The 1,034,097-nt window shown below is 39.3% G+C and overlaps 17 protein-coding genes and 9 long non-coding RNA genes across 74 annotated transcripts; 16 read left to right on the top strand and 10 right to left on the bottom strand.

Annotated features, from left to right (window-relative positions):
- Positions 1 to 5,314: 5,314 nt before the first annotated feature.
- ALDH1A2 (aldehyde dehydrogenase 1 family member A2) lies at positions 5,315 to 61,905 on the top strand. Of its 3 annotated transcripts, none has more exons than XM_068204098.1 (13): positions 5,315 to 5,337; positions 30,715 to 30,819; positions 31,055 to 31,195; positions 32,796 to 32,925; positions 37,990 to 38,051; positions 40,754 to 40,882; positions 41,013 to 41,126; positions 50,064 to 50,166; positions 52,643 to 52,827; positions 53,563 to 53,727; positions 54,162 to 54,319; positions 55,106 to 55,180; positions 59,686 to 61,905. In XM_068204098.1, the coding sequence occupies exons 1-13, from the start codon at positions 5,335 to 5,337 to the stop codon at positions 59,756 to 59,758; spliced, it is 1,443 nt and encodes a 480-aa protein (XP_068060199.1). In that variant the 5' UTR covers positions 5,315 to 5,334; the 3' UTR covers positions 59,759 to 61,905. The 3 variants fall into 3 exon arrangements, with proteins under 3 accessions (XP_068060199.1, XP_068060198.1, XP_068060196.1); XM_068204097.1 differs by lacking the exon at positions 5,315 to 5,337 and adding an exon at positions 6,704 to 6,741; XM_068204095.1 differs by lacking the exon at positions 5,315 to 5,337 and adding an exon at positions 7,411 to 7,872.
- An 83,796-nt stretch (positions 61,906 to 145,701) lies between these two features.
- MYZAP (myocardial zonula adherens protein) lies at positions 145,702 to 205,335 on the bottom strand. 7 transcript variants are annotated; one of them, XM_068204110.1, is made up of 17 exons: positions 205,012 to 205,320; positions 199,516 to 199,745; positions 197,781 to 197,892; positions 190,295 to 190,384; positions 181,733 to 181,891; positions 179,313 to 179,405; positions 176,827 to 176,940; positions 175,803 to 175,955; positions 172,894 to 173,019; positions 171,905 to 172,033; positions 170,057 to 170,142; positions 167,769 to 167,874; positions 157,320 to 157,403; positions 156,802 to 156,902; positions 148,247 to 148,942; positions 147,366 to 147,588; positions 145,702 to 146,599 (listed from the first exon to the last, which is right to left on the bottom strand). In XM_068204110.1, the coding sequence occupies exons 2-17, from the start codon at positions 199,536 to 199,538 to the stop codon at positions 146,462 to 146,464; spliced, it is 2,433 nt and encodes an 810-aa protein (XP_068060211.1). In that variant the 5' UTR covers positions 199,539 to 199,745; positions 205,012 to 205,320; the 3' UTR covers positions 145,702 to 146,461. The 7 variants fall into 7 exon arrangements, with proteins under 7 accessions (XP_068060211.1, XP_068060204.1, XP_068060205.1 ...); XM_068204103.1 differs by lacking the exons at positions 145,702 to 146,599; positions 147,366 to 147,588; positions 148,247 to 148,942 and adding an exon at positions 152,389 to 155,015 and having other exon boundaries at positions 205,012 to 205,335; XM_068204104.1 differs by lacking the exons at positions 145,702 to 146,599; positions 147,366 to 147,588; positions 148,247 to 148,942 and adding an exon at positions 152,389 to 155,015 and having other exon boundaries at positions 197,781 to 197,835; positions 205,012 to 205,334.
- A 1,029-nt stretch (positions 205,336 to 206,364) lies between these two features.
- On the bottom strand, positions 206,365 to 262,873 carry CGNL1 (cingulin like 1). 6 transcript variants are annotated; one of them, XR_011003828.1, is made up of 20 exons: positions 247,052 to 248,651; positions 246,462 to 246,556; positions 245,448 to 245,541; positions 244,449 to 244,550; positions 243,901 to 244,049; positions 243,274 to 243,409; positions 241,300 to 241,512; positions 226,332 to 226,538; positions 225,929 to 226,033; positions 222,526 to 222,678; positions 221,725 to 221,895; positions 220,512 to 220,673; positions 219,622 to 219,711; positions 213,880 to 213,963; positions 212,613 to 212,737; positions 211,947 to 212,055; positions 210,907 to 211,070; positions 210,198 to 210,340; positions 207,130 to 207,256; positions 206,365 to 207,025 (listed from the first exon to the last, which is right to left on the bottom strand). XR_011003828.1 is itself a non-coding variant. In XM_068204074.1 (20 exons), the coding sequence occupies exons 3-20, from the start codon at positions 248,630 to 248,632 to the stop codon at positions 210,202 to 210,204; spliced, it is 3,879 nt and encodes a 1,292-aa protein (XP_068060175.1). In that variant the 5' UTR covers positions 248,633 to 248,651; positions 252,284 to 252,347; positions 262,717 to 262,803; the 3' UTR covers positions 210,080 to 210,201. The 6 variants fall into 6 exon arrangements, 4 of the variants coding, with proteins under 4 accessions (XP_068060175.1, XP_068060174.1, XP_068060173.1 ...); XM_068204074.1 differs by lacking the exons at positions 206,365 to 207,025; positions 207,130 to 207,256 and adding exons at positions 252,284 to 252,347; positions 262,717 to 262,803 and having other exon boundaries at positions 210,080 to 210,340; XM_068204073.1 differs by lacking the exons at positions 206,365 to 207,025; positions 207,130 to 207,256 and adding exons at positions 249,484 to 249,617; positions 252,284 to 252,347 and having other exon boundaries at positions 210,080 to 210,340.
- Positions 262,874 to 267,378: 4,505 nt separating this feature from the next.
- On the bottom strand, positions 267,379 to 267,618 carry LOC137481997 (uncharacterized). The gene is made up of 2 exons (XR_011003827.1): positions 267,571 to 267,618; positions 267,379 to 267,471 (listed from the first exon to the last, which is right to left on the bottom strand). It is a non-coding gene; the product is annotated as an uncharacterized lncRNA (long non-coding RNA).
- A 405-nt stretch (positions 267,619 to 268,023) lies between these two features.
- LOC137481993 (uncharacterized) lies at positions 268,024 to 278,246 on the top strand. The gene is made up of 3 exons (XR_011003823.1): positions 268,024 to 268,113; positions 268,727 to 268,798; positions 276,923 to 278,246. It is a non-coding gene; the product is annotated as an uncharacterized lncRNA (long non-coding RNA).
- Positions 268,055 to 297,434, bottom strand: LOC137481996 (uncharacterized). Its single transcript, XR_011003826.1, has 3 exons — positions 295,992 to 297,434; positions 294,145 to 294,195; positions 268,055 to 268,154 (listed from the first exon to the last, which is right to left on the bottom strand). It is a non-coding gene; the product is annotated as an uncharacterized lncRNA (long non-coding RNA).
- LOC137481992 (uncharacterized) lies at positions 286,219 to 302,105 on the top strand. Its single transcript, XR_011003822.1, has 3 exons — positions 286,219 to 287,182; positions 297,347 to 297,439; positions 301,641 to 302,105. It is a non-coding gene; the product is annotated as an uncharacterized lncRNA (long non-coding RNA).
- TCF12 (transcription factor 12) lies at positions 299,252 to 461,563 on the bottom strand. Of its 13 annotated transcripts, none has more exons than XM_068204050.1 (22): positions 461,428 to 461,563; positions 460,287 to 460,387; positions 459,444 to 459,516; positions 419,621 to 419,694; positions 417,624 to 417,692; positions 406,895 to 406,997; positions 370,724 to 370,788; positions 355,259 to 355,394; positions 352,035 to 352,087; positions 331,015 to 331,120; positions 329,764 to 329,903; positions 329,297 to 329,441; positions 327,703 to 327,767; positions 323,533 to 323,611; positions 318,834 to 318,907; positions 317,837 to 317,908; positions 316,923 to 317,129; positions 308,352 to 308,466; positions 307,367 to 307,538; positions 306,173 to 306,402; positions 302,898 to 303,051; positions 299,252 to 301,532 (listed from the first exon to the last, which is right to left on the bottom strand). In XM_068204050.1, the coding sequence occupies exons 2-21, from the start codon at positions 460,359 to 460,361 to the stop codon at positions 302,909 to 302,911; spliced, it is 2,196 nt and encodes a 731-aa protein (XP_068060151.1). In that variant the 5' UTR covers positions 460,362 to 460,387; positions 461,428 to 461,563; the 3' UTR covers positions 299,252 to 301,532; positions 302,898 to 302,908. The 13 variants fall into 13 exon arrangements, with proteins under 13 accessions (XP_068060151.1, XP_068060150.1, XP_068060147.1 ...); XM_068204049.1 differs by having other exon boundaries at positions 306,173 to 306,405; positions 316,923 to 317,126; XM_068204046.1 differs by having other exon boundaries at positions 306,173 to 306,405; positions 461,428 to 461,562.
- Positions 384,304 to 393,116, top strand: LOC137481994 (uncharacterized). The gene is made up of 2 exons (XR_011003824.1): positions 384,304 to 388,993; positions 392,157 to 393,116. It is a non-coding gene; the product is annotated as an uncharacterized lncRNA (long non-coding RNA).
- A 154-nt stretch (positions 461,564 to 461,717) lies between the features above and the next one.
- Positions 461,718 to 466,381, top strand: LOC137481995 (uncharacterized). The gene is made up of 2 exons (XR_011003825.1): positions 461,718 to 462,652; positions 465,389 to 466,381. It is a non-coding gene; the product is annotated as an uncharacterized lncRNA (long non-coding RNA).
- A 16,366-nt stretch (positions 466,382 to 482,747) lies between these two features.
- LOC137481988 (uncharacterized) lies at positions 482,748 to 495,650 on the bottom strand. Its single transcript, XR_011003818.1, has 4 exons — positions 495,233 to 495,650; positions 493,400 to 493,545; positions 484,383 to 484,642; positions 482,748 to 483,216 (listed from the first exon to the last, which is right to left on the bottom strand). It is a non-coding gene; the product is annotated as an uncharacterized lncRNA (long non-coding RNA).
- A 94-nt stretch (positions 495,651 to 495,744) lies between these two features.
- ZNF280D (zinc finger protein 280D) lies at positions 495,745 to 545,039 on the top strand. 9 transcript variants are annotated; one of them, XR_011003816.1, is made up of 18 exons: positions 495,745 to 495,848; positions 500,633 to 500,784; positions 504,554 to 504,619; positions 504,725 to 505,095; positions 510,957 to 511,074; positions 517,161 to 517,270; positions 518,870 to 519,099; positions 521,047 to 521,204; positions 521,662 to 521,762; positions 521,857 to 522,003; positions 522,565 to 522,699; positions 524,167 to 524,411; positions 525,524 to 525,664; positions 527,348 to 527,410; positions 527,952 to 528,070; positions 528,251 to 528,287; positions 530,579 to 530,676; positions 543,213 to 543,387. XR_011003816.1 is itself a non-coding variant. In XM_068204034.1 (17 exons), the coding sequence occupies exons 2-17, from the start codon at positions 500,640 to 500,642 to the stop codon at positions 543,844 to 543,846; spliced, it is 2,820 nt and encodes a 939-aa protein (XP_068060135.1). In that variant the 5' UTR covers positions 495,754 to 495,945; positions 500,633 to 500,639; the 3' UTR covers positions 543,847 to 545,039. The 9 variants fall into 9 exon arrangements, 8 of the variants coding, with proteins under 8 accessions (XP_068060133.1, XP_068060135.1, XP_068060138.1 ...); XM_068204034.1 differs by lacking the exon at positions 530,579 to 530,676 and having other exon boundaries at positions 495,754 to 495,945; positions 543,213 to 545,039; XM_068204031.1 differs by lacking the exon at positions 530,579 to 530,676 and having other exon boundaries at positions 495,825 to 495,848; positions 543,213 to 545,039.
- A 9,378-nt stretch (positions 545,040 to 554,417) lies between these two features.
- LOC137481990 (uncharacterized) lies at positions 554,418 to 567,376 on the top strand. 2 transcript variants are annotated; one of them, XR_011003821.1, is made up of 5 exons: positions 554,418 to 554,495; positions 555,567 to 555,739; positions 555,912 to 556,005; positions 556,393 to 556,502; positions 563,402 to 567,376. It is a non-coding gene; the product is annotated as an uncharacterized lncRNA (long non-coding RNA). The 2 variants fall into 2 exon arrangements; XR_011003820.1 differs by lacking the exon at positions 554,418 to 554,495 and having other exon boundaries at positions 554,512 to 555,739.
- A 2,710-nt stretch (positions 567,377 to 570,086) lies between these two features.
- MNS1 (meiosis specific nuclear structural 1) lies at positions 570,087 to 579,012 on the top strand. The gene is made up of 10 exons (XM_068204040.1): positions 570,087 to 570,237; positions 571,413 to 571,502; positions 571,697 to 571,824; positions 572,306 to 572,408; positions 573,297 to 573,526; positions 574,254 to 574,470; positions 574,549 to 574,656; positions 575,410 to 575,667; positions 576,588 to 576,713; positions 578,286 to 579,012. Exons 1-10 carry the CDS (start codon positions 570,112 to 570,114, stop codon positions 578,382 to 578,384), a joined length of 1,485 nt encoding a protein of 494 aa, XP_068060141.1. The 5' UTR covers positions 570,087 to 570,111; the 3' UTR covers positions 578,385 to 579,012.
- A 412-nt stretch (positions 579,013 to 579,424) lies between these two features.
- On the bottom strand, positions 579,425 to 601,596 carry TEX9 (testis expressed 9). 4 transcript variants are annotated; one of them, XM_068204043.1, is made up of 12 exons: positions 601,564 to 601,596; positions 600,505 to 600,590; positions 599,609 to 599,672; positions 598,370 to 598,440; positions 594,665 to 594,713; positions 593,604 to 593,689; positions 591,929 to 592,107; positions 588,061 to 588,143; positions 585,526 to 585,699; positions 581,606 to 581,740; positions 580,958 to 581,092; positions 579,425 to 579,528 (listed from the first exon to the last, which is right to left on the bottom strand). In XM_068204043.1, exons 1-12 carry the CDS (start codon positions 601,579 to 601,581, stop codon positions 579,451 to 579,453), a joined length of 1,158 nt encoding a protein of 385 aa, XP_068060144.1. In that variant the 5' UTR covers positions 601,582 to 601,596; the 3' UTR covers positions 579,425 to 579,450. The 4 variants fall into 4 exon arrangements, with proteins under 4 accessions (XP_068060144.1, XP_068060143.1, XP_068060142.1 ...); XM_068204042.1 differs by lacking the exon at positions 601,564 to 601,596 and adding an exon at positions 600,672 to 600,786; XM_068204041.1 differs by lacking the exon at positions 601,564 to 601,596 and having other exon boundaries at positions 600,505 to 600,731.
- On the top strand, positions 600,163 to 677,579 carry RFX7 (regulatory factor X7). 4 transcript variants are annotated; one of them, XM_068204027.1, is made up of 9 exons: positions 600,163 to 600,220; positions 649,606 to 649,638; positions 656,780 to 656,862; positions 657,652 to 657,774; positions 663,904 to 664,024; positions 665,817 to 665,897; positions 666,566 to 666,773; positions 669,064 to 669,359; positions 670,260 to 677,579. In XM_068204027.1, exons 4-9 carry the CDS (start codon positions 657,665 to 657,667, stop codon positions 673,569 to 673,571), a joined length of 4,128 nt encoding a protein of 1,375 aa, XP_068060128.1. In that variant the 5' UTR covers positions 600,163 to 600,220; positions 649,606 to 649,638; positions 656,780 to 656,862; positions 657,652 to 657,664; the 3' UTR covers positions 673,572 to 677,579. The 4 variants fall into 4 exon arrangements, with proteins under 4 accessions (XP_068060128.1, XP_068060125.1, XP_068060126.1 ...); XM_068204024.1 differs by lacking the exon at positions 600,163 to 600,220 and adding an exon at positions 627,764 to 628,312 and having other exon boundaries at positions 649,605 to 649,638; XM_068204025.1 differs by lacking the exons at positions 600,163 to 600,220; positions 649,606 to 649,638 and adding an exon at positions 650,825 to 650,901.
- On the bottom strand, positions 673,695 to 682,342 carry LOC137481989 (uncharacterized). The gene is made up of 2 exons (XR_011003819.1): positions 682,082 to 682,342; positions 673,695 to 674,173 (listed from the first exon to the last, which is right to left on the bottom strand). It is a non-coding gene; the product is annotated as an uncharacterized lncRNA (long non-coding RNA).
- A 4,673-nt stretch (positions 682,343 to 687,015) lies between these two features.
- Positions 687,016 to 738,099, top strand: NEDD4 (NEDD4 E3 ubiquitin protein ligase). Of its 2 annotated transcripts, XM_068204030.1 has the most exons (29): positions 687,016 to 687,105; positions 697,015 to 697,088; positions 698,583 to 698,661; positions 699,755 to 699,793; positions 700,246 to 700,299; positions 718,280 to 718,330; positions 719,108 to 719,169; positions 719,477 to 719,579; positions 720,249 to 720,418; positions 720,968 to 721,085; positions 721,222 to 721,389; positions 723,141 to 723,206; positions 723,793 to 723,912; positions 724,318 to 724,527; positions 725,659 to 725,736; positions 725,997 to 726,051; positions 726,141 to 726,199; positions 727,051 to 727,116; positions 728,353 to 728,582; positions 729,137 to 729,258; positions 729,357 to 729,427; positions 731,050 to 731,145; positions 732,164 to 732,237; positions 732,400 to 732,460; positions 733,039 to 733,098; positions 733,194 to 733,301; positions 733,890 to 733,986; positions 736,160 to 736,232; positions 736,310 to 738,099. In XM_068204030.1, the coding sequence occupies exons 1-29, from the start codon at positions 687,061 to 687,063 to the stop codon at positions 736,410 to 736,412; spliced, it is 2,712 nt and encodes a 903-aa protein (XP_068060131.1). In that variant the 5' UTR covers positions 687,016 to 687,060; the 3' UTR covers positions 736,413 to 738,099. The 2 variants fall into 2 exon arrangements, with proteins under 2 accessions (XP_068060131.1, XP_068060130.1); XM_068204029.1 differs by lacking the exons at positions 687,016 to 687,105; positions 697,015 to 697,088; positions 698,583 to 698,661; positions 699,755 to 699,793; positions 700,246 to 700,299 and adding an exon at positions 704,449 to 706,584.
- A 13,735-nt stretch (positions 738,100 to 751,834) lies between these two features.
- Positions 751,835 to 827,209, top strand: PRTG (protogenin). The gene is made up of 19 exons (XM_068204023.1): positions 751,835 to 751,996; positions 752,697 to 752,999; positions 781,553 to 781,697; positions 782,694 to 782,827; positions 783,108 to 783,245; positions 784,362 to 784,520; positions 785,061 to 785,220; positions 785,819 to 786,066; positions 790,083 to 790,247; positions 791,267 to 791,572; positions 792,432 to 792,620; positions 816,934 to 817,029; positions 817,567 to 817,753; positions 819,397 to 819,524; positions 820,277 to 820,447; positions 824,010 to 824,192; positions 824,752 to 824,872; positions 825,870 to 826,035; positions 827,007 to 827,209. The coding sequence occupies exons 1-19, from the start codon at positions 751,936 to 751,938 to the stop codon at positions 827,151 to 827,153; spliced, it is 3,207 nt and encodes a 1,068-aa protein (XP_068060124.1). The 5' UTR covers positions 751,835 to 751,935; the 3' UTR covers positions 827,154 to 827,209.
- A 14,546-nt stretch (positions 827,210 to 841,755) lies between these two features.
- PYGO1 (pygopus family PHD finger 1) lies at positions 841,756 to 849,945 on the top strand. Its single transcript, XM_068204022.1, has 3 exons — positions 841,756 to 842,114; positions 846,484 to 846,569; positions 848,307 to 849,945. The coding sequence occupies exons 1-3, from the start codon at positions 842,066 to 842,068 to the stop codon at positions 849,426 to 849,428; spliced, it is 1,257 nt and encodes a 418-aa protein (XP_068060123.1). The 5' UTR covers positions 841,756 to 842,065; the 3' UTR covers positions 849,429 to 849,945.
- An 8,122-nt stretch (positions 849,946 to 858,067) lies between these two features.
- On the top strand, positions 858,068 to 876,240 carry DNAAF4 (dynein axonemal assembly factor 4). Of its 2 annotated transcripts, XR_011003815.1 has the most exons (10): positions 858,068 to 858,223; positions 858,782 to 858,929; positions 859,288 to 859,421; positions 860,437 to 860,677; positions 861,405 to 861,550; positions 862,148 to 862,257; positions 862,965 to 863,118; positions 864,134 to 864,239; positions 872,178 to 872,249; positions 876,151 to 876,240. XR_011003815.1 is itself a non-coding variant. In XM_068204015.1 (9 exons), the coding sequence occupies exons 1-9, from the start codon at positions 858,101 to 858,103 to the stop codon at positions 865,407 to 865,409; spliced, it is 1,272 nt and encodes a 423-aa protein (XP_068060116.1). In that variant the 5' UTR covers positions 858,068 to 858,100; the 3' UTR covers positions 865,410 to 865,840. The 2 variants fall into 2 exon arrangements, 1 of the variants encoding a protein (XP_068060116.1); XM_068204015.1 differs by lacking the exons at positions 872,178 to 872,249; positions 876,151 to 876,240 and adding an exon at positions 865,300 to 865,840.
- CCPG1 (cell cycle progression 1) lies at positions 867,792 to 893,463 on the top strand. 3 transcript variants are annotated; one of them, XM_068204009.1, is made up of 11 exons: positions 867,792 to 867,851; positions 872,178 to 872,249; positions 876,151 to 876,265; positions 876,743 to 876,822; positions 877,026 to 877,233; positions 878,219 to 878,314; positions 881,299 to 881,553; positions 881,954 to 881,965; positions 884,522 to 884,643; positions 885,662 to 887,073; positions 888,253 to 888,994. In XM_068204009.1, the coding sequence occupies exons 2-11, from the start codon at positions 872,190 to 872,192 to the stop codon at positions 888,428 to 888,430; spliced, it is 2,538 nt and encodes an 845-aa protein (XP_068060110.1). In that variant the 5' UTR covers positions 867,792 to 867,851; positions 872,178 to 872,189; the 3' UTR covers positions 888,431 to 888,994. The 3 variants fall into 3 exon arrangements, with proteins under 3 accessions (XP_068060110.1, XP_068060113.1, XP_068060112.1); XM_068204012.1 differs by lacking the exons at positions 878,219 to 878,314; positions 881,954 to 881,965 and adding an exon at positions 893,194 to 893,463 and having other exon boundaries at positions 888,253 to 888,338; XM_068204011.1 differs by lacking the exon at positions 881,954 to 881,965.
- LOC137481980 (GPI mannosyltransferase 3-like) lies at positions 888,530 to 893,386 on the bottom strand. Of its 2 annotated transcripts, XM_068204021.1 has the most exons (5): positions 893,250 to 893,386; positions 891,977 to 892,041; positions 890,987 to 891,197; positions 890,060 to 890,240; positions 888,530 to 889,467 (listed from the first exon to the last, which is right to left on the bottom strand). In XM_068204021.1, the coding sequence occupies exons 2-5, from the start codon at positions 891,987 to 891,989 to the stop codon at positions 889,336 to 889,338; spliced, it is 537 nt and encodes a 178-aa protein (XP_068060122.1). In that variant the 5' UTR covers positions 891,990 to 892,041; positions 893,250 to 893,386; the 3' UTR covers positions 888,530 to 889,335. The 2 variants fall into 2 exon arrangements, with proteins under 2 accessions (XP_068060122.1, XP_068060121.1); XM_068204020.1 differs by lacking the exon at positions 893,250 to 893,386 and having other exon boundaries at positions 891,977 to 893,172.
- On the bottom strand, positions 893,353 to 897,481 carry LOC137481977 (GPI mannosyltransferase 3-like). Of its 2 annotated transcripts, none has more exons than XM_068204014.1 (7): positions 896,591 to 897,481; positions 896,370 to 896,500; positions 896,030 to 896,149; positions 895,291 to 895,395; positions 895,015 to 895,145; positions 894,321 to 894,461; positions 893,353 to 893,461 (listed from the first exon to the last, which is right to left on the bottom strand). In XM_068204014.1, exons 1-7 carry the CDS (start codon positions 897,327 to 897,329, stop codon positions 893,443 to 893,445), a joined length of 1,386 nt encoding a protein of 461 aa, XP_068060115.1. In that variant the 5' UTR covers positions 897,330 to 897,481; the 3' UTR covers positions 893,353 to 893,442. The 2 variants fall into 2 exon arrangements, with proteins under 2 accessions (XP_068060115.1, XP_068060114.1); XM_068204013.1 differs by lacking the exon at positions 893,353 to 893,461 and adding an exon at positions 893,719 to 893,925 and having other exon boundaries at positions 896,591 to 897,479.
- Positions 897,482 to 909,266: 11,785 nt separating this feature from the next.
- On the top strand, positions 909,267 to 928,657 carry RAB27A (RAB27A, member RAS oncogene family). 3 transcript variants are annotated; one of them, XM_068204017.1, is made up of 7 exons: positions 909,267 to 909,286; positions 909,403 to 909,520; positions 920,783 to 920,955; positions 922,516 to 922,601; positions 923,227 to 923,330; positions 924,018 to 924,141; positions 926,324 to 928,657. In XM_068204017.1, exons 3-7 carry the CDS (start codon positions 920,803 to 920,805, stop codon positions 926,520 to 926,522), a joined length of 666 nt encoding a protein of 221 aa, XP_068060118.1. In that variant the 5' UTR covers positions 909,267 to 909,286; positions 909,403 to 909,520; positions 920,783 to 920,802; the 3' UTR covers positions 926,523 to 928,657. The 3 variants fall into 3 exon arrangements, with proteins under 3 accessions (XP_068060118.1, XP_068060117.1, XP_068060119.1); XM_068204016.1 differs by lacking the exon at positions 909,267 to 909,286 and having other exon boundaries at positions 909,300 to 909,520; XM_068204018.1 differs by lacking the exons at positions 909,267 to 909,286; positions 909,403 to 909,520 and adding an exon at positions 915,621 to 915,765.
- A 1,963-nt stretch (positions 928,658 to 930,620) lies between these two features.
- Positions 930,621 to 937,751, top strand: RSL24D1 (ribosomal L24 domain containing 1). The gene is made up of 6 exons (XM_068204008.1): positions 930,621 to 930,791; positions 932,570 to 932,683; positions 934,264 to 934,336; positions 935,047 to 935,110; positions 935,579 to 935,664; positions 936,951 to 937,751. The coding sequence occupies exons 1-6, from the start codon at positions 930,711 to 930,713 to the stop codon at positions 937,022 to 937,024; spliced, it is 492 nt and encodes a 163-aa protein (XP_068060109.1). The 5' UTR covers positions 930,621 to 930,710; the 3' UTR covers positions 937,025 to 937,751.
- The last annotated feature ends 96,346 nt before the right edge of the window (positions 937,752 to 1,034,097 follow it).

Genomic DNA, 1,034,097 nt, shown 5'->3' with positions numbered 1-1,034,097 from the left:
GCTGGAGAGACCAAGGTTGTAAATGCACCATATATTTTTTGTATTGTAATAATATGGGCCAAATTATTTTAAAGTCAGCTGATTTTAGTTGAATTAGACTAACTTTGTACCTCTAATTCAGGTCCCTGGTCAAATGCCTTTGCCTAATTTATATCTCAATTTTCATACAGAAATTGATGCATGGTACATAAGGGCCATTCTCGGATTTTACGGATTGGTTCTCTGGCTGGGGAAGTCAAAAGAAAAGTTCAGGTGAGGAAGATCTGAACACACTGTAATTCAGCATTCTAAGCATTTCAGTACATAAACCCTCTATTTCTTTATTTCTTTTATTTCCTGATCACCCCTCTGTCTCTGCTGTAGCCCCTGGTGAAAAAGAGCTCAAGGTGAGAAATATTTGCAATGTGCAGCCCAGGTTTAGCTAAGCCCACCTTGGAGGAGGGGCATGGCACACAAGGGGACTCCTTAAGAATTTGTTCTTTCTTCTCTGTGATCTCAGTGTCCAGATAAAACATTTCTGTCTGTATCGTGAATATGAGATCAAACCCTTACCACATATGTGTACTTCAGGCTTTTTGCTTATAATCTTTAAGGCCTGACATATGTATGTCTGCTGGTGCTGACACTGATTTCAGGGAGAACTAAACTGGACTTTCTCTAAAGCAGGACCCAGGATTTTGCTTTGTTCTTGGCTGGCTGGGCACACCATTAGGCCTCAGTGCATAACTGATGGTACTACACACATATATGTTATGTATAGTTGTATAAATAATGATAGTACATTTCAAAGCTTGTTGTATGTGGAGCACAGGTCCTGCCTGAGAGTTTCTGAGCCAGTTTAATCTCTCAACAGCCTTGCTGGCACAGAGGGGCACAGATAACATTCCACTGCAGAGGGCCCTATGACAGGGCTGTCAGTGCTGGCACCACATGGAAGTGTCGGGGCAATGCTGGACAGATGCTTACGTGCATCACTGTTATCAGCTGCACTGGGCTGTGCTGCCTTCTCAGCTCTAGGAGGAGCTTATCTGGTAGGTTATGGTTTGGGCAGGTCTTACTTTCTGAATGCATCCAGAGAAAGACTGTTTCAGTATAAAAAGAGTTTTGCTTTTAAAGCATAGATTAATTTCGTATAGAAGAATGCCTTGTTTTAGCCATTTCCCTGCTCTTTTTTTCCTGCATATTCCCTTTTCTCAAATAGTTTTGCTATTAAAAACAAAAAGCATCTTGCTAAATATATTAATGAAACATGAAGAAACCCTCCAAGTATATCCAGTGGACTTTGCAGGGATCTAAATCCTGTGTTTTCTTAACTGGAATGGGATACGTTATCAAAACCTTTCATCATTCTACAGGGCACAGGTTCCCTATAGCAGCCCTGAGACTTACTAAGGCTGCTTGTAGGGTTGTCAAGAGGAGGAGATCTGAGCCTACCTAACTGATAAAAGGAATGTAACATGAAAGCCAAAGATAATGACAGATTTGATTCTACTGACACACAAAAGCAAAGTTGTGCATTTGGCAAATACAGGGAGCTAACTAGGACATTTGATTCATGGTTCTAAAACATAATTTCTACTGGGAAAGTGACAGTGTTTACTGCACCTGACTCACCAACTCACCTACTTTCACCTGTCTCCCACTCTACTTGGCCCTCCAAGGAAGCCATCCAGCCACCATCTGACCCTCTGTTGGAGAAGAATATTCTGTAAGAGCTGCTGCTCCCAGTGCCTTGTCCCCTCTCTCCCACAGCAAGAGCATTTGCTTGTTTTGCCTCCGTGTTCCACTCATCCCTCATCCTTTAGTAGGTGAGTTGTCAGTCTGCCTGGATTTCATTCTTTTGATGCCCTTTCATTCAGAATTATCACATTTGATTGTTTAAATCTTCTGTCTTTCCAGATACAAGTTTTGCTTCTGGGATTCCTTTTATGTGTTAAGTATTTAGAACATAGATGATGCATTTATCTCAGGCCCCTATATAAGAATATTAGATTGCCAGGCCCAATGCCTTTGAAACTCCACAATCAAGACCTTTTAATAAAAAATAAAAAGGTGTTCTGAGGTTCATAGCTGACCCTTTATAGGGTGTACTTGGGAGCAGACACAGCAGCAATCTTTTGTTACTTCTGCATGGTATCTCTGTTCATTAAGGTAATGAAGCTATTAATTGAATATGTAAGTTCAGGTGATTAAATTCAAGACTTATTTCTTTAGTTTAAAGGGTAATAATAAAAAATTTAAACTTGCAAACTAGATCACACATTTAGTGATGATGAATGTGAGCTGGAAAGTGCAATATTCCAATATGAATTAGTTAATTGCATCCATTCATTAGGTGATATACATTAGCAGAAGGTCAATCCATTTGAAGCTCAATGTGTTTTGCAAATAATAAATTTCAACAGGTAAATTGAAGAGAAATTCAAAACAAAGTTTTTTTTAACAGATTTAAATTCAGAATAAAATCTCTACATCCAAGAACATGTTCCCTATAAGTTCACAGTTACCAGCACACGCTCTTTGCAGAACTGCTGAGGTCACTCTGGCCAGTGAGGGACAGGTGACATTTCAGCTGCTGTCTTAAACTAAAATGCTAATTTTTAAAATTGACCCACTTATAAAGTGAGTCAAACATTGAACTTTTTCAAGTATTTTCTGCTTTATCACTCTCACTGAATTATTTGAAGCTTGCTTAAATCCTTAAATTTGCATTTCAGTTTTGGACTAAAATTACCAAAAAAATACCAACAACTGGTAAATTTACCAACTGTATCTAGATCCCTGTTGCTTGAACAAATTATTTTGCCCTTTAGACCTCTTCCTTTTGCAAATTTTGTAAATTTACCAGTTGTTAATTTTGCCAGCATTTAACAGTTCTACTAGATATAAAATGGCCAATATGACAGGTAAAAATCTGATCTGTTTGATTAATTTTACTAAAAATTATCCATTTGACTAATTTTTAATAAGAAAAGTGTTAAGTTTTCTTCATTAAACATTTGTGAATATTCAGTAATAAAATGGTTGTTCTTGATATTAGTATTTTTCTAGTGTTAAAGGTAATGTAGAAATAAGGGAAGTAAAAGTAGATTTTATTCTGTTTATTTATAACTTAAGATATATCCAGACTCAATTATTAATAAGATTTATAATTTTAAAACAATTGATTCACTGAGATATATGAAAAATTCTGAAATAATATTTTAGAGGCTCCTCACAGCATTGTGGGTGTTGCTTCACAGGTCATATTGCTTAGGTGTATAACAATGCCTTTTTACTTTCTGTGTATAATACAGCTTTGTCTGGAGCAAGGACTGCTCCCATCCTGCACACAGCTCAAGGGCCATAATTCTTACAGAGGTTTCAACCAGTGAGCCTTTTGCAATGGTCAGGCATAGAGACATTTAGAGAATTGATTCAATTAACCTAGGGGAAAAAAGTGCTATAATGTGTGATTTATGTTTGCCGATAAATTAAAATACAACTATCTCCTGAAGAGCATTTGCTGCCCTCGTGGTCGGTAATGAAAATAGCAGGCAATTAAAATAGAACACCTGAGGTTGAAGCTTTAATGTATGTATCAGAAAATGAAGTTCAGATTTCCTAAGTGGAAGTCTGAGCTGAAAAATAACTTAGGGGAAGTTTTTACTCAATCTCTACTTTTCTTCCAAAAGCAATTTATAAAGCACACAAGAAATAGGAAGAGACATTTACTGACGCAGGAGGCAAAGGGTACAGAGAAGTGGGATCTCTCAATCAATACTGAATTTGTATGAGGAACCAGGAATATCCTTGCTAAATGGTAGTGGAACAGCTGAGAGAAAAAGTTATATATAAAAGAGCTTATGGGTCATATTGAAATAATTTTGGGATAGATTTTGCAGTTGATCTTGAGAGGAATCACTGGAAGTGTCTGAAGAGTGATGTGACTCAGTTCCTGTGTGTGACAGTGCTTTCTGGAGTTTACTGAGGAGCATGAGAAATGTTCATGGATTAGAAGTAGTAAGAACGAAGAGCTCTTGCTTGGATCATTGTTGGAGTTGCTTCATCCACTGGCCATTTCAGTGGTGTATCCATATGTGCTTTGGCACAGCTAATCTGCCCAAAACACGTTTTGAGATACAAAGAGTTTCACCTCATCCTCTAGTTTTAGAATTTCTTTTAGACAACAGGTAACATAGAGCAGAAAAGTACCAGTACTCTGACTGAAAACCCAGGAACGCCTTAATTGCATCTGTATTGTCTTCAACGTTGCAGCTTTGTCTTTTGCACCCTGTCTGGCTACCCCAGGTCCTGTTCCCATCAGATGGTGTTTGTATAAGCCAGGTCTATATCCTTATCTATAAATAATACCAGCTGCTGGGGTTGGAGAAATGGAGGCTTCTAAATGTAACAAAGGTCTACCTTCAAATTAAACATTTGGATTGCTCCAAATATAAAAACCAAAACCCTCCAGGAATTATTTTGATGTTGGCTCTATACTAGCTTAAATTCTAAGACTGAAGCAAAAAACAGAGTCACTTGGTTCTTCATTTTATTGACAACCATTTCAAAGTGTGAAGACTTTGTCGTTGCAATCTGAAAGAGAACATATTTGTTTTCTGATTTGCTGTCTAAGTAAAATTTCAATTAAAACCCAATCATGTGAGAGAAAATAAGACAATCTGACTTGACAGTTGATTTAGTTTTGCAAATTTACCCAAAAAAAAACAAGCCCAACCCCCCCCCCAAAAAAAAAAAAACACAACAAACCACCAAAAAACCAAACCAGAAACTACAGCACTGCAATAAATGGTTTTCTGATGTATGGAGGTGTTTATGGACCATTGGACTGAGCCCTGAATATTATTTCTGGTCTTTATTTTCTTTTTTTGATTAATTTTTTTCTTTCACAAATTAATTCATTTCCTTCTGTATTCATTGTTTTTACTGAGTTATTGTCCTAATTTCCAAGGCAATCCCTTTCACAGTAAATTATTTATTAAATGTTAAACACTTGCTTGCATGTTTTGAAGCATGACTCGATTTGCTGTCATAAAGTAACCAGTGTGGTGCTGACTCTGGAAGCAGCTCCCCAGGCTGGGTTCATCAGTGTCTCCAAAACACTGATGAGGTCTCTAAGACCTCATTCCTCACTCTGTTTGGCAGAGCTGCTCTTGTCCTTGGTGAGAGCCCACCTTGGCCTGGGCACCAAGGGCTGAGGCATTGGTGTCTTCCCAGGTGGTGGAAGAGCAACTCCAGTCAGTCCCTCGCCATCTGGAAGAGCAACAGGACTCGTGTGCCACGTCCTCTGGGGAGCCCTCCGAGGGTGGCTGCGCACCAGGAGCCTGTGGAATGGTAAGTGCAGTTCCATTCTCCATCTGGGAATGCCAACAAGCCCTTGGGATAAAGGTCTCCAAGGGCTTCTGCAAACTGAATTGCTTTGAGATGTAAGAGGAATGTCGTTTTTACAGCATAAAGTGGATGACGGTCACTTAAGCAGCTCCAGATTATGTGGGTTTGAGCTGCATCTCCACACACACTGGAATCCATTCTCACCAAAATTTTTATTGATCCAATAATGAAACTGTCATACAGTTTCCTCATTCCTGAAACTTGTTTAAATGCATTCTTTTTTCGAAGGAGCACATCCCCACTCTGATTTATTTTAAAATGGCTTTTAGAAGGTGTCATCCTTGTGATGAAGTGTTAGGTCTGTGTTGCCAGTGTGCCATTAAAAATTGAATTTCTGACGTTTAAATGTCTCACTCATCCCAAGTGTCACAGTTTGACAGCTCTGGATGTCACATTACAGCAGAATATTATGAATCCATTTCCTCTGTCAGGTCAAAAAAAAAAAAAAAAGACTGAAAATGAGAGAAAGCAAAATCTGCAGTCTTCTTCATTAGTGAGATGGAAATTTACAGAAATATACACGTTAACCCTGAAATTACTTAACTGGCACACTCTACCTTATGCTGCCTGTCTGTGCCCAAGCAATCTTCGTCCCATGCTCCTGTACAAACACTAAGAGAACGCTGGGACAGTCTTTTCAATTGTCTGCGAACTTGTCAAACATAGAGTGAGGAATATAAAGGGCATCAACAAACACATACTGTTACAAAACCAAAACGTGGGCCAGATCCCATTGTTTATTCCTGACTACGTCAATGAAAAGGTCGTGTGGTGTATTTCTTGTTGCTTTGCTTTGCCAACTTTAGACAGCTGTAGCTTTGGTGTCCTTTTTTTGTTCGTCTATCTGGTATGTGATGACTTCAAAACATGACATCTGATTAAGTTCAAAACATTGGGAGTGTTTGCATCAGTAAGCAGAACTTCACTGATTTTGCCTAAAGTAATGCAAACGGCCTGAGCTTTCTATGTTTTCTGCCTACAAGGTTTGACCAGGGAACGTGCAGGGCTTTGACAATCAATTTCTGATGCCTGTCAGCTCGTGGATGTGGCTCCGTTTGGCCGCTGCCTTCCCGGTAACCTGCTGTACGGCACTGCCCAGCCGTGCTCTTGCACGACGTGGCCTCCCGCTAAGAGGGCCCCCCAAAACTAATAGCTGGCATGAGGTGGCTGTCGCTTGAACAAATGATCCTGCTCTTTAAGCCCCTTCGTTTTGCAGAGAACTTTCAGGAAAAGCGCGGCCGCGGCGGGCCTGCCCTGCCCGGCCCGGCCCGGCCCGGCCCGGCCCGTGAGGCGCTGCGGCCGGCAGGGGGCAGCAGGCGGCCGGCGATGGCGCTGTGGGAACGGCAGGTGGGGCCCGCGCGGGGCCGCTCGGCGGCGGGGCACGGCGGGGCGGCAGCGCCGAGGGTCGGGGCGCAGCCGCTCCGGCGGCACCGCCGCCAAAGGAAAAGAGGGTCGGCCCGGGGAACAGCGGCCGCGCTGCGGGCACGGCTGGCGGGGACTCTCGGGGAGCGCCCGTGGGCGGGAGCGGGGCAGGGCGGGCGGCGGCCGCCAGGTGAGGCGCGGAGCCCCCGGCCGGCAGGGCGGGCAGCCCGGGACAGCAGCGGGCGGCGGTGGCCGGACGGGGAGCGGGCACGGGCACGCTGCTGCTCAGGCTGCGCCCTGTCCGTGCCTTCTCCGCGCCTCGGCCTGGGTCCCGTGAGGGTTCGCCCGCCCTGCCCCGTCGGCTCCGCGCCCGAGCGCAGCCGCCGGTGCGGGGCAGCGCTGCCGGGCAGCGCCGCCGGCGGGGCACCGTGCCCCCGTCACCTCGGCCCGACAGGGCTTCCCCAGTGCAGCCCGGTCTCTCCCCCCACGCCGCTCCCCGCGCCGCGGCCGGGGATCCCCAGCGAGTGTCGAGCTGGGGCTGCCCCGGGCGGGGCCGGAGCCGGGACTGGCCTCTCTCGGCCGCGGCGCCTCCCCTCCCGGCCCCGGGGAGCCGAGGGGGAACACGAGGGTCCCGGTGACCCCGCTCCCCGCGGCCGTTCCCCGGTTCCGCTCCTCGGGCGGCGGGCAGCCAGCCGCGCTCGAGAGCTCCGTGCTCTCACGGGGTGCCGGGAATCCCCGGCCGGGCCGGGGGGGCCCGGGGAGGCTGCGCCGCAGTGAGCGGGGCTGTGCCGCTCTCGCCCTAGGTAGGATGGACCTGCCCCCCTGCCTCTGCCCCCATGTCCAATAAGAAGAGACCCGGCTTGACACCTGCCTATATACAGGAGGAGGAGAGCAACATCTTCAGCGCTGGGCTTTGGAGGGGGGGGACCAACCCAAAACACAACACAGCATCAGGGCAGAGCGGGGGGCTCGGTGGTATTATAAAACCCCCCCAAGACTATGACTTCCAGTAAAATTGAGATGCCAGGGGAGGTGAAGGCAGATCCTGCAGCTCTGATGGCATCTCTGCATCTGCTGCCTTCTCCCACTCTCAACCTTGAAATCAAATACACCAAGGTAAGTTGTGCTCGTTTGTTCTGGCAGAGAAATTAATGGTTTTCTCTCCAAAGGAGGGATTTTGCTTAAAATCAGTTTCATTCTGCCCTACCCGACGTGAGTGTAGAGATAAAAACAACTGCTAAAAGACTGCATTGAATCTGTAATAAAAGAAAAAGATTTTTAGCCCTGTAATCATCTGAAAAACCACAGGATAATAGAAAGCAAATTAGATCTGCTGAGACTGGATTTGCCACTTCTCTGTAAATGTACTGTTTTCTACAGAGCTGTTGGGGTTTATTTTCAGTGCAAAATCAGTACTTGGGTATGTTTTGGTTGCTTTTGATGTACTTCAGAGGACATTGCTATACATACCTGAGTATCTCAATCAGAAAATAACGTTTTCTTTCTTGAATTACCCTGTGTGCCCAAGGGACTCTTTTACATTTCCTGGAGGACTCTTAACACTACCAGGTTGTTACAGCACTGGAACAGGTCTCCAAGAACTTCTGTGATACTTGAATACACCCTTGAACAATGTTCCAAGAGGGCATGTTTTTCCTACAAACCCTTAAGAGTGATTTTCATAAAGAGAGGGTTAAGAACAAACCCACTGTAGAAATGTAGAAAAATCTGCAGGGTTTCTGTGGTGTCTTATGAGACTAAATTGGTTTTGTTGATTAAAATGGCTTTAAAAACAGTCATTTGTTTGTAAATGCATTTTGCATTTTAAAATTCGTTTACATATTTTTAATCTTTGCATCTTCAATATCTTTAAAGAATGTTTTAATTTCTGTTGGAGAGGTTTCAGATCTATTGTATAAATAGATTACAATGTGTCAGACTTTGTTTCTAATTACCAAGTAACTTAATAGGAAAATAAGCACATCAGCACTGGAAAAAGGTGATAACATTTTTATCTACTGGAAATACAACTTCAGGAGCTTTAATGCTGATAGGAGACTCATTTTGGCCGATGCAGTGTAATTTTTTCTTCCATATCATCACTTCAAAAGCTTTTCATCTTTTCTCTTTTTTTTAGTGGGTGCCAAAATTAATTTGTCTTCTAATTTGTTACAGCAATTCCTTGTTCTAGAAGAATGTTTCAGAGGAAAGTCAACTATTTTAAATTTCATTACATTTCAATGCAAACTGCAGTATGCAAATCTAAAAATGCATATGGTTTCTTGCTCATAATTTCTTTTTAAATAGTTAAACAAGTTAGGAATGCAGTTATTGGATGCTGTGTAGTGCTACACCTCGGGAGCAATCATACGGTGCAAAGAGTATTTGGCATGAATTTTGTTCATTGCTGGTTTCAGTGTGAACTGTGCTTCAGGAGGGTTTTGTGGGAAATACTTGAGAGTAGTATCACAGCCAGTTTGCATCATAAATGTACTTGCATTTCTCTGTTCTAAAACTGGAGAATTGTTTCTGAAAACCTTTGAGAAGTACAGCAGTCATCAGCAATCATAGCTTGCTTTCTGTGAGAATGTACAGTGACCTTTAATAAAGCAATGCCTAATTCCATCATCTCAGATCCAGAATGTTACACAATTTATACTAATGGAACAATTAAAAGAAAGTTGTTTATTTCAATATTAAGCCAAAAACAACGGCAATGTGTTTCTTCTAAGCTTGGGTTTGAGCTATCAGGTAACTCCTGGATGCTTTTGAGAAAATTTTGGTTTAGGACAGGTATCAAATGTTTCACTTGGCATATCCTCTGTCTCTGTTTTTCTGTCTGTCTCGCTCTTTCCTCCTTTTTCTCTTTCTCTGCAGGAAATTCAAGTGATTTATAGATAATTGGAGTCTTCAGCTTGGAGTTTGTCTTGGGCAGGACTTTTATCCTGGATCCACTTTCCCACCTATTACAAAGAAAAACAATCAAAAATTGAAATAATGGATTGTAACTTGATTCTTTCTTTAGAGGGAGTGGTCACTTCAAGTCCTAAATGACAAACAACTTCCATAAACAATAAATAACATTAGACTAAAGCACTTTAGCAAGGGAAAAAAAAAAAAAAAAAAAAAAAGAAAACAACAACCCCAGACCTTGTAAAATCAGACATCTGTAAGCATTCCTAGCAGTCTCTCTCCTGCTTGTTAGCTGGGAATTTTAAATACACAGTCAGGACACAGAATTCTTGAACTCTTTATTACAGGTGTTTATGAATGTAAAAACATAACCATTTGGGTGTTAATTCTTTATGAAAAATAGAAGCATCTATAGACATTTAAACTTAGTGAAAAAATTTTAAATCTATTTTGCCAATTAAATTCTATTTCTGTAATTCTAAAGTTGGTAAATAGACAGGCTCTTTAGTGTAGAACATGTTAAAATTCCAGGATTCCCTAAGTGAGTTTTGTTGAAGATTTGTAACATGTACTGGAAAAAAGAAAATCATTAATTAATCTCTTAATAATTGCTTTACCCTTGGAGTTGCTATGAAAATGCCTTCCAACTACATAGATGAAACAAATATCACCCGTGTAATTCTCATTTATTCAATTATTTAGCAGAATCATTGAAACGTGTGAAATATTGGTAAGTTTACTGAAATAAGCAGAAAACTGTATGTGAAGTCCTTCTGATCCATACACCTGACAGAGTACTTAGAGGCAATGTGTGTTTGGATAGGTCTAAATATGATTTAGTGATGAAAATTACCTGATGCCATGGTTTTATGTAAGACTTGCAGCAGTAGTTATTGGGACTTCAGTATTGGAAGTCGGCCTATGCTGCTTTAAAAAAACCAGTCATTAGAAATATTTTTCCCAGTTTTTTAATACCTTGGCACAGTCTGTGAAAAATAAAGTGTTGTAGATGTGTGTAATAAGAACTGGTGAGCAGGATGTGAACCAGACATGCAGGTGAGTGTTCAAGCACACAGGGTTAAGTTTTGTGTGGCTGGCAAGTACTAGAACTGCTATATTTGGGTTTATCTCTCTTTTCACTGTGATGACTCTGTAAATCTTTACTTTTTAACATTAGCATTTGGGGAGAGATTGCATCTGCAGAATAGGGCATCTTGGAATATTGCACGGAATTAGGTTGTTCCACAGCCCTGTGGCACAGCAAGCCCTCCTCAGGCTTGTCAGGAGCATGCTGACAGTGCTGTGTTCCATATGTAAGGGGGCTCATAGGTAGGAAGGGGATCCAGCCCTCCCCCTGGGAATAAGTCACGCTTCTACAAAAGTCAGCTTTGTGTCAGAAACTCTCCCAGAACGGCTGTTCCAGAAATATCAGATGTGTGAGAGAAGCAGCAGCGTAATGTCTGCTAAGGACATGTCATTGGCATGTTTAGTATAGGGAGCACAGCCCAGAGAACCTGACAGCTTCTGAGGGTGGTCAGAGAGTTTGCACTGTTACACTGAGGCCTCTCTCTTTTAAACTTTTATGGAACTCCGTTTTCCCTCCCGAGACTGTCTCCCACATATCTGACAGTAGACATGGAATCAGCCCAGTGGATGAGCCCTTTGCAGCATTTCACTCCCGCTGTCTCCATTTGAGGAGCTAAAGGTGTTTCTGCAGGATGTTGCTGTCCTTCCTTTGTTATAATCATGTTATAATGGCATAATCACATCTGCTTTACAAAATATTTTCATTTTGGTTTTAATAAATTATGTTGACTCTTTCAAGGACAGCCTGGTATAGAATGAGGACCCCAGGGCTCTGTCCTGTCACAGCTCTGTCACTACGTCAGGTAGCTGAGTGAATAAACGTTCTCAGTTTGCATCATGTTGAGCACACTAATCCAGATGGATGTTTTAAGTTTTGTTTCTTGCTTGCCAACTGATTTAAGTCTGAGCAAGAGCTGAGCAACTTTAGCATGAGGAAAAGCTGAAGAATTGTGGTTTTGAGAGCTTTTTAGAAAGAGGTGCCCTAAAGGGATGAAGTTACAGCTCACTGGCAGTGAGGAGGTACATGAAACGTTTCTCTATTAACAGCCTATGATTTAGCTGACAACCATATCTTCTTTGTCCTGTCTAAGTGGGTTTGCCTCTACCCTTACACCACAGGCTAAAATCTGTTGAGTTTCTAGACACAGGCCAGGTAAACTACCCAGCACTGCAACAGAAAGCTGCATACAGGAGTTTGTATGAATTATAGGCAAACTGCTTCTGGGTAGACAAAAGATAACAAATACATCTCAAATTTTCCTATGATAAGCATCTGGGTTTGAAGTATTTTATTGCTAGGTTTCAGTATATTCATTCTCATTGTTCTTCCTTGGCATTACCCTTTACATGAAAATTTCCAGCACGTTTTCCAGATAAAATTCTAGACTGACATTATGATAGAAGGCAGGGAATCTATTTTATTTAGATTAATATGCAGAATCTTTGTTATTTTTTGAACAGAAGACAAGCTTTGGCAAAACTCAGGTAAGTGAGGAATACATGCACTTTCCCATCTGTCTTTCTCTGAATGAGTTACTTTGGTGCCTTTTGAAGTCAGATTCACTGAGCCATGCCTGAAAAAAACAGCTTGGCTTTTGGGTCACCTAGGTGAGCACAGTTCTTTTACGGAAGATGAGGCACAGAAAGTTAGAGAAGTTTACATGAAGAGTAGACAAATAGAACAGCTACTTTATCCCTTTGTGGAACACTTCAGCATCTGAGGCGGACAGTAGGAATGCTGCTCTGTATCCTCATATATGATGTTTCAGTGTCTATACTGTATATACAGATTTACGGTTGTTTAAATCTCCAGTTTGAATTCTCTTCCAGTCTATTCATACTTTGTTTTTAGTATTACAATCCATCAACATACATAGTGATCAGAAAATATGAATGTAATTCCTTCCAATTAGTAACCTGAATATGGGATTATTCTTTTCCCCCAAAACTTTATGGTCTTCTGCACAAACCCAATTTACCCAAGTTTTGCATGAGGTCACAAGAAACAAGCATAGCCTTATGTGTATCCAGTCCCTGCCTTTGCTTATTCCAGTACGGCCACAACAGCCATGAGCCTTAAAAACGCAGAAAGCAGGGGGCTGAACTGGCCCCAGCTAGAGAACTGTGGCAGACTGCTGTGTTACTGAGAGGTAACTATGGCAGCAGTGACCTCTTACTGTGCTGAATCTGCCAGATCTTTAGGGAAAATGCACCCTGGTTTAATGCATCAAGCTCTACAATAATATATTGCTGACTCTGTCTGGTTGGTAGGGTCAGATGATGCACTGAAAGACTTCCTCATTGATTTTCTCATTGCATAAAGTGTTTAACACTTCAAGTATTCAAATGCAAAAGATCAATGTATTTATTTGCATACCAAAACCAGAGGGCCAATAATAATCAGAGCACTTGCCTGAGCTGAAAGGCAGACAAATTCATACCCCTGCTCTGAAGCAAGCAGAGCAGAAACTTGAATATGGATCCCTAATTTCTCATGGGGAACAGGTCCAAATTTTGCCAACTTTGTCTGTGTTTGGGAAGATTTTCATGGTATCTATTTTTGGATAATTCACTTCTAAGTATTTATGAGGTCTCAGACATCAGCTTGATAGCCCAGTAGGCAGGACTAATGAAGGAAAAATAGAATTTGAGTCTTTGCTTCAAGAATAATCATGATGTTGGACAAGACCAAGGAACAGCACACATGCTCACATGCTCTCACACTCTTACTCTTTCATTCTGACCAAAAAAAAATCCGTCTTTAATTCTGTTTCATTTTTTCCTTCAGAAACATTTCCCACAGAAGCTGACCAATTCTGGTGCATTTCCATATTACATTTCTCTCTTGCAGGTCTGCATTTTCTGATAAATCCCACTGTCCAAAAATTCTTGATGCAGCTTGTCCATCTCCCTGTGGAAATGCAAAATTGTCCCCAGCAGATCTTAATGGGCTCTGCCAGTTTGAAGTTATTCACTGCCATAAACTGCCTGGGAGAACCACACCATGGAACCACCAGATCCACTTGTTCTCTTTTCTTTACAATGCACGTGAACAGTTCCCTTCAGTGAGCTGTTTATGGACATTGCAAATCATGGCACAGATCAGCAACCAGAAGTTGTCTGAACCCTTCCTTCCAAGAGGCATGGCATTTCCTGCCTTTGGCAAATTTCATCTCCCTTGAGTTGCCCAAATGTCATTTAACTTCAGCCCCAGTAATATTTTCTACAATACTCTGATTAGCCTTAACATTTTTATCTACAAACTCTGTACCTTGCTATTAATGATCTGCAAAGGCAGGTGAGCCAAGATATTGATTGCCAGTCACAGTAATGAAGGGGCACCTTGCTATTAACCTCTTTCCAGGGAGAATTATCCGTTTATTTCCAGTCTTTTTATCTTATCTCTTAACCACTTTTTAATCCATGGCAGGACTTTATCTTTCACCATATGGTTACTAACTTTCCTTAATAGCCTCTTGCTAAGGACTTTATCATCAAAAGCCTTTTTAAAGTCTAAATAAATTGTATCCACTGGTTCATCTCAGCTCCTCATTTGACTATCTTCCAAGAAATCTCACGCATTTACAGAGATAAATTACAAAAGATGAGTTCAGTGGTCCATATAATAAATTCTTTATCAGGTCATGCATAAAGTCAGATTTCTGCTTTTACAGTTTTGCAGCTATCTTTTGTAAGGCTGGACTGTGGCATTTCTCTGTTTTTTGAAAATTCTTTTATTCTCCCCAGTTATAAAAATCCCCACAGCTTTTTATCTGTTTGGGTTTTTTTTAGGAGTAGAACTCATTCCTTGAAACAAGTAACCAATATATCAAATCTAGTTCAGCTGAAAGAAACGACAGACAAAAAATGCAATTAAACAAAGAAAAGATCATAAGGAAGCTATGTAAATGCAATATAAGCACAGATGTGTAAAGGTTTAAAAAATCTTCAGAAAGCTGCAGTTCTATGCAGTTCTCTAGTGAGGAATCCTCAAATAAGCGACAAGACATCCCTACTTAAAGCACAGTAAGTGCATGGATAGCTGTGTGAAGATTTACTACCAAGTATTATGCAGAGAATGACGAAGTTTAAACATTTATTGTCATCCAAGGGCTCAATCATTCATTACTGTTACATTTAGCAAATGAATTGCTGTTCAAACTGTGTATTCCTATCTGGTTTTCTCCAAAACACAAGTTCCCTATTTCAGAATTTATCCAAAACCATATTTCTATTCATCAGTCTTTTCTGTAAATAGCGAGCTACCTTTGTGACATAAATACAACACATCAATGCTAAGTCACACAGTGAACTAAGGTTTAGGAGCACTTCATTGCTAAAAGTGTGATATGTGAAGCCACATCAAAGTGTTGCTGTAAGGGCATTGCTGCAATAGTCTCCCAAATGAAAAAAGAAAAAAAGAACCTAATCCTTGATTACTTGGAGTCAGTGCCTTTCATAGAGAGCCTAGTGAACTATATCAGTGACTTGAAACATAATGCATTCCAGCTTTGTTGGACTGAAGTGGGAAAATACTGCAGAGAACCAACCGCATCACGTTCTGTGATCCAAGTGAAAACGTTTAAGGTCAGCTTAGTCTCAATTGGCCTCAACTGGAGGCTAAACACTGGGACCACACTGACCACTAGAATATATAGACCTTAATCTGTGAGGGATTCGTAGGTAATGAAGACTTTGAATTGAACTCAAAATCTAAGGGGATGCTGTGGGACAGCTGTGAGGGGCCTACAGCAGGTGTGTGGTTACAGAAAGGATATGTTTGCTAAATTCCATGTGGATTTATAGTATTTAATAATAATTTAAAATAAGTGAGTTACAAAAAAATCCATTTGGAAAGTGACAAAAATACCGAAATTATTGCATGGTATAACAGGCTGCAGCACCTTTGCTGAACTTAGAAAGAGGATACCAGGGGAACACTGTCCTCTTACCATGCTCTGGTCCTGTGGCAGTGATTACACAAAATCCCTTAGGTTTTACTCAGAAACTATCAGAAAATGCCTTTCGAGACAGAAATTCCAAAGACATGTATTTACACAGGTAAGGTCTTATCTCTATATGAGACTGATTTCTTTCCAAAGCAGAGCTATTTACCATTCTATGTAAATATAGGTATTTTTATCCTGTCTTATAAAGACTGATCTTAGCCTCCTGAGAGTAGGTCAGCATCCCTTAAATTTGGCCCCAAGTGACTAGAGCTGGTTAGAATGTCAGGTGTGCATTTCATCTGAAACAGATCTCTCCAATTGGAAGATCCTTCCAGGTCTGTGCTGTGGCATTGTTTTCTCATGCTTCATGGGAGAAACACCACTTAATGCATCATCATCATCCTCCTCATTACCTCCACCATCACCCTGGTACACTCTAAGTGGCTTTTATGCAATTCCTGATGCCTTCTGAAAACTGGAAGAACTGATGCAGTAGATTTCAGGATGCATTAGCATTCAGGATTTCTTTTTATTTCAGGAACTTTATTTCAACTCCTTGCAGCACGATTGGGAGTGAAGCAATGGGCCTGTTCTGGACTTGGCCCTGAAATGATTTTTAGTGTACTGCTGGTGTTAGATTTTTAGTAAAGATGATTCCCTAGAACAAGTATTTTTACCTGTCATTTTCCAGTCTTCCAACTAGTGGCTCCGCTTTTCTAATTTTTGAACAGAAATATAATATACTTTGGGATAGCCAAATAAGAATCTCCCCAAAATAAGCAGCCACCTCTGGAAATATCTTCAGTCTCTCTTCCATAGCCAGATTGTTTTCAGAATCCAGTGACCTCCCACAGACCATATCTGCTTATTTATTTAATTTAGGTTTCTCTTGGCTGTTTTATTTGTGTTACCTTTTTAGTAATTTTCTTCAGAATATTTAGTATGTTTAGTAGCAATTTTTATTTTTTGTGTTTGCAGTCTTTGCGTTTTCCAGCCTACTTTTCCTCTCATATCTTCCTTCTTTGCCATCCTGTTTATTTTCTTGCTTGTGCTTCCCATTTTTAACCTTGGGAATGCAAGTCTTTTTTGACTCTTTCACATTCTTAAGCCTCCATGCTGATTCTATGGATTTTAATTTCCGAGCTTCAAGCAGGGAGTTTCTAAGTTACTTCCTCTTTAAAAAAAAATCTGCTTCTTGAAGTTTAGTATCCCAGAGAGTATGGCTTCTTCATGTGTTTCTCTCCTGCAATGAAGCTGGAATTATTTACATGGTAACCATTTCTCAGGGGTTCAGACACAATTTTTAGTCCTTGACAGGACTATGTCAAATGTTGTTTACATTAGGATACAGAAAACTCTGTTCTCTATGCACTATTTCAGTGCAGCTTTCACTGAACTAATACGGATTTATTTTGGCTCTAGTCTTACTGCTTTCATACTCTTTTTCGTCTTCAGTACCACTTCAATGTCACTTCAGTTGCTCTTATTTTGAAGTCAGTACCTCACTCCAGCTATTATCCTTCACGATCCACACTGCTTCCATATCCGTGGGTCCGCATTTTGTGATTTCTCCCCTCCAAGCAGTGCCCACGCAAAGCGTTGCACACAGAGCTGCTCCCCCCTCTGCAGCCTGACTTGTCCTCCCTACACAGCTTACACGTAAAAAGTGTGGTGTGCCTCTGATAATTCTCATTCCCTTATGCTCAAACAACACTGTTTTTTCCTCTCTGTGATACAGTCCAGATCACCCATTTTCACACTCAGCTTTCTTAGGCTAGTTTATAGGCACTTGTGCTTTTATTTCCCAACTATAAGATGACCTAGATGAAAATTGTGATCTAGTTAGTTGAAAAGCCCTGTAAAGTCTTTTCAGCTCAATCGTAAAGCACTTCCCATGACACTGCACCTCACTTTTATTTACCATTCTGCTAGTGTAAAATGTCCTTAAAATAGAATTTTAAACTGGGTTTAATACTTCTTTATATTGTCAAATTAATTTGAGAAGGCATTTATGTAACTGACAGGTGGATACATAGATTTCTTTTTTTTTTGAGGAACCACTTCATTTTGTTGTCTGAAACATATTTGGAGTATATTTTAAACATTCTTTGCACCCAGACATAAAAGCACTGTCCTGATTCCCCTGGATATTTTCAAAGCTTACCATAACATACACATTTTACATTTGCTTATGTTTTTTTTCAGCTGTAACAGAAATAGTTTATTCTTGAGTTTGTCAAAACTAGCAAGAAATTACCACCTACCTTCCAAATCAGGGAACTTTTTATTTTTTCCAGTTGCTTCAGTTGTGACACAGTATTACACAGCAGTCCTGTACCAGAACGGCCTGCATGGACATTGAGAAACAAGCACAGTTGTTTTTCAGGATATCTGGCTAAGCCTTTACCCCCTTTTCCATCAGTGCCTGACATTTTGTTGGTCTTTCTCTTTTTGTCCTTATCACACTTTCTTTACCACGGCTACTTAACGGCCTTTTCTCTTTTGTGATGTTTATTGGATGCTGTTTTCCTGAGAGGTGAAAATCAAGCTCTTCTTTTTTCACTAATAATTTGAAGTAGTGATATAAGACTAACACTAAATGTGCTATATCTGTGCTGATGATGGCCTAGGAGTCTTGGTGGTCCAACCCTTTGATAGTGGTTTCTAAATCCATTTGTTACATTACTTAAGATGTTTTTAGCTGGTATCACTCAACTGCAAGTGTTAATATTCTGCTCCATCACATCTTTCAGAAGGCATTAATTGATTCAGCCTCACTGTAAAACTGTGACAAGGTTCCTTCACAGATGGGGGAGTTTAAATTTGTGGGAGTGTAACCATGACTAACTCAGACAGTAGGTCAGTGTCAGAGGCAGGATCTCTTGCTAAACCAGCCAGACTACAAGAAGATCAAGCCTCTATTTTTGTACATGGTATTCTGGGAAATGGCAATACAGATGAATTTTGGAGCTGGTGTTTACCTGTGGATGCATGTCTGCATTTCTGTATGTTAATAATTGCACGCTTCTCTGTGTGCTCACTACACACACACAGACAGTATAGATGAAAAGACTCCTTTCTTTGTGCTCTTTGCTCGCTTTCATCAGGAGTTGTCTCTGTTGCTGTTCCTCTGAGTGTTGTCAGGGAGGCAGTGCCCTCCTTGCTGCAAGATCTGCATAATGAGTTCAGATGAAGCTGAAGCTGGTGATGTTGTTCCCCTCTGCACTTCTCTTTAGGAGGAGGAATATATTCCATCCGTGCAAAGCGGTGACAGTACTGGCACTCCAGTTCTGGTATTGCTTCTATTCACATCTCAAAGGTTTTGTTTTAGTAAGGCACTCCAGCATGGAGGGAGAAGGAAAGCCCTCCTATTTAGATGCCAAGCAGGAGCCCAGTGCAGAACATGCTCACTGACTGGTGCAGCACAGCTCTTCCTCCCATCAGCCAAGACAACTGCTTTTCATGTCTGGATTCTGCATGCAACACCAATGTGTTCATGTTCTTGCTCTCTGTCTCAGTTCATTTCTTTCCTTGAGGGAGCACAGGACAAATCCTTTGATAACTTGTTTCCTGGTTAGAAGCCTTTACCTGCTTTCCCAGAGTGGTTCCCTGTGGCTGGGAACCCTTGTAGTCAGCTCTTCCAGCTGTTTGCCTAAATGGTCTTTAGGGAGACTAAAAGCAATGAACCAGGAATAGCAACATTTGAGTTCAGCCAGGTCCCATGGGAATTTAGTTATTAGTCACTGCACTGAATTGGCAAACATACCTTATACCTTATACCAGGTACCTGCCAAAGGCTGCATGCCACGAACCTTCACAAACAGCTGTCACTGGCGTGCTCCTTGCAGAAGTGGGGCACTGGGTGATATGTTTGCTCTAATTAATACTGGGCTCCATACCTTTACATACCAGTAGTACTTGCAATGTCTGGGTGAAAAACTTCTCAGATTTAAGTCTTAATAGTGATTTTAGCCATTTAGTGATCATGTGTCATTGTGTTCACTACAAGCATAAATCCTGTCTTGTAGAGAGCAGGGAAACTGATGAGGTTTGCCCATATTCTGGCATCATTACAAGGGGTTCTAAAAGAGAAAAATGGAGTTTGGTTAAAAAGGGGAAAAGAAACATGAATTTTAAAGGAAATGGAGAGAGCGGATCTCGGGATTGTATATATGAGTATTCAAGTTTTTTAAAGAAGGCTCTTTATTGACAAGACTTATAGCACACTTTGCTCATTTAAGGAAAGGTCAGTATAACCAGGTATTGGGTTTGCCCAAATCCACTTTTTTAATACTCCGTGTTTGGCAAAAGTTTAGGGTCATGTTTTCCATTTACATACTCAGAGTCATTAGTCTGTTTCTATTTAAAGTTAAATATAAGAGCTCATTTTTCATGCAGGCCTTAATCTCTATAAAGAATAACTTGCTGGCCACATACAAAAATGTTAAACATTGCTATCAAACATTAGCATTATTTTGCTATATCCTCAGGTGTTCTATTTGATTGAGACTGTAATCAGCTCTTGCAAGAACACTCCACATCCAGTTTTAGTCTTAGCACCACAGTGTACTTTGAGGTGTAAATCTGTCAGGTATCCAAGCACAGCAGGATACTTTGACAGTTTAAACCCAGTTCTCCCCAATCAGCCTTATGAATAATAAAAAGCAGAATGGCCTATTCCAGTTTTGTACATGTAAAAGGCAATGACTTAATCAACAGAAAGAACTGGAGGAGAAATTAGAACTGAACTCTGAGGAAAGGTAGTCTAATAGTTTCTTCTCTCCAGAAGAATATTCTAAAGCAAATAAATTAGCATTTTCCAAGACTTTTTATTGAAAAGAATTTCCAGCCTTACAGATTTCATTGCAGCATTGAATGAGAGGTGTTGGGTTCCTTTGCATCTTCTTGAAGAGCAAAAAGAATTTATAAATCAGACTTCTGGGAATTGTTATCTCACAGCTTCTTGTAACAAACACAACAATTTGTTTTAAAGGCTTTCACCAAAGATGTCATAAGTGGTAATCCCTGTGTTGTAAGTGGGTACTTAATGTGATTTAACTTAATGCTGATGATGCAAAGCTATTCTCCCCCAAAGCCCATTAAGAACATCCAATTTTCTGGTAGACTAACACTCCTGCTTACTATCGCAGAGATAAGTGACTGTTTAACCAGGGCAACATGTAATACTTTCAAACCAAGGCTACAAAACTGAGTGGCCACAAAACTGTTCTTTGTGAAAGTTCAGACTTTGAATGTAAATGTTACAAGCTGAGTTTTTTTTCTTTTTAGGAGTAGTTTGAATTTCTGTATGTACACACATGTACACACAGGCACTTTGCAGCATCTCAATGGTAGTACTGGTGAATATCATTATTTATTATATCAGTAGGCATGGTCTAGTAAGAAAAAGGCCAGTGCCAGCCATTTGTGTAAATTAAGTAAAGAAACCAATAAATAATGAGGTTTATTTCATGTCTCTCTAAAGTGCAGATAATTCTAACAGCTTATCCAAGATAATGCTTCTCATACCACTTGCTTTTTGTGGATTCTGTACACGCAGAATGGCACAAAAGGAATTGTCTCTGGCATCATTAACAAAATATGCTAACAGTAATATTTGAAAAGCTTCAGGATGCAAAGTAGAAGCAAAGGCAAACTTTTCAGGAGCTTAAGGCTGCTCACTTGGGTCTAATATAGACTTAGCACTTTGCAGGTCAGTGGCTCTGCTATTTGTCTCTGACCTAACAGATCTGGAGTTCTTCACATCAAAACCAAGTCTTGCTGAGCTGAGATCAAACGTGTTAAGGTAAGGATCTTGCCAGTGATTTATCGTGCCAGGGAGGGTGATCAGGCCATAAGGGGCCACTGCAAATGAAGCTGACATTCCAGCAATTTCTCATGTGTAGTTATAAGGTAATTTTCTCAGGCAGAGCTTTAAGTCAAAATAAGTTTGCTTATTGTATTTTTCTGTGTTGTCTATACTGTCCAAAATCCTAGAGGAGTATTTATTTATGCAGCACAGCTAATTTCTAAGCAAGAACTTATTCCTGGTGATGAACATTTAAAATGGCAGTTACCTACAAGGGAGATTAAATTCTTCCAAATGGCAGAACATATTTCCCATGTACAGATTAATAGCTCACACTGTTTTCTGTCACACATAAGGAGCACACAAGACTTGCAATGCACAAACAGTGCAAAACACAGGAGAACTACACAGAGTAATACGAGTCTTGTTTGTACAAACCCCTCCTCATTCCCACCATTTCAAATAAGCACTTGTGGAAGGGTTTCCAGGATCAAGTTCTTAATAGCCACAACTTCATTAAAGCCCAGTGACAGCCCAATAATTGATTATGTAAACAAATACTCCTCATCTCCACTCTTGATTTAGTGGATTTTTAAAAATCTTTCATTATTTCACTTTTTAAGGTGCAATAAGTGACATCAAGGATCATACTCCATAAAAACCACTATCATCCTTACCCAATTCATCCAGTGATGGTTTGTCTTTACAATTAGTGAAAATGGAAAGCACAGTTAATATTTTAGTCATCCTGGTTTCACAAGCAAAGTTTTCTGATGCAGTTAAAGAGAGTAAATGTTCTTCTCAAGAAATTAAAGAGTCCCACTGATGAAAGGATAAGTAAAGCTTGGGAGCTTAGTTTCTTAGGAATACATGAAATATTACCTGAGCTATGTTATTGCTCCTCTATTGTTCTACTAACAGCAGACAAATTCTTCATTAACTGAAAAAAGTAAAAATTACTTTGAGGAAAGCCTTTATGTGCTGCAACGAAAGTTTCTTCCCACAGGTTTAATAAGGCAGCCAAAAGGAGTAAAATGTTTGTGGTGGGTATAGTTCAACAGACAATACAATCTGAAGTTTCTTCTCTTTAGATTAATTTTCTTGAACAACCAGGCACAAAATAATCCCTTTAATGAGACTGAATTGAAATAACGGCTGCTGTATCAGCATGTGGCACAGTGAGAAACTAAAATAGAAAAGGGTATCATCACAGTTTGGCAGCCTGGGTTTTGTGCAGGAAATACTTGGGGGGGAGGAGGAAAGTAAGCATGCTACTGCATGTTGCTAAGACTTATTTAATCTTCTTAACTAATTACTCACACTTCCTAATTCAAAATCATACAAACAAAAATGTTTAGATAAGCTGGGAGTTTTTTCAAATGGGTACCCCCTACAGCTTAGAAAACAAACATGACAGGTTTCCCCTGTCTGATGTGCTGCCATTTGCAGAAGAACAGACCCAACTCCCAGAAAGACAGAAGACTAATTAAGACAGAAAGACAGGCAGGTCAAACATTTGGCGTGAGGGATGAGGGACATAGGGGAGAAAAAAATCATGTTACATTCCACTTTCACAGCAGACTGACGGGAGGCTTCAAGCCTTTCTCTGATTCCATTTGCTGCTCAGAGACCCTGGATTCCTCCGGTTTCTCCTCCCATCACACCCCTTTCCTAGCATGCCATTCCCTAAACCTCTTCTGTCTGTGAGCTGGCTCAGTGGGGGACTTGCCCTATCTGCCTTTAAGCACCTGAACATCCAGGTGAGCAGAACAGGGCAGCAGCCCCTGCAGACAATGCCTGCTCTGCCCTCTCCTCCCACCTCTCTGGGACTGAAAAGAGACTGAGCTCCTGCCACCATTAGGGCTCAATCATGGGAATCCTCGATCATGTCGGCCACACTGAAGCCTAAATTAATTTACACAGGCTGAAATTTACACAGAACCTTGATGTATTCACCTCTTTCAAACACTTGGCTTCTGATCAAAGGTCCACTGGTACGAAGCACTGGCTTTAATTTTAGTAGAGTTGACTCAGGCCTTGCTACTTGGGATTTACACCTAGAGAAGGCAAACACACTGGTCTTCTCATCAGACACCTACCCTTGGCACAGGACTGGGCTTGCATGAACAAAATTGTACCAGAGGTGGCTGCACTGCTGCACTGACAGTGAAACCACTCACTTGGGCATTTTATTTCCGATTCCACTTTTTTGATCCTACTGCTGTACTATGTTTGTAAAGGTTTAAAATTCTCCAACTTTCTCAGTACACTCACAAGTTTGCCCTCTAGATTTCTTGAGTGCAATTTCAAGCTTGAATTTATGAAGGAAAGCTGCATTTATGGTACACCACATCCAAAAACTATGACATTATTCAATCAGGCTCTGAAGTCCAAATGAGTTAAAAAAAATGAAGCAACCCACATTTTTTTTTCTTTCTTTTTCTAATTTTACAGTGGGGGGAGGGGGGATGTGAGTAAGGAGAGAGAAGGACAACCCAGCAACCAAAGAGGAAAAAGAAAAATCAACATGTTCTGGTTTTGTTTGGCCTTTCAGACCTCACAGGCTCTAGAGCATGTGTCAAGTTTCCAGTGAAACAGCTTTGTTTCCCAGTACAAACATCCCTCTGGAGGCTGTGGCCACTGATTCCTTTTCCTCAACTGGGGCTTGATTCAGCTCCCACTGAAACCAGCTGGATTTTTTCCTTTTGTTTTACCCTGGACCTCTTGGACCTCTTGTAGCTGAAAACCAGCTATGCCCATGGGAATTTGCTTGCCTGATTTAAATTTGGTGCAAAACTGTTCCTCTACAGTTTACTGTTACTCTCATACAATTGCAGTTCCCCCACAGCTGAAAGGCATCTCACTAAAGAACCCAAATCGGGGTAACTTCTGTGGATGATTCTGCTCTGGGATAATGAATGACAGGAGAACCACCTGTGCTGAGGTGCTGGGCCAGCCAGGCTGCCTTGGCTCGTGCAGGGCTATCCCTTGAAAGCAGCACAGCCACTGGCACTGCCCAGACAAGCTCATTCACGGCTCAGAAGCAGGATTCTGCACTCACAAGTGCTTGGGGAGGTTGGCCTTGAAGCCCATTACTCACCTTTTGTGAACTGACAGCAAGAAGCTGTGACTCTTGCTGGTCACTTGAACAATCCTCTTAAAAATAAAATTAAATGGCACTGCTGATCCATAGCTGGTCATTCAGCCAGCAGACTGCTGGCATTGGCTTTTGCTTTCCTAGTGCCTTCTTATAAACCAGGTTTTTGCTGATTCCATAGCCAGCTGTTGGTTTCCAGTCACTCCCAGGAGAGCCTCACAACACTCTCACAATGTGAGAGATTTGCTGTATCAAGACAGCCATAAAAGTGAAGGAAAACAAGGCCTGTGAAAATAAACAAGCTGCACCTCTGATTGGCAATCCCACTAGTTCATTCCCTTACAATCGTACTAATCATTAGGACTCTTGAAATGTTTCCCAAGGAGAGGAAATGAAGTTGCGGAGATGGGAAAGGATATGAAATTTCCTGACCAGACTGAGGCACAGGTGCCCAGTATCTGGGATGTTATGTAGTATTTACCAAGGGAAATGCTGCTGCTGGATTTTTTGCATGCCTCTAAAATTGTTGTCCGTCCCCCCTAAAAAAGAAGTGCCATTATGTACTTCCTAGTGCCTCCAGCTCTGAGAAGATGCTGAGGCCCAAGCAGCTGTGATTCTCTTATAAAGTACTTTGGCATCTGATGCCCCCTCCCCCATCCCAGCAGATTTAGTGCCAAAAGCTCTCTAAGGAAAAAGCCACATATGAAAAAAAGATCTTTGATGGAATGAAACTATAACCAGCTACTAAATCAATTGAGTTCGGAAATTCCCATTCCTTCCTCCATTCATCCAGAACCAAATCTCCTGTGGGAAGCCATTATTATTTGGATGTTAAAATCCTCTTCCTGTACCAAAAAACATTTCTAGGAGCTGCAGCAGCACAAAAACCTTGTTTATTAAATCCATGGGAAAATAACTCCACCTCCAAAGAGCTGAATGCTGGGCCACTGTCTGTGGACTGCCTGAAGTTCTGAGTTAAACAGCTGGGGAGCCTGAAGAAAATGTCTCATGACATCATCACTAAGCAATATCGAATTAAGAATGTAGATCATCATTTCACTCACACATCATTTGAGAACGTTTTCAAGAAAGGAAATGAAAAGTTACATTGTTGCCACCTGTGTTGATTACTCTTATGAATTTAGAGAGCCCAAAATATATATATTTTTTTTCCCTGTATGTTTTAAGGAAAGGCAATACAAAAAAGAGAGGCAGTGAGCATGCAGGAATTCCCAGTGAATGTAAAAATCAGTTCTATTTCCCAAATCCAGGGCTAGCCCTTGGCTCAACAGCAGAGGGAATTTGAAGTGCCATGAAACTAAAGCTCCTTCAACTAAGAGCTTCAAAGGAGGTCTTAGTTCTGTGCTTAATGAATTATATTTATACACACACTCATAAAGATAGTTGTTTAGTACTTCCCTGCTGGTAAATAGTGATGAAAACACAAAATATGTTTTCTCCCTGCTCTAAATTTTGCTATTGCTGCACTGCAGATCAGAATGTCCAGCCTGGGTTTGTACACATCCCTTCCTCTTTGAATATTTATCACTTCGATTACCTGCATGGTTAAAATGAACCATTTTAAGTTGCTAATTATTACTAAGCCAGCTGGGATGGATGGCTACTGAAACAAGAGATTGTAGGTGTTTATTTGCAAAGCTAAATTTGCTTTGTGTTATGATAAAAACATTTATTCTTGGCTTGATTCCAAAACTGATGAGCATCCAAAAGGCTATTGAACTCAGTGTGTAATGCTTGTGAAATGCAGGTCTTGTGCAAAATGCAATGTATGATTTTCTTCCAACTACATGTTAGGAGTTTCAAAGTAACTTGGAATTTTTACATGATAACTTTGGGCTTACTTTTCCTTTGTATACTTTTCGGTGTGATGAGGTATCTCCAAGGCTCTGAACAGTCACTTGACCTGAAGGATGAGTCAGATTGCTTTCTTGATCAGCCCTGTGGAACTCTGTCAACAGAGGCCATATATAATTAGCCACAGGCAGGATTTGAACCTAGCGAATACATGGTGGGACCATTATCTTGCAAAGTTCTAGTAAAAGATCTGTGAGAACGCGTGTGTATGAGCAAGAGGTTATTGTCAGTACCAGGAGGGATGTGACTGTTCTCTTTAGGAAAATCCATGCCCTTTCCATCTTTCATTTGGAAAGGAACTGAAATTGCCCAGAGATCTGTGTGATGAGGTCTGGTGAGAATGATGACACTCCAAGGGGCATCATGTTCACAGGAGCACCTGGGAGCTTCCACCCAGGCCTGTCACACTACACTGTTTGGGACAGCCCCTCCCACCCCCCCAACCTCACACACCCCAGCACCTGCACCCCCAGCTCCCCTGCTCTGTTGGTCCCTTTGGCATCACTGAGGAACAAACGTATTTGGTTTCCTGCTTCACCCACTGCACACCAGCCAGAGCCAGACTCCACTTACAGGAGGCCTTGGCTGCTTTGCCAGTTGGGTTTGTTCTTGGCCAAATCCCTGCACTGACAGGGACATCTCAGTACAGCAGCAAAGATGGCCTTTCATCTTCTTGCTCTGATGTTACTGCCATTACTGCCTCTACTGAAAGTAAATGGCAAACAAAATGTTTGTGTATTCCAAGATTTTTCAAGTGCTCCCTTCTTCCCTTTGCCTTTTGGCACAATGCTATTGATAGCACCCAACAGGTCGGGTTATTTAACTACCACAATACCACATAGCAAATGCATGACACACTACAGACTTTTTCTTCTCCCTACTGCATATCACAAAAGGTAACACTAGGACTCAAACAAAAACAAATTACCTCAGTAACTCCTGGAAAACTCAAGTGGTTAATCAGTTACCTTTTATTTACATATATATGCTTAATGCTGAATTAAGTTGTAAAAACCAAAGGCTGATTTATAGCCCCAGTCAGCCTTAATTAACATTGATTCCAGGGGAATAGTAAATGTGAATAGCCTTCACAATTGAGGTTGAACAATGAACTCACTGGGTGTTGTCCAATTTGTAGCATGATTTACATGGAAGCAAGCCCTTCTTTTTCTAAGGTTACCCCTTTTTTATCTGGTGTTTAGGATGGGTTATATATAATCCATAGATAGGAACATTCGCTGTCAAATATTCTCCCTGATTTAGAGTTAGCCTTTACCATGATCACTATAAATAAGGGAGAAAAAAACCCAATTTGAGGCTTTGCAGGGATTCCTTTTTCTTGCAATGTGTCATCGCTTCTCCATTTCATGGCATTTTTACGAAGTGGCCATAATGAAAGTCAGATTAAATGTACAGGATATATACATTTAATCAACAGCCATTGGAGTCAGTAGTGCTGGAAGAGTTATAAAAGCCCCTGTGAATGCAAATTTATTGCAAAAGAATCTGCGTCTCGGTGGTAGGAATATCTGCTGAATGGTACTACCTGACACAGAACACCTAAAACTTTCAAAAGTGAATTATTTAAGTGTAAGGCTTTGCTTGTAAAGCCGCCAGCTGCTGGATTTCAAGACTTGAAACTATTCCAAAACATGGAACTAGGTACTTTATTTGTGCACTAGAGTAAATACTCTGATTTTACTGCCAATTTAAATGTGCTCAGTTTACAGTAATGAGCTTGTATAGGCAATACCTTGTTTATAGAAAGTGGAACAAGAAGAAACTAACATTAACCATTAACAGTAGCAATTTCTCTTGCTTTCAGCTCTAACTTTATGCCAAATAGATCCTTCCCATGTCCTATCTGAAATATTTACTATTACTGTTCTTTTTCTAAGTCAGTGGGATAAATGGAGCATTCAATAAAATCATACAGCTTTTCCTTCCAGTCAGCTTGAATTGCAGCAGTCTTTTGTAATTCCACAGCACTGTTTCTCATTCCTATGGTGAAATGTATTTCAAGAACAAATACATGTCCCATGTACTAGCAAATCTGATGATAGGTGTTAATCCCAACAGAATGGAGTTAAATTTTTTTAATCTATTTAAAAAAGAACAGACCACTTCTCTAAAGGAAGTGTACTGAATTGTCACTGCCACGATTTCTCAGGTTCTTGTACTCAACCAAACTGCTTTATTCTTTCAATGCAGCTCACACAAGAAGCCTATGTGTTTATGTACATCCTGTCACCTTAAACAAACATGCTTACATCTTCTCTGGCCATCTGCTCCTGAAGCTGGAAGCTTTTCTCCCTTCCCCTCCCTCCTCAGCACCCCCCGACACACTCACTGGCTGCAGAGTTAACTCTGAGAAAACTCAGTGGAAAGCATGAAGTAAATTCCTTCCACACAGGTCACAGACCTCAGTGTTTCTTTGCTTCACTTATAGTCCAAAAGTAACAATGATACACCAGAGGATTTCAGCTTATGGCATTGGTCACTAGAGATTGTACTGGTGATTCTTTCACTATCTCATTTTGGGTTAGCTCCAGAATGTCCTAACAGTACATTGGGAGCAGTACTTGGTTTTGCTGAACACTGTCATCACTGAGCTGGAAGACACCAGCACAGTCTGAGACACTCACAGTCCTAGCACACCAACAGTTTCAGGATAAATAGGGCATGCAAGGAAAGCAGTGGTAGTGGTGTGCTAGGTCCTGAGTTCAGCAACCTTTGAAAACCTAAACAGAAGGAGCAAGGAGGAGTAAAGAAAGGACAGACTCTGGAATGGATGGAGGGACACAGAGCAGAGGTTGAAGTTTGAGGCGTAGGGAAGATGAGGAAGCACAACAGAAACACATCCGTATTAGCAAAGCACATGGAATTGTTGGTTCCTGTGTAGAGTTCTGTCAGCAGGGCCTTTCCCAGGTTCCTGCCACACATGGCCACAGTGAGCTGGACACGAGTGAGCTCTGGAGCAGCAGCTGTGACACTGCAGCTACTGTGGCACCGAGCCTGAGCTAACAAGCCCTGCTGAGAGGAACACAGCTACAGGACTTCCATTTGGCTTGGAGAATAGGTTTGAGCAAGCTCATGTCTAGTAACTGAAAATTCTACAGATGAATTTTTGCCTTCATGCGTATAAAGATGGGCCAGTTTCTCTCACCTGTGTATCTCTGATTGGAACTGAGGCTCCTCAAGCTTTCAAAGGTCCCTGTCTTTATAAACCCAGCCTTGTATGCAAAAAGACCAAACCAGGTGGTGAACATTCCTTCTGCCTTCGTGTGAACTCCTGCTTTCAGTGGAGTCAGGGGGAAAATTCCTGTGTATTCCAATGAGGCCAGGACATCATCTTACACATTTAAACTTCTATTTCATGGAATCCAATAAAAATACATTGATATCTGGACTCCACAAATCTTGCCTGGATTTTTTGAACACTTTATTGTTAGAAAGATCTAAAAGACATAGAGTCTGAGTACCTAGGAAACTTTTGCTCAGTCATTTTCATGTAGTGACTTCTTTAATACCTGTTAATAAATAATTGCATCCTGTTCTTAAAAGTCATTCAGCAGAAAATAACGGACATATATGCAGCTACCAGAAAAAACCTACTTTAAATAAACTCATTTGTCATTACCTTTCTCAAGACAGCTATTGTCAGCACCATTACCATTTAAATTTGTTTTGCCCCTGACAATTAAAATATCAACACTGAGAGAATGTAACAATTTCCATTGTTCTTAGCAGATAAGCAAGTTAGTTTTGTGCTGCAAGCTGTCACTGTAGCCATAATTAACTGACTGTGTATTGAAGAACTGTGATGTTTGAGATTATTCAGCCTTGACTGGGATGTATCAGTGACTAAATGTTTACTTACTGAACTGAGTGATTACTCCAAATCCTTGTCTTGTCTCCAGCAGTTTCAAGGCTTTTTCTCTGATACAGCTATTTCTTTTTTTAGTTTATTTGTTACAGTTTTTGAACCAAATTTGAACATCAACCAATGTTTAGACTTTGATGCTGCTTCTATAATGACACTGCTATAGAATACAGAAAGACATCAGGGGCTGACCTCAGTCTGAACTCTTGAAAACTGTAATTTTCACGCACAAAAATAAGTTTCAGTTCTTTTGTATTAGAATCTGCAGCTTTTCTCATGAGTTTGTTGTTATATACATTTCTGTTCGTTCATTCAAGAGACCTGATGACTTTTCTTCCTTTTCTAGATTTTCATCAATAATGAGTGGCAGAATTCTGAAAGTGGAAGAATATTCCCAGTGTATAATCCAGCAACAGGAGAACAAATCTGTGACATCCAGGAAGCCGACAAGGTATGTATCCCACAAATGACTATATGTTTAATGTATAAATTAAATGTATAACAGATAATACAAATGTATAAATAGATCAAAGCAACCAGTCCAGAATAGCACTACTGGACAGTTCTTTTATTAATCATAGCTCCAAAACCCATCACATGTGACTAAGGTTGTATAACAGCAAATCCCATAAGCCTGCTTGTGTTACTTACCTTGTGTCTTCGATTTTCTTCTTCCTTCTTCCCAGGTTGATACGGACAAGGCAGTGAGGGCAGCTCGGCTGGCTTTTTCCCTCGGTTCTGTTTGGAGGAGAATGGATGCCTCAGAAAGAGGCCATCTTTTGGATAAGTTAGCTGACTTGGTAGAAAGGGACAGGGCAATTCTTGCTGTAAGTGAAACATAAAAATCAGTAGTCAAATCAGTTGTCAGTTTTACATTCTGAGAGTCAATTCATTCATGAATGAGTTGATATAAATTGTATGTGAAAACCACATGCAGCTCCCTGGCTGAAATGGCTCTGTCCACTTACAATGTGGTGCAAAACCTATAAAAGCCAACAAGAGGCTTCCAGTGGCCTCAGATAAGCTTTAAATTGGACGTCACACAACAGCAGTGGTGTGCACACGTGCATGCCTGCCAGGCATGCCTGTAACTCTTCTAGAATAAGAAATGGCAGGTTGGGATGATCTGTGCAGGCGGGAAGGGAAGGGTAAGTGAGGTGCTTAGGGACACTCAGCTGGTGACACGAATTCCGAGTGCGGCTCTGTTCCACTCTCAGATGAAGCCATCGGAACGGTGGCATTGTTAATGTTGTTTTCCGCATGTCAAGTGCTTTGAACTAAGCCCGTGAACATCTTAATTCCAGCTTTGTCAACACTTAAATCATCTTACCGCCGGCAGATACTGTAAAATCGCCATGGGGAGAAGGAAATGCACAGCAAATCAAGTTTACTCTGCCTGTCATTTAATTTTTATTTCTGGAGCCAAGTTCTTTACTGAGCTGCACTGCAGGCAGTGCCATTAATTGCTCTTGGGGATATAAGTCAGTGCAGAATTAGGCCTCCATTCTTCTCTATAGAAACTCATTTGATGGTTGGTGTGTTACACAGGGGCGTCCTTTGCCCATTCTTAATGATTTCTATTAGACAGCTATTGAGAATGAGTTAAGCTACTCAACATCTTAGGATATTTTATTGGATTTTTTTTGCTAAATGATCTTAGGAACCCCTAAGAGGATAGCTTATAAGATACTTTTAAAAATAGGAATATTAACTAAAAAATAAAGATAGCTTGTTAATTTATGAGCTTCCCTAGAGGAAAGTTTGTTTATTTGATGGCAATAAATAAACTGGCTGTACAGTATAGATATCTCAGACCTCAGCAGGAGTCTTGGCAACCATATAGAGAAATTTTTATATTCACATCAATTATATAAAGAGGGATGTGTCCATTCTTCTCTTTATGGATTCAGATCATTAATACAGGGCTACAAGGAGCCCCTTCTCAGCTGTTATCATTAACATAACAGAACCCAGTTTGACAGGCATTTTTATCTTGGCTCCTGATTAAAGCAATTCAGCATTTATAGAGCTGGACCAAACACAGTGGCTATTAGGTTCAAAGTACACAAAGGCACATGTACATACATACGGATACACACATAAATCCACAAGACAGACGGACAGACAAACACACATAAACATACACATATATTCTTAAAATCATAGCCATTCCAGAATACTCCAGAAGAAACCAGTTGGGGTTTTTCAAGGAAAATACTTTTTGTTCACATTTGTGAAAAGAAGTAACAAAGGGGATCAGATAATTGTTCTGAACTTGCTGGGTTAAAATTACACCAAGGTGCAACTGATTGGTCTTCATTAAAATCTTTGTCATGGTTCAAGAGCTGTTAAGATGGCGAATACTTAGGTACAATAGTCCAAAAATGTTACAATACTTACATCTCTTAACTTTTTCTTGTCCTGCAGACTATGGAATCACTGAACAGCGGCAAACCGTTTTTGCAAGCTTTCTATGTGGATCTCCAGGGAGTCATAAAAACCCTGAGGTATTATGCTGGTTGGGCAGACAAAATCCATGGAATGACCATTCCTGTAGGTAAGGGGAATTAAAGCACAGCTATGCACCTAAACCTTCTCATGGCCAGACTAAAGCTTAGTAGCTCACATCTTTGTGGAAGGCACAGGAGGAGCCTGGGTTGCTCCTACAGTGTGTCATGTGTTGCTGAAGCAGATGTTGGAAAGTCAGCAAGGGCAGGACTGGGTGCCCTGCTCTTGGTCTGCCCCACATGCACATATGGGGAGGACTTGGTTTCTTTTGCATGCATCCATCTGAGAGGGAGATAGCTCAATACCTACATTAAAATATTGATACACGTATAAAAATGGATGAGGTATGAGCCTGAAAAATACCTTGGAACTCATGGAAATAGTGTTGGGTGCCTGCTTAATAAACAGATCTTGCTTGTATATGACTTCTTACTGCTGATGCAAATAATTTTACCTTGGACTAACACTGGATCTAACTTATTTTATACTTGGAGAGCATTCTTAATGTTACTATAGAGAACTACATACATATGAGATATATTTTGTTATGGATGCTTTTTCAAATTATTCAGTGTAATGAGTTTTATATTGTATATATGAGATAAACTTTCATGCATGCTAAGAAATTATTATATTCTTATTCTTTTGCTAAAGAGATGTGAAAAAATCCTTACCATTATTTTTATATAACAAGTCTCTTCCTCCTGCCCCTCCCTCCCAGCTGTTGAACAAATACAGGCTGCATTGTCTGATGCAAACAAATTCATTTGCAGTCTGGACTAGATGTACCAAGTGCTATAATTACACAACACGGCAAAATAGAAGAAAATGATTTTAAGTAGGTGCAGTCATAAAGATAAGTGTACTCATCTTTCACGTGCATAAAGTAAATCTCTGGAAAAACATGAAGGAAAATGAACATTCATATGTGGATTCCTTTTGGATTCACGGCACACGTTCATTGCACATGCATGTTTATTCCACTTTACCCAGTAAGGCCAAGAGGACACACTCAGGGGTAAATGCCCGTTGCTGTTGCCCAGCTAGTTCCCTGGTGTTTCACTGTGGGACACAGTATCTGCAATGCCTCTCTATAGCAAAGCACCAAACTACCCAAGTGAGGCAAGCAGATAAATTGAAAATGTACCTCCAAAATTTTCAGGAGGGAAACATCATGTAACTCTGCTTGCAGTTTTACTCGTTTTTGTGTTTCATCTTATTAAAATTGCAACATGCACTGACTGATGTTTATCTTCTCTATCTTATTTTAACCAAAGGAATGACAATAATAGTATTTCAGGTGTAGACATTCCTGCAAGGAGTCAAAGTTTTCCACAGTTATTTAGGCTGAGATTCTTAAATCCCAGTTTTGCTGCTTGCACCTCACATTTAATCATACAAAAGTGCAGACCACACCATAAATTCATGTATTCAGCAAATTTCCTGTTCCCTAATCTCTTTCTCCCTGGTCAGTGAATGCCTCCTTCTCACTCTTTAGCCCCACAGGTACACAGAAATTAGGTCAGCCACCAAAAGGCATTGCCAGATTAAGGAGAATAAATATTCTCTGCTTATTCTTGGTTTCAAGTACCTTATAGGATAAAACCTGATTTTTTTTTCAGTAAGGTAGACTATGCTGGGTGAAAGGAAGGCACATTTTCAGCATGCCTTCCTCAGTGCAAACTTTGTTCTAACACAGTTTCCAGTAGTGTAGAATCATAAGTCCATTCACAGATTTTTAGGGGATCAATTATTCTTCATTTAACGCTTCTCTTTATTCCTCTGCTTTCACACCATAAATTTGTCATTCTCATGAAGCTATTTTAGGGCAAAGCCAGTGTTAAACAGCAGTGCTCTTTACGTTCACTTACCATCAGCTCACCAAAGATAAGCAAGACAACAAAACCAAAAAACCCCACTATTAAGTCTTGTCTATTCAGTGTGCTAATAAATCTGAAACCTCCCAATCTTTTGTTGTTGCTGTTTTTGTTGAAGTTTTCTTTTCCTTTAAAATAAAAATAGGCAATTGATAGACAAGTAGAAGAAGAAGTGTGTTTTACAGTCACATTCCTTTTGGCCCCAGAGCTACAAAACCTTCAGACTGCCCTTTGCTTGCTCCCAAGTGTAAAGCCTTGATGATTTAAATTAAAACAGAATGAGGCTAGACCAGAAACTGTTAAACTAATAAACTGAATGCAAGCAGAAATGTATCTTTAAAGTACTATGATAAACTATGATACAGTTTAAAGAACCAATTCAGCTCTCCTCACCCACTTGTTTGCGGTGTCCTGCTATAAGAGGCATGGGACTGTATTATGGTTGTTATGCAAATAAAATATCTGTGCCGGAGACTCCTGATGGAAATCTAAGCAAACACATCTGTGGAAGATATTGCTGTCCCAAAGTGAGATCCCTGGATAAATGGGACTTGCTTTCTGATTAAAAAATGAAAGTCTTTGGGCCAGGTGCTAAGCAGCTGCAAATTGATCTTGCTGTACTAATATCAGTGAGGACTGAAGAATATCGGTTTACTTCAGCTGCATATATTAAAAATACCCTTTTTACACAAAATTTTAGATTGGATGTGGGATCAGTGTCGGGTCCCTCTCAGGCAATGTTCTTCTGGCAGCCAGCTAGTAAAGGATAAGAGTAACAATCATCAGCCACAGCATCTTAGAATAAGGGTCATTAGCATGACTTAAAACTCTCAGACATTTAAAAAGTCTCCTGTATAACTTCTAAGCACAAGGGACGTTTCTATGCTCACTGTTTAGAATAATGGAATTCGGCTCATTTAATTCTTGTGTTATTTTGTCATGGTAACAGCTTTTTCTACATTATGGACAGGGTGGCTCTTAGATCCACCTTTGGCCTGTCCAGAGACATCCAAGGCTTCTGAATAACTTCAAGTCACAAATGTTCCCAAAGATATTGTTAGAAAGCAACCTCAAAAATCCCATCTTGACAGAAAATCTGTGGATGATGAACTTTGGAAGTAGGTGTCAAAAAGGGCAGCTGTCTAGAGTCTAGTGGGAGACAGCAGGGAGAGCAGCTCTGCATGGGAGGCACTGCTCTGCGGAATGAACGTTCTGCCTACGCTGGGCAGAATTAACCACCATTTGTCTGCCTTGGCAAGAGGTTCAGGTTATCTATAACTCTGTGTGATGAAGCACGCAGACATGTGGCAGTGATTATGCAGTGACAATCTAAAGTCAGACAGTGCTAATGTAACTGTGTTACTGTTATGTTGCCACCATCCTTCTGGCTGAGAACCCACCTCTCACAGTACTACTGAGTACAAGCTGGTATTTTTAGCTGACTCCTCTGTGTTCTTGAGCACTTAGACAGTTTTGCTTGTATGTACTTCTCTGTATTTTGACTTCTACTTCGCTTCTGTCAGATCTGATGAATCTTCCTATGATCTGTGAACCACTGCTAGCATCTGTGAAAGATAACCTGGAAAACCAAACTGATCATCTTTGACACAAATATTCTCATCTCCACTGGGGAGCTGTTAAACATCTGGAGATCAAAACGTTACAACGATGTTTTGTCAATGCAGCGCAGACTAACTGATAAACTATTTTCTTCTGTCTTTTCCTGAATCTCTTTTCTCTCTTTCCTTCCCTCCTTTATTTTCTCTGTTCTGTCCCTGTCTTGGTTGCAGACTATTGTTACCTTTCTCATAATTATTCTGTTTCTGGCCCCCAGCTGACATATTAGCTACTTTAGCTCAGGTTTCTACTGAGCAAATCCTGTAAAGTAGGTGGATAGAAATAAGCAGACCTGACAATAAGTTATTTCTAATCAAATTCAAGTTGAAGTCTTTCCTTAAACCCAAGAAACTTTAAGGATTAACCTGTTTATTGTTACCAGATATATCTTAGAGGATATTGCAGCAGGTTCCCAAAACACACTGTCCATTGTGAAGTCAGGCCCTTCCCCAATATTGCACAAGGGTGGCTGCAGCTCTGGACTGAATGGGGGAGAGGCTGAGGCAGCCACTTCCCAGCCCAGACTGGGAGGGAAAGCACATACCCTGTGTCAGACAGAACAATGGGAGCAAAAGCCCTGTAATCTCTCCTCCTCCTCCTCTTACTCCTTTCCCCTGTCTAACCTTTTCTTATCCTGGTAAATCATCTCCTGCCATTAAGCCTAGGTAACCTCATCATTCTCACATACTTAGCTGAAATTATTTTCCCATGTTAAGAGATTTGCGTTTTTCTAGATGACCAAGCACTACAGGCCAAGGGGCACATTCAGCTCATGCCTTTAGCATAGCCTCTCCCTCAGCTGTACCCTCACTGCAAAGCATCTGACCTAAATTCAGAGATAGTTTGAGTCCAGGCTAGTTTATACAGCTACGAGACTCAATTGAGGTACAGAGGTGCAGTAAATCTACTTTGCACAGATGCAGGCTGAGCACACTACCAAAGCTACTGGTTAGACAGTACCTTAACTGATCCTTTAACTGGTCTCCACACAGCAGGTCCCTTTCTGGCTCTTTGTTAACTGGGAAGAAACCTGCACGTGTAACCCCAGCATGTGCTCCCAGACCACAGAAAGTAAATGATGCTCAGTGACACAAGTCACAAACTTTCCCTCTTCATTCCACATCTAGGGACTGTGGTACATCATTCCATCACTTCACACTGCCTGTGTCCTCAATGGTAGATGAGTCAGCTGAATGTTACTCTATATTACCCTACACTTGGGTTGTAGACACACCTTTATATTGCTGTGCTCCACTCATGCCTTTCAGGAAATTGCCTTTGTGACTCTTCACTTCTCTTACCCTTAAATCAGCTGAGGCCAGTAAGTGCTTCCATGCTACTGCAATTTTATGTGCAGTACAGCTCTTTGCCAAGGAACAAAGCAGGTTAGTTTCTGATGGGAAGCCTGCTTCCTTTGTTCTACAGAAAGAACAATTAGGTTGCTCCTGAACCTAGGTTTCCCATGCTGGCTCACAAAAAAACACTTCCATGACTTCTTTATTTCTTTTACTGCCATCAAAGGCTGATCCTTAGAGTTTTTTCCCTCCCTCTATTTTAATTTTTTTTTTGTTCTGCCAAGTCAAACTGCACTTGAGAGTAAGCATGCTCATCTGTTTCAGATGGAGATTATTTTACGTTTACAAGACATGAACCCATCGGAGTGTGTGGACAGATCATCCCTGTGAGTATCTCTACTAGTGCTTTCTATTTATTTTCATTTGAACCAGCTCTCTTTAAAGACACATAAAACATGGTCTTCAGCTATGTGTGTTTTCCATTACGAAAAAAGCTGAGCTCATATTGTTGACATATCTTTAACAGCCTCCCCGCAAATGCTTATTTGAACATGCTAATAGGGTTTAGGCTCTGTTATTAGGAGTTAAGTTCTCAAGTCATAGAATTCACATGATTAAAACAAGCAAAGCAAAACACGGTGTTAATATGCTGTCAGTGGTTATGGATGTTCACACAACTTATGGAAAATTGATGCTTTGCTGTGGTAGTCTCTTTATTTATTTAGTTTTTACTGTGATTTAACAGGCTCCTCAGTTCCTGGGAGAATGTGATGTATTTTAATTCCATTCTTTCCTGCTATTTCTTTTACAAGGCTGGAGGAGAAAAGGAAACTCCAGGAGACATATCATTACAATTAACATTGTGTAGCTAATAGAAGACATGAAATGTTTGTTTTATTTGTTGGGAGAGAGAAACACATCATTTCATCAAATCCAATACTCCCCCTGCACCCCAGCAGACACCCTCATAATAAAATCTTGCTGAACACTGCATGGGAATTGCACTGAGAAGGTAACTTTTTCAGAAGAGCCAGTTAACCAGCTTTGGCAGAAATTTCAATGGGAGGCTCGCATACAGCTATTAAAATATTGTGTGGAAGCTTTTTTGCCTGACAAAACACTGAGGGACTAATCAGGCCATTCTCTGAAATTTTTTGTGGATGTTGATGTTTTATTTTGTTCACATTACCACAAAGCCACTAAACAGAAACACGAAGCAATTCCATTACAAGAGGAGCAGCCAGAAAATATTACTTTATCAATGTTAAGGCCTTTTTTCCTATTTATATTTGTTGCTATTTCATGTCTTTGCTAAGGGGTGGCTTTTGTGTTTGGCACTCAGCAGAAACCCAGAGAAACATGCAATGACTCAGAGAGTCTGTGGCTACAGCCATCCCGCAAACACCTACACACTCTCCTGACTTGGTCCTTATGAATGAAAGATTCCACTGCTCTGTCCCCGTTCCTCAGCCAGGCACATGGATAAGCCTTTACTAAATGACAACCCCAACATCTAAGCCCAGCATTGCTGGACATCTCTTACGCTTGTTTCACTGAGCTTAACTGACAGACCTGCTGAAGAAACTTGGCCATAGGCTGAGGATCATGCCAAAAGCAGGATTTATTTAGTTTAGATGTGTAAACCTTTTTCAGGGTACCCAGCCATCTACCATACATGTTCGTTCTTCCCTGAGTTTTGTTCTCCAAAACCTGAAGATGGCTGTCATATCCATCTATTCTAACACCACTGCTGATCTGTTCTGTATTTCCTCCATGCTACCAGTCCCAGAGGACAGCCCAGGCTGCTGCATGTGCTTGGCCATTGCCTGAGCAAATACATTATTCAAAAATAAAATTAAACAGCAAGTCTAACACTGAACTCCTCATCCTCTTTCACATCCCAGCTTCCATCAAAATGTGCTCTTTGGCAGTGCTGTAGCATAAACAGGGCTATATAGTGCCCTATAAAACTGCTGTGAGCTCTCCTTGCAATGCCATTAGAAGTGCAGGCTGTTAGCACAGTGCTGGCCCGACAGCTCCCCTCCCAGGTTTATGTACTGGAGATGGAATTAAAACATCACGTTGTCTCCGGAGTTTATAAACAACAGAGGGAGTAAAAAATTGGGTGTTCTGTGAAGGAAAGACAGTTGTGTATTTTTTCAAGCTAGCCAGGGGCTAGAGAGATGTCTGAGAGTGGCAGCTGATATGCATCAGGCAGCAACACGTTCTGGCCAGTGGCTGACTCTGTGACTGATATTTTCTATTCTCCTTCTAAAAGAGACTGTTGTATGCATTTGTAAGAGTGATTGTGAAAACACAGTTATTTTATTACTCTGACATTTTCACTAAAATCAGCAGGACTATCCACTTAACCTGCCAGGATCAGGCCTTGGTGCAAAAGGCTTGTTACTTTTATCTTTATCCAAGGCATGTTTGTGCATTGAACTAATATAATTCACTACATCATCTGCTGCACTTCAATGAATGACAATACAAAATTTTATAGCAGCAAAGAGTTTCTCAACTTGTTTTTTACTGTCCTTTTAACATCTTCCATATAGATTTCTCAGTAAGAAGTCTTCAAGAAAATGAAATGCTTTGATTGAACATTGACATTTATGGACTTTTTATTGCAATGCCATCAATTAAGGATTATATAATTTTGAGTATAAATTTGTATCTTAAGATGGGGTATGAAATTTACATCCAAAACTGCTTCAACATAAACAAACAGTTCATTCCAAATGCATCAGAAGCAAGACCTATTTTCACGGGGGAATTAAAAGTGCCGAAAGCAAAACAGTAAATGAAATAAAAAGTTGTGACTTAAAAAATTAACAGATAACAGGACTTTTTTAATGGAGATTGCAGGTAGGGGTTGTATTTCTTTGAAGAGGAGAGAAAGAACTAAGAAGTCACTGTTGTTGCTTTCTTAATGGCAGTTATTAAAAAAAAAATCCTTGCTTTGTGCTGGGAAAGATTTATGTTGAGGATCAGCCTGAGAAATAAGTGAGGTATCAGCTTGACATCTTGAAAACAAAACACCACGGCAATATTTTTCCATCTATCAACTTTTTTTTTCCTACAGTGGAACTTCCCCCTGCTGATGTTTGCATGGAAGATTGCTCCAGCTCTGTGCTGTGGCAATACAGTAGTTATTAAACCAGCAGAACAAACACCACTCAGTGCTCTCTATATGGGTGCCCTCATCAAGGAGGTAAGAATAATTGAGGGGAGTGATGTCTGTCTCTCCTTGTGGGAAGGGAACCACCAGCACATGCCTGCTTTAACGTGCTCTAACAGTTCTCGTAAGTCATGCTTACCTTCATTCATTCCTGTTTTGACAGGCTGGCTTTCCACCAGGAGTTGTCAATATTTTGCCAGGATTTGGTCCAATTGTTGGTGCAGCCATAGCCTCTCATGTTGGCATTGATAAAATTGCTTTCACTGGATCCACTGAGGTAAGAGGATTCATACATTACTGTAAAACGTGAATAAATACTTCAGTCCTTGTGCTATATTTCTTACTGCCACTGGGTAAAAGAGCTACATCTAAATTACAGTGGTCTGTGCTTCCCAGCTAAACTTCTGTACCACAGGACTTCCCAAGCACAAGCAGCTCCTTTCCTCCAGCCCCTGCTGTGCTCAGCACCTCAGCACAGGAGATATGCCTGGAAAAATATTGCTGGGATTTCCTGTGGGCTTATGAGGATGTGAATCACATGCAAGTAGGCAGAACATCCCTTGTATATCACAGCACACATAAGTGCTGCTTTAACATCCATAATTTGTGTATCCTGCTGTACTTGGGGAAGAGGGAGGAAGGGAGCAAATTGTGCAAATATACTTCAACTTTGATGCTGCATACAAGTATATTAAGGTTGAGGAGGAGGCCTAAAAAGGAAGGAATGCAGGGAGAAAAGGAGATTATCCAAGGTTTCGGTTCCCAAAATGATGGAAAGAAGCTGGCCAGAGGATGAAGGGAGACAGTTGTGTCCTGGATGCCAAAATGCCTTGCTAGGAGTCTATGCTGCAGACGTTAGAGAGGAGGCTCACTCTGAAGATGAAGGCTGCAATCTACGGCAAGACTAATCCCCAAAACTCTCATCACATCTTGCTCTCAAATATGTGCCAAGCTGGCTGTTATCAGGGTTGGGGTGGGGATGACAGAGGTACTCCAGACTGAAGTCACAGGAGAAGGGGCCTTATCTCATCGTCTGAAGGCAGACAGAAAGGAATCTCTGTGGGAGTTTCAGGGCTGGTTATATTTAGAGAGTGCTAAACCCAGCCCTTTTCAATTCAGAATCTGACAAACTATTGTATGGAGGGACCTAAACCCCAGGGATCCAGTCTCCCTTTGATATGTTTGACTCCCACTCGTGGCAGTGGAAGGCTTTATACATCCCAGGGATACTGCTCTTCACAGTGAGGCAATTTGTTTTTGATTTGTGTTGATAAATTCATTGACCATGCAGCCCTGCTAGATATGTGTGGGTATCTCCCTGGTGGGCCCAAGGATTGCAGAGACCGGCTCAGTTATTTCAAATAAATTATTCTGGTGGAATTATTCTGTAATTGAGTTTGCAAGTCACGCACAAACCTAAATTACCAGGAAAATGTAGCTGCAGTCGTATGCCTAATTTGCATACATAGGTATTTTGCAATTACTATATGCCTGTACATGATTTTTTAATGACAACTTCAGATTCTAATATACACAGGTTACATTCTAAGCCAATGGCTACATCAGATTTCAGATTATTCCATGGAATTACTCTAGTCATTACATCTCCTGTATCCAATTAAGATTAGCATCCTGGAATACTGAAAATTTTAATATGAGCTGATTACCCCCCATAAATTAAGTTGAAACAATTGTTTTCATAAAGATATGTGGTCTCTGTTTAAGATAAATATTCTATTATACAGGATGTTGCACTGTTTGGAAGAGGAAAAATACAGATGGGTTAGGTTTCAAAGTTGTCTCTTGTAGCCAAAATAAATTTTTATTGTAGTTCCAGACAGCTTTAGTTTTAATAGGCATTTAAACTCAAAAGCTGTGGGTTTTATACTAACTCAGTGTCTACCTTTAAAAGCCTTACTAATAGGAAGTGAAAAGCATTACAGAGATGAAAAAGCAATTCTCTAAGAACCTAAAGCAAGAACAGATGGATCGTTTTAATGCAGAGTTAGTGTAAACTATTCCATATTGTTTCTGATTTCCTGTAACACTGAATTTTTTTAACAGCAAGTCAACATTGTAACATTTTAAACACCATGTTCTGATATGAGCTGGACTAGAGTCTCTGACTCCTCCAAAGTAGAGTTCACGTTCTAGTGAAATAATAATGGAAATATTTTGTCTCTCTGGTTCTTGTCTGAAGCATGTCAACTGTACACTCCAGTGATGGGGATTTCCAATAGCCAATAGGTATATAAACACCACCTATTAACTCCATTCCATCCCTGTGCTAGTTAAGGCAGTTCATGATGGGCAAGTTAATGATAAAAGCTATCAGTACAAATGCAAAGATCTTCAGATTGAGATTCTGAAGCACAGGTTTTTCTCAAGTTTTCACTATGAGGTTCTTTTATATAAGTTCTTTACCTTTGAAGTATACATATGGCTAATGAAAATTCTCCATTTGCCTGTAAAAATCACAAAAATGGGCTACTATGATTTTTTTCCTGCCGTGCTCTTGCAAGGCAGAAAACAGGCTGCTCCTCCTAAAAAAAAAAAAAAAAAAAGAATGCTAATGTGTGTCCAATATTTGTAGAACTCAATCCATAGAAATCCGAGCCAAAAGGCCAAGTTCACAACCTTACCTCAATAAAGCCTGACACAGCCACACCACAGAGCCCTCCAGCCTCACACCTTATCTTGCAACAGGACCAGTACCAGATGCTCACAGAAGAAGAGAGTGATCCATGTGTAGAGTGATCCTTTCCTTGCTGCAGCCTCTCCGCTTCTGACAGTCACGGACTAACACACTTCCTGAGCCCAGAAGTGCATGTGGACACTTGTATTCCATGTGCCAATGGCCTTGTCACCCGTGCATTAGTCCAGTACCTCTAGACACTCCCGATGACTGGGAGGCCTCAAGCCCATGCCCATGCAATGACAACACAGAAATAACTTTCAACTTCTGCTTCTGAGTTCTAGTTTAGAGCTATCCAGTGTGCACTCTCTTCTCTGGGTTTTAGATTCACAGGTGCTCTGAATTTTTTTTTAATACTGCTATTTATTCCCCCCCTCCCCAAATAATGCAGGAAAAAGCAGAAAGAGCTCTTTTTCTCTGGTGCCATTACTGTTTGATTTCACTTCTCTCCATCTTTCCTGCTGCCCCTCCTTTTATGGGTTAGCTTGCACACATTAAAAAAACAGTCTGCCAACTCTTTCATCCCTCAGCCTATCTGCTTCTTATGAAACACTCTCCCATGGATCATCTTCTTCTCCCAGTCCCCTAGTACATGGATCTCAACAGCTCACCTGGAAGGGGAAGTGTTCTGCAAACACCTGGCAGGCTATGGATTTCACTCTGACAACTGTCACACTGAAAGAAATAAAATCATACTGAGTATGAAAGCCCACCTCAAATACTGTGCCTCCTTAGATTCCAGTAGCTTTCTTGGCTTCTCTGCTTGCTTCGGTTCACTCTTCAGCAGCCTGTTTGGTACAGGCATTTTAACCAAAATGTTTATATTTACTGTGCTGGTTTTAGTGAACCAGGGCTAATCCATGATCCTCCTTAGTTACAGCAATCTTCTCTCAGGCTTCATTGACACATTTTTCCTCATCTTCCACAATAAGAAGAAATTTAAACTGCCATAACCAACCTTTCTTCCAGCCAATATGACCATGTTAACAGTTGCTTCTATCCTTTTCCTACCTTTCCTTGAAAGTCCACAATCAATATGCATATCTCATTACATCTTACTGAATTTCTCCTTGCTCCTTCTGGTCCTGAGCTGCAGGGTGAAACTCCCACTCTCTGGGAGCATGGGAGAGGTACTGTAAAGCTCAGCTGTGTCCCACTATCCCCACTGTTTACTGGATGTGCCTTTCCTTTTGCCCCTCTCTGCCTCAGCTTCTTCACAGTTCCACATATTCTTGTCTGAATTCCTTTAAAAACATATTAGCAACAATTTAATTAAAACTAGCAATTTATAATTTCTGAGTTTATGAACAGGTCCAAACTCAGGATGTCTGGCATTCCCATGTGGCTGCAGTGCTCAGAAGTACAGATGTTCTACAAGTCTCTTGCCCAGTAAAGTAACAGTGGGCTTTATGTATTTCCAAGACAAATGCTGATGAGGGGACAATTTTTACACATTCCAGAAATGCAAAGAGTTTCTTCATATTTTCTTATTCTCTGAAAGAACTTTTGCTATGCAAAAAAGGTGAAAGGCCTTCAAATATCAGAGAAAAGCAGCCATCAGAAGCCAGTTTACTCTTGATTTGCCTTTATTTCCATTCAAATCTGTGAGCTCAGTTAAGGCTTTGCAAATACAGCCATTTTCCTGCTGTGAGCTGTCTGCCCAAGTCACTACCTGTGTGCTCCATCTGAACTGGAACTGGAGTCGGGATGGTGTACCCATAAGTTCCTGGTACACAGGAAATAGTTGAGGGCAGTATGTTCTGGGTTTAAAATTAGAGATGGTTATGGAGGTAAGAAGTTATAAATATTTTAGAATGCAGATTTAAAGCCCTGCGTGGGATAAAAATTGTGTTTTGATTGTTGCAAAAGTTTAATGAGTTCTAATAACTTCTGTTTAAAACCAAATGTGTAACCTCCAAATCAGACTGGCTTACAACTCCCTCCAGTTGTTAAATGCTCTCAAGATGAGAATTATAGATAGCACACAAAGCATTTGAAGTTCTGGCCAACAAGAAATGTATCCTAAGTGGCTGGTTTCCACTTTGTTCAAACTACAACCCATTAAAATGCAGACAGATTTAAGATAGGATTCAGGTCTGTGTTCAGGCAGCTCTGTAGAGTAACCCAAATAAATATCCAACAAATTTGTTTGGATGCCTGTGTAAACAAAAGGTCTATAAACAACTGCAATAAACCCCAGCAAAAGAGTCTGCATTTTGCTTGGCAGAATGTTTTCTTTATGCACTTAGATTAACAAACCATGATCTCATCATTAGTCAACAAGATACTAGAGAGACCATCAAAGCAAACTACAGGAGAGTTGAGATTGATTCATGCCAAACAAATGTTTGTAGCTAACAGCTGTATTACCACTGATTCTAATTTACTCAGCAGGATTCTCCTTTCATTTCCAAAGTGAGATGAATGTCCCAATGCATGATGTAGACAGAATGTCTTCCTACTGCACAGGCAATGGGTTGTGTGAGCTCTTCTGGATTACACAATCTCTTGCTGGTTTTAGGCTTCATAAAGAATTGCAACCTGGCATTTTCTACTTTAGCAATAAGAATCCTAAAGGTGATCTGACCTGTCCTGAGAAGTCTGTGAGCTTATGGTGCTACACACATGCCCTATGTAAGGATTTAGGGAGGCTACATTAGCATTCATTCCTACTCCTGTGGAATCTTTTGGATCCTATCTTGGACAGCTTGTACCTCCTGAATGAGAAGCTGTTTCCCTTCTGCTTCCTTTGTGTTTTTGATAGCATTTAGGAAACTGTTCCTGGGCAACTGTTGTGCCTCTTTGCCTATGAAAGATGCATGTCAAAAGGAATCACCTTCTTAAATCCAATACAAACAGGATGGTGTATCAGTCCTATTAACATCAGCAGGAATTTAGCCACAGACTTCCATGGGGCCAGGATTTAACCTGTGGAACAAATAAGCCATTTATAGCTTAGGATTCTCTCTAGGAATTTGTGTTTAGGATTGCCTTTGCACTTGTGCTTCACTTTTCAGTATGCTCTTTTCAGGGCTGCTCCTCACATAGGGCATTGCACAGTCAAATAAAGCTGCTCTTCTTTGTGCCAGTATTGCAAAGTCACTTGTCATTGCAGGAGACACACCCTGAACATGCCAGGAGGCTCTTAAATGCTTGTCATAAAGATTTTGCATATAATCTGGAATTCATAAAAAATAAGGCAGACTGAGTAAGCAGCAGCACGGGTTTGAGGGCTTTGCCAAAACAACGACATCCAGTGTCTCAATAGCTGGAGAGAGAAAACTGTACTTCCAGAAAACATTGAAAATTTCTGTCTGGCCACATCATCTCCACAAAACTTAATCAATCTCTTGTAACTTGAACCACTTACTGTCCTATAGATATTCTTTCAATATCCCAAGAAAGGTATAGAGGATATTATTTAAAACACCTAGCTAACTGAGGATGCATATCTCCTCTGACATATTTTGCACTGTTTATGGAATATTTTAATCCATACATCTCCCTGTGCAGCTCTTCCCTTCACTGTCTTGTCTGTGGCAGTGTCAGGAAAAGGACCTGCTGTTCAGCTAGACTGCAGCTCCCCTATATTCAGGTGCTCCCTGATGATTTACTGTTTATCTGTGAGCAAAGGAGTGTTCAGAGCAGAGGAGAACCCAGACATTTTGAATGACAGAGCTGAAGAGGAAGTAGCACAAACCTTGGAGTTTTGCTTTTGACTCATGAGACTTTGAGTGCTCTAACAGTAACAGGCAAACACACCTGTACCCTTTAGAAATACAGATTTCTGTCTGAAAACAGAAAATTAAGAGAACATAAAAGGCAACAAACATTTTTAAATTTCTGCACGAAGTATTTAAAATGCGACTGCTTAAGCCTCCTCTTGAAAGAGACGTTAAATTTCCATATAGAGAAGGCATAAGTAAACAACAATCAAATGTTTTAGATCATGATACATTCTCACTGCCCAGTGCCACACCATTGACAGACCAGAAACAGACCTTTCCAGGACTATCCTTCAAATAGCTTTGTTGCACAGGAGTGCCTCAAACTACTTTTTTAATCTTTGTTTTTGTTGGTGTGCATAACAAATTGTTTTCTTTGAGATGGACCAAATTACATCTGCCTCACCCTCCATGCAGCTTACAAGGTTTTGGTACTTCACAAGCTATCCGGGGATACTCCTGATATCAATCTTGAAGCCTATTCAAAACAAGGTTGGGGAGTCAAGGCTTTCTCTGCCAACATTCCTGCTGAATAATCACACAGCTCCATTATCTGTGGGGGAGTCCTCTCTTCCAGCGTTCCCTCTCCGGGCTGTGCTGCCTATTGGGAGCTCAGGGATCGAGCTGAGAGACACCGCGGGAAGCGTGTCCTGAAAGCCCAGGCAGATTGCAACACTATCACTTATCCCTTTCATGCTGTCTTCCTCCATAAAGAGAGGCTCAGTCACAAAAGGCCGCCTTTGTCACTAAATAACCACGGTGCTGGTGCCTTCCCTGAGACTTTTCTCAACTTGTAAGCGCACAGGGCACAACGGGAGCACAGTGAACAAAAATGCTGAGCAGCACGAGCCCCACCATCCTGATGTCTACACGGATCTCTAACAGGAACGACACAGTGAAGCCTTCTATTACGTTTTTACTAGGAAACTTGACAACTTCCCTGTATTAAAAATACCTCAGACTACACTTTTCCAAATCAACACCACTGTCTCAAAGCCCTTTGGACTTGAATATTTACCATATACTATACTTGGTCTTACATACTTGTCAATTACTTATTTGCATGGAATCCTTTCAAAATCTTTACTTACATGTACAGAAGTGTTTTGACATTAAAGTAGAATGGAAAGCAGAGAGATGAGGGCTGGACACATTGCTCTGGCTTTCTTGGTCTGTCCTGCTCTTTGTGAATTTTTGAGGGGAAATACCTGGTTGCTGTTCTTGGAGAGAGGGAGGTTCAAGGCAGTGAGGGTGTGAATGGCATTGGCTGGCATGGGCTATAAACACAGAACTCTGGTTTCCAGTGTACATTTTCAGCACAGTTTGAGAGGATGGAATTTCCAGATGATGTGCTCAATATATGTGGTGGGGGTGGAAGGCAAAAAGGATCCTTTTTTTTCAGGTTCACTTCTGGCTGTCAGTCAAACATAGCAATAAAATCAGCTCCAATTAAGGGGATATGCAAGGAATTTCATGATAATGTCAACACTCCATTCCATCAATACAGGGGTAAAGAAAAAAAGCTTTTCCTTTTTTTTTTTTTAAGAAAAAACCTCAGTCACACTCAACTGTGGTATCACCAGATAAACAGTTAATCACAAAGGTACATGAAGTGGTTCACAATTCCTTCATTATCCTGTGGGGATTTTCCTTTGGTTTTTTTTTGGGTTTTTTTTTTTTTTTTTTTCCTTTGGGGGCCCTGGTTTCTGTTTCATTTGCTTTCTGATTACTCCAGTGCTGACATAACTTTCTCTAGCAGACTGCCTTCAGTTTTCTAAGAGGTTCAGCTTCTCATCCATTAACCCCTTGCTGCAGGGAATTTCACTCACATAACCTTAGAAATAGAAAACAGAGCGACCAGAGTACTAGATGGAGAAAAAAGCCCAGCTCTGGATTCAGTCCCATTTCACTTCACCTCTGACTTTCTGTGTGACATTAAAACACGTCCCAGTTAAAATAAAGCACTTACCAAGGTTCTTAGGCTTCTCAATATTCAATAGGTACTTTTAGTCCTGTGTTTTACCATGTAGGAGCCTAAATCTACCAGTGATTACTTCCTTAGCTGCAAAATGGTCACAGTTACAATACAACAGTACAAAAGATTATCTGTTTTGGATTTGTTGATCCAGGGAGAGGAGAATTTCAAGGGAGCACAGCTGCCCCTCCAACTGTACTGATGTAGAAGCACGTCAAATCTGTACCTGTCAGATTGCTATTTCATTTAATCTACACTCATGTTCATTGGTGAGATCTGCAATTTGTGGTTGCTCCAGCTGGCCCCACAATCTACAAAGACATTTTGGAGGTGATTTTGACCTCCTCAACCCATATTAAGATTATCTGTGGTGCAGTTGTGGATCAGGTCTGGGATGGTGCTTTTGTAACTTCTTGCCTGCTCTGTGCTGTGCTGTTAATCCTGCAGAGGAGGAAGATGATTGCATCAGAATTTGATGTATTAAGCCTTGTGAACATGTCAGTGGTTTGGATGGAAGCAATTGTAGTCACATCCATTTCAAATTTCTAATTCAGCTCTCCTAAAATGTCCTAAAAGAAAGCCATTTTAGCATAGCTGTGCAGGGGTAGATGGTACACAAACTTAGTGCTGTGCCTTATCCCCTCTCAATTTCTAGGGAAAAAAAAAAAAAGGAAAGCTGTCCACTACTGATGAGAATATGTTTGGAACAAAGGACCTGTTGGATTATTTAAAGCTCTGCTCTACTGATAGCCAACCCTGGCTGTTAAAATTAACTGTATGACTACATTCCCTGTAAAATGTGTCTCCATTTCCTTTCAGGTTGGGAAGCTGATCCAAGAAGCAGCTGGAAGGAGTAATTTGAAGAGAGTTACACTGGAGCTGGGTGGGAAAAGCCCAAACATTATTTTCGCAGATGCTGATTGTAAGTCAGCACTTCCATATTTTTGGTAAAAACATGATTGCATGATGTTTTTTCCGTTTTTTTTAAAACTATTTTTAGGGCACATCTTTCATATAAAATGAAGTGAAGCAATACAGCTGTATCTAATGGCAATTTTCAGTTTTATAGAAGCAATCTAAGGTGTGCTATCTTTTATAAAATACAATTTTTGAACCCACAGATTCATAGTCAACAAGAGAGCAGAAAAAAGGTTATAACCAAGCATATAGACATGGTGTTTTTCACAGTTACTCCCACATACATTTGCCATCCTATGCACTGCAGCAAGGTGATTTAGTGCTTTAAATCTGAAGAATCTGTGATTTTTTATTGTTCAAAGCAATTATAAAAAGGGACGACTTTTATGTACACTTGACTTGTTAATCTAGTCAGTGCAGTATCCTTTGTTAAGTAGCTGTAAAGGGAGATTATTCCATTTTTAAATTTTTCACAACTAAATAATTGTGTATTGAAATATCCTCACTGCCACTGTCTGCAGGGAGCTGAAAATTTTGGCAGATGTATGATGTTGTGCAGCTGAGATTTCTGGCACCTCAGAAGGTAGAGGACAGCTGTTTAGTATAGGCTATAAGCACAAACTGGAAGATTCTGCTTAAATGATCAGCAACAAATTAGTTACAATGATGATATCTGAATTAGGAAGTTTTGAAGCTAACACCAGTTAAGATGAATGAGATGGTTCACACCTTGCTCTGAGCTCTTGGTTCAGGCTGGGTGCAGGCACACTGTACTCAATGCCCTTTCTGAGAACTTTGCAACCCCAATAAATAGACACATAAGGATTTGGTCTTCTCATTTAAAAGAGGGAAATGAATAGAAAGATTTTGAATAGCAGCAATTACAAGAGATGGTTACAATCCTGTATCTATTTTCAAAACTTATCAATATCTGAAAAACTAGGAAAAGCTTGACAACTTCCAGCAGCCCTTCTACAAAGAAGTGCTTTACCAAGCCAAGGGTTGAAATTTCAGCCAGTCATCCTGGTAAGCTAAAAAAGCTCTTGGCAGCTGGAGCCAGATACAGATATTCCAGCCTTCTACCCCAGTTACTCATCCCCACCTCCCACCAGATATCACCACACCTCAAATGTCCCTCACCTGCTAACGCACACTTGAACACCTGAACATTTCTAGTAGAGTGACATATGCCAGGGGCTGGTCTGTTATGACCTTCCATGGGGGAAGGACAACTGCTCTCTGGTCTTCCCACAATTACAACCTCCAGTACTTGGCCTAAGATTTAAACTTCATGGCTCTTATTATTTTAAAACAGCAACTGGCTCACTGTTCCAAAGGAGTTCTTTGTTCTGCTTGAGGAACACTGTATGCCAAAAGTTAGCAGAAAGCATGATAAAGCTGTTGAGGGTTTAGTGCACCAAAAAAACAGAGAAGAATGGTTAGAGCCCCTCATGGTGAAAAACTGTTAACAATAGAGAAGAAACATTAGTTAATCACAGCTATCCACTAGTGCTTTCAATCTCCATGGAGCTGCCAGGGAAAATTTAAATGTGGTTCAGGGAACACCCCATATCATTTTTCTTAAGACCACACTGCCCTCAGTGTGGTCTTAAGACAAGACATTTCTGTAAAAAGACATTTCTGTTAGACAGAGTTGTCTAGAATGTGCTGAAAGTAAAGCACTGTTGCTTTGTTTAGTCCATAAAAAATTATACTTTAAGAAATGTTCCAAAGTGCTACAACTGGTAACAGAGGTATTAAAGTGCTGTAGGGCATCACTATTTAGGGATTAATTAATTATTCTTGTCTAGAGAGTTATTACACCCAAAGTAAGAATGTGGCCTTGAATGTCTAACTATGACCAGATCCGCTGTCCTGCTTGGACAGAAGTTAGAGTAGAAATCGAGGGTTGATTTTTCTGTAACAGACCTATAATTTTAAGGTCTTACCAGTCATCTGCATGGGCCAAGAGGAAATTTCTATGATGCAGAAAAAGAATCTGGCTTTTTGGGAAGGACAGGTCTTGCCATTATCAAAGCCAAATTCTCCCATGTATTTGGTTTGCTGTAATTCTCACACAGGAAGTATTAATAACCCATTGCCAACCTGGGATCACAGACAAATTTTCTTCTCATACAGTGACCCAGTCAGATGTATTTATGTGGGACACATCCTGCTTCTGAGGTTCCCTTAAGGGTTTTACTTGGTAAATGACATGTTGCTGGATATAAGACATTGGTGAAGTTGTTCTTGCATACCTTACTCCTATTGACTTCTAAGGCACTGTCTTAGCTTTTCCAGTGGGAATCATCCTCATTTCTGACCTGACACAACTACAGGATATCTTGATTTAGTTTTATTTAACCAAATGCTACTACTGAAGTTTCAGGAATGTGACACTGTGTAATACACACAGCACCGGTGCAAAGGCAGATTTGCCCATGGTGTTCTAGTGCAACATGTGCTGTCTTGTTTTTCAGTGGACTACGCTGTGGAACAAGCTCACCAAGGAGTCTTCTTCAATCAAGGTCAATGCTGCACTGCAGGCTCACGGATTTATGTGGAAGAATCAATCTACGAAGAGTTTGTTAGAAGAAGTGTAGAACGTGCAAAGAGGAGAGTTGTGGGGAGTCCTTTTGACCCAACTACAGAACAAGGTCCACAGGTAAAGGAGTAGGGCATTGGCTCTACAGCTCAGGAGGTGCCTGGGAGTATTTAAACTCCACTAAGGCAGAGATCCGTCAGTGAACACTCACTCAAGGTCCAGGGTAGCTGACACGATAAATGCTTTCAAGATTAAAATTTTAAAGGAGTAAATAAGCTGTGCAGCTCTGAGGTGTTTCTTGTTAAATAAAAAAATCTCAGTTTAAATATCAATGTTTGCCTCCCAGTTTTAAGAGCAAGATTTGGATATTCAGCCCCCAAAATACAGCTGTAAACTGTGAGAAGCTCTTAAAAGTCTCTGTGAGCACTTAACTGTCAAGAACTGTCTACAACCATAACTGTGCTTGGATATCCAGAAATTCTAAGCAGAAGATGGGCATAATCAGAAAAAAGTCTTTAGAAAATGTTCCTGCCACTAATAAACAGTTGGGCTTATAACATTTTTACAAAGTTAATCTGGGACAATACCTAATGATTGGCTTTTTTTGGGCTTGTAAACTAGATTGTTTGGCAAGAGAGTGGGTTAAGCCACAAACATAAGGTGACACATCTTAAGAAGTCTGAGCCCAAAGTCACAGTCAGCACCTGCTTGTAGATCTTTGGCATCTGCAGCTCAAAGAGCAGTGAATGGAAGCAGGAACCAACTCACTGGAACATGACTTGTCTAAAAGCACCTATTTGGAATTGGTTGTCAAGTACATGGTCTGCACATCAAACAGCTTTTCCTCTCTTTCAGATTGATAAAAAACAATACAACAAGATCTTGGAGCTGATTCAAAGTGGCATTACTGAAGGAGCAAAACTTGAATGTGGGGGAAAGGGGCTGGGAAGAAAGGGATTCTTCATTGAACCTACGGTGTTTTCCAATGTAACAGATGACATGCGGATTGCCAAGGAGGAGGTATTCACATATGTGGGCAAGATCTTTTTTAAATGTCCTAAATATTACTTTTTTTTCCCCCTTTTGTTTAATTCCTACGACAAAACCTTCAGAGTGAAAATTATGATCATATTTAAAAAAAATATTTTCAGAACTCCTTATACACACAGCAAGTGACAACAGCTGGGTAAGGAAGCTCAATTTTTGCCACTGACTGTAAGGTCTCAAATATCAAAGAGGAGATATGGGTAGAAAGGACAAGTTCCCCTGAGGCACCTGCTTTGGAAAATGCATGCAGTTTTACAGACAGATATTATCACTATTTATCACTAAATTTTGCTGTGGGAAATTTTAAAGAGTATAATAGGAGAGAGAAGATAATTAAGAAAGCAGAATAAAACAAGAATAAAATGCCTCTGAGATGGGTAGTTTATTAATTATTAATCTTTTTGCAGATTTTTGGGCCTGTTCAAGAAATACTGAGATTTAAAACCATGGATGAAGTTATAGAGAGAGCCAACAACTCTGATTTTGGGCTGGTAGCTGCTGTCTTTACAAATGACATAAACAAGGCCCTGACAGTCTCTTCAGCAATGCAGGCTGGGACAGTCTGGTAAGCAGAAGTTATCCCACTCCCGCTCCTGAAGATAAAAGAGTTTGACTCACTATCATAATTTCACTTCAGTTTTGCACCCTTTGTTAAGAATATTTATGCAGCCCATCCTAGTGGTGGATCACTGGGCAAGCCATGGAACAGCAGTGGGGAGGTTCTGTGGCTGCTCAGTGCTGGGGAGTGCTGCTGGAGCTGGAAAGCACCTTGCTTCCCAGGAGCACGGCTGCCACTGCTGAGCAGCTTTACTGTAAAAAACCAGGATAAACGATCCTTTCTGGGGAGCACAGGAAACCTGGGAGGGTTTACTAAAGGCACAAAGGATTACCTACTTTCTACAACATTAAGGAACTCAGGAGACAACTCCTCTCCAGTCTTTAGGAATGGGGATTCCCAACTCTAGAGTTCAGTAGCTTACAATTTAGTATGCAAACCTGAGTAAAGATCTGCAAGAAACTAAGGAGAAAAAGGGCAAACTCAAATCTAACAGCTTTGTTATAAATTGGCACAGAGGTTTGGCAGCAGATTAACAGCTCATTACTGAAGAGGTGTCCAAGGGTATGGTGCTCTCCTCCTGCCTTCACAGATCAAATCCAATTCTCCTTAGGAGTAAGCAGCTGCCTGTTGTTTTTGTAGCATAAATCCCTCATTTCTTTTCAACACGAAACAAGTTTGTTATTAACTAAGAGGTATAGAGTGTCCTTAGCTCCACAAGTTTCAGCCTCTCTCTGAGTTATCCAAAGGTCTTTCTGGCAGTGCAGCTGGACTTAATGCCTCCTCCTGTTACAGGATAAATTGCTACAATGCCTTAAATGCCCAAAGTCCTTTTGGAGGATTCAAAATGTCTGGCAATGGGAGAGAGATGTAAGTATTCCACTGCTGTTTTCTAAATTGTTTTCAACTCTGTAACTTAAAAACATTAGTGAATGCTTCCATGCAAATTAAGACCCAGAAATACTCCAACCTGAGAATCCAGGCATAATATAAGATGACCTTTAATCATCATTGCCCGTTCTAAATGCAGTTGATTTGCACTGTAAGACCACCTTTTTTTTTTTTTTTTTTTTTTTTTTTTTTTTTTTTTAACTAACACTGCAAACTAACTTATTGGAATTCTCTTCTTATCATGAAAGGAACTGAAAATTTCTGATTATTTTTCTGGACTTGTAACCTGTGTTTTCTGGAAGGTTTTTTTTAACCATATTAAGCATCACTTTTCTGAAAGACTCTCTCTTTGGTGCTGCTGAGTACTTGTTGACTGGTTTGCTGTACTTGTTTCAGACTTGTTTTCCCATGTATTGTGCCTCTCTTGTAGTTTTTCCTTTCCTTTCTTCAGTTTTCACTATATTTATTAATATAGGTGCATTTGAATTTTATTAAAAAGTTATCAGCTTGCAGATTTTTGAACAATGAAATCAGGCAAGGAGAAGGAAACAAATGTGTTTGCATCTCTTTAAAAAAAACACTTGCCATTATAAAGCTTTCTGTCATTCCATTTAGCACTAAGTGCCAAATATTTTGAAATAGAGCTCCACACTCAAATATTGTCCCATGTACCTAATTTAAAGTCTTACCAGTTTCTCATTCTCATTACAATCACAAAGAAGTTTAGCAATTGCATCAGCCCCAGATTGGTTACATACCAAGGATTCAATTAATTTCTGTGCAGGAGGTATGTGTACCAGATATGTCTCACCTAAGTTTTCAAAATAGCTTATGGCTAATGGCAAACTCAGCAGTAAAACTAAAGTAAGGTCAAACTTTTAAAACTTTAAATATGTTGAAGTATACAACTTGATCTATAAAATAAGCTTTATGTAGTCTGAAGTATTTTTCCCTCGTTAGGGAGTACTTTGAATAACACATTCATACTATTCACATTCATGAGTTATGAGGTGATCTCACACTGGCATAAATATGTCAGGTCATCTAACTCTTATCATTGTGAAAATATTCTAAAACTACTAAGCTCGATAGAGCACATGAGTAACTTGACACCCAGGGGTGACCCCACTGACTCCAGGGAGGTTCAACTGCAAGCAAAATATTCACATATCAATGTTGCAGAGCTCTTTAAAGGGGGGGAACCCAGGCAGCACCCCAGCTCTCATGGAAAAATCTTTGGTAATTGCACACTTGATTCCTACTACAGCTTTGAAAGTATTCATCATAAACAATAAATGTTTGGAATGGCAATAATCTCCATCTCACAAAGATGCCTGAAAACCTACCTATGAGTAATTATTCTACTCCTTTCAGAACTTCTTTGATCAGATATCACCATCTAATTCACCTCCTCCACCCTGCATTAATACTTGCATACTTTTTATTAAAATGCCAGTTTCCTACATTCTTGTTTTTAAGGCACACATTTTACAGCATGAATAATGTTGAGTTGGGCAATTACAGAAAAAAAGTGTCTATACATAAGTGTGTCATTGCTAAGGTAACACTATGTTACAGCCAGATCATAACTGTGCTGCCTGTGCCAGCATTGCACTATCTGGGACTTGTTCTGGTCCTGCATTTAAATTCGCAGGTTATCATCACACATGGGCAAAAAATCAGCACAAAGCTGAGAATTGTTATGCTCATTTTACACTCCCTCAATAGGTAGCAGGGTATATGCACCCTGGTAGAGTACATAAAACAGGTGATTTCTGATTGCATTAAGACTACTTACAATATTCTTGTATCCCTGAAGAGGTCAACAAGACATGGGTTTGGGGTTTTCTTCATTCATGTTTCTTTAAAGCTTCTTATCTGGGAGATGTAAGATTTATCTACTGTAACTAAAAATTTCGGTGGTTCATCCCAGATAGCCACTTGTGGCTATTTTATAGTAGAGCTCCCGAAAATTCTGGCCTCTGTCCAAATGTCTTCAAGGGAAGGAAGTGCCATTCTACTTCAGAACTCTCCTTTAATGTCATAGGAATTGTTATTGTATGGATAGTTCTGAGATACAGCACTGCACACCTGCATTCTGAAAAACAAGTGCAAGCAGGAGAACGGCTTGGAGTTGTAATTCTCTTATCTTTTTTCCTCCTGGACTGAGGGAGGGAAGAGAATATTAAATATTTCTTCTTAAAAAGCATTTTGTTCCCCTTTCCTCACACCTACACAATCAAGGGACAGCACCATGCAGATTTGACCCATGGGCTCCTTCCTCTTCACAGACACAACCTTTGTTCTCACTCTGAGACCAAACTGCAATCCCAGAAGAGCCAGAGTGGCCATGGAATAGGGTGGTTTTGCTCCTTGTATTAGGCTGTGGGGACAATTGAGCTCTTTAACTGAACACACACTGACTTTTCTGCTCTGAGTGTCTGGCATAACCCATCTTTCTATTCAGCCAGTGTAGCTTTTTAACTTTCAAAACATATTTGCCTTAGAATTCATCACAACTGTCCTTCTCCAAACTATTGATCAGAAAAAAAAATAAACAAAACACGTAAGGTCCTGAAGCCATGAGCTGAAGAAACAGACAATAACTGTCTCTAATTTTGTTTGGCAGACCAAGATGAGAGATCAAGTGGCATTTGGAATGTGCATAAAGTCACTTGCTGCTGTCAGCTGGGTTATCTATTGGCTTGCAAAAATGTGTCCAATGAGTGTCTGGAGCTACAACAGCAGCCCTGCTGAATCCAGAAACTTCCACACAGACACTGCCATTAGTTATTGGGCTCCAGACAGCTCCTGGTGACAGCTTCCACTGAGCCCTAAGGGAATGCTTCTGATAAACAGCTAAAGTTTTTGGTCATTCTTTGGAGACAAATCCACCACTTTCTACTGAAAGGTGGGGGTGGCATGGGTCAGCTCAATGGGAACCTTTCACATGTAAAAATGTCGTCACTAATATTTGCTTGCAGGTACTTAGACTCTGGTAAATCTTACAACTTCCTACTGAATCATCAGTCTACTGTATCCCCTAAATACTGACCACTATATCATGTATAAGGCTTCCCAAGCCAACAGGCACATCAGCTTTCAAAACTGCAGATGAAGTGACATGGGCTGGTAAATACTGATATTTCTGCTCAAATGAATTAACTTTCCAAAAAAGGTTACAGGAGTTTCACCCCAATGTTGTATTTTCTGTAAAATCTGCAGTGTAGAAGTAAATACAAAATGGGTTATGCAACACTGGGGGCCTGCAGAGGGATTTAATTACCTTAAATAGTGACCACTCCCTCCTTTCTGAAACACTTACTAGAAGGAGGTTCTGAGGAATTCCTCTAAAATATTCTTTATGGTTCAGTTGGCATTAAGTCCTGTACAGGAGAATCCAGAGGGAAAGCAGTGTCAAATAGTAAACATACTAACATCATATCCATGCCAGCATGTTCTACATTTTAATATCAGTAATAGAGTAACACTGTGTGTGTCTTAGGGGTAAGGATTTAAAAAATTAACCAAGATACAAATGTCTAAGAACTCTTGCAAAAAAATCCTCATGGAAAAGATATTCTACTTCCAGACTTGGACTGCTCCTGTTTTGAGGTGGAGACAGTGTTTGCTTTACAGACACAGCATATGGAAGACATAACTCCACTAATAACATAAAGAGACTTCTCCATTACTCAAAATAGGCACAGGAAAACAGCAATACCTGTACTTCAGAAAAGACAAGCGCAAGTCCCACAATGCCAGGCAACATCCACTCTAAACCTCAGCAGAGGGGCCAAAGAGATGAGCCAGGCTAAAGTTGACAAAAGCAAAATGTTAACAGCATTCAGAAAAACCCACTTTTAAAGCATAATCTATCCAAAGCAGAATGTGTCCCCCTCAGAGCCATGTGTCAGATGACTGGGACCTAGTAGGTGCCTGTCTCCAGCAGTATGGAGGTTCTTATGTCAGGTCCTGTGCCAGGACAAAATGAGGAATTTGACAGGGAATTGTAGAAAGGAATCTGAGCAAGCTGAACCCTCTTCCATATTATGTGCAAATGGTGATTTCTACTGCTGGATGTGTTGCTAGGGAGAAAAGTTCAGCAGGTTAGGAGTCAAGTTCATCCACGGTTGTGAGTTGTTAATTTTTCATTATGCTCAGTGTGGACCTTCCCTTTCTTGAGTGCAATATAAACAGTAATTTCACTGGCCAGTGGGGTAGGTCTTAGTGCTTGGACATTTTCAAGGTCTAGGAAGGACAAAGGACATCAATTCACTTCCAAAAGCTCCATCAACAGACAGTGAGTATTTCTGGGTTTACTGTTATGTATCTCCTCATCAGATTCTGAAGTCATCCATTGTTCTGACCTAACCTGAACTGCAATTTTGGGTTATATCTTAACTTTATCAAAAAATCACTTTGCAGATTTTTTCTTGATAAAGAATACCTGGTATAAGCTGATGCTGTAATTTGTTCTTTAGGGGTGAATGTGGATTGAGAGAATATTCTGAAATTAAAACTGTGACAATAAAGATCCCTCAGAAGAACTCCTAAAATTACAGAGGACCGTGTTGTGCAGAAGAGCACGTGATGCCACCTTCTCTATTCCTTATGGAGACCAGCACTCAGGAATAAAAAGTGTTACACAATATATATTTAAGAAATTAAGTTGCAACATATATACTGGGCACATAACTGCATAGGTAATGCAAACCAACTTTGCATGTTATCCTGAAACTCTCCTGAGAATCATTACATCTTTATAAAACAAATCATAACGAGATAAAATTGCTACTGTGCATCATTTAATAATGGTTCCAGCTATAAAACTGTTAAATGCAAATGCATGCACACACACATTTATCTCTTCCTTAAATAAACAAAATAAGTCTTACTTCTTTCAGGTTGCCTTCTCAAACAGACCTGCCTTGTACTGACATTGTAGTTTCAATCAGGGCTCTACAAGCCAGATTATACCCAAAACACTAGCAATGAACAACACAAACAAGTGTCATTGATATTCTTAAAAAATAAAAGACTCTGAGTGGTAATGGCGTCAAACCTGGTATAGTGGCAACTTTCCAATTAGCACAGAAAGAGGTCAGACTGGGGAGGGAATCAATCTGCTGCATGGCCAATGAAAGCCAAATACTTATCAGTGAGATTTGGCTTTCATGGCTCACAGCAATTTGGATTTCAAAGCTTATTTTCGTAATTACTTTATGTCTTGCTATAAGCAAAAGGTCCTCCTTCACTTACAGGAACTTGAAGGGATTTACCTGCCTGCCAAAAGAGCAAGGCCAGACAGGGTGGGTGGGTGTTAACAAGAACAGGAACAGATTCCAAGGCTTCACAGAATATTTTAGCTTTCACTGCTTGTCTAGTTTTGTTGTTGTTGTTGTTACTGTTGTTGCTTTCACCTTTTTTCTTTTTTAAACAAATATATGCACACACAGGCTCCATTTATTTGTCTGCTATTAAACTGCCTGTGATTACACTGGGAATCATTAAGTACTTGTTACAGCTTTTACTAAATGATGTCTTGCCATCCTCACCATGCTTGTGCACCTCAGGTAATGTTACTGGCTGCTACTGAGCTTTCAATTATTTGGGTTTTTTTGATCCAGGATAAAAATATGAGCAAGTTCTTTCAGAATTGAGGTGTTTACAGCCTGTCACATTATTACCTGCTGCCTACAGAATCTCTCCAAATCTATCACTGACAAACTAAACACTATCTTTCTTTTTCCAGCTGCAGAGCTCATCAATTCCCCAGATTTTTTAAAAGAGGTTTCATTTATGTTTTAACTTAGAGTTAAGAAAATCTATTTTAGAAGTACAGTAAATCATCCACACAGTGTGGCTACATGATCTGGGGTGTAAGGACAGAATTACAGCCTCAGGTGTAAGTTTTCCTAGCTGCAGAGTCTATGCTATGAACTGTTCAAAACTCCAGCCCTGATCAGAAACTAACTTCTGCATGTTCTTAACTTCCTTTAGTCTCCGAGGAATTCCTCTTAGATTTGAAGTTGTATGTGTCCTTCAACATACTGCTGGATCAGGACAAGAGTCTCCAGCACTTTGTAGTGTGGTGGCCCTCAATATTTTGTAACTCATGTCAAACTGTGTATGTGGTTTTAAGCAATATGTCTACATGTCATTATTCAGAACTGATAGTACATTCACAGACATGGAGATAAATCAAAGTATTCCTGAGCTGTTAAATTCAAATGCCATATACTTCTACTGTAGTGTATGTCATAATGAAGAAAAACAAAATACAGCAAGTAAGAGATTAGTTATCTTTTAAACTGCAATATAAAATGTGAAAAAGGAGATTTTACTTCTTTTCTCCTATTTACTTAAAAAAGAACCTTCCTGTGCTTACAGCATTTACACCATGTACTCTTTTGTATTCTTTTCATGTATTTTGTATGTCTGTGTTTTATTCCCAATACATTCAGGTAAATAATATAGAGTTGCCATTTTTTTTCAACCCTGTCACTGCAGCTCCATTTGATGTACATGGATATGTGAAATCCTGTTTTAGATGTACCATCTGCATGGATCCAACAAAACATTTTTCCAGTCCCTGCAGCTTTTTGTTACAGTTTTTAATCATGTATATAGTTATATGTTATTAAAAAAGTAAAAGGATATTTTCTATGAAGTTTTTTCCATTAAAAAGGTTTAGAGAAAGACTTTAGACTGTGAGACTCCTTTATTGTTGACAGAGCTATAAAAATATTAAACAAAATATTTTCTTAGCAAAAGATCTGCTCTCACAGTAGCTTTATTTTCATTTGCAAAAGTGAATGAAGTAAAAGGCCAATTACATTTTCTGGAATATTATTGCAGCTGTATGAAAACACTTGCGAATTGCAGATCTAGGTCATAGTCAAAGTTCATCCTCACCCTTATGGTCATAAAGTTTAGCTATTGGGGCAGGTCTGAAGTCATCAAAAACAGTGGGGCACCCTTACAAACTGCTGCATCACAGCTTGATTTTTGGATAATGTTTTAAAAACTCATGATGCTTTTTCTTTCTCTAGTAGATGTTTCACAGAGATTATTAAATTATCACTCAGAGCTTTTGTGGAGAGATAGTCTACTTAACTTTGATTTCAAAATGCTAAAATGGGACAAGGACAGACTGAATTCACATGGTCAGGTACTATACAGCTCTCCCTCAAGCAATGCCTTTATTCCAGGTTACTTTCATTGCCAGGAACTGCATTCCATTTTGAAATGGTGCCTATTTAGGTAAAGTAACTACTCAGTTAATACTGCCAAGCTACTTCATTGTATGGCAAGCAATGGTCACACCTCTGTCACAGAATAATACCAGTGATTTAATCAACACTTGAGAGGCAATCACAATGAAGTAACTTGACTAGAATAGATGGGATAAAAGAGAATAAAACTCAATAATAGGAAGGAAATTGCATTCTTAGGAAGGAGCACTGAAAGTCTGGAATATCAGGTATATATTAAGCAGGTTATCATTTCTATTTAACAAGTGGCGTGGACAACTCTGTCATGGGACTCTGGGTGGACAATTAGCACTTTCCATCCTCCCCATCTCTCTGACCCACTTGCCACCTGTCTCAGCACTCCAAGCAGTCACACAGGCACAAGCAATACAGACCTTTTCTGAAAGCAAAACAAAGGAAGGACAGTTGTTCTGGAACCCACTGAAAACAAGGAGTGTCTTCTAGTGAAATGAGCAAAGTTCCAGCCAGTGAATGTATCAATAAAAGTGTACAGGCATAGTAAAGGGAGAGTTTGGAACTAATTGTGCATTTCTTCTAGAAAAGGATGTGAAGAAAGGCAAAAAAGTTTCAGTTCTGTGGCCTTCAGACAAAGCAGGGGATAATGATACTACTTGGATAGCATTCACAGATTTATTTGTGCCCTGTTACAGAGAATGCTCTTGCTCTTTCTCCCCACAGAGGCCAGGATGAAAAATCTTGCCTTGCATATGCAGTGGCACTGTGTGTCACAGCACCCTGTTATTTCTCAGTTCTGCTCTGGACAAAAAGAACCATAATAACACTGAATTCAGGGCACCAGCTGAGCTAGAGAGGAAGTCAAAGACAAGCAATACACTGTAGTTTTTACTTATGACTCTGCATGGTTACACATAGAGCTCTGGAGAGCTGCATTTACCACCTCACATTTGCATCCATACGTCTCCATTTACTGCATGCTAAGTCCATCAACACAGGAAGTTATTTTTCTTGTAACAACTTCATACCACAATGACTGATATTCACAGTGCTATATCTACCAGGAAGCAGGAAAAGCCTTTGTGGCTATTAGATGCCATCAGCATTCCCAACCCATTCAAACAGCTTTCTCTCAGCACATTAGACTACAGCTGCATAAAACACATCTTCCTCCCTTGTCTTCATTAAACACACAGTTTATAATTCTTTCTGTATCTTCACTGTATCTTCTGTGTCCACTGACAGTGCACAGGTATCAGGGAACTGTGTGTGGCTCAGCCAGAAAGCTCAGGAACTCCTGAAGCAACTGCAGGACTTAAGCATGAAGTTGGGCCATTTATAAGGATAGATTAGTCTAAAGTGAGAATAGTGGTATAATCTCACATGACTAAAGTGTGGCTAGAAGAGGGTACTACTAAGGCTCTTGAGGCTTGGGGTCCCACTTCCCTCTTCCACCCAGCACAGTGTGGAGTGCTGGGATGCTGGTTTCAATAAACACTTCCCTAATTTTTCTCAGAGGACCGGAACTGACATGCTGGAATTCAAGGTTAACACAAGTAACAGATTATTACGGCTGGCTGCACCACAAGTTCAGGCATTTCAGTGGTGCAGAGCAGGTTAAGTTTTCTGTGTAGCCATAGCTGCTGCACTGGGTAGTGCTGAGCACCAAGTGTCTGCTTATCTATGCCTTAGGCCCAGAGGCTGCACATACACACAGGACTGTTCCAACAGTGAGGAGAGGCACAAGGCTGATTTGCCTCTTGGTACAACTGGTGTAAGTCACCACAGCTGCTGCATAATGTCCCTAAGGGACCCAAGTCCCTTAGCTTACTGTTAGAGAGGGAGGAAAAGCACATCTGCATGCCCCTGGTTCTGAAGAATGGCTGGTTCTGAAACAGTTCTGCCAGCTGAGTTTACATCCTGAACCCTCACCAAAAGCCAACCTCATCCCAACTAGCACAGGTATTCTAGAGCTCAGTAGCATCATTAAGACCACAACTATTTCTTTTCGGATATCATACATTTAAATCCACTCAAGCCAGTACTGAAGAGACACCACACCTACAATCCACTGCTTCTTTATGGTGAGCATTTGCACTGTTACTTTTTACGGCTTATTAGGCTGAGTTTCAGAGTAAGTAACAAAGTAACATAAGTAACAGAGGCTGGCCAGTACTGTGCATAGTACATGCATTTCTGGCTGCACCTGCAGTGCCAGGAAGCACTCCAGGGAACACTTTTTTCACCTAATTAATGTGAAATTTATAAACACATTATGGAGGGCCTTTGCCATCAGCTGTAATACCCTGAAGTCACCAATGTCCAGGAAGGCTGGGACATCTGCTGGGTCAATGTGCCTTAAGGATCAGCTAAATCTAACATTACTGATATGTTCCCCAATGCATTACTGTAACCATTCCTTGAATTGTCATTTAATCCTAGTATCTAACATCAAATCCTGCAATTCCAGGATGCTTTCAAGGTGTTTTTAACTGCTTGGAGTCTCTTGATGAGACACACTACATAAACCTGGAATGTGCAACCACGACAGCAACAGACTGTAAGAAAAGCTCCAGCTGCAGAGGTTGCCAAGGAGGCTGTGCACACAGCAGGCTGGAGTAACCCAAAAGGGTGCTTGTGAAATGTTTGTGCTGCTGGCAGGCAGCACATTGCCAGGACAGATCACACATCATGCATTTGCACATCAAATGAAGCTGCACTGGTCTGAGAGCATGGGAAAGGCCTGTCTTGAACGGCATGTGTCCTACTTCCTAAACATGTATATTTTACACTTTACACTTGGTTATTGGCCAGATTGAAAGTACCACAAGTTCCCCAAAGCTTGTCATTTTGCCTTTGAAGTAGAACTGTTTGGATAATGTTTCCTTTGGCAATTTATCTATGTAACAAAGCAGGAACTTAACTGCCTTGGCCTCTCAATGATCCACCACTAGCTTTTGTCAAAGTCTTCATACTCTCGTGTATATGAGCTCTCACAGAATTTGATCATTTTTGTGACCTTGCTTAGCCCCTCTCCTTCTCCCTTATGGTTCCACATAGTGAGGCTGGTGCTCATATTAACTCATTTAATTCTGGGGATTTTCCCTGCTCTATGTATGCCTGGCTGAGTTCCCATTTCATAGAGCAGCATAATTAGCAAGATGTTTGTGTGCACCTCACTCCTGCTACCAAACAAGAAGAAAAGGTGTTTCTACTGCTTGTCCTTGCAAAAGGGCTCCAGCTCATGGTCCACCGCTTTTCTCTCTCCGCACTCTCACCATATCACAAGATGGGGCATAGAGCAGGATCTCCTGAGAGGTTTCTGCTGTTTTCTGCTTTTTGTTGGTCCAAAACCTCTCCCACAGTCTTTGGCACTTGACATCTAATCTCAAAGCACAGTCAGTGCCTGCCAAGCGAGGCCTTCTTTTAGTTTTCGATTTTGAACATCACAAACACTCAGATTTCTGGGAAGGATGCTGAAGGGAAAGGCACTCTTTGCTCCCACCAAGAAACTGCAGATAAGGGATTTTGGCTAAAGCACTCTCCATAGGGGATGCCTAGTGGCATCTGACACTACTGGGTTAGAACTCACAGCTTGTTCGTTCACCAGAGAATATTGTGGTTCTTGCTCAGAGCTGGCTGGCAAGATGCCCTATCCCAGGCTGCACAGCTATGGGGACTAAGTAGACAGACTCATTCAAATCAAGTATTCTAAGGAGTCCAGAAAAGTCATCAAATACTCGTCAGCCTCATTCCTTCAGCATCACATGCATACATATTCTATTTTGAATACAACCTGGCTGTGAAATCAAGGAGAAAAACATATTGTTGCCAAGAAATGGGCATTGACAGAGTTACCAGTCTGTTGTTCCTGAGTAGCCTGGAGCTCCTGGGCAGGACCAGGAAAACTCCCACACCAGGATGCTGCATTGCCCCAGGGCTGCCACATCTGGTGTGAGGGAGGAGGCTGCTGAGAGCACCATGCCCCTTCTATCCTGGTATGAAACTAAACTATAGCAAGATCCTTTCTTGAAAATCTCTCCCATGTTTCTCCACAGTGCACACTGCACACCTTAAGCCACAGGAAGCCATTGCTACACCACTCCTGGGAACTGCTAAATTGGCCAGGTCTCTGAACAGACCAATATACAGAGAACCACCTACTCCCCTAATGAGACTGCAGCAAAAAGCAGAGCAATTCCTATTCTGCTGCAGCCCAGTCTGTCCAGCAGTCTTCCCTTGCAGCATTTACCTCCCAAGGACAAACATGTTTCTGGGGGAGAACACTCAGGAAATACCAGTTGTAAAATAGACTCTTACAGGAGTTTCCTAAGGGAACATCTGACACTCCACAAGTCCCATTAGATACCCTTTTGGGAACCTTTCTGATAACACTATTTCAGATCACTCTAGTGGGAAAATGATAGTAGGCTCCAGCTGCCCGATGCCTTTCAAAAAGACACAGAAAGATGCACATATCTCCTATGTCTATAGCAACTTCATAGTCAAGTCTCTGAGACAAATGTTTGATGTTAATTTAGTATTCTACTATAGACACATAAATACAACTAAGACAAAAATCACTGGAGAAACTGTTTCTCAGTTTTCAAAATCACCTTGGAGCTGTTTCCTATGAAAATTCCAAACCTGTTTTCTTCCCTGTAGTGGACTGCATGTGTATTATGGAATGGCTGGTGCAATGGTCTGCTGAAAGACAGGACTGCTGGTTGCTTTCTATTGTAAAAACGCATAGACCATCCCGAGCTCTTTCTCAGGGTTTTGGCAAAGAGGCTCTTTTAACTGTGTTCTTAGGTAGAACAGCAACAAATGACTTGATGATTTGTTTTTACAATGTCCTCTCTGGGAAGACTAATTACCAGCTAACTTTCTAGCATGCAGTTTCAAACATGAAAAGAGTGGGGCCCCATTCCTTTTCAGGAAAAATTCATACTACAGACTGCAGAATCTCTCTGGGTGAGGGTATTTTGCTGAAAGTTTCTATGAGCTCTAGGATTATGGGCTGGCCAAGAGATTTCATGATGCTTTTAGAATTTTGCTGGTAGACTGAACAATTTTAGAATGAAAAACTGAGTGGAAAAAATCCCACGCTTTCCTCAGTTTTACTATTTGTCTCTTTGGGGTAGTAATACAGTCAGCAAACCAAAGCCAATGGAAGTGCTGTTCTCAGTCAGCTGTTTTGCTGACAAAGCACAGAAGAACAAAGGTAAATTTCATGCATTAGTTGTGGAAGTTGTGTTCAGCAGCAAGAACCATGTTCTGAATTGAGTTGAGCCACCAGCAGATTCTGCCTAAGAAAGGACATCAAACTTATGGGCTTCTTCCAATTTGTCTTTGTTTCACACGAAGTTTCAGGACAAGCAACTTTTCTTCCTTATAATTCTTCCTACTGGACTTCTTTCTCCCTTCTTAATTCCTCTTGGAGTAAATGGTGCCTCTCTAAAGGTCTGGGCTGAGGCAAAGCCCTGAATGTGCATGTAGTCTTTGCTGGTGTTTTCCAGGTGTGCAATTAAACACTGGGAAGGCTTCTCATTAGACTGTGTTCCTGGGTGATTCAGACTGCAGAACCAGGGCAGCAAACATCCCTGAGTTTTCTGGCTCAGGCACATCAGCCAGTGTTCGTTAATTCTTTATTTACATCTGCACAAACCTATTTTAACCATCCTCTCCATTCCAACACACCTTTTCCTCAATTAAAGTTATCAAGCTTAACAGCAAATAATTTTGTAATCTACATTTACTGGGCAACTAAGCAGCAGACACATAGTGTATGTTCAGAACTCATTGTTTAAACATGTTTTATAATTTTTAAAATAAAAGAAAACTTGCTAGGTTTTTGAATTTTTCCCTGCTTTGAATGTTATTAAAGCTCTGGAAGACATGCTTGATTACTTTAGCTTGAGTTGCAAACCATTGCAACCACAGGCATCTGAGGCTGGAGGATCTGAGCAACTGTAGATGCTGCTGAGCAGAGAGAAAAATTGATAAACCAGGACAAAATTTGCTGATGGGAATGGGGAGTGGGAGGTTTAAATGGGTTTTCACTTCCTCTTTTCCCCACAGTCCTTAGCACACTTCATACAGCCTCATGCCTCACTCCCAGTCATGCACTTGATCACATCTCCTGCACAACTCCTCCTCTACAACTGTCCTTTAAGTGGTATTATTTTAGAAATTTAAATAAAAAGGTTCCTCTGCATATAAGACATTTAGTTACATAAACCTCATACAATATTCAGAATTTCCAGAATCCATACAAAATCCAAACCCAGGCATTTGCTTCAGCTGCTCCTTTATGTCAAGGATTTTCAAGAAGTTCAGACCTGGAAAGAAACTTCTCCTCTCTTCATGAGACCATAGATATCATCAGTTCCTATGGAATACATTTACAACACGAATAGGCTTTGGATGATCTACAAACCAAAGTTACAAGAACTGTGGGAGTTCCAGTTACAAGGTAAGCATCAATTTTGAAACTGTTCTAATAAAAATCAAGTTATTTCAGCTGCAATGGCCTGCAGGGACAACAATATTTGCTTTCTTTTGCAACATTTTTGTCAATCCTCCTTCATGGCACAAAAAAAGGAAAAGTTGTTAATTAATCACCTGATTATTTGTATGCACTTTATCAAAACCATGACCTCACTGTCCTCTACAGACATCCTAGATTTGGTATAGGCCTTGAAAGTTTTAAAAGTAAAATGAAAATCTATGAAGAAAATAATTATTATTATCATTTTACAGACAAGAAGGTGATTGAGAAAAAAAATGGAGTAACTCATCCCAAGATTACAGAGACAATCTGCTGCAAAGGCTAGGACTAAGCATGGATCTCCTGGCTCCTAGAACAGTGACCTGCTTGGTACTGGCTTGTTACTTATATTATTGCAAAGGAAAAATTAATACATGCAGACACATACACAGAGATGATGAGACTCTTGCAGAAAAATTCAGTTTGTCTAAAGATCTGTAAAAGTAGAATTTACACTTCTGATGAACTGAGCTGAGGAAAGCCCTTGAAATTCTTTGGAACTAATGATCTTTCAAGGCCTTATGTAGTGGGGTCTCATTTTCCTTGTGACACATAGCCACACCAGCCACTCAGTTCTACATACTTAGACCCAGAGCAGGATCTCTCAGCTAATAAATAGTACCATCAGCTTTCACCACAGCTTGACCATAGACACATGAACTTTTCAGCACTTGTATCAGCCTCCTGCAGTTCTGGTGTGTTGCTTCCTGCTTCTCCACAGCCAGGTGGTAAGCTCCATCTTGGATACACCTGTGATTTATTTATTTGTTTATTTTTATACAAACACATGTTCAGGCTGCAGGTTTTTTGTTCAGATGTACACAATTCAATCCCCTGCATTCCCTTTCTCTCCCCATTCCTACAATTGCTCCCCACAACAGATGAGTTTGCAGAGGACCTAGGCACTGTTCATCTCTGATGAGTTCACTGGGAACTGTGTGCAGCACCTAGAAAAACCTAGGATATGCAGGTATTTGGGATTCTGTGAGGCATTAACTCAAGGAAGCAATTGGGGATTAGTCAGGGCTCGTTGTGCTTAACACCAACTAATTGCAGCCTAACTAAAAATCTCTAAAAAGCTGAGTCTAGAGATGGAACCCTACCTGAGATTCCTAACTGAGGTCCAGCCAGCACAGGCAGTGGCTTTCAGGGGAGACCTCTACCCTGAGGTGATTCTGTTGACTAGATCCTTTAAGTCAGCAGTGGGAGATCAGACACACAGAGCAGGCGTCAGCACCTCCAGCACAGACATATCAATTTACAGCAAGATTCATCTTGTCCAGGTTCCTAATTTGGGAATCTCATTTTAATCTTACCCTGATTAATTCAAATAATATTCAATGCTGTATGTTTTAAACTCACAGCTGTTGATGACTGATGGCAAAGCTACATAACTATGTAAGCAGTGTCCTGTTCACCCTCAGGGAATCCTGATTAGAGCCTCTTACTAACTGTTGTTAAATCCTGATGACTGAAAACACTATGATGCCAATAAACAACTCCACTGTAACACAGGTACATTAATGCCTTGAAAATGTAAAATTTAAAAAATAATTTTTAAAAAGTGCATGCTTTTAAGTAAATAAACCCTATATTTTTAGAAAAACACATAAACAGAAACTAGTGGAAGTTCATTCTGACTTCTTGACAATCACCATCCTAAATGTTAATGGTTTGGTAAACTGATCAGATAATTCATGTTGATATGCTTTTTCTTAAACACTTGCCACTTCATTATTTTGGTTCCTTATGCACCTAAGCATTTACACAGTGTTATTTATGCAGGCCTACACATTATTTTCCTCTACTTTTTTATTACTAGTCTCGATACTCTTTTTCCTATCTAATACTGAACAAACAGCATATAGTCACGGTAGCTCCTTGCTCTAAGCTCCTGGTATTTTCTTTTTACAGTGCAATACCCTCCTAGAAGGTACCAAGTACTACAAACAATTCTGCCTTCACAACTACAATAATATGCTCAAGCCAGTGCAAACAAGTGATGCAATGCAAGCTGTGTTCTTCCCAAGGGTGGAGAGCACTCCCCAACCAGACTCTCAACTTGTTTCTTCCCAAGGAGAATAACTTGCAAGGTTACTTTTGAACCTTACTTCCCATGGGGTGGCCACAGTCCACTCAGCAGAGCTAAGGGAAAAGAAAACTAACCTTTGAACTATCCTTGCTCATATACAGTGTACATGAACTAGCAAACAGCAACACATAACACTAATTAATTGCAGCTTCACTTGCAAGGACTGAAAGATTCTCCTAAATAACCTGAAAGGGTCTATGGCTATTAACAAATTCCTGTGACTTTATTCGGAAGCTCAAATGAGATGGAAACATCTAAGCCTGGTATAAATTCCAAATTTATATTCTCAATTATATTCTTAATGCCTCTACAACAGTTGCTGGTGATTTTCATTCAAATCTATCATTCAGAAAAGGTTTCAACTAAAAGAAAAACAACACAATCTAAATAGATTACATCTTCATTCTGTTTGCTGTTTTAAGCACTGTGGAAATAGATAACACAAAAATATATTATTTAGTGTAACAAAGGAATTGATGGGATTAGTGCTATAACAATTTTTTAGTTATTAATCAGGCTTCTTTTTATTACCATTGTTTGATCACTTAAAATCTACATTTGTTATTCTGATGAATATAAGTAGCATTTTTATCATTAATTTATTATTTAAGCAGCCAAAATATGTATCTCTGAATTGGCCCCTACTGGCATTTGGACTCCTGGCAGTTTTTCAAATATATAACTAGACATGAGCAGAAAAACATATAAAAGAAGGCATAAATTCAGATGCATCAAGAAATACTTGGACTTTTGCAAATTGTTGAACATCTCTGAACTCTCACCAAGGCTTAATACCCAAGTACACCTCTTGTCCTGTTCATTCCCCTGCTTCATTCCCATTCCGAATGTTTTTCATCGTTCAGTGCACCAGACAATTTTTTGTTCCCATGACAGTCTCAATTCAGTTGACTCTGGTTAGAAATCACTTCCTGTGGCAGCTCAACCCATTCTCAACACCAAAGAATGGTGATAAGCAACCAGACTTCTTAAAGGCCAATGAGACCAATATTTTTTCAGTCTTTTCAGATATTACTAGCCCATAACATAGAACAGAGCACTTCAATATCAAGCCCTTTGCTATTCAATCAGTATTCCTAACTAAGAAACCAAAATACCTCAAAAAACTTACCATCTTTTGTCTTAAGTGTGTACACATATATCTAAGAAACAAAAATATCTAAACCAGAACCTACCACTGTACATGGGAATGGACATGAGAAGACACACACAACAGATGCTTGTTACTCTGTACTGCCAGGAGGTTCTCAGACTGTGCATGGGGGGAACAGTCTGCAGGAGCCTCTCGTACCACCTACCAAATACTGCTGCTGCAAGATTTTCCAGCTTCTTTCAAGCAGATAAACAGCTTCTGGAGTCTTACAAAGGGCCATGTTTGGGCCAATTTGGACTGAATTGGACTGAAATTGTGCATCTACTGCACACAAAAAGAAAAGTTTTCTTGCACAGGGTATTATGACCTATTTAAAATGTAGTCTTCATGCACGTAGCATTCCATAGCATCTAAAAGATTCATGAAACAAAGGTTTAACCTTCCAGTAGGTAACATCTGTTGTCCCAGTGATGTGTTCCTCAACAAATATGTGCATAACACTAAAGATAACATGTGACATCGGTAAAGAAAAACAAAGCAAAACAAAACAAACATGGGAGGGAGAAAAGACAAGAAAAGACATCACATTTTTCTGAGCAGGGCAGAACAAATGTTTGACTGAGAAGCTTCAGGTCCGGCTGGGAGAAGGCCAAGACTAATTTAACCTTTGGTCAAATGGTTGGGAGTTAGCTAGTTTCCTTTTTCCTCTTACATCACTTGCAGAGATTTCGACAAAAATAATATGGCACCGATTACATGACATTACAGGCTCTCATAAAGCACTGGGGAGGATAGTGTTGAAACCCCTTAGAGACAAATTAATCCCAGCAAAGCAACAGCTGTAAGATTGCTGTAAAGGGGGAAAACAACTACAATGTTTGCATTATGTACTTACATTATTTTACTATAACTTATTTAGGGGATTAGATTATTGGACTTTTTCATAGGTCTAACAGCTTTGTATCATCATGAAAATATCAGCTGTCAGGTTGCACATAGTTGCCATTAAGGCATTTAACCACTCAGTACATTCCTTTAAAAAGCTAAAGCAGACCCAGGTATAAGATGATTTCTCATGCTTTCAGAAAATGTATGCAGTCAGAGAACACATGTTCTGCTGGGTTTTTTGAATATGCTGGAACAATCACCACTGCTGTGACCGTGTGCCTCCTAGAGCCCCTGTGAGCACTCAGGTGTCAGGCACCTGCTCAGCCGGCCCACCCTGGGATGCTGCTGCAGCCATGGCACTTCTAAATCAAGAATTCCCCAGCTGAAGCAAACACAACCCTCCTGTCCTGCTCACCAGTTATACACACCCCCCTTTTCTTGTACTCTGAAATGTGGTATCAAACATGTGCTGTTCTCGCCTGCTATAAAACCACTCTGGTTGTAGCCCACACACTTACTTCGGAAGAAGACAAACTGACCTAAAGGCAGATTTCAGTTTAAGCTCCCTCTCTGTAGCCAACCCACACACCCCTCCCAGGTTTCAGGGGCTGCCACTCACATGCTGCCAGACAAATGCCAGCCACCTGCCCCCAACCTGAAAGAATCTCTGTCACAGCAGCCATCCCCTAGGCCACATGTGCTCCAGGCCAACTAACGGGCCTGGAGAGCCGCAAAGTGGTTGTTTCAGACTGGTTGGGCCAGACTGCAAAGGCTGTGCTGACCCCTCTCTGTGTTCCTCCCCACCCACACCTGTCCCCACAGCACTGTCAGACCTCACGCATGAGCCCCATGCACCACGGCATTCCAGGCAGGGATGCTGCTCCAGCACAGGCAGGACACAGGACAAGTTCGCTGGGCCATGTCTGGACACAGCACACGAAGAGAAGTGCTGCAAAGCCAAGCTGGGTGGGAGATGTCCCCAGCCACAAGGCTGGGACCCTGCCGGGCACCGCGCCTCGTCCCCAGGCCCACAGGGGTACGCGGAGGGCCGGCACTGTGGGCTCGCCACTCACACCCTCAGTGTCAGTCGCACGGGGAGCCCTTAGCCATCCCTGTGCCCGCACCTTGTGTGGCAGCACAAACCCCTGGCGTAGCCCTGCCCTCCTCTCTCGGCCTGCACAGCAGCTCTGCCCAAGCAGCTGAACGGTGCCTCTGTGGGAAAGACTTCAACAAAATCCATTGCTTTTTTGAGATAAAACAGCCAAAACTACCTCCCCCGGTTTATAGCAGCCGGTGGAAAGCTGTGCAGTAAGCGAGAAGTGCAGAGACCTCTGCATGTGTTATGAGGAGAGAGGAAGATGATTTTTTTCCAAACTGAGAAAATATGCTCATATGGAACAGTATTTTTAGGTGTTTTGTGTTGCTACTTTGAGAACAGGTTTTATCTTCCCTTACTTAGTTTGGATTGCACGTCTGCCTTTCACTTTGGAGGAGTAAAGGGAGTTGGTCATGGTAACTGTGAAATATGACACTACATGCATTTTTAAGAAGTGGTTTTATATATGGTAAGGTTAATTTAATCTGACTAAATTGTGACTGCAGTTTGTTAGTGCTTTGTTTAATAAATTGCAGCTAATAGTGTCATAAGTATAACAACTAGTTCATAATATCACAAATATTGCTGTGAAACTTAGCATATATCACATCTTAATCTCATGAAAAGCATAAAGCAGTTTTAGGAAAATTTGCATCACTTTTGAACAAACACTATTTTTATTTAAAACTAGGGGTTTTATCAGGTGAGACAAGATATGACTAAATATGCTGTTATGTTTATCCATATACTTCATGAAAATATATGGATCTCATGGCAGATTTTAGGAATATACTACTGGACCTGTACCTTGATGAATGCCGTATCACTCTATTGTATGTAATACACGGGGGTTTAAATATGTAAAAATCTACAAGGGCTTAAAAAATATACTGTCTTAGAGAAATTTTAACATAATAAAATAAAATGTGGAAACTTGAGAAGAAGTAATTAATAAAAGCAGTGAAAGCTTTCACACTGTGTTAAAAGCTCAACCCTACCCCCAAACTTAAAAGCTGTGAAGGCATATGCCTCTGGTGTGCAGGCTGCACTTCAGGCTGGGGCTGGGCTGCTGCCCATCTGAAGGCTGCTAAGGTGGGCCAGAGACCAGAGTTTTCCCTGATACCTTGGGCAGGTTCCTAAACCCTGCAGCTGAGAGACTGTTACTTGTTGCTTTATAATTCCCATTCACACTGTTCACAAAGTCACAGCACTGGTCTACTGTGAAATCAGAAAGATGGAGGGGCTTCCAGGCCACAAACACTGCCAGGTGGGTAGTGAACATGGAACTGCCTGCTGTACCTGGCTGAGAACAGGGCTCCAGCAGTCAGATCTGCCCAAGGGGCATTGCTGTGGCCTGGGCCTTCCTGTGTTTGGTGAAGGCAGAAAGGGCCTGTTGGGGTGACATGTTGTTTGCAGGAGGTCTTACAGATAAGAAATTACCTGTGTTCTTGTGGAGGGCAGAGCTGACACGTCTTAGGAGATGCAAAGTATGTCTCAAAGACAAGGGTCTCTACTGCTATGCAAGGTATGCTTTGATGTTATTCCTCCGAATGATCTTTCAAGATCTACTGAATTGGAAAGGCATCTCTGCATAAGGTGGAAGAAACAATCAGATCTGTTAAATAATAAGGCCATAACACAGCCCTTTCATTGAAATGTAATTGTTCTGCATACATACAAAAGATATACAAGTCTGCTGGGTAATAAATAACGTCTTTCAAGGATCATTCCAAACCTGGAAATCAAGAATGTTCTTACTTCATGAATGCCTTATTAACTGTGTACACTTTAATGTATTTTCTACAGAAAGCTTACACTCTAAAGTGTATGGCCTGTGCTAGAAAAAAAAGGGGAGGGGAGAGAATGGGGCAAAAAATATGAATATGAGAATATGAGCAATGTATGCCTTGCAGAGTTATTTTTCAGTCCTACATTACATGAAAACTGTAATCTTAAAAGGGACTAAGTGCACTAAGTAAATGAGGAAAGCCCATTTAAGTGTAGCCCACGGTGCAATGATTACAGCTTTTTGGACCTGCAACTGACTCTACAACCTGGCCACTGTGAAAGGCCTGATGCTGGCTATCCTCCACCATCTAAACAGGTAAGTGCCATTTGATCAGCTTTGCTCTAGCATAGCAAGTAAAGAGGCTGGATGTCTAGGTAAAGGCATAAGATAAAGAAACCTAGGATGGTAGTAAGAAGACTGCTAAAATAACCAGTGGTATAACAAACAGTCTACATGAATGTCAACCCATATTAATAATGATCTGAAAATTCACTGTTTTCAAGAAGGACACTAGAATGTGCAACACTGTTCACCTATTAGCATGCAAAAGTAATTACTTGAAGAAAAACCAGGATCAGTAATCCATGGCACTGATGGCCAAGAAAAGTCAGCACATGGATGAATACCTTGTAGGAGACTTAGTGTGTAGCTGAGGGTCACAAAAGATAAAAAGAGGCATCCTTGGAAAGCAGCAGCTTCCAGCTTCCACCAAGTTCAACCACACAAGGAATGGCCATACTATCCATCAGCCAGCCCATCTGCAAATCAGCAGGAAATAGGAAATGCTGCTTTGCCAGAAGAAAGTTGCTGTCATTAGCTCTGATCTGCTTACATCCTTCACCTCTAACTGTAGAATACCCAGGTTGGACACCAAAATAACAAACTGGCCACTTACAAAATGCTGTTCACCCCAGTAGTATAACACATTGTTAAGCCAGTTTCACTACCTAGTTGAGTAATTTTAGTAAATCTGCTTGTTAAAAATATTGGGACCATACATTTCTAGTAATTACATGATTAAAATATTAGGGCTTTTTAGAGGATAGTCTGGTAAGGGCAAACTAATCAACATAGTATATTTAGAGGAGCAATGAGATTAGAGTTTGTGGCACTGTTATATTTCAGCCTTATTAATGATTACAATATTGGAAAAAAATCCTTTTCCATGACTGACTAGTCACAATCTGTTGGGTGAAAGAAGAGGGAGATAGCTGAGGTTGCTCTCCTGAGTCTCTGTATTAAAAACCTTCATATGATCCAGCTTTTAATAGACCATTATAACATATTAAAAATAACAGTTTTAAAAACCAGTATGCAGTCTCTCTGCATATTAATGAAGACACATGCATATATGAATATTACTGAAAGATATATTTTTCTTTAACTTCTGAATATGAGAGCCAGGCTGGTAGGCAGACTTCTCAAATATCTTCCATTTCATGGTACACTTTTATGGTGGGAAGTTATTGACATCAGAAAGGAAGAATAATGAAACTGAGGTCACAGAGTTATTTACACTGGCGGGTGGATCCCACAGCATTCCTGTATGATTCGATTGTTTTGATGACCCTCTTTTTGGGATTCTGTCACACATTACATCTGATATTTGGATCTTGGTAACTTGAAAGAGACACTGAGAGGTCAGTTTGGTTTCTGTTACCACTGAGTTAACACAAGGTTAAAAAGTCTGCCCCTGTTCAAGCCAATGGCACAATTCCCAATGACTTCAGGAAGCTTCCAAACTCCCTGTCCCAAAGTGCTAACAAGCCAAACAGAAGGAGCCATAGAGATACCAAGCTGAGCAAGGGACACCTAAAGAACACCCAGGGAACATCCAGAGAAATCTGATTAAATTATTGAGGAGGGAAAGGAGAAAAAATAGCAGTATGCAAGTGCCTTTAAATGGCAAGCTTTGCTTTCAATTTTGCTGTCAAAAGGGAAATGTGGGAATTATTGCTTTAAAGGCTTTTGTTTAGAGTTAGGAATTGACAAACCACTGCTGCACAGAGCAATAAAAGATATCAAGCAGAAAAAGTAATATTTAGATCATAAGCAGAAATCTCACAAAGAAAAGAAGAAATCTCCCCAGACCTGAGATAAGCCTTCCTTTTGTTTTCAAACTATTAGTTACTGTAAAGCTGTTAACATTCACAGATACTGTACCAGGGCCTGCTGAGCAGGAATTAAAAACCCAGGCCACAGTGAATGAAAAAAACAGAGTAGTGACACATTAGCAACAAGGACGTGTATGTATGCTGTGAATAACACAGCTCTGATCCTGGTGCAGAAGCCTAGGGCTTCATTACATTTAATTACTTCCGGCTTTAAATCAAGGCCTGCTTCAAAATGAGGGTGGCTGCTATTAAACTAAATTACTTTTCCCTCAAGCTTGTATGGAAAAGTACAGTACCAAAGGAAGATATCTTCTATTAAAAGCAGTACAAATAAGGTGCTGCTGCCAGTCTAGAGATGGTTTGTAACTGGGAGCAGCTCATAAATGAAGCTTTATATGATACCTGTCCTTGATATTTTATAAGGGAGAACGGTTTGTATTTGGCTGGGTTCCTTTCTGCCTGATTCTTTTTGCAGCTCCTTGTTCTGCTCTGAACTGCTACATGACAACTGTTCCTAATGCAGAAGTCACACATCAGCACACTGCTCCTTCTTCCTGTGGGCTTCCCCTTTCCAGGGTGGATATAGGGAGTGCCAGTACTACACTCAGCAACACGAGACTTCCCAGAAAGAGTGCTCTGGGATGCAGGCAGGTTTGGATGACCATGTGTTTGAGCATGTATTTCAAACATAAACACATTAAGTGATAGAAGAAACCTTCTCCCACAAAGGTCACAACACTTACATCCTAGACCTACCCAGATGACAGGCCCAATTAATACTGGTTAAAAAACCAGTACAAAGCAAAACACCAGCAGCAGCCCTTGAAAATAATCTGCTGTGGATATACCAGATTCCTAGCAGACAAGCTGAAATTAAAATGAGGGATGGGTTACTCAAATCAAACCAAATATAACTTTAACAAGAATTTACCCAAATCTTCTGACAGATTTTTTTAATCCCTGTTGTGTTTTGGCTCTCACTCATATTCAGCATCTGCTCTCTATCCTTGATCACTATCCGAATATTTGTTCCATGCACTTAATTTCATTCTCTTTCATTTTACAGCCTGCCTGGTTCATTTGTTCATTCTTTGATTTGCCCTCACATTTTCTCAGCTTTTCATCTTTTTCCCCTGTCTCCTGGCTTTATTCTCTCTCTCTTTTTTTTTTTTTTCCTTAGCCTATACAGCCCTAAATTTCTCTTCCCTATTTCCCTGATGCCTTTCTGTCACCATTTGTTTTCTATCACCCTGCTTTTCTTCTGGTTGATGTTGGAAATATTTCAGGAATTTGTAATTCTCGGTGCCATGAGAACCGTTATCTTTGCATTTTCACTGGTGAAAGTGCTCTCAGCATGGTGAAGATAATGAGGATGATGACCGAGTGGGCCTGGGACGGAGAGGCTTCAGATGGACTCTTCCCTGAGCCCACTTTGCCTCCAAAGTGGTACGCTCCGGTGTGGAATGTGCGAGAGGAAGCTGGGTCCGTGGGGAGTGCGCAGGCTGGGGGCAGGGAATGTGCATTGAGAAACCTCAAATTCCACACAACAGAAATGAGTACAGGAGAAACTGAAATACAAGAGAGAAGCAAGATGAGGGACCAGCTGGAGAAGGGTGGGGGGGAAGTGCAGGAAAAGAAAATACACCCACCACCACCACACCCTAGCCTTTTAGTTTTTCTTTCATGCAGGTGCAGATGAGCAGCAGTACCAACCCTTGCTAATATTCACTTGCTCTGAGTAGTAATACTAAGAAAGTCTCAGACAGCAATCTACTCATTATTTCTTTCCCTGAGCAGGGTCAGGGGTCACCTTTAAAATAACAACTGCAAACAAAAGGCAATTACATGAAATAAAAAATGATCAGTGACTGAAAAAGCTAGCCAGTACATGGAGTGTGGTGACTTGTCACTGGAATATGACAATATGCCAACTCAAAGTCACCACAGAGAGAAAAATAAACAAACGGATAAGCGACAGTATTCTAATACTAAGAGATGTCTCAGGAAAGGACCATCAAAGGTTAACCAACCTGCTTTGTTATTGTTTCTGCTGCGCCTGCTATTATTATTTGTATTCTGGTATCACCAAGAGGCCCCAACCAAAATCAAGGCCATTGCGTTCGACACAAGATAAATATGCACAGGAAGAGAAAGTTCCTGTTTTAAAAACCTAAAGCTTCATGGATAAGATGAGCAAGGAGGGAAAACAGAGATAATGAGAAGTGAAATGACTCAAACTGAGTCACAGCAGGTTAGTCTGAGAGCCCTATCCTATCTTTTGGAGTTGCAAGGAGCTGAATAGGAAGAAATTGGGAATATTGTGTATACTATTATGATTATTGCTTAGAAATGTAAGAATTCCACAGGCTCTTCCTTCCTTAGTGATGGAAGCCTCCTCTGTATGTGGAGATAAAAGTTAGTTTGTGTTTGCTGTTTGCTCAGTTGGTCCTTCACGTGCCCACCATAACATCTCACCATGATAAACATTCATGGTACTCACTACTATTTACAGATCATGTGCATGGTGATGAGATGAAGATATGTTCAGCTAATATAAAGTATCTTTGTCTTGTCCAGCTCTCTTCCTTCTTCCCTTCAGTTTCAATGCTGGCTTTAGTTAAACTCTCACAGTTTCAAGAGCTGCCAGAATTGTCATGCTGTTACAGAACAGGTGACCTCAATCAGCAGCAGGACTTAAGAGCTCCTTCGACTCTGTGGTCACCTCTGCTTCAAGTTTATACTCTCCAAATACTACTGCAAAGAGTTTGCTACAGCATTCCCCTCTGCATTTCAGCTCCAGTTGAAATCCAAATATTAAAGCTAGTAGCTGGTAAAGGGAAACCACATTTCCACAACACATTGTGACAAATAGGAGAAGCACAGCATAGTGCTCAAAACCAGGGTTTCAAAATCTTCAGAAACATTTTGTTACAACTTACATTTCCTAATAGATGTAAGACAGTGCAAAGATGTCCCTAAATGTCAACTGCAGACATACCAGGAATGGGCTCTTGAAAGAAGTACTGTCTATCGCTCACCACCATCCATGTTTTTCAGAACTTCAGAGTTTAAAAAAATGTAGAATAAACCCAGGACTAGTCCTGTAACAGCAGCTACTCCCAAGACTTCAGGATGGATGCAGAGTGGCTGTAAATGTTGCAAGACACTCATACAATAATGAACCATAAAGTTTGTACGCACTGGGTCAACAGGACACAGTGGTACCATGTCTGAGAGATGCCTGTGCACTAAACTCATAAGTGTTGAAAACACTTTTAGCATGGGTCACTACTATCAAATAAAAAATATCTTCTGAGTAATAGAGAAGATTAAGCAAGCTAATATCTGTAGGGATACCTATCCCTACTAAAAACACTTTTCCCTCTCATGATCAGACAGAAGAGCTCCTGGGTTGATCAGTGACATGAGCTGGCCAGTGCCAGTCACAGCATCTTCCAAGCACCAAACAAGCTCCAAGCAGAAGACCCGTGACTACAGCAGAGAACACATTAGTCCTTATCCTCATGATTTCCTCTGAAATCCTATTAACTGGTTAGCAATGACTGGCAGTTACTGCAGCATTGATTTGACTCCTGTCTCCAAAGTGTAAACCAAAGTAGCATGTTTATCAAAAGCTGTTGAATGGTTTAAGATGGCAAACTAGAAATGAAACTATAAAATACAAAACTGTGACATGGGGAATGAGAAGAGTTTTCCAAAATCCCGAGAGAAACAAGTGAGGGGAGGTACTTCCATCAAATGTGCCTCTCTTAGAACAGCATACTCCTGAGGACTTATTTCAAAACTGTTTTGATCCAGCATACAAAGATCCAAAACCAAAAATACTCAGCAGTGACCAGATGAGAAAACAATTAGGACAACACAGAGTAGATTAAACATTGTGGCCTATTTAAAGCACTTAGAGGTAATCCTTTATTCTCAGTAGTCCTCAGGCATGTCAGCAAAACATCCCTTAAATACAATGATCAAATTCAATGTACTTAGTAAGGAGATTCTGTTCCAAATACTTTATTTGTGATCCTTAAGCACTGGTGGTCTCAAGACAGAAAAGACAGAGGGGGAAAGTCAGGAAAGGACTCAGATATTAATCAAAATATGTCTGACCATAAAAATACTTCTTCATTACTTTCTAAGTTTTTGAAAAAATGTTGAAAACATCAAACTGGGACTGCTACCTCATATGGTGTTCAAAATATGACATAGTTAAGCAGATGTGGCCACACCAGACAAGTAAAAACTTAACAGAAAATTATCTATGGTTTCTTGTGGCTCACAAACTGAATAGGAGTAGCCATGTCATGCTGTTGCGACAAAATTTAAACACAAGAGGACAGAAACAGAAGCACAAGCAGGAAGACAGAGTACAGTTGCAAGTTGAAGATGGTGAAGTTAAAATAATGAGGCTGACCAGGGATTCTGACAGCATGTTTGCTGAAAGATTCAATGAGCTGGAGGTATGCAACCTCATGAAAATACTCTAGAAAGTGACAAGGGGTGGGCAGATTTGGAACAGTAACAACCTCTGAACTTGCAAAAGGCTATACAAAAAAGGCTGGAAGAGTCTGACCTCCATAAATTTAAACGGTGGCAGTGAAAGTTCAGGTTAAGTATTAGGGAAAGCTTTTTTAATGTTAAATATTGTACTGGATTGGAGAACCAGAAAAGCTGTAGTGTCTTCATCACTGGACCCCTTTAAGAATAGTTGAACACATATTTGGAATGACTGATGTAGACTGCATCACTTCTTGGGGCAAGGAGATACACTGGATGTTTGCTCAGCATAATGGTTTTTCACATTTTTCATTGTAATTGGTCACCTGAGTAGAAGTCACTTCTCTGGTCAGGGAAACATCACCAGACTTCTGGTAATGTTCATATTCAAATGCCCCAGTTGGCAGACATTCATGTTAGACAATAGGTTTGGCAGGGCAAAAAAGGGAAGCTATCAACATGTCTTGAATGGTTATCTGGAGCCTAAAAAACAGAAAATCAATTCAACTGTGAAGGACAAAATGCATTTGGGAGTATCCTCAAATCACTTCCCATATTGAGAAATCACAGCTGTAATTTTCTGTGCAATTGACACAGTTTTCAAATACTGAGGCCACCTTCACATTACCACAGGTACTATCTCTTTTCATGCTATCTGATGCAAAATTATGCTTGATTTTTCCTGTGGAGAAAAGAGGGTAAGTTCTCTCCCTACAAGGTTTATGGGCAAAAACAAGAAAAAGAGGTCAACATTTTAAACTAATGCTCTTGATTACCTCTTGTGTTTGTTCAATGTTCAAAACATTACCTTCCTCGTTCAACATGTCAATCTGTTTGACTTTTGTAACAAAAATACAGTCAGACCTGTGCATATTGTATTTCAGAAAAGTTGGGGTTTTTTTTGAAACATCTGTTTGGAAGTGTTAAGGTTCTGCTGAAAAACCTCACACAGATGTAGGCAGCATGCCATATTTTGAACAACAATAGAATCTCCAAGCATCCTCCCAGGACATGCCTAAATAAAATTCCCAAAGAAGAATGAAATAAAATGTTTTAACCCAAAATTGCTTCTGCTAAGCTGCACATGGTGCCGTACCTGTGCACTTGCAAGGAAGACCAAGTCAGCTGCCATTTTCTGGCAGTGCCATGTATTGCTCTATTGTGTTTGGTCCCACAGTATGTTTTCCACTATTCCATGTCTACTGTACCCTAGCACATTAGTCAAAGGAGAAGAAAGCACCACAGAACTCAGACCAATTAAGGTTTTCTTATTTCTTCCCTTTTTGCCATTACTGTACCCTGTATGTGGTAAATATCTGCCAGGATTCTCCACCCAAACTTAGTGCTCTCAATTCACCCATGCTTTTCAACACTTCTCTTGGGATTCTCATTCCATTGTTTCTTTCAAATTTAATTTTCTTTTCTCTTTTACTCTCTTACTTTCTTTAATTTCCCCCTCTATTTTTCACAGTCTCTCTCACCCCTGCAGGAAAGAAAGAAAAAAAAATAGAAAGGAATGAAATGAACTGCATTTTAACAATCAGAGTAACAGTGAAACAATGCTCTTGAGATCCCATCTGTTGCCAACACATCTCCCAAGACAGCAAATGATGGGCATTCCTTGCTAAATAAAGAGAATTTCCCACACCCATTAAAGATCTACACAGCAAAGACTGTTGCTTAAGTATTTACTTTTTATGGCATACAAGAAAACTACCTGGAATTGTAAATACCAATGACATATTGTTCACATCTCTACCAAGCATGTGGTCAGTGGCCATATGGATAACTTCTGGGTGTGAAATGTCCTTTCTCTTTTTTACAGTGCTGCAATATCTTTGTGCCAGAAGCCTTTTTTAAAAGTTTAATTGCATCATTCTACCTCTAGTGCATGAAGTTAAATTCTATTTACAAACAAAACTCAAATCCCTTCCTACCCCAAAAATCTACCGAAGCAAACTCAGTGTCTACATCGTACCTAATAAAGAGCTGCTTTTTTCTTTTTTAATTTATCCAAACTTTCTCTGATTAGGATTTCACAAATCTTGATCCAACACAGAAACATTTATGCACACCATTTATATAATCCATCTAAATCACAAGGAATAGCAATTATTTAAGTATGATTGCCCTGGATTCATAAAGTGGACTTATCAAAAACAATAACACTGGCAAAACACTTCTCAAAGTTAGACAGTTTACTAAGGCCTTAAATGGGAGTATAGTAAAGCTACAAAAGAGCATGTTTAAAACATCATTTCTCATTAACCTGATAATGAACTTTTCATTAAAAAAGGAAAGTGACAGACCCTGTAAGAGATATTGTGCAAGTTCTTAAGAATTTTCTTGGGAGTTGCCTTGACATCCCTACTGTTTGAGCTTTAGGTCTGCACTCTAAAGAAATGCGATTTCCATATGGTTAAGCAAATGTTTCTCACCAGCATATCTCCAAACCCAAGTTATTTTGTATCTCCTTTTTCATTAGAGTTGTATCCCAGATGGTGCTTCACAACAATAGGTGTTACTGTAAAAATACCAAGGCTTCAGAAATGTAAAACAACTAGAGAAAGTCTGAGGCAAGGATGAGGAAAAATGGTGCAAATTAATATCACTTTATTTGCATCAGCACTGAAAGACTTTTTTTAAATAGGTGGAAATCCATGATCCAGAAAAATTAAGTAAGGAAAAGGCAAATATGGAAGAGTGTAAGAGCAGGTAACAAGCCTCTATTAGTTGAAGAGATGAAAGGAGACAAAGATGAACCCAAGCAATTTTAAAATCAAACAATGATTTTTTTTTTTTTTTGAAGCAGCCTGTGAGTTGAGGGGGGAACCATTTGAGTTGTCTGAGGACTTGGATTGTTTGGTTATGGTCTCTTGCATATGAAAGAATGTAGACAGCACTGCTCTGTATAAGCTAGAACCTGGAGGGGGAAAGCGCTGAAAGCCATAAAGAAAGAAACTGCTTTAGGAAAGGTGGAGAGACAAAACCAACCACAAAGAGGATTATGGCTAAAGCAAATCCAAAGCCTGACATACATGTTTGGTGCTTTAGAGGTATGATTAATGTGGTGAGGAGGAATTATATAGTGTTCAGCAGAAGGCCAAATTTCAAGGTAGGGGAAGTAATCAAAAGATCTGAGCAGAGAAGGGAGGCAGATGATATGGAGTCGTGTTGAGGAAGTTGCCCTGCTTTTGCAAGATATTTAGGTGAAGAAATTAGCCAAAAGATATTTAGTGAAGGTTTTGAACAGATTTACAATTGAACCTGATAAGGATGAAAACAATGACAATAAGACACAGCTCATCAGCAAGGATAACATATTTTCTTATATATATACGATGTAGAACTTATTGATGCAATTGAAAAATAAAGTCTTTCAAATAGAGAATTTCTTCTTCTTATTCCATACAAATACAACACAAACCATGTTTTGCAATAACTGAAGTTAAGACATCCAAGAAAATAGTGGAAAAGACAGGCCTAGACTACATAAAGGTACATACCTTAGCAAAAAATCATTGCCATTACATACAGAATAGAAGGGAAGACAGCTATCTGGATAATGTACATAAAACCTTGGAAGGAGGAGGACAGCTGAAATAGTTCAGAGGGGTGAACATATTTGAAAGCAGAATATATGCACTGCCATTATCTTCCATACAACAAAATCCTTTGTTGAAAACTATGGATGACGAAAAGAAAATCTGTGCCAAACTATAATGTCTTTCTCCAGCTGAGTACAAACATCTCTGAAAGCTCAAGGTTTGATCTTTATATCCAGAAAATGCCATTTCAAAAAATGTTCTCTCTCTGCAGTGATACAACATCATGGACAGAATATTGCTGAATTGATCATCTGCTGTGATAAACTATTTTGGAAATAGAGTCTTCCGGGAAGTAATATAAAACCGAGCTTCTGCCTACACATAATATGCTGGGTTTAGTTATCCATTACTCAGCAAGTGCACAAACTGCTTGTGTCTCCTCTATGTGTTAAAATAACCATAGCCAGAAGTAAAAAGTCTGAATTTCCTCATACAAGGAGGAAACAGGGAAAACGTGTCAGAAGGAAATGGTCACACCTGTTTAGCAATGCCTGACTGATAAAATGGTGTGAACACATTTGTAAATGACCTAAAATGCCTCAAGGATTACACATTGTGGTTACATTTATGCTTCCTTGTCTATTCCGGCAAAGTAACAGTCTCTCACATTTCTAAAATACTGCCATAAAGATGCAGGAAGCACATGCATCAGGTACAGCTTCATATTCTTTCCCAGTTGGAATTTGTTAAATCACTTTTGCATTTTCCCTTCTCCATTCTATGTCCCCTTTCACTTATTCATCTTGAGTTCTGTTTCCTTATCTGGCCACGGCTGTGGAATGGATTTATACCATGCTGTACATGCAAACACTCACTCTCATATTCAAACCAAGGACAGTGGCATTTTCCTACAGTTTGCTGGGTGGGAAGAGTAGGAATATATTCTATAAACAATTCTGAAGGGTTATAAATAGTGTCTGCTCCTGTCTGTGTGACAGATCTCAAGTCAGCAAGAACCAGTTAGCCTTATGCTTTCCATCTCTTCTCTTTCCGTGAGATAAAGAAATCCACAACCAATTTGCTACTTGAAAAGAGGAAACTATATAAGGAGCACAGTTCTCTCCCAGATGATGAGGGCTGAATTCACAGCCTTTACTCTTTAGCATCATTAATATTACCTCAATTATGTTTGATGATGAAGATATAGTTAATATAAAGATCCATTATGTTTTATTGACGTTAATTGTATGTTGATTATAAATGAGACAGGATGTATTTACATGAACTTCACTATTCAAGGAAGGTTGTGAAATCAGAGTCCAATCCTGCACCAAGAATAAAACCTGCACCTTCTATAATTGTAATAGTATCCAGATGTTCCTCTGTAACATGAATGCAGGTGGTGAAAGCAGTAAACTGGTATGGAGCAGATGTGCTCTTAGCACAGGTGGGACTTGCTCCCAGTGCTACAGTGAATTTTGCATTCACTGACGTAACAAAAGAAGAGTCCAGAAGATAGAAATGTAATGTAAAAAGTGAATTAAAAAGGTAAAAAATAGTTTCCATTTTGGTGGTGCACCTTGTTTGTTGAGATTTTAGAAAATCTCACAAGCAGAGCAAACAGGGATTTTTTTTAAAACTGAAACATCAAAAATCCAAAGTGACCAGCAATGGAGCATGTTCAGATAAAGAAAGCCTGGAGGGTGTAGTACTTCACGCTTTGTGGGATGTGCATAATGTGCACCAGTTGCAGAGATTGTTTCTGCCTCATACCACCACATAGATAATCACTATTACCATGTTTTGGCTACATATTATTCACCTGGCACTTGAGAATTCTTCTGTACTGTTCTTTACTGTAGATATGGGAAGACTGAGTCAACTTTGTCAGCAAGCTTGCCCAACCAGCCTCATTCCAATTAACTTTTCAGACTGCATCTAAATAAATCTAACAAGTCTTCACTGTCATGTAGAACAGACTTTCTGAAATTTTACATAAAGGCTGAATGCTATTTGCACTTCTCTGTCATTATATAATACCTGCTCCCAAAATACATGCACCATTTACCACAGGCCCTCTCTGTGTTAGGTGTCAAACCAATCTGTACCCGTCTACACAAGGATAATCTGTGCCTCAAAAGTATGTACATTGAAAGACAGTCCACTGGATATGAAGAGACAAAATGCACTTGGAAACTGAGAATATAATGTCACCTGGGTAGGATTGCAATGGCCGTGTTCTCTGGAGACATATAAGCAAGAGAAGGTGTAGAAGGGATGGAATGAGCCATTATTGTGGAAGTTGTGTTATGGTGTGCTTGCCAAGTGTAGAAGGCAGCGCTGGAGTATATTCAACAGGTTATGCTATTAAGGTCTAGATACCAGAGAAAGAATCCTCTGGATATAGAAAGGCTAGGCGGCAACAGACTGTAAAAATGAAATCTGAGATGGATGGATGTCCTGGATTACCTGAAGGATAGGAAAGAAGCAGCAGCACTGAGTGGATCTATGGGTGACAGAAACAGAGGGAAGAAACCACCACATAGTAAGTTAGAACAGCATGCCACTACACTGTCCTTGGCCTGCAAAACACTCTCAATAAACTGTGATTGCTCAGTCACCAATGCATAGATTTATATTGGGTTAGTTTTCATTATCTCCATGTCATTATTTATGCTCCATGCTCAGGAACACCACCCAAAATAGGTGGTTTATAGACAAATAATAAAGAGCCTGGTTCCTATCCCAGGGAGTTTCCAGTCTAGACAAAAACATCTCTGCTATTCCTAATCATATCAAGCTGAATCTGGCCATTCACATTTGGAGCCCAGATGAGAATAAGATTTCTAAGGCATGCCCCATGACTACTTCCCCTCTGTGAGTTGAGTAATCAAGTTATAAACCATACATTGATGGGCTGGGCAATTAAACATTCTCTAGCTCATCTGAAGAGATTGCTATGGCAACAATTTCTATACTAGCTCTATTGTTGGTCCCATTTCTTCTACCTTCTTCTTTAATTAGTAACAACTATTCTTTATCTTATACAAGGTGGTTATCCTGATAGCAGCAGACATACATAGTGTGAATGCTGCTATACAAGGAAAATAACATGGCTATGATATATCTGGATCAAAGAGATAAAAATATAACATACCCAAATTGTGATAATAATTCCCTGTATGAACGAGAAGCTTTATGATGGTATGCTGAAAACATTAATGGTGAGACAGCACAATACCTCCTTAAGCAACCTCCAGCAAGTACTTTAGGGGGCAACCACAGGATAGCAAGTGTTCTTCCAGAATGCAGTGTATAAGTTTTGACATTGATAGGACCTAATAGCTTGATGGCTGCAAGATATCTTACAGTGGCTCCAGTGCACCGTGGCCATATCTAAGTTAGCTTTAAACTAGCCAATAGGAATAGCAATCACTGGTCAAAAGTTGGCTGCTTTAAGACTCCCAGACTTGGGCCATACATTAAGATTCATCCCATTCAGAGATGAAGGAAACCATCTCGGGCAGAAGCACAGATATTGTGGAGCTACTGCACAGCAACACTACACAGTAAGATCAGAAGGTCTAATGATGAATACTGCATGTACTTGAAAACACCCTGTTGCACAAAATAGGCTGATTATAAACTTAAATAGAAATAACTCCCTTAGCAGTTTAGACAAAGCAATTATTTAAAGAGGATATATCCTGATATTATATCTTATCCAAGGGACAAGGAGAAAAAGTTGTTATATTTTGAAATTTGAAAGATCACCATTTTTACATTTTTCACTGTACTCACCTCTACCATAAGCACACAGCATATTTAATGGAATTAAAGTTCTTATGTATGTCTACAATACCTCAACTTATTGAGAAGAATAAATATCACAGTTTAAAGGTATTGGTAATTAACTATTCCTATGATTTCAGCCTTTCCCCATGACCAGAAGTCAGCTCACAAGAGAAAGGTCTATGCCAATGTGCAAGTTTGGAAGGGAAGTTTAAATCTCATTGTGGGACAAAATTGAAAGCTGTAAAGGCTTAGGTGTTTTCTTCTCTTTCTTACTTTTGAGTTAAGAGAAAGGTCAGATTAAAAAAGAGTTTGGAGTCTCAGAGAAGTGAGACAATCCAAGACGGAACAAACAACTAGGAAAAGGTAAAAATGGTTCTGCTTTGAGATCTGTGGATGGGTAGAACTTTGCAAAACTATTATGATGGAAGGGAGAAGAGGAAATTATTCTTACCTGTTCTAAGCATCAAGAAATTCACCCTACCAAAAGAATCAGTCCCTGAAAAAGGACACATTCTGCAGGCATCTTCGTAGGTAAGTTAGTTGATGTAGTGTGAATATGATAAAGCCACTAAAGAAAATGGATACTTCAAGATGTGACTTACATCTGTGCAATAGCAGGCAGACTTGTGACAGGAGTGAACCAGCAACAGCAATGCACTGATTTGCAAGAACCTAAACATCACTGATGCATCATAAAAAATGAAAGATGGCTGAATCTCAAATGATTCTGTTCACTACAGCTGATTACAATGCTATAAAAGTCACCAAAATTCCAGCCCAGAAAATCAGTTTCCAGTAGCATGAGTACCTAGGTCCTCTCCATGTCTGCAGCTAATAACTCTGGTCATGCTTTGGTGTTCTCATTTACATGGGAGCCAAAGAAGGCAGAATTATGTGAAAATCTTGGGACAGAAGTTGTCAATAGCTCAATAAAGATATAATTTGTTCCAATATGGGTTTGGTTTGACTTGGAACAATTATAGCAATACAAAACAGGAGACAGTTTGGTTCGAGAACGCTGGGAGTCAGACTTCTTTTACAACCTCATCATACATATGAACCAGCCTTTTACTGGAGTTTTATTTCCATCATGGCTAGATGTGACAGCATTAATTAATTAATTACAACATTTTTCATCCTTGTTACTGCATTGACTTTGCCTGTCTAAAATAAAAACAGAACACATCCACACTGACTAGGTTCTTTTTATCCATATAGATAAAAATTATCTCAAGGATATGAGACTTGCAGAAATTTTATGAACTTGAATATCATCCCATTTCACAATTGCATTCCAGAATTATTTTGGTTATGTTTACATTTTACAGCCAAAGCTTAAGGTACTTCTATCAAGAATGGTGCCTTTGTGTCACTGCACCTGTTGTAAATTTGCTTTTATTTTGGGAGGAACAGGGATGGTTTTTAATGCTTAGTCAGCTACATGCCAACAATACAGATGAAATCTTGGGGAAATGTAAGGAAGACGCTAAGAAAAAGCCTGGTGAAACTGGAGAATACCTAAAGGGATGCTGTTTGGATGCATGTGCTTCCTCCAGTTGTTCCACCTCTGTTTCTTTACTGTTGCCACCTATCCCTCTCCTTATCATTTATATTTCACATGGGCTTTTTTTCAGTTACAGCTGCTGTTCCTCCCTATAAAAGGTATATTAATAAAAGGGAAATGCCAAATCCCTGCTGTCTTCTGACTGATGTGCATTTTTCAGAATATAAACAGCTGGAGTTTTAAAACTCTGTGTTCTGCATTATATGTGGCTAGGAGATGAGGGAATGAGAGGGAAACCACATTTAATTTACTGTTAAGTTTTTATACATAGAAGAACCTAGGGAAACAATTTAAATAGTCTTAATTGTGGCATGTAAAAGCTGATACCCATTGTGCCATGTGCATTTATTGCTGAGTAAAGGTCACAGTGTCAAATAGCACCACATTACCACATTGCTCAATATTCTAAGTATGGCTGACACACTAAGCAACACTTGTCAGTATGTATTTAAGCAATTTATACCAGGGATATGGTATATGTTTGACCAAAAAAGAATTAGCATCAGTTCTGATGACTCCTTATAGCAACTTTTGAAATAATAGCTTTTTCTCACAAGTTATTTATATCAAATCGAAATGCAATTGAGATTTAATTTTCTCTCAGAAGAGCCCAGATACTGAAGAAGTAAAATCATTAATAATCAAATTCTTTCTTTACTGCAATATACATGAGGTTTCAATTCAATGAAGTGAGTGTTTTTTATATACTCCATTATGCCATTTGATGCAGCTATGATTTTCATAAAAGGAAGGATCCTGGTGTTAACATGAATCTCAATGCTAATAACCAATGTAGAGAAATGTTAGTGGACATGAAAGACAAAGCAGGATTTCTATTCTGTCAGAAGTGCTTCTCCCAGCCAATCTTGCCTTGCTAAGAGACTGATCCTTCCCCTGGGGCCTTTTCCTCGTAGTGCCCCCAAGATGTTGGCCTGCTCATCTTCCCTTCTCAAAGTCTTTCTAAGGCATGACTTGCAGATTACCACTCTCAGCAGAAGTGGGGAAAAGGGGACAGGGGGACAGAATCTACTTCCCCCTTCTACCATCTCCTCATGTTCTCTTGCCGGAATATGGAGCCATGATCTCTTGGGCAGAAGTAGCAGAGACACAATGGGGCTTCACTTTGCTGAGCACCACCAGTCCAGGGCCTCACAGAGCACAGCACCTGGCTGGGCACAACACAAATACTGCAGAATCAGCACCAAGTAACACTTTTCTTTGGTTCTGCTTCTATCACAAATCACTACATTACCCTGTGGGTCAGTCTCAACCATTATTTCTGCACTAGGAGACAAAAGACAATGTTAACAATTGGGTGCTCAGAGAAATGATTTACAGGAAGGTAGCAGTGGCATAGAACACAAAGAAGCCAAAGTGTCAAACTGTCTCCAAGCTGAAATGTTGCATTTCTAGTATTTACATTGCCACTGTCTGTGTTTTTAACCAGTATGATGAAGTTTCTGCCTTTTATGAGACAGAAGAGTATGTTACCATGTCCCACACAAATTAATGTTTTTATTTGCTGTGACAATAAAAACATTGGTGCACTCCATTCAATAGTTTACTTTAAAGCATTTCCCCTTTCATATCACAATGTTAGGGGAAAAAATGTGTATTGAAGAGTCTTGCATGGGAGAAGGCTCTTTCCCAGGTTCTCCAATTCTCAGAACACAATAAACTCTTCAACAATGAGCTTTTTCTATTTCCTGATTTCAGTATTTCTTACAACATTTCCTACATAACAATCCTTTTATTATGACAGAATTGATTGTACACAACTTGATTTCTTCCTAATAAATATCACCTCTCCTGTTATAAAGTCTCAGCTTCTAATTTCTCGCTGGTGTTTACCACATGCTCCACCAGCTACCAACTGTCTGCTGTCAAAACTGACAAGTCATTGCTACAGGCTAGAGATCTTCCAACGCAGTTTCCTCAGAGCCAGATATCCCTCCTTGCAATAGAAGTTAAAGTACAACGAAATCTCACAGAAAACACTACACAAATAGTCTCCCATTTCACATACATCACTTATTAAAACACAAACCCTAGCCTAGTCCAACTGACTTCTACTTCACAACTCTACTTATGGAAAGGTCTCAAGTTGTTCTTTTCCCTTCCTAGCTAATAATTGTGAAGAAAGGAACTGTTTTCCTTTTTACTTTAATTAGAAGTTGCTGACTTCATCCTTTTCCTATAAACTTGAAGTAAATAGAAGTGAGAGTCGGCATATGTAATTCTGCTATAATTAAAATTTTACTCCACTTAGTACCAATCTGATATCTTACAACACTAAGAACTAAATGTGGTGGTGGCTTTTTTTTTTCCATTTCTTGCTTGTTTTGTAGCTAAACACTGATCTTTTCATCAAAATAGGCCATATAGAAATCTATTTTAAAAGTAAACCCAAATTCCAGAGAGCACCTTAACCTTAAATAACACAGTTTACGTACATGCTAAGGTGCTTCTATTCAACAAGCTCCTTTCTAGAATGGAGGCTAAAATTTTTAGGCATAACTGAAGCTGTTATACACTTATCCAAACAACTCATTCATTACTGCTATGTATAGAAAATGCTTTAGAGTTTTTATATCAAGAATTTCAGCATGCTTAGTAGAACCAGAAACAGTGCATCCCAGAAATTTCTGTAGAGAGTATGTTTGCTGTAATACAAGTGATAAAACTACTACCAACAGCCAAGTTTCCTTCCAGCTTTTCATTTCTGAGTAATTTCTGCAATGAAGACAGAAGTGTAATAGACATGAAGGAATGTGGCAATCCATTTGTTTTATTTCTATGAAATTATTGCTGATTGCAGGTTTGGAGGATGTGTGGGTGAAGTTTGCTGATTTATTTCAGTTTGGTAAGGAATGCTTTTTTAAAACACCTTTAACCTTTTTCTTCCAAACAGTTAATTTGGGTCACTACTTTTGCACTGAAGCTTTGATTGTTAGAGGAAATACTTCTGCATACTTTTGCTCTGCTGTAAGAGAGGCAATATATTTTGGGCCATATGCCAACAGATTTTAACCACAAACTTAGGGAAAGGAGACAGATTAGATTGTGGTGGTCTCATAATCAGGGTTTCTCTGTACTCTTTTCTTGCTAAGAGCAAGTATTCACCAGTGAAGTGGTTCTATGTCATACAGATGGCATATCCATAGTAATAGGGCAAACTAAACCCACTCAGCTGCATTCCTCTAGCTTCTGATAAGCGTTCTATAGTAATTTTATCACAGAACTTCTTTAAGGTGTCCAGCCAAATAATACACTTTAAGATCTTCAGTAAATTCTCAACTATTTTTCAGCATGCAATAATCTCATTCAATAAAGGAAGGTATCAAACAAAGACCTGGAGGTTTGTGATGATGAGGAAAAGCCCTATTTCTATTCAAACATTTACAGAGACTGTTCCTTTTAAAAGCTAGTGGTCAAGCAAAAAAGAAAGAGAAAGATCTATTTGGTCACAGCCTCTATCAGCATGCCATTGCGCATTTGCCTCCAGTTGCAAACTCTCTAATTTTTCAGGCAATCCAGACAGATAAATAGATGCTTCATCAGCTCGCTAGGGAGACTACTCAACCATTTCATAATTCTCCCTGATACCTTCCTGATTCTACTGGTTAAAGTCTTCCCTTTCTTAAAGCCTTCCTTTTCTGTGAAGCAGCCAGTGATTGTGTGTTTTTACACTGTGCGTTCTTTTATTCCACCTTTACTCCTGAGCAGCTGCTGCTGCTGGAGCAGGATCAGCTGATGTGGTGACTCTCTCAGTCAGCATCTGGTCCAGATCTGAGAGTGTATGAGTGCCTGGTCAAGAAAATGTAGTAACAGGGTGGGTGTCTCAGGGAGTTGAAAACGAAGGGTGAGCTGTGCACCCAGAGGTGGGAACTCCCGAGATTTGAAAATATGCAGCAGGCAAACCACATGCAGAGTTTTTGTGATAGAGCAGCTGGGGAGGGACATTCCTCTTCTATATTGACACTATGACATAAACATTGCAAACCTTGACTACTTCATATTCTATCCTTACTTGAAAAACAAACATGCAAGTGAAAACACAGACGCCTGTCACACTGTTGCAGTCAAATGCAAAGCAAATTATTTTTTGGGCAATGCAATAGCCTACAGATGGAACATGAACCCACAAAACCACTGATGCATCATTACATGAAGGGTATTTTGGCATCCACTGACTTCCATTTTATATCCTAATGACTGAATTTTCTAATAAGGATTCTGCTTTTTTCAGCAGGGGGGGTTAAAAATATTTCAGGTTCAAAGAGACTTGGGTTTGTAATTTTTAATTGCTTAGAGGATTGTAATGGAATGCACAGAAGCAACAGCAGACCAAAGGTTTTAATATTGAAATGAAACCTGGGTTCATGTCCATGTTTTACAAATCCATGGTAGTGCAATGCTGGGTCTATGCTAAAAATCTCTCAATTAAGCCTGAAACTGATTTGCAGACCAGGAACCCATGCAAAGTATTTTTTTTCCTCAGATCTCATAATCTCTTCAGTGCCTCTGCTGTATAGAAGCTTTGCTACAAAAGGAACGAGTCTCACTAAGCTGCAGAAAGAACCTCTTTCTCCTGAGGAACAATGATGAGCACCTACACCAGACAGTAACTTCAACTTTTGTTTAACATGCTCATAACAAATGCGTGCAGGACTGACTGAGGAGGCAGCTTGTGGCAGGGGGAGGTAGCAGTGAAATGCAGAGCTAGCAAGACAACTTAAATCAGCTTCCCACCTTAAAAAAGCCCATCAGGTCACAATTGAAGTTTCTATGTGAAAAGTAGCTCTGTAAAGCTGCCACATGAAAAAGGATGGTTGGAGAGCTTTGTCATGCAAATTAAGTCATTTTCTACCAAATTCATAATCACAAGGGTTACCTCAGGAACAGAAGTTTCTGTTGAAATGGCAGTTTCTTGTCCCAGGTATGAAGTTCTGACAGTCACTTCATTTCTCTTTCTCTAATAACTCCCATTCAAACACCCTCATTTGATGATACAAATATATATAATATAGATGGGCATAGATATGACTCAAGTATAAATAGGCAGTCTCAAACCAATGAACATAGCAGAAAATTAAGCGCATAGTCTCCTCAAGAGCTACTACCACCACTAATGCATTTAGGTTGGCTTTAAGTATATGGAACTCAACTGAACACACTGGATCCCACAGGAAAAGGAAACCTCAGAGACCATCTTCCAATAGCATCAGACAAACTGCTTCACATTTAAATATTTCCATTCTGCCCTTATTTACCCATCCTGGAAATCACCCTCGCATAGATTCTCTTCAGAAGAGGACACATGATGGAGAGAAATCTCACCAAGGATTAAAGTTGTATTGTTGGTCAGCTTTAAAGAAGGAGATAAATCTGAATAGCTACAGATTAGCAAGCTTTTCTTTATACTGAGCAAGGGATTTGACACTCTAAGAGGCAACAGAACGGTATAGACAGATAAAAAAGATAGAAGGGAGAAAAAGCTGACTCTTGTAAATAGAAATCAAACCAAGAAATTTTCACAAGGCACTAGAAAATTCTCCTCATGACTCTTGGCTGTCATGTAAAAAGACAAAGGACCCTTTCTTTTAAAAGGGAGAAAGCAAAAAGTACATATTAAGTGGTCATTTTGCACGACAAGTTGCAGCAGAAGTTGGTCCCACACAGCTATGACCAGTAGCATTCAACCCGTTCCCAAATTGATGCAGAGAAGGGAAAAAATGTGCAGAATTCCACCTAAACAAAATGAAAAATAACTTTGAAAAGCTGTAAAAACTATTTGTGACATGACACTGAATGAGTAAAAAAAAAAAAAAAAAAACCAAAAAAACAGGAGAAATGTTTTTGTCTCTCAGTCAGTTTTTCACAACCTGTTCATATGAAATCAATGCTCAATTAGAATTAAAAGAAATTGACTGTTTATCAGGAACAAAAGGGAGAGTAAAATAAGCATCAATCATACCTCAAAAAGTATTACATGTGCAGCTGAAGTGGACAGCTTTGAAAACTATTATTAGTTACACAGATTAGGGTAAAAATGTACATTAATTTATTCTTATGAATATACAGAGTATGACAGAGAAAAACATATTTGGTGTCTAATAATGGAAATTATCCATGCTGGCAAAATAGCAGCTCTAACTGTTCTACCACTTTCTCCTTTTAGGCACAACATTGTAACTTGTGGCAAACACAGTCCCTGCAAAGTTTAGAGTAACACTTTCACCCCAAATGAGAGCTACTGCAGAAACTTCTAAGTATATTAAGCCACTGAGAACTAGAAGTATTATGAAGAAAAAAAAATTAGTAGAACTGGATTCATTCTACTGAGTTCCAAACCAGGATAATTCCTATAACCATTTCAATGCAAAAATGAAGAACAATTTCTCTAGCCAATCTTGTCTGCTTATTTTACTGAACTGTGGTAGAGATATTTGAAAGTGTCAATGGGGATGTTCTTTTTTGCAGTCATCACTATTTTCTATCTCCTACCCTCAAGCAAAGACATAAATATATTTTCAGTTTCTTGTTCCTTCCACAGATAATTTTTACCTTGACAAAGCTTTACTGTGGACAAATGGTGCCTTTCCAGACCTCCTCAGAACATCAGTCTAAGTGAATGTATTTTGCTATCAGTGTTTAGCATATTGATTAACTTGTTTTTAGATAAAAGCTGTGAAGGAGAAGATGCTTCTTTCTTCTGTTCCTCAGCAGGGATCTCAGCAGTTTCTCATCACCTCCAGACTACATGCTGAATAGAGGTGTGGGGCCAAGTTGTCAGCAAACAGCAACAGCTGTGTTTGGTGTAGCCAGCAACCCAAGCACATGTCATCCCAGCACTGCCCTCCAGGTATGCTAGTTACTTTACGTGGGATAAACATCAGAAAAAAAGAAGCTTGTTGGAGAAATTCTACACAACACAGTAAGAAATCTTTCTGTGTTCGTCCACTGCTCTTCAGCTATCCTGTGAACTTGATACTGATAATATTCCTCCTAGGCTATTCACCAAAAAACATACAAAACCTACAAGGAGAGATGAGGTTTGACTTATTCTTTGGTACGTGCGTAGGTTTTCAAGAGCCCTTTTTAGAGAAATGCATAATTTTTACTCCTACCCTATTCTAAAGGCTCTTCAGAAAGAAATGGGACATTCAGGATTCAGAATTATTCAAAATATCAGTCATGAATAGCATTTTCTAGTTTCATTTCTCATTTTGGTGATAGACACAGCCCTGCTTTCCAGTCTTTACCACAGTTACAGTTGTGGTAACTGTTCTTTGACATCAAGCACTTACAATATTTTTCAAGCATTTTTAACATAAAACCTGATAAAATTATTTTTATCTGTGGAAAGACTCTCTACCCTGTTATTCACATAAATCTTTGAAACGGTTTTGTAGAATCATTTATTAGCTATGTGTGAGGTCGAAGAGCATGCAGATATTCACACAGCCACTGCTGGACTTCAAGATCCTTCTGGATTCCCCTCCACCCTGTCCTAACCATGCCATGTCTGCCTTACAACAGCAGTGTGGGACTGCAGGCTGCAGAAACTTGCCAAGAGGAGCTCGCATCAGCAGGGAAACCATGAGAAGAGAGCCAGCAGCTTGGTACTAGCTGGGGGCCCAGAGCATTGCACAATCTTTCTCAGCCTGGGCTGGAATTTCCACAGAGCTTTGGTTCATGCTATTGGCTATGACAGATTGTATCTTCTTGGGGGAAGATTGCAATGACAGGGGAAGATACACCAAAGAATGAATTACAGAAACTGCTGCTGATCACTGAATTGTAAAAACTCTCCTGCTGGCACTACAGCTACTATTGCTCACAGCTGGGAGCAAAGTGTTTCAGAAGCCAGCTCTCCAGCCCTTCCCTGACTCACTGAGATATGGCACTGCACATTCTAATTGCATTATAAAAAGTAACACAACAAAGCCAATCAAATTGCCTGCCCCAATTCAGAGCTGGTGTTCATTCAATGAACATGAACAGGATGCAAAACCAGGAGCACAAGGAATTCTCTATGATGCAGCTGAGCAGCACTTCTGGTGAAACTCAGGTTCTGTGGGAACGATGCCACAAAGTACAGGATGCTGATCGACATGGCCTAACACTTTCATTTCTTCTCATGAAATAAGTTACTTTTTAAATGACTTTAGAATAATGAGGAATACTTTTAATTGCAGCATTGACAACTTCTCTTCAGCATCATGCTGCTTTTAAGTTAACATCTTAAGAAGAAATGCTGGCATAGTCATGTCCTTGGCAGGCACATGAAAGAACATCACCAGAGACCCAGAAGTTCACTAGCAAAACACATGGTTCAGACACTGACCATTTGCTTGCAAGGATATGTAACATTTGTTTAAATTCCCATGCTATTGAGATGATTAACAAATAGCTTATTTACCCTGAGATTTTTCCCATGTCCTAATAGCTCAGGTAATAAATAATCCTTTAAAAATGTTTAAAAAATCCCCCAAACGTAAAGAAATCTATTGAATCCCAGTAATCGGAGACTACTAATTTGCAAGGCATCATATCTAAACAGGATAAGTTGTATTGAGAAGTTATTAAAGTAACAGTATAGAGCAACTTAAAAGGTATAGCCTCAGCCATTTTGGAAACTAGCTCACATTCTTCTTCAGCTTTTTACATCAGGTGTCATAATTAAAATTTTTAAAAATTGACTCCATGTTGACAGTCCTGAATGTAATCAAGCAACACAGGAACAAACAAAGAAAATGTCATCCAACTACACATTAGTAAAAGTTAATACCAAATGTACTCAGTCTTCTTCTGGTTTCCTCATATCCATTTTATCTATGTTAACCATTGGAAAATACTCATGTACAATTTTTTTCTCTTTGCCATTTCATATTCATAAGTATTTTCACCGTGTAGAAATGCAATCTACTAGAGATTCTTCCTCATTTTTTCCATCAAAATACTAGCTCCATGATGTAGCAGAAGCAATCTATTATCATTACAATTAAAAAAAAAAAGAAACCCATGAAAACTCCAGCTGGCATCTGCAATCCAACCTGCAACAGGCAAAACAGCGGTGTTTACCTACCCTCTATTTCAATTTTGCCTGTATACCTGCACCTGCATGAATTCTATACATATATATTAAGTGCTTTTTATGGAATTTTTGGTTTTCTTTTGCATTCTCTGTATGATCCAATCCACACCATTCTGTCCCCAAAAACACCTCAATGCTATTAATGAGGCTGTATCAGAATATTTGTGTCACAAGCAGGCTTTACAGCTATCAGTACTTGTGGAAACTGTGTTGTCTTTGGATCAGCCAGCAATCTGCTAAACCACAGTACCTAACTAGTACAAATTGAAGTTCTGCCTGGGTTTACTTTATTTCATTAACATGCAATTAGAGGACGGGTATGGTACATTGTGAAAGCAACAGCTTATGCAATTCACTTTCTGAAACATGAAACTATATAGTACCCACATGCAATCTTAATATTGCTTGAGAAATTCTTATTCCCAAAGTAACTTATACTGATATCTCACTTCCTGTTAGAATTATGAAGTAGATAAAGGCAATTGTGGCTCTATACAACTTATGATCATGAGCATTGCTATGTCATTGCAAAAAGAAATTGTATATTGAGTAATACTTAAACATTACAATCCCTTCATAAAAGTGCTCCTCCTAACACTTTAAGCATTTGAGTTGTCCCAGCAGCCCTACTTGATCTGTCATAAGGTTTTCTATCTAGGAGTAACTCTGCATTATGATTTTTTATGTGCCACAAGAAAACAGCTTCCTTAGGTTTATTTTTCTCATCAGTAATTTGGCCCTTATCTTTCAAAATATTCCTCAGATACATACAAAACAGAACAGATTCTGTCCAGAGAGACACCTGTCAACAGGGAATACTTGTGAGTAAAATACTTAAACTCTTTTATTAGTCACCCAATTGAGCACTTGATAGCTCAAGCACCATCCATATTTCATGTTTGAAAAAAAAATCTGAAGGACAAAGGCACCTCTTTCACAACACTAACAGATTCTATCATTAGACAGGTCTGGTTGTGAAGAACAAAACTGCAGAAGCCAGCTCATGCCTTGCTGTCTAAGCCATTTGTTTTGTTAACTACCTGTCAATGTTGCAAAGTGATAATCTGGTTGAAGTACATAGATTCACAGCTTTCTTGAATAAACACTGTACTTCCCCACCCTGAACTTCTAAAGACAGAGTTCAAAAGAGAAAGCCAAGTTCATTTTCATATGCTGAAACAGGCAGAAACTAACAACCCTCAGTTAAACAGAATGAGACTTTTTCCTTACTTGTCAGTTTACTTGTCAATATATTTGAGCACCTAAAAATATAAACTGATGTGTCGGTCCATAATACTATATCTGAAACTCCACACTAAAACAGATGTTATGACTTTAAGCAGGATGTGGTGTGAAACACCACGATTTGTATTTTCACCACGATTTCACCACCACGATTTGTATTTTCCAAAGTGTTACTCGAAAAGCAAAGGTGTATCTACATACCAAAGAGTTAAGTTATTATGGTGGAGAACATGATAAACCCTATGTTTTGCTGAGCTTTTAATAGATATTTTCATTTTAAGTGCTACTGTAGCACATTAAGTCAAACAGCAAAGACTTCTTCTCCTTACTAGCTCTTGAGAAAGCAACAGCATAACATCCTTGCCACTCCAAACCTGAGCCCAGAGGAGATGACCATTGTATCAAGCCTTCCAGCAGCCTAACCACAGACTCCTGGGAAACAGGATAATTTATAAATGCCTGCCTTTGTAAGCAGGCACAGTTTCTCTGATATGTTTGCCCAAGAACTAACACAAATTACTCCCAAAGTACTTTTCTGAGGTGTACGTACTATCTGCTGGAATGCTGCAGCCAGCAAGAAATATCTCACAACCCCATCAAAGCAGATATTGTTTGAAATGTTTCTGTTAACTGTGGTGAAAAAGGCAACACTGCTGGAACGAAGTGATACCCTTTATCAGATGGAATGATACAGCTGGGAAGCACAGATAAGATTTCAAGCATGAAGGTGAATCTATTGATGCAGTATCTGACTGCTGCACTGATATTTTTCCTCAGAGTACTAGTGGAACTAAACATCCATTTTAGCTACAGAAAAGATGGCTCAAGAAATTTTCTATTTTATCAAAAAGGAGTGTCAAAAGCAAATATTTGAAACAAGATTAAGTTTTAACTTCTTGGTAAAGTGTGTGTCATTTAGGTTCCTTGACTGTCAGATGTCCTGCAGTTCTGGTATTTCCCCATGCTTTCTCTGTGATTAACCACTCTTTTCTCATTTCTCCATTCATTTTTTTCCACATATCTTCACTGACTTGTGCAGCAACTTCTTAGCATGAATTCCTCATGTAGCCCCTTAAGGAAGCAGAACTGTAGGCAAAAACATTGCTTGCTTCTCCCAGCAAGGCAAAGCAACTGTAGAAATGCAGTTTTAGGAATAAGAATGCTATTTACTCAAATGGCCACGAAAGACATTTTGTATCTGATCTCACAGACATGATGAACAGAATGAGAGTTCAAGGTTGCAAAAAGTCAACACGAGTGCTATTATTCCAATGCCAAGAGATACAGAAATCAGCAGTCTTGTTCTGGCTGCACCTGATTCAAGTGAAGAGATTACTGATACCAGCTGCTTCACAGTTTATCCAAGATCACCACACCACTACTTGCTTCCTAATCTAGTCCAATTAAATGACTAGGTTAGATTAAACTCTTTAACAATATATGCATAACTGTTTTCTCAGACAGCCTACAGAGCACACAATTATTGTGGCAGATCTCCAGAGAATGGGAAAAGAAACAGAAGAGAGCCCCCAGGCAGTAACCTGCTCACCCTGCAAAGCTGCAACCCGAAGACAATGTGTGACTTTATTGTATCTTCACATTACGGTTCCCTAGACACAACTGAGCATTGTTTCCTTTATCCATAGAAACAATGGCATGCATAACTCCCCATGAAAAAGTTATTTGCAGAAGTTGCTTGACAGTATTGTATTTATCCGACTGAGTTGGGGGTAGCAATTAAATTGTGGAAACAACAGAAAAGCACAATGGCTGCATGCAATGTACATAATGAAGAGAGTGGATACGACAGACAAGGTCCAGTTGTAATAGGTACCAAAGGGCACCAGAGGGATTGTAATGGAGATTCTCCAGAGAGAACTGAGCTGGCATGAGTCTGGCAACAGCTGGTAATTCCTTAAGAGAAGAACCTTGTGCAAGTCCACAAAGCTGGTAGGTCCTCAGGAAAGATGCACTTCTTGCAGTCAGAGGGTTCACCACAATAAATATTTGGCTGATGCCACCAACATCTGATTTCTGGACTAGAGGGAATATGTTGAGAGAGAAGGAAGACTACTTGTAGATAAAACATCCTTTTGTTCAAAGAAATGTGGGAATAAAGAAACTGCAAAGCCTAAACACATAGATAAAGCTGAGGAAGTATTCAGGGAGCAGTTTCCAGTGCAACAGTTCAAGTACTGAAGATACTGTATCATTGGTACCCTGTAAGTGATATCATCCATCCACATGCCAAGGGATGACAGTGCTGTCATTCTGCCAAAGTATTTGTTTCTGCAGTTATAACTAGAAGTTTAAAGAGACCCTAGATTAAGTTCCTCTGTATAGTAAATACTGTGAAGTAAAACTTTAAAGCCCAAAAATAATACCTGCTGGGCAGTGCAGGAGAGGTCTGCTGGAGAGGGCTCATACAGCACAAGAACCTTTATTGAAACATCCTGGCCAGCACTACCTGTAGCCGTCCAGAATAAAAGATGCTCTGGAGGAAAGCCCTCTGCTCCAGTCTGCTTCTAGCTAATTAAAAAATCCATCATGACTGCTTATGACTGCTTTGAGACCCCTTTTTTTTTTTTTTTTTTTTTGCTGCCCTCATTAGTTATTTCCCTTGAAAAGTAACAAATACTTTTCCCCCCTCTTTTAAATTAAGAACAACATAAAACAGCACGTGCAGGTTAGAAATAAATTCTGACTTTTTCTGTGACTGTAACCATACAAACTCTCTGCAGGATATTTAGTTACACAATAGCCTCAATCAACAAAAAATAACTTGGAGGCATTACATCATCTGATCAGACCCAAAGGCAACAGCATTGTTACCTAACAGCTTCAGACAGCTGATTAACCACTTTTTGTAGGGTGTCAATTACACCACACCCTGGTTGTTCAGAACTATGCTGTTGACAGTACAACACAGAAAGAGAAAAGCAAACTGCCCCCCACATACACACACTAATGCTACTGCCAGAATATTTGTCATGAACTCAGCTACAAGTACTTAGAAACCTTCAGTAAATAAATAAAATAAACAGGCACAGACACATAATGACATATCTGAGCTTGTTACAAGATGGAATAGTGAAATTTTAAATTTCATTATGTCAACTTTTCAGGGAAAGAGAGGATTTTAGAAGGAGTAATGAAGACCTTTAAGAAGGCAGTCATTCACCCTTGACAATGCCAGTCTGAGATTCAAAATCCCACTGTGGAAAAGGGTCTTTTCTTAAAAAACATAAAAGCAAAACTTGTTTTATTCAATTTCCTTCACATTCTTTCTGCTCATTTTTATGATACATTTCATCACTATGTACATTATGAGTGCTAAGGAAAATAAAGTGATCTTTTCAGTTTGACATGGAATGGATAATGCATACTTTCCTTTATAACCTCCTTTCCATGTGCCTGCTGGAAATTGTTTTTCATTGTTCATAAACCCAAGGCGTGTTTACACTGGAATACAGGAAAAGCTAAAGCAGAATGCTGGTGTGTAAGCCATAGTGGCTTTTTTTTTTGGCTTTTGCTGTGAAGTGATAAATGATTCTTGGTCCCCCATGGGTTAGAGGGCACCAAACTTCAAATAACTACAACATCCGATAACAAAGTTTTTCTCCATCATTTGCAATCAAAACACCAAGAACACAGCCCTCTGGACCTCTCATCCTTCATGTTCAATTGTAAATCCTGATTAAATAGCTTGCAGGTGTCAGGATTAGAGTATATTCATTGGGAGCCTAAACACAGCACCAGCTGGGTTCCTCATTTGCCAGTTGTAGTTGCTTCTTTGTTTTGAAACTGTTGACAGTACAACTAAAAATATTCCTTTGGGTAGAGACGGCGTTAAATAACAAGCAGGATGAGTAAGAGAACAGCTGTAGATATTTTTCTGTGTTTAACATACCTGCCTTGTTGATTTATAGTAAGCCCTCCATATAATGTACATTCTGTGTAATCCAAAACATTTAACCTTTCGAGCTGGGGCTGTGATAAAGCTATCAAACACAGGAAAGGCTCTTGACAAGTCCTGTATTACCAGACTTTTACTCAAAGGAAAAGTGAAATATAGTTTCACCTCCCTTTTAGTATACAACAACAAACATTATTATGCTTTATCAGTTGCTACCAACTAAACTGTATGCCAGACATCCACATAAACATCAGTGTGGAGATGGGAGAACAAAACATGTAACTTAGGCAAGTTCTCAAAATCTTCCTCTAGTGAGGGTCCAGTTGGTTTGAGCATGGCTTTCTTGAAGGGAAGCTCAGGTCTTCATTTTAAGAACCAAAGCGAGTGGAGTTTCGAGCACAGAGAGGCCATTTTCACCATTCGTCCTTTGCACAAAAGCAAGCAGCATCTGCCAGCATTCAAGACTATCAGTTCAAATAAATCCCTTTTATTATGATTTTATAGTGCATGGGTACTCCACCACCAATACTGCTGTTTTAAGATCTAACACCGGGATTGCAGCTTATTTCTTTTTATTATTGCATTAAAGAATTTGCATTGCTTTTTGCTATTTTGTCCAAAGCTGCATTCTCTTTGGAATTAAGTTCTGGCTACTTAAAAATCCCTGAAGTTTTCAAATACTTATTCACTTTGGCTTCCTGTCCCAAACTCTTGAGTAAAACATTACTATGTTTTAATCCCAAAGGCCACTTCTTTTCAATGGGCAGTGAACCAAGTCACACAGCATAGATGTAAAGAGAGAGACATATGTGTATGAAAGACATTATTACTTTCCCTATAAAAGAACAGAGGGAAAAATCTGAAATATTTAATAGTCTTTTTATTAGATGTCACTGAAGCAAAAAAAAAAAAAAAAAAATTTGAGGGTTTCAGATAATCAGTCCAAGATAAGCTTAAACAAAATATTGACTACTTTACACATCTGCATTTATGGTGGGGGAGGATCATGAGTAGACATGGGCCAAATGGTCCCAAAGCAATTTGCACAGTAGTGAGGCACTCATCTCACTCATGACTAATTGAACTCACTTTTCCCAACGTCGGGTCTCAGGAGAAATTCAAAGCACACTATAGCATTTAATACTGAGATTTTAACAAGTTAGCTTGAAATTCTGCTAGAGTTTTAAAGGCAAGTTCTTCCCAGTAAATAATATAATGAGAAAACATCAGCACTTAAGAGGATGCCACAGGGTTAATGCCAGCTTTTAAAAGACTTCAGAATGGATTTTACCCAGTTCACATGTCAGGAGGCACAGCACGGAATCAATTTACAGCAGAAGCCAAAGATCACAAATTTTAGGGGAGCCTGGGGACTGATTCCCCCAATCGGTGCCGTGGGGTGCACAGATGAAAGAGCAAACTTGTTTTTTTTCTTTAATGGTGACAGCATATTCTGAAATTACGCACAGCAGGCAGGAGAAACCTGCATAGATTTCAAAAGATACTGCAGGTTTGTGTGCTGAAGAACACATTTAAGGTCCTAGTTAATGTGCTAGCCTTTCACCTCTGGAGGCCTGGGCTCAGATTTATCTGAGGTAAAATGAAAGAGAATTTGGGACTTCTATCTTCTTAACCCTTATTGGCCTTTCATCCACACCATACAAGCACAAACCAGTTACCAAACTTTGGATCAAACTCTACTTACTTTTATTACTCTTAAGTCAACCTCAAGCAATTCTCCTAAACACTAATAACAGCATAGTTCAGGGTTTCCACCAATTTAAACTGGAGTGAAAAGCCAAATTCTGTTCTCATTTATATCAGTGAAAACCTACACCTGTACCAGTATTCAGGGAATCCATGCAGAGGGTTTAAGCATAAGACATGAGAGAACAAGATCCTACCAAGACTGGAAAGCAGACTTTTTCAGCTTCAGAATATTTGCTCAGAGCTTGCTTGAAAGATGTTCTGTTCCCTATATCTGGCTTTTACTAATGCTGCTGTAGATACTCTCTATTTTAAAAACCTCCTATTTATGGCTTTAAAGTCTTCATTGTCTCCAGATTGACAGAAAGAGCCATGAATTATTATTATTTTTTAAAAATATCAAAATAGCTTTGCTTAAGCTGATTGAGGGGAGTGGAAAAATCTGAATTTCATTTGCAACTATTATGTTTTAAGTCCCTCTGAATTTTAGGCAATATATGTAGCATTTAGTCTAAAAATACCTCAACAATATTCTTTCCACCTTGGCTGTAGAAATATTTTGTAAGAAAACATGATAATCACAATTTCCATTATACATGAGGGATGTTCCTCTTTTCCATGAAGGATGTTAAAATAAATTCTGTTGATAATGAACTTATGAGGCCCTCAGCAGGTTGAGAGAACACTGTTAGAATCCCTTTTATAATCACCAAGCCAAAAAACTTGCTGTATATACTCACTGGATTCTCCCTTCCCCCTTCACTCTTTCCAAGTTCATTCAGTAATCATGGGTCTAAAGAAGCCTAGCACACACAGCTGTTTCAGTACTGCTGGCTAGCAAGGCTGACACAAACATTCAGGTCTCAAGTTTGGCAGTTGTTTGCATTGCACGTGTTGAACAATGTTTTGACTGTACTTAGGTGACAAACTGGTTTCAGAAACAGGTTTAACATGACAATACCAAGAGCAATAATGAAAAGGGCCACTTCTGTAAGGTAAATGTCCCACACATTATCAGAGCTCACAGGAAAAAAAAGTTGAAACAGAATAATTAGACAATGGAAAGGAGTCAGTTATGCCCAATCACTTGTGCTAGCAGGAAAGGTTCGATACAATCCCATACAAGGAAATGGAACTGCAAAATATGACACATTACAATGTGACACAGTAGACAAGCCTGTAATACAAAGAAATGTGTAGAAACAAATACTAAAGGGCTGAACACAAAATGACAGATTACACCTTTGTGCTGGGAGAGGCAGTCGTAAAGATTTATTTTGCTAAAATTCTTTTTCACTCTGGCTCATTTTCATAGTTATAGAAAAATATAGAAAAGCCTGTATTAACTCCTCCAAGATCTTTACATTTTTTCTAAATGGAACAGGTGAATGAAGCAAGGAAAACAGTGCAAACTTCCAGAGCTACAGCTAAAAGGTGACAACCGGAGCCACGCTGCATGGCAAATGGTGGGGTCAGAACATACAGGGAAACAGGTCTAGGGATGATGACCAACCAAATACCTTGAATGTGATCCTCAGTGATCACAAACAATATATGCTCATTCATTCCTACAAAGCTCAAGTGATATATGTGAAATGCCACTTTGTAAACAGAGTGAAATAATCTGAAGCTTTTCTTCCATACAGTTTCATGCATATATATGAAGAAATATATTTCCCTGAATGGCAATATCCTCGTTTTGTTCTAATCAAATAACTGAGGATAGAAATGATGTGAAAATTATGAGTAAATCCCAAAGGTGTTTTAACTTTTCTTTTTGACATAGATTAAGTGTATTACATATGCTTGCCTTGAAAGACAAGTAATCTGATCAGTTCTAATTGAACTGCATGTATACTATATATATGCAAGTTGTGTGTTTATATGTATAAAGAGATATAAATTCTAAAAATCTTGCATGCCCTAAAAGCAGTTGGTTAAACATATTATTTACTGATTAGAAGTTTAAATTTCATAACTAAAATACTGTCAATGTCATTAAAGTAATTTCAGGCAGGTTAAGTATCTTGGATAGTCTTGTGTCCAGAGTTGTCTGGATTTTGTTCATCAAAAATAACTTGGAACATATCTTGCTCTATCTATAGAGATTAGAACAGTGGTTTTCCAAGATAAATTATGGAACAGTCTTCATCTCAATTTATTTTAAAGGGAACTTCCTTTGTTTCTAGCAGAGATTAGCCTTAAGCATCATCACCAAAGCAGAGCAAAAAGGCATTAACTTCAAACATTTGAATTGGGCTTTAGAGATTCCTAATGAACCTGCTGCTCCTTTCCTAGTGTTCATTTGGAATATACATTCATTTCTTTCATGAATGGCATTACACCGCCTGTGTCAGTACGCGAGCTCTACCACATGAGGTGTTAAATCTGCACAAGGCACCGAGCAAGGTGCACCCTGTATTCCATGGCCCACACTTTGCACCTCACTTCAGTACCCAAACCCAAGAGAGCTGCTTGCTGGAACTTAAGAATAGTAGCAGAAAAGAGCATCAATTAGAAAATGCATCATAAAGTGGCCTGCGTAGATACTGCCTGTAACTGTGAGGTTATCACTGATTTCTCATGCCAGCTAAAGCAAGGAAGCTGGAAAACTGAGAGTTAGTTGTTCATGTCAACTAGCACTCAGAGATGAAAATGACTACTCAACAGGTATCTAAAAAAAGCTACCAGAAATGCCAATTTATACATTTTAGAAAATATTTGGCATGGCACAAACTGTCGTTTAATACTAACAAAACCACCACTCGGCATAAAAAGGGTAACTTTTCAGCATACATTTTCTTAGAGCACATTAATTCAATAAACTTCAATTCATTAAGTAAATAAATTTGAGATTGAGGCATATAGATTTAAATTAATAGAACTATCTTGGTAACATAGTTTAGGGTTTTGTCTTAAATGGGCAAATTATGCCCAACCAATACAGGTAATTATTTTCTGAATGAGTTACTGATGTATGTTCTACAAATTCTGTTTCAGTACTTTTAAATGTTTCCTAGAAGATAGATGGACTACTGCAAAATCATCCTAGCCATAAAAACAAACCTGTCTACACAATCTCAATTATTTAAAGCAGCAAGAGCTAATTATGGAATGATACTTCACAGAACTTTATTCCTCATCTATTATTATGCATTTTCATCAAGTATGATTGCTAATTTTACTGTAAGTAATAAAAAAGTTCTTTCATGTAGTATTATTTAAAATGACCATATTTTTCAGCAAATGAAATGACATGCTGTCAATGAAATTTAAGCAACCTCAGGAGTACCATAGAGTTTTGACTAAATAATTATCAGATGAAAAATTAGTTGATTAAGTCTTACTTGTCCACACATTAGAGTTAAGTCTGCACTGAAATGCTACATAAACATATACTTCTTTAGGTTTTTGTTGTATTGGTTTTTTTAGGTTGGTTTTTTTTTTCCCTCACATAGTGAGTGTTTTTCATTTAGAGATTATATCATGAACAGATGTAGGATAATGTTAATAGTCCCTTCTGGAAACATTAATCACAAGGTTTTACTTATTATTTGGTGTCAGCATTTAAAAGTTAAAGCATTTCCAGAACTGTCACCATTGAAATATTCCTTTTGCTTAAAGCTAAATTACAAAATAGTAATTTATTTTACAGTCCCAGCATCTTTTTTAAAACATATATAAGAGAGAAAATGGCAGGCAATGCCTTGTTCTCATGGCAACAGTGTAGACTGACAGTAGTAAATCCATTTCGTCTTTAGGAAGAAGACTGAAAACGCAACTCTACCAACTTTTTAAATGTTTGAGCAATTTTAAGTCTCCACAAAAGAGATTTTGGTTGTCAGTATGACACTAACATAAAGTGAAATTTCCATTCCCAGCTCACTGAGCAAATACTAACCAGAACCAAAATAAAAGCAGACTAAGGCCTTTTTACCAAAGAGATCTCAACTTCTCTTCCATACATATTCTCACACATAGAATATTGTGCAGGTGAAGCAAACTGCTACTACTTCAAAATACTTGAAAATGTATCTGCAGAAATGTTCCACTAACTATATCCAAAACACTTAAGAAAGTAAAAACAAGTCCATGTCCTCTATATTCCCAGGAAAGGACCTTACTGGTTACTTCAATGTCCTGGAACTCAAGAACTCTGCAGCAAGTTCCAGTTGAAGATTTGCTATGGATTCACCCTGGACAGGTTCAGCAAAGAGCTTACATGCACTTTTGTGTTTGGGTTATTGGGGGGGAAGAAAGTATAAATGCAAGTCTGTCCTTAAAGCATCAGTGAAATTTAATCAAACACAGCAGCACAGTCTCAACATCCCCAAAATCTTCCTCCATTCACATTTGACCACAGTAAAAGTTAATTGCTTCACATGAGATTTACCTGAGGTTTCAAAGTAAGCAGATAAAAGACTATTCCCTTCTTAAAGCAGCACTATATATAACATCCTTCATCACCTCTTCCCTTTTGGAATGGATGAACATCAAACAAATTCCTTCTGAAGATGCTCATCTCCCTTCACTAGCTCTAAAATTGAACCAGCTTCAACTAAGGACCAAGTTTTTAAAGTGTCCTAGGGATACGAAATGAATCCTAAAGACCAATCAGGTATTCTCACATCTTTAGTTCTGTAATTTTAGTCTTAATCCTCCTCTAAGTGCCCTAACCAGAGCATTAGATCTTGTCTGGTATCTCTGGAGACCAATAGCAAAGCGCTAAAGTAACGATGGAAGTGCTTTGGCCTCTATGTTTACTAAAAGAGACTACATCTTGCAGTGAGTACTGAAAAGTGGCTTAAACCTGCTCCCTGGCAAACTGATTCTCTAGTATAATATAATATAGTATAATAATATAATATAACTGATTCTCCACAGTATAATTTTCAAAAATGTCCATGTGAAAATGCAAGCACGTGCACTAAGGATTATTTTGACACATGGTATCCATCATTTGGATTTACTCGTTTTCCAAAATAAACTGTTTTGTCAGTTTTCCTTTGCATGTGAATTTTTGAGTAAAGGCAATGTGTAATGTTACAAGACACATTCATGTGCTGACCTTTCACAAAACCAAAATTTGCAGTAAAGCTAGGGTGGTGGGAAGCACTGCATTTTCATTTTGGCCACAAGACCAACACACAAAGATTTGAAAAGAGAGCTGAATGGCCCTAGCTTGTGGCCTAATTCTGCTTCCTCACATGAACGATCTGATTGCGGATGTAGCATCAACAAAAGTTACTTGCATGAGAAAATAAGTAGATCCTTTCAGAAAATTCATCTGCAAATGACATGCACTAAACAGGCCTCTGCAAGTAACAGTAACTACAATAACTGTAACTAACTACTGGTTATTTCCAGAGGCTTTATGTTCCTTTAGTTTGTCATGTGTATTTCTATACTACACAGTCACTGAACCAAGTTTTGTGTATTCCTTCTTATTCCTATAGGCACAGTTTAACCCTACTTTTACAAAACATCTCTTGTTAGTTCCCATCCTCAGGGTACTTACAGATGCTCAGTTTTTTAACAGACCAAATTCTTCCTTACTTGACAAGATTTCTTTTTTTAAGTTTTATATTTCCAGTTAAATACTATGCTGGACTTGACTGTATTTATAAACTAAAATTCCAGACTTTATATATAACTACCCAACATCTGTGGGACTGTGAAACCTGGCCAGGAAAAGAAAGGTTACCAACTCAAGCCACCTAAAGCTGCAGCTCCACTACCAGGCCACAGAACAATGTAGCTACAATTCCCCATTTCTCTTGAGTCTCCCTTTTGGAAAAGGGAGACTGCACACTTCTTTAAGTGAATTTAAATGGGATCAGTTTGGAAGCATTCTGGTTGGACCAAACCATGGCTCATATTGTCACACAAAGGCTTTTCAGCACTCAAGCATGTGGTCTCATAAATTGACCTGTGTTTGAAAGAGCTCACAAAACAGTCACAGTGAGTGAAAAGCCTTGAAATAAGAATCTTACAGTCCTTGTGGCATGGTCTGGAGCTGCACTCATCCTCTCCTAGAACCACTGTGGCTGCATGACCTGAGCTGTGCAGGGCCACTACTACTGGATTTTTTCACTAATTTTGTGCCTTCTTGCAGCTTCCAACTTCAATTATTTTGGAAAGTGTAAAGGAATACTTCTCCTCCCTGACTTACTTCTTGCGACAATCCTGTATAAAAATCCACATATTCAAAATCCAGACATCATAAAATAATACACTTGTCATCCCCTTGAACACTGCTCCTACCTTAAAGAATACCCGCTAAAAGCACTTTTGTAAGGTGGAATATCTGTTTATCTTCTGTGAGTATCTGCATAGAAAAATACTGCAACAATCCTTAAACTGTATAACCAGCTTTTGGAGCAGAAAGCAGTTAATTCTGGAAGGGCACAGAACTTCCCACCCACACAGCCCCAGAGTGTGCCCATCAAGGATATCTGGCTTTGTACCTATTGTGTTACAAGAGGCAGAGATGGGGGTTAGTGTTTGCAGTCTGCAGTTCCTGGCAGAATCCCCAAAGCAATCTTCAATTAAAAGGTTAAATGTTGGTACTTGTCAAATGTGAAGACATACAGTACTCTAACAATATGAAATAGCTTCCTTAAGATTAAATTAATTTCATCAGGTATTTAAATAGGAGTTGCAAATACTATGCCTTTGGGCAACTTGAAGAAATATCTAAATGAAGTGCAATCATTTTCTGTCCTGACTGTGTCTCAATACAAGAATACAAAGCCAGCTTTCAAATCCTTTGAACTGAATGATTCAAATACGTGTAGGTCCAACACACATTTGTATATTTTTTGTTTCCATTAATAAACTGTTTTTGTTAAATGAGCGATGTTGTTAAGAAAATTACATTTTTAGTTTCACTGCTAGTCTGTTATTTCCCTCTAAATATTTAAACTTGTGATAAATGAAGAAACAGTAATGCTTCCAGATAATCACAAAAAAAGAATACATGACTGACTAAAAAGAGGCAGTACTAAATAAATTACACCCTCCTAGCTCAACCTCCCACTAATCAAACTGTTAAATAGTATAACTATTTCTCTTTTACAGGTCCATAGAAATAGAACAAACCAGACACAAGGAAAACCCATTAAGTAACAGAGGACTTCTGGGAACTGAAGGCTCACTTTTAGCTGCCACAAACTCAAGACAAGACATCCATAAGCTTCAAGATGAAGCCTCTAATTCTTGCATCTAATTTGATTGAGGAGTGAGAGTAATGAAAAATATGAAATTATATTTAGCCAACATTTCAAAGCAGTCTGGACCTCAAGCTATAGCTCTGAACTAACAAGACTCCCCTGAATTTCCTTAGTTCTAATACTGTTGCATGCACTTCTACATGTTTCCTTTTTCTCGGGTGTAAAGGGACAATAATGATGCTTACCCTAATTTGAAACATTAGACATCTGTTGAAAATAATTCACAACTACTTTTAATTTCAAATATCTTAAGTAAAATAATATTTTAAAATGCTGCTCCTGATAAATGTATCAGGAGGCCAGTAGAAAGATCTTGTGCCCGGATCACTGTCTGAAGTGTTGCGGGATTTTAAAAATGTACGCAATTAAAACTTTGACTCAGCAAAGTCTTACAAATTAACTCTTACAAATCTTACAAATTATGTAAATAATGGGATTATCCTTGTGCTTAAAATTATGCATATACACAACTTCTGTGTTTAAATGCAGAAGTTCAGCTTGGCTGCAAGAAACATACTACGTCCAAAAACAATGCAAGAACAAATCTTAATTTTCCTGTGCAGATGTAGGTGACACACCCACCCCCAGCCTTGTAACTTGTCCTTCATTCATCAGCTGGTGTGTTTATTTTTGCTATATGTGATGTGACTAGCAAGACTTAGGCAATGAAAACTTCTTAATCAAGTGAAGATCTTTTGAAGAAAAAAAAAAAAAAGGACCTGCTCCACTTTTCAGAATGCAAGGTCAAGAGTTATATACACACGTTTAGAGTCCAGTTTCATTTAGGTAAGTTTACAGCTAAGAAAAGGAAACATTTCCTCATATAACTTGTGAGTGAGAGTTACTGATATAAATAATGTTTTGGCAGTAACAGAAAGAGAGCTAGGTAAGTAAATTACCATTAATAATCTATGTCCTTATGCAGATTATAGCTCTGTATCAGATCACACAGCCCACATGAGCAAATCAGAGAGAACTTACTTCCAGCTGCTGCACTGCTGGAATTCCAGCACTACTCTTACCCCAGAACAAAGCACAGCAGAAAAGCTATTGCCTACCATCACAGAATCACGGTGTTCAACCAGTAGATATATGGGCAGTCCTATATTCTATATTTCAGTACATAGAACACAGAATCAGAAATATCTGTTGTCCCTCCAGCCTCACACTGTAAGACAGGGGAGCAGAAAAGACTAACAATAGCTTGGAGTGAAACACATATATTCCTATGGTGTAAGAGAGGTGGAAAGGTAGCAGAGATTTTTTTGAAGTTTTAGTTCAGTTCACCTCAATTTTATCAACTCGGCAAAGAGCCTTATCTTACATTTATTGCAGAACAAAGAGGCAAGACTGAAGAGTCCTACCTCTGCACAACACCTCCCTTGGGATATAGCCTTCTCAAAATCTCAGAGCTCTTTCTTTGTAGTCTTGGGAAATGCCCTGGGGAACCATGGGATATGTGGTTTTGACTTCAAAGCACTATCAGCATTTATTAGTGGTGGAAATGAGCTGTTCCTACACACTAAAGAATTAATAGGAAAATATGGAGAAAGGAAAAATTACATTTTTGTTACATATTTGCTATATATTTCTTGATTTCACTTTAATTTTTCTCTACAGAGGCAGACTATTATTTGTTTTCCATTTTTTTTAGGCTTGGCTGGAGAAATATAATTGGTTTACCTGTGGCTTTGAAGACAAACAAGTCATGGGAGAAGGAAGGAATGAAGCACATGTCAGCAGAGGAGATGACACCTGAAACCTGAATGAGACAGGGCAGAGAAGCTGCCCGCATAGGTTCATCTGTGCAAGGCAGAGCTGCAGACCAAACACTGCTCTGTCTTTACAATAATGAAAGGAAACAAGCCATAACTATAGGCAGCCTTTTCCATTCTGCATCTATTACCTCCTATCTATGCCCAAGATAACCTTTTCCTATTCTTAAGCAAAACCAAAAATCAGATCTAGGTTTGCTTCTCCCTTTCACTGGAACATCTTGCATCCCTCACTACCTTCACTACACAGCCACAGTGCCTCTACTTCCTTCCAGCCTCAAACTTCCTTCCAGGATGATGACCCTGTTTCAGCCACGGGCACATCCTTCAGCACATGCCCAGGGAGGGCACGCTCTACATTGATGCAATCAGTTTGGCAACCAGAGGTGGATTATAACGTCAGTCAAACGGAAAAGTACCTGCATTCCTCACAGACTATCATGTCACCTGTAGTGACATGTACCTCTCATATGTCTGTCACTCCACAGTAACTACTTCTGCAGGTGCTCCTGCACACCCCTAACTGCCTGACTTGACTTGGCCTTCACTTCTCTACCTGTAGCTGCATCATGAAGTTACACTTATGGCAAAGCCTGATGAGTGATAAAGGCAGTTAACTCAGCATGCATTACAGACTGTGGGTTCCCTTTGATTTGTACCTAATTTTTTACCCAACTTTTCTTAAGCATGTGAACACCAGCAGTTGCCAAACTGAAGATGTTTCCTTATATTGTTTTGTAAGACCATTTCAAAACAAGAGATAATCACCTATGTCCAGAGAAAAGGCTAGGGAAATAAGAAAGTAGATATGAGAAAATTAGGGAAAGTGGAAAACTATGCACTGTTTAATCTCTAGGCAGTGGGAGTTTGGGCTGGATGAGAAAGAGAGGGAGAGGCAGGGAGAGAGAGAGAAGCTGAAACATAGAAAAGAATGACCAGGTTAGCAACAATATTTGACAAGACCAAAAACAAGATGGGGGAACAAAAACCAAACCACCCCAAAAAGAGAAGGACTCAGTAAGGCTTTCAAGCTTAGTCAGGTAATTCAGAATGCTATGGATCAGATTTGGAGCTTTTGGATTAAAATAGTTTTATTGGAGTTAAGAGCAGAGTCAGCTTCTTAGCTCAGAAGGAAATTTTCAACCGGGAAATTTGTAATTGCAACCTTCAATACCAGTCACGAGGAGGAGCTGGGATTGTTTTCATTTTTTTCAAATTACACAGGAAGTCAGTAGAAGGAAGGGCTGACTGCTCCACATGGGTGAAACCAGTAGGATGCATCAGCCCTAAGACAGCCATGGCCATGCTTTGTTCTAAACCACCAACACAGAAGCCACAGGTAATGATGAGGTCACATTCAAAATTGCTACATTCTTTATCACCTTTTCATGTCATAGGATTACTGCACTAAAAAAGTAATTTTATGAGCTAGCCTGTAATAGCTTTATCAAGCCATGACAAATAATCCAGTTATTTCCATGTTTTATATAGATGGCTGCAGCTTTCTAATTAAGATACAATCAACTTGTGTTAATTTAAAAATAAGTTCTAAAGTTATAAACAGTTTTAGCAAACCCTCCATCTTTTTTCAGGTTCAGATAATTTAGTTCCATATCCACTCAAACTTGATTCGTTCTGAGAAGCCTAAGCAACTATATATTTAGGTCTCTGGCTTTATTTTGTCAGCACCTATGCTACTTAATTTTAATCCTTCTACTGCACTGTCCATTTTCCTAGAGAACTAAAATTCAGTGATTTTACCATTACCTTTAAGCACCAAAGAAAAGATGCTATTAAGTCCAAAAGAAGGCTGAAATACAGCTTTAGGGAAATTAGCAATATCAGATTTTAACTCAACATGAGAAATTATGTGGGTCTGGTCTTTGCACATTGACAAATAAAATGGTAGAAATAGAGGATGTAAAGATTTAGTAGCTAATAGTTTGCAACAGTTGACTTACAAGCAGAGACCCAAAAATCTAGGCTTTATCAATCTGGACAGAAGATTAAGGGGGAATACAATCAGGATTCCCAAAATTATGGAAGAACTGTGAAAAATGAATGTAGAAATTCTATTCACAAAACCCCTGCTATTTTCAGGCCATTAGGAGGCACTAAAAGAACACATAATACAAAACAGATAAAGTACTTAATGGACAATACAATTCCTGACCTTGTCACCACAGGAGATGGTAAGGTCAGAATGTAGGTTCAGAAAGGGATTATACAAATTCATGCACAATAGGTCTTTAATCAGATCATGTCCAACAATTAGGTAGGCTATTGGTATATAGCCTACCTAAATAGGTAGGCTAAAGGTAAATATTGGTAGGCTGCACACCAATATCCAAATACAGCAACTGCAGGTGTGGGGGAGTGTAAGGAGAATGCACCACAGCAAATGTCTTGGCTCCTGTGCACTCAATATAGGGTGTCTCCTGTGGCAAGGGCTGGAGCCACAGAGCTCCTATGAGAGCATTTCTCCTTACTTAGATGACCTTAAGAAACAATCATTTGATGTAACTATTCACTAAGGAAATGTTATATGACCTATGTGCCAAAATCTTCAAGACAGCTGCACAGAGGTCAGATTATTTGTGAAACATGCAGTCAGATTAAGATGGTAGAGAAGTGATGTGTGAAAATGTCAGAACGCATTAACCTGTATTACATATACAATAGAAGCACGTAAATTTTAAAAATCCCAGTGTTTATGCATTTCATTTCGAAGATCTGATCAACACTGTTACTCATGTATCTGACTACAGTGCATTGGTACATGTACAGAGAGTTTCTCACAATTCAAGAATTGTCCCAGCTGCAGAAGATAAGTGCTTTATGTGGAAAAGCATTACTGTGTTAAAGCAAGATGCAAACTTTGAGACTGAGGGTTCCGCGATATTATTTTTTTCAGTCATAAACATTGAGAAAACCTTCACCATCCTTCCAGTGAGTAATGAGCCTAACAAGTTGCCTGTACAAAAGCCCTTCTTTCAAGAGAGGTCCTCCTAAAACCACAAGGAGCACAGCATCTAAAGTACTGCATGTTGAACTTTTCAAGATATATTACAAACACAGCTGCACAAATGTTAGGGCATGAAAAAGAATTTTACCCAATTAGCACACAAATAATAATTTAAAAGCCCCTTTGGTGTAATCTTTTGTTTCAGTCAGAACTTAAATTTCAGTTGCAACTACTCAGATATTTTATGGCAATCCACTTTTCAAAGTTTGAATCTACTTTACTTTCATTGAAAAAGATGTTTCTAAAATGAAACATCTGGCTAAAGAGGAGAAGTTTTGGCATTCCTGGGCTTTAAGAACCTTACATATACAAACCTATGGTGACACACACATCAAGAGAAAAAAGAGGTAAGGAGAGAACTGTCATGGGGCTTAATCCTGCCAGGGGTACAATTGTTTTTCTTCTGAAATAGAAGTATTACAGCAGCTATGACAAGATTTCAAAGGTACAACTTCATCAGAGAACATAAAATACTGATTGACATCTACATGAATTTCTATGCAGCGTATTCATTTTCATACACTGCTGCATTCTATTGTTATGAATGGGAAATACTTATGAAAGATTCTTCTCTGAATACTATGTTGTTCTGATTAGACCATGAATTTGTTGACAAATTTATCAAGAAGATTTAATCTGTGAATAAGTTGAGAGTTTTTTTCATGCAAGAAAATTATTCTGGTTCCATGATATTTTCTGTCCTTGGCTACTCAGAAATGGAAGCAGAGAAGGCCCTTTAACAAAGGTATTTTTAAGCAAGCTATAAACGCAAGTTAAACTGGGAATGTGAAATATTTTCTTTATTGAAAAGTAAAAATCTCTGGTCCATCAAAATACATTAAGCATGACATTTGTACTATTAATTGGTGTGAAAATGAGTGTTCTAGAAAGATAAATTATGCCCATGAAATTTGAAATACATGATGGCACTGTAAAGCAGCTTCTAGCTCTGCACACCGATTTGCCAGTCTTTCAGCAGGATAATGACAGATGACCTTTAATGCAGCTTTAATCCCTTTACTTGCAAAACTATAAGGGTTGGTAAATTTTGTGGCTTACCAGAAAAGGTAGTTTTCCCCACAGCATGAAGATTCGACCTACTACAGTGAAAATATGTTAAGGCATCACCAATTTAATCACAATCAAAAATAAAATCTGATGCGATGCAATTTCTACACACTCCTTACAAAACTGCCATTCAAGCACTAATCAAAGAAGAATAACTTAGGATCAAGCATAAAATTATGAAGCTTCTCCATAAGACTTTTGGGTCATGCCATTGGCTTCAGCTACAGAAAAGCTAATTACTCCTCTAATGAATGGATGTTGCTCCATAGTAACATGTGATAGTTGTTCTTATTCCATGTCACTGTTTGTTCCAGAATCTGGTTATTCTGTTAGTTAGAAACCTAAAATGCAGCTCATATTTCCTCAAGAACAGCTTATATCAATTTGTCCTTAATTGTTGTCTTTTAAATAGCATTACTTTTCTGATATTTTCTCCCATGGATATAAATCACAGCTCAAATTTCATTTTGCTAGGTTAAATAAACCTATGCCAATTTAGTTTCTTCTTACAGAAAAGCTTATCATTCCCATGATACCAGTAACTCTTCTGTGGACTTGTTGAATTCTTGATTTCCCCTTTTTCAACAAGGAAAATTGCAGCTATACATGGTATTCAGATACAGCTTCATCACGCCTTCTCAGGTAAAAATACTTACTAATTTCAATCTCAAATTACATTTGCCCTTTCTGCCTGAAACATATTGCTGGCTACTAGCTATCCAGTGAACCCCCAATACGTAGGTATGTCCCTTCTTCAACTGTTTCCAAACCATGAGCTCCACTTTATATTACTGTTTGTCAGTGATCCCAAAGTGCATGATCTTGCACTTCATTCCATTAACTTTCATCCTGTTCCTATTAGTCCAAACTTTGAGGTCATTCATTTCTTCCTGTAAGTAATTCCTGCTCATTCTCCTTTAGCAATAGGTACCAACTGGATATCATCAATAAATTTCCTCAACACCATCATTTTATGCCAAAGTCACTAATAAAAGTATAAATTAAATCCAGCACCCTGACTGATCACCAGAACTTTGCAACCTGCCTGCCCAGTAAATCCCCTCTCAACAGCACCCACTCTCCCCTTAGAGGCACTTCCTTACCCACAGTGTCTGTAAAAACCCCACTTCCTGCAGCCTAACGCTAGGAGTCCCCTGTTGATCCTGACCAAATGTTTTGCTGCAAAATATCTAGAACAGTAATTCTTTTTCTAGATACATTATTGTTTTAAATATTGCTTTACTAGGCTATGATCTAACTTTGGCAAGCACATCTCACATGTCACATGTCACTTTTTTTTATCTCAATCTATAATTATATTTTGTCTTGAACACTTGTTCTTAAGCCTTGAAAGCACATTATATCCAGTCACAGCTTTTCTGCCAATGGATTGGAGGACAGAGTGTATTATACAGAGATTGAACTCCAGATAATTTGTTTGATTGAAATCTTTCTAGAAAGAGATGACAGATGTGAAAAACTTCTAGGCAGTGGAAAAAATAAAATAACATTTTAATTGAAATGAGATAACTTGGAAGGAAATATAGTTTAACAAGGAATGACTAGTCATTATCTTTTGGAATAAAAGAATGAAGTAGGAGTACCATGGAAAATGAAACAAACAAAAGAATGTGGAACTCAAAAGCGAGAAGGTCTTTTGAAAGGGATTTGATCAGTTTGTGAAAGTGATATGCCACAAAAATCCTGCACAAAGTGTTCTTAAGCTGCCAACTTCCAAAATCTGAGAAGGTCTATGCCTAACCTTATAAGAAGTGGCCACTGTTGGTACTTCATTAAATGAGTTTCTGCTCTGACACTGAGATTTCCACTGCAAAACATGATTGGGTGGAATACCTAATACAGCATTTAATGATCTCAATTATATCACCCATGACACTGAACAGAACTCAGGCCCCTTCATCAATACATAGTTAATCTCCCCTAGAAATTAATGGAACGTATTTCCATATTCCATTCATCCACATACAGAATTCTAAGGCTGTATAATCCTATTTTATCATGCCTATCAACAATTTACTCAGCTCTCTGCTGAAGTGAACATGGTCCCACGTTCCCCTTACACAGCTCAAAAAGTATTTAATCCCTTTAACTTTTATATTATTTGAAATTGTGTAATAACAAAACATAACTAACTAGCCGTATATTGAAAATCACAAATGTAATTTGACAGGCAACACTCAAGTGAAGCACCCTGTGTTCAATACAAACTCCACTTGACAATATACCGGTAAGATCCACACACTCCAGAGAGTTCAATCTCAACCAAAAATATGTTTCCTGCTAAAGCATAAGACAAAGTCAGAGCCCTCAGAAGGAGCCTGTGGGTGGAAGAGAGATGGAGGCTAAATGATTTTTCTCCCAAAATCAAGGAATTGTTTTGGCTTCTTCTTTGCTGAGATCATTTTGTGTCTGCATAGATAATAATAAATAAATACATTGTAATCACTGTGGATTTATAAGGCAACTAAAGTTATTTGCGCTTCTGCAGAAAGCAAGGCTGGGAAAATAATCTGGCGACTTTTTGATGTGTCACATTCCCAACTAAAACAAACTTAAACATAATTTTCCTTATTCAGCTATACTTGGGAAGAAAAAAAAAAAAGCACCAACCACAGCTGGCATTTAACTCATAGTCTGTGGGTAGCTATATTATGTGCCCACTTTGCAGGCTTCAAACAGAGCACTCACGGGCTGGTTACAACACTGGCAAAGCAAATCCTACGCCCTTGGCAATCAATTCTCTTCCTGCTTACTTTTCTGTCTTAAATTAATGTTCTAAATCCTACACCACTAGCAACACTCTGCTGATTTTATGTCATAGTTATGAACACAATACAATCATAAGAGAGTTTTTCCAGATGAGGCACCATAGAAATAAACCTCACATTTTATTTTGTTGTTTTTTTTTTTTTTTTCTGAAGGGAAAGGTTCTTGATGTGGCATCTTAATTTGGGTATCTATTGACTGGTGTAGCAAACTGTCCCTACATCCAAATCCCAGCTGCTTCCTCTACAGATATAAAAACTTTTTGGAGCTTCTATAGAAAAAACTAAAGTTCAAAATATTAGGAAATAATACCATTATATTTCCTTACATGGACCTTATAAGGGCAATTCACCCTGGCACATCACTTTAAGAATGCTGTGTTTTGCTGAAGTGATTTTTCAACTCTGGTTAAACTAAGAGTTGTTTTTTTCTCAGCAAGGCTTTTCCCACCACAAGAACAGATTACTGGAAGGTACTAATGCTGTGGATTTAGCCCTAAGTCCCCACTTATCTACAGCTTTGGCTATAAAGGAACATAAGGACCTGTTTTAGGGCCCCTACCAACATGCTATACAAGAAATATGTACCTCAGTCTTCATGCCATTTTATTGCCAGCTTTTTGTCATTTCATCTGTACATTTACTTAGGTAGACTTACTTAAGTGAAATAGATATAGTATGTTCCTTTTCTATTTTTAAGTCCTCCAAAGGACTGTAGGTCTCATCCTTGTACCTAAGCCTTGCAGAGATAGAGACACAAGGGAAGGAAACACAAGGAGCCCCAGCCGTTTCAGTTATAAAAGCAAAGATTTTAAGTGGTCAAAAAATTAAATTTTACCTTCCCCCATACATAATCTACTGATAACAGCCAGACCTTCCATACACAGTGAAAATATTTTTTGGCTGACTTAACAGGAAGAACTCAACAAATTGAGTGAACAGAATAAAAACTTGTGTAACAACATTGGCAGCCTACACATTCAAAGCTGACAAAATATATTATTAAGAGAGAAAAATTCTTGTATCTTCTGTAGGGGTGGTAATACACATCTAAGGATAGCCAGAAACAGGGCCCAAAAATTAATCCTTATTCGCTTGCTGAACACAGTATTTCCCTGTTACTAATGTTACAATCAGAGATACCAGTTTGCTTAACAGACTTTAAATTATCTGATTAATATAACTGAATATCAATTATCACAACTACCACTTGAGGCCCACATAGGAGTGAGGATGTGGACTTTAATGACCAAACAAGACAGGAGTTGTCCCTCAATGTACTGCCAAGGCCTGTGTGCCCTGAAAGCACTTCAGGTGACAGAACATGCAAATAAAAAGAATGAGCAGCACGAGACCACTGCCAGCCACAGCACTTGTACATTCCGTATTTCATTTCCATGGGTAAGGTAGCATGCCACTACCAGGAGCCTAGCCAGATTTAGTGAACATGGGTTGCCTTTAATTTCCCATGCTTGCTAGGCAGAAGATGCAGAGCACCAAAAAATGTCTATTTGCCCAACTATGAGATTTTGAAAGGTTTTAAGAGTCAGGAACAATACATTGCACAACAAGGACTCCTCTGTGAAGTTCCCTGAAGTCCACAGCAAAATTCCCATTGACCCAAGCAGAGCCAGGACTTCCTATCAATTCCCTGGAGGTCAACTGAGTTCTCAGTGCTGAGAACTGTGAGCTGTGTGCATTGCAGAGAGCAAGTAACACCAACCTTTCAGCTTGTACTCACTCTTCTTGTGATGGTTTTTGCATGTGGTGGTTTTAGCTTTGTATGCTTTAGAGATCAAGAAACTACCACAGCATTCTGGGTTTGTTTTATTTATTTCATGCAATAACAAAGCATGGTTACTTTCTGTTTTCCAACCAAAAGTGCTGCAGGGGTAGAAATTAGAAAAACTTCATCATTAATCTGGTTTTCCACCACTTAGCTCTTTTTAATTACCCCTTTATTGCAGATCAGTTACTAAAACTTCCCTGCTTCAAAACAGGCTTCAAAACTTGTCTCTTTAGCTTCAGTTACACATTATCCACAGAGCTTAAACTATTCTTGCCTAATACATGGGTGGAATCTGAAGACAAACTTGGATTTGGATGAATTATTGTCCCCAAGGGGACAGTAGTTGACCACGGAAAGAACCTGCAATTCTTTGACAGTGCTGCTCCTGACAGTTCCCACCATCACAACCTCTTCACCTTCAAAGCCTCCACAGCCACGTGACAAAGAGAAGACTAAGATAATTTTCATAAACAAAGAGAGCCTGAGCTATGGGAAATTTTGCAAGTTTGGTTTGCTCAGGTTCTTGTGAATTTTTCAGGCAATTTGTCTGTATTCTATGCATACTTTTGCAACTCCTAAATTTCACTGAGTTTCAGGTTCAAACAAGAATGTTAAAAGCTCTAATTCAAACACACTTGAAACCATCAGGTCTCACTTGCAAAACTAAGTTTTCAAAGGTGCAAATTAAGTAATTCACATGAAAATTGCAACCAATACTTTTACAGCTGAATGAAAGTAAGCAAGCTTTGCATGGCTTTGTAAGAAACATTCCATGCAGCAGTTCTCAGGTTTTACTCTTATCGTATGTGCAGAAATGGGCCCTTTACACTTGCCATACTCTAATATGCCAGAGGACTTTTTCTCTAAACTGCTACTTAAAATCTCTTTTCCTTACTCTCTCTGGAGCTGAACCAGCCCCAAGACCTTTGAGCAACGAACAACGATCCCCCAAAGTTTCTTTCCCTGTTTTAAGACTAAGGGGTTCCCTGCTCATGGTTATGCACCATCTGTCATTATCTACAAGGACTAAAATGCCAAGGATGGCCTTTGGCTGTCAGCTCTGCCCCTCTGAACAGGGTGTTACAGGATGTCTCATTCAGCATTTGCAGTCGCAGGAGAGGGGAGATTCTTTTATTCAGAGCAGGGAATAGCCTCCACAGCTGCAGAGCACAGGAGGCCCAGGGAACTTCCTAAGACTAGCAGCTGTGGAAGCAAATTTTGGCTGGATTGGTCCATTATTGTTGATGCACATAAGGCCACAAAATCAGTATCAGGAAATTGTGCACATGCAGAAAGGTCTTATTTTTCATATTAGGTATACAACTGTGTAATAGTTAAACCTTACTTTGATGTTATGTTCAGCATTGTTAGTATTAATAAAAAGTTATGCTAGCTCTTCCAGTCAAGTCATATTTAAATGAAAAGTCAGCCCTGCCACCACCTCCCTTCTCATCTAAACCAGTCCAGCAATCATCAGTGCAGCAATCATGACTTGAAAACGTTGTCACAAGCCTGATTTTAAACTAAGTCAGCATCTCTTCTTTCATACTGCAGTATGTATGAAGTTAGGAACATTAATTTCTTACTCTGTGACTTAAACAGCAATTATTTACAATCCCAAAAGAACCCAGCAGTATCACTGTGTGCCCAATCTTTTTGCAAAAGTTCATTTCTCAGAAGTTTCCTAGGAGACCTACATGAAGACAATGAAAATGAACCCAGTGTTCAGCACTACACTTTATTTAGTACTTCTGGCTCTGTTATAATGCACAGCCCTGAAGATGGGGAGATTTCCTGTCACTCTGCTGCCAAATTGCTTGAGCCTTTGTGTAAACTCTGAGCTAACTCCTATTATTTTTGCACCTTGATTCCAATCCCTGTGACATAGAGACAACGCTTGCCTAACTTTGCACGGGTTATAGCATCACCCTCTGATATTCTCGGATGCAAATTCACAACATAATTAACAATACAGTAACCCCAGCAAGGGCTAGGAAGACATTTTTGCACAACCTTCATGCAGACACTAGACACGATTTTTCTGTTTTCTTCCAGTTTCAGTCTGAGGTGAAGTGGCAAAGACTGTCCCTCCAAATCTAATGTTCTGCAAAGCAGCAGCAGCAGATTCAGCATTCCCTACTTCATGCCCTGCAGAGCAAGCCAAAACCTAAGAAACAGACTTGCTCAACAGCTGAACAACGGAGGCAGAAACAGATCCATTCGGCAAGGAGAGCCAAAGGAGTCAGAGAGAGAGCCAAAGCCACCAGCTTCCTCCTGCTGGCTATGCAAGTAAGAAAGAACCCCAGAACAATGGAGAGAGCAGAACAGCATTACACTGGGGTCATTTGGTTTAGTTCCCAAATTGCTGCTAACAGATGCCTTGAGGGAAAATTTGCTGTGCATTGCTGCTGCCTCATCACCCTGGAGCTGCGTACCCCACGCTCAGTTTGGCAAACTGCTTCTCCTTGTCTGCTTCATCTACCCAGGCTGAGATCCAGACATCAATGGGCCCATGTGTGGGGCCCAAAGTCCACTGGCTCCCCTGTGTTTTGGATCCATCCCTAGAACTAGTAATTATTCCTTTGGCCAGAGAGCATCTCCCAACCCACTCCAGTGGGGTCATGAAAAAAGTGCAATAAAGAAAAGTTTTGATACAGAATGGATCAACTGACAAGCAGAAAATTATCAAAGTCCATTTGATAAGGCCAGGAACTGAGGATTGTGAGGTGGGAGAGGTCACTAAAGAACACCAAAAGGAACAGACCACGGGAAAAAACAGAGAGTGTGGGGAACAAATATAAAGGGAATAGTATGACATAGTGGCCCCCAACCTACAGATTGAAGGCAACACACAGTAAAGTTGCATGTGACACAGGAAATGAAAAGGTTCTGAAGATGGCATGGAAAACAAATTACAATGTTGCTAAGAGTGTGATAATTGCAAGTGTTGTTGACAGTAACACAGGTTGGGGAGCAAAGCTCTTTATCTCCCTTCACTAAGTCAAAATCACTCCACCTGATTTCCCTCCAAATTTGGGGCAAGGGGTGGGGTGCAGGAGTGTGTGGAAATAAGCATCCCTATTTAGAGAAGTTTAGCTGTGGAGTTGGCCAGTTCTAACTGGCTACAGCCAGCACGTGTAGGCACACTCTGCAGTCAGGATAAAACAGTCACAGCCTATTTTCCTAGAGACAAGCAAATGCCACACAAAATGTCCCCAGCACTGCTTGTGGCTGAACTGGCCTCTAATTCTTAGTGCAGCTCATTTTGGTGCTCTTGCAAATAAGACAGAGACAGACATGTGGGAAAGTGGCCAATGCTGCTTTCTGGACCGATCCTGTCTCAGAGTATTCTCTTAACTTCCAAAAGTACAACTCTGCCACACTTGACAAATCCCCAGTATACCACAAAAAAACTTAAAGATTCCTGCTGGAGATCAGATGAAGGAAAAGACCCCTCCTGTGAGAAACAGAAGATAATGAAATTTCTTCATTTCTAACCAAATAAACACTGGATTGTTTATCTTCTTGTCCCCATTTCATGTACATGGCAATTTTGAAATATTATAAAATATTATTTTATAATATGCAGCAAAATGAATGTTCCTTACACACTGAAATAAACACCCCTTTTCTCTCCCTGCCATACACACACAAAATCCTACACACAAGAAACTTCCTTCCACATCCTTCCCTTGTGGTTGTGAACACCTCTGGGGCTGACAACCCTCAGCAGATCCAACAGAACACTTGCCATTGCTTTCAGTCAGAATATGATTGCACCCTTTTCTTATAGCAGGCAGAGAGTTAATTGAACAGAGTTGAAGATGTATTGTAGGAGACAGGAGTAAATCAAATTATATGAAAACATTCCCACGGTTTTGATTTACTTCACAGAAAGAAGCAAAATATTAGACATCTTATATTTCTTAACATTTGCCTGGAGGGCAAATGTGAGGTAAATGTTCAGAAAATTCTAAAAATGTAGCAATAAGCCCCTTCTAAGTTCTCTATGAAAAAAAAAATAGCATTACTGAGAATACAATATTATTCTAAGATGCTAAACAGAAGTCTCTAAACCCATTTCAGAGGGCAATAGTTTCCACTGGTTTAGATGGGATACTCCTTTGAATCTGAAATTGTGAACTAATAAAAATTGTAAACAGAAGGGCTCTCAAAGCCGCGAGCTGGGCAAATTTGTAGTGCTGCTGACATCTACTGAGAGAAAGCCGAATTGCACATCCCTGCAAAGGGATGAGCCGCCCTTACTTGCTGTCTGCTCTTCAAGTTTTCAGAGGCATTTCATGCCTGCTTGCATATTTATTAATTATCTCGTATCAACACTCACTTGCTTCATTTAAGATCGGTGAGTCAACAGATACACTATAGGAAACGCCAGGGAGGAAATAAAAGGGGCCTTCAGGAGAGGGTTGTATCCCTCATACAAATGCTGCAGACTCGTTGTTATAGTTGCCAATCTGAAGGCTCAGATTGACACACAGCATCTGAGATGTATCAGGATGCACTTCCAGTTCATACTGACTGCACCTAAAGCCCTCAGACTGGGGCAGCTGAAGCCAAAATCTACATAGTACAAAACACTAGATCTAAGAAATTGTGCTCTAAAAGTAATACTGAAAATATAGTATCATTATTTTCCAATAGGAAATTAATCATTTTGCTAAACTATGGCAGGAATAAAAATATCCCCAGTATGAGAACTCTACTCAAAAAACCAAGTCAGAAATACTTTCTGATATGTGTGTCTGTTGTCACAGTTACATATGGCAGTGACACTATTCAGGCAATTCAAGAAAAAACTTTGCTGGTATCTTGTGCATTATGAAGTGTATTCTTTCTCCATGCTGAACAAAGACTTCATAGCTATCCATAGAGCCACAGAACAATAACCACTACCACAGGTCTCATGTCTAGGGATTTCCTCCTACAACAGGAAAGGTATGTCTACCTCAGTTTGGGTAACAGCAGTTTAGGGGTTGTGGCAGAAGAAACAACATAAAATTCTAATAAAGTTGGAACAAGTCAGGGTGGTAATGATTAAGGGCATGTGTTTCTCCACTTCTGGGGCAATTTTCTCATAACAGTTGTTACATTGAACTTACAGAATTATAAATAAAAACTAATTTGGCAAATAAATATTTGTAACACAGGGTAACACAATAAAGCAGCATAATTAATTTTATTCCTACAAGAGAAACCTTCACAGTCAAAATTAAATATCACATTACAAGATTTGATCTAAGTTGTTATGAAATGCCCCTGTGACCTTGACAGCGCCAGGATCTCAGTGTCTGCAAGACATTTCACAGTTGTTTTCTGCAGATTCTAAAACAGATATAAACACGAGACCTTTGGCTCATGTATCTGTTGTATAAAATATATCCATCGCTAATTTTTGGTCACACAGGACTAAATTCCAACTTTTTTAGGTGAGTAGGTCCAATCAATAAGTTGACATACACTCAGCTCCCACTTAGGTTCTGCTCTGAAAATCACACATAGGTTAAAAACTGCAGCACAGGGTTGGAAACCCTCTCCTGACTGCTTTCTCACCAAAGGATCCATGCCTCAGTTATCACCTTGAATTTGTCTTCATACCTAAAGCTTGGCTTCCACATACATTCTGACATGCCACATGGGAGGACTATGCAGCTCAGCACTTACCAGCAGGATTCATGCAGTCATCACTAGTGTCTGATCCAGAATACATTCCCATTGCTCACACTGGCCTCCCCAAAAAAGTAACTGCAGCCTTGTCTGTCTGCCTAGAGCAGAAAAAGGTGGGTTATACTGCTTCTCCATCAAAGTAAGGCTTTGAAGAGCAACTGGAACCTGATCTTTCTCTTCAACATGTCAGATAGGTTTGAACCCATGTTCTCCCTCTCCCTGAGGTTTGCTAGAGTGGGTAAGAGCTTTCCCTGAGGATATCAGCCTGCACCAGTACAGGACAGTTTGTGGGCCCCTGGCTAATGAATCTTTCCAAGACATTCAACAAACAGACTTGAAGGGAACAGGCTCTGCAATAAAATGCTTTAATCCCAGCTGAATTCTACAGACACCTAATCATTTGATGGTGTGATTTCAGAGAAATGACAGTCACTTAGCTTCTGAAAAGAAATATTCAGGAACCTCATTTCCTTTCAGATTGCTAATCCAGAGTACCCAGAGGTATTTCCTTACTGTTTCTCCTTTTGCTTTCTGATGTTATCTGGACTTTACATGGATCTTTCAGAAGGGGCTTCTCACATATTTTATAAGAAGCCCTGGCACTTAACTCATGGCTGTGCCTTTCACCCAAAACTCTAAAAGCTCTCTAAAAGCTGCACAGCACAGTGCTCAACACTGTTACATCTGAGTCTCAGAAAACCCCTTAATAAAATGCCATTTATACACTCATATCAATGCACTTACAATGGGCATTTAGGAGGGTTAAGGATCTAGTGAATCAAAATCCCATGGCCTGGTACATGGATGGAGTTCTAACACACTGTTATGTTTTAAAATACACAGATCAGAAATAAAGATGAGGGAGCAGACATATTTGAACAAATGTTCCTGAACAGAAATCATTTCCTTATTCTATTATAAATCTATTTCTGATTACCTAAAAAGAATGTTGAAACACATGATTTTCTAGAAAAAACTTGGTTCCAAAGATGAATCTCTGAAAAGGCTCATTCTGGCTTGCACTCATTGAAAACCAAGGCACTCAATATCAACATTTTGGCAATTCTAATAACAAAGACTGCCAAAAATATGTTGTCTATCAAAAATACACGGAAGAAAGATGTTAGAATATTAAGAACAGATGTCACAGATATCTTTGCAAATACTCATGCTCCCCCAAGTACTCTGCAAGGCAATATGTACAAAATCTCACTGAAAGATTAAATTAATGCATCTTGTTCAAATGCTTCCAAGTGTCATATATGTATGTAAACTTACTTATGTATGTAAATTTATAAAATATGTACCTTTAAAGCTGTTAGGAGGGAGGATTGCGTCAAAATTTGTTAATGGCCTTGTATCTTAAAACTTGAGCTTTAACAATTCAATAATACAGTAAAGACTACTTTTTATAGGATGTTATTTAAACCATTTTGGTGTGTGTGTGCAAGGCTTTCCAGTTATTGAATATTCATTTATTTACATTTTAATTATTATTCTACTGAGAAATAAAGTGTACCAAAAAAATTCCTTTTAGAAAAAATCTATACAACTTAATAAAAGGAATCTTAACATAAGAATATCTTGTCATTTAAAATTGAAAGGCCACTTATAAAACCAAAGTATATTAAGAGTTCATTTGATCAGGCACAGAACATGCTTTCTTCCTCTGCTGTATTTATTTTCAGTATTAACAATTCTAAACAGTAAAAATCTAGCATGTTTCCAAACAGAAAATAATGGGAATGGGCTGATTTATTTATCTATTTGTAAACACAGAAAGCAATGGATTCTTTATAACTGACAAAATTAAGAAAATATTTTACCTTTAGGGCTGATGTTCCAGATTTCAGGCATAGAAACTCACCTTATACAACTGATGCCAAGATTTTCATGTATGATTGTTTCAGGTGATAGAGTGTTAAAGAAAAACAAACAAACCAACCACACACCAGCCCCCAAACCCTACTGAATATTTTGAAGTTCACAATAAAATAATGGGCAGTGACACCATTGTGTTTCAAATGGGATGACATTTTCAAGTAACAGACAAGAAACCAGAGCACAGCACTTTGAACTAATGATTCTGACGTTTTAGGCTTTCCTACTGAAATCAGAATTTCAGTGAGAAGTGGATCATGGCTCGCTAAGATAGGCAGTCATGTAAGCACGCAGAGCCAAAACAGACTTGTCTTCATTTTAGGTTTAAACATGACTCCATGCTAAACTCAACTGAAGATTTTGTGAGGTAAAAACTTTACTATTTGATGTTAAAATGACTGTACTGAACTCAGAAATGTCACGTTGTGGATGATGTAAGAGTAACATAATAATGTTACAGTAAGACAATGCACTCCTAAAATGTAATAGTAGCAACAGCACTGGCATTCTGTCCTTTAAGTTTTTTAAAGCAGGGCTCATTTCTTCTTAGCGGGCATTGCTGACAGGATAACAGCAACACAGCGCTGACCCTACAGCACTAATGCTTTCCGGGCCCAGGGCGGGCCGGCGCCCTCAGCCCCGGGCCGCGGAGCCCCGGGCCGCGGAGCCCCGGGCCGCGGAGCCCCGGGCCGCGGAGCCCCGGGCCGCGGAGCCCCGGGCCGCGGAGCCCCGGGCCGCGGAGCCCCGGGCCGCGGAGCCCCGGGCCGCGGAGCCCCGGGCCGCGGAGCCCCGGGCCGCGGAGCCCCGGGCCGCGGAGCCCCGGGCCGCGGAGCCCCGGGCCGCGGAGCCCCGGCCGGCGCTGCTCCCGCGGCACAGCCCCGGGAAACACGGGGTCTTTCCATGGCCACCGGCATCTGTGAGGCCTTCATGGCACACGGGCACATTGAACCTTCTTTTCCAGAGTACACATTCACAGCCTTTGGCGAACCAGGCTCTAAAACCCGATTTCTTTTTTTTTTAAATCACCCCCTTACAATTAACAGATGTGAAGGCAAACTTGGCATGTACAGACGCCTCAATTTCCCCGCCCCCCCCCCCCCCCCCCCTTTGAATAACCTGGTTATATCCAGTTTCCGCAGCAATTGTAAGAATGTTTACATTGCGGGGTGTTGTTTTTTGTGGGTGGCTTTTTTTTTTTTTTCATTTCCCTCTTTTAATAATAGAAAGCAGACGCGGCTGCTCGGTGCCCTCAGGAGGCCGCGCAGAGGAGCGCGCCGCCGGCCCCGCGCGGCCGCTCGGGCGCGCAAGGGGCGCTGTGCGGGGGTATTCATTTTGTTCCTATCTGCAGAGCCCTAGGGCCGCATTCCGCCCTCCCTGGCTGCGCTCCAGCCCAGGCTGTCAGCCAGGGAGAGTACAATACCTCCGGGCTATGGCCCATTTAAAGCTTTTCCTCGGCTCTCACCGAGCTCCTCGCAGCCCGGGGGAGGCCCCGCCGTGCCCTCCCGCCTGGAGCGGCCGGAGCCGCCGCGCCGCCCCTCCCCAACACAGTCATCGAGCTGGGCTGCTCCCCACAGCCCACTCCGGGCTGGGAGTGACTTGCAGGACGCAACTCTCACTTCGTGTGTTTCCCCTCTTCTGAAGCTCTGTAAGGAGGTCTGATATTTAATCAAAGTATCGTGAAAAAACTAGATATTTATTACATTATTATATCAGCTTGACTGAACATCATAAATCCATAGAAACTTGTGTTAGAGTTGGAGTTAAGCTGTTAGTCAGAAGCTACAAACAGGCCATCTATATTCCTCAAGCAATGGGAACAGAAATAGGCTCAGGCAAGGTTACATATACCTGTATTGTCAATAAAAATATCAAAAGATATTTTCAAACCCTCTTAATATCCAAACTTTATCATGGTTTGTTACTCTACTGACATGAGGTTACTCTACCTAGCACAACACTGTTTGTTAGCGAGGCTTCATTAACCCAGGCAGAGCTTGGTGCTAATGAGATTCCATTGCTTCCATCGCCCTGTCAAGCCAGGCAGGGTTCTGCGCTGCTGCCTGGTGCCACACGGGTGCCTCGTGGCATTACACCAGGAGTGCATTAATTATACAAAACACTAGTTACAATTTTCAAACCCTAAAACAAGTCCCAAACAAGGCCATTTTTTGTGGGGAGGAAAAAAAAAATTGGTTTCTCCCTACATTAGATTTTAAAATTATTATGGCAGCCTTGAAACACTGGCACAACAACAAAAGCCACTAAATGCCTTGTATGGCACAGCTCTGCAGTGGGGAACAGGGTGATCACAGAGGGGACATCAACTCTTCAGACAGAAGCACAAATTGGGATTTTTTTGAGGATATGGCTCAGTCGACATCACCTGGGCTTAAGTACCTAGTCCAACCACAAAGGAAGCACTACTGGGCAGGTGAAACAAATAGCAACACTGATTCAGACTGATTACACGAGTCTCAGTTGTTCCAGCTGTTCTGAAGAACACTTTTCTCCTGGCAGTCTATGTGCCAGATCGAGTATTGTCCTTACACAGCTGGCAAAGAATCATAAAGGCAGCATAACCATCATTCTGGGACTGCTCCAGCTAAATAGAAAACAGGAGTAAGTGTGTATCCACATAGTATCCTGGTTTAACTAGTACTGTTGGGTGATCCTGTACTATACAGCTCCAGCATTAATAACAGTAAAACCATAACCTGGGAAAACTTTTCCTGCTGCAGTGGGAGGCTATAAGTGGGTCTCCTGGTGCTCCATGGGCTAGACATGGTCCTTGATCAAAGCCCATGTACAGTGTATTTAAATGCTATTTGATCCAGGGCAGCCCTGTGACACAGAGCACTCCTACAAACATCCTCTTACATTACTACCACAGATAGCCATCTCACTGCACTGTCCAGGGAACAGAGTATGGATTTCATACCAAGTTCTGTGATAAAGTGTAATCTGACTCTCATGTCTCCTCTACTCCACCGTAAAGCTATTTACTTAGACATCAATTTAGCAGGGAACATAAGTATAGGCTAGGTTTAAGAATGTGTGTCATACTGTCCTTCCTTACACATCTGGAAAAGGTGTTCTGGATTTTCATCCTAATCTCTACATCACCGATTCTTAGAGCCTCCAAAATTTTGGAGCTATCCTTTCTTACACAGTAAAGCACAAAAAAGAGCACACCAAGTCCTCTGGAGCATTTCCCTCCAAAGATGTGGCAGAGAGTCATGGACCACATACACAAGTTAGACAGATGTGACACAGACTGACATACAAACTGCTGCTCTCTCCAGACCTATGAAACTTTATCTCTCATCTCCCTGTTTTTAAAAGATAGGAGGAGTGCAGTTCGGGTGACTCTCCCACAGACCCATTCCACAAGTAAAAGCAGAGTCTGATCTCTGTGGAGAGGGAACACCTATTCTAAGAAGTGTGTGATTCTTCATAATACAGGCGTAATGGATGAAATATGACATGGTACTTTGCCAATTACCTTTATGCTAAAAGCCAAATGCAACTGATAACCATGAGAACTGCTTGCAAGATAGAGAACAGAGCTCTTCTCAACATCTGTCTAATATACCTGACCTGTACTCTTTTCTGCAGGAGGATTCTGATAACTTAATAACAACATATGCTCTTTGATGCTTTGGTTTCAGTTGTGGGGTTTGGTTGGGGTTTTTTGATTGTTTGTTTGTTTTAAACAAAGTGCTATTTATAAAGGAAGTAAGTGAGAGCTTTACCATCTAATGAAATATTTACTTTACATTTTTCTACATCTTCCTTTCTTTTCATTTTTCAAATTTCTCCGCATATAAGTATGTGGCATATGAGCACAAAAGTCAGCTTGTAATGTATGTACTACCTAGAAGTTTGTTATCTTTGGATCTCTACAAAACTTAATAATCATTTAGGAAATAAAAATACTGAAATAGAGAAATGACTTAACATTTTAAATGTACATATGTCAAGTGTCTCAACAGCCATTAAGTAAAAACCTATAAACTTCATTTCCTCTCTACTGTGTGGTAGTTGAGTCAAACAAAGGGTCAAGATGGAGCATGAGCTCTTTTGCCTTTAGACAAAGCACAAAAAGAATGCATAAAGAGAATTTTCATCCGCTACAAATGATTTGAAACTAATTTTATTACTGTTTTTATCAGCATTTTTCCTCCTTGGAAAAAAGTAATGTTGGAATGGGGCAGAGCTGATAAGCAAAGCATTTACCCATACCACCCCATCCTTTCAGCAAGATCAGAAAACAAAACTGTAGAAGGAAATCAGAACTGTCAATGTATTTCAGATTCAAGATCTGCTGAGCAATTTCCCTTAAATTCCATGAGAGTTAAGGTGTCCAAACCACACCCTCAGGTTTTAACCACAAGTACAGCTGGAAAGAGTGGCTGCCCTGTAACAGAGGGGAATGCTGCAGTCACGGCATGGGCAGCACACACAAAGCAACACCCCCACATCCCAATCATCCATTTACCTCTTCAGTGCAGAGCTCTTCCCTGCAGTCAGTGCTCTGGGAGCACCTGCAGATGAGAACTGAACGCTTTTCCATGAAGGATCATTCAACAGATAATGCCTCTGTTACAAGAGCTGCTTAATATTCACAACCTACATTTTCTCCTTAAATTTATCCATTCTGCTTTATTCTCTCTTTGCTCAAGTGCACCTCTCTGAGTAATAAACCTCTAAATAATTTATCTTCCTCCTCTTTTCCTGTAACAATGAATAAATTGCACTGTCTGAACTATAACACTACGAATTTCCAGTGCATATGTTTAGCAATAAAGAATTAGGTATCCTAATAAATACAAGGATAAAACCAAGGAAAATTAATTACTAAGTTATAGATCAATGAGCAAGAGGTGAAACTGCCAAAGAGATGCTCTTATTAGATTATCAGACTCAAGGCTGATTTATAGCTTTCACCGTGCTTCCTTATCCATCACTTTTATAGTATGTAGAAAGGGTTACAAAGCACAAATTGCCTTGTTTTAATTAACAGTGAAGTTTTGGATAGCATTGGCTGTCCTGATCTGAGTCTAGGTTACTTTTTTGTTTTCAAAATATGAAAGCAGAAAACATACTTTACTAATCTGAGAGAGCTGTGACAGAACCGAATACAATACTCTTGTCAGCCTACAACTTCCTGACAAGCTTGCCTAGGATTTGCCCAGAAATGACAAGCTGTGGAGCAGCCCTGCTGAAAAGGCCTTGAGGGTCTTGGTAAAGAGCAAGCTGCTTGAGCCAGCAGTGTGCCTGTTCAGCTTGGAGAAGGGGAGACTTCAAGGGGATTGAACAGCATCCTCCAGTACCTATAAGGACATCATCAAAAGACAGCCAGGCACAAGCTGAAACAAGACAGGCTTCGTCCCTGGGCTCACAGGAGGACAGTCATACTTGGGAACAGGTTATCCTGAGAGGTTGTATGGTCTCCTTCCTTGGAGGGTTCCAAGACCAGTCTGGATTAAGGCTGTGAGCAATGTCACCTGGCCTCAGAACTGACTGCTTTGTGCAGGATCCTAGCCAGGAGCTATCCTGAGGTCCCTTCTAACCTGAACTGCCACACGAGCCCAACCTGATGAAGGAACAACTTTGCCAGCCAGCACAAGAGAGACTTTCTGAATTGTACTCACTTGTGTCTGCCTCTCCCACCTCTGAAAGGGATGAGGACCTCTAGGTCAGACTAACACAGCAGTCCCCTAAAACTTTCTTATTCCAGTGGCATAGCACAACTCAGCCAGTGACTCAGTAACGTTGGCAGCCAGCTTACACTTGTGCTCCTGCTAGTGACAGCCAGGGTAGGGAACTGCAGAAACGTGCTCATGTTGACAGGCTGGGCTGTGGGGAAGCATAAATTAAACTGAAGGTGGAAACTGAAGATTACTAAATGCTGAGTACACTTCAGAAGAATTCCTCATTTTGTCCAGGGGCCCCAGCAACAAATAATTAATAATAATTATTATTATTTTAAAAGCATGAATAGAGTAATTTTAATATAATGTGGAAATAACTCTTCGACCTCAGAGACATGACTCATTCCTCCTGAAATAAGTGGTTTTGCAATTAGAGCCCACAGTAGAGGCTTCTCTAAAGAAAAAACAAAAAATGAGCATGCTTTTGCTAGAGCCATTTACTCCTCACAGTTGTAATACTAGGGATCAGATCTGGGCTGCATCCAGTATTCCATTCACTCTTGCAGCTTCATTACTACCTTTTAAAATGCTTTGGTAGATATAAACATCTCTTCACTGTTTGTAAGGGATACCACATGCTTAGCACTGTCACGTTACCAAAAGTAAAAAAGATAAAGGAAGTATCTTCTAAATATTGAGAATAACTTTAAAAAATGATTATTTATAATTTTCTTTTCAGCACAATTTAAGTGGTTACCATAGCTGGAATGAAGTACAGTGCATTGCCAGGAATTTCAGAAAAGGCCCTTCCACCCCAGGAAAAGTTCAGTTGCATTCTACTTTAATGGCTTCTGGCAAGCTTGCATTATTGTTTTTGTACAAACAGAAGTAAGTTTGGTACAAATAAAAAATGGAACTTTATGTGAATGAAGCAACCATCAAATTCCTTAATCTTCAAAAGAAACTGTATCCCTGAATAATCAACTATGATATATTTATAAAACTAGAATAATTGAAAACAGAATTCTAAGTTGATTCATGTGGACTGCGCTGAAATATTTATTATTGCAAGTCCAGAAGATCTGTCTGGGTTTTGTCACTGGAAATGTCTAAACTCAGTGTCCAGATGTTTATTTAAGTTGCTCCCACATAGTTCTAATGTCAATTACCAGGGGTTATCAGAGAGCATCACTGTGTATCTTCCTTGACTAATATTCTCATTTCTTCTGCATCTTTGATGTTTTCTTTCATTAAAATTCCTGGCTCACAGCCACAAAAATCTGCCGTGCAGGCAAAAAAACTGGTCTGCAGACATGACACATGATGATGCCCAATGTCTGTGCACGGATAATATTTATCATCAGCTATCATTTAAGCAGTACTATAATCAGTACAATGCCAACTTAAAGCAGTTCTGAGAAAGACACATGAAACCAAGGCTTAGGAACGTCTAATCAATATAAAATAACCTGGGTCAGTAAAGAAAATATTACATATAAGAAATGTTTTATGAATCTGTGTGGCTTGGGTTTGGTTTTTTTTTCCCCATAAGGAAGAAGCAGGGAGAAAGCCAATGAAAAAATAATTTCACACATAATTACAAATGGAATTGATGGATCTGTAACTCTGGAAACCAGAATTACATCAAGACTTTTATAGTAACCAGGAGACAACACAGACCACTCGTAACAGTGACTTAAACAGAAAGAGCTTATCACACAGTCTCTGAAGGTTTCACACATTCAAATACAAATAATGGCCAGATAACCCAGCTCATGTTTGTATATACCCAAATTCTGTTACCCAAATTCATTTCACTGTAGGCAAATTCTGGAAGATTCATTTTTAGAGATATGTAAGAAAACAGAATAAAATCAATGTTAACTTAATATAAGTGGCAGTAGAGCTATAAGATGGCTGAAGAAAAGAGTGCCAATGCCATTTCATGTTTCAAGTTAGTACCCAGGTACTAATACCAGGTTCCTCTCTTGGTGAGGAATTTTAGTTCTCAGTGATCTGTAAGAGACAGGCACTTTGCAACTTCCATGGAAAACTGCTTAAATAACTTGGGAATGTAAATCTCATTGACTGTGTAATTTATTCTCCTTACAGTGTCAGTTTGGGAAGGTGTATCCACCTAGTAGGCAAAGCCCTAACAGCTGAGCATTCAGCCTTGCAGAGTCTCCTCACCAAGATCTCCTACAGGTGGTGTCACTGCACCTCCAGATTCAGTTGTGATTGTGCACTACAAGGTTTGTCACAGCATTTGGGCCAGGGCAGCACAGGTCGGGCAGGGCAGATGACAGCTTCAATTCAGAAATGGGTGCAGGAGATCTTGTGCTGTTAAGCCAGAGCTGCAGTACTCCCAGCACTGTCTGAGTACTCTCTGAGTAGATTTAATGTGTATGTTACTGTCATCAAGTAACAATTGAGAAAACATTATTTCAGGGAAAAAAAAAAAAGTACAGAAACTTTACAACTGAAATTTCTATTCAGAAGTGTGTAAAGAATATCTCCTATCAAGTACTCAGCTTCAGAGACTCAGCAAACCTTGGACTGCAACCACTTGCCACATTATATCACTGTCTTGATCTAATAAGCAAGTACATTAATACCAGCTGTGCGAAGAGAGGGAGGAAATAGGAATATGTTCATTAAGCATTATGGCTCCACTTATATCCCTCAAGATTTCAGTGGAGATCTGCCAGTTCATGCATGACACAATTATGGTCTCCAATATAAACCTGAAAGAAAAGCCATGAGGGTGTCAATATAAATTCCTACAAATTTTCCTGTCAAGAAACCGCTCTTAAACTTACTGCTGTAGGACACATTCACTCATATTTAGGTAATTAGAAGTGAAATGCTTAGTTCAATGATTCTAGCAAGTTGAAAATCAATTTGCATCCCACACACATTTCACTGGGTTCATTTGTGTCTCCTCACATCCAGTAACTGGTTCACAACTCTTATTCACAAATTGCCTTGCACACAGTGATTAAACAAAACACAGAGCCAATATCCCTGTTCAACAGAGCACTTGCACATAAACGTTCCTAGAAGAATCAAGCTTTGACTTCAGTTCAGTATTACAGTGAAGCTTTCCTACTTCACCAAATCCAAGGGCAATTTAGTGAAAGCTTAATAACCAAGTGATCAGAACAGTTGCTTTAAACAAGATATTACTAAATGTCTCTAAAGCTTTGCATACATAATAATAATAATTACACTATGGATTTACAAAGGAGTCAAATGCAGTAGTGCATCCATATCCCATTAAAAGTCAGTGTGATTGGAAAATGTTTGGGCTGCAGTCAGCTAACATTTGCCCACCACAGTGGCAGCAGTGACATAGCACTGCAGAGAATGAGAACAAGACACAATCATTAACTGACTGAAAAACAAACAACACCACAACAAAACCTGTCTTTTCTACTTCCCTTTCCCTCCCAGAACTGGGAATTCACAACCTAAACCCAAACATTAGGAGACCAGGAAATCTCAATGGTGATCTCCACACATACCACCTAAAAGCAGTGAATTTGCAAAAAACCTGTAAACCACAAACTAAGGGAAAATAGAGGTCTGTTAGCACCTCCCTGGAACAAGGCCTCAACATGCAACACCCACACCCTGAAACATTTGTCCTTACAAAATACTTTGGAGAAATTATATTTCTTTCTTATCCTGCTCTGAAGAAGAAGCAGGGCTGGGAAAGCTGAGAAAACAGTAGAGTCCACAGTATAGGACAAGCTTGTTCCAACACAGTACTCCCTCTAGCTTGTCCTCTTTAAGCCATTCATGTTAATTTGTAATAAAAGGCCAGTTGCAATTCCCCTGGCCCAAGTACACTCCTTGCAGGCACTAACTTGCTAAAGGCAGAGGATGAACCAGACACCACCCAAACCGTGCCAGAACTGGGTCCTACTACAGATAATTTTCACTGCAAAACCTGGCATGGCACATGACTTGCAGGCTCCTGGATGCAGGAGCTGGCTCTGCAATGGAGCTGCACAGAGGAACAGAGCAGCAGCTACATGCACACCCACAGCTGGGAACTGCTAAAGGCTGTCAGCTTGTGGTGTGGTTGCGAGATCCACCCAGAAACACCAAAACTGCTGCCCGGGGCTGCTCGGGGACCAGGACCAGCTTTTGCTGTGGCTTCCCATTCACCTTTTGATGCATCAGTCAGTAGTGTCTGGGTATTGTTCTCCCTGACTCCTGATACTGTGTCCCTGTGGCACGTTCAGAAATTCCACAGCACAGAGCCACGGTTTCCAAGTTCTCTAAATTTACCAGCCCCCTTTCCTTCACACAGGAGCTCACAGCTCACGGTCGCTGACTTTTTTTTTTTTGATCACATGGCCCTTAGTAGTCCACAAGTCAGAACACCATCAAGAGAACTCTAAAAAACAGGAAAAGCAACTGTGTCTTTTCTACCCTTAGTTATTCTCAAAATCTGGCAAAAATAATTAAAGTCCAGCAACATTTAGGTTTTTCTTCAAATGTTATTTTCTAAATACTTAGCATAAATTTTTAGGTGGCTAAATCCTCCAGATGGTGTTATCACCATAGCAGGCAAACCAGACTACATGTTCTCTCCCTCAGGAAAGATTAAAGCTGCTGCACAGAAAATCTGTTACAGGGCTTTTCTTCTGAGCAGTTCGGGAATCAGGTACTCCAGCAATGCAGAAATCAAGGGACTACAGCTGGTGCTGCACAGATCCCTGCCTCAGATGCTACAGCTCTCTGACCTACAGGCCACATTTAAGCAGTGTCTCTGCCATCTCTCAGACCTGCAAGATTGGCCAGCTTTAGGTCTCTCATGTCTTTAATCATCCATTTGCATCCCTAGTTTGCTTCTCCTATATACCAATCATTTCCTAGCTCCATCTCCACGTTTTCCTTGTAAAGCACTGAAGCAAAAGAGTTCCAATTCTCTTCTAAATTTTACATGATCAAAACAAAACACTATTCACATGAACAACTTCAAAAATATATTATCCATTCTTTATTTTTACTGTGCTAACAGCTCATTCCAATATAAAAGTCCATTTTCAAAACAGAACAAGCTCCTCAGGTCTCAATATACCTTTTGACATGATCTGCAACTAGGAAACAATTAAATACAGAACAGCAATACCATACTCAATCAGAAACTTTTTTCAGTGTGACTATACCATTTCATGATTCATCCTTTCATTATCCAGCAAATCCTTTCATGATCCTCTTGTGCTCTAACCTTTCACAGACTTCAAGATTGCACATCCTCAACGCAGGACTCTTTAAACCTGATTTTGCTTTCTTATCATTCACAGAATCTTAATTCAAAGTGCATACCTCTGCTCAGAAGCAAGAGCCCCCAGGAAAGCTTCTAGGTTTTGCAAACTTTAAAATAATAACCTAAAATTCATACCTTTAGCTTGGTTTTGTATTCACACAAGACTCTCCTCCATAAGAGCTCCCCAAAACTGTACTGAACAGCCGCTGATTGTTTAACGACCACATAATGACCTTCACCTGTTACCACAGTGATTTCCACCCCACCCTGCCTCCCCTTAAGGGGGAAGTTTGCCCATCCAGGGATCATTTTGGCAAAAGCCCAACATGTTGAATGCTATCAAAATAAAGATCAAGAAACCTCTGATTTACAAAGTTTAGAGAGCAAAAGTATGTGTTAATAACACAAGAAAAGAGATGGTTCAGTTAGCAGAAGTGTGTGGTCAGCAGAAGCCCAGGGAGAGGTAAATTTCAGTACTTTAGAAAACAAGTCCCTAACTGCATAGCTTTGTGTGAATTCCTTCAGCACAGAAAAGCCAGCAGAAAGAAACACAGCATCTCAGAGGTGTGACAGCACAGTCAGTACAGAATAAGGGTAAGGATGCCAACCAGGGGATGAGATGCAAACAGCATGGAAATGCTAATTTATGTTTCATGAAACAGCAAAGCCAATACAATTCTGAGGCTGCTTGTCCTTGAGCACTACAGACTGCAATAATGGGAGGGCTGATGACAAGATGCAGCTGGACAAGCAGGTGGCAGCATGGAAAATACTGATCTGAGAGATGAGCTGCACCCACAAGAGGAGATCTCCTCTGGCCCGTGAGTCAGAGCCATGTGCTGAACAGAAATAGATACAACTAAGATCCACTGGGTCATCAACAGGGATGCTGAGGGATCAATGTGAATGGCTGAAAACAAGCCAAAGGATTGTGCTGACAAAGGCAAGTGATGGTGAGAAGCTGGGAGGATGAAGAAGGTACATAGACAAGAGAGGAGGGAAAAAACCCAAGTATGAAAAGAAGGTAGAAAGGTAAGAAGACCTTGAAATTACAAACACCTGCAGAGTCTGAAACCAAAACAGGAAATAAGGAAAGCCTCAAGAGAGCAGTCATGGAAAAACCACAAAGATATTGAGGTCTTTGTGAGGTATTCAAGGGACTGAGGCACGTAGAGGGGGCCAGGTACACAGCTGGTATTTAGATGGAGTTCCAGAAAGCAAGATAAGATAGCAGTGGCTGGAGGATGCATGACACATGGCAGGAGCCAAACAAAGACACACAGAGCAGCATGGCATTGGAAAGGGAATGGGTGGTGCAGGGAGGCAGAATATGGATTGGGTTTAGTGACAGCAGGTAAGCCTAATGAGAAAAAGGGAAGAGCAGCTGATGAGAAGCCAGTGAACAATGAGAACCAGAAGGCTGCAAGAGGAAAGGGTTCAGGAAAGAGCAAGAGATGACCTAGTCAAAAAACATCACAAGTAGCTTAGCAGCAGTTCCACCTGCCCAACTGCAGTGCCAGGGTATGGACTGTGCCACAGGGACTGCCCAGGAGGGCTTGTGGAGCACTTGGGAGAGAGCTGCTGCCTGCACTCAAGAAGTGGCTGGAACCTTCCTCCCACATTTTCATCCCATGCAGCTTTTTAAATGACTTGCAGCTGGAGCCGCCTTGGTTTCCAAAGACATCATTCCTGCAGGAACATCCAGGGACAGCCCTGCACACACAGCTGTGGCAACATCTCGGAAAACAGGTGTTGCCAGGCTATACAAGGAATCTCTGAGCTTTGTTTTTAAGAACTGAACTCAAACTAGGCTCAGAAAATCCCAGTCCACAGTGAAAATACCATTGTGAAATACTTGCCAGGTGTGTTTCTTATCTTTCAAAATTCATATTTTCATATTCATGGTCATGTAAGGAAGGTTGTTTTTTGTCTTCAAATAACAGCCAAAAGTTAAAAATACACACAACACTTCCTCTAAGAAAACAAGAGGGTGGATCTCTTAATTTACAGTATTGGGCTATGAAAAAATAGTACATCCAAAGTATGAAATCAGTGAACAAAAATTCAGAAAAACATAAAAATCTTTAATAAAAATAGTAAAATCTTCAGATGAACTTGATGTCTTGATGTGCTTTGCCATAATAACCAAAAACCAAACAGCAGAGTCCCTTAAAGCCCAAATAGAATTTGAGTTACAAAGTAACTTAAAATTCTTAGCCATTTACAACATATGGGCAGCAAGTGTTATTTCAAGGTGCAGGCAGAGAAACAAGTTCTCATTTGGTAAGAAGTTACCTTACACCTAAAGATCAGGTATTTATTGTAACTCTCTGGGCAGGTATTGTCACCATACCATGAAAGGTAATATTAAATAGGTAAAAGAAGTAGCTCACATTTATACAAGACAAGAGCTTTCATACATGTCAGCAGTCCACAGGCACCTCAACTTACTTTATGGACATGTTTTGTGCCAAAGCCCTTTGCAATCACATTTCTGCACAGAAGAAACCTTCTCTTATAGCTGACCCATCCTAGCCTGCAAAACTGTATTAGAGAACTTACTTTGATAAAGATGAGAACTGTGGGGCATTCCACAAGAATTAACTGCCCCAAGAACTCAAAAAACAGTCCCCAAAGAAGACTGATAAATAATTGTGACATGTATATTTATGATGTCTACACTGAACCCTTCATGGAGCTGTCATGTGAAAATTTTAAGAAAAAACGGACTAGATGAAGCATTCTCAATATTCAGGTTTGGGTTTTAAGAAGTACTGCATAAAGATCAGTTACACAGCTCATCCACAGAACACCCTTTCATATGTTCAGTCTTCTGCTGAAAAATAATCTTCATCTTTCACTTCTCTGTACTGCATTGAGGCCTCCCCCTCTGGTTCAAACCTGAGCATTTTTATATTCAGTCTCTCTGCAAGCTTCTGTGCTGCAAGCTTGGCTTGCATTTCCTATGTCAAAAAAAAAAAAAAGGACACAGGTTAGAAAAAGTGTTCATTTGTCATTCTCATGAATAAACTAGTATACTAAAATATAAACTAATAATAATAATAATAATAATAATAATAATAATAATAATAATAATATCATCAGTAATTCCAAAGTCGGCTTAATTAAATGTTTTAGCAACTAGCAAAGAAATTTCAGGTTTCTTTTCACACTTATGTATAACTATGCTACTGAGTCTTTGTAATAAGAGTTGAAATTCTCCATCTGGCAGCCCCCACCTGTGATACAGTAATGTCAGTTTTAACAGACTACTTCTACAACAGTGTCTAATTTAAACAGTAGCCTGACACTACCTGGAAAGTCAAAATCCATTAAAACAGAATTTGAAGGACCTCACAACCTGGATTCTTCAGACACAGCATAAATAAAGGCAAATGTAGATAGTTGCATATTTTAAGAATAACAAATACTGCTAGGCCTTCATTTATGCAAGGGACAAAAACTCTTTTAAATTTCTAGTCAGAGGTGAAGTGAGTGCAATAAGGTCAACATTAACACACACAGATTTTGTTTAATGTAGGACTAACACTTTCAGAGAGCATTAATACATTCTTTAACTATGTCATTAAAAGAATCAAATACAAGACAAAGTGCCTTTCCTCAGAGTCTGCCCATCTCAATTCACCTTTATGAAAAGATCCATTTATCTTTTCTTTTTTGGGAGTGATTCTGGTTATATAATTTTCAGACCAAATTGTAAATTCATACCTCATAAGCTTCTTTTTGCTGTATCTGAATTGCTATGGACTCCTCTATGGATAACAGCTTGGCAGGGGAGTGGTGAAGTGGTGGCAGTCGAGCTGCTGTGATGTCATCCAAATGTTTCTTATCTCTGAGTCTTCTCTCTTCTGGAGGAACTGGAGAGCCAAATCCCCCAGGTGATCGACTGGATGAGGAACCATGAGATGATCCACTCTGCTCTCCTGATAGTCTGGAAGACAAAGAACACCTACGTTGTGACCCAAATTTGCATCACAAGGTTGAACAACTCCGGTTTCAAAACTTACTTTTAACACGTAAGAGTTGAAAATAAATCTGAAGTGCTATGAAAACACAGACAAATAAAAAGTAAACAACACTCAGAGAAAATACAACTACTTCTCCACAGAGAGACAGTATCAAAAGTTACTCGTGACAATGAACCAAACTGGTTTGCTGATTTATTAGCAAACTGAAGTAGCAATGCTGTGGGAGTCACACAAGGTACAAACTGTTACTGCTACCAGAACAGACAACATAGACTGTAATTTTCCTAAAAGTGCAGAAAAAGCAAAACACTTCCAGCTATTAAAGTTCTACATGATCTAGTCCTGATCCAAAAGTTTTACCAATTGTTTAGTAGTTTTGCACCTTAAGCTATGCAAGTCTATGAAGATTCATGACAATTGTTTCAGATGGGTAGAATGAAACCACTGCTCAATACTGAGATTCTGTGGCATTTAAAGCCACAGAGCCAACATATGAACCTTGTGTGTCATGAGACTCTAAATCTCTTTAACCATCACTAGAAAATAAAGCCATCATGCTTGTTCTGCACCATTTCCAATTTTATGCACATAAAAGAGGTTTTTCTATCTCCCAATACTTACGCGTTTGTTTTAAATTTGGGTTTTTTTATGACTGGATTCTTGGCTCTGGCCTCTAGAACTTCAATATAGTGTGGTGTTTTGGGATGCTGGCTTCCAAATACATTGCCCTTATGTTTTGCCACATCCTGCTCTTTTCCCAATATTTTTTCACTGTTTTCCTCATCTGCAATTGTTACTCTTTGAAAGGCATCCACCAAGGCTTCTCTACTATTGTCCAAAGCAGCTGGACTTTCTGTCCCATCCTCACTGTTGCTCTGGGAGACTTGCTGATCATTGTTCAGGTGATTGCTTGTGGATGACTTGGAGACATCTTCACAAAAACGATTCTGATCCTTTGCAACAGTTTTTACTTCATTATTTTCCCCCCGAGTTCTCTGATTTTCCAAAGCTGTATTTGTGGCATCTTTTTCAATACATTCTGCCTCCTGCCTTTCAGCAGAAGTGTCAGAAATGTCCTTAATGTTAGAGTTTTCATTAAAGACTGAGGAATCTGCACTGTTCACTGTGTCCTCAGTTAGGCCAACTCCCTGTTTGCTTGTATTAATCTCCTCCTGTTTTGCCTGAAATTCCAATCTGACAGCAGATAACAGCTCAGCTGTCCTGGCTACTTCTTCCTCTTGCAAAATGGCAAGTTTCAGCTTTTCAGCAAAATCAGAGATCTTCTTACCCTTATCTGGAAGCCGAGCAATGAACTTCCTAAAACAAACAAAAATTATTATAAACAATCCTATTTCAACCTGAGATACAGAAGTTTTATTAGAATAGCTAATGGGGCAGGTTTCACATTGCAACATCAGCTTCCTATTTACATACCAAACTTCTGAAACACGGCAAAAGCACTTGCAGCACAGCAGTAACTACGCGTTTTCAGTGAAACATAGGAGCCATGAAAGGGTTTGGGTGGGGAGGGACCTTAGAAGTGATCTCGTTCCACCCGCAGCCGCAGGCAGGGACGCCTTCCAGCAGGCCAGGTTGCTCAGAGCCCCACCCAACCCTGAACACTCGCAGGGATGGGGCAGCCACAGCTTCTGCTCCAGCGCCTCACCACCCTCGCAGGGCATAATTTCTTCCGTCTGTATCTAATCTAAAACGACTCTCTTTCACTTTGAACCGTTCCCTCCCTCGTCCATCACGACATACTCCTGCAAACAGTTTTGCCCCATGGCTCCTGTAAGCTCCCCTCAGGTTCTGAAGGCCACATTTAGGTTACCCCAAAGCCTTCTCTTTTCCAGGCAGAACAGTCCCAGCTCTCTCAGCCTCTCCTCACAGGACAGGTGTCCATCGCTGTGCTCGCACAGCCGCACCGACATGTTCGACCTGAGCTCTGCCCGCATCCCCAGCCGCTGGCGCCCGGGGGAACCCGCGCCCTCGCCGGCCCCGCAGGCGCTGAACGGGAGCGAGCGGTTCGTCCTCTGCCGCCTGCAAGGGGACGGGCGAAGTCGGCGGGAAGCCCGGCCCGCTCCTCGGCGCCCGCGCTCCGGCTGCCCTCACCGGTCGGCCAGCAGCCGCTCCTGCCGCCGCAGCATCTCGCGGAGCTCGGGCAGCGCCCGCCCGCGCAGCCCCGGCGCCGCCGCCATGGGCGCCCGGCAGAGCGCCGCGGGCCGCCATCTTGCCGGAAGCGACGGCGCGGCGGCAGGGCCCGACTTGCTCGGAAGGCGAAGGACGGCGGGGCAGCCCCGGGCGAGCGGCGGCGCTGGACCCGCCCGCCGCCTGCGGGAGCCGCGGAGCGGCTGCGGAGCGCCGTGTGCGCCGTGCGGCACGCGTGACCCGTGCGGAGCAGCGCCGAGGGCTCTGCGTTTGAGGCTCGGGGCGGTTTGACACCTTTTAGCAGTTTTCTGGGTCAGCGCTGCAGCAGACTCTGACTTCTCCCCCTCCCCGGAGACCAATCTGGTATTCTATCTAATTTTTTCTACATCTTTTATCTGTAACACTGCTTGGATCATCTGTGGAAATGCTCTGGGGGAGTTCTGCCCAGGAGTTCAGGGAAATCAGAGTTTTCCTCAGCGGGAGCTCCCCCGCAGTTTCAGGGCCCGAGTTGTTGGAATTGCTGCCTCTGGCTCAGCTCTGCGTCTTGCAGGAAGGGGCGCTTGGTCCTGCCGGTGAGAACTCGGCACGGAAACTGCTGCTCTCACAAAATGTTCAGCTGCTTTATGACACGTACAGAAAAACAATGCCAGTGTTTACAGAGTTCAATTTAAGTGCCAAACTGCATAAACACAGAAAAAAGTAGAGTGAAAAATGAAGACAATAAAGTGTGAATAACATGGCTTCTGGGAATCACACCTGATCATTCTGTACCTCATTGGAATATTGTTCGCTAAGTCTGTATTTGTCCGAGTTCACTGGGAAGGAATATTGTTCATCGCTACAGTTCGGGAGCGTTAAATTTTGGAACAGCACTGTCTGTTTACAGGTAACGCACAGCTCCAGAACGATGAACAAGTAGCTGAAATCTGGAAGGTGCTGGAACAAATATATTCTTGGTTATGAACAGGTGGGCAGTGTCTAGATACCATGCAACTGAGACAGCATCAACTTCAGTACAGACTTGAAGAAGGAAATATAGATTTAGTAATTTAGTATTATAAGAAAAGTTGTTGTTTTCTGCTTTCTTCAACTCTATAAAATGTTACTTCTTTTCATTAGGAAAAGGAGCAAAAGAAACTTTAGATTGTTGGGGTTTTGGTTTTTTGGAGGGGGAGGGCAGGCACTACCTTTACCATTTCTCTGCTCAGGAATTTTGAGGAGGAGAGGAAACAAGCTACCCACACAATGTAAATCATCCCCAAAATAACAAGAAAAATGGTATGAGTATTTGGAATTTAATTTAATAATTTTTATTTCATTTAGTAAAAAACCTCATTTCTTATCAGCATGATGCACCTTTGTAATAATTCATTTTATTTTCCTTAAAAAAAAAAAACTGCTCCCTTTAACCTTATTTCTCAAAAAAAAAAAAAGCCCCAAACACTTTAAAAGCAAATCTATATTTGTTTATACCTGTCAACATACTGGGAAGCAACCATCAGATCATTGCATTGCCTACATACCACATGCCTTCACAGAATACTGTAACCTCACAGATGTTCACTTCTATGTATTTTCTCTTTAAATCAACAAGTCCCTTTTTCTTTTGAAAATATTCACGTACCTTGAGTTGTAAATGGCTCCTGTGTCCTTCTTTTCTTGTGTTCCTTCCATGTTGTGCTTGAGGCAGGGCTGGAAGGGCCTTAACTCAGGTCTCTCATGCACTTTTCTTCTTGTACACATGCAAATAGCCCCAGGGGCTGAACACGAATGAAGTAAAATGTGAATGGAATGAAACTCTCAGCAGGTACATCTCCATACACAGGGATTTCCTGTGCAGAATTAGACTTCATGTACACAGAACTTACTTCTCATCTGTCCATATGCAGATGTTTTCAGATGTCAAATATTTAAAGCTCTCTGAAAAACATCCGTATCCAGCTCCCAGAATCCCATGCTGTAGGTTCAGCACCAAGCACTGCCAATCTCAACAAGATTTTATCAGGGCTTGTTGGCAATCTGAGCTGAACACATAAATAGGGAAGCATTACTGGAGTTAAAAACTTGACATTCTTCCTCTGAGCATTACAAACATGCGCCACTGTGATTGTCATGTTTGCACAAACTCTTCTTTAGTTGACATGAAGATTGCTTTATTTTTATAGTCTTAAAAATAAATCTCTATTATCAGTAAGTGGAGTAAAACTATAAATAAAGATGGGCCACAACCATCCCAGTCTCATCCTGCTGAAGCCTGGAGAGCATCATCCCAGATGGATTCAGATGTTATCTGGAGGATCTGAAGCTGTTGGGTTTTTTTCCAAGAGCTGTGCTGCCCAGTTTTTGTTTATCCTGTGCAAGTCAATAGTTTTTTATTTAATGAAAGAGTTCATCTACTTTTGTGACTTGGCTTTGAGAGTCTTTAGCCAGGGAGTGCCTTCCTGTTCTCAAGAGCCCGTGTGCCAAAGGAAACACCGACGAGAACATCGAGGCTCCACAGGAGCCACTTTCCATTCCCACATGTTTGGAACAAACAAGGTTGTGAACAGTAAGAGTCTGCAGTGTTTTAAGGTGGGTTTATTTCTAAAAGACTGTTGACACAACAGAACAACAAGTTTAAATACAGTGTTTATTGCAATTTATCCTCTTTGTGTCCTACATACCGGATGTATTAAAAGCATACAATGTAATATATCATTTGTACAGCATATATGAAAAGTGTATCCCAAAATACTTTCCAGAGTATCTGGAATAAATGACAAAAGAATACTTATCATGGTACAAATGTAGTCATACAATTGACTTACATTTAGTGTACTTTCTGGGACTTTCCTATATGGCTTTTATTGCTGTTTACAGAAATTTTACTAGTTTCTAATGTGATAGTACTAATTAAGTTGGTCTCAAATTGAGAAAATTTATACAGAAGTTTTACAATCTTTTCAGTCAGGTTTGTTATTATCTATGCTAATTTGCATTACTGCTCATTTGACTGGAAAGCTTTACATTTTTATGTAACACAATCATATATCTACAGTTCCTCTCCTGTTCTTCACAGTTACCAAATTTAGACCAGTAGTCCAATCAAGTGACAGTCATCCATCTCACTGCATGTCAAAATGCTCTTAAAATACAGCTTTGACTTCAGTCCTTATTTGGTTTAGGAAAAAATACTGTATTTCATCAAACAGTCAAGACAAAATTTACACAGAACACCTTTACAGTAAAAACTTATGGCCTTGCTGCATTCCTCTTAGAGTCTTGAGCACATTATCATAATGTTGCAAGTCTCAGGGTTAAAATAGCTTGCAGCATTTTCAGGAGATCCTCAGGAGTATATTAAAAGTAGAATGAACTTCCTTTGAGTCTGTGTCAAAACAGATACTTACCCTGTCCTCTACTACCATTCCTTGAGCGCCTCACAGTCATCTGGTTGTTTTCTGACTTCTGGCCAAAACCAGAGGGGTAGAGGATTTTCACTTTTTTAAACTTGTCAGTTCATGTCTTTTACAACAAGATGCATTTTCTTTTACCTAAAACTACCACCTTCCTCCATTCATCTTAATTTTGAAAGTAATTTTCACAAACCATGGTTCAGAATTCAAGTCCTGAATTACAGAGGGACTGTTTGGGCACAGAAATGCTAACATACGTTCTGTAAGACCTAAAGTTGCATCCCTAATGCACATTAATATACCTGTTGGGATTAGTTTTTAGTGTCTTTCTCTTCAAAAACAGATACTGTCCAATTTTTGCTGTCATCAGCCACTAGATGGAGATAAGATTTCACAGGTACAAAGCTTATTCCTGAAATCAGAGTTATTACTCATCTTCTTGTGTATTCAACATTACTATTATAAATACAACTTTAGTAAGTGTACTTGATTTGAACAGACACGACTGAATGGCATTAGGCTGGCAATAAAAGCAATCCCTTTGTGAAGCTCTGTGGCAAGGTGAGCACCTCCTGGGATTGATACTGCATGCAAGAACAATACTGATCATATAGAACCTAAGTTGTTTTCTGTTGCAGGTACTGTAATTAGAAAAAAAAAAAAGGCCCTTCATTCATGTTAAGAGAATTAAAGTAATATATTTCTACTTCATTGTAAACTCACTAAGAGTGGAAGATCAAAACAAGAGGTAAATGATACCCTATATGTATTTAAATTAGTTCAGTACTAGATACAGTCACAGCTGCTACTTTGAAGCCAAAGATAAGATTTTAAGTGATTTGGACAAAAAAAAAATAGTACTCAAAATCCCACATCCTGATTCAGGATTGCTATTGCTGTTGGAATTGCAAGGACTGCTGCAGGTTGCAGTGGGCAAACTTTTGTTTAATGAGAACTCCTTCCTCGAATGGAAAAGTAAATAAATAAAGCATCAGGGATTTTCCTACACAATTGCTACTGATTTTGTCACTCATGGTCACTCTGTCCCATGACTGAGGAAGTGCAAACCAGTGCCTCAGTCCAACAAAGCAAATTGCATTATAATCTGCTCTATCCCTTACTGTTTTGAGCAGCAAACACAATATTCACCTGCCTTGTGTTGAGGGAATTGTTTTAAAGAGCTCAGTTCATCTGTCCCTCCGAGACAGAGTGCTGGGTACAAAAGACCTGCTCCCAGGTGAAGAGAGCCCTCAGCTGCACCAGGTCTGGGACAGGTGGGAGCCACCCTCAGTTTGGGCAGATTCAGAGCTTCCACACAAATTCCCTCAGCTTCAGCTCACACAAATTGCCAGCACAGCTTCAGGTACTGCTCCAGTAGTACTGACAACAGAATATATTAGAGCTTCATTACTCAAACAGAATTACAACACAATTGAAGAAAAACCCACAACTGTACAGCTATACAAGTCCTTAGAGGCATTTGAAATGACACATTGCACTAGACAGCTTCTACAGAAGCAATATCGCCTGACTGCTGCTTCACTCAGCCTGCTGCTTCCCTGTTCCCCCACAGTTACCATCAGTAGTAACTTCAGGAATAAAGTTACTAAAGAGCTGCTTTCAGGATAAATTTAGCAAGACTCCATGCTGCTGCTCTCCTCTAAACTGATAAAAAACTTATCTAACCAAGCTGCAAAGGCGCAAGCTATCTGCTCCTATTCAGAAAGCTGGATGAGCTGAGTTCTCAGGATGTACTGCTCCTTGTGCTAAACTCCAGCACTCTCTTGAACGGGGTGTACGTCCTCACCAGCCTCGGACTTTCAGGAGGTCTGTTCTCAGAGCTCGTGCTGTTCAGGAGACAACAGAAAGCTTGCAGAGTTAAGGTCAGAGTATCACACAGCTGGGCTCATAATGCCACGGCACTGATATTGACAGGCTAAAATTAGACTTATCAGTGCATTTGGTTTGTTCCATATTTCTTTTCTGTAATGCCACAAAGAATATTTGAAAAAAACCATGGCAAATACTGACATGTTTACAGGCCAGCATTTGCTGGTGCTCACAGGGGAATGCCCAGCAATAAAGTTATTAGGATTAAGAGTCCTGCAACAAAAAAAGATAGCGATATTGCATTTAAGAACGCAGTTAATCATTAAGAGTAATTTCATGAAATCTAAACTGCACAGAGGTGCATTCCTTCATAGAGATAAATCTCAAAAAGAGGAAAAATATCAGATAAGGAGGGGCTGTGCTTACATACGGAGGGGCCCGAGAGAGGGCAATAAAGATAGGTTTCTGTTGACAACCTGACTGAAAAACCAGTGTATTTAAGGTTCCAGAAGACATGCCATTAAAATATGCTCTAGGCTGAACTCCAAAATGAGTGTATTTTTAAATTATGAAGAAAATTTTTGTTTGCTTGCTGATTTCATATGCTAATTTACATTCCTCAAACTAAGCAATTCAGTTTGCAGAGTGGTTACAATGAACAAGTTTACTTGTTGGTAATAAAAGTAATGTGAAGGGTTCCTCCTTATTTTACTGGTTTGTTTTCTGTTTTGCCCTTCCCTGTGGGGCCTTGTGGGGAATACTGAAGTGCAAGTGCAGAGCCCTTCTCCCAGGGCTCAGTGCCCTGCTGCGGGCTCAGGGCAATGCAGGGGAGAAGGGGAGGCACCACACCTGAGCTCCCCAAAGCCAGGCTGCAGAGCCACTGGCACCACACCTGAGCCTCCCAAAGCCAGGCTGCAGAGCCACTGGCACCACACCTGAGCTCCCCAAAGCCAGGCTGCAGAGCCACTGGCACCACACCTGAGCTTCCCAAAGCCAGGCTGCAGAGCCACTGGCACCACACCTGAGCTCCCCAAAGCCAGGCTGCAGAGCCACTGGCACCACACCTGAGCTCCCCAAAGCCAGGCTGCAGAGCCACTGGCACCACACCTGAGCTCCCCAAAGCCAGGCTGCAGAGCCACTGGCACCACACCTGAGCTCCCCAAAGCCAGGCTGCAGAGCCACTGGCACCACACCTGAGCTCCCCAAAGCCAGGCTGCAGAGCCACTGGCACCACACCTGAGCTTCCCAAAGCCAGGCTGCAGAGCCACTGGCACCACAGAGCAGCAACAGCCTTCCAGTGCAGACGTGGCAATATCATGGCACTGTTCACGTGGCAATCCTCCCCCCTGGGCCAGGAGATCTCCAGAACTGCTGCAGCCCTCCCCTGTCGGTGTTCCCTGCTCTCCCAGTGGTCCTGGTCACACCTCTGGGCACAGAGGGTGAAGTGTGCCCAAAGCCAGTGCTGAGCAGCCTTGGGCAGAGCTGTCTCGTGTCTGCAGCACTGCCAGCAGCCGCTGTGCACCAGAACTTGCCACACCTCACAGTCCCCTCTCTGACTTCTCCACTTAAATTGCATTATTGGCAATTACTACTCCCCAGGAGTTTGCAGTATGCTTGCATCTTTAAGAAAAAAAAAAAATCCTAAACCATAAATCACTGACGTAAACTGCACCTAGGAGTGAAGTGCTCTTTTAAACTCCACAGTCCACTCAAACAGTTTATCAGCAAAATGGTTTACTAATACAGCACTGATAAGGGACATTATGAAGAATTTTGCCACAAACAAGAAGAAAAAGTAAATACCTGTACGGAAGATCACATTCTACAGCAGTATCTCTGGTTTCTATATTGGTCTTTTGTTGGTTTTCCATTAAGTAGTCCAGTTTATCTTGTAATTCTTTATTCTGGGAAACAGTAATTTTCATCACAAGTTTATTTTATTTATGGTAATTAAACAAGGAAATAAAATTGCACATTGCCCTCTCCCTACAAGAAACAGTGTAAAAGTATGTATTGATAAAGGAATCCATAATTCTGGAAAGGATATAAATTAAACCAACAGTTTTATTCAGAAGCTTCTGGTCTAAGTCATTGTAAAACTATTAGAAAATTGTAAGTTAAGAAACTCAGACTGAATACTGAGACTTTATTACACACACTCCTGACTGTATGACTGGTGTCATATGTTTAATTTCCATTTGAAGAACAGCAAATACATATAGTAATTATACATCCAGCTAGCACTGGATGACATTGGTTCAAATTTAATTCAGTTTCATAAAATAATCACAATAATGTAAACTTAAAATGTAATGCCTTACCTCACATTCTAAGAAAGAGATTTTGTCTAAAAGCTGTATTATAAATAATTCCTTTTCTTTTACTTTCTTCCTTAGCATTTCAATCTATGAGAAAAAACAAAGACATTTAGTCTGATGGGGATGGGAAAAGGAAGAAAACCATCTAGGTATCACAGGAAGAAAACGTATTTAATATTACTGTTCAGAAACAACTGAGTACCTGTCACTATTCACAAACTGCTTTAATCCCTGGATTAGCTGTCAAATTTAGTGGACTTTTACTAAAGTGAATTCATTTTGCAGAACAGCTAAACTCAGGTCAAGGAACTCAGAACACATTCATTTTTTTCTGGCAGTCATTGCAAGAATGACCATTTCTGAATACTTCTGTCAAATTTTCCAAGCATTCTCACCAGTCACTTTTTAATTCTGTATATTAAAATCAAAGCTGTGAACAAACACTAACATCCCCTTCACCAGTGTAAAATTTTTCAGCATATCTGAAAACAATGCTTAATATATATATTCGTATCCTGCTAAAGGAGAAAGATAAAATACTCAAGGCAAAATAATGAAAACAACATCCTCCCAAAAATTCACTGCATGAAATTATAAAATATTTAAACAAAAACATACGTAACTGTGAAAAAAAAAATACGCAAAACAAATGCACATATTGAACCAAAAAATGAAAAGCTGTAACACCAACTGAACTTCAATTTAGTGTCCATGACTTTCAGGTATCACATGTCACTGACACAATGATCAGCTGTTACTTGGAAAAGCTAGAACATAAACGCCATACAGTGTTTTAGCTGAACAGTTACAGAATACGGGAGTGCTATCATCATCCATCTTTCTCAAAATCAGGTCTTTCATTTTTTTCCTCTTTTAAAGTCCATATAAAAACTATCCATGTCGTCTAAAGCTATTATGATTTCAGTTTTCAACTCACAGAAACACAAAGCTCATAGCATTTTCAGAAAATCTTGGAACATACCTCGATCGTCATATTTAATCACAACTTTGTTTAACAGTATGACTGAATTAAGTCAGTTACATCTTCCCAGGTTCAACAGCCTCAGTCCTGCCAATAACTTCCACTTTAGAAAAGATAAACTGTTCTCTTAGGACTTTCAAGTGGATCTTTTCTATTAATAATCTCCTATTATGCATATAAGGAAATATTACTAACACAAATAATCAGTGCCACACAAAGAAGCCCAAAGCCAAGCACAGCTGTGTGATCCCACTGACACACAGCCATTCTTGCTTGTTATTGAAATAATCAACTCCACCAGCTGCCTAGGCTGGTTTTTACATCAAACACAAAATATTTCTGTTTCCAAATAAGTGATCGGACTACCTGTCATCCAAAAGCAAGGCAACTCCTCTGTTTCACAGGCATTTACCTTAACTTCTATTCATTCTATGATAGAAAGATCCTAAAACGTGAAATAAACTGACAGTAACCATTATGTTCACCAGAATAATGTACAAATAGATTTTGTGGCAGTTAAAATTAAAGTTCTGCTTATTTTTCACATTGGCTACAGAAAGACAGCTCCCTACAGACATTTTTAAGTTATTTTAATTAGAATAGTCTGAAGGCAAAGATAAGCGTGGACACCTTAAAATCTAAGAGAGAATGCAAAAAGGAAGACTTTGAGAAATAGCTTCCTCCCCTCCCCAAACACAGAACTGAACTCCAAAGAGACATTTTGTATTTTGGTGAGGATGCTCTAGGGAGCAGCAGACTGAAGCATACACAACAGTACCTCCAGTCTCTCTGTAACGTGTTTACATAGTACCAGTCAGAACCCATTAAAACCATGCCCTTGCCCCAGAATCTGCCCTTTTTTTTTTCTGCAGAGAATATTGTACTATATTATGACAAGCTCCATGTCTCAGTCCAGCAATCAAGCAGAATGGTGTGGTTAGACCATGCAGGTTACAGCATGATCAGGCTGTGAATTGTGTAACCTATATAGAACCTTTTGGTGGTTCTTTAAACTTTAGGAACTCAGACACAGCCACACATCCCAAATACATTTCAGGAGAAATAAATGCAGCATTTGTGAGGCTGCATTTGAGGTGTTAAAATGAGAGGCTGCTTTAGCACCAGGAAAAATGTCCTGCAGTCCTGCTCCCTGGACACAGCAGAGCACCCTGTGAGGCCACTACAGAAGGAAAGCAGGCTCAGAATGAAGCAGGAATTCTGCACCCCCAGACACATGGCCAAACAGCTGCCTCAGCAGCTGCTGCAGGCCAAGGGCTCAAACAAGTGTCCTGGCAAAGACGACACATCCCAGCGCAGTAAGTTACTATAAAAATAAGTTTATTTACTGAATAAGGACTTGAGTACACATCATCACTTGCCATTAACACCAGGAATGAAAAAGCTGATTTGATTAATCCTTGAGAGGGTATGTCACAGGAAACCAGGAAAAACAGGAGTAACTCTAAGAGATTATATTAATATGTTAATAGAATAAATTTTAAAAACCCCAAAACCCACAAATTCACATCTTGAGAGTTTCTTTGTTTCTAGAAGCTGCATAAAGCAAGAGAACATCTAGCAGGTGTCAGAGCAATAGATTTTGACTTTGGGTTGAATACAAGGTAAGGAGGAGAAGAGGAGAAGCAAGATGGGTCAAACACAATACTCAACTCTAGGCCTGAGTTGTGGTCAGAACTGTCTGGTCAGAAACAAATCAGTGCAAGCCAAAGACTCTCAAATTCCATGGATTGACTCTTGTATCCAAGTAATTTCTGTACTGACTCCAGGTTAAAATTATCCTGATGTTCCTATGTTTTCTTTGGTCAACGCTCATGGTCTGTAATTCACCTCATACTTTCTGTGTCTGCAGACTTCAAGAGTTTCTGCTCACAGAACTCAGCAACTTGCTTCCAAACCTGGCTTTTGCACAACTACCCTCTCAGATTTCTTCATAATTTTCTACAAGCACTATTCAGGTACATCCTTCAGGCTCTCTCTGCCAGCCTTCTCCAGAAATGTCCAGACAGACTTTCCCTTGCACTTAATTCTTGACCTGACATTGTTAAGACTCCACATTTCTACCTGTATTTCTATAACCTTCCTGTCTACATTAAGCACTCAAACAAAACTGGCAACCTACTTAGAAATATCAGTTACATTAATGACCTGCTCATTCCTTTCAAAACAGTTCTGTTAACAGTAATAATGTGACTTTAGCAACCCGGGGTCACAGTCACCCTTCTTTCTACCGCTTCATTCTCTCTTACCTCCCCCAACCCACTGTATCCATTGTTCCTGCTTTCCCTTCTCCAGCTGGGAGACATCTGACTCTTCCAAAATTGGGAAGAGAAAAGCTACGAGGCCCAAGCTCCGGTTTGTAATTCATCTGGTGTGCCAGCAACTGAGGGGCATGATGTGCTCTCAGCCCTTCAGCCACCCCACCTCAATCCCTGGCACTTCCCTGCCGGGCAGAGAAAGGGCACCGAATCTCTCGCCATCCTGGCACCATCCATGAAGTTCCCTGCCAGTGGTGCTGGGTGTGCAGCTTGCATTTCACATACCCACTGCAATTTCTAATGATCTGAATCAGCATGTAAGGTCCAACATGGAATGTGAATCATCCTGAATTTATCCACTGACTCAGGATTAATATGGTCATGGTCTTCTTTTCAAGATCTCTCATCCTTGTTTCTGCCCTGCTGCCACCTCTATGCTTTTTCCTCCTTCAGAAAACTTGAGGTAATTTCTCAAACTGCCTCAATCTTCAAATTGTCACTTTATCTTGCTGCATCTCCCAGAAAATTCCATTCTTCTTGTCCATCCCCTTGATGAAGATCTCTTTCTTTCTCACTTCTGCACCTTATGGATTCTCCAAATACCAAACAATTGTCACGGTACTTGAATGGGCTGTGTAAATACTAAACTTTGCTTCCCTAAGATGGAAAGTGAAAGAGTCAACAGCAATAAACTGATCTCATGGACAGAATACCTAAGAAGAACAGTCAAGAGAAAAACTGGAGAACTCCAAGACCTAAAAAGAAGAGTCTGTAAAGAAATGCTGGATATGTGACTAATGGTATTAGAATGAAAAATCAACAGAATTACAAAGATATTACAGCAGAAGGAAAAAGCATCTTGAGAGAAAACGAAAATTGTATTTAAATGTAGAGCCTTTATAAAGAAAGCCTGAAAGAGGAAACTATTTTATTCTGTGTAACTCAGATACAGATTTGGAGTCATTAAACTATACAGTGATATCCTGGATTGGAAGAGATCCAGCTATTAGGTAAACTCAATCACCATTTATCACTTAACAGTATTATCCACTTGTTTAAAATATTTACCAGAACAGTTTTAATATATATAAGTATCATATTTTTCAACTATACCTATATTTTCCTTATTCATCCACCATTAATGTACTGGGCATCAGTAACACCAATACAGAGACATGAACAAATTAGTCAGAAATATGACCACACAGGACAAACAGATGCTACACAACATGCACAAAACAAGACAGACAAGACATTGCAACATCAGCCCGAGCTCTCAGAGGTAACTGCTGTACAAGGAGAACAGGATTTTCCTCAGTCCTGTATTTCACTGGACCTTAACTGGCATTTATGAGAGGCTAGACAAGAGTTGACACTTTTTCAGGGAGCATAATGCAGTGACTAGGAATGAGCACCTTTGCCTTTTAATTCTTATTAAATCACGTGAGCAACTTAGCCAATTATACTTAAACTTACACTTATTGTATTTTAAAACTCACAGTGCATTTACAGCAAAATTAAGAACTGACTGATTTAGGTTATTGCACCAATGTAGAAACCTTGCTAAATGAATGAGCTCTACGAACACATTATCCAGTGGTTGATGTCCATGTGTTGCTAAAGCAGGGGCTGACATGTCCTAATGAGTTACGGACATTGGCTCATTGTCTGCACATCAACCCACCTCGTTAAGCACTACCTTAGTAATGGACAAGTTTCTAATTTATGACTTGGCCTGGCAATTCCCAGCAGAAAGTGCTGATGTTGTGCATATGTAAACCCTCTCACCAAATATCAGCAGTGATTCTACTTCTGCCAACAGATAAGCAACGTACTGCTTGCTCAAGTCCACTGAGGAATGCCAAACACTTGTACTGGGGAGGGAGGGAGGGAGGAGGGTGTGGCAAGTTATTCATGTCCTGTCCTTTATCTTCTTCCTCCAAGCTCCCAGGGTGGGCTTCTCTTTCTACATTTCTTGTTCTGCATTTTTGTTGTTGTTTCGTTTTTATGGTAGGTACTATGCAATGCTGCGATGCGGGTTTTGGTTAAAAAAAGTTTGGCATCTGTTGTTGGTAATTCCATCTTCTCCTCCTCTGTGATTCTGTGTGGCTTCTTTTACTTGACCTTGAAACTGTTCTTCCATATTAAAAGAGGGAGATTTCGCTGTATATCTGAGGTTGGAGTGTCTTGATACAGATGTTTTCAGTTGTTTAAATCTTTTCTGGAAAAAATTCTTCTTTTATACCCCATTTAGGCAACACAAAGTATCTTCTGTATTTAGAATACAATTTGCTCTTTAGCACTTTGTCCTTTCATGCAAGTATCTTCCCCGACAGCACAGGAGACAGCTTCTCCCTGGTGTCTGGTCACCATTTATTATCCAACGAATCTGAGACTAAAGCTGGAGAACAGCTCATGGGCCATGACCTAGAGACAGTTCAATTCAGTAGTTAGGGGAATTTCACATGAAATCTGAATTCTGTAGATAATTTCTTGGCATGAAATCAAATATTCTTTTTTCTTCAGACCCCCTCAGAACAGCTTCCTATATGTGCATCAACCCGCTTGCCTTGCTTACAAAATGTAAATGCTGATTTTCTTCCCTCTCCTGCTTCTCAACAATGAAACAACATTACATATAAAATAAGCTTACTGTGCAATGAAATTGCAATCAATTTCAAAGTGAATTGCATAAATCTCAAAAATAAACCTCTCTTAAATCTCTCCAGGTTTGAAATTGAGATCAAGCCACAAAATAATTATTCTGCTAATTTAAAATCTATGTTTTGTGTTTCATTTATCTTACATTAAAGTCTCATTTCCTACAGTGGCACAGACAGATGAACTGGTTGACCCATCAGATAGATACTTAGAGAAGCTTTTACCCCTCTCACAGAACAAGAGCAATTTCAGCTCTGAAGGGAACAGTGTGGTAGCAGCTTCCCATGCCCTCCCGTGGTGCCTCTGTGCCTACATCTGCCTGCCCAGTCCCATTTCTGCAGGGGAAACTCCTTAGTGGAGACACAGAGGCAGTCTGTGTGCCTCTGCCTTTCACCTGTGAGTCTCCCTGCAAATTCTTCCTCTCATCAAACTGTCTTTTTTCCTGGATTGCCTGTGCTCTACCCAGACGTACTTTTAAGACAGCTACAAAGGCAAGGGCTAAAAAATCTGAGCCTTGGGTGACCCACTCTGGCCATGTGCCTCTCCTCACTTGTTTTTTGAAAGCCTGTGACGTACAAGTAGTATGAGAAAAGGGCTGGGTTTCTAAACACCTGCCAAATGCAAGTCCTGCACTTTTAACTGCCAGCACTGCATTTAAACGTACTACACTAAGCTGTGAACAAATAGATTTGTTTAACAAACAAGTTCTACACAGGGATAAATCTGTCAGCCGTAAATCGTCTGCAATCTCTCTCTAATGAGAACACGAGGCTTTAAGACTATGCAGGATAACTTTCTGCTTAGCTGGTGCACTAATGAGCAGCAATTTTTGCTCTCACAGAAAAGAATCCCTATGAGGATGAAAAATGTATGTGCATGAGAGCTAATACACAGAGGTGTTGAAGGTCACCAACTTGAGAAAATTTCCATTTTATTTCTTCCATTTATTTTTCTTCTGAAAGTTATTTTCTATGTTTCTATTTAATTTATGACTGGTTTGACTAGATCAAGTTGAAAAAGATTCTATTAATGCCTGAGATGGAAGGATTTCTTTTCAGCGGAAAAAAAATAGAAGGAATTTTTTTTTTTTTTTGCTAAGGACACTGAATTCTAAGTGTCCTCCTCTGCCTGGGCTCAATTCCTTAGATCACAAAATCATTGCATTCAGTAACAACATGATGAGATCTATGAAGAGGAAGGTGTTAATACTCTTTACCTCCATGGCCTCCTACATTTGATGCTTCTCTGGCAGCATCCCCCTTCATGCCTAAGTTAGGACCGACCACCACCTCCTAACACATTTTTAAATGCCATCAAAATAGCACCAGAGGTGCTAGAGTTGCTTGCTGCATCACAAAACTCCATTATAAAGCTTCTCTTTCACTTCCTCCTGGCTGCTTGCTGCTCTTCTACAGAATGCCCTGCATCTGTGATTTGCAAATGATCTGTCATCTTTCCCAGAAACGGCTTAAGAGCAATCTATTCCGTGATTTTTTTCAGCCAGGAGATTCATCTCAGTACTTGTTCCAATTTTGACAGTTCTCCATATGAGTGAGAAGCAGTACATCTTGTTTGTTCAGCATCCCTTTGAAGTGATGTTCATTTCTCCAATTTCTCTGAATTGGAGGTGGTAACAGCATAAACTCATTGTGATTTACACTGGAAGAGTAAAGCCCTCATTTATACTTCAGATCTGTGTCCAGTATATGAAGATTAATAGTAAACAAAGCTCATCCTGTAGTCAAGCAAGTTTAGGCTTTCTCACCTAGCAGCTCATACAGTAGCTGAACCTGTTTCAGCTTCAAACCTAAGCACTGCTGATAACTTCAACTACTTACTTTCCTCCCATTTCTCTCCTGAGTTTCCAGGTTAGCCTGTTCTCGCTCTAGTGGCTGCCACAGAGAGGCTGAGTGTTTCAGAAAGCAAGACTTCTAGTTTTTGAATTATTTTGTTATTCTTTCTCAAGTTATCAATATCATTATAATACCCTCATAAACCCTAAGATGGCATGTTATTTTACAGGTACCAGCCATGAAAATACTGCAATGATGAGTAACAGGGCAGGTTTTCATTACACTTTTCTTGATATTCCTTGCCATTACATCTGCAATCAGTTAAATTTAGTGTAGAGACGATGTGTGTTTAAATATACCCTGATGAACATATCTTCCGGGACTTAAATAGTAGTGCAATTTTCCCTATTTGCTCTAGCAGATATTTTTAGTGCTGCTGCTCACTAGTTTTTAACCTAACTTCAGAACAGATTCTTCAGATAGCATTCCTTTTCAATATTTTTGTTGCAAATTTTTCAGTTTCTATGGCATAGTTAGCAAGTGTTTGCTTACAATGAGCCAAGAAATACTTATCTAATATTATGCAGAGAAAAGCACAAAGTCATGAACAGCACCACATGGACACACAACTTGGACAGTTGAGGACATACGTATCTGCAATGTTTTTTCTCTTGCCCCATGGTAAATATCTACTCTTCTCTACATTAATAAAACTGCTATTTTTAGGCCTTTAATTAAGAGTCTAGTTTAAAACAGGGCATGCCAACTCTGTTATGGATATTTTCTCAAACACAGTACAAACACAAGCAACAAATAACACAAAATTTTAAAAAAGCCCCAAACATTAAATGCCTGATGTATTTGGTACCACCTGACCTGATCAAACCTCTGGTACCAGAATCTTTAGCTAGCTCACTAGTGAAAATATAAATGTAGCTACACAGGTGTTCATGCAGAAGGAAGCGGAATTAAAATAAAAATTTAAACACACAGGGACTAAAGGAAAGCGCAAAAATATCTACCCTATGGCTATGTGGCAGTCAAGACTGATAGAGGTTTAACTGAATCTGAAAAGCAGGCAGTCAGACAGCAGTTAGAAGCAGACCTGTTTGACAATTAAGTAGTGACTTGGTCACCTAACACTTGTTAAATAGGATAACCAGATGGTCTAGAAGGGCCTTCTGTGTATATGAAGGCACCAGCAGAAATACATTACAAGTAATTAGTAAGCTCAACTCACCCATCAAATCTAATATTAATGAAATCATAATAATTGGCTCAAGCCTTTTATGTGGTTTCACTCCAAACAAAATATAGAGCTGAAAGGACTTGTTATACCTATGTAGCCCACTAGAGGTCAAGTTATAACCAGAAGTTTAAAACATATTTAGTAATAAAGGGCAAAATTTAGGCCACCATCCTCATGTATTACTAGATTCATTCAGGGTGCCACATGTATCACAAATCCTGCAGAAAAACACTTTTAATACAATGTCTGATGTACAGAGATACAAAACAGATTAAATAATTGTTCCCACAATCCATTAATTAGATGGATTGGATTATTGGACTGGAGAAATTTTCCTTATTAAAATACCATGGTATGAAGACTGTAAGTTTTGTTTTAGACAGCTAGGATGCTTAAAAACAGTGATAATGGTAAACTACACTAAAACCAAAACCTCAAGATGGGTATGTCTGATACAACAGAAGAACTTTAATCCCTCTGTGTAAAAGACACTAGTATCACACACTTGATCATACAGGACTGCATCACAATCTTATAAAACAAAGCATACATAAATACATACATACATAAATACATACAAATACGAATTTGACAAAAATGGAACAGCTCCATGCCTAATCAGAAATCCTGTAACAGTACATTGTGAATGAAGAAAGAATGCCTTAGATTTGAGTGGCTTTTAAACATTTGATATCTTGAATGTATGATGTGTGATGTCCAGATACCAATCAAAGGTATCCCATGAACACCCATTGTCTCTGCAGTAGGAAGCTCGTATAATAGATCTGTCAGTCAGCTTTGTAAAGCTCCAATTTAAACTTATCAATTTCTCATGTCATTCTTCCTACTTGGAGAAACAGAAATGTTTGCAATTATATCCTTCTGACTGCAGAACAATTTCCTGACACATAGGCAGCCTGAAACCTAAAGCATCTATCCAGCAACATTCCACTCAAAATTTTACAGGAAATGGCAACAGCTAAGACAATGTCCCCAGACCAATGTCCCCAGGGTAAGAAGAGATAAGCAGTGAAAACCTGTACTTCCTCACCTATTTCTGTGAGGACTCAAAGAAAAAAAAGAAAAAACCCAAACAAAATCTCCCAAAACCAGAAGAACAAAGCAATAAAGGTCAGCTTTTGCCTTCCACTTCTGTACAGGAAAGAGACTGTTAATGACTAGACTGCATCATATCAGAGGTACCCTCTGAATGGTCCAAATTGAGCTGGAAGTTGTGTTGCATTTCCTGAACACTCAGGAAGAGGTACAGAACTAGTGTCAGCCTAAAGATCACAGTATATAACCCACAGCCACTGCATTCAACTGCTTTCATCTACTCTTTCTGCTTCACTAGCTCCAGATGCTTAGCTCAACTTCCACTGTAACAAAGGTGTCATAAGGCAACTACACAAAGAACACAGTTCTCTATGGATTATGTAGTAAAAGAACTAGTGCTCCCCAAAGACTCTGAGTTGTTTTACTACATCTCACCTCCTCAACCATATGCTTGACTTTCTTCTGCTGGCAGTGGACCATGTCATCCAGATGCTTGATCCGTTCTCTCAAGCTGGCTGCTACCTCCTCCAAATGCTGCGACCTGGCAAAACATGCAAGGATCAAGCCTGGAAGTGGGGAGCTATACAGTGGGGAGTGTAGGCAGAACAAGAACAACCCCCAGAATCCGCCATAAATCAGGACAGGCAAGTCAAATTGCACTGACAGATGTCAAATTGTCCAAAGTACATTTTAATGTGATCTTAGTCCAAGCGGCCATCTCCACCCATGTTATCTCACCTTTGTCTTGCATACTGACACGCTTACTCAGAGCCTGAAGTGCTGACAATTAAACAATCAGACAAAACTCATCTCAAGATGTATTTTCCTTTAGTGGAAGGCATCTAGACAACTAGATCTTCAGCTTCAAAGAGACACATTTAGTTTGACTACTACCTGCAAATATTTTGGAAACATATGCTAAACAAAAGCCAGGAATCAGGTCTGCTTTCAAAGCTGTCTTACTGCAGGGGAGCCTTGAGTCTAGAATTTGGCAGAGCTGCCAACAGCAGCAGAATGCTAAATGGAATAGTATTAACTCCTCAACAGTCAGCAGGGATGCTATGAATGGTTTAAATTTATGTGTTCAACTCTTCAGATAGATTCTGCATTTCTTCAATCTGTTTAATACAGAAAGTGAACTCCCACAGAACTCCTGCCACTAGTTGGTTTGGCAGCTTTTCAGAAAAGTAGCTGTAGAATATGCAAGGAAACCGGAGTGAAGCTTTTCCCTAAGTTTTTGTCTCTTTGGCCATGTGAGTCTCCATTTATATCCAAATGTCCAATTCTTAAAATTTGTCAAAGAAAGCAATTTCTTGCTTACAAATTAAACTGCTGTACTACTAGGTTCAGGACTGGACAGAATTTGAGAATGGGAGGAGGGGAATCAAAAACAAAAAGGTTTTTTTCATCTTGGTCTGTGCACAGCAAAAAAAAAAAAAAAAAACACCACAAAAAAAAACCAACCAAAAAAAACCCCACTGTTAAAGCTGCAAATAGAAAAAAAAAACATTCTAAGACAAAGCAGCAGATGGCAAACTCTAAGACATGATTCCAGTGAATGACTGAATTGTATGCTGTTTCCCCCCAAAAGAGTCTCTATTAACAGTGAAGTACTCTGCAGAAATGTAACTGCAGCACTTTGACAAGGACTCAAAAAATTCAAAGCATTGCTGCAGGTTTTTCAGTTGTGTGTATTAACAGCCCATAAAACTTTATATTTTAATTGCAATTGTAGCATATATTTTGTATCTTATTGGAAGATTCAGGATCTTAAGCATTGATAGCAATGGAGAAATGGAACTGACATCCTAAAGTGGAGCTCGAGTGTCTGATATGGTACAGACAGGTAAAGACAGCAAGAATAAACCAGCATCATCCGAACACAGATTTATTGTTTGCATGGCATAGATTGCAACTGTGAGTTTGCTTGCATTGCACAAATTCCTGCCTGAACACTGCCTTTACCCTTTTACTGCAGTGTAACTTTTCACACTGAAAGGATTCACTGAAGCAAGTAGTGTCTGTGTTATTCAGAGGTAAAGGAAAACAGCAATTATCTTTCATCTCCATATTCTATGTTGTATGCGAACAACATCTGTTCACTTGAAGTTATTATTTTAACAGGCTGCTGTGAAAAGCGATTCTTACTCTGAAACCAGAGAAGCTGGTCACAGATCAATACAAGGCACTGAGAAGCTCCCAGCAGGGGCCTCCTTTCATGTTTATACTTCCCAAAGAACAACAGCACGCCCAAAACAGTAAAACTTAATTTCTGGGTGCCACAGAATCATAAGTAGTAATCAAGTACTATTATTCAGTCTCTGGTTATAGTTCATCTTTACCCACTCAAGCAGTGTCATATAAACCTTTGAGTTTAGATAGTGCAAATATTCATAGTCAGGATCATACTCCTCTGAATTTGGGAATGGAATGCAGGTTTAAGAAAAATGCGAGCCACAGATATGTTACAGCTTGTTCCATCTGCAATGGACTCTGCACATTTGCAAACAACTTTTCAGAAAAGATGGATGAAAGTGGTCATTGTTGCAAAAAATAATTGTCTTGATATTTTACATGTCAATAAACCTACATTCAGATGGACGATCTCTACTAGACTGCAGTTTTAAAGTTAGAAAAGGCAAAATTCAGGTGTCTACAAAAACAAAGAATCCCCTGAAGTTTCCTAGCAATAGTAGAAGTTCCACAGGCAAGTCGTATCTCACCTTTCACTGTCAGAGTTGTTTTCAGATTTTGCTCCAGATATTTGTAGTTCATTTAATTCAAGTTGTTTTTGTAGCTGGTGACGTTCCTAAACAAGAAAAGTTATCATTCAGTTTTCCACGTATCAAAATGTAAAGGCTTCACAAAGCATATTTCACTGCAATTCAAAACATCACTTGTGAAATTAAAATAGAAACTGATTAAACAAAATTCATGCATTTCCTATAGCCAAGGAGCACAGAATACATAATAATAAAATCAATTTCCCAGCTATGCATGGAAACAAGATCAGTTTTCAATTTCTTATCTGAAGATGTATGGCTGTACTTGAAACTGAATTTTTTCAATAGAAAGATGAGTCATCAAAATCTTTAACTACATAAAGTCAAATTGTCCACATTATTGCTCCAAAAAGAAAAAAGATCTCCCAATCCAAGGCTGAGCTAAAAGGTACTGCTGCATTTTCGTCCCCCAGAGTATTCCTGTTTATTTTTAAGTGCCCACCAGCACAGTGCTTGTGAAGATCTGCGAGGACTTAGGGTTTGAGTGTGTGTTATCCACCTTGATGGAAACTCAAGAGGCATTCAGTCTCACTGGGTGAGTATCAGCCAGATAAGAGCAGATTAAAGAACTAATGTGAAGGAACTGCTCTGTACTTGTGAACTGTACTGCAATCCTACATTCACTGCATAATACTTAAAAGTTGTAGGCTCAAGCCCAGATGAAGTTAATGGAGCCACTACAGGGGCATATTAAGTTGAGTAATTTCTCAGTGTAATCATTAATTCTACTAATGGATTTGCAAGCATTAGACAAAAGGGACTCAATGTACATTAGACTAACCAGTCAAGCCAACAAGACTGGCTTATAAAAATGTATTTCTCAGTAGATAATGATATTTAATATGTACTACAATAAAGTGAAATTGGTGAAAAAAAAAAACCACTTCATTTGAAAGAGCAGAAGATTGTACTCCCTCCACTCACTAACACACCCTCTGCTCCTGTATCTGAGATAGTGAGGCACGAATCTTTAAAGATTACATGCCTGCTATTGAATAAAATGAGAAACGCCAAAGTATATCCAAGACCATTTCATAGTAACTGCAGCCAAGTCTGCCCTTGAGCTTCACATTCCCCAGCAGTTCCTCCTTGTTGATGAGAACAAGTTCCAGAACAACACATCTCCTCACTGGCTCCTCTATCAACTGGAGAAGTTATCATCAACACATTCCAGGAACTTGGATTGCTTATGTTCTGCTGTGTTGTCCCTCCAAATGATGTCAGGGTGGTTGAAAATCCCCATGAGGACCAGGGCTTGTGAACAAGAGGCTGCTCCCACTGTCTGTGCAGGGCCTCATCCTTTCAGTCTTCCTGGCTGGGTAGCCCTCCACTCTGATGTCACCTGTCCCTGCCCCCCCTTTAAACCTGATCCTGTAGGTTCTCCATCAGCTTCTTACCCATCCCCAGAAAGAGCTCTGTGCACTTTATGGACCTACCACAGCAACATTTAGAAGAGACTGGGTCATTTATGATTATTACTTGATTAGGCTCAAGAAACCTTGCACACTGAAGAGACATTGAATAGTTTTTAAATTCTCTCTTTAAAATAATGGTTTATTTCCTAAATAAATGCTGCCCTGTAAGGACCACCAGGAAGAGAGAACCACCTCCTCATCACAGGGCCTCTATGGCAGTCCAGGTGCATTTACTGATATAAATACAGTAACTAAGATGCAAAGAGCAATGGTATGTCACTGAGCACAGAGCTGAGCAGCAGAACTGTAACAACTGACATTTCCTCCATGCACTTGGTGCGTTTCCTCTCAAGGCAGCAGTCAGCTCTCATACCTCTTCCATGCGTTCAATCAGCCGGTCCAGCTCACCAATTCTCTGGTCTTTCTCCTGTATGCTTGTTTCTGTAATATGCATCTTCTTATTTGCCTCTTCAATAGCCTTCAGAAGCCGATTTGTTTCTTCCTACAAACAAGAACATTTACAGTCACATTAGCATCTCATATATTAATGAGGAATATTTCGTCTTCTTTTTGACTGTCAGGCAGGCTAACAGCTCTAAAGAGCTCAAAGCTTTTCACGACACCTGCTCAGAAATCTGAGAGAGTTATGACCCAAAGAGTGAATTATATAGAGCTAAAGATTAAGGGTATTTTGAAATACACAGGTATTAGTAAAGCATCATTATAACAATTCAAAATAAATTTTTACCCATTTCTTAGATACCTGATTTCCCTTTCCTTTCCCCGAGGATGCTGTAAATAACAGCATGAGAAAAATATGCTGCTGCAAAGACAGCTTTCTAAACACCATAGTTGGCCACGTTCAGCTTTGTACTTTCCTTACATACAAAGCAATATGAATAAAAAGGAGCATCTCTCTTCAATCTCCATCATTATCTGACTCTATAATTTTAAAAAATGCAACAGGTGACTGCTCATAGAAAGGTTTAACTTGGGTGTGGAGGGAAATTGGAGGACAGGAAAGTTCTTGCTCCAGTAGCATCCAGTAAAGTTGTTCCCTTTCTCCTTCTTAAACTGTCACTTAAAATTAGACATTATATTTTCCTTTTCTAGAGAATCAGAAGTTAGAAAAACCTACTTACCCTTCTTCAGATTTTGAAATCCAGATTATCATTGATATTACTATGTTTGAACACATATTTTTCTTAGTCCTACAACCCTAAATGTTTGGAAAGCTTAGTAACTATGGCATGACTAATCACAGAGACAGAAGTGAAGGAACTTCCATCAACTCCAGAGTATGAAGCAACTGCGAAACGACATCCAAGCTAAGCACTGCTCCTACAGACTGGCTGTACATACCAGGAGCATTTCTTTCTCAGCCTTGTGTTTCTGTTCCTCTTCTCGCATTTTTTCCTCATACTGACTATACAGCTTTCTGGTCATCTCTCTCATGACTTCAGCATTGGCTTCCTGTGATGATTCCACCTATGAGACAGGAAGGTCGCCCCATCAGTAAGTACAGTATTGCTGGCAGCAGGAGAAAGAGAGTTCACATGATGAGAAAATAAGAGTTTGAAGTTAAGCTCCCCCTTGTTATAAATCTGACATTGCAGAAGTAGATTTCCATTTGCATCAAGACCATTTACAGCATTCTGCCAGTATTCACAAAATTTGAATCTGTAGAAGTTACTGTTCCATCAAGTTCCATATTGTCTGAATTGAGCTCATTTATTCATTGCTGATCCAAGATCAGGCCATGCCTCTTTGCTGAACCATTCAACAACAGCCTCCAAGTCACTTGGTTTGTTTCCCCGTTGAAACGATATTGTCTACCCCGCTCTACTGAAGCATGGACTAGAGATGGACTAGACTCAACTCCTCTCTCTAAATGACCATGAACACCCAAAGCAATACTTTATTGCAGTACTCTCCCTGCAGTCAAACTGAAAATTAAAATTCTCAGGTGTGTGGAAGGGTTAATTTTTAACAACAGAACCAGAAATTTTACTGGAGCTACAGGGAAGAGGGCAGAATGGTAATTCAGAGACAGGATTTCCTGCTGTTGGCTGAAAACACTGACTGAACCACACCCGCAGTAATTAAACATCAGATAGGATATTCACATCTTAGGTCCATCTACTATGTAAACCACAATAAAACTGAAGTAAAACAGCTAGTACAGAACTTAGTTCTTCTAGAGATGCTGTGAATCAGCCAACTTCAGTAAAATGCGGTGGGTGCTACAAAAGTGACAGGAAGAGGAGGAATAAAGTGCTCCCTGCTGATCACCGCACTTAACACAACTACAAAATACAGAGTTCTGATGATTAAGGTTTTGAGTTGAATTTTTTTCTATTTCAAGGACCAAAAAGTTTAGTAAACCCTTGGGCTCATCTTGCATGGCAGAAACAAGCTCGTTTAGTACCCTGTAGAAAAGCAAAAGTGTGTTTCATTCTTTGAAAAGGGATGAGCCCTGAAGTACTCCACTTGTACTGCAATTGTCCCCTTTGTCATCTCGCCCAGGCCAACCCTGGGGCACAGACCTGCACTTATGAGAGGATGTGGAGTTAAATGAACCTTCCACATTTCAGGAAGCCTGAAAGAATCCTATAATTTAGAGAAAGCCAATCGTTAAATGTCAGATTTCTTAAGATACACTGAACTGGAACAGGATCTCTGGCCCTTTATTTCCATCATTCCTTCCCTTACACCTTGTGCAATGAGGACAGTAAAAGCAAGCATAAAAAAAAGTGGATGTATCAGGGCATCTGTTACAATACACTTAAGCAACATCTCCACTCTAAGTTATTACAGATTTATGAATAAACCAGACCTTAATAAGACCCACAGGTGTGTTCTCCACCCAGAATGTAATCATGGTACACAGTAGTTACTGCTTTTCAAAACTAACCTCCCAGTTCCCACACCCAGATCCCAGATCCCCTTACATTCCATAAGCACCCAGATCCCCTTACATGCACTCCTAGAATGAATTCCTAGAAGTCTTGGCACCTTTTGAGACATAATTTTATATTTAACTGTCAAAGATAGTAATGAGGTATATTATTTACTAACTTGGTACTAAAACTGAAAGTGTGAGGGCAAAATTTACGCTTCTGTTGTGGAAATGCAGGGCATATATTCTGCAGAGCTTGACATACTTGAAGATAAACAATTCCTTATGCATTCAATTGAACTGAGACTTAAGCTGCGGTTCCTTGCTCTTAGAAGCAGACATACCTTGCCCTAACTTGCTGGGGCATGTCCTTAATATTATAGTGAAGCCCAAACTCTGTTTTAAAATCTTAATTGCATAATTTTTGTATCTGTTACATGGTTTTTCCCTCTTTTTATTTCCTGCTGACAACAACAGGTGCAAAATACAGCTACTTTTATAGCCTGTAGAGCTTCACTGTGAGAGGAAAGCAGAACAAGAAATGCACTCATGTTTTCTTGTTTAACCATTCATCATTAAGCATGAGTGCTAGTCACTAGCAAAACAGTCAGAAAGAAACACCTTCCCTCACAAGATTAAACATGAATATAGCTGCAGTCACTTTAATATCAGAAACTTTATCAAAAATAGAAACATTTTTTTCAAAATTTGATGAATTCTTATGTAGTACGATATCCCAGTTGGTCTGCTTTGACCAATTTTAATAAAGGCTTTTGGGGGGAGAGGGTATTGTTTGTTTTATTTGGGTTTTTTTGTGAGCTTGGTTTTTTTGAGATTAAAAGAATACATTTGGCTGATGAAGGGAGAACATGGTCAAGCTTTCTGTCATATTAAGCCTTGCAGTTTGTGTTTTGTTCCCTTGCATTTCTCTGAAAGAAATAGCTTAACTCTCTTTTGAAGATGCTTGCTGTTACCTGCTGACCATATGCTCATAACACTTAACAGGTTACCGATTAAAAATGATGCAATACCAAAGAAACTCAACACCAAGAAATTCAGGTAGCAATGTCTAGAGTTGTAATATTCCTTCACTTAATAGGAATGGACATTAATAACCATTTAGTGGTTTGAATTTTCACCTGCCAACATATCTCTCTCTTATATTACATCCCATGTTATGGGAAGACTGCCTGTCACCAGCTGAGATTCTTTGTTGTTAAACCAGTATTGATTCACAGAAAAAACAGAGCTCGAGGGCATGACAAGGGCATGAAGAATGAAGAATCCTTTACAGAAAAGGCCAAGGAATGAATTTAAAATCCACCTACTGCCCTTACTGTGCAGTATTTTTAGGGGAGTTTATATACCACACCTTTAGTTTCAGTAACTGATTTTCAATTTGTGCCGTTTCCAGTTGCTTTTGCTTCTCTCTCAGCTTTTCCATAGATTGCTCGTGTGTATGTTTTAAATTCTTTATTTGTTCCCTTATGTCTGTGTTCTCCAATGTAACATCCACTAGAGTTTTCTAGAAGAAAGAGACAAAGTACATATTAAAAATCAGAAATAATTTGATGAAATAATATAGGCAAAAGATTATGAAACAGACAGCACATTTAAAGAGCTTCCTGACATATTAATGCAGTGTGAACAGTTTTGCAAGCTTTAACATTTAAAATTATGGCTTTTGTTGTTGCTGGAAAGTGCTTCCATGAGGAGTATACTCAGTAAAATCAAGTCTTGGAACACTATTTAAAAAAAAAAAAAGAACATGGATACATTGCAGCATGAATAATCTTCCCGTCTCTCTGAGGGCCATGCCATACGTACAAAATGCAGTGGACTGAAAACAAGAAAGTAATGTACAAGAACGTAACATTCTTGTTACATACAAGAAAGCAGGGACATTAAGTTGTTCAGCTCAGATACAAGGGAATTCAGAAGTCTTTAAAAATTAAAATTCATTCTCACCTCATCCCTCCCCCTGCATTTCCCAGGAATGTAAAATCTCACATGTGTCTGGCATCCAAACATGCCACTTCATTTCTGTTACCAGCTGAAGGCAGAAATAAGTCAGGAGATGCACCATTTTGCACTATACAGACCAAATCACATTTTCACCTTAGATCCTTCATAGAGACATGACTTGTGGTATTAGTCTGCTGCATATCAGTTATGTCTTTATATTTCTTTATTGTACATTATTTTATTTTTTTTAAGACAGGAACTTCTGAATATTTTTCTTTGTTTCCTAAATTAGGCGCTTTAGATATCCAAGACAGTACTTTTTGGTGTTGCTTAGGGTTAGAATCTGTATCTGTCATCCATGTTTTCTGTACGCTTTGAAATCCATGTTAGAAAAGGCAGCTGTGAGCTGGGAAGCAGCTATGAAGATGTACCTGCAAGTCTATTGATGCTGATGTCAAGGAGCTGTTCATTTCGCTAAAGCTATCTAAGGCTGCAGCCTGCACTCGCACATGATTCTCTAAGGACTCCTGATGAGCATTTGTCACCTGAGCAGGGAAAAAAAAAAAAGTTTTATATAGAATAATGATCAAGTTTACCTATTCTTTCCAAGAGAGCTACAGAAGAAAAAGACCCAAAGGTCATTTTCACAGTACTAGGATGCTTAAAATATACAGGCCTCAAAGTATATTCTTACAAACAAACAAATAAAACTTAAAATCCAAATAATCTAACAGAAATAAGGCATGAGTATCTAAGTTCATTGTTAGTCTGCAATCACTGTATAAGCTGTTCCTTTTGAAAGGACAAGAGAACAATTGGCAGCTGTCTATTCAGACATTATATACATAGCATGGGCAGATTGTAAAAATTCAGAGTGAAAAGCAGAAGAATGCAAGAAATAAGAAAATCTAGAACTGTGAATTGTAGAAAAGCCTTAATTAAGAAGGAACTGACTAATCAGGTACATAAAGAAGAAACATCAATAAGACGTAAGGAAGAAACAGTACAAAGCAGGAAGGGGAAGCCAGAAGGCTTTGTTGTGTGAAAATTAGTCATTTTCTGATATGTACACACACACATGCTTAAAAACTGAAGGGGGAGGAGGGGAAAGACACAAAATGACATCATTCAAGAAGAGACCAAAACTCAAACAGTGTAAATAATTGTGAATGATCCAATAATAAAGAGGAAAAGAGTGTTACTAATGAAAGTCAGCCAGCTCACATTCTTAGAGTGACCAGATTTGCTTCTTGATAAAAAGAGAACACCAGGGACTGATATAGGGGACAAGTGTGTAGTAACCAAGCCATACATAGATTAGGTCAACATAGGGAGTAGAGGCCAAATAGTCACTGTTAACCTTCCATAAATGTGTGCTTATGTAAAACAAGCGAAAGCAGAAATGCTTTGGATGGATTAAGAAAGTTACAAGTTAAGAACTTGTGAGAAGAAGCCCAGGGCAGGATACTGGAAGAGCAAATTTCAAACAAACTTTACGAACAAAAAGTTGTCCTGGAAATTGGAAAGATAAAAGCACAGTGATTGAAAGCTGAAGCAATGAGTACAGAAAGGATTTTCAACAGGAATCGGAAATAGCACAAAAGACAACAGTCATATGAAACCAAAATCAGCTCCCAAATAACTAACCAAACAAAAAGATCACATTATTAGGAAGAACAACACTTGTGCTTCCTTTCAGGCAGTCGAGAGTACTAAAAAAAAGGGAAGGATGTCTCCTAATGTGCCATTTATGTCAGAAGGAAGCTTCATGAACTGCTAATTTGCTGGAGAACTAGATATTCTGTCAGAGCTGGTCAGAAACCCTTAATTAAAGAAGAATTTCTGACTCATGCAGAGTTTCTACTGGTCTGACAGAAGTTCTGGAAATCAGGATATCATCACTGCTATTCAGTAAAGATAGCAGCAAAGACAACAAAGCTGCACCTGAATCAGCATTTACCACATGCATGCTGGGGGAAGAGTGAGTCTTGTTGGCAGCATTATGACTATGTAACACAGTTTGCAGAAATTGAGTTTTTTCTCTCTCTTCATCTCAAGTCAGGGTGACTTTTTTTTTCTATTTTTTGAGACCAGTTGCACAGAATGAAAGTACCAGTTTACAGCAAGTTCTGATTTTTGTACCTAATACAGCATGCAGGGAACTGACAGCCTCCAAATGAGGATGGCAGAAGGGCATAAGTCAAGGTCCCAGTCCTCTGAAGTCAGAATACTTTTAATTGCCAAAGCTTCCTCTGAACCAGGGCTGTGAAAATCAATTCTGAACATAAATTCAGAGCAAGTTTTCGGGGGTGGGGGGGGAGGTTTGGATCAAACAACTCAGCAGTTTAATATGTAGGCTATTTACAGAGTGCAACAGCTTTTATTGCTAAAGCAGCATGTCAGAAGAAAGGTCATTGAATGACCATTGAAATGTTCCATTAAAAACCAAAAGGTAAGTCATTTTTAGCACTTTAATACTAATGAACATTGCTACTTATTTTACTTAGTGTTTAAACAACAGAGTCAGTAAAACAGAGCAAAGTGTTGAAATAACTCCAAGTTATCAGTTTCTCCTAATTATCAATGTTATTTATTTGATTCACCTGCAAGCTGTTACATCCATCTCCATTAATTACCAATACACACTGGCAATGGTATCAAGATCATTCTTTTATTTCCAAGAATTTCCAGCCAGTTAGTAATTTCATATGCAACAGTATCCCTATCTTGCTTTACCTTCCTGGATGGGAAAATAAATAACAAAAGGAAACTACAGATGTCACATAAAACAGGGAACTGGGGAACTGGAGTGGTTTGTGAGATTAATTTTGTTCTGCTAAAGCAAAAGATAAGTTTCTAGATAACACTGGGACAGTTTTTTCCCATTTGCTTTCCCTGCAAATGAATGGGTACTTACTTTCAGTTCATTTGTAAGCTGCTGTATTTTTCGTTTCATTTCATCATATTCACCATACATTTTCTTTCTTACTTTTTCCAGAGTTGCTCTCACCTGGTGTCAGAAAAATCAAACACCTTTATCAAAATTTTGGATTATATTGTTTATATAGTAGGACATTATTTTTTTTTTCTCTATGTTCTTCATTGTTACTTTCCATAATTTCCACTGTTAATCTACCACTGCAAAACAGCAATATATTCTCAATAAAAAGACAAAACCTTTAGTCTCAAGACTTGTCTGCATAGGGATGATACAAATAACTCACTATGAGTCATTCCAAACCTCTCTGTACATGCTTAAACACTTGTAAATTAATAATTTAGATAAATTAATTTCAATTAAATATCCGTAAGTCATTCTAACCCAATTACTAAATGAATTTAAAGTAATTTAATCATATATTGCTTTATTTCTGAAAAAAGGCATGGACTTAGTGTACCTCCATACTTTTAAAAGTGGTTGGTTTCCCCGGGTATCCTTTGCAGATAAACACTTTTAATTTCAGTATTTTAGACTTGTATCTAACTAAACAACGAACTAGCTTACATTTACCAATGCAATTTCAAATCTGAAGAATGGAGAACTCAATTTGATTTCAAAAACTATGGATGCAAATTACTCTTTGCCTTTCTAGGAAAAAAAAAAAACACTCAAAAAACCCCTGAGTTGGCTTCCAGTTTGGCTTCACATACCACTGCAGTTATGTTTGCCTACAGCCTATGTAATACAACCTCATTTTTTCCCTTCCTCACCTCCACCAAGCACAGGCTGACTGCAGATCATTTAGGTCAGGGAGTTTACTGTGCCTGCACAGTGGGGTGAGGGCAAAACCTCAGCAGGGGATGTTTTTAGCAGCTCTGCATAGAATCCCCCCAGTGCCTCCCAGAAAGAGGGGCCCTGGCCACCACACCTGTGCAAGGAGTGCTCCCTACCCACGGGCTCCCTTTGGGATGAGGAAGAGAGAAGGGAGCTGACTCCTGCCCAGCCCCTCAGGAAAGCACCGCTCGCCCTGTGCCTCCCCACGCACAAGCACAGGCACACACCCTCTTGCAAGATGCAAACTTGACTCAGGCAGAGGAAGCTGTCAGCAGCTCTGACATGGCCCATCATTTTTGGTCTATTTGAGTCAGCACATACATGGCATAAGCTGAGGACTCTTGTTTAAGACTCTGCTTTTAAAGACGACACTACTCTAGCAGACCAAAGACCACGAGGTAGCTGAGCCGAACACGGCTTCCAGAAGACAGAGAGCAAAAGCCAGCATGTCTCCTCCCCTGTCTTTCCCACTTTTTCCTGGAACCATCAGTACCCTGAATGTACAAGCAAGACATGCAGTTCACCTGGTCTGATGTGTCCCTTCATAAGGGACAGACAAGGGCAAGGAGATGGTCCCAGCCCAAGCAACCCCCAGGTACCACAGACAGTGCAGTTTGGGGAGCTGGCCCTGCTGTGTGTCAATGCACCTGTCCCTTGACACTGCCCCAGCAGGGCAGAGAAACTACCCAGGCAGGAGAACAGCAGCCGAGGCAGCTTGTGTGCCTCGGCAGCACCGCGGCACTGAGACCCTGCCAGTCCCTAACCTCAGCTTGAGAGTGGTGAGCACCGGGAGCTGGCAAACTGGGAGTACCGAGGGAGAGAAGCAAGTGCTGATAGCCACAGAGAAGGCACACCGAGGAGTACACACGATTACAGTGCTTTACACTGCTCGCTGGACTCAGGGTTCCTCCCTTTTCTACCAATTCAGTTTGCACTTCAATCAGTGTAACACGATAAGCACTGACCAACAGCCTCCTGGGTGGTGAAGGAGGATGGAAAGAGGTCAGATTATTTGCCCTGATGTAATTAGTGTGTTACTGCCACAGCCTGAGAGCCAAAGACTGATGGGCAAAGATATGCTGAGTTTCAAGAACAGAAACATTTCAAGCAGGATCAGAAACGTATTTTTTGTTTTTCAGATCTTCTGCCAACTGTGATAAACGAGCAGGCACAGAGAAAGTAGTACAAAGACATCCTTATTAGGCTACTTTAAGGCTGCCCCAAAATATACCCAAGTGACTTTACTATGTCACCTAATTTAGAAGCCTTTTCAAAGCTGGGGGTTTTGGGGTTGTGGGAAGCAGAGGAAGAGAGAGACTTTATCCTTTCAGGTGTCTCCTTATATAGTTTCTTCCTTCAGCAAGCACAGTTTCCAGGTATAGAGCATGCTTTTATCCCAACTCAAATACTACCTCTAGCTTCAGAGTAAGTTCCCAGTTCAAACTGAGATGCTGGGCTAGACATTAGTCATCCCATTATACTCTCACAGCTCTACATATATGGAAACATATGAATATATGGAAAGCGTATTTAACAAATTTTGAGGTGAAAATGTAACTCACTTCTTTAATGTAATTCATCTCCTCTTTCAGCTGATCAGCTGACCAGCCATAAACCACCATTTCTCTCTTATGGTTGTTGTCAGTTCGGTGCACAACACCATACACCATCCCATGAGAGAGCTTCCCTGGAGACATTCCATTTGGTACATGGTAGAGCTCCTAAAAATTAGAAAAAAACAATTATAAAATCAGTACTAGAATAAAAAACCCAAATAAAACCACAGTAACTTACAGCCAGGAGAGACACCAGTTATAGTGAAAGCACAACAGTACATTTGAACACTAACTCCCAAACATTTTGGAGTCAACCTGTCAGCCTTCATGTTTTGGGAAAGAACAACGACCGACTTACAATTGATGAAGAATACAGAGATGTCTAATTACCACTGCCTTCAATGGAAGTCATGTAGGCACAGCTAGAGACAACAGGCTGATTTGTATAAGGAGAGGTAGAGGCATGTAAGAAAAGGTTAAACTGGCTTATTTTCCTTCACCAGCAGATGCTACTTTTCAGCATTCTTGCAGAACACTGTCAGGTCTCTAGTTCCCTCTAAACTCTTGCAACCATGGAATTATCCCTCATTTCCCAAACACCCTGCTGCAGGAAACAAAAATTCACAAGTTTACTCAAAAAACATAGAAAGTTCTAAGAAACTGATATTAAAACATTTAGGCAGTGTTCCTTAAAAGGGAAAATATCTGTTTCTCTTGAGGGTAAAACAGAATTTGGAAACACAGCTGTTACTGAAAAGCTTTGCACATTGTGTTTGACAGGTCAGTTCTAGAGAAAAATCAGGCATGGATTGTTTTACTGAATTTACTTCTCATGCTGAATATACCAGATACAGGTCCACTTGAGGATATTTATTACATTGACTTTAGAATATATTTTGGTTTGCTTTTTTTGTTCTAAGCATTGTGTAAGTACTCTATTTGACACCAAACAGAGGCTTAAAGAGACGAAGCTCAGCATCTTATATCCATCTGCAGCTGCATCCTATAGATCTCCAATCCTTACCACGACGGTGAAGAGAGGACACCATCTGCAGCCTAAAGAAGCAACACCCTCAGTGTTTAGGAGCCAAACCAACACAACTATGCTGGCAATATAAGAATAAATACTTCTATAGGTAGGGGGAAAATTAACAGGAAAATGTAGTTGTATTAAGAAAAATTGACAGAGACAGATATTTGTTTTATATTGTGTCCTTCCCACACGCCACTGACTGATTTTCCTCAACACTGCAAATCCTACACGCTCTGCTTTATCACATCATTAATAGTTTAAGAATGTTGCTGAAGCTCTGGGTGTGTGTGTGCAGGGCTGGGAGGGGAACAATCACAGAGCAGACACCCGATAAAGAACATTTCAGGCACAGAACAACAAAGCTGTAAGCCTTCATTTGAAAAGAAAGCTTTAAAACCACTTAATGAAGAAAACATTGGGCAACCAGCCCTACCTATACATGATGTAATTTTGCACTTTGAAAACATTATATGCAAAGCTTAATATCCTCAAAATGAGATGTTTCATAATTATGTATTATTGGGGGTTTTGTTTTGCTGTTTGGATGTGCACAAACAGAAGCCCTACACCTCATAATTAGAAATAGAGAAATACAGAAACCAGATGGGGACATGACTCAAAATTATTTTGTGTTTGTTTGCTCTCAGGGTTGTACAGTTTCTTTCATAGCTCATTGCAGCTCCTCCCCTGCATCTGGAAAAAGAGATTACACAGAAGTTTCCATCTTCCTGATAACAGAATGAATAATCACTTTGATTGTTTAGAGGTTTCCAAGGCACCAGACATTGAATTCATAAATCCATACCCTTTGCCCATGATCATTCATTTTTAATGAGGTGAACAACTGAATACCAGCAATACCAAGGTCCTTTGTGCCTCTGAAACATTAGTAGAATTGTCTAAAGTGCTGTTTGCAGAGCTCTGGCATAAAAATTCTGACCAAGTTCCTTATTTTTAGAATATTATGAACACATTCCTAAGGAATGCTTTGAAGGATGCCCCCTCTCCCAGCCCCCTACCCCCCAAGAAAGACCTACAAATTCAGACCAATGGGTTTGCAGCTGAAGAATCACCCATGGCACTTACATATGTATTTCAGAGATGAACAGACACTTAAATTTACATTATAATGGACAGTACATGCAGGATTAGCTACGCACAAAGGCAGACTGGTTACACATCTCTTGCAACAATGCTAAACTTGCCTGTTATCTGTATGTGCACAAGCCTCCTAAGATGCCTTTGTTACTTCTCTTTCAAAAGATTAAAGGACTCTCCATCATCTGTTGACTGTTCCAGTTCTATGTGCTACTTAAAATACAGGATATTGTTTTTACTCTCTCCTTATTTTTCCTTCCTATCACAATCCCCAGACAAGTGCCTGTTAAAATTTCAGTTCTTGCTTGTTTTAAAGATGTGTGAGCCAACAGCTACACAAGTAACTGTGCTCATATTTCCTTAACCTTTTTCATTGCTGTTCTGTTCCAGCCATGCTTATCTTCTACTCACACTTTTCTGTTTACTAACACTGAATTTCTTCTCAGTGACCACTAGTTTCAGGTCCGTATAAACAGCCAAAAAAGGGCTCACCTGATGCAGTCTCCTCTTAGGAGAAAGGTTGAGATGGTTGCCTTGTTTGTTGACTGCTTTTTCAATACAGTTTTGCCTCTAAACGAGGCCTTGCTGAGTAGCTCAGCTCTCAAATATCTCCACAGAACTGCAGCAGTAAGCATACACTGAGTATACTTCTGCCAGTTTGCCTCCTCTCAAGCTACTTTATCTACCTTTGTCTATTATTCTCCCTTCACTGTTTTTTCCATTTCTGCCTTGTACTCTGTTCTTCCTCTGATACATCCTCTCTCCCATGCTTCCTCTTTCACAAATCCTGGATTTTCCACATGCTCAAGAACTACGTAACAGTATTTTAAAGTCAAATACTTCCCATTATTTTCCTCTGTATCCCATACATACCCACTCTCAGAACTCAGATATTTTTTCCAGGCAGGTCCTCAATGGTCTTATCTGCAGTGAGGCATCTCAGTGAAGATAACAGTGTAAGAAAATACATGCAAGAATTTAGGAGCAAGTAAATACTGTAAAGCTAACCAGAATAGTGCTATAAAATGGAAGGGTTCATTAGATTAATCAACCATTGCTGTTTAAGGTCAAAATATGAGCCAAATCCTTTCTAATGTGAGCTAATGATCTGGAAAGGCAGACTTAGCTTAACCAGTTTGTGAATATTTCTTTGCACCTATAGTCAGTTCTATGACAGCCCAAGGTGACAGCAAGGACACATGGTGTGGATGCTGACATGTCCTGGATCACCCTGCAGGAACATGTCCTGTCTGTGTTGTAGCAGCAGACAGCTGCCCTTGGTGTCATCACACAGAATGCACCGAAGAAACACAGACTGTCTCTACCTAACTAATAAATATTTAAACAAGAAGCCTACACCCCAAGGTTGCAAAAGTCTTGATAATTACCATGCATCCTGTTTATGTCTCTGTCCAAGGAGGCAGCAGAAGTAGCATGAAAGAGGTGAAGACATTACAAAACTAAACCCTAAATTTAAATTTTTAGCTGTTTTTTATATGGCCTGTGGTTTAATTTGCATTACATAAATAACACTGAAGGATGATCTGCTTCCTAATCTACCAGTTTTTATAAATGAAAGTCAGATAGGCTCATATAGTATACTTCTCCCTGCCCCAAAATTGAAAGCAAAAAGACAGAAGCCATCTTTTTTGATAACAAAGGACATCTAATATAATGCTTAACAGAAGTCTGTGTTACATATCCCTGTGGCCTTAAAATTTTCCTGACTCATGATCTTCTGTTTACCTACACCATCAAAAAACTTTAAATAATAATTATCTCAGTCAAGCGAGGCTTTATCTTTCCCTTAACAGCCACATTCCAGGCGTTTCTAAATGATCCAGTTATCTTTTACCTGTTCACTACTTACACAAGGAACAAGAATATTCATGCTGCTACTGAGGTTACATATTTTCCGTTCAGTAAAATGACACATTTATAACATTGAGCTCCCCAAGAAAAGTTACTGTACTCTGACAAAAGGCAGCTCTGTTTTTATGTCTTTTCACATTCCTCTACAAGCCTGTAAAAATCATGTTACGTTTAGGAATGTTTTACATTAAACTAGTATTACAATAGGGAAAACATGCCACAACAGATGTGAGTGTTCTTAAATTCATGAAGAATGCAAGAAGCATCGCTGAACACATTCCAACTTTGAAGCTCCTTGGATGTTGAATTTAGGTGTCCATCTCAAAAGAGAAGTGCCAGACATTATGCAAAGTGATATCTAACCCATGAAATCTGTACACAGAATGCCACTGTTTACACATTGGGAAACTAAGATACAACAAATACAGCAGTAACCTCAGAAGTCAGTGGAATTCTTTCTGTATTTTTTATGTAGTGCTGGTTTTAACACAGGTGTTGCTTAATTAGGCTGAGTCAAAAATCAAGCGACCAGTGCTGGAGAGGCTGAGAAACAGTAACATCACCTGTAGCAGATGAACCACATTTTTTCAGGCACAAGATCTGCTCTGCTGACAGGAGTGGGCTGGCAGCAGCAGAGAAAATAGCACTGTCCTAGATTCCATGTGCACCACAGCCCCATATTCACTGCACTCATATTCTTGAACCAGGCCTGACAAAAGTTTCTGCTTGATTCTCACCATGCTGTACAGAAGCAAATTCCCCTTCTGGCTTCTTTACAGACTACTTTTTTTGCTGGGAAAAAAATGTTTGCTATGTTCCTCCATTCTTGCTTAGGAAGTAAAAAGAATTTCACTTCTTAGTTTGATGTTTAAAAAAACAAGAAAATTAAAGTGTTTGAGGCTATATGCAGACAAAGTATTAACCTGAGTTTAAGACTAAACACTGCTCAAACTTGGCTGAAAGCCACAGACAGTAAAGTGACACAAATTTCTAGAGTGCTATCTCATTTTCATTCTCTTGTCCAAGTATCCAAATGAAAAAGAAACGTCTGTCTATACATATCTTCACATTCTGCCCTCAAAAGCTTAGCTGCAGCTTCCAATGACACTTCCAAATTTACCCATGACAGAGAAGAAAACGACTGATGGATAAAAACAAGCCCAATCCCGAACAGGGACAATACAATTGTCTGCTAGCCGTTTATTATGCAAGACAAGAGAGGCTTCAGGATATGCAGATTTTGCATACAATCTGCCAAGCACAATATTCCTTTGTAATTCATGGTGAAGTAAACAGCCTCACACTACTGTCACCCATTGTCTATCATGGACAGAAATAATGGAACAGAATCATAATAGTTTGTGATTCTCTCTACCTAAATTCCTATCAATTCAAACAACCCAACCAACCAGCCTCTACCTGTGGGTTAAGTTCTCATATGCTTCTTTCAGGGTCTCATATCCTAAATATGAGTATAAAAAATCCAACCTGACACAAACTCACTTCCCCTTCAGTTTTTGAGATCAGTCTCTAACTCTGTACCATCTGCCAGCCTTTCACAAAAGGCAGAGAGAGGCCACCCTAGTACAGTATTGCCTGCAGCAATTTTCTTGCAACAAAACCACCCAGATCCGTAGTTTAATTTTTAATCTCTTATGTTAGTTCATTTTTATACAATGGATGCATAGCAGTAAAAAAGTTAATCTAGAAACTTACTGCACTGATACAGATTGAATGAAATACAGTATAAACTTCCTGCCAAGTTTGGACTCCAATGAAAAAGGCTAAGGCAAGAATTACCAGCATAACTGATAAAGATTCACTTCTGGTCTGACATCAAGCAGCAAAACAAGTTATTGGGAGGATCAGCACTAGCAAGAACTGCTGTGCAGTTCATAAACTGATTCTGAACTGAAACACCTCTTAATGGTACTGAGACTGAGAGATGCAGAAAAGTAGCACAGCGAGCCATCACTGTGTCACATTAGGGCAGCTCAAAATCACCTCCTTCTAATGAAAGATTTGAAAGAAGAGATTACAACCAAATGTCACGCCATGGTGTATTTATAGTTTTCTGGCATTCCCTCCAACACTGCAAGGTCTTTTTTCTCCTCCCTCAGCAGCAGAAGCAGAAACTTGTCCTGCCCAAACAGGAGAGCACCTGCAGCCAGGCTCTGACCGCCTGACTTGGCTGAGCACTCCAGCAAAAACTGTGCAATCCCACAGATTATCCCTGCAGTTCATTTCTGTAAGTCACATTAATGTATTGTAAATACCAAAAGCATTTTCATGTTCCCATTTTCTTAGGAGTCAGCAATTAAAGTCAGCACAGAACTCTAGATTCCAACAAGGGATCCGATGTTAAATTCGATTCTTGCTGAAGCTGGATTTTTTTGACCTTAAATTGTAAAGTGCAAGGTAGAAAACAGAGCAGTTCCCTAATTTCTATCATCCCTACTTCCAAAAAGGGGCACAGTTCTCATAGGACTGTGTAAGGATTACCTAACAATTGTAAAACTTGTTCTCAGAGTGCTTTAAGCAATTTCATTAACACGAAGTCAGCTGAACATGGGTGATCAGCAGACACCTGATTACTGGTTTTAGGAGATTTTTTAAAATTAAACTGTGCAGTAAAAGCATCACAGCATGACTAATCATGAGGCATGTGTGCACTGGAAGTTACTGTATAACTAATTCAAATACATAAACAAAGACAATAAAAATCTACAGGTAACACATTGCTCTCTGACTTTAGGGACATGAGGAAAAACCAGTTCATGAGCAGTGATTTTTTCTGTAGCTGCTTCCATACACCATGGCTACACTATCTGTGGGGTATTTTTCTTTATCATAGAGAAATTATAAAACACAAGTAGTAGGAACAATTCCTCTGTGTTTTTTAATTGCTATGAAATTGGCTGAGTAGATCTCATCTAGCTCTGAAGCCTGACTTCAAGTCTTTCAATTGTCTAAGAGTAGTGAACTTTTGAAACTACTCAGAATATACAATACTTAAATTGCATATGGTTTTTTCTTGTCTCAGCTCATAAGGACCCATCTCTTAAACATCACTGTTTTGCACATCGAATCAAATAACGTACTTATTATCTTCATATCTCTCCTTAACACTCTCTGATTTAAGCCCACTTGCCTTCACTTGTATTATGGGGGAAATAACAGCTCATTAACTACAAGGTCCCACAGAGAAAAACATTGGTCACATAAGAAAGTCACTACAAATTTTCCAGCCCTAATCCTTAAAAATGCTTTCTCATTATCACATTACTCAGAACCATGAAGTGTGTAAGGTATGAGTAAACATCTATCCTCCTCAAAAGCAAACTTGGATTCCTCTGAGGGCAATGGGCCCATAAGCTTAGGCCAGTCTGAGGGTTGCTGCAATCAGATACAAGCTGACAAGAGACTGACAGAGAAGCTACTCTAAGTGCTACAACTAAACACCTCTGTACAAAATGGCTTATTACTACTTAAAGGTGGCCCAAATTTAGTTTGCATTAAGGTCTATTTAAACTATTCTGTAAGTAACATTTCTAGATCCTGAAGAACCAATTACTCTGCTAGACCAGTGTATGAAAACCGAGTGTATTGAAGATTCCAGGACAAAAAGCAACTGATAAGGAATCCTTATCTTGAGAATTTTACTTTGCATTTATTTTTATTGCTTAGAATACTTTTTGCAGTAATTTTAGCTATTTTTGCCTTTAAGTATCTCTCAGAAATTATTTCTAGTAAACCCTATTGTTGTTTTTCTTTCTCTTGTCATACTTCCTATTGTCAGACATTGAGTCTGGCAATCTTCATCAACTTGTTTAATTTTGGTTTATCAAAGTATAAATGTGATGAAGTTGTGGAGCCCATCCAGCTTCCCTTTTTAGTCTTTGTAATTAAGACTAATTAAACATCATCTCTTGCAGTGAACAGCTTTTATAGAACACCAAAGCAGATTGTAAATGTATTTCTGTGTGCACACTACTCACTTCTGCAAAACAAATGGCCTTCTGAACCCTTCTAAGCACATGACCTTCAAAATCCCTTTCACTTCAGAACAATCTCGAATTCTTTAATTTCTTATTTGTACATCACACTTTACCAAAATTAGCTGGCACACACTAAGATCAAGGTCCCCAGCACACCAACTACATTAATGCTCAAATCTTGCACATGAAATCTGAGCCTACATGAAATATAAAATGCTCTTTTAGGATCAAGAGGTTCCTCATCAAGATCCTATTTAATACAGGACCGTGTTCCTAGTAGCAGTTTCCTGTTCTTTGATACATGAATATGAAATAATCAAGTTTTAAAGGCACCTCAGTCTCAAATCACCAATAATCTCTGTTGTTCCTCTACCGCTGTTCTGTTTTGCATGCAGTTTTGCCATCCCTAACTCCAAGGCTTAGGCTCAAAGCTCACACCCAACTTGATGATCTTCCACACGCTCTTAAATTAGCTTTGGGCTGCCAAAACAACGAATATCAACATCTATGGAGGGCAATGTTTACTTCTTATTTGTAGAGAATTTAACTTTGATTTTTAAAACTTACACTTTTCTTTCTCTCAGTTTCTTTTGGCCCCTGTTCAGGCTGTGACACTTCATCAGGTGGCACTGTTAAGCGTAGTCTACACACATTCATCTGAAAGAAGAACAAGATTTAGGTGTTACAAAAATTATTTTAACAATTTGCTTTACAGAATGAACTGTACTGAGATTCAACTTTGAACTTACTATCTTCTGTTTTCTACCACACAGCTGACAAAATATTATTTTTAAAGGTTAAAGGGGTTTTTAGCTGGCAAAAAATAATTCAAGGACATTCCCATAATTACATACCTGAAATAGCAAAAAATCCATTTCAATCAACACATTGTTCTTAGGTACTCATAAATGACACTGAGAGCTGAGACAACAGAACAATGAACATAATTTTCTACTTTCTGCATTTTGTTTGCTGATTTGGCATACTTTTATTCTTCAAAAGGGATTATTTAGAAACATAGAGAGTATTTTTATGTAAATGCTTCTTTTCTGCTCAGCATATAGCCTAGTATTTGATCCAAGGATACCTCAGGACTGCAACTCCACTAAATGGGAAACTAGGAAATAGGAGCATTCGTGAGATCTGATACACACAAATTGTTTGCAAAGTTTCAAAACACTTCAGAAAAAAAGACAGTTAAAGTTGAATCTATCTGATTTTAAAACAGCCATTCTCTCACCAGCAGGCATGGTACCTTTCTGTACCCAGCTGCAGTTTGCCTTGCTTTGGGCTGAGACATCTTTGGTTTAATGGTTTTTTCCAAGCAATACATTTCATACAAGATACTTGGTTAAAACTTTCGGTCTTAGTCCTATTCATGAGACATTTTTGTAGAAAACAACTCTAAGTCCTAAGCAGAGCATAGCAAATGATGAAATGAGAAATTTGGTTGTCCAAATTCAAAGCTGCACTATATCTTTCTGTAAAATCCCAGATGGCTGCTGGCAACAGAGAGCTCTTAAAGCTCTTCCTCAAAACCTCTTAAGTATCTCTTTTATGATTACTGTGGGCCAACATCACTGTTCTTCTACAGCCCAGCATCTCAGTGATCTGGATCTCTCCAGTTTCTCCTGACGTCATGCTGAATGTGTGTCTGTCTTTCACACCCACCTTCCACTACTCTTGTCCCAGCTTACAGCTCACATCTTGGTCATTACAGCACCCTCCTTTGCCTTGAAAATGGCAAAAAAGTTCTGCTCACTGCATTCAGAGCACTGCAGCAAAGCCACTCCAAATGTTACCATTTTACAATTCATTTGCTAAAGAATACGGAAACAATGAAATGCATTTTAAAATTATGAAACTTGGTACATTGGCTTTTGATACTGATTGGCTGCTATGTTTGTTCTAAGAACACCAGACTGTCTCCATATACTGCTGAAGCTGGTGGTACTTCCTATTTACAGATAAGTTATCCAGATAATAATAATAAATTCCTCATCTTTAGAACTCATTGATTCATAAGGTAATTAACTTCACCTTTCCTCGTCTATTTCCTCGTGCCCTTTCCTCCCATTAGCTTATTAAGGCTCTTTCCTCTTAAAACATTCCTGTTTACAACAAGAAGGGAAACACAGACTGGCATTCCTCCATGTAGGCAAACAAAGCCCAGAGCCATAAATAGGAAATAGAAGAGAATTTGCGCTGTGCAGGAAGTGATAGATGAGGCCACCTTTTTCTTACAGTGATTTCGAACAAAGGAAAGCTGGACAAAAAGGAATTAACATATTGCTAGGATAAAACATCAAAAATGCCTGAAATAACTAGAAATGGATAATGAATGGTAGCTCAAAGTTAGGAGAATGAGGTTGTGTATGATTCTCTGAAGCAAATAACTCGCCTATTAATCAGTACGAGGCTAATTATAGCAAACAGAGAATCACAGAGCAGTGATTGTAAATAAGTAATTATCCCTGTACCCACACAAGAGTGAGTGAACCACAACTGCCCTTCACATCACAGATGTCACAGGGCTACTACAAAGGAAATCACAGAAGTCCAGTACAGATAGCAGTCAAGTCATCACAACTGCACTAGAAATATAAATTAACAACAGTCATTTGTTGAGACTAAAACCACTGTACAACAAATGGTTGTCATCATTTAAGTTGGTTTTTTTTTTGCCCTTTTCACCTTGCCTTATCTATTACCCCCAAATCACTTACCCCACCCCAACCCAATTGGCAATCATAAGGTATTCCAGCCTTCAAATTGTGCCTAGCATGGCTTGTACAGCTGTGGCACAGTACCACCCAGTTCCTTTTGCTAGAGCAAACTTACACAGGCTCTACTCTGCCATTGTTTACAACAATGGGACTTCCTCAGCATCCCTGGGGAAACAGCAGCAAATGTATAAAGTAGCCACGCAGACCAGCTTCTCCCAAGCATCAGATGATGCATTCTACCTAAGGACAGCACTACAGACCCAACTGCTAAAATTCAGAAACACTACAGAGAGTGGAAAGGAAAAAAAAACAGGTACTGCTTCTTCCTCCAGCCCCCAGAACAGTTCTGAACACTGTACATGCACTGTTCTTGCTCTGCAGGGCTTCCTGAAGGAACAACACACTGCGCTGTTTGTCGGTGAGTTTACTTGACCAAATCAATGAGCAGGCTCACATGGAAATCACAGCAAGCCCTCCTCCCACAGCAAACACTGCTGTAATGATGCCTTAAAATGGAAATGAAATCCTAACAGGAAGAGCCTCGACTCAGTGCCAAACAGTGGCAGAATAATGTGCAACTGAGGATGAAAAAGTAATTTCCAGAAACAAACTGGGTAATGCAGAAAGAAAATGGGGAGGAAAATGAGAACTGCTCCAACAGGGAAAGAGCTGCAATTCAATTTCCTTCATCTGCTTACTGACAGTAAGAACAAGTGAGAGAAAACAAGGACAGACATGACTTCCACCTTCATGTCATTAACGTTGTAACTTTGTGAGCATAAGTTAAAAAAAAATACTGGGTAGAAGAAGAATGAGGTATCTTTCTAAGAATCCTACAAGACTTTTGTTTAATTTGCAGCATCTGCAGCTTTGGCAAGTCAACATTATAAACAATCTTAATTGTGCCAACATTTTATGCTCGCTTTTGGATTTTTGACACCAACAACCCATGAGTGGCATTTCCAAAGCTCATCTGACATCATTTGTGAAACAAAGACACAGACAGGAAAACAAGGACTGGACAGGTTCACCCCAACACAACACCAGACTGCAGAAGTTTCCTGACTGCAATGAAAAGTAACAGGTGAAAACACATTTTTTACCAAATTTCTAAGAGACTAGTGGGACAGAATAGAGGAGAGCTACTGCAATATAGCAGTTCAGAAAAAAAAACCAATCTAGTTTAGTTAAAAATGTTGAGAATCCATGGCCCAGATCCACAATCCACATGTATGTTAACCCTACTCAAATCACTAGGGTGCAACTTAAAACAAATACAGATGACAGATTCAGTTTAAGTAATGTTCTTCAGCCTCTTCTCCCCCCTTTCCAAAAAACAAAGCACTCAGAAAGGCATTAATCAGAATTAACTATGGGCTGAAATAATTACAGATTTTTTTCATTAAAATAATTGTTAAATTAATGAGGAATGCTGTTGTAGAGTAACCAGTTACTAATACAGCAACGCAAAAGTACAGGCTATTCTACTAGCAACCAGTCTCTAAGCATTTTACAGGACCCCCACAGAAAAATAATGTGGTTCAATATTGATCTAGTTTCAAACAAGCCCTGGAGTTCTACATCACCAGAATTTAACACCGTTGATACTGACAAAAGAAATGGGGATAACATGTTTGTAGAGTAACTACCTACTACCTTATCAGCTCAATGGCTAAAAATCCTTCCCTTTGCCTAAGGTCAAGTGTTGGCTTTAGACCATTGAAGGTCAAAGCAGAAAAACAGTGCATGTTTAATTTCAGTCCTAAAAAGCAAGGAAGAAAGTACTTTCTTTGGTCACTTATCTGTTGATTAGCCTGCTCCATTTATGAAATCTCTCCCGTGAGATTCCACACACAATTAAAGGGCACTTTCCTGTGACCACTGGCACACAGGAATGTGACACACATCTTCCTTTCATTCAGCAGTTATTCTAATTGTCCCTCTCCCCTCTTCTAATAACTCATGGTAAGGGAGCCACATTTCACTAAAAAAAGGGACAACAGCTTCCCAATGGGTTACAGTCAGAAATTAAATTCTTACCAGTGTTCTCAAAAGAATGTATCAAATGCAGTTCATCATTCCCAAGAAATCTATCAAGGGGATTAAAATAAGAAGCTTATCACCTGAACAGAAGTTCCCTTACTGTAACTTCTTTAAGAAACACTAGAACAGGGAAACTCAAATAGAACACAGAAGACATATAGGGAACATAACTATTTTCAAGTCACCATAATTTTTTCTATGCATGAGCAATTTAATTCTTTATGAAGACCAGGGATCTTTTTGTCAGGAAGACCACTCTGACCTTCTTGCTATCATGTAAAACCAGAGCAACACAACAATCTTTATTTTTTAGATTATGAACGCATATTTTTGAAGCATCAAAACAATAACTACATAATTCAAGAAACATCATGGTCACATGGATGTATTTTTAGTAAGGATAAGATTATCACTTTTTTTGATTTCTTTCTTCTCATGTGGAATCAACATTCACAATGATAGCAGTGAAGTTACAGAAGCAAGGAAAGGGCTATTTAAAGCCGAGTGTCTGTAGAGACAGTCCTATCATATCTGCCTGAGTTTTAAAACTTATTAGAAGCCAAACAAATTAAGAGATGGTTATTATTCAGTGCATTTATGAATTTTTTTTAAAAATCAGCAAATTACATATCTGCATTTGAGGAATTGATTAAACAGTTAAATTACTATTGCTGTCTAAAGCATTACAGTAAGCTTTCTCAGGATAGGATAGGCGAGTTCGCATTGTAAATATCCAGGCACATTTCAATGATACAAGGGAAGTCTTCAACACAAGTTCACCTTCCTCACAGGTTTACAGAACAGGCCAGGGTCTAGAACTACAGAAGCCTTGCAGGACTCCCCAAAAACTCTTCCTTTCCCCACACCTATAAACAATGCACAAAAAGATGCTCTCGCACACCCCAAGCTTCACTTGAAAACACTGAAAATAAGGAAGGGGAGCGGGGGGGAAGAGAAAGGCGCTCCGCAGGTAACTACACGAGTGGGGATGTCGAACCTCCGCTTCGCCCCGCGACCCCGCCCGCAGGACCTCCCCGCCGCCCCCCCGCGCTGCCCCGCGCACCTTCCGCCGGGAGCGGCCGCCGTCGCCGGGCGGCCTCCGGGGGGTGGTGGCGGTGACCGTGAGCCCCGAGCTGTAGCGCAGCATCCCCGCGGGCCGCCGGGCCGGCGCTCTCTGCGGCTCCTCGGGCCGGCGCCGCCGCTCCGCCCCCGCGCACTTGGCCGCGGGCGGCCGCAGGGGCCGGGCGGGGGCGGGCCGGGGCTGCGCGGGGCTCCGCTTCCCCCTCCGCCCCGCGGAACGCGCGGCCCCGCGCCGGCTCTCGGGCCACCGAAGTGCCCGATTCCTCCTGTGGCGTGACGCTGGGCAAAGTCGCTGTGGGACGCTGAGGTGGCAGTTCAGGGTGGCATTCCCTCTGCTCACGGGAATATTGAGTCTCGGGCTGCAGCCCGGGGAGAGGAGTTTCGAGGGGAGACCCAGAAAGGTCCATCTGTCACACAGCCACCTCCCGGCACTGCAAAACGGGGGTTAGGGCTCGCAGCAGCCACTGGCTGCCACTCAGTCCCGTTCTCCGGCACCCACCTCTGAGCACTGTAAGAGTGTTAGGTGGAAGCTGAACAGTGTCCTCCCCTTCTTCCCACAGCAATTCCTGAGCCACCCAGGTCTGTCAGGTCTGTCCGTGCTCCAGGAATGGGTACCAGGCTCATCAGAAAGCACGCAGATCCCAGCCAGCCTCGGGGCTGACAGGCACAAAGCCGGTTCAGCTCAGTGTATGAATGACAGCATCGGCCTCAGTGCCAAAGGTCCAACAAGGTGAGCGTGGTCTGCCCGAGCCGGCTGGCCCCGAGCCAGATTGCAGGTGCGGACTTCAGCATTTCAGATGCTCAGTTCTTCCGGATCTGGGCTGAGGGAACGCCATAACCCTATAGCACCCTACACGGCCTAGGCACACAGTCTTCAATCTACAGCTTTGGGCATCTGTCACAAGCACTACATTCCTCAGTAATCAAGGGAGTTATAAGCAAAGGAGATGCTTTTGTGTGAAAGAAATGACAGAACAAATAACTTAAACAGCATTTAAAAAAAAAATCTCCTGTCTCCATGTAACTAAATTAAGACCACAAGAAAACTGAGTTATGGCCATGTAATGTCCTTACCCGTTAAGATGTTAACGACCAGAGAGCTGACGAGAGGAAGTCTGCGTGGCAAAAATGGAAACTGCACTGAACCATGGGTGCCTCACCCTCTCTGTGTACAATACCTCCGTTCATTTCTGCCTCTTGGCTATATGTCCCCAGGGCAGGATATTGACATATCGACATGACAAGGATCTGAGCAAGAGAGAAAGAAATCATTGCCCAGCACAGAGGAATGAATGAAGGTTTTGCATTTAGTATTCAGCATCTTTTTTGTTGTTTTCCCAAATACTATTCTCTTCTCCTCCCAGGGAAGGTAATATAGCCCAAGGCAAATGAATTAGAGCATCCACTTGTATTTGGATTTCTCTCAAGGCAAGATTGAGTGTGACAAGATTCTTTTTGTGGCAAGGTGTCTTGTTCCTACAAACAATTGCATTTCCCTATGAATCACCCCACCTCACGTCCTGCTTGTAATGCTGCTTTTGTAGGTTTGCAGGTGGATAATAGGTTTGTCATCATCAAGAGGAACATGTTCCTTCACAAGTATGTTGTCTACCCGTGGGGTTATCCCTTAGCACATGTTCCTGGTCATTCTGGTGAGTCTGTTTAAATTCTGGTATGCAGACAGCTGGTGACCTCTGTGGTTTCAGCTGAGAAGGAGTTCACAGACCTGTGAGATTGCTCTGGTTAGTTCCAAGTTGTATCTTCTGGACTATATTTTCCTCTGGAACAAGGTGTGTATGTGGGGCTGCCCAGTCACTGCAAGGCACAAACACAACTGCTTTTCTAAGAACAGGCACAGAGACTAAACTTGTACTACACTATGGAAAAGGATCTCCCTTCCTATATAAGAGTATAGCCCAATAATCATTGACATAAGAGAGTAAGGCACAATAATCAGATCTCTGGGAAAATTGTCAAGGTCTGCATCAACTTTTATTGAGAATATTGAGAATATTGATAATTTTGATGGAAATCTTATAAGTGCAGATGAGGAAAAGACTTGTCCATGGATAATAGACAGAAAATAAAAACTTCTCCACAGTCTCCCTCTTTCTCCACAGTCTCCCTCTTTCACTCCCTGACACCTCAGGGAGAAGTCTCTGCTTTTTCAGCTTGTCCCTGTTTGCCAAGCCCCATGACCTTACCTCCTTGGGTCTGATAATCTGAAGTAGATTTGCCACAGTTTGCAGCTCTTTTTTCCTGCAAGAGTCATTGTACACTGCTGTGAGCACTTCATACCCTGCTTGGGACATGGCACTAGTTTACAGAAACAAGATGGAGGAATAGAAAGTAAATCACTACTTGGGAATTAGTTTGACTAAAATACACCTATTCTGCTGATTTTTACAGCTGGACAGACTCCCCAAAAGGTATACATAATCATACAGACTGCTCATAGAAAATATACAATATGGTGGCAGAACATAATCCAACCAGGATGCTGAGCTTTCAGTTCAAAACCTGCCAGTGCTTTCTGACTACAATGGTCCAAAGACACAGCAGGTTAATTACATGATTACACTACAGTATGAATATCTGAAGCAATAGTTATTGTGAAAAAGCCAATATCATTATATAGAAACAGCAAGAAATTTAAAGTGTAGGCACCTTCCTTGGTTTTTTGTAACTACCCTGTTTCCCATCACCAGCATTACTGAAATATTTTTCCCAGGTGACCCAAAGACCATTTTGCTGTAGGAAAAATGAAATGGGATAGCACAGAATCAACAGGCCTTTCTATGAAAAGCCCTTGATCACAAGATGGACATAGAGTATGCAGTACATGGAGGAAGAAGGTCTGCCCTCCTAGAACAGCAGGAGCGGGTAGTCTGGTTTTACTGTAACAAATTGCCTAAATGTAGACATGCTAAAAGGCTGATTTTTTTTTCCCATCAAAATCTCCTGTCCATCCTCAGGCTAACTGCTGACACAGTCCAGAGGAAAAAGAAAAGTTCCTGTAACATATTATCAAGTGGAATATTAATCCTACGAGATCTGGAAATAATTGCAGTCACAAATTGTACAAGAACTCACACCTGTGTCATTAAGTTTATAAAGTCCCATTCGTATTGCTACAAAAATGAGATTATAATTAACTTCTAATAGCCTTCACTTTCCAGGGGGATTAAGATCTATTCTGCCTTCATCATCTCTAAGGCATGAAACCATTATAGCAGAGATTATCAAATGGACAGATGCATGTAAAACATTTCAGAACCAGACTTAGTAAGAACTGGAGGCTTGATCAATGATGTTTCCTGAAAGCTGTTTCTTTTTTTCTGCCAGCTTTCACTGTTGTATTCTACAAACACATTTAGCTTAGCACCATGTAACTATCAGGCTCTCTTTTTTGAGTATTACAGCTCACGTGAAAACTTTAGCCTGCTAATGGTCATAAAACAGCCTGACACATATCAGAAACTAAGCCCCCAAATTCAGTTGCCATAGGTGTTCTTATATGCAATATACAAACTAAATAATACTGTGCAGTTTTTTTCTCTTGAGTAGTATTTTGTCTTTTACTGGCAAATACATCTTTGCTGCATTTGCAGCTACTGTTCCCCTTTTGATTTGATGTAACACATACAGCTACCTGAATGTTCAGCTTGGCTTAGCTACAAGCATCAAATCACTTCTCAGACCTGTCGATATAACTGATCTCACACTTGGTACATGGCTAATACAAGATTACTGCAAAAACTCGGAGCCTTTCCTGCTGATCTCACACACACAAATCTATAATTAGGAATTCCCAAATCAGGAGTTTGAAATGCAGAGTACACATTTTATTTGTGCAAAGCCCTCAGTATGTATTTTATGTAATTATGTAATTATTTCAGTTATGGTTGAATTGAATAAAAATTAAATTCCTGGAGTTACCTGCAATAATACCTTGCTTCCATCTTTACTGATAATATAGAGTCAGAGACTGCAATTTTAGAAAATGTTTCTTTTAATATCTTCTGCTTTTAATTGTTGTCCTGCTTTCTACTCAAAGTCCATCTTCCTGTTGAGTTCTCAAAATACTTTTTAACTATATAGCAACAAAGTAAAAAAAAATGCTAGATCGGTCAATAAGTAATACAATGCCACATGGACAGTAATTTCCCCTGGAACAGACAGAAAGGACAAAAGGGAATGGGTTAGACAGGAAAAGCAGTATCTGAGCATGACCACAGAGCAAGTCCATTGAAGCCGATCAGGTATTGACAATAGTAGCAGGATTCTGCAGTGTACCTTTATGCATCCATGTCAGTGCATTTCACACAGTTTGTACCCCGAGCAGTGGAAAAATGAAAATTGCACCTGGTAGATGTGATCTGTAGAGCCAGACTGTTAAGAGCAGTTTATAGAGAAGCAAAAATTACCACTATTAAGATTTTAAAGAAGGCTGGAAAGCCCTAGAAGGGCAGATTTTTCAATTAAAATGTATTTTTACCTTTATTTGGGAGGGCTTTTTGTAATTGTACACTTCTACAGTCATGACTTTTGATTTATTAAATAAAAAAAAGACTGGAAATTAAAATGAACTAAGAAATTTGAAATGCATTGAGACAAATATAGGACAGTTTAATTTATCATGCATGTCTGTATCTGAATGAAAAGATAGCACTCTAATTTTTCAGTCACAAATTCTTAGGGATCTAGATAGCATCACTTCAGATGTTGCTGAAGCCTATAGGGCATCAATACAGTTCTGATTCAGCAGAAAAATACCACCCCTGATTCATCTTCACCATTTCCTTTTCCATGTAGGTCTCCCATTCAGTTCACAACTGGGTCAGAGCCCACAGCAATGTGGCTCAAGATACACACGAAATGCCGGAAGCCTGTCACTCATTCTCCAGCAGTAGGTTTGGTTTAATCAGTCATGCAAGCAGGACAGTTCAGCGTAGATGTCATATAAAAATAATGCAGCACAGGAGCAGCAGCATTGTTCACACAGGGGTGTGGCTTGGCCAGGTCATGGAATGGAACCTGTTAAGGTAGGTAGGAGTGTAGAAAACAGGCACACCCACTGTTATATTGCCAGGCACCACTGTTATATTGCCAGGCAGCTGCATTTAAAATCATGTTCCACTCCCTAGAGATAATAGCAAATGATAGATCTCTTCTGATTCCAGCATTGTCATTGTGGCAGAAAATAAGGAAATTTTAGAGGCAGAAATAAATTGTAGAATGCAAGTTCTTCCTTAAGTGTGAGGAGTGTACATATTTCAGGGAGTGGGAGCATTAAGACAGGAAATCACTATATGTGTAAAAGAAGTCACGAGTGACTTCATTTAGTTTAAAAGGGAAAGATGAGGGATTTAATTTTGTTTCTCCACAGGAAAGGAAACATGAAAGAGTAAGAGGGCAAAACCAATATTCTGCTTCAGCACTATCTTCTGATAGAAGACCAGAATAGCAGGTGGTTGAATTCAGCCCTGCTTCAGGGCAGAGGATGATGGAAACCAAGCATTTGTCTAGAACATCTGTACAGATGCTACAGAAGTTCTCGGCTGTTTGGCTTCTCCCTTGTTTCAGATCTGGTTTAAGACCTCCATGTTCTCTCATATCAGAATAATGTACATGGGAATTTAGCAGTCCTTAATGGACTCTCACAGCCCACTGCCTATTCACACACACAGCTGGGACAGGGAGCTGTCCATAAAAGTAAAGTTGTTTAGTATAACTGAAAGATCTTCTGTTAGTTCTATTATTTATTTCCTTTCTACATACTAAAAAGAAGATTATTAGAAATCATATAAAAAGAAAATAAGGTGGAAGAGGAGGAAGGGGAGGTATTTTAACCATAAAATATCAGGTCATACTGACTTGTGAAATCAGGAGACCTTCATCAGGAAACTTGGGTCCCTCCAGCTCTAAAAGTATTCTAACAGACATCTCTGTATCTACAGTATGATGAAATTTTCTAATCCTGTCACCAAGAACTGTCTCATTTCCTCTGTGTGTAAGTCATCATAATAATAGGAAAAAGTAAAGTCGTAATCAATACAAAGATAATGTTGGGTCTAACTGGACTAAAATTATTAGGAGGGAATGTAGGAAGGACTAAATAGTTAAGGTACTTAATAATAGCTGAGCCAGCATGACTAAATGTTGCTTAGGGGACTTCCCCTCTAACTTTGGTCCTAGGAAGGAAATGGATTTACACACCTCACCACTTATATATTTGGTCACAAACTGTATCTGTGAGTCTGCATGGCCACTCCTCAGATTTCCTGTCTGTCATCCTTCAGGATGCTGCAGTCCAGAGAGAGATAAAAACTTCTGTCATTAGCATTAACTTGAAAATTGCATTTCCCTGAACAATTAACAACTATTCTTTTTCTCATAACCTCACTATGCTTAGGCATTTTGCTGCAGTTCTAGCCTACCCAGGTTACTACTTTGAGAAGTTTATTACGGGATAATAGAGCACCATTCCCACCTCAGGAAATCTTTGAGAGGAGTTTCTGAAGGACTGAAAAGCTTCCTGTGTGGCTGGACTGACTAACACATGGAATTCTATTAAGCCTCCTTGAGCTGGCCTAATAGGGCACATTTTCCTATATTTCTTGCTGGGGCAGAATTGTATCATCTTGCAGGGGTAAACAGAAATGGCATATCAAGAGGTGTGTTTGAATTCTTCTCTGTTGCAACTTTGCATGGAAAGCAAATAGTGTAGGGCTGCTGTATTTATTTCAAAATGCAGCTTCTGCAAGGGGTATTCTTTTCCCAATAGCTTTGTCTAAGAAGAACTCACAAAGCTTTTTAAAATTCACACATACACAGTCACATGCATGACAGTTGGGACGTAAGCAGAGAAAACAGATATAAGAGGAGTATGGATAGCAAAGAGTGCTTAGAACAGCCCTGTCTGAAACACCAATTCTCCCTGGTACAGAATAAGAACAGAAAGACACCAAATATCGTAACAAGAAAATTGCCCTACTTGTGCTCTCATTTTTTACTAGCATCTGCCTGATAATAACTGAGAAGTAAATGAAGATGCTCTGGATATTAATGTGGGTTAATAGAATTAAAGTAGCACAAAGGAAATATCTTATTGCCTTTTATAATTAACCTGGAGATCCATTGCTGCCACAGGTCACAGAGTAAAGAAGCCCTGAAGGAAGAGGTTGATACACACATGGTTGTGAGTGGGTTTACAGGCTTGGGTTTAGGTCAGGCAGAATGGTGAGCTGGTTGCCATGAAATCAGCCTGAGTTATCAGCCAGATTTGCCTGAGAGAGACTGACAGCAGTCTCTGACACAACTGACATGGGGGGAAGGAAAGGAAGGGATCTGCCTTCCCATGGGACCCTGGGAATTGGAGCTGTCGAAAACAGGATGTTAGACCATCAGTCTGCCCCTGGAAATTTCTATAAACCTACCTTTTAGAGAAACATTTACCCAATGATTAATATAATAACACAAGATCCAGTCCTCCTCCTTCTACAATTCATAGCCAAATTCCCAGTAATTTCTACTTCTGTAGAACAGAGGTTATAATATATGAATAGCATGCACTGAATACATTGAAAACACCTGATGGTTGTTCATTTTTTAGCTTGTTTTTAGTAAACCTTTTGGAGGAGTAACAAACACTGTCAAAATCTTAATCCACTGTCCTATGACAATGAATTTTTGCTGAAGTATTAGAATGAAAAGTATACAAAAATATTCTGAAAGCAGACAGGTTAGCAAGGTCTTATTGAGACATTTTGGTACATTTCCCACTTCTCTTATGACTGGAGTTACAGAGTCTCTATGAATTTTGGGGTTTTCCTCTGTTAATACAAACATTTAGAATTTTGATGGATTAACAAGAGAAGAGAACACAGACAAAAAGATCCTATAGAATTTAACACTGGACAAAAAAATGTTAAAGTGCCCTCCATAATTGTATTCCTGCTGAACATTCCTGTAGATTTCTCAACAGAATATTGTTTTCCTCTCCTTGGCTTATGCAAAGGAGAGTGCCCAACATGGGTGTAAATTGCAAAGGAAGATGAGCATAACTAGTATACTTTATGCATCCTACCCATACAAACAAATCTTCCTGTTTAATAAGATGCCTTTTCTGCATAAATCTGCTGTAACCATAAACAGGATTTCATCATCATTTGGAATAATTTCAGTTTGAAGGTGATTTTCTGACAACAAAGGAAGCATCTAGAAAAACAATTACTTGAAACATATTTGGCTGAAGTTTTGACCCTGATGGGAGTCTCACATAAACTTCCTCATCTCTAGGCTGGATGTCTGCAGTGCAGGAAAGGCACACAAGCACATGTACAGATGGTATGGTTAGATTGATCTTTGTCTGGCGTAACTCCAGCCATCACATTTTCATGAATAATGGGTATTCTTACCAGCTGAGAACTTCTGTTTTTGATAAATTATCACCATCAATACCAGTGTGTCTAATCATGCTGTATATTGTTTTTTAAATACCAATTTTTATTATCCTTGCTCTATTCTGGAGATTGTCACCTTGTTACAGTGTCACTGAACAGTCGAGACAAGATATTCTGAGCTTTTTCTGTCCTTCATAAATTAATTTCTTCAGACTCAAAACTACTCAATTTTCTGTCTTCTTAGAGTTATACAATAGTATCTGAGCACTTACAGCACCAACATTTTTATAGGAAAGCACCATCCTCCTTCTCACATCAGTCACTTCATGCACTTTAACACCTTGAATGCTACTTTGACTGTGGTTCTACACTGAAAAGGATTTTTGTGGAGCAGCATGTCAGTTTCTGAACAGATAACTTCCAGAAGGGAAACCTGGCTGTTCTGTCTTGTATTTCGATAGAGAACCGATTTCCATGGAGGAGGCACCGAAGATGCACCGAACCACTGACGGCCAAGGAGCCGGAGCCGCCTCGCTCTGCTGCCCCCTGCGGGCCGCGCTCCCCCGAGACCTGCTGGAGTCCATCCCAGACTCCACTGCAGTTCCCAAGTTTGACATTTCCAAATGTTTGCCGTCGAAAAACAGTATTTTTTTCTCAAAAAACAGAAATACCAAGCTCTTCTAAGCACAGAATAGTTTCAGAGGAGCAGCAAAGTTAATTGGGTGTTAATGTCCCATTTTCCCTCTCCATTAATTCTAATTCGTAAAAAATAGTAAAGGTGCTAAGAAAAATTGCACTGACAAGATAAAGTGCCAATCAAAGTTAAAACGTGTTGCTTGTATCTGACTCTATCTCCACTCAGCTCATTCTCAAAGCGTCCTCCCAGGGCTCACAGCTGGCAGCTGGGCACACTCACAACTGTGGTAAGAGGCACAGTTCCTCTGTGCTTGGTTGGTATTTTTATATGCTTGAAAAGAAAAGCTAAAATTACAAGACTTTACAAAAGTTTGTGGAATCAAAGCTCAATTACCTGATATCTAGTGGTCTAGGCTCGGCAGGCATAGGAAATGCAGAACTATTTAATCACTCACTGTGGAGACCTATTCAATACAGGAATTACCCTGTGCACTGACACCCCACAGAACAGAGCTGAGCTGACTGCACCACCGAGTTTCCTGATATCCAGTTTCCTCCCTCCACCTGCACTGCCCTTCAGCTGCAGCTGCTAATGTCATTTAATGGCACATTGACATGGACGGATGCTGCAGTTTAGACACAGCCTCCTGAGGCTTGGGTAATCCAGCTTTGAGCCGTAAGCACCTGCATTCCCTGGAAAAGCATTGTGAGGCTTTACAGGAAGAGCCACCAGGTGAATACAAACTCACCAAGAGGTGAGGTAAGCAGATATTGCACAAGTGAAAAAGCTCCTTATTGGGCTCAAATAAAGCTGAAAGACAGGTGTTTAATGTCATGGCCACAGTGCATCCTGATATTTCCTGTGCTACCACCCTGGCAATGTCACCACAGCAGACTGCAGATACTGCCCACCTCTTGCTGCACTTGTGGACACATGGTCAACAAAAAGTGAAGTAAAATAAAATCCCAGGCATACAGTACAGATTTTGCCCACAAAAAGAGAAGAATCAGCAGACACCTGGAGAGTACAACCAGGACAGGGGTATTGTTTTTCTTTCTTATCCTCTGACCAAGATACCCCAAAACTCTAAACTTGCCAAAAAACCTCAGAATGTCCCAACAGCCATCTATCAAACAGCCACGCCTTTCTGTCAGCACCTGGGAACCTGTAATTGCTGTGAATAAACTAATGTTAACTCTGTTTCCCAGACATCTGGCGGTCAGGTCTCTTCACTTCCTTTCTGGCCTGATGCATCTAAGCCATGCACTGGGTCTTCCAAGAGAGTCTGCACTTGTCACTGATGAAGAAAACCACAACTGCGAAGGGCAAGAGAGATCATCAGCCAGGTACTGTGTTAGAAAGCACAGCAGCACAGCCTGGTAGTCCTGACACACTCACCTGTACCTTTATAGGGCTGCTGTGTTGTAAGCAGCTGGCCCAGCAGGGTCTCTAAAGGGAACCTGTTTCATTTAGAAAACTGAATTTCCACGTTTGTGAGCATTTTGAGTTGGTTTGTCATATCAACACAGACCATAGTTTTCCATTGCGATTCAGTAATGCTTAAGAAGTTCACATTTGGGAGGGACATCCTGATCTACATTACGAATTTGATCTTATCTCTAAAATAGCTGGACACCATACACAATATGTACTGAAACAGCAAGGCACAGTGGGCTGTGTATAAAGTACATATAGCCTAATTCAGGAAACTTCCTTTCTTTGGTTGGCTGATTTTACTGCTTTTACATAGTTTTATTGGACTCACTTTAGTATTTTTCCCTTTCCACTTTTCATAGCCATTCTACCTGTTTCACAATAAACCATTTTCTTATTTGAAGAAAACCAGATTTGAAACTTCCCATAAAGCAAGGAAATCTATACTTAAGGCTGTTGTTCTGCAGAAAAGAAACTCCATAGAGCCTGCTGGTTACTGGGGAGCCAGACCTTCAATCTCAGATGTGTGCCAGGATCCTTAAAAGTGAAGGGAAGGTCAAAATCAAATTAATCAGAACTGGATCCTGAGTTGAATCTTTCCTGCTGTCTGTATTTTTTTACTTACTTCCCATTATGCCTTTTGGTAGGGTCCATCCTAGCCAGCTTGCATACAACCAAGATGAAAGGAGTACTTGAAACTAGTGAAAATAGCTTTGTAACCTAACACATAAAGCATTGTACAGAAAGCCCATTCTGCTGAAAAGTAGAAGTACACAGAAGGCAAAGCAAAACTCAGGTTACCTGTAATGGAGTTACCTGTAGTGAGTTCTTCCTCTGCATTCACATAGATGTGTCCCTACAGTTTTCCTACTGACAAATTGGAGAGCTTAAACTCTCATCCTCCATCTGTGCTCTGAATTTAAGTAAATTTTTTATTGCCTGCTCTTCTGCTAATGGCATGAAGCTTCAGGATCTAAAAAAGCAGTAAATTGTTATTAAAATGGAAAAAAAGATCAAATGTTCCATCTTACATAAAACAGACCCTGCTGACCTCATGTAAGTGTCACTGGTACCAACCATTAAAGGGCTGTCATGCTGCTACTGAAGTAGGTGAGGCAAACTGACTACTGCACTTGGACTTGTCTGCTGAACTTCACTCCCCTTCTTCTTAAGTCTTTCCTTTCTTACATGTGAAAAGAAAAACCTGTAATGCAAAAATATCTTTCTATTAATTCTATACCTTTTTCTCAAATAGCCCAGTGCTCCTGAGTGCATTTTGAGATGCCAGTGAAATTTCCCTCAGTATAATGTAGTAGGGTCAGGGGGTTAAACACATGACCTAGTTAGAACCTTATGCAAACAAAGAAATTAAATGTGTATGAAACCCTGGCAATTTCTAAAGAATGTTGCACTTTCAGCAAAGTCTTTGAACATTTTGCAACTTTACTTGAGAAGTGCAGTTGGTAGAAATTAAGCAGCTGAAATGTGTAGCTCTACTCACAGGACAGGAAGCTCCAGTAAGTGAAAAGAATCAACATTTAATTACTAAAATATGCTGTGTGATCCAGAAAAGGATTAAAAGCTGAAGCTATTGCACTATGTAGCTCACTCAGCAAAGCACACAGCTGGTCTGTAAAACATTAGGAAAACACATGGCTTCTGGAACACTTTGGAAAATAATTTATAAATCAGAACAGATTATTTAATCAGGAAAAGGGAAGAATTAAGTTGAGAAGAAAGAAGATAAATCAGAGGAATACACAGATTAATCAACAAGTTACAGTCTCATCATCAAGAGTTGTGGGGGGAAAACGTGCCTGGTGATTGAACAGTAAAAAGCACAGGGATGAATTAAAGTATTTACATAGTACAGGAGTTTCCTTAAATAAAGAGCAGTGCAGGGAAACACGTACAGGGCACAGCAAGAAGATACCAACTTTTCCTTTTTATTTCTTCAGGCACTAACAAAAGATATGATGTCTGAAATATCTTAATGTTTTTATGAAAAGGGATTTTCTTGTTATGTTTTAAACATGTCTTCTATATGAAATTCAATTATCACATCAAGGTATATGCACAAAGTAGAACTGAGAGCACTGACTGTTTATTTTAAGTGAATTTTTCTTTTACAGTTTAGTGTAACTGGAGGTAGATGCAATATTAATTGATTTTTTTCCAGTGGTTTGATATAAGTAATCTCTGAACATTATAGCATAGAGTACTGGGGATTGGAATCAGTTGCTTGAAGTTAAGTCTACATCAACATGCACATGGCACAACAAATAAATCACAGTAGTTTCTATGATGATTGTCAGTACAGTGTTGCACAGGTCTTCTTGGATGAAAGGCTGTTCCTGTGATGTCAAAACAGTAATGCCAATACTGCAAAATATTCCATGTGTATGGTACTGGAAAATATACAAGATTCAGATACAAAGTATTACAACTTTGCTATTCGTATTATTTCCTGTATAACTCAAATGATCGAAAGCAAGTTGAAGAGAATTACATGGCAGAGTCTGTGATCTGCTATACAGGAATACATTTCTGACCTCGCAGGCAAGAGTTTCATTTCATGTAACTGTATGAAAATGGATACTGCCATTGTCAGGACTTTTGCCTTAACCACATCTGCCAGCCTCACTGTCAGAGCTGTTAAATTTGTTTTCTGCAGCAGATCCCTTTGTGGGAATAATGGAAGCTCCCAGCAACTTCAGTTCAAAGTATTTTTTACAATTCCATGGTTACTTGATCAAATCAATGAACAAGTGCTCACTAACCTGTAACTGAGGACAAATACTGATAAATAGACAGGACCTAACTATGGTTTATTAATAAAATTTTGTAGTAATGCCCTTTCCTTAGAATTCTAGATTTGCAAAGGAGCAAAACCAGTCTAGTGAAATATACGTGGCAAAAAATACTTTTAGCAACAAAAGAGAAAATGTTTTTAAAATAAAATCTTCAATGCTCTTTCTTTTAAATTTCTCATTACGTTTGTTGAATAGATGGATAACCCAAAATACAGATACAGATACTTCTGTAAACTGAAATAGCAATATATATCTGCAGATATGACCATGTACTGCAATATATCACTAGTAGATGGTCAAGAAGAACTTAGAAAGAAAAATCAGATTACATGCTTTCTGTTTCCTTGGTGCAATTTCTTGCCAGCAGCATAAAATTTTTGTATCAATTAACAGATTTAAGCATGTACTTAATTCAAAGACCACGAGTAATTTTACTGGAACGAGTGGGACTCTTTAGAAACTTGCAAGATAAGACTGTCCCAATGTCCTCAAATCAGCAGGCCTAAAACATTCTGGCTCTGACAGAACTGAATTCCTTTCAGGACATCATTCTCAACCTTCCCTACTAAAAACAGAAAGCTTCCCAAATGAAGTTTACAAGGAAGTTGAAGCCAAGCCTCTCTCATCATGCAGATTGATGGTCCTTTTAAAGTCAACAGGCAGGATTAACACTTGACCTCTAATATACAGAACACGTACAATAAAACTTACACTGTTTTTTAAATGTACTTCCTGGCCCAGGAACTATGAATCTGCTCTGTAATGCATGAAATGTATTCATTTTCATTTGTTTTTCTTTTAGTGAAAACCCAAACATAGTATTCAATATAAACTTAAGGATTTTACATATCAAACTGATTTATATAATATTTGAAACTTTACAAAATAGTACTAAAGTAGTCAATAAAAAGATCAAATTTAAAATATTTACATTCTATACATAATTTCCCCTTACTTACAATTATTAAATAATCTTCCATAGTTTCCTTAATTTTAGGGAAAAGCTTTTAATAACTAAAAACTAATTTTGAATTAATATCAGATGGCTTTTTACTTGAACATAATTTTAGCATTTCCCATTTCCAATGTGAAACATTATTCCCATGTTTTCAGTAGCAGTTTATAGATATATATAGTTTTATAGGTGTTTTATAATGCAATCCTGTTTTCTACAATTAACAGTGGAGATCTATATAAGAAAATGGCACAATATGGATGGAAACATTATATTCCACACTTTAAAATCCCTTTATGTCATTTGGCTTCTAGAATATCCAGTTTCTTGATAATTTATGTTATTCTTCCAGTACTTTCAAGGAATTGCATCCATACTTATTTAGATTTTTGTGTCATCATCTTTTGAGAAATTATTTCCTGAAGGTACTTCACAGAGACTATCACCATCCGTGCTGAAGTCATCATCGTCATCATCATCAGAATCAGCCAACATTTTACTTGGTGACTTCTTCAGTCTACTAAAACAAAAATACACATATTTGCTATTAAAACAGCACATCTATACACAGCACGCTTACAGAAAGCTTTAAGCATTGACAGGCAGGATTTACATTTTTGAAGGATGTCAAAGTGCTGTGGCAGAGGTTATCATAGACTACATCTTATGTGAAGGAAACATGCACAAGATCGAGCAATCACATTTTCAAGCACCTCTAACTGAAGTGGCAGAGAGAGGAAACTGTAAACTTTGCACACTGGGATGTTCACAGATGGCCAAGGAAAACTAACACAGGATGGCTGTACCTCTCAGCCATTAGGGTAATTTTTACTGCTACAAATGGTAAGAGTGTCAAGTCCCACCACTTTTTTCCATTTTATATTCCCTGCCTCAATGACTTCATTCAGTAGGGAGATCTTGGAAAGAAGGCTGGGACATCTAGAGAGTTTCCCAGGACTGTCAAACTGTGTGTGCTGATGACAAACTTGTAGAGGAAGCCCTCAGTTTATGGACGACAGAAGCAAGTGGTCAAATGTGTGAGAAGTGGTGTGATACAGAACTGGAAGGTCTGACAACTCATCCTACCTTAATTCTTTTTTTGCAGTGTTAAGCTGTCCTTGCAATTGTTCATTTATGTCTAGTTGCTCTTCAAGTTCTCTCTGAAGTTTCTTTTTAGCATTTTCCAGTCTGTCTATTTCTTCTTCAGCTTCTTCAACTTGACGTTTCATTGCTTTCAAACGCAAACTCAACTGCAATATTTACATGTCATCTGATTAGAGGACTATTTTAACAAAGGAATTTTATTCTTCCAGCATCTATGAGAGGGAGAATAAAGACAAAACTTTGCCAGTGTAGTGACACTGTAATCCTCTGCTTCAGAAATATTTGAAAATTTTCTTCGACTTAAAGAAAAATAATGTGATACTGTTTTTTTACAAAGAAAAACCAGCAGCAAGCAAAGAGAGCTTTGGTAGAATAAGACAGTATTACATGACAGCAAGAGCTGGTTATCAATTACGACAGAGTAGAGTTATAAGTTGTCTAAGTTAAACAACTTTAGCAGACAGATACTATAAAATACATTTCAAAAACCCAGATGATTGTTTAAGATCCTTCCTGTAATGGATGTCTGCAATTTGAAATGCACTGTTCATTCTCCAGGCAGAATATTAGCTGTTGGCTCAGTGCTGAAACAAACCATGTTTTAATCAACAAAGACCACAGTAATGGTAGAGTACATTGCTATTGAAACATCAGTGTGTGTTTAGACTTACAGCCTATATTTAACAGCAACGAGCTTTGTTCTTTTAACAAAATTTTATGGTGGCAAAACAGAATATATTACTTGTTGGTATATTTATAGGATCAATTACTGTGTGTTATTTGCTTTATTTCTTAAATTAGCATTGCTTCTGTAACTTTCTTTTCATAATTTTCAAAATTAATAACAATTTAGTACTAGACAAAAGCACATGATGCAATGGCAGCTGCAAATATCACTAAATGGGAGTTCATAAACAACAGAGTAATCAGTAATCAGTAACCCCTATTTGTCTTGTATCTTTTATATATGATGGTTTATACTAGTAGGATTAATATCAGATATCTGCGTATCTTTCCCCTACCTGGTCCTTCTGATCAGTCAATGACAGATGTTCATCATCTACTTGCAACATTAACTCCTTCACTTTCCTCTCAAGTCTGCGGTTACTTAGTTGGAAATTGACTCTATCCCTAGTAAAAAACCAAAACCAAGAAAAGGCAGGTTTGTAAAAAAGGAACCGAAATGCTCCCAATCCTGATAATTTAATTCCTTAACAATCTTATAAGAATTAAATAAATAATTCTGCTTGGATTTACTGATTCCATGCAACATATTGAGAAAATTGTTCATAAGAATGACTAAGGAGAATTTCTTCTGAAACCACAGGAACATTTAGCAACAAAAGTATACTCCTCCAAGATTAAACAAAAAAAGCAAATATGAAATTGGATGTTACAGTACAGTTAATATTTCTAAGCCTGTTCCTGATATTAGACTTCTATAAAATAAGGAGCTATGGAACCATGTTAGCACTGTGCCCAGTTTTAAATTTTAAGGCAAACTTCTACTGTGCTTGCAGTAAAAAAGAAAATTTGCAATACTTTTATGAAACAGTAACCATTTTAATTTGGCAAAAAAAAAAAAAAAAACCAAAACAGGTTAATTGTAATAGAGATTTAATATCAGCAAGAGGCCATAATAACAAGCATAAATGTGCATGTTTTGATCTTAACATTACTGGTTTTACCTCTCTTCATTTGCAAGTCGTTCTTCCAGCTCTGTGATCCTTGCCTCCATCTGAGCAACAAGTCCCTCCTTACTGGATCGGTAAGAACCCTCCAGGTGCAGGATTCGGCTCTTCAAGTCCTTGTTCTGTGGTTGGAACACACTTGGTTAATACCCACTTCTCAGACTGACAAATATCACCTTAACACCAAATTCATGTCTCCAGGAAAACATGTATCAGTATGTACAGTGATCAGTACAGTATTTAGTGAACATGGAAAGTCACTGAGATTTTACAGTTTACTACAAACAAATTTTCTACTACTGTGGCTTATTGTAAAGAATTTACTGTTCAGCTTCAGTTCAAGTTTTAGGATTAAATGGACACTTAAACCTCAGATAGTTGCAAGCCCCTTCCACCAGTACTTTTTAATGTGCCATTTTTTTTTCCAAATACTCTGTCAGATCTGTCTTATGCTCCACCCAATTATTTTGTAAAATTCTGTCTTCTTGCCCTTTAAATCACTGGCATATGGCTAGAACAAGCAGACAAAGAAATTATTAACATCCAGTACTGCTTTACTTTATCAAAGCTATTACTGGGGTGTCCCCCTGCCTTTCTTAACTCTCCAATACTATTCCTACTACAAAAACAGCTTGAAAAGATATGTAAAAGGAGACTTTTTGCTAAGATTTACACTTACATTTTTCTGAGGCTAGGTAATATAGGTTTTCAATGGGGGCCTAGTCAAAGAGTTGACAGAAAAAAAACCCCAACAAATAAAGAGTTACATGATGAACAGAAAAATAAAGCTCTTTGTTACAGAAATTCAAAGCATGATCTCAGGTCTCAAACACAGAAAAAAAGACAATGACAGGAAGATCAGAACTAAAGTATAAGAAAGTACATAGTATATACCAGTAGGTGGCATTCTTTTTTCTCAAACAATTAAGATGAGATCAATGTCACATAATTGAAGGCACCTAATTAGGTGTGTTGTACTAGGATGTTCTCTAAATTCCCATTACAATCTGTTTTATGTTCTTGAGTTTTTAAGTAATACTTGTTGAGGTATCTTTCTCCTGGACCTCGCCTAAGGGCTATGATAAGTAATCTTGCTTTCAAAGACCACTGAACTGCAGGAGAACTGTTTACTACTACAGAAGAAAACACTCAACTAAAATCACAATTACTTTAAATTATATCTTCAGCAGTGTTCCTGAAGGACTTTTCAGCCTTGGCAGAACAGCTCCTCTGAAAATGGTCATTTACAACCAGATATAATTACCTGTCTTTCCAAGGAAATTTTGTCACACTCCAAGTCTTGCTTTATAGCTCTTTCCTGAAGCAGCTCTGTCCTCATTTGTTCAATCTATTAGAGAAAGAAGACAGAAATTTTAATAAGATACTTCAATTTTATTATCTATATTATACTGTCTGTATGTATATATATAAACTACATATACCTATGCGATAAGCAATGTGTTCTTTCTCAGAACTCAAGACATATGCATGATTTCAGATGAGCTTTACAGCTACAATCTTGGACAAAAATTTCTGCTTCAGGAAGTCCATGTTATTCCCAGTACTCATTCTAGGCATTTCACACCCACATTGGATATAGTTGATGTTTACCATATACATTCTGTAGCAAGGAACTCAACTCTAAGCTTTTGTATAAGAGACATATAATGTGGCAGGACACTGAGTTCTGGAACATCACATCTATCTTCTAACATCTTTTCCAGTTGTTTTCTTCATACTTAAGTCTGAACCTCTGCAACAGTACCTTACTTTTAAGCTGCTGACTAGTCTAAGTAAAGTTTCTCTTTATTAAACACAAACTGGTACCTGCAGACAAGTGCCCAGAACTCAGTGAAACACTCCACAGAGAATTGCAGTTTTCTGTATGTATGGGAGTAGTAAAAGCTCTTTTCAACAGACTCTGCTGCATGATGGATACAAACATTGCTCTCCTCCTTCAGTCAATTTTATGTCTGTTGTACTGGAGGGGCACCAACTTCTAGATTTGGAGAGGTAGTGGGCTTTGCTTCTTTTGTTGAAAGACAACTTCTTCTACAGTTTCTGTTAATATTTCTGTTCCATATTCAACAACAACAAGGAAGATATATTCTGCATGTGTAAAGATGTTAAAAAGCTACCTAATCAATACAGACTCAAGAATGCAAAATTAGTTTGTTTTATCTCATGATTGGACTTGATTGGAAAAAAAATTGAGCTCAAATAAAAACTCCAAACTGCCTAGCAGCTGCTACTGAAACTTTGGTGCTAAAAAACAACGTTTGTAGTGCTATTGAAATACTTATCTTGCTTCCAATCTTTCTGAGACTCCCTGCAAATCTCTAAAAATGCTTTTACAGGCACAGCAAATGTTACCACAGCATTTGTGGTTTGCACTATGCAGAGTTTTTGTAATAGATATCATCTGGGGAACACAGTAAATATCTGTATCAATTACTGTCCCTGCAAAAAAAGACTGATAAAGTTCAGTGGCCACAGCATTCTTCCCTGCTTTGCATCAGTTAGATATGAACTTGCATGAGCACACTATCCCAGTTAAGGAACTCTCAGTTACAGATTTATCTCAGTAAAGGACTTTCAAAAGTCATTGGGAATTCTTGCATAAAAAAATCCAAAAGCAATGTTAAGAATGTGAAGGTTAAACAAGTACAGCAGATGAAAACTTGCCCTAGGCCTTATTTTTTTAACCAAATCATAATATTAAAAGATACATTTTTAGTTAATCATGGTTAAAGGAAGTGTTTTTGCATTGTTTCTGGAGCTTGGAAATTGATTTATGAATACAAATAATGGCAGCAATGCATGCAATTGCATATGTTATGTCACAGGATGGGGACAGAAGAGTAGAAGGCATTCCTGAAAACTAAGGTCATAACAGCTCCTAGAATACCAATGGCAGCACGTGGCTGTGTTCTCAACAGCTGGGTAATTTCTTAAAAGCTCTCATTGTCACATGGGAGCCTAATAATAACAATGTTTTATACGTTATATAGTAAAATATTATATAGTAAAGTATTACTTTATAGACACAAATTAGAATCACATGTGTACAATAGCTGTATTTATTAATGAAACTTATTTTAAAAGTTATAATGTGAGGGATTACATAGACTTTATTCTCCTGTAATTGCTTTAGCAAGACAGACACAGGAAAAAATACAGCTAAATTTGTGGTAAAATGAATGACTAATTAAAAATGTAGCTGTTAACTGAAGAAAGGGGTTTTGTTTTATGTAGGAACTTGCTTAATGGACCACTCTGAGATTCCACTGTGCTCTTACTGTGCTCAGAGGCTGTAACAAATTTGTGCAGCCTTCCCAAGATTCAAACTAAGGAATTATTTAGAGGACAATTATTATATTTCCAAGATGACTGCTACTGTTGTTGGACACCTCTTGGTAAAAGCAACCTCACAAAAAGGTAGTGGGAGAGAGAAAAATATCTATATCTGTTTGGGATCAGTAAGTTACATGCAAATACATACAAGAGCTTGTTATAAGAAAAGGGCAGCAGATAGAATTCTTGCTGGAAGAGACATAAACTGTTTTATCTTGTGTTTTTCAACAATAAACACAAAATTAACATGCACAAAGGAGAAAAGCGGTTATCTGCCAAAATGTGCTTGAAGTTCCACTTATTTCACAGCAGTAAGATGTACCAGTTTCATGGCCATCCTCTGCGTATGTACCACGTGGGACTTCATGTTCCATGTTCTACCCTTCCTATGTCTAATAGATTGTAACTGTGTAAAAAGAATGAACTATTTATGCAGCTTAAGGCAACACTTATCACAGCTGGATTTGAAGAATGCTAACAAGGAAGAATTGAGAAAAGCAACTGTATCAGATTTTACAAAGTTTTATCATTTTGTGCCAGCTCTAGGGTTAGAAGCAGCTGTTGAGTTCATTACAGTGAAAGCAATTTGATTTCTAATAATAATTTAGATGCCACCAGTATTGTTCATCATCTCAAAGGTTTACACCCTGTTTCTTGTTAATTTCTAAGTAGTGTGTGTGTGTACGTATATATATATATATAATATATGCATTAGACAATTTCCAAGTATGTGACCAAAAAACCCAATGATTAATCAAGAAGAAAGCTAAAGCTAAAGCTAAAAAATCCATTTGATGCTTCAAAATTGAAAAACAACCTTCATATCCAGATTTTCATTTCTTTACTACCCACAGCCAGTGCCAGCTAAAGAGCAGGTACACAGCTCTCCACAGGGAACACTCTACCGAAAGGAAGCAGATTATGCAGGTCAGTGCAATTTTATCCTTATCTATTTATTTTTAAATTGTCATGAAAACTAGTAAGTCCATTTTTCATACTTATTGGAAACAACTCTAAAGTCAATAGACTCTTGCTTGCATTTTCACAGAACACATGAATTGATGAGGGTATTGTGAGGATTTTTCAGTTATGTTTGTGAAGTCAATATGGCAAGAGATACTCCATTTCACTTGTTCATAGGAAAAAAATCACTGATTAAAATATAATTTTGGTTGTCCCTGCCCAGGGGACTCTTTAGACTCAAAGAGCAGCTGAGTGCTCCAGCTTTCCATTTGTGTCTGTGTTAGTGTGGTTTGAGCATTTTGGTCTTTCTAGAGTTATTAATACATTATCATTTAAAAACTAATAGGATTTGACCCACTTTTCCCTAACATTTTTTCTGTTTCTATTTTGCTGTGGTATTTCTTAGAACAAGGCAAAAGGAGATGAGAACAGTGTGTCATGCAGCCATTCAGATTCAAAAGGGTGTTTAAATTAAAAAAGAATAACATTTCATGGCAAGTGAAATGTGAACTATTATTCTTGCCAATGTTTATTCAAACATTCAGCTTTATATAAAATAGAACCAGTTGTTTAAATTTGTTTTTACTAGAAATTTCAGTATTATAGTTCATAATCGGTATGTTAAAATAACATATTTATAATAATAGTTTTAAAAATGTAGAGGAATACAGATATTACCAAAATAAATCCATTATAATTTCTCATGTCATTATAAATGCTTAGCAGACCCTGAAATACTCTTTAATAATTTGACTACTTAGTCATTCTGGCATAAAATCAAAACAAAGCAACCTTTGTAACTCATGTGTGAAATGAGAAATTCCAGACCTCAAAATAAACATGTCTTTTACCCATTATGTAACATTTTAGTCATAAAACTGTATTTTAGGTTTCCATTCAGTTAGCAAATTAACTTCCACGGCAGCTATGATTAAAGTACTTTTATCCCAGGTTTACAACACAGGCACAGACTCCAGTATTAAAGGCTTCCTGATTTAACAACAGCATGACCCCACATTATTATAGGTCCTTTATATTCTATTTCACCCACTGACTCTGAGTCTGAACAATATCAATGGAACAACAGCAGAAAGTCTTTATTACAATCAAATAGAATCTCAGTAGCCTGAGTTCAACCAAAGAAGTAATGGTGCCTTGGTGCTTCAAGGATGCATGAGAGAAAGCTGAGCTCTACCTCACTTTAAACTTCCCAGCTGTCTCAGTGGAAGACACAATTTCATTGAAAAGACACAGAAACTAAGATTTTACTTTCTGTTCTCTCTCTGAAGCTACGGCTATTCAAAAGAATGTCAGTAGTTATTTTTCTTTTTTTTTCCTGAAGAAAGAGAAATGAGAACAGAACAGATTATAATGGGTACCTCAATGCCAATTGTCCCCTGAGCTTCTAGGAAATTACTATGAGCTGTAGTACTTCATGTAGTTACAGCAGCAGATGTGCTGTAAGGAGTTATGCATCAGTTTCACATCTTTCAGAAAGCAAAAATAAGGCTAAGAACATTATCTAGGCCATGATATTCCAAGACAGCCACATCAGTGTGTTTCTTTCCATGAACTGTTACAACATTTGCATGATCCTGACTACTCAGCCATGGATGTCTGGCTACTTTTACAGTAATTAGGCCCTATACACTACTTTACTAGTTTATTATAAATCTTTGTTATAGGACCTATAATTTCTTATGTCAGTTCTTTTAGAAATCTTAAATAACATTATTAAGGCCTCTGTCTTCAAACCAATGAACTCCTAATTGTCCTAAGACTTGGTAATTTCCAGTTCAGTGGTCTCACTTCCAATACAGTCACTCCAATTCCCCCCACGTGCACATTCACGGGCTTTAGTGAAGACAGAGGTAAAATGTTCCTTTATTTGACAGGGCATACTTGGATTACTTTTTATCTTGACCGAGGCCTCCTCCTACAGTCTCCACAACTTCTTCCATCTACTTATACAATCAAAAAACTTTTTGTTACTTGTTTGAGTTACTGTGATAGGTCTCACTTAGCTTGGCAAGTATTACTTTATCTTTACATTTTCTGCCTCATGAGACACAACCTCACTAATAAATACTTCTTCCCCTCTTTCTGGGCTATCAACTTATATTACACTTCTGGAACAAAAGACTGATGTTTTTATGTGGAAAATACTTTCCAATTTTCTTGCCTTTGATATATCTTAATCAGTTTTTACACTTGTAATGAAAATAAAGCTTCCTCTCTGTTGAAACTGGCTCGCATTCTTGGTTCAGCGGATTTCACTAAATAATCCCACAATTTCCTAAAGCTCCTCCTCTCCCTTCTTTGAAATTAAGAGTCTATTATGCTAAATTACTTTTCAGTATGATTGAACTTGTGATCTTTCAATATAAGAGACTCTTATATATTAACTCATATATACTCTTCACAACAGGCTTACTGGTCTTCAGTCTTTATATACATCCTGTGTCTGTTCTCCAGTTAAAGTAACAGGAAAAAAATTGTCTGTGATGATGTAGAGGGAGCATATTTCATCGTGTTTGTGAACCTTGGGTTTTTTGGATTTACATGCTCGCTCAAGTATAGCATATAAACATATTGCTAATCATTATTTAGTTGATCAATATTGATTGTGATCCTAATAACACTTTTTCATGGAATCATTAAGCAAAAACTGGAACATTTGTTCAAGTACCTGTTCTCTGCACCTGCTGATCCTCTCAGACAACAAATCTGAATTATTCTTTTCTTCATCAAGCTCAAGTTCCAGGTGAGACAACTTGTCCTAAGTGAAACAAAGAAAAGCAACCTCAACACACTACTTTCCATCCTCTTTAGATTGCTATCAGGGCATTCCTCATTAAACTTCAAGAACCCAAAGTGTCTGAGAGACTAAGCTTGGAAACTGAAATGCCTCTTAAAACACACAGCAAAAGAGGTGGCAGGTAGATAAGCCTTTAGAGTGAATTTGTTTGACAGAAGTAATATAAACATTTTGTTTCCTTTTTTTAAATCATTCTCAACAATTTCAAGAATATAAGATAAATTCTGTAATGTTTCTAGAGTTTTTTTTTTGTATCTGCATTACATTATACATTTGGAAGACAAATTTATTTTTATCTGAGTACAATGACAATGAGATGTTTATGAAAGTCAAATGACAGCCTAGTTGAACTGAACAGTTATGAACCCTGTAACAAGTTAGAGTCACAATCTTATTCAGACTCCTGATATCAACTGATATCAAAGGCTAAACAAAACTTACACTTCTAAATACTTTTGGAGTTCTGAATGAAGGGCCTAGAAATGAAAATCATGCAAATTTGTTTGACAAGCTCTAGACAAAATTAATTAAAAAGAAGTTGATTAAAAGTATGAGAGAAAATTCAAATTTAGAACATATCATGTTACAATAGATATGCTAACAAATTACCTTTACAATATATCACATTAATTCCTGCAGTAATACTACAAGGATTTTCAAAAACATGCAGCTATTTTGATTCCTTCCAAGCAGAATCCATGTGAAACAAAATTATTTTCATCTCTTCTAAAAATAAACAAACCCTTAAGAATGTCTTTTACCTCCATTAGTTTGATTTGTCTTGCCCGATCATCTTTTAAGTGGTTTTTGGCTTCCAGTTCATATTCCAAGCTTTTCACAGTCTGTTCCAGTAACTGAGTTTTTGTTATTGCCTCATCCTGGGCTCTCTGGTGGTCCCTCAGGTTTTCTTCCATCAGACGCATCTGAAGCAATAAGATCATGGGAATACACCTGACACTGTACTTCCTATAAACAAGGGATGGCAGCAAAGGGGGCTCCCTGCAAACACGACAGATCTAGAAGCATGACAGGAATTCCACTGAGTTCCTGGCTTTTCACAGTAATTTTTATTTTATCCACCAGATGGCACCAAGAAAATAAACTTGGATTATGACCTTTAATGAGGTAACTGCAAACACAGTGTGCTTACACGGTGTAAACTTATATTTGCATATTTGATGTATGTATTAGTGTAGGTATCTACATACAACTTCATTCAACTCAAGAGCTATGTTCTCAAAATCAATGTTTTGTCTTTCATTTTTCATCATGAGTGTTCATCCCTTTACAAAGGCTCTCCGTCCCTGAATGGAATAAATATAGAAGGAAGACACAACAATATACAGGAACTACTCTTTCTTTTATTGTTGTTCTTTTAAATTTAATTTAAAACAAGTTTTCTAAGGGGAGAGGGAAGGGTTCTCATAGTTTTTTCAACTGGAGAGCAGGTATATGCAGATTTTTAAAAGACTGGATTGTCTTTATGGAAAAATTGATATACTGTGATGCAGACACTCAATACTGGTTGATTCTTGTTTGCACAGAAACCTTTGTCATTTAAAGCTGCACCTTGGCTCATATGAAAGAAGAGGAGAACGTATATTTGTATGTTGGCTTGTTTTTCCTAAATAACTGGTGGTATCAAAAATATTTCTAAATTCTCAATTCCTTCAGCAGCAGGAATTAAAGAGCTGCAGATCATCAAAGGAATCCTTGTCATTTCCCTTAAGGTGCATTCATCTGACAAATACTGCATTTATCTGTCCTAAACAGGAACCCCCATTTCCCCAGCAGAAATAACATGCTGATCACCACCATGGAAAATCGAACTCAAAAGCATGCTGACATCAGCCTCTCATGATGTACTTTAGAGTACACAAAAGCATGATAGCAAACATCCATTATCTTGAAAACTACCTGCACTGAATTCTACATCAAAATTGAGAATTTCTCAATGAACTTATGAATCATTACCTCATCTTGCATTCTTATGTTCATCAGGCGTGATTTTTCTACCTCAATGTTTTTCTCCTTTAATTGCCTCTGCAGATCTCCAAATTCCCTGCGATTTTTCTCCTTGTATTCATCAAGCTGGCTCTGAAGCTCTAGAGTTGATGTTCTTGAGATCTCCACCATTTCAGACATCTGGGCAAAAAGTACATATATAAAAGGTTCTGTTGTGCTTAATACAACAAATGGTTTTTTTTTTCCTCTAGCTTCAGTATTCAGCTCAGTATTTTCAAACAGAAAATTTATCAAACATTCCCAAATAAATTAATTTCTATGCAGAAGTAGGAAACACAAAACAGTAAAGTTAACTTCTAATAGCATGTGTGGCAAGACTATTCTCTTTTTGTCTGTCAGCAGTTCTTCCAGCTGAGTGACAAAATGAACTGCACAGTCACACTTCAGTATGTCAGTATTAGCTGTACAGTTTACACACAGATAGCACAATAAATCTGATGCAGAAATTTTGAGAATCAGCTGTAAAACTCGGAAATATCGCTGTACTGTACATGAGAACTGAACTCAGATCTGGGATCTGGTTTGTACAGAACTGGTTTACAATGCCATTTTGCAATAGTGGGGTTCCAATCATTGTTCCAGCCCTGAAAGCTTTTAATAAGAGCCTCTAGGTTAAAGAAACTAATACTAAACTTTTCATTTTACTTTTTTTAGACATTTAAAAAGATGTAATTCTTTACAATTTGCCCGCTCATTTACTTCTATCTGGTAAATACAGATCCCTGCAGCCTCTTGGGCATGAACTCGTACCTCCTCCTGTAACTTCTCAACAGTCTTGTTCAGCTGCAATCGTTCATTCTCCATTTCATTCTTTATCTGCTTTAACTGCTCCTTCTGCTGAGTTTCATCTTTTAATTGCTGACTTAACTGCTGTCGTTCCTGCGAAATGCAATGGAAGTTCTCCTGCAGTCGGTTAAAAAATACATATCATGAAATGTAGACCATCTCTTCTAATGCCTTAAAGGTATGTTACTTATCACAGTAATACCAGCAGCTGGTGTAAAATTAGGACAAATTTCAGGTTTTACAGTTTGCTAGCTAGTATAGGACAAGCACTGTTATATCATGCTAGAAACAACTGAATGTCCATTTATACCTCTTTTCTTAACTCACATATTAAAACCATGATGCAATGGGAATGTTGCTAGCAACTATCCAAAGGCTGCAGTTTCCTCAGTGTCTGCCTGTTCAGTACACTGTACTGAATTTCAGTATTTGAAATCTGGATGCCCTATATGACAGCTTCAATGGTCAATTTAAGTATAATCTCTAATTTGAGTGCCCTACATGTACAAAAATCCTTGAGCACTTTTCAGTGAAATTGGCTGGCCTGTCACAGTGTAACTGCAAGTCAGGCAAACAGTCTGTCAGTTGCCAATTTAAAGCCAATCTTTAGTGGCAATTAATTACTTTGTGAAGAAGCTAAAGTGTTATTATATGAAAAGAGAACAAAATGGGGGAAATGAAAAGGAGTAATTTGTTTTCACACTAACCTAAAAGATTATTCTGATATTTCTCTATTTTTTCCAAACAATACTAGTTGAATGTTCTTTACAAAATCAGTAATTCATCTCAGATAATAACTGAAAATTAAGAATGTATTTCAATTTATAATGCTCTGCAATGCTAATTCTAGATGCCTGCCATTATCTACCACAATGAAAAGATAAACTTCCTGTTTTTCCACCCATTGAAAGGACCCCATGTTCTGATTGTTTCATTTAAAAAGCACAGATTACTTGATGCTGACATCCATAATGTTGGTATAATTATTAGTTTTTAAGATATCACAGTACCATATATGCTATGGTTAAAGGGCATAATAATTAGGTCATTTCCCTTCTCAATGGTACAAAAATGTTGAAATTTCATTCATTCATTTCATTTCCTGAAACACTGCCCTACACAGAGGTGGCTACCCTAAAACAAAGGTTAGAACACAACATGAAATGCTACAAAAATACTCCTCACTTGTGCATCCATAAACAAAATTTCAATACAGAGGATGATTTTAGATGAAAGCATTAAGGCAAACTGTCTATTACAATTAAGTGGATATCAGCTTTAACTTTTCTGACTAGAAATCCAGAATGGAGGAGGAATAGACTTGGCTGTTTCGTAACTGCTACAGTTCTATTGGTATTGTCATTGTCTTTCTTATACTAGATACCATTACAAGTAATTTGTGTTATGCAAAAAAGCAAGATGGGACAGTCAGGAATTACATTTCCACTGAGATACACATTATTACAGTGCCAGAGTTTGTCATCTAAATTGTCCATGGTAACACAAGGCCAAATCAACCTACTGCACAACATTATTCATTAGAACAACTCTAAAGACAGAAAGGCTGAATTGTTCTAAACAAAGGGCCTGCTGATTACATCCTGAGGTCTGTTAGTGCTCATATCCGGTGGACAAGAGTGTAGAATCAGAAAGAGGATTAAATTTAGTGTGCCAGATTTTAGACATAAATTGTGAATAAAATGTCAAGACAAACTCTGCTGTCACCTTCTCTAGAATTCTTTCATTTGGAGACCCTGCTTGGAGGCAGCATTATTTGGCACAATGCCCTGAAGGATGCATAAACAGAAAAAAAAGAACACATTTTTCAAGCATCTTAACCCAAAGCTAATCAAGATGCAGGAGATGTGTATGGTGCATTGATCCATGTTACACAGCAAGGTCAAGTCAGCCTGTGACAGAAGGGAGTTCTTAGGGGAGTGTGCTAAATGCAAGCCAGTGATGAGCAATGCGCCCCTACAGCGATTGTGCAGACTATCAGTGACACAGACAAGCAAACGAGGAGAATCAGTGAGGGAGAGCAGGAAAACAGATTGAAAATGAAAAAAAATATAAAAAGTAAGATAACCAAAAATCAAGCCTGACCAAAAGCCTCAGAGAAAACATTCATGAAGTTATGAGAAACATCAGCTTAAAAACATAATTTTGTGGAAACAAAACTCACCAATATTGTTCAAACCTTATATTCTTGAAGCACATTCAATTTTAAAGATATAGAAGTATTTTCTTGCTGTCGTTATTTTTTCTTTTTTGCCATAATTAACTGAATCATGAGAACGTGCTGGTTAACACAGTCTTTCCTTGGCTTTTAATTCACTTAGAGACATGTTTCATTTTCAGATTTTCAGAACAGAAATGTAAAATTTATGTTGAAGACAACAGGGGAAAACATCCATTCAATTAAAAAAGTGGCACTAGCAATTTACATGTACCTCACTTTTGAGTCTGACTTGTTTGATAGAATCCCTTGAAACTTTAGCTTCTAGAAGCAAAACTGAGAGAATTCTAAACTGATACTGTTGAAATCAGTCCTTCTTTGGTTCATGTAAAAGATGAATCACAGAGAAGAAAAATTAGGTTTGTACCTTTTACAGACACAAAATATGAGGTAAATAAGAACAGTTTCAAGATGTATACACATTCCACTCATTAATAAATAGATCTGAATTTTCATGCCATCTGAATCACCCAGTCTTGACTCATACACAACACTGCCAACATCTCTCTCCACTGCTCTGAACTAGATGCATTCTCCACGTTTAAATTCTGGGCTAATCTGAAAGAAAGCATAACCTTTCCTGGACACTGGGTGGACTAAGGAGCAAAGGTGGAAAGAGGACTTCATTCAGAATTTAAGAAGCTGCAAATCCTAGTGATGCACGTTAAACATCTCCGGTTTTGTGATTAAATATTCCAGTTCTATACAATATTTGCAAATAAGGCAAGCTCATAAAAATAGAGAAGCAAATGTCCTGATATTTGTCCATTAACAATATTTTTGTGTATATTCAAGTACAGCTTTTTATTCTTTTACATGTAAATACCTTCATGAGTTGCATCATCACTGAAAATATTAGATTTGTGAAACCTTAGGCAGTTTATTTGGCAATTTATTTCCCCAAAATTTTGCTAGATGCATGGAAATAGAAAAAAAAAAACTTCAGCAAGAAAAAAAAATTAATTTGTTGATGCTATGGTTTCATTACACATTTGAACACTGAAGAGAGGTCTAAACTTTACAACAAAGTGTACTTCAAAAAGAATGAGACACAACTCTACAGAAAGCAATAGTGACTCAGGTAAACAGAAAATTTAAAACTTAAATTATCCAAATTCTTCTTGTTCTTACCTGCATATCTTCTAGCTGGCTTTCCAAAGCTGCTTTTAACACTAACAATTCTTTTCCCTCCATTTCAGCATGTTTCAAAGCGTCTTCTAATTGTTGCTTCTCTTTCTGCAATGATGCAATTTGATACATTCAGAAACAGTGGCCAGGCCTTTAATCTGACAAGTAAACTGAGCTGTTAAGTTTTTTCACTCTGGCCTGTAACTGAGTTCCCCAGTCCCAAAGTATGACTTGGTTTGACTCTGGTTTTTGGTGGGAAAATCTTTCCTACACATGTCAGCAAACTGCACCCTGATTCCTGACAACTTGGTTTTCCTTACCCTTTCCTATGGCATTGTCCATCCTCCTCTTGGTCTGTACATTGCAAAGAGGAAGAGTACTTAAAAGGCTTGTTTTCTTAACTTACCTCATATGTCTTTAATTTTTCCTTCACTGAATTTTCTTCTCCTTTAATATTATCAATTTGTTTATGCAGATCCTCAATCTTCCTCTCCAGCTCAGTAAGTGTTCTCTTCAATTGTTTATTTTCCTCAAGCAGCTCTTTGACTTGATTTTCTACACTATTTCGCTCCTCTTGTGCAGCATTTTTTTCACTTGCAAGGACAGCAGCACTCTAGTGAAAACAAATTATGTCATGTTAAGAAAAAAAAAAAGAATTTATGCTGTCTTCCAACAGGAAAACATAAGGCATCACAGCAAATACAGCTAGGATATAACATTAAAATATCAACAGAGACTTTATTATTTAGCATTTTTTGTCCTTGGGCATATGAGCAGATAAAGTAATATATGACACCTGAATAGTCTCATGCTTGTCATCTCATATTTTCACCTTAACATTTTCCTCTTTATTACCCTAAAATATTACATTACCAAATCCCATTGTTAGGTAATTGCAAATACATTTTAAAAATTAACAAATAGAAAAAGCCATATGGACCTTTAAGGAAGAACATATTTATGAAGAGTGTCTTCCACAACAACACAAAATTTAGGCAGCCTCATACCACTGACGATTCCAAGCAACACACATGCAACACACTGGTGGGGCTGCAGAGTAAATGACAGATAATATAAAGAGATCTTTACACTAAATAAACAGTGGTGATTCAACTTCTATTGAATACTGAGTTCAATTTGTATTCAAAAATATACACTTTTTTTCAGAAACTCAAATCAATACATAGCACAAACACAAATTATAATAATGAACAAAGGATCACAACTTGTGGCACTGGATTTTTGACTTTTCTTTGCAGGGCAGCTGGCTGCAGCATGTTACTTTTCAGAGCTAATTATCACCTTACCACTTACCCTCTAAAACACCCTACCATTTACTGTGGAAACCATGAGTGGAAGTATCTGTCTATATTGTTATACTATCTGTACTCTTGTAACACAGACCAGGTGTGCACTCATAAACATTTAATTCTGTAAAGAGCAAAATGGATTTAATCTTTGCTCTTCACCGACTTCTCATTCAGCATCCCCTCCAAAGAACATAGAAGAACCCAGGATATAATGGGTGGTTCTTGTTTCTGGGCATTCAGGGGCTGATACAAAACAATACTCTGTACAAAGATCTGGTTCCCAAGTGCAGCCCCACTGTCTTCTACACCAAGACCTTAAACAACAGCAAGAACATCAGAACAAACACAGGAATCAATCTAGGCCAGGATTCTCTCTCATGGCCATGGCTGATGCTTAAACAACAGCAAGAACATCAGAACAAACACAGGAATCAGTCTAGGCCAGGATTCTCTCTCATGGCCATGGCTGATGCTTAAACAACAGCAAGAACATCAGAACAAACACAGGAATCAGTCTAGACCAGGATTCTCTCTTCATGGCCATGGTTGATGCTTACAGGCAAAAAGAGAAAGAACAACTATGAGGCAAGCCTTTCATCATTATACACTCCCAGCTCTCACTGGTTTTCTTCCATGAATGTATCATCCATTAATTTCTCTAATCCTTCTCAAATCCATTTATACTGTTGGCCTCTACATTATCTGGTAACAATAAGCAATTACACATTCATTACTGAAGCATAACTTTTTTTGCATGTGAAATTGTGTTTATCTGCGTGAAAACAAAAGAAATCCTATCAAACTACTCAGAAACTATTTTGTGAAATATTTTATGAAAGCATGAAAATCACTTTTCATTTACGCTATTTTTGACTGTCGCTCCTGATCTTCCCCTCTCCTTACCCAAAAGGAATAAGCAAAGTTATATAAAAGGGTGTTTACAAAGAGTGCCCTCACTAGACTGTTTTCTAGCAAGCAGCAGCTTTAAAATCATGCAAATTAGATAAAGCAGTAACTCAGAAAACACTCAGACTGTCTACAGGGTCAATGAACTTATTATACAAAAACTGGCAGCATAAGCAGGCTGACAAGTTCTGGTCTTTTGAAAATCCTGAAAAAACTCATTCTTCTAAATACATGACTAGTTAAAAGCTCTGAAATAAATCTCTGTCGATGCTTTAAGATTTCACATACTGGAATTTCAATAGCATTTATATATTCCTTTAATTTTTGCTTTCTGCATGCAGCAAAGTTTTACTAATTAGCAAGCACTCCACCAGTGGCTCCTTTTAGTCTCATTTCTCCTTTCTGGAGCTGAGTGAAAGCAGCTGAGGCACGCTGGGGAGTTGAGGGAAAGGAATGTTGATTTGTCTGTTCTTTTTCATCCAACTGCCTACATGGGGCTGCACAGTAAAAGAGGAGTGCAGTAGACCCACAGCAGACCTGGAGATTGCTCTACATCAACCATGGTTTGCTCTACTTTCCCAACACAGGCAGCACTGTTTACTTAAAAGTGGATGCACATATGCACAAAAGCAAGCAACCCAACAACCCCCCCAGAATCCATATACATAAATAAACACAGAAGTAATATCTATGTATATATATTATTTAACCTAAGAGGTTCAAAATTAAGTTCAGATTGCACTGATGCCATCATATCTAGAGATCTGCTCCAGCCTGCTTTTTGTAATATGTATCTCAGGATACAAACCCTAACATTAAACTAAACTATTTGCTCTCCTTTTTCACTATATATTTCAGCAAATTAGCAAGAAGTTAGATGAATCCATGTAAAATGTAGAGAAGCGTAAAGAAGCAAGTATTGTCTTTATTAACCTAATTTAAATTCTTGGAAATAAATTGGATATATAAATAAACCTTGCTAAAGTTCCAGCTGATTGAGTGACCAGCACTTAGCCAGCAGATCTTCACAGGTCTCTAATGACCTTGGCATCATTACAAAGGTTATACCTGCCAAAGCAAATTCTCTAACATGTTAAGGACAAAATTCCTTTCTTTGACACACACATACTTCTATGGTAGAAAACCCTCTTGGTATATATGGAGAGCTGCACTGTATTGTAGTTAGAGAGTGAATGTTTTTCTTACTTATAAACTGGGGAGACTACAAGGAATTTTCTTCACAACGTGGTTTCACTGTACACATTGTTTCAACATCTTTTCAAGTTGTTTCAGACAAGACTGAAAAGAAACACAGGAGTATCTACCTTATCAGTTTACACAACTGTACTATACATATAAGGCATGGAAGATCATCCTGAGGATATTGTTCAGGAGGATACTAGACAAAACAATCCACAAGTATCTTCAATTTGATAACAAAGTTTAAACAAAGTCAAGCCATACAAATACAGTTTAGATGTTTCTTGTATAACAAAAAGCACACATAGCATCATTTCTCCAAGAGTCAAATTACACAGCTGGGTTTAGACAGTAAAAAACTTATATTCATTTTTCCCTAGAGTACTCAGAATTTCATGCAGAGCTTCTTCACTGTCACAAATTAAGTTTCTGGATTATAAGAGCTTTTGGCAACATATGCCATATCCTATAGCAGATTACCACAGAAAGTTAAGGTATCAAAAGTCTCCACATCTCTTGCCTTGTATTCTCCATTGTTAGTCCTCTCTGGCACCCCACATTACATTCTACCTCCCCTCCAGGCCTGCTGTTGGGAAGACACATGAACATGACAGCAAAAAGCCTAGGGATCACTGCAGAGCATACACAAAGCATACAAGCACTGAAATGTCGTTCTGACAGACCTTGTAGCAACACCGTTAGGGGAGAACCTGGTGGAGAGAGATCCGTGTCCATATATTGAACACTTACATAAGGTTCAGGCCAGCAGCTATCACACCATACACGGCACTGCTGACGCACAAAAGGATTGCTGTGTCCTTTGCCAGTGGAGCCCCTGCACACAGGCAGTGTGCTTCTGCAGTCCCACACAGCCAGCAGGCAGAGTACTCAAGTACACACCACAGGTACAATTTAACATTGTCATTAGGGATGGTTCTCTGCATAGAATTTCCCTAACAAAGCACGGAAATAAAAGATATGAAAACCACTGCATTGAAATGACAGTGAAATTACTATGTATGTTGATAAAGTCTGGATATTGCTGTGCTTCATAGGCCAAAACTGAAAGTGGCAACAACAAGGACAGTTTAAACTGTCCAACAGTATTTGCCAATAGCCAGGGGTAATCTCTGGGGTTCTGCCTACATGAGCAGGGACACATGTTTTCACTGAAAATTCAGGGACTGGCTTACACATTCAAATAAAGGAGTTGAAGTCTGTTTGCAAAAGCATTTAATTAATGGGTAGATTGATGAGGATGAAAGAAGAAGGAAAACTGAACATTGAAAGGGTAGTAAGTACAAATGAGGAAAAAGCCAGACAGGGAGAGATTGTGCTGTGGATCCATTTCCCCCAGTCCACATGTGACTTGTTTGTAATGGTGCTGCACATAAACAGTGTGAGTAAACTAATGGTCCTCAAGGCCTAATGACACGACATCAATTGATGACTTCTGTTGGTGCCCATTCATAAATCCTTTACATTTATTTATATGGGGATGTTGGGAAAGTTCTGGCAATTATTTTAACTAAGTTTATATAATTTAACCCGTGGTAACAGAACTAGGTGAAGGTCACGAAGTAATGATTTAAGTTGAATATAAAACATTAACAGACATGGTTAATATAAGAACTTTAGTTCAAAGAATTGTGGATCAGTCTCTTCAGAAACTTTAAAGGAAATTATGCACATAAACATACAGAGCACAAAACAGACAAAACTGGTTAAACAAGATTCTTGTCAACAAAACCTGGAATGAAATACTGTATATTCAGACATATTTGCCAAACAAAGAAAAAAACCAAAACACCTCTGCAAAATCTAAAGCCCCTCAAAGAATGGGGCGGGGGTGGGGGGGGGGGGGGGGGGGTGGGTTGCAATTTTATCAAAAATTGAAGTGGGCTCTTTTGGATCTTAACATTAACATATGTGGATTCCAATTTTGCAGTTTCTTCCCTATGATACAGAAAATGTTTATTTCTTTTCAGTCTCACTTACTAGTTGTGGCAGCATGTTTTAGTAAACCAATTTCTTACTATTTACTACATTGTATTACAGAATTATATTTATTTAAGTAAATACCCTATAGCATTTTGCTCATTATGCTTATTTACTTGCATTTGTTTTGTCTTTCCTTTCAATCTGCCTGTCCTTGCTGTGTCTTCCAGAGCATTCAGTGCCTTCTAGTCCCTACATCTGTACTGTTTTACATTCAGATATTCATCTCCTCAATCTCTGAAGGAACAGAGAACAAATAACCACATCATTTAAACACTTCTTAACCACACGCATATCACCTTCTTATTTATTACCTTTGAATCCACTGAGTATTTTATTTTCTCTCTTTATTTTATTTTCACTTTATCAAATTTGATCATGTTTAAACTCCTGATTAAGACTATGTAAGCCTTATCAGCAACATTAAGCTACAGAGATTAGGGAAAAGGAGGTGGAAATGGGTTGCAAATTTCTGGAAAAAGCTGAGAATAAAGAAAAAGAAGCTTGTCTAGAAAAAAGAAAACACAGTTGCACAGAAGCTCCTACAATACAAAGTCCTTTGTGACTGACTGAAGATAAGCTGCTGCATTCTGATGTCGTTATTGTGCCACAGTACACATGCAGTAAATTTAGTTATTCGTCCAGCAGTGGACTTAAACCAAATAAAACAAGTTATCAAATCCTAGAAGAAAGATTCACTGAAAAAAAAATCCATTTCTGACCACAAAAATAGATCATACATGGCAGAATATAATCCATGGTGTTCAATAACCATTGATTTTTTTAATAGTTCTCACATATTTTAATACCAAAGCTTAAAGGATTAATCACACAGCTTGAGAAGATAAGAGTTTACAGCAGAAATGCACTCATTTATAAATGAGTGGCAATAAAGAGAAAGGACAGTTTCACAGCTAAGGTACCCCTAGAGAATTCTCTAGGCAGCCCTAGAGAATCTGCAGTCTGTTGTTGTCTCTGCAAAAGACCTCCCAAGGCAAGTCATTCAGCCAAATCTTTCCAGAGGATCACTAACTACATGCTCCTTAACTTCCCTGGTATTTGAGACACTGGGGTTTGGCTTCCAGAGATTTTAGTGCACAGTTGCACTTAAGTCAGCAAAAATTGTACCCTGAATATATCAAAGACTTTATAATGACTATCAATGTTAACCTAGGTACTTTTGTTTGGACATGCATAACTGAAGGATCCTCTCAACACCAATCTCTACCTCTTACTTTCCTGTATTTAATTCAGGGAATAACATTACTTAGAAGATGGCAGGGAAAAGGACTGTTGAGAAAAATAATTAAAAGTCTGTGAAAAAAAAGTCTATAATTCTTTCTCCAGAAGATTTTTAATAGTATGTACAAGCTCCATTGAATTCCTATGTATTACACATAGTATTTACATACATATATATGTGTGTGTATTGTTTGATTTGGCACGTACACCTGATCTATAAAGTTTTACCTCGCATAGGTCTGCTTATCTGAGCCACACAGTCACAGCTGCTGGAGTTTATATGCATGTGGCATTTGGTTTTCAGCTCTAGGCCTATGGAACACAGAAGGAACAGCAGCAGTAAAATACATTTCCCTCACCTTTCATCCTGCTCCTTTCAGGCATTTTGCCTAACAAGAAATTAATCTAATAAAGCTTGGGTTTGTGTCCTTGTATATAGTTATATATGTGTCCAGAAGTATTTTTAAACATATTAAATTTAGTCAAGACCAAGTTAAAATAAAGCAATAAATATTGTTCCAACTCCTTTGTTGCAGAAATCTCAGTAAAGCAAATATGTTTATACAGCATTCTACTCTGATCTTTGTTGCAAGCAGTGAACAGATAGTATAAAAGGCATCAAAATCTTTCCAACCACTCATTATTGTGTAAACCCCAAGAAACGGAACAGAACACCCATCAAGGTCCTTGAGATGCAATGAAATGTTCAGTTTCAACCTGAATACAGAAAAAATACTTTTTGGATAGGAATGCAGAAAATATTCTGTGGCTCCACACCTTTTTTTTCTACCACACCCTCAACATTGGCAAAGACATGAGAGAGGTTGTGTAACTGATCATTAAAAAATAGTTTTGGCTGACTTCAGTGTTTTAGCTGGTGAAACTCCCCTTTGGCAGTGACTACACACTATGGGATCCTTAGAGTCCTTTTACAAAATAAAGGAAGACTTAAAATGTGTGGAAGTTAAGTATCATAATTTGCCAGGTATTAGAATCATTACATTTTGGCTAAATCCAATGTTGATCAGGCAAAAGTCAACAAATTCTTCTAAAAACCTTTACATTTCTTTTCAGAATCCAGTTCAACTGAGTATCAGGAATTGCATATCCAGTTCTGGGCTCCCGAGTCCAGGAAGGACATTGAGGGGCTGGAGCAGGTCCAGAGAAGGGCAGCAGAGCTGGGGAAGGGTCTAGACCACAAGCCTGAGGGAGCTGGGGGGCTCAGCAGGGGAAGAGAAGGCTCAGGGGTGACCTCATCACTCTTCAAATCCCTGACAGGAGGGTGCAGCCAGGTGGGGGTCGGTCCCTTCTCCCAGGGAACGGCGACAGGACAGGAGGACGAGGCCTCAAGCTGCACCAGGGGAGGTTTAGGTTTGACATTAAAAAGAATTTCTTCTCAGCCATTGTGATTATACACTGGAACAGGCTGCCCGGGGAGGTGGGGGTCACTGGCCCTGAAGGTGTTTAAGGAAAGGCTGGATGTGGCACTTGGTGCCATGGTCCAGCTGACATCGTGGTGTTCAGCCATAGGGTGGACTCAATCTTAGAGGCCTTTTCCAACCTAATTGATTCTGTTATTCTGTGAAAACTGTTTCAACCAATTAACTATTTGTTCTTTAACAGCCATACTTGAAGAATAAATCTCCATTCAAAATTAGCTGGAGCACAAACTGGAGCTTTTCAATGAAAGTAACAGATTTTCAATTTTTTTTTAATATTCATAATTGTGCAATCTAAGTAAATGACAGTATAATCTTCCATAATCATCTGGAAAAGGGAAATGGTGTTGCTGCTTACTTCATCCCATTCCTGGTGTAGAACACTTCAGGTACCAAGATACTGGCTGTTGAAACCAGCTCTGAAGACTCATGGGCCACCTTTTTAGGTTGATGCTGGACTAATTTCACTTCTTGAACTACATTTAAGAAGTTTCATGTGGCTTCAGGGATTCATATCTACCCAACTCCCTCAGATGATCCAGAGGGAGTAGCAGTGACAGAGATATCAAATATCTTTCTATTTCTCTTTGTATATAAACAAAATAGTTTAAATAAAACTAGACACTCATTTCCTTAGGTAACATGCAGGTGATTTTCAAAGAAAGAAAAAAACCCAAAACCATTCTACACCCAAAGACTGACACCGTGAAAAAAAAAAAAGACATAGTGAATCTCCACACAGGGACAACACTTTAATTGTAATCATTATTAGCTCTTCTGTAAAGGGAGCTTCTGAAATCAGTATTATTCAGCTACAGTCATCTGGTTTTCAAAGTTCATGAATGCAAATAACAGGTCTTTATTTCTGCTTGTACCCCTGCTTGTAGTTCTGGCATTTTTACCACTGTTTACCTTTAGGCAATTCTTCTAACCCCAGACACTATTTCTTAAACAATCTGGAAGCCTTGGGATGAATAATAGGATAGCATGGATAATTAAATCTCGTATCTCTACAAAAGGAGTATGAAAATTCCTTAAAAACGGAGTGTTAGGCTACCAACCCACCCAACCCATCCTACCTACTCCCCCAAAAAAGGTAACAACAAAACTTCTAAAAAAAAAGCCTAAAGGGCTGCACTTACTGTTTTTCTACCTGACACTGATTATATTAATTCTTCCCATAATCTCAAACTGAGGCCTAGCCAACTTTAACACATGGCTATGCCCTTAGAAGTTAACTATTATTAGTTACCTATTAAAAGGGTCAGTGATTTTTTTCCCTCTCTTCGCAAGGTACACTGCAACCAGCTTAAATTCTCTGCTGTACTTCAAGAGATTATTCAGTAAGCAAGTGCACAAATTTACAAGTGAATCAGACTGGTCCCTCATTTCATTTCAGCTAGAACCACTCTACTAATTCATTAAAAATTCACTGGTGGCAGCTTAGAGAAAAGGTTTGTTTTCTTACAAGGTCATTTTCACTGCTTGAAATGGTACCATGTCTTTAATATTACTTCCAAAACTATTTAGGTTTTCATTTATGAGATGTAATGAAAGATTTAAGTACCTACATTTGAAGACTGAGAATGCAGCCCTCTTTTACACAGGGCATATTAAACAAAATTTTCCAATTTAGGCATGACCTAACGTTTATATAAGTTATAAAATCCAGGGCCAGGAAAGTATTAAGCTCTTAACCAGTACCTGCATCAATGTCATGTTATCCCCCTGGCTATGTATCATGACATACTCAGATTGGCTTATACTAACAGTCTTTTGAAGGTCAGAAGTTGTTGGATAGACTAGAGTAAAATATTAACTAACTCTGTGTTCACGTTGTTCCCTTCTGTTTAACAGAGTCAAATACTTCCCATACATACACAAACAAACATATACTGTCACGAGAAAAATCACCTGAATACATAAACTGGCTTCTGCTAACAAGGATTAGAGATTCTCCTGATGGCATTAAAGAAGTAACTGGCTGTACAAGCTCTTGCAAAGCTTCAGAAACAAAGAAAGTGAAAAATCACAAGCAATCCACCTTCCTAACTTAGACTTACTGAAATAGTCCTAGCAGAGGAAGATCCACAATAGTTAAATTACTATTTCAGATAAACAGGATTATTTTTTTACTATTCTATATACATGGTCCAATCCAACTCAAACAGAACTTTGTAGGACAATTTTGCTTAGAGGCTTTCTTGACTCTACATACAGTATAAAACCCACTAGCTGTAGTTTCATGGTACTGTCTGCACCCAAACCCACACACATATCCACCAAATAAATGCAGGAGTAAACTCCTCCATTGCATGGGAATGAAGGACTGGAGGAGGTGGAACGTAAAGACACAGTCACCAACTTAGGTATTCAGAGTGCTTTAGAAGCACATTTTATATTCGTGTTGACAACACTAATATTCCATCATTTGTTTGGTACTTCATTAAATGGGTCCTGAAAACATGCATGATGCTATTACCAACTTCCTTTCCACACACAGAACAGACAGGTTGGGCAAAACAAATCAAATGTGTCTTCCCAACTTTTCATATACAGTTCTGAAATAGGTGTTTCCAATAATGATACCTATTGAAGGAGTGTCTGCAGCTTTCCTTCCACTATCACACTTCTGTCTGCTTACCCTCCCTCTCTTTCCCCCACTCCATCTGTGTTTGTACCACACTGAAAATCAATCAGAATCTTACTAGGCTTTTAGAGGGCTGGTAAAAGAGGACAGAAAATGAAAGGGGGAGAGGGGTTAGGTCAGGAAAGATGAAACACTGACTTGGAACACTCACTCCACCGTTTGACTCTGTACGCAGTTTAGATCCGTTACCAACCAGCTTCTAGAACTGAAACAAAGCAGTGTTATGTCAACATGACAAAAGCTGCCTCAGGCAGGCAGAGGAAAGAAAATACCCACCAGTGGCATTTCAAATCCTAGATCACCTTCTCTAAATCTTTTTCAATTGTTATGTGCCTTGCTTGAGGTGAACATACCAGCTTCAGACACAGCATTCAGGATGCAGATTCAGATGAATTACGGGTGTATGGATAAGAGTGCATAATGATGTTTCCATGCCCAAGTAATTCTTATTATATCATTTGTTTCTTTTACTGCTATCAAGACCATGAGTTTTTAGCATGATTTATTATAGCCCTGAGATTTCACTTCAGCGTGAAACGAGGCATTGGGTTTTTTTCAGATATATATATATAATTTTACAGGTACATACATTAAATCACTTAAAGTACCAAAGTGGTTTTGCAGTGCTCCACACTTGTATCTTCACTTTTCCCTGAGTAACTTGGCTAAGCACTGTTGACTGTACAGTATTATTCCAAAACAGGTTCTCAGAATAGACTAGATTTAGTTATGTTTCATTTTACACCTCAACTAATTCCAAGCCATTTACACAAAAAAGGCATACAGAGTATAACTCAGTATCACTTTGAATGCTTAAGCCAGTTTTTAAGTTTCTGCTCTACATGGGAGATTTTTATTAGCTTTGAGGAAGACACATCATATTATCAGGTTAAGTAGAAAAAGATTCATTAGTTACTTTTAATTTCAAAGGTCTTTACAGTTTGTGCTAGATTCACCTAAATTAACAAGATGGGAAAAAACCAAAACCAAAGCTTCTTCTCATGTACAATACTAGAGATTTATATTTTTTTCTTATCTTAAAAGAGGACCATTTTAATTCATAACATGTGCAGAAGGCAACCACTGTCTTTTGCTGTTCCTACATTTGCTCTGGTAAAATTCCTTCTTCTCTTTAATTATAACATAATCATATGTAACACATACACGTGTTAATGGTAACGTGATCACCAGCTTCATTGCATTCTTAAATGCGTTGATAAATTAATCAGCTCTAAACTCTGAGTGTCTGTATTACCATGCTGAGAACAAGGTCAGACATATGACCTGCCAAATAAATCAGTCAAGGTCAGGCTTAGATAAGCCTCTTCATAATGTGATGATTACAGCGTTTTCTGAACAACATCATTTGTTCAGCCAGCTTCTCTAAATACAGATGCAAATTTGAAGTGCTGTGCAACTAAATCTGAAGTTTGCAACTGCCCCCCTGAGCTGCTACAATTTCAGTGAAATTAGAACCATATTGGTTGAAATGTGCTACAACCTTTTACCTGCAGCATTACATTCCAAAAGCTATTTCCAAATTATACTGAAACAGTGGCATTTCACCTACAGTGACAGAGCACTCATGGTTAAAACAGTACAGTCCTGGACTGTTGTGTTGTAGAGTCAGATTAAATAAGAGAAATTTTTCTACAACATTAAAATTGGAGTAGAAGTCATATAAATCTCTGTTCTAGCACTTGCAGTTATGGAGAAATATATTCTTAATCAGAAAGACATTATTTTTAAAATTTATTATTAAATTAAAGGCAATTGTTATCCCACAGAGGTATGTCATGGAAGAACAAAACTTTTCCTTCTGTTAAATGGAAATAGTCTGGTCTCAGTCTCAACAAACAAGCAATGAAGTCAAGTCACAGCCATCTCAAGACCACCACAAGCAAAAGACATAACACAAAAATAAGTTAAAAAGGTAAACTGTAGCAAAATAATATCTTAATGTTTGTGACTTTATTTCAAATTCTCTATTTAAAAAAACAGAAACCACATAATAACAGAAATAAAAACCCAACAAAAAAAACCCAAACTAGCACCATGTTAGTGAGCATGAGAACAGAATCATGATGACAAACAACCCCACTCTGTTCTTCTATCAGATAACTTGAGTATGTTTCTAACATTATTTGCAAACAGATTTTTGTGGCATTCTAATCACGTAGACTAAATGCACTTCACATTACTTGCCAACTTATCTGATGCCTCCAGCAGATGAAAATTTTGTTGATTTAATACTGGCATAAAAACTACTTCCTTTCTCCATGCTAAAACTTCCTTAACAGCCTATATATCACAAAACACCTTTATTCATTGTACCAATCTGGATGATTTAGAAGCAACATAAGTACAAACACTCTCATACACAGAGGTCCTGATACAACCTGATCCATCAAACATCCGTATCCACATTTTTTACCCACATTTTAACCACTATTACAGCATTTACACTCCTGTTTTGCTCATCGAACACAACAGAATGGCCCTTCCCACTCATCTTTGATGTAGGTTTCTTGTGTCCTGCAATCAGGTATTTTCCAGCTTGCAGTAATATATGAAAAAAATTCACAGGCCAAGTAGCTTCAATTGTATATGTCTCCTGGGTATTTCAGATTAATTATAAACCAAATAATTAACAATATATATAAGATCACAGCAGATCAGTCAGGAAACTTCCTACAGAAAATGGTTATACTTTCCTAATAAATGATATATCAAACTCAACAACAAATCTCAGCTAGCAGGCATAAAGACAATGCTGTGCTTCAAGAAATCATTGAGTACAAATACTAGCAAGATTTAAAAAAAAAACCAAAAAACAAAAGGATACACCACCTTCCAATTAAACATGTTAAAATTTTACTTCAAATAAAAATAAAAAGTTATACTCAAATGGGAAGAGAACTGGTACTTAGACCAACATTAAACAAATAAATTTCATTTTTGTACATCTTATTAAATTTACCATTAGATAGACTATGTCATGCAAGTAAATAAATGCTATTTATAAATATCTCTAAGCCACAGCAACCCAGTCATAGAGCCATTTCCCAGGCTGTGTTATTGTTATGCCAAACAGACTACTCTTTCATTTCTTGTCAGTTGTAATTACAGCTCCATAATTGAAATACAGTAAATTACCATGCACTAACTTTGAAAAGATGGTTCATTGAAGTTGAGCTGTCGCTACGATTACTGTGTAATAAAAAAAGATAATTTAAATGTTCTACTTTTCTCTCAAAGAAAAAACCTAACTCAGTTCATGCAGCTCAGACAAGTCAAATATCTTCATGATGATGTAAAACAAAGAGAAACAACACATTTAAGCAAAGCTGAACAACCTCAAGTACAAGTCCTAGGCTGCATAAACAAACTAGCATTTATGAAATTTTTAACTTCTGAAGAAAATTGCACATTTAAAACAAACCTTTCAAAGGATAATCTTTTGTCAGAATTCAATCATACAATACCCACCCAGCATTTTCCACATGAGCTCCTACTTTGCTCATACAGCATATAAAGCTTTGGAAACTTATTTCCAGCTTCAAGCTTAATTTTCCTTCAGTTCTGTGTTATGTTTTAGGTCACAACCAGCAGGATAACTACAACCCACCTAAGACCAGTGTAGGTAACAGACATGAATTAGCATGGATATCTCTAAGCATAAAACTGGGCCTACAGTTCTGACATAATGGTCAAGCCTGGTTTACCTGCAGAAATCTTCTCAAACATTTGAGAAATAAAAGGAGGGAATTCAGAAAAGACACAAAAAGCTGTCACTGTAAAAAGAATGCTCAAAACTTTAAGAGAACTGTCCTCATACAAAAAATCTTTCAGTATGTTCCTACCTGCTGTCTCTATAAAGAAAATTTCACAAAGGACATCTTTTGGAAAACAATAATAAATACACAAGTCTGAAACCTGTTCCTATTCTCCCTCTCACAAAGACTTCCTGCAGATGCTGGAAGAGGCAATTCCTTCAGTTCTGTTTTCTTCCTGTCTGATTCAAAACACCCAAACCCCTGCTGTCTTCTTGTGCTCACATTCCTTTGACCATTCAGTAAACAAGCTTTAAGTTCAATAAATGAAAAGGACACAAAATAAAACACAAAACCCCACACTGATATTGAGAATTTGAATGAGCAAGGTGGAACAATGAAGCCAGGGAACAGGATATGACACAAGAAGCTGAATGTAGGAACAGTGGCCTGCAAAGAACTAAAATAACTACAGAGAACTGCTAGAAATTATTTCAATAGTATGACTGGCAAAGCACACCAGTGTTCTTCAAGGACATCCTCAAGGTCTTGGTGACTCTCTTTAACCCAGGACAAGCAAATGGTTCTCTGCAGTATACTCTCATCTATTCTCCCTCAAAGTTTGCAATTAAACAAATGCAGTAAATAAGTGCTTGAAGAAAGGACCACTTCAGCTGTGACAATCAAAACATGAGATGTGTATGAAATTAAACTTAATCTCAGCAGCCAAGAATCTCCTGGCCTAAATCTTTGCCTATTTTGCTAAGAAAATAGTAGTATCTGAAAGCATGTGGTACACAGCATCTGAGAGAGGTAGAATCTTCCCCTGTAGAGGTAAATGTTAGCACTTATGTACCTCTGTTGCTTTCTCCAGGCTCTGTCGCAGATCCAGCAATTCTTTATCGTGTTGCTCTTTAAGTTTATCCATCTCTGTGTCATGGCTGGATACCTCTTCTTTAAGTGCTCCTTTCAAAGCTGTGAGCTCTCTCTCTCTCTTTCTCAAAATCTCTTCTTGTTGATCTTTTGCTATCAATACTTCTTGCAGATCCTGCTTCATTTGCATCAGCTCCTAAAGCCCAAAATTAAACACAGCTGTGTGTCAAATAGCCCCTGTGGATGTTCTGTTTATGTCTCACAGAAAGAAAGCACTTAAGCTCCTCAAGGACAACTTTGTTTCATATGAGTGACATATTTTTTACAGCTTTTATAGTAAGCTGAAAATTTGCTCAACCCTAATATTATTAAAAGTATAACATATAGCTGATGTTTTATATAATAGGTCAACATAACTGATGCTGCAAAACTATAAAAATATTTTCATGGTGTATGTTATGCCATCTGCAAATAATGCAGGAGTCACTCCTACGTTGTGCTTGCACTAGCAATGAGGTAGATAAGAACAAAGATTAAGCATTCTCCCCCAGGTGCAAGAGAAACAAACTCAGTGATAATTCTTTCTTTTTTTCTGCTGGAAAGAATAAATAAAGTTGCTTCTTCAAGTCTGAAGACAAAACAAGTGCTTCCCAACCAAGTCCATGTCTTCACACCCTTCCTCCTCCCACCAGTGTAGCCCCAGAAGTCATTTCTCCTCTACAAATCTGTGAGAAGGAACTGGAGAGTCAGTGAATCTGAAGACTAAAGATGCATACAAAAACACAGAATAACTGCAACAATCAAAAATATATCACTTCAAGAATTCTCTAATTTGGTATTTCTCCAACTGTGAATAATTGTACTTTCAAAGAGAATGCAGGCTTCCCCTCCACCAAAGGAGGATCAGGACATCTAAACCACTCCTGACACACATCACCTACTCTGCCATTAAAAGCCTACAATGGGAGGGATCCTACCACCATCCCAGACAGCATCTTCCTCTGTTTAATTATCAGTATTAACAGAAACTTTTTATAACACTTTCTTTGAATCTCTGAAGCTAAGTCTCTCATCTCTTACTCTATCTCCACACAACATAGAAAAATTGATCACTATCACCTTTACAGCAACATTCTGTAAGATGTATTTTTGACTCTTCCCTCACTTCTCTATTCAGATTGAAGTCCTCCTTCAAAGGTAATGTTTTTCAGTACTATCATCATCATTTGTGATATTTCCCTACTTACATTCAACTTTCAATTACAATGCCTGACATTTAAGACAGTCATTTAAGAGTAATCAAATCTCACCCATACAAAACAAGGTAGTTATTCTACTCAGCAGATCTTGCATGCAAACATCTTTAATATTTCTGCACTGATACTCTTACACATCCTTATCAACAAATTTAATAAGCCGTATTGTCTATTTCATCATATTAGTATAACCAGGGCTACAGCCAATTCCTCTTTCATCCCAAGGTGACAGAAACCCTGTAACTCTTTTGCCCCTCTTAGACTCATCCCTTCTCTCCCTGGTCCCACCAATAGAAAGTAAACAATTTAGAGACTGCTTTGTTGAGTTCTTTTAATTTTTTAGCTGAATCTCATCTGGCTTTGATAAGATATACATCTTCTTTAAAGTAATCTTCCCTGCCCTGACTCCAACTCCTAATTGCTAAAACTGACTGAGATTATTATCTGATAATAGTAGGTAACTCACCTGTCTGTCAACCATTAAGGTATCTGTTATCCTGCTCCATAAAACAATGGTACTTACACTCTGTATTCCTTTTGGGGTTAATGTTGCTATCATAATGTGGTTTCTTAGGACTCCTAATAATGCTACATTGTTTTGGATTAACAGCAGAGAAAAAGCAAAGGCATGTGTTTCTGTATCTCAGTCTCCTCTTTTCATGCAATCTTTCTGATCCCCCTTCTGATACTTCATAACTAACCTCAATCAGAATCTCTTTCTCCCCTTCATCGGTGTGCTTTGCGTTATCCAGTTCATCATGCATCTCAGAGAGCTGGTCTTGAAGATCCCTGATCTCAGTCTGGTGTTTTTCCTGCTCCATCTTCACTTGAAAAAGCCTCATCAGTAAAAATCAGATAGGATTTTTTAATTTGTAGAAATAGTAACTTGTCCATTCAAGTACTAAAAAGATACACATTCACATGTTGCCACAAGAGAATGGGATAAAATAAGGCAGAAAAATTAAATGTCGGGGTAAAAATGAGAAATCTTCTAAATAGGTATTCAAGAGGGAAGCTGTATTTTATTTCAGACCTGGTACTCTAGACATTGAACTGTTTCCACATTTCAAAGACTTGAACTATATATTTTGGCCATGAAATATTAAAAGCAATTTGCACTAAGGGGAAGATTATAAATTCAGCAATCTTTCTCTTCCTTACAGATATTCTAAAGACATGAGTATTTAAAATGGTGGAAACATTTCCTGCAGTAACAAATGTCACTTGTCTGGTTCCTTCAACATATTCTGGAGACACAGGTACTTTTAATCTAAAAGGTTTAAGAAAAGGTACGCATTTCAATAATAACTTTGCTAGAAATAACTCACTCCTCCAGGTTTTGTCTGAGTTCCTTCTCGTTTTCTTCCAGCTGCTTTTTTAAGGCTTCCTTTTCACATATACTTTGATCAAGCTGCAACTGAAGATCTTTCAGACTTGCTTGTGTAGCATCTCTCTCTTCTTTGGAATTTTGCTGATTCTGAATTTTGTACACCAAAAGTTAAGCAAAATAACAGACAGCAGCTACATGATTAATACAGTTTGTCAGTCAGTCTATGTCTGTCTCACTGCAATCAAGAGATTAACATTTTCCTCAGATTTACATTTACAAATACCTAAGAAGTGCATTGTGCATGTGCTTAACACTTTTATTCACTACTCCAAACTCCTTCTCAAATACTAAGAATGGATTTGTTACAAAGGGTAACAACGCTATGACCAACTACCCCTTAAATAAAAGGTCTTCTGAAAAAGCACAGGTATACCTGGATTCAGAAGAATATGAAGCAAAAGGGATTCAGCTGGAGGATCAGTTGTCACTTATTTTAAAAAGTGAATTTGAAATAATCAGAAGCTTTATAACAATAAAGTGCTGTACCCTCATTTCCAGATCCAGTTTTTTCTCTAACTCTTCCACTTTCCTTTCAAGTTCTGCTTTTTGTTCCACCAATGCTTTTACTTCAGCCGAAGAATCCAAAACCTACAATTAAATAGAGACATTTATTCCCACAAAGCACTGATGTTCTTTGAGAATAGTTTCTTATTTTTTAATCTAAAGCAAAGCTACAAGCAAGACTAACAAAGCACAGCATCGACTGTCTGAGCTCACCAGGGATTTTTCACATGGGTCAGGCCAAGCTAAGCTTTTCAAAGGAACCATGATTTGGTTTTCATAAAACTTCTTGGTAATTGCTCAAGGCATGTTGACAATAAAGCAGAAAATATACAAACATAAAGAAAAATTCAAATTAGGCAACATATGACTCAAATCATGTGTAGTTTGGGCCAATTTTACTGAGATATCACTAATTATGCAAAATGGACATCAGAGGAAAGCATGCCCATATGTTAAGACTGGTTTTCAGATACATTTTTTAGATAATTTCCTAGGATGTATTTTGCAAATAAATAATGCTGTGATTAATAACAAAAGCTACATGAGTCTCTCATACTGTCTGCCTCACTGCAATCAAAAGATTAACATTTATCTCTGCAGATAAATTTTACCCAAGAAATTTTATATGAATATGCCTAACATTTTTCTTCATTGCTCCAAACTCCTTCCCAAATACTAAGAGATTTCTTAAAAATGTTAACTGAGCTGTGAGCAACTACACTTAAAATCTTCTGAAAAAGCACATGTATATCTAGATTAAGAAGAATATGAAGAAAAAAATCATTTTTACTAATTATACCCCAGGATAAAATAATAGACAATAAGCATTTAATCCTTCTCATGCCATCAAAATTAATCTATATTCCTGAGGGACTACATGAATAGCCTAGTAAAAGTCACTAAGGGGATTCAGATTCTTAAGGCCCTGTCTGAATACTGCACCATTTTGAAACAAGCCAAAGCAAATTAAAAATTCCTTACCTGTGTCTTTCCAGCAGCTCTTGACTTTAAAGTCTGAATTTTCTCAAAAACCAAGTTCACTTTCCTCTTCGTTGCATCGTCGTTATCAGGACTTCTAAAACAGACCATACAAATAAGCAATGATATGATCAAAGTTACTATTTTGTTAACGTCAAAACAAATTCAGACTGTCCAAACTAATAAAAATCTCCACAAAAACCCCCAAAATAATACAAGTAAATCAGAAATTATCTTAACTATGATTTGCTAAAATCTTCAAAGAGAGGAGTTGAAAATTTGTATTCCAAATGTTTTCTAAAAAGCCAACCAAACAAAAAAAAGACCACTGAACTCTTGAAGTGCAAATCTCTTCTGTAAGATTATAGCTGTGGAAAGACAGATATTCAGCACGTGTATTACTCAGACATATTGAAGTAAGAAGCACTTAGTTCTAAGTTTTAGAAATCCTGACTAGTGCACCATAAAATAACACTTGATCAGGTCCCAGAACCTGCTATATCAGGAATTAAAATAAATTTAAATGCATCGTGTATTTTTAATTAATTTAACCTTCCTTTACATTTCAATAAGTTATCAGTAGAAAATACCAAGAGTTATATGTGCACAAAGTATTAAAAGCAAAGAGGGTTTCTGTCAAACCTTAGGAAATAACACTTCATTGTTGTTTAAAAAAACCAGAAGGCTTCAAGTTCCATGAGGTACTATTTGAATTCTCCAATAACCTCTATATTTTACAAAGTTTAATTCCAGATGTGTGTAAAAGACAAACCATATTCTGATCCACAAGTTTCAAGTGCATGTAATCATATCCTGTACAACACCTTATGTAAGTAAGGTAACATGGGAATTTTGAGATCAGATAATGCTTTAGGAGACACCTGAGATACAGAATTGTGAAAGAGATGTTTCATCTAATTATAGCTTTCACTTTACTGTTTCACATTTCAAATGTAATAGAAGACAAATATTGAGAAAATGCAGTCTCTTATCCAAAAGTTAAGTATGTTTACTGACCCTTCCTTAAGGTAATTGTAAAGAATCTGCTTAGCAGTCTCTTCATTTGTTTGCTGTGCAAGATCTTGTTGGCCTTTTAGGAGATCAGGAGTTGCCTAAAAGATAAAAATCCTGTGAGAGTTGTAAATAGAAACAGTATAATTGGAATTCCCCATTCTATCCTATTAATGAAAACTTTTATGTGCTATGGACCTGAAGTTCTGAAAAATCCACTGGAGTTTTGCCTTACTGCAGTAAGAAACCATACTCCACACCAAAAGAAAACAACTTGATTTTGCATACATATCTTTTCACATTCTACTTTTGTGCATTTATGCTTTAGAATCTTTATAATGACACTTATGAGAATCTGTTTGGCCTCACCATCTTCCTTTGCCCATACAAAAATCAGTTGTTTTACAAATCAGGTTTTCTATACTTACAACAACAACAAAAAATTATATTTACATTTCTCCAGAACAATCCCATTTGGAAGTATTGTATGATGGGAATTTGTTCTAATGAAGACCAGAAAAATACAAAATTAACAATATGGCAGCTTTCATATGCTAGAGTGCAAAGGACAGCTTAAAGAATGAATTCAAAAATACCTGTATATTAGGGACGGATGAACATGTTTTTACAGAAATCTTCTTGGCTCCTGATTCAGGGGTAATTGTAATTCGGTTTGGCAACAACAAAGTAGATGTTACTGTTTTAACTTCCTCTCTCTTACTCTGTCCTGGGAGTGTAGCTGATCTACCCATCAAGCTGTCTGTATCTGTTCCATTCTGTTTATAGTGTTGCAAAGAGCTGAAACTGCTGCTCTGAGTGTCTTTATTGGGCATTTGCAGTTTTCCAATACTTCGAGCAGACATCTTCGTCTCTTTGGAAGGTGGCTTTTGATCTCTGGATAACTGTTTGTGAAGGCAAACTTTAGATGGTCTCAGCAAGTGCTCAGTTGACTTACCCAAGCTTTTACTGAACTCACCTAAATAATCTGAATTTACATCAAGTCCTAATGACAAGGCACTATCAACGCTTCTTGATCTTTTACGATCATCTGGATGAATTCTGTTCCTTTTTCCTGACCTGCCTCTTCTGTGAGCATCAACTTTCTTATCAAACTTTTCAATTAGCTGATCTACTGCCGGAAGTGAACCAGTGTCAATATCACGACCAGTTCCCGGCAAGAATGGAATGTATCTCCTGTTTTCGTGGCGGTTAACATTGTCCGCATAGATGGCGTACTCTTGGTCATCCAGTAAAAATCTGTATAAGGAATTTGCAGAAGTGGGAGTTGCTGATGAGGACGAGGATCTTCGGGAGTCATTCAATACTGGCCCAGCGGAATCTTGCCTGCGGAAGGGAAGAACGTCTGGTCTAGATTTCTTTGTCTCAGGATAAGCAGTGGGACTAAGACAGGGGGATCCTCCTGCAGGTGAAAATGACTCTGAAACACACACATCACCTGGGCTGATTGTGCTACTGGGACAATCCTGCAGCTGCTTATTTGGATCTTCTACTGACCTGTTCAGATGGGTTTGTTTTGAATTTGCTTTGGTTGACTCTGCAAGGTATGTATTTGTTTTCTGTAGGGACACTACTTTCGATGAGGAAATCCAAGGCTTTGCTTCAGTTTTTTCATCTGCAAAAGACTTAGATTTATTGCATACAGAAGACTGGTAATTATCCAAGTTCAAGTTACTTTTTTCAGGATCATAAGGTTGCAAAAGTTCAGGATGTCTCTGAAAATTCAACAAATTGGAGCATTTCATTGTTTCATCTTTAAAATCTGGCATTCCACTTTCCTTTTCATTCACATTGGTTATCTGCAGTTTTTTAGGCATAGAGGATTGCACGTGCTGTGTTCCAGCAAATTTTGTATGTTCACTGATTTTGTCCTCCAACTTTAAAGCAGTATTGAAGTCCATGGCTGGCTTGTTTAGAGTCTGAGGAATGACCTGCTGTTCTTTTCCAGGAGGAGGAGGATTTTCTGGCAAACATCCTTCCGTATTGTTCAGTACTATGTAAGGATGTCCATCGATTCCTTGGACTCTAATGCTGACACCATAAGACCCCGTCCTAGAATTTTGCACATTTTTAGTTTTTTGAGTCTCTTCACTTGCGAGTTCAAGAGTGACTTCATAGTCCTGCTGCATGTGCTTAAAACCAGCAAAATATGTCTCCATGTCTATCAGAGGATTATATCTGAGCAGGAGAAAAATTACAAAATTCTCATTGTTTTAAGTAAATTAGATTATTTCATTAATTACTTTATTCTACCATTCAATGTGATGATAAAGACTAATGGCAATAACGCAGGGAAATCAATATCCAAGCTCTATCAAGCCCAAAGCAAATGCATTGTGATACAAAGACAAATGTCAGACTGACACATTTTGATCAATATAATGTCATTTTATGAATGTTACCTTCACAGAGTTTGTGCTTGTTGCTTTGCAATCAAATTACTTTAAATATAAGCAACTCTGCTACAATTTTTTGAGTCAAAGCATGACTTCTGGGTATTTCCATTATATTTACTGAAGACTGTACCCTTCACAAACCAGTGATCATTTTAAAGCCAGCATTTAGTACCAGCCATATTAACATTTAAACATAAGCCCAGGAGACCAAAACACAACCAGGCAGTTTAAGGTTTTATGAGTTTCAGGTAACTAAAGCACTGCAAGGAAGATCAACATCCTCATTCCTTTGAGTTGTGGTTTTTACATACTTGGGTTTCAACATTTGTTTCTAATGACATCTGAAAATAAAATTTTTAATGTATTATCTCATTCTCATCCCTAAGAATAAACTTTCCTACAGATTAATTTAACAATCTCCCAAATGCAAGCTTGTTCCAATAAACTCCAGTTGCTATTTTAAAACAAGATACTTAGTTGAGCAACAAAAATGGAAAAACACTGCCAGTATTTCCAAGGCTGACAGTGCCTTTTTCAGATCCAACGGGAATGCTAACTCCAGCCTATACATGCCAAAACTGTTTCAATCTAGAAAACAATAAATTCAACCCTACCTGTGTTTTTAATGTTAAATGCCATTCTTTCTTTCTCTAACAGCTGGGTTTGCAGGCAGATTTACTTTAGTCTGTTGCAGATTATGAGCCAACTGTCTAAAGGCAGAGGCAGTGCAGTGACAGAACGAGTGTGTCTATAAAAGAATGGAACACAAGACTGTGAGACTGTGAGTCTGATACAAAACCTGGAGGGAACAAACTTTTGAACTGAGCTGGGGAGTTGAGTCATCACTGTGGCCTGACAAACCCAAGATCACTGAGCGATGGTAATCAGCAAGAGGAAACCAAAACAACAGGATGTCTCATGGAAAAACAACCCTCTGCAGCCAGTTTCAGTCTCCTGTCTATCTCAGCATGAACCACCTCCCTCAGATACTCTAGTCAAGAGCAGAGTTCTCATTTTTTCCTGACAGCGAAAAAGTTTGGCTCAATATTCATAGTACACTAATTTCCATCCAATTCTTCCTCCTAGCAGGAAAGCTCCCCTCAAAAACCTCTTCCTCTCTAAAAACCAACGCCAGCTCCTCCTCAGCAGCAGGTTTATAAATTGAAGTTTCACAGGACACGTTCACATGTGAGCATTTGAGAAAAACCCCTGATTTACACACAGTCGGTAGCATTCATGTGTAGTGGATGAGTATGTGAACATCTTCACAAAAAGCTCTCCACTCAGCAATCCCAGCCAGATTAGAAATGCCACTAAGACAAACTAAGGAGTATATGAAACTTTACGCTACACCTTCGAGCTGTATTAGCAGACCTATAAAAAGAGTACAGTTTATCTGAATTTCTCAACAATGGCAACAACTAAAAAATATAAAAAGGAGTCAATAAAAATAAACCTAAAAGCTAAAAATTAAAAAGGATTTACAAAATCAGCATAAGGAACAGATAAGCAATACTTTACAATACAATTACAATATGTCTGTTTGGCAGTGACTGCAAAAGCAGTGCTTTCAAACTTGTTGCAAAGTTGCTAAAAATATTAAATAACCAGGAAAAAACCACAAACAACCCCCATCCCCTCAAAAATAACCACAGAACACCAACTCCCCTACTATACAGGGGAAACAATATTTAGGTTAATAATCTACCTTAAATTAATATGTTTAATTTGTCGCTAAAACCATAAAGAAGTATGTGTATTTGCCTTCTTCACATGCATTGTACTAATAAAACTCTTAATTTTACTGTACAAAAGGAGAAAACCTTGTAGAAGTAAAAGAGCTAAACAACAAATTTTTAAATAACATTTTATCTTTCTGGAACTGTGAAAAAAAGATTACATTTATAAATTCCCATGACATCAACAAGGAAACAAGACAGATGACCTTACTATTCAAATATTTGAAGGTTTTACATAGAATTTCTATTTTATAGGATGTCAAGCTGCATTGGATAATACTCACATGAACTACATAATATCAAATAGTTATTTTACAATACACAATAAAGTGGCTTTGCAATTTTGTAAGCATTTTTAAATTAAAGAAAAAATATTACTGGCTTTCATCACAGAGAGCCTTTCTGAGGAAATCCTGAAACTATGTTAATTGATTAATTACAGTTACAGTCATTCTCCTGCACACACATTGTACAGTCACATCTCAGGCTCTGGCAGGGTTACAGCAAAAGAGGAGGATAAGAGGACTGAAGCTGTTCCTCTCCCATCTGCTGCCCCACTCCTCTGACAGATGTCACCACGTCAAAAATGCGAACATCTGAAAACTCTGCTGGCTCAGTACACACCTCAGCCATGAAAAACTGCAGATTGGCATTCTCGGGTAAATGAAATCAGCCTTGTGCTCCATGCTGTGACCGACTGAAATCCTGACATCTGATCCAGTGCAGAAGCTGACAGCTGGGAGCCCTGACAGCTACAACTGCCCAGTTTTAATCTTCTGTAAGGCTGCTGAAGCCCTCAAATGTTATGACAAAACAGTCTGTTTACTCTTCAGCTTATGAAAAGAGGTTAGATATTTAAATCATAGCTAGGAAGGCAATTTCCCTGTTTGTGTGGCTCTTTGTTACATACTTGTAGTTAAAAAAATAAAGAAGCTTTTTTTGACATAGAGAGTGATATAAATCCTAATTCCAGGTTTTCTACCAAAGTATTTTTTAATGTCTTGCTAGTAATTTTATTTGCTATCTCAGAGTTCAAAAATAAAATCTTCAGAAAACAGAAGCAATGACTCTATTAAAGTTTTAAAGAGATGAATGACTGTCATTCTATTATAAAACCAGTTCCTATCTCCTATCTTGAAGCATCATTACAACATCACATACAAATTAATCAGGACATAAGAAAAGAGTAGTTCAATAAATTATTTTCTTTTGAAAATATTCTACTTGCTAAAACAGATAATATAGTCAAGGACACACACTAATCGGCATCTTGCTATCAGGTCAGCAAGTAAGGTACCATGGAATGATGGGATCACCTATTTTCTCAGCAACATGGCCTTGGACTGCTTGAGGTGAGCAGAAAATTTCAAACTGAATTTATGTTTTAACTTCATCGTCAAGGATAGCAATCTTTTAAAACTTCTGTTAACAAATAAACAAAACTGGCACTCAAAGCTGCTCAAGCCTTTCAGTTTTGAGATTTCTTCCTAAAGTAAGACTTCACAAAGGTGTTTAAACACTCATTTTAAATACTGATTTCAGTGGATATGGAAGTCCCACATTTTATCATTACTCAGGAATGGTTCCATATTTCTGAACAAAGTCTTTTTGCCAAAAATAGAAAATATGATATTTTTTGTTTATAAAGAGAACTTGTCAGCAGAGGTTTTCATACCTGAAAATCCAATACTCTGCATGTTCTTCTGTAGCACTTTGTTGTTCAGTGGTGATATGATACTCTACAAAGGAACACTGCAGGTTTAATAAGTCAAAAACTTTTTTTTAATTCCTTAAAAACATTTCCTTTCACAACTATTTTATAGCTAGCTAACAGGAGCTATGTGAGACCTGCTCACAATAAAGAAAACCTCTGTCATGTGGAATCCTGGCTGCTCTCCCTGAAAACACAAGCAGAAAAGAGTGCCTTTGAGAAACATACTCCTGTGCCAGACATGTCTCTTCCCTTCTTAACATTACAGCATCACAAAGGCATGGAATTGTCTCCACCACCCATTTCAGTTCTTCTTTAACCAAATCTACAAGGCAGATTTATTCAGAAAAATTGCTTTCCCAATCCTGTTAAATGCCAAACTCTGAGAAGCTTGCTCTCCTGTATCCTGCCCACACACCCTCATTACGAAGCACGTTCCACCTTGTGCTCCAGCCTGTGAGCCAAGCACCTGCCCTGGACAGACAGACAGTCTAGGCAGAGATGGTGACCAGCGTGGGGGGACACACTCTCCCACCAATGGATATGTTTCCTGGCCTCCTGAAGGAGCCACACATTCTTCAAAGGTATTGCCTCACATTACCCATATGCTCCTTTTGCATACATACAGGGAATATGGAGGAATAAAAGAGATCTGACTTGTTTTATGGCACTAGAACTCCTCCCTGGCTCCCTTAATGTCAGAAAACCAGGAACTCCCCCACATCCAGTATCACAGCCCTGAGTCTCCTAAGACTGGATTACCTAAAGATTTTTCATTAAAGGAAGATGTGGGCATACCCCATTATGTTCTCTTTGGAGGAGAGAACTTTGAGAATTCTGAGAATTTTAAACTATTTCAGGCTAAATTACAAATGATACTTGGTTCCATGTAATTTATTTCCAAATTTTTATTAATACAAGAAATAAAAAATCCTCATGGCCCACATTATTTAATCAGTGTCTTTTTTCAAAAAGTGGGATGTAACAGTTTATGATTGTTTACTTCAGATATTTCACATGCACAGCAAAATGTCAGGACGGAACTATAAAATTTGTTCTCCAGCCTTACATAACACTGAGCTTGCTCTCCAAGCTAAATAATGGATTCTCTGTGCAGCTGACTATTCAGAAAGTATCAGCAACATCACACAAAGTGGGTGTTAGGTCAATAATAAATGACAGTGTTATGGAAAAAGGACAGGAAATAACTTTACGAGAGAAAAGGAAGGAAAACATACGTACTGTGAGGGTAAAGAAAAGGAAGCACACAGGATAATTCATGGAAAGACCAAAACTGTAATGTTTTTACACTTGATGGAAAACATTCTCACAAACATGCCTTGCAAGTATGAGGGGAAACTTCATCATTGTCAATCCTACCTACAATTTGCTTCTGCCAAAGAAAAATGGGCCTGGGTTGCTGTCCTTTTTAGTCCATGTGGAAGATAGCTCTGGAGTGGGATAAATACATCTGAAAAAAGTCTGCCATTTTCCCAAAAGATTCCTTATTTCCATTTAAGATTTTTTTTCCTACTTGAGGTTTTTTGTCTATAAAAAATTATATTTATGGTACATGTGGCAGTTACTCCTCTCAGTTATTAGAAAGAAAATCATGATAGTTACAGTATATAATGAAACTGTCACCTTTTGTTTTTCCCCAGCATTGTATGTAAACTGCTACTCCCTATCTAGTGGTCAAAATTTAAAACTTTCAAAAGGTTTATACCAAAGGATTTTATACAATATATCGTGTCATTCTATACCTGCAGACATCAGTGAGAGAAAAAAAAAACTACTCAGATTTATTTTATTATTGCTGTTGGCATTTCTGATGTCAGCATCAAAGACCTACCTAAAACTTCCATAAATTAAATAAAAACCAAACCACTGAGTTTTCAAATATTCATTCCCTTTAAACCAGCCCAAAAGCTTCATGTACCATCTCTTCTTCCTACCTGTTGGAAGGAAAGATACTGTGACAAATTCTACACTTGAAAACAATCAGGAGCTCCTGTGAACCTAAGCCACACAGCATGTATTTTTCAAAACTCCACATACCAGTGTTAGACTGCAAGGACTTATGCTTGGTATTACAGACACACCATCAAATCAAGGCGTCTCTTCAGCATCTAAGACAGGGCTGACCTATCACTGTAGGCAGAATTAGCCTTACATATTTCATAAAAAGCTAGCAAATTATATTCTTCCAAAACCACTGCATCTAAATGCACTTAGCACTCCATGCCTTGCACCACCTTAGCTCCAGCCCGCCATGCACGTGCATTAGTGACTGGTGCAGTGCAAAGAGGAGAGGAGCAGGTTTGAGCTGCTGCATCCACTGTGCTTCCAGGGCTGTGGATCCAACCCTGCACTGCTCCTGCAGGGAGATTCACACCCACTGCCAGTCCAAGCTGTGCACAGTGCCATGGAGAAAAGCAAATACTGGAGGAGCACCCACCCACACAGCCAGTGGGCCATGCAGGCCTCTCTCTGAGAGCAGGAATTCCAGCCCCCACACCAGAAGCCAGGGAGGTCTGTGCCTTCCCTAAACACGAGATGAGTTGGTTTTTTTTCTCCTTTAACCAAGCAGGGATTAAGTATGGGAATCATATAGCTTTGGGCGTATCATGAAACATGAAGTCCAGCCAGGAACACTGACTCAGAGAAATACCTTTTTATAGGAAGTATTTCAACATTTCTGAATTAATTGCTTTCATTTCTATTCTGTGCAAAGCCCCACTCTCTTCTGATTTCAGATGGTAGCCTATAGATGACAAGTTAGAACTTCCTGGAGGATGAAAATTCCAAATAATACTCTTCTTCCATTGCTGTTAGTAAAAGCCAACAGCCATGCTTCAGTTAGTATGCATTACAGATATTATTTTATTAATTTCTCCCCAAAATGCAGTAGAGAAAAGTGGATGATCTTTGGGTTTGCTGCCTTAGAAAGGAGAATTTCAGTTTCAGTTCCACCCAAGTATTAAACAACCTTATTCAGAGAGCCAACAAAACAGAGTATTAGTAGCCACCTTTTCAAGGAGAGGAAGAGACTGTATTTAATAAAGACTGCCAGTAGAAGGAACAATTAAAAGCAGTTAGAGCAAAAGATACTGTTCATTTGCTTACAACTGGGTTCATACTCCCTCTGGCTGAAAAACCTTGCGTGTGAGGAAGTCTCAGTGTTTGAAATGTAAAACATCTTGTTAGTCCTATGAAAGTATGTGACAGATCAGCCAAATGCTTGAGCAGTGTGACAACTAGCAGGTTTTGTTGGCTTATTTGTTGGTTGGTTCTTTTTTTTTCCAAATGAAAATCTGTTTAAATGGCTGTAAGTCAACAACAACATATTTTGGCAGATACTCAGGTCTCAGAAATGTTCAGAGTTTTATTGAAAACAAGGACATAATACTTATATCCAATTTTCTTTATCTGCTATGTATGAATTCATGTAGTCATAATTATACAGGATTTATCCCCAGAGGAAACAACACATTTCCTGCTAACTTCCTGAGTGCAAAGTAAAGTCTTAATTTTGTTTATGATGAAAATGCTAAGAAACCTCCAAATTTCTCACATAATATTCTGAACTATTACTACTGCATTATACACTTTGTATCATTAGTTAAGAGCTCTCTTTTTCTTTACTGAAGTAATGTTTCCAGATTTTCCCAAATCATAAACAAAAGGGAATCAGCAACAAAATCAAATACATTCAAAGTATACTAAAACAGAAGTCAACTTGTATCTGAAACACAGTTCCAAGAAATAAATTCATGTGATCTGGAGTGAGTAGTCCCAGGCCCTGCAGACAGTGACAGCAGTAAAGTCACTGGAGGGAGATGGAGAGCTGCACTTGTTCATTCATGGCTCCTGTGGTACATACACCTGCCTGAGAGTATTTGTGCCACGCTACTCTTTCATCTCCCATAAAGGCTCAGATAAAGCTCCTGAACAAGTTGGGTTTTGCCACTAACAGGATCCAGTTACTGGAGTTATCTTGTGAGTATCTGACAGTACTGCACTACAATTAATACTTACAAACTTCAAATACAAAAAGCAAGCAAACAACACAACCTTATAAATATTTATTTCAGAGTTGACTATATACACACAATACTCAATTTTCCCTCACTTTTCCTAAAAACTTGCAAAAAAGGTTAAAAACAAGAAAAAAAACAATAAAGTCACTAAAAAGGAAATGTTATTATATATACCCTTCTACTTTATCAAATTCTTGATGTTCATATCTTTATGTATTGACAGAAAGAGTGGCTGAGAGACATGAGGTTACTCGCAGCTTCTAAAAGAGGTTTGTGATTTCAAACACAATAGCTGGTTTGCATCCAAACATCTGACATTAATACATTTACTCTACAAGAGATTCTGTGTTGTTTCATTAAGTTTTCCTCCAATTGTCAGTGTTAGAAACTGTATTTTGTTCCAAAGGAAATTATCTTAGTACATCCCAATGATATCATTATTGTTTAAATAGAAGAGGGTATCCTTTTAGAGACTTAAGCAAAAAATCTCAGGTTTGTTAAGAGTCTCTTAGAAAGTCCTTCTTAAAGTAATGGACACAGCTAGGGCAATCTTTGTTAAGAAGTTTTACAAGGGTTTCAGGAACACATTTATTTAAAAAATTATCTAACATAATTAAATAATAAAAGGTTCCTATATTGCAAACACTTTTCCTTCACTTTAAATGTGACATTTCAGTGGACATTCTTCTCATTATTCCCATGCAAAAACTACAATGTTGTCTACAGGAACTACTTTTACAGCAACCCAACAGATGCAACTTGCATGGCCTTGATTATATACGTGAAATTTATTCCTGAACAAAATTAATAATGAATTATGAGTACAGCTGCTTGCAAAGACCAAGGTCTCACATATATAAAGACATACAGAGCAGGGTTAATCTCTATGGAGATGCAAGTATTTAAGTACAAAAACTACATGTAAAATAGGCTGTAGGAGTCATATTTACACAGCCAACACAAGGCCACAGCTTCATATGTATTTAAGCTAGTTATGCCTTCCATTTTTCTACTGTTAAACTTTGTCTTAATTACATTGTATTCCTTAAACACTTGGCTTCACACCCATCTAGTTTCTTTCAACTAACTCAGCCATGCGTTTTCAAATTTAAATATGCAGTCAGAACTGCAGGCCCTGAGCCCAGGCCCCACCAGACAAGATGATATCATCACAGTGTCTGAGAGACATGAGCTGAGGATAGAAGAGAGGTTAGAAAACTCAGAGGAAAGGAGCTTCATGGTGAGCTGGACTGAATCACTTGGGCTTACAAAGCCTATGCAGCCAAAGTGACCTGGTGTGGGCTCTGCAAGCACAGGTTTAACCAGCTACCCTAAGCTGCCACACTTCTCACCTTCATACTGGAATAGCATAATTACCAGGGAAATAAGAGAGGTAGGGCTGCTTCTTTATGAAGCTTGAAGTGTTTGTGGAATTATAATGTAACATTACATGCCAATTGTTCTTGTAAATAAAGGCTGCTACTGCAGAACATTTGCTCCCTGCATATAGCAGCTAATGGTGTGCAAATAAATGTATGAAGGCATACCCCAACCATTTACAACAAGACCAACAAAATATACTGAGCTTGATTTACTCACTGAAAACACTCCCACATCTCTATATAAAAGCTTAAATTTTACCCTGCTTCTGCATTATGCTTATGTTGAAGCAGAATGCAAATAACACCACCCTTCTGCACATCTTTATATACCTGAAATATATCTCCCATTCTAATAAACTCCAACAGTTCTTTGAGGTACCTTTCAACAGAATTCAGAATAGGGTTAAAACATTCCTAAAGGCTAGTAATTACTTACCAGGCTTCTGCAAGTGTGCATGAAGAGTTTATATATACACTCACAGAAACACATAAACACATGTCGGTATGACTATGTAAGCATGGGCAGCCTAGACAATACATCTCCTTTTCACACTGTATTTAGTTTTCATGTCCACATTTTAGCTACTTTTAAATGGTGCATGCAATGCACATGAAACAAAAGCATTATGAACTGCTGCAAGTGCCTGGAGTCAAAATATGGTCATGCTCAGACTGCTGAGGGTCATATCTGAATGGTCATGGCTCCTTGCATGCCTGGGGACCCTCACAGAAAGGGGCCACCGTGGTAATCATTGCAGCATCTTCCAGTCTTACCAAGCTCCCTGGTGGTTTTTTGCAGTCTAAGGGCTTTCTGAGACACTTCTCCAATCACATTTATTCCTCGCTGCTCTCTGTTTTTACCAAAATCAAGAAGAATGTGAAAAGTTATTACAGAATATTAATTTTAAATCTCATACTGTCAGTCTGGTTAATGAAATTCATAAATAAAAGGATAGACCAATAGAAATTAAAACATTTCATTTGGCTAAAAATTTAGAGGCGATCCTGGAAAAATGAAACTATACCTAAAATATCTGGTTATGAATCTTGTCATCCACTTTATTTCACTTTATATAAAATGAAAGGTTATAAGCCTACATTTGGATAAACCCCTCCAAGGAGGCTGCCAGCTGTGTTGGCAGAGATGGTATAAGATCAGAAAAAATACAGTGAGCTCTAATCCCAAACAGTGGCGACTCCATGACTACCACTCCACTAAATATTTAGCACATGCATTCTTAACATGTCAATTTTTTGGGGTTTAAGATTAAATTTTCATTCTTGGCTATACTGAAAAATATTACCATTTTGATTTAATACCATTCAGAGTCAAGGTCAAAGCAGTTTCAAATGTGTTTATTTTTCCAGATAAACATGCCTGGAATAAACACTCAAGGGACACGTGAAACACCTTCCCTCATACATTAACCTGGTGAGTGAATGAGTGGATTCTCCATTCTTCTGCCAATTAAGAACAGAAATAGCAAAAACAATTTATTGTGTTTTTGCACATCCTTCCAACACATCATTCAAGATGCATTAAAAACAGAACTACCAAACCTAAGTTCAGGATACGTCAAGTCTGTACCACCTTCCTCTGTGCACAGTTTGTTGAGACCAAGCAACAAAATCAGAGAAATTCTAACACCTTCATCTCATCCTAGCCATTCAAAACATTTGTTAATCTCAGTATTGTAAGAATGTAATTCCTTGCAAAGCCTGCCTCTGAATGGTATCACTGAACTGATCAGGTAGAAGATAACCTCCTCCCACCTCTAAAAAACAAGTGGGACAGAGAGAAGAAACAAAAATTTCTTAAGCCTGCTTTATCTGAACACATGGGCAGTGGGTAGCTGCAACATTTCTGATGCCATTCAGAGTTGCAGAGAGGGTGCAGAAGTGAAAAAAATGCCCCATTATTTTTGTTCATTGCCATTTCTCAGAAATCTATTAGTACCAGTGATCTTGACCAGATTCTTTGCAGTTCCTTTCTATCAACATAGGTAGATGCTGCCATGGGCTGAATGTTCTTTTGCATAATCAGGCTTGTGCACTTGGTATTAATATACAGATTTCAGGTTACCTCCACAGTAAAAAGACTCTAATAATAATGACATCATCATCACGATGACTTCAAAAAGCAGAAATGGTAAAACAGCAGACTATAGAATGAAACTGTGATGGTCTACTTTTGTTTAAATTTTTGCATCTGCAGAATTATTTGGCCTCAAAATACTTCAGTAGCTATTTTTAAATAACAACCTGCCCATTATGATCCAGGCTGAATAAACTCAGCAATTTATTAATAAACATAGCATGTTTGTTCATCTTGCATCACTCCATGACAAAATATTTAAAACTTCACATTTGAGGTCATGTTGTTTCACCTGCACATTTCAGATGACACTGCAGAACCCAGACAAACCAGTTTCACCAATACTCCCAGAAAGATCAACTTCCTATTACACAATGTACACCAGAAGAAGGAACTGTCACCAATTCTTTTCTGCAACTTTGTCATCCTTTTATTGAGGCAAAATTCCTTAAAAAGGACATACTGTAGGCTATTTCTGCAGAAAATTAAATTCTACATCTCCCACAAAAACCCTGCCAGGGGAACCTAAGTGCGTTCTCAGACATTTTAGTAATGACAGTGATATCTAATAATGCAATTAACAGAAATTAAAATAAGCTGGTTTGCTTGGAGGCAATTCAGACAGCCTAAGCAGTCTAGATTCATTAGATTTAAAAGCTAAAAGTCAGATAATGATAATAAAACAAAAAAAAAACCAAACAGTTGTGTGATATACTCATGGAGTAGATAGGTTCTTGGAAATACCAACAAAAATTCAGTAATCAAGGGGGGTAGCAATATAAGGCCTTTTTAGTACTGTCACAACATTAGTTACCTTTGTAGTGTGTATTTGCATTTAGGTGGCGTTTGGAAACAGTTAATGTCAGTTGCAATTCAAGGTGTATGTAAACCAACTAGGAATACTTTTCCTATGATTAACACATTTCAGAAACACCTCTAAGTTGTAAACACACACATGTAAAAATATCAGTTGCTTTGTGAGATACTTCATTTGAAGCATTGCATTTTTTGTTTATCTCAGATTATTTTTAAAAACTCCATGAATATTAAACAACCGTCTGCTAAAAACAACCATCCTCTCTTATGTGAAAGATTATCTTAATATCCTAAGAGAATTTTAACAGAAACTAGAAGCATTTATTTCCTATTTTACAAAGCTTTCTGTTTTAAAAATGTAGCTGTGTCTCAAAATTAATAACATAAAATAAAAATCAGTTCAATTGCCATCCATAACATGACAAACTTCTAAAACATAATGCTTACTACACTGTTAATCATAGGTTTCAATACTGTATGAAAGTTTTCATTTCAATTTATTATCTTTTTCCAAAAGAAAAGACCCAAGTTCAAACTAATTATAAAAAAAAAACAACCAAACAAACAAAAACTTACAGCAACTTGTTACACTTTCACGTTAATCATCAGTAACCACATCTGGCTTAGAACACAGTTGAGCATAAGCAGATTTCTCCTGGATCTAACATTAGAAAAAAACCCAAGACAACTCAATGACTATGACACTTCTAGAAAATATAATTGCTAGTCAAACAAGTTCTTACAAAGCACCTTTAAAAAGTAAACAGTAGCTTGGTTTTGCCTTTTAAATTATATTTTTATATAAGTTTTAAAGGTCTGTTAAAACAAGATCTATAAAGAGATTCATAACTACAAGACATGTGACAGTTGTCAGCATAGGCATCAGACACTGAATCTATCAAATTCCCATGGGAGTAGCAGCAGTCAGGATACACTCAGGGGATTCCTGATTCACCTACAGGATTCACTTCTAGGAGTCTGCACAAGATGAACACAGTGCGGATATTCAGAAAAACAGAACAACTTACAACAAGAGGTTCCCACTATTTCTATTCTGATAATCATTCAACATGCATTGCAATAGTTTTTAAAAAAATATCTGCATGCTAAAGAAAAAGCAACAACCGTTCTGTCAACTGCAAATCTAATGCAAACTCACCACAGAAGTTTTATCGCAGCACTGATCTCCCTATAAAGTTGTCACCAAATTGGAAGGATATAAATTATATCAGATGCAAAGTTAATTGGAAGAAGAACAAATGGCAGAACTGCCGTTCTAAACTTTTCCCATGAAAAAGAACACACACAACGCGGACACACCCCTTCGCAAAAAAATACGCTAATTCGCGGAATAAAAGAGAGATAAAGAAGTCAAGAGTGCCCTCTGCCCAGGAATGCCAGGAATCCCCGGAGGAATGCGTGCAAGCAGGCGGTCTCGGCGCCCCGCGGGGGTTCCGGGCCCCGCCCGCCCACCTGGAACCCCAGGCCGGCAGCAGCACCTCCAGCCGCGGCCCCGCAGCTCTGGAGCAGCCGCGGCCGGCCCCGCTCGGGGGGAAGACCCCCACTCCTGACAGCCGCAGAGCAAACGAAGGACTTCGGGAGTCTGTTCTCCGAGCAGCCCCCTCTCTGCTCGACCGCTGAGCTCGCCCGCCCCGGGGCGGCCCCGCTCCGCTCGCCAGCGCAGCCCCGAGGAGCGCCCGGGGGAAGGGCTGCCCGGGCACGGCCGGCGCTCCGCCAGCTGCCCGCGCGTCATCCGCCGGTCGTGCGGGGAGAGCCGCCGTGTTCTCGCCTCACGCCCGGGAGGGCCCGGCGCCCTCGGCCTTTGGAAAGGCGTGTGTTTAACGGAGCTGAGGGCGCCTCGGCGCCAGGAGCCACTGCCACAGCCGCGGGCGGCAGCGCCTGCGGCACCGCACGGCCACGGCTCCCGCGCCCGCCGTGGTCCGGTCCGGTCGCGCCACGGTCCTGTGCCCGCCCGGCCCCAGCCATCGCGGCAGGGACAAGCGGGCGATGTGCCCGCTCAGTGCCCCCCTCAGCTCCCAGACCGCCCGCCGCCGTTCTCCTCACCCGTCCCGAGCCGCCTCTGTCTCGCAGGGGGATCCCCACCGACTCCGCGCCGCTCTCTCTGCCGCCCCGCCAGCCGCGCTCGCCGCCGGAGCCCAGCGCGCACTGCCCGCCCCCTCCAGCGGGGGAGGGGGCGCCGCGGCCGGGCCGGGCCGGGCCGGGCAGGGAGGAGCCAGGCGGGGGGCGCTCCCGCAGGTGAGCTCGGGGTTCCCGCCGCTTCCCTTCCCGCCCGCGGCCTTTGGTCTCCCTGAGGGAGCGCGCGGCCCCCGACGGACACCGACAGCCGCAAACTGAGGGGAGGGCGCCCTGCTCCTCCTCAGCTAGGGCTGCGGCGAACCGCGCCGGGACGGAACGGGGTGGCCAAACAGCCCTCTGAAGAAGAAACCCAGCCCCGGGCCCGGGTACTGTCGGCTGGAGGCCGCCTGACAGTCGGGTTTGTTTTCCCTCGCCGTGTGGAGGCGGCTGGCGAGCCGCCCGCCCGGCGGGAAGGGCTGAGGCAGCACGGGGACGGGGCAGGGCGGGCGCGCCTCTGGACGTGAGGAGGAGCTGAGGGAAGCGCAGGGAGCGGGGCTGCAGCGCCCAACGGGGCAGCGTCACGAGCACCTCGGGCACACCTTGGTGCCTCGGGCGCTTTGGGTGATTTCCACACTGACTTCAGCTGGACTGGAAATGTCACAGGTGATTCCAGAATAGTTCACACATAGAGTGCGAACCGAAGAGCTGCAGTACTGCATGCAGCACGCCTCTTTCTTTCCCTGATCCATCAGGGAAGGAAAGGTAGCTGGGGGTTCACAAGTGTCGTCCAAAAAAAACCAAACAACAGTGTCTGTAACCATGTCACAAGAAATGGGCCTCAGACAATTCCTTTCCATGCTTACAAAGTTGTTCTCAAGGTTTGAACAGCATTAGCCAAGGAGCATAGTCAGAAGAAAGGCTCTAGTGAATCTACAGGGAGGAAAAAAACACAAGAAAAGGTGATATATCCTTGTCTACAACAGAAAAATGCTGGGCAGTGAACATGAGAAGGAAAAATTTAGTATATGAGTCATGGAAGCTATGTCAAAGTTGTTCAACAGGAGGAGCATGGATAGGAACACATCCTCTTCTCCCTCCTCCACTACTGGAGGTCACTGCTCAAATTTCTATCAGAGCTGCTCTGATACCTGTTACATGTCTGTGAAAACAAGCTCAATTAGTAAAGATGACTGTGTGTATATATATATAATTTTATATAATTGTATGGATTTTCTGTAGAGAATGGCCCTGTCTTCATTAGAATGTATAAACAGAATAGTTTCAACTGGAAAAGGCAGTATTCCAAATACAGCATCAGTATCAACACTGCTGGGACACTGTATCCAGCTTTGGGTTCTGTGTTGGGGAAAAAAAAGGTAAAGTTCTCACAAATCTACCCCAGAAAATTAAATGCATTCTAAGAATTTTTTAAAAATCTGTATTTTTGTTGGATCTGTTGGGTGTTGGAAGAAACAGTCAAAAGCAAAACAATGAGACAGTAAAGTCTGACAGCAACTACTTGTGATAAAATACGATTTTGATGGTTAATCAGTAGAAAGAGCTGTAAACTGCAGGAATTGCACAAATTATAAACAGTTCAAAGGAGGCAGCTAGTGAGGTATTTGCAGACAACTGACAGTGTTTGCTGAGAGGATGGAAGTATTCAGTGTGACAGGGTCTGTAAAGACTTCTGTTGCATGTCTACATAACACACTAAGTTGATTCTCCCTCAAAATGGTTATTGAGAAGAAAGGCATAGATGTTTGAAGTTTTCTGCCCTTAGTATTAATAAAAAAATATGTTCATGAGACAGAACAGCCCAAACTTGTGCTGCCATCTGATCTTTTACATACTTTGCACTTTAACATTTGCTTTTCATATGCATCTTTTCCACATAACCCCATAATCTTGGAACTGTTTAAGTAAAAGAAGCATAGAGTTTGCTTAGCTCCTTTCCCTGTAGTTTTTGAGAAAGCACACAAAGCTTATACCCTCACCCTACCTGAAAAAACTGGGAAACAATGAGTAGAAAAGAAAGTAATTAAACTTTTTTTTTCCTCAGTTACATGAGTTGTGTGGCAACATTTCAGTTGAACTCACAGATATTATACAGACATTTATAATGGCTGTATTTTATTACAATTAGAATGTTAAAAAACATGCTGACAGTTTGTCCAGCCTCATACTGTTGTTTGGTAAGATGTGAAGGAATTGAGCTTAATAGAAAACAAAATGCTTAATTAAAGACGTGTAGACACCTATAATTTTCACGTTGTCGTTAAAGGTTAATGAAGACAGTGTTGATCAATGATGTTGTACAATAATACATTTCCATTGAATTTAGATGCAAACCAGAAAAAGAAAAAAATGTAAGAATAATTTCTTGCTAAAACCAGCAGTCTATGATGACTACTAGTCATTACTATATAGTCTATAATTATTTTTTTTTATTATATACCTCTCAGGTAACAGCTTAGGAGACAATTCGGTTGCTATCTGTCATGCTCAGCATTAAAATGCTCAGAAAACCTTTTTCTTGTTCCGTACTGAGTTTCAGAAAAATATGCCAAGGCATTTTTCTTTCTTTTATTTCTTTCTTTCATTTTACTTTATTTTTCTGTATTAAAGATGGGGGGATGAAAAAAAAAAAGAAAAAGGTAGGACAAGCACAATTACTAAATTACTTGTATTGGCTGTGAGCATACCAAACCAAAGTTTTGACTGGATTTTCATAAGCTCTATCCTACACTTGAGTCTTTGAGAGAAGTTTATTTTAAACCTTTGAGCCTTTCATATTTCATTAAAACTGTAGTTTAAGTCAAACATTTTGTCAAAGAGTTTCTTACAGATCTTTGGCATATTCTGAACATGTGTTTTACAAGTACTTGGTTATAGTAATGCTGCAAGCATGAACTGTTCAGTAAAAGCCATAGTCCAGCTGTAATACTGAAAAAGTACAAGGTTATCCAGTGAGGTAAGAATTTTTTGAAGGAATGTATACAAACCCAGCAATAAGCTGAAATTGCACTGAGGACTTAGGTCATATACAGAATATCATCTCTGTGCAAGCTGCCATTTCCTTTCCCACTCCTCAGCCAGTTGTTGTTCTTTTCCTTGCCTTTAAATAAAGGTTTTGGTCCTTGTTTATAAAACTGCTTCGACACTATGATTGATGTCTCCCTGTTCAGGCAGCATATTATCAGGCACTTGTGAAACACAATACAAAATGGAGTCTGCAGCTAAAGCAAAAACAAACAGTAATGCCCAGCAGCCTGTGCTGTAGATGAATCCCAGCTGCTGGCTACTTCAGCACACCTCGGGAGCTGAGCAGTGCTCCTGCATTCAGCTCTGCTTGTGCAGTGAGTATCTGTGTTGAAAGCCTGGTGCATCAGTGCTGTGCTCGGCTCCTAGCAAGATGCACCTCTGTCTCTCTGCTCTTCCACTACACACTGAACTGAGTGTTGGCACTTCATTATAGTCTCCAATTTCCTTTCAGGAAAGGATCAAAATCCAATAATCACAGTAGAAAGTAGGGAAAAAAGTCTGGTATATAATTCCATTGAAGCACTGCTTCTGACTTATCTTTTACAACATATGTTAGAAATTTTCTTTATTATCAAAGATTAGATGCCTGTTGCTTAATAAATAGCAGTTATCCTTACTACTATATTCATTAAACTACTAAGTAGTCATTTTAATCTATTTCTTATTTCAAGCAACACAATCTTAAAAATTCAGGTCTTTACTTTCAGAGAAGGAGATGAGGCATTTGAAGAAATGTAATTTTACACTCTTATCAGATGCTTTTTGATGTATGATCTCTGGTTTTTCCTCAAATGCAACTAACCGAAAGAGGAGGCCTTTCATTTTCTACCTTTCTTTTATTCCCCACTCCCCTCTTTTCACAGGGGACCTTCTTCTCTCTTTCTTCTCTTCCTCTTCTCTGTTTCTTCCTCCCTTCTTCCACCCCCTCCCCCTTTTCTGTTTGGGGGTAGCCCATCTTTTACATTTCTCCCATTTCTCTCTTCTCCCACATACAGCTGTCAAACACAGGGTACCGCTGACAGAACCCAGAGCACAGGGTTCTCTCTATATCTAACCCTAGCATTCCATCAGCTCTAAAACAGCCTGAATAATCCTAGCCATATATTCAAGAACATATTTACATTGCAGGAGAATAAGGCTTATTAAATAAAATGCATAAAATAACAGATTAAATTGTAAAATGAGAGATTTATATTTTCAGATCACTCAACACGAAAATGCTTTATATTAGCTAATCCATGGTAAGGAAATACTTAGGAGATGAAGATTTAAATTGTAACTTATCTTCTGTAGAATTTAATTTCATCTTAGTTCAAGTTTACAAATACATTTCATGTTGAATATAAGACTGTACAATTATTAACCTTAGTTATGCACATAGAAATCAAGGGTGAGATGAAGAGAAGATACCATTGACTTTAAAAACTATTGAGGGAAAAATACACACAACAGAAAATTTGATCATAAATAATGTGATAGTTTCAATATTCATTTAAGAAAAAAATATGTAGTCAAGTAATTAAGTAAATAATACTGATATGAATTTAAGTTGAAGATTTTGGATGCTGTTCAGCATCTAGCCACAATGAGGCTTTCTGATCTCCTATTCTTCTCCTTGGATAACTTTTGGCTAAATCCATGTTTCTTCCTACACCTTAGCGACACAGTCTTGCTCCCACTAGTCTTATTTCAGTAATCCTAGCAATGAAAAAAGTTTTTTTTTTTCCAGAAGGAGCCTGCAAAAAGCCTAAGAACTACCAAATGCATTAAACTTCCAGAAAGCACTGTAGTCATTACCTGCTTGGCTGTGGTCTGTGCAGCTCTCCTTGGCCAAGCCCAGGCTGCTGGGATTTAGCTGTGCCCAGGCTGCAGGAACAAACTAATTTTTTAAGAGTAGCATAGTCTGAGCCTCTATTTCCACAAATACATAGTGATTTGTTGGCATTGCCAATGTATTTAATTGACGAAAGCTTTAAGGGTGTGCTGTTTCAGTCATTGCAGATGTAAACATTGATTCATTTATCACAGAAATAGTAATGTAGTAAATGAAATGGCTTCTGTGCTCTTTATGCATGTAGCTCTTTTTTATGTCAACAGAGAGGTGAAATGTTAAATTACCTGGGTCTAAATCACTATCCCAAGTAAAAAATAATTCTTTTTTTTTTTCTTATAGATGTGCATGGATGTCTCACCCCAAATTACGGTTTGGAGTGGGTTTTTCCCCGCCTTTGGACAAAGCCTAAAGCAGTACCCGATGCCAGCCCTTTCCCCTGCCGAGTCCGGGGGGAACGGGCACGGGCCTTTCGTGCTGTGGGGCAATGGCACCACCTGGTGGCCTCAGTACTTGTAACAGTTCCGTCCTTCGACCCATTCCCGAGCAGCTTGACAATGAAAGACCAGGGGGAAAAGTATTATCTTTAATATTTTTACATTTGTTTTTATTTACAGCTACTTTTCTTAATTGGGTGAGGTTGCACCATTTAAACAGTTTCGTGAAACAATAATTTCGAAGAGATGTAAACATTTTAGTGATGTCCAATTACTTTAAGAATCAACTTAGAGATACGACACCTTCTCCTCGAAAGAAAAACATCATTCCCTATTCACCTGCAGTAATTTAGCTACTGATGCGCTGAAGACTTAAGAAAATAACTGTATCTTTGTGAATCTAGGAAAAACACAGAAAGACAACTTAAAGACAGGCTTTAAAGGATTGGAGTTGTCAATGCTAGAATGTACATGCATATAATAAGCATTTCATGGAAAATTAAATTTTTTAAAAATTTTTAAGTTCCACTTATGAACTAACTACTCAATTTTCACAACTTTTATAAAAGAGCTTAACAAACAAATTAAATGAACTCAGGGAAACTAGTTCATCCTGGCCTTTACCATGGTTTGTTCCTCATTCTCCTGTGAAAATAACAGTGTATTTTATGTGTTTCCATTTCAGATCCCACAGCCATCCATTACTTTAAGAGAGGAAGCTTACAGCCTAATTATGAGTCAGCACAGAATATATAAGGTACTTTAAATTCTCAAAGATGGAGGCTTTGGTGATGCAATAGATTCTATCTTTGGCAATTGTGCAAAGTCTGCTCCTTTTTACCAGGAGAAATATGTTTATATAGATCTGGCACTATGCTAATGAACTAAACTGCTACTCCAGTTTTCAGTTAATACTATTTTCTTTAGGAAGAACTCTTCCTAGTTAGTGTTTTGTGACTGTAGAGGGTGCTCTTAAAATACTGGAGATGGTAATAATATATGGCAATCCATTTCTTTTTCTGTAAAGCTTATCAATGTTAGGATGTTTATATTTAGCAAAGAACATCGTAGAGCTAGTGTGTTTTATTTTTTATGTGGGCAGAGTCACTATCCACATTTGCATCCAAAAACATCCCTGGAAACTTTTCCTGGATTTAGTTTATTTTTGCAAGTATGTTTCTGCCAAACAGTGATAGTATCTTCTGAGAAAACTATTGATGTGCTCTAAAACAAGTTGAAAGAAATACTAAATACAGTGTATTTTTAGTTGCAAGGCCACTGAGAGTTGTATAAGAGCTTATTGTTCCAAATAAGCCATTAAAATATTTTTTTAAAACCTTAGTTACATGAAGATGCTTCCACATTGTGCTATCTGGTATTCTGTTGGGAAGGATTTAACTTTATTTTACTTTCATTTTTCTGTAGCTTTATTGATTGCCTCACCATACTCCCAAACTATCTGTTTTCTTATACTTTTTAAATTGAATTAGCAAGTGAAAAACATCCTAGGTGCAAAAGACTAAATCAAAGTGTATCCTGCTATACTTTTCCCTCAACAATACAATATCTTTTTAAAATACAAAATTTTATGGTCCATTCAGTACAGCCAAGAAGCAATTGAGTTAATTCTGTGTGCTTAAGAAATGTTGCTTCTTTCCAGTGAGAGTGGAGTCTATAAACCTCAAAAAGATAAGAATTTTGTTTTAATAATCAGAACTGCCCATTTTAAATCAGTGTAAGGAGGACTAATATTCCCTAAGTTGAGACCAAGAAGAGGCTACAGACTTGTGGCAGCCCTGCTCTGAGTTGGGGATGTGAGAGGTGTGATCCCTGACTGGGCAGTCAAAAACCCTCTGCTGGAACTGCACTGCAACAGCAGAACTGCCCTTTGACCTAAGAGGTCATTAGACTGGCAGGAGATGAAACAGGTACTACAGAAGCAGAGTTTTCCCAATTCAAACTTTTCCTAGCAACAGCTACTGTGCTTCTCACACTGGGTGTATATGCTTACCATGAGACAGTACTGTTAGATGTGAGCTCAGTCTATTTTCTAAGACTTCACCAGTGACCACTCACTTGGGATTCGGTGTCACAAAGACTGTGACCCTTCACTCTTACAGCAGCTCTACTGTAGGCCCAGTTTAGTGCACAGAAGTCAGTGCACCTTGTTTTGCCTGGGGAAGCCTTCTGAGCATTTTTTGGCCAAATTCAACAGCATTTATTCTAGGGAAACCTTGTAAGCATAGACCAAGCTTAATAGCTGTTTGCTGGCTTCCAATGAAATGAGCTTGCCGTGTTCCAGTCTCCAGCTTTCACATCAAATTCCTCACTAGGAACTTGCAGGTTAGAGCATGTCCCTGGATCATACAAAGGGGACTTGATATTAGCTAGTACAGTGACTGCAGGCTTCTCATAGTCAAATGAAATTCTTTGTGAGAGCTGGCAAAAATTAACTATTGCCACTCATCAGGCAAGCCTCTTCAACAGAAGAAATGTTGCTGCCTGAGGTCTGATTGTGGAAAATATTTCTATTGCAAGTCATGAACACAATGATTCAAGGATTTTGTCTCATAGAGCTTTCCTCCTCAGAATTAAGTAGAGATTTGACCAAACAAAACCTAGGCCTCATCCAGCCTTAAGTACACAAACTATTAAGACAAATAGTCATACTTAGTTCTCTTTCCATTCACGGTATTTCTGGTGGGCAGTGTTTTCACTTCCCTAGGAGAAACTACAAGTGTTTCCCCTAAACATCCCTTATACTGAGGCTCTTAAAATGGAAAGTTAGAAATGCAAATCTTATACCCTCAGAGTCAAGACTTGAACACAGACTTCCTCTGATAACTAATCTTCTCTTCACCGAGCTATTTGATAGACAGATAATACTTTTCCTCCCATGTTGTAAGAACAGGTTGACATAAATTTCTAACTCGAGGAGAGAGTTCAAGAATGTATTTTGTAGATTTTTGCACCGCTGCAGCTCACATTAAAGGACCAGAATATCAGAAACAGATGGAACTCAATACCTATCATCTTTTCTTTATAATGGCCAGTCAGGATGTTACTTATCAACTTTAGTCATTCCTGTAGTGGATCCTCTTTTCCTGAAGTGTGAAAAGACCAATGCACTTCACTTGGGGTGGGAGACTTCACTACACAGCAAATATCACAGCACCTCTAAGCTGCAGCCACTTACAAAAATTACCCAATACATTCTACATTGAGTCTGCCTTTACTGGTTCACTTCTTACAGCACATTCTACAATTCTAGAAAATCTTAAAAGCTCAGGAAAAAAATCTTGCAATGCACAGTACTTGCATATTTCAAGCAGTGAAAGCTGTAAATTATGCACATGCTGGAGTGACAATAGACAAATGGAAGTTTTCATTGGGAAAATACAAACCAGAAGACAGTTTGTTTTGCTTTAGGCAAAGCATGAATGCAAACATTTAAACTGGAGAAACTCCTCTTTCCTTCTGTGGCCCCTCTGAGTCATTATATTAATTACTTGGAACTATTTACCTACTTCCCTTCATTTAGGCCCCAGGTGCAGAAACTGGGTACAGAAAATGATTTTCATTCATTTTTCTGGAGTAAAAAAAACAATATATGGAAACACTCATAATTTCCTCCCTGAAATCCATTAAGGGGAGAAGGGGTGGCATCCTAATACATATATGGTGTTTTCTGTTTTTTAATACCCTATAGCAAAACACAAGAGTGGTAGGGGGTGTTAGTGATGTTTCTTTTCTGAGGTACAGTGAAAATATTTGTTTCGTTTTGTTGCATTAGCAGGGGCACCTGGCAGTGTTTGCATTTATGCATCTTCTAGTACTTCACTGAAAAGATACCCCTAATTCTTGATGAAGACAAATATCTTATTTTACAGATGTGCTGACCTGTGCTTATGCGGTAGCTTTGACAGCTTCCTTCTGTGATCAGTGTTACACTGCCTTTGAAATGTGTCCTTATCCAGCCACATCCAGGTATATACTTTTCCATGTGTGAAACTGGGGAATTAAGTTCCCTAGTTGAATGGAGCATTGAATGTTTAGAAAATAAACAATTAATCACATTAGAATTTTTTTTTTTTTTTAGAAATCATAGAAGAGGGTCAAAACCTAAATTTCTAAATTGGTAGCAAAGAGGTTCAGTTTCAATATCTACAGTTCTTTTTGGCAAGATAGCCATGTCTCAAAGCTTTTGCTTAAAGTTACATTTCTAACTTCCCTCTGGGGAAAAAATGAATTAAACTTTTTCTTGTACTCTTACCGAGCCGTTCTTCTGCTCTTCGTTATGTTGCAATGCAAACAGCAGACTGTAGGACATGGCTGTATAGATATCTTGAAATAATAACTAACAAAATCTATGGCTATTTTCACAAAGTGTAGTCAACTTCTTCCTTCCTAATAAAGAGTATCAGTCAATCCCAGGGTAGCCCAGGTCATCAGGGGGTGGCTACTGAGTCTGGCTCCCCCTGTCACAGCTGCCTGGCAGTGGGCCCACCCTCGGGAACAGCCAGCTGGCCCTGCTGTGCAGTTCAGCTTCCTCCAAGTTTGCATGTGGACCTGTGAAGCAGCTGAGTGTATTTTGCCTGATCGGCTTATTTGTTGTCAATCCAGAGTTTTCCCATTGCCATGAGTGCTGATGATGCAGTCAGTTTTCAACATGGCCCCTCTGCTCTGTCATTTCTGCTGCTCTGCACTGGCTCTTCAAAAGCTCAGATCTGTTTCACAGATTTTGCTTGTTTTCAAGTCAGATCAGCCTTCTCTGTTCTGACATGGCTTGTCCAGATGCACAAGTTTCTTTTTGCAGTCTGCCAGGTTTTGGCCCCGAGCAGGCTCAGACTATGAGAAAGATGAGTCCTTCCTCTACTTTCTCTTATATTCCAGCTGCATATCTGTGAAACTATACAAGCTATAGGGTGACCCTTCATTTAAAATATCTCATTACAGCATAAATGTGCATGTTCATCATTAATGACACATCTCAGACTTTACTCAGAAATATAACTCCCTCATGGAGCTGTGAGCAGTAACAATGCAAAGAAAAGCAACCTCTTCCATGTTCATCCTCTGAGGTGTCAAAAGAAGAGCATAAGTAGCATCTGCCATCAAATCAGAATTTTAAATTCTAGGGTGTAAATCCATGTGTTCAAGGATTTTCAGAGGCAATTTTAGGATTAATTAAGGAGAGTACCTTCAGAATTTAAAAAAAAAAATTCTAGAACATTTTTAATTAAAAAGATTATGTATACCCAAAACATGCATCACATTGTCACAGCATATACCATAGCACATGCCACAGTCGAGATGGCCCCGATACACAGAGTATCCCCGTGCCATTTTAGCAGGAGCAGGCTTTAAGCATTCACCCATACAGAGTCACACCACATCACATCAGAAGGCTTCAGGCCTCTGCCCATACAGAGTAACATCACTGCAGAAGGCTGCAAGCATCTGCCCTTGTTTGTCCTCCAGCCCAGCCTTTCATACCCCTCACGCTGATGCACGGCACCTGTGTGCCCTCTGTTCCCTTTGGTGGTTGCTCAGTGCCCCTGGGCACTCCATGGCTCATTGCTGTCACTGCTGCTCACCTGCTTCTCACAGCTGTGCCCACTGGGGATGAGGCTGGGCTGCAGCCCCACTCCCAATCACCACAAACTGTGTGCCCACAGCACTTTCTATTCCCAAATAATGATCAAGTCTTTTTCTAAAAAATAAAATTACTTGACCTAGTGAACATAAGATGATACTGTAATTCATTTAACTATTTAGTAATATTTTAAATCCCATCAGATTAATATCCTGTTGTAGTTAGCTACCTTGATGAGGGAAAGCAATATTTGTAAAACCATATTTTAATATCTGATCTTTTTTATTGTATGTTATCTTCTTACTCAATAGGACAGCTGTTGTGGTTCATGTTAATTTCATTAAGTTTTGTTAAATGGTTCGTTCTGTTATCCCCTCACGTTTTCCCCAAGTTGGTTTTTCCCCAAGTTGTACTCTCCCTTAAAGCTGTCTCTCAAGCTGTTCCCTGCTCTTTGTTCTAGTCCCTTCCCTGCCTGTCAGGGTGATCCTGTCCCTCTTTCCCTGCCTAGCAAGGCGACCCTGCCCCTTTTTCCTGAATGTTCCGTGCCACTCACCCCCTGGGCCAATCCCTGACTGAAACCCCCATTTGGAAATCCCCAAATCCTCGATGCCCCATATTGGCCCATGAGCCTTTCCCTCTGCTCTCCCCATGCTGATTGGCCCCACATGACTGCTGTAATCCCCTTGCTCTACCCCTGAAGTTTCCCTTTTGGTTGATTTTCTGTCTCCACCCCTGGTCTGTCGCTGTATTTAACCCCTTGCTCGGAGGTGCTCGGGGCTCTTTGGCATTACCTGCTTCACCTGGAATAAACCTTCCCTTGGAACCTTGAGACAGAGAGCCTCCTCCTTCCTCCGGTCCCTGCCGTGGCTGTAACAGCATGCACTGTAGAGCTTGCAGCTCTTCATCTTCAGCTGTGGGTAAACACCAGTCCCCCCTGTTCCCCACTCCTGTTGTGGCTACCCAAGTGTTCAGAGCTAGCCTGGGTTCCAGTGGACTACTGCAGACAGCAATGGAAACACTGGTGCTGATACTCATTGCTTTACACAGCCTCATGATCTAAGTTACTTTCTGTCTCAGCTCAGTAGCTGAGTTTTCACAAATCTGGCACTACAAAAGTCTCTTCAGAGTGTTTTTAATCATTCTCAATGTCTGGACTTTTTCTGTGATTGCAATATCCATACTGAGATGTGAATTTGAATGAGGAAAAGCAGTCCATTCCCAGATTTCAATATCCAATGGAGATGAATTTAAGACTTTGCCATGAGTCAGTAGTGGCCTTTCTAAGCTGGGTTCCTGCTAAGTGCAAGATGGATCATTACTCTAGCTTCAACACTCCTCTCACATTTAAACAGTGGTATTCACAGGCATAGAAAGAGACAGTTGTTAGAGCAGCTATTTCCATTCACTTCTGTAGAAAGAGTATCAGATCAGGTGCAGCCATGCCTACTAGACAGGTGCTTAAGCAACCACTTAGATTCAGGAACCATGGCCATCATCACATCTTCACACTGAGTACTTCCAACTGTCACCAACAAGTTTAATTCAATGCTCTTCCAAACCACACTGCTTGGAGTCATCTCATTTAGTATGAATTACTTGCTTTTCAGCTGTACTCAAATTCATCTGCTTTTTAATTGATTTTTCATGACCTTCCAAATCCTGTTGCAGCCTATGAAGGACTTCCAGGAGCATAGTCCATGTCAGCAGTTAGCACATTCAAATTTGCTGTCAGGTAAATTTATTACAACAAACCTAGTCAGGATGACATCTGAGCATGCGTCCAACCTAGGTGGACAGAACTACTCATATGCTTGAAACTACTGATACTATTCCTGCAGAAGTACCTTCTTGAAATGAGGCCTTTATGTCTGTAAGGATGGGCAGCTGCTGAGTGAAAAAGGAAAACAAACCCCAAACCCTCTGGTATGGAAATCTGCTTTACATTCCCTTCTCAATGTTCAATACTTAACTAGTTCTACCTATACTGTGTTCACACATTCTGATTCAAATTCCTGTTTAGTATGATGTGTAAAAACTCAGGGTTAATATGGAAGTGTAAAAAGTATATATATCTGGGAAAGAAAATTAATTTTAAATTGTGAAGTTATGCTTGAAAGTTAGTGTTTACACTATGCATGAAGTCTGTGATTCATGATTATTCCTGTTATTTCTGATTTTTGCTTCAAATGAAATTGGGTAGATTATGAAGAATGCTACTGAATTCTTCTGCTTATTTGTAAAGGAAGTTGGAATTTTTGGAGGATGTAGAGTGCAATCACTATCATAGTATTTGAGGGCAGGGAACTAGAGTCTGAGAGATCTTTTCCATAAATACAGTGTTCTTCAGTCACAAAGGCTTGGGAAGGAAACAATTCCTTCTAATTAGGAAAGTAATTTTAAGCAGAAAAAAAGATGTAAAAGCTTAGGGACTGTTCTTGTCAGAGAGAGATGTTTCCGAAAAGAATTAGGGCAATAGAGGATTATTGTTTTGTTAAGCCTTTGATTGAGATCTCAGACTTTCATCAGTTTTGTGGCAATGCAAGCAGAGATCTAAGGCTCAAATGCATTTCAGAAAAGAGGCCTTGGAGAAAGAAATTAAAATAAAATTATTTTTATTTTAAAAAGCAACCCAGACTAGGATTTATCTTTTGGGTATTTATAACACCCAGTTTATAGCCAAAGGGAAGTTTTTCTGTTATCACCCTGTTACTTTTAAAAACAAAGGGGGAAAAGTGTTGCTTTTGATTTCTAAAAACATTTGTTAGTTACTTAAAAAATTCCAGACTAGAGCATGAAAGATCTTTTGGAGGAAAACTCCAAAGCTGTTGTTTAGAATCTGCCCTGAGTATAGTCAAGATTAAAGCCCTTAATGAAGGCAAAGCTTACTTATCTGATCAGATTTTAGCATAATGGTCTAGCATGTGATATTATTTTGTAAAAGTTACATAACTTTTTGTTTAAGAGCATACTTTACTTTCAAGCAGCACAAACAACATCTTTAACCTGTTCAGATCTTTGAGAAATGCAAGCAGATTTGAAGAAAAAAATTGAATATTTGTTAACAAAAGAAAATCATTCCTTTCTTTGACTTGGTTAAGATGAAAACAAGACAGGAAACTAATAAAAAGGATCAGAGAACCTGGAAATAAATGTTGACAGGCTTGTGCACTGGCAGTTTAAAATCACATATTATTAAGCATTAGCTTTCTGCTTAAGTGTTTCCCCACAAGATTGCCTTTCCCTAGGAAAGTCTAGAGATTACCGACAACTCATTTGTGTTTGCAGGTTTTCTGTGAGTACGTGTGGGTACATCCTACCATTTATCAGCCACAATGCACGAGGTCACAAGTCCCCTGCCTCATTAAAAGACAGTGAGCCAATTGAAAAACAACTCTGCTCTCCCGAGGAGCATCTGGACATCTGGTGCAGGACTAGTCTGCTTAATTTGGAAACAGACTAATCTGGGAAGAAACTAGGCAGTTAGACAAAAAAATAGGTAATAAAACCTTGGATATACAGAGTTTTCCTGTTTTGACCATAGAATGTGCGGATTACAGCTTAAAGCTCTTTAGGATTTCTCACACACTGAGAAATAGAGTTTAAAACTTGCAATATTAAATAGTGGGACAAGAAAAATAAAAGCATGACCCTACACCTCTGTGGAAATATCTCAGGGCTTCATGAAATCATCACTGAATATTGAGTGCTGATAGCCCCAGCACACCATGATGTAGGAGCATTTATCACCAAGGTGTTTGTCACTGTCAGAAAACAAAGACAGAGCAAGAGAGAAGGTGGTGGCTTGGCTCCTTATGTGCCCAGTATAATGCAACCTGTCACATTGCAGGGGTGTTCATAAGCCACAATACAGGCATGTAACAACTGCCAGTGCACTGCTACAGGCAGAGTGTGTGTGAGTGTGGCTGCTGCTGGCTGGTGTCATGCCATCCATCTCACCTTTTGCACCGCCATGAAATTACAGTGCTAATTTCTTCACTTCAGACTGCTTTTGGCTAAAAATATTTACTTCATTAAGCTTTTCACTAATCTGTTCTTCCATTGGCATGGGGAAACTGCTCTTGTACCTTGAGAAAATTGCCATTATGTACAGTCTTTTCCAAACCAAGGAACTGCTTGCTATATTTTCACTCATCTTTAAAAGGGAAGTAGTCACAAAAAAAATTTATATTTGAATTCAAACTTCAAGAGTTTTGTTCAAAATGGTCCTCCAGAAAGCACAGAGAAAACAGTGTCTCTTGGGGAAGCCATGGAGAAGCTTTCACCAGAACTGAGAATGCAATCATTCATTGCTTCTGTAGCCAAGTAAATGATCACTATTTTGTGACACAATATACTCAATCAAAATAAAATTACTGTTAGTTTTCTTTATTACTCCTTTTTCCTCCTCAAGATGTTACATTCTCTGTTGAATATTAAATTTATTCTGGTTAACCAGAAAACAGTAGAGTTACTCAGCTGGGAAAAACACTGCATTGCTGAATAAAAGGACACTGCTCTGCCAACCATGATCTCCTCCTGATGTAACTAAGAGAGTAGAATGGATAGCAGCACTCTTCTGTCAGCTTAATGCTACAGCTTCAAACTTCTGCCCGAGGAAAAGGCCAAAAGAATGTTTAAACAGTACTCCTTAAAACTAACTTTCCTTTCTGTCAGATATAAGCTAATTGATTTTTTTGTTATATTCTTAACTAACAAGGTGGGATGAGGCTTTGTAAAGCTCCTCCTACCACATTTGTACAATGAAAGAATAATACCCGACAAAGAAGTGTTTCTGCTGTTGAAAAGAAGGGAGGGGAAAACCTGAGACCAACATGGAGGTAGAAGACATTAAATGCATCTTTTCCTCCCTCTTTGCCAGCTGTACAGAGCTCAGTGATGGAAAGAGAGTGCCACATCCAGTTACTTCCTTCCACAACACAGCAAGCAGCAGAGTAACTGATTTTGTTGTCCAGTTCCAGGAACAGATGTGGTTTGAATTTCTGCACACATGGGCCTGAGTGCCTACGCAGACTGAGGTATACGTACCCTGCTTATTTCCACATGCTTGTACTTGATTGAGAAGGACTACCTGTAACTTTTTCAATCACCCACAGCCTGTAAGCTGTTCAAGCGTAGCTCCAGAGCCAGGGTTATGCTGTGTCACCAGCAGAAAGGCTGTGATAATGCATGATTAGTCCAAGTCCCTGAGAAGAAGCAAGACAGCTGGGACTACTAAACCTGGTATCGCTGGTTTGTAGTGATCAAGTTGTGCACTGGAGTAGAGAGACACCTGGAAGCCATTTCCTGCTTGTGAACTGTTCTCCCTCCCCCTTCCTCCCAAAGATAAGTGCATGCCATGTGGCTTTTGGCCACAATGAGTTTTTTTTTGAATTTGTAACATCAGGAAGGTTTGCTTTAAAGGCACAAATCCAGATCTTGCCTTGCATACAAAACTTCAAAAGACTGTTTTTCCCCATCTAATGCTCCCCCTCCTTTCCCCCCCAATCTCTTCTGACTTCAAATTTCTCCAACTCTGAAAAAGTTCTTGCAATTTCATCTTGAAACTGGCAAATGAACTTTAACAGACTAGAGACTGCTTAGGTACTGGCCTTAGTTTTTCCATTTCCAAAGCCACTGATTGTTGTTTTCTAACCATACTTTGCTAACGTGCAACAGGTTAAGATCTCCACACATGCACACACCCCCACCCGTAAGTACTTGAAGTTTCCTTGGCTTTGAAAAGTAAGCACATATTTTGTCCATGAGAATTCCTTTGAGCAGTATCTCTTTTGTCAGTTAGGTTTCTCTTGTGCATTGTAAATCTTTCCAAGAGCCATCTCCTAACTTTTTTCTTATTATTATTTATTTTATTTTGTCTCCGGAAATGTTTCATTCAACAGAATAGTCTCACTGTTTTAGCCATTGGGCAAGATGTTGTTTCCCCTGAAATCAACAGGAGCCATCAAATTCTAAGATGCCAGAAGTTTTCACCTCTTCTCTTTAAAACCTCTGAAGTTCAGAAACATGTACCACTTCATCAGTTTGAGACAGCTCCAGCCTTCTCCCAATATTTTCAGTGGAACTGTTGGTCTTAGAAAAACTAATAGCAGAGGTGAAATACTCCTGTATTTTTGACACAACATTATAAACAACCTCCAAATAATTATTTTCTGTTGTTGTTAAAGGAAATCCTAGTTTTTGTAATTGAAATCTAGAAGTTTTTGAAAACAAATTCAAAAAGAGACATTTTAGTAGGCCAATAAAATGTTTTTGTGAAATCTCTTATAAAATGTACACCTAAATTTGTATGTTCCCATACTGTTGAAGTAGTTGTAAGATTTTACTAACTGAATTTCATCTTTTAACCAGTAGTCTGTAGCTGCTAAATCTGAATGCAGACTTAGCCTTCAAGTCTTACTGGAGAAGTAGGACTTTATAGGAAAGTCACACTCTCCCTCTTAAGAAATAGAAATAGTAAGATAAAGTGGTCAGAAAACAGCAGGGGCTGGCTCCCACCAAAGAAGCCAAACATGATATTACAGCCAGCATGGTAGAGGCTCTATCAACCAGAGCTCCATCCCACAACACCACGGCAAGAGACTAGGGAAGGCAGCAGGAGTTAAGCAAAGTCCAAGAACCAGGTGAGTTTGCGGTGGCAAAGCAGGTGCAGCATCAAGGCAGGCAGTCTACAGGGAGGGTCAGCCCAGGAATCATCAGGCAGGACTATACCTGTGAAAGGAAGCTGGGAAATCAGCCCAGCTCGTGATCTGATCAGCAGGGTCAATAGCCAAGCACAGGCACACCTAAGATGTAGTTCAGGCAGAGGCTAAACATCCATGGCTCAGCTTAAATGAAGCCCCTGAGCCCATGGGCAGGGGTGTGGGTAGAGGCCCCAGATGAGGCTGGTCAGGGCTGTTAAACCCTATTGGTTCACTCAGGCCCCCTGATATAAGTCAGTGGAACATCCAGACTCATATTTTCATGCACAAGCAAGAAAAGAGGAGAATTATGATTGTGGTTTGACCTGTGCTGCGTTTTCTGACCCCTGAGTGCCTGATTGCTCAACCATGGTATTACAGTAATGCTGTGTCTACTCATAGTTTATATAAACACAGAATATGTTAAACAACTGACTTATGATGTGATACTTTTGTTTCCACTGAATTCTAGGCCATCTGTGTACTAAAAGATCTCTAGACTTGGAAAGAAGATCTGATCTATTCAGTTTTTTCACTAAGTAGTTACAGATACTACCAGAGTATTCTGTATGTATACTTTGACATTTATATTTTATTCCTTTTCTCATTGCAATTAAGCCTCTCTTGGATCCCTGGGCTTGGTTGATACTTCTGTACTTTCTAAATATCTTCTTTACTCATCTTAAGTCTTTAAAATTCTTTATTCATGTGCTGTTCAAATTATGAAAATTAATGCAATCTTGAAGACTTAGAGTTGCTATAGCAGAGTTTCAGGTCACCTGATTTCTGAGAAATAGTTTCATCCATGTCTATTGACAAGCAATGTTTTCTTTTTCATCTTTCCTAGCTGAGGTAGTACATAATCTTATCTCATATTCTAGGACACAGAGCAGGATGTCAGCAGCATTGCAAGATACAATTCCAACAGGCAGTCTGTACTTCTTGGAATAACTCCTGATCAGTATTTTAAGTGTCCAGTTGGCAAACTGTGTACCCCACAGAGATCCAAAGCATACCAACATCTACCAACTTCTCACTTGGTAGTGAGAATTCTGGCAGACAGGATTAATTTCGATGCTTCACACAAAAGGTTTGATCCCAGCAGACTGTTTAGTAGTTACTGCAGTACAGTCATTTGCTTCCCTGGTTCTGTCTGACCAGGACTAGAAGCAAAAGAGTAACAACAGGCTTTGTTCCAGGTGACAGGAGAGAATTAGAAGTTAAGGGCTGGGTGAGCCCAAAAGCCCATCTAGCTCAGTATCCTGTTGTGAAGAGTGCTGGAGGGTGGGTGCCTTGCAAGAGGGAAACACTTTTCACCTTTTCCTTACAAATACTATTTCCTTCACACCTCTTCTTTAGAGAGCCACAGTGGGCAAGACAACTGCATAAAAGCTAGTAATTCATCTTTTATGCAAGATAAAAGGGATCCAGATCTTGCTGATAAAAACAGTGTGGCTTCAGTGCCAGCTATCTCTGCCGAGGATATTATCTAAAAATTTTACACAGAAAGAATAGTCTAAATGAAGACATTACTAAGTAGCCATATCAGACTTCATAATCTGTCTGTATTTTTATGTCTTCTAGCAGATCATAGCACTGCTCTGTTTCTAGTCTGACACTTTGTTTTGATTTTAATAAACCTAATACGAATTAAAATAGCAGGTGCATAGCAACACCTCTTTAGAATGAGTGTTTGATGCTAATAACCATGACTTTGCTGAACTATGGCTTTCATCTCAGTCTGCACAACATACATATGATGAAAAACCACTTAACCCCTTAGCTTCTGGCTGAAGAATTGTGAAAACCATGTACCAAATCAAGAGAAAAATTATAAATCCGGGAAGTTATGAGAGGTCATTCAGAAAATAAGAATGATTCAATGTGATCAGTTGACTAATATCACTGTACTCTGTATTTTTGGTAATAATGCTGCCCACACTGGAAAAGCTAGATGTGGTCTGAGAATAGACTAATGCATGTAAAAGGAACCAAACATTAGAGAGAAGGACTCCTGTCCAATATAAAAATGAAACAGGAATCTGAGCACAGACACAAGCAAACTGTAGTTGCATCTAAGGGAAAACTGAGGGCTCACTAAGTGAAAGGGTTAAGGGAGAGATTACAAGAATGAACTCCAGGTAGCTAGTGGATTCAATTCCTCGAGATTGTTGGGAGAAGGAAAAAGCTGCATATCTTTGTCTCTTGTAACTGCTTTGTTCATTACTCGCCTAAATCCCCAAAACAAACAACAAACAACAAACAATCCAAGCCTTCCCTTCACACACATACAGATATTACAAAGGTTCCACTTGTGAAAACCACTCTTGTCTATTTCTGTGCTTTTTTAACATTTTATCCTCTTACCAGGTTGAAGGTCAACAGATCTCACAAAGGAAATATTGTTTTGCTAGCAAACTAGTACTTTACTGGAGACACATGCTGTATCAGACTGATAGTGCAGACTTCATATTTAACCTGTGTCCAGTTTAGAATTCTGAAAAGACAGCTTGGTCAGACCCAATCATCTCAAAGGTCTTTTCCAAGTTAAATGAGTCTATGATTCTGTATTTCTGCTACAATAGCTTCAATGTATCGTTTCTCTTCCAGCTTCTGGGGGCAAACCCTATACGTGCCATTATCATCTTAAACATAATATAAATTCCCTGCATTGCAGAGAAGTTTCCAATTTCTCCATGACTTTAGTGCATTTAATGTCTCTTGTCACAGCATATATCACAGTTGAGACCGCCACAATACACAGAGCACCCCCATACCATTTCAGCAGGCTTTAAGCATTCCCCCATACACAGTAACACCATACCACATCAATAGGCTTCAGGCATCTGCCCAGAGTAACACCATGTCACTGCAGAAGGCTGCAAGCATCTGCTCTTTCCCGTTCTTCAGCCCAGCCTTTCATACCCCTCACGCTGATGCACGGCACCTGTGTGCCCTCTGTTCCCTTTGGTGGTTGCTCAGTGCCCCTGGGCACTCCATGGCTCATTGCTGTCACTGCTGCTCACCTGACCTACACAGCTGTCGCCCATTGAGGATGAGCTGCAGCCCCATTCCCAATCACCACACACTGTCTGTGTGCCTACAGTCTCACTGAATCATCAGACCTGCACCTTCTGATAGGAAACCAGCAAAATGGCAGATATTAAGGAGAAATCCAACACACGTGGCAGAATGAGAGGGATTTCTAAAAGCTGCTTATTAAATTCTGGGGTTTTTTGAAAGATTGTTGGGTCTTGGTAATGACTTTGTGTTAGAGGCATAATTGCATTAACTCTCAACAAGGAAACAGAATTTCCTTTTTCTTGATTTAGTCTCAGTGTGGACGAAGCTGTTAATAGGCTAAGTTCTGCTGAAGTGTCTGTGATTCCAGTGAATCCAGACATTATGAATACATATTTTACATGGGTAAACCTGACTGTTTGAAGTCAGTGAGCCTAAACTGTGTGGCATAATTAGAGGAATGATCCTCAGGTTGCTTTGTCAAAACATTCTTTAATTGCTGGATTTTAGGATTATTGGATTAGAAGATTAGATGGAATGCCTGGAAATCTCGAATTGGAGCATCCAGTAAAGTAAGACTTCTCATGAATCTGAGTTATGATGTATCTATAAACCTCACAGTATAGGTTCTTTTAGCAATTGCTCAAAATACTTTCATAGTAGGACTATATAGACATATTAACTATGTTTTCTCTGACCCTTCTTTTTAAACAGGCTTTGAATATTAAGAAACTTTTTAACTTTTCTTCATGACAATCAGTTGCCAGCTTCCATGTAGACAGGGTGCTAGAGCTGTTCTGAGCTCAGTCTGTGAATCATTCTACTTCCTTGTCCATAGGATTTAAAGGAGTCCTTGCACCAACCAGACACTGCATAGCATCTATCTTGCAGTGTGTACATATTCCTTAATTACATCATGATCAGTAATCACAGCTATGGTTTTTTATGGCATTGTTACAAGACTTACTCTGTTGTCAGTTCATTCTGCGTTGCACAAAAAAGAGTCACAACGTGGTGCACTACAGGTGCTCTTCTTCTCAGAGCAATATCAAGTGTGGAGTCTTCAAACATGGCACACAGAAAGTTATGCCATCATTCCAGCTTATCTCATTTCCAGGGAACACTTTGTACTTCACTCCTTAAAGTTTCTGTCATCAAGATTTCTCCAACTGCTGGTGCTCCCCCTGCTTGGTTCCACATGTCACATTCTGCACATACCAGCTATGAAAACCACAAGTATATATGTGTACAAGTAGAAAAATAGTGGCTCAGGGATAAATAGATGACCAGACAGGAAGGGAAACTTCAGGCCATGGTTCAAATCCCCCTTAAGAAAAATACTATGAAATCGGTCATGTCAGTATTGAACAGAACTGTCTGGTAAATTCTGCTAGAGGTTTTGAAGCCATAGGTTTAGAGTCTGGATGATCCAAATGGGACAATTTATGTATCAGTACTACATCCCTCTTTCCTGAGATGGTTTTGTAAGTATTAGGAAACTGACTTTTAATTAGGATATTAAAGAGTTTTGAAAGTTAATAGTAGTACTTTGTCATGTAATTTTGTGAAGCAAACAGAAGAGGACTTCTGTTCACAAGCAATACTGAGACATCTGTGTTAGCTGTATTCTCAAGCCATTAAACAAATAGTCATCAGCACTTCAATGTACCATATACCCATATCACTTCATATTTATACTGCTAAAATCACAGCATCCAAAATAAAAGCCAAAGCACTGAAGTGTCCCAGTATGATGAAGATCATGACTGTCAGAACAGAAGGATCAATATGGGAAGGTGCAAATCATATTCCTATTTTCTGGGGTCAAACCCCAAAACACTTTGGCACAATTTTGACATCTTTTAAGATCAATTGTAATTTTTGTCACTGATTTCCACAAAGCCCCAACTGTGCTTTTTGAGTCTGACAGTCTTGTCAGGATTTAACATACCTGAATAAGCAGAATTATATGTAGTCATGTCTTTTATATTTTCAAATTGAAACTGTAGGAATAAAAAAGATAACAGTTTGTCACTTTTCTTTGGTAAGAGAGCTCTATAAAAGGTAAGTGCTTTCACTGAATTCCTACTCTTCCAAAAATTTCTGTATGAGGTAGCACAGAGCTCTCCAACTTCCTTTAAAAGAATGATCTGTGGGTTTGTTTTACCCAGGGACTGATGAAAATGCTTATATTATCAGATAGCATAAAATAACAAAATAAATGGCTCAACAGACATTCAGTGGGGTACATTTTTTTTGTATCATGGGTGGCAGCTCACTACCTGCAGAATCCCTCTGCATGCCCAGACTAGATGGGGAGCCTGGCTAAGTCTTGTCCAAGATCAGAAGCAGAGGAGTCTTAATCACAGGCAAGGAAGGGGGCTCAGTGTAGGGCAGGTCTTTTGCCAGAATGGCCTCAGCCTGCTAGCAGGGATTGCACTCTTCAGGTTCTATTTTCCCACATTTTCCACCAGTGTAGCTATACTGTCTTCAAAGAAATCCCCGTTTAATTCAGATCAGAATACAGCCGTGAACTACCTGTCCTCCTGAAGCACTAATTTCTATGAGACAAAGCAGCAGAACTCATACACAGAAAGCTACAACACAAAGCCTGTAAACAGGGACAGAAGTGGGCATGAATCACTTCCCACCCCTGTGCCCACCCTTTGTCTTCACATTAATTATAAACTGGAGGCCTTGAAATCCCTTGCCTCTTCTGAATTGCTCTCATGGGTAATATTATCCCCAAAGAGCATGATACCAACCACACACGATTTGGGGGTCACTAGAACTGCTGCTAAATTTATGTTAGATTTTATGGGCTTCTTTTCCTCTTAAAAGACATAAGATACAGTCCTAAAGGTTTTTATATTATCAGAAATTTACAAAAAGAGAGAAAAGTGTAGAAAGTTCTATAGTAAGTGTATGAATCCTGCCATTTGGATTATAGAAATACTTTTGTAATCAAAAATATCCTTGCCAGAAACAGTTTCAGGTTTCTTTGGTATTTAGAAATCTATTGCTAAACAAAGTAAAAATGAATGATAAACAAAATCGAGTTTCCTTTGAGCCTGACGTTCTTGCAGCTGCACTCCACTTTTAAGAGTAACCTATTATCAATTAATTTAGAATGACACTGGCAAGCAGTCCCCAGACTTTAATTAATATCTCTTTGACAAGCTCATAATCTTTCTAGTTAATAAAGTCTCTCTTAAATTAGTTTAACTCTTATTTCACTTACTGTTGTAAGGAATTGGCATCAAATCTAGGGTACTTAACAGTACTTTCTCATTTCAAATGTCCTTAGAAGGAGAACTTATAGTTAGATTTTATGGAGTAGAATGAGTATTTGATGAAGGTCACCCTCAATCCAGTGGCAGTGCTGGAAGTAAAATCTAGGTTCCTGCATGCCCTTCTGTTGTGCAATTGATTAAGCAATGGTGCTGTCTCCTGTCTCAGTATCTTGCAAGGAAAGGATTAAATTCTGATTCCAAGTTACATAATTGATTCTTTTCCTTCATACCAATATCAAGATATTAGAAAGCTACGGTATAGTACTGTAAATATAATATAGTGACTCATTGTAAAAGTTACTTAAATAATAAGTGTCAGAATAGGACAACATGGGGAACAACTTCTTATTTAATTTTAAGCTCTTAATACACTTCTGAAGACTTTGCCTTTAAAATTCTGTGTCAGTTTTACCCATATATCTGAAATGCAGAACATGAGAACCTTATGCAGCCACATTACCATGTCCTGTGGAATAGGAGATAATACTGTGAACTGGAAAAGATGCTGAGATAAAATCTCCTTTGACCTCTTGGTAAGTCAACAGCTTTTATATAAGTGTAGTGAAATGTGCTTTATATACGCCTGTTGCATATGTGTGTTACGAGAAAAAAAAAATTAGCTGTAATGAGGTAATTTTTGATACATCAGATCACATCAACCTACCTTTCTTTCTACTTTGCCTGCAAAATAAACCAAGAGGCGCACAAATTACTGTCAGGCTTTGAGTCTGATAGGGTTTCTTCAGAACTGAGAAAATTCCAGCTTCCAGATTGTAAAGTTCTAAACTGATTAAATCTACAAAGAAAGGCGATCTTCTCATTTTAAAGATAATCTGTGTTTTGTATCTAACTAACAACTGTAAGAAGTATCTGTGTAAGCATTAATGACTCTGCTGTAATGTACTGCCAAGGGAGACTGAAGTAGGAGTTTTTTGAAGGTAATTTTTGCCAGGTGAGGATATTACAGCCTTAATTTGCTGATTCATAGGAATGGCTTGTTTATTTTTCTTGTAAGATGAAGCTTGAAGTGAAAATGGGGTGTGAAAAAACCAAGATTTGCTTATTGGTCTCCTTCATCTTAAATAAATGTAAAAGCTTAATTTAAAAATCTGTCTCATTAGCAAGGACTAAGATAATTAAGATGGCTGAGAAAGGTCAGTTATATATGCAACTTAATTAGGATCCCAAGGCCAGGAGACATCTTACCATCTCTAGAAGTCATGAGCAGTCTATGCATTCCAGAAGTATTCCTCTAGAATACATAAAACTGAAAATGGCATGTCCCAAAAACTCAGTTATAGTGGCAATAGACATGAGCCTTTACCACTGCCTTAGAATACTAACTTTGTACAAAGAACTTATTTTACGTTGCTTCTTTGTTTTTTCCTCTTCTTAAGTCAACAGGGGGAAAAAGAAAAGAGATGAAATAGATATTAGCTAGTGAGAAAAAGTACAAAAAATATGTTTTCAGTCAGTAGCATATTCTTCAGCTGAATTGCTACAATTTTTCCTTAAGCACTTTCTGCCTCTGTCAGTGCTGACATGCTGAACCAGAGGCTTTATTGCTATTCCTGTGTTTCTGTGGCAATGATAATTCCATCAGAGAAGTCACAAATCAGAAAATAGTTTCTTCCAATGAAAGAGCAAATGAAACACAGCAAGATCATCCTCCTTTCTCATGCGTGTAACTGTAAAAAGTTTCTGTGGTTGGAATGTGGCTCTGATTACATTTCTCTATCCCAAAATAAACATGGTGCAAAAGAAAAGGATATGGGGTGGGGGGAAAGCCTGTCACTGGGCCACCCTCAGGAAACCTCACAAGATCTACTGTCTGTCTGTGCAAGCCATGGAAGAGCCAAGGAAGTGATCCCAGCTTGGTGGTCTTATTCTTAATTAAAACAAATGAGGCTCTTTCAGCTGTTGCAGATAAATATTTGATGAAAAGAGACAGGAACAGATGTCGAAAAACTGTAGTAAATAAAGAATAAAACCAGAAGAGCAAATGTTACAACAGTATTTTATACTAAAAAAAAAAATCACTTTACAGATTTCTGTCAAATATCTATTTTTACTAAGATCATTCCATAAGTGGGAAGACTATTTTTTTACAAAGTAGGATTAAAATACAAATGCATATAGATAGTGAACAATTTTTAAGTCAACTTGTTGCACATTAGAGGGTTAAAGTAAGCACTAGTTCTTGGGCCACTGATGAGACAGAAGACTTCAAGGTAATTTGTACACTTCCATGAGTTTATGTTGATTCTAGAATCATTAGTAGAGTTTTGCTCCATAATTTATGTTAAGGATGCACAGTGAGAAGGTGCCTAGCAAAATACAATAGCAGCATCCTTGTTGCAACAATCTGTCATAATATTTGTAAGTCCTATCCTTTATGAATGGTTAATTTTATGCAGTGAATTCAGCCTTTTCCTGTAGTTGCAGTTCTACTTAGGAGTACACTTGGATCTAATTTTAACATTCACCTTGCTCTCAATGGGGTTTTATACAGGATGAACTCCAAAGGTCCCTTTCCATTTCAGTTACTCCATACCTTGAGAGCATTGGGTCCAAATTAGTTTACCTTTCAGCAAATGCATTTATAGCATTTTATGAAAAAAACCTGATAGAATTGAAATAACTTAAAGGTAAGCTATAAAAGAAAGCTGAGTCATGAAATAGAGGAAAAATCTCAGTAGCTGGCTCTTTCTACATTAACATCTTCATTGTTAGCACCATATTAGCATTGCCTGCTAGTTTAAGGTAAAAGGCAAGTGTAATCTTGCCATTCCAAAAAAACATTCCAAAAAGGATGTTTCCATTGAGTCAAATGTAAATTAAACATCTGAATGTGAAAGAACTGATTTTATAAGTAGTCCTTACAAAACTACTGAGAGACTGTGAACCACAGGAGTTTCAATGATAATATTTTAAAATAATATAGTGATTTGGGTCACCAGAAGCTGGATAAATTGGTATAATCTGAATTCTGAAAATATATATACGGGAGTTATGAGTGAATGGAGACCTGAAATATAATCCTGACTCTGAAGATGGTTAGAAGAAAAAGGAAACAGTTGATTGACTGCACTGCATCAGGGTCTACATGGGATACTACAGAACTGGAGTCCCACAGCAGGCACAGGTGAAAGCAGAACAACATCCAGAGAAATGAAAATTAACAGGTTTAGATGAGAGATTAGGAACAAATTTTAAGAACTGAGGAAAAGAAACCTTAGATTGCAACAAACTTTCCATGACTGGAGGAGATCAAATCAGCTAGAATTCTAATGACTAATTAAATTGAGAAGTATGGTCCTTTATAAAAACTACAAGGCATTTGTAGTTTGCAGAAAGTCGAGATGAATGATCATAAATGTCTCTTCTAATTATCTCTTCTGGCCACAGCACCTGCAAATTTGTAGTGTTCAGCATAGCATTGTATCCCAGTCCTCTAGAGGTTTTCTGAAGCTGACACAGAACTCCTCATCCACAGGTCAGGCAAATCACCTTCCCTTTCCATTGCTGCAAAATTCAGACAAAACCAGGTAGTCTCAAGTGCACTCGATAGTCTCGAGTGCACACCAATGAGGCAGGCAGATTTAATTTGAGGATCAAACATAAAGAACTCAATAGCAACCTTGCTTGGTGCCAATTTACTTGTGATCTGACGGAACCAATCTGAACCCAACAAGCTCCCAGAGATAACAGTTTGTCAATTTTCCATTTCAAAGGCAACATGATAACTAAAAGCTTACAGATGTATCACATGGAAATCAGACTTGCAGCAAGCAGCAAACTTTCTGATAAAGGCCTAAGCCTAATTTTATTGAAGTCAATGACAAACCCCAGCAGATTTCAGTAGAGGTTGTTTGAGGCTCAAGGTGAGAAACAACTCTGAGAACAGTTATAATCAACTCAGTCCCCAGTTAGGACAGAAGAAATGCGAGAGAATTTTTTTGGCGGGCAGTGCCCAAGTTGAGAATTCACAGTGAGTTGCAAGGATCTGTGACACTGAGAATTTTAAGGAACCCTTACAGAAACTGGTAGGATTTGGCAAAGTCAGCATGTCCCCATTTAGCCTGGTATTGCCATGCCCATGTGCAGTTACATGGAACCTGACAGCAGTTACCCTCTTTATTTAGCCCCAAGCAATCTCCAGACTGTCCACAGAAGCTGCAGCCAAACTGTTGTACTGGAGCATAAACACAGAGAGTGTGGCTGATGAAGCAATAAATAAAATGAGTGGGCAGAGCAGGGGCAACAACTTTGCCTCTTTTTTCTAAACAAGTGTTATAAAAACAGCAAAATGTAGTCACATCTATGGCATGGCCAGTGCAAGACATGAGAGAGGCAGGGAGTAGATACTCATCTCTGTATGTCTCTGACACTGGCTGCAGCTAGAATGTAATTCAGTCTCAGATCAACAGTGACTACTCTGATTCCCATGCATCAGTTGCAAGAGAAACTTCACCTCTGTTTTTCAGAGTGCAAAGGAAATAGATGGAGACATGTTTGGTGTTCCTAATCATAAGTGACATGTTTTATAGAGATCTACTTCTGTAAAGACTTCTGTGATGGGTGAGAAAGAAGCAAAGAAGAAAAAGAAATTTTTCTCCAATTTCTTGTTAAAAAAAAGGTTAAGGAGAAGTCTCCAAAATAATATTCTCTCCTTTGTGTCCATTACAGATCAGGGTAAGGTAGACAAAAATGAAAATACTTTCCAAGGTTATGCTATACAGTCAGGATTTAAACTCAGAACTTCTGAACACAATCCCAGTGCCTGAGCCACACATTCATTTTCTTCTCTGTATTCCCCCACAATCTTAGGCCATGTGGCCACTGTTGGTGAAATGAAAAACAGGTGCAGATCCATGAACAGATGGGAGACCAGCCCTGGCTGATCTCTGGAGGATAATACAATGTTGTTTTCCAGAAAAGAGGATTCCAAAGAACCACAGAGGCAGCACCCCTGCCCTAAAACTAAAGCTGCTCTGTCTCACACTAAATGTTATCTCCACCAGCCCAGCAAGTGGGAGTTTTGAGGAATGGTCTGTTGTCTATCAGCAAAGGACACTGCTTCACTGACCTCTCAGATTTTCAATATTGACATCTCTGTTTTTCAGGCATACCTATAAAGATTGTAGAAGACTAATTGCAATTCCATTCTTAGCAGTAACTGCAGCCAATGTTTCTAAGTTGCTGGAACATGAAATTTCTTCCCTTGAGTAGACATCTTTGGAATGTCTAACACTCAAAAAATGCCATTAGCTGTATGCAGCATCTTTCTCTGGGAAAATCACTAGTGCTATGGGACAAATCTCCAGGTAAGATGAATAATACATTTGTTCTGGATCTTTAAGGAGAGATCTGGATCTTTAATTTCCAGTTCATGGGGAGCTGATGGGTTATTCCACAATAAGTGGTTAAACAAAGAATTTGGACTGCTTTCTTAATGGGAGAGTGACAGTAGATTACTAATAGGGCAATTGCCTGGGCCTAAGCACAGGATGGCGTGCAAAGTATTCCCTGCCTTGTGTGACCCACAGTTACTGTCCCTGGAAGACACATTTCCCCTCCATGTGTCACCTGACACATCAGCCAGAAGTATCAGAGAAGGCAGGGCAGTCCTCCCTTTGCACAGAGCACAACTCAAAAGGACAGTACATGCAAGAGGACAGGGGGTGTTTCTTAGGATCATGGAATAGTTGGGATTGGACAGGACCTTTAAAGGCCATCTAGTCCAACCCTCCTGGCTGTGAGCAGAGACATCTTCATCTAGATAAGGTTGCTCAGTACCCCATCCTACCCGACCTTGAAGATTTCTAGGGATGAAGCATCTATCACCTCTCTGGGCAATCTGTTCCAGTGTTTCACCACCCTCATTGTAAAAAAATTCTTGCTTTTATCTAGTCTGAATGTACCCTCTTTTAGTTTAAAATCATTCCCCTAGTCCTATCACAACAGGTCCTACAAACATTTCAGCTTAGATACTAGTGGGTCCAGCCTTCTTGTTGTTTTTTGGTTTTGTTTTGTGCAAATACACTCCTGTAGTACTGTGTCCAAGAGAGATTATTTGTCCTTGCTAAAGTTGCTTTTACAGCAAAAATGCCTGTCTATTTGTGCCAAGACATTTGAAGACAACCTGTTTCCTTAGACTCTGTTTTGGGGCACAAAACCCGATTTGAAAAAGTAGGCCAAAACCACACTGTTGGCATGCATGTGTTCTGCTCAACTGTGAATCAAATTAATTGGGAAAATCTATCTTGTCCAAGTGTTAGTCAGGTTTTGAAGGGAAACATTCTCCACCGATGACACAAGCGGAATTAAACAACAAAGACCACCCAGGACACTGGGAATTTCAAACTTCTTGGCCTCAGTTTCTCGGATTTGTTCTTCCCAGCTTCATGTGTGCTCTTTGAGACAGAAAAGAGCATTTCCTTAATTTTGAACTAGTATTTGTCTTCCAATGGAACATTTGTGAAAGCAGCTGGTCCCAGAGGTGGAATGTTCCAAAATCCCATTTTGGAGCCAAGTACGTACGTAGTGGAGTCAGTCATGACACCACTTTATAGAGAACAGACAATGAGTTTTGGATCCTGTGAGTACCTTTTCTCCCTGCAGATAAGTTCCCTTCCCCCATTCTTTTGGAAATATCTCAGTCTGTATTGGAAACAGAGGATGTAATTTATTTTTATCGCCTTCCCTGTCAAACTGGCCAACTGCCACAGGGTTCTGCTTTCAGATGTAGCAAGAGGCAGGAGAATCACAATGAAGAACCATTCATTTCAGTGGCTCCTCCTCGGTTTCTTATCTTATTTTGAGGCTACCTACTGTGCTGTCTTATCACTCTTTCTAATCCTGCAAAACTTCTCTGCAACTTGACCCCTGAGCAGAAAGAGCTGACCTGCTTAGACCTCTGTGCTTCTCCACTCCTGCTCCCATGCCCACAGAATGTGTTGCTCCTTCCTTTGTTACTGTTCCTTTTTCACTGCCTTTCTTACCCCTCACTCCTCTTTTCCCTGGCCCATTACACTGCATTACATTTCCTAGCTGCATGCACATACATCTGTGTGGTCTCCTTGGGGTATGCGCAATTCCTCACTGTCCAGCCTGCCCTTTGATGTCTGCTGAAGAAGGATACATCTTCTTTTCCATCTCTTCACATGTGCCTATTAATTACGCTCTTCAGAGGAGCTGTTTACTGACTATCACTCTGTTTACAGTGGAATACAGCTAAACATTTGGTCTTCACAGTTCCCCTCTTCTACACCACCCACCCAGTTTCTTCTCAATTGTTGCAAAATAGATGTCTCCGAATCTCTTTATAAAGGCACAGATACAACGTACTTATGTTCCACACCCAGCCTCCTGCTCTAAAATGCTGGGTTTGCCTCCCTTGCAGGGAAGTAGAGAAAGAAGCTACATTGCCTTTTTTGTCTTGAGGCCTCTAACGGAAAAGAAGCATTGAAGCTTTTGCTGCACAGATTCCTACCTTGTGTGCTGTAGAAAACCCAGAAAGACCTGCAAGCATCAGAATCATGACCTGTGAAGAAATAATACAAGCCCAGTATGAAGTACAGAAGTGTGCCCACTGAAATGAGAAGGGCTATCCTATGTACAAACTGTGCATATGTATTTGTGAGATCAAGGGCCCTTGGGCAGAGGGAGTTTTAATAGGCTAGGGAGGAAAAAATTACTCTAGCAAATTGTGCAGAAAAGTTGTATGGTTATAATGTAGCAGTTCAAACCTCAGATGAAAATTCCTTCAGAATTCCTCTTTATTCCATATGGAGCTTAAAATATTACTAAATAGTATGAAATAAATTAAAACCAAATGTGGGATGAATTACGGGTTTTTTTCCCAATGAACAGATTATTGTCAATCATAGAATCATGGAATGGTTTGGGTTGGAAGGGACTGACTTCCAACTCCCCTACTATGGACGAGGACACCTTCCACTAGACCAGGTGGCTCAGAGCTCCATCCAGCCTGGCCTTGAGCACTTCCAGGGATGGGGCAGCCACAGCTTCTCTGGGCAACCTGTGCCAGTGCCCAGCCAGCCTCACAGGGAAGAATTTCTTCCTCATATGTAATCTAAACCTGCCCTCTATCAGTTTAAACCCATTACCCTTTGTCTCATGTCCTTGAAAAAAATGCCTGTGCAGCTCTCCTGTGGCCCCTTTAGGCACTGGAAGGAGCTGTAAGTTCTCCCAGAGCCTTCTCTTCTCCAGGCTGAGCGACCCCAGCTCTCTGGGCCTGCCTGCCCTGGAGAGCTGCTCTGGCTCCTGCTCCTTGTGGCAGAGGCAGCTGCTGCTTTAACTGAGGCAGCCCCAGCACTGGGCCTGGAAGGAACAGAAGCTTTAAACTTACTTACAGCCCGCAGTTTGGAGACCATATCTCAGGCAACAGAAACTAGGGATGGGGTGGGGCAGGGAAGGGCCAGGGAAGGAAGTTCAGAAAGGCCTGTGGAAGCACACAGAACCAGCTCAGGTTACAGAGCCTTCCAGCTGAAAAGTCCAGGGGTACAGAAACATGGGAATGAACCTGTGTGCAGTTAATTTCCATCAGTTATCCCAGACAGGAAAAACAGCCACACCAGAAAAACAGACGGCAAAGCCTGACGTGTCGATTTTGGTGTCATTCACACTCTTTTCCCTGATGCTCCTGTAAATGCAGAATCTGCATTTATATCCAAAACACTTTTTAATGAGTGCTTTATTGACACATTTGTTCTACTTCTATATAACAGGATAATGACGAACAGCTGGCTACAGATAATGACAGGCACTAATTTATATTGGGTTACTACCTTCAGATTCTGTAGGCTGTTACCTTTTTTTTTCTTTAAATTTTTAGCATTCTCGCCCTCTGTTGTACTTGCAGTTTATGATGCTCACATTTACTATTCTTGTGTGCTAGGAAATGAATAAGCATTTTAAAAGCTTTATGTTTAATTACATTTTCAGCTATTAATTAGACACATAAACAAATTAAATGTACATTTAATTAAATGTTACCCATTTAAACGGGTAAACTGGAAGCAGAGTCCATCGACTTTAAAACCAATATTGTGTGCATTTATCTTAATTAGTCAGGTAGTGTTAGGGATTAATGAACTCTAACTGTTCTATTCATAATCAGATGCATTAGCATTTGTGTCTTTGTGGCACACAGAAGATGAGTTCAGATGGGAGCTCTCTCCTGCTATGTATTGTACAAACAGAATGGGAGGTGCATCTGCAAAACTTCCTTTGTCACCTTGAAAAGGAAATACTGATAATTTAGCTTTTGCAGGTGTGAACTGAAAGTTCAAAACATCATCCAAAACTTTCCCCTACCTTGTCATTTCATATTTACACCCAGGAGATTTTTCCTCCACAGAGTGGCCATTCAGCATTTTGAGAAGTGGATTCTCATTCTGGCACATCCAGGTTCTAGTCTGAATGAATAAAGCTCATGAGGAAATATTAAGCTGACAAATGTCCTAAAGAACTCACCTGATTGAGAAAGCAGGTACTTCAGCAGGCAGAGAAAGTCACTTGGGAACAGTGTGGAGCACCTGATCTGTCTGTGCAGCAAACAATTGGCTATGTGTTGTCTTCCCAGCAAACACACAACTAGGGCTGCTGACTAATTCCACTTCTGTGATAAATGAATGAGTCTGATCATGTCTGCTCATTTATTGGTGCTAGGAAGTAAAATGTGGAGCCATAGTTCCTCAGATATTTTATTCTACAGATGAGTTTATAACTTCAAGTTTGAAGAATTTATTTTTATAATTGATACACACACATTCAAGGTCATGAAATTTCTTTAGTTGTATTGGACCATCACAAGTATTTATTTTTCCTTTCTGCATCGTGGATAGAGAGATTGTGCTTTTAATGTGTATACTTAACTTACTTGTATATAAAGAAGTAATCCAGCAAACTGGTAAATCAGCCTGTTCTGGCATTTCCAAGTCTTCCTTTGATATCAAGATACAATGAGAAAACATCAGCATAAAAATAGAGAGAAAAATCCAAGTTATCAAGACACTCCTGTGTCCATTTTGTATGAGAGTTAGATTCCATTTACTTTGAATAATTTCCTCCTGAATTTTTTTTAAAGAGCTAAAATATAGAATTTTCCAAAACAAATAAAACCTTGTATGGTATTCAGTGCTTTGATGGAAAGCAATTGCTCCAGCTATAGGGTCTGCATTTCGTATGCTTTTCTGAAGTCCAGGACTAGCAGGGCTCTACATCTAACACAGACTGAACTTTGAGTTATATTGCAATTTATTTTCTCATCCGTTGGCAGCAGTTGCTGCTCTGGCTGATATAGTTTATATTTAACACCTTTTGTTTCTATATGTTTAGGTGATACTATTAAAACTACAGTGGATCTTTCCTGAAAATGAAACAGCCTTGGTATCCCTGTTTCTCTAGTTCACCTGGAATAACCATAATTCCAAGTTTTCAGCCCAGCCACTAGACTTTATAACAGATCTGCCCTCCAGGATAAGTTACAGTCACTATTTTGGGAAAGATTTTTATCTCAGCTGGTATAATTTTGTGTAAGTTTTCTTTTTTTTTCTTAATCAGATTCTATTTAACAGATGTTTTTAATTGCATCAAAACATTTTTAAAGTCAGGATTAGGAGAGAATTGAAAGGGATTCTGTTTACAGCCCAGACAGTTTGCAATTTGAGAGCTTGGTCTGGACAGTTTCTGACTGATACAGACAACCTGAGGTGACTGCAGTGAGCAGCTGAAGTCCTGACCATGCACACGCCATGCTTGTGGTAAGAGTTGAGCAGTGTATTTGTTATCTTCACCAAGAAATAAACTCTCCCTGTTTTGCCAAGGCATCCAGGTTGACAGAGAGATTAACTTCAGTAAAACAAATGAAGGTTAAACAAAACAAAACAACCCCCAAACAGCACCTGACTTATCAGCTCGGAGCTGAGGGGAAGAGGAGGAAGGATTGCAGCAGTCTCCTCTTAGCACCATTCTCCCCCAGCCTGGGAGACTTTCACCTCCCTGCACCGGGCAGAGGAGCAGCAGGAAGGCAGGAGCTGGGCCTGCCTTGCCCCAGGGACTCCCCTCCCTGCAGCCCAGGGTGGGGGATGCCCTGGAGCAGGGAGCCACAGTCTGTGTGCACAGGCAGGAGGATGCCAGCCTGCTCCCTCATCCCTGCTGGGCCTGCTGGAGCCCCGCTCTTGATTTGCTGCCAGGCTTTAAAGTGCTTTAAAGTTTCTTCCTTCCACAGGACATTTTAGTATCCACAGGCAAGGGGTATTATGATCCAGAAGGTATTGGTGTTACAAACAAACAGCAAAGTTTACCACCCACTGTCTTGGTTGTCTTGTACACATGGTTCCATTTTACTTTTGGTCTGCCATGATTTCCAGATGTTGGGGGAAAATGTTTAATTCTTGGGGAAATTTTAATTAATGAAGAATCCAGAATCTTTTTAGCAGCAAATATGCAGTAGCTGGAGTAAAAAAAGGTAAAGTCCATTTTAAAACCTTCCCAATGCTTTAGATTTACAGAACTTTTCTACAATATTTCAAATGTTAATTCTAGAAGAACTGTATTTAACAAAGGTATCCCAACATGCATCTCTTAAACACACACACAAAAATCAAATGGAAAAGAAAGAAGGAAACATGGAAAGAAAAAAAAAATGAAGGACTTGTGATCAGAAAGTATATGCAAACAGGACAGCATGCGGTAAAAGAAAAATAAAGATAGGCAAATGGCCATTTTTACTCTCTCTGAAAGAAGTGACAAACTTGTAAGTCTGATTCAGAAAAGGGGAGTACTGATGGATGTTCAAAGGCTGGGTTTAGAATTGTTACTGGAGTAAAGTTCAAATTGGGAATGTGTGCTGGGGAAGGCACTGGGCATCTCTCCCCCGGCTGCTGCTGAAGCCATTCTAGAAGGCAGCCTGCCATGGCTGGCTCTGAGCTCGCGTTCGGCCAGGCCGCGCCACAGCTTTGTCTCTGTAGCAAACACGTGCCTGACCCGCGCTCCGCATCTCGGAGGTTACCAAGGACAGGCTCGGGAGTCGGAAGCAGTGCCGAGCACAGCAGCTGTGCTGACAGCCCACATTCAAACATCAGCACTGCACACAGACAGAGGAGCTGGGATCTTTGATGTGCTCCAACTACAGACCTTCCCCCCGTGCCGTGCCACAAAACCTACACAGCTGCATCAGTCAGTTCCGAAGTAACTTGGCACTGAACTTCCCTGCACAAAGGGGCTCAGATCTAGGCAGCCTGGCTTCAGGACAGGCAGAGACAGGAGTGAGCTGTACAAGAGGCTGTGCCGGTGGGATCGGCTGCTCCTGGTTTGCTGTCTGCCTGTGCAATCCCCTTCCTGCTCTGCAGCAGCAAACACGCAGCTCAGGCACTGCTGCTCCTCAGGCACTGGGCACTTCTGCCTGGCTTCACGGGAGCAATAACACTTCTTGTGCCTGCAACATGCTCTGCTCCTGGAGAATGTGCCAGGCGTTGTTCTGATAAAGGCAGAAGAGAGTTTTGCCTCTGTTTTTCAAGCAACACTTTGCCTATGAGGAGAGAGAAATTTAAAAAACTCACTGATTTACCATGTTAAAAAAAGATGGCACATTTATTGCTACATAAATGTTATATACATAGTGTTTTCTGTTACATTGACAGAAAGTTTTTGAACTTCTTGCTGCTGGTTGGAAAGGTTTATCAGCAATACCTTGAAATTTGACACAGGGTACAAATCTGCAATAAACCAACAATGGAAACTGGAGAACAAGATGAGAAGCAATTCATCTCGGACAATTAGCTCTTACAATACTCCATAGGTACTACACGGTATGCTAGAACCCTACTATGGTCTTACAATGCTATTGTAAATTTCTGATATTAATGAACAGGTTATGGTAAATAACCCTACATTTTTACTACCTAATATAGTAAAATAAAGTAAGAAACTTTTTACTGAAAACTTTTTTTGATTTCAAAAATCTAGAAAGAGTAATATTTAGAATTCAAGAAATTTTCTTACAAGATTATTGTATAAAAGACTAGCTACAGTGAAAAATAAGCCAAATGTTTTTTCTTTCTATTTTATGAAGGAAAGCTTCTGGGCATACTGCAAAGTCTAATATAGCCAAAAAGACAACAAGCTTAGAAGGAAAAAGGCCAGGCAGTGGCACGTGATCACTTTCACACGTCATAAGCAACAAATTCCGTTTAGCTGATAAACACTGAAATGAAGAACAAGGCCACAGATATAATCAGGTGTTATTTGATGATATATGCAAATTAAAGTAATAGAAATGAGTCCACTAATTCCACAAACTGTTTTGTTAGGAACCATCCAAAACATGAGCTTAAATTCATTAGTTTATTTTATCAATCCATATTTTGTTCTTTCAAATTAAATGACTTCATAAAATTATAGTTTTGTTCCTGTTTTGTGTGTGAACCAATTGCCAGTGATGAAAGATGCACTATATAAACAATAGCTCAGACAACCTTGGCTTAGGAAATTTCCTCCCATGGTCATTGCAGTGGAAGACAGTTTCCATGGAAGTTCAAAGGGATTTTAACCATTTCAACACATCTGTGACAAAGGAATACTTATGGACACTATTCTGGTGGAGAAACATTTAAAGGTTTAATGCTAATATGGCTTGGGGCGGGGGTATTTGCATTTGATTCACACTATTTTTTCTCCACTGACAAGCCATACAACATGACATGATAGTTAACGTGTACAGGAAGGAAAAACTGGTGACCATTGCTCTTAAGATTCCATTACGTAATAAGCCCACCTTGGTGGTGGTTATATCATCACACTACCTGCCACGGTGAATTCAGGATTTTAATATTCACCAAAGTTACAGCCTGAAAAAAATCTCCTTTGTATTTTAATGCATTTTGTGCTTACATACAGCTAACACTTTACATGTACTATATGTAGTACTTACTGCTCGGAAAACAAAGCAACTCTAACAAAGTAGATTCTCCCCACCCAATTTACACTTCACGTTACAAGCTTTACTATGAAGCCTAGAAGCCTAAAAAGGTTTTGTTTATAATTAGAAAAAAAAATGTTTGAGGAAAGTCTGAGGGAAAATAAAAATCACTTTTTAAATCCAAGAAATGTTATGGTCACAGTATTGCTCCAGCCTGCAGCCTTCATGAGGCCTCTGAGTGGCTTGAGGCACAGAGCTCAGTATGGAAGGGGAACTGTGACCATAACTGTTCAGATTACCAGAGATCAAAAATAACATAAAAAAAGCTATACCAAGGAATAGTTTCCTATTGCATGGAAAACACTAGTCATATGGCAAAAGGAGAGGAAAGGACAACAAAAGACTTTTCCCTTCCTTTTTTAAGACACTAATAGGTATGCTGGGAATGCTACGGGTCGACGGTTGTCACTGCTTTGTTCTCTGAATGTGAACAGCTTTAGTAAATGCTGGCATTCAGCTGAAATTTTATCAGCTTTTAACATGTTAACTTTTCCCTTTATATGTAGACCTTTACAGTTCCATAACAATAAATAAAATTTGTAGTTACAATGCATTTGTCAATTCAGTTTAGGCACAAGGCAACTTCCACAATGAGTGGAGAGATCACAACAGTCTCTGATTGTGCAGAAGCGACACACTGCTTGCAACAGAATGATATGTTCAGAGTATCTCATGGGCTGAAATTCTGTCTGAAGATCTTGTATCTTCACTCCTGATGCAGGTGTTGACCAGTAGCTTTGATCATAAGATTGCATTTGGGTTTCTTGCTTCAAGTGTTTTCTCCTGTCAGGTTTGTGTCTTCATATAATGTTAGTTGTCTGTGTCCTTGTGAAGAAAGGTCACCTTCTGTGTATCCTACCAATAACTCTGGAATTCTAGAAAGAAGTTTAGGAGAAGAAAGAAGTTATCAGGAAAAGAATAATTAAAAACCTTAGTATCAACACTAGAGACCTAATTTGAACTGCATTTGGTGGCATTTTCAGTCATTTAGGTGCAAAAGAAGATCACATTGAGAGCCCCTGAAATCCCCCGTTCCAGAGGTATCCGTCTTGAACGTGATACATTTAGGAGATTACTCTAAAGAACCTTCTGCTGGGCCTCTCTGGATAAGGGAGAAAGAAAAATCTGCACATCTCAGACCTTCAGTCTGTGTGTGGCTTTGCTCTCCAAATCAAGCAGTGCCAAGTTCACTCCCTCCAGGAGGTAAATTGCCATGTTCCTGTACAGCCCTTTCTGTCAATGTTGTACTTCAGTCAACCCACAACGTTATGCTATTAATAAAGCAAAGACACCAAACTTTTGAAAGTGGTTCTTTATATTTATATGGAAAGAACAGACTAAGTTGGCTGTAAATTAAAAATTATCTGACAATTCCAAAGTAGCCAGTTGCTCTTGTATGAAACAAATTAGAGAAATTCAAAGCATTAAAAATTAGAAAATACACAACAAGAAACAAATTCCCAAAACATAAAATTCAGTAAAGTTCTGGATTAAAATAAGGACATTGAACCCAGTTTTTTATTCTTTTTGAAAGTGGCAACAGCTCTACTGGAATACTCAATTTTTTTTCCTTTTAAAATCAAGGTTTCCCAGCTATTTAGAAAACCAACCAATGACATGAATAAACCCAAAAGACTGATATTCCTGTAGGGCCTCCCCACGAGTGTGTTTCAATGAGATGTTACATACTGGGCTACCCTGCAAAGCTGCAAACATTACTTTTAAATTTTAGCTATCTTCACCAATACCAATTGTGACTGAAGACAGTTCCCAGTCTCTGTTGGGCAAATGAGGAGTTAGAAGGACTGGCCATGAGCCAGAGAGCAATTCTCTCTGGGATGAGGAGTCCCTGAAACTGTATCAGTACTGGGAAACAATACATCGATTTTTAAATCAACTGATGTAATATTTAGACCATTTAAAGATGTATAAATCATCTCTAATAAACTTGGCTTATCTAGCAAGCTGTTCACTGTTCCTCTGATGTCATGCCAAGAAGGCCACCTGAGCCAAGAGATGTAGCCATTGGCAACGAGGCATGAAAATAAAGAGACTGACGACAATTTCTTGGGGTTTTATTATAAACCCAAACAAATCTGCAGCCTTCTGCTTCTGCTGAGAGACATGAAAGCACAGAGAAGTTTGGTGCTGCTGGCAGCTCAGGAACTAATCCCCACCATATCCAGGTGTCTCCCCCACTTCAGCCAACACAAAGCAGCAAGAGCCATCCCCTGACGTACCTGGCTGGTGTTCACATATGACCCATAGGGTTGGTAGTTTCACTCAGGCCAGGGTGGCTTCCTGGGTGTGGTGTTGGTGGCTCTGCCGATACGGCAGAAACTTTTTCTTCTTCCCTTCTCTTAAGGCAGGCTGCTTTAGGGTTTAGGTTTCGCTCTGTAACAGAAGAATCAGAGTTCTTAATATCCCAAATGCTGACACCACGGGCAATATCGATACAAGAACCCTGGAGTAAAAATAGCTCTGCAGCTTCCCTCTTCAGCTGCTGACACCCCCTGCTCACCCACAGCTGTCCAAAGCTGCAGACAATCACTACTGAAAGTCCTGCCAGACAGCTCCTAAACTGGGATTTAAAAAACCCAGAGACAAAAAGCCAAACCCAAACGCTTTTAGTAGCCTACATACACCTTCAGAAACTTTTAAAAAGCACCTCCTTTATCAGCACAGGACACTTTAGTGCTAAATGAGAACTGTCTGTAATTTACAATAGATTAAAATTGAATGTATCCATTTTGTTGGTAGGCTGAAGTCTTACCAACCTTGCTGACATCACACTAGTTTTAGTAATGTTGCTGCTTCTTTCTTCCTAGTAAGTATTAGCCAGCTGTTAGGGCAGGGGAGGCAGCACACCCTGAATGGATAGTTCTCATAGCCTCAATCTGTGAAATCACCTTGTGCCCATCTTGGTTCAATCAAAAGACTGTGATGACAGTCACATACAGCAGAAGCACTATTTTTTTTTCCAAACCCTATTTCCTCTCACATTAAAGCCAATACTTTATAATAACCAGCTGTGGACCAGCTATCAAGGTATTTTCATCGGTGTGTTTCCACTTCCCCACTTAGCTTCAATAGATGTAGATTTGGAACTCATTTCCAAATAATGAGAGTTTCTAACAGTCAACTGTTTCTGTTCTTCAAAATGGCTTTCCATGAATCAAATACAGAAGACGTCAATCACAGGGGTCCAAAAGACACACAAAAAACATGTAATATATTCCGCTGTGGAATTTAATCAACATTTTAAGGTATTTTCTAGCTGTCAGTACATTCTGTTTTGCAGTTGGAGATGGCAGATACAATTATAACTGCAAGAAGTCTGCCAAAACTGAACAGACAGCACAAGCCCTTTTCTTGCACTGCACAGGCACCCCTCTAGTAACTGCAGTTTACTGACCCCTGTGCATTTTAGCTCATCTGACAGAGACTATTTTGGATGGACTTGATAGTTCTGCTGTCACCAAAGTCATTATCAGCAGCCTCCTACTGCATTTCCTTAAGGATGAGCACTCCCAAAGAGTCTACCGGAAAAAAAAAACCCAAAACTGCTAACTTTCCTTAATCACAGTTTTCTTTGTCTAAATGTGGCTTGCCTTGAAGTTTTAAAGATTTAATTACGTGGAAACTTTGAAAGGAAGTTAATTTACAGTGATTTAGGAAATGGAGATAAAAACCCCTGGCCTACAGTGAGAGCTGAAATCTGAAATGGTTCATTTTGAATAGCACCAATCACAAAATGAGAAGCTTCTTTAGCAGCAGAGAGGAAATTGTTTATGCAATTACATAAAGCACTGTGCAAGCTCCTGTGGGTGTCACACAAAGCTCCGGTCACTCACTCGCAGGAACAGGTGCAAAGGGGGACAGGCAGGACAAACGGGAGCCAGGGCCTCTCTCCAGGAGGCCCCGCGCCGGCCCCGGACACGCGGAGCACAGGGAACGGGAGGAAGGGAAGTTCTCCGTTTACACTGCCTGCACAGTGGGGCCAGTTTAGCTGTTAGCACAAAAGTTTTCTACCACAGACACCAGGGTCGGAAGTCCTCTGACCAAGGCAGAATGATTTTATTAACACGGAGCTTCCTGTGAATTACAGAATCTGTGAGAGCAGGGAGATAGACTTGATGCTTTTTAAACACCAAAACCTACCCTTGATGAATATCCCTCTGACTTCGTAATACAAAACCATATCTTCTAGACCACAGCAACCATTTTCAGACCAAAACAGTGCCTGAGATCTCAGTCTCAGAAATGCTAAACTGGGTTTTACAATGGCCCCAGCTGCTGTCTCGTCTGCAGAACAGTTACTCTGTGCCTTGGAAGAACTCTGGCTGGACACAGTGTGTTTCTTTACTGACAATTGTATCAGTAAAAGTGCCTGAAAACACAGCATCTCATCCTTACTCCATGAAGGACATAACTTTGTGTTAAGTTAGTTATTTAGCCCCTTTCAATAAACTTCTAACTGTTGCTTGGGTCTTCTGTTCAAAATGCAACAAATGAGAAAAAGGAAGTAAAAATGAGGTATGCAAAAATAAAACATTGTTATCACTCAGTGACATCAGTGATTCAAAGATGCAGTGCATTGAGCAAATACAACCAGTGACATATCCACAACTCAGACTTTTCACTTGACACACTTCCATCGGTGAGACGCTAAGGAAGATGGCTGCTGATGAGTCCCAAACAGCAAAACACAAGGACACTCATTTGGGAAGTGCCAACTCCACAGAAGGAGACTATTTCTGTTGGAAGGGACTCCCAGCCACCATCCAGTCTGACTCGGGGCTGACCAAAAGTTAGAGAAAGGTGCCCCAGAACTTCAACATGTCTTTGGCAAAAGTAGACATGGAGATTTAAAGTCAACTGTGTCTTCACCAACTCACAAGAACAGAAGAGCTGACGAACCAAACGTAATTCCTAGAACCATCTCTCCTTACGAGAATGAATGGCAAAAAGTAGTTTTCCTTCTGCACCTACCAGCAAGCCTATTGTTTTTTTCTTGGAAAAATTTGAAGGGATCAGAGAAAGAAGATTCATGCAAACCCAGCTCTGATTCAATTCGAGTAGAAGTCGCCTCCCTCCCCAGTACACGTTTAATGCAAAAACTTATGAAAACACAAATAAATTCACTGCATTTTAATACTGCAATTACGCGGAGTTCATCCTGAAACAGATCTCTTATTGTTGCTAAATCTTTTCTACTACTAAATAAGTGCTTGTTACAGTTTAAAGCAAGCTGTATCAAAATTTTAATTCACCTTGAAAACTTAAGTGAAGAGATGACTAATTGAACAAGAAAAAGATCAAATTATAAACGTTATACTCTCTTCCCCTTTTTTTTAAAGTGATTCTTTGCTTTCTCCAAAGAACTTCAGCATCATTACAGAAGAGCAAACACACTTTCAGTAGCTCATGCATCTGGCTGAGCAGGTTTGAAGAGCCCCACGCCGCTCCATGGACAAAGCTGCCACAGGCCTGCCCCAGCCCCGAGGCCACTGACCTCTCACTTGCTGCTCCAGGCTGAGGATCACTGCCACAGCCTGGTGCAGGATCAGCAGCTTCGTCTGCGGCTTCTCGCTCTTCAGGTGCAGCTGGCACATGCGGCCCAGCTCCTTGAACGCCTCGTTAATGTCTCGCACACGCAAACGCTCACGGGCGTTGTTTGCCATTCTCCTCTCCTTTTCTCGTTCTATTTTCTGCTCCGGGTTTAAATCCTCATCTTCGTTAGTACTGCTGCAAGAAAGGAAACGTAACAGGATATTGAAATGTCACTGGTATTTCAAACAAGTGATCCTGGTGCTGACTCCAAATTGATGAAGAATAAAATAATTTCCAATGAAGTTTTTGCTATTTTCCAATGCATCAGCTTATATAAAAACACATTCGAGGAATTTTTAATTTCATGTGCTTATTTAAGAGTTTTACTTTCGATAAAGACCACACTGGCAAATTCTAGAATTATTTTTCTTCTACTACTCAGGGTAGAGCTCAAGAGTTATATTTAGAATTCTTGAACTGCCTCAAATGATATCAAGTTGCATAGCCTTTTTTAATATAGGTTCAACCAATTCAGTCTAAAACTGTGCAAAACCTCTGTTCTACTAAAACTAACACACTAAATGCCATTGAACATGTCTTAATACAGATTATGCTGCATGTGGTTGCAAAATCCAGATTGTTTACTGTTATCTCTGCCTATTGGGCAGATCCAGAGGCATTTACCCAGCATCAGTTTTGTGTCTGTGGCTTGGGAGGGGACGAAGTGTTTCAAGCGGATAATTAGCCACAGTGTTTCACCTCAGGCTCCAGGTCAGGAGCTGGAGATCTCCACTGCCACAGATTCACAGCTAGAAGGGCAGCCTTGGCCCAGGTAAAGTATCACTAATTTCTGACATTGTCCCATCCTCTGTGCTGGGCAGGGCCCTCAGTCTTTTGCTGCTTACATGTACAGGCAGACATTAGGCATGGCACTAGCATAAGGGAATGCACACTTGACAGATGATTTTCCCAGCAAATCCTCTACCTTGTATTTAAATATATACAGATACTATAAACTTTTTCTCCCTTTCAGCTGCCTATTGGCGTATGCACTGCAGTAACACAAAAGCCTTGCAATAAATTTATCAAATGTTAGGACAACGTGTTACTGAGCATTATCAAAGCACAGATTCTCCACGTTATGTCAGCAACACACCTTGTTCTGCCTCTGGAGGAGACCTTGATATCCTTCTGGGAGGACTCATCATCTGATTTCATGTCATCTGATGAGGGGGGTTCATGGATATTTTCATCCTTCTCCTTATGTTCAGACTTGATTTCTGTTGGACCTATAGCCACAGACTGGCTCTGTAAGCCACCCGACAGTGCTGCAAGCAACCAGAGAGCAGAGTGATTGTCACAGCACTGAAACACTGCACAGGACCTCAGCAGAGAATGGCAGTGAGGGGCCAGAGCCGAGCACGAGTCTGGCGAGACAACAGGAAGAACTAACAGAAACAAGAAATCCTGGTAACACTGCTGTACTTTGACATGTGTCATGGGTTATAAAGCAATCACAGTTCACAGAGCAGCTTGATTGGTAACAGCTTAGTCTAAGGAAAACACTGTTTAAGACAAAAGGACATTGAGTGAAATAAGGAAATGTGCACCTGATGTCTGGGCTGCAAATTTAAGAGCAGAGCTGCACTGACACCAAGGCTTGGGTTTAGGCTGAATGTGCAACACCCCCTAAATGGTGCTAGCATGCTAATAAAGGAGCTGACTTCTGTTTTCTGCAGTTTACTTCTTCAGCTAAAAATGGAAGGAACTGTAAGCACGGGTATGGAATGACCTCCTTCCATTGGCTGTGCTGAACTCTGGTCTCAGCCCACTCCACAGCTCTCCTGGGCAACTGGGAAAATGGCTGCAGCTCTGCAAGTGCATCATGGCCCCTTAAGCTGGAGGAATATGGCTATAATGCAGCCTTCTCTTGAAATTATACTGGGATAATTGAGGGATCCCCTCAAAATTGTTGCAGGAGTCCCTAAGAGTGGTGGCACATCGGACTTGTTATTAATTTTAATTTTTCAACATTATCTATGCCCTTATCCCTTGCACTGATGACATTTTACCAAGATCTACAGCCTCACTGTCTCTGAACTACTGCAGACCCTGTCCAGCATTTAAGCCTGGAAAGTTACCTCTGTAGCTGTCTTGTGTTTTATGATTTAGTTCTGTACTCTGGGCAGAGACTGTACTGGGAAGAACTGAATGGTTGCTGTTGAGGCTGACACCTTCTTCCCGGTGAGTCCCAACCTAAAGCAAAGCAAAGCAAAGATTTCTATTAAAGATGTGATTCAAAGATATAGTCCAAAAATAGAAGTTACAAACACTGAAAGTATTTGCTGGATTAGAGACTCAAGTTAAAATTCTTGCTGAGTAAAGCAAAGATTTAGTTGATGTATGCTGTTACACTGAAACACTTGAATACACCTTACTGGACTGGGCTGCGTCTCTAGCAGTGACCACCCTTGTATGGAATAAAATAATCCACGTATCTACCTATTCTTACCGCCTATTTTCTCATCTATTCCTTCATAATACATCATGATTTAATTTCTGAGCAGCAAGCATTGAGATGAAGAGTCTTGAAAAATTGTAATTTTGCATAAACTTGAATTAATGATACTTATGTGAGACAGCTTTGAGTGTGCATACCTAACCTGAAGAGCCAACTTGTTAAAAAACTGCTGCTCAATACAGAATACTGTCATCAACTTCTATTAAAAAAATATTTGTTCAAGAAAAAAGAGGTAAAGATATATTGCCTGTATTTAAATAATTTCCATTTAAAGCTTTTGATTTCTAAAGGCACCAAAGTCCTTAAACATTTATAATATAACCAACATAATACAATTAAACAGTTAAAATGAACAAAGACGAGGGATTCTACTATTATTTGTATAGTTACAAAAACTGGCTACAGATGAAGCTTTTTATTGGAACAGTAGCAAACATGTCAACTAGAAGATTAAGCCTTTAATTAAATAGGTTTATTGCCTGGAGTTACACATGAGAACCACTGTTTTTCAATAAATCCTTCAATCCTAGTAAACTGCTGAGCTTTGAATCCCTCTTGAGTAATTAATGCAGCTTTTACCTTTCATGTCTTAGTATGGGTTTTACCCAGAGAGAGATAAATACCCTTATGCAAGTTTATCCTTTGTTTAATATACACTTGTTCCTGTAAGCTAATGCACAGGAACAAAAAAAGAAAGGGGGAACCCCCCCTTCCCCAACAACCCACAACTAATATCAGGTCATTCCGGGCTGCTATTTGTATCCATTGTTCTGTAGAAAATCTCCTCTTGTATACTGTGGAATATCTGTTGCTATTTCAAGTATATTTTATCTTCCTCTGCGTGTAATAGGCTTTGTTTGTGAGAAGTTCTACTCTGGATGCAGTCAGCCCTGCAAGCTCCTGCAAGAGTCATGAACTCGCTGGGAGGAAGGAGCTGAGCCCGGGTCTTTCAGACAGAACTCTTTACAACTGGAACATGAAGCTCATTCTCACTCTGAACTTTTCAAAACTGAGTCTTTTCCTAATTCTGCCTTGCAGCTTGTGTGTTTTATTTTCTTCTTCTGGTCATGCTTAGTCCTAACACTTGAGGGTGCTTTTATTCAAGCTACAGACTTGAATAATTTCATGGCCAGGTTTGTTCCAAAATCTACTACTTAAAAAAGAGAAAAATTTCTTAAAGCTGTGTACAACCACAGCAGCTGTCAGAACCCTGGCAACTTTCAAATCTAGAGCTAATCTAAAGGCAAGAGATTAGCAAATCAGTTCTGATAAAGGCAGAGAATAGATGAGAAATAAAACCCGAATTCAAGTCCATGTTCCAAACCTTTGAAACCAAGATGTACAAATTAAAAGCATACAATTTAGATTAACAGGATTTACACAGAAATCTTAAGAGCTAAAATGTTACAAAACTGACCATAACAATGATTTTTATCTGTGATCTATGATATACCAGAAAATCCAATCTGGCAAACAAAAAACCCCAAACAACATGACTTCCTGAAAGTCACTGCATCCATCCCATGCGGAGGCTAAAAGCTGTTTGCTACAGTTACAACTGATCGGAGGCTACTTCAAGCTACCAAAGATTCAAGTATGTTAAACATTGAGTTCCTAAAATGTAGTTGGCTTTCCTTTCCCCGGACTCGCACTGCACAGAGAAAGGGCTCTCCCCATTAGCATTTCAATGAAGCACAACCTCGGGCTTCCTTTAAGCCTTCTGAAAGGCGTCCGGGGCCATCAGCTCCGCGGCGCTCGGAACAAACGAGCTCTCGACGTGTTTTATCGCTATTATTTGTAAGCGATTGCCAGTCAGGCGCTTTCCTAGCGCCAAGGGCCAGCTCCGGGGGCAGCGAGCTGCCGGCGGGTCCCGCGGTGCGCGGGTGCGGGGATCGCCGCTGCCGAGCGTTCCCCATTTCCATACAGCTGCCCCGGCCGGCAGCGCGGGCTGTGCCGAGGCGCTCGGAGCGCCGGCCGCGGGACTCGCGGCAGCTCACCGCGAAAGAACACGAACTCGGACTTAATTCATTCTCTCCGGCACTAATCCAGCCTTGTTTCCACGGCCTCTCCTCCCTCTCCTCCCAAGCAAAGCTCGAAGCTTCCCAGCCACACAAAATGGGAGACAAACGGAAGGCCGGGCTCTGCCACACCGCACGCAGGCAGAGCACACAGTGTGCGGGAGAGCACAGCGGTGAGCAGCGACCAGGGCAGACAGAGTGCTCGGGATCCGCTGGGAGCAGCGACCAGGGCAGGCAGCGTGCTCGGGATCTGCCTGGAGCAGCGACCAGGGCAGGCAGCGTGCTCGGGATCCGCTGGGAGCAGCGACCAGGGCAGGCAGCGTGCTCGGGATCCGCTGGGAGCAGCGACCAGGGCAGGCAGCGTGCTCGGGATCTGCCTGGAGCAGTGACCAGGGCAGGCAGCGTGCTCGGGATCTCCAGGGAGCAGCGACCAGGGCACACACTGCGCTCGGGATCTGCTGGCAGCAGTGACCGGGGCACACACTGCGCTCGGGATCTGCTGGCAGCAGTGACCAGGGCACACACTGCGCTCGGGATCTCCAGGGAGCAGTGACCAGGGCACACACTGCGCTCGGGATCTGCTGGGAGCAGTGACCAGGGCACACACTGTGCTCGGGATCTCCAGGGAGCAGTGACCAGGGCATACACTGCGCTCGGGATCTGCTGGCAGCAGTGACCAGGGCACACACTGCGCTCGGGATCTGCCTGGAGCAGTGACCAGGGCACACACTGCGCTCGGGATCTGCTGGCAGCAGTGACCGGGGCACACACTGCGCTCGGGATCTGCCTGGAGCAGTGACCAGGGCACACACTGCGCTCGGGATCTGCTGGGAGCAGTGACCAGGGCACACACTGTGCTCGGAATCTGCTGGCAGAAATGACCAGGGCAGGCAGCGTGCTCGGGATCTGCTGGGAGCAGTGACCAGGGCACACACTGCGCTCGGGATCTGCTGGCAGCAGTGACCAGGGCACACACTGCGCCCGGGATCTGCTGGCAGCAGTGACCAGGGCACACACTGTGCTCGGGATCCGCTGGGAGCAGTGACCAGGGCACACACTGCGCTCGGGATCTGCTGGCAGCAGTGACCAGGGCACACACTGCGCTCGGGATCTGCTGGCAGCAGTGACCAGGGCACACACTGCACTCGGGATCTCCAGGGAGCAGTGACCAGGGCATACACAGCGCTCGGGATCTGCTGGGAGCAGTGACCAGGGCACACACTGCGCTCGGGATCTGCTGGCAGCAATGACCAGGGCACACACTGCGCTCGGGATCTGCTGGGAGCAGTGACCAGGGCACACACTGCGCTCGGGATCTGCTGGGAGCAGTGACCAGGGCACACACTGCGCTCGGGATCTGCTGGCAGCAGTGACCAGGGCACACACTGTGCTCAGGATCTCCAGGGAGCAGTGACCAGGGCACACACTGCGCTCGGGATCCGCTGGCAGCAGTGACCAGGGCACACACTGCGCTCGGGATCTGCTGGCAGCAGTGACCAGGGCACACACTGTGCTCGGGATCTGCTGGCAGCAATGACCAGGGCACACACTGCGCTCGGGATCTGCTGGCAGCAGTGACCAGGGCATACACAGCGCTCGGGATCTGCTGGCAGCAGTGACCAGGGCACACACTGCGCTCGGGATCTGCTGGCAGCAGTGACCAGGGCACACACTGCGCTCGGGATCTGCTGGCAGCAGTGACCGGGGCACACACTGCGCTCGGGATCTGCTGGCAGCAATGACCAGGGCACACACTGCGCTCGGGATCTGCTGGGAGCAGTGACCAGGGCACACACTGCGCTCGGGATCTGCTGGCAGCAGTGACCGGGGCACACACTGCGCTCGGGATCTGCTGGCAGCAGTGACCAGGGCACACACTGCGCTCGGGATCTGCTGGCAGCAGTGACCGGGGCACACACTGCGCTCGGGATCTGCTGGCAGCAGTGACCAGGGCACACACTGCGCCCGGGATCTGCTGGCAGCAGTGACCAGGGCACACACTGTGCTCGGGATCCGCTGGGAGCAGTGACCAGGGCACACACTGCGCTCGGGATCTGCTGGCAGCAGTGACCAGGGCACACACTGCGCTCGGGATCTGCTGGCAGCAGTGACCAGGGCACACACTGCGCTCGGGATCTCCAGGGAGCAGTGACCAGGGCACACACTGCGCTCGGGATCTGCTGGGAGCAGTGACCAGGGCACACACTGCGCTCGGGATCTGCTGGCAGCAGTGACCAGGGCACACACTGCGCTCGGGATCTGCTGGCAGCAGTGACCAGGGCACACACTGCGCTCGGGATCCGCTGGCAGCAGTGACCAGGGCACACACTGCGCTCGGGATCTGCTGGCAGCAGTGACCAGGGCACACACTGCGCTCGGGATCTGCTGTGCAGGCACCTCGCTCGGTACCAACGCGTTCCCATCACTGCCCTTTGCCTGCTTCCTCCACACAATGCCAACCCAACACGGGTCTGGCATCCAGTGCAATCACAAAAATGTTACCCCTCAGTAACCCCAGGATGAGAAAAAACAATAGTCCTGTTACAAGACTGTACACTGCTGTAATTTACCAGGTTAAATGCATTCATTTTTATGCATTTCAAGACCTGTACACAGGACAATCTGCAGCCCCACGGACACTTGCAAATTAAAAAAACTCCAAACCTGAGGGCAGAACATATTTCAGTTGATTTAAGTGGTAACATTTGGGATCTGAAACCAGAAAACCAGTTAAGTATTTTAGGCAACTAAATAAAAACTAGACAAATCATGGGCAGTGATGACACACAACTGCATGTAGGAGAACTGAGAGTGACACGTGGGGAAAGGACATCACTGTCCTGTTAATATTGGTTCTGCGTCTCACACTTTAGTTTGATTATTCATTTTGGGCACTTAGCACTCTTGTGAACTGGAAAACAAAAATACCAGTCTTGGTCTGAGTCTTTGAACTTTTCAAGTCCTAGTAGCTGGTCAGTTTGGCTATGATCATTAAAACCATTTTAGTCAAGGTGTGCTTAATTAAGGCAATGGAAAGAGCTTTCTAATCAAGAATTTTACACATCAGACAGCTCAGAGTTGCTTAGTGGGAGCATAATCTCTGCAGGGAAATACCAACTCTGGAAGGGTTTGAGCAAGAGCAGAGGTTGGTGTTGGCAAATCTGCTTAACTGCCCTTTTGTGCTTCTACTGGAGCAGGCACAGGGCACAAAGAAGATCACCAATTTTCTGAGATTCCTGTTATACCTGAAAAAACCCTCTGACTTAAAGATTGAATTTCATCCTTAACTGAGTTTCCAGGCCTTTTATTTATTTATTTTTAATCAGTTCAGGCTGTTCTTTTTCCATTGTATTACAATGACAAATAAAAAGCAGCTTGAATAAGAACAAAAAGTATTACTTCTTAACTTTTCAATAATACATGAAATAAAATACAAATCAACTTCAAAGGCCAGTTAGCAAATATTTGATGAGTTTGAGATATTAAAAATCTATTTGAATAAGTCTAATGGCCAGCCCAGCTAAAAAGAAAACAAGACCATTCAGAGCAAGCAGGAAATGAAGTCAACTAGAGTTGTAAAATAAATCTGGCTCAAAAATTAAGCAAATGTTAAAATAAAACCATGCCTGGTTACACTAATTACATAAAAAGGAGTTAAATTACTCATTTCCTAGCTCCTTCTGCCAAGATCATCATCTTCAAGGGAAATTAAATTTATTTTTTTTCCTACTTTTTTTTAAAGAGCAAAAATGTTTTGTGCAAAGATCCCACCCTCCTTCAACAAGGAAGTTTCATTTAGTGCTGAATTCCAGCGAACATTTCTTGACCCTACGTCAAACAAAACTTCAAAAATAGGTAATCACCGTTATCAATGTTGACATTTCTCACTATGTTAGCCCAATACTCATTATTTTCTTAAAATTTACTGGATGTCATCTCAAGTAAAACAGTATTTAAATCCGGAATGAAGGCTGGATTTTGCAGTTCAGGTTGTGTGTCAAATCCTCTGCTCTCCTACTTACTATTTCAAAAGAACGCCAACCTAATCGTAAATAAGAGTTTAAAATTAACTGGTTATTGAAGAAGAATTACCCCTTATACTTGGGGGGCATTACTGCAATGCAGTCAGCACTAATAAAGCCCTCAGTCTGCACCACAGCCAGATGTGCCAGCCCCTGCTCTGTACCTATTTCAGGACTCCATCCTAAGCCACGCTGAGCTCCTGCAATTGCAAATGATGTCAAAGGGCGCTCTTTGGGGACTGGGCAAGACCACAACTGGATGCCTTCTGTTGGAGCCAATTATTCTGATGTAACAAAATTAAGGTTAATCCAAGACATTCTTTAGCTGACTCACTTTACAAGCCAAAACTGATCTGCAAGCTTGTTTCACCAAGTGAGGATGAAATGTACAGATAAATTTTTTTTTGTTTTCTTAATTTAAGTTTATTTCTAACAGACAAGCTTCTGTCAGTCAAAAAATTAGATGATAAATTAGGTCTGTATTACATTTAAGTTACACAACTACACTGAACTAAAGAAGATCAAGGAACTTCTGTCCATTTTGGAGAGTCATTTTCCACTGTCCCCTATTTTAAAAACAACTGAGTTGATAAAATATTTATCGTAGCTTATTTAAAAGAGAAAATGAGATTTTTAGGTACATTTTGGCACTACCTGTATTTATTTGACTGTGTCTGGCTTAGCAGTATCAGAAGGTTCCTCAAGTCCTTTTTTTCCTCAAGAAAAAAACTGTCACTGCAGTTTCAGTCACTCTATGCCACATCAAGAGCAGAGGGGGGAAAAAAGTTTTCTTTTGTAGGACTAAATTTCAGTCCTAGAACACGGTAGAACTTTAACAACATTCTTTAAATATTAAATCTCTGTAGGTACTAGGAAAAAATTCAAAAATACTCATGCATCTCTTCTTTCATTACTAAAAGTAACTGTGAACTTGTATAGAAAGCTGAAGTTGGATGTGCATTTGGAAAGTACCCCCTCCCCAAAGCCCCCAAACACACGCAGCTTATAGAAAGCAACCAGTTCTTTTTGATGTTTACTGCAGTGGTCCTGAAATTAATATAAATGGATGTGTGACGTGCGAATGGGAGAGCCTGGAACTAATTCTGTTTTATAGAATACAAACCCTTCAGCAATTGGGGTACCTAATTATTTTGATGATAGGTGAAATTTCGCCTTGATCACACAGTACCCAGCTGTGAATCTGTTTTATAACAGAAAATTTCACAGCATGTAACTGGTCTTTAAAATTACGCTGTAAACATGCAAACACATGGCACCACTAAAACAAGCATGTTTTTAAAAGCTCTTTTTCCTTTAAGCATTTTTGAGAAGGGTGGAATGAAATGGAAGAAAAAGGGAAGTGAGCAATGCTACAAATAGATTTGTTTACTGTGTAATGCTTTTAGCATATTTCTGATCTATAAAAAGCTCGACTACATTTTTTCAGAACAGTTCACATTTTTAAAGAAACTAAAAGAGATGGATTGAATTATTTCACTCTTCTTGGGGATTAATCTGAAAGTAGTTTCCTTTTCATTGTTACTTACACTACAGCTGTACTCAAACTCCTTTTAGTTTAGAAAAAAAGTTTAAATTTTGAGCCTGCGCACACTATGGTTCCACATTCCAACAGCTTCCTCCCAGTCCTCTGCCAGCATCTGCTATTGAAGACTAGTTCCAATTTACAATAAACAGCTTTTCCAGACCAGAACACTTGAAATTCAGTCCTTCTCGACTGCTTTTCCCATTCAATCTCCCTATTCACCATTTCAAGAAGAAAATGGTTCTGCCAATTATTACACATCTGGAAAAAATGCATGTATAAGCTGAAACGCTCTCAGCAGAAAGTTTCAGCTTTCTGCATATGGTCACAGCAGGATTTTATGGGCCACTGACCAGGCCAAAGTCTAAGTTTTCCCATCTTTTTCCTCCCCTTCATTTCTGCCCACCCCCACTCCAACATTCTAATTGGAAACCCATAGCAGGTGCAAGCTGTCTGCCATCTTTTCCTCCACAAGAATCTCAAGTGGTTTCTTCCTGATAAATATTAGTCTTACAGCCCAGCTCTACCTCAGTAGGCTCTAGAATAGTTTCAGTGCATTGGCTGTAGCTGCTTTGCATAAACATACTCATGTTTTATAACATCATTACCATGGATGCTTGTCTGTTGGCTGTTACGAGGCTGGATGCTCCATAGTTTGAGTTCAGGCTTCCAATTGGCCCATTGTGGGATGGTCCCAACAAACTATGGATGTCTCCATGGCCAGCTGACAGGCTTGTGGAAGGCCCCACAGCGTGGTTCCGCAGCACATGGATGGCATCATCGAGTCTGTCCAAGCGATCCTCCATCCGGGACTGCTGTGGGGATGCAAGAGGGACAGGAACACCCGTTACTGAATAAATCCCCAGGCTCTCTCACCACAACAGAGTCTATCTCGGAGGTTTTAAGATAGAAGATGAAATGTGGTATCAAAATAGTATCAAAAGACTTTGAGAGCACCTACCAGCACTACAAACAAACAGGAAAAAGAAAATATTATCTGGAGATTTTGTTCAAGATAGCATTCATTCCACAAATAGGTGGCAGCTTTGAAAGTGAAGCTTATTATAAGGTTAATGTTACTGAGCTGCTATTATATGGCATGAAAAGAAAAAAAGGAATTGCTACAAAATAAGCTAATGCAGGACAAGAAAGAATGATCATAAAATCAGCCTCACCATGCTGGAAACAATTAAGAGAGGCAGTGGTTTTTTGAGAATCTGTATTACAAAAAAACTGGACAAAACTTTAAGTTATCATTTTTTAAAATAGACCTTCAAACAGATTAGGTATTTCAGAAATAAAACTGTCAAAGTCTGTAAAATTATTTTCTTTTATTAAAAGGAACATCAAAAAAAAACCCAAAGCAAAACCAATTCCGACATTGCAGCTCCAGAAACTGAAATAGCAGGATGTTGGAGTCAAAAGATGGGTCATACACTACACTAATTTAAGTTTTTAATGGGGAATCCGAAGGAAGCGTTAATTGAAACACAAAAAGGCACCATCTAAAGTGAAATAGTACCTCACAGACATCCTTTAAGAAGGACATTGCATCTTGCAAATGCTCGTGAAGTTGCTGTTCAACTCGATTTTTCTGGCAAAGTCAAGACAGAACAGGAAGCAAAGCACAGGTTAAGATTAATTCAAAAAAGAGGTGAGGAAACAGCTGATGTGCATGTCAGCAATAAATTGTTAGTCAAGTTAATGCAACAGAGATCTGATTTTATTAAGATAAGAAAAGGCTAATATTTAATACTGCAGTTATGTTAGGATTCTAAGATGTACATAACAATTATATTTAATTGCAAAAATATTGAAGAAAAGAAATCTGATTTAACTTATAATTTATTCTTGTTAGACAGAAAAAAATAGAAATTACATCTGTGGAAACTAGAAATATTAAGCAAGTAATCAAAACCTTCCCTCAAATTTTCCCTGTTTCCTTCCCAATATTGTATCGGAAATGTAAGAAGGAAGTCAGTAACTGAAATCCTCTGCTGAATCCTCAAAAGAAGAAAATTTACAATGCTGTAGATTACTGCCTGTGTGTTTTTCTGTAAAATGTTTAATTAATAAATGAACATTCCCCACAACAAAAAATAATTACAAATAAAATGTATTAATACTTTAATAACAGTGTAATGCAAACAGGCCCCAGAGACAGCCATTTGAGGGGGAGAGGGGGAAGGACAAGTAAATGCGGAGGCATGAAGTCTTTATCTTTCTCCAGACTGAACTTTAGATAAGAATTAGCTATGGATTTGTGAAAAGGTACCAGAATCTCATAACAGCGCTTTAGCACCAGCTGTCCTCAGCACAGAAGCCTGATGCCCAAGGAACAGATGGTGAAAGACACACCCTGCACGTCTTATATTGTTCAACTGAACAGGCCATTTGTTAGCAAAGAATTCATTTGTAATGCTATCCTAGTGTTTCCTTTAATGATATGCAGGATTTATACAAAACCAAGCCTTCAACTCCTAAGTAAAAAGTCCTATGCTGCTTTCAACAATTCTTACCAAGGAGTGTAGAGAGTTTTCATAGCTGGGAGATGAGGGGGCTTGTCCTCCACTCCTCGACCACTGACTGGCACCTGTCAAAATTGTCTAGGTTAGTGCACAGATTTACCCAGCAGAAGTGGGAAGCAGAGACTGTATTTCTCAACATAATTAAACCCAACATATTCTGCATAAAGGTAAGCTAACATATGGGTATACAAAGGAGGACAAATTCCTTCATTCTGCCTTATTGAGGGATAATTTTCATATCCTGGCATCTTTGGGTTAGATCAATGTCAGTGACAAAAGCGGTGACATCGTCTAAGTACTTCAACATTAAAAAGTGGACTAAATACACACACACCATATTTGAAATACCTGCTGCTGCCTGTGTCACCAGGAAAAACCTGCTGAATTCTTCTTCAGCTTCTGTTCAGTGTATGAAGGTGCATTTTTTATATTGTTAAAATACACAACAAAAATATTTAAAGTCATCAAATAAAGGCACCAAGTTAAGGATAACCGGAGAACCATTTTTTTGACACTTCTCTACTAAACACAAAAACTTAAAACTGGATCTAAAAGCTTTATCTAGTCTAGTTGTATACCATACCATTTTAGTTTGCAATGCATTCCAAATTTAGAAGAGTAAAAATACATCTAAGTCATTCCCATTTGGTATTTCAGATATACTTAAGGTAAATCACAGAAGAATCACTGGTTGTGCAACAAATAGACAATTAAATTAATATTACCTATACACTTCAAATTCAAAAACATAGCCATTCTAATCTGACATAAATATACCTAATTATCATGTAAAATTTAAAAACAATTAGATGTGAAATGCAATATCTAATAAAGCAGTACTTTTAACACAAAGCCTGAAGTAGTACAACATGAATTTTTCTCACCAACTAATAATGCATCTTTTATAAAGATACTACATGAATTTCTATGGCCATTAGAGACAGCTTCCTTTCAGCCATACAAATGTAATAATAAAGCAATTACATTAATAAATTATGGATATACAATCCAACGCAGCTCATTAAAGGAAGAGCCTGTGGGCTTGTTCTTTCAATAACAGCCAGAGCTGTGCGTCTGGAAAACTGGGAAAAGGTTTAATAACATTACAGTTCCTTTGTTCAGAGAGCTGCAAGTAGTTACCTTTTAAAGACAAGGTTTTATTTAACAAAAAGAGTACAGCTTGCATAGCTATTAAAATTATTAAAATACCTAAATATTTCCTTTCTAATTAAAAAATAATAAAAATCTCCTATTTCATGAAAGTCCAGAGCTGCCATAATTGTGTTGGAATTCTCTTTTAAAATACAAAGAATTCAGTGAGTAAGTTTATAATTACCGATTTTCACTTCACACAGCTACTCTGGGTCTGGACCTGTAGTCTCCGTCTGCATTGCTGCCATTCCTGAGCTTGGGAATAATGCTTGCAGTCCCACTTATTTTTGCATAGCCATTAATGAAAAAAACTATCAAGTATTTTGGTTCAGCATAATGTTCAAATTTTTCCCTGCTCAGAACTCCATTTTTAGAGACAGGACTGTGGTCAGGAGCACTCCTGCTATCAGAACTCAGAGTACCACTCCCTGCAGCACAGCAGCAGCTCAGGATAAAGCAAGAAGGTGGCCAGGTGAGCAGCAAACATTCTGAAAGCCTGTGCACCTCTTCCAACACATTTGTTTGGGGGCTTTAACTGAAGAAGGTTCTATATCTATAGTGTAAGCCCAGAACAAAACTGAGTGGGGCATCTAACAAAGGAGACAAAAGGAAAAGAAGCGGGGGAACAACCAACTCCTCCTGTGCAATGCCCAACCCAACCGCGACCTGCAGCTTGCAGTCACACCTCGGCACTGCCGGGGCTCTTCCCGAGCGGTGGCACTCTGCCTCCATGGCTGCAGGTTGCCAGATGGCACCGATTTCCTGCTTGCCTCATTCCACTCCCCCTCCTAGAAGTTTGTGCATGAAATCCACCAATTATGTTAAAAAGCATCCTGGCACCACAAGCCCTGCAATTAACAACTGCAGCTTTTAGGGCAGCACCAACACAGCAGCATTAAAAAACAAATAAGCCAGGCAAGTGTTAGGATTTACAGGGGTCACCGACAGCAATCACTGCAGTATTGTTCTTACCCCTAGTCTCCCCAACACTAATCCTCTGGCTCCCCTTTCAAACACACTCGGAGCTGCAGAGGGCTGGCTCTGCATCCTCAGAACCCACCGAACCTCCTGAATGCCTGATCCTGCAGAAGGATTCTTAAAATACCGAGGCTCCCACCATTCAGATCCCTATATAAACTTCACATGCGTGCACACAACCATTAAAACTATGCAAGATGCTCAGCTCTGGGCATGTTTATGTAAAATTAGAAATTAAATGAGGGCAGGGCAGGCGAGACACGCACTATTGTCTCATAATACTTGGGGGTTTTCATCAAGTTGTTCTCCAAGCTTTTACTTAACTGAATTAAAAAACGTCATTAATCCTCATTCAGCAACAGAAGAGGCAAAGAGTCAGTCATGAGCTTATGAACCCCAAGGTCTCATGACGTTGGTACTGCCAGTGCTTTCCCTGGTAAACAGAGTACTCCTACCGTAATTCACAATTAAAGCATGGGCAAATTACGACTTAAGCAATCTGTAATACTACAAATGCTAAGTAAACAAATACCTAACTGCAAAAGGGGAAAATGACAACAAAGGCTAAAATGCTCCAAAATATATTATTTCAGTACACATAAAACATTGGTTTTATCTGCAATAACTTTTTGGGTCAAGACAGAAAATGGCTACCAGGAGTATAAATAGCAATAAATGCAGTAGTAATTACTTCACATTGTGCTTCACCGTGCTCTTAGTGACTCATCTGGGAATAAAGATAAAAGTCCAGATTCATAAATGAAGGTAATTAACTACTGGAGCAATTTACCAAAGGCTTGATAAATTCTGTATCACTGAAATTAAAGAGGGTGGGAGGGTATAAATGTGAAGCAGATGCTAAGTTTGAGCCTGAAAAGGATGCCAGTATTATTTGCTTATGTCTACTACTGTCTTAACCATCAGAATCCAGAATAAGGAACACAAAGTGCAAATTTGTCCATTTCATACAGGTCGCAACAGGCCAAGACAACAACAGCAAAAGGAAAACACAAATTTTAGTGACCTCAAATTTGTATTCTAAACTCAGAAATTAGCAAGTTCTTCCACGCTTACAAAACGAGGTGCAGTGTCTCATAAGGCAACTCCTGAAACAAACCTCTTTGGGATCTTTAAAATTTTAAATACTTTGAAATGCCAGAACTTCTTTCTTCCAGCCACAAAATAGTTTTAATACTTGCTTTGATGTTAAAAGAAAATAATAATAATTTTCTGGTCTGATCTGCCTTTTCAGTACAACAGAATACACAAAACATTTTTGTCAACTGCAATCACTAAATCAAAAATCCCATTAATCCCATCATTACTCAATTCAACATGGATTATTCAATAATAGAAAAGAAATGCCCAAAGCAGCTGCTCAGGTAAGCCATGTCAGATATTCATTAATCCATTACATCCACAGAAAACTAGAGCAGTGTCCATTAAATAGGAGTGAAGCATGAATGATGGAGGTTTTGAGTGACACTGCAGATAGAGATATGCATATGCACAGCCATATGATTATGACTGCATTTTGCATGCAATACCTTTACTAATTTATTCATCTAGATTACAAAAGCGTTCAGCTAAGCTCATTCTGTACCCTTTTCACCTTAAGGTAATTTTATTGTTTTATAAGAAGCACAACATTTACAAAAAAGTGACCAATGGCCAGAAGCCTGTAGGGATATATTAAACAACAAAGAACAGGCAAACAGATTGTTGTATAAATGTTAAATAATTTAACAAATTGCACTATAGGAAAGAACAGGGTTAAAGTTACATCATCTTACTTGTAATTCTAGTTCTTTGTTAAACAACAAATTTAAGTCAATGGAGCTTTCACAGTCCTCTCTATATGGAGAACAGCTGTTCAACTTTTACTAGACAGCTGAGGCCACAGTGTCTGTGAAAGCTGCACTACCACTAATAGCTGTAGGCAGCTGCCCACAGTTCATCTCCACACTGGAATGCTTCTTCCCACATTCACACTACAAACACACAAAGCACAGGTGACAGAGGTGGCTGCAATACACAGCATTTATTTAAAAAAATGCCAGAAATTCTTCTCCCATAGACTGAAAACATTCATGAAATACATGAATGAAAAGCTATCTTATGTACAAGTTGGATAGTCTCATAGCCTACTATATTTTCATTAGAGGGAACACACATCTGCTGTGCTTGTCACTGAAAGCTGCCACAGAGCTTTAACATATAGCTTTAAAAAAAACCCAAATCAAATCAAATCAATCACTCTTTTTCTCTCAGACAGTGCAAATCCATACAGATATCTTTATAGCCCACATACGTATGGTCAGTTAATGCTTCCAAACATTATTTTAATTAGCTAATTTTCAAAGCAAGTTGCCAGGACACAAGTGAGTGCCCCTAACAAAATGTCTAAGAATCTGGATTTATAAATCTTCTTCTGTACAATGGAAAAATAACCAAAATGCAGAAGCAGTTATGCAAGGAAGTTAATGCTGATTTCACTGTGATTCCGAACAGGACATTTTCGAAACAACAAACAAGGTATTGACAAATGGCCAGTCTGTACCTGTAAGAGGCGATGGTGACCCAACTGGTGTTGATGGATTCGATGGAAAGCTACTGCTGGTATGATCAGGAGAATAAATCTGACGAGAGACAAAGAGATTCTATATCAATATATGTTATAATACACAGGAAAAAAAGCTATTAGAATTCTTTTTCATGTTTTAATTGTCACTCTTGATTCTGGATTGATAAAAAATGCAATTTGATCCTTCAATCATAGCTCTGCTTTATTACACTCAAGACTCTAAAAATGTCCAAAGAACTTTCATTTTCAAGCAGCTGTCCAAATAAGCACAGTCTCTATTTCATAGTGACACAAGTATAACTGACCTTCCTGCTCATTTAAGAGCAGCAGAAATTACAGCCTTTTTGTCTCTGCAGGGGAACGATTCACACAAGAGTTCACAGTACACAGCTAATTATATCAAACAAAACTTCAGGAAAATGCCAATCAATAATAGTTTTCCAAACTTTAGAGAGAGATTTTAGCAGTCAACACATGTTATCGGCTAAAAATTAATCCTTCACAAAATATCAAGAAAGCATTCAGGCTCTCTTATTAGTGGTACCTACCAAACAAAAAACACTTGAAATTTTGCTCCTCTTGCAATGTATTGCAGCACATAACATGCTTCTCTCTTATTTCAGTATCAATTGGCCTCTTGAGATATTAAACTTCAACTTACAACAATTTTTTCCTTGCTAATAATGAAATTTAAAACTATTGGTAAAAATAGAAGACATAATGCTTAAAGCTTTAATTAAAAGTTAAAATCTCAAGACACTGGGAAAATTCATTTTATGAAGGGAATTGAATAGATTTAGAGGCTGACTATGGACTTCAGAACATATTTTTATAGGTCATCGGTTCAAACCTGTTTTACTTGAGCAGAGACCAGGATTTGTTAGTCATCAGATGGCAGTTTAAAAAATCTTCACTGGCAGTGTGGTTGATGTCTCTTCACACAGACAATATGACATTTCAGCATTTAGCTGACAATAACTTCATTAAGTTCCATATTGTATTGTCTGAACTGACAAAACCAGGACCTGATAGACCACATGCTCCTTCCTGGTATACCGTACTTTTCCATTAGAAAAGACCATCAGTTGTCTAATGGAAATGCTTCCTCCTTTTCATACATGCTAGAAAGGAAATATATTTAGAACAAACTACCTCATACTACCGGAGGAAATTCATGCATTGTACATCAGCATAAAAATAAATCTTGGGTGTCAGTATAAGAACTGCAGAGAGTTTCAGACAGATAAGATACAGAAAATTAAAATAAATTCAAAGGCCAAGAAGTTTTCTTTGAAACTTCTCATTTTTAACAGGCGTACCTGCTAATTTTATTTTGCTGTATTTTCTAACAGGGAAAATCTACAGTACAGCAAAGTCCCAACTAAAATACGAGGTCAGAATTCATTCTGCATGCAGTCCCTGGCTGCTGTGCTGTTAAATGACCAATGATGAACAACCCTGACACCTTCTGCCAGGCTTAAACGGTAACATGACTCATTTTACTGCAACAAATGAGACTCCTCCTCCTATCAGTCATGGTCCATTCCAATCAGTGGGGTGCCAATATGCCAGGGTCTAATGAAAAGGCTCTTAGACAAAAGCTGCACAATTGAGAGCCTGCAGAGCCAAACCTCGGAGCTGTTAGTCCAATTTTTTAAACACTACAGTGTACATTTCAGTTAGGCTTTGTTATGTTAATGTTATTGAGTCTAAAGCAACAAAGAAACTTAATTCATGAATTACTTTTAGAAGTCAACTTCCCTACATTTTCTTTTCTTTTGTGAAGGGACCAGTGGCTATTTAACTACCAAGACGGTACAAAGGCCTTTACCCGAGTGCTGAGGTAGGAATCAAAACATAAGTTATCACAAAGAGGTCTGATATAATCAACAAAGTTAAACAGTCCTCCTGTTTGATCTCCTCTAAATTAAAGACCAAGTGTTTTGATTTGGCATTAGGCAATGAAATAAACCAGATGTTTCTCCTGCCATATAACCCTCCATGGGCACAATCTTAAAGGGTTATTGTTTGGCAAATGTTCAGGGAAACACATTAGAAATGGCACGAATACCCAGATTTTCTTTTCTTTCTATCTATACCAGTTCATTATCCAAACTAATGCATAATCCACAGGGCTTTGGGAACTTTGTGTAAATACTTTCATGTACAATTCTCTTTCTTGCCTACCCTGAGATTAAGACCACAATTATCCAGGCTTAAACCTAAAATAAAAGAACCTTTGCAAATGTATTATCTGGCCTTACATGTTTAATCACATACTATTCTGTATGGTCTTTAATACCTAAACTGAAGAACAAATGTCGTATCCTCTGATGTTTCACACATGAAAGACCTATTGTGAGATGTACATCAACAGAATTTTAGAACTAGAAATTCCTCTCATCAGTTGCAGCAGCAGCATTTAAAGCCAAAACAGAAAGGAATACAGTGGCATCTTAATGTGAAAAAAAAAGGCATGACAATCACAGTATTTAAATAAAACTTTGTTCAAACAGAAAAATATTCTTGATTTCCTAGCTGTCAAAATTCATGTGTGTCAGCTTCACCTGCAGGAGAGCCCAGCTCCCTCCTCGGCCAGCCTCGAGCCGTGCTCTCGCTGAAGGAGCGCAGGGAGTGTGCTGGGTGCGCGTGGTGCGGGGGAAGCAGATGGATGAGGCGAGGGATTTGAAGTGTGCAGACTATGGCATGCACTGATAGAGCAGATGGAATGCATCACCATCAGCTATGACAGAAATGATTTATGGAATGACCTGGCTGCTCCTGCCAAGCAACAACACGGGATGACAGAAACAAGTTTCTATGACAACCAGAGCCCACCCACCAGTTAGATTAAACATTTCTGCCCTGACTTCTACTCGCAATATATTTAGTTTTTCCTCAAAACATCAGCCCGGCTTTCTCAGCTAGTGACTTGGACAAAAATACCTGAAAGGATGAGAAAATCATTTAGAAAAGGAGAGCAGTGGAAAATGTCACAAAGTCCCGCAGGTCTAACTGGCCAGTGTGTCAGACTTAACAACAAAATTTTGTTCAGGCTGCAGAACAGCAGACACCCAAATACATGTGCAGAGCAATGAACAGCCTGGAGTATATAAGCATGGCTATTTCTAGGAGGCAAAATGATCCCTGTTCTTTTCTGACAGGTCTCAAACAGACCAAAAGAGAGCATTAACTGCCCTCTGGACTCCCAAATTGTTATCTACTTGCTGAATCCCCAAAAGCAACAGGAACATTTTTCTCCTCAAAGCCAGCAGGTCAGAGTTCTCCTCCCCAGTATGGACATTACAGACATTATCAGATCTGGTAATCTTGTAACATATGACCCTCTGAGGGATGCAAGGGTAACAGGATCTGCACGAATATGCACATTTGCATTCACTGGTATGAGGTGAGGGATGCAGAAGCCAGCACAGGGACAGTCATTTAGGGCTGCAAAGTTTCCTCCATACAAGAAATACAAAGTGCTTCCCCAGCAACCATTCCCAATTCTGAAATTTCTGCTGCTGTGTAACAATTACTCTTTTATAAAAAGTACATCTGATTGTACTAATGAAAAAATAATTACTGTATGCATGCATATGGAAACAGAACTTACAGTAGATTGAAGATACTTGCCATGTTTTACGTTATTCCAACAGGAGTTAAAAGTTAAAATTTATGCATATACAACATTCTAAAGGCTGTTCCATGGATTATAGCTATACAATACAGCATTCAAACCTCTCAGTTTTATAAGGCCACTGAGAAAACATTTTAAACTTTGAGGCAGGATCTGCTCTAAGACTAATGTTAAAAATATTTGACTTTACCTAAAACACTTCAGAAAAAAAAATCAAAATCAACTTTTTGTGATTATCTTTTAGTTTGTCTAACCAGCTTTTTAAACCAGATCTGCCTTAAATCTTTTAATCACTGAAGAAAAAGGTATTCAGAATGAGTCTTCTTCAAATAAAAGCATTTTCACTTGCATTTAAAAAGGACATTTTTCTAGTATGAAATTGCATCACAGTATATTGTTTTGACTTTATATATGAAAATTCCTGGTTTGATATTATCAAATGAATGACACATAAATAATGGATTAAAATATGTGTTTCAGATCTGAATATTCTAACTGCTACTTACAGATGCCAATGCTTTTCCAAGTGCATCACCTGTCTGTGAGCTTCCAGCACCATTTCCTCTGTTTCCTGTAATGTGGAAAGTAAACCCAACACTTATTTTTAAAGCTGAAATTTTATTTACTTTTATTATTTTATTCATCACATAGAGTTGAGCAACAACTTTTTAAATGGATTTTCTGAGGAAGTCAGTGTCAATAGAATCAGTTCTCATTAGACTTAAAAATTTAATTAAAACAATTAGATTTACATTTAGATGCTCTCCTCTTAAAAGTCAAACACAGTATCACTGTGATAACTTAAGGACCAACAACTGAAAGTAGCTAGAAAAAGACAAATTATTTTCTAGGATCATAGTCTAATTTTAATGAAATAGGAAAAAGAAAATCAAAATCAGAAAATTACATTATTGCAGCTTATTTCTAAACTGCTATCCCTGAAGTGCTGCACATTTAATTAATTCTTAAAGCCAAATTCACAGAATAGTTCCTTGTGTGTCTCCTTGCTCCCCCTGCTCTAATTCCCTGTGTTGTACTCTCATCTTTAATTTAAAAAGTCCCTGAGAGCACTGAGCTTTCTGTCACCCCTGCTCTCAGTTGCATGTCAGCAGCTTTGCGTGCCCTTTTGCTCCACACACCATTAAGCCAAGAGGAAGTCTGAAGCCCTGCCAATTGGAAACACAGAGAGGAACTGAATCCTCAGAAATATCTGCTTTGCTGTAGAAGACAGACCCTTTAAAAGCAAATCTTCTTTCTCCAATTATCAACTTCTAAAGCCAAAAAATGTATTGAATGTGAATGTAAGCCATTCACATCAGAAATCTAAATAATGCAACGCTCGCTGTTTCCAAGTTTGTGACAAACTTGGATTTTCCAGCCTGAATTTCCCATGTAGATTCACTAACTGGGTTCTGTTTAAAGATCTTGGTGTAAAATGTGTTCCCAAATCAAAGGTAACATAGTCACCCTAACTAAATTCCACTTTCTTAAAATGAAGCTAAGTGCAAATCCTATTGAACCGACAAGGAGCATCTACAAGCATTTCACTTCTACAGCTGTATCTCAAGACGAGCAAATATGTGCAAGGAACAGATGATCATCCTGTATTTCTTGCTTCCTAGGTAAGCACAGAGGAGACTAAACCAGGCACCACACTGGCTACTCTGTAATCTCTAAAACTGTTAAGAGAGGAATTTACGATGGACTTTATCAACCTCTCCTAAGAAGCAGCCTTCCTGCCTTTCTCCAGAGCAGTGCTTTGGTGACACAGCAGCTCTGAAAATTTCAGTGCCACAACGGCCTATATGGACACGCACACACACTGAACTATGGAGGGACAGTGGCCATTAAGTCACACACATCCAGTCCCTGAGCACAGGCTTGACTGTGAAAGCAAATAAAAATGGGTAAGTCTTAAGCTGACTGAAAAACAATTTGCCTTATCTCAGGCATACTGAGGACAGAAATATGACAGTGGTGAATTTTTCCTGATCTATAAGCATGCCATAAATTAAATCTTACTAATTCTGTGCGTCATGCAGCCCTAAATTTCATTTTCTTATAAAATGAAAAAAAAAAAAATCAGGAAGAAGTTTTTACCCAGAATATTATCTGATCCATTGACAGGTGGAGTGTGTGAGGCAGCTACATAAGGTGAACTGCTGGTACTGCCACGATGGAAGCTGGACATTGGAGGAAGACTAGCATTTATATCTGTAGGTGAGACTGAATGCGGGGGATAGCTCTGGAGAGAAGAGAAGCAGACATAAGACATTAAGTAGTCCTTATATAAATGTTGATATTTTAAGATACCAAACATGTAATACCCAGCTCTTTATTACAGAACAAAGGGACTCATCCAATCTCTGAACAGACAACTACACAACCACAGATTTTTATTTATACAACAGACATTACTAAAAGGACATAAATCTAATAATACACAAAGTCTGTGATTTCTAACTGGGTTTTTCACTGACATACATGAGCAGCAAACGAGAAGTTAATTCTCATAAGTTAGATCTCCATACATGACTACAAACAGATTAATGTGTGCTGAGTCTTACCAAACGGTCATGTGTGTGCAGGCTGCCGTAACTGCCGGACTGGGACATGTGGGAAGAGGAGCCTCCAAGCATCCCACCATAGCCAGGCTGGCTCATGCCATTGGATGAACTCCAGAGGTCAGAAGAATTGTGGGTCCCATCTTTTTTGGTAGTATTTTTTCAGCAGAAAAGAAAACAAGAAAAATGCATTTAATGAAGAATACTAATTTCTCTGTTCCTTTACAAGATTATTTTAAACAAACACAGAATTCAGTTATTGAGACTAATATCAGTGAGGAAATGGTGACCAGTTTATACTGCATCTTCTATTTTCATACCACCACACTGTTGCTATATTTATTTTTAAAAAACCAAAGAAACAACAGAGGCTTTATAGCTGAAATATAATCCAACCACAGCTGAGAAAATACCACGCACTCCTGCTAATTACACAGACCTTCAGTAAGGCCAGATTTAAATCAAGAGTGTTGATAAAAAGTCCAGACTGAAAGAAATAATAAAAAAGGAGGTGGAGGGGTAAGAAGTTTGGCCAAATAGAACTCATTGTAAACATACACTGCAAAGCATCTATTTACCTAAACAAGCAATTTATAGTCTAAGATACCCTAACACCACAAAAATATAAAAACATTTCAAAACAGCAGATTTAAGTAGCTGAAATGACTACATTACATGAGCCTTAGCCTGTGTGTCAGTGCAGTTTCCCTTCTGTAGCACAAACTGAAGTGCTCTGTGAATTCCCGTACTGAGACACTGAGCTCTCAATGTGCTCCAAAGCCTCACCAGACTGCAGCACGAGCTAATTGTGTGACGTGAGGCTGAGGAAATGGATTCTGCTCTTGTTTCGTTCAGTGCAACCCCCTTTTTCCTGGCATGCTGGATATACAAGCATTTGAGAACGTAAGACTGTTAGCTGATATTGTACAGTCAAATTCCAGAAGAGTCAATAAGCCCCCACCTCATTTTTCTCTATCACTCCAGTGTGCTGCTCTGAAGCCCCTAGAAATCAAAGGATGGGAATTCTGTCCATCTGGCCTGGTGTGTAATCCCTTTAAATTTCAGTCAGCAATTAATGTCATGAGAAAAACTTTACATCAACAGACAGTTCCCTTCATCTAACTGTTTCAAAAGTATATAAAACTCAACCATAAGCTCTAGCACAATATGTTCTCTTTACACTTCTCCATTCACCCAGTAAAACAGTGTCTGACTGCAGATTTCTGCCTAAAGGACAAGTGACATTTTACCCACCTTGCATAAAGAAAGTGCTAGCAAACATACTGCTTGGTGGCTTAGGAGATGGGTAACTTGGAGATTCTCTGTTGAAATCATCAGAACTCGGGGATGGTGCATACACCTACATATTGGAGGGCAATAAAAGCAGGTTAGCAATAACTGGGTGTCATGCATAAAAAAAAACCACAACAGCATACAGATATATAGAGAGAAAGCACAAATAAAAAAAGAACAGTGTAGCAAGCCGCAGCATTTGTTGCCCTTGTTTTATTTGCTTTTTAGCAAGTTGCCACAGTACAGAGGAACTACAGTAGAATGATCCTAACAACACACTTTCTGGTGTGCCAACTCAGCCAGGTGGCCTGATAAAAGCCTGAATGCTGATTTTGCTTTCTAAGTACATGACTCGCACAGACTTGTTGCTCAAGATAAAAAAGCAAGATAAAACAACTGGGCCCAAAACAAATTTTATTTTAAAACAACTGTATGCCTATTTGAATACTTAATTAGCTGGCATCCCAACAATCAGAAAGAAAAGAGCACCCAGTGACAAATGGAAAGGTTTTAATGCAGCCATGTTATCATCCATTCAGAAACTCGCAGGCCTTTGGAGAGCCATCAGAACATGCATGCATGTCCTCAGGAATAATCTTAAAACTGCAACAGCAAGCACGTAATTTTCACACTGGCCTAGCATTAAAGAAAAGCAACACTATTGTTTTTTCAGTGTTAACACAACAGTGGAACTCCCATTCTCAACTTGTGAGCAACAAATTTTCTTTTCAAGTTAAAAATGTAAGATGCCAAATAAACATAACGACTCAAAGTCTTTCACTGCAGCAACTCTAACAAGAAATATAAAGTGTATTCAGGAATAAGTTCAGTAAAATGAACAAGGCCCTATATTCACAAAGACGAAGACTTTACCCATAATTAGTTGTTCTATACCAAATATTGCAATGATTAGTGTGTGTTAGAAGATAAATTAAATAAAAAGCAAATCAACATATACGACAGCAAAAAATATAAAAATGTAGCATTGAAACTGGAGCATCTTTTTGCTATGAAGTAAAAAATGTGTTATTTTTAACTGTTTACCTTATTTGTTAAATACAGATGACTTCATAAATACATACATGATGAATAATTTCACAACTTTGAAGCTTATATAATGCAACTTAAAAAGTGCACTATGCCCTAACATTCGAAAGTGATTATTTTGATCCCCTCCTATGCACGTACAGACACACATATGTTTCTACAGCGTTCACAACTCTCCCTGGTCTTCCTGAGATGTTGTTTACCAAGCAAGAGAAGGGCCAGGAAAACCAAGCCAACCAACAAAAAAGCCTAAGTTCCCCAAAAAAAGAAGCATTGTTCTCGCAGAGGCTGACTGTTCTGATAGGGACATAGAGGATAGTGAAGTGGGCAAGTCCCGCTCCATTTGCATCCCAATCCCCCTCCTCCCGCTGCCGAAGGCTTTTGCAGCCCTGCTGTTGTGGGAACAAATGGCCGGGATCCTCGCTTCACAGCAACACCATCGCAGCGAAATCTCTGCGATTCCACCGCGGTGGAGCCGGGACAAGGGCACGGGCACGGGCACGGCTGTGCGGGCGAGCCACGAAATGAAAAGGGCAGCAGGTAAACAGACACCTGGTTAGGAGGAGTCCAATGGGAAACTCAAAACTTTAAGTTACGTACTTGTTTACCATTGGTTTTTATTGAAAACAAATGATTTTTTTTTTCGAAAAGCTGCTCAATATTTTACTCGAAATTTTTCAGTTTATGGAATAGACGTAAAATAGAGATGCTTACCAGACCTGAGTGACAGAATGACAATACATTCTGAGCAATGTTCGCAGTACATATGTATTTACTCTATATGATGAATGCACGTATATTCCATGCCTGGGACATATTTTAACAGAAATGTCACTCTGTCAAATTGTAAATACTCGCACTCGTAAGACTGCAAACATATTAGGTAAAACTGGGCTTAATTTACAAGTTCTCTGTTGTGCAGAATAACACAGCATATGCTATAGCTGATGGATAATCTATCACTGTCACAGGACAGCAGTGGAAACAAAGCTTTATGACATTTAACACTGCCATGGAGATGTACACTGATTAATGTGAAGTCACCTACAGTGATGAATTCTACTTCTTTTAAACTGCAACGTTATCAATGAGATTTGTAAACACAAGCTTCAGACTGAAATTTTAACATTTTACATAACTGGGTGATTTATAAAAACTGATTAAACACTATCTCAAAAGGGGAATTAAAAACTCCTACAAATATATAATTTACAAATATGTATGTACAAGCCATTAACATAATAAAAATGTTATGAGTTATATAAATGTAAAAGAGGCCCTTCCAAACAGCTACATGAAAGTCTTAGCACAGACACGTAACTTCATATAGTTTCTGCTTGTTTTGGTATCTTAACTATAGCTTGCAAAAACATAGCTGCAATGTTATGAAGCTGCACTTGTGCCAGTCTAGATTTTTCAGATCAAAGGGTTCTTGCGGCAAAACACAACTGATGTGGTCTCAAAGACTTCATTAACTCCAGATGTGGGGAAATAGCCAGCCAATTCCACAAAAGGAGCGAGTCTCTTTTAGTTACAATCAGAACTACCCACAAATTAAAACCAGGCCTCTGATGTCATCTGATCACCTGCAGATGAGCGCCGGGTTTTTTCTGGTTAATGACCTAATCATAATTTTTGTGCTGCATTACTACAAACAAAATTTAAAAGGAAAGGAGAAATTTTACTAAAATTAACCCAAAGTCTATGATATGCAAAATACAAAGGTTTTAAATAAGAAAGTTGACAAAAAGGATGAATTTTATTTTTAAGTGGGGAAGCAATGCATCAGGACAAGCAGTCTGCTCACTCTGAAAGGCCCACAAGCAGTGGGACCCCTACCCAGCCAAACATACCCCTGTGGCTGCTGGCATGGCTGTGCAGCAGCTCCCCAGTAGGACTCTGTGTCCTACTTAAAGGGCTTTTTCTTCTGCAACAGCTGAGTAAGGCAGTTAAAAATATGACGTGGCTGCTCAAGACGGCCTCTTTTAGCTATTAAACTGATAACACTGACATCCAGGAGGCATCAAACCAGTTTTTCCTGGCTGACATTCCCACTAAGACAAGGAAGGAATACTGTTAAAAGGTCAGCCTGTTTGCAGTCTCCTTGAAGAGGGCTGTCTCCAGCAGGTAGAAGAGGAGCCCATCTTTAATCCCCTCAAAAGCACTGTGCCCAAAGGCACCGAACTTGCCTCCATGCTGACAAGCAAAACACTCTCCCATTATGAATGGGAAATCCCCTTCCGATAAACGCAAGCCAAAATCAGTTTTTTTACATGACTTATCAAGTCTTGGACTCGACTTTTTTTGGAGCTGTGCTAATATATACATCAATCCTAATGCTGCAGTGCTCCTGAAGGGTTGATAGCCTCCGCTGAGGCAAGCAGGACAAACGAGTTGCAGAGGACGTCAAGTCAGAGACCCACATCAGTCTCTCCTGCACCCTGAATTGGTTTACATCTCTCTAGCAGGAAAAGAAGGATGACAACTCAGATTTCTTTATCTGGGGTAGTGGGGGGGGCCTGACTTCAGAGCTGAAAAGACATTAGCTGAACAACATCAGACTTTTGATTTGGGTTTCTCTTTATTTAATCAAAACAAAAGCATCATCCCAGTTCTGAAATCTGCCTTGGTGATTACCACAGGTAAAGAACACTACCGTGAAACTTATATGGACTTAATATATCTAAAACATTTCAAATATTACTCACTGTTGCTTCAGTTTACTAATACAAGTGCCAATAACTTCAACAGTAATTGAAGATCTGGGTTTACCAAATTTTATGCTATGTAAAACTTCCAAGTCTTGTTCTATAAATGCATTTAATAAATATAACACTTGGAGTCCTGTTGGCATCCATCCTCTCAGGCAATTTTCCTGTTTCAAATTCTCAAATATTTATCAATGTTTATTATTAATGTTAAAAGCAGATTAAAAAACCAGCAGTGAAGCAACCAAACTTACTTCCGATGAGCTCATGCTATCTCAAGACCAAGGCTCCCATCACACACACTGTTTATGAAATTATGAATTATGTTCCTCATTTAAGCATAGTTATTAGCAATTCTTGGAAGTTCAGGAAAATATTTGTCAAGCTGCTTGAGACAGAATTTTTTGAAGCCAGTAAAGATGAATAACCTATTCTGTAGCTCGCAAACTCTGCTAAGTAGCCTATCTGCATTCCATCAGCATCAGTCATGCAAGTGCGCACTGATGAATGATTTGTACATGTGGCAGAACTTTACAGAGTATTATCTGCAGGTTTTGCAGCAAAAGCTAATTTTGCTGAAAGGCAGTTCTAGGAAAAGGAAACTTGTTTTCATGTTTATTGTATTTCTGACAAAATCATATACTAAAACTTCAGGAATGTAGAATATTAACTGTAGTTTTCCATACTCCTCTTTACAGCAACACAGAAGCTTCAAAAAAAAAAACCCCAACCAAACCCAAGATCCAGTCTAAATTCTTGTCTAACTGATATTTAAGGAAGATGATAAAATGAAGAGCTCTAGTGTACTAAGTCAGTATCACCACATCCTCAAACATACTTTTGTTTCCAATACCATGTGTAAAGGTTCATGCATTTAAAAAACCCTTCTCACCATCAAAAATGAAAATAAAAGTCTCCTTTAAGAGAACAGTCCTGTCTGCAAATCAAACCATATTTTTTAAGGATGGTATAAAATTCAAACTTCTTAGAGTAGCTAAACTGAATTCCATCTTAAATAAATGTTTATGCAGTTTAGGCATGTTATACATGGCTATTTGAGTATTTTTGAAATGCAGAATCCCACTGTAATGATACATAGCACAAGCACTTCCTAGCTTCTTCCCTAGGGAATGACAATTTTAAAGTCATGTTAAAAAGCGAGAGACAAACTTAGCAAAAATCTCAAATTCAGTATAGAGAAACCTTTTGGCCTGGTTTGTTTTTTTGTTGTTGTTATTATTATTATTAGTTTTTATTTTTATTGTAGTGTGAACTAGAGAGGGGAAGAAAAAGAAGGCAAGGCAGCAAAAACATTAGGAAAAAATGTGTGTTTATATAGTGCTTGAAGATTCTTTTTATATTTTATTTCCTAAGCAAAATCTCTTCACCACAGTCTTCAAATCATGCTGTCACTAAGGGACACATGCAACTATGTCTTCAAAAATTTCTGATTGAATTCAGATTTTCAGGAAACAAAAACCAGAACAGATGAAACTACTCCGCCTGTTTCTTAACCTGTTCCCCTATTTCAGAAGGCTGCTTGGGCTGCGGGAGGAATCCCCAGCACCAGCAGTGCTCCCAGAAACACGCAGCAGTGGATACAGGCCCGTATCTTTCCCGTCTGTCCCTCTCTTCTCTGAAGCCACTCTCCGGTTGTGCACCTCCAGCACAGACTATTGTATTTCTCCAGACAGACCTTGCTGTGCACGTGCTAATGGGAGCCGAGGCACGGAGCAAACGAGGCGTGCTCCTCTTTGGTGCGCGCGTTCTGAGAAATACAGATCTGCCCATACAGCACCTGAGCCCATCCCTGGCTGCTGTCATGTGCCCAAGGAAATGGACATAACCTTCACTTTAAAGCATTAATAAAGCTTGTTCCAGACAAGACACCCTTCTGGCAGGGGACCACTGCTCTGCAGATTGGCAGTTCAACCCAATGGAGTGGAGCAGGGAAAACTCTCTTGGGCTGATGAATTCTAACTCGTCATTTTTCAGTGGGATGGGGAGGGGAAATAAAAGAGCGAGAAACAGAAAGAAATAAAAATCCAGCTGACCAGTGTTTACTACCTCTCTTTATTCAATGTCCACAGCCGTGTACCCCTAGAGATTTTCCAGATGATCTTATATTTGTCCTGACTCACAAATGTTAGCTTTGACCTTGTGTAAGTTGCTGTGGGCAGCATATGGTACAGAACAGCTTTAATTGTACCTTCCTCCCTGTGTACTAGCTGGCCCAATACTAATAAAAGCGAAATTGAATCTTAGCACCTGGTTGCTCCAAAATTTACAAACGGAAAACATTTTACATGGATGTTAGAAGCCTTAGTACATTATTTACTGCATAACAGGCACAGCAAGGCAGGCTGTCGTGTCATCTGAGCATCACGCTGGATTATGAACGTTCCGCTCTGCCCCAGCGCTCAGAGTGACGGCCGCCAGACCGGCAATTGCTGCACTGAAAAAATCCCCACACACACCCAGCTCTCCCCACACCTCTGTGTATTTGTTCATCTATACACGTGCTCATCAGCAACATGTTTATAAAAAGCTTCTTACACTCTCAAAATTCTCAAGGAAAAGAGTAATTTCTCAAAAAAATTCCCAATATAAGCTAGTTCACCAAAAAGCAGATCACAACACACTGCATATATGCAAAATACCTATATCTTCTGACTTTTTTTTTTTTTTTGTCCTTTTAAAATAGGCATGGTAGAAATCTACTGTAAAATATGCAGGTTCTCCACCTTGGAGAAGAGCTCAATCTCAGCCTATGATAAGAAAAATAAATATTTATTTAATAATAAAATATACTTGTACATAGACTGGTATATTAAATCAACCCATAAAATGCACAAAATAAAACAATAAAGTAAGTATACTCACAAATCTATTCTCCTACGAAATAGCAGTAATAGGTGATATAAAATAAAATATAATCTTTTTTTCAAAAATTATTCATTTTGGTGATAACGAACACATTACTGCATTGCCATCTACATTAAAATAATTCTACAGGACATTTAGAAAATAACTAACTTATTTCTATACTTGTAGGTGAACTGAAAACAGTGGAAAACATGCAAGTCTATTTTATTTTTAAACACAAAGATGGTACCAGACTTCCACTAAATATCATTTCGGTACTGTTGCACTTCCTAAAATCTAAATTAAAAGGCCACAGTGAATGACAGAGCTTTGCTTAATTGTGCACTAGTTTTAAAAAAATAAAATAAAACTGCAAAAGGCATAATTTACATTTGTGCAATTATATCTACCTAAATATTTCTGCGGCTTTATTTTTAATGAAGATTGGCTATTTTGATTATTTGGGGGGCTGAGGTCTGCAGCATTGCTCTTGAGTGAAAAAGAAGATAAAACTTTATTGATAGAAACAATTCTTAAGTGTAGTTTTAAATTTTTCCTAAAAGCTCTATATGACAATGTTGTAAGCTTTCCTTAAACTGAGAGTATTTTCTATATGTCAACAGGTGAAGGGCAAAAAAACCCCAAAAAAACCCAAAAGCAAACAACAACAACAAAAAAACAGGCTATGTCTAGTGCAGTGCAAGTGTTTTATTTTCTTTATGAAACAGATAAGGTCTTTTTACTTTTTGATTTAAAGGGGATTCTTGAAATACATATTTTTTCCTATAGCATCTATCACACATAACAGTAAAATTTCACTCCTCAGCAAGGGATTTGCATTAAACCACCATTTTTTACTTTGATGAGTCCTTCCTGAAACAAAGAAATTAAATAAACTGAACTTGTTCTAATAGTAAAAGCCTCTGATTTATATTTCAGGCTTTAATATATGTGTCAGTCCCCACCGAATCATCTATTGGGCTGCTCATATGCTTGGTTTTAAGCATAATATTAAGCTTTGTTTTGGTTTACAAATTAAAGAAATTGAAAAGAAGAACACATTTAAAATAAAATGTTTACACATTTTCTACATGTGATTTCTCACTTTTTTTGTGAGTAAATAAATCAGATTTTCTATACATTAGAAAGTATCGAGGAATGCCAGCATCCAAAATCTAATACAATGATTTAAATAAAAATTTCCAACTTGAACAATGAGGTTCATGCTAGCAACTACTAATTTATCAAACAATACAAATAAAAGCACTAAGACATCAAAATTAGGGTATGTACTGTTCTCTCACTGTAGAAAGGTTCATACAAAGATTTGGCATACACACCAAGAGGCGTGCTTCAAAAACTAACACAAAAACCAATCCCACATCTCCACATAACCTCCTTATGTATATTTAAATTAGTCATTTAGGCAAACTTGCAGTATTCCTAGGAGAAACAGTAAAAGTTACTAAGATGTTTTTTTAAAAAAAAATTAAATAAAACCTTGGGCAACATGATATAGGATGATCATATGATTTGTCATCTATTTACTAAGTTTTCAAGCTCATAAAGGTCACCTCTGACCCATAACAGGCACATGCTATCAATTTTCAAGCCATGCCCTCCTACAGTACCAGCACTTCCATCTACTATATGCCTGGAAATACTTAATAAGATCAAAGCCTTTTTTCCTGCTACAAGAACAAAGAGAAATGTTGTAATAGAGTGATCTGTGCTCTAGAAAGAAAAAAATCAAAACTCCATGCAGGTTATATTCCCTTTGCTTCAGGGGTATTGTATAGTTAATTTTACTTAAGTCTTATATATATCTTCACATAAAACTTCAAACAGATTGTTTTAGCCTAGGAGCAGACATGAAAGAAAAATCATTTCATATTTGAAAGACAGCTGGCATTTATACCAAAGGAAATGAAATAGAGACCAAGCGATTTTACTGATTCCTCAGCCTCTCCTCCAGTGTCTTTGCTGTTTTTCAAGAAGCTCGTACACAGCGTCTTTTATGAATATTAAGATTCATAATTTAATTACCATTGAACAAAAATCTTGGCAAAAAAAAGTTTACTAATGAAAGCAAAACTCGCTCAGGCCCACGGGAGGTGGACCAGCAATAAAGAAACAAAACAAAACAAAACAAGCCACAAAAAAGATCTGTATCAGGATCTCCCCTTTTCCTACTTAATACTATTTTTATAACAGAAGAAAGCCAAAACCACATACAACATAAACAGACTGGAAGAAACTCCGTTGTTAATTTACCATCGTATGCTAATTTTTACACACAAAAATCAGAACTGGTGTTCTAATTAAAGAACTAGAAGTATTTACCACGAACAGAACTACCTCGTTCAATTTCCACAAAGTTAAATCCACAGAGATTTTCCCCCCCGCCGCCCCTCTCCGGACTCCGCATTTCCCCCCGTCCCGTGCCTGCAGGAACATTCGAGGATTCCCCAGTCCCGCGGTGAGCGCCCGGCGCGGGCAGGGCAGCGCTGGCGGCCGGCCCGGTGCGCGGCGCTGCCCGGGGCTCGGGCCGCCGGAGCCGGGGGGCTGCGCAGCGCCGCGCCGCCCCGGGCAGCCCTGAAGCGCTCGAGGAGGGCCCTGCTCAAAAACCAACCCAAAACAACCCCGGCCAAACCTGCAACCCGCAAAGAAAAGGCGCGGGCACGCAGGAACACAAACTTCGGCGGGTCTTGCGCGGCCGCCCGTCCCCCGTCGCACAAAGCACCCCCCGCCCCAGCCCGGTCCCCTCAGAGCCCGACCCGCCGTGCGCCCCCGGGGAGCTCCCGCCCCAGCGCAGCCGGGCTGCCGGGGCCCCGGAGCGAACTTGCGTGAGCTTGGCCCGGCGGCCCCGGACAAAGGCGGCCCCTCACCGTCTTGCCGTTGTAGTAGTACATGAGGGAGCTGCTGCCCACGCCGGGCACGGGGTAGGCGCAGTACATGGCGCGGCTGGCGCGGGCCGGGCTCAGCGCGCCGCCTCCCGCTCCCCACGGCATCCACCCGCCGCCGCGCACATGGAGCGCTCAAAGGCGGCTTATGCAAAGCAGGACTGAACCATCTCCGGCCGGCGCGGGGGTTGGGCGCGGGGGGCGCGCCAGCCCCCGCTCCGCGCCCCGGCCCCGGGAGGAGGCGCGCACGGGCCCGCGGGCGCTGGGCTCGGCACACGCAGCCCTACGCGCCGGGAGCCGCAGGGAACCCGCACATGGGCACGTCCTGAGCCCTGAGATAATCGTCTGCTTTTTGTTTTAATTAAATTAGAGCACTTGTGGCCGTGCAGACGCTGCTCGATGCAGCTCCAGCCACACGGCCATCTGGCTCTGTCTAAAGTTGCTTCCAACTTTGGCAAACGCTTCCCAAAGGCGCGGGGAGCTGCGGGGAGCGAGTCCCAGGGGAGAGCCCGAGCACCCCGCGCTCCCGGGCCCCTCCGAGCAGGGCAGCCTGGGGCAGGCAGTGACCCTGACACAGACAACACCTACACAAGGTGCTTGGGTTAAAAAACAAAACAAAACAAAACAAAAACAAAACAAAACAAAACAAAAATTCACTGCAATATTTTCACTGTATGGAATCATCCAGAATCCATCTTTAAGACGGGGTATACAAACTATAAGGAAGGATTCTCTTGGAGACACAAGTCCAGGGTCCCTTTATATTTTTAATACACTTTTGTATGAATAAAGCACACATACATGTCCATACAAGACAAGGCAGAGAAGGGGAGAGGACCTCAGAAACTTTGTCACATCACAAAATCGTGGATTATTCAACACAGCAAACAGACTGCAACTTCCAGCACAGAGATCCCTCAATATTTGCACACTACCAATGCCTGGTAGGCCTTTTTGCTTTCTTCACTGAGCAGTGGCATTAACTAACATTAACTCTTAATGAGGTGTACATTTTTTTATTTTCTACAAGTGAACACAGCTGGTTATTAACTGAGCTTCTGCTAAGTCAGATACTGACTTCAATCCAGGACAAAAAAGGTTAACACACAACCACGTTTCTCCACCTCTAGTTGTGTCTACTGCCAATGCTGTGAATTCTCCCTGCCTTCCTCCTGACAAAAGCAGGAAAATATTTCAGGATAAGGAAAAAAATGGGTAAAGTTCAATTCAGCCATTTACAGGGAGAGAAAGCAAGTTGAAGAAGTCTGGTTCATTCTGCCAAGCACCTCATGTGTCAGTGAAACTCTCTGAACTAAAAAGATCCACAAGGGTGATAAACTGACTGCAGCTGAATACTACAATCAGATTAAAATCTCTGTGTAATGTCCATTATCTCAGGACATAACTACTGTAGTGTCTATAAATATACAGAATATATACACACTGACAAAAAATATTCCCATCTCAAGCTTCAAATGCTTTTTCAGTGAACTCTTCCAGTCAATTAGACTACTGTGCTCAGAGTATGTTGGCAAATACATCCTGAAGTTTCCATCTGCTGAAGAACACTTGCATTTTTACTGCAAGTCAAACTACGCATCCAGAACTGTTTAACTATGCAGCAAAGCTAATGATATCTGAACCAAACTCCTCTCCAATACAAAAGGCGTAGCAGCAGCAGCTGCAAAAAAGAACATCACTATACTGCAGACTATTAAATTGCCAGGCCTGCAGAGTGACTGGCGGCTTCCTTCTTCCCTAGGGACCACAAAGACCCATTTCAGACCCCAGAGAGTCCCTAAGAACCTTTGATTTGCAGCTAACAATGCCATTCCTTAAAGCTTCTCACTAATGTTCAGGACTCTACAGATGAGACATGCTAAAAGATCTTCAGATCTTCGCATGTGCTACTTCTTATAGTGCACTAGCTTAAAAACACTACTTCAGAATAATGTTCAACTTAGAAAAGTTGGAAAAGACACTTTTAGCTTACAGACTTGAAGTAGTAAGAGAACCCTTCAAAAATAATTTTAGCATGCAAACTTTTGAAACATTAGAAGTACTTCCAGGGTAACTGCAGTCAATTCTTTGAAGTAAAGACTACCACCAACATAGTTGTAATTGCTACTGCACCTCCATGCACACATGCCCAGTTTTCAAAACAGTTGTATTAGAGATGAAGAGCATAATCAAGCCCCCTTCAAATAATAACCATTATCAACCTATATATAAGCAATTGGAAAAATGTTGAAAACGTCAAGCAGTGAAACCCAACTTGACTGTGAAGCATTGGTGGGAGGCTGCCCTATACCTGTACAGAGCAATGTAACAAAAAATACATAGGTAATATTAACTAGCAATGATTACTAACACTATTAACATTTATCAGTAGAAGTAAATCATTAACCTTGTTCACCAGCACATGGGTAAGACAAAAGCAACAATATGATCAATAAAACTGAGGAACGCCACTGCAAACGTCTGTTTGTAGACAAACTAGTCCCCCCATAATGAGTCACTAAATGAATTTGCTCCTGGCTTATTTCCCCACAAATCAAAAGGATAACAACTGCATTTTACCAAAAAGGAAATTATTTGTCCTACACGCAGTTACATCATTGGGAATAAAATCTTGAGTGCCCATTGCTTGAAACATATCACTGTATCTGCATTGACCATACAGGATCAGGCCACAATTCCATCAGCATATCAAACTTTAAACTACATAAGTTTACTTTCACCAGGATAAAATATGAACCTAACATGGAAGAATTTGAAAGACTCCTTAAACAAATGCTATGTTGTTAGCAATAACTCTGTATTTGCAGGAACTGCTACCAGGTAACTATTCCAAAAGCTCCTGAAGTCCAAAGCAAGTTTTTGTTTTGTGGTTGCAATTTTTCTAATCCTCGTTTAAGCCAAGCAACAGCTGCTCTGAAATTTGTTTTCTTAAGAGAATCATGTTACAGTGAAATGAATCATAGCTGGATAAGTGGTACTGTACAGGGTACAGTTGTTTACTCCATTTTTCCTTGGTGACAAGTCAAGGGTTAATCTTATGACTCAGCCTGACAAAACAAGTCAGCTGGAGACAGGGCCAATTTTTTAAACTTGATTTCAGACAGACATGCCGTCAGCAGAGGAGCACTGAACTGACATGCACTTTGTAGCCTGAATTGTTTCCACTCATGACCCTGTAGTGCGCGTCAAAAACAATAAACTGCCTGTTCCTAAAGTATGTAAAGAGATTATGAAAGCTGATGCAGAGGGAAATACTGACCTAAAAATAAATGAAGCTACCTGTAAGAGAATGTTTTCAAGGATGATTTTAACACTAAGAGATTTTGTGAATGAACCAAATGCTGTCCCTGAAAACAAACTTTTATGTGAAATACATTTTTGTTCCATTTGTCAGAGTCACAAAGCAAATACACCATAAAGCAAATGTAATTCATCACTTGAATTTACAAAAAATAAACACAATTTCCACAGATTACTGAATGCTATACCATATGAAAGATAGTTACATAATTGTCTCAACAGATGAGCCATTCTCTAGTCAAACATATTCCACAAACCTGAAATATAAAAATGCTTTAAAAAAGTTAATGCCTCTGATCAGTTTTGTTATTTTAGATGTGTCTGTTCTAACACAAAAAGCACATATTTTTAAATTATGTGCTACTAGAAATTAAAGTTCCTCTTTCACCAACAAATGCATGTGTGATGTGCAAACCCAAGCACCAAGAGTTAGCTTCAGTCGTGTTGAAAAACACAGTAACATGGTGAGAGCCCAAGCCTCCTTTTGATGGGGAACCCAGATCTTTTGTTCTTACCAACTTCCATTAATGTCTTGGGGCCTAGGCTAATCTTCTAGCTTTGGAAATAAGGCAAAGGCAACTGTCCTAGAACTCTCTCCTTTCCACCCCACACCGTCCAAGGCTAGAACTTCTTATCAATTTCAACCACGTTCAACAGAGGAACAGAAGTTTCACAAGTGATAAAGTTCTTATCAGTTCTAAGAAAACTGGAACCTGAACAGGAGAAACAGACTCGAACTAATACAGAACAACCTGTTGCTACCTAAAATATACATAGTAATTTTGAGCTGTTTGTCCAGCAAAAATTCAGAAAGAAAAAAATCTATACATCTTAGGATTCCCAATAGGACTTATTTTAAAGCCAAACATATATGATGATTAACTATAGCAAAGCCAGAGTTAGGACCATTGCTAAGCCATGCATTGAATATGCTGCATAATGTAGCTGTCAGAATGGACAAGATCTCAAGCTGTAAGAAAGAAACCTGGCTGTTTTCAGGGGAAAACACAATGCTTATTACACTGTCCTCTATGTAATTCATCAGCTAAGTAAATGTTAATTTATTTTAAAATCCTGGAAGGATAGCCTTCTGTGTTAACCAGCCACTAAGCATGCTGCTCAGCAGAGATGGAGCAGATGAGCTGTATGGAAGGCAATTTAAAATAACCCAGTAGACTAAATTTTATAGGCAATCCCTCCTGCCAATATCCAAAGGATGATGTTTTATGCAAATTAATTTGCTAATCTACACAAGAGCTAAAGTAGTTTGGTGGTTTGCCTTTTCAAAGGGTTTGTCTTTAACTGCACATTTAACATTCATGTTACTATAATCAGGGAAAAAGAGTTTGCAGGGATAACAAATCGATAGTACATACTAATTAAATGGATATTAATTGCTATCCACTACTTTTACCTTGCAGTATTACAAGGTTGAGGGATAATTGTTGGGGATTTTGTTGTTGATTTGGGGTCTTTTTTTTTCTGCAAAAATCTCCAGCTAGCTCTGGCAGATATGAGTAAAAAATAACAATTTTTTTTAAACAGGAAACTGCAGTTAGGAGTTTTCTGTTTCAGTAGTTCTCAAAGTAATAATGAATTTATTCAGTGTTCAAGTTGAATTTATCCAATTTTATGAGATACTTAAGTTATTAAACAAATATTTTCTTGGAATGGGAAGAAGGAGGAAAAACGTGCTGCACATCCCCTTCTACAGAATCAATCACAAAATATTTTCTTAGAGGAAGTTTCGAAATCATTCAAGTATAACTTTGATAGGATAATGCTCAGGTTCAGAAAGTTCTATCATTTTCCTGGAAATATAAAGCACTTACAGTTCGAAAGCCCCTATAGGAAGGTCTTAACTACCCACATCTGCATTAAAAAGTAAACAAACATGTTTATTATCCTGAGGCAATAAACTATCCTATCAGAAGCCCGATAATCACCACAAAATGTGCTAAAAACCCATCCAGTGTAGAAACCTGTGCAGACCTTAGCAGAGTTTCAAAGCCCGAGCTGAACCAGCCCGGCTTTACTGGAACTCGCAGGAGACTGCCCGAAGCGCAGCCCCCGGCCGCAGCCGCGCTGCTGCTGCGGGGTCCCTCTGCCGGCCCGCCGCTGCCTCCGGCCGCGGCCGGGCCCGGCCGGGCCCTGCGCTGGCGCCCTCGGCCTGCAGGGGGCTGCAGAGGCACGGCCTGCGCCCGGCCCGGCCCGGCCCGGCCCCGGCACGCCGAGGCTGAGGCGGTAGGGCGCTGAGGGCAGCGCCGGGACACGGCCACGCAACGCGCTGAGGCCGGCTGTGCCGCGGCACGGAGCGCCCCGCGTCCTCCCTTCTGCTGCGCTCCAGCCCGCTGCTCGGCAAATGAAGCTGGAGCTACCACAAGCCAGACGGGCAATCCTTCTGTCAGCCAGCATCAGGAACCCGCCTGTACCCTACAGAAAGGAAGGACTAGCAACTCATCCTAGCTATCAGCGCAAGTGGAGTGAAATCCCACCACTCATCTCCAAGACTGAACAACTTGGTTGCTTTATAAAACCTGATGTCACAAGCAACTGTGGCACTAAAAATAGGAGGTAATTTAATTCAATTTTTTGCTTCATTGTGTAAAGACACATCTACATCTGAAATTTTACTTAAAAATTATGCAGTGCTTTACTTTCTGTACCATTCTTTTGAAAAAGCATTTGTTTTGGTTTTGCACTGGCCATTTCTGACGAATGGCCCGGTCACAGGCAAAGCAACCTGCCCCACTGAGGGGCTGAGCAAGCAAGCGAAGGGAAACCGCTCACCTCAGCAGCCCACCAAAGTCCAGCAACACAACATTCCTCACGACTTTCCCAGCTCACTTCAAACATTATAAACATCTTCCCACCAAAGCCGCAAGTATTATCAAGCAAAAGATAGTAAGAAATAGTCTTCAGAAAAGCTTCTATCCTTATCTATTGTTATAAAACACCACACCAATTTGTGGTAATGGACCCATTCATCTTCGAGGAAAAGCAGAGTTGCAGAAATTCCATGTAACTTCTCCCTAAATAACATGAGCTGCAACTCAGTATTTTTTAAATAACATTTTTTCTAACTATGCACAAAATTTAAGGTTCTTTTATGCAAATCTACACTTTAATTTAAGAGCATCCAATACATTCGTTTTGATATGTTATGAAAACTTCAAAAATAAAGTACCTCCAGCAAATCCAAACACAGAAATTATTTGACATCATTATATATCCATCATGGATATATGTATACGCAGGATTTTCAGAGAAGATCTCTCAATTAAGCAACCTTACATTAGTTCACCACAGTCAGATGACAGGACAGTTAGTTTGGAAAAATAAACTGATTGCAATTTTTTTAAAAAGCTTTTAAGAGAGGGTTGCTCAAGTACCTTCATCCTAATTCAGTGAGAACTCAAGCTGAACTCCCGCAGCAGGACTTTACAATGCCTGGTCGTTTAATGACAGCTAAATGTTCTCATGTAGCAAAGAGCCGGTGGGGTGCTATAATCTGAGGTTACTGCAGTTTTCAGATAGATTTCAAATAAAGGCCATGTTGAAAAAAAAAAACCCTACAATAATTAACCACAAAACCAGACCTTTTTCTTATTAAACATAAAATCTCAAATACTTTTACTTGGTTTGTAACATAATTTAGGGGTTGGATGTTTTATACATTTGCATTTTGTTCAGGTACATAGATGAACACAGTGTTTAAGCAGTACTTAGCAAGTCCCTAAAAACTTTATTCCATAAATCAAACGACCAAAGAACAAGCATAAAGCTTGTGTACTGAGGAAGAAATCTTAAGTTCTGTATGGCATTATCCATAAAGATTTATTTACTCCATTTCGTTATTTAAAATTGCTTTCTGAAACACAGCAGTGCAGCAGAGGAGAGGGGTCAGGAGAGTTCCTGCTGGCTTTGAGAGCTCTCGCTATTAAAGACAAGTGACAGTTGAATGTATCACTTGACTGTGCAAGGCGGTTCAGAACAGATCTGAACAAACAGATCCTGCTTTTCACATCTGGGCACTGTTTGTGGACAGTGGGAGAAGAAAATCTTACCAAAAAATGTCTCCCTAGAAAGTCAGTTAAACACAGTATCACAGTCAGTTCAACATCACACCAAGTATCTACCCAGGATGCTCCAAAGTTTTGATTCAGAGCCACACACTTCATAAAGTATTCCAATGGTGTTGCTTTACACCAGGCTACTTCAATACACATGGAAATTGCTAATACTGAGAGTCCACTCAGTGTGGTGAACATTTTATTATTTCTAATACAATCTAAACTTTAAACTCTCAAAAACTTGGTTTCAGATAATCATTCAGAAGATATTTCCCATTCTACCATTTAAAATAATCTCCTTTTACCCTTTAGGAGGGGTAGAGGAAGGAGAAAACACAGAAGGGAGTAACATCTATTATTTTTCTTCTAGTACCATTAGTATCTTTATGTGACATGTTTAGAAACATCTCTACAAGCTCAGTCTTAAGAGTGGCAGGAAAGCAGAAAGAAAAGTGTATTAAATGGGAGGTACTTCTATGCATGCAAACATAGTTTGCTGTATCTTTGCACCATAAATAGTTCTTGCAATAAATTAGCACCCATGGACTATACACATACCATAGAGGGTGATATATGTGGAACCCCCATAATGAAACTACAAGTTGTCTTACATGTATTGAAAAATACAAGTTTGAATTTAGAAAGAAATCCCTGGTATCAGAAAATACTAATTTGACAATCTCTTATTAAATAAGTGCAATCCAAAGTTTAATATTAACTGAACATCTCAGGTACTATGGAAAGCCTAATATACTCAAAATACTTATTAGAAACTACACAGAAAACAAGCAGACATTTACGTCTGTATGTCACAGCTCATTTTCTGTAACAAAAATCAACAGATACAATGTATTCCAGTTATTTCTCTGATATGACACTAATTAAATAGCAAAAGAATGATGATAGATATTCACACTATTTTACTTAGAATTATGATGTCATGATAGCCACTGATTATGGTACTAGTAACAAATGTTAGTTTGAAATATTTCCTGACTCCACATGTAAATGGGAGGTTTCTGCTCACAGTCCATCCATTTTTGGATGATGATCTCCCTGGGCATTTCTGAGCGAGCCTCACTTGTTTGTCTTCTCCCTGAGCAGCTCTCTGGAAACCCTGACACTCTGCTCTGCCTGGCCGAGGAGCTGCACTGGTTTCAGGTCACATGATGCTATTCCTCTCTGGCTTAGTTAACTCCTACAATCAGAAGAATTCTCAGAAATACAACAAACAATACAACAATCTCTGAAGACAATATAACTCACTGAACAATATTTCCCCCCCCTATAACATAAACAACATAGCAGTCTTGCTGCTCACTCAAACCTGGCTTTAAAAAAAAAAGATGTTTTTTTATTTCTATCCTCCTCAGAGTGCTTTAAATTTAGTAGTCGTAGTTTAACATAAATGCTGGCATGTCAACATTCCAAATGTTTTGGGCAGTCAGTCACCACTTAACTAGTTACAACACAAAAACTTAAAAATGCATTTGCCTGGAACATTTAATTTTTACAGTAAGAGGACAAATTCAGATTGAGTTGCATTCCAGAAAGAAGCCAAGCAATTCACCAGCACTTTTCTCTGTAACTGTTTTTACTTTAGGCCCTGATAAGAACACATAAAAAAAAACCCCAAACAAACCTCAAAAAAATTTCAGAAAATACCATACAAAACCAAGGGAAAAAGAAATAAACTAGAGGAAGGGTTGTTTGGGGTTTTTTGAATCATTATTACTTAAAAGACTGTTATTAAATTACAGTTATCTAGGAAATGAAATTACTGCTGAGTATCCGTTGACATGGCAGCCTTATACTAACAAAAACATTGCAGAAACCAATATTTTAGAAACTGAAAAATTAAAAAATACAGATTTGTATAACAAAATTAAGTATCATCTTTCCTCTGACTTTTCATGTTATAATTAAACTTCTCTGCACTACAACAACTTTTCCCCACAATACATTCTGACTTCTTAGGATGATATATTTAAAATAAAGACTACACTTACATAATGATCTACTCAATTTAAATTTCTCATGATGCTCAGTGAAATTTAGTTTTGTATCATCTTCTACATACACAGTATCTCATAATTTTTTTTTTGGTAACATGTCATTTTACTTCAAGGATCTATTCAGCAGTGAAAGCATTGAAATACAGAGAAACAGTGCTTAAAACCTGCAGCATCACAATCATTGATTATTCACAGTAACTGCACTTAATTGCACACATTGGTACAATGTTAATACAAATAAAATCTATCAGCATTTCATTGTCTCCACTCTTACAGAAGAAGAATTAAATGAAAACCATTTGAAAAATACTGCTTGTTAAAATTAAACTCTGGTAAGACAAATGAGAGAAATCTTTCCTTCTCCAAAATGATCTCTTTACCTGGCTGATGCTACTAAATATTAAACATGTAGCGTAAGCTTTATTACTGCCTAGAATTACTGTAATAAATTTCATGAAAATTGCACTGCTATGTGTTTTAGCTTCTCTGACATTTTAAATATATTTTTGTTAATCTAGCAGAAATCATCTGCTAGACTGTAAAGCCACCCTACATAACACGCAACTGTTAAAATGTAAATTGCCAAACTATTTTTAGCTGCTGCTGAAGGGGAAAAAAAAAAAAGGGAGGGGGGGGAAAGAAGAATATTCCTGGCCTCGGGAATAATGATTTGAGGCATTGTGTTCATTTTGTTTATCAAGCAGCTATTCAGCCTCTAGTGGGGCCCAAGTGCTTATGCAAGCAAAAGCTTTTAAGAGTGCCTGCAGCTGCAATCCTGGCTTCCAGGTAGGCTGCAGGTTCAGAGCACAGCTGCCCCAGGCTATCCACACTATCTCAGCTCCATCTGGAAGTACCGTTAAAACAGGATTTCAGATCCCGGGTTCTCTCGCATCGTCGTGAGCAGGGGGAGGAAGAAGGGAAAGAGAGGGAGGAGAGAAGAGGGGAGATGCGAGGACTAGAAGACACCATCCGTAGCTCAGCCTCAGCACGGAATGAAAAGCTCAGCCCCATTTTGCTCCCGCTGTATTACTGTTCCTGTGCAGTGCGTTCTATTCAGCCTATCCGGCTTTGAGTTATGACTCATCCAAGTGCACCTGCGCCCATGTGTTAAGTACTGCCAAATAAAAGCCCAACATCCATTTACACAACAAAGAGATGTATCCCGCAAGGCTGCGGAGCTTCCCCCTCCCCTCCTGTTTGTTCTGAGCAGGGGAAAAAATAATTCTGTCCTTCACTTCACTGGGGATTTTTCACTTCACGTGGATTTTTAAATGTAGATTCATTTATAAACAATTTTCTTCCTTTTAAGAATAAAGCATATTTAATACCACAAAACACCCCTATAGCATTAGATTATCACAGCCATTAATGATTTTTCCACCAAAACTCTTCCAACCTTTTTTTATCAAAGCCCTTTATTCTCGAAGGATAAATTTTCAAGCAAAGAGGGATCAACAAACTAGTTGCTTGAAAGCTTTCCTGATGCTAGGCTGAAGTTAGGAAAGGCTTAATGAAGGCTTTAAAATCCACCAGGACTTCACAATGAACATCTGACTCGGTGATTTATGCATATTAATAACCTCAGTCCTACTGAGGCAAGCTGAGCTGTACATGTCCTCCGAATCTTAATGTCTTCAGCTCCACTGGGATTATTACAAATGTAAATTTCTAAGATTCTCAGCTATTAATCTCTGTCTGTCCTCCTGTTCAGCAACATAATGACTAATTAAACATCAAAAGACCTGTACAGGAGATCTTCTTTGACAGCTCCTGGCCCAGCTCTCTTCCCAGGAGAGGAATTCAAATGACAGGGACAAGTGGGTAGGAGCATATGAGCGGGCTACAAATCACTGCTATGAAATCTAAAAATTCCACATCAAATGTGTATTTAGTCCTGCAGAACCACTCCCAATTACCTAGCCTAGCTGTTCATGTCCAGCAGACAGCCCTCCTAGTGCTCAAGTGAAGTAATTTGTATGTATGGCAGGTAAAGAGAATACAATTTGAGCCCAATTTTATCACTACAAGTAAAAAAAATGTGGTACTTACAGAAGAAGGCAAACCAGGGGGCACCTTTCTTACTTTCTTTGTCTGTAGAGGATCTGTACACAGAAAAACAGCATTTTATCAAGTATTACATTATAGGTGGAAAAGAATAAATAGCTACACTGCTCAGTTTTTTCCTTCCATGATGAATGTCTTATTTCCAATTTCATGCATTTTTTTTATTCCCTGGCAAAGAGATTTGTCTTTCACATCAATATAAAAATGTAACATAACCATGTTCTCCTCTAAAATACAGCTTTGCTAAATAGTTACTTTCAGTCTTTTCCTAAGGAAAACAGTTTTTCCTAAGAACAGTTACTGTGAAAGGTACACTTATGACCTTATACACTTGCTAAGAAACAAAGTATGGTTTTGAGATATATAAGGAGGAAAATGTGACTTATTAGAAAGAGAAATGCTTTCTTTTCTGCACATCACAGTAAAGACAGAACTATACAAAAGGAATTTGACATGATTCATACTCTAAGAATACTAACCTGATGTACATTTTATAGTTTTTAGTGTCTACCAAGGCACTGTATTTAGTGTCTACCAAGGTCTACCAAGGTACTTCTGTATTATAACAGAAGTATCCAGCAATTTCACTACCTAAACCAAGAATCTGAGCCAGTTTATTCAGATGCTAATAGAATTAATCTGAAAACTCTGCAGGCAAATTACAAATCAACTGATGCTTTGAAGATGAGTATCTGGCAAGATTACCAGTTCAACAGTTAACCAATAAAGTCTTTAACTAAAACAATTCTTATTTTTCTGTTTTCATTCAGAACATTTATGATGATATGGCAAGATAAAGGTGAGATAAGGTGAAATATCTGCTGGATATATTTAATCTCATCATATCCCATAGGGCATGCTCACAAAGTAAAGGACTTTTCGAAAAGATATTTACATTGGATTCAGAATGTCACCTGGAAGAGAACATTGCTTGGTTTCAATGCAATTTAATATGAAATTTAACAAGAGCTTGTTATAATCCTGGTCAGACAACTCCTTCTCAGGGATAAAATGGGCAAAATTTGACTTTGTTAGAAATTCTCAGGCAGCAGATTTGTAGAACTAAACAAGTCCATTAAAAATAAAATTAAAACTCAAGACATACTTTCTCAAGCTATTGGAAAAGACTTGAGATAAAAGTGTAATTCCTCCTCCTGACCTTCCTGAAAAAATATTTCCATGAATTGTAACCACCACCTGCCATATCCCAGGCTACAAGCCTTGGATTCAACCATGACAGAAAGAGGAATATCACCAGTTTGAACACATTTATAGCCCCTGAGCTTCTCTTTCAAAGAAAAAGCTAAATATACTCTAAAAACTCCATACTTCACTTCCATTTGTTTCATTTAATAGTATCAGGAACTTCCCAAACTCAATGCAGTTTGCACAGGAATCTCGTTCAGGGCCATTCCAGTGACTGCTGCACACTGTGACCATCCTGCACGTCTGGAGCACCCTGTGCCCAGCTCCAACACCCCCTGCTACTCAAACCCAGGGCAGGTTACTACTGTAAGTAGCTTCTCACTAAAACCCATTCAGTGTGGGGTAAAACACCATCATCATCAGCTTAAAACACAATTCAGCTGAACTTTTGTAAGAGTGTTCCTTTTCTGAAACAGGTGTGAGGAACTGCTGCATTTGTTCTGGTATTCTGAGCAACAGGAATACTTACAACTATCTTCATAAAGACAGCCAACCCCAGGTTAGATGGCAGTTGGTTTGACAACAAGTCAAAAGGTTATACAAATATGGTATTTTAAAACACATATATGCACACATACATTAGGAGAAGAGAAAATTGCCTTAAGTAGCACCAAAAGAGATTTATGTTTGATGTCAGGAAAAAACTCTCCACTGAAAGGACTGTCAGAGTCTCACTGAAAGGACTGGAACAGACTGCCCAGGAAGTGGTGGACACCATCCCTGAAGGAATTTAAAAGATGTGAAGATGTGGCACCTGGGGACATGGGTTAGTGGTGGACTGGGCAGTGCCAGCGTAAAGGTTGCACTCGATGGTCTTGGAGGGCTTTTTCAAATGAAATTATCCCATTATATATAAGATTAAGTTCTAAAGTAATATTTTTTATTTAAAAAAAAAATAAAAACCATTTTAAACATGTTCAGACTATTTTAGTGCCCAAGAAGTTTGCAGTTATAGTTAGAGTTACTTCACAAAGCAATTTGCATTTGAAAATTTTATTTTGGGTAAAGTATGGTTGGAGTTACATGGTTCCAACACACAAGATTTTTACTATGGAATAGAAGTGCTATACAAAATGAGGGGCATTAATGACTCAACCCTATGATTAGAGAAATTCTAATGACCTATCACACTAATACTGAAATATATGGTATAATTAGAATATAACATTATATAACTAGAATATAATGGTAAACTAGAATATAAGGTTACAGTCTCTCTTTTTATACCAAAATAAATTTTTAAATTTTTATACCAAAGAGATTTTCTTTAATTTGCACAGCCAATTATTCACAATACTCTTGTAGCAGATACTACAGAACAGCTGGCTCATTCTTGATTCTCTGATTCATCAGAATTAGAAAGCTATAAAATATTACCACTGTCTATGACCAAGTTTGAAAATTCTATTCACCTCCAACTACCCTCAGATTAAAATACTAATACTGTCACAGGATTATAACAATTTTTAAGCAAGTTCCTGCCTGCATATTTTGCAAGGTAGTTTGATTTTAGGATAAACTACTAGCCTTCAATTGCTAAGATCTTTAAAGGCATGTTGAACCAATTACAATGAACTATATATTGCCCTGAATAAAGTTACTTTTAGCATATAAAAGGATAATTGTTTCCCCTTTGTGTCCTTCCCCTACTAAATAATGGTAATGACCTCAAGGTCAGGCATTTCCAGGAGTTAATGATGGCACGGGTTAAGGGCACTCAGCTGGTCATCAGCTCCTATCCATCTGTCATTATTGCTTTTGCAATTAAGGGTTTTATTAGTTTCTTATTTGTTTTGTAAGCCAGAGTGACCAGTGTTGAATCGAAGCTAGCATCTCAAAGAAAATGTTAATAATTCCAGTTTTTCTCTTATACAGCAGTTTGGTGTGATTTCAGTTGCTCAGTACAGAGCAATCGCCTGTATATTAAATGAACTGTCAAAAAAAAAAAAAAGTCTGCAAAGAAGCATCATGAACAAAAGTTTAAATCGGTCTGTATTACTTACCAAGAGCTGATGAGTCATGAAGTGGCCTTCGGCGCTGATTTGTGCCAGAAAATGGGTAGTAGGGTGTTCCAGGCTTTCCAGAGGACGACAGCTGGCCTGGACTGCCGAGCCCCATATCAGACCGGAGCAGACTAGACTACAAAAGTATACAGAGAAAAGTCAAATTAAGCTCTATAATAATGCAGCTGTTAATAGGCCAGGCTGAAAAACTATTAACCACACTTAGTGCTCTTGGCATTTATAGGAATTTACTGGGATTTAGTGAAGGTTCTAGAGTTCAAAAAAATGCAGATTTTTAAAAATCAATGTTCAGAGAATGTACTATAGCATAACTCAGAAAGGCAGTGCAAGTTTAGCTGTGAGCCTACAAAAAGCCATAACCATTTCAGCTGAAAATATCTGAAAGAATCAATTCATATTTAAATTTTAAACAAAAATCATAATCTTTTGTTTAGTTTGCAATATAACACCTCTTCTATTACACAATATAAACATAATTGATAAAAACTGCTAAGAGTTTATAGCGTGACATTAAGTTTTAGCACATACTTAGAAATCAAGACTTAGATTACATTCATAAAAACGTGGAATAAAATTGTCCCCAAAAAAATCAAATGCAGACAAAAGATAACAGAGTAGCTTAATGAACAGAACATGAAAAATTGACATTTTAAACACTTCAAACTAACAAGGTAGCTGAACCCTACCCTTTTTGTTCCCTTTTCATGCAGTAAAAACAGAAACATTCTAAACACTTAACAAGTGCATTGTATATTGTTTGACCTCACATTATTTGGATTTCCTCTGTAAAACTGAAATGAATGTTGGTGATTTAGAACATCGTTTTTCCACAGGTGATGTTATGCTTAGCTTTGTGTTAGTCTGAAAATCCTGACATGGAGTGAAACCCACAGAACTGTCTGTACAGAAAATGTTCTTGTACCAGGTGGTGAAAATTCACTGTGTTTCACTCCTGGCTGGTGCATACAGCTTGCCTCATGGAGCAGCATCCACTCTACATTGCACGCAGCTGAAGACACACTGCTCTGAATGTCTGCCGGTGTTTTAAGGTCGAAATTTGATTTCTTCAGCTGTGGTCAGTACATGGTGCAGCCTTCCCAGCACAAGGGGGTAAAGCACAGCTGGCAGGACAACGGGGAGGGATGTTTTGCTTAGACTCACCTGCACTGACATTCCATTATCAGGTGATGCTAAGACAGAAACTGCTAACTGGAGTAACTTTATACCAAAACCCCACCTAATTCCTCCGTCAGCCTTGCTGCTCCCAAGCCAACATTCCTTGTCCCATGCAGCTGCTCTCCAGGAGGAGCCCTCGTACCCACACAGGTTCCAGGGGTTTCACCAAACCCGCTCGTGGGCTGGATTATGGCAGGAGCTGCTCCAGCGCTGCTGCCTGCTTGGGCTACAGCAGCCAGCTGGCACAGCTGCAGAGGCCACTCATTGCTCCTGCCTCGCCTCCCCTTCCCTTCTGAGGCCCAAGTACCCCAGTCAGAAATAAAGGTATTTTTTGGATTATACTAGATCATCGAAACTGATTTGTCTGGTGTGAGGAGATGTGAAAGGTGAGGTTCACACCTACAGCTCGCAGTAAGGTACTAAATGCCTTCGACCTTGCAGTGCACCGGGATTAGCAGAAAATTAGGACTTCAGATAGAGTTACAGAAAATATATAAAATAAGCCTTCTTTGCATTGTATCACCACTGAAATGTCTCTCTTTTCTTGTTTGATGACTAATTTAAGCATGAAAATCTTATATTTTAATTGAATAGAGTGGGATGTGAAAGAATCGCCACATCACAAACTAAAGGAAGGCCCAAAAGTGTTGAGTATTTTATACAAAAGTGTGAAGATCAAAATTTATTAAAAATGTTACTGCATAGAATTAGCTGCCTCTCTGCTTAACTTCTTCACTGTTACTCTTACAACAGTATTTGAAACAGAATTCTTAATCTGAAACTCATATTAAAATGAGATACTCTGATAGGGTGACAAAAGTGTATAGCAAATACATGCAGGGGGAGATCTGCTGGTGGTGTTCCACGGTCTTCTAATTTTTGCTTTGGTCAAATAGTTAAGATTTTATTGTTTTTCGGAAAACATTATGAATATCAGAATATCTGGCTTACTCAGTATAAATCTGAATTTAGCAAAGATACTATTCTAAACATTTACTACAGTTTTAGAGGTGAACACTGTGCAGGAAACCTGGGCAACATTTTGTGAAAAGCAGCTCCTCCAAACCAACACTAGCCAGAAGAAGAAATGAAACCAGCTCTCACTAGGCCAACACTTGACCTTCTTGACCAAGAATACCCAGGACTGAAGGAAAGTTTCTTTTCATAGCCTGTGGGGAAGGGAGGAAGTATTGTGATAGTTGTCATTTCAAGTAGCTGAGGCAAGGTCCCCCTCCCAGAGCAGCAGAAGCACTGGGGCTGGCAGGGACCTCTGGAGGTCAGCGAGTGCAGCCCTGCTCGCTCAGAGCAGCTGTCAGACACAATTAGGAACCACGGCCCATTCCCATTAAAGACAGCCCTCCCTGCTTCCCCAACATCTCCCCTGACCACTGGAGGGATTTTGGAAATGCAATGGGACCCATACAGATGCTTCCAAAACAAAAAAAGGGGTGGGAGGATTCCTAGTTCCTCTGTTCCCCTACTCATTAGATGGGGAAAGAAAAAGAAAAAGAAAAAGAAAAAAAAATCAAGCCAACCAGTAGAAAAACAACCTCTGAAATTCATTTCTACAATGTCATTCCAGAAGGTATGAGTCTGCATCTTTTCCAGACGTAACCTCCAACCTTTACTTCATGACATTTGCCACTCTTGGTCTTGTCCTAAATATTCCAGTGTTTGACATTTTCACCAGACCCTGAATTTCAAAGCAGCCTGGTTTCTACAATAACATAGTGTGTAAGCACTATAAGTAGATACTCGAGCTATAGTAAATCTCAAGCTGTGCAACACACTCTGAAGTTTTCTGATCTTTACTGTGCTTGGGTAAGCATTTTTTTATTTATAAAAAAGGAATAAAAAACCAAAGCAACACAAAACCACAGCCCTCTTCTACCATTGGCCCAATCAAATGAAACATCTGGTTAGAATTTTATATTTGTTCCTCAGTCTTCCTAAAGAAAATAAAAATAGATGTCATTAGTTCAGCTCATTGATTTTTCTGCCTGTTTGAACCAATTGAGAAAAAATATTGATTAGGACTGATCCTTTCCTAAGGGCATCTGATAAAGAAAGGAATACAAAAATACCACTGAGGATAGCAAAAAAGCTTTGTATTATCAGCATCAAGCTTCTCCTGACGAAGTGCCCGAGGTCCCTGCGCAGAGGTAGATCACTTACACACGTGGTTAGGGGCATTCACAGAGAACCTGCACCCTCACTCTGAACCTCATCTGCCAAGCATGCATCCAATTACCAAAGAATAATCAATGACTGGTTATACTCCTGAATGCTTGTCCAAGTCCCTGTCTGTATAACCATTGTAAATAAATAGGCATCGCTCCTAAAAATTTGTCTCTTTGGATTTCATAATGCATATATCCAGTTTCAAGAGATACAAAAAATTATTTAAAGCAATGTTTTCCATAATGAATAAGTGTTCCATAACTAAAAAAAAAAAGAAAAGAAAAAAAGGCTTTTGTTACAATCAACTAAGAACAAAGCAAGCCTGATTCAGAAGAGAAAAAAGATGTGAACATGATTGCTTTACTTTTGAGATTTATCCCTTTCAGAGAAACCAAGAAACAGTTTTGACAGCCTCAGGGGAAATGGCATGGCCTGACCCAAATAGACAAAGCTTTCACAAGGGCCACTATCTCAAAAAATGCTTTAAAGGGGTCACTTTCCTAAAGAGTACTCTCATAAAAATGAAATTCAGGGGAGGTGTCTATTCAAGCACTGCAAGGATGAGGTGGGGGGAAAAGAATCATATCTACATATTGAGGGTGGATTTATGCACCTTTGTCAAAGGAAACGAGTAACTTTGCAATGCAGCTGCATTTTCATGCAGGCAAAGTTCACTTCCATTCAAACTAACAAGCCAATCAACCATATGCTTATATCAAAATTATATGCCTGAGATAAAAAGAAGTTCCTCAGTCAACTTATTTTAAAATGCTTTTTAAATTGATTCTTTCAAATAATTTAAGCATAAAAGTAAAAAATAGTTTGACTAATTCCTAAGTTTTTTCTCTCTAGCCCAGCTCTATGACTCTTTAGATACAATTTGATGCCAAAACCCTGCTCTGCCTTCAATGAACTTCTGGGACATCAGCCAGCAGAATTCTAATACATTGGTAAACATTTCTTTGATTTTACTTTGATATTAAAAAAAAAAAAAAAGTGGACAAGTAAAGGCCACAGACGTCCTTACATAATATTCCTTGCAGCTCTCTAATGCTTAGGCTCTATGCACAAACAGTTTTAACAAACACACTCCATACACTACCTACATACAGTTTTACCTGTTCAAAAATTTATTTGCCATAGGCTGGTAGCCTTGTCCTTCTTGGTCTAAATCTTGTTCATATTCTTTTCTTAAATGCAAACATTGGCAAACACTTTTAAGAATTCAAATTTTCCCAGCATAGCCATAGCCAAACTATACGATAGTTTCATCCAAATACAACTGTGTCCCTTTACATTATTCATTATTTTCTATCAAAAGAATAATATGGTTGAGAATAAAAGCATTAGCCCATTATATGCAACTGATTATGACAGGCCTATTATGCTGGTATAATAAGGCAGTCTGCTTTGGCAGTGAAATGAGAGCTGCAACTCACCAACTGCAAACTTAGATCTTGAAAACCTCCCCAACAGTCAACTAGATTCAACTAGATTTTATTTTTCCAATTTTTTTTTACATTAGCTTCCTTTCCATAAAATTTATGCTTTCAATCCCAGCAGTCAGGCTGTACCTATTTAAAACAGGAAAACTGTCTAGAGGTTAAAAAAAAAGTACTTGAGTATTTAGTTAAAAATTGGGAGCTTGAGTACTTTACTTTTACAAAATAATGTAATGCAACACCATTCATCTCAATCAAATCCCTCCATTATCCCGCCACAGTCGCTGACAAACTCACTTGGCATCTCTCTATTTCTCAGAATTACACAGAGCAGATGGCAAGTGCATTCCTTGCCTTACTGTAAACTTGAAATGTTGCCCTGGGTAGAGCACAAGTTTCATGTGCATGTCCTTTTTACTCAGTGAGCTATCTGGATGACTTACAGCATGGATATGTGTTGTCTCGGTATTGCATGTCTTGCCTCATAGATAAACCTGACAATTTGCATAAACTGGCTTAAAAGAACATAACAAACCAGAAAAGTCAAACTCTGGTAAACTAGCAAAATCCCCCAGCAAAGTTGTATATTTTGTTATGGTGTTTCCAAAGGAAAACCCAGCACAACACTAAAACTTTAACTAATAACTGCTTTGAAATCCTAGTCCAGTAGAGAGGTTAGAGCTGCAAAAAGACCATTCACTTGAGTTCCACGTCATGCACTTCAAGCCAAATATATAAATAAGATATAGAGGGTTGAATTTCACTTTACTCAAGTCTCCAGTCTTTGGAAACTGTAATGAATATGCACTCCAAAATAGGAGCTGAATTTGGAAAAAACATTGACATATGATGTAAATTCATTTTAAATTTAAATTTTAGAGATATGTTTGCAATTATCAGCATGTTGTTAAAGAATCTCATCCTGAGAATATCATCAAATAGTAATGTGAAATACAGTGTTACCATTTTGAGAACAAAGGGACACTGAATGAGTAATCAATAGCAACTGGCAGAAAATGAGGCATTAATTATGATCCTCTCTAGTGTTTTGTCTCAAACAACATTTCATTAAATATATTGTGCTAACCTGTACATCTTCAAGCCATTACCAATAGATTTGATCAGATACATTTTTGGTCTGTTTCAGGAGGAGGAAAATATCAGAATTAGAAAACCAAAACAACATCTAAAGTGTTATATGATAACTTGAGCTTTTTTTTCTTGATCAATTTAAAGGAAATCAGGGGTTGCCAATAAAACATCTCAGGAGAGGATCCTCTAACAACATGTTGATAATTGCAAACATATTCCTCCTTTAAAAAAATACTTAGGTCTTATAATCTCAGTGTAGTCTCTTGAAAATTTAATTATCATCTCCTATACCTAAAGTATCATGCAGGTTTGAGAAGATAATGACAGTCATCCATCAACTGCATCCTGCCAGTGTAATCAGGCTAATCTAGCTCACTGGATTTTAAACCAGCTACCTAGGGTACTAAATACTGAAGTGATGTAACATCATAAAATTACATTTAGCTTTACTGTCTTTCCAATTAATGGTAACACTGGTAAAGATCAGGTTATCAATATATTCTCTTTTTACACCAAAGCTTTTCTGGATCACCAAGAGCTGCTTATTCATGTGTGCACCTAAGCAGAGGCTGCTACTGTGGCCAATTCTGTTCCTGTGTAAATACACTGGGACTGAGCACAGGGGCAGAGGAGAGAGAAGAAAGGGGTTTATTCAGAATTACATATATGGTGGTTTTTTAGCAGGGAGGAGAGCAAAGATTAAATGCAAAGGGAAGAAATAATTTTGTATTCTTTTTGCATCTAAATGTCTTTAAAGAGCTGGATTAACACAAATATTTTCAAGAGTCCCTTCCTTCTCTTTTGCAATATTGTCTTCCCTGCACTGATGCTGCATATTGGCAAGACTACAAATTCAGTTTTACGCTTCTAAAGCAGCACCCTGCTGATGTTGGTGTCCAGTCCCAGAGGTTATGCTGCCTCAGCTTGTCTTCCTTCATCCCCCCGGGCAAGGTATTTTTGCCTTGCTGACTGAATTCTAGGAGGCATTACTAAGCATTGTGATTACAGGTCAGGCACCCCTCCCTTTGCCTTTGAATCTTTTTGCTACATTATGAAAACAGTAATTTGAACAGCTTCCTTTCTGTGATTATACAAAAGCCGCTTTCTGGAAAATTCTAAAATTTTACAAAGAGAAGTTGCTGAGTGGTTATTCATCTATTTTTTAATTTTTATGGTACCACCCTCCTTGCTTTCCTTTATGATTACAAGATACTAGCATGAAGAGTCAATATTATAATAAAGGATTTTTTATGCTGAGTCTTATTTACAGAAGTCAGACTATAAAGGATATTATAAAGCTCAAACTATCGTCACATCTGCTCCTTAGTTCTCAAACTATCCTCTGCATCTTCAGCAAAATTATTTTAAAATATTTCAGACCATTAGCAGATCATTTCATGTATATAGTATGGAAGCTGTACATCTCCTCTCCCACACAACCAAGAGAAAAATCTCTCTTGCTCTAAGAACCAAGTCAGAAAATTATTAACATGATGAGGGTACGTTAATAAAGCTACCAGTTAATTGTTAGAACTTAAAATGGAGAACCCATAAGTTTTCACATATGATCAAGGGAGAGCTCATTTCAATACTAGGGGGCTAGGAAATGGCCAGGAGGTATCTTAGGCTACAATCTCCTCTCCTGAATAAATGTTATCCTTCTCTCCCTGCTCTTCAGAAACCTGTGCCAGCAGGAGCACCAGTGTCTGGAAAAGCACTCCAGAACACAGCTGAAACCAACACAAGCTGGATGGTTTAGTTCCATGAAGGAGGAATGTAAATGACAACTCTTGTGCTTCTTTCCAGCACTGAGTGCCCAAGCTCTGCTCTCCCACCCATCCCAGGAAGCAGTGCTCAGTAACAGCTGCCTCCACCCCTCAACTCCCCCTCTCCAGTCCTACTCAGGGCCTCTGTTCTTGACACCAGTTATTTGTGCATATGTGAAGTTTGGGAAAGGACTTTCTCTACCTAATAATTTAAAAAGTAAGGCAAATGGGGGCTTAACATACTAGAGTAATTACAGACAAAAGGAATGCACACCTAAAGAAAATCCAAAGGACAATCCAGCTCATTCAGATAAGCAGGCATGGCTGGGAGTACAGAGCTGAGCTAATATTTTCCCCATCCTCCAGTAATACCATAAATTTGTAACTGAGAAGCACCCAGCTCTGAGGCAGTCAGAATAGCTGGACACAAATAGCAATTCACCAAAGAAGTTTTATCTGCACTCTGTGCTGTAGATTATTTTTCCTTCCTTATGTAGCAATATGCACAATAATATGTATATTAGTCTACAGAATATCCATAACCTTATATACAATCAAGAATAAACCAAAAAATAAAGGAGGCAAGAAAATTTGCCAACCCTAAATAGTATGAGAAAGAGAAGGGCAAAGACAAGAAACTTGCCTGTTTCTTGGTAAAGGCATTGAAAATTATTCCTTACAGAACTGCTCTCCCTTTATAAATAGCATCCCTCCTCCAACTATAACGAATTCCTAACACCTGCTACCCACTTCATTCCAGGGGGAATGTCTTCCCTGATTAACTTCAGGTGGTCACCTCCAGCGCTGGAAAAAGAAATCTAGCCTGTGCCCCGTACATTTTTACTTTCTAAAAAGGTTCTGCACACTCCTTATCTGCTGAGTGACAGGAGATATTTTCCCAATAGCACAATAAGTAATTAACTTCTAATAAATCATGATGAAAAGAAAGTTAATATTGCTTGATTCTACTTGAGAAGTAAAATAAAGCAAAATAAACTAAAGTTCAGGCATTCCATCTGCCCTTAAACTATATATCCTTCTCCCCATCCCAATCTTTCAGGATGGTATCAGCTGGCAGAATCCAGAGTCACTGCTTCAGTTAACATTGTGTCAGCCTTTCCTTCAGCAGCTGCATTTCTTAGAGATTGATAGTTCAGCTGTAAAAATCTGCTTCAGGGAGACACCTGATATCAAAAGTGTCAGAGAAGGGGAGATTAAAAAGAGAAAATTTACAAAATAAAACCAGTTTTTCAGCTTTTAAGTTATATTGGTATTAAAAACCCCACACATGTACAAGTCTTAAATTTTTTTTATACTGCCATAACTCAGTATTACTTGGATTTAAGGAGGCATCATGTTCTCTGTACTGCTCCTAAAACTATATGAGAAAGGAAGAAAAGCAACTGGTGCCACTGCTTGCAGCCTTTCCAAGGCCTCATTCATCAGAAAGGTGCAGAAAATGATGTAATTTTCTGCCTCATTGGAAAATCCATCTAAAGCATCCTCAGACATACACCAGCAGTGAGGAGGAAGAGCTTTCTGGTTGTTTAGTAGACACTGGTAGGCAGAAACGCTGGCAAAGCATCCTAGGAGCAACTGCAATGCCAGGCTGCCACGCTGCTCCTCCGGAGCACGCCTGCAGCCCGAGGTGGATTTACGTGTGTGCCTCCGCTCCCATCTGAACAACAAGCACCTGGAAAATACCACGTGCTACAAAGACCTTGTTCTAGTCTAACTCCTACATTTTAACTAACATCCCAGCTGTCAAATGGCACTAAAATCCTGCTCTACCCCACTATTCACATCCACTCTTTTCTTTCACTGTTGTCACTTCTGAGTTTTTTGTCCTCACAAAACTTGTATTTCCAATTACATTTTTCATATTCTTCTCTACTTTTCCATTTTTGTCAGTAACTCTCATTTGTTTCCCACACACATTTTGCACATTCTTATTACCTAATATTCACAATTTTGTATGCTTAATCTCACAGCTGTTTAATGTTACCTGATGATTTATTAAAAACATTAAAATCAATCTTCACCATTACACCAAATACATATCTTAGTTATATAATTTATATAATTATAAAGTCAAATTATAATATAAATAACACATATAATTGTTTTATATATTGATTGTTATATTAATATTTATTGTATCAAAATAAATATTAATGAGAGTTTATTAACTTATTGTTAAATAAAATTTATTAATATTAGTTCATATTTTTTGGAACATATGAAAAATACTTTTAAGTTGGTGCTATTTTCTGGTATCTATACTCTTGTTTTAACTTTTGCTTGTTTGATCCTCACGACCCAGCCAGTAATACAAAAAAGATGTCATTTTTGCTTATGCACAATATGAATAAACTTTTATGTTCTCCCTAGACAGCTCAAATTTCTGGAGTTGCACCCTTATTACACTTCCTCAGCTATTAGCTATGGAGTGAGCTCTGAGATAACTACTTGTCCCAACATGGCAGGACTGTTCTATAGGTTTGAATTCTGCTCAAGCTGCTTTAAAGTCTCTTTAAATTTAAAAGAGGCAAATTACTGACTATGCAAAGACAAAGTAACATACACTTGCAGTCATTTCTTTTGCTGAAGTGATCATCTGTTAAATTGCCCAAGAAATTGGTGCTAAAGGCATTTTTTGGGTTTATTTCAAAAGTTCTTGTAGTGTTTGTTAAGAAACAAATTTTTTTTACACAAAAATAAAACAAACTTTTTAGTCCATTAAGGATGTAACAGCTAACAAATACAGTCTAACATGCTGCCATTTTATTCTTAAACAAATAGCTAAATTTGCAGGCAACAAGACGCAAACCTTTAAAGTTCCATGTTAAATTGTGAAGAAAGGAGAAAGTGGTAAATTCTGAAAAGTTCTCTGAAATCATGTCTTAATATGTTTACTTGAAGTATATCCCCATAAGGAGCACTAAGTGTGGTGCTAATGTGCATAAAATGTTACTGAGATGCTGCACAATTCAGGCTAATTTAATAAAGCCTGATGTGCCTTACATCATGTTGCAATGATGCAATAATATGCTGCTAAATGAGTCACCTCACATTAGCTTCATGGCAACAGCAGAGTTGATGGCTATTGAAGGGAAAATGGGCTAGAAATATTACTGCAAATATTGATGGACCAGCTTTCTGTTGGATATGTTTCATCCAAGAAAAAGCTGCCTTCTTTATTGTGAATTACAAACATACACAAAACTTATAATAATAGCAGTAAAAATGAGTTAGAAATCCATCTGCCACTAAAAAAATATATGTAGTGTACACAGTATCATATAGATTATCCATATGCTGTCTGTGTAGTGCTATACATTTCACACAGTATGTGTATACATCATGTACTATAGTGTATATTTTATAAATTATTATATATTTTTATATATATATATGATGGTACATAGTCTAAGTGAAATGTAATTACTAAATTCAATCCATAGCTCCTTCCAGCACTCATATATTCTACAATTTTACCAGCAGCACTTTTTTCTAAATGGATTTTATAAGTTCCCAAGTCTCCCATCATCATGTAGACCATAGAGATTAATGAGTAACAAAAATGGAGTAAATTAAGATACGATTCTTTATAAAAGGCTACACTTTAAACCACAAGTGCTGAATGCCTCTTTAGTTCCTGCCTAGCATCCATTACATTCAGCACTTGATTCTACTCCTTTCCCACACACAGGATAGAGTGCAGACTTCAAATTATTATGAAGGGAGGAAAAATGTGTTATCTCCACATGTCAAAAAATCCATCATGCCTATTTTTCATGCATGATTGTTTAGAATGAAAATAGAACATTAAGGGGATAGTCACCAACAATTTACTATCCTGAGCCCAGTGATGCCAGTGGGGAGAGACTGTGCCAGGCACATGAGAACAGGCACTGTGAGGCTAAAGGAGCATCCCCCCACCAATTACCCAGGGCACTCTCAGGCTCCTGGGGATAAAGTTACCTTCTGGGAGGACCCACACAAATAATTAGAAGAATTAGTCTAACAGCTACACATGTACTGCACATTTATCTCAATTTCACTTTAAAAATAGTGCAGACCCCTGGCTTTCTTTGAGCTCAGACCTGTCAAACCAACGTGCAGTGACAGCTGGGGACCTTTTTGATGATATTGGAAATGGGAGTAGTGAATTCAGTATCTGAAGTCTAATCTTGTTTCTTTCACATAAGCTACTTTTTCACTACTAAATCACACAAATGTGAAGAAAAACTTTTTATCACAAGAAAAACTTTTTATCATAAGAAGCTTTCTGTAATTTTTACCTGATTTATAATCTGTGAAAAGTTGCCATTCCCAAAACTGCAATTACATGGCCAACAGGAATGGTGGAGTTCCCCACAAAAATCACAAACCACCACCCTATCTCCAATTCAAAGACACAAAAAGAGACGTAGTGCCAAGTCTCTCAATGTAGCATTGCATTTCATTCTGACAGCTAAATAGAGTTTTTAGTATTTCTTGTAAAAGCTGTCAATTCTTCCTCCAGGTAAAAATTTTTGACATTCATCTAAATCAGCTCTGCATAAGCCTTAATTTGTCATCTTACCCATCCACTTAGAGTCTATATACTTTTGGATGCTCCTTTTTGGCTTGTTTAAAACACCTGATGGAGAAAAAACCTGAGAACCTGCACTTCTTGCTAATAAAATATTCATAAATTGGCCATATTTACATTCTTGTGACTAAATGTTACAGATGAATCAGATGCTATTACCTAAGTCACTCAGGTTCCTAAGCTACATTGAAAATCAATCACACTTCAACTCCTACAGCCTAAATATAAAGCCTGTAGGTAGCAAACAGTCCCTACAAATCACTGCTTAGATTATTTTCAGTAAAAGGTGAGAATGATACCAAGACTCTGAAACATTGCAGTTTACAGTAGTCTTGAAAATGTTCAATGCAGCCTTCTGTAAACTCAACAGAAAGAAAAAATTAAAACTCCTCACACTTCCATACTAGGTTATTAATACCTTTTACATCAGTAACATAAGGACAGGAGGTAGGAGAAGGATGGATTCAAGTATATTTGGAGAAGTTAGATATTTCCAATTCATCTGTACCCAATAACAAACTCAGAAGACTGACTAGCTTTTGCCATTTTACCATTTCAGAAACCTTAGCCACTGTCCTTGAAGAACTCATGGTTTAGAGCAGAGACAAGAAAAGAGTGGGGTTGGTTGGTTTCAGAGGAAGAAAAGCAGTGGCTTGTAATTCCTCAACAACTTAAATTTCTTTTTTTTTTTTTTTTTTTTTGAATAATACTAGAAGAAATAGTGACATTCTGCAAATGTCAGAAGACAATGAAGTGATACTGGTTCAGCTGGAATACACTATATAAAATTAATTTCCTTCTCAGATTGCATCATAGATGTTTTAATAAGGCTTTTACCACTTCCACATTTCACAGGTGAAATAAGGAACCAAGGACAACTAAAACTAGTGCTGAATACAGAGTGAAGCTGATAAAAAACAGCTAAGAGTTTATGATCAGCTGTGGGTGAATGTATTAACTGAGACTTTGCAGGCGTCTGTTTTGGGCATCATTCCACCTCTTAATTAGTGACTTGGATGAAAAATGAAGACTACATTTACTAAACTCACAAAGCAAATAACCCATAAGGATCTACAAATGCAGTGCAAGCCTGGAATTCAAAACTGCACTGACAAATTTAGAGATGGTAGAAACAATGTGTTTAAAAAGTAAATTCCTTTTTGTACATGGAACCAGTAAACTGAAAAACACAGGGTGAGGAATAGCAAGTTAGCCAGTATTACCATAAAAAGGTATTGGGAAATTTTAGATCACCACAACTCAAATATGCATCAGAAACTGGATATTTGTTAGGAAAATAGGCAAGTACCACCCAGCAAAACATTCACAGTACGGTCTGAAAGATCCAGAACATTTCTTTTTGCCATGGTGGTAAGGCCCTAGGTGAGGTACGTGACCTCATTTAAAGCACTGGAATTCCCTAGAGTTGTGAACCTACTGGAGAACACTGAAGGCAGAGCATAAGCTTTTCTACCAATATTTCAGTCTGAGATAGATCCTGTTACATAGCCCCTGCTGAAGTATAGCTGCACTATACACAGCCAGGTAAAAAATAACTCCAGTTATGCCTTCTCTTTTCTAAGGACTCCTTATCATCTTCATCATCTAATGGTTTTTCCAGCCCCTACAGACTTAAAAGAGAGTAGATCTATGTCCACTGTCTGTAAGACAAGAGTTAGGTACTTTAATGACAATGATGTTTAGATAAGGAACCAGGGAAACTTTCTTTTAAGTGATTACACTCCAGCAGTTGAAAACAAAACCCAGAGTGGTCATGCAGTCTCTTCCATCTCTAGACTTTTTTGAGAACTGACCACATGAAGCCTCTCTCAGGGACAATGCAGCTGATTCTTCACTTGGATTGCAATGACCTCTCATTATCATTTTGGACCTTCTCTATGACAGATTTCAAACACTGTAGCTGCAATAAGAGCTGCATTTCAAGCACTACCATGCATTCAAACAAATCAAAAAGATTCAGAAATCCCACCACAGTCCAAGTTAAATGAATTCAAATGCTTTCAGATTTACCTGACAAAAGACCAAAATAAAGCACAAGCTGTAACTTATCACATAATTTAAATGGAATTAAAAATTAATTGAAAGTTAACTCTATGTTAATTTTTTATTTTCCTGAATATAGAACTAATACATATTTACCTACAGTAACATTTTCCCCACATACTAGAAGTTTTAAGGAAAAAGAAATTGAGGGAGATTAAATAGTCAGAATCTTATCAAAGGAATAAACAGAACTAAAAGTGATGCTAATAGAAACAAATACATATAAGGTTGTAGGCTTAAATAGCTATATGCAAAAAATTATTATTAAACAGTACTAGATAGAAGCAATCCTAAATATACAGAGATATAAAAGGATTTTCCTCACTGAGAAACTGAACAACAGAAATTACACTCATTACTGCAAAGCAGACTGGAATTTTATGCAAAGGTCACATAAAACCATTTTCCAATACAAAACATTAATTTAATGAAAGAGTAATGTGGAAATTAATTTGATTCCAAAACTAATGTCAAATTTAAGTTATTATATTTAAATAGAGTACATACAGAGTTATTTCAACAATAGTAACTACACTACTACAATGTTTTACTGTCTAGACTCACAATAATGTGAAGCCCATAACTCTCAGGTAAAGAGCTATACTGCTTTTTGGGAGAATGTTGCTGAAAGCTCACCCATACAGCTACAAATGGGTCTTTGTTTGCCACATCTGCGTTGCAGAGAAGTAGTAAAGGCTGTGAGAATGATCCTTTCTTAATAGGGGAAGCATTGCCACATGGTGCTGCCCATTCACACTTCCCAAGCTACTGGTTAAAAGACTGAAAACCGAGATGTCAAACTCATATGCTAGATGTTATCCTCCAGAAGAAAGACACTTCTGAAAATATCAGCTCAAAGGAAATATTCACCCTACATTAAAATTACCAAATATTCCTCTTTGAGAAAATAAACATAAATTAATTTCTTAGAACTATAAACATACTAGTTATTTTAAACTTTATCAACAGACACTGAATGTAATGACATGCTAATTATACTTTTTAAACAAACTTCCTGTGCATTCAAAACAAACTTTTAAACAATGATCAAAGTATTCTTAATCTGGCTCATTAGAAATAACACAAAGAAAATCATCACTCCAAAATGAAGAAACTCTATACTTACTTGACAGCCAGGTAAGCCTGTATCTCTACCATACAGTGGAAATGGACCTCTGTCGGAGGTTTTTCCTATAAAAGGAAGAAATTTTAAATTTGGTTATTTTTAAAATCCCCTAGACTCCACATCAGTTGTCCTTTTATGCAATTCAGAAAATCTATTAGCATTATAATACATTTACAAACATTAAGTTGCATGAATAAAATCAGGTTTTTCTATGTGTGTTTAACACGCTCAAACAACATCACAGTAACAGATGACATATTTACCTAATTAAATTCCTTTTGTAACCAGTCAGATACTATAAAATATTCCTATTCAGTATGTTTAAATACAAAAGGCAAAATCCATTTTTATTCCCATTATCAACAAGCAAAGGTAGAGACACTTTCAGACACTTCTCCTTCCTACATGAAAGTAACGCTTAGCTGGTATCCATCTTAGACAATGAATATACTGAGCAATAAAATAAAACCAGATGAAAAGCAAAAAAAACTTCATTCAAAACAGTAAAACTCACACCACTCTTAAACCATGGCTGATTCATTCAGCTCTTGACACTCACCCCTAAATCCTTAAAAATCTTTTTGTTTAATGTACAGATCAGCAGGCACAAAACTCAAGCGACGCAACTGGGCAAGACAGCAAATGCAATTTTTGTGGGTAAGCAGCACAAAGAGAACATGGTGCAGAGTGGCTGCCCTCTGATGTTGCTGCCTCAGGTCACAAGACATTAGCAACGGGTTTGGCAGCTCCAGAAAACCTATTTAGTGCTGTATTTGTTAGGTATGCCACCAAAATGGCATGTTTGTATATGAAAACTCAGTGTGCAACTTCTCCAGTAGAGCTCAGAAGTTTATCAATCTACACTTTGAAAAAAAATCTTTAATAGAAGCCTGCTGAACAATGCCAAGCATCAGACACTCATCAAGTTTGTGTGCAACAAAAAACACCAAGTGCATGTGCCTGCCCTAATTACAGCACAGTTAGGACTCAGAAAAACCCTGTACCACCACTCAGAGTCTGATCCAAAGGCAAGCATTAATTAACCAGATCTACCCATTTGAAAATGAATGCTATCTCACCCAACTAGGCATTCCCTTTGCAAATGATGTGTGTGTTATCCTGTCCTAATAAGAAGAAAAAGTAGCCTCTCTTTCACATTCCCATTTCAGTGATAAATAGCTCCATGTTATTGCAATTGCACTTCAAAAATAGGACTTCATTTGCTTTTTCTGATTTTTCTCTCTTACTACCAGAAGTCCCTAAATATAATCTCATAAGAGGAAAATCTAAAGTATGCTTTTTGTTCATTTTAAAAGTGCATCTTGTGTAAGCAGGGAGGAAGAGGAAGTCTGAATCTCTTGGAACAAAATCTCTGCAAGATTATCATCATGATAGCTACCAATGGTATGGTCAACAATAGTTTGCTTGAAAAATGGCAGCTCTGCTGCAACAAAGGGAGAAAAAAAGTTAACATTTTTCTGCTGAAGCCATTTGCCTCTAACAATCTATCAAGCACCAAGCAAATAAAATACCTAGCATGCAAAATTATAAGTAGTAGGATGAATCATGCTGTTCATTTTAAACCAGACTCAGCACTTTCTTTCCAGAAAATGAGAATCTCATATCACATGATAAACAACTTTGACTGAAGTATGCAGTATTCCAGGCAGGCTTTAAAACAAATATTTGTACAAGAGTCAATTACAGAGGCTAGAAAAATTATGATTTAAATTATGGTTTGTGTAGCAAGCAAGTAATTGTTAGATAAGAATGCATAAAAATATGTTATTTAAATGTTATAATTTTTAAAGTATAGCAGATTCATATTAAAGGAGAAAAGCTTACTCCAACAGCCCAATCTATGGTAAATTTGGTTCCAAGAAGTGACCAGTAAAAGTCAAAACTTTCTGATGCGGCAGTGCCTAAATATTTATCAAAAATTAGCTGGAGCAAATTAACATTTAACCTGTGTTCAAATGCCCTAGCTTTTCGATGAAGGGTTTGGAAAACAACCCAGGATCAGCTATGAGAGGTTGCCTTTCATAGTCTCCAAACACATTCCCCTTTCAAGAACGTAGACAGGACTCTCAAACTTGCAATATTGTCACAATACTAAAGGTACACATTTTTTAAATGCCAAAAATTAACAGGCACTCTTAATACAGCAAGACACCCCGAAGTCCTGCTCCTGGCTCCCTCTCAAACCAGGGAGCTGCACCCTGTGGTCCCTCTGTGGGACCGGAGCAGTGCCAGCAGCTTGATCTCCACATCAGCACAGCACAAGGATGGGACAGAGCTGGGTGATCCTGGGCACCATCAGAGCACATCACTGAGTGCAGTGAAGCCTCTGAAGCTTCAGTGAGAAAGCACCAAGGTTTCCCAGCACCCTGCTGCCTGGCCATATCACAGGACAGTTTCACTTCCGACACAATGGAAAGGTGATGGAGTATAGGCTTCACACTGCCCGTTGTCATCTCAACACTCTTCAGTGCTCCAGCCTAGGCACAATGCTACTCTCACTATTTAAACCTTTGTAAGCCAATGCCAAAGGTAATGTTTACTTATCAGTAGAAACAGAAAATACTTAGCACTACTTCACAAGTACTTGAAAGGTGGGTAATGTCAGGTTTGAGAAGATGACAGTTCCTTGATGGTTCAGTAAGAGGTAGGACCCATACACACTCTCTGATGAACACATGGGCAGTCTCTAGCATCCAATAAAGTTCATACACATGGCCAAATACATCAAAGCAGAATTACTTTGGTGGTTTTCAGCTTATGAAATATCTTTCTTGTTTACTCATACACTCTACAGATTGACAGAAGAGCATAAAAATGTAGAGGTTACAGTAAAACCCCAAATTACTGGAGTCCCGGTGCTTGTGAGAATGCAAACTAAAAATACAATGAGACTGAGAGCCAAAGCAGACTCTGACTTGCAGGCTTACCCCACAAGATTTGCAGCTGAGTCTGTTACACCCTCTCTCGGGTCTTGACTCAGTGCCCACTACACAGACAGCAATAGTCTCTTTTGCATTGCAGCTGGAAATTCAGAAGCACTAATGCTCAGCATTTTAGGGACGTAAGGAAACTCATTGTGGCACCCAACATTAATTAGAAGAAGGAGAGCAAAAACACTATAAATGACAAAATCCTTATCGAACACTTTCATTTGCACAGGTTTGTGTAGAGATGGAGGTAAGGTAGTGTGCAGACTTATCAGCTGGGAAGGTAAAGCAGATGCCCAGATGAAGTTTATTTCCTCTTCAGATCTGATTTCATTTCCACACAACAAAAAAGTTAGATGCTGCTATTTTAAAAGCAAAATCTATGCCTTGCTCACAAAGTAGCATTCATGGTAAACTTTTCTTCAGGTCACATCCTAGTGGCTCTATATACCAGAGTTGTTTATTCCAAGCAGATTTGGAATAAAGCAGTAGACATTTAAAAACAATTGAGTTGGTTATATGCAAAAGTTTTATATTTGCAAAAATTATACAGATGCAAAAATTTTATATTTGCACAAAAAATTATATTTGCACAGGTCAACTCACAAGGCATTTGAATCTTTTAATAACTTAGAATTAATGTGTTTTATTGGGCCCTGGGGTTGTTTTGTTGTTTTTTTTTTTTTTTTTTTTGAAGTTTCATGAGTCTTTATCAGGGAAAATTTCAAGGACTTAGTCACCATCTAACAGGCCTAAAGTTCAGGGACTATAGAGTTAACAGAAACCCAACCAAGAAAATCCCACTAGGCATTTTGAACCACAAATATTTCCCAACTGCATAAATTTAAAACCCTGACACATTCTCTACCAATTCAAACATTAATAGGCATTTAGTAAATACTTTTTTTCTCTTGCAATCACTTGTCTAAATGTGATATGCTCACAACTTAACATAGACTTTGAATGCCATACAAGGAATTGTCTTCCACAATACATCTATACGTGGAACAGCTGTGCAGCCTAAATACTCTGAACACAAGGAACTGAAACAGCAAGATGCAAAGTGATAGTGAGCTGAAAACAGCACTACATTAACTCAGTTGAGGACTACTCCAGTGATTGTGCTATAAATGCCTGCCAGTACAAAACAGCCTTTTCCCACTGCTTCTAGAAAATGCTTGGCTTATGAGAAGATGACAGAACTCTCAAAAAATTATTTCAATTTCCCAAAAAATTAACCCTTTACAGACTGAAGATCTTTCTGTGCATTGCTAAGAATTTGTTTGGTTGGCAGTATGAAAGCAACAACATCTTTTAATGAGCAATGTTTATCATCCAGTATGAATGCTATAGTGACCACAGCTGGCAGCTGCTCTGTTTGTCAGACATGAAGTATGTCTGGCCTACTTGTACAGAGAATCTGCTTTAAGTGAATACTGAAGCATATTTTTACAGTTCCTGAATATCATTTCTTCAACGATAACACTTTAAACTGGTCCTTACAGATTGCCTACCCAAAAATCAGTTTATAAACATTGTTGACAAGTTTGAGAATTTCTTTTTCTTTTCAAGTTATTAAAGTGGTGTTTTCAGTTTAATATTTCAATTCAATTCAGCTAGAAATCAATTATTAGATTGCTTTCTTCCCCCTCCACATCCAGCAAAGTATGTGTCTTTGTTACCCACTGAATGAATACATTCAAATAATTTTTCATATGCAGATCCAATGTAACAAGGAACAAGCTGCACAAGCTGCACAGGCGCATACAAAAGATGCAAGAAAAACCTTCAACAAAGTACACATTTTTCTACTAATCAATATTGCTTTCTAAATTACCATGAAGTAGAAAGTACACAAAGTTTATAGAATAAGATTCTTGTAGGTCCACTCTTTATTTCTTTAAATTTTGTTGGCATTAAAATTTTTATACAGCAATTATTCAGTACAGTGAAAAAAATATTATGTTTGATTAAAACACAAATCCATCTCTGCTCCTAGGACTTGGTGTGTTGCCTTCTTTGAGGCAAGACTGACACATGCAGCCATTTTTACTACATATCTATGCGTTTCCCACAGCAGCAGAGGAATAATGTCTTCCTTTTCTACTGCTATATAGCCTACTCATTAATAGAGGCTGTCCCAGTTTTAGTATCTTCTCTCTAGCATTTTAAGCTATACACGTGTATATATTGTGAATACATATAAAAATACAACATACATTTTTCCTTCTGATACTTGAGCCCCAGACTCCTGGAAATGAAACAGAGATCTGGAGCAACACAATTAGAAGAAATGATTTAAAACAAATGACCTCCTATTCTCTTCATGACAATGTTTAAGTATTATTGTCTGATGTGTGCCAAGCATGCTGCTGGCTGCACGAAGGATGTTTAACAAGCCAGTGCCAACAAGTGCAGCTGCTGGACTTGCAGCACCCTCCTCCTGTTCATTCCAAGCCAAATTACTCACTCAGCTATGAACAATGAAGCAGCAACACAGAAAAATGCCAAGTGCAAGTGAGATTAGTGATAAACTACAGGATCCCTACAGAGGTCAGTGATTAGCAGGTCCCCAGCCGTAATCACTTTCCTAACCCAGCCTTTATCTCATCACTCGCTCCATCTTAGCTCAGTCTTCTGACTGCAAGCAGCTTCTCCAGTCAATAAACCTCCAAGTCTTGCAAACTCATCCACACTCTCACACCTTTTAATAAAGCAGTCAAACCTACACAATACGGAATGTCTGCAAACTTGTAGGACACATTTTTAAAATTAAAGTTTAATGAGTAATTAATACACAATAAAATCCTATTACTGGAAAATTTTAATAATGTAACAAAACAGAAGAAAAACTACAAACATACTTAAGGCAGAAATGCCATGCCCAAGTGTTGATCAGCAAGGCAGTCTATACAGCTCATGATAAAAATGGTATGTACTGACTGCAACTAGTGAAAAAATGTAGGACTTTTTTTCCCCCATACTGTGACATCTTCTAAGACCAATATTCCCAGATAGTAGAAAAAAATGTTTTAGTAAAACATGGGTTTAACACTACAGATTTGCTCTGTCCTCCTTTTTTTGGCCAAAATTTTGAAAGACTGAGATCCTACAAAACTAATGATTATCAAGAAGTAAGAATTATGATTCTGAATGAGATTTATGTGATTTAACAGTCCAATATCAGGTCTGCCAGTAATCTCCTAGGATTCTCCATGCCATAAATCCTCATTTGTAAGAAGACAGCATCATAGTTCTGTTATCTAGTCCAATTACTTATTTGGAGCAAGAACTGCTTTTCCCATCCAAATAATCCAAAATGTGAAAACACTGAAGCTTGAATTACCTGTAATCAACTTCCCATTATAACTTTTGCAGTTTAGGAACGAATACTGAATTATTGCTTTTGTTAACATTTGCACAAGATGATCTGGGAAAAAAAAAATCAGTTTGCTTTCCAAAGACTAAAAAGATCAGAAGCTTTTATACTTACAGTTGTGTCGGCATTTGCAGATGTCTTTCACTTTGAAAATTCTACTGATTGAACCAGCCAGGCAATAAATCTCTGAGTATATTTATAAAGATGTTAAACACAGAAGTCAAGGGATTTCTCACAACTTCTTTAACACAATATTTTTTTTTAAATAATGTCAGTGTGTGAAGAGGTATTAAAGAACCTGCTTCTCAAAGACATGCCTTTGACACTTCCATCCCATTGATTTGTAAGTACATCTAAGAAAAGATGGAGTATTTTGTCAGTTTTCAGATCACTGCACAGATCTTGTGCTATAAAAACAATTTATTAATGTTCTTATGTACTTCAAATACACAGGAGGTAAGGGTGGACTAAATTCCACATTATATTTGGATTGACCCTATGAACTTGTAATTTATATGCTCATGTCAACTAGGAACATTTCTATTCCAACAGAGGCTGATCCATGAGAGCTCCTTCCTCGGTACTATTCCTGTCCCTCCACTTAGCAGGTTTACTCTGAGCTGAATAACAAATCAAATTTTTGCAAGGCTAAAAGGCATTGAAGTCGCTGGCAAGAAGAATGCACAGCAGTAACTGAGGGAAGAGGGAGGACAAACCTGAAGAAAGAACTTTCTTCTCTTCCTCCCCCAAGCATATGTAGGCAAGTATCTGCAAACCAAATAATTCCTGAATAGCTGTTTCATGCACTTTCAAATCCTCCACTACTATGTCTACCCCAGGCTAACCTTACCATTAACAATGTTAACACTCTATTAACCCATAATGTGTGTTGCACATAGAGAGAACACCCAGAGAGAAACAGATTAAAAATATACTGAAAAAGAGGGAGATCAGGGATATCGAATATCCAGAAAACAATAACCAAAGTGAATTTGCATGTGAACACACAGCCATTCCACACTGATGGCATTTGTCATATACATTTACTTACCTCACCTATCCATCCCATGTTTTTCTAGAGTATCCAAGTGTCTTCACTTTGTCAATTAGAATATTTTCCTTTTTCATCTTCCCCACCTCATCCCCAAGGGATTTAGCTCAAATTCTTAAGTAACTAGCAAATCTGCTACTTATGGTTAACTTGAAATACATCCCTTGCTCTCCTGGTGTGGAATTTGTCCCAGATCTAAGGACAAAAATTACTTTGAACATCAATTACATTCTTAAGTCTAAAGTCAAGAGGATTTTTTAATTGGAAATGAATAGAGAATTCACACTTTTCAACAAAATGCTACACCTGTTTCCAATTAAAAGATTATTTTGGTGACACTACTTACTACAAATTACTAGATTACTTCATATGTACATATATATATATATATAAGTTCTGCAGGTATCTACAGCTTCTCTTATCCAAGATCTATTGATTCTCATTTAATGTGAAAAGTCAGCTTGTCAACAAAGAAAGATTCCCCCCTTGCCCATTTTGTGTATAAACACAGGCACAAACACAATAAACATTTATAAGCATCTTCCACAACGCAACTGCAAATGCATACAATGGTCCTCTGCTGCACAACACTTTGATAGTTCTTACTTGAATGACTTGCATAACCTTTTCTAACTTCACCCCTCACAGCCATCTCAATTGTAGAGACAGAGGTTTGCAAAACAGGAATTCTCAAACTGTGGGCTCCAGACTATCAGTAGCTGCTAGACTGAAGAAAAAAAAACCCAACAACAGGAAAAAAGAAAAAAACACCAAACAAAAAACCAACCAAATAAAAAACCCCACCAAACCACCCAAAGAACCAAACAACACAGAAAAACAATATAGAAAACCAAACCCCAAACACACATTAGATGCTAAAACACATTTTGGAAGACAAAATGTCATGTTAAGTGTTTTCTGAGTATTACTTCTTCTAGAAACAATTCCCACAGGTACCACAGAATCATCAAGTTACCTGTTAAAACAAGGGGAAATCCTCAGGAGATGGTGCCTGAAAGGAGCCATCTCCTGGTTAGGGGCTGGAAACTCCTGACTATCCGCATGCATTATATGGAGGTGCATGGAGCCCAAAGAACATGAAACAGAAACCCCAGAAAGAACAATTCGATAGTCTAGATTAATGCAAAGTACTTAAAATGCTAAGAGCTTAAAATAGGTGTTCTTTTTTTAGTACAAAAGCAATATTTACAGTATGGGAGTTTAGGATGTCCAAAAATTGAAAGCAATCCTCCCAAGCCCTGAACTACTGACAATAACTGCACAAGAGAACATCACTGTGTGCAGAAATGTAACCTGGTATTGCAGCTACACAGAGAATGAACTTTTAACTATCCACCAAAAAAAACACTCAAAAAATATACATCTCTCTAAAGCATCCCTCAGCTGTAGGCACCTCACATCTCCATGTATTTATGAAAACACCAATACCTTATTGCCAAGGCACCTCCAGGATGAACACTGGAGCTTTAAGTCACAGATTATTTATAAGAGATCATAACAGGTGTGGGAACACAACTGAAGAGACATAAAGAAGAATAACCCAAGTCCAGAGATAGTCAAGGTGATCATAAGGCTCAGGTTTAAAAACACCATGGAACATGGGAAGCTGCTCAATGAACTAAAGACTAAAACTTCATATATCAATAAATGCTACCTCTCTGCTTGGCTACACATGCTTTACAGAGGCTTTAAATGACTGCAGCAGATAAGGAAAACACTTTTCCTCAGCATGTTAAGAATAAAAGGAACACTCATTGCAATATTGGTAATTATTTTATAGAAATGGTGACATGAGTAAGAATGATGAAATACTTTCTATCACAACAGCAAGGAGAATGTAAAAGCAATTATTAATGCTCTGTACATCTGTATCAGCAGGTCAAGGTATCCTGACTCCAAAAGGTTTAAATTTTTTTTTTCAAATATATATAAACCAAGGGGTTATCTCAGATATTAAGTCTGGTTTTTACTAAGTCTTAGAATATTCATAAAGTGCAAGATCTCTGGAAGAAAGTCCATTTTGTACACTATTTAAAATAAGTAAATAGGACTACACAAACAATTTATTCCCCTGATAGAAAATCATAAATAATGACATCATCAATATGGAATTTTATTAATAAAGGATTAGTAGGCTAAGGGTAATATTCTTCAATCTGATTTTGTGGGAAAGGTGTGTTTTTTTCACTGTTAGCTGACACAGTACACTATCAATGCACCTGAGTTTTGTAAGCTATGTGGATTGATAACAAACTGTTTGACAATAAAAGGCTACATTTTAAAAGAATTATTTAAAGGAATAACCTTATTACTCTATTAAAATAATAATGCATTAAGGGAGTGAAAGCTAGGCTTTAGATAATGTTTTAAATGCAATTGGAAACACCAACATGACTCAAACCTCGGCCCTAGATTTAGTCTTTTTTGCCTTTTTGTTTTTTTAAAGCAACAACTTGTCAATCTAAATGCATAACTGGAAATTCAGAGCTTGCTGGCAGATTGAAACAAATGAAGACAGGACAGTGGAGTGCTCTGAGCTGCACTTAGGGAAGCAAACTGCCTCTAATTCAGCCACGTGCAGAGGGATGCCTGCAGGACTGAGACAAGACCCTGCAGTCTGGAACTGGATTTACCCTTCAGGGGGAGGGTAGGAGCTGTAGAAACTTTCCACATTCCTCCATTATCCCAACCTTTCCTGTTGGCCTGCCTCAGGACCTCTGCAAAAGGCATTGTGGCCCTGGCAAATCCCACAGGGAACCTCCTGAGGTGTTGACTAGAAAAGGCCAAATGTCCACCTTGGCGTTATGTGGTTATGGTACCTGAAAGTATTGCAGAGTGAAAATCTTCCTTCTAAGCCTGAACAGTATTAATGAGTGAAAGTAAAACCACATGGCCTTTGTATCTTTTTATCTATTCTACCTGCTTGTACTTCAACTCCCTGGACTATATAACAGGTACCGTGGAACTTGCATATTGTTGTGGAAGCCTTTTATACACAAACAAGGATTAATTTCAAAGACATTTCCCATTTCATACCTAGCTGTTATCTCTGCTGTAAGCTTTCAACTACACATCAGCTCTTGATATCAAACAGTCATAAACACTTATAAAACACTTTTCTTCATCCTGTTCTGAGTAACTCATCTAAGTCTCAGCATCTGAAGCACCTATTTTACTTCTCATGCAGTTTTTTCAACTTAAATTTACCCTTTTATCACTCTCCCTGCATCTATAATATTGTTATTACCAACTGCACAGTGTATATGGAACCTTTCTTGCCTAATGTCTTTATCAGCCTAGAGGAAAACACAGAGCACACCCTAAAAGAGTTTGCACAGAGTGCAATTCTGGAGATGCAGCTGGTATACTTGAAGGTAAGGACACCATTCAGAGGAACAGAAACAATCTAGAGGATTGGGCCAACAGAAACCTCATAAAATTCAACCATAACAAATGCAAAGTTCTGCACCTGGCATGGAGCAGCCCCTTGCAGCAGTGCAGGCTGGGGCCTGGAAGGGGCAGCTGCAGGTGAGACAGCATGGTCAGGGCAGTGACCATCCACCTCTGCCCAGCACACCTTACACCAGATCAAAAATATTGCACCTTATTTCCAAACCCCCAGTTAAAACAAAACCAAACCTCACCAGCCCAGCAACACCAACCAACCAACCCCAAGCTAGAGAGCAATAAACAGAAAGAATCCCACTGCTTTCACTGGATGCAAAGGTTTCTTTCTTTTAACCAGTATCACATCCATTCCAGAATCCTGGATTCTGAAATCCTGCAACTGGCAATTCTGCCCCCAACATCCATCAGGTCATATTACTTCCAATTTCTTCAGCTTCCTTTTGCAATGACTGCGTGTATCTATTTTTCTGTATTGGCTTCTCTTTACCTCTTACATTTACTTTCCCCTCAACACCAAAACTTAGTGAAATAAGTTTAAGCTTTCCAATTCAACTGAATGAAGTCCCTTAATTATTCGTTACATATTGGTTCTGCAAAAATGCTCATGCATTGAAAAACCCACACAACACTGTTCTGTACCTCCTTCCTTCTCTGCCTGTGAGAGCACTCTTTTGGATATCCGGTCTCTGCACTGAGTTTATGATTTGCACTCTGCTGTACAAAACAGTAAATTATTCTGAATGATGACCAAATTACCCTTCTTTGAGCAAGCCATTTGAAGAAGAATCATAAAAAGGATTAAGACCTATCTTGAAATAATCTGGGTTTCTCCATTTCTTTAAATTAAAAATTACACAGTTAAGTAAAAGATGGAATCACTGTAGGAGTTCCATGCCACAGCTGTATCTTGAAACTTTCACTACCTCTGTGTTTATTTAATTCACACATATATTCTAATTTTAAAAACCAAAGCAGTACCGAGGTCATTTAAATTGTTGCACTTTTACTTGTAGGGTTATATTCACAAAGTCTATTTTAAGAACTGCTTTGGAAGCAACTGATGTTTTATGCAGTGAACTGCTATTTTCCCAGCTGAATAGAATATCCATTCTTTGGCTCACAGTTTCCATGACACTAAAAACAAAACATTCATCGGCAGCAGCTCAATGTTTGATGGTAAATGCAGCTGCAGCTCACAACAGCTCGCAGTGTACCTCAGCCCGCCACAGCTGAACAGAGGCACTGTATTTCCCCAACGCAATTTCATTGTTTTACAGACAAGCCTTTTCTTGCCAAACTCAAACATTTCAAATCCTGCTGCTGTTCTGTCTTGAAATGAAAAGCTGTTCAATTCTGTAAGTAATGATACTAATGCTAAGTCTTCCAAATTACCGAACAAAGTACATAACCAGAAACACAGCTTCAGTGACAGTAGCATCTGCCCCTACAGTTAAAAAGAAATTTTTTGGCCAAAGAATGTCAAACTTTGCTCCTTGATACAATTCCAACTCACTTGCTTCAAGTAAGCTGCTGCAAATAAATTACAGGGGCAATTTTAAAACTGGTAAATGGAGAAAGTCACATGGCAGTCCAGAGACAAGGAATGGCACTGAGCTTTCAGAACTGCTTCCCTCCCCAAAAAGGAGCATTAAAGTGTGCATGTCTCTTTAGAACAAAGACAGTCTTCTGTTTTAGGGCAAGATACAAGACTTCCACCTGCTAGCAATTTAATCCTCCCCCATACTAGCTAACTTTTCATCTGTTTGAGATCCAGTTTAGGTAAATAGTCTCTCCCCTTTTCACACTGGTCAGCACAACACTGTTAAACGAACACTGAGACTTAATCACATTGGTTTGATTCTGAAGGTCTCATTGAAAACAGGACCTAATCAATACTCCACATTCATTAGGAGTAGGTTTAGGCACAAAATCTGTAAAGCAACTAAGCACATATCTATTTCCAAGTATTCAAATGTTTTAAATTCAGCAGGGACTTCTCATATGAACACACTCAGGAAACTGATAGGGGACGGCAGGCGGATCAGATAAATCTGACAAAGGAAAACGTACCATCTCAGCCAACTCTTAATGGAGTTTTTAAGAAATTCTGTCACAACTACTGGAAATATTGAAAAAGCACCAAGTTAATACTAATTCATTTGCAACTTAACGGTAGTGCTATTTTAAGCTAGACAATAATTTCTGGTTTTGCTATAAAATACAGTCCACCTTCTCTAAGGGCAGAAACAAAGTGATGGCTCGCAGCATGCAGTATTTGGAGCAGAGGGGAGCCAGTAGCACCGTGGGGCTGTGACAATGTCGTCGGGGGGTGACAGTGCCGTCCGGGGGGGATACAGTGCCGTTCAAAGGGGGGGGGACAGTGCCGTCCGAAGGGGGGGGACAGTGCCGTCCGAAGGGGGGCGGAGGGGACAGTGCCGTCCGAAGGGGGGTGGAGGGGACAGAGCCGTCCGAAGGGGGATGGAGGGGACAGAGCCGTCCGAAGCAGGGGGACAGAGCCGTCCGAAGCAGAGGGACAGTGCCGTCCGAAGGGGGGCGGAGGGGACAGAGCCGTCCGAAGGGGGATGGAGGGGACAGAGCCGTCCGAAGCAGGGGGACAGAGCCGTCCGAAGCAGGGGGACAGAGCCGTCCGAAGCAGGGGGACAGAGCCGTCCGAAGCAGGGGGCGGAGGGGACAGAGCCGTCCGAAGCAGGGGGACAGAGCCGTCCGAAGGGGGGCGGAGGGGACAGAGCCGTCCGAAGCAGAGGGACAGTGCCGTCCGGGCGGCGGAGGCGGCGCTGGCGCGCTCCCGCTCCCCGCGGCGCGGCCGCTGCCGGGCCCAGAGCGCCCCCTCCCGGCCCCGGGCCTGCAGCGCAGGGAAATGTCACCGACAGCGCGGCCTTGCACCGGCGTGGGCCCAGACTCCGCTTCCGAGCGAGTCCCTTTAAAGGGCAGCTCAGTAAAGAAACACAGTAGCCCAAAGGCTGCAGCAGTATTCAGTAATAAATCATTAGGGAAACAAAAATTAAATCATTGCTCTTTGTACCCAAACCACTGACGTGAGATTCAGCAGGCCCTTGAGGATCAAAGAGGGTTACAGCAGCTTACTGTCAGAGGCCAGTGGAATTCACTTTCAAGCATTACTCTTCATAAATTTCTGTTGATGGCCTTTCTACCGACAACTTACTGGACTTTTATCACATCCTTGCACTAAGCCATTAACAAGACTGGATCCTACGTGCACCCCCACAGGCCACTACAGATTACAAGACCAGAAAAAAGTGAAGCTTGCTTTTGTAGCTTTTCCAGGACCTGAATAAGAAACATACACAGAGTGCAACATTCTTATTGCCAACGCAGCACTTGCACCTTCACAGAACTCCAGTGAATGGAGTATAATCTATGTTGTAGGTAGTTATCACTGTAACCTAGGGAGAGCATTCATGTTCTTCTGCAAATAGAGTCCTGCAGAAGTTCTTTAGTGGGTAGGTAAATGCTGATACACACACAAATGCTATTTCAAAATTTCTATTTTATTAAGTGTTTGCTGAGGGTTTGACTCCTTTTTTGCTTCTGAAGCTTAAAAGGAGACAAGACGTCCAGAATCTGGCAGAAATAGTCAACTCCCCTTACAGTTCCTGGAAAGAATTTTCTTATCTACAGATTTAAATTCTTCAAGTTTATTGCAACACTGGTGTACATTTCCCTATCCTTGTGTTTCCCAAACAGCAGTCAATAAATTGAAGACCTACCATCTGACTGGTACATTAGAGATTATGTTTTTGCCTCTTTACATCAAATAGGGTGCCAGTTTTATTGAAAATATTAAAGATAAATCCATGTGTTTTCCTGAGACTGTCTTGTTGTAGCTGTAGTGGCAGTAGCAAATAGGGGACTTCATAGACATAGCTGCTTGGATTCTTCCTAAGTCCATAGTAAAATCTCACCTGTTTGTGATTATCACACACACAGCCAGGCATGCAGGAGGAAGATGAATGAACCTAGAGAAGCTTTTTCAAGTATAATTTGCAGCATGAAAACCTGAAAGAAACCCCACATCTTAAGCTACCACAGATTCTTCATAGGTCAATAGTTAGTGATCCTTTTTATTGTGCCCTTCTCAAATGCAGATTCTTTATAGCTGTCTACTTTCTGCAACTTTGGATAATGCCTAAAGATGCTAAACTGTAATATCAACATATTAAGTCAGTAACAGGGGGGAAAAATTGGACAGACAAACAGTACCTATTATAATCACTACCAGCATTTCTCTTGCCCAACCATGAACCATGTCTTGTCCATCTGCTCAGGTACTTACCTCTTGTTCAAGAGATAATTGAAAAAAAAAGTAATAAATTCTTATCCATGCAAAAGCAGTTTAAAAAAATACAGCAGCTATATTGGATACAGAAGGTCAAAATTAAGAGCCTCAAAAAATAGTGTTTTAAAAGAATCTCCAAAACTGATAGCTAAAAGATGTCTGCTTTTCAGATAGCAAAGCACCCAATTTTATTTGAAGTATAACTCAATCACAAGTGCACAGGAATGCTGAAGCCATGTCATGTAGCTCTATTTGAAATCCTAAATATGGATTTATGACCCTGATCCTTCAAACAGCTACATACATGCTTAATGGGATTATGTGTGCTTAAAGTCTCTTAGATGCAGAAGTATTCATAAAATTAGGACTTACCTTGGGCAGGCAGATCAGTAGGACACATTAGATTTATACTGACTTTTGTTATATTTATAAGACATTTGGACACTTACTATTATATCAGGCAAAAACTGAAGTAGAATTATTTCTGCAGTATTTTCTTTGCATGTATCACAAAAAACTTAGAATGATTATTTTCCTAGAAGAAAACAGGGTACTATCAGAGCATTACCAAAGCACCACAAATGCTAATTAAGTGGTCACTTCGCTTATGACAAAAACAGCCTTTAAGTAAAAATCAGAGATATGTTTTAAATAGCTTTTTTCACACTATCCTAGAACATTATTTATTTCTAGAACTGGAGCTATCTTGAAATATTCTGAAAAGTGAAAGCACTTGAGATGTTATTTCAACAACTGTGTGCGTGTGTGTATAAGTAACAACACTTCACCTATGCACATTTCAGTGTATCCAAAACACTTCAACTACATAGATGCTAAGATTTTTCTTCCCTGAATAAGACCTATTCTTTACCACTTTTTAATTCTTTTTTTTAAAGTCTTTTTTTCCCCAATTACAGGCAGGAAATAAAAAGAAACGCAACTCTTTTATGTAAAGTAAATCCATCTGGATGTTTGCTGCATCCTATATTATAAACTTGTGATCCCCAACCAGAATGAGTTATAGTGAAGCTGCAGGCAAAATTGTCTCCATATACCACAATCCATTATCCCTGTCAAGTTAATGTTCCATGTTGAGCCATATGGCGTGGGTACACACTCAACAAAGGAAATTCCTTAAACTTGTTATAATCAGCACTTACAGTCATCCAAAAAAACTGACATAAACAGCTTTATTGTGTTTTGTGCGTTTCAGTTGATATCCATGACAAAAAGAGGAAGCTTCAGGGGGAGGGGAAAAAAAATTTTAAAAAAATTAAAAAGAGGGAGGAGGCAGTAAAGTTGCAATAATAAAAAGGGAGGGGAAGAGACAGAGATTGTACATTTCATAATTACACAACATTTTCCTTACCAAGTGACTTTCAATTACAATAAAGCTCAAGACTCCTGACACTGATACAGTATGGCAGATTAAGAAGAGAGAAAAAAACCCAAAACCCCTACATAAATACCTTATTCTCAATGTAAATAATACATTCTATAGTTTCAAAGTGCCTGACTCATGCAAAAGATTATCAATTAAAAAAAAAAGAATAATTTTTAGTTTTCCTGACTTGGGAAAAAAGGTTTGCCTTCAGTTGTTATACAATTATCAAGAATTTAACAATCCTTCATTAGCAATATGGCAATTTAAGTAAATATCTTTCTATGCATTAAGTGCAGGTCACAGATGAATTAAGGACTCCCAGAAGCCTCTGCTACCTGGCACAACCCATCACATCAAGCCTAAGTCAAGGTACAAGTAGAGCAGAACTTCATTCCAGCCCCCGCAGTGACAACAATAAAACGCTGAGAAAACACACTATCAAATACTGAACTCAGCATCAATTTCTGTTAATTACAGCCTTGTCAGCAACGTGATTATTCAAACAGCTCATGCAAATGTTAATGAGTCCTTATTTGCATATTTATTTTTTCCTTTGTTGAAATGTCATTGATTATTACATTCTACAATGATGAATGCTGCTGATGATGTGCTCTGATATGTAATTAGTCATTAAGTGGAATGAATAGATCAATTATGAAAAAGGAGTGAGATTAAGAAATATCAAACAAGACCGCCCAATGTAACCATAGAATTTTTTTTAAAGGAACTAAAATAATTTCTTGGCATTTAAAGTGCAACATCAGTAGTTTTCAATAAATAAACTACTACTTTCCTGAGGTTAAATAAGATCTTCCACATGCACCGCTACTTGGGTAATCTAATTACAATAGCAGAGCGCTTTTGTAAAATCAGTAAGAAATCTGCAGTGACACGGAGGTTTCGGGGTTCGGTTGTTGTATCCCGTCCCTCCTCCAGTTTGTGTTTTTTAGGAAAGCTGCTCATGATCCCCCTTAGACTATCTGATCTCTGAGCAGGACTGAGAGCAGTGCTTGCAGCAGCCCCACTTTGTTCACAAGGAGAAGCTGAGCGCTGCCTTTTGCGACTGCCTGCTCCGACTCCCCAGCCAGCACTCGCGGCTTGTGGATGAAGGGGAAATGGGAGAGAAGAGGAAGGAAGGAAAAAAAAACCCTAACAAAAAAAAACACATTACTGCAGACCAGATGGGAACATTCCACATGACCAAACCAATCAATCACCTCGGTGGGGCGCAGGTGCAACACAGCCGTGTAGCAACACACCATTTCACAGTCTATCGGGCACAAACACATGGTCACCAATCAATGGCACCCCCAGGACCTGGGGGGGAGGCTCTCTCGAGCCTTACTGGTCCATGCCTGATGACTTCATAATCACACATCATTTCATTCACTGGAGGATACAAACCAGCATTCTAATAACCTTCCCCCGAAACCGGTCATGTTGTGCATATTAATAGAGTGCTGGGTAGAGCTCAACCACCGGCTCCACGCTGCAATTCGAGCAGAGCCTGCAAGAAGGAAACAACCTAAAGCTAAGAACTTCTGCTCGAGGAAGGAGTCGGCTCAGACCAGATCAATGGCAACATTATTCATTTTTCCAAAATAAACTCTGCATGACGCTCACACCTTTCACCAAGCGACCCTTGAACAATAGCAAGCAAGCAGAGATAAAGGACAAAGCAGGATGAAAAAATCAATGAAAGAATGTGCTGCTGGACCTGGTGATATGCAAGACAAAATTCTGAAACAAACAGGAACACCGGTAACAACAACAAAAAAACTATTAAAAATTATTGATATGCTTACCAATCCTCTCAGGGAAAGAAATGATTTTATTTTTTAGGCCAAGTATCACAGATGAGTTTTAAAACAAGCAGATAAAGTACACAATGCAATGTGATCCTGACACACCAAGTCTTGGATCACAGCACTAGCTGCTTTTGACTAGTTAACAATTACAAATGTTAATTTATGTTTGTGTTATTGATGACTCAGGTGTATAATAAACATTACGGACATAGGGATATGGTGACATTTTTGCCAGAGCATATCACACTATACTGTTAAGTATTCACACTGTTAAAAAGATACTCAGGAAACAAATGTGATAAGGAGCACATCTTCTCTTGGAATTACATTATGCCTTGGGGCCAAAAGTCAAATAACTTGCAACTGCAATGTAAAAGACTAAACAAACTACTAATACACACATATAATGTTTAGAATGCTGTAAGTGCCCAGGTAGATAGGACTCCACCATATGGTATCAAAGCAAAGAGCCTAGTCTTACTTCTGTATTTTTTAAACTGATTATATGAAGAGCAGACACCTCTAAATTTTACAGTTAAAAAATATGCAAATGTAGCATCTACTGAACCAACTCAGTTTTGCTTTTGGACATAAATTCCTGAGAGCTTGAAAAAATAAGTATGTAGGCATGATAAGAGTACAGTTCTTAGGTTGAAGCACTACATGTTGCTTTAGGTCGATGGCAATTCCTCCTAGCCTATCTGGGAGGCTACACAAAGGAACTACAGCATAATTTCATTCATTAATACAAGGAGGGGGGAAAATTCATCTCAGAAGCAAATAGCACACTTTTATAATAGCTAGCATCCAAGTAATTTAGTGATTTGTGGTGTTGCAGGCCTTCTAATCTTTCTTTGACTTCCTCCCTTCTCTATTTCAAAGACCTCAAGGAAATGCACAGAAGTATTTATATTTTGCTAACAATTCAGAGTCTGGGTATGATTCACAGAACCACAGGGCCAAATCCGAGTCCTGTAATCCAAAACCTACACACAATAAAAATGTGGCACACTTGGTGTTAGACAGAAGAGCATGAAAGGGTTAAAGAACAAACATAAGTATTATCAAAGGAATATTCACATCCTTTTGCAGAATTATGTTGACCAGAAGCAGAGGAAGTGTTCTCCCTCATTAGAATACAAAAATCATTAATCAATAAATTATTAAATTAAGGGCCTGATGACTGGTTCTATTCCGGGCACTTAGAGAATGCCAATTACTGCAGTGTTTGGGGAACCTATAGTGTTAAAATCAGAATTTCTCCTTTAATAAGATCCATTTTTTAGATTAAATTCAGCTCCTTTTATTTTGAAAGCTCTTGAAAAGAAATGAAAATGTCATATAATGAATTAAGTACTGATATTCACTACACTTCATATGCAACACAGGGCAAGTTGATGGCTATGCTCAGACTTGACATCTCTTAAGAGCCAAAAAACTAACAGCTGCTGACATTCCCAATGGAAAGTGCTGGGAGGAGTTTGACAAAGAATGCCATCCAAAATCCAAGTGCCTCAGTAAAGCTTACCCTTACCTGGAAACATTAAGTAAGATGTAGAACAAGGGGGTAGCTCATGTCTCCAGGTCCATCTGGGCATCTCTCTTCCCTTCCCTGTGCTAAAATTCTGTCTGAGTGAAGCCAAAGCCACAGGGAACTCTGGTGGGCAGCATGAACCACTAAACCTCTTCTTGTCCTCAGACAAAACCAGCCTCTCATCGACCAGGATGGGAAAGCAATGGGGCTTTGCTTGCACTTGCTTTTGCCATAATTACACCTTTAAAAGGCTCAGCTCAACACATGGGAACCAAAGCACAATAGGATTAAGATTTATCAAAGAAACTTCACAAGAAAGGGTATTCCAAGATGGCAGAAGGTGGTACTGCTTATGAGCAGGGAATTTTCACAAAGACAGACGCACATTTTAGTGAACTTCTGAGAAGAGTTTTTAAAAAGTGCATGGCACAGGTATCAGGGATCTAATTGTTACATAAATTATATAGGCTGTAAGGATGTCAGGATGTACATTAACAGATTTTAATCAGTTTGTTGAAATCAGTGAAGGAATCATGACAACAGTAAGATGAATTTTAATCCATAAAAAATACAATACATAACTCCTGAAACATCTTCTGCAGCAAAGGACTCCAATGAAGATTTAGTTATATTACAGTTCTTATCCCCAAAATATACAGAAGCAAAGTTATCAATAAAACATATATAATTCAAAAGTATATAATGTATAAATTAGGAAAGTTATCTTGCAAAAAGTAGCTTTGATTAATTCATTCACAAAAATCAGATAAGCACCAGTGTTTGGAAAGAGGGAGCTAGAAGTTAATGAACAAAACAGTTATAAAAAACCAAAAACAACCTCATCTTATCAGTGCAGTATCCTGAAATGGATTTCTTTAAAAACTACTCACAGCATGAAAAATAAGGCAAAATTAATATTTACAATAATCATAAGCAAGAATGTGTTGAAGCTTATGAGAGGTGATAGTTAAGACCAAATGAGTCGTACAATTTTTTGAGTGAAAATGGTTAAATGGCAGGGAGGCAATGCAAATATTACCTTAACAAGAGGCACACATTTGCCCAATAGTAAAAGAAGCCTTAAAAAATTCATTCAATGAAAGAAACTTCAAACTGAAAGCACAGCTCAAATTAAGAATCTACTTCCCTCCATGAAAGCAATTCTTATAAGCATTCAGATCCAAAGAAAATGTTCAGCGCTACTAAGAATTCCCTTTAACTACTGCAGAAACATTCAAACCCAGCTCCATTGAGTGCTCTAAAGTTTAGATACTGCCTAAGTGCTCCCTTCTATCTAATCAGCTATACTGACGTTACTCAGCTTTATCCAGGGTCAACAAAAATGATTCATTTTGTGCTCTGCCTAACTGGACTCCTTATGATCAGCTGTTAGCATCAAGCTGTCTGATTTCCATTCAGGCTTCACAGCTGGATTCATCATAAAAAAAAAAAAGAATATGAAACCTTGGGCAAGCATAGCTGGCTTTGACTTCCAAATAAGCATTTTTCTAACTAATCATGCTATACTTTCAGGTGTTAAATAAGACATTCATTCCAATACCATTTTTTCAATGTGACACAGACTGCATCTGTTGAAGAGTTGCAAATGTAAAGAAGCTAACAAAACCAAAATCTTTAATGAGAAAAAAAATAACTGGGACAAGGACCAAGAAGTTATCTTCTATAGGTTAAAACCTCCTTGCAAAGAAGTGTTGGAATAACATGGAGGCTGAGGGGGGGGTTTGTTTTCACTTTTTTTGAAAAAGCTATGAGGAATATTTTGGGCACTTTTTCAGTAGTTACTGAGCTGGTTCTTAAAGAGTTGATATCTTCTACATTTTCAACAAAAGGATTTCTATGTTATGATAGAGAGAATATATACACAATAGCTCAGAGCTTTTGTGTATTTAAAGAATCCACTACTTTGGCAGTGAAAATATCTTCTACAAGATGGAGAGTTATTTTTTTTAAAAATCAATATCTAAAGGGGAAAAAAGGGAAGTCTGTGGAATTTCTTTAAATTTATATTTGTCATCCAAAAAAGAAAACAGATGAGCAGTTCTCCCATCAATGCTTATTTAAGCAAATATTCGAAAATGGTCAACAGGACATAAAGGAGAATGGAGGCATAAGTTAGAAAAGGTGGTTCTTTGTACAACTGCAGAAGATGAAACATGGCATCTAATAGTTGGAAGTTACATTGCCACCCCTCACTGCCGAGGTCTGCTCATGAATTTCCTCAGGGGAAGGAGTAGAGCAGGTGAAGGGCCACGTCCTCCTCCTCATAACAACAGACCTTGAACAGGCTACAAAGGGAGCTAGGCACTCCACTGATGACATGGGAAGGAGAGAAGACAGGAATGTGTATTACCATAAAGACACCAAAGGCAAAAAGGCAGGAAGGGTAAGAATATAAAAAATTAATAATAATTTTTTAAAAAGAAAGCTAAAAATAAAATTTACTTGCTGTAATTGACACTTCCTATGTCTTATTGTTGATATATTACTTCTACAGATTTGTCACAACAAAGAGTTCAATCCATATTGTTTTAGCCCACTGAATATGAAAAATGAATAACCAGATATGAATTTAAGTTTACCTACCACAAATTTTGAACTATTTCAAAAGCATGAATTGCTCTTTAAATCCTAAAAACATTTAAAACATATATATTTTAAATGTTCTTGTTGGAGTGGTTCCCCGAGCTCCCCACAGCAAATTTATGGACCTCTGAAAGGAAATAATCAATCAGATACCTGTTCAATATCTTGAAACTTCAGGTTTTATTACCAGCTGCCACTAATCCTCTCTGACAGGCCAATTCGACCAAAGAACGTATCCAAAGAGGGACACAATCAGGAAAGACATTAAATTCATTACATACACTGGTTTATTGGCAATATTAAAAAAAAAAAAAGAAATTAAAAAGGGAAAATCTGGGAAAACACATTTTGGATGGTATCCTGCAGTTACAATCACTTGACATGATTCTCGAGCAAATTAAATTTAAAAAAATAAATTCAAACAAAACAAGTTCAAGGCAATACTGTCTTTCTAAAGCCAAACTACTTCTCTGTATATGTTCCCTTTTATTATGTACAGACAGAAATAAAATGTGAAAAAGTTTGGATTTAGTACTTTACAAAGTGGTCACAGCACAGTTAGCTCAGATGGCCAGTTGAACAGAACATCCTTAGGGAGACAGAGCCACCCCAGAGGCTTTGCGGGCAGAAAATCTTTAGGCAAAGTGATTCATCATGTGTGGCAAGACGACTGTGACATCTAAAGATTCTTGCCTTGAGCAGCATGGTACATGCTACAAGGGATCAAGCATTCTGAAAAACATCCACACACATCTCAGAAGCTGCAGTAAAAAGGACACATTTCAAATAACAAAACACTGGGCACTAATAATGTGTATGTGAATTTGTTTTTTGCAGTGGAAAACTGCAAAGTTCCCCTTACTGTGACCTAACAGAGAAATAAGCAAATTTTCACTAATTTTGCATTCAAACTATTTCAGGTCTAATTTTATCATCTGGCTTATATCCCTTCCTCCAATGTAACTAAGCTTTAGTCCTGCTTTGATATTCTTTAGAAGTTGGCCATCAATGAATTATTATTTTTCCACTTTAAAATGTATTTTCCTATATTGGTTTTTATTATTCTCTTGTTCATTCACCACAATTTCTAGCATTTATAACAGAGTACTAGTGAATTCATTACTATACCTCATTACAATATGAAGTTTTCATCTTCCATATCTATTGCCCAATAATCTGTCCTGTGAAGGGGAAAATTTACACTACTACACAGCACCCCTGTTCAGAATCTGCACTTAAAGACCTCTTAGAAGATGCCAATTTTGAGTATACAAATGTCTCACAAACAAACAAAAAGACCCATGCTGGAGAAAGACTCCTCTACCATGGTGGCCCACCAACAGCACTGGCCACTAACAGGTGCACAGAGAAAGAACCACAAAAACCCAGAGAGAAAGTGAAAAAATTATATAGTCTGGACTTCAACAGTCAGGCATTACAGCCAGGTTCGTACCACAGGGCAAGCAAAGGAGCATAAGCAGTTTTAGAATTCACCTTTTCTTTACATTTAAGATGAAGAAAACAAAAAGAAAAGAAATCTTTACAAAGAGCAACACATTTGCACAAAACCACATAAAAATGGTCTTTTCTTAAGAGTGGCAAAACAAGTCAACAGACCAAGGCAGACAGACAAGCCAGGTAAAGACAGGAAAATCCCAAAGTGCAGCTGAGCACAAGCCTTAAAATGCTCGGTGGAACAGTGTACTGATCCAGATGGGTGCATTCAAGGGACAAAAATACAAGTTAACCACAAAGTAAGACTTCAGTAAAATTGTACTCTACAGATTTGAGGACAGATGATTCTATTAATGATTGTAGTGTAAATTAAAGTTTACATTATTTCCTACCTCTGAGGCTTTGGCATTTTTTGAAGAAAATAAACTGGACAAATGACACAATTGCATTGCATTAACAAACAAGAAAGCAGCACAAAAGTACCATCAAGAAAGTAGGAGAGATCAGTAGAAGGGCAACGGCAACTTTAAAAACCCAGCTTTGAGTTCAATAACAGCGCTGCAAATGATTATCAAGGGAATAACAATGCTTGAGAGCACAGGTTAAAAGAAGTAAAAAAAGTTACTGGGGTCTGGATAACATTTTCTCCTGATGAATCACTGCCTTTCCATTTGGTGTTTTATTTCACATTGGTTTACTGGCATTTGCACTATGTCTCTATCATGAGACCAAGCTGTGTCAGAGCAGGGGAGAGAGGGGGAGGCACACAAAACAGAAACTCAAAGCACACTTTAACAGGCAAGCATTCCTCCTTCATATTGGAGAATGTCAACCAAGCCAACTAAACGCAGTACCTTGAGTTCAAGACATTTGGGCTATAAATTTTCTTCTACGTAGGTAAAATGAGATAAATCAATACAGAAAATATTCTCTATTTTAAAAGTACTATTTAGCTTTACTCTGTTCTAAATAAATAGCTAAAAGCCCATTGTTTATTGTCTATACATACATAAACTATCCTAGATAAAATGGTTACCAACTGGAGAAACACATGCGCTTTTTCCTCCTGCCAACAAACTATATTCTTTTTCATAGTTTGTAACGGTGCAACTGAACCAACTAAACACAGCAGTATTTTTCTACAGGCCTCTCTTTGTTTACCCTGCTGCCCCCTCCTCCCCTCAACTCCAAAATAGTGATGGAACAAATTTATACCCAATTCCTTTATCAGATTTTAAAAGGCTTTGGATTGGTTTTTTTACCATGTGCCTTTTGAACCACATTTTTAGGAAGATACATTTCTAATGTAATAGCAAAAATTTAATTGAAATAAGGAACATACAAGCGTACTGGACAAAACTATTTGTTATAATTGTGCCCAGGGCTGAGTGCCAGATAGCTGTCAAACAAAGGAACAAAATCATACAGTTGTTTGGCACTCAAGGCTGAAATCATTGTGAAACATGCACTGTTTATAAATTGTCACTGATGAATAAAAGCAGTGAACAAAAAAAATTTTAAAATGCAGCCAAGGCTCAGAAAGACAACGCAATCATCGCTCCTCCTCCCACCACTCTGTAATCAAACAAAACAAAATAACCCTCAAGCCCCCGCTATGCTGGGCAAGAGCAACGTAGTGGTGCAAGGTAAACAGAGCATCGCATGGACAAGTGACTTCAGGCCGAGCTCCCGCAGACAACCTGCAAAGTACCCAGCAAAGCATAGGATACACACACACACACAAAAAGGCATGAGGATTTCTCAGCTTTGTTATATCTAAAACTATTTTTAAACACTACTAATGCTAACGAAATTTATCTGAAGCTTAAAAATATCAGTCCCAGAAGATGTAAAGAAATTTTTTTTCAGTGATGGTAAAATATATTTGGTCATCTTTCACCACAGAACACAGCATTGCTGAAAAAAAAATCACCTCACCTATCACTGAGAAAAAAGGTCTAATTCATGCCAGGTGAAAGGATGATATTTCTCTAAATATAAAGTAAAAAACTGTATCCTGGAAAATAAGCAAGAGCTCAGATTCTGATCTAGCATATCTGTACCAATTCCAGTATCTTTCAAACTTGAAGCTGTATAATAATAAAGCACATCCATAAGGAAATGAAATCTCTAAAATTACAGCGACATGAACTTACAAATATGGGGGAGAAGTTCTCATTTTTTGACTGATAGGTAGAATATTAAGGTGTGCCAAATATTTTCTATAGTATAGCTCACATAGGAGCTTCTGAAAACTCCTTTGAAGTTAGAATTATATGATCAGAAAATTCTCTACAGTATTTCATAATGCAATGCAACTTTTAAGACAGGTAAGGCATAATTTAAGAAATATGTTTCTGTAAAAAGTTTAATTTTGTACATCTTGATTCTAGCAGATCAATCAGTTTACGCTGGGAAGTACCTCAAGAATTCAAATAAATATATAAATAAGTTAAATCTGAGCTGACAATTTGTAATGGACCAGCAATATGTGAAATAAAGATGTCATAGGAAAGAAATTAATTCCATCAGAAACGGAAGTGTTATTTATCACATCAAAATAGTACAAACTTCTCTTTGCTCCTACCACGGAGCAAACATACTTAAAACTGCAGTATCCTGATAAAGAACATACAAGTACACTCCTTCCTATCACTGCAGAACATTTTTTAAACGTGATAGAAGTTTATTTATGATACAGTCATGCACTTAGGTATTCAATGCAAACCCCAGGGATCAGCCTTGAAGCTTACAAGACTGTTAACAAGTCACACATTACTCTCCAGACTTCTGCCTTCTATGTCCCACCGTATACGAGGAAGACATTGCAAGATGCCTTATTTGTATTACGTGTATCCAAAAGGCCAGGATTGTTTTAGAGGTCCCCATTAAAATGGGAAGTAAATTTAAATTTCACTGCAGTTATTGCAATCATAACACTAGTTTTGCCCATGGTCTGTACAATTCCAATTTGAATTTACACACTGTACATTTACACATTATATATTTTATTGCCTTTGGTTCCCTAGTAGGGAACCTTTAAGTCTCACAGTCAGACTTTGCCAGTTTTGCAAAAAACTTGTAAATCAATCAACTCATCTCAATAGTAACCACTGTGCTTCTTTCTCATTCTCACTTCAATCAACCTTTTTCATTTTATCTCTTAATTTACAGTTATTGCTTTCTTTAAAAGAATCAGTAACAGTAAACCCAAATAGTATGAGTTTCTTTAATTGTGTACGTAACACATCATCACATAAAATTATGCATCAACTCTCCCTCATATTTCATCTTGAGATGGAGGACCTGTGTGAGCACCCTCCAAAAAAACCCCAACCAAGCAGCACCCTCCCCTCCACCAAATGCCATCCTGGTGAAGCTTCCACACACACTATTTCTCCAAGTGACCCTCCGCAAGGATGCCAAGGAAATAACTCCGCAGAATTTTCCTCTGACCCAATTTACACACGTGTCAGAGCGACAGAAGATGCACACCTGTGTGAAAGCTGCAATGCTGACAGAAAAACATTAAAAGCCAGCAACCAAGAAAGCCTCGCAAATAAAGTTACAACCACCTCTTAACAGAATGAGTTGCTGTTCCTCTGGTCTTTGCACATTTCTGTTACATGAAAGTTTTTCATCCACTTTTCCAAAACAAAACTTTAGTGCAACATTAGATTGAAGCGAAAGTGTCCAGACATTATCACCAAAATCAAATTTTAAAATTTTGTTTTCTTTTGATGGTACTTGTTCCATTCATCTATTATGTAGCTGAAGCACTGCACGCCTATAGTGTCTTAGAGGTCTACAGAAAATGCAGCAGCTGCTCAGGCAACTCACAAAAATTATAGTATTAGAGGTCCAACAGCCCCAAGCACCTGAAAAATAAAACTGCATTTTTTATTTTATCTGGTTTGTTTTCCCCACCAAGATGTCTGTTATCTAAACAAAGTCAGATTTCCAGCAGCAACAAACATTTGACTCACGAAACCCCAATCTCTAATGAAAACTATTAGAACTTCAAATCATATTAATGCAAATACTATAATGCCCCAAATCACAAAAGCCACTTGTTTTGGCACAAGCAGTCTAGTTAGAACACTTTGGTTGATCAGTTCAGAATTTAATCACTGGATACAGGCTGCTGTATTTATTAAAAACTGGACTGCTAGCAACTCACAGGCTACAGCTACATGCATGCAAGAATGAAAAAAGAAATTAATGGAATGAAATAGAGATTAAGTAAATGATTTTTATGCACCTGGCAATATGCAAACATCTTTATTACAAAACAAAGACAAGGCATGAAAAATTACAAAATTATCTTTTAATCACCAGTGAGCTTTCTACAGCCTCCTATTTGAACAGGATAATAGGTATTATGTAGATCCCTAAGCAACTGCCTCATGGGGAAGTTACATCACCAGAATGGGAAAATATCACCCCCTCCTCCCTAGAAGGGAGCTTGGCGCCTTCAGACAGACTCAAATTTAAAATCCTACAGCTTCACCCAGCTGATCCCATCCACCGGATCACATCTACAAGTGCCCAGGGATGGCAGGAACCACAGGAGAGAAATATGCCCTTTCAGCATTTCATGCACTGATGAGCCTTGTAACAGATAAACATACCCTGCAGCAGCTAAACTGACATGTTATAACAAAGAGGAAATACAAGACTTAAAAATTTCATCAGATTACTATTTATTCCCCTTTTCAGAGGCAGAGTACACTGTGAATAAATCAACACTCAAATGTATCAGACTGCATTAACTAAAACCCAAGCTTGGCAGAACAAATTTTATCAGAACTAAAATATTTCAAAATGTAAAAGCCACAGGCTTTGCATATTTATTCCCAGACGGCCAATTCAAAAGTACTTCGTATGACAAAAAATCTGGGTTCAACTGTGAGACCATTTTGAAGAAGGCAACATTGCATCTTCTTCCAACACAATTAGCACTAGGTCCCGTTGTTTTCTCCCGTCAGTGCACAGTGCAAGCACCACCACGGTCCACGGACCACCAGAGCTTCAAGCTCTGCTTGTGGGACACACGGTGGATTGTAAGATACCTCTGGCACTGGTAGTATCCAGTGAAAAGGAATCATCACCTCTTCCTAGCACAAAGTGTAATCGTACAGCTTGATGGGTTTTCAAAAATAAATTTATTTACTTGCTTACTTGACAGAAAGAAAACCTTTCTAGTTTCTTCCTTGAATCACAGCACTACAGACTAAGCCTGCTAACAACTAGACTGATCTGGAGATACAAAAATCATCTAAACGTGCACAATACTCCAGAATGGTTAAGGATGAAGTGCCTCAACACTCCAGCACACTCCTGCAGCGAGCAGGGAGGGGGGAAGGCCGCCCACCACACACCTGCTCACCCCTCCTCACCTCCCCGCGCCCGGAGCTGCCCAGGGCAGGAGAGCAGGCAGGCAGCTGTGCCCACGCAGCTACCTGGCACGGGCACACCTGAGCACCACCTGAGGAGCGCTGCCAGGGCCCCTCTGCCGCAGCTGCTCACCAGGAGAGAGATCAAAGTCTCAAGGGGCAGAGAGCACACGAAGACACCTGCTACAGCATAGTGTCACAAAGGACACGAGCCCCCCGCCGCGTGCGGAGAAAGCCTCCATGTATTACTGTAGGTAAAGAAATGTTAAGAAAGCTATTTGATTGAAATATTACCATAAACAGAAGGGAAAACTAAGCTTAACACACGCTCTTGTGAGCAAAAACCCAAGGGTAAAAATGCCCTGCACTTAGCACTTTCACTAAATGACTGTGTAATTTAATTTCCCAGAAACCCATTAGCTTTCACAAAAGGAAAATTAAGAGCAGATGAGAGCAATTCTTTGGTGTGAGTGGAATTTATTTAATGTAATACCTGGGGAAAAAAAAAGATAAATCTGAAACTGTATGAACAGATAGAAAACACTACAACTCTAGAAAGCTTCAGCCCACAGAGCAGCGGCTGTGTGCTGGCAGTAACCAGTGTGTCAGAGCCCAGGTCTGAGAGCTGCCTCTGCCCAACACACCACGCCAGAGCTGGGACACAGCCAGATGCACAAACAGTCCAGAACAAAAGGACTGCTAGCATTCAAAACAGAAACAAACAAACAAAAAGGAACCTCCATTTGTTTATGGTGGTTTTATATGTTCATACGCGAAGTAAATTATTCAAATAATTATCTGGAAGAGAGGAAGAAATAAATGAAATTTAACTTTAAATGTTACTCTGGGTTTGAAATTTCATTATAAAACCCAAAATACTACAGAAGTCACAATAGGCTTTTAGTCAATCTATATCATATAAAACCAGCATCAATTCGGAGTCACATGCCCCAAAAGGAAAACAATCTTAGAAGGGAGCTTAAACTGAAATCCTCCATTTGTCAGATTTATTATATGCAATTATTTGAAAAATGCTAATTATTAAAAGAACATAAGCCTATCAGAAGCATGAAGACAAGAAACATTACTGGGGTGAAGCAACAGCAACACTGACTTTGGGAAAAGTAGCCATGATGTATTACATAGAGGTGAGCCAGCCCCTTGGTATTTTTAGCTTTAATAATCAAAACAATAAGTGATTCAATGAAATGTAAACATAATACTGTGAAACTGCACAATACAGTTACACAAAGTGAAAAAGGAACTTTTCCAGCATGGGAAGTTTACAGTCTATGGCTTCTGGTGGACTCAGTACCAATACCTCTAAATATTTCTTGTAACTGTGGATGATCTTATACTCAAGGTTTTTTTACTAGGGAAAGTTTTTCTAAACTCACTAATATTTGACAGATAACTGCAGAATGTGAAGCTCATCAGGTATCCTTTTACAATTTTCTTTCAACTTACTGGCCTGTAAAATGAGATGGACTAAAGCACTTGTCAAAATCTTTGTTATGTCCCTGTTCATCATTTTCTTCTTTTAACATTTTCCTCTTTCTTCCTAATGAATTCTCCAACGGATATAAAATACTCTGTCCCCACCATTCTCCAAGTTAATAACAATGTAACTGCATATAAATTATTTCAGATCAGTCTTGCTATTACTCATATCTCTGGAGATAATTTCCATTGTGATGCCTGTTTTTTTTTTTCACATGTTGAAATATTAATGACTATAGAAAGCAATTCAAGGAAATCTAACTATTATTTTGGACAAATAGAGAGTCTGCCAACTCCCTACTTGCATCTGCCCTCTCCCTTCCTAAAAGGTAATTAAGACAAGATTCCTAGGAAAACTATAATGGTATCATTCTTAATGTGTGCCATTTTAATAACTATTTACCCTAGCTGGTTTGCCACTACTGTCTTCACCATTATAAAGTCATTTGATAACAAGATGTCTCTCTTCAATTTCAAAATTCTTTTATTGAAGGGTTACTGAAGAAGAAAGCTAGCAATTTTCCTGAAGATTAGTTAGATTCTTAACTGGGTACCAATTCAGATGTATGTCTTCTTTTAATTGTATTTTAAAGCTCAAAAGCCTCTCCTTTTACTGAGAATAACCTTTCACAAATTATGGTTTTAAAGGCTTACATCAGCTGTTCAAGAACTGTATCAGTACTGGAAGGCTTACAGAGGCTTCAGCTATTTACCATGTTGCTTCAAAAATGCCTCTCCAATGTTCATCTTTAAAAATACCTACTACTCTATCCAAGCCAACTGGAGGGCTTAAATTACAAGTCAAATAATAGATTTTACAATAAAAGTTAAGGCAGTAATTTCAGTTTGAAAGATGCACTGGCAGAAGCCCAGGCATTAGTAACCTGGACAATCAGGCAATCAAGTCAGTTAAAGGAATAGTAACTCTAAAACCAGAAGGTGTCCCAATCCAGATATTGTTCTCTCATTCATATTATTAATACACAAAATCCACTGTGAGTTTCACAGTAACCAAAACACTAACTTTGAAAAGTCTTAAAATTTGGCTTCCACCCATGAAGCACCTCTCTGTCCTTTCCACCCTTCACACAATAGTTTCTACCCAGCACACACCTATTAATCCCTGCCACACTGGTACAAGACTGCTAAACAGTAAGAGAAAGTAAAATTCATGGTGTACGTAGATGTAACTTACTCAGAAACCCTGTTTTGTGATGCCTGATGACAAACCACCCAAGTGACCCAACTGCATCAAGTACAAAGAACAGGAAAGAAGTTACACTGCAAAAACCCCAGCCTCTACTTCCCTTTGCTAGTACTAACTTTGCTTCTTTCACACGTTTATTTTAAACATGAGAAGAATCATACTTACCCTTTACATTCACATTATAAACAATCAAATAAGCTATATTTTTATTAACAATCTGAATAATTTATAGCTCTAATTACTGCAAAAAGTTTCTACTCCCACCTTGTAAATACCAACTGTTGTGTCTTGACTTCTCTGCATGGTCAGTCCTTCCATCTCTTAATGCTGGCCATAAGAAAGCACCACAGCACTACCCAGCAGAAGCTTGTAAGGAAGAGAAGCAAAGCCACCAGGATGCCAACAGGTGAGCATTACAAAATCACCAGATGGTATGAACTAAACTAGTAACTGCAACCTACAGCTGATCTATTGGAGTCAGTGAATAAATGAGGCAGATAATCTAAAACCCTCTGATTTCATACATTCAGAATCTCTGATTTCATTGACAGGTGTTCAAACCCTGCTGCTAACTCATTAACAACTAGAGCTCTAAAATGTAATGCAATTAAACTTTAAAGGAACTAGTTAAAGAAATAATAAGAAAATGAAATATATTAGAAAGAAAACTTGGAAGAATGATCTCTCTTCCTACATCAAGGGACTGATTTCAACATGGCAAGCTGATATTCAACCACTGTTTTATCACACACTATTAACTAAATTTTTTAATGACTTTTTGCCATATACAACCTTGTGGAACTGTGCAGTACACAGATGACAAACGTGGAGCACAAAAGTTTGGCTGTTATCCTTTCTACCTCTTGTGGAAACACAGGCACACAAAAGAAAGTAATTCACCCACTTCAAATTTTCAAGACAGACCAACAAAAACCCCTTTAAGCTATATTCAAGAATAATCTGCTTTCTTTCTTCCCAGTAAGTTGTAGTAAAAAAGCTCAGGAGAATAAAGTCCAGGGAACAGTACAACAGACGATACAATACCACATGCTTGAAGGGTCCTAGCAAAACTGACCTCCCATTGCAAGTGCAGAGTACTAAAAGGCAGCATAATTACAGAGAAAAGAATCTCATATCCTTGTGAATAGTTTTCTAGAATGTAATTAAAAGAGAAGTGTTGAATAAGCAAAGATTATCAAGTCTAAATGGAGCTACAATATATCTTTGCCTGATTTTCTACATATCTCTATGGATACCAACAGACTATGCTGGTCCCAAGAGGATTCAGTGGTTTTACTCAAAATATAAGTAAGGCCCTTCTTTTTTTATACTACCAAATCAACACGATAATTCTGGAATTCATTAGTGAAGAACACTACCCAATCCAGCATAATAGCTTTACTTCCTCTGCAAAACACTTCAAAAATATCTAAATGAATATGGAAATGCATCTTTCTGTGGCAAATTGTTCATTATTGAATCATTATCAACTCTTGTTAGACAAAATTTCTCTCTTTTGCAATGTACAAGATCATTAAAATGTTTGAGAGCTCCATCATGAAAGACAGTGGCACTTTATAATCCACTATCTCTTCAGGCAAATATGCTTACGGCTGAACATAATACACAAAACAACAACATCCCCTTGACACACAATTCTTTCTTTTAATGGTACTCTTAAGTGTTGACAGCAATGGTGAAATATGTTGTCGCTCTCTCTTCTTCTTTTTTAATAGTTGTTAACTATTTCAGAAATGTATTTCTGCCATGATAAAATTTTGGGAAGGGATGTATTTCTTAGATCTTGGTTGTGGAACCCCTGATGCTCAATCACTGCTATTAGCTAGTGAGATATTTCCTATAAGCTCATCAAGTTCATGTTATTAGCCTCCCTTCATCTCCTTTTAAAATCTGAAGATCCCAAAATAATTAATCAATGCCTTAAATATTGTATGTCTACATTAGTTAATAAAATAAATGTGTTGATTCTGTTTATGGGAACATGTCACAATTTAATATTAAAAACTGTGTAACATTTTTGTCTAAAAAAACTTTAGAAGAATTATCATTTTTCTTTTTAATAATAAAGAAACTATAAACTCAGATAGTAGAACCACACAGAAAAGTACTACTCTATGTTTTCATGTAGCTTTCATCATTCCTCTCTCCAAACTTTCACCATCAATTAAAATACAATGCAAAAATAGATGATGGGAAGGTGCAATGTACCAAGCTGTATACGATAGAGTAACATAAGTAAAATGAACACAATTTTTTGCTATGACAAGACAAAAACCCCAAGTGGAATACTTTTAACGACATACTTTTAGAATTTTGATGTGAACATATTGTAGAGATATATTCTGAAAGCTTTCTATAATTCTTGGCTGCATATAGAAGGAAATAAAGTACTTTTGCTCCAAGAAAATAAAATCCCTAAGAACTCTTAGCCACAAAGCTTTACAAAACTACTTCAGTTCTCAGCAGCTTTGGGTGACTGACATATACATATCTTGCTGTTTGTTAATCCTGTCTACAAAACCATCTAAATGGAGGCTTCTTCTCAAATCTGTATTAATGATGTAATTCTATTATGTCTAATAGAATCATCTGTTCAATAAAAATGAAAAGCCAAGAAGATAAAGTTGTACCAATTATTTTTGTCATATATTTAAAGGTATATATAGTTTAGAAATTGAATGCCTTAAATTAAAAACATGAACAATTAATTTGCCTTTGGTAATACAAATTTTAAAAGAAATCAAACTTTGCTATATATTTTTCTGTAAAATAAAATCAGCATCAGCTACAAAGCCTAGAGACATTCCACACATGCTGCTGATCAAAAAAAATGAGAAGCAATTGAAGTAAGTTGTCTTTTTAGCTTTCTGCTAAAACAGAAAAAAGCAACATGTTTGAAAGAATATTCAGGGAAAGTCTACTTTGCTTTATCAAAATAACAGCTACATTTTAGCTTTGCTGTCTTCAGATAAAAGTGTCATTGACCAATTGGCATGTCTTCTCTCTAGTCAAAGTTGACAGAGATGGGCATTTTAAAATAATTGCCTGTTTTCAGTTTTGCATATGAAGTCTAAACAAAATTCTTTGCTTAAACAAAAAAAAAAATTCAGCAATAGCTGAGCTTTGTCTGTCTCTGTTTCAGAGAAAATTAAAGTAGTAAACAAAGACTGAGCAAAGTAGAAAGATTTCCAAAAGAAATTGCAGACCACCAGGATTTGGATTTAGGTAATCCACTTAGATTACCATGGCTATGTCTTAAAAGGACAATACTGAGATCACAAAATAGGTCATGTCTACAAGATGGGGAATATAGAAGTGAAACAACGTGAAATGCAGAAATTCACAACAAATATTCAGAGTCATCCTGAAATCTAAGCTACAAAACAAAAATGGTCCCAAGACCACGTGTTGCCAAATTAAATATTTTGAAATCAACAGTTTTATGTTCCAAACTGGACACACAAAAGGAGATTTTCCAACCAATGCCATCAACACATTAACATGTTTCAGGTAACATGAAGTGCAGGCAATGAAAAAAAGCTTTCAGTAGCTAAGGCCACAATGTAATACACCATTTGCTTGCTTTTTTCCAAGTTTCAAAAGCAGAAAATATTAAACAGGTCTGGAAGCAGGAGTTTCCACCTATTTCTTAGAAGTGACAGAGTTTCTAATATAGAAAATATCAAAGAAATTAGAAAATGAAAAATAACAAGCAAGCCCTCAAATTATTACCTTAAGGGAAACCTACAGTAAATTGGTAGGTAGCACAAGAATTGAATGTTAGAAAAAAAAAACTTTAAATGCACAAATAAAAAAATTGATGTAAATGTTTTCTCAAACAAAATTAAGGAAAAATAATCTTGAAAATAATTTAGAATTTACATCAAATCAAAATATATCAGCTTTCTAGATCAACTTAAGATCTTGGTATTTCCTTCTTCTAAGAAGTCCTGGATAATGGCCTTTATGAGGAACTCACCCAACATAAAAAGATTTGAATAGGAAAGTCAGTGTTGCTATGAGAAACAGAGCAACTTCCAGATGCTTGACATGTCAGGCCTAGACAAGGGAATGAAAAATGTCTCTTTCTGACCAAAGAGGCTTTGAGGGGATACTCGTAAAGAATTACCTACTTACCCATCAGATTTGAGTTCATGAAAGGTGTCGGGGACAATCCTTCATGAGGCCCTAATCGACTGTCATTCAAGTGATCACTGTAATGAGGACTGTCTGCAAAACCCTAGAGAAAAAAAGACCAGAGTATTAAACAGATTATTTGGCAGCCCTGCTAATTGAGTGTAATGACACTTTCCTAATTAAATGTGCAGAGTCACAATTGGTCATTAATCACAAAAGTTGGCTTTCAGGTCTATCTCACAGAAATTACTCTCTGCCCACATATTACTTTCTCCCCATCAAAAAGAAACCACATCATTTCTTAATAAGCTGTGTCCTCATGGACAAGATTTCCAAAAATCGAATAATACAGAGATATTTTGATATTTGAATCCTCTTAGTGTTAAAAGTCACTAACCACAGAGAGTAAAATTAGTCTGAAGAACTTGCAACTCTTTTTTTTTTTTTTTTTTTCCTAAGCTTTCTCTTTGCATTAATAAAAGACAGTAAAAAGTTCAGGAAGAGTCACTAATGTTAAGAAAAAATATTGGTGCAGATGAGAAGAACAAATTCCATTTCTTCTTGCAGCCTGCTATTAATGTTACATATTAATAAGCATTTTGACACTATCACATTATTAACCAGCATAGCTCACTGACAAAAGGTTAACTTCCATATTGTGATTAAATAAACAACTTTGTCACCCAATTTTCAAACGAGCACTGAAACACTTTTTTGCATTTTTCTACCATTAGCACAGCCAGCTTACCAGGCCTGGAGTGCCCTTTACACAGTCAGGAAATACTGGCTTATTGAAAGCTTACACCAAAGGAAGAGGAGATGGAAAACAAAGAAGTCCTTGGATGTACATATTCTTTAATTAATCCAGTTACGTAAAGCTCTCCTCAAGACATTTTGAAACCCCATCAGCTTTTCCATATAAAGGTATGAATATGCCATAGGCCCTTCAGACTTACCAAATGCACGCTGAATCACTAATTCTGTACCAAAACAGGAAAGACCTGGCACTCAAAATTGTACTTCCTTTGTAGCCAAAGTTTTGAAAAATATTGTGTAAACGTTATCTTACAATTCACACTTAGTCACTTCTTGTTCAGAAACCTACAGCTCAGGCCTAATTAAGAGAGGAGGGAAAATTGTTCACAGCTACCAGAAACCATCCCAAGTGCCCTGGGACTATAAAATCATCAATCACTGAACATTTATCATTTCTCCAGACCGCAGGCTCACATTCAAGACAACATTAATGGGGCTGAAACAGGCCTCCCTATCTTAGCAGGCGTGCTGTCAGATCTACCAAAGGGCTGCTAAGTGAGGGCTAAAGAACTGTCACAGCACTGCTGCTGCTTATGGATGCGTGTCACACTCCTGCTGCTGTTCTGCTGCACAGCAATCCTTCTGGAGACCCAACTCCCCACTGAATCTTTGGCTGACTTTATCTGCTTCTGAATCGGCGATACACTTGTGATAGGCATCCAGAAACAATCTTAGTGACATTTACAACTTGGTTATGACCACAAGGGTGTCCTCTGGAAACCATGACCTAGCCCCGTCTGTCAGACAAGCAGCGTGGAACAGCAGCTGCTGAGGAAATGGAGTGGCTCCTAGCTAAGGTCACCACATGTGGTTTATTTTTATGCTGAAATGAAACAAGAAAGAAATTAAATCTGCTGCATAAAGAGACAAAAATTTGCAAATACAGGACCAAAAACAAAGCTCCTGAGTAGGTAGCTTTGTATTTGTGTCTCTGCTTTTACTACTTAACGTGGTTGTTTTTAAAAAACCTTTTTCCCTAAGATTTTAGTTATAATTTTTTTTTAAAGAAAGAAAATATAAAGGGCACTATCAGTGATAAAAGAGGATCCATATCTCGGACATTCAGCAAGTGGTGCCCAAAAAAGGCCCAGAAACAGCGATCTTTAAGACATCTATATTTATAAAGCAAATCAGATAAGTACTGAAAATATAACACAGGTAAGACTCATTTCGTATACAGCTGCACATCATTCAACACAATCTACCTAATGCACAGGACTCTTAATGGTCCTCCCCATGTTAATATTGCATACCCCCCTCACAAAATAGAGGAATTGGAGAACTGGGTGGGTGGTTTACACAAAAATGAATATTCTTCCTTCTATCATCAAAATTCCTTTGAAGAATATGTGACATCATATTCATTTCATATACCCTCGCAGTTTCCCAGAATGCACTTGCATCCAATTACCACATCATACAAGTTATACTTCTACACTACCAGACAAATCACCTACTTCATCTGCCTGGAAAATACTCAGGGTTATCCTTCACAACACCAAAGCCATTGAAAAGAAAACATTTGCTATACAGGGTGAAAATGCACTAAGGGATACACAAGCCCTTTAATAGAATTGTTTTTTTTCTGGACTTCAACACAATTCCTAAAATTAATTGTATCAGGCATTTCATTATTTGCCACTAGAGAATTCTCACTTATGCAAATTGTAACCTATGCCTTCACCTACAGAGGACCAATGTACAAAGGTCTTACCTTGGCCACCATGCCTGACACCAATTCCTCAGTCTCAGTATTCAGTTATGGATTATCAACTCAGGCCACAGAGTTCTGTTTGGGATTAGAAACCCTGGGCTGATTCCTACAAATAACACACCCACACTAAATGAATACAAAATAACTACAAACACGTGCAGTTTTGATTTAACAACTTTTGCAATTCACAAAAGCAAATGAAGAAAAATCAGAAGAGCTCTAAGGACGGTGATTTAAATTACACAGAGTTTTTTCAGAGCATTCTTCACATTTAAACTGTACTTAAAAATTGCATCCCTCTTACCATTCCTTGCTTTTGCATCTGTATTGTTAACCTACAGAGTAAACAGCAAAGTGCTACTACTGGGAAGAGTTGTAACCAATCATAGATAAAACTTTAGAAGCTTCTACTAGCTTCTGATAAGCTACTGGAAGCTTCTAGTCATACAGGCAAAGCTCAAAAAATGTATTTAACAAATACAACAGTGAAAATTGACAACGTATGCTTATTGCTCAAAGAAGAACAGTTGAAAGCCTTAAAAAGTCTGGAATACCAGTGAAGGATAGTGGTTTTTAAGACACACCCCATTTGTGTGACTGAGAAATGAAGAGATGACACAATCAGCTGGCACATGAACTCAGCCCTCATGGCAAAAGCAGCAGAAGATGGCGGGGAGGGATTTACATGCCATTCTATCAGAGCCCCTTTTCAAATCCATGTTTTAAACAGGACTCAATAATACATACTGCCAAATTTCATTCTTCCTTTCAGAGAAAGCAGGAAATCTCAGTTCCTGACAATTTTGAAGACTAGTCTACTGAAGCTCACTTAAATATAGCTGGATTGATACAGACTGCAAGCAGAAAAAGGAACAAATGAGTCATGCCACAAGTTACTCTCCCCTGTTGGAAAGAGCTACTTGATGGTACATATTCTGGCTGGTGATGTCATTCTTTGGACCACAGGTGGGCTTCCAAAGCCCTTTGGAGCATTTCTATCTCCTGTCACCTGCAGGGCACGTTTAACATAGAAAGGCTGGAAAGAGACATTCCATGCTGAATACACATACCCATTTCTGCCTCTGTGCCTTCAGCAAACCTGCCTATGGATTAGTATGCATCAAAGTGCATCCTTGGAGTGTTTAGCAAATAACTGGCAAAAAGTCTACTAAATAGGAGTTACTGGACAAATTTATTTCCTGTTTTAAGCACTTTGTTCTGAAAGAACTGCAGATAGCTGAGGGCATTTTTCTGCTTGCAGAGAGCAAACTGATTTTGAATATGATTAGATGACATAGCTGTAAACTCAAAACTGTATTGCTTATTCCAACTTCATAGATATTACAAAAGCAAGTTTTAACTTTCCCAATGGAAGACAAAACTTTTCTTTCTGTACTGCTGTAGCCCAAATAAAGTGCAATTGGGGTTAACTGTTCCCTTACACCATTTTGTAATGTTGTCACCGTTCACTTTGCACAGGCCTCTCCCTGGATCTCAGTCTGACTGAATGTTTGTGATCAGAAAGACCAAGTCAGATACATCTACAAATAAAAGCAGCAAGTATTGTCTACTAATAATACCTGTGATGAAATGCAGCAGAAAGACTACTACTAATTAGTACTGCAATTTAACTGAGTAGGAAGGCACTCTCAACATTGCATGCTCTAACTTTATTCGTTTTTCCAGGATTTCACTGGATTACAGTGATGTTCTCTAATCATTCCAATAAATAAAGTCCACCAATTTAAAAATTCCACAGTTGTAACATTCATTCCTACCTCTTCTGGGTAAGATGCCCCAAATGCACAAGTGACTTAGGCTCTATCTGTATCAGGATTTTCCGAGCACAGGGATGCTAACACAGCCAAACCAATTAAAAATCTGACACTACTTACAAAATTATTAATACTTGTACACAGGACACCTGAAAATTATCTTACATAATGTACTATTCTAGAAGACTCAGAAGACAAAATGGAAAAAATCCCCGACCCATAATCCAGAGTAAACACATTGCTTACCAGGCATGTTTATCCTACCAAATCGTGAGAGAAGGCCTGACACAATGAGTCTATGCCCCATTTTACAAACAAAGGGATATTTAACCTCCTAAAACACAATGTCTTTCAATGACCATTAAAGTTCTGTCATTTTGGTTAAATTTAATTACAGAAGTCACCTAAGAACAAGTCAAAAAGTCAAAGTTCACTGTTCCTACTCTTTTTCATTGCACTGGATCCAGGTTTTCTGTGGGATTAATCCTCTCTCATTTACTTCCCCTTCAAAAACATAAAACTATTGTCCCTTAGCAATTATTTTCTGAAGTCACATCATAAGCACACACATGCACACATGCATAAGCAAAATTGTACTCCTGCCCCTAAAACAAGCTGTGGAGTTTTTGATTTTGTTTTTAAATAACCACAACATTTTGTTTCCACTTCAGGGTAAAATGTGAAAAATGGAGAAGACACTGCCACTACATGGCACACCATTTTCTTATGCATTTATTGAGTTCATACTCGACTCATTGAGTTGTCCTCCCTGTACAATGTACTACTCCACAGCATTTCATTTGCTCAAGTCCACTAGACTAGAGATAACAGGGGTTTTGTTTGTTTCTCCTCCCTTAGCCCCAAGCCCTCTCCTACACAAGTCCCTGGGAACAGACCAAAATCTAAGGCTTGTAACCAAGCTGCCAGATCACTAAGCACATATTTGCATTTTAGGAATTTACAATATAGCTCAATTACTGCCTTTAAACTTAAGACATTAAAATTCCACTAAAATGAATGGTTGAGTTCACAGTTTGACGTGGCTGCAGACCAAAAGATTAAACTTAATGAATGCTGCTTTCAATTCCTTGAGTTTTATTGTTTGGCTGACTTTAAATAACAAATATTAATTGTTTAAAGCTCAGGAATACTGAGGTCCCTTGCAAGCTAAATTTGGCAATGAACTTATGAATCAGGCAACAGTCATCCAAATGACTAATGTGTAAATGAACGAGCGAAGCTACTGCTAAAATCCACTTTATTTTGGATTATCTGGCTCTCCAAACTAATCTGAAAGTTCTACAGACAAACAAGAAGGGAAAAAACACAAGAAGAGGGGGGGAAGTGAGGAAAGAAAGCAAGATGCAGAGGCGGTGAGAGACAGACGGACAGACCAGAGAGACTGGCTACATCCAGGAACACTGCGTTGAGTCACTGACTGAAGGTTAGACAAGAGGCCCTGTACAACAGCCATACCAACGTGTCCCAGTGAATTTAAAAGATTATAGATTCTATTATCCTGAATAATTCCAGAAATACACAACCTTTAAAGAAAAATAGAAAGAAAAAGAAGAGTATTTTTAGTCATTGAATCTATGTAGCTGTCAACAGCTCTTGGAGGAAAGACTAGAGAGCCAAAAACATGGCTTGGTCTACTGAACACACAGATCAGGAAGAATGTTGCAAAAATTAAGGTAAGCTAAAAATAAATGTAGAGAAGAGTACTCTTCCTTTTTGCCTTGAGGATCACTTGCACTATATTCCTTGATTTTAATGGAACGTCAAGAAACATCACATTGCCACAGGTCATGGCCATAACTCCATTTAAATCATGAACAATCTTGCAGCAAACTAGCAGTGGGAACAATGTTGTTTCCAAGCAATGACCAAAATCATTCTTACAAAGTCCGGAGCAGATGGATGATGATGGGACTCTCCCCACACTCCTTACACTGTTTCATCCACGCTGCTCTCATTTGCCCACTACAATCCCAATGCTAAGGGACCAAGCTGAGACCTCTTTAATATGCCAGGAAACAAACACATCTCCCTCTGCAGGCTCCATGTCTGCCACCACCCAGCCCCCTGAGAACAGCCAGGACCTCAAACCCAACTCCCTTAGTTGCACAAGAAGCTTGGACAACACTCTTCAAACAGAGGAATGAATGCAGTTTGCTGATGAAGACCACCCAATCACACCAGAAACAAGGAGCTTTCTAGCTCCACTTTCTAGCTTTAATTATGATTCTCTTTCTGTAACCATCAGCAAGAGTTAACATTCAACTACAATATCCTAAAGACAGAAATGCAGCTTTTTGAGTTATTTGGTCACCTGCTACAACATGGCGGGGCGAAAGCAGGTATCACTACCTCAAATTTCACATATTATTGAGAAAAGTCAAGAGAGCTTTCACAAGTATCCTCTAATTGTCACCCTAAGAAACATGCTTTGTAACAGAGTTCCAAAACTATTGATTAGCTTTTTTTCCTATATCAAGTTGAAACACATGAAAACCTTGTGTGTAGGAATGGAGAACAATTGAAACCAGTTTATTTATTTTTTTTTATTTATTTTGAATGTTATTTATTTTTTAATAAACATCATTTTCTCCAGGTCTAAATCCATTTCCAAGAAGTTAAGTTACTGAGTGACAAATCTGATTTTAAACAGCTAAACCCAATAGCCCATTACACCTCTCTAAACTCCTGTGAGACAAATATCAACATGATATGCAATAGGACAATTCCCTGGCCACATAGAAAACTAATTTGTGAACAGATTCCAATGCTAATTCCAATGTGGTAGGTAGTTGCAATAAAAACAAAAGCAAAACAAAACAAAAAAACCAACCAAAATACCCATTTCTCTAATATAGATAAAATGAAAAATTCATATGATAGAAACCAGATTTTTCTAGCTTTTATCTAAGCTATAAACCAGGAGATAAAATGATAGAAGTATAGCCAACAGACTAACAACAAATGCTTAAAAAGAAGATACTTGAAAACCTGACTTAAGCATTCAGAATTTAAAAAACAAGACTTGCTTTGAAAAATGCTGCTTGTGAATCAAATTATAAAGTAGGCTGAAATTGCAAGTGTCCTGAGCACTGAATGTGGAATATTTAATTTGGGGTTTAATTCCACAGTGAATCATCTGCTACCTTGTAGAATACATCAGGAAAAGCAAATAACCAGCAGCAGAACCACCAAACAACCTCCCTCCCCTGAAAAAAGAAAAAAAAAATTAAAAAAAAAAAAATCAGAGGACAAAAAGGACACAAATACAACAGACTTGATAACACTTACTGTGTTTCTGTGTCCCTCTTGTCTTGTTTTGCTATATAACAGCTTTCCTTCTTGTTATGTACCTGAGATTAAGAGGTATAAAATACTATTTCAAAACCTGCTATCTCATTACTATTTTTTTACTTCTTTGCAAATTAAAAGTACTACTTGGGGTGAGGGGAGTATAGTTTGGGCATAAAGTATTTCAGATTCCAACTCATGTCTGAGTATTTTACATACAGTAGAGGGAACAACCTGTTGCCTGATGCTTCAAAACCATCTAATCTAACAGTGCTATCTTGATCAGCTCCACTCTGGTTTCAATTAAATACATAGAGCTATCTAAAGGAACAGGAGGAAAAACTGCATCCTCAGTACTGAAACTAGATTCATGTAAATCATGTCAAAATGTACACTCACAGCTTTTAGTGCAATGTACATGTTGCAAATTATTTGAAACACCCGCAGTTCAGACTTTGGAAGAAAAATGCCTCAGCTAGTTTATGCTAAATTTCTAACAGTTACAATTATTATGTGTGTATATATATATAAAGGAAATCCATCAAGGAAATGTCTTATGAAAAACATTTCAGATATGCTTGATTTGGAGACAGCAATCTGAAGAGATAAACTGACTTGCTCCTTTTATGTTATGACAAAACCAAAGTAATGAAAGAAAACCTCACAGAGCATTATTCTCCATGAAACAGCAATCATTAGCCACACCACAAGAACAACTACAACCAAAATAATGTTTAATAACAATACAATGCTTACTCCAAAAAAAGTGATTATACCAATTTGCTGCTACGTTTTAAACTGCAACTCGCAAATACACAGGAAAGCTAAAAAGTTCAGGATCATCTCACAACAGGAAGACAAAACTTTCGAGTGCTGTAGGGTAATATATTATTGTGCAATGTATTATTGTGCAGAAGACATGGTACTCCAGACAAGTACCTCAGAATTTGCTTCAAAGAGCTCAGGAGAACAAGACTTTTAAAAGGCATCTTCACCATTCTCTGCAAAACACATTAACAGCTCCTCTTCTAGTGCAAGGCATTATGAACACATGCAAAAATATCTGTAGCTTTATATCACTCAGGTAAGAGAAAGACTTGCATACATCAACCAAAGATATTCACTGAAAACCCACCACTGCTGCACATAGAAAGGTAAAAAACAAGATTGGAGACTAGGAAGAAAAACAAGCCCCACAAGACACAAACTTGGCGCAAACTTGGTATTGTATGTGGACTTCAGTACAACAATTCAAGAATAAGGGAGGTCAGCAGAAAGTCACAGAATTCCAGTGACTGCTAACTACCATTCCTGAATTATTCCTATAAACAATAAAGCTTTCCTACTTTTGTCTTCACCCTCCCCGCAGTAGGATCTTTTCATATTATTCATTTTTCTAACAAAACAGTTGGTGTATGCAAAGAGATTTTGCTCACAGAAGTCACTAATGTCTCCATTTGTACCTTTTCACAAATCTAAGACCACCACAGCAAATTCAAACGTAAATACCTGCTGTTCTTTCAGTGTTAGAACACTATTTAGCATTAGGTAATGAAAAGACAAGGCTCCTATATGAGGTTTTCTCAAGCCTGCTGTGATTCCTAGCCTTTAATGTTACTTGAAGACACTATTGAAGTAAGAATGGTTTAGCTTTCAATAAGGTATTACCAGAGACTCTTAAAATAAAATAAACTACTATTACATATGAGAGAAGGTTCTTGTCCAAATTAATTATTGATGAAAAGATTAAAACCTATGACAAACACCCAACCCCAAGCACAGGAACATACATCTCATTTTCACAATCAAAAAGAATTACCAATATGTTTTCACCAATTCCCCAAAAAAACCATACCCATACCAACACTCTTCAATAATTCCATGAATAAATAAAAAAGTGGATAAACAAATACAGTAAAGTTTGCTGATAGCAATTTTTTAAAAATAATCCTAACTAAAAGTTAGTGCAAAGTTGCAAAACAAGTTTTCCATGAAATTGGTAATAAAAGACTAGATAAAATCTGGTGTAAATAAATACAAAATGAACACGCTCAAAAATACAAAATGAACACGCTCAAAAATAACTTAATGTCATAACAATGTGGTAACTATGGTGCAATGTAAGACAAAATATTACTTTTCTACACAGTTTTTAGAACATTATCACATCACAGCTCAGTGGCAAAGAATGCATGACTTCGCAACAAGAAAGGAACAGAGAATTAATCTATCATTATGTGAGGCAGAAATTTATGGTATACCCTCCTCTTGGCTAGTGCATGCAGTCAATCCCCCTAACTCTGAGGTTATGCAGAAGGAGCAGAAAGATTCAGGGAACAAGAACCAACCACAGGTTAGGAGCAGTCACTATACCAGCAGATACCAATAAATTGCAATTCTTCAGCTTGGTTGAATATAGAAGTGGCATGTAAAATAAAGGTGTTTGCAGGGAAAAGAGTAAAAATTATGAAGCATATCAGTAACCATTTGGAACACAGGAACATGGTGGCAATCAGTTGCATCACTTGGCAGCACACATAAGACAAATAAATCCATAAATTTCAGCACAAAATCCTTGTAATTGTTACCAAAACTGTAACCAAAGCCAGAGAAATTCACAAACAGCAGAGAGCAAGCCCAGCAATAGCTATAAGAACCATGTCCAAAAGGTTGGCTCTGCCCAGGAAATCTAAGCAAAGAGCTGGGGTATTGCTAGAAGGGTACACCGTAAAGGTGGTAAAATATTTGCCCTATACTCACACTCTTTCCTTATGCATCATCGATGGCCACAGTCAGACCATTCATACTGAACTGAACAGACCTTCAGCAGGATTTGGGAAAGAAAAATATCCTTTAGCCAGTATTCCATCATCTTTTTTCATTAGCTGTCAACAGGTATGCACTGAACTATCACCAAATTCCAATTCTATTATTGAAAACTGTTGCTCTTTCTGTGTCTTTGGAAATTCCAGCCAACAGTGAGCCAACACTTTAAATTCTTAATAATTTTGACATTATATTGTGACCTTTAGCAGAAAACTCTAGTAGTAGGCTGCACATGGACTCAAAAAAAAAAGTTGAAAATCACACACTATATAAAAAGAATAAGTGGTACCTCTTGAGATTTCAACTTTTCTATGTCTGTCGACAGGTCAGAGCTTTTTCCATGAAGACTGCCATTTTCCTGTAAACAGACAAACAAGCAGTAAAAACAATTAGGACAAGAATAACATTCTCTATTGAAATAATGGGGAAAAGCACTGGATTAGAAAGTTGAACATGTAAGACAATTACAGCTTACTTAAACTCTGTGTTAATCAACACAAAGAATAACCTAGATATGTAAAAGGCTGTGTAGAATTTGCCCTGTCTTCCAAGAAACCAATCTATACTCTCACAATACAGACCCACACCCTCATTTTTGCTCTTTCTCAGAGACATCTGGTCTAGCAGCACATGTAGGAGTAGACAGAAGTTATCGTTATTCAAAATCCTGAATCAGTAATTTGCCTCATTAGTTGAAAGAAAACCAAAAACTAAAGACCATACATCATAGCCAAAATTTATGCATGCAAGCTTGATTTAAACTGGTAAACAAAGTCCAGTGCTTTTTCAGTGAATTCAGAAATTAAATTCCTGTGTTCTACTTTTTTTTACAGAAGATACCAGCCACAGGATGAATTAATTTGTGGCTCTTAGTCTTTACCAATTCTATATATATTTCTACTGTTCACTTTGCTGGGGAGAACACAGGAATTACATTTTCCTTTGAAAAGGATTTGAGTTTTCTTTAAAAGAAAACTGTTATCACTTAAATGACATTCCAGATTACAATTCTTTATTGCCTCATTTTAAAAAAACAACCAACCAACAAAAAACACAACTAACACACAAGGCTCACTGACTTTACACTATTCAAATATCAGCTGGCTGATCCTCTACCATATAAAAATTGTGATTAATACAGCCACACAGCCAATGAATCACAAGCTCAAATTCCAGTTAGGTCAGCTTAACTCATAATCGATTAAAATTGATCAGCAACATAAAAAATGAGAGTCAAAACACCAAAGACATGATAAAAATATGAGTTACATAAAGCTGCATAGTAAGATTGCATTTCAAATGTAGAGGAGGCATTTGAAGGTTCAGCTCCATGCCCCAGGTTATACAGGAAGTTTTAAAATAATGTGGAATTTCTATGTCGCACAGAAATATTTCTTCCACACATAAAGTACTTCCACATTTATTATAATTTATTTACTAATGATCAGTGGAAAAATCCAGACTTCAAGAGAAACCTTTCTACTGCTGTCTTCCAAAGTAAGGCAGAGGCCATAATAACACCCAGTGAGCTGAACAAGGTCTTGCAGCCTACCCATTTCATTCCACAACACAAGAAAGCTGCAAAGGTTCAAGTGCTAGCACAGCTCTCTGACTCAAAGACACTGAAATCAGAACAGTGAAAATCAGTGAAACCAGGTATGCTGTGTACATCTAGTTTAGGTACTTAGCTCATTGTCCTTTTAGGGAGTAAATATTCATAAAAGAAAATGAAGTAGATGAAAGGGAATGTGAGTAACTGGGGCAAGCTTGCTTTGACCACTGCGTTTAGTTTGAAAAGGGTCATGTTATTTTAGGACATCAGATACTAGCAAGAACCTTCAGCTCAGTAAGTGGGATGGATGAGGCTAGAATGAGAACAGGAGGAAGATATTTAAAAAGAAAAGCCTGTCTTCAACATCATGACACAGCACATACTATAGCTGGTTAATGTTAACAGAGAGGCAAGTGCTCCTTACACTTTGCCAATAAATCTGCTCTGAAGTAACATGACTTCTACTTCCAATTTTTGACTATACGGTAAATAAAATACATGCTCATCATTCAAGCATACATATGGTTTATTTTCATGAATTCTAAGCCTATATATCTTTTAGTCTTAGAAACCTAAATTGATGCTGTAGCTCCTCAAAGTCATTAAAGTTTCTAAAAGATGCTAATATGTACATTTAAAGGAGTTTCCCTTCAAAAACTTTGCCAAATCATCTGCTGATTTACGCTGTACATTCCCATAAACTTTCACTATGAATTATTACGTGGCTATCTTACCCTTGAAGATTCATATGAAGGACTTGGCTGACCGCTTGTTCCCCAGGATGTGGCACCTGTTCGCTCATCCATACCTAGCAATAAAAAGAAAAATACAAACCTGTAAGAAATGACAGCAAAAACAATGGTCTCTGATGCAACCTGAAAAAAATATTCATCTGCTTCCATACACTCTAAGTAAATTCATCTGCTTTCATATACTTAAAGCAGTGTTTCTAAAAGCAAAACTTCAGATGAACAGCTTCCTTATTAATTCAGCTGGCTACAGAGGAACCTGTTCATTTGGACACCTGCAGCTGCTGAAAACAGGGGCATAAAAAGCCAAGAAATTTGCCAATCTGCTGTCTGCCCAACCCAATCCATAAGAAATTAGCATGAGTAACAAAACAAGCACAACGATGTGAACATCATGGCTTTTTGAGCAGCCCGATTTATCTGCATCTCAAGCAAGCACTGAAATATTGCAGCACATACTGTGAAACACATACTTGTTATCTACTCTTTGCTCTTGTGTCTTGCTTAAGTATTGTAAAATGTGCAAAATTATTTCCCCTGCTTGGCCTTTATGTGACACGCAAGATATTTTAGCATAATGGGGAAAAAAGGCAAGACAGACTGGTTATATTTCAATGGCTTAAAAATCCCACAGAGAATCATGGTCTCTGCACTACTATAACAGTAATATTTTTTACACTCTGTAACGGTTCTTTTAGAATCAGTTCCCTTTATGCAAATCCAGGTTGCAGCTCACAAGTGAAAGGGGAAGGAAAAGACCTTTAAACACTGTATCTGAATATATACCCTATGTATTATCCAATTTCTATCCAAATTTTATTGGTCAAACCACATTTCCAAACAGCTCATTGCAAAAGCACCTGAGTTCCTATAGCAAATTTCTTCATATAGGATAAGGCTGCTACTATTCTAACAATTAGGTTCCTGATTATCTGCTTCACAAGACATTTTTTTGTCACATGTGGAACACATCCATCCTAAACTGCAGGCTTCAAAGCACTCTGGCCTACAAAATGCAACTCATTACTTCCCTGCCATACAAACTTTTCTTATAAAAAGTTTTGATATGAAGCATAAATTCTTTATGTGATATATACTATAAACTATTTATGAAGTTTTATAATGCCATAATTTATAAATAAGAACTAAGTGTCCCAATTTATAAATAAGAGCAGAGTGCAAGCTACTCCATACAATCATCTCTAAACCCTAACTTTACATTGCAACTATAAAATTTTCATGCATATTTCTCATATGGCCATACTGCAAAATCGAATGTAAACTGATACTGTAAATAACTACCTATGGACTATTACTAATCTAATAATTATTTCCTTAAGAAATGTGCTTTATGAAGCTATAAAATAATGTTTTGACAAAGACAGCCTGCAAAAAAGAACGTTAAACTGAAAGTACAGTAAATCACTCAAATAAAAACTACAGACACTTTCTGTGTACTGCAGGAAAGATCCTCAAGGTTGAAGAATGCTCTTTGAACATGCAAAACCACCACTATCTTGAGCCAGCAGTTTGGGGAAGTTTACTGCATTTTGCAGCTGACAGTATTGTTGTTGTTTCATTGTAACTGGTCCAGGAGCTGAGTAAAGAGTCGTGGCTGGCACTGACAAAGGCAAAAGTAATCTTTTGGCACAATTGACTCTTTTCTGCCAGAAACAACAGTGCTAGTAATCCAGTCATTATCATAACAAGTCCTCCATTGCCTTCGTTTCAAAAGAGACATATGTGGGGTGAGAAAAGAAAAATATCTTACTGCAAGACAAAGTCCTTCGAAAAGTTTAAGATACAGTAGGTTATACCAACCCATTTCAGGAAATATGTGACTAGATAGTGGTTATGCATAGAGTGTTCAGATGCTAATCAGTAAAACATGCTACTCATTTGAAAATTTGAGTCAGTGGGACATAAGGACTTATGTTATGGTTCTGCTTAATCAGCACATGTACAGCTAAAAATTCAAGTATTTTAATTCTACCATTTGAATTATGCAAATAAGTTGTTTAAAGAAACTGCTCTAAACCAAAATGTAACTGCTTCAGATAGGGAAGAAAACTAATTTCTGACTAGTTCCCAGAATTCTTCTTTTCTAAAAAAGCCCAGTACCGTTTACTATTCTAGCTAACTTCCTTTTTCCTGCCAGGTGTCTTTTTCCTCCTTTTCATGCAGCATTTTTCATTCTTATAAGCCCCAAACAGGCTTACATGTAGACCTATGTCTTACACAAAATTTTCACACAAGGAAGATGCTTTCACATTTTTAGATGCTCTGTGAAGACTACAAGAAAAAAAGGAATCATGTATTGCACACAGAACACCAGCACTCTGCCTTACTGCTGCTTGACATCTGGATTTGATTTGGAATGCTGCCTCTGCTGCCTTGGTCTCCATCAACATGAGACACCAAACAAGTGCTGCCCCAGGTAGCCAGCAACACTCAACCAGGAAATCAGATGCGTGTCTACCATGTTGCTCAAGGAATCTGCTCTGCTTTGTACACTAATGTGTTTTCCATGGGTGACAGATGAAAACCACCCAAATGTCAGATAAGACAAAGACCCCGACCATTTCTAGCAGGATGGGCATAAACAAACAAACAATGCATACTTTAACACAGCCAAAAGTAACTCTACATGACTGAGCCAGGACCATCAGATTCACTTTTAAATGTAAAACCCCTGAAGTGGGCAACACTTGGTAAGAAAGAACATGGGAGTCATCTATGGTAATAAATTCAATAGTCTCAAAGCAAAAGTGTAATGAAAAGAGTTCTAGTGTTTTCCTGGAAAAGGCAAAAGAGAACAGAAGAACTAGGGGGACCATCACCTTTGTATAAGCCCCTCCACAAGCAATGCAGTGACCAATTGCATTAATTCATCATGGATGTTAAAGAGCACATGAAAGCTGTGACAGTTAGCAGAGCACTGAAAAACGTGCAGGGCAAGGCTGCAGTATCTCAGCCTCTGTAGGTAAAGCAAAATAGATGGACATTGAACTGTGTTGTTATAAAGGTCCAGTAACACAGACACACACATTCAGGCAGACAGGAGTAAAACAAGGTTCTAACCCCACTTCCTTTCTTTAGTAGGCATTGAGGACGGAAAGTAATTGAAATGACTCATGATTTCATAGTTCTCAATCAACACTGACTACTTCTATAGCACATATGCTGCAGCTTAATTGGGGAGTAACTAAGTGTGATGTTTGTTCGAGTGGGTTCAGCTGGCAGTCTGGGGCTGGGCTGGCTCACAGGGCACCTCCACAGCACTGCCTGTATGTCCCAGCGAGGACACTCCTGACCTTGGCCAGCAGAGCCCGTGGAGCACAGCCCAGAGCCCGGAGCTCGGCCAGCCCGCAGGAAAGGCTGCGTGTCCTCACTCACCTCGGGGAGACCCAGCCATGAGGATGCTTTCTGGCTTTATGCATTGCATTCTAAACAGGCTTTGCTTAACATCACTTTTATGATGCTGCTGTGAGCATTTCAAGCTATTCTAGAAGAAAACCTGAAGAAACCTGTTGCCTCATTATTTCAACATATGTGTTCATTCTGAAGAAACAGATCCAAACATTCATCTAATAAAAAAAAAATTTGATCTTACAATCAAACTGAAATGAAGGTTGTTCTTGCTGGCATAAGACAAAGAAGACTATATTTAAAACTTATTTCAAGACACACAGGCTCTAATGTTCGTGTAAACACTATAATATACTTTATAGGGTTACCATCTGCTATGATGTTGATCAAATAAATGATTTGACAAAAAAAAAATCACATTGTAGATTGTTATACTAGGTACTCAAGGTATGAGTTTCTATCTTTTATAGCTTCTTTATCCAATTTTATTTCACAGTAATGATATTCCTTCAGATAAGATTCAACATCTGAAATCAATTACAAAAAAACCTACAGCACCAACCATAACAGCGCTGATTGTGTTTTGCATGTCAGACTTACAAACACATCAATCTACCTTTAAGCCATATATTGCAAAAGTCTATTTTGAAGTATGATTCCAATTATTACCCAAAATTATATTTTAGGTCTAGACTTTCTCCTAAGGGCATGAAAATAGAAGTATTTGATGGAGAAATACTATACTCAAATATTTTAACTTTCAATAGGTTAAGACTAGTTCTTAACCTCTTCTTGTTGTTTTCAATTAAAACATTCTCTTTTTATGCAATGTAATATTTTCAATAATATTATAAAACCATTTATTTTCTAACAAAGAACTCAAAATTCACAAATCAGATAAATAAATAAATAAAGACAAGTTCCACACATTTATCCCTCAGGGAGTGGGAGAAAACACGGACGACAAGAGGACCAGAATGACACTCAAAACCAAAAGCAGCTTTGACAATAGATACAACGTGGTAGGCTTAAAAAATATCCAAAGCTGAGAACATTAATCAAATTGAGAAGAGAAATGAAAGGCAGACAACCTATCAATAGTCTAACCACTTAAGTGCCATTGGGATGAATTCAGATGCAACATTGCAATAAGTTAAAAGACAAACCACTTTCATTTCAAACTACATAAATAAAGAACTTTCTCTCCAACCACCTTCTACAGTAAAGGAAAAGAAAGGGGAAGTGCAAGCATGGAGGGGAAAGAAAAAATTCAAATCTCAATGCAGCCTGTTTCTTGAAGAATGTACTAATTGTCTTCCAGCATACAGATACCAAGTTCCCCCTGATCCCTTCAGATCAAAAAGCAAAGTTCCTCCCCAGTAAGACAGTTGCTTATTAGAGGCACCATGGGAGTAGCAGAGTATCCTTTTTTGTACCTTTACTCCAGAGAAAACCCATGAAAGAGCTACAGATATGTCACGGAAACACCATCTTGAGTCTGTCATCTGGTACCACATCTGGACTTGACAATTACTTCAGGAAACTTCCCAAGATAATTTTATTAAATTGCACAATGCTGCTCACTCTCCTCTCCGTATTGAGCCATGGTGTCACAGATTGAACTCTCAAGCCATTGCACAGCATAAAAGTGACATTTTTCCTGGATTTACCTATTAGTTTTCATATCTTTCCCCACCTGCCCAGCAGGTTCATAACCATGGGAGTTGAGATCTTAACTACCAGTCTCTAATGGCAGGGGTTTAAAAGAGCAAGGAAGCCCTGCAGGGACTGAAGACCCCCTGAGGGGACATCGGTTACCTCAGTTAGTACCCATAAAACACTGGCTTCCATTTGAATATTAACCTTCGCAAAGAGCAGTTTGTAAGATCTGTTTGAAATATCAACTGTGACTATTAATAGAGGTAAATAAATTCATTTTCATTTTTGAAACAGTTTATCCTGGAGATTCCCAGAGCATGATTATCTGACATAGCAAAGAATAAATATCCACTATGCCAGTCATTGTGGAAATTATTTGAATAATAGTCAGAAGATACGCTATACAAAGTTAATTTCTAGCTACAGAACAGGTAATCACAATTAAAACTTCAGAAGAATAAAACTATTCAAGTTGGAGGAAGGTACAGCAAATACACAATTTTCCTGGACAATAACCAAAACTTAGACCAATATTGGCATTGGCAGGTATTAAAAATTAGTTGTAACTTAATCTATCAGCAAATTGAATTCTCCCTGTATGTAAAGCTGTTTAAAACCTGTACTTGCATACAGAAAATTATTTGCAAGAATAGTATTTTCTCCAGAAGAATAAAACTTCAGGGTGTATGCTCAAAGAACTTTTTCTAAAGCAACAAAAGACATTGTATAAACTCAGAGGAAAATTGGAAAAAAAAAAAGCTTGCTGGTTCAGGAAAACTGAAGAAAAGCTTGAATTTGTTTTAAAAGTGTCTATTAGCATTAAAAGTCAGTACTGGCAATACAGTTCCTGTATAACTATCAAGTATGTTTTAGATTTGTTTCAACTCATTAGCTAAATATAATTTGCTATTAAAAAAAAAAGGCAATTACTACTTTTAACTTGATTTCCCAAATAATCCTATTCATTTCTTGCAATAAGACCTGTGTATTCTCTAAGAACAACACTGGGTTATTAATTCCTGTAAGAACAGTGCCCTTACAGAAATATCAGGAATTACCTGCTTCTCTTTCCTCGTATTCCCTGCTTCCCAGACTCTAAATCATGTCACCAAACACACCAAGTGACCTGGCATGGCCTGGATACTTTAACACAATACAACCCACTCAAAATAAAATTGGAACTGGCATTTCCCACACAAACTGTACTAAACCAGAAAACTGCACATTGCTACACACACCTTGCCAGAAAAGGTACATCAGGTACTGTTCAAAGAGGAGAGTACATTTATAATACTGTATGTAACAAGCATTTGTTAGTTGTTTATAGTTATTCAGACAGTTTAAGCATAAGTTAATGACAAAAGCTATTTAAACTATTAAAAAAAGGAATTTTCTTACAAATCCACTGTGGTGCCCAGAGCACTACCCAGTCAAGCTATTTTTCACATACACCCCCCACCCAAATCCCCTATATTAATACAAGTATTAATATTACTCTTTGATCCAATTTAAGGCTAAAATTAAAAAAAAATTAAAATGCTAATATTCATAAATTATCCTGTATACAAATATGTGCCCACAGAGTATATTTTGAAGCCTCCCTGGTTACAAATCTGAATAAAGCACACCAGGTTAGAGATGAAGCCTTTAGCAGGGGTACAACTCAGAGCTTTTATTCACACACAAACACACACAGTTAAACTGCTATTAAATTGCATCATGCTGCTTATCCCCCTCTCTGTGCTGAGCCATGAAGTACCAGGCTGAACAGCTCTAACATGCAAGTCTCAGCCCTACAGTACCAGCTATCATAACAATCCTTTCTACTGGCAAATGTTCCTGTGGTTACTTCAGTTATGACTCAACTGCTTTATATAACCACACACTTTCAAATACATATATACACATATATATTTATATATACACACACCAAATCAAGGCCAGTGTCACAAGACTGCACACACCAGGCCAAAAATATTCTAATACAGCCTCACTGGCAACAGCTACAGTTACCAACAGTATTATAACAATAGTACAGAAAACTGCCAAGTCAGGCACCAGAACGCAATTAATGTGAGTTACACGGTGTGTAACTGAGGTTCTAACTCTCATGAGCAAAGAAAACATGGCAAGTGTGACAGCTTTCCTAAGAACATGTCTAAAAATGTTAAGAAAAAGTATTTTTAACCATTTACTGTATCGCAAGGTGTCCAGCAAATTTTGACCCTCTTGAAAACAAATTCCAAGATCAGCCTGAAGTCAGTATCCTTTCATGGTGTTGATGATTGCCACGTATCTTTATACACATACAATTAAGATAACCCAATTGCAACAAATTTAAATTACTTTATTGACATTTAGAAGATCATTAATACCTTAACACTAAAATCTTTCAAGGGAAGTGAGACTCTCTTACATATATCAAGCAGATTGGGGGAAAAAAAACCAACTGAAAAAGTTTTTGAGAAATAGCATTTATTTTGACTTTGCAAGTTCATGAAGGTGAACCAGTGGAGAAATCAAGCATCAGACAAAAAGCATTTTCTGCCTTAAGAATTTTGAGTCTTAAGTATAAAGGTAAATATACTATACAGTACAGCCAAGAGAATGCCAGTGTAACTCCTTGTTTACAATAATGTGCCTGGAAACGAAGACACAGATAGACTGTTGAGATCACAGAAGCCTGAGTCTGAACTTGAGAAGATCTAGATCAAGCCACTTCATAGAAGCATGTGGTAGACAATCTAGACTTTGCCAAGGTACACAGTATCTCTGTATCTGATTTTTGGCAACCCTACAATATTGAAATCAAAAGTCTATTACCAGCAGCATGGCATCTCACCCTCTCACATTAAAACAATGCACTAACATCTTACATTTTTCATAAAACAAAGCACGTAGAACATAAAGAATTCTGAAAGGTTTTTAAGTTTGCCTCTAGACAGGCACATCCTCAATGAGGTGATTTCTTACACTTTCTTGTTCTAAGGAGCACATCTAAATCAGCTGCAGGAATTAACTCTCACTACTAAGCAAAATAGAAATTACACAACAGGGTTGTGTGAACTTAAGTTTGTCATGAGAGAATTCTGGTTCTTTCAATACAGCTGGGGGAAAGTGTCTATTGTATGAAAATTTCAGCATTAAACATCCTCTTCTAACTCTGAAAACAAAGTTTATCTGCTCAGTATTTAAACAGAGAAGAATGCTTAATGGATAAATGCAAGCACTGCACATCTGCTCACCTAAACCAGAGCTGTGGTAGGATAGCTCTAAGTTAGATACAACAGAATAAATATAGCCAATATTGACTTATTAGAACCTGGCTCATTTATTTCTCCCCTCTTTTGCCAAACATCAAGAAGAAATCCTCCATACTTCACCTTCAATCAAGAAAGAAGCTTTTGTGAGATTAGGGCTCCACTATTTGCCCTGAAGCACAATGAAGTGCCTTCTAGTTTGTCCAAGGGAAAGGCAGCACCTTCTCCCCTCTGTAAAAGAGCTGCCTAGGGCAAAATGTGTTTTCTTCTTTTATTTTAGGTGTGGAGGAAAAAAAAAGGTTTAAAGTAAACAATTAAAAATTTTGTAGAATCATCTCTACTTGCATTTATAGGACTGCTAATTTGAGCTGATGGAAGTTAGCATCAGCCTGCAGTGTCAGGGACTACTTTTTCCAGTATGCATTTTGTACCAAAAAGTGCTTCCCCCTCCATAAGCAAGTTGGAATGTAGTAAAGTTGTTGCCAGATGTTCTCTTTCTGCAGAGGTCCAAAACCAACAGTTCTCAATAATTCCATTACTTCCAAAAGTCAAAGCCAGAATCCAGTCTGAACAAATGGAGATCTGGCACAGCCTGTGCTGCTAGCTGGGCCCTGAGACACCTTTAAAAAACTCAAAAGAAACCCACCCCGAGAAACCTTTATTTTCTCAACACTGAGACATTTCTTCCAACAGCTTATTAGACAGAGATTTTACTGGTATTGTTAAATCTTATTCTCAAATTAAGAAAAATATATGTTCTCTGACAAAGGAGAGAAATCTGTTTTTAAATGTGCCAGGTATCATTACATCTGCTCAAATATTTGCTGAATCAAGCTCCTTGCTGCCTGGGCTGTTAGCTGCCTCCTGAAGCAGGCAGGCAGGCTTAGTGTTGACAGCTCCTTTAGTGTGAGTGGCAGTAAATGATGGTGTGCCCACAATGCTGGAAAGCTGATATGATACACTTCAGTCTCCTGCATCAACAAACGAGGTGGAAGGATGACTGAGGCCTGATGTTAATGGGCCTCGTGCTAATACACAGCAGCACTGCAGCAACTGAGATGTCTGAGGGAGCCTGGCTCATCTTCCATCCCAAGAACATTTGTTGTTCTTCTTTCCACTCTTTCTCTTTGTTTAAAAGAAAGGCTGTTCTTCCCCTTGAACTAAGACATGCCACCAGAGCTTTTGGCAGGACTAAGTTGTATGACACCTGTATTCACTGGTTTCTCCATCACCAAAAGCTATCAGCTGATTACTGATTTCTGCTGCCCTTCAGGACAATCCACATTTTAACATTCTTCTGGGAGTATATCCATATTGTTAGAGCTTTACATCCGGAAAGACTACCCTCAAACAACAAAATCACACTGTTAGAGGATCAGCAGCACAGAAGTAACAACTTCTAAAGTAGCCAATGCTGTGTTCAGCATTGTGGTCTTTAAATGCTAAAGAGTAATTTTAATAGTTTAACATTGCTAGTTTAAATTATTTCCATAATAGTTGCATGTTTCTGCTGAAGTAGTATCTCACTAACTAAAAAACTCCCCAATTTACTTTTCTATTCTAAAGAATAACTACTAAATCTGACAGAGTCTGGCTCTGGTGGAAGTGAATCCAGAAATATCTGCATCTGCAGTGAAGATGTTGAGATTTCTCCAACTTTACTTCTTAACCAAAGATGTTTTTTCATGTTTCAAGACTTTATTGATCTTCCTTTTATTTCTTCTACTAGCTTTTCATTTAATACTCCATAGTCTGGTTCAACTGCATAACATCTCTCCTTGGCTTAAATCCTAAATATCACACTTTTTATAGAAATCTGAGTTTTCAATGCTTTTCTGGTAACAAGTGTTACATGAGTTAAAACACTCTTAATGAAATGCACTTAGAAACCAGGTACACTTCAGAAGCAGAACTTTGACAAAAAAGTTAGAATTGGAATTTATAGTCAAGTAACCCCATTTTAAATTGCCTTCATATTGTAACAGCCAGAACAGACATACCTGTTGCTGTTAAAGTGCACTCATGCCTTTGTATTTTTTTAATGAGGACAAGTTGCGCTTTGAATACAAAATAGATTTGCTGTCGCTGTTTCTCCAACTATGCTGTTACAGCAGTTCTGTAGGTTACAGCTAGAAAATGCTGAAAATCAATAAAATATGGTAGACAGTTTTTTTGTGGACAAAAGCACCCTTACCTAGCAATTATCCTTCTTACAATAATAATACAGTATTGAAGACTTTAAAACATTTACCTAAGTAGTCAGAAAGCAAGTGGCAATCAATAATTTATTATTTTTCTTTAATTCCTCCTCCCAGGATGTTTTAGAAGTCTCTCCTTTTACAAAAGCACTAAGTAGTCTCCTAATGTCATTCCTATGAAAATGACACCTTCGTTTTAGAAACCAATTTCTAGGGATATTTAACAGAACACTGGAGTGAACGATTTTACATTAAAAATAGGACAAATACTCTTAATTTTAATATTACAGGTGAGCAAGAATAAGAAGTGGAAGAATTCTAAAGCTCTTCAAGACCCCAGCACTGCTGGTCCCCACCAGCACAGCATCCAACAGACCCGTGCCATCAGTCAGCCTGCAAGCGCAGCCCCACAAAAGCTGCTCTGCGGAGTGAGCCTTCACACAGGCAAGCAGCACTTCCCAACTCCAGCAAGGGATTCTGATGCAGGAACCAGTGCCAAACAACAGCTTATGAGTCAAGGTTTATGTATGCAAACACAGCCTATCTTCCCAACAGCTAAGGGCTGGCTGCCACCCAAAGGAGGCCATCCTGCTTCCCTTAACGCTTCACTGTCCCCACTGCCCACAGCCTGGCTCCCATCTTCTTCCCTCACACTAGCACCAGGGTTGTAGGGACCTGCAGTAAACCTGTTCAGAAAGAAACTAGTAGAAAACAGACCCATAAAAATAACAAACCCTCACTGGTTTCTGGCCAGACTTGCTCACAGAAGTATTTCACTACCAAGCCAGGACAGCACCAGTGCTGGCAGAGAAGAAAGGGAGAGCACAAGAACCAGAGAAAGCCAAAGTCAGGGTTGTGTGAAGGGCCAGAGAAGCCAGCCCATCATTTCTGAAGCATTTACTACCTCTGAGATTGCCCATATTTAAAAGGAATAAAAAAACACCTAGTGGTTTTTTCAGGGGAAAAAATAATAAAAGAAAAAAAAAACAGCCATCACTATGTGGTGATGCATAAAATCCTGCAGTCTACTTTGGGACTACTGGCTTTATTGATAGGTACTATGCCAGTATGTGAGAAAAATAACTGAATAAATGCATGTTTCAATTACATTAAACACCAATAATCTCATTAAAAAATCTTTAAAATATTGAATCTGCTGCATGTTAGGGTAGAAACAGGTTACCAGGAAGTTCAACACTGCCAGAAAACTCCCACACATACTTTATTGTTCACTTACTAGAACTTTAGCCAAAAGTTATAAGAGTAAACTACTTCAAAGCAAATGGCAACAAAACTCAAGAATTTTCCTTCCCTCTGTTTCTTCTGTAATTAAAAAGAAAAAAAAAGTAAGAATTTGATTTGAAAATTTCAAAGTACATTTTGAAATTTAGCCAAAATGAGCCTTGGGTTCCATGTGCCAAATAAATTGCTTCTACAAATTATGATATCCCATTTTCTCTTACGCATTTCAGAATCTTAAGCGTTGCCAAAACAAGTCAATTTAACCATATTGCCTCTTTGGGTGGCAACTTTGTTTGTCTTATTTCCTGTATTCAGTTCTCTATATAGATGCTTTTATCTCTAACAACAGCTTTCACACTTTGCTTAATTTTTTACTTTACTTGTTCATACTGCAACACTCCAATACAATGAAATTTGTATAAGTGCCCAGATTTGCTCAACCACTAAAAATAATGTTACCATTTATAAGGGTTATCAAATAATTTCAACCCAAGACAGACTCTTCCTGTTCTGTCAAATATATAAAACCAAAAATTAAAACAGAATTTCTGCCTTTTTCAAAAAGACAACTGTGACTTGGTATTTGAGAAAGAATTTCTTATATTCCAGTCACAAAGAATATTATTACTCTTCAACATAATGTAGTTTTATATTTTGCAGACCACATTTTGTGAAAGGGTAAGAAGGCATCAAATACCTTCACATCCCAGTTTATAAGGGAAGGATTACTGAAGAAGGTTCGGAAGAAAAATATCAGCCCTCCCTCCCAGATGCACGAGAGCATTCTGAAGATTCACACATGTAATAGGGCAACTCAGAATAAACATCACATACAGCTCCTCAACATATGTTCATGTGAACTAAAAATGCAAAACTTATTCCTTTGGACAAGGCTGGCCCACATACTTTTAAGAAAATGAATAAATTCCTGTAAACTGAAGTGAATTCATACCTTAGTACTGTTCACCTGAACTCAAACAAAGGTGATATGCTCACATAACTGAAAGGCTAAACAAGATGACACTGGTCATTCCACAGACACTCACGGGATTTCCCTGGCAGACAAACCAACACAAGCTCTTGATCGAATTTCCACAAGTGAAATGAAAGCCCAGTGAATTAAACAAACCCATTATAAGGCACCTGGCAAGAATCATGTGAATCAAGTGTAGAAAATTCAAGTACAAGAGCTCCAGTAACAATTTTGTTCTACTCCATTTACTTAACATGTAAAGCTTCTATTTAAAAGGTCACACAAAGGAAATAAACATGTGCATCACTCAGGTGTAGATCTGCAATTTGGCCTTTAAAAAAACTGTGTGTATTACCAACTACATCATCAAATTATAAAAATTTTCAGGAATAAAATATTTGGATTTTATTTCTTGCCTTTTTTAAGAAAAAACAAATAAAGGAAGCCACTTTCTTCTACACTTCAAAGTTTACTGTTGAACTTTTAAATATCAGAGCAGAACTTGCCCTAAGATTCTTAATTCTTAACGAATTATCAAGAAACTAGAACATTGTATACACTTTAGCCCCTAAGATCTCTTTAGTTTTTATTCTCCTTAATGACTCAGAGCAATCATTGTTTTAATGTTGAGTGTATTATGGGATAAACAAGAGAAAAAAAACAAAAAAAAAATTTATGGAATATTACACTAAAAAGAGGACAAATAAAGAAGAGCACAGAAAAACAATCAATACCTGCTTTTATTAAAAAAGGTTCAAAGAGAAGGTTCAAGGTTCAATAACTTCACACATGGTGGAACTTCTTAAGACCTGTGAAGCCTCTAAGTCATCCGAGGACTAATTAGGTTTTCAAGAAGTCTTAAAATTTAATATACCCTATTCCTACAAAATTTTGATTGAATATGGATTCTTAATTCTTTCGTTGTAAAATCAGAGTCTAGCAGTTTATAAGAGAGTGCAAAAATACAGATGAAGCTAAGCCACTTCATCATATTATCCATTAAGTATGAAATTAAGTACAATCCAAATCAAAATTCTATACTTGCTGAACTTGATTTAATCCAGAGTAATGCCATCTATAAAGCTACTTTACAGAGAAGTAATAGAAGAATCTGCTGTGGTGCCTATATTGATCTAGTGTTGTACTGAACAATTTTTCCATTGAGAGTCAATTACATCTCCTCCACACCCACATCTCTCATTCTAACACAAAGTTTACAACTTTTTTTACATCATAAGAAATTTTCTGCTAAAGAAAATATAAAGAAAATATAGAAATTATAAAAGGAAACATCTGTATTTTAAAAAGCTCTACCAGTCTTAATATTAGGCCTAAGAAAAATACTGACTAGAATTACAACAGTGTCATTATTATGTGTATGCCATCTTTCACACAAGAAAATCCACTCAAAGTCATTTTTAAAACAGATCCAAAATTAGAACTATGTACCTGCAGCAATCTTAAGGCTGTTAAGCTTCCAGACCACAGCCAGCTCATAGCAGGGCTGATTAGCTCAATCACAGCATCTTGCTAACAGCAGCTGAGAGCCCCAAACTGAATCTAAATCACATCAAGCAACTAAAAACACAGGCAAAAGTACTTTATCCTCAAAGCCTCGTGTATGCTAACACAAAAAAATGGATATCCTACAGAAGTTCATGAGTTAACTAAAACCTAATGATACATGTTTCCACAAATACCATATATTTCAACCAAAAAAAGTATAGGAAGTCCCCAAATCGACTTCATGAGCACTGCTAAATGATGGAATACTGTCTGAAGTTAGTGATTGCAAAGATGGTTACAGTACCAAAATATTACTGGGGGTGGAAGACAACATGCTATTGGGGAGAGATAAGGGGAAATAAGAGCTAACTGCTCTAGTGAGCTTTTTTTCCAGCTTTGCCTTTGCCCCTTGATGTTGTCAGCCACACTGGAAAGGAAAACTCTCTCTCTCTCTCTCTAGGATTTCTTTTGTTTTCTTTTCAAAGCAACTGAAGTAATTCAAAGCCACCAACAGCTTGAGTGAGAATGAACCACCTGTAGAGGTCAGCATTCTAAAAGTGTATCAGTAAAAATGTAACAAATTGTCGAATTCTCTGTTTAGGAGAAACTTGATACTATGTGTGTTGAATAATGACAATCCAGTGCATCTACACACATGCATGTATCCTCTGTCCTTTACACAAATAGCATGGAAAGAATTTTGCACTGGCTAGTACAATGTGGAAGAAGATGAAAACAAAATTCCTGAACTGGTTCATCACAGGAGTAACGCTTGAATAAAATCAGTTTCCTAAAGCAGAATAGAGCCACCACTTTGATTAAATATTTCATGAATTTAATATCAAGAATTTCTATAAAGAATTAAATAGAAAAATTAATACATAAATGACACAGGCAACTTTTAAATTTCCACAGTATATCAAATAGCAAAACTCTTTCCTAGAGCAAAGAGTTTTGCTCAGCTCATATCATAAAATGAATATGGTTTAGTAAAGAGTCTTTCGGGAAGACTGAGAAATATGTGCTCAAAAAGTTCAAAAATTTAAAATACTGTGCAACAACTCAAATAGATTTTACTAGATCATGAAAATCCATTAGATATAAAAGAATACCTGTTTTATTATTACGCTAGAGGGTGAAAAGGATCCTAAGAATTCTAATTTTTTTTTTTTTCTCTGAGTGTGTGGCAAGATACCAGGCTTAATCTAAATTTCCTGTTGATTTCAGCAGGAAAGCAGCATAAAAACACCTGCTACAGAAAATCTCTGACTTTTTTCTTTTGGTTACATGTAATTCTTCTGTGTTGTCTCAGGCATTTCAGGTGAGGTTGCTCCTTGCATGAAGAGACAAGCAACTTGACTTTCAGTTATAAATCTAAAAAAGGGAAGGCTCACAAAACAAAAATAATCAGCCCTTTTCACAGGAAAAAAGTGAAAATATGTATATATATATATACATATATATATGTATGTGTATATATATATATATATATATATATATATAGTGAGCCTCCAGCAATAAACCCTAAGCAATTCAAAGGAGTTTTCAAAAAACATCAACACTATGAGGGAGGAGAAAGTTCTCCTGCTTGGAACAGGTCGCTATGAGCAGAGGATTTAAACAAAATTGTGCATCACTGTGGAGCACTAACTTACTGGGTTTTAAATACTTTACCCTCATTCTCTTATGTTTGCTTACCCTTTTATTTGGTCTTTGGACCATGCTACAGATGATTGTTTATTTTCTGACTGCCAATCCTTCCCTTCGGGAAGGATTTTTTTGTCCAAGGTTCTCCAAATTTCCATCGTCCTCAATACACTTCCAGTTGCAGTATTTGGCTGTGAATTGTACAAACAATGCATCTCCAGACAATCACTGACGAGGCAGAGCCTGGCAGCAATGGTCAATAGCTGGATCTGATAAGGTCTCCTGGTTTAGGAGACTCCTTCTGATAAGTCATGGTCTTGGCTGTTCCCAACTTTTTGCATTAAAACCAGAGAATCCATCTACTAATCCAGAACACTCATGTTATCCAGGTATGCAGAAAAAGCAAGCACAAAGGTCTTTGAATACACAACCTTTGAGAAATCCTAGCAGCAGAACTCCCTGCATCAAGGAGCTCTGCACTCTTCAGTCTATTTAAGCAGCCTGAATGTGAAGGAATTACTGAAGTGCATAACCAGAATATTAAATACCTCACACTGTCCAGATTCACAGTAAGCCTATCAAATACCAGAGTAACTACTTCAGAGCAAAACTTTTTTGCTGACTACATACCACCAGTAGTACCAACAACAGCAGCATCCACACATTTCCATGCCTAGTTACACACTACTCTAAATGATTTATCACAGCTTGGAGAAAACACTGCCATGGCTGGCAAACATGATCTTCCACCATCACTGCCAGACCCACAGGATGCAGTGACAGACACGGACCTCTTACAACTTCGCCTAATTTTAGGAAGCACTCAAGTACTCAGCCATTTCTGAAAGCCTTAAGTGGACTGGCATTTATTAAAAAACTCACTTGAAATCCTGTCTTATAAAGGATGTCCTTTCTAAGTCTGCAAACAAAAAATACTTGCAGTCACTGTGCTAGAAACATTGCAAACCTCAAACAGAACTTGTAACTTCCTTGTCAATAGATTTCTATTCCATATACACATCTGTAATATGTGGTAGCAAAAGCAGAGAAGAAAAAACAGTGAAATGGTTCTACTGCCAAGAAAACAAATACATCTATTTCTATATATATATACACACATGAACTAAAAATATATTTATAGAAGCTTCCTTTAGGCATTCCAGATCAAGACTCCAGGTTAAAACTAAAAGGTAATAAAATTAAAAGAAAAAAAAATCTTTGACATTTACACGTCATCTTTAAAATGCAGAGGAAGGTATTTTTTTCCTACAGCTACTGCACAGCAAAAATTCACAAAAATATGAGCCAGAGTGTTTCAGCAAATTTTATGTCCATGGTGGCACACTTGCAGTTACCCATGGAGCGTCACCTTCAAAGTCACTTAGTTTAAAATCACTAATTTCTCTGAAAATACTGTGGATTCCAGCGAAGTCCCAATACAGAGTAAAATGGTCTGGGAGGAAGAGTAAGTAAGTAAAGGACAAGGAAGAATAAGATACATACATAAACAAAATGAAAACATTTGCAAAGCACTGATGGAAGTATTTCCTCATAACCAACACATATTCTGTCCTTTGCCCTGCCCAGGGGCTGGGGCTTCCTGGGCACCCCAAAGCTGCAGCTGTGACAGCAGCAGGAGCTGCAGCTCCAGCGCAGGGCTCCATCCCACCCGCAGCACGGCAAGGCAGGCTCCCTCTGCTCACCCAAGCAAGGCTACGCTGTTGGGGTGACAAAAAGGTACAGCAACCTGCATTACTATCTCAAATAGATCTGGTTTTCAAATTAAATAAAATAACATTTTAAAAGTTCAAATACAAAAGCCCACACACAACCTATAACCTACATTTTAATCAAGAATAGAAAGAAAAGAAAATGAGAGCAGATACTACTTGGCTAGATTTAAAGGAAAAGGACAATCCTTTGCAATAGCAGGCTCCATTTCTCAACATGACCATGTTCCAAAAGATTAGATAACAGTATCAGGCAACATCAGACTATTAATGACACAACCCCACAGAATGGAGAAAAGTATTTAAGCATGATATTGACTTTGTAAGATTTAAGATACCAGCACACAAACAGCCGATCCTTTTCTACACATTAACATATTGGTATTAAACACTTGGATTAATGGATTATAAAGGAGTAATACCATAAATTAATTCTGATACATCTCAGCAAAGTTGCTGAAAAAGAAAAGAGAGGGAAAAAAAAAGGGGCGGGGGGGGGAAAATAAGAGATCAGCATTCCAGAAGTATCCCCAGGGGAAAGCAGCAGCCGATCATGGCACACATTACCTCTGCCCCTGGTTCATCCATCTGCTGCACCTCAAGGAATGCCACAGGGGAAGCAAACATGTGGAGCACAGCTAATAACAGCAATTCTGTCCATATTAGAAACTAATTATCACCCTTTCCTATCAGGATCAGTGCTTTCAGAATTATAAGCAATTTACCCTACTAAATGCAGACTGGAATTTAACACTCAATAACTCAATAGCTTATTTTTAAAAAAACCCTGCCGATTTGGACTTAGAGATCATACAAATTATATTTATTTTCCTCTCAACACCGCCTACTTTCTTGCATCTAAAGATTTAAAATTTTGTTGGTGGGGTTTATTTTGCAGTGAAGGGGTGAAGGGAAAAAAACTCTGCCTAAACACAATTCTGTGCATTTAACTCTCAGCTCAATACTGCACAATTACTGTGATTAAGTCTATGTAAATCTATCAAAAAAGACTAACATTTAGTTTGTATTGTATTAGCCATCTTCTGGAAATAACAGCACGAAATCTCATTGCTCCCTAGCAAATATATTACTTTTCATTAAATACACAGACCATAAAACTACAAAATGAGATTAAAAAGCTGTGAATAGCATTTTATGTACTGACCTCACAAATAGAACACAGACTTTCTCCTCAGTCTGTTGTCATTCTACAAAACTAAAAATTAAGAACCTGGAGGATAGTTGAGATCCCTCAGAACTAGGCTGGTCTATAAGAACCTAATTATTTATTTTGAAATGACCAAGTAAACATTTTGATTTAATTGATTTAAAATGTATTTTGTTTTAATTAAGACCACCTATTTGAGGCACTACTTCTGCACATTTTGTAGCACAATCCAAATAACTGAGAAACAGTGAACACCAAGTAAAATCATATTATGAGTGCAAAGACCTGAATAAAGAGCATCAGATATGGATCAAAACATTGTTCTCTCACAAGAATCTCAATTTCTCTTTGTTTTCTATCCATCCATTCCTCAAGCCAAGTACTTTAGCCCTGACCCATGTTTTATCTCACAGCCTACCAAGACCAAATCATCCTCTTCCAAATTCCCTTGAAGCCCGTCCTGCTTAGCCAGCAGGTGCCACTTTTTTGAGAAAGAGAAGGTCAACATTCCCCTAAGGATTTGAGCAAAATGCCTCCTCCAGCAAGCAGTCTGGGATTGGTGCTTGGGTCTGCTCCCTTGGGACTGCACATGCTGGCTCTGCGCCTTGAGGTGGCAATGTCAAGAACTGTTAAGGATTTACAGAGAAGTCTCACGGATTTAAGTGAGTAGCATTCTAACGGAAATCACTCAACTACTTGGTTTGCACCTCTGAACAACACGCATTGATATTACACGTAAAACGTTTTTAGAGGAAAATGAAACATTCCCCAAAATATTTTACTCAAAAGTAATTAGAATTTAGTGCCAAATGCTAAAGAACTGCAATAACAAAGCAGAGCTACTGCTTTTTTTAGTACGCAGACAAATGTAATACCAGTATACATTCATAATACTTATAAAGCTTTATTTTTTGCTAAATAGGGAATAGTCAAGGCTGTATTTATGATCAACTGTATCCTTCAGAATGAAGGGATACAAAGCACAAACCTAATGCAAAACATCAGCAACTTGGCTTAATAAGATTACAGTACAATAAAAGGTGCTCATAAGCATTTTCTATAAATGAAATGTAAAGCCCGATGACTACATACGAGCCGGAAGACCAACCTAAGCTCATAAGGAAGGTATTGTGACAAAGCTTAGTATCTAAAACACCAACAGAAGGGTGTATTTGGTTGAAAATTTCACATCGATTATAAAGCAGCCATGTTACAGTGGCTAGTTTTAGGGTAGTAGTGTTCTAGTTTCTATGATCCATGTAGCAGTTACAAGGCAGATAATACAGAGTTCACCTAGTATATTATTCCTTCCTGCAAATCTCAACTTCCCAAAATAACAGTATATTTACAGTGTAATGGAACTTGGTTGGAAAATTTAAACCACTTTTCCAACAATCTTAAAGAAATCAGTAAAAATATATGTACATTTAACTCATTACACAATAGTTTCTTTTTCAAATGCAGAGAAAAGGGGATATTATGATCTTCTGTGGGAAAAGCAAGCTGTCAGACTGAATAAGTATCAAGAACTATAACCATTAATTAATTAAGTAAAAATAGTCAAGAAATGAAAACCCATCACCCCTGCACTCCAATCACATCTGGCCTCTACCAGTACCCAGAAATAAGTACTACAGTGAATCAAATGGCATCAGGCAAACTTGGTTTTGTTTCCTCATCTTTGCAGTTTTGAGCATGCTTAATCTCATGCCCACTACACACAGACACAGCTATTCCTATATCATCTGTACGCCTTCAGAAAATAATCCTACAGTCCTAGACTAGTAATGAGAGAAATTTCCCTAAACAGATTTGTCAACAGCAATGATAAACAGCATATAAACTGTTCTACCAATATCCTACTTACCTTTTCACCCTTACTAGATTCAGTATCTAAATTTGCATTAAAATAATTGTACAATGGTACTTCAGCATTCAATAAACCATGTTCCTTAGTATGTCACCATGAGCCATTCCCAGGACCAGGGGAAAAATATTTAAGTATAAAATATAGAAGTCAACATCCTTTTACTTCATACCTCGTTGTCTGTCCAATCAAAACCTTAGTAAAGTCAATACCAATCAAAGTCTTTATTTCTGTAAATGACATCTCAAACCACACACACACAGAAAAATTGCATTTTATTTCTAAGAGTTACCAGGAGCTCATTGTGCATGCACAATGCATAGAGTGTGCTGAGGAGGAAGAACTAAAATAAGGATACTCTTACACAAGCCAGTCACCCATTCTTGCCATCATTTACTAAAAATATTTTTTAAAAATTCCTTCTGTTAACTGAAGCACCTAAAAGATTTTTTTCTGTTTATTACAAGGAAAACTCAATTCTGAAAAAAAAAAATCTTTTCATTTGAATCAAAATACATGCAAGCTTTTGAGTAGACATAAGCTTACCACCACATTTCTATTTCTAATAATCCTCATAATAAAAGCAGAGTTTTAAGTAGAGCTCCTTTCTGAGAGAGGATTTTTTTCCTTAAAAACTAACTTAGTTAAAAGCCACAATATAAAACCAAAGGACAAACTTCTTAATCAGTTTGCCCCTCCTAAAGAATATGGATTAATAACAGATATCCAGACATATCCAGGTGAGTCAGAAGATGTGTAAGATAAAAGGAGGGGTTGTTACTGTTGCTTTTTAATAATATGAAGCAACTGACCACCTGTCAGTACCTCCACTGTCAGCACTGGCAGTAGGAAAGGGAATTGATGTTCACACATTCAGCAAGCTCCTACTTCAATATCTACGCTTACCAAGGCACTTCCTTCACTGCAGTGCACCCTGTGTTACCATGACATTTACTTCAAAAGTTTTCCATTCTCAGCTCCAGATATATATTACAGGAAACATTCTTTAAGGACATGCAACATCAAATTTTATTTGAAACAAATGAGCATACAACCCTTCTTAGGACTACCTTCTCTCACTCTATTACTAAGGAGAACAAGAGGAAAGAGCTAAGACAAATCATCAAAATCCCCAAAGAGAAAGTCAAATTAGAAAAGCCAAATACAAAAAGGCCAAAATGTGTCATATCCAGAACAGAAATACTTGAACATATTAAAATAGAGCTCCAGCCTGAAGTCCTAAGTTAGAGGCCTATCGAGAAAAGTGTACTTTGAGCACAGAGCCAGCTCTCTCCTCTGCAATGCACTTCCAGTGTCAGGCCAAATTCACATCCAAAAACCAACAGAGATTTTACAGGCTATGAAAGCACACCTGTTCTGGACTTCTACTTCCCTACAAATAATCTTGTAAAGGAGTGAATAACTACTTAACAAACACAAAAAGGTCAGAGACAACTTCCAAATGGTTGGCATTGCCCCAAGCTGTTACAACAGAGTTATGGATAGGCAGATAACAGTTTCTGAACCTTACTTGGCACACCCCAGAAGACCTTGCCTCCAAACAGGCAAATCCTAACAGCCTCTTTCTGCTCTCCAGCACAGGCTGGCAATAAGCACAGAATGAATTTCACTGCAGAACATAAACCACAACCAAACCCCACCACATGTGCAGTGCTGGCTGTATGCACAAATGGCTCCCAGCCAGCTTGACTCCTATCACTCACAGGCAGGAAGAAAACCAGACAGGCCACTTAAGCAAAGGCTTGTTCACTGTGGGACAGCAACAGAAGATTTATGTGCACAATTGGAGCCATTATGCCAATAACTTCTGTTCACTGACACCCTTTACAGAAATCCTGAAAGGGAAAAGTTACAGCACAGAGATAACTAGAATTCACAACAATAGTCCCAAAATGTCTGAGACTGTGTGAATTCATATACAAAGTGAAGAGTAAAAACTACTAGCAAGTGACTTCAATAGCACAGGACTGTTAAGCCAGCATCCAAATTACATTTCAATAGCAAAATACTGTCATAATGAAGGTAATGACACAACTTTATTATACCAGATATAAAATACTTAGTTTTGCAGGAACTTTACACTGTCAATATTTCCTCTGCAGTCTATAAAGGACTCAAATTAACTGCCCCAAATAAACCAGATATCTAAGTGCTTGACTTACAACACAGCTAGTATCCCTGACACGTTTACTGATCGAAAGCTACATCTTTAACTGAAATAAGAGAAATGCAAATGATCTAAAATCCGGGAAAACTAACAAAGAAAGTACTAACTGAACATACTCCATCAATTCCTTAAGGCCAAAGAAAAAAAGTAATCAAGAATAAAAAATTCAAAAATATGGCCAGATATTCCAGTGCTGACAGAAGTACATCAGGTAGCTCTAGTGCTTTTTCACAGAATCTTCCGAGTTGGAAGGGACCCAAAATGATCATCAAGCCCAATTCTAAAGTGAATGGTCCATATGGGGATCAAACCTGCATTACTGGCATTATGAGCACCATGTTCATTACCACTGCTGCTACAGAACACAACACAAAATTTCACAGGTGTAAGCAATGCTTGATATTAAGTTGGTTGTTAGCTTTGGGTTTTTTTAAAGGAAAACAGAAAATGCATAAAGGAAACCAACAAAGGCACAGAATTTACAAAAGAGGTACAGATATCAAATTCCTATTTTGTCATAATAGTGGCCTGTATTTCCAAAGTTATCAGACTGCTGAGAAATTAAGCCCTTCCCTGTAGTCCTAAATTTTATCTGAATAAGTTCAACAAACCTCCTATGAAGAAATAATATAATTCTCAATAGTATCATTCCAGTTGCACACCAATTAGTCCTATATATGGTATATTTCAAAGATCATTTCCAAAAGGACTGGAAACATAAAATATCTTTCTTTTTTTTAATCTGCCTGCATTCAAATTTAATCCATCATGAGGTTTCCGAGGAAAAATCAGACTAAAAACAACTCAAAAGCCTATTCCCAGCCCCATGAGAATGCAAAGTCTGAAAACACTAAATCTGTCACTGGTTCAGGGGTGATTGCAGACACTGCTGTGCCTCCAACTCACATTTTCAGTTGTACATTTCCAGAAATATGTGTATGTGAGAAGAAACTTTAAGATAAGTGATTTTTAAAAGGAAAAATATTTAAAACTCAACGGTGATTATGACAATCTTGGGATTCTTGAAGACTATCCTTACATTAAATTCAACTGTACTCCAGAACATAGACATTATTCTTAATATTTATGTCCACACACTTTCTTTTTCTCTGCCCACTTTCTTTTCTTGTTCAAGACATCTTCATAAAAAAAAAATTAAAATCACATCACCAGGAACAGTAATGAGAAAGAAAATTACTGAATTGTCCCTGGGCATTTTGTCTATCAACAGATGTTAGAAAGCCTAACTGGAAATCACAACACAGAATACAGCATTCAGGACTGGCATTCCTTTGGTTCATCCCCTACAAATGCCTGCAGCAATCACACACACCTAGAAGCGGCTAACTGTATTAGCCACATGGATGAAATTAAGCCCTGGATAATGAAAATGACCAAATAAAATTTAAAAATAAATGAACTTCAGCTGAACATCCAAATTCAAATCTAGCCCAAGTAAAGCAAGTTTACTGTTTTCCTTGCTATCCAGTAGCAATTACATTAGCAAAGTTTTATCAATGCCATTAATACTTACTAGTAGAAGAAGCAGCACTAACAAACTGCTATAAAACTCAGTAATTCTTTTACACCTCCTCTTTATTTTTGCCTTGGAATTTAAAACTAAGTCCGTTTTAAAAATAATTAATTCAGAAACTGAGAAGTACTCACATCAAGTCCAGAAGAAAGACATCCTCAGCTACCCTAACCAGTTACAAAATCTGGTTGTGGACAAAAGTAATCACATGAGAGTGGACCTGGCCACCTGCTTGAAGGGCCCAAGAGCACATAGTTCTTTCTTTCCCTGCTTCAAAGGTGGATGCTCCCCTTTACAAATGCTGTTGCTCTTAAGATTCGGTTTAAGTTTTTGGATAACACAATCATACCAAAATTAACATGAAAGTTGCCTTCATATTCTGTTTCACTACCACTTAAAGACATATATTCTTCAATATAAAGCTGGAGAAAAAACCTACCTACAATAATAACAGGAATCAAATGTATAATTTCTACATTAGCAAGAATTCAAAAGATAAGAATCTCAAAAGTTTCTTGCACATCAAGCACAAAGCAAATAGCCTTCCCACATTAACAGTTTCAACCAGATAATCTTATGGACTTCCCTGGAAAATATCTCTGCTTCCTGATTTCCTCAGCTTTCTGTGTGTCCCTAAATACTTGCTTCAGTGTAAACATCCTACTTCTCACAAAAGCTGCTGTGAAGTTTAAAAATAAGTACCTCAAATTTCTTGAATTACAAAGAAATGGGAAAACAGACATGAATTTTAAAAAAATAAACAAACAAACAAAAAAAAACCTCTCACAATAAGTATCACATTCAGAAGCTGCTGAAATGAAATCTATAAATTGGGGTCAACATTTAGTTCACCTTCCTAAAAAAATTTTTAATTCCTTAAATTCATTTGCACTCTCTCTCCTTTCAGTGTTTCCTAAAATATTGTTCCCACTAGGTACATCAGAAATTCCATTTAAGATAAAAAGAAGGGATAGCAAAGCTACAATATTTGGATCCTTTGTTTTTATCCCAGCCTGGCTGATTTCATTAGGTTTAGAGGATGTAAAGCAGCTTTTTTTCTCCAAAAGCAAGAACCAAATATAAAACAAGAGTCACAACAGGCTAGTTTTGGAAAATATGGTAGTTGAATTTTGAGGTTCAAAGAATTGTTTGAGGGCCAAGACACTGTTTTTCACTTAAATAGTATTTATTTACAAAATAGGTTTCACTAATCAAATGGAACTGAGACCAAAGCACACCGTTAATATGTGAAGTATTTGTTTTCAAAATATCTGTAGTGCTTGAAGTCTTCCCCTTTGACATGTATTTACTCATCAGTACTTCTTAAACTTACCCTCACATACCAGAATTATGATAGAAAAATCATCTATTTCACAAAAGGCTCCATTTAATGATATACAACTATTTTTATGACAGAAGAAGCAAACAAGTTAAAAAGCACTTCAGGGGAAGTAGAAATTATTGTTTTGAAACTAAGTTCTTCATGATCGTTAGGTTAAATCAAATTTTTCTCCCAACTTCAAGACACACTCTGTTGTTGCACAATCAGCTTTTCCATTGCTGTTAGAGCATAGGTTCTGTCTATAACAACACAAATGATATTTTTTAAGTACTCAGAATCCAGATCAGCCACATTTAACACAGCTACATCTCTTGTTTCAGTCAGAGTAGGTTTTGTCAAAAAAACCACTTGATTACTGAATCTTTTTAGACGACTTGTTACCATATCCATGATTATTAGATCATGGCCATAGGCTAGACACTGGTACATATATCCAGCTGTCAAAGTGAATTTAATCCATTAAATACAAAGGATAGCTATGGACAGGGTTGTTTTCTGTTTACGTATAAGGAAACCTTTTTAGACCAGAAATTTTCTTCCTTGAAGAAATTTAAGACAAATGTATCTATCTGTGTTTTCTTATTTGGATAAGATTCCAATAAAATTTACTGAAATTAGATGCATATGTAATCTGTGAAGGTGTGCTGAAACAGTTTCTGTAATGCTGATATGAGTCCCAGACTGAAATTTGCATTTCCACATTTTTAAATAACAGAGTTTTCATTTAAGAAGCTGTATGGTAGACACAGCAAGAACTGAATTGAAAAAGAAAAACCCCAAAATTTGATCAATGTAAGTAAAAGATTGAATTAAACAAGCAGAGACATCAAACTAAATACAAAAGTAGGGAGTGCATATTGACACTGAAAACAGTGCAAGCTAATTTAACTCTGCTTAGGTCATATGAGGTTATTGATATTAACCCATTCCAAGACTACCATTTACATTAACTGAGTGAGTTCAAAAACACTTCTTGTCTGTTCTACAGTGTAAACACTAACCCTCGTTTTACAGCTGAGGAAATCAGAAAATAGAAAAGGAAAAGAAAGGCAGTTCCTCAATGATGTAGCAAAACAGGAACAGAAATTTTGTCTCTTTGTTATATCCTTCAAAACTCAAGAATATCTTCTCTTCACTGTGCAATGATGCAATCTTGACAAAAGCTTTTAATGGAGATAAAACGCCTGCTTTAACTTATTACAAAATTTTACAATTTTGCAAAAATAACAGCACTAAGTAGAAAGTGATTAATAATATTTCCTAGGACTTTGCTATTCCTAGTGAATTTTTAGATATGAATTAAGAGTTATTTAGACAAAAAAAAAATCTAATTTCAAGAATTATGTATTTTGTTCATTATTCAGTATCCCATGTTCCTATAATTTAACAGATCGAATAAAACAATAGCATAGATTATAAAACCACAGAATATTGAAAAGCAGTTAATATTTCAATATGGAAGCTTTTTATATGAATTAAATGATCTCTGCATTTTATTCAAGGATTAGTCACACAAGTATAAAACTATTTCAGAATTCGAATTTAAAAAGATAAATACCTAACTCCTCATACTAAACTCATTTAAAATGCTATCTTTGTTAAGCCTGACAAAATCAGGCCAGTATTTATACACACTTACATATTCAGAACACAATGAGCTTATCTCAATGTATGCCAGCGACCCTACTGCCACAATCCCAAAAACAGCGCCTACTCAATCAGTACTGACTCAAAGGCTAAAAGGACACATAAATAGAACATTTGTTGGAGCTGTGAAAGATCTTTTATTCCCAAACGTGACTTGAGACCAACTGGCACAACAGTCAGAAGATACTTGGGTTGTTAATGCTATGTTCGTTCCCAAGGATAGCTGCAGAGCTTTAGGACGCACGTCTGCTGAGGCGGCATTAAATTTGCTTAAGAGGGGAAAACAACAACAAGCAGACACCTTGCAGAGTCTGATTCCCTCGGTTCATACTCTCCTTGTGATCAATGCTGACCTCTCCCTGGTACAGTATCTGGTCCCCATGCCAAGGTCACTCACACCACAACTTGTCTGTGCAGGTTAGGCAAACACGTGTAGAAACTGTAAGTAACAAGTCCTGGCTGAACTGCTTAGAGCAGCAGCTCAGCGACGCTTCCCAAGGCCAAGCCAACTGGAGCTGTGCTGCTTTCCTGCGCTGACAAAGGGACAAGGCCAGGCAGGGACTGAAAAACAAGACCCAAGCTAAGGATCTCTAGTATGGCACATGCATACATCTGCTGCAGCAGGCAGAAAGTTCTTTTCAAGTACAAATAAAGTATTCATTATCTCATTATTCCTTAATTTCACTTGGAAGGAGAAAGAAGAATTAAGTGTTTGCTTAATTCTCACTTTTATCTATTTCAGAAAAAGTGGAAGAGATAAAGACTATGTTACATAAACAGATTTAAAGGATGGAGAAAGCTAAATGGATAACTTCAGAACTCATCTCATCTAGAGGCTCTTTCAGTAAAAAATAAATACTTACACATGGAAGTCCCAGTCCACATAAAATATGTTGTACAGTGTTAATCACATTGTCTCCAAACTTTAAAAAAATCCTTTTTTTTTCAATTCTTCAGATTTAATTTTTTTTATCTTCTTAAATAAGCAAAAAATTAATCAACTCCATCCTGACAGCACACGTAGAAATGGATATTACGGCTGCCTAGAGTGTCTGTACTCTAAAAATTGTCTCTGATTTCTCACATTTCATCTTGATGAAAAACCTCACATATAAAAAACTATATTATCTGATGTGACACAAGAAATTCATCGCTTTTTCATAATTTGAAAACAATTAACATTTGGTAACTACAATCTGAGGAGGAAGTATTTATATACAAAGATAGAGCCGAGTTTGCTGGAAAAGGGATCCTATGTAAAGTATATTTTCCAAATAAATACAGAACTTTACATCTCTGCAAGTGATTTTCCCCCATTAGTGTCAGATTTATATGGTAGCAAGACAACCATTTTACTTACAAAAATGTGAATTAGAAAAGGATGATGAATGAAGCAGTGCATTTTCCCAACTGTTTTGTACTACCCAAAATTATGGAGGAAATCTTCAAAAAATATTTCTTCCAGGTACAAAAAGGGACAAGTACTGTAGGAAACTCAGTGATACTTTGGCAATAAACACTGGTTAGCTGTTAGAACCATTCAATCTCTAAGTGCATTCAAGCTAAGTATGTTAAATACACAAAAAGTTCACAGAGTAAGATTTTAAAAAGCTGTAGCTTTATGAACATTGGATTCAACCAACCAAAGAAGCAAATAATGTATTTCAAGGAAATCTCTGCTTCCCGCTCTTTTTACTCCGCCATGTGCTAATACTGACAAGGTACTTTCAGATCAATGCACCAAGCACTTCAGGAGATGCAAGAGCTCTGCCAGGAATCCTGCCTTCAGAAGGACTTTCATTGCTATGGCAACAGCATGTTCTCCAGGATCCAATTCAGAGACAACCTGTGACACACTCGTGAGAGATGGCCAAACTCCGGCAGAGTGCTCGCTGCAGCACAAGTGGCACTGTCACACACATGCCAGTTAGCACTTGCAGGAATGTACGGTACAAAGCAGGGGGGTTTTATGATAGTTCAGTTAAGTTTCCTGCTTATAAACTGGTGCACCTGGGAAAAAAATTACCATTCACCTTATTAAACAAATTTAGACTATTCAAAGGCCAAAAAGTACATTATCATTAGCATAGAATACAAATCGCATTACACATCATCTCCTATATTCAGGCTTTTACCCCTTTTCTGGTCCCAAATTCCCCTAACGGGATGAGGATAAAGGAAAAGGGAAGGGTTAGTACATAGCAAAGAAGCAAATTATTGAAACAATTACTCAGTACTCAACAAGTATCTTGAAATAAAGTGAGTTTAATGAGTATAACACACACACACAGCTACGAACTCTGGTTTTACTACATCGCTCTACTAAAAACACCCAAGCAATCTCTTACAATGCTTCACCTTCTACCCAGAAATGAATTCACAAAAACACCCTTGACATCTTGAGATTTAATCACCAAACATGCCGTGTTTTAGGCATCCCTTATACATCACTCTTACACTTGTGAGAATTTGTATACTACTACACAGGGACTAGCCAGTAATCCAGGCCATTAAAAACCACTAGAAGGAAATTTAAGTTATTTACCATTTCTGCATTTTCATTACGTTCATTTTCAAAAACTAAGGTAACAGTTACATACATTTTGTCTGCATAAACAGACAAAACCCTGCCTGTTGTTGCTCACCTAAGTTCATTCACCCCAGATGATCAGATCTATCTTTCCCATGCACAATGAAGATTACAAATGGCTGCACTCTCTATGTTTCTGACAATTCCTAAAATTGTTTAGCCCCTTTTAAGACTCCTTCTGGTTGAACTGTACAGCACTTCCGTCCTGAAGGCCTGGTAAGACTGTTGGGTGTATGTGCTGGAGAAGATACGGTCTTGCATTCTTTAAATCCACTCACTTCCTTCTTTTGAAGTATCAGGCATTATCTGACATGCTTTGAAAGTAGTAATATTGCAGATTGTCAAAAAAATATTGCGGATGAACTAATAAAATTAACAACTGAAAGAGGAAGAAATATATGCAAATCCAAATAAAACACAAACTAAAATGCCTGTTTGGGAGGTTTTTTAGGCTTTTGTATTGAGTTTTTTTGTTTGTATTTTTGGTGTTGTTGTTTTGGTTTTGTTTGGGTATTTTTGGGGGGAGTTTTTTAATTGAGGAGCTTTTGAATTCAACATCTTACAAATACTCACAAGTATCTAATTCAGATGTCCCGCTCATAAGTAGTATTGACAAACTTTATGCTCCACTTTTTGGTGTGCTTACTTCTGTCCTCTGGCAAGGGAATATGATATCAGAGATATTTTCAAGGTTACCAAAATAAAAGTATTGCACAGAGCAGAGAACACATGCCAGACATGACATTCATTTATACACGAATTGCCAGAAATGTGCATTTGTTTTATAAAATCCAGCTAAGGGAAAAATTTTTGCATTACCATCCCATTCAATCCCCTTGCACTTAAGCATCACAAGCACTAATCTTGCAAAGACATACTACAAAATACAGCCATTTGAGCTCTACAGTAGTAAGCACCAGACATCATTTTTAGAAATACACAAAAGCTTTTTATTACTCAAAAACTCGGTCATCTTCATTAAATCACCATCTCTTCATAAAAGCCTTGGCTTCATTTAGCATTCAGGAAGATGAAAGAGCAGCTACCCTCCTTGTGGATTACTTCTCTATTACAAGAGAATACTTTGCACGTCAAAAGCAAATACTGAAGGATTAAATGATATTGTAGTTTCCGCTCTTATTTGCAATGGGCAGTGAATAGAATTGCAAAGAAGCAATCAGTGATTATTTTAAGCTGTGTTCTTTTGCAAGGATTATGACTCATGAAGTTGCTGCATAAAGAACTGGAATGGGATAGGTGTCGCACTGGAAATGGTGGAAACAGCACAATATGAAAAATGTTTGTCCTACAAGCAAAGACATCCAATTTAATCATTTCATAGGGTAGCCACAGTTGCTCTTGGGATAACAACCAAGACAATAGTATCTTGCATTCAAGTAAACAAAAAATAAAAATATACACAGTGAATACCATTCTCCTACAGAAGACTAAAAACACCTCTGGATTTTTTGTTTATACTGAATTAAGGGTAAAATACATTTTAAACTCAATTTAATTTAACACACAGAACATGCACATTTATGGTCTGATATTCATTTGCATTTTACCTGCAAAATGTACACAGCTAGAAATAGCCAAATTTGGATTTTGATTAACTAGGTATGTTTTTCTAACAATTAGCTCAGTATACTAATTATTATATTTAAAAAGGAGGAAAAGAATATACCATCTAAAATATAACTTCCACAAAATATGGCTCAGAACACATTTCAACATAAAGCTCCAGCCCAGCCTAACAAGAGTTTGGTTGTGTTACCACTGCTCCAGCAACAGCAAAGATCTCTTCCAGAGACGAGCTAAACACAAAATGTGTCCAACAGGTTTGTTCATGAAAAGCAAAGTAGAAGCGGTTCAGCTTCTTACTAGCACACAACTAACAACCTGATCAAGACACGGAGACACCACCGGCTCTGGAACTACAACTGGAACAAAAAGAAACCCAACAAAATCTGCTACCAAAACAAAGCAAACTTGAGTAGCGTAACAAATACCTCACATGCTTACAAAAAACAATATAGGCAACCTCTGCAGAAGATCAGGAGCAAGAAATCCACTGCAATAAACAAAAGTTATTTCTAGAAGAAAAATAAATCTGAAATTGTCAACTATGTAAAAAAAAAAAACTTATTTCCCATGTAGCAATAAATTGCTGCTGTAACAAAAATGTACACTTTTGGACCATCTTTTAAATGCATTTCCATAGCCCTACTATGAAAAGGTACAACTTGTCTGTCCAAGATAAACTTTCCTTAGTTTTATGCTGTTTTTACTACCATTTACAGAGAGCATTTGTCAGGATCACAAAGTAAACACTTTTAGTCAAGTCTTTTTCACCGCACCCCCATTCCAAATACTAACTTTTAACACAGCAGCAAAAATTATTTTGGTGTGGTCAAGCAAGATTTTTCTGCATTACACTGGTTAGAATGTGAAGTTTATGTATTTTAAACCAATTTCAGCCCTTTACTTAAAAAAAAAAAAAAAAAAATCACATATCTAGTATACAAGAATCTAACAAAGTCCTGAAGATTGATTGGGTGTTTTTTAGCCTGATTATCCTCTGAAAACAGTGAGATATTATAAATATAACAAAAGCTACTCTTTCAGATCATTCTTGGTATTCAGTTAACATCTTCACCAAAGAAGTACGTCCTTTATGTTTTTGAATGTTGTGTTTACAAACACAGTTTTGTTTTACAGATGAAAAAACAAGGCATTCATTCAAAACATTAAAAAAAATATCATTATCTCATCTTAGAGTCATAATAGAAAAAATAAAAACAAACAACTTTGCCCCTACAACCACTAGTAAATAATGCATTGCAGTATTTAAAAAGTCCATCAAGTACCACAAAGTACCTCCAAATCATCAGGTTGAGGTATGCAATAGAACTGAGGACTGCTAAATTTTCAAATTAATTAAAGATAAACAAAAAGCAAACAAAACCCACAAAATGCAGGAGTGTCCATTACAATATAATCTAGGAAAAAAGAAACCCTCAGATATTAAAAATAAAATTCCTATCCTTAAAATGACATTTTTTCCTGCCTTTTCCTATAACTTTTAATAACCAAAAGTGATGAAGGTGAATACACGATTTAAAACTAATTATGCATATTCAATAACAATCTCCAAATAATTCACATGCAAAAGAAAATACTGCCTTTGCTTATTTCTTTCTTTATTTAAAATCTGGTGACTTCCTCACAGGAGAATGTACAAAACCAATCAAGTTTTGTTACATTTTTCTGAAGAAGTGCTAACACATTGAACTAGATAATGCCTGCGAAAAAAGGTTTTCAGAGAAGCTATTTTATTTCATGAGGTCATTTATTGAAACTGAATTTTCAAGTATGAAAATTAGTATTTATTTTGAAGTAAATTTAAGATAGAAGACTTATTTATTATATCCCATAGATCACATCTGGCTCCATGGGTATTTTGATAAATTTTATGCAATGCTAATATTAAATGCTAATGCTATTTCCCTGAAAACATAAACCTTCCACAATAGAGTAACAAGCAGAACTGCAGCTCCATGGTCAAGAGAGGTCAGTTCAAGAAGCCTAGCAAACTATTTCAGTTTATGTGCAGCTTTGATTTTAAAAAGTCTCCACAAACTTCAGTCTTACTAAATGGTATGGTATTATATTACTGCCTTAAACAACCTTCTCTTCATAAATACACACAATGTTCAGCCCTGAAAAGATTACACTATACCTTTAGCAATTTCAGGAAAATATAGTTTACCAAGTTAATAGTAGAGTACAGGGCAGATTAACAGAAACTCAGATAATGGTATCTGCAGGCTCAGCTATGGATAAAGTAGAATTACCTGAGACAAACAGCTGTCACAGCAACTTGACAGCAAAACAACTAAGGGGTTAAATCCTCTTTGTGTGACAGCTGGAAAGAAGTGAGGGGAAGGGGAACTTTGGCAAGCATGTATGAATGATTAGCTTTTAACATGAAATTCCTTTGCTAAAGATCAAAAAGAGACCATAAACAAATAAACCCAAAAAAACACTAAAACTTTGCAAAAGCTGCAGACACTAAAGTTTTACAGGGAGAGATTACAAGCTCAGCTGACATTAAAGGACATAGAACTACATAAGAATCCCATTCATACTGCTCTTCCCCCTCTTTACTCAAACCCTTAGTCCTCACATTTCCGTTTCTATCAAATCTTCTGTCTGGATAAATACAAAATTTCAAATCATATTCCTTCCACATGCCATTAAGACCACTCTCCAAAGCATCTGAATATTCCTCATCACTTACAGTAGATCAGAAAAATTTGGCAGGGCACAGAGTCACTGGCTGAAGGGACGCTGCTGGTGGTAATCCCATCCTTAGATCCACATCAGGAAAGAACAAGGCACTACTGCAATCCCAGATCTTCTGAAGCCACTCAGAAATAACATTGCAAAGATCTTCCTTGTATCCCAAAGCAGTAATATTTATATGGGGATTGGAGGTTGCATGCTGTGCCCGTAACACAATGACCACACTGCTGCTCTCATCTAAGGAAAAAGTTGCTGGAAATACAGGATTAACTTTTTGAAAGTATGTTTTCTACATGCAAACACAGCAAAACTCAGTTTCCCTTACTAATGGTGTCAAATATATCTCTAAACAGAAGACAGACCAGCACAAAATTCTCAGATGTTCTATTTGGAAAACAGCAAAGAATTTCTGACCAAGTGTCATGAGGTTCATACCATCATCTTTCAAAACCAAAGTCAACAGCAATGAACAATGGTCTAACACCTATTTCTATCCAAGCTAGATTCAGAACACTGAGCTGTTTTAGTAACTCTCCCTTTTTCCTCAATCCCCATATGACCACAAACATCTTGTAATACACTGCTTCAAAGCTGGGTTGTCAGTTCTCTCTACTTATCCAACATTTTTTCCCCTTCTCTTTCTTAAACAGGAGTATGGAAGCTGTATCACACAGGAATATACACTATACTTCTCAAGGCTTTTCATGGCATGCCTGGTAATTTATCTTTCCCAAGGCAAAGAATGGTAGGAGGAAACGAGACAGCAGCAGTGAGACAGGGGCTGCCAACAGGCAACCTGCAGAGTCATGAGTTTACTGGCTCTGCATCACCCTTCAGGTTTCTAAATGCAACAGGTGAGAGATCCAGGCTGAAATCTTGATCTCACTTGCATTTGGCCCATTTGAAGAGTAATCCATGGATCTCCTCTACAAAAAAAATACAAGGTAAAGAAGCCACAGATACCCTCCTACTTTCAAGCACAAGGCTTCTTCAACTCTCCTAAAGCTCTTCAGGAGAGGACAGAATTTAGCACTCCTCAAACCAAAGATGAAATACCAGGTTACCAAGTCTGCTGGTTCACCTTTAATGAAGGTATTAGCTTTAATGAAGCTAATTTTTTTAATTAAAAAATTTTAAAAAGCTACACTGCTGCATGATGTAATGTTTAACAGGCCACTCCAGATTTCCAGCATTTAAGACACAGTAAGAGTGTCTTTTCTCTTCAGCAACTGCATAGATCAATGAACAGCGTATCTAAACCATTGTTCATCCAGGTAACTCTCCCAAATTCTTTTTTTTTTTTTTTTTAATTTGCAAGGGTTTTTTTTTGTTTCTTTTACAAGGATCTGCTGATGGAAAATTGAAAAGGAAATAAGAGTTCACAGGATTGACAAAGTCAGGTTTTGTTAATTTTGGAAACACTGGTAACTTAAGAGACCTGCTCAAGAATTGCCATTGTACCCATTCTCAAGACACATGGCCCTAATTTAGGGACACTCGGTTTAATGGCAGGCTATCAACTTAAATGGTCTTTGCATCAAGTCACTAATTAGCAGACTATCCCAGTCCAGTGCCCCCCTTACAAACTCAGTACATTAGTAGAGACAAGTGGAAAGGGCAGCCTGTCTCTTGAGTTTGTATAAAAGGGACCAAACCAATACAAACAGATATCTAAACAGATACATTCAGAAGTTTTTACATGTATGAGGAATGTCTGGGTACACCCAAGATTTGTGCCCAAAGCTCTTCCCATCCAAATGTGCATACTTATTCTTCATGAAATTCAGAAGAATCTTACAGGCAAGAGAGGTATCATATTTTGACAACTTAGCTTCTAAACTGTACCTCTCACTTTAAACTCTTATCCCTCTTTTCTGCTATACATCCACAATATCTTACTTCATCTCTTTGACTGATACCTCACTGATACATGTGCACAGCCACATGTAAAAATAATAAATAATGCTATTAGTACACTGAAAAGGTACTAAATTGAAAATGGCAGGCCACAGAAAAATACTGCCTCAGAGTTATTCTTCTTTGCAAAAGACAAAAAAAAAAAACCAAAAAGGATTTATTTTAGGGTACCAAACCTGAGATTAAAAAAAAAAAATCAGTTACAGGAAAAACTGAGATTGAGATCAAATCTACTAAAAACCATAGGAAAGCTGCACTACCATTGCCTATGGTGTGCACATGCATATTGTGACTGGTTATTAATGGAATTACTGTAATTAATAAAGGGTGTTGGGCAAAATCAGTAATCATCCAAGTTTGTATTGGCATACGTGTTATGGCTTAGATAACGGCAAAACAAGCAAAATGTCACTGTAAATCACAAACACTACCTTTAGCCACAGTAGTAACAGAAGGTTTAGATTTTATATAAAAATCTAAAAAAAAAAAAAACTACCAGTTTAAAAAGCTCAATGGAACAAACCTCTGACTTTTGGCACCTTCTACTACAGTTTCTGAGACAGAAATGCCTTCATCTTCAGAAGTTGGTTTTGGAGGAGAAAAGACTGACAAGTTCTGTTTTGAACAAGAATTAAGTACAGCAGGTATGACAAGGAATATTTTGTGACTTAACTCACAGGCTTACATTATCAGGTTACTTTTCCAATATGTTTATTTTCACCAGCAGTCTGATCAAGTTATTTGACTTTATCAGCAGCTTACATGACTTACTGTCATAATATACTACGATATATCAGATTAGTTCACTTTTTCATCTGCAGCTTTCATTCATAACTGATTGACCTGTAGAAAGCAAGCCTGCCCCAGCTATCTTGTAATCAAAGCACAATGTTCATCTGTTAATCCAAGACAGCAATTTCTTACAAGTTATAGACCAGTTGTATTAGCTGTTTTATTCATGTAACCCAACTACACGTATATTTCTAAAATATAATCAACAGAAGTCTTGTAGAATGAAAGCAAATCAAGCTTGTTACATCAGGATTAATAATATACACCCCAGTATTTCCAACACTTCACAAAACCATACCTGAAAAACAAACAAAACTTCACCATTCTTTCAGAGCAACTAATTTGCCCTTTTAAACTAGGGACCAGTGGGTAGTAAGGAAAAAGCATCATGAGCATTCCTTCCTTCTAAATCAGATTTCCAAGAAATATACAGTCTTAAGAGCCATGTAGACATACAATTGATCTTCACCTACTTAATGGGGGCCATTAGGCTGAATCTCAAATTACTGACAGGTTGGAGGGGGAGGGGAAGTGTTTGCAGATATTTATTTTAAGTTTAAATGAGAAAGAGGGGGCTTTAAAATAAAAAACAATAAACACAGTCTTACTCCAACTAAAAAAAATAAAGCACTTTCCTTCAGTATGCTTGTAAAAATATCACAAAAATAAAACTGAGCTCAATGGGAAAGATATTAAAGCAAGCTTCACTTCCCTAATTGCCATCAAAACCACTGAAAGTCTCTGTAAGAGGCAGCAACACCCAAAGAAAAAAAGAAGCACTTTTTAGGAATCTGCGCACAGTGTGATTTTCAGTCCTAGACAGCTCAAAGGAATAAATACCTCCTCTTTTCATGTTTCTCTTTAAAAATTGATCTCTGGTCAGTTAAAAAAAAAAAAAAAAAAACACTTAAGTATTGTTTGTCCTGGAAGTTACAAAACACTTGAAATTATAGCAAGACCACCACTTAAATCAAAGTACTTAGGAATTAAATGCCTGTACTTCATCGCTGATCTTGACATAGTTTTTCTACAATACTTAACACTGTCTCAGAACACAACTAATAAAGAAGTTTGTCACCTCTCACTCCTGCAGAGTAATCACCCTAGGTCAAGGCTTAGATCATAACAATACCAGAAATAGGGTATATAATCCACTAAGCGGTACGTTTCTACAACTAGAAACACTTTTAATGAAAACCCATTAATATATACTACTATCATTCAGAGGGGAACTCAGCTGAGGTTGTAGCTTGTCTGACAGTTGTAGTGTTGTACTGAGGATTAGTATTTATAGGAGTATACACCATGTTGGTAAAGAAATTCAAGGAGTCATTTACACTGCTTCTCTTAAAGAAATAACTATTCTGGCATTCTCTCTTTTTCTAAAACATCCAAGGGAAGAAAGGGAAGCATTACCTACAAATAGGGCATGCCACATTACTCAGCAGTGCTCTAAGACCTAAAGTAAAAATGAAAGCTTTATTATTTAACAGAGAATCATTCTACGCATTCAGGAAAAGCAAGGACAAACTGGGATGAGATGCTCAGGTTGTGCCCCCCACAATTAAGTTTTAGGTGCCTGAAGGTCTTTTAAAACAAGCTTCAGGGAAACAATTATCTTAAATATTTGTATTTTTAAAAATTTATGTATTAACTACATCATAAGACAGATTTGCTGTCTTACTATTGCCGTGAACTTAAACTTGATATACTTTCAAAGAGGAAGAGAAAGCCAGTCATTTATTTTAGGAGAAAACCTAACAGACTTCTTCGAGTATGTAACAATTATATTTGCTACATAGTTTCATTACATTAAATGTGAGAGTCTCTGGAAAGTTTGAAAAGTAACTCAATGGAGAAGTCTTAAGATGCTTTTAAAAACAAAAATCCTGGAGTGTTACTAAAATGCAGCGTCATTTGGACTCCCAAAGTACCAGCCCTGACAACCTAAGAGGCTAACAGGGGATGTCACTGCAAAGCTTCAAGCCACTACTTCACTCCTCTACTGGCATTCTAAACATTTATTTTCATCAACTAAAACACAAACATCCCTTTGTTGTATCCATAAGATCAAAAATATCATTTCACCGTATTCAAACAAGATGAACCTACATAAAAAGTTTTATCAAAAACTTACTTTGGTTTCTCTTTTGTAATAAGTAATAAATATTCCCTTTAGGGAATGACACAAAGCATCTGTTTTAAAATTGCACTTACTTCCTATTACAGCCTTAGCTTAAAGGTCTCTGACACAGCTATAAGGTGGACTCTGTGATAATGTGATAATACATTGAAGCCACAAAACACATGCAACATGTAAATATACAGTTACTTGCTTTCCAGATGCATGGATAAAATTTCAACATAAGAAAATTCTAGTTGCCAAATCTTTGAGAGCTACACAGTACTAGAAAATTGTATTAAACTCACATTTTCCTTAAGTACTGCATTTAAAAATAGCATGTCCTTGAGTCAGGAGTATTTAACTATTTGGCATTTTACAGAAGGTTTCTCCCTTCATACAGAGGGGCTAGGAAATTCTTCAACTGAACAGCTAGATTTGATTTTCTCAAACAAAAACAACACAGTCATTCATTTTTAGTACAGCAAATACACAACTTCCATGTTACTATGGCTAGAGACATTCAACACTTCACAGTACTGTAGCTAATAGTCTAAGACAGAGAGGAAAGCCAAGGTTAAAGTTACCAAAATGCACTATAAAGATCAAAACAGCACATCTCTAACTGATCTGAATATCTTATGAGAATATGCACAAATGAAAGACTACAATACTCTGAGAACATGGAGACTATGCTGAAACATTAAGACCCAGTGAGATGAACATTATGTATCTCGGATGCATCCTACCTGATCCACTGAACTGGCTGCTTCCTAGTGTAGTTGGTCTGGTTTTTCCACTATTTACAGGTGGGGAAAACATCTGCAAAACAAGAAAAGAAAAAGACATGTTTTAGTTGGCTTTGAAAGTCTGAATTATTAATGTAAACAGAAAAAAGGTTATTAGGAAACAATTTTTTTCTATTTCTGCTTGAAAACAAACAGAATGCAAGATGCATGTTTAGACACACAAAACCAATAAGCTGAAGTACTCCTCGCAATTTATTTATACATGAACATCACTTAAAACTAAAAGGACATTTACTACTACTGGGACTATTTCAAATAGTTACACGACTTACATTTTTTACTCAAATTATATTTCTTCCTGATCCACAAGTATAAAGTCACTGCACAAAGACAGCATTTAAGATGCAGTAGTTTTCTATCATATTTATAAATCAAGAGCCTTTTTGGTACGTTAAAAGCAACACACAGAAAATACCTACAATTTTGTTAGCCAAGACCATCAATTAATAACTTTTTTTATTTGTGGGAAGTAATTTTTCTTTTGTTTAAATAAGGAGAAAAAAAAAAATACACCCAGAAGCCAAGGTACCAGTGCCACACACCGGCTTAACCAACGTTAATTATTAGATTATGCCACCACTGGGTCAGCCTGATTTTAACCAGTTAAACCAATTGACCCAGCTGGTATTACAGTATTAAATCTGGAAGTCTAGACATTACATCAAAGTTCAGGTGTCCAACTTGGCTGAGGCAGACCCAGCCAAGCCCTGCACGCTGCTGCCCCTGCTCCTGACTTCGCACGACCACGGAGAAGTCATGAGAAGACCTCAGAGAATATCCTACCGCACTGAAGTCCAGCAAGTCGCTCAATTCCTTGTCAGTTCCTATAGCGGCCATCCTCTGCTGCTGGGAATTCATCTTCCTCCGCTCCTCCGATCACCTTTCTAGAGCACAGGGAGAGAGGCACAGGCGGCACTTCACGGCGCGAACCCGGCCCCGGCCAAGAGGGGCCTCTGGTACCTGCACCGCTGGGGCGGGGTGGAGACTCCCGGGGGAGCCTCGCTCGGCCGGGCGGGCTGAGGGAACCGGCAGCAGCAGCTTCCCCGAACTAACCAACTCTCTTCAAGTTTCCTCAGGCTCCCTCCTCTCCCTCATTCCACTTCTCTCCCAGCCTCGAGCAAGGCACGGTCACGCCGCAGAAGGGCGGCCGACAGGAATTAAGTCCCCCCCAGGCAAGAGAAAGCAAATAAACAGCCGCGGCCCGGCGAGGTCCGGAGAATTAGCGAGAGATTAAGTGACTCACTGTCCCCGCAACAATGGGGCTGACGAGCGGGGCCGGACGGGCCTCAGCAGAGCCATCTCTGCCCCGGCATTATCGCCCACCGCCGGTGCCGGCTCCCCCTCCCCCTCTCTCCCGACCCACCCACCGGGGGCCGCGGCCGCCGCTCCACGCTCGGGACCGCGGCGGGCCGGGAGCCGCCCCCGCGCGCCGCACGCGCACACGCGGGACCGGGCGCGCGCGCCACCGGCGGGAGGGTGGCGGGGGGGGGGAGCTGGAATGCGCGTGCGGCGGCGGGGACGGGAGGGGCCCGCGCCTTCCCTTGTGCCGGCGGGCGCCGCGGGGGAGCCGCCGCGGCCCCGTGCCCCGGCAAGTTTCGGAGCCGCCCGGTCCTTTATGAGCACGGGCAGCCGCCGAGCGCCGCCCGCGGGGATTCGCTCCTGCCCGCGGTCCGCGGCCCGGAGACCCCGCACGCCCGCCCGCCCCGCCACCCGCGCGGCCGGCCCCGGCTGCCGCCCCTCGGGTTCCCCGGCGGAGCCTCCGCCTCCCCCGCGGTCTCCCCGCCGCCGCCCCGGGCAGCCCCACTCCCTCCCGCGCGCCCGCGGCCCCGTCCCCTCACCGCCGCCTCTGCCCCTGCGAGCGCCCGGCCGCCGCTTCCCTCCCCCCGCCGCTCTCTCCCAACTTCTCGCGGCCGCCCGCACTTACCCGCTGCCCCTGTATGCTCCGGTGACCAGGACCGGGCCGGCGGCGGCGTGCGGGCCGCGGGCTGGGTGGGAGGCGACGAGCCGAGCGCTCCCCCCCCGCTGGAAGGAACTTGTGGGTTCCCTCAGGCGGACATTTTTTTGCTTACAGAGCCTCAGCACCACGTTCACGGCTCCGGCTCCGTATCCCTCCGCGTCGAGCGCCGCCGCCTTAACCCTTGTCGCGCCGCGCCGCTCCCGGCCGGGGCGGGCGGGGATCCACAGACACCCCCGGGAGCCGCCCCGGCACCCGCCTCGCCCCCGGACGCCCCAGCAGATGGGGAGAAGCGGGTGCCCTCGGGCCGCTCAGGGAAACACGCACCCCGAGGGAACAGACCCCTCCCCACCGCTCCCCAACTCAGCCAAACCGACAGCAAACCTCGACATGCAGCACTGCCGGCAATGCACGTGCCCCAAAAGACATTATCGCACTCACCCTGAATTCACATACCCTAAAATATGCTTCAATACTTTCAATATATCAATACACAGTCTTACTGCTTAAAATAAAATGGCATATAAATTACATAAATCTTTAAGCATTCATTAACAGCTTCCTCTTAAATACATACCATTAAAACCGTAACGTGTCAAAGCACAAGAACATGGCTGTTACTACAAGAACACACGTTCAAAAAACTCTGCAGCTCTCTGAAACAGGTGATGCTCAAGTTGAACCAGCCCAACGGCTTCCGTGCAGGAATGGGAAGCAGCGTGCGAAGAACCTGCGCCCTCATTTGGGTCCTGCCACTGCTACAGACAAATCACTCTTTTGTGCTCCTTCTCCTTCTCACAAAACCGCACTGCCAGCCTGTCCTGCCGGGAAGTTTATTTCGTGTCTGTAAAGCCACCCCACACACCAGCGTACCAGCCTAAGGCAAGCGCACGCCTCTCCCCGACACCGAGCGGAGCGGTGCCGGTGCGATGCCGGTGCTCCGTCGCACACCCGTCTCTCGAGCCTGCAGAGCCCCCAGGTGGCACCTACTTGCCACCACCTGGGCCTGGTCCTGCTCTTTTCTGACCCCAGCTACCGAGGGCCAGCTACCATTCTCTCCGAAAGTGAGAATTGTAAAGCAATAATCTGTGCAGCTACTGGCATATTGTTCTTTTGGATCAAGGGTATTTACGAAACAGGGACAATGAAAAAGGATACTAAATTCTCGGAGAACCTAAAAGGCACCAGGGAGCCGGTAAGTGCAGTGAGGAAGGGCACGCAGTGTGCAGGAGCTCGCATCCCTCACAGGCTGCTGCTTGGCAGTGCCCCAGCTCTGGAAAGCAGCAGGCTGTACCGAGGGCTCTCCAGCCACACACCCTTCCCTTTCAAATCAACTCTTCCCACCCAGGCCCTGACTGTGACATCTTCCGGAGGAACGGAAATGTGGTAACAAACTTACCACCCCCAGGCAAAGACAAACTGGAGATTCTGGAGATGCTCCTCCGTTTTTCTCCCTTACATGCCTTGTGCTGGATGATCATTTGGCCTCGTGATTCTATGAATATTCATATATTTGCCACTTAGAAATGCAGGAAGCAATTTGTATTAAAATACCAACACAATGACTTCCATTCTCTGTGCCCCTGAGGGATATAAGTATGTACTTTTTCTCTTTGAAGTATAAATAATACTACATTTTAGAGGGAAGTGCCCATTGACACAGATCATTATACATTTCATGACCAACATTCTTTAACATATTTTTATTACAAGATCCCCTATATACCTACTGAGAAGATATTGTTTCTCTGGAAGTGCTACTTTTAACCAGTAGTGGCACTCAGTACCAGTCAGTACAGCTGCAACCATGATAAGCATTGATTAGAAAGCTTGCTACATGTAAAGAAAGTGGAAGTAATAATGCTAACAATTATTTGTACTGATGTGTAACCGGATTAAAATTATAACTTATTTTTGTTCAGACATAGATAATTATAGATTCTTTGTTAATACAAATACTTTCTATTCGCCCTCTGACATCAGATTTTAAGGTTCACATTTATAGGCTTTTATTTGCAGCTAGAAGCCTTGAGTGGAAGATGATATAGACACATAATCCATGGCAAGGGTTTAAAGTTACACAAAATACCATAAACTGTTTTATTTGTTCCACAATGACATGTCATTTTTTCGTGCAGATGCCAAGTAAACATGCTCATTGCCAAAAGTCACATTGTAGCAGCCATTCTTCTGTGTTACACCTCCATGCTTGGCGGTCCTCTCAGAAAAGCTTCAAGGCACTTAGAGAAAAATTATCAGAACATAAATGAACTTCCCATAAATTATGCCAGACAATTTAGCAAGTACACAAGGCCTCAGGGAAGGTATGCTGTGACCCAAAATACTGTGGGTCTGACCTAAAGAAGATTGCTGGGGAACACAAAATGTAGTGAGCTGGCCAAGCCAGAAATTTCAGAACATACTTCTGCAGACAGCTCAACTAAAACTGCTGTGGAAGATCAGTAACTATCACATTCTTTGTTACAGTAAAATTCAAAAGATAATTAACCTAATGTTTCCTGGGTACTGAACATATTCTTCCACATTTGTGAGATTTGGAATCTTTAATGTACTCAGTTTTTAACCCCTTATCATGTAACACTGATAAGGAAACTAACGTGTACACTTAAAACGTTAAGCCACGATGTTCTATGTCTATGCAATACTGTCTTTCAGGATCTCCAACTCCATGCTCAAGGTGTTACTTAGAATCCTTTCAGCTCTGCCACGCCCTATAAATTATTCCTGTTCACTGTGAAGAGTTTTTTAAAAACACATTTCATATCCTTATTCTGTCATAGCCATATACAGAAAATAAAACAAAACCCAATGTTGTCAACATTAAAAAGGAAGAAAACCAAACCCAAGGCAGTTTATACTATAAACATTTTAAAGGATCTGAAGAAACCAGTGTCTGAAACCTGGTTCAAACAGGTACAATGGTTTCCTATTTGCAAGAAAGAAAATACTTTCAGTCTCATTCCTGCTGCAACTCCTAGATACAGTTCTTTCCTCGCACATGTGCAAATGCATTAAGTATAGTATATAAATCATACAAAAATCAAAAACTTCCAACCGTTCTGTGACATGACTGTACCTTTCTTGTACATTATGTAGCAGCTAAAATGCTACCCCCTTTTGTTACTGTTACACCCTCTTTTCTTTCACTTCATTAAAAATAAAAGGTCTTCACTATGTAGGGAGCAACAATACAGATGGATAGAAGGAAAATACAGGAGCAATCATAACCACTAATAATTTTGCTGGTGATTTCACAAGCTAGGACTCCAGCAATCAGGACTGTATTCCTGTAGATGCTTTCCCAAAAATATTTTCATCAATGAATTTTCTATCATGAAAAGTATCAGTGTTGTAGATAAATACCCTTCCCTTAGAGAAGTCTTTGGTCTGTCATGGAGTAGTGCAAGTAATAGGAAGGTAAACTCTGCACACAAAGCCATCAGTGAACTCCAGATGCTGACAAACACAAAATACAACAGTAAATCTTTATGGTAACTGCCCTGACAGCTGAGCTACCAACATCAATATGGTCAGCGACCAACCAGAGCTATCAGGGAATTGCTACTTGCCAGATGGCGATGGCAGCGTTCTTCCACATGCTTCAACGTGACCATGAAAATGAAGAATTACATACAGAACATAATAAAAAAATTAAGAGGAATATAAAACCCAAATCACTTGAGCACAACTCCCTGAAAATAATCACACTCATATGCACTTTTCACAGCCTTTATGAATTACTTTCCACCCACTCCTTAAAGGAAAAATATTTGATACAGCAGACAGCTGTTGTGCATTCAGGGATGTGAGAAAATGTATTCCGTATTACTATTTAATGTATCATGCCTGTGTGAATAGAATCATTAAGCTTGCATGTCTCCTTTTGGCTTATTTATTCTCAAATTTACAGATGCTGAATTAATTCATCATCACCACCCAAACTGTACAAACTCCTAGGGTGATCCCCAACAGAGCACTTGACCAAGGATGGAGTTTTCACTGGAATGGCTCCTTTAAATCAAGCATGTATGTAGTCAGCTTGCATCCACAGCCAACAATTTAGTAATGATAAATGCTATTGCTCAGCAAATCCATAGCCCTGAAGAAAAGCCAGCAAACCTTCTTCTTTACTCCAGTTTGTGGTTGTTCTTGTTTGGTTTCTTACAACAAATTCCTGCCCTCACCTAAACCACTGAATTGTTTCTACTGCTTCCAGTAAACTTCCCTGTACAGAGAGCAATGCTCATTTGGAGTCAGCAATGAGGAGATAACAACATTGTTTCCTGCAGTAGGATGGAAAAAGCAATTCCATTTTCTCACTGATGTGTTCCTTCACCTGGAAGCTGACTTGAGCCAATAGAAAATTAAAATATTTCTGTTGCAATGCATGAAACTTTTGGATGAAGTTCTTGGAGAGGCATTCTGTTCTTCCTACGTCTTTTCCTTTAAAACGGACTGGAAAAGTATCCTACGAAAGAGCATAGAGCTGTGTACCTATGCCCAAGCCTCATGATTACGCAGTGCTTGCTGTTATCAGTACAGCCCATCTTACAGATAACCGAATTTGCTGCCTGCTATATTTACCTCGCGGTAATTAAAATTATATAACATATATATTATGTAACATATTCTACAATCAGAAAGATTTAGAACATTTGCAAGAGGCTACAGTGGTGAAGCCCATCGCCAAACAGTACTACTTAGGAGGTGACCAGAGAGAAAATATTCAGAATGACTATTGTTAAGTCAAAACCCGTTTCTGTGGGGCACTGACAGCTACACTTCACTTGTTTTCTGCCGCTGACAAAGTGTTTGTGGTTGAGCAGGGGGTGAGTAAAAGCTTTAGCTCACCGTTAAGGGACCTCCTCTCAAGAAGAATTCCTACAAAAGTTGTCTGGGGGAAGGAGGTTAAGAAAAGAAGGCGCCTGAAAGGAGAAATCGCGGCGCGAGGGCCCCATCAGAAATGGTTCCTCCTGGTCCCGCTGCCCGCAGCAGAACCGGGCCGGACACAGCGGGGCCACCCGCCAGCCGTCCCGCGACCACAGAGCCCGGGGGCGGGCGGCGGGACCGAGGCCGGCGGGAGCTGCCCCTCCAGCGGCCCCTCGGGCAGCGAGAGCCCCGCGGCAGAGCCCCGGGCGCGCCGAGCGCAGCCCGCCCCCGGCGCCGCCCCGAGTCCCGCTGCCGCGGGGCGGCCGCCGCGGGCGACCGGAGCGACCGTGACCGTGCCCGCCCGGCCGCTGGCCTGTCGCCCCTCCGCGGGGGCCGCCCCTCCACCCGCCAGCCGAGAGCGGCCCGAAGTTGTGCGGGGCCGAACAATGCGGAGAGGACTATTTGTCCTTCCGCCGGCCGGGGGAGGGGAGCGGCGGCCGCGGGGGAGGGTCGGGGGGCCGCTCCTCGCCGCAGGTCCCGGGGCGGGACGGGCCGGCTGAGCCCTCCCCGGGGCCGGTTACGAAATCCCGGGGAGCCCAGCCCCGTCCCGTCCCGCCCAGGCCGGGGGCAGGCCGGCTGCGACTGTGCACGCTGCGCCGGCCGCGGGCCTTCGCGAGAGCCGCGTGGGTAGCAGCGCCGCGCTCTGCCCGGTTCTGTCCCGTCCCGTCCCGTCCCGTCCCGTCCCGTCCCGTCCCCGCTGCCCTGCGCCTGCCGGCTTGGCTGCCACTGAGAGGCTGGCGGGGCAGCAGAACTCCAAACGGTTCGGCCGGGGGGAAAGGCTGATTCCCCGTATCCCCTGCTGCCGCTCCAAGCCCTGCACTCCGCGCTTCCCGCGGGAGTTACACACCAGCCGAGGGCTCCGTACGAGTGCGGTGCAGCTCGCGGCCATGTGCGCCTGGAACGCTCCTCATCTTCCCCTAGCTCAAGAAACGAACCTGAACACCACCAGTGAAGAAATAAGCAGTTTAAATAAATAAATAAATGACGTTAAATCCAATTCACACAGGAGCTGGCTTGGGTACTCGTTTTGTTTAAGCCAATATTTCTTAAATTACCTAAAAACAATCAACAAGTTTATGCTAAAAGCAACATAATGTTTTCTTACTTTTACAGTACTTTGCTACTTACAGAGAAGTAAGTAGTCACGAGAGATTTACACAAGCTTAATAAAATTAAATTACATTGTCTTTAAAGGTGGCTTTAAAAATCAGTATGATCTAAAGCTTAATAGAAACGTGTTAAGATGTTTAATTAAAGCATTCATTACATTGAAAGCAGATTGATATCCCTGGAGAAAGCTGGGTTTTTTCAGCCTATCTCAACCTTTGTGTGCAGGAGCTCTCAGCATGGCCATGCCTACCGCTGCCAGGAGGTGACCACCGGCACCGTGCCGTGGTGTCGCAGCCAGCCAGTCCTACCGAGCGGCCCCGCTGCCAGAGGGACAGACTGCTGGCAAAACCAGTCCAGGGGCTGGGCAGCTGCAGCGCTTTGAACTACTTCATTTTAAGAGAACCCATTTATAAACTCAGAAAACACTGATTACAACAAAGAATCCTGTAACTGAGATAAAAAGGAGACTTATTTTCAGTGAGGAAATAATACAATGTTTGAAGTTTCCTATGTGAACTATATGCCTTTCACTACACATTTTTTGTGATGATCACATCACACAGTTCAACGTGAACAGTTTTGAAATACCTCTAGGACGATCATTACTGGTGAAAGCCATTGGGGCAAAGCATCTTCCACTAGTAAGTTCTCACACTGAACAATGTTGGCTAGGTAGTCAGAATAGAGCTAATTTGCAGAAAGGATAAAATGTGAGTATCACCACTTTTAGCCTTGTTTCCTGGAGAAATCACTTGCACACTGTGTTCATGCGGATGGATGAGCTTTCTTAATAAATCACAAATTCACTTACTAATTTCAGCCAAGGAAAATTAGATCACATTCATGCATGTAATGGAAACAAGGACTGAAGGAGAGGAAAACAGGAGACTAATAGTGCATCTACTGAAGAAAGGAGTAGGTAAGGTCAGTCCTTGTTAGTGACCAAAGAACCCGGGGTGCAAACCCAGGGGAAGGTAACTTTAGTTCCCTTCTGGCAGATAAAATTCTGGTATTCTGCCTGCCACAGGAAGTGGAATCATCCATCTGTTTTACACAGAACTTTTTGAACATTTCCCCATCTCCAAAGTTTCACAGGAACCAGGAAATAATTGCTTTAATGCAAGCAAAAGCCATATAACCCATAGATAATGTTTTATATTCTCAAATTGCTTGGAAGAATTTAACTGAAGTCTGACTACAGCCATTCATCAGCCAGTCCCAGATGGGTCCCTCATGCATGAGATTCATACCCAAAACGAATTCCCTGCTTGGCACTGACGGGAAGAGTTTCTGTTCTTCACGCAGCTAATGGACCATCAGATGATGCACTTTGGGGAACTAATGGATAGCAGAGAGGACTACATTTACAGAGGAAAATTAGAACATTGAAAAATAGTAGGAACTCTTTATACCAACCACATATAGAACTACACTTCAAACTACACTGAAAGAAACTTTGTTTCTTAAGTCAGTAGAGTGATAATATGGAATTTTTTAAGGCTTTAGGAAGAAAAACAAAGGTCAGAGTTGAGGTTTTATTTTGAATATTGTTGCAGCCACATCATAGGTGGATTCTTGTATGATGACAATGGCTAATACTAAAGTATTTCCCTCCTCATATATTATCAATATTATTGTTTCCAACAATATCTGCTGAATACATCAGATTAATTTTCATTTGGGAATGCAATTGTAGGTAGTCTCCTTGTCATACATATTTATAATTTCATTGTAATTAACATAAATATTTGTTAGAAATAAGAGACAGTATTGCAAGTGCTCTGCCCAGAGAACTATTGATTGATTACATTTAGTGTACTTTTTGCATTAATCATTAAAGATTAAACTTCATAAAATGTATCTTGTCCCCCATAGTTTTCCCTTATATTGTGCTTAACACAGGAAAATCTGGGGGAGTTGTCTCATTTACTGAAGATACTTGATTATCGTGGTTATTCTTTCTTAGAGGAAAAAAAAAAACCCAAACAACCAAAACCAGTGTCAGAAATAATAATGTGATAGGATTACTGTACACAGCATATTGATATTTTGACCATAAAATGTATCCATGACAGATATGCAAATATTCAAGGCCAGATGACTTCAAGAATAGTACCCATTCTTTTGATGAACTAGTTTGTATTATTTCACCTGAACCCCTCTTTCATCATATGCAGATGAACTCTTATGCATTCACATGATTTTGACATTGTCACATTCAGATACTTATTGCAAGTACCTAGTTTCCAGATGCTACAGAACAGTACAGTGTCCCATTCAAAATTATGCCCATCAGAAATTTTATTAGTCTGCTCTTAAACTAGAAACAAACATGGAAAATGTGAATGTTATACCATGTAGAGGGTTGTTCTATACAGGTCTCAAGTCTAGAGCTAAAGGACACTGCAAAGAAAGTGAATTTTTGAGATTTAACTTTCTTTTTTGAAGAGCAGTTTACTTTCTAAACAGCATATTTATGCTCTCTGTTCTTCTGTGCTTATACAGTAGTAGTTATGACCTCCAGAGCCATAATTCTACCACAGCTGCAGGTCCTGGGGAGCTGGCTTATAGCAAAGAGGCTTCTGAATGAAATACAACCTTAAATCAAGTTTCGACAGCTTATAAGAATAGGGAACATAAGAAAACCAGGCTGCTCAGAACAAAGGTCCACCTATCCCAGTAGCCAATTTCCAAACTAACAGCCCAGTAGAGTGTTTACTCTTTGCTGTTTAGTCCCTCATATGTTCTCAGTGCACTGACTATTCAGTGGGATTCTGGAGAGTAGAAATGGGTTTGGCCCAGTGCCTGTTCCTGGTACTGCATCATTTCCAGACTAATGAGAAAGATCAATCATTAGCCACTACAGGACACTCAGGGAAGTATGTAAAAATCAGGCACGAGCACAGTAATCCTGTACCTGACATATTCCCCTTGTTGCCAATAAGAAAATTAATAATTTCTCAAGCAAGAAGTTGCATTTGATTGTTGTTTTTAGTGGTTATTGAGAGCTCATGCTTCATTAATTTCTTTGGTTCATGTTGAATAATTTTAACTACTCAGTAGCCATATTTATAGAAATCATGACAAAAGTGTCATCAAGTAGTGAAACTTTTTAATACTGTCAATAGGGTAATTACAGTCCATGAGGAAGACTCTTTGAAAGTCATTAAAGGAGATCCAAGTCTTGGTGGTGAAGACTTGTGATTGTTCTCCATCAAATACAGCATCAATATATTGCCATTGAAAGCTGTAAGTGCCAAGTTTGAGCTTTTAGTCAGTCATTTTACATTCCCTATATCACCTTTAGTTGTAAAGTTGAGGTTTTACAATGTGGAACATACTGTGATTAGCCCAGGGTATCATGGTTAGTTTGCTGCAACATGCAAGCTGTTGACTCTTGGTTGTCAGGCAGACCAAGCCAAATGGTTAAAGGTTAGTGTCCCTCTGCATTAGTAGGGCTCAGGGTCTTCTACTCAAATTATTATGTTCATAAAACTTGTAAAGATTTACTATCTTGGAGACAAGTATATAACAGAGTATATAACAGAGTATATAACAGAGTATCCTCTGTTATACTGAATTAAAATTGGAAAATACATTTAAAAGTTATTAGAAAGACAAACAGATAAACTGGTAGTGCAATGCAGAAATTTATCTTCTGTAAACAAAAAAACAGAATAAAGCAGTTATAAAAGGTACTTGCCATAATACTGTTCTGATTGAAGTCAAAGGATATGAAGCAATTGGCTTCAAAGAGGACCAAAGTATAGCCCATCCAGTATCCCTTCAGAACTATTTCCAGCAGAAATGTCACAGCCTGTCAAAACAATTCATATTACATGTGGAAATTTTTCATTATGTTCTCTAAGAAAAATGGTTATTTCAAAGTCAAGAGATTTTTCTTTTAACATTATTTTGTATTAATCCCCTCTTTTTCAAACTGCACGGAAAATTTAAATTGATCATATAGCTCAAGGCAATTCCCAAGTTTACATTCGTTGCTGATAGTGATTGAAGTGATGGTTACTAGAGACCTAAGCAGCTGCATTGCTATCAGGGTACTGGCTCAGAACTGAAAATTGAGGGGTTGCTAAGCCCAAGCTGAAGTTCAGAACATACTTTTATCTCTGGGAGGCAAGAATTATTGTACAGTTTGCAAATTTTTTTCAGTGTCAGACTGAGTTTAAGGTTTCTGAAAGGATACTGTTGTATAAATAATTTTGAAAACTGCCTTCTACTTCACAATTTTAAATATTATGAAATTTGATCCTATTTTTAATGTTGAGGGAAACATTTTAGCAACACAAATAGAAGACCTGCAACAGAATCTTGCCCTCCTGAGCCATCTGAAAGTTTTAGGTTTCTCTTCAGGGAAGCTATGATTTTCTTTTTGGGCTTTCAACTCAGTCAATAATCAAGTAACTTATATAGGTCAGTTTAATTTTCTTTATCTCAGCTGCCTCACATGTAACATAAGAGTAGACAATAACCTCCCTTAAAGGCTTGCCAAAAAGAACCAAACTAGAAGATCTTCAAATGAAACATAATAAAGATTTTATGTAATTTGACATTTAAAACTAGAACTGGGTAACATTCTACATACCTGTAAGACTGTATTTTAATTTTGGATTATAGGCTAGATGTACCTCAAGCAAAATCTTAGATAATTTATACATTTTACCACTAGGGTTATACTACCTTCATTTAGAAAAGCAAATAATGTTAATCTAAAACCCCCTCATTATTGTTATGTGATACACAAATATTTAAAGAGATTCTGTCCTACACCTCATTTAAATATTTTTTTTCTATATTTGAGAGATTGTTTAGTATGATGTAAAGCCAAATTAAAAGTAGGACACAAAGCTTTTGGGGGAATAGACACATGCTAAATAAAAGTGGCTGCTGCCACTGCCACCCTGCAGGGTCTTACAAAATATCATGGAATGTGTCAGTGTGATTTATTTTTATGAATTATTCCTATGGGCATGATGTATGTATTCTGTGAAGATTAAAAGGAGTTGTTTCTTTAGAGATACTACATTAAGAATCACTGTAAAGTTATAGTTTAATTCTGCAGAACAAAAGACCCCACTCACTGAACTTTTATCAGTGTAACAAAATAAATATTGTATACAAATTTAATCATGGAACAATTCACAATGCTGAATACATTTTACAAAGTCAATGAAGTTTGACATGAAACAGATGAGGCACTGAGCAAAAATATTTTCCATTTTTGAAGCTAATCATTCAGAGACATATTTCCTGTATTGTAGGATTTAATTTTCTTAATGATATCTGTTAGCTCTTCAAGAACTGACAAACTGGCTCCCACTGTTGCCCACTTTATTTAAGGTTACCTGTCTGTCATTTGCTTCTAGAGGCACCAGTTACAGAAGAATTTGTAATTTCAACCCACATTGAGCAAGACTATGATTATCTCTGAGACGTTATTTCCAGTGGTTTTTGCATCTTTCTAGTAATCTGTACAGAAAGGCACACTACACTTGATACACGACTACCAACCATGTAAGTTTCTATAATAATCAAACTAGAGTATTTTTCTGTGCAGTGAGAAGCTTCAAGAAGCACAAGGCCAAGCTGTCTCAGCATCAGAAAGCATTTCATGAATGGTCTCTAGAGCTGTACTGGCTGCCCTCTTGGCTCTGACACCAAGTTTGCACTGGAGTATACATTCAGTATTAGCACACAGTATTTCTAACAGGTGAACATTTTGATGTAGACAGGACTCCCTCTGCTTTCAGCCACTGCTGGACTCAACAGCTATCACTGTGTGCAGGAAGGCTGTCAGAATTCACAGCCTGAACATGTTTAAAGCTTTAGGCACTATAGAAGGTTTTATATGTGTGCATGAGAGGATGTGAAAATAATCCATATTTTGTGTATATAAAGATAACTATTGTCATCTTCTCATACTTCTACGTTAGAGTGGTTTTTCCTTTTTCTTTCATAGTGTGTTGTGATTACAATGGATTTTAGTTCTTAGAATTGTTTAGTCTTCATCATTAAATGAAAATTTTTGTGGCAGATTACTTATACATGAAAATGTAGCTGCACTTGTCAATTATTTAAATACATATTTATCTACATACACATGTTAACTACAACACAAGGTATTTGAAAAGACATATTTAAAATAATTGTTAAAAATATTATTCATTAAACCAGTACTTCTCTTCAACAGATATCTCAAGTGTTTATTGAGTACAGTCTCTTTACTATAGATTTAGATACAGCTCTAGTTTAATGAGCTTCCTAAAGACATCCACAGACACAAAAGCAGGAGAAATCAAGGAAATTGATTCTGTCACATTCTGGAGGCAGCTATAAGACAATTTATCACTTTTGAAGGATCTTCAAAAGCTTATGAGCATTTGGGACACCATGTATCAGAAAGTTCATAAATGACTCACCAAATATTACAAAAGGAGGAGAATGATCCTGGGTATCTTATAGAACAGTGAAATATATCCAAAGGCTGTTCCGGAGTAACAATGTAACAGGGGAATGGAATTTGCATGTAAATATTCTCCCGTCTTCTCTACACATACCTTCTCTTTATGTCATATAAAGGTAAAATAAAGCTATGGCTTAAAAATCACATCTCACTGAGTTTAGCTAACTAGTTCAAAAGGACAGATTTTCTGTGTTTCTGAATTTTGTGCTTCTCAGTCAGTAAGGAAAGGGCAGACACAGGGCTGACAGTGAGGACAGAATGAGGGAAACAGGATGCAACAGCTCCCCAACTACAGAGGCCAGTCTTAATGGGGGAAGCAACTACAGCACCCTTGGGAACAGTGGTGAGGGTGACCCCAGTCTTACTGGTAAGTAGAAAGGACTAGAGCATTTCCCAGGCTGCTGACATCTGTTATAGCCTAAACATAACTACAACTAGCAGATAATTTGTAGTAGTCTTCCAATTCCTCTTGCCTCCCCACTGAGCAGCAACTTGCTACAGCAAAGAATTATGTACCTATTGAACAAGATTTCTTGCAGATCTTGCACTAAGGAATGCCTCTATCCTGGCTATGAGAAGGTTCCTCCCAGGGCCCATGCTGTCTTTCATGCTGCTCTTTATGAGTTGTTGATACACTACAGACACTACTAAACAGTGCTCAGGATAGTGAGCATGAAGATGTTTCCTGTAATCATGACTGAAGGCTTACAACATCATTTCATACCTATGTTTGTATCATTTTGGAGGTAGATTGGATTTCCAGGTGCCACTAAACAACTACACTTTAAAATTATTAGGAATATATTTTTCCTTTTTTTCTAAGCAGAGCATGACCAGACTTTCCTCAGTGGTGCTCATGACAGGACAAGAGGCAATAAGCATAAACTGAAACATGTTAAATTCCATCTAAACATAAGAAAACACCTTGAGGGTGACTGAATGCTGGAATAGGTTTTTGAGAGTGCTTGTGGAGTCTCCAGTCTTGGAGACATGGCCCTGAACAACTTGCTTTAGCTGTTGCCCCTTGAGCAGGAATATTTGACTCTAGAATTTAAGTATAACTCACGACACTAATTAGGTGTAACCTCAACTATTCTGTGATTCTGTAATTAGACTACCTTCCTTAATGCAGTCATCATGGTTTATGCCTTTTACTTTGAAACTGGAATTGATTGAAGAAGGCAAGGGCTCATGACCACTGAGAGAACGAAGCTGTTAGAGCTGTTAAAACCTAACAGTGCAAATGAGAGACCAAAAATCAAACCAAATAGTGTTTCATGTTTATCCTGTGTGTTTGAGGAGGAGTCTTAAAAGAATTGGGCTAACTACATGTTACCATCCTGTACTTGCCCTAAATGAGAGATTGCATCTCTCCCTCTCCATTCCCCAGTGAGCAGCAGAGGCGACAGAGGGAGCTGCCTTGAACTGGCAGGATTGTCTGCCAGCATCTCTCCCCACTGGCACATCCCCCTCTCTCATCTTTAACTGGCAGGTGTTGCTAACTCAAGCAAGTCAAGAAAGCTGCAGGAATTTCACAGCAGAGAGATGTTGCTGAGTAGATTCTCTTTAGAATTAGAAGTGGGTTCACTTTTTCAAATGTTCTGAGGACAAACACTATCTGCTGTTTACTGCACCAAGCTTGTAGGCATTACTGGTTTATGAAAAGGTAATTTTAAAGAATGAGAAAGATCATGAGTATTTTGGTTGAAAACATTCTTTGTCTTTCTATGTTCCAAATAAACAGTTTAAAATTCAGCTTCCTCAGACTCTGTTTTCTCCCCCTAATTGCTGGACATTAAGTGCCATTCAAATGTGTTGGAATATTTCCCCCCTTTTCAAAAGCTACCCATAGAGAAATGTTTGGCTTCCCTTCAAATGGAATAGTTCAAAAAGAAAGAACTGCTGAGCACAGGGATTAGTAACAGTTGCACTTGAAAATGATTGATACTTTAAAATGACTGGGGGACTGGGTTTATACTTGTGAAAATAGAACAACAGGTACAGCAGAAAGGCTGGACTCATGAATTGTGGCTAGATTATTAGCAATAAAACTTGCACACATGGAGTTAAACATATCTGTAGAGAGACTTCATAATAAAACTTGCACACATGGAGTTAAACATATCTGTAGAGAGACCTCATAATATTTGTGGAGAAAGCTGTACTGACTAGGAGAAGTGTACTTGCTTAACAAAATATTTGCCATCAAAATGGCTCACTTAAAAAGGTTGATGAATAAAACTAGAGATTTTGATGTTATACTTCCCAAGGTGAGCAGATTGGTTTTTTGAGTTTTTTTTTTATTTATGCTTTTCAAACCCCTTTCAGATGACAGTAATTAAAAACAAAAACAAACAAAAAACTGCACAAAACCCCAAACACCCACACAAACAAACAAATAATTAGTAATTTCAAATATTGTTTCAATATCATTGGAACTAATGGTAAGTATTGTCAATTTCAAATGTTAAAGCCTTAATAAAACCTGCGTATATATTTAGCCAGCCCTTTCAGTATAATGTTACTGAGGCATTAATATACCAAGACCTAGATTCCCTCTATCACCAGAAAAATGATCTCATTAGTTATCTTTCCAGTATAGCAAGCTTTTTCATCCATTTCTTTTACAAGCTGCTGTTACCACTATTCTCCTTGAGGAGTCTTGACAGTTGACTCAAGCTGATGGCCACACTTCCACAAACTGCTGTAGAGGAACTGCCAAACCTGTTTCCTACTGTAAGTCTGGTGCTTTCTCTAACTCCTCATTAATTTGCTCTTAATATATACAGATATATAATTTTATTATGCATATGTTATTGTGGAAACGATGTGTCAAGTTTGGAGCAAAAAAAAAAAAAAAGCTGATTTTTTTTTTGCTTTTTTGCTGAAGTAGATAAATACTGGAGTTAATGCACAACAGAATTCCATTGCACAATATGGCTAAACCAGGTGACAAAGCCTGTGTTTTAGAAGTAAAATTTTATAATGAGTAAAAACAAAAGGAACAAAAAAGGGGTTGAGGATGCTAATAAAAGAGTAGAAAAAGCCCTTAAGGAAGTATGATGGTGTTGAATGTGTGATACAGGCCAGTTTTTAACTGAGGGAAGAATGGTTAGTGGTTAAAAGTGGTTAAAACACACAAGATATGGGCCCAGAAGCAGAGATTATTGGCAATAGTTCTTGTGTTTTGCAGACAATAGGAAGTAGGGGTGTGACTGGCCATCTGGTCTGCATGCTCCAGCTCCAGCTGTGCTAGCAAGCTTAAAGGAGGAACTGCAGCTGTGTAATGAATATTTACAGCAGAGGAGGGTGTGATTTATGGCAAAGATAAGAACTGATGAAAAAGTAGGACTGGATGTGCTTGAGGTTTAAGATGGCATTTCAAATCCTGTTGTCTGTGATTCAATATTGAACATTTCCTTAAAATATTCAGAGACCTGAAAGAAGAGATTTCATTCATAAACTTGCTTTAGTGTGTGTAAATATAATGCTGGGAATTAGTATACAATTGCCCAGATCCAATTCTTATAAACATAGTTACACAAGCACAAGATTTTTCCTGCTAAGTGGAATGATCAGAAGGTTTTGATAATTTAGTATCTAAGAATTATAAACTTATTTTAGATAGCTCGGAACTGTGAACACCTTAAGTACAATTAATTTTATATTATTCATGTCAATGAATCAGACTCAGAGATGGTCTGGGTGGAATTAACAAATTATCATCACAAGATATCTTCACAGATGTAACTTGTTAGTATTTAAAGTTTTGTTAAAAAAACAGGATTTTTATAAATGAGATTTCTTTATATTTAAAAATATGTATGTGTATAGCACATATTACACAGCTCTACCTACTGTCCCTTCTAAAGAGATTGTGAATAAATAATTACAATATAATTGTCTTCAGATACACCTTGTCCATGTTATTTAGCTGCCATAGGTAAAGCTCTTTTTGATGGCCCATATACTGGTAGAGGAGGACTAACCTGACCAGCAGTTACAAGCAGGCAGGAGGTAACCTGCAGTTGTGACAGCACACAGTACCAGCAAGAAGTTAACTTGTAACTGCATGTAAAAAGAATTGCCAGCATGGTTTCCTCATCTTTGCCTTGCTAAAGAAATGTATCTTGGATGGTAGGTACTCCCTTGAAAAAAACATTCAGCTAGAAGCCTTCGAGTGGGAATTAGTCACATTCCTCGTTGCTTTTCCCGTGCTCCAGAGAGTTTGTGACAGGAACAGAGAAGTGCAAAAAGCTTTGATATTAAATCTAGGGATAACATTCATCTGAAGAGCTGGTGTCCCTGGAGAATGGAGGGAAAGTGTTATTCTCTAATATTCCTTAAAACACTCAGAGCAAGTGGTTTTATTCTATCCATGAAGACATTCTCAGAAATCTAACTCTATTAAGTGCTACTGCCTTAAGAAGCATTTGTTCTGTAAAAAAAACATGCCACAGGAAATCCTTAAATATAAGGGTGGAGGTAAGTAGCTGGCATTTGTTTCTAATTCATGTTTATTTTATTTCATTGCAAATTCTAGTTCATCTCTTCCAAATGAATATGGAACATTTCATTTGCTGATCTTCTGCATTAATGTGGTCAATATAATTGGAGCTGAAGTGAGCTGTTTGCCAGACTTTCTAACTGCTGCCAAGAAAAACTTGGGTGTCATTTTAGAAAAATCCATGGGTGGAGGAGGACGAGATCATGACCATCTGTCTATGCATCAAAGGCTAAATCATTATAGGGGAAAAATAACTTCTCTGTTGTGTTTGCCAGCCTTGTTCCCCTTCAAAGTAAGTTCAGTTAGTAAGTTTTGAAGACATACATCTTCAAAATTGTCCTGTGGGCTCAAACATTTCTTGGAAGGAACTTGGGGAAAATTTCGAAGGTCAAAACTGCACAATTTGGAAGTGAATGAGATAGCACCAGAATAACATTTGAGAAAAATTATACAGTCTCCTTTAAAATTTCCCAAATGCTTTCTGTTGCATCCTTTCCAGCTCCAGAATGTACCAGGTAACACATAGGAAGCACATAATCTCTTTCTTGTCCTGAAGACAGTTTCTACACATTCCATGCCCCATGGCATTTACAGACTTCTTGACTTAACATTTAACAAAGGGACAATAGACTAACAGCTTTTGAGAGATGTGACAGTAAATATGCACCTGGACCTACCTGAGCCTTAGAATTTATCTTGTTGGTGAAGATAATAGTCTGAAAAATAAGCATCCTGCCAAAATATTGCATAAAGAAGAGGGCCCTTATGTGTACAATCGTTAATACTTTGCTCTTTTTATTTGGTTGGATTTTAGTTAATGCAATGCAAAATTAAAGTCTTGGCATCATGCCAAAATCCATCATAAGGAGCTAAACTAGGAATGTCTCTGAAAAGCCATCAGTCCTTCAAACCTGGAGTCACTATTGCAGGCGTGCCACAGACTCCTTTATCAGTAGTACTGTGACATAAATGTCTCTCTGATGAGAGTGAAATGACAACAAATGGAAAATGCTGGTAACCATGGGAGCTCTGTTTAGACTGCCACTTCCAGGATGCTACTGCTCTAGTTCAGTCTGCTACTGTACCCACTGCAGTTCCTGAAGGTTCCAACTTCTAGCATGCTCTCTTGTCAAAATGTTTGCATTTTGCAGTGTGTGACATCTAAGACCAGACATTATTACTAAAAGATATCACTCAGGTTTCTCTGAACAGGAATCCTTCATAGTGTCAGTTTTCAAAGGAAACCATTACAGGTTCTTATCAGCAGTATGGAGGTTTTCTTTCTACTGAGATTCTGAATTCTCTCCTTCTTTGAAGATAAGAAATCCCTGCTATCACAGCCTTTATCTGAATATGAATGGGTCCCTGAATTCGATAAACTTTAGGATTATGAGGATCAAATCCTAAATATGTGTACATTGAGAGTTCAAAAGGTGAATTAATTTCACCTTTGTACAATTGGTATTCTTGATTTCTATCTTTCCTAGTAATAAATAGTAAAATTTCAAAATGTACTTTGAAAAGAATTATGCCTTTTTGGAGATATACTTCCTCTTTCAACATCTTAAAATTAAAAAATAAAATATTTTACAGGCAGATCCAGATGTGACTTTTGGAAAAATAGTCCATGCTTTGTTTTTAATAAATGCAAACTAAGCAAGAGTGAATTTTTTAAAGTGAAATGTCATAGCATGTTTCACACATGAAATGTAACAAATACAGTGTTAATTTGCAGTGCATTCTGAACAGAGAACCACAGCATTCCACCAAATCTGGAATCCTTGAAGATAGAAACTTTTTAAGTTTCTTTCTAATAGTAACTACAAAGTATTACTTCAGCCTCATGTAATAAAATGCTGTCTTGAAGATACATGTAAAAAATCTAACCACTGAACAAAGATTTTTAAAAGGTATTGACAATGCAGAAAAATTATACTTGCACATTATTGAACTTCAATGATACTCTGAGAAAGATCTCAGATTCTGCAAGTTTTCCTCAAAATCAAAATGTTTACTGCAATGACTTGGCTGAGTTTCCTAAAATATTTGTTTGCATCAGGCTTCTTGAATTATCACCTTTCTCAGCCTTTATTCTTGAATTTTAACAGGATTTGTATTTTCAAGAAAAAAGTTTAAAAGAGTAAAACCTAGTACTTCTGTGCCACTTGCAGAAATCTTGTGGTAAAGAATGAATCTGGGTCATTATAGTGAAAAGTGTACATACATATACACATTGTTTCAGAGCATTCTTTTAGGGTTTTTATGAAAAACAGAGTAGCAGCCTTTCTGCCCTGCCACTCTCACTGTCTACGTGGTCAACAAATAGTTGACCTTGACTAGTAAAATTTACTGTCTGAGATGAATAATAGGATATCCTGTAAAGCAGGAGTGTTAGAAATCTGCATGGAGGATTAAATTAGAAAACTGCCAGAAGTTCAAGGGCCACATCCATTTTGCATAAAATGAAGCAGATGGTAGCTGACTTAATCTTTGATACCATGGTACGGTCCACAGAGATTATAAATCCCAGCATGAAACACTCCATTTCTTTCTTGCATTGAGCAGGTGATAAAGAAAGATATAACATCTTGCAGATATTTAGAAATACCTACCTTTAAAAAAGGCTCTATGATGCATTCTTGTTTCTTATCTACATTTTTCTAGCAAAGGTTCTACAGCTAATATCATTCAGTTGATTAGCAACCACAACTAATTGGCAGTTTCTTGGCCATGTTATTGGAGCTTTGCCTGTGCTGGCCCAGAGATTCCCTGTTTCTCAGAAGCCTTTTTCCTATGTTACACAAGCATTTATAAATCTTCCATCATGATATATGCCATTCACAGGCATAACCAGATCAACCAATAGAACAAATACTCAGAGCCTATATTTGAAATTCCTGCACTACTCAGGAGCTGGTGGGACTTTCTGAACATATTGCTAAGGAGGCAATGTCTTGGGCTGCTCCTGAGGATCATCATCTCATAGGTATTTTACACGACATGAGTGACTAAGACTATTGGCATTTTTGGTTGAGAGTGTAAAAGATTTAGAGCCTTATTCAGAAAATCTTAAAATCAAAATGTTTCCCATCATATTAAGCAAAGCAAGTAAACATTTTGAAAGTTACTCTAAATCAAACTCTTAATGTGTACATCAAAATTTCAGGAAATCCACACCATCTATACATGCAGACTAAGGAAGCTTGTGATAAAAACATGTGTTATGAATAGTATTGAGTAAGTCACTCCCTGCAGACCTCTCTGTGCTCATATCAACTTAATGCTGGGAATGATTTGTGACTTAATTTAGAGGATCTTAACTGGTTTTAGTTCTATTGCTTACGTTGAGATACAAAATACTAATCTTAAAACACTGGTATTCCAGAGTGAAGGAGGCTAAAGTCTGAAGCCAAAGAATAGAATAATCTTGTTAATTGTCCACAACTTGCTAATACAGTGTGAAATCCATTGGACATCTGGTAATAAAAATTGTGTTGTCCTTTGCAAATATGCATTTTCTGTAATAAGATTTAAAATATAAGTGCTAGAATATTCCTATAATTTTAGAATATCCAACTACTTACTTGGAGATGGTTTACTTTCATTTAATTTATAGACCCCCACAACGGCACAGATGAACTATGACAGATTTTGGTGTAACTACTTTGTAAGGAAATAGTTCAAACATGATTACTGAAGACTGATCTTTTAATGCAAAGATAACTGGAAATCATCTGTAATGTGAAATTGTGGGTGCTGCTCTATGTTTTCCCTAAAAGAAAAGCGGGCAATGTTTTGTCATCCAAAGCTATAGCCAGTATTACTCAGTACTTGTGGGGACCAGCCTCAGCCCATCTGCTTTGCTCTGATCTGACTGCACAGAGCAAACACAAATCTGGGTGGGTTACAGGAAGCAGAAATCCCTGGCATTGCTGCATGAGTTTGAGGCCCTGCTGCCCTTCTCCCACCCGGGTGCTGCCACTGGACGTAGCTTTGTAGCTCGGTACTGCTTGCCCAGGTCTCTGCCTAAACATTTAAAAGCTGTCTGAGAGCTGAGGGAAGCTCAAATACTGACTTTGCTGGAACCTGCTGAGGCTGCAGCTCTCCCTGTTTGTACTTTCCAATTTTTCATTAGTAGTTCCAATCTCATTATGTGGTAACAGCTACAGAGCCAAAGACTTGTACCATTGCTTCAACTGGAACAGCATTAGAGCTGCTATGGTTTGTGTCAGGGTCGACTCAGTGCAAAACTTAAGGGGCATCACTGCAAACTGAGGTTTTCCATTTCTCATGAGAATGGCCCTGAGCCTGTACAAGCTGTAATATTTCAATTTTATAGATGAGAGAGATTAAATTATTTCTTTTGATATTACAGATATGTCCAGGATGTCCAGAAATTTATATTCTCGCCCTAATACTGCAACAGGAAAACAAAAAATCAAGGGGAGAAAACATTTAGAAATTATTGTAACTACATCTTTTTTTTGCCCTTTGAGGATTTTGTTTTCAAGCAATGGCTTCCTCTAACAGCTTTTAATACTTAACTAGTCATTTTCATCAGCATGGAGTTGTTCTAATTTGCTACTTCTATGTTCCAATTATGAAATATGACAGAATTCTAAATATTTAATGGGAATGGGATTATTACCAATGTGCCCTTGTTGCAAGCTGCATTGTTATCCTCTTTAGTATTGTAAAATATATGATGTACCTGTAGAAAAGAGACCTTAGTAGAGCATACAGATGGAATTGAATTCCTAAAGCAGTCATAGGTTTGCAAGTGTTATTCTCAAGGTCTCAATACAGGTTCTTCAGATTATTATACAAGAACATTGGTGAAAAAAGGCTTTGCCCACCTTCTTTTAATACAGTAACTCCACATATCATTCAAAGATACACTGGTACAAAATGATCAGTTTGATTACACCCTAAAATTGATGTTTTAGTTGATGTGCAATGTATTATAAGTTTATAATTTAATATTTTACTGTATGGGATGTATTTCTTGCAGATTACAATGACCCTGAGGTTATTTTGGTTCTTGCTCACATTTTAAATGAATTCTTCTAATATCCTTTGACAAAGGTCAGATTCAGACAAAGGTGTATACAGAAATACTGTCATTTAAAATGGAATAATACAAAACATTATGGTTTTACAATGAGAATCATGTAGTGAGACCTTTGCTTCATGTGTAAATCCACTGAATGAAGATATTATAGTATCTGGTAGTCAGTGCAAGAACTTGGGGGTGGAAAGCCTCCTAGATTATTCACTTAGTATTGGTGCTTTTTGTAAGAGAAATCTATGCTGTTAGAAAAACACAGATTTTTGTTTAAAGGTGATATAGCAAAAAGAAAAACAACTGCTTTATGGCTCCCACGGTAAGCTTTTCCCACCAAAAGCACCAATTCTAGGTTGGCAGTGTATCAGCAATGGTTGAAATTAAAATCTTACTGGCCCCTTCAATAATGTAGCAAATTGGATTTTGATATAAGCAAGACATAAAAATAGAACAGCAGCCCAAAACATTCACTGCTCATAGGAAAATATAGAGACAAGTTTGCAAAGTACTTCAGGTTGTGTTACAGGTCAAGCTCTACCAATGTTAAATCAGTTGTGGGAAGAGGAAAGTCATGACAAAGTCAGATTTCCTTTATAGAACACCTGATGAGACCAACAGAGTTACTCATACAACAGAGAAATTGCAGCAACCATAGACATAGGCTGCATTAAGAATAACTAAAATTTGTTATACAGTGGCCAAGAAGAACATGAAATGACATTATTTCTGAGTTGCTGTAGTGAAGTGAGATACACGGTTCATCTCACGTAGTAAAAGCAAGAGTTCTGCCAAAACAGCAATAAACTACCCACCTTCTTTTCTGCTGCCCAATGTTCTCAGGGCCACTAGAGACAAAGATCAGGCCCGTGTCAGTCACTGGTTCCTACTGCTTTCATTGCACTGTAAGTCACAGCAGTTCCACCTGGATCTGCTGATGCAAAAGCTAACTTTCATCTCTCACGGGTCTCTTCTCATTTCTGTGAGGCACTGTCACAGACCAGGCTATCTCCTGTGCCCAAGCATCCACTTATTCAGCCATCTTGCCAGCTCTCATTCTTCTGGATCTTGACTACTGCAAATATAAAGCAAATCAAAGGCTTTTTTAAAAGCTTTTTTCCTCATTAACTGAAGACCTTCCTCCTCACTTCAGCCTCATGCTGAGGTTGTGTCCAGGTGACAGCCAGGATAGCATCTAACCCTTCCATTAGTTAAAAAGACTTACTTCAGACTATTCCTTAAAATCCTCATCATGTCCACTTTCTCACTATACCATATAAAAAAGTCCAACAAGAGTAATCAGAAATCAAGCATAATGTTTGCATTGGACAGGTGGTTTCCCTGAAAATGGTGAATGAATCAATGTATTTTTCAAATGGTGAGCACGAAGTCTAATTAAGATCTGGCTTTCCATAGAAACATGGAAATCAGATGGTTTTAGCAGGGTGGCAGGGTGGTTTTAGCCCTGACTTCAACTACTGGGAATTAGGAAATGGAATTAGGTTGCATATGGATGTTAGACTTCTTAATGACTCATGAAAACAAAAAAAGTAGTTAGGCACAAAGAGTATCAAATAAATTTGGGTCTGTTTTTTGCTATGAAAAAAACTCTGAAGAGGTTGTGTCCTATCTGTATGAGACAGATGACAGAAGAAAAGTATAACTTAAAACTGATGTCATCACAATTATTGCTATTCTGCATCTGCCTAATTTCTAGTTGCTTAATGTAGTTGTTTAACTTCTCTTCAGAAAGGATTTTAATTTATGTTATCTGTTATAATTTTCTCAGTATTCTCTAAAATTCATAAGAAATGGAACCAAAACAATAAATATCTGAGTAAAAACACTGCAGAAACCTTACTAATATAAAACCATTTTATTTTAACAAGCTACAGTAGAAATCCATAAAATTAAATAACTTATGCAAATCAGCACAATATTGTATTTCTAGACAGTGAGGAAGCTATGTTGTGTTAAAGGATACAAAAATATCTGGGGGTTGATGTTTAAAATTATCAGTTTATCATGTAAGTACATTTTATTCCTCTCCTAAATAGTACCAAATTGAAAGTATCTTAGAAGAATTAGATGACTATATGATTCCACAATAGCAGTATCTCTTCCCCTATTACAGATCATTAGGAGGTTAACCATGTGAATGAATGAATGTGGCTGCTCCTGCAAATTGTTTTCAATTAGCTGTTGAAATAGAAAACTCATCTGAGAAACTGCCCTAAAATAATAACACAAGTTTCCCAAGCGAGCACTTTGCCACTGAACAAGAGCAATCCTGTAGTTTAAGCCACTAGAGACAGTTTATAATTAATGCTCGATTTTTCACAGGTGCATTTTTTATATATTTTGTCAGGGTATTGGCATTTTGTCTGAAAGCTGCAGCTTTGGTCCACACAGCTTATATTGATAGAAGCAAGGTGTGATGTTAAATGTGTAGATGATTTCCACTTGGTTAACTTCCAGAAAGATTATTTTATTTAAAAATTAACCTTTTGTCAATGCCAATAAGTCTTCTCTATAATAATAGCTCTGAACAGAAGGCTAAGTATCATTGCTTCATATATACAACTTCTTGATATTCTTCTTGGTAACTCATACTTCTCTTTCCTGAAAAATAAAATATTACCCTATCTTGAACATCAAAGTGATGAGCTGTTTCTCACTGACTTGTACATGGCCTTTTAAAACACTGATTCTGGGGACTGGCAGACCCGGTGAATAATTCTGGCTTACAGTAAAGCATATGTCCAGTGTTTACAGCAGTTTGGAAAACATGCCAAAATACTGCTTTTTAAAATTCTGTCATATTCACAGAGGTACCTTGTTTATTGTAGAAGTTTAATATCTGTACTCCACCTGTCTAAACAGAAGCAGAGCAGTTGACTGATTCATGGTTAATGCTTCCCAAGGAACCTGTATACTAGAAGTGGCACACTGGAGAAAACAACTAGTCTGACATCTTTTGTTTGTGAAAATGAAATTAATCACAAACTACAAATTGTTTAGGGCTTCAGTGTGTTGACAGATATTCAAGGTCTAGAAAAAATATTTTTTACTGCACACATATTTGTACTAATACAGTAGCATAATTAAGGAAATCACCCTGCAAATGTCTGCTGCAGGCACATAAAAACCATTTGTTAGAAATCTGTGGCATGCAGAATGTTATGATCAAGATCCCTTAAAGAATTCTGTGCAGATTCTGTTCACCTGTATTTTTTTTGTCAGGATGGATTTTATTGCCATTGCATTGTTGTGATTTAATACTGCTTTTTCATAAAATGTAAAGTTAATCTATGGCTGTTTTAACACCAGAATGGCATTTCTGCTGTCCTCAGTCACAAGAATTTTCAGCCAGTGCCTATGCAATACTATCAATTGTAATGTTATATGAAATTCCAGTTTCTCTCTGTAAATCCTCACTCAGAGATCAAACAAGCATCTGTGAAACTTGGTTCTCCTATAACTCTACTGTTTAAGATGTAGCTCTACAACCTTTTATTGCTAGAGGCTCTGATGCCATGTTGCCCTCTATTGCTACTAGCCCATTATGTGAGCCCACAACACACTGGGCTGTAGCTGGGCTGAAAAGTTACATTGGCCAGCCAGACACAGAATTTGAAGACAGAAATTAAAGGATATTTTTACTAATTTTATGTGTTTACGCAACCCTGGAAACAGGGACATTAATAGGGCAAATTGAGCGGAAATGGAGAACTATGGAGTGTTGAGATAAAGAAAACAGAGCAAAGATACTGACCTTGAAGTGAGGTTAGCACAGAAATTCTCAGAAAAAGAAAGAGCTATAATTTCTAGTTTGAAACTTAAGACTATTATTATTTTAAGAATACTTGTAGGACTCAGAAAAGTAATATACAGATATTCAGCAAAATAGTTCTGTTTGTGAAAAACAGCTAAGAAATGTTAGAGGTGACAGAATGACACACAGAGTGTCATTTGGACTTCAGTTGTCATTTGGGAGCCAGCTCAAACTCTGATTGCTCATGTGCTATCCATGCCCTCGGAGTTCAGGAGTTCAGTGCTTTCCTTCTCTTACCTCAGGTCCGTGAGAATCACAACAAATGAAACTTGACTCTTTCTTACAAACTGATGGAAGCTAGATATGTAGCACTTCCCAGACCTCTCCTGAAGAGAATGAGCATCTCTTCATCATAAGTCTCATCCTGGGTATTTTCTTTAACAAAAATTTGAAGCTCTTAATTACTTTAAGGGAGTATCTACTATTTTATCAAATTTGTCTCAAATCAGCCTACGTGCTCAAAACCTAGTAACAGGGCATGTGTGCTATGGTTGCACAAATCTCCTTTCCTTAGTAAACTAGGCCAAATACCTCTAAGAAGCCAAATGAAAGTTTAAACTTCTAGAAATGACATTAAAAATAATTTCTTTTAGACAATCCTACCAAATTTAGTATCATGTTAATCCTACTATTCAAATGTGAAGGAATAAACAAAAAATTATAATCTTTACATGAATTTTTGACTCTTACTCTATGCTTCTACATGACAAGCAATTTTCAATCAAGCTGTTTAGAACACCTGAGATATGCCCCAGCAAATGACTGCCCAGTCAATACTGACACGAATGAGGCATGCATCACCATGACATTCAGATGCATTTTGCATTTTGATTGAAGAACAAACCACTCCAGGCTGTCAGACACGTGTAGCCCAGGTAGGATACATGCATTCTGCTTTGTACTTTGGCAAGGGAACTCTAAACTGGCTACATTTTAGTCGAGGACCTAATATTCAAGAATCTGGAGATTATGGAGAGCCTTGATAATATCAACTCTGTTTTAGAGTCGCTGCTTACAATTTCGTTTTGTAGGTTTTCTTGAAGAATACAAAAACTTCTAAAAACACTGTATACCCAAAGAAGGGAGCCTGAAGTAAAGATAAACAAGTTGACTGCTGAATACTGAGGCAAAAAGGAAACAGCTGTGTAGATATGAGGCCCATTGGACAGCTTTATAAATAGAAGTCAGCGGATCACAACAAACCCCCAAACGAAACAGCACAATCTTGTTTTTACTAGGGTTTTAAAAAATTTATAATTTTACTATTTTAAAGTTATCATTCATGTGTTACAGAGGAAGTTTCTAAAACTGTAAACTGTAAAACTGAGCCTGGTAAAAGAAAAAGCTGTTTAAAGAAAGGCAACGATACAGTAGTCAAATGAAATAAAGTATTTAAGAGGGCAATACTTCTGCTTGTTCCTAAACTTCATAAAGCAGCATTAATGCAAAACCCCAGGACACGACTGGCTAGATTCATAAGCAAGCAAAGGAAACTGGAAGTGATGCCACCTTTCATCCAGAAGTCCAGTCACTAATGCATTCATCTAGGAGAAGGCACCAGACAGAGAAGACCCGTGTCTATTTGAGGAGATTTTCAGAAGGGATTTTGAAATAAACCTCCTTGTTTTGTTTCATCTAAGTGTACACAGAGTCAGAATGACTCAAGTCTGATATGTAAACCACAAACTGGGGAGATAGATGGGACATCCTAGACTTTTAATCTCTGATCAGATAGACATTTAACATTCTTGAAGTGAAAAAGCTAAATCAGAGAAGAGTAGCCCAAATATCCTGTGAAACTCTGGTTAGATCAGATCTGTGGGAAGTGTTGAGCTTACAAAAAATAAGACGTGTCCCCTTACAGACTGTAACTGATTGCCTACTGGATAAGACAGCAATTCCTGTTGTTTTCTGTTTTGTTATCCTACTATTTTCTTTCCTTTCAGTTTGGCAGCCAGCCTGATAAATAAAAATCAGTTATTGGCACAGACTTTCCCAGAATTCATGGACAAGTTTTACAGATGTGATGATAATGCCAAGAAATTAGCTTCAGTTCTAGTTTTCTTAACAGAAACTCCTAAGCAAACACATTATTAAAGAACATAAAGAAATTTAACAATCTAAAGGTGTGTCACTTCCTTCTTACAGTGATTGATCCGGAGTTGCTGATACCTCAGAAGAAATTTTGAACAATATTGTGCTAAAGGACTATTACATGTAACAGATTTTCTGTCTTTATTGCTTATAATAAGTTTGGGGGTTTTGAATGATGAGAAAACTCTGCTCAGAAGCTTAGTAATGTGTTTCTATGTTTATTTGTCAGGTATTTTCAAATTCATCCCAATGGCAACTCCTTGTGAGACAATGTGAGTTATTTTTATGATGTCAAAGTAGAAGCATCATTTATCACTTCCAGTACTCTCTGCAATGGTTTAAAAACTGCATTGGAACATTGGACTTCTACAAGTTTTAACTCACATTTTTGGAGTTGTCTTTTCTTTTTTCTCTTTGTCCCTTCCCTTCCCTTCCCTTTTTGAAGGAATTATCCTACTTTTGTCTTCTCAAAAGAATGTGGTTTGCTTGTATAATCCTATATGAGCAATGGTTAATATTTTGCATGAGTTAATTAATTTTTACAAATCACAACAAAAGGAAGCATCATAGAAGAAATTTTCACTTCCTGTTAACAAGGGCACAAGCTGCTGAATATCTGTTCACCATATTTTAATGAACTACAGTATCTTGGCAAAATAACAGACAACACCCTTTCTTTCTCTGAGAAGGCTTGTGAGAGAGGAAAACAATCTAGCTGTAGGATTCTTGCAGTACAGCTGTTGTCAGTATGACAGTTGCTGTCAATAAGACAACTGCTCCAATAAATATATATTACTCTTTTTTTCTTTAAGCAGTAAATATGACTGCAAACTTTACTTAGTAGTGTAATTTTTCAACAAGATCTCCAGGTCATTTGTTGAGTTGGTGTTATGTCTGGAATCAACTCAGTGGAACAATGTTCTTTACTGCTGAATTAATTGAGCAGAAGTGGATGCAGAGGCTAAACCAAAGAGCTGTTTCCTTGGATCTTCTTTACTATGTGGATTACATACAGCAGTAGACATTTTGGATTGAATTTCTTTGAACAGGAAGGATAAAAATCCAACAGACAAGGTGTATGCCCTGTGTCTCTGCTCTGAGAACTGGGTGAGGAGTTGCAGTAAGTAGATGTACATAGCATCCTTTTTCCAAGACCAGTTTCTTAAATAAAAACTAAATTATCTCAAGGCTTATTTCTTTATGTTAATCTACTGAACTTCTTTTAACCTGAAGCTGCCATGGAAAACATGAAAAACTCCTCTGAAAAAAAAAAAAAAATTCTTTTGCTCCCAAATGAACAAACTGGATTTTTAATAGTGATGGCTCTGTAGGCATTTTCACTCTGATACAGCTCATCCAACTCACACATTTCTTGTAACTTCAAGCAGTTTAGACTGTGTATTCATATGGTGAGTTAGGGTAATCTTAACAGGAGAAACACATACATGCTGATGAGATACTGGCTCTCCTATATGCTAATTTTTTATTATTATTCTGCATAATTATATGTTGGAAGTGTTTAAAAAGGCAAATTATGGTTTGGGTTGGAGTTTTCTTCTTCACTTACAGAAGCATACTTCCAAAGACTGGAAGCTTATGCTTTCTTCAGGGTTGCACACTTGAGACTTTTCATACTGTCTTGAAAAGGACACTATAAACATGTTACATGTGCCTAACAAGCATTACAAAATAATGTTATAAACACATTAGATCACCCCTCAGTGTTTATACTTGTGTCAAATTCCTGAAGGTATGATACTGTAAGAACAAACCACAGCAGACTAAATGCAATCAATTTTACAAGCGTACCTTATGGAATAAATGAGTAAACCATACATGTGTTGAATAATGTTTGTGTTGCAGATGTTCATTTAGTATCTGTTTGTGCATTCATAGTTACAGGCTTCCCTCTGAACTTATCTATTGTAATGAAGCTTTGGCAGCAGCTCCAGTTGCAATGTCATACGGGTTGGTACTTGCTGACTGTGTCTAGTGCCTCAAAGAATAACAAACAATATTAAACAAACCCAAACTTCAGTGCTAATGAGCAAGACCTCCCCACTCTGCTCCAGGTGTTTTACTGACATACAAAATCAAGACTAGACAATTGCCCTCAGACTCACAGATCATGTTCAAATAATGACTACACACAACATGGAGTTTAGGAGAGTTTAAATTAAAAATAATAATATAAAAATCATCATTAGTGTATTTGTCACAGTAATTTAGTAGTGCTTCCCCCAGTTTTCTTAAACTGCAACAAGCGATAGAAGCAGTTTGGTCCATTGAAGGATATGGCAATCAATCAATTTCTCTGGCACAGATTGTGCTTTTTAAGGCAAAACCCAGAAACTGATGAGAGATTGCTGTCAATACCTTTCTACAGGTGAAGGAATGTCTCTTTAGCAATTGAGTTCCAGGCTGGTAGACTGTAATAACAGATTAAGTAATTCAGACTAGTTAAATTTCAAGCTCAGCTGCACTGCTACAGTCAACAGTGCATGAACGCTACCCAACTGCATGAAATTCAATTGTTCTATCAGCTTCTGCTAAGCTTTTCTTTAGAGTGTATCATATGTTTGCAGTTTCCCCTGTAATTCTTTTGTAATTATGGGGACTATTTCCTATTCTTTATTAATTTGTGATTTAGAGTTATGAATGATTATTAATTCTCACTTGATAAACTGGTTGCTCCTATGCCTTTGTGGGATGGTGTGACACATTCACAGTAATCTGTCTAAGGACTTAGGGCTTTGCAGGACAGACAGTAAGCAATTGTGCACCACTGGAATGCAAAAATTTAATTACTAAAATCTACAGAGTGCATTGTGGTTTTGTTATTTCGCAATTTTTCAATGTTTTACCTTATAATCTTCATATTCTCTTTATGTTTGTCTTGTTTTAGAAGGAACATAAACACCTGCAATGATTTCTCAGTAGGTAAATTAGTAGTTGAAAATGTGTGTTTCAAGTAAATGGACTATTTCCCAGTCACTTCCACTTCAAATAAGTTTAACTCTGGCTCCTATTTTTTTGCTCTGTTTTCTGCCTAATATTAAGAATATTTCTTTCTTTTTTTCATCCTTCTCTGGCAGAAGGGCACAGTTTAGTAATTAGCTACTAAATCGTAATAACCAAATGATTTAATGACATAATCACTAAGCAGCAATTATTTAATTACTATTGAGTTTTGTCCTTCACTTCTCTAAGGTTCCAAACTACTCTGGAAGCATCTCAAGGCAAAAGATATTAGTTAAAATGAACAGAATATTTTCCAGTATAAACACAGTACTAAAATCTTTAGCGCTTAAGCTCACAAGGAGAGGGACACTTCACTCATTCATTTGAAAAAATACCTATATTTGAGAGGGAATTTACACTAAATAAACTGCGTATATCTGAAGGTAGTTATGGCAGATAGTACAACAATAAGTTGTGAGAAGTATGGCCTGAAAAAGTTGAGATGTAGATTACATGTAGATGTTTAGTATTTTCCTATTATTTATCTTCAAAAATTACCAGAAATATTTTCATATTTTACTAAATGATCATACTTTGGTGGAAGGTTTTTTTGTATTTGTTTTTTCTTTGGGTTTTTGTTTCTTTGGGTTTTTTTTTTTGTTTGTTTGTTTGTTTTCGTTTTGCTTTTGTTTTGGGGCTTTTTGCTTGTTTGTTTTTTTTTTTTTTAACTTTTCATTGGTTGGTTTGCTGGGGGCTTTTTGTTGGTTGAGGTTTTCCTGTTATTTTTGGAGTTTTTAAATTCAGGGAATAACAGACAGAAAACCTGAAAAAAAAACCCCAAATTCAAACTCAGGAGCATTCTTAGTTATTGGCCAGGGTAAGACCATACTATAGACAAAAAGGCATGAGAAAACTGCATTACTTTTCTTCACATTATGTCACCTTTCGATTCAGAGATTTTCATATGCAAATTTTGAGGCGAGGGAAACCGTAGCACTGGGAGGTCCTGTGCTCCAGGGCTGTTTTCTCCAGCAACTGTGACTCCATCGCCCAGGTAAGGCTGTGTCCAGCAGCCCTGCGACATCCCACTGAAAGTACTGGGAATGTTTTACTCAGTGAAGCTTTTAGAAGAGTTGATAATGTATTTGACTGATATTTAAGCCAGCGGATGAGAACACAGGTGCACAACGAACCTTTAGTCTGAACAGCATTTAGTATCTGTGCTGCTCCACTGACTGCAGCAGCATGCTGTGTGCTATAGTCTCCGCTGTCTGTATTCGATGTCCGCTCCGGGCACAGCTGTCCCTGGCTTTGTTCGGCCACAGGACTGTGGGGAGTTCCCGCTGCTGGCGCTCGGCTGCCCCGCGGGGAAAGGCAAGGCCTGCCCGCCCCCCGGGGAAAGGCCTGCCCGCCCCGCGGGGAAAGGCCAGGCCTGCCCCCCGGGGAAAGGCCTGCCCGCCCCGCGGGGAAAGGCCAGGCCTGCCCCCCGGGGAAAGGCCTGCCCGCCCCCCGGGGAAAGGCCTGCCTGCCCCGCGGGGAAAGGCCTGCCCGACCCCCGGGGAAAGGCCAGGCCTGCCCGCCCCGCGGGGAAAGGCCAGGCCTGCCCGCCCCGCGGGGAAAGGCCTGCCCGCCCCGCGGGGAAAGGCCTGCCCGCCCCGCGGGCTGCCCCGCGGCGGCACCGCCGGCTCAGCGAGCGGGGCCTGCGCCCGGGCTCCCCCTGACGGGAACCGTGCTGGGCCCCGCGGCCCGCCCGGCACCGAGACGCGTTTTTGAAGAGCCCGTTCAGTGCTAGCAGCTCCGGGGGCAGCTGCAGTTCGAGCTGCAGGCTCAGCTCTGGGCGAGCAGGAGAGCTCCGGCAAGAAGCCATGAACTGCCGACCCTTTGCCAAAGGGCTCGGGGACCAGCGGCCTGGCCAGGTGAGGGACGCACACAGACGTTGGCAAGAGCCGACGACCCCAGAGCTTCATACCCTTAGACTGTGAGGGTATAAAAACCTCAGGGGTCCCTCCTGAGAGGTACCCTGCTCGAGCTGGTATTTTATGGTTTAGTTACTAGACCACGATAAAATTATTTTAAGGATCGGGACATCTGAGGCATTGCTAAATAAAACCTGTGGCCGAGGTGGTAAGGAATATGGTCTGGGTCAGTGTGGGAGGTGCAGCTGTGAAGGGGCTTTGGTCCCAGCTCAAGTGGTGCGAATGTGACAGCCAGAGTGGTTCCAGGTAGTGGAGCACACAATCTTAGAATGGTTTGGGTTGGAAGAGATCTTAAAGATCATCTAGTTCCAAACCTCCTGCTGGGAGCAGGGGACATGTAAAATGAGACCAAGTTGTAAAATGAGGCCAAGGTGAGACCATCCAACCTGGCATTGAACATGTCCAGAGATGGGACAGCCACAATTTCCCTGGGCAACCTATTCCAGAGCTTCACCACTCTCACAGAAAAGAATTTTTTCCTTAATATCCAATCCAAACCTACTCTCTTTCAATTTGAACCCATTCCCCCTCGCCCTGTCACTGCATGCTCGTGGTAAACAGTTTGCCTCATCTTTCCCGGAAGTTCCCTTCACTTACTGAAAGGTTGCAATTAGGTTACTATGAAAATCTTGTCTTTTCCAGGCTGAACAATCCCCAATCTCTAAAGCCTTTCCTCATAGGAGAGGTCTCTGTACCTCTGATCAATTTGGTGGCCTTCTCTGGACTTGCTCCAACAGGTCAATGTCCTTCCTGTGCTGGGACCCCAGAAAGAGATGCAGTACTGGAGGTGGAGCCTCACCACAGTGGAGGGGCAGCATCCTCCCTCCCATGCTGCCCATGCTGCTTTGGATGCAGCCCAGGCCACGTTTGGCTTTCTGGGCTTTAAGTGAGCATTGACAGCTTATGTTAAGCCTTGACTCCAACAGCACTTCCAAGTCCTTCATGGCAGGGCTGCTCTCAACCAGTTCAGTCCCCAGCCTCTGTTAATACTGGCAGGTTTCCCTAACAGCATGGCAGTGGCCCTGTGTGCCCCCAATGAAGCAGAGAGCAGGCAGCACAAGGCTGGGCTGGGGCTGCTGGGCATGAGGCCTGGCCCACAGCAGCAGTGTAGCACCGGGTCACGAGGCCCAAAACCAGCAGCAGTTCCTGGGAGCGGGACTGTGAGGCGCGGGACATGGCGGCGGTGCTCAACCAGGCTGCGAGGCCCGACACATGGCGGCGGTGCCGTCCCGGGGTGTGAGGCCCAGCACATGGCGCCGGCCCCGCCCCGGCCAGGCCCCGCCCCGATCGCGGGCACCGCGATGTGTCCGACCCGCGGTTCCCGTCAGGCAGCGCGCGGGGCCGCGGCCGCCCCCGCCTCCCGCCCGCGTTCCCTCAGCGGCGGCGGCGCTGAGGTGGCGCCGCGCCCCGGTGAGGTGAGCGAGGCGCCTCAGCTGGTGCTGTCCCATCCCCCGCCGGCCCGGGCGGCAGGGAGTAGCGGTCCCGCCGCGGCCCCTACGGACGCGCAGCACGGTAAGGTCAGCCCGCTCCGTGCCCCCAGCCCGCCCTGCCGCGCTCCCTGGGTGGCGGGAGCGGCGCTCGGCGGGGACGGACGCGGGGGATTGTCGCCGGCAACACCGGCGCCATCTTAGGTCGGAGCGTGGCCTGGCGTCCCCGAGCGGGGCCCCCGCGCCGTGAGGGCCCCCCGAGCCGCCCGCGGGCCGCGCTGGCACCGGATGGTTCTGCCCTCGGGGGCGGCCCGGGCAGGGCTCGCTCCGCCCGTAGTTGGCCGCGTGGGGCCCTCCGTGGGCCCCGGGCGTTAACAGCAGGAGCGGTGCTGGCGGCGCAGCTGGGCTCGGCCTCCTCCCCGCCGGCCGCGGTTCTGCCGTGCGGGCCTCGCCCAAACCGGCGCCTTCAGCTCGAGCCGAGTGCCGGCGGTCACCCTCGCGGGGGGCGGGACGCGGGGCGGTCAGGCTGGAGCGGCAGCTGGCCTCGCGACTCGGCTGCTCCCACGGCCTGCTACCACTGCGGCTCGGCGGCGTGAGCTGCTGGCGGGCTGGCACCGCCGATATTGCCCTTCCCTAGGCGGAGCTTGTGCCTTCTCATGGCACAGAGGGCAGCTCGGCCGCTGAGGTTTGTGTTTGAGGAAAGTGGGTTTATGCTTTGTTTTTTTACAATTTTCAGGTGCGCTTTCAGCATTGTTTCTTTGCTTCTAAACAAATGCAGCCCTCAATTAAAACCCCGTTGTTTCCAGTCCTGGTGGAGCTGTGGATTGCACACCCTTCATCAACTAATGTGGTGCAAAGTTATGTGCCTGTATGGAACTTTATCTGAGAAATACATCATGTAGTCCATTGTATGATCTGTGTTGTAAATAAGATAAGATCCCTGGGCATTTGAAATGCAGCTATTAAAGTGGGGGAAAAATTACTTGAGTAACAAATGATAGCCATACAAGATGTGGCTAAGGTCACTTGGTCTGTTCAGCCTAGAGAAGAAGAGACTGAAGGGAGCCCTCATGGCAGTACTCATGAGGGGAAGAGGAGGGACAGACACTGATCTCTGTGGTGACCAGTGACAGGACCCAAGGGAATGGTTTATAGTTGTGCCAGGGGAGATTTAGGTTAAATATTGGAAAAAGATTCTTCACCCACAGAATGGTTGGGCACTGGAAGAGGCTCTTCAGTGAAGTGGTTACAGCACCAAACCTTACAGTTCCAGAAGAATTTTGTCAGTGCTCACAGGCACATGGTAGGATTGTTAGGGATGTCAAGTGCAGGACTAAGAGTTGGACGCTGTTATCTTTGTGGGACCTTTCCAACTTGGAATATTCTGTGATTCTATTATGAAAAGGTGAAAGGCTAGTCTGAAAAATTTCTGGTTCATCTAAATGTCCTCACTCTTTAAGGTCACTACCAATTTCATTTTAGTTATTTGATTTTAAGGCAATCCAAGGAAGTTTTGAGTATTGGAAGGCTCACTTGAGCTTAACAGTGGAACAGACAAGTTCCCATTTGAAGATAACTGGATTTTCAATAACTCCTAAGTCTTACTGTGGCTGCATCTACTGTGATTTTCTATAGCGCCAATTTCTGTCCGTCCTTATGGTGATCTTCTACAGATCATTCTGCTGTTTTCACTACAGCTGTTACACTCTTGATACATTTACTAAAGTCAGATCATCTTTTGTTGTTTCTATGCGAGTGCTTTTAAAGCCTAACTTTAAAAAAAGAGGTTATAAATACAACTGGCTTTTAATAAAGTTAGGTCTTTTTAAACCTAACTGCCATGATAAAGATGGCTAAAATAGTGCTTTTAAGACAGTTCTTTCATCAGAAGCGTATTGCTGTTTACGGCCACAAGCTCTCATTTTGTAATCTTTCCTGTATCAGGTTTCTAGTTCATCACTTTTCTAGTAATTACAATAGTGTTCCAGGGACTTGTGTTTTTGCAGGTTATTGATTATTTGTACCTGACTAATGAACTTCCTTGGTTGTGCTTAGTTTTAGATGGGCAGTTGCTTATTAAAGCAATATCTTGATATAGTCTATAATGTTATTTTTAAAGTGTTTTAAAGAACTTGTTCACAATTTTGATGCTTTACCTTACGATACTGGTTTCAACGCTTTGATTCTATGCATATGGCATGGCATTGGATTTTGGACCTCTCAGTTCCATGGACTACCTTTAAGGAAATGTGTGTATAAACATGAATAGATGCTTATGCACATTAAAAAATGAGGAAGACCAAGTCTATTGTCAGTAGTTTTACTTTTCTTACACTGGTGTCTACACCACCACCGGGAAATATTTGAGCAGAGTGGAGGAACGATTCACTGTTGGTTTTGTCTTTGAGAGCACTGCTAGCGGGATTCCTAGAATACATTTTGTGTGTTAATGTAGTTAAAGAAGCTAAAAATTTGGAAGCTATTTGTACTCTAAAAATGGATGTAGATGTTTCCTTTGGCAATGGAGACCACTTGCAGGAGCTGTTCCTGCACATCTCCTCTAATCCAATCAATTACCCCTTACTGCAGTTTTGATTGTTCAGGTTACAAATTTTTGACCTCTTAGTTGTGCTGTTAAAACTGTTACTAGGCCAGGTTATTTTTAACCTGCCCTGCTTCACACCATAGTTCTGTGCAAAGTTGGGCTGGCATAACTGAGGATGCAGTGCAGGAGCAGGGCAGGAACTCATTAGGCCAGCTTTGTTCTCAGGAAAAAAAGAAGTAATTGAAAGCTTGGCTTCAACTTACGGCATTGTAATAAAAGAAAAATTAAGTTAAAAGATGTAAAATGAATCGTGATGTTTGCCTTTTAAAAGTTGTTCTGCATTTTGAGTCACCTTTAAGAGTATCTTAATGTGTATATCATGATGCATAAAATGAAATATCCATAAGAGGTATCACCAGTTGGTGTCACTTTCTAAAAGCCCATGGCTATGTTATCAAATTTCTTTTAACTGTATTTAAGAAAAAAAATCAGCTGTGTTATAGTGTAGGTGAGGTTATCACATGTATCTTGTTAGGATTCTGCTAACATATCATTGCTTGTGCCTATTTTGTGTTTTTAGTATAAATTGCATTGCATCCTCTGAGCACATTTTATAATTTATTCATTTTTCCCCCTGAGGTCAAGTAAAACTAAATTCTTAAAATAAAAACACTGCTCATTTATGTTGTCTGTTCTATAAAAGAAGTCTCTGAAATAGTAATTTATTTTGCTTTAAGCCTCTGTGTTATTAAAAAAAAAAGTGTTCTAAAGAATGTCCTACAGAGAAGGAGTTATACAGTTAGGCTTGATTCTCTTTCCAAGACCTGGCATGTGGCCTGTGTCGTCTCTGTCAAGTGGAAATTCACTTCTGAATCTACCTCTTTCCCCCATACAGTAATTTAGTTTAGTGTCCTGTTCTCTTCTTTCCTAGCACCATGTCTGACTTCAGCACCCGAAGCTGAGGAGGAAGCAGAGGGGAGTTCAGCTTTGTGTCATGAGTCTAGTGCTGGCCAGACACATAATACCCAGCATCAACAGAACAGGCGGGTGGGGATGCAAGCATCATCAAGTTACCCTAGGGCATTTTGCTCCTTTATTTCGTCTCAAGTCTTAACATGTGGTAACACCAGCAGCCCCATTCTCATACAAGTAGAGGATGATTGTCTACTCCCCTGTGATAAGCTGTTACAGACTAATTATTTCTGCAGTCTTACTAGATTATTGGTACTCCATGTAAAGAAATAGCAAAATTTCTTATTTATTTTATTATTCAGATATACATTCAAGGTTATGTTAAAGAATGTTAAATGAGAAAACTATCAGCCATCTCTGTTTATTTAAAAAACAAAATCAGTTGTGATAAGACATGCAGATGTAAATTTGGTTAATTCCAAAAAGTACATATTTTTCATGACTAGTTTTGTACATGACTTCTTTTAATGCAAGAAAACATCTATAGGCATGAGGGACTCCATCTAATGAGATCTGTGCAATTTTTTTTTCATGTCTTAATTGCTAATGGAAAGAGTATACAATGCAGTGTAGGTATGGCTTGGGGATTTTGCTGTTGTGAAGTTCTTTTCTTTGAAGTGTTTTTGTGGGTGGTTTGCTTGTTCTTGTTAATGTTGTTTTGTGGGTTTTTGGGAATTTTGTGTATGTTTTGTTGGGGTTTAAAGAAAACCTTCCTTTCTTAAAGAAAACCTTCCTTATGGGATGCCCGGTCAAAATCTTAGGAAAATTCGGAGGCTGTGGGTTTGGGTGGGATTTTGTTTTGTGTGTGTTGAGTTTTTTAAAATGCAAAGAGAATAAAGCTGTAATCGGTGTTTCACTAACTTAGTTATTTGCTTTGTAGAAGGCCTTCACTTGTGAATCACTTACCTGGAATAGAAGTATTTTTTGAAAGATACCTTTCACTGTGGTGTCAGAGGCTTCCTCTGATAGTTACTGGTGTTTTATACAAAAATAGCTTATATTCTGTGTAGGATATCTTTGGTCTTTTCTCTTTAATAGCAAAGATGAGCATCCAAGTATTTGTGAGAATGGTGGCGTCAATCTTTGAAGATCTCCTATGTCAGATCATGTTCAATCTGTAAAGAACGTGGAGGGAGGGAGACCATTCTATGGGAATTATTGACAACTGCAGTATTCCTTATTGAACAGTGAAGTATTTCATGAAAGTACTGAATGTTTTGGTATATGTGTTTTTTTGGTTTTTCTCACTGTCTAGTCTCAAGATGGCAGAATTATTTATGGAATGTGAAGAAGAGGAGCTAGAACCCTGGCAAAAGAGAGTGAGAGAAGTGGAAGAGGATGATGAGGACGATGACGATGAGCCAATCTTTGTTGGGGAAATCTCCAGCTCAAAGCCAGCTACTACATGTAAGACAACACTTTTCCATAACTTAAAACAGATCTTTCGAGGTATAGAAAGTTAAACTTAGTTTGGAAATATAGAATTCTTAATAGTACGACTTAAGACATTCCACACCTTAAAGCTATACCTCTGTGTCTTACTGAAAATCAGAATTCTTAAGAAATTCTGTCTTAAATCCCAGGTTATGCGCACAGCTCTGGTTACTTCTAACCTTATCTCTGAGGTCAAAATAAGGACATTTGAAGGTTTTAGCATTAGCAACAGAGTTTAAAAACCACTATATGCAATGCTGAAATCATGCATGCAATTGCTTACAGTATAGTTAAAATTTAGTTCTATATTTGGGAGTGTCTCCCTTCTAAAAGAATGTGCATGAATTTAAGTCTTCCTGTTACACTCCTTTTTTTTCTCCGCCCCTCATTTCATATGTTGAACATCATTCTGACAAAATCAAGGTAACTGTCTTCAGTGTCTATAATAAAAGTGAAGTCTGGAAAGTGAACTAATATGAAAGTACTGAAAGCCTGTCCAAGTACAAGATTTTTATTGATAAATTTACCCATTCTTTGTGAAATAGTTTTTTTTATCAAATTCCTAAGTTTGTCTCCTAAATGCAGGCAGTGCAGGGAGTGAGGTTAGGTGGTTGTGATGACAGGAGATGTGTCAGGATTCCATGTTTGTCCTATACTTGGGCTTTGGCAGGTAAGTAAAGAAGATAATTTTTCTCTTATTATTTTAATTAACTTTAGTAATGAAACTTTTTTTTGTGTGTCCATCTTGTAGTCAATTTTCAAGAGCTGTGACCTAAGGTCTCTCTAGCAGTCACATACCCAAGACTTTGTGTGGTGAGGTTTACTTCTCACAGTTTCTGCCTTATCTCTGCTAATGCTTGTATCCAAGATGTCCCTAGTAGTTTTCTGGAGGTGTATAATTTGCAGTAAAGGATCTCAAGACAAAATGTTACACGAGGTTGTTTGTCACACTCTACTGCATGGATTTCAGAGCTGTTATTAGCTGTTCAGTCATTTTAGTTCACAGTACTTTCATCTTGCATCTATTACTTTTTTGCTCTCTAGGATAGCAAGTTTAAGGTTTCTTAGACAAGGTTAAAAAAGTGAAAAAATTATTTTAATTATGAGAAGATTACAGAACCTGATATTTAAGTACTCTCACCAGAAAATATTTTTTAAGAGTGAATATTTTAAAAATACTCTGGATACTCTGAAAATTTTGAAGAATATTTAAAAATTATTCTTATGTTTTCTGCAGTTACAAACATAGAGAATGTTTGAAAAATACCCTGTTTTCTGGAAGGTCCAGAGACCTCTGGATTGCTGTTGGTCATTGGCAGTAGGTCATGGCATACAACAACTATAAAGGCAGTAGCATGTGTTGGAACAATAAACATGCCAAGTTTGATTGCAGTTGTTGTAGCCTCCAAGGTTTTTTGTAGTGAAGGAATAGAAATATTTCAGGTGAAAACTATAATTTTGGTATGATTCTGTGAACTTCAAGAACTTTGGTAAAAGATGGAGACTTAAAAAGTTTGCTTCTTATTCTAGTGCTGTCCATACTTGGTCCTGACACAAGTAAAATCACTTATGGACTTATGGTATAACTTGTTACTTTATCTTTTTTCCTTCCCTTTCCTCAACTTTTCTCTTTTTAATCTTCTACTTCACTATCAAAAACAGCTATGGAAGAATGACCTCAGTTCTTCTCTGGCTTGTAAGTAGTACTACCTGGCACTAGTCAGGCTTCAGTTTGTTATTGGTGATAGGCAAGATACCGTGAGCTCAGCTTTGCTTATCACTGTTTAGATTGCACCTGATGAGATGAAAAATTGATGACAAATAGAAACTCACATATAGGTCTTAATTTTTCTGAAAGGTGTAGTTTCTACAATGCATTGCATTCTCTTAGCCTTTTCCTGACAGTACAGTTACTAGTCTTTGTACAGACTGTGGGAAAAACTAGAAGGAAGTAGTAAAATCCCCAACTTTGACCTGCTGTCAGAGAGCCGTGTAGTATGAAGTGTCCCTTCTGATCTACTGGAGGATTGTTTTGGCTGAGATGAAAAGTAGTTCACACTTTGTTTCCTTTACCTTTTTCTGCAACTGCTCATTTTTCCTGCAGTTACTGCTTCTTGTTCTTGCTTCCTGTTTCATAATGATACAAACCTGTAATTTGTTATTGTTTTAAAATGTTACTCTGCATGTCAGCATGCTTGTGCTTCAGTGCTGTTTTACCTAAATGGGACAAGTAACACTTTGATGGAAGAGGGGAAAGTGCGTATCAAGTTTATGATGAATCAGTTGAATAAATGTAGTTTATAACTTCAATTCACTGGCTTTCTGAAATGTTCTTTTTAAAAGCAATAAAACCTACCTTTGTAATTTAGAATGTGTGCACATCAGATGTCTTGACTATGCTTTGTAAGACATAACTTCTCTAAAAGTTTTTCTTTTGTAGATAGATGATGCTTTAGTTTAATTTCACTCTGGAATTCATGTATGAGGTATAGATTTGTTAACATTCACAAAATGTATGTATTCAGCTAAATACCAAAATAATTTAATTCTGGTTTGTAGTTACTGTTATGTTGAAGTAAAAATCGTATTACTATTACAGGACCAAATTTTGTCATATCTTAAAAAATGCAAACCTGTTTGAATATGTTGGTTGCAGTTGCTTTTTTATTAGTATGATCTAAATGCAGGGAGCAGGTTGAAAGCTGCAGTGTTCTCAGCTCTACTGGTATTAGATATATTTATCAACTGGTTAGTGTATGCTAATGAGCTGCTGTTGGTAGAAATAACCTCAAGGTTTTTAACACAATGTGTAGATATTCTGAGAGCTATTGTTTGAGAACCTGATGTCATTTGACCCTGGTTTGAGAAGTTACTTCAAGCCTTGTGAGTTAGATATTAGAGAATCAATCTAATTTTGTATGCATATTTTCACAGGTCAGAGCATGCAACTTGTCAGCAGCACTAATAATGGAACTGAGAATCTAGGAGTAGAAGAGTATTTTGATTTGATGAATATTTTTGTAACTTTCCGAAATTGTCAGAAATCCCAGACTAAGACATAAAATTTCGGGGAATAAGAGTGGCATTAGTTAGGGAGTAAATATAATTTAAGAAATTGCATATGCTCGTGCTGAGCTAGTACTCTGGTTACAGACTACCGTGTAGGATAAGTGAGAAGAATCAGTGCTCTTGTAATGCAATTCTAATACAACTCCTTTAGTTGCTGATCTGTTGATTTTCCTTTCACACTGGAGAACGGATATCATGAAGTCTAAAATCCAGTTTGTAAGTGCTGTATTTTGCTAATACAGAAGCAAACAATATCATTACTGGTTTAGAGAAAATGCTTCCTTTAATGTAGGGCAGTTCTAGTATTTGGGAAACATTATATATATGTGAGAAAGAGATGTAAATGAATGCACTATAATCAGCAAATTGAAATGCTAATTGTCTTTTTTTGGTTGTTGTTGTTTGTATTCTTCCTGTGTGTTAACCTGTGTCCAAGAGAATAAACTTTATGATTCTTAAGTGAACTAGCTTAACCAAAGAGGAGTGGAAGAACATATCCTAATTTGTACAAATGACACTTGGTTTTGCCAGGTTTTTGTTTTAGAAATAATATTTTAATTTATAAGCCAAATCCTGATTGGCATAATTAATGTATATAAATGCAGCTTTTAAATTTTAAAAGCAATGAAGTTATTCATTTATTTGCGATTAAGATAAATGTAACTTTTGACAGATATATTGAACAGAGTCAACCTCAGCTCACCACGAAGGGGGATACAGAATGGTGCACCCAGTAGAGGTACTTTATTGTCCTAATATGGTAATTACAAAAAAAATCCACAACACTTATGAAACATTTGACTGCAAAATTACATAAAGATAACTTTGGAATCCTTTGCAACAGGTACAGTCACTACATTCAAGTCTGAGAGTCAGCATTACATGACGCCTGCCTCCAGCCCTGGTGCCATGCCTGCCCCATCAGTCTTTCAGACTGTGCCCAGACCTGCGAGCAGCTCAGTGGCAGTTCAGCCATTGGCTGTAGCAGTGAATGTTTCAGGAACTTCACAAACTCTGCAGAGACCAGTTTCTGGATGTTTGTCGACACAGCAGGTGCTTGGGTCAAGTTCTGGAATAGCACAGTCTGCTAGCAGACCTGTAACCATTCCAGTGACAACACAGCCAGTATCAAGAAATATCACAGTTCCTGTAGTGGCTCAACCTGTATCCAGGCCAGCGACTCCTGCAACAGCACAGCCTGTAATACTCAATCAGGTAAATCTTTATTAATTTAAAACATAAAAGGTATGATTACTTTTGAATGAATTAATGAAGAACGTACTGACTCAGTCTAGTGCTTTAAAGATCTGGACTAGATTATAAACTAGCATTATGTAAGCTGTAAACATTCTAGGACTAAAACCTTGCACTGGTAAATTAAAATACATATTTGGAAATACTGATTTGGAAGATGCAAAGATGATAGCTTTAGTAAGAGTAAAATGGCATTAAATGAAAATCCTAGACACTAGAGAAATTAGTACTGTTTAGATTCTTTATGTTCCATGGAGAAATGTTGCAAATGCATTTTCTAAATTTTGCAGATTTCTGTGCTCAGATATTAATCTTCTGCATTGATAACTTAATTTCATTTTTAAGTAGCTTGCATTTAGTGTGTAAGGCAACTTTGTGCAGTTTCCACCTGTTTTTGCAGTGCCTTACCTTGGGATTTTTGATTCCTAAGAGAATGCTATAGTAGTAGTTCCTTAGTAGGTTTTGCTTTTTCATTCATGTGGCACATGAATAAAGGCATTGTGAAATAATAGTATGGTAAGAGGTTGAAGCAACCAAAAGTTGAGCGATAGCAGGTGAAGCAGTTTGGCAACATACTTGTTTTGCTTGAAAACCCTTAGGTCATGTGTTGTAGACCTTCCTGGGTTGCCACAGAACCCCAAAATGTTGCCATGAGGGAGTTGAGTTAGATGCTGGTTTGTTGCCTTATCTGTTGGATGTATGTGAGAGAGAAAAAATGAGGATTAAAATTCCATATTTGTATGAGGCAAACAATGATGCAGTATCTTATTTGAAAATAATTTGTGCTGAAACTGTTCAGACCATGTACCTCTAATATTAGCTACTATTGTCGGGTCAAAATGAAGCTTGACAGTATGCACCATCTCCATTGTCCATGCAAATACACATACCTGAGGTTGTTTCAGTTGTTAGTCTTTTGGTGTAAATAAACTAATGCAGCCTAATGGATTCTGCATTTGCTCAGCAGGGCAAGCAGTCTGAATTAACAGAGTTAATTAGGCCATTAAAACATGAGGATTGGAATTGGGTGTTCTTAAGACTTGTGGCTAAATAACTGCTGATGAGAGGCTGCATTTTAAGAAAAACGTAACTAAAACAAAGCAATCTAATCCTTGCCTATCAACTGGCTAGCTAGCTGAATCTTTGGCAAATTCAGCAGGAAGAATACTCATACTTCCAATACTTCTCATACTCACACTTCTTTGAGTCTTCAGCAACTGATTGATAGTTTGCAGAGAGAAATTGTGGGTGTGTCTGGTGAAGTGGGTTAGCTAAATAAGTCTGTCACTGTTAAGAAGGCCTAAGAAATTACAGAATTAAAAGTCCAGATATCAGTAGGATATCCAGGTTGCTTCTTTAGTCATCTTAAATCTTTCTTTATTAAGCAGGACAGATTAGTAGAATCTTTACTGCAGAAGACAGCCCTCTCCTTTACTTCCCTTACACACACATGCTCATGTTTTTGTTCCAGACCAAGCTGGTAGGGGTTTCTACAGTGTTTTTGTGACAGAACCCCAGAGTAAACAGAAAGCTGAACTTTTCCACGGAGTATATGTAGGCTGGATGTAGCTCATCAAGACAGTGATTTCCTTTAAAGAAAGCCTGCAGAGTGTACTTTTTTGTGGGACTCCTTTCTCATTCATTGAATTTATGTTACAGATGAGGCTTTAGTTAAGTATTTATAGGGCTACTTTGTCAAAATCTGCAGGTTGTTTTTCCATGGCAGAGTAGAGAAACAGCTGTTTGAAGAAGTTGCAGCCATAGGACATGGAAGAAGTTCTCTAGCCATGTATTCATCAGTTCTGTCTATTCCAGGTTAGACTGACATGCTTTAGGAAGTAATGCATCCTTATCTGGGACATTCAGTGCGGATTTGGTGGTCTCTGAAAGCTTCTACCGTTTGTTGAAGTTATGGTCTTAGACACTTTCTTTACAGTGTTAACATTTTGATAATGGTTTTCATGAGCTCTTAATTTTTTCAAGGTGTCTTAAATGTAACATCCTGTTCTTTGGTTGTTAAGGAATTCTTGAGTACCTTGAAGAAGAGTTTTCTGTTTGCGTTTTTTTTCCTTGCTTAAAACATGGTGAATCTCCCATCTCTTCAGCTTAACTCTTCTAGATTGAGAACTGTATTTTCAGTTGCAGCATTATCTAGAATTTTCTTTGTTGATATTGTTATTACCACTTGATGGTGTTACACTTTTTATACAGGAAGAAACTTGTCTGTGCCTTTTTTTTTAGAGAGGTACTATAATTTAGTGTCTTGGGCAATGTTTTGTCATTTTTAATCACTCCTGCCACCTGATGTCATTTGCTGTTCCTAGTGTTATATTTATACTTACCTGTATTTTAGCTCATGTCTTTAGTTTGAATTTTATTAATTCAAGAGCTCCTTAGGGTTTTTTTGATTCCTCAGCTGCTCCCCACCTAGTGTTTATTTCACTGGGGGCTGCTGTTTTATAGGGATGATTTTCTGCCTTGGGCTTTCTGTGACATTTTTGTTCACACATGTTCTGTTTTTTCCCAACTTGATTCTTTCTAAGTGGTAAAAGCTTCAAATAAGTTTTTCTGGAAAGTGCTTGACAAATGGCTCTTCAGCTTCCAGGTGTTGAAAGTTACCTTTGAAAATACCATGTTGAGAAGATCACTGTGAGGTGTAGTTAGACACTGATAGGACCCCTTTTTAGGTGAACATCCTTCAGAGTGCTTTTGCATTCAAAATACAGTGCAATATTTTTTAATCTCAGGATATCAAAAGATTTTTTTTTTTCTGTGGGAACTGGCTGCTTTTGGTTGCCAACTGGGTTGAAACACCTATCTCCTCAATTTCTCAACAAGTCCGTAATTTGCCTCTTGTCAATGTTTGGTATTCCAGTTTTATCATTGAAATACCCCTTTCTAATCACAAGCTTGATTCTCTGACTTCCTAAGGCAGTCTGCTTTTTGTGTTGTTACTGTATTACATGCTGTGTACTACTAACTGCTGTGCAGTTCCAGAAGTTCAGAGTTCATTTTTATTTCAGTCATACAGTTTGCAGCAGTTTTAATTCAGTCAGAGCTACTGTTGCATTTCATAGCATAGTACTATCCTCTTCTTTGAGAAAAATTTGTCCGTAGCAGTGACGATGTTCTGTAACTCAGTGCTCAGAATGCTCTCCCCTAAGCCACAGCCAATTCTGTCTTTCCCTTACTTACTAGGCACTTTTCTCAGTCGGTGTGACTCAGGTTCTGGTTGTTCCTAGGTCATTTTGATAGAACAAAGGCCCAGTACTATGCATTGTAATTTTTCAGGGTGGGTTTAGTTACCAATTGCCATATAGGCTTCCACAGTTGAAAATCTAGGATGCGGACTATAAACACAATATTGTCACTAGTAGTAATGAGAAATAGTAGTAGTATTTAGTAGTAGTCACCACTACTAAAAGTAGTGGTGTAATACTTCTCTTCACTTGAGCACTAGGAAATTAACTTACAAAGATGTAGGGTTTTGCCTTTCTGCGTGTGAAAGCACCTATACATGTTAGTTTGATTTTTTTGTTGTTGTTGTTGTTTTGTTTTTTTGTTTTTTTGTTTGTTTCGTCAATGTGGCAAAGCTGTTTTGCTTTTTTTTAAATGTTTTGTTTTATGAAGCATTGGACAGCACTGGGGGATTTGTATGTAAAATGACAGAGCAAAATTATGTTAAAATAATGCCTGTTAACAGAAAAGGACTTTTTGAAAATTAAGCAATGAAATTTTCAGTGTGTCTGGTTTTTTTTTGCTTGCTGGATATGTTTAGTATGTACTGAGGAGATGTATCCATGCCATCAAAATACCCAAAATATGGTCTTGTTGAAAATTAAAATATTGGCAGGACATAAAAACAAAGAAACTACGGACTAGTAAGCGATGCAGTGTTTGTATGTAGCTGTTGTATTGGTCACATTTCAAATGTAAATGGTCTGCATAGGGCTCTGCACTCAGAGCCTGCCGCAGGTTTATCCCCTGAGCATTAGTTGTGCTTGAGGTGTGGCCTGCAGGCTGAGGTGCTTTGCTTTCCTTTCACTGGCTTTTCTGAAACTGTTGTGACTTCAGTAACACTTGCTCTATTGTGACTGCAGCTCCTGTAGCTGTTACTCATAGCAAATACAGCACAGAAATTCAGAAACTATTTCCACAGCTACTCCTGAACATCTAGTTTTAATTTGGTTGGAGTGGATTAGGTGACTTCCCAGAAGAAAGAGTGGCACTTCATTAAGGTCCTGAAGGGTCTTCATTTAAGGAAATGTACAATAAAAAGGCAGGATGGGGAGCAGCATCTTCCTTTTTGTTCTGGTATTTATTTAGGAGTCCTAAACCAGATTATCTTACCTGTTTATGTACTTGTGCTCCTTTAGATTTCTTTCCATTAAGTTTGGTGTATATTGTGGTAAAGATGTGGTAACTTACACAGGGATTATTTTTTTTTTTTCAACAAAACGTATTTTGGCCTTTGTCTCAAGAATTCACTGATGACAAGGTCTCTGTATGTGTATTGGACAGTTTAAAAAATTTGTTTATTTTTTTACTTTAGGAAGATAGCCCTACTTTTGTCAGTTCTTTTTTCCACAATACAGCTTGATGAAGTGTAACTATTTGAATTATTTTGGAGTTGAAATTGCCAATACTTTTTCATTTCTACCTTACTGTTAAAATTAAACCTAACTCCATTACGTTTTTTCTTAACTACTTATTGCTATTCCTGAAAATATTTCATGTTTCAGATTGTGCTAGGATGAATGGACTATTAAAATGTGGCCAGTATTGATGAATCTTGAAGGTTCCTCCTACCTCACCCTCTTAACTTTGAATATTTGTAAGAAGAGCTAAGTTTCATGTTTCTTTTTCTCCAAATGTTACCTGTTGTAGTAACTGTGGAACTGTTACTATTGTTACAGATCAGTGGAACTCTTTTAACAGTTTTCAGTGCTGGAAACAAGAAATGTGGACTATTTAGTTTTCTAGGTTATATGTACTAAAAGGCAGACCTTTTAAACTGAAGGGTAAAAGAATACCTGTACTTGGAGATGCACAAAACTTAATTTAGCAAGGTGCTGGGAAACATGAACCAGGTTAACTGGACTTTGAAAAGAGAGTTTGATTATGTTATTTTCAGAAATTCTTCTGAAGTTACTCTACATAAAAGAAAAAAACCCTTGATGATATCAGGAATTAGTGCCCTTCCTAGTCAAGATGCTATAGATACCCCTTACTCCATTAAAGCTTGAGCACTTAGTAGAATTTGATCTTAATACCATCTTGTTTTGAGAAGCTTCTACTTGCTTCAAGTTTGTGCTACTTTTGAGTTCTGGTTTTTGATCTTTTGAAATGCAGCAAGATGTTATGCAGGAGTAACAAGCAAATGTCTGAGTTTAGGTTGAAGAAAGAAAGTATTTGGCTTTTTTTTTGAAAAACAATCTAGTATAATTTGAAACATCATCAGACTTTTTTGGAACAAAAGCAATTTCTTTACAGTTAGCAATTCAAACAGATTAGTGATGTTTCATTAAGTGGTCTTTCCCAGGTCTTACAATTATTTTTACTATTCTGAATACACAGCTATAAAAACTAAAAAGCACTGATGAGAATTGCAACTTTATTAAAATGTCAAAAGAAACTATATTGGGGAGATTGTAATGAACTTGATTTTCTTCTGAGTACTTTTAAGAAATCATATGTTTTTAAATCCTGCTTGAAGCCTGAGTACTTTTAAGAAATCATATGTTTTTAAACCCTTTGAAGCCTGCAAGTAAAAAAAATGTTAAACTTCAAATTTCTTTTCCCTCTTGAAAATATCTTATTAGGATTATGTTATGGATTCTCCACCAGATGCACCAGATAATACATCTGGTATACTGTTTGGTGTGAGACAGAACTCGGGAGTTCCACAGTACCAGACTGGGCCAGCAGTGAATGTAACAGGTGGGTATAACTGTAGTAGTTGATAAGAGAAACAGCCAACCTAATGTCATTTAACTCTAGTGCAGATCTATGGGTTATAACTTTAAATAGGATTTCTAGAATGTAATAGAGCTACTTTTTTCTCCCCCCTGTACATAACACTGTATAATGTTTAATGAAATAACCTCTGGGGTCTTGTGTTGTCAGACTTTGCTTTTCAGTGCATTAGACTGACTATAAAATCAGCTGATGTCTTCTTGTAATGCTCATTTAGATGGCAAAAAGCATTACCGGATCCAGTGTATCTTTATTGACAGGTAAAGGTTTGTTTTCAGTATACTCATCACTCTTTGGCCCATGGGAGTAGGAGAAGACTGTTAGCAGAAGAGGGGCTGTGAACAGTATCCGAAGAACTGAGTCTGCTGGATGGATTCCCTGCAATGATGATCTTGGTTTTCTGGCTGCTAGATGCAGGACTTGGAGTAGATGGGATCAAAATGATCAGTCCTGAAAAGGAGGGGAAGGGAGAGTGTATGTAATTTGACAGCAAAATCCTTTTTTTTCCAACTAGCTTTTCAGCAGTAAATATTTAATTTAATCTATTTAAAAAGAAGCCAAAAAGCACCTTTTTTTGCTAGTGTGTGTCACAGCAGATGAAGTAGATTTGAAGCATGCAGTGTATTCAGTCTTAAGAAGACTACAACTTGGGACTTCCCTCCTCCTTTTTGAAGGATTGTACTTTTGTAATAACTGAACAGAATCGCATTTTTCTGTCTATAAGTTATGGGTGACAATGACTTCTGATTCTTCCCTGAGGTAACAGGTTAAGTGCAGTGAATGGCCTGACTGGTCATGTTAAGAAGTTATGTAGGACAGAGGGATAGCTAGTTTGCTCAGCTTCACATGATGATTTTGCATTTTTAGTTTAGGCATTCACTCCGAAAATGTATCAGTGAAGGGTTAGCAGTGTATTTTCTTGCTTGTGTCCATCTGTTCTGTTGGTGTCTTGGGTTAAATAGTTTTTTGTCAAGTAAGAAATGGTGGAGCAGCATTAAGGTTTTTACAGTGGTGTTGTGGGTTCAGAAACCTGTCAGCAAGGTGGTGCTGCAGCCAGTATACTTTGCTCCTTCCTTGCCATCATGGACAGGGTACACAGGAATATTGTGTGTATGAGCACAGCCAAATCCTGGGTAATAGCTACAGAAGTGTTCACTAATAGCACAAAGTGACCAAAAATTAATTATTTGGCTATTGCTTTTCCCTGTTGTCCTGGGTACTTGGAGTCCCTGCGACCTGTTGTGTAGAGAGTTGGACAAACTAGCCTGGAATGCGGTTAATTCAAGGTTAATTCATGTCCACACTCCAGCTGAGAGAGGCACTTTCATGATAAGAGGTGTCAATCTGAGTTATACCAGCAAGATATTAAATAATTCTTGTAGTTGGTTTGATTAGTTTTCAAAATAGGCCTATTTTTTTACATGAACAACAGAACTAAAATGCAAACCTGTGTATTATTATAGTTCTTCTGAAAGAGAATTTACTAATCAGAGTTGTGTAGACTACAACTACTCACCTTTATAAATATATAAAAGTCTTCAAAATTTTTTATCACAGATGTGTTAAGCTTTTAAAATTGGAATTATGAACAGTATTTTTGACATATGAAAATAGTCCTTGTTTCCAAGTAGGGTTTTCTGCAGTCAAATAAAATACTTCACTGAAGATCCTTGTAAACTCAGTCAGACTTTGTGTCTTTTCCCTAGCCCTCATTGCAGAGCTACCTGTAGTTTAATACGCAGCAGCAGCAGTTCCTGCTATAGGAACTGCTATAGGTTGCTGGCTAGATGCTCAAATAGCCTCAAGTGCTACAGAGGAATGCTAGGGTCATACCAGCTCTATGGAAGCCTTTGCTGAGCGCGACATATGTCTGTGTAAGCAGCTCATGTACTGAACATGGTGAGTGTAGGTAAATTAAACCCCCCTAGGAAGTAATAGCATCTAATTAGTAACCTGATCATTTTGTGAATGTGTGAATGAATGAACCTTAGGCAAACAATGCATAGACATTTAAACTTAATATGTTTATTTATGTCAAAAAGAAGGAAAGGTGTACTACAAAGGAGAATGTTAGGATGTTTATGTATCTGTATAAAAAGTGAATTACGTTTTCCCATATTTGAGGCACAGTGTGGCAAATTATCCAAGATGTTCATCAGCATTCCCTGCTGGGAGTCTGCCTATGTGCATTGAGTGGGGAGATTCTACAGACTATTGGCCAAGTTTAGATAGCTCCCACTGAGTAAACATAACTGTGGGTGCCAGAGGGCTATTTTGTTTCTTCTCAGAAGTTTGAATAATTTGTTGTGACACAAAGTATCTCTACTTGTTGAGCTTCTTGTTACACCCTGAGAAATCATTGGAGCAGCTATGTCATTGTACTGGGGAGAATAGACCAGAATGTCCTTAGCTTAGATTGTTGTGTCCAGAACTGAAGCCTTTGACATATTTTATTATAGTCTTAAGACTATTTGCAGTCAGTCATTGTGAGAGGTTTACAAGACCTGTGCTGGCACTTCAGACTTCTTGGTTTGTAACTGTCTTTCAGGTTTATTTGAGTACTGATCACTGTATTGAGTTTGTATCATCAAGGATAATCTTACAGTGACAGAGACATGGGTTTCTGACAAGATGGAGCTGAGTGTTTATGGGCATGTTAATCAGCCACTGAACCGACCAATTTCAAAGTTGTTGGTGGATTTTTTTGTTGTGGGGTGTTTTGGGGTTTTTTTTTTTGGTGGGGTTTTGGTTTAGTTTTTTTTTTTGTGATTTTGTTAGATTTTGTTTTGTTGTTGGTTTTTGCTTTGGTTTTTTTGTTTGTGGTATTTTTGGGGTTTTTTTGTTTGATTTTACTGATTTTCTTCAGAAGAAATACTGTAAGGACATGTAATGTTCTTTCAGAAGAAGATAGCAGATAGATGTGCTGTGGTTGGTCATTAGAAGTTATAACACTTTTTTCATTTTGCATGCAAACTGAATTTTACAGAGTTATATAAGAAACTAAAACAGCATTAATGCAGAACCAGAAAAAAAGGAGAGGTGTTTTTCATCAGAAGCACAGAGCTTGTTTCAGACAGTGGGCATTGCGGTTACTTAGCTTAACTTCATTACTGTGAACTCACCTTGTCTCAGATTAGAGTGGGTCAAGATGTGAAAAGTAGACCAAGGGAATTCAGGTGGCCACAGTATGATTTACTGGGGTTTTAGAGGTGGGTCTCTATCTCTTGAATTTACCCTTTCCTGCTTCACTGGCCTGGGCCTTCAGTCTGAGTTGGATATTTTTTTAACTTCAGTATGGCATATTAGTTTAGGAAAATCTTTCAACTGCTTTGTGTGGACTCTAAATTGCAGTCATCACTAATGTGTTCTAATTACTATGGGAAAAAAATGAGGTTCTTTAATTTAAAGTACTGTAGGTCTAAATGAGAGTGACTTTGTATCTAAACCTGCTGCTACTTCTGAAGGTGACAGTGTAACTCAAAAGCAGACCGAGCTTATTGAGGTGTGTGCTGGAAGCAACTTGGCTGTTCCACCTACAGGTAACTGTCCAACAGTTGCACAGACACAAAATGGATCTTCAGATGGTAGGAAGATGGAATGGTCTAGCTGGCAGTCCTGCCTCTGTGTCATGGAAAAAGCTAACCCATGTAGTATTTCAGATGCTCTTAAGGCAGTGTAAGTAACTGTTCTTATGCCGTAAAATAAAAATAGCTATTCAATGCAAGGATTTATATACCTTTGCAATTTATTTTACCTGAGCTTATTGCCTATTCAAATTTTAGACCTTTATTGTTTAGTAGGTACGTTTGAATTCTGTAGAGCAGTAATTAGTCATTTGAAGACAGATTATATAAATAAATGCCCCTGACCTCATTCTCTTAGTTCAGATTTTCTATGTCAAAGACGGGAGTAGGGGGTTGAAACTTCAAAACACTACCAACAAGAAACTCAAGATTGAAAGAATTCTTTACTTAATTCTATGACTGCTGAATTTATGACCTAGTTCTGATTAGATGAGGGGAGAAATCATTTTAGCAATGCCAGGCAAGGCAGTAACAAGTTAGATTGTGGAATCCCCATCCTTGGAGATATGCAGAAGTTGACTGGACTCTTATGCTCTGAGCATAAGATTTGACTTGCTTTGACTGGGAAGTTGCAGAAATTTACAACGCGAATTATTTTGTGATTCTGTACTTTGATTAATTATTGCAAAATGTGTTTTGCAGTTTTCTGTCTTTTTTTTTTTTAGCAGTGTTTCTGATATAGTTTGAAATAGTAGTGGGAGGGGAGAAGGTCTGTTTCAAAGAAACAATGTTATTGGAAAGATTTTTTCTTCCCTGCAACAAGAGAGTTAGTCTGGCTGTTTCAGACTATTAACTATAAAGTGCATTTTTGTCCTGAGCCAAAAAGTGCTTTCTAGTGATTGCAACAGGCCAGGATTTATTCTTGAATTTTGAGACATTTCCAAGGCATCCTCTGTCCTATAATGTTAAAATGACTGTTTGGAATAATTTCAGATTTGGGTTTTTTGCATTTCTTATTTAAGAACTCATTTACTCTTTCCAGCTACCAGAAGGACCTGGCTATAACATAAACACTCCAGCAAAAAAATTGCCTCCACCCTCTTTTGGGTGAAATAGATATTGTGCTGCAGCCTATAATAAAAAAGATAACTGAAGGATCTTGCTAAATTCAGTAAAAAAGAAGTAGATCATATTCACTGAGAAGCTTATTTTGCTGAGTTTGTCTCTAAGCCATCCCATGCTGGCATGGCAATTTCTAATCTGTCACAGAATCCAGCACTGAAGCACTGCAGAACACAAGGTTTTGCTGCAGAACTGGTTTTCTTCAACTCTGTTTGCACTTAGCTGTGGTGTGTCAAAATGTTTTTCCAACTGTATTAGTGAAGACTTGCAGCGTTGTTTTGTGGTACAGCTTTTACATGACCGTCCACTCATCTAAAGGACTTTCTGCTTAATAATGATTCTTAGCAAAACTGTTATCTTCAGGGAAATTACAGTTTGTTTATGGTCTAGGCAGGACGATTTTGATGTAAAAATGTATAATAACACCATTGCATGGCCATCTTTTAACTCATACGCTTGCTAATTCCCTTATATTTATGGTTGGTTTTTTTTTTTTTTTTTTTATATTACATCTTTTCATAGTCCTGGCAGGGAACAGTTGACTCTTACAGTTAAGATGTTGTTTACTGTGTTTAACTTCTAAACTAGTTACTTAGTATGCAGTCCTCCAAATCTGTGAATGACTTGAGAATGCATGAGAATTTAATCTGGAAAAGTAGCTCTTGTTCTGATGTTTTTTGACAGTTTGGAGAAAGCTCAAAGCTTAGTTTATTCATTAAAGTTTAAAGTAATGCAAAGCTTTAATATCTCTTTTGCTCAAAAGGTATTAATCATTCATGTTGATAAGAGAAGCATTATTTCCTTTAATTACTGGGAGTAATTATTAATTTAGAAGATTTATTCTCTAGGTTCTCCAAAGACATCTTTGCTTAACAGAAATAATGCATTTGAATAAGCCAAGAATCTAACAAATCTCCAGCGAGAAATAGCCTCATCATTGAGAACCAAACAGTGAAACTCCTTTCCAAAACCAGTTATCTGAACCCTATTGTGATGATGATCAGGTTGTGGCAGAAAACAGGCTTTCAATATTCATTTGAAAAGTTTGTGAAACAAAAACATCAAAAATCCATCCTATCCAGGATGGGATGGGCTGGTAGTGCACAGAAGAAATGCTTTCTTCCTATCATGCTGCCTTCATCTCCTCATGTGTTTTTCTTTGTTGATAAGATTTTGTAAAATCTGTTTATCAGTCTTTGTCAAACAGAGCAAACTCCAGGTCAGTTTGGGAAAAAGGAAGAATAGTTAAAAGATGCTTGTAAAGCCTGCTTATGGCTACTACGGCTTTGTTGATGGTAATAGTTTTCATTTGAAATAGCATATTTTACTTGAATACTACCACTACTACTAAATTGAGTATTCTGCCTGTGAATTCTGAGTCTTTATATTTTCTAAATTTTACAGGGACAAATGCTGCATCCAGCACCATTAAAAATGGAGGACCTTTTCCACGAGCTTGTCCAAAATGTAATATACATTTCAATCTTATGGATCCTCTGAAAAATCATATGAAGGTAAAATATTTTGGGGCTGGTAAGCATTAGAACAAACTTTGTGGGCTTCTCTTTGGTTATGGTAGAGAGCCATGGTTTGATAGGAAGCTGCTATCATCCAGAGCCAAATGCTCAAAGTCATGCAGTCATGAAGAGCAAGAGAGGAGCAGGGGAGCTCTAAATCTTGCTACTTTTTGGCTCATGTTTCCAGTCTGCTGAAGGTAAGTGTCTATGAGAATAGGCAGCCAGGTGGCCCGCATCTGTGTGAGATTGCAGCTGACACAAAGATGACAGAGTAAACTTACTGTTTTTCTTGATGTATCACTTGGTACAGCAAGATAAAAATACTTGATACTCAATAGATAAAAGTTTTTAAGCTGTGGGGAAGAATTTCATTTGTAGTTCATACTCAAACACTGTGGTAAACAAAACTTTCAGAAACTGAGCATCACTTAATTTGACTGTGGAACTACTTACTACTATTTCTGGAAACATAGTTTCCTGAAAATTATTTATCATTTGGCAAGGAGCCTCACAATTCTCAGGCATATGTATTTAATTTCAGGGACAGATAAATGGCTTTGCAGTCTGTATACAACGTGAATATCCAAAACAAAAAGGAGTATAAGCTACTGTATAAGACAGATTTGTGAGGATCTCAGTTACTGTTCTCACAGATGGTTCTGATTTACAGCATTACAATACCCTAAATGGTAATTGCTGTCTCCTTCGGCTCTGAAGCATAATTAAGAAATACAGGTAGCAGTGGAAAAAAACCCAAGGGTTTTAACTTTTTCTAATCATTATTTGTACAGAATAGCTTTTGCACTGAGTACATCAACTGAATGAAGGAACCATTGAAGAAGTGTGTTTACTTAGGATACTGAGTTACAATTCCACAGCAGGAAATTGCTCCTTACTAGTAGGCCTACGGAAAGTAGTCCTGTATGGTAAGAACCATTATTTGGCAGGAGAAAAATTTGTCCTCTGAAACATTCTAATTTTGTTGGAAACTTCATAGCATCTTCTTTATGAAGTACGTTTTACTTTTTAAGTGATAAGTTTCACGAGATGGCTCTTGGACTAAGCATTCTTTATGTATACTTCAACATAAAGAAGCCTGAACAATGTCTATTATGTGACTCAGAATTCTGAATTTTTTACTATTGCTCAAAAGAACTTTTGAAGGATTCAACATACATTCTTCTCTAAGAAATAAAAGACAAAACTTCCCATTAAGTTCTCAATAAACTTGTGCTTGTCAGCAAAATACTTGCATGAAAGCTGCTTTTTTTTCTTTTTATTAAATGTAAATGAAATAGAATTTTTTTGCAAGAATAAGTCAACACTGCTATTGTTTTCTTGATTAAATTTATCTTAAGCGAACCTATGAGAATCTTCCTCTTCAGTTTTATAATATATACTGTTTTATTACTTAAACACTAGTTAAAGATGAGTCACTGTTCAAAATTGAATATGACTAAGCTCAGTGTGTCAGAGAATTAAGCTTTGCATCTCTCATTAGTGCCTTCAGTTTTTAAAATGCTGTTGTCATGGATGCAGTTTGGTGAGACTAATCCCTTTGTTTCTGTCTCATCTCTTCTCCCTGTTTGCATCCAGTATTGTTGTCCAGATATGGTAAATAACTTTTTCTCGGAAATGGTCAAAACAGAGTGTTTGAGCACAACAAGCAAGACCACTGAATCTGAGAAAGGAAAGCTGATTATGTTAGTTAATGACTTTTATTATGGGAAGGATGAAGGTGACCTCCAGCAGGTACAACAGGAGCAGAAGACTCATACGACATTTAAATGCATCAGTTGTCTCAAAGTTCTTAAAAATAACATAAGGTATTTGAACTCATTTCCTTAATAATTTGTTAATCACTTCCAGTCCATAATAGTCTCATGTATTAAAATTTTGTGTTTCTGGAGTAGAGTTCCTTTCATACTGAAAACTGATAATGTTGGGTGACCAAACAGAAATTGAATTAATTTTTACTTTGCATGTATGGCCATAACTTGAAACTTTTTACAGGTTAGAGTATGAATTTTAGTGGTATCTAACATAAACATAGAGTTTTGATAAGAGCAGTTGTAGGACGTTAGGGTTCGAAAGGGCAACACAAAGGATTTTACAATTTGCCATCTGGATTGATGGCGATATTGGTAGATGCGAGTGTTAATTCCCTTTAGGGACACACAATGACTAATAGTCAGTAGTTCACTTATGTAACATCTGTTATTTTCTTGCAGTAATTTTACTTCCAACTGCTGATAAAACCCCAGTAAGCTGTTTTAGTAGGTAGACAAGTTTGTGTCATCGTTCCTTTGGAAGTTAAGGTCACTGAACTTTTTTACATGCACTCTTCAAGGGAAGCTGAAGTAGCAGAATGTAAAATTGAAAAATGGGCTATTGTTTCAAAGGGCACAGTCTGCAAGTTAAAATGAGCAGGTCTATGCTAACATTAGACACATATTATTGAAAAAAAACAAGTTTTCTGTAATTAAAACAATGACATTTGCTATTAATCATTAAATAGGCACTATTTTCTACTCAGCATTATATTGTAAGCAATTGGTGCTGTGGTGCCTGTGTATTCCACAGCAAGTAATTAAAAATGTACAAGCCATTTTTTTAAATTTCTGTAGCATTGACTTTAACCATATTAATTTTGACTGTAACCTTGTAGCTTTATTCCATAGTTGTATAACTTAAGATTTTTATTCTGAGGTCTATTTTGCACCTTTATCTATAGTGAACAAAATAAACACATCTTTACCATCCTAATTAAAGTATAACCTTTTTGACTTAAATTCAGAAAAGCAGAAAGTGATTCATCATGGTAATCCCCTGCTTTCTTTAAAAGATCAGTGGTTGAACATACCATTGCAATAATTTTCTGTTAAGGTATTATGCAGTAATAGTGTCAGTTTCTTTTTTCTGCTTAGTAAACTGGATAGACTCAGTTGGCTTTTTCTGGTTTTCTTGTTTCTGTTTCTTAAGCAACTGCATGATAGTTCAAGCTTGAGCTCAAGAGACTATTCTCCTTGCTCATTTGTTTTTTCTAGTTCCAAAGTCTACATTCCTTTTGTGAGTGTGACTTACATTTAATAGTTCCTCTTCAGTCTGATGAACTGAACATGGGTGCCTGGACTTCTCAGCCAGAATAGGTTCCTACTTCAGACAGATGGACAGATTAATGAGGAAAAACTTAAAGTAGTACTATACCAGTTTCTCCCACTCTTTTAATGTTGGCTGCACAGTGGCGTTTTTGATAACTGTCCTTCATAATTCAATGTCAGGCCTAAATGCGTTAGACAAAGAACGTTCTTGGAACTCCTGCTGTGGTTTCACATACAGTTGTCATGTCCAAATTGCAGATGCATTCTTGCTATGTAATAGTTTCCAGGAGAGCTAAAGTTACATGTGTTTCAGAATGGGGCTTTGAGATTGCTGATGGTGAATAAAGTGTGAACAGTTGATGTGTTCTTGTTGTCTCTACTTATTTCCCTATATTTCAAGGCAAGAATTTTGTCTAAGCAAACATGAGAAATGTAATCGATTTCGTTTTAGAACATGTTTTAGACTTCACGTGTGTTCCTTAAAGTCAAGATTTCTAGTCATCTTTCAGTTTGTTGCCTGTTTTTTTTTTTTAGCAAACATCTATTACTTTTTTTTTTAATTGAGAAGTCCTTACAGAGTAAAATTTCTAAAGAATCCTGTACATCTTGCATATTATATCTGTAGGGAATGTTAAAATGTAGTTTTTTGCACCTGTTCACTATAATTTAAAGGTTTATGAACCACATGAAACATCACTTGGAGCTTGAGAAGCAAAGCAATGAAAGCTGGGAAAGCCACACCACCTGCCAGCACTGTTACCGACAGTTCCCCACACCATTCCAGCTGCAGTGCCACATCGAGAGTACGCACACGCCTTACGAGTCGTCCAGTGAGTTGGATCCTGTCACACTGAATTTTTTTCGAAGCCAAAAGTTTTAGAAATTTCCCAACATTTATTTCCTGGATTGTAATTTCAGAAAAATGTAGTGTACTTGAATAACAATAATCTTGAGATTTAATATAGGAACAGAGCCATTTTTTTTTCTTTTGAGAGCAATATATATGCAAAAAAGTATTTTTAAAAGCCTGTGTTTTTTTTTCCTTGCATTTTTGTTCGTTTATTTATTTTTACTTGAAAGCTTTACTTTAAGACCTCATGTTTAAGGTCCTTGCCTTCCTGGCTTTCTGAAATTGTACAGGGAATTTTTTCTAAAGAGTAGAATAATCATTAGATTTCTCTAACTTTAGTGATATATACATTTCACATATATATATATGTATTATAATTTATGTATATATGACCCCTATAAAATTTTTACTTTTTTCTTGTTTCTCACTTTTTCTAGCGATTTGTAAAATCTGTGAATTATCATTTGAAACAGAGCAAGTTCTTTTGCAGCATATGAAGGACAATCATAAGCCAGGTGAAATGCCGTATGTTTGCCAGGTATCTCAGAGTGACTTTTGTATTTAGATTACACCACTCCCCTGTCTTCACTGTCAGTAAACTTGTAACAAATAAGTCTAACTTCTTATTTTAGGTGTGCAGCTACAGATCCTCAGCTTTTTCAGATGTAGAAACACATTTTAGAACAGTTCATGAAAACACAAAACATTTGCTATGCCCATTTTGCCTCAAAGTTATTAAAATTGGAGCACCGTATATGCATCATTACATGAGGCATCAGGTAAGCAGATCTTTTCCATCCTTAATGCTAGAAAAATGCTAAACACATTTAAGAACTCTCTCTCTCTGAAAAAAACAAATGTGACTTATTTATTTGTATGGTTGTTACTGGATAAGAGTAGTTAATAAGAATACATTAGAAGAATTTCAGAAATCTTTAAGGGAATTTTCTTTTTTTTGTGTGATAGCAGCTTCCTGTTTAAAGTAATCTCTGAATATCATTGGAAGAATCTTCATGCTATTTGGTTTCTTCATTATATTGTAGTGATTTGAATCTGCTTTTGTTGAGGTTACTAGCAAACCTGCCACTAGTTCAAGTAAAGAAAAAGATAATGAAGTGTCTTGTAAGTGGGAACCTGATTCCTCCTCCTCTTAGTAACTATACTGCCTTGCATTTTCAAGTATCTAATTCCTACAGGGTATCTTATCTTTGTATAGTATTAAGAGTTTGTTTGTTTAGTTGATGTTTTAGGAACTGCGTGAGCATTGCTTGAGACAAGCTAGGGCTAGAGTTTTGTCATGCCACCCTTGCTTACTCTAGATTGTCATTTGTCTTTAACAGAAAAAGGGAATATACCGTTGCACTAAATGCAGACTGCAGTTTTTAACATGCAAAGAAAAAATGGATCACAAGACTCAGCATCACCGAACATTTAGGAAACCCAAGCAATTAGAAGGCTTGCCTCCTGGAACAAAGGTGAGTGTTCATGCAGGAAAACTTAAGGGGACAAAGGAAAAAAAAGAAAGGAAAAAAAGACTCTTCTCTTGGTAGAGAAAAGAGTAGAATAGAAAGAAGTGCTTTTCTTCTTTCTTTTCACAAACAAAGTGTTGGGATTGTATTGTTTTGTGTGTGTTAGGTTTTGGTTTTTTCCCTCATCTTTAAAACTCTAAAAAACGTTCCTGGTTGAAGAATTACCAGGCACAGTTTGTGGTTTCTTCCTGGTAATGCGTGGTTTTACTTTCTGTCCCATTGTTCCATACACCTACATATGTGCCAGTAGTCCAGCCAGAGCTGCTGCTTTCTTGAGCAGATGGTTAATTTGTCCCTTCCCATGATGCCCCTTCTGCACATTTCTTGTGAAAGATTTTTCAACTTGGGGAAGGTGATGGCAAAAAACCATATAAAAACACAAGACCTACTTCTGCAGAGAATATATATACTTAAAACTGGGTTCACCAGGTCTTCTTTAGCTTCAGCATTTGAAGGTATGTGAGGAAAATTTGGGTCCCCTCAGAACACTTATGCTGTCTTTATGTCAGTCTTCCATTTCTCAAGAAAGAGCTACTTAGACAAGGATTTTGTTGTAGATTTTGGGACTTTTTACAACAGTTTTTTAGTAGAGTGTCAAAATATATGTCCTTTCAGTTGCAAGGAAGAAGAGAAGTTAACATTTTGATCAGCTCTTCACAGTTCATTTGCTGTAGAATCAGGAAGGGAAAATTACTTCAGTTGCTGCTTTGCTTGGCAGAAGGAATGTAAAGCACCGATTCTTTACTCTGTGATAATATCTCAATTTTTTAGAGATTTCAGGGTCTTCATGACCAAATAAAAGTTTAGATTATGTTAAAATTCATGTTAGTAGACCGTGACAGGATGCAAATGATAATACTGAAAAAGGAGTCAAATTGTGAGTCAAAACCACATTTGAGAGCATGACAGAGGAGTTCAAGAATAGCAGATAAGAGGTCAAAAACCAGAAATACTCCTTGGAGTTCTAGGACGAGGAGCAAACATATCTGAAGGGAGTAGACTAGCTCATCATGGGGCAGTAAGACACAGGACTTTTTTGTTAAATCCAGGCACTGATGGGATGGTTTGATATTCTTCTTAGTAGGGTTGATTGGCCTGACAGTTCTGCTACTTTTTTGTCATTTATTCTTAAATGCAGGATCTAGCCAGTTGCAGCTCTGGAAAGAAAACAACGTGTTTTGTCATGACTAACTATTTTGGCCAAAACGAACTGCTTAAGCATCCAGTTGGCTATTAGAGGTTAACTCTAGTCCAAAGGTATTTTCAGTGTTTTGTAGTTTTCAAAGTAAGCTTTAATCAGGAGAGTTTCTTATGCTATGATTTGTGCTGTAAAGTGGCTTAAACTTTGAGACAAATAGAAGTAGGAACTTGGAGGGATTATACCTAAACAGAATTTTTTATTTCATATTGTAGGTGACTATTCGAGCATCTTTGGTATCTCATCAGTCAGGATCATCAGCTACATCTTCTGTTAGTACAAGCAGTTCCACATTTCAGTTATCACCTAAAGCTAAAAATACAACTACTAAAAATCATAACAAATCTAATACAAGCAAGTCAAGAGGAAAATCAAAACAATCTACATCGAGGAAACAAAATGCATGGACGAACAGCAGAAAAAAAAAAGAACCTACAAATATAGTGTTTCATAATCTAAGGTAAAGTACTAGTATTAAAATTGTCTTTAAGTACGCTTTGAACATAAATAATGAATCACTTAGTGGTCTTTCAGTAGCTTTAATGTTGTAATACAGAAGATCTGGCACCTCAAGTTTGCCAAGAAAGCGGATGCATAAACTTTCCACATACTGTTACTGTGGTTGTAATTCTGAATCTTCAGTCACTGTTTTGGGTGATGGCAGACTATTTATGACGGAAGAACAAGTGTTCTGGAAACTTCTCTGTGCCACATTTAGAAATTTTCTCTGCATGGAGCCTTTCTTTTTCTTTTATTTTCTTTTTTCTCTTTTTTTCCCTTTTATTTTATTTATTTGAACCTGTTAGTTAAAAGATAAAATCCTGTCTATCCTAGGAGATACAGCATTTTAGGGAGCTAATTTAATAAAATCAAGGAAGTAAAAGTAAGCTATTGGGAGAATGCTGTCCTTACCTTGACAATTTATTGGGGTTTGCTGTCCTTATGTTACAATTTTCATGGGTGTTGTATGGACTGTTTTTTACACTGGAGTGTAATTTCATTGGTTATGATGAATTAGCCTATTTTTTGGTCAGAGATGGAAGATGTCACCCCTCCAGTTTCTAACTTTCTCAGTGGGTAGCTCTGGCAGAGATTCAAAAACAGTCAGTGAAACTGAGGAAGAGCAGGATTATATTCTTGCTTTGTAGCTGTTTTGAGTGCTTGTGGGTAATACTGGAGTGATAGAAAAGCCAAAGGCTTTTTCTGTGCATTGTGATGGATGGAAATATTTATTGGAAATACTTCTCAAGTACATAGAGACAGCGGCAGCAGCTGAATTTGGAGGTTCTCATCCACTGGGAATCTCTTGTTTCCAGGAGTGGCCAATAACAGATGCTTATATTAACTTTCACTTTTTTATTAGGATCATAATTAAATCATAGTTCCAGTAAAAGCAAAATTTTCTTCATTTGTGCTAGCATAACTTTTAAGTATTTAACTGATACATTTTTAAGTTCCTCATTTTTCCCTAGTATAGGCAAGCTTGCTACTTACTTAAAGCAAAAAGTGTGAAATAGTTATCTCTTCTGAAAGTGTTGCTATTAACTGATAACCTTTTCATGTTACTGTTAGGTATCACGTGGGAACTCACAAATGCATTGAGTGTTTCTCAGAAATAAAAGATTTTGCAAGTCACTTTCCTGCTTACGTCCACTGTAGTTTATGCAGGTACAACACCAGCTGTAGCAAAGCCTATGTGAATCACATGATGAGGTGAGCAGTCTTCAAAGTTTTTACTGGCTCAGTAAATACCTCCTAAGTTCATGTAAGGTGTGAAGTGTTTGTTAGGTGAATTTTGAACTGGGTCCTCAGACTGGCAGGGAAATGCGTAAGGTTGGATTTTTTTACTTTTTAGCAAAGTCTTAAACTCCACATTCTTTTTTTGCTTTAGAAATCCAGTGGTTCAGGCAGTATTTTACCTTGGCTTCAGAGTTGCTATGGTATCTTCCATAATCACTTCAACCTGACTGGGCAAATAATGACTAATTATTGCATGTTTTCTGGGTTTCGGATTGAATGGCTCATCTGATTTTGCAAGTGCTGAAATGCATACAGGCCACAGCTATCACTAATGAGTTCTGTACTCAAATTTGAAGGATATCTCAAATAGCAAACTCAAGTGGATACTTATCCTTACACTACTTCTGGTCATCCATAGAAATAACATGTAATTTTGTCAGCAGTTGTGGGGCAGCATGGGTTATTAGTGATGACAGCTGTAAAAAAGCCTGTTAAGAAAACAAATGCATTGTTTTCAGAGACATAGAATTACACTATACAATAATTAGATACAGATCATGTAGCAGTGACAGTAAAACAAAATTTAAATTAAAACCCTTTAAATTATAACCCTTTAAATTAAAATTTAAAACCCTACTTGTTACTCCTGTGCCCTGAAGAAGTCAACTGTATTGTGAAAAATAGTGAATGTGATTTTCTTTCTGAATTCATATGCATCGGAAATGCCTTGGCATTTGTGAATGCTAGGGTTCTTGAATCTGTGATCTAAGTTTTTGGATACACTTTATATTGACCTATTAATACTAATTTCAATGCTTGTAGAAGTCCTAGGCTGAAATACTTTACGTGCTTTTATGTGTGTAATCTATTGTTGGCATGCTTAAAAAAAAATAATGTGCTTAATTCTAACCGTAGAATAAAAAATTTACTTTGGGAGGGGAAAGAGGGATCTAAGGTAAATTGTTCCTGTAGTTGCCAGTGGTCTGGATGGCACATCAAATTCATCGTACGTGCAGTAAAATTGCCAGTCTTTTGTCCTTTGTCCCCTTAATGCACTAATGCATCTCCTACTGTGATCCTTTGCAGCACCTACCATCACCTCTGTGGTGAGTGTAAGGAGAAAGTGATGGTGAGCAGGGAGGGTGTTTGTGGAGGAGTAGCCCCTGTACTTGGCTGCCTGCACGTTGGTCCATAGCAGAGAACAGTGTTGGCACATACTTAACCTGCATAAGAGACAACTTAGAGGTTATCTGAAAATTGCATTTCTCATTGAAAGCCTTCTCTTTAGGAAGTGCAAGTTCAGCCAAGTTTTAGCTTTTTTGTGGTGCACTCTATAGCTACAGCCATGGTTCTTCAAAAACTGAATTGCTGATGAAAGCAGTAAAAGTATGTTCTTCCAGGACTGTGCCAATAAAGTTTAGCTTTTCACCTCCCAAACTGATTTACAAGAGAGCCAGTGTTTTAAATGAGAGCTGAGATTCACAAGTTCGTAAGCTTTAAGTAATTTAATGTTTAAGAATCATGCAGCTCAGTAACTTAGGCTTCTATTTTCATGTTTTGTCATGAGCAAATTGCAGTCCCATGACTAGTGAAGGGGTTATGTGGAGTAACGTATTGAAGAAAACCGTCTAAGTGGTAATGTTTTCATATATTCAGTTTTCACAGTGCTCGTCCAAGTAAAAGGTTTTGGATCTTTAAGAAGCATTCAGAAGAGCTACGGTAATTCAGCTTTTTTCATTTACAGATCATTAGGATTTTACTTTCTGATGTTGAACTGGTAACTTAGGTTGAGGTTATAACCTCCTGAGTTTCCAAAATTTAGAGCAGAGAAATAAAACCATTAGGTTTTCAGTAGCAATGTTCTGGTCAGTGACAAATACTTATTTGTCCACATTTATGAACTTAATTCTGAGCAGTTTAAAATTTTTAATTATTATGATTTTTTGATTATTCATAAGATGAAAAATGGGGAGGGGGTCAGGGAAAGAGAAAAACAACCATCCAAACAGAAACTCGTGCTCTATAGATAAATTTCTCTCTAAAGTCATGTTCTTTGTACTATATCCAGCATGGAGATGCCCTGCTCATTGATGGGAATTTCCTGATACTAGTTGCAGTAGAAAAAGTAAGATTATGTTTTTGTGAATCATCTCATCTGAAGTTGATTTTTTTTTATAGTCTGTCCAGTTGCTGTAAGTTAAGAAAAGTGTTTCCATGACCATGTTGTATTTATACTTCCTTTTTGATTTTTATTTCCTAGAGGTGTGACTGTAGTGTGTCTTAACTGTGATTTCCTGGCTGATGTTTCTGGCTTGGATAACATGGCCACGCATCTGAGTGAGAACCAGACTCATACTTGTCAAGTTATTGTAGAAAAAGGTGAGTACATGAGGTGTCTTTTTTTTATACAGTACATAAATACTTACATGTGGATGTCTCTTGTGTTATCACATTCCTATTTGGAGTTGCATGATTTCTGTACTTGCATTGAACAGTGAGTACTTCTGTATTTCCACATTTTAAAATATTCTTAATTAAATCCTTTGTTTTTATTTCCAGTTTCCACAGATAATGCAACTGCTGCACAAGTGTCTCAGTAAGTTTTATTTTACTGCTTAATGTTTTCTTCTATTAATTTAGTGATAGATGGCCAAAATTTGCACTTTGAACTTGAGTTTCTTTTGAATTCCATAGAATTTGAAATGTATGGATGAACACAGGCCTTTACTGTACTAGTGCTTTTTCATCCTACCATGTCCACAACTACAAGAATGAAGAGATAAAGCAATTACCTGTTGCAGCTAAAACAAAATCAGGCTTTTGTCCAGTTTGAAGAAAGAATTGTTGAAACTTCTCAATTCTGACCTGTCTATACACAATGAGATTGTTACTTCTACTTAATACTAGCTTTATAAAATTAGTGGTTTATATTCTTTATGTAATATGAATATGAAAAGGAATGTCCTTTACTGAAGTAAAAGTAAAATTCAATCTTAATATTTAAAAATATTTAGGAATTATTTAAAAAATTATGTTCTTCATATGATAATGGCATATTGTTTTGTATTAGCTTTTTTATTCTGACTTTTAAACATGAATTAGTATGTATTAATCAGGGTTTTTTAAGGATTTGAGGAAGAACTTGCAGTATTCTGGAGATTGTGTTTCAGATTGTGTTAGTTTGGGGTTTTTTAAACCTTAGGAGTATCAGACATGCCAAGCTCTCCCTGATTATCCTGGAACAGTTTCTGAGGCTTTACAATGTAGTTTGTCAGCCTGTTTATGCCTTAATTCAAGACTTAGATGTGTGTCAGTTAAATCAAATATTTGTGTTTTCTTCATACCATTTCAGAATACAGACTCAAAAATGTCAGACTGCAAAGAAATACTTTAAAAGATAGAATAAAATGGTATAACCCTGATAACCCATCTAGCCTTTAGCGGGATTCTAAAAGGAGTTTAGATAGTCTCAGGCATGGTGAGAACTCTTCTAACAGAGTGATAAGTTCTTAGGCCTCTAAGCATAAATCAGCTTTCACTGAGTTTTGAAGATAGCCCGGATAGATTATTTAATATTTATTAAGTATTTTCTTTCTTAGTTTCCAGGAAGTGACTAATAAGAGGGGGTCCTCTAGTAGTTTAGCTTTCAGTGAAACTCAAACAATGACAAAATGAAGTGTTGAGCTATGATACTTGTGGAAGCGTTAGCTTTTGTGTTTGGAGCTGTCATTTGGTGTTGGGAATTAATGCCTGCTGAAGTGTATGGAAGGAAAGGTTTTAGATGTTGAATGGTGGCTGAAGATGTACAGCTTATACACTAATACAGCTGTGCCAGGCTATTGTCAGTACTGCAAAAGGATATTGCTGTCTTGAATACATTACAGAGACATATGAAAATAGGTAAGAATGTTGGATATATATGTGCTACTCAGAAGCAGATGGGTGAGCACTGAAAAGATTTGATGTAAAGTCAAGAGTATATGCAGGCTTGTTTCTGCAAGATGTTAGAGTAGGACAGATGCAGATAGCCATTATTTTTGAGAGCTCTGATGCTGACATAAACTTAGTTACTGGTACCACAAGAAGTGATAGAAAATCCATGATGGTGTTTTTTGAAACTGTCAGGCTCATAGACTTCATTAATTTCAATGAATCTTGTCCTGTTCCATATGCTAGTTCTCTGATACTTTGGACAAGAATATATCATTGCTAAACTGAAGAGTATGAGTATATCTCTGTAGCAGATACTTTAATTCATAATTTGCTGTACATAGGACAAAAAAAATGTTCATCTTTTTGTGAGCTGGTTCTTAGTGGTACTCTCTGGTTTCTTTGGAAGAAGAGGAACTTGCAGACAATGTTCATAACTTCTGCTGTATAGTTTCTCAATGATCTCTGAATGTTTCTTCCAATTCTTTGACCTATAATTCAATGACTTGTTTATGGGACTCTTCAGAATCACTTCATCATTGGAAACAATGACTCAATTACGATCTTGAACACTTTCGGATCTTCTCTTGCATCTCTCAGATGGTATCTTTTGGTGTCTTTTATTATATATTGGATTGTCTGTATGCATTTTAAAACTCATCTTTATTGCTAATGATCAGATATGTTCCATGAACTCTGTGTACTGTTACAGAGCCTGTCTTTGGACCAGAATCCTGCCATTAGTAATACAGATAACCTAGCTGGGGATGTTCCAGCAGAATTTGTTTTTTAAATTTTTACTTTACGTAAGTCTCCTTGTTTATTTGGTGATCCATCTCGTGCTGAGGAAGTAAGATTTAATGACTATGCAAGTACTCTTCTAATTGCTCAACTCTCTGCTTTGCACAACTATTAACATATTTTTAAATGAACTGACAGCAGACATTTTTGTTGCAGGGCAGTTGAAAGTGAGCAGGTATCCTATACTGCCTTGGCTCACTGATACATCATTGTGGACCAGAAAATTGAACCCAGTCCAGCTTGGGATTATTTTGGTATGTAAGCAAACAAGGATCTGACCAGACCTTTTCCTTTTTTCTTCATGCATTGAAGCTGTGGTATTCTCTTCTTGCATCTTTTAGACAGCAGGTCTGGTCTTTTCTCTCAATATTGCAGTCAAAGGCCCTTTTTGATAATGTTCTCTGCTTTACAGCATTGACTGGCAGCTTTTTGGGGGCTGTACTCTGTTGAAGAGAGGCTTACCAGGAGTGTCACTTACATGATGCAGTGTTCCTTTGCTGCTCATGTGCAACATTTCTTCCTTGCTCCAGTCTATCAGTATTATTCCAAGCTAGAGTAGTGAGTAAATGGTGATGTATATGGGCTGATGTCAAAGCCCATTTTGTTCTGAACTTGATCCCACCTTCTGAAACTAAAAGGCTTTGTCGATTTTTGAGTGTGCACTAAAGCATACAGGTCCTGATCTATTTAACATTCAAGTAAGTTACATTTTTTGTGCCGGTGCCTTTATGATACATAGTGGCGAAATATGCTTTGAATGTCTTCTGTTGCATGTAACTACATAAACTGAGTCTTGGCCAAAGGAATTTATTAGCTACTTTGCGCTCTGGTAGCTAAGCTTCTTTTTACTCCAAAATACTGTGAGAGGTGGAAAGCATGTAATGGAAGTACTTACATTTATTGAGCCTTGATTCTGAGGGTGGAGCAGCTGCAGTTCCGGTTGATTTCGCACCTTGTTCTTTTGGTATCATCTCTCATCTTCAAGAGTCCTCTACTCAAGCTGCTGGGACATGTGCTGGTTTTGATTTTACTGCTTCTGATTTTGTCTTCAGTTCCAGATTATCTATGGCAAGTTTATCCATCAGGATATTTGATGAGCTTTGCTTTTGCCATGATGAACTTGTAGTGTTCCTCCAAACTCAGCCTCCTGTTTACAGTGGATATGTTTTGGTTGAATCTCTCATTTCCTACCCTGAAAACAGCATAATAGATAAAGCTTACCTCACTTTGGAATCAGTCCCTGATACAACTTCCTAGTTGTGAGAGTTCAGTTTTGGTGAATGCAAGCTGTTCTTAATTTGCAGCACTTCCTTTTCCTGAATAATTGAATTCTTTGAGATTAATTCATTTTGACCAGTTTTTTTGTCCTCTTGACTTTTAGTACTCAGTCACAAGTCTGGTGATAGTGAGCTTCTGCAGCTGTTTAGTGTTGCTAATAATGGCAAGGATCCTGTCATCCATTGTCTCTTCCACGTATTTTGTGACTAAGCATCTGCACACTTACTCAGTACTCTGAAGTCTTGCTATTTTTGCTACCTTTTTTCCTTCTGACAGAAGCTGTGTTCCATCTTGAATGCTGCTGTTCAACTTCAAGCATCATTTACCTACTACAGGTTTTTCTTGCAGGACTTAATTCTGTTTTGACACAGCAACATTCAAAAAAGCATAGTGGGTTTGTGTTTTCATTGTGAGCATGCTGTTCATTTCAGAGGAAGCTGAATTCATACTTCACTTTCATTCAGGTTTCTGACAACAAGAAGAATGGAATGTGATTGCAGGTTTTTGTGGCTTTCAGAAACATTCTCTAAGAATTTCCCAGAGGTGACACTAGGTAGACACTTGGATTTGGAGTTATGTGAATTCTACCTCTTTTAAATGCTTATTTGAAATATTGTCCTTCAGTTCTTTTGCAGCTTTGCTACAGAAATTTAAGTTTCAAACTTGCATTTTAAACATTTATTAGGGTACTTACAGATCTGAGAGATTTGTGGAAAGGGTTCATGTAGAATCCATTGGCCTTGTGACATCCTGTTTCCATCTGTGTGAGGATCTTGAAAAAGTTACTCATGTGGCAAACTCATAAAAGTACTTCTAAATCATGAAAATAAACCTGCCTGACTTAGTATTAAATCTCTTATGATCCCAACAATTTACATGAGTAATGCAACATATTGGACCATATCTGCAAGGGCAGAGCATGAATATGCATGATATAACCAGTTTAGCTTGTGGTCAAAGAATTAAGATTTCATTTGTATGTAGCTTAACCTAACTTTTATTATTTTTAGGACATTGAGTGTCACTGCTTGACTAGCCAGTTATGTCTTATCTTTTTTTGAAAAGTTGTACAAACAAAGTAAATGTTTGTTTCTGTTATTCTGTTAAATGTAACTGTGTGGCATTTAAAGTTACATCTGTCAAAAATAGGAAATTTTTGCAAGAAGGTGGGATTAATAAAAAAAAAAACAACACCTAAAAATCCCGCACCCAATGACCTTTTCATTCTTTTGGGTGCAAATAAATTTAAATTTTTTAATGCTGTGTATGATTCATTTGAGTGTCTGGAAGATACCTTGAGCCACATAAAGTTGATTTCTAGAAATTCTTGAAGCTACAGTTATCCCAGAAAGTTACTTTTGGTTAGGTGTGGACAAAAAAGAAATGTTTGGAAAAGATTCCAGCTGAGTTTGTTCTGCTTACCCAGTGAGCCTTTGACTATAAGAAAACATGAGAGATTGCTGGGAAGACAGTGGCTCATGATTTGAGCTTTGTGTGTATGTGCAAATATATACAATTTTATTGTGTGAGAGCAGGACAAGCAATGAGACTGAATTTCAGAAACTTTTGTTACTGAGTCCAGGTCTCTTCTATTAGTCCTAGGTGGCTCTTCATCTATCAAATAAAGTTTCAGATCAAACTGAATGTAGACTTCAAGGTGTCTAAATCAATATTCTTACTTGACTTTTGCTCTGAGTCTCTTTGGTTTTATGGCTGATCCATTCTGTTGGCTGTCTCAAGGTGAAATTTTGTGCTCAGCTGTTCCTTTTTTATGGGCAACTTTTAAGGATTGACAGTTAAAGGGCATTTTTCATTGTTCTTAACTAGAAGTTCACGTAGAGGGAAGAATTCTTGGAGAGTTCTAGAAAGGTTTCAGAGCTGCTCAAAATTGTTGAACCAGCAGGCTGTACTTACTGGAGGTGGTCACAATCTTGGGTTTATTTTCATAATCTTTCCAGAAGCGCTGTAACTTCACAGATGTGAGAAAGCATTGCCTTTGTTGATGTTTGATGTTGCCTTTGTTGATGGATTTAAGATTTCTTGTATCATAGAAATGTTAGGAACATCACAAGGTGATAATTTTCTATGGTTTAGTGTCTATTCATGCAACTTCTGCCAATCACAAATTAGAGGGAACTGCTTTCTAAAACTATACCTAAACAAAATTAAGGTAGAGAGTATACATCATGAATCCAAAGTAAACCATAATAACAAAGATGTGGTTATAATGAAATGTTACAAACTCTGCTCATTTCCAAACCAACATAGATGAGCCAGTTGGAGTCTACTCTGTAAGATATGAAACATGAACACAAAAATCTCTCAAATATGATAATGTAAAATAACATTTATAATGGATATAAAATAATCTATAGATATTGGATCCAATTCACACACATTTAATTTAGTGGCAAAACTTCATTGAGACAAGAAAAACAGTATGTTTTGTCCTTGGATATGCAATATCTGATCTATTGATGTCTAAGTGAGTCTAACAGGAGTGATATTTTTATGACAGGAATGACTGTTTTATGATAAATGGCTATTTCCAACATATTTAAGTTCTTGCATATGAATCATTAAAGCAGTAAAGCTTAATATTTGGTGTTGCATCATCATATACTGGTGTGGCTACTCATGATTAAATACTTCAGAGTATTTAATGTCCTGACCCAAAAAAAGATGTTCTCATTTGATTCATCCTGATTATTTCTCTGTTAATTAGAAGAGTATTTTTACAGTGGTACTGAAACCAATCCTTTTTTGTAGATATTTTTCCCATCTATTGTTGCAGATTAAGATGTAATAAATAATAATATGTGATTGTTTATGCTACAGTTTAAGATGCTGCTTAGATGCTAGAACATTAATGTTAGAAAGAATTCATGGTGTGCTGATACTATGTGCTTAAATTCTTTAAAAGGTCAGGCTTAGACTGCTTTTTTGGATTTAGGAAAATACTTGTGGTTGATCAGTCTAATATTAGTATACAGTTTTCATAAAATTAAGTGGTAAAGCTGTTTTTTATGTCAAGTATTTTGCACCCTGTAGACAACCATTAAGACTCGCTGAGGTTGTGAATAATTTAATTTATGATTAATAACATTATCTAAATATAATAGAGGCAGCACCATACTTCAGCAGATTAAATTTGCCTTTAATGCAACATCAACAAAGAAGATTTAAGCATAAGCAGTTTTGAGGGGTTTGTTTGCATTTTCTTTTTTTCTGTAAGAAACCTTTGAAAGGTTAGATTTTGTTAGAATTGATGACTTAACAAGTTTGTAGGAGATACTTCTTGCTATCTGTGTGATAACATTTTCTTACAGAAACACAGAAAATCAATTTTGGTGATGTTGTGATAAGCTGTTTAATTAATGTGGTTTTCAAAGTCAATAAATTTAAATAATTTATAGCTCATCTAATGTATGGACTGTGCCTGTAAAGGTATTTTGCAGGAAGCATCCTCTCCAGATAGTAGTTGGAGGTCAGCTGCAATGTTTTACAGTTGTCCTAAAGTAAACTACAGCTCTGTTCTGGGTGTTTGGGTTATGGCAGACAAATGAAAGAAAACTGAACTTATATTAGGGATTAGTCAGGTAGCTTTATGCACTTAATTTAGCATTTCAGATCTTAAATTACTTCAGTCATGATTAAAAGGCCTTTCTAGTGAGGAGGAGATCATTCCTCAGGTAGAATTAGAATAAAAGTAATGCTCACTATTTTAAGACTGTTGGTTCCTGGTTTTCCTGGTGCAAGATAACTGGAAGAGCTTACATGAAACAAGTTTCTTATTTCTGTACACCCAATAAAACACTTCAGAATTCTGAAGTATGTTTAAGCTCAGCATAAGTATCAACTTTAAAAATCAGTTTCAGATTCGGAAATTGCTTTCTAAGTGTAAGTATCTTCATCCTTATCTCTATTTCAACCATACAGTATTTTAAAACATTGAATTCGTTATCCACACCGCAATCTCCATTAGAGAGAAAACAGCTCAGCTGAGGGGAATACCTTGTCTTTTCTACACATAGTCTGAGAGTATTTCTGAACTTTGTATCTAGTGTGAAGATCCAAGACAATTCTTTTTTAATTATACATAAATTACTAGTCATGGTGTTCAGAGGATCTGCATGGTGTAAGAATGCAGCTTTCTGTGCCTTACTGCAGAAAGCTGGGCTGTGTCAGAGGCACACCTTTGGTGGGGCTGCCACACCAGAGATGTGCAGTTTATAGTCAGTCCCTTTGGCTGAGTTGAATGTCAGCTTCCAATGAAGGAATGGTTTCTCTTCCTTATGTATCTTCATAATCAGAGAACCTGGAAATTGGTTACTGTGAGATCTGGATTAATATTGACTCTGAACTGTAATTTTTTGAGGCCTATCAGAATCTAAATGATCTAAAATATTAATCTAAATCAGAATCTAAATGATCTTAAATATATCAGTAAATATTCTTAGCGTTTTTTTCAGAAATATCATCTTTGGATTCTGATTTTTACAGATTTTTTTTCAGAAGTTGTGTTTTTGTCGCCCTTCAGAAAGGGCAGTCTTGTTACAGAAATCCCTGATGGTAAGAGAGTGAGAGAAGTCCTCAGACCTAGGAAAGATTTGTCTTGTAGCATTGCTGGCCAGCTTTCCAAAATACAAAGGGTTTGGTGAATTTCTTTAACAGAAGCAATGGTTTTGTGGAAATGAGAAGACCTTTCATTTTCATTCAGAAGTGTTAAGAATGATTCACTTACACAGACACACCTTTTCCATAGATTCCATTACCACTTCAGGTGTATTTTCCTTTAGTTTTTGTTTTTTATACCATATTGTTTTTCAGCATTATAGAAGGTGTCTGTCAAATTTGCATTTTTTCTCCATAGAATCGTGTTCCATAATACTGGCTTTTATTTAAAAAGTAAAACAAAAAATATGACATTCTTTGTCTAAACTCCAAATAAAAACATAGCAAAACCCAAACTTGGCACTGTAGCCCTTACATTTAGAAAAGACAGAGAACACAGAAGAGCAAAAGCTTCTTTGATGTTAACTGACTGAGCTTACAGAGCACCTGAACCAGGACCTTTCAGAACAGTGAGCTGCTGTCTGTCTGCCTGTGTGGTCTGGGCGTTTGGATCCTCTGGTTGCTTTTTCCAAGGTGCCATGGAATGCCTGTTGCTTTTGCTGCAGCCAGATGTGACATTTTGGCTGTATATTGAAATACACAGCAGGTGGTCGAAGGACAGACCCTTAGGGTGCTGAAGAACCAAAAATACAAATGGACAAATCGGGTAGTTTAAAAACATCACATTTAAAATTCTGAGAGATAAGTCAAGAAATCTTTCTCTCCTGGTAGTTCTCAAGGGCAAACAGGTCAGCCAGGGCAGAGGAGAGGAGAAGGTAGAGTGCAGTAATTCTGAGTTGGAAATTGTTTCTTAGCATGGCTCACGTGTGTTTGGGTTTTGTGCAATAGCCATATTGCAAGGAGTATCTTAGTATCTAGAAGAAGCTTAACTTTTGCCATACAATTTTCAAATATTTGCTGTGTAATTTGGCCTCATTGAAACAAAATATACCAGTTCTGTGGGGGGAAAATTACTTTGCTGAAAGTATGTATCATTGTATATGTGGTTTTAAATATGACGTGATAGAAATGATAATTTTTAATGTTCATCTTTATGTACAGTGTCCTTTCCTATTTTTGAACCAAAATTAAGTTACAGTTGTATTGACACAGAAAAAAAAAGTCTAAGTAATTACTTTTGTCACTTAGGCACTTAGGGTTTCCTAAATAAGAATAAGTGAGATACCCTGTAGTGTGGAAGATGCTTTTAGAAGACTGATTGGCTGTTTCTAAATGGCAGTTTTCATTCACATGGTTTTCTACTGTTCTAAAAATCGAAGAAAAAATTTGTTCATATTGTTTAGAGTTAAAAAGTTTTTTTCATTGGATAAGTTTTAATAGAGACTCAAAAGTTTCTTCGGTGACAAGCATTCTCTTGAGTCTTCAATATGTTTGCACTTAATGTAATAGCATTTGTTGGGCTCAAACCCTGTGTAATGCTTTCAAAATATATTCATTTCAAGTTGCTTTTCCTTCATGTTTTTTGCCCTTTTTGTGCTAGCAAAGCACAAGTTTAGTTCAGGTATTTTTTCTGTCCAAATAGAAAACTGTCCAGACTTAGTTTTCACCTGTTCACTAAGACATAATTGAAATTGTTTATTTATGGACAAGGCTACAATAGTTGCTTTCTAGTTTTGCTTTGTTTCTGTGGGCTTTGGTGGTTTTTTAGTTTTTGGTTTTGTTTTTTTTTTTTATTTGGAAGACTATTTGGAAACCTCTTTACTGAGATCTGTGCTCAGTCTCTGCTACATAACAGATTCATGGGAATATTAATGTGATAATATTTCTACAACTTCATATTGTCATCAGCTGCTCATGGATGTAAAATAAAGGAAATATCGTTAATTATTACAGAAAATTTCAATACTAGTTTATCTGAAGGAAAAACAGAAATACCAACTTTTGAAAGGTAAATACAATGATCAGTTGCATCTTGAAATCAACTACATAAAATAAAATATGCTGTGTTATTTATCAGGTAACTGGGCAAAAAATGTTTGATTAGCATTTTCATGACATTTGTTATGATAGAAAATTTTCAATGGCAGTTGAAAGATACTTTCTCAATGAGGCATGGAGAATTTAGGTTCCAAGTGTCAAAACACATTGTAAGTAATGCTTAAACAGCAAATTAATCAAAATTTATAGGATATTAAATAAATTGACCAACTTTTTTTTATTGTATTGTCTGAGTTAACAGTATTACTGGGACAATTGGGAAACAATTTTAAAATACAGTATAAAGTGTTAATTCTTGTCTATTTCTTTACATCTTTAAAAACCTATGTCATTTATAGAAAGCATACTCAACCAAATTTTTAGCAGAGCAAATGTGTGAAATTGTTGGGTAACTAGTAATTACAGCTCTACACTTAAATAATGTCAGTCTGGGGAAAGAATTGAAAGTCTACACTCTTTATTGGTACATATTGTGGATAGACTTATACTTCATATTACTCCAGATTCAACAGCCTGAAATATATTGTCCCAGTTAATGATCTTTCACAGTTGTTGGTGCAAATTTAACCTTTAAAAACTTAGTGAAAACTTAATTGTGATTATTTGTTATATAGGCATTTATAGTGCTCTAAAGAAAAAAAAATACTAACTGCTTTCAGAGTAACTCTGTCTGCTTCATCACTTTTTATTCTGTCATACACAGTTTGGGTCAAATTATTTGAAATTCTGCCTTCACTTAAAATGCTTGCTTAATAGACTAAAGGGTTCAGGTATTAGAAGTTCTCTCTGTCTTTAGGCTACAGATTAGTAAATGGTCACTGTAATTCTAGTGAATATGATGTACTATTTCTTCCTATCCTTGTGTCGAAGTAGATGAAAATTATTTTAATATATCAATCTGTTCTGTGCTTTCTGCTGAAAACTTTGATGCTGTTTCATAGGCTTTAAGACAGACTTTTGGAGTCTTGTAACTCTAGCGCTAGAGATTCTCATTCCTCACACTTTTCTCTGTTATTAACCCAAGGTAGTTATGTTGATATTATCAAGTAATGAGTGCCCCAGGAGCAGATCAGGAGATGAAAGCAGTTGACACTGAAAAGGCTGCATCTTTTCACTGCATTGAGGTTCAGAGGGGTTATTTCAGAGCAGACTGGTGTTCCCTGGACAGAGTGCTCATGCTGTGCACGCACACGCAGAGCTGCCTGGAACATCCCGTGTTGGTCTGGACTCTTGAGGACTCAGCTCCATTAGGGGTTGGAGCACTTGTGGATCAGAGCTTCCAGTTCATTTTCCTCAAAAAAGAAATGTAGTTTGCATGCCCCAGTACTGCCTTTTAAACCAAACTAGTTATGTGGGAACAATAAGGAATGGATCACACAAAACTGTTAATGTAAATGCAGCTGTAATACAAGTTTTGTTACCTGGAGAATCCTTTTCCACAGTCTGAAGGGAGTGTTTGCACACACTTTGCAACTACTCTGTATGCAGATGTGTAAATGTCACTTGTTTAATAGGGTTGGGTTTTTTTCTTTCTTGCTGTAGAAATTTTCCTTGAATTGTTTTTAAAATCCTAATATGATATAACCAATATAAAATACTCTAAATAATGCAGCAAAAAAGCTTGAGCTAATAGGATTTTGAAACACCAAGTGATAAGAGCCTATCTTTCCTCTGCCTCACTTGGCACCAAAATCTTATGTTTTCTGTACAATGAGAAAAAAGAAAATTAAATTGCTTTAATTTTTAAGCTTCTGTCCCCTGAGGTGGGGGTATGTTGTAGATGTCGGTGAACCCAATGGGAAGAATGATGATGTCTAACTCCAGTTCAGAAGGCTGAATGATTTCTTTATTATAATTATGCTATAATACCTTAATATACTATGTAAAAGAGGGTACTAAAAACTACATGCTACTTTCTCTATCATATCTAACTGCCAACAACTCGTGACCCTGTTCTCCAGAGTCCAGACACAGGTGGATCTCATTGGCCATCAGGCCCAAACAATCCACCGTGATCCAACCAAGTGCTCACCCCAGGTAAACAATTCTCCAAACACATTCCACAAGAGAAAAACAAGGAGCACAAATAGAAATTGTTTTCTCTTTCATTTCTCTCTGTGCACCTTTATAAAAACCCTGAGAGAGAGAGAAATGTGCTTGCCACAGGGGTGTTCGTACTTGGTAGTCTCATCTCTCGCATTCAGAGCTATGGCTTTTGCTGCTCCCTTGAAGTGGTGTTACTGTAAGCCCTGACTTCAGATAGACTCAATGGCAGACAGTTCATTAATAGATCCCATACTTGGTCAGGTCATGAACCTGGACTCCTTGGTTTCATTAAACAGAAGTCAGATTTTGCATTCCAACTGTTCACTGCCATCCTGTTTTCTGTATAATACAGCTGTTAATATTCTCGCATTCTCCTGTAATTTGATGGCTGAATTTCCAGTTTTCTTAACTGTAACCAGTCCTATTTGCACACAGAGTACTAGAAGAGTACTTTTAGTTGCTAGTACTGGATAGAAGGCTTTTCTTTGTCCGCTACTGACATACTAACAGAATGAATTCTTGAAATATTGTATGATTTTTCTTTTAGTGTGGTATTTTAGATTATCACAATTGCTACAGTCTGCTGATTCATCTGCAGTTCATTGCAGAGGGAAATTATTTCTTTGGAGAACTGTTCTATCTCAAGGAACTTATTGTTGTGCTTAGCGATCTGAAAGATCATTGTTGTTTGTGGGTAATTGTGTATATATGTGTATATATTTTTATTTTCTTCCCCTACCACTTGTTTCTCCCTTTCTGTGTCTTGGCAAAAATGAGTGAGAAAAGGGGGCTGGGTGGATGAAGCTGAGATTTTGGTTACTAGAAGGTGAAAAAGATTGTAATCAATCTGTTTTATACGTTATGGGCATATTTGTTCTTTGAGGAGTTACTTGATGTGAATCTTGATGTATATAATCCATCTGGGTTTTTCAGTATGGAAACACTGCTCTTTGTGGGATAATTAGTTATTAGTCATCCCTTTATTTAAAACATTTTTTTTGCTTTGTTTTTGCATATCTGTTCAAAACTTCTCACATAAAACACAATACTGTGCCTGTTAGCTCTGCAACTCATCTTGCCCTCAAGCTACTTGTTGAAAAATAGCACCCAAATGTCATATGTGTATGCACTGCTTCATGAAGAGTTGACTAGATTTTCATATGAAAAGAGTTCTAAATATTGAACTAGTGTATATATGGCTCTGTATAACTGAAGTGTTTCTCTGGAATAGGTGAAGAAATCAGGAACAGTTACGACAAACCAGTTATGTCAGCCTCAGCTGATGGGTGCTTCTGAGCATTGGCTTTTGTACTGGACTTAGTCTTGAGTTTTCCTTCCAATATTACCTTTTTTGCCCTTTTCTTTCTAGATGTTTAAGAGAGAACTTGGATACATAAATTGTGTATTCGAGAATGCGATCTACTCTTTAGCTACTCCACTAAATGAGGAAAAAACCCCAAACCCTAACATTTCTGTTTGACAAAAGTAGCAAATACAGGTTGTAATTTGGTTAAGAGTTTGGCCTATCTCTTGAGTTCGTTCCTTATAATAAATGGAAAGTTAGTGTAACAGGATTAAAAGATTCCTATGACTACCCCAGTGACCACCAAAATTTCACCACTGAAGGATATCCCAACAGTTTTTTGTTCCTGCTCAAATTATTCTTCTGACCTAGAGTAGAAGTAGGAAATGGCATATTCTTGGATTAGTTTACTTAAATAAAAGAAAAACTTGAAAGCATTTCTGAATGGTTGGAGCTCCTTTTCCAGAATAGCCATTTTCTGTAGAGCTTAGTATCATTTATCATATAAGTGAATCACTGGAATTGTTTTAAATGAGTAGAACATATGTAGGTTTTCAGCTTGAAAATATATGAGAAAACATGTAGCAAGGAATTGGTTCTTCCTTTTAAGAGTTCTGAACTGTGTATTGCTTACAGAATTTGAGTGGCTTTAGCAAAAAAATGTTTAAAACCACTTGAATAAATATAATAAAAAGGCATTTTGATTAATGAGCTAAGTGGTGATATTGTGTTTCTCACAGCTTTTTTTTCCTGCATGTTACTGTTCAGATTGTTACTTTCCATTTAAATTTTAAAAGTTCATTTGAGAGAATTTGCTCTTAATTTCACTCTGTATATAGAATTTATATCTGAAATCAGACAAATTCTTGTTCTTCCAGCTTTTTCTTTCCTCTCCCCCACACTTTTTTTGTCTGTCACCATCATCATTTTAGGTAATTCCATCTGCTTATCATTCTGAAAAAACTTCAGATTGATTAAAAATTGTATTAAACTTTTACCATTTAATCTTTATAGAAAAAATTGAACTTCTCTATTTCTGTGCTTCCTCTTTATAAACACACAGTTTTACTCTGAAAGGTGACTGAAAATGCTGCTTCACAGATTTACTTTTTCAGTGAATCCAGATTGTGATTGCTCAAATAAATTTTGGATTTGTTGATTTAGATTTCCAGCTGTTAGCTTTATTCTCATGAGTATTGCAGAGTCAGTTGGTGGTATAAAGGTAAAAAGCAATTTAATCTGCATCTGTGTCAAAGAGGCTGTGGACGTAGAGGAACTACAGGTGTTATTTTGGGAAATTCTATGTGCCACACAAATGCAACCGTCCTATCTGGAGCTGAAATACAAGAACTAGAGTATTAATTGACTGCTAAATACAAGGCTGAGTTTGTAAATAGATGAGAAAAATGCAGCTATTAATTAAATTCTGCCTTTCTTGCTCTGAAGTCTCATGACAAATCTCAAAGAGGAAATCTTTAATACCCCTCTGAGTGTCACTTTGCTGAGCATAGCCAGGCATTGCTTTATTTCATTTATAACATAAAATTATAAAAATCGTATCTAAAAATAACTTGTTTTGGGTTTTTTCAGCAAACAAGAGCATGACTCTTCAGATGAAACAAAAGAATGCAGTAGAAATGAAACAAAAAAAGTTGCATCTGTTGAAAAGAGGGAAGACTCATCACTGTCAAATACGGAAAATGTTTGTAGTTTGGAACTCCCTGGCAACAGCTCAAAGAATTCTTTGCATGAGAAAAGAGCATACTGTGATTCAGCTAATAGCAAACAGTTAGTAGATGACAAACAAAAGTGTACTCATGATGAAAGCGAGATGAAAATGTGCCAAAGTTCAGGTGACATTGTCCTGAATGAGCAGACTAAAGTGCGTACCTGGGATGAAGCTGCGCTTTCAGCCAAGAATGTGAGGGACTTAAAGCTGACACTGGGTGAAGATGTCAGTTTTGAGCAGTTCCTGAGAAAGAGGGATGAACCTGAATCTGTTAGTTCAGACATAAGTGAGCAAGGCAGTATTCATTTGGAGCCTTTAACTCCGTCAGAAGTACTAGAGCATGAAGCTACTGAGATTCTCCAAAAAGGTAATGTCGCACCATCATCAAAGAAAGTGGGACAGCTCGCTGAACAAACAGATGAGACTTCTAGAGAAAGCAATCCCAGCAGAATGGAAACAACTGCAAACAAGACAGATGAGAATGAAGCAAGCTGAAATTGTGTTAATTTTGTTTGTTTTAAACTATGGTAAGAACACCATGGACCATTCCTGATGAGTGTGCTCATGGATGCTAAAGACTGAAAATTTTAAAAGGGAGGAGAAGAGAAAGAGACACCAAAGGGAAGTTTGCATATGGAGGTAGCATGTATGTGTATGTATGACTGAATTCATTAAGCTTCAAAAAGGTAACATGTTAAAATATATCTTCCTGTCTCTTGGATGTGATATATTATTAGATTGATACTTGAAAGAGGTATAAATTCTAACTTTTTTATAGTTAACTAGCCCAGGATAAGGTGATTTGTTCGCCCAGAAAGTATTTTTCTAAATTCTTTAGTGTGAATATTATTGAACTGGGGATTGAGTAGGAGTTCACTTCTGATGCTGATATGGAGCACACTTATAATGAAGGTTATTGGTCTGCTGATAGTTTAGGTAAATATAAACCTTGGAACTTGGTGTCACATTCCTGTCTGTAAAAGCACGTAAACAGAAGTATATGAATTCGTGCACCTCTGTACAGGTGTAATCCTGCCAGGCTGTAAACTTACCTTAATAAACTTTCAGTGAAAGTGAAATTATTACAATAAAAAAATATATTTGTGGGGTTTTCACTGTGCAGGCTGTGCAGAAATACCAAACATAGCTGTACAAAGTAGGACATAATGCTGAAAGTACTGTAGCTGTTAGGCTTTTACCATTGGTTTAATTACTCTTAGCCGTAGACCCATAGGAATGGTTTGTAAGTCACACCAAAGTATGGTTTGATGTAAAAATGGTTTTAAGCAAAAATAAGGAAAACTCCAAACTGGAAACACCACCTGGCATGCATTTTGCCATTTTGCAGCTGCTACTGGCTAACTTAAAAATAGGACACAAGGGCATATAAAATAGAATTGTGCAGTTCAATTTCAGGACTTTTTGTCTAAATTATGTACAGAAAGATGGCTGCTGGTTTTGGTTTGGTTTTTTGGTTTTGGGGGTTATTTTTGTCTTCTAGTTAGCTAGATTTAGGAATGCATATGATTAAACAGTAGCTTGCTCCTTTGATTTCATTGCTCCATTTGAAACATTCAGAATGTGCTTTTGACTTACAGTTTTGTTTTTAATGAATGTTAAATGTTTTGAACAGCTGTTAAAGTACTGCTGTAAATTATTACTTTTTGAGTAAATATTTGCAACAAAAATTTGTCTTTGTGTATAATTTTATGCTCAACTTGAAACTTTGGGCATACCCTTCTCCTGTTTTTTAAAAAGATTTAGTGACAGTTCCCAAGAAATAAGTAGCTTCATTTTTGTGAATTTTAGAACTATGGTTCGTTGGGGATTTTTTGTTTAGTTTTGGTTGGTCTGTTTGTTCGTTTTATTTTAGAATTAAATGAGCAAGTGCCTATGCATAAACATTTTTTGTACCCGTGTATTGTGATACGATGTGCTAACCTTTCCAGACTATACAGATATTTTTCTGGCCCATCAGCCTGCAACTGAAGTTTGCTCTGTCCTCTTAAGTTCACCGAGCTCTGCTGCTAAGTGAGTCTAACAGTATTAAAATCTAGAGACTATCCAGTTTACTATTGGGACCTCTAAATAAACCAGATCTCAACAGCCTCAGAAGTTCCTTCAAGCTCTAAAGAGATGTCTAATTTAAATTTTGGACTGCATCTTTGTTGTCATCCATGCACGTGTAGAAGATTTTAAAAAAGAAAAGTGGAACAGTTTATGTACTCACAGCTCTTTGAGATCTGCCTCTTGACGAATTTCAAATACCACAGCACATGAAAAAGCTGGGAAGAATAAGTTGCATTATTCCTTTGTTCTTTAAAGATTTTAGCGAAATCATTAAATAGTGGTTTGGTTAACCAGTCTGATGTCTTCATGCTTTTACACATGCAAGGTTACTCAATGTGAAGCTTCATTTTATGCAGTTTAAAGCAGGTAATCAACTACAAAACTGGATGGGTATGTTATCAAGGGAGTTCTGAATGCATCTGTGTTGGAACCCAGGGAAATCTGTAGTATTTTAATCTGGTTGGTGATATTCCATGCAAATTATATATTTTGAATAATGCTCTGATATGTGGTGTTAGAAAAGATAAAGTTCAACTGCAGCCAGTTGCGATACTTGAAATTTCCACATGTGTCTTTTATTATGCATTTAAACTTTTAAAACATCTACCATTTTAATAAGAATTTGGAAGGATTTGGCCACATAGTGTTGAGAAAAGGTGATAAATGGAACTTAAACACCTGCTTATTTGGCAGAATTATATCCATATCATCTCAGCTGCTTATTACATAAAATATCATTTGTTTCAAACCTTGTTGACAATGCTTATGCAAAAAGTAATGTTACGTAAAAACCACTCAAATATCTTCTGGTCCTTCTGGAAGAGGAGGTGCAAGAACTTGATTGTTCTAACAAGATCATCAGATAGCTTTTCATATACAGAGAAGGAATATCATGAAAATACAGGCATGGTATTTTTGTGAAGGAGGAAATCTAAAACTCGTTACTATTTTTCCTATATGAAGTAATAGATTTGCTCATAAACACTGTAGGAAACTGCACAAGTACAAAGACAAATTTGTATAGTGTTATCTGGGAGGTTTCCCACAAGTTGAATTGGTACTTGTGGCAGAAGCTGCTGTGGAGAGTCAAGTTTCATTAATGCCTTTTCAGTTAACTGAACAGAACTGCACATAATTCAATTTGTTATTTCTGAGTCATTTAGAAGTTGTTTTTTCCATCTGGCCATCAGTAGTTCTTACAGTGTGTCACCTCTGTTTTTGTGCTGGAGGAGACATTCACATTTCAGTTTTCATTGCCTTACCAAAAACCAGTCACTTAGTTCTTAGTGTCCATAGTAGGATCACCCTTTCCCCTCACCTCAGCTTGTTTATATAGTGTTTACTTTTAAGGAAGTCACGTCCCACGTGTATGCTGTCTACATTATTGACAATTAATAGAAAACTGCAGTCATCATCATGATCTGTGAACATTCAGTCACTTGGCTTTTCCTCAAGTGCAACCAAGTGTCTCTTTGTCTTGTGCAGCTTGGGAGAGAAATTTTGGTTCACCTGTGGTTCAGATTTTCTAAATGGAATGGCTGAGTAAATACAAAAAAAATACAATTGTAGGACATATTGAATTATAAATATTGGGTGATGTATTTTAAAGAAGAAAGTTTTATTATAAAAACTATCTACTTTTCTTTTCCTTGGGCAGAGAGAGAGAAGAGCCTTGGGCAATATGTGTTAAATCTCATTTCTGTCGTGCTACTTCTAGAAGGAATCAGAAACTAAATGTCAGGGTAAAGAATCATGAGAAATGCTTGTATTCTGCAACACCTTAAATAAAAGATCTTAAAGCATTTCTGCAGGCATTAAGCATTGTTATTTATATGCTAGCATGAAGAAAAGTCAGTTTTTTCTAGTGTCAGATACACAAGTATTCCACTAAAGACTGTGACCATAGGCTGTGACAGCAGAATTTTGTTACAGACCACATAGATTTTTTTGTGGTGGGCAATTTTATACCTAATTGTTCTCTTTTTGTTTTCATTAGTGTTGGTTTTTGCAGCTTGTGAACTCTACTTTGTCTAGTTGTATCCTGTATATTTTGATGCTTCATATGCCCTTAATAAAAAGGTAAGCATGTTTTATGATTACATTGAATGATTTTTGCTTTGAAGAAAATGTTTATTCTGGTTTTAATGTAGTTCAAAAGGACAGTTCTCAGTCCCTCAATGAAGGATGGCATGATCTCCTCTGAACGTTGTTTTTATGTAGGATTTTTCCCAATTAATTCTGTGCTAAAAGGGAAAGTATGTTCACTGGTATTTCATATTAGCTTACAGGCACTATGCAGAGTTCCTTTGAGTTTTGGATCACTGCTATAGCTCTAAGACAGCTAATCAAAATTTTGTACTCAGTCATTTCATTGACCCAAATTAACCTTGTAAAGTTGGTGTTTCCTTTTTGCACCAGATTAAAAAACACAAAAAAGTGGAAAATGTTTGTCTATGAAATAGGTGGAGGGAGGTGAGTGTAGTTGTGCCTTCAAGGTGCTATAAAGTTCATGTGTTTATTGACATAAAAATGTGCTGGGTTTGTTGAGGGGCTCTTTCCTGTTCAAACCATTATATCAGACAGGCTGAGTTTTTTCTGAACCCCGGAAAGATAACAGTGATGTTATATCTGTATCTGCATTTATGTTTGGGCAAGTTTATCATCATATTAAGGAAATTGACTGCTCAAATTACATGTGTGAGCTGTAATCAGGCCAAAATAAGATCAGGTCCATGATCAAAACCAGTAGCTTTTCAGCAAGCAATTCTCCATTTTTAAGCAGCATTGCCAGGTTGCTTATGTTATAAATCTAATGTAAATAAGCTGCATTTCATACTCAAGTTCACTAAAGTCTCAGTGTTAGGCGATTATGTCAAAAGGGCTGTTTTCTCAAAATATTTTTGTGAATAAAGTGGTTTCTTTATGAAGGAAGTTGTCTCATACTGACAGTATTGAAAATGTAACCTTCATCTGTTTTGCTCCTAAGTAGTGTAATTAAGAATTAGTCCTTTTGATTAAAGGAAAATCACCTGCAGGTCTGTTCCTTACAGCCTCGTGTGAGTTTTTCATATGGATCTGTCATGATATTCTAGCAACCAATTGAAGCCCTTGTTTTCCTCTCTTTTACTGCTTTAGAATTGGAACATGAATGCTTAGTAGTTTTTAAATTGTGTATGTATTTAAATTACCTGTGTGTTTACTGCCTGAAATGAGGATTGAACTTTGTGTACCAGTTTCTCAGATTTTCAGGCAAGATTTGTCTTTCCACCTAATCTTGGAAAGACTTCACTACTTCTTGGGGCTTACAAGTTGAAGGCAGATAGAATCATTTCCAGGTTATTTAATGAAATCCAGTGGATTTGTTAGGTATCACTTCAGTGGGACAGACTAGAGGCAGTCAAAATGAATCCCGGTACTGTGAGTAGTTAGGAATAATGCAGCCTTAAAGGAAAACTTCAGAAACACAGAACTTGACCGACAAATGGTGGCAGTGTAGGAAGTCATGTGAAGCCTTAGCTACATTGGACTATTCCTGCATTCCTATTTTCTTTGTGTACACACACAGAGTCATGTGCAACTATAATGACAACATAACTTGATTTTATTTTCCCTGATGTACCTGAACAGAGTAATAAAACACAAAGAGGATCTTGTTTTTATCACATTAAAAATGAGAGTTCAGAGGCAATCCTTAGGCTGTTTTGAGCATAAACTTGTCTAAACAGATTGTTCTAAAATTGCCCTTATCCTTGAATTAGAGCATTTTACTAATCCAAGCACTCTTCTTGACTAAGTGAGCTACTCAGCTATCTTGGAAACTTTTAGCATATTGTTGCCTGTTAATTGCTATTCATATTTTGACAGTAATAAAAATATGTTGTCCTCTCACATAATTTATGGTTTATATTAATGTATTCTTTATTTAATGTGTTGGTTCTTTCCATCAAAAACATGTATTGTTTGAGAGAGCTTACAGACTACTTACACTGTTACGAGAATTCCTTGGTCACATCTCTTTTACATGTATGTTAACCTGCAAAACATACAGGGAACAAGGAAAGGGAAGTATGAAAAAAATGTTTAGGTCAGTCTTGTGCTTATCCTTAATTAGAGAGGGTAAATATATCCACTCTGAACTGACTCCCTGCCATAATAGCTGTATTCTCTTCCTTATAGGTGATGCTAAAGGTGATAGGAATTCTGAACAGAATCTCCAGAGAAAATACAAAGCAGCAAACAAAGAGTGTTACTGGATTACCAAGATGTCTCATTGCAATAAAAGATCAATAAGAAACAGCAGAAAATGGGAACTTTACTGTGAGTGGAATATAGAACATGTACAAGCAAAATGCTTCTACTTTTAGTCTTTTATTTAATAAGAGTTTGGTTAATGAGAGTAGACATCTCAGTATATTAAGAAACAAGAGATTCTGTGCAGCATCAGACAAAACTGTTACCAGTCACATCACAGCACGAAGATTTGACCTGACTATAAACTGATATTCTTGAGTTTAATGTACACCAATTAGTTAAAGATCAGTAATTGATGAAGCTCACTTGGTCCGAACATAGTTCTTGTCCATCAAGTGAAATACACATCATTGCAATGTATCTGGCTATGGGGAGGTGAAAAGCACTTTCTGCACCTCACTGGTGTTATCCACTATCCACTTTCGTCTCAGTCTTGGGGTCAGCTTCATTTACACTGCTGAACGTGCAGAGAAGGAAACATTTATGCTTGCTGGAAATCTAGAGAAAACCCAACAAATACTTGGGTATAAAAGTAAAAATATTGACTTCCCCACTGTGCCAGCAGGCAGAATGCTGTGATTGTAGAGGTCATGTCACAGAACCATTGATCAGGCTCTTCCACATAGTGTCCAGTGGAGCTCTGGAGGAAGTTACTGAAGCTGAAAACAGCTAAAAAAAATGCAGATTCATCTGTTTAGGTTTCACAAGAGTGCCCTTTAAAATTCCAGTGGGTTCTGCATCAGATGCTTGTATTTTTGTTATTCCCATTGTCAGCAAGTTCTGTGTTGCAAATTGTGCATGACTTGAAAAGTCAAAAGGTAAAAGTTGATCAGAAAAAAGTTCACAGAAGAATTCCTTTGTTCCACACATAGGTGTGAAAAACCTGGATTGCCTGGGAACATGCATGTGAAAAGGCTCTCCAGGCAGGTGGTGATGTGGAGCAAAGGTGTGAGCAGCCCTTCTACTGCCTGGGAAGGGCTCTGCCAGCCGCTGCTGTGAGGGTGAAGCAGACAAGCCGTTGCTCTGTGTGTAGAGGGATGGCTGCAGTAGGTGCCTGTGAAACCACAGCTTACTGCTATTTTCACCTTCCATGGACTGTTGCGGTATGTGGTGGGTAAAGGAATTGCAAGGGTAACGGGTGGCAGCTGTGAAATGGAGACATGCTTAACTAGACGTGAGAGATCAGAACTGGAGTCCCTACAGGCAATCCAGACAATGACTGCTCCTATTACTACGGAAGCAAGAGGGTTGTTTAGGGGGTTTTTGTTGGTTTTGGGGTTTTTTTTTTGGGGTGTTGTTTCGTCTTTGTTGGGTTTTTTTTTAACAGTACAATATAATTTTCAAATTATGAGTGAAAATTTGGGTGAAACTGAGCTTCAGCAAACTCAGTAATGAGCTTAGCTTGGCTTACAGTAGCTGTAGTGGTGATGGAGTCTGTAGCCATTATAAGAGGATATTAGTGAAATTGAAAATAGGAGTAATTGGACCATGTTCAGATGTTGAAAAACTTTGCAAAAGGGCAAAGAAAACAACTATAAAATATTCTGGTTTTCCTAAAATGGAAATTGAGAGACTTCTTGTCAATGAAACATGATAAGTTTATTAAATATGTTACAGAATGTATGGGGTTTATCTGCTACAGTTTTTCTCCTTAATTTCAGCTGTATATATGCTACTGTAACTTCAGAACATCTGGGTGCAGTGATTTTTTTGGTTTCTGCACCTGCAAGTGTAAGTACACACATAAACAAAAAAGAAATTAAATCTTTCACAAAGCCAAAGAGAAAGAAAAAACCCAACCAGGCATGAAGCTCAGGGGAGCAGTATGACAAGTGCTGAGCTGTAAACAAGCTTGAGAGGGATTTAATTCTTATGACAAGCGCCAGTGGTAGCATCTCACATGGACTCAGCATATGCACACATTTCAGAGGAGGAATCACAGAGGACTTAATGCAAATATAAAAAAGCTCAGAGCACATCAGCCTATGCTGTTCTAAAAATAGCCCAAAAAATCAGGATGAGCAAGGGTTGTAATTATCATGATTTTTCGGATTTTTGCCACTTGTAGGAGGTTTTGTGGTTTGTGCTCACACTGTAATTAGACTTTATAACATGCAAACTACAAACTCTTTAGGATAAGGATTGGTTCATATATTTGTAGGCCAAGTTCAGTAAGACCTCACTGGGTGGTATTTTCAGGATGATAGTACAATACAGCCACTGAGTAATAGCTGCCGTTCTGAGTTTAAAGAAGCTTATTTTAGGTCATAGGATTTTTGTTGTTTGTTAAGGAAAGAGAAATGAGATGTAATTTGGTATCTAAATTAAATTTTAAAAGCCTTTAATGCACACTTCTTCCCTAATTACAGTCAGGTCCTTTCTCTCAAATACACTTGTAACTGCCTCATTTCTCTAGCAACATTCTGAACGAGTACACACTGCAAAATTTCTCCATGGCAGTTGATGAGTTAGTGCTGCAAGATGTAGCCTGTTTCACTCAACCCTCAAACAGCTTTGGGATGAGTAGCACATGCTCCCTGTGCTCCAGCCACTGGATAAGTTTGGCTCATTTAAGAAATTATTCAACTTAGATCTTCAGTTTGATGTTTTCTTTTCTGCTTTCCTCAGTCTGCAAAAAATAATTTAATGGTTACATTTACTAGCAAAGGGTTAATAATCACTGGAGCTCTGCAGGCTTAGCTAAATACTGTTGTGTTGTAGTTAGCTAAAAAAATTACTTTAACAATAGTTTCGATTTCATTGCAGAAGGTGGACTCTAGGAAGAGAGCCTCTCCTGCACCCAATTTTCCTTGCTCACTTAGATGGTTGATAATTGGGAAAACATGTTACTTAACAAAAGTTCTGTTATGTTATAAATATGCTGAATTTTAAATAGCAGTTTACAACACTGATATTTCTGGATTCAAATGTGAGGTTTTATGTATGTGTGCAAATTACCTTTCATTTGTATGATGGTTATTAACCTATTTCTGGATATGTGTCTTTTATTACAAGTGATAGAAAATGGCCCTTCATTTGCAATAGTTGTGAATAACCCTCAAAATAACAACAGACTTGACTTCACCAGTGGAGTAGTTTGTCGCTTTTGGCACAGAAAGCTAAAGCTGCTCTTTCATTCTCTCACAAACACATTAACATCAACTGTTTTAAATATTTTTTATTATTATTTTTATTTCTATAATTTTTCATTTGAGGACAAATGAGCATAAGAAGGGCTCATTTTGTTCTACAGTGAGTATTCTAATGGGTTGCAAAACTGTTAATAAGCATTATGTCTTCTTGGAACCTGTAATTATTTACTTTACTAATTGAAAATTACCTGGATAGATCAATGAATAGAAGAGCACAATATCAGAATCCTTTTTTACCAAGTGACTAGAAAGAAAATTCTTTGTTACCAGAGCAGATGGAAACTCTGTCTCAACTGTCCATTATTTACAGAAGTTTTGAGAATCATGTATAGTTTAAAATACTGAAGTGGTTTAACCAAGCATTAAAATTCAAGCATCTCTGAATCTTGAAAGACAAATTGTGCTGTAGTTTGGATCCTGTAGTGTTTATTTTCTGTTTGAATAGTAGTAGTTCTTTGCATAGTTCTTTACAAATATCTCTTCTTAAGGAGGGTCTCTACATTTTTTTTTTTGTAATTAACAGAAATTAAGTTCATAGAACATTATTGTATGCTCTATTATTGAGCCTTGCTCACATTTCTAGTGGGGTAACTAAATCAAGTGAATAGCAAGCTACCAGTAACTTATAATTTAAATCTTGCTACATTTAAGTGTGAGACAGTACTTTTAATCCTCTGGTTGCTTATATTGGTCTGAGCATTCAGAAGGTTGAAAATGCTGCATTTACTAGATTTCTCTTGGTAAAAGACAGGCATTCATTAAGGATGATGAAGATGAGTTTTACCAGAATGCAAAATTATCCTAAACCCTTGAGTTTAAACCTTGCTGCATTAATTTCAGCCCTCTGTGGATGCACAGGCCAAACATCAGTAACCTGCAAGATTTGTTAAAGGCTTTACTCTTCTAACTCCCACTGGGGTATTTTAATGTTGACAGCTGTTAAAATTCTTAAACTGGAGCTTCACATCAGTATTCTCTTCCTCACAGACACCTGTAATGGGATTTATCTGTTTTCTTTGTTATTCCCTTTGCTCATTTAAATGTAATGTGCATTTCTCATCAGACCACTGGATTAGTTCTATATATATTACTAAAATACACAGATACATGAACACACATATATTTGTCCTAGAAGAACAGAGCATGGTATTTTGGATGTGATTAAAAAGATGGGCAAAGATAAATACAGCACTATAATCCTTGTGCATTTCTTAAAAAAAAAAGACTTTTTTTTTTTTTCTTGTGTGGCCAGGAAGGTGCAGCTTCTTGAAGCTCCTGAGATTTTCATCTTCCCTGTCTCCTCATCACTGAGCTGTGTTCTGGGAGAGAAGAAGTTAATTCTATTTATACTTCTGTTGCTTTACCACTAGTCACGGGCTCCTCCCCTGACCCTCCAGTTCCTCTCTTTTGATTTATAGTAGTTGGAATTGCAGCTTTGGTAACTGTATTTTCCTGAAGGATTTAGCCAGATATTGGACTAGTATTGTATTGCTTTAAGGATCACTAATTCCAGGGCCTTTGTTGTGCAAATTATGTGTAAATAGATGTGCTAATGGGTGTTTTCACCTGCTGTCTGATGAACCAGTCTTGCCTGCCTTGGTTCATCTACAGTGCAGGCAGCTCAGGATGCCAGCCTTGTATTTGCACGTGAGTGAACTCCAAACAGCTCGGGTGCAATGGCTGGAGGGCTGAGGGAGGGCTGGCTGAACAGTCCCACACAGAGCTGTGAAGCCGAGCGGCACTGGCACTGGCACTGGCACTGGCATTGGCACTGGCATTGGCACTGACACTGGCATTGGCACTGGCATTGGCACTGACACTGGCATTGGCACTGGCACTGACACTGGCATTGGCACTGGCATTGGCACTGGCATTGGCACTGACACTGGCATTGGCACTGGCATTGGCACTGACACTGGCATTGGCACTGGCACTGGCACTGGCATTGGCACTGGCATTGGCACTGACATTGGCACTGGCACTGGCATTGGCACTGGCACTGGCACTGCCCCAGGCTGGCCTGCGTGGGGCTTTGGGCAGCCTGGGCTAGTGGAAGGTGTTCCCGCCCATGCAGGGGGTTGGAGCTACATGATCCATAAGGATCCTTCCTTCCTACCCAAACCATGCTATGATTCCTTGATTATATTTGATTTTACAGCCTGTATATGAGAGAGGCTGCTTTCTCATCAGTCAAGGCTCACTTTTTGTGATGAAGTGGTACTTAAGCACTTAGGTGTTGACAAAGACAGGGATAGACTTAGTTTAGTAAGTGATGTATGGTCTTGTGAGGAAAAAAAAACAGTAATGCAAGGAAAAGATGTAAAATGCTTCATCTGAACAAAATCACTCCTAATCTGCCCTTGCTTTTTATTTTAGCTACTTAGGGAACTGGTAATTAACAATGCTGTTTTAACTGTGCAACTTCAGCCTTTCAATCCCAACCCCCGTTATTGTCATTTTTCACTTCACAGCTGTGTGCAGAAGCCCAAACCAGTATACATGGTATACTTTTTGCAAACTAGGTAAGAAAAAACTATACCCTATAAATATTACCAATTTAACAAAAAATCCTGTAAGAAGTTGACAGTGGGAGGTTGGAGAAAGGAAGGATTTTAATGGATCCAAGTCTGACATATGAAGAATAAGCAACTTTCTAAAATTAGCCCTAGATGAACATCAGATTAAGCAGAGAATATATCATATCTTTTGTAGAAACAAAGTACTGTCTAATTTCCATTCCAGTGTTTTCATTTACAAGGCTGTTCCTGAGCAAGTGACCAAGGCATAATACTCAAAATATAGGGAGAAGCAGCAGTCATATAGAACAGAAGATTTACTTTAGAACAGTACAGACAACTTCAGAGTTACCAAAAAAAAAAAAAATCCCTGCAACACACTTTGCTTGAGTAACATGAGTAACAAAGATAGGTTTTGAATCTTGTTATTATTTTTGATGGTGTAAAAGTCATATTTGCATATTTGAATAACCAGATTTTGACATCTCATCTAAAGCCTTTTCCTGACATAACTTAAAAGCAGAGAATGCACAATTTCTAATAATAAAAATCTTTGCTCTTTTTCACATAGGCACATACTAGTAAAAAGAGGCTACCTTTGCATCAAGCATAAAGAATAATGTTGTCTTGTTCTAATGTGTCAAAATATTCTTTAATGAGGAAAGGTATATAAAATGTACAAAGCAGGATAAACCAGCTACTAATACCTTCATTACTGTCTGTCAACAAATGACAGTCCTATCAGTAAATGAATGAGCTAGCAGGGATAAATGGACAGGTTATAGAAATAGCTTTCACAGTGATCTCTAAACACAGAAAATGCAGTTGAAAGCTTTCAAATTTCAATGCAGTCCTTTTGGCAGTAGGAACGTATGAATGTGTCAGGTGTCAAAAATGTTTTACTCTTTATGTTTCATAATTGAGCTTTGTGTATTTTTTTAAATTTTAAATACCCCTTGTGAAATATCAGTGAGTTTTACCCATTAAGACTTTGTGGCCACCAGCATTATTATGGACCGTGGAATTCAGCCTATTAATTATACTTCTAACAGGTTGATGGGGTTTTGGCCTTCCACAATTAATGGATCTCTTTGTCTTGGTTGAGGCATATCAGAGCTTAATACCATGAACAAAATGCTGATTTGACCTCTGGTTCTAGGAGGTAATGCTGGGACACAATATTTTTGAGGCTCATTCCAGTAATAAAATTACAGTTTTAATGATGGCTCTGCAAATACATGGCAAATGGAAAACACTTCTAAAACAACATAGCTTCCATTAAACCTCTGGAATGACTAAATCCAGTAAATTGTTAAACACCAAAGTTGTTGTTGTACTTTAGTTATTTAACACCTGCCTCCCTCCTGCTTTAAGGTATAATCAGCATTAGAGATACTATTGCTAATCAGGCTGTCAAATCTTAAAGCACATATACAGTTCTTGCAGCTTTAAAACTGTACTGCTGCTGCTTCTTTAAAGCTGCACCTGATGTTTACCTGAGAAGCAGTGAAAGGAGACTGTATTTCTCATAAATTAATTTATGAATATTTATACACCAGATGGTTTTCAAGTGCTGGCCAAAATGGATGGTGTTTAAACCACAGCAATTGAGAAAGATGGAATAAACTCAAGGAAAATATCCATCATGGGGTAGTACATTTGTGACTTCTAACAGCCAAATTATTTATGCATTTGGAAGCACATTCTTGAGCTTCACATTCTTGCTTGTGCATTTGATCATGTAGTTAGCCTGTGCTTTTAAGAGCATTTTTACTGCTGTATACAACACAAGATTAGCAAAGGCTGAAGGTATGATGATGCCATTAATATGAATATCTGTCCATAGTGTCCCTCAGAAGTCATTCCATGACTATGCATACTTTGAAAGATGAAATCTTTGAGATGTGGGCAAAGAGGGAGCAGGGAAAAGTAATAATTTACTGTAAAAGGTGCATTCCATCCTCCCCTTAGTTGTGTCTATTTTATGCAGTTTAAATTAGCTACAGTACATTTATTTTGATGTATTTGCCAAAGCACTTTGTCAATTCCCAAGTAGCATTTGCTAACAGACTGAATTTTGGTGCCATCATCTGTTGGCCATGTACAATTGCAGCATGGGCAGATGGGGTTCCTGAAATACTTCTTGTACTGCTTGTTTCACATCCAGCTTCATTTCTTGTGCTCACACCTTATGTATTGTGCTTTTAAAAAACAAACACATACAGAAGTCTATACAGTGAAGCAGCCATTGTGGGCTGTTGGGCCGGATGTTATATGTGAATATTGGCACAGACAAAAGTCTTTTTACAGGGAAATAAACTAGACAGTGTGAACTCTAGAACTACATCTATAAAGCTGATTTTTACATAGCCAGTTTATGTAAAAAAATGTATAGCTGGTCCTGATATTAGGCAGCAACAGTATGTATTGAAGTTATTTTTCTGTTTGGAAACTTCTGCTTTGTTTCAGTCAAGAGTTTGACTTGCATGAGGAAAACTATTTGAAAGTAGTTAATAGTGACTTAATTCTGCTCTAGAAAGTAGAGTTCAAACTCCAGGTTTTTAGGGGTAAAATATCTTGCCAGTAATGTGTGTTTTCTTCACAACTAGCTTCTGCAGAAAGATTGATTTCTTTGCTTTACCAAAGTGGTGTCTTTACATCCAGCAGATCATCCAGAGACAAGATTTAACATGATTCTTACTTGCTGGTAGTAGATATATATACTGTAATAGGGCTTTTCTAGCTGTGAGGTGGTGTAGTAGTAAGAATCCTATCCACATTTGAAGCTTAACACTAGGTGAAAAACTTCTCTCCATTTGTAACTTCAGCCTCCATTTATGAATTTTTATCCAAGTCCAACAAAAGAAAAAAGTTTGAAGATGCTGGAGAGATGTCTGGCCTAAGAGTCACAGTTGTCACAATGAAAAATGAGCCTTGGCTACACCTCAGGGCTATATGCCTGGTGTTTGTGGATGCAAGTCATTGTCCAAAGACGTCTGTGTCTGAGTTGATCTTTTTCCATTAAGAGGCAGTGCAGAGGGCTGCTGACATGATCGCACCCTGAGGTAGATGTTTCTAACTGGCAGGCACACCTGCCTTCTAGCCATCACCAGTAACAAGATTTTGGGAGATGCTATCGTCTGAGTTTTGCTAAGATGGATCCCATACAATACTGTCACTACATTTCTGTCTCTGAGAAACAAACTCTATCATGAATATTTACAAAAGATTGTCAACTGAAAATTAGTTTCTTGGAAAATCCCTGAGCAGCATAATGGAAACAGGCTCAGCTCTGAGCAGAGGATCAGACCAGGCAACTGCCAGAGTCCAGTCCACCCTCAGCTTGTGTTTCTGGGTTTAAAGGTGGTGGTACCCTTTCTCAAGGGTGAGAACCAAGGGGAAGGCTTTCTTTTGTAATGTGTGTGGGATTGCTGTGTTTGATCCTTAGCAACCAAACAGATATATAACATTTACAACTCAGTGACAGATCTGTGCTGCACAGTAAGCTGCCCAGGTGGACTCAAAACTTGTCACTGATTCTTGCACTCTCTTAATCTTCCTGTTTATTCTGTGCTTCATTAAAGTCAATCTCTGCTGGACAGACTGTCACTCAGGCTAGGCTGGTCCTGCTGGCTGCACTCTCTGGGGATCACCCTTCATCCTGATAAATGGTCTATTAGGAGAGCACGTGTCAGAGAGAAACCCTTCGTGAAGCTAAATAGATTAGAGCCTCTTCCTCTGAACGGTCTCAGTGGAATGGGTAGGCGTGATCATTAAAGTGGATTTAGAATGAGAAGATGCTATTCCTCCGGATAGAAATTACTCTGAGTTTACAAAGGTATGGATTAGTTCTAGTAAATATATAAGGTGAAAACTCCCAATGTTAGAATTTGCCACCAGAACAAATGAAAGCGTGATGGTCTGGAAGTTGCTGAACTTTCGCATGGTGCCCCCCTGGGAATTTAATAGATCCTGCCTTTCTTTGTGCTTTTGTAATACCTTTCTATACCTACTGCAATTGCCAGCATGAAGGAGCTGTACAAATTCAATATTCTTGCAGTGCAGCTTAGTAGCTGCAGGTACATTAGGACTGGTAAATTGACCAGTAAAGGGACAGGATTTCTGCTTTTTACAGACATCCTATACCCCAGCTGTGGCACTGGGAGTCATTGCTGCTCTGTCCCTGACCCTCTAAATACATCATGGTAACAGCAAGGCCAAAAAATCCCTTGCAAAAGCAAAGCCTGCCTTTGAAATCACATTTACAAGTGTGACTTAGTGCATGGCATCACACACCCAAATGCCTCTGGTCCATGTTCTGGTGCTGCCTTTACCTGGTGCAGGTTTCCTCAGGTGGGACGTGGGGAGGAGAGAAAGGCTCAGGTTTCTCCTGTTTCTTTCTCTGGAAGAGAAGTGGAGTTTGGGTAGTGGTAGGGATGGGAAGATGAGCTCAGTTGTTGCTCTGTGGTTAGTGGATGTTTAGCAGAGGTTGCCTCTCTTTTGCAGACCCTCGGAGGCAGCTTCAAGCTCCCAAAATTGTTTTTTTTTTTTTGTAATTACTTTTAAAATAATTTTTTTCTCCTTCACTTTTATCTTCCTTTTCTCTGCCTTACTTAGGTGAGGGTGAAGTGAAAATGGATTCCAAGCTTTTCCACACAGCTCTCTGAGTCCTAAGCAGCCTTTTCCATTGGCAGCAGAAGTCTCAATGTTTCTGGTCTTGAGCTTATTCACTGCTCTGTGGATGTTTGGTGTTGCAGGGATGCCTGTGGGAAAGGAAAAGCCTGTGTAAAGAGTAGGCAGGCGAGATCGTGGTGCTTCTTCTTTGTTGCTTGAAGGAACATGCAGAAGCTCTGATTTTCACCCTTGTTGGAGCCAGTCCAACAGAAACATCTCAGTTCTCTTGGCACCAAAGAGAGTGGCAGGTCCTCATTGGTGGCATTTGCACCAAAAATGGGGAGGGAATGCTGCCAGAAAACTCTCTTGTGAGAAGAGTGGCTATCACCTAGGGAGAGGATAGAAAAAGATTATGCTGAGGAAGTTAATTTTAAATGAATTAAAGGAAGAGAAGTTCAGATTTTCTAGCAGAGCATCTTCCAGAAAAAAATCAAATAAAATAACAAAAAAGTTATAAACGGCAAATTCGCCATTAGTTTCAGTGAAGGATTAAGCAAATATGTAGACTTTTTAATAGTAGCAATAAAAACCTACAAGGATCATAACAATATTCATGTTGTAAACTCATGTAATCGCTTGCAGTTATTGTTCCTAAACTGCATCTTGCTTTTTGCAACAGTAATATATTCTGTGTCTGCCTGGGAAGATTTGGTAGACAATGACTGCAATGATGGTACAAAAGTTGAAAGAGGTAATGTGGGGGAGTTGTGGAAGACTCTTTTCAGCTCTCTTTTGTTGTCATTTATTTAAATGCAAATCTTTCAGGGGGAAAAAAAGTCCAAAATCTGATAAATATTCAATAGCCTTGGTGCATTCATGAATGTGAGGCTGAGGTTATGGAAATGGTGAGTCATACAGAAACTTGTCCAGGGAAACAAGGCACTTCTGTGAACGTAAGAGCAGGGTACAGCAAACTCTTAAATTAAGCCAAGGCCTAGAGTGTGTTTTAGTGTCTTCTAATATGTGAATTTTAAAGATACACTATGTAGGAAAATAGTCACTTTGGTCATTTTCAGGCAGACCTAGGCAGCGCTGTATTCAGACAGCTGTAATCAGTGCAGCCTCTGCTGCCAGCTCCAAGAAGGACAAGTGCCTGTGATGTTACTGTGAGAAGAGTAGGTGACTACAAAGCCTGGGACCAGGTCACAACACACAACTGGAGTCGGAATTGAGGGTGTAGAGGGTGGTGTCCAGGAATGTGGATCTGCCGTGCTGTTTCAGGTTCCGGTTTGCGCTAGTGGAAGAGCTCTCCCCAGGCCAGGATCCTCTCCCAGGGCTGGACACAGTCTGATGCAAGCAAGTGCCAAAGCTCATTTTCCCCTTCTGTTCCTTGGTGAATCAGTGTTTGTACACTGTGACTTTGTCTCCCTGGGCAGCATGCCCCAAAATGTGGCCTGGGGAGACCCTTCTTTTCCTCTGTCAGTCCTGAAGAGGGGTATGAGAGACAGCTCCTCCACCTGAACAACGTTATGGAATGCTATAAATATGTTAATTCTCTAATTTATTAAGGTTAAAACTTACTTGACCTATTTAAAAAATGTTGCTGTTTCCAAGGTATCAACAATTTAAAAGGTACCTGAAAGAGACCCACAGAATAGCTTGGGTGTATGTCATGAATGTCATGTTATTTCATGGCTTTACATTTAAGCATCTTAATTACCACATCTCATTACACTTAGAAGATTACCAACTAGAACAGGTTCAAAACTTTGTGTAAATGAAATCTGCAGGGCATAAAGGGAATTCACAGTAAACATCTTTTGTAGTAGAGATGACACAAAAATGTGTGGTTTGGTATTTGTTGTGTACTGGTGTTCTTATTCTTGTCTATTTGTTATGTTTCTGCCATAGTTAATTTTGAGTTCATTACAGAGCTTTGCCTTACAGTATAACATAACTTATATTTAGCATTATTATTATATAATTTGCTTGTAAGCTCTGCCTGTTTTATTGTTGAACTATACATTTTTAGCAATATGATTTAGAAAATAAATGTCAGCAAATGTCTAAGATTTGTTTCAGGTTTTACTCAGATCAATTTAAACTGTTCAAATCTTAAATAAAGTAAAATACAGCTTAGTAGAGCCTGTAAATGTAACCCTAATATTCATTTATCACTGACTAGTACTGGCCAGAAAATTACTATTAAGGAGGGTTTCCATACATTTTGGAATGACAATAATCTCTTTTATTCATGGCTTCTGGAGGAAAAAGGGACAAATTCTCTATCTGATGCAGTTGAGGGCATGGAAGATGGATCTTCTATATCCAAAACTACTGGCTACTTAGTATTATCTATTATTTAAGATCTATCTCACTTTATAGTCTACACTTTCACATCCCACTTTGAAGGCACATTTTGCTTATTATTGGTTATCTGTTTTCTTGCTTTCAGTTAAGGACAAACTGCTACAGGGACTCAGGCTTCTGTCCTCAAGCAAAAGGTGTCCAGAGAAGGATTTGCACACCTTCTACACCTTAGGTCTGGCCTGGCTGGACACCTTTCCCATCCTAGGCTGTGTGCAGAGTAACAGAATGCTTTGCCATGACTTGCTAAGCCGGCCTGGGAGCCAGGCAAGGTGGATGTTTGCTGCCTGGAAGGCAAAGGCAGTAAGTTTTTCAAATACTAAACAGCAAAATACTGAAATTCAGAAGAAGAAAGGCCTCCCCCCCACCAAGAAATTAAATTTAAAATGTGTAGTCCTTCAGGAAACTATCATGCATTGCATAACAAGCAGATAAGAATGAATTGTTCCCTTCAAGTCAGTTTTAAAAAGAGGAAAATATTTAGAAAGTGAATCTTGCAGCCTAGATAAAAGCAATTTTGTTTTATGCAGCTGCCAGTGAGGAGTCCTGCTGCAGTGGTAACTTGAAAGTCAATAAACATGAATTATTTACATTAATTATTTAGAAGACACAGGATAAAAATAAATGAATATTAAACCAGAATTAATCCACTGTATAAGCTCTAAGGAATGTGTATGTGATCCTAGCAAATTGATTGTGACATCCATTTGGAATCCCAGTTTACATACATGAAGAAGGTGTAAGTGAATGTTTCATCATCTAATTGTAAATACATTTTAACTAAAATGCATGAACTAACTGTTCAGAATCACGTAACTTAAATTATAATATCTACAGTATATAAAACCAGACATGTCTGGCCAGATGGTGTGAGAATAAGGAGTGACTGGATTTCAAATAAGTAACAAGCAACTAGATATCATGTGCTGTGGAATTCACCTGACCACCACACATTAAAATAACCTGCAAAAAAGAGATGAGGCAGTTTAAGAGAGAGGTTTCTACATTGGAGGAGCAATGAAAAATCTCATTTAACAGAGATACTGGGTTAGTCATAATTTTTGCTTCTTATGTCTGCAGAAATCAGGTCTCAACAGAGCTCTTGGATCCTGGAGAAACCTGATGAGAGATGTCATTCCAAACCCACTGACAGAGAAGGAAGAAGAGTAATAGTACTCACATGTAAATGAAGTGAGGCAAGCCCTGGAAAATGCTTCACAAGAAGAGGAAAAACTGAGGAATTAGGAGTGTCCAAAAGAGTACTTTGTAGTACAAACACCTGTGGGATGGGAAGAAAATACTAAACAGGTAATGGAGATCAGAGAGGGTGGAGAGAATACCTCTGAAAATACTACCATGAGGTTCTTGAACTACAGTTGTATCTCTAGTAAACATCTGAATAGATACGGAGTCAGGAAATGGTTATTTATAAGCTAAAGCAAAAAGTCCACGGGTATGGTTTTCAAACATACATACTATCTGAAGGGCAAGCCTGTGTAAAATGTGTTCCAAACGAACTTGGTTAAAATTTCAAAAGTATGGGTGGTTGGTAATGAGAATTTCTAGCATATCAGACAATAGAGGAAAAGTAGAAACTGCTCATCTTAATATATCTTGTAAAATTCTATAGGTCACCCAGTTTCAGGTCATGTGCCCTTATTAAAGCACCAAACATGTTTCTGGGCTAATTACAGTAAAGGCACAGTTGTTCAACAGTGGTGTTTATCTGTTAGTTCAGCATAGTGATCACTGATTCTTGCGTGAGTGACTGAAAGGTTAAGTTAGAGATCTTCTGAAGAAGGACCTTGTTAGCCATAAGGGACAAAAGGAGAGGAAAAAAAGGACTGACAAAGGTTGTATACAAAGAAGCCTTTAATGAAGATTTGCCATAAGGCAAGATAATAGTTCTTGAGTGTTATGAACTGCAGAAACTGCATGAACACATTATATTTTAAACACTTAATCTGTATTACAAACTATGTACATTCTTCTGCTAAATAAGATGAATTGGGATTCAAGAAGCAGCACATCCTGACAAATCTTCTCCTGAAGGCATCCATTAATATAAATCAACAGTAGCAATTTTGTTTGATCATTTATTTGCAAGAATCATTAAGGTTTATTAGCATAATTATTCCCTGTGGGACTTCATGTCACATAAATGAAAAATGGCATTATCAATATTTAAAAGATAAGTATGTAATGTTCAGAGTACTTAAACAGTACTCTGCAGGTGGTGTCCAGCTGTAGCAAATTAGATTAGATTTCTAAATTCTAGAGATATAACTAGAGACAAAACTAGGTTCCTTATTGTGCAAGGTGTAAGCACGCAGCCACGCTCTGTAGTTATTCATTACTGTACGTGTGTGGAACGCTGTTTTCTGATTCCAAGAAAGCAACTTGACTTAAGATACCAAGGGGAAGTGAATGTTGCTCACTGGTGGAAATCCTTCTATAATCTTGTCTTTTTTTAACAGTTCTTATATGCTGACCTGAAATTTTCTCAATGAAACAAGTCAGCTTTCTCAGTGGAGACATGGAGAGAGGCCCTGCTTTCCTGCAGGAGCTCTGAAACCAAAATCAGTGGTGCCTCTGTACCAACTGTGATCATCCTGGTACTACCAATGAGCTTGGCTTACAGGAGCACTTTTGAATGAGACACGAGGATCGATGCACAGCAAAGCCTGTGGGTAACGCTGTGGTGGGAACATTTCACAGACAGAAATCAGTGGGCTTTGTCTGGCCCACAGCAATGCAGAGCTAATTCACCGCTTCACTGAGGAATTTTTGTTGGAGCACAAAATTGCTGTTTTAGCAGCAGCAAAATCAGTAACCACTGTGTTCTCTTCTCCTCTCTAAAAGCTCTTGAATAAAACATCAGTGATTTTACTAAACATGCCCCAGGACTCCTCCAGACACATCCCTGTGTGGGGCAGGGAAGCAGAGCCTCCACCAGCCTGGGGCTCATCATGACACTCTGCCAAGGCTGCTGGGCAGGAGGAGATGCCAGCATAAGAGATGGATGCAGGCAGCAGAATGACTTTCACCTTGCTCTCAGCCCTTTCTGGGACTGATGTTTGTTTTCTGTTATTGCCCTTCAGTTGCCCTTTCTGTTGGTTGGCTTGAGGTTATGGCTACAGATTAATTTAATACTCTGTTGTTGGCAGCAGACATCTTTTTTCTTACTATTCTGCTCTTTGCTAAGCTCCCCTTTGGAGCTCCTCAGCTTTTTAATTATTCACAAAAGCTGAACTGAACTCTTTGGAATTAATTGTGTTTGGTGGTATGTTGCAGGAATGAAAGGGGTTCTGCTTACTTTTAAGTACATTTCCTGGTGCTTTCAAGTCTGCACTCAAGTTAGAACACATGGCCACACCTGGACTTGGTGCTTCCCAGGGAGGGGGCAGTCCCCAGGAAGCAGATGCCATCTCACTCTTATGCTCAGTGTATACTTTTTTATGGGTGCTGCTCTAGGAAGAGTAGTAAAGCTTAGCACTTAATAGCATATTTTCAATATGTTATTCAGCCTTGGAAATTATAAATCTTCCTTCCAGAGGTGTATGTTCTGATGGCATTGCATACAAAATACTGAAAAGGAAACCATGTTCAGTGCTTAATGACAGCCAAAATCAGCTGGGGGGATGATCACTGGGTGGAGGCCATGACTGGTTTTAGTTTTCCCTCTGCCCATTCAGCTGGGCACTTTGGCAGACAAGCTTGCAGGCTGGTTACTCAAATACCTCCTCTACACCCCTCACAGAAGAGATGAGGATAGGCTAGAATAGAAAAAAATCTAATGATTCCTTTCAAACAAAAAGCTACAAATAAAGCTTGTTATCTCGAAGTGCACTTTTTGACAAATACTTGTATAAGAGGTCCCATGTAAAAATCTCAGTAAATAGATGCTTTTTTTTAAAACATTTTACAAACAGAACTTTCATACTCATAAACCTTTAGATTCTCTTCTAAACATCATTTCCATTCAGTTTCCTAAGTAAGGACTCAGTCCTTTTGCTTGAACTTAGGATGTCTGGTCTCATTTATTGGTTATGATAGGTAAGTGGATAAAGGTCTTGCTGCAAAAAACAGAAGTGTCATTATAGCAGTGTTTTACAACATTCTTTGCAGAAGAACTATATTTGCTGTCCCTGGACCAGGTATTTAAAAAAAATTCATAGAGGTGAAGCAGAAAGCCTGATATTCTCAGCAGAAAGCACTTGTGTGTTCCTCTCAGAAAACTGAGTCCTACAGCTAAATACTTATTAAATCCACATTTGTCTCATCAGAAACAGATGTATTTTTGTTGAATACATTTGAATCACTGAGTATTTTTGTTCCTTGTATTTTAGTTTAGAGTCCATAATGTCATGAGGAAAAGATTGCTTCTGCCTACTGCTGCTATGGGGCATGTTTTCCCTACTGCTGCAGGATAATTTAAAAAAAAATTAGTGTTAAGGCTTTGTTGACAGTGATAGCCCCTTAGCTGCTAAATCTGCTGTCCCATCCATCACTAATCTCAAGCAAAGCAAGCATTAGTTTCTCTGTGACTTATCTAGGTCCTTAGTAGATCAATAGCACAGCTCAGATGTTTCAGTCTCTTGCCTGTTAATTCACATTTATCTTTTCATCCAATGAAGGTAAATTACCTCACAGAGAAGCTGTGTTATCCCCAATAGTGGTTTATAATGTTGCAAAGTCAGCATGACCCACATATCTTATCTCAGCTGGAATGCATTTATCACTGTCTCATGTTATGATCATCTGGTAAAATGCCCTAGAAAAGAGGTAAACCTGCAAAATGGCTTCACCGTTTTATTTAATGACCTTTCCTGTTTTGTGTTCCTGTATCACCTTCAACTGAAACTGCTAAATAAAGGGAACTTACTTTTCCCCTTTAATGCTCCATTTCATCGTTTCTACCATTAGCATTTCTCAGCAGTCTTCACTTTGCTGTCAGGAGGTCATCAGTGGGTGCTGATACTGAGTTTAAGAACTGACTCATTTATTAGGAAGCTGTGTTAACCCTGAGAAAGGACTGCTGAGTTTAACTCTACATTTGTACAGTTGGCTGCTGATTACCTAAAAGCTTTTCAGGCTCTAGGAGGGTTTAATTCTCTTAGGAAAAAGAAATGAGGATCATGTCACTGACCAATAGCTGTAACCACGCTGCTGCAAGAAGAAATGCTCTATGCAACAGGAGTTTGGTAGCAGTTGTGCAGCTGGGACTCATTCCTTTCCATACTACAGGAAGGTAGATATTTCATTATCTGTTATTCTAAAAACTCTATAATGGAAAGAAAACTTAAATGTAAACACACTGGATTTCTAAGAAGTCTGACACAGCTGGTTGCTGAAACAGTGCATTTTTATTCTCCTTCTTTAAAAGAGCAGAGCAACTCTGTCTGCACTGAACTCTGCTCTGCAGTGTGAAATTCTTGGGTCTTTAACTGAGAAATGAATCAGTCCCATCAAGGAGCTCTGCTTTTTGGCATTAGGAGAAGGTAGGTCTGTTTTCAGCACAGTGCTCCATTTCTTCCCAAATAAGAAGGTGCGAGGGAGGCCCCTCCAGGGAGCAGTGACTTGCTGTGACTGCAGAGCTGGGAGGAGGAGCAGCAAAACCAGGTGCTTCCCTCTCAGGTGGAGGAGGAGCACCCGACTGAGATGACCTTGATGAGGAGGAGAACAGCATGTGCCAAGAGGGCCTGGCACAGAAATGCTTGGCCAGGTGCAGGTGAGCGGAGAGCCAGCAGGGAGGTGCAGTCAGAGCCCGGGGCTGGAGAGCAGCAGTGCTTACCCACTGAAAAAGGGAAGCTTCTGGCTGGAGGTAAAGGGAGGGAACAAAAAAATTAAGATGCCCAAGCTTTAGGACAGCAGCCTGCGGTTCCAGGGGGTGCTCTCAAGAGATGAAACCAGCAGTTGTGTCTAAGTTGATGGAAACAATTGTTTTCTACCTCTCACGTATTCCATTGAATGCAAGAACAAGGCGAGGGCATATTGAGTGTTTCTGTGGAGTTTCTGGATTATTTTCCCCCTCCTTGTTCTCTACATGGAGTGACTATGTGCTGGAAGGTTAGTTACCTTCCTCTGGAAATCTGCAGGCACAGTTGACTGAGCCGTCCCTGTGGCTTAATTTATGTTGGGGAAAACAATCAGGCCATTAAAGGTAAGAGATTCTCAGCACAAACTGCTGTAAGATATTGAGGACACAAGAATTCTCTGGTTGCATTTTTTTTTTCTTTCTTGTATTTTAAGCACACTTCAGCAAATGTATGGGAAATAAAAGAACAGTCAAGGCTCCTCCAAGGACTGGAAACCTCAAAATATTTTTTCCATTGGGAATCTTTCAGGGTATTAGTCCTGTGTTCTGACTCTTCTTTGAAAGATACACTGCTAACAAAAATTTTACATGCAAATACAAGCCACCTCTTAATTTTAAAAATAACTTTGTGAATTGATCCATTGGTCTGTGGTATATATTTTGCTCAAGCATTTTTACTCCCACTTTTCTGTCTGAGTGCCTTACTGTCCTGGAGAGTGACTCAAGGTATGTTTGTACTCTCCTTTTAGGGGGTTGCTGTTCCAAAAAGAGGATGTCATGTGAACAAAGATGACATTTTACATCTCAAGGTTATTTGCTCTTATTTCCTGAAGTGAAGGGTAATTTTGTTCTTTTGTTTGGTAAGAAAGGAAATTCTGTTTATTTCCAGTGTGGCATATAGGTGTTTACTGAGGAGAAGAGACAGCAAAAATATCTTTTGCATCTTTATGCCCCCAGTCCTGCCACCTCCAAACCTTGAGCACTCAAAGTCACTGCTGTGCCAGAGTAGTTAAAAGATTCCCTCTTTTTAAGTCAATGCCTTGAAATCACTGGGGGATTGGGAGGTGGTTGACATTTACTTGTTTCCTTGCCTAATGTTGAAAAGAGAAGTGTAGTGGTAAGCCACTTGCAATGACAAACTAGGGAATGTTTATCTTTTTTGTCTCATCTCTGTATCTTTTTAAAGACATTGTCTCCTGTAGTTTATTCCTCCCTTCCCCAAACATTGTGGGAAAACACTTTTCTCATTAAAGAGATAGAGAATAACCAAAGCTTCAGAAAGAATTCCACCAATTTGGGAAAATTTGTAAAAGATTTTAACTAAGTGTTCTCAGCCCAAGAAATATAGACACATCTATAGACAGCACTGCATCAGTAGAAACAATCAGACTTGTTATCTAATTCTCAGAGGTGTTCTTCTCTTAAGCTTTATTAATTTTAATTAATTTTATAAAGTAGGTGACATTAATGAATTTGAAATACTGCTTTAAATAAGCTTAAATATCTTTAGTTTTACTCAGCTATGTGGAAAAGAACATTAAGGTGAGGAAAGTGGGTGGGGAGAGTTTGGGGAGTTGGGTGCCACAAGGTTGATTTCCTTCCTGGGGGCAGAGTCAGTCCGGGAAAACTGTAGGGAGCAGCTGTGCTCTGTGTAAGGAACATTGAGGGCTGCGCTTTTTTCAATAAAGCATACTCTGTACCAAGTCACTTTACCAGAATCATCTGTTTTGGTGATCATGGTTCCTGTTCTGGCTGATGTGTTCTGCCCTGTGCCTGTATCTCCCTTAGCTGCTGGAGATTCACCGTCATCGCTGTGAAGGAGATAAATTCCTAATTAAACGCTGCCCCCTGGGGTTTGTGTTTAGAGGCGAGTCAAGCGCATTTATTTAAAGGCACCATTCAAGAAACGCGTCCGAACGCCATCTTTCCGACTCCCCTCGCGGTGACGTCACGCCGGCGTGGCCCCGCCCACATGGGGATGATGCGTCAGGGTCGGCTCGCCATCTTGGCCAATCAGCGAGGGCGGTTCCCCGGAAGTGAAACCGCGTCCTGGAGCCCGGCGGCGCCGCGCGTTGCCACGGCAACGGTCGGCAGGATGGTAATGGGGGGGACCCTGAGGGGACCGAGACTGGGAGCGGCATGGGGAGAGGAACCTGAGGGGAGCGAGACTGGGAGCGGCATGGGGAGAGGGACCTGAGGGGAGCGAGACTGGGAGCGGCATGGGGAGAGGAACCTGAGGGGAGCGAGACTGGGAGCGGCATGGGGAGAGAGACCTGAGGGGAGCGAGACTGGGAGCGGCATGGGGAGAGGGACCTGAGGGGAGCGAGACTGGGAGCGGCGTGGGGAGAGGGACCTGAGGGGAGCGAGACTGGGAGCGGCATGGGGAGAGGGACCTGAGGGGAGCGAGACTGGGAGCGGCATGGGGAGAGGGACCTGAGGGGAGCGAGACTGGGAGCGGCGTGGGGAGAGGGACCTGAGGGGAGCGGGACTGGGAGCGGCATGGGGAGCGGGACCTGAGGGGAGCGAGACTGGGAGCGGCGTGGGGAGCGGGACCTGAGGGGAGCGGGACTGGGAGCGGCGTGGGGAGAGGGACCTGAGGGGAGAGCGAGACTGGGAGCGGCGTGGGGAGAGGGACCTGAGGGGAGCGAGACTGGGAGCGGCGTGGGGAGAGAGACCTGAGGGGAGCGAGACTGGGAGCGGCGTGGGGAGAGGGACCTGAGGGGAACGAGACTGGGAGCGGCGTGGGGAGAGGGACCTGAGGGGAGCGAGACTGGGAGCGGCGTGGGGAGAGGGACCTGAGGGGAGCGAGACTGGGAGCGGCGTGGGGAGAGGGACCTGAGGGGAGCGAGACTGGGAGCGGCGTGGGGAGACGGACCTGAGGGGAGAGCGAGACTGGGAGCGGCGTGGGGAGAGGGACCTGAGGGGAGCGAGACTGGGAGCGGCGTGGGGAGAGGGACCTGAGGGGAGCGAGACTGGGAGCGGCATGGGGAGAGAGACCTGAGGGGAGCGAGACTGGGAGCGGCGTGGGGAGAGGGACCTGAGGGGAGAGCGAGACTGGGAGCGGCGTGGGGAGAGGGACCTGAGCGGAGCGAGACTGGGAGCGGCGTGGGGAGAGGGACCTGAGGGGAGCGAGACTGGGAGCGGCGTGGGGAGCGGGACCGCGGGAGGAGCGGGGCCGGGGCTAGCATGGGGAGCGGGGCCGGCAGGGAGGCGGCATGGGGAGCAGGTCTCCGCGGCTGTCCTGCGCCACCGCCTCTCCCTTGTCGCCCGCAGGCATCCGAGGAGCGGGAGTGGGGCAGACGGGCGGCCCGGCTGCGGGCCGAGCTGGAGCGGGAGCGGCGGCTGGATGAGGCGCTGCGGGCGGTAAGAGCTGCGGGTTTGGTCGCGCTCAGGGTGGGAGAGATGGCTGAGGAGAAGAGTTCTCACCTTTGCCTCTCGAAAGCTTTTCCCATTAACAATCATTTAATGACTTGTAAAGTCTTGCTTGACTGCACAGTCTCCTTGCCTTCTCCCAAATGTGCACGGGCGAGAGTTGGTACGGAAATTGTTCTCATCAGGCAGAAGAGGACAGAAAGCAGAGAGCGCTGCAGCTGGAGCGAGAGCAAAAGCTGGCGGCTGAGCTGGCGAGGCGGGACCTCGAGAAAATTAAAGATGAGAAGATCAGGCAACAAGTCAGAGCAAACAGGTAATTCAGAAATTTCCCAGCTGTATCAAATTGGCTGCTCCTTTACCAGATTTGGGAAAGCTGTAGCAGGAGTGGAGACGATTCAGACCTGGAAGGAAAAGTTACTCTGAGATCAAAGTATGATAATAAGTTAATTTTAAGCAAATTTTGTCAATAAAAAAGATCGATCCACAAAATTTTCATTTTCAATATATGTATATGTACAATTTGGCATATCTGTGAGCATACATATGTATGTACATGTACCTGTGCTTATATGGTTAGAAATGAAGTATGCAGAACTGTTGGTAGCACATGTAGAAATATAGGTAACTCTTGTTTTTAAATGTTTTTTTTTCTTTTTCTGCTCTTTAACTAGAGCAATATTTTTCATAAGGGTTGTCCCAATGAAAAATACTGTGTTTAAATACTGATGGAAACTTAATTTCTTCCCCTAGATACTGACCCCCTTGTAATAGAATAATTTTTTTTTCCTCTCCAGTCTTGAACTTCGAGAGTTAGAAAGAAAGCTGAAATCTGCTTACATGAATAAAGAACGAGCTGCACAGATTGCTGAAAAAAAAGCTATTTACAATGAGAAGATGGTAATTAGTGCATCCCAGCACCTGAGTCCCGTAACTCTTTGTATGGATTGTGTAGAAGATTTTTCCTTTGACCTTTTTTATCTATATTACCTTTTTATTGTTTGAGCATTCAGAGTTATTGAAAATACATTTTGTGTTATGAAGGAATAATTAACCAGTAATAACTAGCTACAAGAAAAAGGTTTACTTTGCCATTGCAATTGAAGGAGTAGTGATTGAATTAGCTGTATGACTGGTTATAGTTGTTATTTTACTGGTTTTGTAGTATTTATCCAAGTCAAAACTATGATACCCTTTGTACAGTAAGTGTTTACAGTGGTGAATCATTACCTCAGAGTCTGGTTGTTGAAAACAATGTTACTCTTTCCAAACAGTGATCTGGGTAACTTCAGAAAGACTTGCAAATTTATATTTATCCATAGAAAGATATTGGTGATCAGGTAGATGATGTTAATGCTTTATACAGGGCTCAGTGCAGGCAGTTGCTGTACAGCAATGTGCTCATTGAGGGTGTTCTCTGTAGCCCAGCCTCATTCCAGTCTTGTGCTCATGTGAGTGAGTCCCACCTGTGCTCAAATGCTCAATACTTTGTTCTTTAAGTATTTTTAGTGCTCCTCAAGTTGGTCAGATCTTGCGAGTGCCCTTCAAGGGTTCTACTGACTGGATTAAGCTATTAAGCACGTTAAGGCTCTATATAGATTGTGGTGGAAGACTTTCTTATCTGGCAATGATATAATAATTATATATATATAATAATTATATATATTATGATATATATATATATGATATATGATATAATGAAATAATTCCTTTCCACACTGTATTTTTTCATTACAAGCTGTAGTAGTGAGAGTGAAAAGGACTCTTGCATTGCATTTTTCCCCCTAGAAATGGGAAGATGAAGTAGCCCAAGAGATGAAGGAAGAGTATGACAGGTATCTGAAAGAAGAAATGTCTGCAGAACTGAGGCGAAACCAGGAGAAGAAAACGTACCATCAAGAGCTGGACAAACAGGTTGAGCAACAGGAGAAGAGGAAGCAAGAGGCTTATGAAGAGTTTCTAAGAGAGAAACACATGATTGATGAAATAGTAAAAAAGATCTATGAAGAAGACCAAATGTTAGTTACTTTGAATTATTATTATTTATTAATTTAAAACAAAGCAACTCATATAATTCTGCACATAAAGCTAATTTGTATGCACCTATTCCATATACACTAAGGCCCATTTTAGTTTCCCTTGGTCACATTTTAGTAACAAGAGACTGACTTGCATGAACATTCCTGCTGAAACCTCAGAATGTCCCAGTCACTCTTGTGTCCTTGTTCCCCAAATATGAAATTCAGCTTATTTGCAGGAGGGCTTCTATTGAGCCCATCATGTTGGACACAGCAGCATATTACACATTTCTGCCTCTCCTTGTGTCCCTGCCTTGCCACCAGATGCTTTGTTTGCATGTCTTAGGAACAGGGCAGGAAGCTTCTGAGGACAAGGTATTGTGTGTGGCAGGGGAGAGTTTAGTGTAAATAAAAAGTTTAGGGGTTGTGGTGCTATTGGGCTTTCTTTTCTTCTTTCTCTTTGATGGGGCATGTATAAAATGCAGCAGCAGTGTGTACTTTTGTATACAGTCTGTCTTCCAGAAAGGTGTTAGACATGAGATTCCCTTCTTGGGGCAGTTTAGTACTAAGTGTTTTCAATTTAGCTTTCTAGTTTCTAGCTGAATGGTTAAAGAGAGTAATTTAAATCTTAGTCTCAGGAATATGTTGTTAATGGTGAGCATCTGGTTAAATGTTACTCTGCAGTATGTAAATAATTATTTGAACAGTTTTTTTCCATCTTCGACAGGGAAAAACAACGGAAGTTAGAAAAAATAAGAGAAACTCAGACATATATTGAAGAGTTTATAAAAGAACAAGCTATCTGGAGGAAAAGGAAACAGGAGGAGATGGAAGAAGAAAATAGGAAAATTATGGAGTTTGCTAACATGCAACGACAAAGAGAAGATGGTTGGATGGCTAAAGTTCGAGACACTGAGGAGAAAAAACAGAGAGTTCAAAACATGGTATCAAAAATTGAAATTGTAGAAAAAAATGTTGTATGTTTTTGTCTTTCATTTAGAAACCTTTCCTTCTTGTAATAGGTTGCCAAGACCATGGAAAGAGAAGAACAGAGACGTAAAGAACAGGAACAAATCCGCCAAGATCTGTATCTGGAAGAACAAGAAGTGATGGAAAGGAGGAAGGAGATGGTAAGTGCTAGCAGGAACATGAAGGATTTTTTTTCCACGCTTTGGATTTCTAAGTCTGCAGTGTTGTTTGTGACTTTGGGGTTTCCAGTTATGTTCTAGCACAAAGTATTTATTTTCAACTCTATTTTCTAAATGTTCTCAGTCAGACAGGCAGTTTATAGATTAGCTTAGGTTTTGGAGGGAAAATTGTGTACTTTGAGTTTCCTTTTCTGTTCCTAACCTATTTAATTTCAAACAGAAAGGCAAGTGAAGATTTTGAATACCTCTTATGGCCCCATTTATACATTTATTTATCTTGTGAAGGAGAATATCAGTAACTTTCAAGTTTAGATTTAAGCTAAGCAGTTTAATTAACTGCTTTTCTTCTGCATGTCTATTTCCTATGGGCCTGGACACACTCTGTCTTACCTTGCTGTGGGTGACAAACAAAATGTAACACAGGTTGAGATTCCAAACACTGCCATTTTAATGTGTTGTTCAGGATGACTGTCTTGTTGATTCCCTTCATCATAGTGGGAGAAAAATCTCCTTTGGTTTTGGACTTAATTTTGAGAATCTTCTGATGTTTGCCAAGCTGATTAATACTAGACAGCACTGTCAGATATGGAATGTTTGCTCCAGTTAGTTATGCTAGAAGTTAAGAGCTACAGTAAATTTATTCCAAGATAAATGGAGTAGATTGGCTGCTGCTGCTGCTGAGAAATTTTCCAATTATTTTCAGTAATACTGCATTTTACTAAATTTCCTTTATAGGCAGAAATTGAAAAGAGAATAAGGCAGCGCCTAGACTTAAGGCAAGCATATGAAAAGCAACTTGCTTTAAAGGCAGCAGCAGAACAAGCTATGAGAGAAGAGGAGGAAGCTCTCCGGCAGCGGATTTTGGCTAAGCTGGCCGAGGAAGATCGCATTGAGCAGCTGAACGCGCAGAAACGGAGGATGAGACAGCTTGAACACAAAATGGCCGTGGAAAAAATTCTTGAGGACCGTCGCCAACAGTGTATTGCAGAAAAAGTAAGAGTTTCACATGCACCTTTGTTTGAGCACAGTGTTTAACATGGGAATACTTGTGCTATCCTAAGGAACAATGCTGGTGTTGGTAGCAAAAGATGATGGGAATTGCAGAGAACAGCAGGGGGAACCGGGACTTTGTTTTGGTTTCTAACAAGAAAAACGTTTTTAGAGCTAACTTTTTTTGTAGCACCATAGGTTGGGGTCAACAACATTCCTGCCCTCCTGTGTAGCTGTGTACTGCAAATACCTCTTCAGGAGCCATGAGATCAGCAACACAACTGCTGTCCAGTTCCACATCCCTGGTCAGCTGCACTGATAATGACACGTGAAGAGGGGAAGGCCTAGCCTTGCTTTGAGATTAAGTCTCTTTTATTGAGATCGGAGGAAGAAAAGGTGTAAGCTGAAAGGAGGACATGGAATCCCATACTGCTGTTTTCAGACCTGTGTATAGGGTATAAATCACCTGTGTAATGTGAACTGCAATTTCCAGTCATCAGTGTGAGAATTCATACCTATTGTTCCTTTTCCTGGATTAGAGCAGGAGGGCTGGAACAGACTAACTCATTTGAGAGCCAAAAAGCCACCAGAACTGAACATTGCCTGCCTTCTAAAGGGCTTCTGACACCAAACACTTGGATAGCAGACTCACCCCATGACCTGCCATTCAGTTCTCTCTTTTGTCTGAGCTTGTTTTCCAATTGCCAGACAGGTATTGTTTAAACAATGCTTTGTGGGGTTTTCCATACACTTTTCCATCCTTTTCAAGAGAATTTCCTGTGACCAGGAATGAATAAGTGGAAATTCAAAATTTACTCCGCTAAAATATTTTCTCTTTATGCTGTTGTGGAGAGTGGTGGAAACAAATGTTCACAAAGCTGAAACAGAACTTAGGAAAACTTGTTACAACTTGTTTATTGTAGGAGCGTGAACTTAAAGAAAGAGAGTTAGAGAAGAGAAGACAAGAAAGTATCCGTGCAATTATTGAAGAGGAGAGACAGAAACTCTTGAAAGAGCATGCATGGAAATTGCTGGGTTATCTTCCTCGAGTAAGTGAATTGTATTTAAAATACTTTTAATGTTTGTCCTGTAAATTGGATTTCTCCTGGATAGTTCAAGGTGAAGTTGCAGAACTGTGGCAGTTCCTGGAGTCAGTGGATGTCCTTACCATGTCAGCTCACCTGCACTCACCTCTTCCTTTTGCTTTTGACTTGGGACTCGTTTACAGCACTGCCCTTTGTGCTGAGGGGCTTTGGGCTCTCTGGCACTATTGATGCCTTGTACAGAACTCGCTGAAAGCTTCCACACCACTTTGCACATCCGGTGTTTGAAATATGGAACCTGAGTTCTACAGCAGGGCTTCTCTAGCTAGAAAGGAGTCCACCACATCTTAAAACCTGTTTCCACCAAATTTCTCGGTTGGGGTTTTGGCAGCAATTTCTTGCAGCTCTCTGGCTTGTCTGCCAAGTATTCCGTAACTATGAACTCTGCAGCAGTGCAATGAACTGCAGCATTTACAGAAGCATTACAGAGCTTGCTCTGTTCATCCCGGTGTTTTTGAAAGTTATAAGATGGAAGCAGTTATTGCAATAGGAATAAACTACAATTTATTTTGTGTTGTGATTCATAATTGCAAAGATCTCCTAATAGTACACAAATGAACTCAGAGCTGCCTTAGGGATGTAAAAATGCATTTACAGTAGAGGGAACTATGCAGCTGGTAAAAGAAATTCTGCAATGCTGGAAAACATTAAGTAGAGCCGAGGTTAACTTTAATTCTAATATTACTACAGTAATTGGTGCAGGAATTTGTAACACTTGGAGTGAGTTGCTCTCTAATGTGGATTTAATTAAGGGATAACTCATACTGACAAAATTCTGATAAATTTTTGTGGTTTGAATTTGCTGTTGTAGGAAGCCTTGGCAATTTCAGTGTCCAAGGCTCATATGTGTGCCATGTATAATGTTCTACTTTCTTGTTCTCTGCTTCAACACTGTGTCTTGAGTTGGGTGTTCCTACATCACATTACTTCACTCAAAATGGTTAAACAGCAAAGTGCTACCAAATAGGAAACTTTCCAATATAAATGCAGTTTGTAACTTTTTTCCTCTTTTTTAAGTGCTGCAAGGTATGTTCTGTGGATCATACATATTTTTAGCAGTAAATTTAATTTAAAATTAATTAGAAATTTAGATTTTTGCCTGAAGCTTCTCTTCTCAAAAATGTTGTTTTTGATTAAGTTGTCCAGCACTACTTGGTTTCCCAAGTTATTTCTTTGTATGAGTTAATTCCAGCACAGGTAAAGGGGCAGAAAGAGCCCCAGCCCAGCCAGGGCCTCTTTTCACTGCAGTTGCTTGGTTTTACTAAACCTGCCCCTGTGCTGTACTGACTCTAATCACTCCTGTGAGCAAGAGAATGCAGCTAAATGTTGTCTTTTGGCAGGAAAAAAAAAAGGGGGCACCGATTTGTAACTCACCTGTTCAGGTTTTGTGATGCTTTTCAGGCTTGCTTTAAAGGTAACACAGTATTATGGATACCATATTTTCTTCCATAGAAAATTCCAGAGATCCATAGTAATCTCTGCTCTGTTTTCTCTGATGTTTCTTTCCTATTAATGCAGGGAATACTCAAAGACGAAAATGACATTAACATGCTTGGAGAAGATTTCAGGTTGGCTTACCAGCAGAGAAGAGGTAATGAACTTTCAGAAGAGAGCTGAACCTTCCCCCAGCTCAGCTCCTGTTTTGCCACTAGGTGTCATCTGATTCCCAGTGAAGACTTCCATTTGCTTTTAACAGTGAGGAATTCCTTTTTAATAGCATTAACAGCCTTCATTTTAAAACCAAAGTTCTAAATGAACGAGCAGTTAGTTTTATAGAAGTGTGTGCTTGTGTGCTCCACTTGCATTTTTCACCAATAAACTGTTCTGGAGTTCTCAATTATTCTCAGTTAGTCTTGTAGTAATGTTAGAACTTTGTTATTGATTACAATGTTGAATAATTAAATTTTTATGGATGTGATGCTTGTAGAGCACCTGTGAATATGGAGTCATTGCTCCTGCCTGTAACCCAAAGAAGCAGCTGATGGCCAGGGAAAGGTTTCATACCTTCACCTTGACTGAAGAACAGTTTACACAATACAGCTCCATGGGACTGTGGAGTCTGTCTGGGCGATGAGGGGCAAGTCTCATGTAGGGTTATGCCAGCCAGGGGCGCTAAGATGTAACAGCTAAAACAAGTTATGGTCATTTCTATAAAAGAGCTGTTAGTGCTTAAATTAGATGCCAGACCAGCTAGCTTTGAGGGGAGATCTGTTACAGAGAACAGACAAGGCCAATTTTCCAACCACGTGTTTTAAAAAGGACATGACATTTTCTTCTCAAGTGGATCGCTGGTTAGTTTATTTCTGTTGCAACAAGGAATTTTCTGAGACTAAATCCTGACTTCCTTGGACTGAATATGACTGTAAGGTACAGATTTAAATGCTAGAACAGAGCTAACTGATAACAAACTTCACTTGTTGGAATATTCCTTGCATGGTCTGTGCTTCTCTGCTCCCTACAGAATGGGCAGTTTGGCCTGACAATGAAGTAGAAATTTGGGTTTCCTACGACATTACAACACAAGCTATCAGGCTTACAAAAGTTTAACTATTTAAACATAAGAAAAATCAACAAAATCAATTCAGTGGGATAAACAGTTATTAACTATTAACAAAGACTCATATACAGTCTCAAAATAATGTACCATCTGACTCATCTTTCAAACAGGAATTATTTAATGGAATCAACAATTTCCCCACTCAAGAGCTTTCATGAATTCCTCTTCGGTAAAAGAAAGCATCTTGGCAGCTTCAATGTGCATCTAAAAAAAAAAAAAAACGTGAGCAGAAGTAAAATAGTATGAATGACCAATACAAAATCCTGGCTAACTGGGATATTGTCTGCTCTGTGCATCTGAACCTGCCACACAAATATTACACAAATAGCCTAAATCAGGTTTTTTTAATTCATTCAACAAAAGGTGTGTTTAAAGCAGACTTGAAGTCCTTCCACTGATTGTGGATACTGAGCACATGTGAGTTTCAGCTGCCTTTCCCCAGTGCCTTCTGCCAGAAGCTGCAAGGGGCAGGGTTAGCCCCAGTCTCTTCCATGTTCCTCCAGTCACAGTCTCTTCAGAAAGGACAACTCACAGCATCCTTCTCCTGTGAGTAACACTTTGTGTGAGAAAAGGTAAGTGGTTTTCTCTCCTATCTGCAGTTCTGATACAGCATTTGTAATTGCTTAAAAATGTATTTAATGCAGTTTGTGACATTTGTCTGAAACCATGGGTTTGGGTCCCAGTCAATCAGAAATGCTGCTCTGTGACACCCATTTCAGTAAATTCTTGTTCCAGAGGACAACGAGCTACCTCATCTGGAAGAACATATTTTGAGTGAATGCTGTGTAGTTTTCATTCTCAAAATAAAAATGCAGAGCTAGAAGGGCCAGCCAAAGGCTAAGCTAGTACAATTTCTTTTAGGTGAATCCCCAAGATCTCCTCTGCATCCTGTTACTGCCAGAAAAATTCTCTTGACCTGGAAATACATAAGCAGCCCCACTTCCTCTTGTTCCACTTACCTGTCCTCCTTTGCCCTGTGTTGGGGAGGTATTCCAGATTCAAGAGTGTAGTTTCATATTGCAATTCCCAGTTCTTAGGATCAGGGTGCAAAATACACACACTTAAGTTGCCACTTCATACAGAACTATTCTTCCTCTTGGGGCTCAACAGCTTCAAAAGTGTTTACTGAATGTCTGGTGATCACTGAGTACTCAAAGGGTAAATAAAATGTTCTACTTTCTTATCTCTAAGATTGGCCCTTCCTAAAGTGGGTTCTGCTCAACAAGCCACCATACATTGCTTGCTTTAGCTGTCTTACAGCTTTGGTTTTAGAGTCCAAGAAGTGCATTGACTCCATCCCAAAATGTATCCCATAAGATTCAGCAGAGTAAGCAATTGGAGGTGGTTCACTCCGTGGTGTTAAGATCCTGTCCAGCACATAGCTCTACATGTCTCATGCAGCCTCAGAAGGAAAACTGATGGAAGTGACTGCACACATCCCAAGTATTTTAAGTGAAAAGTGTGATATAACTAGTAAGTGGAAAAACATTTGATTTGGGCAATGTCTCTTAGTATACAGTCCTCTCATTTTAATTTCCTTCCATGTAAACTCAGAGTTTTCAGGATTACTTTACTGGACAGTGCATTTAGCTAGAGGTTGTTAACTGAAATACACCCATAGTCTGCACCTTACCTTTTGTCTCTTCAAAATATCAATTAACTTTAACTGCTTTTTAAAACCTGTAATTAGCTCTCCTTTTTGTTTCTGCAGTTTCTTGTTTTCTGCTTTTAATTCTTCAATCATTTTGAGTTCTTGGTTAGCTACATGCTACCAAGGGAAGAAAGGGAGAAACATATTAATTATGAAAACGGTGCTTTAACCAATGAAACCTGGCATTACATAAGAAAATGACAAACAGTAGCCACACATGATACTTCTGAAAAAAAACAGGACTAATCAAAATACTCCCACATTAAATCTTAAAAAAGAAAATAAAATCTTGGCAATAAGAGCTGTGGTTTGCCGTTGTATGTGTTAGGTATGTATGTGTACTTCTCCCTCTTTCTAAACATGTCTCATTCTCACACAAATGAGGAAAATCAGAAAGCCTTTCTGCATCATAAAGGCTTTAACTTCACTCTACATTTTTTCTTCCTGCAGAGGTTGCAGTAGTATCCTCTAAGACAACTTATTGAGGCGTTTTGTGACTTGCTCCAAGTTAATTCTGGGGCTGCCTGTAAGAGATACGAAGCTTCCAAAGCCCATCAAGCTTTTTGTCTCATTCTAGCATTACAGACTGAGTGACTACAGACTGGAAATTCCTTTCCTAAGCCATAGTACCTTGTTGCTTTGCTTCAGTTTATTCAGCTCCCCTTTATACTTCTCCACTTCTTCCAAGGCCCTGTTTAAACGAACCTCTGTTGCACTCTGAGTGGCTGCAGCCTGCTTTTGGGCACGCTTTAGACTCTCCAATTCCTATTTAAGAAGCAAAGGACAAACCCAGTAAAAACATCATGAATAATGGTGTTCTAATGAATCCTGTATCAACACACAAAAAGGCTCACCCTTGAAAACTGAAGAGTTTGTGAACTTCTTTTGCCTGTAATAAAATCTATCTCAAATACAATTCTACCATTAAAACAACCCCTTCTCCTTTGAAATCTTGAAAAAGGATCTTTCTCATCTTTATTTTTTTAAGCTCCTCTTGGGGTAAATTGTGAAGCTGATCATATAAGACTGAAAAACCTTGTATGATCAGTCAGAAAAAAGAGAAAAAAATATCACTGTGTCCACTCTGTGACAGACTTTGGAATGGTGGCTCGTGCTCCCAGCTGCTTCTTCCCACCCGCTCCTTTCACCTCTTTGCCCTAGAGATGACTACAAGCAATTACCACCAAGAAGTTAAAGCAGCCTACTGCAGATGGCTGGGGGTAGTAACTATTTCATCTGGCACAAAATAGTTCATCGGGTGTTATGGCACCAATCAAAGCAGTTATCTCTTGACTCTGCTGACAGTATTTCATAGTGCTCTAAGTGGGGAAATGAGAGAAAGAAACCAACTTGAGGAACAGAATAGTAAGACTAAAGATCATATAGGTAACATACAAAGTAAAAGAAACAAACAACTCTGGCAGAAAGAGCACATCTTGTGTTTTATGAAAAAGAAATTGACTTTTTCTTTAAAGTATCAAATTTTTAGTAATGGGCATAGAAGTTTCTTTTAACCAAATCAAGGTAGAGAGGGGGCTTACTGATAATGAGGTGGCCCTCAGACTGCCTCGTTTCTGAGCAGCTGTTCTATTTTCTCAAGTCTGCACCTGTTCTGTGGTGGTTACTCAAGACTTCCACATAATTTATCCAAGAAATACTTTTTGTCTTGTACCAAGATGATGGAGTTGTGAATGAAGTCTATTACATCTTTTGTGCTATGTATTTTATTCTGCACTAATATGAAAAGCTTTGGAATAGTCTTTCAAGCACTTAATGACCAAAAAAAATAGTCTACATGCAATGCAAATTACTTAGCAGCTAATCAGATCATTTAATGAAAGAATTCTAATAATTCATTTAGGGATTTTTGACATTTACTGTCATACATAATACCTTATCAAGGACTTTTTTCCAAGTTATCTAGTGAGGGTATATTGTTAAATATATTAGACTCCAAGTTTTTAATCTTAAAAATGCCTGAAATAAATGTTTTATTTTGTAACTAGGCAAGGTTCCTGCCATTTCTCCAATACTTTAAGTCAAAGCTGGATTAGTTTTCTCATATAATATTTCGCTAAGAGGGGGGAGGATAAACTACTGTGTTTTAAAATTGCACCCCATTTCAGTTTCTGGATTTTCCCCACTGTTCTGCCATGGCTGAAGCACTTGAGTATCAGCAGGGGCTGTGATGGCCCACAGTAACCCTCACCAGGCCTTCTGTCCTCCCAGCAGCAGTGCAGGCAGCACTGTGACCTTTAGAAAGCTCCGCAACACCTCCCCAAAAAACAGTTTTGAGAGGAGGTGTACTTAACATCAAGCCTTTCTTCAAGGCAAGTGATAACCCTCTGCACAAAAGCTTAAAAAGAGTAAGTACAACTTTAGTATTTCCCAGACCACTATCTAACGTTAGAGCTTGGCTGAACAAGTGAGAGAACACAAAGAAAGGAATGTTCTTGTAGACCAGTGGTGAAAAAGAGATGAGAGAGGTGATAGCATTTATGAGATCAACTAGATAAAAAAAAATTGGAATTCTGGAAAGAAAAAGATGGAAATTTCAGGGAGCATGAGAATTCAGTTACTGCCTTAGGTGGGTGCTGCAGCAGTAATGTTTACAGAGACTGAACACCAAAAGAAGAAAATCTAAAAATAATGAAGTAGTTACCATGTTTCAGGTAAATTGTGAAAAGCAGGTGAGAATCTTTGCCTAGGCACATAAAAAAGTACCTGGGGGATTAATGAATTTAAAAAATTTGATAATCTCAGGAGTTTGGAGACACATGTATCACACCTTAGGTCTACCATCATCTATATTGCAACAACAGAAAAAGCAAAAAAAAGCCCCAAAATCAGAGGTTACATTTGTGCTCTCAGCTATACAGAAAACTTTCTCTAGACTGAAAGAGTCATGAGAGTTCAGCAGCACAATAGCATCACTTCAAGCCTGTGTTCACATGATATTGCTTTTAAACATGGCTAGAACTGATCTACACTACATTAATTAAATATGGTTGAATAATACTTCATACCTAAAAATTAGAACAGTTTTTAGACTTCTAAATCCACTGGAGATTTAAGCAGTTACTGCACAATTATTTTTACATGCATGGTTTTTGCAGTTAGATAATTTATTATGGCAGGAAAAAAATGTAAAATAACTTCTGAATTAGCAGAGAATCTTTGATTACATATACCTGCTTTTTTTGCTTTGTATTTTAAAGGGTTACCACTGTTTTTCAAGACCATGACTGACTGGCAACCTTGACGAATTTTAGAAACCACCATCTATGAGGAACAATTGAAGCACCTGAGGATGGTAAATCCAAAGCAAAGACCAGTGAGGGAAGTGACCATATTCTGGCTATGGTGCCTGTACAGGGGAAGTGAATAAACCTTTCATCCCATTTCCTAACTACTTTCTAATTGTGACTGTGTGCAGGGAAGTGGTGGAAACTGCAACTCCAGAAGGCTGTAGGTACCGGTTAAACAAACTTATGTCCTGGATGGTTTGAATACAATTTGTCTGTCTAATGCTTTAAGAGAAGCATTACTAAAATACTGTAAATCTCTAGGCCCTATTGACTGTGAGCTGATGAGTAGCATAAACACTAGTACTGAATATTTTTCCTCACAGAATCACAATCAGTTTAAGGGAATTCAAAACCTCCAAGTATCTGCACAAAAAACCACAAAGACAATGTTAGTTTTAAAATGCCAGAACTATGAAACATTAAGATACAAGCATGCCCACATAAATCCATACTATGATTTAATGGAAGTGTGAGCCTTTGATGGGCTGAGCTGTGTTCTGTTTTCTCCCGTTTTTTAAACTGAAACATTCTTCTGGTTGTATTACAAGTACTACCCAACACTGTATGTATTACATGGTTTTGAAGTCAACCTCTCTAGCTCTGAGTAATTAAAGAAAAACACATGCTGCCCTTAAGATTAAGTTCCAAACAAAGCAAGCTGTGTGTGCAGCCATCTGCTGCAGCAGGCACGGCACTGCTGTGGGACAGCAGCCACGCTCACTTGGGCTCAGCCACACTGCAGGGCCTGCTTTTCCAACAGTCCATTTGCAACAACAAGCACATCCCTTCCTTTACCTGCAGAAGATGCTATTATAAGCTGCAGGTGCTTTAAAAAAAAAAGTTCACTAGGTTCTATAGCTTACAATAGAATTTACAGAAGCAATTTTTAAAAAATTATAATTAAAACCTGAAAAATGTCCTTTCTTTGTACTTTTAGGATTTTTTTAAAATTTGACAGCAGTTTCGGAAAAGGTAGTTTTGTCTCTTGTATGTCTTTCACATAGGAATTTAATTTTAAAACACAGAAATATATGACTATAAAAGCAGAAGAAAAACAGTTAGCAAAATGTATTATTTCTTTCTTAAAAAAATAGGCCATTTAAAAATACAATTTATAAATTAACAGACATTGAAACACTAATGAGATCTTTGGGCATGGCTCTATCACTCCATCAGGGAACAAAGTAATTTGATGTGTGTTTTTCCATTTTTTGAGATAAATAAGACTAATATCTGCAATACCTTTTCTAGTGCAGTGACCTCTTGTTGCAACCCTTCCATTTTTTTGTTTGCTTCTTGTGACAACATTTTGTACTTCTCAATCTGAGACTGCTGCAGGCTGATTGTTCGTTGCAGTTTTGAGTTTTCTTCTTCAGTATCTTTAAGCCGAGTTCCTAAATTCTGATTTTCATCATCCTGTATGGCAGTAATTAGCAAAAAACCCCAACTAAATTATTGCAAGGAAGCAGGAGGGTAACACAGTAATAATGTCTTGTAAATAAAAGGCAGTAAGAATATATGTGGTGTAGATTTAGAAATAGCAACAAGTAAGAATAAGGAAACAAAACATCATTTCACCAAGAGAATACTTTACAAACCAGTAACACTTTTCTCATTTAATATTCTGCAGTCTTTTACTTGAAATTGTCTTGTAGCAGTATGTAAAAAAATTTCTCATAGCTCAAAGATTTTGAAAATCAAAATGTTATAGAATTATATGAATAACAGTGGTACATAGATATTTTGTGACATTTTTTGTGAAAACAGCTAAATGCACATATTAGGAAAAATTATGGGAAAAAGAAGAGAATATAATTACTGATAAACCACTCCATTATGTTTCAAGAGATTATCTGGTTTTGACTTAAAAGCAAGCTAATGATCCAGGATACATCAAGTATTCAAATTTAAGATTCTCTTAACATGAAGTGAGTCCCGTCTTAGATTCATGACCTACTGGCGATTACATCCCACATTAATCATTATCATTCAAGGCATTTTTCTTTTATAACCTTTCAAACATTGTAAGTGAATGTTATTGTAGATTATTTCAGAGACACATTATGCCCTGCTTTTCTTTAAGCAAAAGAAACCAAGGCTCATACAGAAATGGAATTTCTGTGAAAAAAGTCTCTCTCTGCTATTCTCTCAGTCCCTTGGAATACAAGCTTCCCACCTGGGAAATCTGTATGCTTTATCCTAAGCATCTCATGATTTCATGCACCTCAGAGACCCTCACCTCTTTCAACAGATTTACTGCTTCCTTATAACTATTGGCCTGTGAATTGGAACCAAACCTAGAATCTATCTCAAGGCTTTGCCAAAATGAAATTTTTGCGACCCTCTTAATGTAACAAAGTTATTTTCACATCAGAGAAACTAGAACCCAAAATGATACATTTATATACAAAGTGCTAAGGGAGCAGGACAAGAATAAGTACAAGGCTGTCTTCGGTCATCTGCTACAGTAAATGAATTCTGTAGTGATTTTGGCATGGAATGATGAAGTACCTTAGCTACTGACAAAATTATATTTGATTTGAAAATGTCTTTAAAACCTAATGTACCAACATTCTTCTGATCACAGCATAGAAATATTGAAACGCAGAAGCACCTGCATTGATAAAAATAAAGTACAGACATAAAATATCAAAATCGAATTACTTCTAAAGATTTTATTAATGTACTTATCTCAAAAAACTCATTTGCTATCATCCTGCTCCTTAACGCTAACTTAAAAGCTTGTAAGAAAATATATAGGTGTTTTGCCATATGTTCTTAATGTCATCATCACTTTTGGGCCTGGGGAATAGGTGGAAAAAAGCATTCTGAAGTTAAGAGACCACAACTAAAAATAGTCCAGTTATGTAAAATGGAAACTTAGTTCAAAAACCTTGCTTGATTACAAATACATGAATAAGAAGTGATCTCTCTGGCAGACAGATATGAACTACTTAAGTTTTTACAGTTCAAGAGCTGTTTGAGCATCACTTTAAAATATACTGCCAGGCAGTGCAGATCATAAAACTCATACATTCTAACAGTGAAATATCAGCGTAGCTTCACAATGCCTTAAGTTCAAGTTGATCTGCCCAGGTAGATATACATATATATATAGTATATAGATAGATAGATAGTAAGTATATACTATATCTATATATATAAATACTGTCCTCTGCATCAATTGTACTCTTTAGAACAGAGGAAGCCTAATTTCTGTTTTGATTACAATATTCCACTTAGAATGGAAGCTCTTTCCACACTTTGATCCACTGACCATACCGAAAGCATCTGACTGTATTTCTCAAGATTTTCTATTTCTCAAGTTGGTCTATTTCTCATTCTACCCTGAACATCCATCTCATGCCAGCAGCCAGCTCTGGACACCTCTCCCCTTCTCTCTGTACTCCACAATCTGCATTTCACCACTGCTGTTTCTTTCTTCTTTTTCTCAGGCTCTGCTCTCCTTCCCAGCAGGAAGGAGATGGTTTGAGACTTTGCAGAACCACAGTGGCCCTACAGGTGGGGCATGTCTTCGTTCCCAGTGGTTCTCTCCTGCCCGAAATTATTTTCCATTAAGTGCATTTTGAAAGCTTTTAGCCCAAAATCACACTTATACAGAAATTACCACCCCTGACTCTAAATTTGTATGGTATTTAAAAAAATAGATCTTTAACGGTAAATACTTGAAACAGAAAAGTTGAGAGAATTCTGTTTTGGGATTATTTGTTAAAGAGGAACCTATTCCATTTCTATATTAAAAAATTAATCCCTTACCTTTTTCCTGCATTCAAACACTATATTTGCCAGGTCTTCCTGCATCACACGTAACTTTGCCTTAAGAAATCTGATTTGAGCTTCTGTGAACATAAAAAGTTACATTTAATATACACAAGTACTCATTATTCAATGCAGACAAGAACCAAAACTAATGCAAAAACTCACTTTCATCTTCTTGCATTTAAAACCACATGACATTGTTTATAATTATTGAAGAGAAATAGGCAAATAAAAACTCAGATTTCTAAAAAAGTGTTTGCAGGTTTCTCAGGCAAAGCTTTGTATAGATTTTTTTCCTTTTAATGACTGAACTTGACATCTTTAAATTGTAAAAGACTCATAATGCTCAACATGGAAACTTACTGAAAACTTGCATCATGCCATGCTGTACATGGCAGCACTTCTTGAGTTTGAAGTCAACAAAACTAGGGCATGTCTACATTGCAATCCAGCTGGAGCTAAAACTTATGTAGTTACAGCCAAAGTAATTTTAACCTGTGCACAACAAGGAATTTGATGTAGGCTGCAAAGCCCTCCTAATAGGTAAATAACCCTCCCACACAGTACTCTGTGCTTTTTAAAAGTACACTGCTAACATTCTTCAACTAATAGTTTAAAATTAAATCCATGTAATCAGATGTTTTTTCCAAAAGAAATACTGTCCTGCTCTTGGACAGCTAAGAAATGGACTGACAAAACAAGCTGTATGGGAACAGTCTGTTCTTGTACTTCCTATTCCCCAGATCATTCACAAGGAACTTCCTCTGGACTTCCACAAGCATCAAGCATGCAAAAAGCCTGAGGATCAAGCTGACTAACACAGGAGAAACCATTATTCCCAGTAGTTACAAGAGGAAAAGAATAATGTGAAGGATAAGGACCTAGAGCTAAGAGTGGAGAACTGGACGGGTACATGTGTTCATTTGCTGTAACAAGAATTTGTTTGATTTCACCCACCTTCCCTCATGGATTGCAGCTTAAGCTCTGACTCTGAAGAGGCCAATAATAAGTACAGTTTAGGAAAACACCATGAAAAAATAAGATACAGGCTGACTTTTATTCCTCCTGTTATATCCTTGCTAGCTTCTGGTAATTAGTGGCTATCAAGATGGAGACCATAGTGAAACTTTCATGTTTAATCCCCTTTCAGGTACTTCTGTACTATTAAATTATTTGATTTTCTTCATGAAACATATTGTAGTTTGGCATTTACCACATCCTGTGGCAATGAGCTGGCTAGTTTAATTATGCTTTATGCGAAGGAGAAACATTTTGCGTAGCTTACTTTAAGTCCAATTTAATGTGGCGTTTACTAATGTTTGCATTAGAGAAAGACAGCTCTCCCTTTACCATTACTGTTTTCATTAAAGAACTTTCATATTGCCTTTAATTGTCTTCAAACTGAAGATTCAAATTCCAGCTCTTCTACACTTCTCATTGCACTGTACACTCTGAACATGTATTTTTGTTAGTTCTACATCCCGGATTTGAGATGGGGTGGACAGAACTGTGCCATTCTCAAGATGGGGTAGCATCAATTATACAATAGCGTAATGGTAACAGTACAATATTCTGTTTTCTGCTATCTTCTGAAGGATTTCTAAAAATTCATTGCCTTTTCCACTGTGAACAGGTAGTAAGTTTATGCTTTTGGAGATTATTTAGGTATCACTAATTAAGGTAAGTCCAGCTCAGTAGTAGGTGTGACTGGAGTTGTGTAGTCGGTGGGATTGGAAAGCTGTGTTTTCTGTCAGTGTTACTCTGCACTCTTTAATACAGAATATAAAATTGTGCTTCCCCACCTCACTCAGTACTATGAGATTCTTTTGCAATACTTCATCAGTTTTAACTACCCTAAAATCATTGTTACATAGACAAATTTCTTTACCAGCTATCAACATAAGCTCCATGACAGATTCCTCTAGGGCTATACCACTGCCTGTAAAAACTGGTTCTTTTTACCAATTTATTTCCTCTTTTACCCAGCTATTAGTCCACAGACAGCTTCTGTCTTATTCAGCTGTGTGTCATTAAGAGCACATAGCAGTAAAACCTGTGAAAATTCAGGTGCACAACTAGAATTGGATCAGACTTGGGAGGTGCCCATGATCCAAATAATCTGAATTCTGACAAGGGGTAAAGACAATTAAACAATTAGCTTCCTAACTGGTCAATTTTAATCCCCTGATGAGGCTGATAAGGGGGAGTATCACTTCATAGGATGGTCTTAGGTTATAAAGTAACCAATGATTTAGGGACTGGTAAACAAGAAAAGGACATTGGAGAGACTCTGATACCCTACAAGAAAGAACAGATTTCTTGAATTCTAGAGATAAGATGAAGATTAACATGAAGTGCAACAATATATTCAGGTATTTTATTCCTATGTGTAAGTGTATATTAGATAAAAATAGAGCTTCATGTTCAGCCTTCTCTAGGTCTGTGTGCTTCTATCATTGCTGGTTACAGCAGAGTTGAATTATAAACCCCCCAAAACAGTCCCAGACTAAAATAATGTCTAAGCTACTGTGTTGGCAGCACTGTGGTAACCTGTGATCATAAAATAAAGACAGGGAACCCAATTCCAGGAAGAGTGCTGCAAGAAGCTCAAGGAAAGGACAGTACGATGGAACCTTATCAGCACATTGGCTTGAATAGCTGGGCACAGGCCTAGGGAATCCATTATAGAGATTCCCACTGAGCCCTCTCTGTAACAGGACCTGCTTAATACCTGTGCCTGCTTCCTTGTGAACACCCTAACTGTTCTGAGAGTCTGACACTGCTGGAATGCTCTGAAATAGCTTGTTTACCACATTAAGGAGGCATTCAGAGTGTTCAAAACAGTCAATATCAAATTCAAAATGCAAAAATCAATCCAGAGGATTTTTATTTCATCATTAAAGTTACAGAAACAGTCCTCAACACTCCAATACATGCCCTTGGTCCCTGATTACAAGGCACCAGTAATAACTCTTCTTGAGCTGCCTTGAATTGATTTGGTAGACATTTCCAATGCAAGCCAAAGCAATTTCTTTTTGGTTCAGGAAGAAAACTATAAAAAAGTTATCTGAGGATCTGTTATGGGAGACTTGGTAACAGAAGATGTGCATAGAATTACATGAGGTTAGAAACCAAGCTATTTCTGTGTTGGCATGCTTGTTGACCTCAAGCTGTTAGATTAAAAGGAGAGGGCTCAGGCACTTCCAGCTACTGCGGCGAATCTCTGACTTCATGCTCACTTTAGCATTGTAAGGAACTACACAAACTCACTTTTATCACAACAGAGCCAAAAGGACAGATGTGTGTCATGCCTTTAGCCTTGCTGGCAAATGCTGCAATCCCTTCCCTGTTCTGTTTATAGGACAGACATAAACACACCCTTTGGAGTGGGAAAATATCTGGAGGATTCTAATTCAAGCACTGTAGCTGAAACATTACCTTGTTTCAGCCACTTGCTGAGATCCACAGCACTGGTCTGAGGAAAGGCTTTTGCCTCCAAAGGCAGAGTCTGTGCAAAGACTGAAGCTCGTATTTTTGAAGCTTAGCATCCTGTACTTCTGTTTCCCCAGTGAAATGAATCAAATGTTATGTACTTATTCAACATATGTAACCATCCAAATACTTTCCTACAGAGGTGGAAAGGAAGATAAAAATTCACTTTTCCACATAATCAATCATAGGTGACCTGATCTTCCTCTAGGACTATGTAAAGAGGGAAAAACCTTCTTTCCCCTTTCCTTTAGGTTAAGGGCTATAGAATTTTCCTTGTAGTTTTTACAGAAACTCCTTTTTTCTCTCCCCAGGAAAACCCATTTCAACAGTCATGAAGTAAGAATAAATGTACTAACCACGGAAGGAAACTTACCTGCTCCCATTTCATTTCCAGCCCTTGGAATAATATCATCATCTTGACAGTCTGGTAAGACTCCTTTCTTTAGTTTTTCTTCAACTTTGCTAATTGTTTTTGTTAAAGAAAAACCTATGCAATCTTCCAGTACTGCAACACCATCAGCACTTTGTACTTCCATGCTTCTTATTTTTGAACTAAAAAAAAATTAAAACCCTAGATTTTAAATTTATAATACATTATATTTTTGTAAAATATTTTTAGTATTTGCTATTTTTAAGAGTGTACAGTTATTCACCTGCATTTAATGCAATTTCATTACCTACATTCATATGAAAGATGCATTGATGGCAATTTCTCATTTGCTTTCTGTAAGATACCTTTACCATATTCCACAAAAATAATTACAAGATTTTACATACTATAATGTAGAAGGCAGAGAAACCACTACCATTTTCAACTGAAAAGATTCTGGCATGGTCTTCTCATCTAACAAATCCATAACTAAATCAGAGTAAAGCACAGAAAGAGAAGAATGTTCTATTGGCTTTGGCTACTGTCCTGGGGTGATCCTCTATCCTCTGTTGTAATTTCTGCTCTTTCCACTCCCTGCCACATTATTTTGTAGAACTCTGTTGCCCCTGGCTGTACTCCTACCTTACGACAGTTTCTGTATCATTATCCAGCCTAGAAAACTTCACTGATCCTAGAAGTTGCATATCAACATTTTCATAAAACCAAAATGCAGGGTAACACATCACCTACACAGGGCATCTCCTCAGCTTTCTCCTATAGAAAGGTGATCTCAGTTCTCGCAGGATCTGAAGCTCCTAAGTTCTTATTCCAACATATCCTCATTCCAGCCTCCAAAGTCCTCCTAGCTTTCTCCCACAACTTCTGGGTTGCCCCACAGGGTCTGTATCAGCACAATTCCACTTCCAAACTTCATGATGGGGTGCCAGCATGACAACCTCCCCTGAACTGCCCAAGGGAGGTCTGAAGAGTCTCCCCAGGGATTTCCAACTCCTGTAAGACAGCCTCAGCCTGTCAGTTCAATGTCCTGCCACCTTGCAGACCATTTTCATCCTATTTTGGTATTATGCCATAATTTATGGCAGTTTTAATTTGCTCCCAGGCTCTTATGGATTTTTTGACTCTTCTCTCCTTGTCCAGATCTCCATTACTTGGTTTTACAACCTTGAATTTGCTACCTCCAGAGCTGAAGCTTCTCAGGTGGGAGCCCCTGGAAGCTGTGTTGTATTACTGAGCCCCTTGTCCTGTGAGCCCAACATTTGCTACAACAGAGGAGGCCCTTCAAGGCCTCATGTTCCCTAGCACCAGTCTGGTCACAAATCAGGCTGTAGCACTCAAGTGTGCTGGCCCACGTTGCCTCAGGTGCTCCATTTTTGCTCACTGGGCCTCCTTTCACTGAAGGAGTTTACAGAATTCAGTTGTCAGCCTTGAGAAGTGCTAAAGCAGAAAACAACTGTTTCTTTGCTGCAATATTAATCACATATGTTCACTGATCATTTTTTGGTGCAAGTAAACAGAGATAGCCACCTGGTGGAGCTGATTGAGGAAGTTTGATACATTTATTTGTATAAATATAAAAGCATACATCCATAAAATAACTTGATAGACAAAAATAGCAACTAAAAATGTCATGACAAACCAAATGAGATGTTTGATATACCTTGAAGTTGCTCTTTTTCCCTTACTTGCAGAGTATGGTCTGTTCAGAGCTGTGGGCACAGAAGGAAATTTCTTCTTGTTTTCTACCTATAAGTTTTTTCAAAAATTAGTGGGTTATTATTATTATTGAAATACTTTTTTTCTAGTTTTTTCATGGGTATTTTTTTCTTCTTAGAAGAAATAGTATATATCTATACTCAAGGAAGTTTTCAAAGAATGCTTTTCAAATTTTCAAAATGACTTCTCAATTTTATTTGCAGTCATCTTTAGCTTGCAACTTTTATGTCTCTACACCCTAACTGTAATACACCCCAATAGTCATTGGCTCGTGGGAGTTTTTCCACACATAATCATTCTAGGCACAATCAAGGCTCTGAGCTTTTATCAAGGTATTAATTACTGGACTTTTATCATACCTTCAAAAATATGGTATTTTATGCATTATTTTAATCTTATAAGGTCCCCATCAAATGAAGATTTAACAATATTTGTTACTTTCACACAAATATTCTTAAAAAATTTGAGGGTTTTCTACTGTATTCTGATAAATAACTGCAGATGGTATTTTAGAAGCTTCAGCTCACCTCATAAAAGTTTCAATATGGTTGTAGTTAGAGACTATTGAAATTGTTCTTAATCTCATTTTTCCATTATATTTTCTAAATTCAGTTACTCTGACTACTTGTTTATTACCTAGACAGTTATTATTAGAAGACAGTAGTACTGCCTTTAGTATTATACAGGTGAGGGAGGGAAGAGAGCAAGAAACTAATTATGTTCTAATATTTTTCACTTGGAATTCTAAATGTGATGTTCAAAACACTACACGTTTCTCTCAGTGTTGAAGAGAAAACAGAATGCAAAAATTAAACATTATGTAAGTCCCCCTGACCACCAGTGGCACTGAGGAGCTCTGGTAACACCGTCCCTGTAGCACTGCTTTGGGCATCACTTCCCTTTGGCTTGGCACCCATGTAGGTCCCCAGTGTAGCCTCAAAACCACAAATCATTATATTTTTGAAATTATGCTAGAAAATAATTCAACCAGAATAGTTTTGGTACCTTTGCAAGTGAGTGTGTAAGAGATGAAACTTCAGGACAGAGTGGATCTCTGCATTAAAAAAAAAGTAAAAATTCACTGATCTATAATAATGTAAACACTGTGCAGTTAAAATACACCCCCCCCCCCATCAGAATCAGAAGAGTAACATTTTATAGGTCTAGAATAACAATATAGCTAAGGTGGGAACATATACTGTGTTCAAGCATAAATTCAGTGTCATTCACAATCTGTCCGGTCTACCTCATTTGCAACACAAATCACCCAGTGAGTCTGTGGCATCTAATACAACAGTACTCATGTATCAGAATCCTGATCTTGTCTCTTGGAATTCAGGCTGCTGGCTTGTTAGATCAGTAATTCCCTGTAGCAGGGAGTACTCAGCCAAGAAGCAGAGTTAGAGCTTTCCCAGGACAATCCAGGACCAAAGACTGCCAGCAGCTCACTGGGTAACACCTACGTGGCATAAAGCCCCTGAACTCATACAAACAAAGTGGAGATACAACCAGTGTCCTTTACATCCTCCACCTTCCTAGCAGGATCAGACTGACTCTTCTCAGGTCAATTGACAGGGACTGTCAGAGGAATGTGAGGTGGAGCAATTTATAAATTAAGCCTCATAGAATTTTCTCTGAAATAAGTATTATAAATATGGTATCTATTTTACAGACAGGGAATAAAACCAAGAATTTTAAAAATCAGCTTTCTTATCTGCTTATTTGGCTGAAAACTTTGCTTCTTAGTAAGTGAATTTCAGGTTAAGTGATTATTTTTCAAGTCTATTGAAATTAGGCAGAGAGTTTTAGCATGCTGTGTACTATTCAGGTCAAATTTCTTGTCACATAGATATACAGATATGTAGATATAATTTTGCTTTCAAAATTAATTATGTGAATATATATTATTGCAATGAAAGGCTATTTTTTAACTACCCTTTATACATTTTTTACTTCAATTAAAATGCTGGCTTATAAAAGATTTTGAATAGAATTTAAATTTCTGGCTCATCAAGTCACTTAATTTTTTTGCCAGACTGATTTGAGCAAACGTTTAGATCTTGCCTTTAAAAATTTCATAGACGTTCATCAACAAGAATTATCTGCACAAAGCTCCGTACTTTATTAATCCAAAAAAACCCAAACAACAACAAAAAAACCAGCACAAAAAACAACCTGGAGAAATCATCTGTGTGTGGCTGGCAACAGACTTCAAGAATAGGATGATTAGTTTTTGTCTATTTACCCTAGTTTCCTCAAGCTTTCTCCCTATTGGCTAGCTCTGGGAGCATGCAGAAGGTGAGGATTTGCTGCCACAGAAATAGCAGTTATATGTTATTCTGAAAAATATTAAAATGTAACACGCTCTATACTCAAGAAAACAATTATATTCTTTCCCTCAATAGAGTAATTTGTTCCTACTGTATCTGTTGCCTTAGGGCCGCCTTAAAAAAAAAAAAAGAAAAAACAGAAAAAACCCAAACACCAACAAAGCAAAACAAAAACCCAGCCTTATTGTATCTCTCAATGGCTCTTCCCTGCTGCCCACCCACGGCACCCCATTTTGCAAGCCCCCTGTGCAGCTGTGCGGCTGCACGGTCGGTGAAAGGAGGCGCGCACGCGAGGGGCCGGGGCCAGGCGCGGCCCGGCTCCGGCTGCCGCTCCCGCTCCCGCCCGGCTCCGGCCGCCGCTCCCGCTCCCGACCGGCTCCGGCTCCGGCCGCCGCTCCCGCTCCCGCCCGGCTCCGGCTGCCGCTCCCGCTCCAGCCCGGCCAGGGGGCGCTGCCCATGCGCGGCCCTGCCCAGCGCCGCCGGCCGGGCCGCGGCTGGAGAGGGCAAGTGTAAACAACAGCTCACTGCAGCGCGCTCTCACCGCAGCGGCTTTGTTGCTAAGTCAGTCAGATTTCCCTGCAGACAACATGCTGCAAGAACTCCAGAACAACTTCATTTAAAATATACGTTGACTTGGAGAGTGACTTAAATATTTGTTGTCTTTTTTCTACTTTGCTTACTCATTTGTTTTTTCCTTTCAACTTGTCATTTTTTCCCCTCCATACCACCTCTTTCTTTGCTTCGGTTCCTCCCTTCTTTCTAGTTGCTTTAGTGTTCATTCTCGTTAAAGGAATCAACAGAAATTTTAACGAGATACTTCAAAAATATCTCAAGTGCTTCCTTGAGATTTAAGGCCTATCTGCTTGCACAATTTAGAAAGAAAAGAATTTTTAATTAAATATTAAATACATCAAACTAATCTAATTGAATGGCCTCGATGTTCACTCATGGATAATCAGTGTGCCTAATTCCTAGCACACATTTCTAATTTTTTTCACTACCGCATGGGATTTCCAGTCTTCTCTCGTGTAAATGTTTACCAGAACGTGGCTGTTTAAGGTTTTTTAATTTATGTTGGTAATTGGTAGGTCAGCAGATACTCTGACATGCTAATTGCCCTTTTTGTTTCTTTTTTTTTTTTTTTTAATTCTTCCAACACTTCAATTTATTTCTAATGTGTACCATCAAAGCTAATAATTCTCTTTGTGGGGCTGAATCTTCCAATCACATTACTTAATAAAGCAGCCCTAAAACTCAACTCCAGTTTGAAGTTCTTAAAAATTCTCTGTCTAATGTTCAAAATCCATCTAACAGAACAGAAGACTGAGATCCAGAATTTATTTAAAAAGCATGATTATACTGACTGATAACACATTAAGTTTCTTGCCCCTCACTCCCTCAGCTATGGCTTTAAAATAGGTCAGGAATCATTTTAATTGTAGTAGAAAACTTTTGCTGGTAGTTAGGCTTCTATCATAGAAGTTGACTTGCTGTCACACCTTTTTGTGCACTGAAAACCCCTTTTACTTTCAGAAAAACTCCATGTCTTTGCTTCTATTCTACACAAAAGTAACTATTTGATCACCTTTATCCGACCTTCATATACTCTATTTCAAAAGTTTCCCAACTGCAGCTTAACATTTGAAGTATTTTGTTGTCTATTCCTGTATCTTTCTTATCCAGATTAGTGACATCATAAATGTAGGAACCTACAGATCAGATCCTTGATAAACTGTATATTAGTCTATCTTAAATCCAGCCATTTCCCACACCACCAATACACAAACCCTTGAACAACTAAGGAAGTAATAATGCCCCTGAATGACCACGGGAATACAGCCATATCCCCCCTCGGAGCTGAGGGGTTTGGACACTCAGGCTGTGATCATCCAGGCCAAAGGCCAGCGGGCCCAGCACTGTCATGGTATCCCGTTCCAGAGGGTGGCAGCTCTGTGTTTGCCTGTCCTAGGGCTTTGTGTTTGTTTTCCTCAGGCATTTCCTGTCCCAGGAACATTTAGGCCAATTTAAATGTGAACCAGCATCTATTCCTTCACTTTGTCAGCTCAACTGTTAAAAACCACACACTGCCTACTGTTTGGTATTGCAAAGAAACCTGTGACCTTACCTTGCTCTTTTACAAAGGTCAGCACTTCTTAATATCTTAGAACATTCCAGCAAAATTAACCCTTCCTTGAAATAACAAGGAACAACACTTGCTTAGGATCACTTTTTTTTTTTTTAATAATAGGGAAAAAATTAGACTCCACCAATGCAGTATACAGCAAAGATAGATAAAACAGGAGCATGATCAGGACACAAGGCATGCAGGATCAGTGTGAGGTTCCCCACCAATTATCCACAGCAGTTGTAAAGTACATACCTCTGTCTGTCATCTTCAGGTGACTTACTCTGTACTGAAACTGGCTGAGATAGTATCTTCTGTTGGCCTTTCTTCATTAAAAAAAGAAAAAAAAAAGCAGCTGATTTTGGGAGACTATGATCCATTATAAATGAATTACCTATTTGTAAACCACAAATCACAGTAACTGCAGTCTACTATGGAAAATGGAAACTATAGTCTACTGTGGAAAAGAACTTTTGAAACACAGGAAAAGATGTCTAAAAATGAAAATGCCATTGCTGTTTTGTTGTTAAATGTATATCTGTGCAATCTGGCCGTGCCATGTGATATATTAAGTACCCTAAGAATATTTCATCTTCTGCTATATTTAGAGAAGAAAAGAACAGTGGTTTTGTTGTTGCTGTTTTCTAAAGGAAAGAGACTAGATGCTATTTTGGCTGTTTCATCTGCTCCTGTTCAAATGCCAAGCATTTAGCCTCAGCTTGTCACTGCTCAAGAGAAGAATATGTTTTCACAACCCATAAAATTGAAGTTTCAACAGTAGGAAAAGTGCATACAAATACAGCTTTCCAGAATACTTAGTAATTTGCTTTTTAAGCCTTGTTTATTTGAATGAGTGTACTTATAATGAGTATTTCTAATATGCAGAACAACTTCTCCAAACTGTTTTGGGTATAAACCATACCTGCCCCGTTCCCTTTTTATCCATTTGTCCAGCTTTCATATAAAGTCTTGACTCTATCTGGTACACAGCTGCACCAATGTTAAATGATAATACTGATAACAAACATCAACTTTTTCTGTTTTGAGAAAGCTTCCATCTTATTATGTTCATGTTTTCTATTTATGTTGCTTATACTTTGTATCTCTTTCACCTTGAACAATGTAGATCATATTTCGCTAGGAGGTTACTGTAACACTATCTGGTTTTCAAATACTAATTTTTAGTATTTAAGGCATAAAACCACATACAGATACTTTTCTTAAACAAGTAAACAAGTTTTTAATGTGGTTTTAGGTATGTATCTGCACAAATGCTGTAGGCAGGTGTGTGAATACCTACTGGATGAAATTACATAGAAACTATTTTTTAATGTATTTTTAATACAAATTTACAACTTCTAAAAGAAATAAATTAAAGCTTACCTTGCATTTGAAAGCAACATGCTTTTAGTAGTCAAGGTCTAAATTTCTTTTGAAGCTCAACCCTGTGTGCATGTGAATCCAGACTAAATTACCTAATAGTCGGCTACTCACCATTAGTTCTTCAGCTTGACGCACCAGTTTTTCTGTTTTGGCTTCTAATTCTGCATTCAGTCGCCTAAAAGAGTAAGAATTTTTTCTGAGTTTTTGAAATATTTTAAAGGAATAAATGTCAGCATGACAGTATTTTTGCCTGAACTAAGTGAAATTTTAATGATTCCTACAAAGGGATGCTGAAATACACTTCAAGGTATTAAAAAAGTTATGTTTCAACAATTTCCTGTGTTCCAGCCAAATGAATAGTAATAGAACACGTATGCCCATTAAAAAGCACAGTTCAGACTGTACCTGAGAGGTGAAGGATGTCTTTGGCTTTGGACATGCCATTTTTTAATATGCATTGTATGTCTTTATTTCCTAAAGGTTTTCCATGTTTTAACACAGTCCTTCCTTTCAGTATACCCAACAGCAGCGGTTGGGGAAGGACTCAGGTAGGACTACATTTCTTATCACGTATTTAAAGATGTGTTGCCATATGGATGTACAGGTTATAGCAGTGAGGTGTTCCTGCATGTTCTCATACAGCTCCTGGTGCGGCGACTGCCAGAGTTTGAGACATGGCTCTCTGTGCACCCTCACCATTCACCGGGGCTGGGCACTAACAGCTAACAGGGACAGGGCATCCATTTAAAACCTTTACAGCTTTTAAGCTGTTTTTAACAGACTTAAGCTTTTAAAAAGTCATAATTTAGAACTAAAGTCTGTGTTCGAAGTGCAGAAGAACCTCACGTCCGGGCCTAGAGCCTGCCTGAGGCGGCGGTGTCCAGGGGCGCCGGGCGCTGTCCCGCGGCCCCGGGCAGCGCCATCCGCCCTCTGCGGGGACGGGGCCGCGGCGCCCGGGTACAGGGGACCGGCTGCGCGCCGGTCCCAGCGGGGCAGGGCCTCCTTACTTGTACTGCTCTTCCTTGGCCAGCCATGCTCCGCTCAGCGCGCCGGGCCCCGCGAGCGCCTGGGGGCTGCCGGCCGCTCTCTGCACCTGCGGGGAGGATGCGACAGTGAGCGCGGCGGGCCCGGCCCCGCTGCCCCGAGCCGAGCCCGGCCCGAGCCGCCGCCTTACCCCGGGCAGGTCCCCGCCACGCCGGGCCGCGCCGACCGCCGACATTTTGTCCGCACCGAGGCCGCTGTGGCGTCGCCTTCGCCCGGGCAACCGGCGGCCGCCCGCCCTCGCTCCCACCCTCCCTTCTTCCCTCTCTCCTCCCCTCCGACCGTGTCAGGGCCGCAGCGACAGCCGCGGGGAGAGGCCCGTGCGCAGGGACCAGCTGGCACCCGGCATGGCGCTGGGCTGCCTCGGGTTCAGGTGAGGGACAGGTGAAAAGGGCTGACGGGCCATTACTGTCGTTAGTGTAATAAATATTTATTACAGCCCTTCTGACCTTGCTACACTTTGACCTACCAGCGTCCCTTCATTTCAGTGCATTAAACTCCTGTTAGCGGCATGACGGCAGCTGTGCCCCCCTCTGTACAGCTCTGTGGTGCTGCCGTGCCTCTGCATTTCCTATACACACACTTCTGTGATTGTCGCCTGGTTTTAGCCTTGTCCTCCACCACTTGTTTGAATCCCTCCTTTATTTTTGTCCTTCACCCACACACAGTTTGATTTTGCTACATTTCTCTTCGTGATCACCCATTCTCATCTGTCACAAAGTCTGAGAGACACAGAATGGGTCAGGTTGGAAGGAACCACAGCAGGGTCATCTGGTCCACACTCCCAGCTCAACCAGGGTCATCCCTGAGCACATGGCACAGGATTGTGTCCAGATGGTTCTGGAATATCTCCGGGGAGGGAGACTGCACGCCCTCTCTGGGCAGCCTGTTGCAGTGCTCACAGCTGCTTCCAGTGTATGCTCACTGTGCAGTAAAGGAGTTCTTCAGTTCAGCTGGAACTTTCTGTGCCTCAGTTTCTGCCTGTGCCTCATGTCCCATTGCTTGTGGATTACTTGCCCACTCACCTGCTCATTCACTCCCATCTCCTTTCCCAACTTCCTAGCAGATTGTGCCCCTGCATGTGACAACAGCCCAACTGTGCTGTACCAGGTATCTATAGAGCAAGAATAATGTGGGTCTATACTGAGTTATGTCGGCTGTATATTATTTTAATTAAGAGATTTGCACAAGGGAAATTAGAAGGCCTTAGCTGGCTGGAAGTAGAAGGTCCGTGCTGAAGGATTTCTGCAGAAGTATTACTTGCAAGGCAGAAGAAATACTTGAAGATTTTGAGCATTGAGACAGGCAATGAAATGGGATAAATAAGGTGAAATGAAAGACAGAAAAAATGTGATTCGTGAAAGGCAAAAATTAGAAATATCAATATAGAAAATGAAAGTTTTTAGCACTAATGTTGATTCAAAAGTATTGACACACAGGGAAAAGAGTGAGCCTATGAAAAATGTTATGAGGACCTTAAAAAAAAGTCCATCACAAAGTCAATCCATTTCTATAATTCTTATGTTTTTACTAAAAGGAGTAGCAATGGCTTAACAGTGGCATTAAAAAAAAAAAAAAAAAAAAAAAAAAAACCCCAAAAAACCACCACCAAACCCAAAAAAAACCCAAAAAGACCAAAACAGAATGTAATTCCATCACTTGTGCTTTTGGTTTGGAAAAACTAAAAGGGTGAGGTCAATAGTAGAGATCTAACGTCCATGGGAAAAAGACCGATTTTGTTAAGAAATAAATTACAGGTTCTATGAGACATTAACACATCATAACCAAAGTCATGTTTTAGAAATATCTCTAGTGACGTCCTGGGAGATTTGAAGAGAAACAGGGGAACTAGAGAAGGAAACAAAGGTTAGCGGGATGAAAGCTAAGAGGAGAAATATGCTCTTTCCAAACAGGAACTTTTTTTTCCCCCAAAAGTACAATTTCTTTTTGCAGAACTAAAATATCATCTTATTAATACTTTTACTTGTTTTAAAGTTCTTGTACAAAATAGCTATAAGAGCATAACACCTTAAAATGACAAAAGTATTAGCTAGAAAATCTCTGCTAGTTAGATACTGGGGCAAACAAAATCACTGGTTTAGATTAGAGAGATTAGAGCAACTGGTTTTCTAGCCAGCTTTTAGCTAAGACTTAATAAACAGAAGAGGGGTAATTTATTAATCATAAATTATTAAATATGTTAACAAACACAGCAACACAAGGTTCTTTTTGTTTAAAACCCCCTGGGATTAGTAACATACATACATATTAGGATTGCAAATTTGCACAGTATTTCTTAGATCCACAGCATGATTTATTTAATATGATTGATTTTTTGAAATATTATATCAATTGGATTTAGACTTCAACTACCTATATTTGAAGTAATACGAAAAGATCAGTATATTTAGAAAAGTATTTCTTACTGAACTTTAAAGTACTTCTCCAGAGATGTCGAAAACAAAATTAGAAAAAATAAGAGATTTTCTTACATTCTTGATCCCTTACTCCATTAAGGTTTTATCACTTTAAAGTTGACCTGATGTGACCTTAACAGTTGTGGTTAATTCTCTAATACATAGTTGGTAACTGGGTAGAGAATAGGCTTATATTGGAGACCCCAACCAATAGCGAGATACATAAAGAGATAGAAAATTTATCTCAATATTTATCTGGGGAGAAAAAAGGTATTTGAAAGCATAACGTTGGTATATGGTATAAGATTTAGCCAACAATATTTGTTAGCAAATTCCCATTTTCCATTTAATAATTTTTATGGGTTGACTCAAACATAGTGTCTGTAAAATGAAAATGTTTTTGTCATTTTGAGCTGGAGTGTACAGCAGGTTAGAGACAGGTTTTAACCAGAGTAATATTTGTGATCATAACGATCTGTACTTGGGACCTCTTTCTAGGGACCTCTGTGATTAGAGTAGTACATCAACATTCTATTTTTTCCAAGTGTTTCAATTTTTGTTTTCTGAGGATTATAAGATCCCAAAATTAAATTACTCCAACAGAAATGTTAAATTCAAAATGAAGTTGTTCACTGTGTTGCCTTTGGTTTTCTTCCAGCAAAGGAGGAGATAGGTCAGAGAACAGAAGAGCTCCATCAGTACAGCTGTTAGGAGTGCTTTGGGACAGAAGGATGTGTGTAGCTGCTGGGATGTTAGAATAGTTTACTGCAGAAGACTGCTGAGGATCAATATACAGTATTTACTTTTGATTAAACCAAAGCACATGCATTATTTAATTGTTACCCATGGCCCTCTTCCTTCTACAGGCACAAATTCTGTGATCTCTCTTTCCTCCTTCAATAAAAGCATGAGATTTTTTATATGAGCCTAATATCTTCATGCTTTTAGACACAATTTTTGTTCATAATATCTTCTTATTTGCCTAAAGATTCATTATACAGAATTTTCCTCTCTCTTCATAAAAGCTGTGATGTTTAGTAGAGACCTAGAAAACTATCAACAGGGACAGGATTTCACTGTATGTCACATTACTTGTCAGAAGCAGAGGAACAGTAGTGGTTTGGCACAGTGTTTTCTTCCATAAGAATGATTGCAAGTGTATCAGGCCAAAGAGATAACAGCTGATGGGCTGGCTCAAGCTTTTTGTTTTTGTGGGATTTTTTTATTGTAAGGCCCATTGTAAACAAATAATTAGCACATAATAGATGCCTCAAATGCTTACAACTTTTAGGCCAAGAATCATGTTAAGGGCTATATTTTGTCTTTGGTATCTGGTAGAGCTAAATTTGATTAAGCTGCTGTCACTACAGGCCTCTCTCATTTATACATCTGTTGATTCCACCTCTAGAAGAATCCTCCATCCTAGGAAAGAGGGATGCTTCAGCATTTGAGTATGACTCAAAATGTTCATGCTTCCATGCCAGCAAGTTTGTGTGCCAGGGCCATTTTGACTGCTTCCATTACCCAGCTGTGGGTCAGGCAGCCACAGGGGCTGTTTCCCGCGGCGCATTTCCTCGCTCAGGCCCGGGCATGGTGCTGCCCTCGGAGCAGCCCTGTTTGCAGGCACGGGGCTCCAGAGCAGAGCGCTGCAGCCTCGCAGGGGTGGGTGCTGCCGCGGGGCTGCTGCGTTGCCTCGCTGCCATGTCTCTGCCATGTCTCTGCCATGTCTCTGCCATGTCTCTGCCATGTCTCTCTGCCATGTCTCTCTGCCGTGTCTCTGCCATGTCTCTGCCATGTCTCTGCCATGTCTCTCTGCCATGTCTCTGCCATGTCTCTCTGCCATGTCTCTCTGCCATGTCTCTGCCATGTCTCTGCCATGTCTCTGCCATGTCTCTCTGCCATGTCTGTGCCATGTCTCTCTGCCATGTCTCTGCCATGTCTCTGCCATGTCTCTGCCATGTCTCTCTGCCATGTCTCTGCCATGTCTCTCTGCCATGTCTCTCTGCCATGTCTCTGCCATGTCTCTCTGCCATATCTCTGCCATGTCTCTGCCATGTCTCTGCCATGTCTCTCTGCCATGTCTCTGCCATGTCTCTGCCATGTCTCTGCCATGTCTCTGCCATGTTTCTCTGCCATGTCTCTCTGCCATGTCTCTGCCATGTCTCTGCCATGTCTCTCTGCCACGTCTCTCTGCCATGTCTCTCTGCCATGTCTCTCTGCCATGTCTCTGCCATGTCTCTCTGCCATGTCTCTGCCATGTCTCTGCCGTGCGTGGCGTGGGCTGCTCCTCACAGCATCCTCCTCCGCGGGGCATGCACCAGGAGCAGCCCGCTGCTGGAGCCGGGCAGGCTCAGCCAGCCTCAAGGAAGGGAACCAGAGACAGGCTGACTGCTGCACTCGCACATGGAGGCGAATCATGTCCAGCTAGCAGGCAGTTGTTTGTTTACTTATTTCTTCTGAATGTGCCAGAGAGTATGTCGAACTTAAATCCGAGGCATATCACTGTAACCCAAGCAACTGTAACCATTACAGCCACTTCACATTTGAATAGTTTCCCTACCTTAAATTTCTCCTTCATTTTTCTAGTTCCAATTTCCTGGACGGGAGAGAGGGAAGAGCAGAATTTCGGAATTAATTTTAAGTGGAATTTAATACTTAGCAGATTTCTGGAAACCTGGATGGGTTGGTATTTTTGGTTTTGTTTTAGTTGTTTTTTTTGGTTTTTTTTTTGGGAGGGGTTGTTTGTTTGTTTGTTTGTTGTTAGCTTTAAATACTCATCTTCTTTTTATTTTAAAAGATAAAAAATGCTATTTCATATTTCTGTTGTGCAGAGTGCATTACAGCTAATCCTGAATTCATCTAAAAATCAGACAAAAAATACATTATTATTGTACAGTCATACGGAAAAAAGCAAAACCAACCTTGTGTACAGCATTTTCAGACATTAGTGGAATGGTAGGATCTAGACAATATGTAGCTATTAAATCAATAATCCAGACATTGAGGGAATTCCCCAGACAGCTGTTGGATATTTCCCCCTAATCAGGAATAATAATCCAATGGTGTTTGAAATGGCATGATTGTATATTGGAATGTATTTTTGTGCTGATATTTTCTCATGCATCTCTCATGGCTCCCTAAAATATGAAGAGGACCAAGCATTATTCATAGCCATGGATGTCCTGTGAAAAAGCTGCTGTTTGAATATATGAAGTGTGTGCCAGTCCTTTTGCCCTTTCTGACAGACATCCTAAGCTGGTTTAGCACCACTATACGCTGGTATCTTTTGTTTCCTGGCAGGATAACCCTGGTGTTAGTCAGTGGTGTGTGCCAAGTTTTGTGTGGCAGAAGCTGGGGAGGTGTGTAAGAACCAGGTACACAGATTTTGAGGGACAACAGAGCTGGGGGATGGGCAGGCTGACCTATTAAGTCTCTTCCATCTCCAGTGTCTCCAGTTTTGTTTTCATATAGATTTCAGTGCCATGGAAATATTTTTTTTCCTGTTTCTAGTAGTTGTGTAGACATTTACAATACCTAGTTTCTAGGCTGGCCTATGTTATTTTTTTATATAGTTACAACCAGCATACTTGTGCTATCCAGATTCCTGTTCACGAATATAAACATTTTTCTTTGTTCTTCTCTGCTTCACTGCACTATTGGGGCTTACTTATTTCAGTGTCATCCTTCCTAACCTAATCCAAACAATAACCTTGGCTCAACAATTTAAACATATTGAATCCCCAACCAGAGTAGTTTTCCCTGGTAATACTCTGATTACAGCAGCTTTTATGTCTGAACAGGAAAGGACCTTAAACACTAAATCTCATCAGCACTGTAAAAAATAAGTGGTGAGCATCAGTCACATTTTCTTGAAATACCACAAGTCTTTCTTGAGGCCTAATCCTTTAATCTCTGGATTTTGGGCACTTCTGTTCTGATTACTAGGGATCAAAAGGTTTGGCAAACACTCTTTAGACCACTCTTCAAAGTGGCCACTGTAATATTACCAGGTTGTTATGACAATTATATGATTTTTTTGTTGTAGTGGTAGCTGGTATTTTTGGAAAAAACAGAGAAGTTAGTTTATCAATGCAATGGTCTGCCACATTGAAACTTCAAAAAAAGCATGTGGTCCTCCAGTATAGCGGTTCAGAGGATTTGAGAACATGGCAATGTCAAAGTAAAGGAGAAATATCTTTCACTGATGATGGAAATTCCTCCTCCTGTGTAAGAGGCAACCTTTCTAATGGAGGGTACCCTCAGAGGGCTGCTGCAGCACACACAAAAGCTTTTCTGAGCTTGTTCCCAAAGCTACAGAGCGACCTTTCATTTCACTGCAAATGGAAATCTCATGCCATTTCCTGCCTGAAGTACTGTCATGTGTGACGTTACATAGAAAAAAGGAAAGAATTTTGCATGTCACTCATGGACCAAAATCTACTTTTTAGACCCTCCTACCAGATAGTTTTGTTAGATGTTCATTGGTCTGCTCTGGAAGTATACAGCTTTTCCCTAAATGAGATCATTTCCTTCTCCTGTTTTAAACAAAAGCTACATGAGTTGAAACAAATCAGTGACTTCTCCTCCACAAATTTAATTTTACTTATTGCAAACTAGCAATAAAATTAAACTGAATATTTCCAACTATATCTGATCACTGGGATTCCAAAAGGCTGTTACTTTATGTGTTCGATCTCTGTCTAAGGAAGACAACCCCACCTGACTTAAAGAGAGCTACCACGGTGCTTTTGAGAAATCATTCATTTTCTACAGCGAGGCTTTCAATTAACAGGGCAGATTTGGAAAAAGAAATTATTTGTAACCTAGATGGAGGGCCCTGCAGTTATAACAGGAGCAAGTTCAAATCTCTCCATGCTATTCCTGTTCATTCCAGCCTTCATTGCTGGGCTGCATTTATTGTTCCTGTCCCTGCCATTGTCTGTAAGAAATCCAACTGGGTATTTAGAACCAAAACCCCAGAGCCTGAAAGAGCCAAATACTTTTGGGCTCATCATGAATATTTTACCTGCATAGGTGTGTCACACTTATATCCATTTCCTCTTTACTTGGAAGATTATGTTCTGCTACACAGCATAAAATTCATTTGGAAAAAACATTTTATACTGTTGCTGTCATGGGATTTGCCACTTTGTGTATTGGAGTGCGTGTATCAAGGGCGAATGGAGGTGAGGGCTTTCGAAGTTACTTTGCTGTGTTGACAACACTACAACAGATCTGGTCTTTACTATCAAATTGCATATTTTTATTAATTTTTCATTCAGTAAAATATTCTGAAATACTCAGTGACTATAGTGGGCTATGGCCAAGCAAATTAATATTGCGTATCAAGTATAAACAAGTTCTAACATTTTCAATGTGCTAACGTTAGCATTCAGTGGTGGCCTTAAACTAGAATAACACATGTTTTTGTGTATACTGTGTTCCTTGATAAGAGAAATGCTCATTGAGTCTGTAGTGCCAGTTCAGCCCTTGGCTTTCCTGATAATGCCTGCTCTCTGTGGGAAACTTGTGCCAGTGTAAGAAAAGGAATTAAAAGTCAAGCTGTCTGCCCCTGTTTAGACACCCAGCATGAGTACACGTGATTGATTTGTGTATTAAACTGCACTGAAAAGTTATTTTGGCTTAGGGGAGGTAGGAGCTTTTTCACTAGCTGGAGGAAAAGATGAGTAGCTCCCTGTCAGCTGGGGGAGAGCGCTGGTTTATCTTTTGCCTCTTTTCATAAACAAATGCCAACAGCAATTGTTGTTTTTGCAGAGCCAGCAGAAATTCATAGGGGGTTTCTTTTTGTTGTACTGCCACACTAAAAAGAGATGTTATTTTAACAACAGAATGTTTGATAGCTTTTAAAAATACAAGACCTAGTTTTTAGGCACGCTGAGCCCCATAATTTCTATTAAAATCAGCTCTTGCTGATTTTGGAAGGTACATGTATTGAATGTGTTCATAAACTTGTGAAGTTACCATCTCAGCAGTCAGACTTAGAAAAGGTGCAAGTTAGCTTACACTAAAGGATTTCTCTAATGGAATTGCTTTGTGAGATGGAATGCAGAGGTAAGATTGCAGCATAACCACTGTTGGACATCCAGGCACAGGGAAACATCTGTCCTATGAAGAAGCTATCTAAGGCGAAAATAACCCCAGACTGAACACTGAGCTCAATTCCCAGGCTAGGCCCTTCTGACTTTAAAGATTTCTGTTGTGTGGTCAAAATGGGTTTTTTCCCATATTGCAACTAAGGTTTTCCCAGGATTTGTGCCTCATGAAGTAATAGTTAATGAAGAAACTCTTCTGTTAAAAAAAAAATACACACAAAAAAAAACAAAACCAAAAAAATCAAGCAAAACCGAAAGCACTTAAGATTTCAAATCCCTAACAAAAACAAGTATATAATACAAAATGTATTAATTGCATTTGCAAATAAAATGCAACCTTACTTCCATTCCATCACACCTTACTGTTTTCTTTCGCAAGCAAAGATAAATCCCTACTTAATTTAGGTGTTGTATATTCATTGAGTGTCTTGGGACAGATACACAAGCAATGTAGTGACAGATAAACGACTCTTCAATCCTTTAAAATTTATTGTCAACTGGTTTATCATCACTATTAAGTGAATGACTGTGTTCAAATGTTCTGAACCTTTAGTTAAGAAGGTAGGAGGGAATAAAAACCTGGCAGAAGTTAATTTTGAATGAATTCAGCTCTTGCACCTTTTGCTGTCCTGAGTAAAAGGAGCACTCCAAAGGTGTTGAAATTTAGAGCCTAGGTTGTGGGTTCTTTTCTGTAAAACCCGATCAAAAGAAAAAGATCTATTAGAACGGCTATTTGGTTTCCTTAGATTTGGACATCCTTCTGCAGTGCTGGCAGCTCAGATTTTGCAAGATCATGCCACTGCATAAGCAGAAAGTGGGATGTAGAGATAAAAGCAACTGTTTGATATCAAAGAAAAGTTGAATTCTTACTGTAAAATTCTGTAGTACTTATTTTCATTGTAAATTGAGTCTTAAAAGGTACTTAAGTAGAATTAAAACTTAATAAATTCTGGACTGAGAGTGTCATAAACTGATACTTCCAGAACAGTGACTTCACTTCTGTGAAGATCACCTGCCTATCATTTCTTAACCAGGCTGAACTAACAGCGGTATTGCAGGAGATAGCCTTAATGCAAAATTAGTCCAAAAGTGCACTGAAACCTCACACAGCTGATACATGAAAAGCTACTGTACTCACTGTACAGGCACTGTTTGTAGAGGAAGTCATTATCTCTGACCTGAATTTTAATGCATTGAGTGACAGCAAACATCGAGACTTTTCCTAGGAACAAGCTAGTTAAAAGTAATGTGTGATGCTGGTCATGGAAAGTTAATGACATTATGTATAAATCTTTCTTCTCTTTTTAAATATTAGAAGATTAATTCAAGTAGAAGTGGAGTAGTTTTAAACTAGAATCAGGTTAAGGACATACTGAATACAATAAAATCATCTTAATATTTTGTAACAACCCAGCTTAGCAGAGGAGTTTCTGAGACAGTATCAGACTCTCAGGGGTTTGCTCACAGCATCCCTGTCTCTGTTCTCTTGCTAACAGCTCTGCAGTAGGCCAGAGTAACTCCTGTGTTCTGCTCTGTTCACTGGCCTGGGGCACAGTACAATACTGTCTGTCCCATGTGCAGAGGAAATCAGAGAAAGAACTTTGGCTGATTTGGGAGATGATGCTAGAGATCACAAGAACTGAGCAAAAGGAAGACATCTCCAGAAATGGTTGTCAGAGCTCATTTAGCCCTGGTGAATGATCTAAAGAAAGGGTCTCCAAACCCAGGCTGGGACAGCAAAGAGAGCTGTTAGAGGGTTGAGCACACAAATTGCGAGTAGCAATGAGCAGAGTTAGTGGAGGTTTGCCTGATGACTCTTTCAAATCAAGCACATGAGGAGAAGAAATCACTTCACCAGCACGCAGTGGAAAATTAAGGACTTCAAAAATCATTGTAATGTATTGATTGTGAAAGAGGAAAAAAGCAGGTAATGTCAGTGAAAAATAAGTTCATTTTTCCTTTTTAAATTTGAAGTAGTACAGCATGAACAGCAATCATGCATCCTTTCCCTGTGCTCCTCTGGCACCATGACCAAGTGCTGGCCTGTAGCACAGAAACCACCTCCACTAAAGCTTTGGTTTATTTTCCAGCCTTTCCAACTGTGTTGACATTAACCATGAAGCTGCATGTAATGTTATTCCATGCTATGTATAATTGTGTTTTTCCTTATGTGGTCAGCTGTCCAATAGGAAATGAAAATTAACTTCCTTTTTTCTGGGCTGTGTTGAACAACTTTTTGATAAGTGCCAGGCGTTTGTGTTTCTGAGCATTCAGTGTTTCACAGAGCAGGTTTCACACACCTCGGTTTGTGTCAGCAGAGTTTTACAAAGCTATTTGAGTGACAAGGGCAGTTGTCCACCTGAAGGGGCTGTGCTGAAGAAAGCAATATTTGTGTAAATCTGAAAACATACTTTTCCCAACTTGCGTAATATTTTTGTAGATCTCATCTAACAAAGATTTGCATTTTGTTGGAGATTCATTCTAATGTTGGAACTCTGTTTCAGAAAAGTGGTTAAGCTCATATATACTAATAAGCATGTGAGCTGTCACCTAACTAGTTTGCTGATGAGATTTGTTTCATCTCTTTTTGACTGGAAATTGATACATCTTCTGAAATACTGCTCATGCTAATAAAAATATTTTTCTTTTTCCAGAAAGCCATGCTAGTTGAGTTAATGCTTGCCTTTGAAGTTTGGTTTGTCCTGGCAGGGGGGATAGTTTAAATTGTGTCTGAGCTAGTAGAACAAATTTCGTCATGAATATCTAAGAGATTTGAGAAGCATGCTTAGTTCAGCAAGTAACATGAGGCACTCTGTTTTATTGTCTTAACTATGGCTATGCTGTACTGTTTGAAATTAAAAAATATTTCTCCTGTTGCTTTAAATCTGTTCCTAATGTTTCAGTTTGTAAAATTAATTGTCCTTTGAGTTAGTAACATGGTATGAAACAGCACTGTCTCTTTCCAAATTCTTTTAGAATTTACTTTTTTCATGAGTTTAGCTCCATTTTTAAAAGTGTTCATATTAACTGTTTTCTACTTGCACTCCTTCACTTGCCTTATCTGTTTCTCAAGTTTTTCTATTCTGTATGTAATTCTTCTGGCAGAGACTAAGATGCAGAGACCCACTTTGGGACTGGTGCTGTGTGATCTGGAGTCTTTGCAATGCATATTGGAGTCATTGACACAGGGTAGACCTGAGCTCATTAACTGAGCTTTGCACTCATGCTGTGGTATTTGTGTCTAGGTGACTTTAAGCTTTTACTCTTAAAATATCTCATTGTTGCCACCACTGGTTCAGCTTCATGAGAGCTTTAGTCCACAGACACTTCATGTAGCAACCAAACTTTTGTATTGTAGGTCAGCTGGTGTTCAGACATTCATCACTAAAGCAGACAAAACAGTGGCAGAAATAGTGAGAAACTGCTCCTTTCGTAGAGGGAGAAAAACTCAAGAATGGAATGGGCATTTCATTATCTCAAACACCAGAGAGTGCTGACATTGTGATGTGGTGGCACATGCGCACAGTCTGACAATTACAGCTATCATGCCCAAATTTCCATGGCATTTATTCATAATAATCCCTCTTTCTCAGTAAAAAAGAGAGGTTATGGTGACTTTTCAGAATTTGTTTTCTGCCAAAAACTATGTATCTTAAAATGTGGATTCAGCTGACCTCCCTGGCTAAGACCGATCTCTTTGTTTGTTTGTTTGTTTGTTTGTACTTTGGCCAAAGGATTACATTGATGGTTTCCCAGGATCCAAAATTGTATTTAATCTGTTTACAGAGCTACATGTATTTTTTGAATGAGAAAGAGGGAAATGAAAGTGGCCATATGTACATCAGCTGGTAGCTGTTCACAGGAAGCAGCAATTACTGTCTAGCCTTCTTCCCCGGGAAAGCCTTCTCGACTGCTTCCTGTACCATGGAGCTGTGCCGTGCATGGCCACACAAAATAGCAAATAAAGCACTAGAGAGCAATAAAAACTAATTTGGGGGGATAGATTAATAAGAATGACAATAATTCCCACACGAACAGGACTGAAGCTAATTTCAGTTGCAGTTGTCAAACTGAGCTAAACTGGCAAGGGAAGGAATGTGTGTTTGTAATCAGTAGCTGTGCACTTGCAGCGGAGGAGGGACTTGGGCATGGCGCACTTGGACAGTTTCACCTCTTCCAAATTTGCTCAGCCTGTACAGTATGCTGCATTTTTCCTCTTTGCTTTGTTTGGTCCCAGCTCACATATGTATGAATCATCCAAGGGGAAAGTTTGAGAGATGCTGTGTGTCAGGTCAGTCCAGGTTCATTCACTGTGTATCCTTAGAAAGCCAGAAACACTGGTGTGTAAACAAGGGGGGAGGGGAAAGGAAGGTTTAATAAGACAATCAGGGTTAATCTTTTCTTTCAATATTGCATGTAATTTGGTTTTCTAATTATACACCAAACAACAGTTGTGTTTTCTTTAATTCAGTTATACAAACACAGCAGCAAATTAATATTACTGCAATCTCTGTGTTGTGAAGGGTGCACAGAGAAAACCTTTGTTATTTTTCTAGTGCTAAATCTGTTAATGTTAAACCATATTCCTCTACACAGCAACAGCAAAGTAAGTGACATCAATGAGCATCAATTCAATCCAGAAAGCTTGATAAATTGAGAGGGGTTGTTTACCTAGTGTATGAAGAAGTCCTTTGGGGATGGGTTTTATTGCAATCTGCATAGTCATCCATATTCCTGTACTGTCTGTGCTCATGTTTGTGAGTTAAACATATACAGTAATTTAGCATTCAGATAATCCCACAGCTATAATCCAGACAGATTTAGCTCAAATTTCTCTGGGATTTCTATTATCTAGATTTAACAATGTGCTGTTGACTGGATATTTTAAATTGCTGCAAATGCTTTTTTTTCTGCAATAAACAACATATTTTGATGTTCTCATAATTGAAGCTGTAGATTCTTTCTGGCATTAACCACATATAAAAATGTATCTTTGTGAGGACAGCGATTGCACAGCTGGAGCATGCTTTTAATGGATTCCAGCTATTTGACTACATACCACATAAGATCATACAGTGTTTACATGAAAACCAGGATAACACATGTGAAAATACTAATAAGAATTATCTGAAGAACGTTTATCTCCACACATCATCTCTTTGAAAATGAACTCAACTGCTTCAATTTTAGTAATGTTTTATTACAATATATTCCACAGTATGATAATACAGAGCCTGGCTCTCTTACAGCACTTTTCCTAAGTAGACCAGAGCTTTTATTGTTTTCAGTTTCCTCAGACAGAACTTCTAGTCTTTCTCACTCAGCAGTTTTGAGGAAAAGAGGGAATATGGGGGGAAGAAAGAGCATCATTATCCACATGAAATGAGGGGATATTAAACCCAAGTGCACTGGGTACCTTTCACAGCAGACCACCCTTTGTCATATGTTGCTCTGATTAAGTGCAAATGTATTCAAGGGAGCAGAGCAGACACTGTAAAGAGGGTCCAAATGTTCTTATACCAAAAATGCCAGCCCTCCCACACGCGCTAGCATTGGTGGGGCTGCAGGAGTAAGAATGCTTGTGTGGGAGATTTTTAGGAGGGAATTGTACTGTGGGAAAAATTGTAAAGCTGCTGCTTCTACCGGAGTAGTTGGAATGAGAGTGTCTGAATTGAGGCAAACAGTGGAGCAGGGCAATGCATGCTCTGTGCTCTGCCTTGTAATTGTGTTGCAAATGCACCAAGTACATTATTCACCCCCGGGCCAGATCTTCTGGGAAGAGGCTTGTACACACTTGGCAATAATTTGATGCTAAGATTGTGTCATCCAGAAGTGTCCCAGAAATTCAAAATAAGCAAACCACTTAGAAATATTTGGAAAACAAACTATTTGGAGCCATTTATGGGGTTTAAGAATCTGTGTGGCATATTTTTGTTCCCTAAACTGGAGGATTCAGACACCAGTTCAATAAGTGAGTTCAGGTATGCTGCCCCTTAAAGCATCCCTATCATGCTGTATTCCAAGTGCCTTCTCTGACTGTGCATTACTGCCAGCCCCAGTAACTGTAAAAAATCTTGAGAGGTATCTTCAATGTGAAGAAAGAAGGAGGATGTTCATTTAATCAGTTGTGATAAAATTGTTCCATGTATAAAATTTATTTGCTTAGTCCCCAAGCAGCAGGTTTGCAAGAATGATTAAAAAAAAAGAAAATCACCACATGAAAAAGCATGATGAGAAAGATTTTTATAGCTATCAACCATAATTCTGGGTAAAAACCTTCTGAAAGAAATATGCTGTGCCTGTGTGGCAGTACTTTTGGTTTCATACTTGCTCTGAGTTACCCTTTGCAGTACTACTGCAGCTGGGTTTCAGAGGCAGCAGCAGCGCTCACGTTCTTGCCATGAAAAGGAGTCTGAGCGTTCACTCTCCGCGCTTCAGTGCCCTGCTAAAGCAGCGGGCCTGCTCCTGTCGCACTAAAAGCTGCTCTGAGAAGTCATATTTATGCTATTAGTTGTGGCAAGCACATTTCTTCCTCTCTCAGGATTTTTCATAGAGGTGCACAGAGAGAAAGAAAGAGAAAACAATTTCTATTTCTGCTCCTTGTTTTTCTCATGTGGAATGTGTTTGGAGAATTGTTTACCTGGGGTGACTGCTTGATTGGATTCTGGTGAGGATTGTTTGAGCCTGATGGCCAATCCAATCCACCTGTGGCTGGACTCTCCCGAACAGGGTCACAAGTTGTTAGTAGTTAGATTTGGTAGTTAGAGAAAGTAGGTTTGTGGTTTTAGTATCTCCTTTAAATAGTATATTAATGTATTATAGTATAGTTCTAATAAATAAATAATTCGGCCTTCTGAACTGGAGTCAGACATCATAATTTCTTCCCACTGGGTTCACCTGTGTTTACAATAATTAGTATCTGTGTTTGATCCCTAATAAGTTAGAACTATGCAGCTGTAATGCCAGTGAGATGGAAAAGCCATCTGATACCTCTAAAACTGCTCTTCTTCCAGAAAGTGCCTCTGGCACCAGCTCTTGGAGCTGGGAGTTTTCAAGGCCCAATTCTTTTCTTTCTCAGAAGAATTTCTTTAGACCCCTAAAGAGTAATATCAAAACCCCTGATGAGCAGAAGAGTTTAAAATGGACCAGACATAACTATGTATTTGCTGCATCTTATTTGAAAAGAAGTGTAAGTCAATTTCAATTTTTACAGTCAGTGTCTGAGGAAGTTGCCAGTGCACCCACTGGCCTTCTCATTGCTGCACATAGCAGCTCATCTCACCAGACTCACCAGTTGTGTTCTGGCCACCTGCTTTATTTTCCTTTGAGGTTTTTTTTCATCCTATTATAGCCTGACCTCTCATTCAGCAATTATTTTGAATCATGCTGAGGACACCTTTCTCTCCCACTTTGGATTTCCTCCAAATTTGAGATGCAAATGCATTTCAAAATACCATCTTCCAAAGTTATTAGATCCAGAGCTCGGTGATTTGTACTTAGCTGAAGTATCAGACCAGCAAAGAAAGACCAAGAAATAAAAGAACACCATGTAAATATTGACAGATTGTTTTTATGAGTAAGCTATGATTATCCTTCATTAATTTGTCTATGCTTTCAGAAAGAGAGGAAATTGCTCAACAGACAACTGTGTGCTGGGATTGTTAAAATTTCTATTGAAGAAATCCCTCAAAATGAAAAAAAAAAATTAAGGAAAAACCCCACTCTTACAGAGAGGCATGTCTGCATGTTTAAAAGCAACACCAGTGTGTTCTATATCTGTATCTGTAATTTGAGATTAAATACACTGTGGATAATGTTAAAAACATAATCTTTTCTAACCACCTACCAGGCATTTATGCAGTATTTTGTTTCCTTTCTGACAGTTAAATTACCAGTAATAAAGTTCTATAACTGTGCCATGACAGTGTTTGTCCTCTAACATGGCTGTGCAAATGCATCACCTGCTCTAAGCTGCGCCAGCACAGTGAGGGCAGAATCTGCGCCTGTAACATTTAGTTAATCAAACTGTGTTCCAGTAGCAGAGCTGATACCTTCCTACCTCCTCCCTTACCTTGGTGCTGGAGGAAAAAGCAACTCGAACTAGTCAATTGCTGCAATTCTGAAAACAGATTTTCTGTGCACAAACTTGCCATCTGCACAATCATCCTTTTCCTCTTCAAGCAGCAAACAGCCAGAAGGTACTGAGCCCCCTTTCTGTGTTGCAGAGGGAAAAATCCCAGACATGGCTTTGGTGGCTGAGACCTGCTGGTTTTTTTAACCCATTGAAGTATTTTCTAAAGATGCTCTTCTTTCCATGTGCTTGGCTGGTGTTATGGTGACCATGAGTGAATAGATCAAGTTACTGGTATGGGAGTAGCCCTGCCAGGAAGCCAGAGGGCACGGTCAGTGCTAACTGTTTTTAGATGCCTGAACAGGCACAGCTCTAAGTTGGGTGCCTGCTAAGTTAATAAAAGGACTAAACATTATTTCTCCTACCTCCTGTGTGTGGACAGAACACAGCCTGTATCTGAGGCAAGCCTTACTCCTGGGCTCACTGGCCCTTACAACATTGTGTAAATAGCAATATTCTAAAACTACGGTTAGAATTTTTGAGTTTGGGTTCTGCTAGAATTTGAGGAGAGGACTTGTGAAAAACTGAAAGGGGAGAAACTAAGAAAAAAAGTAAACAGAGAAATGCCCCAACATGGGAAATTTTAATGAACAAAGTGTAATCAATTCATTCTCAAAGTTAAAGCAAATGAGCAGAGGGAAGCTGCCCCTACTTCCTTTCTTCTTAACGGTGAAAGAGATCTGTTCCTTGCTTCATGAAGGAAAGAAAATTATTTAAGTCAGGAAAATCAAATTAGGAAGGTGACCTGCCCATTTATTTATTTTATTTTTTGCATGGTGGTAGAAAAGATCCAGCTGCAAAGTATACTGGTTTGTAAACTGAGCCACTTCACTAGAAATTGTTCGGATGAAAAATGCTGAAAAACCCTGAGCACCATCCCAAATAGTAAAGTCCAGTATTTTATTAATTATAAGCCCTGTGCTTTCCTCCAATTCCCAGATCATATAAGTCATAAATTGGCACCTTTTAGGTAAATTTCCATAATTTCACACATAATATTTATTAAATACATGAATCATCTCTTAGGTTCACTTAAAAATAGCAGAGGACATGAAGTACTCTCTTGTATTAAAAATTATACCTTTTTTTTTTCCTTTTGAATTGTTAGAGCAATGATAGAAACCTGATAGTGTGGTACAGCTGTTTCTTGGCTCTGTGTGGTATTGATTTGTAAGAGTAGTGATACAGAACTGTTCAGAAAATTAAGACATTGATAAAGTATCTTGATAAAGGATGCCATTCTTCTCTTACCTAAACTGATTTGATACTGGCTTTCTTGCTGAGCACTGTTAAGACCACAGGTACTGAGAAGACCATCACCACCACTGCAGACTCATTCACTGCTGTGCTCACTGACACGGGAGCTGCTCCCCAGCCTTTTCCTCCCACCCCCTTCACAGGCTGTTGTCTGCCCAGGGACCGGGTTCTCTCACCAGCTCTCTGGCTTCATCCCCATCTCACTGGTACCTCTCTCAATAGCCTAATTTTGGCTCTGAGCTACATCTAGTGCTTAGGTAGGATAAGATTTCAGCCAGATGGATTATGAACAACATTTTCTTTTCAATGTTCTTGGCTCCAACCCCACAGAAGGTTGCTTTAGCCCAAGAGAATAAAGTCCTGTCCTTCAGACAGCTGAGCCAGTTGCCTTACTTTAGCATGCAGTGTAATTGTTGTGCATGTTCCATAGAAGGCATTCCACTCACAGCTCCTGTTTTGCACCTGGAATCTGAATGTGCTGCTGACATCAGGACCCCACAGTGCCTTATAAAGGCAGATGAAGGCATTAAGAATCTGGACCTTTGTACAGTATCCTAAATAAACTATCTTTCATTTCTTATATTTCACCCTGATAAGAGAATATAATGTCTGTGGTCCACTGAGCTCTATGCTGGTGTGTAAAACTCAGTGTGAAGCTAATAAATTAATGCAAATAGATAATATTACTTTTCCCCACCTTGATTCAGATTATAAATCAATGAGATTTAGTCCACCACTCCTTATGAGTAATTCTGCAATCACATATTCATGCTGAGGAAAACTTTTCAGTGAGATTTTTTTCAAGATAAATCTTTGCCAGCTATTGGAAGTGTGATAATTGCAGAGCCACTAACATTTTCCTGCTCCATATCAAATGCATCACAAATCTGCCTAGCATCTTTGTCAATCATTTCAAGTGTAGCAGACAAAAATAATATTCTTAGAATTATTATTAGAAGAATTTATGGTCTCTTATGAATTGAAAGTGATTTTGACATGTGAACAGCACTGGGAGGAACTGCCAGTTTGAAAACTCACACCAGACCTGTGTGTGTAATATTCTTGTCTCGCAGGAAGTAGTGGGAGTAATATGTGAAAAGGAGTTGTTCACAAGTCAGAATCCTTAGGAGCTCTCTAGATGACTCTTCCTGCATTTTGTGATATTCTGCTAAAAGAAAGTTCCTCTTTCCCTTTCTTGAGCCTTTTTATGTCACAAACTGTGCACACAAAGGCATGTGCGGAGCAGTTCACACTGGTTGCTCAGCAAGGGATGTAGAGTAGGATCAGGTACAAAACAAAGGTTCCACTCATGATGGTGGTTACAACTACAAATCTCAGTGCAAAATAATGATAATTATTAAAAGAAAGGTATTCTTTAAACTGTCTCTGTTGTTAAAGGCTGATTTATCTTTCCACACTATAATGAGACGAATACCAGACAAGCCTTTGCATTGCCTTCACTCAGAGCTTAACTGGAATCACAAACAGTTTTCATAATGAAGTATACAGCCTGCAAAAAATTTGTATTCCAAGTGTGTGCACAGGCCTTGTTGTTCCAGACTGTACCTTTCCCAAAGTGTGCACTGACAAGCTCTTCAGTGTGTTTAGTACTGTACAACACTGTAAGACAACTGATGTTTATTACTGTGCAATAGGTCAATGCAGAGTTTCACCACAACAAGGTACATTCCAGTACAGGCTGTACATGAAGGGCACTATCCCTTAGGGATCAGCTTAATGGGGAGAAGAACCTGCCCCTTAGTAGGGATGTGCTGAGCACCCACCTCAGCCTCAGGGGAGAGCAGTTAAAGTGGCAAGTCCTATCCTTGTCGTCTCCAAGCACAACTACTCTTGATTTGTACCTGGCCTTTTCCCAGGCCTCTGTGGTGGAAGAAATCCTCCTCATGTCCTGTCTCACTCCATATAGCTGCACAGTAAGGCCAGCTGCAATTACTGGTATGTGTATTATGCAGACTAATTACATCTATGTAACATAATAAATATATGTGTATTATACCTGTTATGTTCTTAGAGCAAAGATACAGCCATAAAAATACACACCAGACTGCTCTGTACAAAGAAGACAGATGGTATTTATTCCCTATTAATTAATATTTCATGCAGAATTTCCTCCCTCTTTAAATATCTTGAACATCAGTTTTCAAAATTTAAATGTACACATACAGATTCTTTTTGTTTTGACAGCTGACTGTTGTATTTTTTTCTCCATTCAACATAGGTGGCCTTAGTTTGTTCTTACAAGTGCTATCTTGTGTATCTTCAGTCTACCTGTCATTATTATAGTTCTCCTTTCTACTTAAATCGAGTTAATCAATTTATTTAATTAATTTAAAGATGGAAAGCAAACAACGGTGCAAACCCTCCTGAAATTTGGAGAAATAATAAATGAGGTTTGACAGGTGTGTGTCTGCAGGTTTTGTCTTCACTGGCCATCACCTTATTTAATAGTTTGCTTTTTCTCAGTCACATGTTTCAGAATAACATTACACATAAGGATGAAATGCAGCTACTGCTGAAATTTCATTGTTCAGTGTAACTTGTTCACAAATGCTCCTGGAGACACGTGGTCTTTGTCTGCTGTTGTAGTTTTACACTGGAACATTTCTGCCTTACAACTAGAGCCACACATAAACATGGCTAAAAACAAAAAAGCAATGTCACTATCATGGATATTCCAACCCCATTGCTTTAAGGGATACTTCAAAGGAAAGTAGGCCAAAAACTTGACCTATTTTAAAAGACATGGCAATCTGTTCTTTTAAAAAATCCATCACACTTCATTGAGTCCTTCTCTGTCTCCTATACCATGAAAAATATTGTACAGTAGCAAGATTCAGAATTCTTCTCCACTGTTACCCATACAAACAAATACTACAAGCTGAAATCTGCAGTATAACAAATTTATTTTTCTGCATCACTGATCTTGAAAAAGAAATCATCTTAAAAATTACCAAATGCATACATTGAATTAATTAGGTGTAACTAACTAAAATTGCTACATCACTGCACTTTCTCCATAGTGTTAGTTGCAATGGATCCATTTGGCAACCAAGAAGTCTTAAGATCCATAAAGGATTTTTGCTTCTAGGAACTTCAGTGTTTTCAATTCAAAAACCAGAAGCAGTGAGCCATATTTCTCAGTTATTTTGCTGTTTGAAATCTGGCTGTGAAACTCTGTTTACTTTGTGTTGGACTCCCGCCAGAGGAGGCCTGGTTTTAGCAGATGGTCGTGGAGCGGAGGCCAGACGTTTCCTGCAGCGTCCTGACGAGGCACTGATAGCAGCGCTCCCAGGCGAGGCACTGATGCCTCCAGCAGCCACCGAGGCTGGAGAGCAGGCACTGCTGGCACAAAGGCTGGGAGGAGTCCATGAAGCAGCCCCTGGCGCAAAAGACTTACTGGAAAAGAGGGTCCTGAAATGGTGCTCAGAAGTGGTGGAGCTGTCAGACAGAAGATGAGCAGGGGAAGAGCTGGAGTTTTGACCAAGAGGAACTGAAGTGTTAAAACCAGATGGGCATAAACCAGTACTGAGGAGATGTGGTTGCTTTGATCTTTGACAGGACACTCCTCTGCCCTGTCAAGAAGAGACTTGAAAGGAAGGGTCCAAATGGAAGGCTTTACTGTGGTGTGGGTTTACCTGTCTGCTCTACCCGCTGCAGGGAGCATTTCCCTTTCCCCCATTTCTGGGGGGAGGCAACTTCTCTCAGAACAAATATCTCAGAATTAATATGTCCTCAGGCTGGGTTTGATCTTTCAAGATGCTGCCTGCTCTCAAGATGGGGAATCAAAGGGCAATGCCATAATCGCAAGCACTTGAGTATTGCTGGATTGCTGCCTTGAGAATTTGCATACAGGAGAAAATGGAAACAAATTTCTCAGGAGGCTGTATGACTTGGAAATCTTCCAGAAATCCTTCAGGCAGCAGTAAGATTAAGGACATCCATAGTTTATCTGGGGATTCAGATTTTGAACCAATGTAGCTAAAATTCACGGTTCCCATGCCATATGACTCTGTGTTTGGGGATTTGGTGCTCTCTCATTCCCTGCTATCAGATACCTGGAAGCACTGCATTAGTGTGTCAGGCTAATTTGGGTAATGATTTTGTGCGGGTGGCAAGGCCCTTGTGAACTGCAGCTGACCCCTTCCTTGCACTCCAGCCAATCTGCAGGTAGGCAGTGTTGGATTTTGAATGCTTGAGCCTTTCCAGATTGCTACTGGATCTCAAATGGAAAGAAATCCCAGGAAGACTGAAATGTTGATTGCCTTGTTACATCACTTGCATATATTTCTCCCTCCTTGACCATTATTCACTCAGAATCTCCCCAAAACTGTGTCTCCGGGTCAGCATAAGAGACAACTGACAAGATCAGGCATCTGCATAGGGGTCAGGCTAAAAATATTTTTCCCTGAGCTTCTGCTTGCAGAGCATCAACATTCAACAGCCCCAAAAATGGGGGAAAAATGGTTTAAAACCTCATTCAGCCAAGTACCAAACTTTGGTATTTCTTTCAGTGAGAGCCCTTCCTTCCTACTTATCAGTCCTGTACAGGACAGCCTGAATCACCACTTTCATGATCCACTGTCCTCTTCTGTATAGTTTTCTTAGGCTGTAGTAGTTGCTACCTTTTTCTACCTTATTGACTTCTTCCAACTTGAAGTCAAGAATGCAGTATCTGGAACACCACACTGCATTTTTTACAGCTCAGCAGCTGAGCCCATTTGACATTACTGAGACAAAGATTTATTGTACTGTACAGAGAAGACAGTCTACAGAAATGAAGTTTCAAAGTATCTGTATCATCAAAGAACGTGGATAGACCTTGGTAATTTAATCTGGTCATCATCACTTATGGAATGCAAGTGATCTATGTCTTACCCAAGATGCAGAATGCCACATCCTCCTCTGACCAGCCCTGGCGAGCCATAGCCAGGCTGGGAACCCAGGCCTTGCTGTCTTACACCTCATGATCGTCCACATTCACACAGAGGAAGGGCTCCTATCCCATTCATTAGCACCCTAAAACTGCCATACAGAGTCTGAAGCCATTTCCATCACTAGGCAGAGGGGTGGTTAATGCTCTTCCTTTGCTAGAGAAGGACTCATGATCATGGGGCCTACCTCAGGCTTCCCCAGCACGTTTTTAACATTTCCTGTTATTTGCCAAGTGGCCATACTGTGCACCGCACAACGCTCACTCCCACTCCGAACAGATGCTGCAAGACACAGCAAAGCTTAGAAAATTTCTGGTGAAGCAGGCTTTCATTGTAATTAAAGTAGCCCCCTTTTCACTGCCCAGTTTGAACACAGACCATTTTCTTCTGTCAGCTGGGATGAAGTGAATTTGAAGCTGGGCTAACCGGCTTTTTTTTTCCTTTAATAATTGAAACTATAAAAACTGAAGATTTCATTAATATTTGTTAGGTGAATTACTAGTTATTGCACTTTGATTTTACAGATACTACACATGAATGGAGCTAAGAAAATAAACAGAACCAGAGCGAAATGTCTTGGGGCATAGCTTGGGATACACAGAGACAGGCATCCCTGGGGAAGGAGAGTGGCAAAAAGGCAACTCAAAATGGAGTTCACTGAACTGGCGTTTAAAGCTTTTGGGAAGTGTCTTTTCTTAACAAACCTTTAAAGTCAATTATCCTCAGAGAATGTGCTTCATGTTTATCTTGAGGATAAAGATAGTGAGATTTCATAATTTATCTGGCTCATACCTCTGTGCATGCAGGTCCCTGGCCCTGTGCTAGACAAGAGGCAGCAGATCCCTCTCTGTGGACAGGAGAGCGGGAAAAGTGCCTTCCCCTCAGTGCTGGCTGCGAGCTGGAGAAAGGGCAGCGAGGCATTCCTGCTTGAAAGTGAGGGACACTGTATTCCCCAACTGTCAGACACAATCTATTATAGAAAAATCAAAACAAAACAAAGCCACGCTGAAAATGCGCAGCGTGGCAGAGAAAATCCTGGAAAATGGGTTGGACAGTATTTAAGCACAACTTTTCCCCACAGAGAGGGAACGTGTTAGATCAGAAGCTCCAGAAATAGAGGGAAAATAAACAGATTTTGGAATTAACCTGGCAAAATGGAGTTGGCTCCCACCTGTGTCAGGACAGCACAGTGGAGCTCATCCTCATGCAGACAGCCAGCTCTTTCTCCAGAACAGCTCTTTAATTCTCTGTTGAAGATCATCCTCGGATGAATATATCTGTCCGGCACAGGAGACTTGCAGTGCTCTTGAGTTAGAAAAGACATGAATTTTAGCACTAGTACAGCAACATCAGTTTTCTAGACAAGTAAAATCTGCCTGCAGAAAGAGAGAGGAAGCCCCCACCTACTCACATTTCAGCTGCTGTGCTCTTCCACAAGGGCAGATGTTTTGGAAAATGGTAAAGAACAGGAAAGATCCTGGTCCTGCCAACACTAGTCTGGTTTCTGACATGCTGTAACTTTCACACATGTCTTTCTTTACAGTAAGGGGACTTAAAATTAACTCATATGTATTACTTCTGGTGTGTTTCTTAAACAGCGCTGACCAGGAGCTAAATATCTGCATCAAATTAAGGTTTTCAGAACCATTAGGTACAAGAACTCCAGCAGATGGTTGTAGTGGTCCTTGGTGGAGAGATGTCCAGTGAGTCCATCTCATGGCTGTTCATCTCATAGCGGTTAAATAATTCCGTCAGTATCTTCAAGTTAATTCTGTCAGCACGAGCTGTTTGCTGACACAGTAATTCTGGATCTGTTGGTTCTCTGCTGTAATTACCCATGGCCACATAAACTCTGTATGGGCTGCCACCATCTTCGCCCATTTTGCACAGGTGCATGAGAGTGTGCGAAACACGAGGCAAATTCAGCTGGTGGTGTGGGAGGCAGCCGAAATGGCCCCCGTTTATGAACCTGTGAGTGTGTAAAGGGCAGGACTGCCCCGCTGGGTGTGGGAACAGGCACGTGACAGACCTGTGCCAACGCCAGGACAGCACCGAGGGGAGTTACTGCTGACAGGAAAAGGCTTGTGGAGAGCAGAGAGAGAGCTTCTCTTCTGTACTTATACACAACACAGCCCATTTCTTCTAAGTATCACACTGTGAAAAAATGTTAATTTTTTATTTACTGCTAGGCCTGAGAAGGAAATCTTTTCTTTACACAAAACAGGACCCTGATCTCATTTTGGGCTCTTGTGGAATCTTGTTTTGGGCCTGATGCTTAAACCCAGCAATAACAGGCTTATACTTGGAAGGCTTCACACTAAAGGCACAGGAAAAAAAAAAGTATTTTTTATAGAACAATTGATTGATAATGAGATATGGGAGCATAAGCATAGCATTGGAAGCCCATGGACCATTTTGACCACCAAAATGCAATGTGGGAGTCTGGCTCACTTGTTTAATCTCCGTGCCACTTTAATCCCATTCTGCCCTAAAACGCCTGGTGTGATTTCAGGATGGTGCTGGTAGCCTTTGGGTGCCAGCCTAGCATGGTATTGCAGATTTTGCAGAAGAGATGTGACTCTTTTTTTTTGGGGTCACACGATGCCCATACAGCTCTAAATAAGCATGATTAAAAGGACATGTCTGGGACCTAAATTAATGAGGAACTAAATAATAAACTTGTCTTCCAGCTGGTTTAGACTGAAAGCAACACTGAAATAATGTGTATTTTTACAATTTACGGTAATGGTCTGTGCTCCTGCAAACATGATGCACATCTGTTGAACCCTTTTCTGAGGTGTAGGGCCATCAGTTTCAATCTGGGACAATATATAGGTGTTGGCCAGAATGATTTTATGGCTTGGATCCCTGTGGGTTAAATTCTGTTCGGGCAGATGTGACAGAGTCCAACAAAAGATCTCAACAGAAGCAACCCTGGCTGTGTTGATACAGTTGCTGTTAAGGGGAAATTGCCACAAAACTAAAAAATATCACCAAGGACATTCACCCTTGTCTTCCTCTGCCAGTTTACATGCACACTGATGTAGTTTTCTTGCAAAAAGCATAACAGTTAGGATTTAAAATTTATTACTTTTCTGCTTACTTCTGATAAAATAATTCACTTTTATTTTTTTCCTAATTTTTTTTAATGACCTTCAGAAATTTTCAATTATCATTAAAAAACATTTTAAATCAGAGGCAGGGACAAGAAGGCTTAGTTTTTTTTTATTCTGATGAGAGGTTTCGTAAGGCGAAGATCACCCTCATTGTCACAGCCATTAATGTTCTGATTTTGGAGCAGTGGAGACGTAAGCAAATATTTATTTTTGAAAGGCCTTTGCTTCGGTTGATGACAAAATGCTCATCTCCTAAATTTAGCAATGCTGTGCCTCCATGTGTATATTTATATTATTAGTCACCTTTAAGCCCACATTTTCTGTGATCAGCACAAGGCAGGGAGTCACTGCATCCTCGTGTCAGAGAGGGTACCTGCATGTCCATGCCCCTGCCAAGGGGGCTGAGTGTCCCAGTTGTGAATTCCAGGGGGAACAGTCCAGAACTGGAGTGCCTGGGAAAATAGGGGCAACAGGGGGGCAGCTTGAGCAGGCTGTTACCATAACCCTACAGGGAAGAGAAACAGTAACTGTGGAAATCCAGAGGTGGAAGGGACCCACATGGTCATCGAGTCCAACTCCTAATGATGACTTTAATAACGGTCACCTTGCATCACCATCCCTGCATTTAGGTATTTACCTGTCCACCGTCCCAGGCTGTGCAGTTCTGGCTTTTTTCATTAAAAGCCACAATCCCAAGGAGCAGAAATATGGCTTGTGCCTGTAGTTCAGAGACAGCAGTTGTGGTAGCTGCACAAGTTAAATTTTGGGAAATTGTTTTCACGGAAAGGTTGTGGGTAAAGGCCGGTGGGACTAATGGCAGCCCGGCCCCACTCATGTCTAGGGGCACGCAGGAAGCCTGAGGGCGAGCAATGGCCCGGCCTACCGCCACTCGCGCCGGTGCCTGGCTCCCTCAGCGCCGTGTGAGCACGGCGGCACTTGTTATTTTGTTACGAGCCGCGGCGGAGGGCGGGCCGGGCGCGGGGGCTGCGGGGCGCACCCGGCCGCGGTGCCGCAGCTGATGTAATGCTGCTGCCGCCGCAGCGCCTTCACGTGTCTGCGGCGCGCCCGGACAGAGGGGCAGCAGCGTGTTCCGCACGGTGTGTGCGCCGTGACACGCGGGGACGGACACACACACACACACACACACACACACACACACGTGTTATTTGCGCCGCCGGGCCGCTCCGGGCGCAGTCCAGCCCCCTCCCCACCGCGGCCGGATCCCGGGGCTGGCGGAGGGGCCGCCCCCCAGCTCCGGCTGCGCTCGCCGCCCCCGGCCCCAGTCGCGGCCCCGGCCCCGGCCCCCTCCCCGGCGGCGGCGCGGGGCGGCCCGTGTGTCGGGCACGCCGAGCCTGCGCACTCGGCGGCCGGGCGGGCACGGCGGCCGCGGGGCGAGGAGCGGCGCGGGGCGGGCCGGGCCGGGCCAGGTGCTGCTGCTGCGGGGCGGGGGAGCGCGGAGCGACCCTGCGCGGGGGCGGCGGGGGCCGGGCGCCATGCGCCGAGCCGCGGGCCGGGCTCGCCATCCTGCGGCGTAGCGGCGGGACGGGTTCCGCCCGTGATGTCCCCCGGGCAGCGGGGGAAGGCGACTCACTCGAGCGCTGCGGCAGAGGCCTAGTGCGGCCAGCGCCGCTCGCGTCCCATGGCCGAGGAGCAGCAGCCGGAGGGGGGGCAGCCGCCGCGGCGGCTCGCCGGCACCCCCGCGCCCGGCGGGGCCCTGCCGGCCCTGGTGCCGGGGCTGCAGGGCGGCGAGGCCAGCGCGCTGCAGCACAAGATCCGCAGCTCCATCTGGTAAGGGCCGGGCCCCGGGCCGGGGGAGCGGGGGAAGGGCCGAGGGGCTGCGCGGCGGGGGGGGGGGCGGGGGGGCGCGGCCCCTTTGTACGGGCAGCGCGGAGCACACGCGTGTTCGCGGGCGGGGGTCGCGGCCGGGCCGTGCCCGCGGCCGGTGCCGCACGGGCAGGACCAGCCCCGTGTGCGGGCGGGCAGGCGGCGCTGCCCGGCTGCGGTGGGCGGCGGGCTCGGGTCACCTGCCGCAGGCGCTGCAGCCGGGCGCATCTTGCGCGGCCCGCGGCGCTCCCGGCCGTGGCTGTAGCGCGCACATGGGCGCCCTGCAGGGCGCTGGTGCAGCGGGGGATGCGGAGCTGGGCAGGAAGGGGGCGATTGTCCGGCCCCCTGTAAACCTCTGCTCTTCTGAGGTCTCAGGCAGTTCAAATGCAGTTTTGGCTGGAGCTCACGATGGTTTTCAAGTTTCTGCATAGGAATCCAGGATATTTTTTGTCCATTCTTTTCCCTAAAAATTACATATTTTAGTAAACTAGCATTTTATTTAAGGATTTTATTTTATGTGTATTAGGGGAACGAGGTGAATCGAGTTTAGGTTGGTGCAAATAGAGCACTTTGTTGTTCTTTGTTTTTTGGGTTTTTTTTTAGTATCTGCAAGAGGCTGTCACCTGCAGCATTTGTATTTTATGTACGTTTTTAAAAGCTGCTTTTGGCTGAGGGCACTGGTAAAGAGTACTGAAAGTTGGGAGTTGTAAAGGTTACTCATGTAATGTTTTTCTTTATATACACACACACCATGTGTATTTTATACATATACTCATCCCAATAAAAACATACTGATCTAGCTTGCATATTACGTCATATTACAGTTAGATTGTCTGGTTTGAATGGATGTCGCTAGAAAATAAAGAGAATCTAAATATAATTTTACCTTGAAATTTTTTTATTGTATGGCATACTGAAATTGCTTTTATTATTGGAATAGTGGTTGTTTTGTTTTTATTTATTTAAACAGTAAATAATAGTTCATTCTCCTTCATCCACACTTGCTACCTTTTGTTTTGGTCTTCTCTGCAATGTGACCTAGAGAAGGAATATGATCTGCAGAATTTTCTGTCTTTTTGGCTCATAAAATCTTCACACCCTCCTAATTTATTATGGTATTTAGTGATGGTCTTTTCATGTTTCCTTCTCTTTGCATGATCGTGCTGTTTGGAAATGAGCCTCGGAGAGCATGTTTACATTGCATTCAGATTAGGAGGTATCATGTCCAAGTTGAAGACAAAATGGCTACTAAGTAAAACCTCTGCTTTTATTGTGGCTTTTCTTTTCAAGGAAAAAGAGCACATATGTTAGCTTCTGAAATGAACACTGCTTGTTTGATTCAGGTGAACTTGGTGAATAGCCCAAGCCCATGTTTGGTACAAAGGAATGAAGCGTTGTGCCCGGGGTGAGTGGCTTGCCTGGTGCCAAGTGCCTGTGACCGGCAGAGGTTTTCCAGCACCTTGCAGCCCTGTCTGCTGGTACTTTCACAGGCGTTCCTCACCTTCACAGAGTGTTCCTCCTGGCTACCTGCTTCCTGCACCGGGCTTCAACTTCCCTGCTGCTCTCAGGCAGCATCTGTTCCCTGCAGGTTGTGCTATTGAAATGCAGTATTTGAAGATAAGGTTATTTTTTTATAAGAAAACCTTTTCTTTTGATGTTTTCAAATCTTACTTTTCTCTATTGTGATCAAGCAGTCTTCCTTTGAGGTTGGAGTTCAATGTGAATTTGCATCTTCCTGGAGATGCAGTGGTTGTTTTGGCGCAGCAGGGATGAGGAGCACTGCTGAGGTCGTTGTGCACACTGCACCCCAATAAACAGTGGAAAGTCTCCTTCTGAACTGGCAGCAAGCTGGGGTTTGCTCTCTGTTCAGTGGGTGCTGGTGGTGGATAAACACCAGGAGAGGTGGTGGAAAGCCAGTTTTGAAAATGGCAGTGCACTGCTGTTAACAGAATGAGGTGTAATGAGCAGAGCAGAGCTTCTTCCTCTTTCCTCCTTCCCTCCTCTTCCTCCCCTCTTCCCCTGCCGTGCCAGTTGCATGTGCTGGCAGGTTGGTGCATTCAGTTCCCCCTTTGCTTCCCAGCAGGTTTAGCACATCCAGCTCAGTACTCTTCTCTGTTGTTTTCCCCCAGCTCCTTTTTTCTCCACACGTGTTTGTACATAGTGGATGGAGGCTTTTAGTTGGTTGTTTTTGTTACAGGTTTTGTTTGTATGGTTGGTTTTTTTAAAGGTTTCAGTCTTCAGATTGTACTGTCAGTGAAAATAGTATAGCAAAATATAGCAGCTACATAAATACTGGACTTGAAGATCACAAACAAGTCTATGCTTGTCCCTCCACTTCACAGACAAATATAAATATAGAGACTGATGCAGACCACGAGTGGGACAATGAGCTATTAATCATCTCGATTTTTACTTATTTTATACTGTTTATTAAATTAAAATGTGGTTTGACAAAAACACATTAAATAATTGTGTACATGTGGAGTCCCTTAAATTGAAACAATAGTTTAAGCCCCGCTGGTTGTATTTGCAGGCATGGTTAGTATAGGTACTGAAGACATAAAAATATGCTTTTTAGGTGTCCGGTCTGTTGGGGTTTGGTTGTTGTTTTTTTTTTTTGTTGTTGTTGTTGGGGTGTTTTTTGGCATATAAGGTGACCACTAGTTTGAGCTAAGGAGGGGAAGATAAATGAGTGACTTAGCTGTGCTTAAAAACAAATCAGGAAGTATTTATTTGCATTACATCGTAATATACAGGTATTTAACTGCTATTTGTTTGCGGTAATTGAAGCTCATCACTGTCTATCTGTATTTGTGTCCTGGCTGCCCCACTTGAACACATGCAGCAAAGTGGTGTCTGGTTTTGTTTCGTGCTGCGTGTGAGTTGCTGAGGCGGTTGGATGTGTTCTTACGGTGTGGGTGAAGCGGGCAGAAATAATACTGGATGTCTTTTCCCATTGACGGATTAGAAGTCTAGACAGAGAGAACACGTCTTTGGGAGCCCAGCCTGGCTGATTAGTGTCAGCATGGGCGGGTTTGTAAATTGCCCTGGTCTTCGCTGGACACTGGGCCTTAATCTGCCTGGTTTTATTTCTCTTTACATTCGTTAAAGCTTTCATATTTATTAATAGCTTTTTGTCCAGACGTTGGAGCCCGAGGCAGGAAAACCTCCCTAGTCAGCTGTCTGAACGTATAGACTAATGGGGTTTCACTTATTTCTTTGGGTGAGGGTACTGTATTACCAAGTGTGTGTTATTTGTATATGATGTTTCTGTACCCAAACATATGGTGGTGAAGACAGAGTCTACTCAGTATCACATTAACTTGCCAAGGAATATCTTCCCGCTGAAGACAGCCAGCGAAGTATGGATGTAAAAGCAGTGTGGCATGAGGATTGAGATGCAGAGATAGCCAAGGGAGGACGGTGTCAGCTGAGGGTCTGTCATTGCTGGCATAAAAGAAAAAGACCAACAGTTTTAGGCAATTTAATCCTTCCACTCACTGTATTCACCCAAAATCCAGTAGCTGCGAACATTGAAGGAACGGACAGGTTTGTTTTCTTGTTCACTGTTGCGAATAACTGGTGATGGTTCTGCAATGAGCACTTGTTTACCATTGTAAATAGTAATCTGGTGCTTGCATCTGTGCATGGGTTGGCCCCAGCTTCTTTCACCTTGCCTGCATCTCAGCTCTTTTTGTCCTAAAGGCATCTGTTAGGATTTGAATATTGCAATTCTGCTTGAGAGATTAATTTCTCTCCTTCCCCGCCCCAGTGTCTCATGTGTAAACCAAGCTGAGGACCAGACAGTGTGGAGTGGCAAACACAAAGCACTGCATTTGCAGCCATTTCAGGCTGGATGTGTGTGTGGGTTTCAGACCCATAATTTTTGTTCTCCAATCACTCTTCTAGCTAGAAGTTGTATTGGAAAACCACATGAGCGAGTCTGGGCAGTGCCAAAATTGTGTCCTAATGCCAGTTTGTCTCATGTTGAAGAGGGAGCAGGAGGTGAATTGTGCCCTTGTTACTTTTGGGCTCTTGTTATTGTGCTAGAAAACCAGATTAGCTGATTGTAACACCAATGTTTTCTAATTTTTGAAGGCTCCATTCTTTTTTATGACTTAAAACATTCCTGCTCCCTCCTGCAGTTGCATCCATCACTCCTCATTAGGCATTGTCAGCAAGCGTGGATCATCACTTAGCTGTTGGCAGAGCAAGTGTTCTTCAACTTGGGAAATGCCATTGAGGTTTTTCATTATAGGAATTGCTACTTATTTGTATAGTTAGGTCAGCAGAAAAAATTATTGACTTGATATTTTTAATGAAATTAATGTTGATTGACTTGATATTTTTAATGCCTGGCAATGAAGAGGGAAGCTCAAGGGTTATGTGTTTCAGGCTTTTAGCAAATGCAGATGGATATACCTTTTTGGTAGTTTTCTTTTGCAGTCGAAATTTCTGTATGTATTTTTTTAAAACAAGAATTTCTTGAGTCAGGTTGGATTAATGTGTAAACCAATCCATCTGCATTTTCTCTCTTTCTTGTAGCTTGGGAGAGGGAGACAGGAAGTAAGAGAAAAACCCCTGACATAACCTTCAGTATTTTGTTAAGTAGCCTGTCAAAACTGAAAGAACTCAAAATTTCCTCTGATTACAGAGTACTTGTGGTTATTCTGTGCCCCCAGCCCAAAATGCAGTGGCTGTCATTCCCTGCTTCATCCTGGTTAATTCATTGTTGGAGGTGGGAAACACAGGTTATAATTCTTTAATTATGGATTACTGATTTCTGTAAGGAAAATCAAATAATTATCATTGACAGGTGTACAGGCTGCGCTTATTTCACTTAATCTATGCAACATCAGAAGTGTGTTTACCTGCTTGAGCTCCTTAGCTGAGAGATGATGAGAATGTAAAACTGCAAAGATTTCTTGTCACTGACTCAGTTTTCCCTGGCTTCTTGGTTCCAGTGATCCCAGGTGTTGGTAAGGTTTGCCTGTCCTGAATGTGTTTCCTGATATGGTGTATAAGCAGTCAAATGAATAGGAAAAAAATGAACCATGGACCATATTTTAGAGTAGTTCATGGTGATTTCAGGGAAGGTCACCCCTCCTTGGGCAAAGCATTTAGCAGCTTGTCATTCTCCTTCACACTCTGCTTCCCCAAATGGATAGGAACATAAAGTGGAATTTGTTTCATTTCACTCCACCTGGTTCTGTACAAGTTCCCATGTAGTTATTGTGGAGGGAAAAAAGGCATTTCTGAGGTGAGGACTAGCTCTTAGGAAAGATGTTTCCATAAAACAATCAATCCAATCACTTCATGTGCCTAATTCTCTGATTGCAAACAAATTTTAAACCAGGATATAACCATCTGGGGTGCACTACTCATGAACTGGGCAGAATAAATCCTACACCATTTGTCCCTTTCTCATCTTGACTTCTCCTGGACATGGCCTCCATGGGTTGTTCCACTTCCCACTCCTCTGAAATAGGGCCAGGTACACCCTTTATCTGTTACTACACATTCCTGTGTGCAGGGCGCTCCTTTTGTGGGGAAGCCCCCAGAAGGATTCCTTGTCACCAAAGCAGGGTTGAAAAGCTTTTGCTGTTCCCTGCTGCAGTGCATCCCTGTGCTGTTGGGAAGGCCTCAGTGCTGGCAGCGGGCAGGTCAGCGCCGCAGCCACCAGTGCCAGCGGCGTGGGAGGAGGAGCGACTTTCCAAAACGGGGCACGGCCACCACAGTGCTGGAGTTTCTAGGTCAGCAGGTGTGGAAGCCAATTAGGTCTGCAGGCGTTTTTACAAGGTTAGAAAATAAACCTGAGTAAAATGAATGGTGACCTTTATGTAACCTTTGGAGAACGGAGCTGAGGTTTTATTGAATATCCTGGCTCTGAGTTGAAGGGAATAGTTTTGCAGAAAAAAGGTCTTTATAAACCTGCTTTTAGGAAGAGTGGATTTTTCTCTCTTGTTTGTGGGTTTTGTTTTTCTTTGTTTTTTGAAACAATAGAATCTAAAAGACTGTATGGGGGGGAAAACCACTATTCAAGTAATAAAAGATTAGGATAAGTTTTACTTTTGTTCATTTGGAATGCATTGGAGTGCATGCAGTTGTTGACTTCACAGCATCAAATATAAGCAATTCCTTGTTTCATAAACATTTTACTTTCCACTGCAGGAGTTTCCTCATTGAAGCAAGTCAGATGGTGTGACATTGTGGTTCAGTGCAGCAGTTCTAATGAGTCCTTAATAAGCACGGAATTGCAGGGTTGTCATCCCAGGCCTCTGGAGCTGGGTTGTTTGCCATTTAGGAGAGATCTCCATTATTTACATGTGTCTGTATGCCACTGGCAAGTAGGAATCCAAATCTCTACCTGAAAAGAACACTTGGAAACTCCCCCTAAAAGTTTCTGGACACTGTATAAATTAATCAGAAAAATCATATAATTGGGTGAGATGACAGTACTGCTCAGGTTGGGGTGATCAGACTTATACTGAAGCACTGATTAATCTTTTAATTAATTGGAGCTTGGGGTGGTTTTGTTAGTCTTTTTCTCTGTGTGTGTGTAGTTTTCAAAGCAGGGGTTGAGCTTAATGTTTTTATACAGATCCCATAAGTTATATATGTTGCCTTCTCTTGTTACTCTACTCAGCTGCTTGCCAAACAGAAGTATTTGGAGAGGGGCCAGAGCTGCAAAATTCAGATCAAGATCCAAATTTGGATTTTTGGTTCAAGCCTTTCTAATATCTAATATTACAAAACCTTATATATAAATAAGGAGCTCTTTATTTTTAAACGGTGGTGATGAGGACAGGGAGGTGGCTTCTTCACCTCCCTCTTGAGCAGTCCACCTAGAATGCTGGACTGTGTGTTACAAAGCTATCAGCAGGTGATTCAAGGTCAATTGAATAGGTGAAAAAGCAGTGTGTGCACTGTCACCCTGAAAGAGCCTGAGCAAAAGGCCAGCACAAATTGGTGCTTTCAAGCCATTGAGAAGAATCCCCTAAATCTAAAAATTCTGGAGTGGTGGGATATTTCTATTACATTAGATCTTTGGGAATTTCAAGGGTTTGTTTTGTTCTAAATGGAGTTAGCCAGTATCTCAATTTTAATGCTTTCTTGATTTAATGGAAAAAGGATTATCTCTACCAAGTAGGATGCTTGTTATCAGCTGCTGTGCCATCAACAGGCTTTCGGTAAGCTGCCCAGTGTTTTGTGTTGTTGAATGTTTAATCATTAAGAGAGTGGGAAAAAAACATTCAAAGCTTCCCAAATATTTTCCTTATGGCTTCTTCTTAATTGCTTGTGGTTGCTGTGGTGGCACTGTACCTGTCAAAGGGTGGGCAGGCCGGGTGCTGCTGCAGGAGTGGGGATGGGGGCGGCTCTGGCTGGTGGGACCTGCACCTGGTGAGTGGCGTTGTCCTCATGGCTCGTGTGACCTGAGCTGTTGTCCCTCCCTGGTGTCAGCTGTAACCCACAGACACCCTGCAAGGGCAGGTCCTGCCTGTTCCAGGGCAGGACGTGTGTCCCTGTGTTCCTCCACAGTGATGAGTCCCACTCAGCTTTTCCCTGGAGCTGGCTGGGAGCGCTGTCCCTTGCCCATTGTCAGGTACTTCAAGTTTGGGAAGAAAATCTTGTTCCTGGGGAGAACTTGTTTATTAAATGAGGCATATTTGTATCTCCCCCTGAGAGGAAGTTTGTGGTTAAATGTCAAGGTCTGTGATGGATGGCTGTCCTTTCTGATGGATGGCCTCACAGGCGTGCAGACAATCTTTATTTCTCTGTCAGAAATTCCTAAGGTGCCATTATAAGGTTTTGGGATACCTGTGGGTGAAAAAGTTAGATTGCACTGGACAATAGAAATTACAGTTCATGACTTTGCATATAAAGCAAAGTGGATTATACTGTTTTTAAAGTGGTCAGCAGTACAAACTGTTGGAACTTCAGTATGAACGAGGTTGCCTTGTAAGTATCAACACAAGCATCCTTAAGACAAACAAAAATTTGTGTGTAAGAAAAGTGTGCTGAATAACAGGATGGGCAGTTTGTTCTCCTGTGTTTGCCTTACCTCCTTCTTGCTCTTGTTTAGAAATCACTTGAAAATACCTGGAGTAGTCTTTGTGACTTCAGTGGAAATATTCCTGTGTGCCTTCTCCCTTCCTCTTCAGAACCACTGCTACATTAAAATACAGACTGGAAAGGCAGTTACTTGGTACCACAAGTGGTAACTCTTTGAAGGCCTCTGAATTGAAAAGCTTTAACATTTATTTAATATTTTTTGTGGATGGAATATTAGTCTTGTTTTTTAATCTGCTCTGAAAAAATGTGACAGCTCCTTTCAGAACGGTGTTAGTTTCATTGCTAGTTCAGTGGAGGAAAGTGCTTGAGAGGCTTGGGTGCTTGTTAAATTGGGAGGAGAATTCTGCAAGGGGATTCTGGATCCTGTGTGAAGGCAGTGTCTGGAGGCAATCTGAAACTGAGACTCGAGGCATCTACTTCAGGGCTGGACATCCTCTGGCAGGACCAGTTTGTTGTGTGTGCTGAGGGTGTGTGGGCAGTAGTTTCTTGGGAAGAGCACGCAGGGTGCCCTGCCCAGGAGAGCTGTGCTCGTTGGTGCTTGGCATCACCCGCTCCAGGCTGGGTTCGATGCTCTGTGCAAGGTCCTGGTTGCTCTGTGGTCCTTGCACTGCTTCTCTGGAAGTTGGTAGCTGTGGGTGAGGCATCTGTGAGGCTGGCCAGCCCTTGGTGAAAGCTGCAGCTCCATCTGCTGTGATGGGACTGTCTGAAGAAAAGGCTAAAAATAATTCTGAATTATTTTTGCAGGAGTCAGACTGTGCCACAGAAACTTTTTATCCAAGCTCTGACAAAATGTGACAAAATTCCTTTCATTAAGGGTGTATAAAAGGTTGATCAATTATTCTTTATGGTTTGATTTTCTTTCTGTATTAAGCCTTTTGGCATGATAAATGATGAGGGCCTACAGTTGCTATTAGTGGCCATATAAACTAAATGAATTAGTTGATATTTAAAAGACAGTCCAGTTACTCACTGGCAGTAATTGGAAGCTGCACACCTGGAATCACATTTTGCTGAAGAGCTAAGCCTGCTTTTGGCTCCAGGAGCCTGTTCTGCAGCATTAACTTCATTATGCTTGATTCCAGTGGTATGGTTCAATCACTGACTCCTAAAAAATTGTGAAATTAAATGGCAGCTGAGGGAAAAGTATTTGCCTCTTCATTCAACAAGTGAGTGAAATGGAAATGGTATATATAATTTTAAAGTGCAAGAAATATCCCTGGAAAAGGATATTTTGAGCATAATCTGTTAGTTGATGGGAGATAGCTTGCTGAGTCAAATAAAATATTTGGAAATATTGGTGGTTTGTTTGTGTTTAATTACACTGGACAAAGGTTTGTCTAAATGAAGTTCACAGTGAATCTTCAGTTAAAAATTAATCTTGAGCATCATTTTATCATGCAGAAAAAAAGCTAAAATGCTGACCCTTAAGATTTGGTAACCTGTATAATGAAGTCTGTGATCCATGAAGATATCCAGACACCTCTCTCTTATTGGTTACTTCTGAGTAGAAGCCAGGTGTCTGATTACCCTGTAGATCTGTGCCTGAATATGCTCTGAGTAGTCAGTTTTCGGTTAATAGCAGCTGAAAAATGGTAATAGTCTTGAGCTCTAAGGCTAAGAATAAACACAAAACCAAACACTTTGTTTTGTTTAGTACCAGTGAGTTTAGGCAGTCCCCGCTTAGCTTTCATGGAACATATCTGCATGGACTGCATCTTTCTTGCTAGCAGCTTACTTCTCTTGGAGGGGGTAGGAATGTGGGTTCATATATCACTATGGTTTGTACAATCAAGTTGTTGAAACTTGTGATTGAAAAACACAGTTAAGCTCATGTGTAGCGTGGGTCCGTGTGTGGAAACCCCTCTGTGAACACGTAGTGCACTGAGATGCTGTGGCGAGTATCTCCAGCTATTCAGTGTGAAAATATTTGCAGTAGGTAAGTGTTTGCAGTGCAGAGCTAATAATTGTTATTTGTCACTTTAGTAAAGTTGTTAGTTACTGCTGAGTACTTTAAGTAGCAGTAGCTTTGTGGTAAGTGAGGCCCAGTGCAGGACCTGGAGATAGCCTGAGTGTGTTGTATTCTCCTGGAATTTGTCAAACTCAGAAAGGTGAGTTGCAGTTTTAGCTAGATTAGTTCAGCTCCTGAGCAAAGGAGTGGCAAAGCAGCATGTAGTTAGTTCACTGTGAAAACTGAAATCAAACTGTGTTAATAATCAGGAAGGGACATTTTCATTCTCGTAATGCGGACATCTGCTCTCCCGCTGCAATATTTACGCACGATGTGATTCATGGGAATGAAAATCCAGACTGATCAATCCTGTAGTGCTCTTAAACAATGTCTCCTTCTGGAAGGACCCCTCAGACAAGTAATTGTGGGTACCATTAGCATGAGACTCTTGCAGAAGCATAATTCAGTGGATTGTTAAGTACTGAAAACGTGCGGTAGCCTACAGGTGAATGTTGACAGCACTGTTACCCTGGTGAGTATTTATTTAGAACTGTCTACATACATCTGAAATACAATTCTGTGCTGTTACGATTTTTGGAAAGTCAGAAGTTTAGTGCGGCTTTTCTGAAATCTGATCTAGATTTAATCAAGCACAGCCTTTTCTGGTTTTGACTCTTTTACTAAGTAAGTAGTGGTGTAACTGTGCAGCTCCCTGGGATGTTCAGTACATGCTATGAATAATGAATTCCTGCAGGTGTTCTGTAAATTGTCTGAATAGGGTGCTAAACTCAGTGTCCTGTGTGGCTGTGGCTTCAGTACTTTGTACTAGGACAGGTCACAAGCCCTCTGCTGCATTTTCAAAAGAAAACCATGACAGTATGAAAACTTCTGAACTAGGTGTCAAAATGCTTATGGATGATGCTGTGCCTGCAAAGCAGGTGTGATACTTGAGAAGAAAATGGCTACCTTGTTGGGTTTTCAGGCCCCGTTCCCCTAGTTGCCTGGAGAAGTAGGATAGCAAGGCAACAAACTGGCTGCACACATTGTTCCCTGTTCTGAGGACAGAGAACTGAACCCTGAAGTTGTGGCGTATTCAATGTTGGTCAGATGCTTGCTGTTCATAATTTCCATTCATGAGCAGGTTTTAGATGAAGTATTCTGATAGACTCACTTGTTCAGCCATCATAGCTGCAGAGGCAGCCTGGCAGGGAGGGAGGCAGTGTGTGGGGGGGAGTGCATGGTGTTGGCCTGCCCCACACTGCAGCTTCTGCAGTGCTGCCCTGGAGCTCTGTGCTGCTGCTGCTGCTGTGGAGCTGGGCTGGCCTGATGGTGGCAGCCCCAGAGCTGCACACATGATCCAGGTGGGAGCAGCCAGTCCTGCCGTGCAGGGCCATTGAAGATACCTGTTGGACAGAGTTAATTTGCCACCTAGGAGTGAGTGCAGTTGTGTTTAAATTCCTTTTTTAAAAATCCTTAAGAATTGGAGTAGCATGCATTTGTAACTCTTCTGAAGATCCTAGTTTAGGGTTTAAAACCATTTTAAAAGGTGCCACATAGATTATTTTTTCTACCCCCAGAAGCAGAGGATGATGCAAAGCTGATGAGTTACACTGCTTCAGCATTCAGTGAACTGACCTTTGAGATAGGCAAGAGTCTTCTGGCTCCTTGCAGCTCTTTATTTGCAGAGGCCAGAGAGCTTCTGTGTCTAGAGTAGGTTGAAGCTGATCAGCAGAGGTAAGCGAGAAGTTCTCGGTGCAGGTGGAAGGCTGAAGGCTGGATGCCTGAAAGAACCTGTGGAAGCTGAACAAGGGGGAGTCCTCTGAGATGGGAGGTTGTACGGTCACCACCAGGCAGCAGTGCCATGTTCATCCTGCATGTGTCCAGTTTTAAATTTTCACCTGATGGTAAAGTCGAGGACAGGAGAGGGTTCTGGGATGTGCCAGTGAGCAACATGGCACAAGTAGAAGTTGCCTTTCCTATGGCAGTGAGGCCATGCCTATCTAGCAGGAAAGGTGTTGTAGATGTCGGAAAGGAGCGACCCTTTTAGTAGGCAGATGCTTGGAGAGTGCATGTAGATACTCAGGGCATTACTCAGCACAGGGAAACCTAAGAGGTTGCAAGAATTGCATTCCATGGGAGTCAGCAATCGGTTACAGGTTCCTCAAGTGGAAAAAAGGGTGCAGAGGAATTGTGTGGTGGGCAGCCATGAGAGAAAAAGGAGCAAGGAGAAGGAGGAATGCATGTTTGCAGAAATCAGGGCAGAAGCAGGGGTAATAGGACGTTGCAAGCAGCCTTGGGAGGAGAGGGCTAGATAAAAGCTGGATTTGATTGCAAAAAGACAGGCTGATACCTAAGGGGGAGCTGTTCAGTGTGGAGGGGAGAGAAGGATATCTGTGGCATGGAGGAGGGACAAAGAGTGTGCCAGGGAAACCCTGCAGGTTGAGCTGGGCCTCCTCAGTGCAGTCAGTGTCTGTGAGAGGCCAAGGGCAGCCCCTGGATTGCTCCTCTGCTTCCCAGTGTGTGCCAGGCCCAGGGAGCATCGAGATGGCAGCGTGTCGGGAAGGCTGGGGCTCGATTCCAGGCTGGCACTGGGACACGTGCAGCTGTTGGCCCTGCAGGTTTTGGGGAGGGGATGGCTTCTTGTGACGTGAGCGGCGTGTGGGGCTCCGCAGGGCAGGGGGGTCTCAGCTGCTCCCTCAGGATAAAGCCACAGAAGAGCTTGGACGGGACTGGGTTGTGGCACTGCAAACCAGATGACAGCCCCTGGGTATCCAACAAATAGGGAAATAAAGAGGTACAAGAGGTAACAGTAGCAACGAATCTCTCTGTTAAGAGAACATAACTAGGATAGCTGTGGGTCTTGAAAATGTTGAAATAAAGAGGAAGAAACCCAGATTTTATCAGCAGGCTTAAATCTGCCATCCGGGCACCTGTGCCAGCATTGGGAAATGTGTGGTGGGAAAGCCTGGCTGCAGAGCTGCTGACACTGGGAGCTCTTCTGTTGGGTTCGGCTGAGCTCTGAGCTATGTACAGTAAACACAGCGTTGTGCAGATTTGAACATTTCTGGGTGTGTGTTGCATATAGGCAGAGTGTAGAAGTCTTCCTGTTCTCTCACATTTATATTGTTTTGCTTTGCCATCAAGTGTCTGTAGCCACCATTTCCCAAGGGAAAGGCAGCGGAGGACCAGGCCTGTGACCTGTGGCAGGCTGTGATGTACAGCAAGGTGCTGCCTTCCTCCTCCTCCTCAACTTGTTGGCTCTGCAGGCATGGAAGAGAAACAATTCTGTCCACGTGTTTTATAGATGCACTGAATTTCCTGTTTGGTTTTTAAGTTCTGAGAAGTGTCATCCCCTTAGTTTCACTAGGCATCCTTTCTTGGAGCCTTGTGGGACAAAGGCTGGAGAAAAATCCCAGTGTCTCATTGTTGGCTTTACAGTGCCTCCAGTTCAGACCCTTAAGTAATGTTGTGATGGGACTTCTGATGACCTCAGCTGAAAATAGCACAGCAGGTCTCTTAGCTATCTATAGACTGGATTGTGAAGCAACCAAAAGTTGATTTGTTTTTTCATAATTAGTTTTAAACCCAGCAGTTTTCATTGTGGAATATGAGAGTTGTTGCAATGGATGATTTGCTGCGTGGCTACACACCTGCATGTCTGGTGACTGTTTCCATCTTTCTGCTTTCAGTGGGACATTCCTGAGATGAAATTTCTACTGAAATAATCTTTCTTCATGATGCTTTTTTGAGGTTGTAGATTGTTAGTAATAAATACAGGATGCGGCTTCTCTGAAGTCATATTATCTTCCCACATCCTGTACAGAGGGCACTGCATCCATGGAACAGAATCTCCTGCCTGAATGTAACAATATGCACTGATTTTAATTCAGAGCAGTGCTGAAAGAGCCAGGGTGAGAGCTGTATAAAAGCATTTTCTTTGTCTCTTCTGAGAGTTCATTACAGTAACTTACGGCAATATACTGAATTTAAATAAATGTTAAAAAAACCCCAACCCTAGGAACTTAAATGACTGTCTTGTTGGAATAGAGCACCTGGCAGTGTGTGGTTGTTGCAAGTTCTTCCCAGTTATTTTAAGAATGGTGGAACAAGCCTTTAGCATTGAATACAACTAGATTTCTTCAGAGAGCTGAAAGAGATGTTTATAGACCTGTGTTTCAGACGTAGGTATTCTGATGTCTGCTGGCTAATTATTTCTTGGCAGTTCATTACAATGGGCTATATTTGAGACTTGGGCATTTCATTAGCAGCCTCATCTTCCTTCTTTGTTCAGCTGTTTGTATAGTTGGCATTATTTATACTCATAAAATGATCATAGTGTCAGAAATGGTGAAGGGATTCAATTTTTATTCTCTATGAACTATTTTAATTGCATTTGTTTAAGTAACAAGTGTTGAAGTCACACGTTTGACACATTTTAACCTGCATTAACTTCAAGGCGTGCTGAACCACTGTTTTTCATCACTGTGATGTAGCATTGCCCTGATGTCTGATGGAAAACTGGTTTAGCTTATTCTCTCTGGTGAGTGGAAGGAGGTGGATTATGTTACAGGGAGGATGAAGTAGTTGCAGCTCACCCTTCTTGTTGCACTCTTTTATTGGCTTGCTGAGCGTTTGCCTCCTGATTTTGCTGAGAAGGGTGATTTGCCTGGGATTGAGGAGGAATCTGCTTTCAGACTGAAAGAGACAATATTTACCAGTTGGTGAATTCTCGCTTTGTTTACTTTTTGAGGCCTGAGTTGGACACTTTTCTGCATTTCCAGTGGACATTGCTCTATTTTTATACTTCAGAGAAATAGCGATACTTTATGTGCTTTTAGGATGCAGTTGTGGTCCCTGTGGCTTTTATATGGAATAAAAATATATCTGCATTTGAATCCTGAAAGACCTAATTCGTCTTGCGTTAAATGTTTTGCTGCTGTTTGCCTGTGTTTGTGCTAGGCTCAAGTGCCTGGTGTCTGGGGCATGACACTGGACTCTCCCGGGGCAGGGAGCAGTGCAGGCAGGGACAGAGCCCCTAGGTGGCATCAGAAGCCACCTGATTTTTGGCTGCTGCACGCCCGAGGGTGAGAGTGAGGATGGGAGGAGGTTCCTGGCCCTGGGGTGCAGGGCCATGCCTGGGGTGTGCTTTCCTTTCTTGGTGCCCTGTGCTAGAGCTCTTATGGCATTAGCTGAGCGGTACGGATAGTCGTCATTTTGCTAATTCAAACAAGCTTCAACCTTGTGTAGCTCTGCTTTCTAAATATTTAATTGAAATGCTTTTACAGCCATTTTACTTCTTTATCACTGTGAGCCAAGCCAGACAATGTAACATGGCATATGTTAAGATGTTAATTGAGTAGCAGCACACATAGGCGGCTGTTTCATAATTTTCTCCTTAGATGATCCTTGGCTCCAGTTTAACATTTCTTTGTGCTTCTGAGTGGAAGGTTATATAAAGATATATTTAGAGCTGTTAGTCTAAGAAAGAGAAGCATTAATTCAGTAAGATTAAGAATTAAGGGCTGATTGCTGCAGGCACTGCTGGGACATAGTGCTTGTCGTGGTAAGGATGTGATAATAGTACCTTTCTGATAGTACCACTTACTGTAATGGGGTTGGTAATCCTTTTATTGAGTGGTTCCTCACAGCACACAGAGTAAATAGAGGTTTTTTTTTTAAATGTCACCTGATGTCGTCAGAGTAGAGGAATTCAGACTGAATCTATCCAAAAGGGTATGTGGTCAGTTTAATAATGACCTTCCCTATTTTAACAAGGTTTTCAGAAAGATGGCTTTGCCAAAACTGTTACTGGTGGTACTTTGTAGTGGACTCTGACTTGTTTTCCTTGGGAGCAGAAGTGGATTTTTGCAAGAGGGAAAGGGGCAGCAGGACATTGCGCAGGAGGAGGAGTTCCTGGGTGCTGTCAAGACCCAAATGCCTCCTGTGCCTGGGAGACACACGCCTGGCAGTGCTGCTCATGTGCTACTGCTCCCAACTGGAGCAGCCCTTCCAGAGTACCTCTAGGCCCTGTTGCTAAGCAGTTTGACAAACAGCCTGTGGGGATGGTATGGGGGAACAACTGCTGCAGTGGGAAATGGAGGCTTTTCAGATCGCAGTCATTTTTGAAATTATGTGTGGCCAAGACACTCCTTCTTTGGCAGACAGCTCTAAGTGTTGTCTTAGGTATTCTTCTCTTGTGGAAGGCTTGTTTTCAGGTGTGAGTTAAATACCAGGGCAGCAGTGTCACCATGCACTCTCATGGTTGTGTGTGCTGCATGTGAGCCACTCGGAACTTTCCTGTGGCCTGAACAGTCCCTGGTGGGTTTTTGGTTTTTCCATTTTTCCAAAAGATGTTTATTTTATAACTACTTAAACATTTTCTCTCTCAGATGGCTGAGAGGGTGGTTTGCAGTCTGAGGTGAATATCTAGGTAACTTCCCACATGTGACCACCTACTCAAACCATTATTAAATTCTGCACAACAAATTGTAGCTCCACTTGTCTGCTGAGTTTGGTTGAACTGGCTCTGTTGTTGTTGACATCCTCCTCCATTTGAGGGATGAGTCCACTGCCAGTGCCTGAATGGTGAGGGCCATGTCCTGTGTGACTTTTGGGGCTGGGAGGTCTCCCCTGACTGAGCAGAACAGCGATGTCCTGGAGGTGCTGCTGTCCCCCTTCTGCCAGGGACTCGGCCCGGGAGCGCCCGTGGCAGCATCGTGCTCTGGACGTGTGTCCCAGGAGAGGAGCTGTGCTGCACGGTGGGTGTTCGCTGTGCTCCCACAGTGCTGGTCACCTGCTGCCTTTCAGAGGGGCTGAATGCTCTCAGCTGCAAAGCTGCTAAGGGTTAGTTTCAGTGCCGTGCAGCCTTTGGGAAGGCTCAGGGTTAACCAGGCAGAAGATGATAAATTCAAGGGCTTTCTTTTATTTCTCCCAACCACCTCCCTTTTTCTGGTCTCACAGATATAAGGCTTCTCTTATCCCTTGTGGTTATATGGCTTCTCTTATTTGCAACATTAAGGAGATACTCATGCTCAGAGCACTGAATTGTGCCACTTCTGGTAATGCAGTAGTCCCATATTGCTCAGTACAATTCAGCTGCCTCTTCCTGAAAGTAAGTATTGCTTAATTAGAGGAAGGTTGGCAGCATCTGGTTTTATGTCACTTAGAGAAAAGAATTGCAGCTCCTTGCCTTATTCTTCTGCTTTTTTCCCCTTGTCTCTCCCTCAGTGCAAAGTAAACTCAGCTGCTCACCTGGGAAGAGAACACACTCCTCTTTCTGCCCATGCCAAGTCAGGGCTGTTCTGAGCAGAAATACATAAATAGGTCAGGGAAGACAGAAATGCATACTTTGGCGGAAGATAGAAGAGCAGTTTGAGGAAATACTTTCATCTGCTTTCTCCTGATCATTCTCCCAAAGATAATTTCAGGAGTTTTGTCTTCAGCCTTTAGAAGCGTCAATCGCTACAGCCTTTGAAACTTACCTTCAAGAATCCTTCAGAGATCTTGGCCCTTCCTGTAAGGCTTTTTGCTGCAGACCCAAAACAGCCAACACATGGTTCTCTGGGAAGTTGTAGGGTCTGGGGTTCTCCATGAGACACAGCAGCTTTTGTAGGGAGCTGCCCCGTGCTGCTTCTCCAAGCACAGCCTAAGAAACCTCATTTTCTCTGCTGTTTTATTAATTAGTAGAAGCTGTGTGCATGTTTTTGAGTGGCTGGTGTGACAGAAATGTCCAGATTCATGTGCACTGATGGTGTTCAGAGCAGAGTTGACATTTTTGAGCAGCACTGCTGTAGACAGTACAACAGGGTCCCTCTTGAGTCACTCCATGTGCCTTAACTTTGAGAAAGTCAATAGGATGGCACCCACTGAATAAGTGCCTCCTTTTTGGTTGTAATAGCGTCTGTATTTTTTGATTGGAGAGGAGCAAATGCAAGGTATTGATATAAAATTTTATGCTCCACAGTTCTTGTGTTGGGTCATTGAGCACAAGTTGGCAAATCCAAGGTAGCTGTAAAAGCAGCCATATTTGTTGTTGCTCACAAGAGACAGCTACCCCTAGAATCACAGACCTTGTCATGGATAAAACTGCATGAAGTAGCCTGAATTAATTTTTTGATCAAGTAAGTGGACTAATGTAACTTGAGGGAGACTGTCATCGCATGGAGCTATGAAAGAGAGTTACACCAGCTGTGCTTCTACGTGGGGGTGAATCACAATGAGCCTCCAGGAGGAACGATGCTGGCTGTGGGCTTTAGGTGCAGTTTCTGAGTTTCCAATGGGCTTCGGTTCCAAATAGATTCAAATGGTTATTTTCATTAGAAAGAGCATAATTCCTGGTACTCTCTTGCAGCTACTCCTAGGCTTGCAGCAAAATGTGTGGGTAATGGCCTCCAGATGTTAGAAATGGCTCTGTGAAGGGCCTGATTCAGCCTGGTTGTTGGGATTGCTGGTTGCACACACAGTAATTGCAATAGTAATTAGGTATGGGATGCATTTGGCAGGGACGGAAGTAGACTGACTTACTTGTAAATGAAACTTCAGCTTTCAAAGCATGTATGTCCTGCTAGAGAAGAAGAAGCGGGACAAAATAAACAGAGGTGGCAGGTGTAACTGGGATATCTGTCCCTTTGCCACTTCTGTCACTTGCCCTTTTATCTTCTGATGTGCTGGGGATGTATCCTGCAGTGTCACCAAATGGATTGTTTCTGTGCAGTGCTCAGGTCCATGAGAAGGTCAGTCCCAGTACTGTCCCAGTAAAAAGGCTCATTCCTCAGGGTTGCCAGTGCTTGACTTTGATTGCCTCTACTGGAAGGGAATAAGCATTTTTGTCATTAGGCACAAGCTTTATAAAATGAAGCAACATTTACCTGTGCTGTGGTTAGAAAGAAAGACCCCTCCGTTTACCACTAACCAATTTTAATTATGTCCTCCCAGTATACTCAAGAGCGTGGAGCAGAAGATGGAAAAATTGGTTTTTAAATAGAGATCACACTTAGCCCTGCTGAAGCAGTGGGACCTTTGCCTTTTAAAATGTCACAACATCTTCTTGCAGATTGGAGGACATGAACTTGACTGTCCTTTTTGTGCCACCAGTTTACAAAAAGAAAACATAGTGAGCTGTATTTACTGGCCCTATTATTGCTCCTCTGCTGCAGCTTCTCAACACTGTTGATTGGTGCTGTAAGAGCAGAGGTCACAACTGGAAGAGCCTGAACTAAATTTGAGAGTTTACATTTCCTGACTCAGACTGATATTTGGAGATAAAAGGACAGCTCCAGGGATCTCCTGCCCAGCTGCCTCCTGGCAACTTGCCTCTTTCTCTTTGCAAGAAGAAAACGTTAATGCAAATGGGCATGCTGATGCTCAGGTTGGCAGAAGGGAAGCTGTGCTGGCTGGAGTGTGCTCTCCTGAAAAGCCCAGTGCATGGTGTTTGCAAGTCTGTAGAAGCTGTGTTTGGGCTAAGTTTCCTGTGTCTGTACCCTGCATCCCCTTGCCCTTTATGCACCCTTTCTGTGTAAGCTGCCATGTGAAGCCATACAAGAGGTTTGGGTACAAGAATGGGTGCATATGCCTGATTCCTGTTGCCTGCTGCTTTGTAGGAGAGGCTGTTGATCTGTAGCAGCCCAGGGACTGTGAGACCTTGCTCGAGGTTGGAGGCAGTGGTGGAGTCCAGGGTGGAGAAGTGCTGCTGGAGCATCTGTGTCCCCATCAATTTGCTCAGCTTTGGGTCAGATGCACTGGCAACATGCAGCAGCAGCAGGTTTCCATGCTTGGGTGTCCTTTGACTTTTCTGCTAAGATGGTGGTTTTTGATGAGTGAGATGACATTTAGGTTCCCTTCTTCAGTTGCTGCAGTATATGTAAGCATCTCTCCCAAGGCAAGGCAAAGCAAAGCTTCCATATTACCATCCTTGGTACTCCCTGTTCTTCAAAATCCCCAGCAGCTCTGCTTTACTGTCTCCTTGGTGTTCCTGTCTACCTACCTGATGGCTTCCCCTACACAAAGTCAGCTGAAGTGGATGGCTGCTGATGGATCTGTTTCAGTGAACTTGTCAAATGTTCTTACCTGTTGGAATCTTTTATTGTATTCCGTCACTATAACCTGAGCGGTTCTTGTATGGGAAGGGGCATCAGTGTTAGCAGCCTCTACGAAACAGATTTTTAGACTGTCTTGTTTCAAAGTGGAAGTGGTGTAACAAGCAGGGCAACCAAACTCCTGCCTCTGGGCATCTGATGGAACAGTAGATGCTGGTTCCTGTCACCACCAGACACTAGAGCCATTTGTTTTGCTTGTTTCTTACTTAGCATTTTAGGAGATCCATCAGCTGCCTGACTTAGTCTGGCTTTTTTAGCACCTGTACAAAAGTAAAATTGCTTCCGTGAGATGTTTTGTTGTTTAAGGAGATTGAATTATATTTTGTTTGACTAGGAAAATAATTGCTCTCTGAACTCAAAAAAATAATTGTTTGATGCTTGTTCAGTACATGTTCAGGCTAGGGTTTTCTGTATGGGAAACCTCCTGTTCCTCTTCAGAGCAGTGATAAAATGTCTTCAACTAATGCTGTCAGATGAAGCATGTGAAGTACAGCACCCTTAAGAAACACAAGAGCTGCTCATGGGTGTGTTTATAGGAAGTATAATAAGTTCCATACTGTTTGCCCGCCTTGGCACATGCACCGAGGTCATTCCTGGCATATTTCTATTGAATCCCCACCCAGTGTAGTCGTAATAAGCCAGCTGGGAGGTAGAGAGACTAACTTGGAAAACTCCAGACTTGCCAGTGGAATAACAGCTGTGTGCCTTGTAGCAGCTCTTTGGAAAGCTGGAAATACATGCCTTGAAGTGGTGGGATTTACTGAAGCATGGGGAGAAGGGGTTGTTAATTGTGTTTACAGATAAACAAGTCAAATGCATTTGAATTGTGTAAGAGCGACAATAAAAGTTGTGATATCCATCCTGGCTGCATTGCAGCTTGGGGTAATAATTGCAGTGGTATTTCATTTAAAAATGCAGTTCTTATGTACAGGAACAAGCAGCAAGAATTCTAGCAAGCAGTTAAGTTTGGGTGACTTTCAACAGAAAAATAGCTGACTATTATTCCATAGACTAGCAGGATAATTCAGAGTAAGATATAAAGCCTACAGTGCAGTGATAGAAATTCTAATATGTAATGTTTTTGTCATTGATTTTAGACTAATTCATTATTTCTCTTCTCTCTTTCTTCCCTCACATCTAGCAAAACTGTACAATCTAAAGTGGACTGCATTTTGGTAAGTACAACTCCAGAATGCTTTTCAATATTTAATGAGCTGCAAGACCAAAATAGATGGCTCTGGAGACTGACAGCTATTATGAAGCCTTTCCTTAGCAGTACTTGAAGGTACTACCACTAAATGTGATCAAAACTGGTTACCATCTCAGGTACCTTCCCAGAAATGTGCAACACTGCAGGTCCTGTTAGCTCTGCTGTGCTGCTTAGGGCAGAGAGATCATTTTTTGAAGCAGGAAAGGCCCTTGAATTGCAAAAACATCATCTTCATTTGTGCATTAAAAATAACAGGATCTAGGCAGTGATAAGAGATTATTTTTACAAAGCACTGAATCTGAAAGAGGTTTTATTTGTTTTTAGTAGTGAGCGGGTTGCAAGTTTTCTTAAATTAGAGTCTTGAGTTGATAAATCTTGGGAGTGGAAGGAATTGCTTATCCTGACTTTCTACCTTCAGCACTTCATCCAGAAGTACCAGTGGATAAGACAAAAAGTGTCATAGACAACCATTTGGATACTTTCAAATAGTATGGCTGAGCTAACAAAGAATACTCTTCGAAGCCACATTATCAAAGCCTAATTCAGGTGGTACTGAGTTGTCTTGCCTTAAAATGTTTTAATTTATTATTGTATAAGATTTAAGTCTTTACTGTGTTTCAGACAAACTTTGGACCCCATTTAACCTCTGTTTAAAAGTTCTTGGATGCACCCAGTGGGAATAGGGTGCAGAATGTAATTTTTGTCCCCTTTATTCCTTATTGACATTTGTGAACACCAGGCAGGTGCCTTAAGATCTTAATTTTGTATGTGAGTCTTCAGTGGTAAAAGGACAGATTGCAAAACTGCATTTGTAAAACTCTTTTAACACCAGCTATTTCTGTAGAAAAAAAAAGGGAGTTGGGGTGTTTCTAAGTAGCACTGGAGAGGGAGCAAATAAGTAGGAGGCTAATCAGTCATCTACTTTTGGCTGTCTGTTTTAAGAAAATGGAATTACGCTAGGACTATTTTTGCATTAAATTCTGCACATTTATGAACTTTGTGTACTGAGGCAGGGATTATCAGTTTGCATTGAGGGTATTGCGTAGGTCTCATCCTTTGGATTGACAGAGAAATCTTGGACACAAAGCAGTCTTCATGGCTTGACTTGGAACAGAACAGCAGTGTCCTGATGGTCTAATTTTCTGTTCCAGATGCCTCCTTGTCTGTCCTGCTGATGAGTTCAGAGGAGTTGTGTCAACAGTGGAAAAGCCACTCTAGGTTAGCAAAGGTAGATCTAATGCTGTTCAGGTTTAAAAAAGAAAAATCCAAGATCAGAATAGTTGGAGGAAATCAAAATGTAGCTGATTTCTGGCAAAATGGTTTCTGTGGTTTTAAGTGCTTTGGAAAACTGTGAGCTGCAAGACAGAATCTAAAAGCATGTTGAACTGAAAGGCTGTGGCTGTGTAGCTCTGAATCCCTCCTTTGGTAGCAACAGTCACAGCCCCCATGTGCAGACTGCACACAAATGTCCACAGGCTGCCCAGTTCAACTCAGTTCAGCAGGGAGAGGAGAAGGAAGAAGCAGAGGTGATGGCAATAGTCTGGTGTGGAGGTCGCTCACAGCAGAGGGCTCTGGAAAGCAGCCAGTGTAAGGGCACTGAGGCTGCAACTGCTCATGCAAGAGTCCAGAGTTACCTGCCTTCAACTTGTTACACTGCACCACTCACATTCCAACATACTGTCAGTTTCTGGGAGATCTTAAGAAAATCATTGTATACTGTGCAATCCAAAAAAGCTAATTAGCAAGAATAGTGGTGTAAACAGTCATTAAAAATTCATTATAACATCTTTTTAACTGTAGTAAACATGTCTAGCAGTAGATTCTCTTATGATTTCGCTTTTTATATTTGTAGCCACATACTAAGTGAACTTTTGAACCCAATTTTTAAAGCGGTTTGCTCCATATAATCACTCAGCAAGAAGGCAAAGGTTTCTTTCCTTAGTCCTCGGGAAAGAGGTCAGTGCTGGTGAGAGAGTGCTGGATCAATGGCTGTGGAAAGCAGAGCTGCTGGTGCTGTGGGGTGTGCTGAGGCAGTGTCTGTCACTCCTGTGGCAGCGAAGGTGCCACTTGGCTCTTGGGCCCTGCAGGAGACAGGCAGAAGCTCCACAAAGCCTTGGCAGCTGTGCTCGGGCACTGTCAGAACAAAGCTGCCATGTCTTTTTAGGGCTTGTTTGGAATGTTTAACATGTGAAATATGTTCCTGCTTCTGCTCAGATAAAGTATATCAATTGTATTTATTAGCTGCTTTCTAGAATAAAAGGGTGTTTTTAGTATTAGTTACTTTCTGTCTTGGTGATATTTCCAACAAACCATCTGACCTAGAGTAATTCACCTTTGCTTTTTGTTTCTCTGTTCATGAAGTGGGGAGATGATTGCTTGACTACTTTGCTATTTTTAGTTCTGGTTGTTAAATAATAGATATTTGTTCTGCTGAAGTATGACAAATTTTAGGGCTTTTCTGCCAGTAGGTGCAGGTTACATTGCCATTGGCACAGGCTTTTTCACTTTGATTAGAGTACAGTTGTCTATAAATACTCAAAATATGGAAAGAAATATTAAGAGCAGTCCATGCTCTCGAAAACAGTAGTCTTGCATAAAGCTTGCAGTGCCCCTGGCCTTCAGCTCCCCTTATCCAAACTCGAGGACAAAAATAACCTGTAATTCTGCTTTCATTATGGAAATTTGAAATATTTCAAATTTGAATGACATTTGCACTGTCCACATTACAGAAGTAGCAGCTCTTCTGATTGTTCCTTACTATATTCTTCTTCTATCGTATTTAAAGTTTGGCCTGACTAGGTAAACAATCCAGAAAAAACACATGTTTTTTTTGCTTGGAGTTTTCCTTTGGTAATCCCTTTTGACAACTTTGAAATGAAGCTTGACTAATGTTTGTGACCTGACAGTAGATCAGCAGTCAGAGGAAACCAGGAGAGAACCAATCCACCAAGGTCAGGAACCCTGAAATATAGTCTTTGATTTTGGGGATTTGTGTTCAAATCTCTAGGTTCTCTGCTTCAAGCAGAAACATGAATGAACTCTGTTTCCTATAGCGCAGATTAAGTCCTTAACCTCATTCTATGCTGAATAGATCTTTGTCTCTGTATGCTGCAGAAACTTGCGGTGGCAAGTTAGTGTCTCCCAGAATGGAAACAGATATCAAAACCTGCTATTTTCATTTTAAAAAACCCTACCCCACATAATTTTGGTCATCCTGGTTTATTTCACAGGTGTTTATTTTGCTCAATCAAAATGCCTTTTACAAATACAAAGAAAGTTGCATCTGTTTCAATGAAAATCTTGTTCTGTGTCTATCTTAGGCAGCAAAAGGACAGATTCATTTGGAGCAGATATGTGTGGTTTAATTTGATTGCTACTTATTTTGTGCATTTCTGTAGTTAACTATCTGTATTTGGTAACTGTCGAAACAGAAATAGCAGAGATGTCTGTTCCTTTATGTGTTACTGAAAGTCTTTGCTTAGCTATGACTTGAGGTTTTTAATTCTTTGTCCTTAGTTTTTCTGTCTCAGTATATAAGATCATGGAGATATTTTGAGTACTTGATAGATTTTTGGCTAAATTGAAGACAAGTTGTAAAAATTAGTATGAACACTGCCTGCTCCCCATCTTCTTTCAGTCTTCCTTTGTTTTTATGGTTCCAATTGCAGGGGATAAAGTTAATGTGTGAAGAGCAAGAGTACCAGAGGCAATGCTTTGTGCTGGCTTTACACCTCAGTGTCCTGCAAGCAGTTTTGCATGCTTGTGCATTTTTCTAATGTAACTTCAAAAATATGATTTATAAATAGCCTTTGGAGAATTAGACCATCTTCATCTGATATGATAGAACCAGTCAATCAAGGTCAGGATACTTCAAGCAGGATTTTTACTTAGATCCTTTTAAATAGCTGAAAAGGATTCCCCAGACGTTGCACAGGCTCTGTGTTTTTTAGAACAACAGTAGCATAAGCTTTAACAGGCTGCACAAAGGGGAGTTTGTCCAAGATGGTGCCAACATCACATTCTTCCTTTTGATGCCACTCAAATGGCATAATTCCTTTTCTCTTCCACTCTAATGACCTATTTTTTCCACACTGTTGACGTATTTGAGGATTGGGGTGTGAATTTGTAGAATATTTTGTGTTCTTGTTTCTTTTTATTTATTGCCGTATGCATCCAGCCTAGCACAAAGAATAACACAGAATGAATGAACCTTTTTCTTCTTGGTCAGGTAGTAGAGCAGCTGAAGTGCTCCTCCAGTTTCCCAAATTCTGTGATTCTGATCGCATTAAAAAATGGTAAAGTTTTGATGCTTTGAAGAATTGTAGTAACAGCAACTGCAGTTATTACTGGATTCACCAGACTTTTAGCATTGAGAACTGGTGGATGTCAGCTGAGTTTGAAGAGACTGTACTTACTAAGACTGTAACCAAATTTTGAGGGTTTCAGAAATGTGTAGAGAAAACAGCCTAAACAAAACACGGTTTAACAAATTTTAACTGAACAAAATGCAGTCTTTCCCAAATCTGCTTGCACTGACTGTCACACTCCATCTCCTTGCTGCCACTTCTTCAGTTTCAAGATTATTTTCTCTAAATAGATTCAGCCTCATCTAATAAGCTTAAGTTTATCTAATTATCAGCCAGGTAGGATTACCTCTGTGAACTGCCTGTGACTTCTTTTAATTCTCCCATTTTGAGGAGGTCCTGCCTTCCCGGGCTTCCCTGCCACTGTTGCTGGAAGCTGAAGGAGTTGTGCAGAAAGTGCTGCCTAGGGTCAGGCATGGAGAGGAGTGGGGTTTGAGTGCAGACAGTGAGATCACATCACTCTCCAGCTGCTTCTGCCATGGATGGATGAGAGGAAGCTGTAATCAGCCACCTCAGATGTAGGGATGCAGTTTTGCTCATGGGAGAGTGACCGGCTCACTCGCATCCTTTGGAAAAGGTTCTGCTAACACAATCACAGTCACATTTTTTCCTTTGTTGTTGGGGCTTTTTGTTGTTTTTCTTTTATTAGGGGGGTTGGCAGGTGAGACCTGTGTAGCAGAGTGGCTGAGACAGGGCCCTTCCACACAGCCCCTTCCTCCTACCATGACACAGAAATGGCTTCAGCTGCAGTGGGCACTGAGACTACTGCAGTGTATTTTGATGAAAGGTTTAATATTTCTTCTAAAACCTTGCCTCCTATGTTGCACTTGGGCATAGATTTGGAAGGGAGAACTTGTCTTTCACTTCAGTGTCAGACTCATGGGGTGGGGGGGGGAGGATTTATTTTGCCTGGGATGCTTTTGTCTCATGGATTAGTGCTTACCATGCAAGGTAATCCCACCCAGACAGTGCCCTTTGGTGTGCTGCTTGGGCTTTTGCCATTTAAAACAAAAAGAGCTAAGTTCCTTGGACAAGAGGATGTCTAATAATGAAGTACAAATTTTCTTGTTAAATCTCTGTCTTCTCAAAAATTATTAATTTTCTGTAAATTCTTTCTTTGGAGAACATTGACTTTGCAGTAATGAGCTTGCTAAAGGAAAACCCACCAATTTAAATGCTGTGATTCATACAGGAAAGGCAGAAGAGAGAATTTGACAAAATGTACCCATTATTAAGAAATACCTCTCTGGATACTTGGTGGTTTGAGCACCACTGCTGTGTAAGCTGCTGTAGAGCCACACAGAAATAGGTGTCAGCAAATTTCAAGAGTTTGTCAGAGGAAACAACCCCAACCAAGTGTTGTGGTTTGCTGCAGCTTATAAAAGCAACGCATCCAGTGTCTGTTACCTGTGTGCTGCTGGGTGTTTCTCTTGGCTCTGGGCAGGTCTGTCGCATCGCTGGTGGCCCCGTTCTGTGCAGCACTTCTGGAGTGGGGTTTGCTGGCTGGGACTGTTGAGACCCCACGCTCTCCCAGCTCCCTTCCCTGCATACCGTGTCCCACAAGTCCTTGTGCAGGATCTGGGGTCAGGGAGGAGGAAGTGGAATCTCCTCTTTCCTGTGCTGCTGTCAGTTTTGTGCCAGCAAGGTTGGTCTGGATGTGACTGGGTCTGGCAGGGAGCCCCAGTTTGAAGTGAAGTTTAGGTTTTTGGTTTCCCCACTCCCCATTCTGCTCACTGCTGAAGTGAGCCAGGTCTCACTGCTTGTTGATCCCCCCCTCTTTTCTGTCCTTCTGGAAAATGTTACATTGGCAGTAAGATACCAGTAAAGACAAAGAGAATTAGCAGTAATCCAGAAGCTGTATTCTGACTTCAAAAAGGATCATGCGAGTCTCCAGCCCTGTACTGATGGAGCACCAGCTCAGGCAGTGTTTCTGTAGCATCTTCCTGAAGGAAACCCCCTGTGCTTCCTGCTGCATGGCTTTCCTTGCGTTGCTGCTGAGCAGGCCCTAAGCATGTTATCACAGTTCATTTTCCTTCTATTTTTAAGTCCATGTACTGGTTTCAGATGACCAAAAGCTGGTCTCTGTGTAGCAATCACTGGCTGCATACACCAGGTAAAACTCCCCCTCGTGTCTGATCCTCAGCTGGTATCCTCTGGAGAAGGAGTCTGCCATAACTGAGATGGATGTTAACTGAAGGGCTTGTGTGCAGTAACAGTTTCAATAACTGATTTTCAAAGGAAACAAAAAAATACATATGTACATATATAGTTTTTTTAATGGCTTCATGAAAGTCTATGACACTTAACTATTAGTAAATATAGTGGATTGCTGGATCACATCTGGCATTCTCTGCTATTACAGCATAGCTGGTTGTGATTCTGGATTCTGAGAGGTGCTTCATGACAAGACCAAGTTTTCATGTTACATGTCTGGTTACAGAAGCAATCTGTTGTTAATATTTTTCCAGATTCTGCTTTTATTGCATGTGAATTTTTAATTGTAATAAGTGCTTTCTGGTGGGTGATGATGTGCAAATAAAACAGGAAATCATATTTCTAGTCACATAGTGCTCATAGTCATGTTCTTTCACATAAATAAATACATTCTTGTTTGAAATTCTATTATTTAGCAATACACTGTCAGATGACAGTTTTTAGCTGTCAAACACAACTATTCTTACTTGCTTTTTTCCTCTCCTACCTCTCTCCATTTTTTTTTCCAAACCAAAACACCTTATCTAGCAAGAAGTTGAGAAGTTTACAGACCTAGAGAAACTCTACCTCTACCTTCAGCTGCCTTCGGGTCCCAACAATGGAGACAAAAGGTATGTCAGTGTAAAGGTGAACGGCTAATACTGAAAACTTGCTTTGCTTTCTGTGGCACTTAACTGCTGAGGAATCATTCACATAATGTTGGTAGCAGGAGCAACCTTTATTAAACATTAAGTACTCTTGTTTTCCTGAAGATCAGATGTTGAGGTTTTTTTTAAACTTTAGAATCTTTTATTGCATGAAAAGCTTGTGATTATAAATATCCTGAAATGAAAGAGTCATCAGAGAAAATGTTTCACAGTCTGTGTAATTGTTCCTACACTGTTTATGTATGAAGTCATAAAATAGCAACACCAGTGTGATGGTGGGTGAAAGAAAAAACTGATGGTATTTCTGGTAACACTTGTTTGACTAAAGGAAGTTCTAGAAAACCAGCCCGCAGATCAGAGTGTCACAAAATAAACCTCTTCCCAGTAGGATGGTTATAGGCAGGCAGATGCCTATAGGAAGCACACTGAGTATCTCCTGGGAAAACTGGGTGTTCCCAAAGGACAGCTGGCAAACTCAGTAGGCAGAAGCTTAGAGGTGGCCAGTAAGGAATAATAAATTAAAGAGTCGCTGTGTACTTGCAGCTGTGTATCAGTCAAGAACTGGAGTGCGGAGTCTCTTTGTTAAGTTGTGGATGAAAGAGGGAGCAACTGCTGCCCAAGGCTCAAGGAATAGGTAGATCTATGAGGTGCAGGCCCTCTTTGTCTCTGGTGTCTCTCCACCTGTAATAGCAGACAATTATTAAGTCCTCTATGGAGCCATGTCCTCATCAGCACCGCTCGTTCTCTCCCCAGCGATCAGATCTCCATGTCATCCAGCCGTGCCCAGCAGATGCACGCCTTCTCGTGGATACGCAACACCCTGGAAGAGCACCCCGAGACGTCCCTTCCCAAGCAGGAGGTCTATGATGAGTACAAGTGAGTGCCATGCGTACGGCTTTAGCCAGTGCAGTGTTCTGTGACGCTGACTCTGCACCTGCCCCACTGGTGTGTGTGGACACTTGATGGACCATGCTGCTCTTCCTTGAGGATGCAGTAACTGTGGCAAACTATATTCATTACTACTGCCTCTGGAGATAAGACTGTGATGTTTAAATTGTGCATTACATGTTCAGTTGCTGAAGGAAAGGTACAAGTGAATATCAGTATCAGGTGAATGAATGAATATTGGGTTTGTCATGTACAGTTGCTGAAGGAAAGGTACAAGTGAATATCAGTATCAGGTGAATGAATGAATATTGGGTTTGTTTTGTGCAGTGGCACAGGCAAAAAGCATCAGTTACTATCTTACAATGTGTGTTAGTCTGCTTGTTTACGTACCTATATGACTGCCTTAACAAGGGTGAGGGGTTGAATTGTTCCCCATAGATGCAGCCGTTTTGCACATATGATCTTGCCCATCGCACCTTTCTTTCCAGAATAATGCATAAATATTGGACCTTCCTGCAGCAAACCTGATTTCTACAGAGGCACAATATATCTGAATATGTATGAAACCAGTAACCAAGGCCACTGTGAGTCTGTGCTGTCAAGTCTCAAAGCTACCGTGTAATGAGGAAGCGATTAGAAGCAAGGGAGAGGGAGCTGTCTGATGAAAGTTGGATTTGAATTCATTTACAGAACATACCCCATGGGGGAGGGGGAAAGAAATAATCATCCTCAGCCCAGTTGCCTGAAGATGAGTAACAGATTTATGATCTAGTATGAATATTTCCATAATCTGAACGATTACTGTAATTTGCAGGGAGCTGAATCCCTTCACCTCCTAAGTGCCTACAGGATTCACCCCATAGTAATTGTTATTGCAGGGCTGCCTTCGGCAAATACCTCTTTTTAATTAACTCTCTCTGCTGAAGTGTTTTACTCTGATTGAGCTGAAGCATGATGGCATTGGCTTGCCTGGGGTTGATAAACATGCACACACCTATTCCTGAGCTCCTGCTCGGCCAGGAGCGGTGACGCAGCCTGGCAGTGCAGCCAATGGCACAGACACGCTGCGGTGGCCAATCCCCGAGCAGCAGCCGCTCGCGCAGACACAGCAACAGCGGCAGCTGCTGTGCGGGAGAGAGATGGGAGCGTTATTCTTAAATATATTTCTTATTAAATAATTTATGGCCTGCTTCAGCAACAAATCTGCTTGGCTTCCATGCTGTGCCAAGCTGCAGATGCCCGGAAATATCATCATCTACAGATTGTGGAGTGTGAAATTTGGATAGCTTTGTATGTAGCTGCATCAAGTATTTGTGTATTGTATTTTTTTCCCTAACAAAATAAGGGTGGTAAGCAAATATTCAGGAAAAATATCAAATATTTGGAATCTGTTCTCCTTTGAAAGCTTCTGTTCTGTTTTTAAAACATTCCATTTCTTTGAATATTTTCATGAGCTATTCTTATACACAAAAGGAGAAGTAGTCTCGGAGTGGGACGTGGGGAACAGGCATATAAATATGTGAGTTCATTTTGATATGTCCTTTTTCTTTACCTAAGGGGTGCTAAGACCTCGCAAAACTCAGTTCTGTTATATTAACCAGTTACCATTTCTCTCTTCTGTGTGCAGAGATGGATCTTGCATGAGCTCACATAAGCAAGCTTATGCACTCTGCATGTGTAAACCAAAAGTGCAAGACTTCAGAAGACTGCTGCATCATACCAGCATCTTCATTCCTGACGTAAATTTTGGTCAAAATAAATCTTGCAAAACTGCCAGCCTTCTGCATCACCTTCCATATTTTTTTTCTATGAAGAGGGAAAGACAGAACCTTGCACTCCACACACGTTCACCATTGGCAAGTGCTTGATAGTGTTTTCATCTCCTCCACATTTCAGTAGCCCCTTCTCACTGGGCTTTTTCAATACAGTGACTCTTTGTGTTTTGTTACTCTTCAATTTAAGGGTGAATTCATGTTTCTTAATGGATAAAAGTGAGTGGCTTCATCTTTCTTTTGAAAGGGATAAATTTAAAATGCATTACAGTGGAAGGCAGTAGCACTTGGGAAGGCTGAGAGCTTGCAGCTGAATTTTAGAACGGAGGTAGATGGGAGCTGGTTCATCTCTTGTTGGTGCTGTGATGCTGCTTGTACTGACAGAATACATTGAGCTGTAAGAGGCTGGGTTTCTGTTGGGTCCTCAAAGTTCTTCTGCCATCTTCCTCTGGGAGTTACGTGGGAATACAGGCTAGAAAGTATGGGAGCTCAAGGGGAGGTGCCCAGCATGTTATCCAGCATGCAGTGAATGGATGCTGCTTCCCATTAGATCCTTCCAATGTTTTCATATAAGTCAATTTTACTTGGGTATCTTGTCCCTATTAGAAAACATCCTTCTGCACACAGCCGTGTATAGATTTAGCTGAGTTTAGAATTAGGATTTCAAATCTATATGCAGTCCTCCAGTACTTATGCAGACAAAATCCTTACTTGTCCACAAAATGATTTGTTGAGCCTTCAGTAAACACTTGAGTCCTCTTACCTTACATCTATTGCTGTGACGTAAGGGACGAAAGTCATTCATATTTAAGTTTGGTGTCCTGAAGATTCACTTGATACGCTTAATATGGATTAGGAGGTCTTTGAGTCATCCTGTATCTCTTTCCTTTAGTCTGTAAATCATTAATCCTTGCTTTACTGACTGCTAGGCCACTTGGTGCCACCTGATGCATAGATTATATGTACTAAGTGTTAAGAATATTAACCAACAAGTTAGAGGAATATTCAGAAGCTAACACAGAAGAGGCCCGTGGGTATAGGTACACCATGTCTGGTGAACACATAAAGGACACAAGGTACATACTAATCTTGTTAGGTAGTGCTTATCCAGGGTTTTTATATAATATTCTCTGATAGGAATAGGATGGGACCTGTTGTGTTGCAAAGTCTAGTCCTATGTCATAAGCAACTACCCATATAATTCCTTTGAAAGCCAATCAAATTCCACTTAAAGCACTTGTTTCTTACCTCTGCTGCTGCTCCTGGGAGTCTGACCTGCAATTTCATTTCTCTAGTGGTTTTCAGACATCTGGTTTCCATCCTACCTGATTATAAGGACGCATTTATGTGCCAGCATTTTTGTCAGCCTTATGAGAGCCTGTTTTTCTTAGGTTCTTGACTCTAACCCATTTTTGGAGACCAGTGGTTTTGGGGATTGGATAAACCAAGAATTCTATTTTGTTTCCTTTGATAGGTTCTTTATCATTTGCTATTCATGCTGATTTTTCCTGCCCAGGAAGCTGTGTAAGCTGGGCTGCATAGCTTCTCTTCATCAGCTTTTTGGTTAATTTTTTTTGGTGTGTTTTAATTCAGATGCGCTGCCAGTGTATTTTATGTCTGGAGTACATTCAATTCAAAGATCTTACCCCCACAAAAAAAATGCCTTTTCTGCTTGTCATGTAGGGGAGCTCTGTACAAAGGAACAAAGCAACTGCGTGTCCGTTGTCGTTCCTGTCTCTGCTTAGGCCTTCCCTCCCCCAGTCTGTTTCCCACCCACCCTTCAAAGAGCAAAACAGCTCCTGGGCTCAGCGATGTGCCAAGAGTGCAAGTAGCAGAGAGAAGAGCTGCAGGGAAGACACTCCTGGTATGTCCTGTCAAGTCAATGAGAGACCGCAGATGGACGTGGAGGGTTCTGGGCCAAGCCAGGAGGGGGAGGAGCGCCGTGTAGGATGATCTGTCTGAAGACTGAAATTCCATGATAATACTGATAGCTCAGAATTCACAGGCTTGCAGGAGCTTCCACTGGGGATATGAGGGGACCATTTAGACTGTATGTTTTTGCTGCTAGCAAGTGATTGTCTTACAGCAGATGTGCTAGACTCGAGGAATGGGTAACTTTATTCCCTTTTAATTCATTTATTTTCTCTTAAGGGGGAAATAATTTTAACTTCGAAGTTAATAGCAGGTCCCTAATCCTGGTGCTTTGCTAGCTTGTTTTTTGGGGTTTTTTTACTTTATTTTGCTGACATTGTTGAGTTTCAATCAAAGATATTACTGTCTATGGCAGAGAAATTCAGAGAGTTCTCCTTTTAATGGTATTTGAGACTTAAAGTTTTGTAATCAGCATTTGTAAGCAGCAAAGACCCTCCATTCAGGAATTTTCAGACTAAAGTTTGAATCCATGGAGGCCTGACAAGATGTAAAGGACAAAAAGCACACAGAGATCTATTTATTAAACACAGAGCAGTGTCTGATTCCTATGAGGGTACAGTGAGGCAGCGGAGAATTCCTTTGTAATAACTTCAAAGGGACATTTCTAGAAACCAGCTTCTGTGAGTGACATACGTTGAAATGAAATGTGTTGGTATATAAATTGGATATAAAGCTTCTTGATGTTCTACATAGAAACTAGACTGATGCCTGACTCTGTACCAGTTGTAGGCAATGTGTCCTGGTTTGGAGTGGCCCTGGAAGTGGTGGGGAGGCTCTGCAGGGAAGTGTCAGCACCTAAGAGCACAAATGTTGCTGTTTGTCATCATCAAAATCATTAAATCTGTGGTGGTACTTCCCAGGTGGAGGATACCAACATACAGCCAGGGTAAAAGCAGCAGACACTTGCTCTGTAGTAAACTAATATTTTTACTGAGAAGGTAAAGGCAGTGGTGAAAGAAAATAAATCTCATAAATACATAAATCTCAAGGAATACATACAGCTTTCTACAGAGCTACAACTTGAAGAGAAGACATTTTGACTGGATGCCGATCATTACTAAGTGATGCTGGGGGTGATGCATCTGTTTCAGACTGCTGCTTTTTCTTTGCATCTGCCTGAGTTTCTGGGGTTGGTTTGTGTGTATGTACCTGATTAGGGCAGAGGCAACTGTGGGGTGTGAAGTCATTGTTTCTCTGCACTCTTGCTGATAACCACACTGATTGTGTACAGTCACCTTTTCAGTGGCAGGTTGTTTTTGTGTATTGCTGATAGGACTTCTCATGGGAAAGGAGATCGTTGCTACCTCCCCTTTCTACTCTCCCCTTTCTACTTCTCACGGGAAAGGAGGTCGTTGATGCTGTGGCTGTTGGAAATCTCACTGAGAAGGTTTTATACTGGTACATTTTAGGCCACAGCACATCAATGTCTGTGCAACAGTGCAAGGAGTTGCTGTCTTTGTGCAGCCTTAAGCACTTCCAAAGCAGGTCCTGGTTTTCTCCTTTGCTTTATGTTTCTGATTTTCCAGAACATTCACCTTTTGTAGCAAAATCAACAATTCTTGTTCTCTGCCTCAAGAACGTAATTTTTTAAATGCCTCATATGCCAAATCAGAATTCCTTTCGCTCTTTTTGAGAACTGAAGACAGATAACAGTGCCCATTTTACTAGAACGAGTGAAGATGGCAAAATAATTACGTTTTGTTTCTTTATTCCCCTATATCATCAGGCCGTATACTGAGTTGCATGATGATCTTCATTTGCAGCAGCAGTTGGAATCTCTGTTAATTTAGGACTGTTAAATAGGGTTGTCTATAATCAAGCATCTCTCATAGTTCAGTAGAGCCACAGTGCTAGGATGACTGGGTCCTCGGCATGTGCTTTTGTTACACCTATAAAGCTGGTTCCCTGGGAAGGCATCTTTTAAGTTTAGTTCTGTTGAGGTCTACTAAATAAAAGTTGTATATGCAAAATCTTTCTCTGGACACTGACACATCTCTTACCTACTGCTTTTCAAATATTCCTGCAGGCTCTACCACGCTCAAGCTGTGCTTCTGGCTAGGGCAGGGTCTCTGCTTTATTATGTCCTGAAATATGTGAATCGAAACATATGCTTTAAACTGAGATGTGGAGTAAATCTCAACTGTGCTCTAGATAGTGCCACTGCTTGTTATGTCTTCACATGACTTGTCTTTGAACTCAGTAGAGAACAAGGCAAAAACTATGATATTAATAGCTCTGTTTATACATTTTTAATGCATTCAATTCGTGGTGGATAGCTTCATTAATGTTAAATGTGGCTCTAAATATGGATTGGGATAAGTGTTTTCTTTTGAAAACCTTTGGAGTCTAGCATGTAGGCTGGCCTCTTGTATTAACTACGATGCCATTCACGCTTTCTTTCTCTTTGTTACAGGAGCTATTGTGACAATCTTGGCTACCACCCATTAAGTGCTGCTGACTTTGGAAAGATCATGAAAAATGTCTTTCCAAATATGAAGGCCCGTCGTCTAGGCACAAGAGGCAAATCAAAATATCCTTTGTTAGAACGCTTCTCAGTAACTTGTTCTGCTCTTGCCTGGAGATCATCTGTCATGGTGGCTTAACTACCGGCTAAATGTAGAAGTAATGTTGAATAAAAAATGCCTACACTTTTCCAACGCTCTTTAAAAATTATTAGCTGCAGTAGTGTTAGGTTGCAAGATATAACTTTGGAAACAAGTACTTGAATTTAGGTTCTGACACTTAGTTGTCACAGCAGCAAGGCATCAAAAAAGTTTTATTATTTAGTGCAAAAGAGATACTGGAATAAAGGAACCAAAACTGTTAGTGATTTTCAAACCAGTTTTTTCATTCGTCAGAATTTTTCTTTTCTCAGCTGAGAATTACACCTTCCCATGAGAGCCCTTAGAAGCCATGATGAAGTAATGTCCTACCTGCTGCATTCCCCAGAGCTGGCTCTCGCTGCATCCTGACGTGCTGGATAGGCAAAGCCCCTGCAGTAAGTGGGGGAAGGAGAGCATGAAAAGGCTAAAAGGCATTGAGATGCTTGTAGGCCCTAATTAAAAACCACCCAAAAGAAGTAACAGTAATGATATGAATGTGCTGTGGTACTGGCCTTTGCCAGGTCTCACTTGAAGTATGCACTTAAAGAATTAAATGCTAGCAGGCAGCCCAGAATTGCTTGTCTTCCATTGAGGGAAAAAGCCTTCCATGCTGTAGTAAATGGAGAAGCTGTGTCAGTTAAACTGTTTAATAAAATACAGTGTTGGATTATCTAGCAGTGAAATCTGAAACTTAGTACTCATGTTTGGATAGGGCTAGAGAAGTGTTAAGGAAGAACTCATACAATGTAATTGTAGCTTGACCCAGGGGATCTCTTTAAGTTCTATTTCCAATGTTTCTAATTCAGAATGATCAAAACGTGACCTTGTCTCACACCTGCTGTAATTCCCAGGCTCCTTAGATTTCTTTTAGTGTAATTATGCTCCATTCAGGTTAATGCAAGCAGTTGCAAACTCCATGGCCTAGGAAAGAGTACAGACATATTTACAGAATGTGAAAAATTAGTGATCCTGGAAAGGATTTGTGTGTCATGGAGAAAAGACAGTGTGTGACAAGTCCCAGACGATGCTGTAGAAAGGAAAAAAAAAAAGGCTGATTTGATTTTTAGACCTATAAACAAGTGAGTACAAATAATAAAGGGAGCATATTTTTGTGTACCAAAATGATGAGAAAAAGTCTGTCTTTATATTTTTACAGAAAAATTATCATGGATGAGGAGAGAGTGCCTCAAAAATAGTGTGAAATCTTAGGAAGAAATGCACTCATCGGGCTTTTTATCTTGTCCTGGGAAACTTCTGTTTGAGGAAGTCCTTCAGGAGAAGGAAACAAAGTAGAACCTAAGTTTGAGAATGCATTTTTAATAGTGATTGACTTTTTTCTTTTTTGGTTTTTTTCTTTTTTTTATTAATTGCCCCATCTTGTTTTAGAGAGTTTAGTCAACAGTTATGCTAATGATTTGAATTTTGAGTAGTTAATTGAAGCTGCCTGCAATGGTTTGGTGCTTGTTCTAAGTCATCAAATAAAATTAATCATACCCAGCATCCTCTGCATGGATTGAGAAACCCAATGACCTGGCCAAGAATGCAGCCATTGATAGACTTTTGATTCTGACTGGCTGTGAGATCATGCTAATGACAGGAATTCTCAGTTCTGTGTTGAGTTTGCTTTTGAAGCTTATGAGGGTTATCAGAGGAATTACTGCTCTTCTCTCCTATCCCCCAGCTAACAAGCAGACAATGTAGACCTTAATTGTTGTTCACATATTGCTACAGTGGACTGAGGAAGAAGGCCTTTGTGCATATGCCAACACTGCCCAACCTTGACTTTCATAAAACTGGAGATGGGGTATGATATTTATTTGCTTATTTATATATGTTTCTGCAAGTTAGCATTTATTATGCTGTTTTTATGTCAGAACTTTTCAAAACAAAGTGAAGATCTTGGCAGCTTTTAAGATTTTTCTTTATGATTCTTATATTCTGAATCAGTGTTTAATGTTTTTTTCTGTAAAGTTCATGATGCATTGCAATACTCTTAAACTAATTTAGGAGGTGAGGTAGACGTCCAGAGTGTTCCTATCCACTGTATACATGTTTTAAACTCTGATTCTGTTGTACTTTTGCTGTATTTTTTTAAGTCAGTGCTAAGGAAGAGATACTCCAGTGAAAGAAGCAGTTCCTGGGTAGTAGTGACTACTGAGTTGACAAGACTCTGGATACAGGGGAAATCAATTGTTGGTGCTCCAAATATTAGGATTCTGTCTGATTTTCTTCCAGGAATGTCAATTCCATATAATGCCTTTGGGAACAACCCGTAGATTATTGTTAAGACATTTAATTTTGAAAGATACTGATGTTGTGATCTTATTCTCATAATTTCATGTAAAACTGTGAGCATACTACTCCAATTTCTGATGTGATTCTGATAATAATTTGCTTTCTATTTTTGTTTTCATGCCTTAAATGACCCTTATTAATTAAAGTAACCTTTCCTCCTTTGTTTGTTTGGTTTAGTTGGATGGAGCAGAGCCATCGGGGCAGCTGCAAAGTGTGGATGAGGAAGTCGTCTCTGCAGCCTGCCGTCTTGTTTGTGAATGGGCCCAGAAAGTGCTGAGCCAGCCTTTCGATACAGTCTTGGAGCTGGCTCGTTTCCTTGTCAAAAGTCACTATATTGGTACCAAGTCAATGGCAGCTTTAACAGTAATGGCAGGGGCACCAGCAGGTAATGAGATAATGCTGAATGTTGAAATGGGGGATTTTCCAGCAGAGAGTAGTGACAGCTTGGTTTGAGAAAGCACTTCTCTTCAGGGCAAACTTTAACACTGACTCTGAGCATTCAGCATTAATTTATGTGATTTTAGTCACATTGCTGAAAATTACTGTTCTTCCTGGTCATCTGGGTAAAGACTTGAAAACCAGCACTGGTCTCAGGTTTAGATGGTGATCCTCCCATTCCTCTGGTGAGGATTCTGGTCTTTTAAAGCACTTCAGGTTGTGTAACCTTCAGGGCGTGTGAGTAATCCTGCTGACCTTACATACTTGGCTAGAACAGGAGTTTGGTGCTACTACAGTGCTGGTTTGTAGATAGACTGCTGGTGTAGCTGTTTCTGTCTGCTAACTTGCCCTCATTTGGAAACAATTTTCTGTCAAGAGCAGATTTTTTGTGTGGTTTGTTTCCTTCTGCAAGCTCAAAATCAGTCACTTAATCATTTAGTGTGTATTGGTGACCATGGAAAAAGTAAATTACAAAAATGAAGGATGAGAAGGGAAATGCAGGTGCACAACATGCCCCCAGACTTCCCTCTGAGAAGTTCTGACTAGGCCTATCAAGCAAAGCAGGCATGTCTTAAGATCAAGGCCAACCTCTTGAGACAGTTTTAAATGGACAGTGATGTTCAGGTGATCCCCTTCTGGATCATGTTCTTTTTCCTTCCAGCTCTCTGTCCTTTATTCCATCTTGGACCTGACAGGTGGCAGTATTGGGTTTTGCTGCTTGTATGCTCCATCGTGACTTAATACTTGGCTACATTGGTTCTGCTTTCCGTGCTGCTAGAAGGGACACTCAGTGTATGGACAGCTCTTCAACTCATGTAGCTTCTCCTCCTCACTTCATTCAAGAAAAGATGGTTTCCTTCAAGGAGAAGGGCAGTTACTTCCAGTGCACACCTCTATGGCTTGGATGGTCATTTTAGAAGAGGTTCTTCCTAGGGTGACAAAAATAATTCCATTCCTCTTGCAGGGAACTACAGTGTCTCTGTGCATTAACTGAAGAAAAAAACAACTTTTACCCTCAAAGAAAAGTTTTAGGGTTTTTTTCTTATCAGTATTACTTGCCCATATAGAAGAATTGTGTGCCAGTAATTGCAATATATTTGGGCATTTCGCTGCTCTGTGAAGAAGAAATTGTGGAAGTGGAGACATGTTGTGACATTCAACCTGTCATGGTACATGCAGACTGCTGCTGAGAGTGTGGGCTCCCAGATCACAGTTCCTAAGCATGTGCTGGCCATCAAAACCAATTACTTGGGTTTAGTATTGTAAAATTAGTATCAGTAAAACTAGTAATGTAGTAAAATGATGTTGATTAATTTGTAATTAGGAGTAATTTTAAAACTCTGTACCCTCAAAGTGTAAATGAAACAATGTTAAAGCATTTCTAAAGACGTTGTTCAGCAAGGTTATTTGGTCTCTAAAGAGCATGCTAATCCTCTTGTCTGTTAATAAACAGAAGGTCATAAATGTGAGGTGATTTTGTAAGGGAAATTTAGTACTAACTGTGCAGAGGACACTGAGTCTGTTTTCTCCCTGAAAGCAGCACTTGCCTGCTTTGTAATCAGCAAAGTAATTTCTCCAGAAAAAAATGTTCTCCCGTTCTAATTTCAATTGTTTTTTGAACTTTTCTTCTTTTTTTCTTTTTTTTTTTTCCTGAACTCTTCTCTTTTTGTTATTTCCCCCCATCATCCCTGATCACACAGAGGTTATGATCCATTCTGATATTAGATGCACTATATTTAATGCCTTGGCCGTTAGATAATGTCATCTGCTCAAAGCTGCTCCTCTGTGACACAAACCCACAGCTTTCTGAAAACATTTTTCATTTAAAGCTGCCTTAGAACAGGTAACAAAACAAAATCACGGCAGGTGCTGGATTTTAAAGGCTCATCTGAAACGTGCCCGCCGCCCTCTGCTGCCAGTTCAGTGAAATGCACCGGGCTGAGAGTGTGCTGACACACAAGTTGCAATTTCACGTTATTAGAAACAAGAGGCCCATACAGAGTATTTTAGCAGCTAATGCACAGCTTGTCTAAGAGACAGAGATTTTGCTACAAATGTGGGAATAAACTGAAGCTGAATAGATTTAAACATGAAGTGGATGGTAACAACTCATAGAGGAAGTGTTCCCAGAATGGTTCTGGAGGTGCCTGCCATATATTATCTGTTAGATGTAGAAGTGTCACCACAGCAGATAGGGTATGTTTGGTTATAATTTGTTCTCTTTCTTTTGTTTTCAGGAATAAAAGGGATCCCCCAGCCCTCAGCTTTTATACCTACTGCTGAAAGTAATTCTTTTCAACCACAAGTGAAAACTCTGCCATCTCCTGTTGATGCTAAGCAGCAGCTGCAGCGTAAGATCCAGAAGAAGCAGCAAGAACAGAAACTGCAGTCTCCTTTGCCAGGAGAGTCTCCAGTAAAGAAAACAGAAGGCGCTGCAACCAACGGTGTGACCAGTATATCTAATGGAAGTCCTGCCATTCTGTCCCCTCCACCTATTGGCATTGTTGTGGCTGCTGTCCCCAGCCCCATACCGGTAATACTCTCCGGCAATTCTCTAGAGAATCCACCCTATGCAAAGGTTGTACATTGCCAGTAGCTAAGCAGTGGTGTCAGTGGATTAGAACAGTTGCCATTCAAAGGCTTGGGTGCCTTGATGCTTTTCTGTCTGCACTGTGTTACAGCTCATTAGTTACAGGATTGATACAGGGCAGCAGAATTCTGATCACGTAACATAGACCAAGTTTATCTTTGAAGTCATTAAAGTGAGCCTGGACATGAAGTTTAACCCGATGAGGGAGCTGACACCAGTTGTGTGGGTCGCTGAGGCCCTAATATGGAATCTAAATTGCCGTTCATTTGCCCAGTGCATTTAGTGACAGGTACAGTTTTATTTTGAATGAATGTCTGTAGTACAGAACATTTTTGTTTTTCAGCCTTACAAAATTGGGCTAAGGAGTACAGGAAGGTTATTTGGTTTTAAGGTGTTCACTGTGCTGTTCATTTTGATAGGTAAGCCAGTTTTTCTGCCTGATAGTGAGTTTGTATTTAACTCACTTTTGAAACCTTAACAATGAGCAGTATTTTGAACACATCCTTTCCTCTTTAACCTTTGTATGTCTGTCTTTTTGTCCCAGGTGGTAAAGGGTTGTATGAGCGTGACCTTTTCATTAGCAGAAGAGCAGACTAGTGCATACACCAGTGCCTCATGCCTTAAAAATAGAAGGCATATGTCTGTCTACCAATCCTTAGGCAGAGAAATAGAAATTGTCTTGGACTAGTAGAAGAACTTATTTTGTTTCAAACTGACATTCACTGCCTTTGGTGTATTGAGCTACGGTGTCTTTCACCTTTGAAATGCTTGGGGCCGAGATCATGTGTGGGCTTGGGGCCCTCTTGCTTCATTACCACACCTTTTCTTGTTCTCGCTTTACAGGTGCCAAGAACCAGGCAGTTGGTGACATCTCCAAGTCCTATGGGATCGTCTGATAGCAAGGTCCTGCCGCTCAATGTTCAGGTGGTCACTCAGCACATGCAATCAGTCAAGCAGCCACCAAAGACTCCCCAGAACGTTCCCGCTAGCCCCGTGGGTGACCGCTCTGCCCGGCATCGCTACCAGCAGATTTTACCCAAGCCAGCAAGCACCAGTGCTCTCACCATCCGCTCTCCCACGACGGTGCTATTTACCAGTAGCCCAATCAAGACTGTTGTGCCAGCTCCACACGTGAATTCCTTAAATGTGGTAAAAATGACAGCAATATCTCTTGCCCCGAGCAGCAGTAGTGTGCCCGTCAAACAGACACCTTCAGTTAGCACTAGTGCAGGAGCAGTGGAAGAAGGGAGGACTGGTCCACAGATCAAAAATGGATCTGTTGTTTCACTTCAGTCTCCAGGATCCAAACCTAGCACTGCTGTAGCTACACCTGCAGTCAAGATCAAAACAGAACCAGAAGCATTGCTGGATGAGAACTCTGCACAGGGCCAAGAGAGCTCTGACGTGTCTAAATCCATAAAGGCAACCCCTGACCTGCCTCCTGCACAGCTAATTAATTTTGAGGTTGCAGCCTTGAAGGTTTCAATGGATGATGTCATGGAGCTGAAACCAGGCAAGGGCTGTGATCAGGAAGCTGAAGAAGCAGGGACCAAATATAAGACACAGTCTGATGAAATCACACCAGTTTCTTCAGCAGGCAATAATCAAAGCACTCTTAAGCTCACAGTTGCCAGTCAAAACTTGTCCAGCACCAGCATCAATTCACCTCCTACTGGTGAGTCTACAATTAAAGACAAAACATGCACTAAAAGTCCAAGAAAGCGACAACCTTCCACACTTCAGGATTCCCAGTTACCACCTGTAAAGAAACCACTAGTGGAGCAGTTTGCAGCTGGTAATGCTGTGGAGGGTCAAAAGGCTAACAATGTTAAGAAGGCTCTGAAGGTTGGATCATTAGCTAACAGTGACAGTACAGCAACACTTGCTCAAGTTCCCATCAAGGTACCCATGACAGTACCTGTACCTCCTACAGCTGCTGCAAACTTAGCAACAGACCTTTCTTTGAGCACCAATTTAAATACCTGTGATCCTGCTTTAGAACAGCAGCTTGCATCAGCTTCATCTCCAGATATAAAAGTAAAATTGGAAGGAAATTTGTTTATCATAGAAAATGATTCAAAATCTGATGGCAGCTTTAACCCAAATTCATGGCATCATATCACCAAAACCTCTGACTTTGCATCTGTGAATTGTGATCAGCAGCAAGATATCAGTGTTATGACTATTGCTGGGCACTCTGGCTCTAGTGACTTACAGGAATCCGCGTGGGAGCCGGTGCACTGCGAAGGTATACAGCAGGATGTGTACAGCCAGCAGTTACAGAGCCAGATCCAGGACTCCTTGGATCAAATACAAGCACAGTCTTCAAATCAGTTACCTCTGCAGTCTGAGCTGAAAGAGTTTGAGCATACAGTCCCTCCGTCAAATGAAAACTTCTTTTCATTTGATGACGACCTTACCCAGGACAGCATTGTGGAGGAGCTGGTGCTCATGGAGGAGCAAATGTCCATGAATAATTCCCATCCTTATAGTGGTTGCCTAGGAATGACACTTCAGAGTCAGGCTGCAGCTCAAGGAGCTCCTGTATCATCTCATCCAAGCAGCACACACTTTTACCATTCGATCCATAACAACAGCACTCCAATTCACACTCCCACCCCCACTCCCACCCCAACTCCCACTCCCACCCCAACTCCAACACCCACCTCCGAAATGATTGCTGGGTCTCAGAACATGTCTCGAGAGAGCCCTTGTTCAAGGCTGGCTCAGACGACTCCCGTAGACAGTGCCCTAGGAAGCAGCCGGCACACGCCCATTGGCACACCCCATTCCAACTGCAGCAGCAGTGTCCCTCCAAGTCCTGTGGAATGCCGAAACCCATTTGCATTTACTCCCATCAGCTCTAGTATGGCTTACCACGATGCCAGCATCATATCAAGTAGCCCTGTGAAGCCAATGCAGCGGCCTATGGCTACCCATCCCGACAAAACCAAGCTCGAGTGGATGAATAACGGCTACAGTGGGGTTGGTAATTCCTCAGTCGCAAACCATGGCATCCTTACAAGCTACCAGGAGCTGGTGGAAGATCGCTTCAGGAAACCTCACGCTTTTGCAGTTCCCGGCCAGTCATACCAGTCTCAACCACGCCACCACGACACTCACTTTGGTCGCGTGACTCCTGTTTCACCTGTGCAGCACCAGGCAGCCCCTGTCAGTAGCACTACCAAGCAGGAGGGCTTTGCTGTTCCTGCTCCTTTGGACAACAAAGGAACTGGTTCATCTCTCAACAACAGTCTGAGATGCCGGAGTGTGAGCCCTGCTGTCCATCGCCAGCGTAATCTCAGTGGGAGCACTGTTTACCCCGTGTCAAATATACCACGTTCTAATCTGACACCTTTTGGAAGTCCAGTGACTCCCGAAGTTCACAATGTATTTGCTAATATCCATGCAGACACCGGTGCCAATAACATAGCACAGAGAAGCCAGTCAGTCCCATTGACTGTGATGATGCAGACGGCCTTCCCGTCTCTTCAGAAACAAACAAACACTAAAAAAATAACCAATGTGTTGTTAAACAAACTTGATTCTGATAGTGATGATGCAGTGAGAGGTTTGGGAATGAACAACATGCCCTCAAATTACACAGCCAGGATGAATCTCACTCAGATTTTGGAGACATCCACCGCTTTTCCTAGTGCCAACCCACAAAGTATGATCAATTCCAGCACTTCAGTTTATGAATTCCAAACACCAAATTACCTCACAAAAAATAGCAGCACCGATCAGATCAGTTTTTCTTCTGGAGATAACCAAGCACAATCAGACATTGGAGAGCAGCAATTAGATTTTAGCAGCACTGTAAAAGACCTTTTAGGGGAGGACAGTCTGCCAACAAACCAGCAGCTGGTGAATCAGGTGGCATCAGATCTCAATAACGTTGCATCTGTCTTTCCCAGCGACATCAGGTTGTCTTCCGAGCTCTCAGGCAGCATTAATGATCTGAACACTTTAGACACAAATCTACTGTTTGATCCAGGTCGTCAGCAGGGACAAGATGATGATGCTACACTGGAGGAATTAAAAAATGACCCGTTGTTTCAACAAATCTGCAATGAATCCATTAACTCAATGACTGCATCAGGTTTTGAGTGGATGGAGAGTAAGGATCATCCTGCTGTTGAAATGTTGGGTTAATCTTGTTTTATAGTATGTATGTAGCACACTGTATCTAAAAGACAGACGTATTGTATTTGTCTTAATGGAAGTGCCTCCCGCAGCAGAAACACTTGCTATGTATTGTGGCATTTTTAAAAAAAGTTTGCTGTACCTGTTGCTGATTCTTCAGTAAGGAAAAGGCAGTCTTACCAATTTTAAACACATCTCTGAAGGTGATGGGCTATCAAAGAGCCAGTATTAAAATTTGAATTTTGGGGTGTTTCCCATTCAACATTTCTTGTTTTAGCAAATAAAGAAGTGGTTAATGGCAGCCAGTGATGACAGCTATGGTTGATGCTTTGGGAGGGTTTTAATTCAAGCTTGTTAGTAGGCTTTCCATACTTTGTATTGGTTGTTACTTCTTAGTAAGTGATCTTTACTGACCTTTGTCATCCAGGTTTGAAAAGCGGGGTGCCTGCAGGTAGGTAAGTTGGTGGGGAGTGGGTACAAGTGGACCAGGTGACATGCAGATGCCTGATCATTGTGTAGCTGTCTGGAGCACTGCTCAGTGGTGAACTTCGGGAAATCTCTGTAGCACTGGTGCCATTGGCATCTCCAGTAAAACACAGAGATGGGAAAAGCTAACAGGAATGATCAAGGAAAAAGATGCACTAAATTTTTTTATTTAAGAGAAATAAATCTATGTAGTTATTTTATCCATTAATATTCATTACATACTTGATATTTTAGTTCTCATGTCAATGTTTTTATATTAGGTAAAATTAATGCAAAAAGATTTTGAGCACTGAGATTTAATCTAGGCATAACCCCCTATTTTAAAGTGATAGGTACTGTGTATCAGTGCTAGAGAAGGAATATGATACTTTCCCTCTTTTTTTTCCTTTTTTTTTTAATAGAGAGCTGCTGGAGCTCATTAAAATACTATTTCTAAAAGTTCCTTTTTTTTTAACGTTTGCTCTTTCCTAACCTAGTGGAGGGCATAGGAAGATGTCATTTTTTCTCTACTTCAGTAGGTTGAGCCTTTCTCTTTCTTGCTCGCCTTCTTTCAAACAAAAGATTATTAAAATATTAGAAAATGTGGTTAATCTAAAAATATTTCATATAGAGCCATAGTACTGCCAGGCACTTTACAGATACACAGTAAGACACGTGATCATTCTTTTGGTAAAACTTCTTTTAAAAGTACTTACTGTTTTAGAAGCCTGAATTCAGTTTTCAAAAGTGATTTGACAGGGTTTATCAATCTTTTTTTTTTTTTTTTCTTTAAGGAAAAAAATACTGCCCCTCTGGAAAATGAGAATTAGACTTCTGTCTCACTGGTTCACTCAAACCAAAAAGATCTTTTATTTTATCAGCATGGCATGCATGGATCTCTAATGGTCAAAAGAGAGAGGTATTTAGCCAGCCATGGCCTTGATTCTAGAAAGAGGACTTGCAGAGGCAGATTTTTACAAAAGAAGTGGTGCACTGAGTATGCTACAATACTATCCCTTAAGCCTAGTATAAAATGGATTACTTTTCCTGTTACCTGACACAAAGCAGAAAATAGAGCAGGAAAAATTTTCTTCTTTTGCATTTCTTTGATGAGTGGTCATAAATTTACAAAGGGGGAGGTTCAGTAAACCCCCCATAGATTTCTCTGAGGGGAAGATGCTCAGATTTTTCATGTGATTTGTGTTTTTCTTTAAGTGACTTGGTGGTTTTCTGTTTCTTCAGTTTTTGTAAATGACTCGAGATCCCAGTACTGGTCAATTTTTTTGACAGTGCTGATTCAACTTGTGCTGCTGCATTGGCACTGGAGGTGCTGGTGTATCATGGCTTCTCTTGCCCTTCCCCCAGTTCATCACCAGTTTATGGCTTCTTCTGCAAGGACAAACAGGTGTGCCAAGTAATAGCACCTTATGGGGGCCTGGTTTCACCGTGCTTGCATCAGACGTTTTGCCACTTCATCAGGAGCGAACCTGGAGAGTTCCGGTCCCTCCTTGAAGCACAAGGATGTTGCGATAATGTGGTTTGCTTTAAGACCAAGTGACTCTTCCAAGGCGATGGGGAGGAGGCTAAAAGCTGCATAGTAACCTTCTGCTTGTTGTCCTGCCAGGTGTCCATCAGTAAGACTTGAAGCATTTTTCTTGTAGACTGAAGTTGCTGAAGGCAGGGCTTTGAATCTTGTACTTGCCCGTGGCCTTTTGAGAGGGTTTGTTGAACATCCTCTCACCCTGGTAGGAGGATGAGTCTGAGAGACACTCAGCACCTTTTTGTTTCTGTTTCCTGACCCTGTGTGAAGTGCCAGCACTACTGTGAATAGGTGAAACCTGCTTTGATGAAGGGGGAAGGATCCCTTCCAGCTCAGCTCTTGTGTGATTCTGTGACTCAGAGCTGCCCGGGTGCTGCAGCAGCCCGTGTTCCATGGTGGGCTGGCCTCACCTCGGGTCGCAAATGCTGACACTGAGGGGCACCTGGGGGAAGGAAGGTTTAGCCTAACTGCTAATTTTTTTAAGAAGATTTCTCACAAAAGCAAAAATAGATTTAAAGTTGATGCATTCTAAATTATGCAGCCATCACCAAAGGTTTTTTAAAATGCATTTAAAATTCTTTTTAAATGCAAGCATTACATTGGGCCTAACATGTGACTTAATTAGCAGAAATATTCTATAATCAGTGGGTTTAAAGTAAATATATGTTTAATTTTAAAACTATTAAATTTGATAAGAATTGTTTCAAGTAAAATCCAAGGCACAGGCACAGCTTTGTACATTGGTATGTATCATTTTAGAGATGTTTGTGTGTTGGTGTTATAATTAATGTTAGGTCCCTGTACTTAGTGCTAGTTAGTTCTTTATGATACATTGAGACAGAGCACTACTGCACACCAAAGTATGCAATACCCAAAGGAAAATTCTGTGATCCTAACAAATGGAAGCCTGTCTTTGTCAGATACTCCAAAACTTTGAATTTGAGACAGTTCTGACCCTTTGTTTACATTATTGGCTTCCTATTAACATAAGAAATTATTTTGATAGCAGTTTTTGCTAAAGTATAAAAACTAGTGAATTTGTACCCTGTGTACAGTATTGCAGCAAACACTTTAAATTTGATTGCTTGGTTAGTCCAGCAAACTTTCTGGGTTCATATATTGCACTAAAATTCTGTTGAACCTGTGGCAGGCACATTCCTTAGGATAAATGCAACAAATACGGCCCACAGATTTAAAAAAAAAGGCAAAATGAAAAAAAAAAACTTTTTAATGTGTTTCATTATTAAAAGGCAAAATGTCATTAAAAGTGACAGGTGAAATTGTCTTATGTAGCAATGTGCATTGATCTCAATGAGATATTTCTATTTTTGATTCTCTTACATGAGAATATTGCAGCAGGAAAAATTAAGTTTAGTTTGCTTCACCATGTTAATACATGATCACAAAACGTGCATGAGTGTTAATGACTTAATCTTGTACAGTACTAGATATATTCCTGTAACCACTTTTATTTTTTTTATTCTTTTGCTGTATTGAAGCTGGTTCAGTGTTAACCAGGTGAGCATAGTTATTCACAAGTTATTTACTTTTTTTATGTTAACTAATTCAGCTTAGTTATTGTTGAATATGTTCCTTTCTTGGATTATTTTTTATTGTTCTGGTGTTGAAAAACATTTTTGCATCATTTTATCATGATAAGAATTCATGAAGTAAATAATTTGCAAATAATTGCAATAAGCACTGACTTCCGAACTGAAAAGAAGGAAAGTGTTTCTTGTGCAGTGCATCTGAGGATCATATAATAGTCTTGTACTATACTGTGCTTTATTTACTGCACCATAAGGAAAGAAAAATCCCTGTTCCACATTTTCATTTAGTGCAGGAAATCCAGTTTCTCCCCTCTTCCCCAGTGTTTTGTTGTCTGTTGTACTGCTGAAACTACAGTAGTTGAATATTGCAGTAGCATTTCAGTTATTTTTTTTATTGAAAGTGCTCAAAAATTGTTTTTTAAATGTTTTCAAAAACAATAAAAACCTTTTGTATTAAAATTATTTCTTGAGTTTTTTCTTTATATGGAAAATGTGCTTTAGGGCTGGCCTAAAATACAGAACTTTGTAGTTTGTGCGATGACAGATGACAGCTGCCCAGTTGAACCTTGCTGAGCCCAGTAAAGCTGAGCGTGAAGGTGAATCTGCCTCGCTGGGGTGCCTTGGTCAGACTTGTTCCAAGTGTTGGTTTCATGCCTGGGTGCTAGCTCTTGCTGTTGTGACATACGACGTCCCATTGCTGGGGTTGCCCTCCACTGTATTGTTGGTGCTGATCTGGTTTTGCCTTCCCATATTCATAAGGCACTCTTACAAGAGGGTGTTAGTGTGGCTTGAGTTGCTGACATAAAGGGGAAATGTGTGCTTTGATCTACGGAGTCCTGTATTTGGATTGTAAAATTGCATGTAAACCCATCAGTGTACCTAGCACAATCTCTGTGAACAGGATGGAAAGGCATTGCCACAGAGCAGGAACTGGCTACAAAAAATGAGAGAGGATAAATATTCAGGTTTTCATGCCAAAGAGATAGCGCTTGTTCAGACTTAGACTAACGTCCCAGACTATAGAGGTGCTGAGATGAGCTGGCAGGTGACAAGATTTGATGGTTGCACAAAATCACTTAGGCTCATCAACAAAGAAAAATAATTATCACAGAGACATAAGAGAATCAGAAAGATATGAATTTTAACATATCATGGGAAGAAATACTATTAAAATATCTCACTGCATTCTAAACATGTTTTACAAAGAGTTCTCAACGAACAATTGACAGACACCCTTTATATTCCACAGTCATAAAAAATGCAAATTAAAAACTCCCAAGCTATGAGATGGAATATAATGTAGGAGATAATAGAAGGATACTTAAAAATTGCTGATTCATCTGAAGTAATAATGGGTTTTAACTGGAACCTCTCAGCTGTAAATTTGAAAGAATTTGTCTTAATGGTTAATAAAAAGGAGCAAAATAACAAACAAATCTGTGAATGGGTATGTCCTAACAGGAAAGATTTAAGAAGGCAGAAATCTTGGAACTGAAGTCTTGAGCTTTGTAGGTTTCAAATTATTAGATGCTTATGTGCTTATTAAAGACATCCAGAGTAAGTCCTAAACAATTGTTTTGAAATATTTTTACATCTCCAGAAATCAAATCTCTGTGTGTGAATGCAGCTGGTATTCCAGTAAATAGAATTCCACCTCTGGGGTTAGGGATTGCTGTGACAAATGATGCAGTGGTTCATGTAGTCCATACAGTGTCTCTGGCAACTGATAGCTCTTCTCTAGAGCAGACCTGCATTATTACGTGGTCACAGAATAAATGGCCTCTTTGGAAACTGTTCTAGACTCAAGAGACAGAAGCTCCATCTGAAGCCAATCAGAGTTAACCAATGCTTGGATCTTGCTGCTCTCCTCCCTCTCTTAAAAATGGTACAAGTTAAGCTTGGATAAGGAGACAAAATTGAATAAAAATATATAGTGAGGCTTGCAAATTGGAGCAACAGTGGGAAGTTATTCCAAACTTAAGGAAGGAGCAGGGGCCTGACCGTATGCTTAAGATGTTCCCGAGTTGGGATCCACAAAATAGTTAACAATTAACCTGAATGTGCCCAGGCCTGGGCTATGCTGTTCTTGTGCTCTGCTGTGTTTGTCCTCTGGCTGCAGGGAAACATTGGCCAGGTAGCCAAACACAGGAGCCTGCAGGCAGCTCCCACTCAGTGCTGGCAATGATGCCACTTGTGTGTCCTTGCCGTTTATCTGAAAGTGCAGCTGGAAGTTCTCATGTGAACATCCTTTCTGCTTGACCTTTGAAGTAGTGAGCAGAGTTGTTTTCTGGTAGGAAAATCCTATAAAAACTCAAGGTGGCCTTCCGTGGGCAAGATGTGTGGGTGGATTGGAGGCCCATTCCGTGCTGCACAGCTGGGGGATCTGAAGGGATGTGAGACTGTCTGTACTGTCCTCTCTTTGTAGTGCTCACTCCAGCAAATGGCATTTTAAGCATTACTTCACAGGGTCTGAGTGCCTTTGTTACTGTTTTTGTAACAAACCAACACCTAGTGCATAGTTCACTGATGAAATTGCAAATCTTTCTGTTTCAAAGATTTGCAAATTGCAAATCTTTCTGTTTCTTTTCCTAACCAACTTGTAAAAAAAAGAGAAAGGAGTGAAATAGAAACTCAGGAAAGCCAGATTAATTAAGTCGGAAGTGAACTGAGGGCATGGAAAAAAATGTTTAGAAAGCATTTAGTGCTAAAAAGACAGCTGTTTCTTGCAGATTACAGTGTTTAAATGCCCCAAATAAAAGACTATCTTGATATAATGCAGAATACATAACTAAATTATTATAGTTCGTGATAGGTCATAACATTTCTGCCATGTGCTTTGGATAAGTGGGAAATATCCTACTAATGATGTAAATACTTGAAATGTGATGGAGCATTTGCATATCTATTCTCCAATGGCTTTGTCGTGCCTCCTCCTGAGTCTGTTCTTCCTGGGCCTGCCTACCCATTTTCTATATCTGGTAATACCTCAGTTCTGAAATCATTAAAAGGCTCCATTTTTGTCCCTGTGGCTCATCTTTTCTCTGCTGTCAGCTTCCTTTTAAATAAACTCTTTTATATGGATTATGGTAAGTTATGTATCATTGGAACTTTGCCTATCCACACTACCTAATTAGATGATGCCTATTAGAATAAAATTTTCAGTGCTGGTTCAAGCAATGTTAGCAGTATGCTACTGATCCAAAGCATATGCTGCTGTTTGTGTAGGGGGGGTTTTGAGTCAAATGTTAAAATTGTACTTGAAAAATTGTCCCAAGGACTGAAATGAGCCTCAGAAGTTTGTGAGCTTCATTTTAACCTACGTTTGCATATAAGGGGCCACTTTTTGATGGAACTGTTTTTAAAGTTGTGTATATATTTTACCAAATAAGCTAAATGTGCTTTTAAAGCCTTCATATGTGGTGAAGGTAGGAAGAAGAAGATACATATGAAACTGAAAATACTTTTTTATTTCTTCAGGGGTTGATAGCCTTATGTTCACTTATTAACTTGTTAGTAGTGGATTTTTGTGATGACTAAACAGAACCGGGCATTACCTGACTGCTGCTGGAGCTGAGTCCACCTGTAGCCTCAGGTTTTTGAAGCACTGTGTGGAGGAGGTAGCTAGTGGGAATCAAGAGAAGCTGTCCCTGCAGCCTTCCTCAGGTAGCCAACCTACCTATGGCTTCAAATCAGTATTTCTCAACATACTTACTTTAGAGAGATATTGGGCTCTCTTCTTGCAAACATTCTTTTGTTTCTAGTATGGATGGGAAAACACAGCACTGTAACTTATCCTACATTATAAATTAACTGATAAGGACTTGGTCATCTCCTTTCCCTGTCAAAAATACCCTTGAGCGTTCTATTTGCCTGCTCTGTATCAGTACTTCAAAAAGATACTTGTTCCAAGGGCTATGATAATCATTTCCCAGAGGGATCATGCCCAAATCCTCCTTGCTCTAAGGCAAGAAGAGGCATTTTTAAATGTGTTGTTTAAAAAGCTGTGTATAAGCAATGATTAATTCTGACTGGAAAAAAGAATCTCCTTGATTCTATTTCAAACTGCTTTGAAAAATTAAAACCATCTTTCCTGCTATATATGTAGAGATGAGAAGGATGATGAAGTGCTGGTGTCTAAGAGCCCCTGCTCAAAGGTTCTTGGTTCTTGCACCAATGGCATAACTACAATCTGCTCTGACAAGGATTAATTGTGGACAGCAAAACTAACACAGGGGCCTAAAATGGCTGTCTCTGAAAAAACAAAGTAGCAGATCTCAGTGCTTAGTAATAAGTAATTGCTGGAGACCTGCTGCACATAACTTTAAATTACTTCAGTGCTTTAGGAATTATCTGAGGTTAGCTTTTTATCAAAAACAGTAGCTGTACAATAATAGAAGGATATTTGCATTTCCCTTTGCTTTTGGCAGAGGTAATACTCTAATCATTAATAAATATCATTTTACAGCATGCACAAAGTCCTACATTCTTGTCAATCAACCTGGTTTTTAGGAGTACCTTCTTTTGGGATTACTTTCTATGCCAGTCAGACCTGAAGATATGTGGACTTGGATGGTGTGCTATTAAGTGTAGTTTGGTATTATCGGTAATTAATACCCAATGACAAAACTTTCAAGATCATTGGAAGCCAATCAGTGGACCAAGGATAGCACATTGAAAATCTGTATACTCAAAAGTATTTGAACATTAAAAATACCTCAGAAGTAATTCAAACAAACTAATAACAGCAATAATTTATTATTCCCATTTTCCTAATGAAATAAAAGAGAAACACTATAAGAAGGAGCATCTTGTGTGAAACTGAGATATGGGAAGATGGCAGTGCATTAGTGATGCTCAGTCACACACCATATCAGAACACAGCTTCTCCTGGTCTTAGCAATGTTTTAGGCACTGGCAAAGAGCATATAGCACATACTACTTCATACACATATGGAGAAGGATACTCTCAAGGTATTTAAACAAGAAAAGCCCAAATATGAATCCCTGGAAAGTTCTTACTTCTCTAACATTGCGATGGGTTGAGCTGTTAGCAAAAATATCCGCAAGCAGTGTGTTAAACATGGGATCACTGGTGGATAATTAATCTGGGAGCAGTTGACTGGAGCTCATCACTTCAGGGTTTCTGTTCTGGCAGCTCTCTTCCCCCTCAAGCTGAAAATAGAGAGAAAAAGATGACATTTGAGTGGTGGTGATTCAGACAAGTGTTTACCATTTCATTCAAATGCATATGCACAAAATGAGTATGACATTCCACCTCCACTATAGTTGCTCTTCCTACTATGAAGGTTTGCTCATCAATACAGAGATATTTCCAAAAGAAATTGCTTGTAAACTGTTATACAAATCACAAAAATTAGGAAAAACATTTTTTATATCTTTCTCTTCTACCCTGTGCGTGTTGGAGAGCTCTGCATCTCTCCTGGGAGGCAGGGAAGAAGGGAGCTGGCCCAGAGCTGGTGTTCATGCCTGGGGAACACAGGCCCAATCTTGGAGAGCAGTGTTAAATTTTGTCTGCAGGTTGCCCTGGAAAGGAGCTACTTGAGCAGAGAATTTCTGGTTCATATCTGGTCTGTCCCTGGGTGATGGTCACACCTCGCTGTCGTCCTGCAGGTGCAAGTAGAGCTGCAGGTCTTGAGACTGCTGGAGGCAGTGGCTTGGTTTCAGGCAATGCAGAAAGCACATGAATCCAAACAAGCATATGTTGCTTTTAAGGGAAAGAAAACAGAACCTGTGACTTTGGAAAACTGAGAGTAAAAAGGAGAAGGAAGGGGCTGATGAAAACCTGCAAATGAGCTAAAAGCAGCCCAGTTGAAATGCAATGCAGAGACAGCTGCCAGCCTGGAGTGACTACCAGACTGAAGTCCTTGCTTACAAAATATAAGCCTTCATGTTTGGATCAGTTTTGCATCTCGTTGTCATGGTGTTTGAAATCAGTATTAATTGCCAGGATCTAGCCTGCATTTAACAGTAAAGCCAAGAAGAGTGTTAAGTCTTGGGCTCTTAACTACATCTCTGCATTAGTCTCTTTACTCTTTACTGAGACATCGCCTTAATAGTAAAGAAATTGAGATTATTAGGATATCAATAGGTGTTTACTTCTCTTAGTCATAGCAATGACTCATGACCAATATAATTTTTTTCTATTAATTCCCTGTTGTACACAATTTTCCATTTACCTATCACTGTGACATTGTGAGTGGTTCATAACATTTTCTATTGTATGACTCAGTAGAACAAAAGACGATAGGACAAAAATCTGTTTCTGCCATTTGGTTTTTTAGTTTTTTTTGGTTTTGTTTTGATTTGGGTTTTTTTGCCATGGGGTTTTTGTTTTTTTGGGGATTGGTTTGGGGTTTTTTGCCTTTTTTTTTTTTTTTTTTTGCTTGTTTGTTGGAGGTTTTTGTTTTGTTATGGTTTGTTGCAGTTAAAATGACTTGTATTCCTTTGGTTTAAAGAAAGACCAGCAAAGATAATGTATCCAGTTTGATTTAAAATCATCTGTAGCAAAAGTGTATCCTACCCTTAATAAGTTAAAACACACTTTGGTGTTACTTGATGTCCTAGCTTTTATCACTTAACCATCACTATAGTTAACATATATTCTTAAATGAAAGGCTATTTTGATAATCCTTTGGAATTCTGAAACAAATCTCCTTTATCCACATAATTTCCTCCTTTAAAAGCAAACACTGCTTTGTTGGGGTTTTTTTCAAAGTAATTCAGTATTATGGTGCACAGATTCTCTTTGGCCTAGGAAAAGCATTTATGATAAAGAAAATCACAAACCATATTACCATAAATGTATATAAAATTAAAACCACAAATTGGATCTATCAGGATGGATGCCTTCAGCTTAGAGATGGATTTTTTTTAAACTTTGTACATTTTTGATATTTCATGGGACTGAACGTTAATTTAGATGGCAAGAGAAGTCAAATTTGTTACCAGATAAGAACTCACTATTGGGATGGACTCATGAGACAAAATATTAACAGATTTTTAATGGTATGGCTATACAAAGTGTTCCATTGCACTTAGATGACCCAAATTCAGGTTATTCTCTGCAACTGAAAATCAATTATTTGCTCTCAGAAGAGCTCTCTTCCACTAATAGTTTGAATAGCATAACACCATAAAATATTAAATGCTAGAGATATATATCTAGCGTAAGAACTGAATGTTTGTTAACAAACATATTGTGGTTTATGTTTCCCCCATTTTTAAGTAAAATAATAATTTGGGTGAAGTGATAGATATCTTGCTGGAATACTGGAGATAACTATTGATCCCACTGAAAATGCACATAGACCTTACCTTAATATATGGATGCCTCCGGGTATCAAACCCAGAAACACAAGTTCTGTGTTTCAGACCTGTTCATAGCAGGTCATCTGCTTATGGATTTGAGCATTGAAAAACTAATGCCTATTCTGGACAATCAGTGGTCTTTCCACATAAAAAAATGAGTCAGTGCTGTGTTACTCTGCTACTTAAAAAAGGTAATATAACATAAAATAAAATGAGTATGTTAATGTCCTGTTGTAAATTTCAAAAGGGCATTATTTTAAATGTCAAAGTTATTGAAATGACATATTACTTAAAATTTAATGTTTGAGTTTTGATGTCCTACAGAAAAGCCCAATAAGTATTGCGCTAATAAAATATTCACAGTAAGACCTTTATTAAGCAGGACTTTGGGATGCTTCTTGTTATAGCCTTTACTGTACAGAAAAACTGAGACTGAGCCTGCAGAAAGGCAGGCAGGATTCTGGCTAGTGACAGTAATATGTAGGAAGATATTTATAGGGAGAAATAAAAGAGTATCTTTTATTAGACTACAATTCTGAAAAAAAAAAATAACAAAAAAACTCAGCTGTGAGCTTTTGAGGCTCTGATGCTTTTTCTTTGACTTGGTTTGTACACTCTAGTAGGGTATGAGACAGCACTGCAGAACGCAGTGTTCGTGTTTGACAGCCACAAACCCACATGCTTTTTCTAGCAAACTGTAACAACAATTTACTAATCATTATACTCAGTCCCAGAAAAAACTGGACCTGGAAGTCATGCCTGTTGTAACTTAGGCAGATTTTCCTTCCTTGTCTGTTACCCAGAAACTTCAGTTTGGATGCACCTCTAAACTTGTGCTGGAAGACTGATGTAGGCAAAGCTGAGCCAAAGGAATTGGAAACTTTGGGTGTCCAGAGGGTCTATTCAGAAACAGAAGAGGGCTGTTTATTTTGAAATACCCAAAAACTTTTCCGGGTCTTATTTTCCAAACTGTCTTGGTTGGTCTTATAACAGACATTGTTTCCCCAAGTAAATCTACCAATTCATATGAAGCCACTTACCCAAATACCACTTTGTCTGTTTGTAAGACACTCACCTGAATTTTCCTAGCTAATACCCTACACTGATTTTGGGACATGTACAAACTGATATTGATACTGAGACTGTGTTTCCTTGGAGCATCTGGTTAGCCTCTGGAAGGAGAACATGAGTGTGTGTGTGCTAATGGGCACAGGTTTGCTTGAGTCTTCCTGAGGAGGTGTTACCTGTGTGTTCTGTGGTCTGCTTGGGGCACAGTCCAAAGAGCTGAGCCTGGATCTGTGTTTGTTTTGGAAAGGGAAGAGTTTCTCATCAGATGATAATGGCAGAAATAGGTCACCCAGGGTGTGAGGGGCCAGGTCGGATCAGTTGAAAGGTGACGAAAGACCATGGTTCCTTGCCAGTGCAGGTGCTGCTACATTTGTTTGTTGTTAGTGACCCGTGATTTTCAGCATTTTCATCCTAAGAGGGAGGTATGTTCTCTGCACTCCCAGACTGTGCAGTGCCTGGAGGAGTTTGGCCTAGGCTTGTCGAAAGGCTTATGGTTACAAAGCTCAGAATAAACCACTCTATTTACAGCTTTTTTAGCACAGCTCTTGCTGTTGTCCTCTACCTGCTAGAAAGGTGGGTGGTCAGTGGGGGATTCCTGAGGGATTGATTCACAGGCTTGCATGGGGCATGGGGGGCAAGTAGATTTTTTTTTCTCAAGAAAAGTCTTGACAACATAAATTGTTTTTATTTCAGACATGGCTTTTACAGTTTATTTTTTTCTGTCCTCTGGCATGCTCCTCGCTTGGATGTTATGTCAGGTCATCTCCTCACACAGTCGGGACTTCCTTCCTCTCCAGAGCACCCTGGAAGGCAGCACTGCCTCATCCTGGTGGGCAAAGTCGTTATTTTTCTTCTCAGTTTTCCCCAGATTTTTGCAATTTCAGGTTCCCTGAGTACGAGGGGTTAGGGAAGAGCGCCATAGCTTGGGCCTGGCTCTCAGAGGTGCAAAAATAATCTCAAGCTGCAGCAGGAGAGGTTTAGGTTAGGCATTAAGAAGAATTTCTTCATAAAAAGGGCGATTAGATACTGCCCAGGGAGGTTGGTAGAGTCACCGTCCCTGGAGGTGTTTAAAAGACTGGTCACTTGGTGCCATAGTCTAGTTGATAAGATGGTGCTCGGTCGTAGGTCGTACCCGATGATCTTAGGGGTCTTTCTCAACATAATCGATTCTGTGATTCTGTAAAGAAAGACTTGGACAGCGTAAACCAGCAGGAAAAATTTTAGAAAAGCGGCGTTATCCCGCCGCAGCCCCGGTAGGGCTGCCGAGGAGGGCAGGGCGGAGCACGGCGCGGCTCCCGCGGCGCCCTGAGGGGCGGCGGGGCTGAGGGCGGCGGCCGCGCGCCCCCTCAGGCTGCCCGCGCGGCGCGTGTCTCCAGGCGGGGCGCGGCGCGGGAGCCAATCGGAAGACGCCGCCGGCGCCCGGGTGGGCGGGGCCGAGGCTCCGCGCGCCAATCAGACGATGGAGAGAGGAGAGGGGCGGAGCCCGGGGCGGGCCCGGGGCGGGGCAGAGGTAAACACGGCGGCGGGGGGCGCGCGCCGTGCGGCTATGGCGGCGTCTCCTGCGGAGGTGCTCGGGCTGCCGGGCGAGGAGGTGAGCGAGGCCCCGGGCCGCCCCCGCTGCCCTTTCCGCGGAGCCGGGCGCGGGCTTCTCCGCGGGGCTGAGCCTCCTGCGGGGCGGGTATTCCCTGCGGACCTGCTGCGGTGGGGCGGGGGAGCGGGGCGAGGTGATGGGGGGCGTTCCGGCAGGATCGGCGCCCCGGTGCCGGCTGCCCTGCGCCCCGGCCCGCTGTGAGGTGGCAGCTGCCGTGCCGTCTAGCACCGGCATTCCTGTCTGCTCCCATTGGAGCCTCCTCTATGGACGGAGGGATCCGCGTGCGCTCCAACTTCCTCGTGACGGAGTGAAGCGGGATTTCTTCTCCCCCCGCTCTCTTCCCGGTACCGAAGAATCGTGTCTTTGTTCCAGGCTTTGTCACGGGCGGTGTGACAGGAGCGGTGCGTGGATTAGAGCGGTGCAAAAGGTAGAGCGGTGCCTGAGCGATGGGGCTCATCCCAGCGTTGCCATTAGCGGGAGTGTGAAAATCTGTCTGCGTGTCAGTGTTTTTGCAATAAACCCGTGGTAGCTGAAAGTGACTCCTGCAGTGGCCTCTGTCCTCAGGTCGTAGTTCCTGAGCACGTGGGTCTTTTGGAAGGTGGCTGAGGCTGATGTACCTATTACTGGGTGTAAGTAGCAGACAGGTGGGGGTGGCTGTTGCATTGTAACCGAGGCTTGTGCGTGGGGCAGAATATAATGGAATAGTTAACTTTATCGAGAAGAAGGAAAGTCGGGTTTTTTTTAAAATTGCAGATGCAGGAAGACTAAAAGCAGTATCTCTGAAAGCTGTTTGGTGACCTGTGTGAAATGTCAGTAATGTTGTCTTTGAGCCAACAGGATATTTTACCAAGATTGTCTTTGATCAGCTCTTTTTTGTGTTCAGGCAGTGATGATCTCTGTGTCAATGCATACTTGTTGCATCCATAATAGGAATTTGGTTTGTTAAAGCTCTAAAATACTATTAATTTTCTTGTTAGCATAGCTCTCTTTCTTAAGTTGTGCTTTATTACTGGAGAAGTAGCTAAAAAGCTCTTGAATGACTTTTTTTCTTCATCTTAGTATTTGAATTACATAGAATTTCTAATACAAAATTAGGGCTGCATACTGCAAGGGTTGCATAACACTTCCTATTGCAAGATCCTGTTTTCAGTTGCTAGTAACTTTCTGAGGCTATGTAGTTGTACTAAAAGATTCCATGCCTTAGGCTCTCTATTTTAACATTGTTGAGCTTTGTTCAGTTTAGCTGCTTTGTAATGTGCATTGCTATGGTGAAAATATTTTGAAATCTGCTTAAAATTTAACAATTCTCATCTTCCCTCAATCTTTTTGAGCATAAATATGTTCCTTTGGAACTACTGGGGGAAGTGGGGAAAAGCATGTAAAAAATCCATTAGATCTAATGTCTTCTGTAATTCAAAAGCTTAGCCAAACTTTTTCAAGTGACATATGCGAAAAGTGCAGTTTGTTTATGCTCAGAGACTTTAATATTCAGTGAGTACATACTGTTTTGCATGTAAAGAACTTGCTCAGTTATCTCCATAGTTTTCATGTGAGATTCTGTATGCACAAATGACAAAACATGATCTTATGATTGCAAGAAAGCTAGCTGCCCTTGCCTAGGATACAAGAATGGAAAATAGAGTTCTCCCTCCTTGGATGGTCTTTTTCTGTCTTCACAGAGTTTAAGTCTGGAAGATTGTGTACACAGAAGCACAGGAAAAACATGGTCGGAAATCCAAGTCATATTGAAAGTATCATCAAGGACTTTTCTGTTGTCCCCCACATTGTTTTGCAGTCTTGTCGTAGTTTGTCTGCACACTGCTGCTTTCCCAGGGCTGCTCTGGGGCCTGATCTGCAAGATGGATTTGCTTTGGGTATAAATCAGAATTGTCTAATAAAAGAAAACAATGTTATCTGCAAGACCTCTTGTTGCAGCTTTTGGAAATGATCCTATGGTAAATGTAATAATTATAAATATATTGTCATTAAGGAAGGCAGGTGAGGAGAAGTTGGTGTAATTGTTGAGGCAGTTGAGTGCAGTATCAGAGTGCAGATTCCATCACAACTCAAGTTAGGCATTTATGACAGATTTCTTTGTTAATGGTGTATTAATCACTTGGACTCAATAAAGGATTGCTAATAAAAGAGCTAATACTGCTCTTTTTTTTTGAAAAAAGAAAGAAACTGGGATAAGAAAGAATGTGTAATTGAGGTTATTTTGTATACAGTGGGTTCTTGTATATGCTGTATGTAGGTATCTGAGTTGAAGTGCCTGAATCTAGCAGGTGCAGTTTTCCTTAATTCCTCTGGTTCAGTTTTTCTTCTATAAAAGTATCCTGTCACCCACAGGACTTATGGCTTAGTTGAGTATTGAAATAATGAGCACTAGTAAGGTCAACGTGGAAAAAACAATAATTCTGTAGTCAGAGCAAGGTCTTAGGAGTAGAAAAGTAGATCTCAAATATTATGGAAATAAGAACAACATGTTGCTTTTTATCGTCCTAGTAACTTTTTTTAAAGGGGAAAGAATGCGATGAAATGTACTTCCTTCTTCCCAGCAGGTCAGACTCCTCTCCCAGCGCCCTTTGCTGCAGGTTCCTTGGAGCCATCAGGGGAACATTCCCTGCTGCAGACTTAGGCGTGGCCGTGCCCTGGGAGCCCTGCCTGCTCTTGCCCTGCTCGGGGGACATCTTCCTTTGAATGCAGGGGCAGGTGTTGGTTCGCACCCACAGGAGCAGGCTGACAGCTGCTGCTGCTGCTTTTCTTTGTCACAGCAGCGTTTTGGAAGAGGGGCTTTCTCATAAAAAACTTCCGAGTTGTTAAGACTTGGATTTCTGTAGATTAATCACTCTGATCAAGCATTTTCGAATGAGGTATTCACTTCCATTTACTGTATTTCTGTGACAGTTGACTCCAGTACTAAATACAGTATTTTCTAACAGTAATTGTGGAATGATCTTTCAAAGACTGAAAGAAGAATTAGCTAATGCACTGTTATTTATTTGGTTACAGAAGGAATTATTTTTTTTCAGTGTTTTGCTGTTAAAAATAATTAAAATTAACAATATAATTTTCAGAGAGTTGTCTGGTATCTATTTCTGTTTTCTATTATACCTGCTTACACTGTAGGGCTTTGGAATGGTATTCAATAAAACGACACTGATTGTCTATATGCATGTCTTTCATAGTTTAATGTACGTATGTCTGTATGTCAGGGTTGCTACACTCCCAGCCTGAATCAAAGGATTCTTATTTTGTTTAGCTTTTTTTATATTGTCCAGATAATATTCTAAGTTAGGTTTTTTAGATCTTTTGTATCTATTATGCGTGGTTGCTTTCAGGGATGAAACTAGAAATGGGAACTTCTCACAGGCAAAAATACACTTCCTACTTGCATGCATTTGCCATTTCAGCTTTCTCAGTCATTTGAGAGCTGTCCTGTGTAGAGCAAGCATTCTTGATTCCTGCAGGTTGCCTAAGATTTCTCATAGGCATATGGTATTTCATTCTGGAAAGCTTTAGATATATTATTATGTTCCTTTAGGATCTACTAAAGGTAGGTTGTTGGATCTACTAAAGTAGGTTGTTTATGGTTATTTAGCTTCTAGTTGGTGAACTGCATGTCTAGGATACATGGTTTGTCTTCTCTACTTCTGCACACCTTACCCCACAGTTCTTCTCATATTGCTGTCTTTTGAAGGTGATGTTGATGAATAGAAACATTTCAAACATGACTTCAGAGACTGGCATGGGCTAATCTTTTGGATTGCCTCTGACAGAAGCAGTAATGTTGTTTGGCTCCTTTGTGCCTGAGCTGGAGCAGCCCAGTGCTTCAGTTCCTGTTCAAAGCCTGTGGGCTCCCCAGTGCCTCTGTACGAGATGTCTGCTATATCTGACTGTTCTTATACAGGCACTTAGACAGAAAAAATAGATGTTCATGTCTCTCTGCTTTAGAAAGGCTCTCAATTTTTTCTAGGCTGTGAAGGACTTTACCATTCTAGGCCATGAATGACCTAGAATTGGTCTAGGTCTAGAATGGCCTAGAATCCCACCTATCTGGATTAGCTGAGACTCTTGTAGAATTAGTGAAGCTTGCTGGCCTGTAGTCTTGAGAGGTTTCCTGATTTTGTTTGGAGTTTGCTTGCATTTTTTTGAACAGCAGTGTAAATTTGCGTAGATCTGGTGGTTTCCAGAAGCTATTTGTTTCTTTTGTGTTATTTTTTTACAGCCTTTCCATTACACTGAACTAATAAACACTGAATGGGACTGTTATGGATACTGGGTTGCACATAATGAAAAATTGTTTGGTGATTGCTTGGGGGGGTTTTGGATTTTTTAAAATTCTGTTGACATATTGGTAACTTGATTAGTGGACTTCTGTTATCTTTAATATCTTCCTTAATTTGTAGTCAAATGCAGCTGTTAAATACAATCTGTAGTAACAGCCAGCATTTCTTGATGGACGAGACTTTTGTATTTATGAGCACAAAATGCTCACATGGTACATAGTGAATTGCTAAGACTGATCTGTAACTGGCACAAGGAAGTTAATAACTTTCATTATATTTAAAAGATCAATTAATGTAGTTTTGTAATGGGAATCTTTGTGAGTCTAAAACTTTGTTTGTTTTGAAATAATTTCTTCAAAGAAGCATGGTTCAGCTCTGTTGGTCACTGTAGAGGGGACAGTGTTCTCTGGGTTGTGAAGCAGTGGTCAGATGGGAAAGTCTCCTTCCCATTTTCCATCTGCTAGTGAAATGAAGTGATGATGCTAAAAAGGACTTTCTATTATTTGGATGCCACCTAACATGTATGGCTGCCTCACTTGAGAGGTCTGATTATTGCAGGAAGTACTTTTTTCCACCTAAGGCTCCCCTTTCTGTGGGAAATGCTTTCTTTCAAATGAGTACTATATGCAGACATGATATGAATCTTAAGAAAGCCTTAATATATAGTTCCTGATATTGCCAGAATCTTTAAAGCTGATGCTGCTGTACTGTTTTATTGTTGTAATAAGCTTTGGTGCTCTTATTGTGACTTCAGTGGTAGTTGATTCTTGACCTATCTAACAGGAACAAAAGAATAACAGGATGTTATTGCCTAGAGGAATTGCTTACTACCAAGTGTTCTCTGTTAGACTACTCAGTCATTTTTATATTGGCTTCCTCAAAAGAGCTATCTAGTAGTCCAGCAGATACTACCATTTTATGTTTTACATTAAATGAACTCTCCTGGCTTTGGCTGTAGTCATCAACATGTCACTATTTCTTGATCTGTGTCGTTTTTCTCACTCTTTCTTCCTGCTTATATTTTTCTTCTGTTTTCTGCTCTCTCTTGGACTTCTATCACTAAGGCAGGACTCATTCTCTCAGTTGTCTTTGGTGCTATTTTCCTACCATGTGAATTTGGAAAGAATGGGGGTGAGAATGAACAGTTTGTTAATGCCCATCCTGTGTAATTATTGACTGCAAACAACTGTAAGCCAGGCAAGACTATTCCAGTCTCAAGGTTGTGAACAAGTTTTAAACTGCTTATAAGGTTGAAATTTCTTTCCAAGTGTTTTCATGTCCAAAATGAACAGTTTAAGAATGTCTCATCTTAATGTATATTCATTGAACATAGGTAGTTTCATAGTGATTTTTGTGGAAATGAAACTCTCCTTCTGCAAGCGCCACTTTATTAGTTTGACACTTGCTTTGCTACTCTTAAGTACATTTTACAACTATTGTAAGGCATACATAAAAAGGATTTCTGTTTTATTATCTGTTCAAAGAATCACAAGCTGGAAAGCATTGCCTTTAAAGCTTTAAGTTACTGATTATCAACATACTGGCTCAGAAACCTTCTATTTCATCCCTTGTTACACAGTATCTGTTAGTAAATAGATTAATTATTAGCGATGCTGAAAATGGTGTGGTTTAGTAGTCCCAGCTATTTTGACTAGCATCTTGAACATGTACTTTAGAATATACTAATATGATTAACAATAAAGTCATTATAAAACCTGGAAGTAGATAATAAGATAACTATCTTGCTGACTCAGCTCGGAAAAGGATGTTTTGTCTCACTTAATCAAACCAAGATGTTTTGGATAGTTTAGTCTCTGTATTATGTCTTAGCCTTATTCCCATACCCCATAGCTTTAAAATACTATATAACCCCTAAAAACAACTTAAGCTTGAATTTTGTGGGAGCAGTCTAACAGATACAGGCTGTGTGCAAGCACTCCCTGGCAGATTCAGTAGTTTTAACAATATTTCTTCTATTTCCATTAGCTGTTTTTACCTGATTCATATTGGGTTGCTTACATTCTCAGAGGGAACAGCTTAACAGTTCAGTTTTAACATTATTGTATTCTTTCTTTTGTTTGTTTTTTTGCTTCCAGCCTCTGGAATGGCTGGCAGTTAGAAGCTGTCAAAAGAAGCTGAAAGTCCTTGTTCCATCTGTACAAACAATCCCTGTACAAGTCTGTGCCCAGAGCTGCTGCCTTTGATGGGCTGTTGTGTGCATGTCTGTGTTACAGAGCAGCTGGGCACTAAACCTGTACAACTCCCTTTGTGTGCAGAGCAGCAGAGAATGCTCAGTATCTTTAGCTGTACAGGCAATAAATTCAGATTGACCCATTCAGGTTAATGTCAGGACTGCAGAAGCTTGGGTAGACATTTCCAGGAAGAGACCCTTGAGAAGATTAATTGGGCTGAGAGAGAGTCTCTTAGATAAACTGCAGCGCTGCTACGCATTGCTGGTGTGTTCCTGTTTACTGGCTAGGTGCCCGTCCCCTCCTCTGCCACCAGAACCACTTGAAGCACAGCTTCAAGTGTAAAAGAGTAGCAAGGCAAGCTTGAGAGTGTCTGTAGTCAACATGGAAGAGTAAAAGGTTTAGGCTGCAGCCTGTGTATTTTTTGGACTACAAAAACACTCATGTTGCAGCTGCCTGTGGATCTACAGGAGTTACTGATCCACAGTTTCTTGTACGTGGCCATGAAGGAGGCAAATAAGGATCTCCTGAGCAAAGGTGAATGAAGAGGATGAGATTCGAAATTGCCTTTCAAACTGTGAAATTTTGATTTTGAATCTGTTCCCGGTGGGTGTCAGAATCAAGTGTCTGATGCTTTGTCTCCGTGCAGAGCTTGCATGGCCTAATTTTTGTCTGCATGAAATGAGCTTCAAAAGGTCCTGGAGCTCTTTGGCTGTTCACTGCTTTCTGGGATCAGTGTGTTTGTGGCAGCTTTTTTGAGCTGTGGCAGCAGTTGCTCAGTAATTCTGCCATCAGTGAGTGAGGAGGAAAGGTCGTAAGGTCACAGCGCTGCCCAGTATCCTGTCGGCAGGCTTTGCCTCTTCAGGATGTGTGGGGTCACAGCATAATGGCTCCTTCCAGTGTCAGGCCCTTCTGCCTGTGTTTGGATCAAGCTCTGAATTTCCCCTGTTGTCCGTTGCACACTGGCCTGACTAGAGTATGGGGAACCTTGTACGCTGTGATTATGTATTGCCCTTGCATGTTAGCATGGGTTATTTCCTGGGGTTTCTAGTTGCCATAGCTTGGGAAAGGAAGAAGTGGACTCTTAAGTGACACCTGTCAGTTTAAAAAAACCGAAAAGGGGTGTGGTGTCTTGTCAGTGAGAGTGGTTAGTTGAAAAAGTGAAAGTGAAAAAGGAGATCTATTGGGAAGATTGTTGTGAACAATTCAGGGATTTTTTTAAACTGTTTCTGTTAATCTAGAAAAATATTGCTGCAGGGCATACCTTTTCATACCTTCATAGTGGTTTGGTTAGTTGTTCTGCTTGGCTAACTAAAATGCTGTAGCTGTCCTAGTTTAGCACTGACCCCAAATAAATAATAACCTTTCTTTCAACAAGGCATGTTTAAATCAATCTTCAGCATGCCAGCATTGGGTTTGTGTCTTCTAGTTTCCTGAGGCTATGTGCAAAGCAATTTGTCTTTCTGTAAAATAGCTTTCATATCTCTGTTATGATACAAGTAAACAAACCATGTGATTAAGCCAACTTTAAAATCTCAGGAGCATGGATCCTATTCTGGGATCTCCCCTGTGTGGACTGCATTGATGTACTATTAAGCCTGACTCTGACTCTGGGATGCCTGTGCCCAAAAGCATCTAATTGTCTTTGCTTTTCTCATCCTTGAATAATGGGGCAAATCTCATGGTCTAAGCAACTGAATGCAGAGACAAGAAAACCTATTTGTCTGTTAGGGCTGTGTGTCCTACATCAGCATCGGCTCTCGATCTCTTTCTGAGAAGGAAAAGGTGGGGTTGTTTGTCCAGCTGATTCTGTCAGTTGGGTCCCTGGGGCTGTGACTGAGGACCATCCTCCTGTTGGAAGGGGGTCAGGGTGCTCTGGATGCAGTGCAGACATGCTCAGGGAGAGAGGAAATGCACACATAGGACTCTTGAATCATCACAGACACTCACTGATGTTGAATGTCACTGAAGCTAAGTAATTGGTAGGAGATAAATTGGACATTATTTTAGAATGCAAGATGGGTGGATATGTTAGTATATTTGTTGTATATAAAAACGTTAACAAATAGCTCTTCTTAATTTGATGCCAACATAATTTATGTTTTCTTAAATCTAGTCAGTTCTGTTGTTGTCATGAAACACATGGTAATGTTACCTTGAAAGCCTGATCATGACTAAGGATTTTGAAAGCTTAGGCCACTTTCAAGTGGTCAGTGCTGGGAGGGGTTGTCTGTTGGTCTTTTTCTGAACTCTTAGAGTTTCTAGTAGGAGACAATTTCCTTTGAGGTGAAGGCTGAAGACAGACTTTTGGCTTGGCTGGAATTGACTTGAACAATTGATTATTTTGTCAGTGGGTGGACATTGTAGATGTTCATCTCAGTTCCCAGGCAATCACCTCTAACTGTAGAGGGCAGGAGAAACTTGCTTACTTTTTTATTATTTCATTTTTATTCAGTGGTCTGTTCTCAGTTTTACATTTTTAGCCAGTAGTTCCTGCCTCAGTATTAGGATGCAGTTCTCTCCATTAGCTTTAAGAACCATTCCAGTTGGGGTTGGTTAGGGAATCCAGCCCTGTGGTTATATAGGAGACCAATGATAAAGCATTCTTAGTGCTTGCTTGGAGTCTCCTTTAGAATTCAGGAAGGCCCCAGGGAGAACATCTACTGCTTCATGCATCGCTCTTGTGTCTGTTTAACTCCTGAACCTAGATTGGATCAGCTTTCCTCTGGCCCACCATCTTCTACAAACAGCCCTTCATCTGGAAAGCTTTTTGCTTTTTTTGCAGAGAAACAATGGTCATTTGTCTTCCTTCTCTGATACGGTCACAGCTGTAGGGTTTTGTTGTTTTTTTTTTTTTCCCTCTTGAATTCAGTACCTTATCAGATGAGCCTTGTAGGATTATGCTGCTGTGTTAATTAACAGAAGTGCAATTACTTGTCATTCCTGTGAAGCTAATTTGTAGGATGTGTAAATAAAATATTTTTTGTTTCTTAAAAAACTGATACCCTGCTGGCAGGTCATATAAGTAATCCCAATATTTTAAGTATGACCTCTCTGTGCTGTTTACTAAAAATAGATGCAAGAATTTTTTATTCTTGCATTTTTTCCAGAGTTTATTACTGCTTTATTAATCTATTTTGATAAATTTGATACCCTTTTCATTCTGCCCAGGAAATAAATATTGTCAGAGTCTATTTCCCTCCCTTTGCATGCCAAGATACCATTAGGTGAAAACTTCTGTGGTCCATGCAGAATTGTCTGAGTGTTACTGATAGAGCTATTTCTGTTAGACAAAGTAACTGCATCATTTAGTCTGTAATTTTTAGTGTGAATTCAAAATTATGCCCATAATTTCTTTTAGCTTTATTAATTGAAAGTAGACATGAAAAAGAACTCTGAATGCATCTTGAATATGTTACTTTGTTTTTAAGGAGAACACACGAATTGTCAGAGTGAAGGTTATAGCTGGAATTGGCCTGGCCAAGAAGGATATCTTAGGAGCCAGGTAAGAATATGTTGTTAATGTATTAAGGGACAGCTGCTTCTTTATTTTCTTTCTACAGCTCTTTAGTTCTCAGTAAATTCTTCTGTGCCTCTTGAAAAAAGAAATCTGAACTCTTTCAACTGGCAACTTCATAAAATTATTAGAGACTATATAGACATGAAGATATCTGCTTTCTTGTCCAAGAGTGACTTGGACAGATCTTAAATGTTGGCAAAACAAAGTAGAGGAATGTTTTATTCTCTGCATGATAAAATACTTCTGCAGTGGAGGATAGATCCATGTCTGTATTTCACTTCAGGTAGGCTGCAGCTAAAATAACCACAGTTAAAATAACTAGAGTTTAGTTGTAGTCAAAGTTCTCATCTGTGCTTGAAAGACTTGGAATGAGCACAGTACTAGACACTGGTGGCTATAAGACTGTTTCAGCTCCAATTATGTGCAGTGGAGCAGTGGCTTAACATTTAGCAAAGAAATGATCAGACTTGTGAGTTGGTAATTGAAATGCTTTTAGGATCTTGTAGAGTTGGCAAGTGGCAGAATGCATTTTGTGCTAAAGCCACTTTTGCTTCTGGCCTTCGTACAAAGGGTCTAGAAAAGTATTGATGGGTTTAGTGCAAGTTCTGCTTTGGCATATGTGCAGGGATGTTCTTATTTTAGCACAAAATTGCTGTGCGTGACATCAGTTTAGCAATAGAAAAAATTCACTTGTGAAATTTATATTTTCTCTAAAGCTAGACAGTCTCCCTTAAATTTTTTGTTCATGTACAATATTTTTTTTTTTTTACTTCATGCAAAAATAGATCAGCTTTTCTCATCATAATTTAAATATGTGAAAACCATATGCTCTTTTACTGTATGGCAGGCAGTCTTGGTCACCTTTTGTTACTACTCTGAGAAATTGAGTGCTTTGACTGTTCATTGTAGATATTCATATAATGTGTTGGGTTTTAGTACCACAGGAAAGGAAAAGGCAGTAGGACATTTTAAGCAGCAATAGTAGGACATCTTCATTAACAGAAAAATTCAGGTTAAACTCAAACTCTGTCAAAATGATAGAACATTCAGTAGAACTGTTGTATGTTGGAGGAAGTACCTCAAATTCCAGGTGTTCTGAAGTGTTAAGATACTTAATACTTGAAGATTTTTCAGTCACAACTGATTTTTTCCATGCATGTCTTGTTGAAATGTGAGAGGATTTATTGTATCTGTTCTCCTGAAATAACTATGAAAGAGGACAGAGTCAAATTGTACTGATACACAGAACAGCATAGCTAATATGATCATTATCACTACTAGTGTTTATATTACTTTTATCTCTAAAACTGTGTAGGAAATGCTTGTCATTACAAACGTCTGTGGTATTTGTAAAGTAATTGTAGCCTCTGGTTACATAACTGCTATTAATTTAAGCCTTCTAAAACTTGACTGCTGATATGGTGACCAAAAAAGGGCATAGAGCAGCATACTACTTGTTTTGGTTTTTTTCCTTACCAGTGACCCATATGTGAAAGTGACATTGTATGATCCAGTGAACGGAGCCCTTACCAGTATTCAGACAAAAACTATTAGAAAGGTTAGTCACCTTATCTGTGTGGGTGTGGTGGGGTTTGTTTGGGGTTTCTGGTATTGTGCTGAGGTTTTTTCAAAACAGACTGCAGAGAAAAAGTTGAAGCTATAGGAAATACGAGAATTCATGTATTTTGAGTGAATGGATGTGTGGAAAGGAGTGTTCTGTGATCTGCTCAGTTTCTCTGTTTATGGCATTATTGTGGTATTTTCTCTTCAAAAATTTTATTGAAAAGCAATGGAAAAACTGAAGAATATAAGGTAAGTAGTGATTCAAAACTACATCATTAATGGAAGTACTGGATTGTTCTGATTTTTCTGAGATCTTTAATGATATAAGAATCTTTCTTGTACAACTTTTTATCTTATGTTAAAAACACAAATACAGTTTGTTTTGTTTAAACATGAAATTGCACCACTCACCTGAATCATGATACTACTTGATTTTCTAGAATACATACAGGAAAAAGTTAGTACTGCTAACTTAGTTTAACTGAAAATGAAGAACTGTATATATGAGAGGGAAAGCACTCTTCCAAATTGTTCTGGATAGTGGCTGTGATTGTTATGAGATCACTCATGCATTTTTCCTTCCATGTTGATAATTGTTATATTAAACTCTCTTTGTAGCTAAACTATCTGTAGTATTTTTTTAAATATCACAGTTCAAAGATGAGCTTAGCTGAGTGAGTTATTGCTGTGTTTGGCCCATCTGTGCCTGGTCTGTGTAGTTTATGTTGCTTAGAGATTTGTCATTTGGTAAGAGTTTGCATGTAAGTAATGTGGGTGTTGAACTGAGAGGAAGGCAGTGATTATTACTGACGGGACATACTCTAAATTAACTGTTTCCAAGTGTCTAATGCACCTTCTCTGCATCCATGACATAGCCAATATCTGACAATACCTGCATAAATTGTGTCAATTCTGCACAGCATTAAACTCCTTTGACTTTTACCAGCAATATCAAGGTTAAAGGTACTTTTTTCTTAAGTGGATTGTTACATGGAATAAAATGTGTAATACATCAAAAATTATATACACTTGTACAGAATTATCAGTGTAACTAATGCTCTCTTTTTTTTTCCTTCCTCCACACATAGTCCTTAAACCCAAAATGGAACGAAGAACTCTTATTTAGAGTAAGTGATTTTGTTTATAGCCTTATTACATGTTGGATATATTACACATTGGGAAAAACTACTCACTACTCTCCCCACTTCAGAACTCTTCCCTAATTCAGAAATAACTCTACAATTAATGTTCTGAAATGCTCACAAACTGCTTTCCTTAGAAATACGTCTGTTAACTCTGAGACAAACATGAAATTTTCGTTCTTGGTGTTGCCTTCTTTCTTCTGTGAATGTTTAAAAGCATGTGCATAGACTTAGAAACAGTTTGGGATAGTACCAGTTATGGCTTATTGGTTCTAATAGAAGAACATTGCATAGCAGAATGGCAGCAAGGTATAAATTTGCTGTTTATTAAAGACCTTTGGTATTTCTTTCCTCCTGCATAAACACAGAGATTTTGCTGAAGAAAAGTGCTGGAATTCAGTACATATGTTAATTACCACTATACTTCTTTTTCATAGGTTAATCCTCAGAAGCACAGACTCCTTTTTGAAGTATTTGATGAAAACCGTTTGGTAGGTCTTTTTGTGTTCATTTTGCAGTGTATTAAAGACTTGAAAGAAAGCAAGTCCATCAGGATTCAATGTTGATAAAAAACCCACTCCAAACAACCTTAATTTCTATAATGAAACCTAAAGCTAAAGGCAGACCAGATTTTTATCTGACATTACCACGCTCCTGAAGCTCTGAAGCAGTTACGTTATTACTGTAAACTTCTAACGTGCTTTAACTCATGAAAGCATCATTCTTTCATAGTGCTGTTCACATGACAGGACCAGATTCTTTGGTGATATTGAAAGCTCTGCATTGATGTTCATTTTTCCCTACCAACAAAGCAGTATTGATATATGGTGTGAGGAGCTTCTTCAGTGTGTGAGGACTAGCATGAAAGAAAGCATACATGGATTTTCTTTGGAAAGCTCAAGAAGAGAGCAATGGATTGCAATCTCGTAGATAGGTGTCACTCTGAGTGGCAGGTCACTGGTGAGCGAGAGATAGCTTGTGCTGTCACTGGTGAGATAGGAGTAGCTTGTGTTTTTATCTCACTGAAATCAAAATTCCTCCTCTGACCCAAGCTCTCATTTTGTGTCCAGATGTCTGATTACCTGTATTTGTTTTTGTGTTGCATTGTGAGTAAGCTTGTAGCAGTACAGCCATGACACTTACATCTGTTTCACTGATGTTCCTTGTCACTGAAATAAATACCTTTTCCTTCTGCAGGAGTTTGGAACTAAAGGGAGGGATTGAGTGCTCTTGCATGCCAAACACAGTTTCATTCCAAAGAAAGGATCTCTTAGTGCTTTGTGTTTGAGTAGTGTGTTTGCCATGAAAAACATTTCTTCCTAGAGCTTTCTGCATGTGTTCAGTAAACTGTTGTATCATTTATCAAGGTGCTGCTCTTCTGACGTTGGCAAGAGTAAAAATGTGTGTAATATAAGTACAAACTGCCTAGAATAATGAGATTTAAGGAGGAGGAGGCTTGTTTCCTGGTTATAGGCATTACGCAGTCCCCAGGTCATTTGCTACTTAACTGGTGATATTACTTGTCCCAAGTATTTCAAATACAGTGTCTCTTTGATTTATTTAAAAGCCATGTTGAAGGGAATCACAAGCACTTGTCCCTACATGGGAGGTTAAATGTGGTTTTTCAGGATGCTTAGATTTTCATCTGGACATAGTATTATGGGCCACAGCATATCCCTCACAACAGCAAAGTACTCTGACCATTTCATGTCTCGTTAGAGCATTGCTGCCACCACCTGGAAGCCACGAGGCATGATTAGAAAGTAGGATTCTTGATTTTTTGGGGGCAGAAGGCCAGTGTTTTCTTTGTGTTTTCCAACAGAACTCCTTCACATTCTTTCTCTAATCTAAATAAATAAGTTGTTTGATCTGTTTGCTTATGGAGAGGAACCAGTTAAACATTTTGTTGGTATCAGCTGGGAAATGGTGCTTTGTTTCCTGTGTGTGATTATATTTAGAGATCCAAGTGTCATGACCTCATCACTCACTCTATAGTTCTGTAATAAAATCCCTGTATTTTTCATTGTTTCCATCTCACTTGGTGAATGGAACAGGCCATCTCCCTATTTCTCCTCAGCTTGCTCTCAGAAACTGTTTTTATTCCAGATGTCTTGGGTTGTTTTATGTAAGACAAATGGTTGCCTTAGCTATGATTGTTATTTAGCGTTGACAAACTCCCCCACTTGTATTAATTCATCCTCACATGTCAAAAATCATAGGTGCCTTGCTAAGTAGCTATGATCAAAAGGTGTTTCATCTTCTGTTATTTTAGTATTTTATTCTGTTATTTTCAGTATTCTTTCATCTACCTTTTGGATGACTGTTTAAAGTCTAAATGTGAGCAGTCTGATAAAATTGAAATATATTTGTGTCCTCCCAATGGTAATTTCCTCTTTACAAAATTTTGTCCCAGGTACTTTTATTCTGTTTAACTTTAGGGATAAATGGAAGCCAGAAATACCTGCTTGTTCTGAAAAAAATGTTGTGTTCTTGAATACCAACCTCAAAACCTTTCTTCAGAGTTTAGCTTAATTTTTGCTCTGGTCTTGCTGCATTGGTTATATTGCCCATAGTCAGAGTTTTGAAATCTTCCTGTAATAGCTTTAAGACTTTTCAAAAGTCACTTGTCTTGGATTTGGTAAAAGAGTGCTAAATCTGGTTTGTTCTTCTGATTTGCAAACCCTGGGGTTTGCAATAAAGAATAAAGGACTTGAGCAGTTTGTGGAGTCTTTTAGTTATGGTTGTCTTTAAAAACACACTAGTAAAATGTCAAGAAGAACACTGAGATCACTTAGGAGATGAGTCAGTGAAGAGACCACGCCTCTTGCTGTCTTAGAATACCTTGACAAAATTTAAGTGTATTGCAAACTAAGTGCCTAAATCTGTTATTGATACCGAAGAAATCAATTATATTAGGCTTTGAATAGAACTATCGGTATATTTTAAAAAATACTTTTAGTTTATTTTTATGCCAGTTCTAATTCAGCAACATTGAATTTAACACTTTAAAAGCCATTTTAAATTGCCTGAGAAAGCTGTAGTTGGCTGGCAATACCTATACAGTTATAGCTAAGGAAGAGAGACATGTTGAGAAATTTTGCTGGAATCTTAAGCCTTGAGTTACCAAATTATGTCAGTTTACTGTTTTCTTAGGATTTCTTTAGTAAAATTGAACAAAACATTTCAGATTGTCCACTGGGGGAGAAAGTAATGCTTTTACTAAAAGAAACCAGCACCTCCAATGGTTGCACTTTGCATCCCACCAATATGTTTTCAAACTGTGCCACTGATACATTGTTCTTGGGGAGAGGAGAAGCCTTAAGAAATGCATTTTTTACTTTTTGCTCACATATCTTTTTGTTTGTGTTTGGTTTTATGGGTATTTTTTACTGTATTGCTTGAAGTACAAATGTAACTTTTTGAAACTGACCAAAAAAACCGTTCATGGTATTTTCCTTTCCTCTTCTCTCCCCATCCCAGTCCCCACCAACATATAACTTTAGAAGAAGTCCTGTTGGTTATAATGAAATAAATGAAGTGTTGTATTTGTTGGCTTTTTATGAATAAGCTAGTATTCACTTATTGCTGCATTCTAATAATGGAATTCAGGTAATGGAGGTTAAGTAAGCCCTGGAGTATAATTAGAAAACAAGTTTGTTGCTTGCAAACAAGGTACTGTGAATTTGATTCTTGGCTCTTTTTGGGGAAGGAGGTATAAATGTTAATTTTACTGCCTTCTAGCTTAAAATACAGTAAAGGTTAAATAAACATGAAGCAGAAAAAACTCCTACTAGTATGACCTATAAAAGTATAAATGGCCTAGTGTTCTCTTCTGTTTGTACTCTTTCAGCAGCACTAAGTAATTTCATGTTGGAGCAGTAGCATTCAATACTGCATCATATATGGCTTATGTATTCAAAAGTACATTCATAGCCAAATGTTGGTGTTTTTCAAAACAAACCCCACAACAGTAATGCCACTTAACAGCAAGATTCAAGATTGTCTTTTATCAAAAGTCCCACTAGGTGCCAGCAAAGGACCTCTACAGATTATATGAGTCAGTGAAACATTTTGTAGGAATTCTCAATCCCTTTACTCTTGGAAGAATTGACAGTATATTAACTTCTTGACATGCTGACCATTTTATTTGAAAAAATGAAAATTTAAAAAAAAATTATGAACCTATGAGGCAGTTTGTATGTAATTATACAGTATAGCTTTCTTCTGTAATTCTGTTTGGTAACACTTTTTCTCTATGCGTATTTAGTTCAGTGTTCTAAAGTTTGTGTAGCTGGTCACAAATCTGCAAATCACATTGAACTCTATTGAATGTGTCCTTACTTGGGACTTCCAGCAAATAAGATGAGGTAGTTTGATTTGTAAGAATAATTTTGTTTCTTTCTACCATTAACAGCTGTAGTTAGAAAAGGTCAAACTAGACATAAAAATAAATGCCAAATTATTAACCAGAAAAACTTTTTTGGGCTCCTTTTCAGTTGCACCTCATTTAAAATTATTAATTAATAAGCACAGAGGGTTCTACTATGTGCAAATCTTTAGAAAGTGTGATTGCTTAGCAGCATGTGGATTGCAACATAATGCCAGATTGCTTTCAAGTTTTATTTAAATAGTGCAGAAAAACATTTTCTTAAGGGAGAGAAGGCTTATTTCACTAGTTTGTGCATAATTCAGACCTCAGCAGTTTGCTAGCATGGTTACTATTTGGAAATTCAATCCTGGACTTGATACTCAATTATATGGGACTTCATTCCTACCAACTTCCTGTAATTCTAAACCTATGGGTAAAAATATTAGTAGTCATACGCTGCTGAGGAAAGTACGGACACATTGACTCAGCTCGTGCAGCCGCAGCAGGCGTTGCTGTTTGGAATTTGGAAGTTCTGGAAGCCTATTATAGTACTCATTTATGCAAATTCCAGAAGGTGTAATTGAAACAAGGTCAGTAGTGTTTGTCAGTGTGTCGCAGCTGAGGTCCTTGGAACATAAGTGCTTTTTAAATGAAGGCTTTCTGACTGCAAGCAATCAACGACGGTCCAGAAACTACAGTTCAAGGAATGGCTGACTTGATTTCAAGAGGTACTTTCTTTTAAAATGCTAGTATCTTGTAGAAATTAGGATAAAGACTGCAACTTCTATGGGCTTTAACTGTTGCAATGTACCAGCTCTGGGCTCTGTGCAGCTGCCTGTAGCCTTTCTGCTGAAGGATCTTTGTGGGTTTCATTTGCTAACATGCATGGAAATGAGAACAAATGGCACGACGGTTAAGATTGCATTTTGCTACCCAAAGAAGCAACACAGACCCATTATCAGAAACCTCTGAAGATTTTTTGGATAGTAATAATTGTATGTACTTCAAAAAATCACAGAGTTCTGCACCTAGCTTTACACAAGTGAAACTGATTCCTAGACAAGCTGCTTATGCACCTGTAGTGCAACAAGTAATTAATCAAGAGAAAAGCACAACTGTTTCTTCACTGCAAATAAAAAAGAGCAGTTCATTGCACATTTCCTTGCAGTCTAGGAAGCAGAGTGGATGTTCTAGGTTTGGTGATGCCGTGGCTGCTGGTGAAGACACTTCATTCATTGGTATTGATAGCGAAGGGAGCTGTGGTGCTGGAGCTGTGTCTGACCATCGATCTAATGACAGCCTTCTGAGCAGTGCTGCTCTGGGCAGAGGCAGCCTCAGCAGCATTGCAGCAAGTGACAGTGGCTCGTTCAGCAGTGCTGGCAGTGACTATGGATCATGTGCAAGTACCACAAGTGATGGAGGTTCATATCCTAACAGTATCATCAGTGACAGTGGCGCTCTTTGGACAAGTGACAGTACTTTCTGTAGTAGTGCTGCACATGGTGACTCTTCATGTAGAAGCTCTGCAAACAAATGTAATCCCTCCAGGAGCAACTCATCTCAGGAAACACTGTACAGAAGTAATACTACTTTTGACCAAGATGCTTTGTCAGTGAGAAAGAAAACTAAAATTCCATTGCGACGTTGTTCATCACTGGTTATTTTTCCTAGGAGTCCTTCCAGTACTCCTCCAGCTTCTCCAGTAAGCTCAGGTCAACTACCACACAGAGGCACCTATCAAACATCTCATAAATTAATTATTTCTCCTAGTGAGCTACCACAAAAAGATAATCGGACCATTTCCAAGGGATTCCTTTCAACAGCAGTCAATGGACTTAGACTGTCTAAAACAGTTTGCTCTTCTGGCGAGGCCAGAGACATCCGACCGCTTTATTTGAATGCATCATTACAGGACAAAAGTCAAATTTTGAATGGTCCTCAGCAGGCAACTTGTGAAGAAGTACCTGATGGCATCTCATGTGTTTCAGTTCATCTTACACAAAGAGCATTTGCATCAAGCAATGAAAAGGTTAATGGCTCTTGCAGTCCAGAGTTAAATCTGAATGCCGGTACAAAATACCCTCATTTAAAACTGGAACGTAGCACATCTGCATATCTGCCCTCAAAAACAGATTCAGAATATCAGATTAATATAAATGAACTCGGAAGACCGAATGCACAGATGAGCAAAACTCCCCATATTTTGCAAAGAAGTATTTCCTTGGAAGGATCACGTCAAAAAGTTTCTTGCTGCTTACCCAGCCTTAAATACAAGTGTCATAGTGCAAGGACGTCTCAGTTGCACATACAGTTCAAAGCTGGGAATGAAGGAAAAACAACTGGCGTTAGGAAAAGATACGGAACCTCTAAAAGGGAAATCTCTAGCACTTTGTGGAGGCCCCATAAGGTGAGTGTTGTGGTTTATAGAAACACGTGATGGTATTTTACAGTTGAAATGTAGCTGAAAAGTAGTAGAAGTTTGCAACCAAGATTTGAGCACAGTGATTTCAGAGTTTCCTAATGATGTCAAATCGTCACCATTAGGAAGCTAATTTTTTAATTATCTGGAACATTTGGATTTTAGATTAGTTTCTTAGAATGTGGGACATACAATAGCATAAGTGAATAGGTGTTACTGGGAAATAAGTGTATTTAATAGATTTTAAACAGTAGTTTGCTCTTTACATGAACTCAGAGGGATTTTCTTGTCTAGTTATGGAAACATGGAAGTAATTTAAACTTCAGATTAAATATTGTAGTTATAAACACCTAACTTTTCAGTAAATTAGTAGTAGTTACTGAAGTTGTTTGCATATAAAATGGGTAAAAATGATGATATTTTAGTTTTATTTCAGATAGGCTTTATTTTACTGAGCAGTTTGTTGTATGTAGAATTAAAGATAAGTCGTATTTGAGCAGAGAAACTGTAAATACCATTTGTTTCTGTATACACCCTGAACCACAGGAATTTCCAGTTTCCTCTCGCACTTTTTTTTCCTCCTTCCAACTACTATTTCAGCCTGAGCAGTACTGAGTAACTTAATACCTCTTCCAACAACATTGCTGTTCAAATTATAGTACTTGGGTCTAGAAGGCTTATATTAAATATATATTTTTTTTTTGTAATGAAATTCATGCCCAGCTAAACTGCAGAGGTGTCTACTCTTATTAATTCTTAGGGCAGTTGTAAAGCATAGGCCTCATGAAAGGTGGATTTTAAGCCTTGTTTAAATAACATTTTGAGGACTTAAAGAATCTGAATATTTTTAATTATGAATGCTGATAAAAGTGCAACAATTGATGGTTACTAAAATTATTTTAAGAACTCATTCTCATTGATTTGACACTACTACCGTATAACTAATATGCTTGTTTAAGCAAAGGGCTTTTTGCCAAAGACCGTGTAATTATGACAATCCCTTTCTAAACTAGTAAGACACTTACCTTGGCACTGTTAGCCTGGAATTTTCGGTCTTTTGTTGCCCTTAGAGCAGTGCTGGATGATTTTACACTTTCTGACTTCTTTGGTATGTTTTGGTTAGAGCTTAAAGAAAACTGCTCTTTCCTTCTTGGGAAATTTTGATTTATACTTAAGCTACTTTATAAAACTCACAGTGGAACACAGATAATATTTATATATATATATATATATATTATTTTGTTTGGTGATTCTTCTTTCCAAAATCTCACTGTAAAGTGGGGGGTAAAATCCACAATAAGCACAAACATATGAGAACCAGACTAATTAAAATGTGTCAGTTATTTTGAAAGTATATTGTGAAAAAAATGTTGAGTCATGCACTTCAATTACATTTCTCATCAACTTGCACTGCTGGTCTCTGTATTTAATGGCAGCTGATATGAAAGATAGTCTGTATTTTAATCCAAGCTTGGGATTAGACTGTTAGCTAACATTTCCAGCAAACCTCCTAGGACACTGGACTGGCAGTAGCTTGTTTCAGTTCCCAGGAACAGTGTTGACAATGGATTGACACAAACATCAGGTACAGAAATTTTTCAGTCCTCAAATGGCTATTTTCAGTTTTTATGTAAAACCAGTAAATAGGTAAATACTGTATAAAACATGTTATCAAAAATGTAGAAGCTTCCTCCACCAAACCAAGCAAAAACCATAGTTGACTTCACAGCAGTGCAGTCATTCACTGGAATAAATTAGATAAATACCATTGTATTTGTTACTAGTCTTTGTGACCAATACAATTGATTCTGTGGCAATCATTTAATTACATAGTCCAGTTAATTATCATGGTGTATTGTGACTCATTTAAAAATAAACAACTCCCAAAATATTTCTCTTGACTCCAGTTAGTCTGGCCCAGTATATTGATATGCTGAGTCTAGGTTCAAATTTAACAAGTTGATACTGGAGTAGCATTTAGTAATGTCAGCTATCTGTGCAGGGCAGCCATGAAATCAAATCAGTGCTGTGGTCAGAGACTCCAGAGGCTGAAGCAGCAAAAGGTCTATGCATTCTTTTCTTCTGTGCTTTGCTACCAGCCTTCAGCCACCTCGGATCACATTTCTTGCTTTCCATAATCAACAGCTTGTTAAAGGCTGGCTTAAAAAAAATCAACACCATTTCTATGACAACTGGCTTTGGATTATTTTTAATTAAGTTACAAAATGGGCAGTGGTGGTGGCCAGTGTGTGACTGCTGGTCTTTACTGGAAGCTTATTGAATAGGTTCTCTAGTAGATATTGCTTAGGGTAGAAATAAATCTGCAACTAAAGCATTTTGACATCACAGGTGTGGATTGGGAGGGTAGGAGTGAGTAAAGGAACAGGTTACTTGTCATCATACATACATAAATTCCAAGAGGTACAGAGAAAGGCAGAAACAGTGAATACAGTTCCAGTTCTTGTAGAAATATACAAACTTCTACAAAATTAAAAGTTCTGTTAATCTCTTCCACAAGTATAATATCATGTTGACATCCCTGTTGACATTAGCTATTCCTTCTCCATCAGTATCACTCTGTTGGATAATGTGAATATTGTAAATGTATTTGCAAATCTATTTCAGCAGCTATATACCTTTAAAATAATTTCTTATACAATTGAGGGACTAAATTGTATTATAGGCCTTACAAGTAATTTTGCTTGAGTTTTGTCTCTAGTTATTGAAATTACATGTTTTGAAGCAAAATATCCCCCAAACTTCTGAGATGGTGTAAAATAACCAAATTGTTTTTCTACGCTCAGATTCATGTAAGGGAATCCTTTTTAGTTGGAACTCTTGAGCTTTTTTCACCAAACTCTGGAACTTTGCCCTCATAAAAGATGCTATTTGAATCTTGCAGTACTAAATTTAAATTTAGTAAAACAGTAATTTGAGGGGGCTGTGTGTGAGGATTTCTCTCTTTAATAACTTCCCAGCTGATCTGAACGTGCTGAGGGGACCAAACCTGGAAGATTGTGGTTCCCTTGATAAAGGCTGCACCACAAGTCAGTGCAGGATAGTCTGAGGTTGTCTTCTCTCTTGCATTCTCCTTAGGAGTAGAGCTTCTGTCATAGCATAACTCCCTCCCAGCAAACAGTGATCCAGCCAGGGAGAAGCACCAAGAGAAGGGAAGGACAGCTGTGGCTCAGCTCTAGCTTTGCACATGGAGCAAAGGGCTGCATGTGTGTCAGTGTCCCAAATCTGTGCAAGGAAGTGAGGTAGAAAAGGAGCAGCAAAAGCAGAAGATTATGGAGGCAATACAAGGCAAAGCACAAATTGGTACCACTTCATGCTACTGTGCTATGGTAACCTCATAATCTAACGTTCATATTGTTCAGTATTGAATATCTGGGAGGATCCCATTACAGGACCATGTGGTGCATTGCTGTGTCATGGTCTGTCAGTTCAGTCAGGGAGAGTTGGGCTTGAAAGGAAGGTGGTGTCTTTCTGAGGAATTGTGGGGGTGCCTGTGTTAGACTTCAGTCATGTAAGAGTGCATGTGTTGTGTCTCAGACAAATTTGAGAAGCTGACATATACATCATACATTGAAGGGAAGACAGTGGAAACTGTGTTAATCACAATAATGAACAATTTATAATTAGTTGTAGGTAATTTCCTGCTTCTATGCTTTAAGTGGAAATGACCTGTAGTGCTTTAGTAGTTGGTACTAATTTCTTCTGTTTTTCATCTTGCTTAAACACATAGTTTAGTTATAACTTTTTCTCTGCCTTTCTTCATGCTTTAGCTTTTGGTTAGCAGTCCTTCTTCAGGGGAAGAAAAAGATGGCACACAAAGGATGGACTAGATCTTACAGCCTGCTACGTGGCTGCATTTGGAAAGTGATGCAAAGGAAGTGATCAAATAACACTATTTGGTAGTATCTCCATCCCTGAAGTTTTTCAGGTTTTGCAGGTTGTATTTGGCAACTATGAGCCATATGTAACTTTCAGAATATCATCATACTGTAAGGAAGCGGATACTTGAATATACCAGTATATTAAAGCTCTAGCACTTTGCAGTCCTCAGCAAACATTACATGTGCGTATTAAGGAGAAGCTTTATTTGATTGTGCTCTGTGGAGATTATGATTAGCCTAATTCTGTTTATAGTCTGCAGCTGAACTGAATTTGGGCCGGTTTCTCATGCCAGAAAAAAAATAGGGAAACTAAAACTGCAAAACCATGCAGAGCAGGCCTCCTGAAACAGCTTATGTAAATATGTAATTATCCAGCCTTTAGGGTGATTCATGTCCTTTTAATCTTCATGAGAGAGCGGGTAGTGTTGATGCTGTGGCTTCTTTAATATTGCCACAAGCTATAGTTACTCTGTTTTTTAAAACATGGTATACCTACAAGAATGTGTTAAAGTAAAACTTGTTCACAGGGCAAGCTAGAGACATTCTTCCTTTCCTCCTCACTAGCCAAAGAACTTGCAGGCTTTCAGATACGAGATCATGATAATTGCTTTAATTTCTTTTTTTGTTTTTTTTGGGTTTTTTTTTCAAATAGGCAATTTGGAAATCAGTGTTGAAAAGTGTCAAGTATTGCACACATGAAAAGCAGCTAATGATGCACACTTGGTGATGGCCTCCTATACTGGTCAGGAAATGGTTTGTGTCATGGGGAAACACTTGCTGAAAATGTCAGCTAAGATCTTGTTGACAGGCAAATAAAAGCTTAGGATTTATTAGGGAAGAAATAAGCTAACAAACTTAAAACCACCATTATGGAATTGTACAAATCCACATAGGTGCATGGCATGTATATTTCTGGTGGTCTTTTTTCAGGAAGCATGGATAAGAGAACTAATAAAAGAAGGGTTGCAAGATTGGGGTGAGTTTTATGTGAGGAGAAACACTAAGCAGGCCAGAGGTTTTTCAGCTTTGGAGAAAAAAAAAAGGTGTTATAGAGGGAATTTATAAAACTATACTTCAGGGGAGGTGAATTTTTCCATTCCACTTCTTAAAAAATGTTCTTTTATGTGTTGCTGAGCAAATTGTCTCAAGATCTGCATATCAAAAGTAAAGGATTTTAACAAATTAGGCAAGTTGAAGAAGGGTCCATCAAAGGATATTTTCAATATGTATTTTAATGTCAGGATCAAGAGGTCCATGACCACTTATTCATTGGAAATTGGGGGTTGTATCAAAAGAAGTACTGTTCTTAATTACCACTATTATTATTATTATTCCTTAAGCATGTGCTCTGGGCCATTCCATGGAAAGGATACAAGGGTAGGCAGAGTGTTAATCTGACCCCCAGGCTCTCTGGTGCCTGCTTAGCCCTTGCAGCCACAGAGGATCAAGTGGTAGAAATGCTCTCCCCTCACCCTTGGCAGAGAGCTGTTCTGTGTTCCAACACGTGTTTTCTCATCTTCCAGAAGTGGATGAATTTCATAGATTAAGCAAGTAAGCAAAACTGAGTGGCCTTTTCAGTCAAGTCATTTGCTTATGACTGACTTTCACCCTTGTCTGAAGGGGACTGCCCTGCATTTCTGTGAAGTGTCTCTGTTTCAAGTGTACTTTTTTCCTTATTCCCTGTGACAAACAGAACATGCTGATTTGGGAATGCAGCCAGCAAAATGTTTGTAGCTCATTGCACTGTTAGTTTATGGATTTATAATCATCTCTGTTTCAAGAGAGTGCATCATTCTTTTTTTCTGTCATGATAGTTTACAATAAACTGAAAAGTCTACAGATAGTTGCAATAATTGTTTGAGACCTTGGGCTGCTTTCAGCTGCATCAACTGTAACATAAGCAAACAGAATTTAAGAAGGACATCAGCAAGTTCCTTGCTGAAATCACATACAGACTTGAATTGGAGTCATTGAAGTTAGGGTGTATTAAAATGCAAATGAGACACTCTAGCTACTCAGTAAGAGGAATGTGGTAAGAAACACAGAACTGGATTCTTTCAGACTGGATGACTTCTCTGGCAATCAGTGATTTTCCTAGCATAAGGGAGATGGCCTCTTTGGTAATGTCAAAGTACAAGGGCTTTTTGAAGGAAAAGGAATTCCAGAATTTATTATGAACATTACTTATTTTTCCAATAGAGTTTCTACATTAGCCAGTTATTCTGTTAATCATTGTTTCTACTAAGTTTGTTTTGGGACAAATATTTAGCTTTTTAATGAGAAATCTGAAGTGGTTAACATCTGACAAATTATAGGCTAATAAAACCATGTCTGAGTTGGGAAGTGCAATATAACTTCGGTAGTGTCGTTGAGCTTGTCTGAAATAAATTGTAATACTGTTTTGTTGGAAAAGTGATTGTGGTTGGATTATTTGTATTGTGGTCACCTTTTGTCATTAGAGGTTGAGGCATCCAAGATCAGTTCATACAGACTGGTTTTGGACAGTGGGATTTATAGCTTGAGCACAGCAGACCTTAAAACAAACCCAGCCACGGAGTTCTGCTCTGGCCGGGTCCTGTGTCTGCCCTTACACCTGGCAGCAAGAGGTTTAGGCTTGGGGCTGGGAGAGGTCTGTAGGTGTGGCTTGAGAATCCTGTTCAGCAGTGGCTGAGGACTAAAGCTGAGTGTGGAAAGCTGTGGTGTGGCTGGCAGTGGCCCTAGCTGTGTGCTGGTGCACAGGCACAGGGCAGTCCTGAGTTAGTGCTGATGCTGCATTTGCATCAACAGTAGACTTAGGAATGCTTTTGAAAACTGCTGGACTGACTTTGGAGCAGGGTGAGGCCATGCAGCCTGCATCCAACCCTGCTTTAGGCTTGTTCTCTTAACAAGTGGCCAGGTACCTGTAGAGCCCTGGCCAGCTGATTTAATTTAGGGCTGAAAAGCAGCTTCCAGGTTCAGCCTGACTTTATGCCTCTTGTGTGATCCTGAACTGGATCAAGTGAACTTCACAGGAGTGAGACCATGATGCAGACATGCTCCAGTTTTCTCCTTTTGGGGAAAAGTAGTTTGTCTTATTTTTAATTCTATTCCTTCCCTCTTGCTCTGAAAAGCAAAAAGTTGATTGACTATATGAAGTCCTTCAGCTGAATGTGTTAATTAGCCACTGTAGTAAACATCTGCAATATCTGGTTTATCTGTTGTTACTTCTGGGAGCAAATTACATCTGCAGTTTTACCATTTGATAGAGTTTTACGTTTCCGTGTTTTAAGATTTATAGTGTTAAAATGGTTCTCCATTTAACACTATAAAGGTGAAAGTGCACCTGGAATTGTTATTACAAGAGTGTTTTTCAAACTTTCTTTGAAGTCTTAAGATATGGCAAAAAAGCTTTCACAAACAGATGCAAGCGTTTTATGTTTTTATACTACTATGAACATAACTGACTTGATGTCCGGAATGACTTGTTGAAATAGTACCTAATTAAATATTTGGTACTGTTTTCTAAAGTTTTTGTGGTGAATATTGGCAGGTTTAACACAGGAGGACAAATCTGGATTGGCTTTTGAATTTTCATAAAATGTAATATACCTGCTTTTTATAGGGTAGATCATTTGGCACATGCATACATCAAACCAAAGGAACTCAAAGTCCTGATGAATAAAATCAATGCATTAGTAACTTCCTTCATGTTCTCTGTTTGTTGTTCTGAAGTATGCTTTGGTTATATTAGACAACTTGCCTTCCTGTGAACTGTGTAAAAAAAAAAAAAAGCTGTCTTAAATTGCATTGTTAATAAACTTTTAAGGACAAGTTCTCAAAGCAGCACACATTGAGTGCACTAATATATGAATGTTGTTGTAAAAGTACTGTAAACTAAGTATGAACTTCTAAGGAAGCAGTAAGATTTTGGTGCCATATAAAACGTGGAAGCTATAAATGGAGAAACAGATGATGCTTTTACTCTGGTCTTTAGATAAGCAGTTGTCTGAAAATATCTTTGGAAGTGAGAGAGAATTAGTGAAAATAACCTCAGTGTCATTTCTAAATGCTGTCTGTTAGGCAGATGGTAAAACTGCTGAGGCATGTTGTGCTGACACCTTGCTGTTGAAACAGCCAGCAGGGCTGAAGGTCCTGCAGAAACACGTGTTGTGTAATAACCCTTGACCTAACAGTATGTATTCTCCCTTTTGAAAATGCTGATAGCGTCTTATATCTCTGTGTCACAGAGGCCAACTCTAAAGATGTGCCTACGTGTCATTAAAAAAATCTCCTCACAATGTACAGGTCCCCCTTAAAAATACTGGAGACTGGGACTGTAATGAATTCCATGCAACCAAGTACTTATTGCATTGCAAGATAGAGAAAACATTACTTGTGGAATCTGTGAATTTGGTACAGTCTTAATGTCATAATTGAATCTTGTTTTTTTGAAACTGTAACTTTTTCATGATGAATAGCATATGCTGGCAGTATTTTATGGAAGAAAGAAGTGCTGACTTTTTTCAGTTTAGAGTTTAAGAGAACCAAATAATACACTCAGCGCAGCATGAAAAGAAAAATACTTGAATTTGCTAGTGTAGCTCAGGAAAGTTTTTTTCATTCTCATCAAGCTTGTAACTAATGTTGATGTTTGGGTGTTTAAGCAAGAAGAATGTTGGTTTTATAAGGCATCTATTGAGCTCATGTTTTCTTAAGCTGCGATAGTCCAGATCACTGTTTGTTTTTTCAATTTGAATTGATACTTATGTTCCCTCCAATAAAAGCTGTATGCTTTCTTGTTTTGCCATACAGCTGTGGATTTCTGTGCAAAGCCCAGCCTGTGCACAACTAGCTGCCTGTTTATTCAGAAAAAGACTGGGAATATGCTTGGATTCTAATTAATGCACTAATACCACCAAACATTTTTCACAAAAATTGGTAGAGAAAATACTTGTTATTTCAACACCCTGGTCTTATACAAGAGCTATTTCAAAAGGCTGTGTCGTGAATCCAGCAATTAAGAAAGGCATTAAATTCAGTGACCCATTTTCAAACCTGATAAATTTAGGGATATGTTCTTAGTACTGCTATTAAATGTGGGACTCAGATAAGCATGTCTGTTTAAAATCTACTTCAATTTCTGATGGGAGCTGCAGAAAAAAAGTCCAAAATCTAAAACTTAGTAAGCATATATTCATAAAATAGATGAAAATGAGTTTTGAACAGAATTACTGTCTTTTGGTGCTTTTCTTTGAATGCTTTGGCATTGCACTGGAGTTCTTCAAATGAATTGTTTACAGCAGCTGTCTGTCCTCACCTGTTTTTAATAACTTTCTATAGACTAAACCAGTGAATCAGTAAAATACAAGGCCTCTCTGTTAGTGCAGTATATCATTAATTGAGGTTTTTGCCAAGCAGAATGTTTGAGTTCTCTGGCTGTTAAGAAATTAGAAGCTGACAAGAACAACTGACCCACTTGTGTGTGTTGCCTGCTCTGATGAAGCAGAGATCCAAACAGTTTCGGCTCCACTGGCATTTAGTTGTTCTGTGTGCAATGTCTGTTGCGAAGCTGCTTTGGCACCTCTTGCCAGGCAGTTAGTCAGCTTGTCATGGGGGGGCATGCTGGAGATCATTCCTGCTATCTGATTTATGTGTTAGTTGTTTGGAGGTCAACAAAAATCCCCACTCAGGGTTGTGCTTTCTGGCTGGAGGGGAAAGTACTGTTAAAGAGTTGGTTATCGAGGCTAACTCTGCTAAAAATAGGGGGAGAGACAGCAGAATAATAAAGTGAATAACAGGAGCCCATACTCAAATTATGCTGGTAACAAACACAATGTTCTGAGGTTTCTAAAATAGAGCAAACTTTTGTCCCACATTCCAATAATTTATTTGGAAGGCATGTTCCACTTGAGGATTGCCAAGAACTTTACAAATACTAAGCCTTTTAACATGTCTAAGGTATGTGCTGTGCCATTTAAAAAAGAACCTCATATGCAAAAATGATACCTCTTTTTTTCCAGAATCCTGTGGTCTATAATAGCACAGAAAGTTTTCTTTCTGTAGTTAAGGGAAGCCTTTGCAGGTATGAAACCTGTTGTAGCTTTCTATCTCAAATGAGTTTGTGGACTAAAACAGTGGATGTTTTGTATATATTTTCATTTTTGTTCTGTTCAGATCTGAACATGGCATCCATGCTGCAAACTGGATTTGAAATGACGTGTCTCCAAATTTCTATTTTTTACCACCTATGACAATCCAGTTGCGCTTTTTGCAGGTGTAAAAATTAAAGGCCCATGTGAGACACTGATTCTCCAAATACATGTATGATTTAAACATTAAATGGATGAACTTGGGACAACAGAGCTAAGGCAAAAAGAATTACTAAGGCAAAAATAACTGCTTCAAGAAATACCTATACTTTCATGTCAGAGGGAGCAAAAAACGGATAGGATTGGGCTGGAGTTTTAAGGCTGTAAAACATTTGAATTGAAAATTAAAATAAGTTTTCCAGAAGAAAATTAGAATGCATGGTTTTGCCCTGAGGTGAAGGAAATAGATGTCAGTGAGCTGCAGAGCCTTGTGGTGAAAAGTTTTATGGACAAACATTAAGATTCTGGGGTGATTAGTTTGAATTAATGCAACAACAGACTTAGGAAAGAATAGGCACCAGATTTTTTGTTAGCTAGAAAAATCAGGAAGCCTAGAATTTCAGAGGTTGCATGAGCCACAGAGTTGAAGGTTTTTACAGCTCCTTACTCTGTCTGTGCAAAAAAGTGTAGTCTTGTTGTAATGTAGGGTTTTTTTTTTTTAAGCATAAGCTTATACATACCTTCAAAAAATTCCGTGCTGACCTGAGTTTATTCCACAGGCACTGATGTCTTCATGTTAAATGACCCTTATAATACATGTGGAGATTCACAGAGGTGTTCAAATCATGAATTAATTTGAAGCAATTTAGCACATGCTCCAGTAATTCAGCAAGAAGTCAAGTAATGTACTGCTGGTGGTGATTATTGGTGGATACTGAAATGACCTATGTAGATTACTGAAATTGTAATTTCTTTGGCAAGCAAAAATCCATGATGAAAAGTTAAGTGTGCAGCAATACTGTGTATTGTCAGTCCCTGCCCTGGTCTGACAGCTACTGCGTTCATAGTCTGGTCCCAGCTGGACAGTGCAGATGTCCAGGTCAGGTAAAATCTTTTGGACGGTCATTGATAAAACGAAACTCTGCAATGTGTGTAGACAAAGTATTTTTTCGTAGTTCTAACAGATTTTCATGCCAAGCTTGGATCACTGGAATTGCTGGAACTTCCAAAGCACTTACCACAGATCATACTTACTTTGGCTTCTTGTTAGCTTTGACAGTAGCTATATGATTGGAAAAGAAAAAAAAAGTTATACATGCCTGTTTTAAACAGCTGCCTAGGTTTATGGAAATTGTTGGGTGCTCCTAGGAGGAGGGTCCTTTAGGACAATGTTTCTACTGGAGATACTGACATTCTTAGTCCTGATGCTGAACAGCTCTCCTGTTTTGTTAACATTAGCCTGTATAATTTAGTAAACAGTCTAAATCTCCACCTCCAGCTCCCACAATTTTTGTTTTGAGGAAGGCAGAACTGTCCAAGGCTCTGAGTGTTGGGTCAGTCAGAACTTGTTCGTACAGAGCAAGTTATTGCCTATAACTCAAAAGTGCCTTCAGGTTCTAAGAAAGCATTGGTGTGCTGTCAGGGTGTGGGAGACAATGTTTTTAAAATAATTTGCAGCTTTCAACTTTCTGTGGTGTTTGTTTTTGTTTTCTATAGACTCGAGATGATTTTCTTGGACAAGTGGATATTCCTCTTTATCAGTTACCGGTTTGTATTTTTTGTTTGTTTTTAAGACTACAAAAGGGAAAAAATATTTCTATATGCACTCTGTTAGTCATCTAAGGAAGTTAACAATACTGGTAATAAAGTGATTAAATTCTCCTGCTCTGTGGGTTCTTTGTTTTATTTTGTAGATCTGGTTGGGATTTTTCAGTGCTGATATTTATAAAACAGTGTAGGTTACCGTTTTTCAGTACTGGAGTGCTTTTCCATAGTTTTACAGTCTTAAAGATAAGAAGAGCTTGTAATTATTGTCATGTCTTTAAATGTTTCTCTAAAGTCTGTAAATTTATTTTTACTGTTCCTTATTCACATAAATAGATACAAAAAAGAGAGTAAGTGGGAAATAGAGCTACTGTTGCTTTGGTCAGTTTTTTTCTGTTTCTTATAATCCTTTTGCAAGGCAGCTAATCAGCTGTTAAGAAATATCACTAAGAACATTGAAATAAATAAGCTTTTTCATTTTCTTCTGAAGTCTCAAAACATTAGCAGATACTAACAGATTTATCAGAAACTGTCTTAAAAACAGGGTAGCAACCATGGCAAACCCTTTCCAAGAGCAGGTGTTTCATTCTGTAATGTGCATGGACACTGAAAGGTAGTTGTTGTTTTCTTGAACCAGAGTATTGGTCTGACTGCTAAGATTAAAGCTGGTATTGCTGTTACTGTTCCTGAACCTGTAATTTAAGTTTTAAACTCTAAATTTCTGATAGTTTTCTTTGATTTCAAGTGCTTGATAAAGATTTTTCTTGAAAAAAATTCCAGACAGAAAATCCAAGTATGGAGAGACCATATACATTTAAGGATTTTGTTCTTCATCCAAGAAGGTAAATACCACATGAAAATTCTAATTTTTGTATCTAAACAATGCTCTTATGTAACTAGTTGTAATTACATATGCATTTTCTAAATTTTTCTGTTTCCATCAAAGAAATTTGAGTAGCCATTTCTCCATTTCTGTTGATGTTCTACTAAAAAGTCAGCATTATTTTAAATACTTACTGTATTAAGAAGTCTGAAGCCTCAATGCTATTATAGAACTTAATTAATGTAGATATAATCCTCTAGCTGTGCTTTTTCAGCTATTTTGTTTTACAAGTGCATAATAAGATCATTTTATTTTCTCTTCTGCAGCCATAAATCAAGAGTTAAAGGCCACCTTAGATTAAAAATGACTTACTTACCTAAAAACAATGGATCTGAAGAAGAAACCACAGAACAGGCTGAAGAATTAGAGGTGGGAGGAAATGTGTTTATTGCTGAAAAATGAATGTTAGGAATCACTAAGGTATAAATAGTGTTTTAGAAACAAACCAGTTAAAAGTGATTGCTTGTATTCCGTGTGTAATATTTAAAGTGTTTAAGTTTCTCTTGTAGGTACTGTTTAATGTTGTTTGACCCCAGACAGACACTAACATCTCTCTGGTTTTAGAATTTCAACTCTCTTCAGTCCATAGGGGCATTTTGATCTTGCCTACCATATATGTGATCTTTTTAAGCACATCCAATGTAGATTAATGGATTTCTTTTCCAGACTTGACTCTATTCAGCATTACCACCTTTGCTGTTATTAAACTTTGTTACAGAAGGGTGTGTTCATCTGCCTCATACATTCGCAGCATACGTATGAAATGACAAGATTTAAGCTTTTAATGTATTCTGTGAATGCTGTTTATTTTCCTGGAATTAACAACTTCTGGTACTAATATATTTAAGGATCTTGAGTTAAAAATAAGATTTCTGCATGCATAATATGCCCTGTCATTTTTTAGAAATAAACACACTAAAACCAGAGTCAAATTTACTGGCTTAAGATGAACTACACCTTAAAAGGGCGAGTGGCTTGAAAAATTAAGATGTTTTTCAACTTTTATAGTATTAAAGGTAGTTATATTATGTCTTTCAGCCTGGGTGGATTATATTGGACCAACCAGAGGCTGCTAGCCAGCCACAACAGCAGCACCAGGAATCTCCTCCACTGCCTTCAGGCTGGGAAGAAAGACAAGACATCCTCGGCAGGACCTACTACGTCAATCATGAATTCAGAAGAACACAGTGGAAAAGACCAACTGCACAGTAAGTCTTTTAGCCTGCAAATTCAAGTCTTATATTAGCTAGTGTAGTTCACCCTAGTTACATTGAAAGCAAGGAGAAATAAAAAGTGAACAGCTTCAAAATTAGTAGAGAGCTTTCCCTCACTTCACTTAGAAGCCCTCATGCAGGGGTCACTGGCTAGTGATCATATTGAATGTACTGTGCTCTGGAAGTGTGTGTTCAAATAGAAACTGGTTGCAGTTGAAGAGATAACAACTATAGGAATGGAAACTAGATAATTTTTCAGTTTTCAGCCTGTTTTTTTCCTCCCATCAGGGACTTTGTTAAATTGTTTGCCTTATTTTTTTTTGGTTCCCCCACCCCGGAATGCTACCTGGTTCTTCAGCTTACACTTCACATTGACATGAATTTATTAATCTTAAACAGTTTACATTAATTTATGTAGTCCAGACTGTTTCTTTTTCTTCTGCCAAAATGACTGTGATGTATGTTTTTGCTGTTAGCCTGGCTTACTGTTGAAAGATAAACTCTGACTGCTGTTTGCTGACTTCCCCCACCCTGCCCCACCAGGGACAGTGTGGCTGTGGCAGATCTTGGCAGTGTGCAGCTGGAGGCCCAGCACGTGTTCACTCACCGGCGACAGATATCAGAGGATACAGAGAACACAGACAACAGAGATTCCCCTGAGGTAAAACAAACCATCTCGAAATGTTTCTGAAATACAAGTGATTTTTTTAATCTAGCATACTCAAAAAGTTTGTCTTAAATAATTGTAACTTGGAACTACTTTTAAAATATGTTTTCCCTTTGTTTTCCTTTTAAAGAGCTGGGAAATTATAACTGAAGATGAGGCAACAATGTACAGCAGTCAGAATGTTCAAATGCCTCTCTCGCAGAGTACCTGTGATATACAGAGTCATCTTGCAGAAGAATTGAGTAACAGACTTACTACCTCTGGAAGTCCAGCTACTGGCCAGTCAACAGCCTACATTGTAAATTATTTTTCTACTTGTTCTGATAGAATTAGATCCATAAACACTTTATTTAGGAATTACATTTTTAATTTCTTCTCAAATGCACACACTTTAAGAATAGTCTTTTTGCTGTAGAATCCCATCTAAGCAAGCATTTTCTTCCGCTCTGATTTGCTTATATGGATTTCTGCCTGAGATTAAAACAGATTTGTGTGAATTATTTTTCAGTCTGTATATCTACCTGTTAGTCTAGTGTCGTAGAGTGCTGAAAACTATGAGTGAAAAAATCTATCTGTATCTTGAAAGCTTATTTCTAAGGGAGTTGTGCTATATGAGTTACTTTTCCAATTAGAAAAAGTTCTAAGATTGACCATTTTTCATTCTGGACAGTGGGATAAGGTTTTATGATTGGGTTGTGTAAACCTGCTGCTTCCTTAGCAGCAAAACAGGGAGTTTGCTCATACAGTTCCACAGCCCTTGTGCCAGCTGTGGAACTTGCCAGACCTCTGCATGAGGCTGTTCATCTTGCTAACCCAGCAGAAAGCTACTCTCTTTTCCCCAGCTCTGCTTTTTTGCAGTTTGAGCGACTGAAACAGCATGCTAGGTTGTCTGACAAATGCTACAGTAGCAGAGGAAAAACAGCAGGAGCATGTAGCCAGGGTGAAACTCGACTTTTTGGTGGTGTGGTAGCAAGCAATTAAATAAGCTCAGCTGTCCTGTGAAACCCGAGCTCCACAAACAGCCTTGTAACCTGATATGTGAGTGAGAAATCCACTGTCCATTGAGGAAAGCCTTTAGAGGTGACCCAGGCCATCTAGTCTGTTAGATTTTGGTACTGAAATAATCACTAGTTTGTGTGATGTTAAGAATGCCCTTCCAAATGTAAATTTGGAATTGACAGTGTTTATCTGAGTTTGTACAAATGTATCACTAGTGTTGCTGGAAACAGTCAAGTGAGAGTAACAAGACTTCACTTGATCTCTGCTGTTCAGCATTCAGTGGATAGCAAAGAAAGTGTTATTTCAGCTTGCTTGGGTGGCCTGAGCAAAGAAAGAAGCAGATGTTCAAATTATTTTGAGTCAGCTAGAATGGCAGTCTTGCCTTTTTCCACCTGCATTACACCCCACCCCCCCACCAAAAAGACTTTAAAAGTTAATCATGCTTTTCCTTTGAAGTACTTCAGTAGTGTATGGATAGGGGAAAATCCTTCAAATAGTTGTGGAAATTCTGGAGCAAAATGAAATACAGGTGCCTAATTAAATAGCAAGTGAGATCTAAATGTGACTGTAGGCAGGAAGGTGGACACTTAGGTAAAGTCCAGGGATTGAATTGCTCTTCTCAAACTGGTTATCTCAGACTCTCATACCTTTTCATTATTGACCTAATTTACTCTCTGGAAAGTTGTGTTAGCTTTGCTCTATTGCAGACTTCACTGACAACACAAAAAGTTCAATACTGTAAACTCAATTTTACTGTAACTATTTGTAATAATGTTTTACATGCCAAAACATCTATTGCTAGAGTATTCTGAACTTTCACAAGCCTCTAGCATTCTAAGGTTATAACAGACTCTGTGAACTTGATGTTTCTAGCTGTTAAAACAAGAATTTAAAAAATATTACATTAAATCATGTTTCAAAAGAAATACAACACTTTGCTCAGGGTGGAAACTGTAATAGCTTGAAGTGTGATAGCCATTGTTGGCTGTTTGCTGCCATCCTTAAAGCTGCAGTAATAGCTAATGTGTCATTCCTCTCCACTCCTTCAAGAACCATTCCAGCAGAAGAGGTAGTCTGCAGACATACAGACTTGAAGAGCAGCCTGCACATCCAGTGGTAAGTCATTTTTCAAAAAACACAGGCTTTTAGCTGTGTTAGTAGCTGACATTTCAAATGAGATTTGGCCTTCTTGCCCAGCAGCTGTCCTGACAAAATGGCAATTATGGGTCTATTTTAGCTTTAAAGTTTCCACGTTTCATCTTAGTTTAGCATTATCTTGATGCATAGCCTTCAGAAGGAAGTAGTCTTGCCCTGATGATAAGAGTTTCATTTTTCAAATGGTTTGCCTTATAATTGTTTACTTCTAATTAAAAGCTATACCACATTCCATTATGCTTTTATGGTGACACTGCAAACTGTGATCTCATAGCCAGAAGTACTAGGCTGGATCAGCCTAAACCAGGTATATAAATGAATCCTTTAACATGAAGAGTTTGAATTTTGTATAAACAAACAAATAACAATTTGTTACTTCATACTATTGAAAAAGGACTTAAATACTTTTTATCTATTTTATCCAGATCATAAGTCATGAACCTTCTAGAATATAGTTTTGTTGTTTTAAATTGACGGAGGAAAACCTTTTCACAGTAAGTTTCATCATTTCCTTAATTGTTTTTTGTCTGTTATCACTAATATTTAGTTACTGCCTACTTCATCTGGATTACCCCCAGGCTGGGAAGAACGACAGGATGAAAAAGGAAGGTCATACTATATAGATCACAATTCTAGAACCACTACCTGGATAAAACCAGTTGTACAGGTACTGCCTGTCTTCATTTTACTGACGTTTGTATTCACTGAACTTTTAAAACATCTTGTGTAATAGAAGCGGAGAGATGGCTTTGAAATAGAACACGTAAAAGGCATAAACTGTAAAGTACCACATAAAATATCTGAGAGACTGCATGGGCAGTTAGCAACAGTGATGTTTATGGCAAGTCACTCTCCCTTCCGGAGAGTGGTAGCTGACTGGGGAGGCTGGAAGGCTTCTGTAAGCCTTCAGCACAATCAGTGATTGGTAGTCAATGTAGTTGATATAATGAAATCTATCAGGGACTTGCTTTATGAAACTGCTTTCATGAGTCAAAAATACAGGTTAATGGAAAAAAGATACTTCTTTACAGGGCTTTGATTTGATAGGATGTTTTTTGGTCATTTACCATAGATTGCTGCGGAAACAAGTCAGGTGTCAGCTGCACAAAGTATTTCTATAGGAAGACAACCACAAGCAGCATCAAGTGATTCATCACAACAGTCTTCTCAGCAGCAGCAGCCTGAAATGGAGCAAGGATTTCTCCCTAAAGGCTGGGAAGTTCGACATGCACCCAATGGGAGACCATTCTTTATTGACCACAATACCAAAACTACAACATGGGTAATGGAAAACTGTTCTCATCAACTGAAATTCTAGTTCCTCTTGAGTCAAAACTTTGCTGCTTTCAGCAAGCTTACGTTATGTTTCTTTAGTGCCAAGATAGCTGTATCTGTCTGTTCAAGAGCATGGTTGAGATCATGGTGCTAATAAAGCCAAGGTGGGGCATTCAGTCCCTGTACAGACCATGGAGATAGACTCCATGATCCTTGTGGGTCCCTTCCAACCCAAAATATTCTGTGTGAGTCTGAGTGATATATAATAAAAAAGCTAAGGTAATTATAACTTGGCAAGTTATAATTATAACCTGTCATGAGTAGAAGAGTATCAATTTTGCTAATTTTATTGGTACTTGAAAGTTTAGGAAGCTTTTACCTCCTTAGAAGGAGAAAAAGAGGAATCTGTTTCACAGATGTAAGCCCTCCTAAATGACATTGCAGAACTTGGTAGCTTGCAGGAGCTGTTCACAGAAATGAGTTCTGTAAACATACCTTCAACAGGAAATCCATTACCTTGAATTCATCACAGGGCACAACACAAATTTCTGTGAATGCTCAGAAAAGCAGACCAGATGCAAGTTCCATATGGACGAGGGAGCTGTACAGCTGCAGTTCCACAGAGGGGCACTGCACACCACTTGGCAGTGCTATTAGATGAGCTTAAGAATCTCCAGAGTAAGTCAGTGTTACAGTCAGGTGAAAGGGAAAGAGAAATGCATTAAATTGATCCAAAATGAGTATTCTTTTCTCCAGGCAGATGAGAAGAACTCGTTAAACACAACCACCTTCATCCAAGCTCCCACAAAAAACCCCAACCCATCAACCAAACAACAAACAACCCCTCCAAACCCAAAAAGTATAAGGTGTGGAAGGAGTAATTTGACTCAATTACACAAAAATTGAGTTGAATGAGGGATTTATATTTATATATATGTAAATAAAATAAAGTGAGAGGTTATTAGAAGATGATTGTAAATTACTGGAGGACTGAGAATCCACAAGGATTTCTCTGGCTGCAGAATATGCAACCATTACATGCCTACTAGGCATATTCTTGACAAAATAATAAAGACCAAAAAATTTTTTTAAAAAACAGCAAAAGGATTTTAACATGCTGCTTGTTTTCTTTTCAAAGGAAGATCCAAGACTGAAAATTTCTGCTCATCCAAGGAGAAAGACTTCCCTTGATCCAGTTGACCTGGGCCCATTACCAGTAAGTAAACCATTTTCTAGTTGTTTTGCAGATGAAACAATTTAAACTATTTAAGTTAGCATTATTAAAATTTGCACATGAGAAAATGCAGCTTGCTTTCTTCCTACAAGAAGTACTGTTCTGAATTTCAGTGCTGATAGTAGATGGGGGAGGAATGCCCCTAACTGTAGATCATGTTGAGTTCTAGGCACACTATATGATCAGAAATTTATAATAAAAATGTAATAAAAATATGTAATAAAAATCTTGCATTTTTACAGCCAGGGTGGGAAGAGAGAACTCACACAGATGGAAGAATATTCTTCATAAACCACAGTATGTACAGTGTGGTGTTCTTCCCTATTCATCATTTTATTTGTGAACATTGTTTGAATTAATGGAACTAATTAAAAATTTTCTTGCAGATACAAAGAGAACACAATGGGAGGATCCTCGACTGCAGAATGTGGCAATAACTGGACCAGTAAGCTTTCCTAATGTAGATTTTTGTATTTTTCAGAAATACTGTTAATAGAATCCAAGCTTGTGTCATTTATCAGTTAGTTGGTCTAGAAAGTGAAACTTTCAGGGTGTCTGAAAGCATAGCATTTTTATTTCTTTTTAAAAACTGTTTAGAAAGCTTTCTGGGGAAATGGTCTTTAAATGGCAGAAAGAAAAAGCAGTTCCCATGGTAGTAAGAAAGTTTCCTTATAGGCTGGAGGGAGGGCTTTGAAGTGTGTAAGGAAGTGTTATTTATTTCTTGTCCACACTAGCTCAATTTATGAAGTAAAACTGGGAAAAAAAAAGAAAAAAAAAAAGAGATTAAAGAGGAATTAAATTGATTTTCAACTGAAAAATAATTATCCAATCTCAATACTTAATCTGAAGTGTGAAATTACCAGAACTAATTGCAAAGATGGTTTGCATTGTAATTATAGATGGGTTTTAGTGTTCAGCTGATATCTGCGTTTATTTATAGCCTGCATATGTAAACAACCTTCCCTGTCCATGGAAAACAGAGGTGTTTCTAGCCAGGTCTCTCATGATCCAGCAGGGAAATAGATGCTTTTATGGACGTCACCAAAGGCATTTTGGTCACTTTGATTGGGGCCACTCAGGGATCTCAGGCAGTTACATCAGCTAATGAGGAAATACAGCATGACTTCTGTGGATCTGATCTGAGCTAGCACTTCTCAAGTGCTTTTCATTCCTGCTGTTTATAAACTGGAAGTTTCCCCTGGCACTCAGTAAAACATGTATTCCTGTTATCTCAGAATTTAAATGGGTTGTTTGTGTTTCACAAGACACATGAGACTTTTTTTTCCCTCCCCAAAGGCTGTGCCTTACTCCAGGGACTATAAACGGAAGTATGAATTCTTCAGAAAGAAATTGAAGAAACAGGTTAGTAATCAGCAGGAATCCAGCAGCAGGTTATGAAACTTAGACCCCTAAACAAGGGAAAGCAAATTCACAGGGAAGGTGAATTTACTGTCTGATCACAAATATATTTGTGAAGCACCAACTTCATAACAATTAGCATTTGCTCTAACAGCAGGATTTGTGACTTTTTGCACTGATGAAGACTGTAAGCAATCTAATTAAAAAAGTAGACATTCTCAAAGGTTAAAATGTCATGAACCTGAAAGTAAGACTGGCAACAGAAAAGTCTGGAAATCACTGATCCAGCATAGAGTAGCTTTTGAAAGTCAGAATGTGGAAAGTTCTCAGAGTAGATTTCAGTCTGTCTATGTAGAAATCTCTACTGTCATCATGATCAGGCTGGATGACTGCAATAAATTGTTACAGCCTTAAAATCTGAAGTTTATGGATCTTGTTTCCAAACTCTAGTTTGAAGTGGCAGTGCCAGGTATATTTATATCATGTAGCATAAAAGACTGTAAATAGCATCTGGACAGCCAGATAACAATGAGTCTGCACAAGTTCAATCAAATTTTACATCCTTGGGAGGTATTTTGCATATGTAATAATAGCCTTTGAGTTTAGATCCATGCTTTGCCTTCTACCTGCCAAGTCTGCCTGTAGATTTCACACAAGTATATATACACACACCTTGTTTTTTGTGTTCCTAGTAAAACAAGATTGACATTCGTTCAAATGTCAGTATCTGAATCTGAGATAAAGAACTCAGCCACACAATACAGTTGTGGTAGTTTGAGAATTAAATGCAACTGTAGATTTTGTCTTAAGTAGGAGAATGGGACACCTAGGCTCATACAATATTGAACTAGAAGGTGAAATAAGTCAGGTAAAATGGTTCCAGATAATTTTGTGTCAACTGTGAGCTGTTTTTAATCAAGTGTGTAATACGATAAATGTTCAGTGTCAGAAGAGACTCCATGCCTTGCTGCATGCAGAGCAACTGCCCATATGTTTTTACTAATAAAAACTTACTTTAACTGTATTTTCTTAACATGAAATAGAAGTTAATGTCTGAAATTCTCTTTGCTAGTTGAATTGTAGATAAATGGAGCCTCTTTTAAATTGTATTATGTTTCCAAGTTATGTAAGGAAACAATTTCTGTGCCCTCTTTGTTTTCAGAATTTGCATATTCTGCAAAACTATAAGATGCTGGGTTTTGTTTTATTATGCTTTGCTTTCATGTTTCTCTTTTTTAGAGTGATATTCCAAATAGGTTTGAAATGAAAATTCATCGCACAACAATCCTTGAAGATTCTTACAGAAGAATCATAGCTGTAAAGAGAGCAGACTTCCTTAAAGCAAGACTTTGGATTGAATTTGATGGTGAAAAAGGTTTAGACTATGGAGGAGTTGCCAGGGAATGGTTCTTCCTTCTCTCTAAAGAAATGTTTAATCCTTACTATGGATTGTTTGAATATTCAGCTACGTAAGTAATACCGCTCTGGAAGATGTGAAAACTTAGGAAAAGAAATTGTATTTCTCGTACCTTCTTTAAAAATGGGGTTCCTGCTGCCCTTGCAAATGTACCAGAGGGTTTAGTTGATAATAACAGTGATAATCTGCACCCAGTTGCTTGACAGAAGAGTAGTGTGGAGCCAGTACTTGTAGGTTTTTTTACAGCAGTCTAACATAAGCCGTGGCATTTTTTGCATGGACAAGCATGTGCTTGCAACCATCTCCTGCATACTGAAGAGGCAGTATGTAACCAGTAATGCAGAGAATGTTACTCTGCTTTAAAACGAATGGGAGTTAATCCCTTCTCCTTGGTATATCTCTAATTTACTGAGGTAGTTCGTGGTGGTTGTTTCTGATACACTAATAGGCTTCTATTACATATTGTTTAATACTAGATATCATCATGAAAAGCAATAACTGATTAAATAAGTGATGTCTTTCAGATCTTCAAATGTGAGACTGGTCCAATAGTACAACATTTTTGTTTTTCTTTCTCTTCCCTGTTCCCTCCTTCCAACTCTTTAGGGATAACTATACTCTGCAGATCAATCCGAACTCTGGACTTTGCAATGAAGATCATCTCTCTTATTTCAAGTTTATAGGTCGTGTGGCTGGAATGGCTGTTTACCATGGCAAACTTTTGGATGGTTAGTATTTATCTTATGTAATGTGATATTCAGATTAATATTGCATGTGTTTTGAGTCCTAAGTTACATCTGTTAAACTTATTTCTTCTTCTTTAAAGCCTTTTTTATTCGTCCTTTTTACAAGATGATGCTCCAAAAGCCAATAACACTACATGATATGGAGTCTGTGGTATGTAATTTGCTTTACCATGTTGACAAATTTAATGTTAATTTATAATTTTTTTATTTATATATATATATCTTTAATGACATTTTGAAGGTTGAAAATGCATGATTCAAAGATATCTTAGGCTACATCTTTTATAAGTCTGTAAGTTGTATAGGAATTAAGACTTCCAATGAAAATCAAAGACCTAGACTCAGGTTCAAGTCAGTTAAGCTGTATTGAAAACAATAACTGTATTTTCTTAGCATGAAATAGAAGTTAGTGTCTGAAATTCTCTTTGCTAGTTGAATTGTAGGTAAATGGAGTCTCTTTTCAATCATATTGTGTTAGGTTTCCAAGTTATGTAAGGAAATAATTTCTGTGCCCTCTTTGTCTATTTTCAGAATTATCTGTGATGTTTTTTTAAAATGTTTTAGACACTGAGGTTGTTAAAATGGAATATAAATACTTTAAGGATTGCTATCTTAACCTTTTTTTAAATTAGTTATTTTTTCTTTGATTATGAAATTTAATTATTTCAGGGACTGAAAATATTTGAGTGATACAGTGTAACGTTTTTAGAGGAAAACATGTCCCTTAGACTTTTCTTGTTTGGTTGATTCCCTGATAATGGCTCTTATCTAGAATGCTCATGGACAAAGTGATGTTTATTGTGGCTTTTTAATCTCTTTCTGGTTTTGCTGCCCTTTAAGATTACAGCATGTAGTTGCTATCTGTTTCGGAGTAATAGATTTATAGATGTGTCCTGATTTTTTTTTTTTTTTTTTGTTTTTTGTTTTGATTTGGTTTTTGTTTGGTACTCTAGAATGATGAAATGGTTTGGGTTGCAAGGCAGGCACACCTTCCACTAGAAGGGTGTTGCTCCAAGCCCTGTCCAACCTGGTCTTGAACACTTCCAGGGATGGAGCAGCCACAGCTTCTCTGGGCAACCAGTGCCAGTGACTCACCATACTCACAGGGAAGAATTTCTTAATATCCAAGCTAGATCTACCCTCCTCATCCTATCACTACACTCCCTGATAGAAAGTCTCTCACCATCTGCTCTGTAGCTCCTGTAGTGATGCTGGAAGGTCTCCTGGAGCCTTCTGTTCTCCAGGCTGAGCACCCCCAGCTCTCCCAGCCTGTCTCCAGAGCAGAGGTGCTCCAGCCCTCATAGCATCTTGGTGGCCTCCTCTGCACTTGCTGCAGCAGCTCCATGTCCTTACGCTGGTGGCCCCAGAGCTGAGTAGAGGGACAGAATCACCTCCCTCAACCTTCTGGTCACACTGCTTTGGATGGAGCCAGGATGTGGTTGGCTTTATCTTAATTTTCATTTCCTAAGGTTCTTTGTAGTAACGCCTGACAATAAAAAGAAGCTAAATAGAGGATGAGAGACAAGAGTCCAAAATATATTGCTTCAGATAGTGCTATGCCATCTTACCACCATTTTGCTGTTGGAGACCTTTGCATAGATTGCTGAGCAATCAGGTTTTAAAGGTCTTCAGAGCTTTTTACAACTGCAGTGTCTCTGTATCCAGTATAGGATTACCCTAGGCAGAAGTGTTCACTGGGCTGTCATGGAACCTCTTGTAGTTTATGAGGTGGCTACTTTATTTAGTGTCTACTATTTTGTAATTTTCTCTTAGGATAGTGAATATTACAATTCTCTGAGATGGATTCTTGAAAATGATCCAACAGAACTGGACCTCAGATTCATAGTTGATGAAGAACTTTTTGGTCAGGTTAGTATGTTCATGTAATCTGGAATAGAAAAAAACATGGAACAAAATACTTGACCTGTGAAATTAGGGGATTTTATGTGTATGGTGTTAAGAAAACCCCTTTGCTCACTCAGCTCTTTCCACTCATGCAGTGAGTGTATTTCAGCCTGGCGTGATAAAGGACTTGGAAATAAGCAGAGCTTTAAAAAATTGTTTGGTTTTTTTTCATTGTTGAATACTACTTGCATTGAAATAAAGCTGTTGCTGTGAAGGCAACCAAGACTAAGATATCCATAGTCCATTATTTGATGGGGTGTAGAGGTTGGGTTTATGTGATTGGCTGGAAAGGATGAGCTTCTTTGGAAACTGCTGGAATTCCTGGGAGATAACATGTTTCCTTTCTCTTAAGATGTACTAGAAACCTATAGTATAAACAAGTTTGTTATTGCATACAAAGCTGTTTAGATAAGTCATGTAGAAATACCACAGATCTTGAATAAACCTTCCAAATTATAGTTGCCAGCTAGATCTAATGATAATAACCTTTATGGTCTTGTGTAACAACAGTGATCCTGAGAAGAAGCAATGAAAATGCACATCCATAATAACTGAAAATGAGATATTTATCTTCTGAGGTTCTAGTAGTATAAGTCACTTTGTGAGAGAGATTGATTCACTTACTGGGATGCTTGCTGAAGTGGTTTCTGTAACTGTTTTTCCTTGAGATTTGGAATGAGGGCTGGGTCATGGAATATGCAGTTAGAGAAGCGTGCCTTACTCTGCACCTTTGTGCAGTCTTGGGTGGTGTTTTGTAGCAGGTCAAGAAAAAAATGAGGTTTCCCATTGCACCCCTTAATAATACAACATTTTTTAAAAAAATGTACCACATTGTGTTTATTAGGTGACCTGTGTGACTGGATCTGTTTCTCACAGTTCTCAAATTCTGCAGTCTTCAGGAGTTGCATGAGTTTTCTAATATTAACATAGGAATTTTGTTATATTCACCTTGTTGAAGACCTGTTCTGTGCATTGCATTTAGACCCATCAGCATGAACTGAAAAGTGGTGGATCAGAAATAGTTGTGACCAACAAGAACAAGAGAGACTACATTCAGTGAGTAGTGGCTGCTGTGTGCAGTGTACCTCAGTGGATTGCCCTCTAGCACAGGGGATCTGTGTTAGCTTTATTTACAAAAGGAAGTTCTTGCTCTGTGTATAAATCACTTTTATTTTATATGCGTTTTTTTTTTTTTTTTGGTTTTTTGTGTTTTTGCAGTCTTGTAATTCAGTGGAGATTTGTGAGCCGAGTACAGAAACAAATGACAGCCTTTAAAGAGGTATAGTTTTAATTACAAAATAAATTCTTCTAACAGTTTGTTGCATCTGATATTAAGGTTTTTTGGACACCCTGAAGACCCACTAATTATTTTGTTTAAAGTATTAAAAAAGACAGTGATACTGTTTGTAGTGTCAGCTTTGAATTATTTCAGAGTTAAAAATATTTTGTATGTTTTTACTGAGGTGTTTAATTCATCTTGAAAAATTTGGTTATTTCTCAATCCTGATTGACAGCTTTAGCTGTAAAGCAAACTATTTAATGACCTCCGCAGAAATTAAACTTAATTTAATTATATTAGTTTGATTTAAACTAGGCAATTTACCTTTTTTTGTACAAATTGTATTACATAGATGATATTCAGACTTCTATACTCATAATTCAGTGTTGCACAGTAAAGATGTGAGAAATCGATTTAAAGTACTATAATGAAACTGAGGACTACTGGTGTCCAAATATCTGTATTTGATATATTGCTTTGGCTGTGTTTACCAAAGCCTCTAAATATCCTTCTTCATGACTAAAAATGCTAAAATAATGTTGCCTTGGTTTTTTACAAACTTCCCTCATCTTTTTTAGGGCTTTTTTGAACTAATACCACAGGATCTAATTAAAATTTTTGATGAAAATGAGCTAGAGGTAGGTGTATCATGGAAAAGAAAACAAATTATGTTGAAACTTTGTTTTACTGACTTAAACTTTGGTGTTGTTTGTTTATTTTTTTATCTATGTAGTTATTAATGTGTGGATTGGGAGATGTGGACGTGGCTGATTGGAAACTACACACAAAATACAAAAATGGCTACAACATAAACCATCAAGTAATACAGTGGTTCTGGAAGGTACCATGAAGTTCTAATATTTTCTTATTGAAAACATGTTCAAAAGCTGCTGCCTTTCTGCTAGGTTATAGTTTGCTTCATTAAAAGGTCAGGTAGATATTATTTGACCATTAAAATTCCAAAGTAAGAAAACTAAAGATGAGATGCATGGTAAGAATGTAAATGCAATACTGATGATTGCTTCTTAAAAAAATCCCTGTCTGACTGGGGTTAAAAATATTTGTGTAGGTTTTCCTGGCATGGTTACACTAAAGAGGTGTTAAACTCTTCTGTTTAATAAATTACAGGAATTTGGCTTCTAGATCATAACATAAGAAACTTCAAAGAAAGTAGGGGGCCAAATCTTCAAGGGAAGCATTTTAACAGCCTGCTGAGCAGTAACCATACTCTTGTTACAGTGCCATTAAAAAATTGTTGACTTCATAGCTTAAAGCAATAGGCAGAGAATTAGACTGTATGTGTCACTAAAAAAATGCATATGTATATCATTGATAATGATTTAAAGGTAGATACTATGTTGCATAAGTCTACTGGCTTAAAACTTTAATTTAAAAAGAAATCTTTAATTGTAATCATTATCATACATAGGCAGTCTTAATGATGGACTCTGAAAAGAGAATAAGATTACTTCAGTTTGTTACTGGCACATCACGTGTTCCCATGAATGGGTTTGCTGAGCTGTATGGTGAGTACTTAAGATTATCTTCACAATTAAGTAACAAAGAACCTGATACCTACATTGTCCTGATGTTTGACTTCAGACATTGTCAACTTTTTTTTCAAATTTTCTTTTAAAATTTAGTATGTACTGGCAGTTATAAGAAATAAAATTAGAGAAGAGTCACTTATATCACATGTTTCCATGTTCTATATGGGAGCATATTGTGTTAATTCTGGTTTTGGAAGTTTTTAAATGTATACGAGTTCTCAAATGAATGTGGATTTTTAAAGTTCTCAAGAGCTGCAAAAATCCCTGTTTAACACATGATTGAGCTTGAAGAAAATTCTCAGTTATCCAAGATCTGATTACAAAGACATGCTGGCATCAGCAGTTAACTTCAGTTCCACAACTGCTTTTATCTGCTCACAAGCCGTGGTTGTACAGATGCAGTTGTTTGTAAGGATATACTCCAAAGGGGACCACTGAAATGTCATGACATAAAGTCAGAAGAAAAGTACTGAACCTACAACATTGAGACTGAGACAAGCAGAGGACAGCAGGGAGCAAATTTCAATAGCAAAGCCAGAAAAGCCACTGTGGGCAGACTGCAGGCAAGCAGATAGAGCAGGCCACAAAGGGTGGGGATGCTTGGCTTAGGGGAAGTTTGTTCTCAGCTGCCATCAGCTATTATGTTTTCTGCTAGACTACTTTATTAAGGTTAAAAGTGCTTGAGATGCTGTGCAAATGACTGAATAGGCTAACTTGCCTCTTTGATTAAGCATTTCCTTTTTTATAAACATGACATTAATTTGTTTATAAAACAAAAGGATTGTGAACAAGACCACCCATCTTGTGTTTCCATGTCTTCATTTTCATCATAAACACTTAGTTTATTTTTTTTCTGTTCCAGCAGTAAATGAGTTGTAAGTTGCAGTGGACAGAACAGTGTGCTCAGCAGGCTTAGGTGTGTCTGCTGCTGCACCTGAGCCTTGGCATTGCTGTGTTACATACAGCACATGCTCATTGCAGGGGAGCCCAGCCAGAATTCTGCTGCCTCAGGAGCTCTGCTTATTTGTCTAAGAACACTACTAGAGACAGAACTAAGAACTGATACAGGGAAAGAAACTGCTGAAGTTCTTGGCTTCCTTCTGCCCAGGGATTAGAATATACTTGAGCAGTTTTCTGTAGTTGTATTCACTCACTCGTTAATGAAAAATTCAACTAGCAGTTGTCTTGCACAGCTTTGTTTATTTCTCTTGCAGTTATTTCTGCATTACTGTGGCCAGCATGCCGTCCTCACGAAACCCCAGTAACAATTATATTTCCTGTGCCTTGTGTTTGTAGTGCTGTATGTGGTTTTTCAGTGTTTGTGCTGGTCCGTGGTGCTTTGCTGCTGCCGGGCCGCTCCCTTGCCCCGCCCGCAGCCCTGGAGCCGCTCCCTGGCGGAGATCTCCCTCTCGTGGCACGGCCGGGCGCTCCTGCTCCCCAACGCGAGCGCTCCCCGCTCGGGGGCAAACCCGGCTGCGCTGGAGCACCGGGACGCTGAGCAGCCACTCTCTGACACAGTGCAGTTCTTGTCTTTCTCTTTTCTTAACTGCAGTCTCTTCCCAGCTTAAGGAAACGGTTATAAAACACTCCTTGCATCTACTTGGTGAGAATTGACAAGCCCAAGAAACTTAGAGCTGAGATGCTGTAACAGTTGTTGAAGGATAGAGGGAGCTGCGGCTGCCTTTGCTAGCCAAAAAATAAGAACATCCTGGGAGTACACATATGATTGCCATGTTTCCAGAAGTTCTCAGTTACTCTGTTTTTGTTGCTGCATAGGTAGGGTGGACATTGACTATTTTCTACCAGCTTGGCACATGGTGATAAACATGTATACGTTTTTATATGCAAAATTTATAAAACTGTCTTGTCCAGAAAACTTCAATGCCAGCTACTCTGCATGTACATTTAGGTCTTAGGCTTCTGCACTTGAGATGTAAAAGTCTCTTGAAACTGAGGTTTAGCAAGAAATAATTAAAATACAAGGGATTTGGGATTATTGACTGTTACTTTCTATAGTCTGTATTTTATTCATATAGATAGCGCCTTCAAATGTCAGACCTCAATTACAAAACCCCCAACAATGCCATCATTTGATCTCTGATTATAAAAGGATTTCATAATAGGGTGAAAATCGATGTGTTTTCTTCAGGTTCAAATGGACCACAGTTGTTCACAGTTGAACAGTGGGGTACCCCTGAAAAACTGCCAAGAGCTCATACCTGGTGAGTATTTAATTCAGATAAATTATGACCTCTAGTAAAAGTGATAAAATACTGAAGAGTTTTCATCTGTTTTTCAGCTTTAATCGCTTGGATTTGCCTCCATATGACTCATTTGAAGATTTATGGGATAAACTTCTTCTGGCGATTGAAAACACTCAGGGTTTTGATGGGGTTGATTAAGACACAGACATAAATTATGTTGGTCCAGTGCTGCAATTTCATTTTAAGGGTTTACAAACAAATCTGAATTTTCCAGGGACTACCATTGTATTTAGTCACATGGCTATTGAATCTTCATAGTATCATGTGTAAAATAACTAAGTATTAAAAATAACTAACTTTTGAAAATGTATTTTGTCATTTCCATAGTTTTGTGTATTTGCTGATACATGCAATATTGGATCAGCCAGTGCCAAGTAAGTCAAAAACTAAAATGTTTTAGCAGTTGCCTCTTGTACAATATTTGAGACTGTCCTGCAGTACACTACTAAAGTAAAGCTGCGAAGAAGTCTTTGCAGAGAATTTAAATTTGATTTGCTGCTTTAAGAGGAGCAACTGAAATTGTTAAACTGTTTTAAAGAAAACCCAGCCAAAAAAAAACCCAACAAACTTCATGTATTACAATATCATAATTTGTGCTGCTTCAGGCTCTTTGCAGCAGATCTGCCCAAAGCACCTTATCATTCAGCGTATTAGATAAAACATTGGAAAACATTTATTTGCAGAACACTGACTGCTGACACAGTTGTTACATTTCTGTTTCTAACTTGCTTTTGCTAAAACAGTGTAACAAACCCAAGATTTTTATATAAAACAGATAAGCAGCATAATTCTGAGTTTTAATGAGAAATTATATCCATTTTTTGTTTGAATTTGTATACTGATGTTGGTTAATTGAGGGTTCATCACTTTTTTGGATAAATTTGTAGTTGAACGATAATATTTTCAATTGAGCCTTTTGCAACAAATCAATCTTAAAGTGAAATTTGTATGGATATCATTCAGTATTTAGTTACTGATAGAGGCCTTTATTATCCATTCTTGCAGTATTGCACTACATAACAATAAAGAACATGTTTACAGGGTTTTCTGGGCCAAATTCAGCAGTCTGTTATGTGCAAACTCCTCTGAACTGCATGGAGGTTATGCACATGTGATCAGGTGCAGAATTTGGTTCTGTGATATGTTTACAGGTTGCTAGTTTCTACAGATGCATTTTTATATTTTTTTCTCCAGTGTTAGTCTAGAAACCAAATTTGTTAATACAGTATAACCAAAGTCATAACCAACAATGTGCAATTTATTGTAGATCAACTTGTCCTATATAAATATTAGTTTGATTTCTTTTGTAAATGTGGGTCTTTTTTGTATTAATATTAACTTTTTTTTTTTTGAGCAAGTGCTGGTTAAAATGATTAGCAAAGTTGGTTCTGAAAGAAAACAAATTGGTTTGTATACCTGGCTTGCTCAAATTTTAACATTTTATTACCAGTATGATCTGAGGAAATGACAGTACCTAGCTTTGGCCACCAAATTTCTGTTCAGTCACAGTCTTTATAAATATGCAAGAAGGAAGTGTAGCACATCTCTCTCTGAAGATATGTAAATTATGTAACAAGTGTTAATGGGTCTTAAGGGATATTTGAAATCCCACTTTGTTTTATCCTTTGACTAGGTCATTAGGACTGAGAGTATTACATGTAAATAAAGGTAACTTATACAAATTTCCCAAATCTATATGCAGTTTTGTAAAACGTGAATGATATATCAGTAAATCTGTATAGATTTGAATGTAGCAGGTTTTGTTGCATACTTTAAAGTATAAAATAAGAATCCTGAGAGCAGTAAATAAAAGTTTATTCTAATATGTTGTGATTCAGTTCTTTGAAGTGCAAATCAGTAATCTTGAAATAGCAAGAACTGAGTAATTTTTGTACTCCTAGGCAGGCCACGGCAGTAGTTCCAGCACAACATGCTGCTGCTTTTGCAGAGCAGTGAAGATGCAGCAGTGCTGTTTCCTGCTGTTCTGCTCCTGAGAAGTGCAGCCTTGGAAAAACACACACTGTGTTTTTATAGAAGCTCTGGGTCACTGTCAGCCTTCAGTGCATGGCCAGCCTGGAGATGCTGAGGGGAGGCCCTTCAGCAAGGCCACTGAGCAGGTGAGGCAGGGCCAGGCTCCTCCCTGCTCTGGGAACCTTCCTGGCAGGTGCACAGCTGGGTGGGGAGTGGGAGAGGGGCTCTGAAACCCTGCACCAGCAGCAGGGAGTGCCCAGCAACAGGTCCTTTCTTGAAACTGTTTGTGGGGGAGTGGTGATAGCAGCTTGTGCTTAAGTAAAGGAAAGGTTGGTGGTGCTGAGTATCATAGAATGGCCTAGGTGGGAAGGGGACCTTGAAGATCATCCAGTTCCAACCCCCTGCCATTGGCAGGGACACCTTCCACCAGACCAGGCTGTTTAAAGCCCCATCCGACCTGGCCCTGAACACCTCCAGGGATGGGGCAGCCACAGCTTCTCTGGGCAACGTGTGCCAGTCCTTCACCATCCTCACAGTAAGTTTTTCCTAATATCTAATCTAAACTTAATGTCTTTCAATTTGAACCCATTCCCCCTCGTTCTGTCACTACATGCTTTGTCCCATCTATCCTCTAAGTTCCCTTTTGGTATTGGAAGGCCACAACTAGGTCACCTTGAAGCCTTCTCTTTTCCAGAACAATCCCAGTTCTCTCAGCCTTTCTTTAGAGGAGAGGTTCTCCAGCCCTCTGGTTGCAGGGCAAATGGGGCAAGGTGATGGGAGTGAGGCAGCCTTTATGGAGAATGGCACAGGCTGAAGTGGGCCTGCCTTGTGTGCCTGAACACAAGAGGCAGCCAGGGAGGAATAAAAGACATGGCCCATATTGCTGGATGGAGTGAGGACTGCAGAAGGGGCAACAGGCTGGTGCAGACCCTTACAGGAACATCCTGGTCAGGACTTGCCCTAGGCTGCTCTTTGTCATGAGGAAGGGAGCAGGGTGATTTTTGTAGCTTCTCAAGCAATTCTGGAGTTGTAAACCAGGCTCTCACATCTGTGGGCAGGGCAGTGCAAGGGGAAGCAACCTGAGGTTTCTGTAGGGTGTCATGAACAGCCAAGCAAGGGTGCAGTCTTGGGCAACCAGGGAGATGCTCTTTGGGATCTGCTGCATGTCCCTTTGTACTTGTATTTTCTGTACATCATCCTCTGTATTCCCTGAAGCACATACACAGAGAGAGAGGGGGGAGGAAACTCCAGAGATGCTTCTATGAACACTCATTTTTATCACCAGAAACACAGTTCTGCATGTCAGCTGCAGATTTCTTACTGTGGCAATGCAGAGGAGAAGTTAACAGCTGCTTCCTTGCGAGCCAGCAACCAGCTCTGTCCCACTGATTTCATTGCTCTTAACACCCAGGTGAGGTGTAAGGAAGAAAAGTTTCTCAGGTAGGTAAGAGTTAATCTACTAGGGAAAAAATGGATATAGGGTTGATGTTTAGTAAGAGACTTTGTGCACGTGTGGTTAAGAAACATTGATGAATGAAGAGACTGAGAGATGAAAAAGATCTTGAGAAAAATGTGCATTCTAAGGGAAGGGATGGGTCACAACAGGAGGCAGGGGATGACTGCAACAGGAATAGTTTTACTTTCCTTAGCTTTAAAAACACCACATTGAAAATTCAGGGGAGTTTGTGATTGAAGTTTCCTGGGCTGCTCCAAGCTGGAGAGCTGTAAGCAAAACACTTCCCTCCTGTTGGTTGTGGCTTCTGCAGCTCAGTACTGATTCCAGGCATCTTGTATAGAACCTGGAGACTCCAGTGGAGGCTCTGCCTGGGATTTGGACTCTTGGCTGGGCTGGGAGTGGCCACAGGCCTCCCTGGGCACTGGAGATGCCTGGGCCAGGCCCCTGGGGTCAGTGGGTGATGGGGCACAGCAGGGATGTGAGCTGCTGGCACAGCAGGGATGTGAGCTGCTGGCACAGGGGTTAGATGTGTTAGGATGGTGTGAAACCTCCGGGAAACTTTTCAGGGGCTGAACTTCCTTAGGAAGTTAAACTATTCCTGTTGCATGTTTAATAAGGCTGGTGGTTGTGTTTATTTGTGTGTTAATTATTACAGTTATATGGTAAAGGGTGTTTCTGAATAAATAGTTATGATGCTTTTGAAGGGAATTTATTTAGCTGAAAAAAGTATTTAGGTGAAAAAAGGTAAGTATATAGATTAATCTCAACAAAGACTTGCAGTGGAAACTTTAAAATTTCTCCTTAACGCTGAAGGTTATGTCTGTGTAACTGCTCTGCAGTCTAGTGGTAGGGAAATGAGACTTTAGGCATGAAGGAGACACATTCAACACTCACTTGGAGGTTTGGGGCAGTGGGTATTGTCGGTTTTTCCCTTCAGAATTAATTTCTCTCATCAGGCTGGGTGTTACTTGTATCAAGTCCCTCACTTCTCGAGGTGGTGCAGGTGATTCTTCAGCATTCTGGCTGCATCGTGGGGTAGAGCTATGGGAAGTGAAAACCAATAATTTCTATAGAAAGTGCCATTGAGACTTCACTTATGCAGTTGGAAGAACACATGACTTAAATTATTTTTAATTAAAATAGTTAAAATTTAATTCTAATTTTATTAAATTTAATTAGTATTTAATATTATTAAATTTATTTTTTCATAATAAGAATATTTAAAAATCACATCTGTAGCATATCAAACAAGCTGGAGTTTTTTTATTAGAGACTAGGACTGATGCATAAAACCTGGGCAAAATACATGAGTGTAAACTACTAATTTTCCTTCTCCATCCTGTTTCTCTCTGACCTCACTGCTTCATACGTACACTTACCTTGTAAGCTATATAGTGCCTTGACATCTGATTTGTTCTGCAGATCCATAGCACAGTTTGGTGCTATTTCACTAATTGATGACATCTTTACAAAAATCTGCACACGAGTCCTTGAAATCCATGGCTGCCTCTGGCATACTGTCAACATGGAACATGTCCTGCACCAGCACACATTTCCTTTTTTTTTTTCTTGTGTACTTTTGTCAGTGCAATTTCAGCATTACTTCCAAATACATGATACTCATCAATTCCCTAGGGTGGGAATTGCATTGTGGCAGTGGTAACATGTTAAAATACTTAAAACATATACTTAAATACATTATATACTTAATAATACTTAAAATACGTTAAATACTTAAAACTGAATATATGTACTTCTAAATATTGTCTTCATTTTACCAATTTCTTGTGGGGTCAAAAATAATGTCAGTTGTTAGGAGATGAGATTGTTTTATCTGCTATTTTTCATGCTGTCTGTTCATGTGTGTTTTCTTTTCTGTTTCTCATTAATTAGTTTGTTGTGGTGCTTGAGTTTTTCACATAGGGTCTTATGATATTATTTTTCTATGAGATTTTGCTTTTTATCAGGCAGTTTGTTTATTTTAATATCTCCCCTTTTTTATGAACTATTAAAAGAGTCACTCTGCTGTTCTTATGATGTGAACTGAGAGGAACTAATTTATCTGCAGTCTGACCACCACCAAGGAACCATACCTCTGGTGGCCTAGAAGCATGTTTTTGAAATGTCTGTGCATTTAAAAGACAACCCACACGTACCATCTTCCATGGTTATAAATGGGAATTAAGCATTTAACAGCTGCCATTTTGCTCTGCAGCATCACAGAATCAGTAGGAGATGCAAGCACAAGCTTTGGTGTTCTTATACTAAATCATTTTTCTTTGAAGTGGAGACTTAATTGCTTTTTCTCTGCGGAACATATATCACTAGCACGCTAATCAGAATACAAACAACTCACAAAGGGGATAATGAGGGAGAACTTCCATGTAATGCTTGGTTTATTGTCCACGTGATTCTGTAGAAAAATGTTTTGTTTTGCTGAGCTGTGCTTAATTTGGGGTTTCTTGCTTAATGAGACTTCAAACAGGTTTCAGGTTCTCATCCCAGAGAGAGGCTTGGGATTTTGGGGAGGGGGAGGCCAAGCGGCTTGGAAAACCTAAACAGACATTAAGTGAGCCTGCCTCTTGAGGAAAGATGGATAAGGCAGCTTTCCCAAATGTGAAACTTCCCATTGAAATACACCACAGTAAAAACATTCATTACAATTTGTTTTTCTTAACCCATTCTGAGTTTAATTCAATGGCAAATGTTTTCATAATTGTTAACTTTTCTGATATTTTCTACACGCTGAGAAATTTCTAATTGGAGTTTTGTTTTGAGGGCTGGGAAGTATGACCTTTTAGAGACTGTGAATACACCTCCTTCTATGCACTGCTGCTTGGGAGTATGCAAAATGCTAAAGGTTTAAATCAAATTGCCCTGAGGACTGCTTACTGACCTTTTGAATGCAAAGCTGTCAAAACCTTCAACTATATTTCAGCTAGAGAAGAACATTTAAGGCAGATCAATGCAAATAGAAAACAATGTGGTTTTGACTTTAGGTAATTCCTAGTTAGTGAAAAACAGTTCCTGTGCTGCAAGAGCTGCTGGAAGCAAACCCGCACTGTGAAGTAGTTGCTGTGAGTAACATGTAATAGTTCCTTTTCAGGGAAAACCTTTTATAATCTACTGAAGAAATTAGAAGTTTTTATTAATTGCCAAATCCTGATATAGTTATCTGAGCAGGATGCTTCATTGACTTCAAAGGGATTTTTGTCTACTTAAGGAATGCAGGGTCAGGCCCTTAACTAGTGATAACTTTCTTCAGTGGGTTGTCAGATATGACAAACTATGCCACTTTAATAGAAGTTACCCAGGCCAGGCCATGCCATGCTATCCCTTTGTCTGGAAAATCTGCTTTCTTCCTTTGCCCAAGTAAAGGAATTTCTCTATGGAAGATATTAGAAATTACTCTCTAGCTGCAGCTGTGGTTAATGAGAATATATTTATTTATGATGAACAGCTACAACACATTATTTTCTAGTTATGATAACTTTGTAATAAATTCAGTTTCAGAAAGTGTTTGATGGAGTTATGAGCTCCCCCATTTTATGTATTGCTACCCAGCAATTAGTTGTCCATCCTCAATAGATTTATGCCTAATTAGTTGTTCATGCACTGCTGCTTGCTGTAATGCAGAGTTTTAAATAATTGCCCGCCTTTCTATGTAGACCTACAGAAATGGGCCCAAAACCAGGGGACTGAGAAGTTGTTCATTCCTATTTTGGGTCTCAGTCCAGTAGTTAGAGACATCCTATGCTGAAGACTCACAGAATAATTATTTCACAGGTTAGTAAAAACTAATTCTTTGTGCTTTATCAGATTGTTAGAAGTGCTTTTCTTAGTTTAATTAAAGGTTAGCCATCAAAATCTGAGGTGCTGCTTCATCCAATATAATATAATTGAGCTCTATTAATATGTAGCCAAAAATTATTATTTTGCAAATTAATTAATTTTACTATTCTCCACACTGAGAATTTGGAGTCTGACTATAAGCCTAAGAATAGATTTTTTTTTTATATAAATGTCTACAATTTTGTGAGGGTAAGAGGTAAAGTTGAAATTTTGCATGCTTACATAGACCTGAATTGGAAAAACGAACAACATTTTGGTCATGTAAATGCTTTTCTGTACTGGAAAAGTTCCAGCTATTTAATTGACTCTGAAAGTGCAAACAGGCTGGATCAGTTGATCTCTCACTGGAGACAGAAATTAATCTTGATCAGGCTGTATGTAATTGAAGCAGCTCCATCAGTCGGTGTGGGGCTGCAGCTGCTGCGGGGCTGGGCCATGGTGGGAGTGGGCTCCAGGATGTGACTGGGGGTGTCCTGCACTGGAGGTGTTAACAGGGCAGGCTCCAACTGAAGCCAGCAGGAGTTTGAAAACCCAGCAGGATTTGGAGGGCTGCTGTCTGTGTGTTGAAGGTTTGCTCTGGTTAGGCATCGTGCTTTGGGTGCTGCAGCTTGCTGAGGCTGGGTGGGATGGCCCCAGCTGCTCCAGATGGGACTTCCACGTAGTAACTTGCAGTGGCCTGGTCCTCAGTGAGCACATTAGGCCAATTTAACTCCCTAACTTTCATAACCGCCCCACACACATGGCACGCATACTTTTTCCCCCTAGTTACTTAGCATGAACATTTTGGTGTGTATTCCATATGTGTATTATTTAAACAGTACAAGTTCTGTCATGTGCAAGCATCTGGCCACTGTGGTCTTACAGAGGTATCTGAAGACAAGTAACAGCAAAACGTTATTTAGCATTTAGCAAACATAATCCTGGACTAAAGATTAGCAGCACAGATAGCTGGAGAGCAGCACAGTTACACTCTGAGCAGTTATACTATGAGCAGCTTTAACTGCTGCTTGCTCTCCTGATGCAGCCATACCTGTACATACCACACACTAAATTGAACCAGAGAATTAATTCCAGCAAAACAGAAGTTGTAATTTGCCCCCCAAGTTGTTTCTATCAGTATTAGTTCTCTTGATTCCTCACTTGGCCACACAACCTCTTTGCAACTGGCAGTGCCTAAGCTGGAGTGGCAAGTGCTGAATTGCTTTAAAGTGAGGGCACCTGGGGATGTGCTTCCAGCAGAGCTGCTGATCTCCTCCTGCTCTGCTGTGCCTGGGCAGAGACAGGTGGAGACCCAAGCCAGGTTAGTAACAGTGCACAGGAAGGAGGAATTGGGGTGGGCTGCTTTGTTTCCCCACAGTCCCTCGGGCACTGTGATCCCGCTGTGTCTCCTGCCTTCCTATCCTGTCCAGCACTGGGCAGACAGTTCTTCCAGAGCCTTCAGATAGGAGAGATCCCCACAGGCCCCCAAGTGACTCCTGCAGCCCAGCTGAGGTAAAATCCCAGCGACTGCAGCTGGTGGAGGCAGCAATTTGGGCATCAAAAGAAATCAGCCCTGCAATGCCCAGCTTTTGGCTCCCCTGGGTTCACCCCCCTCAGCTCGCTCCTTGCACCGGGGTGTTGCCTTTAGCGGGTCGGCCCGAATTCTTGGTAAAGCCGTTTTGGTGCAAGTCACAGCTTCGTGTGGCCCTTCAAAAACATCTCGGTCTGCATCCCCAAAGCCGCCTTGTGCACAGGGGCATTTGCAGGCCGAGCCTCTGCGTGCAAGTGAGGGGGAGGAGGTGGTGGGAACATGCCTTGAAGCTTCAAATCTGTTTATCTTCACACTCCGGAGAGGCGATCGCTCTCCCGTGACAGGGCAGTGCGCTGGAGGGAGCAGCGCTGGCAGCACCGAGATAAACCGATGGGGCACAGCCTGCTTTGGCCAAGTGGCCTCTCCCTGACCACCCATTCCTTATGTCTCTGTGAGATGAAATGGGACAAGAGCAGCAGGAAGCCTCCCCCAATCCTTCTTTTTAATAGTTCCTTGGGATAAATTGTAGATAAGAGGAGAGACCACATTGTTAACATGCTGTGAATGCAAAGATAAAGGAGAGACAATATTTCACAGCAAAAATAAATAGGTATCTGTAGCATGGTATATTCAGCAGTATGTCCAAATGCTAGCTAGCCTCTGACTTGCCTCGTTTTTCATTTATTTTATTTCTAATATTTGTTTTCCTTTATATGTTTGCAATGATAAAAGTGGAAGAAATTATTTGCCTGTTTCCTGTTTAACAGCAAAATGAAGGTAACATATAGGGATGAAAGGAGACCATATTTCATGCCTGTTGCTAAACAAATAGCTGCCGAACAGTGGGTTATCATGATAAGCATGACAGACTAACAAAAAGCTGCCTCTGAGAGATTCCTTTGTAGATTGACACATAGAAAAGGGTAACCTAGGAGATATTTTCTTTCTGTTGAGTTATTCTTGGTCTGATACTTATTGTATCGACCCAGTGCCTAAACACTTTGATTTATGGAAGACATCATCACAGCACAGTACTGCAGCATTTCCAGGATTTTGTTTGTTTCCATACTGGGGAAAGGGTTGAGAGAGGGGACTGTACTGAGCCAATTAAAAAATATACACATTGCAAATGCATTTTATGGGACAGCTCCCATAAAATGGGAGTCTCCACGTGCTAGCTATTCCTGTGCCTCACAAGTTCTATGTGTGCATAAACCCTTTATGAAAATATTCAGTGTGTTTCAGTGAGCAGCTGCCGCCAGTCTGCTGTCACTTTGGTCCCATGCTAGCCAAGTGGTGAAGACTTTCCTCCCAGGAGTGCTGAGCACACCTGAGCTCAGAGGAAGTAAATGGTGCTTAGCTCCTGGTTTGGAAGCCCAAGGTGGCATGGCAGAAGTGTGCAGAGTCCCTGGCCTGGGAAATGTTCATGGTGGTTTGGCTGATCTGAGCTGCTGCCCCATGCTATTGCCATACCTTCTGCTCCATGTTGCAACTGTTGGTGTTTCTACACCTCAGAGCCAGGTTAGGGAGATTGACCAGGAAAAAACAAGCTCTACTGAAAAACAGAAAGGATTTTCTGGCAGGTTATGTTTTCAGAGAAATTCACTGATGAAGAGGAGCATCAGCTGTGGCATGAAGACCAGAAGAGAGAGCTTGGAGCTGCAATAAATCCAAACTCCACACCATAAAGTCTTAACAATGTATGTGAGGGCAAGAGTGCATCCTGGATCAGGTACATCCCTTTCTCTGTAGCTCTGTGGTTTGTTAAAAGTACCAACAAGATCTGGTGGCTTGCATCTAGGAAACAGCAGGCTGAGTGACCAAAAATATTTAGGTATTTTTCACACCTTCCAGTAGCAGCAAATGGGCATGGGAGAGCAAGGGAATGCACTTTGCCAGATCCCTGTGAGGTTGCTCTTCCAAACTGCCAGCAGGGGAGAGGATGCTGGGGTGTCATCCATCTCCTGCTGAAATTCATGGTAGGGTTCCTCTTCATTCTGGTGTGATGAGCCTTCAAGTGTGGGGGTAGACATCTGGAGGCTACCTCTGGGGCACTGCGAAACAATGCAAAGGTACACCACTGATTTGGGCCAGTGAAACACTTGGAAGGTGGCTGGAAGGGGAAAAATGCTAATATGGCAAATAAAATTATTACTTTCAATTTGGAGTTGTTTTATGACAAGATGAGAACTGCTAAAATGCCTTTGTCAAGGTGTGCTTTTCCTGTACACGAAGGCTGCCTGGAGAGAAAGTTCATTAGCATCCCAAGGGCTCAGCCCAAAGTGTCCTCGCCCATCTGCTCATGGAAAGAGTGAATCTCTGCTGAGAAGGCAATGGAGATGGTAACTATACACAGATTTAGAATGAAACAAGAATCTACTAACTGACCAATTATGCTAAAAGTAAACATTTTTATGGTGGGTCTTAATAAAGTTAGTGTAACATACTTAAAATCTGGGGATACAGTTGTAATTGGGTCAGCAGTTTGGCATGAGAAACAAGAAAGTGTCTAAACATGCTTACAGTGACACCAGATCAAAAACACTCAGAGCAAGAACTGTGAGGATGAAAGGACCTACCCTGAGAAGAAGAGTCAATGGCACCCTGCCAGGAGTGCAGCATCGTGGCAGCCCCTTAGCTGGGCTTTGGGGACTCTGTCTGAAGGCAGAGCTGGCTGGTGCAAATTGCAGTAATTCCCCTGCAATTAATGGGTTTCTGGCACTTACCACTGCTCCCAGCCTGCCCTGGGCTGCAGCTCCTGTACTGCTACAGCCACACTCAGCTGCCTGTGCTGCTGCCGCTGCCTGCAGCTCCAGCTTCCTCCACACCAGCAGTGACACCCAGCAGCTCCTACCAGCAGAGCTGGAGGATGAGCTGGCACCTGGTACTGGTAGTTGGGAAGGGCTGAGCCTGTGGGGGACCAGGATAATGATTATATATCCATTTGAAAATGGATTTGGGCTCTGGGACCCCGCTACCACATCTTATGGGCTACAGCTAATTGAGGATAGCGATTGCACATATTTCAATGGGGACACTTTAAACTGTTCTAAATAACTCTCCCTCCACCTCTTGTTCACCACCCAGAGGTGCTCATTCCCCTCCTTTTCTGTTCCATGACATTGTGGTGTTAGAGCACAGCCATATGAAGCCAAAAAAAGAGAAAAGATCATGTGAGCAAAACCACTTTCCCATTTCTGAGCTTGTTAGATCAGGTGGGATGCAGCAGCATGTGGGAACCCAGCTCAGGCCATTCGTGGCTATGCTGAACACCATCCGTGCTGCTGTGACAGCTTTTTCCAGCCACAGGGATGAAAAAGCTAACATGATGCTGTTCATTTTCTCGGATAGGGGTGAAATGCTCAGTGCAAAACTGACCACAGACTAAACAGGACTGTTTCTGGTTTAAGCTGAAGCAGTTGTAAATGTTCTAACATCAGAAAAAACCGTATTCTAATGTGGAAAGAACTGCATTCTCCATCCTGGGTTTGGGGCTGCAGTGATCTCATAGATACAGAGTTCACATTGGGAAGGTCCAGTTAGTGAATTTCCAGCTTCTTTCCTTTTCCTGAGGCTGCTACATTCAATCCCAGGGAAGACTCCTAGCTATCAGTTCACTTTCTAGAGATGTTGGGAACACTTTAGACAAAGCATATAAACACCACAATCATGAGATTTCATTCATGTTGGAAAATCCCACTCTTTGGTTCATAACAGTACCAAAATTCTGGATTTTATAGCCCAGCTCAGTTTAGCAGTCCTGGATGTATTGCCAGCTGTCCATGGAGCAAAACAGTGAGTCAGAGCTGTTCAAGTCAATCTGATTTTTAAAATCTTTCTTTTCAGGAAGCATATAGATCAGCTGGCCAGGGCTGAGGCTAAAATACAGCATAAGGTAAATCAGGTTATTTACAGACAGCAACCTCGATAGCATGCTGTTGTTCCAGCTGTTGATAGCACTTCAAAGAGAGTTCTTACATTAAAAAGGGTTTAAAAAACTGGGGAAGTTAGGATAACCAAAAATACAGCTCAAATCAAGCAAAAAAAATCTGTGTTGGTGACAGAAGAAAAATGGCTGACTTGCAGCAAAGTAGGCATGGCTTTGTTTATGTTGGCTGCAAGATCTTGTGCTCTTGGACTGCCTTTCTGTCTTCCTCAAGATAATGCTTCTGAAATGGTTGGCCAAGTAGATAATTGTGTTCATTGGCTGCATATTTACAAATACGGTGTGTTTGACAAAGTTACAGCTGGCAGTGCATTTAAACTCTGGTTCAGTGAGTTTATCAGTTATGTATGAATTTAGATATGTTATCACAAGTCTGCACTATCTCTTACCCAATTTATTACTGGGAAATGTGTTAAAATTATGAATCCTGACAAATTAAAGAGGGAGCGTTTATACTCATCTAGCTATTGAACTGCTTAGTTCTAGTAGGAATTGCATTACTTATTTTGTTGAACATAAATATGAAAATGAAAATACTGGTGTTTGTAGCTGCCCAGACACAGGCATAAGGAGCATTCCAGAGGGAAGCACTTTCTTTGTTAAGCCATTTAAGACAAATATTGCATTTGGTCTCAAGAGTAAAAATCTCCTGCTGGCACAGTGTAGTTCAGGGAGATGGTAAAGCACTTTCCTCATCACAGCAGAATACTGCAGTGAGCACAGATGACACAGATATGGCAAACCAGCCCACAAGGAGGACAGGACTACAACTTGCTCTCCTCTGTTGGCTTTTTTTTTTTTTTTTTTTTTTTTTTTTTTGTCCCCCGGTCAACTCAGACCAACTCCTCCTTCAAAACGGGCTAGTGAACTGGGCAAGGAGGTGTTCCCCTGGGACAGGTGGGATAGCGTCCTGTGCTGGGCAGTACAGCTCAGCCATAACCCGTGCCTGCAGGAGGCAGTGCCAAGTCTGCAGGGAAATGACCATACATCTCCCAGGGACAGCTCCAGCCACTCCACCAACTGACCGAGGCATCTGGCATAGAAATGTTACTGGATATTGCAGCCTCTATTGTGTTTTTCTTCTAGGTGTGCTGAGCTCCTCTAGTAAATCTCAAATGCGAGTCACATTGATGAACCAATGTTTAGCAGGAAAGTACAGTGCCAGCATGAGCTGCAGATGAAAGTTGTCTGTTTACCAGGAGAAAGAATTAATATTTAGTCCTTAATGCTAAAAAAATAACATAAACAAAACTGCTTGTCATTTTTTTTTCATAGTTCACACTTTTCTGATTAGATAAATTAAAATGCTGAGGAAAATTGAAAGATATTGGGTCAAGTGGATCCTGTTGCTGTATTTGGTCCTATCTGGACACCAAAGCAGTGCATGTGCAGTTCTGCTCTACAAAGTGACTGTGAAACTGTCTAGATGCTTTTTGGGTAAGTGATTTGCACGTAAAGCAAATATTTCCTAATTATCTTCCCTGAAATCTCTGCTTATATATTTTTGACAAGTGAGGAAGGTGATGTAGATCAGCCTATGGCTTACATCACATTTTAGTAGTTCTGATTTTCTCCCAAAGACTTTCAGAGGAGTCACTGACTGAGGCCGTAGGCAGTCCCAGTGATGATGCAGCAGAAGGGACTGGTTTGGCTGCCAGCTCTCAGCTCTGTGAGCTTTGCAGTGCTGGCAGGAACAAAAAGCAGTAAAAACTTGCCTGTCACTGAAGTCAGCAGCTCTCACAATGAATGCAAGCATAAGGCAAATCTGCTGAGTAAGAAGATGCTTTCTTACGTGGTAACTTTAGAAACCAGAAATCTGAACAGACAAAAAGAAGATACTAGAAATTGCTGGCTGCAAGCATGGAGTAAAATCAGGGACGGAACTGAAAGCTTAAATGATAGTGGCAGCATTTGATGTTATCTCCAGTACACATGTTCCAGAGGGTGCTGATAGCATAAATTCTGAAGCCATGTTTTCTGTTTAGGTTGCATTTTTGCAAGCTAGTTTGAGGGAGACGTAAACTTAAGGGAGATGTAAAACTTTGTAATGTTTTCTGAGAATGTAAGTAAAGGGCAGCTCATCCTCGACAGCGCAGGGCTGTCCCATGTGGCCTGCTGGAAGTGGTTTTATTGGTGCTTAGGATGGGCTCAGTGAGAACTACTACCAAAACTGGCTTTTTATTTCTGATCGATGTCCATCCTCAAGTCAAACATTTGTCTGCATATGTGAGAAGGCCGGTTTTATCTGGGTGTGAGGATGCTCTGGCACACCTGGACAGTTCTGCACCTGCGCTGGGCGGTGCAGGGTCCAGTGCTCAGCACCTCCTCTGGTTCGGTGCTCTGGGCGGGGAGCTCTGGCACAGCCCTTCAGTAACGCCGCGCCAGGTCCAGCGCACGTGTTGCCGATGCTCGCCACGCCGGTGAGCCGTGCGGCGTTCGGGGGGAGCCCGGCGTCTCGGGAGAAGGCATGGCCGGCAGCTCCAGCCGCGGCTGGAAGGCTCGGCCCGCCCGCCAAGTACCACAGCCGGCAGCGCCTGCCCGGCTCGGGGGTCGGCGGAGCTGCCGTCGGGTCCCGGTGCCGCCCGGGAGGGGCCGCGTGTGCGGGGCCGTGCTCGGCCCAGATGGCGGCGGAGCCCGCGGCCCCTCGTGCGCGCGGCCGGCCGGCGCTGCCGCCCCGCCGCATTGTCCGCCGCGACCCCCGCCCTGCGGCCCGCCCCGTCCAGCGCCGGCCGTCCCTCCCTCCTCCGGCCGGCCCTGCCCCTCGCCCCTCTTCCCTCTTCTCCCCAAAGGCCAATGGAGACGAGATGCAGAGAGTAGGGCCGGGACGGGCGCGCCGGGGCCGCTCCGTCCGTCCCCAGTCTCCTCCCCTCGCCCGCTGACCGGTCTGTGGAGCGGCCGGCGGGGCATGCCAGCCGCGTCCCGCTGAATGGCGCCGCTCCGCCGCCGGCCGCTGCTGCGGGCGCTGCTGCTGCTGCTCCCGCTGCCAGGTGAGTCTGGCCGGCCCGCGCCCCATTGTCCGCCCGCGCCCCGGCTCCGCTGCGGCCGCCGCACGTGGCTTTATTTATCCGGCATCGGCGGCACCGGCGGGGAGGGAGCGGGAACGGGAACCGGCGGTGGCTCCGCGCTTTGTTCGCGCCGCGACGGGGCGGGGGGGGGGGGGCGTGAGGGGCTTGGGCGGTGCGCGGCCCCTCCGCGCTCTGGTGAGAGGTTTTCGGTAACGATTCCTTGTAAAATCAGCCTTTTTACGACGCGCCCCACTCCGGCTGCTTTGGCAAGCTTGTAAAATTAGCGAGCGGGCCGGGCGGAGCGGTCGCACCTGTGTGGCCGCCCCGGCGCTGCGCTCCCCGCGCCCTGCGGCCCCCGGGGTCACCGCGCCCCCGCCCGTGCCGTGGCGGTGCCCGGTTCGGTGTGGGAGGCGCTGGTTCTCTGGCTCGTTGCCTTTTTCCAGCCTGGGGGCTTCGCGCCGCTTGGAGTCAGTACCAAGTTTCCCCAGAGTTGTCCGAGTTGGGAGCGCTCGGAGCGTGTGTGGTAGCGGTGGCTTCACCTCGTGCTGCGGTTCCGCGGGATGACTCGCAGCTCACAGTGCGCTTGGTAACTTGCATGTCTCTGTTTACATGTCTGTCCTTACGGGCAAAAAACAAAAAATCCTTCTTTTTTTTTTTTTTTTTTTTTTTTTCCCTCTCTTAGGAGTTTGGTGCTTTAGTGAACTGTTTTTTGTGAAAGAGCCTCAGGACGTTACTGTGTCAAGGAAGGATCCGGTGGTTTTAGACTGCCAAGCCCGTGGTGAAGCTCCTATAACTATTACATGGCTGAAAAATGGAGGCAAAGTGTCTGAAAATGAACGGATCTACACTTTATCCAATGGCTCGTTGTATATCCGTGAGGTAGAAGGAAAGAGGGGAGAACTGTCTGATGAAGGATTTTACCAGTGCTTAGCTCTGAACAAACATGGGGCCATCCTCAGTCAAAAAAGTCATCTCACACTAGCAAGTAAGTCCCAGCTCTTGTTTATTAATCTGCTCCTGAGTTTGTGACAGCAATATCCTGAATAGCACACAACAACCGATCCTTTAGATTATGTACCTGAAAAGTTAAAGTGCAAAATTATAGAGTAATTCTAGAGAACTTTATTTTTAAATGTATATAGATTATGGGAAAAACTTGTGGTGGTCCCTTTTTCGGTCCCTGATGTGGCAGAAGAGGCACAGAACCTCTGTGAGACCTCTTGGGGAGTGGTGCCTTGTGTGGGTGGCTTATGGTCTCTGGAGCAGGTGGTGATGATGCAGTCATGCTGGCTACAGAAGTCCTGCGTCTTGTTTCCCAAGTGCTGTTCTAGCAGCTTTACAAGGGTCATCTACAGATCTGATAAAAAAAAAAAGAATTTCCTTGTTCAGTAGCTTGACGTGGTGTTGTGCCATCTTGGAGCAGGGTGAAATGATTAATGTAGATGTTTATCTCTGGGAGAGAGAAGAGGGGAAAAGTTTTCTGGGCAACTGTAAGGCCTTGCTTTTCTGACATGTTCAGCCAAGCAGATGTGGGTGCTGTCCCTTTTGGTTCCTCTGGGACCTCCCATAAGGGCCTGTTATGTGGTTCCACTGGGAAGGGAGAGTTGCATTTCTGGAGTGACTCTCTACTGCTGGGTGCATGGTGAAGGAAATAGTTGTGTCTAAGTGCCTTTATGGCTTTAACAGACTGACCCCGGGTGTTTGTTGCCCTCCATTTTCCTATCATCTTTAAACATTGAGCAAGAGATGTGTGTGAGGAACGGAATGCTGCGCCTTTTTCCATGGCTGAGCAGAGCTTTGCCACTAGACTACTTCTACAACATGATCTCCCTTTGCTTCCCAAAAGTACATGGGAATGCACTTTTCAAAGAAAAGTAAATTTTGGCAAAGTAAAGAAAACTTCCATTTCAAAGAAAGTATAACACAGAGAGTACACAGTTTATGTAGTCTTCTCATGTTCCCTCTTTAATGGGACTTAACTGATGAACTTAATCTAATAGGAAAAGACTTCCTATGACCTCTTCGACCTTGTTCTTAGTAGCAAGTTGAATAAAACTAGTGCTGGTACCTCTGTGAAAACCTGACATTACTTCTAAGTTGCAGCTTTTACTAAATTCAATCTGAAACTAGTATATGAAATTGTTATATTATCTTACATTAAAAAATGTGTGAATGTTAACATTTGTTAGTTTTTTTTCTGTGTGCTACTGATCTGATTCTAAATACTGTCCACAAGATCCCCCAGGAAGGTGTGAAAAACCTTGTTCAGTAAGCCAGAGCACTGGGTGGTTCAAAACCATCCTGGAAGCAGGTGGCTCCAAGTGAGTGCTGAGTTTTCACATGCTGTAAGAATGTGAAACTCTCAAGTCTCAGTTTCAAAAACCTGCCTACATATTATTTTTTATCTTGCTCATATACAGGATTGAGAGACTATGTAATTCGTGGGTGCTTTTGGTAAAATGGTGGAAAACGAAGTATTAAAATTTTTAACCTCACTAAGTTTCAGAATGTCAGCATGATTAAAAATTAGAGAAGAAAACCCTCCTGAAGAGGATAGGATTTTTTTTGTTGTTGTTAACCAACATAAAGCTAAGCAGTGGCTGATGGATTCTGTGGGTAGGACTGGAAAATTCAGGGCCACTTTAAATTTGAGACATTACAGAATGAGCTCTATGCTTAATACCAGAGAACTTCTGGAATAGTACAGAGCACTATAGTAGAATAGCATGGTAATGCAATTGTACTATTTGATTTTATTCAGACAGCTGAACTTCTGTAAATATTTGTTTCTCACATGCACATTATTTCAGCAGAAAGGTGGTTTAATTATGCTGATTTTCACCAAGGTCTTGTGAACCAATAGCTTGAGTGCTGTGGAGTGAGATTCTTGTTTTGCAGCCCTTTTTTTTTCCTCCCTCCCCTTCTCTGTAAGACTGTGACAAAAGGTTTCTTTTTCTTGTTTCAATACTTGAAAGGCTTTCTATGGCTGCTGGAGAAAACTGGAAGAGATAGCGGATCCATAATGATCACAGTAGGTGTTGTTGACTTAGTGATTAAGTGGTTAACTAGTGGCCAAACATGAAGTTATCCTGTGTAGCAGTCTCTTCTTTTTAGTCATGCACCAATCTGACCCGTTTCAGAATGTCATCTTTACAGTAAAGCTGTGAAATTGGGCAATAATTTGTATTGTGATAATTTGGAGCCCATAAAACACATGCAAAATTAGTTTTCTCTCTCATTTTCACAGTGTTTCTGCCAGCTCTCATGAACTGATTGAACTTTGCAGACATTTAAAGTGAAATAAATGAAGGTCTTGGGGGGGATTTTGTAGTCTTACAATTTTTCTTTTTAGAAGAAGTTGTCGGTTGCTGCAAAGGCAAATTACCTTGTGGTCAGGATACAGAAGGAGCTATACATATTAAACAGGTGGAGAATAGGCATTAAATGGGCATTCTTTCTTTGGAGGAAAAAAGCAAATGCTCTCTTCAGTTACTGGTAGCAGCAGGGTGTGAGGATGTTCTTTTACTTTGCCTGGTCAGAGGTTTTGCCAATAAGCTTATCTTTTGCTTCAGAATTGTAATGTTTAGTGTTGCATTTGGAAATCAAAAACTTTAATCTGTCCAAGAGTTTAAGATCTGAACACACAAAGAGATCAGGTTTTGGTTTCTAAAGTTAGAAACTGGAAGCTGAAGGTTGCACTCTTGGCAAGAATTCCATTATTCATGTGCAAATTAAGAATTCACAGGGTTAAAAGGTTAGAAACTGGCCAGGATGAGGTTTACCCTTGTGATAAAGAGCAGATGACCCTCATTCATTGGCCAAAGCTTTCATGTAGCTCCTCTGCAAAGTTAGTGATTGCCATGAATTGTTCTTGAGGAATGCAGAAATTCAAATGTGAGCAGGCCTTTCCTTAAGTGTCACTATGGAGCCTTATCTCCCGAGCACATCAGAGTAGGTCTGCAGGGACAGGGTTCCTCCCCAGAGGCCCCAAGGCTTTGCTTTCCTGTTGTTCATCCATGCACAAAAGAATTTGACTAATTTAGGGCTTTTTTTTGGAGAGATCCCCCTACTTTTTTAAAAGGAAACTCTGGTGCTGAGGTAGTGCTTAGGTAAAACTAAATATTAGTTTCAGTACATGCTTGTAGTTACTTCCAAAGCTGGCTGATTGATGTGGGGGCAGAGGAGGAGGTCCTGTCTGCTTCTTTGTGAGGGGAAAATGGTACTACTTAAAAGCATGACTTACTCAAAATTCAACTTTTGCCACTGCTACTGAGAGAGATCTCTTTAAACAGAATATAAAGGGAACATAGACTTCAGAGAAAGTCCTTTTGGCACAACTTTGAATCAATCAAAAGTAAATAAACTGAGATTTTTGTTTTCCTGCACTTTAAAATTTTGATTATTCAACCACAGTTAACTAAGATTCTGTCTAAAAATAAGGCTAGACTTCCAATAAAATATTATTCAGGAGAAATGGAGAAGGTAGATCATGTTCTGAAGCTGGTAACATGGACATTGGGCAGTGATTGGATAGGTCGCTCACTGGTTATGTCCTTTTCACAAAAAGTAGAAATTGAAGTCTTGAGATGGTTGGATGGTACATAAACAGCATTCCTGTATAACCCTTTCTCCTCTTGTAACTTGGCTGAGTTAATTTTAATGTTTGTGTATTAGAAGAAATGTAAGCCTAATTCTTCTTGTACAGGCTTCTACATTTCACAAGAGTGAAAGGTGATGCAAGCAGGTTTCTGGGAACATGCTTCTGGAGGGAAACTGTGTGCGTGCCCACTGCACTGCAGCTTCTGCAATGCTGGGCCCTTTACACAGAGCAGGCTGTACTTGGTGGGAAATTCAGAACTTTGCTTACCTGCTTTGGCAGTGATGTGACTTCAGATCCCACTGTCCTGCCAATAATTGGCCATATTTATGTTTTTGTAGCCTAATAGCATCTTTTGCTCTGAATAGTGCATTTGCAGTGAATATTTGCACTGAAGAGTGCATCCAGCTGAGCCTCTTTCTGTACTGTGACAATCATGTTTCCTTAGCAGTTCCAGCCGTTTGTTCCCGTTTTGGCATTGTGCTGTTCCCTGTGTGGGCACAGCTGCATGTGTAGCTAACTGAACAGGGAACTGGTCTGGGTTACAATAATAGAATTAAAACAAGAGATGGTGTTTAACCCAGGTGAGTTCTCCGATAATGGTTTGTCTTGGAGCCACTCAGTGATTGCACTGGTGTAACTGAGAGGACTGAAGTGGAGGTGGAAAGAATTACTGGGGACAGGGGAAGGTTAATGAAACTTACACTCATCAAACTATGGCCTTTGTGAAAAGTGTAGGCAAAACTTGCCCCTCTGCTACTGATTTTTTAAAAATAATCTTGTATATTGCCTTAACAGGATTTATAGCTGTGGTCTATCAATAAAGTCTTTGCTTTCCATGGAATCTGTCGTTTCAGGTGTCTTCCAAGTGCATATAGAACTCACAGTTATGTTTAATTACTTTAAATAGCAGTGGAGAGAGGTACAAATTGTGAGAAAGAAGGGTGGTGTTAGGGGGCAGAAGTGGTTTTGGACTGAGGTGGAAATGAAATGGCAGATGGCAGCTGTAGGAAATAGTATTGTATTGAAACAGAGCAAAGTCTTAATGCTGTAGAACTGGTGTGGTTACAGACAGCTCCAGGAACCTGGTGGTCTGGGTTTTGACGAGTGCTGCCCTACTGCTGTTGCTTTGATTCGTTGATTGAATGTCCTGAGAGGAAAATTTGTTTCTAAGCTGAGAGTGCACGTGGCTGATTATTAGTGCATTTAAATTCCAGTGTTTTTAGGCAGGAGGATGAGGTTCCAATGTCTTAGTCAGCAATGTCAGTTGATAACAATAAAGAACAGAAAGATTTTTGTTCTTTAACTGAGATAGCCTGAAGAAATAAGAAAACTGGGAAATACTATCTTGTTAACCCTTTTTATTGCAATATTTTCCTTTACAACTCCCCAGGCGCCTTTTGACCTGAAGTCCTGCAGCACCTTAACAGAAGACAGTTATCAGCATCCTTTTAAGACATAACCATTAGTTATTTTTTTTTGCTGTTGGTACCAGGGCATTCCCTCCTTCTTCAACAATGACTGGGCTGCACTTGTAAGAGCTCTTCCACAGAATGAGGAATGGGCTTTTATATTGTCACCAAGATAAAAACAATGTATAGAACTTTGCTTAGGGCACATGAGCAGTGTTTGTTTCCACTACCATGTCACTTGAGAGGTGAGCTTTTTATGGGTTTCCTCAACACCTCAGTTTCAAATTTGTGTCAAGCCTAATGCCAGACTGAGGCCTTCCATGCCCTTGCTTTTCTTCCTAGCTAGTCAGACCAAAGCTGTTAGGGTTTATTTACTAGTTTTATCAGCGTAACTTTACAATGTATAACGTTTTTACTAGCTTCTTTTTTAAAAGAATGCTCAATCTTTTTGGCAGTGCACTCTGTAGCTAATAAAACCTTCACCTACATGAGAAATGCTGAAGGAAGCCACGGTGCTGTGCTAGATGCTGTTCAGAGCTGTAGCCAAAAGCACTCACTCCTCACCTGGTGCAAGTTCTGCGTGTGCTGTGTGCACAAACCTATGGAGATTCCTCTCCTACTTGCAAAGCAATGTATGGCAGCAAAAGATGCTGTTCTGTTCCTGCAGTGTGGTGCTCCCCCCCCACTGCTCTCTTTCTTCCCCCTCCCTTTTTCTCTGCATTTCTTGGTGTAGAAAATGTTGAAAGGGCATTCAGTAAGGCCCCCTTTTGTCAGCCAGCTCTGATTATCCTAAAGAAAAGGATCTCACTCTGAGCAGTTGTTTGCCTAGAGACTTGTTGTCACGTCTTCACAATTTAACAGCTGTGGCTATTGATGGTGTGCAGAACAATTTAAGACAATGACAAAAGAGAATCTTGGAGGAAGAATTTAAAAGTTACTAAGCGTTTTCCTACAGAAATATGGTCATGCCCATTGTTGGACAAACTTGTGCTTAGTATTTGTTTATTTTCCTCAGCATTTTGTTTTTTTTTCCACACTTTATCTCCAAAATTGTGGACCTAATCTTTATTTAGTTTTGCATCTTTTTTTTTGTTTTTGTTTCATCAATAGGCCCAGCTGTTAAATTGGGATTGATTACTTCCAGTCTTTATAACTGGTAATCACCACCTAAGTGAAAAAGTAATCAACAATGTCAAGACTTCACATTTTGTTGAGTAAGTGTGTGTTGTATGGTCAACATTAGTTACTAAGGTCAACCTCTAGGTAGCTTTTAAGCAGCGGCATTTTAAGCAATGTCTACATTTTAAAGTTGATTGTCTCAGCTATTGAGTTAGAGGTTGAAAAAAAAAATTGCTCTAGATCATTTGTGTTGGGAGTTTGAAATCCATCTGGCAGCCTTCCAAAACCTGCATCTGTAGTGGAAACAATTTTTGGGTGTATGGATTAAATGGTTACTTTTTAAAAACATAAACAGCAGACTTAGAGAAGAGATGTCTCTGAAACCACCTGAGTATGGACAGTTTGCTTTTGCCTTAGTGTATGGAATTATTGTAAACTCTTCCTCTGTTTTATTCTGTATGTAAAAATTCTGGAGGGAGATGGCCTTCCTAATTTATCAGAGGAAAATATAAATAAGCATTACTAGACAGATGTTTTTTTCTGCTGCTTTTACTTTGTTTCATAACAGTCAATAATAATTCTGTTGGTTTTGTTGGTTTTTTAAAATGAAATCAAATTTGGTCTTAGGTGAGGGGAAGTGTTTTTTTTTAGCAACATAAACACCGTCAAAGACAAAATAAACTAAGTTGCATCTGGATAATACAGTTAACATCTCAAGGCCCTGTTTAAAGTGCTTGTTTCTCAAGTGCCCATCTCTTGTAGTTCTGGTAAATGTTTCTGACATATCAGAGCATCTGCAATATAGGGAAACAGAATCTTGGTATTATTTCCCCAGAGGCAGACAGGTCTGCTCCTGAAGTTCACTTAGATTCTTATTATCAAAACCCAACAATGACAGAATGTGTAATCTTTGTATTTTATGGGGTAAAAATTGCAGGGTTCCTGGGTCTTTCTGTAGCCAGTATTACACTAAACAACTTTTAAAACTCCCACTGTGGCTAGGGTCTCTTCTGACTTTGGCTGATGAGAAAACTGTAAATTATTTGGTAGCTAAGCTTGAGCAAGTTTGCTTCTAGCCTGAACATTCTAGCAATAGTATTCAGTAAGTAGCTGCTTGTTTACTGGATGTCAGAGCAGTAGAACGTAATGTGAGAAATGAAATATTGAAAATGAACTTGTTATAAAAGACATAGGAATGCTGACAACAAGCTTTATATCCAAAGCATTTATCAGGATTTAATCATTTGAAGCAAAAGTTGCAATGTACCAAGACACTACTTCACCTTCACCATCTCTGGCAGGGTTACTGGGGAGGAAGAAAGTCAGCAAAGAGTGGATTTGTTTAACCTTCTGTAGTCATAACTCTTGCATTTATACCTGTTTTAACTAACTTCCTCTCCTGATTGAAGTGGTGAGAATACACCCTTATTCTCATAAATTATTTGAAAGTTCTAGACGTGGGCAAAGCTCTGAGGAAAGGAATGACTCCTGGAACACAAAACAGAAAACGACGATCAACTCTCTTCCTCTCAAGACCTGACAGCTACATTTTGACTTGTATTTTACCACATTTTTCAGTGGTAGAATTCTGCTGGGCAAATGACACCTCCAGCCTCGGAGAAAAACCATGTTTGAAAGCAGTGTCTGCTGCCAGAGTCCTGGTACAATTCTCCAGGAAAGTGAGGAGTAGAGATGGTTGTTGTTTCAGAATGGTGGCAGAAACGTGTCGTGAAAAGCATGAAGCCAACTGCAGAGAAGGTCTTTGATATATTTTCCCATCTTCAGAATCTTAGGAAGAAAACTTGCTGTGTACTGACTGATATCAGGGGACTGGTGGTCAGATGGGTTTTATCTCAAACATCGCAATTCACTGTATCTGTGTTCTGATGTGGAACATCTTTGCCAAGCACATGTTTTAGGTAGATGGCGGCGTGGGTGACAAGTCTTGGGTGTGAGACTTTGGAATTGCAACTTGGAGTAAACCCAGTGTTCTAGAAAGGAGAAAAGTCTGTCTTAGCTGCAAGCTACTCTGAATGGTGTATTGATGACAAAGCAGCAAAACTTACCTTGTTGTAGTTCTCTAGCCTCAGAACATGCTAAAATTATGATTTAGAATTTAATAATAGCAGTAATTCACCTTGGCTTAGAAGTGTGTTAGAAATTTGCTCTTTAGCTCTGAGGTGCAGTAGTTCAATTTTGAAATGATTTGCTGATGAGAGAGCATTTTAAAAGAAATAATTACTGATTGACCAGGCATAAGAGGTACTTTATTGCAAGAGGTAATAAGAGGTAAGTTATTACAAGCATTAAACATGTCATCGTGTGTTCTTTTAATACATAGCTGGGGGGAAAGTTAAAATAAGTCTTTACAGCTTGTGGTGTGCATCTTGTGTATAGTGATGAATGAATGTTGGAAACTGGGGAGGATCCCGTGAACAGAAGCATCTTTATGTTTTCAAATTTGATTTTTAGTATCTTCATCTGATCACATTGATTGATGATATTGTTTGTTCTTATTCCAGTAGACCAGAATTTCTTGTGTGAAACCTTCATCATTCCTGGTGATTTCTTGGCTCTTCTTTGAGCCATTTCAGATTAAAGCCCAAACAAGTTAAAATAAGTTTAGAAAACCAGGTTACATCTCAGCCTTTGCAGTATGTGAAGTAGCAATGCTCTGACTTCTCCCTCTAAAATCATAATAGTTATCTATCAGCATGTCCATATCGCCACATTTTACAAAGTGGGTTTGTCTGCTCTTTTAAGCTGTATCAAGACACTTCCTTTACACCTTAAAATGGAGAGGAAAACACAGAGGAAAACATAGCAAATAGCAAAGATTTTAATTTGCTGATCTGTTCTAACATTGAAAATTTTCTCATCATTTGTGTTCTCTCCCATGTTCCCACTCTTTCTTCTTTCTCACGTCATGTGCAGGCTGATTTTTCTGCATTTAGTTAGTTTTTGTTTTTTCTGTTTTCTCTTATAAATTGTCATGTATGTGCATCATTGCTTTGGATCTGCAAAACTGCTTCTGGTGACCCTCCTTCCTTATTCCTGTCTGGTGCCTGGATGGAGGTGCTGTTTTCCAGTGGAGCTTATTTTCACAGCTGTGGCAGAGGAGGGAAATGTCATAAGATACTTTGAGGTCAGTTTTGACCCCAAATTTAGATGAGGTAAAAATGATTCTACAGAAGTGTAATACCTTGTCTCAGGTGGTCTGCCTGTCACTTAAAATCAGACACTAATTTTGATTAAGAAAAAGGTGTTTTAATAGGCATTGAAATAATGTACAATAAAACCAAATCAGTGTTACACAGTATTGTTTTTTGCTTTCCAACTTGTTACAACTGGAAGTTTTCAAATAACCCGTTATCTTTTCAAAGAAACCTTAAAATTAAAGTCTTTGAACATGCAGAAGGATTTTCAATGCTCACTCCTGCTTGTACAATCTTGAACATATTAATAAATTGCTTAGATGACTTATCAGCAAAATAACTAGGGTAAATGATTAAATTACCATTTCACCATCCACATCAAGATCTCTAGTAAACCTCTAATAACTGTAACCTGTGCCTCAGGCAGAGCTGTGCATTATGTATGTTCTTTGTAATGAGAATTCGTTGACTTTATGAAGCCAATGACAGACATTTATCATTTTGTTCATTAAACTTGTCTGTGACATCCGGTAAATTGATGTTAACTGGAAATATTCTCTGGGAGTTCTGGCACGACTCTGTCATTTTGCCTGAGGAGAAACTTTGTACCTAGCATGTCCCAAATTACAAGGGTGAAACTTCCTTCCCCCACCTCCTGTCCGAAAGCCCAAGTGAGCATATGATCAGCTCTTTTTTCCCCTCTTGCTTTTAATGCTTATTTATGCAAACACCGCTGTAGCCCACAGTTTGTAAGCAGATTTAGCATTGATCTTCAATAGAGGTTGAAAGTGGATCCTGCTTGTATTAGTTCAGTCAGTCTGTGCCAGGAAGGCAGCTCAGTTTTATCCCATAGTGTACAAGAAATTAACTGTGGAATTCTTGGTGGCATTGCTGGGAGTTTTGTGACCTTCCCAGCACGTGGCAGTTAGTACTTGTTTTTAATGGTCAAAATCTTTACCCAGCGTTGCTTACTGCTGATTCTTACAGTGTTTGGTAGGTGACCAGATGCATTGCTGAAAGCCTTTATAATAGTTCTTTGTTTGGAATGATGAACAATATTTCATTTTTTTTCTGCTCTTGAGCACCCAGTGTAGAAAAAAATGCACACTTTTAACACCTGCCAGTGTTTGATTCCTGTGGGATAGCTGTCTCTGGTAGAGGTAGTTAATAGGATATCTGCCTGCCTTCTAGTGCTCCTCTTGTGCTACCTGAATCCAGCTGTATCGGGGATCTTTCAGAAATGAGTGGGCTAACAAATTGTGCCATAACTGACCAAAACATTCATTAGAGGGTCTAAGATACCATCAAAACATTGAATATCCAAAAAACCCACTGCATAAAATCTTTGTCTTTTTAGCGAAAGAATAGAGCAGTTGGCTCTTGAAAATATATTGTGTCTCACTACATAATAGTTCACTGGATTAAATGAATTTATTGATTTCTGCTTCTTTACTGACACACATTTATGAGCAGTTTCTTTGGCACCATGGCCACATGTCAAAGGTCATAACTTTCCTTCACTGTGGAAGAATAAAAGCTTTCAGATGGTGAATCCCTGAAATCTAAACAGGGCTTTATCCTCCCTTCCCCCTCAATATTATTACTGGTTTTGCATGGATTTATTTAAGATAAATACACAATAATAATAAAAAAACCTGTACATACTGAAGGAACCCTTATATTATCTATCATAAAATAGCTGCAGGAAACTCTATACATGAAAGGCAACATATCTAATCTGCAAATAGGTATAATTATGGGGCACATGGTAGTAGATTAGACTCCTTTATGGTCTGAGATTTTATTGAAAAGGGTCACTTTTTAGAGCAGAGGAAATATTTTTCATGAAGAATTTTATTAGCTATAGTTTAGAAACAGTATTTCTTTCCTTTCAGAGTTGTGTACACTTTGTGCACCAGAGGAGATCCTGAAGTAGATCCTACTGGGAGAATGAAGCATGTTCAAAATCTGTGCTTTGTGTTTAGATGAATGTTTATAATGTTGACATTTTCTTTAATGACCTCCATTAGTAGTAAGTAGCCTGTGGGGTTTTTGGTGTATAGTAGATATGAAAATCCACTCATTATGTAAACATGAAGTTATTAAAAAAAAGAAACTGCAGTGAAACATGAAGTTAAGTTTAATCAGTCCACTAGTTTGCTGGAGGTGGGTAGGCAGGAGTAGGGCGCGGGGCTTTGGGTCTATCTGGGAAGAGCTTGTCTTCTGTTTTTGGCAGCTGCTGCCTGGTAGATGAGCTCTGACCATGTCAAGAAATAGTCGTGTGAAGGTAACCTCACCAAGGTGTTGATTTAAAATAATTGAAATATTTATCCTAGGTAAGGTGACATAGGTTTGAATTGTTAGCATGGTCTGGCTGTAGTCCTCTTAGCAAGGATATTTCTGAAGGAACAGCAGAGCCTAGAATTCTATCAATGGGAAAAATACTCCAAGATTTTCTAAGAAGGCATAAAAAGTCATCCCGCTGCCTGCCCCAAGAAAGAATCATCTGCTGGACTTTATTTTTGCATAGCAGAGATGAAATCTATTGATGCTTCTAATAATGATTCTTGGTGGGGGAAGAAAAAAAATCAGTGTACAAATGGTGATCTTATTCCAAGGGGGCTATTGCGAGTCTGATCTTAAATTTACCAAATATTTATATTGTAGAACTGTGGTTGTTAATTTTCTGACATGTTAACATTTTGGATAGAACTTTGTCATGTCAATATTAATCTCTGTTTTTAAATTTTTCTAATACAGTATATTTCATCAGGACTGTTTATCCTGTTCCCTAGAGCAAATTCAAGATGAAACTGTTTTCTCTGTGTTTTTTTTTATCACTAGGACAACATGGAAATGTCTACTTAGGGGACAGAGAGATGGAACTTCTTGGGGTTTTTGTGTCTGGAAGTAGTTTTTGTTGTTGCTGTGACTAGAATTGGTTGTCCTGTAAGTTTTAAAGAGAAATCTCAAACTTTTTTTTTTTATTTTGGCATATATTCACACATCTTTACTCAGCTTGACTAGCTCAGAACAGGAGGTGATGTTTGTGCTGAGCCTGTTCTCATGAACACTGAGCTGGGCTTTCCCTCTAAGCAGTCCTGGACAGATGTAGAGCTGCTTTTTTTTCCTGTTCTGCATTAATGAGGAGCTGAAGTGTGATCTAACACTGCCTGGAGAAACCAGCTGGCACTGAAGGCTGGAAACAATGCTCTAATTACCTGGAGAGGAAGTTTAGGAGGGGAAGGGGGTGAGGTGGAGGTGTGAGTGGTCTCATGTGTCTAGAGGTCAGGAAGGGTATTGGTGGGAAGAGGCGAGTGCTGAGGAGAATCTTGTGGAGTGAGGGGACCTGGGCTTGGCTCGTTTGCAGATTGCCATGGGCACAAGTTCAGAGTGGAAGAGGACTGGGCACCTGGCAAAGACAGACTCAAGAGAGTGTGCCCGTCAGAGCAGCTGATCTTTCGGGACATCGAATGTGGACCCAGCAGGCCTGGACTTCCCTTGGGAACTGCAGAAAGACAAAGAATAATCTCCTAGGGATGCCTTGTGATGCCTGAGGCATCGCTAGTCTGGAGATCTTTAGAGTATTAAAAATGCAATTCTGCTCCAGCCAGAAGCTTCTGCAATATGTGACACTAGTCCACTTGTCCCAGCTTTTCATGGGAAGTCTTTGATTATGTCTTTCTTATGACCTCAATATTTGATACGAGGTTCTGAGGTCTGGTCAGTTGGAGCTGCAACAAGCTGGAGGAGCTGTCCATGATTGCAGCACATGGAGTGCTGTGAAGGACCAGTGTTGTGTCTTGGATGTCTGAATTTAGTGAATATTTCAGTCCCCCATCCAAATGTTTGTCCATACCCAACAGTAAAATTCAAATAATAATAGAATGTAATCTCAAGTTGTGAAAGTGGATGCAGTAACATTTGTGAAGAACTGTAGTGCAGAGCCCTGCAGGGAAGGCCAGAAGGAAGCTGGTAACTCTGTTGAGGGCAGTGTTTAACACAGTGTAATAAACAAGGAATGAGGCCACACACTGAACAGAGAGGAGAAAACAAAATATTGAATAGAAGCTCAGTATGTGAGCACCATTCATTTGGTGCTGTGAATAGTTGGGGAAGTGTGATTGTGCACTTGTATTGTTTCCTAAAGCATGTATATAAACAGAGCAAATCAGTTACATAAACAGAGTAATTTCTTCAGTTTCCCAGCTTCTGAGCAATTTCTGGTAAATTTTCATCATGTGTGTATACACACATTTAAGAGATATATAGAATGTGGGGGAAAGTTTAGGGATTAGCTTCACTTATCTAAAGATGTATGTAATTTAAAAAATGAAATAAATATGCTTGAAAGTATTAGAGTTTTATATGGGCAGGATATCATTAAAAAAATTTTGTAACAGAGGGTCTTGTGGCAGCTTCTTAAAAACGTAAGTTTGTCAGAACATTCTGATTCAACCAAAACATGGGCTGGTATATGGGCATGTATTTAGCAATAACTTTAACTTGATAATAATAGTCCTCAGGTAAAATTTATATATATATATATACACACAAGTATGCACTCTCTGCTGTTTGACAGTACAAAATTTACTCTTTCTGTCATCTGACTGAGGTGAAATCAGGTGTATTGCTGGTGCAGAGGAGAAGAGCTTTTTTGAGGTGCCAGGCAGGACTGTGGGCTCCAGTGCTGTGGAGGAGTTGACACCTGTGGGTTTCATCTCCTCTTTCATCTGCTCTGTCTCTTCTCTCAAATATTTACTCCCCCACATAGCCTAGACTTCCACCTTGCTAGGCTACAGGTCTTATGCTGAGCCATAGGGCAGATTTTTGTAATAGAGCCCTGCAGTCACAATTAGAGAAAAGCTCCAATACTTGTTTGTTTATTCTGTTTTCTCCCCTCATTTTCTTGCTTTTCCTGATACATTTATGTAAAGAATCTCAAAGGCAGTGGAGTATTCCAGACCTCTTGCCGTGTGTACATCTAGATCCTCTTGGGGATCTGTACATTTGGGTGCTGGGACCTTCTTTCTCTGAGGATGTTTTTCACAGGCCTGTTCAGAAGCTGGAGTTATGGGGAAATCTAAAGCATTATTTTTATTTATTTTAATTGTTCCTTTCCTCACTATTTAGTTGCTGCTGTGTTCACCATTGTCTTCCCTTTATCTAAATAATGGTTGCCTGGCCTTTCACAAACTTGTGATGGGGAAAGATGGTGACCACCTGAAACAATAATATCTGTGGCAGAATAGCCTGAGAACTTTAAATAACCAAAGGGGACCGTTTCCAAGGCAGCTAAGTGACCTTTGGATCCCAGGAGTAGACTATTCATAGAGGCAAAGCCTTTGTCCTGCTTTGACCAGTGGTCAGTGAACTCTGGCAGGCCCCTCGGCTCACCATCTTGGCCCTAGACTAGCAGCTGGTGATTGATTCATTTAACTGTCCAGATTCACATTCTTCTGTCAAGGACTTGTCAAGGAAGAAAAAGGTTCTATGGAGGGCTATTCATTTTACTAAAAGGAAGGGGATGCATTATATGATTGAGTGGATTACTTTTGGGTCAGAAGAGTTCCTGCATTGCTCCATTTTAATTCCGCCTTCAATCAAAGAGAGATTTAGTTTATCAGTGCAGTGTGGAACTCATGTAGAGGGACAGATAATTTCAATTCCATCAGTGCAATATGGTTTTTTTTTTTGTTTGTTTTTTGTTGTTTCCCCCTGTCCTTTCTGTGATTTGTCCACCCTGCTGTGTTTCCACCAAAAAAATCCATAGATTTTTGTGATTGGTTGATATGACAGAGTTAAGAATATTAATTACTATTCATCTCACTCTTAGATTTAATGTGTATGTTGTATGAGTATTAATGTTCCTAACTACCTCTCATATATGGTTTTGAGCAATCCAGGAAAGTGTCAAGTAAGTAAAAGGTCAGTGTGTTACCTTTTTTTTGGATGAAGAGAAAAGTGAGAAGAAAATAAATCCAACAGGATCAAACGAATAAGTTACTTTCCTGTAGACAACACAGATGATGGTAAAGCTGAAGGTAGAACCTTGTATTTTCTATCTAGTACCTGTTTTCACCTGAAACAATAGTTTATTGTAAAAACTCAGCGTTTTCTAAATTCTCGGGAGAACTGTTTTCCCTCTGCTGGTTTAGACTGCCCTTTTTTGTAAAACTAGGAATGTATTTCCATGCATAATGAAACTTGAATCATGTTTTCAGTTCTACAAATAATGCATCCAAAACACCAACATTGAATTGTGCTAGGGAGGTGTGTCTCAGCTTCAGTGTGTTGCCAGCTCCTCTTCCCATTTGCTCTCCAGCTGGGTTGTGTTTCCTTAGCATTAGGATTTCCTAGCTGGACCTCTCCATGAAGTACTGAGCAAAGCGCGTCGTTGCTTAGCTCCTTCCACTGGAAATAACAGGCATTAGAGAGAGATCCTGCCAGTTAACCTTCTGCCTCTGTCTGAATGAACACCATGAGCTGCAGCAGATGAAATACGACCTTCAAGTTTCTTTTCCCCACTCTCATAAGCTATGTATTGTTTTGGTTTGGCTTATTGAACGTATTATGAGGGATTTCTGATTGGCTCCAGGCCAAGGTATTTTACTTCTGCTGATGGAAGAACAAGTGCATAATTTAGGAGAAAATACAATGAAGCTTGATCTGTTGTATCTTTTTCTCTCCCTTTTTTGGGGTAGAAGGGAGAATTTTGTATTTGTCAAGATAAATGAATGGCTTAACTACCTTAAAAGCACAGGGGAAGATGGAAGTCTGAGATAATCTAACCTTGCTAACGCTTCTCTGTTATACACCTCTACATATGTGTCAGAAATCTGGGATAAGTAAAACACCTGTTGAATAGGCAGCCTTCTTTCATGGAGGCCTAGTGATATTCCTTTTCTGCCAGCAGCTGCATTTCCCAGGGATCAGTCCCCTTGCTTGGGACTTGCTTGTTCCAGGCTGGAGTAGGATGTCTGAGATGGGGATACCAGCTTCTCTGGGCTTCTGATAACACTTCACTCAGCGCTTCCCTGGTGGCTTTGATTCATGGCCTTGAGTTGGAGACAAACAATGAGCTTTAAAACATCATGGAAAGAAAAAATGGGTTGTCATTGTGTATTGGAAAATATAAGTAATCTAATAATTAGATGTATTATCTACTTAGTAGAACATGGCTGTTTGGTTGTGCTATGACTGGGAAAACTGGAAATCCAAGAGTCCAACAATTGTTTCCCACCCAAACAGTCAATAGCCATAGCAAGGTGACTTCCTCTAAAGACATTGAAGGCAAAATAATTTTTTCTGGAAGCTGCACTTCTGGTGTGTTTCATATGAAAATTGCAAGAGTTGTAAGCACTTCCCCCTCCTGTACCTCTAGAATTTTTCAGGTCTTCAATCTAATTTGAAGATTTAAGTAGCTTCAATAAATAGGTAGTACTGACAATGTCTTTTGTTGCTTGTTTTTTTTTTTTTCTGTGTGATGTTTGTTTCTGATTTTCTCTCTGCTTCTCTTGAAGTTTAGGACATTCAGATTTTAAGTGTTAGTTACTACTCTGCTGAAAAACTGTCCCTGGGTGAGATCTCTGCACTGTGTAATGCAGTAGTGGGCATTTGGTGACAGGGAAATGAGCTGCAGGCATTTGGCCCTTGAGAGTGGAGGCATTTCTTCTTTCCTTTCCCCGTGGGAATGAGGAAATGTTGACATTTGGAGAGGGGGCTGAAGGGCTTGAATTCCCAACACCCCTGCTCAGCGTTTTGCATTGAAATGGTCTTTCATCCTGGGATGCTGATTCTGAAACACTGTAAGCAAAAAATGGAGAGTGCTCCTATCTCTCAGGAATAGCATTTCTGACAGTCTGGAGACTTAACAGCACCACCATATCAACTTACACTCATTCATGTGGGGATGGTGTCAGTTTGCCACTGTATGAAATGAAACCCCTTCCTCTGCCTTCCCCCAGATGTGAGCGAAGGCGCAGGGTGGGTGGTGCAGCACAGGAATGTGTGGGGCCCCTCTCCTGGCCTGGGATGTGCTCTCTGGTGCTTCCTCTGATTGATGAGCTAGGCAGAGTGAGGTGAAGAGTGGGTTTTGCATTCTGCTTCGGGTCTTGTTTTATTTTAGCCAGGGATAGCATTTATTAATTTATAGAGATACAAGACAAATAAATAGAGGTCTTACCCTTCTACTGGCATCTGCAGTGAAATTCATTGGTCAGAATGGGGCAGATTTATGCTTCCGGTGCTGCGGACTTTTGTTGCAAAGTGCTGAAATTGTCTCTTCTGTGTTGCACTGAGCGATTATTAAAGTTTTCTTGTTCTTTGAGGAACTTTGAAATCATAGCAGTCAATCTTTAAATCTTTCATGTTCTATTTTGATTTGTGTGGGTTTATTTTGCTTTTGTTGGTTTTGTTTGGTTTTGTGGGGGTTTTTTGGTTTTTCTTTTTGGATGCCAGATTAGATTAGTTGTGAAGGGAGATGCCTTTTGTTGCAAAATCCTGCTTGTGTTCTGATCCTTGTCTTCATGTTGTAAAGTGCAAAACTGTGCTGGATGTTCCCCATGCAACAGTTGGGCTATTAAGCAGAACTAATTCTTCACAGAATGGCAGCAACTCCAAAGAAAGGCATCTGTGGGATTAAGCATAGATACTAGAAGGCAATCACTGGGCAAACTGCTGAAGGAAATCAGTCGTTGCAAGGGAGAAAGTGGTGTGTTCTTTCTCCTGAATGCGTGCAGCCACACAAGTAGAACAGCTTTGAAGCTGGTTAATGTGGCTTACTGTGTGCCTTTTCTCTCCTATTTCCTATGCTTCTTGTCTGCAGAAGAGCAGAAGGGAATTCCTTGATAAGTGCATTAGCATTTATTGTGCCTTCTGGGGCCACACACTGTTGCCTGGATGATAGATAGACTGAGAAGGGAAAACCCCAGCTGGGATGCCTTCAGAAGTGAAAAGATCAAATCTCTCATGCTTGTTTACATGGTTCGGTAAGGAATGTCAGTCACACCATCAATAAACTGCTGAATCTATAGAGCCACATTTTTCAAAGCCTCGAACTTTTAATTCCTTTCAAACAGTGCTAGTGATAACTCCTGAGGTGATATGTTTGTCTGCTTTTGTTGGGAGGGGTGGTAGTAGTATATTTTTGGCCTCCTATTAAATGATTCAGGTGTAGTAAGGCAATGTGTGTACTCATGTGAGTAGCTTGCATGTAGCTGCAAGAGCGGTGGCATTTTTGCAATATTGGTAGCTGCAATATTCTACCAAGGTAGAATAGCAAGACCTGGATGTATTACCCTGTACTTTCTTCCCTCACAGATTGAGAATTCTGCTGCATGCCCTTGCATTGCAATATTGGATTCTCATCTCAGTGTGGCTCTAAGAGCAGCTGATGGGCAGGAGAGCAAAAGTGTTAAATAAGGCATTCAGGGGCTGGTAGTGTGTCAGTGAGGATCCTCCTGTTATTTTCTCTGGCACATTGCTGCTGCCCAGGATCCCATTTATTGTTACAATTATGTTAATATGGCATGAATAACAAGGTCTGTGTCTGTTCCAGTGGTTTGAAGTGAGGAGGCAACAATACATTCTAATAGTCACCTTGTCAAATTGTGCCTTTCTGTTCCTGCATGTGTGTTTCTGCATTGAAGAGAACTTTTAGATGAGTGATTATCCACTTCTGAGGAGCCAGTTTTCCTCAACTGTTTTGAGATTTTTTTTTCATAACATACTGAGTGGACATGCTAATTATGAACTCTTTCTCTTGCTAAGGTTAACACTTTCCAAAACTTAGTGCTGCCTGTTTAGCAAAAGAAAAGAGTATATTTCTTCAAGTACAGTATATCCTGAGAAGAAATTACTGCTTTTATCCTTGAAAAAAAATGATCAGTATCAGAGAGATTCCTGATGTATTGTGATGGTGTTGAGTTATTTGTTCTTAACTTATCAAGGTTTTCCTCCTTTCCTGTGAACTGTCTTCAAGATGCATCCACTTGAGGCCTCTTCTCTTGACTTTCTGCACTGGAATTGATCAGAAACTTGCTCACAAAACTTCTATTCTGTATGTGGATATCATGAAACCAGGACAGTGGAGAAGACAATATATTTTCCTACTTTATGAGGATACTGTAAGTGTGAAGGAATAAGGATATAGTGGAGCAAAGAAAGGATAAATGAATACATTTCCCTAAAAACCTGGTCCAGAATAGCCCAGTTGACTTCCAGGATTTCAGGAAGAGAAAATACTACATGTTAAACTTCAGACTGGTCCTAACTTTGAGAAGCTGGTGGTGAAAACTGCTGCCTGTGTGTGGCCATAAGCACTTTTATAGAATCTAGTCCCAGCCCAGATGATGGAGAGCTGAATGATCTTCAGTGGGCAAATTCAGACTTGGTTATTCCTGTACAGGGATTTTTTAAATGATCATTTGTCAGCCACTGAATTAGGAGCTTTAAAGAAAGAAGCAGGGGGACCTGAAAGTGTTAGAGGAAACAAATGAGATTGCAGCTGACATCTCCAAGGGAACTTTTGTTCAAGGGTGCTCAGGCTGTTGACCTCTTTGCTTCTCCATTTCATTGCCTTTAGATTATAGCATTCTTCAGTAACCAGAAAAGTAGTGGGTAGTTTGGAAATGGGCAATTTTTAAATTTTTGGTTTTTAAAGCGGAGACACTGGACATATTTTATAAGTATGGGTTTTGTATATGAGGCTAATGATTTATTTTCTCCCTTATCAGAGACTGGAGAGTAATTCCTGGTGATCTGCATCTTAGATTGGAATTCATTGACTCTAAAGTCAATGCACTTCTTAGATATCTGTGCAAGTTGGTGAGAATATGAGAGAGGAATGGAAAAAATGAGAGCATACCTTTGTTTCTTACATTTTCCATTACCTTCTTTGTTGCATTTCTCTCTCATTATTTAGTTTAGTGTGGAAGTAAGTATGTGGTAGGCTTGGAGTAATTGTTTTTGCAAGAAGGTGACCATAAGTTTTAGCAGAGCAGTTTCCCAAATTGTCTGGCACTATGTTGGAGGCAAACTGCAGTAAGCTGTGCAAAGGAGTTCAGCAGTCAGGGCCTTGGAGAAGATTTGTCCGGAGCAGAAGTAATGAGTGGAGAACAGCAGAAAGGGCAGATGGCCCAAATCCTCACCCATCACCTCATCTGGGATCTTCTTGCTATTAATCAGTGAAAGCTTTCTTTAATTACCCCTATATACAGAGCATTTTCTCATCCCTCCAAAACTCAGAATATGATTTTGAAAGGGTTTTGCAGGCTAATGCCTCAGAAAAATTTGCTACTTAGATACAACAGTACTGTTCTGTGAACTGAAATGTGAGGAGCACATGGTGTGAAGGATCAGTTTTATCTAAAGGGAGTGTCAATTTTCATGGCCAAACCTGGCTCATATTCTGTGCTTGTGTCTTTCACACTGTAGAAATGGGGTTTCTAATCTTGTTTGTTTTTTGCAATATTTGGGCCTTTTAAATTTTTTTAAAATTATTATTGTTTAGGTTTGTGTTTTCAGGAACCCAAGTTGTAGTGCTAAGCTAGCAGCTCATAAAAATACAGTTCTGTAATTTTCCACTCTGCAGGGTTTTCCAAAGCATCAGAATGATTGCTGTAGAATATCATTGCATTCTGTATAAGCTGTAATTCTGATCCACATTCTCTAAAATGTTAAAATGCCTGCTGGGAGATTCTAAATGTCAAATGGTTAAAACAATTGTGGGATAGAGAGATTATTAGGTTTCCCATATCAATTATTGATAGTGTCAAATCCATGTGGCAGTTTCAGTCTCATTTAACCTCCCTGTTATTTAATTGTGGGGTAATAGTTTGAGTCTGGACTCCTTTTTCAGTGCAATTCTGAACCATCATCCTTAAAACTGCTGCTACAGTGTTCATACTAAAGGGAAGGATTTTCTTCCTCAGATTTGATATCAGTAATTCAAGGCTGCTTTTTGATTTGGTCTCTATCTTATTTTTCTTTCTTCCTTCAATTATTTCTCTTCTGTTACATAATATCTGATTTGGGTGTCATTTCCCCCCACACTTTTTATGTGCAACCTCTAGATTTCCCAGGAAAGTTATTTTCTTTTTCATATTGAGAAATTACATGTCATAGTTATGGCAAACCCATGTGTTTCTGTTGTCTTAGGTCTGTCAATCCTGCTTTTTTTCAAAGGGTGAGTTTGTAGTAAGCAGCTTCAAAGAAGAAACAAAAGGCAGGAATTAAAGCTAAAATAGGAAGTTGGGAAACAAAACAGAAAGGTAAAATGAATGCTCTTAGCAGGATGACTGCATTTCCAGGCAATTTGAGTGCATACTGATTCTAGAGTCATGTCTAACCGTTTAGTGTTAGTACCTCATTAAAATCCAGGGATTAATAGCAGCAATCTCCTTGTTGTACATTAAAAGGATTTAGTTTAATTTGGGATTAGAGGGTACAAGGTGCCATTCTAGCAAAGCTTTTCCCAAGATATCAGTGAGGTGAAGTGAGATAGCTTAAAGACTCTGGTTTTTCTGACTATTGCAGTAATGCTACACACACACACACACACACACACACACACACACACACACACATACGTGTATGGATTTTAAAACTGGTGAACTAGTTCATTAATCCTTTAAAATGTATGCTACCTTTGGAAGTGAAATTGTCTGGAAAAGCTTGTTTGAAGTGTAAAGAAAGGCACCGAAGGTGTGGTTGGGCCTGGGTTACTTCAAGGACATTAAAATCTGTGGGTCCTGGTGTTGGAGATTCCATCTGTAATCAAGACTTCCCTGTGCATTAGGTAAGGATAATGTGCAGTGTTCTGCTCTCCTGTCCTGCAGCTACACAGGGGTTGGAACAGGATGGATCATTATTCTCCTCCCCTTTATCCCTCCTACAGGTGTTTCTCAGCATGCAAGTGAGAAGAACAACCATCCTGAGAGCCTGAAGTTATATCTGAGAAAAGGCCTATGAACACTACGGTCCCCTTCCTAGTTTTAGACTTTTGGGAGAAGGAGAGAACAGTTATTTAGTTGTTTTGTCACTATCAGTTGCTTTTTGTTAGGCTAGCACAACTTGTTAACATAGCAATATGTGATAGCACTTACTGCCAGGGATTATTAATACAGAGAAAGAAAAATGCAGTTTGAAACTTATCATGTAATAAGTTAAACACCTGATACAGCATTCTCCAGAATTTTCATTGAGTTCTTAACATGTGGGCAGTGATGTCAGCAGCCTGTACGATTTATCTGATTATTTATTTAGTGCCACCCTATTTTTTTTTTTAAGCAACTAATTTTGTTCCAATTAAGTTTAAGTATTAGCCTTTCAGCATGGTTTGGTTATTAATTAAAACTAAGTATATTAAACTAAAATTTTAGCCAATAGTAGCACAAAACCATGCAATTTCAGAATAGCTGTTTAAAATGCAAGGTTTTAGAAAAAATGTATTTTAATTAAGCTTATTTTTCCAGCCATTCTGGCAGAAATTAAAAATAACAGCTGGCTTAAGTGAAAAAGACACACTTTGCAATTTATCAGAAGAGTTAAATCTCTGGTAATTTATAAGAATGCCATTACCAGTATGTTGTTTGAATTACAGACTTTTATAGCAGAATGAACTGACACTTTTCCTTAGTGCCTGAAAGGGCCAAATGTGTTCTGGATGATATCACTTCCTCTTACTGATGGAGCTCAGTTCCATCTCAGCTCAGTTGTTTGCCTTAAATAATGGCCATTAGAGGAGGGAGATGTGCAGACAATGAGTGAGATAAAGTCTTTGCAGATGCAGTTGCCTCCCTTATTTCCCTGCTCCATGCCAATAGTTTCCACTCAGCAGCCTCACCTGAACTTCCCATGCTGGAGCTAAAACCTCTATTGCTTTTTCTGGTCTTACAAATATACAAAGAAGTATTAGGGAGAACAGGGAACAATGACTCTCATTAATCAGTAAGACTATCACTTCTCTCTTGAGATTCCTTTCCCAGAGCTAATCAGATCCCAGTTCTTTTATTCTTCCCTTAGGTCAGGTGTTTTTCTCCTGAAATCTCTTATTTTTATGCCTTACATTTTAAACACAGTAATTCTAGGTCAAACAACACTTGATTAAAGTTCTAAGGGTGAGTGTAAGAAATCACTCTGCTTGTGGTAGCACATACAGATGCCCTTTCACAGTAATCCCTTTTCACTTACAGTTATGAAAGTCTTTACCCATATTGCTGTATTTGTGTGACACTCACCTCTGAACTGTATGTATTAAGCAGAACTGGGACTCCAAAAAGCTTAATTTTTACTAGCATCTATTGGGAAACTCAGAGAAGATTCACCCATTGTATCACTTGACAGCAGCCCCAGCTCTGTGTGCTCCGCATGCTCGTTCAGAAATGAGGAGAAGGGCTTGGTGTCTGCAGTTGTGCCAAGTATCTGGATCTGTCAGTGTATACTCATATAAAGTTTATTCCAAATCCAGATCCAGACCAAAGTGTGTCATTTGAGCAGCAAATCATTGGAAATGTGTGTCTATGTAGCCAAGAGGCATGGCAGAATGCCTTTCATAATCTCTCCTAAGCTTCATTCCTGCAAGAACAGAGAAAACTCAAAAACTCCAAGAAAATATGTGCAAATTGGCTTTGATGTTAAAATACAATGCACACATATATTTCTTGGATTTTTCAACACTATTTCAGAGAGAGTGCCTCACAAAAACTAGATCAAGAAGACAAGAGATGTCTTGTGCTTCCCTGAAATCTATTTCTTTAGGAGAAGCCATAGCTTCTTTTTAACATACAAGTTTATTTTTCTCAAATGAAATCTCTTCACCAGAGAGTTTAAAAAAATTGGGAAGATTCTTGGTTTCACTTGAAGGGTTAGGGCTATTGTGAAATTCTCAATAGCATTAACAGATGCCTTGTACAAATGGCATTATGCACTTCTGTTCTTTCCACCTGAGCAGTTCATCTCTCTGAGTGGCCATTATCTCTTGAGAAACACTTGTGCATCACCATCATGTGCTGCAGTTTCTTAAAATTTGGTGCATTCCGGTTATTGAAAACTGTGCTGTTGTTTCAGTTCTGGGTTTATCTTTCGTTCTTACAGGTTTTTTATTTCACAGTTGAAGTCCAGTCTTGGGCTAGAGTCAGCTGTGATAAATGAGTAATCAACATGTAGGTTGTTGGAGTTTTTTTGCCTCTTAGGAAAGCTCATTCAGAAAATGAGTTCATAATGGCATGAAGTGTGTAAGTAGAAAGTGCAGTGTGTAAGGGAGAAGGTCACTGGATTTGTGTTGCAGCAAGCTTCATTTCAGGAGGGAATGAAGTGGGTGTGTGTTGTGCTTCTTTTTTGCTTGTTTGTTTGGGCTTTTTCTTTTCATAATTAAAGTTGGTGAAGGACTGCTGCTGCATACAAACAAAAGGTGTGAGGCATGAGCTTCTTAAGTTTGACGTCTTCATACCTTAATAGTTAAATCTGTAAGCCTGCTTAGGTACACAGAAGGTTTTTACATGATGCAGGATAGTATTCGATCCATGTGCATCAGCAGCAGTTCTCTAATACTTCATCAGTGTGTCACAGAAAGCAATCATTTGGGTTTTGAGCCTGTGGATATTTGCCTCGATGGTAACTGAAGGAACTCGCACCAGAACTGAAGTCTGATTTCTCTCTGCATAGATAACATTGATGGCATAAATCACACAGTTCTGCCCAGTAAAGATCTTCATTCTCAGAAGTAACTGTACAAATACACGCACCTCTTACATAAATTTCAGGAACTTGTACAAGTAAATACAGTTTCTAGTTATTGTCTTCTGCTTCTGTAAGCATTTGATATCTTGCAAGTTAAAAAGGGTGGGAGCGTCAGCTTCTCAGAGTAGCATTAATCATTTTGTTTTGGCTATAAATCTGGAAACAAAATGATTAAATAGACTGGAGAAGAGCTGGGGGAAACTCAAATAAAAAGGCACTTACATTTATTGCGTTGCAGGGTTGTTTTTGGGAGCAGGGTATGTCTCTTGAGACTTTGTTTCTTATCCATTTTATAGAGCTCTGGCCTCTTAACAGCACTGCTTTAATGACTTGTTCTTGGGGTTCTGAGTTGGAATCAATGCTTGCCAGGAAAACAAGCCTGTTACAAAAAGGTCAAATTTCACGAGACAGCAATACACTTGTAAAAACAGATTTTACTGGAACAAATAAAGTCAGAATTAAGAAGAAACCAGAGATGTACATAAAGAAAGATACAGAGGGAGCAATTATTGAGCTAAACTGATAAACAATGTATGAACTTAGATAAGAGGTAAGCAGGGATTTTTTGTTTCTAAAAACTCCATTTAGTAGCATTAATAAGTTTTTTTGAAGATTTTGTGCAGTTCTTCATAGTTGTGACTTTTGCTGTCTTTAAAGATGAATTTTCAGGGGAAATACATTGTTCCTGATCAGGTGGGAAAATGTTCTTTGCATATCAGCTTCAATTAATAACTTGCATTGGACTTTCTATACAGTGTAGCTGAACCTGTTCCTGCCTGCTGTTGTGATGCCATTTTGTGGTCTGTGAAATACTAATTGCTCTCAGTTTGATTTGTAATTCTGGAGAGTGTCACTTCTGTCTTTAATCTACAGCTGTAATGTACTGAGTGCACAGAAGTAATTCATTATTTTTATATACATAAATGAAAATCTGTATTGTGTTTCATTTGTCTTACTGTGTCTCTTTAAGTAACTTTATAAGAAACTTCTGGCTGCAATTTTATAGTTCCAATGGAGATGAAATGTTTAAAGCTGTGAAAGAGCTTTGCTTTAGTAAGCTGGTATGATTACTTTCTGCCTGGTAGCAATGATCATTTTTAATGCCACTGGCTGTGGTGCAGCTGTGCTACAGAATGGCTCTGAAAATCACATTGCATTGGTTTGGATTGTTCATACCATTTATTCCTTTATTACATTCCTAGAGATTCTATTTTGAAATGTGAGCAGACTTGTCTAATTTGTTGCATCATACTTTCAGTAAATAAATTAAGAATGCAAAGCATTGTATTTTCTGTTACAAAGAAAATCTGTTAAGAGTGGCACTAGGGAAATATTCTGAATCCAGGTGAACGCACGTTTGTGTAGGGAGAAATTAGAATGAAGAAGGGAAGAAAGTAACACAAGCTTAGATTCTTTTATTCCTGTTTCTTCTTCTTTTCCCCCACCTCTCTGTTTTGTGGTGGAACACTGCAGGAGAGCTGGATGGCATCAAATCTAGCACAAAGCAAATCCAGCAAGTTTAGCAGTATGGGAACAACCTGCTCTATGTGCAGGTTATTTGCCTTGTGCTGAGTCTGTTCTGTGAAGTGAGCTTTTGTGAATAGTCAAAAAACAAAGTCTTTTTTACTTTTGATTATTCCTTTGCAATGAAAAGAAAACCTGTTAAGGCAAGAACTGCTTTTGTGTCTCTCCAACAGGTTTTAAATGTGAGAGTTCCGTTATAACACCTTTATGCATATTTTGGGGGTTTTTATGTGTTCTTAAACCTGGTACTGCTAATAAGTGAAAGAAAGAGCAAAAAGTAGAACCTAGTTCTGTTGGTGAGAGAGGACAGTTCTGTCTGCAGTGAAGGTGGGGAGGGAACAGCCTCAAAGTGTGTCTGGGGCTGTGTAGGTCTGCTGCCAAAAGCACAGGTTTGGCCATAGCAGTGGGTACTGGGGCATCTCTGCTCTCTGTGTCCGGGTGGCTGAGCCACCTTCCAGGTGCCAGACCTAGTTTACAGTGGCCAGTGTCTGCAGCATGTGGCTCCAGCTGCTTTCAGGTGCTTTTGCTGTACAAGGTGGATCTGTGGTCTTGTTATCCACAGTTTTTGGGAGGTCTGTTCATGAAGCTGCAGCACTTTGCTAGTGTGATTAGGAACACTAATTCCTGCAGTGCTGATGCAGCTACAGGAATGCAGTGCAAAACAAGGGCATTTATTCACACCTGGAAAGTGAAATAGGCATGTGAGTAATAGGAGTCTTTCAGTTGTGTAGTTAGGCCTGTGCTAGGAGTTAATCTGGGGGGGGACAAGGTGAGTTCATGTATCCTTCACACCTCAGTATTAATCTGTCAATGCTGTGCTGTGCCATTAAAATGATGGGGAGGGGGAACACTCAGTAGAATGCCTGGTGTGCATCAGTGCTGTGTATTCTCTGAGGATGTCTTGGAGTAAATAGGATGACAAACCTTTTCCATTAATAAACAAGTAAAACAGAGATATTATTTAAACACAAAACTTGAATATTAAGAGACAGGTAACTTTCTACTGTTGGTCTGTCTATTGCAATCATGTTTCTCTATCATTTATACAGGAGTAGAAATTTAATTGGAATCTGATTTAAAAAAAAAAACAAAGGAAGTACCGTTAGGTTTACAGAGATTGCTCCCTCTGCAGTTACAGGAGGTGGAAACGTGAAATTATTTGTGTTATCCAAAAGGAGGTGCTCCTGAAGAATTGTTCTGTTAGTTGTAAGTAGCAGTAAATAAGCAATTAATTAGCAGGTTTTGTATTACTTTTCCTTGTTTTTGAGCAAGGAAATCCAACAACTGATCAATTTCTTAGCTATTAGCTGCAGAGTATCTATTGATCTGCCACTTCAGTTGGCTCAATATTGTGAACTTCTCAAGTTGTAGGTGCTCAAAATGATGTTGATGCTCTGTGCATCAGACATTAGCTTGGTGACTGCTCAGACTGAAGAAACATTAGCTTGGGATAAAAGTATTCTCATCTGCTTAAACTTATTTTGAGATCTATTTTTGTTTTTGATATCTTTTTCTTACCACACATGAACTTGTACAACTCTGCAAATGCTTTCTTTTATTAAAGTGAGTCAGGAACCAAAAGTTGTTTTGGAAATTTCCTATTGCAGTCAAATTTTTTAAGGCTGTCCCAAACTAGTTGAATTGACTTGAACTTTGTTAGTCTAATAATTGATATGGTTTCCAGCTGCATGCCAGTCAATTTGTATGCTTAATTCTATTTGAGCGTGTCATATTTATTTTCATTGAAACATTTTTTTACTGAATTAGGTTAAAGCAAAGTTATTTTAAGTAAACCTTCAACCAGTGAAAACAAGCTATTGAGCTAAGCTGACAAGGCAGTTAGATCCATCTTTCTTTGCATACAGAAACAAAAGGGCTATGTGAAGTATTTCTGGGTATTTTTGCAAGTCAATCTATGAACTCGAGTTTGATTTAACCAGGAATTTTTTCTCACTTCAGTCCCTTAAAATTGATGTTCTCTTGTTTTTAGCCATTTCTGCATTTGAAGTCCAGCCACTTTCAACTGAAGTCCAAGAAGGTGGGGTAGCTCGATTTGCCTGTAAAATAACAGCAAACCCTCCTGCCACTGTGACATGGGAAGTGAATAGAACAACTTTACCCTTAGTCATGGACAGGTATGTAGGATTACACATTTTAGAATGTATTTCATTCTTTGCTATCATTCTGATCCTGCTACAAGAAGAAAATCTGAATACTTGCAATGCCATTACATGAAAAAGGTTCCATGTCAACTATTGAAATAGCTGGTCATAGGTATGTTGCTAATGAATTTTAAATAGGTGTTATGAGTGCAGACCAGAGTCACCCACTATTGTCTGCACAGTAATCACTGATCTTTGAATTCCTACTGGTGAATTTTGTATGCAAGTCATCCTCAGGAGCAGGCATTGCAGTGGGGAATGGAATGGATGAACTTTGGCTCTGGGAGTTGCTTGAACTGGTGGGATTGCTTTCACTGAAGAATTGATGCTGAACTTGTATTTCTTTAGAGGGACAATAAAGAATTGCATTTACAGCAAATTGAGTTAAAACACTTGATACCAGGGAAATTCTATGCAATGGGGTCTTCTCATGAACTGATTAACCTGAAGAATACAGTCTGCTCTCTGCTAGATTCTTTTCCATGTCCAGTTTCATTGAACTGACTCCTGTGCTTTTTGACCTGTAATTCCATTTGAAAATGTCTAAGATACCCCGCATGCAAAGGAAGGAAAAAAGAGAAACTAAAAATTGAAACCATAGGTGGGTTTCTGGGAACTGTACACCAGTTATGCCCATATATCAGAAGCTGCTGTAAAAAATTAGCGAACCTGAACAGTATGAATGTAGTAGCAGGCTAAAGAAGGCTGGGATGGTTGATTCTGCGGGTGAGAAAGATCTGCTTGTCGAAAGTAAATTCCTCTGCTCTCATTGTGGTGCTGAGGGGAATTTCGCCCCTAGTTCAGAAAGGCAGGAAGGTGAGTCATGTATTGGGAATGTTTTTGAGTCTCCAGCCTGCTGTTCCCAGGTCAGTGTAGCAATGGTTGTTTGTAAATCAAGGAGTTAATTCCACCACCGTGTTCATTGGCTGAATGTTTATCTACATTTCTTATTTTTGGTTTCTGTGGCAGGATAACTGCTCTGCCTACAGGAGTGCTTCAGATCTATGGTGTTGAGCAGAAGGATGCTGGGAATTACCGCTGCGTTGCCACAACTGCAGCCAATAGACGTAAAAGCACTGAGGCAGTGCTGAGTGTTATTCCAGGTATTTATCATGCGAGATTTTTTTCAGTGGCACCATCTTCTTTTTCTTACAATATAGCAAAAACACATAAAAGCTGTCCAAAATGTCCAAATAATTTTGCTTGCTTTTATCTTGTGCTAAAATATTGTTCAATGTAAGTTTCTCCAGTTATGAAAATAAGGCTTTGGTGCAAATGTAACTCTCAGCACCTTTAAAAAAAAGTTGTTTTATTTCATATTTAATTGAGTTTTTGTTCAACTGTGCTCACTTTTTTATAATTTTTTTTTTTATCTCTGCAAAGCCTCAGACTTGAAGCCTTTTCACAAGCCATCTATAATAGCTGGTCCTCAAAACATTACAGCATCTCTTCATCAAACTGTCATACTGGAGTGTGTAGCCACAGGGAATCCAAAGCCAATCATCTCATGGAGCCGGTTAGGTAGGTCTTAAAATTACAGCATGCAACCTTCAGCATGTGGAGAGGAAGTAAAACTGGAAAGAAAGGATTTGAGCAATTAGGTTTCTGTTCTGAGGCTTTGTGTAGTAGGTAACGATTAGGTTAGGGTAGGATGAGTGAACCACTTCCAGTTCTGTGCTGCAGTACTGCTGTCAAGGAACCCCGAGGTTTTCTGAAGCTTTGGACTCCCTGCTTCTGCTGTCAGTCTGCACTGTCCCAGGCACAGGGTGGGCACAGGGACAGGCAGGGTGGTGACCTCCAGGGATCCGTGACTGGAGTAGAACTGGTGGTGAGGACAGGTTGGGATGGCTGCATCCATGAAACAGACCTGTAAGAGTTCCTTCCACTCTTCTTAGAAGCCCTGTAAGAATGTAGTTTGCACCTGGTGCTAATGGGCCATTTGGACTATGAATAGATATAGACAAACCCAGGACAGTCAGCCTGGAAGGGGAGAAGGAATGCAAGAATAACACTGAGCAGTGCATCACATATTTTTCATTAAAACTACTTTCTGTTTTCATTCCAACCTGTACCTAAATGTGGAAGCCAGGACTGTACATGTAGAAGAAAACCATGAAAAATGTTCCTCCATTTCTATTTCTCAAAGTGTAAGAAATAAATGTATCTTTCCTGGTTGATTCAGTGGCTCTTACAGACAAACAAGTAGGAAAAAAGTTCACATTATAGTCATACAGCATTTGGTGTGAAAACAGGAGAAAGTACATGGTACTCAAGTGTGTTAGCTTTATCTGCAGTGTAATTCAGGAGATGGTTGATCATTGTTTGTAAAGACGATGTGGATGTTGGTAGTGATGAACTGAATCACAGTGCTAGGCAGATGGGAGGGTAACTTCAACTGAGGTGGTGAATTCCAGATATAAACCACTTAAGAAGTGATGAGGCCTAACCATCTGAATGGTCAGGTAGCTAGTGAAGATCAAAGTAAATGCAAAATGGAAACCTCTGAAAGCTGAACTGTGATTTCCTTTGCATTTTTTGACTTTTATACTCTAATCTAAGCCATCACTGCATAGACAACCCAATTTAGTTATTTAGATGAACAGCCTTGTAACCCACTTCTGCTGCTCTCTCACACAGACCACAAGTCCATTGATGTGTTCAACACCCGGGTCCTTGGGAATGGGAACCTGATGATCTCTGACGTGAAGGTGCAGCACGCAGGTGTCTACGTCTGCCGGGCCACCATTCCTGGCACTCGCAACTTCACAGTGGCAATGGCAACTCTCACTGTGCTGGGTGAGCCTGCTTACATTTTCAGTGTTTGAGCACCTTGTGTCTGTCCTGAGTTCTGCTGTGTGCTGGGCTGACATTTTATCTCAAACATCATGTGCCAAGGGCTGTAGGGAGTCTGCAGAGACTGAACAGATCACAGAACTGTGGCTGCATTCTTCTGTCTGTTGACTTAGATGAGAAGTGTCAGATACTCAAGATTTGAGATGTGAGCTAGCACTTGGAGATACCCAGGTGCAATGTTTGCTCTGGGAAGACAGGCTTTGTGTATCTATGAGAGAACAGTATGTCATATCCTGGAGTTTGATTTGTTTGTATTCATAAATGCATGAACAGAAATACTATCTGTGCAGATAGTGTATCTTTACACAAATGTGCTTTGTTTACAAGGAATGTGCTTTCTGCTTGTGTGTGTATGTGTTTGGGTGGCTTGATGAGAGAGGATTTTATTTGGATAACTAGTTATTATTATTGTTATGACTGTTCTTGCATTTGTAGGGGCTTGATTTTTTTAAACTATTTTTTCCTCTTGTAATTTATCTGTAGCTCCACCTTCATTTGTGGAATGGCCAGAAAGCTTAACAAGGCCTAGAGCGGGTACGGCTCGTTTTGCTTGTCAAGCAGAAGGAAATCCTGCCCCCAAAATTTCATGGTTAAAAAATGGAAGGAAAATACACTCCAATGGTAGAATAAAAATGTACAACAGGTAAGATTGCAATTGCTGTAGGAGAGCTGTGCTAGTGATATGCTAAAGATGACATTACCATAGCTAGCTACAGACAATCAAGATAGAACTCAACCTGAAATGGGTCATTAAATGTAGCAATGGATGCACATTAATCAATACCTAAAATCAGTAAGGCTTATTATGGTAAGTGCCTTACCTGGCAGGGAGGGTGGGCAGGACTGAACTGAAGAGTTTCACCACAGAGTTACTTTAGATTTACAGAGTAGCAGAATCTTGCTACTACTTCTGTTGAGTGAGCAGTTTATATTAAGGAGTTGGTTAAGGAATTACAAGCTTAAGGGTCTGCTTTTTGCAGGGAGGGAATAGGTGTGCAGTTTTGCTTTCACTGTGCCTGGCTTTGCAGGCACAAACAGAAACATGGCAGGTTTTGCAGAACGCTTCAAGGTCCTAAATTTCACTGCTGAGCATCCATTTGTAATAGAAGAATTTGTGGCATGTAAGTAAATTATACTAAATTTAGGAAGCAAAGGCGAACATAACTTGTTTCACTTATATGGAGTTAAGTTTATCCAAGATGTGAGCTTCTTTTCCACCTTTTTCTTCCTTTTGGCTGCAGTAAATTGGTGATTAACCAGATCATTCCTGAAGACGATGCCATTTATCAGTGCATGGCTGAGAACAGCCAGGGCTCCATTCTCTCCAGGGCCAGACTCACTGTGGTTATGTCAGAGGACAGGCCCAGTGCACCTTACAACGTCCACGCTGAAACCATGTCGAGCTCAGCAATCCTGCTGGCCTGGGAGAGGCCACTGTATAATTCAGACAAAGTGATTGCATACTCTGTGCATTACATGAAAGCAGAAGGTAAGCAGTTTGATTTCAGTGCCATCTAATGATTTGAATGGGACAAGAACTTGAATGTCCTTGCAAAGACTGTCAGATTTGGATGGTTCATATTCAGGGCTGCATCACAGTGTTCCAGCATATACATGCATACTGTAATCAATGGGCAATTTTGGGAAAAATGCTTTTCCCACACCATCTCATTTTGGGACTGAGTGTTCTTCCAGCTCACCTGTGTCTGATGGCTCCAGTGAGCAGATCCTGAAGTTAGGACAGGACCTTGGAACCTGGGGCCTCCATGGTGCTCTCTGGATTTCCCTCTGTCCTCATCAGGAATTTCTGCCTATCCTCTTCAGTGTGTGCATGGCAGGGTAGAAGAGAGCATGCAGCAGGGTCCTGGAGGCTTACAGAGATGAACTTCTCACCACAGACTGCTCTTTTGTCTAGATCCCCACATTCTTGTGACTTTACTGGCTTTCATATATTTTGGAGTAGAACAGTTGATACTTTGTCTTCACTACCTTCTCTTAAAAGGAATATTGGCTAAATGGTAAAATCTACTCTTCTCCCACCCCTTGCTGTCCTGTAATGAGAAAAGTCTATTCAAATGCTGAATGGCCATAAGTGGCTTATCCCAGTTTCTGAAATGATATACATGTTCCTGTATAGAATGGAATGGATAGTTGGAAAAAAAAGAGTAACTAGACATTTTAAAATCCCTTAGTATTATGTAATTGCTTTGATTCAAGGTAATTTAAGGTGGTAGGAAACAGCCATTTTTTCAAAAGCAGAAGGTGATGGCTTAATGACTTGAATAATTGTTAGGTGCATGGCTTCAAGTAAGGTGCATTGCAGCCCTGTTTTCTCGGAGTGGTTTCTGTTTCCATTGCTATTCAGTAAGTGGTTTATTCAAGGACAGGTCTGCAGATGCTCAGCTCTGTGTGGAATACCAGCCTGCCATCTGCTAAGCAGAGGACAGGCAGGACAGCTTAATTACTCTAATGCTGATGCAGGAATAGCCACATTTGCTTTTGCAAGTGGGATATTTCAGGACACGGGAGAATTTTGTCTGAAGGAAGGAAGGAAAGAGTTTTAAAAGATAATGAGAACAAGAGGTGTGGGAAATTACCCCCTACTCTTTCAGTCAGTGAGGTATTGTGCTCACAATCCCCTCTTACAGCTAATATGAATAAAGTCACACTGGATAATTTATCTGGATAATTATGGAGAACAGAGACCAGATAACTTCAAAGAAACCTGGGAAACTGTCCTTAGGGAAGTTTGTGCAGGAAATAATCCTGCTCAGAAGTGAAAGGAGGTATCTTCTGGAATACATTTTTTTGCAAAATAATTTTGCAGTCCCTGCCTTATTTGCTTGCTTATCCAAAGGTTATGTTTTGTGAAATGAGATTATAGTTTGTTTTTGTTTAAAAAGCAAAACAAACTTCAAACAAAAGCAAGCAGCCAAACAGGAACCTCTGATTTATTTGACTGTACTTTCTCAAATACCTATTTTATTCATCTTTCCTGACTGTCTTTTGGTATTTATTTTATTTAATGTGATGTTGTTGTGCATCCTTTCACATTAGTGAAAAAATCCATACAAGGAGAGTGGAGAGGGCTGTGTAAAGAGGAATAATTACAGTGGTGGGATTCAAAATGTTGGTGATCTGCATGCCTTTCTAATTTTTAACATGATTGCATAGTATCAGAAATTTTCATAAGAACTTAAACCTTACTTTAGTCTTATTTTATAGAAAAATATTGAACTTCAAGGGTTAGTAGACTGCACTTCTGTAAAAATAATAACTTTATAAGTGATAGAGTGATAGGCTGTAAACCTTTCTGAGGATCTTGCTCTCATATCAGAGGCATTACTGAAGTCTAGAAAATGCCTTCATGAAAAATTATCACATTAACCATCTCTCTAATGTAAATTGAGAAACAACTACATTTAAAGAAATGCAAATTAAATATTAAGGAAAATATTTTGATGATATTCACACTGTACCCGATCATAGAGGTTCTAACATAGACTGTTGACATTGTCAACATCTTATTTATCCTCTAAGAATTCTATATAATTATCTATTAATGTAAATATTATGTATTAATGTATTGCTTTCAATATTCCCTTCAGCTTGTCTTTCCCCTTATTTATTCTCTAAGAATTCTATATAATTATCTATTAATGTAAATATTATGTATTAATGTATTGCTTTCAATATTCCCTTCAGCTTGTCTTTCCCCATTCCACCCTCACACCCTTTTTCTGACCATAATGAAGGTTAAAAATTATCTCAGATACATCTGACTTGACGAGGTTTTATCTTTGCTTGAAGCTTTTTGTGAAGTTAAATGTATGAACAAAAAAGTTATGGATGTATTGCTCTCTTGTTTTAGTTAGGAACCTCCTTTGCAAGTGTGAGGAAAGAACATAGTATTGCCAAAGGAAAACAGTGCTTGCCAAGTCTCCTAAGGTGTACTGGTGTTTATGATTCCATAAACTTTAAACAGAAAGCAAAACTGGATAATGCATGAATTGTATGCAGTTTAAAGAGTTTTTTTAATAGACATCACAGTGTGGTAGGTGCTTTGAATACAAAAGATGCCATCACTTATTGTTACATTTCACAACTCACGTATTCCATGTTTCACTGTACAAACAAGTTCAGGTTCTCTTCCCTATATAAAAAAAGTTAGTGTTTTAATCAAGCTAGTTGAAAAAACTAACAGGTGTGGGTTTTGTGTGTTTGTTTTTTGTTTCTTTTAGCAGAATATTTTACATTCAAATCGGGGTCATAGTAGCAAGAAGAATAAGGGTCTGATGAGCGTGCATGTTGGAGTGTGTTAATTCCTTGTTAGTGATTTAGAAAAGGCACAAAGGGGACACTGATTGTGGTGGAAGGCAAGCCTTGTTCTCTATTATGGCTGTTTCATTAGGGCCTCTGCATGAGGCCCAGCAATCCATTCAATGAGAGAACAAGTCCTTTTAATGTGAGCTCAAGGATCTTGTTTAGCAGGTCAGAAATCGTGCCTTGCAATTCCTAATTAACAAGTCATTAACTAGTCTGTTGTGAGATGCTCGTAATCTTGTCTAATTAAAATGCTATCAAGTTAATTCATAAATGTGGGAAAACTTAATGGTGGAATTTGGCTTTCGTTTTGTTTATAAATTCAGTTGTGAAGAGGAGGAGCTGGCTCTTACAGAGTTTTGATTAAGTTGACGTGCACTTGGTGTGAATTGTTCCTTAACACAGCAGCTTTCACCACACTTGGTCCACTTTATAGCCTTCCTCTATAGGAATAAAGCCCAACAAAGAGAAGGACTGCTGCATGCATTGCTATGCATATTTTAGTGTGAATTGCTGACAAATTTTTTCTGTTTTTTTTTCTTTTTTTTTTCCTTTTTTCTTTTTAAACAACTTGCTAAGAAGCCAAACATTTTTGAAGATTATTCTGGTCTGTTCTTATTGGCCTTTCTCCAAATTAAAATAAAAAACATGTCAATCAAATGTAATAGAAGTTGCAGGGCTAAAATGAGATCCTTTGCTGAATAAATTCTTTTTGTTTGTTTCTTTTGGGGGGCAGGAGGGTGTTTGTTTTGTTTTTGATAGAGTGGAGCCCTCACATTCCTCACAGTCTGCTATAGAAAGGCTCGGTAAATAGGTTTTGGAAAAAAAACCCCTGACTCTAAACAAATAGATTTAGAAGCTGGGTATGAATGATAAGGCTATTAGAGCTTGTCTGTTGTGTTGCTGTACAGTGAGCACAGTTTGTTGTGACTAATGCTAAATAGGGTTTAGAGTTGCATTCAGCATCCCTTATTGAGGAAAATCCTGAAACACCACAATCTACACTATAGCAAGATGCAGTTACTCCTGTGCGTAAAAGAGCTTTTGCTTAAAAGGGTTGAAAAAACAGAGGCAGGCTGGGGAAGAACATGAAATTAAATTCATAAGATCTTAAAGCCAAGATACTGTGATGTTCAAGGATTTTCAGCAATTTTTGTTTGTCTCACCCTTGTTTTATACCAGGTTTAAATAATGAAGAGTACCAAGTGGTGATTGGAAATGATACAACCCATTACATCATTGATGACCTGGAGCCAGCCAGCAACTACACCTTCTATATCGTAGCTTACATGCCTTTGGGAGCCAGTCAGATGTCAGATCACGTGACCCAGCACACCCTTGAAGATGGTAAGAAGTCATTGTGGAGGATGTTCCTATCTGCGCTGAGTCAAACTGTGCAGTCCAGTGGTAACAGTTCTTGAGGGTCTTGAATTTCTCTTGGTACCAGTGAGACTTCTGGGTACCACAGCACAAGACAGCAGCTCATGGAAGGAATGAAAATAAAATAGCATTCTGACAGAGCAACAGTGTGTATTACACAGAGCCTCTTTCTATGTTGAAAGACATTTCATTAAATCATGTCCATAACTATTCTAGATCTTTAAGAACTCCTTTCATGATGAGAATTTGACAGTAGCCTAGGATTTAGTCTCTATGACGCTCTCTTGGGCATCTGAAATGTGGATCCAGCTGCACACCTACCACATTTTTTGAAATTTTATAGGAAAATTTGCTGTACAGAAAAAAAATTTACCTGTTGTTTTGGGTTTTTTTGTGTCTATGTGCCTTTTTTTTAGTAGAATCAGAATTTTGTAAGAGACCCTGCTGACTTATCTGTGCAATGATTTAATTAATCTGAACATCGTGGCAACAAAACACTATTTAGTGTAGATCATTAGATCTGATTAATAAATTCTGACAGGGCTAAGCTTTGGCAGTATGGAACACTGCCATTTCTAGTTGTCTGCCAGTCTCTTTGTCAGAATCCTCATTACAGAGTAAGTGGAAGAAAACATGCACCAAGTGTTCAGCTGTGCGGGTTGCTGTCTGAGCCCTCGGTTGAGCTGCTGCATCTAACCTTGGCAGGCAGTGTGTCAGACCAGTCAGGTGCTGATTGCCTTTGATTACTGCTGGCAGCAGTAAGAGAAGATGATGTTGAGGGCCTTACAGAAAAAGTTTTGCTTAAGCTGTTCTGCATGCAGCAGGTGAGAAATGCGAGAAGTGTCAAATTATCCTTAAACAAGAATCTACAGAACTTGTTGGATTATTTAGTCTTACGTTACTGTCATGTCATTGTGGGCTGAGGTATCAGACAAGAATTTCCTGTCTTTTCCTTGAGCTCAAAAGCTTTGTCTTTGCCTTTTTAGTTCCCTTGAGAGCTCCTGAAATCAGTTTGACGAGCAGGAGTCCTACAGATATTCTCATATCTTGGCTGCCAATTCCTGCAAAATACAGGAGAGGCCAGGTGGTGCTGTACCGTCTGTCCTTCCGCCTCAGCACAGAGACCAAGATCCAGGTGCTGGAGCTGCCGGGCACTGCTGCTGAGTATCTGCTCGAGGGCCTGAGGCCGGACAGCGTCTACCTGGTTCGCATCACTGCTGCCACCAGGGTCGGCTGGGGGGAGGCGTCCTTGTGGACCTCGCACCGAACTCCCAAAGCTACAAGTGTGAGAGGTAATTCTCAACATACTGTGCACTGAACAACAGTGGCTTTTGGGGTTGTTGGATTTCTAAATTTTCTTTTTAATTCAAATCGCATAGAGCAGAAGAAAATGAGGCTAGAAGCTAAGGCACCTGAGCAGCTCACAAACATGAACTAGAGTTTCCTGTGCCATTTTGTTCAGTGTAAAATACATTTACACTGCACATTAGCAGTGTAATGCTCTAATAAAGGATCTGAGTTGTTTCATGTATGTCTGTATTATTAAAAAATGCATGTATTTTTGAATATGCAAATTGACTTGATATGTGAAGTCTAATTTGTTATAGTTGAGCTTTGGATTTTATTATTATTTAGTAATGTCATGCAGAAGAACACTCAACTTCACACAAATAGCTTGAAAACTATGCAGATTTGAATTTTTAACTTTATCCCTTAGCTCTAGTTCACATCCTTCTGCTTTGGATTTAATTGAGTTTTGACTACTAATGAATTATTAACACTTGATGAAGTGTGATGGTATTGTTAATCATATTTGCTTTGGCTCGCTTTAAAACAGGAAGTATCTTTGTAATTATCTTTGGAATGTTTTCATTTTTGCTTAAAAAGAACTACCTCATAATTTTATTTATTTATTTATTAAGATGCAGAATTAAAAGCTGTTTCTCTTCTGTTGTATTCTAAATTAAATTGTTAGATTTAGGTTATAGGGAGTCAGATATCATAAGAAAGAAATAATTACATGAATAGACAGATGAGTTAGACTCAAAGTCTGGAGTGAAGTTTGGACTGATGGACATCCAGATTTTTGCATGAAAAATAGCTCTTTCTAGAATACAAGACTATTTTCTAGATGTATTTCTCTAACCCCAGCACCGAAGTCTCCCGAGCTGCGTTTGGAGCCCATGAACTGCACGACCATTGCAGTGCAGTGGCAGCAGGACGCTGAGGACACTGCAGCTGTCCAGGGCTACAAACTGTACTACAAGGAAGAGGGGCAGCAGGAGAATGGACCCATTCTGCTGGATGCCAGTGACCTGGAATATACAGTCAGTGGTTTGGGTGAGTGCATAAAATATTTCTCAATGCTTTTGGAGGACAGTGACACCTTAGAGAGCTTAAATCTCTACACCTGTAAGGCAGCAGAGTTACGTTTGGCCACCTCTTTTCCCAGCAATAAGCTTTGCAATCTTGAGTTAGGCTGCTGAGGGAATAATCCTCTCACAAAATATGTGTTGCACAACACTTTGATTACCAGATCTTGTAAATCTTGTATAAGTTGGAAGAAAACGCAGCTATTTATCACAAGATACAGAACTTAGTAAATGCTGCTAGTAAATGACATGTCTTTTTAATACTCACTCTAATATGCAGGGTTTTAATATTTTTGGTGTTTATGCTTGATCTAGGAACAGTGAAATATTAATACAAAGCACCATAGATTTTTCTCTGCTATTTTTAGCCTATTTATGTCTTACTCGTAGCCTTTGTCACAGATATAATGCATGACAAGCACTGCTTGTTCAACATAGAAGTAAGTAGCTCTTGTGCATGTTATAATCCTGTTAATATTTTTAAGGAGTACTGGTAAATATTTGCAGGACTGAGCACAGAGCTTGCTGAGTACCACTGGAGTCCTTCCACTGATACCTGACTCTCTCCTCCTGTAGCTCTTGCAGTGTGTATTAGTACAGATGTGTTGGGGTCATCCTGAGGTAGAAGGTACTTTGCACGCAGAACTGAGAGTTTCTTTATCAAAAGATGCACTCTATCACATAATCAGCAAAAGTAATATAGGACTTGACACTTGCTGTTTGAAATGTGTTGAGATAGTTTTCTTGGTGGTATTGTGGAGAGTTAATCCTGACTAAGTTATCAAAGTTGACCTGTAGTCTTAACTAGGTCAAATGCCTTCCTGACTATGCTCAAATATTCTCATCTGCTGCATACAGTTGAGATACAATTTTAGGGGAGGTTTGAGAGGAGTGTTCTGGTCCGCTAACAAGACAACTGACCATCTGTGACCATTTCTAGCCAGAGCATCTGGCAGTGGCCAACTGTTTAACAGAGCTGTGAGACAAAAGAGCACTTTTGAAAGCACAGAAAGGATGTGGTGTCTGTGTGTCCTGGGACAGAAATGCATAAATCTTTTTCTTATTATGCAATAAAAAGCTGTAATTTCAAACATGTGCAAACTTATTAACAAGGGGATCTACATGATATGGATTTTCTCAGTACACTAATACTCCTCAGATGAAAATACTGTTTTTATTAATTATATTAAAATATATATTATCTGTGTGGTTTTGTTGGATTTTCTTTCTATTAAGCATGTAGACAGATGGAAAAATGAAAGAAAAGTGAGTTTGGAAATTACAACTTTCACATAGTCACAGGTGACTGAATTGCAAGAAGGAAGAATTCATGTGCTTGAGTTAACCATTCAGTCATGATGCATGTGATGTGTTGAGTGTTTATTCTTTATCATAATTCTCAGTATCTAAATATGGTGACCAAAACATGATACATTCCATATACTCTGATTGCTGTAATGAATATTTTTCACATCTACATAATTTGTGCTGCTGTAGGCTGGTTTCACTGAAGAGTAGTTGTTTGGTTTTTTTCTTTCATGTGATGTATTGAGTTATTTGAAGTATATATAAAATATGAATTTTCCTAAGTTTTGGGGTTTTTTTTGGTTTTGGTTTTTTCTTTTTTTAATAGCATTTACAGTAAAAGACATTCATCACTACAGCTAAAAAAGACTCATCTCAGGAAAATTAATTAGGTCATGATTTTCCACTGCTAAGATGACTACTTACAATGCAGCTTGAAAAGTTCACAGAGACTTCTGGTAGTGATAGTGCCTGACTATTCTGATTGCCCTTTGCCAAACTGCCTGCTTGAAATACTTGTGCATGCCAAATTATTTCTTAGAAAGCAGTACACAGCCAATCTTCTGCCTCTGGCAGCTGCACATGTGGTGATTATAGCAGGTAGAATTATATGCAGCATATAAATCCACAAAGACTGTAGCCACATCCACACGTTAAGAAGGTGATTTGTTAATCTTTTTATTTATTGTGAATAATCTAAGTATTTTGGACCAGTATATTTTTTTATTTATGCATTTAAATACTGAAAGTATTAGTTATTATGAAGTGGTTCTACCTGGTACAATTTGAGGTGTATCAAGGCAAGCCACCACACTGGGTTTTGTGTCTATGGTAAACTGATTTTTCATGAACTGGACAGAGGCTTTGAGGACTGATGTCCTGTCATCCATTTGCCTCTCCTGAGGACATTAAACTACTGATTTATTGACAGAGTCTTTAAAATAAATGTCTTCATTATGAGCTACAGGAATTAGAATACTGGAAGTGTGAAACTTGAAAGGTGTGTGTGTGTTAAGACTTTTGGTGTACTATATGTTGGATAATATGATCAAAAGGAAAGGTTATTGCTAATTTGAAGGGATATGCTCACAGTCCTAGGTGCTTCCCAGTGGCAAAGAATGAGCAGTTTCTCATGCATTATCTGTTGCCACTGAATTTATATAGCTTCCAAACACTCCCTCTTCATGTCTTTGTCACAACCTATGGCTGCCCTACATTCCCTGTTCTTTTGCATAGTTAATAAACTGCAGATAGACTTCTAGTGACATTTAGAGCATGTCAATTCATCTGTCCATGGAGCTTTCTGCAGATGTTGGTACAAATGCCAGTTGTGCAAGATATGTGTATTAAAGAAGACATTTCACTTACCCTGTGGCAGTTAAAATGCATCACAAAAGGAGAGTTCATGATTGTCTCTAACCAGAGAGAATATTAGCATTGTTATTACAGGCACTGTTGATTGCTTGGTTGTTGGTAGCTTTGATATAACTACTGTAAATGATTGCAAATGTCTACAGGACCTTTGATGGAAGAATAATTATGATAGACAAAGCAGAATCAGCAATGTTAGTGTGAAATAGATTTCAATGATTAAACATGGAAAGTAGCAATATGAATATTATACTGCATATTTTTAGTCTCTTGTTGGTTCCTACCTTGTGTTCTGAGACATGATCTCTCTTTCTTCAGTGTAGGTCTACCCAGTTACGTTGTGTGTTTTTAAACTGGATTATTTAGCGTGATAGTCACCACGTAAATAGAATTAAATGATCTGATCATTTATTCTCAAAATAAATATCCCCAGTTTCACATAGACATTTGTTTGTGTTAAAGGTCTTGGCATTTATTTTTCAATAGCAGGCCATTTCCTAGTCCAGTGTAAAATTCCATTATTACTTCAATGTGCCACAGGAGCAGACTCTTGGGTGCATACCATGCATTTTTGCCTCTATTTTTAATTCCTCCATTGCTTCCTCCTGGTCTAGAAATTTTTCCCTCACAGAAAGTCTTTCATTGTGAGGCTTGATAAGCCTGCTGGTACCAGATAATGGTTCAGAAGTTGAAGTGAGTTTTGCTGGTGGAAGTGTTTGTTGGGGAACCATCTCACTGTGCAACAGGAGAGGGATTGGAAAAACTTGAAAGTTAAAACAAAGACAGTGTCCAGAGAAGCTCAGCTCGCCCTTTAAGTGTGTTCAGATTATTATTTTCAAAGAGTATTTAAATCATGTGCATCTGTGCCTTCATGAAGTTGGTATCACTGCTGGGCTGAGTGGAGTGTTTTCCTGTCAGAGCTCACGGTGTTTGCAGCTGTATCATTGGTGGGGAAGTGGAGCCTACACAAGGATGGCAGTGCCTCAGAAGAACCCATCTGAAGCTTATCTGGGAGGATAAAATCAAATTCAACTTCTTGGTTAGCATACTCTTGAAAGCATGATCAGTTCTGGTGCTGTGACACGAGAACTGTTTTTCAAGCTGCCTGGAAATCTCAATCACTGAACTTCACTGTTCAGTCCTTATCATGCTGGTAATTAATTAAATGAATGCCACTGGTGATGTCTGTGTGCCTTTAGCCTCCAAGCTTGGAGGGAGGGAGGAAAGCAAGAGTTCACTCTGCTAATTCATTCTTCCCTGGCTGCTGTGTGGGAGCTGTACCACCCTGGTGCTGGCACTTACATGAGAGTGTCAGGAAGTTGCACTTTGGTGACAAGGCAGATGTAGGGTCCCAGTAAATGCACCCAAAACCCTGAGGCCAGGAGATACTGGCAGAGAAGTGCACACTGTTCTGAGGCTTTTTTGCTGCATGATGATATCAGAATAACACCCCTGACACAGGCACCTTAGGGGATGGAAAAACGAGTCTGTTTGCTTTGGTGAAAATGCCCTGAGCATGGGAGCCCTTGGCTCCTTGGCCTTTCCCTGCGAAGGCCCCTCTCCAGGCCAGCCTGGGGAGTGGAGTGTCCTGTGCTGGGAGCTCTGCTGCCTCTCCAGGGGCTGGGGCTGCAGGGGCACTTGGCAGGAGCTGCCAAGTGTTGGATGGCCATGAAATGGAATGTATGGAGTGTGGTATAAAATAAACCATTAAACTAACTAATTGGTTGAAGATTCCTGAGAGGCTTGGAGACACTGCAATGCAAGCCTTCTCTCTGGGAAAGCTTCTCCTGTGCTGATGGGGTCTTCTGAACTGTTTAACATGAGGTCCATAATAGCCCTGGTACTTCTCCTGTTACCCTGGTTTTACATTATCCATTGGCATTTTTCCCTGCCCCAATCTAGTACTTTTGGAAAAAAGTTAGATTCTGTCAGACTCATGTGTGTGATGTACTCCAAAAAATTTGGTCTTAATCAGAGAAGCTTCCCTGTCTGAAAGCTGTTCCTCTTCCCAGTTACAGAGAGGAGAAATAAAGCAAAGTGCATTTCCCAATGTTCCTTGACTTGGACAATATTTCCAAGTGAAGAATTTGTCAAAGTCAGAATGACACAAAGGCACATTTTGTGACCCTGCATGGCGCTCCCCTTTGGAAACGGAGGTTCTACTGAAGAATTAGCCAGTACCTACTACACTTAGGATTCCCCCAGAGACTTGGCCTTCAGTTGTTTAATTTCCCTGGGATCTATTTATATTGTGTTACAGCCATGACTGTAGCTAAGCTTTAGTCCAGGGCAGCAAAGATGACAAGGTCATTCAACAGTCTATAGAAATTGAATCAGGGTGTGTAAGAAGAGTCAGTGCAAAGAATTCTTCCAGTTAAGCTGCCTGCTGCACATCACCCAAGCTTTTCTTGTAATGATCCTGTTAAAGTGCTTTTAAGTTTGATAAAGCAGTTGATAGGATGGTGAGATAGCACACAGCAGTTTCATTTGCACCATATTGCAAATGAATGTGCTGGGAAATGTAAGTTTTAAAAACTTAATGGCATCTCTGACAGAGTTGATGCTATCTTTCTTAAGAACTGCAAATGCTGAAGTATTGAGAAGGAACACTAAGTGCATTTCATGTGTTAAGGCAGTCATTTCTGAAAGCTGGGGCTATAATTTCAGTTTTATCCCGTTTTGTTGGTGTTAAAATGTAGTCTCAGATGCTTGTATCTGACAGTTCTGGAATACTGAAAATTGTGTATATGAGAGTTGATATTGCTTTTTGTTTATAAGTTACTGTGGAAATTTAGTTTGGAATTCCCATACAAATTCAAGGAGCCAGGTATTCCTACAGTTTCATGAAGTGATGTGAAAGAAATACAGGTTTTTCTTGAGAAATGCTCTTTTTTTTCATTGTTAACTGTTCTCAAATGGTATTAAAGAATGTATAATTTACTAGAACAGATGTACTTTTTTCTGCTTGAGGTATTTTACATCAGATCAGACATCCACAGTTAGTGAAATGCTGATTTGAGCAAAAAAGACAGCTCTGTTAAAAAAATAATCAGAAATTGCTTTAGTTCTTAAAAAAGATCAACTGAAAGCTCAGTTTTCTTGCTTGGAAAACCAGATGATTACACTGCCTGCTGTATATACTGTGGTCATTATATTTACATTGTTACATAGTAGAAAGTGTGTAATAGCTCAGTAGGTGACCAGGACAAATATTATCATTTATTTCCACTGTTTACAGCTGGGTCAGTCTAGTGTTTACTCCTGCTGATTACATCCTTAAACTAAACCTCTTATCTGTCAATTCTCCTGATTGTGTGTAACAGCCTTGCTACTACTACTTATCAGCTAAAACATAAGGGATTTGCTGAGAGGGGAGGAGGAATTGGTCAAATCGCACAGGAATAAAACCAAAAGCCCTGGAAGTAAACTGTATGTTTAAAATCAGCTAACTGTGACCCCTTTCTCTTCCCCAGCCATGGCAGATTATGTATATTTGTGGTTAACAAACCCAAGCTCTTGCCTAGTCCTGCTATGATAGTGCTTATATGGCACCTCAATAAACAAGAGACACATTCCTTGCTCCACAGTCATGAAAGACAGACCTGTCACCACTCTAAATGAGTCTGCCTTCCAAATGCAGATATGGCATATCTGCATATCATTTTTTCCTGGTTTTTTTTCCTTTCAGGTTTTGAAAGTTAGATTATAAATTAGAAGAGAGAATGGAGGGAATTTTATTATCCTGTAACTTTTTTACCCGTAAGATATCAAAGCAAGTGCTTCTTTGATAAGCTTTTAATTCTTTTATATAAGAACCACATTCCATTTTACTGGCTGTAAATGCACACAGAGATCAAACTAGGTTTTGTGTTTTGTTCTGATTTACAAACTGCTGCCTCATGTTTTGTTTCCAGTGTGTGGCAGTGCTTGTAATTTCTCCAGGCTGTTTGTAGCAGAGAGTTCCCTTTAGGCTCAGATTTACCATCCATGCTTGTGGAAGACCAGACTGAATGGCAGAGGCAGGGAAGGCATCAAATCTCTGTCCTGTGTGGCATTTCTGCTCTGGTACTTGCTGGTCTGTGTGCAGCTGGGTTGTACTGGGGGACAGCAGGAGGCTGCACAGTGCAAATTCACTGACACCAGGTGACCAGGCACTGGTTCTGGACTCACCCACTGGGTTCATGCCTTCCTCATGGAAGGCGAATACTACACTGCTCTGTTTAGGTGAAAAATTGATTCATCAGGGTTGGAAAGTGAATTCTTACTGGGCAAAACTGAAGCTGATGTTGAAGTCTGTGGTCCTTTGTTGCAGCCTGTTGGCCTGGCTTCCGTTACATCAACTGTGTTTTGGGCAAAGCTTTATTTAAGCACTGAGTGGGAATCCCTGATAAATATCAGCTTGTTCTGAGCAGATTTGCTGGGGAGTAGCCAGTTAACTGTCAGCTGCTAATGCTGCATACCTTCTGTGCAGTTCAAGTGACACATCTGTAAAAAATTGTAATGCCTTCCTTCCTGTGTAGTTTGACCATTGTTTGTTTTGCGTTATGCAATATTGCAGATTTGTATCATTATTGCATATTTTCACTTTAATTTTTGTTCTTAAAAAGATTGCTTTGTCCTCTATGTTTTCTGTCAGAATTTAAATTTACTTCTATTAAAGAAAATGGATTTATATGTTTTTCTAAACCTCATCACAATTACTTCTGCCTGTGTTTTTTGTTTTTTTGAAAGTAAAAGTTATTGTCATACAGTTCATTTCTAGTGGCAAGCTTTAATTATTTTTAATGTATTTGCCAATTTTAAATTACACCATCAAGCCTCTCTAGATTACCAATTTAATCAGTAATCAACTGCAGTATGCACTGGAGTACTGACATTTGTAACATCTGCATTAGCAGCATAACCTGTTTTGGTGTTGATTAAAATGTTATGTATGACAGACCCTTATGAAGAGGAGTTCTTGGGCTTTCTTTTACTTAACTACGGAGTCATGGAATGGCTCTAAAACTCAAGGAAATGTATTAATTTGTTAGCATGAGAAACATTTAATCTTGGGTCAGAAAGATGCATTCTTGTTCTCTTAACTAAGGTCTTTCATGAACAGGTAGATTATGTTTTCAAAGGATTTTTATGTCTAACATATTTTTATGTAACCTTCTGGAACATGATCTGGTCCAGTTTGAACTCGGTTATCTGGGAAAATAGCTGTGATATCCTCATTTCAACATGCCTTGACTTTCAACTTCCCAAGCTAGTGGCTCTTTAAAGGGGAAGCACATGGCAAGGGAGTAGATCCTCAGTGCAGAATAAATGTTGAGTGTACTGTACTTAAAAAAATCAAAATCAAGAGCGCTAAGACAAGTTAAGCCCTGCTCTAAAGAGATACTGTGAGCTGTCAGGATGAGAGAAGTGTCATAGTTTGGGACAATGCCCTGTAGCAATGTTAAAGGTAATAATGTAAAGATATGGGCTTTGCTAAGGTAACAGGAGAAATTATGTTCCATGGGCCTGCTGGAGGGGTCCTCCAGCATGGAGGGGTTTTGCCTATTTTTGAGACTTTTGCCTCTTTATCAATTGTCTCCATGACTGAGTTGGACACATGTTTTTCTCAGGAGATCAGATTAATTGTGTAACAACTCTTAAGAACTGGAATCAAGGGTGCTTCAAAGCCTTCAAAGTAGGCGGAGAAGATTTTTTGCACTCTGGCAAAATAACTTGCTCGCCTGTAGTGAAGAAAATGTGTTTTCTTCAGGGTATTTAAAGGTAAACTTCTCCATGGTGGGAAAGCGATTAGAATCTTGCAGGAAATGCTTTCTGCTGCTCTGAGTTCCTGGGGTAGGAATTCCACCATTTAGAGCTAAACCTGTGTGGGAATTCAGCTGGGAGATGGTGTCATGTTGATTGAGTAACAGTTAGGATGCATGCAAATAGTGTTGCATTGTTCATTTGCTGGAGCTGAAGGTTAAAATTTGCTTCATGAAAGGACATATTGATCGCTCCTTACAATAAGAAAGTAGTAAATAACTTTAAATTAAGAACCTCCAAAATTTTTTAAGTATTACAATGAATATGTAATAAGTATGTTTTGATAGCTGTAAGAGTGACCACTAAATGGGGACTTAATTTCTTGAAACTGGAAATTAAGCTAAATGTATAATCCCTGTTTAAAGCTAAAAATGAGCAAGCAGATAATGATGACAGGAACGACCAGATGAGTGATACGTTTCTTAAACAAAAGAACAAAATAAACCAAACAAAAGAACCCAAGAAATCTGAACTACTATGTTAAACAGAACTCTAAATATGGTGGGTGGTTTTTTTTTCCCCTCCTTTTTTGCCCTGGAATGACAGGATTTGTCTCTGGGAGACAGCATTATTTAATTTGCTATTTATTGGACTTCATTAGTAAAATACCTAAGTCCTAGATTGCAAAGAAACTGCTCCTTGGAGAAAGCTTAGAGAAAACTCCTGTTATAGGAAATTAAATCAACATTGTCCATTAATCATACTACATGTCAACCCCCAGACCTCTCTTGATTGTTCTTGGTGAATGTGAGGAACCATTAGATGTGTGAGGTCCTTAAAGGTCTGAGTAAGTCAAAGGGGAAGAGTTTAAAAAAATGCCACCATTAGCACATGAAAGAGACTTCAGAGTGGACAGAAGAAAACATTTGCTGTACAGGGCTAGTTACATTTCTTAATTTTTTTTCCTTTTTTATTTATTATTTTCTTCCGTTGTTAAACAGCAATCCAGATGTTGTGATCCAAATGTTAATTTAATTCATCCTGAAGGTTTTTTCTTTAGCTTTTTTTTTGGTCATGTTACTAGTTGTAGTTGTATGGGAATGGTAAGAATAGGGGATCTTTGTAATTTTTGTGTTAGTGATAAGTAAACACACTTCTAAAGCTAAGCCAATATGCCTTCTGGTAGCTTCCCTGTCTTGAGTAACACCTTGATTATATATTTTCCATGAAGGCATTATTGCTAACAGAAGCATTTTTTCAATTTTGGGAAAAGATGCAATTGTGAAAAAGTGCATGTTTGTTTTTTTGGGCTTCCTGGAGTCACACTTCTCTGGCAAATGAAGGGGGGGATGCAGGAAGCGGGGAAAAAACAATCTTGTGTTGGAAGAAGCCCCTCTTGCTGTAAAACATCTCTTCCATACCTGGGATTTGAAGTTTTTTGTGTGGTTGGTTTGTTTTGGAGTTTTTTCCTTTGGTTGTTTTTTTTTTGGTTTGGTTTGGTTTTTTTGTTGTGTTGGTGGTGGTGGTTCTTTTGGGTGGTTTTTTTTTTTTTTTTGTTTGTTTCTAATCTAGGAAAAAGGTTTAGTATGAATAAAATTTGCATAAAAAGTGTATTTCAACATTTATACTCACTTTCAAAGTGTTTTTTTTACCTTTATCATAGCCAAATATTGTACCCCTGTTCAAGCTGGTTATCATTACAGAACAAAATCACTTGTTAGTGCACGGGCTTGTAGAAACCAGGACAGGGAAATCATTCTCATCCTCTTTGGCAGATCTGTGAAAGACTTGAGTTTTTCTGCCTCTGGTGGCATCCAGTCGATCATGCTGGGGGTCTTTGTACAGCTGACACTTTTGTATACTCAGACACAGGAGAAGTATACAGAATCCTGTATGCAAATACTCCTGGAAAATGTGGATTTTTTTTAAGGTGGGTGAACTGGAGATGTTTTGGGGTGGTAGGTAGGATGTGTATTTGGGAGAAGAGAGAGACAGATGGATAGGTGTTGCACACTGTGCCTTTAGTCCATTTACCAACTTTCTCCCTTGTGTATTCAAGGTGCAGGGAGGGCTGTGCTCACAGCCTGCTGCCCAGCTCAGTATGTGTGTCTGTGTTTGCATGTTTATATAGACACTGTTGGGAGAAAAATAGGATATCCTTTTGATCCTCTTTGTCTTAGTCTAGCCCAGCATTTCTCCATCACAAGCGTACCTCTCACTGTGTTAGTACTTTGTATTCATTGTTGTTTCCATGATAATTTCTAATGGCCTAATTTGTCTTTTTTCCCTCCCTTCATGTCTTGCCTGCCTTCTTACAGCTTCTCACCTGCCTTTATTTAATCTCTCATAGTTTCCCATCAGCCCACGTTGCCTTGGTGACAATCACTTGCCTTAGAAATCTCTATCTGTAGCATTCCCTACCAGTTGTTCATTCTGGAAAACTTTTCTCAGAGGGGGCTTGGATGTATAAAGTCTGTGTGTTATCCAGGCAGAGTAGGCAGGCACATATGGGCTGTGTTTGATATCACTGTCAGATAGGCAGGGCTGTTCATCCTTCTCCTTCAGAACTGACAGCCAGATCTTGCTTCCAAGCCAATCAAATACCTTAAGAAAAGCACCAAAGCACATAAAAGTGAACTGTTTGGTGTGATTCAGAGTGCAGGCACGAGAGCAGGCGCTCCAGCTGACCCAGCAGTGCCTACACCTCCCTCTTTCCCTTGAGCCTCCCTGCTGGAAGATCTGTCTCTCAAGGGTCATCTCCCCCTTGCTGGAGCCTGGGGGAGTCTGCCAGTGGGACCTCAGAGCCTGTGCTGTCTCTTGTGCCCCTGTGCAGGGCAGCTCTGCCTGGAGCATCCACCTTAGGCAGTTATTCTTATTTCCACTTTTCTAATAACACATGTTCATCTGTCTGTGCTAAGAGCACATGCTGTGCTCTTCCAGCAGTTTGTAAGCATTCCCATGGGTTTCACAGGTGACTGAGTGTTCACTGTCCCTTGGTACACACTGGTTACCTGGAGCACAAGGAAGAGAAGGGCCCTTTTCATGGACTGCTCAGGTACCGATGGTTTAAGCTGAGCGTGATAATCACATCCCTGCAGTCAGTGACAGAACTGGGCTGTCAATGTCCAGCTTTCCAGCTTTGCATTCAGTTTATTAGATTACAGCTCCCCCTTGAGGGAAATGTCTTTTGTTAATAAACTCATAGCTCTGGGATCAGTGGAGTTTCTTGGGTGGGTTTGAGGGTCACAGTTCCACCAGGCTGGATAAAACAAAGCAGGCTCATGGTGGCTGTGCTGAGTCCTGACCACTGCCAGGGCTCCCTCTGCTGCCTTGGGATGTTGTTCAGCTCTCAGAATTCATCCAAGTTTAACGCAGAGCACAGTAAAGTAGCAAAAGGTGGCACTTTTGGAAGAAAACACCACATATTTCTTGTGTACTCTGTGAATTCATGCTGCTGCTTTCTGTGCCTAACACTTGTGACACTTGTGTGGGGGCACAGGGACGGGGTGGGAAGTGGCAGAGGAAGGCAGTGGCAGCAGTGAGGGGAGCAGGCTGGCTTCTTTCAGCAGCAGCACAGCTAATGCTGCTTTAAAATGCTCGTCAAACTGCAGGCTCAACAGAGCATTTGTAAAACTGAATTGATGATGGGAAGCCCTTTCAGTTGTACAGAGAGAGATAGCTAGCTAAGAGTTAAGTAGCTGTGTGTTTATTTTACTTAAACAATCAATCAGTCAGACTGTTTTCCACTTCCTAAGTGTTGTATAAACTTCATATGCAGAAGGATTACATCAAGATAATTTTCTTCTCCTTTTTTCAATCGGGATACTGATATAGGTTGAATTTAAATCTTGAATGCATTAGAAAGGTTAACAAAAATAACTTTTATTAACTGTATCCTACTTGTTTGCTCTGTACCTTTCAGTTTGTTAATACAATGTTTGACAGGTATTAAATGCTTGTTCTTCACAAAACTATTAAATAAAGCAGTAGGTAAGGCAGAAGATTTACATTATAGCTTGTCTGTGGTCAAACATCTGGACAGCAGTAGCACTGCTTCCTACAAAAACTGATTTTGCATATTAAAAAGAAAAGTTAAACATTTTGAAGGAAAAAATTTAAACAAGAACAAATTCCCATGTATATAATCTTGGAAAATATTTTACAGATATAAGAAACTTTCTAAAAGAAAAGGACACAATAATTGAAATTCTGCTGCAGTTTCTGCAGAGGTATACTTTCTTTCCTATGTTGTTATTGTTGTCCTATAAAGTACAACAATTTTTACCTGTAGTAATACTATCTATATTAAAAACATGTAATGTTGTAAAACCCATTTCCATGGGGGGAAAGATACACTTTTGTCTTTATGAAATACCACAAAGTGTAAAATAAATAAGAGAAGCTGTGTTGTCAGCCAGAAGAGCAAAAGATTTTCAGAAGTTTGAGGAAGCCTGAAATCTTTTAGGCTACTCTTCTTGTTTAACTGCTTCTGTGTGTGGACATTAAGCATCTTTAAAAGGGTACTCAGGCCACAGTTCACTGAGTAAAGAATTTGTGCTCCTAAGAATATTAGGTCCAAATTCAGATTGCACATGTTGACCTCTTTTACACCACCTGCAAGATTTGTCTGTGGTGCTTTCAAGAGCTGGTGTTTCAGAAACTTGGTCTTAATTAAATAGTCTTCAAATAAACCATTAACATCTATTTAACTAAAGGCAACAACATCATTAACTTGCACAGCTGCTGCCACTAATACAGACTGAGTAATCCTCCTGATAAATTATCTTAGAAGAGTGGAGTCTTGGCCTGGAAAGAGATGACCACAACATGTCATTGAAATACTGTTTTGGGAGGAATCAGTGTGGAGATGGAAAGTTACTATAATTTTGACAGATATTTGGCCTTCTAGATGGGTGTTTTCAGCATACTGCAAGCACTCAAAAATAATGTATGTAGTATATCAGGCTTCATTATCTGGTGGCAAGCTGTCTTCTGCGCAAATCCATATCACAAAACTCATTATGAATAGCTTCTGCCAGTGTGCCATTGGATGTAACAGTGGTGAATATTAGAGCCAAGGGTTGTAGGGTCCTGGATATTTCTATTGTCATTACAACTAGAAATTTTCTTTAGGGCATGTTTTAGAAGTTTGGGATGTGCTGTATGAAAATGTAAAGGGTAAAAATAACATCGCTGTGCCAAACAGCAATGTTATAAGGGAGGTGGTTCAGCACAATCTAAATGTAATTAAAATGAATACCCTTCCTAAATGTCAAAGATATGCAACCAGTCAGAGACACTGAGGGGAATGAGGCCTCTGAGAAGATAGGGAGAGAAAAGTAACAGATGTGTTCATGTATGGGAGAGATCCTGCAATGCATTTCACAGCTGAGGAAACAGAGCCCTGTGTCCTCAGGCTATCACACTTCAGGTGAAATGCTGAGCTAAGGCATTTGAAATGAACTCTTTGCAAGTACTGTTACCTGCTTTCCCTGCTTCCTGGTTTACTAACATGTGAAAGTGGAAAATATTTAGCATTGTATGATGGATTTTCTGTGAATAATTTATATTAAAAGAAGTGTAATAGAGAAAGCTCAACCCTTTTGTAGTTGTGGGGTTTTTTTTAAATGCATCTGGATTTGACTTCAGTAAATTAAATACGAGGGTTGTAATATTAGCATTAAATGTATCAGTCGAGCTGGCAGCTCATGACAAATGGGCCAGTTTAGCAATTTCACTATAAAATTTGTCAGCTGTCTAGGTTAGTTTGCCCCCCTTCTCCTGTATTCAAGCAATGAGTGCCAAATTTTGAGCTTCCTTTAGAGGCTGCTTTATTTACATCTGCAGACAGTCTGTGTAATAGTTCAGTGCCCACAGAACTGTGCATGCCCCCAGGCCCGTGGACACGAGTGCAGGTGGGTGTCTGTCTGTCCTGCAGTGCCCCTTGGCTGCCTGGTGTCCCTGCAGGGAGAGGGAGCCCTGTGTGAGCAGAGCAGAGCCTGTGCCACCTGCAATAACAGAACATCCTGCTGGAGGCTGGGCCCTAATTGTAGATGCAGCTGGCTAGAGCCCATGCGGCCAAAATTTGCCTTAAGGAAAATACAGTGGTGGTTTTCCCTCGCGTGTATTTTGTTTGTTTTCCTGTCATGATGGACTTGTTTGACACCTAACAAGTTGAATGTGTTTTAGTGCAGTTCCTTGTTACCCTCTGAAGGAGGAAAGAGCCAGACTGATTTTGAGTTGCCCTGCCTTAAACTTTTGCATCTTGCAGTCATGCTTGCAACAGCGCAGATCTTAAAGCTTGAGATCTGAGTCACCAGACCACAGATGTTTTTGCAATGAAACCGTGCACCTCCTCCAAAGTCACTGTGGTGCAAGTAATGATAGATAGTGTTTTCATTTTGCTGCACAAAAGGGTCAAAATGGCACAGGGAGTCCATGACAGACCAGCAGAAAATGTTGGTTCTGAAAGAAAATTTATATCATAGCTCCAGGGGAAAGTTTGGGCGCTGTGAACAGATTGCCTTTGTCATTGTGCGCAAATGTGTTGCTTGTAAGGTGATGCTGGATGTCAGGCAGGCAGTGCATATGTATGATAGATCTTGGCACCTAACAAATGTTAAACCAAATTTGGTAAAGTGCTTATTGAATTGTGTTTAGGTGTATATTCTGGAAGCATGCCTCTTAGCATGAAGGCCAGGCAAAATGTCTAAACATTCTTCCTATCTGCAACCCAGACATGTCAGTCTCCACTGGGGAGATCATCTTTCCAGCCTCTTGCATCTTACAGAAAAGACCCTTTATAGCATGCTCCTGTTTTGTAGCAGCATTTCTGTGTGGGTTGTTTCTTTCCCCCTTTCCTGAGCCACTGTTGTAATGTTTGATTCACCACCAGTGTCCTGTCACTTGTGCCGGGCTCACTGCTGTATGTAAGGGAACCTGTTGTGTGGGGTGGCACATCCTGCTTGGATCCTGCATGAATTCTCAGTGGACATGTGTGTGTTAGTAACTGGGGTAATTACAGCTCTGCTGGCTCCTTGCACACTCTCTCCCTCCCCCTCGCCCTCCCTTTCTTCTTGCAGAGATGGCCTCTACATAATTCCATTAAAGTGATTGTGCTCGGAGGGGTGGACTGAGGGGCAGTGCTCTCATCTTTCAAAGCAGGACCAATGAGCTATGTGCTTTCCACTGGGCAGCAACAAAAGGAAAGGTCTCTTAGAAGAAAAGAAGAGCACAAAAGATCAAAATTAGGTGTTTGTCCAGGCCTCTGGTATTGCTTTCAAGTTAGCTTTTGAGGGCTCACTTTGAAAACGGTGAGCCAGGCTAGTTAACGTAAGGGTGTCTGCTGCTTTAGAGAGCATTGTTAGAATAATATTGGAAGAGAGCTTTTTGCTTGTGCAATTTAACAATTCTCTGAAATGCAGGAGAAACACGGGGACTGATGGCAGACCTTACAGGCGTGGTGGGAATGTCCTGCACCCGTGAGGAAATAGAGAAAACTTAAAATCCTTGAGATTTGCATCACTTATTTTAAAAAGTTTAGAGAGCTTGAGATAGTTCTTATTTCTGTGGGCCCCAAAGTCTGAAATGCTGTGTGCTGGGAGCTCATCCTGCCCTGCCAGCCCTCCCCCAGCAGGTTTGGATGAAGCTGCTGTTGCTGATGGTGGGCAGTAGGAGAGGTGATGTTTTTACTGCAAGGGGGTGTGAGGTGTTGTTTGTCCTGGGGCCCTCTGAGGGATAGCACAAAGCTACAAAAGGGATACAGACCCTTTTCAGATTTAGACAAATAAGCGAGAGCCATCCAAAGCCGTGGAAGGCCAGACTGTTTAGCTGGATCAATTCACATGTGTCGTATGTTCCAGTTTCTACCAAAATAAACTTTTACTATGTTGTACAAAGAACAAATTGCTTAGTTTCTACTTCAGTTATTTGGTTTGCAAAGGAAAACATGAGTATCACAGACAGTCTTTGTTCCATCTAAATGTTTAAAGTTACCTTTAAACTGAAAAAAAGTCATAGCGTATAAAATAATGGCGATTTGTAACTACTCAAACTATTTTAATATGATATTAAAAGGTTTTTACTTAAAATTTTATCAATTCAGTTGTGCAACCAATTGCAATTCCATCTCCTTTAAAATAAAAGAAATTATATACTATTATTTAAAGCTAGTAATAATGCTTAGAAATTGCATATCCAGAGCTTCAACAAGTTTTTAAAAACTGTAATAGAACATGGTTGCTTAACTGTGTTTAATTGTTTAATGATATGTACAAATAAGGTGAAAGGGCATTTTTTAGAAAAGTGAAATAAAATCCAGTCCTGAAAATCTGAGAGGGAATACCTGCTTTAGAGAAGAACAGACCCGAGTCTGTATCATCCTCCTGCCTCCCAGCTTTATGTTTCTGTTTGCCTTGATGCACTTCTCTCTGTCCTTTTCCTCTGGTACATTTGAAATGTATTTGCTTATTTTCCTAATAAGTTTCTGCTGTATTTACATTACTTTGCTTCAAAAGTACATTTTTAAGGATAGTATTTCTCAGTGCTCTTCCTTTCCCACCCTTCCCCCTTAATAATTCCCCTGGACCTCTGTTGCTTGGAGCAGACTTTGGCTAGCCCCAGATTCGGTGTCAAAGGCCATGACCCGGTGTCAGAGCAGCCCATGCTGCTGGCCTCTTCTTTGAATAATTATCTGGAGTTTATTGTGTTGAAGGGATGGGCTTGGGGGCAGTACAGCCACCCTGGCAAACCAGACCAATGAGCTCTCCAGCCAGACCACTACCCAACAATGGGCCTGTAGGTTACACAAAAAAATCCAGCAGCACAAAAGATTAAATTAAAAATGGACATTTGGACACGGGAGTTTTGTCCTTAGAACAACTATTTTTTCAGTCTGCTGTGAGTTTGATACTTTTATCTGAAAGAAAAAAAGTATTATTTTAAATTTTGTATGCAAGGTATAATTAAGTTGAAATATTTTCTTATCTCCTTCCCCAGTTGTTAGAATTGCTATACTGGCTGTAACTTAAGAAGTTGTTTCTAGGTTTTTAGTCACTGAACTTGGCTTAAAACATCAATACACCAAACTTTTTTTTTCCCTCTGGAAATTTAGTGCTATACCAATTATTTTATAACAAGAGCCCCCAGTAGTTTAATTTCTATCAATATTTTCCTTTTAAATTTCTGAGAACAGGGATGTTCAAAACAGGCACGAAAGTGTGTTCCAGCAGTAAATTCTTGTAAAATGTCCATTTTCTTTCATCTTCCCTATCTTTTCCTCCCTGCAAAGAGGACTTAAAATGTCTGAAATCCAGATTGTGGAGTGCTGTCTCTTCTTATCAGGACTGAATGAAAGGCTGCTGGAGGTGGACTCACTGTTCTGGAGGGGTGGAAAAAAAAAGAAGTTCTTTCATGGTCTGACCTCGGATTCTTTCTTAATTTTATCTAGCCCTGACCTGTTGGCTCTGCTCTGGCTCCTTTCAAGGCCTTCAGAGCTTCACAAACATGCAGCAGCTGAAAGAAACAATGACAGGGCTTTTAGGGGCTGCAATATTACACTCTCTTGTAACCTTGGCTAAGTAGCCTGTAAACAGATGCTTTCTCTGAAGCATTTGCCAGAAAGCCAAAATTTTGGCTGTTTTGATATCAGCAAACACTTTTCAACACTTTTGGTTTAGGACTCCTGATTTTGTATTCAAAATAAGCTTGAGCTGAATGAGCAGTTACCCAGAGTGTGCCCCATGTGTACAATGTATAAAAACCTGCTGTTACAGGTTTTATACTTATCTTTAATGCTATGAATTTACCTAGGACAGAAGAATTGTATGAAAACAAATTATCAGAATCTGAATGGGATAACCTGATTTGAAGATAGTGTTAATATGGAATCAGGACATTTGTATTTCTCAGTATTATTTTGAGAAGGGAGGATGGAACTATACATTGATTAGAATTTCTCATTGGCTGTGTTGTTAGTGTCATGCTGCTTTAGTCTTAGAGAGTTTTAATAATGTAATACAATATTGAAAATGGATTTTTTTGTTCCTGTGAGTGTGGAATTGACTTTATTTTTCTTAGTAGCTTTTTCTAAAAGTTTGACCTGTGCAATCTTGGTAATTTAAGAATGAGGTAGTTGCATTATAAAGTGCTTCACCAGCTGCAAAGTGATTGGAAGCACGTTTCTGTTTTTAGTGGTTTAAGTGCAAATACAGGCATTTAATCTTTGATGCCTCCCGTTTTTCCAGCTGTGTCCATTGGAAGTGCATGAGGACACCACCTGGCTGCTGTGAGCTATAACTCTACCAGATGGAATGAACCTTCCCCTCCCCATGCCACCTTTATCACTTGGGAAATGGCTTCAAAGCAGAGAACCTCAAGTTGCTTCTGCCCACCACTGTATATATTTACTGGACCATTTATATTATCCCAGGCTTTCAAAACTAGGCTCTGAATGTTGAATCTGTGTTTAACCAATAAACAGACATGATTTGGACGTACTAAAATCTTAAGTGTTGGAAAAGAAAATATGAATATTAATATTTCTGACTGGCAGCTGTTTTGTAGTTGCAAGTCTTCCCCTTCCTGAAAGAGAAATGGAAGATTTATGTAGAAGCAAGGCTGATGGCAGGAGTAAAGAATACTGAATAATTTGAAGCTGATGCAATAACATGTAGATGTTCCAATGAAGTGTAGAGCAACAGAACTGCTAATAAGTTGAGTGTCAATTCTTTGTGATATTTTGCAGTTTCTCACATCCAGACAGATAAACACCTGTGATTCTCCCTCCATGCTGGGAAATGAAATGAGTTGTCACCAAACCAGGCTGGAACATCTGAGTGTGCTGTAGAATTTTTCATGACTGTATCTGCTGTGACCTTCCTGTCTGCTTTCTGACAAGCTAAATATAATCTCTAAGATTATATATCAGGGTTGGAGTAAGACAGTGAAATACACCAATAAATCATTATCATCTGAGTTCTTACTGAAATTCAGCTATTGCAGGGTTTCAAGTTTTTCCAAGTTACAGTCCATGTTTTAAATTATAGTTCAACTTTTTTTTTTTGCTCATACTTGCAGTGCTTAACTTTGCTCTAGTTTTACTCTGAGGTGTAGAACCCATTCACAGACTCACAAAATGAAGGCAAGGCTCCCCCATGTGTCTCTCTGCTGAAATACTTACCACGGTTGGATCCGAGGACTCACTGCAAATTTTTATGGGAGGAATGACAGGATATGAGGTTCCAGAGGAATATCACCAGGGAGCAGTGACCCACCTACAAAAACTGCCACAGGAAGATGAGGCTGATCTGATATAAATTGCAAATCAGTGATTTTTGGGACAGTATCTATTTTGGTATTTGAAGTTAATCAAAATAAAGCATAAACAGAAGACATAAGATACTTTTTCCTACTCTTATTTTATAGGAATATTGTTACCAGAAGCAAAATTTGTGCCTCTGATGGAAGTATTATTCATATGTTCTTAATGCTGATAGGTTTTGGTTACACAAAAAAGGTGTGTGCAGCAGATCCCTTGAACTGTGTGAAGCTACTCCAACTTATCACATCCACTCTGTGATGTCTTTTAAGTCAATCTCTGTGTATTCCAGAGGCACTCTTGAAATAAATTACCTTTAGTGTGTTACTGTCAGCATCACTGCCAACCCCCTCAGTTGTACAGTGTAGATTTTTTGTCCTTTCCACCAGCTGATTTAAGTAATAACAATAAAAATGCCTATTAAAGACCTCTAGGTGCTGTGACAATTTTAACACAATCTAATACCAACAGTGCAAAAACCCCCAAATTATATTTAACAGAAACAAATAAACTTAAAAAAATTCTGCCAGTTGGTAAATAGGCTACAAAATTGTTCCTGTTCACCTTAGGACTGGGAACAAGCTTTCAACCTCTACACAAATGCTGGCAATTGCAAGAAAATTAATTGAAATAATTCAGTGTTACCAGTTATTTAGAGAAGTTTTAAAAATGCAGAGATGAAATTTTGATGTGTGTTTATTTTGCTAAGCTGAATTTATGTTGAGTGGGCTGAGTAAATCACTGCCCCTGCTTTGTTCCTGAAGAGCAGTGATTTTCTGTGGAGAGATGTGTTACCCCTGGGTCTGTTATGAGCAGAACTGTTTCCTCCAAGCCTCCTTGCATGGACGATATACACTGAATTTGAGACTGTCAGTCCCCAGATGGCCATGTTATCCCCAGTCTTTTACCAATGATTTATGTGATTTATGTGTAAACTACTTGGGATACCTGTACTGGATAAAGATAAAGCTCCTGAAGTTTTTTTTTTCTCTCATGGATGTGTCTGGCTTTGAGTGTTTGATCCAGCTGATGAACTGCGAGATTAAGTCTTTGTGCCAGGTGTATGTTGGGATTGCCACTGAGGAATAAATCATATCATCAGCCTAAAAATGAAATGTAAAATTGTAAAAAATATTCTAAACAGAGGCTACTTCAGACAAAAAATATTTCCCACCACCTCATAAAACGAATAGTGAGCAAATAACTGTTGGAACTGAGGCAGGTCTTTGGCAGAGCTTTGGTTACTGTGTTTGGTACATGGTGGATCTGCAGCTTGGTGGTGTTTTGATCTGGTCTTTCCTTACCTTATGTGTGTACTCTGTGAAGCAAGTTTCACATCAGTTTCTATTGTATTGCTCAGTACACTGCCTTTAATTCTTTTCTATTCTCCTTTATGGGTGACTGTTGCATTTAGCCTTTCCCAGACCTGTACATAAGGCACTCCTCCTTCCTCAGCTGCTGTTTCAGTAACCAGCAGATGGCTTTGACCATAGATGCCCTAATGTGTGACAGCTTAAAAATCCTGACATTGCTTTTGGCTTGAACTGGCCCTGCTACTAATTAAACCATGATATCATGAAGTGGAAATAATCCTGTTTTTCAGATGATATAGACTAGATGGGAAACTTTACTTTTAAAAAGGTTTTTCTATATAAAGATAATTCTGCTTGAAACTTCTTGTGTTATACGGGAGTAAGAAGAATAGCATTCAACATTGTGCTTCTTCTACATGTAAAGTGTTAAGGATACTTAAAGTAAGATTTTAAAAACGTGTTTTTCTCAAAGACATTTGAATTTTTTTGCGGGAGTTAGATTTTTTTGCCTTTCTTCCACATCCCATTATTCTTCCTTTTCTCCTCAATCAAGTGTTAATGAGGAATTCAGTTAAAAAAATGCGGTGAGGATAACCAGACCTCACAGGCTCCTCATTCAGCTCAGCAGGGCACTAGAGCTCAGCTATCCCTCATTTCGCAGTGAAGATGATCAGTTCTGGGTGAGCACTTTCAAAGGGCAGGGAGTTTTTGAAGGTGCTCGGCAGGATGATGGATGGCCGTGCGTGTCCCGCTGTGTCCTGCGGCAATGCGGAGGGCAGGAGCGCGGGCGGCGGCGGCTCCGCGGCTCAGCCCTGCCCCGCTCGGGCTCCGCGGCTCAGCCCTGCCCCGCTCGGGCTCTGCTCAGCACGGCTGGGAACGGGCAGGGCTCTCGTTAGCGGCTCAGCCCCGCTCGGGCTCTGCTCGGGCTCTGCTCGGGCTCTGCTCAGCACGGCTGGGACCGGGCAGGGCTCTCGTTAGCGGCTCAGCCCCGCTCCGCTCTGCTCGGGCTCTGCTCAGCGCGGCTGGGACCGGGCAGGGCGCTCCTGGGGCGGCCTTGGAGGAGTCCTGACCACCTTTGTGTGAAATTCTGCCTTCGCTGCGCGCTAATGTGCGTGCTCCTGCCGCAGGCTGAGGCCTGGGAAGGTGGTCCTGCTTTTCTGAAGTGCATGCTGCAATATTCCTCAACAAGGCACCCTTGATTTCGGTGTATTCAAATCACTTGGGACTTCTGAAAGATTTTTATCATTTATCCTTTCCTTTGGGCCAAGTGTTCTTAAATTCACCATGCATTTTTGCAATTTTTTTAAAAGATTGAATTTTTTTACATATAACATCTTAATATTTTTCTGAATTTTCAATATTAGAATTCCATATTTTCTTTTATCACATGCTTAAGGTTATTCTGTGTGTTTGTATCAATCTCCTTTTTTTCTGATTTGTAACTTGTTGCCTAGGAACAGCTGTTGTAAAAGTGCCATTGTAAAGTGAAAAAAACCTTCAAAGCAAATGAGACTTTTACTCTAGTTTAAGAACCATGGTTTTTTTATTTTTTTTTTTTTTTTTCTTCTACATTTCATTATTTACATTACCTGCTAATGATGTTAAAGTCTTCAAAAAATGGGAATGCCCTCCTCTTGCCTATTCTACCAGTGAGGTCAAACACATCAAAAAATACTTCAAATATAATAATCCAAATATAGGAGCCCTTTTGCTTTTGCACCTATATTTGGATTTTGATAGAGTAACCTTTCAAAAAAACCATAAAATACATAGAGATGTTAACTCTATGTAGTGATATCTCATTTACAGGTGATATGGGTAACTACGGCACAAAAAAAGTGTCTATTTCAAAAGAAATACTAGAAGATTTTAAAAAGGGCATTATTAGGAAATTACTCTGCCACCTTTACAGAAGCATCCAATCATTTTGTTCAGATGGTGTTGCTGGTGCAGTGACTGCAGAGGGAGCCAACGATCTGATGGAAACAAGAGTCCTGTTCCTGGTCGAGCAATGTCAGGACATCGTGTTCCTGTTTGTTTCATGGGAGGCCACATCAAACCTCAGCTAAAAGGAGAAAGGGAAGAGCTTACTTTGAGAAGGGACAGTATTATGGTATCTTAGGGCAAAGAAAAAAGACATGAGCAAGATCAGCACAGTTATATAACATCTGAACCTTCCAAAAATCTTAATTAAAAGAAATAGGTTCATTGTCATTAGAAGAGGAGAATATCCCAGTACCTGCATTACTACTGGGGTGAACTTTAGCTCATATAAATTGGTAGCAAATGCTGCCACCTGCAAATCATTGTTGTGTGCAAGGGGTTGGTTGCAAATGCAGTTGCAAGGGAGTAGCTGCAGGAAGCAGAGCAGCCACCTGGTGCCTGCATTTGGCCTCCTGTGGGTGCCCCATGCCATCACCACTTGGAGAGCTCCAGGCCCCTTCCTAACTCATTTCTTTGCAGCAATTTTTCACTTGGATCAAGGCCAGCATGTCATCAACAGAACAGAGAAGCAGCAAACTGAAATGTGGCCAACCCAAATGTGTGGGCAGAGAAAGGGAATGAGAAGATCTTTCCGGCTTGGAATGGTGAACCTCTAGGAGTGCCAGAACCAGCTTTCAAGAAAACACATGGAGGCAGAACTTCCTAGTCAAAGCATTATTAGCAATCCCTGTTGTTTCACATTTTATCTCCTTCGAAGCCTGGAACCAAAACATTTCCCATTTCTTTGCTGGGTGCTGTCTTGCCATTGCTTTGACTGCCTCTGCTTCCTTGCAGCTTGTGTATCCAGAAACAAATGTTGGTCTCTGTGGACGTCCTGCTGTTTGTTTTAACAAATCTTTATTAAAGGTCTGAAAACAATATGCTGAATCCTACTATTAAATCTAGCTCTGTAGCTGTGAAGGTGTGGCTTTGTTACAGATAGAAATGTGGTATTTGTCCTACTCCCATCGATTCTGTTACAAACCTTTGCTTTAGGCTATTGCAAGTGAGACTGGGAGATAACTGACTGTTTCTGGGCAAAGAATTGGGGGAGTTCAAAGGGCTGGAGAAAAAGACAGACTTCCAGGCATCCAGCCTGTCCATCAGTCCACTGCTTGTAGCAAACAAGTTTTGAAACAAACTTTCAGGAGCATCAATTTGTCTCTGTAGAAGTCCAAATACCTTTTTTTTTGCCCCTCTTTTTCTTTTTTTGCTTGAGCTTAATTATTCCTTTGCTCTTTCTGCAGATCCTAGAAGAAAGTATCATGTAAGGCTGCTGGCATACAACAGTATGGAAGAAGGCTATCAGGCTGACCAAACAGTCAGCACTCCAGGATGTGTCTGTAAGTGTTGTAGATGCATGAGGAATTTATTGAGAGTTGAGGTGTTTCAGGGTCCCAGCAGCTCTGTGTTTTAAACTTCTAAATAATCAATTAATTCTGTGTAAAACAGAACAAGAAAGATCATATCAGTGACGAATACTGCCTTGGTCATCCTGCAGCTGAGACAGAGTCTTGTGCTCATGAAGCACAGCTGAAGAAAGAAGACAGCCCAAGCACATTTCCTTCCCTTGCTGAACTACTCACATCATCTAACATGATGTATCTGTATCTTATGAGAGATTTATCTCCTTTTCTTGTCTGTGCTGATAGTTTTGACTTCATTTTTGAATAAACGAGTGGGATTGCAGAAATAGTATGGGACATGTATTGGGTTAGGCGGGATCTCTAATAGTTTTAACCAGATTCCTGGGTCTGAATACCTGGTAGTGCTGGGTTAGGGAAGATTTGTATCTAAACTGTGGGCTCAGAGCTCTTCATGTAACCAGCATCTGCATCCAGTGCAGTTATTAACTCCTGCTCCTGGTTTGTTTTAAACAGCTGTCCGTGACCGCATGGTGCCGCCCCCGCCGCCTCCTCACCACCTCTATGCCAAAGCCAACACCTCCTCGTCCATCTACCTGCACTGGGGCAAGCCTGCCTTCACCTCTGCCCAGCTCATCAACTACACCGTGCGCTGCAACCCCGTGGGGCTGCAGAACGCCTCCCTGGTTCTCTACCTCCAAACGTGAGTGCAGCTGCTGGGGACTCCTGGATTGCCAGTTCCACATCTTTCCCACTCACTTTCTGCTCTTTCTGCTCTCTTTTGATTTTCTTTTACTAGCAACAACTTCTATTTCCCTCAGAGGACTGTGTGTTTTGCCCATTGGCTGCTAGGGGTTTTTTAAGATCTATTCATAGAACAGCTTTGTTCTCTACTGGTGATCCTTGTGTTGGGTCATCGAGCTAGCTCTTTGATTGTTTAATGTCTTTTTAGCTGTCTAGGTTGAATTTAATTTTAAGCTCCTTTTCAACTATACAAAAGAGCATACCTATTTTATAGGTAGCTTGTCTGGGCAAAGATGGAGCTTAGTCCAGTGTCTAATTTTAAGACCGAAAATGAGAATTTTTGATGGATTGAGCATTTCATTGTGGGAATGCCATGTTCCTGACTGTGTGGCACCCTGCCAGGGGAAAGCTGAGTAGGATTGCTTGCTCTGCAGAGAAGCAATGTGTGAGGCACAGCATGGCTGAACAGAGAAGGGAGCCTGCCTTGGGTTGCTCTTCAGCCTCTGCCCAGGTGGTGTGGGAGCAGAGCACTTCACTCCATGCTGGGGGCTGTGGGGCTGCTGAGGGAATCCATGTGTGTAGCTCCCTCAACTTGAGCAAACTTCAGTTTACTCAAGCCTCTAAATAAGAAAAATGCTGTCTTAAAGGATAAATAGTTTCCATCCTTATATTCATGGTTTTCTCTTCCAAGAACACATCTGCTGCTGTATAACTCCCAGCTTAATGATTAGACACAGTATAATCACCATGTAAAGTTCTTAGTGTGCAATGTGGAGCATAGCAATGAGTGCTGCTTTCTGTGATAGGATGAGGCTTTTGCAAGTACTGGTTACTACCCCTGCAGTACAGAAGATGAAAATACTAAATGAGATTTAATAAAGCAATATCTGTAGAGTAAGACCATTTTAAATTGAGATTTAATCTTGATGATGGGGTATTATCATCCAGAATTAACTCTGACATATATGAAAGATTTCCCTCTGCCCCAGAATCAAAGTAAAGTGAAATGTCTACAATTGACTTTGTGATCAAATTGTAAACTGCAGTATTATAATTAATAGAATTAATTCTGCAATTAATATATTACTAAATATTGCTACCAGATCAGTAAGGAGCATTCATATTCATCCCCTAAACATGAGGTATGGAGGCCATAAGTGGAAGGGATGTTGCCCACACAGCCTCTGTGTGTGAACTGGGAAGCAGATCCATGTGCCTTGTCAGCTGTGATGCTGGTTGCAATTTGTTACTCCAGCTTGAAGCACAGTGTCCTATAGACAAGTGTGGAAAGAGCTGAGTTTGGGATACCTGCTGGTGATCCAGCCAGTAATACTGTTTGTGCATCAGCTGTTCAAACAACATTTGTAAAAACTTGAGCTCACATCTATTGACAGCAGATACAACATCCTCCTGAGAGCTCCAGGGCTGGTGCAATTGCATTTCCAGGTAGGCAGCACTGATGTGCCACATGTCTGGACTTGGAGTGGTTTGTCCTGTGTTGAATTGACACTGGGAATCTACTCATGTGACTGAGACAACTGATTTGGGGATCCTCAAGTCAACTGCTGCTGTTTAATACATTTTATTCCTTCATCTGTCCAGATCAGAGACTCACATGTTAGTTCAAGGTCTTGAGCCAAAAACCATGTATGAATTTGCAGTTCGATTGCATGTGGACCAGCTCTCCAGTCCTTGGAGTCCTGTAGTCTACCACACTACCCTCCCTGAAGGTAAGGAACCAGGAGAGGGACCCTATGGTTCTAAAAAGAACATTTTGTAAACCAAATAGCCTGAAAAAGTGCTTATTAATTTTAGGCTGTGTGTAGGAGAGGGAAATCCTTTCCTCTGAGACACAGATAGTGCTCTTCTTGGTGAGAGAGAGAAAAATGCTAGCAAGGAAATGTTTTGGAGCTGTGAAATTATTTTTCAAAATCCACCCTAAATCAGCATTGATTTTTGTATGAAGTGTGATGCTTTCACTACTAGCAGCAACTGACTAGAAATAACTTGAATAAAAACCTTAAAATATTTATGTATTGAAGAGGTGTGGCTGATTCATAGGCATTTATGGAAACATATTTTAAATCCCAGAAGTTTTGGAAACTGTAAAAATATTACACATCTACTGCCTTAGCTGCTGGTTTGATTTACTCTCACCTTGGTAGGGGAAAATCCACACCTGCAGCTCCATGTTCTCACCAAAGCAATGTTTGGGAGGTATTTGTTCACAGGATAATGAAGTGGGAGGTTGTCAGTAACTGTTTCTTTCTGAGGATGAGGGAAACTTGCTTTTGCAGAATCTAAGCTATTGACTGGCTCAGAGGTAACAGAAGAGTGTCTCTGAGGAGCAGCATGTGCTTGTTTCAGTGTGGTGTCTGGGATGTAGCAGTAGCCATTAGGACTGCACATCAGTTCCTTTCTGAGCAATTTAATTGCATGTAAATTGGGTTAGCCTAATAGCATTGTGTTACTGTTCTCACAGCACCATCTGGCCCTCCAGTAGGAGTGAAGGTGACTTTGATAGAGGATAATACTGCTTTGGTTTCCTGGAAGCCACCTGATGGTCCTGAAACAGTTGTCACACGGTACACTATCCTCTATGCATCCAGGAAGGCTTGGATTGCTGGGGAATGGCAAGTGTTGCACAGAGAAGGTAAACTAAAATCATGAACCTATGAACTGGACAAACACTGATGTTACTTATAAGATGCTTTGTTACTTTCAGCAACCTTGGACTGTACTACTACTATGAATTATGAAATAAATTCATATAAATGTTCACATGAAAGTTCCAAAGAGTTTAGAATTATTGCCATGGGAAGATGTATTAAAAAACAAGTTCATATTCAGAAAGTGAGGGGAGAAAGGGCTCTCTGCGTTGCTTTAGAGCTCAGTGTATGCATGTAAACCAGAATGTCTTGTAAATCCAATTACATCCATCTTAGTTTCATTGTAACCATGATTGTGATGGTTTTCATTTTGTAAATGCACTCTTTCAAGTCTGAAGTCTCTGAGATGTTTAAATGTGGCTGTGTGGGTTTATATGTTTCTGTCGATCACTGCCAATCCAGTTAGCTCAGTATGCTTAATGAACTTTCTCCTACTCCCAGTAAATCACTCTGCAAATTCAATTTAACTCTCTGACTCTATTCTACTGCTGAGCCCCAGCTAATCTCCCACTACCTTGGGTATGCTGATGTGAACTCCAGTCACATCTCTGTGATTAAATGTAGAGATAGTAAAAATTTTTGTAGGCATTTTTCTGAATAATATTGGGATTTGAAGAGCTGAATCAAGGACAGATTTCTACTGTAGCCAGAAAAAAAAAGTAAAAGGCATTTATTGTTCTGTTGACAATCAAAGTAAACAGAGGTAGTTCAGAATAGATAATGTTCTGATAATGTCTTAAACCAGAGAGGAAAGCTCAGTGGTACAGAGTGAAGCACTCATGTGCTTGAGTAGCCTGTTTAAGAGGATTGCCCTGGAAGAGTTACTGCTTTGTGGTTCTCTTTTGTTACCTGGCTGGAAACTTAGCTGTCAGCAGAGAGTGAGGCTGTAAATTTTCTGTAGAGATAATTCTAAAAACTTAATGAGTATGCTCTCACAGAGGATAATTAATTTCACCATCATGGAGACTGAGCTGTTCTAGTTCAGAGCTGTTGTTCTTCGCGCTGCTCCTGAAGAGAGGGCAAAGCACCAGCAGCCCCTCTGAAAGGTGGCAGTGCCACTTTGTCTGCTGCAGCACAATGGAGTTTGTCAGGCTGGCCTCAAAGACAATGGGCAGCTGTGAAGAGTAACAGGAAAATGGCTATTAAACTAAATTTGTGAAAAATAACTAGTCTGAAATATCAATCAGGTCTAACTACAGGGGAAGATTGAGCCTATGGGTTTTCACTATTAAAATTGTTCAATGAAACAGTAATTTCAATAAAGTTGTCCAACTAAATTGTTGGAAGAAACAGTGATATTGTTATATTAAAGGACAAATTTACTGTTATTTTTTACTCAATAAAAACGCCAGCAGATTTAAATTCACAGAGAGCTTATATTTGAAGACTAAATCTTGTCATTCTGTTGATGATACACTGTATTTGCTGCAAGCAGCAAAGTGGCTGAATTGCTTTCAGATACATTGTTCAGCTCAGTCATGCCTGTGAAACTGAACAGCATCTCTTATAGTATTTCACCAGAGATTTCGGATGGCAGGATGGCAATAACAGTAAACATTTTCATGTGGTCCCATACTGAAAGTGTTGGAGGGAAGGAGCAAATGGGGAGCTATAAATCTTGGTGTATTACTGTGTCCATCAATGTTAGAGCCACAAATTTTGCATTTTGACAGATATATTAGGGTTTGAGGCATGGTGTGGAATTCAGGCATCTTGACACACTAGGACAATCTGTTATGTCTTAGTTAAAGTATAGATGAAAAAGTCTTTGAAAGGAAATTAGTATGTAGAGATAAAATTGGGCACATCCCATGATCAGTCCTGTGACACTCCTTTCAAAGGTAATTCTAGGTAGAAGCAGGGTTTGGGTTTTTTAATGCATTTATTCTGATTAGATCAGTTAGAGCTATGCAATAAATAGCATTGCTTTGTCTTGATGCTAAACTTGTTCTGCAGAAGATTTGTGAAATCTTGACTCCATTCCATTGTCATACCTCCAGAGAAATCCTCTCAAATAAAAAAAAAATAGAAAAAAACCACCAAACCAACCCTGCCACTTATAAAAGTCCTAGCATGGGCTTTAGTTTATACAGGAAATTTTCTCCCAATCCACCCCCTAATTTGACTGAGCTTGTGTTAGGCCTGGCAAAACCAGAAAATATAACTGCATTTTGATGCTGATTCATGATGTGAGTTATGTTCCAGCCACCTCCCACTTCTTCCCTAGCTCTGTTCATGTGGATCAGAAGTTACAGCCCTTGCACACTTGGTGGGCAGTAAATCAGTACCAAGTGCTCACTTGCTTTAGCAATGCAGCAGATTGGAAAGGAGCTGGTGGCAAGGAGCCTGTGATATTGAAATGTGACCTTTCACCCTTGCTGGTGCTAAATATTACAGCTCCTTTGGTTACAGATACCTCACATTTTACTTCAAATGCTTTCAGCTAATGGGTTTTTTTTTATGGAAGAACCGAAACAGCTTTTGAAGTAGCTTCCTTTTTGGCAAATGTATAATCTTTTCTGTCAAGTAAACAACCTTATGTTTTATAGGCTCCCATGATACTATAAATTTTGACTCCTCAAACTGATTTAAAAAGTTAAAATTTTGACTTAAGCCTGAGAAAGTAAATGGAATATGTGAAAGTGAAAAGATAGATTTAGTGCTGTAGCTGCCACTGTTAGGGAAATAAAAGCAGCATTTTTCTGTGGTAGCAAGAAACACAGGCATTTTAGAAATGAATTGGAATTCTAAGCAGTAGTTGCAGTCCCTGGGCAGGCAAAGCTCTCATTGACTTTGATAGGAGTTTTGCCTGTCTAAGGACAATGCTGTGAATCCTATTTATGTTCTTAATCTTTTTTCCTGCCTTCAGGGACTTTAAGAAATGAGTCCCTTGCATACGAAAAAGACATTTTCTCTAATATTCTTAGTAGCACAGCTTAGATGCACGGTAATCAAGGAAGCTTACACAGGTCTAAATAGGGTTTAATTTTATTTTAAAATCATGGTATAAGGTACTCTTACAGAGCTGTCCTGTTCATTTAACTAGACCTGAAAGAACCTGGATTCTTTTGTTATGTCAATTTTTGTTCATGGTACAGTAGGTGGAGGAGAAGCACATGTGTTCTTTATGAGAGAGGTTTCATGTTTTGGTTTCTCTGCCTGAGAATCTGGTTAATGCTAGGTGCATCTCCTAACAGATGTGATCACAACATAATGGCTGTCACACTGGAATGCAGCTCTGCTAGTTTTAGGGTTGGTGTGCTGTGTGTCATAGCCAATACTTGAATCTTGGTTTTGAACTATACTGGCACTTCACAGTATCCTATGTTCAAATAGAATGGAGAGAAAGGAAGCAAGGGATGAGAGTGCAAGCCCTGTGTTCATTCTGTAGCTTGTATATGCGGGGTAGAACATTTCAAAGTGATCACAATCCTCAAGCAAGATTTAGAGGTGCTATTGGGGGAAAAGTGTAGGTCCCAATGTCTAAATCTCAGTCTTTTCCCAAAATTTTGTCACACTGTGACTGTTTATCATATCTTTTCATAGGAGCAATGACCATGGCTTTGCTGGAAAACCTTGTAGCAGGAAACATCTACTTGGTTAAAATAGCAGCCTCCAATGAAGTGGGAGAAGGACCCTTCTCAAATGCAGTGGAATTTGCTGTCCTGCCAAAGGAGACATCAGAGTCTAACCAGAGACCTAAACGCTTGGATTCTGGAGATTCCACAGGTCAGTAGCCATGTTTTGATTACTCTGCCACAAGTACTGGGGAGAAAAGATCCTGTTTGTTTTAGCTGTAATACTTTCTGGGTAAACCACTCTGTTTTATGTGAGGCAGTCCTAACAGTGTAGCATTTTCTTCTTCTAAATGAAGCTATTTTGGAACTTTTATCTCAGTTCCACTCAGAACTGGTCTAATTCTCTTGCTCAGAAATGGAAAGTTTGCCTTTCAAATGAGAATACATAACTGGTTTGAATTTTACATCAGTAACTTTGCAGCCAGTCTTCTAAGGCATTTCTTTTTAGTCCTCTATCTGGCTTGAGATACCAGTAGCACGGGGTCTGTCCTCTTCCTCCCCTCCCATGACTGCACTGACCAGACACTCCTCTGGTCTACAAGTTTTATTTTCAAAAGTATAAAAATATATGATAGAGAAGGCCTGGAAATCTCATTAGAAGGAAGCATTTGTCTCTGTGGTTGTAGCTGTAACTCTGTTAATTTCCTGACAGGGAGCAGGGGTTAACTCTTCTTATTGACTGAGCCTTTCTGTGTTCCTCTTTGATACAGCTTATTCTGACTATTACCATCTGGACCAGAAATCAATGACTGGCATTGTTGTTGGGGTTTGCATAGCCTTGACCTGCATCCTTATCTGCATCCTGATCTTAATTTATCGCAGTAAAGCCAGGTATGTTTTTGTTCTCGAAGACTGGCTCTTTTTCAATGCACTCACTCTAGGACGTGCCTTCTCCTCCAAGAGTTCTCTGAAGTACTCTGTCTCTTCACCTGTTTCTACCAGTGTTGGAAACAAAGCACTTTGTTGGCTCTTCCTACTGTACCTGAGCCCCCTCTGCAATGAAAAGGAAGAAGAACCCACAGACTGAGTCAGTGGTGGTGCTTTGACAACTCAGTATGAGGCATGTTTCCAGCTGAACCCCGGTTTTGGGTCAGATAAGCAGGCTGCTGTTCATCATCTGCTCCTCCTGCTGCACCCTCCAGCCTGCCCACACCTGGCTGGCAAGGCTTTAACCCCCCCGGTGCTGCTGGACAAGAGGAACTCTGACATAAAGGAGTTCCATGATGCAGATTTTAATGCAGATCCCTGATGCAGTTTCTTTGCAGTGGTGCAAGCCTGTGTTCATTCTGTAGTTTGTATATGCAGGGTAGAATATATGTGGTTCAAGCCCCTGTCTGTGTCTGTCATCAGCTGCTAGAGGGCATAAACTGGCCCAGTGGCTCTGCCCAAAACTTTGGGATCAGAACAAATATAAGTCACTTGACATAATAAATTAAAAATCTTGCTGAAAGTGTTTTTTGGTAACAAGGGCTTTTTAGTTTACATGCAGGAAAAAATATGGACTGGGAGACAGTCTCTGTGTAGTATGGTAGAAATGTCTTAATGTCATTAGTGGTTACTTCCTCCAAATAATATTACTAATCATGACAATTCCTGTCTGCACATAAGCTTGTAGCCTACTGTGTATGATTAACTGGAAGCAGATGTTATTTTTATCACAAGCAATAACATTTAAATTCCATGTGAGTTAGGAGTATCATGTAACAAAATGTAAGTGCCAAGAATATACCAGGACTACTTGATTAATAATAGCTTTGAAGTTTATCCTTGATTTTTTTTGGTATTGTATTCCTGTGGGTGAATTTTATTCCTTCTTAACATTGTGTAGGAAAGCATCTGCTCCTAAGCCTGTGCAGCAAAGCACTGACCAGCTGTCACGTACCAGCATCTCATTAGCCAGCCCTAGTGAGGTGGAGAAGAATATTGAAGGAATTGCAGAGAATGAAGAATCCTTATTGCCAATGATAGTGGGAAACAGCTTCATTGATGCTAAGGTACTGTGAGTTTTACTAACTCCCAGGTCAGAAATCTTTCTTTAGAATTCATTGTTATAATATCAGAGTCCTTATCAAAAGTAAAATATATATCCTATGAACCTCCAGGAGGCTGTTTTATTAATGGGACAAGCACAAAGTTGGCAATCCAGGTTCAAATTTTCAAGACTTATCTGAAAGTTCAGCTGAAGATCTGGTTGAGTACACTTGTCTTCAACTGTACTCTGCAGATTGCAGAGTTTGGCCCTGGTACAGCATCAAAGGATGAAGGCTCCACAGACTCAGGGCTGCTCGGTGGCCTCTGCTGGTCCCAGGGGAAAAGTGAGAGTTCCTGTCAGCACCTAGCTCAGTCAGGGCCTGTGCACAGTCTAGTCAGCTATGGCACTAAGCAGGTGCTCAGGAAAGTATTCTTTTTCCATGTATTTACTGGTAAGATGATGCTGCAGTTTATAAACTCAAGTCACATAAATTAGGCTAGAGGCAGGATGTACCAGTGGATGTGCAGAACCTTCAGTCCAGGAGGCCAGTGTGACACCACCACAGTGGCCTTTCTTTCACCTACACACATACTGTGTTCAGTCTTCTGTTCACACTGCAAACCTGAGTGCAGCTGCTCCCTGAGGAGATGCGTGAGAGCTAAGAAGTGGAAATGGACCCAGCAGAGGCACAGACACTGCCTAGGAATGGCCTCACTCTAAGTACTAAAGCAAGAGCAGTAGCTGGAGTATTTTGCTGTGTGCCTGCAGTATTGCAGCCTTGGGTCTGGACAGAAGGCTTGCCAGATTTAGCAGGTCTGCTCTTGACTTGTCTTGAGCAGATGTGTACCAGACCACGAAAATGTGACTCACTACTGAGGCTTCATTTGTCTTCATTTTCAGTATGGAACCAATAGGTAGGAATAGAAAAATATTTTCAAGTCTCTTAGAAATTTACTTTATTAAAATAAATGTCTGCATCTTCCTCTGTTGTAGGGAGGATCTGATCTGATTATTAACAGCTATGGGCCTGTCACAAAGACTAATGGCAAGAAAAGGTGGCTGTTTTTCCAAGATGCCAAGAAGGCGAAGACTGAGGAGGTAATTGCTCTAATGGGCAGAGATGCACAATCTTTACTGTAATACCCTCTTTGCAAAGGAAGATACATAGTTTTCTGTTTACGGAAAAACATATTTAGTGGTCTTAGTATTAATTGGATAGTTTCAGTTGTGCAAGGTTGAGGGTGTTCTATCATACTATAGTAAAGTCTGACAGAAATTCCATTTTCTGACAGATATTGTTGTCAGGACACTGTGACTCTGTACAGTTGGCAGACACTGTAACTCTACTGTTTACTGATTGCTTACTTGCCTTTGCCTTTGTATCTGTGAGCAGAAAGATTTCTGTGTACTTTGCATTGCATGAAATACTTCTGCAGAGACTCTGTATAAATATAAATACAAATTAAATATATATTTACAAATAAAAATAGTATTAAAATAGGAGGGCTGCTTTTCTACTCTGGCAGCTAAAATTTTTGTTGGCTGAAGAGAAACAAATAAGGGAAACTAGATGATGCACCCAGAGTACTGAGAAAATTGAGAACCTGAATAGAACTGTCTGGCTTCTGAAATTGTTGGTCTGGACATATTTGTTATTTGGCTGACAAAAAGAGCAATTTGAAACTGAAGTGTTAAACCACATCTGGAACATTACTATGCAAATTCATACCTATGGAGCATATAACCAATCTTCATTGCGCTTTAACTTGTATTGTGCTCCTGTGTGTTTAAGAATTAGAAAGTCTTGATATGCATGTTGTAAAATCATATTGAAAAATATTTCTACAAGCAGCTGTGTATTTCTGATGCCTCTCTATGAAAAATATTTGCTGTCACCCAAGGAGTAATGCCAAAAGAATATGCATGAGGGGATGGGAGGGAGCTCTACCAAGTGTGTTTTTAAAATACTCTTCAGGTCCCTCTAGTGAAATATTTTTTATTAGCCATGCTTACCTAGAAGGATTATTTCATCTCCTGTGGAAAAGTATGAGCAAGACTTGAGATTGATTATTTCTGAACTCCTCTAGGAAAGCCCTGAGAGAAGCATTCTGGTGGAATAGGAGACAGGAAATGCAGTAAAAATTCAAATTATGGCTCAGCTTTTCAGAGGCTCTTTTCTGTGTGTTCTTGTGCAGCCCCAGAGGAGGTTCGTGTGTCTGTACCAGCCAGGCCCCGCCGCGCTGCTCAGCCAGGCCGGCTCCCCCGGCTGCCCCGGCTGCCCCGGCTCCCCCGGCTGCCCCGGCTCCCCCGGCTGCCCCGGCTCCCCCGGCTGCCCCGGCTCCCCCGGCTGCCCCGGCTGCCCCGGCTGCCCCGGCTCCCCCGGCTGCCCCGGCTGCCCCGGCTGCCCCGGCTGCCCCGGCTCCCCTGGCTGCCCCGGCTCCCCCGGCTGCCCCGGCTCCCCCGGCTGCCCCGGCTGCCCCGGCTGCCCCGGCCCGCGCTCCGTCTTCCCGGCGCCCTTCGGGGGCGCGGCCGACACGGAGCATTCGGCCAACAGCGAAGGGAGCCACGAGACCGGCGACTCCGGGAGGTTTTCGCACGAGTCCAACGATGAGATTCACCTCTCCTCCGTGCCGGGCGCCGCCCCTCCGGGCAGCAGCCCCTCGGCCAGCAGGGACTCGAGCGCGGGGAGCCCTGTGGCCAGCAGCTTGGGCGCGGAGGCCGCGCTGCTGCTGGCCGCTGCCCCCTGCCCTCCGCGGATCCCGCCCGCCGTGCCCGACTGAGCCCGGCCGCGCCCGACGTTCGCAGCGGGTGTCTGTTCGAAGGACAATGAACAGGGAGCCAAAGTTTCATTGTGGAAAGCCTGGCTACCTAGCAGGCGATCCATAGTTCCGCTGAATGTTGGGTTTGGTTTTTTTTTTTCCTATATTTTGGTTTGTTTTTTTAAAGCTCACTCATTTTGAATGTTCGGTGGTCAAAAAATGTGAAAGGAGTGAAGATTTCTGACTGCGGTTAAAATATGTCACTGGAGCAAAGGGAAGGCTGCTGGCCCTTTTGCTGACTATCTACCTCAGTTTGCCGAGAGGTGAACTCTGAATGACGACTGCTTTACCTCATTTGTGTTCTAGTTGGTCTCAGCTATGGAACTGATACTTCCTAGTAGTGTTGTTTTATTTTGGGGTTTTTTTGTTTTCATTTTCCCACCTCATCCCAAGTGGTGTGTAGAGAGCGTGTGTGTGTGTGTGTGGGTGTGTGTGGGCGTGCATGCGTATGTACTCAGTGATCAGGGAGTTGTATAGGTTGGTGGACAAGATTGTTTAGCCGAAGCTCTGTCTTTAAAAAGAAGGAAACCTCAGAGTATGAAATGTTATGATTTCATGTGGTTGACACAGAGTATGTTAAAAACTGGGAGAACTGAGACTTCCACATATACAGCCACATGAAATCTTTTGTACCTCTTGATTTCTTAGACCCTTAGTAAGCCTAGGACAGTGCCTTTCCTCAGAAACCTGTGCCAGCAGTTGCTGGCAGCGTATATGCTGTATCCCTGGGGCTCTGGGACATGCTGGATTCCCCAGAGTGTGACAAATATTGCTCCTGTATTCACAGTTAAGGCTAAAATCATAGCAAAATGAAGAAGTACTCAGCATTTTCAAACAGCTTGGCTTCACCTGAGTGTTATGGAATAGATAACAACACTGAGTATTCCAGTGTTGCAGTACTTCTTAGCAGTGGTGCCTTGCATTATGTATTATGAAATTACTGATTTGCCTTATTCCTTTTTAGTATTCATAAAGTTCCTTTGGAGTACAGAAAGATGCCTTAAATGCTTCTTAGATATTTTAAATAAACTGTAACATGAGTTTATAGTTCACTTTTACCCATCTTTGAGTGCTGATAAGCAGTGCTAGCATTGTAGTATGTCTCAGAACTGTTGTTAGGATGCAAATCTGCTCCTTGCCTTCACCTAGTGTGCTATTAGCCAGGAATTTTAGCTCAGGGAGTGACTTTACCTATATGCCAATCTAAAACTCTGATTAGGCCACCATGAGAAATAAAAAAGCCAGAGCTTTAGTTGAAGAGTCTGTTGAAAGAGGTGAGTACTGCTACTGCCTCGAACCCATGCAATTCCTGTTTTATACTACCTCCTTTAAAAATTATTCTAGTGTTTTATTGGGTTTTGTTGTTGTTGTTTTTTCCTGTACTCAGGGAACAGTTTGTTACTTTTAAGCTGCCTCACGGAAACGTGGAGCAAACTGACAGGGTATCATTTTGTGTTTTAATAGGAGAGAGCAAGAGACAGGGAGGAGGCTGGAATCATCCAATGTTATAAACTTGCCTGTATCTATATCCAGTCCTCTTCTCACTCCCCCTCTTTCCCTGTTCTACTTTAAAAAAAAGTAAGAAAGAAAGAAAAAGAAAAAAAATAGGCATATGTTTTTACTTTAAAAATTGTTTAAAATATAATGTTGTGAAAAATCAACCATAGGAACTCCTGGCTCTATTTAAGTCTGTCAGAACTCCCACTGACGTTACTGGGGCTGAGATGTCACCTCCAGGTGTGCCAGGCTGACTCCTGCTGCTCCTCAGTATCTGTAGGTGGTCAGAAGTTGTGGCTAAGCCCGACTCTCATGGTTGGATTGTGCTGAGGAATCAGGCTCTGGTTCCTGGAGTTCTTTGCCCTGGAACTGTTGCCAGTCCTGAAGCACACAGTACACACTCACCTCTCCCTAACAGTGGCGATTCAAACGCTTGAAGAATGATCTTGTACCAAAGACTTTTCTGTGGAGGAGAAGGAAGCCACATATTATCCAAAAGGATTGAACTAGTTAAAAAGCTATAGGTTTGAAGAGCTGAATACATTTTATTGTATAAGTAGTTACTAACAAAAACCAATAGGACTTCTTGATTATAGTAGCCGATTGCATAGGTGAGTTGTATTCAACAATTTTAACTACCTTGTTGTTACAAGAGCCTTTAAAGAAAGTTAAAATGCCAGCAGATATCTCCAAAGAATTCCAAGTGTAATTTTTTTCTCCAGCTTGTAGTTGATGAACAGTACAGTATTAAGAAAAATATTTTGAAACAGTTTTTTTACTACTTGCTGAAGAAAAAGAAAACTTTTCACCAAAGATTTATTTTTGGTCTTGTCAGGCAGAACGTGTAGTGTACAGCAGAGTACTGTTTTTAGTTAGGTAGAGTGTGAATTAATCAAAACTAGAGTAAGAATGTGTAACTGTAGCATGAAGTTTCACACTTCATCTTTCAGAGTAGCCTCTTGTGTTAGTTGCATTCAGAAAGAGCTGATATGCAGATGGTAACTGCTTCTCCAAAGACTTGTTTGCTGTAAGTACTGGCAATGGGGTATAATTTAATGATCCTCATTACAGGTAAATACTGTAAATCCTAAACTTGTCCTTCCAACGACCCATTCTGTAGTTTAACCTATGAATAATCTGAGAGAAACAGACTTCATATACTACCAATCTTATATAGATGCTTGAAGTTCAATAGCCAAAGACTTGAAAATACTCAGTGTATTAGAGAGCAGTGCATCCAGAACTGGATTCATCACTTAATGTTTTATAAAGGTACTTCTTATCAGCAAATAAAGAAAACCAAAGATATTTAAGGTTACCTCAGCGTATAGGCAAGCTTAGTTAGGCATTAATTATTCTGTATTTTTCTTTATTTTTATGTTAACCAAATATAAAACACTTCTCCAGAACCCAGTCTACATTCATGTGCTTCCCTTTGGCAAAGTCATGACTTCTACAGAACAAAAATCCTCTCCTCAAAATTCATGGCCTAGTACTAATATATCACAAGATTTTGTGAGAGAAAATTTGTCTTATTATTGAAAACACCAACGAGGTAAGCAAAAGAATATCCAGAAAAATTGTATAAATTGATAATATCTCTATTGAACTTAATAGCAGAATCAATCCATCATAATTGTAACAGTGCAAAATTTAAAAGTTTAAATGCTTAATAGCTTTGAAGCCAAGACATTTAATTATAAATATGATCTTACAGATTATAATTTTTTTCAAAGTTTATACCCATGGCTGTCTAAGGGAATGAGTTTTTCACTTTGTTCATTCCATTTGCCTAGAAAGAGCTGGCAGAACACAGCAGGCAGACTGGTTTCAGGTTTTCCAGGTTTTTCTTCTAGGCGATGTCTGTAGAAACTGGGTCCTGGAGAAAAAAAATATAATTTCTTAATTATGAATTTTGCTAAATATGTTCTGGAAGATGAACATAAATGTGGAATTTAGTGTTACACTACGTGAATTGATTTTGTTTAAGTGTTGTAAGAACTAAGGGGCCATGGCTGGTGTAATGGGTGTATGTGCAACCCTTGTGTTTAAAAAAAAAAAGCAAAAATGTTACCGTTGATGTGACTTGAAAAGCATCAAAACTTACAGAGGAAACCTCCAAACTGACTTACCATGGTGATAGTGTTTGTAAGAAAGGATCTGCCCTTCAGTGCCACAGCAAGGCCTGGAGTCAAAACTAAATGCTCAATCTGCCCACAGCTACACTTGTGTGCTTTCTTCATGTTTAACAAATACAAAGCACTGCCATCTTTCAGGAGTTATCCAGGACTGGGAACGTGGGTGCTGTGCAGGACAGGGCACATCACTTGGTTACTTTTTAATAGCCCTGTTATTGTAAGAGAAACCTGAAAATCTACACATCACTTTCAGTAATTCCCTATATTAGCTCTCCACTTTTTGGATAATTGATGATATTTTTAAAAGGAAAGAGTATCAAGAGATTGTTTTGCTGTTTTTAATTATTCTTGTAGTTCATTCCTTCTCTGGGTTTAATCGTAAGCTTTTGATATGAGCTTCATCTTGTTTGTCTTATTTAAATCAGGGTCTTTATCCTGTTTCTTTTTAAGCCTATGGGAAAATTAATTTGGATTTCAGTTTGCATAGCCTGGACAAACAAAATAAGCTTCTGTTTGTTTTTTAAATTTTTACAGTACTATTATTTTAAAAGTACGGGAGTCTTAGAACTCTCCATGAATCCAGTATTAGCCTGTAGTAAACGCTGAGTATTTGAAGTCAGTTTACCTCTTTTTCATTGCAAATCAAGTCAACTTGAATGGCTTCTCATTTGCTGCAGCCTGGGTGTACACAAGCACAGCTACTGCTGGCTGCCAGTAAAATGTTACTCTGAGGAAACTCTGAGCTTTTGTTCATTTTGTGAATTTTTGCTCATTTAATGAAGTTCATGCAGGGAAAATTCCAACTCCTAACATGGAGAACATTGGTAGGTTTTGCAGGGCACTCCATGTTTAGCCCAAAATCCCATTCATGGCAGCCAGAGAGAGCTGCACAGGTGTAATGCTGGTGGTATTTCACAGAAATCAATTAACTGACATTATTCTCATAAAATTGGAAGCAGAATTACACTTAGTAATTGCTGAAGTGGTAGTTCTTAGCTTGAGCAATTGTTACACGCTTGCAGGTGCTGCAGCTGCAGCTCTGCTAATGGCAGGCAGCCTCTAAAGCAGAGGATTCCTCTCTGCAGGAAATACTGAGCACCTTTCTACAATAACACTATGTAGCATTTTGGAGCATGTGTTTCAAAAAACACAGTTCTTCAATACAAGTCCAAACTCAAATCACTTTCTGTTAACAGAGAAAAGAACACAAATTCAGTCCGGCTCAAATGTAAGTTTATTTCTTTGAAGTTCCTCTAGATTTATGCTGAGACCACTCCTGACTGACTCAAAAGGGAAATAAAAGTGTGCTTAAGGCTTTGCTGTGTTGGGCCCTCTGGCTCCATAGGGCTCCTTCAAAAACAGAAGTTTTCAGCTTTGCATGGTTGCATATACTCACATTGCATCTGCCTGGTGTGTTTTCAGTGAAGACTAACTGTATATGAAAAACTGATTTATACAAATGTTGCTTTTTGATGGTTTTTTTTTTTTTTAAGTTGTGAATGACTTGCCAGTGTAGGAGCCAGGTGTGTATCTGACATTGTGGTGGTCTGGATCCTTTCACTCTGTGTGCCATTTTCTTCTAAGGGCAGCAATGGCTGACTGGTTAATGGAGGATGGAGCTGAATTGTATTAATTTTATATTTGTCTCAGGGGATCAGCTCCATGAATTCCATTGCATGAGGGAAGCTAATGTTTGCCCTGATTTGAATGTAACTTTTTGATGTCTTTTAAAAACTATTTTGTTTAATAATGTGGATTTGTTTTTCTTTTTGTAGCATTCTAGTAAATGTTACCTAGTGTGTTGGTTCATTTTCCCCCTCCAGGGTTGTTTATATGCTACCCCAAGGTCATGCCAAAAAATAATAGAAGTTTAAATGCCAAATGTTTATGAAACTGCTGTCTAAATACTGATTGATTGCACAGTTGAAATAAAAGTTTTCCTTAGTAAAAGTGTTACTTGACATTTTATTTTCAGTGTCTCTGAGGAGTGGCTCCAAACAAAGAAGATAAAAACTGCAGCACCTCATTTCAGGCTGAGCAGATAGGGATATTGTTGGCACTTGAAGTCATAAAAAGAGGTAGACAGTAAACTGAACTTATCATTGAATTTCATAGAACTCCCAACCATGTATTCATTTATCACTTATGTACCTGGAATTATTTCCCACCTAAATCTCTGTGTCCCATTGCTGAACACCCATGCAAGATCTCTGTTCTGCTTTATTTTCATGGGGTATGAAACACGTGGTTCTCAGCGCAATTACTCTCAAAAGCCTGGAAAGCTGCTGACAAAGCTGCACTGTTGAGTTTCCCCAGCACATTTACATCTGCTTCTAAGCTTTTCTTTGCAATAGTAACTCCTTGGAAGATGGAGCTTTACTGTTAATTATTGCTACTGAGAACAAGGATTCTGGACTGTAAAATGAACCTGTACTAGCCAGCAGTAACGTAACTGGAAACTGCAGTTGGTTCCTGTTCTCACCTAGAGAAGGAGTAACATCTCTGGTGGATTGCACTGGTAGAAGCAGCCCTGGTTTGGGATCTGATGCTGTGCTACCTGCCTGCAGTCTGGCACCAACCTGAGTGTCTGAGCTACAGACAGGTGAGTGCTGTTTGGCCACGTTCCTTGAGGTGACAGCGTTGCTATTGCTTTGTTTAGTTTATCAGTGACGACAATCTACAGTCTTAGCTTATCTGTTTTTTGGATAAAAGGATCAATACCTTGGAATATGAAGGCCAGCTGGGCTAAGAATCTCCTTTGCACCTGCAGCCAGACTTCACATCTTGTTATATATGAAAAAAGACCTCTGCTTTTCTTCCATTTATTGAAGTTACTTCTCTGAATATATACAAGTAAATCCAGTTGGGTTTTCTGTTTGGGGATGCATAAGCATTTGTTACCTGTAGGATTTAACTGCCTTCTGATACATGTTAGCACTGTGCAGCCCAGCCTGTTTTCCCTTCTTCCTTCCTCTGCAGGCTCAGCATTGGTTGCTGGAGAGTAAAGCATATCCTCTGTCGGTAAGAGAGAAGCTGCAGGTGCTAATGTTGCTGCTGTCCATGTTGCAGGGTTCTACTCCTTCTATAACTGATGTATTAAGCCTTGGCTTCACCTTTTTTTCCCCACACAGCAAAGAAGATGGGATTTCAACCTCTCTCTCTTCACATACTTGCATGTTAGAGCCCAAGGTAAACACATCAGATTTGACAAGGAGAGATCAAATTGTTTCTACCTGAAAGAGGAGTGTAAGCTTTATTTAAATCCCGTAATTTAAATCCTATTTACACAGGAAAGCACCTTTAAGACATACAGAAAATATAAATAATTCAGGATCTAGCTGTGCTCAGTGACAGAGATGTTGTTCACAGATATCCCTGGTCCATAGGATCACCCTTGGCTGCCAACAGAGGCCTGGGCTCTGACCTCCTGCCCGTCCTGGTAGCTCTGAGTCCCCTGCAAGAACCAGCTGAGGTGGGTTTGGAGTGCTGCCAAGTGGCCCAAGTTCCTCTGGAGAGATGACTCAAGTGTCACTGGAAGCTGACCAAAATTCCAGGTGGGTTCAGGGGGTGCTGGATACTGTAATTATCCACAGTTTTGAAGGGTGAAAATAAATTTTTATGGGCAATGGAAGATAATGTTTCCTATTATGCTCTGTGGGACATTTTAAATCACTGCCGAAAACACTGGATTCTACTTTAGTTGGAAATAAAATGGGGACTCCCCAGAGCTTCTGTTAATAGAATGGTTTTGAATTTCCTTTTATCTGCATAGCAATACACTGGGAAAAATATTTTCATGAGTAAAGCAGCAGATTTCTGGCTAGGCTTCCAGGCTATCGCAGCACATGAAAGCAGGAAAAGTGTTGCATACATTGCAGCTCACTACAGCTTTTTAACAATTTGCAGTTCGGTGTGCTGGTCTAGGAGATTAACCCCCCTGGTTTGCTGAAAACTATCAGCAGGGGATGAGTGACAGACCTCAACCTATGCTGCCTCCTCACTTTTTGCAGTTTACAGACACGATAGCATAAAACAATCCCACTGAACTACTTGCTCATAGCCTTCCTTATGATAGGTTATACAACTGAAGTTGGAAGTAAGATAGTTTGCAGCACAGACTGTAAAATAATAAAAAAATCCCATTAAAATTATTCATGTTAGCAACCATCCTGCATTGGAATAGGTCCTGAATATTTAAAAGTCAGTAACAGCTTTCTCAGTCTCTACCAAATAAAACAATCTGGCTTTGCTTTACACAAAACCCACAGTCGAGGCAGAATGAATCCCTTGAGATCGAGATTTCCAGCTTCAAAGGATAAGTAAACCCCAGGCTTGAGTTTCTAAGTATTTCAATTAAAATTCTTCTGATAAATCAAAAGAAAGACAAGCTCTAGTTCATTATAGGAAGAATTCTGGCTTTTAAAATACTTTACAGAAAAATGGCTATATTAAGGAGGAAAGCACTCTCATTTTTTATAAACTGCTTCTCCACCTCTGTGGTGTAGGCAGCATAGGATAAAATCAGTGGAGAAGGTCAGCGTGTCAGAAGCCATTGTAGCACAGCTGACAATCCCAGCAAGCCCCCAGGAGTTCACCTGTGCTGGGAAAGGCTCAGAGGTCACCTCCACTGGGCTGTTGGGCACTGGCCAGGAGTGGACCCTGGCACCCAGCAGTGCTGGCTGCTGCCACAGCCTGGGGTTCAGAGGTCTCGGCCCAAGGGAGGAGGTTGCCATTTACAGTGGGGATGATTGGAAACAGCCAGAAATAGGAGCATTCTGCAACTTGGTTTAGCATTCAACAAGTTACGAGTTTATGATGATGTTTCTTTTCTGTAGCTCAACTGGGCCAAAATGTAGAGCCCAGCCCTGCAGCTGCAGATAAGAAAATGACAGGATCCCCAGAGGAACAGCTGTATAGCATCCTAAAACCTCTGCCTCTAAATTTCCCATTTGGGATTGTCCCCACTAAATATAATACATGCCAAGTAATTTAATCCAGTTTGGTGTTTGCAGACAGATAGTGCATATCTTTTAAGTAATTCTACATTCTTTTCTTGAAATCCTGGATTTCATGTGAATTTTAGCCTGGGGATTAGGGAGGCTCCTCTCAGATGTAATGGGTGAGTGCAGCATCTCTGTAACTAGGTCACGGTGTACTTAGGCATATTTAGTTATCTGTTCTTGTGTTCTTCTCTACTTTAGTGGCACAATAAACAAAAGAGGGAATGAAGTTGGATTTGTTATCTCCTCTCCTAGGATGGCAGAACACATTTCATAGTGGAGTTTTTTTGCTACATTTTCTAACAATGTTTGTAATTTTTCTTTTTTTTTTTTTTTTTTTTTTTTTTCATTTTGTAAGCCATGAAGTGCAGGAATGAAATGCTTCCCTTCTTTCCATCAGACCACGACAAACAGGAAAATGCAAAGGATTCAAGATGATGATCCAGAAAGAGCAAGAAATTGCATTTCTTTTCTTTCCCCACAGAGTGTCCCTATTTCACTGTTCGTTGCTCAACAGGCGACCACCTCTGAGTAGGCAGAAGTCCATTTTGCTGAGAAGCCTACAAAGGTTACTAAAGCATGTATTTGTCCCTTTCCTTAAAGGTACTGTATTGCAGTTAACAAGGCAAACTGGAAGTTCCCTTTTACTTATCATAGAGGTTCTATCTGTCTTGGTGACTTGAAAATCAAATGAGGTTTTTTAATGCATATACACACACACTGGATTGATTGTCAAAACTTTTGTTATTTGGTGTATATATAGCTGTAAATATAATAATTAAACTTAAGTTCCTAGATAATCAGTATCATCTTTATATTTTAATTCTTTAGGTACTAATTATTTTTTATATATTGGATATAAAATTTTATAGTTTAAAACTAATGGAAAATTTTAGGTTTTAACTTTATAAGTTGTGTATTGTTGGCAAGAGTATCTAAGTACATGAAATCTGCTTTTTCTGATATACTTGAGCATATACATGTTTTAGATGTAAGCTGAAAAAATAAATGTGCACTCAAAAAAAAAAATCAATTAGTCTCACTAGGTTTCATAACTAAGAGCTTGCTTTGAACTTCAGAAATTACGTTCCAGTATAGATATGACACTAGAGTGGCCTTTGCACAGCTGAGACTTTTTTTGATCAGTTCACTAATAACTTGTCTTGCAAAGCTTAGTAAAATGTGTTTCATCAGCCAGTGATTTGCAATGTGACTAGACAAAGGCATGATCATTCTCAGACTTGTGTCATATGGAAGAAAACTAATGTAATGGGTTACAGATAAAAACTTACATTCTTTCATGGATCAATTCATAAGCCAATATATTTTGCACTTTTTTCCTACAAACAATTTTGTATTCATTTCAGACTGAAGTTAAAACATGAATAAACTATTAATTAGATTCTGTTTTGTATTTTGTACTTTATATTATGTGGCTAAGTGGCTAGTGCAGAAGTTTAGACAGTCCTAATTTTTGCTGATTAAAAGCAGAAACGAAACAGACGTGTGCTGGTGAGGCCTGGTTTGCATCACCAGAACAGATGTAGCATTCACCAGCAGGCAGAGCAGTTTGCACTGAACTCGCTTCGTGACTCATGCTCGAGCTGTTGCAGATACAGCTACAACCCAGTCAGGTTGGCAGAGATGCTCTGCATCCGACAGACCCAGAAGGGACCTGCTTAACACATTTTCCCAGAGTAGTATCAGCTGCCTAACCAGCCAGGCTAAAAAATCATAAAAAGCACATCTCAGTGTAACTTATAAATGCACGTGTTCAGTTCTACTACCAACTAAGGGAGGTGTGGAGGAGGAGAACAAATGAGTCTGGAGCAGGGGTGTAACTCCAGCAGAACAACAAACCCAGATTTTTAGTATTGTCCCAGGTCTGACAGAAACTCCCTCCAGCCTTGATAAACAGTCCTGTTTATCACAGTGGTGCTGTGAAACATGTATGAGGTTGCAGAATTAGCACTTAAATTTGTTTAACATGAAAAGAGGCTTTTTAGAAAAATGAATTATTGTATTTTTTCCCCTCATAGCAAGTGGGGGAATCGAATCTACTGATGCTGGAATATTGTTACAAGCTAAGACTATTGCAATCCAAATTTCCTTAAACGTGTCCCTTTTTTCCCAGAAGAAAATTATTTCAGAATGACAGCATCATTACAGTTCAAAAGGACTTTGGAGGTCTTGACTTTGAGTCCAGGCTCTTGCATAAAGCAAGTCTAACACTGAACTTGGACCAGGCAATTCTGGGGTTTGCCCCATTGGAAACTTATTTTAAATTATTAGTCTAATTTTTCTGTCACACTCTTCTGTGAAGACCTTTGTCTCTCTTTTCTTGGTAACTTCCACTTTGGAAGGCTGCTAACTAGCTATCCCTAAGTCTTCTTAATTAATGCCAGCTTTTGAGAGGAAGAAATGTTGGAGTAATTTTAAGGACAACCAATGTGCAGTGAGGCTTATCAGGTGGTGAATTGTGTGTCATAGTGAGAACTTCTGTAGATTTTTGGGAAATATTTGGGATGCTGGTGTAGCAGGCACTTGAGCCAGTGAATTAGTTCCTTTCAGACACCACATCAGCTATTTCCAGCTATGAGAGTTTAGAAGTGAGTCCAGCAGGATTCCCACAGACTGCTCACAAAAAACCTGAGCCAGTTAAAAGCTGAACTTGGATGAACAGCAAAACAGACATAATTTTTTTGCAAGTAGAGCACTGGGTTAAATCTGAATTCCCAGCTCACATTTCTGATGCAGACAGTGTCCCCGTAGGAATCTTCGTAGACTCAGTGACATCAATCTGCGCATCCATAATTACAGTCTACATGCCATTACACGGCAGCCGTGCACAAAGCTCGTGCAGCCCTGGGAGAATCAGCTGGGCCTGCAGCAAGCTCTGTCACAGAAAATGCAAATCTCTTCACAGATAAGGCACATCTTCCTCCAAATATAGACAAGCTCACACCCACCTTGCTAATAACAGGCTCTGCTTCTCTTCAGTAAGATTACACAGAATCAAGCAGCACATCCCATGAGAATACTGGCGGTGTGCTGTACTTCGAGGTACGCGCATCTGGGACCGCTGCAAAGTAAGAGACTGTGGACAAACAAAAGTGATGTCTAGGGAAGGACAGAAATCAACATAAATTGAATTAGTTTCTCCACTTTACTTTTGCATTTTGCATGTCTAAGTAAGTAATAGCCATACCAATATCTTAACCTTTACATGAATGTAACCTTTTCCCCTCAGAAAAAGTGTTCCAAATACTGGAAAAGTATCAACTCTCCATCTAACAAGAAGGTACATGAAGAAATAGCACTGACAACTATTTGGAAGTCAGGCACGTGATCAAACCCTACACCGTACAGCCGGGCATTTTTTATCCTTATAGGGAGAATAAATCTTTATTCAAATGGTACTTTTAATGCAGTTGATAAATAATTTTGATCTAGATCAAGAACTGCATATGTAACACCTCTAAAATGCAGCCATTTCAGAAGATGGGAAACTGAAGCAGAATGTGTTTGTACAAAATTACACCGCCACCGGCAGCGATTTATCGGTCCCGTATGTTTTTAAGAGTTCGGCAGGGTTTACCGACGCCGCTGAGGGCACTGGCTGGGCCCAGTGGTTTGTGCGGTAGCCCCAGGCCAGAGACCCGGCCGGCGGGTGATACCGGGCGTGGGGAGCCCCTCCCCGCGGAAGGGCCCCCCGCCTGCCCGGGAGTGGCCGGAGCTCCGTGCTCCAACGCTTCAGACACCCGCCCGGGTGGGCTGGGAGGACGGGAGCCGTAGCCCGGAGGCGGGAAGCAGGCGTGAGGCACGTGCCGCACCGGAGCGGCGCCGTGGAACCACTGACGGCCCCGGACGCGGTCCCGGCCAGCGACTCCCCCCGCACGGCGGCCGAGGCGGCCCCTGCCGCACTCCTGCCGCGGCCCCCGCGCTCACGGGCACTGCCGGCCCCGGCCCGCCCCGCGGCTGTCCCGCGGCCGGAGCCAGTCCCAGCGGTGGCCGAGCGGAGGGTGGAGGCGCCGGCGGAGCCGCCCCAGCGCGGCGCCTTTGTTCCGAGCGGCGGCGCGGCCGGGGCCGAGAGTCCCGCCGCACTCATGGCGGGAGCAGGGGGAGCCCCGCGGAGCGCCCCGCGGGCGCTGCCGCCCCTGCGCGCCCGGGAGCCGGCGGGCAGCGGGGGCTCGGCGCGCTAAGCGGCGCCGGGTCCGGCGGGGGCGCTGCGCGGGGCCCGGCAGCCCCGGCGGCGGGGGCCGGGCGAGGCGGGCGCCTGCAGCCTGCGGGGGCCCTGGCCGGCGCGGCTCGGCGCTCCGCGGACCCCCGGGCGGCCTCCGGCCAGCGGCGCTCCGCTCGCCGGACCCCGCCTGGCTTGGCCCCTGCCGCGGGCTGTAGCGGAGTCCTCCCGCGCCCAAACTTTGCAAAGTCTCGTAGCTCCGCTGCTGGGGCGGCGGCGGCTAGGGCAGCGGCGGGCGGGGGCGGCGGCGGAGGAGGCGGGGGCGGAGGGGGCGGGGTGCGGGCCGGCGGCGGCGGCAGCAGCAGCATCAAAGAGCCCCGATTCTTGCCGCCCTGGGAGCCATGCGCTGCTGTCTGTAATGTCAGCGGAACAGGAGAAGGACCCCATCGCGCTGAAGAGATCCCGAGGTACGGCAAGGGCTGGGCCGGGCCCGGGGGCGGCCGCCGCCGGGGCCTGGCTCCCGTGCGGAGCGCTGGCGGAGCCGCGGGATGCGCGCACCGCCCGCGCCGCCGCTGCCCGCCGGGCTCCCCTCGCCGCGCAGCGCGGGCCGGGCCGCCCCCGCCGCGGTCCCTCCCTGCGGAGCGGCGGGGCCGGCGGTGCGGGGGCCGCTCGAAGTTTGGTCGGTGGGGCCCGGCCGGGCCCCGCGGGCTCCCGCAGCCTGCGGGCCTTGAATAGCAGCGCCGGGGCTCGCTGTGCGCGCAGGTGTGCCCCGCGGGGGAGGGCGGCGTGCGGTCCTGTCTCTTGTGTGTCTGGGGATGTGCAGCGCATTAGTATGCAGCGAGCATACTGCTGGTGCAAGGGAATACGGCGGCAGTGCCACATGTCCGAGTTCGTGCTGATGCAGAGCCCATAAATTACACTTCAATGTTCGCTCTTCTGGCTCCTGTGCTTGAGTCTAGTTGGAGTTTTGTCTTTCCCTTTTCGGGAAATGAAAAAAGAAAAAAATCGAAATATTATTGTTTGCTAATAGCGCTGGTGTATGGCTCTGGTGAGGTTTGAGGTATGCGTTTCTTTCAAAGGAGTAGGGAGAAGGGCAGAAATGCAGGATCTCCTCCGACTTCGGCAGTGCAGCTGACTTTAATGGCAGTGGCACATCAGCCTGCGTAGTGATTGTTGTGTCCTTCTAGTCCTTAGACACAGAAATGCCTCTCTGAATGAAATAATCAAAGACAGCAAGGTGACTGAGTTGGGTGAAAATCAGGGCGAAATTATAAAATTTGCAATTTAGTGCTTCTCGTTTTCTTGCCTCCTGTTTTGCCCCTGGAATTCTATTGTTCTTGATGTTTTAAGCTTTTCTTCTGGTTGGGTAAGTGGGAAAAGGTGTGGATTCCATGGTGCACATTGTCATTGATTTACAGTTTGCTTTTCTAAAACTACTATAGTAACAGCTGGATTGCAAGCTTGAAAATGAGAGAAAGAAGACACACAGCAGTGTTACAAAGGAGACTGGGATTCATTAGACTCCTCCACTCTCAAGCCCTGATTCTGCAAATATTTAAGCGTATATGGTTTCACGTGCCAGAGTTACCCACCAAGTTCCACCCGATTACAGTTTAATATCAAAACTGTTTACAGTCTTAGGGTCACAGAATAGGCTCACCAAATTTGGTTGAAAATCGACTATTTTTAGTTTTCTGTCTATTATGAAAAGTTTATTCAGCCATTTATGCTTCTTGGGAAAATGTTCTTACTGAGATAAAGTACTGTTTAAAAAGACTCTGGCATCCATCCTCTAAAAACCTTGACTGAGATTTGTCAGTGAATATGAAAATATTCCATACTGTATTTGCAGTATGTTAAGTATGGCATAAATTACATGCAAAGTCAAAATCCCTTAATGTGTAAACAAAACTACAAACTTGCAGTTCTCCTAACTAACACTGAAAATGTCCATCTTAGGTATGTACGAAGTAAAAGAGAATATGAGGCTTATCTCTTCTCCTTTGCCCAACTGTGAATGGCTGAAATTAATTTATCTGTAGTTTAATAGGGGAATAGTTATCAGATACGTATTTATGTCTTTAGATCAATGAGATGGGTGATATCCCAGTCAAAAGGATTGTATTTTTGCCCGAAAAATTAGTCTTGGATGATGAATAATTTTTTATTAGTGCAGTGTTCCAAAATGCTTGGTACTCCTTTAATGAAAAGTCTGTGTGGTGGGTACCAAAAGTGACTTTGTGGAAAGTTTATTTTGGCTTCATGAAAATGAGCCTTATTCACTCTATTTTGGAGGTATGCTAGGACTAACATTCTGTTTCCTTTCATGTATAAATTAAATCATTATAGAACCCACAGGGAAAATATAAATTCTTAGGGCTGAATTAAATCATTGGCCTCACACAGTGAGAACTGAAAATACAAAAGCTTTGTGCCTTTCCAGACACAGGACTCCCTTCTGTAAACCGAGGCATGTGAATGGCTTTGCTGATGAAAGTAATTCAGGTAGAAATTGATGGAACTTGTCACTGGAATTCTAATGTTCATATGCTTATGCTTTTGAAGAATGATGTCCCAGAGAGGGAATTTATATATAGTTTTATAAAGTTTTAACTTAAGCTACTGTAAACCAGCATTTGCATATGACCCTAAGTATTCCACTTGATCACAAATTTACTGATGTCTGTGCTAGTTGTTGAATTCATTAAAAGGAATTGGGATATTTGGAATATTTTGCCATCAGTGGTTAATGTAAATTATTTTTTAAGCGTACAGGGACATGAACAGGAGTGTAATTTATGCATTTGTGAGTATTAGTGTTCATGGTGCAATCTTACACTAAATTTAGTATAAACTTACAGGAATGCTGGAGAAGAAGCCAATAGAAAGTACAGGAACAGTTTTGAGAAAATAGATTTTAAAGAAAATGATTTATAGAGTCAAAATTTGCCATCATTCTTTATGTAAAACTTTATGCTGTAATCATTAGTATCTAGAGGTAATGTAGTGGCAATGCTTCATAGCACACTACATATATGCAGGATTTTATATTCTAAATCAAGGCAAAAAGGTCTCTTTTTGAAGAATAATCCCTAGTTTCTCTGATGGTATCTTAGACCACAATGTGCTATGTGCATGAGTTTATTTTGAGAACTCGATTTTGACATCATGCCCTTGGCTTTGAAATTCAGACTTAAAATTTGATAGGTGTTGATCTGGGATATCAATGTATCTTTCTTATGTGTAATGAAAAATAAAATCAGTTTTAACAGTGACAGCTAGAGCCAAAAGGAACTTATTAAAGCAGAGGCAGAACTGGGTTCTTACTTGAATTAGGACTGGTAAATTCCCTGAAACCTCGAAAAGGAGGCATGGAGGAAGTGCTAGGAGTGAAAATTTGTCAGGCCTCCTTGGATCAGGAGTATTTCAAATAACTTGGATATTTTGGTCTGTGTACAATAGGACTGCTGCTTCCCTGTGAGAAGAGATTTTGTTATGTTGCTGAATATTCCTAAAGCTGGTTTACCTGTCTGCTGGGAGCACTTGTCTAACATAGCAGTGTAATGTCATACATTGTGCTGCTTTGCATAATACTGTTGATAATTCACAGTTATCTCCAGGTTGTCTTTGGTAATGAAGACCTGTGTGTTCAGCTGGGTGCTTGCATCTTGATAAAGTTTGACTCATATTCTGAATATCAATTTTAAACAAACAACAGTAAAATTTTTATGTTGGTTTGCCTGCTTACTGTTCTGTGCTGTTATTATATATTAATATAAAAGCAGAAATAAGCTATTATCCTAATGGGCCTGGGAAAAGAAAGAATTAATATAGTTTCTTAAATAATGATGTTAGTACTTTAACATGTGTTGCTCTGGTATCACCTGAAAATGCTTCTCATTCTTCAGCTCAGGGTTTTCTTGACATTCCCATATTGTGGCAATTTCACTTGAGCCTGTGAAGACGGACTGACTGGGATAATAATGAATTTGCTAGATTTATTTTTCACTTATGGTCTAACTAGGATTTTAAAAATGAAAGCCACAATTTATATAAATTTGAGAGCTTGTCTCACTGTTGCGAAAGGTGGAGAATCCCAGGGGAAGTACAGATATCTCTTTGTATTGCTCAGGGTGAAGTCTGATTGAGCAACCAGTGAAATGAACATTCCTTGCTTTTTTTTTTTTTTTGTTTGTGCCAGGATAGCCTTGCTCAGTTATTATATAAGGTTTCTGCAGAGGTGGCCTGGTTCTCTTATTATTGGCAGGTGTCTTTTTGTTTGATCAAGTCTTGCATTTAATGAAATTTAGATTTGATGCACTGGAGATTGGTCTAAACAACATGGCAAGTTTTCAGTGGTTTTTGTTCATGGATCTACTACTGTTTGCTTTTCTTTTCCTTCATGGTGGATTGTAACAATCTGTTGTATATTGCTACACTGATGCTGTGTCTATGTGAGTAAAGAGGTGAGTCTTAGACATGGCTTTTTGCAGTTCTTTTGAAAGTTTTATGATTTATGCAAACAAGCAATACTTCTAACTGGTGATGTGGAGATGTTAAGAATCAAGGCACAGATAAAAATAAAATAAATGGAAATGTCTATTTCAATAAGAATGAGCATGAATGGGATGTGATAGTAGTAGCAGACAGAGGTATAGGAGGGATGTTACCTTACCTCCAGGTGTGTGCTCCTTTAGCACTTGCAACATAGGGCACCAGAGTCAATGCAAATGCAGTATTTGTAACAGATATCTGAGGCTATGGTAGTTAAAGGCAAACTTAAAATACAGTCTGCAATAAAATTAATGTACTATTGCACTGATTGATATCTTGTAGGTGGTGACAGTGGATTGGATGGGTTAGGAGGACCAGGAGTTCAGCTTGGAAGCCCTGATAAGAAAAAGCGCAAAGCAAATACACAGGTAAATTTCCTTTGCTTCTTTTGAATTCTTAATAAACAGTGCACTCAAATGTTGTTTGCTGGTATGATTATCTCTCATTGTTCATAATATCAGTTTGTTGTCATAAATAGCAGCTACATACCAAGTATTTCAGTTTTACTTTGAAGTTGAAATCTTCCTGAATACTAGTATTTGTGCAGAAATTATTTTAATCCCTGTAAGTTGCCAAAGACACATAAAGAGAGGAGCACAGTGAGACTGCAATAACTTGGATTTTTACCTTAGGGATTTGATTCTGAGGCAGACTTTTTGTTTAATGACTTTGTAGCCATTGGTAGAAATCTGTACAGCATGAGTAGTTGCCATGAGACTACTTCTTACCTTACTTTCATTTCGGGATGTGTAGGTTTGTGTGTTAATGAATCAGTACAGTTTGTAATTGCTTTGACAAAGCTCTTGGCATACCCTCCAGGTGATTTTCATGCAAAAGCTAAGTCAGGTAGAGCTCCTTTCCAGTAAATCCATGCAATGTGACATTTCTATGCAGTTGTTCTTTCCAGAAAAGAAAGCCTCAATACAAAATATCTTTAGCAATTTGGTATAGCATCGAGTTTTCCTTTGTGTATTCTTTGAGTGAGAGTATCTGTTAATTTGGTACTGCCCAGTGGGAAAACCTTCATTTATGTAGGTAAAACAATCACTTAAGCCTATGTAGAGTCCATTGAGATGTGGATCTGTTTTCTTCATTTTTGTTTTGTTTTAAAGTAGTCATGCTGAAACTTGCTCCAAGAAATATTCAGTTACTTTACAAGGCTTCACACCTCTTTCTTGGTGCAGTTTTCTTGTGTTCTGGAATGGTAATAACTCTAGAGGACATGGAGACTAGCTTGTGTTCCTTCAGATCAGGTTAAAATTTGCACTGCAGCAAATTTATTTTTTTAAAAATAAATTTTCAGTCTTAGTTTATTAGTACTTAGGAGGAAGTGCTTTCTGTGAGCACAGTTAGTGTGAGGGTGAACCCAGCAGGTGTTCCCTACAGGCTAGTCTAGAATGAATTTCAATTGTATGACTGCACTGGTGAGATTTAAACAGACTCTAGGCTCCATTAAACACTTGATTATGCTCTGTAACCAGAGCATAATCCTTGTGTTTCATACCTACTGATTATGCTTTGCAGATTGTCCACAATCACTGAATGCTCTGTTTGGTATAGAAATGTACAGCATAGAATATTCCACAGACTATAGAAAATACCAGTCTGCCAAGTCCTATATTCTAACTGCCTTTTTAGGGTTATAGTACCATTAGGTTTGTATATCCTCATAGAAGTGGGGTGTCGTAAGAGATGTATATTCAGTAATATGAACCCAAAATGAAATTAAGGAAATGCTTCAAATCCGCTCTTCAACATTTGGAAATACTTTGTGTATGTGTTTGTGACAGTTGGATTTCTGTATTATTTCTTGCCTTTTGTGAAAGATTATGAAATAGAAGTCACATATCAAGTAGTATTTTCAACTGCAAACTTCTTGAAACACTGAAACTACTATAAATCACCACATTATCTGGAGCCCAAACTCCTCTCCTGCCTCTGTACTGAAATTTCAGACAGCCTGGCAGGGTGAAGCGGGTGAATTTTACACAACAGCTGAACAGTTCTTTCAGCAGTTGTATTGCTAATCCAGAATCTTTGTGGTTGGTTTGTCTTGCAGGGAAATACTAAAACTAATTAAAGTGTTGTATTTAAAATATTTGTAGGGGTCATCATTTCCTCCTCCATCTGAATATGCTCCACCACCGAACCCAAGCTCTGACCACCTTGTAGCTGCAAATCCATTTGATGACAACTATAATACTGTGTCTTATAAACCACTTCCTTCAGGAAATCCATATTTTAGTAATCCTGGTTATCCTGGCTTTGGAGGCTATAACACTTTCAGAATGCCACCTCACATGCTGCCCAGAGTGTCCTCACCATATGGTGGTTCTTACTCCCTCAGAAACCAACCACATCCTCTTCCTCAAAACCCTGTTGGCATGGGCTTTAGTCGACCTCACTCTTTCAGCTTTGGTCCACATGATAACCCAGGTTTTGGGAATCAACCACCTTATGGCAGTGGTCAGATAAATCAAAATGTCAATATGTCTGCTCAGCATTTCAGACCAAATCCTGGAGAGAACTTTGGCCATTCTGGTCAGATACCTCACCCTGATGTGCCGACTAACTTTGGTCCTGGAAACAATCCAAATTTTCCAAATTCTCAGCTAGAGTCAAACCATTCTTTCGTTCCTCCACCAAACACGTACAACCAGACAAAATCATCAGCACAAAAGCAAGACTTTAGTCAAGGTGCAAGCAAAGCATCTAGCCAGAACACTGCTGCTCATCAGCATCATCACAGGACAGAGGACGTTGTGAGTCAAGGTAACAGTGACCTGAAAAATGTTACTCGAAACAATGTAGTAAATCAGGATAACAGCCATTCTAACAGTGCTGATAACACCAATGCTGGCCACTCAAATGGGACTCAGAGCAAGTCCCGCCAGCCTCGAGGTACTGCTGAAGGATGCAACTCTGAAAAGAGCAGCAAGACACCCCACCATCCCAGTCGTCATGGACACTCGTCCTCTGAACCCGTCTACCCGTGTGGAATTTGTACACATGAAGTCAATGATGACCAGGATGCCATCCTGTGTGAAGCCTCTTGTCAGAAATGGTTCCATCGGATCTGTACAGGCATGACAGAGTCAGCCTATGGCCTCCTCACAGCAGAGGCATCGGCAGTGTGGGGCTGTGACACTTGCATGGCTGACAAGGATGTGCAGCTAATGCGCACGAGAGAGACTGCAGGACCACCTGCACTGAACACAGAAGGCTGACAGCCTGAATGGGTGCTAGTGGAGCAAATAGTTGCTATGAAAATTCGGTTATAAATTGGGTACTTCACTTTCTGCAGACAATCAGTTGTGTTTGATTGCTGTCATCTTTTTTCCCCTAATCTGCATTCATTCATAAACTTCCATCTCAGCTTTTGTTCTCTTAGTTTTATGCGTGCAAATGTTTTACAGGATGGAATATTTTTTGTTTCTGATTAAACTGTAACTGACAATTGATCGGAAGTAGGATGAGCATTGACAATATTATTGAAGGAAAAAATGTGCCTGTATGAATAGCCCTAATTTGCTAGTGTGTATTAATGTGTTAACTAACACTAGCATTTAGTGCTTCGTTTTAATGGTACTATATTTGCAAGTACTCATTACTTTGTTTTTTTCTTTTGGCGTGAATGTCTGTTATTGATGTTCTTGCTAGCCTTTCTTTGAATATAGTAGACATGACATGGAGGAATGTGCAGTACTAATAGTTGTTATTTTAGGGTAAATACAGAGAATTTTTAATGTGGTTTTTCCTATTTTTGGAGTAAAGCATTAATGTGCTATTCAAAAATCATGATTTCATGCTTAGTAACACAATGAAACCTGCTAACTATTACATATTTCTGTTTCCTTGAAAAGGCAATAATCACTTGACTTCTCAGCAATTACATGCTGAAGGCTCTTGTTAGGCCTTGCATTATTTGGAAATTGTTGTGAAATAAGATTAAATTGGAAAAAGAACACATCGAGCTTATGAAGTTCACTGCTTTAAATGTAGAGACTGCCAGAACTAGGGTTGATCATGTAACCTTAATTCATTTATCTTGAGGACATACCTTGGGATACAGTCTTTGCATCTGTCATGCTTGTGCAGTCATGCATCTCTCTCTCACTCTTTCTCACTGATGGTTCCAGTCTCCTGCCTCAGTGCTACCTGAGAATTATGATGAAGTAGTGCACGGAAAATCCTGCCCGGCTTCTAGGGCTGTCAGCTCCAGCCTGCTCAGTCACCCTGAGCTTACACAGTCCACTTGGCATGAAGGAGGGGGCAAGGCAATGGAGTGTGCTCTGCATAGCCTCCAAATTGCTTGATAATTTAGCTAGCAAAGTCTTAAAACTAAATTCCCACAACTGCCTCAGCCAGTCTTGCAGTGAGGGGGTGGGAAATCTAAGGTGAAGAAAGAAAATACAGCTGTCATATCAGGTGAGTTTAGCTCATATCAGAATTAAGTAATCAGAAGTTTAGCTCCTTTGCTAAACCTGATATCCTACTGACAAGTATTAATGGCACTAGAGCCTTATGTGTGATGCTAAGAAATTCTATTTTAATAAGGGTAATTTGATCTTATTCTTGATCTCAAAAATAACTCCCCTTCTTTTTTAAATGTTGGGAAGCATCTAGCCTTGAACAGTTCAGCCTTAGCAGTGTGATGAAGTTGCACGTGCAACTGAAAAAGTTTCTTTTGAGAGAAATATTGTTTTGAATTAATAAAAGGAGGCACTGTGATAACAGATTCTGCTTGGAATATATACCACTGTGCTAGAAACAGACTTTAAACAGCAATTAAATCATATGTCAAGCTTACAGGTACTAGTCATGTTCCTTAATGTGTTAAATTTTTCAGGTCTGTGATGATGAATGATACAGGAGTTTATAGAGAATACAGTCATCTAATAAAGAGGTAGTTTTCATGGTAAGCCATGCTAATGAATGGAAATAAGGCCTGTTTGATAGCTCACCATTGTGTTTGATTTTAAATGGGCTCTAATGTGTACATTCCTGGAAGATACTGTGCAGAGCTACACAACTTGTTTTATTTTAAAAGTGAAAAGTTTTGTTGTATAAGTGCAGTATTACCCCACCATTTTTTGTTGGGTGTTTTGTTTTGTTTTGTGGTTTTTTTTGATTTTTTTTTGGGGGGGGGATTTGGGGGTTTTTATTTGTGTTCCTCTCACCAGGAAAAAGAAAATAATATCTAGAGTATAAGTGCCATATTTCATATGAGAAATTGAGAATTTTGCTGTATGGAGATGTAAAGTGTAAGGTAGATTCAGAGCTGCTGTTTTCATCAATAGTTGCTTTAATTTAGTACATTAACTAGACTTAATCTTGTTTTGTTAGAGGTGTGATTTTAAAACTACCAACAAAACACCAAACAAGCAACAACCTCTGTTAGAGAGATTTATTCTTCAGCAGTTCTCCTAATGACTGACAGACTGTTTGAATTTGCTTTTGGTACCTGAAGTAGCAATTAAACCAAACCTTGTTTAGGTAGATTTGTTCCTCTAGGAATCAGTTGAATCACTGCAACAATTAGCACTGTGAACATAATGGAGCTGGTTCACACCTACAGTAATAGAAGTGAAATCAAAATTATGCTCAGTGAAAATTCAATCAAAGCTCCAATGATGATATTGTTACCTTCCCCATTCCCACCCACCATGCCTCTTGTGAGAAGATTTTGGGGCATTTGTTCTCAGAAGTCTAATTCATGTTTTAACATTTGGAGCAGACATTGTATTTAAAACAGCCATGTATTTCTTACTCTTTTCCTCAACCCAACATGAAGTTAGGCAACTATTTTCTAGATTAGCTGTCAGGACATTAGTATTTAAACATAGTGTTCTTAAACACCTAAAATGATCTGGAATATCATTTTATGAGGCCTTAAATTGTGTATTCATGAAACTTATTCTAACAATTTATTTTAGATTTTTTCTAAACTGGTGTTATATTGGGTTTGTAACCCAGTAAATTTTCTGCATTTATTAACTTGTAAGTTCAAGGCATTAGCAAATGTCAATGATCTCAAATAAAAACAAATGAACAACCAATGCCACACTTGTTAGCACACTGATCTTAGAGACAGGACTGACAAGGATCTCCAGAGTCATCCAGCCAATAAGCTTGTTCTACTGACATGCTCTTGGCATACTTGAACTCTTTATCTAGAGAACAGTTATATTTTGGTTTTCTCTGCATGTGTTGACTAAGTAGTAGTTCAAGTATGCACAGGAGAAACAGCAATCATGTTTAATTAGTGAGGTACTAGGAAAATGTCAGCTGATTAGCATTAGAAGTTAGTTCTAGAATGATGGGTGGGAGGGAGGGTGGGAGGGTTGGCTAGAATAGGTGAGGTTTTTTGTAATACGTTAAACATTTGTATTGAACTCTCATGTGCTTCTTTCATTACTGGTGATTTAGACTTTACTGGTGCTGCACACCAAAAATATTGCAAAGATTTTGTAAATCTTGCAAACCTTAACATTTTTGTGGGAAATGCCTGTGTCCTTTTTACATGGTTTGTGGTCATGATCAGAAATGCAGCCTTATATTGCTCCCAAATTTTCCCCCACTCCCCAGGCTGAAATAAACAGGTATAAATTGGATTGTGCTGTCCTTAATGCTTTTTTGCTAGTGACCAGTTTTAAATGAGAAACCATGTAAGCGACAGTGCTGGATACAGACTAGAGGGCAGGTAGCAAAAATCCTATTTCTTCCTGTTTTACTCATTCCTTCTACAACTTGAAACTAGCAGGTTTGTGCTTGTCTCTTCTGAAAGAAGATGGGACTGGTGCTTACTTCCAAAGGTTGTTTAGAGGCCTACTTATTATTTGAGATCTTCAGATGAAAGAAGCTAGAGAAAAATAATGAAGTTTGCTCTACCTAAAAGAAGAATATAATTTTGGGGGCTGCTCAAAGAAGATTATACTTTGTGACCTCTGAAGTTTTTAATCTAAGAACCAGTTTTGTAATCACATTTTTCAGGCTTAATTTCAAGCATGTGACAATTAATGAAGTCAGTGAAACTGCATGCACACAGTCAAGAATGTTTTAAAGTGTTTGCAGTTTGGGGCCTGTGATATTTGCAAGTGAAATGCTTATATGGTTTGAGATTTTTACAAAATCAGTGGTGTTAAAATGTAGCACCTTTTTAACATTTGTCTTTATTCCAACTTAATACAGTAACACATCTGCATTAAATATATCCCTCTCATTTTATAAATAAACATTGCCTGTCAGTATAAGTATTGGTGTACATTTTTAAAAGAAGGAAGTCATGCTTCTTATCATGTTGTATGTGACTTAAATGACTGTTTCATATTAAAACTAATCTTTCCTTATGTACTGCTTAAATATACCTGTTTTGGGATATCAGTTCAGTACTTTTTATACAATCTTGAATGTGTTCCACATTGGTGACATGTATTTTTGCAACAACTTTTTTGTTTTGATTTTAAATTAGAGCATGTCTGATGTAATACATGCATTAGTGCTGTGGTGTGTGACAAAGTTAATGTATGTAATTCAAATTGGAAAAGTTTCCAGACTTTGTCCAACATTAACCCTGTGGCCAGGGGATTAAATTACTATGTAATACAAATTATTTCATACCATGATGTGTTTTAAGCTACTCTATGAAGTATGTGAAACATTATTGTTTATGGATTGGTAGCTGGTGAGGTATCTTGCATAGAATGAGGTATGATAGATGGTAGCAATTCATAATTAAAACTGAGTACCTTTCAGAACACACAGCACTCATATGCATTATCTTCTTGTTGCCATTTCTTAATATGAATTTCTTAATATTATCCACTGATAAATGGGTGAACATTTGGTAATCCGCTCTTGTGCGCGAAAATTCTATTCTAAGACTCTTTACTTGCTTTACAAAACATATAATTTTTTTGTTTGTTTAGAAGGCATGTTTTTTTTGTCTATTGGATGTGATTAGATAATATGCAGGAAGATGTAGAACTGGATATATTTTAAAGTTATTCTGCAGTTGCTAAGTTTTGGCAGAAGCTTTCTATATTGGCATAGACTCTTCTCTAAAATTGGAAACTAAGTGTACTTAGCAGAACTCTTTAAGGCAATATAACTATCCTACACTACATCTTGAGTTATGCACATTTACTTCTTTATGTGGAAGTGATAAATTCTGCTTTATAGAGAAGAAAAGAAAGGTTCCTTTAGTGGCCTAGTGCTGTGTGTCATCAGTTCTGGGGTAATTAGTACTGAGTGGTGTTCAGGCCCTCAGAGGTGCTGCCTCTAGCTTGAAGTTTTCAGTGTCACCCTTTGTCTCCTGGTTTAGAAATGGCTTATCCCAGCACCATGGGGAATAACTATTTCTGCATTGTTTACCATACATAATTTTCCTTTTCATGTTCAAAGAAACTGTCTCGAAATAATTTTTTGATCCAACCCCACCTTTTTCCTTGGAGATTTGTGCACTGTATTTCAGGAATTGCTGTACTGGGGACATTTTGGGATTGGAGTTATGAGAGTTGTCTGTTCCTAGACACTCATCTTTTCCTCTACAGAATGGTCTAAATCTGAGCTTCCTTATCATTTAAGGAGGGCAAGCTCTTAATATATTATTTTTTATTTTTGTTTTTCTTTCTTTATAGATTTTTTTTTTGAAATGTGAAATAATACAAAATTAATTTTTATTTAAAACTTGGTCTTTCCTCCAAGCTTGTGTTTGTGGCCTTTAGAGCAGGTGCTGTAGTCTTTAGGGCCTTCTGACTTGGAATTTTTTGTCCACCTTCTCCTTTTAGAGTTAAAAGTGAGTAGAAAAAGGCAAGTTACCAATCTACTGCCATCCAAACAATGCAAAATATAAGCTGATTAAGATTGTTGACATTTAGGGGTTTTTTTTTTCTGTTAATAATGACGTGATATTTTTACCTTTTAGAAGAACATATATCAGAATCTGATTCAAGTGTTCTTGGAAAATGTATATGGTAGGCTTTGTCCAGCACTGTATGTAACTTTGTTGCTTTCTGTTGTCTAGTTTCAATTTCTTTTAAAATAAAGATAATTTTTGTGGGGAACTTGCCTGTGGACTTTCTGAAGATGATGTAATGCCTAGATGGATACTTCTCATATTCTGCCTGTGAGAACACATTTGGATTAGGTGTGATCCTGCAAGAAGCAGCATGAGGTCATATGGATCAGAAAATACAGCTCCTGCCTCTCTTGGAGAGCTCCACTGTTCTGTAAAGGTGTTCATCTGCAGTGACTTCAAGGCAGATGGGAAAAGGGCTTGTGCCTTCAGCCCCATTTCTTTCCTCACAGGATGGGAAGGGATACTCAAGCACCATTTGTCCAAATAGATTTTTTTAAATAACTTTCTGCACTTGGAAAGTGATTATACAAAGAATTATTTATTCCAGTTTATAAGATTATTACTAAGCTCTTCCCGTTAGTTAAAATGCCAGAACTAGCACATACCAAATCACTGCTTTACCAATCATTTTTAAAAGTAACTGATACAGGTCCCAAGCTACATATGCAAAACAGTTTGTTGGAATAAACAGAGTCTCATAAAATGTTTCTGCTTTTTGTTAAAAATATGGAGGGATGAGAGAAATGAGAGAGAATTTAGAAAGGATGTGAGAAAAAAGGTTAATAATTAAAGGTAAGAAAATGTCAAGTATCTAAAGGATTTTTTCTCCCATATATTAAAACTTCTGAAGCCATTAGAAGTGAAATAACCCCAGGAAAGATGTATAGACAGCTGGAAGGTGCAGAATATTAATAGTGTTGTTAAGGTTTGTCTGGAACATAAATCTGCATCCTTCATAGCATAGGAATCGGATTTTCAATGGAAAAATGTATCTTCTTTCACTGCACTTTCCACTGCAGACTTTTTGACTGATAAAACTAATGCCAGCAGAAGAACCATGCTGCATGGGTGTCTCTTGTTTATTTTTCAAGTGTGTCACAGTGAGAGCACAGCAGCTTGTCCAGGTAAGGCTGTGGAGTGGGAAGGACAGAGGTGGTGGTTCTGCACATACACAACAATTCAAAACCTTTAAGGCTGATCCAAGACCTTGCTGAATCCCTTTTCTGTCCTTTAGCAGCTAAATCTGCTACTTTGACATAAAAACATGTTAGTGATATTTACTGTATCTCCTACAAGCTTTGCATTGCAGATCTAGGTTTTAAGTAAATAGACATTTTGGTTGGTGTATTAGAGCTCTTTTGTGTAATTTGAGAAGACTGAATACTGGTAACCATAACTGTCTTGTAAAGCATGTATGCATAATATAGTTCTTCTAGCAGGAATAAGTAATAAGCTGCTTAATTTCAGTATATTCTCTGTGATTAAAGTAAAAATGACACCTGAGTGACCAAGAGAGAAGACCTGCACTCAAAGCCTCTGACTTTCTGGATGACTACGGCTGGAGTGGTAGGAGATTTTGAGTTACTACATTATAATCATTCTAGCTGCTGCTGCTGCTATGTACTTTGAATGTTCTTGGAAAGAGGAATTTAATTCAATTCTTGGATTCTAGTCTATGCAAGAATTCTTCCAGATGATATTGATGTGGGTGAATGAGGGTGGAGAATAACCCAGAAATCATATGAGTTGTAATGGATTTCTTGCTCTAAAAAAGTTATAAATCTCTGCAATACCTACTTTTATATATGAACAGTACTTAAAAGTAACCTCTACTGTTTGAATATTGCTGTGTAATACATGTAATAGAACATAAAAAAGAAATCTTAACATAGAAATTAAATCTTCAGTGATACACATTAGAAATACTAGCTAATGTGAGCCATTAAACTCCATTATTCTTGGTCTCATTTTAAAAGCAAGAAGGAAAACTAGACTTTTTGTTTCTGGATTTTTCCTAATAGTTCTAGGTAATTGTATACTTTTGAGGATCTTAAACATACCTGAATTTTTATCCAGCTGTGTTTGGCTCATCTTTCAGGCCATATTCTCCAGAAGCAGTTGCTTTCTATACACTAGACTTTATTTTGGCAGATACAGAGTTACAGTTTGTTTGAGAAACCTGGAGTGGTAATGTGCAAATTACCTCCTGAATTTTTGGCAGAGACAGTGCAGCAGACAATATTGCTCAGCCATAGCATGGGGCTGCCTGTATGGCCCAGTTATTTTTAGGGGACATGTGGAAGTTTCAGTGCCAGCATTGCCAGAGTAGGTCAAGGAAGGTGATCCTGCCCTCCGCTGAGCCATGGTGAGGCCACACTTGGAGTATTGTGTGCAGTTCTGGGCCCCTCCGTTCTGGAGACATGGAGATCCTGGAGCAGGTCCAGCACAGAGCTACCGAGGTTCACTCGAGGGTCTGGAGAATCTCTTGCAAGGACAGGCTGAGGGAGCTGGGCTTGTTTAGCCTCAAGGAGAGGTGGCTGGGAGGGGACCTCAGCAATGCGTGTAAATGTCTGAAGGGAGGTGCTAGAGGATGGAGCCAGGCTCTTCTCAGTGGTTCTGAGGAATAGAACAAGAGGCAACAGGCAGAAAGTGATGCTCAGGAAGTTCTACCTCAGCTGAGGAAGAACTTCTCTGTGGGTACAGGCTGCCCAGAGAGGCTGTGGAGTCTTCCTCTCTGGAGATATTCCAGAACTAGCTGGACACGATCCTGGGCTATGTGCTTTGGGATGACCCTACTTGAACAGGGAGGCTGGACCAGATGGTTTTTTGATAAAAACTATCGTTTGATAGTTTTTGTCAGAAATTCTACACTATCACGAGTTTGTCTCTTTCTAGAAATGTACGTGGATGACACGGGCTGCGTTCCTTCCTGCTCTGCGGAGCCGTGCCCGCGGCCCTCGGGCCCCTCGGGACTACAGCTCCCGGCGTGCGCCGCGGGGCCGAGGCCGGGAGCGCCCGGGAGCTGCCCCGGCCGCGGCGATGCCGGTGTGGCTGCGGGAGCACAGCTGGCGCCAGACCCTCACCGCCGTGTACCTCTCGGTGCCCTTGCGCGGCGGCCGGGCCACCCCCGCCAGCATCTTCTGCAGCGAGCAGTACCTGAAGGTGGGGCCGCTCGGCTCACGGGCCTGCTGCCGCGCACGGCCGCGGGGCTCCTCCGTAACCCTGCTCAAAGCACGCGCGCCGTGCACCATGGCGACTCTTCAAGTTCAGAGCCCTTCATGGTTTATCATCTCCCTCTGTGTGCTCAGGCTGTTAAACGCCCGTCCTGCGGCAGATAATGGCTTTACCACTGCTCATTCCCTGTTAATGCTCTTGCCACTCAACAGGTGCCAGCTGCCTTTACTCTCATAAATGGACTAAATTTATGCATTTGCCTGTACTGTGAATAATCCTAAATTTGAAATCTACGGCTTCTATTGCAGTGCTGAAGAACCGACTTTTTCAATCTCATTAATGAAATATATAACCTTGTGATGACCCACCCTTAACGGGAAGGAAGCACCTTCTCTGGGCTTCTACAAACCTCCACAGTGGATACAAAGGAAATGAGTTCTGTCAGTAGTATTGGTTTTTGAGGTTTACTGTGTGCTTGTGCTCTGTTTTGAATACCTGAGAGTTAATTTAAAATAGTTAATATTAGTGCAAATTATACTTTTGTAGGTAAGCATCCCTCCTTTTTTATTTGAAGCCGTTTTATATGCTCCTATTGATGACACAAACAGCACAGCAAAGATTGGAAATGGAAACATTTTCTTCACTTTGTATAAAAAAGAACCGGCCTTGTGGGATTCCCTCACTCTAGCCAATGGTAAGTTTTGTACTCTGCAAAGTAGATTGCGTGTAAGGAAACCATACTGTGAAACTTCTGCTGGTAGATATCTGCTCAGTTCAACCTTGCTCATTATTAAAAATAGAAAGTATGTGAGAATGAAGAATATCTACTAGTTCTAATGTGTGTGAAATAATACTTCTTGTAAAACTTACATTTTGTGTTTAAGCAAATCTTAATGTTTCTCTTTTAGAGATAGGCTTGGTAGACACTGGTTTGTCAAGTTGTAATCATGTTGTATTTTGCCAAAGTAGCAGAAGAAATCATGTTTTCATTAACATGTTATGTACCAATAGAACACCAGGCCTAAATGACCAAGATAGTTTATTTTTTTAAGCTGACAAGGAGAAACTACAATATCTGAGAGAGAATGCTGTTCTAAAAGCCCAAGAAAAGGCAAAAGAGGAGACAGAAGCAAAAAAAATTACAAAACAGGAACACAAAAAATATGCTTTGGAGGCCACGATGAAGGTAGGTTTAGAAGGAGCTCTGCAAGACATACCTGTAAACAGCTACCAACTAATCTGGCAGATGCTTTCTTAAATGTACATTAAAAATATGAAAAGTTCAAAATTTTTTTAATAGCGGTGGTGAACCTTGTTATTTCTTTGCACTTAAAACCTATTTATTACCAAATATGAAAATGTTACGGACAAAGTGCTTACAAGTTGCCATTTTCTGTGAGTAATACTAATGAAAGCTTTTGGTGACAATCTCAGATTTTTGTCTGTTCAAAGGAGAGTACAGTCATGTGGCAAAACTGTAGACTTTTGTGGCCTTTCCATGTGTTTAGTCCTCTTTAGCACTGTGAAAATACTGATTTTAAAAATTCTCACTTATTCTTCATTGTATTTTATATCAGACTTGCTTTTTTTTTGTCTTTTGTGTGTTTTTGTCTTTGTTATTCTGCTTTTTATGTATATTTTAAGATATGTTCTTAAAAATTTTATGTATATAAAAAGTCTGGTCCCTTCAGTTGTGTTCAAAGGATTTTTTTTGGAGCATGCAATGAAATTTTAAGATTGCATATGCAATATGGACCAAAAAGATCTACAGTTAGTGACTTTCTTTGTAACAACGTTGTACCTCTTCTAAATATGTAACAATCTCAAAGAGAAGAGGAGAAATAAGAAACAGTGTATTCAGATCATCACATATATTTTACATTTCTGTATTTTCCAGAGATCTACACTGGAACATGGCGAGGATTTTCACTGTTTAAAAGTAAAACTTATTTCTGAATATATCTGAATTGTACTTAGGGTTGTTAGTGAAATAGTTTAAAGATGACACCTCTAAAAGCTATTCAGAAATCTTTACTCTCACAGTCATTTTCAAGCATCTTAATTAACTCTGCTTGTCTGGTCACATTATTGGTTACATTATGCTTGGGATATGGAAGTGGGAAAATAATGGTAACTTTAACTTAGTCAAGTCAGTATTATCAGATATTTTGTATCTCATAGGGTTTTTTTTGTTCAAATAGCTAGAGGAAGAAGGAAGAAAAAGAATTGAAGCTCTAAAAGAAAAGGAGCGGCAGAAGGTTGCTAAAGAGTTAGAGTTATGGAAAAACCAACAAAAAGATGGTGATAAATACAAGAGCATACAAAAAAAGGAGGAATTACATCAAGAAATAGAGCCATTAGAAGAGAGAGAAAATGAAAAAATGAACAAAACTCAGATTCCTAATGAAGGAAGTTCTAAGACAAGACTCAAATCCACAAGAGGTTGTATAATTGAATTGTACTTTGTAATTCTTTTAAGTGTGGGTATAACTTTATTCCCAGATGTTTCTAATTCATTACTTATCATTGTCTCCACCAGTTCTATTAGCTCGCAGTTATTTTTAAATTGTTATTTTCAGGCAATTTATTGAGCTAAAGCACATGAGTTCTTAGCTCTTGCTGAAGTCTTTGGAAATACAAGGGTGTGTTTTGTTCTAAGCTTTAGGAAAGTAAATCAGAAAGCCTTTCTGGCAGTGTAATGCAGACTTCCTGGGGGTGGGGTTTCTGTTACCCAAAGTTACCGAACTGCTGGATTTCATAGAAATATTCAATCTCCTTTTGTGCTCTCTGTCTTGTGTCTTGGCTCCATGGAGAGCCAATTCAGGGAACTAAACCAGCAGAAGACATTTAATTGTTTGCTTGATTTGATAGGTTAGTTTTAGCTCTTATTGTTGCCCTGCCAAAGCATCATACAAACAACAAAGAGAGAGGTGTTAGAGGAGTTTAAGTTCATTTGTGACAGATGCTGTATAATTCCACTTATTTACTTGCTACATTAGGAAGAAAAGTTGTTTGAACCTTTCCTTCAGAAGAACAAGTCTAAACTTTTCTCAAGCAACTAGAGGTTTAATTCTAATGTGCCACATTTCTGAGTCAGGTGTACTTTGGACTTTGGTAGAAAAACAGAAAAATCTCTTCATTTTTCATTTCCAGTGCTCTCTTTTAATAGGTCATGGCTCCTGTAGTATATTTTCACAGAATTTAAAGGAAGAACAGTTACCAGCTCCCCGAGTTGCTGCTACAATTAAAGTCAACTTTACACCACGAGTTTTTCCCACAGCTCTGCGAGAATCTTGTGTTGCAGAAGAGGAGGAGGTAAGGTGGGGAATTAATTATTGTGTATTCAGTCAATACAAAAATAGTGTCTGTGCCAAGGAATGTTACCTGTGCAATATCCTTATCTTCCAAGGAAGGCAGTCTTATTTAAATTAATATATAAAGAAACAATTTTATATAAAAATTATTTTCTCCATGTGGTTGTGCAGATTAATAAATAATATGTTCCTTTTTTGGGAGGGGGAGAAAAGACAGCAATATTAATTTAATTCCTTGAAGTACAAAATTTGAAGTGCCCTAACTCTTATATTTAAGATTCTTTCAGTTCTGTCTTAAAAGAAGCTCACAGCTCTTTTGAGTTTGACTCAATGAACAAAAAGTAATTCTGAAAGATCAAAACAGACAAGTAAACAAAAATGTATTAGGAATGTGGTAACCTGACTTCTCATGGTAATAAAATATTTGGGGAAACTTGGAAGTTTTTCATACTGGACATTATCAAATATTTTCCTGTGTCTGAAATATGTGGTAAATAGAATTCTTTTGATAAGTATGAGTGAAGAGATAAAAATAAAATCCTTTTTTGGATTTGAATTTTTGCTTCAGATATAATACTGACACATTTTGTATTTACAGTGGCTACATAAACAAGCAGAAGCTCGAAGAATAATGAATTCTGATTTATCTGAGCTGGAAGATTTAAAAGAAGAGGAGAAGAATCCAGATTGGTTAAAGGACAAAGGAAAGTAAGTTACATTCCACTTGAAGATGTATTAAAAATGAATTAGTTTTATGGTGTTTGTCTACTGTTTAGTTTTGGTATATTCTCTTTATTCTAGACATAGTTGGTGAATGTCTAGAGTAGTCATGGTAGTCATACTTGAGATTTTATTGACTGCTTATGGGGTTAGAATGTGATAAATCATGAGATGCAATTGTTAAAGTTCCTGATGAACAAAGTCATTGTAAACACATTATGTATATTCTTCTTTGAAGAAAGTTGAGGCAGTGCACAATTATACCTAAGTGGATCTCATTTCATTTGTACTTTTTTAGTGAGACATTAGACATCTGTGTAAAATAAATTTTAGGGACTTTATACGAATATTGGTTTATTTACATAGCTGTGTTATACAGAAAGCTTTTATTAGGCAATCATAATCAGATATACAAAGCTTTCAAAATTAATCCTGTGTCTACATAAATGTGTCCACTCTTACAATCCTTCATTGCTTGTAAGCAGTGACTATTTGTGTCGTGTATCTCTAAGCTGTATTGTCAGCAGCAAGGTGCACTGAGCTTCAGCTATGTTGTTCTCAGAAAATGCTGTAAAGGGGCATTTCAAAGGAAAAGATGCTAAAACCTCAAATTTTTGAAAGTGAGTTAATAAGTAGGTGGTTATTTTGTATTTATGCCTTCTTTAAAGTGCATCTTTCACTTTTATAATACTCAGCAAAATGTTTGCAATGGGAGACTGCCTTGGGGCTGTAAATGCCTATAACCTTGCAGTGAGGCTGAACAATAAACTTCCCCTGCTGTACCTGAACCGTGCTGCTTGCCACCTTAAACTGAGAAATTTGCACAAAGCTATTGAAGATTCCTCCAAGGTATAAAAACTCAGGAGCTCAGGCTGTCATCTTTTGCTTTAATGTGATTTGTTACTGTGATGATTTTGTTTTAAGCAGATCTGTAAATACATATTGGTGCAATTCAAAGTTTTAAAATTCAAAATTGATATAATGAAGCCATGGTAAAGTATTAAAATTTGATAGTGATTAATGAACTTTCAGAAATTTAAAACAAAACAACAATAAAATAAACCTAAACCAGGCTTCCACACATTTGTGACATATTGCCATATATTGGCCAGTATGTTTCTTTACAGATTAAAATACTGTAGCGATACGTACACTTGAAAAAACCCACAACTTGGAGCAGAGAAAAACAAAACCAAAGTATACTCATACAAAATCTGTTATGTTGTGGTGTGCTTAATTTTGTTGGAAGGAAAAAAAAAGTGGTGGTGATCAGCAGGATGCCTTAAAAAACTTCCAACAAACCAAACATTATTAAAGAAGGGCTGTATTGTCCTGATATTTTAGCAGTGTTATTTGTGCAACAAGAGGAATGATCTCAAATGGCACCTGAAATATGTGGGAAAAGTTTTCCAAAAATCATTATTTTTTGAACTAATGAGTCCTTGAGTCTTGAAACTTGGGGGGTTTTGGTCTTGTTTTTTTCCTACTAACTGCTACTAAAACACATGTGCTTTTTTAGTGCTACCTTTTGTTTTTTCTTTTGATAGCATGATAGGTCATATGATGTATGAAAACAGAACACATTATTTAATTGCAATAAACATTTAACATGGTATTTGTCAGTTTTTAGCCATGGCAATGTATCTGTAGTTGGCAAACTGGGGTGATGGATACAAATCCTAATGACTAGAGTCACAAGCCATTTATAGTTAAATTTGAATAGCTATTTTCTATTTGTTTGAATAGTTATTATGTGACTGTATAATAATAGTAATTAGGTGAGAGAAGTGTTCATAAATTTAAAAAAAGCCACAAATTATGGAAAATTTACTTATGAATACTTTGGGTGTTCTCATTTGTAAAGGCACTGGAACTGTTGACACCCCCTGTTCCTGATAATGAGAACGCTCGAGTGAAAGCCCACGTGAGACGTGGAACGGCGTTTTGTCAGCTGGAATTATACACTGAAGGTGAGGCCTTGGTTTTATGAAAGCATGCACAGGAATTTATAGTGACATGCAAGTAACTCTGTTTAGCTCAGTGAGGCTGCTCACACCTTTATGTTTTCAAAAGTGATTTTGAAGGAGGTCTGTATAATCTATGTCTATTTGTTATGAACCTTTATACCACATTCTTTAATTTTTTTAAAATTTGCTGGATACTTCAAAAAACCTTTACAAGTTTGAGAAAATGGATTGCATGCCTAATTTAAGGAGTTTTTCCATTGAAGATATTAAAATAACCTGAAATAGTTCTAAAATACTTCTGAAGTGCTTAGTAACATCTTTGTAAAATGAGGTAGGAAGCCCATATTAATGAGTAAAATGATTCATCAAGTACATGTGGTTTGTGTGAAAATAACTGAATTTATAGTGTCCCTATTCTGTTCCTCAAGAGTTTCAGATTAGTTTTGTAAAGCAAATTTACAAGTGAAAGGTGGTGATAGAAATTGAAGAAAATTTAAAATGTCAGTGTTAAAGTACTAAGCTTTGGCCATTGTTTACCTTTTTCTACAGGCATCACTTGGTTATTCCCTTTCAGCTTCATTTGCACTTTGAAACCTTATAAAAAAAGACTGATGTAGGCAAGATTTTACTTCATGTACTCATGATCTGTTTTTTCCCCCACAAGCTCTGGTTTTCACAGTTCATGTCTTTTTGTTCATATTTTCACACAGGATCATTTCCTCTCTTCTGCAGAACACTTTAGAACAGTCCGCTCATGCACACACACATATATAGGTGTATATGTACATGAATGAAGAGGCTCTATTTTCATGTTTCAAAACCTGAAAATATTTATGTGGTAGAATGTTTGTTTCCACCAAAATGTTTTGTAAAATAAGATAAAAGATAAGTTTATTTACTGGTGGAAGCTAAACTAATGTCATTCTTATGCCATCTTACTTAAGGACAAACCTCAAGATGAACATTTTATGCGTATGACTGGGGAGTATTTATTTCCAGATAGTTGCTAAAGAGGATGCTCTTGCATTATTGATTGGTATTCTTATTAATGTGTCTATATTAGGCCTTCAGGATTATGAAGCAGCTCTCAAGATTGATCCTAGAAATAAAATTCTAGAAAAAGACGCTGAGAAGATTCGACATCTAATTCAAGGAACAATGCAAAGTTCTTAATTAAAAAAGTATAAAAAAGAAACTTTGATGCCTTTGAGGACATCAGAAGGAATCTTATTTCTCTTCAGTGTGTGTTACCTAGACATTTTTCTGCTTCACTTGGAACACTTACAAAATTGGTAAAAGATTGGATATATTACTGGAAAGTATAGTATTACAAACATGATTAGATATATTTTATATAATTTTGATACAAAGTTGTTGTATTTTTGCTTTTTGTTAGCATTGTGTATTACTCTGACAATCTGAAACCCTGGACTTGATGTTGTTGCTTTTTGTTAAGTGTTCTTTCCTAAATGGGGCCATTTCAACTACACTTCTTTCAGTAGCAGTTTTAGCAGATTTCTGAATTTTCTGCATCAGTCTCTTTCCTGAATACCATTTATGGCTGATTTCTGTCTTTATAATAAAGTAATTATCATGCAGATATATATTATAGTGTGCAAATTTTATAGTGTTTTATCAGGGAGAAGGTGGCAGGCATTGTTTCCAGCTGTTTTACTTAGAGCCTTGAGAGGAGCGCTGAGGTGAGTCAGAAATGTCTGGTAGGAAAGCTGCTGGCCCTGCTTTCCTACAGAAAACTGCTGCATTGCACTGGAAGGGGCTGAAAACACTTTTTTTATAACAGCTGGAAGGAGGGCAGTGCAGCAGTTGGAGTGCCTCAGTTGTCTGTGATGCTATACTTACAGATACTGCTCTTTTCTTTTTAAAATTACTGAGGGGAAGTGAGGGCTAAGGAGGAGAGACACTGGCAACGGGAGAAAGATCATCTTAGTCAGCCCTTCAGCTAACAGAGCAAAGCATTTAATATTTGTTGACTCTTTGTGGTCACAGCAAATATTGCTCAAGATTTGTATTGAAATACATGCATGGTGGAGAGTGAGGACCTCAACACTTTGGTCTTATTTAGTAAACTGTGGACAGTGGTAATTTGACGCATAATGACTATGGAAGATAGAAAAATTTGAGATTGATGTAAAATTCTGCATTAGTGATAATCTTGAGCATAGAAAATATCTTAATATATGTGGCAGAAGTACTATGGATAATGAAAATATGTATGAGAGTAAGAGTAGAGTGAGACTGTGGGTGATTTGATTCAGTTCTGACCTTTTTTTCTAAGATACAGGAATATAAAAATAGGGCCCTAGAGAAATGTACAAGTGACTGTGCTTCCTCACTCCTGTTCATATGCATTTTATTTTTATTTTATTTTATTTTTATTTTTTTCCCCTGTAGGGAGTGAGTTATCATATGACAAATACTTTTTGGTCTGTTTAAGGAAAGTGCTCTGGTGCTGTACTGACGAGCCTGCTGTAAAACTTCTCTGAGCAAGGTACCTCCCTTAGTGCTGCTGAGCAAGCCAGTTACAACCTGCTGCTCTTCAGAGGTCCAGTGAAAGTTTTTTTTCTTTGTTTCTTCACACGAAGCTGACACTTAAGTTGCTGTCTTAGATGAAACTTGAGTCAGACATTGCCTTTACTAATGAGACCTGTTGTTGTCAATCTCCCATTTATTTTTTGTTCCAGTATCAGAGCACTGCTGGGGTCTAAACCTCTGGGATTTTGGATCTGCTCTGTTTGTACAGTGCCTGTTGATGACATATGGTCTAGGAACCTGGGTGGGAGTTAAGAGCTGCCTTACCTCATCAGAGTTATTCCACCTGAGGCTAGGAGAATCAAAGATTTGTTGTCCATATCCATACCCACGAAAACCCACCTTTGGGTTTTGTTGTTTTTTTTTTTTGGTGGGGGGAAGTGGCATGTTCTGGGGTGTTCTTTGGTGGGGCTTTTTGTTCATTTGGTTGGTTTTTTGGGGGGCAAAGGTGTGGGTGGTGGTGGTTTATCCTTTTCCTTAGTACAAGCGTTACTCCTCAGAGCTGGCTGTCCCTGAGCCCGGCTCTCCCGTGACTACCGCAGCACAACGCTCTCCGAGCAGCCTCCGCCCGGCACAAGCGGCGCCCGGCCCGCGGGGCCGCCGGGCCCGAGCTCGGCGGCGCGGCGTTGCCATGGCGGTGCCCGGGGCGGGCCGGCGGGCGCTGCGGCGGCCGGGCCGCTCTGGGCGCTGCGGCGGCCGGGCCGCTCTGGGCGCTGCGGAGCCCGGGCCGCTCTGGGCGCTGCGGAGCCCGGGCCGCTCTGGGCGCTGCGGAGCCCGGGCCGCTCTGGGCGCTGCGGCGGCCGGGCCGCTCTGGGCGCTGCGGCGGCCGGGCCGCTCTGGGCGCTGCGGAGCCCGGGCCGCTCTGGGCGCTGCGGAGCCCGGGCCGCTCTGGGCGCTGCGGCGGCCGGGCCGCGGCGGGGCGCGGACTACGCTCGCCAGGGTGCTGCGGGCGCCGCCCCGCGCGCAGGCGCCGGCCCGGGCGGGCCGGGTTGTTTGTGACGGCGTCACCGGCGGCTGCGGCCGCGGCCCCTCGTCCGTGCCGGGCCCCGCGAGGGCCGCGCTCAGGTAGGCGGCGGGACCGGCCCGCGGGGGCGGCCGCCCTGCCCCGGCCCGGCCGCCGGGAGCTCCGGGGGGCGCGGCGGCTGCCGCGGGGAGGGGCCGCCCGGAGCGGGGCAGAGCCCGGGGCGCCGGGGCCGGGGCCGGGGCCGCCGTTCGTGGTGCAGGCAGCGGCTGAGCGGGGCCGCGCGGGGCGGCGGCGCCGCTCGGGGGGCGAGCGGGCTCCGGGCGGCGGTCAGCGCCGTGCCGGCCCCGGCCCTGGGCGCTGGCGTTTGCCAACTTCCTTCTCTGTCATCAGCTGCCGCTGCCTCGCCGGCTGATGCAAGGTGCTCTGTTTCATAAACAGCGTCCTGGCGCTCTAGCTGCGCTGGCGCCGAGCCGCGCTCCCGTTCAGGTGCGCTCCAGGAACACCTGCGCCGTACGAGGGGTTGGGACTGAGCTGGGAATGCCCAGCCTAGCGAGAGTCTGGCTTGTTGAAAGCGCATTTGTCTTTCCTTCATAGCAAGGAAATGTTCTGTATTCAATACGGGCTGCTAAATATATTCTTAGAGAAGAACGTTACTTAGGGGAAGAAATTGCCACTTAGCAGAAATAATAAACTTCCATGAGAACCCTGAAGTGTAATAGCACTGAACCTATTTTTATTTCTGTTGTGCAACAAAGAACCGACTGTAGAAGAAAACTGAGAGTTTTTACTTGGAATGACAGCTCAGCAAACTCTGTAGAACACATTCATGTTCCTCTTGCTGCCTGTTAATCATCTTTGTCAATGCTTATTGAAGGTTATTTTTTTTAGTCTAGGAAATCCTCTTTTTAGATGGTTGAGCTTAAGGGTTTATTTACACTCGAGTGATTCTTCTTTTTAAGACTGGTTTTATTCTGCTTCACAGTGGATAAATAGGATGTGGTATCTCAGATTTATTTTTATATACATATCTGGGATAACTTGGTATTGTGTTATCAACAATACATATGGCTGTAAGCTTTTACACCTTATGCTTCTGCTTTACATTTCACTAAGGATAGGAAAATAGTTCACACTTCTGAATTCCTGCCCTCCTTCCCCAAATACATACAAACTGAACTCTGAGCATAATGGATATTTAATTTGTCCAGATAGAAATTGAGAAGGTGATGTCAAAAGTGGCAATGAAGATACACAGTGAGCACACAAAACCAGCGCACCAGGGGATTGGTTTTGGTTGGTTTCTTCCCCAGTCTTTCCTTCTGGCTTGGCCTGACATACAGGAGATGTGTAACACTCCAGTGTATCCTCCACTTATCCCTGCTGTTGTTGGACTAGAACCCATTAGTGTCATCTTGATTCCTTAGGGAGTTTGTAGGCTTTATGTCTTTTTAATTCCTGCTCAAAGCTATCATTTTTAAAAAAGTTGCATTCAGGAAGACAGCGGCAGCATTTCCAGCCCCTTTAGGCTGGTTGGAGAAGCACGCTGGTTCTTAGTGGGTCTTTGTCATTCCCTGGAGAATCAAACTGGAGAAGATTTTGTGAGTGGGTCAGTTTAGCCATTGGGTTCAAATTAGTCTTCTTTTTTTCAGTGTACTTAGGGGATTGAATTTAACCTCAGATTTAGTTACGATTCTGTGCATTTTATTAATCTGTTACAGAAATAAGCTGTTTACCTGATGATTGAAGTTTAGGATCACTGTACCTAGGTAATTTTTTTTATTAAAGCTTGTAGGTATTTTTAATCTTTTAGATCTGAGTAATAAAGGGCTTTAATTTTGGTAACTGTTTTATATGTGTATGTTTGCTGAATGTACCTGTAGGAATACATTTACCCTAGAGATGCCCTTCAGTCTGATGCCAAGCTATCTGTCTATTGTAATTTGGCTAAATTTAGCAGTTTTAACCATAAACCATAGTGTTCTTCTGATTATTCTTTAAAAAAAATTACATTATTTTTTTCTTAATATTAAAAATATTTAATATTTCAAAATATTAATTAAAATACTAATATAAAAATATTTTCTATTTTCATGATTTGTCACCTATATGCAGCTAAATATGCACTATTAGTGTAGTATTCTGGTTGAATATAAATAAATAACTTCCAACTCAAGGCCATTTATCAAGACAAGTGTGCAAGAGAAAATGATGATTGCTTGTCTGCTTGTTTCTCTGTTTGTTTATTTAATATATTTTGATGATGTTGGTACTCGTGGAGGTCCTGAAACTTTCGTTTGGGATGGGAAGACAGGTGTTGATGTGGAGCCCAAAGGCATGGTTGTATGTTGAGAACAGAAGACACCTTTGGGTTTCTGCAGTTACCTGTCAGGGTGTTTTTGGCTGGAGAGGGGGAGCAGGATGGTGTTTCTGTCATGTTCACCAGGCCCAGGGTGAAATGCTGAGTTAGCTGGAGGAAGAGAGATGTTGCAATGTCCAGCACAGAGTCTGCTGTGACCATTTGGGGTTTCAAAATCTGTAGATGCACTTGTATCAAACTGTACTGGTGCCTTGAAGTTGTCTTTTAAGAATTTGCTTCAGATTTTGCAGGGCAGCCAGTGATATTTTTGCCAGGTGACGAGTTCTGGTGCTGGGAGTTACCTTCCTGTGAGAGGAATGCTGCTGCTGCTGATGCCTGGTCAAATTTAGAGTAATTAATGACAGCAGGCAGATGTCGTTGTCACATGTAAACTCTAGAACTTAGGCTTTGCCATTTGGGCATTTGTTATTTTGATGATTGAAGAAGTATGATTTAAAAATAAATCACGATTCAAAAAAAAAAAAAAATCCTTGTATGCACTGTGATTTAAAAAAACCCAAACAACTCAAACCAAAATAGATTTCTTCCCACCCCCTCCCAACCTGACATTCCCCAGTTAAGATTCCAGGAAAAGCACTAATGAAGGAAGAAAAACATCTACAGGAAAATGACAACCATATTCAAAGTAGGGCTTTATAAAAAAATAGAAATTCACTTTCTCTCTAAGTTTCATACCTAAGTTTATTGTTAGTGAATATTTGTGCTTAAAATGTTATTGTGGTTGTCACCATTGTCTTTTTTTTTCCAGAGGAACTGTAAATATATTAGTTGGAGTTGATGAGAAAATAGTTTTATCTTAGAAAAACATGCAATAACTACCATAATGCAGAGATATGAGACCCATGTTTACTGTGTTTTCTGAGAAACCTAAATGGAATTGGAAGTTTTATATTTTGTTGTGCCCATTTCTAGCCACACCGGTGTACTTAGATGTTCTCATTCAAAGTTTTCTGTGTAATTTCTGTGTTGAGAAACCAGGAGTGATGACAGGATTGATAATAAAGTAGAGAGCAGTTCAGTTTAAACACACAGATGCTTTCCTCTGTGTTCTTACTGGAATTAACTCAGAGTGGGAAATAAAGCAGGTGTCTGAAATTCTGTGATAAAAGCTTTTTTGAACCATGATTTCATTGGCTGCTTTATTATGTTGATGCATACTATAACAGGCAGTTGATTGGAAATCGTTCAATTTTGGGAAGATTTTTTCCACCAAGGTGAATCCATAGTAAATTTTATAGAACAACACTCTATATTTTTTTAAAGGAACAAGAAATGTTTTAAACTTCTCTATAAAGTCTTCTTGGTAGTTAAGGACTTGAAAAATGGATCTGAATATGATGTTAATGAATACTCTGTGTCCCTGGTAAATTCCTGTTAAAAAGAAGAAAAGATATACAGGCAGCTGCAGCTGGACAGTTCTCTTCTGAAAGTGGCTACCAGTCATCTGGTAATATTATTTTAAAAAATTTATACTTTGTTTTTTTTTCTGTTTTTGTAGTTCCCAGGTACTCTCAGTTTTCCTCCGAATCAGTGTATTTGAGAGTACTTGAAGGGAGTGAAACAGGAAACATTGATTTTGCCCAGTAGTTGAAGAAAATTAGTTCCAAAAGATCCTAATCTGTTTCTTCTCAAATAAAAACTCAGTGTTTTTCTTGAATAAACTGTAGTTTCTGTGCATGTAACAAAGCAGAAATTATTTAATGTCTTTAAATTTGTTTATAGCATCATTGTTTAACTTTAATTATTAATTTATTGACTAGCTTCATGTGTGTTTAATCTAAGAGCTTTTTGGCTGGCTGAAATAAGTGTGTACCTAGCAAAGCTATATTTACTCCAAGTATAAAGAAGATAATAGGAAATAAATACAAAAGAATATATTTTCTTTCTCAACTTTTATTCTGTTTTTTTTTTCTCAATTCCAGAATAACAATTTTTGTGTTAGTATAGTCTTCTGTAATGTCATGATTTCCATTCTTCTGTTTATTTATTTTTCAGTAGAGCAGTGAAATTGTGTGTCTTGGATATTAAAAGAGTCTACTTTTACCTGCAGTGTGCTTTGAAAATGTCTGAAAATTCCAGTGACAGTGATTCATCTTGCGGCTGGACTGTCATCAATCACGAGGTACCCAGTTTCACATTGGTAAAATTCTGTCAGTTTAAGGCTATCTGTATGCACTAAAATACTATTTCAGCTTAGTAACTCTTGTCTTGTGGGATCTCTGTGTACCAACAGAGGATATAGAAGACAAGTTTAGAAGTAAATCATGAAACTACTATTTTAAAAATGTATACTTTTACTATAGTTGATAGAAATTTTGATATTTAAAAGAATTTCTTTTTCTGCAAAGGTTTTACTTTGAAGAGCTGGTAGAATTTTAGTGGCATGCATTCTTCTGTTTTACCTGCCTGAAAACATTAGCATTCTATGTAACTTGTCTGTTGTTGCTAATATATTTCCTGTCCTCCTGATAAATCTGTACCCTCACCAAACGAAACAAAGTTGGGAATACTGGGCAGGAAAAATATCTTGTGCAGAAGGGAATGATTCCATGATTTCCCCAAGTTTTTTCTACCACTAAGGTATCTGATCCTAATTTCAGCAGTGTCTGTTCAGGAGCAGCCCTCTGTCCCTACACAATCTTCCTTACAGAAAATTAGGATAGGGACAAGTGTGTATTCCACCGCTGTAATGGGACAGGTGTCTGGATCTGATGTTGGTTTCAAAGTTTGCATTGTGTGGGTGAAATCAGTGCTGTCAGTGGAGTCTGGAGAGCAGGAGTCTTATGGCAAGGTCAGCACTTAGGTTTGATCAAATGACTGCACTGACTGTGCTGGTTGACACGGTGCCTTCAGCACCTGCTCAGGTGCAGACATGTGAATGTAGATAAGAGTGGTTTATCTTCCCACAGTGGACAAGGCGGCCCTGGGTTGCTCAGAACCTCTGAGAAGCCCTTCCTGGTAGTGTGGGTATCCAGTATCCTTTCTTCCTTTAGTCCTGAGGATTTCCGTATCTCTGCAGATCTTGGCTGATGTGTGAGTGTAGGATGGGTGGGTTGGTTTGCTTGTTTGCTTTGGTACTTATATATTTAGCATTATCTTGTAAACTGAGGAGGCCATTGAGCCAGAATCCTCAGGACAGATGGCTTGACAGTTTTCCTGGAATGACACTTAGGTATTGCCTGCATTTAAGGACCAGTATTTGAGATATTTCATTCAGAGGAGGAAAGTAGGAAAAATGGCTGAAGATCGTGCATAGTAATCAGCTGTTCTTCGTTGCACACTCCCCTGTTTTGCAGATTATGATGCAAATGGGTAACTTGGAACCAAGCTATTACAAATTTGTGATTGCACTCATGTTTTGACAGTTCGGTGTCACAAGTGATACAGTGGGAAGTTTATAAATATTGGGCCATGCTTTCATTTCTGTTGGCAGCAAAGTGGTATTTAAGAGATGGTTAAAACGTCTTTTCCTTGTTTTTGGCTGGATGACAGGTTGGGAATCTTGTCACCAAAAGAAACAGAAAACTCATGCACTCCATTCCCCAAGGCCAAGTGGGCTACAAGAGTGTACAGGCTGTTGGACTCACTGAGTTCAGATAAAAGTAAAAGGATTTAGAGGTTGAGCTCAGCAGTTGAGTTATTCAGCTGTGAAGTGCAGACTTTATTTTCATTCTTGGGATGGTTATTTTACACTGTAACTGCAAATGAATTATGCAGTCTAAATAAGTTAACATAACACAAGATTGTAGGATGGCTGGGATTTGTCTAGCCAAAGCAGAACAGATTTCCGTGACATGGAGATTTTGTGTTCCCAATTATTCAGCTCTGATTCAGTGAAATAAAAATGGGAAAACACTGATGTTTGAGAGCTGCCATTATTAGCACTCTTCTGGTAGGACAGCTTTGAATCTGAGCATTAAAAAAGCAGAATGGATGGGATGGCCAGGTACCTTCACACAGCTGTTACCCAGGGAGGGGGGATGTGGACTTGTGTATACTGCAGTGAATTGATTTGGACATTTAGGGATAGAACTGTGGGTTAGACAGGTTTGGATTGTAGTATGATTTTCTCCCATACTGTTGTGACCTGTAGTGATGATGACACAGTGGAACCTGTTTGTGGATAGGTTTTGCAGTGAGTTGAGGGGCAGGAAGTGGCTCTTGTCCAGGCTGTGGCTGCAGGGAGCTGGCAGCTGTGTATGCTGCACTGAGTGTGGGCTTTGGACAGAGAAGCAGTGCTCTGCATTGTTGGACTGCTCCTAAGAAGGGACTTGCTAATTTTGTGTAGGAGGGTAGGGAGGTGACAATATCTTTTCTTGACCTCTTTTCTATGGCTGAGATGGAAGAGTGATGAAGGTCGAGCACCAGATGAAGTGGATCGGAGAGTTCATGCATTCCCACCTGTGTGCTTTTCAGAGAGTTCATGCATTCCCACCTGTGTGCTTTTCAGAGAGTTCATGCATTCTCATGTGTGTGTTTTTCTTAAAAACACACAGGTGAAAATGCATGTACTCAGCTAGCCCCTTATCTTGGTTTTTAGCTAAAATTGTAATCTGTCTTAAGCAATACTCCTGATGTTTTTATTCTTGTGGAGCCTGGGCAAACTGAATTGTTGTTATTCTTCTTATTCACAATTTAAGAAATTATTGTAGTGGTTCTATCACACCAGAGACACATGTATACCTACCTATAAAACACAACCAACCCAAAAACCCCTAATAACTTTGTATTTTCTTTCCTGAGCTTTCACTTAGATTATAGTATATAACTTGTAAATGGGAAGTAAATTTCTACAAAACACATCAATGTTGTGATACTTATGTAGACAAAAGGAAAAAAGATACAAAGTGTTTTAAAAAAGAAAAAATATACAGTGTTTAACAGTTTACCAAAGTAGTTAATTTTGAAGCCTTTAAAAAAGGAAACATAACTTTGTAACATGATTATAGAATGTATCTTATACAATTTTTTTTGAGGCATCTAATCTTCCTGAAGTACAGTCTCAGTAAAAACAAAAGCATACATGTTTGCTTGAGTCCTGAAATGAGACATCCAGGGAAACTGATCTGGAAGTATTGCTGCTACTGTAATTTCACACCTGCTGTTGCAAAAAATAACTATCTCTGTTTACAGAAACAGCTCAACTTATTTACGGATCAGAGTGACTTAGTATTTTTTCAGTTCTGTTTTGCATGTTTGTAGTTTGCTAGTAGCCTTACTGGTGTCTCATCAGTTTTTTTCAACAAAAATTACAATGTAAAGATTAAATATTTGGAATAGTCAAGCATATTGCTTGACTTTAGTACCCTGCAGTCTCCTGGTGTTGTTTATTTGCAGTTCCTGTTGTGCTCTGGTGTTGTTGCTGCCTGGCAGCTGACTAATAACGAAGGCTTCTTTCTGGATTAAAGACAGAAATCCAATATAGAGTTTGTACAAATATTTGTATTTGAGGTGTCAGAGATTTACTATATAAGCAGCCTTTCAAAATTTCTCATGGGAATTGAGATGGAGTAAAGTTATACATAGTTTTTCCGGCAGTAGTATTTATTGGAGCTCATGTTAGTATGCTTGAAAGTTCTATTTTTGGGAGGGTGTGTGTATTTGCATACAATAGATGGACCTGGGAGCAAGAATTAGATCCCATATTCAAAACCTCCTCTGTTTCTCTAAATTCTGTTTAATAAACAGGTCTAATAATGGCAATAATAATAGTTCTTTAAAATACTCGGTGTAGTTGTTAATTAATTCCTAAATGGCTGTCATTTTTCCTCTCTAGAATTGTCCTTGTCTAACTTTTTTTAACCTTGGTCATGAGTATTACACAGTAACACTTGTTTCACACTAGTTAATTAATTGGTATTTCACTTGCTTTTCTTTGCTCAAAGTTGTCTGCAGTTTTAAAGGCTCAGTTTTTCTGTTCCTGTTTTTATTACTAATATTCTGTTTGCTTTGTAACATTTTCTTCCTACTTTACAATTGGAAACCCCAGTAACTGTAATGTCATTTAAACTCTTCACCTTTAGGGGTCTGACATAGAGACAGTGACCTCAGAAAATGGAAGCACAAATGACAACCATGAGTTTGTTTCAGAAGAATATGTTTCTTTGCAAGAAGAGGAGCAGGCAAGTGATGTGCAAGGTAAGATATTAAAAGAGGAGCAGTTTCATTAAATAGGTCAATATTTCTTGTAGCATTGGCACAAAATTAGTATTTTCAATAGATTTTTATGTGCTTTGTGGACCTCTGTCAGAGTGTTTGCTTCACCAGTGTTATGGAAAATATTAAATCATTGACTTTATAAAAGTATTTTTTCCTGAAATATGTGAAATTAGTAGAATGTCTTTCATTTTGTCCATACTTCAGATGTGTTACAGAGTAATGTGCACTGGTGTTGCTGTAAGATAGTTTATAGAAGTGTTATTGATAAAAGAATTACTCCCTAGTAATATAAGATCAAATAAGAATAATTTGGAAGGAACCATCAATGCTTGTACTCCTAGAAAATGACATTATGACACTGTATTTTAATATTATATGGGTTTGGGCATAATTTATGGTTGCTGCTTTTAATCCCATGTTTGTTTACTTGTTTATTTCCTCTTTTTATTCATATAGCTCAGTACATCAATGATGAAGTGATCCCAGCAGTAGATAATACTCCATCTGGTTTTGAGGAGACTCAGACAGTTCCAGAGGTAAATTACATTAAGACTACATTATTCAGAAGCTTCTGTAAGCCCCATCTGTCAATGGCAAGAAATGTTTTGAAGGCATTAAAATAAAGACACAAATTTTTCCTTTCCTGAAGTTCCAACAATTCTTGTTTTTTTGTTTGTTTGTTTGAATTATTTCGTGTTTTTTTGTGTCTGAATAATTCTCACATTGTCCCATTCTCTAGGGAAATAAAGAAAAAGTTCCTGATGATGGGTCCTGCATTGGAACTATTAGTGATGATTCTGACATTGTCACACTTGAAGCTCCAAAACCAGAAGAAACTCAGAGTCAGGAGGAAGCTCCAGCTGATGGTGAAGAAGCTCAGAGTTCAGAGGATTTTAACATGGGTTCCTCCTCTAGCAGTCAATATGCATTTTCCCATGTAGAAACTGGTAAGAGCAATACAGTCCTAAGCAACTGTGTGCAAAAATGTCACCAGGGAAAAAACTCAATCCAGTCCTTGGTTAGGGAGCCCACTTTTTGTGGAGAGAGGAAAAAAATAATAGTTTTGTTGAGTACATATCCAAGTATTTGCATTCTCTAGAAAACATCTAGGTGCCCTCTACAATTTTGTCTAAATGTATGTCTGTGATCTTTTTATTTGAAAGCAATCTCTCTCATTAAGTGTTCACTGTTTTAAATGGAAAGTTAATTTGTAGCATATCTTGGAGAATAAAAATTACTTTTAGTTCATAGACTAATCGTAGGTTTTCTCTTGGCAATATTTATAGAGTTGGCATAAATGACTAGCAAGTGGGAGAGGGTTTTTGGTGCCATGAGGACTAAGCAGTATGACTACAAAAACTTTGTACCACCTTCATAGCTATGGAGTGTACATTTATATATTTAAGATACTCCCAGTCCTTGGCTGAAATAAGCAGCGCGTTATATTCAGGAGGAAGGAGATGAATATTTGTCCAATGTAGAACAATAAACAAAACTCCAACAAATCCAAACAAAAAACTTCCTGTTTTGTTGCTGTTCTCTAGTCTTCCTCTATAAAATTTTTAGCTGCTTATTTGTAATCTCTTCTGTTATCTTTGCTCTCTACGACACCTTTGTATTGCTGATTTTTGTCTTTCAAATGAAGTTTATTACACAAACAGGATTTTACCTAAAATACTGTTTTACCTTAGAGTAGGATACAACATCGTTAAATGTTCATGTATCTGTATAGTATCCACTGGAAACAGAAAGTGACAGCTTTGCATCTAATTATACCCAGTGAAGATTTGTAACAAAGCTGTTACCTTCTTTAAGTCTTCTGGGGAATCTGACTTAATTTTTAAGTTAAAATTTAGTTGACTTTGTTTTTTTCTTTTAGGGATGAGTTCTAAAAGTGTCTTTTTTTCCCCCTTGTGTTTTTGTACACAAAAGTCAGTTGGATGGAGAAGCTGTGGAAGATTCCTGATTGTGTAAGGGGATGGGGAAATGAGGTGAAACAGCATGTATCTCGCAGTCTTCCTTTTCAAGGTGGTGTGATTAAATTTGATCAGCTTGTGCAAAGCTGATTGCTTAAGGCTTGCATGGAGTGTTCTTAAAATTTTTGAAAGCAATCTGACTTGATCTTTTCATAGTCATATTCTAGACAGATGCTGAAAGCCAATCCTCACTGGAGAACTTGGCTAAGCTGTGGGTGTCTTACGTGCTTCTTTAAAAAGATGTTAACCTTGCATGTAGGTTTGGAGCCAACACCAGTAAGGTTTGTAATACATTTGAATGTGTGTGCTGGATTGTTTCAATGGATAGATCTTGTTGGATTCCAATCCTACGTGTGACTGGCAAAAAGAATTTAATCCTTCTAACATAAGCTGATTTCAGCATGGCCTTTAGTGCTGGGCATTCAACTGATCAAGTATTGCAGAAAATGTCAGGAGTACTTTTGCAAGTATTTTAAATGCTGAAGTTTTAGACGTGACAAAAAGTGTCAGCAGAAATCTTTGCTATTCACTTCTTGTTGAGTGTTCTTTTGTGTTGGAAAAGGATGAGCCTCAGATTCATCCTAATGTAGATACTAAAGCATTCTACAAGGATTTTCTGCCACTTCTTTTTGCCAATTAGTTCCTATTTGGGTTGTCTTCATGAGGCAAACAGAAATGTTTCAATATTGCTTCATGAATGAAGTTCAGCCAGCAGAAGTACCCATATGCTACAGTGAACTGTATCTGAGCTGTGTCCATGCAGAAATGTCAGCTTAATCTGATTTCTGGTATAGATCTGACATTTCAATATCACAGTAGAAACTAGGATTTTGGACTGCTATTGTGGTCACACTTGGTTTCATTTGTAGTCCTTTCCATCCTGGTACTGTAAGAGCACAGCTTTGTACTGAATTCTTACAGCAGCCTTTATAGCAGTGTCATTCTTACCTGAAAATGTAATTGCTGTTGACAACTTGGCAGTAAGTGCTTATGAGTGGCTTTAAGTATCTTACGGCATTTTTCTTTCTGATAGTAATTTTTTGACTCCTTTCCTATTCTTTGCTGTCCAGTGTGTAGCCAAGATTTTTCCCATTTGGCTAGAAACAGCTTGTTCCTTAACCACTTTTGTATTCCATGCATGTAAGCTTCTTTGGTTGTTGAAAAACCCTAAAAAACCCCACAGATGAGCAAGAAAAACATCTCTTACTAAGTTTGTCCTGTATATTTCTCTATAATGTCTGACCTCTGCATTCTAGGAATGCATTCTGAATGTTTGCCTTTGTTTTCCAGGATTGGGAAGTATGCATCTGCTTAAATGACTGGGTCTAAAATGGTGTCCTTCGCTACTAAGATATAGAAATTCATTTAAGTGTCTGCATGTCCGAGTCACTGTTTAAGTGATTTGTCTTTATTGCAAAGTCTGCTTGGTTGGTCTGGTTTGACTGATTTACTAAAATGGAGTTTTTTATTAAGGGAGGAAGTCGTCTTTCATAATCTGTCATGTTACTTGTCCATGGACTCAGAAACTAGAGGTGTTCCAGATACTAATTTATAATCTTTTCTGGGCTTGATGCAATCACCTCTTTCAAGCTGTAATTTATTTTAAGTGAAGAATCTTAAGTGGTAGTGCATTTTATAGATAATAGCTAGTACTGTCTGTTCATAGGCATTCTTGTCTGTTCAGTGATGTGTGCATGGCTTTGCTCAAACAAATGAGTTTTCAGTTGTGAACTGTTCAAGGACAGCCTCTCTACCTTTGTATTTTTACATTCTGAGTAATGACATCTGATAAGAGAATGAACAACCATATTTCTAGGAGGGGCACTTGCATTGTGTGACTGTGAGCAGCAAAATTAGTGTCCAAACAGGAGCACTTTGTCATGTCTGGAGACTTCACTGATCCCATTGAATTTATCCCAGACATGTGAATTAGGTACAGAATATAGATACTTGAAAGCTGGTTTTCCACCCTACTACTGCTTCCCCTTGATATTTACCTTGCACTTGAAAGTTACGCTTTTAAAAGAGGAAGATTAAATAATAGTTACTTATATACTGGATTATATAACTCTATTTACAGTATATGCAGCAAACATTTGTACAAATGGGAACAAGCAATTACAGCTCTGTTGTTACTTTCCTGGTTAGAATATGTGGCTTTTGGACTATTGGAATATGAACATACAAATGTTCATACATTAGTACCTAATATTGCAAAAATTGTATAAAAGGTATTTTTTAAGGTTAGAATTTGTTTTTATCTCAAATCTTGTCCAATTTACCAAAACTTCATTCAGGTAATAGACGAATGTTAGGAAAGAACAAACAGAAAAGCACATGAGTGGATTTTTTCCTGTGAAGTAGTGGTTGAAAATGGCTTTTTTGAAAAGTGGGTCAAGATGTTAACAAATAGTATATGGTAGGTATTAAAAGTAAACAAAATTGCATATTTAAATAATTTTTTATCTTGCTTTTGAATATTTCTAATAGCTACATTAATGGAACTGTAATGGAATTTTTTCTGCAATTGCATGGAGATCACAGAATTAAGTTTTTTGAGAGTGTGTAACAAAACCATGTCTGTCTTCTAGGAGGCCTTCTTTTAGCAAGCCTTTATATTGCTTTTTCATTTTTAAGTATTTCAGTTTTAACCGCTGCAAGAGAAGGAAAACTGAATTCTTTGTCTTTCTACTTCACAAGAATTTGCAGGGGCAGTACATGTAGATGCTTTAGGAGACAGAATTGACTGAAACACTTTGCAATGAGTGAATGATAAGTGCCATACAGCTTTTCAGTGATAATTTCTTGATTCTCGATTATTTTGTTTAAAAAAAAAATTTTAAACTTTGGAGAGCACACATTCCTTGCATAATTTCCAGCAAAACGATATCATTAGAATTTTAATTTTGTTTTATTAATGTTCTCAAAGATAAACGCCAAATCTATTTTGCATAAATATGACGGATCTTGATACTCAGTTTGCTCTTTACCACGGTATGTAATGCATTTTAACCACCGCTGTATGTTGCTCTGCAGTTTTCCCATCTCAGGCCAGCCCCGAGGAGTCCAGCAGTGATGAAGGCAGCAGCCCAAGCAGCCCGGCCGTGCGCAAGCGGCGCCCGCGGAAGCGCGGGGTGTCGAGCTCCGAGCCCGAGGGGGCGGCAGCGGCGGAGCCCGAGGCGGAGCCGCCCCGGGACGAGCAGCACAAGCGCCAGTTCAGCAGTGGCTTGAACAGATGCATCATCCTGGCGCTGGTGATCGCCATCAGCATGGGCTTCGGACACTTCTACGGTGAGTTCAGGGAAAGCAGGACACACAGTCCACATCTTGTGTAGCAAATGCTGTTTTATTGTGACTCCGATGTTTTTTCTCGTTCTCTGCTAACAACCTAAACCTAAAAGTGAGCGAAAGCAACTGCAGCTGTAGTGGTAATACAGGGAGGTCCTTTAGCAGTGCAACTGTATGTAATATAAACTACTTCGTACAGTAATGTGGTAAATAGTAATTTTTCCAAAGTAGCTCTAGTTTTATATGAAAATATGCCTTTCTAAAAAGACACATGATTCAGTTGGAGATGGGGATATCGTTCTCTTTGGATTTGGTGTTGACTAATTGTTAGGGATTTAAACTTTGGCACTTCTTTTGAGATTTGTATTAATTTTCACTTGATCCCATTTTTTTTAATTCTCAGGTAAACCTGAAGGTAAGAGCCTTGAGTGATGTACTGTGGATGCTGTGCTTGCATTCAGATTTACTTTTTAAACTGTGTGTGTGTATGTGTACGCACACATCCAAATATGTATGCACACTTAGATTATGAAAATAAAACAATAAGTCAAGTCTCAGGAATTGCTGATATATGTGGGATTATAGGACCAACTAATCCAATCATACAAACACACTTTATGTAGTAGTAACTGGTGTGAAAACTGGTTGGTGAGCATTGGCACGACAGAGGCATAGAGGAGCACAGTCACCACACCAGTCTGTGGTAGTGCTTGTGAGGGGAACTTGAGATTTCAGTTGTTAATCACTTCACTCTGTTTAGTTTGGTGCTAATGATAAATACTATCTTTTTAAAGAACTTGGAGATCTGTGGATGAAAAATACACTTTGAACGTGGACTCGGGGGAATAAATTTTTTAAGGAATTCACTTGTTCATTCATTTAATCTATATTTCTAAATAAAAATTGTCATCATTGATGACAGTGATGGCAGCATTTTTCAGCAGAAGGAAGACAACTCTGTGTGGCTTCAGTTGTTGCTTCTTCAGGTGAAAGTTCTTCATGGTTATGTGATAACTTATCTTTCTACTGCTAGAAAGGAAGTGAAGTTCTGCTTCCATCTTCCTGTTTTTAGGTTTGTGGTTTTTTTCAACACAAACTTGCAGAGAGAAGTCCATCTTCCTAGAGGACTCCTTTGTATTTTTGTGGTTCAGCTTGAAATTAACGTTTCCCACAGCACTCTTCCAGTGTTAGGCTAATTGTTATATTAAGAGGATTGGAAAGTGTAACTTTTTATAAATTACTTTTCTCTTTTTGAGTCAATATCAGAATAGTGTTTTCCTTTTAGCTGGAGCTCTAGGACCCCCTTAAGACTTTCAAGGATGTAGAAAGCAACTAGGGTTAGATTTTAATCAACAACTGTATCCTAATCAGTATTAAACTGATTTAACTGGCTTTATGATGCTCTAGGAAGGAGAACTGAAAGAAGGCAAACTTTTCAGGTAACAGATGAAGCTAAAATTAGGTAGAAGGTCCTTGCCAGAAAAATGTCTCCTTATGGACATTCAGATATTTAACTTTTTTCTTTAATCAGAAACTGCAAAGGGGACTATAGCTATAATGCTAGGGATTTGGACTGGTTAGTTAAAGAATCCGAAGGATACTGTGACTTAGAGTACCAGCTGGAAACACAAACCAATTACTGAGGAATGGCACCTCAATATGTTCATTTTCAGTGTTGTTAGATGTCATTTTTGCTTACTGTACCTAAATTAGGATTTTTGATGAGAGAAAAAGAGCTTTAAGTGTTTTTCTGTAATTCAGGTTCTACCGAACGTGAACCTCTTAATGCTACATGATGATTTTTCAGATGCAGGCTTTAGATTGTTAGGATCGATGGACTTCCTCAAAAGTATCTATAAAAGATAAATATTGAAACCAAAGTTACTGTCAGTGTACTTAGATTAATTTATGAAGGGATCTGTGCTCTCAAGAAGTGTTTACTAGGACTCTGCAGACTTAAATCCTTGCTATAAAAATGTTGCCTTCACTTAGCTGAATTGAACCATTATAGTTCAACTTGGTTTACTATAGCAGTCTTTTTTTAAGGTCACACTTTACAATAGATAAAAATTAAGAGAGCACAAAACATTCATGAGTGTAAGTGTACTTATAGTATTTCTTCTGCTTAACAATACATCTTCCCCTGCCTTTAAATACAGAAATAGAGCTCTGAATATGCTGTATTGGCTTGGAAAGAAACACCTAAAAATTGCTGTTGCCTTCTTCTCTAGAGTCAATTCAAGAGAATTTTAAAAGCAAATATATAAAAACTACATGTGTTAGGATTTAGAGAACATGTGTTAGGTGAGGAAGTACCAGTCAAGAAGCTGTTCTTGACAAAAAATTTTGGTGGCTAGTACAGCAAAGATACTTTTTCTGAAAACCAGGGTGTCTCAGCCTTTATCTGACAATTGAAAAACAGGACACTTGCTTACTCTGCAGCCTTTGCTTATGGATAAGAAGGACATGACAGGGCCTGCAATACTTGCTGCTTTGTGAGCAGTGTGTAATAATTGTATTTCTGCATGAAAATTTAAACACTGTGCTAATCCCCTCTTATTCATGTAAATCAATTAACAGTCAAGGTTGTAGTTCTGAAGTGGATAATACATGGACCAATAGTCTCCCTTTTATCCTGGTTGGCTTGCATGTTACTAAAAAACTTACAGAGAAGTCACAAATATTCTTTCCTGCATAACTTGTTGGTTTGGATCTAACTTATTTCTATGTAGTGTTCCAAAATTGCTATATTTGTTATTAATGAAAAAAAGAATTTTTGGGTCTGAGAAATGGTTTGTCAGTGAAAGAAACAATTTTGCTACAGGTAAACAGTTACTGGTAAAGACAGGTCTAAAGTGGCAAGGTAAGAATGCTTTTGAGATTGCAGAGAGTGAAGATGATGTTTAGGTTCCTCTGTTCCTCTGCTTACTCTCAGTCAGTCTATCAAAAGAAATTTTTTTTATCTTTGTAGGTACAGTGCAAGTCCAGAAACGGCAGCAGCTGGTGACAAAGACACGTGAATTAAAAGATATGAAAGATGACCTTTACCAGTGCCAACAAGAGCAAGGAGATCAAGTGCACCACAAAGTGGGGGTAGGTGTGAGCTTAGCTGGAAGTCATTGAATAATTCTGTCATTATGTGTGTTTTTTGCACAAAGTGAAATGAATTTCTCACACAAATCCATTAAATTTTTGTCTTTAGTAAGTTCTTTCAGGGAACTTTCCCCTGAATTCTTGACAAATGTTTATGTTGATTGAATTTGCTCTCGGAATGTGTTTAAACATACTGGGTTTAATGTCTGTAGTCTAGGAGTTATCTGGACACAGAGACTCTGTTTCCCTGTGATACAGTGCCAGGTTGTCATTAATGAGGACAGCTGAAGTAGAAAATGCTTGTAAAAACATGTTGAACCTACAGGTTTTGTGAATTTGCTTTCTGAATTATCAATGGTTATTAACTTTTTAAATACTTAAGCCGCACTGCTGTTTTTTTACTGTTGCATCATCCAGAGAGAAGATTCGGGAGTCTTGTCTTTTCTTTTTTTAGGTTTTCTTTTATGTGTCTGTTAGCAGCATTTGTATATAATTCAGTATGTTTTAGAGCTTGTCAATGATGTCAACAGACCGGGGAGCTCCTTTTGTGTTAGTACATAGTTACATGAACAGGTATTTTCAGATTAGGTTCAAAATCAGTTTGTGAATTTCTGCCCCAACAGCTTCTGCTAATTTTTTTGGTAATTTGTAAATCCAGCTTGCTGAACATAAATCAACAGCAAAGATGCATATTTTGATTTCCTTTTGAGATGTTAGAGTTCATGTACCCAACTGACTATCCTTTAGCTAGTTAAACCAATACAAGTGAGGGGTGATGACCTCTGGCTGGCTGGGAGAATTTCTCACGTGGTCTTTGTTGCCAAGAAAGTGTGTGATAAACACACCCAACTGAGATAAACAAACCAGCTCTATTTTTGCATCTTGCTTTGCATGTTTCACTGCATCCAAAATGACAAGTAAGCTCTATTTGGGCTACCTTGGTTTTTCATCTTTCTAGCTAAAATTGTAACAATTCTCATTGTAGTATTTCTGCTTGTTTTCTTTTTGTTTCTTTTAGTCACTCAAGGGAGATCTTGCCACATGTTTGACCTTTACTGAGGTGGAGAAGAAATCCTTTGATTCTCAAAAAAAAAGTCTTGCTGCAGAAAATCAGCACCTAAGAGAATCTCTAGAGAAAGAAGAAAAAGCTTTGGCCTCACTTCAGGAAGAATTAAGGAAGCTAAGACAACAAATTAGGAACTTAGAAGATAAAGGTAGTAGCACTGAATCTATTGTAATAGAAAATCAGAAACTAAGGGAGCATTTGGAAGAAGAAAAGCAAAGGAACAGCAATTTTCTCAGGCAAAAGGAAACACTCTTTGCAGAGGCACAGATGCTAAGGCGAGAACTGGACAAAGAACGTCACATTACAGAGGCTCTGAAAAAAGAACTAGAACAGTTGAGTTCTCGTCAAACACCTGACAGTGCTGATGATGATGATGATGAGACATTAAGAGAAAATCAAGAAATAGAAACCCTGCGAGGAAGACTGGCAGAACTAGAAAAAAAGCTAAACTTTGAGCAGCAACGCTCTGACTTATGGGAGAAACTGTATGTTGAAGCAAAAGACCAATCTGAAAAACAAGAAATTAATGAAAATGGACAAAAGAAAGGTCCTAAAGGGCAAAGTAAGAGTAGAAAGAAATCAAAGGAGACATTTTTTGGTTCAGTTAAAGAAACTTTTGATGCTATGAAAAATTCCACAAAAGAGTTTGTAAGACACCATAAAGAAAAAATTAAGCAGGCTAAAGAAGCGGTGAAAGAAAACTTGAAAAAATTCTCTGATTCTGTAAAGTCTACATTCAGACACTTCAAAGATACCACAAAAAACATCTTCGATGAAAAAGAGAAGTCATCAAGCGATAAAAGATATGAGGCAAACAAGAAAGCTCGAACTTTTTACCGAGACCATAACTCCTATGAGAATCTGAAGCACATGCATTACAGGGGACCTCACATGCCAAAAGAATCCAGAAATGGAAGGAAACATCATTTTACAACATTTGAAAAAGATTCAGATTCCCAGAAATGTCTCAATGATCATTTGTGTAATAGAAAACATCAGTTTGCCCTGAAGGGCTGCTCTGGTATTTTTGAATGTGCTCATCAAGAATTCATTAGTCTCTTTAACAGAGTTTCAGATCCCATCAGGGTGGATGAATTTAATCGGCTAATGAGGAAGTATTTGCAGCAAGTTGTACATAACTTTCATCACTGGAGAGAACTAGAAAACTTCATCAATAAGTTTTTTCATAATGGATTGTTTATACACGACCAGATGCTGTTCACTGATTTTGTTAGTGATGTCAAGGATTACCTGGAAGATATGAAGGAATACCAAAGTAATAATGAGAAGGTTTTTGAGGATTTGGACAAATACGTCTACAGATACTACTTCCATTATGATAATTCACCCCAGTATGGACCCAGGTTTGTTTCCATGTTTCCTGAACTTGATACCACAAAGAAGTGTTTTTTGTAAGGACAACCAATGTCCTTGTTGTAATGGATGGTCTTTGAGCAGATATGTGTATGTATGTGTGTGTATACATATACACACACACATATGCTAGAAGACTTCCTGAAGAACTTAGTGGAAATATTAGATTATGTTACATAAAGTGGATCTGTAGAACCTTTGTATAAATTCTGTGTGTGTGCATAGCACAATCTGATGTTTCTGCTGAGTTCTTTAGAAAACTGCAACTGTCAGTAGGATTTCTTTACACCAAACAGCTCTGATTGACCATCTGATAGAATGAGGAACTGTCTTGGAGCATTAACTGGGGCTTCCTTTTTGCTCTTTGCTGAATGAGGTTTTTGAGTATATTTGAGATGTCTCCGAGTCCTGTTCTGGCAGATACATTTCACTACTCTCCTGTAGATTAGTGTAATACTGGGTTAGTCTGTATGCCCAGAGCAGAGCTCATCACACAGCAGGCTTTAGTTCAGCTCCTGACCCTGACTGAGTTTTGTTCAGACTTGCTCCCGAAGGTCCTTGGTGTTAATTGTTTCCTACATTCCTTTCCTGGATCTAGAGGTGTTCTCAGGGCTTTACAACTTTACACTTGTATTATTTATCATTTCGTGAACTTTACTGCAGCTGGAAGTCTGAACTATTAACCGCTTTAGGGTTACTGAGTATTACGTGAAGTAGCACTTTCTCCTATTGAAAGCTGAACCATGAGGGTGATATTCCTATTATCAGCTACCCAGTTCATGTGGTTTTGGTAAACACATAAGGTTTATGATTTTATTTATAGTCCATCTTCCTAATTTATTACCAAATGAACTTTATTTTTAAATTAAATACCTAATTTGTGAGAATTTCACTTTGCAGCAAAACCATTCCAAATTCTTTTACTGATACTGTTATACAGAAGGTTGTGGTACCAGCTGCATTTTTATTTTTAGAAGGCATTTCTTTATATATACCATCTTATTTATGATTTAAACAAACAAATCCCTTCCCCATTTTTCTTGCAATCTAAAGGACTTACTACTAATTTTGTTTCCAATGAACTTCAGCATGTTAAAAGCTGTACTTGAAAATGTAATTGTGTTACAAAATGCTTTTAGTAGTAATAAGCTTTTGTTTACTCCTTGCAGTCGACCTAAAAGACCTTATACACAAACTGAAAATTCCAGACATGAAAAACAAGCTCAGAAGTACCAACACCGTAATAAAAGAGAAGGTAAATGGTATAAACATGGTCGCACTAATGGAAGACACATGGCAAATCTTGAAATAGAATTGGGGCAACTACCCTTCGATCCAAAATACTGAGTAATTTATTGTAAAAATTAAGATTAAAATTCACATGCTCTCTGGAAACTAATTGTTTTTCAACAAAGCAGCAAAATGCAAGGTTTTTTTTCTGAATAATTTGATTTTTACACATTTTTGTTAACAGGCAGAAGTCAGGCTTTCTGATTTGCATATTCTGTACCTTTGCTTTAACTGTTCTTTGGAAGTAAAGATAGTTTGGGTGCCAGCAGTATTGTTGCAGAAACTAGGCATGCCATGACCTGTGTATGAAAAAATGCTTAATTGCATTCCATTAGTGTAGTTAAAGCTTGAGCCATGCATAATGTACCAACTACTAACTCCAATGTTTGATATACTAACTTCATCTCATCCTTCAAAAAATAGATCAACGTTGTGGTAATGTATTTGTTAGTGCTTTGTAACCTTATATTTACTTCCTGTCTTTGGGGGGGTTCAAGAGCCTGTTGAATTGTGAAGAATTTGCTGTGCTGCATTCTAATCAGCGTGCTGATTTAAACACTTGAAATGTCTTGCATATCTGCATATTGTAGAAGAAAAATAAAAGAGACATTGTGGGTAAAAGTCTTTATTTATAAAAGAAACTCAGCATAGCTGTACAGTTCTATAAAAACGGTCTAGTCTTGTCTGTATTTTATTGCTTAAGTGTTCATATGGTAATTTTGGTCTTCCCAATGTTTTCTAGTGGTGTAAGGTAGGTCAGCAGCCCCACCCTACCCTACTGCTACTGAAGCTGCCTTCAGAAGGAGCTTTATGTGTTTGCAGGCAGCTACTGGCTGCCTCATGGGACTTCCCATTGACTTCCCCAGTTTCAGACTCACTGCTTTCTCCTTTCTGCACTATGAGGTGTAAGCATAGCTACTGCTATGCAAAACTGATCTGGTCCAAGGTCTAGCCACTGATCTTCAGGGATAATTCATTTCAGTTTTTCTCCTGTAGATGGAGATGTGGCTTCCAACTCGTCCTTGAGGTACATGAGTATGAAAGACAGTGGCTGTTTTCTCATAGTCCCTTAAAGCTAGAAATGTTGATATTTCCTGCAAATGAACATACATTAATTTCCACAGTAAGAAAACACAGCTGAGAGCATAAGAATAGTGTTCCAAAGTCTGTTGACAACCATCAGTTCAACTGTCCCTGGGAAGCTTTATCCTCTATTTTAGGAAAGCCTGCTAGAAAAAGAAGTACCTATCCTGTTTGATCCTGTCTGGAGCAGATATTCACCAGCCACCGTTCTTTGAGTCCATGGACTTCATTAAAGATTTGAGGGGTTAAAAGGTACTGTGACTAAAGGTGTTTTCAGTTTTCATTGTTGCTTACTTAAAAGTGCAGTTTCTGGGAACAGATGGCACATTTGTTTTAACATGGACTGAGAAGAATTCCATAGAGAATTCCATTACTTTGTGGCCTGTAGAATTCGCACAGAGGAGAGGGCATACATGAACATTAAATATATAGCAGTGGAATGATATCAATAATCTTACTATGGACTAGAGGGGTCAATTTTAATATAAGCTATGTTTTTAAAAGTTGTGACAACAATGTTCAAAAATTTTAACTATAACTCTTCCTAATGTATTTTGTAACTTATCCTCAGATGTAGCTTGTTTCCTCTTGCTGTTACCATACCTGTTCTAGCACATTGAAGAGGATCAAGTGACTGGGTAATAACGTGTCATTGTAAAACTCCTTATTCAGCCAGCCAAGTGGGTTAGAGTAAAACACATCTGCTTCATCAACGTAGCTCGCATTGCCAGTTAGATTTGGGGGACACTGAAGGAATCTCATTTTTAGAGGACAGTGAACATGACTAGGGAGATAAATAAAAACACATTTCATTATAAACTGACCAGAATCAGAGATTTGAAATGACTCAGCACTTCAAAAGACACCTCAGTCAAAACAGAAATATATTTTTTTTCCTCAGAGTAGTATTTTCTTCCCTTCAATACTTCATATGAAAGCAACGTAGAGCAAGCAGACTCAGCTCCAAACTGCTGGGACTGCTGTTTGCAGTTAACAGAAAATACATTTATCTTAATAAAAATACCATTTGCACAACATCAGTTTCTTAAAAAGGTACTTTTCCATATCAGCTTCACTATTTATATCTGCTTTAACATTTTGTTTATTTGCCAAGATCTACTGAAAACCTTTTGCAACGACCTAAGTCACTGTTGTAATGACATTTCTTTACTGCCTAGCTGCAGAAGTAAAATTAATACATTTTGATTATAACAATTAGTGTTTACTTTTGCTAAAAATGCTACCATAATGAAGAAGTGTGACATACTTAGTGAAGTCATTAAACTTACTGCATATCCTCATACAAAGCTATTTCACAAAAACAAGTAAAGCTTGGATGCTGAATTTTATTCTGTGGTATAAGCATTTGGCTTATCTCCCCTATTCACTCTTTATTAACTGTATGAAAAATCAAAACTCTTCCTGTATGCATTTATATATCTCAATTTATTAAGCCTTGGAAAAAAGAAATCTTGATTTCTGATTAAGAGTTTGGATTTTAATGTAGTGCACTGTTAACACTTCTAATACCTGTAAAATGGGGTAGAGTGGCATGGCATCAGGATGAAGACAAAAGCTTGTGACTGCTGAGAGTGATTGCAGAGCTGCTGGATGTGACTCATAACATCCAGAGTGCCTCGCTGGTGAACCAAACCTGTGTACAGGGCTGGGACTAAATTGGATAACAGCAGGAAACTTGCTGCAGTTTTCTTCCATGCTTTCAGGTATTTCAAAGAATGTCCTATAGAACATTTGAGTAAGTTTCAGAGAGGAACAATTCACATATTTTTGAAAGTACCCTAATACAGTGGCAAACCATTACTCCATCAATAACAATACTTTTCTTTGAGATACTTTACTACAGTGTTGAGTCTTTACTCTTTGAATGGAAATTCAAACACTTTGAATTTCAAATGCTTTGCTCTTTTAATTCTTGGATTTAACAGAGTAAGTCTTAAGCCCATACCTGTCTCCTGAAATACAGAAATACAGTGCTTTGTCTCCTTAAATTTAATTTATTGTAATGAAAAACAGTCAATTCAATGGTTTGGGTGAATGATATATGGCAACTTATTGATGTGTTCTGATTCATGCAAGTCCACATAGAGCCAGAATAAATGGTAACTACATGTGCATGGCTGTGGTATTCTTTTTCTCCAGAATGCTGAAAACTACAGCATTCCTTTATTGCTATTAAATTTTGTGCTTCTAGCCTTGGAAAAGCATACTCCTTCATTTTTTCCCATCTTCAATCACTGCCCCTTTTCCCCACTTTGCTTGAAGGAGCTAATAATTGGAAAAGGCACACAACTGTCATGCTTTTGCAGGAATACTTTTATCCATGCTAAGGATTCTTTCTCTGTGCTACAGTCACTTGCTCTCCCTCATCTTTTTTCTTTCTTTTTTAACTAGCTGTAAGAATGGACTAGGCTAATTCTAAGACTCTTTTGTCAAATAAGGTAAAAATGGGTAAAAATTATATCCAGGTAAGGTTGCAAGACATTTGAAACCAATGCTTACCACAAAATATCATGCAGAATGGCAGTACTGGGTAGATGAACCTGAATTCCTTATGGCTCAGTGTGCTGTAATAAAACATACAGTACTACAGCAAGAAAGTTAAATGCTTCCGTTCTGTTGACAAAATGTGTTTTAGAGCACAGAGGACTGGAAGAGCATGTGCATGTATTAAGAAGCTTTTAGTATTGAAGCATTAAAGAGTAAAAATCCAAACTGTCACTTCAGAAGAACATAATCTTAATTCAAATGTATTTATTATTTGGTCGGTTTAAACCAAGCACTGGTGAAAATTCCTACAATTAAGTGGTATGATTCTTTGACAATTAGATGTAATTTAGTCAGTACTTCACCAATCTGTTTTCTGTAATAAGACACAATAAATAGTGTGGATGAAAAGCTAAGATTCAAGTACCCATTTGTATCTAGGAAATTAACAGTCGCCCCTGCTAATACAAAAATACACAATTTCCCATGCCAACTTCTTGGGCTTTTTTGGGGATTACTGCAACACTCATGTCTTGGGAATCAAAGGGGTTCTTACAAAACTAAGGGAGGTCAAAAAGTCCTAAAGCCAATAGAGCTATTTCCAGTTTTGAGTTTGAAAGAAGAAATTGCTTTTCTGGTCTTGCTACTGTTTTGCTGTAGTCTATTACTACGATAGTATAAAAGTATTTATTACTTAGTATTTATTTACTTGCTGTATTTTTTTCTTGTCTGAAAGTGTTTCCTGTTTAATCTACAGTTAATTCTGATGCTTTAGAAGAAACTTACCTTTTCTTATACTTCTGAGCTTACAGTGAGAAATACAGCCTTATGATAGTTAAGAGCTGTGTATAAACTTGTGAATGGAGTAAGCTTTAGAAGTCTAAGAATCTCTCATCTTACTGGAGATGTATTAAAAAACCAAATGAAATGGTGTTTTCATTAACAGGCATCTAGTGTACTCAGTTTTCTAACTAGTTCTATTTTTGTTTAAACACCTGCTGGGTGATTGTTGGTTTTGGGATTTTTAAAATTTCATTTCATGATGAATTATTTTATTCTTTAAAGGTCTAATCAATTCTAAAGATACATGTTGGTGGCAAAACAAGAAGCAATATTACACAAAATTCTAGAACCAGTTTTATAACTGATTGCATTTCTTGGAGTATTTGAACAGTTTCAAGTTTTCTATCACTTAACCTGAACACTATGCTGCTTTGTTCTGGAGAGGACAGGAGCTTCGCAAAGAACACAACCAGTGAGAGGCAGCAGTTCACTCAGGAGAGATTACCTGTACACCAGCACTGTCCAGATCACTGCCAGCAGAAGGACGCGGTACCTCCTTGGTGCCAGTGCACAGCCGTGAATAAAGAACGGCAGATGGGGACCCAAGACAACTGGGAGTCCCTGAGTGAAGTACCAGTGCCAAGGGTGAGAGCCATAAAATGTTCCCAAATTCTGCAGCACGTTGAATTTCAAGAAGTTCAGCTGAACCAGTACCCACTGAGGGATAGAGGGGGGTTAAACACAAATCCAAAGTCAAACCCAACAGCTACAATGAATTACAGTCATCACTGGCCCTTTTTATCACATTTTCACTCCTATTTCAGGCTTTTTTTGTTTTTAATACTAAGACTCAGCATGGACTTCCTATATTTAGCAATTATCACAGAAGTGTGTAAGTTTGTAGTTTGTTGATAACTATTGAGGACTGAGCATACTGATTTTATGTAGTATCATTTGAAGTACCTGAGAAATCAGTGTTCAACAATTTGTGGCTTAAGGATATATTTAGAGATCATAGGCCAGACACTGTCACAGAAACAAGAGAAGTCAGAGAAATCTGAAATATCCATCAATGCTAAAATACTAAATCCCAACCTTCTTCTTATAAGTCAAGTTTAAAACAGCTTACCTCACCAAAAAACACACGGTCAATTATTAAAGAGGTTCCTACTGTGACCAATCTGCAAAAATGGAAAGTTTGTTGCACTGATATTGCCTGAATTGCTTTTGTATCTTCTCCAACTGTCAAAACTCTGATTTCTAGTATTTTTGAGATTATCCATAGTCATGTCCATTTTACAGTGGCAACTTGCCATCACCTGGTATCCTTGGCACAATCCCAGATTAAGCTGGAATGCTGCTCATGTCTCACCATCCTGAAATCTTTCCTAGTGCTTTTTTGCAGCATATACAACAGTTTAAAGAAACGTTTCCTGTCCTTAAACTTTTGCAAAAGGACTGTATTTGTTCTCTTTTTTTATTTACATTATATCAGGTTTTTTTGCTTATCTGCCTTTGCAGTGGCAAAACCAATCTTAAGATGTAGCTGTGCAGTTTAAATTGAGAAAGAACTTACCCAGCCGGAATGCAGTTGTATAGGATAAGATCTGCTTTCCTCTGTTCTTGCAAAAAATGGCTGAAGACCAAAGGCATCCACAGGATAACAGCAGTGGGACGAATAACAATTGCAAGTGCAACCAAAGCTAAATACTTACAACTATAAAGGAAGAAACATAAAAAAACCCTGCAGCTTATCAAAAGGTCTGGTCAATTCTTTTGCAGACGGTGACACGTAACTTTGCCTCTCTGAGTGCAGTTACTCTCTCTTGCTTAGAAGGCTGCAACTCTAGAATTGCTTTGTTACAATGGAGTTGCTAACTGGTGGTACCTACTTTAAAATAACGAGTGATAAAGAAAATTGTGACCACAAATTCACCTATATCTGACCCCAAAAAGCTTTTGCTATCTTTTCCCAAGTTACTATATATTCCAGTGTTTTAAAGTTTAAAATAAGCTTCCCATAAAGTCATACTTTGCAAAAGGAAAGAGGGGAATAGGTAATTTTACATACCAGCTATAACATAATCTTAAAAAATATTTAGAGGAAATACTAGAGTGTTCCTTCCATGAGACAGAACTCTTGCTACATGAATGAGAGGGCTTTGGTTGTCTTAGATGTTAAGAAAAAAGTTAGCATTTTAAACAGTATCAGTAGATTGGTGTCATCCCAAACCAGAAATTATCAGTACTGTAAGCAGAAAGTTTCTCACCTGTTCCCCATCTTGGAGCCTTTTATTGGATAATAGGAAAGAGCAAAAATGCTAAGAATAGTCTCCATGGTGTTTGTTAGAGTTCTGGTACAGGAATACCATGTAAACCAGGAACAGAGTTGGCAGAAGAACTGAAAATAATTATGAACACATTAAAACAAGTTCCCCTAAATGAAGCTGGTAATTCTTCAAGGCGTGACATATCATTTTGCTCTTATTTACAATGCAAAACCAGTGTTTATTAACATGCATAATTTTTTAAAGGCTGTAACTCACCACAAACTTTGCTGTTTCTGAATTTTCAAGGTGTTGCACTAATGAGTAAAGCTTCACATCAGCAAAAGCAGCCAGCACTGCCTGTGCAAGCCTAGGGACCCAGATCTGTGTAAGCAGAGAGAAAACTGTACTTGCAACAAACCAAGGTAAATTCCAAGTTTTAAGAGAGGACTGAACTAGTGAATGACTGTTCAAGTATGAAAACAGTGAATTGGTGAATATTCGCAATAGCTTTTTATGATTTTAAAAATGAAGTAGTAAGGGCCTTGGGTAAGGATAGTATTTCTGCCAAAACAGAGAATGTCTGAAGTTCAACTGAAAGTGTTCCGAGATGGAAAGTCGAATTATCTGCTTTACATCTCCAACAGAAATCAAAAGGGGCTGTTATTTGTTAGTTCTTGTGGGTTGAGTGCAAGTATACATTGCTAAACACTTTGGAAAACTGAACTATTGTGCAATTATGATGTAGTGGCAAACACAATCAGTATGGAAATCCAAGAGATTGATGGAGACCAAGAATAATCCTCTACACTTACAGGCATCACTGTTGTGACTGGAAATCTATGAATGAGTTCTGCCCCCATGGGAAGTCAGCGGGGTCTCTGTGCTCACACATCTCTAATTGCCAGACTCAAGGCTTTGCATTTTACTTGGATAATGATAAAAATACACGGTGTTTAAATACAATACTTTAGAATTGAATTTTAGTAGCAGATGCACATTTTTTGATTATACTCACCAGCAGCTGAACATTATCCTTAGCCAGCAGCTGTAATGCTTTGTACATGCTTGCAAAGATCAGTGGGTATGAGTAGCCCCTTAAGCTACTTGTCCATTCCCAAGTCAGGTAACCATAATTATGAATATTAAGGACAGATCATGACCAACTGAAAGGAAAAGCTTCACCCGAGCCATCCGAGTCGAGACCTTCTGTCCCCTTGGGCCAGAGCGGTGGGGTGCTTGTTGCTGTCAAGCCAACACCTTATTGCCGGGGAAAGCCGTGTCCGAGCGGGGAGAGCCGTACCCGAGCAGCCTCCCGCCCACGGCACCGCGGGGGCCGCGGCAGGCGAAGGATATTTGAAGACCATGCGGTGAGCCACCTCCAGCGACTGCCAGTACTCGTCCGGGACGAAGCTGGTCTGCACGAGGAAGCAATTGAGCGTCCGCAGCGCCAGGGCGAGCGCCAGCAGCGGCGCGGGCGCGGCTGCACCTGCGGGGGCGAGGCTGGTCCGTCACGGGCCCCTCGGGGGCCGCCCCCTTCCCCGCCGTTCCCCGCCCGGCCCGGCCCGGCCCCGCTTACCGGCGCCTCGCTGCGCGGCGGCCCCGCCGGCCGAGCTGTACAGCACCGAGCGCCGCTTGCGGAGCCGCACCGCCTCCGGCATCCGCGCCCGCAGCTCCCCGACCGCCTCCCCCGCCGGGGCATGCGCGACCGCGGGAGGCGGGACAGCGCCGGTACTTCCGTCCGGTGCCTGCAGCCAGGGGAAGCCGGGGCTCTGCCGCGTCCCGCGTTCAGGTGAGGGCGCCGGGGCCGCGGGCCGAAGCCGCGCCGCACTGCGCGCCCGCCCCACGCGTGTCCGTGAGCGCGGCAGCGCCGCCTGCCGGCATGAGGGGGCGGCTGCCGCTGCAGCACGTGGCCGTGGCCGTGGCGCTCGGCGTGGCCAGCGGGCTCTACATCTACGGGCCGCTCTTCCAGCCGCCCGCGGCCCCGCACGGCCCCGCCGCGCCGCCGCCGGACGCCGCGCCCGAGAAGAGGCCCTGAGGGAGGCGTGCGGCGCCGTTCCCGGGCACCGCCTCGCAGCCCGGCCCTCGCACGCCCCGTCCGTCGGGGGCAATGGAGCCGGTCGGAGCCGGCGCGACCGCCGCCTGCCGGGGCCGTCCCGCCCGAGCCGCCTCTGCAGCCCGGCCCCGCGCTGGAGCCGCCCGCCTGCTGCTGCTGCGTGCCTGCGTGTTTGGAACCAGACTTCGGGACGTGAATGTTGAATCATGGATGATATTCTGAATGTCTGAAGGGCTGTTTCACCTCTGAATTTAAATAACATCAGGAAACTCGGAAAAGAAAGCTGCTGCTGTGTGGTTATGCTTCATGGGTTTTGTTGGATTGCCTCTGGTCTGATCCTCCAAGTGATAAATACCATTTTTCTCTGCTTCTCATGGTGTCAGTTCTTAATACCTCAGCACAGTTGGGAAAGCAGTACTGCAAAGGGCTGAGAAGTGAGAAGGGAACTGCACTCAACTTTGGTATCATTAGCTTATAATCAGACCTGGCCATATGTACATAAACACACGTACCACATGTGCTTATACACAGATTTCATTCCTGACAGAGTGAGGCTACAATAGATATTGAATACATAAATCTGCCTGGAAAATGGGTTATCCTTGAGAAGAGCCTCAGTGTGTAGCTCAGGAAGGAAGCATGGCTCTTGGAGTAGGTGTGGATTAGTCTGACAGTACAGAATGTGAGACTTGGGGAAACTAAATCAGTAGATACGTCAAGACTTCAGTAAATCTAAAAAGAAACCAAACCCAGGAGATCTTGGGACAAACTTATGACAGGTTTTGATTTTAACACAGAATCTTGCTTGGAGAGAATGAGGGAAGAAACCAGTTGTCTGTGTGTCTTTATATTTTAAGCCAGGAACAATGTTGTAGCTGGAGGCAGTGGTATAGAAGCTGAGATGGGAGGATAGCAGTAGAAGGTGGGCTGGGAGGTGTAGCTGAGTGCAGTAAATGCAGTTTGGACATGACATTACATGGGCAGTGGCTTTAAACTGAAAGAGGGCAGGATTAGATTAGATATTGGGAAGAAATTTTTTACAGTGAGAGTTGTGAGTCACTGGCACAGGTTGCTCAGAGAAGCTGTGGCTGCCCCACTCCTGGAAGTGTCCAAGGCCAGGCTGGACAGGGCTTTGAGCAGCCCGGTCTAGCAGAAGGTGTCCCTGCCCATGGCAGGGGGTTGGAACTAGATGGTCTTTAAGGCCCCTTCCAACCCAAACCATTCCCTGATTCTATGAGGAAATGCTACAAATTGCCACAAATTTCAGTGCAATCACTGAATTGCTGCTGTGACTCCAGCAGCTTCCTCTAGAGTACCACTAAATATTGAAAAGGTTATTTTGAAGAGGTGTAGCTCAGGTCTAGAAGGCACTTCCTTTGTAAATATAATGACTGGAATTGTCCATAAAGATGGCAGTTGAATTTGAAAAGCCTCAAGAAAGAGGATGTCTGAACTGATGCAGGTGGGAAGGGTTATTGATGCAACAGAGCTTAAGACTCTGCTTGCTGAATTCTTGAGACTGCTGGATTTAAAGAGTTTACTGGGAAGCTGCTGAGTGAAAGAGCACTCTTCCCTTGCGGGGGAAGGCAGGCAGCCAGCAGGCGGCAGGAAGAGCTCATTAAACCCACAGTGGTGTGCATTAACCAGGCACCGCGGATTTTCGCTGCAAAACCTGTTTTGCCTCTCATGAATTCTTAGTAAACGGCGCGAGAGAGGTGAGGAGGGTAAGGGCTGCAGAGCCAGCCCGGCTAATGCCGCTGAGCACCGCGCGGTGCTGCCCTCGGGCCGCGCTCAGCCCGCCCAGGTGGCCGCGGCGGGGCCGGGACACGCCGGGGCGGTGCCGCCCGGCCCACCCCCACCTCGGGCTGTACGGGAAGTGATGTTGCCTTGACGGAAAAGACACGGTCGGAGCCCGAGAAAAAGGCAGGTGCGGCGTGACGCGGCTGCGGGAGCTCCGGCGGCCGGGAGGCGAGCAGGTAGGGCGGCCGGGGAGGCAAGCAGGGCAGTGAGCATAGGCGGCGCGGCTCGGCTCGGTTCGGCTGGGCTGGCAGAGGGTTCTCAGAGCCCCGGGACGGTGTTTCGGGCGGGGAACTCTGGGTGCCGGCGCCCCGCGGCTCCGGAACAGCGACCCGGGCTTTAACGAAGGGGCCTCGCTCGGGAGATCAGAGTGAGACGTCCGCAGGCTCGGCCTTTGGGCCGCCCCTCAGGTGCTTCCCCTCACGGCTGCTGCCGGGAGCGCCCGCAAGCAGCCCCGCTCGGCCTTCCCGCGCTGCTGCTGCAGGAGCTGCAAGCTCCCACCGCCTGGAACTGCGTTTCTTTCACACAGGAGACGTGGATTGCATGCCTGGTTTAAATTTTTAAAAAGGTTTTAAAAATGGTCAGTCGTTATGAAAGCACTATAATAATGTTACATCTGCCTAGCCAGGACTCAAATCTTGTATGTGACTATCAACAGACCTGTTGCTCCTTTCTGAACATTGCATGTTTGTCTGAGGGAGGCTTCGTGCTGAGAAGGCCCTTCACCCTGATTTCTAATGCTTGGGCTGAATTTACACTTCGATGATCTTGGATCTAAAGGAACGCTAAGTCCATTAGAAACACATATTGATTTTCCTAACTTTGTAAGTAACTAGAGTATATTAATATATGTGGTATTTTTGATGCTGCTAGGAAGGTATAAAGGACATGCTTAGAACTGTTGAAACCACTCAATTTTTATGTCTTAGACGTGTATCAGGAATATTTTGAGCTTTCTGACTGTATGACTGTTCTAATGCTTCCCTCATAGATGGTGCTTAGGAGATTTTCATCAGGATAGCACACACATGTTTGGAGTTAGTTCTGCAAGGTGATGTGTTGCTGCACTTACAGGTTTTTCTTTGAAACGCTACAAAATCTATTCTGCCCTGTCTTAGAAACTTAATCTGACATAGACATCTTCTCTCAGCCCTTCTTTCTTGTCACAGACTTTTACTAATTTTGTGAGTGTTCCAAGTATTTTCCAGCCAGGGAAAAGCATATACTGCAATATGCATTTCAAATGCTGATAGGTAAATGTAGGAATGGTATTTGTAATGCTAAATGAATGTCTCAAAAGCATGGTTAAAAAGATGGAAAAAAGAACAGCATGTTCCTGTGTTTCTCGTTCAGGGTTCTGATTTTACATCTACTTAATCTCTTGCACAAAGGAGTTTGGGAGAGAGGGTGTGCTACAACTTAACTCTGGTTTATTTTCACATTTAACAAAATTTCTCATAAGCAACCAGATGTCTAAAACCAGACTCTAAGTTTGTTTTATCACTATTGTTAAACATGGGAACACATTATTATTTTATCACTTGATTACACATTTCCTTTTCTTTTAAAGAGAAGATAAGGTGCGATAAAAGAATTCTTAAGTAGGGTTTGACATTTACAGAAACAAGTATTACGTGCAGTAACCCCTATGTGCCTTTGAATTCTTGGTTGTGCTGTTCCTGCCAGGTATCTGCCATGCTGGTAAATGACCAGTGATAGGTCTGTCAGTTTCCAGCATAACCCTGGACTTGCAGATCAACATCTTTATTAAGATCAGTCTGTCACAGTCAACAGAGATGGTTAGAATTTAATTTAATCTGAAGAAACAGGCAACTACTAGAGGTGGAATATAAAGATTGAGAACTCCTTTTCCCTGTAGATGTCTCAGCAAATAATTAAGTTGCATTTATAAATAATTAATCATCACATATTCCCATCTGTATTAAAGCTGCATTATTGTACTCTGCACATGTGGTTGGTCCTGCAGAGGGTTACTTAGATACTTACAGGTGAACTTTTCCTGGGCTGGGCATACACAGTGCTCTGGAACTTGATTTTGCTCCCGTTGTCTTGTAGATACCACTCAGTGCTGCAGGTACAATCTTTGAGTTTACAGCACTGGCTTCAAACATGCCTGAAAAAGTTGTTTAAGTACAGCGTGGTTTAATAAATTCTAACCTAAAAGGCAGTTTTTTTAGCAGAAACACTTTTTTTTTTTCTATTTATACAAATATATTCCCAATCAGTCTTTCTCTGGATATAGCATCTGGTTATGAGGCTTCTTTTCCTCATTTTTTTTTTCTCTTAGTCAGAACTGCATCCCTGTCAGGAGGCAGGACTAACTTGAACCATGTTAAATCAGCTGAGATCACTTAATGATTTAATGATCCTTTTATCTCCAGTGGAGCTTTGTGAATAAGTCCTAGCCCTGACTTTCTTTTCTGGAACACCCTTACATTGTTGTATTTTCATACATAAACCAGCAGAATTTACTTTTGATTTCTAGTAATAAGTAGTCTCAGCGCTTGTGATTTATTTTCCAATCTAATAAGCCTCATGGCATGTAGATTAAAATATGACATATTACCAGCATACTTTTTTCCTGTGGTGTTGGTGTGGCTTCAAAGGGCTGAGGATGCTTTGGGGGTTGTGTGACAGTTTTGCATATCCTGGGTGGTGGAATTCTTTTCACATACTGGCACATTTCAGCACTCTGGAGCTGACCTAACAAGTTCTTCAGTATTTTAGACTACAGGAGGAAAAACCCAGGCAAATGTCCTTGTTTCTATGGCTCTGAAGATAATATCAAAGTGTAAACCAGTGCAGTGATATTTTCCTGAGTGTGCAAACCTATTTCCCATAGCTATTTTCTTTCTCTATGTCTGATACTTTTACTGATGAGAAATGGGTAAGAATCAAACGTGTCAGAAAAAGGCACTTCTGGAAGACAGTGTGAAGGAAGTAAGGTAGCAAAGGGGCAGGAAGCAGCAGTGAAGATACAAACTTAGCAGGAGTACAACTTTTCTAGAAATCTGTCAAAAAGTTGGTTAATATGTAATCAGTGTTTTTAAATTAAAAGTCAAATTTGTGGGCACTTGCAAAAAGTATTTTGAAAATAACTGTACACTTCTGCAGTAATTCTTTGTGTAAATGTGATATGTGAATGAAAGGACTGTAAGGAGTCTGAAATATTTTATGTGCAAATGAAACACTGGATAGGTATAAGGACACTGCTACACAAATCAAGTAGCTGAGGCCAAATTAAGTTTGGAGTTTGTGACTGCAGTTTTGCAGCTGTGTACTGCTATTGGTTTAGAATGTGATAAGAGGACAAAGGAATAAATAGCAAAGTAGATAAAAACTGACTCTGCAGTAATACTTTCAAGTAAGGAGAGCTCCATGGGTAGAAGCAATGCCTTTTATTAGAGCAGTTTATTTAGCTGCAAAGGATAGGCTTTCAGGTATGTAAGCCCCTTTCAGGTTTGAATTAGAAACAGCAGAATGTAAAGCAAAATTGAAAACAATGGATGCACAATTTTTATAATACTTTTATTAAGCTTATATCATTAGAAGGTGATGAAGGTTCTCTGGAGAAGTGCTGTTGTCCAGAGTCAGCCCAGTCTCACTCTTAAGGCCTGGCTCATTATTTTCATAACTGTGGGATATGTCATTTGGTTCCCTTATCACCCAAAGACTCTAAGGAAAATGGCTGCTCTGTGAACTGAAAGGAGAGAACCAATTCATTCCAGTAACATCCTTGGGGAAAGGGAATATTTGAACTAGACTGAAGGCTGCTAGTGGTGATAAGGACTAATAAAGTATGTATGGTGGGTAGGGGGGAAAGAAAGCTTCATTCATTTTTATGAATAAAAATGCAAGTTTTCTCTTTTTCTCCTGTGTCTCCACCAGTCTTGCTAGTATAGTATTTTATATTGGTAGTTGCTGAGGGAAATTACCTTCCTCCTGGAGATCTCTGCTGATAATTGTGTGACTGTCATGGAGTGTGGTGCATTTTGAGAATTTCAGGGTATCACTCAAGGCTCACAGTTCACTGCTTGTGCTGTGAAATGGTTTTATGGTTTTATGCAAGGTTTGCATTAAATGATTTGCTGCTACAGTTCTTGCCAGTGGCTGGTGCTTTCCACGCCTGCTTGGAAACCTAGATAATATTCAGAATGCAGATTATAGCAAAAAACTGGATAATTTGGGTATTTGGATAATTATAGCAAAAAACTGGGGTCTTTTTATGGTGGCTTGTTTTTTTTTTTCAATTGCAGTGTCTAATCATAATTCCTCCTCCCCCATTCTAAACCAAACTTTAGGTGTGACTGAATGTGACCCACAATGCAGGTATCAGGGTAGTTCTAGCCCTGCTGGTATTATCCATTTCCAACAGATTTTTCTCATGCACCACTTTCAGATCCTGTGCACATAACTGCACATGCTCCACTGACTTTCTCCTCTAACACTGATTCAGCTTGACAGGTCTTTTCTGTTGGGGCATGAACTGTCTGACTAATACTTAATTTTTCCATATTTTTTCTTGGAATGGTGTCAGGATAGACATCTCTGTACAGAGATGGTGTTAACCAAGTTTGAAGATAGTACTGCCTGATTTGATTGTGTTTCTTCTGAATTTTGTAGCAAAATTCTCATAATTTTAGATTGGATAAATATAGGCTCAAGTTGGAGTTGTTAAAGCAGTAGTTTTTAAAATGTTCTGTATCTGTGAAATGGAAGAGGTGAATATAAATCTTTATCTGATAGTTTTCTAGAATTGTCAGTTTGGCCATAGCCCACAGGGCTTGAGATCCTGCTGTGTGTCAGGAGGAGCTGCAGAGCAGGCTTTGGAAGGCCTGTGAAAAGATCATGCTGCAAAAGTGGAATCATGCTTTTTAGTAGGTTTTGAAACAGAAGACAACTCCTCCTCCCCCAAATCTGAACTGCTGATATGGTGGAACTCCACTGGTTTTATTCCATTCACTTTTTAATAATAGATGCACTTAAATTTAATTTGCTTTTAAAATAGATAGTGTCTTTTAAATCCAGCTTGAAAGGAAATGTAAAACTGAATGACTGTCACAGTATGTGCTGCAGCAGGTACAACCTGGGCAGCTGGTGGGTTTCCCTTGCAGAACTGGAAACTCTAACTGCCAGCTTTCAGGGGAGGCACACATCCCACTTTTCCCTTTATCCAGTCTACCATTTTTTTGCCATTTTTTCACAACATGTTCAGGAAGTTCAGATCTCCTCTGTAAAGGAGTGCTCAAACTGATTAGCAAATTCAAATGTTGGGGGAAAAGGCAGAAATAATAGAAATTCAGTGTCTCTGCCCCTCTCTAATGAGCTTTGTTTCCTTAGGAAACCAGGCTAAGAGGCATATCCTCATTTCAGCTTTGTTTTTTGCATTGCAAATTTGGAGCTGTGTTCCAAGAAGTCCTTACTGCATTCATAATCTCGAGTGTGGTGTGTTGAGCCTTAGGGAATTTTTCTTCAGCCTAGCATCCTATGGGAGCATGAAGAATGGGAGCAGTAACGTTTTTAGTAATTGGGAGACACACGGGGAGTGGAATGGGGCCAATGGAACTGAAAGACCTACTTTGGTAATGTACTGCAGAATCACCACCACCTTTCCAAGCCCACCCATTCCTCCTGCACACCCTGAAGGAAGGCAGATCAACCAGTCAGGTTAGTTAACCTGGGGAGTCACTGAATAAATGGGAATATGAAGGAGCTCTCATGTTAATGGTGTTCATGCTTTAAGAAATGATAGAAAAAAATAGGCATCACAGGTGTTTAATTTGGTTTGATGTGCTTTATTGCATGGAAGATCAAACAATACACTGCAGAAGCAATACTTTGCTGTAGCTCAAAAGCAGCAGACTTCTCTGTCTCTCACATAGTTCACATAATTAACCTTTCCATTTTTCCTCCTGAGAGCAGAGTTAAAGTGCAAAAGGCACTGTTGACAGCTTGCAAGGAGAATGATGAACCACTTGCCCTATTAAGTAGATGCAGAAAAGATGTGAACAGGGTCTTCTTGTGCTGGAAAGAAAACCCAGCTCTGCTGAGACTAGTTTTCAAATAACATGTTTGATCAGGTACTGCCAAAAATAAACACATATCAATTGAGCTGAAGTGTTGATAGAAATATGACAGAAACTTTCAAAGCTGTATTAATATAGGATTGTAAAACATTGAAAATCATTTCTTAGGTAGCTGTAGTGCACATGTTCCTTTAAATGGGTACAACAGCTTCCTGTAAAGATACTATGTTTTTTAATTTAAAAAGTTCCCTTAGTCATCAACCCTTTAAAGTAGATAAAGATCATAGATCTAAAAGGAGATTTGTAGCTCTTCAGGCTGAAGATAGACATCAGATTATTGGTGTGCTTTTACAGCTTCTCAGCCAATGCAGGGCCACTGGTGCCTCATGCAGTGCTGCTCCAGGTGCTCTCTTCACGCAGTCAGGCCTGCACTTCATTGGTCGTACAAAATGTGAACCAACACAGTATCACAGAAGAACTGTAGCACATCAAATAATTCATCCATCTTTGGGTTAAATGTTCTTTTGAGTACAGATTATATAATTTGAGTAGTGTGAATGTTGCCAAAATACAATTTTCTGCATACAAAATGATCACATTTGCTCAGTTCACTCAAAACAAATAATCATGTTTATTCATACGCATTTTATTGCTATTTTAAATAAACCTGTTTTGACCATTTCTTGGTGTTGTAACATCTTATATAAGGACATGTACAACAGTATTTTTTAATACTATTTTCTTTCTGATATTTTAGAACTGTAATAAGAGAGAACCTTGTTCAAATATTAAAGGGTTCTTTCCTTCCCCTTTTGATTCAGATCTGGAATAAGCATTATAGAAAGTGGTGTGGAGACAGAAGCTTGCAGTTTGACAGAATTGACAGATCTATTAGAATCTCTTGTTTGGGATAATTTTACTAATATTTTCTGAGGTCAAAATAAACATATATAAATCGTATTTGGGAAGCAGTCTTTTGATGTTTGTTCTGATGACAGAGCTCGGTCTAAAGTTTTTTGAAGTGCTGATGTTGAGTACCCAGCTACTGCAAAGGATTCCTGTCTTTAGGCAGTATGATGTTCTAGGAAGGCAAAATTGATGCTTTTAATTTGTTGATTATTTTACTGTTAACTGTTTATTGTTGAAGAGACCCTGGTAATTGTTGGAAGTTAGTTATCGGGAGACTTTCTTGGAGGGAATTATTTTTAATAACCTCCTTTCTATGTTAAATGCTGCAGATCTTAAATATGCCAATCCTTTATCACGTGCAATGATAAAGAAAGCTCTGTCACCATTGCTAGAAATTGCCTAGATTGGCTTACAGTTGAAAGAACATAATGAAAGTTTTACTTTACTCTATAATATTACTAAATATTTAGCAGTTGTGCCTTTGGGTAGCAGGAAGGCCTGTCTGACCTACTTTTATTTTAATCACTGAAGGGATATTTCATGATTTGGTCCTGGCAAAGTTCAGCTATAACAGTTCTGGTGTGAAACCTGATTTTGTGAGTGTGGGTTGTCTTCTTTTTTTTTTTTTTTTCCTTTTTTTTTCTGGAAGGATATTGGTGAGAGAAAAGCAAAAGAAAAAAAAATCCTTTATATGGAATTTATCTCCTCCTTTCAGGTCCTTTTAGTTCTGTCCTGAAGTACTGGCATGTTACTGCAGAGCAGGGGCAGATGACGCTGATGTTAGGCACAGCTCTTGGCTTTGGAAACAGGGATGTGTTCTGTAGCACTATCTGAAATGGGCTGTTACTAGATTCAGTTCTCTCCTATTCCTCTCTCCGGTGGCAGATGTCTTTATTTCTGCAGGCAGGTAACAATCCAGCATTTTTCTTACAGAAGAAACATTTGCTACAGGACAGTTTGGACACCTGCAGCTTTTCTTAAGGGTATGGAGTGTGTGAAGGCAAATATTCTGATGCTTATACTTAAGAATGCTCCACACTGTTCACTGTGTTTAACTCCTCAGATTTTCTCCTAAATTCCTAGGCCTGTAAAGCATAGAAAAGTTTTACAAGTAAACAATAAATTCCATGCATTCAGATCATCTTGTTCATACAACCTGTTCATAAAACTTGTAAAAATGTTGGGAATATTGAATAACTGAGTAGATAGGTATTCCTTTGTAGAGCTGGAGCTTCAAAACTGCATTTCATAGATTCAGTAATTTTGATCCCCTACGTAAACTAAGAAATTGTCCAAGCTCTTACAACCCCCTAGGACTGGGGTAGCAGTGGGAGGAAGGCTCACCTTGGGCTGCCTGCAGTGGTTCCTGTTCCAGCTGTTGCTGCTTGGTTTGTGTTTGCTTCCTGCCACGATAACAGGGCTGCCTCAGCTGCCTCTGCAGCATTTGCTGAGAGGCTGCAAACATGTTGGTTTAAAAACAGAGACTATAAATAACCAAACACTGATGTCCTCCCAGTTTATAACTCTCCAGTTTGAAATCAACATAACTTCACCCTCAAAAAGAAAGCTTTATTTCAGCTGTACTTTTCTGGCAAAGTCTTACTGTTTTGGATAAAACCCTTGCCTGGTAGGGAGGAAGGAAGAATTAGTTTGTGTTCCTTGCAACACGTTGGTGAGAGACAAGTTGAGCAGCCTCATTTCATCCTGAAATAAAACACTGAAGTCTGGGGATTATTTATGAATTGTTTTCCTATTAAAGATGGCAAACATCTGACTGTATGGAAGAGTTTGAACTCCATTTACATTGAGAGAGATTGAGGTTGAGACTTCCAGACAGTTTGTGCTTAGTGTGTGTAGTCACCTCCCAGGGCTGTTTGCAACATGGCAGAAGAGTTGCTGCTTTGTCTGTCAACACTTCTTATCCTGTTCCTCCTTCTGCACTCTGGAGCAGTTACCAGACATTCTAGTGTGCTTGTGGTCTGAATATTTCTTCACAGTTAAGCCAATGTGTTGGTATTGATCAGGGAAGCAAGCAGTTAAAGATTAAAAATGTGCATGTTGCTGAAAATTGAACACAATTCTGTTTTTTAATTGCGTGTGGGAGCAAATAAGAGCCTTTTATATTCCTCTAAAACTTGTGAAATTTTCAGAAGATTGGATAGAGCCAAGAATGGGTAGATTTTTAAAAACTACAACCTGTAATTAAATGTCAAAGAAATTGATTTTAGTTAATGCTGGAAAAATGCTAAGGCAGGGCACAAAAAAGTGTTCCAGCTCTGTATAACAGAACTTAGATGTTCATCAGGGCAATGAAAATAAAAATTGCCTTGATTCACATGAAAAGAGGCAAGATAGTTGAACACAGAAACAAGTGAGAGTTAAGAAGCTTGTGGTGTTGTCTTTGTTACTGCTAGATGAATCCATATGTTAAATATTTGTAGCAGCCTGTCTGCAGCACTTCTTAAATTATAAGATTGGAGACTAGCCTGAGACACCACCTTAATTTTCTTTCTTTGCTGCTCTTGAAGCAGCTTGAGGAAAGAAACTGAGACAGGAAAGGATTGTGCAAGGACACTTGTCTGCAAAAGCTCACATCAGCTAAATCTCACTCGGTGAGTGCAAAACTTGCTTTGTCCACAGCTGTCAGTGCTCTCCTGTGAGCATCGGTAATGTTGGGGTGTCTGAGAGGGGACAAGGCCTCGTGGGGCTGCAGGGGGCTGTGAAGGTCCTATCTCATCCCTTGGGCCCAGTGCAGGGCCCTCCATGCAGTGAGTGCCTCTGTTGTTGGTACTGGGGCAGACCTGTGAATTCTGCCTCTTGGGGGCCTGTGTTAACAGGCCCTTGTGTGCTGACTCACTGAAGAGTTGGTTTACATGTTAAATCAGTAGCTTTATTTCCTTGAAGTTATTTAAATGTTTAAAATGTCTGCATGTGTCTCTTAGGACTGAGCAGGGACAGGAACTTGTAGGTTTAACATCTGTGTTTCAGAAAGTTTCTGGCAACATCCTCACTCTGATCTCTTCTTGGAGCTTGTTGCCATCAGAAGTGGTTCAGCAGAAAGGACTGGACACAGATGCCTACAAAGCCCTATGGTACAGCTGTCATTGTCCTTCCAGCTCCTGCTCACATGGTCTGTGCCAGTTTTGTAATCAGTACCTTTTTCTGCTGTCTGTAAAGGTGGGAAATAAGACCAGTTTGGGCAACTTTGGTGCTTGCTGTATTTCAATATAGTAGATTACTGTGCTTGCTGTATTTTTTTTTTGTATACTTAGAAAAAGTTGTGCTCGCACATTGCAACTTCCTCCCCCTAAGACAAGGAGGAGGGTCAGTAGTTTATGCAAAGGCTCGAGGTGTATTACCTGGTTTAGGGAGATCTAGTTAGCTACTTTGCTTACTTTTAAAAGGGGGAAAAGAGATCACTTGATCGGTCAGCAAGACCACATGACAAGCAGCTGAATGTAATTAGGTGGGGAGGGTGGTTGTGTGGGGCTGGCAGCTTCCCATGCCCTGTGAGTGTTAGAGCTATTAGTCTGAACTACACTATTTTGGTTTTGTTTCTCTCTCTGCTGATGCTTCCTGTAGATGAGAAATGGCTCTTTTTGCATGACTATGGTATTCAAGAGATCTGACCTGTGTCAGGAAACTTGTCACTGAAGCACATTTGGAAAACTACAGATCCATTCACAGCTGTTAAACATAGGTATGTAAACACTTTCTCTTTTCTGTTTATTTTCAGAAGATTTATTACATTGTTTTCCTTGAGCTGACTGTGCCAGCTGTTCTTCTGTTCAGAGTTTTGAAACACTTTCACTTTAACAAGCTGCCTGGAATAGGCTGATTTTGAGAGTTCGGCATTGCTGCATCCTCCTGTTCTAGAGGGAAAAGAAAAGTTGGGGAGTACACTTGGTTAATGTAACACAGGCTTTGGGGTTAAATGACAGAACTGCAGCTCTTTTGGTATGTATTTAGTAATTGCTTTTCATAAATAAATCAGTCAGACTTAAATACAAACCAGGGTAAGTTTATTAACAAAATAAATAAAATGACTGCAGTGAGCAATGTCTGAATCCATAAGATGCCTGTTCTGGTCCCAAGTCATCAGCCTTCTATATTGTCTTCTGTGGCAAACTTGTCAAAACTTGTTCTGCAGTTGGAAGGTACAATTAGACCCCTGATAGTAAGTGTGCTGTGCAAATAACATTTAAAATACTGAACAGACTAACTCATTATTTTTAAATGCTGCAGTGCTTGAACTTTTTTCCCCCTCTGTTTCTGTGTTCCTATTAGTATTTAAAGATAGATGATACTGAGTAAAACAGTCATTCAGAATGGCAGGGTTTTTAACTGCGTTGTGCACCAACATGTTTGTTATCATGTCAAGAGATGATAAAAGGCATGAACATGGTGTTCAACATGGTGCAACATGTGTTGCACAGGTTGTTATTTTTAATTAGGAAAAAAAAATATTGAATAGCAAGGAGCCATGAGAGCTCATCTAGTTCACATTCCTTGTTCAATCATATAGTAATGACTTGAATGTTAAAATTAATTATCATAAAAGCAATAGGAAGGTGGGCTGTTATTACTGCATTTTGTATCTCCTTTGGAAGAAACTCAGAATATATGTACCCATCTGACTAAGTCATGCCATACCACTATAAGCATGATTTTCTAATCAAGCATCCTTTCTAGCCATGTGTTTACCAGCATTGTTCTAATCATGAACCAAAACTCCAGTTTTTGTAGACTGCAAATAACCAAGGAGGAGTTGTTCAGAGAACAGAAAACAGTATTCTTCTCCACTTCTGTGGAGGTCACAAGGCTTTCCCAGGGTTTTATTTTATGTCTAGCACAGAATGCCTTAAGATGACTTTTCTCCTCCAGATCATCACCAGCTGACTTATGTTTATGACAGAGAAGTGAGAAATTAATAAATATAGTTCAATAAATATATTTTCTTACTGTTTCCTTATAGACATCACCAGTGTATGCAAAGTTTATATAAAATAACTGGGAAAAAGGATTTTGTAAACATTGGTGCTTGGCTTACTGTTTTTGTTTTTCCTGTGCTGTGTGGATAGATTGGTTATTGTAGCTGCTTCACTGCAATTTACTGTTATATAATACTTTCATTTGTTGCATTACATGTGCATTTTGAATGTGTTACAGAAACTATTTCTAGCATGTTTTAGTGCAGTGATTTCTAATTGCCTAAGTTACTTGGGGATTTAATTTTGATAATATTGGAATTCTTTTGTACCCTGCAAAACAATATGCTAGCATTTGGTGCTGCCACCCTTTCCCTCACCATAGTCTTGCTGGATTTTAGTATATTTGCATGTTTCCAACATGTCTCTCATTTATAACACTATCTTAAACAAAATAGCCTTAGTAATTAAGCCTGCTAAAGACAAACTGGGAATCTAATTCAGCTGGGCTTCTTTAAGCATGTAACTAATAATGGCATTAAAGAGAAACTGTAAATTTTTTTTTCTTAAGAAAAAAAGAAGACCAACAAAAACTCTGAAACTCTAGAAAACTTAGAATGACCTCAAAAAAATCTTAAAACCAGTTAATGGAAAAAGTTAATGGAAGTATCCTAGTAGAGGGAGAAAAATAAGCTCTGGACAATGGGAAGGAGAAAAAGGAGTAACTTTTTGGTCTAAAATGTTTTACTTCAAACAGTGTAGTTCCTGCTTCTGAATTTGTTTAAACACTGTGTCATAGGAATAAAATTTCTTTAAAAAAATCTGTTTTGATACATTGTGATCTAAGTGTTGGTATAAACAGAAAAACTGGCATCTTGGTGAGGCAGTTCTCTGGGAGTGAGTGGGTTAGTCAGTACAGCACCACTACAGGCACTGCAGCTGTACTGATTAGTGCTGAGATTTTCTTTTTTCACATACTTAATTTGTTTTTACTGGAATCTCATTATTGGATTCTTAATTTCTTCTATAGTAAATCACATGCACTGATTTAAAATCAAACCAAATGCTGCAAAGCAAAGGCAGTCTTTCAGCAGAAGATGAAACACCAGCACCTATTTAATGAGACTTTTTTATAGAAACTCTTGTGGGACAATACCATGACATACTTCCATTTTATTGTGACTTGTGCTCAGAAGGGCATGGCTGAATAGATTCTTTCCCATTACTTACCCTTTATATTCCAGTCTTCATTTCAGAGGTTTAATGCTTTCTCAGTTATAGTGTAGGATTGTTCTATGAAGTTGGTTTGGCAGTTTGTGTGAGATTTTTGAGTTCCTCACAAGCATACAACATTTCTATTTGGTGTCTCACCAAGCCAGCACAGTCTGTATGCACTGTGGTGTGATAACTACATACACATTTCCCTGACACAGTTTTTGACAGGAAACTTGCACTGCTTGTATCAATTAGAACATTCTGACTGGCAATTTATTTTCATAGAAAAACTTTGTATATTTTTTCTGGAACTTGGGTTGTAGAGGTGGTTGTTCTGTAAGCTCACTGCTGCTAAGCCATTTATTAGCTATAAATAGAACCATTCTGAATTTTAAATGAAGACTTCTAAGGGTAGAGGTGGGGAATTGCCTCTTAGGTCAGTTCAAGTGAAACTTGAGGATGCTTTGTGTGCATGAAATGTTATGAAAGAATTCTTTAGGAAGGCACCTGCAGCACGAAAAGCTGGCAACAACTGCCAGGTTTCAAGTGGGGTTTTACTCTACAGCCATCTTGGGGCTGTCCCTCCATCTGGGAATAACTAAAAGGAAAGGTATGAGTAAACTGTGGCATTAGACTTGTGCTGCTTTTTGCTTTCCTTGCCCATATATTCCTATATAACAGCAATTAATGTAAGAAATTCTAGTTTGCTGTGCTGTTTGTCTCAGGAGTCTTTGCTGTGTATCAGGATTTAACTGTAATTCATGCTGTATTATGGGATTCTGATCTGAACAGTGAGATAAATATTACTGGCAACTCAGGTTGAAAAACAGAAGGCTTTTTGAATGGAAGCTTTGTGTTGAGCAGTTCAGCCTACTTAATCAGTGCTTCTTTTGAATTATGCCTTCCCTGAAGGTCTAGAAAGCTGTGCTAGGACAGGAATTGAAGCCAACATTTTGCCAAAGCACTGTCTGAGTAGTTTGGCAGACAGCAGGGCCTCGGTAGAAGGCTTGGGCAGTAGTAATTTGTTCTGCAGTTCTGGAGCTGTTCAGCTGGAGGATAGGGTGGAAGTAGGGGCTTGGCTTTCAATTCTTGAAAGAAAAGCCCACTGAAACACCTTAGTTTTAGCTTTGCTTTAGTTTGAGTGATACTTCTGAGCCACAAGCATGCTCCAAAGTGGCTGTGTCTTGCTTTCACATGAAGATTTCTGTGAAGATTTCTGCTTTGCTGTTGCACATTAGTGACTTCTTGAAGAGAATTGGTTGTGGCCTTTTGAATACAGCCTATTTCAGGCAGAAGTGGTGTTTTATTATGTAATAGGCATATTAAGTTATGGCCAGAGTATTCTCAGCAAGGTATTTCTAACCTTTTCATAGCATTTATGAAACATGGAATCATCACATACACTCACTATCCACTATCCCCACACATGTTTACTGAACAAGTCCTGCTCAGTACTGGCTGAAAATCTTTCTTAGACTGTAGCTACAGACTCTGAAATTAAAAGCTCAGTTTCTTTTTGAGACCTCTTAGGAGCAGATTATTCACAGCTGCCACCTACCTCTCAAACTCTTTGAAGTATCCTGCTGCCAGCACTGCTCTCACTGACTCCCCATGGCAGCATGATCTCGGGTAGATCCAGTGAGCTCTGCATCTGCAAGGATGCTTCTGTCAGGTTTTTCTGATTTTTAAAAGATTGTGAGAAGTGAATGCTAGCTGTGAGCCTCAGTTTTATCAATCTAGATCTGTCCTTCCATCTCTGTCCATTGTGTACCCGTCCTTGCTTAGCATCTCTGTCCTGTGATGCTGGATTTGGGGAGTAGAAGAATAACCTTTCAAAGTTGCTGGACAGAGTTTTAACTGACAGTTTCCCATGCTTTTACACAGATAACTATGAACTGATTTTGTCCTTTTTGCCACATTCATTTAAGAAATCCCTCTGATTACATATTTTCACCAGTAACTTTTTATTGTTCCTAATATTGTGCCTGATATCCATAGATAATAAGAGTTTTCCATCTCACTAGAAATGGATATGCCTTAGTTGTTCAGTCAGTAACTTTGATAACCAGAAAATGTTCTGGGGAACAGGAGGTTTTCACTGGTTACTGGAAAAATGATTACATTAGTCCTTTCCAAAAGGCCACGATGCCTTGTGATTAGCTGCTTTCAGAAAACTTCTGATGAACTTCAAAATTTTTGGATATTTCAATGGCACCTAAATAATGAGAAAGCATTTAACTTGCCAAGAAATAACAAGAGCAAAATGTTATAAATACTCTATACTGTGACCCCTGTTATGTTAGATCTCAATATTACAGAAAAGAATAATGCTAAAGAATGCAGTGGTTGCTGAAAATTAAGTTGTTGTATCTTCCAATTAACAACCAGATTAGCGAGGAACTGTTTACTTCCTATGAAAAACAAAAACCCCATGTATTTCCCAACCCAAAGGATGAAAAGGTGGATTAAATTCTGCACTGCAGTTCTTTCCTGCCTCACCCCTTTGTGTGCTTTCCCACATAATGTTAGATGAATGATGTAGTTTTATAGTCCCATTTGTATCATATTTGTGTGGTCTTCACTTTTATCTAACAATGATTAGGAGGTATCTTCAGGTGTCTGGTAGGTGGCCTTCTCCATTGACTTCTAATTGTCCTAATCAGAGTAATTTATTTTGCCAGATTATTCCTCTCTAATCTTAGACAGATGTTCGCTTTAATGCTCTAATTTGAAAGCAATTTCTGATGAGAGTGCAAAGAGGTAACTTGTGAGGCAAAAGCTCTTGAGGGGGACAGATCAACTGTTTTCATCACATAGCATTGCAAATCTTTCTTTATCTACAGTATTTCCTTACCATGGAACATGAAAATGTTAGGAAGTGATGAGGGAACAGAGATGGTGCTGTGCTTTTTGCACATAAATTGAAGCTGCACAAAGGTTCTCCTGTATGGGGAGTGTTGAATAACCAACTGTAATATTCCTACTTTTATTCTTAATTTTTTCCAGTTCCGTTCTGCTTTTCATTCATTTGTGTAACTGAGATGACCTTTGAAATCCAGCTGCCTGATTGTTGGGTTGGTGATGCTGAAATGCAAATGCAATTGCAAAACTAACTGTTGTTTCATTTCCTGGCCTCTCCATTCCTAGTGTCTCTTGGTTTTCTGGAAGCATAGTCCAGAATCTGCTAGTTTCTTACCTGGCCTGTTATGCAAGGTTCTCGCCACAGACCTGCTGCTTCTCTTTTGTACCCCCTTTCTTGGTGGGATTATCATTTTCTGCCTGGCATCTCCTGTAGTAAGTCATTCTCACAGTGCTTTGTGTGCCCGTCAGTTCGTGCTCCCAAAATGCTGCAGTTGCAGTGATTCTGAAAAATGGTTGTAGAGCACCTTCAGCCAAGTGGAAGTGACATCAGTGTTTGGAGGCTAAAACTTCCCAGCCTGTGGTTTTGTACCTAGTTTTGCAGGTTCTTATGTATTTTGAGCACCCTTAAAATTAGTTAGACCTTTCCAAGAAATAGGCACTTCTTAGACAGTGATCCTGCCATTCCTTAGAATTCCTCTACAGTTGAAACTAAAAACATTTTAAGAGTAAAATATCAGGTAAAGCAATTGAAAGTAACCAAGGAGTAATTTTTTTTTCATGTTGTTTATGTTACAGAAAAGCCCCAGAAGTCACAGAAAGTGTAATTTTGACTAAAACTAAAGCAAGCCAGGTCATACGTTTTCCTAAGAAAAACAATAGTGCAGCTCAGAACATTTTGGTGAAGTGCTTCTTCATTAGTTCTCTTCCCCCAGCACAGCAGGTACTTGAGTTTATGAAGAATTCTTGTCATGATGTGCTACATTACATTTGTACGGCTCTGGCAGCTTCTAACAAAGCACGTCCAACAAAGTGCTGACTAAGCAGGAACATTATTTAAGTTCCTGTCCCTTGTTTGGACAGAGCTGGCTGGTGTGTGATTGACCAGTTCTTCAAGCACTCGGGTGCTGCTGGAGCCTTAGAGCAGGGTGAGGCCATTCCGTGTGCTTCGCCCACGCCGAGCAGGAATGTGGTTATTGCCTCGCTGCAGTGTGGTGGCAGTGCTGGTGTGACAGGATTACTGAACTTGCTCCTCTGCACTCTGGATCACTTTCTCAGTTTTTCTGCTGGAACAGATGGAGTGACACATAAAACACTCTCAAAGTTTAATTTTGTGTAGTGCCTTGGTGAAAAAAAAAATTGTATGAATTGATGTGCACTTGCAGAATAATCAAATCTGTAGAAATGCATTATTGCCCACTGAGAGACCTGTAGTGTTCTTTTTCTGTCTTTGGAGGATTTTGGATTCATTTTTCCCCAATGCTCATGTCAACTCTAATCACAAACATGGAGCCTTGACAGAAAGGAAGCTGTTTATATTAAAGACTGCTGTATTCTCAAACCAGAGGTAAAGAATGTAAAGCTATAACTGAACAGGTGTGATCCATATACTCCACCATTAATGCATTTTTGAATGAAAACCCCTGCTGGGAACAATGTAATTGTTTAAAGGTGTGTGGGTGATTTTGCAGCAACTTTAGACCTGTTCCAAGGTAGGTCTTGCACAAATCTCTTTTGAAATGCTGTTTGCCTCTAGGAATAAAAGGGACATGTGAGCTGTGTAATTGCTTGCCAGCCATGCAGTGAGGCAGCACCCTCCTAGACAGACATGGGCACACCTCTTTATCTCTGAGCTCCCATCAACGTGGATGCAAACAGCTGACACGTAAACCTCTTGGCTGTGTGCTGAAGAGGTGGTGCTGGAAAAGTACTCCTACTGGAAGTACTATCTCCAGTGTGCCCTAGCTATTCCTTTTGCAGAGTTTGGGGTAAGTGGTATACCTTACTTTAAACTGATGTGCTTGAGGATTGTCTGATTAGGGGGGCATGTTCAGATTTCCTGAATTTTACACTGTGTGTATGGATACATGTTTTTATTTGCAGATAAATGCTTTTGGGTTTTTTTGGCTTGTGTTTCCATGTATTCATCTTTTTTGCCATCTTCCTTTTTCCTTCTGTCCATCAGCTCAGTAGCAGCACAAGAGTTGCGTGTTTTGTGTAAGGCCAGTTCAGGAAGCATATCACCTATTCCCATACTATACAGGGGAAATCCTGCATGCCAAGCCAATTTCCTTAATTTATACAGGAGCAAATCTGCCATAGTCTGGAATGTTTTATCACACAATAGTGCTGTGATATCTGTGTCCCAGAGGCAAAAAGATGAACCCATTAACACTGATGTCTGTAATGTGAAAGTATCTCAGACTAGGAAATGCAGGGATCAAGAGGAGCACTTGATTTGGAGAGAATCTCTCTTAATAAGGCCTGATCTCTGTGTGTGTGGAGGCTCCAGAGCAGCAACTGTACAGGCACAACTCCAGTGCTGGCTGTGGGGGTCCTGTCAGCCATGGAAAAGGCCAGTGGAGCTTTTCCAGCACTTGTTCACAGCTCTTGTCCATCTGCATACCAGGCAAAGTGCAAAGCCAGAGCTGAATGGGATTTCAGGAGGGATTTACAATAGGCAAAACTGTGGAGAGCTTGACGTGGAGCTTAAAACTGTGTCCATTAGTGGTTTTTTTTTTTTGTTTTTGTTTTTTTTTAACCAAGGAGTTCTTACTCTTAGAAGCAAGATTTGGGAACAATTTTCTATTTTCTTTTGGTGACCTGGTGAATTCTAATTGTATCATTAGTTTTTTCAGAATTTTCCTTTTCTACTTCCTATTCTCCTGATATACGAGGTATGGAAAAGTGGAAGGAAAGACTGGAAAATGTGAAGCTATAAAGCCTAATTAAAACAAAAAAAGCAAAATTGGAAGAAAAAAATGGGATGGAATTTAGCAACATGGCCCTGATTTTTAAAAACTTTACAGCAGTTTTTGATGTGAATATACTTTGCAGTGAATATATTCTTATTTCTGTTATGTGAAACTGAATGTGTCTGGACACTAGGACTGCCGGTCTCGGAAGTGGAGGGTGGAGATCACTTTTTAAATATTTGTACAGGGAGGAGGACAAGGCTTGAAACTGCTATGAAAATAGCTCTTTACATGTCTCCGAGGATAGGTTAACTGTGCAGGGTTTCACAAGAACCACTCCCTGGAGATATTTGAATAATAGATTGACATTATAGGGTGCAGTTAGAGGTGTATGCATTTCAAAACCAAAGGAGAAAATTTCCTTCTCAAGCAAATCTTTTAGAAGGCATTTTTAGAACCCTTCCTGTGAAGGGTTCCTCACCCTCTGTCAGTCTGTTTGAAATTGTATTTTGTACCAACCACAGGGAGAATTGAGTGGGCCAAATGATAAAGCATGTTTGCCCTGAAAGACACTTTACAAATCAGATATGACAGTAGGAATACCTTTAGGTTTTACTTCCCCAAGGCCTAATCTTGACCTTTCTGTTTTGGCCAGAGCTTTCACATAGCCCTGTCCAGTGGAAGGTGCAGCTGAACTGTAAGAGTTCCCTACAGCTCTGTGGCACAGCTACAGTGCCCTCCCTTCCTCTGTGTGGTCTTGCACAGGGTGCATGGTAAATCAGCAGAGATCAGCTGCACTGCCATTGGTACTTGGTGTTAAAATTATGTTCTGTACACCTACAGCCACCCAACAGAAAACCAACTGTGCAGGTGGCACAGCACAGTAAAAGTCATGAAGCAAGCTTGTCTTAGTGTAATATACTGGCCCTAAGATTTACATCTAAGTCTTTTAAAGCAACAATAATTTAGGGATCTTGAGACTGAAAGAACATGTGCTTCAGTAGACAATGAGTTTACACAGCTCTTAGCCTTTTGAGAACATGAGGGCAAAGGAAACACCCTGTGTGAGATGGAAGTCTAAATCAAATGCAGTCTTTAGAAAAATCCATCTCTGTTTTTTAAAATACTTTTCCTTTTCTTCTGGTACATTTCAATGAAAAGAGTTTGGTAGAGCTACAAGGTAGGTGATCTGGTTTTACTTTTTTCCCTTCACCAACAGGGGAGAGGATTTAAAAAATGAAACAAGCTCCCCCCGGATTATTTTTGCTGATACATGTGAATGTGTCTAATGGATCAGGATTCTTAATTTCTTCTGAAAACATTCTTACATCAGTGTTTGGGCTGCCTGTTCAATTTGCTTGAATATGCTGCTCCTTCAGACCTATGTGGTGGATGCAGTCCTGCAGTTGTGGTGCATATATGTAAAAAGCTCACTCTTGCTGCAGGGCTCTGTCTTTCTGCCTTCTACTCTATTGCAAAACTTTGGTTAAAACACAACAGTAGGATGTGAATTAGCTGGCTGTGGCATAGTAGGGAGTGTGAACTCTGTCACCTAAACCCCTCTTCCTGCAAGCTTTTACTGGCATTGATGGCATCATGTGAAATATACATTGGCTGGGAAAGAGAGAGTTCTGTGCTTTTCAGAAAGGGAAAAAAGTGTCAGCTGCTTTCCACTGACTTCAGCTGGAGAATATCTGGGGTAAATCTGACCAGTGTCTGCTTTTTAGTAAGCTGCGTATGGCCACGTCAACCAGACACAGTTCTGACTTGTAACCAAGAGCGGCACAATTATAAAGGTGTGAAGCTTTTAAGATGGTAACGGTTTTAGCCGAATGGTGGTGATTGATGCTCACATGCTGGAGACACAGTTTGTTCTAGACCTCAAGCTGTGAGTTGATATTCAAGAAATGAATTGGTGTTTTGCCATTGATGCAAACTACTGCAGTGTTTGACTTGAAATTGATATCTTTATCTAGTTCAAACTACAAGTAGTTCCAAAAATATTTAGAGTTGAAAGAGCAGATATTACTCTTTGAAAATTTTATTTCATAACCTATTTTTTTTTGTATTTTTGGCATCTTTTTCTATCCTTCATATGAGGCAATTTTATGCCGGTTTTCTGTTGCTTTTAGAGTGGTTATTTTAGGCTTATCTTTTCATGTTCATGTCTTTGAACACAACACAAGGCAGCTCTCTACTGTTTGTTTTGGGGGAGGGAGGCTCAGTAGCTACTCAACAGGAAAGTGCCTGTGCACTTACATCAGCTTTTCTAGTACACGTGAAATTTGCCAGTGATTTTTGTTACACATTTTAGTTGTTCCTGCACTTAGATCAGACTATAGAGAATATGGTTATTATAAAAAAAGCAGAAAAAAGAGAGAAATTTCTTAATTGTGTAATGAGCCATTGAAAAAATGCGTGTACTTGTTTAATGTCAATTCAGAATCAAGATTTAGTTTGAATGGCTAGCTAGCATCACAACAAAAACTTTAAAAACTGAAGATTCTTCCTCAAAACAAAAAAACTCAACAACAACAAGAAAGGTCTTATTCAAGACTAAAAAAAAAAACCTATTAATAGAAAATTACTGTGAATTTTGTTTAAATATAGTGGACAGTCCAGGAATTTTTTTTTTCCTGTTACTAATGCCATAGTATGAGTCCAGAATTGCATTGCTAGTACAATTAAGTAGCTTTTGCCAGCTTCCAGAACGATTGAAAACAGTTCTGCAGTTTATGTTCCAGATAACTTGAATAGTTTGGCCTTGATTTTCAGCTTTGCCTGAAGAAGTTAAAATCGTGTTGCCTTCCCTTTCCAATAAGAGGAATGTAATAAAACTAAAGATGCACTTTTTCAGTCACAGCTGGATTTGATATTGGTAATTTGTGTAATTGAGAGTTTAAAGTGAAGTTGGTGTAAAGGAGCACAGAACTGGCCCCACCACTTGCTGCTTTGTAGTTCAGAGAGTGATTTGTATTTTAAACATTTGTCAGAAGTCCTGGCAGAGCTCTGGACTAACTATTCCTTTTTGCTTTGCTTTTTAAGGTGCCGCCTGAATTCTCACTATGTCTGATGGGGACTACGATTACCTCATAAAATTCCTAGCGCTCGGTGATTCTGGAGTAGGAAAGACCAGCCTTCTTTACCAATATACTGATGGCAAATTTAATTCCAAATTCATCACAACGGTGGGCATTGACTTTCGGGAAAAGAGAGTGGTGAGTTTGTATGAAGAATGTGCTACTTGAAAATGGTGTCTGTCTGCATGTAGGCCTGCAATCAGTGTTACTGTGTGCTTCATTTTGTGACAGGAAAGGCCTCTGACCTGGCTGTTTTTATCATTGCTGTGTACAGACCCATTTCCCCAGAAATTAAAGAGCTGATTCTAAGAAACCACTTCTTTCTGCTCAGCAGGTGTTGATAAGTGTGTCTACTCTGTGACTTGTGCACACAGTACCTGGAGTAGCACTTTTGCTGTTGAACTCCTTTCACAAGGGAGGACTGAACTGTAGTAAAATGTTTTTGCTGGGTATGAACTGAAATGGCTACTGAACAAAGGTGCAGTTTTTTAAACATGTGGATGAAATGGTACATGCAGCTGATCTGGCTTCCTAAGCTAGTCACCACTAGCAGAGAAGAATTAGGAAATATAAGGTTGCTTTTTTTCAACCCCTGAATTGTTATTAAACTAAGCAAATGTACTCTGATATGAAGCTGAGCACTAGAATATCGTAACAAATTGGATGCTGGTCCTTACTGCTCTGGGAAATGGAGTTGGCAGAAGCTTTTTATTGTTACATACAGGTATTAAATGTCTTTCATTGTAGCCTGGTGATTTCCTGTGTCCAGAAATCTGGATGGACTCATGGGCATTGTGCAGACTGGTTTTTGATGCACAACATGCACCACAGTAGTTCAAGGACTAGATATCTTAGTTAAATGCCAAACTGGTCTCTTGAATAAGTCCTTGTTCTTTTTGTGGGATTGTAAACATGGTGGTTTACTTGATCAGCATATTTGATAACTCAGGATAAGGTTTAGGCTTCAGAGCCTGAATCTTATAATCCATAAGCTTGCTGAATTTGTGGAATTCTGTTTGTAGCTCTTGTAAGCTTAGATACGATGACATTTGAAGGTAACGAAGATGACTTAACTTGAAGCATTCTAAACAAGAAATGAAACTATTTTTATCTGATCCTTCCAAGACTAATAGATGCCCTTACTTATTTTTTCATGCCGGGCAAACGCTGCAGCTTTTATTTTTATCATCCAATTTCTGCTTTATAAGCTGTGATCTGATAAGATCTACCCTCAGCAATTTTTCAGCAGCATTTTGGCAGCTAAGTAGAGATGTCATTATCTCTTGAGTATATCCTGTTTGCTAATGAGGTTCTGCAACTGCTACCAATACATTGCCAGATTGCATTGTTGCTTTCTTATATTTTATTTTGAACATGATGTAAGCTAGTAAAAAACCCAGAAAATCATAATACAAAAATTAATCTTGTCTCGTGCTCTAAATATCTGTCTGTAGTCCCTAGTCTATTGGGCCCTGTTTTTGCAGTTTTCCTTTTACCCTTACTTTAAATATTTAATTGGATGCAATATTAAAATGCATCTCATGCTACATTTGCCTTACAAAGCAGAGGATTGAGTTGTAGCTGTGATCTGTGCATCAGCAGTGCTAACTTTGCTGCATTTAATGACTTTAAATGTCAATTCTTTTGTGTTCTATAGCAGCTGGACTGGTAACAGTCTTGCAAATTTACCTTTTCTAGGTGTATAGACCCAATGGGCCGGATGGTGTTGGTGGCAGAGGACAGAGGATCCATCTTCAGCTCTGGGACACTGCAGGGCAGGAAAGGTATGGCCCAATGGCAGCTTACTTTAACAGCAATGGAAAGCTTCCTATGAGTACCCATTAAATTCTAACTGTAATTTACAACTGTAGAACACAAAACCTGTACTTCTTGCTTTTTAGTCTTTTTTTTTTCATAGCCAGCACATATAGACACTTTTAAAGCTTGTCTTTTTAAAGTTCTCTTAGGTTTCTGTAAATATGTTGATGTCTTGGGAAAGTCAGGCAAAAGCATCTCAAAGGGTTCTTTTCTTTTGGCCTATCAAAAGACTAGCATTCTTGTGGTTGTTAGTCTTAAATTCAAGGACTGATGTGTATAGGGGATAAATTTTTGTTCAAAGTTAGAATTTCATTATTGTTTTAATTTTTGACTCTTGATCAAGGCATGCTTTATAGTAGAAGACTGTTTAAAGCTCTCACACTCATGTCGCCTTGATGCCTTAGGCCTTGATTAGGCCACAGTAATGTTAGCAGTTTTTCTTACACAGTCCCTGCCTCAGCAAAACAACTATGAATATTTCCTTCTGATTCATTCAGTCTTCAGTTACCTCAGTTCTTCTATAACTGTAAGCAATTATGTTTTCAAAGTATCTTGTCAGATGAGCAAATTAATTTCACTTTGCTGGTCTAGGTTTCGTAGCTTGACTACAGCTTTCTTCAGAGATGCCATGGGGTTTCTTCTACTCTTTGATCTGACAAATGAGCAAAGCTTTCTGAATGTCAGGAACTGGATAAGTATGGCTTTTTTTTTTTATCTTTCTTTCTTTGCATGGGTGTAATGGGGCGTGGGGGTTATGTTTGTAAATATGGAATCTCACTGAGAATTAGAGCTTAAAATACAGGTTTTTATGGCTTTCTCAGTAAAATAATGTAAATGTATTATAATTGTAATAGCTGCTAATAGGGGCTCACCTTAAATTCAGCTTTGCCTACTGAACTTGGATTTTAACCTATATAAAAGAAAGCTGAGACAATATCCTATCCCTGGCTCTAGTGCTGTTCAGTAATTTAAGTGTGTGGGAAGCTTATGCAAAAGTATTTTGAATCACCTGAAGCTTTGTCAGCAAAACTTAATGTAAGGCAAATGTTACTTGGCTGGTATATCTAGGCAAAGGAGTTCCCAAACTGCATCATCCGTCTGGAGAGGGAAGCAGATCCTTTCCTGGCAGCTCACTGTAGATGCTTAGTGCATGTAACTCCTTCAGCTGCAAATGCACAAGTTTCTGTGCTAACTTTGCCAGGCTTCTGTTTCCCTGGGTTTTCCACTGGGTATGTGACAGTGGAAGCCCACCTGTTCTCTGACTCCTCAGTGCCAGTGGAGAAGTGCTGTGAGCCAGCAGAGCAAGCTTGGTTTGTGGTAGTGTTCCTAGGGAGCCGTGTGTGACAGTGACTTGTGACCCCTCTTCATGTTGGTGCTGCCAGGTCAGCTACAAATGCATGCATATTGTGAAAACCCAGACATTGTGTTATGTGGAAACAAGAGTGACCTGGAGGACCAAAGGATGGTGAAGGAAGAAGATGCTAAGGAACTTGCAGAAAAATATGGGTAAGTAACTTTCTTCCAATTATTGCTGTGTTTCGAGCAGAATGAGATACTTTCCCTAATGCTTTTTTCTGTATCCTGAAAGGTTATTGTGAGAATAAGCATCTTAGGATGCTTAAATGGCTGGTATGATATCTTTTTTTCTGTCTGAGATTCTTATTTTCTGCATTGCTTAAAAATAAGCACTTGGTATTAGAGTAATCTTGCACTGGAGATTGGGTAATTTTATTTGCTTGGCAGTAAACAGTGAAAATTTTCACAAGCATTCTGGAAAAGAGGGTGAGATTAGAGAGGCATATGAGTAATCTGGTCACTTCTTTGCTCTTACCTGTGCTGAGGCATCTGCCATCTCACAGGCTCCCAGCGAGTCTGAAAACTGAGTCAAACCGGTAGGAAGACAGGGTAGCCTTGCCCTTCCCCTTCCTGCCAGGCACAGGTCACATGCCTCGGAAGGAAGTATGTGAAATCTTTGTTCCTATCAGATATTAATTTGTACTTTTATACTCCCTTAACGCTTTCGTGGGGCTTATCTTTGGATCACCTTTGCATTTCACTGAGAATCTAAAACACATTTCTGAAGGAAATAATCTAATGCATGTGTTGTGTTTTCATTCACATAGTGGAGCAATTTTCTAGCACATGAACTGGATTCCTTCTCAAATGAAAGCTAAATTAAATGATGTGCTCCAGCCACTAATCCACCTTTGTCTGGAGGGACAGAGTAGAACTGCTCCAAAGTAAAGCCCACAGGACAGGCAGTAGTGGGAACACTGGCTCCTCAGTGCAAGCTGCCTTGTTCTGCAGGTCTTCTGCTGTGTCATGATGTTTACTGGCACAAATTAGCTTGCCTTGGCCTTGAAGAATCATTGGAGGCAAATAAGAAGCCATCTGTCTATGAGAGAGAAATGGGTTTAGTGCAGTTACTCTTTCCTTCTGTGAAAATGCTTGTTTGAAATCAAGTCTATGTCACACAGACAACAGCAAATGCATGTGGTATTTTAACCCGCTGCTTGTGAAGGAGCAAGAAGTTTTAAGCAGCAGCAGATAGCATGTGACCATATCTTAAATCTCTTTGCATGTGACTTCTGAAAAAAATTTATGAAGTATTTATCTTTGTGGCTGAAAATGCAACTTAATTTAGGAATACTGAGCTAAAAGCCAAGGTTGTGGGGCACATCCAATCCTTAGGCAGTTACAAAGTTCTCTGCCCTGTAGAGATGAGACGGGATGGCTGCTAGGCTGCACTTTCTTCTGAGGGGAGGCAAGATAAATCCTGCAGCAGTGAACAGTCTTCTGGTAACTAAAGTGTGAGATAGTGAATGTCCCCTTCTGTGGAAGGGCCTCATATGGATATGTGATGTATTTGAAACAGATTGCAAGAGACCTGCACAGACACAGCAAGAGACTTTAGACTTTTGGCCACTCATTGGGTCTTGCAAGTCAAGTAAGAAACACTTAAAATTCTGAAGTGATGATATCAGTTTCCTGGGCAGTAACACAAATGCAGCCACTGTAGCACCATGCTGTGGGGAGCACTAAGTACAGAAGGCAATAGCCTGTGGACCCACAGTGGAACATCCCGATCCACAGCAATAAAGAAACAAGCAATGTACTTTAGAAACCAAGGTGCCAGAAACTTTTGACAAAGACATAGGTGTTCTGAGCACTGAGATTTCTTCTTTTCTGTAAGAAAGTTTAGAGTTGTGGTGTCAATAGAAGAAAGTCACCTTCTGTAGTGATGAGTACCACCACACTATGAGTCTTTAGTGCCTTGCCTGCAGAGGAATGGCCTTGGCAGCATTCCTTCTCCTGCAATTACTTTATATGTCCTTGTGTGCACAAGTGTTCTCCTTACTGATTTCTATGTACATCAGCTCTGGAGTAACTGCATCTCTTGCAGGGAACGGAGTTTAAAAAAACAGACCTCAGGAGCACAACTTTGGGAAATCATGCTGACAAGTGCCTCTATAAATTGTGGACTCCATTAACATTTGCCCTTCTGCCCTACCTTCAGTCAGCCATTTCATTAATTTCTTTTGCATTTCAGACCACTGAGCACTTAGTGTGTCTGCTATGGAGTAGCAGTGACAGTCAGTGTGAATTCTAAGTACGTGGCAGTAATACTGTATTATTTTTCTCCCATGACAACTGTATGATGTAAGGTTTTATTTTTTATCTCCTGCAGAATACCATATTTTGAAACCAGTGCAGCAAATGGGAATAATGTAAGCAAAGCCATTGAAACTCTGCTTGACCTCATTATGAAGCGCATGGAACGATGTGTGGATAAATCCTGGATCCCTGAAGGAGTGGTGCGCTCCAATGGCCACAGCTCTACAGAACAACTGAATGAGGAGCAAGAAAAAGGCAGATGTGGCTGTTAGCCCAGCTGCAATTGACTTTAATGTGTATGATACAGTACAGTTGCAGCTTACCTGTTTAACTTTGGGACAAATCGCTTTGTGTAGTTATTTAATGAGCTATATTAATTCTTGATACGAATTTTTATTTGCTTTCTCTCAAACAACATTGATCTCCACTTGTAAGGTATGCAGTTTATTAGCTGTGGGACGGAGGTTTAATTTGGTTTAGCACTGGATGTTCCTCTAATTCTCTGCTTGGGGGGAAAGGGGAGGAAAGGAGTTTTCATTACCAAATTCAGAAACATGTCTCTATGGGCAGCCAGAAAGGGTGGGCTTCTGAGTTGAAGGGTTTGCAGTTGCCCTTGGCAGTCTCCATTAACTACACAGAGTAGGCATTTAGATTAGATATTGTGACAGCTCTTGGTGTCTCGTAACAGCAAGATAACCAACTTGCTTCTTGGTTTTAAACAGAAGCATTTAGTCATTTCACCAATTAATAACATCCTGTGTTTTCCACAAAAGCCTGAGAGTAGTTTTTCCTTGCTCTCCTGATCTATCAGTTTTCAGTGATGAAAACCAAAGGGAAGCACTTCAGTACAGAATAAAAAGCTCCAGAGAAGCACAGGGGTGTGCACACAGAGCACTTGGGGCATGTCATGTAATTGAACATGTAAACTACAACTGTACTATATGAAATAGATCCAATGCAGCCTAGGAGACCTCCTGACATCACCTGAATTTCTAGAACATGCATGTATGTAAATTTATAAGTAAATGGCATAACTGTGCCTCTGTTATGTTTGTTTCATATTGCTACTCATATTTTAACAGGAATGTAGGGCAACCTAGATGTCAGGAAAATTTCATCAGAGTTGGTGCTTTGCACTGAATTTGTTTTACCACAGATTGAGAATGTTTCTTCAAATTTGGATTAAGAATTGAGTGATTATTGTCTTCTGGTGAGATGCAGCTAAGTCCCGTAGATCAGTATTTCTATGAATTTATAATGCTCATTTTATTCTGCCAAACTTTGTGTCCTGAACATCTTGGTTATCATATAGTAATTTATGGCTTGTTCATTTCCTTTGGATTGTATTGTAAAAAGAATATACTTTCTTTTCTCTCCCCCCAGCTACGGATCACATAAATGTAATTTTTGGTTTCAGTGGATCATGTTACTCTAACCATTTTTATTTATTCATATGGCCTAGGAAACAATCAGTATTTTTTGGGCTTTTGCCCAGACTGATTTATAAGATGTGCCTACCAAACTGTTTTCTACCCTGGCAGAGGTTGTATAATTGTAAGGTATTGCCAATTAAAGTCATAACATGCCAAATTGAGTCTTGTTACAGACCTTCCAGAGCAGCTTGTTTACAGAACTCCAAAGCTATTGCTTCTTTAGAAATTATGTATTTATTTATTTAAATCTTCTAACTACTGCAACTTGAGGCAAGTATTGATACCAGTTACAAACATGAATTGCAGCATAACAAAATTTTTGAAGGAAGGACCAAAAATGTTTCTAGAATAGGATCTAAGGAAAAAAAAATATTTGATGTAGCTTCTGGTTATATTAGTTAATACAAGAATAAGGGTTTAAACTTGGTTCTTAAAATATTTTACACAGTAATGCATTGTTCTTTAACAAACACAATGTGTAAATATTAGATTTTTATCACAGTCTACACAGAATATTTTAAAAGTGCAATATAATTTGACTGCTCTGGGGCTAGGACAGAGATAAAAGAAATTTATATGAGTATAGGGTTTTGGTTTTTTCTACTCCACTTCTAAAATGCTTGTAGACCGGAGTTACTGTAGTTTAATTCAGAGTGCCTTTTGAAGTTACCATCATGTTTCTGACCAGTAAAGTAAGAAACTCTAGTGTAAGACACAATACATTTCAATGTACTTCAGTGTCTGAATTTCTTTTAATATAACTCTTTGGTTTTCAGAGGGTTGCAGTGGAACTTTGTCATGCATTAACTTAAAATGGGAGTTTTCATGCTTATAGCTCCATCCAGTTCCTGAAAACTTTAAGGATTATTGCAACCAGCTACTGAGCTAAGTGACTACTGAAATAGTGTAAAAATATTTCCTTTTGAATACTTATGTTTAAATTGGATATTAAATATTAAATACTGAAACAGTCATATTTGTGTCATGCCTATTATTTGTAACTATTTACAAAGAGGATCTGCATAACATTGCTTTGATGTCAGCCTTTGAAATGTGCCATAAGATTTATCTGTTTGAATTATTGTGTGACAAAACTTTTGTTCCCTTTTAAACTCTCATGGGAAATCACAGTAAATATTTCTTGACAGTAAATTACAGTGCTCTTACTAGACTAGTACTGATTTTAAGAAACAAAGAAACAAGAATTCTGAGGTGATGCGAAACTGTTTTTTCAAGAAAAGTTGTTTCAGATGGAGACATTGATCTGTAATTGAACAAAGTTTTGGAAAGTGTTCCCATTAAGATGGATTGTCCCAGGATTTCTTATAATAATATAAAATAGCTAAACATTCCTGACATGAACTTTGCCAGCACTGTTGAACTGAATTGTAACATTTCCTGTTGTCTCGGTTCAGTGTCAGTCTGTGTCCTGCACTGTCCCTGTGCGTTGTGAGGATTCCTTGTTCAGATGTGTCCAGGGTCTGGGCTGTGTTTGAGGTACTTCTTGGTGACCCTCTTTTGCACTGACCAAACCCATCAAACAAGCCACGTGGTTTGCTGCAAAATCTCTTCTTCCAGTGAGGCTGATTTTCACCTGGATACCTAATTCTGACTGTGAATAACTATCAATGGAATAGAAGTACATATTGGTTTTCTATAATTAATCTGGATTCTGTCACCAGCAACCTTCAACCTATATTGCCTTTTAGTCAGGAACAAGCGCTTCAAATCTACAGCATAATGGCTTGTAGAGGAGATTAGTGCTTTGATGTGAAAAAAAGAGCTGGGAGTGATAATTCAATGGTAAATACTTGTACTATCACTGTGCACTCACATCCTGTCTGTAATTCATAGTGTTGAAACTGTAGAAGCCACCAAATGCTTCACAGCACAGTGCTCTGCCAGGAAAAGTGAAATAAATACAGTCCATGGGGGAAAAACATGGCAGAGGCAGGAAACTCGAAGCAATCAAACTGAAAAAGGAGAACAGCCCGGGACCCAAGCAAACTTGTTTACTATTTGGTTTTTCCTCTAGCTGTAAACTTGTCTTCATAGCTTCCTTGATAAAACTGGATTGTGTGTGTCTTTACCGTTTCCTCTTATCACCCAAGTTGCCATCCTCTGTCACAGCCTCGAGCCCTCGCTGTGCAGTGAGAGCCATTAACAGCCTGGCCACTGCTGTGCTCCAGCCCCGCTCTCCTGCAGCAGATGTGGCTGAGGTCTGGTTTTCGGAAAGACTGGAGATAGCCTCTGTGCTGATGAGGTGATTCCACTGTGCTAAAGCAAGTTTTCTTTCTTCCTCTGATATTTCATAATACAGCACCAAGTTGACTGCCTTTCTTTTGTTGTTCTAGAAACCAGAAAGCAAATACTGCTTTAGAAACACATGCAATTCAACACATGGATGTTTCACCAGATACTCGGGTAGTTTATTTCTTTTAAATGGAGAGGCAGGAATTGTGGTGGTAAAGCCTTAGGTGAAGAGGACTTCAGACTCAGAGCTAGGACAGCATCCTACAGTTGAAGAATAGAGACCTTCCCAATTCCAAACAACTTGGAAGGTTCAGGACCTAGGATTTAGGTCCTTTCACAATAAACAGGTGACTCTAGGACAGAGAACAGAAGGAGTAATGGGTACCTACCTATATGATGTGCAGAACCATTGGTTTTAGACAGGACTTCTAATTTTGCTTAGATTTTGGATTTTACAGATATGAAACCAGCACAGAAAGTGTTGCTTGAATTTTACAATAAATCAACTGTAGACTTAAAAATCTATGTCTAACTCCCTTTCTCCTCCTTGGGTTGCTCTGTCTATCCTTGTGTTCCTGTCGATTCGTTCATTTCTCGCCCTTGGCACACCATTTTTCCTTTGGAAGCAGACGCCAGGGCCTCGTGCCCGTGTGGGCCCGCTCGGGGCCGGCAGGGGGCGCTGCGGCAGCGCTGCGGGAGCCGGGCCCGCCCCGCGCCGCCGCCTCCGGTCAGCTGGGCCGCGCTTCCGCCCGCGCCGCCGCCGCCGCCGCCGCCATGCGCATCGAGAAGTGCTACTTCTGCTCGGGGCCCATCTACCCGGGACACGGCGTCATGTTCGTGCGCAACGACTGCAAGGTACCGCCCGACCGGCACGGGCACCGCCCTCCCCGCAGTGCTCGCGGCCGCTCCCTGCGCCGGCCCGGCCTGTGCCGGCGGGGCTCGGTGTCACCGGCCGCGCCTCTCGCGGGCCGCTCACAGCCGCAGCCCCTGTCCCGGGCCGGGCCGGGCCCTGCCGGGGTACGCGCGCACCGCCGGGCGGGAGCCCGAGGTGAGCGCAGCCGGTCAGAGCACGCTGCTGAGAACACCGAGGTCGTGCTTCGATCCCTGTACGGGCCATTTGCTTGAGAGCTGGAGTCAGTAATTAATCCTCGTTGTCCGTGGGTCCGTTCCGACTCTGACTCTTCTTTGACTCTGCGAAATCCATGTCTTGCTGGTATTCAAATATTAGGACCTGGAGCGATGCCGTAATTTGGCAGGTGCTGTGGCCATCGGCAAGAGTGGGGGCTGAATTATTTGTTTTCAGTTTTTAGTAAGAAATAATACACTTCGCAGAGCAACACAGACTCATCACCGTTTCATTTTAGACTTTGGCCTCAGGTGGCAGCAGGTTCGGCTCTGGGCAGTGCGGGTTGCAGAGTCCGCGGGCAGGCGCTGCGGGGGCAGCGGCGGCTGCGGGATCCGCTGTGAGCCCCCGGCCGAGGCTGTCAGAGCAGCGCGGCCGCGGCGCTCCGGCCTGCAGCGGCCTGGCAGCTCTGTACACGGAGCGTTGTGCATCGCTCCCCGGCCTCTGCCGCGCTCCGTATCGCGGCTGCAGGGCGTCGGAGCCCGCAGCGTGCGGCGAAGCTCGGGCGAGTCGCTTCCTCCCCGGGCCCGGGCGTCAGAACGGATCGCGGGCGGGCAGTGCCGCTCGCTTGAGTCACAGCGCCGGGGCGGGGGCGCGCTCAGCACGGCCGCGAGGGCCGTGCGCTTGCAGAGATCACTTGTGAGCAGATAATCCCTGAAAAGGCAAAACACCACGACAGGTGTGCCTGAGTTGAGGTGAAAACACGTGGTAGAAGACTATAAAAACAAAAAAATAAAGAGCTATTCGAAAATAATTGCTGTAATTAAAATTGTCGTATTTTCTATTAATTTCTTTTAGAACTCACTGTGAGATGGGAAGGAAGATACGGCTGTAGAGAAATAGGGTTTTCAAAACCTCATGAATAACATGTAATTCTGACCGGTTTTAAGTGAAGAGTCTAGTATTCTGTAGAATATGTAGAAAAATAGGAAAAGAGGAAAAGGCCAATTAAAACGTTTTGTTATATGCTTTAACAGCTTTCAGTAATTTCAGTCCAGGGCTTGACTAATGTGCTTAGAACTCCTGCAGGGTAATCTTTGGGCCTTAAGGCTGCATCCCAGCAGCCTTAAAAATAGATGTTTGTGTGTATGTGTGTTGCATTCCGTATGAGAGGTGTTGAGGATTTTTTGTTGTTCTCAGGATGGTACTGTATCTAAAAAGTGTTGGCAGCTGTAGAAAATTGTTTATTCATACTACAGGTTTGGTTTTATAGTTATTTTTGCATATGATAACTCTTAAAACTCAGGTGCATTTTATGCATGATCAGCTTAATTGTAAGTACTTGTGCTTAACCCTGGCAGCTGTGAAAATGACTTTATAATGAAAAAACAGTATTAGTGCTCGAAATTATTTTTGTTAATAGCTGTATTTTCTGTAAAAATACTGGCATTTGAAAACAATATGATTTCTAATGAGCAGTATTGTTAGAGTAACCTCAGTGTTTGGTATCACACTTGCAGTGGGCCACATGATTTAACTAAGATTTGTCTTCTTTATCATCTTCTTTAAGATATTTAGATTCTGCAAATCAAAATGCCACAGAAACTTTAAAAAGAAGCGAAATCCCAGAAAGATGAGATGGACTAAAGCATTCCGTAAAGCAGCTGGCAAAGAACTGACAGTGGTAAGAAGCTGAACTGGTTCCCACTTTACATTAGCACACTAAAATGGCTCTTCCTATATCACACAGGCTGGGCTGGGTGCCTTAAAGCATTGTCATTTAATGAAATGAGCTGGGGAGAAGAGGGATTGTGGAAGAGAATGTGAGAGTTTCTTGAGAGTGAGCTGTTCCTTGATTAAAACCTGGATCTTCCACCTTCGGGATGGAAGCCAGTGTATCAGGTGTCTGTTCTGGGAACACGTGGTGGCTCCCAAGTCCAAGGCATTTTTTCCCCACCAGTAAATCCTCTACACTCTGTATGTATACAATTGATAGTTGTGTTTCTGCACAAATAATCTCAGTTACCAGGTACCTGAGGAAGTCTCTCTATGTAGACCCCTAAAATATTTACCTGTGAAGTCTCTTTAAAGCTTACAATGTGTAGGAAAAGTCTTTGCATAGATAGGAACATTTGAAAAACAGCATGAGACCTCAAGTGTGATTTCAAAACAATATTGCTTCAGTGGTACAAGTATTAAACATTCTTATTTGGTGGGACAGTCCTTAAATAATTCAAGAATTATTGTGACTTAATTACCTATTTTTTTACAGAACATTATAAACTTAGTTAGCATTTTGATACAGTGATTTCCTGCTTTTTGTGGATCTTTCAAGGGAAAGAATGTGGTTTTCTTTTAATGTGACTCTGAAAAGCCATGGTTAATTAGCATCTTCAGTAATTTCAGTGTTTCTTTCTTTTGAGTTGTTTCCAGCTATGTTGAATTACCTTTTTGAAAATAACTGAATTTAAAATTACTTTATACATGTCTAAATAGGTGACAATATGTTCCAATTTTGAGATACTTAATGTATTTTAAGAATAAAGCCAATATATGAACTTAGTGCTGTGTAACACAGCTTTACCACAGCGAAAAACAACCTTTGGGCAGGAGAAGTCCTCAGATAAAACTGATATAAAGCTAAGTGTGCCTGGCAAAAAAAAAAAAAAAGATCAGGGAACTGTTTTTTCATCTGCAGCTCATGGGAATGGGGGGATATGGTTGGGGGGATGGCAGCTGTCCCAAATGCCAGAGGTATCGACTGAAATACTTCACATTTTCAAATTAGACTGTTTCAGTATTCTTAAAATGGAATGGTTTTTGGAGTATTTTTTGAAACCATTTCAGAATTACAAGCTGTTGAGTAGAGCTTATTTATCCTGCAATAAATGCTTTCAAATCTACAGGTTTTCAATTTCGCCTTCCACCTGTCTAATCTGCTCTGTATTTCCTATTCCACATGGGTTTTCTCTGTTCCTTTTGTCCTGCTAAATAGAAAATAGCTGAGGGAGATGTTGTGGTAAATAGTTCTCTTCAGACAAACCGCCATGGCTCCTGACACTTTGAGGTCAAACACTCGACTTGATTTCCTTCTCATATTTCTCTCTAATGATCATTCAAGTCTAGGAACTGAGGAACTGAGCTTCTGAAAGGGGGGAAAGAATCCCATAAAATACTCAGTTATGTGAGTGACTGCTACAGTAAGAGTGTATTGATCTAAATAAGCTTCTGCATATAGTCTATATTTACTTTTTTTTTATACAGGATAATTCATTTGAATTTGAAAAACGTAGGAATGAACCAGTGAAATACCAGAGAGAGTTGTGGAACAAGACTGGTGAGTCGTTATAGGAAAAAACCAAAAAAATTATTTTTTTACTTACCATGAATGTGTTTTCAAAAGCCTTCTTAGAGTACTGACAGCTTGTAGTGATTGTGTTTGAAATTACTGAAATCATGACCGAATTCTTAGCCTTGAGTTGTAAACAGGTGTGGATTTTCACTTGATATTTTTTTTCAGAAACTGGTTTGAAAATGAGGACCAGAAGTCCTTTATTTTGAATTACTGTCTTCAAAACCCCTTAGTGGTCTTCCAGCTTTTTAAGAGGCTCCCAATGTAAGCCTTTTACATCATGCAATTTTTCTGTGTGCTCATGCCACATCAGTTTGTTTCATAGAATCAATTGCCATAAAATAGGAGAACTGCTTTTATTCATGTGAATGAACACCCCAAAGGAGAAGGTCGTAACTTGCACCTTTTTTCAAGTAGAGTCTTTTGCAGTGATGGTTAACTATCGAAATTATGTGTAGGCACAAAAGTGGAAGCATAAATAAATTTTAAAGTACAAGTTATCAGAGTTGCTACACAGAACATTAGCATTCTGTTATCCTGCTGTTTGGAGAAGGAATTTCCTCTACACAGTGTAAGAGTTGCCTCTGGTATTTAGGTATTATGGGAGTACTGTTAAGAGCTGCTTTACAAAAATAGCATGGATTTTCTGCTGCAGGGATTTAAGCACATTTAAAACATCTTCTGCTTTATTTCAGTGGATGCAATGAAGAGAGTGGAGGAAATAAAGCAAAAACGCCAAGCCAGATTTATTATGAACAGGTGAGAATTATCTGTGTGATGGGAACCCCTTGCATGTGTGTGTTAGACAACCTTTCCAGAAATGGGATGATGCAGTTCTAAAGAGTAATTTGCTTTGTATCTACACAGTCATCCAAGGGATGGGGTAAAATAGAGCCCACTGTGTGGGCTCTACCCTGTGTTATTGGCTGTCCAAGGAAATGTAGCTTTTGGACACTCAAGGATAATAGCTATAATGTAGTACTTGTTTGTATGCAGAGTCTTAAATTTTAACAAAACTCTGATAGGAGTTCGTACAGTGCTGCATTTTCTTATGGCTTTGTATCCACTATTTTCTTGAATTGGTTTTTAAATAATTTTGCCTTTATTTCCTTATAATCGTAGTTATTTACAGCCTGTACATACCTTTACTGAGAGATACCATGCATTAAAATGAAAGCCTACATCTCCTCTTTGAAGGTAATTAAATCTAATTTTCTCCTTTCCCAGATTAAAGAAGAGCAAAGAGTTGCAGAAGGCAGAAGACATCAAAGAAGTCAAACAGAATATCCACCTTCTTCGTGCTCCCCATGCAGGTAAAAACTTGATTTACTGGTTTGCCTACACAGTTTCAGGATGAGTGACTCATTCTACAGATCAATAATTCTGTACATTTGTCTTACAATTAATTTGTCTGTTGAATATGGAGAATAGTTCTTGCCACTAAATGTAAGTAGTGTCTTAGTTCTGAATCAAATATGCCTTTTTTATTTATCTAGTCCTGCATTCATCCTTTCTTTTCCTTATTTTGAGTGTTTTAAATTGCTCTCAATACCTGGTGCTGCATGAACTGCATGTTTGTTATCTGATGCATTTGTCTAAGTCTTCCCTTTGAACTGGTTAGTTGGACTGAACAGCCTCTACCACTGAATGATATAAAATACAGCTGTTAACCTTGCTGCTTGAATTTGTCAGGCAGTTGTGTAGAACTTATATGAAAATACTGTTCCTTCAGTAAAGTCACATTTGAAATAAATTATTTACTTTTAAAAATACACTTAACTAAGTAGAGTAATGAAGACAAGTTAAAAACATTTACATTAGCTCTTGCTTCATAAAAATCTATGACTTTTTTCTTCATTATTAGATATTAGAAGTCTGTTCTATGGCTTTTCTTAGATTTTTGTCAGGATATATTTACACTTTGGTTTAATCTGTCCTCCCCCCCCCCTTTTTTTTTTGATTTTTTTGAGGAAAGAAAAAGATCTGAATTCAAAAGAGTAAATTCAAGTGTGTATTTCTGTGTTTGGTTTTGCTTTTATGAAATGAATGATGCACAGCACTGTGTGGTCCATTTGTTGGTCAAACACCAAATGCCTTGGTATTCTGCAATTCTGACTGGGCAGAGAGCAGAATCTAATCTAAGATTTGGATTTATCTTTTTCTTTATTTTTCTTTTTTGGTCATCTTATTGAGAGTTAACATTCTTGCTGTCCAACACCGCATTCAGGAGGGCTTTGAATGTTCATTTAAAAACTAATGGGAGAAAGCCATTGATCTGCAATAAGTAATAAAGTTTAGTAGTCCTTTGCAAGGTTCTGCCAGGTATTGACAGCTCTATCAGTTTGTCATAGCAGATGAAAACACAGGTTTGACTGCATTTTAGATTTTGCATAAAAACAGCATCAGCTTTTCTGCTAAAACAAGTTTAAGAGGTGATGGAGGTTAGCATAACCTTTGAGCTTGATGGATTTACTCATAAAAAGCTCTTCAACCAATATATTTAGGCTGTTTCACCTGGAATAAACACATATATTGTTCAAAGAAAATCAGTTATTTGGGCTTAGAGAAACATGCTGAATTTGATTTGTTCTTTTTGAAGGTACACCAAAACAGCTGGAGGACAAAATGGTGCAGAAGCTACAAGAGGATGTGCCTATGGAAGAAGACTCTTAAAGTGCTTTTATTTACTATTTATATCTCTTCAGCAGTTAACAGTTCTTTACTGCCTCACCCGACATCATTCAGAAAGGTGCTTAGAATTGAAGAAAAGTACATTTTAATGAATAGTCATTTACAATTTGAATTATATTTTAATGAAAAATAATAGGATGGATACTAGTTTGGGCAATACTTAAGATTCTGCAATTTGAGAAAACCTTGTCAGCAGGATGGAGAATGAGGCTTTATTGTTTGAGATACCATGTGCTCCTTGGAAAGTTACACTTTTTCTGGATAACTTTTCCATGTTCATGCAAATAATGAAATAATAAATAATAAAATATGCTGCCCCTGAGCTTTTCTTATTATGTCTGTTCTTCCATAGTGGTAAAAGCAGATAAAAATCTGTTTTAATGATTACAGTGGAGGGCAGGATGTATTAATTTTCATCAGTCTAGTGTGGTCCAGACTTATTTTCATTCTTGTACTGGGGAAAATTTTTCAATTTAAAGAATACAGTGTTTGTTTTATCTCCTTTTTAAGTCAGCCACCCCAGGATTCCATTGCAGTTGACACCTGGCAAAGCTAACATTGATGCAGGACTTAGGTTTGGAAAATAGTAATGGTGATATCACTTAGTCTGGAGTTGGCCCTGCTGTCATCCTCTCCCACCAAAATTAAAATCTAATGTCTAATCAGGCAGGTGGAAATGCTCAGTAAATCACACTTGAGACTGTTTTTACCTGACTCCCAGAATTATTTGGATGGAACCAAGATGCTGGTAAATCACAAGTATTTTGCATATTGTGGTGGTGCTTATTCAGTGTGTCAGCACTGTTTTAAACTGCCAGCAGTTTATCTCCAACAGTGTGATCAAAGAAAGCTTTCAAAGCCATTTCTAGTATTTGCTGTCATGTTGTGCTAGTTATCTTCAAAAATAATAATTTGTAGTTCTGTTTCAAACTTGGATATGTACTATAGCAATCACTGGAAAACCTCACACCTACCACCCACATGTGTGTTGTGTAGTTCAGAGAAGAATCATATTTAAACTTAAGTAAGGGTCTTGGGGAGTGTGTGACATGGACTGGCATTGTACTCAGTTTTTTATCACTTGATTTATGAGTTATGTTCGGATATATAGAAAATGACATATTTTAGTGAGAATTCTAGTAATAAAAATAGAATTCCATATTTTAATGAAATTAAAATTTTGCCATAATTTAAAATTTGCTGTATTTCCTCTGCAAACTGTAATATAAATACCATCTGAAAAGCATATGGTAAGTTGGCCAGAAAACATGTGTCACTGGGGTGAAATCTCTAAGATGGTACAGTATAAATACAGTGTGTATGTGCTATAGGTACCCCAAGATACTTGGGCTTGTGGAGGGAGATACAGCATGCTAATTTATAGCCTCACATAAATGTACTAATTAACATCTCAGCTCAAGAAATGTGATGTTTTTTGAATGACTGTTGCCCTGTTTTGGGAGTTTAAAAGTTTTTCTAAAAGTTTCTTATGGCTTGTGATGTTTACATATTTCTACTGATTTTTCTCACACTGTTCATGTAAATAATGATTGTTTTGCATTCTTCTTCGTGAGTGGAGGGAATTGATTGACTGTTGGTTTGACCAGTGTGGTTGGAGAGCTGGCAATTTCATCCTCCACTGTCACTTTTGATAATCTATATATAGTGGAGTCAGAAAAGAAAATCTCTCTTTTAAGTTCTTTTCTTTCCCCTTTAGTGTCTGTGTGTGAATTATTTTGTGTCATAGTGTAACAAATGACCTTTTCTATTGTAGCATTTGATGTCCTTAATCCTTGAGGTGGGCTACTTCATCTAAAAATAGTATTATATACAACTTTTTAAAAATTTACTAAATTTTAAGGATAGGATGTTCAGCAAGTTCCCGAGTTTTAATTTTCTCCAAAAATAGGGAAGTAAATCTGTACAAAGCAGACAAAGGTGATGAACCTGATTGGGTGTTAGCTAATATTTATATAAAATATTTTACTTCATATGAGTTTAACATTGAATAATTTGTATTACATAATATCTGTAGTTGTTCTGTTCACCTATCTTTAAATGAAATGCAATAATTAACTGGTTTGTGTGCTCTATAGAAATGTATCTATAGGATTATTAACCCTTTCCTATGAAGTGAAAGTAAGTGAAATAATCATTGTACAGCAGCTAAGAGCCATTTGAGGAGAGTACTACAACCACAAATCCTGAGCACTGCCTGCTGTATGAGTTGCTCAGCCTGTGTGCCTCAGTACTGGTACAATTGCAAGCAAGGGCTGTGGAAGTTAGTGCTGAGTTATCCCTCTGCCAAAGTGCCATTTCTCTGGGAAGCAGGGACATGCAGCTGGCTGTGTATACCTTGTAGTATGTAGGAGGTAGTTGAGCTTAAAAAATTTGTCATGACTAACATGCTTGCAGCACCTGGTCAGAAGGTGCCCTTGTGATTTTTTTAAAAATTTAATTGCTGTGGTGTCCCGTTCTCTTGTCTGTCAGCTGGAGCACAAGGTGAGGGGGGAAGAGCTGCAGCTGAACAACATGGGGCTGGTGATCATTCTGCACATCTCTGCAAAACCCAGTGCATGCAGAGATCTTCATGGGGAGCTGCTGAGCTGCAGACAAATGGTGGTTTTCTTTTAGGAGGCTTGCTGTCCAACCACATTTTGAATAGAAATTGTTATTATTCAAGACACTTTGGTGAAGATCTATTTTCTTTGCTTGCTTAAGATAAAAATGTCTTTAGATTTTGCATTTTGCTTACAAGACTTACAGAGAAGATGTCCAACTGAGCAGTATCCTGGTGGTCATGGATAAATACTGCCAAACGGGAGGAAGGAAATGCATTCCTCTTTCCACTTGAACAGCCCTAGATCAGACAGTGGCTTGCCAGAGGAGTCTGAGGATAGGCAAACGGGAAGCCCTCATCTGCCTCCTGTGAGTGGGGCTGAGCTGTGCCCAGTCCCTGGGGAGGCAGGACCTGCCACTGTTCCCCCCGAGCACGTTGGAGAGAGGGCATTTTATGAGCAGCACATTGTTATTCAGAAGAGATCCTGGTTTGGTGTCATACATCCAAATCACCAGTCCTGTCTGTGCCGAGATCCAGTAGGAGCAGAGCACAGGGTGCCTATGAGAACAGACTTTCAAGAGAAATGATTATGATGGTGTGTGGATATTTAATCAGAAGAATTATTTATGAATAACCGGTAGTGCTAAATTCCATTGTACTGCCTGTCTTCTTGGCATTTACCAGGTCTAACAAACGACTGCTGTTTTGTGTTTGCACTTGGCAGTCAGGGAAGCCTTTCTTCAAAACAAGCTGATAGGCTCGATCAGAACAGATGTGATAGTCCAAACCAATTTTTAACAAATGCCTTTCAGTTTCAGTTGCTGTCATCTTTTCTTACAAAACAAAACCAGATGTATAGTCGTTTTCTTTCTTCAGACTACAAAAGTTGGAAATTTGTATTTTAATAGCAATTTAGTAACCATCTTTTTCTCATATTTCCTCTTTTCCATTTTTAATTCATCTCTTAGTGATTTCGAGTTAAATGCTGGTTTTTCTTTGAGGGGGAGGTCAGCCTCATGCTAACACGTTTTGGCTGCTCCCTCACTTCCAGCTTCAGTTCCTAGTGCCGGGGCCCTGAGCAGGGGTTCCAGCCTGCCCTGAGTCCCCAGAGTGCCCTCTTTGTCCCTCCCCAAGTCCCCCTGTGCTTTCGGTGTGTGACTCCCTGCCCCTGTCCCAGCCCGGCTGCCGGGCAGGTGTGTGGGGAGCCGTGGCTGCTGGGGAGACGCGGCCCACTGCGAGTGGCGCCATGCAGAAACAGCGTCCGCGTGGGTTCTGTGGGGTGCCGAGCTCCTGAGGGACGAGTGCGGTGCCAGTCTCTGCGCTTTGAGCTGTGCCGTGCCAGTCTGCGCTTTGAGCTGTGCGGTGCCAGTCTGCGCTTTGAGCTGTACCGTGCCAGTCTCTGCGCTTTGAGCTGTGCTGTGCCAGTCTCTGCGGTTTGAGGTGTGCGGTGCCAGTCTCTGCGCTTTGAGCTGTGCGGTGCCAGTCTCTGCGGTTTGAGCTGTGCTGTGCCAGTCTCTGCGGTTTGAGCTGTGCGGTGCCAGTCTCTGGGCTTTGAGCTGTGCCGTGCCAGTCTCTGCGCTTTGAGCTGTGCGGTGCCAGTCTCTGCGCTTTGAGCTGTGCGGTGCCAGTCTCTGCGCTTTGAGCTGTGCCGTGCCAGTCTCTGCGCTTTGAGCTGTGCGGTGCCAGTCTCTGCGCTTTGAGCTGTGCCGTGCCAGTCTCTGGGCTTTGAGCTGTGCCGTGCCAGTCTCTGCGCTTTGAGCTGTGCGGTGCCAGTCTCTGCGCTTTGAGCTGTGCGGTGCCAGTCTCTGCGCTTTGAGCTGTGCCGTGCCAGTCTCTGCGCTTTGAGCTGTGCGGTGCCAGTCTGCGCTTTGAGCTGTGCCGTGCCAGTCTCTGGGCTTTGAGCTGTGCGGTGCCAGTCTCTGCGGTTTGAGGTGTGCGGTGCCAGTCTCTGCGCTTTGAGCTGTGCCATGCCAGTCTCTGGGCTTTGAGCTGTGCTGTGCCAGTCTCTGCGCTTTGAGCTGTGCGGTGCCAGTCTCTGCGCTTTGAGCTGTGCGGTGCCAGTCTCTGCGCTTTGAGCTGTGCGGTGCCAGTCTCTGCGCTTTGAGCTGTGCCGTGCCAGTCTCTGCGCTTTGAGCTGTGCGGTGCCAGTCTCTGCGCTTTGAGCTGTGCCGTGCCAGTCTCTGGGCTTTGAGCTGTGCCGTGCCAGTCTCTGGGCTTTGAGCTGTGCCGTGCCAGTCTCTGCGCTTTGAGCTGTGCGGTGCCAGTCTCTGCGCTTTGAGCTGTGCCGTGCCAGTCTCTGCGCTTTGAGCTGTGCGGTGCCAGTCTCTGGGCTTTGAGCTGTGCGGTGCCAGTCTCTGGGCTTTGAGCTGTGCGGTGCCAGTCTCTGCGGTTTGAGGTGTGCGGTGCCAGTCTCTGCGCTTTGAGCTGTGCCGTGCCAGTCTCTGGGCTTTGAGCTGTGCCGTGCCAGTCTCTGCGCTTTGAGCTGTGCGGTGCCAGTCTGCGCTTTGAGCTGTGCCGTGCCAGTCTCTGCGCTTTGAGCTGTGCGCTGCCAGTCTCTGCGCTTTGAGCTGTGCGGTGCCAGTCTCTGCGCTTTGGGCTGTGCGCTGCCAGTCTCTGCGCTTTGGGCTGTGCGGTGCCAGTCTCTGGGCTTTGAGCTGTGCCGTGCCAGTCTGCGCTTTGAGCTGTGCGGTGCCAGTCTCTGCGTTCTGAGCTGTGCCGTGCCAGTCTCTGCGCTTTGAGCTGTGCGGTGCCAGTCTCTGCGCTTTGAGCTGTGCCGTGCCAGTCTCTGCGCTTTGAGCTGTGCCGTGCCAGTCTCTGGGCTTTGAGCTGTGCCGTGCCAGTCTCTGCGCTTTGAGCTGTGCGGTGCCAGTCTCTGCGCTTTGAGCTGTGTGGTGCCAGTCTCTGCGCTTTGAGCTGTGCTTCGGCTGTGGCCCCACACACGGCGCAGGAGCCGCGATGGGGCAGCCCCGGGCCGGCCCCCGGCCTTTGGGCAGCTGCGGCTGAGCTGAAAGCCCTCACGGCTCCCCACAGCAGCCCCGCTGCCTCACGGGAGGCTCGGGCACACCGCAGGCCTGGCCTTTTCCACGTCTTCGTGCAGCGGAAGGCCTGGAGGGAGTTATTTTTTGCCTTTGGTCAGTGGTTGGATTTTCAATCCATGCTTCTTACTCTGGTTGTCTATAGAGGTTTTCTGCTCGAAGTTTGATCCTGAGGGAATGACCAAAAGAATGGCAGGTGATGGTGGGGTTTTGGTTTTTCTTGTTTGGCTTTTAAGAAAAAAATGCAAATTCCTTCTTTTAGGCTTCACTTTCAGTCTTTCCAAGTGCTAATACAGTGTGGAAAAAGTGGAAAATACAGCTTTCTGTATAATCAAATTGTGCTGAGCTGATGCAGACTTTCTTCATAGGAAATTGCGCTTTCCCGTAGTTCTGAGATTTTTTAGTCAGAGGTTTTTCTGAGATATTCTTGCTTCACAGTAACAGCACAGTGGAGCCCGGCACATGTACGAGATCTGTCTGTGTGTGACACAAAGAACCGTAAATCAGTTCCATATGTTGACGTGGTCATAGGTGTCCATGGCTGGAAAAGCAATAGACAGCTGCTAATAGGTCCAAAGGCTTATATCCCAGGAGATATTTCAACCTCCAGGCTGTTCAATTCCTCAATTACTGTTCTGGCCTCAAAAATTCAATCTCCTTTACCAGCCTAACTTATTTATGGGTTGCGCTGAATTGTGACCAGAGAGAGCAGAAAGCTGAAATAAATCAAGCACTGATAAAATTGTTTAAGCCTTCTTGATGGCTGTCTGTCTATTTTTAGATCTCAATTTAAAGAGACCATATGGAGCGAAATTTATTTTGTTTTATTCATGTTGAACAAGCAGCATTACTTGAGATTGGGTAGGAACAGGGAGGAATAAGGATTTGTGGGGGTAGCTGCGTTGGAAGACATTCTGTGCTGTTTTGGGGTTTGTTTGTGTGTTATTCTCCTCCCTCCTCCCATCCTTAGATTTTTCATATTGTATTTAGTTTGGTGAGGTCACTCTTGCTTCTTAAATAGCTGTTTTTTCACCTTTAAAAAGTGCTTGGATAACATTTTGTCTTGCACATATGTATGGCAGTAAAGGTATATTCTGAATAAGGGGGGATATCAGCTCTTGCCCTACAAACTGTGAGAGTTATTAGTGACATTGTTTTAGTGTGGGGAACAGACTCCTGAATGGGAATAGATGTGTTATTTATACGGCAGCAACACTGTGCACCCACAAATTACCACTGGGAATCAAGGCAGACATCTCTGCATAACTGAAAAAATATCTTGTTTGCAGATATTTGACCTGTTTTCTGTAGGCTCTGCTCTGCACTAAACTTGCAAATTAAGAGAATTACTTTGGTAATCAACTTGACTGAAGTGATTCCTGAGTGGAGAATTCAAAAGATTTCTTATTATTTGATAAAATGAAAAGCTGCCAGAGATTCTCCCTTGTGTTGAGGTGAGATTGGTTACAGTATCTCTGTTTACACAAGCTCCTGCAGAAGGAAGCGTTTTCATTCAGCCTCACTGCAGAAATTGATGCTGCAGAAATTGACTCTGCAGAAATTGACTCTGCAGAACTGCTTGGGCTCAGCAGTGAAATAACCAAATGGTTTTCTGTCATACGACCATTACCTCCACTGGGCAAACTGAGATTGCATTTCAAGTCCCCGTGTTTCCCAGCTTTTTCTGCTCCTGGCACAAAACCTGGAGACAGAGTGGTGCAGGCCATACAGGTTTAGCTTGAAACATAAAGGTGGTAGACCTGAACCCAGCAGTCTTTAGGCATGGCTGTACAAACAGCTTTTTCTTCTAACAAGCCAAACAAAGTGTTGGTGGGTTTGGAAGTCAGAAAGAACCAGCTAGGCTGCTCCCCCGGGCTGCTCCTGCCTCCTCAGTTTAGTTAGTTGTGCTGGGCAGAGATGGAAAGTCATTCAAGGTTAACTTGATTAGATGTACCCAGCTTCTGGGGATCTCTGACGAAAATACTTTTTTTTTTGAAATAGAAGATACAGATATCATAATGTGATCTTAATTCATGGGTGATATTTAGAAAGAAACAGTATTTAACCTTGAGCTAGGAATACATTTAGAATGTTCTATGCACAAAGCATACTTTAATCCACATTTCTTTAGGGCATGGCCTTGTTACGGCTTGTGATGCCTCATATAGATTATCCCCAGGGTATCTGGGGAATACTGTGATGCTGCATTTAAAGAACTTTTGCTTTTTCTCTATGGATGTCTACTTCCATGTCTGGTATTAATTTGGGAGAAGATTGTGTGCCAGATTTTGTCACTGATGCTGTCAGAAAGCTGTGATACAAAGGTGACAGGAAGCATTCTTCACTTTTCACAGCTGCTGTAGATTCAATTGTTTTGAAGAGGAATGAGATGGCTTTCTGAAAATGGCTTTTACTGGCTCTTGGAGAATTTCTGCAGCAGATATGCAGAATTCAGATTCTGCTTAAAAAGATCCAGCTGTGAGCACAGGAGACATGCTTAGATCAAACTAAAGGTGGTTAGCAGGATAAAGACCTGCAGTTCTCTAGTAACAAATTTATTTGCTTCCTGTATTTATAGAAAAAGGAATTAACAATATTACAAGCTTTTCTAGTGGTTGTTATGGTCTGCACACAGTTCAGTTTATTTTCTTATTGTTTCCTATATAATGATCTACATGAACGTGGTCACATGAGGAGCAGGTATTCTCCCAGTTTTCTAAGGAAATGCTAACTTCTATTAGACTAATTCTGCCAGACTGTGTAGATTTTTTGGCAGTTATTTAAATCTATTTCATTACCTGAATTCCATCTGTTTGTCCAAAGTCTGTTAATAGCTTTAATAGTTTTTGACTTTTCATGACAATCCTGTTAATTCCAGTTCTAGAAATGTTTAAAGCCTTTAGACTGAAAACAGAGGAACTTTTATGCTGGTTTGTATATAAAGTCCATTTAAACTTGTACTACCTGTGATGGCCAGTAAAGCAGAGTCTTTCAGAGCAGAATCACAAAGCATCATCTCAGTGCCCTTTTCCATGGTTTATCTTCCTAAAATCAGTCGGTAATTTAGAGATTTCTTTGGAAATTTCTGGTGAACCAGTCTTTTATGACTGTATCTAGTCTAAATTTGAACTCCTCAATACTTTCTCAATGGTCCTGTGATGAATACTTCTTCACACTTCTGATTATTGTGAGAAAGAACTTCTTTGTGATTTGCATTTTACACTGTTGGGTTTCCTGTCATTCTGGTATTGTGGGAAGCTGAATTACTAATTCTCTTTGCAGTGTTTGCAGTGTTGTGAACCTCTTGTTACCTATTTTCTAAACTGAAGAGTCCTGATCTCTTACCCTGTTCTGTAGGAAGACCTCTGAGCATCTTTGTTGTTCCTTATGTCTGTTCTTCTTGTCTGGTTTGTGGGATGAAACAATGACAAATTCCTTCAGTATTCAGTATATGGATGGGTGTACCCTTTATGTCTGCACTGTTTCTCCTTTGTTCTTTTTTTCTTTTGTTACTGTGTTTTTCAACATCCCCAGCTTTTTCCTACATGCTTTGTAGAAAGAAAATAACCTTCACTGTTCATATTTATTTAGATTTAGAATTTGCCAGTTCATTCTCTGTTTTCCCTTTTTAAATCTTTAGTGAACGGACAAGTCCATGACTACCTGAATGCATCATGATTAGGACTGTGCTTTTAAGAGAAGCAAGATAGACAGCATTATAAAAAAGTTAACACAAAAAAATAAACAAACCTGCAGGAATTAAATTCTGTCAAAACAGTTCTCAACAGATGGGCATCAGATGCTCTTAGCAAGCAGAGAAAATCACCTTGAATGTTCTTTCTTCTTGAGAACTGTGACTTGGAAGTGAGTGGTACCACTGTGTTAAATGTTTAAACATAGTTGATTGTAGATGCAGGGAAGTGTTCATTGGTATGGAGTTTTATGAATCATTTACCTTTGTGGGAGTACATTCTGACATCCTAAATGCAATGTGCCATTTCCCTTCCCACACATTACATGCAATAGCTAAGTGGTAAGTAGACAGCTACAAGTCAGCAGACCTGAGTTTTACTCCTGGCTCTGTTTCCCTTGGTAATTTTACTCAAGTTGTTCAGCTTTCCCGAATCCTCTCTAAAATGGTCTACCTGAATCCAGAGGAGTATGTTTTCTCTCTTCCATCTTTTCCAAGCATGGTAAGGCACTGGTGTGGGACATACTGCAGCAATTGATGTTATCTTAGGGACATTTTAAATGTAATTTTAATATTACTTTCCCAGCTCTGAAACAAACAGAGTTCCTTTCAAACAGAGTTCCTTTCATTCATCCTTTCCACCACTTTTTTTGAATAGGTTTTTGTGACTGACTGAGGCCTGTAGGGCCAGGTTCAGTCTTGAGACAGTTTTCTGGTAGCTCTGGAAGTAGATGGAATTGTTCATGTGTGTGCCCAGTAGAAATCAGTATAATGCCAGTCTGACTTGGTGCCATTCAGTAATCACTGACTCAGTTGTTCTGACCCCAAACACCTGACTGGGTATAAAGCAGCTCCATGCAAATAAGAAGTTGACTGTTGTTTTACTGCCAAGGGTGTTGGACATCTTACTTATTTCTGCTTCTTCTGCTGAAGTTAAATAGCTGGTAATTCTTTAGTTCTTAAATCTAGTAACACTTTGTAGCTGTGATTTTTCCCTGAAGCCATGTTTCAGAAACTCTCTCTGCTTATGTAATTTGGAAATCCTAACAAAGCAGTTTAAGTCTAGCAAGCAACCAAATTTAGCACTAGAAACTTTATATTTATTATCACTAGGGACAAAGGACAAAAGAGCTTAAATGTTCTCAAGCTATTCACTGAGAATATAGCACAGATACTTTGTGATTCCAAGCTTGCAGATTTTATGATTTGTAGGATGAAATGTAATTGTGTATTTTAAAATGTTGATTGAAACTTTTTTCCTTAGCCCTCAAGCTTATGAAGAATGTATCTCAGCCAAAGATAAATGCCTGAAAGAAGTGATGTCTCATTTGGTCTGCAGACAAGCAAAACAGGTAAGAAGACTTTCACTATTATAAACCCATTTTTAATTCTGAAACTTGAGTTAATCAGAACTGTCAACTCTTCACCTTGTTGATCACAGTACCATTTGATTTCATCTTGCTGTTGGAAAATCACTCTTACTACCTGACAGCCCTGAAAGTTTTTATATTAATTTATTGTTGATCAAAACCATTTTTGCATATTGAAAATTCAGAGAAAGGAAAATTCAGCATTCAAATAAAAAATTATGGGTTGCAATACTATCTCACGTATTTTCATTAAAAAATTCTTAAAATTCCTCATTTTCTCACTTGGTTTAAAGAAAGAAGGCCCTGTTTATTGGTGTCAGAACACAGTGGAAAATTATGAGGGAGATTAAAACCCTTGGCTGAAATCAGATTTGTATGACCTGTGTTTTAGAAACTTTATTTGCTTGAGCCATTGCAGCCTGAAAGAAACAAGTATCTTCCTTGAAAACTTGATGATGAGATCCCAGATAATCAGTAACCTAGGGCATATCCCATGGATGGAGGAAATGCAGTCAGAAAAGCTTTCCTTGGATGATAAAAACTTGAAATGCGTCTCAACATCCAGTCATTAGCATTCAAAGCCCTATCTGGTCACAGAAATATCCTTTTGCTCTTTCCCCCTCAGTGCTATATTTACTAGGAGGTAAGAATGTGATACAGAAGCCAGAACCTGAAGGTGTTAAGTGTGCTGTGATTCAGCTGCCTGGCAAAAGATCTTACTTTGGCAGTCCCCAGACTGGTCTTGTGAATTATTCCTCAGGGAGGGAGATTTCTTTTCAGAACTGTCCTCCTTTGGTGTGACCATCTGCCTCTATATAGTCATTTGGGCAAAAATAGAAATTACAAACAGAAGATTGCTCTGCTGCCAGATTAGCTGCAGAATACACACTGATGCTTTACTCTCTCAGGGGGATTTAGTGCCAGGGTTCTTTGCTGGGGATAAAACACTGTATCATATTTTCCCTTCCTGTTGGTGTTGGATTAAAAACTAAATCCTGCTCATTTTATTTTCAGAAGTAGTCCCAAAGGATTTTAGTAGGATTAATTGCATATGAAAAGCAAGTAGGAGTTGGCATTCTGTGTACATTGAAAATTAAACAGAGGTAAACATTATCAAAAGTTTAAACTTACTGATGTTATTTCAGCTTGTTTTATGATCTGAATATTTTCTGCTGAATACTTAAAGATGCTCATGGAACTTAAGAAAAGTCACATCTCTGAAAGGAAAAGGAAAGAAATTTGTGTGTGTAGGACCTTAACTCATTGAAGACTTGAAATAGCTACTCAAGTCCTTCACCCTTCCTGAAGTTAGGCACGTATGCAGGTTGTTGAATTTGGGACTTAACAAATAACTCTACTCTTTTTTTTAATCACATGGACATTTATTTTTTTCTGTAGTTTTTCCTCTGTAATATTCTAAGGCTTCTGCTGCAGAGAGGATGCAAAACACCTTTATGATACATCGGGAATAGTGCCCTGAAAAAGCTTTTGTTCTATGGATTTAGGGTTTGCAGAACAAATTTTAGTTCTATGGGTAGTGTGAGTGGATGTAGGGATGAAGAGCTCCAGAAAGTAAAAGTCAATACTTGATAAACTTGGTAAGTTATAGCACCAGCTGTTCTAGATCTTTTTGTGATGAGGGAGTGGAAGAAGTTTTGTCAAAACAGACCTAAACAATTTTTTTAACCCTCTGATCTTTTGTAATCTGTTCTGTCTGGGTCTTCTGTGAGATTATTTCACCTGCCTCAGTCTTTGACCGTTTGGATGTTACCCCAGTTCGTAGTTAAGGGTTGATTTTTGAATGTTATGTGGAATCTGTTTCAATTACTTGCTCTCATGCAGTTTAACTGGGTTTACAGTACTCTAGAAGGATCTTTTGGGGAAGGTTGTCTTTCCTAGGGAGGGAATAGAGGGAGTCTGGTGTCCAGGTGCCCTGGGAGTGCACGTGGTCAGGGAGATCAATTAAAAGACAATGTAATTTACCCAAATGCTGCAGAGTGCATGGCCCTAAAGTACCTTTAAGGGATACCATCAGTTTTCAGAAACTAATTTCAAGATCCGGAAGATCAGCATGGCCTTGCTACTGTTGCTGTAATCTTGGATGGAGCCAGTGGGCCTGTGTGAAGGAGTGGGGAGGAAATGCTGTTTGATACCTTTAGCTGCAGGGTTTCTGTGTAATGGGAGTTCCTTGTGCTGTTATTTTTCTGTCTTAAAATTAAGGCTAAATATTTCACAGGGGTAACATCCAGTCTGTCTTGAATGAGTTGTGCCTTGGGCTAGAAAGAAGCAAACTGGATCTGAGGCCATCTCTCATTCAGGGGAGACTTTATCTGCAACAGCTTTTGTGCAAGTGGTGTAACAGCTTGAGCAACAGCTTTCAATAAACAAGAAGTTTCCCTTGTACATTCTGCTGCCCTGCAGCTCTTTGCTCCATCCATCACCACTGTCTCCATAGTTTCCCCAGCAGGTCCCTCCACACCTGCCCTCTGTCTCTTTGCATGGTCAAGTCTGCTCCTTGCCTGGTGCATAGGTGCTGTTGTGATAGACACTCTTGGGAAAGAGTAACAGAGCATCAATACTTCAGCTGCATTTTGAAAGCTCCCTCTAAAATGAGTTTAAGTGAAATTCAAGTCCATGGTTCTTGGCCTGAATCTTTTGTTCCGAGGAAACATACTCACTTCCTGAATAAACTAAAATGACCTAAAATGACATAATGTGGCTTTCCCTTGGGACAAGGGCACAGTGCTCTACTTGTCTGTATCTCTACATTTGCCATCTTTTTCAGTTACCTCATGTATAGCCCAGAAGGATTTATGGGAGCATAGGTAATAAATCATACGTGATAACTTTCTTATTGCTGTTGCATCATCTGGGGTGGTTCAGTGTCACTCTCAGAAGGTGACAGACAGCAGAGCAAACACCAGAGCTGGGTGTGTAACAATCACTGTGGTACTCTTTGCCTCTAATTTCAGGCAGAGAGGAGACCTGATACATGGTTTAAATGCTGAAATATGTAATGTGTTTTTAGTGTTTTCTATGGGAATCCCTCACATTGTATGTAGGCACTTGTCCATCATGTGGTATATTGGTTGGTTATCAAAAAATTCAAGAGCCAAAGGTATAATTTCATGTAGGTTGATATGAAGGAGACAGTGTTTGTGATATGCTGGTATTTTAAACACTTTTGACTTAACAAACTCATAAAAAGGGGAAGAAATCTTGATGTAGTTTCTCAAATTAATTTTTGAGCTTTTCAGTTATCCTGATTTGATCTCAGAAGTTCCCTAGTCTTTTGTTTCAGCCTGTCTTCGCTGGATATTGATAGTGATAGATGATTCAATTACTTAATCCTTTCATGCATGCTTTCATTTTCAGCAAAGCAGCAAGGTGCAAAATCAGACTGTGTTTAAGACAGTTTTAGTCCTCATTTTTAGCTGTGGTACATTACCTCTACAAGAAACAGCTGATTGTATGTGAAGCATAACTACTTGAATGAAATCTGTCTACTACATCTTTTAATTCTCAGTGCTTGGTATGTTGTATGCAGAGCTATTTACTGATTAATATTGCTTTGCAATTAGCAGGGAAATGGGAAACACGTGAAGAAGTCCTGCAGGAACTGCAACATTCTGGAGAAGTAAGCCTGTTATTTCATCCTTCCACAAAGTACACCCACTCCCCACTGTATGAGGGGACTACATTTAATTTTTTCAGCTATGCCTTATTGATTCCACAGTTGTAATGTTTTCCACTGAGTTTGTTACCAAATCTGCACTGATCTGCTCTTGTGGTTTCACATTTAGATTTTGAACTGCGTCATTGTCTTGCCATCTGTTAAAGCCCTGTGTCTGCTAAGCACTATCCTGAGAGAGGGCCAGTTGCTGGCCAAGTCAGAGAGGGTGACAGATTTTTAATTTTGCAGACAGGATGGGAGTGGTGGGGGACTGAACAGTGAGTGGTGATTGCTCGGGCAGTGGTTGTGTCTCTCAAACAGCCTGCTAACAGCACTGCAGTCCTACCAGGAGTGGCTCAGGTTGTGCACAGGGAATGACTCTCATCTTTGGGGATGAGCTGAGGGAAGTGTACTCCCTCTGGGGAAGCTGTGATTGATGGATGCCTGGTGGGTCAGAAGTCAGAAGCTATAGCTTCTTTGTTTGATACCTGAGAAGGCCCATATGAATAACTCCTGCCTGTATTTTCCATTGATTGTATTCAGAATAGGCCACTTAGGAACTGGTGATGAAGAGATTAGGTGTACACAACCCCTGCCTCTTAGAGGCACACGATCTTCAGACCATTTTGCACCAGCAGGTTGCTGGGTGCTCTCTTGGCCAGTCTCCGCATGTGGATTTCCATTCCATCAAAGGAGACAGGAGGGAAGAGCCCCAGCAGCTCAAAGCAGGTCTACTGTTTGGTCGGGTCAAAAATCCCCCAAGATTTAATTGGAACTTGTTCTGCTTTATTCTTCCCATGCCTTGATGAGAGTACTTGTAAGGAAAAATGGATTAGAAACTTCTATAACAGCCCTAAAGAGCAGAGCCTTGCAGGGATTGTGACTGTGTAATTAAATGCCAGTCTGGGGATGGACTGTGAGGGTTTATTGTTCCCTTCGAAGTACTGTGGGCAGATAGGGCGTAGAATGGATTTATTTAGGATATAAGAAGGAGGGGATGCCATCTCTAGCCAACAAGGCTGCCTGCAAGCTGTCACACTGTGTTTGGGTCCTCTGAGAATGCTGCTAACGCTGCAGGGCCCGAGGGCTGGGACAAGACCAGAGGCTGTGTACTGCAGGAATGTGATACATCCCCACCACCAAGTGTGGAGGGCTGGGGAAGAGGAATTGTTCTGATTCTGCCTTTTGAAGCATGACTCTGACTCAGTTGGGGCACATTACAGGAAGAGATTAGATTTATGGGCTGGAGCCTTTCACAAGTCCTAAGCTCTTCTGGCTAATGTTTTTAATTTCAGTACTGGCTCCCCTTAATGGAGTGATTTTAATCAGGGGTTTCTTTTGCTAAAGAACCAGTACTTTTACCTGATATAATGGAAAGAAATAACAAGAAAGCCTGAGTTTTTGTTTTCTTTTCATCTCAGTTCTGCCATTCTGCCACCTCAGGTACCGAATGAAGCTGTAAATTAGTTTCTTCCCTGCCTGGCTGTGGGATGGCTGCAGGTGCTCTCTGCCTACCTGGTGGGTGCTGCCTGCCCTGGGAGGAGGGAGAAGCCTGATTTCTCACACACTGAGCCAGCTGCTGCAGGTGTGGGGATAGGAGGGCCCCAAAGCCCTGCATTTCTGCATTGTGGGACTTTATTGTGCACCCAATGCAAAATGTTCAGCCCCAGAGGTTTTTGCCAGGAATGCTGTTGACTTACTGACTAATGCATTAACTGGTTAAAAAAAGGGAAATAGAAAGTAAATTGTTGACTTGATTTCTTCTCTGCTGTGTGCCTCATTAGACTGCACTAATCCACGTTGTGACTTCTGAGATTTTCTCATCTGTTGATGTAAATATAGTCAATGAAATAAAATCCTAATAGAAATTTGATTTGCTGAGTCATCAGATCTCTCATCTTGCTTGATTATAGCCTTGGTGTCAAAGCCAGGCTTAATGTGCTTTAAATTCCTGGCTCGTTACTGACTTGTTTAGCATGGAGCTGAGGGCATCTTTACAGTGTTACAGAGATAGGAATTTACTTTCTAATGCTCAGAGAAAGAACTATTCCTGGCTGATGCAAGGGGTAGCTTACTGGAGAAAGTTCAATAAAATTAGGGGGGTTGATTATTTTGCAGCTTGTTTTGTTTTGTTTGGTTTTGATACAGGAATATTTTCAGCATGGGATCAGTTGGAAGGGCATTCTTCCAAGCTTCTGAATCAGCAAAGAGCTGTCCAAGTTAAGAATTGAATGAATGGTACAAATTGTTTAGACAAAAACAAATGAATCTATAAATGTACCTGTTTAGGCTAATACATGTTTTCATAAGTATTCATGCCATGTCCTGGTTTGACTCTAGCAAAACTCTTTGCAGTTGAAGAAAAAATAGAGAAGAATTTGAACAATTTAGGTGAAATAAGGGCAGGAAAGGAGAATGGTTTCTTGAAATGGCAATCATGATTTGTAGGCAAAATAAATGGTGCAGTTCTACAAATGGGGAGGCACATTTTATGGGATAATATGTCAGGTATCATTGACAGTTTTGTCTGTACTTTCATCTGCGTTGCTAATGTGAATAAGTTTTAAATGAGCTGTCTTCAGGAGATTTCACTCTCTTGTACAGTGGTCTGTGCAAGATAATATTGGGCTTAGACATTTGTGTCTTCATAACTAATTATAACCTTCTCAGTGTGGGCTCTGGTGGGCAATAAATCCAATTATCTCTTCAGATCCCAGGGCCACTACTGGAGAGCTGTGTGCAAAGCAGAAAATGGTGCTTGTTATTATTTGCTAAGACCTCTAACAAATGTAAGTGAGTTATTTTAACATATTACTGTTACAGTCGCCTCTATATAAATGATCAGCATATAGGCAGGGTTTCTTTGCCAGGAATATCTGATTTAAAAACTGAAGAAAAATATTCAATTCCACTTCTAGATTTATCCAGTATTAATATTGCTGGCTCAGCATACTCATCCAGATGATGAACATAGTAAATAAAGTGTTTTTTCCCTGGAAGATCAGAGCCTCTGTCAAGCATCAAGTGTGTGTAGCTGCTGAATCTCACCTCCCAGGACATCCCAGTGTGGGGTTGTTTCACCGCCCTCCTGCTGTGGTGCCTGGTAGGCTGACTCAGTACAGAGCCTCCTTCAGAAGGTAAAATGCTGAAGTGCAAGGTTTACTAAAGGACAGGCAAACGAAGCAAGTGTGGAGAGAGGGCATTGATGGATGGTGCTGGTGGATGGAGAGGAGTGATGCATTTCTTCTGGCTGACACAGCAGGGACAAATGGGACAGAAGTCATCAACACTGAAAATTATGAGGGGATTTTTTTGTTTGTTTAGGATCATCTATATCCCCATGATAGTGACAGAAAGAAGATCATGAAGTCTTTATCATTAAGAGATTCTTCCAGGAGAAAAAAAAAATTACAGGTTTTATATATTTGTAATGATATTTAGTCGAGGAGAATAGCAACCTTTAAAAAAAGTTGTGAAAACATTTCTATTGCTAGTCCAGGATTTTTTTTTTTAACAGCAACTTTTTAATTTGTTGGGCAGCCAAAAGCCATTTTGGAGATAACCCAAGGAGATAAACTTTCTGCAATAGGTAAGTTAGAGGTTACAAAACATCCACATTCTAGTGACTGCAGAAATATCATTACTATTGAATTATTTCACAGGGTCATAAAGGAGGTATTTTAAAAAAGATTCTGAACCTATATGTTCTCTCACTGCTTACAATTTAAATTTTAAATTTAAAGTATTTTAATACACAATTGTAAGGATAATGACTATTCTTGCCCTCATTAAGGTCCTTATTTGGAAAAGTGAGAGTGGATAATAAGTATGAGTAGGTATCTAGACAGCAGGATCAGTAATAAGAGCACAACTGGGAGCTGTGTTACAGAGAGAGAAATTAAACAGAGAAACAATGGCTTCTAATTACACAGCTAAAAAAAGCCTTGCCTGTTTACAGTACACAGCTGAAAGTATATTGCAGTGAGGGCAGGAGGAGAGATAACAAGTTCTGTAATAAAAGGAAACTGGGAATGGGTAATAAAAAATTACCACTCATTGATATTTTGTCTCTAGTGTTGCCTGGTTTCACATTCAATTTTCCACTGACCCCAGGAATTCTGCCCACGTAAGGAGTGATCTTGCCTGCCAAGGAGGCTAGGAGGTAGAGAAAAAAGCAATTTATCCTGAGTCTTCAAAGAGAATATTGATGTAACCTAATGGTAAATATGGAAAATGGGAGTTAGTAATCTTTGAAAACTTGATCCTGCTGGCCAAAACTGTCCAGTGTTATCCTATCATGACTATAGTGGTGTGTGATTTGCCTGCCTTAAGGTGAGGCTTAGAAAAGCTCCTTTAGTTTTAATATTGCTGCAGCTGCAAGTTAGGTCTAAAAGACTTGACAACATTTCTTTGAGTTCGGAGAGGGGAAAAATAACACTTTTAGCTTTTAGCATTACATTTCTAAGGGTTAGGGAGTAAACTGTATCATTAATATTCAGAAAAGATACTGACTTGTGTCAAGTTGTCAATTACAAACATATCAGCAAAAATCAGCAGCAGGGAAAACCTTGATAAAACTAATAGAGGGTGGTTTATCAAAGAAAGGTGAAATTTCATTGGAAACACATTTTGGTTGACTGGTGATTTTGATTAAAAAGATAGTGTGATAGTGATTGCTGGTGGACCTTGTCTAGGACAGAGCAATCATACTTATTTATCTTGCCTTAGAAAAAGATGCTGATAATCTTGTTGAATGGAACAGTAACATTAAAAGCATGAGCAGAAGAATACAAAAGGAGAGGAATGAGGATTTCCATGGAGAGGAGGTTGAAAGTGGTGGAAGCTGCAGTTCTGTGGGAGTTTTCACATGCTGTCTTATTCTCATGTGTAGCTAAAATACAGTTAAAGTGAATATGATTGCAGAGCAATCAGAACTTAGTGTTGTGATATATTCAGGAAGATGCTTGTATCTTTTGTGCAGTGATGCAGCTGTGCTGAGGCAAATATATACTTCATCACATGATTTTGTTTTGAATGCCCCTTGGTTAAAGTTAAGATACTTTATAGTAGAATTCCTTTTCTGATTTGCAAATCTTGTTAGAGCAAGGGGATAAATGTCAGCAATAGGAAAGAATGAAAAGATTGGCCTTTATGCCCAGAGACAGCCTCTTGTCTGCACTCAACTTGTTTGTGACAGAAAAAGTCAGGCAGGTAAAACCTCCAGTCAAGCACTTGCATCTCACTTCACAAATCAATTTGCAGATATCCCTGGAGGATTTGCACTCTAGTCCTGCACAGACACCCTGACAGGAGGGAAAAATGCACTAGACTTAATTCTACTGTCTGCAGTCTATACTTACAGACTCATACCATGGCATGGGTCTCATGTAGACTACTACAAGCTGCATGTTCCCTACATTTCTCTATTTTTCAGATTCACAGCAGTTATTAGAACAAGTGGCTTATGGGTTACTCTGTCTATCACCAGCCCTTTGGTGTATCACATGCATAGTGTTATTGTTAGCACAACAGGTTTGGTGATGTCACTTGCAAGAGCTGACTGATGTAAACTGGACCTGAAACAAAGGGAATCATGGGAATTGCCACTAGAAAAGATATGTCCCACTGTCTCTGCTATCTGCTAATTGGTTCATAATATATGCTATCAGCAGATGGTAATTTGGACCAAAAAGAACTTGTTTTTCAAGTGAGTGAAAATAGCTGCCTCTGTTTTGAAAATGACTTCTGGTGTTTCCCATGTTCCCTTGTTATCCACCCCACTGGCAACTGTTCTGTTATTGCACCTTGTTATTAGATCTTAGTCCAACTTGCATGTCTGCTGTCTCAGCTGAAACCAGCAAATTCTCAGCCAGCAATGCAATAAGAGAGTCAAGGGTCCTGATCTGGAAAATCTTGTTTCCAAATGTGTGCACTACTTTTGCAGGATATGCAGCTCTCATTCCTCTTTAGAGTGTTCCCTACTGTGATTGAACACTCAGCACTTCTGGTTTTTTTCATTCTTCTGTCTTCTCTTTCCTCCCTTTCCTCAGCACAGTCTTCCACCCTAATAAAATAAAAAATCTCTCTCTTCTGTGTGCTTGGCAGTTGGATTTTTCTGTTCCTAGAATTTTTCCTTCTTTTGTTTGAAAGTTTGGTGTGTTTGTTTCTAGCTGCTGTGATTAGAGGGAATGTCTCAAACAGTCTTGGATGGATTCTTGCAAATCTTGGAGTGTGTGGATGATGAACTGAGGCCCACAGGCAAGTGACAATGCTGCAGAGGATTCATTGGCAGAACTGGGAACTGAGTTGTGTTTTAGTCATCAGGCCATTTTGCTCACTGCATTAAGGAATAAATTCTCAATTTTCATAGTAGTCCTTTTAAAAATGGTCTTGGATAATTTTTGGCTTTGAAGTGAATTCAGAAGTACATGTCTATTTTTTTTACAGAAGTCTTGATTTTGAGGGCAAGTTTCTGTTCTAGACCTGTTTCGCAACATGGCTTTTATTGATCGCTGTCCCAAAAGACCAGGAGAAGAAGACTGGGATAGGGATGAGTGGCAGGCAGAATGGGAATAGTCCCCATCCTTGCTTTCTGTGTTGTTTTTTTTTTTTTTTTTCCTACTCTTCTATTCCTTGGCTCCCCCTCATTTTTCCCCATTGTTATTTGTCTGTAACGAGTCACACTTCTCCTGTTTTCTTTCTGCATTCTTCTCCTATTTATCCTGTTCTTTCCTGCATCATTGGAGTGCTGTCTCCTTCCTATATCCAGGATAGTTTATTGACCTGTCCCTGGCGTATAGCAGACTCTATTTGTGACTTCAGTAAAGGTCAGGAACTACATGTGGCATGTAACTGGTCTCAGCTGCTTCCTTTTGGCTCTCATGATTTAGCTCATCTGTTTTATGGGACACAATGGGACTGAGAAGATGACTTTTCTTCTAGACTGAAAGGTACAGAAAGCAAATTTCACACCAGGTGGGTGTTGCCAGAGGGACACAAAGGTACTCACCACTGTTTCAAGACCTTGATGAGTTTTGGCATTATTGTCCATGGGGACAGCTGCTGAAGGATTTCAGACTCTAGCATGCAGACTGTATAATGTATCATCTGTATTTCTGAAAGAGCAAATGGCAGACAGTAATGCATAGAGTATCAGAACATAACTGAAATAACCATATTAGACTTTCAGGGTCTGGCAGAATTGAATTGCAGTGTTGGTACAAGTACTGTTACACTAGAATGACACATTTTCTGTTTTCCAAATAATAGGAAAAATAAATGTATACTTAGATGTTTCAGGAGGGGCAGGCAGCTGACTCTCTCTTATTTATGGATGCACCACCTCAGCTGCAGGTAAATGGGGGTCACACTGTCAGGGATATCTGGTTTGACACTGCATGGCTCCAGCTTGGCTCTGGCAGGATTTACTGGCTGCAGTTCTGGCAAGCTTGGGCTAAGGGAACCAGTCAGATGTGAGTGATTCAGCTTTGTGCCTGGTGTCAGCCCTGCTGGGTGCAGGCTGGCTCTGTGCCCAGCTGCTGCTGCTGGATGGTTTGTGTGGGTGGGATGCTCTGACAGCACAGAGTGCCAGCAGGGCCCTGCTGAGGGGAGCCCTGGGGCTGTGCCCCGCTGCGGGGGCAGAGCTCTGGGGTCCCTGGTGTGGGACACTTGCCCGTGTGCTGCCCAATGCCTGCAGGCTGGCATCGCTCTGCTGCTGCTCCTCCTCCTCTCACCCTGCCTGAGGGCAAGTGGCTCCAGGGGCCATTGCTGCAGGCCCTGGATAACCCTTAACAGTGCAGATATGTACAGCCTCTTTGGGCTGGAACAGGTGCAGAAGGAACTGCAGGGCTTGTCAGGGAGCAGACAATGCATATTCTGGGGAAGATTTCTTTGGGTCAGGAAAGTAAAGCCTGGGAACGGGTGTGTTACCTTAGAAATATGCCTAAAGAACCAACTCCAGGGAAAGTTGTACAAGGTAGACGTTGGCACAAGTAATAGGCATGAATTGGCAATGAATAAATTTGGATTGGAAATCAAGTTCCTATCTGTCAGAAGAATTAAACTTTTGCAGAAGCAAGAGAGGAGTTCAAGAGCAATTATTTTAAGAAATTATCTGAAATGGGCCTGGTAGCAAGTGGCTTGAGTCTGTATCAGGAAGCATCTTAGTCCCATGAGCTCCATTTGCAGACTATTCAGCATAATTTTTGTGAGCTCAGACTGGAGGAATGCCATAGTAGAGAGAGAAGGAATCAAGAAGTAATCATGAAACTATTTTTGTTGTTAGTGCAATGTTTTTTGCTGATGTAGTGAACACAGAAGTTTTCTCATGACTGAACAATAGAATCAAGCAGGTGAGGTTACTGCAGATTAGTACCTAATTCTTCTCACTTGTGTCACTCCTGGGTTTAATCATTTGATGGAGTCTCTGTCCTGCAGATTTTCTTTTTGTCACTTGTATTGTTGTCAAATCAGGAGTTTATTGTTCTCCACAAATTTCTTGCTGATGTTTACTGAATGTTCAGTGGATGCCAGAGATTAAGCTACCTACTTTAGGTTGGCATTCAGAAACTCAAGTTTCCTTTAATTTCAGGTAATTTTTAATAACTTGTGAAAATGATTACATATGAAACTGCTAAAGTGACAGGAAAAACACAGGAACTACAGCCTTTTTCAACAGAATACTGAATAAAATATGTAAGAGTCCTACCAGATTCTGGCTTGTCACCACCAGTGACAACATTATGATGCAAGATTTAGGCTTTTCAAGATTTAAGATCTCCTATTTTGTTAAGTGTAAATGTTGAAGTTATTGTTGTATGGAAGTCATTAGCAATTAATATATGTCTATCCCTTCTTGCTGGGTAGTAGACTAGAACTCTGCAGAGGAAATTATTTGCCTGAACAAAATATCTTTCTCTCGCTCTGTTTTTTTTTTTTTGTGGTTTTTTTTTTTTTTTTTTAAATTTTATTTTTTATTTTTTTTTAATTTTGGAAGAGGAATGTGCAATTTCCATTAGTTCTTTTCCTCTGACTGGTGAGATACCAATTTATTAATCTGTTGTAAAATCTTGAGGATTAGCAGTGGCATTAAAATTAAATGAAAAAATTAAAATTAATTTACTTTGATGTAAAGTCTTGATGTATATCTAGGTATTGGATTTGGTGTTTGTCTTATCATTCAAAGACCTAGGAGTCTGCACACTGGCTGAGGTCTGGTTTGGTTGCTTTCTTCTCCTTGGTGTTGCAGCAGAGTTTTGTCCATGATACTCTAAAGAGTGATTTATTCAATATCTAAATGCTGTTCTCATTAAAAGAGGATTCTATGTTAATTGATAGACATGACACCAAAAATTGAGGGTTTCTGAAATAACTGTTTGCAAGCAGAATATAAATTATGCTCAACTGCCTGGGGAAGAAAGGTGAGTGGCTATTCTATGTGCTATTGATCTCAGACTTAAAATTAGAATTGCCTTTACTTACAGCTTGGGTTTCATTTGCAATTAAAGCTGTAGAAAGAAATCTGGTTTTTCAGAACAAGTGAACGTTTGTATGTGAGAAAAATATTATGAGTTTCTGAAGAAAAGATATTTAAATAAGCTTCTCGTGAGTCACTCTATGGACCTTATGTCCTCAGGTAGAATAAGATTTGAATACAAAGCATTCCTGATCCTCTGAAGCATCTCTAAATCTATAGTTAGTGTGAAATTGCTGCATTTACTAAAATAATTGGAGTAAATTATTGCTCAAAGTGTGGCCTTCATAGGCCTACCTGTATATAAACTTGCTGTATTTCATTTGGTTGAAACTTCTTTGTTCAATAGTCTCATTTTCAGTTTAGTATCAGCTTATTCCTGACTTACTTCTAAAATCAAATTGCAGCTGAGTTAAACGCAACTCCTTGTAGCTTAGCACACAGAAATAATTAGCTTGATTTAAAATAATTACACTTTCTTTAGAATAATGTGACTCATTTTGTGGACAAGGCATCAGCCTCAATAATTAGGCTCAGAGATGGTTTCTGGTAAAGAGTACATGCAAAAAACCACTCTGTGCCAGGGCAAAACAGATTCTCATCAATAACTACAAAAATGGTTCTTCTCAAGAGGGCACTTGGATTTGCTTTTCAGTCAGTGGATGCCATCAGCATCCAACTGAAAAGTCAGGTTTTAAAATCTGGTGTTTAGAGGACCCAAAGGAAAGCATAAACATAGACTGAGGGGGATTCCACCGGTTTGGCTGGATACTGCAGCAGTTGCTTTGTGCTGGGATTTGTGGGATTCCTGTATTTCAAGTACTGCGGCACAGAAGTGTTATGAATAATTGTGGCATATGAGAGCCCAGAATGGCAGGACAGGATTCTGGCAGAGTTATGTATTTTCTGTCTCCTTAGAGCCATAGACACAAGCAAGCTGTCTTTTACTTCATCCCAGTTTTCTGAGCTACTGTGATTTACTTTTGGTATTTGCATGTCAGTTGCTGTCTGACTGCCTGTTGCATTCTGATATGGAGAAGAAACTGTGATTCAGCTTACCAGAAGTGTAATTTCAGAGAACAGCTGCTTATGGCTGCCCCTACCCACAACCAGATTCAACAAGCACATGTGAGGTAGCAGATCTGCATATCAGCAAAATTTCAAAAGTTCCAGACTTCAGTGTGGCTTTTTTTCACTTGGGAGATTGTAGAAGTGAGTTCCAGCTCTGCCTTAGAGTAGTGTGTTTTTTAGGATCATTATTCCTGTAAATATTGAGCTTAACTAATATTCCATAATGTCCATATTCACTAGTGAATAAGCTGTGAATGAACATCCTTTGCTGCTATATGGCTTTGTGCTCATTAGTTTGCTCTTTTTCACTGACTGGTGTAGTTTGTGCATCCCTGTAATATTCCTTGGAGAGGCTGCTCAGCAAAGCTCACTGTCCTCAAGTATATTGCAGGAGCTTCTCCCTCTCCTTACCTACATTTCTAACAAACTGTAGATGAGTGTCCATACTGCCCTTTCCTCTGATGCCATAATTTCCTTTTCCCTTCTTGATTTCATCTCCTTGTAGTAACTACTCATTCCAGGCATGCCCCTCACTCTATTCAGTCATTCTGGCCATATTTGCTCCTTTTAGTATTGTAATGATGTCACTTATTAGCTGAATTACTACAAGAATCCTCTTCTCCCCTCTGTTTTTAGTGTAAACCGTGCTGGTATTTAAGTATATGGGATTGTCATAATATGAGTATTGCCTAGGGAAGAAGCATCTCTGAAATGTACTTGGATTTGTAGTTATGTCAGTTATACTCCCAATATCTCTGTGCTATGTGTATCTATCTATATGTGTGTGTTTGAAATCAGCTTTTTTCCTGAGTTAAAATATGTTTATAGCTGTGAAAGCTGCAGAGTATCTACTGAAGCCGCCTTGCTGTTATGATTAAGTGAGGTTTAAAGCCTGCTGTCTTCACTCTTCCCAGGGCCATTTGAACAAACATCTGAGCCTAGTGGAGTCCTGATGACTTCACTGAGACCTTATGTGTGCTCAGAGGACAGTTAATGGATCAGGAAATAGTTTAAAATCAGCCACAAAATTCCATGTAGCATAGCCTTTTATTTCCAAGTACTTTGCATATTTTCCAGTTCTGTGACTCTTTCATAATTTACAATTTTTTTTTTTTTTTTTACTTGAAAAGTTGTTTGTAGTGATGGGGGAGAGTATCTCTGAAAATAACTGAATATGTCATGGAAAAGATAAAATAAGCTTTATAAAATACTTGTGATTGCACAAAACTTCCAAGTGAAAATGTGGAGAATTTTTTATTTAATCTTTGAGATGCTCATTGAGTTACAGCAACACCGGAGTAAAAAATAACTTTATTATGAGTCAGATATGTAGGTCTCGTTATCATCAAGATTTAATGACTGGCTTCTCCAGTCCTATACAACATGTTAATTAAAGCCTTATCTAGTTTATGGTACAAAAAGTTTTGCTTGGTGCACAGCTGGATCCTGTCTGTGTGACTGTAAAGTCAAAGGGATGGTGCCTAAACAAAAGACTTCCAGCAACTTGCTGGGGTGTAATTGGCTTAAATTACAAACACAGTAAGAAGAATACGACAGCTGTATCTGTAGCATTTTTAAATCTGCCTCCTTAATTTTGATTAAAAAAAATTACATCAGGTATATCTACACAGAACAAGAGATCAGCTCCATTATATTATCTCTGAAAGCTGGTCTTTAATTTGCAATCCCATCTTTGGCATGACTTATTATAAACTTAATGCTGAATGCTGTAGGGCACTGCAGAATCATAGCAACAGGCCATAGGGCTTTTCTAAGGAGCACTTTTTTCATCCTAAATTCTTGAATAAATCAGTGTCATCTGGGTCATCAGTGTCATTTGGTATGTTTGGCTAAGAGTCATGGGAGGATTGAGGAGGTAAATGAATGGACAAAACTTGAAGATTGAACAAAGAAAAGAAATAAACAGAGCATTAGGGAGGCTTTGAACAGAACTGTGGTGTTATGAGTGGTGAACAGACTGAATTAGGGACAGGACCATTTGTCTCTCTGACAACAGGTTTTCAGCAACTGTAGAGCAATATTTGGGATCTCCCTGGTATGCTGCCTTGCACTGAGCTCTCAGTGCTGGTGGGAAGTCATCTTCTCTTTGCCTGTGGATAAAATGGAAATGAAGCACTCATCTTGCTCTCGAGGAGATGAAAGTGTTTTTGTTTTTAGGCATGTCAGGATACCTCAGGCCTTACTGTGATGAGAGTTTCTGTTAAATGTGTGGCATTGCTGTGTGAACACTGGCTGTTGTGTTCCTCTCTCTCAGGTCCTCCTTGTTTCGGGAGTTGTCTATTGTGAGAGGAAAAAGGAGAAGGACTCTTCTGGGGGAGGCCCTCAAAGTCAGTGCTGAGACAAACCGAGTGGACCAAGGTGCTCTGCAGCTCCCCTGGCTTCACCCAGGGGCTGTGGAGAGTGTGGCCACAGGTAATGTCACATCTCTGCTGTATCTGTAGCAGCTGCACTGAGGCTGTGCATCTCTGTGCTCAAGTAACAATGCAGAGATCCTCTAAGATGCATACAAAAGAAATCTAAATTTGCAATTCCACCAGAATACTGGATATTTCACTGATTATCAAGAGTGAAAGTATGCATTCAGCTTCCATATGGATTTGTGTCTGTTTTCTAACACATGGCTAATTCCTGATGAACTTATCTACTTGGAACCCAACTAATTGCAATTTTTTGGCTGCGGCCTGATCACCCATTTTGGAATTCCTCCTGTGACAAGGGACTTGGCTGGGAATATTTGTTGGCTGCAATGGAGAAATTGACTTTGAGCGGTTCACTTGGTAAATTACAGGCTGTGCTCCTAATTATAAACACACACTTGTGGGAACATAATCATACAATTCCCTGAGGTATATCTGGATTGCTGCCTCCAGATTTTGAAAGCTAGAGGGTAAGATACTGGGTTTCTTTAACATTAAATTATGAAGTGAAAGCCAGGGGCCTGAGGTCACATGGATCAATTCATGCTGTGTTAGCAAAATAATGAAAGCCTGCTTTGAAGAAACACAGGAAAATCTGCCTTCCCTATAAATATCAACCTGACCATCAGAGCAGTTGTTTAATTCTTGAATCCGTACTCCTTGTCACAGGGCAAGAGCCCCTGGAGGATGTCAGCCCTGCAGTAAACTGTAATCACAGAAGACAGCTACTGCCCTGCACTAACCTGGCAAAGGCTCTGAGGCCAGGAAGCAGCAATGGCAGCACAGAGGGAAGGCTGAGGTGTGCCAGAGTTTCATTTCTGTGATGGGTGACCTCCTGCTTAACCAACAGCTGAAACCCGAGAGCGCCATTTTATACCCGGTGGTTTGGGTGAAACATCGCTCACTTTTCTACCGCAGAGTAGTGTGCAAGCTGCCCCTCAGCAGCAGCACTGCAGGCATGGCAGTGTAACCTGTGTTTATTTTGCTCTTGGAGATAAATCCTCTTAGAGCTGCAGTCAAGGAGCCACTCTGTGCTGCAGCCCATTCTCAAGGGGACACACCATGAGACAGACCAATGTATTCTCTCACATGAACTAATGATTTGCTTCTCATTCCTCACTTCCTGACATAATTTTATCCAGTGGGACAATGAGGCCAATTCTATTTTTTTTTTCCCCCAGCAAATATTTTTTGGATTTTCTCAACATTTTTTTCCCTAGCTTTGCTCAGCAAAGTGCTACTGCCTGTCTGATTTAATTTTTAGTCCTTCAGCTGACACTGTCTGTGTGAGGACAGCTACACAGCAGTGTTACAGGTCTCATAACCCAGTTTTGCGTGGCTGTCTGTCCTCTTAAAAGACTCCCAATAGTCAGATTGCAGCTTCCCAACTAGGGGTTAGTAATAACCTTCTGGTGTATCCTGGAACTTTGGGTCATTGACATCTGCATTCACTTCCATGCCCAGAGCAGTTTGCAGCACCCAGCTGGTGATGAGACCTGCTGGGATAACAACACGTATCCAGTCTCTTGTTTTTAAGATTTGTGACTTCTTCTTCCCATCACATTAGCAAAGACATTGTGGAGAAAAAATTGATTGCTAGAAACCTAGGATTGCTAGCAGCATTAAGCATTTTGTGTAAAAGCAGCAAAATCAGGTATTTTCTCTTGGGAGGAAATACTGTTGCATAGTAGGAAGAAAAATCTAGGTGGCTAAAATATTAATGGAATGTTGCTCCCATTAATGTTTAAATTGTTGAAAGGCTGCATATTAATAAGGACAGTATTTCCTTTAATCTTGTCTGCAAAGTCAGAGTCTGCTGGTTTTCCTGGGTTGTTCTGAATAGATCCACCAGGTTTGCTTTTGGAGCACTGTCACTTTGGTTATTAACTCCATTTTGCTCTGTGACTTGTCAGAGTGTCTTTGTTTTGTTCATGGTTACATCTGATGAGCTACCAGGTGTTTGTTGTGCTCTTCCTGGGCTGTGAAATTCTACTGAAATGTCTTGCGTGTCTAACCAGAACTTTCCTTTTCAGTACCTTAGAAAGAATTACCATAAAGTAAACTGGCCATCATGTTTGTTTATTACACAAGCATGCACACGTGTATAAAATCCATGTATCCATTTGCTATGCTTCTGATACAGGGCAGAACTATCTCAATAAAAAATGCTTTTTGCAGTCTTGAAACTGACTTTTATTACTGTGACATTTCCCCTTGCTCAGTGATATATTTAAAAGGGGTTTTGATGCCACTGAATCATTTTGTATACAAAGGAAGGAAAAAGACAACTTTGTAAATATTTTTTCTTGCTTCCTCAGGAAAAAAAAATTGTTTTTTTCTCTCTGGATTTTACACATACAAAAAGAAACTAACTCCTGTACCTCATCAATCTGTTTGCTGGCAAAACTTACTGTGATGTATTAATGCAGCACAACTCAATTATGTACAAGTTATGAAGTTCAGTGTGTGTTACCATGCCCTGAATAGAATATCATGTCCTTTGGAGAACCCCTTAAAAATCCTGAGGTAATTTATCATGAATAATTAATTTTTGAAAATGAAGCTGATTTGAAATAATTTATATCTCTGTCTTCTCTATTACATGAAAATGTAGGCCAAGGAACAAGTTTTGTCATGCTTCCCATGTTACTACCTCTGAGTTTATGGCTGTGTGCTTGTTTAAGTGTTATGCCCAAAACAGTTAAGGTTTTAAGTGTTTAGCTTGTACGTGTCCAGGTGCTAGGGAAATAAAGCTTTGTATAAATTGGTATGATGGGATTTAATCTCCTTTCTGACTTTGTAAGTGCTAATCGAGTTTGCAATGGTACTTGCTCCTGCTAGAGTTAGTAATTAAACCAAGTGAAATTCCTGTAAAAACGATTGGCAGACTCTTCTGGAGAACACCTGCTTAGGTGGTAGTTATGTGTTTTTTATGCTTTTGAGTAATTCCATCACCTAAGCAGTGAATCATTTCACAGAATCACAGAATGGTTTGGGTTAGAAGGGACTAAAAATATAATCCTGTTCCAACTTTCTGCCATGGGCAGGGACACCTTTCACCAGACCAGGTTGCTCAGAGCCCCATCCAGCCTGGTGTTGAACATCTCCAGGGTTGGGGCAGCCACAGCTTCTCTGGGTGACCTGTGCCAGTGCCCAGCCAGCCTCTCAGCAAAGAATTTCCTTACTAATATCTAAACATACCTTCCTTCAGTTTAAAGTTTATCCCTCATCCTATCACTAAACTCCAATCAAGAGCCCCTCTCCAGCTCCAGCTCTCTCAGAGACTCTTTAGGCACTGGAAGGGGCTCTAAAATCTTCCTGGAGCTTCTCTTCTCCAGGCTGAACATCCCCAGCTCTGTCAGCCTGTCTTCATAGGAGACTTTTAACACTGCACATCTATTGTAATTCCAGGGTTTTTGGATAAATTAACAGCATTATTATTACTTTAAAAAAGACTATTTCTATTTAATTTATGTCTTCCTTTCATCTCACAGTACTTACAGTGTAATTACAAAGATTAGCAGAGAGAATTTCACGATACTCCAAGGCATCTACTTCCTGTGATTGTAATATGAGAGGAGAACCCGCAGAGGGCACTGTATTGTCTCAGATGAGACACATCCGCCAGAATCAAGGAGGATGTAGGATTTTTTAGGTTTCTGCATTTTCGAAAATCGCAGTCAGAAAATATATTTCTTTTTCATGTATATAGCGATAAGCAGAGTTAAAGATTGGACATAAGATTTACAATCTCTGTTTCTTTTGTCTTTTGAGATGAAAAGGTATAATCCAGAACTATCATGCCATGTTTTCCATGCAATCCTTGTCCTTACCTTCCTTCCTTCACTCATGCTTGTCTGAACATTTCAGCTGTGCAAGCACTCGGAAATGAATGTCGTAACTTAATAGGGTAAATTCTAAACCTGCCATGTGTCAGAACAGGCAATCTGAAAAACACTAGTACAAAGTGTGCAAAATTTACTGCCATCCATCTGAAGCAGGGCTCAGATTTCAGGTCTGAGCCTTATCAGGAGGAGAGAACAATACAGCTCTTCTGCAGAAAGGGATTCATAAATGGAAATTTCTGTTTGTGGTCTTCCAGAGATTAAAATTTGCTCAACTCTGTTTTGTTTGCATTTGAAAAATAAAAAGCATTTTTCATGGTTAAAGAAAAGTGATGAAAAACTTGTGTTCCACTGTGTGCTGGCTGTGGATTTAAATTAAGCTTTAGGGATTTAAAAATGCAGTCCATAAGTTAGGGTGTATTTCTTCAAGTCTTCTTGACATCTTTGTTTAGACTAAGGGTTTCCCTGACCTAGCTGGTGTCCCAGAATTGCTACAGTCTGCCTTATTTTTTTTCTGCAGATGATTATAATATAATTTGCTTTCTGATTCTGTTTTCACTAATATGTAGATTTGTGTCTGAAATACAGTTATATCTTTAAGTTATTATTGCATGCTCAATCTAGCTGTGGTCCCTTCTCGTGCAACATTTACAAAAGAGGCCTCAAGATCTGTCCTTGTTACAAAGTGATGCTTTACAGAGAGCAGTGAGCAATGACAAAGACTTCCACAGGTTGTGAAGTGTTCAGCTAGCAAATACAGAGAATAATGTGCCTTGATTTTTATCTTGGGTCTTCTAGTTCTTTTGTATTTGGAACAATCTGTCTTCTAGTTCTTTAACTGGGGGGATATTGTGTGATAATGACAGATGTTTCAGAGGCTGTCTGGTCACCTCTACTTCCACTGCAGTGTTGCAGTTTATTCTTCCTGTAAAATTGTGAAGAGGTAGAACCCAAGGGAAACAAACAATAGCAGAATGAGAAAAGCTAAGATATATTGATCAGATTTTGCTTTAGAAGGGGTTAGGAATGATCTTCACCCTTCAGACTTGTGGCCAAACTTTCATCCTTTGCTTCTTAGCCCCAAGCTGACAACCCCTCCTGGTGTGCGGGAGAAAAGCTGATAATTGCCATGTGATCAGACTTCTCTACAACTCAGCATTTAAAAAATGCTATTGTCCTTTATGCATTTCTGTCAAGGGGACTCAAGTCAGGTGAACAGACTCCTGTTCTCTCCCCTTTTCTTCCAGGAGAATTATTCAGCTGTCAAGGAAATTTATTTGGCAGAGAGTAGTTCCTGTTCAAGTCTCCTAAGGTTCATTGGGCTGGCACATCCTGATGAAAGGGGTTTTGCTTTCTGGCTGGACCTGCAAGCTGACACCTGAAAATTGTATTAGAAAACATGTTAATCATTGTATGGCAGAGAGATGGCAGCCACCTGTATCAGAATGCTTTTGCTGAACAAAAAGGAGACTCAGCACCAAGTCTGTAGTTTCGTTCTCTGATTCCATGCCCACTGGCACCTGTATTGGGACTTTATGATTTCCTTAGTACCACATGGACCTCTCAGAACAGGGGCTAACTGTCACAAAAATAAAAATTTCAAAAATGAAAAATCAGTTTTTGCCTATCAGTCAAAATGTTAGCTGTCTCTTTATCTTGATTTGCAGAATTAAGTTGGAGCAGGGTGAGCTGTAAAGTAATGGAAAAGGCTAAAAGTTACGACAGTACCAAAAGTCCTTTTGACACTTTGGAAGTAACAGGTATGACAGCAAAGAAAATGCAAAAAGTTCTGTCTTTGTTCCTGCTGTGGAACCTGTCTCCTTGATTCCTGCCTTGTCTCTGGGTTCCTGCTAGTCATCGTGGAAGGGAGAGGTGTCAGCAGCTCTGCACAATGGTGACTGAGACCTGCAGAGCTTTGTATTTCCTCTGCAAAAGGGCACGTTTAATTCACATCCCGTAGAAGGCAAAGCAGTACTAAAGCACTTGGAGAAGGTAGATTTGTTCCGATCACTCAGACGATGACCCAGAGCTTTCAATACCCCTTTCTTGAAAACCCCTGCTGACTACTGACTGAATGTAATTATTCTGTGAGAACTGAGTGGCACTGATGTGTATTTGGTTTTGCCTTGTGCAAAGTGTGGAGAGCACATCAACCCTCATATTGGGGTGAGTGGGAAAAAATATGTATCAGACAGTAGATGTGGTTTGCTATGCTGGCTGACAAAGGCAGCACAGACATTAAAGATTAAATTAACTGGACATTGTACTGATCATGGACCTCTCAAGTAAAGATTCAAGCATGCTCCTATTTTTGAACATTCTTCTTGAACTGGGAATTCTGGATACACACTGAGAGTAAAGTAGAGATACAATTGCAGTTATAAGAGCATCAGACTCAATTGAAATGAAAGTACTGGCATTTCTTCTAAAACTTCTCTTACAAAGTTTCCAATTAAACTTTCCAACACCAAATAAACAGAGATATAGATAGCCTATACCAGTGGCCCAGACCTAGCAGCACTTGAGAACTCCTGTCTCTGTCTGCCCACCCCTTCTCTGATGTGGTTCTCCAGGTACCGGGCAGTCAACCTGTGTGCTATGGACAGCCTCTTTTTTTATCTGACTGGAAACAGAAAAGAACAGAGCCATTTACCATAGGTCTTTCAAAAAATAATCACATAGAAAAATAATTTAGTTTACTAATGAGCAGCTGTCTCTGGAATGCTCCACCGTGGCTTATTAATAAAGTCTACAACACTTGCTACAATATAGATTGGATTACAGCAAGGAAGAGCTTTCTGCCAAAATGTAGCTGTCCAGAAAGATTGTATGAGCAGGATATAATCTCTTTGATCAGAACTAGGGCATGTCACTGTCATGAACACCTCTCAACCATAATAAAATATGCCACAGAATCTCTAACAACCACAAATAATCTGGATTGCTGATCTTGTCAGAGATACTGGACTCACTAAAGTCAGAATACTCTGAGCTCTTCCTCTCCTGTCTCTGTCATCTGAGATGGAAATTATGAAGCACAATTATTTCCGCTTCTTCTTCATTTATTTTGTCAAGCCCCTTAAAAATACATCTGAAACTTTTTGTGTTGTGTCCTGAAGACAATTATAAACCTGTGTAAATGGGTTTGTCTACTGAACTGTCTGACATATTTGTAACTGTAGTACTGCAAATAGTGCTCCTGTTAAGTAGGAATGGGGCTGCTGTGCATCCACTGTTACGTATATCTTTAAATAATAACCAGTTATTGTCTGTTTGGGTGTATTTATTTGTGTAGCTGACTACATGACAGTTTAAAGTGGATTAGAGGAAGGTGAACATGTTTGTCTCTTCTGTTCTGATTCATGTGGGAGACTGTCTCAGCAAACAGTGATTATTATTTCACTGAAAAGGCTTTTAATATAGTAAATTCCACCTAGTGACAATCTAGTGCGACTCTTTGAAATGGCAGACTGTACAGAAACCTGCTGGGAATATTGATAGTGTAGCACCAAATGGGAAATGTATGCAGTAGTCTGTCAGCTACTTTTCTGCTAACTGACACAAAGGAATGCAGAGCAACCCAAATTCTTTAAGACAGGTTTCTGTGTTCTGTTGGGATCCTCAGATTGCCCTAACTAGCTGAGTCTAACTAGGTAGCATATTTTCTTCTAGGAAAAGGAAAAATATTGAGCTTGTTACAATACTGTTGTTGTTTTAAATACTGTTTTGTCTCCCTGGAGTGTGGCTCATTTATTCTTGTCTGAGGCTGTAATTACAAATTAGAAATCTTTATTTTTAAATTCATGACTCTGACTCCCTCTTAGTCTTTGCTTTTTCTGTCACTCCAAATACTTTGATAATCATACCTGGACAGTATAGAAACAAACTGTATTTTCATATAGTTCAGTTTAGGCCAATTCAACAAAAATATTCACAATCTATTTTATTGAAGAGTTTCAAGTTTCTATGATGACAGTTTCAAGCTGGTATGCTGACAGCTTAATTTTCAGGCCCTCTGTGGATTCTATGATCTGGAAATGTGCTTTATAAAAATCTATGTGTAACCTGATGTTGGCATGGATGGTGCTGATATGACCATCTTGACAAAACTAGGAGAAACTGTAACTCTATTTTCCATGAGAAAAATAGAACCTACTTCATTCTCCATAGGTTTTAGTAACTCTTTTAATACAAGCATTTTATTAAGGACTTTTGTTCTAGTCACATGTCTTGAAATCAAGACAATTGGATAGATTTAGTTATTAATGCAATAATTGACATTTCAGTTACTCCTTTTCATTTTTTTGAGGCACTGAAGTGCCTCAGTTTGAAGATTGCAAATAATCTCAAATAATAAAACTATTTTGAGTCATTTACATTGTGACTACATTGTTTCTAGGAACTAAATGGAAACAAAGTCTGATCAATGATGCATTAAATAGCTTGGCCTATATATATATAAAAGCCCCTCTAGGAGTGGTACTTACACATTAACAATGACTTATAAATGGGGATTAAAGGAAGAAAATATTCTAGCCTTAAGTGGTTTAGTCATTTGCATATGTCAACAAAGAATATGAGAAAATGATTATTTAAGCAGATTGGTTTAAATGGCCATTTTTCTCTCAATTTTATTCCATTCTCCTACCTACACCTTTAGTTACCTCTTTAAATAATGTCTTCATTCCACTGTTACTGTAATGGATTGAAATACTGAGTCATGGCTGAAGAGAACCCAGACCTGGTGCTGGAATTTATTTGCTCTGTGAAAAATGAGGATTTGGGCAGTGATGCAGTAATTATAGCATCTCCTCGAGCTTTCGAATGACTGCAGACACACGTGTTTTATACTGCCTGGGCAAGCTCTTCATCAGGGGCTGCTGCTGGAGCACTGCAACTGGGGGCTAACTAATGCTTCATTTTTCTTAGGTGCTTTTCTCCAACTTGGCATTGTATGCATGAAAGTGAGATCAGTCTGCTTGGATCAATATCCTCAGTGATGAAGAATTTTGCACGCATTTTATGTTGGTAACAGTGTAGTGTCATAATAGTAGCAGCTATTAACCTTGTATTTACTGTGCTCTTCTCTGTTAATGGCTATGGCACTCCAGCAGAGTCACTAAAGAGGGGAGACAGAGACACTCCAATTATAAAATTTTTTCTTTGGTCTTTCTATAGTTTTGATGTGCGTGAAACACTTGTTCCCATTTTGTTAAATGCTGTACTCTTAAACCTCAAGCTCTTTCTGTTCTCTCTTCCTCTTCATCCTTCTCCCCTTTGTAAGAGAGGAAGCTTTATGTTACAAAGGCTGCAAATTTTATTTATTCGCTCAAAAAATAGAATTTTTTTTGGTGAAATGTCCTTTATTCTGTAGCTGTTCTGAGCAACAATGAAATTAAAATTTCTACTATGAAAAAGGTATTGCATTGCAGGCACAGTTTGTGGTAATTGGGAGTGGGGCTGCAGCCCAGCCTCATCCCCAGTGGGCACAGCTGTGAGAAGCAGGTGAGCAGCATTGACAGCAATGAGCCATGGAGTGCGCAGGGGCACTGACCAACCACCAAAGGGAACAGAGGGCACACAGGTGCAGTGCATCAGCGTGAGGGGTATGAAAGGCTGGGCTGGAGAACAAACAAGGGCAGATGCTTGCAGCCTTCTGAAGTGATGTGGTGTTACTGTGTTTGGGCAGACTCCTGAAGCCTTCTGATGTGGTATGGTGTTACTGTGTATGGGGGAATGCTTAAAATCTTCTGGAATGGTATGGGGATACTCTGTGTATTGTGGCCATCTCAGCTGTGACGTGTTCTGTGATGTTGCATCACAAAAAATACTCTTAGTTTGCACTCCAGGGAGCTTCTAATGCTCAGTATTAATACAAATTGCACCTATTAGTTTGCAAATTTGACTTTCAGCAGTCTCATGGGACTTCAAAACCTGAACAGAAAAAAAAAGTTAGGAATTTAAAATTATTTCTCTGTTGAAGAAGATAAAAGTAAACGCAGTCAAAGAAGATGATCTATGCTTCAGTTTTGGATTAATTGAATGACAGGCAAGAGAGAGCTTTCCCTGCCCCAAACACTTCAAATTTTAATTGTGAAACAATGCTCTGGAGCATTTTTCAAGCCTATGGCTGTCACCAGTAGGGGTAAAGTATAGCTGGTGACAGTTATAAATAGTGCAGGCTATATTAATGTTTTGTACTATGCTATGATTTGTGCTATAAGGAAGGTGAAACTCAGATTTGGCAGGGGGGGTAATTTTGAATGAAAGGTTCAAGAAAGCCATAATTTAAAAAATACTATGTACCTGACATTATTATTGTCTGAACCTAAAGATTCAGCACTGACAATTGTAAGTTGATATAAAACCTCATTTAGGGAAGAGTCAGTGTTTATGACAGATCCCTGGTCAATATTTCAGTGTCATTTCTGTGTGCACAGAGCAGCTGCATCACACAGCCCTGGTTTTCTACCCCCAAACAACCGTCATAGAAGAAAGGTGGGTGCTCACAGCAGGTAGCAATTAGCAGAGTGGCTCTGGGCCAGCCTAACTTAAATCCAATATTTTCTGTGACCTACTGCAGCACTGAGTTCTCCTTCAGTAATTTTCCTTGCTTTCTGACTTTCATCAATACCAGCTTACAGCACCAAGGGCAATTCCTTCACGTGTACCCTGCTGGTCTGACTGTCATCTCCTATAGAACTCTTTTTCTGGCTGCAAACTCTTCTCACCAGTTTGTAACTGCCACACTAAAAGCTATATTTTGGAAAAGTGAGGCTCAAGAAGAAAGGACTTTGTGAGGAACAAATAAAAATCAACATATTTACAAAACTGACTGACTTTGCTTACCTCTACTAACAGATGCATGTTCAAATGATAAAAAAGATAACCTGTTGATTTACTTTTAGGTGTGATGGTGCTCCAGGGCAGACAGAGCTTTGAAGTGGACATGCCTGGACAGTCTTCTGAGTGAGGTGCCCAGAATGCCCAAAAGCTTTAAACCCTACCCTTCTAAAATGTTCTATTAGAATTAGACTCAAAGATTTAATGCTTAAAACAAAAAATCTGAAAATCTCAGTGCAGGTTGAACCTGAGAGCCTATATGGAGTTCTTTAGTCTTCGCAGATGAGTCTATAGACTAAAGCTTTGTATTGTCTAACTCGGTAAATTTTGGCACCAGCAAACTCTGCTCAGTTCCCGTTGGTTCCTGGGAAGTTTGGCCCTGAGCAGCTCTTTTTTTCCCTGTTACTTTCTGTATTTCTGTTTGGGCCTTTGCCTCCTTCCCCCACCCCCACCATGACTGTGCTTCTCCAGCGGGCTCCAACAGCTGTCTTCTCAGGTGATGGCTGTTAGGTCTCAGTATATTCAGTTGCTACTTCTGATATTTTTTTATGAGTTTATAGCATTTGTTTCTTGGTTGATCGGGAAACTCAACTTATAGGAGCATTGGAAAAACAGTAAGCCTTTGCAAACTGGTTTCACATCAGATGAAAACTAAGGGAAAATTTATGGCGTAAAACTTCAAGTTGCTGGGTTCAGAGAATGTTTAACTTGTATTTGCAATTAAGCCAGGAGTTATTTTCATGAAATTGCTATTGGGCAATTGATGGCTCTTTCATGTGAGCTAAGATGACAGCATAGGTGTTCTATAAATCACTAAAATGAATGTTTGTATTGCATTATTATAACAGTACTGTTCTTGATTCAATCATATGGGCTCTGCTCTTGGACCTAGAGAGCCAAGAGAGATCTTGGCTGGATCTTGGACAGGCTGTCAGCACCTCATTCAAAGAACGCAACCTGGCTGCTCTCAAGGGCTTTGCAGTTCTTACAATAGAAGTCCTTTCAGCATAAATCAATATCCCAAAGCTGTGGAAAGCCTGTAGCAAGGCAAATAAATATTTGCACTATTGTCATTTTCTGCAATCACTGTAGTGCTATAAACGTTAGCAGCTTCAGAAATGAGTGAGATAAGTGGCTCAGTTAATGTAGTTATCTAATTAGGTTGGCTATGAAAGCATGCTTTAATCTCCCTAATTATCTACCTACTGGAAAATTAACAGTTAATAAAATGGAGGTTTTTTAATGCTGATGTAAGACCCTCCTTTCCTGCAAAAATCTTTCTTGGGAAAGCAACTACTCATAGCTGTGTGGGTGGGGAACAAACTTAGTATTCAAAGGGCAAGTTATGCAGACTGGGATAATTTCATTTGCATAAAAGTATGGATGTTCATGCTGGAATAACTGATGTTGGAGTGGGTTTTGTTTGATTTTTCCCCTGAGTTTCTGACATTTTTAAGACTTTATCCTTGTTATATGTGGCAGTTAGATTTAATGGAAGTTAGTATCTCAGAAAAAAAGAAAAGCATTAATGTTAGCCCTGCTCTAACAAGAAATTGACCTAGATCTATAGAGCTTCCTTCCCCAAAACACTTTTCTAGTACAAAAAAGCATGGATTCCCAAAGGTTTTCCCTGCTGGAATTTAACAGTAATTAAATATTATTAAGGCTTCAATTTTGTGGGGAGGTATTATCTTCTGCAGTTTTGATTTTTTTTTTTTTTCAGGATATATAGGGTGGCAAAATATTGGCTCTCAAGGTATCTCATCGGTGCAGAAAGGCATCCACTGAACCTGGAGAACTGATGAGAGCAAATATCTGTGCCTGTGAGGTACCAAGGAACAACGAAATCAGAGAAATAGAGGCTCAGTGTCAATCCAGCACCTTATCTAATAGTAAATTCATGTAGAAATCTTTTCTGTTACCCATTTAAAATACTTTTCAGTCATCCAACACGTCTGAAAGTGATTTAGGAGTTCTGTACACTGCCACAGCCTTCCTGTATGTTCTTTTTGGTTGCATCCCTATTCCCTGCTCTTTAGGAGACACTGTGCTTTTAATTTCCTATAGTTAGTCAAAACTGACATAAAGTAGACTGAAGTTAACATACACACTTTATGTGCAGTAAACCATTTATTAAGTCTTGTGACAACAATAAAACATGTTTATTTATGGGGGAAAAGCTGTAATTTCTCTCTTTGAATGACAACCTCTCGTTTCCCTTCCCCTTCTCTCCCTTGTCTTTCTCCCTCTCATCTTACTGAAAAAAGATCTCTTTTTCCATGAAAGACAAATATTTAGAAATCTCTTTACAAAGCATTAGCACTTCTAATTTTGTCTGGTTGCTTTTGACAGTAGTAATGAAGTCCTGACAGCATCTAATTAGGTCACAACCATGTCTTCTAACATGTCTGGTGAGGAAATGAGTAATACTTTTGAGAGGAGCCCTTCCCTTGATGCTTATATTGGAACTCTTGGCTTTAATGTGATAAAAAGGATTACTGAAGGCACCTGGATGCTCAGCATGCTATTTGTTGGCTCCTCTGAAAGTGTGTTTCTGTCAAAATAGTAACAGCTACAGTAATAATGAGGGATGTCTGCCCTCTGTGCAGGGATGAGGCCCTGGGAATCTCTGCTCAGGGTGGCACATCCTGGCTCCAGTTTTATTGCAGGAAAACAGGAAATGCTATCGAGAGCTGGGACAGATGGGATGGCAAGGAGGCAGGCAAGTGGTCTGGGAGCCAAGAGGGTTCGGTCATTAGAGTTGACTAAACTGATTTGCCCTTGAAAAAGTTTGCTGGGTTGGCATTTTCTGATGGAAAATTTATGTCTGTGTTTGTTGAGGAACAGCACCACTTTTGAGCAATGAGCACCTTCCTTGCCAGGCTGGATTTGTCACCTCACTTTCTCTGCTTTCTGGATTGGGATGCAGGGAAAGGATGGGTTCCTTCAGTAGGGCAGCACCATGGGGTCTGACAAGAACTTCTCAGCAAAGGGCACCTGGTACCCTCCACTGGGGCCCTGGGAATCCATTCCAGAAGACTGAGGTAGTCACAGCATTTCCTGACTATAAAATCTACAACTGTGCCCACTCAATTCTTAGCTAGACTAGACTAGTTGAGCTTTTATTATCCAATTTCACTCTGAAAAGGCCTGAATTTTGTGAGCAGATTTTAAGGAATAAAAAAGAAAAAAAAAATGCTGCAGTCCATCAGTACCCTGTGAGATTTCTGCAGCTTGCACACCAAAAGGTCTCTGAAAACACGCTTGTCTTGTTTTTTGTTTTGCAGATACTTGAGAGGAATGGTATCTATTGTTCCTCTCTGTGCCACTGACCCATTAATGAAGCCACCTCTTACTCCCCAAGGTGGGGGGACTTATATCCTGTTTCTCAGAGAAAAATGTCTCTTTGTGTATTTGTATATTTATTTTTGACAGACCTAGTTATAGCAGGTGTCTTGCTTCCATTGCTTTGCTTTTTAAGCATGGAATTTTGATTACACCCTTGTCTTCTCTGAAGTATGAAAAGCCATTTACGGTATTGTTGACATGTCAGTTATAGTGTCTTCCCTTCAGCTCTTCAGAGACACTACCAAAGGGAATTTTATTTGAAGGAGATCAAGATTTTCTGATGATCACTTTTAATACAGCCAGATGAACAGAATTTTAAAACCAGCTTTTATGTTTGACCTCAGGGGATAAAAGAACAATATATAGCATGATGGTTGAATATAATCAATCTTCATATACTTTCTTGTTGATTTTGTCTCTCCCTCCTTATTTAATAAGATCGTTGTGTATTTATGTGAGGAAACTTATTGAAAATATACTGGTTTCTGCAAATTTTCCAGTGCAAATTATTTTCTGTGGCATGGTGTACTACACCTTAGACCATTATGCAAATTTTTCTAGTTGAAATGTGAGTTATTAACCAGACAAAAATATTTTTCTTTTTTTTCAATATATTTGTCAGTGCTTACCAACTAATAGCACCAAACTGACAGGTAGGAAATAAGATTTGAAAACTTCCAACAAAACAGGAGAAGGCTGGGATGTCTTAGGAGAGTGTCCTCTGCACATTTCTCAACCATTTGTTCAGCGAAGAGCCCAAAGGGCTGTAGAACCCTTGCCATGCCAAGGGGGCTGCTCATCCATGTGGGCCAGCAGGCACTCTGAGCACCAGTGGCACTGCTCTGCCCGTGCCCAGGTCACCTGTGCCACACCCACAGCAAGCTCCGGGGGCAGGTCCCTTCTGGGAATATGCAAACGGCTGCTTTGGACACGAGAGGCTGCTCTGAGGCTTATTATTTTTAACAGCCTTTCTCCTAATACAGATTTTCTGCTCTGGTCCACCTGAGGCGTGATTTATAACTGAGTCATGTCTTAATCACTGAACAGGAAATCTGCAGTGTTTGCTTCAACATATGGTGTGACTGCTACAGACTCTGAACTAACAGAAAAGGGAATTTTCTAGATTAAATAGTGAAATGAAAAACCTTGGAGGCTACTTGGGGTTAGTACAAATACTGTTACAGTAGAGTGAGGCATTTTCAGCCTTTCAAATAATAGGAAAAGTCAAATGAACAGTGATTGTCAATAGACAATTCTCTGCTTGTTTTTCTGCAGAAAGATTGATTTTCTTCTTATGGATCAAAGAAAAGAATCCAATATCTTCATAGTAACAGCTAATAGAAAGCAAAGAAAGAATAAAAGATTGCCAAACTTTATGTTCCTTTGGGATCAAGGATCATTGAGTCATACAGAGGCATTGAAACAGCAGAATGTAGAAGTTCTCTAGAAGAAAAAGCCACAGAGATTTATTTTCCCCCCTCTGACAAGGTCAACACAGACATTCTCAGAATTGCACATCCTGCTCCGGTGTAATTTCTTCATGAGAACTGTTTGGTCAGGTTCAGTGAAACAAAGCAGCATTAAGGGCAGTCCTATGAAAACATTTTTGCTTATGGAAACATGCATTTTTCATGAGTAAATATAATGTAAAATGGCATAGTAGAATGATGCTTGTTGTAATTGAGGCTGGGTGCTGTACTGCTTTCCATGCAACATTGCCTTTTATACAACTGGTGTTAATTGCTCTGTGAACATGTGGCCTGTCCAGAAATGGGTGTTGCATTCTTTCTTTTTCAGTGTGACATACTTTCATGAGGCCATCAGCTCTAGTCCATCCCCTGGGCTACTGCTATGAGAGCTCCAGAGTCAGTTGTGTTTCTACTGGATCTGAGCATGGAGAGAGGGTTTTGGCTGGGTGGAGGTAGGAAGGCAACTTGCCAGCTCCCTTGTGGCCACGTGCTGAGGGTGAACAGGGCTGTGGGGAGAGCAGGCTGTGCTCCAGCAGGGCTGTCAGGCAAACATTTAATTTTGAGACCATTTAATTTTGCTCTCTCCATTGCAGCAGGTCTACACCTTTGTGCCTCAAAAGGTTACCTTGCTCTAGTTTTCCATATGTTTCATTTTAATGAAATCTGGCTTGGTAAATTGGAAACCTTTGGTGCCTTTTGAAGTGGTGAAGCAGTTCTGCCCTGAGATACTGACCAAGTCAGGTCTTGTAATATATGGCAGTCTGAGGAGAAGAATATGTATCCTAATATGTCCAGCAATTTAGAAACTCACTCTTGAAGGAGCAAGGAAATGGAAGAGAAGCTGCCTTTGGTGAAATGTCCAAACAGCCAAAATATCTACTACCATTCTAATTTTGTTTTTCTGGCATATGCTGGTGGGAGGATCTAGGACAATGTATGGTTTCAGCTCAGAAAAATAGGTAGTAGCACAATGTAGGAGATCTGAGATGGAAAAAAATTAGTGAAACAGACCTTTGGCATATGTAATTTTCTATTTTGAAGGTTAAATATGTTTAACCACTGTAACTGAGAGAGTCAGTGAGCACAGACTGTCAGATTACAAAAATCCTCTTGTAATTCCTATCCTGGGTAAAACAAGCAGGCCCAGCATCTATTTCCCCTCCTGCAAAGTGGATTCCTCACTTCCTTCTTGGGCTTTATAAATATGCAAGGGTGTAAATTGAAACAGAAACAGTCTCTGCAGAAAATATGCTGCTTTTTTTTGAGCTATGGCTATGATCCTCAGGGCATTGTCTGTGTCACATGATTTGGGTTTGTGCTGAGATTACTTGGCTCCTTTGTTCTCATGTTCTTGTTCCATTTCTTAAGAAATTCAAATGTCTTTCAAAATAGTTATTTCCGCAGCTCGGTGTTTTTAAATTGGAACTGATAAGGCAAGTAACTGTTGGGGATTAGGATGACATCAGATTCACCACGTTTCAATTTTACCTCTATGCACTCACATTCTAGTCTTGCAGCCTTTCCTTCTGGATAATGCACATTATTTTCTATGTTCTTCTGATTAATACCAAAGATAAATATATCTCCTTCATATCAGATTTGTTTTGACTAATTATGTTGTACATGCAGATATATTTAACCTTTTAGTATGGCATGAAAAGGGTGTCATTTACTTTTTCTAAATACCTACTTTAATTTGGTCTAGTATAGCTTTGCTTTAGCTTTGGTTTGCATTTGAATAAATGTTATAAAAGCGGGAAGAATGTTGATGACATTGAACATTTTAGCTTCAGGCTTTGACACTCTAAATCTGGTTAAAATCTAAACTCTTTAATGTTTCTTTATCTGTACTGACAAAAAAAAATAGTAGTGTGGGCTGAAATTCTAAATGCTCCCTGAAATGCAGCAGTGCAGTGATTTGCTTGCTTTTACCTATGATTCCTGGCTGTTTTACTAAAATAACTTTTGTTTCTTCTGTAGCATTTTTCAGTATAGTGATTGAGAACATTTTAGAGTAACTGTGCAACCAGCAGGAGCTTATTCAGATCCTATCTTTATTACTAGTTTTTTAAGTCCTGTGGTTACAACTGCAGACAGGCTTAGGGAGGACTGGTAGCTGCTTTGTAGTTTTTCCTTCCAGCAAGGCCCTCAGTGTTAAGCACCACATGCTTCTCTCCTAATCACAGGGGCGTGCTACTGCAGAGCTGTTCTTATCATGTTTTCCTCCCAAGCCTCAGTTCTAATAAGGAAAGTGCCAGGTGCCAGATTTCTCTATTGTAAACTAATGATCTCTGATTTGACAGGCAGAGATGAAAGTCAAATATTTTTTTAGGCAGCAAGGGAGTTCAGTACCCTACTTGTTTGACATTACTGAGGCATTTTGCTTATGGCGTTTCTGCATGTTAACTGGTCTAATGTGAAAAAGTTTGGTGAAAATCTACAGAAGCATTTGTTTCTTTATAATCAGGTTTCAGGCTAGTCATGGGAGTGCTTGGCCCATATGGGAAGTGGAAATGGAGCTCAACCCTAGAGAAGTGATCAGAGCTTTTTGGGCAGAAGTGTTGTGGTTAATACAAGTATCAGCATTCTTCCCTTTGGGGCAGCACAGAAGGAATACTCTTGTGCAAAATGTATTGAGACTTGATCAGCATGTGTCTCTGACTGCTAAGTGACAGCTTGGCGGTATTTTGTGGTATCAATCCTTTCCAGTTTTCCATCAGGTGGATTGAATTTCCTACGTAAAACCAGGTGGTTTTAAACAAACAAAATGGAATTCCAAGTGGTGAAATCCACATTCATAATTCTGCAAACTGTAGCTATTACTTATAATAGGTACAGTGTAATGAAGGGGGATATGCAGTACAGTTTTTCACAGAATACAGCTTGGTAATACAAGTGCTTCAAATGCATTTTTCATATTACTCTGTGGGGTTTTTTTAAATGGAAGTTGTAGGCATCACATCAGCCTCTGGTGTTTTGTGGCTACAAATATGGAGGAAATTGTAATAAACCAAGTCCTTAGAAAAATGGAAAGTGGTAGCAGAACTTAATTACTGGCAGAGGGCAGCAAGAAGAAAACTGACTGTCAGATGAATAGCTCCCCTAAAGGTTTTAATTTTTAATTATAGATTAAAGAAAGCCTTTGCTGAGTTGCCTAAGATCAATATGAAATACAGGCCATTCATCCACACTACAGTGCACTAGTGGCATAGTTATAAATATTCGAGAAGAAAATGAAAGGAATATAAACAGCCCTATTTTCTGAGAACAGTAGTTTCAACCTCTGACACTTCTATATGCAGTGGTGTACTGCAGATATTCAGAATCAGTGGTTGTGTTCCAAAGGTCTAGAAATGCGCAACAGAAGAAAGAAGTCGTTAATGATAGCAGATATTCATCATGACGGAATTTTCCCCAAAGGTTCCCTCTGGAGTATTTTTGCCTGGCAGGTGAGGAGCTGCATTGTTACATAATGACGTTTCCAGAGTGCAGTGCCTGGCACAGCCTGAGGAGCACAGCTCACTTCAGTGACACTGAGTTTTTGTCTGAACTGTGGCATTTTACTTCTTTGCTTAATTTTTGCTTGGATTTAGTTGCTAAATTACTGACCTTTATCTGCTTTGAGACTGCTAATCTGAATTTATTAAATTAATAATTAATGGATTGAATTATGATGTTTAACATAGCTAACAATTGTGCTCTTCTGTATGAACGAGTGAAATCAGAGTCAATTTTAATTTAGTGAACCTTTGATTCTTTTGTGTTCTGAATAATGCTGAGATGGGTACAATTATTTTATCTTCATACTTAGATAGGAGTATTGTGTTGGGGTTTTTTTTAGATACCGTTCCTTTTGACATGTGAGGTAGGGTTCTTGGTATTATCTCCATTGACAATTTTCTGAAATAAACCATCGTAACCAAGGGAGACACTTGGTGAGTTGCAGTGTGGCTGATGTGAACTCTGCCTGCGCTGTCTTTGTGAAGATTTTTTTTAAACTCCTGGCACTGCAAGCTCACTCACTTTGCTGTTCACAGAGGTGCTGACATGATAGTTTTTGTTTTATGAAAACCAAGAGGATGTAAAGTTATACTGATGGGAATGAAGAACATGTAGTGCTGGTGCTGGTTTCTGCAAATGGCAGAGATAATAAAGGGCCCTTCACTGAGCCTGGTTGTGGGGATATCTAATTCACATAATTGATTAGTAGCAATTACCTTTATAGATCAAATTAACGAGACTATACCAATGTTCTTTAAGTTACTCATCATTCTGTCAGTACTGCTGACATGGAAATACTGGGGTTTTTTTTTCTGGTTTGCATGTCAGAATACAATGTCCGAGATGGAAACAAAAATCATATCTGAGGCAAGCTGTACCTTATAGGGGAGTTTCAGAAGGAAACTCATCACCTCTGTAAAACTGCAGAAGAAAGTATCTTCTGGCAACAAAGTCCTTGAGTGAGACTGTCAGAATATGAAAAATTCTTAAGTGCTGATGTGGGGGCATGGGGTGGATTGTACTGTCTTCAGCTTGTGGAGCTGTCAGGGAGAGCAGGATGCGCAATCCCATGAGCAGCACGCTCAGAGCAGCTAAGGTTACTGGCAGGTTATGAGTTCTCTCAGGTGCTCTTTTCTGGGGATGCCCTCTTCCACAAGTATCTTCTGGAAGATGGAGGCTCCTAGAAAGTCCATGAAAGATAACAGCTCGATGCCTTTCCATATGGCAGCCTTTAGAGAAATGTTGAGTAAGGTTCCTTCTATTTTACTTTGCAGCAACTGTAGTTGTCAAAAATGTGAAAACTTCTTTGCACGTGCTACCAGCACAAGGAACTGTGGAGAGAGGGGACTTGTTTGGAAAAAATGTTTAAGTCAGCTGTGTTGACAGGTTTCTTGGTGCTGCTCTTTAGCTGTTAATATTCTCAAGAGAATGCCAGAATTGCTGATCTTTCAGCAATGGGAATAAAAAGCTTTTCACAATAACTCTGGCCTAACTCTGGCACACATTGTTTATGAGCTCTTTCCCTCTTGCTTGCAGTTAGCAGAAGGAGGTGCCTGGGCTGTTATGATTCTGCCTGCAGTGTTCTTCACTTGGTGTTGCTGTCTAAAAGCACCAAAGGCAGAGGGCTATGGGATATATTTATGCCAGGGAGAAATTTGCAAAAAATCTCAGTATTATTCCAGCACTGGATGTCATAGAAAAACATTGTTTGAGGTTATTGTTGCAGAGGAAGAAGTGAAGGTAAAAGGTGAAAACTAAGATGCAAACAGTGGATGCAGCTGGCAAGAGGCATCTGGTCGTCAGCCAAAGCATCAGACTGCAATAGATACAAAGTGACATTTCAAGGTGAACAAGTTAGTATGGCTCTAGCATTAGATAGCTTCAAAGCATTCAAGAAGGAGCATTTAAAGAATTATAGAGTAATTTTTCTTGATAAGTCTTTGTAGCTGTGCACATCTGAGAAAATAGTGAGTCAAGGAGAACACTTTTTAATGTGTGGCTGAAGAGAGGCTCCTGAGTGGTGTTCTGCAACCATTCTGTCTGTGGGCCTGGGTGTGCTTCCCAGGCTCCTGGGAGGGCTGCACAGACCCTGCCATGAACATGCTGTTCACCCTGAGTTCACCTTTGCTCAAATGGCCTTGCCAAGATCTGTGGTATTGACATAAGTGTGACACAGAGCCATTTGTAGCTAAGCAGTGGTACAGCTCCTAACTCCAGTGCCCCCTATGAATGGCCTTTCTCCTTGCTGTGACTTCTATTTTGTATGCATACTGCTGGACAATATACATTATCCCTAATATTTTAGAAATTAATGTACTGTATCAATATTTTAAAGAGCTCTGAAGTTTTTGAATGTCATTGTGAGAGGTGCCATAGGAGGCGGGAGTCAGAAGAGGTTTGGGCTGTCTGCCCATTTTGGTCACAGATGTGCTATATGACCTTGGCCGGCCGTGTAGCATCGCCTCAAGCTCAGACACTTTCTTGTGCTGAGAGTAGTTCTGTTGACTGCAGAGAAGACAGAAAAATGGTGTGAGAAACTATTCAAAGCAGTTGAGTGTAATCTTTAATATTTTTATGATACTTTTGTCTGTAAATCATTCATTTCCTTCACAGAGGTGCTAGAGATTAGCTGAATGTTTCACATTCATGAATGAAAGGGCTCTTGCTCTTGCAAAGGGGGCTGTTGCTGTGTGGAGAAAGTGAATTTGAGATCTAAGCCGAATTGTTTCAGTAGAGTGGTTTGCATCAAATCTAAGCAACTCCAATTTCACTATCTGCAAATTAAAACCTTACAGTGAAATTCAGCAGCATGTGGGGATTATCCAGGCCTTATCTGTGGTGGGGTCAAAGGGTAAAGTAGAATTTCATGGTATTTCCTGGAGTTCTTGTATTTTGCAGAATTCTGTGTGGCAGATTTTATTTACATTAAATATAGTATTAAAACCCAAACAAAACCACAAGTCTGATAAATATAATTATGTCCAAGCTTGCAGGTATTTTTGTTGTAGGGTGGGATAGTTCAGAGTTTTGATTCCAAAGCTCTCTGCACCACTAGCAAGGCCTGCCCCTGTACATGGATTTTTAAAGCAACTGTATGAAGGAGACTGGAAGGATGGACTGAGGAAATACAAATCTCAAAACAACAACAGGAACTCATAAGGCTTGAAGAAAAATAACAAAGAAAAAAATTGCTCTGTAGCAACTGTACTTGCAGTTCATATCCTATAACCAGGACTTCTCTCTATGCCTTCCCACTCTAGGAATTAAACTTCACAGACTTCAGAGTCTTTGCTTTCTTTATGGTTTCTTTGACCAGCAATTTAGAGTCCTGCTTCCCTGGACTGAACCATTAGGAGTAAATTTAACCCATTTCTTTAATGGAAATCATTTGAGTGTGACTGAGAGCACCTTCTGGTTTTGCTGGTGCTTCATGGGCCATAGTTTAGAGAGAAATCAGAGCATGTTATGCATCAGGAGACATTGTGGCCTTTCCAGTAGTGAGACAGGTACAGAACAGCAAAGTTAATTTTGATCTATATATACTAGTATACTAGTCTGAACCACAAAAAGCAGGTATATTCTTAAATAAAAATGTGGTAGGGATTTTATACAAAGAACAGGAAGATATTTCAAAGTGGTAGTGGAATTTAAGCTGTTAGGCAGGAATTGCAAAAATTGGAGTTAAGCCAGCATGCAAGGACTGCTGTCCCTGACTTTTACAAATGGCTCTATGAAATCTTAATGATGAGAAAATGTCAAAGACTCAGGCTTTACTCCTTAGGCAGAATGTCATCTCTTGATGTATTCCAGGAGACCTTGTTGGTTATTTGCTCCCTCAATAAATGGAACATTTCTATGAATTAGAAGCATAAACCCATCTAACACTTCTGGTTTTGTGGAAGATTCCCATTCAGGTAATTTCACTACTATAGAATTTGAGATCAGAAATTAAAAAAAAAATTGTAAAATAAACATATGTGAATTTAAAAGCCTTGCAAAATTGAAGAAATATGGAAGTTGCCTTCATTATAAAGTAATTGATTTTGCAGAAAGTTTAAATCCTTTTTGTTATTCTCAGAGTGAATGTGAATCAGTAAACTGTTGTTCTGCTATATTTGTTGATCAGGTGAGGTGGGAAGTAAAACCTGAATTTCTTGTAGTATTTTCTACCAATAGACTTGATGTGCTGTCTTACTGAAAAAGGCCATTATCCATTAGTCTGCATGGTTCTATGGGAAAACTTGCTCTCTGAAGAGTGCTAGAAGCAATTTTAAAAGAATTGCAAGTTGTGTAGGTTTTTACTTAGATCAGAAGTTTGAAGACATAAAATAAAACTGCAGAACATCTCAAACATTTGTTGTGACTTTTTCCAGATTAGGCTGTCAGCTGCATAGCTTTAAAAGAAAATATTATAGATCTTATTTGCTGTCACCTTTTTTTTTTTTTTCCTTTCCCCTAAGCAGCATGGCGAATATGGCAATTTCATCATGTGCTCATCCTATAGAGCACTTCTAAATTTAAATAAATGTAATAGAGGTTAGGATGTGGCTGATGTCACTTGACCTGCTCAGTACATATTGATAAAAATCAGGACAATTTTGTAGGCAAATTCTGATCCATCATCTCACAGACTACAGCCATGATACTAATGGAAAAAGGGTTGTATGTGATCCATTGTGACCGACAGCAGAGCCTTGCCTGATGTAGATGTAACTTTCAACCTTTTTTCACTTGTGGACCATTATAGGTTGAATTAGTTTCTTGTATTGCATGTTTAAACCTACTGATAATGGGCTTTCTGCTCTTAGTTGCCTATTACAGACCTTTTATAAATATTGCAGAGCCCCTGCCAGGGGTCCACAGATCACCAGACTAAACCCTCCAGTTCACACACAAACCTCTGTTGGATGGATGCTATCCTTGGTTGGACTGAAATGTTTTACAGCTCTTTGTGTGAGTGTTCCTGCATTAATGGAGTCATAAAAGAACAAGGGAATAGGTGAGTAAATCTTCACTCAACTTTTTCAGGCTAAAGCTGTAAGCATCCTCATTCTCACCTCTCTTCTCTCAGTTCCACCCAGTATTACCTATAGTGCTTATTTCTGACTGCTGCTTCCACAGACTGTTCCAAACAAGTTAAAACTGATGACTTCTTTATGCCTCAAAAGTTGAATAAGCTTCCCACTAAAACAGATGACTGTGTGTAGTGGAGCTTTATAGTAGGGATGTGTTTTGATGCTGAAGTTTGCAGGAGTTATGCTCTATTACTCTGTGTATAAACAGTTGCAAATAATGTTACTCCTTTGTTTTTAAGCTCTTATTCAAGAATATTGCATTGTTACATTTTATTGTACTGAAATCAGAAAAATTACTAGGTGCTTGCAGCTGAAAACACTGGTTTATTTCAAGGTTTTATATGTATTATATATTTTTAAAGCAGTGAACTTGTAATTGCAAGATATGGCTTTCAGGTCTTTTTCTCACACAAGATCCTCTTGCAAGATTTGGAGGGAGAGTGATTTTCACCCATTTCTCTGTGCACTTCAGGCCCAAGGCACTTGTATGTTAAAATCTAAAATGCTTTTTCATAGATAACGAAGGAACAATTAAAAAAAAAGTTAGCATACGCTAAGAGTCTCTATAAATAGAAACTAAAATAATGCAGGTCAGTCTATTCTTTCTGGACATAAAAAACAGGATCAGAAAGGCTAGAAAGACAGCAGAAGGGGGGAAAAGAGCAAAGATGAGGGAACTGTGTGAGGATGTGTACAATAAATATACTTAAGCTACAATTTGGAAACTACATGGGAGAACTTGTTCTTAACAAAAGAAGATGTATAATTTAACTGGAAAAGCGCACTGAAATGTTTTGATTATGAAAAACAGAAGAGTGTAAAGCAGAGAAGAGAGTGTATCCAAAAACTACTGACAAAATTGTCATTTGGCTCCCCTGAGAGGGAACACTGGCAAGAATATGAGGCAAAAAGGTCAGAGAAACAGTAATTGGAGATGACTATTTATAGCCACTACTGCATACCTCCTAGGTGTTTTAGCATATGAAAATGCAAACTAAACCAGGAGAAGTTAATGCAAGTGAGAAAGGTCAAGGAAATAGTGATTGCTAAATGGAGTTAATTGGATCTTTGTGGAATTGTTGGAGTGGAAAAACCATTTTGTAAGTGGAAAAAAATAGATGTAGGAAATGGAGAAAGTATTCAGATAAATACTAGGCTTCTAATAACATTTTTTTGTGTCTTGCATGAAAATATTTTGGATATGTCGGAGGAAAGTGTTGCAGGTCCATACCCTCTTTGCAGAGCAGAATTACTGAAAACTTTATGCTCCCAGTGGAGGTTGTTAATGAAAATACAGAGATGAAAATGACTGAAGGAATCTCAGGTTTATGCTCTGGGCTAAGGGAGTGAAACCTACAATGTTTATTATTGAAAGATCTTCAATGAAAGCATTACTAGAAGTTATACATTAAAGAGCAAAGCAAACCCAACTTCCAGTTGTTCCCATAAGGTAAGAAAGCCAGCTGACAACTGTCAGGAGAGCTTGGGGGAAGATGCTCAGAGCTGCAGAGATCCAGTCCAGCCCCTCTGCAGGAAAGGCTGCAGCCCTTGGCTGCTGTTCAGCCACTTGGCAGAGCAATTACCTTGTCCAGGGGCTGGGGGGTCTGGACTTGGACAGCTTGTCTGGGCGTGCTTGAAGCAGGTCATCTTTCTTTCTCATTGTGGTGATTCCACACTGTTTTGACCATTGCTCAGACTCGATGAACTTTAAAACAGCGCTGCTTTGCTGAGCTGCTCTAATGAGCCGGTCTGTCTGGGGGAGGTACCACACATTGCTGTCCACCGCAGCACAAAGCTTGCTGAAGCTCTCCCTCCCTGCCTGCCCCCGGGGCAGTGCTGACTGTGGCACTTCCAAAAGAAAATTGAACTCCTCACTCAGAACTTTCTTGTGAGAGCTCTGAATGCCATCAAACTTTCCTTGTCAGGTACTCTTTGAAAGGAATAGTACTGTACCCCTCATTGCAGGCTTCTGATATCCTAACTACCTGCAAGCACTTTGGGTCAGGGACCTAGTGTTTGAGTTTTCCCTTTTCCATTGATCTGCTAGAGTTTAAGAATGGTAAAAAGAGCTGAGCTGGGAAAGATCACTAAAACTTAGAAATAGCAGTTGAAGGCATTTAATCTTTTCATGACCATTAGTAATTGCAGGGGAGCCACCTCTGCCCAGCAGCCAACAGTCTGGGATAGTCATAATTGCAGCATTCTGTGAATGTCTGTGTCTTTTTAATGATTTTTTCAGATGTACATTTTTTTCTCTCTATTTCATGGGAGAATAATTGATTAGTTTATACCTTTATAATCACTGAACAGAAAAATTGCTAATAGTGTTTCAATTATACTTTAAAGTTTTTCAGTTATAATCTTATAGTTTTTTTGGTGTTAATTTAAGTAGTGCAAGAATTTTCAGTCTGTGTATCACTATGTGCTTTAAATCCTTTATAGACTTACCTAATCCATAAATTCAAATGTCATTCCTTGAATTTTATTTTGCTTTATTCCATTGGTTGTCATGGTGTTATGCATTTTATAAGTGAAAGAACCAACTTATCTGTTGGTATCACATGAAATTATTTTTAATATGTCCCAAATATAACTGTAACTTTATTGAATTATCTTTTTAATAATGTTTGATTTATTATGAAAGCCTTGGAGCAAATTCATATTTTAACTAATTGGCTTCAAATGGAGTTAGATCAACAGGTAAAATAATACAGGACACTATTTTTTTCATCCATGCAATTGCCATTAACTTCTAATTCTGGAGACAGTATGCAAACTAGAAGTCAGACATATAACTGAAAGTATTTGTCTGGTTTATCTGGAGTTTCCAGATTCCCCTTAATTCTCTTTCCAGCTTCATAGTTCAGGAACCTTGTGCCAATAACCAGTGAACCAGAATTTTCTGCTGTGTGAAATGCTACCAACTGTTTGACTCATCAAAACTAATTCAGGATAATTTCTGGGGTCTTTTTGCTGTGATTGGTGAACATGGAAATGGATTTTTAGACTCATCTTGGTGTTTGAATCATGAGAACCATTGTTCATGTGAGGGAAATTCATGATTCTGTATGCTTTTATGTTTGGTTTTTTTTGATATTTTTCTTCTATAATAAAATTCAGCAAGTCTAAGTAGCATGACATAATAAGGTAGGAAATGTGACAAGGGCAGAGCTGTGAAATGTGCTGCTTTATACAGTGTCTTGTTAAGGGTGGAGTACTACTGAAATAGATTTATTTAGGTTTGCATTTTAGAGTTTTATTGTTGTGTCATCTACAAGAAGCAGTTCTGCCTGATGCTCTGATTTTGAAAACATTTTGCTTACTGTACTTTGCAAGATTTCCCTTGACCTGACTTTTTTTCCCCTGTTGGAAATGAAAGGAAAAATTTGTTCACATTGAGAAAATGGTTTTAAAAGGTTTTAAAAACTATAGTACTAAAATAAGATATAAATCAATCTGCATCTGATGAACCAGTGAATGTCTAGGATGTGTTGATGCTGGATTGTTTAGGAGGAAAACTGACATCCATGTGGGAGCCTTTAAGAGTAGCAGAGAACTCTGAAGTACCAAAGGGAACCAAGAGGAATAAGAAGCTGGAGAACACAGAGAATGCTGCAATGTTTTCCGGTTTATATTTTTGATTTATATGGGTTGAGACGCACCCATCTGAAAGTCTTCTGGTGAATTTAATTATAAGAATTGCCTCATAACTAAGTGACAGAAATGTCCCAAGGGAAAGACTGGATATTGAACTATGTGATCTTTCCAAGAGTATCTTGCACAGGCTCACAAGAGCTAATGAGGACACAGGAAAGCGTGTTTGCAAGCAGCTGAGAAATCTGTCCTCTCCATTCATAAAAATTTTGGTAATTTTTAACGTATAATTTGCACTACAGAAATGTTGAAACATGGCCTATGAACTATACAGAAGACATCTTCTGAATAACAAAGCTGTTTCTTTTGCAGAACTACTTGGTATCATTGTTTATGCACTTAAAAAGAAAAATGTTTTTGTGTCATATTAGCCATGTTCAACACAGATACAGTTCATGGTTTTGTTTATTTTCTACTCCAGGAAAATTTCTGTCCTTAATGTTATCCTTAATGCTCCTCAAAGTTTCTTCTTCTGGCCTGTGAGTGATTTTTTTGCATAGAGCAACATCAGATTCTTTCCAGAGGTTCTGGTGCTTCTCTGTTGTAGTTCATTGTTATATGTACAACTTCACTAGTGAAGAAGGAAAGAAATTAGGTCATAATCTTCCTTCTGTAAGTCCCTTTTAATCTTCATGCTGTATTTGAACTTCATGATATTTAGTGCTTCCAATATGTTACTTGCTATCAGTTTTGGTCTCTCAGGTGGCCATCTCACTGTTTATTATGGCTATTCTAGAGCACCTGCATTCTTGATCAATTGCTGAACTTAATTATTCTGTATAAATAATTTTGATCAATATAATTCTGTCCCAAAACCATTTTTTCCTCGTTCAAGAAAATTCCCTAGGAAGAAGTTCCCTCTGCGCTATTCCTGCTTTTTTTCCATTGCTGCACATTTATGCACTATTAAAATCGTATGAATCATTTGCAGATAAGGTCTTCTGGCTGGGTCTGGGACCCAGAGGAGCAAACACCTTCCCTTAGGGGTACTCCACGCTCAAGGAGAACATGGTGTGTGGGTGTTGATGGTCCACCCAGCCCAGGGGTTGTTCTTCAGCAGTGATAGCAGATGTGGTTTAGAGAGACATCAATGAAGTTGTTAATATGGAGAGAGAGAGCCAACCCAACAAGGCCGAGAGAATAATGGATATTATGAAATGTAATTCTTGTCAGAACTGATTTAGGAAAAGCAGACAATAATTGAGATAAGTGACTATGCTCCACTGCACCTCTTCCTCCCTTCCTTCTAACCCCCCAGCACTACAGGGACATATGAATGTGCTTTTGTTTTTTTTAAAGCTAGCTCTTTGTCAAGGTTACCATTACTTGACTTTCTGGTACTGTGTTGTAAAGCTCTAGTCAAATTCATTGATGTCGTGTCTGGAATACAAGGCACGACTTCCAGGGCTTCTCCTAGCAACATGCACTGACCAATAATAGTCACGTGCACTGCAGTAAATGCAAATTTGAGTGGTTTGGAGTTCCTGAGGTTATAATGAGAAACAAATCAGGCAGCAACCAGAGACTCCCTATAGCATGTGGGAACGCTGGAAAAATCTGTATTGAAGAACACAATTTTCTCTTGCATAAGTTTTTAAGAGGTTTGTTTTTTACAAAGTACCTCTTTCCATGTCAACTTATTACTTTTATGTTGGTTTAGAAATGCCTGAGCAAGCCCAGGAGATTGTAACTGCTGGCATGTGGGGAGTCATCCCTGAAGGTCGTCCCCAGGCTGGTTCCAGGGGCAGTTGTGCTGCTGTGTGTGCAGACAGGTGGGACTGGTCTTCCCTTTATTCTCATTTCCCTTGGCAGAGATAAAGTCAGTGTTGCAGTGTCATGGTTTAACCCCAGCCAGCAACCAAAGTCCAAGCAAAAGTTTTCTTCCCCTGGAGCTGACTCTGTGATGGGTCTGTTACTCTGTACCTGTTCAGAATTTCTGAGCCCTGAAAGAAACCCAAAGACCTAAGAAATCCAGAAGTGTCTGGTAGAAAAACAGATAAATTTCGGAAGAGGAACTTTTCAAAATCTTCTTTGAGGCAGAGTTCGTAGAGATATATCTACCAAAAATGACCTAATCTAGAGGAAATTTGACTTCTCAACAATGCCAAATTTGGGCTGTGACTCAGCAATGGTAATGTGAGTAACTTCCACAGTGCCAGTTACTAAAGTGCATTTTAATAACTGGAGCTTTGGAAATTGAAGTCCATTGCTTAAATGCAGGAATAAATGTATCATAGTCGTCTAAAATGACCCAGAAAAGCAGCAGGTAATTTTGATATATAATACTGTCAGGATAGAGGAGGAGATGGTCTGATACTATTTCTGAGCATTCTGAAGAAGCGGAGTCAGTGCTAGAAGGAAATGTGTGTTTGTAGCAGGGAAATGGCCCTTGCAGCTGGGCTCCTTTGAGTGTGGGCACTTCCCTTTCCCTTAAGCTTTGCTGTGGAGCTGAGGTTTCTCCAGCTTGGGGAGTGACCCAAGGCTCTGCTGTACCTTGTTTGTCCCAGAGATGCGTCCTTTGCTGGCCATGCACTCTGCTCTGTAACTCCAGAGCCCAGCTTGGATCCTTCCTCTGGGTGCTGGGGCTGGGAGCACCTGCCCAGCAGTGCCAGGTGCTTGTGAGCTCTGTGTTGGCCACCCCCAGATTGCACCTTCTCCCCAGCATGTCATCCTTTAGGTCTTGAGATCATACCTGGTTTAAATCCACCCTTATTGCTACACCAGTTTGGCAGCAAGTTTATTTACAATTTGTAATTACCTTTCAGCCTCATTACAGCAGACACCTGGTACTTGCGCTTACATTTAAGGTTGCAAAACAGTTTCCATAGCAACAGCTGTCTCTGCACACCATAATTTTTGTACAGTGTTTCCCTATTGGCTAAAAAACCTCCACAATTGCTTTCTGTCCAAGGTTTAATTTTCCCATCAATCAATTCTAAATTAATTTGAGGTGAAATAATGTATTTCTCATTAGGAAAAAAACGCAACACAACTCATTTTCTTCTGGGAAAAACAGTTGTAAAAATAGGCTGAAGACTATTAGTATTGCTTAGACTGAGAAAAAAGTTTCACTTTATTTTAATTTTAATGAAAGTTAGATAATATTATGGGTGTATGGGGCAGTGATTTTTTTGACCATATGGTTTTACTGTCTGTTGTTTTACTTGACTTGTTTGATACCTTTAGATACTTACACATTTTAAAAGAACCTAACAGCTATCTGTTTGGAAGATTAACTTTGTTTTTGACACATATTGTACTTCGAATAATAAATGTCCAAACAGTAGAAATGACCCAGTCTGTTCAGGCTGGATCCCTTTCACTCTGTGTATGTGTTTTATCAGAATCAGTCAAAACCAAAGCCATGCTGGAAGATTGGGGCCTTTAGCTTTGAATTTACCCACTCTGACACGTATTAGACCCAGGATTTGCTGCTTTAAGTGTTTTGAACTTAAGTTTAGCAAGCTGATTTTCTTCAGACTTAACTGACTCCTGAGGAAATCTACAAAGAAAATCTAATTTGAAGAAAAATACCACGTTAGTGCTAACATCACTTGCATTTGATAAAATGCATTGTAAACTGGTATAATGTTATTGTTATTTCAGATCTCATTCAATCTATGTTCAACCATTGTTTCTTAATCCTATCATTTGTGGATTTCTTTGGTTTCTCAAGCTTTATGTAAACTCTTTGGATTGTCTTTTTGGAATATTCTGCAGTCTACTTTTGGTTTGGTAGATTTCAATTAATATAAAACCCATTTAAAGAATTAGAATGACTTAAATAAGACATATATAAAGACCCAAATCTGGGGGGTAGCAAAATGTATTAGGAGTCAAGATATATCTTTGTTCCTTTTAACAGTACAAATACTATAAATATAAATCTGAAAATGCACAGTCAGCCCTCAGAGTTATTGACAATTTCTTCTGCATCACCTTTGTGCCCACAGCAGCTGCAGCAGAATTCCAGACCTTGCATTCTACTTTCTTCTTGCCAGCATGACCCCAAATGCCCTCTTATCCAACAGAAAGAATCTTTTTTCTTTAAAAGATGAAGTGCAGGTTAATTGCATATTTGTATCTTGAGAGATCAGAAGAAAACAACAGTGTTATGTTAAAGTTGTATTTATTCTTTTTGTATATATGTTACAATAATTTTTAGTAATCTGAAGATACCAGGTTTATTGATGTCATGCTATAACCTCCTATTCAAGCTAAATATATTAATATCAGTTTTTGTGCTACTATGCTTTTTGTGTGAGGGTGTAATTTGATGAAAATTAATTATAAGTATAAAGTTAAAAGCATTAAATAGTGTAAAAAGTCTGAATACATCAGACTGGTAACATCAATATAATGTGACCCTATGTTTTTCATTTAGCAGTAACATGATTACCATTGCAATTTCAATGCATTCAAAATAAGAGGCTGCAGGTCTGAGATGGATTCAGTGCTTTTGAAAGCTGTTAAAATAATGGTAGAGATTTCTGGAAGGAAATATTTTCCAACGTACTGGTGGTCTGGGAAAAATTCTGATTGTAATACATATATACTTTTAAAAAGACAAGGGGTCCAAATCTTATTTGAATAAATATTCAGTTTGTCATTGTCATATTCTATTGGTATTAATATTGGACAGTTAGATTGCACAGGAAATACCTACTTTTCCCATTGATGTTTAAGAATGTATCTTCTGGTGTCGGAGATATTTAGTTCCATTGAAATTTAAGTATTTTCACAATTTTGAACCATACCCCTTTAATTTGGTTGTTCAGGGGCAGATTAGCACGAATGTACATTTACATTCATGATTTCACCCTTCTTTGCATCCTCATCCATCAAGAGCAGACCCTCTGAGTTTTTATTATATTTTTATTGAAATGTTGATATGTAATGTGAGTGCAAAAAGCTCGAATATGTGAAAGGAAATAAATCACTGCCACCTAAAATATTAGTCTGAGAAACTGAAAAGAGGACATGGGTCTTTTGCTGTTTCTGTGCAGATGCTGCCTTTTAGAGGCTGATGCTATTATTTAGCATCTGCTGAATGTGTCTGTATCTTGAGCCTGGTGGGTTATTATTTTTCCATTATAGCTGTGTTCCTGGGTTGTTCTAGAATAGTAACATAGTTTTTGCATACTGACACCACAAATTATGTGGCAGTATTAAACTACCTTTACTCTTGGTGTTTGAACAACAGAAGGAGGTCAATAAAAAAGATGAAAGTTGAGGTTTATGGAGACAGTTCCAGGTAGAAAGGCAGAATGATGTGTGTTGCATATTCAACAGCAGGCAGACTGTTCCCATGAAAATGAATATTCAGGGTGCCTTTATTAATGAGACAGGACCTCAAGTTAAATAGAAAAAGAACACATTTTTTTCTGAAAAACAAGTAATTTCCTGGGTGTGTAGGCAGCTTCTGAAATTGCCTTTCTTTTCATTACTACATTTTGTGCAGTGTATATCCAAACACTCTTTGTAAGATGATTTCTCTTGGAATGAGTGTCTCCTAACGTTTGTGGCTTGACATTAGTGTTTGATGTCTGAGGTTGCTTCAGAAAGTTTAAAAACTAAGAAATACTCTTTTCAATCCTCCAAGCAATCCTGCTTTTTGTTTTAAGCCAGGTAGCTTGGAGGAGTCCAGGTGGACTGCACTGACACATCTGTGTTTATCAAACTGCTATGCAACTTGAAAAGAGCAGACTTTTAACAGGGCTGACTTGCTAGGAAAACATCCATTATTATAGTTTGGCTGCTGACTGGCATTGATGATATTTGAATCTCTGTTGCCCAGTACAAGTTATCTCTTCCAGGCTTGGCAGAAGGCTGACCAGTTTCCAATTCCCCAGCCACAACTTTTACTGCTTACAACACTGTAGTAACACTGAGAACATTTTGTACTTGGAGTTTCCTTAGATTTTTGGGCTTGTAAAGAAATTTAGAGTAGTTCAGAGAGCTTCTTAGCTAATTTTCTGTGCCTCTTGACTTGAAACTATTAAATTTTTCCAGATGCTGCCATGCATCTTCTCTCATTACAGGCCATTTCTGTTCTCTTTCAAATGTAGCATAAAAAATTTAGAAGCGGGTATTAATTTTATGAATTGATATTTGTACTACCTGTGCAAGGCACCTGGCACATGCCTTGCTTTCAGAATTAGTTTTTAAGAGCATGTTGTTGTTGTCTGTGACTCCATTGCCTATTTGATTGATTCCTTCAGTGTCTACTATCAACCACTGGCATTATAAATATTGTAACATGGGTATTAACCTTTTGCTTTGTACCTTTTTTTTATGCTAGTACATTTTATTGATGATTAATAATTAATGACTGCCATTCTCTTTTGTTTCCTTTGTTTTCAAATCTACTGCATTGCTAGCTTCTACTAAGATTTTTTTTCCAGTGTTTTCAATTTGAAATGTAGTATTCTTGGCAGGGATGTTTTTACTGTTATACAAACATAGGAAGGGGAAGAACAAAAAGATTTTGGGAGATAGCTACTTTAAAATTGTCTTTTTTTAATAGTTTTTTTTTTAATTTCAGAAGAAAGAAGTTACAAAGTACATTGGATTAAATAAATGTTGTATTAAATCAAAATAATACCAAAAAATGACACAAACCCAAAAAGAAGGAACTTCACTATTAAAAGAAATATCTGAAAAATGGGCTGATTATACAAGAGAGGTTTTATTCAGGAGGACAAGAGTAAAGTCAAGATTTTTCTTTATTTTTAATTTGAAGTTTCAACCTCCTAACTAAGCACAGAAGTCATGCAAATGAGGGAAAGGTGAAGCAATTGAATAATTTGGAAGTGAAACATTGTCTCATCTTGGAATCAAGAGGGAATTCAAGGAACTACTTGATAGACTCTCAAGTTTATTAAATAGGATTTTTCAGTTTTGGAACTTGCACTGGAAAGAGTTCTAGCTGATGTTACAACTATTTTCTCTATTTAAGGCATTGTGCTTCAGCTCAGAGGCATTTAAGGCAAAGTCACCTGACTGGAAGCTGACCAGAGATGATTTATTACTTGGATTATTATCTTGTGTTTCAAGATCTGTGGAGAGCAAGACTTGCTAATTATATATCTTAACTTAGATTAAAAAGAAATATTTAATAATACTTTAACCAGAAATATCAGATGAAGTTTTACAAAAAGCAGATTTAGTTAGAATGACATTCTGTGCTATCAGCAAGCTTTCATTGTGTGTGTGTGGCCCATATGGCAAAGCCAGGCACTTATCAATATGAGGAGCACAAGCAATCTGTTATTCACACTGGAAGCTCAGTTTTTCCCCAACTTTAAACTACTCTTCTGGAAAAAAACTTGGTCTTCCTGAGCTGACAGTTGTAGAGGGACTGGTATGGACTGATGGATCCATTTCCTAGACATCTATTGAATTAGTCCTTTTGGTCTTATGTCTCTAAAATGTACTTAAACTTGCTTACAGTTTAGCTGTGCACCAGTAAAAAAAGGTACTTGGCTTCCCTTGGCAAGGGAAGGTCCCTGCAAACCTCCTGTGTTTGTAGATCTCTCTGCACCACATTGTTTGTCCTCATCTTCTGCCCCATATTTCCCTTCTGTTGCCTCTTTCTAGAACTGAAATTGTGTTCTCTGGACTTCAACACAGGGAATTCTCCTTTCTACTGTTCTGACAGGAAACACATTGCAATCTTCATGATAAGTTTCATATTTGCAATTTTTTTTTTCATCTTTTATAGGAAAATTTTCTGATCCAAGATATTTTCCCCCTCCTTTTTATAATTTCTTCTTCCTGTGCATTAATTCTGATGCAATTTTTCACATTCTTCCTTTTCAAGGAATTGACATGTTATAGGAACCCTCCACATGGTCACTGCAATGAAAAGCAACATGAGTAATGCACGTGGTTTCTCTACTCAGAGTTCATCGATCTGATTTTGGTCTTAAAGGCCACTAGACCCACATCTAAATAGCCTCAGGATCAGTTAATACAAAGCAAATGAAATATCTAGTTGTAAAATACATGGTGGCACAATCTTCCAGTAATGATTTATACCCCAGGAGAGGCTATGAATAGTCCTGTTAACAAAAAAAAAAAAAAAAAGTAACTGTTTGTTACTAAAACATTCTCTATCTTCATTCTTGAAGTATGTAAGGCTGGATACTTGGTTCTTCTGCTTGGTTATTTTGTTCCACTTGATTTTGGAAACAAATCAAATGCAAACCAGCAGTTACTAAGTTACGTAAAGGTTTACAGAGTGACAGAAACACTGCTCCGTGTACTATTGCAAATAGCAGCTTCTGTGTTTCAGTGCTGAAAGTTTTTATTTCAAAATACTTTTAGAAACAATCAAAGGAAAACGATTCCATTTGCTAGAATTTTTCCAAATGTAATATTCCTCAATAACTTCATGCAATTCAGAAATAGAATTACATGTCTGCAATTGACTCAGGACAAGAAAAAGGAGAGCTTTGTCTCCTTGTTTAGAGTAGATATTATCTTTGAGAAATAAGAGCATGAGGAATGCCATCCGGCCTATGGAAATCAGCCATTGAAATGATTACAGTATCAAAGAAAACAACTACTAACCTTTAGCGGTGTAATCAGTATAATTGATACCCCTTCAAATAGGGTGGCAAACCAAAGGGTTTTTACAGCAAGAAAATTCTCCATTGTAAGAGGAACAAAACTCTCCTGTTTCATTAATGGCTCCTGGTCTTCATGTGATGCAAAAATCCTAGCAATGCAAAGCTGGTGCTGAGCCTCCCCTGTGATGGAAATGTCTGTCTACAGGTGCAAATGTAAAACCTCCCACAGACTTTCAGTGATCTGTTCTTTAGATAGCTGGAGTTTCTCTTGGCACTTAAAGAACCCTGTATTCTTCTCTGGAGAGATCAAAATATTGACTGTGACAGCAATACATACACCACAAGCTGTACAAACTGAATTTGTGTCACAGCACCTGATAGAGGTGATAGAGAGCCTGATAACCATACTGAGCATTTCCAGCTGTGGCAAAGCTTTTCTGCTCTGCTGAGAACAAGGCAGGCCCAGAAGGTTTGGAAATTATTAGAAAATAATGATAATTTTAGAGTGCAGGGCTTTTAACTTAGCCTGGTGAATGTGTGTCTGCCTCTTTCAGAAATGATGACAGACTTTAACCAAAGAGAACAAACTGATTCTGCTTGTCCTACCTGGGTGATGCATCTGTGCCCAGGAAAGGGTAACTGAATCCTTCTCTTCCATTTACCCTCCTGAAAGCCATTTCAGCTGCACATACAGAAAATATGGGAAGTAAAGAAAACTGTTCTCACTCATTAACTTAACACTGGACTCTGGGAAATGAGTGAAGTTTTCAAGTGTGATCTTCATTTTTAAGGTTGCCCGTGCTTTACAGCTATCTAGTATTAGCCATTTGCTTTTTCTGGTTTCAAGAGAATTGAACACCTGCTCTTTCTACCAATTATTACTGAAAGTAAACTCTAGATTTGTTAAAAAAAAAACTGCTGGAAACCAAGTAATGAAATTTGAGACATTCTTGAAATATTATTTTAATTTCCTGCACTTCAATCTCCCTGTCTGTACAATGGCCATCCCAGCTGGATGTTGAAGAGGCTTGTCAGCTTAGTAATAAACTGGAAGGAAGTCATTAATACTGTTCTCAGATTGCACCATGAAAACTCAGAGGGTAAAAGTCCATGGTAATTCAATTTCCCCCATAGAGCTCTTTTCTTGCTGCCCTGTCAAGGGAAAGACTGAATTTCTGTTGCCCTTCAGTGGGCTTGTGTAGATGTGACAGCCTGGTCAGAGAGTGAGGAAACTTGATGAGCTTTCTCAGAATCGGCTTGTGAGACTTTAGGCAGTTGAAGATAAACAATGATAACTTATTATTATAAACAACCTGCAGGTGGTATTTTCCTACTCTCTGTTTTCCTGTGTTTCTCAAAGATTGTTTATAAGAAAGGTGTTTTGTTAATTAGCCCATCAGGTGAAATGTACTGATAAATTGACCAATCTGGTCTATTTGTATCAGAACAATGTATAAAAAGAGAGAATTCAAAGAAAAGCAGCTATGCTGTGCAAGCCAGCCTTCTGGTGAGTCTTGTTTCTTACTCAACAGTGACAGGCTTGCCTCTAAATCTCACAGATATTGGGGGCTGTGCAGAAACTCAGTCTCCATGGCAGTTAAGAGCCATTGGTGACTGTAATATTTGCCAGCACAACCTTAAGGGATGTGCACTGTTCACTAAAGGATCCAGTGGAACTAATGGATATCTGCTCATGCTGCACATCTCCATCCTGTCAGGCCCATCCATCAGCATGTGTGCAGAAAGCAAGGAATACCTGTTAGCAGAGTGGCCTCAATCAATCACATGGAACTGGGGCTCTCTGTGGGGAGCTTTTCCAGGCCCATACTCGTCCCCTACAAAATGGTTGTGATGTTGGTCACATAGCATTTAGTGTGTGTCCAAAAATGTCCCACTGTGAACTTGCTGGGCTGGCTGTCAAATACATTGGGCTCTTCTAATTGGAATACTTGCATTGAATAGTAAATTCCTGGGTCTATATTTACCTTTGCAGTGTCTAATTAGCTCTGTGTGAGGTTGGTCCTTCAGCCTTCAGGTTTGTAGGAGCTACAAACCAATTCCTTCATTCTCTATTAAATGCGGGGAGTTCTCATTTTAAAAATTTTGTGTGTTGAAATTTAAATAATTTGAAGCTCAAATAGCCTTTGGTTTTTACATAGCTTTCTCCCTGAGTTTTGATGAAGCAGTGAGCCTGCAAAAAAAGGTGAAATTGTTTAGCTGACCAGCCTGTGCAGGCCTGCTTTTGAATAAAACTTTCTCTTTGTTCAGCAGCTGAAAGTTTTTGGAGATTTTGATGATACAAATGAAAGGCACCTTGTCCATGCACCAGAGCAGCTCACAATGCTTTGCTGGAAACTGCAGGCAGAGGCAGGTTGTTGTACAATGCTGGACAGCTTCCAAGGCATTTCCTTCAGTGCACCTGTGCTCCAGGTAGAGTGACCCGTTCTTTGCCAATTTTACACGGAATTAATTTATATGGAACTCCATTTACAAAAGATTAGGTTTTCACACTCTCGATTGATCAGTCTCAGGTCTCTTGAAAGTATTGCATTCGTGGTAATGTATCTGCTCAAAGTCACAACAATATAGTGTTTTGTCATTAATAGTTTCTGATTGGCAAGTCTGAATTTCTTGTGGCTGAAATAGCCTGAATTTCAGATTTCTGAACTTTACAAGCTGTGCTAGGAAACTTCATGGAGAAAAACTTCTAGTTCTAAGATAGGATTAGAAACAGAGGAGGTAAAACAAACCTAAAACCAATTGATTTTCTTCTAAGTATGGTTCTGACATTTTTTTAATTTCACTTGTTCTATTTGAAGGCAGAGTATAATACCTTGATATATAAAATTTAAAAAATAGCAGTATAAACAGTTGTTGTCTTTTTTTTATCTGCTGGACTCATTGTGTTAGTGCCTGGAAAATCATCTGTAACGGAGCAATATTGAGGACAGCTTTACACATATTTACCCTCTTATGTAGAGTGACAAGTATGTTTATGTTTAGTTTATTGATTCCCTGCATAATCCCCCACACGCATTTGTTTGTAGGGGACTATGATAGTTCTTCCATTATCAATATCTAAGCATTATTTATTAATTTCTGACTATATTTCATGAACCTTTGTTGAGAACAGATGTGCTGCAACTGGGATACAAATGGAAAGATTACATGCTTGACCCTGCTATTGCATACTGGGGGAAATGAGCTCCAGTGGGATGGTGGAGCTGAACCTACCCAGTCTGACTCTAATTGGTGATGTAAATGAGATAATTGGAGATGTGAAAAACTGTCTAGCAGAGGGACACATTTAAGTGGCTGTGCCGATGGACTCTCTGTAAGGAAACTGTGGAAAGAAGACTGTATTTTAATAACATCAGATTTCATAAAAACAAAAAAATGCCATTTGTCCATCAGGGAATAGAATGTTATAATTCATATTCTGAAAACATTGCTGAAGTTTAGATCCATATTTGGATCAAAATCTAGCAGCACCTATTTCCATCTCAAAGCCTGATTAGATACATAACCAGAGCAGCAGCAAATCTACTGATATTACAGCAGTTACTGATTTTTTATATTTGCACGATTTCAGAGTAATCTCAGGGACAATATAATGTGAAAAGAGAGGCACTGTAAGTGACCCGAGGTCATCATGGTAGTGCCAGTTAGGAAAAACAGATTTTTTAATATTGCATTTTATAGGCAGCTGAAAATGCTCCCAAACAGCTTCACTTTTTCAATTATCTTTTTAATAACCTGTGGGCCTCCAGAAAGCAATGAGAACAGCATGGTTGTTTTGGAAATGCATTTTTAAGCAAAGTATAGTGATGTATTCATGCAGTATTTTTGTAATATGGGAAGAGCTACAAGAGGGTAGCACAGGAAGATTGTTCTGACTTGCTTGTTGACTTGGTTCTCCTCCCATGTAAGATGTGAATGAAAAAAATAATAACACCACCATTTTTTAAGGATTACTCCTGATTTGGATGATCAAAAGAAGTTTTTAATTTTGTTTTTATTTTTATTTTAGCACTGTAGTTCAAAGTTCAAGTTTATAAAAAAGGTTATAATGGATTGGTGTTTGCTTTACTCGATCTGTGAGTATCAGTGTTTAGCAAGTTCATTATGAGTTTAGGCAGGAAATTCAAGCAGTGAAATCTTCACTGTGCTTTGCATTTTTTAAGTAGAAAAAAAACCTAAGTAAAAGCAAGTGCAGAGTAAGAGCCTCATGAATGAAATCTGTTCTGAGGAGATCTCCCCGTTGCCAAGTAAGACAGAGAAAGGATGACATCAGTTGCGACACAAGTACTTACTGAGGGAATATTACAAATGACAGAATCCATGGAACAGGACCTTCTGCTTAGGCTGCCAGTCAAGCTTGTCTAATGGTAGTAAAAATGGGAGAACAAAGGCCTGAATTTAAAGAAGGCTTCAGCAAAGCAATTGCAGTAATCAATTACTTTAGGTGAATCAGGGTGATAAGAAGCAAAAGAGTGAATACTTGCAGGCTATTTTGGTGCTTTAGAGTTGTATTTTCTTCCTTTACACATCTTTCTCATCCAAAACCTTAGTCACAAAAGACATTTTCAAGATTTTTTTCTTCATTCCTGGCTAGAATGAATCTCTAAATATGTATGTGAAAGATACATTTATATGTCTGAGGAAAGGCAGACTGAAACCTGTTTACAGAAGATTTATTTTCATAGCAAGATAAACCTTGTCTCTGTTTTGCAGACAAAATTAACTGGAGTTGTTTGCCTAGAAGATTCAGGTCTAGAAAAATCTCAAAGATTTAAGTTTATAATTAGTGTGCTGATTGTGGTGTATCTGTTATTGTATGAATAATTTATATAGATCTGGAGTCCCACTCTATTTTATTGTCATTTGGGCAAAAGTAATAATTTTATAAAATGACAAACCAGTCAGATGGTTAAAAATTTGGTTTTTTTTTCCTGGCTTAAATCACTCTGGATGCTCTTTAAGTCCATGTTATGGCCCTTGACTCCATTGTCTTGATGCAGAGTTTGCACTTCATCTGTGCAGCCTCATTGCCTTGAGATTTTGCCTGAAAATTATAACTGAAAGGTGCTGGAAACCCAACCTGGGCACTAATTGTATGTGACAAGCAGGATAGAAATGGGCTTGCACTCTAGATCTGTGAGCCAGTAAGAATAAAACCAAACTACTCTTATCTTCAGCAATACTGTGGAAATCACTGAGGATCTAAAAGCAGTTATACTGAATTTATAGTTTTGGATTCCAACTTTTTCTTTTAACTTTCTTTTAACTATGAAAGTTCTGCTATTGGGACACAAAAAAAATTCACATTTCGAAATGGGGATACTTCACATAAGAAAGTCCTTCAAAGCAGGGCAGTGTCTTGCCCACCTGCAAAACGTTTTGCATGCAGAGGTTTCCCTGCTCATGATAACTCAGAGGTTAGTCCAGCCCTGGAGCTGCAATGCACTTACAAATGGGATCATTCAAAATGGCATCACCTGTCTCACTGCACTCACACTCACTGCTGTTGGGAAACTGCATGTTTTGTATGTTGTGCAGCACAAAAACCCTGGTGCAGGGAAGGCAGATCAGGTCACTGGCTCACCCACACGTGTTTTCCACTCTGAAGGTGCAGAGAGGCAGTGGCACCTGAAATGAAACCCTCCAACTTGGTGCAGTCCATCCCAGGTGTGAAATGCAGCTGCCTGTGCTGGTTTATGGGGCACTGCTCCCACAAATGCATCCTTTTGAAGTAACTGCTCTTTTCTACTAAAATTACTAAATAACTATCAAATGGCATCATTCACTGTATGAAGGATCCTTAAGGGAGTGGATCCTCATTCATACAACTTTGATTTTTAGATCATTATATGTGAAGCTCATGAATCTTTACCAAACTGCTTCATTCACTGAAACCCAGAATTGATTTCTTTTTTTCACTGTGAGGCTTGTGCTGAACAGATCAATGTTTAAGCATGTCTGAAAACAAGGGTCATAAATCACCTACTTTAGTACAAACACTTGGGATTTCAGTAGCAGGTTTTTAAAGCCTGTAGGACTAATGTTACATAAGGAGTATATCTAGTTATTATGCTGTATTTTTCTCTACTAATATCTGTGTGTGCAACTAGGAGAGGTTTCACTTGTTCAATTATTTTGTTTTGGCTCAAGACATTTACTGGCTTTTAGTAAAATGAAAAACAATGGAAAATACATCAGACAATTTTTTGTTGTTTTTATGAAGTGTTATGTATATCCTTTATGAAATTTAGCATTTACCTTATGTTGGTTTAGTCAGTTACTTAATTTGTATTCCATTCCCTCCTAAATACCTTGCTTGGAGTAAAAGCTTTACTATAGTAGATGTGATGGAAATGTGAAGGAAGAAGACAATCTTGTTTTACCATCTGCTACTTGGTCTTGTGAATATAACTTACATGGCTCAGTTTATGCAGCATATACAGTTCCTGTCATATTAAAAGCAGTGTTTCTTATTAATTAATTAAACACATGGAAGCCCTTCCCTGAAGTCTCAGAGCTACAAGTACTAGTAGAATAGCTCTTGGAAAGAGACTATTCTCTATGTTCTCTTGTTTTGTGTGAGTTTGTGTCTGTAAGGAAGAGCTGCAGGTTAAAATGTATTCTGGGAAGGAGCAAAAGAAAATTACAATTACATCTCTGAACATGGACAAGCTCCATGTACAGCTGGTCAATGTCTTCTGAGAAATGAACTCTTCTGAGAAATGAACTATAAAGAGCAGATTTTTTAAGACACATCTCCCACAGAATTCCCTACTCCAGGGTGGCTGGTTTCCCTTGGTTGTTGTGGTGTTTGGGCTCTGCAGACAGCTCTGCCAAACTTCATTATCTTGCACTTGTGTTTCAAGGTGTTAATAAGACATAACTTTGCTTTTTCTGGTGGGTAAATTGGGATGGTGGTATCTTAATTTGATGTCAGTGAGCAGACTGATAGGATTTTGCGTAATTGCAAAAGATGCAAGTTGTCCATGCTCTGGAATTGGAGAAGAAAGTTTTCCTTGTTTTGAGATTCATCTTCTATAATCACAAATTAGAGATTGTACTTAGATTTGTTTTGTGCCAGTCTTGCAACTCCTCAACTGATGTAATTTTCTAGTACTGTCTTATTTCATTTTTAGGTTATTTTATTTTACCCACACTCCTAATAAGGTTTTGCTTTCTAATAGAGCTCAAGTTACATAGAAAATCTTTAAACAATATGGATATCAAAAGTTAATTATGCAAATAATTCAAGTGCTCCACTGAGACCTTAGGAGAGTCAGAGTCAATTAATCAGTAACAATTGAAACCTCATAGTTCTTATGGTGTTTGGTCTTTACTTGGGAAACTAATTTTTGAATGAAAATGGCAATTATTTAATATTTAGTTTTAATTTCCATACAGACACAATGTACTCAACTAGGAACTTGCAGGCTGTGAATAAGCAAAATGAACTTTGAACTTTACTAGTCTAAAAACTCAATAGCTTGCATATTAATGAGGCTTTATTATTATCACTGATGAACAACATAGCCCATTTAATTCACTTCCTACCTCTCTCTGTGAGTCTCCAAGTCAAGTCCCGTATTAAATTGCTCTGTAGGATAAAGCAAGTATTTTTCAGGTTTATTGAAGAACAGAATAACTAGCCTTTTATTTATTTGGCCCATTACAATGTCTTTCATGTGACTTATTCATATTAGTTATTTACCAGATATATTAACACATTTATCTTCTGAGGATTAGGCTTAATAATTGGGAAATATGTTTTCTGAGAGTTTACTGAGTGTATAGTTTATAGTGTATAACCTAGAATTTCAGGGATTAGACTGATTATAGAGAACTACCTTAAATCCCTTGGACTAGAGAGTATCAATGTTTTTCTGATGTCAGTATTAAGCATCATTGCTATCTAATGTAAACCCTCTATGCTCACAATGCTGATTACAGGCACCACAAGTTCCAGTGGGTTATAGGTTCAGGTTTGAAAGTGGAGAGAGATCATTTGTAGGTGAACAGAGGGTAAAACAGCCTGTCAGCAAACTTGTGTGGTCATGATGGCAGTGAGAGGAGGAGTTTAGGAATGTTTGTTAGGGTGCCTGATCCATAAGGCCAGGTAGCAATTCCACACCCAGCAGGGTAGGGGTGAGTTACTTCTTATTTTTTGGGAGAGAAGGGTCCTGATAGTGGTACCAGCCCATTACTTTTCTGAACACGTTTTTTAATTATTGGCCCTGAACTAACCAGCTCCTCTGGATTGCCTGTGGGTTGGCACAGTAAGAGAGACTCAATTCCACTCACTCAGAGGATGGCTGAGATTGGCTCATGCAAAGGGCTGCACCACTCTGCCCAGCCTGGAAACAGTCTGCAGAATTGTGTAATGCAGAATTTCCACGGTGAAAAGTTTACCCATGAATGAACTTCAGGTACCCCTGGAGGTACCTGAGTATTTCAGGTTTTGCCTCTGTTGCCTGGATACCTTTTGGATGTAGATTCACAGTGTTTCCTTTAAAGCCTCTTTATTTTATGTGTATTTGTCTAAACAAGATGTGAATCAGTTGATAAGTCTCTGACTCTATTACAAAATGGCTTCACTGTCTGTATAAATAGATTTAGTATAAAATTTTTGATGATATTTAACTTGTATTTCAAATTGATATTTGAGAATAGCTATATGTTTATTTAGATCAACAGACAAAGCAGAAGAATCACCAACTGGCAAACATAGCACTGTTTGGTCTTCATGATACCAACCCCCCACCTCTTCCCCCAAAATGTTGTTTCCACAGTCCATCAAGATGAGAAATGAAATTGAAACTTAACTGGAAATGTCAAAGATGCTCTTGGAGATGAAATCTGATGAAAATCCATTAGTGTGGCAGAGGGAGATTGTATTTGAGGGAAGTTCACCTGTCTGAGCTGGAAGGACTCTGAATCTGCAGAAGTGACAAAATGCTGGGTCTATTATTTGCATATTTATATTAGAGCTGAAGCTTGCCAAATTTTAAATGTCCTCCCAAATTATATCCCATGTCAGAAAACCTGAAATGAGAAAAAGTATGGCTTTGTGATTGGAGTGTCATTTATAATATGGCTGCTTCCAGAAATCTGTTAGGGTATCTTGCAACAGGTGGATGTTTGTTTCAAATAGCAGTAATTAACTTCCATCAGCTGTTGCTGCATACAGAACTTTCATCTGACATGTGTGTTTTTTTACATAAAGATATATTCTAGTAGTGAATGAAAGGTTACTCGTAGAGTCATGTTCAGGATGATAGCAGTGCTGGTATTAAAATCACAGGTAAAGGAAAAATGTGGCAATTAAAATTAGGATACAACAAAACTAGAGGGTGTGTGTGTGTTCCTGCCCTGTGTCTTACCAGCGACTGAGATCCCTTTGTTCAGTCAGGATTTCACTCTTTCACTTTGTTCTTAGGTTTCACCTGTGTCTCCCCTGCAGGTGCAAACACAAGGAGGCACAGGTGGAAACAATCTGTTTTAAGTGATGTTAAACCACAGTGAGTGTGAAGGGCTCAGGATATGTTAGCATATCCTAGCTGTCAGACATTTGAAACACCATCTTTCCAACCAGATTTTATCTATACAAAAGATCAAGTAGCAATGATAATTATATCTAATAAACAATGACCAGATACAAATCAATCTGGACATCAAATTTTAGTGGCAGATATGGCATTAGGGCTACAACACTTTGGATGTGTGAGCTGATAGATAAAATAGTTGTTCAAAATTCTACCAATATTACTTGATGTTCTTTGGATTTTATTTCAAAATATTTAAATATATTTATTTTATGCAAAGACTCAAATATGCTCAAAGTGCTTTTAAAAAGTCTCTTTGTAAATAACTCAAACTATTTTACTGTGACTGAGAAAAATAACAAATACCTTTCTCACACATTTGAGAATATGCCAGTTGTAGACTAGTCATTTTACAATCTGTTCTGTGTAATAAATAGGCCATTGAAATTTAATAAAACTTAACTTACTGAATGTTTCTTCTTTTAGAAAACATTTTAGGCTTTTTTAAGATTTACTTGAAATATTTAGTAGTTGCTCAGCTATAATTGTTATGTTAAGCAAGAGATGTTAAAATACATATATTTTCTGTAGCTGCAGAAACCTTATGCTTTTGTTCGAGTTCTGTAAATGAAAGGGAATGATACTTATAGCTCTGTAATGAGTGTCATGGGAGACTGCAAGACTAGTTTATATCCACTTAATATATCAGAAAATGCACTGGAGCTTTATGGCACAATGCAAAATTGAAGGACATGAAGCTCTTTTTAATCTCATGGTTGTGAAATGTTTAGATCTTTTTTTATCTATCCCATGGGCAATAGATAGTTTCCAATTGTGCTATGCAGCTCAGTAGGAAGGGGACACAGGTATCAAGTTTCATTAAGAAAACTGTGTGTAAAGTTTTGCAAATGTGTATAACTGCTATCCTGGAGCCCCAAATTGAGAAATAATATTTAAACTTTGAAAAGCACTGGGCACATGTGTTAAATCCTCTGTAATCCTGCCTGGGGGGAGGGTACATGCCGAGCTCAGTGTTTCATAAAGCAAGAACAGTATTTTCTCAGCTGATCCAGCTAAATATTTCACATATAGAAAATTGAAGAGGAATTTAGTGTAATTTTAGTCTTCAACATTAAACTAAGAACACACCAATCATTTTGAAAGTACAGATTCAAGCTGGAAAATTCTCATTTCTTCTCCCTCTGGCACAAAAATGTTCCCGATCAGACTTTTTTAATGCATTGCAGTGGGAGGTATTCAATTTGTGTGTTCAAATAGGAAGGATGGTGATATCATCTCATTGTCCAAGAGGCTTTACTATACAAAAGAACACTCAAAAAATTCTTATTGTTGTTTCACTAGAATATTTTCTTATCTAAACCCTACCTCTATATCTCAGTTTCATTTCCTCAGATATTTCAACTTTCAGTCCTCTACCCTCCTGTGTGCCTGTCTCAGAAATGTTGATGATCTGTGTCCTTTTGGTGAGAGTCTGTAGAGCATTTATTGCTTCATTCCATCTTTCTGTGGCCATCCATGTTAGTCTATTAAGATGTTGAAAGCATTATATTGGAGCATGCATTGCAAACAAAATGTAGAATAAAATGAATGTGTGTTTGTATGTGTTAGCTACTGCAAATTGCTGTCATTATTTTTGATGTATGTATGAAGGTTGAGAATTCAGAATGTTTTTATAATGCAGATGTAAAACTTTTGTCAGTGGGTGTTAATCTGGTGGTTAAGATCTCAAATCAGTAATGGATTATTTGCTACAGGTATTTCATTGGCTTTCATATTTAAGTATGTGTGCAAAGAAGGTAAAATGAATGGAATGTACAGGGAGACTTGCTGTTAATTTTTTAATTTTCATTTTGTTTAGTGTATAAACATGATGCTGTCCAGACATAGAGGGCATGCATTTTGTGGGAGTGTCCTGTTTATCTTATGCAAAATACCCCTTCCTCTTCTAGTTACAGTTAATTGTTAGAAATGCCTTCTTGCATGGGTTGATTCTTGGAAATTTTTAAAATGCTTGACCAAAAAGACATCTTCTGGAGCTGTGTGTGCTTCAGATTAATCTTTGTATTGCTCTCTGTCTCTTGGGTCAATGTTCAGGCCTTTGAAACTTGACCTGTGGAAGATACACTTCAGTAGTTTCTAAGAAAATAATCTGGTGAGAAACTCCTTTTCCATTTTAACTGAAATCTGCTAGCTGGAAATGATCACAGACCAGAGAAATAAAAAAATACAGTGTTTTCATGGGAGTGATTAACAGAAACAAAGATTACCTGTCTTTGAGCTTAAGGTAAATACTTATTTTTTGGTGTAGTTTTAAATTTAAAAATGCTTTAGAAGCTTTTATTCTTAGCCAGTCTCTTGTGCAATCTGCCTTTCACAGACTTATGAACTAAATGCAAATTGATCCCTATTGCAGTGAGAGGATAGGAAGAGAAAACCTTTTTATTCTGCCAGCTCAGTGTAATGGCCAAGGGGAGTGGGCTCAGTAATTCTTCCTGCTGACATTCCAGTTGTCTTCCTTTGTTCTGTATTCAGACCCCAAGGAGCAGAAGGCTAAGGGAAAGATCTTGCTCAACTGCGCCTAATTAATTAAAATTATTTGAAGACTCCCTTTGGAAAGGGACAATTAAGTTCAACTCAAGAACTTCTGAAGAACTTCAGTTCTTCACTGAAAAGAAAAGCAAATAATTGTTTAATTACTGTAAACTTTTATGTTCAAACAGTCTTTCCCCCCTGCCTTTTTTATAACTGAAACATTTAGGATGTAGAAGTATATATGTCACCCCACCGAAGTGCAAGAGATAGATCCTCAGATGGTGTGCATACCAAAACACAGTTGTAGACAGCAGTTTAAAAAAAGCTCTATTTAATCTAAAATACACATATAGTAAAGACGTGGGCAACAGAGGAAGGTGTTACTGATTCCCGTGCCTGACGCAGCACTGAATTCTGAGAGAAAGCTGATTAGAGCCATCCCGTGCTCATGGAGACGGGCCGATGTTTGCCCGGGCCAGGCTGGGCTGTGTCAGCCCTCGTGCCCAGCCGCAGGATGGATGCTGCCTGCCCGGGACAGGCTCGGGCTCTGCAGGAGCGAGCGCAGCTGCGGCTGCTTGCACTCAGAGCTCCGTGTCTTCGGGTTTTCTACTGCTCGGGAAGGAACCGGGAACAGGAGCTGGTAGGACATTTTCTTCTGAAATAAAATCCCCAGAAGATGAGAAAGGTTCAGCCATTTCCTTAGCTGGGTGACAGTGCCAGTCACATTCCTGCACAATGGAGACTGTGGGAGGGTCACAGCTCATAGGGGTTTCCCACAACAACTTCGCCCCACAGTGTGTTGAATTTGGTCTTCAAGGCATGAAGCACCCAAGCCTGTCCTGAACCCTGCTTTACCTCCCAGTGAGCTGTGCTGAGGTTGGGGTTTGAGCTCCCTGGCTCCTGTGGCCACAGGGCTCAGCCTTGGCCATGCTTGGCCCTCTGCCCAGGGAGCAGTGTGGGGAGAGCCCTGCCAGCTCTGGGGTCTGCTGTGCTTCACTGGCCCTACAAGCAAATTGTCATTTCTGTCACATCATCCCAGGACCTTCTCTTTCAGGAATTGTGCACTTCAGTGCTTTTAGAGCAAAATTTTCTCAGGTTTTCTGGTTTCATGAGTTGAAAATTGAGAGAGACTGATGCTAAATCAGAATTAAATTGTGTTTTTATGAAAAATCTATCCAACCTTTGAAGTCAGGTTTACTGACCACAGGGAAGACTCAGCTCCTGGTACCTTGTAATACACTTGGAATGCAGTTATACCATATTTGTAATCTGAAGTACAGTAAAAAGAAAGTAAAACGGATTTTTTTTTTGTCATCGTATGTATTCCTTGTTAGATTTTAATTGAGATGTCACCAAGTGAGCTGCTTTAGTGATTTTTCTCTATCCTTATTTAGTAATCTTTAAATTATCTATGAATGCAAGCAAAGACTGATGTCTATTCTCATAATGCGTTAGATTATTATACCTCATTTTTAGTCTAAACTGAAAGATGTAGAAGGAAGAGAACTGGAAAGCACTTAAAAGTTCACTGCCAGAGGATATTTTTTTTTTCTGTAATACTTTTGTTCATAGATATAGTGGGAGTCCTGAAACTTATTATATAAGCTTCTGAATTTGAAACATTTCAGTGGCTTCAGTAGTTAAGATTGAGCTGCTTTTGGTAGTTACAGATATGGCTGCCTGCTGCAGTTTGTCAGCCCAAACTGTTCATCAGGCTTAGTCTGGGGAATAAAAGATGTCAAAATTACTCAAGACAGCTGAGTAGCAGAGTGGAAGGTCCAGCAGTTGCCATTAAAATGTTATGGATGTGGTTGCAAATGACAAGGGGACAACCTTGCACAAAGAAATCCAGACAGTACAGGAAAAGCTTTCCCAAAAGACTGTAATTATTTTGACAGAAGATATTATGTGCCAGATTTAAATGACCAACTCTCAAATTGTTATAACCAGTGTCGAAAGAGATTTTACAGTTCTTGGACAGTGGCACTTCTCGTGGTAGTGGTGACAAGTGATGTGAGTCAGAATGCAGGGTTGTAGGTGGGAAACTTTCTAGTGAGTTGCTTTTTACATTTGCAGTTTGATCCCAAAGCTTTTCAGAATCTTGCTGGAAATAGTTAATGTTTTGTAGAGCTGTAGCAGAAATCACAAACTCTAGTGAGACAGATTCTGCAGCTTTGCACACTTACATTTATTCCAGTCTGTGTACTAATTTATTTTAACTTTAAGATGGTGCAAAAGCCATTTTAGTTTTGTCTTAGTGGTTTTTTTTGGTTTTTTTTTTCCCCTTTACTCTTCTCCTTTTAGAAAGGAGTGGAAGGAATGTCAAAAGAAAATGGCTTTTTTTAATGGTCTGAATGGGAATGTGTGCTTGAGTTATGCAGTATTCTGAAGGCAAAGCAGTTTATTCTGAATTTGTGAACATAAATAGGAACTCGCCAAGTAGTTTCTTCCATTTCATCTTTTCCTTTTTCTCTTTCTCTCTTGTGGGCTGTATTTGACGTTTTCATTTTTTCTCCTTGCAAGGACACCAAGTTTCTCTAAGAAAAGCAGGTAGAACTGAGCCTGCCTGGAGAGGAGATTATGAAGGCTGTAGTGGCAGCAAGTGAGAAGGCTCACATTGGGACCAGCCCACCTGGCCTTAGAGGCATCTGAAGGACCTATACTGGGGCTGGGTAGACTTCTCTGCAGCTCAGAAAATTTATGAGATTAGGAAAATTAATTCTAGAATTAAAGATGTGCCAACATGGACAGTAGGCTGGGAAGAATTGTTTATACTTCATTTTAAGATGGCAACTCTTTCAGTTTAATTCCAATGAAACTTGTCTTCTTAGAGTTTAAAATCCTACTAGTGTTCTTTTAGAGCTTACTACAGTGGAAACCTCTACAGGTGCCCTACAAAGCCCTGAGCACCTCAGGGTCACTGTTTTTAGTAACTGCTAAAATAACTGTGCTTTTCTCAATTCTGCTATTCTTTTCTTCTGCATGGCCTTTCCAGACTGCATGAATAGCAGTGGCATTGTAGCTGACTCCGCAGTGGTTTTATTGCTCATCTAGGGCAGCTCCAAACTCTGCATCCCTGCTCCTGACAACTTTTGGTAGATTTTTTAAAATAAAGTTGGAAAAATTAATATAAGCTTTGTGATCCATTGTCAAAAATCAACTTCTGTGTAACTTTTTAAAAGGTCAGAGAGGATGATTGGTTGCCACAATATTTGGATTAAATTGTTTTGCTTACAGTTAATGTTGTGAACACTACAGCAATGTGACAGAATTTTCCTGTATCTCTGAATATTAACTCCCAAAAATATAGGCTCATCCTGTGAGACTGTACTCATTCTGCCTGTGAAATGTTGGGCCAAAGGTTTTCCAAAAGCAGTATTCTCTGCAAAAGCTTTTACTCACTGTAAACAGAACAGGCTCTGCAGCTGTTCAGCCATGAGCCTGTTCCAGAAAACAGCAATTTTCTGAGGGCAGAATTTCTTTGCAGCGTAGGGAAATATCCCCGGGTCAGTTCAGTAGAAGTTTGAAGCAGAAGCTCTGCTCAAGGGAGTTAATTCAGACAGTCCAGCTAACCTGGCTCTACTGTTTGCTGAACTTGTCTCTGATCCTACATGGTTTCCTCCATTGCTGTCTTCAAGCCTGGTTCACTTTTGCTGGAACTTGCCCTAGTTGGAGAAAAGAGGGATGTCCAGGTAGGTCTGTACTCTATTTGACTCTAAGGTCTGTGTTTCTGTTCCTCAGGGAAGAGGAAAAAGTTCTGTGTTGCTTTTGAACATCCAAACCAAATACTTTGTTGTAATGATGTTGTCCAAGTATGAGTTTTCACCCAAAATAACATCATCACTCTCTGTTGTTTGTTTTTCTTGTCTCGCTGAGGACATTTCTCTGGGAGGGTTTGAGGAGTGTTTTCTCAGCTGATGGGAATGGTTGCAGAAAATGTTTTACAGCTCTCCTGAGGGCATTTTCACTGCAGAGTGAAGGTTTGAATCTGAATGAAGATTTATTGTTTTGAGGTTCTGAACAGGCATGTCCAGAGGACTCTGCTGTATATGGATCATTGATTCTGCTGTCCTCTACTTTCCTCATTGGCAGCAGAGAAAGCTTCCGTTTTCAGCAAGGTACAGCAGATTCAACAGCTGTAGCATTATGTTGCTTCAAGTTTTCTCCAGGAAAACTCAATATTTGGGTCTTTATTGAGTACCCTTTAAGCACACCCTTCCACATTGAGAACTCCTTCCTTTCCTGTACCATGCAATGTATTTTACTATTTATTTATGCTGTAATTCCTTTAATGAAAGTATTGTCTTTATTAGTATAAATAATAGTACTTATTTATTAGATCAATGTGCAGAGCTAGATATATGAGGAGAGAGAAAATGATTTAAAAATATTAAATAAATATTATCTTCACATTTTTGTTGTCTAGAATTCCTGACTTTAAGTCAACATTAATCAATTGGAAAATAAAATTTGCCATTTATATGACTAAGCAGCAAATCACATGCACAGAGTGATCTCTTTGCAAATGGCTCATAAACTGCAATTAATTTCCAGGAAATAATTCATGGTACTATTAAATAATGAAAAATAGATAAATTCCAAGTTTTTTTCTTTTTCAGTTTAAAGTAGAGGAAGTTAAAGAGATGAAGTTTTTCTAGAAAAGCATTCATAGTGCACTGCTAGCCCAATTCAGGGCTCTGAAGGCAGGTAAACTTCTGGCTGATATGTTCAAGAGGAAAATTTTAATATAAGAAAATGACTAGTCACTAGAGGCTATGTTGATATGTAATGTCAATTTTTGCTACAATTTAAAAAGCTCTGGATTTTTGAACTATATTTTCCACTCCCCTGCAGTGTTTCAAGTCATGAAAAATAGTGTTTTTAGGAAAACCACTTCCCACCTGCAGAGCAGGACAGATTTTGAGTAATAGTTATATAGCTGTAAGCTGCAAATCAGCATTAATCTTGAGCAGTATTGCTAAGGCTGCTGTCAGACTACTTTTTGTTAATTGACATGCTACTTGTAGTACAGAGAATTTTTTTTCCTACTAGAAAAATGGTTATTGCTGGCAGAAATATCTGGATTACTTGGGATTCTGTTTTCATTACTTCTAGGAGTGACAAGAGCAATAGATGCACCTTTATGCCAAATCAGCAGAATTTTAAGGGTTTGTTTCCGTGGGCAGGAGACCTAATGCAGTGTTTTAAAATTATCTTTAAGTTACGTTGATTTCTTTTCCACAAACATTATGGGAAGTCTCTACTAGATTATCAGCAGAACTTGTTTTCTGTCGCAAGTAAAAAGAACATCTTATTTTGCATCATGATCAGTGGCACTAGAGCTCGTACTGATTTGCATCCATCTCATTGCTGTTAATCTCTAACTGATGTATTTGAAGCTGAATAAAGAGAAGCCATGGAGTTGTTCTGAATCTAAAATAATGCATAAATAATTTTTCTCCTAGAATTCCCTGTCTGGAAAGGAGTAAAATAGAAACTTCATTATTAATTGCAGCATGTTTTGGTTATAGTCTGCAAGTAATAACTATAGAAAAAGACTAAGAAAAAGAGGAAAATAGATGTTTTAAATAATAATTGATAAAATAATTATATAGAGCAGTACTTCACACATTTCCAAAAATGCAAAGATTTTGTTGTGAAGCATAAATTCTCACTTTTACTATTCATCAATTTTTAGAGAGGAATGGTTTTGTCCTAGAGTCTTGATGGAATATTTTCATTCTTTCTCTGAGGAAAGATTGATTTTATTGAAATTTGGCTGAGTCTATTATGTTCTGGTATTCTGGATATACTTTTTCTGAGGTCTTTGCCCTAGAGGAGCGAACACTGTGTGTGTGGTTAATCAAGGAAGACACTCTAAAGAATGTTTTCTGAGTGGCTTTAATAACCACTTGTATGAATTCACTCATACTACTAGCAAATTTTTTGAATAGTAATGTTAAGTATATTACAAATCACATAATAAAATTATGCATGTTATATATTAGACTACAGATAATTATATTTTATATTTCATTGCAATTATTTTTTACAATTATATATTAATTATTAATATGTGCAGAATATGATAGTAAGATGATACCATTACTAGCAGTACAAAGAAGTCCTGAAATGGGCTAGGCAATTGGTTTGAGAAGCTATGAAATGTTATTGTAGCTGATGGTTTAGATTGGCTTCTGGTTAATGAGGGAACTAAGAAAGGAAGTTGAAAACACAAGATAAAATGAAAACCATAAGATAGAACTCACTTTTTAAAGGAAAAAATGTAATGAAGAAACAGAATAACACATTTCAGAGAAACAGACTTACACAAATTCAGGGAATTACTAAATAGGATTTCTTGGGAAGATCAGCTAAGGGATAAAAGACTGCACCTCCTGAGGGAGTCATAGTTTTTTTACATTATACAAAGTGGAGGTGAAATAGAAATGACAGAAACAGACCATAATGGCTGTATCAGGAGCTCATCACTGACTTGAAGATCAAATAGAAATCATATGAAATGGGGGGGGAAAGTGTGTAGGTGAAGGTGAATGCAAAGGAACAGAATGGATGTGTATGGATAAAATTGGTTAGGAATTTCTATTAAGAAGGGATACACAAGGCAATGGGGCTAGAAGTAGGAGGAAAGAAAAGTATATTTCCGCATGAATTCTCTGACTCAGGGAAGACAGAAGTGTCCAATATATTTTTCTGCAAAAATCTTTAGTGTCTCAGTATTTACGAGACATATTCATGCTAACAAGGAAATAGTTAAATTGATCTAAGCTTCTAAAGCAATTTTTTGGGATACTTCAGGGCTAAATGTTCAAGTTGGCAGAATCTGACTAATTCTTGTTTCAATACGTCACAAAAGGGAGCTGAAGTCACCTTTGAACTCTTATATTTATCTTTTAGAATGAATGCAGTTGCCTGCTCTGCAGAGATGTCAGCAGGATTTGTCCTGGTCGATCTGGCCTCTTCAGACCAGGGAACAATCCCCTTCCCTGGCTCCCAGGGAGGGCCTCATTTAGTGATCTTTCATATGAGGCTTTCAAATACACCCTTCTTGTCTGTCTTTGAACATCCTCCTAGATTGAAGATAGTTCAGGGAGTTTTTATTAAGTCCTAAATCTCCTTGTGGGGAATAGGGGTTAATTTGTGATGTTTGCTAAGCTGCCTGGCTACCTTCTGGAAATGTACTTGGATTTTTGGATTTCTTGATAGTACAGCTATTAGATAACATTTTCTCTTTATCTTTCTGCTTTGCCTTTTTTTTTTTTTTTTTTTTTTTGATTGCTCTTTAGTAAGAAGTGGAATGTTTCTTCTAGCAATGAGCAACATGTGTGTTAAGATTTTTACATTAAAAAAAAAATGAACTGGGAGAGAAGTGAAATGAAGCATCCAAATTCATAACAAGGACAGATGCAGGAATCTTCAGCTGAAGATGAGTAAATTTGCTGACTCCTAAAACAATAAATCAAAGTATCAACTAAAGCAGAACCTTGTTTTTATGTAAAAGTACCCTTTTACATGAGGACTCCACCTTTTCACAGGAAAGGTGAAGATGAATTGGAAATTAATTGTAACACTCCAGGGTGAGACAGAATGGGGAATATAGGCAAGCCACATTTTTAAGGTGTGTGTGTGTATAAGATGAGGAAGAAAAGAGGAGAACCCAATGTCTTAGGAGTCTGAAAAGACAAAATAGCAGGTGGTACAACTAAGCAGGTTCTCAGCTCCTGCTGATGCTTGTTATTGTCAGTTGGATGTCCCTGTGACTTTCTAACAGCACCCCAGCAGAATCTCATCATGTTAGCACAGCTGAAGGACTATAGTAAGTGAAAGGTGAGGGAAGGAATTGAGCGAAAAAGGGTGATAACAAGAGTGTACTTTGCAGCTTATGGAGAACCTATCTACAGTGAGCTATTCTATTTGCAATTCTTGTATCCCTTTTTTTATGAGCTTTAATGTTATTTATGCTAGGGGTGTGTACTATTCTTTTTTTTTTAATATAAATGTTAACTGATATATAGTTAATTTCTAAGCTGTGGGAATGGTTGGACCAAAGCACTGATTTCTTTTTTCTTTTGGATTGAGTGTTAGTGTTCTTTAAATTACTTTAAAAACTGGAATAACTCACTGAAAGTTGTTATTTTGATTGATTTTTAAGACAAGGTTAAGTGTAAAGGAGGAACATATCACTATCCATTTTTCTGGTACAATCTTACTATACAGCTAACACATCCTTTCTCTCTGAACTAAAGCATACACAAAGAGTGATTTTTATATTATCTTTTTGTTGCTTGGGTTTGCATGTTTCTCAGGAGGGAAATTCATATAAGACATCCAAGTGGAAAGGGGTGTAAATAGTCTGGAATGTATTGATACATTGGTATACCTCAGTTGCCAGAATGAGGTTATGAGGACGAGACTGAGCTGCTCTGCCACTGCTCTGGTGCTCACAGACTGTGAGTCTGGGTGTGCTCTTACTGATCTCTGTACCACAGTAACAGGCTCGATGGAGAAGAAATTCCTGAAGCTGTCTAAGGCCATTTGCAGGGAGTAACACATAACACTTAAAAAAGGCTTAGCTGTTTCTGTTGATAACTGGTGAAAACAATAAAAAAGCTGAAGAGCGAGTTCTGGATACATATTTTTCAGGACTTTCATTTAGTCTGGTGAAAAGCAGAAACAACTGATGCATACATATTTGGAGAGTGTATGAAGCACTACAAACCCTTTCAACATTTTCCTGTGCTGTGCCAAGAAAAATCTTTGGAGATTTCCATCCATTGAATCTATTCAGGAGCAACAACTTAATTTTTAAACAGATCTTAGAGTCTAACGGTAAAAGCTCTACTTCTTGGCACATCCCACTTCCTAACCTTCCATATTTAAATGGTATGAATCTTAAATATCACTAATGAAATTTCCTTTCTAATGAAATTACTAAGGAACTAATCCCCAGATGAAGGCAGTGAAGAATATTACTCTTTTTCATTTTATTTATTTGTGTTTCTGAAATCTATGTATTTTTAGATTCAAAGAAACCAGCAAAGGATATCTACTATGTCCCTTATTCTCTTCATATTCTGCTTTAGACCTAGAATTCAAGCTGCCAAAACTCAGTAACTTTAAATGCCTTTGTGCTTAATTGTATTTAGATTTAAAAATAGTGACTAAGGGCTGCGTCAGATAATTCAGATTCTCCAGAAATGTGCTGCATGTGTCCGAGTCTGGTTTACTGGGATTGTCTCTGACAGTAGTAAGAGCTGTACTGTTATACTGCATCTTATAAGGCCTTGTTGTTTATGCTACACTCTAACTGAAGTTTAAAGTATAAGTGATTGAATGTGAGGAACATTAGGGCACCTATCTGAATATCTCACAGTATTCTATTCTTTGCTTAAACCCCCTTGCTTGTTGCATAATTGGCCTTAATCTGTTGTTCATGATAACCATATCAAAATGAAGCTTCTGTTTCCAGAGTAAATTTCTACTTTATTGAACAAAAGGTAATCTAGCATATTTGTGCATAAACTAGGAAAAACCCCCATGTCCTGAAGTTGTCCGTGTGCACACTGGAGAGAGAAACAGGATAATAAGAGCTGCTGGAAATTTTTTGCAAATTTTTGAGATAATCTAAATTTTTAATATTCCTACTAAAGTAAATTATTTTGACATATCCACTATAACACCTGTAAGTACAGTCTGGTCAACACACACTTTTAGGTACTTCTGGTCCATTTCAAAGAAGTTTTCCTTCTGCCTTTTTCCTGTTCTGCCTTCCTCATGATTCTTAATAAGAAAAATGAAGGAAATTCTAATTTAGACATGTTTTGCTGGAAGTGTTTTGCTTTTGGCTAATATTTTCCTCTTGGCCAGCCAGCTTTTCTTCCGCGATCTCTCTGACTGTTGCTCAAGTCTTTCGCACTTCTGGCTCTGTAAGGTGTAAGGCTGGCTTTAGATTTTCTGTTTTCTTCTGGCAAATTAATAGATGCTGTTAGAAGTGCTGCAAGTTGGCCATCTCTTCTGAGAGGCAGTGATGATGACAGATTGCCATTAATCACACACATTTGCAAACATTTCAGCTAAAAGGAACTGGAAGTGTAGAGCAATTATCCATACTAATTTACTCCCTAAAGTTCTTTTTCATTATAGGTAAGTTAGCTTGAAAATACTTCCATTCTTCATTTGAGTAAAAGTGAGGCAGTTCTGCATTAGGACTCCCATTATGAGCAAATTCCTTTGCAGTCAGTCTATATATTTTCTTTTTTCATTCACTTCTTAGTGTTCTGTGTAAAATCTGAATGTTCTCTGGATGCTGCACAAAGAGTGAAATCTGCTTTGTACAGTGGTTTTGTGCCCTGCATTTGCACTTATTAAAGAGAGTTTGAGTTGTCATATTCCAAACTGGTTGTCCTTCTATTTCACAAAATGTGGGTGGAATTTTCCTGTGACAGAGTGGCTGTTGTGAACTGGGCTCTTTGGAAGTGTTTTCATGCTGAGGAACCAGATGGGTGGGCACCAGAATATTATATACTTCTTTGTCTAAAATAACATGAGTAGGAGACTATTTCTTATTAGTTGAATTAGTGAGGTCAGTGAGATTTTTCGATAAAGAGTAACTGTCCTTTGTGTGATTTCACATTCTTATAACCAATTATTCTGAATTTAAGAGCAGTATAATTGTTCTTGGCTAAGACTTCAGAGTTTTAATGTTGAAATGAATATTTTTGCAGGTAAAGTGAGACCTTCTGGAATTCATTTTTTGCAAAAACTCAAGATCAGTAATTTGGGTTAGCAGATTAACTGGGTATTTCCTGCAAATTGACTTTTATTGACTATCACATGAGAATTACAAAGTAAACGAATAGCCCAACTCCTTTCTTCAAAATAAAACCCAGTTCCTATTCCCCCCACAACCCCTCATTCAGTACCCAAAGCTGGTGTGGACTCCTTATAAGTTTGCTTAGTATTATTCAATGGATGCAAATTTGGAAAACGTGTAGTGTGAGAAGGGTTCCTTTTATTTCTATTTGCATTTCTGTGGAGTAATTTTTTTTCTTTCAGACCAAAATTTTATTTTGTGTTTACTTTGTATCTTACTTTTAGCATGATTTTTAGCATTATATATGATTAAATAAGGGTATTTGCCCAAAAAGGATGATTTTCAGGACAGACCAAAAAAAGCAAAATAAAACTAAAATGAAAATGTCTTTAATGAAAGGATCTTTGAGATAGAGAGTAAATCCTAGTGAGACCTTGGAAATGCTCCTTGGTTCTGAGAGAACCTGATCAGGAGTGAATGCATAGTAGAAAGTGAACTCTTCCCACGAGGCAGCCTAGGAAATGGGGAGTTGCAGAGCAATGCAGTGCATCTGTAAGAAGAGGATTTGTTTTTAAGGGTGCTACTACAAGAGCAGTTGCTGTATTCCCCTGTGAAGTCATTGTAATTGCTTAATGAGTCTGACAGAGGTTTTCCACACATGCTGTGTTTCTAAAATGCACCCATGAGAATTAAGGGCTGTTCATCTGTTGCCAGTGATCGTCAGGGTCACCTTCAGGCAGTGCATGTGTAAGGCATGATAGAAACCCTACAATTCAGAAAGAAAAACAAAACCCCTTATAATGATCTACTTTAAATTGTTCAGATGTTGTAGGAGCACTCCTAGAAGGTTCCTATGACATTCTAAATGTTAATAAACTAAAATGACTAATGACTAAAATGACTCCATAAAGGTCACCTACTGGGATTTCAGTAAAAATTATTTCTTAGAAGAATTTTCTCCAATCCTTCAGCATGAAAAAGAATTTGTACATCCGGGATCTGGAACACTTCTTGTTCTTTCACAGCCCCACTCGCACTGGAAGATAGTGTGCAAAACCTTTGGTGTTGGTTTCAGACCACCTTAATTTTATTTGTGATCAGCTGCTACAATGTTAACATTATTTGACATGCTGTGCACTGTTGCCTTAGCTGTGGTGTGAAGTCTTCCATGCAGATGGCTTACAGTGAATTTTAGTTTTTTCTTTTTATTTCTGGATTTTTTTTAAAGCTAGAAATAATATGAAAATTTGTGTTTCTTGGCATGTCAAAAACTTTGTGTCAGACCAAACCCAAAATATAAAATAAAAAGAGATATCTGAATGGACATTTGTATCCTTTAATTCCTAAGGCAATCTGCTCAGGGTGAAAGCATCAGAAAGAAGAAGGTCATTTTAAATGAAGATGTTCTGTTTCTGCAAATGCTAGGAGTTATTTTTTTATAGCTCTTGAAAGTCAAGAACCCTTGTGAAGTGGTTTACTTTGGGGATTCAATTGAAATCAAACCTGCAGGGAAAACCCAAGGCTCATAAGCTGACAAGAAGTAAAACCAACTCCTGAACATCCACATGCAGAACAGAATGTATTTTTCTTTTAACAAGGAGGTATATTACAATTCTTTCCTATGGGTGGTGAGAAGAGCTGAGAATTAACTTAGACCTGGGTCTGTAAATTCTGGAAATGCAAGTTGCATTTTGAATGTAGTCTATAATATTCTTACTCTATTTCCTGTTGCTCCCAGAACATTGCTGGGCCTTTGAGAGTTAAAGGGTTATTTGCTGATGGAAAAAAATGAAATGACAGGAAATTACTTATAGTGACTATCATCCAGGGGCCTGAATGGTCCATTGAGTTTTTAAAACTTATTTTAGAGTTTCTAGGTGCTATAAAAGGTTTTGTTTTTTAAAGCTATGCTTTCTAATTCTAGAATATTAGGTATAGAATATAATCTTGCAAGTTACATCACAAAATGAATTTTGATAGTATACATACATATTTGTATTTCTATTTTATCTTTCCTTTTTTTTTTTCCATTGACTTCTGCTTGTCTTCACATACTGAGCTTGTATAATTTCAGTGTGTTGTCTTTCTTTGCTTTTGTTCCCAGACTTAAGAAAAGGCAACCTGCCCAGTTGATACTGCTAATTAGAAATTCTGATTTTCATGTGACAAGGGAGAAACTATAAATGAGAACAGGAAGACAGACTTGCTGTAGGAGAAGGTATTGTCAGGCCCACCACAAAACCTGGTGTGGTTTGGAGTGTCCCCTAAAACCAGGAATGTGTTCAGTAGAACTGGGATGTGCCCTGAAAGGGGCAAAACACTTTTGGGGAGGCCTGTGGGGTGATGGTGAGCAGCTGGGGGAGGTGGCAGAGGGGGAAGAGAGGCAGCTGCCCAGGCTGTACCTCAGGGGCTCTTCTAAACCAGGGAGGATTTCCTCACTCCTGTTTTCCATGGGGGAGTGGAGAGTTCTAGGAGATAAAGGAAATGGGATTGTGGTAGGAGTCATCCTCTGCTGGGGTAATCTGGTGAGAGTGAACTCTTTGTCCTCAGAGAGAGAGAGGGTGGCACAAAACAACATGAATGCCATACCCACCAAAAGCTTTGTGTTTCTGTGCAAATCAAACCTATTGAAGGAATTGTTTGAGTTCAGTAGTTTACTGATGGAATTGTTTAGAGAGCTACATTTTCCAGCTTGTGTCCCAGTTTGTGGCATAAAATACCATAAGCCCTTGTGAACTGGGGGATAGCAGGGACAAAAGTCTCCTCAGACTCATCAGGGTAACTTTTGTGGTCTGAGTTTTGATCTATAAATAAATTTGGCAAATATAGTAATGAATCTTCATTTAATTATAATATTTAGCTGTTGTACTTAATCTAGGACAAGCATTTACAAAATGTTACTCTGTTATTAAATTTGTTTTGGTATCTGTTCATTGAACCAACAATTATCTTGAAATTTCTTGCAGATATTTGAAAATGTGGCATTATAACCTAAAAAAGATGAGGTAATTTTGTAACCTGAAACAGCTAACTAAAAATGTAACTGCCAGCCTAATTTCAGACAGTGTGGTATTTTATTAATTTCAACGGAAAACTAAAGCTGCCACTTCTCAGTGTAAGGCTATATTTATCAGTAAACATTAAACATTAGTAAAATAAATTTGATATATTAACACTTTCCAGCTTTCCCTGAAAGATATATAACTTAGATTCTATCCTCTCAACCTGTCTCATCTGAATTCTTTCTGTGAGGGTCTTGATTGGATTTCTTTATTACAGTTTGTGCTGGGTTAATGTCAGCTTTGTGCTGCATCCTAACTCTAGTTTCATCAGCTAAGGGAAGAAGTGAAAGGATACTGAATGAATGAAAGTTATGACCTGTTGGTACAAAATCAGCCTTCTGTGCTTGTGATTCAAATTAGCATCCCATAGCTTTTAACTGATCTTTAATTTTTAAAAAGTTATTTTTTCCCCTGGAAATCTGCAGTGGCTTCTGGGGTTGAGAGCTGTTAATTATCTTCTACACCTGCTGCTTCTAAGAAGGCCCTCCTTATTGTCATCACTCTGATTTGTAACTGGAATAGCAATTCAAATTCCTCTGTTAGGTGCCCATTGCATTGGCTGTGCTGTTTGGTTAGTGGCAATCTAAGAGTGTTGGGATGACAGAGTAATACAGGAAAACAACCAAACCCCAGAACAACCATGATGGGAAATTTAGCTGCTCTGTTTTGGTTGCTTTTTTGATTTTGTAAGTGGCAACTCCAAAAAATGCGTTTGCATTCAGCTCTGACTGTATGGAAAGTGCTGCCCAGGCTGTGTCCGTGCGGTGAGGCAGGCACCCCTGGGTCTCTGCAGAGTGCATTTGCAAGATGCATGAGTCCAGTCAGTAGTGGGGCTGGCAGGAGTCTGGCAAGATACAGATGTGTTATCTTCAGGTAGTAGCATGACATGAATGACAGACTGTAATGTGATATCATTCTTAAAGGAGTTTCTGCTTCTCAGATTAGGGAGCGCTGGGGGGCCTCAGCAAGCCCCCCATGCTGAAGGATGAAGAATGTGCTGTATGTGAATTCTTGCTTTCTTTCAGGGCAGCCTACTCTCACAAAAAATTAATTCCTTCTACAAGGCCAAGATACTCAACAGTTGAATCCACACGTAAATTGTGAATGTGTTTGGCTTCTGGAGCAGTTAAAGCCCAGTGCAGACTTTATCTGATACATAAAGTTGTAACTAGTCAGATCAATGCATTTCCACTTTTGAGACGTATAATGTGCTGCTTAAATTGATGTTGTATTTTCACTTGTCAGAAATCTTTTGCTTTAACTGTCTTGATTTTGTTGTGACAAATCAATTGTAGGAGTAGATATGATAAACTTGTCTGGTAGGTCTCAAATGAGCATTAAGTATAAATATTTTGTATTCCTAAATAAAAGAAGATAGGTGTTTATATTTAACTCACGTTGCTTTACATCCTTTAGATTATGCTGCTGTAGTTTCATTATAGTTATATATTATGCCAGTTCAATGTGTTTTTTATTTTTTTATGTAAGCTTAGTCTGTCAACAAAATTATAGGAGAATGAATGATAGCTTTAAACATATCTATGCTTGGTTTTGTTTCTGTCATCTTCTAGCTTCCTTTCCTCAAACTTTGGACTGCTTATGGTAGTGCTCTCTAGAGGCAGAATTACTTTTTAACATCCAGTTTTAGAAGTGAGCTATATTTTTATTGCTCTGAGCTAACAGAGAAGCACAATTCCCCTAGAGGCTGCTCCAAACAACTGTAAGAAAAGAGACAGAAATATTTCAGGAAACAGATTATCCCTGACAAATATATACAGCTGTCTAATAGAGCAACCTCCTCAGACCCATCCATGTCACAGGATTTTTTTGGTCTCTCTAATCTTCTTACTTTAACAGAATCTAGTTTTGTATTCCATTAGTATGCATGTGTATGTTCTAATAGTCTATAAAAATGCTGCATGACCTACTTACTGAGAACCTGGTTTTACATCCCATTAGTGAGCATGTATTTTCACAGTAACAGACTTTTAAAAACATTGTGTGACCCATTTATTCTGCTTCATTGGTAGCTCCTGATGTAGTGTGTATGTACATCTCTTTCCCCATTGTTTAGGAAAATGAGAAAACCTTCCAGTACTGATTGAGAGCTCTGTGCTGTTTGAGCTGCTTTGACACTAATATGATGCTTGAAAGCATTTGCAATATAAGAAAATGGGATGTAGATGAAGCAACCTGTACTTAGAGAAGGATTAATATTGCAATGTATCCTGACCTATTTTTAAAGGACTCCTCATGTTACTGATTTATGATTCCCTGTTGAACACACTCATGCTTTACTTTGGTTTTCTCTGAGATTTACTCAAGATGTTGAACAAAAAGGAATTCCTATAAATGAAGAAAGCATCCACTGTTTTTTTATTCCTAAGTGCAATTCCTAAATATTGTGAAGGACCACATTTTTTTTGTAACCTGCCATCTGCCTTTCATTTAATATGATTTATTTTCTATGATACCCTTGATTTTTATCGACTTCTATCAAAATTCTTTCTTAATCTTGGCAGAGAAGCCTTTGAGTCTAATACAAAACTATTTAATACCTTTGCTCATTTTTATCAGCCTGTTCTGTACTTTCTATTGTTCTATTCTTTTTGAGGGCAGGGAGATCCAAAGTTGATGGTGTTTAGGATGTTTTGCCATGAAATGCATAATGATGTTTTGGTCTTTGTTTCTTTCTTAACACTGCCTAAGATTCAATTTACTCTTTTTTGATGGCCATTGCATAGTAATCTGATGGCTTCATGAAATTAGCTGTTATAGCCCGAGATCTGAAATCCATCTGAATGTTTATCACACATATAAGTGACCAATTCCTATTTGTGTGATGGAATGTTATTTGATTGTAGCCTGATCTGCCCTGGTGAGCACTTTGTCGGATCTCTTCTTTTGCTCCATACATTTTCATGGAAGTAGAGTCTCGTGGTACAGTGCCATCCGTGGAGTGTCCCTGGGGTGCCATGGATTTAGATGATCTCTACAGAGGTCCACCTGCTTTCAGACATGTCCTGAAGTGTTTTATATCCCAAATCAGAAGCATATGGTATGGTTTTATAATATCCCTTTCTTTGTGTGCCCATACTGGTGAGGAGATTATGCATTGGATGAGGTAGGGGACTTGACTACTTAAGGTTAACCCTTGGAGTTCTCATCTGTGTGTGGGATATGGGTATCCTAGCAGGGAATGAGCTCCTTACATCCATAGAGTGTGTGGCCCTGAACTGATTTACTCATTGTCTTCCCTACATGCACCCAATAGTAACTGGTTTACAGCCACAACACTACTGAGATGAGTCCCAGAATTCAAAAAGAAATAGAGAGATTCTAGTGCCAGGAATAAATGTGTATAGCATGGGAGAGGAAGACAGAATGATCTAGTTCAAAGGATTTGTAAGAATATGTGAACACTACTAAGGGAGGGGATTGTAGTCTTCTGGGAGTATAAAAGTGTCTTTGGTGTAAAGTTAATCCACGGAACTAATTGTATTTAATTTGGGGGTTTCAGATTGTAGTTCTCAGGCTGAAGTAATTGCATGGAGGAATTGCACAAAAACCTATGAACAGGTTGCTTTATTGTACCTCATCCACATGTAAATACTTCCCCTCCTATTATAGTAAAAGGGCTTATTTACTTTAAACATTACCTAGGTTCATTAATTGCAGTATTGGAATTCTTAGTGTAATGGCAAAAGTTGTTCTATCAACAGAGTGGCATTATAAGATGAATATTGTAGCTAACTCCTGATGCATAGTTAATACATTTGATCTGCATTTAATCACCTCACACTAGGAGGGAGTGGTACCATAATAAATAGTTTTTCTGCCATCAATATGTGGCCCACAAAGCTAATATTTAGAAGACATTTTGTCTTAACTTTTCAATTTGGGAACTCAAAGTGTTTAGAACTCAGTAATTGGTTTAATTTGGAAGTTTTACATTAAAGTCTTGATGAAGTTCATTTGCTGTGCATCAATAAAAGGGATGGGAAAATGCTTAGGAACTGCTGATTTCTGAACTCTTTTAGTCTGGCAAAACATAGTGCAGCTTCCCTCTTGTTGCCTATAAATCATTCAAAGTACTGAACATTATATGACATAAATAAAAAGATATGTGACCTGGAAGGATGCAAGGTTGGTTTTCAGTTTCACAAGGCATATGAGGTGAGGTAATTGATCCATTTGACATGAAGCAACATGAGAAATACATTTGGTTCCCTTAAACAATTAGGTATATGTGATGTTATTAGTTTTAGCTTCCAAGTGCTTGCAAATGCTTCTGCTCTGAGTTCAGTCTTGGGAGACAGCTGCTGTCTTATACAAGGGGAATAAATTGAAGATGGGAGTAAGCTCTTTACTTGTCACATAGAAACATGACTGCTCAGAGACTGGTATTTGGTTATTCCACAGTAATACAAACAAGTGTATAAGGTAAAATGTCAGTTGGGATGGTTTTACTTTTAGCCTTTATAACCTGTATTTAAGCTCCATCACTTTAGCTGGAGAACTTGGAGTAGCTCTAATCTTGAATGGTCTATTGCTTTCATTTGCTAATTGCTAATAAATCTTAATATTATGTTTATTACGTTTATCTTGTATTTTCAGAACTGGTTCCTTCTCTGATGTGAAGCTTTACTAAATGACATATAATTTTCCATAATACTAGCTGCTGGTTAATTATAGTTCATGATGTCTAGGACTAAAAATCAAATTCTGTTGCAGAAAATGTGAGTACAGAAAGTTTTAAAGCTGTGGAGACTCTATAAAGCATATAGACATCAACACTACTTACTGACAAAATGACCTGTTTAGCTTCAAGAATTACTGTGTGTAGATTTCAGCAGAGTAATTGATCAAGGTTTCAGTATTTCACTTGGTTCATCAATATTTGTGAATTTTTATTAGCTACTTTTAATGATCCAAATTGTACATTGCATAAGTCTTTATTGTTGCCAAAAATTAGTTACTGCTTTCATAATATAAATCAAGGAATAGCATCCTATTTTATTTTAAAATAAATGTTGGTTTTTAAAGATTTCTAAGACAAATATTTTTATAAAGGACAAATGAAAAGCTTAATTCTTGCTATTTCTATTGGTGATCAAAGCAGTGAGTATCTGTCTGTCTCCTGGGATTATGTCTTTTGAATAAGAAATAACAAAAATTAATTTGCATTGCATGGACATAATTTGCAATTTTGGCAAAAACCTGCTACAATAATTGATCAAAAGAGATTATTGTAGTGAGAGTGCCTGGCAGAGGAGACAACTCTGGAACAAATGATACTGAAAGGAGGTTTGTAAGTGAGTCAACTTTATTTGAGGCAAGACTTAAAGGACAAAACAAAGTCATATTTATCCAGCTGATCATACTGCTTTCTGTGTTATAGGTTGCTCAATATGTAATGAGAAGTAACAAGTCTTTCCATGTTCTGCACCTCCCCCTCTCAGTGGTAGTTTTTCAGTTTGTTATATTGATCTTTCCAAAAAGATGGATCTTTATCCATAATAATAAATAAAGATGTATTACTGACAGGGATAGGGTAGTTACTAATCTCATTTAGCAAACCCCCTTGATATTATAGCAGTTCTCAGAGTGGTAGGGTCACTGCAGTTATTTGTTTAATGTTTATTTTATTTCTAATCATGACTGAATGTGATTCTGTATAACTCTGCAGCATAAATAAATTAAAATTGCATGATATCAGACTGCAGTTTCAACTGCTGAAAAGCTGGGCAGTTTTGGAGAACTTTAAGGACCTGAACACATGAACCAAAAATTAACTGCCACTACTCAATTGCTCTAAAATATGCAGAGGTGGCTTTTATTTGTATTTCATTCCCCAAAGCAAAGTAAATGAGGTTTAAAAACATGTCTGAAATAACTGAAATAAATATTCCACTTTATTTATTATGGCAGGTCTTGAGCACCTCTGGCTAGCCAAGAAGTTTTAGGAAGAGGAAAGGTAGTCTGAAATGTTATTAATTATGCAAGTTCTACAGGAAGCAAATCTTAAGAGTGTAAAGAATGGGAACCCTAGATTTTCTGGAATAAGAATTCAAAGGGTATGCCTATGGTAGAGTTTTAATTTGGATGGGTTATACTTTTGAGATTAATCTCCTGATCCTTCTAAACTGCAATTATTTGCTGTACCTCATGAAATGGAACATGAAACTTTCATAATTTTGTATGATGTTCCATGGGACTAAACTACTGTTGAGGCTTAACCCCAGCCAGCAGCTAAGCCCCAGAGAGCTGACTCCCCACCAGTGGGATTGGGAGTGAGAACTGTAGAGTGACTGTTAGAAAGTTCATGAGTTCAGATAAAGGAATGGGAATGGAAAAGTTTAGTAAGGAGTGGCAAAGCTGTGCACAAAAATAAAGCAAAACAGGGAATTAATTCACTGCTTTTCAGGGGCAGGCAGGTGTTCAGCCCTCCCAAGGAGGGCAGGGCCCTGTCACGTGCAGTGGTGACTTGGGAAGACAAGTGGCATTGCTCCAAATGTCCAACCCTTCTGTCCTTCCTTTCTTCTTCCCCCCACTTTATATACTGGGCATGATGTCAGCTGGTCGGGAACATCCCTGTGCTCAGTGGGGGTCACCTGTCCTGGCTGTGTCTCCTCACAGCCTCCTGTGCCCCCTCAGCCCTCACCAGCGTGGCCCTGTGGAAAGCAGGAAGGGCTTGGCTCTGAGTGAGCCCTGCTGAGCAATAGCAAAAACATCTCGGTGTTACCAGCCCTGTGTCCAGCACAAATCCAAAGCACAGCCCCACACCAGGCACTGTGAAGAAAGTTAACTATATTCCAGTCAAAACCAGCACAACTACAAAGTAAAATCCTAGGAAGTGTGTGTTTTGTGGGTGTTAGGTTTGCTCTGCTAATCTGCTGCTGTCAGAGCTTGCTGCTTGGTCATGTAGGCACAACCAAAGTTGGAGCTAAAGTTTCATCAAATCTGATATCAAACTCAAATCATGATGTACCACAAGCACTTTGCCATCCAGAGGCACTCTTTTACAGAAGAACTTGTATTAATGAGGAATGTTATTAAAATAACATATTTTACAGGAGTAGGAGTAGATACCTATGGATGGCTGTCAGATTCTATGAGGAAGGAGAAGGGTGATTGAGAACTGGGAGAAAGAACAATCTTTAGGCTCCTTTATTCTTCTCATGTAGCAAATATCTATCATGTGTGGCTCTCAGCAGCACCATCGGAAGCCACCTGAGATGCTATAATTTGTTTCTTGCTTTGTAGTCAACAGAGTTTTGTTCCGTATATGAGATCCCTCCTGTAATCCAGTGTGGTTCAGAGTTGATAGGATTCACTTTTCTCTGGTCGTTGAGTAGAGTTGGACACTTGGTGTAAACATATGTAAATATTTAAAACCTGATATTCATTCCTGATGGATAAAGGACA

Source organism: Anomalospiza imberbis, chromosome 13, assembly GCF_031753505.1.
Source record: "Anomalospiza imberbis isolate Cuckoo-Finch-1a 21T00152 chromosome 13, ASM3175350v1, whole genome shotgun sequence".
Lineage (NCBI taxonomy): Eukaryota > Metazoa > Chordata > Aves > Passeriformes > Viduidae > Anomalospiza > Anomalospiza imberbis.
Note: the sequence above shows the minus strand (reverse complement) of the source record. Positions and strands in the feature narration are given on the sequence as shown.

Bases quoted from the DNA above. Each gene is read 5' to 3' on its own strand.
- TCF12 (XM_068204046.1), bottom strand. From the start codon at position 460,361: ATGAATTCCCAGCAGCAGAGGATGGCCGCTATAGGAACTGACAAGGAA. The intron at 355,395-370,723 runs GTAAGTATAGAG...ATACTTTTGTAG, and splicing joins CAGGCTTACCTGGCTGTCAA to TCTAGTCTGCTCCGGTCTGA. The intron at 308,467-316,922 runs GTAATGATGTTA...GCTTTGCTTTAG, and splicing joins CCAACAGACAAGCATCCATG to GTTGGGACTCACCGGGAAGA.
- CCPG1 (XM_068204009.1), top strand. From the start codon at position 872,190: ATGTCTGAAAATTCCAGTGACAGTGATTCATCTTGCGGCTGGACTGTC. The intron at 876,823-877,025 runs GTAAATTACATT...CCCATTCTCTAG, and splicing joins AGACTCAGACAGTTCCAGAG to GGAAATAAAGAAAAAGTTCC. The intron at 884,644-885,661 runs GTAGGTGTGAGC...TGTTTCTTTTAG, and splicing joins AAGTGCACCACAAAGTGGGG to TCACTCAAGGGAGATCTTGC.
- PRTG (XM_068204023.1), top strand. From the start codon at position 751,936: ATGGCGCCGCTCCGCCGCCGGCCGCTGCTGCGGGCGCTGCTGCTGCTG. The intron at 753,000-781,552 runs GTAAGTCCCAGC...TCTTGTTTTTAG, and splicing joins AAGTCATCTCACACTAGCAA to CCATTTCTGCATTTGAAGTC. The intron at 824,873-825,869 runs GTATGTTTTTGT...AACATTGTGTAG, and splicing joins ATTTATCGCAGTAAAGCCAG to GAAAGCATCTGCTCCTAAGC.
- MNS1 (XM_068204040.1), top strand. From the start codon at position 570,112: ATGGGGATGATGCGTCAGGGTCGGCTCGCCATCTTGGCCAATCAGCGA. The intron at 571,503-571,696 runs GTAAGAGCTGCG...TGTTCTCATCAG, and splicing joins TGGATGAGGCGCTGCGGGCG to GCAGAAGAGGACAGAAAGCA. The intron at 571,825-572,305 runs GTAATTCAGAAA...TTTCCTCTCCAG, and splicing joins CAACAAGTCAGAGCAAACAG to TCTTGAACTTCGAGAGTTAG.
- RSL24D1 (XM_068204008.1), top strand. From the start codon at position 930,711: ATGCGCATCGAGAAGTGCTACTTCTGCTCGGGGCCCATCTACCCGGGA. The intron at 932,684-934,263 runs GTAAGAAGCTGA...TTTTTTATACAG, and splicing joins CTGGCAAAGAACTGACAGTG to GATAATTCATTTGAATTTGA. The intron at 935,665-936,950 runs GTAAAAACTTGA...TTCTTTTTGAAG, and splicing joins TCTTCGTGCTCCCCATGCAG to GTACACCAAAACAGCTGGAG.
- MYZAP (XM_068204110.1), bottom strand. From the start codon at position 199,538: ATGGAAGCAAGGTATTATTGCAG. The intron at 197,893-199,515 runs GTAACTCCAGGA...TCTGTAAACTAG, and splicing joins GAAGCAAGGTATTATTGCAG to TGCCATGTCCCAAGCAGGGT. The intron at 179,406-181,732 runs GTGAGTTACATT...TTCTGACACCAG, and splicing joins AGATGAATTACATTAAAGAA to GTGAGAGCAACTCTGGAAAA.
- ZNF280D (XM_068204034.1), top strand. From the start codon at position 500,640: ATGGCAGAATTATTTATGGAATGTGAAGAAGAGGAGCTAGAACCCTGG. The intron at 524,412-525,523 runs GTAAAGTACTAG...TGTTACTGTTAG, and splicing joins ATAGTGTTTCATAATCTAAG to GTATCACGTGGGAACTCACA. The intron at 528,288-543,212 runs GTAAGTTTTATT...GGGTTTTTTCAG, and splicing joins ACTGCTGCACAAGTGTCTCA to CAAACAAGAGCATGACTCTT.
- TEX9 (XM_068204041.1), bottom strand. From the start codon at position 600,716: ATGTCGGCGGTCGGCGCGGCCCGGCGTGGCGGGGACCTGCCCGGGGTA. The intron at 599,673-600,504 runs GTAAGGAGGCCC...TTACTCTTTTAG, and splicing joins GCCAAGGAAGAGCAGTACAA to GCGACTGAATGCAGAATTAG. The intron at 581,741-585,525 runs GTATTGCAGATA...CTTCTTAAATAG, and splicing joins AGGTCACTGCACTAGAAAAG to GAATTGGAGAGTCTAAAGCG.
- LOC137481980 (XM_068204020.1), bottom strand. From the start codon at position 892,055: ATGTTTTATTACAGCACACTGAGCCATAAGGAATTCAGGTTCATCTAC. The intron at 891,198-891,976 runs GTAAGCATTGGT...AATGTTCTATAG, and splicing joins ATTCTGCATGATATTTTGTG to GACATTCTTTGAAATACCTG. The intron at 889,468-890,059 runs GTATGGTAACAG...GTTCATTTGCAG, and splicing joins TCTTCAATGTGCTAGAACAG to GAAATATCAACATTTCTAGC.
- NEDD4 (XM_068204029.1), top strand. From the start codon at position 705,079: ATGGCACGACGGTTAAGATTGCATTTTGCTACCCAAAGAAGCAACACA. The intron at 718,331-719,107 runs GTTTGTATTTTT...AAAAAATTCCAG, and splicing joins TTCCTCTTTATCAGTTACCG to ACAGAAAATCCAAGTATGGA. The intron at 724,528-725,658 runs GTAATGGAAAAC...TTCTTTTCAAAG, and splicing joins ATACCAAAACTACAACATGG to GAAGATCCAAGACTGAAAAT.
- RFX7 (XM_068204024.1), top strand. From the start codon at position 628,164: ATGGCCGAGGAGCAGCAGCCGGAGGGGGGGCAGCCGCCGCGGCGGCTC. The intron at 628,313-649,604 runs GTAAGGGCCGGG...CCTCACATCTAG, and splicing joins AAGATCCGCAGCTCCATCTG to CAAAACTGTACAATCTAAAG. The intron at 669,360-670,259 runs GTAATACTCTCC...CTCGCTTTACAG, and splicing joins CTGTCCCCAGCCCCATACCG to GTGCCAAGAACCAGGCAGTT.
- DNAAF4 (XM_068204015.1), top strand. From the start codon at position 858,101: ATGCCGGTGTGGCTGCGGGAGCACAGCTGGCGCCAGACCCTCACCGCC. The intron at 858,224-858,781 runs GTGGGGCCGCTC...ATACTTTTGTAG, and splicing joins GCAGCGAGCAGTACCTGAAG to GTAAGCATCCCTCCTTTTTT. The intron at 863,119-864,133 runs GTATAAAAACTC...TCATTTGTAAAG, and splicing joins CTATTGAAGATTCCTCCAAG to GCACTGGAACTGTTGACACC.
- PYGO1 (XM_068204022.1), top strand. From the start codon at position 842,066: ATGTCAGCGGAACAGGAGAAGGACCCCATCGCGCTGAAGAGATCCCGA. The intron at 842,115-846,483 runs GTACGGCAAGGG...GATATCTTGTAG, and splicing joins CGCGCTGAAGAGATCCCGAG to GTGGTGACAGTGGATTGGAT. The intron at 846,570-848,306 runs GTAAATTTCCTT...AAATATTTGTAG, and splicing joins AGCGCAAAGCAAATACACAG to GGGTCATCATTTCCTCCTCC.
- LOC137481977 (XM_068204013.1), bottom strand. From the start codon at position 897,329: ATGTTATTTAAATTCAGAGGTGAAACAGCCCTTCAGACATTCAGAATA. The intron at 895,146-895,290 runs GTGAGTTACAGC...AATTATTTTCAG, and splicing joins CAGAAACAGCAAAGTTTGTG to TTCTTCTGCCAACTCTGTTC. The intron at 893,926-894,320 runs GTAAGTTCTTTC...CCATTTTTGCAG, and splicing joins TACAACTGCATTCCGGCTGG to ATTGGTCACAGTAGGAACCT.
- RAB27A (XM_068204017.1), top strand. From the start codon at position 920,803: ATGTCTGATGGGGACTACGATTACCTCATAAAATTCCTAGCGCTCGGT. The intron at 920,956-922,515 runs GTGAGTTTGTAT...TACCTTTTCTAG, and splicing joins ACTTTCGGGAAAAGAGAGTG to GTGTATAGACCCAATGGGCC. The intron at 924,142-926,323 runs GTAAGTAACTTT...TATCTCCTGCAG, and splicing joins GAACTTGCAGAAAAATATGG to AATACCATATTTTGAAACCA.
- ALDH1A2 (XM_068204095.1), top strand. From the start codon at position 7,756: ATGACTTCCAGTAAAATTGAGATGCCAGGGGAGGTGAAGGCAGATCCT. The intron at 7,873-30,714 runs GTAAGTTGTGCT...TTCCTTTTCTAG, and splicing joins TTGAAATCAAATACACCAAG to ATTTTCATCAATAATGAGTG. The intron at 31,196-32,795 runs GTAAGTGAAACA...CTTGTCCTGCAG, and splicing joins GGGACAGGGCAATTCTTGCT to ACTATGGAATCACTGAACAG.
- CGNL1 (XM_068204072.1), bottom strand. From the start codon at position 248,632: ATGGAGACATATTTTGCTGGTTTTAAGCACATGCAGCAGGACTATGAA. The intron at 246,557-247,051 runs GTATTTTTGAAT...TTTATCTTTTAG, and splicing joins CATCCGTCCCTAATATACAG to GCAACTCCTGATCTCCTAAA. The intron at 212,738-213,879 runs GTAATTATATCT...TTCCAACCACAG, and splicing joins AAATTTCCTTGGAAAGACAG to AACAAGGACTTGAAGAGCCG.